Source organism: Podarcis raffonei, chromosome 7 (genome assembly GCF_027172205.1).
Source record: "Podarcis raffonei isolate rPodRaf1 chromosome 7, rPodRaf1.pri, whole genome shotgun sequence".
NCBI lineage: Eukaryota > Metazoa > Chordata > Lepidosauria > Squamata > Lacertidae > Podarcis > Podarcis raffonei.
In genome coordinates, this window is record NC_070608.1 from 18134775 (window position 1) to 19288207 (window position 1153433).

Here is a 1153433-nt window from a genome sequence, read left to right on the forward strand (position 1 = left end):
TTTTGCTTAAATGCCTCCAGTGAAGAATTACCCATCACCTCTCAACACAGTCTGTTCCACTGTTAAGGAGCGCTTACTGTTAGGCGGTGTCTCTTAATGGTTATCCAAAATCTGCTTCCCTACAACGTCCACCCATTGGTTTAAATCCATTTGAGGACCAGTCAGCTCCATATACTGAGAACCATCCGCAAAGGTTCTATCTGAAATAAAATGTTTGTTTTTACATTCCCCCTCTGAAGATCTCGAGCTGAGTCATGTTTCCGCCACTTGAAACTGCTGCTTTGCGCCAGCCATAATTGTAAATAGTTTATCAGAGAGTTATTAGTCTTTCTTTGGAGACAGCAGAGGACAATGCCATGCTCTGAAGGATCACGATCGAGCTGGCTGATGCAAAATGGGTTGAGGATGCATTTTCTATGAGCTCCATTGTTATCTAATTTTTATTTATGCTTTTACAGCAGGATACAGTGAGACGTAAAACAGCCCACTGCACCAGGCAGATGCAGCTGAAAAATATAACAGTGCAACATTATTGTGGCTTTATAATGAACCATAAACCTGATTTATTAAACATCCTCCATTAATGTTACACCAGGGATGGAGTGATTACAGAACCCTTTACATTGTAAGAATTTATAATTATGACTCCTCCTTAAGAAGAGAGCTGCATATTTACAAAATGCTCACTAGCTTTTCGACATGCTGGGCTGTGTAAAACTGATAATGAGTCGAAAATTAAGACTGTCAGCAGCATATCTCCCTAGCAGACGTAGAAGCCAGATGAATCCAAAAACAATTATGAATAAGGTCTTTTTGTGTTTTTGTTTTTGTTCTGTTCTGCTTTTGGTCCAGTTCATTAAAGATCTGGGAAGCATCCCTAGAGATGGCATGATAGAATGGAAGCATCTCTTACAAATTAAGCACTTAATAATACAGCAAATAATACAAATAGTAAATATTTAATGGACTGAGCCAAGCCATAGTGAGGAACACTTTCCTATCAAATGTTAAAACCTAAGAAGGCAGAAATGATAGCTATGGGAGGTGCAAATTCCTTCCTGACCATGCTTGATGACACTTTTATCAATGTGCCATGCAGTGCAACCTTATGCATGTTTACTGGAAAGCTGATTTCAAAGGGGCTTACACGCCCTTTGAATCCACTGGAATGCATACTTCATTTGGGTCAGGACTAGGTTTATAGCTTGCCCTCTTCAAATGACAGGACATATGTAGAGATGTATGCCTCAGAGTGACCCCTATGAAGATGATTGTATAGTTCAGCCTTTCTCAACCTGGTGTTTTCCAGATGTTGTGGGTGATAAGTAACCACCCATCATCCCTCAACATTGACAAAGCTGGCTAGGGCATCTGGACGGTTGTAGTTTGGGGGATTCTGCTGTAGTGCAGAGGCCAGGAATGGGAGCTTTAGTTTTTGATTCACATCCTGTCTACTGCATGACAAGCCAATCTGTTATCCTCAATTGAATGACCTACCTTACAGGACTGTTGCTGAAAATGCAAATATTATATAAAACTGTCATCAGGGGCTCCTCTGTGGGTTCCTCCATTGTCTGATATGAGGTGGGCCAGGACAAAGAACTGTATTCTGGTGCCCCTGCCTTTAGAATATCTATCCTGGAATGAATTCTATTATCATTTCAGGGCCAAGTGAAGATGATGACAATTGAAGGTTTATCAATATACAACTTAAAATCCACACACACACACACACACATGTAGTATTTGATTAAGATAATAAATCCATTTTTCTACTGAAATTGGTTTTTATCTGGCTTCCTTTATCTGCTGCCCTTTAATTTTTGGATTGCCTGATATCTATATCTATATCTATATCTAGATATGTATGTGTGTGTGTGTGTGTGTAATATATATATATATATATATATATATATATATATATATGGATGTTCCTTTGGGTTAATGTTTCTATAAACTGCTTTGGGAGGATCCAACATCTGAAAAGCATAAATGCCTAAAATTAATGAATAAATGAATATGCTATATGAAATATAAATGTTTTGCATTGTAATAATTATTCTCCAAAACACAAACACAGCTCATATGAGTAAGTTCCTCGGGGCAGTTTGTAGGGGTATTTGGGGAAAGCTCATCGATTAGATCAGTCACCATCTCTTAGCCTAACCTACCTCACAGGCTTAGGTGTGAGGATAAAATGGGGAGAGGAAAAACCACTTATGCCACCTGGAGCTCCCTGGAGGAATGGTGGGAGATATCACACACACACACACAATGGGTTTTCCAACTCCTTTTGCAATCAAGGCTAGGAACAGATTCCCTTAGACTTGTGGATTGCTTTAAACTTGGGAAGCTCTGGCCCTCCGACTTCATACTCTCCAGCTGTCTCAGTTCCCATTTTTTTCACACAAGAGCATGGCACCCCTTTTGGGTGCTGTGATATTGCCCTTGGAAAAAGCACTTTCTTCGGGGCCATGATCTCATGTGGGTCACATGAATTCCGCGGTCCTGAAAGATGCGCAACCCTTTTTTTCACCTGGACATGTTGGAGGGTATGAGACCTGGCCATTTTGCCCAAGTCACCCTCACCTGCCCTATGACATCATGGGTGAGGCACAAAAAAAGTTTTGCTCAACCAAAAGGAAAGTTGCAGTCGCAAACCACCAGCTGGTTGGTGGTGCTTGAAAAGCTCTCTGGAAGACGTGTGCAGCGAGGTGGGTGGGGAAAGGTGACCTGACATCATTGTGACATCAAGTGATTGACAGGTGAGTGGTTTACCAACCTATCAAACTTGATTTGAAAGGCATTGGGGAGGGTAAGAATTACGCCTGCCTGCTATAGTGTAGTGGTTAAGAGCAGTGGACTCGTAATCTGGTGAACCGGGTTCGATTCCCCGCTCCTCCACATGCAGCTGCTGGGCAAGTCACACTTCTCTGAAGTCTCTCAGCCTCACTCACCTCACAGAGTGTTTGTTGTGGGGGAGGAAGGGAAAGGAGAATGTTAGCCGCTTTGAGACTCCTTTGGGTAGTGATAAAGCGGGATATCAAATCCAAACTCTTCTTCTTCTTCTACAGTTGCCTACTCCTGCCTTAGACTCTGCTGTGGAGACCCAAAGTTTATTGCAAATGTACAAAATGCATTGAGGATATGAGTAATTGTAGGTACTTTTCTGAAACACAGCTTTTGCCTTCTGTTGAACATTCACTGCAGCCCACTGCTGCAGAAGACTAGCATGCATGTTTCAGGGTGCCCCCAGTTCACAGGGGAGAATGATGAGACCCAACAAGCCCCTTCAATGATCTTCATAAGCTGTGCACGATAGAACATGGGACCGAACCACCTTCAGTGCACAGCTGTTTGGTGGCAGATGCATAGGGAGTCCTTGACAGGAAAGGCGATGAGGAGAGTTTGAAAGATGCTGACTTAGGCAACAGAACCCTACAGATGATTAATATGTAGATAATGAAGGAGTGTAGGGGAACATGGCTTTTAAATTATATATGCTATAAACATCATAATCCCATAATTATAAAATATTATTAATTTACCACATTGAAAAAACTGCTGCACCGCTCATCAATATTTATATTGTATCTATTCTTCATGAATTCAATTAAAGGATTCCATTTATCTTTACATCTCTCTTGTGCTCTGTCTCTTGTTTACAGTCTCTTAGTTTTATTAACCCTGAAAGTTTGTACTTCTACCCTCCAAGTTTTTGCCAGCCACAAACGGAATAACAGATCACTGTGGGCAGTGACCTGTTATTCCATTTGTGTGCAATAAGCATATGGGCATGAAAATTATTACTTTCATAGCCCACATTTCTTCCCAGATGAGCCCAGGGAGTCCAATGCACCAGTGATGAAAAAATGTAATAAAAACTCATAGAATCATAGAATCATAGAATCATAGAGTTGGAAGAGACCACAAGAGCCATTGAGTCCAACCTCCTGCCAAGCAGGAAACACCATCAGAGCACTCCTGACATATGGTTGTCAAGCCTCTGCTTAAAGACCTCCAAAGAAGGAGATTCCACCACACTCCTTGGCAGCAAATTCCACTGTCGAACAGCTCTTACTGTCAGGAAGTTCTTCCTAATGTTTAGGTGGAATCTTCTTTCTTGTAGTTTGGATCCATTGCTCCGTGTCCGCTTCTCTGGAGCAGCAGAAAACAACCTTTCTCCCTCCTCTATGTGACATCCTTTTATATATTTGAACATGGCTATCATATCACCCCTTAACCTCCTCTTCTCCAGGCTAAACATGCCCAGCCCCCTTAGCCGTTCCTCATAAGGCATCGTTTCCAGCCTTTGACCATTTTGGTTGCCCTCCTCTGGACACGTTCCAGTTTGTCAGTGTCCTTCTTGAACTGTGGTGCCCAGAACTGGACACAGTACTCCAGGTGAGGTCTGACCAGAGCAGAATACAGTGGCACTATTACTTCCCTTGATCTAGATGCTATACTCCTATTGATGCAGCCCAGAATTGCATTGGCTTTTTTAGCTGCCGCGTCACACTGTTGGCTCATGTCAAGTTTGTGGTCAACCAAGATTCCTAGATCCTTTTCACATGTACTGCTCTCAAGCCAGGTGTCACCCATCTTGTATTTGTGCCTCTCATTTGTTTTGCCCAAGTGCAATACTTTACATTTCTCCCTGTTAAAATTCATCTTGTTTGTTTTGGCCCAGTTCTCTAATCTGTCAAGGTCGTTTTGAAGTGTGATCCTGTCCTCTGGGGTGTTAGCCACCCCTCCCAGTTTGGTGTCATCTGCAAATTTGATCAGGATGCCCTTGAGTCCATCATCCAAGTCGTTGATAAAGATGTTGAATAAGACCGGGCCCAAGACAGAACCCTGTGGCACCCCACTAGTCACTCTTCTAAACTAATGAAGATATCTTTTTAAAAAATTATTTACCACATATAAAAACAATTTCTTTTAAAATTCCAGTGCAGTACTCAAGTGTAGGTGGGCTCAGGCATAACCGAAGACCGAGATTCAGCTCAAAAAGAATTTATTGGAACATCAGGAACAAGGAGAACAAGAATGACAAACAGGAGCACTTGGTCCAGTATATATACCTTAAGCCGGCCCAGGCAAAACACACACACTACCTGTGATAGGTCGCCTTAATGCTGCAATTAGCGAATCACAACACTGGCCCTGTCTCAGCAGGGATTGGCTGCCTGCCAGCTACTAACAATGTCATTGGAGGGTTTTAGAAATCCTCTCTGTCTTTTGTTATGCAGATGAAGCTCCTAGGCCTGCATTGCATGCATACAGCCTGGCTACAGCCTACAGTGCCTGCATACATAACACACGCTATACTGTACTTTTAAAGCACACTTGTAGCACATTTTCTGCTCAAAGAATTCTGGGCACTGTAGTTTACCTCTCAAAATTCCCAGCAGCCCTGCACAAACTACAGTGCCCAAAATTTTTTTTCAGGGGGAAAATGTTTTTCAAATGCGCTTTGAATATATATTGCGTACATTGCCACATATTGCAGCCTGGGATTAAGGGTTCCATCCCAGTCCCTACTTGCAGACAAACTGTATAGGTGGAGACACATGCAAAGTCTAGATGAGTAGTTTGTGTGCAAATAGGGACTGTACCTGTTGGGAAACTCTGTACGTGCAGCTACTCACCACAGAGTCAATTAAGGTTTGGCAGACAGCCAAAAGGTCATGTGAAGGAGTAAGTCTGCCTGGTGATAACAGAGACATGGAGACAGCTCCATGATTGGTCAAGCTCTCTCACAGGGAGTGATAATTAATGGCCTACTAACTGGAATGTGTTAGTGTTCAGTAGTTCAGCGTTCAGTGTGTCAGTGTAGGAGTTGAGAGTTGTGTGAGAGAGAGTTAGTCAAAGATCTGTGTTCTGTTCTGTTCCTGTAAATAGTCCACTGTATATAATAAACACCTTACTACAAGTTCCTGGTTCCTGCTTCGTCTATCCTGTCTGCAGCCAAGTCACCAATTGCTTCCGTGGATTCTGCGACTACTCTGCTAGGTATGGCTAAGGTCCTGCAACTAGTCAGAAAGTTGCGAAACACCAATAGGTTTTGCCAATAGTACCCGCTGCTGAGTTGCAGGGCTGATGTGCCCTTTGTTCCCATGCTCACTGTCTGCGTGTTGAATTCTGCTCTCAAATCTAAGTCAGCAACAGTGTCCATGGACAGGGGAGAAGTGACATTGCCTCTAGGAAGGTATACAAAGTTCTCTGGAACTTGGAAAGTGTCACCTTTGGAAAACTTTTCTGGTTCCTCCTATAGATACGGCCTCTGTTTTAGCCAAGGGATGCTTCAGCAAGAACACAGAATTCAGGATCTGGCAAACTTCCAGATCTGATGCTACCAACCAAGATTCATTTTACATCTGTTTTTCAGAGATTACACTTTACCATTCTTCCCCTCCTCCTCCTCCTCCCAGTCCTTAAGCACAATCAATAATAAATGTGCACATTTTAGAGGCCTACGCTTTAGAGTAGCTGCATAAGTCAAACAAAGTCTCTTTAGGGCAGGAATATAAATCAGCTTCTGAGTGTTGGAGGGTCTGTCTCTAAGCACACACTTTTAATGCGACTGCTACTTTATTTCATGACACCTAAAAAAAAAAAGACCTTTACAAACTGAGATGCTCCAAATCTTTGGATTGCTTTGGTCATTTTGGAGCATTTGAATTAAAGGGATTTTTTATTCTGTGACTCTCCTTTGATTTCAGCAATGCATTTCTGAGAGAGAGAGAGAGAGAGAGAGAGAGAGAGAGAGAGAGAGAATATCACACAATAAAAAAGCAACTTTTTTCAACTATTACCTGAGAAGAAATGTGCAGTGAATTATAAACTATACTTTGTTATTGTTTTTCCTTAAAGTCTGATTCGGTTGGTACCTGTCTTGCATTCTCCATCCGTGTGCTGAAATTAAATGTAAATTGATGGACCCTTTCCCACAATCTCCTCAGTCTTGGAAGCAACTAACTATTTTCTGTCCATATGAATGAGACAAATATTTGACCATTCTGACTTTTGGTTCCCATTGAACCTACATGTGCTTTCATTTGTGCAACTTAGAATGAGGCATTTGATTGTCATGGACACAAACACACACACTTCAAAACTGGTTTCAGCTAGCCTGAACCCTGAGGAACTTCCAGCCAACAAACCTCACACATCTCGCCTTATGGCCCAAGAACACTCACTTGCCTTACAGTTGGCCTAAGTTATGGGTCAGGGACAGATGCAGCAAAGCAGGTGTTGCAGGCATCTGAGAGCCAGTGTGGTGTAGTGGTTAAGAGCGGTGGATTCGTAATCTGGTGAACTGGGTTCACATCTCCGCTCCTCCACATGCAGCTGCTGGGTGACCTTAGGCTAGTCACACTTCTTTGAAGTCTCTCAGCCCCACTCACCTCACAGAGTGTTTGTTGTGGGGGAGGAAGGGAAAGGAGAATGTTAGCCACTTTGAGACTCCTTAGGGTAGTGATAAAGGATTTTGCAAGTGCCAATGATCATTAATGGTTCCTAGTCATCCTGGGAGAAAAGTGACAAGTGGGGTGCTTCAGGGTTCTGTCCTAGGCCTGTTGTTGTTCAACATCTTTATAAATGACTTGGATGAAGGGTCTTAGTGAACCACAAGCTTAATATGAGCCTGGAGTGTGATGCAGCAGCAAAAAAAGCTAATGCTAATCTAGGCTGCATCAACAGAATTATAGTGTCCAGATCAAGTGAAGTAATAGTACCACTCTATTCTGCCTTAGTCAGACCACACTTGGAATACTGTGTCCAATTCTGGGCACCACAATTTAAGAAGGATGTTGACAAGCTGGAATGTGTGCAGAGAAGGGTAACCAAGATGATCAAAGGTCTGGAAACCAAGCTGTATGAGGAGTGCTTGAAGGAGCTGGGTATATTTAGTCTGGAAAAGAGGAGACTGAGAGGAGATATGGTAGCCATCTTCAAGTATCTTAAGGGCTGTCACATGAAGGAGGGAACATGCTTGTTTTCTCCTGCTCTGGAGGGTAGGACTCGAACCAATGGCTTCAAGTTGCAAGAAAGGAGATTACAACTAAACATTTGGGAAAACTTTCTGACGGTAAGAGCCGTTCAGCAGTGGTACAGACTCCAACAAGATGTGGTGGACTCGCCTTCCTTGGAGGTTTCTAAACAGAAGTTGGATGGCCATCTGTCATGGATGCTTTAGGTGAGATTCCTGCATTGCAGGGGGTTGGACTAGATGATCAGCGGGGACCCTTCCAACTCTACAATTCTATTATTCTATGACTGGCTAACACATGCAGTGCCCTTGCTTCAAAGTCCACTTGCCTGCTTCAAACCACAGCTGCAAATGGAGGGGGAAAATCTGGTTTGGGTTAAATATATATACACATAAACACACGCTGTTCTATGCATACTCTCTCTTTTTATCTCTCTCTCTCTCTCTCTCTCTCTCTCTCTCTCTCTCTCTCTCTCTCCCTCTCTCTCCACACACACAAATGCACCGAGAGAAAGGTGGCCTATACTATTATCTGAAAAGCATCTGTTTCCTTGCTGTTTCCCATTGACCTTCCACTAAGTAGTATTATATTGCTGATTTATTAAAATGAGAACATCTGACGCTGCCACAATAAAACCAGTGCGTATTACAATTTGCCTTAGTTTCCCCAATTTGTTTTCCTCAGGATGTATATAGGCTCTGCTGTAGACTTTCAACATACATAACAGTCTCATTTTCCTATTTTCATATTGCACAGAGATTCATTTTGTTTGAGACAAGAAAGCCATTAGATGGCACTCTGTGTAAAGTTGAGGAAATAACTTTGCAAGGCTAGCGCAAGAGCTCAGTTACTTGGGCAAAGCTGAGCAGGAGAAACGCTGGCAAACAAAATGTGTCAGCAAACTGGGCGGGGGGAGGGAAAAAACGTCTTCATGTTTTCTGCATTTTTTTTTTTGGCAGTCTGGCTCTTCAAAGCAGATTTTAGATACTGCATTTGGAACCAATCAATTGCTCCATTTGTAAGGAAACAAATCCAATTAGGGGAAAAGAAGAAAATCAAAAGATGCTAATGAAAATGGTTATTCTAAGCAGACTGTATATTTTTGTCCCTATATTTTCTCTTAATTTTTTCAGCTCTTGGAAAGAATTGAGGGGGGGGGATGCTTAGATTAAATACGGAATGTCAAAGCAAAACAAACTGAATTAAAAATAAAGGGACCAATGCAGTCTACTGTAGGAACAGTGCTCATGCACAGTGGGTTTTCATTGGGCAATGCCTTCTGCTTCCTTTCCAAAATATGTGCATGCTTGTGTCTTCATTATGACCCCAGGGTCTGACTCCAGTCTAAGCTCACATGTACACTTCCCAACCAAACAGTGGATAAATTGATAATGCATATATATAGCTGGCTTAGGACTCTATCTCACCACAATGACCTAGCCCAATCACATATTTGGGGCTGTGCATGCAAACCCCCAGTTAAGACATTCTAAATAGAGCCAATCCACTGTTTGGCTGGAAAGTCAGAATGTAGTCCCGTTTTCAGGCTTCGTATAGGCATTTGGTCTGTCATTGTGAGAACAAGATGCTAGAATGGATTGGCCATTGGACTCACAATGATTGATCATTACTGCTGTGCTAAAAAAAAGTATCATGCAACAACCCCCCCAACATACCCAACAGCCAATGATAAGACCTATTGCATCCAAAAAAATTGAAAATAAAATAATTTTTCAGGGAAATTACCATGGGTGTGTTACAGGGGTTTTGTCACACTTACCTTATGTTTGAGGTGGCCAAAGCTTGTGACTGGGGGGAAATTCAATTTAGTTTGCATTTAATTTACATTTTCATTTCAATTGATCAAATGCACACTTTCAGAAACAATAAGAGAAGCAAAACACAGCTATCCTTTGGAATTCACACTTACACAAATTTTCTGATGCAGTTTTCCAGTCAACTAATGTTGACAGAACTTCATGTATTTGGTAAACGTGTGCATAAATATGAATGTGTTATTGAAGATAACACACAAAATGCATTGTGTTAGAAGAAGTTGCTTTTAGAAATGTGCACGTTAGTGAAAACTGCCTACAAAAATGTGTTTTTAAAGAGAATTTCACATTAAAATGTTGAACAATTTCCATGAGAATTTTTTTAAAGAGAATTCTCAGATTGCTGTAGAAATGTGGAAAACCAAATTGGAAACAACGAGAAACGGGGAGAACTGAAATGGAGAGATTGTTCCATCTCTACTTGTGGGTGTCTGTTTTGGTTTTTTTCACATTTGGCAAATAATCTCAACGGTTGTCTGCACTCTGCAGCCTTCCCAGGTGCTCACACTTCAATTAAAGGTCAGGGAAATACATCATGAGCTAACTCCTCCATTGAGGAAACGCAGGCAACTGCGGAGGCTGCAGAGTCCTAGAGATAAGTTTACTCAAAAGAAAAACACAAACACCACTTTTGGCTACTTCACAACAAGGTAAAACACAAATCCTCAAACTCAAAAACCCACCTACATTCTAAAGAAATTCTTAAGTGACTTGAGAAGGAGGCTGAAAAATGAATGCCTCTTTTGCCAAGGAAGAAAACTTTTGAGGACAGATTTCAACACAGCACTATTTATCATTAGGTTCCACAGTTTTACCATGCAGGACTGTAGACCTTTCTCTTCTTTGCTCCAGCAATGGAAAATCAAAGTATGTAATCCTGATGGCAGGGGTGACGATGATTATGATTTCCAGAAAGGTAACATGGTGATACTAATATCTAGCTCAAATCATAGTTCATTGTTGAGTTTGTTTGTTTTTAGTAAGCTGATTAAGTGGAAGGGCAAATATTTCTCCTGTCATAGCTTTTTCAAATTCCACCTTCCAAAAAAAATTACTTTTGTACACTATATGTCCAGGAAGTGATAGTTTAAACAAGAGAAAAAGGAAGGGAAGGGGGGAGAGAGAGGGAGGGAGAGAACTTGAGACTAAACCACAAAGCATTTTAGGTTTTCTTCCCACCTTACAGATAAAAGCTTTGCTCTCAATACTTGAACCTTTAGTCTTGTAGCCCTCTCTTCTTCCCACACAGGACTGCTGCTGGTTTCAACGGTTGTACCTCCCACACAGAGATTAAGAGAAGAACTGAAGTGAAAATACATCCAGTCTCTGGAGGTAAATGATGGAGGAGTTAGCTCCCATCTCTGGATCCATGGAGCAGTATCCTTCTCCTTGTACATCACAGCTGGCTAACTTTTGTTGGTCCAAGTGGGATGGTAGGCTTCAGCTACATAAGAAGTTGTCTCATGCCTAGTCAGACTAGTTCAGTATTGTCAACATTTGCTAGCAGAAGCTGTCCAGGGGTTCATATAGGAGTTTTTTCTCAGCCCTACCTGAAGATTAAACATGGGACATTTTGCATGCAAGGCAGGTGCTCCACCGCTGAGTTACGACCCTTCCCTAAACTAGAGCTCCAACTGCATCGTTTCCTTGCGAAGAATGATCTGGCTACCGTTCATTCCTTAATAACCTCCAGACTAGAATACAGCAACATGCTGTATGCAGGCTAGCACTTGAAAGTGCCAAGAACCTTAAACTAGTCCCAAATACATTTGTTTGACAGGACTGTACCTTTATTATCTCCCTGGGCTTCCTGTTTATTTACAGGCTTAGTTCAAGATGTTAGTTCTTAGCTTAAAAACTCAAAGTAGATGAAGACTTGGGTGCCTCATGCACAATCTTCTCATACACATTTCTCCTCATTCATTCCAATCACCAGCTGCCACAGAAGTCTTATTCCATGTTCTCACATGGACAGAGATTTGGTATGTTGAGTACTAGGGGCAAAGCCTTTTTAGCAGTGCCACCAACATTATGGAATGCTCTCCCTAGGGAAGCAGCCCCTCCCCGATCCTATCTTTATATGGATCCCCCATCTACAGACTGGATCCATCTGGATCTATGAGCTGTGATTGGGGGTTAGTAACATTTTTGTGCTGTGGTGAATGTTTTGCTATTGCTGTTTATGCTTTTGAAGGGATGGTGGTTGTAGATGTTGTATTTTTCTACATTGTTGTTGTGTTATGAGTTGCTAGGCATGATTCTTTAAAGAAAGGCAGAATACATTTTAAGCAGCAAATAAAAATGAAATTTGAGGTCCACTTTTCTGGGAGTAAGACTTACTTAAATTAATTGGACATACATTTGAACACATGAAGAGCTTGCTGGATCAAGCCAATGGCCCATCTAGCTCACCATCTGAATTCTCACAAGGGCCAACCAGGTGCTTATGGGAAGCCCGTAAGCAGGGCACAAGCACAAAAGCACTCATAGATGCCAACATCATTTTGTGGTTTTATGTTGTAAACCACCCTGTGATCTTTGGATGAAGGCTGATATATAAATTTAACAAATATATACAGAAAATAATATGAAAGCAAATGGGAGTTGAATCATGCTGGCCTATAATGTGATATGAAGATCCAGAAAGAGGAAGAGTGATAAAGGGAAGAGAAACAAACCCCCAGTCATGTTAAGCAGCAGGATAATGATACACTAGCAACCTACATTGCCAATCAATATAGTGGATGCAGACAGAAGCTCCATATAATTCTGAAATGATCATGAAGAACTACCTACTACATGTCAGAACATTCTGTTCTGTAAGCTGGAGAATGTACAGAAAGGCATCCTATGCTTTCAACAGTGATGGGGAACGTACTTCTCTCCAGGTATTACTAGACTCCAGCTCTCATGAGTTCAAGTCATCATAGTCAATGGTTAGGGATTCTAACATCTAGAGGACCACAGGTTCACCACCTCGGCTTACAATTAAGGCAGTCATCCTGCCCTGGGCATGAACAAGCAAGTGCAAAGCTGCAAGATGAGATTTGACCTACTAGTGTGGTGTAGTGGTTAAGAGCGGTAGTCTCGTAATCTGGGGAACCGGGTTCACGTCTCCGCTCCTCCACATGCAGCTGCTGGGTGACCTTGGGCCAGTCACACTTCTTTGAAGTCTCTCAGCCCCACTCACCTCACATAGTGTTTGTTGTGGGGGAGGAAGGGAAAGGAGAATGTTAGCCGCTTTGAGACTCCTTAAAGGGAGTGAAAGACGGGATATCAAATCCAAACTCTTCTTCTTCTTCTCTTCTATCAATTAGGGAGGGAGGTAACTTCCTTTATCTTCCCCCACAAAAGCCCCCAAACTTTAGAGGACATCCAGTGCCTGCAAATTTCATCAGCTTCTGCCAAAAAGAAAAAAAAAGTTTTAGCCATTTTTAGATTACCATTCTATAGTATGGGGAATACAGAGCTTTGTTATTTCATTTTACAACATTGCTTGGAACATGGATCACAGATTGAAGCAGACAGCACACAGAGCTACTCAGAAACTGATCAGATTCCCCCCCCCCCAAAAAAAAACATAGATATTGATATAAGGTGAATCATTGAGCCAGTGAACACTCCCTAGGATGACATCAGTGCATATATATTAACAGAGATAGAAGAATCAACACTGTATATGACATCCTCCATCTGACCAGGCATGGAAGGGTGGATACAACATGCTGGCTTCATTTATCATATTTCAGCCTCCCTTGTGGCACAAGATTGTGCCCCAGCAGACAATTGGGGAAACTGCTGCCTTGATATCTGCCTCACAAAAAATGCTGTACACAGCAGTTCATGCAATGAGCTATATTTCTGAGGTACTTGGCTCCCTCCATGAAAAAGCAATGTTTACAAGTCCCCAAATGGATCAGTAACACCACACGAGTCTTTCAGCTGCACAGAAGACAACATGCTGTTTTCGGAAATCTGTTTGCACCGAAAGCAGCGAGCTGCATATCAAAAAAAACCACAGACCTGCACCTCTCCATTGCTTAACTAAAATGAAAATGACAGGTTGCAGCCGGGAATGTCTTCCTTCGCACCGCTGTGGGGAATGGAAGATTGGGAGGCAGCATGTGGCAAGTGAAATGAACACTCTGGGGGGAACCCATTCCTGCTGAATGGGAAAAGAAGACCTAACAGCAGGAGGCTGGCTCACCTCTCTTTGCTAAGAAAGAATGATATACCAGGACCCTTGACTTCTAGTGGAATAAGCTAGCAACAGGAAATCAATGGCATCTTCACACTTGCAACGGCATGCTGAGCTCAAACTAGGACACAGGCCTTAGATGCTCTTGCTGGACCAGTTTCAGAAGATGCTTTCTCTGCCTTGCTTAGTCTTTTCAAGAATCTGACACCACGGATGCATTCACACAGCAGCTTATTCCATTCCCCCAATGCTTCCCTGTTAATTTCGTGATTGTTTTTGAGCTTTTCACATGATGTGAAAGACACTACAAACAAACAAACAAACAAACAAACACTAATGAAATGTAGCAAAGTGACAGAATTTGGGGAAGTATACCAGCAGATAGGCATAGAGCCCAAACTTTTCATGTTAGAAATTCACTTGCAAACTTGCAAAAGAGCAAGGTAAAAATAGAACAGAATTTCCCTCCTCTGTGCATTTCCCCTGTGTATTTAAGATATATCTGTCCCCTGCTAGCTAGAAGATATTCTCCAAATATCACGATGTGCTTCTCCAACAACAACAAAATATGTACAACAATATGTACACTTTGAGAAAGTGTGAATAAAATGCATGTGTTAAGTGGAAATAACATAGAAAGTGCATTCTGTTAGGGAAGGTGGCTTGCAAGACTGTGTATGGTAGGAGAGATTTTTAGGAGCATCCCTGGTTTAGGCTCTGCATATGAGCTAAATTCAAGCTACATGAGACACTTTGTAAAGAATCTACTTGTTAGCTTTCTTCACAATTTCCCCACGAATCTCAGGGCAGGGTGCATGAAGCTGGGAACCTTCAGCTTTAGAGGTGGTTTGCTTTTGAACTACAAGTTACTAGTGAACAACAGTGGGAAAAGTCTATTGCCCTCATTTCTTGCTAGTGGGCTTCCTGATGGCATTTGGTTGGCCACTGTGGAGAACAGGATGCTGGGCTAGAAAGGCCTTTGGCCTGATCCAGCAGGGTTCTTCTTATGCCCTTATTAGAGTGGAGGTGTTCATTACAAAAAAAAAATAAATAAAAATCTCCTGGCCCTTTGGAGCTGCTTAACACTTTAATCTTATTCATAAATTGTAAGGTAACTGTGAGAAGTTGGGAGTTGGTGATATGATATATTAAAGCACAATTAAGAACAAGAAGCATGGAGAATGAATGTATTATGTTGTAGGAAGAATCAGGATGGATAGGATGAGTTGATCTTTAATTAATCTGAATGAATCTGTTTCCTTGTTTTTGCTTTTTTGCTTTTTTCATTTCTTCTTCTTCTTCTTCTTCTTCTTCTTCTTCTTCTTCTTCTTCTTCTCATTGATGTAAATAAATTAGATTCACCTTTTGCATTTTCATCACCATCACACCATGGTAACCATTCAACTCCTGTTGGACTTACTTCTGCATAGTGTCAGGCTGTATATTTCACATTGAACTCTTTCGTCGCAGCATATGATTTTACTGCATCTTAGACTGCCGTACACACACCTCCAAACTGCCTGAAGTGTCTGGAAATGTCATAATTCTATACACCTACGCTACATAACAATTCAAGCACTGTAACTTTTCCCCTGACTCCTCTGAAACAAAATATGCTACTATCATGAGTCACTGGCATTTTCAATTAAACACACGATATTGTGTCTCTATTCTACTATTTCAATGAAAAAGCTTTCAGAATCTTTTGACTGGAATTATATGTTCTAGTTGTTGGTTGTTGTTTTTTAACATTAACAAGATGGGCCTTAAGCCTCCTAGGTGGATCAAGTTGTGGGTTGAATTGGATAAGTGTATATATCTTCCTCTAATAATGAATTCAGTTTATTTATTTATAAGCACAGGCTATAGGGAGGTTGACAATAAAAACAAGTAAACAGAAATACATAATTGTCAATCTGTCTATCTATCATCTATCTATCTATCTATCATCTATCTATCTATCTATCTATCTATCATCTATCTATCATCTATCTATCTATCATCTATCTATCTCTCTATCTACCACGACCCATAAAGACAAATATACCAAGAATTACTGAATGACAGCAGCAATCAGGTCTCTCCTCCTCCAAATGCTCTTGAAAGACATGTGGCTTGACCAACTGCCTGAAGCTATAAGGAGAGGAAGCCAGGCACAACTCTGCAGAGGGAGTTCCACATTCAAGGTGCCACCACTAAAAAAGCCCTTTCATGCAACTCCAAAACAAGAACACAGAGGAAAAAGGATGCATCAGCATTCTCAGGGTAACCCCAAGGCTTGAAGAAACACAATCAATCAATCAATCAATCAATCATCAATCAATATCAAATCAAATCACACTGGGCTGTGTCCAGTTGAACAGTTCTGATATGACAAGCACTTCAGATCGCACAATTGAACGCCACTTCCCTCCCATCTCCCCTTCACACACCCACCCCTAAATATGTTTTAGAGGGTTGGAGGAAAATCCACAACAGATTTAGGGGGTGTGAAGGGGTAAGAAAGGGAGGAGAAGTTGCGTAACACAGCCAAAAGTGTTTCTGCTAGCGGAACTGTTTAGTTTGATACCACCCGCCAAGAGTAGTCTTCCCCACTTTCCAGAAAAGAAATCCACAGCCCAGTCCAATGAGAACGAAAGACAAGGAACAGAATATCAAATGTCAGCCGGAAAGAGGGAGAGATCCCAGAATACTAGGTGAGAAGTGAATTGACATGTCTGAGTCGTGAAAGGCTTATAGTGCTCTGGAAAAGGGGTACAACTCTGGAGCACTCTTCTGGGGGGTAGGGCTGTAAAAAAATTCAGCAACATTTGGCTGCCTATCCCACTTGGACATCTCAATTTTATCTGCACAAAGTTGATAGTCAGAGAGACCAGGAGCGTTCCATTTTGCCACCTGAGCTGAAACAGGAAGTTGCTGGCCTGCACATGCACTGTGGGCCACACTCCACAAACCCCACACACTGTTTGCTGCCCCTGCTGAAGCCTCACCAGAGTCACGCAGCTGCACTTTCCAGAGCCCCACAAGATCCTGTCAGAAGATTGAAGCTGACACAGCTCCTTCTTCTCCCTTCTATAGTGGTGGCAGGGGGGCTCCTTGGATTCTGCCATCTGAGGCAGCTGCCTCAGTCTGCTTCATGGACAGGCCAACCCTGATCAAGAACAGTCAATTAATTTCACATCTAAGAGCTAATCTATGTTGTTGTTGTTGGTTTTTTGAAAAATAGTCAAGTCACACCTCTCCACTTATTTGATCTCAACAGGAATCAGCGTGTGAGTATCTTTATTTAAATGCTGCCACATAGAGAAAGAGAAACTCTCTGTACATATAAAACTAGACAATGAAAAAAACAACTAGGCTAGAATTTTTCTTCCTTATACTGACGCAGGTAGGGATGTGGGTGGCGCTGTGGGTTAAACTACAGAGCCTAGGTCTTGCTGATCAGAAGGTCGGTGGTTCGAATCCCCGCAACGGGGTGAGCTCCCGTTGCTCGGTCCTGCTCCTGCCAACCTAGTAGTTTGAAAGCACGTCAAAGTGCAAGTAGATAAATAGGTACCGCTCCAGTGGGAAGGTAAACGGCGTTTCCGTGCGCTGCTCTGGTTCACCAGAAGTGGCTTAGTCATGCTGGCCACATGACCTGGAAGCTGTACGCCGGCTCCCTTGGCCAATAAAGTGAGATGAGCGCCACAACCCCAGAGTCGGCCATGACTGGATCTAATGGTCAGGGGTCCCTTTACCTTTATCTTTATACTGACGCAGGAGGTTTTGGACATGAAAAAGTAACCAGTCTTTCACATGGGATGGGAGAGAAATTCAGCATGGTTTGTGGTTAAACTAATTCACACTTTCTGAAACCACATGCAAACCCAGAGCTCCTGGTGACTTGGTTGCTACTGTAACAGGTGCCAGAGATGAAGGGGAGGTAAGAAGGAGACAGAGACACCTTCTAAGCTGAAACTGCTGGAGCAGCATCCGCAGCCATTAAAGCCGTCGTAAATGGGTATATGGAAGGGTCAGTGTAGATGTTAACCTTTATTTTAAATGCAAGTATTACATATCCTCTAGATTTGCATTCTGAGACTGCACCAATGAATTATAAAATGTTCCATCCTCTCCTGTAGCTGTTAAACTGAGCTTTCAGACTCGCACACCTCCAAACATATTATCTTTTCTATTACATCACACTGCCTTTGTGTTAGCCGGAAAGTGGAAAATATCTTCTCCAAGACTATGAAGGACAGTCGGACTAAGAGGAACTAACAGTCATACACCCAGAGCTTGCAAGCACAGTAAAATAGCTTATGCTGAGTATTTGCTCTGCTGCATGCTGTCAAATATTTGCCAAACCTTTGAAGCTATGAAATCCACTCCACCAGTGTCATACAAACTTTGCACCATTGAAAGTGGTACTTCTTGACCGGAACAATAATCTGGGCACTCACAGATGAGGTGCCATGTTAGACCCTGTGAATGTTTTCCATGTGTGTTGTATCACAGCACTTCATCCTATTTATCTTTCACAGGTATGCTATCCTTTCTTCAAGGAGTTCAAGATAATCACATTTTATCCCCAGAATAGCCCAGTGGAGTAGGTTGGACGGAAGAAAAATGACTTTCCCAAGGCCACCCAGTGAGGCTGATGGCCAAAGAAAGATTTGACTCCATGCTTCCCCAGTTCTTATCATTCTGGCCACAACATAATATGGGTTTTTCCTGGAGCCAAAAAATGGTGATTGAGTAGTTTATCTCCCAATTATGGGAAACTAGTCTATTTCCTGATTGTTTCGCTTGTGCTCATTCTATACTGTTCCTGCAATAATGTGTCAATTAAACAAACAAACATCAAAATTGCATTTAAAAAGTAAGTGTTTTGTCTGAATGTACACATTTCTCAAGATATTATAACTGAAAAGATATATTTAAAAAATATATTGGGGGGAGGGACTGTATTGTGAAATACAGGGAAGTGCAAAATTTGAAGAAGAATAAAATCTGGTCCAAACAAAATTTTTCCCCTTCCCACACAAAAACATTGATCATTGTGGCAACGTCCATACCTGCCATTAAATAATCTCACGACGCTCCCAGATCAAATCAGTGTAGGATGAGAAAGCGCAAGCGTTCATTTTGAATGCAATAAATCCTGTAGGAACTGGCAGGCTATGCTTTATGACAGTGGAGGCACAATTTTCATTCATTTTATTAAGGAAAACAAATTTATGTCAGCATATTTAAGTGTTCCACTGAATCATCCATGGCATGAGCATTCCCTGGCAGCCCTTTCCTCTGGGACTATAATTCCTTACAATATTTTGTGAGAGGGATAATAAAAAGCTCTAAGAGGGGCACCTAGGGCATGAACTCAAGATTCATAAACAACCCCCGGAGAGATTTCTGAATGAGCTTCGTGACAAGCCTGCAGCAGAGGGCTATTTAGAAAATGCAACTTTCCCCAAACTTACCAACAAAATTTAAAAGTGCCGCAGATTCAGTACATATAAATTATGAGTATTATGATAATTTTCAGAAGAAGAAGAACAACTTGTAATTGGTTTTGAATAAATGGCTCATTTTATGGCTGCATAAAATGGTGTAGTTTTGTAGCTGAAAGATAGGATTCTGCAGAAAAAAGGGGATAGCTAAAAGGGTCAAACCATTTCTTTACTTTAGACTCATTCACACTCTATTTGCCCCGGGAAACCCAATCTTTTGTGTTCAATTGGAGGAAATATCAATTGTGTTTCCTCCAGATTGACATTTGCCCCGATTAAAAGACGCCTGCTTCTTGGGAGAAAAGCAATGACAAACCAAGACAGTATCTGAAAAAGCAGAGACATCACCTTGCCAACAAAGGTCCGTATAGTTAAAGCTATGGTTTTCCCAGTAGTGATGTATGGAAGTGAGAGCTGGACCATAAAGAAGGCTGATCACCGAAGAATTGATGCTTTAGAATTATGGTGCTGGAGGAGACTCTTGAGAGTCCCATGGACTGCAAGAAGATCAAACCTATCCATTCTTAAGGAAATCAGCCCTGAGTGCTCACTGGAAGGACAGATTGTGAAGCTGAGGCTCCAATACTTTGGCTACCTCATGAGAAGAGAAGACTCCCTGGAAAAGATTGAGGGCACAAGGAGAAGGTGACGACAGAGGACGAGATGGTTGGATAGTGTTTTCAAAGCTACCAGCATGAGTTTGACCAAACTGCAGGAAGCAGTGGAAGACAGGAGTGCCTGGCGTGCTCTGGTCCATGGAGTCACAAAGAGTCGGACACGACTAAACGACTAAACAACAACAACAAAGCTAAAGAGCAGATTTACCCTAGAACCCTAGTCCCCAGTGACCTTTGTTCCAAGCAAACATGCTGGAAGAGATTGGGACGCACTTAAGAAAGTCTCATTTTTACCTATTCATCCATCCACCCATCCATCCATTCATTTCATTAAAATTATATTCAAATTTATATACCAAAATTATTAATAAAAGCAATTAAAACATTCAAAAAATTAAAGCCAGCAATAAACTAAGGGCACACCAGCATTCTAGATATCCAGGTAGGGCTTTCTAAACAAAAGTGTTTTTGGCAAATGTCAAAAAGTGTACAGGGAAGTGATATCAATAGGTAGGGGGTTCCAAAGTTTAGGTGCTGCAACAGTAAAATATTGCTTTCTTAAAGACATGGAATGAGCATTATGTGGCACCTGTTCTGCAGATCAAAGCAGTCAAGAGGGAATATATGGGGTAAGGCTATCTTGTGGTCCCAAGTTGTTAAGGGCTTTATATACCGTGAACTGGACCTAGTAGCAAATCGGTAACCAGTGCAGATCCATGAGCGCAGGTGTTATATGCTGACAAGGTCTCACTCCTTATTCTTACAGTTAACAAAACCATAGAGAGAGAGACAAAATATGCAAGTCATGTCTGGATCTGAAGCTGACAATTTACAATTTGAACTAAACTTAGAAAGGCCATGCAGAGTTGGCAGAATCTGGAAGGAGCTCCAGGAGGAAGCCCTGTGTATGTGAGAGAAAGGTCACGAGAATGATGGGGAGATATGCGAGTTGTAATAGAAAAGTCGATTAAAGAGCATGGCTTTGTTCCACATTTTAAGGACACTTCCTTTTTCACTGAGACGCTTTCAAAGACATTTTTATGCAGGTATCACAAGGAAATAACACTGGGGTACAATGGGGTCATCAGCCAGTTTCTGCAAGCATAGGGGATGGAAGTATCTGCCAGAAGATAAAAAGGGGGGTTATAAATAGGAGAGAGAGAGAAAAGCAGAAGGTAAGCAAATAAGAACAGCTGATATAATGTGTGCTTCTAGTTGTGATAGTTGAATACAAGGCTTTGAAGAAGAACTCCCTGGGCAACAGGCTGGAGGGTGGTCTACCTGTTCCATTAGTGGAGCCTTCCAATCGCAAAAGATCCAAGACTTGTTTTTACCAGAAGATCGGAAAACTAGCTGCCGCCACCCTTTTCACCACATATGTTTCCCTTTTGTGGTCTGGTTTTATCTTTCTGCTTACGTAGCTCTGCAGAACCCTGGTAAGCCATTGAGCTGGTCTATGTCAGTCCTTACAACCTTGATTCTTGTTTTCAGAATGAACATATCTGTCCCGTAAACAAATTCTCCCTTGCCAACTATGAACATTTCAGAAGAAAACTGAAGCTGGCTGCTACCCTATATTCACAAACATAGGATGTGTTTATGTGAAATATTTTATACCTTTTCAGTTTACCCATAAAAAAATACAAGTATAATGTAATATTCGCTGAAGTAGTGGATATTACATTCTAACACTACATGAACACCCTATTTCATGAATACTGCATTTCAGTACAAAGCTATACAAAGTATAACCTATATAAATCAATCAAAATTAGAAGTATCAATGACAAGTTAAAAAAAAGGCAGGTTGTAAAATGCATACCAGCAGCACTAATTCAGTTCAAATAGATGGAAATATTGAGGCAGGAACTGCCCCACATAAAAGGTGGGGTGAAGCAGCCACCATCAGAGATCTGGTGGGATATCACAGCTGCACCAGGGCGAAGGGGAGCCTCTCTGGCACCCGGGGCAGCGCGGCGAGGGGTGGGGCGAACTGCCCAGCAGCGCCCAGGCGGTGCCCATATGGACAGCGCTCGAGAGGCAGCCCATAAGGACAGCACGCGGCGGCCCATATGGATGCCATGGGCATGCCCTCAGCCACTCTACAGCTGGGGGGGGAGGCAGTGGGCCATCTTGTCACCCCTCCAGGGTGGCACCTGGGGCGGTACCCCGCCCTTCGTACGCCCCTGGGGTGGCACCTATTTCACCTTGAGCGGTCAAACAGGACATGGCAATCCTTTACTGAGGCCTTTAAGAGCCAGTGTGGTGTAGTGGTTTAGAGCGGTGGACTCGTAATCTGGGGAACCGGGTTTGCGTCTCTGCTCCTCCACATGCAGCTGCTGGGTGACCTTGGGCTAGTCACATTTCTTTGAAGTCTCTCAGCCTCACTCACCTCACAGAGTGTTTGTTGTGGGGGAGGAAGGGAAAGGAGAATGTTATCCTCTTTGAGACTCCTTCGGGTAGTGACAAAGCAGGATATCAAATCCAAATTCTTCTTCTTCCTCTTCTTTAAGGGCCCTTTAAAAATAGCAAGGGAACCAGATGCACCCCCCATAAAAGGATATGGCTGCATCGAACAGCCTTGTCTCTTGTGCCTGTGGTGGACCTTAGCGGCAGGGCCTCCATGCCCAGGCAGGTTCATACAGGTCCAGGTGGTCCTTCAACTAAACTTGGTCCCAAGACACTTAGGACTTGAGAGGTAATCACCATTTTCCATGTTTCCCAGCTTCTTAGGATGTGCCATGTTCACAAGAGAGCCCCTTGCTGCTAGAGTGCGGATCTTCCAAGCTGATCTCCCACTTCATTAAGGCTGCAATCCTACCACTGTCCACTCAGAAATAAGCCCTCTTGAATTCCGTGGGGCTTACTCCCAGGTAAGTGGGGTTACGACTTCAGCCTAAATTGGGAAAATGGGGTGGTAGCAAGGAATCACACTGAGCAGTGGGTGCTCAAACCAATTTGGAGATCAAATTACTTTACTGAATGTCTGGATGATATTTGGCAAAATAACCTAGGCCACTCCAGTTATCTCCAGAGTGAATTTGGGATATTGAGGGGGTGTGTGTCATCTAATTCCTATTTACACCAGACATCTACCTCTCAGCCACCTTTTACTCTCTTTCATAAACTTCTTGTCAGATTGCTGGGTCTTATTGATTTCAAATATACCCAGTAAAATCTGCTTCTGCTTTCTCTCCTGCTATGCATTTAGGGGAAAGAGTTAAATCTCTAGCACACATATTTTGTTTATTTCCTTGACTCACAGCATTCACTTTTGTTTTATTTTAAAACCAGGTCTCCTAATCTTGGCCTTGCCCCTCCCATCTGTATCTATGAAGTCTCTGCCAAGAATTCTCACCATATGGCAGGAGAGAGAATGTTGGATAATTGTAGGATGCTTAAGTCGATAAAAAAGGACTTCAGAGGTTTGACCCCCAAGCTGCCATGCTGATTACCGCTTTCATCTCTTCTGGGAGGTGATTTCATAGCCGTTGGCCATTTTCCAGAGCAGAGGGGTGGGGGCGGGGAGTTGTATCTCTTCTCCTAAACTCTCACTCTGGAGATTGACAGTTTCATTCTTCCCAAGGAAATTAGTTGTCATGCAAGGTCGTGATCTCAAAGGCAAGGGTGGCCTTTCAGGTGTATTGGGCCAATCCCAGGGAGATATTTGAGAACAAGAGTCAACTTTTTGAACCTGACATGGTACTCAAGTGGCGGAACAAGGGCAAGCGATGTGATGCTGGGAAGGAGGACGTATTCTGATCAGCCTTCCTTGCTGAGTAGGCAGCCTGCTAGGCTTTGCATTTTTAAGGTTGGCAAGTTCATTATCAGTACCATCAATGGTCAGCAAAGCTGTTTGCATAAATCACAACCATCCCAGGAAGCGAGGTTTTGCATGAGCTCACGTTTGCAGTATAAAAGAACAGAGAAACACAAATCACATTCTGAAAGTAACGGAATTTCCCTTTCCTCGCCAGCTTGTTTCCTCACCCCCACCTATTAATGGTGGGAATCAAAAACAGCCTGTCAGAAAAAGGGATAACCCCCCCCCCCGAAAAAAAGAAAGCTTGCAAAGGTAATAATTTCATCTGGGTTCACTGGCGGAGGAAGAGGAGTGCGGGGGGAGTGCACCGCCCCTGGCAGCGCGATCCCAGTGGGGTGCCATTGCGGCTGCCCCCCCCCGCCCGCACTGGGTGTCCCATCGCCACAGGCGGCATGCCACACCCCAGGACATGCACCATGCCCCCAGGATAAGTGCCAGCCCCTCCCTTGCCTGCTCTCTGCTCCCCGGTGCCAGAGCATGAAGCTCCACCACTGTCTGGGTTTATTCTTCTTTTCTTAATGTAGACAAAAAGGATGCAGAAACAAGAAGTAAAAGCTGCCCATTGCTTTTTAGCATGATTATGTTCATGCATGTAAAATGTAAAGGGTTTGAAACTTGGGCCATTCGCCAGTATAGCTGCCACTGTCTAGCAGTGCACATAAAGTGGTTTGTGATTCAATTACTGTGACCAAATGAGAACCTGTAAAAGTTTGCCAAAATCACAGTCCCAAGATTGGAGAAGATCAGTCTACATCTCAATCCCAAAGAAGGGCAGTGCCAAAGAATGCTCCAACTACCATATAATTGCACTCATTTCACATGCTAGCAAGGTTATGCTTAAAATTCTACAAAGCAGGCTTAAGTAGTATGTGGACCGAGAACTCCCAGAAGTGCAAGCTGGATTTAGAAGAGGCAGAGGAACCAGAGACCAAATTACAAACATGTGCTGGATTATGGAGAAAGCTAGAGAGTTCCAGAAAGACATCTACTTCTGCTTCATTAACTATGCAAAAGCCTTTGACTGTGTCGATCGCAGCAAACTATGGCAAGTTCTTAAAGAAATGGGAGTGCCTGATCACCTCATCTGTCTCCTGAGAAATCTCTATGTGGGACAAGAAGCTACAGTTAGAACTGGATATGGAACAACTGATTGGTTCAAAATTGGGAAAGGAGTACGACAAGGCTGTATATTGTCTCCCTGCTTATTTAACTTATATGCAGAATTCATCATGCGAAAGGATGAGCTGGATGAATCCCAAACCGGAATTAAGATTGCCAGAAGAAATATCAACAACCTCAGATATACAGATGATACAACCTTGATGGCAGAAAGTGAGGAGTAATTAAAGAACCTTTTAATGAGGGTGAAAGAAGAGAGCGCAAAATATGGTCTGAAGCTCAACATCAAAAAAGCTAAGATCATGGCCACTGGTCCCATCGCCATATACTTAAAGCTATGATTTTCCCAGTATGGAAGTGAGAGCTGGACCATAAAGAAGGCTGATCGCCAAAGAATTGATGCTTTAGAATTATGGTGCTGGAGGAGACTCTTGAGAGTCCCATGGACTGCAAGAAGAACAAACCTATCCATTCTTAAGGAAATCAGCCCCGAGTGCTCACTGGAAGGATAGATCCTGAAGCTGAGGCTCCAATACTTTGGCCACCTCATGAGAAGAGAAGACTCCCTGGAAAAGACCCTGATGTTGGGAAAGATGGAGGGCACAAGGAGAAGGGGATGACAGAGGATGAGGTGGTTGGACAGTGTTCTTGAAGCTACCAGCATGAATTTGACCAAACTGCAGGAGGCAGTGGAAGACAGGAGTGCCTGGCGTGCTCTGGTCCATGGGGTCATGAAGAGTTGGACACGACTACATGACTAAACAACAACAATAAATCTGTTCAATCTATAAGCCACATTCAGGTGTGTTCTTTCTAGTTCTGTGCCAAAATCTGCCTTCCAGGGTTCCCCCCCAGAAGTTTTCTTTCCGCATGAAAGAAGCTTCCATTTATCTGCCTCATTCTCAGGGCCAAATGAAAATTTCTTCAGAATTTTTCAGGGTGTGAGGTTTTGAGTTTAACTCCTTCTTGTGATGTGGCCAAGGTGGTGTTCTTTCTTTTGTTCTTTCACTTTGCAACTTTCCCAACAGTAAAGGAAATCTACATAGGAAAGCTGTATTCCATGCACATAGGTATGTATCTATATTGTACTTAGAGATAGGCTGAACTGCTAATTCTGTCCTGATTTTGTCTTACTGTCACACAATCATCATTCCCTTTTTTTCTGTTTCATGTGGATTTTTGAAAGCTTGCATCAAAAGTCCACTTTTCTACATGTACACGTTTATTATGTCTTTTAGACATACTTCCTGCATAAAATACATGCTTTTATAATGCCACATGTTTACTCTCCAATCATTTTAAGGCAGTCATCTGTGAAATATACATGCTCCATGTATCTTTTATGTAAAAGATAATATTGGGGGGGGGGGTTGCACACCAAAACCGGCATTGCAACACCTGGAAAAGTACATAATCTGGGAGGTTCATTTTGATCCACAAGCATCAGAATGGTTTAATCTGCTGTAAGAAGTGGACCAAATTGCACTCCACTCTTTGTTTGCTGTTATTACCCAGGCACACCCAAACGCCTTCATACATCTTTAGGAACATCAGGAATATTGGTTATTGTGTATGACTCTAATATGTTACTAAAATTGCAGACCTTTTCCTTGTTCAAATGCTTAAAAATGGGATATACGTGTACATTTGAATGCATATACGACATGCTCTTCTCTAGATGTCACATTTTTTCCAAAAGGGTCTCCACTGGTTCTTCTCTCTCTCTCTCTCTCTCTCTCTCTCTCTCTCTCTCTCTCTCTGTGTGTGTGTGTGTGTGCTACAGAGAGAGAGAGAGAGAGAGAGAGAGAGAGAGAGAGAGAGAGAGAGTTCTTGCCTCCTGGGTATATTAATTCAGTCTCCCTGCTGGAAGGGTCATTAACAATACTCTGATGTGCTGTCAGAGGAAGACTGATATGAACAGTCTGGATGCCCTTACAAGGCTGCAGAGGTCTTTTATCCTAAATATGTCACAGATCAATGAGATATATCTTGGCGCTAATATTCCAAACATCTTCATTTCTCTTCTGGAAAGCTAACTTATCTCTGATAACCTTGACATACAGAAATTTGCCATAGACAACGCCACTATATTTTCTTAATCTATAGACTTGTAAGGAGCTAATTTTCATGATCAGATCCAACCAAATAAAATTAAAATTGGGAAAGGTTTAAACCTCAAATGGTTTTGCGTGTTCAGACCCAGAGACCTCCCCCTTAAATAAAGACACATTTGACTCAAATTTTAGTTTTGTTTTTTGGCAGAATTTAGGCCACAACTTTATTGATTACAGAAAAGTGAGTGGTTGCATAGGCTCTGGTTCGACTAGCTCCCTACACCCTTGCAGGTAGCTCTATCATAGGTCAGCCAAGGGTGAACACCTGAGGCAGGTGAAAAGCCTGGGAACAGACTCTGTTCATTCCCCAGATGCTCCCCTGGACTCAGGCATGGGCACAAGCCCCTTACAGGGGTTGACCAAACCAAGTTGAGTCCCTGGATTCCTTTACCGGAATACCCTTCACATAAGGATGGCAAGACCATTCTCCCATCCCTATCACATGAACCAGTGATGGAAATGTGGGTTATTTCATTTCTACCAAACACTTCTATCAAGCAGGCCTGGTGCATTTGCTGGTCCTCCAGCTTGTTTTTGGACATCTGTACCAATGGCCTGCTCTGACAGCACCATTATTTTCAAGGATGCAACATTATAGCAGGAGATTTAACTGCTGAAAGAGAACAGCTGCATGGTGATTCCAAAGCAAAGTTGTCGTCATCAAGGGACATGGTAAAATGATAAGGACCTTTTCCAGAAGAAATGGAGATGAATGCTGAATGAAAACTAGCTCCTACAAAATTCTTGTGTGGATGGCGCACTTGACCAATGATGATTAAGTCACTCTTGCTCTCTTAAACCTTTCTTGCCAAGGCTCCAGACAATTTTCTAAGCAATATAAATGTAGCTTAATTGTAAACCAGAGCAATAGTTCACAAAGCAACAAAAATATAAGGAAGACTTCAGTGAAGCCCTGCCATCCTGGTTCTTGCTCATCACAGCCTTCTTGCCAGATGCCACTCAATAGTACTGCAGCAAGTTCTGATGAACCTCTCCATGATGTTGTCGGACTCCAACTCCTATTTTGGATGGTGCACCAGGTAAAAATGTCAATTTCAGTCAGATTCTGTATTATTACCAGGGCTTTTCTTTCAGGGGGAACTCCCAGGCACCTCTCAGGTGGGTTCCAGCACCTCTCTGGTGGGCATCATTGACATTAAGAGAATGTTCATGATGAGTTCCAGCACCCTCTTTTTCTAGAAAAATAGCACTGATTATTACCAAATGCAAGTGTTTTGCTAGATAGAAACTTCAGCAGCCACAGTTCCTCTGGCCAGTGACTGAAACCAGAGTGTTCTTTTCTTCACCTGTATAGCAACTGGACATTGTTTGAAGCGTACAAACACCAGGCTTCCAGCAGCTGTTGGTCCTCTATTTGATGGCTGATCTTCTACTGGTTGCATCATTTTATTGACTATATATCTATCTATATCATCTGCATCTATAATCTATCTATCTATCATCTATCTATCTATCTATCTATCTATCTATCTATCTATCTATCTATCATCTATCAACATCATCTATCTATCATCATCTCATCTATCATCTAATTTGCTTTGTGCTGCTTTCAAGGTAGCTAATAGCAAATAAGATCCTACAGCTGTGGTGGAACTCTAAGAGATGCACCTCCCAATCATTGTTGGGAAGAGTTTTCCAAACTTTTCATGTTGGTGACACACTTTTTAGACATGCATCATTTCGCGACACAGTAATTCAGTTTTACTAGCAAACTGGAGGTTAAACTAACCCCTTTCCAATGCCGGGAGGAGCATGGGGAGCCTTCACGCGATACACCGTCACACTGCAGGTGACACACTAATGTGCCGCAACACACAGTTTGGAAAGCTCTGATGTAGGGCATTAAAAAGTCTGCAGCATGTATGACAATAAAGTCAGTCTCTAAGTGATAATTGGATTAATAATCTATTGGCATTATTCAACAGTGTTTTGAGCACTCAAGACAAATTGGCTAAACTCTAAAATCCTTAGGAAGTTTTCTTTTTCCTCAGGCTGTATTGGCTCATTGTCATATTCAAGTATCGATTTCAAACTCAGTGTTGAATGGAATAATAATAATAATAATGAGGCTTTAAATTATGATCACCATTAGCTTCATTAGTCCTGATGAGATATCTATTGGCAAAACTGTAGCAGTTTCTTCCATTCTGTTTCCATTAGACTTGTGTCACTTTATTAATCATAACACGCTGCCATCCTATTGTGGTTCTTTGTGCTTTGCATTTTTTGGTCTTGTTTTCCACCACAGCAATGGATGATGTAAGAAATGGTGTCCCACGAGAAGGAATGAGCACATCTGTCAATTTCAGTTTCTTCTAGCAGTTTCTCGTTTTTCCAATCTTAAATTCAGTTCTCCATATTTCCACCTCAATGGGAGGATTTTTTAGTCCTCATGAAAATACACCAGCAAATATTTCCTAATATACAGATTCTGGTATGCGGTTTTGCCTAATACACACATATTTGCAAAGCTATTTTTTGCCAACATAATATATTTATGTATGTTATTTTCACTAACATATACATCTTTATGCACAATTTATCCTAGTATATGCATTTTTGTATACATTACATGTCTGAAGAACTGCACTGCAAAACTCAGAGAAGTGTGAATTTTGAAGGATGGCTCTCTTTAAGCTCACATATTGTTTCAAGAAATGTGAATTATGTAGGTTCTGATTTGAATACAAACTGAATCATATTTCTACCTCCAAGGAACTAGGAGACAAAAGGACACATTTTTTTTCCACGCAGATGGCCTGCCTATGAGGCAGGCTGAGGCAACTGCCTCAGGCAGTGGAATCACAAGAGGTTGCATCAAATGCCTCACCTGCCCCACTGCCTCTGTGAGATATCACCCGAACCCACAGCCATTGTTGCTGCTTAGTGGGAACCACCACATAACCCAGGTAAGGGAGGCTTCAGGTAAGGGGTGGTGTGGTGAGGCAGGTTGGCATCTTCCCATTTCACCTTTGGTGGCAAAACAGGATGTATCACCCCTGCACACAGAACCTAGTTTAAGTATGGCATTTGCTACCATGTGAGGTAGTGACAGTCACCAACTTGGATGACTTTAAAAGGGGATTAGACAAATTCATTGAGGGTAAGGTAATTAGTGTCAGTTAGTCTGGATGACTCTGCCCAGCCTTCTTTATTTTCATTTTCCTAGTTAATTGTAGAATTGTAGAGTTGGGAGGGACCTCGGGGGTCATCTAGTCCAACCCTTCTGGCATGCAGGATTCTCAACCATGACAGATGACCGTCTAACCTCTCTGCTTAAAAGCCTGTCATGAAGGAGAGTTCACCTCCTCTCATGGGAATCTGTTCCACAGCTGAACAGTTCTTACCATCAGAAAGTTCTTCCTGGTGTTTAGTTGGAATCTCCTTTCTTGAAACTTGAAGTCATTGGTTTGGGTCCTACCCTCCAGAGTAGGAGGAAGCAGGCTTGTTCCATTTTCCACATGACAGCCCTTGAGATATTTGAAGATGGCTATCATATCTCCTCTCAGTTTCCTCTTATTCATCCAGCTAAACACACCCAGCTCCCTCAACCATTCCTGATAAAGCTTGGTTTCCAGACCTTTGATCATCTTGGTTGCCTTCCTCTGCACACTTTTCAGAACTGGACACAGCACTCCAAGTGTGGTTTGATTAAGGCAGAATAGAGCAATACTTCCCTTAATCTGGACATTATACTACTGTTGTCACAACTACCACTATTTTTTTTTTAAGGACCAGTGCATAGAGGGCATGAGTTTAGTGTTTTTGTTGTTTAAATAGGCATTGTTTGTGTGCTTCTTTTCAATTCCAGCTATAAGCTTTGTGCTCAGATTCATGGGCAGTTTCAAATATATCTGAGCTCTGAAGCTTGAGAAGCTTCATTCAAACAAAACAGAACAGAAGTGCAATATGAGATACCTTATTACCTCTGACCTAAATAGGTGTATCCCAAAGACACATCTGAGACAGGATTTGGAAGGATATATACCATGGATATTTTGTATTCCATAAAAGTCCCATAGGCAGATTTAAGGCGGAGGGAGGCTAGCATTAATGCACATGGGATATCGTTTCAGCCCCAGGGCAGTATTATAGAAACAGGAGAATGAAAAGGTAGAATAACCTGCAGAACTGAATCAATAATTTGAGTAAACAGATTTTTTTATATTAAAAAACCCAATTACCTAATTGCATAGGATTTTAATATAAATGTGTTTTCCCTCCGGTAATGGCTTAAAGCTTTAGGTTTTTAAGCCCTTCCTCGTGTTTGCTATTTTAAGATAATAAAGCACTTTATTAATATGTCAAACTTACACATTTGCTTGGAGAGCAACCACTTTTAAGTTCTTCCTGTTTCCTTAACGACTGAGAAGGGTGGGGGAGCAGAGAGAAAGAGAGATAAAGAAAGATTTCTTTCTACACAGTTGATATACTAATGGGAGGAGGGCAACAAATTCAGGGGCGGAGGAACACCATTTTAAGTGTGCATAAGCCTTTGTGCTATGTGGCTTAGAAACAGTGTAGAGTACATTAGGGACCACAGGAGGCAAACGGAAAGACCCTTAGTTGAAATCTTTGCATTAGCATCACAAATACTGACACGTTGCAAATTAGGTTTGGTACCACTGCCTCTGGGGCTCCTGAAGACTATTGTTACTGCAAAGTGCAATTAATATCTTGACACAATGGTAATGCAATCTTTGCCTTGTCTTGTTTCACTGCCCCTTTTCCAGGGAAAGGGAAAAATGGATCCATTTTAATATGTGAGGAACACTAAAACCCTCAACTGCAGGACAGAATTTGGGAGCAAAAGGGTTGCTTCCTTCGCTGCCCACCAGGAGCTTTAGATAAACTCCACACATGAGGGTGGTGTTCTGTTTGGTTTCTTTTTTTTATGTTCTGGGATTGTTCTACAGTGGATTATAAACCCAACATTAAATATAATGTACAGTATAGCTTTCATCTTATAGCATCCTTATAACAATAGATCCAGATTAACATGTGTAAGAGTCGGTGATATATTCCATGTGAGCCTGTGTAGTAAGGAGTTCGAACCAGCAGAGAACATAAGAAGAGCCTTCTGGACCAGGTTCCAGAATTCTTCTACTCCAGCATCCTGTCCTCACAGTGGCCAATCAAATGTTTTGGGGAAGCATGCAAGCAGAATTTGAGCGCAACAGCTCTCTCCTTGCATTGCAGCTAATAATCAGAGGCATATCGCTTCCAAGTGTAGAAACTTGCTGGATGACCTTAGACTCACCATTTTTCTCTCTCAGTCTCACCCAGTTGAGATGATTGTGACAATAAAATGGAAAAGCTCCATGCATACTGCCGTGCGATTCTTGATTGAAAGGATGGAACATAAATATGATAAATCAGGGATGGGGAACTCACGGTCTTCCCAATGATGCTGCACTATAATCCCCATAATCCTTAACTATTAGTTATGTTGGTTGTGCTTGGTGGAATTTGAAGTCCAGCAATATCTGGAGGGCCTCAGATTCTCTTGTGAAAGATAAAGCTTAAATATGTTTTTTTTTTTTTTTTTTTTACAAAACCCACTCCATGTTCTTTCAGAAGTAAACCTTATTATGTTCAGTGAAGATTATTGCCAGGCAAGTATGGGCAGAATTCACAACCATACTGGGAATTTCTGTACATGTCTTTTCAGTTGTAAACCCTGTTGAGTACAATGGGATTTTCTCCCAACTAAGCCGGGATTAGCAGCTTGTCAAAATGCCTTCGTAGAAATCTCAGTATACCATTTTGAACAGCTAGAGAAGCTCCAGGAACGTGCCAGTGAATGGCATCTGTCCAACAAACTCTGTTCAAGACATTACCTATGCATGAAAGTTGCACGAAAGATGAAATACTTTCATATTTATGCAGTTCAGGACCAAGCTCAAGAGCACAAAATGCCATATCAGGAATGACCCTTCATTGCCTCGCTCTCAGAAAACCAGAGCAGATCTCAGAATTTCTATGGGGAATGATATCATTAATGTTCAGACAGCTTCTAATTATTGGGAAGGAACTCGCCAGATGTACCATTGAGGGAGAGCAGCAGGGCTGCTAACACTCTTCAATTTCAGGGAAAATATTCAATCCCAGAGTGCTAAAGCTACAAGGAATCAACAGACCATCTAGTAGTAGCAGTAGCATGATTTCATTTTATTTTTGGTGGTGCTGCTTCTATGCCTTTAACAGCAATGAATGCAACCCACAAAGTGAGGACTGTTTTGCATATATATAAAAATATGTCTCCCCCTTTCAGTGATTGTTTTGTAACCTATAACCCTTTGCAAAGGGTCAAAAAGCCATTTCCAAAATGGATGTTCAGCAACATGGAATATGTTGAGTCTGGGAGGGGGGAAATGGTGGGGGAGGGAATGGAAAACAAGAGGGAATGGAGTGGAATGGAGTATTCTGGGAGATGGCATGGCTGGCTGGGCCCCTGTAAAGGAGCACTCCATATGGAAAGTCCCACTGATATGTTGGTGTGACTTGCTCAATTTGGCCTTTGTAAGTCCCAAAAAGGAGGCATTCTGAGGGTGTGGCTGGGGCAGGACCGGAGACAGGAGGCTTTGGTTGAATCCTAAGCCCATTCAGCTCAGTCACGTGACCTGGCAATTTGGCGTACCACATTATTTTAAAGCAGGGGTCGGCAAACTTTTCCAGCAGGGGGCCGGTCCACTGTCCCTCAGACCTTGTGGGGGTCCGGACAATATTTTGGGGGGGAAATAATGAATGAATTCCCACAAATAATCCAGGGATGCATTTTAAATACAGTGGTACCTCAGATTACAAACGCTTCGGGTTACAAACGCTTCAGGTTACAGACTCCGCTAACCCGGAAATAATACCTCGGGTCAAGAACTTTACCTCAGGATGAGAACAGAAATCATGTGGCGGCAGCGGGAGGCCCCATTAGCTAAAGTGGTACCTCAGGTTAAGAACAGTTTCAGGTTAAGAATGGACCTTTGGAACAAATTAAGTTCTTAACCAGAGGTACCGCTGTAAAAAGACACAGCATTCTATGCAAGAGCAGCAGGCAGGCCCCACAAATAACCCAGAGATGCATTTTAAATAAAAGAACACATTCTACTCAGGTAAGCTACCCCTCGACTCTCCCTTCCCTTCTCCACAGCACTGGACGAGCACCGGTGGCTGCTTACCTGTGTCTTGTGAGCGGCAGGGGCTGGCTGCAGTGGGACAATGAGTGGCACATGAAAGGGTTCCAGAGAGGGGCTGGCAGCAACAAAGCCCGAATTGAGCCTGCTTACAATGGCGACCGCTCAAGTGCTAACGCTGCTGCTGCTGGCACCAACAAAGCCCAGCCCCCTTTCTCTCGGCTCTAGGCAGGGCAAGGAGAAGCCAGGAGGAGGGAGGGAGGAGGCGCCACCGAATGTGCACACTGGCAATGATCCAGTGGCGTAGCGTGGGTTGTCAGCACCCGGGGCAAGGCAAGTAATTTGCGCCCCCTAACCCGTGGATTTGCGCCCCCTAACCCTAACCCACAGATGTTGCTCCTGGTGTGGCCGGCACCTCCTGCACCCCCCACGCTACGCCACTGCAATGATCAGATCCACGCCGATCCACGCGGGGATTCCCAGACTGTCCACGGGCCAGATCCAGAAGGCAACTGGGATGGATCTGGCCCCGGGCCTTAGTTTGCCTACCCATGTTTTAAAGGCTTGTTTTCCTCTGCTAGGCGCAGTCAGAAGCAAAAGCAACCCTGCTGCTGAATGGGGTTTGGACCTGCTTTAACGTTCTGCTGGTTTATTTATACTGGATTGCTTTACACTAGCTTCTGGTGCAGAGGAAAGAGTTGCATCCAACCAAGTTTTACTTGGAGTAAACCCACTGAAATTAATAGACCTTGTGTTAGGACTACTCTGGTTAGGACTAGCATGATATGCAAACCTACATTTAAAACACAACAAGCATAAATGAGATTTTGAGCTTTGTTTCACATTTTGAATGTTAAGAAACAATAAAGCCGACATCAATAGTGAGTGAAATGTAGGGCTCATAAGTAGCAGGTAGGTAGATAGATTGGTATATAAATTCTCCACTGTCTTTGGCATAATCTGTAAAGCTCTGATGATAATTTTACACTACTGAATAAAAACAGAAAATCTGCCAGAAAGGGCAACCCAAATGCATTAGGAAATCAGAGATCCTCTGAGCTGCTAAAGAAACTGGGTTTTCATTCCTTAAAAGTGAAGGAGCTTAATAGGAGACCTATAATATTGGGATGAGGTGACATATAATATTGGGAAGAGAACAGATAATGGCACAGGGCAGTTAGCGCTGGTACAATCTCTGGCAACAGACCAAAAGAACAAGAAACATATGTTATAAAAAGGGCAAAATCCTGTCTTGAACTAAATGTGGGCAGTTTTTCTTTCTTCGTATAAAAATAGTTTATATATAGAATTATGACGAAAGGCGGCTGTGCCAGAAGCGCAGGAGCTGCCATTTATATGCAAGCCTAATAGCTGCCGCTTCTCATTTTAGCCCAATTATGCTGCAAGATCACAATGAAAACATACGAGGGCAGTCAGCGCTTTGGTGGCGAAGGCAGAGAAAGGTTGACACCTTTGTGCATCCAGCCTTGACCTATTAGAGAAAGCTGGAGGGGTCCATTAACAGTTCTAAAACCTGGGTGAAGGACTATGGGAAAGGATGGGAAGAATAAAGGGAGTCATGCTTCAAATGACGGTCTCATCTGAATGAAGGAATGGGTTTCCTATTCTAAAATCTGACTGTGCAGTCAGTCTGAAATGGGCCCCAAAATCCCATTTTTCCTTCTCCAAGGGTGCATTAGCTAAAAACCATTAACTTGAGCTCTTGAGCAAATATATAACAAGAACACAGCTGTATAAACAAAGCTCTCTCCTTTATCATCCGTGACGCCTAATGAATGGCCTTGCCAGTTCCAAAGTGGAGCAGGGATGACACATCTGGGTCTTATTTTACATCCTGACCACAATGACGCACAGACCTTGTCAGCCCCCCGGGAACGGCGCCAGGAGTACTCTTAGAGTTGGTGACCTTCTTATCCCAAGATAAGGAATACAGGAACAGGAACACCCTTTTATGGTCAAGAATACAGGAACAGGAACACCCTTTTATGGTTAAGAGTACAGGAGCAGGAACATCTGTGATGTCAACTTACGTGTATAAGCTTATGTGGCTATATTCCTGGGGAAGGGGGGAGAGGGTGCCTGGAGGATATATATACTGCATGGAATCTCTCCATGCAAGCTAATGCACCCTTGGAGAAGGAAAAATGGGATTTTGGGGCCCGTTTCACTCTGACTGCACAGTCAGATTTTAGAATGGGAAACCCATTCCTTCATTAAGAAGGGAGAAGTGCATAAAAAAAGTGTGTATCTGGAGAAATTCATAAGACAATGCTGCTGCATTTTCATGATGACTTGTGTTTTTTTGGGGGGGTCCAAACTGATGTGGAACTGTGGAGAACTGAGCTTAATATTGGAAAGGAAAGGAAGTGAGGAAAATTAACATTGACAGGTTCATATAAACAAAGCAAACTCCATTATGAACTCTCCTTGCAGTTGTGGGAATGGGAACTGTCATGATGAGCTCCTGAACATCAAAATTTACCGTCATGCCACTGCCAGTGACCGAAACCTCTTTCACAGGTGGTTGTTGTTGATGATGGTGATGATTTCACAGGTTGTTTGTTCTTGTTGTTCAGCCATCAATGTGCAGGTCACTCTTGGAGAGTGACGGTGGCCGAGCTATGGGGCTGGCGTGGTTATCTCTGTTCTTCCCTCCTCAGGCACGGATGAAATCAAGCAATAAATGTCCAGTTAGAGCTGTGAGCTACTAGAAAACTGTACTTTCTGATGCAATCCCTTGGGTCTTCCTCACAAAGTAAAGATGGCAGACCCTGTTCCTGGGGCCTCACTTCAGAACCAACTGGAACCAGGCCAGGCAGGCTAGCATTGTTTGAGTATTTGTTTGCTAGTGGTTAGTGGGGAAGGGCCAAGGAGATATGGCTATAATAATTACTTTGGAAGATAGGAAACTGCTTTATACTGGGTCAAACCAATGTACCAACCAGCTGAGTTATGTGCACTGACTGGCAGGAGCTGTCCAGGATTTCAGACAGGAGGCCGTTCCCAAGCCTACTTTGAGATGCTACAGCTTGAAGCTGGGGCAGGTGGCATGCAAAGGAGAGTTACACTGAGTTACAACTCTTCCTACACTCACAAGCATCCATCTATTATTCTGCTTCCATTCACTCAATGCTTGTGGGAATTCACAAGCTGAGAATGCAAGTGTTGGCCTTCATTTTCTTATATGTATTTGGGATTTAGAGATATACTGCCTCCAGACTGGGAGTTTAGTCAGCATGCCTAGTTGTCATTGCCTGACCTGTCCTCCAAGGATTTGTCTTATCATCTTTTCCAAGAAGACCAAAGTGTATCTTCTTCTGCTGCAGGAATGTTTGAGGGTGGAATCAACAGTCCAGAAAACACCTTTATTGAAAGAGTTGCTGATGAATTTAGGAGGAGGATTCAACTTGTAATATGGACCCTCTTGTTATTTTCATACATTACAGTGTAAAACAGTGCAATCCCTGCCTCCCTAGCTAGCATGCATGCATAGTCACACAGTGAAATGTACAAAGCTTCATATTAGTGAAATATCGTCCAGTTCGCACTTACAACTTCAAAATCCTCCTGCAATCAGAAAGGGAGCTAGGAAGCCAGCAGGCCACGTGAAACATGCCATATTGGGTGAGTTTTATGGAAGGAGTCAGCTCAGTTAAATTTATTGGTCAACGTTCAAAACATATTCACTGCAGAAGGATTCGTACAGTGTGGCAGCTGCTTTGATGAATGCCCACAGCAGTGTCAGAGAGTGCCACAGCTGAAATGATGGATCGTTGTCTAAAACATTTTGGTTCCTTGAGTTTCCAGCACATCAGCAATATGACTTCAGGGAGGCATCACTCCAGACTATTATGTACGGATATAAGCACACACGTACACAATATCTGGGAGGAATTGTATCTGGACTTAGAAAGAGTGTCATGGCTTGGATAGCGCTGATATTTTTGTCCCCTTTGTGGTTTGACATTTCATGTGGGAAGGAAAGTGAGAATAAACGGCCCTTGGAATAAGGAAAACTTCAGAGAAGCATCTGAGGTGCAGGGGTTTCACAAAGCTGCTTCCCATCTCTCATGAAAGTGGCAGAAACACGATTGCTTCTTTTGCTGAACAGGATGAAGAGTGTCTTGAAATAACAGCGTGGGGATTGGCATAGCACTATTCAGAACAGTTGTTTCCAATTTGTATTCCAGAGAGCTCTCAGAGTTTTTTTCAGAGGGCCTAAGGTCTGAAGGCACACAAGACCATCACCCTGCTGAATCTAAGTGGCTGAAAATTAGCCCTGTGGATAGCCCCATTCCTGAGATTTGTTTCATTGGCATGAGGCTATGAATGGCTACTTTGAACAGTGACAGAATCTAAATAAGAAATTTACGTTGAGGACAGGTATCAAAAGGGATACACTTTGGTCTTGGTTAAGTAGCTGTCTTTAGCACCACAGCAGCAATATTGCTGGGCAGAGGTACAATTAAAAGGAGAAGGAGAAAGAAGAGAAGGAGAAGAGGAGGAGGAGGAAGAGGAGCTTGGACTTGATATCTCACCTTTCACTCCCCTTAAGGAGTCTCAAGGTGGCTAACAATCTCCTTTCCCTTCCTCCCCCACAACAAACACTCTGTGAGGTGAGTGAGGCTGAGAGACTTCAAAGAAGTGTGACTGGCCCAAGGTCACCCAGCAGCTGGATGTGGAGGAGCAGGGAAGCAAACCCGGTTCACCAGATTGCAAGTCCGCCTCTCTTAACCACTACACCATGCTAGCTTCTGGCCAGCTATGCTACAGAAGGGTCACTGACCTGATCTAGTGATTGCACAGCACAGGACCCCTTCCAACTTCCCCCTGGCTGTTTATGCCAAAATAAGTTGAACATGACTGAAAGTATGAGAGACACTAGGCTACCTAATGGCTATAGTAGCTTCAGCCAATCTGCTATATTGGTCATCCTCTTTGTGATTTATAGCATACAATTCTAACTTTATGCAAGTATCTCCCGCAGAATGCCACAAGATGTGCCAGTGCCACCGGGTCCCAGAGAGTGTCTCTTTTGGGGGCCTGGCTTGTTAATGGAAAGCTAAAGTATTTCATTTCAGTGGTATGTGACACACGCAGACACATCAAGAAAAGGTTGGAAAGGCAGGGGGGGGGACAAAAAGACACAGAGATCCTGCAAAATACTGTCAATATTTTGTGGAAGGCATTCAAGTGAATATCAGAATTTTAAGTTCACACAATTAAACTGAACCAAATTCTTTGTAATTCTCACATTTTTAAAAAAATCATCTTTTTAAAAAAGAAATTTACTTTTTGAAGTTAGGAAAGTGATGGGGAGAATACATTCATAAGAGTGTGCATGAATGACTAATGGGGAGATGTATAAACACTGTGCAGGAAAATCAGATGGATGCAGGATTAATGCTCCTGTAACCACCATGCAAATAAATCAGAATGAATTCTCAATAAAGACCGGATTTACTTTAACCGTCACATAAGTCCAAGCAAATGAGGATAAATTCTCCTCTCTGGAGGAGCCCATAGAGTGTGACAAGGAGCAAAGGTGGGAGCAGTCACAGTATTCATTCTGTCCTGCCCCAAATGCCGAGCGCAATTTTCCTCATATTTCTGTTTTTGGAAGAAATGGGAATTTATGATTCTATGGCTTCTTCTCAGCAGGTCACAGTTGAGTTTATTGCATTAGTATTTGGGAGCAACTCTTTCACCTACAAGGCAACAGAAATTATGCAAACAATTATGCAGTGCAAATTATCATTATTAATTTTACTTATTCCAACATGCCTGTGCTCAAGCCAAATCTGTTCAAGATGGCCAGGAGCAGCCAGCCAGCTGACTTAATTTGATCTCTTTCCGCTTGGCTGTGAGATGTCCTGAGACCACCTTGTGCAGAAGCCATCGGGTTCATATTCAATTTCAGCCATCACTGAAAATAAATAAACTCGCTCGGAAACAAATAGTCATTGCTATTCATGCCTCTTACTTAACATTCAGATCTGAAACTTAATAAATGACATTAAAAAAAAGCCATACTCTGTTTCATGTTTCAGAATTTCAATTAATTCTGACAGTGGATAATATAGGGAAATACTCTGAAGGTTTTCTCAATTTCTTTCCCTTTAAACTTAATGAGATTTCTTAGCCATTAAATACAAACTCTTTATCTACACAGAATAACCTATATAGTCAGTTGGTAAACCACAATCATATTCCTCTTTCTTTTGTTTGGGAGAATGTAGAGAATGGCACTACTTTGCAAAGATATGTGACAGGCTCGCTTTGGAAGTGTCCCAGTGCAAAACAGACAGCACTATCAACCCCAATGTGAAAGAGTCCAAAACTGATATGGTGATGGAACCCTATGGGCATTTTCAGGGTAGAAGAAACTCTTAATTCACATATTGCTCTCTTTGCGGCTTCAATTGGTGGTTGTCTTTTCTTTTGTTTTCTTTTCACCTCAGACTCAAGAACAATATTCATCATCAATGCTCCTCCATTCCAATTTCTTTATTATTTACTTATTTCTGTGCCACCTAATGTCAAAATAGGCTTCTGATCAGTTAACAAGTTCGAAATATTTCTCATGGTGGGATGTCATCTTCTTCTACTGGTCCTTTCCATTTCAGTAAATGTTTCCGTCTGAAACATTCATATAAAACACACACACACACAAACATTGTGATGGGGTTTTAATACCAGTGCAGATTTTAGTAAAAATAAAACTTGGATCCGTCAAGTGATTCCACACCAGAACAAAATCTTTTGAAAGTAAAGTAAATAATTTCAACTGGAGAAAGCTACTTTATGACATTTAAATACCATTTTCTCATTAGGACTTTGAGGGCTTGCCAGCTTGAGATTATAAAGGTCCAGGAGAAGAACTTTCTGTCCTCCTTGTTTAATTTTTAAATGTCAGATTGCCAAACCTTGCCAAGGGCCTGAGGACAGATAGAGCCTGGCATTCCCTCCTAGATTAGGGATTCCTCATTTATTATATGATTTTATCACACCTGCAATGGAATGTCTTATTGAATTATAGTTGATTTAGAAAGCTTACAGTAACAAGGTCTATCAGGTAGAAGTGTTTCTGAAACAAGGGAATATGTAGGTATGATGTCTGTTCTGTGGAACAGGAGTGACCTAAAACAGCCCATTAAGTACTTTGCAGCCAGCATGTCCTATAAAATGTGGCAGCACTTTCAAATCAAGGAATTTCTTTAAACACTGAATAATTCCCTTCCCTTCAGATCCACAGTCTGGCTATTTAACTCACCTGCAGAGGTTTAGTCCCTGGTCTGTCAGCTTAAATGACAGCTGCCACAAGACTGAAAATAAAACAGAAAGCTGAAGAGATGAGACTAAAAATAATGCCACCTACTATCACAATCTAGTTTTGGAACTTTTAAAATAGTTTAAATTTTTAAACACACATGCACACCAAAGACACAAATTATTCTTCTGTGTGTATATTACAGGGGGTCAAACATTACAAAGAAATATTTTACTATGAGCAGCTCATAGTGTAGCAAATGTTATAGAATACAGGAATATATGAAGTCGCCTTACACAGAGTCAGACCATTGGTCCACCTGGAAAGCTCAGTTGATTAGAAGATGGTACTGATAATGCCAAGGTTGCAAGTTTGATCCCCGTATGGGACAGCTGCATCGTCCTGCATTGCAGTGGGTTGGACTAGATGATCCTCAGGGTCCTTTCAACTCTACAGTTCTAGGATTCCAAGATATTATCTACACTGCCTGACACCAGCTCTCCAGGGTTTCATGTGGTGGTGGTGGTGGGTTTCCCCCCAAACTTCCCTGGAGATCCAGGAGATTGAATCTGGGCTCTACTACTGAGGTATGGCCCTTCTCCCCATCATAAGTTCTATGACAATGTTCCCCATATTTATAAAGAGGTGGCAACAGAATTGGGGGCGGTGTGGGGTGGCATTCACCTGACCTCTGGTCGATTGCATCATTGCTGCTTACCAGAAGATAGCAGGGAGGGGTGAGGCAGTGGTCAGGTCAGCACAACCAATGAGCAGGACGGACATGACAGTAAAGGCAATGAGAAACCTTCTCAGGTGTCAAATCTGACACGGATCATTCCCTTTGCTCTACACAACTGTCTCGTTGCTTGATGGCTGGGTGCACAGGAATGGAATCTCCAAATGAAACTACCCTTCCTTTCTTCTAACCTACTTGTTTCTGAATTGTTGACAAGATTGAATACTGACGGATGAGCTGTTCGTGTGATGTCTCAGTTGAAAAGTTCAAGGAGTTATAACATTTTCTTAAGGATGCCCACAGTGACTGTGTTTGAGTAGTCCAAATATAATTCAAGTGCCAGTTCTGGACAGGACTCTCCATACCTAAACCAGTTGTGACAGGAGCTTATTCAGCCTCTCATTCAGTGAAGGAGTTACTTCACCTAGGCAATCTGCTTTATTCTGTAGCTAATGTTCATATGAAGGCAATATTCTTAAATATTATTTAGTTTTCTTTAGAACCATAGACTTGGAAAAGACCTTGGGGGTCATGTATTCCAACTCAGCCATGATTTCTAACTGAAAACCCTTTAAACACCCTCCCCCTTAATATTCCTCACATTTATTTATTTTTAGACAAGTACAGATGAAGCCTGATCTATAATCCATTTAGCACTTATTTAAGACTTTACACAATAAACTAAAGCACTGTTTGATCATAAGTCTGACAAGCATGGTTAGCACGTCATACTTATTTCACTGCCATCTCAGATTGATCTGTTCTCATATTCTGCCTCTTTAGTTTTCAACCTCATTTACCACCCATACGATATAGGAAATTTCCCTGGTCTTCATTTAAACATGTTGGAACCATGGCTTGGTCCATGATACATCCACCTTGCTCATAAATGACACAAGAACATGCAAAGCTGCCTGAAACTGAGTCAGACTGTTAGTCTATCCAGTATGAGCTCTCCTGTCATCAGTCAGAGGTATTTTCCCACCATCTTCTGATCCTTCCCCATCTTTCATCCTTTAATGCTAGAGATAATAGACTCTTGGGCTGGCATATTGTTTAGGCGGTTTTTTGGGGGGAGGGTGGTGGTTGTTGTTTGGGGGGAGGGTAGTATCTTTATTTCAGATACTATTATGAATTATGCTGAAATTGATTCAATTTGATTGCATTCTTTTTTTTAAAAAAAAAGATATTTATTGAGTTTTTCCACCTTTATACATTAAAAAATAAAAAATAAAAAATAAAAAAGTTAAAAACACATAAAGTTTACAATCCTTATTTTCAATAACATATTTCCCTGACTTCCCCACACCTCCCCTTCTTATATTCCAATTCAAATTGTTAATTCAACAAGTTCTTGTCCCCAGTTTTTGACCTTTTTATATTTAATTCATTAAAAAAAAAATTTAACTTATAAACATCAGTATTTAAACATCAGTGCTCATTCTTAAAACTTTTTTCTAAAGTCGACCCAAATTCCCTTCCACGAATTCCCCAATTTTCATACTAATAACAAAACAAAATAAAAAAAACAGATTATAATTTCTGCACCCTTTGGATTCCCAACCCCCCCCCCTTTCCCGGTTTCAATCCCCAACAAATGTCCATCAGTCTTAGTCTACTATCAGCCTGGAGACCTCACGTCCGAGGCTCTTAATTCTCTCTCAATTCCTCTCTGCCGGTTTTTTTTGGTAGTCCTTAATATTAAACACTAGATCTCGGAGAAGCTCTGTCCATATTTCTTCCAGCCAGACCTCCATACTTAAAAGTGGAGCCAATTTGATTGCATTCTTTTTGATGTTATATTTAATCTTTATGACTACTTTTGTCATGTTTGTAATTATGTATTTTTATTCTGTAAGCCATTCTTGAGCCTGGTTTTAACTATGGAAAGGTGGCCTACAAATAAAAGTATGTATGTATGCATACAAAACATATGTTCTACCACTGAGCTATGGTGCTCTGTAAAAACATTTGCTTCTCAACACAAGACATTGGGTTATTATGACATCCATGCATGCTCTGCTGATTTCAGAAACCAGCTTCAGATATGGCACTGGTGAATTCAGGATGGCACAGGGAAATCACCTGTGACACCAACCTGTTGGCAGTGTATATGACAAAGAATGATTAATCAGCACTGAACTGGCAGGAACCTAGGAGAATGTACCTGCCCCATATGTTTGCAACAGAATGCAGCTCATGTCTAGTCAAGGGAACATTTGCCAAGATATGCAAGAGTAATGGTTGCTAATGTAAACTGGGGATAGATTAAAACACCCATTTTAGTAAGTACATCCTCCTGTGACCCAGACTTTAAAACGGTTTTGATTTCCTGGATGAAGGCAGTTAGATCCTGTCCTTCCTCTCTCCTCCTATCTGTCAAAAAGTACATAATATAATCAGTCACTTGGATTAATCCGTAATAAACCTATTCCTGGGTCTAATAAAATGAGAGATCACCTTCATTTTTGTTGACTGCATGTTTATGTATATGCTTATCTTAGAATATGAGAAGAAATAGCCTCCAGTTCTAGTAGGATTTTATCTTGTCCACCTTCTCTGAATTGTTGATTACAGAGCTACACCCTTTTAAGAAGGCAGCAACTAGAAGAATAAGTGTATGTTTGGACATGTTAATGACAGGAATGTTTGGAAAAACAGTAGACCAGTTGAAGTGGGTGCTTAATGAGGATGTGAAACTTCACAAATATTTTGTTTATGTTGAATACTTATAATAATATTTGCAAGCGTTGAAAGTCTGTCTGCTTCTATCAGAAAGATAATGAACAGAATTACAGAGAAAGGCAGTGACTTAATTCATCCCTTGATTGTCCAAGTTTATTCAATTTTACCCCTTAATGTGCTCAACAGCTTTCTGATATTTTTCTGCATTCTGAGACTTCTGCCACATTTTAATTGAAACCGATAATCACTTTCCCACATGGTCGTCTTATATTCACCTGGAATCCTACATTATTTAATTCTATGATTGATTCTGCATACCTCATTGTTAGAAAGAAGGTGTTTGAGTTTCTGAAAAACAAACCCTGCATTGAAGTGTCCTAATTTGTGCTGTGAAGCATCAGCTGAAAATACTAAGGTGAATGCCAAGATGATATTTTTGTTTGGATATATACATTATAGGGACATATAGGGATTATACTGAATCAGACCATTCATCCACTACAAATACTGGCAGTGGCTCTGCAAGATTTCAGACAGGAACCTCTCTCTGGCATACCTGGAGATGTCCGGGATTGAACCTGGGACACTCTGTTTGCAAGGCAAACACTTTGCCGCTAAGCAGCAGCTCTTCCCCATCAGTATCAAGTCCATTAGGTCTGTTACTTTCAAGCCATGTTCTTAGGACACCAGGGGTTCCTAAGAAGATTATGAGCATATCAGTAATGACAATCAAATTGCCACAAAAGCCAACTCATCCACTTTTACCGATCTCCCTTGCAATGCACAGCCATAGGAGCAAGGTGGCTGCATCTCTGGAGCCAAAGTGCTGCCATGTTTAAGGGGACCCTAGACAAGGTGCATTATGGGGACCCCCCCAGTACATGGGTCTGACCTGTGTAAATTACATTAAAAGTGACTTCAATGATGACTTTGCTCTGTTTTTAATTATTTTCATATTTTATTGTATACATTGTTTTGCACAATCCTGATATTTTATGAGAGGGCTGTATATAAATACTTCTATAAAAATAAAAAGGCAGCCTGATGCTCTGAACAAGATAAGCCACTCTGCGAAGTGGCGAAATAGGCTCTAAACAAAATATGTTTTTCTCTACACATCTCTAGTATAAAGCCTGAAAAATACTGGATGAGCATTATGGGATACAATGAATCATATCAAGGTTCCTTTTTTTGTTCTATTATATTGCAATGACTTTTCCAATATAATCATAACTGACAACTCCTCCAGGATTGTAAAAACAAAACAAAACAAAAAAACTTTAAGTTGGTGGTAAGAATAAGAGGGCTTTGGAAGAAAGTAAACATTGCATACTTCTCCCCACTCCAGCCTTTTATTGCCCTGAACTGAAACCAGAGACATTTGTCACAAACACTTCCACAATTTGCAAAAATGTTGCCCTGCTTTGGAAATTTGAGGAGATGGCAAAGTCTGCATGAGGACAGGAATCATTAACCCTCAGATCCCACAAAGCCAGTTGAGAGCCCAGTACTTTCTGCCCTTTCTCTGAAATACAGCCACAATGTCAACATGCCGCCAATCATGTCTGGTTACCGGAAGATGGCACAAAGTTAATTCAGAGTAAGTGCAATGCTTTTGGCTCTCACTCTGTTTTGTGACCTGAGTATATTTATGATGTGATCCTTAGTGGACAATATTAAATTAACTAAGACTGTGCAACCATAAAGAAGGCTGATCGCCGAAGAATTGATGCTTTTCAATTATGGTGCTGGAGGAGACTCTTGAGAGTCCCATGGACTGCCAGAAGATCAAACGTATCCATTCTGAAGGAAATCAGCCCTGAGTGCTCACTGGAAGGACTGATCGTGAAGCTGAGGCTCCAGTACTTTGGCCACCTCATGAGAAGAGAAGACTCCCTGGAAAAGACCCTGATGTTGGGAAAGATGGAGGGCACAAGGAGAAGGGGACAACAGAGGACGAGATGGCTGGACAGTGTTCTCAAAGCTACAAACATGAGTCTGACCAAACTGTGGGAGGCAGTGGAAGACAGGAGTGCCTGGCGTGCTTTGGTCCATGGGGTCACGAAGAGTCGGACACGACTAAACGACTAAACAACAACAACAAAGACTGTGCAAATCCCTTCCCTCATGCACCATAGCCAAATCTTTAAAGAAAATTATTTGAACGCACTAACTTGGGCATTCCTATGGCAAGATGAACTGGAATGGGCAGTTTAGGCTGCAGTAGACCTCTGGCTGAGCTGGATGGTTGCTCAGCATTAAGATCTGGACCCTGGTTGAACCAAATATATGTCATTGTAACTTGCTTATTCTGGCTCAGCTAGTGTTTATCTGGTTGAGCTGAGACTACTGCAAGTCCCCAGAAATTGGTGTTCTGGGGTGTGGCAGGGCAGGATCAGAGAGGCGGGATCTCTAGCCCATTCAGCTCAGTCACCTGACCTGGTAAGCAGTGCAGAACACTATTTTAAAGGTTTGTTTCCCCTCTGCCAGGCTGAGGCAGAGTAGCAGCAGTAACTCCTCTGCCAAAAGGGGTTTAGATCTAGTTTAACTTTATGCCTTAACTTGTGCCAGCTTCCTTTATGTCAGCTTCTTTTTCATTGCCTAGCAATCTATTTTATGGACTAAGGCTGCAATCGGAACCCCACCTACCTGGTAGTAAGCCCCATTTTTAAAAAATAAAAATAAAAATTTATTGTTAAAATAGTTCATCATTAATACACATATATAACAGATATACAAGCATACAAACATACATTTCATACAATCCTTAAAAGTGTTCAAACATACTTACACTTAATCCCACAAATAATTCCTTTCCCCATCACCATCCACCACCCCTCACCCCACCTTTGTGTTTGACTTCCAATCTACTCAATTGCAATTTCTTTCCACTTCTATTACTTTCTTTCACACACCTTTAGCCTAATTTCATACTTCTTTTTCTATTACACATTGTTATCCATCTTATTCAGTATTTCAGTGTTTGAAACGGAACTTGTTTATTCTAATAGGAGTTCTGATTTTTCGATATGGTTTTGCACATATCTTTTAAACACCTTCCAGTCCCTATCTATCTTCTCTTTTGAGATCCTTCCAATTTCTCCCATTGTTTTGGATATATTGTAGTACTCCAATAATTTGGCAAGCCACTCTATTTTTGTCGGTACAATACCACTTTTCCAGTTTTGCGGTAGTAAGCCCCATTGAATTTAGCAGGACTTAGTTCTGAGCAGAATCGTGCTGAAAATTGAAGTCTAGCCTATTTCCTAATTCTTGTTAACACCAGCCATGTCCTATCAGTTTCAAATATAATAGACATTCCCTTTCCTGAGGCTAAATTTTAGACTTGCGTATCGGCCTTGAGTTAAATTCTTATTGCTTACCATGGCATAATGAATTTTCCAAATGAGAATGAATGTGCTCTTAAGCAGCTACATTTATGCGCTGAAGAAAGGCACAATGAAGTTTTGTCAGCTTAATCCTAACTTTTTATCTTCGTTCTCAGGGGGCTCAGCCCCTACTTGGCTGCCAGCAGTAATAATTCTAATGGAGCTTGCTGGTCACTTTCTTAACTGTATGGGCTTTTGATAGGTGGAGGTTCAGTATCCCTCATATGCCTTTCCCCCCTAAAAGTCATGCAAAGTTCATGTGACCTAGCAATGCAAGAGGACATTCTGCTAAGTATGCAATCTAAGCCCTGTCAGGACCATTTTCATTGCAACTAATTAAAGGTGTCAGCAAAGACATGACTGAACGATGCCCTTGGTAAATAATGCATGGGAGTTGTGCAAAGCTATTTGACCAAGCATCTTAACACCTCCATTTCAGGTTACTAGGATGGTAGTGATTTTGTACAAACTACCTTTTAATGGGAAATAACCAATGAAATATTTAAGAGCCGTAGAATGCAGCATCCTAGTACAGTGCTTCTTATACCATAGAAAGGTGTGCTAACTCTGAGTTCTAGACCTACATAAAAGGTAAAAGGTAAACGACCCCTGGATGGTTAAGTCCAGTCAAAGGCAACTATAGGGTATGGCACTCATCTCGTTTCAGGTCTGTTTGTCCACAGACAGCTTTCCGGGTCATGTGGCCAGCATGACTAAACTGCTACTGGTGCATGGAGGATCGTGACAAGTGCCAGAGCACATGGAAATGCCATTTACTTTCCTGCCTCAGCGGTACCTATTTATCTACTTGCACTGGCATAATTCCAAACTGCTAGGTTGGCAGAAGCTGGGACAGAGCAATGGGAGCTTACCCCATTCCATGGATTTGAACCGCCGATCTTCCTATCAGCGAGCCCAAGAGGCTCAGTGGTTTAGACCACAGCACCACCTGCTCCCTTTTTCTAGACCTACATACCTGGAAGTGAGCCCCATTTAATTCAGTAGCAGTAACTTCTGAGTAGTCATGCTTATAATTGAAGGCTTGGTCAATAAAACAGTTTGTTAACTTACTATAATGGCACACACACACATCACTTTTAAGGGCTGTTTTATTCTTTAATTGCAGCTTCATGGTTTTTTGCTTTAAAAAAAAATACTTTCTGAAATGTAGAAATGGAAGGCAGCAATTTCACCAGGGAATTACCGTATTTTTCGCTCTATAACACGCACCCGACCATAACACGCACGTAGTTTTTAGAGGAGGAAAATCCGTAGGCATGCCACCCGTAGGCATTCCCTCCATAACACGCACAGACATTTCTCCTTACTTTTTAGGAGGAAAAAAGTGAGTGTTATGGTGCAAAAAATACGGTAAGTTTTCCTCCAAAGAAACAATAGGGGCATCTGCAATGAAGGGGGGAAATGTCACAACAGGGGTGGAGTCTTCATAAAGCAGCATTCCTGCATTAACACTGTATTGAAAAACAATACAATTCAACAACAACAACAACAACAACAACAACAACAACAACAACAACAATTTATTATTTGTACCCCACCTATCTGGCTGGGTTTCCCCAGCCACTCTAGGCGGCTTCCACAAAGACCAAAAATACACTAAGATGTCACACATTAAAAACTTCCCTGAGCAGGGCTGCCTTAAGATGTCTTCTGAATGTCTTTGACATCTGATGGGAGGGCATTCCACAGGGCGGGCGCCACTACCGAGAAGGCCCTCCACCTGGTTCCCTGTAGCTTTGCTTCTCACAATGAGGGAACCGCCAGAAGGCCCTCGGCACTGGACCTCAGCATCCGGGCAGAACGATGGGGGTGGAGATGCTCCTTCAGGTATACTGGGCCGAGGCTGTTTAGGGCTTTAAAGGTCAACACCAACACTTTGAATTGTGCTCGGAAACATACTGGGAGCCAATGTAGGTCTTTCAAGACCGGTGTTATGTGGTCTCGGCGGCCGCCCCCAGTCACCAGTCTAGCTAAAAAAGCAACAGAGCATTATATAAAAAAGTTGACAAAAAAGCATCTATTGGCTTATTAACATCAGCCTTTACCTCAAACAGAACTGTCTGCAGCACTTCTGAACAATGCTCAGACTTGCCTTTTTGACAGATCTCCAATATGAGCATGTTTAGAGGGAACATATTGCTATGAGTTTGGGGGTGCGTAGGAGTAGTCTGCATGCAGAGACCCTTCTAACCCCTGGATCCAGCAAGTGTTCAAATATAAGCCAGGCTAGCTTCTTGATGAGGTGATTACATGGGAGATGAGCCATTAAGGAAAATAAAGAAAGTGGATCTGTGTGAGATGGCAAATGGGTGGTATGGTGGTGGGTGAGGCCCCCATGCCTCAGCTGGCTGGTAGTTAGAAAAAGACAAAGGTGAGAGTTGAGAGAAGAGGGTGAAGTGAAGTGAAGTGAGCTAGGAACTAGATGTAAAGCAGCAAAATGGGAGAAGGCAGAGAAATAGAGCAATGTTTGACTTCTGTTGGAATCCAAGGTCGATGAACTCCAAGGTCAAGGAGAAACAAGACCCTTTGGGGAGTGGTAATGCTGTGTACCCCTCCATTTTATATATGTGAAAATAAATCATACAGCCCAAAGACAGCACAGTCTCCTCTGTGCCTCATTTCCAAAGGAAACACATTCCTTGGGTAAGCGCCTGGAACGCCTGGAATCTTACACTGATCAGAGGTTGGGGTGGTATGTATACAGTATTATTAATAATGGATGTTAACACACATTTGCTGAACAGATGAAGCATATATGGATTGTTAAAATGAAATATTCAATCAGATATCTGTGTCTACCTCTTTATATATCTCCAAGTGGCTGGCAAATGTCAAATCCTGTTGGATGTCCCACATTTCAAGATCTGCTCTTTCCTTTCTCTCCAGTAGTTATGAAACTTAATTTGATGCTGCTAGTTACCTCTTCTGTCGACTATTTTAACATATACCTGCATGGCATTTTGTCTTGCTGTGTCCAAATATGTCAATGGAGTTTCTCTTTGTTTCTCATTTTTCCATTCTTAAGTTTAATTTTCCATATTTCCTCATGGGTTTGGCATTATTATTATTATTTCATTAAAACTCCCTCATGAAAATTTATCCACACTTAACGAAAATTTCTCTTAATATTTTTGCAAAACAATTTTCCCTAGCACCATGCATTTGTGTATATTATTTTCACTAACATTTGCAACCCTAGTATATGCATGTTTGTGTACATTTCCTGGCTGAGGAGCTGCATTGCAAAACTCAGAGAAGTGGAAATTTCAAAGAATGGCTGTGTTTTAATTTGCATACAGTTTCAGAAAGTGTGAATTAGGCAATTTCACCTTTAACGGCAAACTAAATCAAATTCCTCATCCATTCCTATACCCCTGTACTTAAGTGACTCAAAATATTTCCTCTAAACACATCTTTCTTGCCCATTGTTAAAACAGGCTTTCTTTCTGAGTGATTTCTTTATGTTCCCATCTCGCATTCTTACCCACCTTCTCTTCCATTTGTTTTGACCTCCATGCTTTTATCCATGCAACTCTATAACTTGATATATTTTCTTCTCTTTGTCCTCTTTCAAATCTCTCAAGGCTCACTACTTTAGCATACGCTTTCCTGAATCAACCTGATTTCACCTTGCCTGCTTCTCTACTGCAATCTATTCCAACACTATTTCTGTGTTGCATCTGCTCTGCCCCGTGCCATTTATTTATCATCACACAATAAAACAAGTTTACTGTTCACATTTTGAATGCGAACTATCAGCTTGCATTTTGAATTGGAACACTTTAACCGCAGTATTCAACATGAAATGCTGTAGACCTGTTGCATATCTTGATTGCGTAGATATCTATAGGGGTGTCCATTGGTTTCAGAAATGAATGTAAAACAGAATTCGCTTTACTCACATTAGCTTTAGTGTGAATGTAATGTGGAAACTGAAAGGTGTTATGATGTCCTCTGAATCTCCTCTGAATCCTAGTATGTTCCTCCTTTCTCAGGTTCATCCAGTCCCTTACATATACCAAAGACAAAAGGATCATCACATCTTCAGAGCACCAACATGGCCTTTTTCAATATTTGTAAGTTATGGTTCACCCCTAGATTTCTGGTCCATGCCTCTTAAAGGAGTTCCTACTGTTTGTCTCCACTACTTTCATATCTTGTCCTTTCACCTCCCTCCCCCCTAATTTTCCCAATCTCAACCCCGTTCTCCTTAACAAAATCTCCCTTGTATCCACCTCTTCCTTAATCTGCTTCTTGCCCAATTGTCCCCCTCTCCCATTGTCAGGATGCTGTCAGTGGCTCCAGGCTGGTTGCCCAGGAAAGTATAAATACAAAGAAAAGTTTATTACAGTCCTTTTTTTTTATTTCAAACTTTACAGAGAGAGGCTATAGAACCCAGCCTCTTGGATAATGGTGTTATCCCGAGTGAATCTCCACCTCCCCCATCTCTCCCACTTCCTCATTTGTCATCATCACCACTATGGGTGCCACTAAGTGCCCTCTGTCTTCAAGCTCTTTGCTCCTCTACTTTTCAGGCTTCCCAGGTTCTGGGAGATGGTGGGTCTGGAATGACAACGTGTCAGCCAGGTGTTGCTCTGGCTCTCCCATGATTTCCCAACTTCCCCCCTCATCTGCCTCTGAGCTGTGACCTCCCTCAAACCCCTGTTGTAAATCTATACTGTCTTCCTCTTCCTCCTCCCTGGAAGGGTTAGGAGGGGAGGTGGCCTCTACCATTCCTCCTCTGCCCAGTCTCTGACATCCATCTTACCTCTGTTTCCTTCTCCTTCTATAATTCTCTTGCTTCCTTCTCCAGCATCAATCCTGTTGTCTCTTTCTTTATGTGGTCTCCTAGCTCCTAAGCCCACCATGTGACACTCAAAGTCAATTTTATTCCCAACCTCTGATGCCCACTCAATGTAAGTCCTCTGTGTATGCATGTGTGCCCCCCAAATTCTGCCACCTCTTGCACTCTCCTTCCAGTGTGCTCTTGCTGCCTGCCAGACAGTCTACCCCCTGCACTTCAAATATCACAGAGGTTTATTATGAAGTTGGATCAAAGTCTCTGAATGCGCTTGAAACAAAACCAAAGCCATGAAATATAAGAAAAAGCATTCTTGTTTCACAGTATAGCACCACTATAACGAACAGGGATGTTTGAGGAATTTGATTTTTGTGAATTTTCGAAAATAGAGATTGACTTCATCTGCAGTGCCCAAACTATGGAGCAGATTAGTAGATAGACTTTCACACTTCTCCAAATATTGGGATGTGGTACTTGGATTATATAATGTATGTGAATTTAAAATTCATATTTCGAAAGAAATTATCCTTAAAATACACTTATTATTGTTTTGAGCAAAAGTGTATTTGTGTTTGTGTGTGCGCGCATGCACAACCAAAATTTTACATGATGGTTTCATCTATGTTTGAGTGCAGTTGGTCACAATTTTGAATCAAGATGGTGGAGTGAAACCTTCAAAACTGCCATGATTTTAACCATTAATTTAAAAACCGCACCGATTTCTTGGTTACCTAGAATTCCTGAACAATCTAAGGTATGAGGCTTCTAGTCTATTAAGTGACTTTCATGAATCCTTGTAAATTGGTTTCTGTGCTCACCCAACTAGATTTTGATATATTGCAATGCCTCTTTTGGACAAGGGTACAGGTTCCAAACATTTTTATGTCCACATTTATAGAGAACTGGATTAGCCTAGTGGCTAAGGAGGTGGACCAAAAAATAAGAAAGCGCCCATTCAATTCCTGCCTACATTCTGAAAGCCTTAGGCAAGTCAGTCACCAACTCAGAGTTAAACTATCTGACAGATGCCCTTGTGTTACTAAAGCCACTTTTAATTCCAGCTATGAAAATATCTGAAATTAGCATGTCAACAAAATTATTTTCTATTCATAATTCAAACCACAGAGTGTATCTGTTTTATCACTCACAATACATATTTGAATGCAAAGTCTGCTTTATTTCTCCAGCAGTACTTTGAGTAGAATTAATTGCACATTTTCTTTCTTGTGCAATATCCTCTTCTCTTTCATGCTGGCACAATATTTGCTATTCTTATTAACATAAAATAGAGAAATTGAGACCTCCATCTGAACTGCTCCATCTGAATTAACCTGATTCTAATGGGTCACCGGGAGTGTATTACACAAGGGCCTCAGTGCCTATTCTAGATTCTGAAAACAATTTATTTCAGCATGTTTTGGCAGCTACTTGTCCAACGAAATATTTGAGGAAACCTACCCATTTCATAATTTGGATGGCAAGAGTATGCTCTAGTATGCAAATGCTTTAAATAAATTGTTTCAATACCTGCAATTCGAATGGCTTTTTTCTTTCTTTCAGGCAATGGGTTAAAACAGAGGGTTAATTTCATTTGATTCTCCCTTTTGTGACAATGCTATTTCTTCAAGAAGATTGATCTCAGTCATAAGTAAACTCTTAATTCTGATTAGGAGGTGACAAAATAGCTTATTTAAGGACATGGGAAACTGATACAGGGAAAAACACATCATACCTGAAATGTGGAAATGAAATTGGTTTATGAAGGCTGCAATCCTGAACTCATTTAGCTGGGAGTAAAGCCAACTGAATGCAACGAGGCTTTCAATGGGGAGTGCGTAGGATTGCACTGTGAATATTTTAATGTCAATGAGTCTGAAATTATTTGGAGAATAACTTTCAGCCTCAAATGTGTTAGTTTAGAGAGATGAAAGTTTTAATATGATTGGCACCCTTCACCTTTCTCACAATTTGCTGTTTGTATGATCTTCGGAGAAGTAGAAAACATGCTTCCCACTATTGCTAGGTTCCTTCACCCTGACTTGGCTTTATAACATTGCTGTCAGGCTTCCGGGAATTGGCTTCCACCCCCGTGGCAGTAGATAAGCAGAAAAAAGGAAAATGAGTCTTCTTACCGGTTAGACTCTTTAATAATCACAGCGAGAGAACAAATAATACATCTCCTAGAAATGACGGTGCTCCCAATCACACCCCCTTCCATCCTTATTAATTTATGTCACTCCTACATCTTGTAATCTGAGTTTATACCCTCTGTGTTTTTTGTTCTGTCACTTTCTGAGCTCTTCTCGACCTTGGGCTGAGCGGAATAATGCTGTCCAGAGACTGTGAATCTGTTAACCCTCTCTCCCCCAGTGTTTCTTCTCCTAGCTGTTCTCCATCCAGTATTTCCCAGCTTCTGCCTTCTGAACTATGTCCCTCTGCAAACCACTGTTCCAAATCTATACTATCCTCCTGCTCCTGGGAAGACTCAGAATCCTGATCAGGAGCAGAGGGAGAGAGGAACATGGTTCCTGACAATTACCATTGTGACCTGTTCTCTGATCTTCGGATGAATGGTGGTATACAAATTATTATTATTATGATTATTATGATTATTATTATTATTATTAATAATAATTGTATTTTGCCAAGTCGGAATGGAAAACAGAATTCCTCCTCTTACTCTAGCACAGCCTTTCTCAACCTGTGGGTCCCCAGATGTTGTTGGACTACAACTCCCATCACCCCTAGCTAGCAAGGCCAGAGCTCAGGGATGATGGGATTTTTAGTCCAACAACATCTGGGGACCCACAGGTTGAGAAAGGCTTCTGGAATGGAAGCATTGGATACAAAAAGCATTGGATTCTGCAGAAATAAGGAGCATATATGACAATGATGGAAAACATCCTAAAAGCTGCTAAATGCTCCTCCCCCCCCCCAAGTTTGCAGCTTGTGAACAAACTGGTGAAGTTGGAGAACTAATTTATGTTCACTACTACTTTTTAAAATAAAAATAAAAATGCAGACAACATCACAGGCTATTGTGATCTAACACCTTGCAGACTTACGGTGATGAAAAGTGTGCCGTGAGAAAACAATTTGTTTCATTTATGGCAGAGCTGTAAAAAGAGAGAAAGAGAGACACACACACAGAGAGAGAGAGAGAGAGAGAGAGAGAGGAGACTTCTTGTGTCTAGTTTTGAACAGAATTAATGAGCTGGTGGATTAGCCTATCCCAGAGGACCCAACAAGTACTTTTATTTAATAACTTTTAAAATGTTCCCATGTGTTTATAGGTGTAAAAGATCTTGCTATGTGTTTGTTAACTGTAGCAAAGGGCTGCCCTTGCTAGCAGGCGGTCTCCCTTCTGAGACACAATGGTTAGGTAATCTTGAGGATGTAATGGAGAAACAGAGAGGCATCAAAGGATTGCTGGTTTAGGTAAGCATAAACCAGAGGATTTTATTGGATTTTAGATCCACTTTAAAACTCATGTATAGTACCCATATTCATTTGTCACTACCCCAAACCATTGTTGTTTGATTGTGGTTATTATTAGACTTATTATAGCTCTTTCACTATCCCCGTACTTTATTATTGTTTTTTATTGGATTCATTTGTTTGGTGAATAATGACTTGGGACTTAACAATCTGCTTTCTGCTGGTTATGGCTTTTGCTTCTGGCTAAAAAAAAAAAAAAGCCGTTATATGTAAGTATGTAAACCCCCCTGCTATATTAAAAAGATTTTTACTCAGTAGTCAATACACACATTGAAAATAAAAGTAAAAGCTCAATTCATTGGAATTCATAAGCGGGATATCACGTAACCTTTCTCACTGCTGTCAAAACCATTCACTCCGCTCACATCACTCAGACCTTGGGACTGTCAGTGTTTTCACTGCCACTATTGCAGAGGGCCGCATGATTGGATGATTCCATTTCTTTGTTTCTTTTTTAAATACATTTTAATTAATTTTTTAACTTATCATTTCCAACAGTCATTTAACATACATTTTTGTCTTATACAATATTTTAGACTTCCGTCAACTACCTCTGAAGATTTTCCATTCTTTATCACTTAATCTGCATTTCTTAATTTCTCTATTTCTTTTAATTATCCTTAACCGATATCCTCTTCATAGTCTTCCTTGCAATATTTCACATAATCCTCCTTACAAAACGTCTTGCAGTCCTACTAGCGTAATCTGTTTATTACAACTGCTTTTCAGATAATTCAAATATTTACTCCAGTCCTCTAAGAACTGGTCCCGCAGGTTTCGAATCCTTCCTGTCAATTTGTCTAATTCTGTTTGGTCCATTAATTTCATTTGCCACTCTTCTTTCATCAGTAATTCTTCTTGTTTTCATTTTTTGCCAATAATATCCTTGCTGCCATTGTTGCATATAAAAACAAATTACAATCTTGTCTATTAATATCATCCCCTACAATGCCAAGTAAAAATACTTCTGGTTTTTTAATAAATGTATATTTCAACATCTTTTTCATCTCATTATATATCATCTCCCAGAAGTTTTTTACTTTCTTACATTCCCATGAATGATTCCATTTCTTGTCACCGTGTGTGTGTAAGCGGAAGTCAGGCTGACAAACTTCCGCTCTTTGTGCTCTCTCCACATAGAGAGGATGTGTGAGAAGCCGCTAACACAGCATGCCATGTTTCTTTTGTTTTCTTTGCTGTAAATTATAAAATGATGCCACCATTCCTACACAATTTTGCTTTTGCTGATTCTGCTGATACGTCTTATAGCATGCACATGTTTTGCAGATGTGTGCCAATGCTTTATATGGGACTCCGCCATGAGATCGTCCTGTTAGGGACCACATCAAGTCCTTACACTGATTTCCCATTCTGGTCTGAATCCCATGCATTATTTTTTTAAAAATCCTTACTGTTATAGCATGGATGTGGAACCTATTGTTAGGGACTGGCAGGACTCCAAGAGTGGGTAGAAGAGGTAGCAGGGCCAGACACAGATCCACAGGAAAGGGGTAGCGATTTATGGTGTTTAATGCATCCCTTTAGGCAAGAGCTGGAGGGTGGGGAGGAGTGTGAGCAGAGACAGAGTAAAGAGGGGGGCATCTAAAGAAACCTGTGTTTCTTTAAGGAAACTGTTTCTTTAAGGAGATGACAGATGAGCTGAGGTTTAAGAAGGGCATGTACAACAAATGGAAGAAAGGGGGAATCACAAAGGAAGAGTTTATACAAGGAGCTAACAGTTGCAAGGAGGTCAGACAAGCCAAAGCTCAGAATGTGTCCGGGCTTGCAAGACAGGTTAAAAATATTTTTTAAAAATATTTATTTGGCTATGTTTGAAGGAAGTGTAAGAACAAGGAAATAATAAGCCTTCTGGATGGAGAAGACAGAGAAATGCTCTTGGGTGATAGAGAGACAGTGGAACCGCTCAGCACTTACTTTGCATCTGTCTTCTCCCAAAAGGAAAGCAGTGGTCAGCCTGGTCATAAAAGAATAAATGATGCAAGGAGGGAGCTGCAGCCCAATATAGGAAAACAGGTGGTATGGGAACACTTTAATTGAGCCACTTTAAATGAATTCAAATCTACAGGGCCTGATGAGCTGCACCAAAGGGTACTAAAGGAGCTTGCAGATGTGATCTCAGAGCCTCCGTCTATAATCTTTGAGAATTCTTGGACAACAGATGAGGTCCCTGTAGACTGGAGGAGACCAGAAGTTCCCCCCCATCTTTTAAAAGATGAAAAAAGATTCGTGTAACTACTGACTGGTCAGCTTGATGTCAATACCAGGAACTGTCCTAGGACTGATAATTTAACAGTCAGTTTGTGAGCACTTAAAAAAGGATGCTGTGATTACTCGAAAACAAGTCATACCAGATGGATCTCAATCTCTCTATCTTTCTCTCTTCCCCCCTCTGAGTTACAAGCTTGGTGGATAAGGGGAATGCTATGGATGTCATGTATTTCAATTCAGTAAGGTTTTTTGTTGAAGGATCTTAGCCAGAACCTGTTGTATATAGCAGAGCATACAGGAACAAGACACTGCTACTAGTAACTTGGTTACTTATAGGTTTATTATTTACCGCAGACTCACAAGTTACTATATACAGGATACAGACACAGATCTTAACTCTCTATGAACAAACTCCAATGAACTCTCAGACCACACACCAACCAACCAATCAATCAACCAGGAAGGTCATGAGTCATCATGCCTATGTGGAGACCTCGACCAATAGCAAAGTTGTATCCAAGGTCTCATATCTCTAGGCATAATAACTCCTACTGCTCAGTCTTCTTGGCCTTTGGCCAATTCCTTAATTGCTTCTGTGGGAACCTGCACCAGATATCATGTAGTCAAAAATCCCAACATTTTTGACTAAGTTCTCCATGATATTCTTGCGGACAAGCTGGTAAACTGTGGGCTGGATGAGGTAACTGTTAGGATGGATTTGTAGCTGATTGACTGACGAAGTGTGCTCACTGATGGTTCCTCATCAACCTGGGAAAAAATAACAAGTTGGGTGCCACAGAGTTTTGTCCAGTGGAAGGAGCTGGGTAGGACCCAAACCAATGGCTTCAAGTTACAAGAAAGGAGATTCCGAGGAAGCTTCTGGAAGAACTTTCTGATAGTATGAGCTGTTTGACAATGGAATGGACTCCCTCATTTGAGGGACTCTCTTTCACTTCAGGTTTTAAGCAGAGATTAGATGGCCATCTGCCATGGATGCTTTAGCTGAGATTCCTGCATTGCAGAGGGTTTGACTAGATGACCCTTGTGGTCCCTTCCAACCCTACGATTCTATGATGTGGGGCAGGTGTCAGAGCTGTAGGAAAGACATGCTTTTTATACAACAAAGTGCCTTTCAAAAAAATAAAAAGCTGAACAAAAAAAGCAATAGATATCAAAGGAGATAGCAAAATTGATAAGCCACATTGCACTAGCGGAAGTCCTTCTGCGGGCTTCCACTGGTGGGACTAATCAGTTGATTCATACCCAATTTTTGTGTTCAGTGCTTGTCCTACTCCAAGTAGATCCATTGAAGTTAATGAACATGCTTAACTAAAGTTCATTAATTTCATTGGGTCTCCTCAGAGCAGAACTTATTTTGAAGCAACCCAATGTCACAACAACAGCAGGGAATTGTCCAGATTCTGCTATCCAACCACAAAATTTGGCTCTGACCCCCCCTCCCCATCACTTGTTCTGTGATGGACACTTACATTTCCCCCTCAGAGCTTAATGTAAACAAGTTCTTTTAGTGGAGGTTCAGTCTCACTTCCCCTGCAACACAATTTGCAGAGCTGCGGAATAAAAGGGGGGGGGGGAGAGTCTGACAGTTTGCAACCTTCAGTGACAAGGATATTGTGGGGAGGGGAGGGAAGAGATGAAATGAATCAACTACAGATAGATCAAAACCATGTGAAATAAGCAAGGCGCTCTGCTGCATCCAAGATTAGAGCATGAAGCTCCAATTCTGTTCTTTCTGGTATGTTGGTTGATACAGGTTTGCTTTGTGCTTTTTTTGCAGTTAACATATCCTTGGGTTGTTGCTTTCTCTGAATGGGATGTTATGTCAAGCTATCAATGGATTTCCCACAAAGACAAACAAGAGCAAGAAATGGTTACCAAGGACAGAGCTGAGCAAACATTCAATTGCTTTATTTGTATTAGCTCTCACTCTCACAGATTTTTTTCTTTAACAAGAATGAATGAAATACAAAAGCACAGCTCTGCCAGATTCTCAAACACAAACATAGAAGGAGAGGAACATGGCAAATCAATATAGGAAGCACACATTAAAACCACACATTCATTTCTGCTGAGAGAAAACATGAATTCGGCAGCTAATGTGGTACCAGAATTATCTTCTATAAAGGAGCAGCATACACATGTTTACTCAGAAGTAAATCCAATGTGCTGAGCAGCATATTTATTCCCTAGTAATATGAGTTTAGGATTACAGCTGTAACATGATATGGGGTAGCACAATTACTTACATAATGCTCAGAATTGTGAAAAGCTAGAGATCAGAATCTCATTCAGAAAACAAACATGAAGCAAGGTCAATATGGCACAACGCTGCCTTGAATTTTGCATCCACAACTAAGAATATCCTTGCAATATTCACTTAATTCCTGTTTTAATGTAATCAGTATTTCAGTCTGGGTTTGTGAGACCCCATTTTGCAGATGAAAAAACTGAGGTTCATTCATGTCAACAGACTGATCCACAGCTGCCACCAATGTCAGTACAGTGAGCACAAACAGTAAAGGTGCATAACAGGACTTATGAGTATGTATCCTGCTCCCATGGAGTCCCTACTGTATGTGTGAGCAGTTTGTCATGCAAAGGGTTCCCTTTTCATATTTCTGCATTCACCATGCAAAGCTTAGAGTGGTAGATTGTGTGAAAGACACACTATCAGGTGGCAGGGCTGAAACTGGCTGCTAAACCTCAGCACCTATGTAGTAATTGTTGTATGAATACTTAATATACTTCTGCTCCTTTTCACAGTACTTAATACCAGGCTTGAAAGACCAAATCCTGCCACAGGAAAGTCTCATCTTACCCAGAACTTTAAATTTCCCATTTAGTTGTCCTGTTACTTTTTCTGAAGAGGGCACATCACAGGGACCCTAAAGGTCTCCTGTCTGGGAAACTCCAGCTAGAGAATTGTCATTCTCTTCCTCATCTTTGCCCACATGCACCCGGTATTAATTCCCATTAGAGATGTGCTGAAAGTTCAGGCCTAGGTGTGCAGTGAACATTTCCCCAGACTAGCTTGAGAATGATTGGGTGACACAGTCACATATTCCAGAGAAGGTTTGTAGTTCAGAACAGGAGTCAATTCATGACATCTCCAGGTAGGTCTGGAAGAGGCTCCTTCCTTGAAAACCTAGAGTGTTGCTGCCAGTGCTTAGTTAGACAGACCAATGGGTCTGGCTCTGTATAAGGAAGCTTCCAATGTCCCTATGTCAAGGAAGCAAATGCATGGCTCTTTTTCTGTGGAATCATTGTCCTGTTGCCATGATATCTGTTCTGTGTATAAGGGCCAAACTCCATCAGAAGAGCCTGCTGGATCAGGCCAATGGCCCATCTAGTCTAGTATCCTGTTCTCAAAGTGATGAACCAGATGCCCCTGGGAAGCCCACAAGTAAGACCTCAGTAGAAGAGGTCCATTCTTGTTTGCCAGACATACTGCCTCCAAAAGTGGAGGAAGAACATAATCATCAAGGTTATCAGCTATGGATAGCCTTCTTCTCCATGAATTTGTCTAATCCTCTTTTAAATCTATCCAAGACAGTGACCACCACTGCTCCTTGTGGGAGCGAATTCCATGGGCTGTTATTGTATACACATTACGCTATGTGTATGGGTTGTTGTTTTTTCTTATTCAGGAGCTAGTACATGGGTCCCCATCTAGATAAGATTACAGCATATGGGGAGGAAAAGAACCATAGTGGGGGGGGGGGGAGGTCCCCATAGGCACTCAACAACTATGCCATTGGTCCTTTATCCGTGTCCTCCACTCATTTCAACATTGCCTTTACTAAAGAAGACTCATGATACCGCTTTAACATGGGGAATGGTTATATTTATTAACGATAGTATTAAGGGAAACTAGAGGATCTGCAGAGAGACCGATTAACTAAACTAGATCCAATTAAACCAACAAAAACATAGTCTGAGCAGGAAAGTTCCCTAATTAAGGAGGAATCATCTCTCTCCCAACTCCTGAAAGAGGGAGGTAGAGAGGGCACCACAATGGAAAAGACGTAAAGTTTGATGAGATGCAGGCTTATGTATCCTAGCTTCCCCTCTGCCCCATCCAGATTGTCCACTTACCCTTTCATGCCACTCCAAGATTTCCCCCCAGGGAGAAACCAAATGAGTCATCCCTTGGGGTAAACAGGGTTGACAATTTTGCTGCCACCTAAGAGTGCCACGTTTCCGTGTGCTGCGCTGGTGCTGGCTCGCCAGAGCAGCTTTTTCACACTGGCCACGTGACCAGGAAGTGTCTCTGGACAGCGCTGGCTCCCGGCCTCTTAAGTGAGATGAGTGCACAACCCTAGAGTTGGACACGACTGGCCTGTACGGGCAGGGGTACCTTTACCTTTACCTTTAAGAGTGAGAATGGCATGCTCCAGGCATTGAAGGAGCCGCTCGAGAATAAGCAGCTTTCACACAGCTGGCAGAACACCTAAAGGTGTATATTTCCACTCTCAGCTACAGTTACAATTATTGGTTCAGGTTTCCGCCATTGCCAAACCATTTGCAGGCGCCATTGTGATGGAAACAAAAGAAAAAGAGTGATGCAGTGGCTCCATTTTGTTAAATAACACTATGTAAAAATAGAAACATTAAATAAAGATAGGTTTCTTTTTTGAAAGGAAGGGTCCCCTCCTGCTCCCCCTTACTATCCAGGCACAGAAAGAAGAAAAACGGGAACAATGCCTCCATTGAAAGTATTTGATTAAAAACATTGCTTGGGAAAAAACTAAAACTAGGCTAGGAAATGAGAGCACTGCTATGAATAGTCCCCAATAAAAAAAAAGAGGCATGCCTAATCTTCTTTACATTATTTTCATTTCACCACTGAATTATTGAACAGCAATTTTCTACTCCTTTGAACTTTGAAATGGCATTTTCGGCAATACTTAGACTTTTGTATCAGGATCAATCAAATCAGACTGCCATGGAATTTGAGAAGCTTGTTGGGATAAGTTGGTGATTTTATGGGCTTCCAGGCCCCCATCACCTGACAATACTGTTATGTCAGTGGGCTGTTATGAGTTTGGGGGTACCAGAGCCCTCTAAATTCTTGGATTCAGCAACTGGATCCCCAAGGATTGGGGTGTTAAGCTTGGTACAAGTCGACTCTAATACCTGGATCCAACAAGTGTTAAAAGCTAAATAAGCCAGCCTAGCTTCCTGGAAGGTGGGCCATTAATAGAACAAAGGAAAGGAGAGCAAAATAAAAGATGCCTCTTCATCAAATAGCAAATGGCTGGGGCCCCTTCCTCAGCTCTTAGAAGGATAAAGCTGGGGTTGGAGTGCAGTTTGCTGTGACTTATTTGAAAGGAAAAAGCTGCAGACTGAAAGGGAGAGAGAGAGAGCGAGAGAGAGCGCAATGGCTAACTTCTGCTTGAATCCAAGGCTGTGGCTATGGGAGAAATGGGGCCCTTTGGGGGTGTTGATGCTATGAACCCCTCCATTGAAGGTTCAGGTTGTATAAATGTGTAAAGCAGTGTCTTTAGCTGGTTTTAGACCATAACTCCCATGATCCCTCACTGGCAAGACTAGTGAGCAGGGATGGTGGGAATTGTAGTCCGAAAACAGCTGGAGACCCAAGTTTGGGAAACACTGATGTAACGAAACCTCGTATCTTTATGATGTACGTATATCATAAAGATGCAATAGCCCCCGCTGTGCCTCATTTCCGAAAGGAAACACGAACCGTTTTGATCCATCTGTGATTTTTCTCCAAATTCAGTTGTTGGTGCTGTGGATGCCTAGCTTCACTAAACAAACAAACAAACAAACCAGCAAACAATTGTATTACCAATTCTAAGCGAGTAGTGGGAGCAGGAGGAATAAATCTAGCTCTCTCCTTCTTCTTCCCAAATGGCACTGCTGATTAGTGAAATTTCCAGCAACTCTAACTCCGTACATGGGAGTCAATATCTTGACATATGAGCCTTCATGTAGGAAATCTACACACGGTCTATGAAACGGTGACAGGTGACAAAAGGGAAGGGGACTCTTTGTTTACCTACATGCATGACTTTCTGCAGCCAGTTACATGAGGAACCGCTCATGTTTGGTGCACCGCTGGCAATTATGCTACCTGATAGAATCACATCTTCCTGTATGTAGCCATGCAAGGACTACTGAAGCTTGCCCTTGATGGCAGAAACAAGCCTATGAGTTCAGGACTTCCGGGTTAGCGCCATCGGCTAATGGCAGATTCCCTCCGAGCTCCGGAGGGAATCGGCTCCGCAGGATTGGGTCTTGACCGCTGCGGCGACGCGGGGACCCTCAAAAATCACAGGTGGTGAAGCCTGTGAACCTGGTGACTCGGCGGGCACCATTTGCGCCCCCCGACCTGTGAAGGAGCCTTTTTAAAGGCTTCAGAAGGGGGGACGGGGTGAGCGGCGCGGTGCTGAGAGTCGACTGCTTCTCCTGCGGAGTGAAGCCGCATTGCCATGGTCGGAGAGCGCTGACTTCTTCTTGTGAGCAATTGGACTTTAAAGCAACAACCCGTGAGTAGTACGGAAATTGGAAAGAAAATTTTTTCTTTTGAATTAGGCACGATCGGGGAAGGTGCAAACAGGAAGTCCGTCTCCCCGTCTTGTAAATAATCTAAAGCAAGGACCTGCTAACTAAGGTCGAGAGAACCCTTTCTTTTTTACTTGGTAAAAGACATTAATTTCATGATTTGGCAATATAAGAAATCTTACTGGAGGATAAAGAGCTAATTTTGGGAGTTGAAGTGCCACCCCCTCCCGGACCCGGGAGTGCTCCGCGAGAGAGCCTGCTGATGAGGTATTGAAGAGTTTGACAGCTGTCAAATTAGCTGTCAAGACGGGAAAAGAGAACTTTGTTTTTGTTGCTTCTGCTGGCTATATTTGTTACAATTTGGTTACAATTTGTTGAAAACAAGGAAGAACTGTTACAAACTAACTTGATTTTTGGATTTGAACTGGAAAGAATACTAAGTTACCAAAATCCCTCTAGAGGGGGATTTGGGACATTACAAGAATGGCTGGAGGAGGGAAAATTCAGGCTGGGTTGGACAGAGTTTTTGTTCTCTTGGGAAAGCTACAAGGCCAAATTGATGTTTTGGCTACAAATGTTGCAACTCTGAACTTAACAGTAAATAACATCACTGAATTTGATAAGGATTTGACACAGGAAGCCCATGCAGCTGGACAAAAAGAGAAACTTGAGAGTTTTGAGAGTGTGGAGGAGATATATGTTGTTCCTGAGGAAAAGGAAGGAGGAGCTGTAATTTTGCAGATGACAAAGGAGAGCCAGAGGCCTGGCATGAGGCTACAAAGGAAAATAAGAAATTGATGTCGAAAATCTGGTCTGAATTGGAGATTGAAGAATGGAGAGATCTCCTTATGTGGAGATCTGAAGACCCAAGGATTACAAATTTGCTTAAGGTGGAAGTTGGAGCTTTGGGGACATTTGGACTTGAAAGGAGTAAGAAACATGATTCGGGCTCCACTTTTAAGTATGGAGGTCTGGCTGGAAGAAACATGGATCCCGTTGGGCCAGAGCTTCTCTGAGATCTGGTGTTTAATATTAAGGACTATCAAAAAAACCGGCAGAGAGGAATTGAGAGAGAATTAAGAGCCTCGGACGTGAGATCTCCAGGCTGATAGTAGACTAAGACTGATGGACATTTGTTGGGGATTGAAACCCGGAAAGGGGGGGTGGAGTTTGGGAATCCAAAGGGTGCATAATTACAATCTGTTTTGTTTTTACTTTACTTTGTTATTTGTATGAAAATTGGGGAATTCGTGGAAGGGAATTTGGGTCGACATTAGAAAAATGTTTTAAGAATGAGTATTGATGCATAAGTATTGATGTTTAAGTTTGGATAAGGCAAAATTGGTTTTTTAAAATGAACTAAATAGAAAAAGGTTAAAATTAGGGATAAGAACTTGCTGAACTAACATTTTGAATTGGAATATAAGAAGGGGAGGTGTGGGGAAGTCAGGGAAATATGTTATAGAAAAATAAGGATTGTGAACGTTATGTGTTTTTAAACCTTTTTGTTTTTTCTTTTTTGATTCTTTTTTAATGTATTAAAGTTGAAAATTTCAATAAATATCTTTTAAAAAGAAAAGAAAAGAAACAAGCCTATGAGTTCAATATCACCCTTACGTAGCTCCCCAAATGACTAGTGCAACAGAGAAGTGGAGCATACTCCTTTGTCTTTATTGGTTTCTTATCCTTGTTAATAATCCGTATCATTTAATAGCCTTACAAGAAGAGGTGCTTCGTGCATCAGGGTTCTAAAAACAAATTCACCCATCCATTCATGCTTTGGGCAGTTTAACGAATGAATAGCGATCCGAGGCCATCATGCGAGATGCAAGGTGCACTCTTGCTTACAGCCTGTTCAGTTTGTGTAGCAAATGTAGTGTCCTCTGGAGCAGAAGCAATTTAGTCTGGAAACTTGACTATGCCAACTCAAAAGGAACCAATCATTCTGAAAAAGAAATAAGCCTTATTGATTTTAAATGGACCAAGCGCCTCTGCAGGTGGTGTGTGTCAGATTGAATCCTAATCTCCCACCGTTCATTATCTGCTTAGATAGTTGATCATTTTTAAATTCTCAGAACAGGTGCACAAATGCAAGCCATGGATTATTTCTTTGTACCTAATGTTAGCCGACCAGCTTTGAAAAATTGATCCCCTGCATGACGGGAATTAAAGAGAGAGTGAGAGCAATTTAAACTTCAATGAGGCTACTGACGTGTGATAATTTGATACACAAAATGGTTTGGGCAATATCAAGCCAATACCTTGGAGAGCTTTGAGTTGCGCACTCTTCCGAAGTCAGAATGAAAATGAACAGTGAAAGGAGGAAAGCTAGAATGCGCTGGATCCGACCACTGGTCCATCCAGTCAAGTGCTATCCACTGTGATGGGCAGTAGCACTCCAAGGACTCTGGCCAGCTCTGCTAGTTAAGATTGCTTAATGTGAAGATTCCAAGGGCTGAACTGAGCAACTTCTGGGTGCATAGTATCTGCTTTAAAGGACATGGGTGGTGCTGTGGGTTAAACCACAGAGCCTAGGACTTGCCAATCAAAAGGTCGTCGGTTCGAATCCCCGCGACGGGGTGAGCTCCTGTTGCCCGGTCCCTGCTCTGGCCAACCTAGCAGTTCGAAAGCACGTCAAAGTGCAAGTAGATAAATAGTTACCGCTCCAGCGGAAAGGTAAACAGCGTTTCCGTGCGCTGCTCTGGTTCACCAGAAGCGGCTTAGTCATGCTGTCCACATGATCCGGAAGCTGTATGCAGGCTCCCTCGGCCAATGAAGCTAGATGACCTCCGCAACCCCAGAGTCTGTCACGACTGGACCTAATGGTCAGGGGTCCTTTACCTTTACCTTTACCCCCTAACCGTTAGGGTCCAGTTGCAGACGACTCTAGGATTGCACGCTCATCTCGCTCTATAGGCCGAGGGAGCCGGCGTTTGTCTGCAGACAGCTTCCGGATCATGTGGCCAGCATGACTAAGCCACTTCTGGCAAACCAGAGCAGCGCACGGAAATGCCATTTACCTTCTCGCCGGAGCGGTACCTATTTATCTACATGCACTTTGATGTGCTTTTGAACTGCCAGGTGGGCAGGAGCTGGGACCAAATAATGGGATCTCACCCCGTTGTGGGGATTCGAACTGCTGACCTTCTGATCAGCAAGCCCTAGGCTCTGTGGTTTAGACCACAGCGCCATCCGCATCCCTATTTACCATTTAGCTATTTACCATTGTGCTAACAAGCCTTTGGGAAGGAAGAGGGAGGACTCTAGGACTCTGTCAGAGCCCTCACACCTTCTTGAAGCAAGCACTTACTAGGCTTTGGGAAGGAGGAGGGAAGGCACCCCTCGGCTCAGCACCCTGTGCGGGAGAACTTATTGCACTGTCCCAAATATTCCTCTGGCTTTTCACATCACAGTCATAAGGGAACAGATGGCACAGTCACAGTACATGTAAAGCACTATTGTGCCACTTAAAACAGTTGTGGTTTCCCCAGAAGACTCATTGGAGCTGTAGTCTGTTAAGGGTGCTGACAGCGGTTAGGAGAACCCTATTGCCCTCATGGAATTACAATTACCAGAGTTTCCCGCCGAAAGGGATTGTTTGTTAAATCACTCTGAACATCGGAGTGGGGGAACCTGTGGCCCTCCAAAAGGACTGCAACTTCTATCATCCCTGATAGAAGTTGGAGTCTATTATCTGGCGGGTCACAGGTTCCTCCTCCCTGGAATACATGAACTCTTAAGGATAGCTGTGAGATCACATAGATCATGTCCATCTCTTAAACATTTATTTCCCCCCTTAAAGCAAGACCACTTGCAAACTTTATTTCAAGTAGGTAAAAACTGTCCGGAAGTGGTGGTGTGGTGATGGTGCTCTTGGTTGTTTGCCATCAAACTGAGTCCCATCAGAACAACAGTATGTATGTGGCATCACTGAGAGGACTTCTTGGGGGAAAGTAGTGGCCACTAACTGCCCAAGGGAACAGATAGAAACAAAAGAGGCAAGCTGGAGGTTTGGAGGCACCTTTCAAGCTTCTGAACCCTCTTGGCTCCTCATTGTCAAGCCTTATTTGATAGAATCATCACAGGCTGGAATAAATTACCATATTCCCCCCCCCATGTATAAGACCACCCTTATTTTTTGAGCCCAAAATTAAGAAATAAATATTCTAAACACCAAACAGAACAACTTTCATATTTTATTAAATATTCAAAACACCAGTATATTTAGTACTGTATATTTAAACATCAAACAGTGAGGCAAGCTGTGTAATGGCAGCTGCTCCTGTCAGCTCATTGTAACTCCACTGTAGCTGCTGCGCTAGCTCTCCCACCTGTGTGTTGCACTTTTGTCTCAGTATGTACCGTATTTACTCCATGAGTGCCAGCACATGCGAATGCTGAGGAGCTGCGACTGCCAGAGCTGCCTGAGTGAGTGAGCTTGGGGAATGGGGGGTCTGGGTAGCCAGGGGGTGGCTGAGGGAACTGGGTGGAAGGGACAATGTCTGCTGGGGGGGTGTGAGTACCAGACCAGGGTCTGTCATGAGGCCAATAGTGAGGGGAGGCTGGGGGGGGAGAATATGGATGGCGGCATGTGTTTATTTATATTTTTAATTGCAACATTCCGTGTATAAGACAACCCCCAATTTCAAAATTAAAAAAATTGGGGGGAAATATAGTCTTATACACAGAAAAATACGGTATTTTGATGGATAGATGGGGTCTGTGGGCCACCAACTGACCACCCCTGCTTTAGATTAAATGTCAGGAAGCTCATCTTTGAGGTTGTCTTTTAAACTACCCTCTGTTACCACAGTTGCTTACTATTCACGTAGCAACTCACACTGTGTTGTCACTTGACATTTTTATGTATTGCCTTTATCTCCCCTCTTATCTTATAAAGCAAGAACATTAGATTGTCCATTGGATGGGAATGAAAGATAAGGAAGAAAAACGGAGACAGGAAAATATGGAAATATACTTTAAAGCTCAATTTTTCAAGTGGATTGTGATCATTTCTTCAAAGCTACTGTTAAACAAGTTGCAGCTGTTGTTTGACAGTGTTTAAGTGTTCATCTGTCCATCCCCTCCTTCATGATATCCTTGGAAAGCAATTAATGTTCCTGCCAAATTGTTCCCCTGCATAATTATTCAACAAGAAGCAGAATTTGTATCTTAATTCCTTGAAGGATATAGATTTAAACCACACACAACCTATGTCATGTGTCATGGAACAACACAATTTTGGAGACGTCATCATCACCATCACCACTATATTTTAGTAAATGGGTATACTGCCCTTCATCCAAAGATCCCAGGGCAGTTCGCAACAGAAAAAAAAAATATTATTTTTTTTTGAAAACTGACATCTATACTCATTGCCACCTGTAGTTAAGAGATAGACACAACTGTCAATTTTGCTTTTTGTCAGTTCCTCATTTTCCCAATCTTAAGTGCAGTACTCCACATTTCCACATCAGTTTGCATTTATCATTTCACATATGCCACATAATATATACATTTTGGGTGCAATTTTGCCTAAAATGTAATATTAAGCTATTTCCCCCAATAGAACCTATCTACAGTATCTATCATCATCATCGTATTTGCATGCCACCTTTCAATAGTTGAAACCATGCTCAAGGTGTCTTCAACTTCATGGAGCTCTAGTCAATCTGAATCAAGGTGGCAGACCTCTTCTGACAACAGCAGGTCCTTCTTGTGGGGTGGGGCCAAGAGTCTGCCACAGATAGGGCCATTAGTTCTGCTTGGCCAAAAGGGAACCACTACAATAATCTCTCCTGAAATGGATCTGGATCACCTGAGAAGTCTCTGGATTAGGGCCATTGTAAGAAAGGCATATAGAAACCTTCCCTGGCCAGATGGAGGTCAGGGCATCCATGCCCATCACTCCCTGGGTCCTGAACTGGGAGAAGAAGAGTTCCCTCTTTCAGTTTTCTGGACTTGCAAACAGGTCCGATCTTGGAGGGCTGAAGTGATCCACTATTCACTGGAATACTTGTGGGTGAAGGCTCCACTCTGCCTGGAGTTTAAGGGGGTGGTAGTGAGAGCTTGATGCCTCCTCTAAGCTGGCTGCCTTGGGGGGGGGGGCAGGTCTCAGCTTCCCTAGAGGCCCTTCTGTCAGAGCCCCTTTCTCCCCTGATCAGCACCCTGCTCCTCTTGGCTGGCGTCTGTGCCTTCTGCCACACTGAGGGGATGAGGAGCTGCTGGGTGATGAAGAGGAGGCCACAGAGGGGGGAAGGAGATGGGTTAACCCTCCTTCTCCTCCTGTGTGCCCAATCACCATAATGGTTCCCAGCCCTGCTTGGACCATGGACCAGGCCTCTGAGACCCCTGATAAGTCCACAGAGATACCCAATCATCCCAAACAGGTCTCCTCCTGGGCAAGGGCTGTAGGCTCCAAAAAGGCCAAAGAAAATGGATGCTGGGAAGAGGGAAAGGAGAAATCTATAGAGCCAGAAGAAGCTGAACTGGAGAGGGATGCCTGCCCATCAGATGTACCCTTCTGAAAGTCTTTACTTCCTGCCAGTGGAGAGGCGGTGACAACTCACACAGGATTTCTTTCCTCCACTAAAGGAGAATGAATTCATGCAGTGCATCCTTGCAGTACTCTTGCCACTCTATCAAACATGTGAGAATCAAATTCTGATGTCTCCTTAAGGGCCATTTGTTTGTACCATTTTCAATGTCAGTGCTGCAAGACATAAAGCAGTTGGCAGCAAGAGAGTGAAAATCTTTTAAAACTGATAATTCCAGAGTCCTTTCACTTATAGAAAGTGATTTAATTTGTAAAACATCTCAGTATCTAATGTAGAAAATTGATTCCCTCTTTCTAGTTTCACTGCTTCCCTATTATTTTTAATTTAGCCTGAGCTGTGCATCTTTGAATTCTTAGCAATAAAGTACAAATTGACTAATAATTCAGAATGCCATTTGCTCCCCTGGAGAAATGGAAGTCCCAACTTCCACAAGTATCACCAAATAAGAAAGGGGGAAAAGTTTATATTACTTAGGTAATTGCATCAGTATTATTTTGATTCTGACAATCACATTGAAATTCTCTACTGTATCCAAATAGCTTTGTACGTCAACCAATACATCATTTTGCCAGGCAAATTTCATGTTCAAGATTAAACAATGTAACACCTGCAAGAAGGATGAATGAGATTCAGAACTGTGATGATCATCTTTTCCATTATGTTTGGAAGACTTTTTTTTTTTTTTGTAAGCTGCTAGGGTAAAATTGTTATCATTCCAGTTGAGTTAATCGTACCATGGGAAACAATTTCAAATCTTAAAAACCATTTCAAATATTATAGCTGGAACTGGCTACTCAGTTACAAAATGTGCAGGCAGTTTTAGCAGGCCACAAATGGATAAAACCATTTTAATCACAACTATACCAATATATATAGGAGATATATATTTCAATGATAGAACAGAGAACAGAAATTAAATCTAATGAAAATACAACCAAGAAGTAACTACAGCCCAGCACTAAAAATAACTACAAAATCCAAGTCTAAAATCTAAGTCCAAACAAATCTCTAAATCTAGAACTAGCTGTTGGATGTTAAATAACTGTGAATTTGATACCAAGCCCAGAGACTAAGGATCAGAGTACATATGACATCAGTCATGTGCTTGAACAAATATGTATGTTTAAGATAGAACTTTAAGATGTGCCCAAAAGCCACAGTCCAAAACATGTCCCTGATCTGGAAGAGCTGAGAATGAAATGCATTTTTAGCTGCAGTTAAATCAAGTTTTGCTTTTCTGTGTGGAGGGAATTTGAAATGTAGATTGTTTGTTTGTTAAATTGTATTATTTATTGGGTACATGGTGGTTGGGATGAGTGAGTTGTTGATCGTGTTTTTAATAAATTACAGTCATACTTTGGATCTCAAATGCCTTGGCTCCTGAACAAATCAGTTCCCGAATAATCGTAACCCAGAAGTGAGTGTTCCAGTTTTTAAACGGTTTTCGGAAGTTTGAATTTGATATCCCGCTTTATCACTACCCGAAGGAGTCTCAAAGCGGCTAACAATCTCCTTTCCCTTCCTCCCCCACAACAAACACTCTGTGAGGTGAGTGGGGCTGAGAGACTTCAAAGAAGTGTGACTGGCCCAAGGTCACCCAGCAGCTGCATGTGGAGGAGCGGGGAATCGAACCCGGTTCCCCAGATTACAAGTCTACTGCTCTTGACCACTACACCACACTGGCTCACAAGTTGAACGTCTGGCGTGGCTTCTGCAGTTTCTGATTGGCTGCAGGACACTCCTGCAACCAATCAGAAGCTGCACCTTGATTTTTGTATGGTTCTGGGAGTCGAATGGACTCCCGGAATGCAGTCTGTTCGAGAATCAAGGTACGATTGTATTTCCGTTTGTAAAATTTTGTTTCCTGTTGTTAAGAAGGTATTTTGTTTAGCTGCTTGCTATGTTTTATAGCATGGAATTTCATTTATATTTTTGTAGCAGATAATTATGTATGATGTTTATTTTGATGCCATTTAATTGTTACTTGTGTTTGAATTGAACATGGATTTCTTTTTGTATTTTTGGAATTCATCTTTTATTTAATATGCATTGATCTATGTTGTAAACAGCTTAGGTGCTTCCCTGAAACGCCTACTTATCTTTTATCTCTAAGATTATTCTTGCTTAAATCCTCACACCTGCTATTGTTGTTAGTACAACTGATACTTTATTTGGGATTGTATTCACTGATCTTTTCCCTCAGAGCAGACCCATTGAAATTAATGACCATGACAAACTTAGGTCCATTAATTTCAGTGGGCCTGTTCTGAGTAAATCATAGCTGAATATAACCCTTGGTTTCATAATTTTGTGCTTTATTTTAGTTCCATGTGTTTGGTTTCTGGATTGTATATTTAGTTTTGCCTTTGTGCAAGTCACACATTTGAGCTGTGCAATTTTACAGATTTTCTGAATTTTTAATTCTTTCGAAACAGATTGCAATAAAAGTTTGTTGAAAACTAAAAACAAAAATAAACAAACTCATTAGAGTTCAACATTCAATATAAGCAGCACATATAAATTATCCAAATAAATTCATGAGCAATGCATGATTCCCCTGCCTTTTTATACTTCTCTTGGAAAGGTCTTCAGCCCTTTTGCACTCCACTTTCATGCAGTGCTTGCTAGATGGGAAGAAGCACACATTTCATCTAGACAGAGGAAGAAATAGAAAAAAACCTCTTTATTTCTCTGCATTGTCTCATGCTTTTTTCTTGAGACTCACCAGTTATGTCAGAACTTACAAATGTGTAGCCCTTCCCAAAAAACAATTAGTATGAAAAGGAATGCAGTGCTCTAGTGACTGAGGAGTCAGAATGACTTTTCATATATTGTATCAGAATGTGTATAAGAATGCAAAAGGTCTTTTGTCCTCATACAGAGGCCTACACACCCACAGTCATGTACACGATTCTCAACAGCTCTCAGTTCTCACTAACATGGATTGAAGATGTGGGAATAAAACAATTCAAAATTTTGGTAAGTGAAGAGAGGAAGAGAAGAAAGAAAAAGAAGGGGTTACAGATCTTAAGATGAAAGGAGGGGTAGAAAGAGATTGTAAAAGATATATATTGTGTTTGGGAATGCATCCATCTCTTTTGACTAAACAATAGCTCTCTGTGTTAAGTTGTGGGTGAACATATCAGACGACACAGCGATTCTCCAAACAGCTCTTGTTTATTCACAGGTCAGAACAGAACTGAAGGGCTCAGCCAGCCTGCTTATATAGAGCTCCAGTACAACATAACTGTAACAACTTTCTGTAACTATCCAATCACTGAACGTCACTTTCGATCCCTTATTTGCATATGTGGACCTGAACTATCTACAGTATCCCCCTGCTGGCCCAGGGTGAGAACTTCAGTACATAAAACTCTGGTTGGCAGTTATGCTGCTGGAATTCTAATTTGAGTTCCCATCTGCACTATACAGTGGTACCTCGGGTTACATACGCTTCAGGTTACAGACTCCGCTAACCCAGAAATAGTACCTCGGGTTAAGAACTTTGCTTCAGGATGAGAACAGAAATCGTGCTCCGGCAGCGTGGCAGCAGCAGGAGGCCCCATAAGCTAAAGTGGTGCTTCAGGTTAAGAACAGTTTCAGTTTAAGAACGGACCTCCGGAACGAATTAAGTACTTAACCTGAGGTACCACTGTACATTTAAAGCAGTATGATGCCACTTTAAAAAGTCACAATTTCCTCCAAAGAATCATGGGAAGTGTAGTTTGTTAAGGGTGCTGCGAGTTGTTAGGAAACCCCTATTCCTTTCAGATAGCTGCAGTTTACAGACTGGTTTAACAATCAGTTCCCATTCCCAGGGAACTCTAGAAAATGTAGCTCTGTCCATTTATTCTTACTCCCTGAATCCTGTTACGCAACCAGTTCCTGATCCACAAGAGGTCCTTGCCCCTTATTCCATGAGTTGTTTGCTTACCCTGTGATGAGGTTCTATATTGAAAGCTCTTTGAAAGTCCAAGTACAAAATGTCAACTGGATCACCTCTATCTATACTTGTTGACACTATCAAAGAACTCTAATAGGTTAGCGAGACAGGACTTAGCCTTGCAGAAGTCATGCTGGTTCTGCTTCAGAAAGCTTTGTTTTTCTGTATGCCTGGTTATTCTGACAAAACTTTCTACTAGTTTTCCCAGACATTAAGGTAAGTGGTGTGTAATTTCCAGGATCCACCTGGATCCTTAAAATAAAAATAAAAATGGTGTTGCATTGGCAACTTTCCAGTCCTTAGGTACAGAGCCAGGTCTGAGGAACAAGTTACATATTTTTGTTCGAAAATCAACATTTCAACATCTGAGTTATTTGAGAACTCTTGGGTGGATGCCACATAGACTTGGCAATTTGCCAGTTTTTATTTTGTCTGTTGGGGCTAGAACTTTGTCTTTCCACACTGCCATTTGCCTCGGTTCCTCCAACTCCCTTCCTGCAAAAGTTACTTCAGGCACAGGGATCTGGTCCACTGTGAAGACGGGGCAAATAATTTATTCAGCTTCTCTGCAATTTCATTATCCTCTTTTAACACCTTTGACTGCTTTGTCACCCAAGGGTCCAACCACCTCCCTTGATCGTCTCCTGCTACTAATGTATTTAAGGATTTTGTTGTTGTTGCTCTTTCTGGTTCTTGTTTTTTTAAGCATACGTTCTCTTCAAATACTTTTAAAGCATCCCTTACTATCGGCTTGCACTTCCTTTTGCCAAAGTTGGTTCCTCTTTCTTCTCCTTATTTGGACAAGACTTCCATTTTTTGAGGGAAGCCTTCTTGCTTCCAATAGCTTATTTGATTCTGCTCATTTGTTGTTGTTTAGTCGTTTAGTCGTGTCTGACTCTTCATGACCCCATGGACCAGAGCACGCCAGGCACTTCTGTCTTCCACTGCCTCCCGCAGTTTGGTCAAACTCATGCTGGTAGCTTCGAGAACACTATCCAACCATCTCATCCTCTGTTGTCCCCTTCTCCTTGTGCCCTCCATCTTTCCCAACATCAGAGTCTTTTCCAGGGAGTCTTCTCTTCTCATGAGGTGGCCAAAGTATTGGAGCCTCAGCTTCACTATCTGTCCTTCCAGTGAGCACTCAGGGCTGATTTCCTTAAGAATGGATAGGTTTGTTCTTCTTGCAGTCCATGGGACTCTCAGGAGTCTCCTCCAGCACCATAATTCAAAAGCATCAATTCTTTGATGATCAGCCTGCTCATTTACCTCACTATAATCTTCTTGGTCCTGATGGCACTTTCCTGAGCTCAGTCAGTACAGCATGAGACTCTTAACCGCAGGGTCGTGAGTTTGAGCCCAATGTTGGGCAAAAGTTTTCTGCATTGCAGGAGGGTGGATTAGATTATCCTCGTGGTCCCATCCAACTCTACAATTCTGTGATTCTATGATCTGCAGTATACATTCCAGTTAAGCCAATATTAAGTTTTCAAACAATTCCTAAGCCTTTTGGAACGCTTTGACCCTTTAACTTTTTAGGTTGCCATATGTCCTCTTTTCCCAGGACATGTCCTCTTTTTCATGGGTAGAGTCATCATAGCGATCCATAGTTTAAAGCAGAAATCAGCAAACGTGTCCTCTTTTTTGCTTTTCAAAACATGGCAGCCCTATTTCTGGGAAGTTTCTTCTTTTGCAGTCAGATCTGACCATGCTGGATTTTTTTTTATAGCAATTGGCTTTAAATGTACAGAGCAGGGATAGCCAACACAATGTCCTCAGATGTTGGAATGCTATTCCCATGAGCCCTAGCTCCAACATCTGACTTGAAGTCATTTTGTTTGCTTCCTTTCATATGGGGCCTTGAAATTTTGGATTCCACTGCTGTAGTGCACTATGCCACTATTAATTTTAATTAATGTCCAGTTAGCCATGCAATTGATTCTTGATATCTCCATATAAGTTGTGTTGCCGACTGTATTGCATCACCACAGCTTTTCTAAATGTGCTTGAAACTCAATTACTGTTTACCTTGAACTCTTTGTGCTCCATCCAGAGAGTACCATATGAAAATACAAATTTAAAAGTCCTTGGGAAATTGCAGTGGATAAATCTGAATAACTAAGCTATAAGAAGAACTCATGAACTGCCTTCAGACATTTTTGAAGCAGATCGAGGTTAAGTTTATTGTCTGAATTAATTACTGTGACTCATACCCGACAAAGCATGGCAATCACTAAACATTACAGCAGAACTTGCAGTACAGTTTCCTCATCTGTTACATTCACTGAATAAATGTAAAACAATGAAGGACCATTGTTTCATTCCTTGTATCCAAATTAGTTCCACCTTTTTATAAACCAATCGTCTCCCCTCTGTACGGATTTGCAACCTTCCTGAGAATTTCGCTTTGCCTCATCAAAATTTTCCCTTTCTGCAAAAATCCTAGGATATTTTTCCCAAGCAGGATCCTCTAGATCTGCCTTCTCCAATCTGTTACCCTCCAGATGTCTTGGGGTACAACTCCCAACATCCTTCACCATTGACCAGATTGGTTGGGGATGATGGGAATTGTAGCTCAAAACTGTTAGTTTCTGTTTCCTCACTGAGCAGCTGCTTGCAGACACAGGACTGTTTACATTCCACAGAGTCCAGATACTATTGGATTCTCACGGGAAAGGGAGACGGGATGTGACGTTACTGGTTTCCTGTTTCCTTTGTTCTTTCATTTCTTTGTCCAGGTTGCTCTCTGCTCTCATAGAGAGAAGGATGTATTTTTCCTTGCTCTCTGCATAGCTTAGTAATAAAGCATGGTGAGTAGCCCATACTATCTCATCCTTCCGTTGTGGACTTTGTTGTTTTAATGCTCTGCTGGGCTCAAAGGAAGACCGGAGCTGAAATTTCTAATAAAAACAAGGTGGTGTACGTGATTCTCTTGCTCCTCATTCAATCCCCACAACAACCATGTGACACAGATTAGACTGAGAGGCAGTGACTAGCCCAGTGAGCTTCATGGATGAGTGGGGATTTGAACTGGTATCTCAGATCCTAGTCTAACACTCTAACCACCACACCATATGACACCCTACAAAGTTGAATTAGGCTCATGAAAGTTCATGTCACCATACATCTGTTAATCTTTAAGAAATGCCTCTCTTTTATCGTGGTTTGATTATAAGAGACTAACAGAGCTATCCCTCTGTAGTAAAGCTCTATAGTTCAGTTGGAGATTACATGTTTTGTATGCAAATGGTCCCAGGTTTGGTTTCTGGCATAGGAACACAGGAAGCCATTTTATACTGAGTAAGACTGTTAGTCCATCTCTCTTCTTCTTTGGCAATGGTTTGGAGGTCATTCTCTGAGTGTGCAAACACTACGTTGTCATCAGCATACTGAAGCTCTATGAAGGAAGTTATGGTAACCTTACTCTTTGCTTTCAGCCTACTCGGATTAAAGAGCTTTCCATCTGTTCGATATATGATTTCTACTCAGGTGGGGAGTTTCTCTTCAACAATGTGTAGGATCATGGCAATGAAAATAATAAATAGAGTTGGGGCAATAACACTGTTTAACACCTGATCCCAGTGTGAATGGTTCACGTTGAGAGCCATTGCTATCTGTGATTGTTGCTGTCATATTATCATGGAGGAGCCGAAAGATGTTGGTAAATTTATCTGGGCAGCCAGTTTTCGGGAGGACAGTCCACAGGGCATTGTGATTTACAGTGCTGAAGGCCTTGGTCAGGTCAATAAACACCATATACAGAGGTTGGTTTTGCTCTCCGCATTTTTCTTCAAGCTGTCGAGCGGTGAAAATCATGTCCACTGTTCCCCTAGATTCAGGAAGGGTAGATTCAGATATTGTTAGGAGATGATTTGCTAAGATCCTGGCAAGAATTTTGCCAGCTGCAGCTAATAAAGAGATGCCTCGATAGTTTCCGCAATCCGTTCTATCACTTTTTAAAAAGAGAGTGATCATTTTGGCATCCCTAAAGTCTGCTGGAATCTCCTCTCAGATTTTTCTAGATGAGCTTGTGAAATTGTGTAAGTTCAATTCCACCCACTTTGAAGACTTCGGCAGGTATCCCATCAGGTCTGCTGGCTTTGTTGTTTTCATTTGGTTAATAGCTGTACATAACTCTCCTAGATTTGGAGATACTGCAAGCTCATCTCTAATTCGATTTTGAATCCTGGACAGTTGTTGTCAGTCAACACAGACAACACTGAACTTTATGGACCAACGATCACACTCGATATGAGACGGCTTCCTACATATTAAATTTATTTAAAGATTTAATACAAATCTGTATTAAATATTTAAAGGTTCACAGAACTGTGACTGAGGAATATATGATAGTTTTGCTTCATTCCAAGTGCTTTTCCTATTGAAACTCCAAACCACGAAATTCTGTAACTTCTCAAAGGCCTTGGGGGTTGAAAAATCAAAACATCTAATTAAAGATGCAAGATTATTTGCTTGACTGACTTTACATGCTTTTCTCCAGTGTAATACTTTGAGCATTTGGGCACAACAGGATTTATTTGATCACTAAAGCCATATGAGAAGCAACATGCGTGACATGCTAATTTAATAAGAATAATATAAACCACCACTCTGTTCTGTGGTGTTCTATATGTTTTGCAAAGAAAATCCCTGATTTATTTATTTTTATCCTCTGGCTTTCTGAGATAATATTTGTGGGAAAATGGTATCGGTACCGTGGTACTTTGGGTTGCAGACGCTTCAGGTTACAGACGCTTCAGGTTACAGACTCCGCTAATCCAGAAATAGTACCTCAGGTTAAGAATGTTGCTTCAGGATGAGAACAGAAATCATGCTCTGGTGGCGCGGCAGCAGCAGGAGGCTCCATTAGCTAACGTGGGACCTCAGGTTAAGAAAGTTTCAGGTTAAGAATGGACCTCCAGAACGAATTAAGTTCTTAACCCAAGGTACCACTGTATATAGTTCCTGGTTATCAGAGAATTTAAGATGCTAACTGCATCATAGGTAAGGCTGGAAGCAAAGGCAAAAGGTAGGGTTGTTTGAGACTTGCACTTTTATTTTCAAACACTATTTCATTTAATAATAATAATAATAATAATAATAATAATAATAATAATAATAATAATTTATTTGGACCCCATCCATCTGGCTGGGTTGCCCCAGCCACTCTGGGCAGCTTCCAGCATATGTAAAAACACAGTAAAACATCAAACCTTAAAAAGCTTCCCTACACAGGGCTGCCTTCTGATGTTTCCTAAATGTTATATAATTACTCATCACCTTAGCATCTGATGGCATCACAGGGTGGGCACCACTACCAAGAAGGCCCTCTGCCTGGTTCCTTGAAACTTCATTTCTTGCAGTGAGGAAACCACCTGAAGGCCCTCGGAGCTGGACCTCAGTGTCCAGGCTGAACGATGAGGTTGGAGATGCTCCTTCAGGTATACTGGGCTGAGCCCATTTAGGACTTTAAAGGTCAGCACCAACACTTTGAATTGTGTTCTGAAATGTACTGGGAGCCAATATAGGTCTTTAAGGACCAGTGTTATATGGTCTCAGCGGCTGCTCCCAGTCACCAGTCTAGCAGCCACATCACCAGTCTAGCTGCCACCAGGGAATTTATTACTACAAAATGCAGTGCTGGCTAACAAATTAGATGGCTTTGAAAGGGAATTAGGCAAATTAATGGATGATGTTATTGATGGATATTAGTCAAAATGTCTATACTTCTGGGACCAGCATACCTATCGATAGCTTTTTAAACCTTAATTAAGAACAGTGCAAGGCCCCAAATCAATTCAGGGTCCAGATCCAGTTCAGGTCATCCCCAAATTGTACTGGGTCAGACTAGCGCCACTCCAAAGCACTGGATCAGACTCTGAATTGGATTGGGGTTTATATTCCCTATTCTGAGTGCAAGCAAATCGCTAGGCAGTAGAATGCACATCAAGTTTTTTTATGGATCAAATGCAGGTTATCTTTCAGAACTGTGTGAACTGTACACCAGCTTCAGCATCCTTTTCATCCAGATGTGGTAGAGCTTCCAAAAATATTCTCAAACTTGCAGCTTGTTCAGCATGCTTATGCGCGTTAGCAAAGATTGGGGTTTCCTATTGACAGCAGAAAATCAGATGTTCACATAATCCAAGTCAAGGGAGGCCAGATATTTAGCCCAGGATGCAGCCTCTTCTGGGGCCCACACCCAGCAGTTTGCAAAATGGAACAAAGCTTGAAGTCAACAGAAAAATAAATCACCTTGGGTGGAGTATAAGGATCTGTGAGAGCATACAGGAGACTGGGAATGGTCAAAACAATGACAGTCTCAACTTCCCACTAAGACATCATTTCAGCATTCCATTTACATGTAAAACCAACCTGAAGTGGGAGTGCACTAAGCTTCATGCCTCCATTACTCTCCCTAACTGCCTCAGTGTATTGGAGGTCAGATTTCTGAAGCAGAGGGTCTGCTCACGGAAATTCCCTGCACAATTTAGAACCCTGTAAGCAGCCACGAAATTAAAAGATGCCTGCTTCATGGGAGAAAAGCAATGACAAACCTAGACAGCATCTTAAAAAGTAGAGACATCACCTTGCCAACAAAGGTCCGTATAGTTAAAGTTATGGTTTTCCCAGTAGTAATGTATGGAAGTGAGAGCTGGACCATAAAGAAGGCTGATCACCGAAGAATTGATGCTTTTGAATTATGGTGCTAGAGGAGACTCTTGAGAGTCCCATGGACTGCAAGAAGATCAAACCTATCCATTCTGAAGGAAATCAGCCCTGAGTGCTCACTGGAAGGACAGATCCTGAAGCTGAGACTCCAATACTTTGGACACCTCATGAGAAGAGAAGACTCCCTGGAAAAGACTCTGATGTTGGGAAAGATTGAGGGCACAAGGAGAAGGGGACGACAGAGGACGAGATGGTTGTATAGTGTTCTCGAAGCTACTAACATGAGTTTGACCAAGCTGTGGGAGGCAGTGGAAGACAGGAGTGCCTGGCGTGCTCTGGTCCATGGGGTCATGAAGAGTCGGACACGACTAAACGACTAAACAACAACAAAAAGCAGCCTTCATGAGTAGAAGAGGCTTCCCGTTTCATAATTTTACCCTCTTGTTCATGGCGGACAATATGGATGGTGATGGGGTTCAGATTGGCCTGGTTTTCTCCACTCTCCCTACTTGCATGCTGCTTTTACACATGAACTAAATGCCTGAAGAGGGCTCTCCTGTAATGGAAGTGTTTCAGATTGCTGCATTTATGGAATGATCAGTCAGAGCTGACTGGAAAACACCTTTATAGTCTGGAACCATGTCTAGCATTAGCAGACATCTGAGTGGGTGAGGTGTTGGTGTAATATCCCAACAAACTGCAGATCTGGATCCAAGCCTGCATCCTACTCAATCCTCATTCCAAAAGGTAACATATGGCAAACCTTTAAACGCCTAGGAGTGATGCAATGATGTGGTCAAAATAGACCAGATTTGAACTTCTCCAGGTTCTCAGCTCTTTGTGCTGCTATAAGTCCCCCCGGCTTTATGGGCAGCTGCTGTCATTTTTTCTTGTGCCACCTGTGGCCCTGGGATTGATCTGAGACAATAGTAGCTTCTGCAGACATTCACCATGGTTTCTGCTGCCCTGCTTCCACCTATTCTCATTCCACCTCTAACAAACATGCCACATCAATCTTTTCCTCTACTGTTCCTCTGCAAATGAGAAACAAGGACTCTGCGTCCCTTCCATTGCTCCTGCTGGCAATTAACCTCTTTTCTACCAACTCAGCTCTTAGAGGCCACACCCACCATGCTCTCTCTCTCTCTCTCTCTTTCTCTCTCATTGCTTTCTCTTTGGTGACCAAATTACGTTTTGGTATATCACAGTGTATATGTACCATAGCTATCTAGATCAGTGAGCCAGTCTGGCCTTGAAAGTGGGTTGTCTTGAATGTTTGAGAATTGATATTTGCAAAGCCAAGCATTTCTCCTTGAATGCTTGTGAGCAGAACTGAGCGAAGCACAACCCTTCTTCCAGCTTTCCTCAAGCTTTGTCTGCTCCTTGCACTGCAAGCTACATCTTCTTCAGATCTAAGGAAGTTGTCCTGCATCAGGAGAAGGCAGAAGCAGGAATGGATGGTGTTTCTCTAATGTTCTCTAATGCTTTGTAATGTCATATTGGATCTCATACAAAGTTTTGAGCCTTTTCAGGGTGAATCCCTACCCAGATACTATTATAGCCTACCAGAGTAAGGAGATTTCTTTGGTGGGTGTGTCTGATATCTCTCTGTAGTTCCTCCTTATAGGCAGAGCCGCATGGTGGTTCACAGACGGAATCCTTACCTGCCATCCATAGTATGTGAGAGTGCCTCAAGTCTGAGTTCCGACAGAGAGTGGTTAAAGCCCTAATCTCAGTTACACAGAAACAAGTTACAACTGAATCTCTGAACTCCTTCCCAATGGTTCACAGTATCCTTGCAGCAAACAAAACTGGACCCCCCCCAAAAAAAAAGTGCAAGTAGAATTTATGGAGATTTTGCTGACACCAAAGACACCAAAAAGAATTTGTGCAGAAATGGCATTGACTGAACACATCAGAGGTTGATCCCAAAAAAGTATTTTGTAATTATACACTGGCGTCTATTTCTGTTTTGCAAAGTTTGGCTTCTTTCCTAGAAAATGAGTCCTAGGTGACAAATGCAGCTGCTGCAACACCTGGACAGTTACGATGTGTATGATAGATTTCATTCATCTATGTATGAGCCAAAATGAGCAAAGGTTCATTTGAAAGTATTTTAGCACAATGCAGGGCAATCTTAACTAGATTTCTGACAAAATGAATGACAGGATTAGTCTGATGAAATCGAGATGAAGGGAAATATAAAAATGATGGGCAATATTTATTAGTTTTTTGACAGGCTGGTACATAATTCATGTTTGTGCAGATTTCCAAGGCAGTACAGGAAGAGTCTTGTATGAATGTGCATTAGGAGTTGTTAATACGCTTTTGAGTTATGCACTGTTAAGTCATTAAGAAAACATATTAAATCAACAGAGACTTTATGATATCGTCAACCATCTCTTGCGAGAGGATAATTGTTAAAGGCTATGAAAGGCATTAACCATGTAAGATAATATGTAAGAGAGGTTAATTTTTTATTTTACTTTTAAAATGGCATTTCAAATAAATAAATCAACATGGTTTTCTAAACATAACGACATTGAGTTGCATACAATGTTAGAATTTAGAATTTAGTTGGGGGACAATGCATTGTGTACCGAAGCAGTCTTTGCACTTGCTGGTTGTTAGCAAGATGGACATGCCAAGGAAGTCATTTACATTATAGGATTAACAAAAGGTAGTTTCTACTTTGACCCTTGTGATAAACATGAGCCATTATTATTCAAGATCTTTGCTTTCCTCTAAGAAAGCATACATACATGGTGTTGCCTTAGTTTATCCTTCAAACAGCCCTGTGAAGTAGGCTGGGTTAAGAGTTAACACAATGATCCTTTATCAAGATCTGATATAAGGTTAGGATGCAACAGATCCTTGGCTCATTTGTGCTCAGCCGGCACTAAGTCCCCAACCACAGCATTTGATGGCTTCATGAATTTTAATTGATTTGAGTATTGTTTTTATCTCCTCCTTCTGCGTATAATGTACATATATAATGTTATATAATATTATATTGTTGCATGCCTCCTCAGTCTCCAAGCAGTGCAAGATTCCCGTGGTTCCAAGTGCTTACCCAGGGTTTGTGTTGGGTTTGGAATGAGGTGTAGTGGAGACTGTGGTGTCATTATAATATATGGTTTATTTACCCAAATATACAACTTGAGACTACGATGGAGCATTTCACAGCATTAACACCCCAAGACAGCCTTGCTTCCCCCTGAGCCCCAGCCTTTGATTCAAACAGAAATCAACCATCACTTTAACTCTGGCTTCCCAGCCTGTTGCTTCCAGCTTCTAATTCAACTTTCAGCTCTCCCCAGTGTCTTTCTAACTACCAGCCGGTTAAGGGAGAGGAGCCCACAGCTTCCCATCTAGCACAGAGCCACTCTCTTTGTTTCCTTAATGTCTCAATTTCTCACCAGGAAGCTAACCTGGAATTAGAAGGATCTTGGCATACAGCCTACAGCCCACCCGGCACTCATAACAATATTTATTGTTTCCATATATCTCTGTAACCCATTCTTGGGTGAAAAATTATGAGCGGTGCGATATTCATTTCCTAAATCAATATGGATTTTACAACTACCTTTTGGGACCACCAGGGATGTGCTCTGCCACACATTCTGAGAGATGCTGCTCTATAAATCAGGGGCAACCACTGAGAAAGCCCTGCCTTTGGCTGGGATAGGACCTGCTTATGTCTCAAGTGATTCAGCTGAAGGGTTAAGTACGAAATCTCATCCGTTGCAGACTATGTGACAACAGATATCGGCAGAACAAATGAATAGTAGAAGGTCACACCATGTTCTACTTTCTGTCAGCTTATCTTGTTTTCCAAAGAGGAACACAACACCTCCTTAAGCCCTCCTTGTCAGGTTTATGTCAAACAGCTTGGGAACAAGAGTGATGCATGACTCTGTAGTGCTTAAATATGATTCATTCTTCCCCACACCAGTGCCAAAGTGAGGATTTACTTGTAATTGGGTATTGAAGTGTTATGTGATTGATTGATTCCCAGTTGTGATTGATTCCAAGTTCATAGATGGAGAATGACATGAATGGCAACAATTGTACAACTGATGCATCAGTTATCTATATACATGGAAATGTTAATGGGGAATGGCATTTGAACTTGGAGTGAACTGAATCCCACCCTCTTTCTTTATTTTATTTTATTTACATTAAGAAGGCACAAAGGCTGCTGGATCATATGATCTAATAAACTAGAAATGTCTAGGCTTGTTATCACACTTACAGTAAGCTGTGCAAAATGGAGATAAAAACTATAGCACGATGGACCAGAATACAGCCTGGAGCCTGATGTTGACTTGGAGGCTTCTTCCTCAGCAGATATCAGCATCCCAAGGTCAAGGTCAAGCTAAATGTGATGTGTGTATGAGAGACCCATTATCAAGATGCCCTGACTTTTGTTTGTTTGGGTTCCCTTGAAGATTGGAGAGTGGTCTTAGGGAAGGCTGCAATGAAACTTTCCTATATCATCATTCTTTCCAGCCTTTCTCAACCTGTGGATCCCCAGATGTTGTTGAACTACAACTCCCATCACCCCTAGCTAGCAAGGCCAGAGATCAGGGATGATGGGAGTTGTAGTCCAACAACATCTGGGGACCCACAGGTTGAGAACTGCTGTATAATTTTGATTATTGCAATGCATATTGCATGGGGCTGCTGTTGAAGAGGACTCAGAAACTTCAACTAGTTCAAAACGCAACAGCCAGATTATTACATGGGTTTGCCTTTAGAATCCATAAATCTAAAACAGCTGCATTCTTTACCAGTTCATTTCTGTGCTCAATTCAAGGCACTCACATTAGGGTTCAAAGTCCTAAACAACTTAGGCCCCAAATATCTGAAAGGCCACCGTCTTCTCTACAGACCTGCATGGGTCTGTAGATAATCATGGTAGAAGTTAGGGAGGTGACCTGGGAGAGGGCATTGTGGAATTCTCTCCCCATAGAGGTGCATCTAGCTTCTTTACTGTACAGCTTTTGGCAAATGCTGAAGATGCACCTCCTTACCCTAACCTTTGACATCTGAGATGTGTGTTTTCAGGACCCAATGTGTTTTTGTGAATGTAGCTGTTTTTTAAAATTCTGAATTGTAAATTGTTGTAACCCACCCTAGGACTTGCTGGTGAAGAGCAGGTAATAAATTTAACAGCAGCAACAGCAGTGCCACCCTCAAGTTTTATTATAGCCTTACGCAAGCTGATATCCTTATCTCCAGGATGGCAATTTCCATTACTCCCAGACAGCCAACTGGTCTGAGAATCTGGTCCGGTTTTAATCCAGAATATCTGGAGTGTACCAAGTTGGAGAATGCTTTGTTATTAGCTGTGCAGGGTGGGAAAGAAGGACATACAAGCAAACTGTGGAGACAATACCCATTTCTGGGGTGCTTTTGTGTGTGGTGGTGGGGAATGGGATATTCACACTGGTAAAACAGTGTTGGATAAATGTGTTAGACACCCCATCCTCTTATACTACTTCACTGATCTTCAAGCAATCTGGGGGATGCTAACTAGACTTGTAAAGTGATTGATCCCCAGTTGCAATTGATTCCCATTTTGTAATTGGAGAAGTACACAAACGGCAGCAACCGTATGATCATATTTCACCATGTCATACTTTTTGGTTCTCATTTCCTTTCCAGTAATGACTTTGTCCTTCATCTAACTCTCACTGGGTCTCCAAATGGTAACATGTAGTGTAGTGTCTCTAACTTGCAGGTAAATCTGTGGCCTTCAAGACGCCTCTGGATTCAATCTCCCTGACCATCGGCAGTGCTAGATGGGGCTGATGGGAACTGCAGGTCAACAACATATGAAAGTTCACAGGTTCTCCAAAAGAAAATAAACAGCTACTACCACAGTGTAGTCAAGGGATGCGGGTGGCACTGTGGGTTAAACCACAGAGCCTAGGACTTGCTGATCAGAAGGTTGGCGGTTCGAATCCTCGCAATGGTGGGAGCTCCTGTTGCTCAATCCCTGCTCCTGCCAACCTAGCAGTTTGAAAGCACATCAAGTGCAAGTAGATAAATAGGTACTCCTCCGGTGGGAAGGTAAAGGGTGCTTCCGTGCGCTGCTCTGGTTCACCATAAGCGGCTTAGTCATGCTGGCCACATGACCTGGAAGCTGTACGCCGGCTCCCTCGGCCAATAAAGCGAGATGAGCGCCGCTATCCCAGAGTCGGCCACGATTGGATCTAATGGTCAGGGGTCCCTTTACCTTTACCTTTACCACAATGTAGTGGTAGACTTCCACTAAACTGTACACACTGTACACACTACACAGCTCAGGTGGTAGTTAAAACATCATGGTCTGAATCCTAACTTGTTACCTAACCTGTTGTAATAGAAGGCCTCTTTCTTTCTCTTTAAGAGAATATATTTGCACTCATCACGTCCAAAGCATCTCAGAGTGGATCCCACTACCATCTTATCAGAAACTTCAGGAGAAGTTGGGCTCATTCACCCCTTTTGTCCCACCTTTCCAGACTGTTGGTAAATGTCATTTTTCTTTTACACTCAGGCCTAGACAGCTGAAAAGCGAAAGTGCCTGTATATATATATTTAAAACCCAGCAGGTGCCCTACATCTTGTGCTAACATCACAAGACTGGTGCGAATGGGATGCCCTTTCCATTACAGTTTTTAAAATCAACAAGTAAAACGAAAGAAAGAAGACGCATTACTGATATTGGGGTCAAAGGGACCCTAGTTAAATCATAGCTGTTTTTATCATGAGTTGTGTTTGGCAATGACTCATATTTAATGTAAAATGTTAAATTAATATATGTTTATAATAACAGGAGTTCAACTGTGGGGATGGTACCTAGAGCCTGTACAGTACTGTGTAGGAGGATCAAGTCAGTTGTGACTAATTTATGCCACCAATTTTAATAGAACCGCAACCTTTTCTGGATTGGAGACAATGTGTGCAGAGGCCCTTCGATAATGCAAGTCCCCATGGCAGTGTAAGTCCCTACAGCATGCTTTCACATTTTATTATGAAGCACTTACTGGGCAGGCACTGGTGGCTGATTTTTATAGCAATCATTTTCACATGAGTGGTGCAATCCACTTCTGTTCACCACTCACACAGATCCTCTTCGTGTACAAGAAGCTAAATGATTGTCATTTTTTACAGTCTATGAAATCCAATGGACTTCTCTGCCAGAAACGCATGAACATATTGAGATCTTAGTAGGAGCCTGTCACTTCTCATTCCCAAATTATCTATGCTAAAGTGACTTTAATCACATCTACATAAAAAGCATAACACAAGCTATATCTGTCAAGCCAAATTCCTTCTTCCTGACCAAGACCACGACAGCATTTTTAACTGGCATAGTAATGAGGTGATCCTGGGGTGTGGGAGTGGGGGTCATCAATAAACATGAGAAGCTCATAATAAATGAGAGCCAGACTGAAGAGGGGGAGCAGTGAAGAATCTGCCATGGGGCTGGAGCTTGTCTCTACCCAAGCTTCATCTATTATCTGTGAAATTTCATAGGTTTATGATTATCAAATGTACTAATAGTGATCTTACACTCCAAGTGGCGATCTTTATGTAACGAAACTGGTAGAATCCTAGCACAGGAGGAAAGGGTCACCAGGCTTGCTGGGAAACCTTGGAAGACTGCCTGCCCCTATATGCAAAGTTACTTACAGTAAGGTCACTACACAACTTAGGCACAAACTCTCTGAAAGATCCTCATGTGGACCTGCCTGGGTTTTGAGATCTTTGGGGGAAGTCCTTCTCTTGGTCCCACCACCCTCATAGGCACACTTAGTGGGGACACAGGAGAGGGCCTTCTTGGTGGCTGCTCTAAGACTTTGGAGCTCCCTCTCTAGAGAAGTAAGACTCTTTCCTTGCCATCCTACTGCTGGTGTTGGAAGATAGAACTCTGTAGCTTGCCCGTTGCCCCCTAAGTTTGCATGCAGTCTTCAGATCAGGTGAAGGTTGCTGTCCCATCAGCAGTGCTGAAGTATGATTCAACTTTAATTCTGCTCAGTTTCTTTTTGAGGAAGTGAGGACACTATCTGCTCTGTCACCTTAAGCAGCAAAATATATTGGGCTGTTGCTGCGTATGCATAAGCGAACACTCACACACATTTCATAAACTTGTTTTGCTTGTCTCAAAATATGCAAGCAAGAAGCTCCAAATGCCCCACAACTAAGGTAAAATTCATTGTCAATCCTATGGAAGATAGACGCTTCAAGGGCTGGCCATCATCTTCACATCTCCATCCTAAACACCATCAAAACCACATTGTCTACTGTAATATAACTTTGCTATTTTTTGTGTTGTTGTTGTTGTTGTTGCTGCTGCTGCTGTTGTTTCATCTTGACAAAAGAAAGGATTGATGTTATTCCATTTATTCTATTCATTGTGGCCCCTGGTTCAAAACCATCCAAAAGGTCAAACAGTGTTATTTATAGCGGCTCTGACCTCTTTATTGTGGGAGTGTAAACTGAGTTTGTAAGCCTGACATCATTTAAAGGGCTAAGTGATGATCCACCAATGAAAAATAATATTTTATTCCCCTCAAACAAACAGAATGACCTTTAAAATCGGAGGCAATCTGTCTTTATAACCTCTGCATGCCAGTGGGGAGATCTTAGCTTCCGATTCTGACTGCCTGTTCGATGTTCTCATTAAAGTCACTTCGAGGTTCTCTGGGACATTCTTCTATGTTTTTTATCTAAGGGCCAAACGAGACATGCATCTGCATATAATGTGCACATTTTTTTAAAAAAATTAAAAATACCATCTACAGTGGAAGCTGGTAATTATTAGGATTGCATCACACTGAGAGGTGGATTTTAACCCTTTCCTCCCGTACTATGGTCCTGAGAAATATCACTCCTTTAAATGACTGTTTGTACTGGGTGAAAAGTCCCCATTGCAGCCAATGTTGGTTTCCCTCACAATACAAACAACTTTGAAGAAGATGAAGAAAAGGGTAGTCACCCACCACTGTCACTTCTGTGATCCTGATAATTCACACACACCTCTCTAGAGGCTAGATTACTATGCTAAGTGTATATTTCCCTCCACATTGCAGCAGGAGAGACAGGAAAAGGTTAATTCCCACTTCATGGTTTCTGTGATGCTGTTCATTGTCAGCCCTTAGATGCCTTTGCTATATATATATATATATATATATATATATATATATATATATATATATCGCAAAACATAAAAGCAATGTCTAGTTTGGCCCCAAACATGACTTTCAAATGGTACTGCAGAAAATAAACTATCTACTCAACCATTGTATATTTTCTTTCATTTTGTCTTCAAGATATATTTATTTATATTCATTTTGTTTAATAGATTTTAATTTTATAGCCTGCTTTTTGTAACATCTCCAAAAAAGTGGCTTACAATTATATACAAAGTCACATATATATATTACAAAGTTACATATATATTGCAAATATATAAATAATCATCATTCGATAATTCATCTATCAGAAGAAAATCCACTTTCCGCCCCTCAGAATTTTCTGCCTGAGGCAGTTGCCTCATGGAAGGGCTGGTCCACACAATATCATTATCAGTATCAAGGATAAGGGCATTTAGTACGTGGACAGAGGTCAGAGGGTAAGACCCAAAGAGATGGATTCAGGTAACAAGAAAGGGGATTTCAACAAAAAACCAGGAAGAAAAATTTGACAGTAAAAGCTGTTCAACAGTAGAACAGACTCCCTTGGAAGGTGGGGAAATCTCATTCACCTGTAGTTTTTACGCCAAGGTTGGATGGCCATATGCCATGGATGCTTTAGTTGAGATTCCTGCATTGGAGTTGGTTGGACTAGATGACCCTCAGGGTGCCTTCCAACTCTGCAATTCTGTGGTTCTATGACTTTGAGAAAAGGGCTGTGATCTGCAAAGCTAATAGCAGGACCAGCTTCAGTCCCTCCAGTGGGGCTCCCTCTTGCGTTGAGGTTCTCCACAAGCTTATTTGGCCGTGGCACGCCAACGGTGGCTGATAACTGTCACTTCAATTCCCAACAATACCCCAGAGAACACAGTGTACAGGGTACCTCGGGTTACAGACGCTTCAGGTTACAGACTCCACTAACCCAGAAATAGTACCTTGGGTTAAGCACTTTGCTTCAGGATGAGAACAGAAATCATGTGGCAGTGGTGTGGTGGCAGAGGGAGGCCCCATTAGCTAAAGTGGTACCTCAGGTTAAGAACAGTTTCAGGTTAAGAACGGACCTCCAGAACGAATTAAGTTCTTAACCCGAGGTACCACTGTAGCTCTCTGGGATATAGTAGGACATCAAAATGGAGTCCCAGTTGCCTGGCCTGGAGGGTTTGGGGCAAGGATCAATGTTGGTGGGTCCTCCTGGAATTGTGGGCCTCCTGCAGCTGCCTCAGGATGCCGGCTGCTGGTGCCAGGTCTCGTAGACAGTGAATTTATACCTTTATTTCAACTGTGTTGTTATGTGAGTAATGGTTGGTCCCAATAAAGGGAATTTTATAACCCTCCACATGACGTTTATACACACTGTGGGTGGTTACTTTAGCAAAGAAAGATAACACCAAGTTTCCCCAATTCCAAGACTGCAGTTTGCAATGGAAGATCAATTCATTTTTTTTTTAAAGTGAAACTGAGGTTCAGAACAAAGGAATGATCAGTTCTCTCTTGGACAACTTACTGCAGTAATGGCTCCCTGCTGACACAGTTGGCTGCTGGCAAGTTGGGCAAGCCACTGCTGTTTGTTGAAAAAAGAAACTGTCTGGCTGCTCAGCAAAAGCAGCTTTCCCGCCTCTCTCCAGCGACTGTTGTCTGACCCAAACCAACTTGAAATGTAATTGAAGCTAGACAATAAATATTGTGGGGAGGGGGTGGAAGAGATTTGTTTATTTATTTCATCTATTGTTATACAGTGTAATCACCAGAGTTTCTAAGCAGTGGGCATAGATAATGTTAAAAGGCATACAATGGATAAAACTAATTAAAATTAATCATAAAACAGAAAACTTCCTTAAGTTTGAAACAAAAGGTTTCCATCAAGCACTGCCTGACTGCCTGATCCCAGCCGGCCACAGAATCAGGACCACAATAATATGGCGGATACAAGTGAAGCAAGTAAGCCATGGGGACCACTAACAGAAAATCCCCTGTAGATTTCAGTGATCATATTGGGATATGAGGAACTAAGTGGTCCTTAAGCAATCCTGGATCCAACTTACTAAAGGCTTTGTAAATTAATACTGTAGAAGAATTTTGAACTTTTGAGCTACATATGGGTAGCTAGTGCAAGATTTTAAATACAATATTTATGTTCTGGCTAGTCAGTGGGGTCAGGTTAACTCTTGTCCAAGAACAGCTGTAGTGGATGTACCAGCCATAGCTGGTTAGAAGGCACTACCTGAGCCTCAGGGAACCAGGCAGAGGGCCTTCTCGGTAGTGGCACCCGCCCTGTGGAACACCCTCCCATCAGATGTCAAGGAAATAAACAACCACAGTGGTACCTCTGGTTACGAACTTACCATAATTTGTTCCGAAGGTCCATTCTTAAACTGAAACCGTTCTTAACCTGAGGTAACATTCCATGTCTCCCAAATGGTCCCTGAGCTAACCAGAGCTGGAATAGTACATTCTCTCCCAGTGGGTGGGAGATCAGGCTTAGGCAACATAGTCAAATGGGACAGAGTATAGATAATAAAATATTAATTGTTATTATGCTAAAAGGGTGAAAAATAAAGCCCCCTGGATACAATGACTTGACAGGGCACTGGGTGCAGTCATTGCTCTGCCATGAATTGCGCCACCCATTAGCATAGGATTGCTCTGTTGGTCCGTGATGAAACCTCTGGTATGCTTTGCCACTTAAAGCATCTAGAACAGGGGTCACCAATGTGGTGCCCTCCAGATATTGTAGGACTACAACTCCTATCACCCAGCACCATTGGCCCTGCTGGCTGCAGCTGATTGAGAGAGGGAGTTGCCATAGTGGAGGAACTGTTTTGTGGATAAGTCTGCTGTTGTTTTTCTTAATTCACTATTGAAGGCTGGCTGCAGGACTCCTTTCAAAATGGCCCTTCCCAATAGAGAAAATATGATCCATTTTATAATCTAGCTCAGTCTGCTAGTGATTAGATGTATTGACTGCTTTATTGTTTCAAGACCAGCACTTTCCTTTCATACTCCACCTGTACTTCTTTCATGAGTCAATAAATGTAGTACACAATTACTTGTTAGTGAGTGAGTTATTGCCTGTTCTCTGGAAGTTTCAGATTGCACCCTTATCCCACAGAAGCAAAGGTGCAGTACAAAAATGGTGGTCACTTAATAGGGGGGGGGATGTCATCTGCGAGATAAGAGGAATGATACTGCAGAAGAGGATTTACAGTGGTACCTCAGGTTAAGTACTTAATTCGTTCCAGAGGTCCATTCTTAACCTGAAACTGTTCTTAACCTGAAGCACCACTTTAGCTAATGGGGCCTCCTGCTGCCTCCGTGCCACCGGAGTACGATTTCTGTTCTCATCCTGAAGCAAAGTTCTTAACCCGAGGTACTATTTCTGGGTTAGCGGAGTCTGTAACCTGAAGCATATGTAACCTGAAGCATATGTAACCTGAGGTACTACTTTATGTCAGTGGGAGGCTACTTGATCAAGCTGACAATTGGGCATGGATGTGAGAAACCTAGGTTAAGATCCCAGCTCAAACTTCAATGTGGTGAGTGATGGTGTTACCGTTCAATCTCAGTTTTGCTCTTTGGTTTTCAATAAATAATATATGGAGTTTTATTATTTACAAGAGAGCCAGCGTGGTGTAGTGGTTAAGAGAGGTGGACTCGTAATCTGGTGAACTGAGTTTGCTTCCCCGCTCCTCCACATGCAGCTGCTGGGTGACCTTGGGCCAGTCACACTTCTCTGAAGTCTCTCAGCCTCACTCACCTCACAAAGTCTTTGCTGTGGGGGAGGAAGGGAAAAGGAGATTGTTAGCCGCTTTGAGACTCCTTAAAGGGAGTGAAAGGCAGGATATCAAGTCCAAACTCCTCCTCCTCCTCCTTAATTTTTCTTTTCTTCTTCTTCTTCTTCTTCTTCTTCTTCTTCTTCTTCTTCTTCTTCTTCTTCTTCTTCTACAAGGCACTTTTTGTCATGTAAAACTCTAGTAGGTTATTGATAATGATATCAGGTTCAAAAAGAGAATGCAAACTTAAAAGCATCAGGTTGTTTAAGTAACCCTCAAGAGAGGACACACTAAATAAATTTGAGAGCTGAAATAAAGATTAAAAAGGTAAGTTTTGAAAGCAATTATTTGTTTTATTTTTAAAATTTATAAATTGCCCTTCATTCAAAAGTGGATGGATAGACAGATTGTTTATAGACAGGTCTCATGACATGATATCCAAAGAAATGGTAAATTATGGCCTCCAAATTACTAAGGGGATTTGGATAAATGAATGTGTATAAAAACTAAAATTTCTAAAGCTCCTTCGAGGAAACCATAATTTAACACAATATAAATTTGTATGTATAGTCTTCATTGCTACATTTTCACCAGCTAGCCCAGTCCCTAAACTAAGGGTAGGAAGCTCAGGTCCAGAGGAAGGGGGGTGCGGTAGGTGTCACCACTGGGGGGGTGAGAAAATGCTGGGTGGCGTGGCACTCAACGCGGGGCCTGCAGCGCGCCTGAGCCATGCGTCTCTCAAACGCTCTGCGTTGCTCAAATGGTCCACCCACTTCCTCCCCCCCAGCTGTAGGGCAGCTGAGTGGGAGGGGGCAGGCAGACTCCGGAGGCCCTGCAGTGTGCCCCACCCCTATGGGCAGCTCACACCATCCCTGGGCACGCCGCTCCAGGCACCCAAGTGGCTTACTCCACCGCTGGGTCCAGACAACAAATGCCACTCAAAAATCTAACCAGGCCACACCCCCTCCCAAGGCTACTTCCCTCACCAACCTGGCTTTGCACCAGCTTCAAATGTTTTGGCCTAGTTTGCATACTTGCATACTGATAACACCAAGGTTGCAGGTTCAATCCTCATATTGGACAGTTGCATATTCCTGCATTGCAGGGGGTTGGACTTTGTGTCCAGATTTTTACCTTTTGAAATATGGCAGCCATTGGATGCAGCTCATGTCTTTCTCATGCATGCTAAGTGGAAAGTCCATGATCTCCAATTGCCTCTTCCCTGTATGAACAGTGAAGTACAATAATCCTGCACAATTTGTGTCCTTCCAACATTGCACAGCCCCCATATATCATGGTCTATCAGGGACCTCATCTAGGTTCTGTTTGGTCTCTTGCCTGTCCTGTAAAAAAATGGGGTGATATGCTTTTAAGCTCTTGGCAAGGCATCACACATAAGTGATAGGTTTCATAAGGATTACTAAATAACAAATTATGCAGGCCCACACTGTGAGATCATAACACATTTCATATTCCCTGCAATCCTCATATAAAGACTTACAACAGATGTGTGTTTGCCCAGCAATAGAGATTAAAGTATCTATATGCTTAAACACCAACTTAAAAATATTGAAGGAGCCTTTCTAGTCTGCAGCAAAACTATGACCAAAAAATCATTGCAAGTGTACCAAGGTGGGATGTTGTAAAGCCAGATTTGCATAGCAAAAGGGCTTTGTTTTCAGAATTCACTTCGATCTTTAGTTCCTTCCCTAAAGCCATTAGAGAAAGAAAGAAAGAAAGAAAGAAAGAAAGAAAGAAAGAAAGAGAAGTGCTTCCTATACTGCCGCCACCACAAGGAGGGGAATCAAATTCTCTGGAGAGACTTTGACCTATGGAAGCCCTTGAGTTGGAAAGCTAGAAAGGTATAAGTTAGTTCTAAGAAATTGAGACTCCCTATAAATAATCTGAAGCAGTACCAAAATCCCTTTTGTGAGCAAGAGAGAATGGGGGCAAGCAGGATGAACAAGGTAAGAACATTGAGAATGCGACTCATATAATCCACGCCCACGGGTTCACTGATCGGGCTGATGGTGCTCTGATAGCAGGAGGGAGAAAGCAGAGCATTGACTTAATAGCACAGAGATGTAATCCACATTTGCTGTACTTCTTAGCTACGATACAGTTTTCCTATGCATGTATGGGATCTGTCCCTTTATTTATGTGGAGCTTTTTTTGGATATCCTTGAACTTTTTGAAAAATGGGCAAATGCAAACTAGGTGACTGCTGCCCTTGCTCACATTGCTTGGCAGCGTCTTCAAGCCCCACATCTTCACAACTCCTCCGTGTCCCTCCATCCCTGCTTCATTCAAACTCCAGCTCTTGTTTAAAACCACCATTTACAAACCTGCCTTCTCTTTTGCTCCCCCCTTCCAGTCTGAGTTCATGCAAATCCAGGACTGTGATATGGCACTATAAATCCTCCAATAAGGGCTGCACGACAACAGCCTTATGTGTGTGTGTGTATGTGTGTGTGTGTGTGTTTATCCCCTCACCCTCTGATTTGAATTTTTGTTTGTTTCCCCTTTTCCCACTGGTTGCTCAATGGTTATAGCTTTGGAAAAGCTACTTAGAGGTCAAATTGACTTGGGCACTACTCCAAATACCTAGAGGTGAAGAGATGGAGTTTGTTCAGTTCACTTCTGCTTTGTACAGCCTTGATCTATCAGACAAAGTTTGTGGAACGTGTTACACACCCAGTTGTGCAAAAAGAGCTTATATATGCAGCACCTACCTTTCAATTGGGACACGGGTGGCACTGTGGGTTAAACCACAGAGCCTAGGACTTGCTGATCAAAAGGTCGGCGGTTTGAATCCCTCGACGGGGTGAGCTTCCATTGCTTGGTCCCTGCTCCTGCCAACCTAGCAGTTCAAAAGCACGTCAAAGTTCAAGTAGATAAATAGGTACCATTCCGTTGGGAAGGTAAACGGTTTTTCCGTGCGCTGCTCTGGTTCACCAGAAGCGGCTTAGTCATGTTGGCCACATGACCCGGAAGCTGTACGCTGGCTCCCTCGGCCAATAAAGCAAGATGAGCGCCGCAGCCCCAGAGTCGGCCACGACTGGACCTAATGGTCAGGGGTCCCTTTACCTTTACTTACCTTTCAACTACCACCCATCCAAAATTTAAACTGGAAAGAAGCAGTCAAAAGGATAACCTTTGATACTTGTCCATATCAGCAGAACTACAATATCCCACACAGAACTTTCTGGATTGCCACAGCGTCCTTAATATCACATAAGAAATATTTTACATATGTACATTGCAGTGCTAGTAAAGGAGGAACTTCATAATAATTCCAGACTTTCTGTTATTACTGTATTTGCCCAGATATAAGCCACACTCGAATATAAGCCGCACCTGTAAAATTGGCCGTACTCCTGGCGCTGTTTGCCCCACGCTCCTGGCTGTGTACAGTAAGCTCACGACTCTAAGCCACACTTTAACTTTTCACGGTCAGAATTTGTGGGGGGGGGGGGAGTGCGGCTTATATTTGGGCCAATACGGTACTTATGATTGAATCATGAACCCATGTATGCACTGATCAGGATGCAGTAAAGCTTTTTAATAAGGACATAAGTACATAATAAGAGCCCTGCTGGATCAGGCCAAAGGCCCATTTTGTCCTGCATCGTCTTCTCACAGCAGCCAACCAGATGCTTGTGTAAAGCACACAAAACAGGAGCTGAGCACAACAGCACTCTCCCCTCCTGTCGTTTCCAGAAACTGGCGTTCAGAGACATGCTGCCTCCAACAGTGAAGGTCTCTTTGATTTACTGCTGTGCCAAAAACATATCCAGAAGGTGGTGGTTCCACATCAACTTATGAGAAAAGAAACTGCCTTCAAAAATTGTGAACAGGCTGAAACAACTCATGCAAGATTGATATGGGCTGGAAATAGACTGATGCCTCCATCCCTACTTACAGGTATGTTGATTTCCTGCTTACTACACAGTCACCTCAATCTTAGTATTTTCTGCACAGCTACATCACTGCTTTCCACTCTTATGCATCGCCCCTGGCCTTTTAATAGGGAGTTATGAAGCCAGCTGCTCCTCTAATGCAGGAATCATACAGCCAGTTCACTGTATGCGGCACTGTTTCAAATAGCTTGGAGGGATTACCATCATAAGTTAGGATTGTATTGATCAGGGAGGTATAGAGCAAGGAGCTCTTTGATTTCCATTTCAAGCCTCTGTGCAAAGACTTCCTTATTAGCAGAGAGGGCTCCAGACTGCTTCTCTTTATCAGGTTTAGAGATATAGAAGGTTAGAAAAAGGAAAGCTCGACAGGTGAAACAAGAAATGACCCTCTGGAGTGCCGTTTCTTCTGGCTGGGATCAGAAGCATTAGACCAGGATTATACTGGCACAGTGTTGTAATGAGAAAGTAGTATGGTTTAAATACAAATGCTAAGAAACCAGAGACTTGGCCAAAGACTGTCTGTTCACAGCTGCCTGCACATTTCACTTCTATATTGAATGATGAAATATTAAATAAGTCTGGGTGTAAGAGTTCACTCAGACTACTATATTGTCTCCCTAGGTCATTTGAACTCAAACACCCATCAGCCCCAGACAGCATGGCCTGTGGTCAGAGGTGAAGGGAGTCGTAGTTCAATCACATCCCATGGGCCTCAGGTGCCCAACACATGACCTTGGACTGTATGTATGCCAAACAAGGTAATCACATTTGCTGCAGGTAGCATTGTGTACATGTGATCACAGGTTAAACAAATCTACCTAGCCACACGTGTGACTTCAAGCAAAGCTAAATTCTGATTTTATGTTTGTAAATTGCTTAGTTGGTTTTATATACCATATTTTTCACTCCATAGGGCGCACCGAACCATAGAGCGCACCTAGTTTTTAGGGGGGGGATAAAGAAAAAAAAATCCCCCCCAGCCCCAAAGAGCAAAGAAGCCAAGACAGTGAGTGGGATCCAGCCAGGAGAGGCTGCATGCGGCTTTGGCAGAAGCCAAGACAGCGAACGAGATGGATTCCGCTCGCTGTCTTGGCTTTGCTTTTAGCCGCGGTGTTGGGGCGGGGGAAGCCCAAGCTTCCCCTGACCCCAGCCCCCAGAAGAGGTCCGGGAGCGGTGGCAAGGTTGCGTGCAGCCTTTCCGCTGCTCCCGGAGCTTGCGGGGCTGGGGGCGCGCTCCAAAGGCTTGCAGATAGCTGCCTGAAGCCCAGGGAATGCAGCAGGAGTTGGTGCTGCGCTCCCCGGGCTTCAGGCTTCAGGCTGCTATCTGCAAGCCTTTGGAGCGCGGCGGGAACTCCTGCTGCGCTCCGAAAGCTTGCGGATAGCTGCCTGAAGCCTGGAGAGTGAGAGGGGTCGGTGTGCAGTGACCCCTCTCGTTCTCCAGGCTTCAGCGAAAGTAATGTGTAGCCTCCGGAGTGCGAAGGGAGCACTCCCTCTGCGCTTCAGAGGCTTCCCGTTGCTATCACTGAAGCCAAGGAGCCTGCATTTGCTCCACAGGATGCACACACATTTCCCCTTCATTTTTGGAGGGGGGGGAGTGCATCCTATAGAATGAAAAACATGGTACTCCGAAAAGCAACAACTCTCAGTGGTAATCAGCTCTGTTGTAAATAGTTTGACTTACACTGTATGCATGTCAATCCCATTTCTAGATCAAGGACAGGGATGAGGTAAGACAGTGGTTGGCTGCTACATAAACACATACATAGTTGTAATTGAGGCAATACATCTGAATGATAATGATGACGACAAGTCATCTTTGTTCTACAAGTGCAACAGGCAAGCATATCCATACATATCCAACACAGTCAGTCAAAGATGTTCCCTGAGACTCATTTATGTGAACCAAGGAATGTATAGTGGTTGCTGAAAGTGACATATGTCTTAATTGCACTTGTTCACTTCAACACCACTGTGACATTACTGCATGGACTCATGGTGCATACGAAATGTGATTGGCCTGAAGCCTAATATGGATTGGCTTTTATTGCCATAGCAGTCGAAACACAACCCATCACTTCATTCGGGAAGACATGCTGAGCTGCTGATTTGCTCCACTTGCCAAAAGAAACCCCATTACTCCAAGAGGCCAACCATTCTGGGCTTTACCTATGTTTCTTGATCGTAGGCCAGACAGCTTGGAGAAAAGATGCACAATGTGAATGACGATCCCATCAAAAGGCAAGTATCCGCCATTCTGGAAAAGTAACTTCTGAAGCAGAGGTTTACTTTGGAAATTTGGGAATACATCAATGAGTGGTGGGAGTATGAGGGTCCTTCCCAGACAACAGTTACACAGCTGGAAGGGTAACAATTGAGTAGGCTGATTACTGACCTTCCAAAATATTCCAGGCTTCCTTGTATTCCTCCATCTCCTCAGAGTATTGCGAAATAATGATGTCAATCAACATTTGATGATCTCCTTCTACCTGTCCACAATAGAAAGTGTCCTTTCATACTGCATCATGGTGTGGTACGCTGGTTTGACATCAACTGATAGGAAGTGCCTACAGAGGGTGGTGAATACAGCACAAGATATTATGGGCTGTCCCGTGAATCCGCTGGATGACATTGCGGAAGAACGTTGCCTCAGGAGAGTGAGGAAAATTCTCAGGGATGATTCACACCCTGGCCAGCACTTTCTTAATCTCCTGCCCTCAGGCAGAAGATATAGAAGCATGATTAGTCGCACCAACAGGGTAAAGAATAGCTTCTATCCGTGGGCTGTTAGGCTGCTGAATGAAAATATAATAACAGGGCAACTGACTTTCGGGTGTGGTGGGTGTGTGTCAGTAAACAAGGGGAATTAAGACTAAGAGAGCTGAGTGGGGGGGGGTGCTCGTGTAATCTCACTGTGTACAAGTTGTACAAGTGACAATAAAGTATTTCAATTTCAGTTATTAACTTGGCTATGTGGGAAGAAGCAATAGCAAAACAACAATGCTGATAAAGTTCTTGGTGTAGTGTTGAAATGAAAACTCTCCCACATGAAATGGAAACCCCTTCCAGTAGCACCCACCACCGCCATTTCTTGGAATCATAGGACTGTACAGTTGAAAGGGACCCTGAGGATCGTCTAGTCCATCCCCTGCAATGCAGGAATATGCAGCTGCCTCATACAAGGATCGAACCTGCGACCTCTGCATTGTCAGCACCACACTCTTGTCAGCACCATGCTCTAACCAAGAAGCCAAAGTCCTCTCACCTTTGCAAAGTGAGGAGTGCTCACAAAGCAGCCAGGCCTTCCCAAGTATGCAGCTTGAAAAGATGCTCTTGAGCAGACAAAATGACAGATCCCATCCTCTTAGTAGGTAATGATTGTCTCCTGGAGCACCTTGTCAAGCTCAGGAGTCAAGCAGACAGGTATATCTAGTGAGCACTTCCCAATTATTTTTAAGCCACCCACTTTTGCAAAAGAAGGCCGCCTAGGGTTTTTTTTCCCCTTTGGGAAAAACCCACAAAAATCCTCCAGTGGTTTGCATGTATTACTGCTGAGAGGTTTGGGATATTTAATAGGAATCCCTGCAACCCCCAATATGCTTTTAAGCAGAGCTGAGGGGTGTTCATTTATCACTACAGGAAAGCAGCTCCCATGCTACTGAAGTAGCATAAGTTCCCTTTCCTTTATAATCACCTTAGAAATTATAAATATGCGGGTGGCGCTGTGGTCTAAACCACAGAGCCTAGGACTTGCCAATCAGAAGGTCAGCAGTTTGAATCCCTGCAACTGGGTGAGGTCCCATTGCTTGGTCCCTGCTCCTGCCAACCCAGCAGTTCAAAAGCACGTCAAAGTGCAAGTAGATAAATAGGTACCACTCCGGCGGGAAGGTAAACGGTGTTTCTGTGTGCTGCTCTGGTTCGCCAGAAGCGGCTTAGTCATGCTGGCCACATGACCCGGAAGCTGTACGCCAGTTGCCTTGGCCAGTAAAGCGGGATGAGCGCCGCAACCCCAGAGTCGTCTGCAACTGGACCTAACAGTCAGGGGTCCCTTTACCTTTTACTAGCTGGGAAAGGGAGAATTCCACATACTATCCTACAGAAGGATAGGCAACAGGATCTTGAGAAATGCGACATTCATCAACACTCGCAGCATGGCCTTTGGCTAGGAATAGGGTTGGGCAAATCTGTCAATTTGGGTCTCTCTCTTTGTTATTTTTCATTTTCCCACTCTTAAGTTCATTTCTCCACATTTCCACTTCACTGTGTTTTAGAAGTGGTTGCTCACAAAAATTCATTGGCATTTTAGTGAGAATTTCTCCTAATATCACATTTTTGAAGGAACTTTGCCTAATACACTATTTTTTGCGAAGCGATTTCCCCTAATATACTGCAAAATTGTAAGTTATTTTCACTAGTATATACCTTTTTCATTTCCACTTTACTGTTGTGTATGCATTTTATTTGCATGCATTAGTTGGCTGGATAACTCCACTGCAAAATTTGAAGGGTGCAAATCTTGAAGGATCGCTGTGTTTCAGTTTGTTTACTGCTGTGTAAAGGGTGCATTCAGTAGGCTGACTTTTAAATTGAATTGCAAATTGAATTGAATTACTCCCCTATCCCTTGTCAGAGAAGATGGGACTCCCTAGTCCACAGCATCTGGAGGGCACCTTACTGAAAGGGCAAATGGACAGAAATAGGGTTCTTCTTGTTTTGCAGCATCCCATGTTTGACAGTGGTTTGTCTCCTGGTTGCATTCTAAAATCATTACCGCAGTAAGAAAAAGAACTTGAGGCACAACTAGCTGCAAAAGAACTGAAATGAAGGCATCTGATACCTATATTAAAGTTTACATTTCCTGACTTAGGGGGGTCATCTCTGCCAGATTTCATGTTCAATGATGAAGAAAAACTTCATTATTATCACTATTCCGGAGGTGGTAATTCAGATAAGTCTTCAGCTCATAAGCTTCTGAAAAAGCTACATTTTTCAGAGCTTGTGAATTAGAGCTCTAACAGCACTGAAATGGGAAGCAATGCAAAAGCCCTCTCTTGAATTTCTATCAGTTAATCAAGATTCAATGGAAAATTCAAAAAAACCCCAACCCCTAATTTGCATGCTTTCCAGGATTCCAGCCTATGTCATTTATGTTTCTGGCTTTGAAGTGTTTATGAAAAAACATAAATGTTTTTAATTTAGATTTTTTTATTGCTGGGGTATTTTCTGATACTTTCCTGAATTAATTATGGTATACAGTTCATCAGGCTAGGAGGCAACATCCTCTTCTATCTTGTTAATGGAAGGTAAACCTAATAAACCATGCCATTCTCCAGTATTTAAATAATATGTGGTTTATTTGACTTAGTTTTAATTTCTGGGGGATAACTGAGTAGTAACAAAAGACTGACATTTCACAGGAATGATCCTTTTTCTTGCAAAAAAATTGCCAATCTTCTTACTGTCCAGAAGCTTTCTAATTATCATTGATTAAGCACCCTTTTATATGAAAAGCTCAATACATTACAGAGTCCCTTGATTAAGTTTTTTTGTACTATGGATCATGGAAGAGTTTAACAGAGACATAAAAAATAATTAGCTCCCAAATCAAAGTTGTTAGATATAGGGAATCAACAATGGATGAACATGTGCTATGCATTCAAAAGGAATCAATAGCTACATGGAACCTTTGGGTGAAGTCATTTGGGCGTCTGGAAGATGGTGACATCAATATGCAGGTGACATTTCCCATTTTCATTAGAATCAGGTGTGGTGGTGATCTCCTTAAAACGATACAGAGAGGCAAAAGATGTGTGTTTGCATATTCCAGTTCCAATCAGAACCATGGCACGGGCAAAGTTTAACCATCCTTCCCCCAAATTTCCTGATCCTCATGCCTCTTATTGTTTTTTATTTTTTTAAAAAAAAACACTCACAAAGGCCAAAGAACATGTGACAACCAATATGTCCCTTTATGTACAAACAGAAATGCACCTTGTGCAGCTAATCAGCTGCCAGGCTAGGTTCAATTTGTTGGCATTGGTGTACAAAACCTTGTACGTCTTGGAACCAGGATACCTAAAAGAGTGTCTCATCTGTTACATACTCAACTAATCGCTGCATTCTGCAGGAGAGGGCATTCCACATGATGTAGCAACTGGACCTTTAGTGCAGCTACACTATCCCTCTAGAGCTTCCTTACATTATATATCACAGAAGGTATTTCGTTATTGTCCTTTCCAACAAACCTTCAAAATGGAGTTTATCCCAGTTTCTATCTCTATTGAATTTGAACTGATTTTCTGTATGGGCTGTTCTTGTTTTAAACTGTTTCTATATTTCTAATTGTTTTTGAGAAACGATTTTAATTTATATATATATATATGTCACTACTTTATACATGTGAGTGTACTGCACAGCATTCTTCTTCAGCTTTTGGCTGATGGTCAGAAGGGTGTTCTAGCGTGCAGCAAAACCAAAGCCATTGTACTACCAACACTACTGTACGCTTGCAAAACATGGACTACTTATAAATGTCATGTCCAACTCCTCGAAAGATTCCAACAGTCTCCAAAAAAATGTTACACATCACTTGGGAAGACAGGTGAACTAATGTCAGTGTACTGGAAGAAGCAAAGATCACCAGTGTCAAAGCAATGATTCTTCAACATCAACTTCATTGCACTGGTCATGTTATTTGGATGCCTGATTATAGTCTTCTAAAGCAACTACTCTATTCCAAACTTTAAAATGGAAAGCGTAATGCTGGTGGCCAACAAAAGAGGTTTAATGGCTCTTTCAAGGCAAATCTTTAAAAATGTAGTATAAACACAGACAACTGGGAAACACTGGCCTGCGAGAGCTCCAGTTGGAGAACAGCCTTTACCAAAGGTGTCATGGGCTTTGAAGACACTTGAACTCAGGACGCAAGGGAGAAATGAGCTAAGAGGAAGGCACATTTGGCAAACCCTCACCACGATCATCTCCTGCCCAGAAACCTATATCCCCAATGTGGAAGGACGTGTGGATCCAGAATTGGCCTCCACAGTCACAGACTCACTGTTAGGAGCATTTTCATGGAAGACAATCTTACTTGGCTACGAGTGATTGCCAAAGAAGAATAACATGCAGCACCAGGATGCTACATTCAATAATATTTGATCCATGATAATCTAGGTTGCAGACTATGAATGTATTACTAGCTGTTGTCATTCTGGACCATCAGAGTTTCTATTTCCTGTGGCTATGCAGAGAGAGGCTATGAGCAATCCCTCCATTTTATCGTTTTTTTTATTTAAAAAATCCAGAGCACTCTTCTGTGCATATGTAAATTTCCATTCGAAGAACAGCACAAACACCCTGTTTTGTTTTGTTTTTTTAAAAAAAGGTTTCAGTATTGCAACTCTGATAGACACATGTAAAATGTGAAGCTTCCAAATCACCCAGTCATAAATGCAGAGCTGGGCTAATGGCTATATTAACAGTAAATTGGGCATTTAATCTGTCAGATAAATAGTAGGCTGGAACACTCACCAGGCATCCCAGCTATTTTCTAGAAAGAAAGGGAAATGATGAAAAGTAACAGCAACACAGAAAAAGCCCATAAGCTGTCCAAGATCACAAGCAAACGGACATCATAACATTGTTGTTGGCTGGTGCTTTCAAACGATTGTTCTGAACTCCAGAGGACCAAAAAAGCTCCCTCTTTGGTTCTTTGTCAAAGTCTTGTTGTCTCTGTATTCCTTTGAATGATACCAGCAGTGCCCAGTTACACTAATTGAAAGAAAACATTTCTGTGGGGACTCACCTCTTGACTGTAAAATTCACAAGACAAATTTATTTACTGGCAAGTTAGAATGCCTCACAGCGAATGTTCTGACACAAAGCGATGAATCTACCCCAGTCCCTGTCTGCTGTGTGTAGGCTGCAAATGCTTAATCCCTCGTGAAGGCCTTGTAAATTTGTGACTGCAAAGTCTGCAGGAACGGGTCAAGGGAACATGATTATTGAACCAGTGTTTCAAATCGGGACTGAATGGGGCGTGCTAAATAAGGAACCACTCATTTGATTGTTACTTGGTGTTCCTTTATTTGCTGGAAATATGTTGAACTGTCCTCGGGAGAATTGGCCCAGCACATTAGAGTTACTGTTTATCACTAGCATCAGCTTGGTTAGCAGAATGTTTTCAGCGGGCATTTATAAAAGGCCTTTGAAGAAGCAGAAGCAAAACCGAGTTGAAAATTGAGGGTAAGACCCTGAAACACTGTGCTGCCAACTTTCTTTTATCAGGAAGGTCAGCACAACCAGCCGCCACCACAGAGAAAATCCCAAGACAGTTATTTCTCAAGTGTCATCTAGTAATACAATTCTGTGCAGTCATTGTTTAAAAGAAAAATTGAAAGAAAGAAACAGTGAACCGGGCAGGGGGGACACAGGAGTCTAAGAATCCTGAAATATAAGCATCTCACATTTCTATGCAGACATCACGAACTACTGGTCTGGACATATAAAACATGAAGAACTGCAGCAGGTCATCTCCCTATTTGTGGTCAGGAGTTGTGTTCTCTTTAAGAGTCTAACATGGGGCTCATCCATGCTCCCAATTGCCCTTTGCTTTCTAGACATGGGTCGGAGAGGTTTTTCATTTACCCCCCAGGAAAACCTGCTGTTTACCACTGATTCGTAACAACCATTAATTGAGTTTAATTCAGATTGACATTTTTCCCCAAGTCAATACAGTGGTACCTCGGGTTAAGTACTTAATTCGTTCTGGAGGTCCGTTCTTAACCTGAAACTGTTCTTAACCTGAAGCATCACTTTAGCTAATGGGGCCTCCCGCTGCCGCTGTGCCGCCGGAGCCCGATTTCTGTTCTTATCCTGAAGCAAAGTTCTTAACCTGAAGCACTATTTCTGGGTTAGCGGAGTCTGTAACCTGAAGCGTATGTAACCTGAAGTGTATGTAACCCGAGGTACCACTGTAGTAAACAGTGGGTTTTGCCATGGAAAACAGAGGGGCAAATGAAAAACCTCTCAGACAAACATGGGACAAATAGAACAACTTCCACTTGTGCAATGAAACTTCTCCTAGCACCCCACCCTGTGCCCACAGTTGGTGCATTGCCAAAACAAACTTGAGGCACGGTTTTGAATCACATCCTCAAGGCACAGTTAAAACATCTGCTTAGCAATGAGAATTCTCCCCAAGCAACAGGTGTATTTATCAGGGCATGTCTGGAGGAGAGTGGGTCAGTCGGTCTGCCACAATATGTGAAAGTCTGTGAGCCTGTCTCTAGCCAGATGGCTGAAGGGAGCAGAGATCTGTATATGGTTCTGTTTCTTATTTAATATGTAGACCAGTAAGGTTATGTAACTTGTAATGTAAATAATAAAGACTTTAAGAGAAGAGCTGGATGGGTGAGGTGGTTATTCCTTTCATGGGAATTCACCAAGAGGGGACTGGACTGCTGCTGCTGCTGTGAAGACCCAGGAAGACATTCTACGTAACTCTGCTGAGATGAATAAAGGAACCCCCAAGAATTGGAGCCTAAGCACTAACATCCACACCCCAAATATGCTTTGGAAGGTTGGATGAACTCCACAGCAGATTGGGAAGGGAAGGGGAGGGTGCAGATAAATAGTAGGCTGGAACAGCTCCCAGGCAACCACCCCACTTCACCACTCCACTGAGCACTATTACAGTGCAGTGTACTGGTTAGAGTGTCAGACTGGGATTGAGGAGTACAGGATTCATATACCAACTTGGGCATGAAGCTCACTGGGTGACCTTGTGTCAGGCACCTTGGACTCAGCTACACAGCTGCAAATAAAACGTATTAAATGTGTTGTAAAGTGCAATATACAAATGTGACTCTAGATGGTGAGAGTGAGCTATGCTAAATTCAATGTATTTTCCCAAAGGTTTTCACAGCGCTTTTTATATGTGTGTAGATTCCACCTCTATCTCTGCCTATCTAAACCAACAGGGTTATTATGAGGTTGTTATGCAAAAGGGGAGAACTATGTGCTATTTCAATTTCTCAAGGCTTATCCCCAAATAAGTAAATGAGATTTCTGTGGTCAGTTGATCAATCTCTTGCTAAACCCAACTCCAGACCTGTTTCATATTCTATAGTTATTCCCCCCCCCCCAGATCATACCAGGCCACCATGCAAAATTTGCCCATCTACCAAACAAAACGATTCTCTCCTCCCCTTTACAAGATGATTACATTTGCCTGTCAGAAAATATTATTCATCTTTGGCAATAAGTGGATGGGTAGACTTCTCCAAGCTGAGCAAATTAATCTAATTAAGTTAATCATGGTTTGAAGAGTTTCACAAAACAATCGTTGTCGCAGTGAGCTGAATCCAGCAGCATCCTTTTATCATGTTATTGTGGTTAAGCTTAATTAACCATAGGGCTTAATTAGCAGACCCAAATCCTCACAGTCCTGGTCAACAGCTCTGAAGACCAGCCAGAGCTTACATCTGCCAAGGGGGGAAAGTGTCACCTTAAGAATGTGTGTCCGATGTATGTTTCCCACAAAGGCATCTTAAAGAGTTTATCCAAGTCCAATTACATAAAATGAGTTGGCGAATGGTTCAACTTTATTTCAACAGAAGCAAGGATGCACAGTTAAACAAAGCAGCCCCATATCCCATCCTTGGCCCACACTTTAGTTACATAGTATGGTACTTTACATTGGTCTTTGGCTTCCCCTTATCATAGAATCATAGAATTGTGGAGTTGGAAGGGACCCAAAGAGTCATCTGGTTGTAGTAGAAATGGGGGGAAATGGGGAGCAGGTCTACTCCACAAGCTATACTGAGACACTGACTGTCTTTGGCTCGACTTGCTGTGCATCCATCACCTGAACAGTTTAAGGACATTAGTAGAGCCATGTCGGATCAGGCCAATAGCCCATCTGGTCCATCATTCAGAAAGGGGGCATTCCTAGCCCTACCTGGAGATGCTGGGAATTGAAGCTGGGGTCTTCTGCCATTGAGCCTTGGCACTTCCTGACACACAAGGTTCAAGAAAAACAGCAACAGCATTGGAACCAAAGGCAATAAAAACTGGCACAAGTCATCGAAGAAAGCTGGTAGAACACTTGTTTTTACTTAACAGAGAAAGCACCCTCACCTGCCTAATCTCAACAGGAAGCAATTTTAATAAGGTGAGCACCACAACTGAAAAGGCCACCCTCCAGGTCCCCACCAGACATCCTTAGGTGTTCATGCTTGCACCATGGAGCCCCTTGAATATAGTTCTATCTCTCTGCAAAATGAATAAATAAATAATTTCTGAGTTGTTTGGCAACCCGAATGAACTGTGTCTAGGTCGCAAATGGAGACTGCATTCATATGACAGTTTATTCTGTTTTCCTGATGTTTCCCTAACTATTAATTTCTGCATTACAGTGAAACCTCGGGTTGTGAATGTGATCCGTGTGGGAGGCACGTTCGCAACCCGTAGCGTTCGCAACTTGCAGTGCTGCATCTGCGCATGTGCGGGTCGCGATTCGGCGCTTTTGTGTGTGCGCAAAGCATGATTTAGTGCTTTTGTGCATGCACGAGCACCGAAACCTGGAAATAACCCGTTCTGGTACTTCCGGGTTCAGTGCGGTGCACAACCCAAAAACGCATAACCTGAAGCATCTGTAGAGGTACCACTGTATATTTGAGCTTTCACATAACATAAAAGCCACTTATAGGAATATGGTGAAATATAGTGCAGCTTTAGTGTTCATTTCCATGTTGTTGTTGTTGTTGTTTTTGTGTGTGTTTCCGTGGAAGCAAGTATCGCAGAAATGAATGCTTAACTTGGCTATATTCTGCAATATTTCTGAAAGCCATTTCTACGCCGTGTGAAAATCAAAACAGAATGCAGAAATTAACAGATAGGGAAACATTTAAAAAAATGGAATTGTGGTAACTTCTGTGCGAATGCGGAGTGTTCCATCCCTTTGGTCACAGCATGCGGCATTTGCACTCGCAAAGACAGCAGAGTGAGCCGAGCAGGTGAATCTCAAGATCCCATCTCGAATGCTTAGCAGGGCCCTTCCCCATCTGGAACATTAGCAAAGGGCAAGGCACTTCCTTCTGAGTATCTGTAGAGTCTGTCCTATTAGCTTCAACTTGCTGGTCTTGGCTTGCCCATGGTATTTAAAGAGCCGGCTGCCCTCCTCTGCGGGCAGTCTCAGTGGCCAGTCTGCTAGGTCTGCATTAAAATCAACTCCTGCAGAGCTCTGCTCAGCAGGAGCTGGCACACAGTGTGCTCTTTAAGTGCCTTTGCTACATACTTTCCAGTTCCCCAAGTTCATTGTTAGAGTCGCATATTGTGAAATTTAAAGGTAGAACAAAGGGGGGGAAATATGATGATGAAGAGGTTTAGAATGCATTCTTTTTTATATGAAGCTACAAATAATTAGTCCTCAAACATCAATCTTTTTACTCCATTGGTTCATTGGTTTATGCATATACGAAACTGTCAGCTGTCATATTTTATACATGCACATGATGGCTTTGAATAAGAAAAAAAAATGAACTTGAGCATTAGTCACTCACAGAGCAGATTTCAGTCTAACATTGTTGGCGGATTTGCCTGATGGAATACTGAACTTCCTGATTGTGAGGTGACACTTATCAAAGAAGGAGTTTGCATATATTTCTTTTTTGTTGGCTTGCAATTGCCTTTCTTCACACATTCATATTTTAACCCTTGACTTTCAAATTCACAAAAACTCAAAACCTGAATGCTGCTGCTTATTCAGTGTTGGTTCTTGGGAATCTAGAACTTGGTTAAATAACACGGAACCGTTGTATAAATTGAAAACATGTATGGCTGTGAATTGGAACAACTGATTGGTTCAAATTGGGAAAGGAGTACAACAAGGCTGTATATTGTCTCCCTGCTTATTTAACTTATATGCAGAATTCATCATGTGAAAGGCTGGGTTAGATGAATCCCAAGACAGAATTAAGATTGCCGGAAGAAATATCAACAACCTCAGATATGCAGATGACACAACCTTGATAGCAGAAAATGAGGAGGAATTAAATAACCTTTTAATGAGGGTGAAAGAGGAGAGCGCAAAATATGGTCTGAAGCTCAACATAAAAAAAACACACGGAGATCATGCTCACTGGGCCCATCACCTCCTGGCAAATAGAAGGGGAAGAAATGGAGGCAGTGAGAGATTTAATTTCTTGGGCTCCATGATCACTGCAGATGGTGACAGCAATCATGAAATTAAAAGACTCCTGCTTCTTGGGAGAAAAGCATTGACAAACCTAGACAGCATCTTGAAAAGCAGAGACATCACCTTGCCAACAAAGGTCCATATAGTAAAAGCTATGTTTTTCCCAGTAGTGATGTATGGAAGTGAGAGCTGGACCATAAAGAAGGCTGATCGCTGAAGAATTGATGCTTTTGGATTATGGTGCTGGAGGAGACTCTTGAGAGTCCCATGGACAGCAAGAAGATCAAACCTATCCATTCTTAATGAAATCGGCCCTGAGTGCTCACTGGAAGGACAGATCCTAAGGCTGAGGCTCCAATACTTTGGCCACCTCATGAGAAGAGAAGACTCCCTGGAAAAGGCCCTGATGTTGGGAAAGATGGAGGGCACAAGGAGAAGGGGACGACAGAGGACAAGATGGTTGGACAGTGTTCTCCAAGATACCACAATAAGTTTGACCAACTTATTGGTCTGCGGGAGGCAGTGGAATACAGGAGTGCCTGGCGTGCTCCGATCCATGGGGTCACGAAGAGTCGGACACAACTAAACGACTAAACAACAACATGGCTATGAATATATGCATTTGCAACTATGACATATATGTTTGAATGTGTGGAATAGTCATCCATTTCCCAACTGTCCTAGTATTAGGAGTATGGGGAGGGGATGTCAACTATTAGCGTGAATATTTCTGTCAAAGGTTAACTCAATAATTATGAAATAGAATGGATATGCTTTTTTAAAAAAAGCAAGAGTCATTAGTTCTCTAGCATAGTAGTTGTCAAACTGTTATTCCACAGACCACTTGAAAATTGCTGGGGGGCTTGGCAGATCACTTAGCGATTTTTTTTGCAACAACACACTGACTGAGCACTGCCAGCTCAACTTATAAGGTATGTTCCCATGTATCAACATTATACATTCTCACAGTATATATGATATTCATTACCCAACTTTTGCATTTTTTGCAAACAAAATAACAGTGCACAAAAGTATCTGCATATGCAGCATTAAGTCTTTAATGTGGGTTTTAAATTGAAGAGACTAAGACTAATCTAAACCGAAGATCTGCCATGATGAGTGAATTTGACTCTAGGCGTAGTAGAACCAGTCTAGATAAAATAGGTAGATGGGTTTTCCATAGAAAACCTCCATGTTTTGCTTATGGGTGGGGGAGAAAAATCAATTTCCTTTGCCTTTTTATGAGATACGACCTAATGCACACTTTTCAAACCACTATGCCAACTGAAATTCAATTATTCTTCAACATTTGCCCTTTTCTGAAAGTTGTGATGTAGTTCTTTGACCAAAACATATCTTCAAAAGTGCATATATTAGGAGAAAGTGCACAAGACAATGTACATGTTGGTGAAAATAGCACCAACAATTTACTTGCAAGAATGTGTATATTAGTCAAAAACTACATACAAAAACATGTCTATTAGGAAAATGAAATTGATAGGTCTATTCATCTCTAGTTAGATTTTGAGTCTGGAATTGAAAACAGCTTTCCACTGCAGTTGAGGGACCCAAATATGTGTTTGTACATCACAATTCACCATGGGATTTGAAGACTACATGGCTGGTTTTGTGCAGATGCTTGGGGAAAAAGTGCTTTGGCACCAAATTGTTAGAATATCATGGCCAAGTTATGTGTTGGCATTGGAGACGGCAAACCACATATGGAAGAATACAATCACATTGTTTGTTACAATGTCCAACAGTCCAGAGATGAGGCCAGGAGATCATGTAAATTAAAAGTCTGTACCTAATAAATCTACACAGGAAAGGATGGATTCAGAGGGTTCCCCCCTACTTTTTTAGTATGGAAAAAAATCAGCACAAAATCATGAACAGATGTTAATTCCATTTAAGATATAATTGCCGAAGCTTTGGATTAGAGTTCCTGAGCATTCATTCTCTCCTGGGGAAATGGATTTTTTAATCATACGTAAACTTTCCGTGATGGTCTGTAATTAAAGAAGAGCAGCATAGACTGCAGGTAAATCCTAAAGCTATGCAACTTCATCAGTTTGAACCTAATAACCCCAGATTCATGCATAAAGACCTTTAGCAGTGAAATTATGTGTAGCATATAAATGAAAAATTTCCAAGCATCCTTATAAACAGCCACGTGGCTTGATGCAAATAGGGAGACTGTGGTTATGTTTGAAGTGAGCTGAAAATTTTGCCCAGGTTTTTTTTTTTAAGTATTCATTGGGTGGGGTGAAATAAAGAATACTGGCAGGGGTGAGTGTGTGGAAATTTCCCTGTCTTCTCTGTGAGGATCCCAGAAGTCTTCACTTTTTCTTGACTTCTTAAAAGCCGAAACGACCCGTGTCTCTCAAAGCAATGCAAAGGTGTGTTTTTTTCCTTCACAGCTTTCTGCTGGCTGCATAACTTGAAATCCTTCAAGAGTGAGGGCATGTCACACCACACTACATTGCTCCTGAGGCATTCTGGGAAGTGCTGTTGACGGGAAGCAGCACAAGGCTCTCCGCACAGCCTCTTGCTGACCCTACTTCCTAGCAAGCCTTGGGAGCAATGCAACATGACTTGCGTTATGTTTCATCACTCACAATGCATCCCAGGAAATGCAGCTGGTGGGCCATTAGGGAGAGAGCCATGCTGTGAGACAAGAAATAGAAATAAGTACTAGAGACATGTTTCATGATCATTGGTTTAGCTTTATTTAATACAATGGGGTCCACCCTAGACACACAGAATATTATGGAGGCGACTCCCAGGGGTAAATTGCATACCATAGGTGAAATTCAACATTGAGTTCTTCCAATCATTCCGTCAGCGTTCAGCATTTCAGCTTGCTCAGTGGAACAATGAACCTCTCATCTCTGCCCCCAGAGCCAATTTGGAGGGGGGGCACATGATGGCAGGAGAAGGGGGACAGTACCATTGTGGCAGCTGCCTCCTGCTAGCACACCTACTTAGTTCAATCCAGCCCCATAGTCCTGATTTTATGAACATATATCTAACTTATTTATATCTTAAACAGCACTTTAGTCTTATTCTTTTGCATGATTGGACCAATAAAAGATGTAATGGATATTAGTATGAATTGCATGGCTGCTCTGTGTTGCATTCTTGTTATTCAATTTTATTATAAAAATTGAAATAAAAACATTTATTCTAAAATAAAATAAAAATGTCTGGTCACATTGTGAGGTATGAAGCAACCCCTCAAGATTTTACCTCCCAGGATATTTCTGCCCTCTTTCAGAAAGCAAAAGAAAATTCCCTTTTTAGGATACTAGGATGAAAATTTTAGCCCAGTTATAGATTATGTACAGACTTGCTCAGCTAGCTTAACAAACAAGGGTTTACAAATCATATTATGGCACTATGGTCTTGATTTATTATGCAGAAGCTTTTCTGATCTAATGTGTGTGTATTTCAGAGTATTATTTGTATGCATAACTGGCACACCCAAACTATTGGCAAACTTCTCCTTACACTGTTTTCCTTTAATTGCCCTGCAAGCTTATCCATGAAAAACAGAGGACTGTAATCAGCATTTCCTTTTCCTTTTTCTTTTTGATGCCTGCATTTTCAACTTTTTCTCAAAAATAAAATTCCGTGTTAGAACTTAAATCAGACACTATGCCTTTTAAAAATAAGAAGTATAAAGAAATATCATCACTTCTTCACTATCCAGTGTCTCTGCAAAGCTTTCCTTTCCAGCTACTCGCCTTCTCTTAGTCTGTAAAAAGTTGAAAACTATTGAACAGAATTACTCACATGAGTAGGATTCTGGTTCACCTGCCTTCATTTAAAAAATCAGGTACAGTGGTGCCTCAGGTTACAAACGCTTCGGGTTGCAAACACTTCGGGTTACAGACCCCGCTAACCTGGAAATAGTACCTCGGGTTAAGAACTTTACCTCAGGATGAGAACAGAAATTGCATGGTGGCAGCGGGAGGCCCCCTTAGCTAAAGTGGTACCTCAGGTTAAGAGTGGACCTCCGGAACAAATTAAGTTCATAACCTGAGGTACCACTGTATTCTCATTTACCAAATCAGGTACTCTCTCTAAGGAGAATTCCTAAACCTTCATATTATACCATGTGAATTCTTCTCCTTGCTGGTTCCTCATAAAGTGGGGCTAATAGCCACAGTACAGTGGTACCTTGGGTTAAGAACTTAATTCGTTCTGGAGGTCCGTTCTCAACCTGAAACTGTTTTTAACCTGAGGTACCACTTTAGCTAATGGGGCCTCCTGCTGCAGCTGCGCCACCGCCACACGATTTCTGTTCTCATCCTGAAGCAAAGTTCTTAACCCGAGGTACTATTTCTGGGTTAGCGGAGTCTGTAACCTGAAGTGTCTGTAACCTGAAGTGTCTGTAACCCGAGGTACCACTGTACATTGCTGAGAACGAACACCAACCCCTTCCCCGTCAATTCATGAGTCCCCTCCCCCACAGTCCAATACAGAAGCCTGTGCTCAGAAACAAGCTGCAAAAGAATGGGTTGAGGGGGTTCTTGCAAGCTGGGTGGATTTTGAAAGGGACCATTCGCTCCTCTTCTTGAGAGAAAAGTAAGCAAAAGTGGATAAAAGCACATAAATGCACTCAGAACAGGTAATGCCCCGTAATGACTAAGCCGAACATCTACAAAATCACTTTGAGATTTATTATTTCCCACTTACATAAGACTCAGCAGGTGGGACAGGAGGGAACATAGGAACAAGGCAAAGAGAAAGGATTACATCAGCCCAATCTATAAGCTGGTTGAGTACCCTATGGTAAAGACTTTATCAAGGGGGAGGAATATAGCGAGGAGTGAACATGTATGAACACCTACTGAAGTAAGTCGTGGAAATGTAATCATGCAAGTGCAGGTTTAACCTAAATCAGCTTTTGTTGTTGTTGTTGTTTAGTTGTTTAGTCATGTCCGACTCTTTGTGATCCCAAGGAGCAGAGCACGCCAGGTAGCTTCGAGAACACTGTCCAACCATCTCGTCCTCTATCGTCCCCTTCTCCTTGTGCCCTCCATCTTTCCCAACATCAAGGTCTTTTCTAGGGAGTCTTCTCTTCTCATGAGGTGGCCAAAGTATTGGATTCTCAGCTTCAGGATCTGTCCTTCCAGTGAGCACTCAGGGCTGATTTCCTTCAGAATGGATAGGTTGGATCTTCTTGCAGTCCATGGGACTCTCAAGAGTCTCCTCCAGCACCATAATTCAAAAGCAGCTTACATGCAGCAAATAACTGTGTCATGGACCGGTTTCATCAGTGGGATTAGTCCACATGCTTCCACCACTTTGCTCCAGCTCAAACCCTCACTTCAACCAACTTCAGATTATCCTTGGGACATCATGTCAGAGGACGACAGGTTCATGCTCAGGGTTCTCTGCTTAGTCTCAATCCCTTTCTCCATTGTGAAAACCCACATTGCTTGAGAGCGAGGGTGAAGAAAGTGGCTCTGTAAATGAAGCCAATATTGTGGGTCTGCTTCTACCCAGTTAGGATGCTGTTGGGAAGGGAGAAATTGAAAAATAAATATTAAAAACCTCACTTTACCTCATGATTGCTTTAGCCATATGGGCTTTTGATCCACATATTGCTTCAGGAAGTGTGAAATAGGTACGCATGGATTTCTTCCTCATCCCAACTTGTTCTCTGTTCATAACTAGATTTAACTGTTGGAAACTCCTTGAATTAAGGAAGCAGATGATGCATTAATGTTAGGAGAAATTTCCTAATGGGAAATGCTTTTTGACGGTGACACAGACTGCCTTGGGACACGGTGGGCTTTTCTTCACTGGAGGTGTTTAAGCACATGCTGAGCTGCAGAGAGTTGGACTAGAAGACCTCTAAAACACTTTCAACTCTAAAAATCTATGCTTCTATAATTATGCTAACATGGGTTAAAATGAGGCAAATTTCACCTTTAGATTCAACTCTCCTCTTTTTGCCTGTATTATTCTTTCAGGAGGAGAAGAATCTTGCAGCATTTTTTGATGTACGGAAATATCTGATTCATTTTGACAAGTGTGTGAAGTGGGACTCCTACCATCCTGTTCCACACAACTTACTGAGTCCAGATCTTGTTGTTTTCAGCACTGGTTGCCATTAATTTCGAGAGTTACCTTGTTCATATTTCTTTAGAGCAAAATCTATCAGAAGAGATGGGGGGGTGAAAACCCCTAGATATGGTGGGTGGGATGTGTACAAATGCATTCTTTCAAGTAACAGCTGTCAAATAGGGGAACAATGAGATGTTGAAAGTGAAGATGTTTGATATGACAGGCCTAACCTTATGTGAAGCATCTGTTTCAAATGTCAAGTGCAGAAAACAAAGAAATAATTTTTCTTGAAATCAGTAGGTGTATTAGCAGCAAAGGAAGATTGCAACCCACCCACTGATGTGTGGCCACTGTTGACACTATTCCCCATTGTTGCTACAGTTACTTGGTTAGATCCAGAACTCGGATTCTGCTGAAGCTGCAGAAAGGGGGCATAGTTTTTGCAATTTTTCCCTTTCACCTGCAAACCACTGTGTCACCATCTGAGAAGCTATCTCAGATGGCTGGGGGACCCTAGGGATGGAGAGGCAGGTAGTGCTGGTGACTGGAGGAGAAAGGGGAATTAAGTGAAGGAGGAATCTATGAAAATCATCAACCTCTGCTGGATCCTGATTCGCTCCATAGATGGAAGCAGCACTTCCATTCATGAAGGCACAAGTCTGGCTACAATCTATTGACATCACAACCTCCAGATTACAAGTTTCCCACAGGCATCTAGTTGGCCACTGTGAGAACCAGATGCTGGACTCGATGGGCCGTTAGCCAGACCTGGTTGGGCTATCTTTATGTTCTTAAGGACAACAGGTGAGGTCTGCTAAATCAGACCAGTTCAGTATCTTCTTTCCCACAGTGACCAACCAAATGCCCCAGAGAACCTAACACATAGGGTATGATGGCAACAGCTCTCCCCTGGCTGGTCCCACCAACAGATGAACTATCTGTGAATGTGGAGGTTCTGTTTGTCTACACAGCTAACAGCCATGGATAAATATGTCCTCTTTGAATATGAATAATCCCATTTTAAAATCATGATCCCTAGCACATCTTGAGCCTATCCAGCATCTGAGATCATCAACAGAATCATTTTTTGGGTGTCCTTCCCTTTGGAACTGAGGCATTTGGGCACTGAGGGAAAAGGCCTTTCCTGTGGTCACACCCTGACTGTTGAGTTACTTTGACAAGGGAGATTATTTGTATGCTGCCCCATAACATTCCCAGGGAGTTCCCAGGGTGGGAGCTTACAATATAAAGTAAGAAAACAATATAAATGCAAAATAGGACATAAACCCTGAAAATCAAAGGCTACAAAAACACATTGAAAACAAAGCCTACTGCCCCCCCCCCGATCCACAAAGTTAAAGCACAGATTTAAAAACTGAGAGGCCCAGATTACATATGTTATTTAAAAAGGAAAGAAAAAAGAAAAAAGCTTTTCGCTATCCACTTTCTCCATACCAAGCATAATCTTGTAAAAATGATCATGTACTGACTTTTAGTTTTTCTCTCTCTAAACTAATAAGTCCACATATTATATTTTTTCCTCATAGTGGAGTTGTTTCATTAGCTGCTATTTCCTGCACTTTGTCCAGCTCTGTCATATCCTCTTTGTGATGTTTCAGCTAGAATCAGACACAGTATTCTACGTGTGGTTGACTTATTCATATGTGCAGAGCTTTAATTTTTAATCCTTTCCTAGGGACTCCTAACATGGAATTCACTTTTTCACAGCTCCTACATGCTGAGTAAATGATTTCACTGAGACAGTGTGCCTGCCTGTATATTCTATGGCACCCCTGAAAAGTTTCCATAAATATCCCCCCACAAAAGGCAATGCATGCGAGATTTGTTTGCTTTTCCTGCTCAGTTTCTGTTTCCATTGACTTATTCTCTCACATATTGCACATGGCTCTTCACACATTCCCACATTTTATTCTGAACAGAGGAGGGGTGCATAGAGTTCTGTAGGTGTGGCAAAGACCATTCTTGGTTCCTTTCCCCCATTGATCGGGGGGACATACCAAAGCCATTCTTGGAGCCGTCTCTTCTTCTGCACTTTTAAATGTGGCAGCCATTTTGTGTTCTGATACAAACAAACGGCAGCCATATTGTGACTGGTGCCTAACATTTTCTCCATATGTGTCCACTGGCCCCAAATGGTGGGTGATCGCTGATGTGGGTGTTTGTTCAGGATATTTCAGTTTGAACAGATGGTGACAAAAGATGGCTAGGATAATTTAAGAGAGCTGAAGGCTTTGGGGCAGCTCATGGTGCTGTACTTTCAAGAGCGAAAGTCACATGAAGAACTTTAAGAAGAAATACAGGACAGGCAAAGCCATAGAGACCTTGAAGATAGAACTACTAAATTGTGCCAGAAGCAGAAGAAAAGGAATCCTCTGCAGAGATCTGAGGACATAGCCACAGTCTTCAGGACGCATGTCAAGGTACCCCAAATACAAAACCACTGCTCCAATGAAAGTGTTTCAACACTGTATTTGTCCTTCTTTCCTTCCTTTTTAGGTCCTGCCTTCCCCTCTTTTTTAGAATGCACATCAAAGCAGAGGTGAAGCAACCTGCTCTGGTACCCAGAGTGGCCCTCATCACAGGGGGCATGGCACACATCCCAGGGGGCATTGTGTACCACACGCAGGGGGCATGGCGCACATCCTGGGGGCATGGCGTGTGTCCCGGGGTGTGCTGCATGTCCCAGGGGGTGCACGGCGAGTGGCACATGCCCCGGGGATGCCGCCGATCAGGGGTTGGCATTTTGTCACCTCCCTTTGGAATGGTACCCGGAGCGGGCCACCCCTCGTCCCTCCTCGGAACGCCCCTGCATCAAAGAACAGCTTCTCTTGTGTATGTTTTATTACATCATGGCAATGTCCTGTTGACTGGAACTGCTTGAGCAAGGCAGGGTGCTGTAGGGTTGAGATATGCCTCTTGGTGAAAAATAAGGCAAATCTCAAACATGTCTTTAGGCTACCGAGATATGAACATGGGAACTCATTATAGCATCCAGTAGTTTTCCTTTCTTTACCTCTCAGCCTGGCTGTGTTCAAAGCTATTACTGCAATTCATACTCAAAGACACAGTCCTGAATTGCCTACATGCTGCATAATAGCTAAGTCAGTGGGAGGCCCTTAATTTTCATTACTGGATGTGGTGGGATTGCCAGGAGAATCTTCATCATATCTCCTGGTAACAGCATGGTGTAGTCACACTGTTGATCAAGTTGGTCAGCATTTCATGGTATCTCAGAAGCTCAGCCAATATCCCAAGAGACTTGTAAGCGCACAGTCCTTATTTAGCCTACTTTACACATCTGTGAAAATGCTGCATACTCTTGCATATACATAGCATATGAGTGTAGCAGGAGCATCCTGCTTGCTTGGCCCAAATAATGCCAACTCTTGATCAGAGGAAGAGTGTTTTTCTTTTAACTATGTTAAAAGACCCACAACTTTAAGAAGTGCTAGAACTTGATTTTGTCCTCCCCCTTTGCATCCTTTTTCTTCATGGGCCACGTATTTTGTGGTTGTAAACTGAGGTTAGGGACCACCATACTACTGGTTTTTGTAAGCCTCTCTGGGAACGTTTGCTAAAGGGTGAGTAACTGTCTTAAATAAGTAAATAAAACACTACATTGCCTGAATTTGGAGAGGACCTAGTTAAATTGCTCTCTAAATAAAATATATAAGAACAGACTATTTAGTGTATCAACATATTTTCATGTTCACGCACTTAACAATTAAAAAATAAGAATTTTATTTTTAGTAGGATTCAAATTGAGGCCATGACCTCATTTCAGACAAATCCATCTGAAAACTCATAAAGGTTTTTTTAGTGGAGATTGTGTGTGTGTGTGTGTTTGTGTGTGTGTGTAAACACATACAATACATTTTTCATGTTAGATTTTGGTTGCTGTATCTTAGTGAGTTAAGAAATTGGCAGTATGTGCATGCATATATATATATATGGTGTGTGAATAATTGCTATGTTGATATTTCCAGATTTGTTTCATTAGTGACAAATCTTATAAAAGGCCAGAGAAATGTGGAAGCAGCATTTTTTTGAATAAACTAATCAAATTTCAAATTAGATGAGCCAGTGAATTTTGTAGCATTTTTGAGCATGTAAGCTCATCTACAATGAAGCTTCCCAAACCAACTAAACATCCTACTAGAACAGGGGTGGCCAGCTCCCAAGAGACTGCGATCTACTTTCAAAATTAAAATCTGGCAGTGATCTACCCCTGGTTTTTTAGGGCTTCAGTTCAAAGTTCTTGAGCTTTTTTTGGGAGGAGTTGTTTATGGGGGGTTAAGGTGCAGGCTTCTTGGGGGAGGGGAGTTCCATTGGGGGGGGGAAGGTAAGGGAACTAGGGGTTAAGTCACTCATAAAAACATTGCTATGGATGAAAACAGCCACACAGAGGGAGCTCCATCTTCCCTTCCTGAGTTCAAACAACAATGGAGGGTGGGATGAGGGGGTGGGGCAGGAGTCAGATTTACCAATGTAGAGGAAAGGGAGCCAGAGATTAACCATGATCTACCAAAACATTGTGGGGATCTACCAGTAGATCACGATCAAACTGTTGGAGATCCCTGTACTAGAAAATCCCCAAGTCTTCATAAAAGTTGTCCATACCGTGTTCAGCAGAGAGGCTGCTACTCTAGCTAAGCTTGAATCAGGCTTGAGGAATCCCGCCCTCCCCCAATGGCACCACAAAGCAGGGAGGAAACAAGGAAGTTCTTAGTTACGATTTATTCAGTCGTAACAGTGAAATACGAAGAAATCCAGTCATTCCTCAATGATAGTATTGCTCGCACTGAGCTCCTCCCCGCTTCCCTTCTAACAACACCACCTGATTCTACAGCATCCACCTGTGGTCAACTGTCGCTGTGCTCTTTATTCTTGCACCCTTAACAAACGTCACATTTTGGGCGAAGGGGGGTCAGTTATGCTGTCTGGTGACATGTCAGCTAGCTGCTCTGCCTCCCCTCCTCCTTCCCCCAACACCTCATAACTGCTGTTTGCTTGTCTGAGCTGCTATCTTCCTCAAAGCCCTGCTGAAATTCGAGACTGCATTCCTCTTCTATTGAAGTTACAGGAGAATGGGGGGAGGGTGATTTCTACCACTCCTCCTCCTCTTCAGTCCAGTTCGACAGCTTGGAAGAGGGAAAACCAGCCTTTAAAACAGTGTTCTGTACTGAATTGCCAAATCATGTGGCTGCACTGAACAGGCTCAGGATCCAGCCTAAGTCCCTCATCTCTGGTATCACCACATCCTAGAACACCCCTCTTTGGTGACATCTCTGGTTCTGATGCACCACTGGAATGCCCCTTTCTGGGGTTCTGCATTGACCTCAGCTCAGCTGGCTGAGATGGTATAAGCAAGTTACGCTGTTGGGGACTTAGCATTAGCTGACCTGGAAAACCATTTCATCTCAAGCTGCTCACACAGGCAGATATTGCCATAGCATTGCACCTTGGTCTCTTTATTCTATGTTTTATCTCCTATGGGAAAAATGAGGGACATGATTCTGAGCAGGGGTGGGGGGTGGGGAATGGTTAGAAATACAAGGGTAAAACAGCCACCACTCATCCACCCTCTGCTCACTCTGAAACCACCCACAGCTGGTTTACCTGATAAAAAGAAAGTCAGGGGGGGGTCATGGAACTACACATACAATATGGTCCCCCTATATTTCGATGGGCATTTGAAGCTCATTGGAGAAGCAGGCTGCAGAGAGCTTTCAGCACCTTGGACAGTTCTAAAGGGACCTCCTATGGCAGCTCCAAGAGAAGTTGTCTCTTAGAGAGCTAAAGCAGCTTAGTCATGCTGGCCACATGACCCGGAAGCAGTACGCCGGCTCCCTTGGCCAGTAAAGTGAGATGAGTGCCGCAAGCCCAGAGTCGTCCATGACTGGACCTAACAGTCAGTCCCTTTACCTTTTACCCTTTACCTTTATGGTAGCTCCAAGAGAAGTTGTGTCTTCAGAGTGCTAAAGCCAAATGATGCCTTATCTTGACTGACCAAGATTGGAGTACGGTAGGTTCTACCATCTCAGAGGAGCTGGTTTCCTGTTAAAAGGCATGCATAATGTTTTTCATACTTTGACTTCAGTGAGGTTGTGAAGAGACAGATAGTGCAGAAGGCACATCATCTAAGTCTGAAAATGGTAAGAAAATGTCAGAAAATGTTAAAATGATATATAATGAAATTCAACCAAGGGGATTTGAGGAAGTCACTTAATAATGTTACGAAGATTTAAACAGGATGTATGTATGTTTGTTTGTCTGTGTGTTTGTTTGTTTTGAATTTTTGAAAAGTAATTTTTAAAAATTGAAAAAGAAAGAAAGAAAGAAAAAGAAAATGGTGACAGGACTCTGTTCTCTGGCTGGGAAGGCCCTGAATAAAGTGCTGTTTTTTTCTCCACAAAGGAAGTAGACTGAACCTCATCTGAAAAAGGGATGAGGAAGGAAAAGTGGGTGGCGGGGTAGGGCAGTGACAGTAGTTACCAGAAAGCATGGGTAGGGCTAGACATTTAAATCAAACAAAATATGATATAAAAACTCAAATTCCTTTGACAAGAGCCTCTTACTGTGAAAAGTTCTTAAAACTGTTCAAAATTCAACTTCTTACCTTCAGGCTGATTCAGCCACTCAGAATAGGAAAGCAATGATCAAAAATTGCAATTTTTGTTTTGTTTTTGTTTTGTTTTTATAAAACAAGAGTTTTCAAGACTGCTTCCATGGAATGAACGATCCAACTCTGTAATCATGAACTGTGTGAAGGGTGGCCTCCTGCCAGGCTGATAATGCACTCTGTTAATAAATGTCTGTTAATAAATGTTGGGCAAGATCCACACAACACCTCTTCACACACAAATATACTGGGAACTGCAACACCTCTGAAGAAACAATTCCATAGCACTCGCTGAGGCTTTCTTTTCTGGCATGCTCTGGTAAGAACAACTTGCAGACTGGGACTATGGATAGGAGAGGGAGGGAGGGATTTTGTAGATCGGATACATACAGTCTTCAACCTAATCATGTACCTTCCTTTAAGATCAATTGTAAGGAGTGTGGTGTACTGTAGAGGTCAGTGTGTCAAACTAGGGCCTGGGAGACTAAGGTTCGACTCCACACTGAGCCACAGAGCTCACTGGGTCAGTCCCCTAATCTACCTCACATGTTTGTTGTGAGGATATGGAGGGGGGTATTCCTTGGAGGAAAGGTAGGAGAAATATGAAAATAAATAAATAAATAAATAAATAAATAAATAAATAAATAATAAAGTTATTGATCAATAGAGATTGGGCCTTTTTAATAGTGGCGCTTACCCTATGGAATTACCTTCTGAAAGATATGTACCAGGCTACATCGGTTCAAGTATTCTGGAAAGTATTAAAAATTCATCTGTTTTCCCCTGGATTCCGTTTGAAGATTTAATTGTACATCCTGCAGCTGGACTTCTTAATTTCATTTTTTTTTAAATGTACTTTGCTCAGTCTCATTTAACTTTATTTACAGTTTAATGATCTTTCGTTTGTTGTCCTGTATTACCCTTCTTCTTTTACATGAGCGGCACACTGTCTTTATATCTTTTTGATGACGGAAGTATGAAGAAAGCATTTTAAATAAATCCTAGGATGTAAGCAGTGCCAAACATATTGCAGTAATACACACCCATACATGCATATTTGTAGGTTAGCTGGAAAAGGAATTGGTGGGGAGGTATATGATGAGCTCTTCCTGTGATGGATTGTGCCCAGAGACATTATTTTTCCCAAATTCAATTTTGCCCTGAGGGCAGGCTTTATATCATTTCATGTGTTCTGCGTTTCAATATTCCCCTTTATTATGCAACAGAATGGCACTCTTTCAGTATAGGTAGGCTGCTGTTTCCTCACACCCTTGTTATTATGAAAGCTCATTGAATAAGGGATTCAAAATGGAATTCTAGCCAACAATCCCAATTCCTCCCTTTTATGCTGATTAAAGATGCCAGCTGGACGCCACTTCCTCCTGCATAAACTGAACATATGTTCATAGTCTTTTTCTGAGTGGGAGAAGGGTTACTGCAGAAAATTTACCAACACATCTCTTGCTTTTCAGCTAGAAAACAGACACAACTGCATTGCAAGGCACTTAAAGCTTCTCCCATGACTCAAATTGCTGTCATTATCATTATTATTATTTTTTAAAGGAGAGGCTGAGTTTTGCTGAGACTGTGGAGGAGGACAAAAGGTTTACACCCTGCATCTATGAATGCTGCAAGCCCAATCTGCATTGATGGCAAATGACACTTACCTTCAGTTCTATAATGCAGGGATAGCCATCGTAGTGCCCTCTAGAAATTGCAGGAGCATAACTCTCACTATTCCTCACCATGTTTATGAAACATGCTGTTGTATATTATTTATCTGTGTCTCATTCATTCATCTATTCATTTATTCATAATGCATTTTAATTGCCTTTTATATGGTCGCAAACTGCTTTAATATTCACTGAGAATAATAATAATAGTAACAATAACAATAACAATAACTAACAATAACAATAATATACCACCTTTGGTCATGTCCTGTCAAGGAGAAAGATGGTAAGGCCATTAGCCCATTGAGTTTAGAGCTGCCTACTTTGACTGGAAACAGCTCAGCAAGAGTTCAGGCAGAAATTTCCTTAGCTCTATTACCAAAGTCCTATTGGAGATACCAAGCTTTAACTGGAGTTATCAGGTGTGCCAGCAGGCAAGGCTCACTCTCTTCCAAAGAGAGGCCCTTCCTCTCCTAAGGCATGTAGCTGTATACCAGGAAGACAAAATGTTACATACCTAGAATTAATCATCATCTGAATGCTTGCAATTTTACAGCTGCCACAAAGCATCGGGCATACAAAGAGAACTCACAATGATAAAGTTGATTCTGAAGGATGGTGAAATTGTTAATTCTATTTTTTTGTAGTGGGCAGGGAGAATCCTGATTGTCCTGATCGACATGTTCCCATGGACCTAGTGACTGATGCTCGATGTCACATTTATGTGACTATTTCTTTGTGACACCGTGGTAAACTTGGAACCCATTTCGGATGAGCTTATTCATGCTATCTGAATTCCATCAGTTTCTAAATTACATTCTAACAGGTCATTTTTAAGCTCAAGGGATTAAAACCAGCTGGCACTCTCTGGGGTCAGCCAGTCTTCTTGCTTGTATAAAACTAATAGGAAGAATTTTGAGCTGCTGGTGAGTGGTTCTTATAACGTATCTCCAAGCTGAACCAACATGGTAAAGGAAAGCAAAATAAGCAAGCCTTATATACATATATATTCAATTCTCAATATTATTATTTTTTAAAAATCCACAGTGTTTACATCTGACACAATCAATATCTCTTTGCTACTTATTTCTGCACCGCCTGGTGTATCATGACTGTTCAATAGGTCTAGACAGTCAAATGAAATGGGCAATTCTTTTCAGAACAGCTAATTTTCACTGTGTCTAGGATAGTTGTTGTCTGTTCAGTGACAGCATCATTGACTGACACCTCACCTGGACATCTTGCACAAATATTGCCTCTCTTAGAAATAGAAACTTGAGAGGGGCATGTCTTATTGATTTTTATTTTTATTTTAGTTGCCACACACATCTACTTTTGTTATCTTCTCAGGGCAGACTGTGTCTCCTTCAAATCCCTCTTGTGCTCCTTCTTTCTTCAATGTAATGTTTGACAAAGAAGGCCAAATGAGTTTTAAGATCCTCTTTTAGAGCAAAATCAAACTTCTCCAAAGTCAGTGAATATGCCGCCAGTGCTTAAAGGACTAGTTGGATTTGCTTGTCTCGGTGTTCCCGCCCTCCGCCGCCCCCCAAAATCAATTTCTTAATTAACATAACCACTTTCTCTCCTGATGTTCCTTCAGGCCGAGCAAGTCTAAACCGGCCAGGTAGAAAACCAGCCTTTAAGATAGCACCCTTTTTACCATCTTAAGTTACTGGACTTTTAACCAGTATCAGGTGGGCATCTTCTGATTATAGGGCAGCAGTAGGTTTGCCTCTCTTTTTTTCTAAATTATTTAGAGCTCATATGCCTAGTTTGGAAACAATCTCATATATGTGTTGATAGATTCAGATATAGATATATATATATTCACACATTTTATTTCTAGTTTTAATGATTTGTATTACTAATCATGTTGAGTATCTTCTTTTGCCAGAATATTGTTCTGAAGTCTTGTGTTCAATAACGTATTTGTCACTCTTTTGCATTTAATCTTATGCTCTAAAGGGCATTGATCCATTTGTAAGTTATAGCTCTGCCTTCTATATAACGTTCACATTACCCAGGCATCATTCGACAATAAAAGAACAGATGAAACTCATCCATCACAAATTTACATTTATCAGAAGTTTAAAAATAAAAGCGGCAGATGTTGCAATATATAAAAGGAGGAAGAACTAGGTAAAAATAAATGCACACATATGGAAACAGTCCCCCCCCCAAAAAAACGAAGCAAACGAATATTTCATTACCCCTTCACTTTGTGAATATATTCACAAACTTTGAAAAAGAGGAACTGTCAATTCCGTAGCATCAACACAGAAAAGTGGGGAATGTCTTTCCTTGATTCATTAATAAGTCATTGGCCACAAATTAGTAGGGCTGTGTGCTGGATTTGGCCAAGGTCCATAGCCTATGCCAAACTTGGTTTATTTGGAGCGATTGCTGTAGATTGGGTTGGATGACCCAGAGTGATCAGGGCCTGTCAAGGGGCGGGGCATCAGGCAGAAGGGAGAGGCAAGCATTGGGCGGGAAAAACTCCCAAAAAGGCTAAGACCTACTTGGCAGGAGAGGGTTGGAGAGTGATCAGGGTAGGCGAGTATCCCCAGCAGGGGTGGCAGCCTCAATCAGAGTATATTGGGGTAAAGCAAGCAGTGGCAGTAGAGGTATCAGTAATAATAATAATAATAATAATAATAATAATAATAATAATAATAACATCAAACATTAAAAACTTCCCTAAACAGGGTTGCCTTCAGATGCCTTCTAAAGGTCAGATAGTTGTTTATTTCTTTGACATCTGATGGGAGGGTGTTCCACAGGGTGGGCACCACTACTGAGAAGGCCCTGCTATAGAACAGAATAATACAGTGTTGGAGGAAGAACTGTGAGGGGAGAGACTTCAGGCAAGGCCTCTTTCCACCTGCCTTGCCCCACCCTCTGGCCCTGGGACTCCTCATAAGGAAGCTGTGCCTGGAGGAAGAACTGTGAGGGGAGAGACTCCATCAGGCAAGGCCTCCTTCCAACTGCCTTGCCCCACCCTCTTGTCTCTGCTTCTCAATTTGTGTTATTTTATTTTATGTACTGTGGCTTGCCATTGTTTTATTAATTATAGTTTAGGAATTATTTATTGTAACTGTTGAGTGGATTTCTGTTTAACTTTTATATGTTATTATTATTTAATACTATTCTAATGATTGTTGAATGTTACCTTTTTGATGTAGGTTGCCTATTTTTTTTTAAAATCCTTTATTAGGCATATCACATCTCACATTAACAAACAAACATCATATACAGACTGTATAAAATACGGGCTCAGCGATCACAATTTATCCCAGTCCTATTCTTAACTCCAAAAAATAAATCAATGTACATAAATAATATAATACAACACAGCAACATCACCTACCATTAAAAACCACTAAGTCTCTTTATCATGGCCCATTCTTTCTTCATGGACAGCACTTAAAAATTCAGCCGCTATTAAAGTAATTTGATCATCGCTGTCCGCCAGCAGGTCCTGAACAGTTGGTTGTATAAAAAACTGTCTATTAAATTTTAGGGCCTCAAATAATTGTCTTCTGGCATAGCTGCCAAAATCACAGGAAAAGAATATATGCTCTAGAGTATCGGGTTCCTGTTTTCTGCATTTACAGAGACGCTGTGATTCTGGGATAGCTAAGTATCTTCCTCTCACTACCGCCGAGGGAAACATGTTAAATCTGGCCAACATAAACAGCCTACACGATTCATGCTTCTTCAGATTTGTCATGTATCCCTTTTGGAAATCTCTACACAAAGGGAGATTTAGGTGGATAGGAGAGCAGGTGCTGTGCTTTGCAACCTCAAGCATGGCGAGAACACATTTTTCTGTGAGGGTCTTCCTGATAATTTCCTATATATCTTTGGGATCAGAGATTTCAAAATCAGTTAGAGTGAGCCCTATCGAATCCAGTTTTCTCCTACAAGAATAGGTTGCCTATTTTAAAGTTATGTTTTATTATCACATTTTTGTATTGCATTAGATTGTTATAAGATGTACATTTTTCGTTTCTTCAGCTTGTAAACCGCCTTGAGTATTGTAAGAAAGATGATGATGATGGTTCCCTGCAACCACCAGAAGGCGCTCAGAGCTGGACCTCCGTGTCTGGGCAGAACACTGGGGGTGGAGATGCTCCTTCAGGTATACTGGGCTGAGGCCGTTTAGGCCTTTAAAGGTCAGCACCAACACTTTGAATTGTGCTCGGAAATGTACTGGGAGCCAATGTAGATATTTCAGGACCGGTGTTATATGGTCTCGATGGCCACTTCCAGTCATCAGTCTAACTGCTGCATTTTGGATTAATTGTAGTTTCCGGGTCACCTTCAAAGGTAGTCCCATGTAGAGGACATTGCAATTGTCCAAGCAGGAGATAACCAGAGCATGCCCCACTCTGGCAAGACAGTCCATGGGCAGGTAGGGTCTCAGCCTGCATACCAGATGAAGCTGGTAGACAGCTGCCCTGGACACAGAATTGTTTGTGTGAATCACTGTGGAGAAGGAGTGTTGGAGATGCTGTTAGAATCCCTTCCATGCCTCTGGTGTAGAGAAATGCTGGGTGAGAGACATTTAAAGCACTACATTTAAAGCACTTATGTTTTATGGCTCCAGGTACTGTAGGGGCTGTAGGTACTGTACAGACGCGGGTGGCGCTGTGGGTTAAACCACAGAGCCTAGGGCTTGCTGATCAGAAGGTCAGCGGTTTGAATCCCTGTGACGGGGTGAGCACCCGTTGCTCGGTCCCTGCTCCTGTCAACCCAGCAGTTTGAAAGCATGTCAAAGTGCAAGTAGATCAATAGGTACCACTCTGGTGGGAAGGTAAACGGCGTTTCCGTGCGCTGCTCTGGTTCACCAGAAGCGGTTTAGTCATGCTGGCCACATGACCCGGAAGCTGTACGCTGGCTCCCTCGGCCAGTAAAGAGAGATGAGCGCCACAACCCCAGAGTCGGCCACGACTGGACCTAATGGTCAGGGGTCCCTTTACCTTTACTGTAGTTTGTTAAGTGTGCAATATTTTAAAGAATGTTGTCCCTCCCAAATTCTTGAGATATCTTCTCCCTGCACCCTGCCACCCAGCAACCCAACATCATGGGAAATTAATGGCCCTGCAAAAGTATGAGATCTTCTGCATAGGGATGGAGAAAGAATTGGGTTTGGTTCACATTTTCATGCCTTCCTACCTAATTCAGACTTCCCTGAAAAAATATGCTAAATTGAAACACAGCTAACCTTCATTATTTGCACTTCCATGAACTTAGCAAAGTGGTTTCCCAACCAAAAATTGCATGCAAAAATGTGTATAGTCAGTGCTGCTGCTGATGATTAAAGTGCTGATGACTTTTCAAAAGGACTTCTTTTAAAAAATAAAAATAAAAAAATCACAAACTGATCAGGAAATGTGGCAAGTTGAACCCAAAATGGGAAAATGAGAGAACATGAAATCAACAGATTTTTTCCATCTCTCATTCTGTCTGTAATTAATCTTGGTTTCTTTAGGTTTGGGCATAACAAGGAGCTGCAGTTACCGTATTTTTCTGTGTACAAGACAAGGGTTTTTATTATTAAAAAATGGGGGTCATCTTAAACACAGATAGTGCAGAGGTGGGACGGGCGATTGGTGACTGCCATGAGCAGGAGATTGTCAGCGGCATTTGGGCGGGTGATTGGTGGCTGCGGCAAGGTCTGCTGGTGATTGGCTGCTGTGGCAATTGGGCGGGTGATTGGCAGCTGCTGGCGGCGAGCGGGGGGGGGATTGGTGGCTTCTTCAATGCCTGAGATTGGCAGCTGTGGTCAGGCGGGTGAGTGATTGTCAGCATTTCTCACCAAGAAAAGCTCAACAACTCTGGGCAATCTCCCCCCATTTCCTCAATTTGGAATCTGCAAAAATAGGGGTCATCTTATACACGGGGACGTGTTATACACGGAAAAATACAGTAGTTGGAAAAGGAAGCAAAAGCATCCAAATTCCTCCTCACAGTTGTGTCACAGGAAGAGAGGGGAGCACATGAACCCCAGGCTCATGCGCATTATGTTCAAATATAGTACAACATTACATACAAAGCATCCCACGCTGGTGAGTTAACTTCAGGCACTTATTAATATGAATATATATATAACCAATGTTGAACCCAACCCCACTATGATTCAACCCAAACCATTAAATTGCTTCTCATGAAATTTGCTTTTTTCCCCCCTTTGAGATTTTCCAAAGTACAGAAAAAAGGGGGGGAATTGTGGTTGCACCAAAATAAAATAAAATAAAAGCCTGCATGCATTGTCTTTAATAGAGTCCCTGTAAAGATTCATAAATGCATGAATGTCAGGCTGAAATATCACACTGATTATATATAATAGGAAATCACATTGTGGCAGCTTACAGATTTTTTTAAAAAGGTATCTAACACCATTGCACCTTGCTAATAACTCATTCTGACTCTTGAGTGTTACTTTAGCTATTGAATCCTGGTTCTCTGCCTGAATATTAAAGACTTGTTAAACAGACATTTACAGACAAAAGAAATTCACCATGTGTTTCTGCATTACCAAGCATGATATTAATATTCTACTGGTGAGCTACTGAATGAAAAGCAAGGCCTGTTAGGAGCTCAAAATGCTAAAACTATGTCTTCATTGACTGTAACTGCATACTAAAAGCCTTGCTCCATCATACAGGAGAGAGGAAAGTTCACAATCCATTACAATATGGCAACTGTTTGAATTTAAGGCAGTCGCGTCGAGTTCCTAAAATTAATTAAAATCTTGTGCGGCTGGAGAAAGCAGCCGCGACAACAACAACAAGAAGAGTGCAACCACAGCTCCACCTACGTAGCCCCGTGGTGCTCTCTCTCTCATGAAATTAAAGTTTGCATTAGCTTTCAGATTTGATTAATCAGTGTTCAAAGGGTTTTATTTATGCAATGGCTGAAGAGATCAGGTTGAATTAAATTCAGAGGAGCTTTTCCAACTTTCCATTCTTCCCTGTGGCAACCTGGCCTTTATCCCTGTTATCAGCTGAGCCATAATGGTCAACTTTAGTTTTGTAATCAGACTACTTCACCTATTTTGCAGACAGTATAAATAAAAGGAGAAAGTACAATTGCCCGGGGAATGATTAGATAGTGGATGGTGATAGTTGCCTTATTATTCATTCTTACTTAGCAAATACCTATAGAAATACCTTTAGAAACCAATTAGTATTGGTGTCTCAACTTTCACTCACCTTTCTGCTTTAATCTTCCCCTGTATTTTCACGTCATATCAGCTGCATAATAAAGGTGAAACAGGGCAAGAGACAAGAGTTTTGTGATCCAATTTCAATGTCTTTAAATTTCTTTAAAAACTAGTCATGGAGTAGCCAAATTGCATCCATACCAGGGCTTTTCTTTAGCCAAAACTTGCCAGAACTCAGTGCTGGCACCTCTCAGGTGGGCACCATTGCCATGAGATTCAGGCACCTCCTTTTCTATAAAGATAGCACTGATCTACACCATAGCAGCAGTGAGGTGGGTTGGGTAAGCCTTTCTCCATTTTCTTGATATAAATCTTTGCCTCCCACCCCACCCTGCCCACTAGGGAAAACGTGTGTATATTTATAATGAGGCAAATAGCTACTTGGGATGCCCCATTTAGATGAGAAAAATGAGTAGGGATCTCATCCTCCCAGCACTATGCCCAAACGTAATCTGAGACTCACTTGGCTGGTTTTACAATACTTTGTTTAACTTAGCCCTAGCAGTCTTAAATTCTTAAATTTAGCATTCCTTTCCTATTTTCTCTGCGATCACAGTCTTGTAAACAATATGCTCACAGTGTTGCTGTTGTTAGCTATGGAAAGAGAATCCTCCTAGTTTTCAATATTGTGGACTTCGTGTACAAATGATGATTTTAAAAGGAATCCCCACATGTTGTTGGAGTGCAACAGAAAGTATTGATTCACTCATTCTGCCTCTTTCCACTCTGACAATTCTATAATATCCATTGAATCCCATAGGTGGGATGTCAACTCAGATCTAAGTCTAAAACACTGCCAAGTACATTGAATACTGACTCTTACAAATATACATTCATTTTTAGACCTGAGCCAAAACTGTTCATCATTTTCAGCAAACCCTTGCCAAAAATAAAACATAATCTCAAACAAAAACAAAACCTCACATTTTTGTGAGGTGTTACTGCTATCCGAATTCCCTGAGAAAATGTGAACATATTAGTTTAAACTATTCTCACTATTATTGGTTGGTAGTCAACTGACACTGGTCCTGATTTTCTTTAGTGACATCATCACACCCTACATTTCATTACATGATTCCTAATTGGATATGGATTGAAACTAATTAAATATTGGCACTAACTATTCACACCACACCCTCAACACCTTTTAAAAAAATATTAATACAATTCTGTTCCATTGTAATATCTAGTTTTCCCCAAACCTGAAACTGTAAAATATTTAGTACATCCTGACTCAGCCTTGCTTGAAAATCCCTCCTGGACTTTGGTTGCTTCTCCAGTTCTGCAAGTCTTTTACTGAGTGTGTATTACAGAACAAGATTTTAAATTGTCACATTTAGCTTTAATTTACAGTGGAAAACTTTAGTAGGCAGTCATTGGACACTGAAAATAGTAGCTAAAAATGGACAAATGAAGTATATGACAGATTTTTTTCTGTCTCTGAAAAGACATAAAGTATAGAAAACATTATTTTAACTAAGATTCATATTTTTTCTTGAGAAAAAGTAATAAAACATGCTGATTTTAGCAATGACTCACTGACGTACCTCATTGTTGAGTACTGATGTCTATATTACTTTTTCATGCACAATGATTTGCAAACTTCTGCCTCAGTGAACCCTTTCTTCACTTACAACTCTGTCAACAAGCCCGTATATGTTGTTGGGTTAAAAGGAAAGCACGAATCAAGTGACTCTCTTCCTTGTCTACATAGGAGTAAGAGAAAACAAACAAACAAACAAACTGATCTTTGCTATTCAGAATGCCCTAGACTTATTTCCAGAAATGTAAAGCCATCTCTGATATCATCATTATAGGTGTGTGTGTGTGTTTTTATAATAAGGTAGACATTCAGCCTGATATAAATAGTATATAATGGTTAGTATAAAGAGCTTCTACAGTTATAGGACCATACTTCTCAAGGGAACGCTATTGCTGGAACAAAAGGCGAGAAGCTTGCCTTCTTGGCAAATTCAGCTATCCCTTAGCAGATGTTGGTTTTCAGCTTGTCCTCTTGTAGAGTTTTCGTGATTAAAGTGCAGGTTAGTTTTTTGGCTACTGTTGATGAGAAAACACAGACATGTTTATGCCTTGCTGTCTTCAGATGTGTAGGAATACGGCCAACAAAGCTGGGATGGGTCAGGAATGCATTGGTTCAGAGTTGCAGGGGCTTGAAGATCCATTCCTATTTCTGCAGCAGGGTCCTGTAATCTCACTAGTGAATTTCTACAGCAGTGCAGATACCTGAACTTGGGTTTCCCCACTCCTTAATATGCCATCTAACCATTATGTCACACTGACTCTCTCCTTTAGATCAGAAACAAATGGTCCATGGGATATCAATGGCAGATGTGTACATAATTTCTAAATGCTCCTTGAAGCAAAGCTCTTCTTTCCCTCTGCCTGGAAATGGGTAGGTGTAAGTAGGTAACGCTTGTGTGCTCCATAGTTCGGTAATGTAAAACATTCACAGATAGTTAAATCCATTTGAGACAACTGTCCACGATACATCTTCTCACACTGGCATTCTATGCCATTCCCTGTCAGATTCTTTTAATCCTGTCTCTCTAGTTTGAGAAATCGTATGATTGGGTGCAGGGGGAGCGAAGGAAAAATAATAATCCTTATGCTGGCTCATGCTACATTTATTAAAGAGGATGAGAATTCTTTTAACACAGCCAAAGCATAAGGTGTTAAGTCATTGTCTTTGATCAATATTTTAAAACCCCACCACTGATAGAAAGGATGGAAAGCAATTATAGAGCATTACAGCTGAGGTGTTATTCAAGGTCCATCATGTTTTTAATTCCTTTTCTCCATTTTTCCAGCTCTAAAGAAGGTGCTGTGTGATATGCTGGCACAAGCAATCACATTTTATACCATGAAACTGGAAGGCTCTTTTCTTTCAATTAAAAATTATTGATAAAGGCATCTTGGCCTCTCATTATACTACCCTGATTGGGTTTATAGTTCCCCTGAAGCTGCCTACTATTTTCTTTTCTTTTTTGCTTCAGGTCGTCTCTGTTGAAGACAATGTACAAATCTTTGGAACTTTAACTCCTGCCAAGCTATTTATTCACCAAACTCTCTGGAAATGTCCTCGCTTCTACTGGAAGGGTTTGTCACTAACTGGAATGACCTTCTGTCCTTACTGGAGTCTGAAATCAAAACATACCTTTCAGGCATGGCAAAACTACTGGTTCCCAGCTAGCAAAAGTTTCAGTTTAAAAGACTGGATTCAGTTCAGGTTTTATATTTATGGTGTTTTTTTAAAGAAGAAGTTCAGATGCCTTCCTAAGTTTGCTCAAACTTTTCAGTTTAATGGATGCTAGGCTGAAAAATGGGAAGAAAGATACCCAGAGGGCTTCAAGACAACCAGGTGCCAAGAAACAAATTGTAAATATTGGTTCATAACTAAGCGGTAGAGCACCTGCTTTTTATGTTGAAAGTCAATGGTTCAGTGCTTGGCAACTCCAAGTAGGGCTGTGAATGACCCTTGTGGCCAGTTGGTGTATGCAATATGGAACTAGATGGAAAAATTATCTGACTCAGTATAAGGTAGCCTCCTATGTTACTAAGTATTATGAAAAAGAGAGAGAAGACCTGCAATGCTTTTAATCATATGCTGACATATTAATGCCTGAAGACTTTGCATTCATTTGCATTTGTAAGTGAATCAAATTCCTCCACATACACCCAAACTAACATGCAGAACCTAGTGCAAGAATCAGTCAGGGAAACACAATTTTCTGAATTTTGTGATGTGGCTCTCACTTAAAACAAAAAAATGCACAAGAATGTATAAAATAGTTGAGGAAAGGAACATCTTAAAAATGCACTCAGAATATTTGCAAGGTCAACAATACACACGAGATATTCAAAAATGTGTTTTTATTCATACATGTGATAAATTTTAGTGCGTTCTTTGCTACCTTGGAAAACAGTATCTTAAAAAAAGGACAAAAATCTGCAGATAGAGGAAATGGCGTGAATTTGAACACTGAATGGAAAAAGTGAAAATAATTTTAACAGAGCTAATCTGCTCTGTCCATCCATAATTTACTAACTAAAAAGACAGCTACGTGCTATTTTCTCCAACACATGCTCTTTTGATAACACACTTACAAAAATTTTCTCATTTGTCTCTTGCTCTCTTCAGCCACCCACCCATTCTGGGTGTTAGCTGTATACCAGTCAGGTATACACCAGTCAGGGCCAGCCTAAGACATTTTGGTACTTGAGGTAGACCCCAAAATGGTGCCCTGCTCCCTGCCAGCAGTGGCATAGGAAAGGGGTGCAGTGGGTGCGGTCTGCCCCGGGTGTCATCACTGAGGGGTGTGTGTGACAAAATGGCAAAAATATGTGTTTTTAAAATAAGAAATTCCCATCAGGAAAGAAAGTTTTATGTGCTTATGCTCACAATGTAAAGAAACCAAAAAATCACACTTGCAACTGTAAGTATCCTATTTTCCCTTCTTTTAATAATTTCAATGTGGGGGAGGAGTGACAAAAAAATTTCCACACCGGGTACCACCTGACCTTGCTATGCCACTGCCTTCCAGGGAAGAAGGGTTAAGGGAAGATCAACATCAGGGACAAGGGGGAGGCGTAGATTGACATTTGGATCTGCTGCCCTGGTGGATCCTGCTGCCTGAGGGTATTGCCTCACCTTTCCTCATGGGTGGGCTGTCCCTGAATAAAGATCTACATCAAGCTTTGCTGCCGTTGTGGACTCTGCCACCTGAAGCGGTAAACTCACCAGTTCAAGGACTGAGTCAATCTGCAGTGATGCAATGGTGGAGTAGCACACTGTGTGACCTATGCACAACCCTGGACAAGTTGATGGCGCTATTCATAGGATCAGGCCATTAGTGGACATTATAGCTTGGCTGGTGATTCTATTGGTCATCCAAAAAACTGAAATCAGCCCAGGCTGACCAATTAAAAAGTTGACTGCTACAGCAGAATTCAACATCACTCTGTCCCTGATCATTAGCATTCTTCAATGAGAGCCAGTGCAGGTAGGGGATAAAACCGTACCTTCTAGCCCAACTTTGACAGCATGCATCTGGCTGGCTTAGCCCTCTGATCCCTGTGCGTTCAGCAAAGGTTTGAAGGGAGCTGGAAATGCATGACTTTACTCATATGGTCCCCTCTGTGTAATCAAGATGCTTTTGATTACATAGGGGACCTCGCACAATAGCAGCAGGATGCCCCCTTGGTTGTTTGCTGAACAGAGAGGGAGAAGCTGGCTGTTATGGAGATGGGAGCTGCAGGAGGTGTGGGTTCTGCGATGTTTTTGGGGGGGAGTGGGGTCACCAAGTGCAGGATCCCTTACCCACCCATCCCACATTCACCCATCATGCAGAGGGGGGAAATGAGTGAACAGGGCTTAGCTCAGCCATGAAATACGGCTGCCGTTATAGTAAATCTATATAATACGTTAGCCAAATGTTGGGCTATACTTTTGTCTAACACCTGCGTCCTTTTGCATATGCAAATGCAGCATTCACTGATTCACACAAATTGTCAAACATGGACACAAAACACATGCATGTGGCAGACGGTTGAAGAAAGGTTTCCTTAAAAAAGGGAAAAAAGGAAATGAAACATACTTTGAGTCAACCTTTAATTGTTTATGGGTGACGTGGCAGCATTTCACCATCTGCATTAAGGGTTCCATAAAGAAAAAGGAAATGAATTACTCAAGTGGGGAGGGAAACTCCTGCAAATTAGGTTTGATGTCTCATGCAGTTTGCCTTTGTTTACAAGTTTACAAGCACACACACACAAACTTAAAAACACACATATGGGAGAGGAAAAGATGTACTTCTGTTTTCAAGATGTTATATCCTGAGGGAATCGGAACTTCAGCATAAGATTTAGCCTACTGATTCTGTAAATATTGTAGGAAGTTCTGAGACAACAGCTGAAAATATCTGTGGGCAGAATCCGGAATGAGTAACTATGCATGTCTCTATTTTGGGCCCTTATCCAAAGCATAAGCTTCCATGCATGTTGCGGGAGATTTATAAACCTCAGTTCCACCCCAGAAAACTAAACTATCTCCCACATTATGTAACAGGTCTTTGTGAGCTGTGGCTACATACATAAGTAGACTCTCATTTGATTCCTTGCTCATTCCAGTGCTCATATTATGGAGGGAAAACAAGGGGCTTATGAAAACCAAAAGCCAAACCTCATTTCTCCCCCCCCCCCACCCGACATTGCCATTTTTGGCCAGACCTCATGATTATTCATCAGTATTTTAGTGTGAATTTCTCCTAATATGCACGCTTTTGTATGTAACTTCACCAGCTATATATTTTTGCATCATATTTTCCCTCATATACAGTGGTACCTCAGGTTAAGTACTTAATTCATTCCGGAGGTCTGTTCTTAACCTGAAATTGTTCTTAACCTGAAGCACCACTTTAGCTAATGGGGCCTCCTGCTGCTGCTGCGCCGCCAGAGCACAATTTCTGTTCTCATCCTGAAGCAAAGTTCTTAACCTGAAGCAATATTTCTGGGTTAGCAGAGTATGTAACCTGAAGCATATGTAACCGGAAGCATATGCACCCTGAGGTACCACTGTAATGCCTTTTTGTATGTTATTTTCAACAATAAATACATTTTAATGCACACTTTACATCAGTACATGCACTTTTGCAGAGCCGTCTTAAGCATATCTGGCGCCATGGTGCAAAGGTCCCTCCGGCACCGGTGCCCCCGTTTCCCAGAGTTTTTTAGGGAGGACGGCACTGCCAGTGGGGCTGGAGGAGGCAGGCAGCGGCTGGAGGGCGGCTCCTCTGGTGGGGAAGAGGCGGATGCTGGACGTGGCACCTCCCGGCTCAGCTGGACGCTTCGTGCCGCAGTGGCCACGGCAGATGGAGGCTCCGGGCATGGCAGAGGCGAGCGAGGAGGGCAAGCTGGTGCCAGGAGGTACCCCGTCCAACCTCCACCTCTTCCCTGGCACCCTCCAGAACTTGGCACCCTGGCGCCCTGTGTCAATAGCCTCTATGGGTAAGAGGCCCTGCACTTTTGTACCCATTACTTGGCTGGAGCACTGCACTGTGGGCTGAATAGTGAATGTGCATGAACACTGATTCTTGTGCATGCTTGCCTGACATTGTGGAGAACTGCACGAAAGGACAATTTAGGCAGAGACTATGGCATACTTCCTGCCTGAAGTGCCTAGTCTGAAACATGCTAGTGAACAACTAACATTTATACAACTGAAACAGTATATTTCACATACTGCCTACCCACTCTCCATTTACATATATATGTCATTATTAGGCAATTATGTTCCTGACTTCCCACATTTAAGAGCAAGATATAATGGAATACATTAATCGAAGCCAAACTCAGAAGAATGCATTTATTTCCATTGTCAAAGTGCATGAGCAGCCTGTGCAGGTAAAGTAAATGAAATTGAGAGATGACATTAAATATGTCCAAATCAGTTTTCAAAATGTGGGTCTGATGAGGAAACACATGTGATAAGGCTACACAGGAAAGTATTGATTAATAAAAGATTGGGTCAAGAGTTTATTTCATCGGATAAGGTTAAAAAGAGAGGAGTGGTTATTTATGCAAAAGAGAGCCTATCACCGAAATTCGTTTTTAAAGATGATCAAGGAAGATTTGTGGCAATCGAAATTCAATCACAAGGAGAAAAATTTTTAATAGTAGGAGTCTACGCACCAAATGAGGGGAAATCTGAATTTTTTAAGAAATTGCACGAGACATTGTTGGACTATATGGATTACAACATACAACATTGTTGGACTATATGGATTACAATGGAGTGGTATCTACAAATATGGACAAGTCGCAGAGACAAGTTGTAACTAAAGATGGCAGACTACCAAAAACCTTTTTTGAACTGACTGACAATATGGACTTGATTGACATTTGGAGAATTAAGAACCCCTTAGGAAGAGAGGGAACCTTCTTTTCTGAAGCCAAAATGACATGGACAACAATTGACCAAATATGGATAACTAGAGGACTGGCACCTAAGACTCGAAAAGTGGAAATTTGCCCAAAAACTTGCTCCGACCATAATGCTGTGAAAATGGAGATGAAACTAACACCAACCGGTTCCTTCAGATGGAGGATGAACGACACCTTGTTTAGAGATCAAGAGGTCATTAAGAAGGCCCAAAAAACCTTGAGAGACTATTTTGAGATAAATTTGAACACCATTACTGAAAAAAGAATAATCTGGGATGCAAGCAAAGCAGTTATGAGGGGGTTTCTGATTCAACAGAATGCAATAAAGAAGAGAGCCCAAAATGAGAAAAAAGATAAAATTCTGGAAAAAATAAAAGAGGGTGAGAAGAAACTGAGAGTGAAACCAAAGTCACAAGAGATTCTGAGAGATATAAAGTTATATCAAGTGCAATATATGAAGATGATGAATCAGGAAATTGAATGGAAAATTAAACAAATGAGACAAAGGACATTTGAATCAGCTAATAAATGTGGAAAATTGCTAGCTTGGCAAATGAAAAAAAGACAAAAGCTCAATACTATTACTAATTTGGAAGTGGAAGGAAAGAACATTCAGAATCCAGTGGAAATTAGAAAATGCTTCTAGAGGTATTTTAAACAGTTATATACACAAGGGCCACAGAAAGAGTTCGACATAGACCAATTTTTAAAAACAAATGGATTACAAAAAATCTCTCAAGAAAACAAGATAATGCTGAACCATAAAATTACAGAACAGGAGGTAGAAGGTGCCATTCAGAATATGCAGTTGGGCAAATCTCCAGGGCCGGATGGACTAACCTCAAAATATTATAGATCTTTGAAAGATTGGATAATTCAACCACTAAAGGAGGTCTGCAATGAAATTTTGGAGGGGGAAAAAGCTCCAGAGTCTTGGAAGGAAGCCTATATTACACTTATACCGAAAACTGAGTCTGAAAAGACACAACTTAAGAACTACCGCCCCATATCCCAGCTCAATGTGGATTATAAAATATTTGCTGATATTTTGGCTAATAGATTAAAAAAAGTATTAGTGGAAGAGATACATAAGGACCAAGCTGGCTTTCTCCCAGGTAGACACTTGTCTGACAACACAAGGAATATAATTAACATCTTGGAGAAGTTGCAAGTGAACATTAATACTAAAGCAGTTTTAATTTTTGTAGATGCAGAGAAAGCATGGAGCCCGGACATCCCCGTGGTTTTCCACGGATCTGAGGGCAATGAAACAATCGTTGAGACGGCTAGAGCGCCGGTGGCGGATAACTCATTCCAAATCTGACCGGACACAGGTTAGAGCTCAACGTCGAGCCTACCAAGTCTGCTTAAAGACCTCCAAAGAAGGAGACTCCACCACACTCCTTGGCAGAAAATTCCACTGTCAAACAGCTCTTACTGTCAGGAAGTTCTTCCTAATGTTTAGGTGGAATCTTCTTTCTTGTAGTTTGGATCCGTGTCCGCTTCTCTGGAGCAGCAGAAAACAATCTTTCTCCCTCCTCTATGTGACATCCTTTTATATATTTGAACATGGCTATCATATCACCCCTTAACCTCCTCTTCTCCAGGCTAAACATGCCCAGCTCCCTTAGCCGTTCCTCATAAGGCATCATTTCCAGGCCTTTGACCATTTTGGTTGCCCTCCTCTGGACACGTTCCAGTTTGTCAGTGTCCTTCTTGAACTGTGGTGCCCAGAACTGGACACAGTACTCCAGGTGAGGTCTGACCAGAGCAGAATACAGTGGCACTATTACTTCCCTTGATCTAGATGCTATACTCCTATTGATGCAGCCCAGAATTGCATTGGCTTTTTTAGCTGCCGTGTCACACTGTTGGCTCATGTCAAGTTTGTGGTCAACCAAGACTCCTAGATCCTTTTCACATGTACTGCTCTCAAGCCAGGTTTGTATATCTTCCTTTTTTAATTCATCGCCTGTTATCCCTAGCAAAAATACTTCTGGTTTCTTTGGGAAAGTGTATTTAAATAGTTTTTTCCCAACAGCGGGAGCATTGAATTGGTTCTGCACCTGTGCCCACACTGCACCAATTCCCTGCTGCCTTGCCCCTCACCGCTTGGTAACTCAAAGCATTGGGGAACCAGATGAGCAATGCTGTCCCACCATCCATGACCATGCACAATGCAGCTCCCATTCAGAATGGACTGTCCCCATACCCATTTATTCAGTACAAAGTTCCTGTGATATGTGGGGAGGGAGGAAGGAAGGGAGGGAGAATATAGCTCAAAGTATGGATGGACAAATCTTTCAGTTTCAGTTACTCTCAGATTCTCATTTTTCCAGTCTCAAATTCTGTTCACCACATTTCAGCATCCGTTGATTATTTTGGGTTGTGTTTTTTTTTCAAAGCCCTTGAGAGAATTCTTCTAGCATTTTAGTGTGTAACTGGTAATATACATATTTCGGCATGCAATTTTGCCCACTTTTCCAATCCATCTTGTCTTGCAGGCATAATTCTTTGCCAGAAATTTCTTGCAATTGTTATAAGTTACTTTTGCTACTATATGCATTTTAAATGCACACTCTCCCCTAATGTAAGGATACTTTTTTAATGCATTATTTGGTTGGAGTACTACACTGCAAAATTCAGAGAAGTGTAATTTTCAAGAGATAGCTATGTTCCAGTGTGTGTTTTGCTTTGGAAAGCATGAATTGGGTAATTTCCCAATTTCCCAATTAAAAGGTGAACTGAACCAAATTTCTTCCCCATCCCTAGGCCATAGTCCCCGAGTAAGCTTCATAGTTGAATGTAGAACTGAAGCCAAGTCTCTTCAATTCTACACCAACACTGCAACATCTCACTGGCTGGTGTAATATTATAAACCAATGACCGTCAAAGTTATGATAAGGAGAAATGAGCAGTTGCTAAGACAGCAGCAAACTATTTTCGGAGCCAAAACTACGAAATTGGCATTAGAATGTGATGGCTGCATTCTCCACCTTATTCCCTTGTAACTGGAAAGTGGTGGTTAGAATTCAGCCGATTACTCTAGAATTCTGGACTATTAATTTTTAACAAGAAGACATCTTTCAAATAGATCTAATTCTAATAGATTCTATTTTTTTATTGTGTTTCCATTTTATAACAATTATGACACATCATTATTATCCACCTTATACTTTTGCTCTTGTGAGCTTGTCGACTTCCCTCCCTCCCGCCTCTTAGTTTTCAACATTAATATTATATATCATAGCATTTGTATATTTTCCAATTTACATTTCACTAAATCAAAAATCCTGAATTTTAAATAAATATAAAACAATTGTCTTTACAAGTCTTCTTACAACCCTGCTAATGTTGTTAGTTGTTTACAATGATCCCTCAAATATTGTATAAATTTACTCCAGTCTTTTTGGAACGCTTGACCACATTCGTTTCAGATTTTCCCAGTCAGCTTCGGCAGTTCCTCAAAGTCTATCATCTTCATCTGCCACTCTTCTTTCGTTGGTATTTCTTTTTGCTTCCATTTTTGGGTTAAAAGAATTCTTGCTGTAGTTGTTCCATACATAAACAGTTTTTGGTTGCCTTTTGGTATTTCCTCTTCTACTATACCTCATAAAAATGCTTCTGGTTTTTTAATAAACGTATTCTTATACCTCCTGCATGGATCACTGCCTTGTCGTAGCAAAGGGGCTTGAATAACTCAGAGAAGCTATAAACGATGTCGTGCAGGGCTACCCAAGACGGACAGATCATAGTGGAGAGTTTTGACTAAACGTGATCCACCTGGAGCAAGAACCGGCAAGCCACTCCAGTAATCCTGCCAAGAAAAGCGATGACAAACCTAGACAGCATCTTAAAAAGCAGAGACATCACCTTTCCAACAAAGATCCATATAGTTAAAGATATGGTTTTCCCAGTAGTGATGTATGGACCATAAAGTGAGAACTGGACCATAAAGAAAGCTGATCACCGAAGAATTGATGCTTTTGAATTATGGTGCTGGAGGAGACTCTTGAGAGTCCCATGGACTGCAAGAAGATCAAACCTATGCATTCTGAAGGAAATCAGCCCTGAGTGCTCACTGGAAGGACAGATCGTGAAGCTGAGGCTCCAATACTTTGGTCACCTCATGAGAAGAGAAGACTCCCTGGAAAATACCCTGATGTTGGGAAAGATTGAGGGAACAAGGAGAAGGGAACGACAGAGGACGAGATGGTTGGACAGTGTTCTCAAAGCTACCAGCATGAGTTTGACCAAACTGTGGGAGGCAGTGGAAGACAGGAGTGCCTGGCGTGCTCTGATCCATGGGGTCACGAAGAGTCGGACATGACTAAACGACTAAACAACAACAACATTCTTATATATTTTCTTTAACTTGTTCTATAGCATTTCCCAGTAGGCTTTTACCTTATTAAATGGATCCAATTCTAAAGGTACAGCAGCGTTTGCCTTGCCCACTGGCTCCCACAGGAACCAAGACACAGACAATGTGCCTCCATGTTTCCTAATTGCTGTGACAATTTCCTCTTTATGTGCCTGTGTTGTCCATGTCCATTTGCTTGCAATGTGGTCTAAGCTCCACAGCAAGAGAAGCATCCTGCCAGAACCTCTCTTGCTGTTTGCATGGAACAGAGTTAGTTATAGAATCAAAGAACTGTAGAGTTGGAAGGAACCACAAGAACCATCTTGTCCAATCCCTCAATGCAGGAATCTTTCACCCAATGTGGGGCTCAAACCCACGACCCTGAGATTAAAGGTCTCATGCTATATGTCTACTCACTGAGTTCAGGAGTTACAGAAACTGCATTTTACTTGGAACTCATCTCAGAAGAAAACATGGAAGAAAGGGGAATCCTTGGAATAAGAGGATATGCTACCAGACACTTGGGAAACCTCTCGAGCCCGATTTGACCTCCAGGCATTCAGTTACCTACCACTACACTTGGGTGATATTTGTAATATTTATATTATGGAATGTACTTTAACTTATGTTCCGTTTTAGAGCTGTCCCACAATTAAAGATAGCATAATATATCATATGAGTTTTAGTTGATTATTTAAATGCACAAACATTTGAATATGAGTAAAAAGTGTTCTGAAGCAAACAAAAAACAAAAAACAAACCATTTTTATGATGAACACCTGTATCAGGGAGGCATCAGTTTGTGATTAGTGCTATACTGAACATTTGAACCACATTTTTTACCATTCTCCATCAATTAATTAGGAAAGACATTATGACATTAATTAGGAAAGAAAATAATCAGAGGGGACAGAAAAAATAGCAGGAATTCACATTGATGGGGGTGTTTGTGGCACTTACCTTCCTTCTGAGATGATCAAGAGATACAAGTGTCATTTTTTCATTCTAGATATTATTTCTCTAGTGGTTTGTGCTTTGCAGCATCCCTGGGTGTGTGTGTTTCCTGGGGAGGGGGAACTATGATGTCCTCAGCTAGGTGCAATCATTTTGAGCAATCTTAGTATCAAAATTCAGTGTTGTGATTTTGCAAAAATAAAAATAAATGTGCCCATTTCATTTACAAAATGCTCATAAGCACCTCGTGCTCTCTCTCAAACTTACTGGAAACTGTTCCACATCTTCCACTGCCTAGTTAATTAAAACCCCATCATTTCTAAAAGGTCTTCATTCATTTCAGAATGTATAAAAGTGACCTATAATTCTTATATGAGTTATTGCAACAATTACTATCTCACCAAACTTGGCTTTGTTGATTAATCAGCTAATCAACAATCTTGTTAATTAGTTTACACAAACAAGAAAATTAATTCACATTTAATTATCCTTAAAGAAACAACTGCAATGTTATTGTTTAACAAAACGAAATCCTTAAAGTGATAATGCTTCATTACATTTCATGGAATTTATTCACCAAAGTGGATTACAACAGATTATATTGAACAGAACATCTGTGTGTCAGATTTTATGTTAGGGAACCTGTGACTCCCCAGATATTATTGAATTCCAGTTCTCAAAAGCCACAAAGAGCATGGGCAGTGGTCAAATATTATCAGAATTGGGTTTACTTAAGCAACCCTAAGTAAAGGATGCTAGAGGAATTTAAATTAAGCTACCTGTGTTCCAAACTCCGTTCTGGCACAGGACTACAGTGGTACCTTGGTTTATGAACTTAATCCGTTCCTAAAGTCCATTCTTAAACCAAATCCATTCTTAAACCAAGGCTCACTTTCCCTAGTGAGGCCTCCTGCCGCCAGTGCCCTTCCACCGTTTGGCTTCCGTTCGTAGACCAAGGTAAAGTTCGCAAACCAGAACACTACTTCCAGTTTTGCGGAGTTCATAAACTGAATAGTTCATAAACAGGACTGTTCATAAACCGAGGTACCACTGTACTACCTTTTGAGCTGGCTCAGGCCCGAGAAAAGGAAAACAAACATTCAAAATAGACTTTAACTTACACCACTCCTTTTGCCAGTGCAACTTTTGCCAGGTTGCCAGGTCACAGGACTGAGCTGAAAGAAGTTTTGAATAGGTGCAAGTCTCTCCTTGTTCTGCCTTGCCCTATCATGCTCCTTTGGGGGGTGACTTATGCTGGTGTAGGTTCTGCCAGGTTAAGTTGGTGGAGCAGTGGTGGAGCCCACATAGGCTCGGCTCAGCCAGGTTGAGGAAGTTTTGCTGGCTGAGCTCGAACAGCCTGAGATCTTGTCCAAACTAACTAGTCCTGGGTTTGGATTGAGCTGTTAATCACCTAATAAGGCAGCCTCTGGCTTGGCTAGTAAATAAAAATCATTTGAGACAGAATAAGATGTCAAACATATAAACAACTATTTGACTTTTAGAAGGCATCTCAAGGCAGCCTTGTTCAGGGAAGTTTTTAACGGTTGATGTTTTACTGTGTTTTTAATATTTTGTTGGGAGCCACTCAAAGAGGCTGGGGCAACTCAGTCAGAAGGCGACAGATAAATAATAATAATAAAAATAAAAAAATAGAAATTACTATCAGATATGCCAAATATAAGTTTATTGGCTTTGGGCACCCCTTTGCTTTTTGGGGGGGTGGGGAGATGACCTTTGCTGCTCTGCTGCACCCAGAAAAATCTGTTGGGCTGGTGTGTTGTTTACCTTCATGGAGAGTTCCAGTTTTCTTAAAAATATTTGCTATCCTCTGTAGTCTTTCACCGAAAGCAATATAAAAGGTGGATGCACAGAGGATATGTGAAATATCTGTAGGAACAGCAGTTTAAGGAGTAAAGTATACATCAACAGGAGTTGTCAAATCTCCCGGGGTTTATTTGCACACTTCTGGGGCCCAGTGTAATGCAGGCAGAATATTTACATAATTGGAACACCAAGGACTCATTAATCCTCAGTTATGATTTCTGGATTCATAAGAGCTTTGATGTGGGGTTTGGGGTTTATGGCATATGTTGTATGTGTATGTGTGTGTTTGCCTTTAAGCAGTATCACTGTTGACATACCTGGGTACAATCCCTTTATAATAAAGTGAAAAATGAAGACAGGATAACTTTCTCAAGAAAATCCCATGTTTTTCATATCAAAGACAACTCTTGGCAGATTAGGAAATAAGAACAAGCTTAGAAAGGTTCCCTAGAGTTAACTCTCGACAATTAACTGTTCCTGCAGCTTATTGCTGTTTCTGCCACGTTTGTTTGCAAGACGTCAAGTCAACTTGTGTGTGTAGCAGAAGCATTGAGAATCAACAGCAAAGTGCATTTAGCCTGAAAAACACTGGTGATAACATTTATTTTAAGTCTTAAATCAAGATGTATGAATCAGTCTATTTCCAGTCTACGCCACCTTCATACATAAATCTAGTCCGAAATATTTCTGCATTGGTCTGTGAGCTTCATGTTAATTTATATATATTTTTTGTATTTACATTTACATTTAAATGTGTGTGTGCTTAATTAACTTCTCTCAGAAAATATACATTCTAAATGCATTTCCTCTCAAAGTGCACATTTTGATTCATTTTTGAAAGTCAAGAACAGCATTGGAATATTCAGGAAGTGTGAAAGACAGTGTATAACTAAGTTCTGCTCAATTCATTCCGAAATTTGAAAAGATTGAATTCATCAGGAATCCCCTTTCCTCTAACTGGATTCAATGCCACTAGGAAGGTGTAGCTCACTGGTAGAGCATCTGCTTTCCATGCAGAAGGTCCCAGGTTCAAACCCTATTAATAATATATTCCCTGGCATCTCCAGGTACAGCTGGCAGAGACTCCAGGAGAGCTGCTGCCAGCCAGTGTAGGTAATATTGAACTTGATGGACCTATGTTCTTGCTCAGTATATGGCAGGTTCCTATTTTCCTACCTCTAAAATATCCATGTACTAGTCATTATACAAATAGTAGCATTCTGTCTGGGAAGTGTGCATCATTTAACATTGAGATTCCAGTTTAATGTTTTGCCTCTGTTACACATGTCATTTAGCAACCCCTCCTCTTTCAAAAGCAAATGCATTTGTCCGTTTAATTGTTTAAAATGTTAGCTAGTTAGACTGTAGACCTAGACTTACTAAGGAATCATGTCATGTGCCATCTCCGGCCCTCCCTTTCTTGAGGCAGCTGGCCCCACGTTTCTATCCCCATGCAATGAAATAGATCACAGACTACAAAGTAAGTTTAAAATATACTTTACTTACAGTCGTGCATTGTCCTTAGCAGCATCAATAACATGTAGGAAAATGTTCTTAGTTGAAGAATACAGCAAGGACAGCCTCAGACACATGCCTGAGGCAGGGAGCTATGTAAAGGCATGGCTGCCTCCTTGCTTGCAGACTGAAGATGAGAGAGAGACAAAACAGGAAACAAGTCTTACTTTTTCCCTCTCAGGAAAAAGGGGATGTGACATCACTGAGTCTACTTGAGAAATTTAGAGCTCTGTGGTCCTTAACCCCTCCACTATTCTTTAGTGAATTAACACTTAACCAAATAGCCTGGTACAGAACCAAGACTTGAACTACGTCCTTGATTTTTTTCACCAGCTTAGTTTAGAATCAGATATTAGCAACAAGAAAATGACATCATCCAAGAGGACTCTATACTAAATGCAAATTACAGCAATATAGAGAATGTTATTCTCCTTTTTAAAACAAAAAAACAAAAAACCCCTATGTTATCAGTGATCCATTTTTAAACTAGGGGTGAGCAACCTTTATCAGTCCATTCTGTGCAACCTTCTGAGGGCAACATGCTGGTGGTAGGCAGCATCAGTGGACAGAGCACAAAAAGAAAATTTTTCATTTGTACAATAGACTAGCTTTGACACACTTATCCACACTCCTCACTAGCCTCCATCCAGGCAAGCAAGAGACATTATCAGAGTTCAATGACACATTCCAACCTGGCCAAAATAGTTGGGGTGAAAATTAGGGGCAGTGTGAAGTGTGGCTTGAGGAGAAGTTCCAGGGCCAGACAGGCCTGGGGCCAAGGTCTTCCACCCCTATCCAGAACAAACATAGATGCCCACATCCATCAATAGTTGTGAGTCAGACCTTACTCGTCTGCTCTGTCTCTTCTGCCTGAAATCATTGTGTGGAACAGTAGGGGAAATACTTTTCTGGTGAAGAATCATAGAATCATAGAATCATAGAGTTGGAAGAGACCACAAGGGCCATCGAGTCCAACCCCCTGCCAAGCAGGAAACACCATCAGAGCACTCCTGACATATGGTTGTCAAGCCTCTGCTTAAAGACCTCCAAAGAAGGAGACTCCACCACACTCCTTGGCAGCAAATTCCACTGTCGAACAGCTCTTACTGTCAGAAAGTTCTTCCTAATGTTTAGGTGGAATCTTCTTTCCTGCAGTTTGGATCCATTGCTCCGTGTCCGCTTCTCTGGAGCAGCAGAAAACAACCTTTCTCCCTCCTCTATGTGACATCCTTTTATATATTTGAACATGGCTATCATATCACCCCTTAACCTCCTTTTCTCCAGGCTAAACATGCCCATCTCCCTTAGCCGTTCCTCATAAGGCATCGTTTCCAGGCCTTTGACCATTTTGGTTGCCCTCCTCTGGACACGTTCTAGTTTGTCAGTGTCCTTCTTGAACTGAGGTGCCCAGAACTGGACACTTAGCTTTCTCATGAAAAAAAGAGCCACAGGATAATTTCCCCCTGATATACTCATGCTTCCATTTCAAAATTCAGGCTTCTTGTTTCCAATGATCATAAAAGAATCTCAGAGTTCATCTCGGTACAGGGTACTGAGTATACCCTTACTTTATGGGCACTGTGCATGAAATTTAAATTTTCTGGAGGCGGGCAAGAGAAAGAGATTCAGCTGTTTGGGCTGAAAAATGCTGTTCTGGTGGCAGTGGGGGATGTAATAATAGACTTGGAGGAGAGAGTGGGAGGAGGTTACTGGGAGATCACAGAAAAGAGAAAATTGAGTGGAAGAAAGCAACTGAAGTAGAGACAGGAAGGTTCCGTACCTGTATGAAAGTTATTGGATTTTTATTTTTTAAAAAAATGCCGAGTCAGATGGAATTAAGGACATAAATACTTTGGGAAGAGAAGTTTTTCAAACTTGGGTTCCTCACAGTTTAATTTTAAATAATGCTCCAACACCAGTGTGATATTTTTTTTCTCTTTCTTTGTGATGACCTAGCCGTCCATCAATTCAACATCCTCAGCTGATTGACCATCTGCCTCAACTGATGAATAGGTTGCAGCCTGGCACCAAAACTTCACTTTTTGATCAGGGATGGGAAATTTCCAGCTTGCAGAATAGATGCAGCTCATGGGACCTCCTTCTCAGGGGCAGAATCCCCTCCTCATCCCACTCTTCCAATAAGGCTTGGAAAAAAGGCACCTAGTGTAGCCTCCAAGGTCCATCAAGGGGTCCTCCAAGCCCAATTGCTGTGCGGGAGGGTGAGAAAGAAAGAAAGACTCAACTGTCCTTACCCCAGTCATGCCTTCACTGACCCAAAACACTTCCTTGCATCATAATTAAGCTTTTGAGTGACCTGCTGTTGGAGACAATAGCATTCCATTGGGTGCAGTTTGGAGGAAAGCAAGAGTCATCAGGAGAAAACAAGGACAGCTTATTTATTTATTTTAAAATGCATACAGTAATATAACATGATCTATAATGTGGATAAACATAAGCGGTGTGTCATATATGAGTGAATATAACACGGGGGGGGTGTACATTAACTCTGGTTTCCTATTCCAATGCATTGTGAATAACACCCATTTTTCCACAAATGTATCTGATCTTGTTTCTTCTCCTATAATACATTAGTGGTGGGTTAATAATGCTAGAGTTCATACCTGTTTAAATCAACATTTTAAAGACAGTAGTGGCATAGATTCCCAATAACATGCAGTAAACATTTTTTTGGGGGGTGGGGGGGTTACAGTTAGTTAAGAAGTAATTGGTTTGTGGTCTTCATGTCCAGTAATCATCATCATAACCATAATCACAAGCACAACAACTCAGAAGTAAGAATTTGGGATCATCTTGGTGCTGGGCTGACAAATCATACCCTAGTTTCACAGAACCATTTATCCCTGCCAGCTCCAGGCTACCCCGGGGTCCCATCCATCTTCCATTCCACCTATTGTATGTGACAGTACCGGAGATAACAGTGGTGACCTACCACTCCATATGGCTCCACCATTGAGCGGCTGGGGTTAGGTTCGGCCCCTCAAGCCTTCATTTTCTGCCCTTTAATTTGTGTGGGGTGAATTCAGTTATACCTGCATTTTTTGTGGTGTAAGATATATGTTGCGGGTGGTATCAGAGGATGGAGGAGATTTAGGATACAGCAGAAGTCTGCTTCTCTGCACCTCCCCACACCACTGTAACTTCTGCTAGTTTAACATACTCTGCTTCAGCCAATGCTAAGTCTATATGACAGCATAAGGCCATATTCACACCATACATTTAAGTCATGGGTTCCCCCAAAGAATTCTTTGAGCTGTCAATTTTTTAGAGTGCTTAGAGTTGTTAAGAAACCTCTCCTCCTCTCACAGAGCTACAATTCGCAGAGGGGTATAGTAATACAGTGGTACCTTGGATTAAGAACTTAATTCGTTCTGGAGGTCCGTTCTTAACCCGAAACTGTTCTTAACCTGAGGTAGCACTTTAGCTAATGGGATCTCCTGCTGCTGCTGCGGCACTGCCACGCGATTTCTGTTCTCATCCTGAAGCAAAGTTCTTAACCCAAGGCAATATTTCTGAGTTAGCGGAGTCTGTAACCTGAAGCATCTATAACCTGAAGTACCACTGTATACCGTCTTTGCAGGGAACACTGGCAACTGTAGCTCTCTGAGGGAAATAGGGGTGTCTTAACAACTCTCTGAACCCTTAACAAACCACAGTTCCCAGTATTCTTTGGTGTAAGCTGTTTGTGTCATAATGCCTTAAATGTTTGGTGTGAATGCGAACCGAGTTGTCTATACTAGTTTAAGGCTGGCTCAGGAAAGCTAACCCTCATCCTAATCTCTCCCAGATAACATATCTGGGTGTAAGAATCACACTGTAACTCTTTGCCTTTCCTGTCTCAAAAACAAAGGTAGCAAGATACAGTGTCACTCACTGACTAGATTGGCAGCCAGAACACTGTGTAAGGCAAGTGAAAGCTCACTGTGACACGTTAGTCGACTGCTAAATTCCTGTCTTGTACAGTTTTCCTGTACTGCACTAGAGCTATAGCAAAGAGAGCAATTTTGCTAATGGGTTGCACTGAATGAACAAAGGCCCTGAATGTTAAATCTTATTTTATTTAACGGGAAAAAAGGAGGCTCGTTAAATGAAGATAGATTTTTTTTTCCTTTTTGTCATATGAGTTTATTGTCAAGGAATAAGCACTCAAAGCTTTCTAAGCCTCATTCCACAACCTGTTACAGATTGCTAAAAAGCCTCATCTATCTGCAAAGGATTGTTTTTGCCTATGGCTATGGACATGTGAGTAGAAGTGTTTGGGGAATCGTGTACAAAGAGAGGGGGGAGAGGAAAAGAGCTGAAAGCAGTTCCTCCTAATGATGACGGAAGGTAAAGAATCAAAGAAATGGCAAGAGATGTTAACCAGCAACTAGCTGAACATATGATACAAGTGGATAATGTTTTGTTGAACTGCAGGAGGCAGCTTTGGATTTATAGAGCTGAGCAATAACAATGATTAGAGAAGATTTCTGCCGTGAAAAAGGAGATTTTAATGAAATCAATGCTGCACCACGGTGCTCTTGCTGTTGTGACTGAAGATGCTGATGACAACCCAGTAATGGTCACTGAATGTTCTAAATTAGTATAATTTTAGGCTGTACAATTCCTAGACCAACTCAGTGCCCCGTGAAATTGGCATAATTTCTTGATTGATTTATTCATTTAAGAGATTTCTCTCTCACACACTTTTAACTGTAGTGGCTTATATGCTACAACAAATGCAACTTTATAAAATAATCAAATTGTCCTAAGAGACATCTGTTTGTAGGTATATGCATGTATATATAATAGCAATGCATTGTAACTGCAGAGGCAATAAGGCAGCCTTATCCTTTTAACTGGTGATGATGGGAAAACTGAGTCTTTCTACATGACAAGCATGTGCTTGTGGTCCTTCCTCTTACTTCACAAGGAGTAACACATCATCCTGATTATAGGAATCAAAAGTTGGGGGAGCAAAAAAAAAAAAAAACAGCACTAGAAAGAGATTTAAGCAATATGATTATGATGAGTAAATTAATTCTGTCAGCAAATATTAATATAACATTAATATTCAGACTGGCTAAATTAGTGCAATTTGCTGAAAGCTATTACAAATTATGTCTGCAACATTACCTTAATTCTGAAAACCCTTCTGAGATGTTGGCATTAATGACTCATGCCTCTTGTCCTATTCTGAAGCATCCCAAGCACACCTGTGTATCGTATGTAACCAGAGGCAATAAGGCAGCAGATTTATTGCAGGCTTCCCTAAGCAAAGATTTTGTCCCTGGAGTGGGAGGCTTCAAAAGGTGCTGCTAAGATGCCCTTACGTGGACATCCCACAAACCTAAACTACCTGAACAGTGGCTCATTTGGTGGGGTGGAACTACCCAGGGGCAGATATCCTATGAAACTAAAGAAGATTAAGCTTCAGGGGTCCTAATTCCAGAGGGGCCACTGAATCAACTTTAGTCCACATTGCTTAAAAACGTTGGGTCTAGTAGACCCAGTTTTAGTGGCATGACTCAACTTGATTAATTTTTTGTTGGATGTAGTTGAAAAATCCCAGAGTTTGACAGTCAGTAGCGCAGATGTTGTAAAGGTGAGGTGATCTGTCACGGATTAACCCCGCTGAAGAAGATAACAGTGGTTACCCAGACCTTGTTGCTGGGCCCCCATGACAGTTCAAACTTTGGGCCCCCAAAAATGTAGGTCTGCCATTGGAGCTGTGCTTTGGGTGGGACAGAGCCACTAAGCTAGCTTCCCAGCAGGCAGGTCAATGATACTTGCCAGGAGAAAGGAGAGACACGACAAGGCAGTGAGGAGGTTGCTGTGGTGCAAATGCACCAGCAGGAGAGCCAGATTGGCTCTGTTGGTATGTTTGCACCACAGTGGCCTTCCTGTGGCCTAACCTTTTACCTCCCAGCAAGCAACTTCTATCCACTAAGGTACTACTACTACAACTAATAGGGTCTTGTTTGTCCCAAAGCCTTGGATTCAAGGAGAAATCAGGCATGGCTCTCCCTCACAGGCTTGAGTCTGCTTCTTCTAGCTTCTAGCTCACCTAACTCAACTTGCAGCTTTGGCCTTTTGTCTTTCTAACTACTAGCGAGTTGAAGAAGGGAGGCAGCAGTGCTTCTGTATATAACTCTCTGGAAACCACAAATGGGGGGAGTGCTCTTGCACTCTGATCCCACTTGGAGTTTTCCCACAGGTATCAAAATGGCCGCTGTGGGAACAGGATGCCAGACCAGATAGGCCATTGGTCTGAGAGAGCAGTCTCGTTTTATGTTAATGGGAGGGAGGGACAAGGAATGAGTGAGTCTGGAGGGGGCAGAGGAAAAACAAGCTCCTTTTCACGCCACAAAACACCCAGGTGTACTCATTCCTGAGTGAGCCTTCAATCCATAAAATTTACAGCCTCTAATTGTTGCAAAAGGCCTGGTACTTAAATTAACCCCAAAGAAAGGAACGAGGGAAATGACATTTTGATTCCTCAACATGCATGTATAATTAATAATCCTCGGAACATGAATGTTTTGTCAGAAACATGATTCCTCCGATAAGATGCCCAGATACCTTATCAGCCCAGCTGAAAAATCTCTAAAGCACAGTGCAAATAAAAGGCATGGCTTTCAAACGGGGCATTATTAGATCCGGCTAATACAAGAGGCATCAATAACTATCTTTCATGCTTCTAAGAGGCTGGAGAAGCCTTTGGGCAAGAGGAGCGAGTTATTTTCTAAGAGAGATAAAATGGGTAGATAGCCAGTGTCATGCTGATAAATGATATCTTAATGTGCTGTTCTTGTAGGTATAGACTTTGTACATACTGGGAGCCCAATAACAAAATCCTTAAAGTGAAGGCTCTTTATAATCACTGGAGTGTTTCCCCCCCCCATTCTTTTTTATGACCTCTCAGGACAAAAGACCTGGCAAACCATTTCAAACATATTTGTATGGGTTACAGCCCTCGGTATCAGTTATACTTCCAGTACTTAACTGTAACCTGTGGGAACTGCGACAAAAAGCTGCAGTGTGTCTCCACTTCTGCTAAAAAGTAATCCTGTCCACAGTCCAGACACCCTGGTTTTGTAGTCCTGTTCAGACCTCATTGGGGAAGGGATGACATTTCTGAACCATCCTGGGGGCTGAACCTGCTCTGCTGCCTGTAGAAGTGCGAGTTATTTAAATTTATATTCTATTCTTCCAGAAATATCACTACATGGCTGGATGCTGCTCCAAACCTGAGCATCCATAGGAGCAAACTCCTAGTGGCTGTGGGGGCTCTGGCCCCCACAATAAAATATTTGAGGGGCTGGGCCACTACAAAGTAGATGGACATTCCCATTCAAATGGTGGTTGTGCAGTACACCATGTGATCGATTATGTGGGGCGGAGCTTACCTGGACCCCCACAATATTTTATTCAAGTTGGCACCCATGTGAGCATCCTACAGCTAAATTGTGTGGGTAAAGGAGGGGAGAATGCAGGATGTGTCTTTTCGCTTTTTCTTCCTCCAGAAACATTCCCATATTGACAGGGAAGATCAACTTCATGTTGAATATTTCCCAAATCTAACCCTCCCTCCCCTTTTAATACACTGTTAAAGGCTTCAGAGGGCAATTTCCCTATTCCAAATATCCTGGGAGCTCTCAGATCATTGTCTGTGAGCTTCTCAGGTTTTATTTAAGCTTATTGAAGTTTTATTTTTCTCTTAAGTTATACAGGCTTACGTACTTCTACTGTGTTTATATAAGAAGTACCCCAGATATTTAGAAACCACTATGCTCTTTTTCAGTGACCTCATTTTGACTCCCAAACTGATAGGCAAATGACCATGTGTATCCTCACCCTTAAAAAGTAGAGACATCACCTTGCCAACAAAGGTCCGTGTAGTAAAAGCCATGGTTTTCCCAGTAGTGATGTATGGAAGTGAGTGCTGGACCATAAAGAAGGCTGATCACCGAAGAATTGATGCTTTTGAATTCTGGTGCTGGAGGAGACTCTTGAGAGTCCCATGGACTGCAAGAAGATCAAACCTATCCATTCTGAAGGAAATCAGCCCTGAGTGCTCACAGGAAGGACAGATCCTGAAGCTGAGGCTCCAATACTTTGGCCACCTCATGAGAAGAGAAGACTCCCTGGAAAAGACCCTGATGTTGGGAAAGATGGAGGGCACAAGGAGAAGGGGACGACAGAGGACGAGATGGTTGGACAGTGTTCTCGAAGCTACGAACATGAGTTTGACCAAACTGCGGGAGGCAGTGGAAGACAGAAGTGCCTGGCGTGCTCTGGTCCATGGAGTCACGAAGAGTTGGACACGACTAAACGACTAAACAACAACAACATCCTCACCCTCTTGGCAGGAGTGCTCCTATTCAGGGTTCCAGCCAGTCAACAACTTCTTCTTCCCTGATACGTCCCTGAGACAGTTGCTGGAAATCACAAGTGGAGAGAGTACTTTTGCACTCAGGTCCAGCTTGTGGGTTTCCTACGGGCATCTGCTTGGCATCTGCTAGGCCACTATGAGAACAGGATGTTGGATGGAATACATGAGCCTTTGGACTAATCCAGCAGGTCTCTTATTTTAGTATTGCTATACACCAGGAATTTCCCAGACATTGCTGGGATTCTGCCTTCGTTAACAGTGTCTGGGCAGAAATTGCTGAAATGTGCTGGAAAATTTGGATGTATGGCAACCCATGTCAGAAGTGTAGATTTTGGTGAATTTTCTTAAAAATAGCTCAAAAACTGTAAAAGCTAAAACAAACAAACAAAAACAATTTCAATTAAAAAACTCAACAATTTTTGTGTCAGAGTTTTCCCTTTTTGAAATATGGCAACCCTAGACTCCACCTCTGTTATCACATTTTCCCCTTTCATTGCAGATGCCCCTATTGAAATATGGCGGCCCTATCTTATTTTATTACTCCAAGTTGCCAAAGTTCAAGTACAATTTCTGTCCCGCTTCCTGGGTTTAAAAAACGGACCGACATGTTAGGGAGGATGCTTCCTGTAGCAATAGTAACTGACCAAAAGCTTGCTCAGTTCCTCATCATTGCGGATGGCAAGTTGCAAATAGTGAAAGATGATTCTGGTGTTCTTGCTATCTCGGGCAGTGTTGCCAACAAATGCCAGGACTGCGGCAGTCTAGGTTTCCTAGAACACAAAAGAGCTGGGGCTGGTTGTTACAAGTAAGTTTTAAGTTTTGAACATATATAACATCACAGACCTTGACCAAAAGTCTATAGGATCTGAAGTATAAGGATTTTTTTAAAAAAAATTAGCTAACTAAAATGATCGGCAAGAAATCCCAAAAGTATACAGTATGAGCATTTCATGGAAACATTTTTCAATAGAAACAGTGTCCTCAATCATGCTTTAACAGACACATTGTACACATCTTTTTTTACTCTCTTTCAAATGTTTGCGCTTTAGATGATTAATAGTGCCAATTTCATTTCTTTGTTTAAACCATTCCCCAAACCTCTGGAGACTGTAAAGATTAAGATGTTAATATCTGACAGTTAAAAAGCAATATGCAATATTAGTGATTATCTCCAGCTGAACGTCGCTCACAAAAGATGTAAACAATTATAACAAGTTACAGCAAACAAGGACATACTGTGCAAAGCTATTCTGTCAAGTACATCAGATTTGAAATCTGTTCATTATGTACTAGTGGAAACTACAAGGGCTATAATTTGCTGTCAGAATGACACTTCTTATATTAAATTTAAAAGGGAAAAAAATATGAAAGACACAACCTGGTAATCTTTAACAAGTTTGGATACTTGATAAATGACATGTAGAAAATGCAAATGTTCTGTTTTCAGATCTGCATGTATGGATCTCTCCTGAGTCACTGAGCCAGGATAAACAGGTCTTGTGTCCCAGATATAAAGGAACAAACAATCAGCCACAAACAACTGATTGGCCAATGTAGGATACCACTTTAGCTGAAGCTGGGTAGATCAGCGTGTCTTGTCGCCTCTACCTGCAACTTACATTGTAGATCTTTGAATGTTCTGTGGTCAAGTCTGCTATAAACATAGGTCAATATCCAGACAGATATAAATATGATCAGGCGAGAACTCATGGAAGCAAATATTAGCTGAAACAGTTAGGATTGTACTGTTATGAGTTGGTGGGTGCAAGACACCCTAAATCCCAGATCAAGCTAGTCTTAGAATTTTCCAAGGCTTAGAGTGTTAAAGCTGTGCTAGACCCATGTGTGTATTTGAGCTGTATACTAGACACTTCTTTGTTGCCTTTGTCAAAGAAGAAGTGTCTAGTATACAGCTCAAATACACACATGGGTCTAGCACAGCTTTAACACTCTAAGCCTTGGTAAATTCTAAGACTGATGTTGGGAAAGATGGAGGGCACAAGGAGAAGGGGACAACAGAGGATGAGATGGTTGGACAGTGTTCTCGAAGCTACAAACATGAGTCTGACCAAACTGCGGGAGGCAGTGGAAGACAGGAGTGCCTGGTGTGCTCTGGTCCATGGGGTCATGAAGAGTCGGACACGACTAAACGACTAAACAACAACATCAACAACACTAGACACTTCTAACCCTCTGGAATCAACATGTGTCTACAGCTAATTAAGCCAGGAGTAGCCTTCTGCATGAGCTGATCGCCTTGGGGTAATGAGCGATTAGGATGACAAACGATCAAGGACAAATCTCATTTGCAAATCAGTGAGCTCCCTCAACTGAGTTAGTTTAAAAGACAATGCCAGAGTTTTAGGATTGCAGTTAGGAGTTAAGCAATGGAGTTAGTAAGCAGTGGACTGGAGACACAGTCTAAGAGCAGCGTTTGAGAAGACTGGTTGGGGTCTCCTTGAGTCCAAGGCTGCTGTGGCTATGCAAGAAGCCAGAACCTCTTGGAGTGTTAATGCTGTAGACTCTGGTTGTATATAGGAGGAAGTGGGGCACATTGATGCACAGGGCACATTGATACACCAACAATATTTCAATATCAAGAAATGTTATTTGTGCCGCGACATCACTGAAATGTGTCTATACATGTGTGAGTTCAACAGTTGCGACTGCGCCACCCGCCCGTTAGCCGTTGGCGTTTGACGAGAGTAGGTGTGTTTTTAGCGTGGCCAACTAAAAAAATTACATAATAATAATAATAATAATAATTTATTATTTATACCCCGCCCATCTGGCTGGGCCTCCCCAGCCACTCTGGGCGGCTTCCATAAAAACCAAAAATACAGTAAAATATCACACGTTAAAAACTTCCCTGAACAGGGCTGCCTTAAGATGTCTTCTGAATGTCAGGTAGTTGTTTATCTCTTTGACATCTGCTGGAAGGGCGTTCCACAGGGCAGGCGCCACTACCGAGAAGGCCCTCTGCCTGGTTCCCTGTAGCTTTGCTTCTCGCAATGAGGGAACCGCCAGAAGGCCCTCGGCACTGGACCTCAGTGTCCGGGCAGAATGATGGGGGTGGAGACGCTCCTTCAGGTATACTGGACCGAGGCCGTTTAGGGCTTTAAAGGTCAGCACCAACACTTTGAATTGTGCTCGGAAACGTACTGGGAGCCAATGTAGGTCTTTCAAGACCGGTGTTATATGGTCTCGGCGGCCGCCCCCAGTCACCAGTCTAGCTGCTGCATTCTGGATTAGTTGTAGTTTCCGAGTCACCTTCAAAGGTAGCCCCACGTAGAGCGCATTGCAGTAGTCCAAGCGGGAGATAACCAGAGCATGCACCACTCTGGCGAGACAGTCCGCAGGCAGATAGGGTCTCAGCCTACGTACCAGATGGAGCTGGTAAACAGCTGCCCTGGACACAGATTTGACCTGTGCCTCCATGGACAGCTGTGAGTCCAAAATGACTCCCAGGCTGCGCACCTGGTCCTTCAGGGGCACAGTTACCCCATTCAGGACCAGGGAATCCTCCACACCTGCCCGCCTCCTGTCCCCCAAAAACAGTACTTCTGTCTTGTCAGGATTCAACCTCAATCTGTTAGCCGCCATCCATCCTCCAACCGCCTCCAGACACTCACACAGGACCTTCACCGCCCTCACTGGTTCTGATTTAAAAGAGAGGTAGAGCTGGGTATCATCCGCATACTGATGAACACCCAGCCCAAACCTCCTGATGATCTCTCCCAGCGGCTGCATGTAAATGTTGAAAAGCATGGGGGAGAGGACAGAACCCTGAGGCACCCCACAAGTGAGAGCCCAGGGGTCTGAACACTCATCCCCCACCACCACTTTCTGAACACGGCCCAGGAGGAAGGAGCGGAACCACTGTATGACAGTGCCCCCAGCTCCCAGCCCCTCAAGACGGTCCAGAAGGATGTTATGGTCGATGGTATCAAACGCCGCTGAGAGATCCAGCAGAACTAGGAAACAGCTCTCACCTTTGTCCCTAGCCCGCCGGAGATCATCAACCAGTGCGACCAAGGCAGTTTCAGTCCCATGATGAGGCCTGAATCCCGACTGGAAGGGATCCAAATGGTCTGCTTCTTCCAGGCGTGCCTGGAGTTGTTCGGCAACCGCTCGCTCAATCACCTTGCCCAAGAATGGAAGATTTGAGACTGGGCGATAGTTGGCCATCGTGGCCGCATCTAAAGATGGTTTTTTAAGAAGCGGTTTAATAACCGCCTCTTTCAGCGGGTCTGGGAAGGCTCCCTCACGGAGGGAAGCATTCACCACCCCACGAAGCCCATCGCTCAGTCCTTCCCGGCTAGCTTTTATAAGCCAGGATGGGCAAGGATCCAGGAGACAGGTGGTTGGTTTCACTCGTCCAAGCAGCCTGTCCACATCCTCGGAGGTAACAGATTGGAATTGATCCCACTCAACTTGACTAGACAGAACTCTAGCACTCTCCCGCCCCGGCCCTGCTCCCACGGTGGAGTCTACTTCTTCCCGAATCTGAGCGATTTTATCTGCAAAAAACTTTGCAAAATCATTGCAGGAGAACATGTGGCCCGTACTGGGCCCCGATGTTGCAGGTGGTTCTGCTAAATTGTGAACCACCTGAAAAAGTCTCCTGCTGCTGTTTTCTGCAGATGCAATAGAGGCGGCGAAGAAATTCTTCTTCGCCGTCGCTATCGCCACTTGGTAGGCTCGACGTTGAGCTCTAACCTGTGTCCGGTCAGATTCGGAATGAGTTATCCGCCACCGGCGCTCTAGCCGTCTCAACGATTGTTTCATTGCCCTCAGATCCGTGGAAAACCACGGGGCTATCCGGGCTCCATGCAATCGGAGAGGGCGCTTCGGAGCCAAACAGTCAATAGCCCTGGTTAACTCCACATTCCAGCGGGCCACCAGGGAATCAGCTGAAAGGCCATCAACATGGGATAAAGCATCCCCTACCACTCTCTGGAAACCATTTGGATCCATTAAGTGGCGGGGGCGGACCATCCGAATTGGTCCCACCTCCCTGCAGAGGGGATGGGTCGCAGAGAAGTCCAGTTGCACCAGGAAGTGATCTGACCATGGCACTTCTTTCGTTTCGCTTTTACTTAGTGTCAGATCACCAACATCCATAGAGGTAAACACCAGGTCCAAGGCATGTCCGCAGCTATGGGTTGGGCCAGACTTATTCAGGGACAGCCCCATGGAGGCCATGCTTTCCACGAAGTCCCAAGCGGCCCCTTGTAAGGTCGTGTCGGCATGGATGTTAAAATCCCCTAGGACGACCAAGCTAGGTGTCTCCAGGAGAACATCCGCCACGACCTGAAGCAGCTCGGGCAGGGAATCCTTGGTGCAGCGGGGAGGTCGGTACACCAAAAGGAATCCTGTACTGCCCCTATTGCCCAACTTCCAGAACATGCACTCGGAAAACTGGGTCTTCCCAATAGGACGCCTGGTGCAAACTAATGACTTCCTAAAAATCACTGCAACCCCCCCTCCCCGCCCACATGACCTGGGTTGCTGTGCGTAAGAGAAACCTGGTGGACAAGCAGCGGCAAGGACAGGCCCATCTGCTTCATCCAACCAAGTCTCTGTTACACATGCCAGGTCAAGTCCTCCATCCATGATCAAGTCATGGATGGCAGTGGTCTTATGAATCATTGACCTGGCATTGCACAGCAGCACCTTCAGGTCATGTGGGTATCCCTTGCTGATTCTAGTATCCATCCGGTCAGGACCAGACCCGGAGGCAGGAATAGTCCTCAGACAACGACTAAACCTGCCCCCTCTGTAATGACGTGGTCTAGTCTTAGCGTAACTCCTCCTCCTACCCATGATCACTGAGATCGGTTGTCCCAGTGCATCCCCCCCTGTGGAACATGCCCCAGCCATTTTGTGGGCTGGGGCCCACTCCCCGGCAGCCCTGACCCCTCCCCCTAAGAACAAAATAACACCTTAAACAAACAAACAAAACCAATAAAACAATACAAACAAACAAAAAATAATAATGTAAAAATTACAAAAACATCAAAATAAAAATAAAAAAATTCCCCAGGCCCAACCAAACATCAATCCCACCCCCACCTGCCACATACAAAAAATCCAAAAGAAAAATTTTAAAAGCATTTTAAAAACACTCTAAAAACACTCTGTGCCCCCCTGGCAGTAACAACTGTCCTGGTGAGGCCTGTCAGGCCCTGCCCTGGGCCAGGTGGTAAGTGGCAGGAGCAGGGCCCTCAGGGACTCACTCAGGGGAGTCTTCCTGGGCAGCAGGCAGCAAGCCGCACGCAGTCCTTATGAGGCCCCAGGCCCCGCCCCAGGCCAGATGGTAAGTGGCAGGAAGGAGCAGGGCCCTCAGGCACTCACTCGGGGGAGTCCTCCTGGGCAGCAGGCAGCAAGCCGCACGCAGTCCTTATGAGGCCCCAGGCCCCGCCCCAGGCCAGATGGTAAGTGGCAGGAAGGAGCAGGGCCCTCAGGCACTCACTCGGGGGAGTCCTCCTGGGCAGCAGGCAGCAAGCAGCACGCAGTCCTTATGAGGCCCCAGGCCCCGCCCCAGGCCAGATGGTAAGTGGCAGGAAGGAGCAGGGCCCTCAGGCACTCACACAGGGGAGTCCTCCTGGGCAGCAGGCAGCAAGCAGCACGCAGTCCTTATGAGGCCCCAGGCCCCGCCCCAGGCCAGATGGTAAGTGGCAGGAAGGAGCAGGGCCCTCAGGCACTCACACAGGGGAGTCCTCCTGGGCAGCAGGCAGCAAGCAGCACGCAGTCCTTATGAGGCCCCAGGCCCCGCCCCAGGCCAGATGGTAAGTGGCAGGAAGGAGCAGGGCCCTCAGGCACTCACACAGGGGAGTCCTCCTGGGCAGCAGGCAGCAAGCAGCACGCAGTCCTTATGAGGCCCCAGGCCCCGCCCCAGGCCAGATGGTAAGTGGCAAGAGCAGGGCCCTCAGGCACTCACACAGGGGAGTCCTCCTGGGCAGCAGGCAGCAAGCAGCACGCAGTCCTTATGAGGCCCCAGGCCCCGCCCCAGGCCAGATGGTAAGTGGCAGGAAGGAGCAGGGCCCTCAGGCACTCACACAGGGGAGTCCTCCTGGGCAGCAGGCAGCAAGCAGCACGCAGTCCTTATGAGGCCCCAGGCCCCGCCCCAGGCCAGATGGTAAGTGGCAGGAAGGAGCAGGGCCCTCAGGCACTCACACAGGGGAGTCCTCCTGGGCAGCAGGCAGCAAGCAGCACGCAGTCCTTATGAGGCCCCAGGCCCCGCCCCAGGCCAGATGGTAAGTGGCAGGAAGGAGCAGGGCCCTCAGGCACTCACACAGGGGAGTCCTCCTGGGCAGCAGGCAGCAAGCAGCACGCAGTCCTTATGAGGCCCCAGGCCCCGCCCCAGGCCAGATGGTAAGTGGCAAGAGCAGGGCCCTCAGGCACTCACACAGGGGAGTCCTCCTGGGCAGCAGGCAGCAAGCAGCACGCAGTCCTTATGAGGCCCCAGGCCCCGCCCCAGGCCAGATGGTAAGTGGCAAGAGCAGGGCCCTCAGGCACTCACACAGGGGAGTCCTCTGTTTTACATCATTTAGTTAAGATTTTAAAATACCAAAGGTAAGTTATTCCACTCAGTAATCAGGATTACATGTGATTTTTAAATAAGTTCAGTGGTTTTATTAATAATTGTTAGGTTTTTTGAAAATGTCCATTGGGGCACTTTGATACACTAAGACACGGGGCACATTGATACATATAAAAGTGCCACGCTAGTGTACAATAGTGCCCCAATATGCAAGTTTGCATGAAATCTCTAAACTCATTAAATTTGAAAAGAAAAAAAAACTGTTTACTAGGTGACCAAAGTCATTTCTAAATATAATATGACTGATTATCAAGTGTCATATCTCAGGGGAAAAGCAGGATCTTGTATGTTTGTCTTCCCCATTGTAGAAGATAAGGCAAGTGTTGATTTCAAGGATGGTGTTTTCCCTTTGCCAAAACCAAATTTCCCAAAGGCCACATCTCGAACATCATCTCTTTATACTTTTCTATTGAGTTAAGTGGATATAATGTGCAATAGAAACTAAACGTTAAGTAATTATCTTATTTTTTATAAGCATTTTGTTTAAATTACTGTTTTTCCAAAGTTTTTTAAAAAAATGGGTAGGTGTTTGAGGAAATATTAATATAAGTTTTGATGTTTTGTTAAGAAAACCTGCCATAAAGTCTATGATATGTGTGAAACACTGTTAGTTTTGATACGTAATTTAGATTTTAAGTAACAAATTGTAAGGCTGATTATGATCTCTCACAATAAAAATGTTTTTTTCATTAAATTTTTGCAAATAATTACCATTCCCATACAATTTACGCTATGTATCAAAGTGCCCCATAGGTGGGGCAGAATGATACAAACCCCATTTTTTTTACTGAAGTCATTATATTCTCACTATCTTCTAACTTTAATGGTTCTTTTGATTGCTGATATAATATTGATATAGTTATGCCATGCATCAAGCAAATTTTTTTATTATTTGACTCATTTTTGTTACATAAAATATGAGATTGATTTTTTTCTGTATCAATCTGCCCCACTTTCCCCCCTATGGGTAAATAAATCATATACCGTACAGGTGCCACAGTCTCTGCTGTGCCTCAGTTTCCCAAAGGAAACATGAAGCCTCGGTAGCATGCCAGGAACTCCCTGAAATCTCTCGCTGCTTGGAGATTGGTGTGTAACAATACCTTCATCTATATCTCATCTGCCCTCCCCACCCTTGCTATTGACAAGGAGGGCTATGAGAAATTTGCTCCTATTAGAGCTGTATGCTTGGTGGTTTTTCTGAAGCTCTGTGGCATGTACAGTGGTACCTCGGGTTACAGACATTTCAGGTTATAGACGCTTCAGGTTACAGACTCCACTGTTGGTTTCTATTTCACTCACTTAGCAGCAACTGCGTGTCACAAGACATTGTTTACATTCCACAGTCAGAGTTACTGTTGGGTTCCCATGGGAATGGGAGACTGGATGTGACATACACTGGTTTCCTGTTTTTCACTGTTCTCTGTTTCTTTGTGTCGAGAGGAGTTGCTTCTCTGCTCTCACAGAGGCAGGATGTATGTTTGTATGCTCTCAGCAAAGAGTGTAAATAAACTTTAGCATGTAGCACAATTACCTGCTTATCCTTTCGTTGCTGGACTACACTCTGCTTGGGCTCAAGATAAGACGAGCCTGTATCAGCTCCAGATGGGCAGGAGCTGATCAAAATCTCACCTCCACTAACCCAGAAATAGTACCTTGGGTTAAGAACTTTGCCCCAGGATGAGAACAGAAATCGCACGGCGTTGGGAGGCCCCATTAGCTAAAGGGGTACCTCAGGTTAAGAACACATTCAGGTTAAGAACGGACCTCCAGAACAAATTAAGTTCTTAACCCGAGGTACCACTGTACAGCTAGGTGGAAAGGTCTTTGCACAATAGGCACCTACATGTTGAACACACAAGTCCAATCTGCATCTCTCATGGTGGGTATAAGCTGTGTGAGCATGGTGGACGTAGGCAAGAAAAGAGGAAATTTCTAGTGCCGTTGGCAGATTGAGGACAGAGATGATGAGCGGTTGGTAGGCACAGTGCATCAGCGAGGACCTACTTTCTGCTGGAAGAGCTACAGCTCTAGCCTTTCTTGGACCACATTCATACCATACATTGAAAGAACTATGATGCTACTGTTTAGTGATGGGTCCCCCTCCCCACAGAATTATGTGAGCTGTAGTTTGTTAAGGGTGCTGAGTGTTCTTAGAAAGACCCCCCCCTTTCCCCTCACAGAGCTACAATTCCCAGACTTCCCTGTGAATTGTAGCTCTCTGTTTTAGGAATGTTGATGTTGATATTATGCAATCCATGGCCATGATATTCTTTTCAAATGTTAGCGGTACGGAACGCTCTTGCAAATAAAAAATAAACACATCAAGCTGGAAGCATACGCAATAAAGAATTCATGAGATTATTATTGTTTCTGTTTGTGAATTTATAATTTTGCCTTAGAGCAGGTCATCACACATGAATTTTCTTCTTAATTTACTTTCTGCTAATATAAAAATAGCTGGAATAATTTCCGTTAAGCATAGCAAAATGTATAAAATCATGTAAACAGCTGATAAGCTCTTCAAATCACAATTAGTCTGTTTAGATTTGCACTCAACTGCTTCATTTCCCAGGATGCAGCCCTTTCCCTCCTATCTCTGTTTTTTTTTTATGGTAAATTTGTTAAAAGTTTGTGAGAAAATCATCTGTGCATTCTTACTCTAACTCAACAACATAAGAAGCTGCCTTAAGTCTGAATGTGGCAAGTAAGGAGGCATGGCTAGAGCAAAGGCCAAAATTTCTTTTTCTCATGCTTGGCTGCAATTCCTCGTGCCTTGTGTGCGTGGGTTTCTGTCTACACTCTTCTATTCAGCTACTGTGCTGAAATACTTGACTGCTATAGTTCTGGAGTATGTTGCGTGGCCAGGCGGTGACAGCCCCAGGCCCCAGGGATCATAAGGAAGGAATAAAGACTCTGACAACGTTATATGGAATTAAAATTAGGCCACAACTTTATTAAACTTCCAAATGTAGGAAGAGCTTGGCCTAGGCCTTGGGCGTGTATCCCATCCAGCCCCCCAACCAGGGGGAACTGGGGCTCATCAGGGTAAATGGGATATGGAGGTGCTCTGCGAGACGTAAGTGTAGCGGGCAGCCCAGGCCATATCCCCACATGCAGGGTAGTTCGCTGACGACCTTTCAGTGTGTGGCCAGTGACAGCCATTTATATATAACCCCTTTAGGAGTGGGACCCTGGAATGACTGTGGCTGGGGGGTGAGTCACCACTTCACACACACCCCATATAGGGAAGAAAAGACTAAAGGATTCCACCCAAGGCCATAACCGCCAAAGTTGTGATGACTTGCTTCGGGGAAGGCAAAACCTGCCAATGCAGGAAAATTTCTTCCCACTCCCAACCAGTCAAAGACTGTAGCAGCTAAACAGGAAGAGGAAAGTTAACCTGCAAACAAGAAACATTAAACAAAGGGAGGGTAGGGAGGGTGAATCACCAGAGCCGACTGCCTGGCTATTGTCAGCTCCACCCCCTATTTATAAATGGGGCTGGCCCCACCTCCTAGCAAGAAACTTGATTACTGAGGCTGGGCGTGAAGCTAACACTGAGAGGCAAGCCAGCCCCTGTTTGCCAGTAAGCTCCCTGGGAACTGAAGCTCCACACGTGATCCCGCAAAGGGCACCCACAATGTAAAGTGTGAGTGCTCATTGACACCTCTGCCTGAAACAGCAAGAACACCAGAATCACCTTTCACCACTTATAACTTGAGGGATTGAACAACCTTCTGGTCAGAGTTACTGTTGCTACAGGAAGCATCTTCCCTAATATCCAGGCCTGTTTTTTAAGTGAACTAACCTCATTTGTACCACCCAGACGAATACACAGATCAGAATGTAATAATTCTTGAGATTTTACACTCCCCACAAAGTTTGCAATAAAGTTCTGAGGTCAAAGAATTTAAATATGTACTTTAAAGTGATATGTACTTTGTTATAAAATACATATTTCAATACAAAATATCATATGATTAATGCAGGAATAGGACAAAATAGAGACATATGAAATTGCCCTGGGTTGGAAATAGACTAATCTGTCCACCCCTAGCCCGGAAGCAGAGCTTCTGTAGGCAATCTCGGACATAGAGTGGTACCTCTGGTTATGAACTTAATTCATTCTGGAGGTCCGTTCTTAACCTGAAACCATTCTTAACCTGAGGTACCACTTTAGCTAATGGGGCCTCCCGCTGCTGCTGCTGCTGCACCACCACCACATGATTTCTGTTCTCATCCTGAGGTAAAGTTCTTAACCCAAGGTACTACTTCCGGGTTAGCGGAGTCTGTAACCCAAAGTGTTTGTAACCTGAGGTGTTTGTAAACCAAGGTACCACTGTATAACCAAGGCTCAGCAAGATTTGTTTGTTCTATTTCAAAGGAAGTATAACAGCCGCAACCTATGAATCCTGGGAAGTACCTTTGCCCTGGAAATGCCAGTGGATGCACAATTTCCTTTGATATCCTGCTATCAGGTGGTGGTGCATGCATGTTTAAAGCAGGGTAGCAGGGGGGGTTCCTTTAAAACAAAGGGAAATGAGCCCATAAAAGGCCCCAATTTCCTGGTATAGCTCTGCCCCCCCTGCTTTTTAGTTCAGGCAGGACACTCAAACATCCTTGAAAAAAAATATGAAGACTGCTCAGTAGAATGTGCCAAGGCCCATGTATTGCAACTCAAACTGATGGATGCAATTTAACAAAACAAATCCCCAAAGTTACATCTGTGCAGGCATCTTGCACATTAAAGCGGTTTCGCATATTAAGTTTTTGTTTGCTTGTTTGTTTGCCTCGAGCAATGCAGATTGACCAAAAATATCAAACATCAAAATGGAGGGCCTATAATGAGAATGCAGAGATAACTGCAACCATAAAAGCATTGGCAGTGCTGCTGAAATAAATTAATTAAAGATAATAGGCCTGTAGTTTTGCAAGATATGAGATTGCCCAAGATGAGATCGCCTTTATCATTCCCCACCCCCAGCATTGCTCTAAAGGAAAGAAAGCATTGTCTGCATTCCTTGTGTTTTGCGCCCATTAACATTTAAATAGCTGAACTAAATACCACTGAGCTTGGCAGGGCTAGGAAGACTGGATGGACTGACAAGTATTCAGGAAGCGCTTGGAGCATTTCAGAGATATTGGATAAGCAGCTGGGAGAAAATCACCTTTGACTGCCTCTTGAAGAAATGGAGCTGCATTGCAACACACACGGGTCTTATTTTTCTTTTGATATTCTTGTTGGCAGTTAGTATTCCTGAGTGGTGGCATCTCATGGCTGAAAAAAGTCCTAGCAAAAAGTGGATTGGCGATATTGGACCCATCTGGACCCTCCTCATGGTTCCTTGGCCAACAGAAGTGGGGTTGGGATGACCATCAAAGGGGGATGGGGTACCCAATGCACATGTTCAGTTAGCGCAAGGATTTCCATTCGTGCAACTGGACTGCCCTTCCTTCTCCTTGCTCCATTCATGTCCAATGTCGTCCCCAAATACAGTGTTACCCCAAATACCTTGGGTTACATACGCTTCAGGTTACATACGCTTCAGGTTACAGACTCCACTAACCCAGAAATAGTGCTTCAGGTTAAGAACTTTGCTTCAGGATGAGAACAGAAATCGTGCTCCGGCGGTGCAGCGGCAGCGGGAGGCCCCATTAGCTAAAGTGGTGCTTCAGGTTAAGAACAGTTTCAGGTTAAGAACGGACCTCTGGAACGAATTAAGTACTTAACCTGAGGTACCACTGTACAGTATGTTCCAGAGGATCGGGGAAACACCCAAATCAATCTAGTGGGAGAGGAGAGAGAATGCAGTCAACAGTTCTTATGCTGATGGAATGAATGCATTGAATACCGCTCAGGGATTTTTTAGCTGCAACTTTAAATCGTGGAGTAGCGCTCTAAGGAAAATTAATCTCATCCAGACATTGCCCAAATTTAAATGTGTGTCTTAAGACAATTTTATTCCAGTGGGCATTTTTAAGTTAGAATTTGTGTTGATATGTCTTCGTTTTAATATTGCCGATGATATGAGTTTATTATTATCATGCTGCCTGTTTCCCTTCTTATCAGTAGAATTGTTTTCAATTTGTTGCAAGACTCATTTTCCTTTCAACATGGAGGTATTGTAGGTTATCTTGTCCACCCCTCCGCTTGATGCAAGATAGCCAGAGTTAGAGCATTCCAATGGATAACTGCCCAGCCTATACTTTTTTCCTCTCTCTCCACCAGCCTATGCTTGAAGTCCACTAGTGAGGGAGAGCCTTAATAAACTGCTCTTTATTAAGAAGTTTCTCCAAAGTTTCAACTAAAACGGTAAGGTCCTCCATGGGACATTCCAGGAGAGGCGGTCCCGTAGGTACGAGGGTCCTAGGCCATATAGGGCTTTAAAGGTTAGTTCCTGGGAGTTGCTGGTGGGCAGAGTGCTGTTGTGCTCAGGTTTGTGGGCTTTCCATGGGCATTCAATGGAACACTGTGAGAACAGGAAGCTACACTAGATGTGCCATTGGCCTGGTCCACGAAGGCTCTCCTTATGTTCTTAGCCTCTGAGTTCCCAAAAAGATCCAAGTTGTTCAATGCACTTTAGCTTTCCATGTGACAGTGCAGCTAATCACTCTTCATCCAATCAGCCATTCTCATGCACTCTGCAGTAATTCATCATTCCATCTTTCAAATCATCTACATTCAATGGACAAAAGGGACATTGGAAATGGTGGTTTCTTTCACATGCGTATTTGCAGAATTATTGTAATTTGCCCAATTGCTTTTCATAGCTATTTGGTTACTTATCTCTGGGCAGAGAGCTGTTTTAAAACTTTGCGAGTTCATACATAGCACTCCTTCTGTTTTGTAGAACCCGAAGAGCTAATTTTTTATTAGAAAATTCTAACACATAAAATGCCTTTTCTATAGGAAGTAAACAACTCTGTACACAACAATTTTAAAACTGATTTTAGAAAGCATTTACAAAAAAAACCAACAACAACCCACAGAGATAAAAAGCTTAAGACTACAAGCATGAATGTTATTTCCATCACCTTTTTGCAAAACAGATTTTGCATAAAAGCCAATTTTCTCCTAATATGCAGCCTGGAGTCAGGTTTCCTACAGTTACCAGCCAGATGCTTCTTGGGAGCCAAGGAAAAGGCATGAAAAGAAACAGCCCTGTTCTTCTGACCCAGTAACTGACATTTGTGATACGCTGCTTCTGAGCCTGTAAATTTTATGTAGCTATAGCCACCCGCTCCATTTTCACTAATGTATTTCTTTTTGTGCAGACTCTTCTCTCACATAAGCAAGTTGCATGAACACTGGTCGGATGGAAAACTGCTTTGCAAAGTTCAAATAAGTGAAATCTCAAAGAATGGGAAATTTCAAAGTTTTGGGAAGTCAGTATCTGATGGATTTACATTTAAATGCTGACTGAACCAACCCCACCTCCCTACTTCCTAATCTCATCAGCCCCTAAGCACATAGCCAATGGTCAGGGCTGATAGAAATTGTGGACAAGAAACACTCATAGAGCCACATTCACCATCCATGATATACTGAGTAAAACATCTAGGTCAATATTGTCTACAGTACACACCATACTAAGCAGCAGCAGCCACCTTTCAGAAAGGGGTCAAGAAGAAGAAGAAGAAGAAGAAGAAGAAGAAGAAGAAGAAGAAGAAGAGGAGGAGGAGGAGGAGGAGGAGGAGGAGGAGGAGGAGGAGGAGGAAGAAGAAGAAGAGGAGTTTGGATTTGATATCCCGCTTTATCACTACCCTAGGAGTCTCAAAGCAGCCATCAATCTCCTTTCCCTTCCTCCCCCACAACAAACACTCTGTGAGGTGAGTGAGGCTGAGAGACTTCAGAGAAGTGTGACAAGCCCAAGGTCACCCAGCAGCTGCATGTGGAGGAGCGGGGGAGCAAACCCGGTTCACCAGATTACAAGTCCACCGCTCTTAACCACTACACCACGCTGGCTCCTACCTTCTTGCCGACGCCAAAGACTGAACCTGACATCTGTGTGCATAGTATGTGCTATGCTCTCTGCTGAGGGGTGTGTAGCTCTTAAAAATGTAACTGTGGGTCATACGTAGAAGGTAAAGAGGAAAGTAAGAACAAGTCTACAGGATTTTGTTGTTATTTTAAAATAAAGATGCCTCTCTGCAGGGTGGGTTTGTTTGTTTGTTTGTTTCGTTCTCGTTTTTATCATGTATTTTATATCTTGTATTTTTATGTTGTGAACCACCCTGTGATCTACAGATGAAGGGCTATATGCAAATCTAATAAATAAATAAATTTGTGAAACCCTCCTTTTTTGTGAGATGCAGATGATTTAACATTTGCATACTTTTAGATTACATATTCTTATGTTTAAATGGAAACACAACACAGGATTGTTCTCTCACTGCAGGAAGGCCACCTCTACACGAAGACTTAGGCTGGATCTAGACACATTAAAAAAAAAGCACGTTTCAGGAAAATGTGTTGTAAAGCTCATAATGGAAATCATGTTGCCAAAGGATCAGACTCTACAGCGCCATCTGGTGTCATAGTGTTATAACAGATTTAAAACACTTTTTTCCCTCTAATGTAGCTGAGTCCCCGGTGAACTCTTCTGTTTAGTTAAAGACCACTTGTATTCTTCATAAAATTAACAGAATTTCTTTCTGGTGCTATTGACCGCTTTCGTTCACCTTTAGCTCTCCTAATAAAACCAATTCATCGTTTACATCTACATTCACTCTTGGATTAAATTACTTTGAAGATTCTCTCTCACACACCCTAATCTTGTCCCCTGTGAAGTTTTGGATCTCAACGGATCCTTTGTAAACGTTGTTCCATTAAAATTAAAAATATAGAAGACATGGTTGCATATTAGTCATATCATTATCTCTACATACTAATCAAACTTCAAGAGGCTTATCTCAAATTCTGCTTTGTTCCTAGATTTCAGAGGATATTGTGCCATAAACTTGAATCAACACAGAAGGGAGAAAGAGCCAGCCTGAGATGCTGCCGCTGCTCTTTCTAGGAAAAGCAACAGCTACTTCTTTGAAGCATTCTTTAAAAACCCGTGATTAATGGCTTATACATAAAAGAAATTAATTAACTGGCAATTGCTCTTCTTATGTACAAAGAGGAGAGTTAACCATTGTAATGAAGTAAGTTGGTGAATTTGTTTATGTGATGCCTAGGACCAGCCTTGTGAACCAATGATTACTTTGCTGTGAATATTCCACTGGTACTGCTTTTTGACTAGGAAACAGGATATCAGCGATCCAGCTGCAGAAATTTGCACACGGTCAACAGACAACAGAATTTCCAGTCCCTGGCCACTAACTGTAGTTTCAAACATATCCACACACAAATCATAGATAGTAGTTAACAGATTCCTAGGTGTAATGCTTCTGTAAAATGCCTTGAAGACCTGTTTCCAGGACACACTAGTCGTAGTAAAGTACAGTGCAGTACAGAAATTTACTTATGTGAATGCGGCTTTGGGCAGGTGGTGAGGAAATAAGTAATAATAATAACGTCCACTGCTTAACTGTTACTGTTGTTTTTATTTTATTCTTGAGATTGTATGTTTCACGCTGCTTTTAATATTGGCTTTTAAAGCATTATAACTCACCCTAGCACTTCAGGGTGAAGGGCATGTAATAAATGAAGTCAGTAACAACAACAGCTGTCTTACATCCAATATTTAATACTTATTTGGAGTTTTCTGTACACCACTCCAATATTCTTTAATGTGTATATACATGTACAGAAGATGGGACAGATCCCTGAAGGCAAAATGTAATAAATGTCGGTGCTAAACACATCCAGTTGGCTAGTGATAATTTAACTGTGAGCTCTGCTAACACTTACGGAATAAGGATTAATCGGGGAGTTAAATGCCATCTCTCTCTCTCTCTCTCTCTCTCTCTCTCTCTCTCTCTGTCTCTGCCTCTCTATCCTCTATCTGTCTATCATCTATCTATCTATCTATCTATCTATCTATATCTATCTATCTATATCTATCTATCTATCTATCTATCTATCTATCTATCTATCTATCTATCATCTATCTATCTATCTAATCTATCTATCTATCCATCTATCCATCTATCATCTCTCTCTATCATCTATCTATCTATCTATCTATCTATCTATCTATCTATCATCTATCATCATCATCTATCTATATCATGACATGTCCCTGCCAAACCAGTCCTTATGGAAATAGCACCCATTAATATGACAATATTTCATGCATTTAATATTTGTTGGGAAAACTTAACAAATTCGAAACTGCACATGTACATAATTTATGCAATACTTTTACTCAGTACAATCACAACTTGGAGACAATATGGTCATATTGACCTCTCCATTATTCTGCTGTAGGACCTTTACCATAACGTGTTCTGGGACTTGAATCAATTTAAACGAAATGCTAACTTGAGCAAATAGATTAAAACTGCAGCATACCATATGTCACCATATATGCATGGGATAGGCACTTTTCCCACCTGAGAGATGCATTTTGTTGTGGCAGCCTTGTGGAGGCTGCATGCCAGAGGTGGATGTGGCCAGAGGAAAAAATGGGTGGAGCAATATGCGTGTGGCTCTTACCTTTGTACAGCTCAATCCAGCCACACAGAAGTCAGAGGTTTAGATAGATAAATGATAGATAGATAGAGTGCTTTTTTCTGGGGGGATGCAGAGGGACCCATACCGCTAAATATTTTGTTAATATTTTGTGAATTGTTGTACTTTTGCCTATTTACTGTATTTATTTTTCCCGATTTGAACTGTAAAATGGTAATTTTCTTGAGTCAAAATGAGAGTACCCCTAAACATTTTTTTAGAAAATCACTGGATAGATAGATGATAGATAGATACAGATAATTAGATGATAGATAGATAGATATAGATGATAGATAGATAGATAGATGATAGATAGATAGATAGATAGATAGATAGATAGATAGATAGATGATATAGATAGATAGATGAATACCTGCTTTGTCAAATTCTTTTGTATTTTTCCTATATATTGTATTTGTTTGTTTCTGGTATTTTAAGGTGTTTCATCTTAACCCTAAACCACCTTGATAACACACACAGTAGGGGTGTATCACCAGAATATTACACATAAGATGGGGTTCTGTCACCAGAACGGCTGCATCGAGGATGGAATTGTGGAGAATTTAAGACTGAGAAAATAGGAAACTGAAATTGTCAAATTTGCTGACCCCTAGCTGGCTGGTCTGTTGTTTTGCATGTTCCCTGAAGCCTAAGCATGGCAGAGAAGAGGCACTTAGCATTATTCTCATTTAATGCATTACTTAGAAATAAGAAACAAGTGTTGTGGAGGTGCATGAACATTCAGCTAAGAGAAGTGTTAGGAGTTGAGTTTTTGTAGTTTCCCCTTTTGCCAATGCAGCACAACTTGCTGGTTCTAAATTCTGGAGTTCCTTTGTGTGGGTTTTTTTTTTTTTTTTGCAAAGGATAAATATATGTGGTGATTTCTGAACGCTCTGCCTGCTAGGCCACTTTTTGGCGGCACACAAATAAAAAGCAGCACAGCGTCCAAGCGTATTATGAAGTCTACAAGCAAAACAAACCCTGCACCTGGAAGCCCTCTCTCTTAAACCTTTTAGTGAACAAAAAATCATGGCATCCAAAGCAATATGGTGATGAACCTTCTAAAGCTCACGTAAGCTTGGAATCACAATCTCCATCTTGCAGTTTCAAAGTAATTGAATTTGAATGTCAGGTTCAGACAAACTGGCTCTCATTTACTGATGGAACAAAAAGCACGGTCATTTCATTGCCTGTACACAGGAGTGAAGCATATATAATGAAACACCACTCCAGATTATTCCTTTGGCATTGGTTCTCTCTCTCTCTCTCTCTCTCTCTCTCTCTCTGGTTTATCTTGTTGTTTAGAAGAACAGTTTTCACAAGCAGTTCCAGTCTAAATTTTCTCAAAGTTTATCAGGAGTAGGAGCCAGATATTCAGCCTTCTCCAACCTGGTGCCCTCCAGATGGGATACAACTTCCATCAGCCCCAGCCAGCTCTGACTATTGAGCATGCTGGCTGGGGCTGATGGAAGTTGTATCCCATCTGGAGGGGGAAACAGTTTATTTAAACTCAAACACACATCAGGCATGAGAAAAAGTCTACTGGAAATCTATGTTCTCAGCTGCTTGGTATCTAGAGATTTGTGTGAGACCTGGACTGGAACTGCTCCAGGCCATGGTGAACTGGAAAACAGATAAAATATGTACTGGACTCCTTAACATTGCAAGCACCATATTGGTTACCCCTGGACTATTCAAAAATAGATACACTGCATCACAAATATACAGTCATACCTCGGTGTCAGGGAACTGCCATCTGAGGCGCAGGAGGTGAAAGGGCTCACGGAGGGTGAGAGAGACCATTCAGCTGAGGAGGGAACCAGCAGGGGGAGAAGTGGATTTCCAAGGGAAAGTGAGTCGGAGGGAGGGCTCAGAGACACTTCAAGCGAGAACAGTGGGGAGGTTTCAGGACCTCCTATAGGGACACCTCGCCGGAAACTGTCACGCCGAGAGTCCAGAAGACGCGTTTCCGTTAAGGAGCTTTTATGCTGGAAGAAGTTCCGTAAACGCCCACTGTCCGATTCAACGAGCGACTGATGGAGCCATGCTTAAGGAGCTCCGTCACAGACAGAGGTTTGTGGACTTAGCCAAACTCTGAGGGACTAGGATTTTACGCACAAGCAGCTCACCATCCCATCACACTCGGGTTACAGATGCTTCAAGTTGTGTTTTTTCAGGTGGCGGACCGCCAAAACCCAGAAGTACTGGAACGGGTTACTTCCTGGTTTTGGTGGTCATGCATGCGCAGAAGCACTGAATTGCAACCCGCGGGTGCGCAGATGCACCGCTGCGGGTTGCGGACACTGCGGGTTGCGAACGTGCATTCCGCACGGATCACGTTCGCAACCCAAGCATCCACTGTAAAAACAAAGCAGAAGTTCAAACTGGTGCGGGATGATTTTTTATATATATATAAAGAATGAATAATAATTATTTTCAACAGAACAAAATACAAACCCAGCCAACATAAATTGTACAGTGAAGGGTAAGTAAAGTATGTACTTTTTACAATACTCAGAAATATAATGTATATCATTTCACTTTTCTTAGGAAACTGTGGCTTCCTTTTTCTAGGGGCATAAAAAAGAAAAAAATCTCAGAAACTTTCTCAGAAAAATGCCTGAGAAGTTTTGGCTCAGCTCTAACATGTGCTGCATGCAGATATTATGGGTGTTCACAGCTCAGTATAAGTGACAAGAGTGACACAGGACTTCAAGGCCAATGGCGTAGGTAACAAAAGAAGTATTTCCTGGCCATGTGTACAGGAGAGAGCCACCTTAAGGGTCTTGGTTGTCAGTCATACTGTCAATTATTACAATGTCCAAATGTGCACAAGCAACATCATCAGTATATTGGAGCCCAGGGGAATCTCAAAATGCATATATTTAGTTAACTAAAGAATACATATTTTTAAACAATGCAACATGTTATTTGCCTGTTAGGGAGATAAATTGCATCTTTTCCCAATGTAATTTTTATAAACGTTTTCCACCTATGGAAATTTCTTCTGGGAAGATGCACCTTAAGAATGAACCTCTGTAAGTAAAAACTTAATTTAATAGACGGCTTATATCAGTAGTTGCATACAGATAATTAGGGATATGAACAGGCATTGTAATTGGTAATATGAATATTTATACTGCTGCAGTACAATATTATGGTCAGGATAATGCATTGGATTTCTATAGGGAGACAAACGTTCTTGAATGTTTTCCAACCTTTTTTAAAACCAATTGTTTAAGACATCTGCTAGTTATGCAGAGTTAATAGAGCTCAGGAGATTGCTACTGGAGAGTTCTGACATTTTATCCTAAAGCAGTCTGTAGTTGTGCAATTGGGTGACTTACAAGAAATTGGCAGTGCAGGTGTTTGTGGTGCTTATTCCATGGGACTAGGAAAAGATGGTTGCTGCTTTTTGGCAGCACTTAGTACAGCATATCTTGGTTGCTGATATTTAGGGGGGAAAGCTCCTTATGTGAATAAACTTTAAAACAACATTTTGGATGGTTTCCCAGCACAGATATATCAAATTGATCATCATCATTTCTTTTCCTGTCTCTGTAGCTAATCTTCACCAAACCATTACCTTCCACATGTTGCTGAACTAGAATTCTCATCAGCTCCAAACACCAAGGTGAGTGACCAGGAATGATGGGATTGAAGATCAGGAGATCTGCAGGACACCTAGATGGAAGAAGATAGTTCTAGCCTTTCTAAGCAGATAGAATTTAATAGAAGTATCATGCCATGTGAGTTTCCTGTTATTATATTAAAATTCTTTTAGCTTCTTTCTGCATTCACAGATGTTTCCCAGCCCAATGAAAGCATTAGTACCCTGGATATTAATTTAGCTTATTTCTATCCTTTTGAAAATATTTATATACAGTGGTACCTTGGGTTACAGATACTTCGGGTTACAGACGCTTCGGGTTACAAACTCCACTAACCAGGAAGTGGTTGCTCCAGGTTAAGAACTTTGCCCCAGGATAAGAATGGAAATCACGCGCCAGTGGTGCAGCGGCAGCAGGAGGCCCCATTAGCTAAAGTGGTGTTTCAGGTTAAGAACCATTTCAGGTTAAGAAAGGACCTCTGGAACGAATTAAGTTCTTAACCCCAGGTATCACTGTTCACCAGTGGCGTAGCGTGGGTTGTCAGCACCTGGGGCAAGGCAAGTAATTTGCGCCCCCTAACCCGTGGATTTGCGCCCCCTAACCCATGGATTTGCGTCCCCTAACCCTAACCCCCAGATGTTGCGCCCGGTGCGGCCGGCCCCCCTGCACCCCCCACGCTACGCCACTGCTGTTCACCACTTTCTCAGAAATCCAAAGCAGTTTGCAACAGCAAAAATGCAATGCAACAATAACAAAGGGACAACCACAGAAAACAATATTAAAATCAATATTGGCAACCAAACCTTCCCTTGCCTCTCACACAAGCTACAAAATGATTGATCACTGTGGTTGCACTTCCAACACTAGCAACAGCTTTGCCTGTCTTCAGCCTTTGCAGGGGGTGTTTATTAGTTGTTATTATTCATTCATTCATTCATTCCCCACTCATCTGGTTGGGCTTCCCCAGCCACTCTGGGCTGCAACAGAATATTAAAACCACAATAAAACATCAACCATCAACCTAAACAGGGTTGCCTTCAAATGTCTTCTAAAAGTCAGACAGTTGTTTATTTCCTTGACATCTGATGGGAGGGCGTTCCACAGGGTGAGCACCACTACCGAAAAGGCCCTCTGCCTGGCTCCCTGTAACCTCACTTCTCGCAGTGAAGGAACCGCCAGAAGGCCCTTGGAGCTGGACCTTAGTGTCCGGGCTAAACGATGGGGGTGGAGACGGTCCTTCAGGTATACTGGCCAAGGCAGTTTAGGGCTTTAAATGTCAGCACCAAAACTTTGAATTGTGCTCGGAAAAATACTGGGAGCCAATGCAGGTCTTTCAGTCACCAGTCATCTGATCCACAATTGTGTAGCAACTCACAGTTATCTGTAGCTATAGTAGGAATGATACTAAAATAGATAAGTTTACTGTGGAGGTAAAAGGGGAAGTGGTCATAAGCTTCTTGGAGGCTGGAAGGCATTTCCAATCAAAATTAAAAAAAACAAATGAGAAGCATATGGCGTCCCAAGCTCACATTGGAACTCATTTCAACATGGAGGTCAATAAAGCACCACAATCAAGGTATCATTTGGAATAGCAGATGGTCTAAAACATTATTTCTTATCTCTCTACTTTGACAAGTCACACGTGACCCTCTGTCACAGCTCATCAACCCTTTCTGTGATCAGCCACTGGCCATGGTCCTTCAGGCACACTATCTGGGAGGTCTACTGGGCCCATTGCCCACAGGCTGCCTTTCTTCGGCACATTGCAAACTCTATTAAAGGCACAGATGCAGGCAAGCATAAATATGCTAATGCAACCACTGACTTAGCAATTATTATTACAGACCATCCTGCTACATTTATTTCATTATCCCAACTGACATTTTATTCACTCAGTCACAATTATAACATTTGGGAAATTGTAACTGCGCTAACATTACTTAGAAGAACGGAGGTTGGGGGAGGGAGAGAGAATAGAACATTGTACACTTCCACCCATTAGCAATCAAGAGTTTAATTCACAAAATGTTAAATGCAAAATCTTCTAATTCCTAAATGGTATAATACGCTCAACCTTTGAAACACAGTGCATTTTGAAAAGAATGAAACATGTAAGAATTATGACCCAGGCCTGGAATTCCAAATGTGACATGCTGGAAGAAGGAGAGGTCAGGCGGGAAGAAGGAAAAGCCGTGGAAACGTCTAGGTGGGACATCCCAGGCCAGCTGCATCTTTCTGGGAGGGGTGTGGGTGAATGCCTTTGGGTGTGGGGTACTCCTTCACACGTGGTATTCCACTTTCTGGGCACAGCCTTATTAGGAACAACTTTGCTGAATCAGACCAGCCATCTGGTCTCCTACTGTTCTATATTTTTCTCAGCAGATGCAAATATTGACTTTTGGTTTTTACCAGCCATGGGAATTTGACCTAAATTGTTATTTGATTATCTTTGACTGTCATTCCGAATCCCCAGCTTCATGACTAATTCATATCAGCAGACTCAACGGTCATGACGGGTTTCTGAATGGTTGAGGCTTGAGCGCAACATCTTACTGGGCAGCTGTCAATCTAGACTGTATTTTCTTATACACTGCAAAAGCTAGAGTAGGCTTGTAGGATTGTTTAAATTATGTTTATGTAATCATTTGTGCGTATAATAAAGGACACCATGCATTTTGCATCGTATTTTGCTTCAAGTGAAAATTGGCAGAAAATCTTAACACAGACTTCCAACACCTTTCCGTTCCAGTAAGGTACCTTCTCTATGGAATACTGGGGAATGCAGATGTCCAGCAGTTCCATGGAAAGGTTTTTTTTCCTGTACAAAGGGAGGGAAGAGAGAAAGGAAATGAACACTCTAAACAGCCAAGCTGTAGTTCAGCTGGAAAATTTAATCAGTGTCCTTTTGAGGAGTACAAGATATATCTGGCAAAGAAGCTGTCAGTTAGAAAAAGGACTCTCCCTTTCAGAAATGATGGTATATATTGTATTTGGATTCCACTGCTGCCAAAAGAATTTGAAGAGTCACAGAAAGATCATAGGTTTGAGGGTGAGAAACAGATACTACATCACACAAAGACTCTAATGGCTTTCTTTTAAAACAACAATAACCCAGAAACGGTTCCTATCTAAGATGTTTTGACTGAGCAGACAGATCTCTCCTCTCACTTCAGCTGGTTCAGCCAGCCTGCTGTCACCTGCAACCAACAGTGTGAGCTTTCCCACCCAACCACCAAAAAGTTCAAGAAACACCAGAAAGCTAGCAGTGAGGAGACTTGCTTAATCTCTGCTGGGAGGTTATTGCACAGCATAGTCCTGTCAAAACTAAATGCTCAACTTCTAGCTGTAACCAGCTGGAGTTCTGAAACATGGGTGGTGGCGCTCCTCCAATTTATGAATCTGTCTGTGTTTTAACTCTGAATTATTTCTCCTGGTTCTCCTGAATTATTTCTTCCATTTTCTGAATTGAGCCTCTTGGTCTTGCCAATCAGAAGGTTGGCGGTTCGAATCTGAACAACGGGGTGAGCTCCCGTTGCTCTGTCCCTGCTCCTGCCTACCTAGCAGTTTGAAAGCATGCCAGTGCAAGTAGATAAATAGGTACCGCTGTGGTGGGAAGGTAAACAGCATTTCTGTGCACTCTGGTTTCCATCACAGTGTTCCGTTGTGCCAGAAGCGGTTTAGTCATGCTGGCCACATGACCCGGAAAGCTGTCAGTGGACAAACGCCAGCTCCCTTGGCCTGAAAGTGAGATGAGGGCTGCAACCCCGTAGTCGCCTTTGACTGGACTTAACTGTTCAGGGGTCCTTTACCTTTTACCTTTACCTGGGCAGTTATCTTTCCACAAGGGCCAACATGGATGCCGAAATCCAGCATCACCTGAGCTCTGCAACTTTGCAAGCTTCTAAAGGGCTCAGTGAGCATCAATGAGTAGAGAAGGCTCCCTGCTTCAGACCTCACCTTCCAGTTTGTGGAAAGTGATGGGCACAGTGGTGTGTGGCATGTGTGTGTGTCAGATCCCATCCCTGTTTGTTATGCTCACGGGAGTCCTTTTGCACACATAGCATGCCTGAATAGAGCTAGAGTCCTTATTTCAGGGAGTTGCAAATGCCCACAAACGTGGCAGGAAGTAAAAGGAAATGATACCTCTGCAATGGAGGCTAAATCTGCTCCCTGCTCCTGTTCATAAAATCAAAGAATCTTAGAATTGTAGTCATCTAGTCCAACCCCCTGCTATGCAGGAACCTCAGCTAAAGCATCCATGACAGATGGCCATCCAACCTCTGCTTAAAAACCTTCAAGGAAGGAGAGTCCACCACCTTCCACTGTCAAACAGCTCCTACTGTCAGAAAGTCCTTCCTGATGTTTAGTTGGAATCTCCTTTCTTGTAAATCCATTGGTTTGACTCCTACCATCCAGAGCAGAAGGAAACAAGCTTACTCCATCTTCCACGTGAACAACACTGACTCCAGCCATTGAGAATCGGGTCTCTTTCTATCTACCAGCCCTGCTTCTTCATAGGCATGGCCCTGTTTGCTTCTCCTGGGTTGTTTGCCCATCGCAATCAAGTTGGTAACAGGTTGGGTGCTTGTTTTTAAAACTTATTTTCTCAGAAAGGATCAATCTGGATTATTATTTTTTCAATGGCGGTGGGGTGGGGTAGGGGATACAGGCTAGCATTTTGATGACCGTGACATTTTGTGGATGCTGCATTTTAAAAATTGCAGGCCCCAGGAGCACTGATCCCAGAATATATGCCTGTCTGGAAGTGGCCCCTCCCATTCAAGAGTGTGACAGAATGCTGAGAACAGATTGATGGGCGTATAGATCTCCATTCATTCGTGAGTATATTACTCTTTTTTTAAAAAAGCCCTTTGCCCTCTGAGAGCAATATAGCAACAAGCATACTTTGCAGTAATGCAGCATACTGCTCTACTATGAACAGTATACTGTGTTATTGCAAAAGGCAGCTGTTGTTATATTGGTCTCAGAGGTTGAGCAGCTTGTTTCTTTTTTAAAGAAGGAATATATCTTTTAATCTATCACTTGCTGTGGAGAACTGCAGACTCTCATCTGGTGCAGAAATCTTTTGTAAGGTTGATAACAAAGTCACCCTATGCTGACATCAAATTGCTTATTGTTTGTCTATCTGGTGAATTGGCAGTCATAGTTATTAATACACATAGCCCTCTTTATTGACTACAAAAGGAATGTTTTAAAAATTTGGGAATTTGCAAATAATCATAGCATCTATAAACATTATTTACAGTTATAAAATTAAGAGCAGGATGTATCAGTGCAAAGATATCCTTTATTACAATAATTAGTGAATCATCTAATAACTAAACAGGTAATCTACTTGAATGACTTCTCATTTTGGCAAACTTGGAGTTTAAGTGATCAAAAGACATTTGCCAAGCAAGAGTTTAAATAATCCAAAGAGATTTGCCAAGCAAGCTTGGTTTCTGCTGAGAGTATAAGGTGGCCATGTGGCAGAATTTCCACTGTGGTGGAACTTAAATGATGGCTTACCGTTGGAGTGGAGAACCTCTATTCTGCAGACTGGATCCAGCCTGTAGCCAAATTTAATGAAGATTTTGGTGTCCAGTACACTCTCATGTCCCATCCCAAATGGACTTTCTTCTGCAGAAACTGGATGACCATAAGTGATGGGCCCTGCCTGAAGGCACCCAATAATTCAATATTTTGTACATATATAGTAGAGAAGATCATCTGTCACATTGCTAACAGTATACATTACACACCATCGGGGTATTTAATTATTTAAATTCTTTGAATCATGAAGTATTTGTGCTTCTGTACATTCACAGTGGTTTGGAGAGTCTGCTATTTATTACTTTGCAGTTTAATCTATTTCTACATTTGCAAATTGTCATTTTGTAAATTCAGCTTATGCAAATTTAGTTGCGGCCGTGAACACAAAATACCTGATTAGAGTTTAGCTAAAGGTGTCAAAGCCAATTTAAAGCAGCTTGGAAAATATTAAAAGGGATTGCGACCTCAGTCCTAAGCACACTGCAAAGAAATATATCTCACTCATTTATCTAAGAGGTGACATCAATTCATCCTCTTCCTTGCAGCATTTTGTTGGAACCGGTAAAGAACAGGTCACATTTTCATGAATTCATTCCTCATCTCCTTCATTTCCAGTGTTCAGGCTGTGGATGCCATTGCTCATGTTGTAAAAATGGTACCCATCCATGCAATCCCCCACCCCAGGTAAGCAGTAGTAAGCTATGATGGGCAAAGATCATGATGGTATATTAAACTACATAGCACAGAGTTAAACTATGGACCTCATTCCCACAAGAGGGAGTTTCAAAAGTAGATTAGACAAATTCCTGGAGGACAAGGCTATCCACAGCTACTAATCCTGATAGCTACAGTATGTTCCACTTCTACTGGTGAAGGCAGAAGGCCTCTGAATAGCAGTTGCTGGGAATTGCAGAAGTGGAAAGTGCTGTTGCACTCACGATTCCCATGGGCATTTATTCCTATGGAATTCTAATCTGACCATTGGTTAAAAATGAAATAGCATGGTCTCTAGTCCAGATTAGTCAATCTAGAACACATTTGTCTCTGGCTCCACCACTATTCAGCTTTGGCTTCAGTTTTACAGTCATGGATCCACCAGCAAGCATGCCCTGTACTCACCAGAGAAACGTATGTAGTTGGTAGGAATAAATGGGCAGAATCATATGGGTGAAGGTGGACTTTTGGATAAGCTGGTTTCAAACCATATACAGCAGACATAGGCAAACTCGGCCCTCCAGATGTTTTGGGACTACAACTCCCATCCTCCATGACCACTGGTCCTTTAGCTAGGGATGACGGGAATTGTAGTCCCCAAACATCTGGAGGGCCAAGTCTGCTTACGCCTGATATAGAGCTTTGGGGGTTAGCATCAGCAGCTAGAACTGAGCTTGGAGTTGGTGCAGAATTGTTGGAATGCAATTGGACCTCCTGCCTCCACTCACATTCACGCAGCTGTATTTTGCACCATCTGAAGATTCCAAAACCATCTTCAAAAGCAGTGTAACCCAGACCAGTCTACACAGAGTCCCAGTTGGTATGCCAGCATAACCTGGTAAAAAGCACTCTTGGCCACTGCTTATCACCCATTGCTATGGGATCTAGGAGCATAAGCAAAACTGCAAACCTAATTCTTTCAGAGAAGCACAAGCTCATCCAGGGTCAGGTTTATGTCAACATGGTGGCAAAAACCTGCTCCTTCCCCCAAGCTTATTTCTCTGGGTATTTTAGAAATAGTAGAAGAACTTATGACATTCACAACTGCTGAGCTATGGACAGATTCAAGGATTTATTTAGTTATGATGCAGTCTTTCTAAATTTGAAAATCTTATTTGCATTTGTGTTACCATAAATCATGGAGCTAATGGGTTTCTGCAATTGTGACAATAAAGTTTTCTACATAATAAATAAATCTTTAATTGAGGAAAGGATTAAAATGCATTTTTAAAGCAAGGTAGAGCTTTTATTGTATTATTTGCTGATTAAAATGCATGTCTAATGCATCTGAGTGTTCACATTCAGATCCCTCTCATAATTTCATTTTGTAGCATTTGAAGAAAATGCCAGCATAATAAATAAATATCAACGGTGCGTCATTCACATGTAATTGATTACAATTAAGGAGATAGACAAAATTAACTATCCGGTCTTTTAAGTGGGGAAAACAACAGGAAACTCTCAAGGATCCTGCAGGTTCATGCTATAAGCTTGTGACTATTAACTTTAATGGGGGGGGGGATCTTGTTCTTGTGGGTACAGACATAAGCCTGAGTGTGTTCTGCCAAGATTTCTGTTGTGATCACAAGTCCAGACACTTTTCTTGTGTTCCTTATCCTTCTTTTGATCATTTAAGCCCTGGAATTATACATTTCTCCAATCAATATAGCTTCTTTCCTTCCTTTGTCATTTTCTTATTTTGTTTTGCCGTATTTTTCATTCAGGTTATATAAGCTTATTTCCGTGGAATCACTACAGCAAGTAACTTGCAAGTGATGTATGAAATAGGGTGGCGAGTGGGGGAGCCAGTCCAGAGCGGAGACACAAAATGTGCTGCATTTAGGCAATTTCTCAAGTGGGCCACGCTGCTTGTTGCTTCAAAATTATGTGCAAATGCAGCTAGACAAAACCTATATTGCACATAACAAGATAAAGGCTCCAGTCCTTGAGCGTTTTTGCTCTGGTATGAGCAGTTTGAGGACTGATTCCAAACTGGAAGAAGGGGAATAATGGCAAAATGCAGAGTATGCAAGAACTAATCTATATTCCACTGATTCAATGGTGTCAAATTTAGTGGGCTCTGGAACATGTATCTATGCATGGAAATACAAGAAAATTAATGCATGTGTTTTAACCACCTATGATGAATAGATGAGGGTCATGAAATATAAGTGAGCACTACATATATATATTTGCTCATCCTGCTCAGTGAACTAAGGTAGGTGGAGACAATAGAAAGGGTCTTCTCTGTGGTGGTGCCCTGCTTATGAAATGCCTTAGAATCATAGAATTGTAGAATGGGAAGGGACCCCAAGGGTCATCTAGCCCAGTCAACTGCAATGCAGGAATCTCAACTAAAGCATCCATGACAGATGGCCACCCAACCTCTTCTTAAAAACTTCCAATGAAGAAGTGTTTACCAGCTTCCAAGGTGTCACAGTCCAGTCTACGGGCAATAAAAGTCCAGGCTGAGGACATCGGGACTGGGAGCAAGATGGCAGGGTGGGAGCAGGAATAAGAGTCCAGAAGCCAGGGGTCCGAGGGTCAGGAAGCAAGGAGCCAAATGCAGCAAGGCAGGAAACGTGTTGCTGTGGCAAAGAGCCAAAGGCAAATGCTGACCTTATATCCCTTCCCGGCTCTTGCCACCAGTTGCAGTGAGTTACCAAGTGGCCTCACCTGTGTGGCTGCACCTTGCCTCTCCAGAACAAACTTAGGAAGGCCCCAGTCCTGCGAAGCCCTACTGGTCACAGGGCCTGGCTCCTGCACACACTCCTGACATGAGGGCATCTGCTCCACTAATCAACAGCTCTTACAATCAGAATGTTCTTCCTGAAGTTTAGTCAGAATCTCCTTTCTTGTAACTTGAAGATATTGGTTTGACTCCTACTCACCGGAGCAGGAGACAACAAGCTCATTTCCTCTTCCATGTGACAGCCCTTGAGATATTTGGCTATCATATCTCCTCTCAGTCTCCTCTTTCCCAGGCTTGACTTCATCCCCAAAGGTACACTCTTCCATTGTCTCCTGAGACAGATGGATGCCATCAACTACGTGAGTCTATGATGGAGGGGCTCACAGTATTAACACTCCAGAAAGTCTTGTTTCTGCCATAGTCACAGCTTTGGATTCCAGCAGAAATCCATCGTGGCTCTGATTCTCTGGCTTCTGCCTTCTTCCTGTATCCATCTCTCTCACACACACTACTCTGGCAAATGTCTTTCTCACTACTAGTCAGGTGAGGAAGGGGCCACACCCATTAGTCTTCTGGCACAGAGCAACCTCCTCTGTTATACTAAAGACCATACTTAATGTGCTACTCATTTGGCAAATATAACCCTTGTCTGGCTAATTCAACAATGGAATTGAATTCTCCATTGCTGGATCCAGGGGCTTAGAGGGGACTGAGGCATCAAACATCCTAAACCCGCTGCCCAAACTGACAACAGTATATATATTTATACCTTTGCTTTCTGTTTCAATGAAGGCAAAAATCAATATAATTAAATCCACAGTAGAGTGCTCATAAAACTCAAAAACATCGGTGAAAAAGAGGAAAGAATGCAGTCAACAGCAACCATAGGAATCTCAGGCCTCTCCATATGCCTCCTGTCTAATTTCCTCTGGAGTCTGTTTATACTGAATATTTTCAAACCATTTTATACTGCTTTTCTGTGTGAGATTCTACTGGGTGTAAATATATATATCCAGGTTGGTATTGCTATTGGATTTGAAACTGATTTTATATATGTAACTGTCCTTATTTTTAATTGTTTTTATGTGATTGTTTTTAATTGTTTTTATAAGTGCAATAGTTTTAGCTGCTTTTCATACATGCAATTGCTTTATATCTGTTATGATTTTAAATTGCTTTGAGATGCCTTACAGACCATTTAAAAGAAAATAAAACCAGCAAATGACAACTATAAAATAAGAAGAAATGCATGAGCTACTAAACATGTAGAGAAACAAGAAACGTCCATTGAAGAAGGCAACAGTATAAACTTCCTACTGGAAACCACTGTCTGTGGCTACCATGAAGAAGGATTTGCTTCTTACGAAGTTTAATCTAACCTCCATGTACAATGGAACTTTAGCTACACCTTCATCTGCATACAGGGGTGGGGAACCCATGGCTCCCCAAATGTTGCTAAACTACAATTCCCAACATGCCTCATCTCTGGCCATGCTGGCAAGGGCTGATGGGTGTTGGACAGCAACATCTCAAGGACCGCAGGTGCCCCATCCCTGATTAAATCCAAAGGGCTACTGAGAGAATATGAAACTAGACCTCTCCCAGCAATCTCAGAAAGAGTCAGAAATTATTATTTGGGGAAGTTTATTTCAAGGGCCTAGACAGCTCTGAAAGCAGAAAAGAAAAGAAAAGAAAAGAAGGGGGGGACCCCAACTACTAAGATGGTTATACTGTTACATTTTCAAATATTTGCTTTGCTGACAAAATAAATCAGACAATTTAAAGGTTCCCCAGCTTATTCTATATAGCACAGCAGGACACCCTGAGCCAAAAGCAAATGATAAAGGCTCAGCTGACAATGAGCAGGATGATGTTGGTACAGGATACAGGACACAGTGGTAGCAGCTAAAGCCACACATACCATATTTTTCGCTCTATAAGACGCACCAGACCATAAGACGCACGTAGTTTTTGGAGGAGGAAAACAAGAAAAAAATATTCTGAATCCCAGAAGCCAGAACAGCAAGAGGGATCGAACGTGCGAAGCCTCTTCAGGGCAGGGGGAGCGTTCTTCCTGCTGCCCTGAAGAGGCTTTGCATTGCTATCCCAGAAGCCAGAACAGCCAGAAGGATCGCTGCACAGCGAAAGCAGCGATCCCTCTTGCTGTTCTGGCTTATGGGACAGCTGCACAGCCTGCATTCGCTCCATAAGATTTACACACATTTCCCCTTACTTTTTAGGAGGGAAAAAGTGTGTCTTATAGAGCAAAAAATATGGTATTTATGTTTTCCTGCTCTAGCCAAGCTAGGGAAGCTCTAAGAAATACGTGCTTTCAGTGAGACATACAGATTAAGCATTGCTGAAATAGCAATAGGGAGTTGCTTTTACCAGGTCACACTCTGCATCCATATAACCCAGTATCACCTCCTCTCCAGGGTCTCAGGTAGAGAGGTATTTCCTTAATTTTTTTAACTGGAGATGCCAGGAGTTAAACATAGGACTTCTTGCATGCAATGGTTCCTTCTTTAATTTGGATAGTTCTTAGGGATAATAGTAGTATTCAAAGCCCAGATGCATCTTTCTATTCTATTTTACTGGTGTTAGCTGCCCTGAGCCCGGCTCTGGCCAGGGAGGGCGGGGTATAAATAAAATTTATTACAGTGATACCTCGGATTAAGTACTTAATTCATTCCGGAGGTCCGTTCTTAACCTGAAACTGTTCTAAACCTGAAGCACCACTTTAGCTAATGGGGCCTCCTGCTGCCGCCGCGCTGCTGCTGCACGATTTCTGTTCCCATCCTGAAGCAAAGTTCTTAACCCAAGGTACTATTTCTGCGTTAGTGGAGTCTGTAACCTGAAGCGTCTGTAACCTGAAGTGTATGTAACCCGAGGTACCACTGTATTATTATTATTATTATTGTTATTATTATTATTATTATTATTATTATTATTATTATTCCCAAGTGGGTCTGATGAACACCAGAGTCATACTCTGCCATGGAATTGCTAGAAAGTTAAATGAGTGTAACTTGAGCTTCCAGCCAAGCACCTTTGATGAACTATGGCTTGTGCTTTCCCCCTTTCTTCAACAGTGATGTCTAGGAGACAAAAAGAGCCACAGGTGATCGATGAATTGATTCAGACTTCTCTTCTGAAACATCTTCCAGTGCCAGATTGGCAAATGGCTTTAGCTCACTGGTTTGCATGCAGAAGGTCCCAGGTTTAATCCTCAGCATCTCCAGGGAGGGCTGGGAGAAAACCATCTCTGAAATCCTGGAGAGCTGCTGGCAGTCAGTGTAGACAATATTGAGCTGGGCACTTTCCTATGTCCCTAAGTTTCGTGTTCCAGGTTCAGTTCTGGCAATGTATCCTCTTCCTCCTCTGTTGAAGGCTTGATTTTAATCATCACCATAACCATCATCATCATCCTTGATCTCCATGTTGCTTGCATATGTTAGCCTGCCATTTATAACTGGTGCATTTTTTATCACTGTCTGAAATGTATTCACTTTGGTTATATGACACACCTCCAACTCTTCCTCTGAAGCATGTTGCAAATCCCCATGATGTCCAAAACTATTTTTTGTTTTAAAAATACTTTAAAAACCTTCAGAATTTCCATTATCATTTTTCCCATTGACTTCAACATTTGCCCAAATCAAATGTTTATGGCCTGCATGTACTTCCCTAAACCATTAAAAAAAATATTATTTCAGCTTGGTCTACATGGCTTAATTTGAATTCAACCCATAAACTTAAATTCATTGATTTAAGCATTCAGAGATGAATACAGATATAGTCAATATACTCTTCAGTTCTATAATCTTTTGATTTTTCAATATTTGATAAGCTGCAGCCGCATAGCAAAAAGAAAAAGAAAAAGGGGGGGAAAGAACCCTGCTTGTTTACTGAATGTGATACTGTCGGATTTCTCGCACATCAGATGTTGGATGTTTCAAAATTGGCAATGTTACCTACTTTAAAAATGTATGCCAGATCACTGAATGAGTGCCAAAGCATATCAGGAACAGCAAAGCCTCTGCTGTGCTGTAGCAGATCACTAAGCAATTGTGCCATAATTTAAGGGGAATGTTACAACTCTTAGGGTCAGAAACTGGTGGTGATGCATCATCATGCTACCATTCTTCAGAGCAGAAGAGTAATATCTGAAGCAAAAATAAATAAATAATCAGACTGATGAAATATAGGTTGGCTTGAATATTTTTGAATGCTCAGGTCTGCCGCAATACTATTGACATCAATGATCAGAACAATCCCCTAGCTCAACAAGGGTCCTAGCTCAGTAGCAGAGTACCTGGTTTGCACACAGAATGCCCTAAATGCAATCCATGGCATCTAAAAGGTAGGACAAGAAGAACTATTGTCTGAAACCATGGAGAGTCACTACAAGTCAATACTGACCGATATTGACGAATGATCTAAATCAGTGCCAAAAAAGAAAAAGCACGGTTATGTTCCACAGGTGTGCTTGCATTGAACTCTCACTCTCACTCTCACTCACTCTGTGGTGTGTGTGTGTGTGTGTGTAAGGAGAAAGGGTTAAGACACGTGGTCCAGGCACCCTCTAACATGGTTTGTATGTGGGGTGTGTATGTGAAGACTCAAGTCATACTCCAAGCTGTAACAGAGTTCACATCAGAGAAATGATTGACTATACTTCCATGATTCCCCCCCTCCAAATTTACTTCCATGAGCATTTATTTTATTTATTTCTGGCATTCATATCCTGCCCTTCATCGTGTTCGTTCCAGCACAAATTAAAACAATGGATTTTTTTAATTAAAAAAACAAACAAAAACAGGAAGATGCACAATAAATCAAAAGCAAATAACATATTTAACACCATTAAATGTAGTTATAGACAACAGAGCACAAACGGTGCCAGCTTTCACCATGAGCTCTCTTTCTGCTCTTGTGCAATTAATAATAATAATAATAATAATAATAATAATAATAATAATAATAATGTTGGCCGAGATGTGTTTCTGGCCTGATCCAGCAGGCTCTTCTTACGTTCTTCCATTCTTATGTTCTCTTGCATCAAATCTCTCCTGAATCAAAATCTCTCTCTTCCATGGAACCATTGGTCCTTTTCAGCCTATGAGTCACATTCCCTTAGGGACATTCTTCCAGGAGCCACATATCAGTGGTGGCAGGACCAGAAGCAAAAGTTGGTGGACTAGCAGATGTGTCTCTTTAGCAGGTCTGGATTAAGATCTTCAGATGCCCTAAGCACAAAAAATATTATGGTGCCCTCAAATGTAATTCAAAAGAAAAACAATTCTAAACCATAAATCAAAAAGTCAAAAGCAAAGAAACAAAGATTCATTGCAATACCCAACAGGGCCTGATTTCCTCATATTTCAATCTACATTAGTAGGGTAGTTCAGGTGGGGATAAGTAATAAAATGAGAACTGAAAAAGTGGGGGAAGAGTATGCAGTGGAGTATAATGAAGTCTAACAAAATTACGATTGCCCCGTGATGCAATGTTTACAAAACAAATGTCAAATTCTTTTTAAAAAGCAAGAACACATCCCGTCCCCCTCTCTGGTGCCCTGAGCATGTCCTTAGTCTGCTTTTGGGTAACCCAGCACTGTACTTTACCTTTGTATGGGACCATTCCAGCCAGGAAGAAATTAGAGGTTCCTTTTACACGCAGTCTTCCCATATAGGTGTCCACCCTCCGTTCAGACAAGAAAATGGAACTGTCACAGTTCAAGGAAGAGAAGAAGAAGAAGAAGAGTTTGGATTTGATATCCCGCTTTATCACTACCCGAAGGAGTCTCCTTCCCCCTTCCTCCCCCACAACAAACACTCTGTGAGGTGAGTGGGGCTGAGAGACTAGCCCAAGGTCACCCAGCAGCTGCATGTGGAGGAGCGGGGAAGCGAACCTGGTTCACCAGATTACGAGTCCACCGCTCTTAACCACTACACCACACTGGCTCTCAATCACTGGCTCTCAACTGGATACAATCAAGCCAGTCAAAAGCTCTCAAGGAGAGTGCAACGCAGGGCTAATGGCAGGTGTGGCCTGGACAGAGTCCCGAGGGACAGGTGTAGAGACCTCAGAGGTTGAATTTGCCTTCCCTTCATCACCCCAACTTGAGTCCTTGATTTCTCATCACTAACAGAAATGCAACCTATCTATATTGTACGTGCAACAAACTCTTCACACTTGTCATTTCATCCCTTTGCTTCACTCTCATCCCACTTTGCTTTGATGTCTCTCAAACTTGAGACTATACACTTTTTCTTATTGTAAGGAGAAACCATCACTTTTAAATAAAAGATAAGATCTTTGATGGATAGGTAGTACAAAGAGACTGGAATTTTAGGGTACACATTAGTTCTCCCCCTCCCAAAAAAGAGGTCTCTTTCTACTTTGTTGAGACGCAGTTTTGATGTGACAGGGCAGGGGATCTTCTCCCTTCCATTTTCTGGTTCTGCAAGCATTGTAAGAATTTAAAGAGTCAATCCTGTGTGCAGATGCTTGAAATTATCAGCTCAAGTTAGTTTACCTTCACCACCTGTTTATTTTCTAAATAGTTGTTAGCTTTTCCTCTTATTTCATAGAACTATTCTCCCTCCTGCTTCCTCCCAGTTTTGGTTTATTTTCCAGGATATGATAAGTTAAATAAGGCTATAATCCTGCACCAATTTACCAGGGAGTAACACACATTGACTTCAATGAGACTTACATTTGAGTAGACATGGGTTGGACTGTACCGTAAGGCAGTTACTTCCAGGAGGTTGGTGAGAACAACATTCCCCTTCCCCTCCTTCCACTTCCAGCCCTGTATCACCTCCAACATTCCTCATCCCACATTGTAGAATCATATGGTGTACCAGGTCATGATGATCTTTGATGATCTCAGTAGCCACAATCGGTGCCTCAGCATGGTGACTCTGGGTAAGCAGTAAATTTCATACAGTAGCTTTTTCTTTGTCTCACTAAAACTTTTCATGTCTAGATAACTTGAGGTTATGGTTCTTCTTATCACATGTCGTATTCCTATAGAAGTTTTGGAAACAAGTCAGGATACGTTTAGCGATGCTTACTCATCAGTAAATGCTACTATTCTTTTCTAATTACAAAAGACATTTTTGGATTCCAGCAGGGTTTTCTATTATAATAAGGTTGCCATATTTTGAAAAGCAAAAAAGAGGATGCTGTGATGGCCATTCAAAACAAATAAATGCAATTTGTCTCAAATTTTACTCCTGAAAAAGAGGACGGGTTCTGGAAAAAGAAGACACATGGCAACACTATGAGGAAGGACCATGGCTCAGTTGTACAGCACCTGCTTCGCTTGAAAGATGTCCCAGATTCAAATTCTGATGTCTTCAGGTAGGACCTGAAAAAACTCCTGCTTGAAACCTATTAGGAGAAGCTTCCAGGTACAGTGGTACCTCGGTTTAAGAACAGTCCTGTTTACGAACGATTCGATTTACGAACTCTGCAAAACCAGAAGTAGTATCCCAGTTTTTGAACTTTACCTTGGTCAAAGAACGGATTCCAAACAGTGGAAGGGCGCTGGTGGCGGGAGGCCTCATTAGGGAAAGCACACCTCAGTTTAAGAACAGTTTCAGTTTAAGAATGGACTTCTGGAACGGATTAAGTTTGTAAACCGAGGTACCACTGTAGTTTCAAAAATTCTAAATGGACCTTCTGGTCCTGAAGCAAAAATGATGCTTGCTTTAGTATCCTGCAAGGTACATACCCTGATCCTTCAGCACAGAAAAAAATACCGGACTTATACTTTCTTCAGAAAAAAGTACTTGCCCTATACTTCTGTCTTGTTTTTCTGTATTCCCACTTTGTCTCCACTTCTGTTGGCACTCATCACACAAATTTACTGTTAGAAAGAGTGATATTTCAATTCTGATTTTCTGTGCTATGTTGAACCTTTCACAAGACCGGTGGAAACATTCTGACAAGAATGTGTACACAGTCGTACCTCGGAAGTTGAACGCATTGTGATAGAAGGTTTTGGTTCCCAAATGCCGCAAACCCAGAAGTGATTGTTCCGGTTTGCAAACATTCTTTGGAACCTGACGCAGGTTGTGCAGGTTCTGATTGGCTGCAGGAGCTTCCTGCAGCCAATCGGAAGCTGCGCCTTGGTTTCCGAACTTTTTGGAAGTTGAACGGACTTCTGGAATGGATTCCATTCGATTTCCGAGGTATGACTGTTCTGTGCTCTGCACCTTCAGGATCTGGGGGGGGGGGGGAATTGCCTGTACATACGATTATACATGCAGAGAAGTATTTCCATATGTTTGGAAACCCTAGAAAAGCAGTCTTTCTGGAAGCACAGACAGAGCCCACTTTGGATACAGCACTGCATGCAACAGTCTCTTCACAATTTACAAAAAACCATGTAGGTCATGAGACAGAACTTGCTGCTGTGTTGCTTTACCCTTCTGCCCACCTAATGTACATTCATTGCCCACGTTATAACATAAAAATGGGGTTGTGCAAATTATTGAAACTCTTTTTTTTATGTTAATGCAAATCTAGCCTCTGGTGACAGCATGTTTTATCTCTGTGATATGGAAATGCACTGCTTATGTCCTGATCATCTTGATGGAAAAGAATCACATACCTATTCAGACGGCTTCCCAAGTGTCTCCTAGCAACCAAGTCCCTGGTTTCTCCTTGTTGTAAATGTGCTTGGCCAGTACAGTCTTTTGCAGTACAACCCCAAACGTAGACACTGCAAGGAAGCAATCAAACAAAAGAGATGAACACTGGCCGAATCATGTGAGCATTGTGACATTAGACTAATTAAAATGGGAATTTGAAGTGCAAATGAATTTTTCTGCAGAACTTTCAGTTTGCAGCTCCAATGCAAGACAGAAGGCTGGATGAAGCAGTAGGTCTCAGTTGCCATGGAGTCAATGGGACATTGCCAATGGGGTTGAATGAAATATATGTACATTTGTTATCAGGAGATGTAGCAGATTAACTTCAGATTGGAGTTGCCAGTTTTTGAATGGGGATCCTTTGCAGCCATTTGACCTGCAGCAATTAGCAGGTGATAATGCGCCATGAGACAATTTCACTGCTGATTCCTGCATATCAAGCAGCTTTGAAAGGTGCAACAACAGAGCAGGCTAGGCCATTTTGGCAACCATACCTTCCATTTGCAGACAAAGGGCAGTTTTAGTGACAACCCTGCCAGCTTTGTTGCTTTCCCAGACAGTCCCAATGCCAGAACTTTCCCCTCAAAGGCAGCAGAACTGACAAATATGGGCAAAAGTTTCGTGTTGCTTCTGCAGCTCAGAATTAAACACATAATGGGGATCAAAGCAATTCTAAGAGGGGTCAGACAGAAGCAAAATGGAAGATCTCCAGCCATATCGATGACCCCCTTGGTCCCGGTCAGCCACTACAGGATACTCTTTAATAGTTTGGATACCATTAAAAGCCACTGATTTGCCACCAAGTCAAACTCATTTCCTAATGGTCTTAAGTACTCTACCAATCTACAATTGAGTCTCTTCCAGTTATACTGTGCCTTCTGTACTTCTATTATTTGTACTTCCCGTACTACTATTATTTTTATTGTAACAATTTGCTTGATTTACACCTATAAGTCCAACTCATCAATAAGGCAGCAGAAGTTTGTTTGGTTTATTAACCAAGCAAAGTGATCTGCTTTTAGCTGGAGCCTGTTCATAAGAAAACGAAGAATGGCTACGGAAAAGAATGGCTACGAAAAACTACTCAAGATTGTTAAGTTATATTAATGGGAAGAGGTCAACAGTGTAAGATGTCAGACTAGCAAAGGACACCATAGGATACTTCATAAGGAAGGCACTTGGCATCTTCACTGAAAACAAGTTTTCATCAGCAATCATAAGGGAAATTTGAAGCAAGACACCCAAAATGGAAACAGTATATTCCTAATAAACATAAGAATTAGCTTCTTTCCCCAAGCTGAGCAGAGAAAATAACATGAGACCTGTTTTAAAGAGGGGAAATGCAGTGGCGTATGGAGAAAAAAACTAAAGGATTGGAAGGCCTGTAAAAGTGACATAAAGAATGAGAATAAAAATCCATGTTTGAAGGCCATCGCAACAAGTTGGCAATTGCTGATTCAGTGGAAGAGGCATTTAATGCAAAACCCTTGAACCTAGGCAGGGAAGCTTTTACAGTTCCATTGTATTACTTTATGTTATCATTTTATTATTAAAAAGATAAAACCATGCCACGTTGTGGAACAAAGACTTTTACTGTTTGATAATACAGAAAATTATGTGCGGTCATACTTCCTATTTCCCTGTACCAGTTTCCTGATTTCCTGCATGTCTGGTTATATTGAATGCTAACTAGAAAAGCTAAAGTAGGTAGGGTCTAGTCCAGGGGTCGGCAACCTAAGGCCCATTGGCCACAAGCAGCCCATGGGGGTTCATTTGACAGGCCCATGGACCTCTGCCGCCCACTCAGGGACCCCCGCCACCCGCTCAGTTGGCTCCCATGTGCCGCACTAAACCGGCAAGGAGCAGAGTGGAGACCGCCTTCCGTGATGCTGGCCGGCTTTCCATTGGCTGCAGGAAGCTCCTGCAGCCAATGGGAAGCTGTGCACGTTTCCTCCACACAGAAGGAGCTCCGGAAAGAGCATTTGCGCATGCATGTGCATGCACTTTGGCCCACCGCAGCGTCTGCGGGACCGTGAACTGGCCCAAGCCACAAAAACTTTGCTGACCCCTGGTCTAGTCAGCAAAATCAGTTGAGATCAAAGCTTAACCTGAGGCCTCTTTGCCCAAAGAGAAAGCATCTTTGCTATGCAGAAAATGTAGTGGGTACCTGCCCCATCATCATATTGGTCCCAAGGATAGCCTTCATTTTTCAATTGGAAGCGCATACTTGATGATGATGATGATGATGATGATGATCTATTAAATTTGTATACTGCTCTTCATCCAAAGATCACACGTGCCAAGACCCCAACTCAGCTCCAGCCCTGTTTGTTTCCCACATTCCTCCATTACTCACCTCCATGTTGACCAGAGTCAGAGCGAGAAAAGTCTTTGTTGCTTTGGCAATGCCTTTTAGCTTGTGTGAGAGGACAGGACCAAAAAACAGGACATTCTGAGATCAATCCAGAATGCTCCAGTCAAAACAAGATGGTTGCAGGCTATGAGTATGACTTGAAGAAAGGGATGCGAGACTCTTTCTGTCTCTGCTGTGGACCAGTTATGTAAATAGAAATCTCCCATTTCAAGAAAGCAGCATAAAATCAGCCTATAGGGGGCCAATATTTTTAGGGAAACTGGTGGGGGAATGATTTTGGCCTAGCCTAAGGTTTTGGGCATAGTGCCACAAAGAGCAAGGAGGATGGAGAAACCAAGATGAGAGTTCCTCACTGATTGTACAAGTTGGACATTTCAGAACTAGAGGGATTTGGCAGGCAGGCTGAGAAATTCATTCTTGTGAAAAATTAAAGTGCAAAGTGTCTTCTTGGAACAAGTAAACTCAAATTACAAAACAGCACTGAGGGGAATGTGGATGAATCGAAAGGCATGCTGTGGGCTGGAGTTAAGTGAATTGAAGAGAAGGAAAGAGTTCTTAAATTACAGAGCAGCCATCCTCTCACCTATAAAACAAAAGAAGAATGCATCATCAACAACAAAAATATAGTATAGAGTGTCGATGATTTAAACGTTCTGCACTTGGTGGAATTTGCCAACTCATCATGAAAATCAATATGAGATACGAACCAAGGATCACTCAGGTTCATTTACCACTGAAGGGCCATTGGAAAGAGGATGTGAAAGAACAGGCTGCGAAGTGAGACAGCTGCTAAATGGCATACAACTTGCCCAACCATTGTCTCGGGGAAACATAACAAGTTCAGCAGGCAAGAAGAAGGGAGGCATTTAAAAAAAAAGATAGCCACCAACAGTTTGTGGGTAAGAAAGTAAGGTTTGTGATTATAAACAGATTCTGGGGCATTGTGGAAGTCAAGAAAGGCACAACCCAAGGCCTCATCTACATTATACAGTATCTTACTGTAGTAGATACTGAAGCAGTATCTTACCACTTTAAGCAATTGTGGTTTCCCACAAGAAATTCAGGGAACTGTAGTTTGTTCCATGTGCTCAGATTTGTTAGGAGACCCCTGTTCCCCTTACTGAGCTACAGTTCACAGCATGGTTTAACAGCAGCGGCAGCAGCAACAACAACAACAGCAAGAACAACAACTTATTATTTATGCTCCACCCATCTGGCTGGGTTTCCCCAGCCACTCTGGGCAGCTTCCAACAAAAGATTAAAAATACATTAAAACATCAGTCATTAAAAACTTCCCTAAACAGGGCTGCCTTCAGATGTCTTCTAAACGTCAGATAGTTGTTTATTTCCTTGACATCTGATGGGAGGGCGTTCCACAGAGTGGTCACCACTACCGAGAAGGCCTTCTGCCTGGTTCCCTGTAACTTCGCTTCTCACAGTGAGGGAACCACCAGAAGGCCCTTGGTGCTGACCTCAGTGTCTGGGCTGCACGATAGGGGTGGAGACGTTCCTTCAGGTATCCTGGGCCGAGGCCATTTAAGGCTTTAAAGGTCAGCACCAAAACTTTGAATTGTGCTCGGAAACATACAATCAACTCCTCTTCCCACGGAACTCTGGGAATTGAAGCTCTGTGATGGAAATAGGGGGTCTCTCAGCTCCCCAGAATTCTTGGGGGAATTCTTCTAAATTATCACTTTAAACAATGACTGTTTAAAGTAGTATGATACTGCTTTAAGTGTGCAGTACAGGTGGGGCTTCAGAAAGGACGTGAACATGAAGTGAAGTTGCAATCTGGAATTTGTTTGCCCCAGAGGAGCTTTCCTGGTTTGAATGTGGCATCTATGGGGAAAGGTCATAGCTCAACTCTCATCAGTCCAAGGCAGCAAGTAACATCTGGACTTCACCAGATTGGCTTCCCCTAGGGAAGACTATGGTGCTCTAGATGGACCAATGCCCTGCATAAACCTGCTGAGTCACACGGCAATGTCTATACATAGAAAGCAACAACACAGAGATCTTAGTCAGCACAATGGGATTTGCAAAAAAAGAAGTACTTGTATTCTTCTACACCATTTAGCCACAAAACTGCCAGTGGTTTAGTTCTCTTAGAATAGCAGACTTCATTTAAAAAACCTATCAGACACCTGCCTACGCTGGCATAGAAACCAGTGTGTGACACATAGGGCAGAATCAAGAAAAGGAGTTAATTTGGATAATGTTCTTCTGTTTGCTTTGGATGCTCATTAAGCATAAATGGGTCACCCATTATTCTGTCCTAATCAAACCTGTGTACACCTTAACAGTAATTATGTGTAATTTCAAAGGCTACACTTAAGCCTCCACACTTACAATTTGTCTTCATTGAAGTACTGAAACATACAGTGTTTTCTCCCCTCAAAGTGAAATAATTCCCCCCCCCCGACTAATTAGGGCTGCATATGGTGCTTCCTTTCCATGCACTTTGGTGTGTGGTGTCATCTCCCCCCCCAACTTATAAATTAGCACTGTCATTTGTACCAGCTTGTGCCTCAAGTTGCTTCAGGGAAGCCACATTTTATGGACATGTGAGCTGCACATATCCCTGCCTGTTCCAAAAATTTCAGTGGGTCTACTCAGAGTAAGACTTCACTGAATACAATACAGCATCTCTTTTGTGAAACTTTTACAGGCTGCATTTCAACTGCAGCCAAGAATATACATAGTAAGGTGTATAGTAATCCCCACCGGGAGAAATTTAGCTAGTCAAAATAATTTTGGTTTCATTCATAATCTTTTAGTTGTTTCACTAGAGGAGGAATTTTCAAGTTTGCTCTACATTTTGCTGTAACTGAAATCTTGAGGTGGCTCTGCATCAGAGGAAGTTTCTACATTTTCCTTTTTAGGAATCCTGTTTGTTTTCCTTTGCAAAAGTCTCTCTCTCTCTCTCTCTCTCTCACACACACACACACACACACACACACACACACACACAATGTTGGATTGCTCACTACTGCTTGTTAGGAACTTAAGTATAGGCTTCATAAACACAATTAGGTAAAGGTAAAGGGATCCCTGACCATTAGGTCCAGTCGTGACCGACTCTGGGGTTGCGGCGCTCATCTCGCTTTATTGGCTGAGGGAGCTGGCGTACAGCTTCCAGGTCATGTGGCCAGCATGACTAAGCCACTTCTGGTGAACCAGAGCAGCGCACGGAAACGCTGTTTAACTTCCCGCCAGAGCGGTACCTATTTATCTACTTGCACTTCATGCTTTCAAACTGCTAGGTTGGCAGAAGCAGGGACCAAGCAATGGGAGCTCACCCCGTTGTGGGGATTCGAACCACCGACCTTCCAGTCGGCAAGTCCTAGGCTCTGTGGTTTAACCCACAGCGCCACCTGCGTCCCAAACACAATTAAGTCACACTAAAATGACAATGCTGTCACACTGAACATTAAAAACACAATACATATAAAACATGGGTCTGCAAACTAAGGTCCGCAGGCTGGATCAGGCCCAATTGCCTTCTGGATCCGGCCTGCAGACGGTCCGGGAATCGCCACATTAATTGCCAGCATACACATTCCTTCCCTCTCCCTCTCTCTCCCTCACATCAGCATCAGAGCCTCCTCCCTCCCTTCTCCTGGCTTCTCCCTGCCCTGCCTAGAGGAGGAAAGGGGTTGGGCTTTGTTAGTGCCAGCAGCAGCAGTGCTTTAGCGGCTGCCATTTTAAGCAGCCCCTCTCCGGAGCGCTCATCGTCCCTCCGCCACTGCCACCGCCAGCCCCTATCGCTCGCAAGACACAGGTAAGCAGCTACCGGGACTCATCCAGTGCTGTGGAGAAGGGAGGGGAGAGTCGTGGCGGTATGGTTTATAGTCCGACACCCCACAAGGTCTGAAGGACAGTGGTTCGGCCCCCTGCTGAAAAAGTTTGGTAACCCCCAATATAAAGTATATTTTAATTCAAATATAATGATTATCAGAGGTCATAAAATCTTTATCTGCTGTTTTAAAAGATGGATGCACAGGGCAAAATATCTTAGTATAAGAAGGAGTGGTGCTCCCATCCGCTAGAGGAACTTGAGCTTACAAAGAGGCTACAATCCTACAACCACATTCCGTTAAGCTAAATTGAACTCCTCAATAGACATGCACGATGCAAGTCCTCAATCTCAGACTAAGCCCTATAGAGTAGCATTAGGTGCATTCCAGTAGCTAGCCCTGCCCTCACTGGACTGCATTTAAAGGGGACTGGCACCCTTCTACTGTAAAGCAGTGGTAGGTGGTACACTCTGGTTCAGAGGCATAGCATGGGGAGGTCTGGGGGGGGGCATTGCCCCAGGCGCATTTTCTGGAGGGGGTGTGACCAGGCGCCTGCACAACAGCCTCCCATCGGAGCCTGGCTCCAGTGTGCAAAGGAGCTTCCTCATGCCCAACCGCAGCTCCACCAACTCCGCTCCTGGGTCACGTCTGACCCAGGGGCAGAGTGGAGTGTTGGCGGCAAAGAGCTGCCACACCTCTTCTCGACTGGGCTGCACTTCATGCAGCTCTGCCACAGCAGAGAGAGGCTGCTGGCCGTAGTAGCTCCATCTCTGGGTCAACCCTGGCCCAGGGGGAACAGAGGCTATGGGTGCCTAAGGTGCCCGGCTGCCTCACCTCCATCCCTGGGTCAAGCTGGGTCAACACTGCTGCCCACTCTCTTGTGCTGTTTTGCGAGGTAAGCCGCAGGGGGCTCTGTCCATGCCTTGCCCGCCCTCCTTGGGGGCACACATCATGCACTCGCCCTCAGTAGCTGCTGCTCTGGTCTCTTTGCAACGGTGTCCTTGGAGGATGTCATTTCATGACGTGGTATGTTTTGACTCCACAGAGTGGGAAGTAATGGAGACAGGATGTTTGTGTTACTGTTTTCCGTGAAGTGGGACTATTGTCCTTTGTTCTTTTTTCTCTTTGCTGTCTGATGCTAGAGAGAGGGGGAGCCATGTTGCAGTGCTCTGTGTGTGTTTATATGTAAATAAAGTAGATTAGCCAAAATGCTGAGTTGCTGAGGTCTGTCACGCAAGGTGCGCAAACTCTGCAGATCTCTGAGTGTGCCAGAGTCGGTTTGCATCAGTCGCTGTGATATTCGGCTGAAGAAAGCTTATGAAGCTCCTGAACGATCGACCAGGAGGGATGGAACATGCCAGTTGGGCATGTGTCTCTGCCAGGGTCTTACTCGAGTGTAGGACGGGCTCCTAACAATTTCTACATCTTTGGCCCAGAGATGCACTGACGCCACAGGTCATTTGGTGGGCACTCTTGCAACTGACCCTGCATAGCATTCTGTTTTTTATTCAGAATTCTCAGCCTCATCCCCTGAAGAAAGAGAATCTGACTCCAGGGCCACGGCACAGTTGGACAAACAGGTCCAACTGGCCAAGACAGATTTATTTTAGGACACCTTTTCTTTTAAGCAGCTGGCTGATTTTTGCTAATTTCTTTGTCACCACTCATCTCTGTTCTGCAAGTTCTTATAGAATTGTTAGTGAGCTGACTTGTTTCAATGTCATTAAAACTGCTTAATTTGTTTGGATTATGCCATAAAACAAAATTATTGTTTTTGTTTCAGACACAATTTATCCTGGTGTTTGGGAATGTCAATACTATGAAAACAAAAACGTAACGTTGCACCTTAAATACTAACAAATTTATTGCGTCAAAAGCTTTTGTTGACTCAAGCCTATTTCTGCATTGTAAAATAAATCATTCCATCCATTAGTCTGGATTGCAAATATAAATTTGAATTTGTTGATGGGGGAAGGGTGACAACTGACAATTCAGACTAGTCTCTTGAATAATCTCGGAAATTCTGTGCATTTATTTTACCAAAAGAAGAAACTGGAGATTTGTCACAAGTTAATGGTAGGGTACAAAAATCAATGCTTTGGTGTGTTCATATTTCTCCCCTTTTATGAAATATAGGAGGAATCATCCCACTTCATCATATAAATTATAGGGATGGATACAGATCTACCAGAGCTCACACCTACACAAGGAAGTGTGAGCTTCACCAGCCTTCTAAGATTACAACACATCATGAAAAAAGCACCAAAGAAATAAGCACCTTGAGAAGAGATCAGACGATATGTCTTCTCAGTGAACCTGACTCAGTCACAAGTCTTCATTATGGACTGATTCACAAATCTGCCGGGTGTGATGACCTTCTTCAGTATTGCCCCTCCACGCTACACCCATAATACAATTTTCCCCCATTGCGAATTTGAGGACCAAAAGTAATCTCTTTTTAAAGAACATTTAAAGAACATCACCTAGCAATTGTATCCAATCTATGCAGTGATGCAGTTAGGTAAGTTTCGCCTTCGAACTTGCAGAGGGATCTCACAGGGGGCCACTTTTTGAAGATGTTAATTAAATTCCTGCCTTTGTAGCACCACAATGACTATATGAACAGAATGCTCTGGTCAGATGTCCATGTGTATAACGGCCTGATTGACATGGTCTTCAATACACATTCCATCATATACATCAGGCATGGGCAAACTCGGCCCTCCAGATGTTTTCGGACCTCAGTTCCCATCATCCCTGACCACTGGTCCTGTTAGCTAGGGATGATGGGAGTTGTAGTCCCAAAATATCTGGAGGGCCGTATTTGCCCATGCCTGATGTACATGGAGGAAAGGGGCTCTGGCTATTGAATCATGGACGAGATCATGCATGGAAACCTCTGTTTCCATAATCATCTGGTTTCAAGAGGTAGAGGGACTCTTCCAGGTCACAGGAGCCATTGCTTGCCTCCTGTCACTTCTTTCAATCATTCTAGCTAAAGGATCTCTGTACATTTCTCTCTGTGTTATGGTTTTTAAGCGCTGGAAGTCAGTGCTATTCCTTTGTGGGGTTTTGGATTCCCAAAGGTCAATTCTTTCATGGTACTTTTCTTCTGATCTACTTGCCCCCAAGTAAAGTACCAACCTTGGTTGTTCTTGTTGTTATTGTTTATTACACATGGAGATAATGGAACTGTTTCATTTTGTAACTTAAGGAGACTTTCTATGAGCAACACTATATCCTGAAATGGAGAGAACATGTAAGCATGTAGAGTGTTTATTTTCTTAATTTTTTTTATTGATTTTATAATAAAGCTTGGAAACACTCTGCTGCATCAAAACTAGAGTCTGTATGGAATTAGAAAAATTGAAGTTGATTGTATAGCAGCATGTGAAAATTAAATCCAAGGTAAACACATACCATTCAAGTATCCCAATTTTCTTGGAATTACAGAAGTCATCCCAGCTTCTGATTTGATCCAGGAATGTCCCATTTTCCCTGCACTTCAGTGAGTTCCAGATGAAAAGAAAGCCCTGCTAACATCCATATTTTGCAGTTCCCAAAGCAAAACATGAACCAAAATTGAGGCTTAAAGATGACAAGCTACCTCTAAATGCCAGAAATGTTCTGCTGCACTCAACGTCAAAATGTAGCCACTTTTGGACAACTCCATCAAAGGTAGAAAGATGTCCTCTGCTCAGATTGACGCCAACACTCTGGTGACATTCCTAAAATCATGACATAGGTGGCATCAGACCCCAATGCAACAATTGGCGTGCTATTATCTAGCATCTATCTATCATCTATCTATCTATCTATCATCTATCTATCTATCTATCTATCTATCTATCTATCATCTATCATCTATCTATCTATCTATCTATCTATCTATCTATCTATCTATCTATCTATCTATCTATCATCTATCTATCTATCTATCTATCATCTATCTATCTATCTATCATCTATCTATCTATCTATCTATCTATCTATCTATCTATCTATCATCTATAGATGATAGGGATGTAGAAGAGGCTTAAAGAAACTCTGACTTTTCCATTGTGCCCTGTGGCAGTGCCTACACACAAACGTTCTGTACCTGCAGGACAGTGCATTGTTTTCCCCCATGTAATGATGCTTTCCCAAACAATAAACAAACAAACAAAAAATCAATTACTTGTAAGGGTTTAATGGATCCCAATGGAGTCTTTCTTCCATGGTGCCCAAAGCTCTTATTACACCTGGGATGTCAGCAAATGCTGCAACTTCTCAGGTAGCAACCCCTTTCACACACGAGCTAAAGTAAATTACAGAATCTTCCATCTGTGTGGATCACTTACCCTGCTGAGTCAGCACCATGCTAATGAAATTCAAATTAATTGATCGTTTTAGTAACTGCCTTAAAGTATTCATGTTGTAGGAAGAAATACAAAAGAAGCCAAGAAATGCACAGTTAAGGTATATAAACAAACATACCATATGTCTTCCTTGCAATGATGATGATAATAATAATACTAATAATACTAATACTACTACTACTAATAATAATAATATCATTGTAATAATAATAATCTTAAAAGGGTGCCCAATTGCATTGGAATAGAAAGGGTATATGGAAGTTTCTTCAGCCTTATTATCATCTTATTTGATCAGGGAAGTTACAGATACCATCACAGTGTGAGGTTAACAAAGGCATGCTTGTTTCAGCATGCTTGTTTGTGTTTAATTTGGTTTTTTTAAGTAGCCAACAAGACGGTAAGCAAAGTAGCTCTTCAAATCATATTTTGCACCTTTTAGTCCCATGGAAACAAAGGGGACTACTCTGACTAAAGAGAGCAGAGTGCAGTCATTGTAACCTACAAAGCCAGGAACAATTATAGTTGCTTTGACTTTTAAGACTAGCATTCAGACATCATGACATAGCTGTAAAGTGAAGGCCGTCGTTGCCAACAAATGCCAACTACAGCAAAGAATAAATATATATATAAATATAAAAAATATGCTGAAGCAAAAAGTTATTTATTATTTCTAATTATTTATTTGCAACATTTATATGTTGCCCAGCAACAAAATACCCTGCATTCAAAGCATCTGAAGTGCATTTGTAGCTTTCCCAGAATTCCTTAGTTTTTTCCTTCATGCAAGAACCTGTACATTTACAAAGTGTTGTTTTAGCTGACATTTGGTGACAATTGTAGACTTCAGAAGATAGCTGTAATTTTGCTAAACTATGCATTTTCTTTCAATAAGAAAAAAAATGGCACAAATATAAGACAAGGGACATTTGGCTTGTCTGCAGTACATGTGAAAGGGATCTAGGGGTCTTAGTAGACCACAAACTTAAAATGAGTCAACAGTGTGATGCAGTAGCACAAAACCCCTAATGCTATTCTAGGCTGCATCAACAAAAGTAAAGTATGCTGACCGAAGGAAGTAATGTTGTTGTTCTTTAGTCATTTAGTCGTGTCCGACTCTTCGTGACCCCATGGACCAGAGCACTCCAGGCACTCCTGTCTTCCACTGCCTCCCGCAGTTTGGTCAAACTCATGCTGGTAGCTTCGAGAACACTGCCTAACCGTCTCGTCCCCTTCTCCTTGTGCCCGCCATCTTTCCCAACATCAGGGTCTTTTCCAGGGAGTCTTCTCTTCTCATGAGGTAGCCAAAGTATTGGAGTCTCAGCTTCAGGATCTGTCCTTCCAGTGAGCACTCAGGGCTGATTTCCTTCAGAATGGATAGGTTTGATCTTCTTGCAGTCCATGGGACTCTCAAGAGTCTCCTCCAGCACCATAATTCTAAAGCATCAATTCTTCAGCGATCAGCCTTCTTTATGGTCCAGCTCTCACTTCCATACATCACTACTGGGAAAACCATAGCTTTAACTATACGGACCTTTGTTGGCAAGGTGATGTCTCTGCTTTTTAAGATGCTGTCTAGGTTTGTCATTGCTTTTCTCCCAAGAAGCAGGCGTCTTTTAATTTCGTGACTGCTGTCACCATCTGCAGTGATCATGGAGCGCAAGAAAGTAAGTCATAGTATCGGTCTATTCTGCCTTGGTCAGACCATACGTGGAGTACTGTGTCCAGTTCTGGGCACCACCTGCTCTACCTATCTGTATAAGAATAGAAAATGAGCCCGCTAGAAATCTGACGGCAATTTCCAAAGTTGTCAAACAAATGCTTCTTGGAAGCCCACAAATTGCATGAAAGCAATCTCCCTCTCCCATTGTTTCTTCTTAGCAAACGGCAATCAGTGTCCATGGCATGCTGCATTGGAAAATGTGGTAGTACTGGATTATGATGATGATGATGATTTCTAAACCACCCTTCGACCAAAGCACTTAAGACAGCATAAAAAAATACAGTAAAATGCAAAATCAATTCAACAATAAAATCCGGAGATCACAGATGTGCCAGTTGTAGAAGTCAAAATGGCACCAGCTGTAGAAGTCACAGTGGACAAAGACTGGCCAGTCATCTTTTCAGTCTTCAAAGGCCAGCTAAAACAGATACGCCTTTACCTGATGTCAAAAAGATATCAGTGAGTGAAACAAATGTACGTTTGACATGGAAGATTCCATATAGCCTATCTGGCTAAATAGCCACTGGCAGCCCCATCTCCATCTAAGTACTGCTATGGCCGTCACCATGTTTTGGGGCACTGGGAGAGAAGAAATACTTCAAGGCACAGGTCTTTGCCGGAGATCTACAAAGTTGTTGCCTGTAGTGTATAGAATCCTAATGAAGGAAATGGCATTTGAGGAACTGAATGAGTGGTGTTCAGTTCAGTAGATTTTTGAAACCTACAGGGTTAGACAGTTGTGCTGTAAATAATTTGAGCTGACTTTTTAAAATACTGTATCCTCATATTTCTGCTGGGTTTTATTTATTTATTTACGGCATGATCCGTCCAATTTCCATTCCATGCTGGTGAAACCTACCATTCCTTATACCAATATGGGCAACCAAGAAAAAAGGATGGTCCAGTAACTCTGCAGCAATCAGTAAGGCTACTGCCGAGGGTGAAGGCAGTTCAAGAGTTTCCTGTCAAGAGTATAGAGTGGTGCAGGGCTCAGTGGAGGCTGATGTTGATTATTCCCATCAATCGTGCAGCAGCATTTGTGACTGTTGTGCAACAGCAGCTGGACTCAGCTGGTTCTCAACCCCAGATATGATTGTGACACAGCAGACAAGAACTGTAGATGGGGACCTTGCTACACCTTTACTGGCTATAACTGGCTATCAATCAAAATGAGTGCAAATAAAAATATTGATGATTGATTGATGACTGATTATATTTCTATGCCGCTTTTCATTCAAATGAATCCCCAAACGGCTTACAAACAATATATAATAGTAACATGACAGAATATCGTAGAACATCACAAATACAGCATAAATCATATGGAATAATTAACAAATCATCTGTGAAACAATTACAGTCTATAAAGCACTGTTAAACAAAGCAACAACCCAAAAAGTAAGCTAAACATCACATATAAAGCAAAAGTCATATTATATGACTAACAAATCAATACAGCATTTTTAATCTATGAAATAAAATGAACATTAACAAAACAGCAGCCCAAAAATAAACTAAGTACTGTTAAATTCATATATACATCAGTCTGGGGGACGGGGGTAGGATAGCACAGGTGAAACCTACCAAACTCTGATGGCTAACAGAGTCTATCTCTGTTCATAGTTCTTTCTCTGGAAACAGCTCCCTTATGAAGGCTCCCAGGGCTACAGGGTGGGGCAAGACAGGTGGGAAAAGCCATTACCTGCAGGCTGACACAGTCTCTTGGCCCTCTCCTCTCTTGTGATAACGAACATGCTTTATTCTAAATTTACCTCGCATTTTTGGCACAGAATCTTCATGCAATAATCCTGAATTGTAAGTGCTGCTTTACAGACATCTATGAACATTTATATTTCACTCAACACTCAGTAATTTTGGGCGAAGAATCAAGCCATAATTTAATTCCGGTGTAATTTCTAAATTACTACATGTTAACACTACTTATTGATATTAGAGCAAAGAGTCCTCAACAATCTTTTGTACTGATTCGTCAAAGCTCACCATGGGACGTTCCACTTAGACAATAAATGGATGTCTGTTATAATCTGCATGTTTTGCTTTTTATTAAAAAAAACAACAACCCTGAACCCTTCATACATTGTTACCAAGCTGGAGGAAAACAATCCTTGATTTCTTAACAGTTCATTTCCTCTATTTGCATCCATAAATTTACTGTATGAGGCATCACAAATTGTTCTCGCAAGCCTTAGCCTTGAATTCATACTCAGTAAAACAAAGTATACGTCCTTTTCTTTCTAAGCAGTAATAATATTGTCAATGGAGAGCTCTTCATACACCACTAAAATATTGTGCTTTTTTTCCCATCCTCAATTAAATTGTCAGCGGAAGATCCTTCACTCCAGCAGCTGCCTAACACTTGGGTTTAATGGATGGACAAGGAGACAAAAAAAAAAAATAAAACCCTCAAGGGCTCTTCCTCACATTATGTCTTCAGGAAACACCAAACACGGCATGGGAAATCCACAGCAGAATTTCCCAATTTCATTTATTTATTTACTTTGACAAAGATGCCGAGAACTCCAGATTGGATCAAAGGAGCAGCGCTGGTAGAGTGGTGCTTAATTCTTTCTCACACAAACTTCTTTCCTGACCAAGCTGCTATGAGCCCTGCAGGGTATTTTTCCTCTGCAAGGAACAACAGCAGCCTCAATTTATAGACAGAAAAAGGGGGCTGGCTTAAACATTTCCTCTCCAATCTAATTTGGCGCCCTCTGCGCCTGTTTGAAAGTTTTAAAAGGAGATCCAATCACATGCAATTTCCCCCTAAAGTGTTGACATGTTCACCTAAAAACGTGAACATGATCCAGACATGGGCATGGGGGAAAATCCATGGGGATGAGCAGCTTATGATGTGGGGGATTTCTAGTTTTGCCAGTTGGATCCCTGTTCAGCTGGTGTGAACAGCCAAAGAAACCCCAACTTGCTCATCCTGTCTGACCCAAAGCTGGCTGAGCTGAGGCCCATGTAAGTCCCTCAAAAGGGGTATTCTAGGGATGTGATAGGGGTGGTTTGATGAGTCTCAGAAAAAGCTCTACAGCACAACTGGATGCCTTCATGTGCCCCAGCTGCAACATAACATGTCTCTCCCGTATCAGTTTCTACAGCCACAGCTTGACCTCACCCCCAAAGGCGCATTCCTTCATTGTCTCCTGAGACAGACGGATGCCAACCATGGTAGGGGTAATACCCGCGAGGCAGCCATAGCTGTCAACTTTCCCCTATTCTTGCGAGGAATCCTATTCGGAATAAGGGAATTTCCCTTAAAAAAAGGGAAACGTTGACAGCTATGGAGGGAGCCCTTAGACTGTGTTCTAAGTCTTTTCAGCTCAGTTGTGCAACCTGGCAACCCAACACAGAACACTATTTTAAAGGATTGTTCTCCCCTTTGTCAAAATTAGGTACAACAGCAGCAGTATCGGCACTGCCAAATGGAGTTTGGACCTGGTGTAACTTCGCCAATTTAATGTACACTGGCTTGCTTTACACCGGCTTCTTGTACATAGGATTTCCATTTACTTTGGACCCAGTGCACTCCCATTGCTGATGCATGAAGCTGTGTATGTATGATGTTCACCACAATCCATATCTATCCTAGTTTCTTGAGGAAATACTGCTGCTTGGTGCATGTCCCCTCAAACCAGCTTGCATCCATTTTGAAGATGGAAGCCATATTCACTCTGCAGTTAAGTTGAGGTATGTGCATTTCAGACAGCTACGGCGCATATGACTGCACATGGGCAGAATATGGTTTCATGAACAGAAGGCATGTGGCAGCCAAACAGGCAGTGCACATGTCTGGCGTGTACAGTGATGTGCAAGTGCTTCTTGTAAAGTGGGGGGGGGGGAATGACCTTGCTGTGTTTCAAGCCACTCATGTGCACATTCCCTAAATTAGCTGAATTTGATTCCAATGGAAATCAACAGGACTGTGGGTGCGTCGTAGCTAATCTGACTTCAGTGGGACCTAAATTCAATTAGTCTGGATGAATTCTTACTTTACAGATAAATCTGGCAGGTACCATCTGTTCTGTTTTGAGCAATCACCTCAGAAGTGTGGTTTTGAGGCAAGGCCTCAAAGTAATCCGGACAATTCCACAAAGGGCTCTGGCTGGAAACTCCATAAGAGCATTAGTATTTAGGCTAATATTCTTAGGCTCAAAACCAACCCCATCTCCTACCAGACTGGCTATTGGGCCCTCCTAAACAGGAAGGCTATAAAAGGCTTCCTGTTTAGCCTGGGATTTTGCCTGGGTAATGGTGGTCTTTCTAGCTCTGGTGCAGAGAGAAGCCATTGCAGTTTTGTGGTGGATAAAAAGGAATCATTTAGTCTTCCCTAATGTTTTGTGGGGAACTCGTCCGAAAATTGCAGACATGAGGTGGTGGCAGGGATGTGATATAGAGGTCAAAAGAGGCTCTCTCCATCTCATTCCATGAGGTGAAGAAGGTCTGAACAGGCCTATCTTTAGTTATCCATATAGACTGTTTCATAATTCATGTGGATGAAGAAAATGTTCTGTTGGTGGTTTTTTTGTTTTTGTTTTGGTAAGTAGCACCTCATGCACAGATAATACTTTTATGAATTATTCATACATGAATTCATTATCCATATGGAACCTTTGGATGTTTCTGCAATGCAGAACTAAGGCATGGCTAATCTGCCTGCTGATTAAACTAGTTCCTTGTGGATTTACCTGTTCTTCTGCTTCATGCCAGTCGGGCTTTTCCTGAGGGGTGATGATCAAACCATGTTGATATATTAATCTGATCCACTGATTTGTGATTTTTTTTTGTACTCGTTTTATAATAAATTTATTGTTGACTTGACACTTTTAATCGGCATAATATATATCTATTTAAAAATGTTGGTGATATGCACATTTTTTTGCAATAAATATATTTGTGAAGACTTCTGAACACCTCTCTTAATTTCTGGCATTTATATTACCCAACTGCAAAGTATGTATTTTTCTTCTGAATCAGCCTGGCCTAGAAGTCACTGGTGAGAGAGCCATCACCTAGAATCTTGGACAACATCAGTGATATCCAACATGGTACCTCCCAGATGTGATTGGACTCAGTCCTTCATCAGCCTTTGCTGGTCAGGACTGAAAAGAGTAGGAGTACAACAACATCTAGCAGGTCCTTATCTGAGAGATGTTGTTTGCAGATGACTCTGCCTTGACAGCACTCTCCAAGGAAGTTCTACAGAGACTCATTAACCGTTTTGCCCAAGCCTGCAGGGAGCTTGGCCTTACCATCAGCCTGATGAAGAACAACATCCTGGGTCAGGATGTCACCAGCACTCCATAATCAGCATTGGTGACCACATACTTGAAGTGGTAGATGATATTCTAGGGTTGCCATATGTCCTCTTTTTTCAGGACACTGCCTCTTTTTTCAAAATGAGAGTCACCATAGCAATCCATAGTTAAAAGTAGAAGTCGGCAGATGTGTCTTCTTTTTTGTTCTTCAAAATATGGCTGCCCTATTAGTATCTATCTATCTCCACCATAACCAGCAAGTTTTCTATCAGCGTTTAACTGGAGAAGCATATTGACAAGGCAGCAATGACAGTGGTTTGCCTCTCCAAAAGGGTATGGGAGAATGTGATGCCAAAGACCAATACCAATGAAGGTCTACCAGGCTTGCGTGTTGAGCATGCTCCTTTAGCAAAGTGAGTTAGGCAGCCACCAGGAGCAATGCTTCACTGTCTTCCACATGAGGATTTTGGTTATCAAATGGGACAGAGCTTCAAACAAATATGTGCTCTCCCAAGTCCACATTCCAAGCATGTTCACATTCCTGTCTCAGTGAAGTCTACACTGGCTTGGTCATGTCCACAGAATGGAAAATGGCAGGATCCCCAGGGATGTGTTTTATGGGGATCTGGCTTCAGCTACAAGACCCATTGGCAGAGCAAAGTTACAAAGATATCTGCAAATGTGACATGAAGGTTGGCAACATCAACCAGGCCATATGGGAATCCTTTGCAGACAACCAAGCCTAGAAATAGACAGGTCATGTATCCGCAGCAGTGGCCAAAGGAGGAATAACCGCTGGGACAAGCACAGAGAGAAGAAATGTCATGGTGCATCTGCTGTAGTGCAACCAGCCGCCTCCATCTGCCCCAGCTGCAACAAAACATGTCTCTCCAGTCTTGGCATTTACAGTCACAGCAGGTGCTTTAATTCTTTAATGCTTTGGCTTCACCTCCAAAGGCATACTCCTCCACTGTCTCCTGGGACAGATGGATGGCAACAAGAGGCCACCAAGTTGGCAACTCCAAGTCTATGTAATATTCATCCTATTTATATGTTCTGTGGCCAAGAAGTGACCTGGTAAGAAGATGTTCAAAGCCATAGAATGGCTGTTGCACATTTACTACTGTTTGTTAATCACCAGATAGCTGCCTCCATAGGCTGAAGGATCCAAAAGTGCACAGCCAAGAAGCAATGGGATGTATTCAACATAGCACTAATGATTTTTATTTTCTATGCAATTTCCTCTCCCTCTCTTCCCCCTGAGCTCAATATATTCTGGGAGTTCCTCAACCCTTTGTAGTAGATTTGGGGATGACATGGGGTTTGCAGGGGATGAAAGAGGGGAAAGTCCCATTGCACCAATAGTAATCCTTGTACAACTATTTTGTGGAATACCACCCAATATATTTAGTGCGTCTGATCAGTGTGTAGCCAGACCCAAAGAATTAGCAGTGCTTAGAGTCATGGGTGCAGTGCAGGGACATGGGTGGAGCTGTGGGTTAAACCACAGAGCCTAGGACTTGCCGATCAGAAGGTCGGCGGTTCGAATCCCCGCGACGGGGTGAGCTCCCATTGCTCGGTTAAACCACAGAGCCTAGGACTTGCCGATCAGAAGGTCAGCGGTTCGAATCCCCGCGACGGGGTGAGCTCCCGTTGATCGGTCCCAGCTCCTGCCAACCTATCAGTTTGAAAGCACATCAAAGTGCAAGTAGATAAATAGGTACTGCTCCGGAGGGAAAGTAAACAGTGTTTCCGTGCGCTGATCTGGTTTGCCAGAAGTGGCTTTGTCATGCTGGCCACATGACCCAAAAGTTGTATGCTGACTCCCTCGGCCAATAAAGCAAGATGAGTGCCACAAACCCCAGAGTCGGCCATGACTGGAACTACTGGTCAGGAGTCCCTTTACCTTTACCTTTTTAGGGTCACATCCACGCCATAAATTTAAAGCACACGGCTTCATCCAAAAACTTCAAAGAATTGCAGTTTCCCCCTCACAAAGATACAATTCCCAGCACCCTTAACAAATGACAGTTCCCAGGAAACCCATGAGCTTTAAATATATGGTGCGGATGTGACCTAGATGTGCAAACACATTCCAATGCTCATGTGAGCCCTACTGAACCTGGATGCAGCTTTTGATGCAAATGAAGATGTGAACTAGTGCAATAAGTTGTTAATATGTGACTTGCTGACCAAGCTGAAGCTTGTCATGGAACCATAGCTGCTGTGCTGTTGGAGGGGGTGGAATCTATGGTGGGAAAGTGAGCTTACAAGCAAGTTCCAAAGTTCAAACATATTGAGAAGCACAACTTTAGAGGCCTTTTTTAAACACCACATTTCGTTTTGAACGCTTCAGAATTTAGTGAGATGAAAGCAACCAACTTCCAAGGTTTATTTGTTATGCTTGATGGCAGAGCAGCTTGACAACACTTTGCAAACTCTTTTCTACAATGATATTTATGTTTATTTTTATAGAACTGTCCTGGCACTCCTTGCCAAGGTAGTTCTGAAAAATGCAAATGCTACTTTGCCTAGTAATTAACTTCATATAATACAGCACAGTCCATGAATCTATCGAGTGCCCAGAATAGAAGAGAGAAAATTATACATTATCAATTTGCAATAGAGCAACTATAGCAGCATAAAGAACACATATTGGTTTTAAAAATGGGGGGAAGCATGTTTACAGCCAGTGTGTTAATTTGCTCTCTCTTTTTTATTATTATGAATCCGGTGCTTATTGCGTGAAATGGAAGGCAAGCCTTTATTGCATCAGTCTTATCTAAAATGCACAAAAAGTAGCCAATCCAAGGTCCTCAGTTAATCCCAACCCACTAGAAATAAACAGTGTTTTGAAAAAGTAGCTGCCTCGATTCAGTTTCAACAGATATATCCTGCCGTTGTACTTGATTAGGGAGTGAAAGATGAGATTACTTCTATCAACACCTTTAAAAACCACTTCTTCATTCTTGACACAATTGGCATTATTACATATTGTATCGCTGCTGCATTCCACAACTCTTCCAGCTGAGTTGTTAAAAAGTGCTACAACGTGCGCTGAGGGGTCTCTGCACATCACTGGGTGCTTCATGACTTTTGCCTACTTCCTCCTGGTGTTCTTTTCTCTGCCCCCAGCCCCCATATTCTTCTTTCAATTTTTCTTCTGTCAACCTACTGTAATCTAGCCTAGACACTTTTGCCCTTTTATCAATTCATCTACATTATCTTCCCCTCTGTTTCTTGCTTCCTCATGGTAAAGAGGCCTAACATTTCCCTTCTTTCATTCTTTTCCAGGAAAGATTGTGGAAAATTACCAGAACCCCTCCACTACACAACCATTCCTTATCATAACGATGTTTATTTAGGAAACTAACACCTAAGAATGTCAATCTTTTCAGAGTCCCGTATTTCTTCAGTGAGAGAGAATTATGTGATATACCACCTGTGATATGAATTTTATGCTTTATAAACCCTCTAGCGTCCTTAGAAGGGCAGTGTCGATTTCTATGGGGGGGGGTTGTACTTACTATACTGCAAATAGACTGATCTGGAATCAAATAAAATACACCTTTGCACATCCTTCATGGCGGATCCAAATCTTTTTGGACACAATCCACAGTGCTGGTCTCATAAGGCCTTAAGCAACTTGGGCTTCAATCTTGCACATAGTTAAGCTGTGTAAATACCACTGAAGTGCACTGGATTTAAGCAGCTTAACTGTGAACAGAGTTTTGGATCCTTATTTTAAAGAGCATTTGTTGTCCCGTTGCATTTCCTGAGAGCTCTTTTTTTGAGTTTACCACTCATGTATCAAATTGAGGTGTCATAGTCATGTAGAGAGGCAGCAATAATCACAATAACTTCTCCAGTGAGCTGGAACTTTTCCACAGCCCTAGCCTCAGTATGTTTGGGAAGTGAAGAGATAGATGAGGAATTAGGGAAAGCATTACAGCTTCCAATGTGAAATTCAACTGAGAGGAATCTCCAAATCATAGGTGGGGAGAATGTGGGCTTTCTATTTAATCCAGTAGAACACAATCTAAGACATTTGAAAGTAACAAAGATAGTGTTAGAGAGCGAGTCTTCGAGGGGAAGGTGCCAGAACTAAACAAAAAGTGACAGGACATTGTGCTTTACACTGTAAAGAATTACTTTTTTTCTGTTTTGAAAACATGATTTTGGGCATTGAAAGGTAGTTTTTTTGTTTGTTTTTACATAATCATTTGAGATTTGTTTGTTTTTCTCACTCCTTTCTTGATTTAGAAATGTCAGATGCATTTGACATTCCTGTAATGACAGTCCTGGAAGCCAAGTCTCTGTGTATAAACAGAACTCTTACTGGACAGGCATCTGTTGTTTGTGATACACACAGCTTTGACATGGTGACTTGCAAATGTTAAACTGCCACCTAACTAGATCTTCCTGCAGTTCTTTAACTCCACACCAACCATGCACAGGAGCTGCCTCACCTTTTATTTTCATTTATTCATTTTTATATATAAATTATGACGCTTTTTGGCTGCAGCCCATCCAATGCAGCTCATGATATCATAAAATCACATAAGTACAATGCTCCAGAATCATCAAATCAATAATGATCAGATGATCAAAATTAACAAAGACAGCAGCATTAACCATCTTCGTTTTGCTTAAAGTCAGAAAAATATTGATTAAAAACAACTAAGTATGGCTGTGTTTTTGTAATATAGCTCTGGAAGAAAAGAGAGACTTATAAAAATGGATTTTTAAGTCCCATGAAAAAATTTACCACACAGAAGCCATGCACACCACTAATCAGAGAGATCAGTGGCTAGGAGCCACCACAGAAAAGGCCATGTCTCTCTTGCTAGCCAAGCAGATTTTTTTGCACAGGTGAGGACACCAGCGGGGTTTCTGAAACAGATCTCAGTTCTGTGGTGAACTTAAAGGTACAGAGATAATCTTCACATTGCAACCTGGCAACCCTAGACCAAAATGGGGCTTACAATTCTATGCATGACTGTTCAATGAACTCTCTTTGAGGTTTAGTCCCAGGTTACTATTTACAGGATTTCAGCCACACCCCATGTTAATGTGAATAGGGATGCAGCCTATGGCTGTGGTTCAGTAGCCAAGAATCTGCTTTGCATTGAAAAAGGTTCCAGATTCATTCTTCAACATCTCCAGGCAGGGCTTGGGATATCCCCTGCCTGAAACCCTAGATAACTTCTGCCTGCCAGTGTAGAAAATACTGGGTTTGATGAGCAAAGGGCCTGACTCAGTATAGGGCAGCTGCCTGTTTATGAAACACACATACTAGTGCATAGGCCTAACTGAGCACATACTTGAGAATAAATGCTTAAGAATAAATGTGCATAAATAAATAGAATAAATAGAATAAATAGAATAAATAGAATAAACTGCTAGAGCATGAGCTGTCCCGGTGGGATGTGAAAACACAACTCACCATGTGGGCTTAGTCTCAATCCTACCATCTGTGATATGGCGATAACCATATGGGCCTACCTCACAGGGTTGTCGAGATCATTCGTACTCAAAAAGTGTTAGACCTAAAGTAGGTCAAATGTTGAGTGTTAATATTTGGACATCAGCAAGTCCTTTTTCCAAAGAGCTACCTATTAAAGGTTACCACCCACACACTTCTGCTGCGCTTTCCTGCTTGTGTGGTGGCACCTCAGTAAAACCTTGTCTTACTGTTTATAGCAGAGTTTTCCCCCCGGAGGCAGAGGACAAAAACAGTAGGCATAGTCAAATTCCTCAGTCAAAAGCTTCTTCATTGCTTGACTGGTTGCACAAGCATTTTGGTTCCCAATATATACAAACTATTCACATTCTTTCTATATCTCTCCAGCATGGTATAAACTGTGCGTGTGTGTTTTCTTTGTGTGAAAATTTCAGCCTGTAACTTCCTCCTTTTATTTGCACCTCCAGCTGACACCAGTCATGCCTAGAGTGCCACTCTTACGCACTAAAGAAAATTCTGGAATCCTCTTTAAAGCTTCCAGGAACTTTAATCGGTTTCTTAAAGAATGTTTTCCTAACACTACCATGTATCCAAATTCCTAATAAATGGGAACCAGTTAGCTCACCTGAATCTGGTACATCGAATGACATCTACCTAATAAAACTTGCATTTATTTCCAATAATGAAAAGTCTCGGCCTTTTTCTTTTCCTGCTGATTTGGATATTGTGTATATGATGGTGAATGTTATGAAAAGGTGTGACTGTGTATGATGCTCCAGCATTAAGTTTAATCTTGGGAACTTGCCTTGGGAGTGGGGAACAGGTGGTCAACAGCAGGCACACTGCGCAGTGAAGATTGTACCAATTTGTTTCCACTACTTCATGATGAAGTCAACCCATTTACAAGTATAAAGAAATCGGGGGAAATGAGAAACTAATAGACTTACCTTATGGATCTACTGCTACTGGAAGTTAAATATATCTCCCCATTCTAGGCCAAATTCTGTCTGTGTGCCAGTTTATTTTCAATTTCTCTTGAAAAGATGGGCTTTTGTTGGCTTACATGCAATTTATAAATACAATTCATATTCCTTTCTTTCAGCTACATGGCTGCATCTAGTTATTGGGGTGGAGATTGCTGAAAGACAGAACGAAACACAATCAAAGAAGAGGAGAAGGAGAAACAATTGTATTAAAGTGGAAGACAATGATTTCAAAAGTGCATAGCCCACTTTTATTCAGTGTCTCCACAGGGGTCACTGTATCATCTATGGCTGAGCAAAAATGCCCTCCCCATGCTGTTTGTGGGCAGCATTTTGAAATATATTCATTGGGAATTCTCCAGATTATTCTCCAGATTATTTTCTCAGGGAGTTTCTGAAAATTTGGCTCACCTGGTGTTGAATGGAACCTTGTTGATAGTTCAGACTGGATGGGTGAAGGCAGCAGTGGGCAAGGAGAAGAGGACAAGAAGAAATATGAGCAAAGCCAATTGATTCTTTCAACATTTTATTAAAATAATATTAAAACTGGATCCACAACTGCACCCAAAATTCACAGATTGTGAAACTGGGGAGGCCATTATTGCCAAATATTCTCCAGGGCAGGATGTGAAATTCTCCAGGAGAGGCTTGTCAATTTTTTATTTTTTATTTTAAAAATCCCTCTTCCCATGGAACTCTAAGAATTACAGATCTGGGTGGGGATAGGAGTGTCCTAACAACTCACAACTTACAAACTACAGTTCCCAGAATTCTCATGGGGTAGTCATGTAAGTTTAAAGCGGTTATCATAGTGCTTTAAATGTATGAAGTGAATGTGACCAATAAGGCCATAGGGATGGGAGGGATTTTATTTCATTTGCATCTTTAATACAAGCCTACTTGATTTGAAACAATACACGAAAAAAGCTCTCCTTCCAAATTTGCATCTCTGTGAGTTTGGCGATGCAGTTCTTCCCCCTACCCACCCACAAAAGTGTATAAATTACAATACACTTACAATACACAATACAATTACAATACACAATAGGTATAAATTACAGGAAAGTGTACATAAAACACATACATGAATGAAAATAACAAAAAAAGCACTATAATTGGGGAGATTGCTTGCAAAAATGTTTATATCAGGGGAAATGCATCCTAAAATGCTGGTGATTTTTGTAGAGTCTTCTTTTTTTCCCTTTTAAAGCAAATCACAAACTGGTGGAGAAATGTGTAGAACTAAACTTAAGAGTGGGGAAACAAGAAATCGAGAGAAAATAACAACTGGCAGATTCATTAATCCCTCTGAGGCAGGAACAATGGTTAAGTCCAAAAGACAAGTTTTCCCTAGGGAGGTTAAGATTCCCCCCTTTGATTTTCTCAAATTCCAGCTGAAGAAGGTAGAAAGAAGCGTGGGACAACAAAAGGACATAATTTGAGCACCACAGCAATTTGAGCACTTGTTCACAATCCATATATTTATAAATGCAACCATTTACAAAACAGCAGTAAGCCCCCAGTGACAATCTCCCAAAAGGTGTGAGAGCAGCCGAATTGGCAGCCCTGAGTGTTTAAGGTGTTCTGCCTAGTGTCAACCTGCATATTTGTAAAAAGACATATTGCAAAACACCAGTAAATCTTCAGTAACCCTCTCTTGCCTACCTGAAACTTCTTATCAATTGCAGTCAGCAGGAGGGTGGTGCTTACATGACCTCCCTTCAGTGGAGCTGTCCTCAGCACCACTTTGCCCTTCTCGCTCCTGTTGTCAGCATTGCCAAAAATGAGAGGTCAGATAAGCACTGCCGTCCTGCCCTATCAACCGTTATTGCTCCTCATCAGTTCAAGAAACCAGACAAGCAAAACAATATTTTGTCTCTATCACATATACGAACAAATAGTCCCAGCCAGACCTATTTAACATCCTCGTTGGAATACATAGAAGTCCTTGCAGTAGCTTGAATAATTGTGTTAAAACACTTACACTCGTGTGATGACAGAGTCCTAGATGTTTAAACACTAGCTCCTCTATAAATTAGGTGTTTTGTTTTCCCCACCTCAATCCCATTGTAATCATATGATGACTTGTTTTTAAGTAGCTTTCATTTACCCATTTAAATTACAAAACAGCATCTGCTCTGGCTATGTGACTCAGATTTCATTCATCAAAATGCTCAGGGATGATTATATTTGACTGGCAGCCCACTCAATCTATCACTCTTATGTCAGATGGTGGCTAGCAACTTTATACACCCCTAGATGCAAGGCACCCTTGCCTTCAAATATAATAACATTCTCCTTTGGAAACGCCCTTGTATTAAATTCATGCCTCGAAGCATGACTTTTCTCTATGTCATGGTAGCAGTTTGCTTTCATCCCATACAAAAACTTGCTAAACTTTCCAGTTGCATACCTTAAAGACTGTCTTCTTCTCCATGTCCCATCATTACTATTGTAGGACACTGTAAATCAGTGTAACTGCAGTGGCATATAGGGTAGCTACTTTCCTACACTGGAGATAATGCATAAAACCAGCTGAGAATCCTAGGGTTATATCAGCACAATTGAAGTGGATTGTCAGATGTATTTGAACTGGGACTCTGCAGTTCTGGGCTGCAAGCATCCTTGTAGCTGCTTTCGTTTCCCATATTTTTGTGATTAATTCCATTTGAATATAAACTGATTCATCATTTAGGGGAGAAAATAAGTTTTCATGCCACTTTATTGTTTCTCTGACATCGTTTTTGCCAGAGGCCATTTGGATGTCACAACAGAGACTATTTTCTCTTGAGTGGGATCATCTTCTTTAAAAAGGCAGAGAAACAGATCTGGATATCTCACCATTCAACAATGGGACTCAAGATTGTAGCCTGTTTTCATTTCATTCTTATAATGGTTACAAAAATCTATAGTGACAGAAACCAGGCTCAAACCAGAAGTACATCTGACTGTTGTTAAAAAGAGGGCTTTTTACATTTTGTGCATGTGTGTGTATATATACATAGAGGGAAATGTGACAGAAGGAAAACATCAAGAAAAAAGGAAAATATTGATAGAAAGAAGAGGGTCTTATTGACCAAATATAGTATATACTGTATTACAGGGCAGTAGGGTATATACATAGATCTTCCTCAACTTGATTTATCTATCACAACAGCTCTGCAAGGCTGGTTATGTGAAGTGATACATAGAAGTTTCCCCAAGGACATATGATGATTTGAACCCATCACCCTGGTTGTCATTTGGTATTCTAACTGGTTATCTGTGATGTTTGTATAGCTTAAAGTTAGCCTCTACAAATCACTTTCTCTTTCCTCCTTGAAGCTGAGATGGGGGTCTTTCAGTGCAGACTTTGGGGCTGAGAGCATCCTCACTGCAGTTTCTCTAGGAGTTGGTGTTTGTCATGGAAGGCTTAGAGGACAAACTAGCGGGGAAGCTAGTTAAGAACTTTGCCTGTCTCTCAAAGGAAAAGAACAGCAACAGGAAACTCCTGTCTCCTTTTTTAACTGGCAACCATGCACAAAATGCAGTTGTTGAAAGATGTGCCTTTAATAATAATAATGATACCTTTATTGTCATAGTACAACCTGTGTACAATGAAATTAAACGAACCTCCCTTCCCCGCCCCAACACTCAATCTCTTATCAAACAATACACCACCTCGCAAGTCAATTTTGCTATGTTATTTTTTTGTTCAACAGCCTAACAGCCCATGGATAGAAGCAATTTTTTAGCCTGTTGGTACAGCTGATTATACTTCTATATCTCTTGCCCAAGGGTAGAAGATTAAAAAGGTGGTGGCCGGGGTGTGAGTCATCCCTGAGAATTTTTCTTGCTCTCCTAAGGCAACGATCCCTTGCGATGTCATCTAGCAGACTCAAGGGACAGTCCATGATATCATGTACTGTATTCACCACCCTCTGTAGAGACTTTCTGTCCGTGGCTGTCAGGCCAGCATACCACACTGTGATACAATATGAAAGGACACTTTCTATTGTGGACCAGTAAAAGGAGTTCATCAGTTGTTGTTTAACATTATTCTTTCACAAGACCCTGAGGAAACTGAGTCTCTATTGGGCCTTTCTGACCAACTGAGTTATGTTGATTTTCCAAGTGAGGTCCTCACTAAGGTAAACTCCCAGGAATTTAAAGGAGGAGACTCTCTCCAAAAAGCACCCCCTGATATACAATGGGGCAGGTTCCCCTCTCTTCCTCCAGAAGTCCAACACCATCTCCTTTGTCTTACTAATATTTAGGTGCAAGTTATTCTCTAAGCACCATGTAGATATTTTTGAACCTCCACTCGTACGCTGTTTCATCTCCGCCTGCAATTAGGCCCATTTAGTGGTGTGGCAACCCCAATCCCCCACATTTTACATGTTTACGCCCTACACATGAGTAACATGTCAACAGGGCTCAAATCACAAAGCACATAACTGATGGGAGTTCCATTCATTCCTTGGGACTCCCATTTCTAAGCCAAATAAACATGAATATTTAAACAATTCAAGATGCTGTCTAAAAAAAAGATTATATGTGTGTGGCAACTCAATTTCTACCACATCCTTTTGCAACCCTTGTTTTCTCAAATGCTTACATGATACGCGTGAAGCAAAATAAATAAAAATTATAAAAACACGTACTTAGAAAATGATTCATTATGTCTCTAATTTGCCCATCATTCAAAGCACTCTCTGAGAAACAATGTACTGCTGAGTTCCAAGAAAAGAAAGCTATTAAGGCATACTGTTGGATAACAGCGAGAGTTCCTACGCCTCCTTCACCCTCCATTAATGAATTATGAAAGACCCAGACCAAAATTGGGAGAAGCATTGAGGAGAATGAAAGCAGATGGCAGCACCAGCTTGCTTCCATCTCTGACCCCAGCAATCTGCAAAAGGACTGGGTATCAGAGTATCTCAGACCTCAGGAGGCAATTGGCAAGCAGGAACTTCAGCTGATCAAAGAAGCATCTCATGTGGCATGGGGTTTTTTTCTTCCTGTGCCACTCTATTAAAAAGTTTGTTTATTCACATCATACAGAGGTACCTTGGCCCTGGAGGAGTGTGATGTGTGGTGGCTAGGGTCCTGTGACCTTCTCTACCTGTTCTTTCAACATGTTGAGGGGATTGTGTGAACTCCCCTGGAGCCAGTGAATCTTTTTCATCCTGAGGCGACATTCCCTTCTGGGCAATTTTTCAGGGGCCACATGCCACTGGAAAGCAGGGCCAAAGGCAGAAGTGGACAGACCAAGAAATGTGAATTTATATCTAGGCTAGCTTTGACACCCACCCACCCACACTCCTCTTTGTCATATATCCAGACAAGCAAGAATCGTTACCAGAGTTCAAGGTCACATTCTAGTTGGGCAAAACTATCCAAGAAGGATGAAAGCAGGATGAGAAAGGGAGTATGTGCTTAAGACCCCTAAGCTCGAGATTTGCATCCCTTCCCTTGAGAGATTGCCAATCTGAATATATATTGCTAAGAAAACTTAAACAAAGGTAGTAGAAGGAAATGCACAATAGCTAGTCCTAGCCTGATGGGTTGGCTTCAAGGTTTCACAACATACCTGTAATTTAACAGCTAAACTTCTATAACAGGTAAACTAGAACATGTACCTGCAAATAAAAAATGATTCTTTTTATTTTTGAAAGCCTATAAAAGCAGAGACATCACTTTGCCAAAGGTCTGTATAGTTAAAGCTATGGTATTCCCAGTAGTGATGTATGCAAGTGAGAGCTGGGCCATAAAGAAGGCTGATCACCGAAGAATTGATGCTTTAGAATTATGGTGCTGGAGGAGACTCTTGAAAGTCCCATGGACTGCAAGAAGATCAAACCTATCCATTCTGAAGGAAATCACCCTGAGTGCTCACTGGAAGGACAGATCCTGAAGCTGAGGCTCCAATACTTTGGCCACCTCATGAGAAGAGAAGACTCCCTGGAAAAGACACTGATGGAAAGATGGAAGGCACAAGGAGAAGGGGACGACAGAGGAGCAGGTGGTTGGACAGTGTTCTCGAGGCTATCAGCATGAGTTTGACCAAATTGCGGGAGGTGGTGGAGGACAGGGGTGCCTGGTGTGCTCTGGTCCATGGGGTCATGAAGAGTCAGACACGACTAAATGACTAAACAACAAACAACAAATTTTGGGATATCAATGCACAATGGGATTTTGAGACACTGACAAAAAGCCAATCTCCCTACCCTGCCTTTCTGGCCCTCTGAGAGAAGCTCCTAATGTCATTAACTGGAAACAGAAGTTGTTCATTGCCCAACAGCAAACTTGCATTTGTCAAGTGTGCATCATTGACAGGTGTGCTTCCAGGAAACTGCTGTTTGCCATATCCACAGTTGACATTTGAGGTACACACCTTATCTGCTGAAAGTGTGTGAAAGGTCTTTACAAAGATACTAAATGATTTTTAGTCAACTATTTATTTCCTTACTTCATTTTCTCAAGGCACAAGAGAAGCGCCTAAGACTGAGCAGATGAAAGGGCCCTTGTTGTAGTTTGCTGTTGTACCATTGCAGCAAAACACCATTGAAATGCAGGTGCTCAGCACAGTGAAATAGCTGTGTACAAGGCCTGAAACAACCAAGCAACCAAACACACTCAAGGTTTCTTTTGTTCCCTTGCGTATGGATGTTTAAAATGCTGCCTTTTCTAGCTCTTTGCTTTCCCCAATACAAACACATGAAGCTGCTTACACTGTGTCAGGCCACTGACCTAAATTGCACACTGCTATTTGCTGCAGCTGGTGAGAGCTAAACATCTTCTGAGGCAGGGATGTCCATCCATTGAAGATCTGTTTGGCTGGTCATGCCAGGAGCCTAAGTTAGAACTTTCAGCAGGAAATGTCCTCCGAAACCCATCTGACTAAATTGCCCCAGCCACTCTGGCGGCTTCCAGCAGATGCAAGATTGTGATGAAACATTAAACATTAAAACTTCCCTATACAGGACTGCCTTCAGATGTCTTCTAAAAGTTGTATAGTTACTTATCTCCTTGACATCTGATGGCAAGGTGTTCAATAGGGTGGGCGCCACTACTGAGAAGGCCCTCTGCCTGGTTCCTGTAACTTCGCTTCTTGCAGTGAGGGAACTGCCAGAAGGCCCTCATTGCTAGACCTCAGTGTCTATGCTGAATGTTGGGGGTGGAGACGCTCCTTCAGCTATACAGGGCCAAGGCCATTTAGGGCTTTAAAGATCAGTACCAACACTTTGAATTGTGCTCAGAAATGTACTGGGTGCCAATGTAGGTCTTTCAGGACCAGTGTTAGTATATGGTCCCGGCGGCCGCTCCTAGTCACTCGTCTACCTGCCACATTCTAGAATACAACTCCCATCATGCCCAGCTGGAACGGACAATAGTAAACAAAGTTTTATTGGAGGGCACCAGGTTGGGGAATACTGTTCTAAGCTCTGCCCTGCCTGGTCAACTCCCAAATAAGTTTTATTTGCATATGCTCAAGTTTAACCCTTATCCTTGTTTGCCACTAGGTTTCAGACGCTGAGAAAATGCATCTACTGTGATCTAAACCCAGGACAGACAATGAAACTCTATTTGGATTAACCATGCTTCAGACTACCAAGTGCATCTTTAATAGTTTTTTGAATATCTGCAAGTAACTTTCCACAGATGGTGTGGCATAGCGTTCATCATAATATTCCAATAGGAAGGTGACAAAGACATGGGTAATTATGATAATGGAAAGTATTAATAGTGAATCAATCAGAAAGGTCAGGTGTTGGTTGCCAAGAATAAATGGATTCAGCAGTTCTCTGGTGGACAAGCAGAAGTAGATTGTGATCCAACAGTCAAACACACACACACACACACACACACACACACTCTTCCAAACAACAAAATCTTCTAAACAACCATCTTCCAATTTGCTAGCAAGCACCACAGAGCAAATTTACACCTCAATCATAAACATATTTACTCAGAAGAGGCCACGCTAATCACTTGATATGAAATAACTTGCATGTAAGCAGGCTTATTTATTTTATTTAGTTACTGTACTTTTACTCCACTTGTCATACTATTGTCTCCCCACATCAGTTAAAAGAGAATGGGAGAGAAAAGTCCTAACATCAGGCTCACAAGACAAAACCTGAACAGGAAAACATCATGCTGCAACATTTTGTTGAGTGTTCCAGTGGCATTCTCTAAAAACCTTCTGTTCCCATTAAGGAGTTTCTGTGTTAGTTCCACAGATGCTGACATGGAGTTTAGAAAACCATTAGACATTTGTGGATGCAGATCAAACCTGGCAAAACATTGTGAAAATCTCAGATTCAGATCAGATTTGGAAGTGTCTCTTTAGTTCTGTTAAAATATGCAAGTCAATGATAAGATAACTTTCTCTCTCCTAGGGAGAAGCTGACCCGCCCCCCCCAATCCCTAGGGCAACAGTGTGTGTGTGTGTGTGTGTGTGTGTGTGTGTGTGTGTGAGAGAGAGAGAGAGAGAGAGAGAGAGAGAGAGAGAGATTTTCCCCACCCCAGTCTTTCCTGAATATCTATGCACTTTTGTCCACCACTCCTCCCCACATCAAAGAGTCTGCTGGACATTATTAACATTTCTTGGTGCAATTAGGCCTTTGACATGGCTTGATGCAATATGAGGAATGTGTATGAATTTTCTTGCTGGAGGAGAAGGGACTTCCAGGATCTTTGCTCTAAAGCTTTCATGATAGAAAGGCAAACTCTCTTTTTTCACAAATCATTTTTATTTGATTTTACAAATATAAATTAATAAGCATACCAAATACACATCCATGTAGAGAGATTACTCTGAATCTAGGGACTTCCTCTCATCCCCTCCAGGGGTCCTGTTGTCAACATTTTAAACTGCGTATTATTTTGTAATCTATATTTTATGTCTATCCATATTGTCCATAGTATTTGTTACATTACAAGTGAGATTAAAATCCTGCTAATGTTTTCATTTGCTTACGGTGGTCTCCTAAATAAATTATAAACTTTTCCCATTCTTTCTTGAATTTCTTGTCTTCTTGGTCAATAAGTTTTCCAGTCAGTTTTGCCATTTCATAATAGTCTAACAGCTTAGTTTGCCATTCCTCTCTGGTAGGGACTCTTTCTTCTTTCCATCTCTTAGCTAGTAGCATCCGTGCTGCTATTGTCACATTAATAAAGAGTCTTTTCTGTTCCTTTGGAGAAAGCCTCTCCTCCTTGCAGAGGGGAGGAGTTGTGAGCATGAGCCATTTCCCGCATTGGCAGGGGGTGTTTTGGCCCCTGCCCAGCCATCCTGGCTGCCGCGCCATGCCCCAGGTAGCCAACCAACCAGGTGGAGGCTTGGGGGCGGGGTTCCGCTGCTCAAACACAGCCGCGACAGCACTTCCCATCCATTCCGCTGCTGCCTTTCGTCGGATCACCCACCTACCCTCCCAATAGTTCATTGCTTGGTTCTTGACATTGCTATGGACCTGTGGTTGGTCGCCTTAGTTGGCCAAGGGGCCTGTTAGGAATTTTTATCCAACTGGCAAATTGGCACCGGCCACTTGGTCTTTTGCCTACCTCGTAGCAAATCCTCACAACTTTGGCGGTTAGGCATTGGAATGTGTTTGTGTATTGGAGGGCAGGGTGTGGCCATCGCCTACCCCTCCACTTTATGGGTATTCCAGTAAAGGAATCCGGCAGTCGTGAATCCTGTCCGACGCCCTTGCTAGTGGCTAGGGCCATGGCATGACCCCCGGTGACATCAGGGGGAGCTTTCAGTTGTATTTGCATCAACAGGCTCCTCCCACTGGTGGTTAACCCTTGATAGACTCACCCCTCCCTGAGGGTGTGGAGTCACTTGCTGTGGTTTATCCAATGCCTAAGCCAATACATGCTGTAATCAATAAAGTGGTGGCCTTTTTTAGCCCATTTTTTAGTCCATGTGTCTTTCTTATCCTCAAGTGGGTGGCGGGTCCTTGAATCACAAAGGCAAGCTCTTTGACAACTGAAGCAACTTTCCAAGACAATCTGAGGACCAGCTAGAATGGGGGAGGTGGCAAACAAATGGAAAGGAAGCTGGAATAAGCACAGAGAACAACACCCAAGTTTTTGCGGACTAACACAATGCTATATCTCAAAATATTGTCTAGCTTCTGAGGCCATTCCATCTTTGAATATAATGTTTAGGACCTGAGAACTTTTGTCACAATTGCTTCTAAAATGTCATAAAAATAAACTTCCGGGGTGGCGCCATCGGTAATGGCGGACTCCCTCTGAATTGGAGGGACCAGCTCTGCATGAAACGGGTCTTTTCCCGTCAAAGAAAGAAGGTATTGAAAGTGGGGAATCTGAGAATGATGGTTTTATTTTTTATTTTTATTTTTCTGTCTTGTTTTTTCTTTGTGTGTGTGTAATTTTTTTTATCTTTTTTTTAAAAAAAACTTTTTTCCAATAAATATCATTTAAAAAAAACAAAATAAATAAAATGTCATACAAATAAGACTTTGAAGAAAAGTCTTAGCAACATCTGGCTCCAGAATAGCTGCAGTATAATCCTCGCAGATAACATAGTATCTCCTGGGTTCAGCGGAGGTTGGTGAATCGAAATTGCATCATGTACACACTATGACATATTCTGTACAATGAACACACACATTTGGCCCTCAGTCAGAGCTTCCTACTGGTTTTGAGAGATAGCACTATCACTTGCCTGTATTCTGACATTGAGCTTGGTTCCTGCACATAGATGCAGATGCTTAAATGATCAGAATCATAACATCATCTTGGACCTTTTTGCCTTGAAACACCATTCCCAGTCCTTCTTGATCTCTACCAGAAAAGAGATGAGAATGCATGCCTCATGAGTCACCTCATGAGCAGATGAGCTGGCCCAACCCACTCCTGGCCTGATGGGGAGACGTGTTAAGTCTAGGGCTTAAAACAGCACAGTCATCAAGACAGCTCATCATCACACCTCTTCATTTTCTATTGCTATCCATAGTAATCAAGACCCTGACAAGTTGGGTTTTTAAGTAGCTGTCCATTTGCCATCTCAACCTTTATTTAAAACTCTGGAGAGTATTTAATCATGGTGATTGACTTAATGGCCCTTGCCAAGTCATTTGTATCCTTGACCTGTACCCAGGGGATCAATAGGCGTTTTGGTCATGCCAAAAGCAAAATGACAACAAATGCATCTGCCAAGTGTTGTAGAAAGATGCTTCGTGCCAGAATTTGCACCCAAAATCTCATAAGCAAAGATTGCTGGAGAAAAGCAAGAATATGCGAAATGTTCAAATGTCACGTGATGCATATACTCAAGGCTACACAGACAGACAAATAGAATGAAAGAAAAAAATATTTAGTTTATTTTATTAATGTCTTGCAATCAAATGACAAACTTTTGACAACTTTGTGTGCACCCTTCTTTCATAAGGCCACACAATAAAAAGAATAGAAATACAAGTTTTGACCAACTAAATAAATACAGCAGCTTTCTGACACCAAATAAACTACATAAATCAGTCAGCTCCAAAATGCTACTGCTACAAAAGTTGTCTATGTATAATGTATATACTGTGTGTGTGTGTAAAATCTTCTATAAGCCCTGATAACATATAATAAAAGGCCAGAATCATCTCATCAACCCAGATGCAGAGGATGAATCAAGAGTTTAGAAGGACATGGACCAAACAAAAACGATGTTGTATAGTCCTGCACCCAGAGAAGGTCACTTTGATGCTGCTAATGCAGTAGTTTGACTTCACCCCTGGAGGTGCACTCCATTGTTTCTCAAGCAGCTGGTTGCCAACAACAATGGCACTTCTATTCCACCTTTCATTCAAGGAGCTCTAGGTGGTGTACATGGTTCTCTCCCTCTTTATTTAAGACCCACAACAACCATGTGAGGTAGGTGAGGCTGAGAGGCAGTGACTGGCCCCACCTCACCCAGTGAGCTTCATGGCTGTATGGGAATTTGAATCCCGGTCTCCCAGGCCCTAACTAGTGCACCGCACTGGTTCTCTCAATAGATGCTGTTAACTAGTTGTAAAACTGCACACAGTACTGTTTCTTTGCAAGGGAGGAAGATGAAGATAAAACCAAAACTTGGCCAGGCCCCCATGACCTCCCCCTCTTGGGCTTTCCGATCAGAAGGTTGGTGGTTCAAATCCCTGTGACTGGGTGAACTCTTGTTGCTCAGTCCCAGCTCCTGCCAACCTAGCAGTTTGAAAGCACGCCAGTGCAAGTAGATAAATAGGCACGTGTGGCAGGAAGGCAAATGGCATTTCCATGCTCTCTGGTTTCTGTCACAGTGTTCCATTGCCACGGAAGCAATTTAGTCATGCTGCCCACATGACCCAGAAAGCGGTCTGTGAACCAGCACTGGCTCCCTCGTCCTGAAAGCAAGATGAGTGCCCCAACTCCATAGTCACCTTTGACTGGACTTAACCGTCCAGGGGTCTTTTACCTTTACCTTACATTACCTTCGGCCTCCCCCATGGAAATATTTGAGAGGGCTGGGGCCCCCAAAGTTGACGGGCATTGCCATTCAAATGGTGTGTGTGTCATGTCATGTGATTGGTTATGTGGGCGGGGCTTCTCCGTTTTATTCAAGTTGGCACCCCAGATCTTCCAGCAGCCCCAACAGGTCCAGTGGGCACCAGCTGTCAGCCTGTCACTGAACGTTTCCCTCTCACACGCTATACAAAATCTCTCACACCAAAGTAGACCTACATTCTGTGCCCAAGCACAACAGTGACTACCGAATAAGCACAACAGTCAGCAAACCCTGAAGACAGCATTGTGCTCTCTTTCAGGTACACACAGTCTCCTTTTATCTTGCTCACGATTCATTTCATTGCTCGTCGCGCAAGTCAAGGAGGACGCATGAGCTATGAACGTGTATTTTTATTTTTATTTTCCACCACGGGACACATCGGCTTCCCGTAATCACTTTTCACTCATTGTGCTCTCTGAGAGACAGCTTGCATGAAAAAGAGACCTTGATGATTGTTAAATAACCGCAGCAAAAAATAAACAATAAAATAAAATGTTGCTTTCTCTGTAGCGTGAACACACGTCCCCCCCCCCCGCCACCCGCAACCGCCCAGAGCGGCATCCCCGGCCATACAAATGCTAGAAAGAAGCCGGTGGTTCTTCGTCAGCCGGTAGATGGCAGAAGTGCTCTTTCTCTGCCTATCCTTAACCCTTGCGAGCCGAACTAGACTGATGCTTTGCATTTTGCGAGTCCCCCCCCCCCGGTCAACCGCGCGCCCGCCCCGCCATCCTTTCCACAATCTCTCTCTTCTCTCTCCTTTCCCTCTATTTACATATTTTGTTGGCCACTTGCAAAATTAAGACTACCGCTCCTCGGATCTTGGGACCTAGTCTTCTGGAAGGTGGAGAAAGGGGTCGTGGAAATAAAGGGGCAAATGCGGGTGTCTGGGGAGATAAGGGAGCCGAAAGCAAAAGCAGCCTTGTGGGGAATAGGGCAGTCAAGAGGCACGAGGCTTTATTTGTGTGTTTGCGCGCTGCGTAATTCACGCTGAGCCGCTTCGTCCCGTGCGCCCGTTTGCGCGACGCGAGGCTTCTTTGCGCTCAGTTTTTTAAAACCCCATGCCCGACGTCTCCCGGAGGAACCTGCAAACTCCAAGAGCGACCAACATATGGGCTTGTGAATGGGGGTGGGGCGAAAGGAAAGGTGTCTACAGGAGCTCGCTCTTCCGCTCGTGTGCACGTGTGCGCGCGCGTGTGAATGCGCGCGTGCCGTTCGCGCAGTTACGCGTCGTGCGCTTCCACCAGGCTCGAACGCTTCGCGAGGCTGGCATCCTTCTGCAAAGCCCCGGCGCCTGCTTGCTCTTCGCTGTCGAAAAAGAGAGAAAGGGAAAGAGAGATGGAGAAGCAGCTGAATTAAGCTCCTGCTTGTTTGTTTCCTCGGGACTATTGTGGTTTGGTTTGGTTTATATATATATATATAGAAAAGCAACAACCAGATGATTCTTTCTGACGACCAGCTTTTTTCCCTAAGCCAAAACAACAAAAAACATCAACAAGCATTCTCCCTTTAAAAAAAAAAATCATCTGAAAGAGCGGGGAGAGAGAGAGGAGGAGAGGAAAGACGAAACGGAGCCTCAATAGCCACCGAGCGGCTGTGGAGAGTTTGGAGGGTAAAGCCCGCGCGTCTGGTCAATTTCGAGGCGCGCCTGGTCGATTTCGAAGAGCGCCGCAGCTCCTGAGATTTTTATAATATATATTGTATTGCTATTTTATTTTTTATCAGCAGAAGGGGGCGGCTAGTGTTGGCCAGGCGCTCCAGGCAGCCCCGGGCTGCCTAGCATAGCTGAGCTGGCGGCAGGCGAGGAGCGGATGCCCCCTTCCCTCGAGCTCGCCTGCGCCGAGAGCCTCGCTGCCCCCGTCGGAGAGATGGTTGAGTCCTCCTCGTCAAGGTTGCTGTGGTATCCCAGAAACACTGTTCACTCGGAGCTGTGACCGCGCACCATCAACACACACACACACTCACACAGCTCCGCGCAAACTCCGCCACTGCGCCTTGGACCGAGGCAGGGGAGGAGGAGGAAGAAGAGGAAGGAGAGAAGGAGGGAGGGGGGCGCGACGAAGGCGAGCGGGCAGGCAGCTCCGGATCCGGGGAGGAAGCTCGCTCCGCTCCTCGCCGAAGAAGAACATGCAAAGGGTCTGCTGCTGCTGCTGCAAAGGGGCCACCTGGCCGAGCCAAGCCGCCGCCGCCGCAGATCTGGGGCGCAGGGGATGTAGGAGATGCAGCCGCCCGGACTTGTGCATCTGGGGCAAGATCATGGGGATTAAAAGTGGATTTACCTTGGGGAACCTCGTCTTTTTCTGGATGCTCTCCTGTGTGAAAGGTAAGGGGCGCGGGGCAAAAAAAAAAAGAGAGAGAGAGAATAGGGAGCCCCCTTTTTGCCCATCGCCACCATCGATCGCCCAGTGAAGGGAAGAGAGGGGGTATTGAAATATATAAATAATCGTCGGTGGGGGGTTTGAGGAGAGAGAACTGTGTTTTTGCCAAGAAGGAGGGGTGTGTGTGTGTGTGTTGTGTGTGTGTGGTTATAGCTTTGTCCTTTCTCAAGGTTTCCCCATGATTACACTGATGCTTAGTCTTATGAATGTGGCTTTCTTGCTGGGGGTTGATGTTGCTGCTTTGCAAAATAAATGATCTCTGGAGAAAGCGAGGTGAGGGAGGAGGGGAGGGAGGAGGGGGGTTGGGTTTTTTTTAATATATATATATATATATATATATATACCAGGCTCCCTCATCTGCGATAGGAAATGCAATTTGCTTGCCAAGGCTGGCGTTCAATGCAGTGACTGAAACTGGTGCCCAATAAATATTCTTGCAGTATGCTCAATCAGAGACGTGAGTTGGGTCCTACAGCCTCTTAAACGAGTGGATATTCCGACAGAATTACCGCTGGAGGATTCCTCTCCCCCTCTTTTTTTCCCTTTGCCTTGAGACTATTTTTTAGGAAAGGGGGGGGGGAGCAACAAATATACAGAGTGAAGGAGATTACTTGATGTTCTTGCTTTTCCCCCTTCTTCTTCTTTTTTAAAAATGTGGTTTCCTTCTAGACAAACAAACAGATTTTGGCTGAGAAGCACACAGACAAATGTGTACCCATTTGCCTTGAATGATATTCTTTTCCTTAATGCCGATAAAGACCCATTTCATAAGGAAAGTTGAGAGATAGATAGAAAAGGAAGACAGAAGGACTTTAGGCAACCATGACTATAGCTTGGCGTTTTGAAGGACTCAGCTTCATTATTATTATTTAAAAAAACAAAACAAAACCATAAAGCATCTTTGTGGGCAAGATCTGTCATGGAGTGCAAAGATTTAGCCTTTCCCCCTCCTCGTTTTGATTTAATGAATGGAGGTGGCTTGCAGAAGGTTCTTGGGGTAAGCTTTTGGGAGATGTAGCAGAAGGGCTAGGCGTGAGAAGGGAGAATGGCATCCCATAAATTAGACTAGGATGGATGAATCGGTACTTTGGAGAGAGGCATGCTTTCAAATTGGGGGATCCTGATACAAGCATTGCATGGCTAGAGGCAGATAGTGTATCTCTTCTTTGGAAATCCTTCTTGCAAGGAATGCATGCATCTCCCCCACTCAGAGAGAGAGAGAGAGAGAGAGAGAGAGAGAGAGAGAGAGAGAGAGAGAGAGAGATGAGGCTCCTTGGGAGTTTGAGGAATCTTCAGTTTGGAGTCTTCCATTCCCACTGGACAGTTTGGCTTGTTCTTTTCGGTTGAAAAGGAGCTTGCTTCCCCCCCTCTTCTCCTCTCCTCTCCCCACCCCCGAAATTGAGCTGGGTCTTTTTTATGAAACACTTGATTGTCTTGATTCGCAGCTGGTTCAGTCCCCATTTGCATGGAGGGAGGGGTGAAGGGGAGGAAGGACCAGGATCATTCAGGGTTGCCTAGGGCTGCTGATGCTGGGGGTTAAGGGATTTACCTCATCCCCCTCCCTCCCCGCTCCAGCCCAGGCTGGGGAGGGAACATGCCTGGAATTTTAATGCACCTTCTAATTACAGAAAGCTTGTCCGGGTTTGTGGCCATTGACGCAATCTGCTCCTCCACCATCCTTTGCCCAATTTCTTCTTCTTCGGAGAAATGGTTCAGTAGGGAGATCGAAGGACCATTTATTTAGAAGGGGTGGGTGGGTTGATGTGTGTATGTGTGAATGTAGGTGTGTTGCGCTGATTAGGGGGGGGGGAACCTCTAATTAATAAACATTCTCCTATCTCTTTTGCCCTCCCATTTCCCTGTGCGTGACTTGCTTGCTTGAATAATACACAACAGAGATACACAACCCGTGTCTTATCTCTGGGGGCTGGGAGGAAACACACACACTTCAGAGGATGGATATTCTGCTTAAATGGATGACACAGAGGAAGACCTGCCTTGTAACTATGGGTCGCATGGAGGCAGCATCCTACAGAAATTAATAGCACAGGTGGTTTTTCTGGTCTGTACTGCTAAGATATATACACACACCAATGCCAGGGAGCGATGGTTGGTGAGCAATTTTCAGGCACTTGTTGAACCAAAGTGACACCTTTGGGAGAAGGTGGGGAGGGGAAATACCACTGGATGCTGCACCTGTTCAGTGGCAAACACAGGGCAGGTTTGCATATGCACAGTCATCACTTGATGACTGCCGCCTCAAGGGATGACTGGCAATGTGTGAATAAGACATCACAAATCCCGTACCACAGACAGTTAGGAACGAACACGTCACATGGTGTCAAACATCACGCTTTTCAATGGACTCATTTCACTTCCTACATGGGAAGTTCTCCATCACTGAGTAATGAGAAATTGTGTGAGGTGCATGAGTGCGTATTTATGAGTCCATGTGCAGCCTAGGTGGAGTGCTTTGTGGGATTACACCACCTCAAAGGAGATGGGGTGAGAAGGTTTTTGAAAATAGACTTGAAAACGAAGTACAGAACAAAAGTTTGAAGGAATTGCTACTTTTAATTGACAGGTGGTGATGGTGGGAATGTTTTGGTGTAAAGAAACAGAGGGCAAAGAAACAAGGGGAGCAATTGGTTAGCACATCCAGTGAAAAGAACAAGCAGCAATAGGTTTAGGCTACAGGGAGGCACATATATCTGCTACTACTCGCACTACTAGCAGTAGTAGCAGCAGGAGCAGTGTGAACAGTGATGCAGCTAGGTGATTTTAGACCCAAACAGGCAGCATGCTGGAGCGAGGCTTCAGATGTCCTTGTGTATTACATCAGTTTGTGAAGCACACAAAATTTATTTTATTTTTCCACCCTACCATTGCATGCTTCCGTATACCTGAGCAACAAAGAAACTTGAAGCGGTTAGCCAAACCTGATATATATATATATATATATATATATATATATATATATATCTACAAGAATGAAATGTAGCCCTGGATGCTAAACAGAAATGCATTTACCTTGTTATAAGCACATTTTTGTGTGTGACAGAAAAGAATCAAGTATATTTTAAAGTCAGAATGATACAGTGAGTCTCTGTAGCCACATATGTGCACAGCCAGCCATCTACTGACTTTAAAATGTGTTTTGAAATAAGAAGGAAGGGATGTGGTGGTGACCAGAATGAATCTTGTTGGGCCCTGGAATGTCCATGCCAGCCCAGGCACTGATGCTGGGCCTGTTTGCCTTTTCCCCCATCACCCACTGCTTTCTGTGTGGAGCTACCTCAGCTGTAGAGCTTTGGGCTTCAGCCCTGAGGTCCAGCTTTAGTTTCATTTCAGTGGGGTTGACTACTAGTAAGGAAGCATAAGATTGCAGTATGATTTCAATTCATTATACCATTAATATTTGAAGCAGAGTTCAATTCTTCACAAAAGAATAATGGTCAAGAGGCAGTCAGATAATGGTGCAAGGCTTTAATGAATGAAAGGTAGAGCAAAGCTGTGTGGCTGTAGAAAGGCTTTGTTAAATTAAGTAAATGGGTCTAACTCTGGTGTAGCTGTGACATGTGACTCTTTGATTCCACCCCACCATGTGTTTTCTGAGTCCCATCCAGACACTGGCTTAAAATTCACTGTGCATACTGTTGTTGGCTTCAGCAGGAAGCAGATGGTACCCTAAAGGTTGCCCCCACAAGCACCTTTTACTGTTTTGCTGGACCATGCATGGATATGACTATTAAACATGGTTCTTTAGGCATGCCATCCCAACCCCTTGCAGCTGTGATTGAGTTCTTTGTCTAGCCTTTGACGTACAGTCCCTGCAGTCAGAAAAAGATGACCTTTCATCAGTTTGATTTATGTACTTATTATGTAAAGAGGGTCTTCACCTACCTTTGTGTTCCCTGATAATATAGGACAATGGAAAGGGAGACTGGACATTTAAAACTGAAGGAGGTGAAGCAAAGAGGACTCCAAAGGCCTGTGCTTCATCATGTGGTTTCCCCCCATAACCTTCTGCTTCCCTTCTACCTTGTTGGTCACATCTGTGGTCCCAATGAGCCCTCAATGGTCCCATTGGAACCATAGTTCCATTTTAGAACACATGATTTACATGCAGAAAAATCTAGTTCAATCTTTAGCATCTCCAGCTAACAGAATATCAGATACTAGGGGAAGGTCCACTTGAGAAGTTCATGAGCTACTGGTCTCCAGAAAGTGCAGAGTTAGATGGACCAGTATTCTGGCTGAGTATAGGGTTGCATCTTGGATTCAGTCTGCAAAAGTGATCTCATATTACAGATGGGAAATTTGCGGCCTTCCAAAATCTGTTAGACTTGTTTCCATCAGCTCCAGCTAGCATAACTTTAAAAGAGGATTAGACAAATTGATAGAGGATAAGGCTATAATGCCTACCAACCATAATGGCTATGCTCTGCCTCTATGGTTGAAGGCAGTGTCTTTCTGAATTCCAGTTGCTTAAAACTACAGGAGAGGGGAGTGCTCTTGTGCTTGGGTCCTCCTAGTGGGATTCCTGCAGTCATCTGGTTGGCTACTGTGATAGCAGGAGGCTGGACTAGATGGACCATTGGCCTGATCTAGCAGGCTCATCTTATGTCCTTATGTTAGAATGGCCAGTGGTCACATATGACAGACGTTCCAGTCGAGTAATGTTTGGGTGTCCACCACCTTGCCCATATGTATATTCATCAAACTAAAACATCTTCTTTCTGACTGAACTGAAAGAAATGTCTTTTAACATGGTCACTGCATCCTACAAGCTGAGCTGAAGAAAGTGGCAGATCTCTGCACTGCAGGCTAAATCTGGTTTAATAGTTCTGTATCCTTTTTCAGGGACTCTTAGCAGCTGCAGTTCTGTGCGACCAAAGCTAAGGATCTCTAAGCAGCTGAGATAGCTCCGTCAGTGGAACATGCAGCTCTTAATCTCAGGGTCATGGATTTGAGCCTCATGTTGGGCAAAAGATTCCATCTTTGCAGGGGGTTGGACTAGATGACCCTCATGTTCCCTTCCAACTCTACAATTCTATGATTCTAAAAGAAATTTCCAAGATTCCTTTGGAAATACCCTGACAGTTAAAGTGATGCAAAACCAATTCGCTTTGTAGTAAAGATCTGTCCCAGTTCAGTTTTGAGAATAGTAGTGTGTGGGATTTGCTATTTATGAATCTTTATTTCAGCTGGACTCTCATGTCTCCACAATTATCACTCCAAGCCTTTAGTTTTCCCAATTGGTAATAATGGTGATGTTTGGCGGCTGAAGATCCCAAATCCTTGTTAATTGTATTTCCTTCAAATGATGTGGCATTTGGGGGTGCCATCAAATCCATCAACTTCATGATAATGGCTTGGAGTGCCATTGAATGGTTTTTAGACCATGATTTTAACAAGTAGGAATCAATAACATTTAACAGTGGTGATGAAGTCTGTGTTTGCGGTTGGGCTTTATTGGTTGGCCTAAGCTCTAAAGCATTAACACACTCCACAGGAGGACACTAGAAGAATTTTTCTGTGTGTCTATGGAAAGGCAGACATAACTACACAATGATATAGACAGTTCTGTATGCATATTTTATATCTCTCTTCGTTGCCTTCAACACTGCATCGCTTCAGCCCTGCTTCAATGGCATGACAGTGAGAAGGGCTGTTACCCAAAAATGTCAATCAGTGTGGGTGCAAGAGGATTAAAAAGAATATTAGATATGTCAGAAATGGTAAGAAAAGGGGGGAGAACATTGCAAGTGAATCACAGTATAGAGAAGGGGCAAACGAGCTTGCAAAATAGATATTCTTGTCCTTCAACAAATACAATAAAATCTTTCAGGAGAAGGCTTATGCAGGCAGTGATTTAGCTAGGCAACCTTTCCTGTCTGTCTATACTCCAAGAGGGGCATGGATGCTCCCCAAATAATGTCTGGGAGCTCAGTATTACTGAATTCCTATTCATGATGTGGGAGACTCTGTCTTTGCTATCAGTGTATGGTTATTTTCACCTGCCTTACAGAAGTTCCAGCACTGAGAGCCTTCATATGGGAACTGCTTCCAGGATTCTGTAAGAGTGATTCATTTGCATAGTAGAACTTTTGGGTATTCACATTTAAAGTGGATTGAAGCACTTTGTTACTGTACAGTGGTACCTCGGGTTACATACTCTTCAGGTTATATATGCTTCAGGTTACAGACTCTGCTAACCCAGAAATATTACCTTGGGTTAAGAACTTTGCTTCAGGATGAGAACAGAAATCGTGCAGCAGCGGTGCAGCGGCAGCAGGAGGCCCCATTAGCTAAAGTGGTGCTTCAGGTTAAGAACAGTTTTAGGTTAAGAACAGACCTCCAGAACGAATTAAGTTCTTAACCCGAGGTACCACTGTAGTGCAATAAATCTACTTTTTATTAAAAAGAAAGAAAAGAAAAGAAAAGCACAGTCTTCTTGCATTTGGAAAATGACCGGGAAATGCATTGTAAAGTGTGGAATGAATGAATGACTAATGGGAAAACCCCACAAGCAAATCAGGACAAACACTCATTGTCGTATAACTGCCCAATAAATAAATCAGAATGAATGCTCAATAAAGACTGGATATAATCCAATCTCCATGCAAGCTTTGTGCAAGCAACTCAGTATGAAAGCTTAATAAACAGGTCATTGGTGTTTGCTATCAGAGGTTGGCTGTTTCTACCTGCCTTGCCTGACTCCACAACCCTGAGAGCTTCCATAAGGGAGCTTTGGTGGAGGGGATTGTCTGACATTTTGGGTTGTGGTATAAAATATAAGGGGGTTGCTAGGTCCTAATGATATCAGCTTTGGATATGAAGTAATTGGATATTGTTACTTGACATTTATACTCATGAAATGCCGACGCATGTTACATTTGCTGTTGTTTATTTGTGTGTGTGTTGTTGCAATTATCCTATACTTTTTGCCATGCATAAGTATTTTCAATAAAAAAATGTAAACCACATTGTGCAAATAGAGTAGATGCATTGACTATGACTATGTGCCTATGCACATGTTATGAAAAACCACTAGAGCATATGATTGGTTAGGAATAATTCCACTGAACTATGAAGAAGTATCTTATAATTTAATCCTATTCAGTATGCGAAAGAGAATGGGTAAATCAGGACTGTGAGGGTTAGGCAGAGGATGACAATTTCCTCAGTTGCTTTTCAACCAGGAGGGAGATGTCGTCACAAGGTGTCATCACAATATAGCATAATCCTAACAGGTCTGAATGAAATATTTCACATGGAATTGCCAGTGATTTCAGTTACATTTATGAGTCATTGCTTGTGTGTAGGATAGAGGCAATTTTCCTATATGGTCACTGTAACTCAGTTGGTGCTTAAAATCTCTTTTTGGGATTTTTTGTGATTGTTGGGATATTTTTAATAAAAAAATAAATCAGAAGTCTTTTGAGTCCTATCCATGTCCCTTTTAAAAGTTGTCCTCTTTTTAGAAATAATTGAGTCGTCAAATTATTTTAGTCTCTCGGGTTCCTTTTGATTGGAGCCACTGAGACTCCTTTAGAGTCATTCTCCCTACTAGGAGTTTATTTTCCTGAATGCCAGGGACATTCAGTTTTTCTCCTTTGAGAACAAGGAGCATCTAATAAAACTTCTAGTAATCAGATGAGACAAGACTGAACTTTCCTTGCCAAAAGAATCCCCATTGTACATTATTGCAGCATCATGTTCCTTGACCATTTTCTGATTCATCAGTTAATGGTATTTGTGCATTACATCTGGTGCTGATTTTAAACATTTCCCTTTAAATGGCACACAGAGAGATACACAGTAAAATAGTGATTTATTTGTTCATTTTCTGAATACATCCTATCCTTCAATGGCTAGTTGCTATTTTGAGATAAGCTGGGAATGACTGCTTCAGTCTGTTGCCTAAAATGACTGATACTTCCATACTGTTTCCTAGCAAGGCTGGAGACTTGTTACAGTTGTAATGGAACTGAATTCAACCCATGGTGATGTGAACAGGGAAATAATATAGGAGGCCACACAACTCAGAAATCAAATTGCCACGTATGTGGTGAACATGTCACAGTGGCAAGATATGGCATTGATATGTATTTTTCAATAATTTATAGGGACCAAAATTACTTCTAACTGCTCAGTCCATAAAACAAATACTTCAAATTAAATGAACACAGATATCACCACCCTATAGATCTTAATGAGCGAATTGTTTAAGCACCATGGACAGCAGATCTTTTGTTACTGCTTGAGCCTGGACATAAGCTAGTGTTTGCCTTGAAAAAATTATCTAGTCTTTTGAAATGAAAACCAACTCAAGTAATGCTTGACATCCATTTCACCAAAGTAGCCTTCCCTCAAAAAGTATGCTAGGACTTCTGCATTGCTGAGTATAACATTTGTGATTCCGGTTTCAGGGAAGCACATAAGTAAGCACTGCTGCTCTGCAACCATCAGGCAGTCCCAAGAGGCACATACAAGCCCCATTTAAAAAGGATGGAGGTAACAGAACAGCGGTAGGTGCAGTCAAGAGCCATTAAACTTGAGTGGAGTTTTGCTGTTGACTTTGGTGATCTATGAATTGTACATAGCTTGGTAAAGAAAGCATATAGCTGGCAATTAGAAACTATTATGCATTCCTATATCATGCACCTAAGCATGTGGAGAGAAGCTTATTAAATTTAATGCAATGGAAATAAAATAATGAAAACTTCATTTAATGTCTATAGGGCCACAGAGAGCCTGCACTTTAAAAATTCTTGGCAGGACATGAGCAGTATTACTGCCAGGTTTCCACCTGTTTTCTTTTTTCTTTTTTTTTAAAAATGTTTTTGATTTTAAAAATGGTTCTGCAATAAAATGTCCTGTAGTAAGTAATGAAGCCGCTGTACTGTGAAGCTCCTTTAAGGCTTGTATTGAAACTGTTTCCAAGTTTAATTACATTAATGGAATTCATTTCTTTTTCATATGAGCTCAAAGAGCCTGGAAAGGGGAATCTTGTAACAATATCAAGGAAAAAGCCTTAAAAAATGAATGGAGAGGAAAGGAAAGGCAGAAGCCTGTTTGGGCCTATTCTTGTCAAAGCCCAGGGTGAACAAAATATTCACATTGTGCAATACAACCACCCCATAATAGTCTTTGAGTCCATGTGAAGCATTTACCTCGGATAGGGAAAGTTTTAGATGCAAATCTCCATTCAGCCTTGAGAGTTGTTGTTGTTGTTGTTTAGTCATTTAGTTGTGTCCGACTCTTCGTGACCCCATGGACCAGAGCACGCCAGGCACTCCTGTCTTCCACTGCCTCCCGCAGTTTGGTCAAACTCATGCTGGTAGCTTCGAGAACACTATCCAACCATCTCGTCCTCTGTCGTCCCCTTCTCCTTGTGCCCTCCATCTTTCCCAACATCAGGGTCTTTTCCAGGGAGTTTTCTCTTCTCATGAGGTGGCCAAAGTACTGGGGCCTCAGCTTCAGGATCTGTCCTTCCAGTGAGCACTCAGGGCTGATTTCCTTCAGAATGGATAGGTTTGATCTTCTTGCAGTCCATGGGACTCTCAAGAGTCTCCTCCAGCACCTTGAGAGTGCCTTGAGAGCGCCTTGAGAGTTAAAAATGTTCAAATGCTCAGTTTCAGTACTTGGGAACATCACTGGGCCTTGGGGGTCCCTTGACTCATATGAGCTGTGTATGTGCCCTTCAAAACCAACATTATTTCCCTGTGGCTAGAGAAATAGCAGGAGATCAGTAGGAGAAGGCAAGCTAGCAAGGAATCTTTCCCATTATTAATGATCTCCTAGAGCAAAGGTAACTGCCTTCTACATAGTCAATTCCTTAGTGCATCCCATTCAGTATTGTCTACAGAGTACTGGCAGTGGCTCTTTGTAGTTTCAGACACGAGACTTCCCCAGCCCTTACCTGGAGATGCCAGGGTTGAACCTGGAACTTTCTGGATGTATCTGCTCTGCCACTGAGATACAATCTCTGATACTGCATCAACACACTGCAGGGGGCCAGAAGAGACTACCCCCAAATGCCCCGAATACCATATTTTTCCGTGTATAAGACATTTTTATTATTATTAAAAAATGTAAAAAAAATGGGGTCATCTTATACACAGTGCAGGGGAGGACAGGCAATTGGTGGCAGCTGTGAGCAGGAGATTGTCAGCAGTGATTGGGCGGGTGATTGGTGGCTGTGGCAAGGCCTGCTGGTGATTGGCTGCTGCTGCGGCAATTGGGTGGGCGATTGGTGACTGTGGCAAGGTCTGCTGGCAATTGGCTGCTGCAGCAATTGGACAGGCAATTGGCAGTGGCTAGTGGCTGACGATTGGTGGCTTCGGCGAGGTGTGTGATTGGTGGCAGCGGTCAGGCAGGTGAGCGATTGGCAGCACCCCCCCCAAAAAAAAGCTTATCAACTTTGGGCAACCTCCCCCCATTTCCTTAATTTGGGGTCCCCCAAAATAGGGGCCGTCTTATACACGGGGGCGTGTTATATACAGAAAAATACGGTATATTGCATGGATTTTAATTTCCCCACATGTGCTCTGTTTACAGGTGCTATGCATTATAGTGATGTTGTGGTTAGAGTGTTAAACTAAGGCTGTGGAGACCCATGGGAATCAAAGCCCCATGCTGCTTTAAAACCCACATGGAGGCTTTAAGCCAGTCTGTTCAACCCTACCTCACAGAGTTGTTGTGAGAATAAAATATTGCTGAAGAGAATCAGCATTATTGATCGCCTTAGAGAAAGTGGGGGTCCTACTTTGAGGACAGGGTGTTGAACTAGATGGGCCTTTGTTCTGATCCATCAGATCAGTGAGCAAGATATTGGCTCACCTGCCCAATGCACCTGTTTCTTTTTAGAGAGCACAGTGGAAAAGGAATGGCGACTGGTGTAAGTTGAACTTTTCCCATTGACTGTAGTGGAGCTGAGCTCTCATGACTTATTAACATGACTTATTAACATGGTTGGCAACTAGACAACTTCGCCAGGGCAAAGGGTCTGAGTGACAGCAAAGATGAAACATTTTCCTCTATGGCCTGCACAATGGACACTGATGTTTGTGTGTTTGTGTGTGTGTTTTGTAGCATTTATGTCTCCCTTTGACTCCACAAGCTAAATCCGAAAGAAGTGCAGTCATTCATAATATAACAGGGGTTGTTTCCAATAAGTTGCCCTGTTTGTGCAACGACTTCTGCTTGTGCAATGGAATTCTCTTCCCACTGCACCATCATCTGTTCTGGGAGTATCCGCAACCCTCTGGAGAAACTTTGGGAAAGGGTGCAGTGGATACATGGGGAGAGGCGAGGAAGGGGAAGTTCCATTTTACAAGCAGAAGTTCCATTGGAACATGTTTTGCTACAGGGACTTATTAGAAAGTGTTATGGACTTCCCATCACCTGTATGATGAAGATCCATTGCCATTCAGCTTTCATCTCCCAACACAACCCTTCAGTTAGGGCAGCAGGGTTATTTATGGTGCTCAATCCTTGCCTGGTCTCAATATGAACATGGGAGTTGCATGGCAATGTCAGGTTCTTTTGCTCTACAATTGCTGAAAGGCATTCTGCAATGGTTAAGCCAACTCAGAGCTGGCCCTACCAGTAGACAGAGGGAGGAAGGCAGCAGATGTTTGTGGGTCGTAAGGAGCACTGAGATCAATCTGCCACAAAGCTAGTCTTCTGCCCTCAGGAAGTTGTTGCATCAACCAGTGTTGAAGTAATTCCCTACTGTCATCTGTTCACCAATAGCCCTATTTCCACTATATGGTTCCAAGCATCATCATACCACTTTTAACAGTCACCACATCCCCCAAAGAATCATGGGAACTGTTGCTGATTAAGGTTGCTAACAGTTGTTAGGAGGTGCCTATTCCCCTCCCGGACTTACAATTCCCAGAGTTCTCTGGAGAAAGGGATTGATTGTTAACCCACTTTGAGAACTGTAGCTCTTTGAGTAGAACAGAGGTCTCCGAACAACTCTCAGTACCCTTAACCAACTACAATTCCCAGGATTCTACAATTCCCAGTGACTCTTTGAAGTGGTATGAAGATGCTTTAAATGTATAGTGGAGATGGGGCCAAAATGTCTTAGGCCATCCCTGCTATTCATAAATTCTTTTCCTCCCCATTTCAACAACAAAGTATGAGCTCTCTGTAATTGCTACACATTATTTTGTTAACACAAATTCAGACTAATTGCATCGTGATGCATTTATGACAGTAATGGTGGTGGGAGGAGAAATATAAAAAGGAATGAGATCAGTTTTTATTATTAAGCACTTACAGATAGTTGTACCTTGATGGAGAATTTGGCAGAATCCCATGGCAATGGCGGGGAACGGCGGTGGCGGGGGGAGGGGGAGATCCTAGAAGTTTAAGGTTTCTGGCTCATCTCTAAATCAGAAGCAGCTGAACAGATTTAAATATTTTGTGTAAACAAATTTGCATCCAGGCTGGTAATCTGTGTGCCAGCTTTCCGTCTGACATTTTCTGAAATGATGGAAATACTAAGCCCCCAATGCTAAATGTAATTCATAATAGAAATGCTGACAGACCGTAATTACCTGTATTGTGATTCTGCTGAATGATTCTCTGTCTATCTCATCTTTTATGCTGAAGTGCAACATATAAATCCTAAGTATGGGCAAAATTTATGGTGGGAACATTATATATCGATGTATCATAGCAGTGCAATGGCCTAAAGGTCTTGTTCAAAGTGGACAGTTAGCAACAATGAAATGCATAGTCCTGAAACATATCTGCATATTTCATAGTATTAGCTATGGGACAGCTTGCTTTCTGGAAACATCACCTCTCCTGATGAAAGAAGATAACTAAGTTGTTTTCTTTCCAATCGGTGGAATTTAATAGAGTGGAGTCAGTGGAATTGCTTGGAAAGTAGGATATTTTTTAAAAAGAGGGAAATCATTTTTACTTAGTAGTCACAATTCAAGCTATATTGGTCTCCACTAGTACCAAACCTCTTTGGACGTGTCTTGCAATAGCCATGTAATGATTCCCCTTGATTCCCTGTTACAAGTGGGGCTTTTTTTCAGCTGGAACTCAGTTCTGATACCTCTTAGGTGCCATTATAAGAGAACAAAGGGAGAGTTCATGGTGAGTTCCGGCACCTATTTTTCTATACTATCGTTGTATACTACTTCGACAGTTAAAGGCAGTATGGTTCTGTATACTAGTTGCTGGGAATCAAGAGTGGGATATTACTATTATATTCATGGATAGTCTTCATTATTTCTTTTGGTCAACATTATCATCTCACTTTAGTTTGATGAAAAAGGGAAAAATAAAGGTGGCTACCATCAGTTTAGTAATGGCACTTCACTCTGCTTCTCCAGATGACCTCACATTGTGTTTTCAGAAGAAGTAGTTAAGGACTGTATCCATTCCCAGGTTCTAGGCCATAATAGCCCTTCATTTTGCTACACCACTGAAGTGTTTTCTGCTTTCAACCATATCCTGTACACAGATGTTGGGAAGATTTAATTTTTTTGAAAGGTGGTATAGAAAATTATGGAATAAATAAAATGAACAGTTGCTGGGCAGCCTGATGCTACCCATGTTCATACAAGTTGGCAAGTGTGACAAACGGTTATCCCTTTTTTAAAAAGTAGATGGATGACCACAATACACACACACACACACACACACACTTTATTTAGCAAACATTGTTTTCTGATCATGAAATCATGAGTGGAGAAGTATCATTTCCTTTCAAAATTCAGCCATACAGCCAACCCATTTCCCCAGCCACAGAATACCCTGCCTCAAGTGGGGTATCTCACTGCTGCAGTTGTCAAGCTTCAGATGAGATGTAGCTGACCATGTCCGGATACGAGAGATTCACTGGCACTCCTCATATGGCTATTGTTATCTGGCTCATTCTCCTGGCTAAAGTCCAGCTTGGGAAATTGCATTTCTTCCTATCTAAATTCCATAAGCTGCATATGCTGAAGAACATTCATTACTTCCAGTAGTAATCTTCAGAGGGGTGTTGCTTGCCTTCTTAAGTAGCTTTTGTGCTGTTTTCAGGTTCTAGCAGATGGCAGCATTTGAGTTGGGTTGGGAAAGATTCTTTTCACCCCCTGATTGAGGTTATCTGGTAACTGGAAGAGATGAGAGAATGTGGCTTGATTCACTTGCTTGAATTAGGACAAACTATTTGCCCTGCAGTCAGGGGACAAATAATATGGGGCATTCTGATATTGGGTTTTTCCCATATCACAACTCAGAACCTGCACTAAGAACCAGAGCTTAAAATGTTGAGTGCCAAGGCTGTGTAACTAGCATCTAGACCAGGAAAAGAGTAGAATAGAGATACACAAGGTAAATTTAAACCTCTCATACCAACTGCACTGGTTGCCAGTTCATTTCTGGGACCAATTCAAGGTGCTCATAAAGTTCCAAAGAATTAGGCCTCAAATATCTGAAAGGCCACCTCCTCCTTACATATGTATATTCATGGTAGTTCCAATGCCCTCAGAAGTTCAGGGAGTGGTGGCCCAGGAGAGGACATTATCTCCCAAAGTTGTGGAATCCTTTCCCCATCTTCATTGTATAGAGTCTTTATTCTGGTTTTTGACACCTGAGATATATGCTTTTAGGGCTGATTCTATTCTTGGGTAGGTAAGAAAACTAAGGTGCTATTTTTTCATTGTACATCACTTTCCTGGCCCTGCCAGGTGTGCCCACTTCCCACACTATAAAACGAGCCTCATAGCTGTGCTTATTTGGAAATGCTACCATCTTGACAGCTACAGAGAGCTGTTAGGCTCTCAAAAAAGAGATGGCTGTCATGGAAAATGAAGGAGTGACATGGCTCTATTTTTTTTTTAAAAAAAGTGCTCAACAGAAGGGACCCCTTGTTAGCAAAATCACTTAAGTAACACAGAGTCCAGAGGAAAAATGAACTCTGGTGACACTTTACTGAGGAAACGGAACAGGCCATGTGCATTGCAGGAAGATGTTGAACTAACCAGAGGTAAACTCTCTCAAAACTACACAGCCAATCATGACATGGGTTACCTCAGCAAAGTTCGTGCCATTCTGCTTGGTTGCTAAGCAATGCCTCCACCTTGGTGCCCTTGGTTCAATGACTTACTGTTAACAGAATTATCCCTCAAGTTATAAGATGAAAGATTCCTGGTGTTGCACTTCCAACCGCCCCTCGCCCATCTTGAAAATGTAACTGAGGTAAGGAAAGCACCTACTCTTCAGGGGTATTTTGAAAGGGAAAAAACCCCCATAATTCCTGAATTGCCACAAAGAGATAGACCAAACAGCCTTTTATTGCAGTCCAGCACTTTAAAAACCACATCAAATATGGGTAGATGAAATGGAGTGTTTCTTTTGACTGCATTTGCAGTTATACAAATCAAAAAGAGTGTATAATCATAATGTTCCCTCACATGGGCCTCACCTCTGTGAGGAGGCTTTCCAATTTATCGAAGGCAACTGGAAGCAAGGCCTCTGATGAATGCAGAACATGTTAGATCCACAGGGAATGTTTGCTGCAACAGTACAGAGTACAAAGCTTTCACGCAGAGTCAAAGACCCTCTGAACGAAAGCCTCTGCTCAGAAGCCTTCCTCCTTTCCTCCACCCCCCTGCCCAGAAATATGATAACGATCTCGCTGTAAGTCAAATGTTGAACCTCAAATGATAGAGCACCCCTTTTGTGAATGTTCAAGCATCTCCCTCTGCGTCTCCCTACGGTCACTGTCGCGTGGCCAATTAAGAGGACGCATTGCAAAATGTAGGGATATTAGAGACATCTCATTTGCTGGCACACCATTTACAGATTGTCATCGTTAGGCTTCATATATTTAGTGATCATGTTTATTACGGCCTTATTAAAAGCTGAACATGTCATCCCTATCCCCTTATCGCTGTTTTCTTATGTTACTCGGTAGAAATGTTTCATGTAACATGGCATTTTCCCTCTCTGCTATAGTCAAGTTTCTGTACTCTAGTTGGAGAATGATCCATGCACAGGAGCTGTAATGCACCATTTTGCCCCATGTTCTGCCCCAAAGCTTATTTATTTATCGATCACAATTGTTTAGATCCTGCCTTTCAGGATACAAATCCTAACAAGGTGGAATATGCAAGTAACAATATTTTAAGCAGCAAGACAATGTAATCAAAATATTCCCCATAGGCAGCTGGTGGTAGAACAAGCTAACTGGATCAGCTTGATTCAACATTCAGAGCAGGAGCAGTCTGTGCTACCCAGAGGAGGCTGGTCTATGAGAGCAAATGGGGCCAGCACTTACCCGCTTGCTTTATCAGTAACATCCAGTCTTGGGGATGGCACTGGCAGAGGCAGATTTAGGGCAGTGAGAGCAGTGTGGTTGTGCCAGGCGTGCAGTCAAGGAAGGTGCCTTCTCAAAGCCTGGCAAGTGCTTGCCCGACTTGGGGTAGAAGGTGTTAGAGCTCTGACAGGGTCTTTGAGATCTCTTGCCTCCTTCTCAAAGCTAGGCAAGGGTTTAACACACTTTGGGAAGGTGGTAGGAGGGCTCTAGGACCCTGCAAAAGCCTCATGTGATGGCTGGGGGGGGCATCAAATGACCTTGCACAGAGTGGCATATTGGCAAGATCCTCTCCGGCACTGGCTGTCAGATTCCTCCTTCTTCGTCTCAGTGTTGCCCTTGTACAGCTCCCTGCCTTGTGCCCTATCAGTCTCAACAAGCACCAACCACCACACTGCCCTAAATCCGGCACTGCCAGGCAACCCCATAAAGTTGAGTAGGTAGGCCTTACAGCATCACCACTCCTTGGGTCCTCATAGCTCCAGGCAGATGGTGCAGGTTTGCCACAAAGGTGGCTGCTGTCCCACCCCAGGGTCTCTTAGCCCAGAGACCAAGCATCACACCATGAAGTAAAAAATCTCAAGAACTCCCTACTTGATCTTGCATTTCTCTGGTGCGTGCTGGGTGCCAATGACCTGCTTATGGTTTTCTCTACTTCATCTCACCAAGGTCACAGAATGACAGTGGCAGAACGTCCATCTGAGCTCTGGCCATGGGCACCAAAGAGTGGAAACGTTCTATTTGGTTCCAGGATAGAGCATCAGCGAGGCTGTTGTCTGAACACCACTTCCCTAGTTATACATGCACAGATGCATACACTCAGGGCCGGATTTAGGTTTGATGAGGCCCTAAGCTACTGAAGGTCCTTTATATGTCCAGCTGTCCTTTGTCAACAACAAGTTGTCACTGTTTATTGTGTTGAATATATGCTATATGGTAATTTATGGACCTAATAGGTATCTAAAACCATTTCATTTGTTTTTTATCTTATATTTTGGAAATGTACTTGCGTTTTTTTTCTTTTATTTTTTTTGGGACCCCCCCAAGAGAGTGGGGCCCTAAGCTATAGCTTGTTTAGCTTATATGTAAATCCAACACTGCATACTATACATTTACATATACCCTTGCCTTACATTTACATTAGCCAGGGTGGCTATCTAAAGAACTTTTAACTGAGTTAAGATTAAAAAAGGATGTGTACAAAAAATGGAAAAGGGGGGAAACCACCAAAGAGGAATTCAAACAAATAGCCAGCACGTGTAGACACAAAGTCAGAAAAGCTAAAGCACAGAATGAACTCAGGCTTGCTAGAGAGGTTAAAAGCAACAAAAAAGGCTTTTATGGGTATGTTCGTAGCAAAAGGAAGAACAAAGAAACAGTGGGGTCACTCAGAGGAGAAGATGGTGAAATGCAAACAGGGGACACAGAAAGGGCTGAACTCCTCAATGCCTTCTTTGCCTCAGTCTTCTCCGATAAAGAAAACAATGCCCGACCTGAAGAATTTGGAGCAAATGATTCAGCAGAGGAAACACAGCCCAGAATAACTAAGGAGATAGTACAAGAATACTTGGCTAGTCTAGATGTATTCAAGTCTCCAGGGCCAGATGAACTGCATCCAAGAGTATTAAAAGAACTGGCAGATGTGATTTCAGAACCACTGGCAGTCATCTTTGAGAATTCCTGGAGAACAGGCGAAGTCCCGGCAGACTGGAGGAGGGCAAATGTTGTCCCTATTTTCAAAAAGGGGAAAAGAGAGGACCCAAATAATTACCGCCCAGTCAGTCTGACATCAATACCAGGGAAGATTCTGGAGCAGATCATTAAGCAAACAGTCTGTGAGCACCTGGAAAGGAATGCTGTGATCACCAATAGTCAGCATGGATTTCTGAAAAATAAGTCATGTCAGACTAACCTGATCTCGTTTTTTGACAGAATTACAAGCCTGGTAGATGAAGGGAACGCAGTGGATGTAGCCTACCTTGATTTCAGCAAGGCATTTGACAAGGTGCCCCATGATATTCTTGTAAAGAAGCTGGTAAAATGCGGTCTTGACTATGCTACCACTCAGTGGATTTGTAACTGGCTGACTGACCGAACCCAAAGGGTGCTCATCAATGGTTCCTCTTCATCCTGGAGAAGAGTGACTAGTGGGGTGCCACAGGGTTCTGTCTTGGGCCCGGTCTTATTCAACATCTTTATCAACGACTTGGATGATGGACTCAAGGGCATCCTGATCAAATTTGCAGATGACACCAAACTGGGAGGGGTGGCTAACACCCCAGAGGACAGGAACACACTTCAAAACGACCTTGACAGATTAGAGAACTGGGCCAAAACAAACAAGATGAATTTTAACAGGGAGAAATGTAAAGTATTGCACTTGGGCAAAAAAAATGAGAGGCACAAATACAAGATGGGTGACACCTGGCTTGAGAGCACTACATGTGAAAAGGATCTAGGAGTCTTGGTTGACCACAAACTTGACATGAGCCAACAGTGTGACGCGGCAGCTAAAAAAGCCAATGCAATTCTGGGCTGCATCAATAGGAGTATAGCATCTAGATCAAGGGAAGTAATAGTGCCACTGTATTCTGCTCTGGTCAGACCTCACCTGGAGTACTGTGTCCAGTTCTGGGCACCACAGTTCAAGAAGGACATTGACAAACTGGAACGTGTCCAGAGGAGGGCAACCAAAATGGTCAAAGGCCTGGAAACGATGCCTTATGAGGAACGGCTAAGGGAGCTGGGCATGTTTAGCCTGGAGAAGAGGAGGTTAAGGGGTGATATGATAGCCATGTTCAAATATATAAAAGGATGTCACATAGAGGAGGGAGAAAGGTTGTTTTCTGCTGCTCCAGAGAAGCGGACACGGAGCAATGGATCCAAACTACAAGAAAGAAGATTCCACCTAAACATTAGGAAGAACTTCCTGACAGTAAGAGCTGTTCGACAGTGGAATTTGCTGCCAAGGAGTGTGGTGGAGTCTCCTTCTTTGGAGGTCTTTAAGCAGAGGCTTGACAACCATATGTCAGGAGTGCTCTGATGGTGTTTCCTGCTTGGCAGGGGGTTGGACTCGATGGCCCTTGTGGTCTCTTCCAACTCTATGATTCTATGATTCTATGATTCTATGACATCATATACATATAGCCTGCAAAGAAGGCAAATGGATTCTCCCAGCCATGTGAATGTTCAGATTTTAATCCTTTGCAGGAATTACATGCAGTGGACTTTATTCCAGCAAGGTGATGATAGCCATGGCAAAAGTGGTCCATGAGAACATCTTAATGCCACCCAGTACAGTCAGAATCAATCAAAAGCAATTTACACATGAACAGTTGGGTATGTGACTCAACCTTTAGATTTGTTCAGAGGAGACTCCTTACATTGTAATTGCCAGTCACTAAGCAGTGAGTCCAGCCACTCTGAAGACCAGGAAGAAGATGCATGTGAGGAAGTAAGTCACTTCATTGCATCTTAAGTATTGTGCATGACATTTATGGGGCTCTTTGATGGAACTCCAATTTACTCAAGGAACTGGTGCAGCTCACTCAAGCATATTTAGGAGTTGTGTTTTGAAGACCTGTTTTGTCCTAGCTGGGTGTCAGAGTTGTAAGGAAATAGTATCCCTTACACAATTGTCTGCTGTGCCTTATTTCCTTTTTCTAGGCTGTGCAAAGTGCTGCTGTCTAGACCCAGATGACTTCTGTTTAACAGAGCACAAAAACCAAATCATGCATGTCTTGATGTTTATAAATCTGGGGCTATATCCTGTTCTGATTCATTTCAGTGCAAGCATTGACTCTTAATTCAAATGGGTGCAGGTACAGACTTCAAATCTTACACTTGTACTCACCTGGCCAAGCCCATGATTGATTAGTAGGTAGGTGATCAAAGTGCATCTCAAGACCGTGATGCAGGAACTATCATGCAAGCTTAAAATTAGGACAACTCTGGGGTTGCGGCGCTCATCTTGCTTCATTGGCTGAGGGAGCCGGCGTATAGCTTCCAGGTCATGTGGCCAGCATGACTAAGCCACTTCTGGTGAACCAGAGCAGCGCACGGAAATGCCGTTTACCTTCCGCCTGAGCGGTACCTATTTATCTACTTGCACTTTGTGCTTTCAAACTGCTAGGTTGGCAGGAGCTGGGACCAAGCAATGGAAGCTCACGCCGTCGCGGGGATTCGAACCGCCGACCTTCTGATTGGCAAGCTCTACGCTCTGTGGTTTAACCCACAGTGCAACCCTTCAGCAAAATGTTGCAGTGTAGTTTTTATTCATGGCTCCAGCCAGCCATGCCTTTTCTGTGATATTCCATTCCATTCCCCCTCCCACAGTTTTCAATTATACCCCAACAATAAACTTTCCATGTTTATTGAACTGATTTGGGTTTTAACCTATTAGGAGTTTGGGGCTTTAAAAAAGGGGTGGGGTGGGGTGGAGAACCAGTTCTTCAAACCTTTGACTTCCACCAGGCCTGCCAATACCCACTTCTTGTGCATGAATAATTAGCTATTTTGACTAAATGTGGATCCATACTCACCTCTGAACATCAGGAACAGAGGGGAAACTATACCATTTGCATCAGGTGGAATAAATAAAAACCCATACACTGAGTTTCAAACCCATAAAGGTGGCTTGTTCCTTCAGTTATTGTCAGGAAATAATTTAAATCCAAGCTGTTAATTGCCATGGGCCAGTAGTCAGCTTTGCCTGCTGAAGGGGGAGAAGGCAAAGTGGCTCCACCTGCACCTGATGAACCTTCAAGGTCACAGAGCAGAAGACACTGATGAGAACCAGCTGGCACTGATGAAAACCAGCTAGCCCCTGGCTTCTTGAACAGAGCTCTCAGCAGCAGTCAGATGCTGGAAACAACACCTTTGGTTCCTGGGCCTACTTTGCTGCTTCCTGTTCTGCATCTGGATTCCATGATTTCTGGACTAGACCCTTGGCTCTGTGATCAACTGGATTCCCAGACCTCTGGATTGTCTGACTTCGTATGTAGATTCTTCTCTCAGGCAAGTGTTCCCCGAAGACTCCTAGCCCCTGCCTGCTCAACAATGGGACTTGGGCAGGGCTAATCCTTTCACTGTAGTGTTATTAAGAGACCTGGTCCACCCATTATATTTTGTTGGATAAAGTCATCACAACATGATTTTTCCCTGTGAATTCTGGATGACGGTTAGTTGTCCCACCAAAGCAAACCAAATATTAGCTGCTCTCAGAGCAGTGCCCCGGCAGTACTGGGGGAAGGGGTTAGTCTTGTATACTCCCATGCAGTGACCTCAGTGTAAATCCTTTTCCCTGCTGTATCTGCGAGGGCCAGCCCAATGTCTTACATTGTCTGAAGCAAAGAAAAAGGTGGAGATTCTCCCTCATTCTGTGTGTAGAAATTGCCTAGACTAGCAGTTGAATCTTATGTCAACACTGGCAATGGGAGCACCTCATTCAGTATACCTGAGGCCAGGTAGCTACTTTGCTGGGTGTATAGCAGGCCTATAGCACATATACCTTTGATCTCCAGCAAAGAGAAATACTTCATCAGGGGAAGCTTCAAGAGGAATAACTAGGGGGCTGCTTCTCCCCCCAGCATTTGCTGATTGAGGTAATTTCCTCACTCTGCCTAATGGTAAGGCTTGTTGTTTGTGTACAAAACCAAGTGAGTCAGAAATTATCCTGGTGTCTACTATAACTGTGGGATTTAGTATGTGAAGGGATGATCTGGAAGACAACCACACAACTGCCTTTGAGTAGACTCAGGATGCTAGCAGGTAGCAGTCAATCAGAAAAATGTATATGATAATAAGTGACTGACAGAGGCTTAACGTTCTTTGGGGAGACATTTCAGCTTCTGCCTTTGTCAGTTGTGCTTCAGACCAGGCACTGTAAAGTGAGGTGACAGTTGTAAGAAAGCTGAAGATAGAAGGTAGCATGTGTTCTTTAAAGAATTTGGAGAAAAGTGTTCCAGGTGTAAGTCTCAATATCCAAGAGTTATTTTTTTATTTTATTCTAGTGCCCCAAGAACTGATTTTATTCCCCATTGGATGTGCAGTACTAAATTGAATCATCGTGTCACAAACTGCTCAAATTATTTTTTGTGGTGATCACGTTGTGATTTCTAAAACAAGTATGAAGGTCTGTCTTCCACTCAACATGCTGTATACACTGCTGTATTAGCAGGTGATATTTTGTTTAATGTAATAGGTGTTGCCATTCATTTTTCCTTGAGAGGTGACTTGCTATCCAAGACAAAAATAAAGAAATCCAATTTTTTTTTGCATACAATTCCTCCTGAGACTCCTGTTAATAAAGTTAACTGTGACTCATTGGGCAGCACATCTTATAATAAGAACCTCCGCTATCCAAAAAGAATTGGGATTAAGATGTCCAATTTGGGGTAGCCATTTTGCATTTTCTCTTCAGCGTTTGAATTTATGTTTTATTATTGTGTTTTTGTACTTGCATGTAGAATTATTAGTCCTATCATTCTAAGAATGGCGTAGTGGGTCTTCTCCACAGGGAGAATTCTAGTGTGTTGCATTACCTGCAGTTTATTTTTTTTTTAAATGCAATCTCCAGAAGGCGAAAGTGGGACACTGATTTATCCTGGACAAGCTGAAGAAAAGAGGGACTGCACATAGTATGCAGGGACAGTCAGAGTGTATACTTAGTTTCATTTTTTCAGGGAATGCTTCTTTTTCAGTATCCAAGTGTAGTCTTGCCATGACAAACATAAAACAGCATTGCCACTGCCCAGAGGGCCTTGCAATCTAGTTCAAACACAGGCAATCTAGTTAGGACACAATCAGTGCCATCGACAGAGCACTGCATTATTGATGAGAACAAAAGATGAAGAGAGAGAAAGAGAGAGGGAAGGAAGGGGGAAAGCACTGGCAGCCATTTCCACTTGCGGAAACTAATGTTCTGTGCTTTTCCTTCTCTCTAGATAGGCATAGGTGGCTTAAGACTTTTGCAAATGTGGGGCTTTGGGGCTGGCAGGCTCCTGTGCTCCAGGCCTTTCACAATCTGATTGTTCTGTTTGCTTCTGCATCTGTACTGGAATGGTGTGTTTTTTAGATGGTTTTATTGTTTTTATCGCTTGAGGTTTTACACCCTGGACTCCTTTTTAAGGTAGATCGAGATATAAATGTAGTAAATAAGTACATAAATGACAAATGCATGTCTGCCCCACAAATTCAGGTTTTGGGAGGGTGCAGACAGCATATCAGTGTGAGGCCAGATCCATAGGTTCAGGGACATTCTTTTGGATGTATTCAAGTTGAGAGAGAGAGAGAGAGAGAGAGAGAGAGAGAGAGAGAGAGAGAGAGAGACTCATAATAAAAATTATCCTAATAAGAAAAATTAGAGCTCCTACTAAGGAATAATAGCAGAATGGATCTGAAATCCCAGGGGAAGACTGCTCTCCCTATTCCCCCTCCCCCATGAACAGAAGCCTTGTCTGCCTACCCTAAGTCTCCTATCTAGCAGTATTACATCAAACATACCCTCCAATGCAGGCGGAACATGAAATTTTGCAGGCAGGGTGAGAATGTGCAATCTTCTGCTCTGCAGGCTGGTGAGCATTCTTCGGCAGAAGCAGGAGGTTTTTCCACACAGTTGTGTTGCTGCCTTTGATATCAGGGAAAGACTGTAGCTCAGTGGTGGAGAATCTGTGCCTTGCATGCAAAAGATCTCACATTCAATCCCTGGCATGTCTGGGAGTGCTGCATGGAGTGTCCAGAGTTTTATCCCAGTCTGTATCTATATCATATATCAGGTTTCCTCAACCTTAGCCCTCCAGATGTTTTGAGACTACAATTCCCATTATCCCTGACCACTGGTCCTGCTAGCTAGGGATCATGGGAGTTGTAGGCCAAAAACATCTGGAGGGCCGAGGTTGAGGAAGCCTGTCATATATCATATCATATCTATCTATTAAGACAATTGTTTTTACTGCTGATGTTTTTAGTGTGAAATCACTTTGAGATACTTTATGGGAAGTGAATCATAAATGGAATCAAATGATTAACCTCTTGGTGAGGTTTTATGGCTTACTGAAAGTCTGAGGATCATCCCTTCCTTATTTGTATCTAATTGCTGCTGAAATATATATCATTTTCTGGAAAGGGAAGGGTGACGAATAACTTGTCAGGGATGGGGCTTCCCTCTGCTTGAAGCTTGATAACCAAAAATGTTCCTCTGAATCCTCTAATTCTTAAAAAAGAAACAGAAAAACAGTGGACCCAATCCAATGAAGGGTGGTATCTTACTTTGCCATGGACAGTCATCTATTTGAAGGTATGCTTTTCATGTCTAGTTTAAGAAGGGAGAACAGGGGCCTTGAAGTGTCCCATCAGCACTTAGCACCTAGAGACCACATTGTAGAGGCACACAAAGCATCGGGTTATAGTCTTCCCCATTACAGTGAATGTGTTATATTTCTTTTTAACTTATTGTAATTATTTATTGTAAACCTTAGAGGTTTTACTACAATCCAGCTGAGGATACATTTTATTAAATAAAAATATATATAAATGTGTATCAACATATAAATTATCACATTCAAATTTCATGCAAACATGTATCCTCTTGTTGATTATATACTTTGAGTTTGAAATAGAAATATTACTACCGAATGGCAGTTACATAGAGGACTTTGGGGAAGTGGTTGCTAAAACTTAATGTGACAAAGGCAGAACTAGTTCAAGCATACTGTCAGATTAGACAACTACCTGTGGCAGCTGTAATTTAAGGGTCACTTACGTTGAATGGAAAATTCATTCATGACAAGCTCACACATCTGGCTGGGGGAATTCACAGAAGACAAAAGAGGATTTATAGCAAAAGCATCTGGATCAGGTCAATCATCGGTGCTGCAACACCTCTGTACATCTGTTGCTTGCTCAGTAAGCCAGATGCAGACTAAGCAGGAACAGGTATAATGATGAAAACTGAATATTCTACCTGGTTTTGGCTTCTCAGACCCACACACATCCCAGAGCCTTTTCTCATTCCGCCCCCCCCCCATGCCTGTGTGGCAGATATAGCCAAATAAATAAACCTAGGGATAGATTGCAGAAGCTTCCTCCTATATCGTATGAGACTGGAAGTGTTTTCAGAATGGAGTCGAATCTATTACAGTGAGTTCTGCACAAGTTTCTCAGTGCAGCCCCTGTAGTACATGAGTCAAGGCATCAAGGATGGAGAGGAGGATGGTTGCTAGACTGGGGTTGCTAGGCTGGGGTCTAGTGCAGCCTGGGGACACCCTTGTGCCAAATGAGATGACTACTTTGCATGCCTGGAGGCTTCTAATATGTGTAATATCTGCTGCACCAACTGTGTAGTAGCTGTGTGCTTTGTGATGTAATTTGACCTTGGTGGGACCAAGCACACAAACTTATGAATGTTTGCTAAGTCATAACAATGCCCAACTGAATTCATTGTGACTTACTATTAAGTAAGTGTGTGTGTGTGTGTGTATAATATGGTAGGATAGCCCATCATTCCTTACTGTTGGTCATGCTGACTGCGGGTTGTAGCAACAGTGCCTGGAAGGCGCCACATTTGCCACTGTTACTTGCCCAAACTCACCATAAATGCCTCTCTTGTTATGGCAATGGCATCCACCTGAGCGCTGCCAGAACTGAGTTCTGGCTGAAAAAAGGGCCTGATTATTTGAAGCACCCTTAGACAGACTGACCTTTTCCTGTTTTGTTTTCCTGTAAATAAAAGTTGGGAATTTTATTTTGATACTAAAACATGATCCTAGAAAAAGTTTCAGTGGGGTAGAAGGTCATTTCAGATGGAACTGAATTCTTCTGCTTCCCACTATGAAAAGTTCTGATTTTCTTTCTGTGTAGAATACTTTTGAACACAAGAAAATACTATCTAGCTGCTTTAACATAAGGGGGTGTGGACATGTTTTCATGATATGAAAGGGTAACATTCTGCTCTCAACAAAGCCAATCTGTTGTCTATGAGAAGCCCATAAGCAGGCTATGAATGTAATAGTAATCTCCCACTCTTGATCGTTACCAATTGGTATTCAGAACCTCTGCCTCTAACTGTGGAAGTAGTATATAACCATAATCACTAATGGCCACTGGCAGTTTCGTCCTCCATTAATTTGCTTTTTGAAGAGCTCCAAGCTGATGATCTTTCGGCCAACATTTGATCACCCCCACTATTCATATTAAGATTCTGTGCAAACATAAATAAATACAGTGGTACCTTGGTTTAAGAACAGCTTAGTTTATGAACAACTTGGAATAAGAATGCTGCAAACCCGGAAGTAGGTTTTTTGGTTTGTGAACTTTGCCTTGGAATAAGAACATGTTCTGCTCCTTGTTGAGTGTGTTCCGTTTGTAAATTGAGTCCTCTGCTGCTAATCAGAGGCTTCCTGTTGAGTCTGTTGGCTGTTGAGTCCTGAGCGCCCACACAACACAGAGGTGATATTTGGAGCTTTTGTTTTTGCTATTTTTTGTGTTTTTGTTTGTGTGGCTTTTTCATTTTTTTTACTGTAACTTGTTCTTCGTTTTATGGGACTGACTTCTGACTGTGGCTTGTAACTTCATTTTTGTGATTTGTTTTTGTGACTGTGTGGAACCCAGTTCAGCTACTGGTTGATTGTGTGACTGCAGAAATATATAAAAGCCCACCATCCAAACAATGACTATCATCAGTGCACGTAAGAAAATAATAATTTTAATTTAATACTGTCTTATTTATTTTATAGTACAATACATTGATTATTGCCTTCATTTTATGGATCAATGATCTCTTTAGATAGTAAAATTCATGTTAAATTGCTGTTTTAGGGGTTGTTTTTCATTGTCTGGAATGGATTAATCCATTTTTCCATTACTTTCTATGTGAAAGCATGCCTTGGTTTAAAAATGCTTTGGTTTAAGAACGGATTTCCGGAACAGATTAAGTTCGTAAACTGAGGTACTACTGTACAGATGTTTGTGTATATATTTAAAGGTCTTGTGTGATGCTGTTTATTTTCGTTTTCTTTTTTAAAAGGAATCCTTAAAGCATTTATTTTTATTTTTGGCCACCAGGGGGAAAAAATACTAATCATAGATTTTAATTCAAAGTTTCTCCTGTGGCTGACTAATGTTTACATAACATTGTAATGCTATCTATGGTTATTACTCAGCAAGCTGACTGTGGCGTGTTTTTGAACAAAACACCAAAGCAAGCTTTCTGGCAGGTCCTCTATTTTCTCCAGTTTGTAAAACCCTTTGTTTCATAAGTAATTCATTGGCTGTGCATGAAACCTCTATGTGTTTAGAAATAATAATAAAACCAGCAACTACTCTGTTTTTCCCTAACTGTGTTCTTGCCAGTGAAAACCCTTTGTGTGATGAGGGATTAAAGGTTCTGTTTTGGGAAACGTTGTGTACAGAAAAACTTTGTGTTCCCACAGGAGCCTTCTTGATCATCCATACTAGTGCAAAGAAAACTTCCCTTATTGCATCATGCTGCTGGAAATTAAAACAGCTGGAGTTGCATTTTCTCAAAAAAAGACATGTTTGCAACCCTTGCATCAAAATTGGCGTGTTTTGTTTCCCCATGGCACTAACATCAATACATTTCCTTACTGCTAATTCTTTTGAACATGGAAACATAATAAAACTCAATAGATTAAAATGCACAATTCACTAGTACTCAGCTTGATGCATTGTTATCTTCCCCACATTTGTTTTTTCTACTTGAAACACTGCACATGAAGCCCCTAAATGAATGAATGAATGATCTATATGTGATTTTCTGAGGTGAAGCAATTGAGAAGGATGAACTTGAGGTTGTGCCTCAAACAGTACTTTTGTTATTCCCGCAGTCATGCCATTGTGAACTTTGTGCCTTCCAGATCCTTAAAAGTACAATTCCCATCAGCTCCATCCAGTCCAAAACCTCTGGAGAGCACCTGGCTGGGAAAAGTTGTATTAGAGGATATCATAGCTAGAAACATAATGATAAAGTTCATCTCCCATTGAGGTTTTTTTTCTAGGCACTTCAAGAACAATTGTGATTGCAAAGGAGCACAGGCAGCTTGGGTTGGATCCACACTAAGTTAAATGGACACGGGTCCCACTGAAATCAACTGGACAAATTAGTCATAGATTCCCTTCTTATGTTCTTAACCATCTTGTTTCTCACAAGCAAAAGCAACCCTGGTGTGCTATGTACTAGGGTTGTGCAACAGATTCGACTCAATCCTAAAATGAATTGCACCAATTTTGAAGGCAGGGAATTTGGGCTTCAGCTGAATTAGGTGGAGACAGTCCTGGATCACATTGGGTCAGGCTAGGTTTCCTGGAGCTACTGGAGGCAAGGTGTCTGGTCTGAAGGAGCTTTGGTTCTCTGCTTACCAAGGAACTCATAGTTGCACCTGGTGCTTGGAATTGTGGTGGTAGGAAAAGATTATATCAGCCAGGGGCAGACAGCAGTCTGGCTTGGCCATTATCCAGTCATGCTGCAGGCCAGACCCAAGCTCCAAGAGCCAATTGGCTAGGCCAGATTGCTCAGGGAGTCAGTGTTTTAGAGGGACAGGAGGGAGAACCACTCCCCTCTGGTCCATTCCTGGGCTATAAATTAGGGACCTGGCATGGATCTCAGCATTATCATCACCAATTACCTTCCCACATTCCCTTATGTCATCAATGTCCCTCTCAAGGCCCATAAAAAGGTAAAGGGACCCCTGACCATTAGGTCCAGTCGTGGCCGACTCTGGGGTTGCGGCGCTCATCTCATAGAATCATAGAATCATAGAGTTGGAAGAGACCACAAGGGCCATCGAGTCCAACCCCCTGCCAAGCAGGAAACACCATCAGAGCACTCCTGACATATGGTTGTCAAGCCTCTGCTTAAAGACCTCCAAAGGAGGAGACTCCACCACACTCCTTGGCAGCAAATTCCACTGTCGAACAGCTCTTACTGTCAGGAAGTTCTTCCTAATGTTTAGGTGGAATCTTCTTTCCTGCAGTTTGGATCCATTGCTCCGTGTCCGCTTCTCTGGAGCAGCAGAAAACAACCTTTCTCCCTCCTCTATGTGACATCCTTTTATATATTTGAACATGGCTATCATATCACCCCTTAACCTCCTCTTCTCCAGGCTAAACATGCCCAGCTCCCTTAGCCGTTCCTCATAAGGCATCGTTTCCAGGCCTTTGACCATTTTGGTTGCCCTCCTCTGGACACGTTCCAGTTTGTCAGTGTCCTTCTTGAACTGTGGTGCCCAGAACTGGACACAGTACTCCAGGTGAGGTCTGACCAGAGCAGAATACAGTGGCACTAATACTTCCCTTGATCTAGATGCTATACTCCTATTGATGCAGCCCAGAATTGCATTGGCTTTTTTAGCTGCCGTGTCACACTGTTGGCTCATGTCAAGTTTGTGGTCAACCAAGACTCCTAGATCCTTTTCACATGTACTGCTCTCAAGCCAGGTGTCACCCATCTTGTATTTGTGCCTCTCATTTTTTTTTGCCCAAGTGCAATACTTTACATTTCTCCCTGTTAAAATTCATCTTGTTTGTTTTGGCCCAGTTCTCTAATCTGTCAAGGTCGTTTTGAAGTGTGATCCTGTCCTCTGGGGTGTTAGCCACCCCTCCCAGTTTGGTGTCATCTGCAAATTTGTTTTTATGAAAGTTGGCTTTCTTAAAGTCGAGAAATTGAGTCCTAGTATGCTTGGCTGCTCCTTTCCGCTGAATAGTAAACTTCAGAATAGCATGATCACTCGCGCCTAATGATCCTTCCACTTCTACCCCACTAACCAGGTCATCAACATTGGTTAGGACCAGATCTAAAATGGCTGTTCCTCTTGTTGCTTCTCCCACTTTCTGGACAATGAAGTTGTCTGCAAGGCCAGTGAGGAATCTGTTTGACCTTATGCTCTTGGCTGAGTTTGACATCCAACAAATATCCGGGTAATTGAAGTCCCCCATTACTACTATCTCCCTTCCTTTTGCATGCTTGGCCATCTGTTCCAGGAAGGCATCATCTATGTCCTCCGTTTGGCTTGGGGATCTATAGTAAACTCCCACAATGAGGTCACTGTTATTCTTCTCTCCCTTAATTTTGACCCAAATGCTCTCACTTTGGCTTTGAGGTTCTCGCTTTATTGGCCGGGGGAGCTGGCGTACAGCTTCCGGGTCATGTGGCCAGCATGACTAAGCCGCTCCTGGCGAACCAGAGCAGCGCATGGAAACGCCGTTTACCTTCCCACCGGAGCGGTACCTATTTATCTACTTGCACTTTGATGTGCTTTTGAACTGCTAGGTTGGCAGGAGCAGGGACCGAGCAATGGGAACTCACCCCGTCGCGGGGATTCGAACCACCGACCTTCTGATTGGCAAGCTCTAGGCTCTGTGGTTTAACCCACAACACCACCCGTGTCCCTCTCAAGACCCATAGCTCAGTGGTGAACCCAATGGTGGACCTTGGTGTCTCAAATTTGCAGAACCAAATTCCAATGCCCAACCCACCTATTGCTTTCCATTGAATTTAATAGCGGTGATGCCTGCTGCAGTGCCCCAGAGGCTCCACGCCTAGAGCCGCCTTTGGTAGACCATCTGCTTTGCATGTAGGATGTCTCAGGTTCAATCCCTGGCATCTCCAGGTAGGGCTGATCCCTGACTAGGAATGGGCCCTTTCTGAAACATTGGAGACACAGTTTTAGTTCATGTAGCCAACGCTGATTTGATGGTTCAGTGGTCTGACTAATTATAAGTCAGCTTGCCATTTTCCTATGACAGAACATAGCCATGGATTTGATGGGGCTGGGAAGGAATTGTACCCACATTTGACAATTGGGCTTCATCAATTTGTTTGTGGGGTGGAGGGTGTCCCAGCCTTCCCCATAGCAACTTTTTGTGGTTTGTTTAATTAGGTCTTTCTGGCAGGCACTGGAGATATTGGGCAGGATTTATTCCTGGGGCTAAGCTGTTCATTTGGCAAGTGCCTGTGTTTGAATAGCAGATATGTTGAATGGCCATCCTGCCTGAAATGTAACAGTGTTTCCATTGAGATGAAATTTCACAAATAGCAGGGGTGAGGAGGGAGAGAAAAACCAACGGACTACCTGTAATGATGATTCAGTTACAACTGTCTTATGTTTTCATATAGTTCCATGCCTTACACTGATGCTTTGTCTTTAATTAGCCCTTTATCCACGCTAATAAAATTGCTAGTTATTCTAGCAATTAAATGGATGCAGCGTGTGAAATTTGAATCCTTTCCACATCTTGCAGGAGTGAAATGTATCTTTTACCCAAAAAACCCCCCCAACTCCTCAATTTAATTATCAGAATTTACTGAAATGCAAAACATGGGGTTAAAAATGTGTTTATTAGCTATCATAAGGACACAGACACCAATTGTTTACTCCTTTTGCTCTTTTACTACTTACATATAAAGAGACAAATATGGTCATAAGCTTTGCCTATAAACTTCTGTGTTAGAACTGCCTACTCTCTCTCTCTCTCTCTCTGTGTGTGTGTGTGTGTGTGTGTGTGTTCATGATGCAACGCAGGCAGAACTTAATCAGGCATACCTTTCTCAATACACAAAATTGCAGAAGAGAGGACTATACTATGTGGGCACATCATAGCTGTCAACTTTTCCATTTTCTTGCGAGGAATCCTATTCAGAATAAGGGAATTTCCCTTAAAAAAAGGGAAACGTTGACAGGTATGGGGCATATAAACCCTCCACCAGGGGCGTACAAAGTGGGGGCAGAGGGAGTGGGCCGCCCCGGGTGTCACTCTGGGGGGGGGGGTGACAAGATGGCCCCTACCTCCCCGCAGCTGTAGAGTGTCCGAGGGCGTGCACAGTCAGTATGGGCGCCGCTCGCGTGGCGTCCGTATGAGCTGCTGCTCTCGCACACTGTCCATACGGGCTGCCTCTCACATGGCGACCGTATGGGCTGCTGTGCATGCACACTCTGTAAGGGATGCTGCACATGCGCAGTCTGTACAAGATGCCACTTGTGTTGTCGTGCAAGCGGCAGCCCGTATGGACGCCATATGTGAGCGCACTCCATATGGGATGCTGCACATGTGTAGTCTGCACGGACATCGCGTGTGCGCCACTGGGCAGTTCGTCCCGCCCCTTGGCGTCCCGCCCCGGGTGCCGGAAAGGGTTCCTCCGCCACTGCCCTCGTTCTTTGAACATGTATGGATGTAATCCAAACCCCCTGTAATAAAGGAAACAACTAGACAGCATGAAGGGGTAGTTCCGAAAAGGGTGAAGGCAACTGCGCTAAATATTATGTGCTTTAAGGGATACATGTTTAAATTAACTAAGCCAGCTAGGAATTTGTGTGAAGTCGGATCCAGCGAGGTGTTACTGTTGAGCACTGTGACTCAATATTTAGCATATGTTTAAAAACACTTTGCATCAATAAAAAGTGCTGCCCTGCGGAAAGTGTTTATTTGGGTGTTGCATAAAGTCTGACGTGTTTTCCCCTCACTTCCCCCTCAACATACCATGTGTAGTATGGCTATACCCACCTCAATTAGTCTTACGTTGCTTTGCTTGCTTCCTCGTGTCTCTGCAATGTAATCTCGTTTGCACGTTCAAAATTACTGGGCCATTTACTGGAGAGGCAAAATGCAGGTGAATCATTTTCTCCAAATGTAAAGAATAGCCCAAGGGATGTTGGAAGAATTATATTTGGAAGGGCGGAGGAATAGATAAGAGATTTCCTGATTTGCCTCCTCCGTGAACGCATTTACAAAAATTATTCTGTTGCTTTCAGTGATCGTTTAGGCCTTTTCAAATATTGTATTATCACATACCCTCCAAGTATCCCTATTTTCCAGGGACAGTCCAAGAATTAAAAAAGCCACCCTGGCTTCTGGTTTGATCCTGGAATGTCCCTATTTTTCCCTCCAGCCCTGCCACTGCAAAGTAGTGGTGGCTGCAAGAGAGCATCCTGTTGCCTCTTCATGGCATCTCGGGGGAGGGGGGGAGAGGCTGCCGCTACTGAAGCCCACCCCTGTGTCATGCAGCCAGAAGGCTGGGCTGAGCAGGGTGTGTATTAAGTTGTGTACTGGACATGAATAATACCCTGGAATCCGCGACAACAGCTAATTAAGCCAGGCTAAGTTTGCTGTGTGAGGTGCTAGCCTGGGGGATGAGCCATTAAGAAGAACAAAGGATCAAGAGACAAATAGATGGACCTCTCCCTCCCTTAACAGATAAAGCCAGAGTTTCAAAATATTAGAGTTGTTGTGATGTGAACTATAAAGGAGTTATGTGACCAGGAGACGCAATGGAGCAGACAGCATGTTGTTAGATGTCTGTTTGGATCCTAGGCTGTGCCTACAGGAGAAGCAAAACCCTAATTCTGTGAAACCTCCCCCCACCCCATCGTAGGGTCAGGTTGTATATATGTGTAAATAAACCATGTATCATAAAGACACCACAGTCTCTGCTGTGCCTCATTTTCCAAAAGGAAACACGAACCCTGGTTAAGTAAGCCTGGAACCCCCTGGAATCTTTCACTGCTTGGGAGATTGGGGTGTTGCACAACAACATGATTAATATGTGTAGAGTTTAAAAAATAAAATAAATTGTCCATCTGCACTCTGTTGTACCATTTACAAACAGGTTTACTATGTGGTCATCAGTTTGTGGAGCTATTAGGCCTCCTAGCTTGCAGGTAAGCATGCTTAGAACTTCAATGCCTATACATACATACACACATACATACATACATACATACATACATACATACTTATTCTATCCCTAGTGTTCATTTCTGTAGTTCATATTCTTTTGCTAAGTGAGCTTTAAAGGGCAATTTTACACTCTGAGGAGGAAGACAAAATGCACAACTTACATTTGCAAGCCTAATTTTCAATGAACGAAACTTGATTGCAAGGACAATTGAAGGCATGGCATTTTTGTTTTGGGAAAGTGAAGCTCCAGCAAGGTTAAAAACTGCAGAAATGAGCTCTCATCTCAAATGTCACCTTTGTACAATAGTTTTCTCCTCTTTAATCTGATACTGAATATTCTTCCTCTAATGATTGTGTTTAATCATTTGTAGCTCCGCACAAATAACTCAGGATCTCTGCCAGTTATTTTCAGATTCTTTAATAAACCATTTAATTCCCAGAAAGAAACAGCGTCACTTTTCAAGGGGCTGACTTGTATTCCAGGGAGTGTTTTAATTATCATGGGCCATTCATCTGTATTCAGAACCGGCTTGTTCTGTAAAAGTCAGTGCTTCTTCAAGCACGATAGCTCTGGCTCTTTCATCCCTCTTGTGTCCCCTTCCTGTCTGAACGGCAATTTATTTATTAAAAGTGCCCTTGGCATCCATACCAATGGAATCTCAGCACCTCCCAGACTTTCCAATCAGACAGAGTAGATATGAAAGCCTCTCTGGGATGAGGAAGCAAAGGCACAGCAATCATAAGTTGTTCATTGCTCTTGTGTAACAAAATGGACTGGCTTGGCACACTATATCGTGGGTCCACAAGCACCCCCAACAAGGAACAAAACAACAGCAACAAAAAACCCCATCAGGTCACTGGGGTGAGCAAGTACCAGGCTGATACATTCCTCTGAAAGGTGGCAGGCTATGCCTGTCTTTTGAAAAACTGGAATGCTAAAAGCATCCTTCACCTGGGATATTTTGAGATGCAATTCTAAACGCCACTGCACCAAGGCAACAGTTTGTAAGTTGTAACAGTTCCCACGCAATGATTATTGCCTGGCAGCGTGGAAGTGTAGACGGATGCCCTGGTGACAGTAGTCCAGACTTGAAGGAACGCAGCCAGTCCTGGTGCTTTGCAGTAAGAGGTTGTACATGATTGGGCCTCTGGGATTGTCTGACTCCCACCAAGAGACCTGTCTATAGGTCATAAATTTGGATCAGTGGCACCTGAAGCCAGGGATCACTTTGCTCTGGCTTCTAAGAAGAGCGTGGAGTTTTGCCCTGCATTGCATTTTGGAGCCCTGTGAGTGATATCAAGGAGTGCTTGCATTTAAAGCTCTGAATAACTCCAAGCTAGGTTACCTGAAAATACCATCTTCTTTCTCCTCCACTTCCCAGATCAAATATATGGAACCTGGTTGTGGTCTGATGATTAACAGCTTGTGTTAACAGAGTGACAGGCCTTTTCACTGTTAATACAAGTATTTGGGAATGCTAACATACAAGAGGTCCCACTGGCATTGGCATTCCACCAGCTCTTGAAGATGCACCTGTTAGGACAAGCATTCCCCTGACCCCCGGACCTGGACATCTGATCTAATAATTTCAATTGCTGCCTTAGTTGTTCTGCTGTTTTAATGCGTTTTTCCTTTATTCTGCATTTTAATCGTCAATGTTTATATATTTTGGTGCAATTTTTGTTCTTATTTTACTTTAGTTATGTGTGGCTATAATTGGTTTTACGCTTGCAAAACTCTGAAAAGCCATTTTGACAAGTAATTTGCCCCCAAACCCTGGGGGCAGTAGTCAAATGACCAGAGCTGAACACCAACCCTGCAAGGTAGCATGCTGCCACCAGGATGTTGAACACAAGTGGAAGAAGTGTGGGTTGCAATGTCCTTTTTTAGCTGATTGCACAAAATCATCACCACCACCACCACTATTACTTAGATTTATTAGTTACTTTGCTCACAAAAATCACTCAAAGTGACTTAATAACACACCCTTAGAAAGAAAGAAGTTTGCTACACAAAGCAAAAAGGTGAAAATAATGGGTTGTATTTAAAGTAGCACTAAGCAGGACCTTTTTTGAGCATAATATCTTCCACTTGCAGTATGGGACTCCCCTGCCCAACCCTCCAAAGTTGATTTGGTGACTTCAGAGTTCTGGGACCAAGGGATGGATGACTATCTACCAGGGATTCTGTAGCTGTGATTCCTGCATTGGGTGTGGATGTGTGGATAGATGGCATTTTGGGTCCCTTTCAAGTCTACAGTTCTATGATTATAACACTGAAAAATAAAAGACATGGAAGCAGAGACTAAGGGCTTAACTACATGTGAACATATGCAGGGATGTGGGTGGTGCTGTGGTCTAAACCACTAAATACTCTTGGGCTTGCTGATCAGAAGGTAGGCAGTTCAAATCTGTGTGACGGGCTGAGCTGCTGTTGCTCTGTCCCAGCTTCTGCCAACCTAGCAGTTTGAAAGGGCAAGGAGACAAATAGGTACCACTGCGGTAAACAGGTAAACAGCATTTCCATGTGCTCTGGCACGCATCAGTCTTCCTTGCACCAATCATGCTGGCCACATGACCCAGAAAGCTGTCTGTGAACAAACTCTGGCTACTTGGGCTGAAGCAAGATGAGTGCCACCCCCCATGTGTTGTCGTTTAGTCGTGTCCGACTCTTCAGGACCCCATGGACCAGAGCACGCCAGGCACTCTTGTCTTCCACCGCCTCCCACAGTTTGGTCAGCACTCCGGGTGGGTGCAACTACAAAAAAGACCTTCTGCCTGGTTCCCTGTATTTTCACATCTCACAGTGAGGGAACCACCAGAAGGCGTTCGGAGGCTGGACCTCGGTGTCTGTGCTGAATGATATGGGTAGAGATGCCCATTCAGGTATACAGGGCCAACACTGCAATCTCTCAGCCCTGCTCTCTTGTTTATTGTGCAAGTCTTGAATGCCTCAAGAGGGCTTTTGTTGTTTAGTCATGTCCGACTCTTCATGACCCCATGGACCAGAGCACGCCAGGCACTCCTGTCTTTCATGGCCTCCCACAGCTTGGTCAAACTCATGTTCGTAGCTTCGAGAACACTGTCCAACCATCTTGTCCTCTGTCGTCCCCTTCTCCTTGTGCCCTCAATCTTTCCCAACATCAGGGTCTTTTCCAGGGAGTCTTCTCTTCTCATGAGGTGGCCAGAGTATTGGAGCCTCAGCTTCGTGATCTGTCCTTCCAGTGAGCACTCAGGGCTCACTCAGGGACTCAGCACTCAGGGCTGATTTCCTTAAGAATGGACTCTCAAGAGTCTCATCCAGCACCATAATTCAAAAGCATCAATTCTTCGGCGATCAGCCTTCTTTATGGTCCAGCTCTCACTTCCACACCGCATACTCACTTTTAACTGGACTTAACTGTCTAGGAGTCATTTACCTTTACCTATTTCCCTTAATATTTATGCATCGCTGCCTGTCACTTCAGTTTCTTGCTTGTTCAGTTTTAAGCCTGCTGCCCCCCTGCCCAACAACATGCCATAGGAAGGAAAGGTTCCACCCTTCTTTCCCTAGCTGCAACACCATAAAAATTGCCTTGACTCTCATGCTGCAACCAGCGGGTAGCCATCCAAAAAGAGGAAATGCAGAACCAAATCAAGAGGGCAAAAGAAGACATCAATTTGCATATGTATAGAATCAAATTTAGAAATAATTACTATAATTTAAAAAGGAATACAATTGTGGGTAAGGCTGTGGCCATGTGTCCCGTGTGCCTGCTCAGTTTGCTGTCCGGCTCTTAATGATGATGGACAACTTCAAGGTCTTCTCTCCGTTCTTATGGTTCTTTTATCTTCAAACTGGCCATGGCCTGGCTAGCCTTTCATAGAGAGTACTGTATGCCTTCAAATAGAAGACTCTCCCCTGTGAGGTATGACATGTGGGCACCCTATGCAATTAGCAATAGTAAAAAAGCTCCCATTTTTCTATAGCTAATTGCAAGCCAGTGGGGGGCTATTCTTACAGAGATCACAGCTGGTGAGGGAAGGGCAAAACCTCTCCTCCCAATGTGATGTGGTCCTGACAAGAATCAAAGGAATAATAATAAATAAACACTGTATTTTAAAAAGCCACCCTGCGTTGGCACTGATGCCCTGAGCATCATGGGTACCAAGACTCCGAGCATATAATCAAAGCCAGCTGCTTTCTTCAGCTGATTTTTATGAACCACATAAAAACGGTTTGTGTTTGGAATAGGTAGGTAAGTTGCAAGGCCTCCCCAAGCATTCATCGCTCACCTTTACTTCCTTGGTTTGCTTTATGTGATACTAGTTTAATATTTGTGAGGAGGAAATGTCATAGAACTGTAGTGTTGGAAGTCCAGAGGGAAAAGAAACCCTGTTAAGACTTTGATGAGGAAATGGAACAAAAATAGCATATAATTTGAGGAGGAAGGAACAGAGGTTTTGTCTTCCTTCTTTAGGCCCTGGTAGGGCTTTTTTCCTAGAAAAAATAGGTGCCAGTATTCACCTTGAAGTTGCTCCTGTAAATGCCACACTTTTTAACAACGAAAAAGGTGTTCCCTAAAAAAAAAAAAAAAGCACTGTGTAGCAGGGAAATATTGAACCAAACAAGTACAGAGATAAAACTCCCTCAGAACTGCACAACCAATCAGAGCATATGTTATCTCACTAGAGATCATGCCACTCTGGCTAGTTGCTAAGCAATGCCTCCTCCTCCATCACCAGACCTGGTTTCCTGACTTACTGTTGACAGAATTAACCCTTAAGTTACAAGCTGAATGATCCCTGCTGTTGCACTTCCAACATTGCTTCCCTGTGCTCTTCAGTCTGAGAAAATGGCTGCTACTGGGTGTCAGTTGAAGGAGAGCCAAAGACAATTGGGCAAGTCAAAAATTGTAAGTCTCATTCACTATGGTAGCAGAAGCAATGCCTTCTACAAAGTGCTGTCCTAAGTTGCCATTTTGGTTGGCTAAATTGTAAGGTGGGGAGCAACCCTCCCATGAGATGGAAAAGATTGCACTATTATAGAACTTTGCTTCTGTGATTAATGATACAACATTAGACATTCATCTTGACATTTTGACTTTTCTTTGATCATTTTGTGATGAGCAGCTTTCTTGCTCTTCTGCTTTGCCTATCCCTCTCCTTTTTACTGCTTTATAATTTCAAATGAACCAGAATGTGCATTGGAACTGTTCCACCCCAACCATTTATTTGGGTCCTCTGCAAAATAGGTGGACGGATTTACAGAATGCTTCTGATGAATTCAAAAGAATCATGTAATGTGGGATTGGCCTAAATGCAAGTGATTAAGGCATCCCTGCCAAAGTGAAAAGATGGTAGAGCAGCTTGAAATTCGCAAAAGCTAAAGAATAAATAAGTTGAGTCTTGTATGGAAGGGGAAAGGGAGAGGTTTGACATAGTGCATTGTCTCTAGGGAGCAAAAAGAACTTCAATTTTGGCATTACCCAAAGCAGAGCTTTGAGCAATACTTCAGCTGACAAACCAGCACCTATAATTTAGTTCATTATGTTTTCCTGGGGTTATATGTTTTGCACTTGGAAGGAAGACAAATAAGGTGTGAAATTGAATAGCATTTTATTTTTTTAAGGATAAGAAAGAGAGTAAAAAATGGAACTAACACTGCTAAATTTGAAATAACATTCAGGCGAATGAAACATCTGTTAGAACTTTGAGGGACCTATTTCAAAGAGAGATTTCATGAGAGACTCTTGAACAATGAAGAACTTGTGATCTATTAGATGCTGTTGGGTTATCACTCTGATCATTCCTGACAATTGCGATGCTGGCTGGAGCTGATGAGAATTGGAGTCCAAAAAATATATATTCTGCTATGGCAGATTCTGTGCTCCTGCCTTGGAAGAATATGGGGACTTTGAAGGCTGGTGGCATTAATGAGAGGGAAAAAAGCAAGGCTCTCTTATTGAAGTTATTAATATTGCACATATGGAAGCAGTTGGATGAATGAAAACTTATCTCTTCTTTGAAATAAAAATCACCCAGTCCAAAAATATGGTTCAAAAGCTTCACTTACAGAACCTGACCCTAAAACAACTTGAAACAAATAATGTTACATTCAGTTAGATGCATAATTTCTTATACTGATTGCAGCATTGATTAAATATCTTAGATTACAACATATATTGCATCTTGAGCTAAAAATCAAAGCTCAGTCTCTTCTCCTTTCCAGTCTCCATTAGCGTGAGGTTGTTTTCAGGAGAAAAGAGATTAGCATGTCCATTCTCTTCAGTAGCTTGAGAACAAAATCTTGCACGCCCAAGGTGGATGCCCACAGATTAGCACATGCATAGACTTGAAATACAATCCTTTTCATGTGATTCTGAGCTGCTCACATTGTGAGTGAGCTACAAAGATACAGCCCCACGTAATGATTAACATTAGGCTCTTCCTCAGCTTCAATGGAAATTTCACAGTATACATGCAGACACAATACAGAGTTATTTTCCATTTCACTGTTGTTGTTGGCATCCATCTGTCTCAGGAAGAGTCTTCCTTTGGCGGTGAAGTCAAAGTGTTGGAAGGTTGCAGCTCCTGCTGTGGCTGTAGAGACTGATACAGGAGATATTTGTGTGGTTTTTTTAAATGATATTAATTGGAAAAAGGTTTTTTTAAAAAAATTAAAAAAAAATTCACACACACAAAGAAAAAACAAGACAGAAAAATAAAAAATAAAATAAAACCATCATTCTCAGATTCCCCACTTTCAATACCTTCTTTCTTTGACCTCTTCCTCCTCCCTTGTATCCTGATTAATAATAATCGCAGCAAATCCTTTCCTTAATTCATAATATTCTGTCATTACATTACCTTAATCTATTTTCATCTTATCATATAGAAACCTTAAAGTTTAAAGCTTAAATCTTATTTTTACCAACTTCTCCTAACCATAACATTCTTACCTAATTCTTTAGCCATTTTTACAAGAGCCAAGTAATTTCATTTCAACAGTTTCCTAACATTCATTAATTTTATAGAACAATCTTAATTATATATATATATAAAAGAGAAAAACAATCCAATCTTCATCCAGCGTCCCTTCCTCCTGGTCCCGGGCTTTGTCAGTCCTTTTTAACCTATTAATCTAGCACATTAACCTGGTAACCTTATATCCGAGGCCCTCAAGTCTCTTCCATGTCCCTTCCGCAGCTCTTCTTCATATTTTCCTTTCATTCTCGGGAACTCCAGCTTGGTAATGTTTTGGACCCTTTTCAACAAATCAGCCCCTTTTCCATAGACCAGACTGGACTCCATATGGTATTTAAAAACATGTTCCAGATTCCCTCCAAAATTGAGAGCCCCCACAGCTCCAGACATCAGACGGCCCATTGCCAGACTCGAAAAGTCCAAATCTCCCTGTAAAGGGGGGGGGTCTATCCAGCCCCCCATTTCCAAACCTAACCAAACTTTATCTTTCTGAGTCTGGTTTTTTCCAAGTTCATTTGTCAACTCCAAAAATTTATGTTCCTGCTGGGCTGCTGCTCCCTCCGTCTCTGGCGCCCAAGATTCAGCAACATCCTCTTCTTTCAGTTGTTCTGTCATGGCACACTCCTGTTTTAGTTCCTGGGTGGGCTCCATATAATTTCCCACTACCTGTTCAAGGGTTCTGGCCGCATTAGTCATTAAATCCGTCTTCTGGCTTAACTGATCCAATAGGGCATTTATTTTACAGAAAGCACCCAACAGTGCTTCTGAAGACATTATCCTGCAAGGTCACAAATCCTTTCCCACAGTTGTAATCTGAGACAGCTGCAAGCTCCCAGGAATTAGTTACAATTTCACAGTCCCCCTCTAGGGGGAAAGCTTCTAGTTGTTCTTTCTTTTAATAACAATAGCAACAAAGTTTCTTTTTTGTGATATTTGGTCCATATTTGTTCTTTTAAAATGCGAAAGGAAACAATGGAATCACTATGTTTCTCTTGTCTTAACTATCTGTCAGAGACATTTGTTTCTGGTCAATGAGCTTCAAACGTCAATTCTGACACCCCGCTCCAGGATCAGGACGGTGGAAAATTACTTTGCTTTAAACTCACTTCTGCAGGTTTAAACAGCCCAAAAAAGATCCCCCTTCTTCTCTTGCTACCGAAGGGGGGTTCAGCGATTTTAAATGATGAAAGCCAATCCTTTAAAAGTGATTTTCAAAGCTCTAGTTTACGTTGTCTTTGCTTTGTTCTGGCTACAAGGAAACGGAAGGCTGACTTCCTGTTTAGACCTTCCCGTTTCAGTACCAAATTAGGGTAAATTTTAAGTCCAAATTCCTTTCTATTTCGCCAGTTCTTAATTCAAGTCCAATTATTCAGTGTTTCAGTACTCACGGGTGGTTATTTTAGATGCCAAATTGTCCCAGGAAAATGGCAGCGCTCTCCGGTAACGGCTATACGGCTTCGCTCCGCAGAAAAAGCAATTGACTCACAGCACCGCGCCACTTCCCCCTCGTCGCTTCGGAGCCCGTTAGTGGGTTCCTTTGCGGGTTGGGGGGGTGCTAAGGGTGCCCGCCGAGTCCCACGGTCACAGGCTTCATCCGCCTGTGATTTCCAGAAGGGTCCCCTCTTCGCCGTAGCGGAAAAGACCCGTTTCATGCGGAGCTGGTCCCTCCAATTCAGAGGGAGTCCGCCATTACCGATGGCGCCACCCCGGAAGTCCATCCAGGAGATATTTGTTTTGATGCAGCTGGTTGTTCCTCCTCTGGTCACTGTTCAAAGTGTAGATGGAGACAGAGGCACAAATGCCAGCCCCAATGTCAGCATCCTTGTGTGAGTAATTTCTGCCAGGCTGGTCCCTAAATGCCTATGATGTGTGAAGGAGGGTTTATACTCAAACTTGAGTTGAAACCTTCACACAATTGAAGATTCTGATTAACAGTATCTGCAGTCAGGCAGAGGATTGATTGATTGATTGATTGATTGATTGATTTGCATTCAAGGGCACACAAGTAGAAGCCTCATACAAGCCTTTGCCACAATTCAGTAAAGATTGGCAACTCAGGCCAGGGGGAGAGCAGTGTTTGGAGAATCTTTGGTAGTCAGGATATGGTTTTGCCCTTTTTGTTCATATTCATTCTCCATGGTTAATATATTTCTGCTGTTCTGTCTTTGGCTTCTGTATCGTTTGATTGATTGCTTTTTAGTGTGTATTTTGTGTTTATATTTTTCGGAGACTATGTTTCAATCGTATTTAATTCAGCTACAAACTGTCCACAGAACCCAGGTTATTGGGTAACAAGCAAACACTCTGTCAATAAAAGTTTGGTTCTGTATATAAGTATATAAAAATATACAAATGAAACAACACATGGGCAAGAAACACCTACAACATATATTGCAATATGGCACAGCTAAGCAGGCACCACTCATTAGCTCACTCTTATTACTCTGTGTTTTTCAAGTTGATTTATGGAATAATTCATTTTACTGGTAAGCACCTCATTATTATGTACTGTAAAATAATATATTTAGTATTTTACCCCACTGGTGACCCTTTTTTTTGTTAGTCTTGTCATGCTTTATGATTTATGTATGTACAGCTTTGTAACACACACACACACACACACACATATCTATATATAATCATAGAGTTGAAATGGACCATGAGGTTCCCTGCAATGCAAGAGTCTTTTTGACCCTGAAATTGAGTCTCATGCTCTACCAACTGAACTGTCCAAAGGTTGCCATACACACACACACACACACGTTTGATTCTTTAAATTGATTGTGCAATCAACCTGTGTCAGTCTTCAGCTCCTTCCTCATTCCCCGTGAATTTACCCTGTTCTTGAAATCTCCAGTCTATGGTTGTCGTCATAAAAGGTCTTACTTGGGAGAAATATTGAGCACATGCCAATGTCAGGTAAAATCCCTTTGGATTGACTTTGCTATGTAAAGTCTATTTTGCTGTCATCCATCAGTTTTGACCTCTGCCTTTCTGTCTTCCCCTCTCTTGTTTGTTTGTTTTTTGCTCTACTGTCAGGATTTAGATTTCAGCCGCTGGCTGAAAGGGAACCCGACCCCCTCTTTTTCTTCCTTATATTATTTGCCGAACACTATGAAGATAGATTGCCCTGCAACACTAAATCACGTTGTAAAAAACAAACCAAATGGGAGAATATCTATTTAGACATTATTACTACGATTTATAAGGTAAATAAATATAGACACCTAAACTTTTGAATTATGGTACTCGAGGAGACTCTTGAGAGTCCCATGGACTGCAAGAAGATCAAACCTATCCATTCAGATAGATCCTGAAGCTGAGGCTCCAAGACTTTGGCCACCTCATGAGAAGAGAAGACTCCCTGGAAAAGACCCTGATGTTGGGAAAGATTGAGGGCACAAGGAGAAGGGGACGATAGAGGACAAGATGGTGGACAGTGTTGTCGAAGCTACCAGCATGAGTTTGACCAAACTGCGGGAGGCAGTGGAAGACAGAAGTGCCTGGCATGCTCTGGTCCATGGGGTCATGAAGAGTCAGACACGACTAAACTACTAAACAACAACATTTAACTGAAATAGATGCACTAGATCAAGGGGCCAATAGCAGCAGGTGTAAATTGCTCCCTTTATCCTCTGTTCCACACATTAATGTTCACAGGATTCTGAAGGAATACTGATGGCTCAGTTCCCCTGTGAGCTGTCAAATACTAACCCCCCTCCTTCAGTTTGCCCCCCTTGCAATTGTCATTAAATGCTACTCCATGAAATAACAAAAGAGGATAATACTCAGTGACTATCTGGGTCATCACAATTAACTTGTCTGGAAATAGATAAAAGGAAACCTAAAAGTATTTTGCTGCCTTCCTCTTTAGAGATTTCTCCCTCCAGGGCTTCAGGAAGATGAGGATCTTTAATCTTTTAATACAGACCCAGAGCTGAAAGAGTGACCCTAACTTTTTTCTTTAAAAGGAGGAAAAACCCCCACCAAGTTTTAATTCCATAAATTTGCAATGTGGAGCATCAGGAAATTTGATATCCATGGCAACTGAGTCAAAGAAGACCTCTTTTTCCTTGGGTGCATAAACAATTCTCACTGGGAAATATTCAGTTATCATTTGCATAAGTTTTCTTTTGTGTCCTGTTGTGAAACCATGGCATAATTGCCACAGCTAGTGAGAAAGTGGAAATACAAAAATAATTTTTCTACATGAACCCATTCCATCCCTCCACGTACAGGCCTCTTCTCTTCCCCTTAGCTAGCATAGCAAGTGAGGGAGAAACAGGACTTTCCTAAACATTGCTTCCTCCTGCAAACTGAAACACAACTGGCTTTTGAAATTTGTACTTCTCTGAATTTTGCAGTGCAGTTCTCTAGCCAAGTAATATGCATGATAATGCATGCACTAGGTTAGAGTGTGCATGGGCTAAAGTGTCCCAACTGGCCATTGGCACAGAGCATTCTTTACGGCACATGGAAACAGGGAGCAAGCTCATTGTAGCTGCTGCTTCTCTGAGCAATGGATGTGGCCATAATGTTTCTCTGGGGGGTTGGGTCAGGCAGCCTCTCAGTAAGGGGTGAAGCTAGGCTTTATTTCACCCAGGTCAAAGACCCAGTTTGGCAACCCCCTTCCGACACACGCATTTGCATACATACACAGAGAGAGAGAGAGAGAGAGAGAGGAGCTGGGAGCCTCAACTGCATCCCGCTAGAGTCTTCACCTGTGGCAAAAAAACTCGGCTAGCCCCCTGTAGCTACTGCTCTGCTCTCAGTTGCCTTATGTATTTGTTATAAAGCTATATTTTGAAACTCTGAATAACTTTTTTCTTTTTTTACTGAAAAGTGGGGCCATTAGCTTTTCATTAAACCTTTTCCCCAATCCCTGCTGCCTCTTTTTTGTGGTCCTGGTGGTGACAGCAGTCATGTTCTTGGTTGCTAGTAAGAACTATCCTCCCAAGGGATGATAGGACAGAAAACACAATTATTTGACTGCCTGGCAATGCCACTTGGTATCATCATAGAGTAATCAGGGTGAAAGAGATGCTTCCTTTCCTCACTCTGGAGCTTTCAGGGTGGGGAAAAGGGCAGCTGCCAACAGCTTGTTTATGCTTCCCCAAAGTTTCCATAATACCCCCTTAAGTCCACATCCTATGAACAAGTTACTGAGATTAAGTAGGGGGCATTTTTACTTGGTCTCAGTTTATTTAGAGCAGGGGTCAACACTCTTTCTGGGGGGTCAGTGGGCTCACTTGGAATTTGTGAGAATTCCCCATGGCCATCCGTCAAGAAATAGTTGCTATAGAGCAGGCATCCCCAAACTCGGCCCTCCAGATGTTTTGGGACTACAACTCCCATCATTCCTAGCTAACAGGACCAGTGGTCAGGGATGATGGGAACTGTAGTCCCAAAACATCTGGAGGGCCGAGTTTGGGGATGCCTGCTATAGCGACATGGCACAACAAAATGGCCACAGTGGGAGTACGACCTAACACAAAATGGCTGTTGCATATCAAAGAGCATAAAAAGAGGTCCGCAAAATGGTGTGGGCATCCCTTCTCTTAATCAGCCACCCCACAATGGGGAAAAGACATCTGCATTAGCCACTGTTGCACTCACTCACAGAGAGAAGCTCCTTTATTCGGAACAGAAAGGAGCCATCTTGGACTGCTGTCCAATCCTGGCATGTAGTGAAATGTAGGCCTCTTTAAGGAGATATGTTCAGTGAAGGAGAGACTGAGCCAGCGCAAACAGGAAATGAGCTACAAGGGTGAACACTCCCTTATTCATATCTGTGTGTGTGTGTGTGTGTGTGACACACACACACTAGGATATATACCGAGTCCTTTTATGGGTACCTTAGGAAATACTGTGGACATCCTGACACCCCATGGGCCCCACACTGGCAAATTCTGATTTGGAGGCTCAATCACTTCCCTGAGCTCCTTGGCAGAAGGGCTGGCTCCTAATGCCACAAACAAACAAATGGAAAGACTGAACGTCATGCATTGTAGGTGCCAGTGATATCTAATACTGCCGTCAGTGCTTCCATTTATAGGGATAGTTTATTTAGCTCTGTATCGATGCACACCAAATTTAGCTGAAGTGAAATTTAACCTTGTGAACAAGATGCCAGATTGAGATCTCTTCATGCTTTCACTGATAAGGTAGAAAGCAGATGCTCCCAAACTGCCACATAAGGAGCTGTGAACGAAATACGTTGAAGGACAGCCTTTCCAAACTGCATTGCTTTCCAAATCCGCATGGGTCAAAAAACACAGTACAAAAGATTAGAACAAACGCATTAGTAATCTCATTAGAGATAATCCCATTTGTGGAGTCCTGCCAGCATTGTCCTTTCTGCCCATCCTGGAAGACTTAAGTTCCCATTCCACGTTTTATAATTTAGCTTTGTACTGGTAACTGATGCCTTTTCTTTTTACTGACGTATTCCCTCCACCCCACCCAAGACTCCTGTAACCTATTTTCTTTTCTCTTCCTTCTTCTTGCACGGTCCTGTAGATTGTACAAAATGGTATTGGCTCACAGATGCACCAAATAATGAGGTTCTGTGGGTGGAATTCAACGTCACACTCGCTCTGCAGCATGCCTGGTCAAATGATCACCACTCTCCTTCCCCTGTGCCCTATTCTGGGGGTTCTCTGCCCCCCAAGCCAATTTGGGGAGCATGTAGGCATGCATGGGGAAGAGAGGGGATTTCTCAGTGGAAGTTTTTGCATGGGGTTTCCTCCAGCAGGGCTGAGTAGGTGAATCCTGCCCTATATATTCCCCCCCCCTCTTTGAATAACACCAGCCGTTGTTTAGCTTCAGCATGGATTCTGCTTAGGCACTCTTTAAACAAGTCAAGGAGCTATTTATGTTCCTAATTAGGAAAGGGTGGTGAACCAGTGTATTTCAGCAATGCAAATTTGCAGCATTCATAGTGAGGTATAGGCAAATTGATCCGGAGATCTCATTATCAAACTCATCTCAGCAACCATTTGAGCTAGCAGCAAGATTTTATTAGAGTTTCCCTACTGTATGCAGATTTTTCCTTTTGCTAAGAAAGAAGGCAGTAATGTTTTTCATCAGCCATCAGAGCTTAGTAATTCACTTCTGTCCGCATGATGCATTTGTGCATATATGAACCCAAGCAGAAGCCACTTGTACATTTGCATGCAAAGAATGGGCAGTTTGCTGCCACATTTAGTTCCTCCACTTCATTCATTCCCTCCTCTCCAACACACATTACTAATTTATGCTGCACACTTATTAGTTTATTCATCTTGATATACTTTTATGTATGATTGTCTCAAAATTCTCTTTTGTTTGGGGTTTTATAAGCATGCAGAAACATCTGTAACAGTCCAAAAAGAGAGAGCATCAAGATACAAAAATATGACCACATTAAGATGTGTTTGTTTTTGCAGTGTTTTATCTAGGTGCATTAACAATGTGTGTCTTTATGCACGCTTAGGTTAGAAATGGCAGCAATGTGTACATACAGCTAGAGATGAGATTGGGGACCCTACCTTTTGTAGGGTTTCAAATCATGCACAGAGAGCATAGCTACATACAACAAAATGTGCAAATGCTCTATTCATCTTTGATGAATGTACAAAGATAGGATTTTACCCACTATTTCCATTCTAAACCTAACTTCCCTTTATATTAATTTCTTTAAAAGGTTCAGTGATTTATCCTTTCAGGGGGCCAGAGAAGATAAGCTCATCCTATAATATTCTCCTCTTCTCAGCCAGCTTCTCGTTGAATGCACTTGAGAATACATCCTTTTGATTTAAAATGGAATTGTACTCTAGAGTAAATATGTTTAGAACTGCTCACTCTTTGGCCAAGGATCATTATTACTTGTATATTTATCTAGCATTGTCTGGGGCCTTTGAACATTACCATAATGCAAATGATGTTAATTCATCATTTGGCATGACCCAAATAACCTTCTCCAACTATTCTTGTAAGGCGTATTGATTTAGTATTTCATTACAGTAGTTGCAACAGCAGATACATTGGTTTGACCGTCTCCTGGAATGCAATCATTCTAGTCTCATCTTTAGAAAGACTGCAGAGATTGCGGCTATTAATTATTGCACTGAGTTTGCATTGGGAGTGGTTTAGGAATATATAATCTAATTGAAGGAAAAGTGAAAAAGTAAATCACACGCTTAACAATTAGCCATTCTAATTGGAAACCATAGCAGTCTGCCAAGAAGAAAATCAGGTGAGCAACATTCAATATTGCACTATTCATTATATATAATTAAGTGATGGAAAGTGATTCATGAGTTTCATGCTTCTATGGGTCTAGTAAGTTTTTATACTCGAAGAAGCACATTCCCCACCCATCTCCATTTTTCTTTTCAAAACTATCCAAGATTCATCATGCAATTTCCTTATGTATAAAGCATGTCTTCTATAGCTGAAAGTAATTTGTTCCCCAAACCCACTTTCCTCTGCAAATGTGGATGCTGAATAGTCTCTGAACATTTTATATCTATATTTAACATCCAATGCTATTTGAAAACTGACATGTAATTGAATATTTATTTATTAGCTATCTATAGTACTTATTAATGGCCCCTCCCCTTTAAATAAACAAATATTTCCAAATTAGCATTTGGAAGTTATTAAACAACAACAAAAATGTCAAAGTCTCAACACATTAAAACAGGGTCTTTGACAGTATTAGATGTTGCTGTGCAGTGGTATTTTGAACTGATAGTTAACAGTTTATGGGAGTTCATATATGAACCCACTTATAATCAAAGCAATTAAAAAATGGCAACACTTTTTGGAGTGCCATCATTTTTACAGAAATAGGTCTCAAAAGCTCGGACTTGGGCTCTGCCCCTGTGGATCCAGCTGCAAGAGATGGTTGCCCCATCTTGCCTTGTGAGTGGGCCACCCTGTCCTATTGTAATCAACGGTAAGAATTTATAGAATCACAGCCATAGAATTTTGAGATTAAAATGTCATGTTCAAAATGTACATACAGTGGTACCTTGGGTTACAGGCGCTTCAGGTTACAGACGCCTCAGGTTACAGACTCCACTAACCCAGAAATAGTACCTTGGGTTAAGAACTTTGCTTCAGGATGAGAACAGAAATCACGTAGCAGCGGTGCGGTGGCAGTCGGAGGTCTCATTAGCTAAAGTGGTACCTCAGGTTAAGAACAGTTTCAGGTTAAGAACGGACCTCCAGAACGAATTAAGTTCTTAACCCGAGGTACCACTGTATTGTGATTATTTTGGTTTATTACCTGCACTCACCCCAAGGCCCCAGAATAGGTCACAACAATTTAAAACACATCATCAAAAGCAGCACAAAACAAATTACAATCACTAGAACTTGTGATTCATTCATTTATTATTTTCAATTTAAAAGTCCACACACAATATCTGGATGGCATTTCTTTGTAAATTTTCATTTCTGTTCCAGTATGTTAATAGAGGGTTGGTTATACAACTTTGCTCTTCTGCCACTCACACTAACAACTTTACTGGGAAATAAGTATTATTATTTTTTCATGGTCCCCATTCCTGGAAGATGACAAGAAGTTCAGGGCAGCTTTGGAATGGACTGTATCACAGCAGAAAAGCTCACAGCAATCTTTCAGGCAGATGCTATGGGACAGCAGCACAGAGATGATATTGACAAGTTTCAGCAAAGCTCCATTTACAGTGCTGTCAGTTGGCCACTCTGTCAGATGCTACACATGACTGCAGTACCATACACAGGTGAATTATAGGCAGACCAGGGCTATGGCAGGTCTAGACAGAGGTCAGAGGTCAGTGCCAGAGCGTATATTACACACACCAAAGGAATCCTGCTGGAAATGTCCTCCCTGATACTTACCTGGCAGGGGAGACACCTTGATCATGGAAATGTCCTCCCTGTCAGGAGTGATCTTTAGACATAATTTATTGAATGATTTACCATGTAGGTCCCAGCTGTTGTGTAGTGAGTTTCTACCCATTCACTGAAAGATGTGAGGACCAAGAAGAACCCAAAGATTGCAACATTGGGTCTTTTGAGTTTTGAGAAAAGGTGGGGTAAGAGGTCACATGATAGACATTATGCATGGCAAGGAGAAAGTAGATAGAGAACAGCTTTGCATTTTTTCTCATAACATTATACAGTGGTACCTCGGGTTACAGACGCTTCAGGTTACAGACACTTCAGGTTACAGACTCCGCTAACCCAGAAATAGTACCTTGGGTTAAGAACTTTGCTTCAGGATGAGAACAGATATTGTGCAGCAGCAGTGGGAGGCCCCATTAACTGAAGTGGTAACTCAGCTTAAGAACAGGTTCAGGTTAAGAACGGACCTCCAGAACGAATTAAGTTCTTAACCCAAGGTACCACTGTAACTTGTAGTGATCCAGTTGTGCTGAATGTTGGAAGATTTAGGACAGATAAATGAAAACAGATAAACTATGGAACTTTCTCCCATAGGATGAAGTGATGTTCCACCAATCCAGATGGCATTAAAAGAGAAGTAGCCCTCTCCTCCATGGATTTGTCTATTGATGGCTACTAGCCACAGTAGATAAGCTCTGCCTCCACAGTTGGGAAGATATTCATTGCTGAAAACATTTGAGAAATGTCTTTCAAGAGTAACACGCCATACTATCAAGGGGCCAATGGTCCCTGTTGCTTGCATTGGATGAGCCCTTTTAGGGCATGCCTAGTTTTCTGTTACATGTCTATATGGACAGACACTTTTGTTTTCAGGTTAACCTCTTTTGCCTTTGCTATTTCTGACTTTCAGCAAGAGCATGTCACACTTGCTTGAAACTTCCCTTAACCTTAGGTGTGGAGAAGTAGCAGCTATCCTAGCTCACTCACCTTGTCACATACAAGGGACCTTACATTCCATTATGTATTTGACATATAAGCCCCATTAAGGGACTTATTATGGCAGTGTGTGAAATTTTTTTTTTTTCAAGAAATCACATGATTCTGATTGGGCATACCCCAAAAGATTGTCTTCAGTGCATGATTGAAATTAGAATGTTTGCAGTACTGACATAATTGAAACTCTTCTCCCTTGATAGCAATGCGAAGAGTTGACACAGCCAACAATCATTACTTCCAGGGCAAGTAATTACATTCAGTGCCACTTTCTGTTTAGAGTAAATGGTTCTTAATGTAGTGACAGGACTTTCCAGACACGAGCAGACTATTCCCAGGAGGAGCTCAAGCAACCCTACACAGTCCCAGTTGTACACCCAAAGGACAATTCACAAAGCCATACTCACATTTGAATTGCTGCTATTAATATTTCTTATTAAATTTGTATACCGCCCTTCATCCATAGATCTCAGGACAGTTTACAATATACAAATCACAAAATACATAATAAAAATAAGAACAAAAACAAACCAAGACTCCTCTCTCCCACAACACATTTAAAAGGGTATCAGATGTTAATCCGCCAAAGGCCTGGTTGAAGAGGAATGTGGCAGAAGGAATCAATGTTGTACACAAAGCATATCAAAGAATACCTACAATTAACCTGAATGCTTTGGCCACTTGACCATGACTCACAGATGGAGATGGTGCTCTTGACTTGTATTAGAAATCAGTTTTATTTAAGCATTTGTTTAAGCGTAAGTGTTAAGAGGAAATGGGAACAAGCATATTTGCTCCACCTGCTTTGTCATGTTTCCAATTGTCCTCCGTGAGTTGGAGAGCAACCATCTGTAGCAGAGAACCTGTTATATTCATTTAGGGTTCCTGTGCATTTTAAACCATGCTTCTATCTCTATGCCTGTGTTCAGACATGAAGTTTATTGCATTAATTTTACTCATTACAAGCTTCTGTACCAATTTCTTACTCGCCTTTTACACTGCAGTGCCTTGTTGTGTTATGAAACTGTGGCTTTTGGATCAGTATACTGCAATGTCACACTAAATTTTAAATGGTGGGAAAGACCCATATACTGATACCACTCCAAATTTCTCCAGTGCAAAACTCCAGTGATTTTGCAATGGTTGCAAATGGTTTTTTTTTTCTGGAAACAAATAGCACAAAAATGAGTGCCAAATTTCTGCTATATTACACTAGATTTGCAGAGGTGGCTTTTATGTTGTGTGGAGGATCTCAGAAAATGTGATCACAGAAAGATCTCAGAAAATGATCAGGTGAGGGAATGAAGATGTAGTAAAATGCCATTTGAATGCAACTTATGTGATTAATATCACGTGATAGAACAAATACCTTAATTGAACTACTGTGATGGGGAAGTAGTAGTCCTGTCAGTTTATTGGACCATATGAGTAATAATAATAATAATAATAATAATAATAATAATAATAATATCCCACCCTTCCTTCTGAAGGAGCCTGGGGTAGTGTTTTATAGATTAAAACCTGTACCTTAATTTGTCTGAAAAAGCTCAAGAAATAGAGAGGTTGTTTGATCTGCTTGACAGATGACAATCTTTTATTAGTCCTCTGTTGGAAGAGCTATCTGGTCCAAGTCCAGTGTAAAGATAAAAAAGGGCAGGGAGTTTGAATTTGCCCACTCACAGTTTGCAGGTAAGCCATAGACCGAGCATATTTTAAAATGAATCTACTATTGCAACGCGGGTGGCGCTGTGGGTTAAACCACAGAGCCTAGGACTTGCTGATCAGAAGGTTGGTGGTTTGAAACCCTGCTACGGGGTGAGCTCCCGTTGCTCGGTCCCTGCTCCTGCCAACCTAGCAGTTTGTAAGCACGTCAAAGTGCAAGTAGATAAATAGGTACCACTCCAGCGGGAAGGTAAACGACATTTCCGTGCGCTGCTCTGGTTCACCAGAAGCGGCTTAGTCATGCTGGCCACATAACCCGGAAGCTGTACACTGGCTCCCTCGGCCAATAAAGCGAGATGAGCGCCGCAACCCCAGAGTCGAACACGACTGGACCTAATGGTGAGGGGTCCCTTTACCTTTACCGTATTATTGCAACAGCAACAAAATGTTCTGACTAGCAGTACAGAAGGTAGACCAAACTCGATTTTTTGGGGAAATTATCTGAATTAGGAGAATTGTGTGTGCACATAAGTTGACTATTAGATGGACAGAATGAAAAAAATGCGGTCCTAAATTAAGATCTGATCTTCTATCGCCCCATGTCATCTCAACCCTTCCAAAGAGTTCTGGCAGCTTATAATGATCTATAGCAAGTGATGCAGCCTTTTAGAATTCTGTAATATAGTCCTGAGATGGCATCATTTAGTACAGTGGATTGTATTGCTGGTTCAGTGGCTGCAGCAATTGCATCTTGTTTTCATACATGGCACAACTTGACATATTTTAGACCAAAGGCCAGTGCCTATCCGTTGGAGATGGTGGTAAAGAATAATGTTGCTTGGAGGTTCCTGTATGAGTAGAAAAGAAAGTGACATTATTGAACTCAGGCACTCCTCTAGATTGGTTTCAATAGGCTTCACCGCCACAATCTGGTCCTTAAATTAAATGCAGTATGACATTCAGTTCTCTTGCTGAATTTACAAACGGTTGACTCCAGGGGCTGAGGAGGTCGGAAGACTACGAGCATAGAGAATCTACTAGGTAAAAATTGCATGGTGCAGACCATGATGAGATAAAGAGAGATTTTACTAGGCCAGCCCTACCATTAGACACAGTGAGTCAGCTCCTTCAGGCAACAGATACTGGGTGGCAGTCAGCTGCCAGTCTGGTTAGCTTCTGTATGTGGATTGGAGGGGGCGCCATATTGCCTTTCATTTCAGGCAACAAAATGTCTCAGGGCAGCCATGAGAGAAGCACAAACGTCTACATATGTTAAATGATAATATATGATACAAGTTTTGATACAAGCATTTTACAAGTTACACTATGAGACAGTAACATGGAGATTTTTGAAAACATTCCCCACCTTTGGCGTGTTATACAACAGAGACTTTGTCTAATGGTTTTCCAAATCTTCGGAAAGATAGTTGCTTTGTCAAGAGCTTCTTGTGCTACAAGTTCTGGTCACTGGTGTCCAGGGATGTCATATAACTTCTCCTAAAGTCTCACGGCTAAAAAAGGCCACATTTTTTGAAGCAACATAGAAAAGTGATTTACATAAAAAATATGTGCAAAAGCCCATGGAAAAATATCAATAAGCTCATTGAAATTCTTGAACATTGCTTCTAAATTTCTTGACAATTTGCTGCATGATACTGTGGTAATCAATGGATGTTTTAGCTGAAGACTTCTGTGCATCTTATCAAAACTCTTTTATCATTGCACGAAATTCCTCAGAGGTTGGGCTATTTTCTTTTTTGAATGCAGCAGCTTCCAAATTTGCCTCCAATTTTGTTTTAGGCCAGCTTTGTGTGTCAGCGTGAATAGAATCCTTTAGAATAGATAGGTTTATGCCGCTGAAAGTTGCCAAACACAGCAAAACTGAAGCAGTGCTGTTTCTTACAGTTTGACAGATTTTGGACTCAGCTATACAGCTGCAAATAAAATGTATTGAGTGTGTATTTAGTGCAATATAAAATGTGACACTAGGTGGCAATGGTGAGCCTTATGGAAAATTCAATGTATTTTTTAAAAAACACTTTTAAAAAAGGCATTTTCAGAAGTTTTTTAATGTGTGTGTAGATTTCACCCTTGTTTATCCATCTGCTTTTGGTTGCAGAGCTCTTGGTACTGGTTAGAAAACATTAAGAGAAACAGATGTTCTGTTGGTGGCCGTTGAAAGGAAGGGTCTCGGTTGCTATGGTACTTTGCCATTTTCTTGAGTAGAATAAAATTGTAAACAGGACAGAATCAATACAGCTGGCTCCATCATGTAATCACAGTTTATGGCCCAAAACATCATAGCCAGCTAAGAAGACAAACCCCAGGTGATCACTCCTGCTGAAGAAAATGTACAGACAAAAACCCTACACCTGCCATTGTTTTCTTTTAGTAAAGAAATCACACTACAACCTCAGGTACGTGAAGAATTAATTGTGGAGAAACTCAAGTAAAGCTTTTGTTAATTTCAGAGAACAAGAAAGAGTCAGTATGGTGTGGTGGGCTTTGAGCTGGAAGAGCTTGTTTCAAAGCCACAGAGCTTCCTGGGTAGCCTTGGGCCAGCATCTATCTCTCAGTACAACCTATTTTGGTTATTAATATCGCACTTTTGGAAGCAATAGGATGAATAAAAACTGACTCCTGTTGAAATGAAAATTATCCAGTCCAAAAATATGGTTCTAAAGCTTTACTAACAGAACTTGCTTCCAAACAAATATAAAACAAATTAAGTTACATTCAGATAGTTGCATACTATCATGTGCTGGTTACAGTACAATATCTTAGAAATGTGAATTTCTTCTATCCAGGGCTAAAGACAAAGCTCTGCCTTTCCAAACACAGACACCATTAGCCTGAGGCTGTGTTGTCCTGGAGAGAGATCAAGCAGACGTCCCTTCTTCTCTGGTATTTCAGAAAACAAAGACTACTAACACACCCAAAATGAAGACCTGTGATGGAATAGGTCATGAGATCTAAGTTAAAACACCTCATAAGAGCTTCCAGAGATGCATTTTCAGCTAATCATTAAATTGCTAGGCTAAATAAAAGCTCAGTGGAACTTTCCATATGATAATTTCAGAAGTATACATACAAACGCATACAGAGCTATTTTCCATTTCAATGTACAATTAAACAATTATACTTAACACAACCTACCTCACAGGATGCTTGCAAATGAAAGTGTATAGAACAACCATGCTTTTCACTCTGGGATCCACAGAAAATGGACAGGATAAATATGTTACACAACCACCACCCCCGACACATTCTTGCTTGTATTGTCAGACATTGTAAAGTCCACCTCAATCTCCTCTTGATCTGTTCCACACAATAGCTATGGTTTTCCCAGTAGTGATGTATGGAAGTGAGAGCTGGACCATAAAGAAGGCTGATCGCCGAAGAATTGATGCTTTTGAATTATGGTGCTGGAGGAGACTCTTGAGAGTCCCATGGACTGCAAGAAGATCAAACCTATCCATTCTTAAGGAAATCAGCCCTGAGTGCTCACTGGAAGGACAGATCCTGAAGCTGAGGCTCCAATACTTTGGCTAACTCATGAGAAGAGAAGACTCCCTGGAAAGGAGCCTGCTGTTGGGAAAGATTGAGGGCACAAGGAGAAGAGGACAAGATGGTTGGACAGTGTTCTTGAAGCTACGAACATGAGTTTGACCAAGCTGCGGGAGACCGTGAAAGACAGGAGTGCCTGGCGTGCTCTGATCCATGCAGTCACGAAGAGTCGGACATGACTAAACGAATAAACAACAAAAGCCCTCTTGAGGCATTCAAGACTTGCACAATAAACAAGAGAGCAGGGCTGAGAGATTGCAATGTCGGCCCTGTGTACCTGAAGGGGCATCTCTACCCACATCATTCAGCCCAGACACCAAGGTCTAGCCTCCGAACGCCTTCTGGCGGTTCCCTCACTGTGAGATGTGAAAATACAGGGAACCAGGCAGAAGGCTGTTTTTGTAGTTGCACCCGCCCTGTGGAATGCCCTCCCAGCAGATGTCAAAGAGTTAAACAACTATATAATTTTTCATAGACTTCTGAAGGCGGTCTTGTATCAGGAACCTTTTACTGTTTAATGTTGTATTTTTGTTGGAAGCCACCCAGAGTGGCTGAGGGAACCCGGTCAGATGGGTGTGGTATAATAAAAATATTACTATTATTATTATCATTGTATAGGGAGTCTAGAAGAGTACAGTAGGCTCCCCATTGAAGAATTCCCTTCCTAATACAGTGATACCTCGGGTTACATATGCTTCAGCTTATAGACTCTGCTAACCCAGAAATAGTACCTCAGGTTAAGAACTTTGCTTCAGGATGAGAACAGAAATCGTGCGGTGGCGGTGGCAGCAGGAGGCCCCATTAGCTAAAGTGGTGCTTCAGGTTAAGAACAGTTTCAGGTTAAGAACAGACCTCCAGAACGAATTAAGTACTTGACCCGAGGTACCACTGTACACAAAAAGCAACAAAATGGGCAATGGAGTGGTGGATTCATTAGAATTTTCACACTCCCCCCACCCTTGCATTATAGTAATTGTGAGAGGAGCAATAACTGAAGAGGGCTAGTAATGATAAATTATTTGTTTTGGCTGAGATACAATATTCCAACAAATCATACCCAGTACAACAAAAAGTTACAAGCTTGAATGCTTCTCATTCCTGTTCTTTTCTCTGTCGTATGGTTGGGAGTTCAACGAAGACATTTGAAGCAGAAAACTGTGGTTTCACTGCAAACTTACTCTAAAATCTTGACCCAAGTCTCAGAATGTACATGCCCAGTTTTAAAACGGAGCCTTTTAGTTCTATATTTAGTGTGCAAAAAGTGATCTTCAAATTTTGGTGATGAGGGTTGACAGAAAACTGGTTTTGGAAACCCCTATAATGTTTCTGCCTTATAACATATGACTTATAGATTGGCATAGCACTTATATATTTTTGAGACCTTTATTGTAGAAAGAAAGAATAGATGCTTCCTCTTTTTTCTTTTTTTCTTTTTAAATATATTTTCAGGAAGAATTCTCAGATTTTCTAGAATAGGAATTTCAGCTGTCAATATTTTCTAGATATTGACTTTCTGTAAAATTCCATTGTAGCTCTGTTAATCTTTTCTCTCTTTTTTTGATCTGAGGAGTCAGACGTTTCTTCCAGATTTGAGCACAAAAGGGAGTTAGTAGTGTGTGATGCCAATGATAAACATTCAGAGAGTAGCAACTGCCTACTCTCTTCCCCACCCCTCACTTTCTACAATACTATTAATGGGAACAGAAGCATTTGTCATAATTTTTTTCTCTGCCCCTTGGAATGTTCACAGGTGCTATTATCAGTTGTCAGCAAAATCAATTCAGAAAAAGCTTTTCTCGGAATGTTTTCAACATAGTCCAAACAGAGAATGTGTAAGTGGTTCTTGAAACAATTTGTACTGCCTTCCACAGAAGGAAAGGCTGCCAGATGGATTCCAAGCTATGTGGGCGGCCACTAGAATTGCTTAAAAGTTACAAACTGGAAAGCAAAAATCAACCATTCCCCATCCATATCCTTCAAAGGCATGGATGAAAGGCTGTGTGTAGATATATAGATTGATAGATGTAGATATATGAATATAGATATAATGTATATCTTGCTCTAGAAGGCTTAGTTTGGTCAGAATAGACTGAGTTATTGCTTTGGTCAGTTTCAGAGTTATTGCTAAATACATTACCTCTGGCAAATGAGCCACCATAGCCACTAGGGGGCCGTGGAAATTCATGTCCTGGGCATTTTAGACTTGTCTAGCCATGTACTATCTGAAACCAAAGGGGCTCATTGGTTGCCAGATAAGATTTCTACCCCCCCCCCCCCAGCTCTCCTACCCACCACTATAGTGAGCACTTCTCCAATTTACTGCCCTACAGAGGTTTTCCTGACCAGAGCTGATGGGAGTTGTGGTCCAAAACATCTGGAGGATGCCAGATTTGGGAAGGTTTAAGGCAGGCTTCCTCAACCTCAGCCCTCCAGATGTTTTGAGACTACAATTCCCATCATCCCTGACCACTGGTCCTGCTAGCTAGGGATCATGGGAGTTGTAGGCCAAAAACATCTGGAGGGCTGAGGTTGAGGAAGCCTGGTTTAAGGGCACAGCTGGTGGTCAGTCCTGATGACATTAGCAAACTTACAGCCATACAAAGGCATCCATTCACTCACCAACAATGCACTTGGGCATTGCTGGCGGCAGAATCACTACAGCTTCCTTCTGGAGACAAAAATAGGGTTCCTCCCTTCACCCCTCTATCAACACATCGTGACCATTCATGTTTTTGCCTTGCCGACAACGTCGTTGTCTTCTACTGTTTAACTTACTTTCCCAGTTTATTTTTACTTTCTTTCCTAGTCAAGACTCGGAGACTCCCAGTCAAGAACCCTGACCTGAATTAATCTTTTGCTCTTTTGACTCGGATCTTTTGACTGGATTTGTTTTCTGCATAATAATAACATTCCCAGCTCTTGAATTGCTGTGCTCTCAGTTTTTGATATAAATTGTTCTCTCATTTACCTATATACTATTGCAGGGATGCCCAACCGAGTGATCAGGATTGACAGCTGTCCCTCACCCCTCCATGGGTAGATCATGGCCAGTATTTTTATACTGGGAGTAGATTGCAGTCTCTTGGGAGTTGGACGTGCCTGTACTATTGCATGTTTGTCATGAAAGTTTATGACTTATGGCACAATATAGATTTGCTTCAATAGTCAAAGATGGCTACCCTCTGTAATCGAAATTAAGCAGAGCTAATAATTGTACTATTATTATTATTTGTTATTATAAAATTGCATAAATAACAATTTACTTTTCTTTCTTTTTTAATAATCTTTATTAATTTAAATTACACACATATACAAAGACTTTACAATCTGATACTACAAAAAGAAAAGTAAAGCAAAAACAAATAAGAAAAAAGAAAAGAAGAAATTACACAGAAAAAAGAAAGGAAAAGCAGATTTAAGTGCATAAAAAACTTAATCTTCCTGATTAATACTTAAATAAACACTTAAATAAAAACAATTTATTTTTCAAATGAAAGAACATTTTACAATAAATTTGAAAGTCTTATTCCTTGAAGTGACATAGCCGATCCACAGGAATATATTGCTGGACAACATAGAACAAAGGCATTTATATCTTTTTAAAGGCATGTATCATAAGAACATAAAAAGTGTCCTTCTAGAACACATCAAAGGCACATCTAGCTCAGCATCATGTTCTCACATTGACGAACCAGATATCTGTGCAGGACCAGAGTGGAACAGCACTTTCCTTACTTGTGGTTCCCTGTGGGAAGCAACCCAGAACCTAGGATTTAAATATAAATGTGTTTTGAGCACCAATATTGAGTGGCTTTGGGTTGGCTTAAAATTGAAGAAAAATATGTCTGTCTATTTGTAAAATCAGTTCAAAACAACTCAGATGAAGCTGGAACAATGACAGCAGGAAAATAAATGAAGATGTTTTTGAACAAAGATGGAAGGCAAGAATCTCGGCGATATTTTTAAGCACCACACCTGCATATTTAACATAGAAAAATACCTAATTGCATGTCTGCCTTAACTTTGAGGTATTTGCATATATAAGTACAGTAATTATGCCTTATTTGAAAGTACCATTCTTTTAAGCTTTGGCTTACGGGCTACTTGAGAAGAGCTTTATGAGAAGTAGCTGGAGCAGAAGGCTGTTTTCAACAGAGCTCCTGACTCAAGGCATCAATATCAGCCTGAGCCTATGCATGTTTACTTTGAAGTAAGTCCAGCTGGTGCTTTCGCCCATGTGTGCATACCCAGCTTTGCACTCCAGTGGAAATACTGTATAATAGAAACCATGCTCAATTGGATATAAATCCCATGAGATTCATGGGATTTGCTCTCTACTCAAGCCTTCTAGCAACAGAATGACAGCTCCCCACATTAAATGGGGGGCACCCATTGCGTGATCGCGCGCAGCCCCCTGGACCCTATGCGGCACCATTAGCACGGGCTTGGCTTCGCCTTCCCCAGGTGGGATACCTGGAGGTCTCCGCCTACCTCAGCCAGTTGCCCAATCCCGCCTGGGGAGGCGTTGCCAAGGTGATCAGGCCAGGTAGGGGGAGGGACCACCTGGCCCACACAATAGGGGGAGGATCTTACCTGGGAATCGTCAGTTGGCTCCAGAGCTTCTCCCACCCTAGCCACCCTCAGTTAAGACTTATTTTGCAGGTTATCCTTTTCTCCACAGGTACGCGGGCGCTGCTACGTGAAGGTCACTGTTGAAGGGCCAGAAAGGAATTCTCCTGCATTGGCAGGTTTGCCTTTCCTGTAGCAAAACATCACAACTTTGGCGGTATCAGGCCTTGGGCCGAATCCTTTAGTCTGTCTTCCCTAAATGGGGTGGGTGTGTAGCGGTGACCCACGCCCCCTTCTCTTTGTGACAGCGATACCAGGGTTCCCCGTTAAAGGGGATGTTTTGAGGTGAGGCTTTGGCCGTACGCCTAGGGGTTGTCCATTGCTCTTCCCTGCAATGGCGGCGTAACGGGGGTGGGCTCTCTCTGCTTGAACACATGTTCTCCAGAGCCAGCCCATTCACCCCACACATTCTGGATAACCCTGATGTTCCCAGATCCCCTGCAGAGGACTAGGAGGGATAAATGCCCAATGCCTGAGCCAAGGTCTACCCACATCTGAAAAATAATAAAGTTGTGGCCAATTTTAATCCCATAGCACATTGTCTTGAGTCGTTATTCCACACGGGGGCCGCCCAGGGTTTGGGGGATTCTGCCCGTTCACGCAAAAGAGAATTTTGGTAGCTGCAACATTCCTCACAGCTGCATAACAAGATGAACCTGCTGAAATTACCTCTTCTACCCAACTATTAAAAGAATTCACGACCTCTCTCATTTCCTTCTGTCTAATCCTATTAGACATTTCTCCCATTTGTTTATGTCTTGGAATAATAATAATATTTTTTAAAAATAATTTTATTATTTTTACTCCGCCCATCTGGCTGGGTAGACACAGCCACTCTGCATGGCTTCCAACAAATACAAAAGCTTAATAAAACATAAAGTATCAAAAACTTCCAGATACAGGGCTGCCTTCAGGTGTCTTCTAAAAGTTGTATAGTTACTTATCTCCTTGACATCTGATGGGAGGATGTTCCACAGGGTGGGTGTGACTACCGAGAAGGCCCCCTGCCTGGTCCCCTGTAACCGTAGTGAGTGAGGTAACTGCCAGAAGGCCCTTGGAGCTAGATTATGGAAACTGTAGTTCCATGAAAGGGTCTGGATGGAGACTATTCACAAGATTCTCTGAAGACAATAAAAATGGTTCATTTGTAGTGCAAGCAGGGTCTGAAACACAATTGTGTGAAATCATAGCCTCCAACTGGCCTCTGTTCTCAGAGACAATCCCTGTTTTCTGCTTCTGATAAATCACTGTCTTTGTGGGGTGCCTTGGTTTAAATTTTGTTTTGCTAGTTGCCATGTTTGCTATTGTTTGGCATTCATTCCTCTCCCCTAGGCCTGTACAAGCTAAATCCCTGAGTTGAGGTAGGGGGTTGATGGAAATGCATCTTGATTCTAATGGCCATACATGTAAATGTACATGAAAAGCAGAATACAGTGTTGTGCACAAGCTAGTAAGGCTTGGATTGTTGATGGGCTGTAGGGCAGTCTGTTTTCGTAGTGTAGTGGATATTGAGCCAAAAAAGCAAACCATTTCATAGCTATTACGAACAGGCTATTGCCGAATGTATGAACGGATGCAACAATGTACAGTGGTACCTCGGGTTAAGAACTTAATTCATTCTGGAGGTCTGTTCTTAACCTGAAACTGTTCTTAACCTGAGGTACCACTTTAGCTAATGGGGCCCCCTGCTGCCACCGCCGCCGCACGATTTCTGTTCTCATCCTGAAGCAAAGTTCTTAACCCGAGGTACTATTTCTGGGTTAGCGGAGTCTGTAACCTGAAGTGTCTGTAACCTGATGTGTCTGTAAACCAAGGTACCACTGTACAGGCTTGAGTGGAGCTTTCAGTAATGGGCAATGAGGAGTAAGGAGAGCCAGCATGATGTACTGGTTAAGAGCAGTGGACTTGTAATCTGGTGAACCTGGTTTGCTTCCCCGCTCCTCCACATGCAGCTGCTGGGTGACCTTGGGCTAGTCACACTTCTCTGAAGTCTCTCAGCCTCACTCACCTCACAGAGTGTTTGTTGTGGGGGAGGAAGGGAAAGGAGATTGTTAGCCGCTTTGAGAATCCTTAAGGGGAGTGCAAGGTGGGATATCAAGTCCAAACTCCTCCTCCTCCTCTTCTTCCTCCTCCTCCTCTTCTTCTTCTTCTTCCTCCTCCTCCTCCTCCTCCTCCTCCTCAGGGCACTCAATCAGTGTTCCTTGGCATGCATATATGGGTATTATAAAATATCCTTATTTATAACTGTGAAATGCTGGAGGATCTGTAAATCAAGATGTTCAGAGCCATATTAATAGTTTCATATTAATCTGTCCAGCTAAACAATTTTAAGATGTAATCTTAAATACAAACCAGTTGGACATATTTCAACTTGACTTAGATCAACTTATTTCATGCAAAGTAAACCTTAAGTTTGTCAGCATCTGTGGCAAAGGTTTTGATAAACCTTTGTATATGTGATGAATTTAGAAACAGACAGGTCTTCTTCTTCTTCTTCTTCTTCTTCTTCTTCTTCTTCTTCTTCTTCTTCTTCTTGCAATAGTGCTTGGGCCTGAAAAAATTCTACTGGCACAGATTTTCTTTGTCAGTGCACCAATTTTCCATTGTTACAATGAGCTCTTAAAGTCCTTGTTTATGTACTGCAAATCATAGGGGGATAAGTGGTGATAGCAGGCATTGATGAGCACTTAATTGTGACAAGTTCTTTAAAAATCTGTGTTTTTTTGGTATGTGTTGTTGGACGCCTTGCTGAATGTTCAGCTAAGCATGGGGAAGGGAGCACAGACTTTTATTACAACTTCATTAAGCGCTTGGAAGATTGCACTTTGGAGAACGCTATCTATAAGCATGTGCAATTGCGCAAGTAATTGCATCTACACTCTTGGAATAAGCTGTCTAGAAAACTAGCTTTCTCAGAATACATGCATTGAAATCATCATCAAGGAACTGCTTGGTAGCAAAGGGCGATGTGCAGTTCTATATTTCGTGAGCATATAGATCTTAAATGGATCTGAGGTGATAACAGCTTAGTTTTTCATGAATATTTACAGCAGTGTCAAAAAAAATCATTTTTTTTGGGTAGCCCTGTTCACCTATTTCATGGCTCTTGCTTATTCTTACTTCCAGTTTGCTTCACTTGTTCTCCATGGATAATCAGATAGCCAAATCTAATTGGTTAGGCCAAAGGTATCCAACATGGTGCCATCCAGATGTTATTGAACTCTAACTCCCATCAGTCAGTAGTCAGGAGTGATGGGAGTTGTCATTACCAATATCTGGAAGACACTACATCAGATAATTCATAATAGGATCCCTGATTGGCCAGACCATCCATGTGACTAATTTCAGCATTGCTGTCCAAGTTAGCCACAAATGCCTTCAGTGATGTCACAATCTAGCCAAGACATTTTGCTGTCTGAGAAGTTGGTGTCCCCTCCATTTCTTGCACAAAGGCTGACTGGGCAGGCTGCTGAATCTTACTTCAGTACTGACAATAGCGTCTTCCAGGTAACTGAGGGCTGCAGGCAAGTTTATGGGGAGCATGATATGGCTGGGGAACACATAGCTTTTATTTCCAGCAGTGGAGAATGACCAGGCTGCTCATGAGGAACAGCTAGGGGGCTACTATTACTACCGTCTGTATCTGCCACCTGAGGTGATTGCTTCACTCTGTCTAATGGTAGGGCAGATCTGTAGGGAATACTGGCTAGCTAGACAAATGGAACAATCAGTTGCTTCCTATGTGGATTCCATTATTTTTCCAACATCACCAACTGAATAAATGGGTCTCGGCCATGAGTGTCTATTTTATATTTTTATTTTTATTTTATTTTTTGTAACTGCTGTTGTGTGTTTTTTTTAAAAAAACTTTCAGTTGTTTTTAATTGTACATTGCCTTGAGACAATTGTGCAGGAGGTGATTCACAAATCCATTTAAACAAATCTCTCTCTTCCAGGAAAAAAACAACAACCCAGCCCTCCACTGTTGAAACTAAATTTTAAAAATTAATATCCGGAAGAACAGTTATTCAAATACTGTATCTTGCCACACAACCTAAATGGCTTTGGCAAGATATATGGGACAGAAGAGAATAAATTTAACCTGAATGTCAGGTTAATTTGCTAACCTATTATAAAATACATAGCAAAATGGGCACTCAGAGTGATGCAGTATCTGTAAAGCAGTCAGGAACTGTTTCTTTACTACTTATAAAACATTGTAAGGTGTTATACTTCATTTTGGAAGGAAGAAGGGGTTGGAGAAACAATGTTATATATCCAGATTTGGTTTCTCAGTCTTCGTTCTTTTGAAAATGTCATTTAAATTAAATAAGGGAAAACATGGGAGTTCTGAGAGTTGAATAAACATGCTGTTCTTTCAAGCCTGCTGGGGACATAACCTCTTTTGTTTCGGGACATAACCTCTTTTGTTGACTCTGTAAAGACAGGAATATTGAGAATCTGGCAGAACAGTTCTGAACAGATCTAATGGCAGAGCAGGCCCCTATTGTGAGTCTAGGTGCCCTGACACAATCAAGTACCTAGGCAGCACATACGTCATTTTTATGGCAGATCCATTCCTTGACCCATACCAATTCTCTCAATTCTCTGGGCTAATCATGGACCAAATCCACCCTAGGACTTACATTTTAAACATCCATCCAAAACTTTTGCATCTTTACTCAGAAGTAATGAGTTCAATTGAACTTTTCTGTGCATAAGAGTAGAGCATGAGTAGGCAAACTAAGGCCTGGGGGCCAGATCTGGCCCAATCACCTTCTAAATCCGGCCCACGGACGGTCCGGGAATCAGCATGTTTTTACATGAGTAGAATGTGTGCTTTTATTTAAAATGCATCTCTGGGTTATTTGTGGGGCATAGGAATTTGTTCATTTTTATTTTTATTTTCCAAAATATAGTCCGGCCCCCCACAAGGTCTGAGGAACAGTGGATTGGCACCCTGCTGACCCCTGAGAGCCTTGCAGCTAAAGAAACAATCCTGTCAAATCCTTTCAAAAGTCAATGTAGAGGTTAAGGTGTCAGGAGACCAGAGTTTTAAGGCATGAATTTACTATTCAGACATCATCCAGGTCAGTCTAACCTTCCTCACAGAGTTGTGGGGATGAACACCTTCAGATCTCCTTAAGGTCCTCAGTGGAATGACAGCATGTGGATCTTGCTGTTTTCACTGATGTTGATTTCAGTGAAGAAGTTAGGCCTGAGCTCCAGTCCCAATGGAACGGAAAAGTGCTTGCTTTTAACTGGATCATGTCCTGAATGTGCTTAGGCCTGAGTCTTTCATTACTTTGCCAATAAAACAGGAGGCCAGTTTCCTTTGCTGACACCTCCAAATCCTCCTGGGATAAAAGGGGGAAAATAACAATTCCACACTTGCAGCACAAGCTGCTTCAGGCATTTAAAACTTTCTTTCATTTGCCAAACTGATTTTTGAGCAGAATGGAAGAATCCTGCTGGGCCTTAAGGCTTCACTAAAGCTGGAACAGGTGACTGTGCATTTTTCCCCAATCAAAGAAACACTTAAAAATGCCTCTCTCCCTTGAGCACTAGAGGACATGACATTTGTTTGAAGCTGAATTTTGTATCTTTGTGCCTTGTCTGGGCAATGAAGTCTCTCTCACTCATTATAAAAACTATAACTCACTACAGGTAAACCTAGCTCCATGTAACTGACATAAATACATATTCTTTATGTGTTGGCATTTGCCTCAGTCTCTCCTCCTCCCAATTCTCTGTTGTTACAGTCAAATCTAGGACTGTAAACCCCTTGGGGCACAGACCTGTCGTGCACTTTTAATTTCTTCATTTCCTCCTCTAAATTTATTTTGAGTTTGCAGAACAACATGTTGTTGTTGTTTAGTCATGTCCGACTCTTCGTGACCCCATGGACCAGAGCACGCCAGGCACTCCTGTCTTCCACTGCCTCCCGCAGTTTGGTCAAACTCATGCTGGTAGCTTCGAGAACACTGTCTAACCATCTCATCCTCTGTCATCCCCTTCTCCTTGTGCCCTCCATCTTTCCCAACATCAGGGTCTTTTCCAGGGAGTCTTCTCTTCTCATGAGGTGGCCAAAGTACTGGAGCCTCAGCTTCAGGATCTTTCCTTCCAGTGAGCACTCAGGGCTGATTTCCTTGAGAATGGATAGGTTTGATCTTCTTGCAGTCCATGGGACTCTCAAGAGTCTCCTCCAGCACTGTAATTCAAAAGCATCAATTCTTCGGTGATGTGGAAAAGAGTTCCTTTGGAATTAAGTGTAGTGTAGTGGTTAGAGCACGGTGTAGTTATTAGGGTGAGGGCAGAACAGGTCAAACTCCATGGACAAAGACAACAGGCAGAACAACATATATATCAGTCAATCATGTATTCCAGTACACAGGGGAGGCTGATCTGTTAGGGAAAATAGGGCACTGCCCACCAACATCCATCTGACCACCAACATTCCTCACCTGTTCTATCCTCACCCTAATAACTACACCGTGCTCTAACCACTACACTACACTTAATTCCAAAGGAACTCTTTTCCACAGGCAAAAAGTTCTTATGATTCAGGACGTTCTCCTAAGCCCAAACCTGCTTTCTTGCAACTCATTAGTTCTAGTTCCATCTCAGTCGAAGCAGCACTTAAGGGACAGTGTATAAGTGTTTGGACTACAGCTGAGCCTCTTGGGCTTACCGATCAGAAGGCTGGTGGTTTAAATCCCCACAACAGAGTGAGCTCCCATTGCTCTGTCCTAGCTCTTGCATACCTAGCAGTTCGAAAGCACGCCAGTGCAAGTAGATAAGTAGGTACCGCTGTGGCGGGAAGGTAAACAGCATTTCCATGCGCTCTTGTTTCCGTCATGGTGTCCTGTTGCGTCAGAAGCAGTTTAGTCATGCTGGCCACATGATCCAGAAAGCTGTCTGTGGATAAATGCTGGCTCCCTCAGCCTGAAAGCGAGATGAGTGCCGCAGCCCTTTGACTGGACTTAATTGTTGAAGGGTCCCTTAGAGTTAGTTGATCGTAGGTTGAGTTCCCATGTCAAAAGCAGTATTTATCTGTACTGAATACAAACCAATGCTCATTTATTTAAAAAATTAAGAGGTACTTAATTGTCAGTACCTCTAAATGGTTTGCATACATAAAACACACATTAAAACTGTCAATAAATTCTCATAGTGCAAAGCAGAGTGGAAGAGTACTTTAATATTGTAAGTTCTCACGGAAGCCCTCAAGGTTTTGCAAGTATTCAAAGGCAACACTCACAAAACAGATCAATCATTTTGAGTCAGGCAGTGACATGTTTACCCATCCAGATTTGACCATCTATGAACTCCCTTTTTTATGCTAGCTGTTGTTATTATGGTGGTTGGGCTTCAAATATATTGTTGAAACTTTCCAAACAATGGCAATATTAGATAATCATTTATGTTTATATCCTTGATTATGTTTTAACCTTATTGCATTTTTAATGGCTGCTAACTCTTGTCAGAAGCACCAACATCACCACACCCCAGAGTGCTATTAGAGATAGTTATATCTGTGGAGGCATTTGCATGTATTTATTTATTTATTTAAAAAAACTAAACTCACAGCCTACTTTCTCATTGTAGCACTAAAGTATCTCAGCGCTGTATTATCTTCAGCACTTCCATTTGCTATGGCACATGGTTTAAACTACAGAATTTGTTCCCACAAGATGTAGTGATGGCTTTAAAATACAATTAGACAAATTCATTGCAGATAAAGCCATTAGTGGCTACAAATGATGTGGCTGCTAACCATGACGGCTTGTCTTCTACCTCTATCATTGGAGGCAGTAGATGCTTTCTAGAAACTCCAGGACAGGAAAACTCGGCCCTCCAGATGTTTTGAGACTACAGCTCCCACCATCCCTAGTTAACAGAACCAGTGGTCAGGGATGATGGGAGTTGTAGTCCCAAAACATCTGGAGGGCCGAGTTCACCTATGCCTGCTCTAGGAGGAGAGAAAGCTGTTGCACTCAGATCCTGCTTGCAAACTTCCCATGGGCATCTGGTTGGCTGCTGCGAGAACAGGACAGAGAAACGTTGACCTGGTCTAGCATGCTCTTCTTATGTTCTTAGGAGCTTTTGCCGCCTAAGGCAAAGGACAAGTTGGTGTCTCCCTCCAATCCCATGCACAAAAACTGAGCAGGTTGGAAGTTAAAACTTACTTTGAGACTGTCAATGCCTCCGAGGGCAGGGCATGTGGCAGACACATCTCTTTCCACTCCTGGCCCTCAGCATTTGCTGCTGGGGCAGCTGTCTCACTCTACCTCATAGTAGGTCTGGCCCTGGTCCCTGCCACAGGGAAATCATGAGGGAAGTCATTAAAGTTTCATATCCTCCAACATTTCTCCAGTGAAAATAGGGACGTCCTAAGGCAGAGCTTTCCATGTTGGCGACACACTTTTTAAACATGCATCATTTTGCGATACATTAATTCAGTTTTACAGGACGTGGGTGTTGCTGTGGGTTAAACCACAGAGCCTAGAACTTTCCGATCAGAAGGTCGGTGGTTTGAATCCCCGCGATGGGGTGAGCTTCCGTTGCTCAGCCCCTGCTCCTGCTCCTCCAGCAGTTCAAAAGCACGTCAAAGTGCAAGTAGATAAGTAGGTACCGCTCCATCGGGAAGGTAAACGGCGTTTCCGTGCGCTGCTTTGGTTTGCCAGAAGTGGCTTAGTCATGCTGGCCACATGACCCAGAAGCTATATGACGGCTCCCTCGGCCAATAAAGAGAGATGAGCGCCGCAACCCCAGAGTCGGTCACAACTGGACCTAATGGTCAGGGTCCCTTTACCTTTAATTCGGTTTTACTAGCAAACTGGAGGTTAAACTAGCCCCTATCCAGCCCCTGGAGGAGTGTGGGGAACATTTATGCAGCACGCCTACACACTGCAGCCAACACAGTAACGTGTTGCAACGCACAGTTTGGAAAGCTCTGTCCTAAGGAAAAGCGGGACACTTCAGGATCAAGTCAGAAACCGGGATGTAGTGGAGAAAGGTGTGCAAATGCAGCCTGGGGTGGGCACACAAGATGTGCCCCCAAGGGAGGTGGGGTACTGAGCGTGGAGGGAGCCCTCTGTGGCTCACCTCGCAAAGCGCACCTAGGAGCAGAACTGCGACCAGGTGCAAAGAAGCTGCCTGTCAGCAATGACAGTTGCTTAAAGATTGTGCACAAACATTAGGTTACTTTTCTTTGACAACCTGGTGCCCTCCATGTGTGCTGGCTGGGGCTGATGGGAGCTGTAGCCCAAAACATCTGGAAGGTTGGCAAAGCTGCATTAGGTCTTCAAAACCACAGGTGCAAATGAGGCGGAGGGACCATGTGAGTAGACAGCTGCAAAAATAGTTCCAGACACTCAGAGTTGCCTTAAGGCAAAGAGTCTCCAAGGCACCCTTAAGGAAATGAAGAAAACCCCTTCTCTACATTCAGTGAGAGCTGTAATCTTGGATGAAGACCCTCAGGTCAGGCCCTTACTCTACCCCCAGATATCCCCAGGTAATGCTGTGAATTTAGAAAGCTGTTGGCTATTTATTTAATTTTTTGGCTGAATATAATTGTGTGTGTCTGTGCGATGTTTCCCCTCCTCTTCCCAGTGAAAATGTCTGTCAAGAAGGAAGAGGCCTACTGCAGGTGTAAATAGAAAATTTATGAAGTGGGCCCAATGCATGGTACTTAAGGGATGGCTTTAGTATCATCTCAATTGTTGGAACACTGTTAAGTGCCTGTATCTATTTAGGACGAACAAAGGCAAGCGGCAAAATTTGTTATGGCGCTCTGTTCCACAGCCCATTCTGGCCTGCAGAGGAGCAAATGGACAGCTGTCAGGAGTCTGCTGCAAATTGCTGAGGCTTGATTAAATGGCATCTTACCACCAGTCCTGTCTTGCTGTGCTGACTATTCAATCTCAATTCCTATTATCCTTTGCCACCTTGTTGTTTCATTGTTTTCTTTTCTCCTGCTTTCTTAAAAAATAAAAAATAAAATCTTATCTAGGCTGACAATTCCTCTGACTTTCCTTTTACCGGTCTCTATCAATTAATAAGAGAAAACAACAACACGTCATTTGAAAATTATCAAGGGAGGGAGAGAAACCAGGTTGCTTCTTATGTGTGGGGTGCAAGTAGGGATGTCAGAGAATTCTGACTAAATTGGAAATGAGAGCAAAAATCACTTATTCGGCCCATGTCCGAAACAGAAATCGATCCACTGAATACGATTGTTGTTCCCTGCCGTTGCTGCTTTCAGTACGCAAATGATACATAATCAATTGCATCCCTCCTCTAGTCTGCATTGTATTTCTTTTGCATTGATAGGAATAGGGTGGAAGAATATAATAGTGTAATTTACATAATTATGCAAATTAATTAAGTTATGTGCTTTATCCACAGCCAGCAGTAGGATGTATAAGACAGTTTTGGGTGTAAGACAAACTGCAGTGGAACGGAAACAGTAATGAATACAGAGCAGAATGCAAAACCATAGAACCATAGAATCAAAACAATGCCTTCTTACACCTCTAGGTGCAGGGCTGTTGTGGTAGTGGTTTTTGTTCTCTTCATTCTGAAGTGGCTGAGGGGTGTATGTGATTGTCCTTCATATGCACCTTCTCAGGTACACACGAATCAACTAAAGCTCAGGGGAGACATATTGAGGCAACTCCACCATAGAGTTTTTCCAGTTCCAGAAGTGTGGGCAGTCAAGGAGGCTCTGGAGTGCTGGAGAAATGTATCCTGGGGTGGAAGGAAAAAAACATGCCCCTTTCTCTTCCACCTTGCAATGATAAGGTGAGCTCAGAACCCCACATTCCCTAAAATACGTAACAAATTCTCAAGTGCCCTGAGCATGAGGCAGAAAAATGGAGGCCTCTTTCACAAAGGAAGGAAAGCCCCCCGAGAAACTGAAGGACAGTTTTTTGGCACAACACTGTTCTTCAAACTCCTCTTGTGCCATGACTACTTTCTCAAACACACTTAGCGGAGTCCAACTAATTGCCACATGACCTCCGCAGCACTTCAGATGCCAGGAATAATTATGCATGATTATTCTGTAATGATGGGATGATAATTACTGCAGACTAAATGCTGACCTTTCATCTGCCAAGGCTAGTGTGTACAACCAGATACATACCAACAGATTATTTCCCCATATAAACAGCAGGCTTCTTGGGGCACGGAGAGTGCTGCCCTTTACCTCAAACACTTTAGAGTTGCAATTTTTACACAACAGCAACAACTGCATTTTTAAAAATGTAGCAGTAGAGAAACAAAATTTGAAGGATGCAACAGTCTTGTATGAAGAAATGTGTCCCCTTCTCTATCCTTATTCTCTTATTTGAATGACCTCAAGTTTTAGTTTAATGGAAGAAGGAGAGCAAGCTTCTAATCTTAGGAGGTGCATAGTAAACAGAACTTTGCCCTTTCAACACCCCCTGCCATATTAGTTGTCTGGAATAACTCCCTCCCTCTGCTTCAGCCTACACTAAAAAAGGTAAAGGACCCCTGGGCGGTTAAGTCCAGTCAAAGGTGACTATGGGGTTGCGGCACTCATCTTGCTTTCAGGCCGAGGGAGCCGGCGTTTGTCCACAGACAGCTTTCCAGGTCATGTGGCCAGCATGACCAAACCACTTCTGTTGCAACAGGACACCGGGACAGAAGCCAGAGCGCACAGAAATGCTGTTTACTTTCCCACCACAATGGTACCTATTTATCTACTTGCACTGGTGTGCTTTCGAACTGCTAGGTTGCCAGGAGCTGGGACAGAGCAACAGAAGTTCACTCTGTAATGGGGATTCGAACTGCCAACCTTTGAATTGGCAAATTAGACCACAGCGCCACGCGTTTCTATATTACACTTATATGAACTTGGCCTGCTGATTTCCCACAGGCATCTAGTTGGCCACTGTGAGAACATGATGCTGAACTGGACGTGCCTTTGGTCTGATCCAGCAGGCTCTTCTTGTTTACAGTGAATTTCATTATTCAGCTTTTTATCCTTGCTGGCTTAGAGTGAACTGGTGCAAGTTTATATTGTTCCATATGAATTTACATAGTTACTTTAGTAATAAGCAATTATTAGAGACTTTAGCTGAAATCTTGAAACAGTTCAGGAGACAATAAACACTCTGGTTTACAAAATGCATCAACAACAGACCTTCAGCAAAACAGAGATATACCTCTTATGTCTAATTAATGTGACCTTTCTTTCCTCTCATCTGACATTTAAGATTCTTTTCTTTAAGTAGGGTTAGGAGAGAAAATATTGTGATTTGGCTGAAGTTTCATTCAGAATAAATATACTGGGACTATAAGACGTGTCTCAAGGAACTTGTGCTTTTAGCTAAATGATAGAAATCTAGGTCTCTCTTTTTGTATTATTTTTTTTAAAAAAATGTATATATATATCCATGGCTAAATATATTTTATTTATTATATTTATTCTCTAAGGCAGTGGAATTCAAGGGATTCCTTCATGGAGGGTGGCTTGAAGAAGTGGTTGTGGTGGCTTCCGGGTTCTCCACAAAATCTCGCAATATCCCCTCAAGATTACACAGAGGCATGCCTCATACAAACTTCTGAAGACCCCAATAAGTGAGACAAAGTGCTTCACTTACCAGGGGTGTCAGGAAAGCCACATGAGGCCTCTGGAGACCTTGACACAATCTTGTGGGGCTCTTGCAAGATCTTGCTGGAACCCAGAAGCCTCAGCTGTGCCCCTCTGGTAAGTAAGGTTTCAGCAAGGGCAGAAAGTGGAGGCAGGTGAAAAGTGAAGACTGAGAGGAAGTGTGATAGCCATTGTGGCGATCACACAGGGTCCCCGAATGTTTCACCGTCTATTGATCCCTGTGCCACCACTTTATTTCTCGCTGCCACCACCCAGGCCCTACCTGGTACAATACTGAGTCCAGTCAGGGTTAAATTGGAACATAAACTTCTGTTTATTTATTGCACTTTAACAAGTGTGTGATTTCATAAACAGTATCGTTCAATTACAATCATGGGGTGCCTATCCAGACCTAAAACTTCCGCTACCTGCTCTCACTCACTAAACCACCTGTCAGATATTTACTTGTCTTCCTAGCTCCTAACTGTTCCTGACTCAGCTTATTTCTCTACACTAATTCAACCTCCCCACAGACTCTATCCCAATTCACTCCCACTCCACCCACCCACCCAACGAACTCCTCCCTTCGCCCCTCCCAGAGCTGGTTTTATAGTCCCTCTGACTCCACCCCCCTCGGTTCTGATTAGGTAACCTGTTTAACTATTTCACCTCCAGCACTCTCATATGTTAACGTCACAGCCATCTCCAAATATCTCAAGGGCTGTCACATGGAAGATGGAGCAAGTTTGTTTTCTCCTGCTCCGGAGGGTAGGGCTCCAACCAATGGGTCCAAGTTACAAGAAAGAAGACTCCGACTAAATATCAGGAAGAAGGCTTTTAAGCAGAGGTTGGATGATCATCTGCCATGGATGGTTCAGTTGAGATTCCTGCATTGCAGGGGGTTTGACTGCATGACCTTTGGGATCCCTTCCACCTCTGCAATTCTATGATTCTGAGTGACTTTACCATAGCATTGTCCTAGATAGGAACCTGTACATCTATGTTTGTATTGTTTTTAAAGCTTATAGAAATTGTTTTGATTGTTTTTTTGAATTGATATTTTATTTTATTTTTACTGTGTACAGTGCTTTGATGACCTCAGGCCATGATACAATTTATAAATTTGTTTTATACAGATATTGGCCGCTTTGGCCCATTGCCAGTATGCAGCAGCCAACCACTTTACCCCACGGAAAAGGCAACCACTACACAACTTTGGCTCAGATAGGGAGGACCCAGTGCTTCTGAGTTTGCACCATTTTATCATATTTCTAAAAGCAGCTACATTGCTCTTGATTTTCAGCTTGAAGGCAGGTCTAGGCAAGCAGTACTGGCATGGAAGCACTGCTTTTGAATTGCTATTGTGTACTGTACTGACCTTATGTGGTCTAGGATGAGTTTGTATACAGCAACAATAGCTTACTAAAGCCTTGCAACAATTCAGCACATTGCTAAATATATTCAATTTGTTATGTCACCCATATTGTTGTGTAGGGTACTAAGGATAAAAGCTGACACTTTGTTGTGACTTCAGTTCAAGAAAAATAGCCCATTAAGTTTTTGCCTTTTAAAAAATCTACTGGCATTAGTCGTACAGTTGTATAATGAGTGGATTTTGAGGTTTGGCTGCTAGGGCAGATATTAAGCGAGAACTGTGCTTTTGCTGTGTACCTGAAATCCACCAGATGGAGCTTTCCAATTGCTAAGAGATAGTTATGCACACTGTCTGCTTTAAAATTTATGGGAGTATTCTACTTAATTGTGTAACATTTCACTGTGCAAGCAAATCTGTATAAAGAGTTCAGGGCATGATTTTGAAAAGCTTGGTAGTGATCACTGCGTATTTTGTTGCACAAAAGACTGGCAAAAAAACCTGTGCATCATAAATAATATTGTGGCTAAACTTATTCCTGCAAATTCAGTTCATGCTAATCTTAACAGTGAACATAATGACATTATCGATTAGCATAATGAAATAATGCAGCTGTCACACATACTTTTTAATCATGTATTAATAAAAATAATAGTAGCATATTTTATATTAATAAAAATATTAATAAAATAAAATATTAATAAAACTAGCATGCAGTATTTTATATTTATATTTCAACCAGTTTTTGTATAGTTGGACAGAATTACATTGCACTGATTCCAGTAGGATTACATTGCCTGCCTATTTACTTCCTAGCCCAAACTGAGGCGCTGGGTGGGGAAAGGCTGCAGCGTAGGGGCAGATATCTGCTCTGTGTGATGCAGAAGGCCCTAGGTTTGATCCCTGGCCTTCCAGGAAGGGCTGGGAGTAAAACCTCTGTGTCCTGATTCACCATTGGGCTCAGCTTGGATTGGTAGGCTAAGGTAACTGAGGGGGATGAAGAAGTTGAGGTGGCTGCGATGCTGGAGCTGAGGCTGGAGGAAGGAAGTTCTTGTCCTTTCTCTAGATCCAGCAGTTTTGGATGGAGAGGCAAGAATCCCAAATCTCCCTTCCTCCCTTGGGCGCCGTCTTTAGCATATGTGCCGCCGAGGTGCAAAGATCCGCCCAGCGCCTCCAAATTTAGTTTAGCCCCCCAAATTAACTTTCATTATGCTTATGTCAGAAATCACACTTTTTAAAATGATTTCTCTAAATAAATTTGAACTGTTAGTGATGAAATTAAAACACAATTTGCAATGTTTCACTCAGGGTCAGCGGCACCTTTGACACGACTGATCTCGCGTGGCTTGCATGCAGCTGGCAGGCAGGTGGTGCGAGATCAGTCATGTCAAAGGTGCGGCTGACCCCACTCAGTACAATACAATACATAATATTTTGTAAGAGTTAATTTCACGTGCACGGCGCCGTTGAGAATGACAAGCACCATCATTGACTTGTCTTACAAGCACCGCCATTGTGAATGACAAGTGCCGCTGCTGGCGTGGTGCGTCTTTGGTAAATGAGCGCACAAAGTCGAAAGTCCTTTAGCGAAACAGTAGGTATACATTTCGGTAATACCTAGATATATATGTATTTTGTTTTTCTAGCTTGATCAAAATTATTTATTATTTCATAGATAGATAGATAGATAGATAGATAGATAGATAGATGATAGATTGCATATCATTCCCAACAATCATATAACATATTTTCTTATCTTATACAATGTTTTGGACTTCCATCAACCGCATCTGAAGATTTTTCAATCTTTATCACTTAATCTACATTTCTTAATTTCCCTCTTACTTTTAATTGTCCTTAACCAATAACTCTCTTCATAATCTTCTCTGCAATATTTCACGTAATCCTCCCTACAAAACTTCTTGCAGTCCTACTAGCGTAACAAAATTATTTATTATTTCATAGCAGGTAAATAAGAGTTTAGGCAGCTTCAGCGGTGGGCACCTGCCCCCCCCCCGAATTTGGCGCCTGGTTGCCCCGCACCCCTTGCACCCCCGGAGAAAGACGGCCCTGGGGGAGAGCGTAGCTTCACTGGGAGCTGGGGGCATCAGCCAGCTGTTGGGGGGTAGATGAATGGGTGTCAGAAGAAAGTGCACAGCCTTGTTGCCTAGAACCTAAAGGTATAAAATGAAGGTGCCAGGCAAACTCCCTCGGGAGAGCATTCCACAAATAGGGAACCACTGTAGAAAAGGCCCATTCTTGTGACGCCACCCTCAGGACCTCTTGGGGAGAAAACCTCAGATTATGATTGCAAGATCCAAGTCAATTCATATGGAGAGGCAGTCCCTGAGCTATTGCGGTCCTGACCCTTATCAATAGCAGGCATAGGCACCAACACTGGCACCGTGATCTGTGGCAGGCATCTGCGACCTGTTCACTATTTTAGTTGCCTACAATGTCCTAGTATAGCGTTATTCTACGGTGTTGTGGGAAATTTAAAATGGTGCGTGACCCAGATACTGCTCCCAGATAAACAGATAGATCAGAGAGGCCAAGTGTCAGCAGTGTATAACTCATCCACAGTTAGGAGAACATGGGCCAAACATTAGCACTCATAGGCCCTGTTAAGGCCCTTTTTCTCCTCCTCCGTCTCTTGTTTTTATGTCTGCAAGCACAGTTGGATGGGCATTGCCTGAAAAAGCAGCTTATTTCCCCCCTCCCAAGTAAATAAATGAGAGCCTATTTCCTCTCCTTATTGATTACATTACCATAGATACTGAAATGTATGCAAAATAATTGCAACACATGCTTTTAAAATGCATTTATTTTGCAACTTATTATTTAATGCATGCAAAAGCAAACATTTACATCTAGCTGAGAATCAGCCCACTGAAATACCTTTGCATCTTTCCTATGAAATCTGAAGGGTTGCCCCCGACTGAGTCTTGAATAAAATTATTCTGAAGATGCGAAGGTGGTGTGATACACAATTGCAATGCTACATGCAAAACATTTCATGCCAAAATCAATAGCAAACCAGCAGAGAGAGAAACAACACAGGGTTTGCTTGCAAAAAGAAAGAAAAGAATTGCACGAATTTAAAAAGAGCAAGTGCTTTGTTCCAGCCTCATGTCGGAGAAGTTCTTCATATATCCAGATGCACAATGGGGTATGCTGTTCACAAGTGTCTTACACTGTGCAGAGGAACCGCAGGAGCTGGCAGAGGATTCTGTTTAGTGGCATAATTCTTTTAAGTACTCCCATGAGAATGTTGTGATGGAATCCAGCAGGTCTTCAGATTCCTAAGTGGATCCACATCTGATGAACACATTGGTCTGGGCAGAGTGGATAAAGTGAGACCAACTTAGGAAGCTCAGTTACCATATTTTTCGCTCTATAGGATGCATCGCTCTATAGGACGCACCCGACCATATGACGCACCTTGTTTTAGAGGGAGAGAACGAGGGAAAAAAATTCTCCCCCCCTCTCTGCTCAGCGCCCCTTCAGTGAAGCGGCAGGTGAAACGGAGCCCCTTCCATTTCTCCTCCTGCTTCGCTGAAGGGGTGCTGCGCAGCTATCCCTCTCTGATGAAGCCAGGAGAATCTTGCTCTCCTGGCTTCCGCAAAAGGAACCCGAAGCCTCCGGAGCGCAGCGGGTATCCCTGAAGCCTGGAGAGTGAGAGGGGTCGGTGCGCACTAACCCCTCTCGCTCTCCAGGCTTCAGCGAAAGCAATGCGAAGCCTCTGGAGTGTTGCTATAGCTGAAGCCAAGGATCCTACATTCGCTCCATAAGATGCACACTCATTTCCCCTTAATTTTTTTGGGGGGGAAGTGCGTCCTATAGAGCGAAAAATACGGTAATCAAATTCCTCTTCTATGCCTAATTGCCAAAGGAGACAAGGTGTATCCACTCACCCACTGCGTAAACAACAGCAGTCACAGCCTGAAAATTGGAAATATAGGGAATGGTACCAGATCTATTCTTCTCCCATCTTCTGCTTTATAGGATAGGCATAGCAGGTGATGTCACTGTGTGTGTGTTTGGATGAACAAGCATGCTTGCTTAGGGCTCAAACCTGAGCACTCTGAATGTGCATGTAATAATACAAATGACCCTATTTCAAATAGAGGTGTCTTTAGAGACATGTGAACGTCTGGAAAAGGTTTGGAGGGGTTAGTGTGAAGAAAAAAGATAAGGAAACCTAGCCCAGAGGCTGAATTCACCCTTGCTGAAAAGCATGTTGGAGCAGTGGTAAAAAATTGTTGAGGAAAGCAAAACATTTACCAGAATCAAGTGGAATAAATCATAAATTATATAATAAAGTGCACTTGAATACTTTCTTATTTGGTGTAAATGCCTGGAGGCAGTGCAGAAGGCAAGAGAGATACTCCAGTAGTGCTGATGAAAGCAGCTCCTTCCTCTGAACTGGAGGGGAAAAACTAGAGGCAAAAGAAGTTTTAGTAAGTTACTAACATGGAATATGTGCCTCATTCCCAAGCAAGTTGCAGTTCAGTTACATGCAGAGCATAAGAATTTTCTCATCAGATGTCCACCTCTCTGTGTTCAGAGTAGACTGACACTCTATTGGTCCCCTGTTGAAGTGGGATACTAGACCTCTCCTCCAGTATGTCACCTGTTTGTTTTAACCTGGATAATAACACAATTGGAGATCCATGTCTGGTGTTTGGAACAGCTTTTGATTTGAATGCTTAAAATCTGGAAATTGGTGGAAATGGGAACAGATTGGTTACTTAGGCAAATGATTTATCCTCTCTAACAAGGCTTTCCCTGATGTCATTTGACAGATCTCCAGCTTATATTGCTCAGCTCTGTTCAAGAGCCTGGGGTAGCAATATGCCAGAGAGAGAGAGAGAGAGAGAGAGAGAGAGAGAAATATACACAGAAAACAAGGGAACAGATTGGCTAGGGTATCATGATCCCTGGCTACCTCCACCCATGAAGGTAGTTCACCAGGTATCATGCTGCTTCATGTGGAAGCTCAAGAACGTGATCATAGTCTGAAAACAAACCAGGCCAGCATGAGACCTTGATGAGTCATGTGACAGCAGTGGAAGGCAGACGGATGGGAAACACTGGCAAAACTAATCTTATTTATTTAGCTGTTTATTCAAGGAATTTATAACCCACCCATCACCACATGGTCTCAGAGTGTGGGATGAGTTTTGGATATGCCAAGATATGTGACGGAAGCCCTGATATTTACATGGCCGTGTGCAGACCTACACACAGAGTTGACAGATTTGTTTTTCTGGAGGGGGAAAACAAACTCCTTATTTGTGCTGGGGGAAGAGCAGCGAAAGCCCTGTGTGTTAAGGTCTAAAAATTGTGGCAGAGTTTTGATTGGTCTGGGTGGCAAATAGTAGGAGGTAGTTATGGACGACTACTGGAAAAGGCCTTCTGTATGTGGTTTCTTCCATTTTCACTTTTTCGCATGATAACGTCAGCCCTCGTTTGATTGCTCTAAACGCATAAAGCTGTCCTCATGGGAACAGCTTATCACAGATCATTTGCTCATCTCTGCTGCTGTTAACCTTACAATGTTAGGTAAACCAGGAGGGGATTAGACACGTTTGCTATCACATAAACAGATTTTGTAAACTGGCTTGCTGATATGTATTTGTACAGTGTTTGTACTGTTGCAAACCACCACTGGGAGATTACGGGCAACAGATCTAAAATACACTTTTGAAAGGCTAGCCAAACCGTCCTCACTAAGGTCACAATCCCCTGGGAAATACTCTTGCTTAGTTTCCATTTAAATGACACACACAAAAACAACATGTATCTATTGAAAGCATTTCTCGATTTGATATAGATTATTGAACATATTATTAGAGAATATTTAAGGTAGTATAATCTTGCAATTCGGCTGACTGAGCGGCAGTTCGAATCCAAACCTGTTTGGCTTCTCTTGAAATTCCTCAGGTGTTTCAGCTGAGGAAAGTTTTCCCAATTCACGCTGAGTTTACATGCTGCAATTACCTAAGGCTGGGCAGAATCCCCCATTAACTTGGTTACTACTTTTGTCAAAACTAATACAGTGGTACCTCGGGTTACAAACACCTCGGGTTACAAACACTTCGGGTTACAGACTCCGCTAACCTGGAAGTCGTACCTCGGGTTAAGAGCTTTACCTCAGGATGAGAACAGAAATCGTGTGGCGGCAGCGGGAGGCCCCATTAGCGAAAGTGATACCTCAGGTTAAGAACAGTTTCAGGTTAATTTCGTAACCAGAGGTACCACTATATTGCTTCTAGGGAAGGGAAGACCTCCCAGGGTCAGATACTGGGGGCAGGGGCGGGGGAGGAAAGCTCCCAGGTGATTTCTGGGAAGGTCCACCACTTTCTGTGTCAGACAAGGTTAAGAGCTCCCTTTGAGAGAGGACTCTGCCTTTGCTTTTCTCTTTCTTTCTCTGTTTTTGTTTAGGTTAGCTTTCTTTATATTATTGAATTATGAAAAAGCTTTAATAAAATCTCATTTTAAAAAGGACTGATATTGCTTCTCTAGAATTCCTCTAAAACCTTTCTGCAGAAGAAATGCAGACACCTTTTTATTCAGATGAACCTTTGGTGGCAACAATGCTTGTTGACTTGGAAATCTGTTCTGCTGAGTTTGGTGACATCTACTCTCATAGAAAGAGTGTGGTTTGCAGTCTAAATTGGATACCATCTCTTCTAACATATTCACTTATTAATTTCTATAACGTTAATTGCATGCATAAGTTAAGCACATATTTTCTCCGTTCTACACCCATATTCATATGCGGCAACCTTACTCCGCTAATCTATAGTATTTCAATTTAACTTTGGTTGTGCACCAAAATTGTTTTTAATCCAGTTCTATTGTATCTTTATTTCCCCCTGGCATTGATTAGCTATTAAAAACAAATAAATACATTCACTCATTTTCACAAACTAACCATGGCCAAGCAATACAACTGCTTCAAGAAGAGTAATTCCACTGCCATGTTTTAAATTAAACATTTAAATGAGGTTCAGTGTCACATTTAAAATTGTCTGAGAAGTCAATACTGAGTAATAATGTAGATGCAAGATGATCCTGGTGTTTTTAACAGCACTAGCTGCTCTTCCTAGGCTCAGAACTGGCTTTATACTGCCATCCAGTGGTGGATATATTCAGTATTCAAAGGAAGAAGCATTCTTGGTCAAGCCAAGTTTCAGAAGAAGCAGATAGAGGCACCTTGTTTCATTTGCTCACATCTGGACAGGGTGAGCTAAGAGACTTGCCACAGATGCAACATTTACTGGAAAAGTCGTGAAAGGGCAACATTTTGTTTCATCTAATAGTTAAAGAAACACCATGATAAAACCTCAAGACGTGACATTAAGTTCATAGCAAAGGATGGCCCTGTAAAACAGTGCAAACAATACAGCAAAGGGAATAGAATGACCAGTTGGGCTCTGGGAGTTATGTTTCCCCTTCGCATACTTACATAATCTTTTTTTGGGGGGGCGGGGATCATTGTAGCAGCCAGGAACAGGCATACATTTATTACAGCCAGGAACATTTATTTATTTAAAAATAAATAAATTGTAATGATGCACTTTAATTAGTCCAAGGATTTCCAGAGCAGCTTACAGTGTAAACACAGAATTGTGTTTGCAGAATATAAGCTTCATTTGCGAACATACATACTGTACATATATTCATCATAACCAATTAATGGCTGGTTTTTTTGCTTGCATCAGATTCATTGTTGCCATCTGGCTAGCTCCTATTTACTTTTAGACAGCACTGGAAATTTACAGACACAATAAATCTCTTTGCATGCAGCTGGGCTTCTTCTCTATCATTACCTCTAACTCAGTATGTTATGCTATGCAAAGAGCAGAACCATAAGGGTGTGGGTTGGGGTTGAAATTAGAATAGCATCTTGGTGGCAAATAGAAAGGCTACCGATTCTCATGCCCATTTCTGATGACGTCAAGGTGATGTATTCTGTGATTTCGACACTTGGAACTGAACTTGTAAAGGTGACCGATGCCAAATGTGGATTAACATTAGATTTGGGGTGAAATGTGTGGTTTTCCAATGCAACACTGAATGTCAGGTAGGCTTTATGCAATCTGTGTTGCACCTCTTGGAACTTTGGGCAAACAGTTTCTGCATAAACAGGAGATTCATTTATTTCACAGGGCATCATGGACCTTGTAGTCTTAGGCTGCAGGCAAAGTCCTAGCAAGCCCATGGTGCTGAGTGAAGGGAGTGCAAATTATGCATGCAAAAACCTTCCAGAGGCTGTTAATGAATTGCCAATATTCAAAATACAGGAAGGGTGTCCATGCAAATATAACCAACCAGAATTCAGCTTTTCTATCAGCCTTCAGGGTAGAATTTCTCCTGATGGTTTCACACATTCATTGAAAATTATTGGTGTCTGGATCAAACCTCAACATTAACCTTCTCAAGACTTCCTAAACCATTATATCCCCCTTATATTCAAAGCTTTCTGAACTAGTAGCTACAGTAAGTGTTGGAAACATCAGGTCCCAGGGTCCAAATGCAACCTTCTTTCTATCTGATTGTCAGGATTCTGTCTAGCCAAGGCCTCCTTCCAAAACTTCTGCCTAGGCCATGGCCCTCACCACCCCTGTTTTGCACACTCCTTAAGAACTTCTGGGTGGCTGGAATGTGTCATTGAACTGTGATAATGCCCTTTGCTTGTCTGGATGGAGGATAAATGTTTGAGGGGAATTGGGATGAAGCTTATTCTACAGATATGAATTAATATTTTGGCTATGACTGTTGGAAGTTGCAGCGTGAAACATCTGCAGGGCAGCAAGTTGGGAAAGGCTGCTGAACTGTATTTCAGAATCTGAGGAGTTTCCTGTCACTTTGAAGAGAGAGGGTTACCCTCTGCTCTTTTCCATTTTGATGCATTTCAGCATGTTTAAATCAAGTAAATATTACGGGGAGGTTGCAGGAATTACATGACAGGCAGCTCATGTCTTCAGGATTGTTAGGCACCCAAGATTCATTAGGGGCCTGTCGGCAGATTTAGCTCCCAACTTCTAAAGGCAAACTGTCTCTAGCCACCCGACAAAATTCAATAACTCTCAGAAATGCAGTGCCTGGAGTATCTTTAGGCTACAATGAAATGGAAATGATTAAGAATAAATAAAAGGTCAGTGCAGAGCAATGCAATTCCTGTGTATAATTTTGTGACGAGTAAGCTGGGGCTGGTATTTTTAAAAAAGGAAACCACTTCTGTACTGTCCTCAGAGCTTCTTAAAGCCATGGCATAATGTCATGTGAAAGCAGGGGTGCCAACGTGAATGAAATATTGGGGGGGGGAGGTAGGTAAGCCCCACCCCACAGAAATTGATGACAAGACGTGGTACACAACACACCATTTGAATGGCAGTGCCCATTAAGTGGGAGAGGGGCAGGCCACCTCAAATATTTTATTGGGGGGAAGGGACCTTGGCCCTTAGAAGTTGGCTCCTATGCGTGAAAGGAATGTTAAGCTGGTTGGTAGCATGACTCAAGAAAAAGGAATGGCTAACTGATGTGTGTGTATGTGTTTGTTGTACTTTAAAAAATGCTGGCCACTATTCTCCAAGTTTTATATTGTGTTGCCAGCAACCCTTGTTTCCTTGTAGAGAGAGAATTCATCCACCACCAGTAGTCAGAGTGAGGCAGCTGCATTATGGAGCAGATTTGGATATCATGAAAGGGCAGCAAATAGCTAGCTATTTCCCCTCTTATTCTATTTTTGCAACCGGGTGGGGAGAGGTGATTGTGAGATTTTTAGTCTCAGGTGCCGAATAACTTGATCTGCCTTGGGTACAACGCACCTGGGCTAGCGTGGGTCAAAATGTCCTGGGCTAGCAATATTTAGCAACATAATTCATTAGCCAAACTTCTTCACCTACATTGTCATGGCGCATTCCATCCATGTGCATTTGGTCTTTTAACCCCCTCTTTTATTTTATCTGCCAAACTCCCATCTAAGCACAGTATGTCATTTTAAAAAGTGGGAAATGTCATTGTGATGTTTTGCTTTGAATGAAAAAAATAGGTGGTGGAGAAGCAGAATGACTATAGCTGTGAAGCACAAAGCCCCCAATTTGAATCTTACGCTTTCCCATGAACTCATAAGATAACACTGATGGGAGAAACTGCCTCACCATCTCAGCTACCATAATAAATAGGATGATTGGGCCTAGGAACTGGGAGAACAGGGATCTCTGCTCAGTGATGAAGTTCACTGGCTGACCTTGGACCAGTCACAGTCTCTCAGCCTTACCTAACTCACAAGCAGGACAAAATGGGAAGTATTCTCTTTTTTGACAAATGATTCACTAGTAACTGTCTATTTTAGGGTGAATCTTAGTCTGATGTATGAAGAACTAGTTATAACTGCTTTTCTGTTAGGTTAGGATTCTCTAAAAATGCTGTGTTACTATCCAGACTTGAGGGAGAGTGATGTAAATCAAAACAGCAATATAATGATGGCAGAACCTATGGCGTTCCAGATATTGGGCTCCAGCTCCCATCAGCCCCAGCCAGCATGATTAATAGTGAAGGATGATGGGATCTGTAGGCCAGCAACATCTGGGGAGCCAAAGGTTCCCCATCCCAGATATACTCCTTGTTCATAGGCAGGGCCGGATTTACCGTATTTTTCGCTCTATAGGACACACCCGACCATAAGACACACCTAGTTTTAGAGGGGGAGAACAAAGGGGGGGGAATTATCTCCCTCTCTGCGCAGTGTTCCCTCAGTGAAGCGGCAGGAGAAACGGAGCCCCTTCCATTTCTCCTCCCGCTTCGCTGAAGGGGCGCTGTGCACAGAGGAAAAGCTGCAGCACCTCTCCAGCGAAGCGAAGCCAGGAGAGCAAGAGGGATCGGTGCGCACCCATCCCTCTTGCTCTCCTGGCTTCGCATTGCTTTCGTTGAAGCCATGGAGCCTGCATTCACTCCATAAGATGCACACACATTTCCCCTTACTTTTTAGGAGGGGAAAAGTGTGTCTTATAGAGCAAAAAATACGATAGCTTTGATGAGACCCTAGGCTACTGAAGATAATGGGTCCCTTTATATAGTAGGCAGGACCCCTTACTTACATCATAGGAGCCTACACAACACAAAACATTGTTGCTGTATGTAGGTTTTATTTTATTTGTTTTTTTATCTTATATTTTGGAAATGTACATCCAGTGGTTTTTTCCCCCTTTAAATTTTTGTGGGGCCCCCAAGAGAGTGGGGCCCTAAGCTATAGCTTGTTTAGCTTATACGTAAATCTGACACTGTTCGTATGCTATTAGCAATGTACGATTTAGCTTGACTTAACTTGCAGATGGTTAGATAAGAATATTTGCTCAAAATTTCCAATTTGACATGCTTTTTAGATTAGTTTGGATGCAATTTGCATTGGGTTCTTTGTGACCATTGATTCTGCAGATGTGTGAAGTAGCACTGGTGTTTGCTCTAGCTGTAGACAGCTGTAGCGTGGGTGGAGGAGAAATGCACACAGCTGGTGGTGTTTTGGAAGTTTTTTAACAGCAGCTGTTCACATGGCTGAACAAGCTAGTTGGTTTAAAACAGGAAAGTGGTGTTGCAGTTGCACAAGGTGATTTTCCTTGGTTGTAACTTCAAAAATACATCAGGATGCTTCATATTACTGTGATGGCTGTCTAATGTTGTATCAACAAGCTATGGAAATATAAATCACACTACAGTCATACTTCCTGTTACGTTTGCTTCATGTTACGTTCTTTCAGGTTACGTCCCGCGGTGACCTGGAAGTATCGGAAAGGGTTACTTCTGGGTTTTGCCACTCGCGCATGCACAGATGCACAAAATGTCATCACGCACATGCACAGAAGCTCCAAATCACAACTCGCGCGTGCGCAGACCCGCCACTGTGGGTTGCGCTCTTTTCATGTTGCGAACGGGCCTCCAGAATGGATCCCATTTGCAACCAGAGGTGCCACTGTAATTTCAACCTCAGTGGGTTACTGTAGCAGGATTCTAGCCCAAACCAGACCTATGTGAAACACGAGGGGTTTATTTAGCACACTTAAAGGAAACCCAAGGTTTGCAGAAGTACCCGAAATATGTTTTTCGGGGTGGGGAAAACACAGTTTTTCCATCTCCTTCCCTCACACAAAAATAGAAGTCCAATGAGGACTTAGCAAGCTCAGTGACCACAAGAAACAGAAAACTGGAAGAGGAGAATGGAAGGCGCATCCTGAAATATGGTATGACTGTGATACTAAACGGGATCATCACACACTGCAACTGTTTGTTGCAGTCCTCTATTTCCTTATTTGTCTTCCTGTGTTAACACAAGTTATCGACAGACTTATACCAATGTTCAGAGAACAAACAGAAGAGGAAGGAAATTGGGCCTACGCCATTGCTGATTGGATGTTCATTTCTGTTTCTCCATATGTCGTCCAAGGATTTGCTAATTTGTCATGTGTCAGAAACATTAATCTTGCTCGCTGATTCTTTAGTACCTTAACTAACGCTGCTTTCTATGCTAAGTTGCTCAGTGGTGCTTAAGAGGGATATGATCATATTTACCTGTAGTTTCACTTTAATTTTTCTGACATCCTGGGACTGGTAGGAATGCCAGTCATAGTTAACTGTCCCCCTTTCTAGCAATCCTTAGGCATTTTTGCAGGTAGCCAGATGGAACATTCCAGAGTATTTCAATGTCTCCCTCTTCATCAACTGTAGCAGTTACTGAAAATCTGAGAAGAGGTTGGTAACTTTAATAGACAGTAAATCAAGCAGTGACTGTAAATGACAGTCACCGTACAGGACAAACCATCAGCAGCCTACTACTGTGCTTGCTTTGACACAGGGGTGCTTCAGAAAATCAATCTTCATGAACTGAATTCCGATGCAAACTGGGGCTGGATCGAGACACATCAAAGAAGTGATTCAGTTAAACATGTTGTAAACTTCATACAGGGAAATCCCGTTGGTGAAAGACGAGACTCCACAGCGCCTTCTGGTGTCACAGTGTTATAACGCATAGAAAGCGCTTTATCTTTACGAATGTAGCTGATTCCAGACTGATCTTCACCTCCCATGCGAATGTGTGGGTCCACCAGCATTGCACATCCTGGATATTCCAGCATCGCTCTTGACACAATAAATTTATCAAAATGCACTTTAAATGTGTCTTTTGAGATACGTATATTTTTAGGGGAATTTTTTTTTTATTTAAGTATCCACTTCATTGCAGATTGTCATGTAGATTTTTCAAAAAAAAAGATGTGGGAAGGGGACTAACATCCTCTTTGTTGACCTTTCTGTGGCAGGTGAAGACTTTCTTATTCCAACAGACTTTTGGAATTAGGGTACGGAGGTCCCAATATATAAAGTTCCCTTTGAGCCTTCCCATGGCTGGAATCAACACAGGTCTCTGGTTCCTTGTTTCCCCATCTTGCTGAACTCCCTGGTATATTCACTTTGGACTTTTTTCTTGACTTTGATCATGTTTTGAACCTAGACTGATACTCTGTGCTTGACCTTGGCTTGTTGAGACCTTAGCCCCAGGGGGCACTCTGTGGAGCATGACAGATGGTTTGAAGGCAGGAGGGAGAGCTAACAACCAAACTTGTTTTGCTTTTGTTTTTAAATTGTGAAAATCTCGGTGGTGTGGTACAAATGATATTGACGTACAAGGCGTTGCATAGCTTCAGAACTCAGTGACTTCAGTAGCTTTCGGAAGCGATCAACACCTGTGACCTTTTCTACTGATACCTGCTGAGATTATATATGCACTCTAAAGAAAACAGTTGCAGTTTATAAGCTAATGTTTTTTCTTAAATATTTCAACAGTTCTGGCTCTGCTGCCACATATTCCACAGAGACTGGAGCTTTTATACTGAACCTTGACTTGAATCAACAACACAATCTTCAGTTTGTGAGGTCAAAAACTTATTGCCTCACCCCAATTCAGATAAAAGAAAGGAGACTAAAAAAAATAATAATATACTGAACCTTGTATTATACTTAGTACCTTGATTTCTGTTTTCAGAAAATAATGTTTCTCATATGATAGAAAATTGGCATTAGACAGTATTTTTCACTTCCTGTGAGTGGTTTTTGTAATGAAGGTTTCTGACAATGAAATCTAAAAGTGAAAGCTCATACCAATAACAAACTTACTTGGTCTCTAAGGTGCTACTGGAAGGATTTTTTTTAAAAAAATTTTTTGTTTCAATAAAATTAATATACTGTACTAAAGGAGCTTTTTCCCTGTGATGCAATGCTCCACAGATAAAGAATGCACTGGAAGTACAAATCCGGCTGACATGTTGGGCCTGTCCTCATTGCAACTGCCTCAACTTTCTGGCAGATAAGACTTTGGGATTGGCTCCCTAAACTAGGAAGAAAGGGTGGGTGAGAGCCCTCCCCCTCCATTTACACAATCCAAAGAGTGAGGTACTCTGGTAAAGGGGTCCAGAAGGGGGGCTCTGTGCAAAGATGCAGATGGGAATAGACAGGCCACAGACCCCCACCCTCCTAATGGTGTCCTAAACGGCTGCCCTGATTTGATGCACATCATAGGGTGGTCCATAATCTGAGATCAACCCTAATGTAACAGTCAACCAGCAGACCAGGTTGGTTGATTCAAGATACAAATTCAAGGCCTAGAGCCAGGACCTCCTGATATCTGTAATCAGTAAAGTTGTGGCTAATTTTAACCCAAGTATCTTGTCCTGTCATTACTATTTTGTGCATTGTCAACCTCAGTCCCCATGGTCTCACTGCTCCTGGGTCCACAATGCACACTTATGTGCCCTCATTGTTTGTATTTTGTGTTTGTATACTCTCTTAGTGCACTTATACTTGCTGTGGTTGTCAAGAAATTAATGAGATATCAAATCTCATTAGATTGTAGAAGTCATGATAGAAAATTCTGGAAGAGGTAATGTGTGTCCGAAGAGCTTGCAATGAACCTTGCCTCTCCAAAGTTTAAAAGAAGTCCTTTTATGATGCAAGGATCTGTCTAGATCAGGGGTAGTCAACATTTTTATACCTACTGCCCACTAATGCATCTTTCTTGATGGTAAAATTTCTGCCCACCAGTGCTCAATGGAAGGAGGATTCAGCTTGTGCTGTAGAACCCCCTACCGCCCACCTAGAATGCTGAAAGGGACCAGGTTGACAACCCATGGTCTAGATAAATAGAGCATAAGGATAGGAAATGCTGCCTTGTCCTGAATCAGCCAAATGCATCCTCTCTTCTAGTGATGTCTCTCTGACTGGCAGAAATTCTCCAGGGTCTCAGGAAGAAGTCTTTCACAGTTCTGTTCACTGAGATCATTGTAAGAAAACCTGTCAGAGAGGTGAATCCAAACATACAAAGTGCTGTTTCTTTGTGACCTTAGTTCCACCTTTCAAGAATCTCTTTACTTTTGGTCATAAAGGAACTGCAAGATATTACATATAAAGTACAGAAGATGTAAATTTGCAGGAATATACTGTTTTTGCCCATTTACGGCCAAATCACCTAAACAGCAACCACAAAACTGAGATAAACCTAGAGTGAAGACTCTCATATGTTTGTGGCATTTGGCTGTGAGAACAGTGGTTTCAGTTGACTGAATTGAGGCATTCCTCAATTGGTTTAGTTACTGAGTTCTCATGGAATGTTTATGAACATTCTAACTTGAAAGTTTGGAACAGTGCACAAGGCCTAAGGACAGAGGGCACTGCAATTTGGGCAGTGTGGAGTATTTCAGCAGGCACATGCAGCCTTATCAATATGTTGGTCAATGGTCTCTTGGTACATATATAGCTCCATGATAGTGCTCAAATTAAAAATTGAATTAAAAGATGCCTGTTTCTTGGGAGAAAAGTGATTACAAACCTAGACAGCATCTTAAAAAGCAGAGACATCACCTTGCCGACAAAGGTCCGTATAGTTAAAGCTACGGTTTTCCCAGTAGTGATGTATGGAAGTGACAGCTGGACCATAAAGAAGGCTGATTGCTGAAGAATTGATGCTTCAGAATTACGGTGCTGGAGGAGACTCTTGAGAGTCCCATGGACTGCAAGAATATCAAACCTATCCATTCTGAAGGAAATCAGCCCTGAGTGCTCACTGGAAGGACAGATCCTGAAACTGAGGCTCCAATATTTTGGCCACCTCAAGAGAAGAGAAGACTCCCTGGAAAAGACCCTGATGTTGGGAAAGATTGAGGGCACAAGGAGAAGGGGACGACAGAGGACGAGATGGTTGGATAGTGTTCTTGACACTACCAACCTGAGTTTGACCAAAATGTGGGAGGCAGTGGAAGACAGGAGTGCCTGGCGTGCTCTGGTCCATGGGGTCATGAAGAGTCGGACATGACTAAATGACTAAACAACAACAACAACAAAAGTGCTCAAAAGAATGTGAGTGTAGGGTGAATGTGCATGCCGATGGTGGCCCCACCCTAATGTCTTTTCAGAAGTAAGCCCAACTGAGTTTTATGGGGCTTGCTCCCACATAAGCGTGCAAAGAATTGCAGCCCAAATTAATGTCACCAGCTACTTATTAGCTGCTCCAGAAGCTATTCTAAGTCATTCATCCGTAATATTAATAAAGCCTCCCCTTTATTATACCACACTTCATATTATAGGACAAATTACCTTTGCAATCTTAAGTAATGTGTTGTTTCTTTAACACCCAATTACAGCATCACACTTTTGTTTTAAAGCACGCAATGATGTTTTTCTTCTTCTTCCATAAATCATTCACACTTTACTGCAGTAATTCAACAAAGTCAACACATCCTAAACACCAGTGATGAAAGTGTTGTTTTCTTGAAACTTCTTGGGCTCACTGAGCACTGGCTTCAGTTTAGAACACTACATTAATAACTTAAGTCAGGTCCCTTAAATTACCACTAGGTAATTAAGTGAGAGACAGAATAGCATAATTAAAATTTTTTGTTTTCATTTGAATTTTCTATTATTTCCCTACAGGGTAATTTATTCATCCTTGGTGTGGATTTCATTTTCAGTTTACAGCACCAATAACAACACCATATATTCTTAATTATGCAGATAATAAATTTTGAAAAAGGAAATAGAGTCTCCTACTATTAGCAATCAAACAGCACAGTCCAAAACCCCCTTAAAAAGAAATGCTTATGTGTGAGTCTGTTTAGCACAAAGCTGTAGCCCACTTCAGAGGAGCAGTATCATGGATGGTCTGCTGTTATTTATGGTGCAGCCTCAAAATATTTTAGAATGGGGCATTGTGAATTATCACTTGTGCTCATTTCCCAGTGGAATTAGATATTACCCACTAGTCCTATGCATGACTAGTTCTTCTTCATTTCCTCCATCATAACATAATAGTAATGAAACGCATGATGCTAAGTCATCATGCCAAGAATATACCAACCTTACACCTGATGAGCATGGGCTGTGAGCACAGGCTGCAAAATACAGAGAATTGTGACATTAGATATGTTAGATATGTTTAATTACTACACATTACGGGGAAGAAGAGGGTAATTGGAAGGGCCAGCTTGGTGCCATAGGTAAAATGCTGGACTAGAACTGAGAAGAGCTAGGTTCAAATCTCTACTCAGTTATAAAACTCACTGGGTAATCTTGGAATAATTTCTTACTCCAACCCATTTCATACACTTGTTGTGAAGATGAAAGAAGGAATCAGGAGTGCCATCCTGCGCCCCCTGGGAAGAATGGTGAGAGAAATAATTATGACTTTTCTACCTTGCTCTACCCAGTTGCAACTCAGCATCTGAAGAAGCAGCTTGTCACTGACAAAAGCTAGTGCCTTTTTGTAACAAAAAGCTCATTAAAAGTTAGTCTCAGTGTGCCATCACACATATTCTTCTTTATCTAATAAGTAAATTAGATATGGTTTGGCTGCCTCTAATGCAGCCCTATTCATGTATTCATCTGCACAAGGGTGGAAGTGTGAACAATCTTTATATATCTCATGACACATGATTGTAGGCTGCCGTATCTGATAGATGAATGGGATGAGCAATGGAGAACAAGCAAGAGTTTCTCTCTTACTCTAGGCAAAGTGTGATGCTCTAGCACAGAACACTATGCTCAGTTTTACATGCCACACTTCAAGAACATGGATGTTAAGTCACAGCAACACTGTTAACAAGGGGTATCTGAAATAACGCTTAAAAAGGGGGAGAAAAACAAGAATTGGCTTTAAATAACTGAAAGTGTTATATAAAAAGTAGGCAAACAAGAGAGGATAGGATTTATGTTGCAACAGCATATGTACTGTAAATGTTAAGGCACAAAATAGTTAAGAGTAGACAATGAAACAATTTTACTGGAAGCGTAGGAAAAGTCAGTTGTAAATCTGCTGCTAATGAATCAAATGTAGGTGTCATAAGGGTACTACTGAGAATGTATTTCAGGGAAACATGTCTCTTTGTTTGCCCAAACAGGCGCATTATATAACCCATGAGAGCAGCAAAATAAGCAGAACGTACAATGGTCATGAGACAAAATCAGGCCAAATCTTTATTGAAAGCAGCGGGCAGGGTAAGGGTTGGCATGACATGGCTTGGGACACAGGTGGCGCTGTGGGTTAAACCACGGAGCCTAGGACTTGCTGATCAGAAGGTCGGCGGTTTGAATCTCCGCTATGGGGTGAGCTCCCATTGCTCGGTCCCAGCTCCTGCCAACCTAGCAGTTCGAAAGCACGTCAAACTGCAAGTAGATAAATAGGTACTGCTCCAGAGGGAAGGTATACGGCGTTTCTGTGTGCTGCTCTGGTTCGCCAGAAGCGGTTTAGTCATGCTGGCCACATGACCTGGAAGCTGTACGCCGGCTCCCTCGGCCAATAAAGCGAGATGAACGCCGCAACCCCAGAGTCGGTCACGACTGGCCCTAATGGTCAGGGGTCCCTTTACCTTTACAATGGTCATGAGACAAAATGACGCCAAATCTTTATTGAAAGCAGCGGGCAGGGTAAGGGTTGGCATGACATTGGGTCCAGGATCAGTTCATCATTCCACAAGCCCCATGTTGATGGGATGGGTCTGCTGGGTTTGGAGCGCCCCAAACCCGTTCAGTGGGAGTCAGCCAGTGTTGGACCTTGCTGTTGTGCTGTAGCACCCTGCTTGTGGTTAACGCTTAGCTGGAATGAAATATTCAACGCAGCAATAGAGAAATTAAAATAATAATTTATTTGTCAGACAAATAAATAAGAGGCACAGTGGTATATGGTTACCAAGCTCTGGCCTGGCCTCCTGCCATTATGGCCAGCACTTATATTCCCTCAGCTCAGCCCCCTTGCTCCTCCTTTGGCTGCCTCTGTCCAATCAGCCTGGTTAAAATTCCTATTGGCTGTTTGCTAGAACCAATCATAAAAGATACACCCATTTCCTATTACCTTTTATGGGAGACAAAGAGCTATATTTCCTTCTATTTATAATTGGCAAATAAGTAGTCATATATCTTACATTTACCTCGACCAGGCACCTTAATTACCAGATAACCTTTTGCCCTAGACTAGGCGCCTTAACTAACATTTCATCTTTTGCCCTATTGCCCTATTCACTCCAAAACAGATGGTGGCTAATTTTATCTGAACAGATCTTTTTGTTCATCTTCCCACACATTATCAATGAAAGATCTCCTTCTTTGGAGGTCACTAAGCAAAGGCTCAACAACCATATGTCAGGAGTGCTCTGATGGTGTTTTTTCTTGCTTGGCAGGGGTCTGGACTCAATGGCCCTCGTGGTCTCTTCCAACTCTTCTATGATTCTATGATTCTATGATTTCTTACTTTCTAAATCCTTTGCATAATTACATTTAAGCCAATATATTTCATAACATAGTTTTTTTAGAAGAAAGGGAACTTAGCAAAAGCTAAGCTAAATTCTAAATTCTAAAGATTCAAAGCAGTTTCGCCAAGTGCAGTTGCTGTTTGTATTAGCTCTTGCCCTTTTAACCTTAGGAAGATGTGGCTCAAGTTTAATGGGAGGCACAATAATTATTACTATTTGTGTTTTTGCAACCTTGATTGTATTCTATAATTTGTATGGTCAGTGTGACCTTTTGCTCCTAGCCTGTAATTTCCTTTTACAACCCTGAGACACTGCTATAGATCAGGGGGGCCCTTGATCAAGAAGATAAACAGCTGCCAGAGTATGGTTTCTGCCTGGCATGAGAGATACAAACATTTACAAATATATATTTCTTTAAGGTCATTTTTAGAATACAGGAATCTGATCAAAATATAAGCCTTGATTAAAATGCAGGCTATGATCAGATGCCTCAGTGCAAGCCAAGCAAGCAAGGACTCACTGGGTGACCAGAGTGCAGGCTCTGGTCAATCTTTCCTTCAGGCCCTTTCCTTCAGGCCCCATACAATGTTTATCCTGCCCAATGCCGTTTCCACCCTCATGCAAACAACTTTCGTTTGCCTAACAAAGGAAGACCATAATTTCACTGAGGGAAAGGCAGAAAACCCAAACATATACCAATCTGTGTTGTTGTTGTTGTTTTTTTGGGGGGGATATTTCCCAGTCAGAGGGGCCTAGATAGTTCTGCTTACCAAGCCCAATTGTAATGCTAAAGAAGATCAGCTACCATTCCATATTCAGTGTCTGTGGTCTGGGGGTGTGGTAGTTTTAGTATATGCTGCCAGGGCTAAAATAACCAATGTGCTCAATAAACTGCAAAGTCTTTGATCCCTTAAGGATCCCTTAAGGATCAAAGATATGTGGAACTCAGAAAGTGATTCAGTACAATGCGTCCTTGTCCTTTAACTCAACTCTAAAGGTGCTTACTGCCTTTGGGATACATAACTGAATGACAAGGTGCCATGGTATGAGCTGCCTTGTCAATCCTAGGAGTCTGACATTTCCAAAGATGTTAAATTAAGTGAAATTATTTTCTTGAGAGATGTTACAAGGGCTATATCTGCTTACTATTTCTTGCACGTTTAACTTGTTTGATATATTTCACCAACTAGGTTGTACTCCTTTAATTCTGATATTTCTGGAATCGTGCTTCCATGTGGAACATTTAGCAGGGCCCATGGCAAGTAGCCATGTTTCGATGTATAAGGTCTCAAATTCCATTCTTAGCGTCTCCAGTTGAAGAACTCCAGTTATCATCAAGCTAGGAAATATTTCTGCTGATCAGAACATACAGTAATTAGTGGGCAAAATGCCTGATTCAGTGTAAAGCAGCTTCTTACAGCTACTTGTGATGGTTACCTGTAATTATTGCATCGTTTGTTGTATTCCATATTGTCTTTTTAAAAAATAATAATTCTATTTTCAAGATTAGTTTTGGGAAGATTAATTTTGAGACACAGATTCTTAATGGTATGAGTTTCGTTGGGATGACCTGGGAAAGGGATAATGTGTAGAACATGGAGTTGTGAATCGGGGTCCTGCCCCAAGATGAAATAAGACATGTGGACACCAGCAATTAAGGTTAATGGGCTAAAAATGGCCACAACTTTATTGGTTACAGAATGTGAGTGGTATTGGCTTAGGCACTGGATCTGAACCGACTATACTTGATTCCTGCCCGCCCTGCAGGGAGTCACCCAAGGGTTAACAACCTGTAGGGGGAGCTTGTTGATGCAAACCAACTGGAAGCTTTCCCTTAGAGTCACCAGACGGTCATGCCATGGCCCTAAACACCACCTAGGCATCGGACAGGAACCACAACCACCGGATTCCTTTATACCCTTCAAGGGGAGGGGTAGGTGATGGCCACAACCCTTCCTCCAACACACAACACATTTTCCAATGCCTAACCGCCAAATTTACAAAGTTGTGACGATTTGCCACGAAGTAGGCGAAAAAAACAAGTGGCTGGTGCATGACTCGGGACTAGGACCTCCTGTGATGCAGGGGGCATAACTGTGCCCCCTGCGAAAGGCGGGAAAGTGCATCCTGCTTGCAACCCCTTCCCTTAGGGAAGAGGAGAGGATTTCTCAAAAGCAGTTTTGAACTTGCAGGAAATGTCATTGTTGCCTTATATGGATTTTAATATAAGTAACTATTGCATGAATGATGGTGTCCATATTGACTTGGAAGTAAGGGCGGAAGAGATTTCTCTTATGTTAGCACTTTTAAGTGAAATTACCTAATTTGCATCTCCTGGAATAATAACACACATTAGAGTGTAATCCACAACACCCACTTGAAGCCTTCTTCCAGTTTTTATAAGGAACCATTGGACAATGACCACGAGTCATTGGTTGAGCAGCTGCTTTGCAGGCAGAAGGTCCAAAATTCAATCCCTGGCATCTCTCGGTAGTTCTGGGAGAGAATGCTGTCTGAAACCCTGGAGAGCTGCTGCCAGTCAATTTTCACAATCCTGAGTTAGATGGACCAATGACCAACTCAGTGCAAGACAACTACCTATGGTTCTTAGGCATACTAGAGTATGGTTTTCCATGTAGCTGTGCATCTATGGATGGTAGTGTACTCTAACCTGCTAGATGATTAATTGATCAAGAGATAACATCTGGCAAGCTAGATGCTCCCAATTAATCAGGCAGCACATTTTCAAAAAACACTGTTATTAACAGAAGTACTTAAAAATGTAGGCAGTGGACAGCATATTAAAAAAGGCCTTCTTTCCCATCTCACATGAGGGATTGCCTTTTCTAAGATGGCATTAATGGCATCATATTTGAGGAACCTCTTCAAACAAAGAGTGGGTGCTTTTTTCTCCTTCTGAACAATTATTTTACCCATATGCAAGTTTAATCTATTCATGAATTGAGTAAAACTCATACAATTAATCAGCTAACAGCACAGTTTCATTTATTCATTTATTTAAAGTATTTCTATGCTCCCCTTCATTCTGTTTGGATATCAAGGCAGTGCACAGCAGAGTATATAATCTAATTTATAAGCAACAACAACAATGTGTTGTGTAATCCTATAGAAGTCTATTCTGAAGAAAATCCTAGTGAGTTCAGTGGGACAGACTCCCAGTTAGTGTGCATCAGATTGCAGCATAATTAAAGTTGCCAGATGCAGAAGAGGACTGGGTTTCTGAATCTTTAATAGTTTTGTAGAAGAAGTCGATTGAGCAGGTGTGGTACCTGCTGAAATGCCCTCTTCTACAAAACTATTGTAGGTGTGTACATGCTGTCATCTTCTGCATCTGGTGACCCTAAACCCAATAGGACTGGAGCCTGAAGTTGGATTTGTTTTTTAGACTCATAATAGCCTTCATTGATTTGGACTGGTGCTTATTTCTCCTTCCTGCCCTTCCAGCCCCGGATATGAGATTGAGATGGCTGCTTTTCATTGCCAAGACTTTTTTTCCTGACTGCTTGCTTATTTGTTTCAAGGATTTATATATTGCTTTTCACTTAGCGTGACAAAGTGATGAACAGCGTAATTTACCAATTTCCTAAAGCTGCAGCAAAACAGACAAAATACAAAAGCACATAATAGAAATTATAGAAAATAAGTGACCCAGTGCAGAAATGCTTGAGCAAATGAGAATGCTTTTCATTTCTGGCAGAAACACAGCACTGATGGCCCCCCGTTAGATCTCCGACCTGCTTAGACCTGCAGGTAACTGTACTTCTTTTTAGGAGTGTTGATAGTTTGGTAACTGGTTGCAATGAAAAGAACTGCAAGGTACAGAGGAGTTAATCATACTGAGATTCTACCTCTTCCTTTTTTACACAGTTATGATGACTGCTGCATGACATCTGAAGTGGTATCTTTACAGTGTTTCCCTGAACTGTTGAGTACCAAGATACTTAAGGTCTTTCTAATCTTGCTGAAACTTCCATGAAACCACCCACACTATTTGTTTGATCTTAGCTAACTTATACTTTACTATTTACTGGAACTTACTTTTGCTTTTGCTCCTAGTTTAATCTCAGTGCCTTTTTCAAAATCATGTAACTCCATGTCACTATGGAGGGGATTAAATACACCCCCCCTTTTTCTAAAGGACAACCTCTGTCTTTTAAAATACATCCATTTACTACCAAAATTTACTGCTCTACATAATCCTATCACCTAGCAGCTGAACATTACTACTTTCGGATTCCGAAGAACCAGATTTGATGCATTTGGTGGTTGCTTTAGTAACTGAACTTCTCTGTAAATCTCATTAAAGATTTACATGCCAAAGTATTATGCAAAAGTTACATAATAACAAGTGAATGAATTGCCAAGATTGTCACTTACTTCTTTAAGAATAAAATGTAATCCAGCATTGCACTTCCTTCTCAGGTCCTACATAACAACAGGTACATATGAAAGTGTTTATTAACAGTTACTGCTTACATCAACATATAAATTATATGCAAGTTGCTTAGGTTTCAGCTAAACTTCTTGTAGCATCTTCAGAGCAAATCAAAATAATGCTTTATGGTGCTATTTCTTCAGAAAAAGAGGTGCCAGAACTCACCATGAAAGCCTTCCTTGTTCTCTTACAATGGCCATGGCACCCACCTGAGAGGTGCCAGAACTGAGTTCTGCCTGAAAAAGAGCCCTGATGCTTTATTTATCTGTGGACATCTTCCCACCTTAACGTTAGGATGTGTCATCACAAAACTCTACAGCTAGTCAGCTTTTATAGGGCTGAGTAGGATTTTTTAGGTAGCCTCTGACTGATTCTCCTTTTCACCTACTTCACACTGTGTAGGGCGTTGATTTTTGTCTGTTCAGAATTCTGTGTGGACAGGGAAGGGAAAACTTAATGTCACTGCCATCCTGAGTCATTATTGGGTATGGGGACGCTCTTGAGCCTCACAGCCTGAAGCTTATAGGTACCTAGGGTTGCCCTTAGGGCCTGGAATGTGCACCTTGGTTCACATACGCAAGGCTCACTCAGCAAGGAGGGAGAATCGTTTCCCAGTCCTTGGCTGTATAAAGCCAATAAGGCAGTGGCCACATTGATTATTTAATTTCTATACCACTTAATACAGTAGGTATTGTGGTATATTGTGTTTTTATCATTCGGTTGGGAGCCCAGAGTGGCTGGGGAAACACAGCCAGATGGGAGGGGTATAAAGGATAAATTATTATTATTATTATTCAGTAAAAAAAATCTCTAAGCGGTGTATAAAAAACTGAAGCGACAACAGAGAAACTGACACAAACTATTACACAAAATAAGAATAGTTTCCTCATGCACATGGATTTGCATCTCCCTGCCTGCACTTACTGATTTGGCTTATTTGCAGATCCTCCACTCTGTTATATTTCCTCCACTATGGTGTGTTGAGTCTTCTTTCTGCTTAGTGCTGTGTGAAAATGTGTTCCAGCAGCAATGATGTAAAGGGACCAGCATATCATGTGATTTTTTACATGCTACCTTATTCCAGGTTAGACTATTCATCCATCTAGTCTAGGATTAGAGGCATCACCTGCTATCCGATCCTTTTAAATGGAAATTGCTAGGAATTGAAGCTGGAACTCTGCATGCTGTGTCTCTACCTCTCAACTTTTCCAGCCATGATTAACAAATTGCAGCCATGCAATCAGCTTCTCTATGATGTAGCTTTATTTATTAGTGGGTTCATGGAATATCAATATTTGTGCTTAGCGGGGAAAATCCTCTTAACTGCTCAAGGGCAGAGTCATGTTTGCAGATCATTATAAAGCAGCCAAAAGTGCAAATGCGAACTTAAAATGCTGGTATCTTTAAGGAACGTATTCATACTTTATTTATGGCTTGATGTGCTTTGACAAAAATGTGTGCATGATTCTGTTTCCAAGCTTGCATAAGTTTACATAAACCCTTTCTGGATGAACAGTATATGGTGATGAAAGCCCCGTAATTCCATTCATTATCACAGAGCACATCCAAATGATACCTTCTGGTGTGTTGGGTTTTGAAGTTTTATTGAGGCTTCCAGGGAACAAAATATATTTCTGCCAAGACTATGTGTCACAAGCAAAATTTTGGATAGGCGGAAGAGGTGGCAATGACCCTTATATTTCAGCCCACATATTTTTGGTATGTTTCAGGTTGCAATGAGATTTTTATAATAGCAAAAGAAGAAAGCACTGTTATTTCTGAAACAGGAAACATATTTAAGAACAAGCTTTTGATCCTTGCTGTAAATTCCCCTGTCCCACTAGTGAAATCACTATCTGGGTAGACGTTAGCCAAATTGCAGCTGATTTGGGGTGCCATGAAAAGGGCAGGAATAGTGTTGCTATTTTTTACTGTCTGGGGAGAGGTGCTTGTGGAATTTTCTGCTTCATGTGGGAACCTAATTTTGCTGGTACTAAACTCCACGCCTTGGAGGGGTGGGGTGCAATCTGCTACTCTATTCCAGGCAGTAAGATATGTTGGCCCAGCCCTGTACTCTTCTCTCTGCCCCTCCCCAGCCACATACAAACTGCCACCGACAGAGACACTGAAACCTGAAATGGCACTCCCAGTATGTGCTCAGGATGATTTCTCTCTCATTGACAATGCATAGGAATCTGAGACGTATAAAGCAAGGAAAGCCTAGAAATCGGTGCTAAAACACCCCGCATTATTTTAAAAATAGAAAACGCTAAATCTGCTTTTAGAATGGATTATGCAAATCAAATGCATTTGCATATCATTGTTCAGCTTGCTTGCTCTGTTCTGGTTGCTTCGGCAGTGTTTTTTGAAAATATATTTTTGTTCTACGTATTTTATTTTTATTTTTGCTTTCTCATGAACTGGATTAAAACCAAAAGTTGGAACTTCCTTCGATTAGAAAAAAAAAAGTGGTTTAGTCTAGAATTCTTCCCTAATGTGGTACGATCTCCCAATTGTTCAATAAACTAGTCTGTTTGGGATCACCTCACCCCATATATGCCCACATGACTAATTTTATCGATGGAATTGGCACTCTTAGAAGTGTCACATAATGTCCATTCTGCTATTACTAAGAACTTAATCTTTTAGTGGTATCACTTATTCTCTGGAACTCTGCTTATTGATATTAGGTACTATTTTTGACAGCTGTTGAAAGCAAGCCTTTCCAGACATGTAATTTTATTGTGTTTATTTGTTTTTAAAACTGTTGATTTTATCTATATTTTGACAATTTTAGGGTGTCTAGTTTCTGGAGTCTGTTTTTAGCCTATTTGAATGACTACTATGTATTATCATGTAAAGCACATTCATATTTTTCTGTTAAGGGTTATATGAATTATACTAAATAAATAAATGAAACTTAATACATAAAATCAGGGTCAGACACAAAACTGCAGTGAGGGGCAATTCTCTCTCCCTTACACATTTGCTGGACATTCGGTCTCTGTTTTCTCAAGGGAAGACATACATTTCTAATAAATTATTTGAGAATTTCTGCTCCAACCCTATGTTAAATATAAAGTGAAATGCCCCTCCACATTTCATTCATAAATAGGGTAGAAAATATCATACACTCCTTTGCATCCCAGGTTTATTATTGTTTAATATTACTTTAATATTGTTTAAAGAAGCAATGGCCATGATAAATTTTCTTTTTCAGACTGTTGGAGAATTCTACTTCTGTTCTCCCTCAGAATATTCTGAACCCATCTCCCTCTTTTACCACTTTCAAATAAAGCGGAGAATTTGGGGAGGCCATTTTCTCTCAGCCCTACTTTGATTTGTCTCTAGTCCTGACAGGAACATGGATTTCCCTTGTAAGGCAAAGAGCAGTACAACATATAAAATGAACCTCCAGCTTTGCTGATAAAAAGACTATCATGTTTTCTTGATTTTGGTGTTCTATGTTCCAAGTAATTTCTGAGAATTTTCCCCCCAGAAGAAACAATACTGTATATTTGTCTTCAGGGTTCTTTGGCTGGTGTGCGGGGGGTTGTAAGATTTACCTGAGAACAGAGATATTTCTACAATTATTTGTCTTGTGTCCTCAATTTTGAAGACAGTAATGTTCAAAATGGGTAGTGTTGTTGGGGGGGTGTTCAGAAGCTTTAGCTAGCTTTAAACTGAGTGGTTTTGTAGACCCACATCTTGTATTCCCCAGTGGAAAATATGAAACAAACACTTGTGAGAAAGGTCACTGAGAGTGGAGTCCTTCAGCTTCCTGACAAAAACATGGAGTCCACTTGTCTCTGAAAAACAGAGAATTCCATCCAAGATCCCGAGGCACAGCCCATGTAAATAATTCAACATAACTCTTCATAAGTAATTCAAATTTCATTCTGAAGAAGTGATATCTGAACTAAATGTATCCCAAAGGCTTTTACAAAGTTAACTAATGCAGTCAGAGTTAAATAATAAATAACAACAGATAATTTTTCAGATGGGATTTAAAAATAGATCATGAGTTGCCGAAGGCACCAAAGAGGGGAAATAAGAAATATTTTGGGTATGGCAATTTGGTAATAGACAACAGTGTACATGCCAAACTGAGAAGGTTATGAAATGGTTGTTCTGAACTAGTTTGCAGGAACCAAGCCTATTGGCCTTAGACCATTGGTACATTGTAGGAACAGGGAACCTGTTGCGCTTCAGAAGTTCATTGACTACATCTCCCATTATTTCCTTGATCAGTAACAGGCACTATTACAAGTGCCTTATAATATCCATTCTGCATTTGTAAGAACTTTGTCATTTAATAAGGCCTCCCCTATACTGTACTTTGGAACTCCTTGCCTATCAAGCAGACACCTTCTCTGAATTGTTTTCCGTGCCTGCTAAAAACATGGTTTTGTAAAGCCTACTCAAATGCTTAGAAAATTTAAACTTCTTAGTATTTTAACCTCGTGTATATTTTAATATATTTTAAATTTCCCCCCAATTTTATGGTTTTATCTTTTTGAAATCCACTTTAAGAGTTGGTTGTTGTTGCTTTTTACAATCAAGCAGTGTATACATTTTATGTAATAAAATAAAATAAATAAATTCCTGTCCTTTGGTCATGCTGGCTATGGCTGATGGGTGCTGGAATCCAACAAAACTGGGAAGTTAACAGCTTTGAGGGTTAAAATCAAATGAACAATGAAACATAAACAGGTACAAATTTGAAATAAAATAAATTATGAAATAAATAAACAAAATGAAATGAAACCTACAGCTGTGTTCCCAGCAGACCTTGGGGTATAATTTTATTAATTTGATCACCCAGCATTCACCATCAGGCTACAACAATTTAAATATTCAATATTTAAAACAATTAAAACAAATCATACCCTCAGGAATAGAGTGGATCCCAAAAACACATATTTCGAGTGTCAAGACCAAGATAAAGAGGTGCATTTTCAGCATACTGATGATTTGGATTTTTCAGCATCAAAGGTTCCCTCTGATTCATAGGTGGAATTACCTGTTAGTAAAATTTTCTATGATACATATTTTTGCGCTTTCTGTCTCACAGTTGAATGTGTGAACTGCTGTTGAAAATATTGTGCTCAAGAGAATGTGAGGTGATTTGAAGCTCTGTCTTAATCCACGCAATATGCTAACAAGTTTGCTATTCCACCATATTTTAATATTTTTAAGGGAGATGATGGATGTATCACAGAGAGAAGGCTCGTACGTTCTACTGGCAGTGGGACAAGGAAGTAGGAACTGAGTTGTGAACTCTCCATGAAAGAGTGCAATCGTTTCCTTGTGTTAAGGGCTAATGATTACTTATTTTGACTGCAGCACTGTGTGAGGAAAAGGGCAATCTCTTTGGCAATCAGGTCTCAAACTCTTGGGGTTTTATGGCTTAATAGAAGCATTTTGAGAAACCTATTAGCATCCAGTGTCACTAGCGTAATGTGTTCCACTTTCTAACTGGAAAACTCTACTTAGCAACTAGGCCAGAGCATTCTGCCCTAACCTGTGTTTTTGGAATGGACTTAAGATATAATACCTCCAGCAGAGCTCCACATACAAATAAAGGTTAAAGGAAATAGTTTTCATAATGTTAGTAAAAGAAAGGGAGCAGCACATTCATCTTGCTAGATGTGAATGGAGAAGACCAAGGGATAGCTCATTTGATAAGAGCTTGAGACTCTTAATTTCCAAGTCATGGGTTTGAGCACCACACTGGGCAAAATTAGGGTTTGAACTAGATGACTCTTGTTTGTCCCTTCCAAATCTACAGTTCTATGACTTGGAATATGAATTTCACAAGCAAATGGCAAGCTAATAATATGACATCTTGATCCTAAATTCATCAACTTGGACATAATGTAAATTCCATAATCGAGGAGCTATCACAGAAAAGTCTACTTGATTTCAAGACCCATAGGGGACTGACATGCCAAAGATGTGTTTTACTATAGTTAGATAAATATCTGGCAGAGTTGGAGCAGAATATTTAACTGATCTATTAAGGTGGGGAAGAATTTGTTTCATTCAATAAGGTATGTGTGGTGATAATGAATTTACTCTTTTTTTCTTATTCATTTTTTTGCAGGATTTATTTATACATGTGGTGGAACATTAAAAGGACTTAATGGTACTATAGAAAGCCCCGGCTTCCCATATGGATATCCAAATGGCGCAAATTGTACGTGGGTAATAATTGCAGAAGAAAGAAACAGAATACAGATAGTATTTCAGTCTTTTGCTCTAGAAGAAGAATACGATTATTTATCATTATATGATGGGCATCCACATCCTACAAACTTCAGGACAAGGTAAATATTGTTGACATCCTATCAAAATATGGCTTGCTACAAATGAATACATTTTCTCGAAATGTCTTTCCTGGCAATATTGGAACTGAAGTTGTTACATTTTTTCAGCTATCTTGCTCATCCTCTTTTCAATAGCAGATGCTAAAGTCAAATTACGGAAAGAGGTTCACCAAAAGAAAACATTGTCCATTCATTTTCAGATGACAGTTGACAATTCCTTTGACACAAATGCATTAGCTTTTGTACAAACCATGAGTTTACGTAATGAGAAAGCTTGTAACTCATCGTATTGTGTTTTTCTGAAAGCAGTTGTTATTTGGGTTACATTGTAGATCTTGTTGAAGCACGTGGTAACTCAGTGGCACATGAGCATAAGGTCTGCAGAAGGTTCCAGTATCAATTCGTGAGCACCACTAGTTTTCATTTTAATTATCTCATACAGAAAGGCTGGTAAACACTTCTGCCTGAAGCACTGACAGTATTCCCAATAGACAATATTGCATATGCACTAATTGTCCTTTTCCCCAGGGACATTCTTTATTCTCCAATTGCCCATATCTTTACATTTGAGTGATGAATCTTAGATTGTGTACATATATGCAAAGAGTTTGAAGGGGTCTCAAAGCAATATATTCTGCCTGAGGCCAATGCAGAAAATTAACTGCATCCCTGATAGGTGGGGAATCCAGCCCCTCCTTAGAAGGTTTGTTCCTCTGCTGATCAGCTCATTCCGTCAGAAAGCAAGAGATAACTAATCTTCAAGATTTTGTCTCTTTTTCACATGACCCTGCCATGTTCTTCTCTCTCTTGACCTGAAGATGGTTTGTTAGCCTATCATATAGTGACTGCCATATATAATCTGCCGAAATGTCTGACTGGCCAACAGAATCAGAACTGAAATCCATGTGAAGTGTATGTAGGCATGGGGGAGAAATCCATATAGTTTCATTTTAATGAAAACTTCTCAAATTTGCACTTCCCAAACAACTGAAACACAACTCTTCTTTGAAAGTCACACTACTCTATACATTGAGACAAAGTTCCCCAACCAAAGAGTGCATACACAAAAAAAGTGCACATTAGTGAAAATACAAAATCCATGCTATTTGGGGGTGGGGGGAGATTGCTTGTAGAAATTATTATACTAGATAAATAAAATGTACACAAAGATACATACATTGGGAGAAATTTGCACATAAATGCACACTAATTTTACTGCAGACTTTTAAAATATTGCAAAGGGGTGAACTGAAGTTAAGGTTGTGAAATTGAGAAATGGAGAAAAACTGAAATTGACACATGCATCCATCACTGGGTGTATGGGAGGGAAAACTAGGGTGGCCATGCTACACCTGCCCACTGAAGCTTGGGACAAGTGACTAACATGCCCTGTGTGTAACTTGACACTTTTTAAAAAGAAAAATGAAGAGACTCAATGGTCTGGTGTATGGTTTTGGATTCATTTGTTGGCTACCTCATCAAGCTTAGCTGCACAAACCCCTACTTCCCCATTCAGTGTTGGAGGAGATGTGGGACATGTGGGGAACTGTTTCATTTATGATGTGAGGTCCCATCAGCCAAAGACTTTGGGGTCTGCAACTTTCTCTATACTTAGGTAACTTATTAGATAAATGATTATGCCTGATCCTACTCTTTGCATTCCTTTCTGTTTTTTGTTGGTAGACATCAGTACCTAGGTTCTGTTAACAGTTAATAACTAACTGCCAAACTTTAGTGGCATGGTATTGGAGGGGAATGGACAATCTTCCTGTTAAAACTTGGTATGAAAAGAGTTTGGCAATTGGCGCTCGATTAGACTCTTATCCGAGAATTGAAGGAAGCCAGAGGAGTGGCTCTGACAGATAAATTTGTTCAAACTCAGTACCCATTAATTTATTATGCCACTATCTTTCTGGAAGGACACTTTCCTGCCAACGTAAAATCTACTGTCATGTTGTATTGCAATAATGTATGACTATGGAGACGTTGTTTATCTTTTTATTGTTAATAGATTATTATTTTTTGCAATACCTTTAATAAAAAGCATTTTTAATTTTTTTATTAAAAAAATAATGTGCCACCTCCAGTGGCTGAAAGCTGAAGCATCTTGAATACTTACAGAAATATCTCTTGGAAAGAATGCTTTGAAAAACAAGGGTCAGAGAAGTAGCTGTTGTCTCCCTATTCTTTGGAGGGCTTGTTGATCTTTGTGCTGTTTGCTTTAAAAATAGAGACCTCCTGTGTTTTTCAGGGTCCTTGGGGGCTCTGTCCAAAAACACATATTCATTACTAGAGAGTCCAGGAAACTTAGTTTGCTCTGCACTGCTCCATCTCTGTCTCAGTTGACCAGCTGAGCAAAAGCAGTTCCGAAATGATTAGGCGCAAATTAAGGGCTCAGCATTTTTGACGCAACTTTGAACTACAGAGCATAGGATCATTGATTTTCTTCAAACAGCCTCATGCAGTGCTGCAGCTTTGGCCACCACTTAGATAGAAGCAGGAGGCACGGAAGAAAGCTAAGATTTACTGTGGGGATTCAGAGTTAGCAAGGAGGAATACAAGAAATAATGAGACTCCAAACGTCACCCATAGTCTCTTTATACAGGTGCAATGTGGCAGGTGGGTCTCAAAGATCAGATAATGCCAGTTAAGTAGAATTATCAAAGTTAATTGACCAGCACTCTATATGCATGGCAGGAAGAAAACGGGAAAAGACAAATGGACAATGATGAGGATGGCTCAGCAATTTTAATCCTGCTGACCAATTTAACCTGTTTTTATAATGCCAGATTTAGTTTATTGAATTGCACCTATATTTTTATTCCCTTATTCCTTTATCAAACCGCCTTGGCAATATGATGGTAGGGTGATGTAAAAAACAACAAACCTTTAACTGATTAATTGCTCAGTTAAAGCCACAAGAGCTGAACCTCCCTAAATCCACACTCGGTTCCCATAATGAAGCTGAAATGAGTACAGCACTTGCATATGTTAAAAATGTGTTGAAATTTCCAGCAGCATCACTCAAATATTTAATCTTTAATGTTATTGTGTTTTTAATATTCGATTGGGAGCCGCCCAGAGTGGCTGGGGAAACCCAGCCAGATGGGCAGGGTATAAATAAATCTATTATTATTATTATTATTATTATTATTATTATTATTATTATTATTTGAAGTTGGTTGTGTGTTATAGAGTATTAAACTGCTTGGACTCTCCATACTTTATGACCCATTTACACAATTTTATTCAGAGGTAGAATACCTAAAAACACTTCAATCTACAGTCAAAAAATATTGATTTCTATTTAGTTTCTTTGTGAGTTCATGAAGTGCTGGCTCCTGGGGATTTTTTTGTGGGGGGGGGAGGAGAGGGGAGCTCAAGAAAACTTTTGACACTTCCTGTGAGCTCCACACTGATCTCTAGTAGTTCTATCACACTGAGTAAAACAATGTCCTGGAAATGTGTTCGGCACCTAAAAGTCAGGCACTGAGATTTAAATTCATCCTCTTTGTTCTGTATGCTTGATAATATTTATGTGAGCTGTACTGTTATTTTTCAGTCTGTAGGAAAACTACAGTTGTTAATTTAACAAATGTAATTAGATTGAGGTGAGTTTTATACAGCCAGGTCTCTTTCTTCTGCTTGATGCTCCTCACCCCTGCAGGGTGGGGAGACCATTTTCAGCCAGTGGTCCACATTTTCTCATGGGAAAATGCTCAGGTCCTATATGCCACTGGTGGCTGGGGTCAGATGCGAAAGTGGACAGAGCAATGGATGTGACTCTTCCAGCTATGCAAAAGTCAGAAACGTTACCAGAGACCCTCAAGCCATGAAAAGGTACTAAGAAGGGCAGGTGGAGGGTATTGGGGGGACAAACGGAGAAGCCTGGAGAGCTGTGTTTTGCCCCCTTTGTTTGACCCGAGGTCTCCCAGCCCTGGTACAGAACATTGAATATGAAGAGGAGAATGTCACAGCATGCTTCAGTGCAAAACGCAAGCAACAAATGGTGTGTTGCTAAGCATAGACATTAGCAAACTGATGTTAATGAATTCCAAGCTTTGCTGTAATTTAAAGCTGGTAGTTATGTCTCTTGAACCTTGACTATTATTTCCAGGCTCTCCCCCCTCACAACAGGTTTGGAAATTTATATGGTTTATTAGCAGGGTCTCCACCGCCCCCTCCAGTCCAGGCAGAGTTCTTAATGCAGGCCTGCAGCACAGTTTGTTCCAGGTTTATAAGTGGGTTTTGAAGACCCATTTATTTTCGACTTGCTTTTTCATAAATTATGTAGTTGTTGCTGTGGAAATGGTGCTCGGATTTCTTTTAGCCTGTTTTTAACGGTGTGTTACTGGCTTGCTGTAGTTGATATTGCTGTGCTTAGCAATGCTATTGTTATTTAGTTTTATTTGATCAAATTGTCTGTGGATGGTGTTTTATTCACAGGTGGGGGTGGGATGAGTGCATTCTTAATGAGTAGGTATATTGCATTTTTATGTTTTATGGAACACACTGTGCTTCAAAATAGGGGTGATAAACCTGTTGTTGTTTAGTCGTGTCCGACTCTTCGTGACCCTATGGACCAGAGCACGCCAGGCACTTCTGTCTTCCACTGCCTCCCGCAGTTTGGCCAAACTCATGCTGGTAGCTTCGAGAACATTATCCAACCATCTCGTCCTCTATCGTCCCCTTTTCCTTGTGCCCTCCATCTTTCCCAACATCAGGGTCTTTTCCAGGGAGTTTTCTATTCTCATGAGGTGGCCAAAGTATCGGAGCCTCAGCTTCAGGATCTGTCCTTCGAGTGAGTACTCAGGGCTGATTTCCTTAAGAATGGAGAGGTTTGATCTTCTTGGAGTCCATGGGACTCTCAAGAGTCTCCTCCAGCACCATAATTCAAAAGCATCAATTCTTCGGTGATCAGCCTTCTTTATGGTCCAGCTTTCACTTCCATACATCACTACTGGGAAAACCATAGCTTTAACTATATGGACCTTTGTTGGCAAGGTGATGTCTCTACTTTTTATGTGATAAACCTATGACCCTCCAAATTTTGTTGGACTTCCCATCAAGCTCAAGTAACATGACAGTGGTTAGGGATGATGGAAGTTATAGACCAACAGGATTTGGAGGGCCATAGCTTCCCCATCTTCACCTGAAAGGTGACAGACAAATACCTAAATGGTATATATATAAAAAGGATCTGATTCATGCTTTATTTATTGCTTTTTAGAAGGTGGGATCAGTTAGTTTTCACTGACCTGTAGAGCAAAATTCCAGATAGCAAAAACTTGGTTGTTTTGAAAATCAAGATATAGAGCAAAGTGCCAAATCATGAAGTCTACTTTGACATTGGACAGCATCTACTGTCCTAAAGCTTTAATGCTTTATCAGATTGTGTGAGACAGATTTATGGCTTTAATAGTCTACAATTTCCTATTCATTATTTTTAGGTCAGGCAGGGAACTCAAATATTCATGAGGAGAGAAAATATGTTTTAAGGAGAAATTGTGTTTGTCCTCAAATGACAAAGAAACCACAATAGTTGGGAAAGTTAATTATCCACACATGTTAAATATTTTCTAAAGAAACAATGGTCCATTTTAAAACAAGTTCAGCTGACAGGGATAACTTTTATCAGCTGCCTTGTAAACAGCATAAATTATGGCTCTTATTTCTATTAATGTTATGTGCATTTCCTTTTATCTTCTTTTGCATGGAAAGTTGCAATTTATTTCTTCTTTTTACCATTGCTCTACATTTTGTCTGTGCCTTGATTTCCACATCATTAATTTTCATAGTGATATCATTCTTGTTCTGACGTTCTATTCTTCTCATTGTATCTGTATTACTTGCTTTCTGTCAAGGGCAATCTATATGTTAGGGATGTTACAAGCATTTGAGGAAAAGTGCTTGCACAGGTGAATTCCCCTCCCAAACCTTACAATAAGGAATAGAGTGAGCACAGCATGGTTTGCAGCCTGCTGCAAGCTGGCCTTTGCTTGTCATAAGAACAGGGCACTGTATTGAAGTCTTTTTCTTCAGCAAGCAACCAGAATTAATCACCCACCCATGTGGTTGTTCTCCCATCAAGCCAATTCTTAGTTGTTCCAAAGCAGTCTTCAGAGGTCTGTAATTTGGTTTTAAACTATTTTTGATATTGTATTTTTTTAATTACTGCGACCATCCCTGGTGAACAGCAGATAATAAATCAAATAAATAATAACAATTTAAGAAGAAATCTGTTGGATCAGGTCCAGGATCCTGTTCACAGTGACCAGCGAGATGCTTAAGAAAGGCCAGCAAGTAGCACATGAGCCCATCAACATTTTCCACACATGTCCTCCCCAGTAGCTAGCATTCAGAGGTGTATCACATACAATAGTAGAGGCAGGGCACAGCCACCATGATTAGTAGTCATTGGTACACTTTATCAAAGGCAAATCATATATTGAACAGATGGAAAGCTCTTTAATCTAAGCAGGCTGAAAGCAGAGAGTAAGGTTACCGTAACTTCCGTCATAGAGCTTCAGTACGCTGATGACAACGTAGTGTGTGCACACTCAGAGGATGACCTCCAAACCATCCTAAATATCTTCTCAGCAGCTTATGAAAAACTTGGCCTATTGCTCAACATCCAAAAAACCAAAGTGCTGCACCAACAAGCACAAAACAATGCATCTGCAGTGCAACAAATGTTGGTCACTTCAGCTACCTGGGCAGTTATCTTTCCACAAGGGCAGACATTGATGCTGAAATCCAGCACTGCCTGAGCTCTGCGAGGACGGCTTCCTCCCGATTGAAGTGCAGAGTGTTTGAGGACCAGGACATTTGCAAGGAAACCAAAATGCGTGTTTACAAAGCTATTGTACTACCAACCTTGCTGTATGCTTGTGAAACATGGACCACGTATAAACACCATCTCTAACTCCTTTGGAGACAGTGTCTCCAAAAATTTTTACATATTACTTGGGAAGACAGGCGAACTAATGCCAGTGTACTGGAAGAAGCAAAGATCACCAGTGTCAAAGCAATGATTCTTCAACATCAGCTTTGTTGGACTGGTCATGTTGTGTGGATGTCTGATTATTATCTTCCAAAGCAACTACTCTATTCCAAACTTAAAAATGGTAAGTGTAATGCTGGTGATCAACAAAAGAGGTTCAAAGGATTTCTCAAGGCAAATCTTTAAAAATGTAGCATAAACACTGACAACTGGGAAACACTGGCCTGCGAGCGCTCCAATTGGAGAACAGCCTTTACTAAAGATGTCATGAGTTTTGAAGATGCTTGAACTCAGGTCAAAAGGGAGAAACATGCTAAGAGGAAGCCACGCTTGGCAAACCCTCACCATGACCAACTCTCACCCAGAAACCTATGTCCTCACTGTAGAAGGATGTGTGGGTCCAGAATTGGCCTCCACAGTCACTTTTAAAACCATGTTTATGGAAGACAATCTTACTTGGCTATGAATGATCACCAAAGAATAAGAAGTAGTAATTGATAGCTTTATCCCTCGTGAATTTATCTAAACCCTTTTAAAGCTATCCAACAACCATTACTGCATACTGTTGTAACAAGTTCCATAGTTTAACTATGTGATGAAGCACTTTCTTTTGTCTGTCTGTAATTTTCTAACATACAGGTTCATTTGATGGCTCCAAGTTCTAACATGATGAGAGAGGGAGAAAAAGTTCTTCCTACCCACTCCATGACCATTTAAAATCTTATATACCTTACATACCTCAATTCTGTTTACCCCTAAATTAAAAAGCTACAGATGCTATGACCTTTCATCACAGGGAAGCTGCTTCCAGCCCCTTGATCTTATTGGCTTATTTATTTAACACGAATTTATATACCACTCGAATATGTCTCTTAATCATCAAAACCTCTAAGTAGTTTACATAAACGTTTCTGAGCACAATTCAGTGTTGGTGCTGACCTTTAAAGCCCTAAACGGCCTCGGTCCAATATACCTGAAGGAGCGTCTCCACCTCCATCGTTCTGCCCGGACACTGAGGTCCAGCACCGAGGGCCTTCTGGTGGTTCCCTCACTGTGAGAAGTGAGGTTACAGGGAACCAGGCAGAGGGCCTTCTCAGTAGTGGCACCCGCCCTGTGGAAGGCCCTCCCACCAGATGTCAAAGAGACAAAGAACTACCAGACCTTTAGAAGACATCTGAAGGCAGCCCTGTTTAGGGAAGCTTTTAATGTTTAATAGGTTATTGTATTTTAGTGTTTTGTTGGAAGCTGCCCAGAATGGCTGGGGAAACCCAGCCAGATGGGCGGGGTATAAATAAATTATTATTATTATTATTATTATTATTATTATTATTAAATATACATTAAAATTACCAATAAAATCATTTGCCATTTCTATGCAAGTACTGCTTGCTTGTCAAATGTGGGCTGGGAGGGAATCTCCTGTGAACTGACCCTTTGAATAATGAGGGGTGATGCACAGCCTCACAGTGCAAATCATGGACTGTACCTTTTGTGTCGTTATGGGTATTATTATCTTCCATAATGAAAATTAAATTCTCTTTCTCCTGATGTGTTCTTTCATTTGTGTCACTTCCGGAAGACCTTGCAGAAGGAACAGTCCTGAACTCACATTGCAAAATAGTAGGGGTTGAGCTAAACTTCGTAGTTAAGGTTAAATGTAAGTATATATTTCTCCCCCGCCCCTAATTCAAGGTGACTTGTTCTAGCTTTAAAGGCTATAATGGCCTCCCCTGGAAGTTTCTTACCTGTAAGTGTGCTGATTACATTCCAAACAGGCCATGTTATTAGCTGAAGAAAATTTATGTCTGTGCTAAAAGGGCAGCTTCTTGGAGCCTATAATCTAACAGACCTTTTCATGATGGATTTTTCCTTAGCCGTATTTAGCAAAAATGTCACATCATAAATATGAGACAATAATATATAATGAAAAGGCAGCTCATGGCACTCCAGCATTGGAAGCATGTACAATGTTATGAACTTAGGGCTGCAAATAGCTTGTAAGCATGTAATCACAACAGCATTCTAATGCTTCATTAGTGTCTGATGGTTATTAGAGTTCCAAAAGCTGTCTCTTTGTTCACTTTTACTTGTACAATCTATTACCTTTGTGTCTTCAATGCCACGTTAAAAACATAACGGTGGCTGCATTTTGTGACATATATTAAAAGAGAAATGCACAACATAAGTGTCAGTCCAATCCTATGCATGCTTGCTCAGAAGCAAACTGCATTGAGTTTAAAGGACTTTACACCTTTAAATTCCTTTAAACTCCATATAAAGGGTAGTACCTCTGGTAAGGGACACATTGTGCTCCTTCTGGGGTAGTTTGTTCACCTTTGGTCCCCACCCTGCACTCAGCTCTTGCCGGTCACTCGTAGAGGCTGCCAGCATGCAACAGTGGCCACTCCCAGGGAAACGGCTTTGACTGGCCAGCTAAACCAGGTGGCGGTAGCTGATGGGTCTCAAACCCTCAGTGAATTAGGGACTTCCTCTGCATGTGAAGACAGGCTCTGGCAGATTTAGTGGACGAGACCAATAGTGGGTCCAACAGTCTGGAAGACAGTTACTGCATGGGCAGAAGGGCAGATGGTGCTTGTTAACATGGGAAGGTAGTCCATCTAGGACAAGGAAATCTCTGATTCTAAACCTCCACTGCCTTGTGGGGTATCTTCAGGAGAAGAAAAGGCTAAGGAGTAAAACCTACACAAATCAGGAGTGGAGTCCCTAACACGGTTGGATGGCGCTTTGTATAGTAACAGTAACAGTAACAGTAACAGTAACAACAGTAACAGTAACAGTAATTTATTATTTGTACCCCGCCCATCTGGCTGGGCTTCCCCAGCCACTCTGGGCGGCTTCCAACAAAGATTAAAAATACATTAAAATGTCACACATTAAAAACTTCACTGAACAGGGCTGCCTTCAGATGTCTTCTAAATGTCAGGTAGTTTATCTTTTTGACATCTGATGGGAGGGCATTCCACAGGACGGGTGCCACTGCCGAGAAGGCCCTCTGCCTGGTTCCCTGTAGCTTAGCTTCTTGCAGTGAGGGGAACTGCCAGAAGGCCCTCGGCGCTGGACCTCAGTGTCCGGGCAGAACGATGGGGGTGGAGACGTTCCTTCAGGTATACTGGGCCGAGGCTCTTTAGGGCTTTAAAGGTCGACACCAACACTTTGAATTGTGCTTGGAAATGTACTGGGATCCAATGTAGGTCTTTCAGGACCAGTGTTATATGGTCTCAGCTGCCGCCCCCAGTCACCAGTCTAGCTGCCGCATTCTGGATTAGTTGTAGTTTCCGGGTCACCTTCAGAGGTAGCCCCACGTAGAGCGCATTGCAGTAGTCCAAGCGGGAGATAACTAGAGCATGCACCACTCTGGTGAGACAGTCCACGGGCAGGTATGCTTTATTCTGGCAACTCCAACAGCCAAGCTGGCACCAAATGTATTGCACTGCTTTCCTTTGGACCACATCAGTGAGGCTTAGGGGGTGGGTTTGGTCATCTGGGTGGCCCAGGACCTCCATGCCCACTACTCTGCTTGTGTTCCAGAGAGGCGGGAGTTATGAGATACTTCTCTCTCTAGCCGCAGCAGGCACTGTGTTCCTCCAGCAGTTTGACTTCACCCCCCAGAGGCACACTCCACTGTCTCTTGAGATGGACAGATGCACTGTGTGAAGAAGTGCTTTCTTTTACCTATCCTGAAACTTCCAACTTTAAGCTTCGTGTCCACAAGTTCCAGTATCATGAGACAAAAAGTTGTCTTGATCCACTTTCTCTGTGCCATGCATTATGTTATTATTTGCCTTATCTCTAAACTAAAAAAATACCAAATGCTGAAACCTTTCCTCATAGGTGAGTTGCTCAATCCCCTTGATCATTTTGGTGAAATCTTTAGCAATATTGACTGTGCTTCTAAATGTCTTTATTTGGGGTTGGCATCCTTGGACAATGCTGACACCTACCTCAACCCTGTTCATTTATTTATTTATTGTGCAGCACTGAGCAAGGCCAAGTGGCTACCAACCATTTCCTAGCATCAGCCCTGTATGGCAGGCTTTGTTCTAATACAAGAGACAGAACTGAAGTATCTGCCCATGGGCCACCTTCAGATACAGTTTCAGGGGGTTGGGAGACCCAGAACGTCCACTCTCTTTCTGTGCCCCTGCATCCCTAGGTGGACTCAGATGGCCTGTTAACATATGATTAAACAACCAGGCGCTCTGCATTTATCAATGAATCACATCACTGTCTTTAAGTCAACCAGAATGGTGTCTGAAACCACAATTTTTGATTAAATGAAAGCAGGGAATTTCTCTGGTTTTCTTAGATGGTTGCAATTTGCTACTACTAACCGCCCTGCCTTTATCTGGTTGTGTGGAATTTGGGAATGAGTGGTGTCAGGGAACTGCCATCAGCTCAGAGGCGATAAAAAGAAGGGCAGTTGTGTTACAGGGAGCCTCCAAAAATCCTGCGAAGCAGTTCCTCTTCCGGAGAGGAGGAAAGCCCCACCTCCAGTGGAGAAGAGGTTCAAGGACCAGAGGATGCTAGTGAGAGCCTTAACGCCGCTCCTGAGCAAGCCGGAAAGGGGGAAGCACGCCCTTGCCATTGCCCATCATGCACAGTAGTCTGAGGTGCAGGGAGGGGTGAAAAAGGTTGGAGTTAATGAAACTTTTATGTTGGGGGAGGTACAAAAAAAGGCCACTCCCGGATTCTGTTAGCGATTGAGCCAGACATGAGCCTTGGGGCTCTTCACTGTAAATAGTTTGCACCAAAATAAAGCTTGTTAAACACAGGTTGGAGTCATGCCTGCTTACTCTCGAGCAACCGCAACAGCACCTGACAAGTGGCTTTGTTCCATACATTTGGCATTTGTGAGGTATTTTGATATGCATGTTGAGAAGACCAAAATATCGTTTAAAATTAGGAAATGATCTAATGCTTCCACATTGATCCGGAACAATGGTTTGCACATCCATCTGCACTTCATCTAACAGTGAAGCAATCATATGTTGTGCTGCCTGCATTTCCTTTGCCTTTAGCACCACTGTTGGAGTCTCTCCCTTGTCCCCCATTGTGTTCATTTATACATACCTGCCAACTTCCCAGACTGCTTTATACACCTGATGAAATAGCTCTAGCTCAGTGATTTCCAGACTTACAAGTGTGCACAAGAAGCAAATCAATTAAAGTATCATATTAGTCTGAAACTCACACACAGAGGATAGTTGCTCACTGCATTATCTGAACGCCCAGGTACTGCTAGTATCTATAAGGTTTTTTTCTGGATAGGCCAAAAGGATTCATGCTTTAATAAGAGGCATGAGCTGTCTAGGAACAGTGTCTGGAAACTTCACTTGATTCAAAATGCTTCTGGTTGGATTGAGCATTTTACTTGGTATTGGCCCACCTACCTTGGTTGTCAGTTTCCAGGTTCAATTCAGACTTGGTTACAAAGGCTTATTTTATTATTATCCCTTTTCTATTTCCAAGTTTCTTATCAGAGCAGCAGAAGTAGTTGCCATTCTATTCCTGCAGTCCTGATGGTGCTATGATTTATGTGAGTTTTTAAATTCAATTACAGGCAACTCCCCCATTTGTGCAGGGGTTGCATTCCAAGGTACCAAACATGTTGGTGGGGCATGTATAAAAACTGCCCCCCCACCTTCTAGGGCTGAAAATGGTGTGTGCATCAGCATTCCTTCGGGCCTCGAACGCACACAAAATGGGAGTTGTCTGTACTGCACATTTTCAGAGAGAGAAAAATTAAATCAGAGTCCGCAAAGTTTTGTGTTTTTTTTTGTTAGCTGGCTTGATAGGTTGTTTTCTCTCTCTAACACATCAGGAATGTAGAAGGAGTTTTGAAGCAAAGAGTTGTGGTGGTAGACAGAAGAGAAGAGTTAATTTTGCGCTTCACAACTGAAGTAATACACATGGCTATCTAAAGGGGAAAAGGGGATAACAATTATGTAGCAGCACAACTCATTCAAAGTACTGATTCTTCCCTTTTAAGCTCTAAATAGCTTGGACCACATCACAGCAAACCCCACAGAAAACTATACAGTCAACAATAGAGCACGAGATTCTTAACCTCAGGGTCATGGGTCTGAGCCCCACATTGGACAAAAGAGTCCTGAATTGCAGGTGATTGGACTAGATGGCCCTTGTAGTCCCTTTCCACCTCTACAATTCTATGATGCTATGAACATAGGAAACAAATTCATGCCACATGATTTCTGAAGATTCTCTTAAGAAGCCAGGTTTTTCCGATATGAGGGTCACTGTGGCCCAGGGAGGACATTCAATAAGGCTGTTTTAGTTTAAAAGACCCTGTCTCTTTTAGGCCCTTGAGGAAATTGAGAAGAAGAAGGATATTCATCAGACCACATGCCACACATATTAAAGTAGGCTGCACAGAGGTGTCTTGGTCCCAGGCCATTTAGAGCTTTAGAGGGTTGCTTGTTGGTAATTCTTGATTTAAATTGACTCTCTGTTTGATTCTGTTTGATTTAAGGCTTGGCTTTAAAACGTCACTGGATATTCTAGAGACAGGACATGAGTGGGGAGCATTTTGCTGTTCCAGGGTCACATTACCACCTATGCAAACCATCCGGGGGGAAATGACAGCGGCGGGTGAGATCAAAGGCAAAAATTAGCAGAGCAACAAATGCAATTTTTACCTTTGTACATTAGTCTAGTTTCTACATACCCTCACACCCTTCATGCAGGCAAGCAAGAGGCATTATCACTGTTCCATGAGAAATTTTAGTGGGGAGCAGGGAAGCACATGGAATGCGGGTGGCGCTGTGGGTTAAGCAACAGAGCCTAGGGCTTGCCAATCAGAAGGTCAGCAGTTCGAATCCCCGCGATGGGGTGAGCTCCCGTTGCTCGGTCCCTGCTCCTGCCAACCTAGCAGTTTGTAAGCACGTCAAAGTGCAAGTAGATCAATAGGTACCAATCCAGCGGGAAGGTAAACAGTGTTTCTGTGCACTGCTTGGGTTCGCCAGAAGTGGCTTAGTCATGCTGGCCACATGACCCGGAAGCTGTACACCGGCTCCCTCGGCCAATAAAGAGAGATGAGCGCCGCAACCCCAGAGTCGGCCACAACTGGACCAATGGTCAGGGGTCCCTTTACCTTTACCCTTTAGGGAAGCACATGGTTAGATGTGGGACAGGAAGGCGTGTGGTACTGGGAGAGGGGCATAGCCAGAGGAGAGTTCCAAGAGTCTTTCCACCTTCCCCCCTGAGTATCCCACCCTTCTTCAAAGACCATTCATTATCTCCCAGAATACTCTGTCTCACATGGTTGCTGTTTTTGCTACTGCTGCTTAAAAATGGGATATCCCTGTGTCTGCCACCTTGAGCTCCTTGAAGGAAGAGTGGGATAGAAATGTAACAAACGAACAGAAGGAAATCTAATTGTAGAAGTTCTGCCTCAGCTGGAGAACTCATCAGCTGTTTTCAACATGAGAAAATAAAATGAGCGGAACACGGTCCATATATTTCTCAGCAGGGCCACTACTGCTCTATGCAATTGCAAGGCAGCACGGCTCTCCTTTTAGAAGAAAGAAAATTCTTCACATCCTTCTTTCCAAATGTCACTAAAAGCTGTGGGTTCTTTGAGTCTAATTTTTTTTTAACCCACCCTTTGTATCTGGGGATCTCTCCAATTGCCCAGTCCTATCGCACTCTTTCCCCCAATTTCTTTAGAGTTGGATCAGCAGGAATGATGCCATTGGCGGCTTGCCTCTGGATGCACTTCATAAATTTACAGAGTGCTTGGCAGAGATTCATATTGCTCTAATGGCCTCTGGCAATTGCACATGATGGCAGCAAGATCGTGCCACCTTTCCCTTCCATACAGTCCCTATAGGCGCGGCGTTGACATGGTTAGACTCACATTGTTCTGAATTACACTGCATGAAGGGCTTAATGATGAAAGAGCCTTGAAAGCAGGGTCCTGGGCCTGATCCTTTTTCTATACATAATAATAATAATTTTATTATTTATACCCTGCCCACCTGGCCGGGTTTCGCCAGCCACTCTGTGCGGCTCCCAACAGAATAGTAAAAACACGATAAAACATCAAAAACTCCCCTAAACAGTTTTTCCAGATCATGTGGCCAGCATGACTAAGCCGTTTCTGGCACAACGGAACACCAAAACCAGAGCAGCACACAGAAACACCGTTTACCTTATCTACTTGCACTTTGGGACGTGTTTTTGAACGGCCAGGTTGGCAGGAGCTGGGATTCAAACTGCCAACCTTCTGATCAGCAAGCCCAAGAGGCTCAGTGGTTTAGACCACAACACCAACCGCGTCCCTATTATATACTATTATATAGGGATAGGCAAATCCTGGTCTGTGTCACTTTCATGTTTTTTATTTAGCTATAACTCTGTTTGTGTTCCATTTCTGCATTGATGTGAGATTTTTCATCCTCTAAAATTTTTATTTAAATGCATGTTTTTTCTCTCAAAATACACATTTAAATCTGTATTTAATTGAATGGGCATTTTTTTCTCTCAAAAGGCAGCTGCCAGGAGATGTGGCCTCTCTCCATCCTCTACTCATTTGTGTATGCGTAGAGGGAACTTGTGCAATAAGGACTTCTAATTATGCAAAATGAGTTTAAATAGGGTTGCTGCAATAATGCAAATCATAATGGTCTTGCATGTATATATGCTACAAGCATAAGTGGCTTGCCCAGTGAGGCAGAGCTGCAATTCAAACCTCCTGGCAGTGGGGATGCTTTCTGGAAGAATATAAGAACAGCCTGCTGGATCAGGCCAATGGCCCGTCTAGTCCTGCATCTGGTTCTCAGGCTTGCCAATCAGATACCTATGGGAGAGTGAAGAGGCAGTGGGGAGGGGAACATGATCTAGACACACTGGCAGAGGCAATCTGGTCCTCTCAGAACTAGACCTCCCTGACAGACAGCTGGCATCTCCCTGCCTGGTCGTGGCTCCAGTAGTTCATTTTGTACTATTTACAGGCACTCTTCTAGGTATCACTGTTCCCTTTTTATCTGGAAATGATTCCACTTATCTCAATCCAATTCAAACTGCAATTTGTAATTTATCCCTATCAATTCTTTTCAGCTTGTTTGATTTCACAATTTCTGCAAGGAAGATCCAACATGAATAGTTGCCAAGCTATATCAAAGAGAAGCGTCCAACTGGATTTCTACATGAAATCTTTCTGGTGGTACAAGATTCTTCAGTAGTTAGTTACAGTGATACCTCGGGTTACAGACGCTTCAGGTTACAGACACTTCAGGTTACAGACTCCGCTAACCAAGAAATAGTACCTCAGGTTAAGAACTTTGCTTCAGGATGAGAACAGAAATCGTGCAGTGGCAGCAGGAGACCTCATTAGCTAAAGTGGTACCTCAGGTTAAGAACAGTTTCAGGTTAAGAACGGACCTCCAGAATGAATTAAGTTCTTAACCCAAGGTACCACGTTAGTTAGTTAGTTAGTTAGTTAGTTAGTTAGTTAGTTAGTTAGTTAGTATACCACCCTTCATCTGCAGATCTTAGGGAAGTTCCCAACATACAAATACAATGTAAAAGCAGAAAATGCAAGATAAAAGCAAGAACAAAAAAAACCCCAAACAAACAAACCAAAACACCCTCCCCACAGCGCCTCCCACAAACACTTTAAAAAGTGGTATAAGATATTAATAAGCCAAAGGCCTGATTGAAGAGGAGCATTTTTGTCTGGCAAAAATGTCTGGGGACCGGCCTCAGCTCAGCCATTTTTGGCTCAGCTAAGATGAGCAAGTTACGCTGGTGTATCTTCAGCTGAGCCAGAGCTGGAGACTTAATGCCAGCTGAGGTGGGAATCAGCCAATTGAGCCAGAGGTCCACTGCATCCTCAGCTGCTTATCCTGGTGGATCATGCCATGACGTTACCAGATAAGTTTATTACTTGATGTAATTCAATGACTTCACTTACTGATTCTTGACTTACTCCATTGTTACGCTTGCATTCATTATACGCCTTGCTCTCCTTAACATACAGTACAATTTACCCCATGTTCTGGTATCATTCAGCTATAGAGTTCCAACTGCCAGATGCAAATGGTGCCAAGTGGAAATAAGGAAATGCATAGTGTAATAATGTCAGAATATGAGGCAAGTTGTGCCATAGTTCGGTGACACAACACTTGCTTTCCGCCAAGAGGTTGTGTTACAGATGAGAGAGAGAAACTTGGTACTTTATGAGAATTCATGGCCATTGCAATTTTAATGTTACAGTGGTACCTCGGGTTACATACGCTTCAGGCTACAGACTCCACTAACCCAGAAATAGTACCTCGGGTTAAGAACTTTGCTTCAGGATGAGAACAGAAATCGTGTTCTGGCGGCACGGCGGCAGTAGGAGGCCCCATTAGCTAAAGTGGTGCTTCAGGTTAAGAACAGACCTCCAGAACGAATTAAGTACTTAACCTGAGGTACCACTGTACTTCCACCTTATGTATTGACCGGGCACTGCACAAAATTCCCTCTTTCTCCTATTTTTGTTGTGCATATTCCCCATGACTTTCTGTGAACATACACTAGAATGTATGCACATTCCCCTTTCAACTTTTATTAACCCATATATAGCACACTTGTTTTTTGCTAAAAGGAAGAAAAGGAGAAAATCAAAAGCACTGTAAATCAATTAAATTCATAGCTGACAGATGTAGCATTATATAATGAAAATTTGAGTATCATAATGAGGCAGAGGCTGTTTTTTCTTAACCTATGTTTGATCAGGAATATAAATGATTGTACCAGGGGCTGACAAGTAATTACTTGTTTAGTTCAAAGCTACTACTCAATTATAGAATGCTCTGCTTTGACCTATGATCATTATTTTTAAATAATGCATTAATTGATTCAATGACTTCATATCTTGACAGGAGAAAGATGGTAATTTAACACACACAAAATACAAAAAACAAAACTGGTTCATAAATCATATCCTGATTGTTAATCCTAAAGAGCACACTCAGACAAAGAGAGAAACACCTAAATCTCATTCAAATAAATGTAATTAAAATACACTTGTATGCCTTTCAAATGCAGTTTATTTCAATGATATTGTATTAGTCTGGCACAGTTGGCTGAGTATCCATGCAGATCTATTCCAGCAATGTTAAAATTACCTACATCTAAGATGACAGGAGCCAAAGGTAAATTCCAGGAAACAGGCTTCTATGATATTAGATGTGGGTTAGTTGAGATCCGTCTAAAATCCAAGACAGAGTATTCAGGAGAATTCCAATAGAAAACTTGTTCATGTAAAAAGAAGAAGAAAAGGAAAAGCAGGTGTGCGTTTAAAAATGAAATAGTGAAGTCCGAACTTCATTCAAGAATAATTAAAGAATAAAGAAGCAGAGAAGAAAAGTTACCTATTAAAAATCAAATCTATTAAAAGCTGTCCATAGGTCAAAGACAGAAAATGCTATCTCTGTAAAAATCACAAGGAACAGCTCTGATAAGGGAGAAGTAAAATTTCCCCAAAGTTTAATTGGAGCTGGACAAAAAGTACCCGGTAAGTGAAAAGCTCATAATCCCCTGTAAAACTATTGCAAGCAAAAATAATGAAATCTACAAGCAAGATTTTTATGTGTGTGGGGGTTTGTCTTCTACTGAAGAGGTAACTTATGGCAGCATGTATGTAGGCTGTGTTTTCAGTAACACTTTCCCCCACCCAAAATAATAGCTATTATGGCAAACAGCATATAAAAACCTCAAACAGAAGATTGTCTCCACTTTAATTTGTGAGATATTGGAAGGTACCAAGTAGGGATGAGGAGAAATTCACTTTTGTTTTAATGAGAAACTACTTAATATGTACTTCAATGAAGAAGAAGAAGAAGAAGAAGAAGAAGAAGAAGAAGAAGAAGAAGAAGAAGAAGAAGAAGAAGAAGAATTATTTATAATAATCATTTTATCACTTATACCCTGCCCTCCTGGCTGGGTTTCCCAAGCCATAATCATTCCAAAATATAGATGCCCTTTGAAATTCACACTTACGTAGATTTTGTGATGCAGTTCTGGAGAACTAAACAATGTTTCTTACAAATGAATGTATTAAGGGATAGTGTTGTGTTAGTGAAGATAACACAGCATTGTATTAGGGAAATTTTTTTTTGCAAACAAGCACATTAGTCAAAATTACATACAAAATGGGTTTATTGGGAGAAAGTCGCACTAAAATGCTGACAAAAATGTAATTGGATAACAACAACAACAACAACAACAACAACAATGGCTTGCAGAAATGTGGAGAACTGAATTTAAGGTGGAGAAAATGAGAACCTAAGAGAACTGAATTTCTCTGGCTGCAGCTGCAAAAAGAGGAAGAAGAGGAGGCAAAGCACCCAGCTGATTAATTCTCAGTTACTGAGACAAGTGACATTGACAGAACTGTCCATTTCTGGTATGGAGTTACTGGTATTCCAGAGTGACAGGGTGGAAATGTTTGTTTTTCAGCAGATGAGCTGAAATGGAGGCATAAGCAAGAACGGACTGACTGAAAATAGAAGCTGGGCTTTTCACTGTCAATGAGCATGAACCTCACACAAACGTATAATTTTTCCTTGGCAGAGGATGTCAAGATACAGTCCTTGACCTTTTTAAAATGCTTACTTTATTAAGCAATCATATCTCCTGCCTGATACCTCAGTCATAAGAAAAAGCAAATGCCATTGTCTTGTATGTGCCAGGGATTGAAGCTATTGTGGAACAAAGATTTGACAGAGATCAGAAGGCCAAAATCAACTTAAATCTAGAATAGAATAGCAGGGAATATTAGCTAATAACAAGGGTTGCAGTGAACCCCTGCTGTTCCTGTCATAAAGAGAAGCAGTTCCCTCTGTGCTAAAGACATTTAAACTTTGGGAAATAGAAATTGTATTTATTCAATAGAAAATGATTAAATAAAAGCTCTGGTTTAATCTAATCTGTATTTAAACTTCGGAAACCTATAACGTCACTATACATTTGCAAAAAAAAGTTATATCTGGTCTGCAATTCTATACACACATTGGACTAAGAAAATAATCAGAGCCTGCTGGATTATGCCAACAGCATCCTTTTCTTACAGTGGCCAACCTATGGGAAGCCTTGAAGCAGGACCTGTGCTCAACAACACTCTCCCTACTTGTGATTCCCAACAACTAGCATTCAGAGATATAGTGCCTCTCACAGTGGAGATAGAACATACACATTGGTAGTATTATTCTCCATGAAATTGTTTAAGTCCTCTTCTGAAGCCACCCAAGTTGAACATCACTACTACTTGTGGCAGCGGATTCCATAGTTCAGCTATGCACGCTATGAAGAAGTACTGTATTTTCCAGCATATAAGACGATCCCATGTATAAGATGACCCCTAATTTTTGAGCCCAAAATTAAGAAATTAATTGCGTGTGTAAGACGACCTCCAATTCTAAACTTTACAAATTGGGGGGGAGGGGGGAAATATAGTCATATAGACGGAAAAATACAGTATTTTCTTCCGTCTGTCCTGAATCTTCCAACATTCAGCTTCATTTGTTGACCACACATTCTAGTGCTATGACAGAGGTTGAAAGCTTTTCTCTACTTTCTCTAGGCTTTGCATAATTTTATATACTTCTATGATGTCTCCTGTTAACTCACATTTTATCTAAACTAAAAAGCCCCAAATGTTTTAACCTTTCTTCTTAGTTAAGTTGCTCCATCCCATCAATAATTTTGGTTGACCTTTTCTGAACCTTTTCCAGCTCTACATCTAGACATGCGTTCATTTATTTAAAGCCTTTTAAACCTGATATTCAGCTGAAAACACTTAGTGTCCCTGCATTCAGGTTTATAATTTAAAGGACATGGTAGAAAAGGAAAGGGGGAGAGGGAGGGAGGAGAAGCTGGACAGGCAGAAGCAAACTCAGCCAGTTCTTACGAAGTTCTAATAATGACTAACTGATAGGGAATCAGTTCACAAACCTGATGGAATAGCTACTGGTAAATAACAGATAAGGGAAATGAACCATAACTAATGTTTAAGCAGAACCAATGGACTAGCCCTGATTCCCTTTTTTCTCTCTGTTGCAGCTTGATGGATTGGCCGCCGCTGTTTTCACAGTTAGGGCCAGAGTCAGCCCATCTAAGATTGCGCTATCAGGGACAAGTGATATACTGACTGTACATGCTATCAAAAAGTTTGGCTACATCAGATTGGAGTGAGGCCTAACTTGAAATTGGATTCTACTACTATTACTACTGCTACAGAGCCCTTCTTGTCAGGGCTGCAGTTTTCAAACTACAAACTTCATGATTCCTGGCAAGAATATCCTCTTGGAAGTTCTCCTGCATGGGAGTAAGATAAGGCAGGGAAGAAAGACTATACACTTCACTCATTTGGGCTTTTCAAGTTTCACTTGAATGACTGAAAAATTATTTGAGAGTTGTGTGTCCCCCCCCCCCAATTGTTTGGTTGGTAGAGGGGAGTGCTTATTGCAGATGTTAATATGGCACATCTTGAAGCGACTGGGTGCATAAAAACTAACTCCTTTTGAAAATAAAACATTGTCAAGGCCCATTAGATATTATTCAAAACTTTACTTGTAGAACTTTCTTTTAAGCAAAACAAAAAACATCAAAGATACACCCAAATAAGTTCATACATAAGTTCTTGTGCTGTCCAGCATTGGCTCAGCATCTTAGAAATAAAAGATAATTTCAAGCAAAGGTCTCACTCCTTACATCTTCCATTTTGCCTGGAGTTGTTTTCCTGGAGAGCCATTTACACATCCATGCTTCCACAGAGCTTGAGAACATTTCAAAATGGAAATTTGCAACCAAATACATTTGTCACCTGATCTAAGGTTAAACACTCACATGTTAGCTAGCAGAAAACAACAGTTGTTAATTATCAACCCATCAAGGAGTTCACTTCGTATACTTCAGTGGAATTTCCCCATGTTAAAGCCTTTTGTAATACACCTTTAGGCATTCCCCATTTTAGCGTCAAATAAACAATTATACTTAACAGAGCTCATGCCTCACTGGTTACTCATTCTAAACAAAAACAACACGAAAAAACCTACCTTGAACCACCAAAGCAAAGTCCAGTTTTCTTAAGTGCTTGAAACTCAACAGTACTGCCACAGCTGAAAAACCTATGCAAAACTCTTTAACTGCAAACATTTTCTTTCCAAGTATTTATCTATTTTGCTTTCAGCAATTCAGACTTAGCATATGTCTCTTTTAAGAACACCAGAGAAGCAAATTAAAGTTATTTGTGTGGTAGATGAAAGCTTGAAATACAGTAAGTTGAGAAATTGCCTGTGTTGTGACCACTCTTCTTATCTTGTTTCTATTAATAGAAGAGCTTTTGTAAGTGGGAGGGTATTGTTGTTTTCAATACGATCCCAAGACCATCCTGCCCACATAATAGCAACTATACACATATGGGGAAAATTTAAAGGCATGCTCAATATCACAATTAGGCTGGAAATTAGCACCAGAGACTGTCTCTGGAGCAACAGGCTGATGTCGCCTACTTCAGCCATGCACCTAGTTGAATATACTTCCACCAAATTTTACAGAAACCACTGGAAAGAAACTCTATTTGCATTTGCAAAACCCCACCAATTTCATCTGTGCAGTCTATTCCAGCTTCATTTTCTTGCTCACAGTCAAATGTGATGGCGCCTCAGTTACTGAAATCAAGATGCTGACCTTATTGAATTCCTCGTCCATAGACAAAGGCCATTGTGTACCCCAATGAAGATAATTTTGGTGGTCAGTCTAAACCCCAGTAGATTCAATAACGCATACATTTTCCCCAGTTTGTGCCCTGCTCTATTGTGTCCTTTCCCATATTGTGTCCCCCAAACAGTCTAAAGGCCAAACAATGCATGTCTCTTTATTTTCATTTACAGTGGTACCTTGGGTTAAGTACTTAATTTGTTCCAGACGTTCGTTTTTAACCTGAAACGGTTCTAAACCTGAAGTACCACTTTAGCTAATGGGGCCTCCTGCTGCTGCCGCACTGCCGGAGCACAATTTCTGTTCTCATCCTGAAGCACAGTTCTTAACCTGAAACACTATTTCTGGGTTAGTGGAGTCTGTAACCTGAAGCGTATGTAACCTGAAGCCTATGTAACCCGAGGTACCACTGTATTCATTACAGGTGCATAAAGGCCTGATTGTTAGCATGATTGCAGTGCGTGGGCAAGGGAGATTTATACATTTGCTTATAAAATATGGCTCTTTTTGTGGGGTATTATTGAGTTACTGCTTTTATTTTTATTTTGTATACTGTGATCTTTTTATGTGAACCACCCTGAGACCTCCGGGTATAGGGCGGTATATAAATTCAAATAATAATAATAATAATAATAATAATAATAATAATAATAATATCTTAATCTCTCACATATTTAAAAATGTGTTCATGGTGAAAGGTTTTGTTTTCTATAGAGCATCTAAGAGTTTACTGTGCATATGGTGTTATGTGAAATGCTAAGTTTGAAATACTAAGCATCTGTTGGTAGCTGTCAGGTGTCAGTTACTTAGTTGCAAAACCTGGATTCAGAAGCTGGGTTCCTTTTATACTGTGTTAAAGGATTGTAAAAATTTCACTTCTGATAGGCTGGCTGGGTAGAAATCTGCGAACTGCCCTGAGATCTTATGATGAACAGCATCATCATCATCAATTCTTGATCACTCATTGCAAAGGAAAAGTGGTCTGATGAGGTGAGAGAATTATATGCCACAAATCTAACTGGTTGAAGGGTATTCTGGCTGGAACACAATACACCAGTTGAGCCACTGCTGTTAAGGGTCTGAGAATACTAACTTTTGAGAGAAGGTTGAAGCTGAGACAGGTGGCGAACTGGCAACAGGCTATTGGAGAGGCTAGGAGAAGCCTGGATATATTGCCCATTCAGAAGAAAATTGATATTGAGACTATTGAAGAGTGCTAGACAGCAAGGAAGAGTTCAGCAAAGTGCTTCTCTGGAGCTGCGCAGAAAGAACCTGCAAAAACAGCAAAGAACCTTATAAAAACAACAACTTGTAGATGCATTTGCTGTCTATGGGCAGTCCGGTCTCTGTTCGTACAGCTTGCACACAGCTTGTATGTACTTGTGTTCTGTGCAGAAGGTTGGATCATTGCATGGGTGTTGAGAGTACGGGCAGTGGGTTTAATAATGCTTTCCCCTTCCCCACCTTCACATGTTCAATATACCTGAATTTTGAATGTCTACAGAGGGCTATATTTTGCAATGCAAAACCCATCTCTACCCCACTGTGCTCAGTTTCAAAGAACCAAAATAATAAATTGTGATTTGACATTCAACATGTGATGCTTTACTAGTAGTTCAAGTTCCTTTTCTTACAGCAGATGAATAGTGTTATATGTTTAGCAAGCTGCTTTAAAATGATCTGGCTTCACCCTATGTAATCAAGCCTTTATTTTACAAATACAGTACTTTACTTCAGAGTCCACAATTACCAGCTGCATTAAGGGCTGTCAGCTTATGTACATCATTCCACTCTAATGTCAACAATTTCTCTGGGAGCACTTTTGCTGTGACAAATCAGGACTGTTTCCCGTCATTTTGGCTTAGGAGTTTTGAAGCTATTGCTCTAATTTGATCTTGCAATTGAAAGTGCATCTTTCCTTAAGGGCTAATGAGTTTAGAGTCCAGTTTGGAAGCAGAATGCTCATTTGACATGCAATTAAATGTTTATCCTCATAACTTCAGTGCAGCTTTGAAAATAAATATTGATGAAAATGTGAGGCCTACAGGCCAAGGTGACCTGCCAATTAAGCAGAAAGGGGGGGGGGAGAGATAAGGGAATGGAGGGAACATAGCATATTTTACATAAAATTATACCAGTCCAAGAAAAACAATTCCCTCCCTTCCCCACTAGTCCTAGCAACTTCTTTGGTCTGCTCTAATTTCGTTAAAGTGACCACATAATGTTGCATGCAATTGATTTTCAGTGAATCATCTCTTAGAGCTTAAAAATAATCTATACTGGGGGGTCCTATTGAACTCAAGGTGTCTCAGTGGATATTGACTTAAAGTTCCTACGTTATGGAAGGATGCATTTAGCACCTAAGTCTACTGACGTAGATACAGTTTCTATGGTTGAAAAGCATATTGTAATCATAGCCTATGGATGAAATTCTGCAACGTCTAAGTTTAATCACTTTGCTGAAATTTCTGGCAGTAAGTGGATGGAATATTGTAAGTAGAGTTGCCACAGAAATTAGGCTGTCGGTGGTGTTCAAACTGACTTGGGGGATTTCTTGTCAGGTGATGCTTTTTGAGAGAAAGCCAGAAGTGTTTTGATGACAAAATTTCTCAGAGCCGCAGCATTTCCTAAAGTTTCACCAAATTCTGCTGATTTTTTTGTAAAAACAAAAAACAAGACCTTAAACATGCAATTCACAACAATCTTCCTTAGAGGAAATGGGTCAGTGCTTTAATTAAGAGCTGAAAGTTCCTCATGATGAAAAATATGTTTTCTGGACAAAAGTTGATCGCATAAATGTAGAAGAGCAATTTCAGCCAGCTCATTATTTGATTTCAATGATTGTGGATACATAAAAATACCTGACTCATGCCTAGTCATTTATAATTGGCTATGCCCAGGAAAACCAATTGCTGCTAAGGTTTTTCTGGAGATTGTGCAACAGTATTTTTAGAAGTGCTGCTTACTAAATGTTACTTTGTGAATGATGAGAACATTTGAAAGTGATTATAAACATATAGGAAGCATTCATTCATCAGTAAAGCCCAGCTGTACTCCAGGAGGAGCAAAACAAATGTGAGTCTGCAATCAAGGAATATTTGAGAGCCAGCAAGGTATATTGGCTGGTGCCAGACTTTGACCAAGGATACTTAGCCTCAAATCTTTGCTCGGTTGCAAATCTTACTGCTTTGCCTGGGGGTGGGGAACATCTGGCCTGCAGGCTATTTTCCCCAAACCACATCCAACCACTCAACAGCTGTTTTGTTATGTATTTTGTGTTCTCATGTTGTATTTTTTTATGTTGTGAACCACCCTGTGATCGTTGGATGAAGCATGGTTTACAAAGAAGAAGAAGAAGAAGAAGAAGAAGAAGAAGAAGAAGAAGAAGAAGAATTAGTTGAAGTCTCCTGGCCAGAACAGCCTCTTAAACAAGGAGCAACCATTTTGCAGCCCTGAAACAAAACACAAATGATCTGGAATGATTTCATTCTGTAATTTTTTAGAATCTCATGATGTGATAATATCCATTTTTTTAAAAAAGAAGAGACAAATTTATGAAGGCTATGTTTATCATTGGCTGTTAGCCATGCTTTGTAAATGAAACGTCTGAGCATCAGATGGTGAAAAACAACAGTGGATGGCCTTCATGCCCTGTTTGTGATCTTGCAGCGGCATCTCAGTAGTCACTGTTGGAAGCATAAGGCTGGACTGGATGGAACTCTTGTGTGATCTAATGAGGCAAGCCCCTGAGTTCTTATGATCACATTATTGTTTACCATCTTTATGAAAGGGCAGAGGAACAGAAGAATCCAACTGCAAAGGAGGAAGGCTTATGGCAGGCTCCCAAAGCATCTGCTAACCATTATGTAAGATAGTTCTCCCATGATATGCTGCATGTGTCACATGGTTCCTTTGTTGCCATGGCAATTACTTCTGGCATCTTTTGCTACCAGTGCCACCAGACTTTCACGAGTAGCTCTGTGCAAGTGAGACAGAAAGATTACGGGCACCCTGTCACACTGTTGTTTATTTAAAATGGAACAGAAATATATCATGAAAAAGTAGGCCAACATATATTTTTTGTTATGGATGAGGATTTCTTTTCTCTCTCTTTTTTAAAAGCAGTTTGCAAGGGGCTTGCAATATGGTATCAGAGGACCATATGGAGTGCCAGTTATGTTATCTCTTGGTGCTTGGCTTTTTAAATCTCAACAGGGGCAAAACTGGAAGTCTTCCAGGACAGAGATGAGATTTTTGTCAAAGGAGAAATCATGGAATATGATGGAAGACACACACAATCACTGAAGGCTTATGCTTGCTGAAAGTTCTCTTTTTTCACCATGCCAATTCAGTTTTTCATACTGACTCTTAGTGAATGTTCCAATTGCCCATCAGGTGGTGATAGGCAGAGAGAATGTCTGTGGAGCTGTCAAAACGGCAGTGGGTAGAGACTCTGTGGGCACATATTTTCCTCTAAGTATGGCAGTTGACAACTCCCAGTATTATAGCCTTCAAATCTGAATGAAATTGAATTTCTTGGTTGAGATTGGTTTTGCTCTTATGCAGAACAAGGTGGTGGATTGAGAATTCTAGAGTGTACCACTTCAAACAACAGACAGGGAGGTCATGTTTCCAAATGCCCCCACCCCCCATGTAATATCTCCCGGCACAGAACAAACTAGCAAATCAAGGAGATGGAAACACTAAGTCCCTTTCTGCAGGTGTGCCTGTTTTTAACACAAAAGGATGTATTTGAAAACCCCCACTACACATACCTGTACCCTGAAAGTACAATCCAGAATTGTGTCACTTGACTCATTTACTTAATATGTAGATGAACCAATGATTACGAGACTTCATTCTTATGGAGAAAAGTCTATTTTAAACTATGCAGCAATAATGCGGGAGAATTTTCTCCACACCAGTGCATTAAAAAAAAAATGGAAAATTTAAAAGCATGGAAGAATCACTGCATATGAGCATTGATCATAACACTGATGAATTTGAGCCTCGCTTTTCACTTAGCAACATCCCTAAGTGCTTATATGTTGACGATAAAGTATATTTTGGCGGGCTTCAACTCTCCCATGCTAATGCACAGTTGGAGGGCTCTCAGTTGCGGATTCATTGGCTGCTATGTATCTACCTGCCTTACACTTGCCATTATATATGGTACAATGACCAGAGGTTCCCAATCCCTGCTCCAGTCTGATGTGCTGTCCAGAAATCTACCATCAGCTTTCCCCAATGTGGTGCCATCCAGAAGTTTAGGACTACATTTGGAATCAACACCGGCCATTGTCCATGCTGCAAAAGTATTAACATTGGAAGAGGAGTAGCATCATGGCTGTTGTAAATTTGGCCAAAAAAGCCAGAAAAGAAGCATTAGCAACTTGAGCTTCTTCCCATGCTACTTCTGCACTGTGTGGTGTAGCACTTGCAAGAGTCGTCTATTTGCTACAGGCAGACAAGCATATCTTAGGAAACTATAGGTAACTGAAGAGGTCTTAGTTTGTTTGACGTCACCACAAATGGTTTGCATACACCCCCATAAGGCTCATTCATAGTTTGACTTACTAAACCAAGAGATGATAATCCAGATTAGTCCACATGTGTGATTTGTGAACTATAGATTGTGTTTTGGGAACTCACATCTCATTTTGGCTGTCTGAAGAGGTTGGTAATGAAGACAACCGCAAATCATCCACAATCCCCACCACGCTTTTATATAATATATGAACTGTCTCCTAGACAAATTGTAGAATGGCTTTGAATAATAAAAAAATTCCAATGATATTCTGGGCCTGAAGGAGAAATGTTCAAGATAGGGTGTTGCTTTTTCACATTTCTAGCTTTAGGATACAATGAATCTTGTCATGTTAATGTTGTTTTGCTGCTTATTACAGGGACCTTTGTTTTTTTCTGGCATTACATTACATGCAGGATGCAACAGCAGCCAGTTCAGAGAATAACCCTCTCTCCATATGAGCCATTTCTTCAGTCAAGGCTAAAATTAAAATAGCACAGGGGTATTGGTTAAAGCACGAAGCAGATGGAAATGCCTGACTTTTATTGTATTTAACTCGTTAAATAAATCATTTGGAACAATTTTATGGTACAAGTCACTTGCTCATATAACTGTGAGAGTGCAAAATAGCTTTCTTTGTGCTCTCTCTTCCCTTTCTTCCCCTTCAGATTTTATTAGGCAGGGCAGCAAGGTATTGGAGAGGGGTAGAGGATTATACATAAATCTTCTAGGTATATTCAAGATTAAAGTGCCACAATTGTGTATTGTTGTAGTTCCTTTTTAATACTTTCAAGTAACTTCTGTGATTTAACAATGAAAGTCAAAACAGATATATATATATATGGAAAGAATGGAATATTTCTAGCTTAGCATGCATAGTTTATATTTGGGGCAGTAATGGGGAAACTGTGGCAATGCAGATGTTGCTCCCAATATGTTGTTTAGAAAGGAGATTCCAACTAAACATCAGGGAAAACTTTCTGACAGTAAGTGGTGTTTGACAGTGCAACAATCTCCCTGGAGCGGTGGTGGGTTCTCCTTCCTTGGAGGTTTTTAAGCAGAGGTTGGATGGTCATATGTCATGGATGCTTTAGCTGAGATTCCTGCAGTGCAGGGGGTTGGACTAGTTGATCCTCTTCCGACTCTACAATTCTATGATTCTATTATCAGCTCCTGCCATCACGGTCGGGGGTGATGAGGGTTGTAGCCCATCAATTCTAACATATGCTCATCTCCGTATTTAAATTACGTCATTTGGGCATTATAGCACATGCCTCCTGGTGGGAGAGGTAGCATAGTGAAGGCAAGGCTTTACCCCTTTCATTGTTAATTCTGATGTACCCCAGTATGTAAAACTGGGCCAGGGCCTTTTCAGTACTGGCCCCGACTTGGTGGAACGCTCTGTCACAAGAGACTAGGGCCCTGCGAGACTTGACATCTTTCCACAAGGCCTGCAAGACAGAGCTGTTCCGCCTGGCCTTTGGTTTGGACTCAGTCTGACCCTTATGTTTCCCTCCCCTTATGAACTATGGGCTACTATTAAAATGAGGCTGCATTTTAAATTGTATTTTAACCCGTATTTTAAATTGTTCCCCCCCCCCATATTATGTTTTTATTGTGATTTTACTGGTGTTAGCCACCCTGAGCCTGGCTCTGGCCGGGGAGGGCGGGGTATAAATAAAGAATTATTATTATTATTGTTATTGTTGTTGTTGTTGTTGTTGTTGTTGTTATTATTATTATTATTATTATTATTATTATTATTATTTCCAACTGTATGAGCCTCTCTTTATTCAGGAACCCAAAAAAAGTAGACTTGCTGATCCAGAGGCAGCTTAGCAGACAATTTATTTAGCCATGCATTCATTATTAAAATATTCATGCCCCATTGTTCTACATTTAAAACATCCAAGATAGCTAACAGGCTAAATGATAACAATCATTAAAACACAAATTGTCATCATCATTATCATGCAGAAAAAAACAAACACAGCAGAACAGACTCTGCAAGCCCAACAGAGATAACTGCAGAATCACCATTAAACATAACTGAGAAAAAGATGAACAGGTTAGAGTTTGGGAATGTTTATCTCTCCCCCCCCCCCCACAAACATCTATTCTCTCCTAGCTGCTTCTGCAGTTTGGGCTGGGAATGAGGCACCCAGACTGTTTCAAAACTCCCAGTGCTTTACAAACAGACATATGGTTGCTTCACATATCCCGTGGCTTTCAAACTTTTAAAATAAAAGAGTATTTTTCATATTTAGGTATCACCTAGGTACCACTTACCCTCCATGCATAAGCCATCCATGTGGACAGCTAACAAGAGAAGAGGTATTTGTACAACCAGTATGAATTTCTAGGCTTTCCTTAAAATATTTACAAAGAACTACATTTTCTTCCTGCTTAATTGTATTTATCTTGGTTAGTAAGTCTCACCTGACTTTCCCAAACGTAACATTCATAGGCTTACATGGCTTCCCAGCAGAACATCCTTCTTTAAAATCTAAGCTGTATAATGTAATATTTTATACACAGCTCAAGATAAGAAAGTATGAAATAATCTGGTTTATTTATTTATTTGTGGCAAAATTAATAAATGTTTTTTCCCCCTAGGTTAACGGGATTTCACCTCCCTCCACCTATTACCAGTACAAAATCTGTATTTTCGCTACGATTGACCAGTGACTTTGCAGTGAGTGCCCATGGATTTAAAGTATATTATGAAGGTAAGATAATACAATCAATACACATGCTAGAACTGCATCAGATACCCTTCAGTAAAAAAGGGGGGGAAAGTGATGTAGCAACTAGCAATTTTAGCGCAGTGCTTTGTCTCTCGGATTCAACAGAAGACAAGCAAGGGCAATTGTTTGGGCAAATGAGGGCAAATGACAGTAAGGGCAAATTTAAGACAACATTTTCTGTCTCAGTCATATGGATAACTGCACCCCATGCAGCTAACAAGCTCATAATCAGGGAAGAGAGTTTGAAAGCCTACACACACACTTTGATGAAACAGGGGATAGTATTTAACTAAGTTATACTCAGGGACGCGAGTGGCACTGTGGTCTAAACTACAAAGCCTAGGGCTTGCCAATCATAAGGTCAGCAGTTCGAATCCCTGCGACGGGGTGAGCTCCCATTGCTCGGTCCCAGCTCCTGCCAACCTAGCAGTTCGAAAGCACGTCAAAGTGCAAGTAGATAAATAGGTACCACTCCAGCGGGAAGATAAACAGCATTTCCGTGCGCTGCTCTAGTTCCCCAGAAGTGGCTTAGTCATGCTGGCCACATGACCCGGAAGCTGTACGCCAGATACCCTGGCCAGTTAAGCGAGATGAGAGCCGCAACCCCAGAGTCATCCGCAACTGGACCTAACGGTCAGGGGTCAATTTACCTTTGCCTTTAAATTATACTCAGACCATTGACATTAATTGGCCTAATTTAGTTTGCTGAAGAACCATTGACTCTTGGGGTATATGCTCTTCCTGAAGCAAAGGTCACGATCTGGCCATTGCTGGGATGGGAAACTGTCCGACATACTGCTTGAATTCCATCCTGGAAGAGAGTCAGGATAATATATGTAATAAACAAACAAACAAAGGAGCTCTTTGGAAAGCCAAGTGCCTCTCATGCTTAAATCATTTTATTCTTTTAAGCTAACAGGTGATTACTGCACATATCCATCTATGAGACATGGCAGCTTGTCCACCCTATCCCTAGAAAGAGAATTTAGTCAGACATAATCCACTGTTCTTTACAGGCCTCTTTCAAATTAGATTAGTTCTGGAATAGAGTGAAATTAATTTCACTTTGATCCATCTTTTCCGCTCCTAGTAGTCTAGTGATATGCAATGCAGCTTAGTCAGCACATGTGTGTTCAAGAGAGATATTACTGCTCAGGAGGAGAGCAAAATAGCAGCTTATAACACACAGCAGGAATCTCTGTGATTGCCATTCTATTTGGATAGCATGATACTCCTTTGTTCTTAGTGAGTCTCTTTCATTGTAATTAAACAGGTAGCAAGTACTGAATAGATTTCCATTTAACTTGTAAACAACTGTTCAACATTGTCAAGAAGCAGAGGAAATGAGTTAAAGAGCAGTCCTGCTGTAGGTTTTTGGGTCTTGTTCCTTCAAGCAAGAGATAAGGCATAAAGCACAGCTTTAATGTGACATTGTTTTCAGAAACCGCATTTACTTATATACCTCATCAGAGGACACTGTGGTATTCCAGTGACACCATCTGTTTGTTTGCTGTAATTGTTCTGCAGCAGGGATGTGAGAGACTCCCCCTTAGAATTTCGCCCATCGTTTAAAACTCCCTTGAAATCCCACCATCAATGTCACTTTGAATTCCTCTTCAGGTGAAATGTCATTGGCAGTTCTAATTAGGAGCAATTTGCAGGGGTAGTTCTAATTGAAGGGTCACTTCATCACCTTGCTAGCGTTCAGTGCCACAGTGAAGGTTGCTAGCTTAGATGGCTATAAGACTCAAAATTTATGGAATATAGGTCTACCAATAGCTACACAGTAGGGAGGAACCTACTGTGCAAAGGCAAAATACCTCAGGACACTGGGGAGGAAACAACAGGGCAACAACTACATGCCCTCTTAGATGCATTTGGCTGGACACCCTGAACAGAGGGTTGTGCTAAACCTCAGGGTGGGGAACTTCTGGCCAAGGAGGCAATTGTATCTCTCCAAATATGACCTTCAGGGATTTCCATACATAACATGCCATCCCCAGCCACATACCCTCTTCCTACCCCCCTCACCACCACTGTTTATCTTCCTGGCTGGAATATATCCTTCAATTCTGCCTTGCCTGGATGAAGCTGGGGAGGGGGGGGGGGCGGAGAGAGAGAGAGAGAGAGAGAGAGAGAGAGAGAGAGAGAGAGAGAGAGATTGCTGGCTGTACAAGGGTATGGATAGATGGCCTCTGGAAGATTACCCAGAAGGTAATGTGGCCCTCAGGCATTAAAGGGGCCCCTATGCCTGTACTAGATCGACCCTTGGTCTTATCTATGAAGCCAATTTTCATATAAAATATGAATTCTCATATTCTCTATATCACTTTTTATAGATATAACACAAAATTGCCATAGAAGGAATAAAAAATGATGGGAAGAAACCTCATTGATTTGTTATTTATAGTGCTTTTTAGATATAGTGGATATGTAGTAAATGGCTTTTTGTTATTTTATTGATCTTAGAAGGCCCTGAAATGGAGCCGGCAGGATTTGTGATGCTTTCTCTGCCTGTCAGAATTCTAGGTCATTGACGGAAGTTCATAGCTGCTTATGAGGCTGCAGAGAATGCAACGATCATTTCAAATGTCTCTGTATCAAACAGTGTGTGCACAAATGAATTGATGAGGTTCAACAAGACTAGCAAATTTTCTCAAGGGGGGCGGGGGTTCACATATCCCATTCCTTGGGGTTTTAACCAGAGCTTCTTGTCATAATAGTGCTACAACAATTTGAAGTAAGAGGTCGTCAGAGTGGGGTAGAGAACAAGCTTTGCATGCAGATGTGGCCAGGTTCAGTTGCTGGTCATCTAGTGAAGAAGAACCAATCCTTTGCTAAGTAGACCAGTGGCTGTTCTTAATCTAATGCAGCTTCATATATCCATATGCTTTTGGTGGGGAGAATGAAGGCAGAGGGTGTCTAAGATCTGTTGGAAATTTCTTAAGAAAATACCAGAAAAAGTTTCCCATAATGCTCTCCGAAATCTGCAATGCCATTGATTCTGTAATGTTATGAAGGATCTGAAACTGCTGTAATGAACTACTGAAGCATGTTGATCAAACATTATTCATATAATTAAAATGTACCAGGATACATTTCCCAGCTAGATTTTTGTAAGTTGGTACTAAATATCTGAACAAATAGAGTCACTGAACTATGTTTTGACTGCCTATTAAAGTTCAGAATTCTAACAAGAATAGAAAAGGCAAGTCTTAGAAGAGTAGCTAGTTGTGCTTGACTATGTATGCATGAGCAATGTAGCAATGTGAATTAATTTTTTTGAGTAAAGTCCTTGTGGGACAAAATGAGCACTCATATATTGTGGTTACCTAATGCAGGTAGTTCCTAGTAAATATTCAAGAACGAATCTGCTTCACAAATTACAATGGATGTGTACAGATGAAAGAGTGGGATCATTTCCAATTCATGCCCAGATGAGAGAGTGGGATCACACCATACACATGTTCAGAATTTATTTATGAATATCATTTATAGTGTTTTAAGTCCACTCTTCAATGGCCAACTGGCATTCACAGAGGGAGATATAAGAGAACATTAAAATGGCAATAAAGCAATAGTATAAGACAACTCTTCAATTAATAAGAGAATGGAACACGTAGCTTGTCCATGGTGGTTAGACACAATAATTTTACCATTTCTTTGCACCTGATGACCTTATGCCCAGGCAAAAATTAGAAAATAATAACAATTAAAGGGTTGCTCAATAATTAAAGGGTTGCTCAGATGGACCAACGGATTGAGACAGCTTCCTATCTTCTTATGGCATTTAGTTTTCTGAATTAGAGGATGGAATGGAGGATAGGAAACAGTAATTTAGATCCTTTGTCTCCTCAGAAAAGGTGTGCTCCACTGTGGAGTAGTTTGTACTGATTGGCTTTGGGACTTTACCTAAGCTTGCTGCCATTTTTTATCATTCCTTTTGCAATCTGCATATTGTAAATGTATGCTTGCATGTATCATGTATCATGTATCATCTATCTATCATCTATCTATCTATCTATCTATCTATCTATCTATCTATCTATCATCTATCCAGTGCCGAATTTGCGTATAAGCTAAACAAGCTATAGCTTGGGGCCCCACTCTGTTGGGGGCCCCAAAAAATTTAAAGGAAAAAAGAAACTAGATGTACATTTCCAAAATATAAGATAAAAAACAAATAAAATAAAACCTACAAAGAGCAACAGTGTTTTGTAGGCTCCTATGATGTAAGTAATGGACCCCGCCTACAAGCCTGCTCCCTAAAATATTACTGGTTTGCTCATTTCTATATATAGGGTGTCTACATTCTGCATGTGCAAATGGCTTTAGATACCTATTAGGTCCATAAATTACCATATAGCATATATTCAACACAAAAAGCAGAGACAATTTGTTGTTGACAAAGGACAGCTGGAAATATAAAGGGACCCATTACCTTCAGTAGCTTAGGGCCTCATCAAACCTAAATCCGACCCTGTACCTATCATCTATCTATCTATCTATCTATCTATCTATCTATCTATCTATCTACACACAGAGAGAGAAAGAAATTGAAAATGAAGTCCACCCTGTCACTCAAAAGAAACTAAATCTGCAATGCCAAAGCCAATTTTCTGCACCCAATGGGAAACTTTTTGTTGCTGTTGTTGTGCCTCAGAAAATCAATACCAGGTTTGGTACCAGGTCTGTGCTTTAGCAGATTGCTAACAGACCAGTCATGTAATCAAAATAATTCCTCAGTGCTTCTTCAGGGAAATAATTCTTTAGCTTTGGCAACATAAGGAGAATGGGAACAGCAAATGAGATGAAACTAGATGAAAAAGGATCAACTTCAGAGGGCTAAGATTACTAATGGGGGCTGAAAGCATCAATGGTGCTGTTATGAAGCAGCTGTAGGCAAAGTTCCCATTCATGGTTCCCTACCTGATTGGCATGTCTTGAAGGAAACACCATTCATCTGTAATTTTGGCATCTGGCCACAAAAATCCCACATACCTCATATGACACACTGCAGCCAAAAAATTAATTCAGCTAAGCTGCTTATCTGAGATCCTCACTGTGCATGTAGCGGCTGAAGTTGTCCAACTACTATTGATCTTATTTCCCAATGTTTTCTCTCCCCTGCCCCCATTATGAAAGTAGCTTTACTTTTTAGAAATAAAACATGGAAACAAAAATTCTCATTTAAAATAGTTTTCAAAGGGAGCAAACAGGGCAATATATGGCCTTAATCTATCAGTTAAGGAATGCAATTTTCTTGGAAAACCCAGCATCTACATTTGTTCATGCTGCAATTTATTTGTGTCCTAGTTAACTTCCATTCTGCTACCTTGTCTTACTTTTATATTGCTAAACCTTGTTATGTAATGGTCTCATGACTAGAACCGAAGAAATAAGCCTGATCTGATCTGATCTGATCAGTGAAGGAATGGTGGGTCAGAATATTTGAAAACACACAGAGTAATAAAGATGGGGAGCTCTCCACAGCTTTCCTTGGACTGATCCATAATTTTAGACTTGGGAGAATTTCCTGAGCCAATCCGAGAGCTTGGGGGGTGGGGAATTGCCTCTTCTTTCATTCTGTCTCCCAAGATCAGCTGACAGAAATGGCTTATCAGGTATCCAGCATCATGATGTGGTGGGACCCTGTCCCTTCTCTTTTCCTTGTGTGACTTCACTACTATTTCAACTTCTGCCCCTGATTTAAGAGAAGCGGAAGTGAAGAATTTCAAGGTTGGCAAAGCTCATATCCCATTTTAAGATAGGTGTTTCAAGATTGCAAAGCTGGTTTCTCTTCAGATCGTATAAATCTTTCGCCCCCCCCCCCAAGATTGCAAAGCTCACATCTCATTCTAAGATAGGTGTTCTGGCATATCTGCTGACTATATAATCCAGAGCAGCCTTCATCTTGTACTCTGTTATGGCCCAGGTTTGCACATAACACTAAACCATGGCTTAGTGCTGAGTAATGTTTCAAAAGGATGTCCAGGAGCAAAGTTGCTGTGATTTTTACTGTCCCCACATTCTTGTGTGTTCATGCTTAGCTAAGGATTGGCTTAGCCTTATGTGCAAATTGGGCCATGTTCTGGGACAAATGGAGACAGAGAACAAACGCTGTGGGCAAAATGCCCTATGTTTTGCTGTACATGTAAATTCTGTTTAGTCTTGGCACTGAGCCAATCTTTGGTCTTTGGTGTATTTTCTTTTTCTCCCTGCAGTTGCTCAGTATAGAGTGTTCTTTTCTGATACTTCTCATGGTGTTGCCAATTTCATTAGTGCTTACTCAAGAGACCATGGTACGAATGTGCTGAACATTAAACATAATTGTTTAATGTTTTATACTCACTGTGCCTTTTGAATAATGTGTCTATGGCAAATCCAGACTGTGTTGCTATCCCACATGCAGCCATGACTAATATTGTAATATCAAAAACATAAGACTTAGCAGCAGATGTTGCTTTTCAAGATTTCTAACATCACCATGCATAAGTCTTTAATTGTGATTTGTGCCCAATTGTGGGTATAAAGAGACAAGCCAACATATTTCAATCTATAAGTGATCTATAACTGCATTAAGCAGAAATGAAGAACTTGTGCCCCTCCAGCATCTGGTTGGACTACAATTCCCATAATCCCTGACCATTACGATGGGTGGGGCTGATGGAAGTTGTAGTCCAGCAACATCTGAAGGACCACAGTTTCCCCATCCTTGGGAAAAGGGAACTACAACTAACAGGTGAATGCTCTCCCTTTCCCAGGATGAGTACATGGGCATCCACAAGGGGGAGAGACAAAGCATAATCTCCAGATTTCCTCACCCCTTGTTTTGTTAGCAGCAGTTATCAGTGACTGGTGTCTTCAGCCACAGCAGGCGCTGAGATTTTCCACCAGTATGGCACACTTCCACAGAGGCACATTCTCGAAACAGATGGATGCCAACAGCAACTATACTACCACTATTCAATCATGTTGTGAAATATTGGAGGTGAATTTTCCCTGGTGGCAGACGACAGAACCACGAGACTGGTGTAAAATACTCAAACAAGAGTTTTATTACAGCTATACAAACTACAAACACAAAGCATGTGGGTATTTTCTTTCTGCAGGCAGTTGCAAACTGCAACTTCTTCTCTCTTTATAGACATCACCAGCTGTGCCTAATTAGCCTGGAAAACCACACCCATAACTCTTAGAATACGTCCTTAAAGTGATCTGCACCCTTTTCTTGTTTCTTGATGAATGATACCTAACATGAGGGCTTGAACTGGGAAAGGAAACTGAGACTTGCACAGAAGCTCTTGTGCACTTACCCCTGTGCACTGGTTCCTGACTTTTGACCACTGAGCTGGAGTTGTGTGTGTAGGTCCCCAGACCACCCCTCAAATAATTTCACACATCACACAGAATTTTAGTTTTGGTTTTTGGGCACTATTTTGGCCACAACTTTATTAAAATACAAAATCAGTGAGTGGTTGTTTAGACATTGGTTATGACTATCTGTCCCCCCGCCAGGGACAGAACTGACATTCCAAGGTCCGATCGGAAGCCAGTAGAAGGGAAAGTCAAAGTTGGGAATCAGTTGAGCGTCAGACCACAGCACTCACCCAACCAGCTCCCCAAGGTTTGCCGGCCCTGGTCCCATTTTAGGGATTGGACGAAATCATGGCAAGCCCCAGGATTCCTTTAACGGAATTCCCTTCATCGCAATTGGAGGGGCAGGCACAGCCTATCCTGACCCCTCCACCACCAGCAATTTATAACCAATGCCTAACCGCAACCTTACAAGTTGTGGTGAATTGCTAGGTAGTAGGCAAAAACCAAATGGCACCAGCCAATCAGCCAAATGGCAAAATTCCTACTAGGCCCCTGCACCAAGGCAGATGACCCCATGACAGGCAAAGCAAGGTCAACCGGAAAACAGGGCGGGCGGGTGGGTGATCCGATGCACTCTGCAAAAGAGAAAGGGAAACCAAAGATCCCCGTATTTAAAGCCTAATGGTCCCACCCCCAACTTGCAACATGCGACTTGCCCCAGCAACCCGGTCATCCAATCAAATGCCCCAGGCAGTGGCCATAAACCTGCCCGGCAACACAGGGCTGACCTGGTGGCCCACACCGCAACACGCACTCTCATTCAATTGGAGAATGCGCTTTCTAAGCATAGTTAGTGTGATGGCCTGGGAATCCGATTCAGAGGCTGAACCGGAGGAATCCCAGCCTGCACAGGAGTCCCCGCCTCCAGGGCCGGCTGAACTGGGGCAGGGTCTTGATTCTGAAGCGCCTACACCTGTGCCGGATCCTCAGGAGCAGGCACCAGGTGAATCCACTCTGGCTCCGGAGGTGGTTGAGGACTCAGTGCCTACAGGTGAGTCTCCCCCTGGGTCCAGTAACCCTTCAGCCTCTCCTGAACTGCAGAGGCTCAGGGCAGAGAGGCGGAGGGAACTGGTTTCTCCCAGGAGGAGTGCTCGCCTTAAGGCCAGAAGAGGCGGGTCTCCTGGGGGCCGGGACCGCCCCTGGCCTCAGAGAAGATAAAGGCCAGTCAGCCCGGTCCCAGGTTGCAGGAGCAACGTTGTTCAAGAGCTGTTTCGGCCAGCACCCAGTCCGGTTCCCCCAGAGTTCCTGTCCTTGCCCGGCTCCTCGCTGTGGACCCTGCTTCGCCCGTGGAGGACTGTCTGCTGACCCTCGACTCAGGTCCTGGACCTCACCCCCACGGTAACCTCCCTCCTGGACCAGCACAGTTAGCTGAATTCGCACATAATTTTGAAATCAGCAAACTTAATAAGACACTTCCAATCAAGGGGTGGGGGGCTTCAAAGCATGTTCAGCAGAATGAGCTTAGAATGTTCTTTCATGCCTTTGTGCTCAATGGGACACTGGGGTGGATCTTAAGGGGGCTACTCTACTTCCAGACACCTATCTCTGACACTTCTGAGGGAAATTGCATGTGGAAGTTATTGGAGGCTATTTACCTTCTCCACATTGGGAACCTCAGAAAAGGACAAAATAAAGTGTATTGCCTTCCAAATTAAATTGTGTTTTAGCTAATTAGACAAGTTTGGGTACCCATCCATAACCTTTAGTATCAGATATTACTTCTTTTACATGATTGATGGCGAATCTGTTAGCTATCTTCTCATTAGCCAGCGACACTAAGTTCAGAGTGCTATATCCTGCATTGCCAAAACCAAATGTGCAAATAACGCATGACCCTGAGAGGGCAAGGCCATTAGACAGAATTCTGAAGCAAATCAAAGAGTTTATTTCATGGCTTGAGGCATAATATTTTCCCAAGCCATTAGCTCATAAGTGACAACATGATAGATCTAGTCAGTTTGTAACATTACACAGGGAATCAGAGGTGAGGAAAATGGGGAAAATAAGTTTATATATCATGTCAGAGTTCTTTTCTCTCTTAAAGTTTTCATTTTCTGTTTTGGAACACTTGGCCTAATAGATATTATATCCTGCTGGTACTGGGAATGCAAACTACATGGTTAATTGATTCATTAAAGCAGCAACCCTACTGTGTGGTCATTTTTAACCATGCCAGACAACACAACCCTCTCCTTGGTTTTGAGGAGTTCCTTCTGGTGTAGATAAAATTGGATTGAGCCACATTAATGAAGTAGCAAAAGGATCACTGGCAAACAACCAATGCAGAATAAACTGAATATGACTGACAAAGTGAAGCAGGGGTGGCAAGTCTCTAGCCCTCCAATATGGCCAACATCCATGGGAGGTTGTAGACCAACAACATCTAAAATATCATCTGCGGCATGAATGATTCCAAAGAACAGTCATCAGTGTCATCTGCCCAAGATCACACGTCTCTTGTATCCTGCCTACAAACTGTTAGCACTAATCTTTCTTTGATTCCAACAGACCAGAATTCTCAGTAAGCTGTTGGATGGGTTTGAAGGAGGGTTAGACAAATTCATGGAGGAAAAAGCTACCAGTGGCAACTTGCTTTGTTGGCTCTGTTCAATATCCACTAATGGAGGTAACATGCCTCTGTATCTCAGTTGCTGAGAGTCACTATTCTGGGGAGACTGCTGTCACACTCTGGTCTTGCTTGTGAACCTCCTATAGGCATCTGATTTGTCACTGTAGGCACAGAATATTGTACAGAAATAGGCCTTTGACCTGGTCCAGCAGGGTTCTTCTTACGTTCTTATCTTCCCAGCCAGACCAGTTTTCCTTTGTTCCTCTTTAGCACATGGTGAGTGAGAAAACCATATCTTAGACCATGGCAAATAGTGGGTGGCAGCCAGCATTGTTGTTCTGCTTGCACACTTGTACTTGCCCATCCTCTTCCCTCCCTAGCAGTGCCCTACCCACGCACCCTCAAAATCTGCTCCAGAATGTTAGGGAACCTTTTGGAGCCAATTGAGGGCAGGGGGTAAAGAGGGGGAGGAGAAGGAGGAGTCCCATTGTGAAAGCTGAACGTCGTGCACACAGCCTTGGATAAAACTCTGGTCACTGAACACAAACAGTCTAAAATAAATGATCTTCTAAAAAGTTACTGTTCACACTATCACAAGAATATTTAAAGGTGCGAATGTATGGACTGGGGATTGTCAACTTTTGAATCGGCCCCTGTAGCTTGAGTAAAACCCAAATTCCTACACTGTTCACATGAGAATTACAGTGCTTTCTTTTCCTCGATTGCCTTTGTCTAACATATCACTAGAGAGTGGTTCACACATCACACTGACCACAGGCAAAAACTCTTTATACATATGCAAGTGTTTGTGTGAAAATCTTCTTTCCTTTTGCTTCCCTCCCCCACCCTGACTTTTTGCAAATCCCAGATTGTGATGAGGCAAAACAGATCCTCCAGTGGGGGCTGCACAATGACAGCCTTGCGTTTTTATGTATATAGGAAGATAATATTTGTTGACAATATAATGAGACATAAGGACACAGGATATATTTTCCACCTTTTATGATTTAGCGAAAGTTATACTTAAGCAATTACAGTACAGATGCTACAGAAATAGATGTGTGAAAACAGCCCCACTTTTAAAGGAGAAAACATTTACTACATTTTTCTGGAAGCAGGATAATACCTACAATGTTATCAAAAAATTCACATCTCTCTTTCAGGTAGATGCTTATAAAATCAGTCAATGTATCTTTTTATGGTTGTTTACCAAAAAAGTACATCCTGTAGCCTTTTCATAGTCAAGGCTTTCTGATATTTTTCCTGTGTTTTGGGGGATGAATTCAGACTAGAACACTTGTAAAGACTTCGTCTTCTCTGGGACAAAAGCACACATTTCTGATGATGACTGCACTTTTAAGCTGTTCCTACTAATATGGCGATGTTCCTTCATGGGAATTATTTCATCCAAAGACAAAGTTTGCAAGAGAAATGGTAATGACGCAATCCTAAATCCACTCCCTGCCATATCAATGGCTGGATGATGTTAAAGGTAGGTAAAGGGACCCCTGACCATTAGGTCCAGTCGTGGCCGACTCTGGGGTTGCGGCGCTCATCTCGCTTTATTGGCCGAGGGAGCCGGCGTACAGCTTCCAGGTCATGTGGCCAGCATAACTAAACCGCTTCTGGCGAACCAGAGCAGTGCACGGAAACGCTGTTTACCTTCCCGCTGGAGCGGTACCTATTTATCTACTTGCACTATGACATGCTTTTGAACTGCTAGGTTGGCAGGTGCAGGGACCAAGCAACGGGAGCTCACCCCGTCGCGGGGATTCGAACCGCCAACCTTCTGATCGGCAAGTCCTAGGCTCTGTGGTTTAACCTACAGTGCCACCCACATCCCATGGATGATGTTACAATGGTGCATATATATCTGTTTGCTAGTCTCTGCCGATGGAGAGCAGCATTGCTGGTGGGGATGGTCCCAAGCTATGCCCAGCTAGTGGGAAGCTGCCAACAGGTTTTCCTACCAACAACAGACTTTAAAATGAGGCATTTCATCAACTGGGACCTGATCCTTAGGCCCCTCAGCTTATGCCAACCTGAAACTGCTTTGACAAAAACTAAAATCTGCCTCCCCTTCCACTCTGGCAGGAATAAACTGACAGGGTTTGGAATGCAATGGGAGAGCCATGGCTTTGCACCTCCCCAGTCTCAGGTTCGGATTAGGATTGATCTGAAAACCACTTCAACATGACTTCCCTGTTAAAGACATGTACATGTTTGATGGAGCCAGTTGTACTATCCCTGAATGATGCATACCAGGTAAACATCTCTTCAAATATGCATTTGTATCCATCACACGTGGTGATTTAGTATATGTGCACCAAAAGACCTAGAGGTTAAACCAAGCAGACTAAACAAATAAAAATACCCCCAAACTCAAGAATATGAAACTAGTTTTTCACAGCTGGATCCTACAGCCTATCCTAGTGATCTGCTACCGTGTGTGCTAAGCTCAGAAACAGAAAGAAACTGGAATATATAATGCCAGATCCTGCAATTCACAGGCAATATAAAGTGTCTTTATTTGCCAGGCCTTGTGTGAATGGGAGGGCCCCAGTCCATTGCATTTGCATGTTCTCCAGAGTCCATATTTCTGCTCTGGTCCCACCCTCCTCTCTCATGTGCCCACCAGTAGGTTGCCCATGATGGAATGTTGTCTTTGGACTGTCAAGAATTTCCCACTGTCAAGAATTTCCCACAGAAATCATGCTTTGCATTTGTTTGGACACAAATTACAGTGAACATAGGAGTCGGCAACCCTAAGCCACGGATTCTGTTGCTGTCCCCAGATATAATATAACATGCTTCATGCATAAGAAGCCATCTCATCATGTTCCCAAAATGATAACCAGTAGGTATTACAAAATCCCCTTTTTTGTAATACATATCAGTAGTTTGGGTACCATTCCAAAAATCCCAAATCAACCGTAGGTGAGGCCATAGTCTGCCCTGATTTCAAATGCAAAGTTCCTATTTACATCAGTAGAAATATTTGTGATTTGAGGAGAGGGGTAAATATTAACCATATCAGTCCAAACACATGCTCCTTATCTAAATTCTGCTAGAATTAAACTTAGGAGTAGGGTATTGAATTGAATATAGCTAGTAGTATTGCCTCAGCTTAGGAAAAGAGTGAAATTGCTCAGCAATACATTGCTTCACCTGGCAGGTAACTGAAATATTTTGGTGATGTTTAAATTGCTTCCTGAAACCAATATATCAATTTATGTAACGTCAGGGATGACATAAATTACATTTTATACTAGAGTTTAAGATCTGTGCCACAACAAGTATAGATGTAATTTATTGTTTTCCTTTATGATTCAGAGTGTCTCTTAAATGTTTTCTCTCAGGCATGCTTCCATTAAACACAATCCATATAAACAAACTAAACTGATATAATAATATGATCATCATCTGAGGCCTCATACTGTGGGAAACTAAAATGATGATGGCTTGTGACCACCAGTGAGAGGAATGCCAGCATAAATTCTAGGTAAAGTCACTAAGGGAGGCAATGCACTAATGTAGGAAGAAATTACCGGAGCAATATGTTAAGGGCTCTTACAAATCTGGAGGCATCCCTGATCCTGGATGGGAAATTTGGTTCTCCACCCACATTTTATTAATGTGTTAGTATTAGCCTTTCTCTGTTGTAGAGGTTTCCTCCCCCCCCCCCTTTTTAGTACAATGTAAATGAGAGTTATACTTTCTTTGAGTACAGTTTTCTGCAGGAAACTGTAACATGTAGGTTATCATTGTACTCAAGGATGTCATTTAAATGATGTTCAACAAAGAAGGCGGAGAATTATATCAAAATGATTGGAAATAATGAAATAAAAAGGAAAAAGTGGGTGGTACTGAGATTTGCTACCTCAGTGCTTTTAAGAAAAATCACTGTGTTGGTAAAATTAAGTCCCACTATTGCAGCAGCATGAAAGCGTATTGATATAAATCTCAGTGTCTGCCAATATGTGTGGAAAGATCTTCTGCCAGACATTGTTCTCTTCTTGTTAGGCTAGTCAAATGTTGAATTCACATTAATTGGTTTTAATGCAGTAAATGAAATGATCATGTTCTAGCCCACATTCACGACAGGTGTTTAAACACATGCAAACAATATCTATCAACATAGAGATAGGTTTTCATTTCACCATGGTCACAAATGGATTGTCTCAATCCATTAAAAAAAAGAAGTTACTGAACAAGTTATTTGCCATGACTAGTCTTTACAATTTCTTAGCACTAATTCTATGTCAATTCAGTTAAGTGTGCCCTGCATTTGTTAAACGCTAATGAGGACTGGATTTCATATCTTTAGGCTATGAAAACCCAGAATGCAAAGATTTTGTTAAGTCTGATGTTTGCATTCATTACAGGGATCTTTACTTAGAACAAACAAATAGAATTTACAAAAAACAGTTCGTGTGTATATATATAAATGTGCTTGGAAATCCTCAAACGTTATATTCCAACTGTGAGATTTTATTTTTTTTGCACATTGAAGATATTTGCCGTTCAGTATTTGCATCCAAAGCAGTATAATAGATGACTATATCCAGTGAGAAACATTTCAGTAAACAATGGCATCTGTTAGCATCTAGGATCTGTTAGCATCTAGCACATAAAAGATTATTGGTTATAATCAGGATGATGGGAGAAGGCAGAGAGAACCCTGTTATGTATTTATGTCTTCTAAAAGTGCATTGGATAATTGGATGTGTGTTGGACGACTGGATAATTGGATTTGTGTTAGATATGTGTTTAGGGTCATTAAAGCTTTTGAGACTCACTCCCATGCTGACTCTGCCCCCCAGATGATGTTCAAGCACTCAGCCAAAACAAAAACCAGATGCCAGTTCAATGCATCACAGCAAATATGTCCACAGAATATTGTGGCAGTGCATTAGTTTAAGATCCTAAGAAAATTTAAGACAGGCTGAGAGCATCCAGAGACTTGTGCAGTGACAGAGGACAAACTGATAACATGCAAATAGGGAAATAATGTTCGCATGGGTACAGGAGACAGCTATACTAGCTCCATGAATATTCCAGGATCGATTAGGAAAATTATAGCCCAATGGCAAGTGCAAGGGTGAGTTAGTTGACACACTTTTTGGTTCAGTAAAGACACATACCTGAAGTGAAACAACAAGATAGTCACATCTTTCCTGGCACCTGTAAGCTTCCTTAGAGATGGTCACCATTGATATCAGCATGAGCTGGATACCATGTTTGTATGTGATAATGGTTAAAGTCAGTTTGGTTTGGTAGGTGGAAGTACTGGCATGTAATGAGTACATGCACATTCCATGGTAACTCAGCAGGCTAGGCTCCTGATTCAAATCCTGAAGGCCATTTCCCAATTCAGTGTACTTCCTTGGAACTGTCTCATTCAGGAGTGGTGTGTGGGGTCTGCACACACCAACAAGGGGACCCAGTGCTCTCCCCGGGATTCCCCTAGCCTTATAGCTATTCTTGCTAGCATGAAATAGCAAGAGTCTCCTCTTGCTTTGCCCTATATTCCTCTGAGTGATGGTAAGGACTGAGCTTGCAGGGATAGGTCACAAACATGAGTGGCAGTGGTGAGGATGAGCCCAGTCAGGGTGGTTGCTCAATACTGAAAGAACCTATCTTGCTGTAGCTGGGATTGGACTTACTGAACCAGACTGAAAGCATATATAACCACAACAATCCTGCTCAGTCCGTTTAGATAAGACTAATAATTCAAATGATTTTGTCAAAATTTGATTCCTGTATCTAATGCAGCCCATTTTAAAGGCAATCTCAATATTCTTCCCACCGGATGCTGAGGTTTTTTTTTATCTTTTATTTATCTTTTGAAATGTTTCCATAGTTGCATTTTTCTCCTTTTGAGATTGAATAAATTTATCACTTGTTCAGTCAATTCAGTTCTTTGTATTTAATACTTCAGTTGAAGAATAGCTGGCCTTGAAAGGATTTATTACACTATCATCACTGTTCACATTTGTTATGTAGCTATAAACATGGTTATTGATATTTTAGAAGAATACTTTCTTCACTCTTTCCATTAACACTACAGAAGATTTCATTTCTTTGACATTTCTTTGCCATCTAATGTCATTATTCTAAAATGCCTCTAGTTCGTCTTCCTCGGAAGGAAATATTTGTTGGAAATTGAAAGCAAATGTTCGTACTCTGTTAGATCACTTCATAAATCAATGTTTTGACAATGAACAAGAGAGATCCATAGTGACTACAATTACTAATATTTCCGCTCCCCCCTCTCTCTCTATATATACACACACAAACACACTTATACAGCCCAGTCCTATCTAAATTTATTCACAAGACCAATCATATTCTTTAGGGTTTGATGTAAAGTAAGCATGAATAGGACTGAGCCCTTGCTGTAATTCTCCTTATGTTGCGATTACAGATAGCAATGAAAGTAGAAATCTAAACATGAGTTTGAAATTTGGCTATTCCCCCAAGTCTTAATTCAGCTCACAATATACAAGGGGAATTAAAATGGGGTGAGCAGCTAATTCTATCCCATTTTGTTCTTGCTAGCATTCAATCATAGGTTCATTCCATTCTGCCATGTTGCAATTCTGTCCTGTTGTTTGAATTAGGTCTGCACTTCTTATGTAAAAGATACACTTCTCAATTATTTTCAATGCATTCTCCAGTAAAATATGCATTTTATAGGGATCTTTTATGTTAAATAACTGTTAGCAGTACTAGTAGAATATATACAGTATATCTATTTCCTATGGACATGCAGAGATTGTGCTACACAGGAATTATGGGAGCAAACCTATGCTAGTGTAAAGCAACAGGATCTGAACCCCATTTGGCATTGGAGCAGCTGTCTAAACTTGGCAGAGGGAAAACAAGGCTTTTAAATAGTGTTCTGCACAAGGTTGCCGTTTCACATGACAGAGCTGAATGGGTTTAGGATCCAGCCTAAGCCCCCACTTCTCTGGAAATGTCCTGCCGCACCCATGGAATGCCCCCATTTTGCATTTGGGCCAGCTTCAGCCAGCTGAACCTCAGATGAACTGAGATGAGAAAATTACACTGGCATATCTTCAGTTGAGCCAGGGTTGGGGACTGAAGCCTGGGTGATCCCGGCTGAGCTGGAAATCACCCGGCTGAGCTGGAGATCTATTGCATCACGAGTTGCTCATCCCAGATCTCGCCATGGGATTGCCCTCTATGTCACCTAAAGGCACTTGTGTATTTTATTTATTTATTTTTTTAAATGAGCTTTAAGGTTGTAACTGAATAGTTAGACAATTATACTTATTCTTTTACCTTTCAAGAGTAAATTTAATGTATAGATCCAGTGCGGAAAACCTCTTTTTGCCCGCTGCAACAAATTAAATATCACAGGTAGGTAATTGCCTCCATAAACGTTTGCTTAGTCCCTATCTGTCAACCTGCTTGCTTATTATCTATCTACATTCCTTGACTACCCTTGGCCTATCTCAGCAGTTGATGTATGAGCAGTTGGGGGGAGGGATAAGAGCAAATTACTTAAATTTCACCACACAGAAGAGAGATGTAGAGGGCTGTATTATTAAAACTGCAGAATTGTTAGTCATTAAAATCCACAGCAGACATAGTTTTAACAAGTAATATTAAATGACTACAATGGGTGAATATTTTTAACAGGAACATCCTATCATAATACATTCTTGTATAATTGTTCTTCACTTTTGGGATTCTATTAGTTTCTGTCGCTGAAAGCAGGGTCCATTTTGCATTTTGTCTATTTGCATTTGTTTTGTTTTAATACTCACCGTCATTTTTGGGTGATTCCTCCCATGCCTCCCTCTTTATGATTTCAGTAAACATTTTAAATCCTTCAAAAACAACTAAAGTCTTTGCATCCTTAAGTCATCCTTTTCATTTCATTTCATTTCGTTTTGTTTTGTTTTCAGAATTTATGCGACACTTGGAATATTTTCAACAGAAAAGCAATGCAAAATTTTATAAACAAATCCCAAATGTGGCACAGCCTCATTCGCGAGGCAGATCTACCTCTGTAAAGATATAACATAGAAATCAGCCATTAAGCATTCCAGTTCTTTAGGAAGAGTCTGAACACTTGGCGTGGGCGAAGATTAGACTTATTTAATCCAAAGCTGGCATCTCAGCACAGAGCATAAGGCATTATTTTAGTTCTATAAATAAAGATGCCACACATGTTGCAATCACAGAAGGAAAGTACAACAGTTATTTTTGTCTCCTTGCCTCCAAAATAAAGTGTCAGCGGTGAAATCCTGCTGGTGTATTTTGATGGGCTGAACCTACTTTAAAAGAATACTCCTTCCTCTCTGACACAAAAACACACAGAGACACAAATCCAATATCCCAGGGCACTCACCTCAGTTAATCAAACTGACAATTTCAAGGGAAGGGGATATATCCCTGTTTACCGGGCACTCTTCCCTATGGGTTGTGTGTGTGTGAATGGATACATGTTAAAAGGAATGGAGAAATCTTTCAGTTTTGGTTTCTCTCATCTTCTCATTTTCTTAACCATAAATTCAGTTTGTCCCAGTGAAAAAAAGAAGTCAGCATGAAAATTTGCACATATTTCTATCCACATTTCCTCTAAGATCCACTTTTTTGTATACATGGGGGCAGGAAAACTGCACCCCAAAATTCAGAGAAGTGCACATTTCTGAGGATAGTTGTATTTTCTCCTCCCTGTTGTTTTCAGAAATGTGGATTAGGTAGCTTTTCATAAAAATGCAAAGGAGATGAATTATCCTACCTGTTCTTCTTTTATAATCACCATCCCCTGCCCCTTTGGGCCTTTAAACAAACGTACTTATAAATCTTTCTCAACTGCCCTTCATCGAAATGAATTTCAGGGCAGTGTACAATGGGCACAATTAAAACTATTTGTACCGGACACAAATACAACAGAACAATAAAGCAACAGCATTTATAATGAGTTAGCAAACCAAGAGGTAGCACTATAATGGAGAATAATCGTAACCATTTACAATGCCTGGGCAATTTTTGCTTTTGCTTTTCATGTTTCAACATGGCACAGAAAAGATTCTAATGTCACCAATCAACCATGCTTTTTGGGGGGGAGCAGGATATTCCAGAATCAAGACACCATCCTAGATAAGCACGAGGACTGGGTCATTATGCACATGTCTCCATTTTCATCTGAGAAATTTTAAAACCACAAAAGAGGGAAAGCCTTGGATCCCTGGCAAAATATGAAATGTAGTTTCTTAACTGAACAGTAGAGAGCCCCCGTGAAGCAACTACGACCATTTAAATGCAGTAATGGTGCTGAATATAGAAGCAGTAATTAATGACAAGAGGGAGAGGGAACAAAACACTGTCTTGCACAGTTTTAGTAAGTGCTATAGATTTTCTCTCTGCTTCAGACCACTTTCTTCGCACTTTCACATTCCGAGGCCCGTACCCAGAACACATTGTTTCCGTTTGTTATCGTAAGTTTTTATTGAAAGCTTTTGGACCGAAAGCTCAGTAGGAACTAAACATTACAGTTAAATTTCAGGGGAGATAGGAAGCTGCCTTATAGCACACCTCACTCAATGGGTCCACCTCACTCAATATTGTCTACACTGGCTGGCAGTGGCTCTGCTTGGTTTCAAACAAAAGTCTCTCCTAGACCTGCATGGAGATTTTGGAGATTGAACCTGGGTCCCTCAGATGCTCTGCTACTGAGCTATGGTCCTGTTCATATCTCTCTCTCTCTCTCTCTCTCTCTCTCTCTCTCTCTCTCATTGTAGAGTTGGAAGAGACCCTAAGGACTCAAGTCCCAACCCTCTGCAATGCAGGAATATGTAGATGTCCCATATGGGGATTGAACCTGCACCCTTGGTCTTATCAGCCCCACACTGTAACCAGCTGAGCTATCCATCAACATAAGTAGCAAACAATATCACTTAAAAGACACAACTGAGATACTAGATATTTCATAGTATCTTTTGTGGATGATTTAGAGATAAAGATAAGAATTTAAGAATGACACTGCTAGATCAGACCAAAGGTTCATCTATTTAATTTATTTATTATTTTATTAGATTTATATACTGCCCTTCATCATGAGATCTCAGGGTGGTTCACAGAAAAATGAAAGCAGCAGCCCTCCACGCCCACCGAGGCATCCCAGGAAGCTGCATTCAACCATCATGACCAGCAGTCATTGATAGTTCCCATTCTCCATGAATTAATCTAACCTGCTATCTGAATTAGTGGCGCATGCGATATCTTGTGACAGTAAAATCCATACCTTAATTAAACACTGTGAAGAAGTATGCCCATTTGGCTGCCCTTGATCACCTGCCAATCTCATTAGATCCGTACTCTTCAACCTCATAGAATCAGAGAGTTGGAATGGACCCTGAAAATCATCTAATCTAACCCCCTGCATTGCAGGAATATGCAGCTGTCCCATAGGAGTACCAAACCTGCAACCTTGGCATTACCAGCACCACACTCTAGCCAACTGAGCTCACTGGCTAGCTGGGGTTGATGGGAGTTGTACTCCAACAACATCTGGGGATGTAAGTTTGAAGACCACTACAGTAGATGACTAGGAGCTCTAGTATTATGAAAAGGGGAGGAATATCCCAACTATTAGTATATTTATAAACTTCCATAAATTTCCCACCCCACCCTACATAGATGCCTTTCCTCATAGGGGAAAATGCTTCATCACCTCTGAGCTTTCTAGCTCTACAACTCTGCAAAAACTCAGAGTCTGATTAAGGAAAATTTAAAAGAGATGCGGCCTGATTTTCAATTCCACTTTACAAGCAAGAACAGACAGATTAAATTAGAGCATCAACATCAATTCCTATAAAGGGACCAAAGTTCATTACCCACTGTTGAGTATGGTATCTACTGCCATCCTTCTTCAAGAAACGTATCTTATTGGTAAGAAGACAGGTCTGCCCCAAGATCCTAAAGTGTTGTTGTTGTTTAGTTGTTTAGTCGTGTCCGACTCTTTGTGACCCCATGGACCAGAGCACGCCAGGCACTCCTGTCTTCCACTGCCTCTTGCAGTTTGGTCAAACTCATGCTAGTAGCTTCGAAAACACTGTCCAACCATCTCGTCCTCTGTCGTTCCCTTCTCCTTGTGCCCTCCATCTTTCCCAACATCAGGGTCTTTTCCAGGGAGTCTTCTCTTCACATGAGGTGGCCAAAGTATTGGAGCCTCAGCTTCACGATTTGTCCTTCCAGTGAGCACTCAGGGCTGATTTCCTTCAGAATGGATAGGTTTGATCTTCTTGCAGTCCATGGGACTCTCAAGAGTCTCCTCCAGCACCATAATTCAAAAGCATCTATTCTTCAGAGATCAGCCTTCTTTAAGATCCTAAAGTAGCTCAATTTAAATTACATTTTTTTTTTAGCCATCCTAGAAGAGGAGGCACTATCCCAAGCAACATCATCCAGAATGTCTTGCTTTGAGGAAGGCTGTCACTCCTGATAGCAAGGCAGAATGGGAGTGAAGATGTGCCGCTGCCACATTAGCAGTAGTAAAACATTTCAAAGTTAAGGAAGGTGATTGCTGGCTGTGCCTCACCTCAAATGGTACCATTTCCTGCACCAACTCTGGAACAGTTCCACGCTGTTTTGCTCATGCTCAAGCAGTCCCATGTTCATAATGAAAGCCAGAATTGTGAACCCCCAGCACCCAGTTAATTGGTATTCCTTGTATCATTGATTCTAGCCAGAGAAAATCTTTACTCTGTTCATAGTTTCCATCTAAAAGTATAATTGTGAGAGGTAGTTAATTTGAATGGCTTTAATTAATATTTACAAATAGGGGAATTTTTGCTAATTAAATGTTCTAAGGACGTTTGCCCATCTCCGTTAAGGGGAACTCTCTGGAGCATATTTTTACACTAGATTTTAGCTCAAAACTCCCATTGACATTAACAAGAGTCTCCATGCAGAACGAGAACGGAATAAGAAATGCAGAAGCATGCCAGAAATTTTATATCAGCAATTTGCCCTCGGAGTTTTATTACTGAATGCTTGGAGATAGTGCAGCTTGTACATTCTTGACTTCCATATGAAATGTTTAGGGGAGATATTTTGTTTCAGCCCAAAATAAACAATGAATATGTTAATTCCCCAAATCTATTCAGGTTGTATATATGACATGTAGAGATGGAGAATTTTAATACTACAATGGGGAAAATCTTTTTGTTTTTGTTTCCACAAAGGGAAGGATAGCAACCTTTCCCCAATATGTTCACTTTCCCCATTAGTCGAGCAGATGTGGGCCCATTTGATTGCTTTGATCCACAGAATTATCTTTTTTACAATTGCCACATAATGTTTGTTCTGCACCACCATTTTGGAGCATGACATTGGAAGCAGGAAGCTTGCTGTAGATGTGGAGGCTCCCCACACAATTAACTAACATGTTGAAGACCAGAGTTCAGCTCGCCACTCAACCATGAAGCTCACTGGGTGTCCTTCACTCACCAACTCCCAGCCTAACCCACCTCACAGGGTTGTTGTGAGGGCAAAATGGAAAGGAGAAAGAACCATGTCTGCCACCTTGAGCTCCTTGGAGGAAAAGTGGGGTATAAATACATGCATAATTAAGAAATGAAGTTGCACAGAGCAGACTCCCGCTTCAGAAGCTGGTTTCCTTATTAGTTATTTAACAAAATTTATGTACTGTTTGATTAGGGGTGGGGTTGCTGGTTTGTTTGTTTTTCTTGTTTTTTATTATGCATTTTGTGTTTTAAAGCTGTGAACAGCCCCGAGCTCTATGGATAAAGGGTAAAATGCAAATTAATGAAGAAGAAAACCTCTAGGCTGATTACAAAAAAAATCACATTTCTAATATAATGATTATGATAATAATTAACATAATAAGTTATGCCCCAGTATGGTAACAACGGGGTCAGGAGGAGACCCATGACTTTGGAGGTAGAACTCAATGCTCAACCCCAGAGCCCCTTTCACCACAGTTTTCCATGTGCAGAGTTGGTCATTATGGTCCAAACTATAGTTTCTCATGCCACATCATTAACCTCAAAAGATTGACATTGTTGGCTCTAAGGAGACCACTACAAAACATTTGTTACATGTACCTGGTGAGAAACTACAATTCGTTTGATACATAAGTCAGTAAGTGCTCTGGTTTCAGGTTAAGTAATTTTGAATCTGTTGGGTTCATGTAGTTCTTTTTCCTGTAGTAGTTGCTAGGTTTAATTTGTTTCAGATAAGTTATGTACCAAATTATTTTATAAGTTGAAACATTTAGAGAGCTTTTTTGGCAGATGCTAGAAGTATGGATTAATTAGTCAATGGTTCAAATCTTATCTAATGTACCAAGGGACTCTAGATTTTTATCTACTGTTTTGTTGCAAAAAAGAAGTTATAGAATGCATTTACTCATTAGACTTAGAATTTTTTCATTATAGCAAAACTATATTTCCATGTCCGTTGAAGGAAGGTTATTTATGGATCCACTAAGGAGTGGCATTGGGTTCACTTCATAAATTGCCTCTTAGGGAATGTTTTCATTTGACCAAAGGTTTTGTAAAATTACAGCTGTAAATCAGAGGCTCTTACTAAAGTTGAAAGGGAGAATCATGGGTGTTTTGTATTCAGTGGTCCTTGTTTTTCTGAGCTTGACTCTGAACTAAGGATTATGAGCCTCCGTGTTCTGCTTCAATACATGATATCCAATCACAGAGCATTTCAGGATTTCGACCACTGCCAATGGCCCTTAAACTCTGAGCAGCTTGGAAGTTTAGACAGCCAATCATGTTGAGAGTGGGAGTGGCCCATGCCTTCATAAATGTATATAAGCAGTCGCTTTGCCCTTGTTACCCAGTTCTGTTAGTTCAATAAAGGCTCTTGCTGTTATCACTGCATCTTGCTTCATGGGAACCCACCTACACTTCAATGAGAGTCTATGCTCTTCAAAACACTTGAGGCTCAACTGGACTCTGTAGGTTGCATCTATTTCTACCCTTCTATCTACAGAAGAGTATTTGATCAAATGAAGGCCTCTGCCAATAAAAGGAGTGGAAGGGACTTACAGCATTCCCCCCTTCATACTGCAACTTCTTATGCCATCTTTGATTCTGTTCTGGAGAGTCCTCCCACCCTTTAGAGCACTTTTATTTGGGGGGGGGGGATTTGGAGGACCACAATATGAAATTCACATGCCCTGGAGAAATATGTTGGCACATGTGTCTTGAACAGCAGCTTTCCTTTCTTGTCAGGGAAAATTACTTCTGAAGCAGAAGAGAATGTCATAAGCAGAAAGTGTGATAGTGAGTGGTATGGGGGTCAGCTGCTTATTTTATTTTATTTATTTTAAAAAGAACCTTCACCAACATAAGTGAAAGACTTTAAAGACATGTCCAAAATAGCTTTTTGGAATCCATCTCCAAATTGCATTTAACATAAAAAATAATAAATGTTTCATCACTGCTCTGTCTGTTGTGCTGGGGTCTTTCAGGAGGAAAGGCAGGATATAAATCAAATTTTAAAAAGATAAAAATAAAACTCTTACGAGAAATACAGATAGGCAGCTGACTTTCCTAAGCATTTCCTGGAATGTTCACTATCAACACTTATTAAAACTTAATTTATGGGCTGGAAGGGATAAAAATTATGCTTTCAGAACTAGTCATACTTTAACTGTGTATGGTGTCTAATGAAGTAAGGGGATGGATTGATGAGGTTTGGGGAGATAAATTACTACATCTGCTAGATGCAATTAGAATTTACAGTACGTTCAAAGTCTCTGTACAAACACATTTAATTAATGGATTGAGTCTAATTATTTGTGCTTGGGGCTCAGTATTGTATCTCAGGTGAAAAGTAATTGGTGAAAAAAAGACTACAAGCTAGTTTCCTTTTCTCCATTCTAATTAGTTGTGGGAATTAATATTTTTAAGAACAAATAGAGAGTTTCACAATTCAGAGAAAGCTTTTGTGTTTGTGGCACGTGATTTTGAGTATGTCTGCACTATATAGTTGCCGCTGCTCATTGCACATCATGGAATTAGGCTTGCTATGTCTATGTTGTGATGCATAGCAGCTCTTCAATGGTGTGGTACCACCCACAATGACAAGATTTGGCATTATATTACTTTCGGCTTTTCAAAAGTTATGCAATATTATTGTTGTTGTCATTTAGTCGTGTCCGACTCTTCATGGACAACTCCTGTCTTCCACTGCCTCCCGCAGCTTGGTCAAACTCATGCTCGCAGCTTAGAGAACACTGTCCAACCATCTCATCCTCTGTGGTCCCCTTCTCCTTGTGCCCTCCATCTTTCCCAACATCAGGGTCTTTTCCAGGGAGTCTTCTCTTCTCATGAGGTGGCCAAAGTATTGGAGCCTCAGCTTCAGCATCTGTCCTTCCATTGAGCACTCAGGGCTGATTTCCTTCAGAATGGATAGGTTTGATCTTCTTGCAGTTCATGGGACTCTCAAGAGTCTCCTCCAGCACCATAGTTCAAAAGCATCAATTCTTCAGCGATCGGCCTTCTTTATAGTCCAGCTTTCACTTCCATACATCACTACTGGGAAAACCATAGCTTTTACTATATGGACCTTTGTTGGCAAGGTGATGTCTCTGCTTTTTAAGATGCTGTCATCACTTCTCTTCCAAGAAGCAGACGTCTTTTAATTTCATGACCGCTGTCACCATCTGCAGTGATCATGGAGCCCAAGAAAGTAAAATCTCTCACTGCCTCCATTTCTTCTCCTTCTATTTGCCAGGAGGTGATGGGACCAGTGGTTATGATCTTAGTTTTTTTCAATAGTGAGCTTCAGGCCATATTTTGCGCTCTCCTCTTTCACTCTCATTAAGAGGTTCTTTATTACATCACACCAACTTCTCTTGCTTCTGCTGGTCCTGCTTGGACAGAAATCAAGCAAATCTGACCCTGTGCTTGGAATTCTTTTCCTTTGCTCTTCCAGAATTAGGGGTAAAAACTTCAGTTGGTTTACTTGGTACATTAATCAACTGCATTTGAGTATTACTATAATGGGGGAATGAAATGGAAGTTGGCCTGTCTTTCCAACAATATTCTAGTTTTGATGTCTTGCTTTCCAATCTCCAGTGCATAATATGGCAATTAGCAGCGCACTGCAGACCTTTGTGCTCCTCTCTTTCCCATTGTGTTTTCCCTCTCCCCCCCACACACCATTAGTGAAAAATAGTGATGAGCGAAAATTATTCCACATATACTCTAGGCAGGGTACTGCAGTAGGCCCACTTGCAGATGTGTGTTTACCACCCAAATCAGGAGTTAGGGTTGGCATCTTGCTGATTGCTCTGTTTAGCCAATGCTTTTGATACATACCACAGTATACTTCCTGACATGCTGCTTATTGGGGATGAAATCCCTGTGGCTGCTGGGGCATGGTGCTCTCTCTGTCTCAGTTGCAATTCCAGCAGCCCTCAAAAGAACTCATTTCACAACAGCCTTTGTGGTGTACCTCCTAATGTACTGCTTATCATGGGGAGAAGGAAGAATGGCTCCTTTTGAAGACCTCTGCACACCTGCACACCTGCGCATCTGAACCTGCCACTGTCTGGCATGGAAGGGAAGTAAAAGGATGCAGCTTATCTTAGGGGTAAGAGTAGCAGGGGTGAGGGCAGGAATTTTTCTAAGCTCCTAGTTCTCAGGAATGATCCAAGGTCTTCCAGGTTTAAAAATGAAAATTGGTGTCAAAACAGGGAGAACTTGGGGGAAGTTACCAATCTCTCATTTTATTTTATTTAAATATGAGGCCAGTAAACCTCTGAAATGACAAAATGATGCCAAATCCATAGATTTTTCTCTAAGGAATCCACATAACATATTCCTGCAATTAAAACAATTTTCACATTCCATGCACTTGGAAGTCTGCATTGGTGAGCCTCACTAGCAAGCAAAATATATAAAATATCTGCTACTTAAGGATAAAAGAAATTTTTAGAAAACCAGTGAATGACCCACTTTTAGCTGATATGCCCGCTAATGAAACATTGTATGCCCAATAGACCAGAAGAAGGAAATGGCTTCAACCATAGAAGTTGTTTCCCCTTATTTATATATCTGTAGTACTTACAGGAAAGGATGTTTTCCCTGCTTTTATAGGTTAAATAAAATTGTTACTGGCATCTCTTACCGAAAGGTGGAGTCCAGAGTATATGGGGGAAAATGAATACTGAGCTACCTACTAGCAGGAGTGAATGATTATGCAATCTGATATTCTCTGAATTAACGAGTAAATTCTTTTAAATATATTGGCAATTATGTTGACAGAGCCGTAATAAAACAGGGAGGAACCGGAGAATGAATGAAAATTAAATATTGTGAGCCAAGAATTCAGATAATGGAATCTAGTCTATTACATTGACTTCTGTGGAGCTAGGCCAAATGATTCCACCAACTTCATCACTTTTTTTCCCATTAGAGCCAGCAATCCATTGGCAATAAGCAATCAGATGTGGCAGAACCTCTAACGTGCTCACATATTATTTTGGAGAGCACAGTCGGAAGAGAAAGAAAGGAGAATGCTGTCAGCTGATGGTGGCTGAGATCAATGCAGCTACTTTAGATGTGCTTTGAGGGTTTTCACTTGCCCTGAGTGAGTCCCCCCCTTTTTTCTTTTACTTTAAGCAGAAGAACTTTGCTCCATGGCCTGCTTGTGTTTTAGAAATGCACCTCCAAAGTCATAGAATCATAGAATCATAGAGTTGGAAGAGACCACAAGGGCCATCGAGTCCAACCCCCTGCCAAGCAGGAAACACCATCAGAGCACTCCTGACATATGGTTGTCAAGCCTCTGCTTAAAGACCTCCAAAGGAGGAGACTCCACCACACTCCTTGGCAGCAAATTCCACTGTCGAACAGTTCTTACTGTCAGGAAGTTCTTCCTAATATTTAGGTGGAATCTTCTTTCTTGTAGTTTGGATCCATTGCTCCGTGTCCGCTTCTCTGGAGCAGCAGAAAACAACCTTTCTACCTCCTCTATGTGACATCCTTTTATATATTTGAACATGGCTATCATATCACCCCTTAACCTCCTCTTCTCCAGGCTAAACATGCCCATCTCCCTTAGCCGTTCCTCATAAGGCATCATTTCCAGGCCTTTGACCATTTTGGTTGCCCTCCTCTGGACACGTTCCAGTTTGTCAGTGTCTTTCTTGAACTGTGGTGCCCAGAACTGGACACAGTACTCCAGGTGAGGTCTGACCAGAGCAGAATACAGTGGCACTATTACTTCTCCTTCTAGCAGGCAGAACTAGTTATAAATGACAGGATTCACCTAATGAGTCATGTACACTCATACTCCTTTATACTCCTAGTGCAAGCCCTTGGACAGTGGGGCTTCCCGCTCTCCTTCCTCCATGCCCCATGGTGCCCCCAAAAGATGACTTGGTGTGTGGGAGAACCCCAAGAACAGTCGGGAGGAGCAGAGGGAAAACCATTTCATCTAGCAAACTGCAGGAGCGTTCGTCATAGCACAATGAATTTTCACCTTTATACTCCTAGTCAATATCATTACTAAACCGATTTAAATTCTCTATGTCCAAGATGTAATCCTCATTGAACCAGGGTGCATTCCCAGCCCAGTGGGTACAGGATTGCACCTTTACAGCACAATTCTATATGTATCTATTCAGAATAAAGCACCATTGAACTCAGCGACGCAGCGGGTGGGCATAGGAATGGGACCTTTCTTATTTACAATTGTGTTTTGAAAGTTACAAGGGTGTTTTTTTAATACTGCACTTTATCATGATTGCTTCCAAGGTGGTTTTCAACAACAGAAGAATGAAAACAAAATTTTAAATACAATATACTAAAGCAGACCATAAATAAAAGCAGCAGGTGGAAAAATCAGGTGCATGGCTGAGTGAATAGCAAGGTTATAGCCTGACATCTAAATGATAACAGCTTTGATTCCTTGGGGAGATAATTCCATAACTCTATCCATTGGTGACATCAGCCTTGCTGAAGCATTTGGAGAAGGACATTTTCGGATGACCTTAGCTTTTGGGCAGGTTGATATGGAAATAGGTTTTCCTTCAGTGTAATACCTCAGATTATAATTTATACACTTTGTGAGTTCCCAGCCAAGTACAAAAAAACAAAAGGATTAAAAGGTGTTAAAATCTTGCTGTTTAAATGTATGGCCATCATTGGACAAAAAGCAGCCACTGGTGTTATGTGGTTTATCGTTAAACTTGTGTGGTTGCTTTTTCTTCTTGGTGTAATTGGCTTGTTGGTCACTGCAGACTAAAAAACAAAGTGTTGGTGTCTCAGTTTTCATTACTTGCTAATTACTTGTATCTCTGACCCTTATTTTTCTGGCTGCAGGGGAAAAAAGGGGAAATAGTTCAAAAGGTTAATTATTCTCAGTACACTTCTTTTATCTGTCTTCAGTACTCAAGGTCCTGATTTATCTCCTGTGGGGCTTCTGTAGAGCTGCAATATTACTCCCTAAAATGCATCATAATTTCTTTAGCTAGTAGAAATTGACTCTACTTGATTGTTGCCCTGAACTCTTTTATGAAAGCTATAAAGGAATTGTTTAGATTACTTGTTTTGGTTTATTGAGTTGGCTTCACCCATTTTTTTTTTTTTACCACTGTCTATACTGTGACATTATGCATCATATCAGAGACCTTTCCCCCTAAGAACGGATTGTCACATAGTCCAGGCAGCGACCATTTTAGGCACGTCCAACATGTCTGCGACCGCGCATACATGCATTGCGCCAAACCTGGAAGTGACCCGAAAACATCACAAAAAGTGACAGAATGGGGCAGGGGCAAAACGGGGTGTTTGCAGGCTTTTTCAATGGTGTTTCAAATATATGTTATTTCACTTATGTTCTCTTGTAGTAATGATGATCCATTTCTTCTTTTACAGAATTACAGAGCAGTTCTTGTGGAAATCCTGGAGTCCCACCTAAAGGCGTCTTGTATGGTACAAGGTTTGATGTTGGTGACAAAATCCGCTACAGCTGTGTGACAGGATACATCTTGGATGGACACCCCCAGCTCACCTGTATAGCTAACTCAGTCAACACAGCATCCTGGGATTTTCCAGTTCCTATCTGCAGAGGTAAGATTAAAGAGCAATTTCTATTCAAAGGGAAGCATTTCAAAGTACCACTGACTTCAGTGGAAGGAGACATGATTAACTCCACTGAAACCACCGATAACAAGAAAGTGATTGACTTTGGTTGGATTGTATCCCTTATTTTTTTCATACAATGTACTTACTTTTGGTTACCATCTCACGAGCAGAAATAGCTGCTTCTAGAACACAACTGGGGAAAATTCACTGCGAATGAAAAATTGTGTTTGTTAGTATTTCTGATCAGATTCCAGTATTTTCGTACACTCCTCTGAACTATAATGCCAGCATTTATTTATTCTAACTAAAAAAAAGGAAACCTTCACTGCCATGTTTGATTTGACAAAATCAATCAATCATCATATTAAAATAGGTCCCTCACAGGCCAATGCATTTAAAGAATATTACTTAAGAGATGCATAAAACATAACAATGTGTCAGTTTTCGCCAACTGTTAGGCCAATAAAAATCATTTGTGGTGGTTAAAACCCATCAAAATAAATAGCTATTATAAAACAAAGCCATAAAGCCTCTTACACTCTGAATAAAAACGCACATAAAAATATTTAAAAGCTTCATTTGCAACCAAGCTCACTTTCACTATCTGTTCCTGGGTTTTTACCAGCTATGTATGCAAAAGATAACAATAAAAAGTGACTGCTGAAGTGATTTGCATATGTGTTTCAATCGTATGATCCCCTACCCCTTTTAAGCTAATATATTTGAAATTAGGGCTGCACACCTGACTTAAGACTTAAATAAGCTCAAGCCCAGCCACATGGGTTTTAGATCTGAATCCAATACTCATCAGATTCCAGCTTTTAATGACTGTTTAATGAGTGAAGCTCTATACTGATAGGCCTAAGTTAGTAAGGGAGTTAACCATGTATGTGCTACAGCAGGGGTGGGTAATCTCTGTCCTGGGAGCTGATCCACCCCTACTCCCAAGTGTATATTATAAAAACTCTGCTCAGTTCAGCATCCTGATGGGGATGCAAATTCTCACTCACCAGTCCCCAGTCATTTCATTGATTGATCAAGGAGAAGAAGCAAGAATCCTCTTCCTCAGCTGATTTACACAGACTGGCATGCAGACCCTGGAGGGCTCACCAAGGGTGAATGCAGCCTTCATACTGAAAAAGTTAGCCACTCCTGTGTTAGGAAGAATTGTGCTTCATTTGCTGGATGGGAACAAGAAATTCAGTTCCAGGATGCAAATAGCTGCAAGACTGGGAGGTGGTATGGTAAAGATCTAGCAGAAACAGCGGAGAGATATTGATAAGTAAGAGCCTAGAAACAAAGCAAAATGGGGTGAAAGTCATTTGAGAAATACTCATTATTAGTACAAGATATTTATGGATAAAAAGGTAAAGGACCCGTGACAGTTAAGTTACGTTGCGAATGACTCTGGGGTTGCGGCGCTCATCTCGCTTCTCTGGCCGAGGGAGCTAACGTTTGTCCGCAGTTTTTCCAGGTCATGTGGCCAGCATGACTAAGCCACTGTTGGTGAAACCAGAGGAGCGCACGGAAACACTGTTTACCTTCCCGCTGGAGTGGTACCTATTGATCTACTTGCACTTTGATGTGCTTTTTAACTGCTAGGTTGGCAGGAGCTGGGACCGAGCAACGGGAGCTCATCCTGTTGTGGGGATTTTAATCGCCGCCCTTCCGATCGGGAAGCCCTAGGCTCAGTGGTTTAGACCACAGTGCTACCCGTGTCTCACAATTCTCAAACCTGGGAGCCAGTGTAGATCCTTTAGGACTGGTGTTATATAGTCCCGGTGACCGCTCCCAGTCACAAAATAGAACTAATACTATTTGTTCTAGACATACAGTGCTCTGACTAAAACTGTTTCCACTGGAACAGCTGCAAAAGGCTTATCTGTGGCTGAGCTCGTTTATTTTACATACTTGTGAAAATGCGGTTGCCCTTGGAAATTTGAGAAAACTTACTCACAGAACCATTTTATCCTTTTATGACACTTAACATCTATCTGCATATATACCCACCTATCAAAAATGAGATGCTCACATGACAAAAACAAGGAACGCACCCTTGCAATAGGCTCACTAGACAAGCTACATCTGCATATACCCTTAAACAGAATCAATTTTATCAGGCCTCTTGCCACTTAATAGCACACTGCTTTATTTATACAATGTGTGGCTTTGCTGGAGGTTATTGAGGGTGATTACTCTGTAATGAGCTCCTTATTACTTTCCTCCAGTTTCTGGTGAAGATCCTCCTTGATTAAATTATCATCCATAGGGAGTTTCATTTGTCAATGTCCTAAAACTCCCTATGAATGAACTTTTAATTAAGGAAGGAGCATCTTTGCTTTTTCATAATCTACAAACCTGTGTGTCTACTTGAGCCAAGTGTTGGTAGTTCTGAGTTCAAGGAAAAGTTGATTAAATAATTGCAGGTGATTGGCAATCTCTCCTTCTGGTAAACAGTGTCCACCCCTTGCTTATGGTTTGTGAAGGAGGATGAAGAAGATATCATTCTCGGCTCCATACATTACATAAATTTACTATGTTGTCAGAGTGAACTCAATGCTCCAAGCACTTTGCATGACTTATTCTGTAAAATAAACTGTAAGATAGTACGTCTAATTGTCCAGTAGCACCTTAAAGACCATATAAGTTTGTTCTGTGTATAAGCTTTTGTGTGCATGCACACTTCTTCAGATACACAGGAAAGCTTATACGCAGAACAAACTTAGTTGGTCTCTAAGATGCTACTGGACAATTTTTTTTATTTATTTTGACTGCGTCAGACCAACACGGCTATCTACCTGAATGTAAGATATTATGTTGTATTAATATGTGAGCTGTTGCTAAATACATGTTTAGAGTGGGTAGGTGGGGGAACATGTGAACTTCCAGAGGTTGTTGGCCACCAGCTCCCATCAGACCAAGCCAACATGGTCAATGATCAAGTATGATGAGAGTGGCACTTCAGCAACATCTAGCAGACCACATGTTTTCTACCCCTGATTAATAGGTTTAGAGATTACCTACTGAAAATGGTGTACTGCTTCTTTAAAAAAAAGTACTTTGATCTGGTGGGTATCCATATGCATGTTGGCTGTGAAATGCAACATGCTCATTATCCTTTGGCTTTGCCTTATTTATTAAAAACATTCATAGGCTGTCATTAAGGGTTGAAACCTTCCAATAAAATATATAAGGTAAGTTATAAAAGAAGCAGCATTCAACCAACAAAATCTAACCCTGAAATAACCTCAACAGAACCAGCCACAGTACTAAAAGAATAGACTATCCCATCCTGTAAACTTCCTGACTCCAATAAATAACCACTGCTCACTCTCAGTAAGCAGCCATTGGGAAGCCGGGTGCACAGTGTAACCGGCAATGTTACAATGGACTCTTGAGGCTGAATCTGCACAGGGGATCAAAATATCAGATTTCCACTGCCCATAGACTACTGCTGCTGATCAATTTATGTGGAGAGGGGGTGAAGAGATCTCCTGGGCTAAACCCACCCAGCACTGTCACCACCCACTGCTGCCATCAGAGTGACTTTGGGGCAGTCGTGATCTATGAGCCTAACCTACTACACAGAGAGTTCTTGCAAGATAAAATCAGGATAGCCTGATCCTTCCCTGAGATCCTGCCCTTGGAGAAAGGGTGGGATACAAATGTGAATGATGAATAAGGAGTTGGAATTTATTCTGTCCTGTTGCTGCTTGCTTTCAGTTCAATATCCAAACAACCAATAGTAGCAAACAAATTCATTAACTCTCAATATTCTTGTCATGCAAGAACGGTAATAACTTTAAAAACTTCCACTTCTTACCAGATCAACTTGAACTGCCAGTGTTCATTAAAATAATGTAATTTTATTGGGTTTATTAGAAATGCAAAAAAAGGAGAGAGGTTTAATTGAAGGTAGAACGATTTAGATTTATTGTGTTGTGAAGTGGTCAATTACATTGTGCATTGCCCATGACCAGTTTTTAAATACATTTTTCTCTCCTGACATATTAATTTTGATTGGGGCATTTTTAACAGTGAAACATGACAGCAGCTTCATCATATCACCTTTTACTTTTGAGATAGTGTAGAAATTGCAGGCTGCAACGTGCTGCAGAGTGGTGGAAATGATTCACGGAAGGCTAATAAATAAGGTCATAGTTATATATAATATTGTCACTCTGCAAAGGTTATATTAATTAGATGGTTTGATAATCAGGGATAATATTCTGACTTTTATTTTTTAAAAGGTTGCTCTATTTATAGACAAAAGCAGCAGCTAGCTCATCAAATAATATTATATTTCCTTCATTTTGAAGATGCATTTTAATTTTGATTCATTGTCAAAAAGCAGTTTGGCCCTGCTTCTTTCACTAAAAGACAGTGGGCATGATCCAGCTATTTGTCTCAGTGTTTAGGTCTTTCATTGGGATTTTTAAGGTGCTTAGCTTCAACTAAATTGTGTTCATAAGACTGAAAGAAGAGCCCTGTTAGATCAGTCCAAAGGCCTATCAAGTATAGCTGTCAACTTACAGATTTGAAAATAAGGGACCAGCAGCCTCGAAAATAAGGGATCAGCAGCTAAAATAAGGGATTTTCCAAGCACAGGTATGTTCAACTTCTGAGCCCCTTCAAGCCAAAGGCAGAAAGCCCAGCCAGCAGCCAAACAAAGCCTCAAGTGGTGGTTCCCACAGCGCAGCAACCTGGCAAAGGGGATGCAGCAAGGAAAACCACAGTCACCTCTCCGCTGGGAAGCGCTGAGCAAAGGCGAGTCCGATTTGATTGGCACAAGGCATGCAAGCTCCACCCCCCAGTCATTCTTAGACTCCTTATTGGGTGAGCAACGCAGCCAAGCAACACAGTTGGAGCCTCCCTCCTCCCTGGCCGGCAGGGAGGGAGGGAGAGGAGCTGCTTCCTTTGAAACCCAGGAAATTTAAGGGACATCATCAATAAGGGACAGCAGTGGGACACAGTGCTGGGATAAGGGACTTTCCCGCCAAATAAGGGACGGTTGACAGCTATGCTATCAAGCCCAGTGTTACGTTCTTGCAGTTGCCAACCAGATTCCTCAGATAAGCCCACACGTAGGACAGAAAGTCAGAAGCACCCTTGCAGTCAGCTGGTATTCAGAAGCATACTGTTTCTGATTCTGGACATAATACACAGCCATCATGACAAGTAGACAGTGATAGCCTTCTCCTCCATGAATTTGATTGATCCTCTTCTGAAGCCAGATGGGCGGGGTATGAATAATAAATTATTATTATTATTAAACCCACTACTGTATCTTGTGGTAGCAAATTCCATAGTTTAATTATGCACCATGTGAATAATAATAAAAATGTCTGCCTTGAACCTTCCAAGATTTGGCTTCATTGGACGGCCCCAGGTGCTAGTATTGTAAAAGTTGGAATAAATGTCTCTTTATAACATATAAAAAGGCATGCTATTTAGGGGAAATTGCTTGCAAAAAAAGTAAATAGTATGCAGTATTGCATACAAATTGTTTATATTATGGAAAATGCACACTTTTTTAAAAAAAGGAGTGGACTTTTTATTTTTAAAAATCACGAACTGGTGAATAAATGTGGCAAACAGAAAAACTGAGAAAACAGAAAAACTGGGAAGAATGGTTAAAACAACATTGAAACCGTTTTAAGACCCGAAACACTTTGGCAAGGACTTATTGGGTGTTTCCCAAATGGTGCACATATAATCCATTGAACAGCTTGAGAATCTGGTTGATATGCAAATAGTTTAAAGTCCTTTCCCTTATTGGTTGCTAGTACTCTCAAAAAATGCTACCCACTTTGTTTCTCTGCTTCTATCAGTGCAAGGTGAGAAATGATTTCTGTTTTATGTCTTGCATTTCATAGCAGTATGTTATTTAGTATCTAGGGATTGCTTTTTATTTTGTGGCACTACACACACTTTATTCACTTGCTCTTTATGTGGCAGACATTTTATAGCTGTAATAAAATGAAATTTAAATTCGTTCTACGATGGTAGCATATTGACAAACAAAAAATGCACTCTCTTGTTCTTTTTCTTCTTCCAGAAACTTTTCAAATATGGGAAAAGCAGAGCAAAAAAAGCTTTAATGTCAAAATGTTGCCTGGTTTGGGCCAGCTAGTTTATCATAAAGAATGCAGAGAAATGCCACTGTATCCCAACACTGAGCTGTAATTTGGAGCAATGTGATGCTTCCCTTCCATTAACCAATTGAAACTGAAGTCAAGTTGAACCTTTAACTCATCCTCTTCCAAAGATCTTTCTACTTCAAAGCTTTGGCCAAAACTCTCTTTCCATGAATTGGTCTCTGGATTCTAGAGTTCCAAATCATCTGGAACTATGCTTGCAAAATGAAAGCAGAGCATTAGGAATTCTCTGTTGTTTACCACGTCTTTCGGTTCCTACAGTTCTTTTATTGTCCATTTATAGTCTTCTATAGTCCATTTCTCATGTATATTGGTACAGTACAGCACAAAAATGAATATTGATGCCATTATAAGTAAGGATGGACCAAATGGTCTCTCTCATGGAAAGAGCAGGAGGGTTGCATTTGGCCCCTGGGTCTGAGATTGTCCACGTCTGGTTAATAATCACCAGTTCTTGTTTATTGTTTTAGTCTTTTGTAGTCTTGTACACCTCCTTCTGGCAACTCCTGCAGCCAAGCTGGTGCCAAACATATTGTTCTGCTTTCCTCTGCACTACATCAGTGAGGCGGAGAGAAAGGTCTTGTCATCTGGGCAGCCCAGGACCTCCATACACACTGCCTAGGCTTACACACCTTGAAAGGTCACTTAGCTGCTGCTAACGCATCAGTTTAACTTCACCCCCAGAGGTGCACTCCATTGTCTCTCAAGACAGTATAATTCTGTAGTTAGAAATTGTAATTTTTTATTATTAATAAAGAAAAGAATGGGTTTAACATGTACAAAACCCTTCAGGAAAGTTGTGCTACTCTTAAATAAACTGTTTCTGTTTCTTATTAAATTCGTCATGTTTTACATGAGTGGAAATCTCATTTTTTTTAAAAAAAAATGTTTAGATTTGACTTCCTTGATAAGAAATATTTTAAATTGCACACCACATCAAAAGTCTTTGGACCGAAGAGCGACTTCATACCTTCCAACATGTCCCCACAGAAAACAAGGATTTGCGTTTTCTGGGATGTGCTCCTGTGCGAGTCACATGACCCATGCAAGATCATGGCCCAAAGCCCACATGTCTTTTGGGGCCATGGCACCCAAAATACATGTTTTGGGGGACTGTGCTCTCGAGAGCACAGTCCCCAAAACAGGATGGCCCCATTTAATCAGGGCAGTTAAGGAGCATGCAGTTTATACATTTGTTCTATTTGGGAATCAATTTACTGTATGTAGAATTGACTTCTGAATGTGCGATAATTGTCTGCAACTTGCAAAACTATGTGTTGTTTTTAAAATGTTCCTTTTATACAGATGCTTCTAATTTTCTGACCCGATGTTACATTTTGTTCTTTGGTGAGGAAGTCAGTGAGCTTTACAGTTTCTTCTCTCCCTCCTCCCCCATTAGCGATAGAACCTTTCCCATTAATCCTATAAGCCCTGATAACCATGGGTGTTCCTTCCTCTATATCTTAATTTTGACTTTTTCTCAGCTGTTGTTTAAAGAATTCCAGTGGATTACAGGCTCCTTTAAGCTTAAGAAGGCCAAGGGGGCACAAATTATTTTGGCAAGGTTGAATTTTAGCATAGTTCCGTCATTTTAACTATTTATTGACTTTAAAGGCATTGGAATTTGCAGAAGCTGCTCAGTTAGGGTTTCTTATGTGTTTGCCTGTTGTATTTTGGAAGTAGCAATCTTCCAGACTAGTTATTTTCTTGTCTTTGCTGCAAAGAATAATCTACTTTAAAATATTTTTAGTTTATGATTAACTCTGCCCTAGTTGTCATTTTAACCCACTTTAGTATTTAAAGCCCCAGAACTAAGCATATACTTTACTGGAGCATCTAGTTAGCTTATTTATTTGGAGTATGTAGCTTGTCAGTTAGAAAGGCTTGCAGGCTACTGTATTGTAAAGGCTCGAGGTTGATAATGGCATTCTTGTTATGCTACCAAATCAGCTTCAAATATAGACATCTCCCAATGGACCTGGACCCACAAGGTGCCCACTCTGAGGAAACTATGGAGGGTGGCAAGCCTTTTCAGCTGTGACACTCCACATGGAGAATTCTTTCCCTAACGAGATCCGTTTGGTGCCCTCATGAACATATTATTGGCAGCAGGTTAAAATCTGTGTGGCAGGTTGTGGGCACAGCAGGAATAATACACATTTAAACAATGGTCTTAGGTGAAAACACACCACAATGTTGATTATAGAGCAGTTAAGCAGGGTTGGCATGGCAGTAGGGCAAGGAAGAGATCATCATTCCACTCAGTGCTTGCTGTTGAAATGGAATTCTGCCTGAAGGTTGGAAAACACCCAAGGTGCTTGGGGAATTGATCTGTGACAGACCAATGAGTGGTGCAGATCAAACATCCACGATCGTCCTGTGCAACCATGAGAGGTGTTTAGGCAAGGCCAGGCCCCATCCGGTTAGGGTTGTGCCTTGACCTTATCCTCCCTCAGATCCCTTAAGCCTCCCTGTTATGTACTGAGTTGAATAGGATCCAAAATGCAGCAGTCTGATTGGTCCTAGAACAATAGGATTCAGAATGCAACAGTCTGATTGGTCCTAGAACAATGCAGCAGTACGATTGGTCCGCAGGAGCCACCCAATCCAGCTCCAGGTGGAAGTGAATACACAACCTGATTGTCCTACAGGAGAATCCCGGAATTAGCCAATCACATGGGGCCCATTGTGTAAAGAATGTATATAAAGCAGATATTTTGGGGGAACTTTCATTTCTCCTCACCACTATGAGCTGAATAAAGAGCATGAAATCCACTCTCGACTCCGAGTACTCCTACTGCTCAATGCCATTTCCACACAGTATTGTGACAAAATATTAAGCTCGCTTAACAGAGTGATACACTCATTGAAGGAAAAGGGTGGGTGGGAAACCTCCCAACTCAGAGCCAATTGAGGTTGGGAGTTAAAATTATTTTCCAGCCTGGTTAACTGGTGGTCCAGCTAATAAACTGAATGCATCTTAACACTGCTTTAGAGGCACAGTTTTGGGCAGCTCTCTAGGGTGAGTTTGAAATTTGCTTTTCCATGCATCCTTGTAGTCCCAAGCTGGTTGGTTACTGGGCTTCAGAAACCTGATGAGAAATAGATCACAGGTAGAAGGACTATTGTGTCAAATTTCAATAGGAAAAGCTCTAAAAGCAAAATGCTGCCTACTGAGAAGGAACAGGCACAGCGCTGCTTCTGTGCTTCCTAGAGGCATCTGGTTCACCAAAAAGGGAATGTGCATTTATCTGATCTGTTGGGGACTCTTCTTATATCCTTCTGGGTACTTCTGCACTTCAGTGTGATTGGAACTTGCCTTAAAAATCAAATATAGCTTGTCATACCCACATCATGCATTTAAAGCACTCTTACGGCACTTCAACAATCAGAGAATTCTGGGAACAGCAGCTTGTTAAGGGTGCTGTGAATTGTAACTCTATGAGGTGGGTCTCCTATCAACCCTCAGCATCCCCAAAAGCCTAAAGCCCCCAGGATTCTTTGTGGGATACCATGGTTGTGAAAGCAGCATATGTATGGTGCAGACACAACCATTTCCTTGTTTTCCCTTTCCCACATGGTTAAGCATACTGTTTCCCAGAAGCCCTTTCCCTGCCTCACCAGGTCACTGTTTCTTTTACAGCCAAAAGTGGTGAACAGAGACAAAAATCCAGTGTTCTTGTGTGACATCAAGCTATCAGAGAGATTTCTTTCTCTAATTATGTCCATAGCAATAAAAAAACAGTATTCTGTGATTTTGTTGGTTGGCTGTACATCAAGGGGAGTGCCCTGGCCATTGAGACAATCCTGTTTTAACAAGCAAAGCATTTCCCTTAATTCGACAAAAGAAAGCCAACATGCAGGATAGCTGCCATCTCCAATTTTGTCTCTAGAGAAAGAACTAATATTCCAGTTGGCCCACACTCTTCTGGAGTTGCTGAGCAAGATAAGCTGATCCTCAAGCAATGCTTGCCCTTTAGACTGGCATTTGTCAAGTTAGTGCCATTTCATTTTCCAGCTGTATCAACTCCCCATCTGCTCATACACCTCTTGTCCACAGAATAAACATCACTGTCAAGGTAAATACAACCTGCCAACCCTCCTCTTTGAAAGGTATCTGATCTATTCCTTTTCCATTCACTTTTGAGCCACATTGACCCCTGCGTGAGCTGGCTTTCCGTCTTGCACAGCTACACCTCAAGCCAGACTGCCAATCCTAATCAATACCTGCATGTAGGTAGATAAATCTCACCTTCTAACAGCTATTATTGAATTGTTTTGGTTGTAGCAGCTAAGGCCCACTCTCTACTCAGAGTAGACACACCCATAAATTAATTCCAGTGGGTCTGCTCTGAGCAAGAGTTATTTGGATGCAGCCGGTTATTTATTTATACATAATGTTATAGAATTTTCTGACTGCTTACACTTACTGCTTATTATATTGTATTGTATGAATTATTCCATTTATACCCCACCATTCCTCCAAGGAGCTCAAGGTAGTGTGCATAGTATTTCCCTCCATTTTATCATCAAAACAAGCCTGTGAGGTAGGTTGATCTGAGAGACTGTGGCTGGCCCAAGGTCATGCAGTGAGTTTCATGACTGGGTGGAGTCTACAACCTTGGTCTCCTACGTTCAAGGCTAACACTCCCCAGCAGGCAAGAGTTCAAATCCAAAGTTAGCAGCTATTAAGTCCAAAGTGCCAGAGACAGAAGAAATATATTTCTAATTTATTTATTGGGGGACTGGGGGACTTAGAGATTATATCATAGCAGCGTACAACAACAAAAATACAATAAATAAAACAGATGAAAACAAAATTTCCAAAAGAAATGTGATACTGCCTATAAGTTCACTCAACTTTCTCTGAAGATCTGTAGAAATAGGATAATTTTAGCACCCGACAAAACATGTACAATATCAGTGCCTGTCTAGCTTCAATGGGCAATGTGTTCCACAAGACAGGGTTTTAGATTAGGTAATCTAAAAACTAGGAGGCAAGGCAAAATGGTTCCAGAAGGTAGCAGTCCAGAAGCAAAATACCATACAGGATTCTCTAGAGTAGCTTTCACCAGCCAGGTGCCCTGCCAGATGTTTTGGACTAAAATTCACATCAGCTCCAGCCATCAACAGCTGGAGGACACCAGGTTGCCAAAGGTTGCTCTAGAGTTGTAAGTCTGACATAGCAGTTATGTAAGTGTGTCATAATGGCTCTCCAGAGATTGTAGTCATCCCAGGTGTGCTAATAAGATACAGTACATTTCCCCAGGCAATTATCTGGGTGCTTCTGCAGAACAGCAGAGGTTATTTCCCTCTGCCTGGCTGCTGCCCTGCCATAGTGCAGAATAAGGACCCTAGTGCCTGCTGCTTGATTCCTTGGGATGAGGCTCTTCCAACCTTACAGGAATTCTTCCTGAGCAATCTGAAGTGTTTTGAGGTATTGAGTCTGAAAATCAGTTGTAGAATGATAATTTATTTCAACAGATGTGATCAGAGGGAGGGAGAAAACACAGCTCCAGGTAGCAATCTGTATCAATTCACAGTGTCCCAGAATTGGATTGGCTTCTCCAAGTGTAATTTGTATCCACATCAAAGAGCTTGGACATTAAGTTACTTCTTGAGGTAGTGTACATTTTGTCCTTGTAATGTTCCTTCATGAGTTGAGCCAATCGACCATCTGCTGTAGAATTGTTTCTTAAAATAAAGCCCCTGCTGGGTAGACACCAAACCTTTTATCCTCAGAAAGAATGTGAAGCTCATGAAACACCTCCTCCTTGAATATTTTTGTTTACATTTTCTTAATGAGGGAACAAGCCCAGAACAGGGACTCATTCAGAGATGTGATGTGCAAACTCTTCTGAATTCAATTAACCGTTCAAAGCAACAATTGATTGGAAGAGCCCAACCATTAGGCAGAATGAGGCAGCTGCCTCAAGCAACAGCGACGGGGGTTACACAGCAGAGGCAAGTTGCTGGAGGGTCACAGGTGTTTGCCATACAGCCAACCCTGCACTTCCTCAGCTACCCTGCTGCCTTCAAGGTTGGTGGAGGATACCACACCTGGCATAAGTGTTGGCATACAATTCAACTGCAAGTCTGGTTAGCTGCTGAACATGGAAACATCAGCTGTGTTCTGAAGTGTTAAGCCCAGTGTGTGTAGTGGGAGCACCATTTGGTCTCCATTGCAGGCAGCAAAGTCTTGGTCTGGTACAGAAAGAAGGCAAAGGAAATAGCAGACAGTGCTAATATGGGTGTACCCCAGTTGTTTAAAAAGAAATTACAATACTTGCTATAACTGTTTGGCAGAACATTGGTCTGACAATTACATCTTGCTTACCTTTACGACTATGGTATTTTTGCCCTAGGTGAAATCTCCTTACATGTATGAGCAGATAAAGAGGACAATTTTAGCACACATTGTAATACATGTGAGGAGTGGTAATATCCTGACTACCCACCAGCAAAATGCAGATGACCAAGGGGTCCCTAAAACAGTTTGATTATGTATCTTTTCATATTACAAATATTTTTGTTCCACGCTCCAGTCATTTTTCTAGGCTGGTTACAACTACTAAGTGTTCCAAACAGGGTTATGAAATACTCAGAACATCCCAGCTATAAAGCACTATCAGTGACAATTTAAAGAATAATTTTGTCCTGATAACACTGGATTTAATAAGTTCTTTAGGTGTAAACGAAGGCCCAGAGAAAACGTAGACTTACATTGTATGGTCCTTTTTAAAAAAGCATACAAATTATCCATTCAATTCCAATGAACCTGCAATATGATAGTTCGTTTTATGATTGTATTTGCAATGGCGTTTACATGCCACCTGCAGTGAAGATGCCCTTTTAGAACATGGGGAAAAGGCACACCCATTAATCTAAATGCATTGAAAATGTTAGTACTAAAGGAGAGATGAGACTAGATTATTGTATAAAGTTGATTTCTTGGAAAGGAAGAGATTCCTGTGGAGACATAAATATATGCTACACAACAACACATTGAATAATGGAATGCTGGTGATAAACTGCTTGTGTCCACATTGAAATAGTTGTCTCTGCTACCTACAAAGATTTTACATTGCAGAGTTAACATTTCAGCTCACAGAATGAAAAACTAACACAACAGATGAAGACAAATGAACTGATTAAAGTCACAGCTGCCTCCAGTAGGTAAGAAAACAGGCAAATATTATCCTGCCGTTTCAGAAGATACTACTTTAGAGCTTCTCTGATTGTGACATTTATTTTAAAATCACTTTTTTAAAGACACAAAATGAGCTATACTATGCATGTTGATTCAGTATTCCCAATGTTTCAAATTGGTTACTATATCAAATTTCCAATTTTTGACATTTAAACCAAGAATATAACAGGTACAGAAATTCCAGGTTTGGCACATTCAGCATTCCCACCCACCCCAGAAGATGTTTTAACCTTACTGACAAAATATTAACAAAAAACAGGATCATGCATGCAACCCACTGACATCAGGTAAGGGAAAAAAGGCTATGGAGGCAACATATACCAATTTAGGCTATTGAAATACCTATCCCATTACCATCTGTTGTGACTTGCAGCAGCCAGCTATTTCATCACCTGATACCTGATCTCTTAGCCCAGATGTGAAGAATCTGTAGACTAGGAATGGAGGAGAAATCCAATTCAGTTTCCATTTGAAAGCAAACTTAGTGAATTTGCACTTAGCAAAACAGCACACAAACCTGAATGTCACCATCCTTCAAAAGTTGTACTTATCTGACTCTTGTAAGAAATAATAATAATCTGAATTTTGCAATGCAATTCTCCAGCCAGGTACAAGAATGCATATACTTGGGCAACATGCAAATAGTAATCCACATATTAGAGAAAATAATCTACAAAAAATGCATTATATTAGTGGGAAATGCTTTGCAAAAATGTGTATATTAGGAAAAGATGCATACAAAAATGTGTGTACTAAGATACATTTGCACTAAAATGCTAATGAATTTCCAGGATGACTTAAAAAAAAGAAAAGAAAACTGATGTGTACATTTGGAAAACCAGGTTTAAGATTTGGAAAAATTAGGAATTGAGAGAAACTGAAATTGACAGATTCATCCATCGCTACTGTGGACCTCCAGGTATTCTTGGACTCCAGCTCAGATCAGCCAATTGGTCAGGGATAACTGAACTTGTAGTCCAGCAACATCAGGATGTCTGTAGGTTCTCCACTCTTGCCTTAGCTGGAGATGCTATAAAGTGAACCTTGGAATTTTTGCATGCAAAGCTTTTTCTCTACTACTGAGTTTATGGTTCCCCACTGATGTTTTCAATGAAGCAATGCAGAAAATATACATGAATATCATTTCTGAAGACAAAAATTGTATTTCTGGAGTTGCAAATAAGTCAACAGAATATAACAATATCTTTCTCTGATTCATCTGTAAGAGGAGTTTGATCCACAACTGAGTGGGGAACTTCAATGAGTTGTGCTCATACAAGGTCTGGTTATTCCAAATGATTTGCACTGCCTGCCAATTGCAGGATCTGTTTGAATTCCCTTCAATGCTGAAAAGGGTTCTGAGATCTGAGATTGTGCACAGTCCTCAGCAGATCACTAGACTAAGTCCCAACCTCAACTGGGCAATGAGTTTCCTTATTAAAATCCTTAAGTCTCTAATGCAACAATTTCCTGGGAAGCCACTTGCCATTCCAGATGCAAGACGCTTAATTTGACTGTCAGTTAATCTTTCTAGCTTGCTAGCTCGTGAATTTCTTCATTCTTAATCGTTCTGTGTCATTACGCCAAGAACACTTCTCCATGCTCTATTCTTCTATGAGATTTAAAGACTCAGCATTATGTTCCTAAAGCTTTTATTCCCTAGTTGTGGTAACAATAGTCCAGGTGGCAGCCAGCCTCCTTGTTCTGTTTCTCCATTGTGCAATCAGTACTGCATCCCACAGAAATTGCCATTTCATGCAACGTGACCTCGGTTGACAACCAAAATAATATGATTTCTTTTGGATGTCTTTTTTCATGCCTTCTGCTTATTTTCATGTGCTGGAAATTTACAGAACCACAGATCACCCCTGTGCATATGATAGATGATTCTAAGTCACTATTGATATTGCAAGTTCTCAGGCACTGAAACAACTCTTCTGCTGAAATTCTATCAATCTGTAACACTGAAAGCCAAAGTTTGATGTTGACTACAAGTATGGATGATCTGATAACAAAAATTATAGCAAACTTCTTGAACTTGGGTTACTTATCCTAGACTGCTTTCAGTTAAAGCCAGTAGCCATTGGTTACCATGTGCCTTTCCTATAAGGCAGCGCTGCAGCCTGGGCAGCTATACTGCAGGCCAGGATACAAGCACTGCTACACTGTGAAATGTGTTGATAGGTTTTACTACAGCTAATCATTTAGTGTGTGGGGGGAGCTACTTTCCCATTTAATACCATTACACATTTTCCATGTCATCATGGACCTGGAATAGATTCTTCAAGGGACCCTGATAGGCTTCTGTAGCTCCATTTTAGCTATGCTGCAAAAATGGCTTTATTTACCTGGGCACTGTCTTTAACTACAGTTTCTTTGGGGAAATGTTCTGCATCATTTCTCTATTGCTGCTGGTTATATTCCTATATATTGGGATCCGGGTGGCACTAGTGGGTTAAACCACAGAGCCTAGGGCTTGCCGATCAGAAGGTTGGCGGTTCGAATTCCCGCAACGGGGTGAGCTCCCGTTGCTCGGTTCCTGCTCCTGCCAACCTCGCAGTTTGAAAGCACACAGTGCAAGTAGATAAATAGATACTGCTCTGGCGGGAAGGTAAACGGTGTTTCCGTGTGCTGCTCTGGTTTGCCAGAAGCGGCTTAGTCATGCTGGCCACATGACCCGGAAGCTGTACGCCGGCTCCCTCGGCCACTAAAGTGAGATGAGCACCGCGACCCCAGAGTCATTCACGACTGGACCTAACGGTCAGGAGTTCCTATATTCCTATATATCTTGATGGGTATCATCTCATACATGTTTTCCCTCATTCTCTTAGCCAAGGTGGGGAATCTGCTGAGGGCCACATTCTGTCAGGCTTTATATGTTAGGGGCCTCATGCAGTGAGGCTGATGGTCAGGGGGACCCCCTTTCTCTTTGCCACCAACTTTTATTTCCTCTGTCCTGCTCTCTGCTATCCCTTCTCTCCCCCCTCTCTCTTTCACTCCCTTTCTCACTTCAAATTACTTCAAGACTCTTCGTTGCTTGAGCTTCAACAAACTTAAAAGGGTATCCCTTTAAAAGTCTTAGATCAGTTCAAAGCGCCATGTGTTGAATTGTGCTAATGTGTTTTTAAATATTGTTCCAAGTTGCCTTGAGTACAACTGAAAGGTAACTTTAAACAATAGCCAGTGAGTTGATATTATATGGGTGCTGGACAAACAAGTGGGAAGGGAAAAGAACGTTTATCAGTGAGAGCCAGACAACAGTGTCCAAGGCACTGAGTGACCAGGTCAGCAGCATATAGGTGATGCCTAATTGGTTGGTCATACATTTTAGATTTCTGGATTTATGTATCCAAGTTATGCAATCAACCTTTGTTGCACAAAACAGTTACATAAATGCAATTCTTAGTGTACCTGAACATTTGCCCTTCTTCCTTCCTTCTCTCTTCATCACCTTCCCCTACTCCCATCCCACCCTCTCTCTCACGGATGGCATAAGGCCCATATCTTAAAATGAGTTCAGGTATTACTTGCACTATTTAACAAAATGCATTTTTCAGAATTATTATTTTTTTGTAAACAGATGATTGCCCTGTTTGTGTGTGGCATTTTGAAAACGGAAAAGACGATCAATCATGATAGGTGTAATTAAAGCCTTTTCACAGCAACCAGAGGATCCATTTTTAATCCATTTTTTCAAGGTACTAAAATAGACATGTAAACCTGCTGCATTGCAGTTTTGAGGCTTTGCATTTATCAATATGAAATGACTTCACCTGGGGGGAGAAAAGGAACACAAGGAAACAAACTCCAAAAGCAAGACTGAAAATGCTGGCCTTTCTTCTGCAAGTGTAAAGTTCACCTTTGTTTAGTCTGGGTTTGGATCTGTGGATTTTGACATAATGAGATGTATGAAGAGCTGAGGGTGCGTTCATTCAGGGGTGTTGGGAAGAGAAGATCCACATAAGCAGCTGGCATGTTGTGAGAAATAGGATCAATAAAGCCTTTCTGTGAAGCTACCAGATTGATGAAATAGAGGATCTGGCTGAGAAATGCCAAACAGCTCCATTCAGGGCCCAGGGCACAGATTTCCTATTGCCTTCTTAACCACTGGACAAAGCAGGGAATGGCAACCTGGGAATCATCATAATCTAACCCCACCATGGCGCTGTTGGCTATAAGGCTCCCAGATTACTTCACTGCTGCAGTCTCTGTCACTAAAGGGAGACTACCAGGTTGTCATATTGCATGTGCTAACTGTTCAAGTCAACAGTTAAGTACCTGGCACTGGGAGAACACATTGGAGGATGGAAAGTAACTATCTGCTGGGGTCTGATGCTTGCCGATTAGGTGACAGGAAATGTGAACAAGGGTATTATTTGGAAGGTGGTCTTAGGTTCTTCACCTAATCACTGAAGAAAATATGACAGTCCTTTATGTAATGTGCAGAGGACCACACTTTGCCTTGGTTAGCTTGAAATAACTGCTACTTTTATCTAGAAGAACCACCACTTCCCACTTTGAGAGCTATTGTGGTGTAGTGATTAAGAGCGGTGGACTCATAATCTGGGGAACCGGGTTCGCTTCCCCGCTCCTCCACATGCAGCTGCTGGGTGACCTTGGGCTAGTCACACTTCTCTGAAATCTCTCAGCCTCACTCACCTCACAGAGTGTTTGTTGTGGGGGAGGAAGGGAAAGGAGAATGTTAGCTGCTTTGAGACTCCTTTGGGTAGTGATAAAGCGGGATATCAAATCCAAACTCCTCTTCTTCTCTTCTTTTTGCTTAGAATCATTAATATGGATCAGTAACTTCTCACTTAGTCATATGCAGAAAGGGTGGGTAAATCTACCTTCTTATCATTCATAAACAACCCTGATAGTAAGTACTAAATGGGTGCTGTTGTGCTGCTTATAGCTAATCTATGTTCACTGGGCTGTACACCACTGGGCTGTTAAGGTCAGCACAAAGGCAAAATGAAAACAAGATATTTTTACCAGCAGTTTCTGGACATAGTATGAATTTATTCCATTCCCTAGACTAGTTGGTGGGACACCCATTCCCCCATCCTTGTGTTTCTGATTAGTGTCCTAGCCATCCAATCTTCAGTTGCCCTCATTCTTTCATTCAGGTAATGGGGTCTCTTCCCATTCCAAAACCTGATGTATTGCACTCATTTCCATACTGTCAGTATGGTAAAGAATGCCACCATTTTGTATGCAGAGAGCTTTGTACAGAGTTATTGTTAGTAGCCGGCATGAAGGGAATGTGAAGGGTAAGTTAACTCACAAAGAGTAGGAATTTGTGATTTTTTTTGGGGGGGGGAGAGAACTATTTTCATTTTTGAGAAATGTTTTGCCCGACCCAAATTGCTTTATGTGCCCTTTACAACTGGTGCAATAAATTACAGTTTATCATTACTCACCAAATCCAATTTGTAGTGATAAATCATTACAACGGTTAAGCAGAGGGCATACATGACTTAATCAATCTATATTTTAAAGAAAGCAAATGTGATTTTTATATACAATAATTCAAAGGTGGTGCTCTTGTGTTCACCTTTTAAATTAACCAGGCCAAAGTTTAGTGTGCTGATTGCAAATTAGAAATCATAAATTAAACTGTTCACCATCAGACTAAAGTAAACTAAGGGGTAATTTGCACTGTTCTGTCTTAAAGAGGGAACACATATATTTGCATTCTTCTGCCTGTTGGGAAACCTGAAGAAGTAAGTAGACTTCCATCAATGGACAGGACAGGCAAGAGGGTAGAGGGGCTTGCAGGAGGGACTCAATTACACAAATTAAGGGAAGTGTGCAGAAGAGAGCAACTATGACGATCAAGGGTCTGGAAACCAAGCCTTATGAGGAACAGTTGAGGGAGTTGAGTATGTTTAGTACGGGAAAGAGGAGACTGAGAGGAGATATGATAGCCATCTTCAAATATCTAAAGGGCTGTCACATGGATGATGGAGCAAGCTTGTTTTCTTCTCCTCCAGAGAGTAGGACCTGAACCAATTGTTTCTAGTTATAATAAAGGTGATTCTGACTAAACATTAGGAGATGGTAAGGTGGTAAGAGTTGTTCAACAGTGGAGCAGACTCCCTCAGAAGGCAGTGAACCTTCTTTGGAGGTTTTCAAACAGAGGTTGGATTGCCATCTGTCATGGATGCTTTAGTTGAGATTCCTGCGTTGCCGGGGGATGGAGTAGATGTTCCTCAGGGTCCCTTCCAACTCTACAATTCTATGATTCTATAAAGTGGAACTTTGGCAGATACATTTTTGGCAGAAGAAGAAAAATAAAGAGCTGACCAAGCAATCACTGTAATTTGGCTGAAAGTCTATCCTGAATAGGTCAAGTCATATTTGTAGCTTCTGGGAGAAAGCGATAATCGGAAATCACATTCTAGAAGCGGAATTTTAAATTCTCTGACTAATTACACTCACACAGAAGTGAAAGGAGACTGGAATCTTGAAAGTATTTTGTCATAAGAGACACTTTATCTTAAGATAAAAGCAAGGGCTTCTTTAACAGTAATGCCTAACCATTATGGGATTAAGAAGACAAGCAGTGTGCTGCTGAAATTTTGCTGTACTCTTTCTTTTTGCATTCGTGTCATGTGCAAAGTCTCTTATGAGATGAACTAATACAGCATGAACCACATCAAATACTAGATTTTACAATGTTCTTGGCTCATGTATTTTTTTCCAATTTTAAAACTGGCATTAATAGTTTAGTTTACTGTGTTTGCTGTTCTTAGAGCCATTATTTGAACTAGATGAAGAGACCTGGATTTAAATTAGTGTAGTCATAATCTATCAAGTTACTATTAAAAAACCACAAGCTAGGATTCCTGATATCCTGGTCCTAATAAATTTGGTATTAGACTATGTACTGCTGTTGGTATTTGAGGCTATGGATTTCCTCACAGTGGCCAGCCAGAAGTTTGTGGGAAACCAGCAAGCAGGATTTGAGCACAGGAATACTCTCTAGCAGGGGTGTAGGAAAGGGGGTGGCTCCCCGGGTGCCATCATGGAGGGGGATGACAAATTATCAAGGAACAATTACTGCCCTACTAGGGTGGTTCATAAAAAACTTTTTTCTTAAAATGCCTGCTCCAAAGGTCTTATCTTACCATACTAGGGATTATATAGCTACATATGAAATTCCATGCATATCAGTTAATATCTTGACCCTCCTCCACGAAAATAGCTGTTTACTTGGCCATTTTCCTATGTCGTGAAGGCTGAAATTTCAACAAAGCACGTGCTTTTGCTAGACTCTTTTCGGGCACCTGCTAAAAGCATTCTTCTTTAGGCAAGCATACCTAGATGCTTAGGAAGTTGAAGTAATTTTAATCTTAATATTTTAGCTTTTGTATGTTTTAAAGAAGGATTGTTAATTTTTCTTGATTTTATTGCTGTGTTGTTGTTGTTTGTTTGTTTGTTTTTTGGTAAACCACTTTGCAGGTTTTTAAAAATAAATTTTATTAAATAAATAAACAATAAATATAAATAAAATAACACAAACCAAAACACAATCCATCCTGTAGATTTACGTATCTGTCCATAGTCGCCTACTTGTTATCAGAGGCTCAGAATCCACATTCCTTTGTAAGAAAATATGAAAGACAAAAAAGAATGGGGAGGGGTGATGAAATATACTCAGAGTCGCAAAGTGATTTCATGCTCTTTATTCAGCTCATAGTGGTGAGGAGGAATGAATGAATGTCCCCTTAAAGTATCTGCTTTATATACATTATTTACACAATGGGCTGCACATGATTGGCTAATTCCGGAATTCTACTGTAAGCCAATCAGGTTGTGGATTCACTTCTATCTGGGGCATGATTGGGTGGTTCCTGCCAACCAATCATAGTGCTGCATTGTTCTAGGACCAATCAGACTGCTGCATTCTGAATCCTATTGTTCTAGGACCAATCAGACTGCTGCCTTTTGGATCCCATTCAACTCAGTACATAACAGGTGACAAGAAATTTTCTGCACCGGGTACCACCTGACCTTCCTACGCCTCTGCTCTCCAGTCCTGTGGTTTCCAGCAACTGGTATTCAGAAGCATTACTGCCTCCAGCTGTGGTGGCAGAGCATAGCCATCATGGCTAGTAGCCATCAATAGCCTTCACCTCCATGAATTTGTCTAAATCCTCATTCAGAAATTTCCTTATGCAACTCCTCCTCTCTCGATCAAAGCACACGTGGCTTGGGATTTGGAGTTCCGATGTGCAGAAAACATGACATTTAGAGAGGCTTGCGCTCCCAGCATTTCACACTGTGGATATAAATCACTGGGGCCCAACAACAGCAATGCAATTATTTTCATATTTTAAATCTTTTCCTACATTTACTTTTCAGAACTGGGACCCCAAGGGTCATACAATAAAAAGCTGAGTGTAGTCTGGAGTCTCATCCTTGAATGTATTATAATGCAGAACATGTTTCTCAGAAAGAAGCACTTTATAGAGCCATCCTTTGAAATATGTGCCGTGTTGAAAAAACGTCTCCTTTATTAAAATGGCTCCGTAGTAAAAAGCATGAGTACAGGAGTGCAAGGGACATGACATTCAAGATAATAACCGTAAACTATTCATCAGAACACTAGTAGATCAGAGTATAATATTTTTCAGGTGAGGATGGGGCTGGCAAATGAAGGCTGACCTAATTTCTATTGTAATAAAAATTACAAGAGCAGGCCATTGCAACTTGGGTTCCCAATAAGCCAAATGCCTGACAAAAGCCAAACCACCTGAGAGCATAAAAGGGTGAGGGAATGTTTTGTCAGTCTTAGGAATGGAGAAAATCAAGAGCTGAACTTGATACCCTTGGTCAGTTGCTGAGTGGCTGTTTTCAGAATGAAATTGATGGCAATTTGGGTAGGTTGCAGCAAGTTACTGCTCCATTCACAAAAAAAATACCAACAAAACTCTGATATCCTTTGCGCTGGCAAGTTGATACTCTGCCCCAACACTCCTATACTGCCAAATTCTGCAAAATGATTGATATCTATCTTACCCATGCATTTAGTTTAACATGAAACACCTGCTATGAATTACTGTCTTCTAACTTGTGCCTCCTTTTTGTTCTTTTCAACAGCGGAGGATGCATGTGGAGGGACAATGAGAGGATCCAGTGGCATCGTTTCTAGCCCAAATTTCCCTAATGAATACCACAATAATGCAGAGTGCACGTGGACCATTGTGGCCGAGCCTGGGGACACCATTTCACTCATTTTTACAGATTTTCAGATGGAAGAGAAATACGATTACCTGGAAATAGAAGGTTCTGAGCCGCCAACAATATGGTGAGTGATTCATTGTTGTATATTAACTTCTGCAAAATTGTTGTATATTAACAACTACAAAATTGTAGTTGTTGTTCTCTTTGACATCTGGTGGGAGGCCATTACACAGGGCGGGTGCCACTACCTAGAAGGCCCTCTGCCTGGTTCCCTGTAACTTGGCTTCTCGCAGTGAGGGAACCGCCAGAAGGCCCTCGGTGCTGGACCTCAGTGTCTGGGTAGAACGATGGGGGTGGAGACGCTCCTTCAACATTGTGTTACGAGTTTGTGGGTGCCAGACTTCTATAATCTCTGGATCCAGCTATTGTTAAAAGCTAATCAAGTCAGGCAAGCTTCCTGAACCCGAGTCCAGGAGTTGCCTTGGTGATGTGCCATTAAGAGAATTGAGGATTAAGGGGGCTCTGTGCAAGACGGCAAATGGGTGGGTCTCAAGAAGGACAAAAGCCAGAGTTTTAGAATTGAATTTGGCTGTGGTGTTATCTAGAAGTAAAATATCAAGCTAGAAAGTCAGAGAGGCAGAGCACAGTGTTTGATTTCCATGGCAGCTACAGCAGGTGATGCATTCCTTGGAGATCATATTGGCTTCCCCTGTGCATCCTACCATTTAAGGTGGTAACATCATGTTGCCTTATGGGTGGGCCAGCCATGTCTAGTCTGGTATCCTTTTGTTTTCCTTCAGCAGCTTGTCCTATTTGTGTGCATATGGAGCATTTTGCTCAAATCACCCAAACGAAGTTAAAGCAGAGGGGCAAAATAATTAAGGGTGTGTGAAATTATTTGTTGCAGGGAAGATTCTTACCTTGCCCTCTTTCTTCTTCTTTCTTGCATTAACAAAGCAAAAAAACAACAACAACATTTGCTTTGGTGTTGCAGTTGCAACACAAGAACTCTGGCTGTCGTTATTCCTACTTGATAGGGACACTTTAGGATAGAGACATCCCATTTTTCACATTGCAACTTACCGTATTTTTCCGTCTATAAGACACCCCCATGTATAAGGCGACCCCTATTTTTTCGAGTCCAAAATTAAGAAATGAAATTTTAAACTTTCTGTGTATAAGACGACCTCCAATTTTAGCCTTTAAAAATTTGGGGGGAAATATAGTCTTATACATGGGGAAATATGGTATTTTTACTGTTCTCAATATTGTATTTTTACATTGTTGCAACCTACTCTGGAACCTTACGGTGAAGGGAGAGTAAGAAATCACATAACAAATAAAGCTGCCAGCAGCCAACTCTGCTGCTGCTGTATTACAGAAGTTGCCAGTAAAGGCACACACATACTGCAATTGTAAGCCCCTTCATTTCCCAAGTGGTTTTGTGGGTTGAATCGTGACTCCTGAAACAGGTATCTGACAAATTTCAGCCCACCTCTCATCATGCAGAACTGCAACATGTTCTTGACCAAAGCTAATGTTTTCTGGGGTGCTTTTAACCAAGGAAAAAGACTTGTGTTGATTTGATCACGTACCTCCTCTATCACATCTTATTTGACCCTAAAAATGGTCAGTTACTCAAATACAACTCAGTGCACATTTTCTGTATGTGTGTGTTCAGCAATCCTGGGTTGTGGTGTTTGGGGTGAACTGTTTTTATTACCATCAATCTAATGTATTACAGGATGCAAAACACCTCCATATGCTTGGCAAAATAACAAAACAAAAACAAAGCAACACCCCAACAGATTTCTAAAACTTGATTATCAGACAACTGCTAATGAGATTGACTTTCTCAGTACTCTCTTATGCTGATCCAATGGAGCAAACAAGAATCACTTAAAATAAAAGATGCTAAGACTAGCTTTTTGGACACCAAAGGGAAGTGGTAGGGCAGAATCTGGTATCTTCCTCAACCACCCAAATAGCCAATCACATTTTAAAGAAGGGATGGGGAACCTCAGGCCTTCAGGCTAAAGGTGACCCCCCCCCCCGGCCTATGTAGTTAGGGGAACCATGGTATTTTCCTCAGGATATGTGTCTCCCAACCCACACAAATCTTACTGTCCCTGCTCGATACTCTAAGTGTTTTTGCCTGGCTAGAATGTGTCACTGATTTATGATGGTGCCTCTTGTTAGCAAGGACAGAGGATGGTGGAGGTGTGTGCATATACTTTTTATGGCTAGAATGTAATTACTGTAAAAAGAGTCACATCTGTTGCTTCTGGTCTTGCCCACCAAAGCATGATGTAGCCCCCCAAAAGGATGTCCAGGAAGAAATGGGGCCCTTGAGGTGAAAGAAGTTTTCACATCCTTGGTGTGCAGCTTACTTTGTGTGTTCATGGTCTGAGGGTTTCTCAGAATGAGAATTGTTTTGTAATGCCGAAATTCATGTGAGCAGTTTCTTAAAATGCTGCTATCGGAGCCCTTACTGTTTGCATCAGAGGCACATTTTACAGACAGGAGATAAAATTAGACACCTACAAGTTCAGAAATATATTTGCCTATATTTAGAAACATGTATGTATTGCTGATCAGTTTAGATTACCGAAACGGTGTGCAAATGATAATACTGTACGATGAATAATAAAAACAGAAAGCAATACAATAAAATGCAGTCGTACTGCACATTGTCTAATCTCCACAGTGAGAAAGCAAGTGCACTAAACAATGTCAGCAATCCGGGGAATGCTTGGGTGAACAGGAAAGTCTTTAGCATATGCCAAAAACACAAAGCAGAGGGCAATGTACCGTATTTCTAAAAGGAGGCCACTCAACATGGCAGATGCTTCTACACTGAAAATGTACAATTTGTACTCAGCTATTGTATAGTTCAAGGTTGGATTCTTTTTCTTTTCCTTGCAGTGCTAAGTACTTAGGGCAGATCTTAATTATGTCATTAACTCTAAAAGCACAATTAGATTGTCTCAGTTCTGTGTCGAACGTCTTCTCCAACTTGCCCCATGTGAGATGGTTGACAAAGGGCTATGCCAGTCTTCTGTGTTGTTGTTTTAAGGGATTTGTTTTTAAGATGAAATAATTCTATCTTACACTCTGTGGCACATATATTACCCAGCTGTGGTAAACATTGGTTTCGCTTCTCAAACAGGGAATATCAATTATGATTGATTACTCACCTGTGCTGTGTTTCTCAATCTTGTGCTGGATTGCCTCCAGGAGTTGCAGAGGGGTTTCAATGTACCACTAGTTTTTCAGGGTGCTACATACAGAGTGGGATTTTACTAAATAATACATTTGAAAAATAACTCAGAGGGAAACATAGGTTGAGGAGTGAGTCCATTGTCTCAGTGGCTGAGTACATTTTTTAAAACATGTCGTAAGTAGCCAATCCAGCACATTTAGTTATTCCTAATGACAATAGTAATATAAAAATAGTTCCATATCTCTGCTACAAAAACCTCCAGGAATAATGAAAATTCATGTTAGTTTTAGTAGGAAAAAATGTCCTTGGCTACACTATGAGTTATGTTCACTAGTTAGAGTTGCTATTGTCATTGGTGCTAAGACAGTTACTTACAGCACAGCCACTTTAAAATATAACTTTTTCTGATTTTTTTCTTTTCTTTTCCCCATACATAAAAAGGCCACTTTGTAGAATTTTCTTCAAAAATGATCCAACATTCTTTTGTGGCAGTCACCCCCTGCCCAATGCCCTGAAATGACATTGGGGACTCAGCTAGATTGGTAAAGAAAAAGCATTTTATATGTGTTGTATATGCGATACAACACTGTGACACCAGATGGCGCTGTAGAGTCCCATCTTTCCCTACCAGATTTCCTTGTATGAGTTTACAATGCATTTAACTGAAACAATTCATTGGTGTGTCTAGATCCAGCCTGGGCATTATTCAACTATGTTAAGAGTAGACGTACAGAAAATAACGGACCTAACTTAGTTATGTTCATTAATTTCAGTGGGTCAGCTCTGAGTAAAACATGGTTGAATCCTTGCCATGATGGCTATGTTTTATCTCCACTGAGAGAGGCAGTGTACCTCTGAATAACTGTTGTTGGAAATCAAAAGTGCAGAGAGTGATATTGCATTCATACCCTGCTTGCAGGCTTTTCACAGGTTGGCTGCTGTGACTAGATGGGCCATTCATCTGATCCAAGAGACTCTTCTTTTGTTCATATGCAGTGTGGAAGATGCAAAATGGTGGCACGGGGTTTCTGCTGTTAACTTCCAATAGCTGCAAAACATAATTTGTGTGTGTGTAAGAAGTCTTGGTACAGCCTCTGCTAATATTTAGCCCCACTCCCAAGAAACTGTTGTAGGGGGGGGGTTGCCTTCAGGTGAAATCTGGTGCAATAGTCCCTCCTTCTCTTCCCAGAAACACGATGCAGAATGTTGAGACGCTATCTGCACACAGCTCTGCATCAAAACACATTTCTTGAACTTTTCAAATTACGACACAAAATCTATGCAAGAAAGGGGCAGACCTGTAGTTCAGTGGTATAGCCCATACGATGTTAGAATTCCTGCATCATGATTGCAGTCATGGGATTTTTGTCTTTCACATGACGGTGTATGTTTTGACTCCACAGAGTGGGAAGTGACGGAGACAGGATGTTTGTGTTACTGTGTTCCATGAAGTGGGACTATTGTCCTTTGTTCTTTTTTCTCTTTGCTGTCTGATGCTACAGAGAGAGGGAGCCATGTTGCAGTGCTCCGTGTGTGTTTATATGTAAATAAAGTAGATTAGCCAAAATGCTGAGTTGCTGAGGTCAAACTCTGCGGATCCCTAAGTGTGCCGGTGTTGGATGGCATTGGTCGCTGTGATGTTCGGGCAGAAGAAAGCTTTTGAAGCTCCTGGACGATAGACCAGAAGGGAGAGAACATGCCAGTCGGGCATGTGTCTCTGCCAGGGTCCTACTTGAGTGTAGGCTGAACTCCTGACATACATATGGTCCCAGGTTAAACCTATTGCATCTCTAGTTTCAAAAGAATCTGAACTTGAAAGGCTGGGAAAGGCTGTTGACTGAGTCCTTGGAGAGCCATTGTCAGTGAGTGGGCTGGGCCAGAAAAACTAACAGTTCCACTTTTTTTGTTCTTACCTATCACACCTCTCAATGACTTTCAGGTGAATTTTTCCTACTGGAAAGTATTATATTTTGAGGTGATATCAACACTCTATCTGTAGTGCTTGATCTATAACTGTGCCACTCATTGCAAGACATCACTTGAATTTTCAGTCATTTAGCAGTGAACCTCCCCTTGTGAATTGGCTTGACATTTTTTCTCTAATAAGTAACCTGAAGACCCAACATTGTAAGAGCGAGTAAATTCACTGGAATCGTTCCAATGTAGATATAGATCATAGATGTTACAGCCATTGTACAGCTCAAGGTATTTTAAACTGTTTCAGTTTTAATGAGTGTGTACATCAATAATAATTTCTGCTACCACTTAAGTGAGTTAATTAGCAGCAATGAAAAGATTCAGATTTATCAGTGGTTGTTCATGCTGCTAAATTGCTTAGACCTATCAGTAGTTTAATTCTTTTAATACTAGAATCCATTCCTGCCATTAATGGGATAACACAAATAACATAAAAACAATATTAATCAGTCAGATTACTAAATCTTCATTTGCCTTTCCTACAACAATTCTGTATAGTTAATCTGACACTTGGAAAAAAAAAGACCTAGTCTTTGTTTTGCTCATTTCCCCACCCCCCTCAGATGGAAGAAGATTTATGTTTAAATAACAGAATAAACATACAAAGATGGAAATGCTTCTATTACCAAAGTGCAAACTATAATATAAAAGTAAAGAATTAAAATGCTAATTTAATAATTGCTAATTTCAAAGAGCAGATTGAAGAAGCATTCTTCCCCAAGCTTGTCACTCATATTGTGGAATTAGACTGATGTGCTTGGTTATGCCAAAGCACCTCTCCATATGCCAGGGAAAAATAGATTGACAAAACTTAATTAGCAGAGATTTGTTAATTAGATTCACCATGTTAATACTTTTTATCCCTTTATAATAGTATGGAGGTTCATCTCCTAATAGCTATGGTGATTATATATGCACAGGATACTCTATATCAAAGGTTAAAGCCAAAATTCTCATATGTTATTTCACTTTAAGAGACTGGTCTAATTAAAAAACAAGTAATAAGGTTATAGAGTTTTGTCCAGACAATAATAGCTTTGAGCTTCTGTCTTAAACTTCATTTACATATTGCATATTCTGACTTAAAATAGTGGTGTTAGTTAAATATATATATATATATATATATATATAGTCAACTAAGGAAGAAATTTCTTGAACAATAGAGATCAAAGATAATACTAAATCCAGCATAATGCCAGCCATGCGTAAATATTTGCACTTTGTTCATTGTCAGTGTTCGTGACTATTCTCCTGGCAAACCTTTTTCTTCTTCTTTTTTTTTGGAATTACGTTCAGAATATTATCATGGGGAGCTGGTCACGTGAGGAGTTCTTGTAAATGAACAATATGATTTTTGCACAGTATAATTGAACCCACTTCATGGGTTTTGTGAAGTGTTTTCAACATCATCATGAGAAACCACTCTTACAATTGTATCACCATGCTTGTCTTTTGAGCCAATATAAAATAAATAAATAAGTTCACCACCATAACTAACTGCATGTGAAAATGCCTTAAAGTAGGATTAGCCCACCATTATTTTACTGACCTGACCAGCTGAAACATTTTTGTCAGTTAGCCGGCCTGAAAAGCCATTAAACTCAAGATTCTGCTAGGCCCTGCCTAGAACCCTTAAGGTCCTGTCTCGGTTCCTCACACACCCTTACGCAGCCCCCATGCACAAGATTTCCCTTGAACAAGCTGATAATGTCACTTTGGTTTTTTCCGTGGCCCTGTTTTGTCTGCAATCCTGCTGGCACTCTCCAACTTGTGCTCACTATTAGAAAGTGTGGTCAATTAATAGAGCATGAAGATGCTATGCTGTTCTTATATGTCATTTGTGTTTGGCTTATAAGCTGGGGTAGATGGAAGGACCTTAGTTCATTGGTAGAGCTTCTGCTTTGCATGCACAACGCCCCAAGTTCAATTCCTTGTTTCTACAGATAGCAAACACAAAGGGGGGGGGACTTTAACTTTTTACTCTTTGGCCTAAAAATAATAATAAAAAAAATTCTTCCTCTGAAATTGCTGTTAGCATTAGGAAGAAGTCTCCCATTGGCACCAGTGCCATATCTTGTAGAAATTTACTATAAATTTCAGTTTTCAGTTGAAACTAACTTAGCCATTGGGGGAGAAGAAGAGGAGTTTGGATTTGATATCTCGCTTTATCACTACCCGAAGGAGTCTCAAAGCAGCTAACAATCTCCTTTCCCTTCCTCCCCCACAACAAACACTCTGTGAGGTGAGTGAGGCTGAGACTTCAGAGAAGTGTGACTAGCCCAAGGTCACCCAGCAGCTGCATGTGGAGGAGCAAAGACGCAAACCTGGTTCACCAAATTATGAGTCCACCCCTCTTAACCACTACACTACACTGGCAGCAGTTGCAAGACCATGCCCACAGAGCCCTAGCCATTTGGGGATGAGGTGTGCAATGGAGAAATGCTATCAAGACAAATGGCATGGGGATTGAATGATTGCAACTTTATTGATTACAATAATCAATATTTATCAACAATCTTATAATAATTAGCAATAGTAATAGTAATTAACATATTTATTAATGTTAATAATAGTCAACATGCAGCCAGTATATATGCCCCTATTGTGCCCCTTATTAGGTAGATTGAACTTGAATTTTGCAGGCTTTTCCCAACGTCCCACATCAGATGGAGCAGCCTCTTCATTCGTCGGCCAGTTGACAGCATCCACCCCCTACGTTGCCCAGTGCCACACTGGGCCAAAACACCACCTCTCACTTGAAATCTGCATTTATTGGGCTATATGTGTGCCAGATTTCTACTGGAAGTGCACTTTGAAGGAATCACAGAGCGTTTCTCTCTCTGCCTAAATGCAAATATTGGCTAGTCACAATTCCAGCTGGCATATATTTTGTGGTTTTTTGTGTTGTCCTTGGCATATTCTACTAAGTTCCAAAGTGTGGCTTAGGGCAGCTGCAGCTTTGATTGCTTACTTGCTGGTGCACCCAACAGTAGTTGATCCAATCCCATTATAAACATATGAAATTAAGATACTAGTAATGTTTAGCGTCTTGCAAAACTAGACAGACAGCTCCCGACCAATCTAACTTAATTACATTGTCTGGGGAGCCGTTCCCAGAATAGATGCAGCTGTTGCATTTTTTTCCCCTACAGAGAGATAATTATAATTAAGGGCAACTTTCTTAATAAGATGATAGAATCATAGTTCTGATGCAGGCATGAGAATAAAAACAAACGTCAACCCCTACAGAAGCATGACAAGGAATGATCACAGCAGCTACAGTACAAAGTTTAAATATAATGGGTGGGGGAAAGGAATTCAGCTTTTCATATACATATCCAAGGTCAGGAAGCTTAAAGGACTTAGGGCTCCTTCAGATGCCCTGTTTATTGAGCATTTGTCCTGATTTACTTGCTTAAAGGTTATGCCATGGTTAGATTATATATGGTCTTCATTCAGCACCAGGCTTTCTTACTTATTTTGCAGGGAGGTTATATGACAATAAAAATTCATTCAGATTTGTTTGGTGGGGTATTTGTGCGTCTTACTGTTAATAATTATTCATTCTACACTTTCCAATGCATTTCCAATCCACTTTCCTAATTACAAAAAAAAAAAAAAATTCTTTGAAGGGAATTTGTTGTGCTGGGGTGACAGAGCACTTTAATTCACTCTAATTGCAAAAACCTAAATTTCCTGATATCCATGATTAGTAGGCAAAAGCATTATTATTTAAAATGGACTATCATTCAACAGAATCATTTCAAGCACAAAGAGTTCATAAATACTACATAGAAACAAACACATATGGTCAGCAATCTGGTTACAGAGGTTTTTGTTTGTTATTGAGGGAAAAGGAATCCCTGATTCCTGTTCATTTCTTTGAAACTTTGTCTAGAAATGTGGCAGCATAAATTAACAAGAGAGGCTGGTTATAGTCCTGCTTGCCTCCTTCCAATGATCCTATCCTAGGGATAACTGAATCGTCCAAGCACTTAGACTGCAAACCTACAGCAGAATTATCCCAGGCTCAGCTGAGTCTGTTCTTTGCAAATTTGCTCTGGGCTTCTCTCATTCACATCAGGATGCATATTCAGACTAGTGCCATCATTCAGAAACATGGGGTGGGCTGCTCTGAGGCAAGTATTTTTTACTCTCACATGGTAAACCTTTTGGTGTGCAAGAGTGAAGCTTATCACAGAAAACTTAATCTGGAAATTTAAAAATGCAGCTATTAGGAGAAGTTGGAGAAACAGTTTTATGGAATCCAGACTTCAAATCAGTAATATTTCATTGTCTCAACACCACTGCCATTTCACAGATAAGGAATTGGGATTTAGAGTAAGTTGACTAGCCAGCTACATTGACTGGGCATATATCTGACCTGCCATCTCCTAAGTCCAGGTGGATACAACATATAGCACTGTAATGGATGATACTTCTAATCACTGCTTGCTGTTGGAGCTATTTCATATTTTGAATAGATAGATAGATAATATTAGCTGCAGGTATTTTTCTGCTGTTAATAATGTCTCAATTGTGGGGGTTTTTAAGCATTTGGTTTAATTTTCAATAGCACATCTACTAACAAGGAGTAGGGATTTTATTTCCTTTTTTTGAGAATTAAACTGTACATGATAGGCTTAGAGACACTCTGTTCCAATGCATGGAGAGGTTAAAATCCAGCAACATGGATCACTACATTGCAATCTGATTTATTGGGTAACCATCAACATCTCATGGTAATATCCCTGAACTGTTTCCTTGTTTTCAAGGGCAGCCCTTTCATTTTCAAAGGAAACCAAATGAATAAACTACAAAGAGATGCATGTCTAAGAATAAAATTTCCATTGGTAAAAAAAAATGTTTGCACATGTCTAGTGTGTGCTGAACAGACTTAGAATAATATTTAATCATCTGATGTTAAAAATTATAGACAACTATCTTCAGAATGCAGGTCAGCTTGTGCTTTCTAGTTAGGTTGTTGCATTAGGGACAAGGACAATAATGTACTAGAATAGGGTGAGAGGATGAGGGTGAAACCTGTCTAGGGACTTGGAACATTGCATTGGGGAATGTTGGGAGAAGAGACTCCCCTAGGCTCTGCTGCTCACTCTCTTCCATCTTGCTGACACTGCTGTTACATAGGAAGCCGCTTAGTGTTGAGTCAGGTCATTGGTCTGTTTAGTTCAGTATTGAACGCTGTCTGACAGCAGTTCTCCAGGGCTTCAGGGTTCCAGTATTCCTCAGCCCTACCAGGATAGGTCAGGGATTGAGCTGAAACACTTCTTTGGCTTGGATTAAATTTATCTAGTTGGTATGATGATGGTTACAGAGTATGTAAGAGCTTTACATTACCCTACTGCTACTTGAGGAATGCTTAATGGGCAATGTTTTGCCTGCATGCAAATGGGTAGCATTTTCCCCCTGTTTATCAAATGCTGCAATGTTTTATGCTAAGATTTTTTATGTGATTTCATTTCACTGCTATTTGTATTACGCCTGTAATATCTAATTAAATTCTTGTCTACATATTCTTTTGCCGTTAGCTTAGTCATTTCATTCTCTGCAGATACTTTGTGGGCAGAGATCCTACATTTCCTCTTCTGGATCCATGCCTAGGACAAATGCAACATCTGTCCTATAAAGGGAGCAGTTCCGAGGCCAACACAAAATGGATTCTCTAATGAAAAAAGCATATAAGAAATAAACCCACACATTCGCTAAATCTTTATTATGCAACTCCATAATTATTTGCACTGCAAAAAGGAATTCATGAGGAATTGTAGGAATTGACACATACATTTTAGGTTATATTTCACACAAACATGGATGGAAGTACACAAGCACAAATTTTCATTCCCACATTGTTGTTGCTGTTGTTTAGTCGTTTTGTCATGTCCAACTCTTCGTGACCCCATGGACCAGAGCACGCCAGGCACTCCTGTCTTCCACCGCCTCACGCAGTTTGGTCAAACTCATGCTGGTAGCTTTGAGAACACTGTCCAACCATTTCGTTCTCTGTTGTCCCCTTCTCCTTGGGCCCTCCATCTTTCCCAGCATCTTTTCTAGAGAGTCTTCTCTTCTCACGAGGTGACCAAAGTCTTGGAGCCTCAGCTTCACGATCTGTCCTTCCAGTGAGCACTCAGGGCTGATTTCCTTCAGAATGGATAGGTTTGATCTTCTTGCAGTTCATGGGACTCTCAAGAGTCTCCTCCAGCACCATAATTCAAAAGCATCAATTCTTTGGCGATCAGCCTTCTTTATGGTCCAGCTCTCACTACTGGGAAAACCATAGCTTTCACTATATGGACCTTTGTTGGCAAGGTGATGTCTCTGCTATTTAAGATGCTGTCTAGGTTTGTCATCGCTTTTCTCCCAAGAAAAAGGCATCTTTTAATTTCATGATGTGGGGAGTGGTCAGTCTGTTTACTTGCATGGATACATGCATGTCCCTGAGCTTTGGAACTTTGAATTCCTGGAGGACCAGCTCCCTGCCTTGCAAGCCTTTTCCACCTGGCCTGGTAGGGCAGAACCCTGGGTGGCTCCAGCTACAGAAGCTGAGGTGGCCAGAGATCACCCTCCTGTGAGACCTGGTGCCAGGCACATTGAGGTGACCGAACAGATTCCTGGGGTGGGATATTGCTTAAGAGTTTTTGTTGGAAGTTTCTTTTGCTGTTTTTATTGCCCTATTTAAAATGTTTGAAATTGTTTTAAACTGCTTTTGTGTGCTTTTAAATCTGTGGGTTTCGTTGTTTATTAAATTAACGGCTGTAGGGTGTGTCCGGCAAGAGGGGAACTTGGGATGGACACAATTGGAGCTGTTCAGGGTAGGAGGAGGTACAGTGTGGGAAGCCTGTGTAGCATGCTCATGACCCAGGCATTTAGTGACTGTGCTTTGTGCCAGCCCCACCTCCAACCTGGGGAATTGTGGTTGTCCTATCAGCCAGCCCTTGTGTCTGCGACTGCTGTTGCTGAATGCCAAGTTGATTCTGAGTAAGACCTCCCTCATACACGATCTGATTATGGATGAGGAGGCCAATCTGCTATCACTGAGACCTGGGTGTGTGTGAGCAGGGTGGAGTTGATCTCCCCTAGCTGCGACCATCTGTGTACTTGGATGTGGCAGAGCAGACAATAGCTTGCTGTGACTTGTTTGCAAAGCATTTTGAGGATAAAATTGCTTTCATCCACCAGGAACTTGACTCTGCTGTTACAGCAGATGAATCTCAAAGGGCATCCAGAGCACTGCCTATCCCTGTTGTGTTTCATAGGTTTTAGTCAATAAGGCTCAATGATGTGGGGAAGATGATCGGTCAGAGTGACCACTTGAGTTCTGGACCCTGCCTCTCTTGGCTAAAAAACAACAACAACTAGCAGGAAGGGGATGACAGCCTGGGCCAGAGAGGTGATTAATTCTTCCCTGTGAGCGGAGGTGGTCCCTTCCTGCTTGAAGGAGGCAGTCGTAAAACCACTCCTCAAGAAACCCTGCCTGAATTCGAAAATCTAAGCAACTACTGGCCCAGTGTCCAATCTCCCCTTCTTGAGCAAGGTTGTATGGGTGGTTGCTGGCCAGATCCAGGCACTCTTAGAGGAAACTGATTTTCTAGATCCATTTCAGTTGGGGTTTAGGCAGCATACAGATTAAATAAATAAAATTAAAATTAAAAAAGTTTTGACACAGGTAAAGGTAAAAAGGTAAAGGACCCCTGGATGGTTAAGTCCAGTCAAAGGCGACTATGGGGTTGCGGCACTCATCTCGCTTCAGGCCGAGAGAGCCAGTGTTTGTCTGCAGATAGCTTTCTGAGTCATGTGGCCAGCAGGACTAAACCACTTCTGGTGCGATGGGACACTGTGACAAGTGCCAGAGTGCACGGAAACGCTGTTTACCTTCCCGCCACAGCAGTACATATTTATATACTTGTGCTGGTATGCTTTTGAATTGCTGAGTTGGCAGAAGCTGGGACAGAGCAACAAGAGCTCCCCCCATCATGTGGATTCGAACTGCTACCCTTCCAACTGGCAATCCCAAGTGGCTTAGTGATTTTGACAGAGAATCTCTGGGCAAACAGGTGATGTCACTGTGGAGAGCTGGATGTTTTGACCCTTCAAGTCACAGGCATACCTTTTGGAGAAGCCCCAGTGACATATAGTTTAATCTACTTAAGTATATTGAGCATTTGGGGTGAAACATCTACACTGTGTTGTTTCATTTTTGAAGGTGTACCATTTGCAAAGTACAGGTGGTGGAGGCATCTTCTGGAGAGATGGAGAGTAGTTGTAACTTCTAAGTGCAATATCTGGGATTGTAGAAATTCCAGGTGCCTTTTAGAGCACACAGTTCTTACTACAGTGAGTCACTGCTTCAGATTTCACATTGGATGGGATATAGAAACAAAAGTCCCTTAAGCTTCTGAAATCCCCACTTTTTTTTTTTTTAGAAAGTACAAACTGGAATGAGGCTGCTAGGTTAATTTCTACTACAAACAAGTTAGCAAGTACAAAGAAAAAAGGTGTAGCAATGAGTATGAATGCTGAATTCAACTTCCAAGCTAACAGCTCAGTAAATAAATAAATAAAAATAAATAAAAATAAAATAGCATCAAACAGTGGGTTTTAAAAAGTATCTCTTGCTTGAGTTATTTCTATAGCTCTGACTTCAATTTCTTCATAAACTGGGTCATAAAAAGCTGGAGGCAGCTTTCTCCTGACTGTCTGGTTGCTTATGCTCACCAAAATGTTAACTTTAGAAAACAGCAATGGTATCCTGGAAATGGTAGTGCTATTTTCTTTTTTCTATACCCTTCCTACCTAGAAAGAGCCATCCTTTGTTCCACATTTTAGATTAAATTAATCATCAAATTATGAAGCTCACTAATAAGCCAAAATTGCAATTAGACACAAATTTTTACAGATGTTAACTTATTCCTTCCCCAGTTTAAATACTTTAGTAGAGCAAGCCTGTAAGACCTTTGATCCTGGAAGTCAATTGTAACTTGCCAGCTGTCAGGTGTTTAGCAGTTGCAGAAAGAGGAAGAGAAGCAAACATCAATAGGATCCAACTATTCGCTAACAAAGGTCACTTCCAGAATGCCTGTGTGTATTGAGGAGTTGTTGTGGTGGTGGTTTCCCACCCATCTGACTGCATTGCCCTTGCCACTCTGGGTGGCTTCTAACAAGTATTAAAGCACAAAAACCTCAAACATTAAAAACCTCCCTGTACAGGGCTGCCTTCAAATGTATTCTAAAAGTCAGATAGATGATGGGAGGGCATTCCACAGGGTGAGTGCCACTATCAAGAAGGCCCTCTTCTGGGTTCCCTGTAACCTTATTTCTCTCAATGAGAGAACTGCCAGAAGGCCCTCAGAGCCGGATCTCAGTGTCCAGGCTGAACGATGAGGGTGGGGATGCTTCTTCTGGTATATTCCTCATGTCAGGGGTGTGTATACCTGTGAAGAGATCCAAGATTTAGAACCTCAAATCCAAAGTGAGAGCATTTGGGTCAAAATTAAGGGAGAGAAGAATAACAGTGACCTCATTGAGGTAGTTTACTATAGATCCCCAAGCCAAACGGAGGACATAGATGATGCCTTCCTGGAACAGATGGCCAAGCATGCAAAAGGAAGGGAGATAGTAGTAATGGGGGACTTCAATTACCCGGATATTTGTTGGATGTCAAACTCAGCCAAGAGCATAAGGTCCAACAGATTCCTCACTGGCCTTGCAGACAACTTCATTGTCCAGAAAGTGGGAGAAGCAACAAGAGGAACAGCCATTTTAGATCTGGTCCTAACCAATGTTGATGACCAGGTTAGTGGGGAAGAAGTGGAATGATCATTAGGCGCGAGTGATCATGCTCTTCTGAAGTTTACTATACAGTGGAAAGGAGCAGCTAAGCATACTAGGACTCAATTTCTTGACTTTAAGAAAGCCGACTTCATAAAACTTAGGGAAGTGCTGGGTGAGATCCCATGGACAGTAATACTAAAAGGAAAGGGAGTTCATGATTGCTGGGAGTTTGTTAAGAGGGAGATAGTAAAAGCACAACTTCAGGCAATACCAATGAGACGGAAACATGGAAGGTGCCTAAAGAAGTCAGGGTGGCTATCTAAAGAACTTTTAACTGAGTTAAGATTAAAAAAGGATGTGTACAAAAAATGGAAAAGGGTGGAAACCACCAAAGAGGAATTCAAACAAATAGCCAGCACGTGTAGACACAAAGTCAGAAAAGCTAAAGCACAGAATGAACTCAGGCTTGCTAGAGAGGTTAAAAGCAACAAAAAAGGCTTTTATGGGTATGTTTGTAGCAAAAGGAAGAACAAAGAAACAGTGGGGTCACTCAGAGGAGAAGATGGTGAAATGCAAACAGGGGACACAGAAAGGGCTGAACTCCTCAATGCCTTCTTTGCCTCAGTCTTCTCCGATAAAGAAAACAATGCCCAAACTGAAGAATTTGGAGCAAATGATTCAGCAGAGGAAACACAGCCCAGAATAACTAAGGAGATAGTACAAGAATACTTGGCTAGTTTAGATGTATTCAAGTCTCCAGGGCCAGATGAACTGCATCCAAGAGTATTAAAAGAACTGGCAGATGTGATCTCAGAACCACTGGCAGTCATCTTTGAGAATTCCTGGAGAACAGGCGAAGTCCCGGCAGACTGGAGGAGGGCAAATGTTGTCCCTATTTTCAAAAAGGGGAAAAGAGAAGACCCAAATCAGTCTGACATCAATACCAGGGAAGATTCTGGAGCAGATCATTAAGCAAACAGTCTGTGAGCACCTAGAAAGGAATGCTGTGATCACCAATCACATGGATTTCTGAAAAATAAGTCATGTCAGACTAACCTGATCTCGTTTTTTGACAGAATTACAAGCCTGGTAGATGAACGGAATGCAGTGGATGTAGCCTACCTTGATTTCAGCAAGGCATTTGACAAGGTGCCCCATGATATTCTTGTAAAGAAGCTGGTAAAATGCGGTCTTGACTATGCTACCACTCAGTGGATTTGTAACTGGCTGACTGACCAAACCCAAAGGGTGCTCATCAATGGTTCCTCTTCATCCTGGAGAAGAGTGACTAGTGGGGTGCCACAGGGTTCTGTCTTGGGCCCGGTTTTATTCAACATCTTTATCAATGACTTGGATGATGGACTCAAGGGCATCCTGATCAAATTTGCAGATGACACCAAACTGGGAGGGGTGGCTAACACCCCAGAGGACAGGATCACACTTCAAAACGACCTTGACAGATTAGAGAACTGGGCCAAAACAAACAAGATGAATTTTAACAGGGAGAAATGTAAAGTATTGCACTTGGGCAAAAAAAAATGAGAGGCACAAATACAAGATGGGTGACACCTGGCTTGAGAGCAATACATGTGAAAAGGATCTAGGAGTCTTGGTTGACCACAAACTTGACATGAGCCAACAGTGTGACGGGGCAGCTAAAAAAGCCAATGCAATTCTGGGCTGCATCAATAGGAGTATAGCATCTAGATCAAGGGAAGTAATAGTGCCACCGTATTCTGCTCTGGTCAGACCTCACCTGGAGTACTGTGTCCAGTTCTGGGCACCACAGTTCAAGAAGGACACTGACAAACTGGAACGTGTCCAGAGGAGGGCAACCAAAATGGTCAAAGGCCTGGAAACGATGCCTTATGAGGAACGGCTAAGAGAGCTGGGCATGTTTAGCCTGGAGAAGAGGAGGTTAAGGGGTGATATGATAGCCATGTTCAAATATATAAAAGGATGTCACATAGAGGAGGTAGAAAGGTTGTTTTCTGCTGCTCCAGAGAAGCGGACACGGAGCAATGGATCCAAACTACAAGAAAGAAGATTCCACTTAAACATTAGGAAGAACTTCCTGACAGTAAGAGCTGTTCAACAGTGGAATTTGCTGCCAAGGAGTGTGGTGGAGTCTCCTTCTTTGGAGGTCTTTAAGCAGAGGCTTGACAACCATATGTCAGGAGTGCTCTGATGGTGTTTCCTGCTTGGCAGGGGGTTGGACTCGATGGCCCTTGTGGTCTCTTCCAACTCTATGATTCTATGATTAGTTTGCACAAAGCTTACAGGATGATGATATGGATTATGCTAAGTGTGTGAGGTCTGGATGATCTTAAATTGGCAGTGTCATCTTGCAAGGTATTGTATATGGCCTTGAACTTAATACAAAACAGGCTGCCTAATACCTTTGACAACTTTGGAGGACTGGTCACCAAGTCAACTAGCACACAAACCAGAGCCCTGCTGTTGTCCTTGCTACGCTCCAGTCCTTCCCTCATCTTATTTTGACAAAACCCTCACCAGGGAAAGGTTTTATTTGAGATACTTTTAATCCTGCTTTTCAGTCAAAGAGGTCCTTAAAGAAGCTAGCACCAAAATAATAAGAAAGACCCAGAGGCAGGGGCTCCTCAACGAGCCGCTTGCCCCTCAACAGAGAAGTTTAAATGAGCCATCTGCAGGCAACTGAGGAAGGAACAAGTTACATCAGCCCTGGCCAATGTAGCTTGTTCCTCCCTCAGTTGTATCATAGAGCCTGGTGGCAGTTTCACCTGGTGGTATATTGTCGCTAAAACTGCCACTGCTCCCGAGTCCCTCTGCCACCAGTGTCCGGCTGCAGTTTGTTTCTCCCTAAGTGGTTTCACTTGTGATATATCAACAGGTGAAGCCACCATTGTGGTCTGGCCCTCATACCAGTCCTGGGCAATGTATTAATACATCACCCTGGCCTAGAGGTGATTGAGAGGTGGGGGAAAGCAAGCATTCTGAGCTCTCGATCAGTGGTTCTATCGCAGACAGAAAAGAGGTCTTCACCGCAAAGCCTATGCCATGAAGACATGGTTCTTCTGCATGCCCTCCTTGCCAGAAAAAGGTGTGTTTATTCCCTTGGAGTCCGCCATTTGAAGTGAGACTTCCATGGTTACCTATTACAGTTCATGAGTTAGCTGTGAGTTCTTCCACGAGTTGGTGCATATATAAACCTTCCTATGTTACAATATTTGTCCTGAGAATTAGGGACTATCCTCATAAGCACTTGAATACACAGCAGCTGTAGGAATAAGCCAATCTGTGTCAACTGCCAACAGCTGTTGTGTTACTGCCCGCAGCTTTTGGTACAGGCAGAGTGTCATGCGATGGCATGCTGATTTGGCATGCATTGGGAGAAGCTGGGATTAGTTGGCTCTTTCCTGCAGTGAACATATGCTGGTCGGGTTGTTGTTGATGTTGTTATACTTCTTCTCATTTATATGGTGCATTGAACATGTTCAAAGCACATCATGTACATTATCTCAGAGGACAGGACCTGTGCATACCTGTGGCTGGCAAGCAACCTGTTTGTTTCTCCTTGTTATGTAAATTATTGAGCATAATGTGGGATTTGAATATAGAAAGGAAAATGGAAGCTGCTGGCAACAAAGGATGCGCTAAGCACAAAGCCTATTTTGCTCTAGTTTTTTTCCCTGCCCCCTCTCCCATCATTTAGATTTCTCCTGGAAATCTAATGCATCATGAATTTGGTTAATTGAAAGGAATGTGCTAGGTTTCGACTGAAAAACACACTCTTATTGTAGCATAACTTTAAACATGAAAGCCTAGTGCTTGTTCTGATTCATTTTACTGTCAATATGTCAAACGAATAACTGAAAAGGATGTAATTTGGTCAAGAAAAGCTAATGTTTTATGGATGGCTTTGGGGGCATGGAATGATTGATGGGGAATAAGCAGTGCACTTTCAGTTCTTTTGTTTCCATTGTCTGGATACACACATGAACATCTACTGCATGAATGTATGGAGAAAGATATTTAGATTTAAGCTCTATGCCCTCCGTAAGATGGAGTCTGTTTAGAACCTACATAATTACAATATTGCAATAATATTTGACAAACCTATATGTAACTGCCCACAGAAACTTCAGTAATTGAACTTGGAACTTTATGGACTAAGGCTCAGATTTAGCCTGCATATTCCTTTCTAGAAAATGTGAACTCACATCTCAGCGCCACCTTCGGGCACAGAAGGGGATAGGGGTGTGTAACATTGGCCTTTGCAATTACCTGGCAGCATAAATCTTATGAATTGGCTAGGCATGGCACCAATGAGAGTTTAGGCTAGTTGTAGTTTTGAGTGACTTGAGATTTTAATTACTACTGTAAGCAGTGGCCTGCCTATGAGGAGAGGTGAGGTGACCAAGTCAGGCTCCACCTGGGGCACCGGATCCAAATGTTGATCTTTCTTTCTCCCCATATCCCCACCTTGTTCCTGATGTATATCTACCCTGACCCCCTTCTTCCCTGGTGCAGAGAGAGGACATTTTGGGGTCCACTTCAGGTGCTGAAATGTATTGGTCTGGCTCTGATTACTGTGGTGTTTCAAGTGGTGTTAATTATCATTAAGAATCAAGTAGGAGCAGCTGGACTAGTTCCTCATGGTTCCTTCCAACTCTACAATTCTATGAAAACAACTAACTTGATTTAAACAAGCATTCTTTCAACTCCCTTCTGCTCTATCTCTCTCTCTCTCCATTTTGTGTTGAGTCACTTTCTGGTAGATGTTCCCTTAACCTGGCTTCCATCTGTGTCACTTAAGTTTCTCTCCCTGACTGCTGTTCTAACCTTCATACCTGGTTTCACATATATTGATACATGTTGCAGGGCAGAAAAGGGCTAGCCCACATGTCACAGACCGGATCCTGATATCTCCCTTTGAGGGATAGAGGGAAAATTTGGTTCAAAACGTACCCAATTCACAGTTCCCGGAACAATATGCAAACAAAAATGTAAATATGTATACATACTTTCTGTTCCCTGGAAATGGTTTGTTAGGCGATTTCCATTGAGTCCCATAGGAAAATTTCAATGCGTTCTACAGAATTTTGACCCACCCACCAAGCAAAAAGAAACCCTAGGGAAACCTTGCTAAAGTACAGATCACTACAGTTCCTCAGCCAACCAGCAAAAGACAAACAAGGAAGTAAAAAATGCTCTCTGTTTGGATAACTGAATCTGTGGTGTGTATAGTAACTTTTGGGTACTATGTGAATTTTCACACAGGGAGCATTCAGAAAGCAAGACCTGTATGTAGATAGTTCATAGGTCTAGAGGAAGAATCTGTTGAAGAAACTTCCTATAGATGTGAGTAGAAGGAGGAAGCCATTGTCAGCCTAAAGGCTTAGGAGTCAGCATGGCTTGCTTTGCTCTGCTGTTCCTGTTTAAGTTTATCTGAAGTGCCTGGAGTTTCTTTCTAAGAATGGCAGCCCTGCTGGGCAACAAGAAAACAACTATCCTTTGAAATTTGTATTTCTTCATATTTTGTGATGCAACAAAAATTGTATGGAAATATATGCCATATCAAGGGTGAATGTATTGGCGAATATAACACAAAAATCCATTACGGACAGTTGCTTACCAAATGTATATAGAAATGTATATATTAGGAGAAATGTTCAGTAAAATGCTGACAATTTTTAATGAGGACTTTAAAAAAAAAAGCAAAATGATGTGGAAATGTGCAGAAACTGCGGAGGGGATAACAGAGATAGCCAAACCATTTTAGAATAAATAAATAAAATATACACAGAACTTTCATTGATGTGTTTAGCACCATATCTACTTTGGCCCTGAGAAGCCCTTTCTGTTTCTTAAAAAGAAAAGAAAATGTTGTTATAGATTCTCACAGTATTTACCATCTCTGAAACACAGAGTTACACCAGTTGTACTTCTTGAAAGCTACAATTTATTTCATTTGAAGCAAGGCATAAATAATTTCTGAAGCCCATGGAAATGGGATGAGTTGCATCTTTACATGTACAATCATATTTATTCAAAAAGGCATTGAATAGATGGTGATACATTATTTGATGACAAGCTATGTCCCTGTGCTCTAACAGTACATTGCCCTGCAGAAACTAAAAATAAAGAACACCTGTCCTTCTAATTCAACGCTTTTGCATATGATTTACCTGGAAAACCATCCTGCTGAGTCAACTAAAACAAAAACAAAATGTTTAATACATTATTTATTGGACTTACAATCTTTCAGTTGTTAAAGACTCTAGCTGCGTAACAACCTTTATAAAACAAAAAATATAGATTACAGAACAATACAAGGCCAAAGCCAAAGATCTATTCATGCTCCAGGGTACTTGAATTTGTGTTTGTTAAAGAGCTATACTGCAGAGGAAAGCAAACTTGCACACAATAGTAGTGATTTATCCCAGTTTTAATGCGACCTTCTTCAGTCATTACCTTTTTCCAGTGGTAATTTGGAAAGCATTCTCGTATCTGAATATTCAGATAGTCATTTTAAATAACATTGTGGATTAAGCCCCAAACAAAATGAAGGGAGAACAAACGACATTTTCAGGCATAATAAAAATCCCCCATTTCCCCTTCCTTCCTTCCTTCCTTCCTTCCTTCCTTCCTTCCTTCCTTCTTCTTTGGAGAATGATACTCTTTTGATTTGGTCTGCTGTATTTAAATAGGAATAGAGAGAATAGATTACATGCCATAGGAAATTCTGTATCCTTATAAGAATTTTTCTAATTAGACACAGGGGTGAATAATTTTGATGTGACATCAGTGGAACTGAAATTGTATATAGAATGTGTCTGTACCAGGCTTTGCACTGCAATCGCCAGATATATTTCCTATCAAAATATGCTTTTCTATATAACACAAATATGAGAGTCATAAAATACAAATATACAAAGACACATTTTACAGGGCAATCTAAATTCCCCTTATGCTGTGTTTGTGCTGAGCAGTGGGCTCTCCCTTCACTTAGCTCTGTCGGCAGAGTTGCTCTCCTGCTGTCTGCCATCGGTGAAGTGGAATTTCACTTTGTGGGCAACAACTTCCCACTTCAACCCTCTGAGTGTTTAGCTGGGCAGGAACCACCTGCTGGTGATTTATTCACTGTATCCTGATCTGGTCCCACAGCTGCCATTCAATGGAATCAGGCCAAAACTCCCCCCCCCAACTTCTGCAGCCATTAGTAGGTGTGGCGATAGGTATGATACTCCAGAGGTGGGGAGTTTAGATTTCACTTACCATTGATCTCTAGTTTGTGTTCTTTGGTGCTGTTTCTGATACTTGCAGAAACCCTGATTAGCATCTGAAAATCCTGCTAGAGAAAGCTACAGTTTTCAGTTTAGTTTCCTTGTCTTTCTCAGCAAACATCTTTGTCCATCTTGCATTTTTGTAGTACGTAAATATTACATACTCCCTGGGTGAGCAGGTGAGAGAACATAGGATGCTGCAGACCAGAGACTGAAGTTGGAATCTTATGAATGCAAAACTACCACTATGGTCTGTATGAACATGTTCCCTCTTTTGCCCTTCCCCTGAAAAATATATATAAGAGGAAGTTCATTTCTGAGGGGTATGTTTGTATGAAATGATGTATGTGACCACTAGAGTCAGAACTTTCTAGTGATGGAACTCTGCTTTCAAATAGCCTCCCTAGAAAAGTTCATCTGGTGCCTTCTTTTTGTTCTTTTTGTTGTTAGGTATTTTGGTAATTTGGTTTTAGGACTCTCTCTTCTGGGGATTTTTAATGCTCCAATTGTGCTAATGATATGTTAAATATTGTATTCTATCATTTTATCTTTGGGAGTCACCCAGAAAACTGCTATAAATACTGTAAATATAATGCAGCAGACTAGCAGGTTGTGTTCTTGTACAATCACAGCTCTACACACTTGGCAACTGGCCAGTTTACATCACACAAATTAAACATGCAAGGTGGAGAGCTTAAAAGCTCCTTATGTGCCAGATTTTCCTGGCGTGGAGCTTTTAAGCTCTCTGCCTTGCTCACTGGACCCTGGGAAGGTCTCGCTTGGGCTCTAGAGGCCTTCACAAGGTCTTGCAGGGCCATCTAACTTCTTGTGGGGCCTCCCAGAACCCAAAAAGCTAGGCAGAGAGTTTAAAAACCTTCCACCTTGTGGGAGAAGCAGCAAGGCCTGTTTGATGTGTGCAGGTGGTTCTGGGGTTGTCCTGTTTATTTGTGATTTGTGAGTTATGCACAAACCCTCGGAATGTAACCGCCGTAGAAGCTGTGAGTCTACAGTAACCAACATGTAGAGTTGCATCCAATTAAATTATATTTAAGTAGACCCAAATGAAATGAATGCCCCTGTGTTAAATAAATTGTGTCCTCATTACAGAGGGCACGTGTTGCGGTGAGATCTCACCCATTTGTCTGGGTGGGAGCGTTTGGATAGCCACAACAACCCAATTGGGTCCCTCGGTTGCTGGGGCAATTCTGGCCAATGGGGTTGAGAGAATTTGCGTCAGGGGACCTATTTATACTGCTGCACGTTGCGTTGAGCTTCCTCTTAGCGCCTTGTGCACTGGATCACCCTCCCACCCTCCCTATATTTAGGGTTTTGCCATGACCTTTCCATGCCGCCGTGGGTCGTCTGTTTTTGGGACAGGGGCCCGGTAGGAATTTTCCCATTTGGCTCATTGGCTGGTGCCACTTGGGTTTCACCTGCCACGTAGCACATTGTCACAACTGTGTAAGGTTTGGTGGTTAGGCATTGGTTCAAGGTGTGGTGAGGGGAGGTTGTCACACCTGCCCTTTCAGTGCATGAAAGGGAATTCAGTTAAAGGAATCCAGGTGCTGGCCCTGCTTTTGTCCAATCCCCTTCCAGGGTTTAGGGCCACGCCAGAGCACCTGGGAGCATTTTGGAGTGAGGCTGTGTCTGTGGTAGGACCAATGCTCCCCCAGTATGTTTACCGTTATTGACTTCTGCCGGTTGTCAGTGCTGCTCTGCCAGAGGTGTAGGTGCAGCTGGTCGAACCAATGCCTAAGCAAACCACTCACATTCTGTAATCAATAAACTTGTGGCCAAAATTATGCCAATAACCTTAAACTAATATTGGTGTCAACCTTTGGGAGGTCTTGGGGGTCTTCATACACAACAATCCTATACACAAGAAGCTGTTGTAAACCAAGCTGGTGTAAAGTTACACCAGATCCACTCCACATTCCACAGCAAGGCTACTTCCAGCTGAGCCGCCCGCAACCTGTCAGAGGGAAAACAAGCCTTGAAAATAGAGGTTGACTTATGCTAAACTTTCTGCCAGATCATGTGACTGAGCTGAACATAGTTAGGACCCAGCTTAAGTACTCCCTGCCCAGTCCCAGCCTCCTCACAGTGCTTTTGGGGGACCTTACACCGACCTCTGCTAAGCCCCTTTGGCTCAGCCAGGTTAAGTAAATTATGCCAGCATATCTTTGGCTAACTGAGCCCTGCTGAGCCATGAACCTCCCTGCTCAGCTTGAGATCCACTGCATCCTGAGTTCCTCACCCCAGCAGAACTTGACATAGGATTGGCCCCTTAGGCATGTGCATTCATTTCAATGAGTCTACTTTGAGTGTGACTAAATTTGGATGCAACTCATTGCAAGGGAGAGAGGTTAGTGCAATCGATGAACTGGAATGCAGATAGTTTGGTACTAAAACAGGCATAGGCAAACTCGGCCCTCCAGATATTTTGGGACTACAATTCCCATGATCCCTAGCTAACAAGACGAGTGGTCAGGGATGATGGGAATTGTAGTCCCAAAACATCTGGAGGGCCGAGTTTGCCTATGCCTGTACTAAAATATCGCAACAGCAGAATAACTACAAGAACACATAATGGCAGTGGAGGAGGCACACAAAGAATGGCCTCAGATGGTGATTGCAGGATCTGGGTCAGTTCTTATGGGGAGAGACGGTCCTTGAGGTATTGCAGTCCTAAGCTATTTAAGGCATTTTAAAGGTCAAAGCTAGCACTCTGAATTTGGCCCAGAAACTAATTGGCAGCCAGTGCAGTTGTGCTCGGATTGGTGTAATATGCTCAAAGCATCCTGCTCCAGTGAGCAACATGGACTGGATTTGACACATCAAAGAAGCACTTAAGAAAAAATGCATTGTAACCTTTATAATGAGAAATCCTATTGGCAAAAATGGAACTCCACAGCACCATCTGGTGTCACAGTGTTATATCACATATAAAATGCTTTTGCTTTACCAATCTAGCTGAGTCCATGGTCACCAAATTCTGTACCAGTTGAAGTTTCTGAACTGTCTTCAGAGGCAGCCCTACCTATAACACGTTGAGCATACATATCTCATCTGTTTCTTCCAGACCCGTATAGAGTGGGGAGCAGCCAAGTACACTTGCCCCAGACCTCAAAGAGCTAAGCCAGCCAGAAAGCCCCTCCAGGAACCAGCTGTTTTTTCAGGAAACAATGTGTGGTCTTGAACCACACAATTGATATCCCACATATACTGCATTTTGCCGTGTATAAGACAAGGTTTTTCCCTAGAAAAGAATGTCAAAAATTAGGGGGCATCTTATACATGGATACAGCTCCCTCCATTTTCTTAGATCTGAGTCCCCAAAAATAGGGCGTCTTATACATGGGGGCGTCTTATTGACGGAAAAATACGGCCGTTAATGGTTTGATCATTGATGTATTAGATGATATGTTTATAGGCCTTATGCAAAGATAATGTGTACCCATGGGTTGCTAGTTTTCCTGGATGTGTTATAGGCATGTTCTGTGAGCAGGTAGATGCTGTTTTGCTACATTTACAGCTTAGCAAGGTCATTCAAACTAGCTCAGAGTGAGTGCAGTCTGCATGAATTAAATTTTGGCACTGCCCTGACTCCAAGAGCATAAGCATAATGTGCATGCAGTATTTACAAAATACAGAGAGATCCTCAATTACCTATAGATAAGTTTGTTTCTTATAATTGAAACTTTACCTTTTTCTTTTACACCATGCGCATTGCTTGTGTAACCTTGATAGGAATGTATGTGGTGTTTTTTTTAATGGCTCCTTTCTATTATTTTATATTGTTTCTCCTCCTTGTTAAAAGCACCCAAAACCACAAATCTTTGTCACACAGCACTGGAAAAGCTGCATTATTTATTTGTCTTTCCTTTTTTATTCCAACCCTGCCACATATCTGAGACTCAGATTAGAGGGGGAAACTTTTTAATGACTACAAAGTTTTAAAATATACATTTCTCTCTTATAATTCTAACCTAAGAGAACCACATCATGTTGTTAAAACAGAGAAACTTTGAAAACTTAATAAATACGAGAAGATGTTTGGGCTCTTCCTGTGGCAAACTTGCCAAGAAAGTGAGTTGATCCAACACCTTCCACACAAAATTCTTTTCCATTTCAATATTAACATTACAGTAAGATGGACACTGAGGTTCAGCGCCGAGGGCATTCTGGCGGTTCCCTCACTGCGAGAAGTGAGGTTGCAGGGAGCCAGGCAGAGGGCCTTCTCGATAGTGGCGCCCATCCTGTGGAAGGCCCTCCCACCAGATGTCAAGGAAATAAACAACTATCTTACTTTTAGAAGACACCTGAAGGCAGCCCTGTTTAGGGAAGTTTTTAATGTTTGAAGTTTTATTCTGTTTAATATTTTTTTGGGGAGCCACCCAGAGTGGTTGGGGAAAGCCAGCCAGATGGGTGGGGTATAAATAACAAATTATATTATAGTATATTACACATTACATTACATTATATTTAAGATAGCAGCTTGTTCTAATACATTACTGTACCCAAATCTTTTGTGTTCTTCTCTCTTGTTTGAATGGTATAGGTTTCAAATTGTGCTTTGTGGAATGTTAGGGTACATTGGGGGGACGCGGGTGGCGCTGTGGGTTAAACCACAGAGCCTAGGACTTGCCGATCAGAAGGTTGGCGGTTCGAATCCCCACAAGGGGGGTGAGCTCCCGTTGCTCGGTTCCTGCTCCTGGCCACCTAGCAGTTCGAAAGCACGTCAAAGTGCAAGTAGATAAATAGGTACCACTCTGGCGGGAAGGTAAACGGCATTTCTGTGTGCTGCTCTGGTTCTCAAGAAGTGGCTAAGTCATGCTGGCCACATGATCCAGAAGCTGTACACCAGCTCCCTCGGCCAGTAAAGCGAGATGAGCGCCACAACCAGAGTCATCCGCAACTGGACCTAATGGTCAGGGGTCCCTTTACCTTTAGGGTACATTGGAAGCTTTTCAACTGGTCCTCTGCATCATGAGGAGATCAAACAAGCTTGCCCACCGCTACTGATCTTCCCTACAATGCACAGTTATGGGATCCAGGTGCTCTCTGATCTCACAGTGAATCATGCTCTGCATGAACTGCATCTTTATGCCATGCCTCATAACCTTCTACAACTCAGTGCAGAATTTCTTGAAAGTAGCACAAATGAAAACCAATGTTTCCATACAACCTATTTCAGGCCTTTAAAAAACAACAACAACTTGGTTGGCTTTATTTTGTCAGCCTTGTCTAAATTTGCATGGTTATGAATGAGAGATCTTGTCATGTACCTGTCACATAGGAAGAACAACACGCAGCCTGGGATAACATGTCTTGGTTTATTAGGCTGAGAGATTCACCATCCTCGCACCATCCTTTCCATGCCACAATTCAAGAAATCCTGGGTTCAATCACAGTTCCTTCTCATGTCCATAGCAGTTACGAATCCTGTGACTTCAGATTCTGGTTCACTCAGATCTGTGGGACCGGAATTTCCTGCACTGGATAGAATGAGAAATTATTATCAATTCAGCCAGGAAGTCTTCTCTTGCAATACTGGAGAAGGGAGGATGGAAAGGGTGGCATAGGGATGTGTGAGCACAATGCTTATTCGTATCTTGGCTTAATAAGCATCGATATGCTATGTCTGAACAGGGCCATTGTGAAGCATCCTGAGATCTGGGTGCACTGTGACCTGACCTCGGTCATATGCCCAGGCACTAACCACAAAAACAAAGTAGTGTGATCAAGGGAAGAACTATATGATTTGAAAGAGAACTCCAAAAATGGGTCCTGTGCCACAGCTGTTTTTTCCACTGCAATTCTAGACTACAGATGTGCTAAAATATATTTTCTTTAGAATTAAGGCATATAAGGTCATCAAATAACCTACTGGGGGAGAGACATATCATTTCTTCTCTCCTTCCGATGGTTGTATAATTGAATAAAAAGCTCTCTGAACTTCACTGCAACAAATGAAACTTTTGAGTGGATTGGATAATTTAGTTAACTAAAAGCAGATATATGTTCACTCCAAGATTACAGCAGAGACAGATACGAGCGAAACACAAACAAAGCACCCAGCCTATTTTTGATCCCCAGAGTGCATTTAAATAGATTAATTTGCAGATCAGATGCTTTGGATTTAATCTAAGCTATTCAATGCTGATTTAATTTAAATAAAACTTTCTCTAGAGAGATTAACTCATCCTAAGATTGATCTCTATTAGACATATGCTTATGACATGAAAGTGAAGCCTGAGCTTCAGCAAGTAGAGGAGAGAATGTGCTCAGAATAATAACTGAGCAGAGACGGCACATAGGCCTTTTTTATATGTGTGCCCAAGACGGACTGACTCCAGCATTTGTGTGTGGTGTTCTGCAGTTATTAGAAGAGGAAGTTTATTCTTTAATGCTGTTTTCCTATTTAAAACAGTGGCAGGTTTTTTTGTTTGTTTCTGGTATATTGCTTCTGAACTACACTGGCAGGCTGATAAATCAGATCACCAACCATACATAATTTATTTCAGTAGGTAACTGGCTGCGCAGCACAGAATACAAATATGTTTTGAATGCTGTTCTGCACACTGCATACTTGACCAGGTTTTAAACTTACCCAGTGTCTGAAGCATTTTCTTCACTCTATATCTGTCTGTCCAGTCGGCTGTGCTGTAGGTTCCCGTAATAAAAATGTACAGACTGCACATGCAGGCATAGGCTATATGAAATGGCAGGGGATGGAAGTTTGGCAGTAGACGTGAATGCACTGCCTTGAAATTGTTGCTGGCAATAATGATGTTAGGGCTATAATCATCAACACTCTTACTTGGGAGTAAGCCCCACTGAACTCAATAGGACTGACTTCTGAGTAGTAGTAGTAATAATAATAATAATAAATTTCTACCGGTGAATATTGACCATCGTATTGCTTGGGCTCCCTTGGAATGAGGATCGCTGGAGACTTGTGCCATTTTATGTGATAAAAGGCTATAAATGTAGGTGGACGAATGGGTTCACGGTGCTAAGACTCCAACAGATTCTGCTCCTACCTTAAATTTCTTGCCATGGGGATAGATGTGGACTTTGGCAATATGGCAGCCTGAGCAAAGACAAAATTTGATGCGCCCCAACCCCCAATATTGAGTAGGTACCATTATAAATACAGGCTGCATCACCACCAGCAGCATCAATTATTATTATAATAATAATTGTGTGCCCTGTCATCTTGGCAACCTGTGCAGGGGAACCGCTTGCACCACCCTAAATCTGAAGGGTGATAGAGCCACAACTTTGGATTCTGCGCTTAGAAGAAGCAAACTTCTCAGTCTCTTTTTCTGCTCCAGTTGTATGACTGTCCCCAAATTGCAGGCTAATTTGACCCCTTATCCTGGCCAAGCAGAGGACAATAGAATGAGTCATACCGTCACTTTCCTCGTCTTGTCATAAATATAACAGTTGAGTTGATAACAAGCAGTTAATATTGCTCTGAGAGAATAACTCTTTCCACACCCTGCTAGCAGTTTTTGAAATCTTAAGCAGTATAAAAAGGTAAAGGGACCCCTGACCGTTAGGTCCAGTCGTGGACGACTCTGGGGTTGCAGCACTCATCTCGCTTTACTGGCCGAGGGAGCCGGCCTACAGCTTCTGGGTCATGTGGCCAGCATGACTAAACCATGACTAAGTTGCTTCTGGCAAACCAGAGCAGTGCACGGAAATGCCATTTACCTTCCCGCCAGAGCAGTATCTATTTATCTACTTATACTTTGTCATGCTTTTGAACTGCTAGGTGGGCAGGAGCAGGGACCGAGCAACGGGAGCTCACCCCGTCGCAGGGATTCGAACCACTGACCTTCTGATCAGCAAGCCCTAGGCTCAGTGGTTTAGACCACAGCGCCACAAACAAACAAACATCCTGGATATTTTACTATTAGATATATTACTATTAGTTGAGAGAATCCCCAAGGCATGATCATTCAGACTCACCACTCACAGCCCATAACAATATTTAAATAGCTGTTTACAGTTGCCAGTGTATGTTTGTGCTTTCACAACATTTGTCTGGGATTATCAGTGTTTTTATGTGCATGATAGGATTTGGGGCCTTTGCTATACCATACAGAGGACTCCAAAAACTTCTTTTAAAAAATAAAGGCAGTTAACCATCAGATAAAGAATTTAATGAATCTTTATTTGCATCAGCCATTGGCCATAGCAATAAAACAAGAGTACGATATACAAAGAATAGACATAAAGTCAATTATATAAAATACATTTTAGGGTTTTGATCAGATACAGAATGTTGTTGCTATTTTAAATAAAGAAATATTGGTAGGTAAGGTAGTCACAGAGGACTAAAAAATGTCCTTCTGAATGCATTTGTTTAATATCATGCAGACAATTCACATCTTGTTTTGCAGACCATAACACTATGATGAGAACTGGATTCTCTCCCTGACATTACACAAAATACATCCTTACTCTGCAATATGAATGACTTACATACTTACTTATTTACGACATTTATAGACATCTTAATTATTCACATCTCTAAGCAGTGTACATAAAAACAAGCCACAGCAAATGAACAATAAAACAAACAAAAAAGATCGTAAAATGGAATTCAACCTTACAATGCCTGCTGGAAATAAGTCATATGAAATATAGCTTGCAACTTTACTTACTTCTTGGCTGGGAAGCCACAAATGGTTTGGTCATTTACTAGCGGAGCACTGTAGGCAACATTATCATGTATCACCTCTCTGTAGTAGAGAGTCAGAGGTGTCCTCAGGCTTCAAGTAAGAACTGGCATTGCTACTTACTAATTGAACTTATCTGATTCTTTTAACACAAAACACAATGGAGGCCTAGAGCACAGTCTAACTACAGTTAACCATATCATCAATAACATAAGCAACAAGGAATTCTTCTTCCTAGGCTGCTTCTGAAAGGCAGATTACCCCTCCCTTCAGTTATAAACTCTTCATTCTCCAATACTGCAATACTGTTGGATACATTTCAGTTGGTAAGAGCATGAGACTCAAAGTTGTGGGTTCGAGCCCACTGTAGGGCTAATTCCCAAATATTTGAGCCTCCATTCTGCAGAACCGCAAATGACAACAATATTAAAGCCATGCAGCATAGCATGTGTGCTGAAATCATAGAATCATAAAGTTGGATGGGACCCTGAGGGTCATCTGCATTTATTTCTGAGCTACACTGATATAAAGCAATATGAAGGTTTTGTCTTTGGTGCTACATCAGCTGTTGGTGCTATATCACAGACAGGGCCAGATTTAGGTTTGATGAGGCCCTAAGCTACTGAAGGTAATGGGGCCCTTTATATGTCCGGCTGTCCTTTGTCAACAACAAATTATTGCTGTTTTTTGTGTTGAATATATGCTATATGATAATATATGGGGAGCAGGCTAGCAGGTGGGGCCCATTACTTACATCATAGGAGCCTACACAACACACAAAACTGTTGCTGTATGTAGGTTTTATTTTATTTGTTTTTTATCCTATATTTTGGAAATGTACATCCACTTTTTTCCCTTTAATTTTTTTTGGGGGGCCCCAAGAGAGTGGGGCCCTAAGCTATAGCTTGTTTAGCTTATACGTAAATCTGGCACTGATCACAGATAATCATCCCTCGATAATGCAATAACCTAGTGACAAATAATAATAATAATAATAAATTTTATTTATATCCCGCCCTCCCCAGCCGAAGCCGGGCTCAGGGCGGCTAACAACAATAAAACAATACAAAAGTACAACACAAACAACACTCTAAAATCATTCATTATAAAATTAATTAAATTCAAGCCACTGGCCACCATTGGGCCAGAGCTCTGCGAAGATTGCCGAGGGAGGGAGTCAGGCTGTGCCCTGGCCAAAGGCCTGGCGGAACAGCTCTGTCTTGCAGGCCCTGCGGAAAGATGTCAAGTCCCGCAGGGCCCTAGTCTCTTGTGACAGAGTGTTCCACCAGGTCCACCAGGTCGGAGCCACAGCCGAAAAAGCCCTGGCTTTTCGGAGCCACAGCCGAAAAAGCCATGGAAGCAGACCAGAGAGACCAGCTCAATGAACTGCACTGTATGCGTTGTGCTTCCTGGATTTTGCAGATCAGTGCACTCATCTTCCTTAGATATGTCTCTCTCTGAATAGTTTACCAGTTTATCTAGTCAAAATGCACAACTCACTCCCTCTGGCTTGTATACACCCACTGTGGGTGGCTGGCTGGCTCTTAGCCACTCCAAGCCAGAGTGGAGAGGCATGGTTTTTGTGTATCCCTTGGCCTGCATGCCATGCAGCAGCCAATCTGGTCAGTTCCTAGGTACGCCCTGCAGTCACTCCCATCCATTGATTCTCCTCACCAAATCTCTTTACCCCAGCATTGGCATTGTAAGGCAAACATGTTCACTCATAACGTGGAATTTGCCTTGGTGTTGTATATGATTTAGAAATAACCTTTAGTATTATTTTTTTTAAGAATCCAGAATGTAAACCATTGCCATGCTTCAAAGAGCACTTGTCATGCAGCTAAGAACGGACTGCCTCTGCATTATGATAATAGCGAACAGCTTTATAATTTGTGTGGAAGAGAAATTGACATGGGAAGAAAGGGTAGCTATATGATTAGAATAAGCAAAGATTTCACACCAGTAGCCATTGCAAATCCTGTCAGTTTGCAGAACTACTTTCAGTAAAAATAATCCCACAGAAATCATAGTCAGATTTAAAACACACACACACTCACAATGATTTTAATTATAAAATTGCAGATATCAGCATGTGCTTAATTAGAACAATCTTCACCTTAGCCCAAAGCTGTCATGTCTAAAAAGTGATAATGAATAACTGCCTTGACTGGCAGACTTAACTAGATATTAGCAGTGTAAAAAAATGAAGCTGCTCCTTTTTCTCCATTTGTATTAGCAGGAAGCCATCATTTAAGTGCTAAAGATGTTTTCTGTAAAATGCATTTGTAATTTAATCTTTACACTGCATCTTTTGATGGAGAATAGGTACCTCAAACTTCAGCATGAGAATTTGTGGCTTAAATCTTTTCTGTATCTGTCCTTTTGAGCTGAAGACTGTCACTGAATTTCAAGCAAACCTCATCTGCTGGGAAGTAAGCCTCACTGAGTTCAATGCGATGTTGGATTTGGTGAGGCAACTTATTAAGGACTTGCATTTCCATGAATTGTTGGAAGAGATTGGTGTTCAAAGAACACCTGCCTTCTACTTGGATGTTAGGAGCTCCCTCTCACCATATATAACAAAAAGTGTTATATATAGAACAAATAGCTTTTCTTCTACAGTTAGGGTAGGATGGTTCAGAGAGATACTCTTGGAGGAGCACTGGTGTCTGTATTGACAGACAGGTAGAGGAATACTGCTGCAGTGTAGCCTGTGCAGTTGCACAAGACAGAAATTCTTAGCAATGTGCTTGTTGGGCAAAGTGGCTTGGGGCAGAGAAAACATACTGGTCTTTCTGTTGACAAACCAGATCCTTAGCTGCATTCCTAGCTGCAGTTCTGTCTAATAAAAAGGAGTGGGCTGAAATGCAATACAGTCAGGGGAAGGGGAGTCAGAGAACAGAGGGTCCCTAACCTTCGGTTACAGTATCAAGTAAAATAATAAATTGTAGCATTTCACTTCTTTGGCAACGTGTTACTTGTTATTAGTACCGAAGCAATATGGGAGGTGAGATGTTCTGTTTTGTTTTGACCATGTTCTCTGTGTTTTGCTTTTGTACAAATGAAGGCCTTTTGCTAAATAAACATTTGGTTCAATGGGGCTTATTCCCAAGTAAATGTATATAGAATTGTAGCCTAATGCATCTTTCTGGACATATAGGTCTTACGTTTCAATTAAGTATTTGTTTCCTTGGCCTTATGCATTTAATAATTGAATAGTGGAAAATACAATTTTTATTTTATTCAAGAGTCTCTTTGCAGTATCATTACAATAGGAATAAACAATATTTAGCAATTAGGATGAGAGGTCATGTTCAAATTCATTACCATTTTGCTCTTCCACCATCACTTTCTGCCTCTGACATAGGTTTAGATGATTCTCCATGTTCCCCTTAAAATAATATGTTTTCTTGTCTGCTTCTTGGAACTAATAAATTGGCCACCAAGAGGTGCTGTTTCCACAACTAAAAGGCAGGATGGTAGGTGCTTATGAGCCTTAACCTTGTTCTGGGTGTAGCTTCTCTTTAAAGGCAAAAGTTAGTCCTTCATAAATCAGAACCACCCACATATGTCAGGTTTCACAGCTGAATGAACAGAATTTAATGGCAACTGTTCCAGGCTACTGATGAAACAATACAATCACAATATTGGGACGTTGCTCTTTATTCATTTTAAGTAAGGTGACATCTACCACTTTGCAGCGTCTCTGCTTTCTGCAGAACTGAAGCTAGACTGGTGGAAAAGAAAATGGAGGAAATGAGGAATTTCTAAGCATCTAAGCTTAAAAAATAAAAATAAAATAAAATGCTATCCAAATTAATTTGACTCATGGGTAATTTAGGAAAAGTGAAAATTTATTTCAGAGATGTGCAATAATTTTTTTCCACTTGGTATCCATAGACAACAGTGACTCCTTTCCTCTGTATGTTCTTCATGATCCTTGTCTATAGCATTTGCATAACAATATTTTGGATATGTTTTTAATATGCTATGCAAAGTTTGTCCTGATATGTCGTGCATTTTCATTATGGGCAATGTGACTGCCAATTTGGATCAAGCATTAGACAACCCCAAGTTTCAAGTAGGCTCAAATTCAGCTTTATAACAATAGAAAGGCCTTAACAGTTTGGGGCCAAGATGTCTGAAGGGACAGCTTTTTCCCTACCAATCTGCCCATGAGTAAGATCAGTGGGGGAGGCCCATTCTTGTGACTGCATTGCCAAAAGTGCATATTGTGACACCTTGTCTCTTCAATGTCCTACACTCAGAGATGTGTGTAGCCCTGAACTTACTCAAATGCTGGCACCAATTAAAAGCACATAATTTTATCCAGACATTTGTAGGAGGTTAAGGTGCTGTTGTGTGTCTGTGTTATTATTCTTGCATATGATTTATTCATTTATTTATCTGACTTAGTCACTCACTGTAAGAGTTTCTAAGCAGCCCTATGAATTGTTTTAAATGTCTATTGTAGTTGGTGTTAAAATGTATATGTATTAGTTGTAGCTTTCCCTGTGATCTACATTATGAAAAGTGGATTTATAAATAGCACTAAATGATTTAGATGTCCCTTTTATGAAGAGGCACATAGTGAGACGATTGATCCCTTGCTGGTGAGGCCCGCTGACCTCCCGGAAAAGCAAAAATTTGACCTTTTCCTGTTAGGCAAAGATTATACGACGACCCGGATGGTCGCCAGATTCTATATACAGATCTGTAGGCACAGACCATCCCCCAACCCAAACTAGTTTGTTAAGAAAATCCCCAAACACGGTTCCATGGGTGACTCTGCGGCAGCTTATCTTAAAGTTTTACATGTCTATATGCTTATCACATTTATAAATTTTAAATTTATTGTTGTACATTGTTTTACATGTTTGTTTTCCTTCTGGGATTGTACCCCCAAGTGTGTTTTATAAGCTGGTCTCCGACTGTAATAAATTATCTATTTTTTATCTAACACTAAATGAATGCAGTTAACAAATATGCATGTTTTAAATGTTCACAAGTAGGGAGTAGAAAACCTTTAGAAAGGTGTGATGGTCTTGGTGAATGACTGAGGTTTCTGACCCATCAAATGTTTTTGTCTTATTTTTATTTTCTCTCTTAGGTTATCTGGAATGAATATCCCACCTCCAATTATCAGCAACAAAAACTGGCTAAGACTCCATTTTGTAACAGACAGCAACCACCGATATCGTGGATTTAGTGCTCCCTATCAAGGTATATTTAATGAAAATCATGTTTTTTTCTTTTCAGATTAAGAAAGCGGTTTTACAGGTATAACTGTACTTTTCACTAAAAAGAAATAAAAGGATAACATTCTGATCCACTACAGTTGGACAGTTCAAGCATGAATAAACATCCATTCTCCTGCTACAAAAGCCACAAAATAGTTGTCAAATTACAGTGTAGATTAAAACATATTCTTGTTACACAGATTTCGAACATTTATGAAGAATTTGGATTTTAAAAAGAGTAACTTGCTGAAGTGTTTCTGAATATTGCTGAAGTGCCTCACTGATTATCAGAAACTTGAGAGCAAGTGTATGTTTGCAAAAACAGCACATGATGGTGGCATTACTAAAGAGAATATTTGTCAAGTAGGGTTCATTTCATTGCATGCAGTAATTTCTTCTTATGTTACTAGTTAGGCTTCTTATCTACTTTTGTAAATGAATAGACAGCTGTTGAGAGAGAAATAATATAAAACCTGAGAATCTGAGGCATATTAATTTGAGGCTGCATTGCTAGAATAGGTTTGCTTAATAAATAAATAAATAAAAAGCCAGGGAAAGTATTAATATATACTCTAGCAATATCATGTTTTTTTCCCAAAACCCCTCATTTTTGTAAATACATTTTTGTCTTTAATGGATAATATCCAGGGAACTGTTAACGCTTCCTGACACAAAACGAATTTTGTTTATCTTTGCACACCATGTTCCCATAATATCTAGTTCAAGGACTTTTTTTGAGGCATGTTTTCATATCAGTAGGACTTGATGATAGAAACAGCACCTGCTCTTCATGGATATCACATATGTGGACAACTGTGTTGCAGAATAATCATTAGCATGTTGCATACTAGACTGTCTATGGATATTTACTCCCGCCCATTCTTCAAAAGCAATTTAAAAAGGGATCTATTCTGTTTGTATAAAATACAGTAAATACAGTAATTTAAGAATGATACAAATCCAGAGAAGTAATTATAAGCCTTTTTAGGCAAGCAAGTACGTCCCTTGATAGGATTTTCAAGTTGTGATGAAGACATGAATGAGTTTGTTTTTTAGTTTACTATATTTATATAGTCGTGCACATTGATTTCCTCTTAGCTGTGGAATGAACTTGGGAATCAAGCCCACTGTAAATCATAGCACTTGACTGACTAGAAAGGGTCTCATATTCATTAGTGATGAATAAAGCTAAAATAGAGTGGAAAACATGTATCAATCAAAATATGTATAAGCTTCAGATTTTTACCGGGAGAACAAAGGAAGAGTCTTGTCACACTTGAAAGTTGAATAAATTTATTATAGCATAAACTTTCATGCCATGATAATCATATGCTTGAAGTGTTATGCAGGGATGTATTCCATCTTTCAGTTTTCTGTTTTCTGAACCCCTGATATGGTGCATGACTGTATTTGATCCTGTAATAGTGTTGTCACCAGGTTGGCATTTGGGTCTTCCAGAGGGTTCATTGCCTTTGTCCATATATCTTGCCTTTTGTTCATTTACCTGCTTATGCCATCATCCACCTACAGTGCCCTTTTGTATTCTGCACAGTACAAACAGGCTAATTTCTATGCAAAAAATAAACAAATATTTGACATCAGAAATGGCAGGATTGAAACATGTGTGGAAGAATATTGCAAATTCCCAGGACATTCTGTATCTGACTAAGATAGTCATACTGAAACAGAGAAACTTCAAAGGGAGAATGTAGTTTGAAACTACTGAATTACAATTCATTAAATGGTTCAATGCTATTACATATGTGTTGAATCAACAAGGTGGATTTTTATCCATTACATTAAATTGCATTAAATGCATTAATGCATTTACCAATGCCAGGATTTCTGTGTTACATACATAAACATTTTTTGTGAATGGCCACTATTTATTAATTTATAAGAATATTTATATCCTAGTATTCATAAAAAATATCATTAATAATGTTTGAAGTGTAATTATTACCACCAGTATTTTTCTGCATTTCCTTTCCCTTTGACCTCACTATTTAGCATTCCCCAATATGTAGATTAATATCCTCTTTATCTATGTCTGCAACTCAGGATAACAGTTCATTTATTTGATGAAGTGGATTGCATTCCACAAAAGCTATGCTATAATAAATTTGTTAGTCACAAGACTAAATCTGAAAGGTGCCACAAGACTCAAAAAAGACACAAAGCATGGCTACTGCTTTGGAAAATGTTACCTGTGCAAACTCTATGCTTCTTTTGAATGTTTTCCTTAATTTGTCAACCCATATGTAGCAAATTTCACAAAATATTTACAAATTCAAGTTCATTTAAGAGCATATATTAGACTGCTATAGATAAGTTCACGTATTATGGTGAAAAAAAGTTACTGATGCGTTTTCTGAAACCTGTTAGGTGATAAGAGTTTAGGGGGAGGAATGAGTGCTGTAGATGTTGTGGTTCGAGGACCCGACCCCCGCCCACAACACCTCCCCTCTGGAAGGAGGAGAGGCCTTCTCGTTCCTTTTTCCAGAGCAGAGCTGTTCTTACGAAAGTATTTTATCTGTTCAAAATGTGGCTTCCATGATAGCCCTAATAAGATGTGAGTGGACTACAGAATCAGACCGATAGCCCATTACATTATTTTACATGAACGCTATGGACAGTGTGAGCAGTGGTGCCCATAAGGCTCATAATATATCAAACTACAATTGAGGGATTCTTTCAGTGATGAGTCTCTTGAGAAATTCAATTCCTCGACCTCAAAGGAAATACAATACATTATGGACATAATCGGCTGCAGACTTATTTGAGTTTATGCCCACTGATTTCAATGAGCTTAAGTACTTTCAACTCTCACTGGACTGTAGCCTACAAACAGAGCTACAAGAAATAATTATTTCAATTGTTAGATTAATTGGTAGATTAACATTACTTGATTGATTAGTAGGCTAATTTTTATCTTTAGGGTTTAAAGGTAAAATGTACTTGTTTATTTGATGTAGGGACTTCCTTCGTTTTATCGTTACACTGAACTAAAAGGGATCTGCCTATTCAATAACAGGAAGTACATAGTTTTGGTTCATAATAAGCTGAGCTATTTCATAATTCATACAAGACCGCTAAAATGCATGTATTGGGGTTTTGGTAATATACAAATATATTTACAATTAATTGTTTTAAAAGGTAGGTTATTGATAAAATTAATTGCGTGGACAGGCGGAGTCCCCAGATCCCCCGCGGTCCCCCCGTCATGCGGAATAACGACTCGAGACAACGTGCTATGGGATTAAATTGGCCACAACTTTATTGAATTTCAAATGTGGGTAGACCTTGGCTCAGGCATTGGGCGTTCTCCCTCCCCAGTCCCCAGCCGGGGATCTAGGGAGCATCAGGGTTTTTCAGTGTGTGTGTGGGGGATGGGCCGGCTCTGGAGAACATATGTTCAAGCAGAGACAGCCGCCCCCGTTACGCCGCCGCCGCAGGGGAGAGCAATGACAACCTTTCGGCGCACGGCCAAAGCCTCCCTTCAGAAACCCCTTTAACGGGGAACCCTGGTATCGCCGCCGCAAAGAGGAAGATGGACTAAAGGATTCCGCCCAAGGCCTGATACTGCCAAAGTTGTGACGTTTTGCTACGGGAAAGGCGAAACCTGCCAATGCAGGGAAATTCCTTTCCGGCCCTTTAACAGCGACCTTACGTAGCAGCGCCCGCATACCTGTGAAGAAAAGTTAACCTGCGAAACCTGTGAAGAAAAGTTAACCTGCAAAATAAGGCATTAACTGAGGGTGGGTAGGGTGGGAGAAGCTCTGGAGCCAAGTGAGGATTCCCAGGTAAGATCCTCCCTCTATTGTGTGGGCAGGTAATCCCTCCCCTACCTGGACTGGTCTCCTTGGCAACGCTTCCCCCAGGTGGGATTGGGCAAATGACTGAGGTAGGCGGAGACCTCCAGGTACCCCACCTGAGGGAAGGCAAGGCCAAGCCTAAGCTATTGGAGCCGCTCGAGATCCAGGGGCTGCACGCGTCCACGCAAAGGGCGCCCCCCGTTTTTAAGCGGGGAGCGGTCATTGCGTGGACAGGCGGAGTCCCCAGATCCCCCGCGGTCCCCCCGTCATGCGGAATAACGACTCGAGACAACGTGCTATGGGATTAAATTGGCCACAACTTTATTGAATTTCAAATGTGGGTAGACCTTGGCTCAGGCATTGGGCGTTCTCCCTCCCCAGTCCCCAGCCGGGGATCTAGGGAGCATCAGGGTTTTTCAGTGTGTGTGTGGGGGATGGGCCGGCTCTGGAGAACATATGTTCAAGCAGAGACAGCCGCCCCCGTTACGCCGCCGCCGCAGGGGAGAGCAATGACAACCTTTCGGCGCACGGCCAAAGCCTCCCTTCAGAAACCCCTTTAACGGGGAACCCTGGTATCGCCGCCGCAAAGAGGAAGATGGACTAAAGGATTCCGCCCAAGGCCTGATACCGCCACCCGAGACCGCAAAGATTGCGGTCTCGCCGCCAAGACTACCTACATCTGAAAAGCGCCTTTGCCATCCTCCAACCAGTCAGTCAGGCCATGCCTGATGTCGCTCAGCCAACGCTCGTTACCAAGGTCCGATAGGTGCACGCCATCGGGCCGAAATAGCTCCTGCATGTAAACTTTAATGTTGGGGTGTTTCACGACGCGACCTCCCATGCGAGTGGTTGCAGAGCGCAGTGCCCTATTGATTTTTTCCACAGTGTAGTTAAGTCTGGTGGGTTTGATGTTGCCACGCCAATGCAAGCGTGGCAGAAGTTCGGACCAGAAAATCGTAATACTGGGGTGAGTGGCGTGTATGTTTTCCAGGTCTGCGATAGCTGTTTTGATCAGAACTATGCTTTTACGCACGACCAAGTCGTTTTCGCCAAGGTGGAGCACAACCGCGTTTGGCGGGTGGCGGAACGCAAGTTCGTGACGCAACCGAGGGAGCAGGGCATCCCACCGCATTCCACGTTGTCCGAACCAGGAAATGGAGATCTTTGGCTGAAGACCCAGATGCTCTCTGCCTGGACCAGTAGTGGCATGGATGGCCGCCCAATGCACAATGCTGTGGCCGAAGATCCACACATGTTTGGGGGTTGAGCCTGAAAGAAAGGATTATATGGAATCTGTCAATGCCTGTTGGTAGTCTCTAATGTAGCCTTTGAAGGCAGCTGAACGCCACCGCCCCATTGTCTTTATGTGTTCTGCCGGGAGGCCGCTTGCAGCTGCCGTGGTTGCTGCACCGATGCGAAAGGAATGCCCGGAAAATTGTGCCGGGTCGCCTCCACAAGCGTGGATGGCCTTGCGCATTATTGAGACAAATTGGCAACGGGTCATGGGGCGGCCTGATGCATGAATGAGGAGAGGGCCTGGTCCTGGAGGACGTACCTTCAGGAATTTGCGTGTGTCCGCAACAGGGCATGGTCCAGTGTGCGGGGAGGAGGCTAGACTTAGCGTGGAACCCCTACCTAGTTGATCGGTTTTGGAGGCTCGGATTTTGACTTGTATCATGTGCCTGTCAAGGTTGATATCAGCCACAGACAAGCCCCTGCGATGAGGTGACAATGTGCCCCCTATGCACTCTCCGATACGGAGCGCACCAAAGAAGGCCAGGGAGAAGGCTGCCCTGAAGAGCCTGACCTCATAGTTGGACCAGCAAATACTGGGGAGCGCATCCCATATCAGCTGGAGGATCTCTATGGTTACTGGCCTCCTCTTATCTGGAATGGGCGGGTGGGAGCGACGCCACCCCGCAAGAAGCTTCCTTACGTGGAAAGTGTTACAGGGGTCTGGGAGCCAAAAACAGTTGCTGAAGTAGGAGATAGCGGCCTTGTGCAGGCTGATGGTTTTAAGGGCCATGCCCCTACGCTTTAGGTGAACCAAATATTTTAGAACATCAGACTCCTTAGCTGTACGTCTGCGTCGTGAGCCAAACTTATCTCTGAACCCCTCGAATTGGGACCATGCTCTGGTGTAGGACCGCAGCGTTGATGGTGCAAGGGCACTCAGAACTCCTGCTGTCACTTCTCCCGTCCAATTTCCCAGAGGTCCTCCGGAAAGGCTTCTGGGAGTTGATCGGCCTCGGGTGCTAGGTCGCGAAAGCGCTCCATCTGAAAGCGAGACAGGGCATCTGCAATGTCGTTATTGAGGCCCGGGATGAACCGCGCAGAAAAGGAGATGTTACCTTTCAGACATTCTAGCACGAAGAGACGGAGCACGCGAATTACCCTGTTGGATTTTGCGGATTGCTTCGCAATGATTCTTACCACCGCCTGGTTGTCCGACCAGAAGCACACCCTGGTGTCCTTGAGGAGGTGCCCCCAAACACGGAGGGCCACTAGGATTGGGAAGAACTCAAGAAAAGTTAAATCACGTGTAATGCCCTCCTCGTGCCAAGATGTCGGCCAAGGCTGCGCGCACCAGTGACCCCTGAAGTAGACGCCGAAGCCAAAGCGACCAGAGGCGTCAGAGTGCACCTGTAGCTGTTCCTTAGGCAGCAGCCAATCTTGCCAGAAGGATACCCCATTGTAACTTTCCAGGAAGGTTAGCCATATTTTGAGGTCTTCCCTTATGGTGTGGGTGACCCTGATGTGGTGATGGGGGGCAACACCGCCAGCCGTGAGACGGGCTAAGCGTGCGCAAAAGGCGCGACCGGGCGAGATAACCCTGCATGCAAAGTTGAGGTGTCCTAAGAGTGTCTGGACCTGACGCAACGTGGTCTTTTTCTGGGCCATCATGTTAGTTATCAATTCCCTCAACGTGGCGAGTTTGGCCAGGGGCAGGCGTGAGGTTTGGCTGACAGAATCCATTTCAATACCCAGATATGAGATGACAGTGGTTGGACCTTCGGTCTTGTCCGCCGCCAATGGGATGCCCAATTCAGCTGCCAGCTGAATGAAGCATGCCAGCGCCCTAGCACACGCGTCAGAGCCTGCTGGCTGCACGAAAAAGTAGTCATCTAGGTAATGGGAAATGCGGTGGGACCCTGACCTGCGTTTCATGGCCCATTCCACGAATGTGCTGAAGGTTTCAAATGCAGCGCATGCGATGGAACAGCCCATGGGCATAGCTTTGTCAAAGTACCAGTGGTCCTGGAATTTGAAACCTAGCAACCAGAAGTCCCTGGGGTGGACTGGTAACAGACGGAAGGCTGATTCGATGTCACATTTTGCCATGAGCGCGCCCGGGCCACACTCCCTAACCAGCCTGATTGCCTGATCAAGAGATGCATATTTGACTGAGCATTGTTCTTGGGGAATGGCATCATTTACTGACCCACCCTTTGGGTAAGAAAGGTTATGTATTAATCGAAACTCGCCTGGGGCCTTCTTAGGTACAATACCTAGTGGAGACACTATGAGGTTAGGAAATGGAGGTTCTGTGAAGGGACCTGCCACTCGCCCCAGCAAGCGTTCTTTGGTGATCTTCTTCTCGGCAAAGTGTGGCATATCTCGGACAGACTTTTGGTTGGGGGGATTGGTGCATGAGGGGGTGCCTACCACTGGGATGCGGAAACCTTCCTTAAAGCCCTCCTCAATGTATTTTGCTGCCTCTTTGTTGGGGTACTGGTGTAACAAAGGCAGCATTGCTGATAGAGATATGGGTGAGGGGGCTAGGGAAAGGAGAGCGCTATTTGCGGGCATTGTTTTTGCTTTGCTGGGCGCCAGAGGAGCCTGTAGAGGCTCCGGCCTCTCTTTTGTCTTGAGATGTGCTTGCGCCTGATCCGCGGGAGCCTCGAAAAAGCTTCTTCCCCCGAAAACATTTTATGGTGGGGTGAGATCCACTACAGCGCTCGCATTCATGAGCAAATCGACATTTTTCTCTGAAGCAGGAGCCGTTGTTATACTCCCAGCAAGATCTCTTGGGGGCCTTGGATTGATATTTGGACTGTTTCACATTGTCGGGCCCTTTCTTGAAGAACGGGGAAACCAACTCAGACCACACGTCGTCATCTTTGATATCCCATCTAACTGTGTCGTCCTCTGCCGCCCGCTCCCTGAATGCCTGGTCATAGGCGAGTGCCGCCTCCCCCCCCGCCATGGCTTCAGCCTTTAGGATGATGAGTAGGTAGTTGGTGAGGTGCCAACCCCTGTCAGGGTAACTGGCGACTATAATACCCATGTAATTGGTATATGCAGTGAGCCAATTACGAAAGGTACGCTCAACACTCACTTTTTTATCTTTTTTTCTCTGCTCGGCGGATTTAGATTTTAGGGCTGTCGAAGCGGCAGGGGATAGCAGATCAAACAAATCCACGAACTCCCCATTAAGGATGCGTTCCCGCAACTTCTCACGGATGCGAATGCCTGGGGGCTGGTCGGTTCTTTTGTGGTTGGATTTCCTAATTCTACCTCTGGAGTCAATGCCCTCCTCCCCGCACGGCGCGATAGCACCATGTTCACGCCTGTGCCTCCGGTTGCGGCGCCGCCAGACCCAGTGCGGCAGCCCTGGGGCGTCGGGGCCTGTAACCCAATAGCCTTTGATGCTCCCCCCCTGTTCACTATCAGTGGAGCTGGACCTACCTGAGGAACTAGATGATCCAGACGAGTCCCTCTTGGACTTGTGGCCCCTCCTCCTGGATTTGTGGTGTTTCCTCCCGCGATGACGCGATCTGCGCGACTCAGGGCTCTTGTCACTCTTGTACCTGTCCGAGGAGCTGGAATGGGGGGACCTACCTCTGCGCCTGGTGGATGCGGATGATGAACGTGACCCGCCTTCCTGAGCACCGCGGTCAGAGGAGCTGCTACTGCGCCCTCGCCTGCGGCCGTGAGGTGACCCGTAGCTCCCTCTGCGCGAATCCCGCCGCTCCAGGCGGCGCCTCAGCCGGGCGATGGTCCTGTCCCTACTGTCTCCACGCACCGAGTGCGAGAGACTGCTACTAAGAGAGGAGCGGGTGGAGGAGGAGCTCTCTGCACGTCTCGGCTTGGCAGCCAACCCCCTGCCGGCACGGCTTGCCAAGGCTAGTGGGCTTATGGACCCAGAAGACCCTCTAGGTGCCGCTGCCCTCTTGGGCGCGGCTTTCTTGGGCTTGGGCTGCTCCTCCCTGGTTGCACGCGCCTTCCGCTGTCCGGTTGCCTGTCTCTGGGCAGGCTTGGTGGGCGCACCCCTTACGGTGCCCCTTCTGGTGCGGGGAGGAGAAGCAGCCTGACGCTTTGGTGGCATGGTGTGGGGCTAATAGAGTGGGGTATGCTAAGGAATCCGTAAGAAGGGGGGGCAATGGTTGGTAGGAAATGCCCACTATTAATTTGCAAACACAGACTAGTGATAAAGGTAAGGGTACAATTGATGGGAGGGGAGGGGATAAGGCAAGAACTGAGTCGCAGCAGGGATCGCTACTGAAGGCTGCAAAATAAGACGAGCAATAGTTTAGAAAATCACTGCACAGGTTTCAGTTGGGGTCCATGGGTCTCCCCTTGTTGATAATGAGCGCGATGCCTGCTGTCCGCTGCACCTGCTGGCAAGCCATGATGGTGAGATGTAAAACCAATACGTACCGAATGAGGCCATAGGTGTGATGACCACCGCCATGCAGCCAGATCCAGGATGGCTGCTACCATGCGGCCACCGGCACAATGGCTGCCGCCATGCGGTCACCATTGAAATGGCTGCAGACGTGGAGCCACCATTAAGCAGGCCCTGCCATGGTTTATGGGGGTGTGGGGCAAGCAGAGGCCCATGCTGCCATGCAGAGGCCATCCCGGGGGGGGTGGTGGGTATGCCCGCCGGGTGCAGAAGACCCCCCCCCCGCCGCCCAGGGGAGGTTCCAGGGTCGCCAGAGACATGGCGTAGGCCATGTGAGGCGGCAGGACCTCCCTGCGCCCTCACAAAGGGCCGGCCAAAGGTGGGGGAAGGCCACATGGTGTGGCCTGCGGCCCCCCCACGGAACGTGGGGGCGGCAGGAAGGCCCCCGCCGCCCAGGGGAGGCTCCGAGGCCGCCAAAGGCCCAACTAGGCCGCACAACCTGGCGGAGCCTCCCTGAGGCCCAGCCAGGCCTCCCGGAGCCAGGGGAGGGCACGGGCCATGGCCCGCGCCCCCCCGGCGATCGTGGGTGTGGCGGGAAGGCCCCCGCCACCCGGGGGGAGGCTCCAGGGCCACCGGAGGCCCGATGAGAGGCTCCAGGGCTGCCAGAGGCCTGCCTAGGCCGCGAGACGCGGCAAGGCCTCCTCGAGGCCCAGCCAGGCCTCCCTGAGGCCCCGCTGGGCCTCCGGAGCCGGGGGAGGCCGCGCAGCGCAGCCCGCGGCCCCCCCGGCGATCGCGGGGGTGGCGGGAAGGCCCCCGCCACCCTGGGGAGGCTCCAGGGCCGCGGGAGGCCCGCTAGGCCGCCGGATGCGGCAGAGCCCCCCCCCGAGGCCCAGCCAGGCCTCCGGAGCCGGGGTAGGCCGCGCGGTCCGCGGCCCCCCCCAGCGATCGTGGGGGCGGCGGGAAGGCCCCCGCCGCCCAGGAGAGCCTCCCGGGCCGCCAGAGGCCTGATTAGGCCGCAAAACGTGGCAAGGCCTCCTCGAGGCCCAGCCAGGCCCCATTGAGGCCCAGGTAGGCCTCCGGAGCCGGGGAGGCCGCGCGGTGCGGCCCGCGGCTCCTCTGGCGATCGCGGGGGCAGCGGGAAGGCCCCCGCCGCCCAGGGGAGGCTCCAGGGCCGCGGGAGGCCCAACTAGGCCGCGGAATGCGGAGGAGCCCCCCTTGAGGCCCAGTAAGGCCTCACAAAAACGCGGCGGGCCTCCCTGCGGCCTAAACGAGGCCGCTTGGTGGCCTCCAAGGCCCTGGGGGGTGACTGGGTACCCCCCCGCCACCACCCGCCGTACCCCGGGGCCGCCAGGCCTGGCGGGGAAAGGGAAGTGCCGCGTGTGGCGTTGCCTCCCCCCCCCGCGGCCCACACGCCCCCGCAGGCACGGGGGGCAGCTAGAGGGGCCCCCATGCCACCACCCAACACCCCGGGGCATCAGGGCCCGCCTCGGGAAAAGGATCCCCTTTTAAAAGGGGTATCCTGAAATCCATTACCCCCCCCCCCGTTATCTTCTGGGAACCCTGTCGCGGGGGGGGGAGGCCAAAGGCCCCAGGCTTACCTTTTGGAGCAAGGAAGTCCAGCGACGTCCTTCCTGGAGAAGCTCTGGAGCCAAGTGAGGATTCCCAGGTAAGATCCTCCCTCTATTGTGTGGGCAGGTAATCCCTCCCCTACCTGGACTGGTCTCCTTGGCAACGCTTCCCCCAGGTGGGATTGGGCAAATGACTGAGGTAGGCGGAGACCTCCAGGTACCCCACCTGAGGGAAGGCAAGGCCAAGCCTAAGCTATTGGAGCCGCTCGAGATCCAGGGGCTGCACGCGTCCACGCAAAGGGCGCCCCCCGTTTTTAAGCGGGGAGCGGTCATTATTAGCAGCTGATTCACTCTCAGAACATTATATAAATAGGAATGGTAGGGATATCTCAGTCCAAGCCTTTGGCCATGCCTGTCATGACTCATTCTTATCCCACAAACCTATGACCTCCCCTTTGGACTCCTCTCCAAGTCTGGGAAAGAGCTGGCTGAAGTTCTTCCTGAATTCTAGGGCATACATGCAGATTGCATTCACCTGCCATGCCATATCTTTCCCCCATCTTTGTCCTTGATCCTTTAGCCTCATTCACTTTCTTAAACCATCTCCCCAGGGGACAAGAGTATGCTTCCAGAAAACAGGCATGCCAGCATTTGAAGTGTGTGATTGTCTTTGGCCAGTTTTGCTTGGCAGCATTTAGGGCAAATATTTCTGCATAGTATATACAGGCGCTTGTGAAATGCCACTTCTGTAAGGAAAATAACATCACCTTGCTTGTTGCAACTTTCTGGTAAAAGAGGATGCATGCAAACCATAGATTCAAAGCATACACACCCCTCCAAGAATCCTGGAAACTGATTTGTTAAGGGTACTGGGAATTGTAGTTCTTTGAAGGGTAAACTAAAATTCCCAAGATTCTTGGAAGGGGGAAAGTGCCCTGAATGTATGGTGTGTATGCATCCAGAGTATTCTTTTCTAAGCAAAACATTCACACTATGCTGTTAGAAGCTATCAGAGGCAAAAAGTCTTCCTTTAGGAAATGGAAGTGTTGTCCAAATTAGAGTAAAAGGAACACGTACTCTGAAACAGAAGCAAGCAGACAACAAAGGTTGATAAAAAGAGCACGTTGCTAAATGCATGGTGACCGATAAATAAATAAAATAATAGCAGGAGACTGGCTAGGGAGGCAGATGAATCTTTGTATGATGACAGATTAACATCTCTTCTGGGAAAACTGGTGGGAAGTGTTGTAAAATATAGAATTGCCAGCCTATGGAAGAACAAGTCTTCCTGAAGCAGAAGCGGTATGACTTCCCTGTCTCACTGACCTGTTAAGAGTTCTTTGAGAGTGTCACCAAGCACATAGATAAAGGTGATCCAGCTGACACTGTGTACTTGGCTCTGAAAAAAAACTTTTGACAAAGTACCTCACCAAAGATTCCTAAGTAAACCTAGCAGTCATGGGAAAAGAGGAGCAGTACCCTCGTGCATGAGTAATTGTTCCTCACAATGGAGGGATGTAGACAGTGGAGCCCCCAAGAATTAGCATTGGGACCTGTACTTTTTCACTTGTACATAAATTAACAAGGGGCAATGGGTGAGCAGTGTGGTAGCCAAGTTTGCTGATGATACCAGATTGTTTAGGGTGGTTAAAAAAAGGGACCGTGAAGAGCTCCAAAAGCATCTCTCCAAACTGAGTGAATGGGCAGTAAAATGGGAAATACAATTTGATGTAAACAAGTGTAAAGTAGTGCATGGACCAGAAACAAGTGTGTGACAGCTGTAATTTTGTGCTATGGATCACTTCACTAAGAAAAGAATTGAAAATAAAAGTGCCAATATAGTAATGCCATTGTAGAAATCTATGGTTGCAACCACCCTTGGAATGCTTTGTACAATTATTGCTGCCTCACCTCAAAAAGGAAACCGTAGATCTGGAAAACATTAAGAAAAAGGCAACCCAAATGATTTGGGGATGAAGGAACGCCCCTATGAGAAAAGGTTACAACATCTGGTGCTTCTTAGTTTAGAGGAAAGGTAAATAAGAGTAGACATGAAAGAGGAGCATACAATTATGCATTGTTGTGGAGAAAGAAGAGGAGGAGGAGGAGTTTGGATTTGAAATCCCACTTTAGCACTACCCTAAGGAGTCTTAAAGCGGCCTTCCTCCCCCACAACAAACACTCTGTGAGGTGAGTGAGGCTGAGAGACTAGCCCAAGGTCTGAGAGAAGTGTGACTAGCCTAAGGTCACCCAGCAGCTGCATGTGGAGGAGCGAGGAATCAAACCCAGTTCACCAGATTACAAGTCCACTGCTTTTAACCACTACACCACACTGGCTCTCAGAAAGTGGATAGAGAAGTTTTTTTCTCCCATAACACTAGAACTCAGGAACTTCCAGTAAAGCTGGATCTCGAAAGATTCAGCACAGGCAAAACAATGGCCTAATGGCATACTTAAGCTATAGAATTCTCTCTCACAAGATGTAGTGGTGGCCTCCAATTTGGACAGGTTTAAAGGGGGATTAGACAAATTCTTGGACAAAGCAGTCAGAAGCTACTGGCCACAACACCTATGTTCTGCCTCTACTGTCAGAGACACTTAACCTCCGAATACTAGTTGCTGGGAATAAAAAAAATGGGGAGAGTGTCGTGGTGCTTAGGTCCTTGTTGGCTTCTCGTAGACACCTGATTGCCCATTGCAAGAACAGAATGCTGAACTAGATGGGCTTAATCCAGCAGGCTCTTCTTATGTTCTTAAACTTTAGAATCTGAATACTTTGAAAAGAGAAATCATTCAAAAGGGTGGGAGGCTTACATCATAGGATTTTTTTTAAAAAAAATGTTTTGAAATGTAATATCAGCAACATATAAACTTAATATCAACAGTACTAAACGCATAGTGAAAGATTTTCTGAGGAGATGTATATAAGACGTCAAAAGCGTAACCCGGTTTTATAATGGGTTACTTCACTTTGTAAACCCTACCGGGAGGCATTATAAAATTGTAGTGCTTGTTCAGAAACTTCCATGAAACAGAGTGGAATGGCTATTTGTCAAGTTGAAACTGGTAAATTCAGCGAGTTAATAAAAACAAATTAAAAGTGCAAATAAAATATTTTGAGCTAACTGTGGAAAGGTTTGAATGGACAATCAAATTAATGACAAAACTACCGGGTGATGATGACCGAAAGTTATTTTGAATAATACTGGATCAGTAATGTAATTTAGCTTTTCAATGGTACATATTTAGCTACAGAAAACCCTTGTCTATATAAATGACAGCTTTCTATTTTCTGGAAGAAATCAGTACAAGATTGGAACACGCTCAACCCTACCAAACTGAAAATCTGCAGACTAGCTAATGTTAGTGTAATTAAGGTACAGCATTTGAAAGGGCATGACATTTCAAACAATTTTTGTTGTATGTAAACACATGCATCTCAAAACACACTCAAATAATACTTATGCATGATTAAGAACATAAGAACAGAGCTGCTGGATCAGACTGAAGGCCTATCTGGCCTAGATTCTGGATCGCAGTGGTTAACCAAATGTCTATGGGAAGTTCATAAGCAGAACAGGAGGACATTAGCTCTCTACTGCTCATGATCTCCAGCAACTCATTATTATAAGTATTTATGGAAAATAAAATGCATCAGTAGAAATGTTTGCCAACCGCTACTTATTTGCAGCTTGATTAGTCGGGCTTGGGTGGGCTCAGGTGAGGGGCAGGTACAAAGGCTTTGGAGTCTGAATGGGCTAGGTGGGAAAACAAACACTCTGTTTGGCACTAACACAATAGGGTTTTCCCCCCAATATAATGTTGTTGTAAAGTCTGAACTCACCTGTTTCACTTCACTTTTTCTGTTGTGGATTTCTCTATGCCCCCTTCCTCTTTTTTAAATTGCACATTTACTACAGTGGTACCTCGGGTTACAAACACCTCGGGTTACAAACACTTCAGGTTACAGATTCTGCTAACCCAGAAGTAGTACCTTGGGTTAAGAACTTTACCTCAGGATGAGAACAGAAATCATGCGGCAGCGGGAGGCCCCATTAGCTAAAGTGGTACCTCAGGTTAAGAACGGTTCCAGGTTAAGAACGAACCTCCAAAATGAATTAAGTTTGTAACCAGAGGTACCAAACTCACTGGCCAGCAGGCTACACACTGCAAGCGCCTTACGCATTAGTGCAGCAAATGATGCCTCTTTAACAGGACCCATCCTCGTGAACCAGGAAGGGACCATCTCCAGGTGGGTGAAGTGATAAATATCTCTTGGCATCTTTTTCTGGACAAGGACCGGGCTTACCAGTGGCAGGCAGCCGCATCAAGGCACTTCTGCCCAACTGGTCCATTTTGGAATTTCAAATAGTGAGCACCAGCTCAGCATCAGAAAGCTGAACGTCCTGCAAAAGCAAGCCCCTGGGAGCCCTTCCCTGTGCTGGCTCCAGCACTATTTTGCCCACACGCAGTGCACCAAAAAGTGCTATTGAAAAAGCTGCTGCAAAGTGCCTAACCTCATAAGTAGACCAGCAGACAAGTCTTAACTTGCTGCGCACCAAGAATAAAAATGTCAAATGTGACTGGCCTCCTACCTAGCGACTTTGGAGGCTGCAACCTGGCCCAACCAACAAGAGCCTTGTGCACTACAAACTTTGCACAAGGAACTCTAGAATAAATGAAATGGCAGAAAATGAAATGGCAGAAGACTGAATTCTGATGGACTTCACAGCACGACACATATACCGCAGGTGAGCCAAATATTGCAACACCTGATTTGTGGATGGCGGCACTGTACTGTTGATTGTCCAGTGCTGTGCTCTGAAAGTAAAGAGTCCATCCAGGCCTTCTTATAAGACCTCAATGTGGAAGGAGAAACAGAAGCTACTACTCCCTGGAAGGACTAGCTGCTGCCAAGGTTCCAAAGCTGAACCAGGAAATATTCCGGAAGCTGCTGGGCATCAAGAGCCAGGGATCTGAAGTGCTCCATCTGAAAACGGGATAGGGCATCAGCAATAGCATTATTAGTGCCAGGAGAAAACGGGCAGAAAACACAATATTAAACCTGAGGCACCGCAGCACAAATGTGTGCAATAGGGCAGAGACTCTGCTGGAATGTGACAACTGCCTTGCCAGAATGCTCACCATGGCCTGATTATCAGGCTAGAAACAGACCCGCCGGTCCTTGAGCTCCATGGTCCAGATGTGCACTGCTACTACAATGGGGGAAAACTCAATAAATGTTAAATCACGGGTAACGGCTATACGCTGCTAGTGCTCAGGCCACTGCTGAGCACACCAACGGCCATGGAAATAAAGCCCAAAACCCAAGGATCCAGCAGCATCTGAATGGACCTGGAAATCAAATTGCAGATTCAAAGTATCCTGCCATAAGGATACGCCATTCAACTCCCTCAGGAATTCAAGCAACATCTCGAGGTCTGCTCTGACCTCACTGGGCAGTCACACCCAATGATGGGGTGACCGCAGGCCTGCAGAGAGTCTTGCTAAGCGTGCACAAAAAAGGGCGACCAGGGGCAACCACCCTGCATGCAAAATTCAAATGGCCCAACAGGGACTGAATCTGCCTCAAGGTAACCTTTTCCTGTGGCAACAATTCCATAATGATGTCACACAGGGCCACCAATTTTCCTTCAGGCAAAGAGGAACTTTGTGCCACAGTATCCAACTGGATTCCAAGGTAAGACAACCTCGTGACTGGGCCTTCAGTTTTATCAGCCACCAAGGGAACACCCAACTCCCTAGTTAGGTCATTAAATGCAACAGTAATAGCAAGCATTCGTCAGAATTGGATGCAGAACTTAGTAAAAAGTCATTGAGGTAATGGGTCATGCCGCTTCAACTTGTCTTGGCACGCAAGGCCCAGTCCAAAAATGTACTGAAGGCTTCAAAAGCTGCACAAGATATAGAGCAGCCCATCGGCATGGCTTTATCCACATAATAAGCTCCATCCAACTGGAAGCCAAGCAACTTAAAATCATGGATGAACAGGAAGTAAGCGGAAAGCAGATTCCACATCACACTTTGCCAAAAGTGCACCCTTCCCAAAGCTTCTTGACCACTTGGTCAAAGGTGGCATTCTTGACAGAACACAACCCAGGAGGGATGGCATCATTTACTGATGAACCCTATGAGTAAGATAAATTGTGAATTAGGCGAAATTCCCCAGGGGCCTTTTTAGGCACCACACCCAAAGGGGAAAGGTGCAAATCTGGGTAAGGAGGGCACTCAAATAGTCCAGCCATCCTTCCCAGTGATAATTCCTTCCTGATCATTTTCCCGGCTATATCAGGCATCTCTCTCACTGATTTTTTATTTTCAACTTTCGTGGCCTTGGGCGGGAACACCACTGGAATACGAAAGCCCTCTGAAAATCCCAGCCACAAATATGAAGCAGCTACCAAATTGGGGTAGATGCACAGCCACTCCCTCAAGGCAGATAACTTAATGGGAGTGTGAGCTAGGGTCAATAAGCCATCACTTAACATCCTGGGCTGCTTGAGGAGAGGCTCCTTTCTGCTCCTGCATAGGCCGATAAACCACAGGGGGTGGCACAGAATGCAGTGACTGAGAGGGACCTCTAATGACCCTCTTAGAAGGGAGTGCAGGACTGGGATTCCTTTTAATAGGCATCACGATCCTTTCTTCTTGCATAGGGGTACTAATTACAATCACACAAAAGGACCTAGGCCTTGAAATGGCGCTCCTGTCTCAACAAGATGGCGCTCCTGCCAAGGCAAAATGACACTCCCACCAGAAACTAATCAGGAACTAACCTGTCCCTGTGACCTAAAATGGCGGCCGGAATGAAATGGGGTTTTCCCCCCACCCTTAACAAATACCCGACAAAGCTAAAACAAAAGGGGCACAATCAAGGCAAGGAGAGGGAACTCTCACTGCAATGAATCCAATAAAGGACTTAACAAGCGCTAATAGAGCAACAATTGCAATTGCCCAAAGTTGCGTATTAAGCACAAGGCTGCTGCTGGAGCTGGAACACCAGCCGCTGCAATGTGAGGGAGCAATAAATGGGCAGCGGCAAGCTCCACAATGGGAGCGCCTGGGGGCTGGAGTCCCAGAGGGGCAAAGCCACACTGGAAGGAAGGGAAAGGGAAGGGAAGGAGAAGAGGACAACTCAAAAAGGAACAAAGGCAATGAAAAGGGGGAATAAAAAACGGAAAGAAATCGCCAAGACGATCCGTCGAAGGTAAGTCTCTCGGCTGCACAGAGGACACACTGTTAGCTTGTTCCGAATGCACGAGCCAAAAGAGGAAGCTCTGGGTCACGTGCATGGGTATATATAGGTCACTCGATCCATTTAGACTGTGCCCCATTGGTCAGATTGAACCCAACAATGAGGGACCTACCAATCGGGTGTTGTGGCTATCCAATCTCACCCACCCACAACACAGGAGGTCAGTCTGCAGGTCTCACCTTAACACATGCCCTCTTTTAGGGAGGACACGATTTATCTAAATACACAACACATATTCAATTAGTAAAGAAGGATTAATGGAAATTTGCTTTTTTCACTCTTTTTACTGCTTGACTTTTTAAATCAACTATTCAGTCACATTAATCTTTTCCTTATATCTGTTCTGTTTGATTTTTAATCAAAACAGAAGGAAAGGAAAACTGAACCAAGCTGTATTTCAATTCCAGGAAGTCAACTTGAAATAGTTGTGCAAATTTATCTCGTTGAACATTACTAAGAAATGGGACTTGCACATTAGATGTGGCACGAAATTGTTCTGCAGAATTATACCATAATCTATTTCTTTTATTGTGTTCACAATAACAGCCAGTATCTGAGAAATTGTTATGAAAATCAATCATATCCCCATACTACATTCTAATGTGTATAGCGATGTTCAAAGGGTGTATAGTTAAGTGCCAAACTGAATTTACAGTCAATTTCACTGTTATCCCCAAACATTAAAAGGAAAATGAAATGTAATGGAGGTTGTTAAAAATAATTGCCCTGGAAACTGCAGAGTAAAAACATTATTTGACTTTTTTCATGTTGTCTGATAGGAGTGCTTTGCTGTTATATCTTAATTTGAATATTTCTTAATTTGTTTTGTATTTTTTTATTTCCATCCTGTTTTTCTTCCTAGGGACTCAAACACACACACACACACACACACACACACACACACACACACACAATCTGTGCAATACATCAACATAAAAGACTGTGATATCACTGTTTGGGCATGTGTTTTAATCTGGTTTTTAGTTTATTATTTTATGTTTTAAAAAGTTAACTTTTTTTCCACTGATAATTATATTCTATTACTCTTTTTGTAAATTGCTTTGAGGTTTTATTATAATCAAATGGTATATAAATTTTGTGAAATAAATGGCCAAGCTCACCACTGCTTGCCCTTAGTGATGAGTGAATCACTTTCCCAGGCTTCAGTTAACCAAAGTGTTTCTAATCTAAAATGTCAGAAAATAGCTCAGTTATTTTCATTACCAATCCCAATTCTAGGCCCTTTCAAAGCCTGCTGCACTTTTAACCAATTGCAGCTTTCATGAATCCCCGCCTCTAATTTGCTGTGAACCCCCATGTTTCCCCCAAAGTATCCATGAGCCCTCATCCCTTCTCCAGCTCCTCAACTATGCTTGCCTTGCTCAATACTGCTGGGATTTACTTTCAGGTATAGTGCCATTGAACACTGTGATGCACTCCTGAATAGACACAGAAATAACTGCATCTTTCCCCTGTTGAATAATTATTACAAACAGCTTGCTCCTAGCTGCTTTAAATTAAGGCCTTTTCCTTTTGCCTACTAACACCCCTTTTGCCCTTCTTCCACATTTTGGGTTTTGTTTGCTAATTAACTTCCAGTCTCATAACGGGTTTTGATGAACTTCAAAGACTTGATGACCTCTTTGTGCGTTTTAGTTTATCTTCCTTTTTCTTTTTTGAGTGTGTGTGATTTCTAACAGATCGATGCCTCTTCCGTCCTGAGACTTCTCTCTCAATCTGGATAGTATTCAACAAAACTCCACAAAAGATCTTAAACATGTATTTTATTGAAGTTCACAAGGCACATGGACTCACATTCCAGGAGGCTGTCCTTTTGGCTCTGAAGAAATGTGGTTAGAAAGCTCTTTATAATAAAGTTCTCTATGGAGTCTTTGTAAGAACAAGCAAGTTTCCCTCTCTTCCTGAGCTTGCAAACTGAACTAGGTTGCAAAGGAGAGAGGGAGGTTTTCCCCACTCTGGGCAGAGCCAATAGAAACTAAAATATTACTGTGCCTCCATTTCCCAGCCTGTGTTGAGATCTGGAAATGGAAAATGTGCTACCTTTTCTTAAAGGGGCAACAATAATATTCCTTCTACCTAATACTTATACACTGATTTTCTATCACTAATTAAATGAACCCTGTAAGGGCAGAACAATGTCTCTTCCTGCGGGTTTTTTGGACTAGGAAATAACATATGTCAGCAATAAGCCACCAGGAGCAGGATATCTTGGCTATCAGCTCTCTGTTTGTTACTTTCTATAAACAATCCAGCTTCCAAAAGAAAAATAAACAAAAATAATTTATATCTGATAGGGAGTTCCAGCTGTTTCCTTATATTTCAACTATGGGCATGTTATTACTTGCTGCTGAACTTTCTGGCAAATGTGTGTTTTAGTTAGCAAATGACTTGAGGTGGAGGGAGACAGTTAGCTGAGAAGGCATGGGAAGAAACTACAGTAAAAGTTTATAATTTATTCTTTGGAGATGCTGTTTTATGTTCTTGGAAGATTCTGGGTTTTCAGCTTCTTTACAATGCCAGATTATTTACCATCCTCTTTAGAAACTGCTCAGTTTAGTTAAATCTTCTCATAATTTTACATACCTACGGAGTGCACTAATTTTGCATGCATGCATGTGCACAGCCACACATACACAATCTACCAGTGGCACTCTAGGAATAAACATTCGCCTGTTACCCTTAAAAAGTTATGCATTTATCTTTCCACTTACTACAATACTCTGAAGATAAATGTACACACAGTTGCCTCTGTTAAGAAAGGGATTTCTTGGATACATTTACAGAAGCAGTCTCTATTTTAAAATCAAAACTTCACTGTATGAACCACATGCATAAAACTTCAGTGGTTCCCAAGTGCTATCTGTAAATATGGGCACTCCAATCTAATGGCAGGGTTATGTGTTTGAATGCACATAATGTTTGTTCTGCCCATACACATTTGTTAAGGATGCAAGTGTGCATGGGCAAGTAGGGGAAGAAGTGCAGATCTGGGGGAAATCATCATTGTTATTTTATTGACAACTTTATTGGTTTTTCAATTATATTTTAAAACCATCCTTTTTATACACACCAATATTCACAATAAACAATTCGACGCACTGAACATTCCAACGTTTAACATGTATGCATAAACTAAAGAGAAAATAAACTCCGCAGGAGAATCTCTAACAAATCAATAAATATTATTAAAAACAAGAATAAATAAAAAGCAGCCAATAGTGATAGCAGTATTATTACCCCAATCCATAAAGTCATGTGTCTACTTTTGTGTATCCACGAGGACTTTCAGCATGTGTTTCTCAAACAGTAGTTCTCTATGAATTAAAGATGCATGGGGAAGTTTTATCATATTGTACAGGAGATGCTGCTGGTGAAAGGGGGCAGGGAGGCTAGAATTTCACTGGGCATGCCAAGTCCTTCGGGACATCTGGATGTTGGCATCCATTTGTCCTGGGAGACAATGGAAGGGTGTGCCTTCAGAGGTAAAGTTAACCCGTTGGACAGTTACTGTGCCTGCTGTGGCTGTAGAGACCATGGGAGATATGTTTTGTTGCAACTGGGGCAGATTAAGATGTCCGGTTGTGCTGCTGCAAATGCACCATGATGTTTCTTCTCTCTTCACTCTTCCCAGCAGTCATTCACATATGGCTGGGTTAATGTAGCCCAGCCTTCATGCCACGTTTTCAGACATCTTTGTAACACAGATTTAGTCTGCCAACAGGCCTGGTGCCGGAAGCCAGGTCCTTGTAGAGCATGTCCTTAGATCATCATCATTTTTAATTTGTATACCGCCTTTCTTTCCTACAATACTCAAGGCAGTTTACAAGCTGAAGAAACAAAAAAATGTACATCTTATAACAATCTAATGCAATACAAAAATGTGGTAATAAAACATAACTTTAAAATAGGCAACCTCCATCAAAAAAGTAACATTCAACAATCATTATAATAGTATAAACTAATAATATCAACATATAAAAGTTAAACAGACATCCACTCAACAGTTACAATAATATCTAAACTATAATCAATAAAACAACGGCAAGCCACAGTACATAAAACAATACAATACACACTGAGAAGCAGAGGGTAGAGCAAGGCAGGTGGAAAGAGGCCTTGCCTGATGGAGTCTCTCCCCACAGTTCTTCTTCCAGGAACAGCTCCCTTATGAGGACTCCTAGGGCCGGAGAGTGGGGCGAGGCATATCCTGCCATCTTCCTTTCTGTGGATATGACTAAGCCTGCATAGATGTCACTGAGACAGGAGTGCGAACACACTGGGAATGTGGGCTTTGGGGAGTACATATTTGTTTGAGACCCTGTCCTGCTTGTCAGGAGGTCCTACACACGAGTAGGAGTCTGGCAGAGACACATGCCTGACTGGCATATTCTCTCCCTCCTGGTCATTCAGGAGATTCAAATTTTTTCTCCAGCCCAAACATCACAGCAACTGATACCTTAGAGGCATCAGCACATTTCAGGATCAGCAGAGTATAGGCAGTCAGTGTACAGACTCGGTAGCACAGCATTTGGCTAAACTACGTTTATTTACATATACACACTCGGAGCATCATAACTCAGCTCCTTCCTCTTCAGCACCAGAAAGCAAAGAGAAAGAACAAAGGACAAACTTCCTACATCACAGAAACACAGTAATACAAACATCCTGTCTCCATGACTTCCCACAATGTGGAATGAAAATATACACCGTCATGTGATAAAAACAATCCCATGACTGCAACACAGGAAAAGAATCCTAACAGTGCTATGTAATGCCCAAAATATTCTTGACACAGTGCATATGGAAAGCATTGAGACGTTGCTCCTAATGGGTATAAGTTGCCCATAACTCACTTCCATAAAACAGCATGCTCTATATACAAGCCTAGTAGACCATATTGGTGTCGGTCATTAGCATCAAATTCTCCCATAACCTTATGGAGAGGCGAGCCATTGCTGTAGCTGCCTTGCCAATACATTTGTCCAGCTCAGCATCAATGGAAAGGTTGCAGGATTAAAATATACCTCTTTTAATATAGGGTGATGATAGATAGCAAACACAACAAAAACTATACAATAGGCACTTGAGAATTTTATTGGACAGATCTGAGGATTCCAAATGGTCAACATTTTTCACTGTCAAGTCCCCCTTGTGGTAGGTTAGCCAAGTTAACTGAATCAGAGATGCCTCAGGGTGAGCAGGCAGCATGTCAAGCATTAGTTATTGCTTTCGTAGTAAATGCAGAGCAGGGAGGACCAATGGATCATTGCTACATAGCTCAGCTACACATTGCTACACAGGGATTCACACAGCTGCAAATAAAATGTTTTAAATGTATTGTAAAGTGAAATATACAACTGTGACACTGGTTGGTGACAGTGGGCTATGCAAAATTCAATGTGTTTTTCAAAACGTTTTTTAAAAAAGCATTTTCACATCGTTTTTTTATATGTGTGTTGATTCCACCCAGGAATTCTATTAAAAACAAATGTAAGTTATTTTTCCTTATGTAAGCGTGTTGAATATAATCATGAATTTACAGGATATAGACACAAGAATGTTAAACATGTGGGAGGACAGGGAGAGAGACATGAGAGACCAGTTGTTGAACAGGTGATAGTGGAAACTGCACTCATGAATGAGAGTACAAAGAGGGCAAGGAATGGGAAATGAAGATGATTCCCTACCCACACCCACGCCTATATAGCAGGAGCCAAGAGAAGACCTAATTTTGATCATGCAGTGAGGAGTCAGGTAGTTCTGAACCAAAATGGAGGTTAGGGTAGATTTTTTTGGGGGGGGAGGGTTAGGGTTTGCTGATAGGCAAACAAACTGGCAGATTGGCAGTAGTCAGAGAGCACTGGCCTGGTTGTCTGAGCAATAGGAAGACACTTCCCTTTCAGACTTCTTTGAAGAAATAACACCTTAGAGGATCAATCAAGTAAAATGGAAAAAATGGGGGGGGGGTAGAATTGTTCAGCTCATACTGTGGAACAACAGTTTTAGCACAGGAATACATGAATCTCATGAAAACTTTCAACGCCATTAGAGTGAAGAGGGAAGGAATAATCAGCACTGACACAAGGAGGAAGAAGATACCTCAAGAAGGAGAACAAACATTTGGACATGCCATTGGAAGTCTCAAAATTAGTGGGGATGACAATTAACTAAAATATACCAGTTTCTAGGGTGGCAAGAAGGCATTGGATTCCATTTTGAGCCATGTTGGTTGCATGCAGTGCTGTTTCCATTCCATTAAACTTTGGCTTCTGACAACAATTATGTTATTCATCTTGTTGTCTGCCATGCGGGAATTTTTAATTAATTGTGCTATTAATTGGCATCATTATTGTGTTATCCCACACCGCTCATGTCAATGTGAAGGCCATTCATTTCAATGCAAATGAAACACAATGAAATGGGGTGAGGAAAACACATCTTCAGTTACATATCATGGACTGATTACATATTGTGGACTGATAGCAGCAGTAAATGCCAATCGTATTTGCTGGTTTGATTTCCATTCTGGGCACTGGATGCATAAGCAAATGACAATTTCTGCTCCATTTTGTGTCTGAGTTATCTGATATCCCTACTGGTTTCTGCATTTTTCTAAATAACAATAATTGGATGCATTCAACTATAAAAATTCTTTGTAATTTATGCTTGCTTAACTTCTATGCACAGCTTACATGAAATACATTCCCCATCCAACAAAATATAAATACGAATGTAACTGGACAGAATTTTACAGAATTGAATGTCCAAAATTCGTTGCATAGTAAGATGCATCCGCAAATGTTGGTAATCCTGCTTCACATGATAAAGTGGATAATCAAAGACACTAGGGGAAAATATGATGTTTCAGGGACTTGGCAATCAATAGTTGATTTTCTAATAATTATTTAGGGAGCCATACTATCAGTTCAGAGGAAGGGGCAAGGTTTTGAAAATAGGATGGGCTTGGTATCTCAGCATTCCTATGGAGGCCTATGGTACAAAGGGGAGAATCTGTATTATAGAATACACTTGAAAATGGGAAGAAAGCTGCTTTGTAGTATATGCTTGATTCCTCTCACCTGCCCTAAACCATCAATACTTTTTTGTGTTGGAAGTTAGTTCTCAGTTCTGCGTAACAATATTCAATATGCCACGCTCTGCGTGTTTGGGGATAGGATTTTGCAAATAAGGGCTTTCCCCCTATGCTATGATAGCATTGATTGTACTTTAGCAATGTAAAAAGGAATAGCAGAGTCATTTGCTATTCCAGCAAATGTTCCAGTGTTAGGTCCCCCCACCCCCAGGAAATAATTCTTCTGGTCAATTTTTGTTTTTTGTCTGTTGCCTTCCTGTTGATGGTACAAGAACATTCATTTCATTTCACATTTCATGCAAAATAGATCCTCACCTGTGCATGTAAATGCACTATCGGCTTAGAATTTCACTTGAAGATTGTGATGTTTCTGAAGAGAAGAAACACAGGTTTGGCTTCTGTGGAAAAACAACTTTGCTTCCAGGCCTTCCTTCCGCAATTTCAGTTTTCTTTACCTGTAAAAACAAAAAACAAAACCTGCCAACCCTAGTCAGGAAATTAGGGGTGGGCCATAGCTCCATAGCAGAACACAAATTTTGCATGCAAACCCCAGCATCTCCAGGTCAGTTGTGGAAATAAATATTGGAGAACCACCGTCAGTCAGTTTAGAGAACATTGAGCTAATTGTCTGGCTCAGCATAGTCTTCATATGTTCACATATAATCTATGTTTATATTCAGTATCATGTGATATCTTGACTATAATTTGCATTTCACTTAGTAAATTTTGGGACAGCACTGATTCCACAATTGCCATGATTTGCCACTGTTTTATAACAATGAAGTTTGATTCAGTAGTGCAACATGACTTTTCCTATAGGGGCTTATTGCTTGAAAACCATTTCATAGAAATAAGCATCCCTTTGGGAAACATGCTGATCATACTATGAAAAGACCTATCACGTTATGAAATACATCTAGTGCAATTCTTTTAAATCATACATATTCATAATTAATTTGCCCTGCTCTTTGGGGTAAAAGATTAGTAAGTTCTGTGTGCATTCCATGTATTTTTTGCAAACACTGCCAATAGAATAGCTTAATTTATAATAAGGGGATTTGCCATGAAGGTGGTGCTGTTCAGTGCTTGTACTGGGTTCTGTTTGACAAGGTCAGGGCAAAATGCTGTTGTGAAGTTTAAAAGTGCTGCAGTTGGGAGCAGTTGTAAAGCCAAGGTCCCCACAGTTCATTATCAGCATTCCAAGTCTATCTATAGTGACCTTAGTCATTATCCATGTTGTGTAATTAATTATACTGCACTTTGACATTGTTCAGAACAAGGCAGAAGAATATTCAGGCTTCTGGCCAATTGTTCCTTGTTGAATAAAACAGATGTTGGAGCCTTCTTGAGTTCCTTAACACACAGTGGATGTTCTATTATGGAGGGTTTCAACCCATTTTTGTAACCCAAAATGATCTTCTTTTTCAGTCACCCTGTGTTTCTTTTCTGTCCCACCATTTCAATCATATACAGTCATTAATTTATGATCAGTTTGCCATTAATTCAATCTAACATGCACCAAACTTCATGATTAGCTCTGACCTACACAAAATAAGATCAACCAAATTGAGTGCAGACCATCAGCTATGAAGGGCACATGATTTACATCCAGAAGGTTCTTGGTCCAATCCCCAGCATCTCCAGTTAGAAGAATCAGACATTGAATAATAAAAATACTCTCTCTGTCAAGACTCTGGAAAACTGCAGCTAATACAGAGCTAGAGGGGGGAGGGGGAAATGTCTGATCTGGTAGAAAACAGCTTCTGATGTTCCTAATATGGGCTGCAAGGTGCTGGAAAATCTGCCTGTTTTTGAAGTTCCCAGAAGACAGGATATGAAGGAAGATTATTCAGTCCATCCTTTCTTAACCTGGTACCCTTTAGATGTTTTAAACTACAACTGCCAAAGGTCTTCCTGTTATCACCTGCCAAGTGCTAGAAACGCTGTTCCTGTTCTTGGTGAATTATTTGTTTAATGCCCACCATTCACTCTGTAAGGCCTCAGGGTGAGTTGCAGTATTAAACCACAGTACTAAAAAACAATTTAATACAACTTGCCCAAGAAGATAGTACAATAAGTTTATCTAATCCAGCCTTCCCCAACCTGGTACCTTTCAATAAGCAATAAGCAATAATAAACATTAATCACACCTTGGATTAACCTCATTGGCTACGATACTGCCACCTGTCAGCCTCAATCAGTATGGTTGTGCTGGCTGAGGATTATGAAAATTGTACAGTAGTCCAAAAACCTTGGAGGATGCCAGGTTGTGAAATGCTCATCTAGTTACTGGTATGACACCATTCATGGTTGATGGACTATTCTCAGCTTTGTAGGTTAGAAGCTGAAGAGACTTACGTTTGTGTTTTGGCAAACATGTTAATCAAGCATGGTTGCTGCAAAGTTGAGACTTTCAAATGAAAAGTTTTACATACCGCTCACCAGTTTCACCTTTCACCAGCAGGTATTAGAACATTTCTTTGGTGGCACCAAAGCAGATACTTGAGTCCAACATTTGCCTGTAAAGATAACACGACTAAAGGACTAAACAACAACATAGCAAATTATATAACTTGGAAATGAAATGGACTGTTCTGAAGTTCCCAAACAGTGCATTCTGCAGTTTCCCTTCTTTGTTTTTAAGTTTATAGAACATTATTTTAGTTGCACTCTTTGTAAAGCACTTTGTATTTATTCTATTTGCAGTGTTTTCTTAGACTTTAGGAGAAAGCTACGCATTCAGCAGCCTATCAGGATAGCAGATTAGGACCAAGCATTGTAGTGGACAGACTTTTTCTGAGGCAGGAGCTCTAGTTAGCTGTGTGTAGGTGCTGACTTGTATTACAAACAAGCCTGTTGCGATTATGAAGAACAGTTAAATTGTAGTACATGCCTGAGAATATTTATAGAAAATTATTTCTATGTATCAATATGGATGACCAGATTTTCTGGAGACAATTAAAAGAAATGGTAGACAACACTAGAACAAAAAACATTCATAAAACAGAAAGAGTCTTAGCATTAAACTCTGAGACTTGCAGTTTGTTTGTTTTACTTATTCAACAGCATATATATATATATATATATATATATATATATATATATATATATAGTTTAATCATCCATAACTTCTGAGTGGTTTACCCAAAATATGAAATGTTCCAATAAAAATATTGAGAACATTAAATATTAAAAGCAAGTTCACCTAAAACAAAGTAACAAAATGTAAGTCAGTCCAGCATCTGTTAAAATCTCACACACACACACACACACACACACACACACACAGAAACAAATTAAATCGCACATTAAAATTGCATGTCTGGGAAGGCTTGCCTATTTTTTAAAAAGTATTTAGAAGCTGCCAAAAACAAAACAGGGACGGTTCCAGCTTAATATCAACAAGTAGGGAGTTCTAGAGAATCAGTGCTGCCACAAAGAATTGATTCCATGCGAGTGTGGGGCAAACATTTTGTGGCATGTGCAAAACAGTCAAGTCGGCATATGTGGGTTAAAGTGATTCTTTAAGTAGAATAGCCCCAAGCTATTAAGAGTTTTATATACCAATAGTAACACTTTGAATTTGACCTGGTACAAATCAGCAGCTAATGTAGATCTCTGAGCAGAGGATTAATATAATCTCCTGCACTAACTGCAGTTCCCTAACCACTAGCATGAGAAGTCCTGCATAGTTGGAGAGGCAGGGAGAGATGACACCTGACATGCTCACTGAATAAGTCTTAGAGTTACTGCTAGAATTCCCTGTGTAAAGACAAGATAAGTCAACAGCCATCTGATGGCTGCAGGAGGGATGGGCAATGAGCACAGTGAAAAGGGGATGGTAAAAACTCTGGATGGATGTGAGGCAGTACTTCAGATATGTTTTGGAATATGGGAGTAAATGAGCTGGACCTCTAATCTCCATACTGCCTAGGTAGCCAACATGGCAACCTTTCAAATGTTGGTGGACTACAACTCCCATCATCTCTAATCACTGGCCATGCAGGCTGAGGCTAATGGAGTTGGGAGTCCCAACAACATTTTGAGGACACCACATCGCCTACCTCTGCTATAGTTTCTGGATAGGGAGGAGTGTCCAAAAGACTTGTGCAAAATTGTGTATAAATTATGCAATTTATAAATATATATCAGGTTGCTGGAAGCATAAGAAGCGTAAAACAACAACTTAAATAAGTGGAAGGATGTTAACCAAGCCTCCAGTTTTTCAAAGTAGACAAGACATTTTAGTGGGAGGTGGGGAAATATCTGACATTATGAGTTGGCATCAAGTCCACAGAAATTATGCCTTCCTTGGCACTGGATTTACATCTGGATATATAAAAAGTATGGGATAGACTCAAATGGGAGAACATAGATGTGGAGAGGACTGTATTTCCACATCTCACATTTCTTCCCTATACTTGGCTCACTCAGCAATTTTTGGAACTCCTGTTTGTTGTGACTGGTGATGGCAATACAGCCAACAGAGGCAAAATGTGACAGACTGAAGTCACTGCAGAACATCTAATTTTGTTTTAAACACATACAGAATATCATGTTCTCCAAAAGGTTTCTAGAGCTAATTTTCTAAACATTGTTGAACCAAATGTTGCTTTCCATTCAAGCTTTTTGGTGATTTTTTTTTTTTACAAATGCATACAATGAATGACTCTTAAGAATCCAATTCAGCAAAATCAACACCTTGAACTGTGAAACTAGAATAGAGCACTGATGTGACAGATTCCTCCAAACTGACCCCAGTAAGGAGGAAAAGCTCCAGCATGCTACACTAGCTCAATGCCTCCTCAAAAGTTTGATCCCCCCAAAAAACAAGTTATTATATGCTCTGAAAAATAATTTGAGGTTGAGGTGAAGATTATGTATAGCATGCAGACTATACACTTTGTATACCAGATCTACTCACATAAGAGGACTCTTTTGTATTTAGACTACAGCTCAGTCCTCATTTTTATTTTCTGCTGAGCAGCTTAAAGAGTTTTGTCAGAAGATGGGGATGCATGGTACATAATCCTCATGATGACTCCTGTAGCATTTCCAGAGTTGTTTACCCCTCGGTCATAGCATGGCTGCAAGCTCTTGACATTGCCTGCTTGCTTTAGTCCAGCCCTCTCATTTGCCCCACTGCCCTTAGGCATTTCCTAGGCAAGCACCCTTTGTATATATGCTGAGAAGAGTGGAAGGAATTAACATGAGTTGGTTGAGCCCTGTGTGGATCCTTTTATGCCTTGGCTCACAGTGAAGGATTATACCCATAGTTTCATATACATCGTTTTAAGTACAAAAAAGCTTCAGGTATGTAATTCTAAAAGGGGGGCACATAAGTTTGCATTCAGTTAATTATTTTTAAAGTAGCAAATACCAGTTCAGTTAAAATATGAATACTGTTGTTCATTATTTTTTAGACCTCGCTGGCTTTTATGTGTTATGTTGGTTTATCCATGTGTACTCATATATATATATATATATATATATATATATATATATAAATACTGTTTTCAGATGAATTTGACAGTGAGTGATAAAAGGCCAACCTGTTGCCGACCTACTGGTACCACTAATAAATGCTGCATTGTGTTCTTTTCTGGTCACCTTTTCCATTAAACTGTGCTTTGTGAGTTCTATGGTTGTAGGTACACTCTGCTTACCGATGTGCAAATATGTTCTCTTGAGTACAGCAGATTTTATTTTAAATAAACAGCAATTGAGTTGCCTCTTGCCAGTGTCTTTAATGTGGCAAACAGAGAGACGTTTTATCTGATTAAACTGAGGGAAAAAAAGAAAGAAAAGAAAAGAATACACAATTCCAAAGAAAAAAGTTAGCATCCAGTGCTACTGTGTGTCCCACAGGTTCTTCTTCTTCCACTTTGACCCAAACTGCCTGCACTGGTGAGTTAGAGGAGGATATTGCGGCAACTGCTGGTGATATTACGGTTGCTAGCACATCTGATGATGTTACTGTATCCAGTGTTACTACTGTCACCAGCCCTAGAGTTTCCGAAGAGCAGCGAGTCCAAGCTGTGAATCTCAGAAAATCAGATCTGGAAAACACCACTTCCAAGGAGTCGCTCTCCCTTCAACCAGCAATTACCCAAAGTACAAGAAGACGACCAAGAAATGCTGAGCAGATAGAAAGACCTAAAGAGCTTGCAGTTGTTACACATAGAGGTATTGGATGTTATTTTTCTTGTGCCCATTTAGTCTACAGCCATAGATGTGTTGCCTACACTAATTCTCCCCCACTCCTGTCCCCCGATTCCCTAAATGAAAGGGTAGGAAAGGGTAGGTTATGAAAGAAAAATTGGAACTGATGAGATCAGCATTCGGGGTCTAGGAAGTAGAGTACTAAATGCTACTGGGACTCTGGATCTGTGTCTAGAAATCCAGGTGTCCCTCTAAAAAGTAGGAGAGATGCTCATATTGGAGGAAGACAGCTTCCACATCAAGGCCACAGAAAATTAGCTTATTGTACAGATAAGCGACTGCCATGAAGTGGATGCCATATGACCGCCATATTGGTGGAACTGACTCTGCTCAAGCAAATAGCGTCGATTTCAAATTATATAATACTTTTGTAAATTTGGCAGAGTAAGAGAGATACTGAAATGTACATGGCAATAACATAGTGTGGTTCAGTTTGTCATATAAACTTATGGCAGTTTTAACTTGCCCTGTTATGCTCCTTAATGAAGGAAGCAAAGAACAGACCATTAATTAATACAGCCTCAGAACTGAACAGCTTCAGAAAATGCTTCCTTAATCTTAAAATTATTTCAAGAATCACAATATTAAAAATACTATGGAAGTGCAGTGCCATTTAAGTTAAATATGCATTATTTAAAATGTAAAATATTTAATTTTTAACTAAAGGAAATAGTACAGCCTGATCTAAAAATAGGTTTTATGGGAATGATCCCATAATTTGAAATCTTTTGTACGCATTTTTACCTTGTTTTTCAAAATAAATTATTAGGACAGCCTATAAAAGAAAGTAAAAATGCAGCAACTGAGGAACATCCTAAAAGAACAGTTTACAAGCAGCATGGAAGTCATTAGCAGAGATATAAACAGGTCAAATGAAAAGTCCTGAGAAATTTAAAACAAAAACCATTTGGCAGGCGCTGAAATTGAATCCAATACGCTTTCCTGGGAAATGCATACCATAGTCATGGCATTACTACTGAGAAGTCCCTTTCCCCAGTAGAATAATCCATATTTGAATCGGTTGGATTCAGAGTTAAACATGGGGAATGGGGCTGATGGAAGTTGACTTTGCCACTCTCTTTTCCCAGCAACAGCCCCTCCTAGCCAACCAAAAATGCTCACTGGGTTCAGGGGACCCTGCTAGATGGGGTGGGCTGTGGACCAGAGGGCATATAGGGAAAGGGGATAGCCCCAAATCATGCAGAGCCACTTTCCACCAGTAGAATTCCAAAGTTGCCTTTGCCTGATTCTTGGGGGGAACTGCATTCTTCCAGTTGCACAAACCACAAATGGGCCCCAGCCCTCTTGAAGAACAGTTTGGAGTCTGGAAGTCTGCCATTGGACTTAGTAGCAGGCAAATCAGCTTCCCTCAACCCCATTACTCATGCTTAACTCTGGATCCAACTCTATGAAAGTAGAATGTGTGTGTGTGTGTGTGTGTGTGTGTGTGTGTGTATACACACACATGTACACACACACACACATATATAATAATAATGCCAAATATGGTAAATGGTGTACTATTTAAGGAGTAGATAGAGAACAGTTCTAGAGGATAGAGTTCTTCAATAGCAAATCATACCAAGGAAAAATGCTTGTGCAATGTACCTTTTTCTGACCATTAACTACTGCCATTTCTGTACCTTTAATTTTAAGAAGTTTATGGCTTCCTGTCACCTCTGTCTAGACATCTGGCTTTGGTGATACCATATATTTGCAACTTTTCCTTTATCTTCTGTGGATTCTCTACATTCCTGCTCTCTTTTCTTTTCAAGATTCTTGTTTTAGCTGCTGCATCTTAATGTGCTGATTTTACTGATTTAAAGTATTTAGCATTGTGTTGTTTTATAAAAGAAAAGTGTGCAGATTTATAATCTGAAAATGTTAGCATACATGTATTTAGGGACCTGGCTGCTGGACTTTGAGTGGGAGACATTGATTGTGTCATGCCCACAACTCTATTCTCCTATAGTACAATATGCAGACACATCTTTGCGTCTGTTTTTTTTGGCTGCTGAGTTAATAATTCTGTTACACTGGTTCTGCTAAATTCCACCTTTAATGTTCTGTTTTTCCTCCTCTCCCTTAACTTCTCTGTTAGCTTAATTCCTTAACAGATTTTTGCCACAGGGGTTTCCATCCCAGTGGATGCATGTCAATGATAGCTGGAACGTTCTCCCTGTGTAAGCATATGGTGGGTCCTGACTGTTGATCCCCGCACAGAGGACTTTCACAGTTGTCTTTCCTGGCAATGTAGGCACCTTCCAAACAATATCAAAGATTTTGTTTCATTATACCACATTCAAGTATAAATATAACATGCACACACACACACATTTTCCAGTCTAATGTTGGATGCTCTTTTTTTAAAAAATATACATGCAACCAAATGAAAAACAGAACAAAACATTCAATGACAATTCACAAACTTCTGAAGGGCTATTATGTATCATCATTATTATTACTATTATTTATTCAGTTTATATACTGCCCTTTATAATTCTATTTTTCTAGAAAAGGAGGTGCCGGAACTCACCATGAATGCCTCCCTTGTTCTCTTATAATGGGTAACAGTGAGTTCTGGCTGGGGGGGGGGGAAGCCTTGGCCCTTTATCAAAATATCCCAGGGCAGTGTACAACATTAATATAGCTCTGCAGGATTGTATTTTCCCCATTCTCTTCAGTATTGGGAAGTATTTTTGAGGTGCCCTCCAAATGTTGTTGGACTCTGACTCTCATCAGCCTCAGCCAGCATTTTCAGTGGTCAGGAATGATGGGAGTTATAATCCAATGACATGCGAAGGACACCAAATTGGCTCTCCCTGCTCTAGGCCATAATCTGTGGACTTACAAATGCAGCATGGTTGGACCCTGGAGAAAGTAGGGAAATTATTTATATGATTATTAAGATGCTAAAGATGGGGAGGAGATGAAGAGTGAATTCTGCTGTGCAAGAAGTCCATTCTGCTTACGCATGGACACCCCTAGATACAACCCACATTATTTATTTAATGCTTTTATTATATAAAATTATAATGTAGCCTCAGAACACATTTGTGCTGTATGTTGGTTTTGTTGATACAGGCTGTGAGGCAAATTCATATATAAATACTGTGTGCATTTAGATTAAGATTGTTTCATTTGCATCCTTTCCATTCTGAAAGATGGTGTAGATTGAAATTATTCCATTTTTAGCCTCACACCAATCCTGTGAAGCAGGTTAGCTCAATTGGTGAAACAGGAATTCAAGCTTGAGTTTCCTTGGTCCAAGTCCATCACTTTATCATATTGGCTCCTGGTGCATAAGCAAGCGATCAGAAACTAGTGACTGTTGGTTAGAACTACGTAGAGCATTGCCACAGCATTTTACACATGTGCCATTAAGAAGTAGAGGAATTTCTAGAGATAACATGCATGTGTTAAGCAGTGACGGAGCGTTCCCCGTTAGTGCTTGGGTGGGTGGATGGATGCAGTGCACTGCCGGAATGACCCCCAGCCCCTGGAGCAAAGCAAGGTCACACTCCTCCAACTGGCCAACCATGCAGTGGGGACCACAGTCAGCTGATGTGGGCGGCGGCGCTATGCTTTGAGGGGCACACTATTGAAGTTTCGCAACTATAACCTGTTGCAGGATCTTAGCCAGACCCAGTTGAATATAGCAGATTATATGCAGACTTCCAGAAGCAATCAGTTGCAGGAAGGATAAAGCAGGAACAAGACGCTGCTACCAGTAACTTGGTTACTTATAGGTGTTTATTATTTACAGCAGTCTCTATAAGTTACTATATACAGGATACAGACATGGATCTTAACTCTCTCACTGAACAAACGCCAAACGACTCTCAGAACATCACACTGACCAACCAGTTATCCAGCAAGGAAGGTCATGAGTCATCATGCCTAAGTGAGGACCTCGACCAATAGCAGAGTTGTATCCAAGTCTCCATATCTCTAGGCAGAATAACTCCCTCTGCTCAGTCTTCTTGGCCTTCGGCCAACTTCTTAATTGCTTTGTGGGAAGCTGCATCAAATAGCACATAGTCAGAAATCCCAGCACACACTCACAGCACCTTGTGAGCCGAGCCTCACTTTGTGAGACTTGCAAAAATGGTGCAGGGCTCACAGGGCACCGCGAGTTGTTGCATCCGTTTTACGGTGCCTTCCAGCTGGAGGGTGGTGTGAGAAGGACACAACAGGACAGGACTCAAAGCAGTGCTGGGCTTGCTGGGTGCCGAGAGCTGGTGTGTCCTCCAGCTACAGAGCACCACGAGAAGGATGCAACAGCTCACAGGGCTGGGTGTTGTGAGGGATATTACCCTCCCCCCCAAAAAACTGTGCCCAGGGCGACGGTCTCCCTACTCTGGTATGCCCCACGGAGGACCTTAAGGTCCACAAACAACAACACTTTGGAGGTCCCAAGCCGCAAGGTGGTTAGATTGGTCTCAACTAGGACCAGGGCCTTTTCAGTACTGGCCCCGACTTGGTGGAAAGCTCTGTCACAAGAGACTAGGGCCCTGCGGGATTTGACATCTTTCCGCAGGGCCTGCAAGATGGAGCTGTTCTGCCTGGCCTTTGGTTTGGACTCAGTCTGACCCTTATGTTTCCCTCCCCTTATGGTTTTGATCTATGGGCTACTTTTAAAATGAGGCTGCATTTTAAATTTTAAATTGCATTTTAACCTGTATTTTAATTTTTTAAAATGTTTTTACTGTAATTTTAATGGTGTTAGCAGCCCTGAGCCCGGCTCTGGCCAGAGAGGGTGGGGTATAAATAAAATTTATTATTATTATTATTACTATTATTATTATTACCCCCCTCCCGCCCTCTATGCCTCTGGTGTTTTGTAAGTCTTAAATATGAAAATGCAGCTGTATTCAACTGTAGTTCTTTTTCTCTCCCTCTAGAAATAGATAAAATTATAGAAACAAACACAGAGAAAACATTCATGCTCTGAGCAAGAAATCAACCACACGCTGATAGGATTAGGAAGAGAATTCTTGTGTGCAGAATTTTTGATAATTACATGTGTATAACCTTGCGCGGAGACAAAATAGGATTAAATGGACTGCTGAACTGGTGCGGCGTGACAAATGTGATGCCCTTCCATTTCTTAAAGAAAGATGACAAGCAAAGCAAGAGTTCTCTTTCTTCCCTCTTTTTTGGTCTGTTTTATTGCTAGTCATTGATCAGTTTCTTTCTGTATGAAATCAAGAAAGCAATGAGCCCTACTTACTGTACAAGGCAGAGAATGAAATGCTCCTTAGATGCTACTTACCCTAGCCAGCAGAGAAAGAAGCATCAGCTATTTTGTGTTTTTTAAAAGGTTTGATGCTGTACCAGGATTTATAGGCGGGCATTATAAAGTTTTTCCAAATATATCACTTTTTTAAAAAAATAAAATAAAATTAGCATATTTGATACAGGAAATCTACTTGCTGAAATATGTACGTAACTGGTTGTTCATTTTTGGTGCCTTTTATTTTCTTGGCTGCTACTGTTCTTGAACCATTTTCCTTCTTCTCAGTCCTAACTTTCCTTAGCCTCATTTACCCACACAACTATTTCGACATTCAGATTTCTACAAAAGTAATTACGTGAGGGGGCATGGGGATCAGCATGTTTTCTCCATCTGTTTACTGGGTTTTTTGTTTTTGTATTACTTATAGACTGCCCTTCACCACTTGGTCCTGGTGGAGGGGAGGTCTACAATCCAAAAAAACCCTCAAAAATAGCAATCTTAATCTGAATTTAAAACAAATATCCTGAGTAAAGAGGTGCATTTTTATTAATCAGTTTTTAGTGAACATTTTCTGCATAAGATTCAATAAAAATTACACTAATCTAAAAGATAAAAAAGAAAATATAAGGAAAGGAAGGGAATAAAGAAGAAAAGAAAGGGGAAACGTATATTACAAAGTTCTATATCAAATTTAAATATGCTTGATTCATAAAAAGAGCTGAGTATTAGCCAAATCAGTATAGGGAGAAAAATAATAATTTGTAGCATGATTCTAGCTGTATTAAACGGATTTGGATTAGTTTTCATCTGAGCCACGTTACTGAATATTTTGTGCATTATATTTAGAATGTTTATTTATTTATATGCTATTTTTAAAAAGTAATGGTAGAGATACAATTGGATCAATACATGGTCAAGCATTGTAATAGACTGCCCCCTGAAAATAAATTACAGATTGTAACTATATGATAATTTCAGGGATGTTATCATGTAGGGTACATGGCTTGATATTTTTTGTTACTTACTTACTTACTTACTACACACACAGAGGCGGGGTGAGACTCTATTTTAATAAGTTTTACATATGGAATTTTGTGGCTCTGACCTAATCCAGCTTTGCCTGCCTCAAAATGCCTCTTGCATCAAGTGGCCACTTACATTCAAGCCATTGTTGGGGTGTTTTCGTGTTGTTGTTGTTTTGAAAGAAAAGCCTAACTGTATGCAAAATTAAACACTAAAATACATATATTATACGTATAACACACATTAGAGTCAAGCCTCATCAGGTGCTATATATCTGCAGTATTAACAGATAACTATTTTTAAACAGTTTTTCTATGTATATCATTATGTGCTAGTTACTTTACATATCCTGTTTATTTGCATAATATTATGCATATAGTAATGTGTATAGTAATTGATAAAATATGTGAGAATTGTCCATCATTTTAGTGAAACTGGTATAAATCTGGTATAAATCCTAGTTTTCTTGTTTATATAACAATTTATAACCATTTTTAAATATCTTAAGTGTAAATAAAAAGAAGTAGTTAAATTAATTAACCAAAATTAAAATAAGTCAAATGCAAGTATTGTTGAGATTAAGGAGTCAGATGGGAACTAGAAAAAAATATCTGTTCAGGTAAACTTGACATGGAGATTTTCAGAAAATCCGTTCTCTCATTATGTTAAGTCTGCCTTGGATTTTTAAAAAAAATCAGCACAAAATCCTCCATTTAGAAATCTATTTAAATGAATATTTTAAACATTTCCCCCCTCAAAACGTAAAGTATAAATATTTTAAAACAAAATAAATGAATAACCCAGTATGAAGCTTGTTGTAATATTCACAGACGGAACTGGCAACAGAGGTTCAATGGCCTATTTGCATACGAGAAAGGGGTTGCTTCAAGGTAGACAGTTAATACAAAGGTGTTTGCTCATTTCTTTGATGCTCATCTCTGCTTTGACTGGCCAAACTATTTATTTGCCAAACGAGAGCCATCAGTTATTGGAGTGTTGCTTCCAGAGTGATATTCAAGGATACCTTGTTGTTGTTAATGAAAATGTTATAATCATTTTCCAAGCATGTTATAATCATCTTTTTTACAAGCATCAGAGATAAGATCCAGTAATTCCCACAATGATGGCAGTTCTGGACCTTAGTACAATATAAGAAGAAAACAATCTAATATCCAAGGAATAGGGTGCTTCCTAGGAATTCGATCCCTTCAAAGCAGATTTGGGTACAATATGGGGAGCTGGGGGGGGGGAGAGAAGGTGGAATTCCATTGCACAAGAACAAGTCTGCTTGTGCAACATTGGATATGATCCTTGATATTAGAATTGTAGAATCATATTTCGGAAGGGACCCAACGGTTATCTAGTCCAACCCCCTGCAATGCAGGAGTCTCAGCTAAAGCATCCATGACAGATGGGCATCTCCAACCTCTACTTAAAAACCTCCAATGAAGGAGAGTCCACAACCTTGTTAAACTTTTGGTATAACAGATCATGCACAGTGCGGAAACAGTATTGTCTGAAAGATCTAACTTTGTATTGTCTAAGTAAGCATAGCTCTACTTAAATTATCCATTCCTATAGTCGGACATACTTTCAGTTTCCTTTGTTGTTGTTGTTTTAAAAATCCATTTCAGTTTTTGTTTCTTTGAGTATGGGGGTTACATTTGGTTGGGTGGAAAGGAATCAGTAATGATATACAGTAATGATATACAGTGGTACCTCGGGTTACATATGCTTCAGGTTACAGACTCCGCTAACCCAGAAATAGTGCCTCAGGTTAAGAACTTTGCTTCAGGATGAGAACAGAAATCGTGCTACGGTGGTGAGGCAGCAGCAGGAGGCCCCATTAGCTAAAGTGGTGTTTCAGGTTAAGAACAGTTTCAGGTTAACAACGGACCACCAGAATGAATTAAGTACTTAACCCGAGGTACCACTGTAATAATGTTAGATTTCTTGTTTGTTATCAGTTTTTAAAAAGATTAATAAACCATTAATGAACATGAGAAAAATATTTTTTTCATAGTGCAGCAGAACATGATCAGGGCAAAAATAAGCTTGCAGCCAAATTCTGTAGTTTTCATTTCTCTCCCTCTGTACCTCTTGCACTATATTTTCTAAAGTAGTGTTATGTGTTTCTGTTTGTGTTATATATGCTTTCATAGAATCATAGACTCATAGAACTGTAGAGTTGGAAGGGAACCTGCCACATAAGGAATCTTGCCCACAGCCATCTCTGGGTGGACAACCTTCTGGTTAACAGCCAGACACACTGACCCATTGTGTTACAGTGCATGCTTGGCCACAATAGGAGTATAGCATCTAGATCAAGGGAAGTAATAGTGCCACTGTATTCTGCTCTGGTCAGACCTCACCTGGAGTACTGTGTCCAGTTCTGGGCACCACAGTTCAAGAAGGACATTGACAAACTGGAACGTGTCCAGAGGAGGGCAACCAAAATGGTCAAAGGCCTGGAAACGATGCCTTATGAGGAACGGCTAAGGGAGCTGGGCATGTTTAGCCTGGAGAAGAGGAGGTTAAGGGGTGATATGATAGCCATGTTCAAATATATAAAAGGATGTCACATAGAGGAGGGAGAAAGGTTGTTTTCTGCTGCTCCAGAGAAGCGGACACGGAGCAATGGATCCAAACTACAAGAAAGAAGATTCCACCTAAACATTAGGAAGAACTTCCTGACAGTAAGAGCTGTTCGACAGTGGAATTTGCTGCCAAGGAGTGTGGTGGAGTCTCCTTCTTTGGAGGTCTTTAAGCAGAGGCTTGACAACCATATGTCAGGAGTGCTCTGATGGTGTTTCCTGCTTGGCAGGGGGTTGGACTCGATGGCCCTTGTGGTCTCTTCCAACTCTATGATTCTATGATTCTAAATAAAATCCCATTGATTTCAGTGGCGGAGTTAAAACCTGCCTAAATCAATAAGTTCTTTATTGCAGTCCAAAGACTCGCAAGACAAAATTCAGTGCATGTGAAATCCATTAAAAGCACACAGACTGCTAGGACATATCATAAGACTATGCTTGTTTCTGACTTGTGTCTAATACAGATTTATCTCTTATCCTGACCACCTCAGACAGACTTGGCAACACCCAGTCACACAGGGAATCTTATTGTGTAGTAGGAGCCTGGCATAGAATTGGGCAGATTTACCTGGAAGATTTGTCAATAGTGAATTAATCTAATGTTGTCGGCCCTGCTTATATAGTCTACAGGACAGGAGAATGTGTTTCGTGCATTATACTTCCTGGTTAGGACAAGGACATAATCTTGTGAAATAAAGGACCCCAGCAAATCTACCTTGGAGCATTTCGGAGGGGAAACACATTATGTCTAGCCTTAGTAAAAAGTCTGCAATAACTGGCAACTGTCAAATTGCTTAAATATTCAGCTGTGTAAAATAACCTGACATACTGTATACTCATGGCACTTGGTGAACAGGTATGAGCAGGCCTGCAGATCACAGAAGGCAATATCCCACAGTCTTTGTTTTACTGATTTAAGAGCAGTGTCATAACCCATATGTGGGAGAAGGGCTCAGGAAAAACCAATTGAAGCAGCTTTTGGGGCATTAAGCTTGGACAACAGCTGAAGATGAGTGTAGGCATAACCCTGTGCTCAGCTTAAAAAACACTGACCTTAAGTCCTTGTCAGTAGAGGGCATTTCCCAGTTTCTAACAGTATGACTGAATATGGAACATCTGGGGATTTGGAGAAGGGCCCTCAAAAATTTAGCCTAGCTCAGATGTTAGTCCTCCCCTCCAGATAGTGGAGGCGTACAGGAATTGGGCAACTGTCTTGGCATTAAATACTTTAATGGCAGGTGGAACTCACTGCCCCCCTTTAGTGAAGATGTAACACAGAATGGCAGACAGACTTGTGCTTCCTAAAAAGGCAGCAGATCTATGAGTGGTCCATGATATTGTACAATAGAATGCCAGCCCTAGGTGTTTTGAAAAATACTAATCTGTTCTAGAACATGACCATCTAGTGTCCATTTACATTGGGAGATAGATCATATAGTGTGCACATTGTAAGCCAGACCAAAAATATATTTATTCAAGCAGCCAATAGAGCTCAAGCAAAACATTATGTTAAACATATTGCCATGTAATGAAGCAATTTTGGTTGGAAAAAGTGCAGAACGTATAACTGTATGATGCGCAGCAGATCATATCTTCTTTTCACTCTTATATTGCACACACATACAGTGGTACCTTGGTTCTCAAATGCATTGGTACTCAAACAACTTGGAACCCAAACACTGCAAACCCGGAAGTAAGTGTTCCGGTTTGTGAACTTTTTTTGGAAGCTGAATGTGCTCCGGTTTGAGTGTTTCACTTCCGATTTGAGTGCCACACTGAGGTCTGTCTGTTTTTGCTATTTATCTTGCGTTTTTGCGGCTCTTTATTTGTGACTGTGTGGAACCCAGTTCAGCTACTGATTGACTGATTGTGTGACTGCAATACATTGTTTGTTGCTTTCATTTTATGGATCAATGGTCTCGTTAGATAGTAAATTTCATGTTAAATTGCTGCTTTAGGGGTTGTTTTTAAAAGTATGGAATGGATTAATCCATTTTGCGTGACTTTCTATGGGAAAGAGACCTTGGTTTTGGAACGCTTTGGTTTTGGAATGGACTTCTGGAATGGATTAAGTTTGAGAACCAAGGTTCCACAGTACTAGTGGGAATGATTCCAGTACTGTCTGTGGTAGAGCACATGCTTTGCATGCCAATGTCCCCAGTTTCAATCCCAGGCATCTCCAGTTAGGCCTGGAAATGAGCTACTGTCTGAAACCCTGAAGAGCAGCTGCCAGTCATTGTGGATTCTATGGGGTTAGATAAGCTAATGGTTTGAGTCAATGTAGCACAGCTTCCTTTGTAATTTAGTCTACATAAATTGTGTGTGTGTGTGTGTGTGTGGTGGATTGGCTGGACAAAGAGGAATGGTGGATGGAACAAGCTGGAGAACTCAGAGCCTGGGGATTGGCGGTGGAATGACGATCAGAGGCAAAAGAGGGAGAAGCCTGGGAGGAGGAAGCGTCGGAAGCTGAAGAGGTAACAGGGCCTAGTGAGCAGGGAGAGTTTGCAGCAGAGAGGAATACAGAATCAGAAGCAGCAGTGGAAGCAGGAGATGAGGGAGTCCAAGAGGCAGAAAGAAGTAAGGCTGGTGAAGAAGCCAGGGAGTCTCCCACTCCTGCCGTGACAAGTTCCCCAGAACCAGAAGAGGTATGAAGAGGGAGCAGCAAAGACAGGCAAATTAGATTGCTTAGGAAAGACCCGGGGAGAGGTGGAGAGCTAGGCAGCTGTGGTAAGGCAGACCTTCAGACTCCACAACTTCCTCACAGGGGCAAAATCTCCTGGGTAGAGTTGCTGTGCTCATTAGACCTAGAAATTCTGAGTAGACTTTGTTTCATCTAATAAAGAGTTAACATCACTTACTCTGTGTGATTTATTGCTGACCCGCTCCAAACACCTGCTCCTGTCAGTGTGTGTGTGCGTGTTAAATCCAGCAAACCCCAAGCCTTTTTTTATGGACTACTATACAAAACCATTAATGTCACTTAATATTTTCAATCAAAGTCTTCATCCACTTCCATACTTCATTATTCTGCCCATGCTATCTCTACATAAAGCCACATAATTATCATCATTATACTCTGGAATTGCAGGGTGGGGAGTGAAATTTTATTATTTGGCTTTCTTTTATAACAGTTATGAACTGTCCATTTTCATAGGACAGGGAGCTTTTGAAGTGTTTTGCCTTTGAAAACTAATTAACATGATCACCTTAAACTGTGAAATTACTGAAATAGTTCTGTTTCTTAAAATGTGAGGTCTTTCTTCAATTAGTTATTATTATATATTAAACACAATTGAAACATAGAAAAAGGTTTCCCCCCCCCTTACCTCAAGAGACTTGAAAAATAATACTCATTGAACTATGCTTGGGGTTTTATGCATTCTCTGGGCTTCCTGCCACAATCTATTCTTTTTCTTTCTCCCATTTACTTCGAAACCAAACCTTACTCTATTTTAATCATACAGTGGTTTCATACAGCTATGTTCAATATGTAATTCTCTTTTTGTTTGCATTGTTGAATTCCAAATATTTACATATTATTGAAAGCAAATATGTGTAATCTAAATTTGGGGCATGATCCAACCAATGTCAAGCATTATTGAACTACATTGATTTCAAGTGTGCAGCGGAATCCTACATATCTAATTGGTTGGAAGTAACTTTCCCTTTGCTCATTGGGATTTGCTCCAAAGTAAATGTACATAGAATTTCATTTTGGGCACATACTTAACTCGCCAATCGAAATCAACTTGGCGGGTTCATGTCCATTTATATTAATAAGCAATCATCTCTACTATTTTGCTTCTGTCATTCTTATCTTTTTCTTCCCTTCCTGTGATTGTTTCATCTCTTTCTTTCATATTCTTTACATCACTGCTATTTCATAGCAGCTGCACAATGATATACTTTAAAAAAAGAAAGAAATAAAAATTGATAAAATAAATATATTATATGCAAAAAATATAGTAAAAGCAGGGGTGTTTTGAGGAGAGTTTAGAAACTAAAACTAGCTCTATTTCTAAACAGGTAAATAAAATGCAATTAGAAGCAGTGGAGAGTCACATTTTTAATGTTATTAGTTACTGATGTCATAATGATGCTTATCAGATGACAAATGGCACCTGGGAAGTCTGTTCTAATGAATGATATAACAGACTGTGAGTTAGCATTAAACATAGGCTGCCTTTATGACAGCGCCATGGTTATTTCTGTTGTGGTTTTGGGAATCCTGTGTATTCGTATGTGGAAGCATGCCCCATTAAACTTAGTAGGATTGGGCTGTTTGAAAAATAATTTGAAGCACGTTGTAGTTTTTCTCTCTCTCTCTCTCTCTCCCAGCATTTACAAAATAGTGGGACATGTCCTATACTTAGAGAAAACTCTTCTAGAAAGATAACCATAGGGTGATTTTATGCCAATATTTCCACACAGTGACCTAAAACTCAAGATCCCCATGTATGCAAGACTATCTGCCTGCTGCTATGTTGTGTCATCACTAAATGTCATGCCTGTTTGAAGCTTTCCTCACAAAATAGCAGCCAGTGGTTTCTTAGGCAGAGTAACTAGACCTAGTATAGTATAGGAGCCCTGCAATTTTAATAGAAAAGACGGTTACACCTAGTTAATATACAGTGCAAGCATATTAAGGAAGAAAGTGCAGTTAGGACTGCAGTCTTACACGCCAATAGGTGAACAGAAAGACCATCCCATCTGAGCTGATATCAGCTGAGGTTGACTTCACCACCTAATGAAACATCACTTGTTCTGACATATCTTAGATCACATCTTACTGTATCTTCACTCATCCTTCCTGGGGGCAAATTTGCAAGGATGTGCTAATCTGAAATCTGGTAACATACAGGGACCATTCAGATAGTTCATTCTGTTACAAGTTACAATGTAAAAAATCAGATACAGTCTCCTTGGTTTTTGGTCTACTGTGATAGGCTTTTCAGAGTTTAATATACTGAAACTGATTGCCATACAGATAGGTTGGAAATAGGTTATCTTTCCATCCTTACATGATCTAACTTTGTGACCATATTGCTGATGATGCAGTTTTCTTTTTCTGGCCACAAAGTTGCTTTACAGATCTTAAACTTAAATGTGCAGAAATAGACAGATTGGTGGAGGGCGGAGAGGAGAGAGAGAGAGGTAGATTAACTAACCTCATATTGATTCATTCAATATTGTCATTGCTTTACTCACACCACTGTCAGAAAATATTTTGGAGAATGATCATGGCTTTCTTGTATGTCCTCCTGAATGTATTTTGAGCTCATACAAAACTGCTCCAGGATGGGAGGTGTTCCAATTTTGCGTTTTAAAAGCATAGAAAATATCGCAGCAGATACTTAATAAGGGAAATAAATACTCATTAAATGAGACAGGGATTTGGAAACACTATTGTGAACCTCTATTAAATTCTTGGCTTTCCAGGTTCCATAATGGTATAATAAAGTTACACAAAATCAGTTGTGGAACATGGAAACTGGAATATTTAAACTTGCTTTAGAATTTTGCATAAGAGGCATCATACACTCACTACAGGAAAAATAATAATGTTATGCCTATTTGTTTGTTCCTGTATACTTTTATATAATATAAATACTGCCTTTTGTGTAAAAACAAAAAAAATGGACTCTGTTCTTTTTCTCTCTCTATGGGTACACAATATTGTTGAAGGCAATTATGCTTAATTTGCACCTCCATGATAAAAAGAACTGTCAATTGAAATGAACTCTTGTTAGACTGTATTATCTGATATGTGTTTTTGTTTGTTTTCTTAACTAGTGAAAAAGGCCATAGATTTTAAATCTAGAGGATTTAAATTGTTTCCAGGGAAAGACAACAGCAACAAGTTTTCTATCTGTGAGTGTACTCCTTTTTGTTACTTTTTCTAGTGCAAGAGTGAAGTTTGTGCTGTCTGTGTTGTTTGTGTGTGTTTTCAATATTGTTCACATATATCTAAGCACTTAACTGTATTAAATATGTATTCTATAGTCTGCATGGTGAACGTGAAAGTGTTATTGTACTCTGAAGTGACTTTATGCAAATATGGCATCGCTGCAGTTAATTTTCTTTGTGAATATTCCAAATTTAAATTTCGAAGTTCTACAAATGTCCCCCCTTTTTTCTAGCAGTAGGCTTTTACTTGAAGTTAAATTAATATGTGCACTCATCCATGCAATCCCTAAACATGTCTTCTCAGATAAACATGTATTATCCGTAATAACCTCAACTAAATTTGTAGCGACTGATTCCCTAATGACTGCTTAGGACAATGGCCTTTTAGAGTTGATTAAAAAGGGATAATGAATTTTTTTACTAATATAATATTAATGCAGATTAATGCACAAAAGCTATAATAAACTAGATATAATAACCATTTATGTTCCATGGGGGGGGGGGGTCTGGATCAGAGAATGAACTGCGTATGACAACTAGTCAGAAACAGCTGCTTATTTTCTAGCCTGAAGAAGAAAATGGTAAAATATTAAAAAATAAACTTTATACCTTCCTAAACTGATTTTCCCCCTACTCATAGTGCCAGAGTCCTTTATACTTTCAACAAAACACGATGAACTACACATTAAAAAGTTGACCCAAATTGTGACCCCCACCTCAACTTCATCATTCTATCTGTAGGCTGCAGAGTTGGAAGAAATTTCAGCAATGGGGATGTGCTGCAAACAGGGAAATATTTCTTTCCGACTAGCCTTCCTCACTCTGATTTGCCTTTGAGTTGATGCCATATAGCAAGAGATTAGACTAAGTGATGGTCACTGGAGGCAAATCAAAATGGTTGCAAGATGCCCTAAGTCCAGCATCTTGTGTGCCTGAAGAAGAAAAAATGACAATTGGTATTCAGTAACCAGCATTGAGCTAGCAGAGGAGGCCTCTTAAACCCCCATTTCAAGCTGAACTATTTTTTCTTGGATTTTTAAAAATTGATTTCTACCAATGTACCAAAATGTAGTGCAGGAATTTATTGCAATGTTTCACCAGGCCCACGGACAATCTGTCTTCAGGTTGCTTCCAGGCCTTTCCTAATCTGCGCCAATCAGCAGCGATGATAGTAGGGGATCCACAAGCAACCTGGTGAATATGATTCATTGCTGGTGGCAAATGGTGTGATCACAATCTGCCATTTTTAGTCACTGCATGTTTTACAGGGCTAGATCTGTTTAGCTTCAGTGACAAAATTGCATCCAAATACTTTCAGACCATTCTCTGAGCCACATGACTGATCAGTCCCTATTAAGGAGGTGCCATGCGAAGATTCAGGTTTGATTATGATGAAGTAACTTAGCCAGTCTGCTGGCCTTAAACAATGAGTTTCTGTAAGCACAGATACCTGCACATTAGGGCTAAACCATGGCTCTACTTCTACCCTTACCAAGAGTAAAAGTAGACATAACATTAGCAAGTAAACATTCTGTGTTAAATGTGCTCAAAATTCTGAAGATGAAAGGAAATGTTTATCAATTTAATTTTAGCACCTGAAGCCAGCAGAGATTACTTGGGAAAAGCATAATATCAACTGTATGCCATTTTAAGTCACTTTTCAGAGTAGAACCACTTTTGAAACATTTAAGTATGATCTATATGCATAAAATGTGTACACTGAGTTTCTTCTTCACTTCTCAGGCTTTTGACTAAGGTCAAGTGTTCTTCATCGATAAATTGGCATTTGTTGAATTTTGTGTGCACCTTGGGCAGATTTTGTTTGTGTTGGTCATATGCAAAACTGTATTGGAATCGGTTCCACGTACTTAGTATGGGGAGAACATTCAGGGGAATTTCTGCATCAGGTATTCTACATAGCCAAGCCCATTCAACTTTTTGTTATAAAGGAAAAATAAAGTAGGCCTATTTTTTTTTACTGTGAACACCTGGAATTATTTAGAATGAATCAGATCAATGCTCGACATAGTTCATTATTTTCTGCCCTGACTGCTTGGAACTTTTTGTAATGTAGCCTTTCCCAATTTTCCCAATATTAATTTCAGACCTTACACTCCAGTGGAGCCATGGGTTCTTTTCAAATCAATTTGTAGTACTGGTTATTTAATCTATAAAATACAGTTGTCTAAACGACATTGGGCAGGCTGGTTCTCTATTTGGGGGAACACAATAAACTGGGGGAAGAAAAGAAGAAAGATGTAAAAATTGCAGAATGGTAGTTTCACTCTTTGCTACTATGTCCTTCCTTTTGGTACATGGATGCAGGAAGGTACAAATAGATAATGACTTTCAAGGTTCTGCATAACCAAAAGAGTTGGCTGAAACAATTTTGAAACATGAAATAGGATAATATAAACAAATCGTTTCATTTTCACGAGGAAACAGCAAATGAACAGAGAATGGGCTTGATCAACTTGCGTAACGTTTATTTTGCTACTAAAACTAAAGTCATGTTAATGCAACATTTAACACTTTCACCTGATGCCATTGCTACTAACATCCATCCTTGATGTGCTGAACTGGATAAGGTCATTCATAACTACTGTTACTACTACTGTGATTAGGTACCTCCTTCTGCCTTTAATGCTAAGCATTTACTTGGTGCCAATAGATTGCTAGGTACTGGTTAGAATGTAACAGTGAGATGGCCCATTCTGCTTGCATTTTAAGCCAGAAATAACTATAGGCAGGCAGTTCTAATTTTACCAGCAAATTAGCAACATATATAAACCTTCATGCAGAAAATTTATTTTAGTAAAATGCTGTACCATTTAATACTTTGTAAACAGTGATTAGTTAGCTATTCAGCGCCATATATGATAAATGGGCATTAACCATGCTTTAAAAAGGGGGGGATTAGTTTGAAACATCTATGTACTTACAATTGCAAAGACCAAGGAAACGTTAATTTTAGCTCTAATTCAACATTTTGTCCAGTCAGCCATACCATTTTGTAAGGGTCATTCAGCATACTTGGATTCCAAACGGATGCAATTATTGTTGTCTGCAAACCTATGGGCAGCCCATTATTCAGAACTTGTGCTATACTGGTTGTAATAAACACTTGTGTGGTATATGTTTGTTAATTTGTAGAGCACCCTTATGTGGCAATAATATAAGCAAATAATATGGATGTTGGTCCGGTCAGAAGGAGAGAGATCCATGAGGAAAAGGGCATAGCATAGCGACATCCACATATAGGTGCTACTGAAAGCCTTGGAATTTGACAAGGTCATCAAGAATCTGTATTTCAAGGACTGTGTATCCTATCCACACTGAAGCATAATCCAGAATAGCTAGCCAAGAAGTGAAAAGAAAGAAAAATACAGCCCAGAGATATTATCTTTACTATATCTACATGCTGTTGTTGTTTCTTTAACTAAGGGCTCCCCCTATCTCCTGTCCCTAGCACTAAGCTAAAGCACAGAAAGAATCTCTACCCCAATTATCCGTGCTGGGTTTGCCTTGACATGTTCTTTACTAGCACACACCAGTGCTGTGCCAAATCTTGGCCTCACATTTGTAGCCAGTCTTTCAACCCATGGGAAAGAAGAGCTGTTTTCCTGCCTGTCTCAGGATCATATTTTTACCTTGTCATTTTGTTTTTACTTTCTGTCCAAGAAGAACAGAACAGCAATGGGACAGCAATTTCTTATCCCATTCAGATACCTTCAAGCCCCGTGCCACTTAGTGATTTTATTTATTTACTATGAATTGTACGTAACCAGATCATACACAGCATAGGCAATATCACTTTATATTTCTATGGCTGAACATGTGACCAAAAGTATATGTTCTCTGGCCAGATCAGAAAAAAATAATAAAATGAAATGTAAAAAAAAATCAATTTCAAAATAAATAAAAACAACATTAAAAATATGTCTGACAGAAAACATGGGAGTCATACACTTGAGAAGCTCAACTAACTAGACACTAGTTTTCTTTCAAAGGTCTGGGTGATTGGCTAATTTACCTTCTCAATAATTCTTCTTGAAGTTTAATACTGTTGGAAGGCCAGAGCCCTCAGGAATTGGAATACTGGTGAAAGCAGTTAGGTTGGTGAGTACCAGGGACAGAGCCTTCTGGGTGGTGGCCTCATATCTGGGATGACCTGTCCAATAAGTTCATATGGTCCCCTCTCTGTTTTCTTGTAGAAAATCCCTAAGTACATTTTTCCTGCCTGCATTTGAGTGGTTTTATGGTTTGCTTGTTTTAAAGAATTACTTCACCTGTTACTTCTTTAATGTTAGTTGTTTTTACTATTATTTTTAATATTCAAATTGGATACAATGATCTTAATTGTAGAATTCTGCTGCTTGTGGAAAAGATGGGGCAGCTATTTAGATCCAAATTTCAGGTGCACCATATAATCCTAGAATGGTAGAGCTGGAAGGAATCCCAAGGGTCATCTAGTCTAACCCCCTGCAATGCAGAACTCTCAGCTAAAGCATCCATGGCATATGGCCAGCCAATCTCTGCTTAAAAACCTTCAGGGAAGGAAAATCCACCACCTTCTGAGGGAATCCATTCCACTGTCTTAGAGCTCTTGCTGTGAGAAAGTTCTTCCTGACGTTTAGTCAGAATCTCCTTTCTTGTAACTTGAAATCATTGGTTTGGGTCCTAGCCTCTGGAGCAAGATAAAACTAGTTTGCTCCATCTTCCATGTGACAGCCCTTGAGATATCTGAAGATGACTACTATATCTCAGTCTCCTCTTTTCTAGGCTAAGCCTGGAACTCAACTCACTCAGCTCTTGCTCATACGGCTTGGTTTCCAGACCCCTGATCATCTCCTTAAATTGTGGTGGCCAGAACTGGACACATTACTCTAGGCTAGCAAACCTTAAGATTTGCCCCCTTTCCAGGAACTGGACCACCTCAGAATCCAGAGGATCTTGAACACCCCACTTTCACCCCTGTCTCATTTTAGGGCCTTCCATCAGCAGTAGAATGACCAAGCTGCACTTTCTGTGGCCAAGGCAGTGGAAGCTGTTCACCGGTGGTGGCCATTAGACAGGGATATCTGCTGGATCCTAACCACCTCCAACAGCATGGATTCTGAGTTAGGATTGTAGCCTTAATATAAGTTATGATTTGCTGTAACCTGCCTTTGGAGAGTACGTACTCCAAGAGGCAGCACAACATCCAGCAGCAACAACATTTTCCATGCCAGGCAACTTTGGAATGTTTGGAATGAGGAGGGCTGTTGCTCAGTGGTAGAGCATATGGCTTGCATGCAAAAGATCCCTTGACTGGGAGGGTGGAGGCACTGGCAATCAGTGTAGTCAATACTGAGCTGCTTGAGCCAATGGTTTGACTCAGTATAGGTCAGCTTCCTGTGTTTCTGTCTTCCCATTAGCAAATCTTCTGCAATATATCCATTAGCTCTTAGTGGTGTTAACCTGTAGCATAGATGAGTCAGTCAAGATTCTCCTTGAACTCTGAAGTTTGTAGAAGTACAACAAATCTTTAAGTGAGGGAAGACTAAGAGAATGAACATCCAATCTGTTCATTTATGTCACATTGATTTCAGTAAGAAATTAAACATGTGCTAAATTCACTCCGATTGAAATTAGTGTGATTTAAATGTGCTAGTTCATACCATGGTTATATAATAAATATATTATATAATGCTTATGCTAGTATAAATAGCAACATAAATTATTTATTATTGTTTTCTATCCTCGTCATGTATTTCATCCTACTGTTGATTTGGATATATCACCAAAATACGAATGGACAAGTTAAGAATGTTTCACACATACTCTTCAATCTCGAGATACATAGGAGTACTGAATATTTATCAACTACATTTGCCCCAACTATTTTTTTTTCTTTTTAAAAAAGAAATCAAATGTTGAGATACAGTAATTCAGTTTTTGTCACTTGAAAATAACCTCTATTACTGATGCAATCTGAAGGAATCTAACTTTAATTTCACCTCCACTTCAACTACAGATAGATGTCAGACATGGAGACATAAAAACTTAATGTGAGTCATGCCCAGCCAGATTAGAGGATGGATACATCAATAGTAAAAAAATAAAATAAGTGGCTGAGAAAACAAGAATGACCACATTACACTCTCTGTGAAGGATCAGTTACTGACAGAAAGTGTTTATTAATTTGTAAACCTGCAATGCTATGGATGTTTAGCTGGGAGTAAGTTCCATAGGACATTCTAGTGCTTACTTCTGAATAAATGTGTTCAGTGCACTGTAAATGACAACTAAATGGACACCCCCCCCCCTCAGCACATGTATGGCCCATGCCTCCTAAGGAAGAATGAAGTCAGATCATAGGCAACGAAACATGTACATAAGGGCTGAATGTATAGGGCTTCTGTAATATGTCTCTTCAAACTGATGGTGGGAGATCAGATGTATAAATGTTTATTAGGAAACCTCCCTGCAGATCCAAAACCTAACTCAACCATCTCCTTCACTGTTCACATTTGAGTTTTGCATGTTCAGGAAGGAGAAATATTTTGCACGATGGAGCTTTTGAGCAGTGTGGATAAGTACTGCAGTTCAAAGTGGTATTACCCAATACAGTAACAGCCAAACTACATGAGGCTGATGAAAGGGTGCTTTTATTGAAAGGTGAGGTCGGATGAGAAACAACCTCCTTCTCATCCAAGTTCCCACATTCCTCAGGTGACAAAGGCATTAGGGCTCAGGAGACAAACCCTGCTTGCTCCTTATGCAATGGAGGTACTTATTTTATCTTAGGCATGCAAGATAGGCTGTATACCAGCTTAGAAGATGAAGGGGAAATGAACCAAAGGAATTGCTGCATGGGATTGTAATTATCACAATGGCTGGTTAAGATCACAATAAAACATGTTTTATACTGGAGAGAGAACAAGGATTATGCTCAGACATTCCCAACTCCCCATCCCTTCTCCCATAGTTTCCCACAATGTATAATCTAGTGGTTCATGAAACAATTCTATACAGAAGTAGATTTCACTGAATTCAATGGAATTTGCTCCTATGTAAGTCGGTACACCAAATACTTGCATGCATTTCTTCTAGAAAACATTGGCTAGCAGTGTTGAGTGCTTAACTTGTAGTAATCAAATAAATGGGTTGTGCATTTTTACAATTCATTGATCCTGTTCCCTGCCGAAGCGTCCTTCCTGACACGTGGCACTAGCAGCAGGTAAGCTGCATGCCCAGAGCTGAAGAGCTGGGGAGGTTACAGGACTGCATTGCTACACCACCACTGTGAGCAACACAACTGCATAAATGAAGCTGTTGTGCACTGCAACTGATGAACATAAAACAGAATGCATCACTTCCTAATGTGTTATTAACAGTAAATGAATCTATGAGTAAGAAGTTGACTATCAGGCGTATTATTTTTTTCATCTGGTCCTGTTTGTGATCCTTAAACATCATTATCCTTGATGTGCATGGTATATCATAATGGTTTAGGAGTACTTTAAATCAGTTTTCTCACTGAGTCTTAAGTTCTGGAAACATTTACTTTCCAGACCACAGACGGAAATTATGTTTGTGATTCAATTTGGTATTTCAAAGGCCACATGACCTTAAACTTTCAATATATAATTACCTATGGTTTACTTACAATGGGGTTGTACTTACATTTGTTTGGTACTGTTTATAATGATGGCCTGTAATTTTATATATATATCTCCCAATCCTACCCATGTCTATTCACGTATAAGCACCATAGAGTTCAATGGGGCATACTTACAGGTAAGTGGTATAGGAATGTGTCCTTATTCATGTTCCACGGAACAGTCTATTATCTGTTTTATATTTTATGGTATTTTCTAGATGTTGAAAATATATATCTCCAGCTCACATTGTTTTGTTTTTCTTCTGCAGTAAATGAAGGCGGTATTAAACAGGCATCAAATTTGTGTCCAGATCCTGGAGAACCTGAGAACGGAAAACGGATAGGCTCAGATTTTAGGTAACATTTGCAGTTCAGGGGGTGGGGGGAAGACAACTACCCCTTTTTGGCCTAAATTAATGACATATAGACACACAACTATAAATCTATGTATCTGTCTATCACTGATACCCAACATGCATAGCCACAGACTCTTACAGAATTAATTAAACAGTTCTAATCTATATACTTTTTATTGGTATTGAATTTCATTTAGATGTTTAAGTAGCTGGGAACATACTTTAATACCTTTCCTATTTTAAATGTCACCCATCATTAAAAGATGGACTCCAGTATTAAAGGGTGGACGTTCCAGTATTCAAGGCTAGACAATTTAAATCTCCCATTAGAGTACAATTATTAGCTTGATCACATGGCAGGTACAGTTGTAAATTGTTTTAGGCTGCAATTCAGTAATGAAATAATACTAATACTACTAATACTAGTACTAATAATAGAAAGAATTGTTGGGGAGGGACTTCAGGGGACACTATAAATTACTGGGGGGTGCAGCCTTTGGAACATGAATTTACTACCCATGCTTTAAGTCACTGGCAAGGGAAACCAAAATGAGGGTATGTGATTTCCCATTTCATTTCAGTATTTACAGTAACCAATCATCATATGTAATGTTTTGATGTCTCCTAGTTCTATCTAAGACTTTAGGGGGTAGTTGCTGAAATCTAAGCCATGTTGAAGCTCTCAATTAGATTGGTCATATCAATTAAAGATTTTTTTGAAGCCATAGTTAAATTATATGCCATTATAATATTGGACACAGATACAAGGCATGCTGGATATAGGCTTTCCTAAGTGTGTTTTTGTGTGTCTGTGGACAATCCAGCTTGGCAGATGCCAACCTAATACAAAGTAATTCACATGGAAGCCATATGAATGTAGCATCTGCTCTAGCTTTTGGCACCAAGCAGTTTGATGACCCAGACTAAATTGCCTTTGTTCTGTTTAGCACAGTTTGGAAGTCTGAAGAGATAGGAGTAGATGGTGCACAGTTGCCCGAGCACCAGCTTCTGCTCCTTTGTAAAACAGCAACGTAACCTTTCTGTGACCCCATTAGAATAGCTCTGTTACCAAGGTCCAAAGTTAAATGGCCCAAATTCTGACCCATGATCAGGTTTAATACAATTTTGTGTACTTGGGAGTCTTCTTCTTTGGCGATCACTCGCAGCCAAATAAGATTGTCTTCCATAAACACGGTTTTAACAATGAGTCTGTAAGTGACTGTGGAGGCCAATTCTGGATCCACACGTCCTTCCACAGCGGGGACATTGGTTTCCGGGCGGGAATTGATCACAGTGTGGATTTGCCAAGCGTGCCTTCCTCTTGGCACGTTTCTCCCTTGCATCCTGAGTTTGAGTGTCTTCAAAGCCCATGACACCTTTGGAAAAGGCTGTTCTTCAACTGGAGCGCTCACAGGCCAGTGTTTCCCAGTTGTCAGTGTTTATACTACATTCTTTTTTAGATTTGCCTTTAAACCCTTTTTGTTGACCACCAGCGTTATGGTTTCCATTTTTAAGTTCGGAATAGAGTGGTTGCTTTGGAACACACTGTATGACTTATATCTGGCTCAACATGCCTTACAGTGCAATCATGCATGTTGATTACTGGTCAACCAGTATTAGGAAATAAGATCATCAGCTAGCACAAAGAATTAAATTGCTTTATAAAACAAGATTCTAAATGTCAGGTTCCCATAGCTGGGGAAAACAGCTTTATTATGGACTGCCATCATTTGTAGAGGTGACCCTAGGAAAGCGACCTGCAACATTTGAGAAGAGTGGGTGCAGGAACTAGGGAAATACGATTAATAAGAAAATAAAATAATTTCAAACAGTTTAAGTCTTATATTCTGACCAATTGATGCTAAAAGTTATAGAAACTACATGCAAAGCTGATTTCTACATGTGTGCATGTGTGGGTATGTAGCATAGAGGAAGAAGGACCTGAATGTTCATAATTTTCCAAGCAACCATCACTAGCCAAAGTAGCAAACAATGCAGAACAAACAGTAACAAGGTGTTGAATTACTTCAACATGCCTTCTCCAAGTACTGGAAAGCCCTGGTAAAAACTTTCCCTCTGATATGAAGCTAGGCCTGTCAGTCACAAAAGAACTCTTCTTCTCACTTCTCCTTATTTTGACATTTTCCTTACATGACAAACTTGGGAAGAAGCATTTCAATTTTTGCAGACATACTACCTAAAGTGTTTCATTTTTTGAATGTGCTCACCTGCGAAACAGCAAGTGACCAACTTTGCTTAGAATTCGAGAATTATCTGAACCCACAGCACACCCCTCACTGCAACAGTTTAGCAGCCGGATGGCAGTTCTCTGATTAATGTATTTTATTTCTTTCCTAAAATTTATGAAACAAATTGTAAGAAACCCCAACCTCATAGCAGTTTACAAAAAGTTAAAATGAAGAAAAAAATTACAGCTATACTTTAAAACATGAAAAAGTTAAAATACGAAAAAAGATTATGATTACTTCATCTATTCATGTTTCTAGCAACTTTTTGACCCTTTTAACTGAAAGCCAAATTCACTTTTATGATGTTCACTTCCAAATTTGTACTACTGTATTATTTCGAAGTTTAAGCTACAAAGGACCTCAAAATGAAGTGTGCATAAACACCGAGTTCTTGAAAATCTGGAAATCACCCAGAGGAAACATACTAATAAATAAATAAATAAATCTGTGAATATAGTAAACATAAGAAGATGTTTCTGAAGGACTTTTAAATAATTGAAAAATACAAACACATATATTGGTAACATAAACATAATAATTTATTTATAGGTTAAAACTACCCTACAGTGCTTTGGATTTTGAATATATACATATGTGTATGCTATTTCATATATATAGGAAGTTTTTGCAGAAACATAAGGATTTCATTACTCACTGGAGCTTCTTTCATTTTATTTGCATTTCTATTCCACAGTTAGTTGCCCCAAGTCTCTGCAGCTAGTTATCATATACATTTAAATATTATATATACATACTGGAGTGGAAAGGCTTCATGTGTTTAACTGCATTTCCATAATGATTTTAGACTTGCCTGTGAAACAGTAAGGCAAGCAGGTATATTTCAGTAGGTGTACTGCTGACCTTGAGTATCACTTCAAATCTCAGTGCAACCAGTCTTATGCATAGCTGCTGGGTAGATCAGTGATTTAAACAGCCTGCACTTCATCTACTGAAATCAAATCTACTTAAATCAAGATTTAATCACCCAGAAGAAGGGAGGGGGAAATTTAATTGATATCCCTATCCCCCGCACCTTCAACTTGAAGTGCAAAAAAAGGTCCCGTTCATTTCCATGGGACTTCCTTTTGCATTGGAAATTGCAGACACCAGGACCCTGATATGGATCAGAATCCAAGCAGTGAGGTATTGCAGGCATGGCCAACTCCCATGATCCCTAGCTAACAGGACGAGTGGTCAGGGATGGTGGGAACTGTAGTCCCAAAACAGCTGGAGGGCCAAGTTTGGCCATAACTGGTTAAGCATCCCCTGGACCCCACATGAGGGTAGAACTGTGCAAGGGACGTGGGTGGGGCTGTGGTCTAAACCACTGAGCCTCTTGGGGTTGCTGATCAGAAGGTTGGAGGTTCGAATCCACAGATGGGGTGAGATTCCGTTGCTCTGTCCCAGCTCCTGCCAATCTAGTATTTGAAAGCACGCCTGTGCAAGTAGATAAATAGGCACTGCTGCAGCAGGAAGGAAAACAGCGTTTTTGTGCACTCTGGTTTCCGTCACGGTGTCCCGTTGCACCAGAAACAGTTTAGTCATGCAGGCCAAATGACCTGGAAAGCTGTCTGTGGACAAACGCCGGCTCCCTTGGCCTGAAAGATGAGCGCCACAACCCCATTATCGCCTTTGACTGGACTTAACCGTCCAGGGGTCCTTTACATTTTAGAACTGTGCAGTAAAAATCAAGTGCGGTTGACCCTTGCATGAAACCAAAAACTTCATCCCAAGTACCCTTAATTGGAAATAATACCGACAGAATAAATTAGAATTTACTTGTGAGTAGCCATGCATGATATAGGACTTTAAGATGTGCCCAGATATTCATGAGATTCATAAAAAGTTATAGATGCTTCCTTAAAATAAAAAAAGCAAACTTGAAAGCTGTAGAGCCCTATGGGTGGGTGATTCTTATGCCCAATAAATTAGTCGATTTTCTGCTCTGGATAGGGTTGCACTTACTCTGAAGGAGCAGGTACACAGCTTTGGAGTGCAGCTGCAGGAAAGTCCAGGAGGCCTGCTGCTGGCTAATTAGGGATTTAAGAATGGGGATGTACATCCAAATGCAAATCCAATTTAGGCTTGCAGTTCCTAAAGCGAGGATATTTGACAAACACTGGAATTTTGAAAGTATCTGAGAAAATGGAATAGAAAATCAATAGAAATAAGGCAGAATTATGTGTATAACTTAGAAAACTATGGTGAATATTAATTGTGTGCCCCTCTTTTTATTGACATGCTCAATTTTAGCCTGGATGCGACAGTGCAGTTTTCTTGCGATGAAGATTATGTACTACAAGGGGCAAAAAGCATCACTTGTCAAAGAATAGCAGAGGTTTTTGCTGCATGGAGTGATCACAGACCAGTATGCAAAGGTAAAAAAATATGATTAATTTGTACTGCTAGCCAGTTTCCTTTAAATACAAAAATCCTAATAACAATCACCTGAAAATATTGTTGAAATGCAGACTAGTGATTTCTGTTGTTTCCTTCTAATTGCTGTACGTTTACTTGTTAACAGATTTGGTTCACTGCATTTCCTTCTAACTGTCACGCCACAATGTGATAACAGGTTTACTTTACAAGAAACATTACTTTAAAAGAATGTAAAGCCTTTATATGCTTCTTTAGGTCATCCCTCTTGCTGCTTCCCCTCTAGATTAAAGAAAGAGAGAAAGCACTGTCCCCAAATCCTAACATGCCAAAGGCAAGCCTTGAACTACTTTCCCTTTATAGCTAGAGCCATGCCACACATTATTATTTCTGAGGCTCTGTAGATCAGGACAGTAAAATGGTAAGTGCTGTGAAGCTCCAGCCAGGCCACAGTATTTGGCTTATATGTTCAGTTTGGTTTACTAAGTCTCAAGTTGTGGAAGTGCTGATTGAAAGCATTTTGTAGACCCAGGAACTCATTTGGAAGTGCTGATTGGTTTAGTGCCACAAAGAATGAAACTAATTGCCTTACCAGGAGTCAGTGTTTCTCCCTTTCTTCTTCCCAGTTCCCCTGAACTGAGGAGCTTCATTTGTCCACTGATCATTCATTGCTAAGGACATGCCAGTGTTGAAAGAGGTTGGACTAGACACTATTCTTTGTCAATTTAGTTGTATATCCTTCACTTTTTGCATTAAACTTTCTTACAATTAAAGAGGATAATAAATTCTTTGGTAACATGGAATTCTGTTGTTTATTCTTGCTATTTATTTCTAATAATGTGAACCTTTCTTCCCACACCATTCTCAGAGCCAGTTTTCGGCATGCTTTCGTAGCTTCATCCCTCGGGTTACAAACACTTCAGGTTACAAACTCTGCTAACCCGGAACTAGTACTTCGCGTTAAGAACTTTACCTCAGGATGAGAACAGAAATTGCATGCCAGCGGCGCGGTGGCAGTGGGGGGCTCCATTAGCTAAAGTGGTACCTCAGGTTAAAAATGATTTCAGGTTAAGAACGGACTTCCGGAACGAATTAAGTTCGTAACCAGAGGTACCACTGTACTTTAGCCAAGCGTTGGCAGTTCTTTGAAAGCCATAACCATTTCAATACGCTGTAAGGGTGGATCTACACGTGTGGTTTATAACATTAAGAATGTGTTATTAAAATGTGACACCAGAGGGCGTCACCCACAATAGGGAAACTGCATGTTAAATGTTATGAATGATAGATAGAAAGATAGATCATTCTAATAATGTTTAAAAGATCAATGTAGATCCAGCCTAGATGTAGATCCAGTCTGGCTCATTATTGTTCTAAGCAATGTTGGGAAGAGGTGTGTTGTTGTTTTTTAAATAAACATACAAGATGATAAAAGGTCTTGAAACCTATCCTTATTAGGAACAGTTGAGAGAATTGGGTCTGTTTAGCCTAGAAAAGAGAAGACTGGGAGGAGATATGATAGCCATCTTCAGATATCTAAAGGCCTGTCACATAGAAGATGGAGCAAACTTGTTTTCTCCTGCTTCAGAGGTTAGGAACCAAACCAGTGGCTTCAAAGCAGATTCCCACTAAACATCAGGAAGAACTTTTATGACCGTAGGAGCTGTTCTATAGTGGAACAGACTTTCACGAGAGGTGGTAAACCCTCCTTCACTGTAAGTTTTAAAGCAGAGGTTGAATGTCCATCTCTCATGCATGATCTAGTTGAGATTCCTGCATTTCAAGGGGTTGGACTGGATGACCTTTGGGGTCGCATCCAACTCTACAATTCTATCATTCTAAGATTCTCTTTCTCCATTTTAACTCCTGTCCTGTTAATGAGTCTTTATACAAAATTGGATCTCCTCAAACACATAGCTGAGCTGCAGTTTTAGTGAACTCAATTGTGCACAGCAGTTGCTCACATATAAGTGTTTCCAAGCAGTGGATATACTGTCTGAAGAATAGCACAGATGTTAAAGGGAAAAGCAGAGGCACTACTTAAGGACTCCTACATGCCAGCTATTAAATCAGTTGCCTGCTATGCAGTAGCAACCAGTGGGGGGGGGGGCACAGCTGTGGTGCCGTCCTCCTGACTCCAGCATCACTATAGCTTACCTGGACAGAACTATGACAGGGCCGGGCACTGGCAAGTTGGTTATCTATTCACTCTTTGCATATCCCTATGGAGATCAAACAGACAGAAAAAAATTATTTTGGGGGTGCAGTTTATTATTTCAGTTCCTATGCATGTTTATTTTGTGTGTTTTTTTAAGAAATATTTATTAAAGTTTTACAAAAGCATAAATTCAACAATACATAAAAGAAGAAAGTAAAAATAAAAAATACAACATACAAAAGACAAAGAAAAAATAAGAAAGAATTAAAAACAAATCCGTTTTTCATAACTTTAAACTCCTTTGCTTGTTTCTTTGACCTCCTCACACCTCCCCTTTTTGTATTCCCATTTACATAATTAAGTCAGCAAATCCTTACCCTCTTTCATTTATCTTAACTCTATATCATGACATTTTATAATTCTATATTTTCATCCATTATCAATTCATTTTTGCATATTCTTATTAACTTTGTTGCTAATACCACTTATTTTCAATCCAACATCATTTAACATTCGTTAATTTTACAGTGCTTCTGCAGATAGTCTTTGAATTTCTTCCAATCTTCTTCCACCAGCTCTTCTCCCAGGTCTTGGATTCTGCCAGTCATTTCCGCCATTTCCATATAGTCCATCACCTTCATCTGCCACTCTTCCAGGGTGGGTAAATCTTGTGTCTTCCAATACTTTGCAATAAGTATTCTTGCTGCTGTTGTTGCATACATGAAGAAAGTTCTATCCTTCTTTGGCACCAATTGGCCGACTATGCCCAGGAGAAAGGCCTCTGGTTTCTTCAGAAAGGTATATTTAAATACCTTTTTCATTTCATTATAGATCATCTCCCAGAAAGCCTTAATCTTTGGGCACGTCCACCAAAGGTGAAAGAATGTACCTTCATTTTCTTTACATTTCCAACATTTGTTATCGGGCAAATGATATATTTTTGCAAGCTTGACTGGTGTCATGTACCACCTATATATCATTTTCATAATATTCTCTCTTAAGGCATTACATGCCGTAAATTTCATACCGGTGGTCCACAACTGTCAGCGCTGCCCAAGGTCCCAGCTCACACAAGACCAACGCTGCTTCTTGCTCAAGTTTAAAAGTCTTTATTGAAGTTCAGTCTCATTTCCAGACGCGCAGCGCGCAACGCTACATCTATCCGTCAGACTGTAGAAGTCCCATCTGAATCTCCTCCCCCCTGACACCAGCTTAAGATTCTAGCCTTACTCCACCTCTTCCTCTGTTCCTTCTTTCTCTGGGTCCTTCTGCTAGTCGGAGTCTCAGCCCTCCGAGATTCTTCTGACGCTGATTCTCCCGACTCCTCCCCCCCTCTTTCGGGCTTTAGGACCTGGCTCCCAATCCGGGTTTTCTGCTGTCCCGCGCTCCTCCACATTTGAACTTGGCGCGCGCGCGCAGCCTCCCACTTTCCTTCTGACCGTTACACTTGTGTCACTGCTCCCCCTTTCGGGGAGGCTAGCTGGACCTGGCCTTCCCTCCGTCTCCCCACTCCCCGATGGAGGAGAAGCTGGTCCTGACTCACGTGACTCTTCCCCCCCACTGTGCTCTGGTGGGGGAACTGGCCCTACTCCTCCGCTACTCCTTTGGGACTCCCCTCTGGTTCCTTGTTTATGGATCGTCCCCTCTGGGATTCGCCTCGCCCTTACCATAGGCGCCCCCTCCTGGGAATCTTCTGATTCGCTGGAGAAGCTCATGGAATCTCTCGGTCCACTGTCATATTCCCCTACGCTCCCCTCTGATTCCTCTCCTCCGCTCTCTATTTGCTCTCTCCCCTGCTCTTCTGCTCCTGAGCCTCTGACATCCATCCCCCCCTCGAAGCCCCCCCTTCCCCCCTCCCCCTCTTCGGGTGTGGGTTCCAGGTGCTCCAGCGCTGGGGGTGTGAGTGCTGGCTTCCGTTCTCTCCCCCTGGTGTGCAACCGGCCAGCGGGATCAGGCCCCCCCACGATGGGTTCGTCGACGTCGACTTCCTCTGCTTCCATTTCTCTGCTGTCGTGCTCAAAACCAAGATCCTCCCCCCACACATCCATGTCCACTTCTCCACCCGGTCCCTCGGGTGAGTCTGTGTGCAAGGGCCCCCTCAGCAGTTCCCTGCTCCACCCCACTTCTGGTTGAGTGTCCCACCAATAGGAGCGGTCCGTGGCAAACCCCGAGAGCGACCCCTCCGGGGAGCTCATCCCCGGCGTCGGCTCCTCATCTGAGGAGAAACCTTGGAACGTGCTGGCTGACAGTGTGGGTGTGAAAAGCCAGTCGTCGAAATACTCCGCCGGCATGGGTCTGTGTGGGAAGATCGAATGGAACTCGTCTTTGAGATAATGCTCCTCCATGGCGTAGCACGGCACCCACTCGTTGGCGCTGGCCGGAGTACCCTCCCTGGCGAGGAGATATTCAACTCCCTCTTCCCCCCATCTGGAGTCCAAAATCTCTGTGACCTCGTTGAGTGGCGTCGCCCTCTGTGGTCCCTCCCCTGTTGGCGATGGGCTACGTGGAGCTGGTGCGGTCCCTGGCGCCTGAAACCTGTGGGGCGCCTTGTAAGGCGTGAGCACTGACCTGTGAAAGACTGGGTGCATTCTGGAGCCCTCCGGGAGTGTCAACCGGTAGGCCACTGGATTGATTTGTGCCGCGACCTGGTAAGGTCCCAGCTGCTTGTGTCCTAGCTTCCTCTTAGCTAGCGTTCTGGCTGGCACTGCCTGAGCTGCTAACCAGACCCAGTCCCCTACCTGTATGTCTTCCCCAACCCTCCTGTGCCTGTCTGCCTGCATCTTGTAGGCGTGTTTCGCGAGTTCCAAGTGCCTTCGGAGTTGCTCATGGACCTCCTGTAACTCTGCGGCTAAGTGCTCTGCCCCCCGTGGCTCCCCCTCTGCCTCGGTCTCCAACCCCGGGAAGGTTCTGGGGTGGCGCCCATTGTTGGCGAAGAACGGTGTCACCCCTGTAGACCCGTGCTTCGTGTTGTTGTAGGCAAACTCGGCTAGCGGTAGGTAGTCCACCCAGGTCGAGGGCTGTTGATTGGCGTAGCATCGCAGGTACTGCTGCATGATGGCGTTGACCCTCTCCGCTTGTCCGTTGGTCTGCGCGTGTCGTGCCGACGCTAAGTTGATCTTGACGTTCAGGATGCCCAGCAGCTTCTGCCAGAAGTTCGAGATGAATTGGCGGCCCCGGTCGGACAGGATGGACTGCGGCAGGCCGTGAGCTTTGAAAACGTGGTCTATGAACAGCTTGGCGGTCTGTTCCGCTGTGGCCACCTTCGCGCACGGAATGAAATGCGCCATCTTGGTGAAGAGGTCTACGACCACGAGTACCGCTGTTTTGCCTCGCGAACTGGGCAGATCTGTAACAAGGTCCAGGGCCACTTTCTCCCATGGTTCGAGCGGCGTCTGCAGCGGTTCCAGCAGACCCGCCGGCTTCCTGTGTACTGGCTTGGCCCTTTGGCAGGTGTCACACCTGGAAACGTAATCCGCAACTTCTCCCCGCACCTTGGGCCACCAAAAGTCCCTGGTGACTAATTCCGCCGTTTTGTCCTTGCCGAAGTGCCCCGCGCTGGGCGCGTCGTGCAGCTGCTGCAAGACTCTCGCGCGAAGGTCGTCACCCGGTACGTAGAGAGCCCCTTTGCGGAGGAGTAGTCCGTCGCGTATCTGGAACTCGCCGTCCCTCGCTGTGCCGTTTCGCACCTCCTCCATCTTGGATTGCGCAAACGAATCCGCCTGTAGCGCGCGACGGACTGCGTCCAGGTCCACTGCGGCTGAAGCGCACGCCCACACCTCTGGTGCGAAAATGTGTTTGGCCGCTGCCGGTGCCGCTTCCTCGAGATACTGCGGCTTCCTGGATAGCGCATCCGCCATGACGTTGTTGTCTCCCGGGATGTATTCTATCCGGAAATCGAAATCTGCAAAGAACTCCGCCCAGCGGATGTGTCTCTGGTTCAGGAACTTCGCCGTGCGCCAGTACTCCAGGTTCTTGTGGTCCGTGCGAACCTGCACTGTGTGTCTGGCTCCGACGAGGAAGTGCCGCCACGCCTTGAAGGCTGCATGAATAGCCAGCAACTCCCTGTCCCAGATGGTGTAGTTCTGCTCCGACGCGCTGAGCTTCTGGAGTAGAATGCGCACGGTCTCCAGTCCCCTTGCGGATCTTGCTGCAACAGGACCGCCCCCACCGCTCTGTCCGAGGCGTCCGTTTCAACCCTCATCGGTTTGCTGGGGTTTACGTGTAGCAGCTGTTCTTCGGACGCGAAGAGACGCTTGAGCCTCCGAAAGGACTGCTCCGCCTGGTCCGTCCAGGTGAACTTCTTCTTCTTGGAGCTGAGGGTGTCCGTGATGGCCGCCGTCTCCTTCGCGAACCCCTTGATGAACTTGCGATAAAAGTTGGCGAAACCGACGAACTTCTGGACCTCCTTCCGGTTGCGTGGACTCTTCCAGTCCAACACTGAGCGGACCTTGGCGCTGTCCATGGCAAGTCCCTTGTCGGACAGCTTGTAGCCCAGGAAATCCACCTCTGTCGTGTCGAACTGGCACTTCTCCAGTTTGGCGTAAAGTCTGTGCTCCCGTAGTCTCTGCAGGACCTCCTTGACGTCCTCCTCGTGCGCCTCCTGCGAGTCCGAAAAGATCAGGATATCATCTAAGAAGCAGACGCACTTCTTGTAGAGGAGTCCCGCTAGCACGTGGTGCATGAAAGCTTGGAAACAATGGGAGCCATTTTGGAGACCAAACGGCATGACTCTGTATTCATAGGTTCCTAAAGACGTAAACATGGCTGTCTTCCACTCGTCGCCCTCCCGCATGCGTATAAGGTTGTAGGCCCCTCGTAGATCCAACTTGGTGAAGATCCGTCCCTTCCTCACCGTCGCGAGCAGGTCGTCAATTTTGGGCATGGGGAATGCTGTGGGCTTTGTCCTGGAATTGATGATTCTATAATCCACTATGAGCCTCCGTTCGGGCGTGTCTCTCTTCTTCACGAAAAACACGGGACTGCCCCCCACTGCTTTGGATTCCCGGATGAATCCCCGCTTCAAATTGCGATCTATGAACTCCCTGAGTTCTTGCATTTCGTCTTCAGACATGGAGTACAGCCTCCCAGTCGGCAGCGTCGCCCCTGGCAGGAGGTCAATCTTGCAGTCGTAGGGTCTGTGGGGAGGCAGCTTGTCTGCTTCCTTCTCGCAGAAGACTTCCAAAAAGGCCTTGTACTTGTTGGGCACCGCTTGCACCATGCCTAGGTGTAGCTGCGGTTCATCCTCTTGCCCCTCCTCTTCCTGGCAGGTCTGGATGCAATGCGCTGCGCAGTAGGAAGAGCAGAAGGTCAATTGCCGCTGGTACCACGCTAATGCCGGGCTGTGCCTATCCAGCCAACTCATGCCCAACACTATGGGCGTGTCTGACAGGTGGGTGACGTTGAAACTGATGACTTCACGGTGGTTCCCAATTTGCATCACCAGAGGCGGTGTCTGCTGTACCACCTCTCCTCCCAGTATCTTCCTGCCATCTACCGTGACAACATTTAGGGGCGTCGTGGCTGGCAGGAGTGCTATGCGATGCTGCTTGACGAAGTCCAACCCTACAAAGTCTGCGTTGCTACCAGAGTCAATGGTAATAGGGACCTCCAGGGTGAGCCCATCGGGCAGCTGGAGCGATGCAGTGAGTTGCACCACTGGTTTGGGTGGGAGGGGGTCTGTGGGCTGCAAAATCTCTGGGGACTGCTTCACTGACTCGCCTGGTTGAGCCCCAGTGCCTCCATCTCCAACCAGGCGTCGCCGTTTCCCTGCTGCTCTGCTCCCTGCTGAATTGCTCCTTTAACAGTTGCTGAGGCTGCAGTGTGCTTCTGGAGCCTCTGGGGACACTCTTTGGCCATGTGCAGTGCACTGTCGCAGATGTAACACTTCCTGCTCCCTCTAGGAGCCTTCGCCTTGACTGCTCCTGGTGTTTGGGCTCTGCTTGCTGTCTGAGCCCTTGCACCTCCGATTTCCATTGGCTCCTCTCCCCTCATCAGAGGAGGCGTGGACTGAGCGCGCTCTGTCTCTCTGGGTAGGAAGGGAGTCGTTCTAACTGACGTGTGTGCTCTTCACCCCTCCTCCCTGCTCCACGGGCGTTCTTCCAGGCGCACCCCAATTGCGAGCGCCCTTTGGACTACTTCTGTTGTATTTTGGGGTCTCTCTCCCCTCGCCAGCTCATCTTTCACGGCTCCATTCAGCCCCTCCCAGAACAGATCCCTGACGGCAGCTGAGTCCTTCTGCCAGCCCAGCACATTTACTAACCCAAAAAAGCGGGAATGATACTGGCGCACCGTCGCTTTTCCTTGCCGCAATCCATGCATTTCCCTTCTAGCGACATCCACATCCACCGTTGATTTAAAGCAAGCGTCCATGGCTCCAATAAAGGCGCTTGAATCTTTGAGGGCGGGGTCATTTTCGCGTAACAAGGTTCGCAGCCACGACTTAGCTTCCCCATGCAGATGAGTGATTATGAAACCCACTTTCTCCTCCTCATCTCTAAAATCTTTCCGAAGCAAATTGAGCACGAAAACTACTTCTGCTCTGAAGTTAGGGTACTGCTGCAGGTTCCCGTCAAAATGGGTCACAAGGCTCGCCCCCCTTTTCCCGAGGGCAACTCCCTCCGGCTTGGCTCCCAGCTGCCCCTCCTTTCCCCATTTGTCCCACCTGGCTTGCAGATCCTGGCAGAGCGCAGCTGTGTCTTCTTCTTTTTTCTTAGACGCAGCCAATTCTGCGTAGAGCGTTGAGACCGCTTCCTGCAATTGCTTGACTTTTTCCTCTGTAGTCATCTTTGCCTATCTTCGTGAGCTTGCAGAGTTATTGAGATGGGACTTACTGTCAGCGCTGCCCAAGGTCCCAGCTCACACAAGACCAACGCTGCTTCTTGCTCAAGTTTAAAAGTCTTTATTGAAGTTCAGTCTCATTTCCAGACGCGCAGCGCGCAACGCTACATCTATCCGTCAGACCGTAGAAGTCCCATCTGAATCTCCTCCCCCCTGACACCAGCTTAAGATTCTAGCCTTACTCCACCTCTTCCTCTGTTCCTTCTTTCTCTGGGTCCTTCTGCTAGTCGGAGTCTCAGCCCTCCGAGATTCTTCTGACGCTGATTCTCCCGACTCCTCCCCCCCCTCTTTCGGGCTTTAGGACCTGGCTCCCAATCCGGGTTTTCTGCTGTCCCGCGCTCCTCCACATTTGAACTTGGCGCGCGCGCGCAGCCTCCCACTTTCCTTCTGACCGTTACACTTGTGTCACTGCTCCCCCTTTCGGGGAGGCTAGCTGGACCTGGCCTTCCCTCCGTCTCCCCACTCCCCGATGGAGGAGAAGCTGGTCCTGACTCACGTGACTCTTCCCCCCCACTGTGCTCTGGTGGGGGAACTGGCCCTACTCCTCCGCTACTCCTTTGGGACTCCCCTCTGGTTCCTTGTTTATGGATCGTCCCCTCTGGGATTCGCCTCGCCCTTACCATAGGCGCCCCCTCCTGGGAATCTTCTGATTCGCTGGAGAAGCTCATGGAATCTCTCGGTCCACTGTCATATTCCCCTACGCTCCCCTCTGATTCCTCTCCTCCGCTCTCTATTTGCTCTCTCCCCTGCTCTTCTGCTCCTGAGCCTCTGACAACAACTGTTCCCAGTCAGCAAACATAATTTTATGACCAATATCTTGTGCCCATTTAATCATAGCAGATTTAACCATTTCATCCTGCGTATTCCATTTTAACTGCAAGTTATACATTCTTGAAAGTATCTTAGTTTTGGGATCTAACAGTTCAGTTTCCAATTTTGATTTTTCCACCTGGAAGCTAATTTTTTTGTCCAAATTATAGGCGTCTCTTATTTGATAATAATGAAGCCAGTCTCGCACTTTATCTTTTAATTTCTCAAAACTCTGCAATTTCAATTTGTCTCCTTCTTGTTCCAATATTTCCCAATATTTCGGCCATTTGGCCTCCATATTGAGCTTTTTCTGAGCCTTCGCTTCCATTGGTGACAACCACCTTGGGGTTTTATTTTCCAATAAGTCTTTATATCTTATCCAGACATTAAACAATGCTTTCCTGACAATATGGTTTTTAAATGCTTTATGTGCTTTAACCTTGTCGTACCACAAGTATGCATGCCACCCAACTATGCATGTTTATTTTGAAGCAGTTTGTTCAGGTAAAGGAGAGCAAGCCTAGTCAAACCCTGCGGGGGCCACTTGAAAATTAACACTCATAGGGTTGGGCTGCGTGTGGCACACACATAAAATTTTGTATGTGGAAACTCCTACATGCATGGGCCAGAATCTCATGGTTAGTCATATGGGCTGCAGATTTATGAGGCAGATTTGGGGACTTCCTGTGGGACACCGGCAGCCTGCCTCAGAGCTGAGTTGGACCTCCCCTTGCTAGCAATCAGAATTGATCTAGTCTATCTAAGATACTGGCACAGGCTAAAAGCCTTCAAGGTTCATACTCTTACTAAGCTCTGTGGAAATATACTTGGAGTCGAGAGTGGATTTCATGCTCTTTATTCAGCTCATAGTGGTCAGGAGGAATGGAAGTTCCCCTAGAATGTCTGCTTTATATACATTATTTACACAATGGGCCCCAAGTGATTGGCTAATTCCGGGATTCACCTGTAGGCCATTCTGGTTGCGGATTCACTTCCAGCTGGAGCTGGATTGGGTGGCTCCTGTGGACCAATCAGACTGCTGCATTCTGGACCCTCTTGTTCTAGGACCAATCAGACTGCATTATTCTGAATCCTATTGTTCTAGGACCAATCAGACTTCTGCCTTTTGGATCCTATTCAACTCAGTACATAACAGTTAGAGCAACCAAGGACAAGGGACCTGGGCACAAAAGTGCCAAGGTAAGCTTAGGGCTTATAATCTTCAAACGGAGAACTACTTAGCCCTTAGCCCACGTGACCTTAGAAATTGGATTTCTGATTAGAACACCAACCAAGACAGAGCATCCATCATTGCCGCCCATTACTCTATTTGACACCCCCCCCCAAAAAAAAATTAAGACCAATCACTCAAGGCCCCATTACCTTGAGACCTCCCCACAACCACGCAGGGCCTTTGTAGAACTAAGATTCCAAGGTTAATGTTGTAAATTTCTTTTTTATGTTGTAAACTGCTACAGGCTACATTGTATGATTATATACGAAAGTTTCCTTTGATTCTCTGTCGTCCGTTATAAAGGCCTTTGGCTATATACAATAAAATTGACTCTCTCCCCCTATCTCTGCAGCCCATGTTGGGGTGGGTGGGTTGAGGGAAGAGACCTTTGCAGCAGCATCCGAATTAGACTTTTGTCTTATTGGAGAAACGCTTCTTTGAAGTCAGTTCAGGGAAATGTTAAATATGGTTTTCTCCAGCTTGGATTTTTCCTTCTTTCTTAATCCTCTAAGCGCCAAGCAGCTGTATTAATACTGTTACTTTCAGGAGTGTGAGATTAAAGGATTTGTTAAGGGGTATGTGTATGTGTGTGTTTTGGTTCACACTGCTGTGTGAGCAGCAGGCAAGCCAACTGATTATTTGTGGCCTGGTAGTTTTTGGAGTTATTTTCAATACTGAATCATTTGTTCTAAGATACAGTCTGAACATGAGGAAACATTAATATACAGTAAATGTTTTATACCAGCTACCAACACCCCATCTCTTCTTGTAATGAATTCAACCTTCTAGCATCTTTTATTTAATCTTTTCTTTCTTTCATTCCTTCTTCCTCTAATCTCTATGTTCCTTCTCATCAGAATCCTTTGGCCCCAGTTTTATATTTTATCATATTACAGTTTATTTTCTAATCCTTTCCCAATTTTATCTGACTTGCCCTTTTGAACAGAACCCTATTCCTATTGAACAGTGTCCTTTCTCTCTCTCTCAATTACAACATTCATTTCTCTTTCCTCTTGTATTCTCTTCTTGATTGTTGTTACTTTCTGACCATAGTGCAGAAGTGTGGTCACTCAGAAGTAAGCCTCATTGTGTTCACATTTGATCCTGGAATGTCCCACTTTTCCTTAGGATGTCCCTATTTTCATTGGAGAAATGTTGGAGGGTATGGAGATACACTGGTGGAGGAACTGGAGTGCGGAGGGAGCGAACCGCCCCTGGCACCACTATTCCGGTAGGGTGCCATTGTGGCGCCCCCCCGGACACGTGCCAGGCACCCCCATGCACTGGGCGCCATGCCCCCACAGGCGGCACACCACGCCCCCAGAACATGCATCAAGCCCCTGTGGACGGCGCACCATGACCTCTTAGGTGGCATACCATGCCCCCAGGATGTTTACCACACCCCCGCAGCTGGCGTACCATGCCCCCGGGAGGGACGTCATGCCCCCGGAAGGCACGTCATGCCCCCAGGGGGGCACCAGCCCCGCCCCGCCTGCTCTCCTCCCCCGGTAGCGGAGCATGCAGCTTTGCCACTGTGGAGATATCCGACCCCCGAGCTGTCTGAAGGCAATTCTGTATAGGAAATATTGCACCCAACATAGGGGGAAGTGGTCATTCTGAAGGAAAGTTTCTTTCCCCTAGGTATAACCAGAGCTGTTGTTGTTTTTTCCAGGCCCGATTTATGTGTGTGAAAATTGCCACACCCTGGACTGGCTCCAAGGCTCTTATTTGAAAACAGTTCCCTTCCCTTGATACAGGATACATCTCACTCACCATTCCAGGCAGCTGTGGAATACCTTACCTCAGAAGTCAGCTTGGCTGTTTAAACTGAGTGAGATCTTTGTGGAGAAAGAAAGTGCTTTCTCCCCCCGGGGAGAGTCAAATAAGCTGGGTGCTGTCTTGCAGTCCCTGAGTAAACACTTGGTTTTCTTGAGAACCTCAGAACCCCGACCCCAATCTGTGGGCTGTAGGTTTTTTAAGAGAGCAATGTGAGTAGTTGCTTAGGCATTGGTTGCGACTATCTGACCCTGCACGGGAACAGACTGACATTCGCACACCCGCAAAGTCAGAAAGGGAAAACATTTTGGGGAGAGAGATGGAGCTGGGTACCATGCCCTCATCTCTCCCCAAATGCTCCCCAGGGGCTCTTGCATGGCCCTAGCCCCTTGACAGGGTTCGGACAAAAGCATGGCGAGCCCCTGGGTTCCTTTAATGGAAAACCCTGCAGCAGCAGCATTTTGGAGGGGCAGGCACAGCCAATCCATACCCCTCCACCAACCAATTCCTAAACCAATGCCTAACCACAACCTTACAAGTTGTGACGATTTGTTACACAGTAGGCAAAACCAAATGGCACCAGCCAATCAGCCAAATGGACAAAATTCCTACTGGGCCCCTGCCCCAAAGGCAGACGACCCCATGACAGGCATAGCAAGGTCAAGCAAACAACCCTGAAAATAGGGAGGGAGGGAGGGTGATCCGATGCGTGCAGCAAAAGGAGGAAGCTTAATGCTGCGTGCAGGGTATTTAAAGGCTATGGCTGTCAATCACGAAATGGCAACATTTAAATCTCCCTTAGCAACAGGAAGCTCAATGATAATGGTGGCCAAACTCTTTCCCCGCCCAGCAACAGTGGGTGTCTTGTTAGCCCCCACCACAAAACATGCTCTTCATGAATGAGAACACACTTTAGCAGTTTAAGTGTGTGCAGGACTGTACTCATTTTTGAATAAAAAGGACTTGAAAGAAACATACATTTGGGGAAGTTACATCTTCAAGACAGTGTGACTACCATTTTTATAAGAATTGGGCTTTCTAACTTATATTTCTTTTTCCTCTCATTTCTATATCTTGTATTTTTTATTACAGCATCCATACATTGCTTTATTCATGCAGCTAGATCAGGCATGTCCAACCAGTTGATCGCGATCTACCAGTCAATCGCGGGGTGTCCCTGGTTGATCCTGGTTGAGCGTGTGATCCTGATTGATAGCCCCCACCCAAAACAGCTCAACAACCCCAAAACAAGTTCAACAACTTTGTCTCCCTCCAAAAAACTGAACCACCATGGCATATATATATATGTATATGTATATATATATATATATGTATATATATATATATATATATATATATATATATATATATATATGGAGTAGATTGCAGTGTCTTGGGAGTTGGACATGACTGAGCTAGATCTATACATAAATGATAACAAAGAAACAAGGGACATTATATTTTAATTTATTTTTTTGGTTGGAAGTAAATATGAAATAACTATTAGATTTTTATTTTATTTTTTAAATGAAGACCAACCAGTCACCTAAGAAATTCCAATCTGTTTATGTACATATTATTCACTGAAGCACACACTCCAGTTTTTCTATTAAAATATTGCATTTTATATCAGGATTCATCTTGCTTAAAAATAATTTACTTTGTTAACAGCATGCAGGTTTATTACAAACATGCTGTGTTCCTGACATGATCAAATTCATTTAAAGCTGACTTTATTGTTCAGTAAAAATAGTTCTAATAAAATCTTATTGCTATATAATGCATTGCTCATAAATTACTTTTAAATGATATTAAAGCATTCTTTGAGCAATGACAGCAGATAATATTCTAAAGAAGATTTTCATTAAAAATAGAGAGGATTCCATTTAAGTGTTTGCTTTCAATTTAGCAAAGAAAGCTGTAGGAACTCCTGATTTACTACTGCTTGCTGTGTGCCGCTGGAGGGTTGTAGTTTGTGATCTATAAGATAAGCCTCAGATTTTCTGTTACTGCCACACAGCTTGAGGAACTCCCCAGCATAAACCACTTTTTTATGATATTCATTTTTTCTTCCGTGCCCCTGCAAGAAACATGACATTCTGTGGAGGTAGTGAGTTACTGTTTGCAATTCTGTTAAATATTTGTCCCAGACCTTCCAAGTGTCCCTATTTTCCAGGGACGTCCCTGATTTAGAGAAACTGTGCCAGTTTCTGATTTGATCTTGGAATGTCCCACTTTTCTTTAGGACGTCCCTATTTTCATTGGAGAAATGTTGGAAGGTATGGAGTTATCCAATCCTGAAGGCAATTCTGTGTAGGGAAGTTTTGTTGTTGTTTAATTTTTTATTATGGGTTTTTTTTATGTCGGAAGCTGCCCAGATTGGCTGGGGCAACTCAGAAAGATGTGTGGGGTATACATAGTAAAAATATCATTATGGAATGGGATGTCCCTATTTTCATTGGAGAAATGTTACCCTCCTGGATTCCTATGTAACGATATGAGAGCATCCATCATAAACAGCTAGAAAATGTGTGTGTAGAATAAGAGCAGATAATAATACAATGGTGAGGTTGCATATCTGTAATGCATTTATTTTGATGAAATACTTAAGTACTCCAAAAGGGAACAAAGGAATGCATGTGGGCGTAAAATGAAGAGCAGACTCCCCCATGCCACTTCTGACTTTCCCATATATAATTTAAAGGTGTGAAGGCAGATTCTAACCATTTTCAGTCAAATGCAGTTAAAACTCCCCTAGTGATCCAGTATCCTGCATAATCAGGCTTCCTGGTCAAAGGAAGGATTCTTACCACATGCAACTTAACCAGGGATGGGAGAGAGATATGGCAAAAGTGAATTCCGATGCAGAGACATCCATTTGCACTGTGCAGATTGGATTATGTGTCTGCTTGAGAATCTGCACCTTGCCTGATCTCCTAATTACCTTGCCGATCTTATACGATATGGTCTGTGGGCTGCCCCTCTGGCTATTCTTGCTTGTTTCTTTAAAAGCAACAACAGTGTACCGCTGCCTGCAAATGGCTAGCTAGTACACAGGAATTGTGGGTGCAGAGATGCTTCTTCCAGTACAATTCCCCCTGAGAGGTGATGGCACTCCATCAAACTGTGTTGCTCCCAGGGGTGTTTGCTTCTGTATTTTCCATAGATATACTGGGAGAAGCCCTATGGGCTAGCTAACGACTTGTGAACAGCTGCAGTTACGTTTGTAAAACAAGCAAGAGGAGACAGAAAGGCAGCCATCAAGATCGGCTTGTTGTTCTTTTCAGTCAAGAAATTATACGCAGGTGTTGTTGTTGGGGTTTGTTTGTTTTTGAATATGCATGAATTCATTCTAAAATATCTACACAGAACTGGGACAGGGCAGACAGTACTCCAGTGCCATGGGACCAGTTGAAATGGGTTCTTCAGCCTACCTCTAGAAATCCACACCCATAATAAAACACCACTCTGGAGAGGGCCCTCTAGAGAGGGACGCGGGTGGCGCTGTGGGTTAAACCACAGAGCCTGGGACTTGCCGATCAGAAGGTTGGCGGTTCGAGCTCCCGTTGCTTGGTCCCTGCTCCTGCCAACCTAGCAGTTCGAAAGCACATCAAAGGGCAAGTAGATAAATAGGTACCGCTCCAGCGGGAAGGTAAATGGCGTTTCTGTGCGCTGCTCTGGTTCGCCAGAAGCAGCTTAGTCATGCTGGCCACATAACCCGGAAGCTGTACGCCGGCTCCCTCTGCCAATAAAGCGAGATGAGTGCCGCAACCCCAGAGTCGGTCACGACTGGACCTAATGGTCAGGGGTCCCTTTACCTTTACTGGAGAGGGCCCTAGTTATATTTGAAGCAGTTATGTGACTCAGCATGACAGCTGTAAGTTCAGGATCTGGAAGGCAATGAATTTGCCCGTACAACACAGTAATGCAGCACCCTGTGTCGTGGAATAAGTTCTTATTTCCTTTCCCAAGGAGCAGGAGAGAAGAGAACAAAGACTGTGAGCACAGGGACAGCAATGTGCGAAAGGGTGGATGGTACAGGTTTCTTATGAAAGTCTTACAGGGCTGAAATAGCAAGCAAGCCCTAATTTAAAACATACTGGAACAAAAAGGTGTGGGGTGCCATTCCTCTGGGACAAGGAGGCTGCTGGTAGCAGCAGCAGGAAAGGAACCGAACTCTGATTTTGGGTCTGGATACAGTCTGAACCATTATAACCAATGTGTGCTTTTCCATTGACTGAAATAGATTGTGGGTTAGAGTTTGCACTCTCTTCAATATAGTAATTCTCATTAGCACTTCAGATAATCAAAGGGCTAATAAGCAAAGTTGTTTAATAACTCATTGGATATTGCTGGCTGGATTTTGAAAAGAGACTACACTGAAGGGCAATCAGAGGGTCAAAGAGAACTAGGTCATATATGCAGTTTTCTTTATCAGTTCAAAAATATTGATTCTTCAGAGAACTGCACTGAACATAAAGGACACATTTAAGGACTTCTTGGCTTCTGTTCCTTCCAGTTCTTCAGTAATTTCATACAATGCAGTGAAACAGTTCAATCTCTGAATTTTTTTAAAAAAATGAAATTTAACTTAACACTGCTTTTCAGATATACAAACTACTTGTGCAGTCCTATGGATGTCTGCTCAGAAATAATCCCCAGCAGCTAATCAGAAGCTGCTGCTAGAAAATGTATGATGGTTTTCGAACATTTTGGAAGTCTAACGGACTTCCAGAATGGATTTCGTTCGACTTCCAAGGTACGACTGTATAAGCAAAACTTTCACCTATAATAGTTATGTCTAGGCTGAATTTCTATGTAAACTTCCTGAAGAACACATCCTCTTTAAAGAAACATACTTACAAGTAAACATGCATGAGAACAGCCTGTTAGCATAGCAAAATATTATGTATGAGCACTTTAAACTGATGTTTTTATTGGTGTACAGTAACATCAAAACTTAAATAATAAAATACGAAGTAGATTTAATCATAAATAATGAATTCCAGTTACAGCAATATATATGGCTCTATAACATCAGACAGACAGGGGAATGTTTCAGGAGAAACTCAGCCAACACAAAAGGATGAGACTCCCTTTGAACCCGAATTGGAATACAGAACTAGATATTAAAATTGCAAGGGCACAGAATAGCATTTCAAAGAGGCCAAAGCATTATAGGGTAAAGCACACGTTTGAAAGTCATTTACAAACAGACACCATGTACAGGTGTTTTTGTACCAATGGTAGAAGTGTCTGAGCCAGGATTAGTTGAAAGATTCAGGAGAAGCAAAAGTAAGTACAGACGACTCTCAATTTTCACCGGGATTACATTTTGGGGATAGCACCTAGAGCCCAAAATCTGGATAAATCAAAACACATTGGGCTCAATGGTGGGTTGGATTGGCCAAGTCTTTTTTTCCTGGACACCTGCCCCCTTTCTGCTCCCTTCTTAAGTTTTAAAAATTCTTTTTGCCAAGCGCATGAAGCTGTATGTGCACAAGTTAAATGTGCACAAATTGTGAGTTACCTTTACATAGGTAACTCACATAGTAAATCAATGGCCCTCGACTTGGATAGCTTTAAAAGGGCATTGGACGAATTCAAGGTGGATAAGGCTATTCATTGTTAGCAGCCACAATTGCTATGTTTTCCCTCCACTGTCGGAGGCAACATGCCTTTAAATAACAGGTGCTGGAAATCGCAAGTGGCGAGATTACTGCTGAGTTCATGCCCTACTTGTGGGTTTGCCTTGAGCATGTGGTTGGCAGTTGAGAGAACAGGATACTGGATGCAGAACTCTTCTTAGTTCTTATGGTTAATTCCTTACTGGTAGATGCAAAAATTATATCCTTTCTAGGATCTCTGGAAAGATCCTAAGGTACCAGATGTCTAAAACTGGCTGTTAAAATTTGGGATAATTCGGTTATGGGGAGGAGAGTTAGATTAAACATAGATTCTAAAATGCACAGAATTATCTTTCTGAAAGAACTTTATTTTGCTTCTGGGATCACATAAAAAACCCCCATAGTTTTCAGAATTACGTTACAGATGTTGGGAAATATTATTGTAACAAACCTTTGATTTTAAAATAGCTGTATTCTGTTGAATCTAATTACCGTATTTTTCGCTCTATAGCACGCACCCGACCATAACACGCACATAGTTTTTAGAGGAGGAAAACAAGAAAAAAAATATTCTAAATGAAACAGCGGGTGTATGATTTTTGTAGTTCATGCTGTGGCCACAGACATGTGATCTGACGGTGAGTTTGGGGTAGCCCAATGCAAAAATCCTGAGGATCCATGTGGATCCATGCTTTGTAACCACGTTTTTGCACCACTGCGGCCCCAGGCAACAGTGGGTGCGTGATTTTTTTGGTGGAAGCTGTAGCCATGGACATGCTATGTGATCTGATGGTGAATTTGGGGTGACCCAGTGCAAAAATCCTGAGGATCCATGTGGATCTGTGCTTTGTAACCATGTTTTAAGTGGGGAGGGAAGGAAAAGCACTCAAGGGACAAGGAACACGCGTGGGGTGGGTGGAGAAGGATGCTGTTAATAATGCAGAAGAGGGGTATAATAGGAGAAGGCTCCTCTCCTCTCCCACTTTGCTCCTTTAAAGCAAGCAGGCTCTCTGTCCCTCTTTCCTCCCCACTCAGCGGGTCTTCTCCCGCTTTGCTATTTCAAAGCAAGCCACGGAGGAGGGAAGGAAGGGGAACCATGGATCCTCTGCTCACGACTGCAGCAGATCCCCCCGCCATCCGTAGGCATTCGCTCCATAACACGCACAGACATTTCCCCTTACTTTCTAGGTGGAAAAAAGTGAGTGTTATGGTGCAAAAAATACGGTAATGAGAAAATATTATGAGAGTAGGTGGTATAGCCAATTGTAATCAACCATGGAAACGAAACAGTGAATAAGTCTTTGGAATGCAGGGTTAGAAATGCAGAAGAACATTTGCCCCAACACTTTTGGAGGAAAGGAGCTCTATGTAAAATGCATCTTAAAATAAATAATATAGGGTAAAGTAGTGTTAATGTTTCCCAAGCATAAAGTGGAAGGATAGAATGCTCAAAGTTTTTGCAACAAAGAGCCAGAGTTTGCCCATTATTTATCATTAGAGTTCATTTCAGTCCAGAGCAATGATGAAAAAAGAATATTGAAAGCACAGAGCCTGTGATGTACTTGAAAAAAAATATATTAATGCAAAACCAACAAAACTGCAGTGCCATTAGCAAGCTAAACATAATGATGCTACTGGCAGCGAAATTGAACTCTTCAAGCATAGGAAGAGAATTTTATTTAAGCTCATCCAACAAAAATGACTGTCCTCAAGAATTAAAACATGGATGAGGCTGGTGCCCTTGAAGCTTTCCGATTGTTACACTCTGAAAGTTCTAAGTCAGGGAGCCACGTTAGACTGCAGTCAAAAGAACTTTGGAAAGTGGTCGACATTGTAATAGTTTAAATAACATGCAATGTTGCAGGCTAATGGGGTAAAACCTGAGAAAACGTATTCCTCTTTGTAATGATACTGCTAAATGGATAATTGATGAAACTGCAGAGAGCTGGGAGGACAATGGGATATTGCTTTTTCACACCTCAAATCCTCCATGCTTTACATTTGCTGTGAAGCAACTGTTGCTAAAGAATGGTTGCTGCTGCTACGCGTTTGATTGAGATTAGCGCAGAAAAACAAAAAACAGTTGTGAAATGTCTGTGTACATTGATTTGGTAATGATTCCGGATTTGTTGCTTATCAGTGACCTCCACAGAGTTTCATCTATATAGTCCTGAATGGATCAGGAACGGATCCATATCCCATCACGTTCTCCAGTGGCCCCTTCTCTTGTTACTGTTGTGGAAAAGGAGCCATTTTAGGTAGCTCTTTAGCAACAGGCTACGCAGGGGAAGAACCCAAACTGCAGTCCCACTCCAGCCCTGTGTCTTCCTTAGTTCCCTGGGTCAATGCTGGTTTGGGAAGAAGCTACAACATGACCTTGTCCTATATGCCTTGGGGTTTTTGTATTCCCATTACAGCTTATGTGATTCTGTGCCCAATTACTTTGGTGTAAATCCCATCGAATTCAGTAGGACTTGTTTATTTATTTTTCCAGACACTTCTATATGGTCACATGCAATGTATTAAAACAAACCGATACATATTTCTAAAACCAATAAAAAATAACACAAAATAAACAGCATAATTTAAAAGAACAAAGATAAGGGGAACCATACACTTAATAGACTTAATGGTCTTTACTTCATAATCAACAAATTATACGTCTTCACTTCCCAAAGTCTTGTGGAAGAGGTACGTCTTTTTGTTCCTCCTAAAATGGTACAATGCCGAGGGGAGCAATGCCTCAGTGAGAAAAGCATTCCAAAGTTTTGGCACTGCCTCTGAAAAGGCCTGCTTCTGAGAATAGGATCACAACTTACACAGATTTTACTTACGTAATTATAGTTTTATGTGCTTGTCCAAAAAAAAAAAATTGTGAAAGGCAGGCCGAGAATGTGGGGAAAACTGTCCAAGTGCAGGAAAGCGGGAAAAGTCAATTATCACATGCAAGATTTCCTTCACCTTACGAGAGTGATCAAAGGCACCAGCATAGTTTGCAGGTGCCCTCGCAAGAGCAAATGAAGGAGCACAGAGATTGTGTGAGTGGCCTAAAAAAGTTCTCAAAGGAGCAGCCTAGGGAGAGCAATAGAAGTACACATGGAGATTCCAAAGCATGGCCCTAAAATGCAAGGCAGCTTGTTCAACTGGTGGACAACCTAAGAAGCAAAGATGGGTTCCAACACTGGAAGAAAAAGTGGCTGCGCTGGACTACTTGAGGGATGGCATGTCTTGTATGCAGTGTGACACACAAAGATGTACAGCAGTTGTCATGAAGATTCAAGAGAAAGAAATCTATGTGGCTGAGGCAGCAAGTGCTCCAGAAACTGTGAATGTGGTGAACCAGGTGTGTAGCCAGGCTTTGGTCAAGACTGAGAAGGCATTAAACTTATGGCTGGAAGATGTGAACTGCAAACATGTGTCTATTGAGGGTGTCACGTTGTGACAAAAGGCTCTCACACTCTATTCACAATCTAAACCTTACATCGAGGGTGGGCAGTCTGTGAAGCAATTCAAAGCCAGTCCTGGTTGGTTTAACAATTCTAGGAATTGCTTCAGCCTCAGAAATGTGCACATACTGTAACTGGGCAATCTACAGCTGCAGACTAAGAGGCGTCAAAAGCCACGTGGAGCAGTTAAAGAAGTTGTTAGATGACAAGGGATATCTTCCATGGCAAGTTTTTAATGCTGACAATATGGGGCTCTTCTGGAAGAAAATGCCTGACCTTATTTACAGCTCCAAAACTGAAAAACAAGCCTCTGGCTTCAAAGCAGCTAAACACCATGTGACTATGTTGTTCTGTGGCCAGGCTTGCTGTATACCTTTGAAAACACCCACACCTTAAAAGGCAAGAACAAGAATCTCATTCCTGTTTTCTGGCAGTCCAATGAAAAGGCTTGGGTGACTACAGCAACATTTCTAGATTAGTTCCACAAGTGCTTCGTTCCAGAGGTGAAGTGCTGCATTGAAGAGAAACATGAAGACTTCAACATCATAAAACCATAGCACACCAAACCATAGGCTTTGGGGAAGTGGCTTGCTTCCCTTTGGCCGTGGATAAAGGGAGGGAGCAAAAATAGTCTGTTATCATTTAAAGAGATTTTAATGATCACAGTGAAAGAACAAAGAGTCCATTCTCAGAGTAAAGGTCTCCCAATTAAGGTTCACACCCACTTCCCCCCAAGTCACCTGAGTCACTTCCTCGTCTTGCAACCTGATCTCGCAACCACTGTGCTTTCTGTGCAGTCTGTTAACTCTCTCTCTCTCCCGGTTCTTCTTCTCCTATCTGTTCACCACCCAGTTCTTCCCAACTTTTGTCTTCTGAACTATGTCCCTCCGCAAACCGCTGCTCCAAATCTATACTGTCCCACTGCTTCTGGGAAGATTAAGGATCCTGATCAGGAGCAGGGGGAGGGGGAAGGCTCCCACCATTCCTCATCTGTGCATCCCTCCTCAGCACGGTCCCTGACAAGGACTGCTTCTCATTGTGGACAATGCTCCTGGCCACTTTGAGGCTCTCCTCTTTGCACATAACAATGTTGAAGTTGAAGTCTTCTCCCCACCATATGACCTCCCTCATCCAACCTCTGGACCACGGTGTGATTCACTGCTGCAAGGTGATTTACAGGAAGCTCACTTTCTCATGGATACTGAATGCTATGGATGCTGATTCCAATCTTAATCTCATGGAATGCTGGAAGTCCTTCAACATTGCCAGTTGCATCACTTACCTCAAGTAGGCAATGGAGGTATTTGAGCCTGAAACAGTGATGCATGCTGGCAAAACTTTTGGAAGGAATGTGTGAGAGATTTTAAGGGTTTTCCAAGCACTGAAAACAAAGTGAACAATATAGACCAAAGCTGGAAGAACTAGTATTATTTTGTACAGAAGCAGAGGAGGATTTAGGGGGCGTTTCTGCCCTGGGCTCTGAGCCAAGCGGGTGATACAGGGAGTGCTGGAACATTGACAAACAACGGAAAGTGAGAGGTGGGGGACACCAAATTTAGGCATTGTACAGGGTGCTGCTGAAATTTTAAAGCCCAAAGTCTGCCGCTGGCAGAAGATAAAACTGACAAAGAGGTGATGGCGACAGCAAGTTGGAACCTGCATAAATTTGCTCAACTCTTCCAAGCGATAAAGCATGTCGGTGATTTGATTGCTGAGTTTGATCCCTCCATGGAATGAAGCCTCAAAATTGCACGAAGGATTACAGACACTGTGAGACTGTACCAAGAAATGTTTGATTAGCCTAAGAGACAACAGCAGCAGTTACCGTGCTTCTCACAAAAAAATATCACCAGCCAACACAATCAACCTCTGAAGCTGAACCACAGCCAAGCACTTCATTTGAAGCAGGCTGTCAGTCACCCACACTTGTCCCCCTGGAACAACATCCATCTCAGAAGAGGAAGACTAAGCAACGCAGTTGCCATTCACTGGTAAGTGTTGTGCTATGGTTTTATGGTTTTTAAAGGGTTGTTCTGACTGTACACGATTTTGCCTTCACGTGCTATGTAACCTCCATGTAAGATGTGATCCTACTGTAGACATGGTATTATTGGGCAGCAAGACACTTCTTAAATGTTACTTTCCAGCCCAAAGTGCTGACAACATTGTTTTTCCTTTCACTTTCTCCTTTCTCCTGCTAACCGCCAATCAACTGAGTTCCCCTGCTTTGAGTAGCATGATTGTATTATGTCCATTGATGTTGAGCTTTTTAACCTCTAGCTTGATCTCCAGCTCAGCTTGTTTGACTATCTGCTTAAACTCTTGACTCAGCTATCCTGATCAGCTTACCCAAAAGCCTTTTGCCTGAGTTCTCAAAGGCCCTTTTTATGTTGACAAATAATTTTTGTGCAGCAGAAAAGGGTCCATACATTGATTATACATTAATATATAATCTGTTAAGTTTAAAGCTCACCAAAGACTTGGATCTGAATATGAGAAGTGTATTTCCTCACTGAGATAATACTATTCATTTTTTAAGTGGGGTGTGGGGAGTGTAAGATAAAAGGAAATATTGCGTGCATCACAATAAATTATTGACCCTGCAGAAAGGAGATTGTTAAAAAGAAGGTAATCCTATGGTGCAAAATAGATCAGAAGGACTTCAAAAGTTAGCTAGAAATTTATGCATATATTGCTGACTGTAGCTTGTGGTTAGTGAGACGAGAGCTTAACTAAGAGTCTGGGGTTGGATGTTATGCTGCCAGAGCCAAAGCCTGGCTTAGCTCAGCATGGTGCAGGATCAAAAAGGTCTGGGGAGTAGCAAAGCGACTGCAAGCTCCACTCTGGAAGTTGCACATTTGTGTGGTCCTGATAAGCTATAGTTCAACTTACTGTGCTGTGCAAAGCAGGCAAATGAGTCTTTGACAACAATTCCACTCTTCTCTGTTTGTTTCTCGAATTGATGCAATAAAAACAGTGGACTTCTTTCATGAAATTACGCAGTTTGGGTATGCAGTCACTGATGTTCATTGCACAGGATAAGCTTATTGTAGAACGGTTCTTTGCTTCCCTAAAAGCAATCACTGTTAATCAGTCATTATTCTCATGTTTGTCTGAATCTCATTTCACCTCAGTAGCTAAGCAGAGAAGCAAGGATAGGGACTTGCTACACACTTTGCTATCTTGAGTTCCCTGTTCTCACCTCACATTTTTTAAATAGAACCACACATTTACTTTACATTTAATAATGCAGCAGCATTAGAATAATTTATGCAAAGGCTTATATGTAAATCTTGAGCTGTTTACCCTAACACAAATTTCATTACTATATTTTTGGAATCTAATCTCCGGATTTATAAGATGTATTTTTTTCTTTATTAGAAAACTGCAGTTTTTACATAGTTTAACAGATGGCAATGGCAAAAGTGACTGTGGGACATGCCTTCTGAATATATTAGTTTAAGTCATATAATATCTTAAAATCCTTTATAAATAGCAGCAGCTGTCAGACATAAATATGGGGGAAAGGCAGATCTTTAAAAAGAAACATTTGCTCTTTCATTTGTATATGAAGAAATGGAAATGTGGTTCAGAATCTGTTCAGAAGTATTTTTTGTCTAAATCACAATAATATTACTGTTCAAACAAACTGATTAGGCCAAAGGTGTTTATTGCATGCATCATTGAAGCAGAGAAGTAAAGAACATGCAAGATCTATTGTTCCCATTAGACTTCCTTCTCCTCTGGTAGATGACTTCCTACCTTTTAATAGCCAGAAGAAAGGGGGTGTGGAGCAGGAAAAGGCGGCACAGCTGTTAGTTTGTGAAGTATTCATTCTTTCCTTCATTTTCCATTCCAGTTTTGTATTAGTCCAGAACAGAGGTTGGCAACATGGTACCCTTCAGGTGTTAGACTTCAGTTCCCATCGGAACCAGCCGATGATAGGGATGATGGGATTTGTAGTTCAACAACATTTGAGAGGGCAGCATGCTGGCTAACCTGGTCTAGCAGCAACTTTAAAAATAGAAAGAGTTCCATCCTTGGCATGTATTGGGACTTGGGGACTTCTAAAGGGGTACCTGGGATCAGTCCATCACCTAAATGAAGCCAAGGGATGCGTTTTCAAATCTGGTATCTGAATCTCTTCCTCCTTCATTTTGGAATTCACTAAACCACTCTAAAGCATATGGAGGACTTCCTTGGAGACACTGGGAGTGACTATTAGAATCATAGAATCATAGAGTTGGAAGAGACCACAAGGGCCATCGAGTCCAACCCCCTGCCAAGCAGGAAACACCTTCAGAGCACTCCTGACATATGGTTGTCAAGCCTCTGCTTAAAGACCTCCAAAGAAGGAGACTCCACCACACTCCTTGGCAGCAAATTCCACTGTCGAACAGCTCTTACTGTCAGGAAGTTCTTCCTAATGTTTAGGTGGAATCTTCTTTCTTGTAGTTTGGAACCATTGCTCCGTGTCCGCTTCTCTGGAGCAGCAGAAAACAACCTTTCTCCCTCCTTAGCTGCAATTAGCTGCAATTAGAACATAATGTGATGTTATTTGGGAACTGTAATGTTCATTTCTTCTTTTACAGTCAAGACTTGTGGATCTAATCTTCAGGGTCCTGGTGGCAGCTTCACGTCCCCCAACTTTCCATTTCAGTATGACAGTAACGCTCAGTGTGTCTGGGTTATCACAGCAATCAATCCAAATAAGGTAAGTTCAATTTTGATAATAATGTAAAGACCTAAAAGTTGTGACCAGAAGGATTAGCCAACTTTATATTATTTATATATTACGTACAGGCATAGTATACACGTGTATGTTAAACGAATCTCTGCGGGGTTGCAGAGTTATTGTGATGGGTGAAAGGATGGAGTTTGTTGCTGTTGGAGATGGGGAATGGAGCAATAAATCATGTCTCTTTGCACTCCTCGTGGTCTCAAAGTAGCAAACAATGTTGTTGATCACTAGGATATTAGGGGTTTGTGGGGGCGAGACACCTTAAATTGGGTCCAACAAAAGTTAGACTTCATCAAGGTTTGGGGAGTTAAATGGAGCAAAACACTGAACCCCTGGGTTAAGCTTATGTTTGTCACCAAGCCAAGCCTGGTGATAGCTAGCCTGAGTATTAGGGGGACAAAAATGAGTGATAACCTAACAAAAGAGGAGCCATCAGGACATTCAGTTCCAGACAGCAAGTGGAGGGGAGGGCCCTCCCTCCAATTGTGTTTCCCCTCCAGCTGTGTGTTAGCGAGCAGAGACAAAAGCTTGTAGGATTTCCGTTTTGGATGATGTAAGCCCAGGAAACCATTTGCGTCAGCAGCGACAAGTGAGCAGGGGCAGAGGAGAATGCAGTTGGTTTTATGCAACAGAGAGGATTGGGCACAATCGGTCTCTTTGAATCTGATACTGTAGCAATGGAAGGAGCAGGGGCCCCTTAGGATGTGAATGCTCTGAACTCCCTCCATCTAGGCTCAGGTTGTATATATGTGTAAATAAGCCATATATCATAAAGTCACCACAATCTCCACTGTGCCTCATTGTTCAAAGGGAAACACAGACCTTGGGTAAAGTGCGCCTGCACTCCTGGAATCTCGCAGTGCTCATAGAGATCAGGGTGGCGTATAACAAATTTAAATTAAGGTCAGTCTTAAATATGCACCTCTGTTCCATTCATAGATCACCATGGTAGTAAATCTTCAAGGAGAAAGGGAGATATCATGGATTTTGCTTCAGGGGTAGTCTTCCATCACTCACTAACTAGTTCTGCTTGGCATGTTCCAGAGGTGACATATTTGGCCTTGGGCATAGAAATAGATTTGAAAGTACAAACAAGGTTGATACAAAGGCATTTTTAAATTCAACTTCATTCATCCTTCTTCTTTCCAAAAAGTCTGCCTCTCATGTTTAAATAATAGTTTATTTATGGCACAAGTGGATCATAAGAGGATACCCTGGTTTGGCTGTCCGAAATTATTATTATTTTAATTTTCTTGTAATTTTATGGAAGCACAATTTCACTTTTCTCCCTTTTGCATAGAATATGCCATAAAAGGTAAAGGTAAATGTACCCCTGACTGTTAGGTCCAGTCCCGAACGACTCTGGGGTTGCGCGCTCATCTCACTTTCAGGCCAAGGGAGCCAGTTTTTGTCCACAGACAGCTTTCAGGTCATGTGGCCAGCATGACTAAGCCGCTTCTGGCAAACCAGAGCAGCGCACAGAAACACTGTTTACCTTTCCGCCGGAGCGATACCTATTTATTTACTTGCACTTTGATGTGCTTTCGAACTGCTAGGTGGGCAGGAGCTGGGACCAAACAATGGGAGCTCACCCTGTCACGGGGATTCGATCTGCCGAAAAGAGCATTTACAATACAGAGAAGGTGGGGAGGTGATACTGTACAACACAGGGGAGAGGGGGGGGCAGATATCGTATTGAAATGTGCTACTGCGAAAAATCACAAGCAAAATACATTTACAGCAGAAACATGAATCTGTTTGCTTCTGTGTGTGGTTCTTACATAATAAGTTACTTTTACCATTTTTGTGACAGTCTCAGATCCTAATGAACAATTCTGCAATCAAACACACATACATACATTTGCTCAATACATGGTAGTCAATAAACATTGTTCGTTCTAAATCTGTTTTCATAAATGATATTTTAAACATGATTATATAACAGCTTCTGTTATTTCATCGTGCTGAGCTTTAGGCATATCAAGTAATGGTGGGGCCAGTTTTCTACCTGAAAACACTTGCATCCCTACACCCCATTACATCTGGCTTGCGATCCCAGTTCACCCCAATCCTTTCTTACCTTGCATGAACTCAGCGGCCTGTGCCCCATTGACCTGCTACTACTTATGTATTGCCAGTAGGTTTACTTGATTAGTCACCTGATTTATTTCATGGCTGTAGAGATGCCGGGCAAATCTTTGTCAATTTATCAGCACCTATTAGGTGCTAGCTTCCTATTCTAAGTGGGAAAAGTGTATTCACCAATGCAGGCTGCCTGGGAAACAGGACACCAATATTGCATTAAAGATACAATAAAGTTATCAGAAGCATTGGCTTGATTTTCCTCGAGGTGAAGCATTTTACTGTGCCCAGTTCCATGCTTGTTTTTTTCCTTAGTAAGTGTGTATAGGATTTCTGCCTTGAGCAGGCTAATTCTTCCATCATGGGATGAAGAAAATTCAATATCTGGTCAACCAACTCACACCTTATTGTCTTGCAAAAGTTCATTAAAATATATTATAGGCTTTTCATGAGTGACCAAATAAATTGGGGACAGGTAGTATACGCCAAATAAATAAATCTATAAGCCAAATATGCCTAATTCTGAAGAAAGTTACAGTGCCATTCTGTGATGTCTACTCAGAAGTAGGCTCCTTTGTATAGGATAGCAGCTCAAAATGATCAGTATTGTGTTGCTCAGTTTTCTGTATTCTGTATTTCCTGTTTCTCTGAAGTTGATAACAAGTTAATATTTTGCCTCTGGTTTCAAAAGAAAGAAGGGAGAACTTCTGGATTAGAGCCTGTGGCTCCAAACTAAGGATGCATTTAACAAAACCAGAATCTGGAATCAACTTTAATAATAATAATAATAATAATAATAATAATAATAATAATAATAATAGCAACAACAATAACAACAGTAGCAACAACAACAATTATAGTGTTTAGATCAATTTGTAAAATAATACTGTTTGCTAATATCCTTAAAAATTGAACACAGCTGTGTTTCAATTAATTTTGTTGTTTACACGGGCGATGATCTCCAGTATATTCTGGCATTGGAATCCTTTTTAGGACGCTCAGTTATTTGGCATAATTGCCAATCTATATGGACTTTTATTTTAATATATTTATGATAGCCTTTGGCTAAAGAGTAGTGCTTCAATCATTCAGCTATGGCAAGCGTTGCTTACAGCAATAGTCAGCTTGCCTGAAGAGATTGATTATTATTTTTCAAATAAAATAAATCTGTGTATTGGGATTATTTACAGGAGTGAGGTGGACTAGTTTTTAAAGAAACTACTAGGAAAACAAACACATCTGATTATTTTAGTTTCTGCTGTATAACTAACTATTCTATTGACTGTAGTGTTCATTCCATAAATACTGTTGGAATTGCTTCTGCAGACATCCGTATCTGTTTCATTGATAGTTCTGGAAACTGTGTGCTATGACCCCCAGAGCACAGTTGTATTAAATAAAAAAAATAGTTCAGCCATTTCCTTCTCAGCCTCTTCACACTTAAGGTTAAATAAGGTTTGACATATCTTCTTACTGTCTTCATATTTTGAAACAAGTCATCCAAAATGACCCTAAGAACACAACAACTTTTACTTTCGACAGTGTTGTGTCACAAAAGGACTTCTGGTTAATTTGGGGTCTCAGGGATCTTAGAAGGTGAGAGTCAAGAAAGACATTGATCATTTCAGGTAGGAAAACAGTTTTTGTCCCCATAATAGCAGTCTATGGTAAAGCATCCTAATGAAAACTCACACGCACACACGCGCGCGCACACACACACACAATCCAGTTAGCCAGACTAGACATGGCGAGGGTAGAAGCCAGAGGCCTGGTGGGAGAACTTCACTGCTTCAGTGGGGTCTGCTGTATTCTCCAACTCTCAAGTTTCCTCCGGGTTGGTTTTATAGGTTATTGTGAGTCCGAAAACATATGGAAAATGTGTCTGGCACTATATCACCAGAGACTGTGAACATGACTGACAGTGCATCAGCAGATTTTGGGCTAACCAGTTGCCCTTATCTCAGTCAGTTTTCCTGGCTTGTTTTGGTGGCCTTGGGCCACATCCTGATAAGTGTGGTTCATACTGCCTTGCTCTCATCATGGCTTTTGGTATTCTTCCACTCTGCTGAAGACTTCAAGCACTCCGCCATCTTTTATTTCCCATGGCTTCAGGCCTAATAACTAACATGGAAGCCACTCATGCAAAAATCCACACGCTTATCTCTCTATGTCTATCAAGTGTCAGACTAGGCCTAGGAAGACTCAGGTTCAAAATCCTACACACCCACCAAGCTTACTTGGTTCCTTTGGACCAATCACCAACTCTCATCCAGTTGTGATGGTAAAATGAGGCAGTGGGGATGGGATGGGATGGGCCTGGGGGTAACCCGGGAAACACGGTCCAGGACCGGTTCAGAATCTGAAGGTTTTGCTAGGAGTCAGTCCAACAGGGCCAAGGCAGGACACGAGGCAGGAAACCAGATAAGGGCAGGTACAGGACCTCAGGCAGGATCTGGCATACAGCAATGTTGCTCCCGCAACCTGGGACGAGGTCCGACAGCCTTTTATCTTTGTTAGGGTGATGGACGGTTCTGATCCCCCGGTGACTCACCTCCCTGTTTTGCTCGAAGGCGAGTACTCCTCCTCCGAGTACTCAGGTATCTCCTTCTCTCAGACTTTAGTCTCTGCAGCTCGGGAGACGTCGGTCGGTTACTAGACCCAGGGGCCGCCTCAGCCCCCCTTGACCCAACTGGTAGTGGAGCAGCTGTAGGTGATGGCGTAGCTGAAGGCAACGAGGTATTCCCCGCATCTGGAGCCAGGGCAGGCTCAAGCCCCTGACTCGGCCCAGCTGGTGTTTGTTGCAGGAGAACCTGTACAAACTGGAACTCGTCAGGATCAGGCCCCAGACTTGGTTCAGATGATGCCTGAGGCAAAGGATCCAGTGCAGACTGAGACTCCTCTGGTTCTGAGTCTGAGCCCGAGTCCCAGGCCATCACAGGGGAGAACCTTCAGCTTCTTGGAGGAAAGATGTATTATGAATATAATTAAAATAACTAATAAGTTAGCACTACAAACTATAAGAAAACCACTTTATTGGAACCCAGTAAAATGTCATTAAGGTGAAAATACATTTGAAAAACACATTTGGAGGCAGGTGAGAATATTTCACTCTTTGCAGTGTGTTTCCCTTGCCCACCCCCACCCCAAAAAAACCCTCTCCCACTTACACATATGTCATGTAAAGTTCTGCAAATTAGACGGGGGGCTTTAAGCTGGCTAGTTCCTCATATAGTGAAAACAAGGAGCTGGAAAATGAAACAGTGGCACCAGCCATATTAATCTGTGATTTATTGCCAATAGGACAGAACTGCCCAGTTGTGCTACTACTTTTTATGAGTTCTCGTTTAAAGGCAAGCAATAAAATGGATACTAACACACACTCTCAGAACTTTTTATATTAATTTTGGTACAGAATTCTACAGAGGCAGCAGGTTTTGGGGTTGTTTTTTTTAAGTCTCAAGAACTAGTTTAGATGTTTTATTTATCTGGGGCTTCTCAGAGCATCTCAGTTGGTGTATCAGGATGGCACAACATTTTTGATGACTTCATCAATGCTACAATGGAAGTAGGGTAATTCTTTGGTAACTCATCTTGGATTTCGACAAGTGTAATAAACATTTCAGATTGCAAAATGTTGATATACCTTTGCCTTTCACTCATGTGAGGCTTGTAGTTACCTTCAAAGGGACCTTGTGTTCTAATAAACATTTATCAATTCAGCGACACATATAATGCACAATCTTTTGAAAAGCTACATATTACCCAGGAGGCTGCTTGAGATGTTCTAACAAAGCACCACGAGTGAAAGTTTTGTTTTTTTCCTCCCAAGTTATACTTCTTCCTCTGTTACTGTTTCAGGCATTGGAAGGAGATGTGCTATCCCTTGTGGGGAAATGCATGTTCTGCCAAGGTACTGGGAGAAAACATATTGTTTTTCACTATCCAATATCCAAGTAGAGGGAGTTCTCAGGGGTTTCTGTTTATAACTATTTGGTTTCCTAGGAATGAAGGTCGCTGGAGACTTATGGTGTCTTTGTGATATATGGTTTTATTTACGCATATGTACAGACTGAGCATAATATGGAAAGCACATAGCAATAACTCTTCAACAGATAATGATCTAGGTTTCTAGGACCTCCCTAATGTCAAATACGCAGGATTCAACACAGTGTGAGGCAGGCCTCTCTGTCCCTTCTTAGCCCAGTTTTTAAGACCAAGATGTCATTTATCCTCCTCCATACAGATCCACACCTTGCTGACACCAGCTCTAGTTAAAGGAGAAGTAAGGCCTACTCCCATCTGCTCAAATTTCAGAATCTTCAGCTAGTGGTTTCTGTGGCACACTTTTGCCTGACCTTAACATAATGAAGTTGATACTTAATAGACTTGGGCAGAGCACACACACACACACACACAAATGCAAAATGAACCACTCATCATAGAAACCAGTGGTAGAATGTGGGTGCCCTTCAGTGTTTTGAATTGTTATTTTAATCAGTGATAAAGTATAGATTTCTTTTCATGGTCCTTTTCATTTTCTACAAAGACTGTAAATGAAATATATAAGGAATTACGGCCATTACACTGAAAGCCTGTTCATGAAATATCAATGTTCTAGACAAGTTACTATTACTGATAAAATTGCTTTTTTAAAAAACACACCAGTATTCTCTTTCCCAGATTGCTACAACTTGAATTACTGATTTCTAAGCTGTATTTTTTAAAATTCTCAAAATAAGAAGGCTGGAATAGTCATGATTGCATATGCAATAGAAGAAACTGTGAAATGGTTACCCAGAATGTTGTAGCAGGTGCCTTTCCTGTTTGAGCTTTCGAAAGCCTGTGTAGAACAGGGATTAGTATATTAGATGTGGCCAATAGTGGTAGGTGGGGTGAAGCCACAGAGCTTCCTTCTCAATACCCAGTGTCTCTACAGCTTACCTGAATAGCACAGGTGGGGGAATTCAATGACAAGTACACAAGTAGGAGCACCAGATGAGCTCCACTAATGTGTCTGTGCAGCCATCCGCTTGCCACCACTCTGGCCAAGTAAGCTATTGAAGCTTGCTCAGCCATGAAGCTTACTTGGTGTTCTTGAGCCAGTCCCAATAGCTCAGTCCCAAACAACCTCAGAGGGTTGCTTTGAAGACAAAGCAGGATAAGTCTCAGTATGGTGCCATGAGCTATTTGGAAGAAAGCTTCAAATATGATAGATAGATAAAAAAAGGTAAAGGGACCCCTGACCATTAGTTCCAGTCGCAGAATACTCTGGGGTTGCGGCACTCATCTTGCTTTACTGGCCGAGGGAGCCAGCGTACAGCTTCCGGGTCATGTGGCCAGCATGACTAAGCCGCTTCTGGCAAACCAGAGCAGCGCACGGAAATGCCGTTTACCTTCACGCCAGAGCGGTACCTATTTTTCTACTTGCACTTCATGCTTTCGAATTGCTAGGTTGGCAGGAGCAGGGACTGAGCAAGATAGATAGATAGATAGATAGATAGATAGATGATAGATAGATAGAATAAACAATAGTATCCTTAATAGCAGTAGCTACTGGTGTTGGCAGTTACGGCAGGGCTGTGTTGCTCACTTGACTTTCCAACTTTGTGCTGTTACTGTTTAAGTAGATATGGAGGCAGACTCCCTGTTCAGGCAGACTCCCTGTTGCCCTGCCCCTCTCTCTTTTGGCAACAGTGTGTGGCATTGGGATGCCAGGTCAGCATCAACAGCACTGCCAGTGGTGCCCTGACAGTCACTACTGCTCTGTGCTGTGGGAGAAACTGCAGTGTGCTCTTTCTGCCTCTCTGTTTGGTTAGCCTCTCAGCAGAGATGCACAACCCCCTTCACATCTTATGCCTCTTCCATGATGAACAGGACAATGTGCAGGCATATGCTAGCCTTGCTGTTTCTGTTGCATCTCTGTTGCCCACCCCATAGCCCTCCACACATTGGAAGGTAAAAGTCAGTAGTGTGTTCATTTAGGCTCCCTGCCCTGATCTTCAAGGGTTTAAAATTGTGCAACCAGCCTACAGGAGTAGAGAACTTACCCTTCCAGTGGGTGGATGTCAGGCCTGGGGAAACAGATCCCTCCCCCGGTGGCAGTAAATAAGCAGATCAAACGAAAGGAACGTTCTTACCAGATAAATTCTTTAATAATCACAGTGAGAGAGGAATCCACATTTCTCTAAAAAACGGCGTTGCTCCCAGTAAATGTTCACCCCCTCTGTCCCCATTAACCTACATCACTCCTATTTCAGGTAATCTGAGCTTTTTGCTGTTGCACTTTCTGTTTTATCACTCTCAAAGCCCATCTAGTCCTAGGTGAAGGAGGGGTCTGGAATGCTGTCTCTCTCCTGGTGTTCCCTCTTCTAGCTGTTCCTCACTCAGTGTTTCCCAGCTTTTCCCCTCTGGACTATGTCCCTCTGCAAACCACTGTTCTAAATCAATACTGTCCTCCTGCCCTTGGACAGGTTCAGGAGAAGGGGGCAGCAGCTCCCACCATTCCTCCGCAGTCTAGTCCCTGACAGTAGAGGGCTATGGGACTGCGATGGGAACTTGGCAAAGGGGGCGGGGCCATGGTCATTCCTTTCAGATGAGAAGAAAATACATGAAAAGGCCTTCTGTGTCAGGCAAAAAGCATAAAGGCAATGTTTCAAGCCTCCTGCTTTTACTAGTCACATCTGTGTAGTATTTTTGTCATTTTGATTTATCAGTCTTGCTCATCTTCTTCCAGCTGCATTTTTTAAAAATTGTCCTTTGTCTAAAAAGCAGTTCATATTCCAGAAAGTATGGGTTTGAGACACAGGCATTTACACATGTTTTGTGCTTCCTCACAAATGCTATCACACCCCTTCCTTGAATAGTCACTTACCCATATAAGAAGACTGCATTTTTAATCTGTTCTGTGTTGAATTGGATGGGATACCTCAAACCTTACATAAAATATAGTTGGCTGAGGTGAGGACATCAATGCATAAGCATGTCACATGTTGTCTGGCCCTAAGGTTAAAATTCTCTTTCCTTGATACATGGCTTCAGTGAACATTTTTTGCCTTTTGAAAGTAATAATAGGGTGCCGTGTTGCTACTTGCTTTTGAGGTGGCTGAAGGGTGTTTATAAATTCCCTTTTTATTATACAAATAATGTCCCAAGTGGTCTGCACTTTGCAACACTCTCAAATTCTCAGTTAAAACTCAAGGATATACATTGTAAAGTGATTCCTGCCATGGGGCTTTTTCAGATCAGGAAATGCAAGCAGCCAAGGAGGCTGCAGATTGCTGGAAAAATTATTCACAGGAAAGAGAAAAATGCACAAACCACCCTCAGCGACCTCACAGTGATGAAGAAAGGTCAAATCCCTGCACCCACCAGAATTCTAAAGTGCCCCAGGAATGGGGAATATCTCTTTCTATCATAGGGAAAGAAAGCTCCAGATGAATAGGGTAGATTTCAGTGCAACACTAGTAATTATTTAAGGCAAGAAATAAGGCAAAAACAAGATATGTATCTGCATACTGCAAACATCTAGTTTGGAACTAAGAGAAATGCAAATCTACTTATCCAGAAAGGAAATGAAAGGCTATGAGGGTGCTTCCAATTTTCTTATGAGCCATGTTTTTATGTTCCATTTTTTCCCTGTTTGCAGTGTGTTTCAAATGCCTGCTTCTAAGGCAATTTCTCAAGAAATATTCTGAGGTAGTAACAGCGTAAGGCATTATCGATCCCTTGGCAAATGCTTAAAGAATGGTTGGAGCGACTGTAGTGACTTTCATATCAGTTTCCTGTGTTGGGAAGCAAAGAAGTTAAATAAAAGCTAATTGTGGGGGAAGAATCATGTGGGTGGAAGTCAAATGCTAACTCTTATTGATTACAAAGCAGAAAGGCACCAGATAACAATGAGAGCAGCATCTTTTCCCTGTTGCTTTGCAGAACCTTTGCATTAGCCCACTTGTTTGGGAAGTGGAAAATTTATCTTTGGTTAGGAAGAATAATGACTCTTGCACCATTTCTGCAGGTGTTTATGGCTGTGTATATCTGCAGAATGCTTCAGCACACTTTTTGTCCCCAAACTAGCATACTGTATTTTATGCTATTGATTTGAAGAAAGCATTTTGGGTCACTTCAGATGCCCATTTTATTGAACGTTTATCCTGATTTTTTTGCAGTAAGTTTGTGAGGAGTTTAGATGATGTCAGCTATTTACAGAGCATTTAGCCTGATTTGTTTGCAGGGAGGTTTGTAATGTCAAATAAACCAAGTACTATTCCACACTTTCCAATGCATTTTCCTGTTAGTTTTGCCTTATCACAGAAAGTTTGTGGGCTTTTTTTGGACGGGGTGGGGGTGGGGAGCTCCAAATCAACTTTAAATTGCCAGTCTGTGATTGAAATGGTAACAGTGCAGAGGTCCCTTGGAATTTCTTCCTTACAGTCTACATTGCTATCCTTTCATTACTATTTTTTTTGTCCCTCTGCATTTAGATCTGCTAACTTTTTAAAACAGACTTTGAATGATTCCTAACATATGATGAATGAAAATAAATCATTCAGATGCATATGTAGATTAGGAACTGGTGACATAACACAAGGCATGCAGAGTCCCCAGCCACAGAAGGAAAGAGTGCAATTTGAAAGTGTGAGCATTGGTTTCTCTGCTTGGAATATATCTGGAAGGGGTGGCAGGTGGTTGCTTTTGGCTGTGTGCACAGACATGCCTCCACACTAAGTTTCTGAGATTCCAGTTCATATATTACAGTTGCTTTCCATAGTCTTCCTTGAACAACATATGTCTGCAATGCAATCAGAACTTTGGAAGATATTTATGTTCTCAACAGATTCACCTTTGCAGGTTTGCAGAAGTCTTGCAAAAAAAGGAAGCAGTACAAAACATTCCAGCTGATTTTCTAGTGGTATCCTGGTTGGTGTTAACCATGGTTTCCACAGTTACATATATCTGTAACAAGAAGTTGTGATTAGTGCTAAGGAGATAAGCAGAAGGGACATGCTGGTAAGATAAATGGAAGAAGTGGAAGGAGAATGAAAGTGCAATCATTTCCCACCATGTTTTATAATGAGCCATTGCTTGCAGTGACTCAAGGAGAGACAGACAAGAGAGAAACAATTCACCAATTTTTTTATTATTTTAAAATGGGGAAACGACCCTATACACACTTTATTCCTCAAATCCACAGTAATATTTCTAGCAGAAGCTGCGTTATTTTGTGAGTGCAGAAGAGATCTTCAGTGACTTTTTCAGTATGCATAATTTAGACTGTTGATAATATTTTATACCAAATTGAGAATACACCAAAGGAATTATTTATGCAGGGGAAAATATCTTGCTGTGTAAAGATAAATATTTTCTATAATTTATTAATAATTCCTATCATGACAAAAAAAGAGAGACAAGCCTCATGTATTAACACAAAGGCAATAAATCACTGTTAAGAAGCACAAAGTGGCCAAACTACTTGTTAAGCTCTTAGTGCTGAAAATATTTGCGGTGACACCCTGTAATTTCTAAGTCTTCTGCACATTAATTTTCTTCTTAACATTTTTGCTTGTATTTAAGCTCTGGCTCTCCATTATGCTTTACTTCTCCTCCCTGCATTTCTTCAAGTGTTAAAGCAACACATCAACTCTGACTGTGTGAAGTGCACAAGTCTCTCAGTCCTACAATGGCAGGATTCAATGCAAGTCAAACATGGCACTGAAATCTGTGATCTGGAGTACCCAGCTTCAGTGAACTGCCATAGACTGTCCTCATATGCTGTCTAGCTGTCTGTGACATATAGTTAAATAACTGTTACCATTCTGTTCATAACAGCAGAGTGCCTGTTTTTGATATGAGACTCAGGAAGGTGGTCAAAGATGTCATAAGTAAGAGTTTCAAAAGACAGCATAAAGTGTCATTTCGGCGGGGGGGGGGGACCAATCCCTTGCAGCGCCAAATATTTCATAGTACAGTTGTAGTGCCATGACAGAACATCTTTCTGGAATTGTCATTGGAAAGAACCCACATTGCTTTGCAGTAACAAAAATAGTCATTTTCACAGCAGTGGAGCTGAAATCTCAGCTCTGTTGGAGGAGTAGTGTTTCAGCATCTGGCCTTGGGCAAATCCTCCTGCTCTTTAATTTAGATAAATTATTTAGGGATCAATTAGATAGTAAATATTTCTAGAAAACAAGCTTATCAGTTCCATTCTTTATTTCAAAACAGTGGTTGCAGAGAACATCCAACAAATATTACAATATCTTTAATATTACAATATCTTTAATATTTTACAAACGTCATTTCTGTAAAGGCATTACTCACAAAAAGTTGTTGCATCAGTAAGTTGTATCCAGAGAAATGCTGAGGATGGGGTATGGGTGGTGAAAGTTGCTTTTTCTGCCTGTTCTTCCCAAGGCAGTTCTCTGAGCTGTCTGAAAAGACTTTTCCAAGTGGGATAGTCTGTGGCACAGGCGGAAGGGCTGATCTCTGAGAAATGGGGGGAGGAGTTTATAGGAGGCTCAGGGGACTGGTTTTTTTCTTGGGGGGTGGGGGGGGGAAGCATTGGCTTCTGCCCACTCCTTTCCTCATGCATTTCTCCAAACCAATGTGACTAGTCAGGGTAGTAGATTATGGCTATAAACATCTAAACACGGTTTACTTGTTAAATGTGTGTTTTAAACATGACAAACCTAGACAGCATCTTAAAAAGCAGAGACATCACCTTGCCAACAAAGGTCCGTATAGTAAAAGCTATGGTTTTCCCAGTAGTGATGTATGGAAGTGAGAGCTGGATCATAAAGAAGGCTGATCGCCGAAGAATTGATGCTTTTGAATTGTGCTGTTGGAGGAGACTCTTGAGAGTCCCATGGACTGCAAGAAGATCAAACCTCTCCATTCTGAAGGAAATCAGCCCTGAGTGCTCACAGGAAGGACAGATCCTGAAGCTGAGGCTCCAATACTTTGGCCACCTCATGAGAAGAGAAGACTCCCTGGAAAAGTCCCTGATGTTGGGAAAGATGGAGGGCACAAGGAGAAGGGGACGACAGAGGACGAAATGGTTGGATAGTATTCTCGAAGCTACCAGCATGAGTTTGACCAAACTGCTGCAGGCAATGGAAGACAGGAGTGCCTGGAGTGCTCTGGTCCATGGGGTCATGAAGAGTTGGACACAACTAAACGACTAAACAACAACAAAGTAACATGCATCTCATCTCTGCTGCAGTATGATATTCTGTTACAAAAGTGCTGGACCAGAGTGCTGCTGGATTGTTGTTTTAAAATTCTTTATAAGTTTTGGTGCTTTGAAAATGGGTTCATACAGTAAGGTTTGATGGTTTGTTTCTTTGTCTTGCCTTGGGTGATACATTGCATCAGTACAAACTCAGCCCTGATATTCTTTCTGATGGGTGGGAAATCAGACTATTTAAGAAGAAAACATGGTCACTGAATGAATGCACAGTTGCTAGAATTAATCTGGGGTCAAAGGAAGCCCCTTCATTGTGAAGGTGTCTGCCAAGGGATTTGAATGTGTTTCTGTCAAGTCAAGCTTCTCAATCTCACATTTTCAGTTGGATTAGATAATAAATATCATTGTGTTTAAACTGGTATAATTCTGTACAGTAACTGAAGAGAGCAGAAGTGATACTGACACCATAACTGTAGTAAGTCTGGGTGAAGATACTGACCCCTTGTTAACTAGAAGTAACATATCCATTGCTACTGTACAAATCTGCAAGATGGTTAATAATAACAGAGGGTAGGACTCATTCCAGCAAATAGTCTGCAGCAATTGTTAACATGCCAGCCAATTTTGTATTTATTGTAAACACTGAATAAATGCAGCTCAATCACACTAAAGTAATTTTTACTGAAGCTGATTGCATCTGCAGCAGCACATCCAAAGAAACGCACACAAAAAAGTAATTTTTACTGAAGCTGATTACATCTGCAGCAACACATTCGTAGGAATTAAATTATCACCACTTCCGTTTATGGAATTATCATCATGAAAGTGTTTCACTCTCTTATAAATCTGATAAGGTTGCTTTCTGATGACATAGGCCCACTCTGCTGATTGCTTCCATAAATGCCTACTGCTGCTTGGTGTAGCTGAAATTACAAATATCAGAACATGGGTTGCTTCTACACAAACCTGTTTTCTCTGGGAATCACACTATTTTGTTGTTGCTGTGAAGTATTGTGAGGAATCTAGACAGTGTCCCTTCAATGCCTTATGGTCCATTGTTTCCCCTCTTACTCCCTAGTTTTGGAGGTGATATTTTGGCCATGCACAGAAATGCTGCACCAATCACGAGTGGACTGACAAAGTACAATTTGCTTAACTTACCATTATCTGTCACTTTCACCATTACACTTACAGCTCACTTCTATTTGCAGCTCTTCAGAGAAAAGTCCCACTGCTGCCATGATTCAGAGCTCTAGCAGAACACAGCACTGACATTTAAAATATATTTTTTATATATATTACTGCACTTGTGCTGCATTGTGACAGGGAAAAAGTGGTGTGAATGCTGATGTGAGTTATAAGTGTAATGGGAACAGAATGACTAAAAAGTCAGTGTATCAAAATATCTTGTAAATATATTGTTAGTCGTTCTATGCTGCCCTACCTTACTGTTGTTGTTGTGGATATAGCAATATTCAGAAGAAGAATCTGAATATTGGTGGCAGGAATATTGGTAGCATGTTTGGTAAATAGCATTATATATAGCATATTTTTTGCTCTATAAGACTCACTTTTTCTCTCCTAAAAAGTAAGGGGAAATGTGTGTGCGTCTTATGGAGCAAATGCAGGTTGCGCAGCTATCCCAGAAGCCAGAACAGCAAGAGGGATTGCTGCTTTCACTGCGCAGCGATCCCTCTTGCTGTTCTGGCTTCTGGGATTCAGGATATTTTTTTCTTGTTTTCCTCCTCCAAAAACTAGGTGCGTCTTGTGGTCTGGTGCGTCTTATAGAGTGAAAAATACGGATATGCTACAACTGCTTGGGGGAAATCAGCCTTAGATAATACTCAGTTGTTAATTTTTCTTTAAGATTTTGTGCTCTCGTTTTGTATTTTTATGTTGTGAACCTCCATGTGATCTTTGGATGAAGGGCAGTATACAAATTTTAATAATAATAATAATAATAATAATAATAATAATAATAAGTGCCTATAGATTTTTCCTGAAACAGCAACAGTCGCCAGAAACCCAGTATCTTGGTTTGCTATGCGTAGTGATCTCAGTTTCTGTTAGGAATTCATGTTTCATGTTCTGGCCATTAATTACAAAAAAAATAAAAAAAATGCCTGTTTTCAAACATAATTTAGTAATCAGAATGTACTGGTAGTCATTAGGATGTATTGGATTGAGTGTGTACCAGATTTTAGTTTTGGTAGTAGCTTAGTTACAATCATGCATAAATTGCACATGCCCTATTTTGAAGGAAAGATGAATGCACAAATGCCATGTTTTATTTATTTTCCCAAATATTGGGAAAACTCCATGACCCCAGCAAGTGAAGGTCAAACGGTTGTGAGAAGGGATAATTAATTTGTAATTTCACCAGTGTTACATTAAAACTGTGTACACATCATTACAACATTATAAATTGCAAAGCTTTCTTCAAAAAAAATCATTTTTTTGTTATGAATAAATTTAGCCACAATCAGAAACGGTACTGTTGAGTATTAGGAAGTGCCTAATCTTCACAGTTTGAAATACTTGTAGTTATGATTGTATTTTAGATTCATAAAAGCCTAATAAAGCTTCACGGTCTGATGGCTCAGCTGCCTTGCAGTGGGAGGGAAACTTCAGACATAGATGTTCATCATTTGATGATTGCGACATAATGTTATGACTTGCAGGTGTGAAAGAGCCATTACAGATATATCATGTCAGGCATAGTGATTTTCTTTTTACATATATGCTATCAGCTGATGTACATACATGAATGTATAAAGTAACCCTGAGCCATACCTCTCTGATCAGAGCTGGATGCACATTTGATGGGGTCTCCAGCAAAGTGCCATCTCCTTCAACATCAGTGATGCCTTCATTGTGCTTGCCCGTGACGGACAGCAGTGGTATTGCTCATCAATGGTTCCTCTTCATCCTGGAGAAGAGTGACTAGTGGGGTGCCACAGGGTTCTGTCTTGGGCCCGGTCTTATTCAACATCTTTATCAACGACTTGGATGATGGACTCAAGGGCATCCTGATCAAATTTGCAGATGACACCAAACTGGGAGGGGTGGCTAACACCCCAGAGGACAGGATCACACTTCAAAACGACCTTGACAGATTAGAGAACTGGGCCAAAACGAACAAGATGAATTTAACAGGGAGAAATGTAAAGTATTGCACTTGGGCAAAAAAAATGAGAGGCACAAATACAAGGTGGGTGACACCTGACTTGAGAGCACTACATGTGAAAAGGATCTAGGAGTCTTGGTTGACCACAAACTAGACATGAGCCAACAGTGTGACGCGGCAGCTAAAAAAGCCAATGCAATTCTGGGCTGCATCAATAGGAGTATAGCATCTAGATCAAGGGAAGTAATAGTGCCACTGTATTCTGCTCTGGTCAGACCTCACCTGGAGTACTGTGTCCAGTTCTGGGCACCACAGTTCAAGAAGGACACTGACAAACTGGAACGTGTCCAGAGGAGGGCAACCAAAATGGTCAAAGGCCTGGAAACGATGCCTTATGAGGAACGGCTAAGGGAGCTGGGCATGTTTAGCCTGGAGAAAAGGAGGTTAAGGGGTGATATGATAGCCATGTTCAAATATATAAAAGGATGTCACATAGAGGAGGGAGAAAGGTTGTTTTCTGCTGCTCCAGAGAAGCGGACACGGAGCAATGGATCCAAACTACAAGAAAGAAGATTCCACCTAAACTTTAGGAAGAACTTCCTGACAGTAAGAGCTGTTTGACAGTGGAATTTGCTGCCAAGGAGTGTGGTGGAGTCTCCTTCTTTAGAGGTCTTTAAGCAGAGGCTTGACAACCATATGTCAGGAGTGCTCTGATGGTGTTTCCTGCTTGGCAGGGGGTTGGACCCGATGGCCCTTGTGGTCTCTTCCAACTCTATGATTCTATGATTCTACGATTTTATGATTCTATGGTATTGTAATCTGCAGTGAGGTGGATGTGATGTTCCTGCCACTTTAAATTTGCCACCGTACTCCAAATGAAACATCACATAAGGTGGGGGGTGGGGCGGGAATCAGTAGCTGGTGCCTTTGATACACCTGCAACACAAGGTAGAATCTGAGTTGACAATGAGTAGCCCATTGAGTATGATTTAGGTTAGATGTAAGCACCCATGAATCCTCAACAGCTATCAGAATATGTCTGGATATATCTGGTTCTTGCTTTGATAGTTAATTTTAGCTGCTCAGAAGCTGTCACCCATTTTACAATTTGATTTTAAGATTGTTTGTGGTAACTGTAAGTAAGGACCCCTGGACGGTTAAGTCCAGTCAAAGGTGACTATGGGGTTGAAGCGCTCATCTCGCTTTCAGGGTGAGGGAGCTGGCATTTGTCCACAGACAGCTTTCTGGGTCATGTGGCTAGCATGAATAAACAGCTTATGGTGCAATGGAACACTGTGACAAAATCTACAGCCCATGGAAATGCTGTTTACCTTCCTGACACAGCGGTACCCATTTATCTACTTGCACTGGTGTGCTTTCGAACTGCTAGGTTGGCAGAAGCTGGGACAGAGCAACAGGAGCTCACCCAGTTGCAGGGATTCGAACCACTTCTGATTGGCAAGCCCAAGAGGCTCAGTGGTTTAGACCACAGCGCCACCCACATCCCATATGTAACTCTGTGAAGCTACAAACCTAAACTCACATGCCTGGAAGTGAAAACCACAGAACAAGCGTAACATGGATACTGATACCTCAAGGCAGGCAGATAAATTGGTGCTGGTGTTTAAAGAGCTAACATGCTGTGGTGACTAGAATGCTGAGAAATATGTGTATGTTTAAAATGGGATTTTTGTGTATTACCTCTCAATCAACTATAATTGCACAAAGTGAATTTGACAGTATGTGACTGAATCACACATGGAAGTGCCCTGAGATGATAAGAAAACAAGTTAAGTTGCTTTCTGGTTATCTCCATTTGTGTGTATATATATATGTGCTTTTTTCCAACCAATTTCAACATAGGTTGGAAAAAAGTAATATGGGAAGTAAGCCCAAACTGGAAGTTATGTGAAAATAAACTTGGGCAAGGAAAGAGAAGTGAGATAGATCTTGTTACGCAGGAAATAAAGGGCAGGAGATTGAAATGGTAGGTTACAGGTAGGGAAATAAGAGCATACATGGAAGGCAAATTTCAGGGCAGGAAAAAAATCATTTATAATTCCATAGAGAGAGGGGAGGCACTTGTCTTGTTTTATTTCAGAGTATACATGTATAGGGAGGCGGGTGGCGCTGTGGGTTAAATCACAGAGCCTAGGACTTGCCAATCAGAAGGTCGGTGGTTCAAATCCCCGCCATGGGGTGAGCTCCCGTTGCTCGGTCCCTGCTCCTGCCAACCTAGCAGTTCGAAAGCGCATCAAAGTGCAAGTAGATAAATAGGTACCGCTCCGGCGGGAAGGTAAACAGCGTTTCCGTGCGCTGCTCTGGTTCGCCAGAAGCGGCTTAGTCATGCTGGCCACATAACCCGGAAACTGTACGCCGGCTCCCTCGGCCAATAAAGCGAGATGAGCGCCGCAACCCCATAGTCGGCCACAACTGGACCTAATGGTCAGGGGTCCCTTTACCTTTACTATACATGTATAGGATTGCACTACAACTTATCTTGATGTCCTTTCCACCATGTTGTGTCTGTATAGCATTAATGGAATAACTAATGCATGTTCTACAAATGCTTGGTGTCACAGCTGTATTTCTTGACTTCAGGTAAGCTATTTAAAGAAGGCTCTTGTCTACATAAAACGTTTTAGTTTTAAGGAAATCAGTCATTCCAATCACAAATTCTAAATTGCCACCTAATCCTCTAATAAATAGATTCAGTATACAACCAGCTTAGAACATTTTTTTAAAATAATACTTGTGGTGAGTAATTAGCTATAATAAAGCACAACCATTTTCATTGTGGGATTTGCTTTCTAATAAATTGTAATGGAAGTGTAACCTGTCAATCTAACGACAGGATTTCATTAAAATCTATTATGTCATAAATATATTCCGTGTCTCCTTACCTGGGAGTAATCAGTCATCCTGATCCCAAATCAGCTGAAGTATATTAATATCAGCAACCTAAGCAGGACACATTTTCCTTCTTTGCATTCTCGAATCCCTCTTCTCTCTCAAACCAAGGACTATACAAAAAGTGAATGACAATTTCTTCCTAAGGCTCAGCTCTCCATTGTATGCTCATCTAATGGATGCACATTAAATAATAAGGGCTTCTAAATAGTGTCACATCACATTCAACACACTGCTTTCCAATGGAGACCATTCACATGCCCCACTGTAAATCATTGGAAATAATGAGGGGTGTTGAGATGTATGTGCAGCTCCCATAAATGAACTTTAAATGTGAAATTTCAGATGAGTTAAAAGCTTTGTGCTGTATTCTGCATAGATAGAAATAGCCTTAAAATGTTTAACAACTATGTTGTAATTTGATGGCTCGGGCTTATAGAAGACACATGAAAAATGTTAAAATATGCAAAGTTTTTAGAGAGTCTCAAACCACCATATTCCATGAAAGCCTGAATAATAAAAGCAATACATCCAACAATAATTTCAGCTTTCATAAAACAAAAAGTAATTGATTCCTTTGGTTTTATAGAAATTATATATGCAAATTTGTTTATTAACTAAAGGGGAACACATTTTCTGTTTGTTGGATGATATATTTGCATTTTGTTTTTGTTGATTTCCCAATATGGATTCTATCTTGGTTTTCAATTAATCTGAGTAATTAATTAATTAATTTTTGTTTGTTTAAAGTGATGCTTATTTACATAAGTTCTATTGTTTAGAGAGTACATAAACGGCTACTGAGACTGATTTAATATCTCAACCTCACTTTTGTGAAAATATGTATAGAGTGCAAAGTAATTGGGATTGTGTATGATATGCAATAAACCTTAATATGAAAAGTTACTGGTTTTCTGAATACTGATTGAAAATTATTTATTTGGGTTCACTTGTAAAGCCCTGTGATGATTTTAAACTCTAGTTTGGTATGTTGCAATCCATGGCACTGGTTGCCTTATAGCTTTCAGTTATTTCAGACATCACATTTCAGCGTACAATTTGCATCGATGTTCTGTAGGGAGTGAAACAATGACCTTTCTGCCCTTAATGTCAGTTTGGGGCTTTGTCTAAGCTCAGATCTAATGTAGGTGCTTTTTATGCCCCTTAAAGACCAGATAATGAGGAAAAGATTTAGTGGTAGTAATATGTATTTCAGGAAACTGTGACATTACAGATTTTAGTGGACTCCAACTCCCAACAGCTCCAGCCAGCATGGCCAGTGGGTCAGGTATGGTGTGATCTGGACAAATAAAGAGCCACAGGCTCCCATCCCTGCTGTATGTATGTATGTATGTATATATATATATATATATATATATATATATATATATATATATATAAATTCTCTAGGATTTCCATTAATGTGCAATGTGGAAAGCCTTACAGCAAGGATCTGTGGGTTCCCTCCCCCCAATATAGGTAACATAACTGGACAAGGACAAAAGCTCTAGTCCATAAATATGAATACATATATACATACATACATACATACATACATACATACATACTGTACATACATACATAAATACATACAGAGATAGATTGTGTGCATTATCTCAAAATTGTTACAGGAATTATCAGGTTACAGTCAGTTGTCTCTTAGTTAACATTGATACCCTCCAACGGCTTGAACAGTTGGCAAACCATTTCATTTTCAGTCTAACAACTGGCTACTTTTAGATTTTCAGGCAAGGGGGTAATTAAAAATTACGTTTTGTAACTTCAAAAATCATTTTAGGAATGCTGCCAGAGTTCCTTGTGCCACAATTTAGTGTTGTGAATTATTTGGCCCGGGTAATGGAGCAGCATGATGCTAGATATATATATTATACCAATCTTATGGTCCTGAGGACTCTGCCCTTGGAAAGTGCTCTGATTGTGGTACCGCATGAGTTTTGTGGGTGGATGGAGGAGCCTTTGGATCCACTGGATCCAAATTCTTCATATTCCCTCAGCATGCCCTTAGAAAAGAGATCTCGAGTATGGCAATCCCTTTAGGACAAATGGGAGGGGAAATCTGGAAAAGAGAACCAGAAGTGTGTTAATTAAAACACACACACACCTGCACAAAAAAATTAAAATATTTATATACTACTTTTCTGGACAACCCCCCCCCCCAAAGCTGTTTGCAACAATAAAAAGCAAGTGTTAAAAATTGATTATTACTAAAGCAGAGAATAAAATGGACTTAAAACTACACATTAATTAGGAGTCCTTTGAGACTGACAAGCTTTTGGATTTCGTTCCTCTTCCTCATGGAATTCTCACTCACCTGCCCACTTTGTGTTTGTCTCTCAGCTTGCTTTCTAATTTAGAAGTGTGTTCCAGGTTCTCTCGCAGGAATACTGGTCTCTGAACAAAACCAGAAAACTATCCTAGTGTTTCTAAGTTGGCATCCTCATGCCTTTGAGGCTTCCTCATGCTATCCCTCTAGCATATGCAACTTAGAAGTGAAGCTCAGGCTCTTGTCATAGAAGTAAACCCTATTGAATTCAGTACTGTCAATTGTTTGATTTACTGTGAATAATGACAGGTTATAATTGCAGCTGTTATATCTGCATTTCATTTTTTAAAAAGTGAGAATAAACATCTCTCCCCCCCCCTTTGCATCTATCTGTATGAATTCTCGATATGTTTGTACGTGCATGAGCTTCTGCAAAGTATGCTTAAAAACAAAAAATGTTATAGTTTCCACTACTGATGCATAATAAAATTCTTGACTCTGACACTTTCGTTTAACTTCAGGTTATTAAGAAGGTAAAACTTCTGCATTTAAATTGGAAAACTGGCCTTAGGGGTTCTATTGTGTTGTAAGAAAGGGGTAAATTATTGCCCCATATACTTCCATTATTTTCTTTCTTGGACAAATGACTTGTTTATATAAATAAAATATGAGAGTCTGAAAAACATGTGGATTCCATGCTGATAAAGTAATATAAATGTAGATGCTTTAAGTACATGTTTTATTTTTCCTGCTAGGTTATCCAGATTAATTTTGAAGAATTTGATCTGGAGATTGGCTATGACACACTAACAATTGGTGATGGAGGAGAAGTGGGTGATCCCAGAACTGTCCTTCAAGTGTAAGTTGCCTTAATTTACAACCCAATGGTTTAATATTTTGCTCATCTTCTATATACAAGGGAGTCACTTGTTGCAATATATCAAATTAATTTCTATAAAGCCGGTGTTAGCTACTCTACTTACCTTCCTGCCATTTCACATGGATTTTAAGATACGTCGTTTGTAGTACAAACAAGAAGAAAAGCAGCAAAGATGGCACAGACTGGGGGCGTTACTCCAGTGATGGATTTTGTATTGAGTAAAGTCTGGACAACATGTTAGTTTTTCTGCACCTCCTGTGCCAGATCACATTATATTGAAAAAGAGAAAATTCCAAAACACTAGTTGCTTTGTTTTGCTTTCTTTAAATAAATAAAATCAGGTGGTTCCCCCCGCCCCCATGGGATTGTGATATGGTACAGTTGGAGACAATACTTTAAACAATAATATGACTTAAAGAAAAATGCATACTTTATCTCCCTTCTTTGCTGATTCTGCCCACCCACCTCCGGTCTCTGGCATGCTGTTTGCTGCTTCATATATCAAAAAAGTCAAGTGATTTTGGATGTGGGCTGGGAGCATGAAAGAGGTGAAGAAATTTCTGTATGGTGTGGAGAAAGTAGATAGAAGTTTTTCTCCCTCTCTCCAAATATGAGAACCAGGGGTCATCAAGTGAAACAGAATATTCAGAAGATCCAGGAAATGCAAAATGAAGTACCGTACTTTTCCATTTATAAGACTAGGGTTTTTTCTTTAAAAATTATGCTAAAAAGTGGGGGTTGTCTTATACATGGATAGTGCATAGGGTGGACGTTTGATTGGTTGCTGCCGTGGCTGTCAGCAGCTATTGGGCGTGTTATTGGTTGCTGCGTCAATGGCTGGTGTTGATTGGCTGATGCTGGTGGGCAACTGGCAGCTTCTTCTGGTGAGGGGACAGATGAGAAGCGGATTTTGCAAATAGTCCCCACAAAATGGGAGGCATCTTATACATGGGGGCATCTTATACATGGGAAAATACGGTACTTACTCACATAGCACAATCTTAAACAATGGCATTTGATGTCACAGGTTGTAGTGATGGCTACTGAGTTATACTGACGATGACCAACTTGGGTGGCTTTAAAAGTGAACTAAGCAAGTTTGTGGAAGATAAGGCTATCCATGACTGTTACTCATAATGGTCATTTACTACATCTATACAATAGACAATATGCCTTTTTTTACTACCAGTTGCTGGAGAACATGGTTGAGGAGACTGCTGTTCTGCTCATGTGCTGCTTGTGGGTTTCCATCAGATACCTGGTTGGTAACCGTGGGAACAGGATGCTGGACCAAATGCACATTTGGTCTGATCTAACAGGGCTCTTCTTACATTCTCATGAATTTCATTTAGCTGATCTGTGACATCAGTACTTAATATCTTGGGCTTTAGGCCAAGAAGATTTCAGGATAAAATTGTTAATGAATGACAGGTGGTATTGAAACATATCATCCACTTGTTTCGAACCACAATCCTAAATTCCACCAACTCCAATAAAACTTTCTCTTCTGTATTTAAGCATTTGGGGTTTGATACTGTTAATGAAGTGGGATATGGGAAGATAAGCTACGATGCAGAACATTTTTTCTTCTTCTTTAAGGATTCTGATTTGCTAAAAAGGAGCTATTGATCGCAGCATGCCAAGTGTTTGCTATGTTTAGTTCCTAGGGCTGGATTGAGGAGTTGTTAGAAATAAATGAGTGTTATTTATGCTGTGGCTTTTTGAAGAAATCTTCTTACGAGCTTGGTAATGTGCATGGCTTGTTTTTGACTGTTGTAGTTGAGTGTAGGTTAAATTATAACTTTCAAATAAAGAAATTCCCTAAACTATATTCTCTTTAAAGTGGGGGTGTGGTACACAAAAATTATCTACGAAGTCTGCTTCCTATAGTCATGCCTTGCAATTTTGAGAATTCTGTCTGTCTATTTATTTCTGGAATTTCTCGTGCAGCTGAAACTCATATTTATTCTGTCCTGTTCCGTTCCAAATGCAAATGAAAATTTGTCTGTGTGTGCCTCCTTAACCTTTCTACATACACCCATTGTATGCCAACTGGAAATTGTACTAATGCTTATGAACTAGATATTGTTGAAATCTTTTACAATTTCATAAGGGATAAAATGCATGTGGGGAACGTATTAGCTAATATTCTGGGAAAAGTCTAGACCAGGGTTAGAATATGGCCCTCCAGACCTCTGTATGTATCCCTTAGGACTTTCTCTAAAGGACTTTCCTTCCTCTTCTCAGGCCATTCTCCTCACTGGTACTGCTTTCGCCTGGCTGAAATGTGTTCTTGAACTATGATAACATCTCTTGCTTGCCTGAATGGAGAGTGGAGAGGGCTTTGTGTGTGTGCATGTCTGAAATGTAGCTTACTGTACAAATGTGAGAGTCAAAATGGTTGCTCCATGTCGTTTTGTCTCTGGCCCTTCCCACTTTCTGTCTCTGGCCTCGCCCACCACTGGCACACGGCTCCTGGAAGGATGCTCAAGAAGGAATGCCGTCCTTGACCTAGGAGCTTCCCCAGCCCCTATCTAGATCAATACAATCAATTATCAATACAGCAAAGGTTTCCATATTTGTATGACCTCTTCTTGAAGTAGTTGTGAGAGTTGGTCAGTCTTCTATTGCTCAGGCTTAGTCTGTCTGTTCTGTCTATTGTGCATTTATCCTCTTTTACAATAAGGCTTAAAAGGGGAAACTGTGACTATGCATAATTGGCTAAAGCTGTTCCTCTTCCCTTCTTTATTACTATCAAACTTTATTTCAGTCACAGACAAGCATAACTTTATTACGTAAGAGTTCCTCTAATTTTCTATCAAAATTCTTAAAAGAAGACAATGGAAGTCAAATATTATGCTGCTGGTATTTATATTACAAATATAGCAATATGTATATATAATTCTAGCATTATGCTTGTAGGAATGACTCTGTTTCCACGCTGGCTTTGTTTTCTGTATACGTATAAGGTTTCCCTTTTTCCTCTTCAATTCTCTTTATAAACACTGCAAGGGTTCAGATTCTGATGGGGGAAAGGAAATGCCTCATTAATTATATTGTCCATCACCCCACCCTTTCCCCAGACTGGGGTGGAATCTAGACACATATAAAAAATTGCTGAGAAAATGCTTTTTTAAAAAAACGTTTTGGAAAATATATTGAATTGGCCATAAGCTCACCATTGCCATCTGGTGTCAAATTTGTATAGTGCACTTAAAATGAACTTAAAAAGTTATATTTGCAGCTGTATAGCTGAGTCCTTTGTCTAAAAACACATAAAAAATAACATCGATAAAAAATAACATTGAGAAAATACAAAAAGTTAAAAACACATAAAGAAAAGAATTTAAAAGCAATTTAAATGTAATAGAACTAAAACACTATACAAACAATTTATTAAAATACAGATAATAAAAACAAATGGAACTGCTTTTATGATTCCATATCTGAAAATGCATCAAGTTAAGCATATATATATAATCATAGTGTAAACTTGATCATTTCAGAATCAGTTTTGTCCTATTTACTGATTTCCCCTCCAGCCCTCACCCCAGAATATGAATCATTCCTCACATGTTTGGTCTACTTTAAGATTCTAATGTTTTGTAGCGACCCATCCGAAGCAAGACAAACATTAAATAAGACTGATGAAATTACAATGTTTTGTTACAAATGCAAATGAACACTCCATTATTTTCTCTTATCATCACATTACTTCAAGTTGTCAGGAGCTTCAGAGTAAAGTTACTACTACATTATAATAAAGACGATGTAGTGGGCGAAGATGTGCTAATAATTTGCTGAAAATCTTTTCCAATTTACACAGCTGTCAGCCTGAGCGTGATTGTCTCAAGAGTTATTTCTTGTTCAAATTGGCATCTTCAATCTGCTTTGCAATATTTATTCATTTATATATATATCTGTCTAATATGTGTTTGGATTCAGGCAAGTGCCATTGACTAGACCAGTGGTTCTGTAAAAATTACAATTTGATACACCAGCTATCTGCCAAATGGCAATGAAAGCAAGCTAATATGTCACCATCCAGAAAACAGCCATGACCCCCCTCCTCCAGGGAGATTCTCACACTTGATGTCTCTTCAGACAGACAAGACACTTCCTCCCAGAGTGATAAGCAACCAGCTAAGTGATGATAATTTAAGAAAACCTCTGTCTCCATTGATTGTTACTGCTTTCGTGACCCATTTGCCTTTAGTAATTAACGAAACACATGGAACAACCAGCTTTAAAGAAAGAACAACTTTCTTATTGAATGCTTCCAAAGTTGCCTCGCTGCCAAGAATCATACAGCAAATGTTATGCCTCCCAAAGTGTCCTTTTCATAAATATTTCCTATGATAAGGAAGTCAGAAAAGCACTCGTCCAGGGGGATTATTGCCTGTCATGCGGCATCTTAAGCTGTTTTCAGTCTGGGAAAGAGACTGTGCTATAGCACCAAGCTTAAGGACCCTTCCTGTGCCAAGAAAGATTGTATATAATAATTATGTATAATTGGTTATTGCAATTAGGTGCTATCAGCATGGTAATTTTGGTCATGCGGATGTGTGCTAATAAGTATAGTTCAGTGGTGGAACATCTGCTTTGCATGAAGAACATCCCATCCCAGTTCAGTCCTTGTGCTTCGAGGACCATAGGTAACCCCCCAGAAATAAATTCACACAGACTCAAATTTTAGTTTAAAATTAATGGGCAAAATTTAGGCCACAACTTTATTGATTACACAATGTGAGCAGTATTGGCTTAGGCATTGACAAACTAAAACTGAACCCTGCCTGCCGCGCGGGAGGTCTGAAAGGGTAAACCAAACGAGGGAGCTACATCGATGAAAAACGCCTATAGCTCACCCCGGGGTTCCTGTGGTCCTGGCATGGCCTTAGCCCTTCAAGCGGACTTCGGATGAGATCCAGAACCCCCAGATTTCTTTAACGGAATACCCTTTTTTAAGGAGGGGCAGGTGATGACCACACCTCCCCCAACCAAAACTAAGTCAATGCCTAACCGCCAAACCTTACAAAGTTGTGACGATTGCTGGGAGGTAGGTGAAAACCAAATGGCCAGTGCCAATCTGCCAAGTGGACAAAATTCCTACCAGGCCCCTGCCACAAAGCAGGCGACCAACCGAAGTCCCAAGCAAGGCCAAAGCACAGAAACCAAAGAGGGCGGGTGGGCAGGTGTTTGGCAGCACAAAGCAAGTGGTTCTGATGCGTCGCGCTGCCATTTATAAACCCTCCTCCTCCCCCAACTTGCGAAACAACCTAATTGGGTGCTGGAACTGGGGTGATCAAGAGACCGCCCCAGCAACACTGGACTAATGTCATGGGGGCCCCAAGGTCCCAAGCGCAAACAGGACCCTCCTTAAAGAGGATCCTATTTGGAAGCAGGGCTGGCTCACCCATGAGGCAATCAATGCGACAGGATCCACAGGGGCAGGAAATCCAGCCCCCAATGAATACACTGATGGAATCTACACACATACTAAAAACGTTGTGAAAATGCTTGTTTTTTAATTTAAAAAAACCATTTTGAAAAATACATTGAATTTTGCATAGCTCACTTTCGCCATCTAGTGTCACAGTTGTATATTGTACTTTACAACACATTTAAAGGGTTTTATTTGCAGTTGTGTAGCTGTGTCCACTGTCCGCTGCAACAGCTGTGGCACACTCCTTAGAAGCCAGACCAGATGCCTCCTCAGCAGCCCCCCCCCCATGCTGCCTTACAGTGGCCACTGGCAAACAGGAGGCATGGCTGGTCTCCTCCAAGCCTTTTTCCTGATTTAGATCTTCACTCACTCCTTCCCTGGTACGGGAAGCACCATTTTGTGGTTTGCCTCACGTGCCAAAATTTCTTGGGACAGTCCTGCCTGGAAGTTGGACCGAGAGAGACCACTGGAAAGCCAATGTCAATACTGAGCTAGATGGATCAATATTCTGACTCCCTATGAAGCAGCTTCTCATGTTCCAAACATGTGCTCTGGTGCTAGAAGCACTGTATTAATCTCTCCGCAACATGCTGCACCTGTGAAATGTTTCCTGCACTGTCAGAATAGCGAATTCACAATAGATGCTCTAATTAAACGAAAAATCACCGATCTACTGTGACTATATAAGAGCAGGAAGCTTTTACTGTTTCCACCTGGGAATATGTATCAAGATTTTGAAAACAGAATATGTGAAATATATGAAAGAGAATCTGAGATGATCAGGGAAGTGTGTCGAGACAAATAATTATCTGCAGCTCTGGAAGTCTTCAGCTGTGTTAATTCTGTTGTGCTCATAGTACTGAGAGCATAGATGAAGTCCACAGTACAGTCACAAAGCCCCCTCTCTTCCATAGATCGGGGCACTACCTTATTTTGTATTCCATTACTATTGTTGTAAGTCACCTTCTGTGCTTTGAAGAAAGGTTTGGTATAATTCATTATAAAAACTACAACAACGATGATGATGATGATGGTGATAAGAAGAAAGCCAGAGGCACATCAGAACTCTTGCCTCTTACATTGTACAAAAGAAGTCTGAATTAAGATATTAACTACACTAGGAATGCATTGCCTTTCATTACAGTTCAATGGTTGGCTTGGCCCTCTGGTAGTAGTGCAGAACAAGCATTTGACTTGTGAGGATGCTTTAGGCAGCCACAGCCGCCTGATGTCACAGGAGCAGGCAAGGAATAGTCACAGCTACAAAGGAACAATGTGGAGCCTTCACATGGCAGCTTATTCTATTCCCTAGTTTTCCTAACTGCTGTTTTCATGGAGTAATTGTGGGAGGGACAGAAGTATGCATGCGTGGTAAGGGTGCGGCAGCAGCGATGTTGCCCAAATGGTGTTACTTGTTGTGTCACATCACACCCAATGGTATGAATGAAATTTAGCCTGACATGAGGGTATATTGGTCAAAAAGCCACATTTCCATAACAAAGCAGGTACTGCTGTGATTCCTCATCCCTGCCCTGTGGAATGTATTTAGAAACCTTCCATCTGCTTTTGCTGGAAGTTTTAATCACAGAGCCATTTCAGATCATAGATAAAATTCGCTGTTCAATAAACATTCCTCTATTAGGAATTCTGTTCCTGTATGAGTCAGATGATTCAGTGGCCTCATGTTTGCTGCTTGACTATGTGTTCATTATCTTGACAGAACAACCCTTTAACTATAGGACTTCTTAAAAAACAAAAAAAAAACAAAATCGTGGATTCAATCTGAGGTTTAAGCAAAACAACAAATTGCATATCATTTGTCTCCTGCTGTTCAGCTAGACTACGCTATTTCCATCTCTTGTGGTTGGAACAGCATCCTAGAAGACTTTTACTTATTTATTTCATACAATTTATACACAGCTTGATTGTAAAAAAACACACAACACAATACAACACAACAAAAAACCCTCAAAGGCATTTACAAAATCATTTCCTTCATATATCTCTGCAAACCTTGCCCTTTTGATGAAACCTTTGGTGCAATCCTGTTTGTCTATTGTAAGATCCTGATGCCTGATTATGTGAATTTCCCCCCTCCAATCTCTGCCCCATAACATAGCCCCCACTGTCCAGGAGTTCAGTGGAGTGTTTTCATGGATAGTGAGGGCTGCAGTGAGGAGGGAAAGAGAGTTTGGCTTGGTGAGCTGCCTTCAGAAGTGGAGTTGGATCAAAGGGCTTTGTGAGAACAAGCAAAGATGGTTAGTAGGAATGGGCAGGGACAGAGCCCAGAGGAGCACACTTGGCATGGTGGTGGCAGTTCCACATTCTGGGGCAGTTCCACCTTCTACCCTTGAGTATGTTGACCACCTTCAGGATGAGAGCCCTCATAAGGTTGTCACCATCCTTCAGTGTTCGGTCACATAAGAACCTGGTGGAACAGGCCAATGCCTCATCTAATCCAGCATCCCATTCTCACAGTGGCCAACCAGATGTCTGTGGAAGCCTGCAAGCAGGACACGAGTGCAGTTTCCAGCAACTTGTTTGAGAATCCTCTGATAGTGGGGCTAGAACGTAGCCATTGTGGCTAGCAGCATCGATAGCCTTGTCCTCCATGAAATTACCCAATCCTTTTTAAAGCCATCCAAGTTGGTGGCCATCAATGCTGCCTTGGGAAATGTACTTTCTTTTATCTGTGCTGAATCTTGCCACGTTCAGCTTCATTGGATGTCCACAAGTTCTAGCTCTATGAGAATCTCTTGGGTAATATTATAATAATGTGAGAAAAATCCAGACATTACAATTTTATCATTAAAACTAGCTTTTACCTTTCAAACGGAACAGCTTTCTTTTTAACCCTAAGTGTCAATTGCAAGAATTAGATAAAAAATTTTATCATGCTGTTACTTAGCTGTAAGATTTTCAATTGGTAGCATCTCTCCTGATGACTTTTTGAAATGCTGTGATGTTCTAGTCCCTTAGCGTGCTGTAATCAAGATCTCTTTCTTGCCTTTTTAATATCTCTTTATTTGAAGACAATTTCCAGCTAATGGGATTTTTATTTTGTTTATGATTAGGTTAACGGGAAGCTTCGTACCAGATTTAATTGTCAGCATGAACAATCAGATGTGGCTTCATCTTCAAACTGATGAAAGTGTGGGCTCAATTGGCTTCAAAGTTAACTACAAAGGTAACTATAAGCTATCAAAGATGTTCCTAAAAGGACCCGAGTGTAATCCTTGGCTTTCAGTCTACAAAAGGAAAACTAAAGAAAAGATTTCTACAGTCTGAGGTGAAACCAGAGTATACTAAAGAAAGAAAATTCGGGAAGGCCCATTTTGCTTTGTTTTTTGTGTGGAATTGTACTTTATTATGTGTACATAATTTTCAATGGCATCTTATTAAAAGTTGTTGGGAGTGGCTTTCTCTAATTTGACTATTCTGTCTGAAAGGCATAGAAATGGGTTGGAATCTGAAAAGCTGTCGTCTGAAAAGGTTTTATTCTGGTGATCTCAAATGGCTGAAGTAATAATAATAATGCTGCTCCTTCCTAATGGATAGTCATACTCTCCTTGGTTAGGGTTCCAACATCTGGATCAGGAGAAAACATTATTGCTACATATTCAGTGTGACAGCCCTTTTGATATTTGATATTTTGATATTTGAAGATGGCTATCATATCTCTTCTCAGTTTCATCCTTTCCAGACCAAACATATCAACCCCCACAGAAGACTTGGTTTCCAGCCCCTTGATCATCTTGGTCACCCTCCTCTGCACACATTACAGTTTACCAATATCCCTCTCAAATTGTGGTGCCCAGACCTGACCACAGTGTGGTCTGACCAAGGCAGAATAGAGTGGGACTATTACTTCTCTTGATCTGGACACTATACTTCTGTTGATGCAGCCTAGAATAGCACTAACTCTCTTTTTTTGCTGCTGAATCACACTGTTGACTTTTGTTAAGCTTGTGTTCTACTAATGCTTTTCATTTGTACTACATGTAAAACCAGGCATCTCTCATCTTATATTTATGTTGCTGGTTATTCCCATTTAAATTCATTTGGTTAGTTTTGGCCCAGTTCTCCAATCTGTTCAGAGTTCATATTGTTTTCTTGCCTGTAGTTGTTCAACCCTTTGACCTTCTTTCTCTGTCCCCCCTGCCCAAAATTAAACAAAAGGCAAGTTGACATCATAATTACAAGGATCTCCAGCTTTATCAAGATGTTCTTTATTGCCTTTTCTAGAAGACCCTGCCCTAACTATGCCAATTAATGTATTTTTGATCTGAAACTTCCAAGAAAGGTAGCTAACCACTTGAATTCTCAAAGGCAAAGATTGTTTGCAATAGCTGTCAATAGCTTTCAGCAGTTTAAGGAGAGGTAGCATTGATGCAGTCACTCAATCATTCAGCTTACAATTGATTGTGTTAAAAATATAATATAAAGCTAACCAGTGCTTTTTTCAGGGGGGACGCAGGGGGACGCATAGCCCTAAACATTTTGTGAATCTAAGTTTGGCCTCATTGAGGAGCTGTATTTCAAAATGAGTAGGAAAATGAGAGTACCCCTAAACATTTTTTTTTTAGAAAAAAACCCACTGAAGCTAACAAAAGCATAAATATAGAGAACTTAAGGTAAGTTGATGAATACACAAGCATTTTCACAACAACATCAGATTCATTTTGCCAAATAATATCTGACTTACTATGGTGTGACAGAATCATAAACCTTTTAGACCTATGCACTTATTTTTGTGTAACAATAAGAGATCATCTATTTTACAACTGTGGGCATGATTAGGATATTTTTGAATGGTCTCTGATGTTTCAGAAACGTTCGGCAACCACTCTGTACTGTTTCATACTTGGGCTAATTGGATATTTTATTTTATTTTTATCAAGACTGAGCAGGTAATGTGATAGCTTAGCAAGCTATCAGGTGTCTGAGGCACCTGAAGGGTGATGACCACTAACCCAACCTGGCCACCTTGAAGTGGATGTTAACCTTCTTCAGTAATGGCCCACTGGCTAAGGAATGGAGCTGTCGTGTTGCGACTGGGAAGGTGATGAAAGGTGCAGATCAGCATGTTGCAGATCCAGTGTTGAGGACTGGGAGGTTCTTCCCAATAGTTTACACAAGTCAGAAGTTGTCCACACTTGGCCTTTGTATATTAGGTTATGCTTATGGAAGTTACCAGTGCCTGGCTAATAAAATTGTATTTTCAAGGTTGTAGCCAGCTAATTTCCACTTGTTGTAGACCCACTGAAATTAATGGACCCATGTTTGTTAGGTCTATCAATTCCAGTGGGCTTGCTCATTGAATGAATAACATGGGATACAACCCTCATTCTTTTTCTTTCTTTCTTTTTTTGTTGGGCGGTTAAAAATGGTGTGAAAAGGAATGGTGTGTAAAGGACATGTGCAGAAATTCAGAGAGCATTTCTTTTGTGCTGTGAGATAAGTAAGTTCCATACCAGGCCATGACATATACTGTTTTCTCCTAAAGAATGATCCATGAGCAGTGTGGTAAACATTATTTGAAATAAGACTATTGCTTCTCCATGGCATTTCTGTGAAGGCACTGAGAGAACAGTGGAAAGGGACTTCAGGGATTTCCTCGTAAACGGCTATGTGAATTATTGATCCTGTACAGTCTACCTGGTTATATTTCTCTCTCAGTTGCTAGAAGGTTATGGGTATAGAAATTTATCCTTTCTCAAAGTGTAAAAGCCATATGGATGACCGGTGACAAAATTTAAGTCAGGAACACAACTCTCAGAGCAGCCAGTCTTGAAAACAAGTTGGTGAATCAGAGGGACAATATTAAATACACTCCACTCCATCATTCCTTAAGAGAAGAAAGCTCTTTGTAGTTGTAAAGAAGGGATTGCTAGAGATGGGCTTGAATGCTCCTTCACTCCCACTGCTCTTCTAAGACTAGAATTTGGCAGGCCCTGGCCTTGTGATTCTCAGCTCCTACTTTCTCTCTGCAAAGACATAGATACAATTCATGATCCAGAAACTCTTCATGATAAACTAATAGAATTTTATTTAGTCTATACAGCGTTTTGTTACACCTCTTTCAAGATTTAAAATCATTTGTATGTGCTATTTTACCCCTATGCATGGGACTGGTGTGAAATATATCAAACTGCTAGGAGTAAACAACAACAATGCAGAGCAGTGGACCAAAACCTATTCAAAGAATTCCAAGGGGGAAAGAGACTTGTTAGTGCTGCAAGAGCATTAGCTGCATTGATACACTGCAATTGATGTGATGAAAACAGACTGAACCTGGTTAAATTTCAACTTTGTTAATTTTTCCTAGTTAACTTCTGGGTAGATTTTTTTTTTTTTTTTGGTCAACAATCCTGTCCCTGGGTGGAACAGAGCTGCTATGCTAGGTTCCAAGCAAATGGGTTAGTGTTGCTTAATGGGAGGGGGAGGAGTTACGCATCGGGGACTTGGGTGCAGTGCATACACACCAGAGGAACAAATCCAACATTCCTGCCAATGGGTAAATCGGTCCTTCTGTAATATTGTTGAAGAGTATAGCAGTACTATTTATTTTCACTGAACATTCAGATCTAATGCAAAATAAATACACCAGGTGGTAAGATCAGTGATTCCCTCTGCACTAGGTTCACATACATCTCACAAACATTTTTCATTCCCAGTTTTGGTTTCAGATGTTGGAATAATCTGGATTCTAATGCTGTTCATTTCACAGCACAGAGGTAAAACAGAAACCCAGTGGTGGAAAATGTTTCGGAATTGCTGACTAAGAGATGCTGCAGATATTGAAAATATCCAATTGCCTGACGATGCAATCAAGTTTAATCTGGGGATATCTTCCTAGTAGGGACGAGAGACTCAGTTCAGCAGCAGTTGCAAAGAATGCCTTGTGATGTTTAACGATTCACAAATTTTATTATTTAATTAATGTTCTAGAAAGTTGAATTGGAATAACTTGTTCCTTTATTCATCCTATAGCTATTTAATGCAGTTAGAAAGCAATGTAGCAGGTACAATATTTTCAGTTTGAAAATAAATAACTTGCCATAAAACAAAGTGTGACATGCTCTGGGTCTTCTCACTGAACAGTTCTGAATCTTAAATATATCATCGTAAGAAACATGAATAAGCAAGTTAGCACCTGCAAACTATTTAACATTACTTAATTGCTAATCATAGTCATTGCAGAATTCTCACTTATTTTTTGATAGCCAGAAGATTTAATGGGTACTCATGGAGGTATGACAGCTTTCTTACATATCAAGGGAAAGGAGAAATAAACATGATGAAATGATATTAGATGGTAATGAAAATGATATTAAGGAGCTGAACTTAAATACAAGTAGGCTTAACAGGCTATTAAAACATCACAGAAACCTGCAAAATATGTGATTTCTGAAGCCACTTTATTTGAGGTACTTCAAAATGAATTTCGTTATTTCTTATAGAATTCAGGCTTGAGTATGGCAAGGGGTATAAAATTCAGAGTGTGTCGTTAGTATCGATAATTGGTCTAATGATCCGTAATAGCTCTGTTGCAAAATGATATGTCAAGTTCCTTACAACAAACAACATTATTAGCAATTATAGTGTTAAAATCATTTAAGAAATATTATGCTAAAACATTTGCACTGACCATGTTCAGCTGAATTTGGAGACGCGTGGCCAACTATCTATCCTCTTGATCCTTGCCCATCTTGGCTTCTTAGAGCTAGGCCAAGAGGACTGACTCAGGGGGTCCGGGGGTGATGAATACTTCATTAGAAGGCAGGGTACTATCTGCCTTGGATGCCATGGTGCATCCTCTCTTCCTCTCCATGGACCCAGAAGTGTTAAGCAACTATCCCCTTGTGTCAAATATCCTTTATTTGGCCAGGGTGCTTGAGACTGTGATAGCCCAGCTTCAGTTATGTTTGGAGGAAATGGATAATCTGGATCCATTTCAGTCCAGCTTCAGGCCAGGTCACCTTGATCACCCTGGGATATGGCAGGAGAATGATGGGAGTGTGGCCCTGCTATTGCTCCTTGACCTCTCAGCTACTTTCAATACCATTTACCATGGTATCCTCATAGAGCAACTGAGGATTGGAGTCACTGTAGGTCTACTCCTACATCCAGGGTTGTTCCAGAAAATAGAAGACACATCGGTGGCTGTGATGTTCGGGCAGAAGAAAACTTTAGAAGCTCCTGAACAATCATCCAGGAGGGAGAGAACATGCCAGTCAGGCATGTGTCTCTGCCATTGTCCTACTCATGAGTAGGATGAGCTCTTGATACCCTCACATTTCCGCCATTTCACCACCACCCATTTTGTCCCCTTTTCCAGCTACTTCTGGGTCACCGCAATGCATGCATGTGTGGTCACTCAACAAGTGGACATACATAAATCAGTCATGACCTGTAATGAATTGTTTATTCTAAAAATGCCAAGCACATTTTTTACATTTCAGATTAGATTATCAGTTGTCATCTGCTGAAGGCAGATAGTGTCATTGAGAATTCGTTGTAGCTGTGCTTCTGAGACAGTGCTTTCTGAGCAACTATAAGAGTTCCGTTTCAGGAAATACAAAGAGGTTTCATGAACGCAATAGTTTGACAAAGGACATCACAACAGTAGTACTGGAGTCATTAACCTGATTATACAATAATATAGATGGAAAATACATTCTGAAAGCTGTCAATTAAATATAGAACCCTGATGTATGAATATAATTTTTTTCTTAGCTGGGAACAATGAGGGGTTATTTCGTTGTGGAAAAGTACTCTGCATATATTTGATAGATTTGCAATGCTTTGTTATAGATTACACACATTAAATGTTACTTTTGATTTTATAAATATAAGGAATCACAAACAGATAAATCATTTCATAATAGAGAATATTTCTCTAGCAGTGGGTTTCAAGGTTTTTTTGTAGTTAGTCCATTATTTTTTTATCATCATTATCATAATTGCAAATGATGCTTTACAGAGTTTGAAAGGCAGTTGTAAAGAGTTTTGCATACAAATAACTACATTTAACTACAAATAGCTACTAATAAAACCCATATTTTCATGAGGAAGAAAATGGTGTCAAGAGAGTATAAAAAATATTGCTTCAGATCCCTTAAAATATTTTAAAAGGCACCCCCTCCTTTACAGCTGATCTGTTGCATATTCAGAGGAATCCCAAGTCTCTGTTCTTTTCTATAAGCAGGGAAATGCTTTGTAGATATGGAGAACTATTAAATGTTGACTTTGTAAAAAAGATAGAAAGCCCTTGCACATGGGCAGTTATGTGGGCAGGTTTTTGTTAATGCTGTAGTTTTTATTCAGTGTATCCTTGAGAGCCTTGGCTTGGCGAGAATGCGTTGTTGAAATCTGATCATGCTTCCTGGTGACCTGGGTTAAAGGCAGAAAGGGATGTGTGAGCATATCTAGAAAGTAGCCTACAGTAGAAAGGCAAAAGTTCTATTTATTATTCCATCCATTTGTGTGTATACCTCCTTCTCAGTAGCATGTAGCCTTTGTAAGTTTGCACAGAAGAGAATGTGACCCTCATTCTGAAAATAATCCCTGTTCATGCTGGGAAACATTTTAAGTGGTGCTGTTCATGTGAAGGGGTTGGATTGGGTGAACTTGAATGTGCCTAGTATTTGCACCCTTGTTCTAGGACCAGTTGTCAGGGACTGTACTGAGGAGGGCTGCACTGAGGAAGAATGGTGGGAGCCACCCCCTCCCCCAGATCCTGAATCTTCCCAGGAGCAGGAGGACAGTATAGATTTGGAATAGTGGTTTCCATAGTTCAGAAGGCAGAAGCTGGGAAATACTGGATGGCGAACAGCTAGGAGAAGAAACACTGGGAGAGAGAGGGTTAACAGATTCACAGTCCTTGGACAGCATTCCTCCACCGCCCTCCCCAAGGTTGAGAAGAGCTCAGAAAGTCTCAGAACTGAAATGCAGAGTGTACAAGCTCAGATTACAAAATTTAGGAGTGACGTAGATTAATAGGGAAGGAGGGGGTGTGAGCCTTAATTGGGAGCACTGCCATTCTAGATAGACACTTTCTTTTGTCCCTCACTGTGTTTATTAAAGAAACTAACTGGTAAGAATTTCCTTTTGTTTGATCTGCTTATTTACGGCCACAGGGGAGGAAGTTGATTCCCTGAAGCCTGACACCAAGTAAAAGTGAAACAAGTGAAATATGGAAAATTTGTCAAGGCTTAAGTATGAGCTACAACATATATTACATTTCAATGGATACACCTACATATTAAAAGCTGCCCAGAGTGGCTGGGGAAACCCAGCCAGATTGGCGGGGTAGAAATAAATTATTATTATTATTATTATTATTATTATTATTATTATTATTATTATTCAATCATATCAATTGTGTCTGGCCTGGTGACAAATGCATTGGTGTACTCTGGAAGAGTTTCACTCAATTTTAAAAAATCGAACTATATTACAACTGAAATCTTATTGATATAAATGAAACTCAATTGATATAAGTGTAACTCAAGCCTCCAAGTTGGAGCCATGTAAGATTTGTTTTTGAATAAGAGGAACCCTGTGAATATAAAAGGAGAGAGTAAAGAAAAGTTTTAAAGTGAACAAGAAGACAAATTGGGGTGGCAGATTATGTTTCTTTCGCATCACAAGTAACTTTCTCACATTCCCCTTAAAGGCAACCTGATGTCTTTGCAGTCCTCCCCCAGGCTTTCAAAACAAAGCCACAATAAGGAGAGCAATAAGTAATAAATAACATTTGGTATGCCAGTATGGTGCATTGTTGCCTACCAAAGTAATGTGTTCATAATCCAGCACAGAGAAGACTTTAACCCTTGGGCATCATTTCTTTTCTCAAACTGCAACATGTTTGTAAAATGAAATAGTCACAAAGCTGTGAGGCAGCTTTTGTATAACTTAGTGCAAAGCGAATCGCTTGATAAGGCATAGCATATGTGTACTACACTGTACAAGGTGCCAAGTCAATTAAGTCACTAATTGACTGTTTTCAAAAGAGGCAGATGGTGGAGGAAATTTTATTCATCTGGAACTTTCTTAGGAATCACACCTATAGGGCGTTATATCCACTCAAGAATTTAGGATATGTTTTAAGTGTCCTTTTCACTTTTGAGTCCATTTTTCTTCAATTCTGGTTCCTACGCACAGATGTGAGGTGAAATATAAAGTTAATATTTTCCCCTGTGAAGTTTTTCAGTTTATCAGTTCACCTTATCAATGCAGGAAGTAATGTTCAGAAACTCTGATCTATAGATCTTAAGCTGTTCTTTTCAGCAGCAGAAATACTGCATGCATACTTTTATGGAATACCTGAAGGAATGTAGGTTCATATGAACAGTTGTTTTTATCACTGGAATTTCTGGATATATGGATGCTCACTACAGACTATCAAACCAAAATCATCAGCATTATTAACTTTATCTGAGTTCTCTAGATTGTACAGAGCATAAAAATGAACATTGCTAAATTGAGAAATATGAAAAAGTATAAGCATTAATTTTACACAAGGGGTGACTGTGAAGGTGGGAGGACTTAAAAGAAGGGCCTCCTCAGAAGACTGAGAGCTCAGGCAAGTTCCTATGTGAGAATGTGGTCCTTCAGATAGCCTAAGCCATATGGGGTTTATAAGTCATAACCATAGCAAAAGTCTGCATCAGTATTTATACATATTTTTGTGTTCATTTATCTTAAGACACATTCATAAACACATTTTTGGAAATGTTTTCTATGTTATTTTTACTGCTATGTCCACTTACGTTTCTCTAATATGTGTATTTTTGGGGGTACACTTTTTTATTGGATGACACTGTCACAAAATTCAGAGAAGTGCACATTGTGAAGATTATCTGTGTTTCACATATCTGTTCAAGGAGTGCAAATTATGTGGATTCACATGCAAACTGAACAGATTTCTTCCCTATTTCTAGCAGTACTTGAGAAAAACTATGAACTAGCTCCCAGCTTTGAAACCAGCAATGCTGGAATTTATTCATTTACCTTTTGGTATAACTTCCACTCACTGTATGAGATCTATAAATTCCACATGGCAGTGTGGTATAATTTGCAGCATAAACCTATGTATTTTTTACTGATTCCAGCAAGACTTTCTGCCTAGTCAGAGTCCTTAGAATCTTTACTGCAAGTGTGAAGTGCATACAGCAAATAAATTCCAATAAGTGTCTTTGTGTAGATTACAACTCAGAGTAGGTGGTTTTCTTGACATTGTGATTACAGTTATTGTTGGGTATCAAACAGTAATTGCCATTTAAAAGAGGCTGGTGGAGAGAAATGTTGTTGGACATGCATTTGTTGAATGGGAGGGGAAAACCAATGTGTGTCCCATCCTACCCTTGTTCCTATGTTGTACACATGGACCTTCCCTTGCTCTGGTGTCTGGAATACAGGCCAACCATGATTGGTCATGTCAGCATGTCCATCAAGTGTCCAATTTGCAGCATTGGTAGGTAGAGAAGTGTCAGTCAAGCTGTCACTTGAAGCAGTGGCAAGGCTTTCAATCAAGCAAATAAACCTTGGCTACTTTGTATATGAAGGTACCCCGCCACACAAAAATATTAGAATTTGTTCACCTGCCTGAAATTCACCACCCGCTGCCCCTGCTTCATCTAAGGATGAACAGTCTTGCAAAAATGGAGACCATGGTCAGCCCAACTTTGATATCGTAATTTTGTTTGTATTAGAACATAAATCAAATAAACTAGATTCTTGGGCCTTGGTTAAATGATTCCTGATAAACAGCCCGACTTTTCCCCCTTGTCTGTGTTAAATACTTTTCCCTCGCCACTGAAAGACAGTAAACATTTCTTGTAACAAAAGCTGCCCCCTTTGCAAGATGTGTCTGGTAGCTGTCTAAATAACTCCCAAGTTTTTCCCCTTCAAGGGCTATTTTGTTTACTTTCTTGTTTGCTCTGCCAGCTAAAGTCCTTTTATTTTATTCCTTTTCTTCCATATGTTCCTCTGGGTTTCTGTAAAGCCAGTTTGTCTTGAGTCTTTTTAGAAACAGTCCTTTCTCTTTGTAAACTAAATAGGGTTGATGCTCAGGTGCCCTTAGCCATAGTGAGATCAAGTGGCTGTCTCCATGTTAGGGTTGTAAACAGTCTTCCTTAGCTGTGGAATCTCTTGAGGATGTTCCATCAAAATGATACAGTCACAAGTGGATTTCATTCCTTTTCTTGTGGAGAAATGGCTAGGTGATGATGCTATCTTTCACAGAAATAGACTCAATTGAGAATCATGAGGAAATATCTATCAAATAGTTACAGAATGCAACAGAAAACAGAAGGCAGCACACTGGTACAGCTTCATAGCTAGAAACATCATACAGACATCCTGCCTCACACTTTAATATGGTAAGGAAGAAAACGAGGATAAATTACTATACATAAGTATATAAGATCAGTTTTGTTGGCCTATTTTAATGCTTTACAGTAACTGTTGTTAAGGGAACTTTGGCAAAACTGCCATATAGGTTGTTAGAGATAGTGAGTCAACAAAATTGTGAAGTCAAGCCCATGCTGTATATGGTTCATTAGCTGATCCATGTAACTCCTGGAATCCATATCTTTCCTTCTCTGCTTAATTACAAATTTGGTTTCCAGTGTGTCCAATGACAGCGCATAAGAAGACAGATGATAAATGGGTTACAGAAGGCCATGTGTTAGTGTGGTGGATTGTAGGCACTGTTTCTTAGTTTGGGCAGATGGGGCTGCACCCACTCCCCAAAGAAAGTCTGGAACCGAAAAAACCTTCTCTCTCTCAATCTCTCTGCCTCCACCCTCCCAATCAATCATGACAAACAGATCACCCAGTTTCTCTGGAGTCCATCTTCACTCTCTGCTGGCAAACGAGCTGCAAGCTTGCACATGCATACAATCAATCAATCAATCAACCAACCAATCAGCAATCGCTTCATGATGTGTGTTGCCAGGTCCTACCCAGTCTTGGTGGGCGGGGATTGCTTTCTTCATAGAGAGAGGCTTTAGCAATTCACATTGAAAACAGCCAGTTAGGCCTGCCAAAACCAACAACCATTTATTCGTCCAACTTTCCTTGCGATTAGCAACAACTGACCAATCAACAGTCCTTAGGCCGCAGACTAGGACCAATAGTTACCTAATTTTGTATTGTGTAGGCTGATTGCCTATAACTAAAAATAAATAACCCACTGGGCTGCAAACGCAGATGAATCTACAATTCATATCTTTATTTCAGTTATTGTACATACTCCTTTATGTAAATATCACTCTCTTCATCCTGTGGAACATATGGAAATAAAGGATTTTGAAAACTGCATTTTATTATTGGTCTATCAAGAAATATTTACCCATGTAAGCAGTCTTCCATACCCATGGATATACATCATCCAACCTATGTTATGATGCTCAACCAACTCAATAAAGTGTCTGGATGTGTCTTCTTATGCAAATGATGCTGTATGTTTTGGCTATTAATTGATACAGGTGGCTGGTTGTCTTCAACAGCTGTTGAAACCCATACAGAGGTTTCTTTTAAAATATCATTTTATAATAACTGTAATTTACAGGTATTTATTTATAATTCTGGTGATGGTAAATATGCAGAAGTTCCCCATATTCTCCACACCCCTTTGATTTGCAGCAAGCTTTTTACTGCTGTTGTAACCAGTGCCAAATGATGTTCACAGTCTGACCTGTTTTCTTTAGACAGAAGGAACTAGATGGACAAGTTGCTTCTTGAGGGATTGAATCTAGTGATATTGTGTCAAAACGCATTTGTATAGCAAATGACCATCCTGTTTCCCTGAAGCTTAAGTGTGTCACCTACACACTATGCATGACCTCTGAGATTAATACAAGTAGTTGAAGGGCAAAAAATAATAATATCCAATTTCCCCATGCCACTAAATTTTGAAATATTTTGATATAACTTGCCCTGTTATTTGCCTTTTACTGAGAACATTTTTTAGTGTCACTGTATCCATCAATCCCAGTATTGTCTATTTCGGAATGGATGAGAACCAAGGATAAGCTATCTATACCATACAACTAAGTTTTGTCTCATGTTATTCCAGTTATGCAAATACTTCTTACCGATGTAGGAGAAAGTTGCTTCCAAGACAAACAACAGGTTTAGTAGAATGGCAGTGTTATAAATCATTACAGTATTATTTATTTATAACCGGCACAAGAATACTAGTAATACCGGTCTATTTGATGGTTTTTAAAATATTTTTGTTAAGGACTTCAGCAAGACATATCTGAGTAGACATGGTTAGGACTGTACTGTTAGCCATCGGCATACCAGATTATAGATCAGTATCTGCATTTTCATGACTTTTCAGATGAAGCCAAATGTCATAGAGAAGTAGCTCTCTAATATAGAGTGGTACCTTGGGTTACATACGCTTCAGGTTACAGACTCCGCTAACTCAGAAATAGTGCTTCAGGTTAAGAACTTTGCTTCAGGATGAGAACAGAAATTGTGCTCTGGCGGCGCGGCGGCAGCGGGAGGCCCCATTAGCTAAAGTGGTGCTTCAGGTTAAGAACAGTTTCAGGTTAAGTACGGACCTCCGGAACAAATTAAGTACTTAACCCAGGGTACCACTGTACAGTGGTACCTCTGGTTACGAACTTAATTCGTTATGGATGTCCGTTCTTAAGCTGAAACCATTCTTATCCTAAGGTGCGCTTTCGCTAATGGGGCCTCCCACTACATGCACACCTCCGGCACGCAATTTACGTTTCATCCTGGGGCAAAGTTTGCAACCAGGAGCAGCTACTTATGGGTTAGCAGAGTTCATAACCTGAAGCATTCGTACCACTGTATTAAAGATATATGTGTTCAGCAACTTCAAAGAAATCTTTAAGTGTAGTTCTTACTCCTGCTTTTATATAGTGTTGTAGAATAATAATAATAAAAAACTTTTCTATTTATCTCTTCTCATAAAAGTGTGTTTTTCAAATTACTTTAGCCATATAATTAAACTACTTAAACGCAGGAGGAGCCTTGACTCAGTGGTAGGGCATCAGCTCTGCTTGTTGAAGGTCCCAGGTTTGTTCCTCAGCATCTCCAGATAGGGATCAGAGAGTCTCCTGCCTGAAATACCTGGATACTTGCTGCCAGTCAGTGTAGACAGTACTGAACTAGATGGGCCAATCAGTGGTGGGGCATATGCCCATGCTGCCCAGGGCGGGCGTGCTCCTGAAGGGGGTGGGGCAAGCTCCCGAGGGTGTGGGGCACAGAGGGTGCCCTCCCAGGCGCGGGATAGCTGCTCGGGTGCATGGAGCGGCGCATGCACCCTGCAGCTGGAGGCAGAGCGAGCCATCCATGGGGGCGGAGCGAGCCACTGATAGCAGATATTCAGCATGCTGCCCTCCCGTGACTCCCAAGCCTCCCCAAGCTGTCAAAACGAAGAGGGAAGGGGGAAATGCCGCCGGCAAAGCGGCACAACTCCCCCCTTCCCCTGACGGCTCAGGGTAGGCTTGGGGGTTGCGGGTGGGCAGCGGGCCAAATGTGACCCCCCTCAGCGAAGACACCTGGGGCCGTCTGCGCCCTCCGCACCCCTCTTCGTCTGGCCCTGGGGCCATTGGTCCAGCTCAGTATAAGGCAACTTTCCATGTTCCTATCTTCCAAAGATAAATAATTTGAAAGAGAGTTACATTAGACACCAGTCATTCTCTGACCTACTGCGGGGCAATTTCCCAGTGTTTCAAAGAGAGCTGGTTCTATCGGAGGAAAAAAAGAAAAGTTGACAACTTTTTTTCTTTATGGCGTAATGTGAAGAGATTTCCTAATACTTAATGTTCTTTGATTTAAGAAGATCACGAGGAGTGAAAGAGAAAAATGTGAGATCTCAAACTGTTTTGATTCAAAGGTTTCTGCTTCAAACGATTATTGAAGTTTAGACGCTTAGGGGGCTCACAAACTACAAGTTAAAAATGCAAATGCATGCAAAAGGCTCCTGATGCTGTTTGGTTTATTTATTTATTAATTTATTTAAAGATAAAACAGCTTTGGGAGGAGAATATTAGGAGTAGAGAATTGCCAGGAGATTTTGTAGGGCAGATAAGGTGCTTAACCCATTGTCTGCTTGAAATGTGACTACCGGTATTTGAAATCTCCCTGGTCCCTGAATAGATTTAGTTTTTGTTGTTCTAAACATAAATTGGATCACAACCGTTTGGGTTATTATCAGGCCATATTAATGCATACTTACAGACAGAACTTTATTCTGCAGCAATACCTGGTAACCATTTTTTCATCTGATAAACTTTACATGATCATGTGGACTTGGTTTTAGTGTTTCAGTGACCTTTTTTTTTCCGGTGGAGGCAATTAAATTCTTTGTTCAGACATGAAGCTGACTGAATATCCTTCAACAAGTCTCACTCAAACAAAAGTCATTGGTTTGTTGCAAGGAAGTAAACATTGGGGTGTCATGCATTGGACATATATTCTATGCCAGGCTTTGACAACTTTGTGCTCCCCAGATATTTTGGAGTATAATTCCCATCTGGGTTGATGGAAGTTGTAGTCCAAAAACATTTGGACAGCACCAGGTTTACAAAGGCTGTTATATAGCAGTGGTGCATAATATTAACAGGGTAATAAATAAGTCACAGTACAATATATTTTAAACAATATTTTGGCCAAGGGTAATTTATATTTTCTTAGATCACTATTAATAGCCTAGTCATACTCACTCATCGAATGTGCTTGGGGGAAAAGACAGCCCATGACAGATACAGTCTATAGTGATGTGGTTTGTCTTGAGAAACCTGACACCGTATTTTGAAGTCAGTGTTAGCACTTTGTTTGAACCGAAAATCTGATATTTTTGAAATTGACCCTGTCCAAATCAAACCGATATCTATCTATATATTTAATATGCTTCAATTAATGTAACAGAAATCAACAGTACTTTCCATATGAACAATTGTTTGAAAATTGTGTATATAAAAATACACTGGGAATTGGGAGTGCCTAAATCTTACTTTTTGTATAAAAGACTGAAACTTATTTCTCCCATATTTGATTGTGTACCGTTTAGAAATGACAGAGATTTCATTAGCAATTCTTAGTTTATATATCAGTTTTCAGTTTATATCCTCACAGTCTTCCCACCAGCCTTTTAGTTTTGGAGGAATGACTATTGACTATTTAATTTGCTTCTTGGGCAGTAAATTGTTTATCTGCTATTTCCACAGAGATTGAAAAAGAAAGCTGTGGGGATCCTGGAACTCCATTATATGGCATTAGAGAAGGGGATGGATTTTCCAATCGCGATGTGTTAAGGTTTGAGTGCCAGTTTGGATTTGAACTTATTGGAGAAAAATCTATTGTTTGTCAAGAAAATAACCAGTGGTCAGCAAACATACCCATCTGCATTTGTGAGTATAAACATATTTATTCCAAATATTTTAGGACAGCACATACTATTTTTTTAAAAAACCCTGTTTTAATTATGATATACACTTTTCCAATGCTATTACCATTTATATTCTAAGGGCAAAGTTTTGTTCCAATAAAAGTAAATGTTGCCTGTCTTCATCCAGAATGTTGGGTGCTTTCATGCTGCCATCTTGTAATTTCACACAAAAGAAGCATACTTTATATTTGCATTTTATCTTTCTTATGTTCTATTTTATAGGAATTTTTAGAAGCCCGTTACATTTCACGAAGATTGTAGTGGCTGAATTGCAATCAAGGGCATTTAAATTATTTACAGATCCTTCCCCCACACCATGAATTATACATGAATATCTTTTTATACATACATAATCATAGAGAGATATATTTTGGCTGTCAAGTATTAATATTACGCAGAGCTAAATTCACCATTTATGTAATATATTGTATATTGTATAGTTTGTGTTTGTGTGTGTGTGTAAGAAAATACACATAAACACAAGATTATCACTCAACTATGATTATAAATTACATTAGGGTTAGTAAAATAACAGTATTAGGTAAGAAATATTGTCTGAGCCAACAAGGAAAGCTGAAAACTATTTTGGTCCTACTTCATTTCTTATACTTATTTGTAAGCTACAAATTATCATGGCAACATTGAGCTTTTGACTGTTAATGTGCTCAGTGTGGAATTGTTCATTTGAACAGTTCCCTAAAAGGGAAAATAAATAGTACCAAATGATTAAGGACTGCTGGACATGGCTAACTCATGAGACCTACTGTGATTTCAGTATAATATAACTGCTCCATTTCCCTCTTGTGTCTGCAGTTAGCAGATATCCTCACAAATTGAAAAATAGTAGAAAATAAAATAATCAATTTGCAGCTACAGTTGTCCTTCTGTGGAAAGGGGTTTGTGCCTGAAAATCTATTCCAATTGGGCAGAAATAGGGTGGCTTGTGTACCAGGGTGGCTCGGGAGAACAGCCATCCAAATGTGCATCCATCAGAATTATCAAAAGGAAAAATTGCCTTGTTGCGTCTCTTCCCAAGTAAAGTTTATCTCAGCATTTTAAAGAATTAATTGCTAAGCAAGACATGTGCAACAGTTGTGAATGGGTCTCATTCATTGCAAAGGCTTCTGTAGCATCGATCTGCTATGGGAAAACTGTCCTTTATAGCTTCAATTGCTTTGGAATAACCGTGTGGCTTGGTGAGCGCACAACCTTCTGGGCTTTTTGTTGTTTTCATGATGAAGGTCATTTCTTCTTCCAGTGAGAAAATGAGCAGATAACAGAAATTTAAGGATGACATTGGGATGTAGATTTGGAATCGCCTGTTTAAACTAGCTTCTGATATATCTTTTTCTAATTTCTTTCCTGGCTTTTGACAGTTCCTTGCCTTTCTAATTTCACGGCGCCAATGGGAACTGTCCTTTCTCCTGACTACCCAGAGGGATATGGAAATAATTTGAACTGCATATGGACAATCATCTCAGACCCGGGGAGCCGAATTCATCTTTCCTTTAATGACTTTGACTTGGAATCTCAGTTTGATTTCCTTGCAATTAAAGATGGTGACTCTCCTGATTCTCCAATACTGGGCACATTTACTGGGGCCGAAGTGCCATCCCATCTCACTAGTAATAGTCATATTTTGCGCCTGGAATTTCAAGCTGACCACTCCATGTCAGGTCGAGGATTCAATATCACATATAACAGTGAGTAGCATTTTAATTCACAATAAAAATTTGAATGCAAACCATTTCTATGGTACATGGTTTTTTTAAAAAAGAATTAAATGCTTTTTTCACAAATGTTACTAGTCAAATGCAAAAAACAGTTCCATAAGTATGGGGAAAGAAATACTTGGACCAATATTTTTTAACCTGTTCTTCTACTCTGTCAGTATTCTGACCCAGTAACTGATTGCACATTTTGCATTTTTGTGCTTTGAAAGGAGAGGTTTGCTCAAGGATCTTGCCTCACCTCACTTTTCAGCCAGATCTTTCTGTAGAGGAATAAGTTTATGAAGTTTATGGGAGAAGCATATAATGAATATTTCCTGATTATTTTCATTTGCTCTCCTGCTCTGTTTCTTTGTAATGTGATTATTGTATGAAACAGAGTTGCTGCAAGATTATTAAGTGCTTAGTGTTTGGGGTGTTATTTCCCCTCCAGGGTTATGATATTTCATCTGTCCCTGATGAAGCTGGTATTTTAAGGTTTCAGTGCCTTGTAAATATGGCAAACAGGGTAGCTGTCTGCTTATATTGGCCTTTCTGAAAGAATATATGACTGTTGAGCTGTGGGGTTGTTGTTTTTTTTAACTGAGCTTAAGCAATTAATTATAATATAGGTTTACTCCTTTGCAGAAGTGACACTGGTGGCAAGTACTGTCACTAATAAGTTGTCAAAGTGTAATTGAAGAGCATTAAAGTTAAATTAGCTGTGACGTATGTCATAGCAGCTTGTAATTTAAAACTGCTTGTTTGCCGCTAGTAATTCTCCTCCTTTTTGCTTCCCACGTTTTGCCAGGTTTATCTGATTCTAAATGTAGACCCAAATTAAGACACAGTTCTTCTCTTCCCAGGGCACTTTATAAATTAATTTTCAGTAGGCCATCTTTGTTCTCAAGTTTCATTGAAGTTTGCATCTATACATGTTTTGAATCTGTTTACTTTTGAAAAATACAGCAAAATCTTCTGGAATTTGAAATGTTTTTTTTAGAAGATTAACAGACTGGTCCTTTGCAGTTTTGTCTAGTTGTGAGTCCTCTTTTGTATAAGTAAGCATTATGTAAGGATTGCAGACTCAGTTGTATTTATATTCACAGCTTTCCTGAAAGGCAGAGAAAGTACAGAATACAAGGTGTATCAGTCTATATGTTAGTTAATGGAGTATATATGTACCGATGGTACTGTCACTGGATCACGATGAGGAACAGTGTGGCCTTGGTTTATCCTAAGCAGCAGTGCTCCTGATTGAAGACATATTATATGAGTATATAATGACCTTTATTTCTGTGCTGAATTTGCAGGGAGCCAACAGTGCACACATACACTGACCCAGAATAATTTATATTTCTTTAAATACACTGGCTTGATTTCAGCAGTGTCCTTCTGTTCACAGAAGAGCTTGAATCCAATGGAGCCTACACAAATGGAGTTGGGCAAGGCATCTTTTTTTTCTTGCCAGTTAGACCTTTCTCATCAGCGGTTTACACTACTTCTCATGCTCCCATGCTCCAGAGCAGATCTCTGTGTGTATATGCAGGGAGCTGTAGGATGATGTGAGACCAGAGAACTCACTTTGTCAAATGTGGTGTAGCAAGTGGCTACTACAGAGGGGACCTTTTCAGTGGTGGCATCCTTTTTAGTGCAATCCCCCCCCCACACCCCAGATAGGCTTGTCTGTGTCATGGAAAGTCTACTCCAGGGGTCAGCGACCTTTTTCAGCCGGTCCACCGTCCCTCAGAACATGTGGTGGGCCGGACTATATTTTGAAAAAAAATATGAACAAATTCCCGTGCCCCACAAATAACCCAGAGATGCATTTTAAATAAAAGCAGACATTCTACTCGTGCAAAAAAACACTGATTCACGGACCGCCGGCGGGCCGGATTGAGAAGGCGATTGGGCTACATCTGGCCCACGGGCCTTACGTTGCCTACCGCTGGTCTACTCAGTATTGATCCAGAGTAGATTCCAATGTATAGTTAGCAGAGTAACAACTTTCAGGATCCCCCAAAAATAGACCAGAGGCAATTGTATTTCATCCAGCAGAGCTTTACTGCTACTGAAGGCAAATGTGCATAATGGTCACAAATCGAACACATCCAGGATTGGCACTGTCCATAAGAAATCCAGTTGCATCAGACTTAACTTAAACTTACAATAACTTATAATAAGTCTAAACCTTAACACTAAGCATACTATGTACAGAACACCACACCAGACGGAAAAGAGATAGAAAGAGACAGTGTGAAGGCCAGGCTCCTTCTGTTCCTACTATTTTAGTCAGCATGACCTTGACTGAAAGAGATAACAGAACCAGTTTAAACAGCTGTGCTCGACTTCTCAGAAGGAATAACCCAAACATCATGAACCTTCTGCTTGTTTCTTTCACACAGAGAAGCTTCCAGAACCCTCCTGAATTAAGTAGAATAGGAAAGATCTCTACACATCAGATCAATACATTCTGTGGGCATTTTGGTACCAGGTCAATACTTTTTTATTTTTAATAATTTTCTAGGCTTTTCCACTTTAAAATACTTTACTGCTTTTTAAAAAGTCTATCCAGTAATGATGTCTCCTGTAATTATTTTTATATTTTTTATAATTTTATAATTATTTTATTTTGTTTTGTTTTTAACTGTAAACAGCCCAGAGAGTCTTGGTTATTAGGTGGTATATAACTCTTATAAATAAATAGTAATTATTCCATTCAGTGAACAAAACTCAGCTCTTTGTTTTCTGAATTCATTCAACCTTTGTTTTCTGAATTCATTGTTTCCCAAATTTAGTCTCCTATGTATCCACATAAAAAAACAAATCTAACCATACTTTTTACTCAGTAGTCAGTTGATACATTAATATGTATTTATTTGTACATTTTGCATAGTCTACATTGTTGCCATTTTTGTGTGATGATGGTTACTTTTCTCACATTGTTTCTCCTTGGACTAGACTCCAATGCAAGAATAACTTTACATTACTTTAGCTTATTAATTTCTTTGCCTTGGCACCAGAAGAATCAGAGTATGTGGATGGTGGCATACAATGCAATCCCTCCCGCGTGCCTCTTCTGTCTATGGCAAATTTCCTATTAAAATCCTTATCTTGCTAGTGGTCTGACTTTTCTAAGAGACACTTTGAATTGTCAAAGGCTGAAGACAATTGCAAAAGCTTTCTTAAGCTGTCCACCATTGTTTTCTTTCTTTACTTCTCAAGAGAGGTGAAGATGGTGCATTTTTTTGGGAAACAGGAATAGTCACTAGTTGAAAAAAGGATGAACTCTAGCAAAGACAGATTTTTCAACAGCTTGTTACTGCCTGCAAGCCTCTTGACTTTATCAGCGAGTGACTTTCTCTATTATGTGCTCCATCATATGAATCTGAGCACAGAGGAGCAGGGGAAAAAATGTTAATAGAAGACATTTACTGAACTCTCTTTCAATAATCAAAAGGATGTGTTTCGAACCACAATGTACTGTCACAAAATGCTAACCTACTAGTAAACAATTATAGGAATAATGAGTCATACTAAGTTAATGATATATACACTGCATATATGTTTCTATCTGAACTGCCTTCAGTATTACTGCCATATCCAAAGACTAACAGGGCAGAAGTTAAGGTGGCGACACAATTTTTGTGTTCCATTTCTTTTTAAAAAATCGTATTTTCCCTCTCACTGGAAAGAACGAGGAGGGAGACTTAGATATGCTCAGGATCATTCTAAATTTATTCTATATCATTTTTATTTGATGATATAGAAATGCAAAATACTTCCTTTCTATAGTTACCCTGCTTAGGGTTTGTCTAAACTTGGTATGTATTCCATATGTCCCAGTTACTCCATACTTTTGATATGACAGGTGCCCACTATTGGTATTTTCCAGAAGCAATTGGAAACATTTTTGTTAAGACAATTTCCATCTGGATGAAAAGGTTTTCATTTTGAATTGTTTTTAAACTGATCTTTAGTTGTTATTTTGTGCTGTTTTGAAAACCGTTTTGAGCTGTCCTTGCATTGTATTTGTAAATTCCTTTGAAACACCTATAAAAGGCATATATAATTATCATTCCAAAGAGAAACCGAAAAGGACTTTCCTTAATCTGGGAACTGGAAAAAAAAATGTTCAGTGGAACATGTAAAGTCTGAGCTGAATAGGGCTTCCTATAATGTATCTGGAAATCTGAAAGGCTTATATGTTACCCCTTTCCTCTTTGTTTCTATTTAAAGCCTTTGGACACAATGAGTGTCCGGATCCTGGTATACCAATCAATGCACGGCGCTTTGGTGACAACTTTCAGTTGGGAAGTTCAATTTCTGTCATTTGTGAAGAAGGCTTTATTAAAACTCAAGGAACTGAAACAATCACTTGTGTATTGCTGGACGGGAAAGTTATGTGGAGTGGACCTATCCCTAAGTGCGGAGGTAGGATGGATATCTTGATTAAGTCCATTTAGTTTTATCATATATTTATAATTAATTATGTATATGTTGAGTTGATGGTCTATATCAGGCATCTCCAGACTCGGCCCTCCAGATGTTTTGGGACTACAACTCCCATCATCCCTAGCTAACAGGACCAGTGGTCAGGGATGATGGGAGTTGTAGTTCCAAAACAGCTGGAAGGCTGAGTCTGGGGGTGCCTGGTCTATATGTTATGTGTGTTTGTCTCAATTATGTCTATCCTACTTGCTGCTCCCTTACTCCTATTTATTTAAAATATGGTTTACATCATTAGATGGCATCCTTCAGGTATATAGATATTTAATGGTTATGCTAAGAGTTTTTTGTCATGTAATACTTTGTTGTCAATTGTAGCAACATTTTTCAAGTCCACTCAGTGCTACTATCATAGTAAGTGTGGCTTACAGGCATTCATTGTACAAGAAGCTTAATGAATGGTGGACATTTTCATATGATAGCATTCTTTGTGGGCTGGAAATTTTTCCAAGTGAATTGACTTTCAGTTGTCTATCATAACAGGTAAATGTTATTATAGGGTTTTTAAAGAAATGTGTGGAAAAACGTTACATTTGCTTTATCAGAAAAAAATCTAAAATATTGGTGATATCATATTGATATTTTAACATCTATGTCATCTTGATATTTTACCACCTTGATATTTTACTTTTTTGGGTGGTAGCGCTAGTTAAACAAACATCCATAATATTGATTCCAATAGTTGGAGCATGCCAATAATTGTACCCCTTATTTTATTTTATATAGTTTTGAAGGCTAGTATTATCAATAGCTAATAATGCTTAGCCCCCTTATCAATATGCTCTTTTGAGGCATCATTTGGATTAAGAACACCTGTCATTAATCAGACTGTGTTCTTAGTAGTAGCTTTTATCCTCTCTCTCTTTAGGGTAATACATTCCTTCTCCTTTGGTGTCGCACAAGTGTCCATCCTACATAGAGCTTTTTCCAATTATTTTATGACATTTCTGGACATTACAGTTCTTGAGAATATTGAGAATTTCTGATGCACTCAGCGGAAATAATCCATTTAACTTCAGCTCTGTGTTACAGAGTTCTTTCTACAAGGATACATATTTACCTGTACTTGTTCATAAATGGACCAAATTTACCATGTATGTGGCACAAATTTCACCTATGCTTTAACTGCTATGTCTCTGATGGCACTTCAGGGGCATTAACACAAGCTAGGGCCATGAAACACATTTCATAGATAGTTTAGATACATTATCTCAGCAGTCTTTTTAATGACCTGTCAAAGCAGATCATTATCACAATCTCTGTATTGAAGAAAGGCATTGAGGCTGGGAGATAATGGTTTATCTGAGGGCCAAACTGCACACTACTTATGTATAATGATAGCTCATTGCTCCTTTTGGAATATGAAAGCCACTTCAGGAGGGGGAGACTGAAAACATGGATGGAGTAAGTGGGAGAAAGAATTAACCTTCCCATGAACTAATTCTTCCCTTTTCAAAACCACTACTTACAAATGGCTTCCTATCTCTGCAGCATTTAAAATGTGTTTGCTTTCACAAACATGCAGTTTGAATCCCATAATGGAAAAGCTACGACAGAGGGCTATTTTGGAGCAGATAAATGGGATGCAAACAAGAAAAGGCTGCTGGATCAAGCTCCATGACCCCTCTAATCCAGCATCCTGTTTTCATGGTAGCCAATGATGGTGATGATGATGATGATGATGATGAATTAAATGCATATCCAAAGATCACAGGGCAATTCACAACACAAAACTACAAAATGCCAACACAAAATACATAATAAAGCACAAACAAATGCCTGTGGGAAATCAGCAAGCAGGATTTGAGTACAAAAATATTCTCCCTTCCCGCGGCTTCCAGCCACTGACATTCAGAAGCATTGGTGCTTCTGACCACAATGGCAGAGCATATCCATCATGACTAGTAACCATTGATAGCTTCTCTATGAATTTGTCCAATCCTATTTTAAAGCCATCCAGGTTGGTGTCCATCACTGTGGAAGTGAGTTTTATAGCTTACCTATACACTGGATGAAGCAGGTTAGGAAAAGGTTAAGTCTCTCTTCCTCCCCCCCCCATTTCATTTCTTTCATTTGCCTCCTCCTGAAGTAGCTTTTAATCACTGTTATACATTATCTAAGACGTAGTGTGGTCCTCAGTCTATCTAGTGGGTTATCAGAAGTGGTGAAATTTGAACAGAGGACTTATTGGTCCACAGGTCAGTCTCTAAGGCTGTATGCTGCACAAATAGATCTGTTATTTCAGTGTTTTAGCCTGTGTCTTGTGAAAGCTCCATATATGGACCACCAATATTCCTACAGCCAGAGGGCTATTTTATACACTGACGTGCAAACACATTTGTTGTATCCTTTATTTCTGAATACTGTGTGAAAACTGCGGCAATTTCAGCCTGACTGCAAATACAAGTCTTTGTTTTCTTCTTTTCAGCTCCCTGTGGTGGGCATTTTTCTTCTCCCAGTGGAGTTATCCTTTCTCCAGGCTGGCCTGGGTATTATAAAGACTCCTTGAATTGTGAGTGGGTGATTGAAGCTGAACCAGGACACTCTATCAAAATTACATTTGAAAGGTCTTGACAAAAGCTTTTTCTCCTTATATTTCCACTTTTTACTGATAAACTGGAGATATTTGTTTCCACTGTCATATAAATAGAAAACTAACCTTCATTTGGCACGCACTATTTCCCCCTTGCTTTTGTTTAATTGAGAGTCTCTTGAATCTTTGAAGGGTATTGGAATGTAAGCCCATTTCATGCTGTTGCTTCAGTTGGTTGTAGAGTATTACTGGTGTTATCAGCAGGCTTCACCAGCTTTCGGTTTCAGTTTTCCCACCACTACCACATGTCCCAGAACCATAGTGGTAGAGCAGCCTTCCCCAGCATAGATATTTCAGGTTACAACTCCCATAGCCACTGACCAATTGCCCTGCTTACTGAGGCCTCAGTTGCAGCTGTGTTGTCATTCTAGCCACCTTTTGCATCCACAGCAATGTTTTGGACCCAGCATAGTAAGTTACAGGGCATTGTGGGGGTGTGTGTGGAAGGGACATTGGGAGGGAGGGTAGTGAGATGGTGGCTGCCACATACAAAAATTGCCAGGGAATATTTGGGGACCATTCTGTGTAGTAGCCTGTTCCGTTGAGCGTCTGTTAAGGCTGCGACCAGCGGGACTGTTGTGGCGTCCAGCCTGCTTCCCTGCGTCAACCTGCTTCTCCCGGCTACAGCAGAGTAACTTGTGCAGCGTGTGCCTGTGTGGAAGAATCTCAGCCATGCAGTAAAACACATGTACAGTAGCTTCTCTATTCTAAGAAGTGTTTATTGTACAGCAGCAAAACAAATCAGCCAGGAGAGAGCGACGGCATGATGCTTCTCCTGCTGCAGCAAAACAGAAAGTAAACGTTCACATAACAAAGACGTGAACACCCCCCCAGTGGCAGGACGTAACTTCCCAAGCTGTCAATCCCGTAAGCTCTGGGTATCCTCACTTAGCCATTTTTTTTGGGGGGGGTGATAAAACAATCAGAATTTTTCCTTTGAGAACTTTTAGCTGAGCACTGTTATGAATGAATTATGTCTGATGACCACCAATAGGGCCTTTACTGTGCCCGCTGAAGATACGGGCAGTTGTGATGCTGATGGTATTTCTTAGCAGCCAATGTAAACTCAGTAGCCAATGTAAACTCTCCCAAATGGGATATTGAGGTGGTGGAGCAGTGGCGGCAATGGATTTGCTGGATCCAAAGTTGGCCCAGTGCCAGGTGTGGAGCATAATCCATGCCCCTCTGCTCCCAGAAATGCACCCGCCCAAACTCACCCCACCTCTTCTGACCTGACCAGAAGAAAGTCAACAGGACTTCGGATGAATCTGTGGCCTTTCTGCTCTGATTGTTCCCTGAGCAGGGTTCCTTGCGCGTTTTAAAATGTGTTGGTTTTAATTATGTTAATTCTAAAATGCTGGTAATCTATGGGCCCCTCTGGCAAGAGGCATTCATTTTTGAGAATGAGATCACAGCTGTGGAGAAGCAGGGCAATGAAATGAATAAATAGAGCTGCATTAAGGAATCAAGATTGTGAAACTTGTAAATTATTGATCTGCCTAACTTTTAAGACATGATTGCATAATTACTTCATAAGAAGAAAACAATGGTTTTTAAAAATAATATATTTCAAGCTAGAAGAGGAACAATATGTCTCTGAATAATACACCAGCTTGCAGAGTTCTTCTTCTTCTTTATTAATTCTTTAGTAATGTACCTCATTGAAACCCCCCCTCGACAAAACAGCAGGGTTACACAATCCTGCGGACATCAAAGCACAGAAGAGGCCCGAGAATGTGCTTCCAAGTGAAGATGGTTCCATTTGCTAGTCTGGATTTCCACAGATCTGATTTAGAGAATGCAGTGTAAGGTTAAAAGCCAAGCACAGAACGTGACAGCAAATGTGGGGTAGAAGCAACTTCAAAAAAGAAAACTACTCTGATATTAAAGAGCAGGCATGTGTAGGAAGTGTGGCAGACAGGTGTAGTTGCCCTGGATCTCAGAAGGCAAAGCTGGCCAGAGGTCCCTGCTAGAGACCGGCTGCTTTTTTATTTTTTGTTTATAACTTTATTCTAACGAGACTCCCAAGTCAGGCCTCAGACAGGCTTTGCACAGGCCTGCTAAAGAGCATTAAATAGATGTCTGAAAAGCTAAAAATAGAAGGAACCCACAAGGCCTCCAAGGGGAAGGGATGTCATAATCTCAGTGTCATCAAGGAATCTTAGTGCCACAGTTAAGGGCAGGACCACATTGCTGATTTTCCTTAACTGGCAGGCAGGCTGGTATGTGAGCAGCTGGTTCGTGAGATAACCAAGCCCCAAGCCTTTTTAGGCGTTAGACGCTTAAACCAACACTTTAAATTGAGCCTGGAACCAATTTGGCAGCAACATCCCAAGAATCATTTTAGTGTAATTGAAAGACTGCTTGGTTGTGATGTCTAGCTGGCAGCTGTCATCGGCTAGCTCCTAAATCCACCTGCAACTACACTGGTCACCTTCAACTAAAAGGAGGAATCTGTAACTAGGACTATATCAGTTGCCAGTGCAATACAGTATGTTGCAAAGCAGTGTCAAAGGGGTCCCCATTTTGTTGTTGTTCTCATCTTCAGAACTCTACTAAATGGAAGCTGAGGCTGATTATATGGATGACTTGTCTTTAGATTGAGGTGTGTTTATCTGTATCTGTTATTAGGAACAAAGGAAGCAGCCTTATACCAAGTCAGGCAACTGAACCATCTGATTCCGTACTGTCTATTGACTGGCTGTGACTCTTCAGCCATAACTGGAGATTCCAAAGCTTGAATCTTCTGCATGCAAAGCAGGACCTTTTCCACTGAGTTATGGTTCTATACTGTGTTTTTGTCATTTTAAGATTTCTCATCTGTGTTCTTTTTCAGTTCTCTTAGAATTCTCTTTCTCATCCTGTCTGCCATACTTTCTCCTCCTAAAAAAAAAAAGAATATTTCCTCCTGTTAGATTTCATCCCTCAACTCCTCCAAAAGGGAAGAGTGACAGAAATAAGATAATTTTCTAAAAAAGAAACAATGACCAACTTTTATGAAGGAACCTTGACATTGGGATTGAGATTAAGTTAATAGACTTTTATCAGTGAGACTTGCCGTTTCTCATTTCTTTCAATGGAAACAAAGATCAACGAAGTCTTGAGCCAATCCATGCTTTATAAAATATGCAGCAACTTTTAATATTCTAATCTAGCTTTCTGTCCTTAGTACCCATTTTTCTCTTGCATAGTGCCTATACTTTGTGAGCCTCCAGGAATTAACTGAGGGAACGTCTATATTTATTTACTTAATTTTCTTTAAATGCTGTAAATTATAATAATATGCAAGTACAAAGTTCTAGCCCCTAACTTTGAGGAGAGCACAACATGTCCAACAGGGAACTCTCAGAATGAATAAATACGCACAAATTGTGGTTTGTCAGTATTGTATGTGAAGAGACCCTTATTGAATTAATGTTTGGATCTCCCAATATAATCTGACCTATACATCTGAACAACATTATTTCTGTACTACCTATGAATGGTCCCATCATCTAACTTCAGTTTTATGATTTGAATAGAGTCCCATAATGTGTCTAACATGTAGGGTTTTAAATGGTAGTTTTTTCGTTCCTGGTAGCTCTTAACTCATCACTTTGTTTTGCCTTCTACAAGAAAGAGACAGAGCTGACAGTACAGGTTAGCTACTCAGGCACAGGTCCTTCTTGATCAGCCTTCCCTAACCTGGTTCTCTCTAGATGTTTCAAAATACAACTCCATCAGCCCCAGCCAGCATTGTCAGTGCCCAGGGACGATAGGAGTCGTAGCCCAAGACATCTGGAGGGTGCTAGGTTGGGGAAACTTGTTCTCAATCATCTTCCACACCGATTATTTCCTTTAGAGACTCCAGTTCTCCAACACTGCCACTCCTGCCAGAAACTCAGTTAAGGCAGCTGTTTTGTTAATCTGTTTAGTATTAAGTGGCTCTAAACTATTGTAGGCCTATCACTGTCTCTGATGTTAAGTAATTGGCTGAATTATCCAGATTAGCTGAGCTCTGAAAGCTTGCTAAGTAAGGGCTGATTTGCATTTTCATTAGTTTGTAGAGCTTTCAGAACCTCCTTTCGGGTGGCATGAATCACACTTTTGGTTCTCTTTCAGATCTATCATTCAAAATGAGGGCTCATGGAGCAAAACCTCAATGAGATTTGTAAACTGTGCAGGTCCAGGTCATGCTTATTCCCTCTGGTGTGCCAGCAACAGCAATGACTAGATCTGCTGAATGTTGCAAGCCCTCTTAGAGTCTGATCGGAAACAATAGCAGTGAGGAAAAAAGAATTAGCACTTTTTATCTTAATGTGATGTTGAAGACTAATTGTTACAGCATAAATGCAAGCAGTTAATCATCTCGTTGCTAAGTACTGCACCACACTAATGAGCTTAGACCTTGCACATCGTATCGTTAATTTATTTCCCAGAAATAACACTTTATATTTCAAATATGCATATAGCTTGACTTCCTTCAGATATTTCCCTGTTGCTTGGATACTGAATATTGCCTACTCATGAGAAAAAAATAAAATGGGCCTTATATTTCTCTATAATTAGTGAATAGTTACCTCCCACACAAATTTTTCAAATTGCACTCAAACAATTACCAGGTGTTAACGATTTGGTTGTAACCACTTTATGAATGGGTTATTTATGTAGTCCTCCCAAGTAGTAAGTATAATCTTACCAGACGGACATATGTGGTAATGGCTGTAGTAAACCTCTTTTCTTTACCCATCCCTTGATTGATTATTCTGGGAGGAATTCACTGTAGTGCTGGGCCAATCATTCCATCAACTCAAGCATTTCAACTTGCCAGATGGAATGACCCTCCCTATCCTTTTGTTGTTCTGGAGCTTCTCCTGACTGCACCAGAGCCAATTTGGGTGTCTGTCAGCAGCACTATGGGAGAGAAGAATGCAGAAAGCCCAACTGTATTAGTGGAAGTCCTTGTGCAGGTATTAGTGGAAGTCCCTGTGGAGACTTCCATTAGTGAGACTCATTAGTTGAATCTGATCCTATCATTTTAGCTATGTTGTTCATTGATTTGTTTGTTTCCGGGAAAGGGTTCACTCTTTAATCCTGAACCATTTAGTAATTTACCACAGTTAGATTAGCAAAAACAGGTCATTCTCTCTCAGCGGTCTGTAAACCAGGTACAGACTTCAATCCTCTACACACACTTAGCAGGGACCGCTACAGTGATGCAACCACACTTGCTTTCATCTGGGTTTTTTTTGGTGCGCTTCAAAGGTGTTTAGGGTGGAAACAGTAGATAAGACATAATATTATGCATGATTTGGCGAAAGTGAATAGAATTAAGCTTTTCTCTCTCTCATAATACTAGAGCGTGCACCATCTGATGAACCTAATTGTGGGAGATTCAGGACAGAGAAAGGGAAGGTCTTCTTTGCATGGCACTTAGTGGGTTTGGCTTGCACAAGAAATTGCATAAACAGCTCTGAAAATGGATTGTGGTTTCCCCAGCCACTCTGGGCGGCTTCCAACAAAATATTAAAATACAATAGTCTATTAAACATTAAAAGCTTCCCTAAATAGGGCTGCCTACAGATGTCTCCTAAAAGTTTGGCAGTTGTTTTTCTCTTTGACAACTGGTGGGAGGGCATTCCACAGGGCAGGTGCCACTACCAAGAAGACCCTCTGCCTGGTTCCCTGTAACTTGGGCCCTTGGCACTGGACCTCGGTGTCCAGGCAGAACGATGGAGGTGGAGACGCTCCTTCAGGTATACTGGACCGAGGTCGTTTAGGGCTTTAAAGGTCAATACCAACACTTTGAATTGTGCCCGGAAACGTACTGAGAGCCAATGTAGATGATAAAGATTGCTCAAACATGATAAAAGATTGCTCAAACTTAAGAATGGTATACCATAATCAAAATATAATCATTCATCGGAAGACTAAGGAACAAATTGTCAGTCCAGCTAGGACATATGAGAGAGTATATATGCTTGGGAAGCACCCATTGTTCATATAGTTATTTCCTTTGATAAATGGTTTCTGCTTAAGAAGTTCAGAACAGCATGACACTGTGTGTTATACAGCAGGATTGAATCTGCAGCGGATGTGAACTGTTCCTCAAAGTACAGAACAAGAAACTTGTGCAAACCCTTTATCTCAGGATCGCTTCTTATATTGCATTTTTGTGCAACTGGATGGGTTTTTCTGCATCAATATGTGCTTATTTTGTATAATGGAAGTACATTCTGTTTTTGTAAAAATAAATAAATCTGACATATGTTAAGGAGGCTGCCCCCATCTAAAGCAACTGCATTGACTGGACCACTAATTTAATGTGAACGACATATATTTTTATATGCAGAGTTGTAATGCAGAGTGGTAATATGAGTGAAACATTAAAAGTATGTTATTCTTCTGCAGTAGTGTTGTATTCCTTCCAGAAAGAAGAAATATACAGTGGTATGCCTTTTACTGAACAAACACAAGTATTCCTATGTCTTTCCCATGCCAGGGAGCTGGGGAGGGAAGACTCCTGAGCTTGCTTTCAGATAGATAAAACCTTGCTGATTTGATGGCAATGATAGTGGCCTTTGGTGGAAAAATAATAATTAAAATGTTGCTTTGTTTGGGGGGAAGGTAGGAAATGGATGGAATCAGGTGATTTCTAAAGATGTAGCATCATCTTAAAATATTGCCGCGCAGTTTTTAATACCATGCATATATGTTTGACTCTATGGCTGTGTTGTAAACCACTAAATGCTGTGGCTGGTTTCAAATGGAAATGGATGTTTTTTATCCCCTCTGGTCACACAAGAGGAGAGCAAAGCTTGGGGAGGAAGACCATGCATATAATGCTAAGCTATAGTTTAGTGTTATTTCAAAACAATGTCTAGGTGGGTCCAGTGAGGATGTATAGTTTCGCTATGTTTCCAGTTATACAGTGAAACCATGGTTAAGCTCTGCACTAGAGGCTCTGTATGTGGTGACACTAGGAGAAACCTGCCTTCCACCTGGAAATCGACAGTTTGGATGATGTTGTTGATGATGATTTTATATATTATTGATTTTGTACTCTCAGAAACTGCGTTTTCCTAATGCAGATAATCATGTAATTATAATAAATTCAAACCGTGCTTTGCAAATCTATTTTAAAGAATGGTTTCACAAAATAACTTGTAGCCACTTCTTAATCATTAGAAGTAATGCTTAATCATGTTTAAGAAAAACAAGCCATTTTAACTACTGCCTGGTTAGTGTTCCTTGCATGTCTTTTTTAAAAAGTAAGATGAGCGAGTTGGACTCAAGGGATTCAAGATGGTGCATTTTTTTCCTACTCCACACCCTGTAGAGTTACAAAATAAGCCACCATTTTGAATTTGGAGATATTGCAGAAGCTTCCCATTGTTAACTTGGGCATCACTGGGGAAACCAGTGATGGCTGGGGAAACCCAGACTGGGGAAACCAGAGTGGCTGGGGAAACCCAGCCAGATGGGCGGGGTATAAATAATAAATTATTATTATTATTATTATTATTATCACTTGGTGAATAACAAGTTTGCACTTTTATCACAAAGTGCATTTTTCTTTTTGTTAGCCTATTGTGTTCCAAGTTTTGTTTCTAAACTGGAAAAAGCATTTTCCATTCTGAAAATAAAGCCATTAATAGCCCGCCATTCTGTTGTTCAAGACACAATTGCATTAGGACTTGCAAGCTGCTCTAGTTTCCTGTAAATTTATGATCAGTGTTCAATCTTTTGCTTTTGAAACCAAGTAAAACTCAGTCTTGCTTTTGAACACAATGAATGAGTGGTCAGAAGGGATTGTTTTATCAAGACTTTATAGTGTTAATTAATACATAATCTTTAGAATTGTGAGCTTTGGGCTACATTATTATGATCAGTGGTTTTGATAATGAATCAGATGTTTTCCAATATCTAAAACATAGGAAAATAAGAAGGACTTCCAAGAATAGAATGACTTTTTTAAAAGAAATTATTTCTAATGGAAGTGACATCTTTGAATATATGCCTTGCCGCTTTCCCCTTTCCTTCAGGAACTTAAATTAATATTTCTTTCAGGTTTATTTTGTAAGTGATCCAATACAAAAGTCATAAGGTTACTGTATATTGTGCTTTGACTGAAACAATGACTGTTCGAACATGGGTATTTACCAAGATGCTTCTCTATATCTTCATAACAAAAATAAATAAATCATTTTATGCCAATTCTGGTGGTATTAATGGAAGTAGAAGTGAGCAAGTAGTGCAAGGATTGCAGCATTAAAGATGTGCTAAGTTTTTATTGTCACTTAAATGAGGATGGATTGAAAAATGCAAGTATTTGGTGCACATTTTAAAAATTCAGGGCTAACTTTTGTATGCTGCTTGCTTCTGCTTTGGCAACTGTACAAGAAAGCTCTTCAGGGGACCAGGCTTAGCAGAGGAACCACAGGTTGCAAAACCTTATATGAGCTATGGGAGATCAGTGTAATAAAATATGATTTTGCATAGTTAATGTCCTTGCAATATCATGGGTAGAGACAATGATACAAATATTGAGGACGCACCTGTAAGAAATAGCAAATTAGCAATCTGTATATTCAGATACAATTTAAAGAGGGGCCATTTGCTCCACCACTGAGCATATGATATATCCGTTTAATCTGTAAATAAATAACTAATCATAAATAAACCTTTTCCCGGTTTAACATCTTGAACAACTTCGGAAATGTAGAAAGCCCTTTGCTCAGAGAGCAGTTGTAGAACTGACATGTTCCTTTCCTACACACACCCCTCTAAAAAAAAGTTCAGAAAAGCCCATTCACAGTAGATGTGAAAGTGACACGGAGCTGAACTAAAGCATCTGATGGGGTGTTTCATAAATTGGGGAGGAATATTGTTAGTTCCCCTCTCCCCAAGGCTTTGTGCATTATTCATTCTCTGCTGTGATAGTTGTAAAGAGCAGCGGTAAAACTGACAACTGAGCCCTGTCAGTATAGAAGTTAAACTGAGAAGTCCCTTTGTCAGGGCATTTAGAGATGCATATGTGCAAAACGGTTGGTATCTTTAATATCTGAGTCACCTCCAGAGTTACTGTGGATAACTGACACAGTGTGATAGAACATCATAAAACTCAATGGAAATAAAAGGACAAGGTTCACACATTCTTTGCACTTAGGGAGTATAATTTGAATAAGGATTTGATTACAAAATGCATGCTTCATCTAAATATTATATGTAGCCTATCAATTTTAACAGTGTTTCATTTGTATGATCTTTGGGTATATTTTACGTCTATCTTATGTGTGTTTCTCCAACATAGATTCCAGACAGAACTCAATTACGATGTTCTGGAAGTGCACGATGGACCAAATCTTCTCTCACCACTTCTAGGATCTTACAATGGTACACAGGTCCCCCAATTTCTGTTCAGTAGTACCAATTTCATTTACCTTCTGTTTACAACAGACAACAGTCGTTCTAACAATGGATTCAAAATCCACTATGAAAGTAAGTAGCTTTTGCTTTCCTTAGTATCTAAGGTTATTTTGTAGCATCAGACTTGTTTATTTTGTGTATGTGCATGCTTGCACGAACACACATTTCATACATTTTTCTTCTTTCTCTATGTGTATACCTGTTGTGTGTCAACAGCTGTATGGATTAACATAGCACCCATTTATCGGTGCTAATGAAAAAGAACACATCGATCAGTTTTGGTTTCTCTTAGTTTCTCATTTTTTTCCAGTCTTAAATTCATTTCTGCATCAGTTTGAATTTCTAAAAAAAACTATTGATGAAAATTCACCAGCATTTTATTGCAAATTAATTATTCTGGAATAGCTTTTGTAACACCTGCAAATGGCCCAAATTTGCTAAGACTTTTAAATGAATAGTGCTGTAAGGGAAAGTTAACATGGGTTGCTCAGAACTTGAGAAACCAGTGTGACATTGGATTTGGTTCACTGATGTCATATTCTAGTTACGTTATTGAGCAGCCCTACATAATTAGAAGTTTGGGCAATTCTTTAGGTAGGTGATGGGCTTCCCATCAAAACAGAGTGCCCAGGTTTTATGGAAAACAGTTGTCGATTTAATTTGAATTTATTCTCAACAGGTGTGAGATTAATTGAAAACATTTATAGGAAGCAGTTCCCAGAACTGAATTACTTCACTTGTGCAGTCTGTGGGTTTTGTGTGCTTCCATGAGTTGGTTTTTTATGTCAGCACAGTGCTCTTTTCCTTCCTTCCTTCCTTCCTTCCTTCCTTCCTTCCTTCCTTCCTTCCTCTCTCTCTCTCTCTCTCTCTCTCTCTCTCTCTCCCCCTCCCCCTCCTAGCCATCCCTTCATATCCAGATTTATGCTCTCACTCACACTGTTCACAACACACACACATTTCATTTACATAGTACCGTATTTTTTGCTCTATAAGACTCACTTTTTCCCTCATAAAAAGTAAGGGGAAATGTGTGTGCGTCTTATGGATTGAATGCAGGCTGCGCAGCTATCCCAGAAGACAGAACAGCAAGAGGGAGCGCTGCTTTCGCTGTGCAGTGATCCCTTTTGCTGTTCTGGCTTCTGGGATTTAGAATATTTTTTTTCTTGTTTCCCTCCTCCAAAAACTAGGTGCGTCTTATGGTCTGGTGCATCTTATAGAGCGAAAAATACGGGTATTTCCACAAACACCATTCACACTTGAAACAATTGACCAGTGTTGGAGATCTTTCCCTTTTTTCTTCACTGCTTCCCACTACCAATATCCTCCCAGTTTCATTATGCATGGATATATTAATCAACCGTGTTAGACTATATTTCTCAGTCCCTTTTTACATTGAATATTTGGAACATTTGTTCCCTTCCACTCCAGGTGTAACTGTAAACACCTATTCTTGCTTGGATCCTGGCATACCTGTTCATGGTCGTCGCTATGGGCACGACTTTTCTATTGGCTCAACGGTATCATTTGGTTGTGACCCAGGATATAGGCTCAGCCATGAAGAACCTTTGCTGTGTGAAAAGAACCACTGGTGGAGCCATCCACTCCCTACCTGTGATGGTAAGAATCAGTTCAAATTAGCACAAAATATAATCTATGGCGTGTCCATCAGAATGGCTTTCAGATTTATCAGTGCTAGCTTTGTGTTAAGGAAGGAGAGAGGCTGGTCCTACTTTTGCAAACCTGATTCTTCTGCTTGTTTATGAACTAAAGAGTCCAGGTCTACTTGTTAATAAACTATGACCTAGTTTTGACACTGCAGGAGCCAGAATCCAGTACAAAAAGAGTTCTCGAACTTATATCTGAATTTGGTCGGGTGGCGGGATTTAGGTTGAATAAACAAAAAACTAAGGTTCTGACCAAAAATTTAACAATTACAGAAACAGAGGGGTTTCAGAGAGGAACAGAACTGAATGTGGTTAAAAAAGTGAAATACCTTGGGATCTATTTGTCCTCCAAGAATTTGAATTTATTTAAGGATAATTATGAGAAATGTTGGTTGGAAGTTAAAAAGGATTTAGAAATTTGGTCAAGATTGAAACTTTCCTTGTTGGGAAGAATTGCAGCTATAAAAATGAATGTGTTGCCGAAAATGTTATTTTTGTTTCAAACCTTACAGATCGTGGACAGAGTGGATTGCTTTGGAAAATGGCAGAAGGATATATCTAGATTTATCTGGCAGGGCAAAAAGCCCCGAATAAAGTTTAAAATATTAACAGATTCGAAAGAAAGAGGGGGGTTTGCCCTGCCGGACTTGAGGTTGTATTATGAAGCTGCAGCCTTCTGCTGGCTGAAAGATTGGTTTTTGTTGGAAAACACCGATGTCCTAGATCTGGAAGGTTTTAATAATGCTTTTGGATGGCACGCATACCTATGGTACGACAAGGTTAAAGCACATAAATTGTTTAAAAGCCACATTGTCAGAAAAGCAATTTTTGCAGTCTGGATGAAATATAAAGACTTACTAGAGAGTAAAACTCCGAGGTGGCTATCACCAGTGGAGGCCAAGGCCCGAAAAAGACCCAATATGGAGGCCTATTGGCCGAAATATTGGGAATTGACTGAAAAAATTGGAGACAATTGGAAGTTGCAGAGCCAGGACAAACTAAAAAATAAGGTGCGAGATTGGCTACACTATGCTCAAATTCAAGAGGTCTTCAAAATGGACAAAAAAGTTGGTTTCCAGGTGGAAAAGTCGAAACTAGAGACAGAATTGTTAGAACCAAAGACAAAGCTGTTATCTAGAATGTATAACTTGCTGCTTATGTGGAATTTACAGGATGAGACAGTTAAATCTGCTATGATTAAATGGGCACAGGATGTTGGACACAACATTATGTTTGAAGACTGGGAAAGGTTATGGAACACCGGAATGAAATTCACGGCCAGTACGGCCTTGAAGGAAAACATTATGAAAATGATATACCGGTGGTACATGACCCCAGTCAAGTTAGCTAAGATACATCACCTGTCTGACAATAAATGTTGGAAGTGTAAGGAAGCAGAGGGGACTTTCTTTCACCTCTGGTGGACATGCCCAAAGGTTAAGGCTTTCTGGGAAATGATTTACAATGAGTTGAAAAAGGTATTTAGGTATACCTTTCCCAAGAAACCAGAGGCCTTCCTGTTGGGCATGGTAGACCAGAAAGTGTTAAAGAAGGACAGAACTTTGTTTATGTATGCTAGTACAGCAGCAAGAATACTCATCGCAAAGAACTGGAAGACACAAGATTTACCCACGCTGGAGGAATGGCAGATGCAGTTGATGGACTACATGGAGATAGCTGAACTGACCGGCAGAATCCGAGATTTGGATGTAGAAACAATTGAGGTGGACTGGAAAAAGTTTAAAGACTACTTGCAAAAGTATTACAAACTGTATGAATCTTAAGACGGTGCATGATTTGGAAATGATACGCTTTAGCAATTATGATTAAGTAAATAGTAAACTAAGTGATAAAAGAGAAAAGGAGATAATATGAAATTGAACATGTTACGTTTATTTTAAAGGTATAAAAATTGTGACATAATACATTGAATATAGATACATAACATGTAAAAGTTACAATAAGGTATGACATAAGGTAACAAATTGCTGACATTGTTAATATAAAGAACGCAGAATCGGAAGGGGTGGGGAAGTCCAAGTTGGGATTTTTGTTAAAAAAAAAAAAAAATGGTTTCTTGTAAACTCCTTATTTGTTTGTAATGTATAAAATTTGGAAAGAAACGTAATAAAAAATATTATAAAAAAAAAAAAATACTTGTTAATAAACTAAAGGTTGGTGAATATTGTAGGCCAACAACATCGGGAGGAAAATATGTTATCTTGCTCAATAATTTTGCTGAAAGGGTATAGAATATTAATCAGCCCAAGACCTTGTTGAAGTGGAACATTTTCTCCTGGTGCCTAAAAGTGTATAAGGAAGGCACCAGCCAAACTGCCCTGGAGAGAACATTCCACAAACAGGGGGCCACTGCATAAAGGCCCGTTCTTGGGGTACCAAACCCCTCATGGAAAAGAAGGGCCTCAGTGATAAATGCAGAGTCCGGGTCAGTTTATATGGGGAGAGGTAGAGAGCCAGTATGGTGCAGTGGTTAGCGTGTCAGACTAGGACCTGGGAGGTTTATATAGGGAGAGAGGTTTTGTTGTTTTTTGTTGTTTTGTTTTTTGAGTTATTGCAATCCTGAGCCATTTAAGGCTTTATAGGTCAAAACCAACACTTTGAATTGGGCCTGGAAGCTACTTGGCAGCCAGTGCAGTTGGGCCAGGATTGGTGTAATATTCTCAAACATCTTGCCCTAGTGAGCAACCTGGCCACTGAATTCTGCACCAGCTGAAGTTTCTGAACTGTCTTCAGAGGCAGCCCTACGTACAATGTGTTGCAGTAATCTAATCTAGATGATGAGTCCCTATCTACTCTAGTCAGGTACAGTTACAGAATCCTGATCCCCATGCTCTAAGACAGGCATAGGCAAACTCGGCCCTCCAGTTGTTTTGGGACTGCAACTCCCATCATCCCTAGATAACAGGACCAGTGGCCAGGGATGATGGGAGTTGTAGTCCCAAAACATCTGGAGGGCCGAGTTTGCCTATGCCTGTAAAAGTATGAAATGTTCCACTTTTTCTTTTGCTGAAATGCTTGGCAAAGGAAAACATAGCTCTTCGTGAAGAAGCAAATATCAGGACACCTTCTCTGTCCAGATAACAGCTCTCTTGTAATAATAAAATTAATGATCTTCATAGGCTAGCAGGTAGTAAAATCCACTCCAACACCCCTGCAAGGCTAATTAGTCTGCCCATAAAAAAAACTGGACCTGAACCCTGAGGTATCAGGTCTTCAATATTTGTTTCTTAATGATTCATACCTCATATGATACTCAGACTTTAGCATGGCTGTGCTGTGGCCATAATTTATTAGGTTGCAGCAATGATCTAAAAGCTGGCCTGCAAGAAGAAAGTGACTTTAACAATCTGAATGCTCCTGGCTTCACTGCAAGATCCTCTGCTTCAGTTGCTGCTTCCTTTTCCAGTTCCAATCTTCTCATTTTTCCAATCTTGTTTCCGCGTCATTCTTGTATTTCCCCCCCCCCGCCGCAATTTCTATTTCAATGTTTCAAACTTTGCAACATTAAAACCCCCCAAAAAAAGCTGAGTTCAGTTTAAAATGTGTCCCCCATGTTTCAGCCTCCTTAGACTGCATGGCTCTACCCCTGACTTAACTCTCTTTGCTTTTCAAAGGTTCTGTTTCTCATTCAGTGCTGTTTCAGTTTTATCCTAACATGGAAACCAGATTTGGAAATTCCTTACACAACACTGAAACAGCATTTGTTTCCCCTGTTACATGTAATCCCATAGAAGTAACATGTAGCTTCCCTGACACTCTTCCGTAAGTTAGAAGGCTGCCTTGGAGAGATTGCCATTGTGGGAGGGTTGAACTCAGCGACATAGTTGTCAAGCCAGCTGTTCAAAGCTTTGCTACTCTAGCTGCAGAAAACCATTCTCCATACCTCACTTGCAATCGTCCATGGCGATGCTACTGTAGTTAGGATATGTATTAGGATCTCTTTACTGAATAGAATACTCGACCGAAGAGTAGAAGCAATGTTTTCTTATGCACCACATGCTTATAGTCTAAAAATAAACACTATTAAGGAGCTCTCTGTGAACAGTTTTCTCTGCTGTGCAATAACATTACATATTGTGACAAATTTCTTCCTTGAGATGCTGAACTAGTGTGCAATTCATTAAGTAAATGAGATTATTTCCCCCCCTTCTAAATGGCAATTGTCCACTGAATAAATATCCTCTAAAGGCAAGATTGGGTATATTTATTCTAGCCCATTTATGGATTCATGGCTGAATTCATTTTAATTCCCTTATCCTATTGGTTCTTCCAGAGTAATGTTTTGGGGCTAGTTTGGAATTGACCACTGGAGAGAGGTCTGTCCCTTGTATGAACTCAAAGTTGGATCCATTCCACTCAATTGTTTCCTTTAGTTAGACGCTAGTTTTCATAAAGTGAGAATGTTTCTCGGCCTTTTGGCTAAGAACAAGTATAGTTTTTCCTATAAGGCATGGAGGATTGCCAAGTCAAGGACAGTCTTGGAAGGAAATGTCTGGGTTTTGTAAACTCAGTGACTTTTAGAAAATAATTTCTCCCCAAGTTGTGGTAGGAGAGGTGGTAGAAAGTGGGCAGGGGTCCAGGGATTTGGTTTTCACTCAACTTGAAGCAGCAATAACAGGTTGCCTACCTCCATTTTGGCAGCACTGGACTACCTGGTAACTGGATGAGGTTGAATTCATGTTCCAAACTGACTAATAAGCTTTTTTTTGCCTACTCCATACTACTGTGATTTGGATTTGGTTCAATTCACCAAGGTCTCTACCAGCTCAGTAGGTCACAATGGGAGGGTATAGTGTACATTTGAATGGGTGAGAGTAATGTCGATACACTGATGAGCATCACATGGCATCAAGTTACTCAATGGAAGTTTACTACAACCAACTTCTCATGGATTGCCGGCTTGAGGGCATTTGACCCAAGGAATACTTGTGATAAGCAAGAACACATTGTGTTGCTGATCATTCAGAATTTGATAATTTAACAAGGTGGGGAGCAGAACAATGATATTGGCCAGCTCTCATCAGAGGAGTAAGACTTCAGGCTAGCGAAGGTTGTAGTTAAATGGTTAATGATTATGCCATTTATGAATATAAGTCTGTAAAGTTCTTAAACCCATTTGCAAGTTGTATAGTTGTGCAATGGCACATGGTTCAGTGGACAGCAGCCGACAATTGTTTGTGTCCTGCTTCTGTTCATTTGTATGCTTTTCTTGCTGTATTTCCAAGACATATTTCACTTACCATCCTTTGTATATGATAAGATGGATTTTATATTTGGAATCAGTTAGAATGTATTTTTAGATATTGAGTTTTTGGAACAGGAGTTGTTGCAATCTGATCCTTAGATTTGCTACACAAGCACAAATTATTTGGTTTGGATGGGGAGGGGACACCATATACAAATGGCCCCACTAGTATTTTGCAACATATTTTGCAGCAGCAGTGTAGCACTAGTAGGAAAATACACATGATCTGAGTTATAAGTGCACTGAGCATCCAGATGGTATTCTGGCAATATGCTTGAAAAATGGGTATGGCATTTTGCATAACTTAGCAAGTTTATATATATATAAATCACTGTAAAACAAGGTGAAATTCTCAGTCTTTATATAAAAGTTCATAGTCATTAGATTATGACCATATGCTATTAGTGTTGCTGGTCTAAAACAAGATGCAGTAATACCTCTAAAGTTCAAGCAGTCTAAACAGTATTGCAAAAGCCTTTGCACTATGGAATATTGGTTGGTCTGAACTGTGATGGGATGGTGAGCTGCTTGTGCGTAAAATCCTAGTCCCTCAGAGTTTGGCTAAGTCCACAAACCTCTGTCTGTGACGGAGCTCCTTAAGCATGGCTCCATCAGTCGCTCGTAGAATCGGACAGTGGGCGTTTACGGAACTTCTTCCAGCATAAAAGCTCCTTAACGGAAACGCATCTTCTGGACTCTCGGCGTGACAGTTTCCGGCGAGGAGTAGGTGTCCCTATGGGAGGTCCTGAAACCTCCCCACTATTTTCGCTGGAAGTGTCTCTGAGCCCTCCCTCCGACTCACTTTCCCTTGGAACTCCACTTCTCCCCCTGCTGGTTCCCTCCTCAGCTGAATGGTCTCTCTCACCCTCTGTGAGCCCTTTCACCTCCTGCTCCTCAGATGGCAGTTCCCTGACATGAACATATGGAATTATTTTAATGTCTCTGCTATTTATGTCTCTGCTATTTAGGTATAATAGACCAATATAGTTACTGTGCTTTATTTGAAAATAATAAATGGAGCTAGGTTTTAGGAGCCAGCTAGGGATCTATATCAAATATTGGACAAGAGAAGCAAATTCCAATTAAGGCAAAAGGGAATTATATTTTCAGTAAATGCTGTCATAGAAGATATTCTTTCAAAAAGTCCATTCTCCAAGGCAGGAGCGTGGGCATTTGCATAGGCTTTGTGTTAGAAGTGATGTATTAGAAATTCTTTAATCCATGAGAATGGGATGAGAGATGTGATGTGAGATGAGGGATGTAGATGAGCGGGGAAAAGTTGACATGGAAAGAATAAGAGAGTATAGGAAATGAGTTACATAAAACTTATGCTTGTGTGGGGATGACTATTTATTTGTTTTTGTTTTTTAAAATACTTATCAGCTGCCTTTAAGGTTAAAACCCTCTCAAATAGTCTTACGAAATAAAATAAAAAACCTGTGCAGATCCATCCTGCCAACCTAGCAGTTCGAAAGCACCTTAAAGTACAAGTAGATAAATAGGTACTGCTCCGGCAGGAAGGTAAACGGTGTTTCTGTGTGCTGCTCTGGTTTGCCAGAAGCGGCTTAGTCATGCTGGCCATATGACCTGGAAGCTGTACGCCGGCTCCCTCGGCCAATAAAGCGAGATGAGTGCCGCAACCCCAAAGTCGGCCACGACTGGACCTAATGGTCAGAGGTCCCTTTACCTTTACTTATGCAGATCCAACCTCTATTCCTAGCCAGTGTTCATAATCCAGCCCACAAATATTAAAATATGATACGAACTGCAGCTAAAAGGTGTACCAGAGGAAAGCAACTCAGATGATTAAGGACCTTATGCAGAACAGTTGAGGGAGTTGGGTATGTTTATCTTGGAGAAGAGGAGACTGAGGGGAGATATGATAGCCATCTTCAAATATCTCAAGGGCTGTCACATGAAGGATGGAGCAAACTTGTTTCCTCCTGCTCCGGAGGGTAATACTCGAACCAGTGGCTTCAAGTTACAAGAAAGAGATTTCAACTTTCTAATGGAAGAACTTTCTAATGGTAAGAGTTGTTCGACAGTAGAACGGACTGCCTCAGAAAGTGTTAGACTCTCCTTCCTTTGAGGTCTTTGGACTAGGGTACTTTCCAGTTCTACAGTTCTCTGATTCCCTATCTAATATACCTTGGGATCTTGACTTCATGGCTTTGTGCTTGCTGCAGAGCCTGCACTGCTATTAGACTGAATTAAGATATATTGTTTACTTCCAAGTAAGTAAGTCATTGTCTGTGTGTTTCGATACACCTATAGTTTTTACTTTGTTTCAGAGACTTTAAAAACTGATCAGTGATATGGGACAAAAGAACCACATGTGCTCCTTCTCTCAAGCTATTTCCAGCTCTCTCTAATATATCTTCTTCAATTGCATACCCCTTTCCTAGATAGACTTATATTGGTGTTTAGTATTCAGTGTGATTCTGAAATATAAATAATTTCCATTCTTATTATGGAAACATCCCCCCTCCCCAACTAGGAATTTTCTCAAATCAACCAGTATAATTAGCAATTCATTTTCTTAATACTTATTACCAAAGCTTCTCAACAATTAATTAATCATGTTTCCTTTCAGAGCACTTTGTGTAAATATTGGCTACAATTAGAGATTTGTCACCCAAGGGAACTGTTGGCACTCCCACATATAGGCCATTGTTTAAACAGAGATAATAGAATTTCAACTTGCTATTTCACATGCTTCGTTTTAATATGACTGCCTGCTTTTATGTCCCTACTACATTTCTCTCTCCACCTGCTCCCTTTTCAGCTTTGTGCGGCGGAGATGTTAGAGGACCAAGTGGGACTATTTTATCTCCAGGCTATCCTGAATTGTATCCCAATTCACTGAATTGCACATGGACTGTGGACGTTACTCATGGAAAAGGTATAGAATTACGTTTTTCATAACTGCAACACATTTTACATAATTTTCCTTCTAGTTTTGAGTTTCTATTTTCTCATGAAGTTCTTCAGCTGGGTGGTGGCCACAAACAACATCAAATGCAAAAGTTGACTTAATACGGGCTGGAAACCACTTTCAGCCGGAGGGCCTCATAGCAGGTAGATCCAGAGCCAAAATGAAGAGGAGCAATAGATACAACTTGTACGTTTGCACTATAGGCTAAATGCAAGCTGCATAAAAGCCAGAGTGTTTCTACACAACTTCTACAGAGTGAGTCCTTTAAAAGAGGCCCTGTGGATACAAGTACACATGTTCCACGGGGCCTCTTTTAAAAGACCCGCCCTGTATATCCACCATCAAGGAAAACAAGTTGAGAATACATTCCAGCTACTCAAAAGCACACTGGGCAAAGAGCAGGACAGGTGAGGGGCATGACCTGCAGAAAGTCCCATGGGCTGGATAAAGAGACCTTATAAATTAGCCTCCTTAGATTCTATAGCTTCGTGTAATAATTTTATGTATCTGTAATTCCCAGTTTACCCTCAACATACTGTATTGCTGAGTCAAAAGAGCCTCCTCGCTTTTGCTGCCCCATTTTCACACTGTGAATGTGGGGAGGCTATTTTTGAAGTTTTTGATGATGGGCTGGCAAATAACTAGCATGCAGGTGGACTGCCACTTCAACCTTTGTTCTGGAATTGCTCTGACACAAAAAGGACATTTGAGATCAAGGATTTGGGGTTGTTAACTAGAATCACTTTTTGTTTATATACATGGGGAATCCAATCAGAGGTTACCAAAATGCACTGTTCATACTTGCCTTGTGGTCTTGTAGTGAGCTTCATCCATCACTGGATTCCTGAGATAAATAACGCTGATAATGTAGGGACCTTACACACTTTTCTGAACAGCTGGAAGTTGAAGATCACTTTCTGCATGGCAGCTGACAGAATGATTTAAAAAGTCCTTCCCCACAGAGATAAGCCATTCATTTCAGTGTCTCTGACCACTGCAGATCTATTCCAGTCAATGTAGTGATATACTAGTGGAGGTAAATCACTATAAATGTAAATTGCTAAGCATAGCAACCTGATATAATTTGCTGCCAGAGTGAGGAAAATACTTAGGTATGAAAAGGATAGAACCCAGAAGGCCCTAATGACAGAGGGGCAATTTTTAATATTATCTCACTGAATAGGCAAAGTAGAAATGTAATAGTCTACCTTTAGTTTAGTTTTTAGTTACATGTCCTTTCCCTTTGGTGCACCATGTCCACGGCAGCTCACGATAAGCATTAAATAAATATCACAGTATTTCGGAGACGATTATAAGACATGCTAACAAATTCAAACAAAACCACCAGTAAACCAATTAATAATACAATAATGTCATCAAACATAAATCAATACCACAATCAGTGCTTTTTTTCTACAAAAAAATGTTTAGGGGTACTCTCATTTTCCTACTCATATTGAAATACTGCCCCTCAATGAGGCCAAACTTAGATTCACAAAATGTTTAGGGGAATGCATATCCCTGCATCCCCCCCGAAAAAAGCACTGATAATAATTATTATTTCTTAAATTTCTATAAAACCCTTCATCCAAGATTCACAGGACAATTTACAATATAAAAACCTAAAGATATATAACATAGTAACAAACAAAGACAATATCCCCCACAGTATAATGGTGATACATTATAAAGAGATACAACTCAGTAACTATGTAATTCACACTTGACAATGTAATACAGTCAGAAGAATTTGGTCAGAATTGACAGAAGAGATGAGGAAAAGCTGGATGTTGGAAGATTAATGAGTAAAGGAAGTACTTTTTTCAGATGGCGCAAAACTAAATTGTGGAATTTCTTCGGCCACAGTGTGCAGAGTTGCTTTAATTGACTGGCTACCCCAGTCTTCCGATGCACTTGCACTGGCTCCTAGTGTTGGACTTGCTGCATTCAGGGTGCCATATGTGGTTAAGAGCCAGTGTGGTGTAGTGGTTAAGAGCGGTGGACTCAAGTCTCTCAGAGTGTTTGTTGTGGGGGAGGAAGGGAAAAGGAGATTGTTAGCCACTTTGAGACTCCTTAGGGTAGTGATAAAGTGGGATATCAAATCCAAATTCTTCTTCTTCTTCTTCTTCTTCTTCTTCTTCTTCTTCTTCTTCTTCCTCCTCCTCCTCCATTGTATCCTCAAAATAGCCTCAGGGTAGGATAAGACTGAGAAACACAGATTGGGTTAAATTAACATCTGTGTGATGATTTGAATATGGATCACTCTGGTTTTCATCCAAATGGTATATCCAACAGTGTCTCTTCTATTGTTCAATTCAGTGGAGGACTCCCATGGGTGGAAGAAGTAAATTAGTGTTTTCCTGATTCCTCCTTTCCTTTTCAGCCCACCCCAGCCAAAAAAGGGGGAAAAAAAGAGAGAGAGCTGGGAGAGCCTTTGGAATAGCAAAGGAGGCAACCCCAACACTTTATCCATTGCACTAGATTTCAGTTGTGAACACAGTCCATCTGCACACTGTTGAAATATGAACCTAAGCAACAGGACAAAATTAGATACAACCTCAACGCTTTATCCATTACACCACATTACAATTGTGAGCACATTCCATCAAGACCCTATTGAAATACTGTACTTGGGAATTTTTTAATCAAGAAAAAGGTGTCTCTAGAACAATTGAGACACCTTTTTCTTGATTAAAAAATTCCCAAGTATTTCAATAGTGTCTTGATGGAATGTGCTCATAATTGTAATGTGGTGTAATGGATAAAGCGTTGAGGTTGTAGCTAATTTTGTCCCTTTGCCTAGGTTCATATTTCAATATCATTCCTGACAATATTGTTTTTCTTTCTTTGCTTAATACAGATGATAACTGCACTGCAGTTTAATAATAAAACCTTTACAGGCATAGGCAAACTTGGCCCTCCAGATGTTTTGGGACTACAACTCCCATCACCTCTGACCACTTGTCCTGTTAGCTAGGGATGATGGGAGTTGTAGTCCCAAAACATCTGGAGGGCCGAGTTTGTCTATGCCCACTTTAGTACGTCTCAGAACAAACTTGTCCTCAACTTGCATGTTTCACCAAATTCAAATGACACTGTTACAAAAAGCAATTTTAGTTTGGGAAGTTACATTTGATTGCCTTTAAAAAGGCAAACAAAACTCATTCATCGCTTCTGTAAATGATGAGCAATGGCTTCAGTGTAAGCAATCTTCGTCCTTCTACCCAGTCACAAAATACAGATTAATACATAGAAATGAATTTATATATATATATATATATATATATATATATATATATATATATATATAAAATAAATGTTCCTTTTCCCCTACCTCACACAAAAAAAGCTGGGGGGGATGAGAACATGGGTAATGTAAGTTGTGTTTAATTTTCTGAGTCTGTTTGTAATGAAATGTATGAGTTTAATCAGTGATATAATTGCTTTCATGTTAACTATGTGATATGTGAGTCTAATTTTATTTTTCTAATAGGAGTGCAGTTCACCTTTCACACCTTTCATTTGGAAGATCATCACGACTACTTACTAATCACGGAGAATCGCAGCTTCACTCAGCCTCTGGCACGCCTGACTGGCTCAGAACTTCCGTCAGCAATCAACGCTGGTCTCTATGGAAATTTCAGGGCTCAGTTGCGCTTTATTTCTGACTTTTCAATATCATATGAAGGATTTAATATTACTTTCTCTGGTAAGGCAGCAAAATGAGCTATTTGTATAAAGTGGAGGAACATTTGCTGGGCTTGATCTCGAAGAGGCAGAGGTGGTGGTGTTGGGAGAAAGCAACAGTCCAAATATATTTGTTATGACGAGTAACTTTTCTTACACTTCTTAAAAATAGACCTTACAATTGTTTTCGTTGTCGCTTCTGTAATAACAATCTCAGTTCATCTGCTGTGGCATTTTCAGTAGTGGACGCCGAAGAAAATGATAATAAACTGTAAAGCACATTATTCATTGGGAAAATCACACTGTATCAGAGTGATTTGAAGTCTAATTTCAAGAAGTGGGATTCCAAATGAGCCCGTGAGGAAATTGGCCGTGCTTTTATGCTGCACAGTTATTTTGGTTCATTTTATGTGTCAGACTCAGAGACATTTATAGCTCTTATAGGAATGGTAAGCACGCATCTCTCAGACGCTATGAGTGTTTATGGGCATGGTTTTTTAAATTGTAGCTGAATTGCCTATTTACTTATATGATCATTTATTCTGAAAATGTATCTGAAGGCTAAATTGTACCTGAGGCTCAGGTACAAATGTCTGCTTGTTATAATGCACAGGGTGGGTGATGAGGAAGCCTTTAATTTTTTTTGAAGCAATAATTTGATTTTTTTGCCTCCGTAGAATATAATCTTGAACCTTGTGAGGATCCTGGGACTCCTCAGTTTGGAAGCAGAATAGGATTTAACTTTGGAGTTGGAGACACTCTAACATTCTCCTGTTCTTCTGGATACCGCTTGGAGGGGGCTTCAGAGATTATCTGCCTCGGTGGAGGCCGAAGAGTGTGGAGTGCACCTCTGCCCAGGTGTGTGGGTACGTGGTCAGCTGCTTTCATTTGCTTGTATGTGTAGTCATTGTCCATGGAGTTGCAACTATACCGCATGGATAAGCATGATACCACTCCAATTAGTTTTGAAACAATATAGCCTTCGCATCTCCCATGTCTTTTCACCTTAATTTGTCAGGTTTCCTGGTTCTATTCGCAGGGGAATGTTGAACCTACAGTCAGTGTTCAGAGTAGCGAGATATATGCTTTTGATCATTTTCCCACATTACAAATAATGCTTTTTGGGAGAGCTCCATCACAAAGACCTTTCACAACCCTTGAGATTCGCCTGGGGTAGAAGCTCCACAACAGTGTGTGGGGATTATTTCATCTGGCAAAGTTTAATGCTTCAGCAGATGCAACATTTGCCAATGTGCAATACTGAATCCTACCCTTCGTTTTTTAATTTTAGCAAACATGAATCCCAAATCTAAGTTATCCACATTTTTTCCATTTGTTCTGGCACTGAAAGTACGACATACCTATTCTTTCCTTTATTGGGATTATACCATTAAAACTCTCAAAAGAAGTGGGGGAATTGTCTTAATCTCTCAAAATAGCATCCCTTTGTTTGGAATAATGAATGAGGTTCTTAGGAAATGGATTGTTGTGTTGTATAAAGATTTTTTCTTTGAGTGGCTTAGAATTTAGAAGCAAATTAAAACATTATACATTGTAAAATCTTAATTTTGCCATACATTTTCCTAATTAAACCCCACAGATACATTTTATCCTTCCTAAATTTAAAATGTATTTAAAGCTGCTGAATAGAGAAGTGCACTTGATAAAAGAGATTGTGCTCTACTAACAAATTTCCTAGGCGTGAGAAATATCACCCTTGTACTGCAGTTTTATCTAGTATTAAGATGCCCATATGTTCCTGCAGCCTTCCTGCATCACTTAGCTTCTTCTGTGTGTGATATGGAACAGGGCCAGGATTCTCAATAGTTTTTTGAAATTTCAAGTTGATCTGTCAACCAAATAACATGTTCATTTGAGTTTTTCCCCAAGAGAAAATAGTGCATGTTCAAAATACTGCCATCTCTCCTTGCACTGCTGAATCTCTCTTACAGTAGAAATGTTTGGGGATTTTGAACAACAATTTATTATGCAGAAATTGCAAAAGAAAGAGATACTTTTGCAGACATACCCTGTCACTTCACCTACCCAACTTTCTGCCTCTGTGATTGGTGGACAGGTGTTCCTCTTCCTTTCCTTCTTACCTAATAACACCCATCACCCGTTATTTCGCTCACTAAGTCTTTTCGAAAAGAGTGGAAGGGCAGTTCTTCTGCAGTCAATAAATCCAAGGGCTATGCCAACTGAGAAGCCCAGGCAGATGTCAAGTATTCCTCAAATAGCTTCTGCTCTTTTGGAGCCATTGACCTTCAAGCTATGAGTGTCCAGCACTTTAAGGACTGCAGGATATGTAAGTGGGAAGGGTGCTTTGGATTTTCACCCTTCTTCTATTATGAGAACGAATCAAAGATATTTGAAATGTAGGGCTCAGTTTCAGTACTGGGACCTTTGTTTCAAGGAATCTATTGCCAGTTTTACACTCACATACAAGCACGTTGAGTCTTCGGATAATGTGGAAGCCACCAAAGAACCCAAGCATGGCACAAATGGAAATGCAGTTTGCCGTTGCAGTTGTCATTGCAATTTATGTATGTTGAGATTATTCAAATAAAATAAAATAAAATAAAGAACACTCTGTGATAATATTGCACCTTGTTGCAGCCGTGTATGAAGGTGTTGCAAATGGTGCTTCTATGTAGCTCTTACCAAATACGAAGATCTGGGATAGTGCTGTCAGTAGAGCATGAAACTTGATCTCGGGGTCATGGGTTTGAACCCCACATTGGGCAAAAAGATTCCAGCAATGCAGGAGGTTGGACTAGATGATCCTCATGCTCCCTTACAACTCTACAGTTCTGGCTAGTTCCTTTTGTGCACCAGCCCACAGAGTGTAAGGAAGAAGGGGGTACAATGTTTCACACTCCAGTTAATCAGAGAATGTGCTGTTTTAAGATCTAGTTCTACTGTCTGCATATATTTACATGATGAAAAAATGAGAGGAGGAACAAGGTTTAAATACTGGTGGTGTGTTTTCATGTGCAAGGGGCAGTTGCTTGTTCCAGGATTGTCAAAACATTATTTAATTAAAGTGACTTCCATGTAAATATGATTAGGATAGGGTTCCATGATTGGAGTAGATTAGGTGTTTTTGCCAGAACATAATGTACTATTGTCACCCTGGACTTACTGATGAATGTAGATGGAATGACTTTTTTCATTCCAACTTTTTATTGCCTCTCATCATAATAAGATTATTAAAGGTGATACAACTTGCCATTTTCCTTCCTTCCTTCCTTCCTTCCTTCCTTCCTTCCTTCCTCTATCTTTCTCTTTTCTTTAATTGTGGGTTAGACCATGCATATCACTTAGTTACACTACACTTGCAATGTAATTTCTTTGTTAATAAAGTATTCACAACTTTCATTCAATCTTAATGCAGTTTCTGTATGGAACTTGTTTCCCTCTGTTATTTTATTTGGTAGAATTATTTTTGCTCCCTTTGATTACATTGATCACTTTTGAATAACTCTTGGTTTTCCATCGTTATTTATTCCACCCACTACTGTGCTTCATTTTATTGTATCAACACTGGAGATGATTTATTCTTCCAAAGATTGTATAAGCATTTCCCAAGGCATTGTTTCAGGTTTATTGCCCTGTTTCAGAAATGTCTGGAAAAATGAATAGAGGTGATACAAGTGGAGCAACAAAATCAGAGATAAAAAACAGAAAGTTTAAATAATTAGTGTGACTAATAATGTACAAATATGACAATTAGTACATAAACATATAGAGACAAGGAAAATGTGCCTCGTAGATCAGAATCAAATATTTATTTTTGTCACAGAACTTTAGATAGCAGCAAATGTATATGATATGCTATTTGGTAGTATTTACACTTCCCACATAAGTGAAACGTTTGATGTTCTCTGTTGAGCTATACCTCGAATTCTGTTTTACTTACAGCTGAATGTGGAGCCTCTGCCACAAATAATGAAGGAATTTTGCTGTCCCCCAATTACCCACTCAACTATGAAAACAACCACGAATGTATTTACAGCATTCAAGTGCAAGCAGGAAAAGGAATCAACATATCTGCCAGAACATTCCATTTAGCACAAGCAGATGTTCTTAAGGTACGTTGTGATTTGGGCTGATGTATTTGTTATCTCAAAACATACATAATTCATCTGGTTATCCCACTGTATTAAAGGCAACCAAACATTTAACTAGAGTGGATACCTAACTTTACATCACCACCATTATCATTATATGGACCATTACATACTTTTCTATAACCTTATGTTTACAGGAATTAGTTTATTGGTTTATTGATTTATTAAATCGCCAGTATGGATCTTGAAAACAATTTTATATTTGTAGGCAAGTAATAGTAATCCGTATTTGTATTTTTGCATGTTTATTTGCAAATAAATTTATTTGCAATTTGATGAATGTAAATTTAAAATAAATAATTGTAGTGGTAAATAATAATAAATAAATAATAAATAATAATAATAGTAGTAGTAATACATTCTAGTGGGATTATAGTCAACTGATGTGTTAAATTAATACCTATGTAACATCTACATGTTTCATTACATCCATTGTAACAATATTTCAGAAACAATTTATCTTCTTCTTCCATTTAACAGATAGCCTTTATCAGCATTTCAATTTGCTGATAAATTCATGAATTAAGTCGATAAGCCACTTTAGTTTTTGTTGTTTGTTTGTTGTTAACTTTTAGTTGTTATTTTCTTCTTCTCATTGGTAAGCTATAATGCTATTAGGCCACATCATTTTCATGTGTCTTAGCACAGTGTCACATATGTGTTTCACTCAAGAATGTCTCCTTCCATATCCTACTGAATCTCATAATGCAGTCTCAATTGCACACAGTGAAAGGCTTTGTGGTAGGGCTCATTGCCCTTCCATTTTTATCAGAGTACAACTCTCTGCATAACTGAACAGAGGCTGGCTGGGGCTGACAGGAGTCAGAGTTCCATAACATTAGGAGGGTCACAGGTTCACTGTTATTTAAGTAATTACTGTAAGAGCCCTGTTGGGTCAAGCTGAAAGACCATCTGGTCCATCATTCTGGTCCAAATATGGCCAAATAGATACTTACAGAAAACCCATGAGCAGGGAACAAGAGCAACAGCTCCAGGGTTTTCCACCTGCTGAAAGGAAACCAGTCTTCTTGGTGAACAAGGAGATTTCTTGGTGAACAAGGTGATTTTCATAGGTAACCTGGGGAAATGACTCCACAGGCACCGTTAGATAAGTGAGTGGGAAGGAAATGGGATTGATGGAGGGTGATTGCAGCTGAGATGCATGCCAAGAATGAGAAGGGGGGCAGTTGCACTTATTTTGTAATTCAGCTGAGCACATAAAGACAAATTAGTTTCTGTTACATGCTAGGTAACCGTTGCAAGTTTGGTGCCATTATTTGTTTCAGCCAATTGATATTCCTTCTGTTTGTGTATGGCTTAGATCTCCACCTTGTGCATCACTTACTAACACTGAATCTCATTTTCCATTGTATTGCCCATTCAGCCAGTATGGAGAAATTCTTTTGAATCTCTTCATGGTCTAGTTGGTTTTTCACCAACCTGAATAATTTGGTGTCATCTGCAGGCTAGAAGACTAATGGTCTCATTTGGTGTTAGGCAGCTTCATGTGCTCATATGTTCGATGGAAAGGCTAATAATTCAGTCCTATGCATATCTGCTCAGAAGTAATTCCCATTGAGTTCAGTGGGTCTTACTTCCAGATAAATATGTATAGGAATGCAGCCTAAGATGTGTGGGGTTGTTGTTTTTTCTTATTCCAATATTTAAGAAATCATTTGATATAAAATAACATAAATATGAAGCATACCATATTAATTTTTAATGTTTTCAGTTCACACCATAAGGAGAAAAATACTTTTATGTTGATATAAGCTGATACCAAATATTTGTTTTGTATTTTTTTAAGTACAAGATAAACTTTTAATCCTTTGTCTTTTACTTTGTGTCAGAAATGAAATGTAGATTTTAGTCAAGTGGAAATATAAGTATTCCTTAAATATTCTAAGCATTAAATATAGCATCTCTAGATAATCCAGCTGAAGTTTTAATTCTCCATAAACTAAAAATGGAACATGCCAACTTCTGTTATGAAACCTGCATTTGAAACTGGCAGAATGTTATTAAATACAGATTGCGTCTTGAAATGTTTTCGTCATCAAAGTGCCGTTTCAAGCGTATCTGCAAGTGGAGAAAACCTGCTCAGGATAGGAAGTTAAATGAATGAGTGAATGTTTTTGGCTTCCAATTTATATATAGATTATGTACGTTGCCCTTCCACCTTTCAGCCACACTTAGTCTGTTTGTTCCATTGTGATCTTTTTTGTTTGCTTTCAATATCAATCTGTAAAACTCCTTATTTAGTCAAATTCTTCAATGGCTGCTTTCATATCACAACTGGAAAGAGCTTGTTTGTTTATTTATTTATTTATTTGTTTGTTTGTTTGTTTGTTTGTTTATTTATTTATTTATTTATTTATTTATTTAGCTTGATGTGGAAATGAGTATACCAAATTATCACTTACTGTGTATGGATGCTAACATTAAAATATTGGCAGTGGCAAAGCAAGTGCAGGAATTAAACAAACAAGCAAAGGCTGTGCTGAAATGGAAACCCTGTTCCTGGCTACTCCTGTGCAGGTTTTGGGTTTTTCTTTTTCTTTGAATTGACTTAGCTTAAAAAGAAGACAATGTTTAGAAAATATCTTGTGCCCAACATGTAATAAGGAAATGCAACAGCCTAGATCTGTTTCCTAATTGAAATATGGGACTTACTTTGCTGCTTCTCCGTTATGCCTATTTAAATTATGCAAGGCCAATTTGTTTTACAGATATATGATGGGAGGGATAATACAGCACACTTGCTAGGTGCATTCACTGGTGCTTCCCTGCGAGGACTGACACTGAGCAGTACTTCAAATCACCTTTGGCTTGAGTTTAATTCAGATTCTGAGGGAACAGATGAAGGTTTTCAGCTTGTTTATACCAGTAAGTATTTCAGAAAGTAGAACAAGGGATAGGGTACGGAAAAGCCATGACCACTCTGTTCCTCATCCTGAGAATGGGGCATGCAAGCTCATTTTGAATGGATAACAGACACTTCTACATTGTTGTTTTGGGGCGGGATTCAGTCACATACTGTCATATACAAATTGCACAATGATGGTTGATTTGGAGCGCATGTGCAGCAAACCCACTTTATCTGTATCTCAGGTTTTTTTTAGGGGTAGGGGGACAATAAGGAAAGTGATGGGATGATGCATGGGAAAATGCAACATTTTCAGGACACAACATTGCCTAATGCCCCCACAAACAGATCAGACTGAATGCAGAACAATTTGCACTTCAACTTTAAATGTTATTTTTGTTGGCATGTTCATGGCACAGAAATTAAATTATTTAGGTTTAAATATACACATACACCCCTCTAAAATGAATGATGAATCATGTTCCAGCAAACTTCCAAGTTTGGTGACACTACCGTTTTCTCCTCTTTCATAGGTTTTGAACTTTCTCATTGTGAAGATCCAGGTGTGCCACAATTTGGGTACAAGATAAGTGATCAAGGCCACTTTGCCGGCAGCACCATCATTTATGGATGCAATCCTGGCTACACACTCCATGGAAGCAGCCTTCTTAAGTGCATGACTGGAGAAAGAAGGGCATGGGACTACCCTTTGCCATCTTGTATCGGTACTAGATTTCTCTTTAGCTTTAACATTTGCCTTTATCCCGGTCCAGTGTCACCAAGCAAGCTTTGTGGTTGAGCAGAGATTTGATCCTGGATTACACAGCCTCACTCTAACTACTCTGTTACTATACCTGTGCAGCAGAAACAAAATACAGGTACTGAGCACAGGTCTTCCTGGTTGTGTTGATTTAGCATCAGCTTTGACCTCTTGCTTTAGCACGGAGAGGTTTGTCAAGCCACCTTTTTCAATTGGTGCTTCCCGTACTTAGGAAAAGAGTTGGCACAATACGAATGTGTTTGTGTACGTCGGTGCACACTAGAGAGTTGACAGGGCATTGATACCCTTTCGATTATAAAATCAGATGTCCTGCAGCTTACAAATTATAACTATCATGATGGCGTATAGGGCCAGCTTCTTAATCTGCTCTTAATGCACACACACATACATGCAACCTGTAAAAAAGATGGATACTGGGGTTTCATGAGGCAGGGATGGCCCACTCCTTTGCTGTGCCCAGGCCACTGTGGGATCACCTCCATCACCATCCTCTCCCTGCCCTGTTACACTTGGGTTGCACTCATGGCTCTGGCCCTGCCATGCCTGCGGGATGCAGCAGCGTGAGTGTGGGCACAGTGGCAGCAGAAGGGGCTTGGGGGTAGAGGCCCAGATCTGCGGAGGAGTGGCAGCAGGGGGGGAGAGTTGCCTCAAGTGCCAGAACATCCTGGGTCAGCACTGCTCTAAGGTGCCTGAGTCAGAGAACTTCCTTTGTTGTATAGGTTGCTGACATAGCTGTTATTTTAGTTTCATTTTTTATTTAAAATATTTTTATATCTCCTCTTCTTAAAATAACTCCAAGGTGATGTACAATAAAAATATTCAGTAGAAAACGGCAACTCAAAAATAGTTCAAAAAATACCCCAACAACAGCAGCAGCATCTCACAATTACCATAGTAGAAATCATTCAACTGGTATCAGAGGCCAGGACACACTTGGGTAAATATTGGCTGGAAGCTTACCACAGTAGGTGACTCTGTGCCTTACAGAGAGGCCAGATACTGTTGTGGAGAAGGTCTTGTCATGAGCTGATCTCTGCAGACCACAACATAACTTATAGCGTATCCTCTAAAAATCATAGTGGGCAGGCAGGTCTGTATGAGAAAAGGTGTTATTTCATGTGACCTGTTCCTAAATTGTTCAGGGCTTTATAAGTTAGTAACCAAATCACTGGATTACATATCTGGCGAGGACTGTCCTTCAGGGACAACTGCGGACATGAAACCAAGCCTTACAAGGAAGTACTCTGACCACAACAAAGGAGTTATGTCAACCTCTCCCTGTTTCCAAATTATCCTTCCTAAGCCCTGGGGCAAAGACCAAATTGAGGAATACTTTGCTCTGTCAATAATAAATAAAGAGAGCCCCATAATTGTCATGGAAGCCATGAAGTCCCAAGGTAGACCACTATGATGTAGATGCTAAATTCTCCAGAATGGTTGTCCTGGGGTTCTCCAACACCATACTCAGCCACTTTGGTTGGTGTAGCTTCTGGGCAGTAGCTATTTTTATTACCGGCATGAAGAGGGAGGTTTGTTTCTAGAAATGCATCCTGTGAGAGGGAAAGTTTACCTATTACCTCCTCACCACCGAATGGAATGGAAATTGCTCCTGTCACTAAGATCCTTCATCTCTTTGGTGACAGTTTCATTCCCAGTAGCAGTTTCCGCCTCCCTAAATTGTGCCACAGATTAAAGTTGCAAACTAAAAGATAGAATTCCTACTCTGTTTTTACTCTTCCTCTGGCAGGGGATCTAAGATAAACAGATGACACAATTAGCATGATTTACCTGGTGATCTGGGCGAAAGGAAGACAGGTCACAGTTTATGATAAGGATAATGCAAAATGGACAGAAATGACAAACTTTTTAAAGGTTTAGAAATGAGGGCGAGGGGAGATGCCCCTCTACCAACTTGTTCATGAGTGTGGCAAACCAACCCTTAAACCTCAAGAAATTTGACTGAAATTTTGTACCCCCTCAAAGAAAACAGCAGAAATCCCTTCTCCATTTTCACACAGTGGAAATGTTTCCACACTAATGGGAAAGCGTGTTCTCCTTAATGGAGAGCACGTGTTGCGGTGGGGGCCGCCAGGACACTCCAAAGTTGGGGGCGGGCTAATTGTTCGTTGGCCACTGATGCGGTTGGGGCTTCCCTTGTTGTTGGGAAGAAGTTAATGTTGCCATTTGTTGATTGACAGCCAGAAATTCTAAAACTCCTTGCACGAGGCTAGGGCTTCCTCTTTTCGACCGTGCATCGGATTGCCCGTCCCCCCCTCCCTAGAATTAGGGTTGTTCGCTTTGACCTTGCTATGCCTGTCATGGGGCCTGGTAGGAATTTTGTCCATCTGGCTGATTGGCTGGGGCCATTTGGTTTTTGCCTACTGCGTAGCAAGTCGTCACAACTTGTAAGGTTGCGGTTAGGCATTGGTTTATGGTTTCGTTGGTTGAGGGGAAGTGGTTGAGTGCCTGCCCCTCTAATGCTGCTGCTGCAAGGGATTCCGTTAAAGGAATTGGGGGCTAACTATTGCTTGTCCACTCTGTCAAGGGGGCTCGGGCCATAGCAATGAGCTCCTGGTTGCATTTGGGGTGAGGGCAGGTTCCCTGCTCCGCGTAACCCCCAAGTGTATTCCCCTATTCTGACTTTCGCATCGTGCGGAATGTCAGTCTGTCCCCCATGGTGGGGGCAGATAGTCACAAGCAATGCCTAAGCAACCACTCACAAATTTGTATTTCAATAAAGTTGTGGCCAAAATTATGCCAAAAATCTTAAACAAAAAATTCTGTGTGAGTTATTGGGGTGGCCCCGGGGGCCTCGACACGCAATGAATGTTTGGCTCATCACTTATACAGACATTTTGGCTGATAGACAACCTTTCTCTTCCTTCTAATGCCAAAGAGAAAGTATCTGATTCTATGCAGATAATGGTTGAATTATAATAATCATTTTTTTAAATAATAAAAATCATACCATTAGGAATTCGACCTCACATTTGATCTCATAACATTAGGACAAGAGTATTTTTGACTAGTATCCAGCTCTCTAACATAACATAATTGGTCATGAACTGTGAAATAAATGAATGTGAGATAAGAAATAATTTGTCATAAACGAAAGGTAGAACAGAAATATTAATAGAAACTTTATCAGAAATAATTTTCTAATTTGTTTTTACTAGCTGAGTGTGGAGGTCGTTTTAAAGGAGAATCCTCAGGAAGAATCTTATCTCCAGGCTATCCTTTTCCTTATGACAATAATCTGCGGTGTATGTGGATGATTGAAGTTGATCCAGGAAACATTGTCAGGTACTTCAATGTGATCTTATTTTGTGGAGAACCAAAGTTTCAAAATAAGAAACATGGCCTGTAAAAGTTTCATTGGCATTCCAAGGGCTTTTTTCTTTTCTTTTCTTTTTTAACTTTCAGTTTTGCTCAGTATTTAAGTAACAGCCTGAGTTCTGAGAGCAGCTATATGCACTTACAGAAGCAAACATATAAAGATGACCTAGATGTACATTGGACAAGTGGGCCTTTGTCCTGGGCAAAGAGAATTCAGTAGTATTCATTAATCAGTTTAACTTAGATTCCACACTATCCCATGTAAACAGAGCAGCCTGCATCAATTTTTCTATGTGTTAATAATTCTGTCTCCAAGGCACTTCCAAGCTAAAGCAGTTGAATGGTTTGGAAGCTAAAAGAGAACATTTTTTTAAAATACAACAACAACACACCTTTGTAATTGTAGATCTATTTTTAAACAAAGCAGAACAAAACACACTTCACATTATAATTAATGAGTCCAAAGAGCTATTCCAAAAAGAAAAAAATTGTTTGCAGGCAGTCACCTTCTAATAACCTGATGTTAAAGAGGTACAGAAGAGTTAACTGGGATGTCTTAGAGGTTTTATTGAGCTCTGTCCAGGTGAGAAGTAGATCTTCACACCCTGAAAGTAGAATGTCTCTCTGCTCCAGCAACAGTGTCAACTCTCCTTGGGAATTGTGGGAAAAGGTGCTGCTGTGGGATATTGCTGGGAGGGGATCAGAGCTCACTTTCATTTGACATGTGATGTGATGGTGTGTCTGGACCGCTGTCCTTCCATTGCGTAGTAATGTCTCATGCAGATCCCAACAATTTATCACATTGTCCAAGAATAACTGCCATGATAAAAATGAAGAACTGAAGTCAAGGTCTAAATGCACTTAATATATTTATTTAATGCATGTACGCAATAATATGAAACTATATCCAAATTTGGATATATGAAACTATATTCAAATACAATATCCAGCCGGTAGTCAATAGAATATGCAGTAATAGCTGAATAACCTTGTATGGTTTTACAACATTTTATGGTCTGTATGGTTTTACATAGATAGTGTATTATCTTGCATGCTCTCAAAATAGATGGCACCGAGAAAGACTCTTCAGAGTCAAAACACATTTGGCAAGGCATTACAAATGCAGCCTCTGTAATCATTGTGTTGCAAGGCTTTGGACAGTTAACATCTTTGTTCATTAATTTGTTTTGAATTCTTGCATATATGTGTTAAAAAATAAATTAAGTGCAATTAGACCTTGACATCAATGGTTTATTTGCAGTCAAAGGTTACACTGCCTAAGCTTTAACTTTTGGGAACATAAATTTTGGCTGCAGTCCTATAGCTGCTCACCTGGGAGCGAGCCCTATTCAGCTCATTGGGAAATTTTAAGTAGGCATGTAGAGAAGTGCACCATTTGTTGCAACTATTTTCTTGCAATTATAAATTCTGCGGATTGTTAAACCACTGATGTTGTTAACAGCCTCCAGTTTCTAGCATTTGATACTGAAGCATCACATGATATTCTACGTGTCTGGGATGGTCCACCTGAAAACGATATGCTCTTAAAAGAAATTAGTGGCTCTCTGATTCCAGAAGGCATCCACAGCACTCTCAACATAGTTACAATCCAGTTTGACACAGACTTCTATATCAGCAAATCTGGATTTGCCATTCAGTTTTCAAGTAAGTTCATATACGCATATTACTGTAGAGTGGTTCTCATTTGACTAGATTTTGTTTCTTCCCATTCTGAAGTCGATGGTAGAAGCTGATATAGAATAATCCACAGGTTAGTAGATGTTGTCTTTCATTTTTTTGGAATGTGACAGATATGAACAAATGAATAATCATTTATATTTTTTTGAAAATAGAAGATGAGATGGACAGCTAAAGAACAATGCTCTCCCATGTCAATGTTTGTTCTCTCTTTTTATTTATATCTCTATATATTTCTAGATTTTTGATTATTACTTAACAATGTTAAGTGATACCTGGACATGTCTCAATTCTATAAGGCCTTGAGTTCAATGCCTGTACAAATTTTTGTTTTGTCCTACATAAGCCTTTGTGATTAAAGTTCTGCTGCGTAGTCTCTTGGACATTAATATGTATTTAAATATTATTGTCATATAATATGTATTTAAATAAGTGACTGAAGCTTTATCTGGGATTTAAGGTTATTTCATAGCAACATTACCATATATTGAGATCTGCTTTGAAGGCCGTCTTGCAGGTACACCTACTACCTAAGGCAGTTTTCCCTCAAACTTGGGTACCCAGCTGCTGTTAGACTACAACTCACATCATCCCTAGCTAGCAGGACTAGTAGGGATGATGGGAGTTGTAGTCCAACAACAGCTCGGGACCCAAGTTTGAGAAACACAGACCGAAGGTGAGGCAGGTAACTACTTGAGAGAGGACTTTTTCAGTTGTGCTACTTGCTTGCGGAATTTGCTCTCCAGGAAAGCTTACTTGGTGTTCTTTCTGTTGTCTTTTAAGTACTAGTTGACAAATTTATTATTTCTCCATGCGTTTTAATACTGCTTTTAAAATCTTTGCTGGTTTTTTCCCCAAGGGAAAGGATTGCTCTGAAAATCCTTTGTGCGCACACAGAATGTCACAGGGAGTACACTACTTCCTGAAATACAATATGTCATAGAATCCGATTTGTGATTTTAAATAAATTAGAGATCTCTACGGCTACAGCAGTAAAAGCTCAACATAATTTTATAGTGGGTTTTCTTGGCTGCTTTAGCTGCCACAGATCTTGAGTACTGTTATCTTTAATCTGTAACTGGTAGCTGTGCAGATTCCTAATAGTTTTTACTGATGTGGAGATATCTGTATATTTGCAACGCTCTTGCTATGAATGTCAGTTTTTAAATTGCAAGCTGCCTTCTCTCTTAAATATGAAATGCAGTCATTTATTTTCAAATGTCTGCTTCACATGAAGAAAAGGGCTACTGAGAGCCCAAGAAGATCTTGATGTCTCTAGTGTGTTGGGGGGGGGGGACAACACCCAATAGGTTTGGGTTCCTCTAGGGCAAGGACTCACAACAATTGTGAGCACTCTCTGTTCAGTGTTTTAATTCTAAATGAGGAAAGGAACAAAACATGCCCTTTAAAAAAAGTCATATCCATGTTCTCAGATGCAAAACAAATGACCTTTTGCCAGACAGACAATATTGTATTGTTCCTTCCCCACACAATTTCCCTCATAAATGTATATGGCAGGAGTGAGACTAATGTAGACTGTTGTTCTCAAACTAGAATTTTCCCTTCTTTCTTCTTTTTTTTTACATGAACAATTGTTCCTCAGCGTAGTTGGTTGACTTGCTGCTCTGATTACTGTATAAAATGCAGTGCCCTGGTTCTAATACCCTTGTCACTCCTAGTGACCAGTTCCTTTCTCCAAAATGTTTGTTGTTTGTGAAATGTTTGTGGATTTGTTTAGTTATGTTGCTATAAAACAGAGGAAGGCAGTCACAGGATCATACAATTGTAGTGTTGGAAAGGGCCCTGGGGATCACCTAGTCCAACCCCTTGCAATGAAGGAATCTCAACTAAAGCATCCATGACAGGTGGCCATCCTTCTTCTGCTTTAAACATCCAATGAAGGAGAGTCCATCACCTTCAAAGGGAGTCCATTCCACTTTCTAACAGCTCTTACCATCAGAAAGTCCTTTCTGGTGTTTATTTGAAGTGTCCTTTCTTGTAACCATAAAGAAGGCTGATCGCCGAAGAATTGATGCTTTTGAATTATGGTGCTGGAGGAGACTCTTGAGACTCCCATTGACTGCAAGAAGATCAAACCTATGCATTCTGAAGGAAATCAGCCCTGAGTGCTCACTGGAAGGACAGATCGTGAAGCTGAGGCTCCAATACTTTGGCCACCTCATGAGAAGAGAAGACTCCCTGGAAAAGACCCTGATGTTGGGAAAGATGGAGGGCACAAGGAGAAGGGGACAACAGAGGACGAGATGGTTGGACAGTGTTCTCGAGGTTACCAGCATGAGTTTGACCAAACTTCAGGAAGCAGTGGAAGACAGGAGTGCCTGGCGTGCTCTGGTCCATGGGGTCACAAAGAGTTGGACACGACTAAATGACTAAACAACAACTTCTTGTAACTTGAAGCTATTATTCAAGTCTTACCCTCTGGAGCAGGAGAAACGAAGCTTGCTCCATCTTCCATGTGACAATTTTTTAGACATTTGAAGAGGGTTATTATATCTCCTCTTATTCAGGCTAAACATACTCCCTCAGCCATTCCTCAGAAGGCTCGCCCATTTTAATTGCCCTCTGCACATGTTCCAGCTTGCCAATATCCTTTTTAAATTGTGGCACCTGGAACTGGACAGACTACTCCATATTGATGGCCCAAGAATCACATGTGCATCCCATGTCCTAATTTCATGCCAAATTTGTCTTAATTTCAGGTGGGTGGCAAGGTGGGTAAAATGAGAGACAAGGGGGTGGCAGAAATATCAAAAGGGAGAAGGGTAATACAGAGATATATAAAGAAAGCCTATGGAAAGAGAATAAGGGGATGCCCCATCCACCTTTGACATCAGCCCCACTGCTGGAATGTGGACCTCAACAGACTACTTTGAAGGAGAAGTGGCCATTGATTGAAAAGAAGGTTCCCCATGCCTACTATAAAAAGTTCCATTTGTACTACTACAGTACCGGAGCATTCAGGCAGTGCCAATTTTTCAGACGAAACCAAGCAATGTCCTTTTGCTTTATAGTGAGTGTTTCACATCAAAATGAATGTAACCATTGGTCTATATAAGGTCAGCGCTGACAATGTCTTTGTTCCCTTGACAATTTTCTGAGTGGTGGCTTTAAAAGCCAAATCCTAATGCTGAGTGTATGAACTAGCTGTTCTCGGAGTCAGATAAATTTGCTAGTGGTCTTATTAAAGAAATATAAAAATATATACCACATCTCTGAGATTATTATTTTTTCCACTTTCAAGATAAAATTAGTCAGTCTGATATATTAGTTGGCCTTTTCATACCATCAAATTGAAATCATTCTAGATCCTCACACTTCTTTTTGATGACGCGAAACTATATTTTATTAAACCACAAAAAATGCTTTTTATCTGACCCAAATGCAGAATCACAATATCAAAGGGTGGAAATACTCGTACACTCAATTTCCGAGAGATTCTCTTTATCTTTCTCATTAATCCTTTCTCTTTCGTTAATCTTCTCTCTTTCATTAAATTCTTTTAAAGTTGACATCTGATCTAAATGGCATGCAAGATAGTCAGAATGTCACCGTAGTAATCATTGGTAAGATTCAATGGCTTTGAATTGTTGACAGTCAAAATTCTTTGAAGATTTGAATTACTGCATGTATCCTAGTTTCCCTTTGCTGGTATATATATATCTACACATGCGATCCTAGCTGTACAGCAGTTTTTCACCAGGAAAGGAGTTCCCAGATTCATGGTACCAATTGTTGAGCGGTTTCAGGCTTTCTAGGTAAACAAAGGGTTCCTTTCCCTGATAGGTTAGCCGAAACCCCAGGTCACATTGGGCAATTAAAGACACCTTGTGCAAATGTGTCAATACTTGAACTTCATTTAGCAAGTCAAGAGTCTCCATGGTCTTTATATTCCTTACAACTTTTCTGACTGAGCCTTTAAGAACTTAAGAAAAACCCCAGGTAATCAGACAGAATGTTCTTCTAATCAGTTTTGCAGAGAGGCCAAGCAAATCCCTCTAGAAAACCCATGAGCAGGGAAGTATCCAAGTTACTTTTGCAGCAGCTTGAGTTCAGTGACATGTTGCTTCTGAAGACTGAGGTTCTGCTCACTTGGCTTTATTAGATTCATTACTTTTGCTTTTAACAGATGCTTGCATACAGATCCCCCCCTCCCCAGTTTGACTTGTGCTGCTCCTTGCAAGTCTTGCTTGACCTCTGACAAGCACCAAATCCCTCTGAGGCACTCCCATTTTGGCTCAGGATTTGTCCAGATCTGACGTACATCATTAGCTAGTACAGTGGTACCTCGAGTTAAGTACTTAATTCGTTCCAGAGGTCTGTTCTTAACCTGAAACTGTTCTTAACCTGAAGCACCACTTTAGCTAATGGGGCCTCCTGCTGTCGCCGTGGCGCCGGAGCCCGATTTCTGTACTTATCCTGAAGTAAAGTTCTTAACCTGAAGCACTATTTCTGGGTTAGCAGAGTCTGTAACCTGAAGCGTACGTAACCCGAGCTACCACTGTAGTGCAAAGTGAACTAGGGATATGGATAGATATATACTGAACTGGGTTTCTATCATCGTACTTCATTGGGAAGCTAGTGGCTTTACATGAACTAGAGAGGCAGATGTGTGCATCTGTGTTTGTGAGTATGAGTGTGAGAAAGGGGAGAGTGACGGATAAATATTATGGCCTACCTATCTAAAATGAAGTTTCCTTGAGGATTTGATATAGTATGGCCCAATCTAGGCTATTCAGAATATAAGAGAAGGGAGGGTTAAATTGCAGTCTGGGTGGATATAAGGGAGAAGATTACTTCCCCCTCCCTTTTGCCCCTGAAATCACTTTTAAAAAGTATTTCCCACCCAATTGGAGCTGCTTCTTTTCAGAGCTCAGGAAGAAGTTAAACTAGTAAGAAGAAATGGAGGACTGCTTTAGATTCCTTCTCTCAACCATTCTAACTGCATGGGTGCTTAATAGGGATTCAGTGTTGACCCAGTCAGGTCTCCCATATTCCTGCCGCTGTACCATCCAGATTGGTACTGGGACCAGTACAAGTATAAGCTCTCAAGCGTGCTGAGGATTTTAACCGCAGTTGCTAGAAAATATTAAAATTGGGTGGGGAGGGGGATCATAAAATGAAAAATTCACTGAGAGCAAGAAATAGTGCTGAAGCAAACTGCAGAGCATTTACAAGTGGAATGATTGTAAATTAGTCTTGGGAAACATTTAATTTAATATTTCCATTTAATGACCTTGGCAATGGATAAAGGAATGAATTCATGAAAATTGCTAATGGTACAAAGTTGGGAGGCATTGGTGAAACAGAGAGGATAGAAAGATTCAGCCGTACTATATAACTTCACGGACTGCAGTAATTGAAAAGGAATGAAACTAGATAGTACAAAGTATAGGAAAAAATGCATTTGGAGACTAATATGAAGCTAACACCGCCGGTCTGCTTGAAACAGACATTTTGAAGATGGTAGAAGAGAGGAACCTGGGGATTTATTCATCACAGAATGATGATGAATCATGAATGTGAAATAGCTACAAGGAAAGCAAATGTGCTTCTAAGATGTATTAGGTGAGGCAACCCCAGAAAATGCAGGGAATTATTAATTCCACTGTGGAAAAGCATTCTGAATACCTTTTGCAGTTATTCTGACTGAAAGTAAACAAATCAAAACTAGAAGTGCAAACTAGATACAGACTATTTGAAAAAAGTGAAAAGGAAAGGACAAATTTGCTTAGCTTTTGAATTTAAAGGAATTGTGTGTTTTTAAACTTGCCACAATGCTTTACTTGAACTATTCTGCTGATGTGCACCATTTTAATCTTGATGTTTTGATTGTTAGTCTTGTTAGCACTTATGGGTAATCATGTAAAAAGGCAGGAATAGTGGTTTTAGCCGAGGTGAAACCAGATGATTCTGTAGGGTTTCTGCAGGAGTTCCCCGCAGGGCTCTCCACACTGCGGATAGCAGCCTGCTGCCCGGCGCGTGGGGCACCCTGAAGCAGAGCGCCCCTTGCGCCGGGCAGACATCGGCAAGCCCCACAAGCTTGGGGGACAGCAGAGAGGCGCAGCGTCGCCATCCCGCTGTTCCTCGACCTGGTTCGGTTTCCCCGACCAGCTTTTGGGGGGCAAATAAAGGGGGGAAAATTCCTTTATTTACCCCCCCAAAAATAGGTGCGTCCTATGGGACGGAGCGTCCTATGGGACAAAAAATACGGTAATATTTTGTTGGAGAACAGTAATTTTGAAAGGAGGGGAAATGTAGTTAAATATAGTAGAAAACCAGCTTTGAGCAACTGAACAGGGAAGACAAATGTTCTAAGTCTTGTGTACAGTAGTGTCAAAAATCTGTTAGTTTTTAACATTAGTCTCATGTCCTCCTGGATACACCATGTGCTCAGTTAGCACCAGTATGATCTCTATAATAGTTGGCTAGTTCACAAAGAAGGCTTTTGTCTTGGTAAAAGAATTTTTGGTAAAAGTGTTTATGGAAAGTGTTCTTGATTATAGGCCATTTTGCTCTTGTCTCATTTGTTCAATGACACAGAAGAAACCAAACTTATGTTACCTTTTCTTATTTAAAATAATGTAGACGCCACCTTTATTTTGCAAAGAAATAGCAAAATAGTTCATAAACAAATAAAACCAGAATGTCACAATAAAATCAGTTTAATAAAATAAATATACCAGTTATATTAATCAGGAACTCTGGGAATTAATGCCCAGGAAAACAAGAATATTTTCAGCTGTCAACTGAAAAATCCCAAATTTGGAGTCTGCTTGATCTCCATAGGAGATATTTCCACAAGGTAGGCACATTTTGCAGAGAGTAGGTTCAGACTATGGAATGTTTCCGCAGACAACTGCAAATTTACCAAATACTGGTATTCATGGTCAGGCAAATGCCTAGGTAAACACCCAGGGATTTGCCTGACCATGAATACCAGTAATTGGAAGAACTATGTTTAGGACGCTAGTCTCCTGAATACAATGAAAAGAATATTTTCCAAACTGCCTGTCAAGTGATCTTGCCCAAAGTCTAATTTAGTTAATTCTTTGTTTGAGTTCTTTTTTTGTGATCTCATATTCAGTTTGAGTTACTGTTTTGCCTTTTCTTTTGCCAGCTCTGGCTTTTTCCTGGGAAACAAACAAGTAAACAAGTGGCTGATGGCTAAATCCCTTTTTTGGTCAGTATTGACAGGTCTTAAGTGAAAAGTGCAAGCATGCTGAGTCAATGAAAAGAAAATGCATAATGCAATTTAATCTGTCAAGTTTTTTTTCCAAGGGAAGCAGAAATCTTTGTATTTGAATGCTTACAGAATATTTTAATCATAAGCTTTGGCTCAGAGTAAAATGTCAAAGTTACTGCTGAATACTACTAAGTCTTTGCTGCTGGGATGCATGGCTCTTAATCCCATTGGGTTATTTCCAACAAACTCATTCCACTAGCACAAAAACTTTCACATTGGTAATGGAACTTCCTCTGCTGTCTTGTCCCTGCACACACTCTATGCCCTCCCTAAATGTGCTCTAGAAGGTTTGGGAAACCCTCAGAAAATATTAGCAGAGTGGGAAAGGCATGGGGAGAGGAGAAAAAAGTTATTTTGCACAAGCAGAAGTCATTGCACTAACTGACAACTTGTTGGATAAAACACATTAATTCAAAATAGGCATTGTTGAAATGATGAATTATCTACGAGTTTGTTCCAAGCTATATGAAAGGGGTGGGGAGGTAAACCACTTCACCCACCATGTGGCAATTTTTGGTACACCTGGTTAAGTAAAATGTCATCAATTTAATTATTTCACTTCCTTCTTGGATTTTTATATTTTTTTAAAACAAATAAAAACACACACGTTAGTGTAACTAGTTCAGCAGATCTCTTTTACTGGCATATTTCATTCTATGCATTGAAATGCTACATTAAGTCTGATGAAATGTGACTAAGTCAGTAATCAAAACAGATGGCAAATAAAAAAAAAAAATGCATATAATAATCATTTTAGTGGACAATATATTTCCCTGAAGAAAAGAGGCCTAAACATCTCATTGGCTTGCATGAGCCATTAAATAGTCTTTTCTTAAAACATCTGCACAGTGCAACTTGTTATGAATCAAAAAGTGATATTTTTGCCTTCCTCCTAGGTTCTGTAGCCACAGCATGCCGTGATCCTGGAGTCCCCATGAATGGAACCCGAAATGGGGATGGGAGAGAACCTGGAGACACCGTCATTTTTCAGTGTGACCCTGGCTATGAGTTGCAAGGAGATGAAAGAATAACCTGCATTCAGGTAGAAAATCGGTACTTCTGGCAGCCCAACCCACCAGTCTGTATAGGTATGCAGAAACCAAGGGAAGACGCAACTGCTTTTCTGACTTTGGAAACATGTTATAGTTACACAGCCACAAAGCCAAAAGTCAATAGCTTATTGTTAATGTTGAATTAAACACAGATACCAGGGCAGCTCAGTAGTCCTTAATAGGACGGTGTTTTACCTTTTAAAGAAGGTAGATTTCTTGCACGAGGAAAGGAAAGAGGACAGCACCACAAACAGACCAAAGAGGAGAAGCTCAATAGGTGCTGAAGAAAATTGTAGGTTTGTCATAAAAGCACTCCCAATTATAGTCATTACACCTAATGTGTTTTCAGTGTAGCTAGTCTTGATCAGAAGAAGAAATTCTTCTTTGTCTCTTGAGTTAAGGAGTCTCTTTGTCTTTTGGGAGACACAGAATGAAGAGTGGCTACACTGGAAGTGTGTTAGGAGCAATTACTCCAGTTGGAGTAATCTGCAATGTTTCTACAATGGAAGGATGCTGTATAATTTTTCACGAAGGAATAAAAAAAGTACATTTTTTCCCACCTTTTGACACTTTTTTTGAGGGGGCGGAGGGGAAGAGAGACTATCCCCATTTTTGTGACAGAATGGCAGAATGTTTTCACAGTCTTAACAGGCAGTTCACAAAGTCTGGGCTATTTCCAGATCCCACAAATAAGGCAGGTCAGGAGTTTCAGGCCCACATATAGTTTCAAGCAGGCAACTTACTCCATGAAGGTTGAGAGCAAACTAAACCTATTTCAACTTCTGCCCCTAGTCTACCTCTCCCAGGCTCTAGAGACCCTGCCTGGCATATTTCCTGTGTTGTTAGGCTTGTGAAATATACTCAGAGTCGCAAGGTGATTTCATGCTCTTTATTCAGCTCATAGTGGTGAGGAGGAATGAATGAGAGTCCCCTCAAAGTATCTGCTTTATATACATTATTTACACAATGGGCTACACATGATTGGCTAATTCCGGAATTCTACTGTAAGCCAATCAGGTTGTGGATTCACTTCTATCTGGAGCATGATTGGGTAGTTCCTGCCAACCAATCATACTGCTGCATTGTTCTAGGACCAATCAGACTGCTGCATTCTGAATCCTATTGTTCTAGGACCAATCAGACTGCTGCCTTTTGGATCCTATTGTTCTAGGACCAATCAGACTGCTGCAGTTTGGATCCTATTCAACTCAGTACATAACACCCCTCCCCTCTAAGTTCCAGTCCTGCCCGGGAGGTCGCATTCATAGTCCTCGAGGTACGCTGGCGGCCTACGTGTGCGTTGCGGCCTGGGGTGTTCCCTGGTCCGGGGTTCAGGTTCTGGCTCGTGTTCCAAGGATGCTGGCTGTGATGGGGCTATTTGGTCTGGCGCAACCGGCTCGCTCAGTCGTGGTTCTGGTTCCGGTGTCCTTTCGGCCTCGCAGGTCCTCTCTGTATTTACTGATTCTGCCTCTCCTGCTGGCCCCTCGTGCTCTATGGGCCTCACTGCCCCTCTGTTCCCTTGGGACTCCTCTGACCTTTCCTCCTCCTGGTTTTCTCCCGGGAATCGTCGCCGTATCTGGTCGCAGTGGCGGCGCCAGCATTGCCCCCCATCTGTTAGCACCTCATACGACACGGGGCCAGTGACCCTGGTGACTGTGGCGGGTACCCATGCTGGGCCTGCCCCAAAATTCTTTGCGTACACTGGGTCCTGGGCCTCGAAGGTCCGGGGGTTCCTGCCTTCCCCCACCACTACCTCATCCTGAGCTCTATCGGGGTGAAGGCGGTCCAATCTGATTGCAAGGCGCCGACCCATTAGTAGTTCAGCGGGGCTCCGGCCAGTCGTTGAGCTGGGGGTGCTGTGCTGTGCTAGAAGGAATGTGGCAAGGCGGTACTCCCAATCCCCTTGCGTCATGCGGCGAAGGGTGTCCTTGGTGGTCCGCACCATGCGTTCTGCTTGGCCATTGGTGGCAGGATGGAATGGCGCCGAACGGATGTGGCGGATGGCGTTCTGCGCTGTGAAGGTTTGGAATTCTCCTGACGTAAATGCAGTCCCGTTGTCTGAGACGAGAGTGTCAGGGAGCCCGTGGGTTGCAAACAGCCTGCGTAGTACCCGGATGGCTGCGGACGTAGAAGTGGACGGTACCAGTGCGACTTCCAGCCATTTGGTGTAGGAGTCCACCACTATGAAGAATGTTTTCCCCTGAAAGGGGCCAGCGAAGTCCACATGCAGGCGTGACCATGGTGCTCGGGCGGACTCCCAGGACTGGACTGGGGCCCTTGGGGGATCTGGGCGGGATTCTTGGCAGGCCTGGCAGTGTTTGACCCAGGCCTCTATCTCTCCGTCGATCCCCGGCCACCACACATAACTCCTGGCAAGGGCCTTCATTCTTACTACCCCTGGGTGTGTCTCGTGTAGGGCTGTGAGGACCCTTTTGCGGAGGGGCTGGGGAACAACGACCCTGCTTCCCCATAACAGGCACCCCTTGTGGGCCGACAGTTCATGTTTGCGGGTTGTGTAGCCGGCGAATTCTGGCCCGGGGCTGCTGCTGGGCCATCCCCTCCACACCCAGTCCAGGACCCGGGAGATGACCCTATCTTTCTTGGAATGGTGTGCAACTTCTTGTGCCTGAATGGGGCGGTCGGGAAGCAGCTCCAGGCTCATAACCTCTTGTGCAGGTGCTGGGTCGGGGCCTGTTTCCGGTAGTGGTAGCCTGCTGAGGGCATCCGCATGGCCCATCGCCTTTCCCGGACGGTGAATCAGTGCATACTGGTAGCTGGCAAGGAAAATTGACCACCTGAGGACGCGAGGAGACAGCACTTGGGGGGTCTGCTTTTCAGGGGCAAATAAGCCAAGCAACGGCTTGTGGTCAGTCACCACAGTGAAGGGCCGCCCGTACAAGAAATCATGGAATTTTTTTACTCCCTTCACAATTGCCAGACCCTCCTTGTCGATTTGCGAGTAGTTCCGCTCGGTTGCGTTGAGTGTCTGGGAAAAGTATGCCACCGGTACCTCTCTTCCATCCGGGAGTTGGTGTCCCAGGACAGCGCCAATTCCATAGGGCGAGGCATCGCATGCTAGCACCACCGGCAGCCTCTCGTCGAAGTGTGCCAAGACCGAGTTTGAGACAAGCAAGTCCTTGACTGCCTGGAATGCAGCCTCCTGGCACTGGCCCCACACCCAAGGGGCCCGCTTGTCCAGGAGTCTGTGTAGGGGCTCTGCTACCGCCGCCTTGTGGGGAAGGAAGGAATGGTAAAAGTTCAATAGTCCCAAGAAGGCCTGAAGTTCAGTCTTGTTCTTGGGCGCTGGGGCATCACAAATGGCCCGTACCTTGTCCCCAGTCGGGTGGACCCCTTCTGCGTCCACCATAAATCCCAGAAAGTCCACCTGAGGCACTCCTAGTAGACATTTTTCCCGCTTCACCTTGAGACCCGCCGTCTGGAAACGGTGCAGAACGGTGCGGAGGCGGTCCTCAAACTCCTTTGGTGTGGGCCCGGCAATCAACACATCATCGAAGAAGGGGGTGACGCCAGGAATCCCTTTAAGTAGAGAGTCCATTAGATTCTGGAATATGCCTGGTGCCACGCTGACACCGAATTGCAGCCGCTTTACCCTGAATGCTCCTCTGTGCGTCACAATCGTCTGTGCCTCTGCTGTGGCCTCATCTACTGGCAGCTGTTGATATGCTTGGGCCAAGTCCAGCTTGCCAAAAATTTTCGACCCAGCCAGGGTGGCAAGAACATGGCTGACCACTGGCACTGGGTATGCATGGGCCGTGAGGGCCTTGTTTATGGTACATTTGTAGTCTGCGCAGATGCGGACTGAACCATTAGGCTTGACGGGCGTGACGATTGGGGTTTCCCAGGGGGCATTAGGCACCGGCTCCAGCACTCCTTGCTCCACGAGCCGGTCCAATTCCTCGTCTATACGGGGTTTCAGGGCGAACGGGACCCGGCGGGCCTTGAGCCTGACTGGTCGTACTGCGGGGTCAAGCTGTAGAGCAATGGGGGGGCCCGTATACTGTCCCAATTTCCCATCGAAAACCCCCGGAAATTCCTTGCATATGGCGTCCACGTCCTCTTGTAAGCTAGTGTGGTTCACCCCGGTGACGGCTAGCCCCAGTGGTCCAAACCATGCCAATCCCAGTAAGCTAATGTAGGGGCCCTTGACCACAAGCAAGTCCAGTTGCCGCGTCCGCCCTCGGTATTGCACCCTGAAGGTCCCCACCCCCATTGTGGGGACCTTACGTTTTTGGAAGTCCCGGAGGGTGAATGGGGCCGGCCTGAGTTTGGGACCCCCAGTAGGACACAGTTTCCTTAAGGTCCTTGCCGAGATTATGGATAGAGTTGAACCCGTGTCAAGCTCCATGCGGCATGGGGCCCCCTCTATCTGTACGTCAACATAAATTTTCTCTACGTTGGGGTGGGGCAACTGGTATACCTGGAAGTCCGTGAGCTCTGTCGAGTTGCCTTGGTGCGTTGGGCCCCGGGACCTGGGGCTCTTGGATTGGTCATCTGATGCCTGGCGTCGGGTGGGCCGAGCCCGACACACCCGGGCGATGTGTCCCAATTTTCTGCACTGCCTGCACTCTGCGTTGCGGAAACGGCAGGTCCTCCTCTCGTGACTTTCTCCACAGCTTGCGCAGCTCCCTCCTTCTCGTCGAGGCAGCTGTGGTATGTGGGCTGCTTGAGTGCGCTGCTGTACTCGGTGCACCTCCTCCCTGTCGGATCCTGAGTCGTCGGTGAGGTCTTCGTGGTGGACCCTCGGTTGGGACAGCTGGCTCGGCCGTGCCTCTTGCGTCGACCTCTCGGCAGCTTCCGTTGCCAGGGCCTCCTCCAGAGCGACCTGGAACGTTAGGTCCTTCTTAGCGTAGAGGCATCGTTGCAGCTTCTCATCCTTCAGGCCACCGACGAGGCGGTCACGAAGCATGTTCTCCAGCTCTGAGAAGTTGCAGAACCGGGCAGCTTGGTGGAGAGAGGTCACAAACCCAGTTATGGTTTCCCCAGGGGCTTGCCGCTTTGCGTAGAAGGCATTTCGACGAGCCACCACTGAGGGCTGCGGCGAAAAGTGCCCCTTCAGCTGTTCCATTATTGTTTTGTATGGAACAGTAGCGACGTCTTCAGGCGCAAGGAGAGCCCGGGCGATTTCAAACGTCTCCTCTCCGCAGACGCTGAAGAATATCGCCCTCTTCTTGGCGTCTTCTTCGTCGGTGACCCCTTTGGCTTCTAGGAGGAAGGTGAAACGGGAGGCGTACGCTTCCCAGTCTCCAGATGCTGGGTTGAACGGCGAGAAGCTGTTGTCGGTTGCCATTCTGAGTTCCTTGTGTCCCGGAGCTGAAGCCTGGATACACGGTGCGAGGCAGCGGTGCGGCAGGTGGCGGTGCTGCGGTGCTGTGTGTGGCAGTCAGCTCAGCGGGATCCCACCTTCGTCGCCAGTGAAATATACTCAGAGTCGCAAGGTGATTTCATGCTCTTTATTCAGCTCATAGTGGTGAGGAGGAATGAATGAGAGTCCCCTCAAAGTATCTGCTTTATATACATTATTTACACAATGGGCTACACATGATTGGCTAATTCCGGAATTCTACTGTAAGCCAATCAGGTTGTGGATTCACTTCTATCTGGAGCATGATTGGGTAGTTCCTGCCAACCAATCATACTGCTGCATTGTTCTAGGACCAATCAGACTGCTGCATTCTGAATCCTATTGTTCTAGGACCAATCAGACTGCTGCCTTTTGGATCCTATCGTTCTAGGACCAATCAGACTGCTGCAGTTTGGATCCTATTCAACTCAGTACATAACAGCTTGCAACAGCCTGAAGGTGGCATATGGTTCCTCAATCTCAACAGAAGGTTCCTGTGAGGATCTAGGTCAGGGGTAGGCAACTTAAGGCCAGGGGCCAGATCTGGCCCAATCGCCTTCTCAATCCGGCCCGCGGACGGTCCGGAAATCAGTGTGTTTTCACATGAGTAGAATGTGTGCTTTTATTTAAAGTGCATCTCTGGGTTATTTGTGGGGCATAGGAATTCGTTATTTTCCCCCCTTCAAAATATAGTCCAGCCCGCCACATGGTCTGAGGGACAGTGGACTGACCCATGGCTGAAAAAGATTGCTGACCCCTGATCTAGGTTCTCACCAGCTCAGCAGACTTAGAGGCCTGGAATGGACTGACTCCTTAGCTAGAGAGACTGCAGCTTCAAATCTTGGTTGCTGCTTCACTCTGGGGTCATGACAAAAACAGCTTTGGGAAGCTTCTAGTTGGGAAGGGACATCCTGAGAGCTCTGGTGCATGTGCTTTCATGCCCATGTCTCTTTGGATCTTAAAAACAATGGAAGCTTGTAATTTTTTTTTAACAGAGAAAAATGTATTTTAAAGATGTTCATTTTTTTTACCCACTAAAATATTTCTGCAAAGTCTCTTTCTTGTAGAGCTTTGTTGTTGTTGTTGTTGTTGTTGTGGTTGTTGTTGTTGTTGTTTTCATACTGGTGGAATTATACAGAGAATCATTTGCAAAAGGAGCTGGTTTGTTAGTTGCTTAAACACAGATCTTTATAAAAAATGTTTTTTAGTGAAAATTGATCATTTTGCCTTATTAGAATTTCTGTGAGAGGAATTCGTTGTGACATTTTTGTAAATATTTAATATGGGAGATCAGATTGTTCTGGGATGGGCAAACAAACATCTAACAGCTTTGTTTTCTGTGAAGATCTGGAAAATATGATTACCCCCAGATGTGTTTAAAAACAACACCAACACACAACAAAGACTTTAATGGAACTCTGCTTTTTTTCTTTGGCTTTTATTACGTAAAAAAAGACATTAAACAAAAATAATTAAATCAAAGACACCCAGAAATTCACATCATGTTCTGCCAGTTAAAATCAAAATGCATGAGTGCTTTACTCCATTCTATGTATTTCCACCAGGCTATCTCATTTTAATCCGTTTGAACAATGGATTTTCAGCATCTGTTTAGATTCATGTTTTTATGAAACAGTGTGTTGGCGCAGTATTTTAGCCACTTCATCCCAAACATTTATTTGGTAATATTGAAGCTTTAGGATTGGTCAAATCCTTTAAAAAAAAGCAAACAGCCTTTGAATATATAAAAGTATTTTTTTGAATTTTGTGGGTGGTAATTATTCAGTACATGTTCAACCTACAATAGTACAACTTAAAATATGCACCTGTGAAAATCAAAGGCTGCTGAAGCATAGACATGCCACTTTATTATATTATACTTTCAAATTGATCAGTGCAATGTAGGTGCAAATAGGCTTGCCATATTCCCCAAACTAAAGAGTTGTTGAGCTTTTTTGGGGGGGGCGGGGGTGTCCACCACCACCGATCGCACTGATCCCACTCTCACACAGGCACAAGATTCCTCATTCTCAGTTACACAAATAAGACACCACACACACAGCCACCCAAACTGGGGGTTGGGGGGCAATTGCCTCTGGTGGCAGCAATTTGTATAATTTAGCTATGTGCTGTGTGAAGAAGTACTTCCTGATTCTCCCAACATTCAGTTTCCTTGGATGGCCATGAGTTCTATGAGAGATGGAGTAAAAGAAATTCTCTATCCACTTTCTACATACCATGAGTCATTTTATACACTTCGCTCATGGCTCCTCTTAATTCCATCTTCTGTAAACTTAAAAGCCCCAAATACTGTAAACTTGTTTCTTAGGGGAGCACCTCCATCCCATTGTCATTTTGGTTGCCCTTTTCTGGAACTTTCCCCAACTCTACAATATCCATTTTCAGGTGACGTGATCAGAACTGTATACAATGTTCCAAATATAGTTGCACCATCTATTTGAGCATCGAGGTCCCCAAGACACCCCCCAAATAAAAACACAATGACACTTAATTTTTGTTTAAGGTTTTTGGCATAATTTTGGCCACAACTTTATTCAAATTACAGCAATGTGAGTGGTTGCTTAGTCATTGGTAGCACTAACTGACCCCGCACGGGGACAGCTCTGACATTCGCACCCCCCGCGAAGTCAGCAAGGGTAAGTCACCTGGGGAGAGAGACGGGACTGGGAACCATGCCTCACCTCTCCCCAGAATGCTCCCAGGGGCTTGTGTGGCCCTAGCCCCTTGCCAGGGGGTTTCAGACAAAAGCATGGGGAGCCCCTGGGTTCCTTTAACGGAAAACCCTTGCAGCAGCAGCAGCAGCATTTTGGAGGGGCAGGCACAGCCAAATCCATACCCCTCCACCAACCAATTCCCAAACCAATGCCTTACCGCAACCTTACAAGTTGTGACGATTTGCTACGCAGTAGGCAAAAACCAAGTGGCACCAGCCAATCAGCCAAATGGACAAAATTCCTACCAGGCCCCTGCCCCAAAGCAGACGACCCCATGACAGGCATAGCAAGGTCAAGCAAACAGCCTAACATTAGGGAAGGGAGGGCGGGTGATCCGAAGCACGCAGCGAAAAGAGAAAGTTCGTCGCTGTGTGCAATGTATTTAACAAATAGGGCTGTCAATCACTAAATGGCAACATATAACTTTCCCCAGTAGCAGCCCGCCCCTGCTTAAAAGATGGCCAAACCTTTTGCCTAGCAACAATGGGGGCTGACCTTTTGCCTCGTCAGCCCCCACCGCAACACATGCTCTCCATGAGGGAGAACACACTTTGTATACTGGAACTATGGTATCATTAGTTTTATTTTTTAATTCATTTCATAATGATCCCTAGCATTGAATTTGCCTTCTCCAAGGTTGCCACACACTAGCTCCACCTCTTTATAAAGCTCTCTACTATGACCCCGATGTCTCAATCCTGGTTAGTCACCTTGAGTTCAGACCCCATGATCTTATATGTGAAATTAGGATTATTATTATTGTTTTCTTTCTGCAGGTATCAATTCACACTTGTTTCCATTGAATTGCATTTGCTATTTTGCTGCCTGTTAACTCAGCCTGGACAGGTTTTTTGGAGCTCTTCACAATCCCTTTTTTTTCTGATGACCCTGAACAATTTAGTACAGCATTGTCAGCAAACTTGGCCACCTCATTGCTCACCCCTAACTCTAGATTGTTTATGAACAGCTTTAAAAGCACAGTTCCCAATACTGATACTCTTTCTACGTCCCTCCATTGGGAGAACTATTCATTTATTCCTACTTCCTGCTGCTTAACCAATTGCTGATCCACAGTATAACATCTCTTCTTGTTCTGTGACTGCTAAACTTACTTAAGAGTCTTCGGTGAGGCATGTGACATTAATTATGTTAACTGGTGCCCATTGAGATATAAACAGCAGCTTCAGCACTTTTTCTTGGAACCATATTAGGGACAGAAAGAGTTAAACTTACTTTGTGGAACTGTTCAGGTTTACAACTAATGTCACACAACTAATGTCATATATGCATTTTCTCTAAGGCTATTTTATAAACCTATATTTAATATACTTTTGCAGAATTGTAATAAGAGGTGGACATTTGATTTGGGGGACAAAGGCCACAACATTATTGAAATAACTATAATTAGCAGTAAGCATTAGGACCATCAATGAGCAGGCCTAGTTAACATCTACATGGGAACTCACAAATCTGGCATCCTAGCATATAAAGGCTAGTGATGAAACCTGAACCAGTAGCTTTTATACAGGTCACCAAATATTAGCTGACCTTACCCCTTTATTGTAATTCACCAATCGGTCCATATATTCATTATCTCTCATATATATATATATATATATATATATATATATATATATATGAATGACATATTTTTTGCTATTAGATTTTGCTTGTTTGTTTTCATTTCTTGTTTGTCTTTTGGTTACCCCATTTTCACTTTAAATGATTATTACAGTGGTACCTCGGGTACTTAATTCATTCCGGAGGTCCGTTCTTAACCTGAAACTGTTCTTAACCTGAAGCACCACTTTAGCTAATGGGGCCTCCCGCTGCTGCCGCGCCACCGGAGCACGATTTCTGTTCTCATCCTGAAGCAAAGTTCTTAACCTGAGGTAGTATTTCTGTGTTAGCAGAGTCTGTAACCTGAAGCGTCTGTAACCTGAAGTGTATGTAACCCGAGGTACCACCGTATAACAAATATCCTTAACATTTTAAAATAGGTATTGGTTTCAGTGTTTCAATGTGTAGCTAATAACATGTTTTATTAGTAACTGATTATTTTTTAATATACTTCATTTTTTAAAAAAAAGAGAAAGAGAAAGATATACCTGTAAAAGAAGAAGCTTATTTGACTGGCATTGACCTAGCATTCTTGGGCTGGTACTAGTCTCACTGTAGTCCCCTCCCCCCTTTACCCAGAGTTTGATGGTGGTACACTGCCTAAATCCTGGCTGATAAACTTCAGGTTACTTGTTCAAGATCTGATATAGCCTTGAGTTTTGGCATTGTGTAGGGGAGATGCTGTTTAGCAAAAGAAACTAGGTGTTCAAAACGTGTCTGTGCGCGTGCACACACACACACACACACACACACACACAGAGGTCACTAGATTAGGACTTTTTGTTCTTAGTTAAATATCCATACTTCATGTTCTATACAAAGTGTCTATAAAAATGAACAAGTACTATGCTAATTCCAATATAACATATTTGTTTTTGATGAGTTTGCATCAATCTTACAATTGTCTTATACACAGCTATAATTATATTGATTTACTTGCAGCTTGCTTGTCATGCATATGCCATTTCTTGTGTGAAAGATTTGTTGTGTTTGTTTTATACAATAATACTGTGATCACAAATCACCAGTAATAGATCTTTCGTGTGCCTACACATATAAACACCCAGTTCTGTTCATTTTGGTTGAGTGGGCTTCCAAGGAACACTGTGGGATAGGGTTTACCTCTTCTTTTGACATTTGTTTTTGCATAAACTGAAAGAAATTGTTAGGCCTTTTTCTGCTTTTCACCATTGGTACAACAGTAATTTCAAGTTGCATACTCTTCCTATCTAGTACTAGTACTTAACACTCACAACCCATTTCCCAGAGATACCTTTGAGAGAAACTATAAATGAAATTTACGGTCATTGATATAATATTAGATTCAACTTGTTCCAGAAGAAGTAACTGGGACAAAACCTGCTACCCGACCCATGTCTGTGGGTCTATTGTCTCCCCATGAAAAGGAAATCATGTAAACATGGGAAGTAATGCAAACATGGACCATTTGATGACATTCACATTCAGTTAAGAAGTTGGCTCATTATGGGCTTTCCAGTGGTGACCCTGAGGGTCTGGAATTCCTGCCCATGGAAGTAGATTCTTCTGTAAGGTTGCATGCATGTGTTCAAGCACTGATTACACTGTAAGAAATAGTTCTTAGTTATAAATAGGATTTCATGATATCTCTGTGTGCATTTTAACTTCAATTTTTAAAAGTTATTATTCTTATTAGGTGACATGAGCAAAAGAAATGGTAAAAATAAATATTTCCACAAATAAAATTGTATCTGATAGGATCCTCTTCAGAACCTTTATCGTTATTATAAAACTGTAAATCATGCTAGTTTCTTGCTGAGTCAAAAAAAATAATACTGATTGGCTTGACATGAGTTGCGGCAGAATTTGTATAAAATAGGACAGGACACCCTAGCTGTGCTCACCGATGTTCTGCTTTGTTGTTTGGTTTTATTTTTAAGATCATGGCATGCACATTTTCTATTAGGTGCTCTCATGTCAGCTTGTTCTGATAACAGCCATCATTAAAATCCTTTTTACAGGAGATACCACGCGTCTTATGCATAGTCATACTTCCAACAAAGAAAAGTTCAACTAACATTAACATAGCTCAGACATGTGCATGTGTTTTTAACAGCCTTTCCCAGCCATTTCTGTGACCAGAATACTTTCTTGTCCAGACCTACTTGAAAATCACATTAAATAAAATCTGTTCCTGGAGAATATATTAGAATAATGATGGGTTCACTGGTGCAACTTGGAGGTAATATTACCCCTACAATTTGATTATTGCCTGTGGTTCATACTCGGTTAAAATGTGATGGAATCGTGTTGGGATTCACTTGATATCATTTTTCTTTGATTCATTCACAGCACCTTGTGGAGGCAATCTGACAGGCTCATCGGGTTTTATTCTTTCACCAAATTTCCCTCATCCTTATCCTCATAGCAGAGACTGTGACTGGACTATCACTGTTAATAATGACTATGTCATATCCTTAGCATTTATCAGGTAAGTGACTGGTTGACTCAAACCTGAAACAATGAACTAATCCCTGGTCCCTGGGAATATTAACTGCTAAACGTGGCAAGCGTATTGTTTTTCAAAGCCCAGTACATCTGGCTTACAGAATAATGAGCTTGAAGAGGGGTGTTAGAGTAGAGCAATCAGGAACTTACTCAACTACATTCAGAGTTGCTCGTGATATTAAAACATCTGGATGCTTGCTTGCAGCTCATATGAGAGAAGAATCACTAGGTTGAATAGCAGGGCAATGTTGTGTACTTGCTTTCTTCACTTGTTTAATTTCTGCCAATTTCTGTGATCCCCTCAGTGGGGATATCTTAAATATCCTAAATAACTATAAGGAAGCAGAAAGCAAAGACATAAAAAGGCCATGTGTTTTCAAAAACAGCCTGATTACTCTAAAAAGAGTATATTTTTATTTTTATTTTTTTTAACTTACAAAAGTTACATCTATGAGTTTATTTATTAGGTTGGTTGCCCTTTAGCCTATAATCATCATCATCAGCAGCTCCCAGAGCAACATATGGATAAATAAATGAAGCAATACAATAAAATTCATTTTTTTAAAAAAACCATAAAAGCCAGAGGAACAAAAAATGCTAATCAATAAAAGCCAGGTGAACCCATAAAACCAATGGTTATGAGATGTTTGTACTACTGAGCAATTTAAAAAGTCTTTATCTGGGCAACTGTTCATTTACTAGCCACCAAAGGCTTAGGCTAATGTGATCAAATTTGCCTCGTGCCTAAAAGATAATAAGGTAACTCCAAGCAACTATCTTTAGAGAAGCGATCCATAATCCAGCAAAAAAAGGCCCTCCCACATGTACCCACTGGCTCAGCATCTGAAGATGGGACACTAAGAGAAGAGCAGCCAAGGAAGCTTTCAGTTGATTGACAGGCTCAAGTGGTAGAAAGAGGTTATGCGGTTACATTGCAAGATGTACAATGCAGGTTATATTGCCAAGATGAAAACGAGCTACTTGGTCATTTCTGGGTAGAATCTGTGTTGTCTTCAATTCTAAGAAATTAGAAACACTTCACTGCGATAATCAACTATTGTACATAGCTGTTTCATGTTTGACTGTATCATTTACATTGTATATGCATGGAATGGGGTTATATTGAGATATATTGATATTGTTTGTTATAAGTGTTTTCATAAACTGAAATAGAAAGTTAAAGAAAAAAGATAAGAAGAAATTAGAGTACTTGCATGCTAGCTGGCAAATATTGTAGAACAACATGAAGCAGCAGCAATCATCTCCTTTGACTGGACACTAACAATATAAGCGATAGTTTGTGAAAACAAATCCAATTATAAATCAATACTAAACACTTCTGTGATATTATGTTTTTCAAGATTTCTTTTAAGTAATTTATTGGATAGTACTGAAAATTTCTTATGACTGTTAGTACTTAGCATTGTACTTGTTTTAAAATTCATTTGTGTTTGTGAGGCTCGTGTAATAAATTTATGTTGGCCCATGACCCAAGAAATATGCACCAAATGTAGTAACGAGAATAATTCGTTGGAGCACTTTTATCACTGAAAATGCTAATGTGGAAACTGGGGATAAGCAGGTGACACAATCAAGCTCATCTCAGAGTGTTATTGTGCTAGTGTTTGTCTTCTCATAGACATTTTGATAGCCGCTGGAAACACAATACTGGACTAAATGGGCCTTTGTTCTGATTCAGTAGGCCTGTTCTTCTGATCTTATGTCCATTAAAGTTTTCTAATGGATAACATTGTCAATATGTAGACACAAAACTAAAACACTCGTGATCCAGGCTAATAGTTTTCCAGCTTTAATAGGAGATGTATGCATTACAGCTTTTATAGGAGATTAAAGGAAAATGTCATACCCATATTAACGACCCATTTTATAAGCCATATATTTACATAATAATAAGGCTCAGGTGAGAGATGCTCTCCTGGTTATTAAATAATGTTTGTTCAAATTCTCTACCACAATTCAGTACCTAAAATGATGTCACAGATTAAACAAAGCAAATCTATTGTCAGTGCCGCATTTCTGACCTATAAAGGATAATAACATGGACAAGAGTATTTGTGAAAGTAAATGCAAACAAAAAGTTCAGAGCGAATCAGATATCGGGAGATAGGCAAACACAATGTTTAAAAGATGCACGGAATTATAGTAATCCGTAAGAAAATGTTTTACATGTGTATGTACTACCTAAAATATTAGGCATTCTATCATACAAGAGAGGGACGTGGGTGGCGCTGTGGGTTAAACCACAGAGCCTAGGACTTGCCGATCAGAAGGTCGGCGGTTCGAATCCCCACGACGGGGTGAGCTCCTGTTGTTTGGCCCCTGCTCCTGCCAACCAAGCAGTTCGAAAGCATGTCAAAGTGCAAGTAGATAAATAGGTACTGCTGTGGCGGGAAGGTAAACGGCGTTTCTGTGCACAGCTCCGGTTCGCCAGAAGTGGCTTAGTCATGCTGGTCACATGACCCGGAAGCTGTACGCCAGCTCCTTCGGCCAATAAAGCAAGAGGAGCGCCACAACCCCAGAGTCGGTCATGACTGGACCTAATGGTCAGGGGTCCCTTTACCTTTTTATCATACAAGAAGGTACGATTCAACTTGGAAGAGCGCCTCCACCAAAAGAAGTAAATTTGACCCCCAAAGTATTGCAACACTTCCTTATATGCGCTGGTTTTACCAGTTAGCAGGACATATTAGGATAATATTACTGGAAAAGGCATGTTCCATCTATCATATTTCTCTATCTGTCTTTTTCAGCTTCAGTATAGAACCAAACTATGACTTTCTTTATATCTATGATGGGCCAGACAGCAATAGTCCACTAATTGGAAGTTTTCAAGATAGCAAATTACCTGAGAGGATCGAAAGTAGTTCCAACTCCATGCACTTGGCTTTTCGGAGTGATGGATCAGTTAGTTTTACGGGTTTCCACTTGGAGTATAAAGGTAAGTGAATGTAACTGTATTGCAAATTTTGGACACTCTAGTACTCAAGATTGTGCTGCTTTTTTATATTCACACACACACACACACACACACAAGATTTGTATCAATTTGTTCATTTAGTCATTGGCATATCCTATTGATGTCATAATTTGTACTTTAGCAAAAAAGATTACATCTAGTTCTGTTTCACTGGACTACTGATATAGTCAGACAATATCGTCAATGCACTGTTTTATGAAGTGTGTGAAACTATCAAAGATTATCAAGCAAAATCACTATCTAAGTGTTATATAGTTTAGAGAAACTCACATGGGTGCAATTGTATGGGGAAAAGACACATTAAGACAGATTTGTATTTGTAGGTAGAGAAATTCTTGTAACTAAAACTGCCTACTTCATCTTACTACAGCCAAACTGCGTGAGTCCTGCTTCGATCCTGGGAATATAATGAATGGCACAAGGCTTGGAATGGATTATAAACTGGGGTCAACAGTCACATATTATTGTGATGCTGGTTATGTTCTTCAAGGATACTCTACACTCACTTGTATTATGGGAGATGATGGGAGACCTGGATGGAACAGAGCCTTACCAAGCTGTCATGGTGAGTATGGGGGCGTAGAGTTAGGGGGATCAATCTAATTCCTGATTTGGAAGAAGAAGTATTTAATGTTTATATTAATTTCCATAACTTATGGTTCCCCTGACTTACTGGTGAATCTCAATCTGTGGGGCTGCATAACACTGGGGAGCAACGGTGGGCGATACCCTGTGGCAGTGGATGTTTGGTACGCATCACACAGCTCCAGGGGTAGGGGTTGGCGCTTCAGAGTACTTCATTTTTGGGGTCTTATCCCAAGATTTAAAAGGAGGCCTGTGCCTGCTCTCACCTTTCTTTGTCAGTTCTTACCCACCCAACCACTCCTGTACTTCGTGTTGGTCGAAGTGGATTTCCTGCTTGCAGAAATTCCACTAGCAGCTTTGCTATGGACAGTTGTATGTTGCTGCTTTCAGGACGAGAATTTTATTTACCGTATTTTTTGCTCTATAAGACTCACTTTTCCCCTCCTAAAAAGTAAGGGGAAATGTGTGTGCGTCTTATGGAGCAAATGCAGGCTGCGCAGCTATCCCAGAAGCCAGAACAGCAAGAGGGATTGCTGCTTTCACTGCACAGCAATCCCCCTTGCTGTTCTGGCTTCTGAGATTCAGAATATTGTTTTTCTTGTTTTCCTCTTCCAAAAACTAGGTGTGTCTTGTGGTCTGGTGCGTCTTATAGAGCAAAAATTACGGTATTTATTTTATATACTCATGTTGGACTGGCTATAGTTTATTTTATTTTTAAAATTTGTATACCACCCTTCATCCTTTATTCTCTGGATGGTTCACAAGATAAGAACACAAAAGGCATAATAAAAACAAGAACAAGAACAAAACAATAACCCTCACTCTCCCCCAAAAACACATTCAAAAGGGTATAGGATATTAATCAGCCAAAGGCCTGGTTGAAGAGGAATATTTTCATCTGGTGGCTCAAGGTGACAGCTGAACCTCCATGGGAAAACATTCCAGAAATGGGGAGCCTCTGCTGAAAAGGCCTGTTCTTGTGTTGCCATCCTCCAGACCTCTTGTGGAGGAGGCACACAGTGTTTGATTGCATATGACTATATATTTCCTACAATCACGTTTGAGCCATCTCCCAGTTTGTTTTCTCACTCTAAATTCTGGGTTTATGAGGGCACAGAGCAGGCTCCATGACGTGGGAGAAGGCACTCAAGGGCGATTGTGTCAACAGCTTGAGCTGTTCAGATGTTCAACAGGAGCTCCAGTCATATCAGCCAGAAAATCCCCCAGGGACGTCTGGAAACTTCATAGGTCATCCCACCTCTGCAGAGGAGAAAAGATGCTGAAACCCTACATCTCAACAGAAAATGACCTGGCCATGATAAGGGACCGATGTCAATACCCCCCACTTTCAGGTCACCCTTTTCCTGTCTAGTTGAGAAAACAAGGTCCAGAGTGTGGCCTGCCACCTGCTTTGGGCCAGTGGCTTGTTGGGACAGCCCCATGGTCATCATGGCAGCCATGAAGTCCTGAGCCGCCCCAGACCTATTCGCCTCAGCAGGGATGTTGAAGTACCCCAAAACCAAGAGTTTGGGAGTCCTTAACACGGCCTCAAGACCAGCTCTGTCTTTTTGGTCAGGGAGACTGCTGGGCAACGAGGTGGACAGTAAACAGAATCCGTAATCTGTTCTGATTGCACAGTGTCAGGAAACACAGACAATAGATTCCTCCCCCCAAAACATAATCTGGAGAGAAAGCCTGGAAAGGGAGAGGGAAAGAATACTTTTATAGTCTACATTGGTTTGAGTACTACACTCTGGAACAGTGGAAAACAAGTCTGCTCAATTTCGCATGAGACAGCTGTTCAGTTATTTGAAGATGGTTATCGTATCACCTCTCAGTCTTCTTTTCTCCAAGCTAAACATTCTCACTCCTTGAACCATTCTTTATAAGTCTTGGTTTCCAGAACCTTTATCACCTGATCAACCTCCTCCGCATACGTTCTAGCTTGTCAATAGCCTTCTTAAACTGTGGTGCCCAGAACTGGACATAGTCTTTCTTTCTTTTCTTTGGCCATTGCTGTTCCAAGTGCAATCTGATGAAGGCAGAATAGATGTCAGGTAATGGGCAGGAGGGTTTGGCCTGGAGGAAAAGTGTGTTATGGGCCAGATTAGCAACAACCACACTTGTTGTTCAGCAGTATCTGGAGAACAGGTTCCCCATCCCTATACATTGTAACTTTGTGTGATTTGATGTCTATACAATAACCCCAAAGAGTCTTTACTTCATTTTCATATCCTAACATAAGTTTTTAACAAGATTCAATAAAATTTTACTTTCTTCTTTTTTAATTAAGCTAATGGAAGAAGGAAAGAAAGCTATATACATTTCTCCAATGCCTCTCTGTATTAAGTGTGACTTGCCTTTGGCTAATATCCTTATTTCAAATGTCCTTGAAGCCTCTCTAATAATTGCACGATGTGAACCAAGTCCACAATCTCACTCTCATATGAATGAATGCAAAGATTAACCAGGATAATACACTAAGCCATTTGGCATTTGATGATAGCTGTTAAAAGCAGAATATAATTAAGGTGTGCAGATTAAACTTTTCATATGACAACGGATAGTAAGTAATGATTTTTGTCAACTTCAACAAGTGCATTTCCTTCTAACAATACTACCTAAGAGTTACCTTTCACGTAACAAATATCTGTTGTTTTCAAGATAGCACTTTATTGCTCAGTATTGTGGAAAACCCCATTTCATGCTGAGAAGGATCCAAATCATAATTACCATCCTATCTGAGACCAAGAGCAAAAGCTTTTTACATTTCCTCCTTAAAAACAAAACAGGAAACTACTATGTGTTACTTGCCTGGGCGGGGGGGATCACCCATGTTAGGCTAATGCTCACAGAAGGGTAATTCGTAATTCATTATACTTACAAATGCATACAGGACATGAGCACAATATATTCCACGATAAATTCATAAAGAGTATATCTTTTCAGTTTGCTTCCCAGAGCCTAAAGTGTCAATGTTGGGGCAAGGAATACCCTCAGGCTAAGCACTCGCTCCTTCAAGGAAAAAGCAACGCCTGCTAGTGGAACAGGCTGTCCACTCATTGTGCTCCGAGCCCCAAAACCCATCCCTCGTGGAAATAAAGACACAGTGGAGACAGAATTTAGTTTAAATGTTTACGGGCAAATTTTGTTCACAACATTATTGAATACACAAATGTGACTGTTATTGACTTAGGCATTGGTATCAAAACTATAACTGGCTCCTGCCCCACTGTGCAGGAAGCCTGTAAGGGTAAGCAACCAGCAGGGGGTTCTCCGTCAGTGTATATTGACTGGTGCTCACCCCTGGGGTTCCTGGGGATCCTGGCATGGCCCTAGCCCCTTTCCGAGCTTCGGACGAGATCCAGACCCCCGGATTGCTTTAACGGAATACCCTATTCATTGGAGGGGCAGGTGATGGCCGCACCTCCCCTCCCCACATTCCCCTAAACCAATGCCTAACCGCCAAACCTTACAAAGTTGTGACAATTGCTAAGAGGTAGGCAAAAACCAAGTGGCCACAGCCAATCTGCCACATTGGGAAAAATTTCTACTCGGTCCCCGTTACAAAACAGGCAACCAACCGAAGTCCAAAGCAAGGCCAAACACGACCTAATTAATGGGTGGGTGGGCAGGTGTTTGGCAGCGCGAAGCAAAAGGAGGTCCCTCTGTCACGCTGCCAAATAGATATGCCCAACCTTTCCCAAGATGCCGATTGGCTAAAGGCCAATGGCATAACTGTGGCACCACCAGCTTGGAGCAGGCTAAGCCCCGCCCACAAGCCGGTTGGGGAGGAGTTTCAGGGGCCGAGCACAACATGGACCATCTGTTAGGAGGATCCAACTTGCCAGAAGATGTGAACCATTTACAAACGCTGCCTTTGTCTTTTCAGGATTCAGTCTCAGCTTGTTGACTCTCATCCAACGCATTACTGACTCCAGACACTGGCCTACACATCCATACCCGATTCAGATGGAATGGAGAGATAGAGTTGGGTGTCTTCCGTATATTGGTGACACCATAGATTGAGGGGGGGAAGGGACATTTTCTTCTTTGTAAAAACCCATCTTTATAGGTTTGTTGGTTGTGGAATAATGGAATATCACACACAGAGTAGTGCTCAGTAGGGGGGTGTAAAGGTAAAGGACTCCTGGACAGTTAAGTCCAGTCAAAGGCAACTATGGGGTGCAGCACTCATCTCGCTTTTCAAGCTGAAAGAGCAAGCATTTGTCCACAGACAGCTTTCGGAGTCATGTGGCCAGCATGACCTCAAGCGAAACTGCTTCTGGTGCAATGGGACACAGTGACAAGTGCCAGAGTGCACGGAAACGCTGTTTACCTTCCCCTCCACAGCAGTACCTATTTATCTACTTGCACTAGTGTGCTTTTGAACTGCTAGGTTGGCAGAAGCTAGGACAGAGCAATGGGAGCTCACTAACGTCATGTGGATTAGAACTGCCGACCTTCCGATCAAGCAAGCCCAAGAGGCTCAGTGGTTTAGACCACAGCACCACCCGTGTACCAATACGGTAGAGGTGTAGAAACAAAATGAGCCAGTGAGTCAAGAAACTATTTCCACACTTTCATAGTCTTGTGTAAAATGGAAATCTTACCTCTTCCCTTAGATATGTGACAGGTTGAATTGACAAGTGTGCCCATACTAAATCATTAGCAGGCTTTTCAGCCCAAGCTACATTGGCCATTTTGGGTTTGAAGTCAGCTTGTTTTGAAAGTATCCCTAGTTAGTGTTAAATCACAATTCCTGGTTTGGTTGAAATGACAAGCATCGACTAAAAGTGGAAATTGGAGAAGGCTAGGCTTATTCATGTAGTACAAAACCACATTTTAGCGGTATGCCTACGTGTGTCTGGTTCTCAACCCCTTCTCATCTCTTGAAATGTGCCTTTAATCTTTGCTTCTTTAACAGAAATGACCGTATATATTGCATTTTGAGACTGACTGAATAGTGCTATTAGGTGACCAGTGAAGTTATTCTGCTGCAATTATTTGATTTGCATCTTTAGAGCATAACAGAATGTAATATTATACATGTTGTGACTCATTAACATTGGCAGAACTTTCCTGTGATACTTAGATATAGCATAAGCTTGTGTGAAATAAGCATTATGCTAAGATACCTCTGAGCTCAATTTTACTTGAAATGGATACTTACAGATGAGATTGAGTCTCCAGATAATGTAATTAAATCTTTAATAATGCTCAACATTATTGCAAATTCCATATGTAATTTGACACTTAGTTTCACTGCTGATAGGTTTTGCTGAAGAAATGGAACAGAATTTGCATATAAGATTTACCTCATTTGAGAATTAATGCTTTTGTGAAAAGATATTTCTTTCCACACTTTCTTCCTCATTTTACATGCCAAAGAAATGCACTTTGAATGTACTAAATGCTAAACCAGAACTTTTCATTCAACGTTTGTTTAGTTTTAAGGGGGAGGGGTACACAAGAGCTTAGGGCTGTATCTAAGATTAGTCATACTCAGAGGAGAACCATTGAAATGAATGGACCTTAATTATTTCCTCTAATTTTAATTGTCTGCTGCTCTGAGTATGACTAGCATTAGATACAATATTTAGTCTTGTACACACCAGAATTTGAACTGTGAATCCATTGACTTCTGTTGTGATTTTTAAGCGACCGTGCATTGCACTGCTACATGTATAATATGCTTGAGCGTTCTAATGTTGTATAGCAATAAAATATCCAAAAATGGTTCTACTAAATCAGATTTGGAAATGACAGCACAGGCCACTCATATGAACACAAAAAGAGCCTGGTATATCAGCCCCAAGGCCTAACTCATCTAGTATTCAGTTCTCAGGGATCAATCAGGTACCTACAGGAAACTCAAAAAGCAGGGCATTATATCAGTTGTCCACACGATCCATGCAGCAACTGGTCTTTAGAGGGAAAGCCATCCAAATCCATTGCCCTAAACTGGGGCACAACCTAAAGAGATGCTGTGGGTGTTGTGTGGCTGCTCATTTCTCAGTTGCTCAGCAGCCCAGTTTTTAACACAAATACGTGAGAGACAAAAATGTTTTCAAAATTAAAATATTAAAAAGTTTTGCTGGTATAGTCCTATCCTCTTTCAGCATAAGTGGCAGCTGAAATCATGGTAATTGTGCCCACACCCCACACCCCTGTTGGCTGGGTGTTTTATTTTAATTTGTGGTTTTTGTTTTAGTGCATGACTCGCAAGCATTAGGGATTATTTCAACCAGATATGCTAATTGTTGTATAGATTAGTTTCTCAGAACGGCTAGTCTTTGTCAAATTTTCGTGCTCTGGCAAAAACATAATTATTATCACAGTTTTGAATGGATTTTGCATTACAGATAGTGGAATAAAATTTAATACACATAACTTCGCTGGCATCTTGTACAATTAATTAGAGGGCATTTGATAAGCTAAGCCCCGCAACTGTCTTGTGTAGAGCCAGTTGCACTTCTGAAAGTGTCTTGGGGGACACAGAAGGCAATTAAGAATACATCTTTCCATAATAGCTAGTTAATGGTTTCTGATTTTATAGCAGTATATAAATATTTAGTATACAGAGAAAGAGAGAGAGTGAGCACAGTATCAGTATTTTTTGATATGCTTAAGTTTGCACAGTAAAAAGATTGACCCAAAAGGCCAGTCACTTTTTTCCTGTTAAAGAGGAGGGGAAAATCCAGGTGGTTGACATAAGATTCATAAGAGAAGGACATAAAGATTCTTCTTCCTCTCTCAAAGCACTAGAACTCGTGGAAGATTCAGGACAGAAAAAATAAATACTTCTTTACTGCTTACTTGAACTATGGCTATGATGGCCACAAACTTTGGATGACTTTAAACAAGGATTAAGCAAATTCATGGTGGGTGACTCCAGTGGCAGAGCAAGCCGATCAGGTGCCTGGGGCGGTGGCTATGCACTGCACCCAGGGGCAGGGCCAGTCACCCATGGGGCTGGGTGAGCCAGGGCAGGACGCTCCGTGGGGCCTCAGAGGAGTCTGCCTGCTTCCTCCCACTCAGCCACCCTACAGATGAGGGGCGGAGGCAGTGGGAGGACTGTTTGGGGCAGCACGGAGGCTGTAGGTGCCCAAGCCACTGTGTCACTCCCAGGAGAGACGAGTGGCTCAGGTGAGTGCCGCCTGGCATTTTGTCACCCCCCTCAGTGGTGTCACCCGGGGCGGATCACACCCACCACACACCCCTTCTTCTGCCCCTGGATAACTCTACCTGTCAGGGGACTGCCATCGGAACAGGGGAGGGAAGCAGGGGGATACAGAGAGCCTCCAATGCTTCTGAGGAGCAGCTCCTTGTCCAGCAGTGGGGAAAGCCACGCCTCCGGTGGAGAAGAGAGGGAAGGGGGCAGCCAAGCAAAGGGAAGGCTCAAGGTGCTGCTGAGAGCCCAAGTGCCTCACCTAGCCTGGCTGGCCAGGAGGCACACATGCTGTTTCTGTCGCCCAGCTTGTGCAGAGGGGTGAAAAGTAAGGAGGGGAGGCAGAGATTTGGGGTGTCTAAGTTCCTATGCTGGGGGAGAAACCGGAAGGGGCCACTCCCGGAATCTGCAAGTGACTAAGATGGACATGAACTTTGTGGCTATGCACTGTAAATAGTTTGCACCAATAAAACCTGTAAGGGTCGGACAGGTCGGAGACAGGTCGGAGTCCTGCCTAGTTACTCACGAGCAACCACCACCAGCACCTGACACTACCCATAGTTGAAAGCAGTCTGCTCCTGATTGTAACTTGGTGGAAACCACAGGAGGAAGGAATGGTCTTGTACTCACGCCCTGCTTGTACGTTTCCCATGGGCAGTTGGTTGGTCACTATGAGAACAAGATGCTGGACCAGATCTTTTTATTCTAGGGAACAAATTATTCCATTGGGACATGTTTTACCACCAATTCTCACTGATTTTTATGGGACATTATAGTCACTAGGAGAATTAATTAGTGAAAATTGCTGCTAAAACATGCCCCTTGGGAGGATTTATTTTGTCAGGTCTGGAATAAATATTAGGCCAAACATCTGGAGTCATCCCTTCCCCCCATTTTTCTTTCCCGTTAACTTGTTTTAGCCACAAAGCAGCACCAGTGGAATTGCAACAATTATAAAGTTTCATTCATTTGGAAAGTAAATGAGGGGGGGAAAGTGCAATAAAATTGTGCTAAGCATTTGTATTTAATAAATTTATATCCTGCTCTTCCTCCCAAAGGAGTCCAGGATGACAAACGTACAAAATATAAAACAACAACATTTTAAAACAATCTCAATACATATGCAGACTAAAGTACATTTACATTGCCAGACCCTCCAAGTATCCCTATTTTCCAGGAACATCCCTGATTTAGAAAAGCTGCCCAGGTTTCTGATTTGATCCCAGAGTGTCCCACTTGTCCTTACAATGTCCTTATTTTCATTGGAGAAATGTTGGAGGGTATGCAGGTTTTTAATTGTGTGTGTGTGTGTGTGTGTGTGCGCGCGTGCGTGTGCACGTGCATGTGCTGGAAGTTGCCCAGAGTGGCTAGGGCAACTAAGTAAGATATGTGGGGTATAAATAGTAAAATTATCATTATGGAATGGAACATCCCTATTTCCATCAGAGAAATGTTGGGGGGTATGCATTGCCTATTTTATTTTTTCAGTACCATATTGTTAAAATACATTGCATCGTTACTTCCTAGCACCTTGTGGAAGTCGTTCTACAGGCTCCGAAGGCACAGTTTTATCCCCAAACTACCCTAAAAACTACAGCATAGGACATAACTGCATTTACTCCATTGCTGTCCCAAAGGAATTTGGTGAGTAATATGTCTTTAATTTGTGTTTTACTTGTTAGTTTACAATTATTGCTTTCCTAGCTTTACACGGACGTTGTAATTATTATATCCGGCAATCTCAGTTTAGCATCAATAACTGCATATTGGAAAAAATATGGGGATGCTTTCATAAATGCTGTGATCTGTTTATCCAATTATTTTAATTACAAATGTTTTGATGGGTGTGTGTCTCACTCAGAAATGTTATATTGGTTGCTTAAACTTTATTATTGCAAGCAGGTGGCAACAGCTTTAGGTGCGTCCATATGACATGTGATTGCTGGTGTGCAGGTCCTTTTGGACCCAGAAGAGGGAATAATGGAGCCGTAACAGGGACATAAGGGGGCTTAAAGAGGGGTGCCAGTTGGGAACCGCTGATAAGATTTTGAATATCATCATATATTTCCTAATGGTGAAGAAGTGTAGCAGTGCTTGTATGTCATGCACATTGGAATGTATGGAAGACATCAGCTAGGTGAACAGTTCATTGAGTGTGTGAAATACATTTTCCATATATTGAAGGAAATCATCTGCTGAGGAACAGGAAGATCCATCTAATTTTATGATAAGGATGTTTATGGCTTACAGCCAGGCATGCAGTAGGTTTGTAAATAGGTTGAAATGGCTGTGTTTTAGACTGCTGTCTGCTTCATTGGCCACAGAATTGATGTAAAATGTATGGCTGTGTTTTGCCACGGACTGAGAGATCATTTATATTTCTTGCAATAATTTATATTTCTGGATATTGCTAACGTACCAAAGACCACTTTTGGAATTGATGATTTCCTCCACAGATGTTTACATTTATTTCAATAATTTATAACTCCCCACCATGCTAATTTATTAAAGGCCAGGAATGAATGTTTTCTTGAACAGATGTTTTTAGTCTATTTATCATGGATGGCACATAATAGTTTTCCTGGCATTTTTTAAATTCTGTGTCACAGACTACTGAGATTGCCCACATGTATATAAGAAAAAACAACTGCAATGCTGTACGAAATGTCATGAAATGAGCCCCACTGAACATAGTGGGCTTGTATCTAAGTAGATGTGCAAATGAGTATACTGTATGATATTTAATCTACAATCCTATAGCCACTTTCCTGGGAGTAAGGTTCATTCGAATCAACGTAATTTGATTACTCAGAAGTCACATTATTAACCTTTGCAAGACTAAGCTTAAGATTACAGGCCATTCTTGTGAAATCAGGACCACTAGGCAAATTCAGCAGTAGGATTTGACACAATATTCAGAAGATAGCAACTGAAAGGTGCTAAGACTGTATGAGAGGGGAGGGAGGGGAGATGTTTTACTATCAAAACCAGTGTTGACACTATGGTTAGGCAGCCTTACAAGGTTTGACTAAAACGATTTGCTGGCTGTTATCTGGAAAGTGCAACAAGATCCAAGTTAGTTAAAGATGGTCTTAAATTGTTCAAGGTTTCTGATCCACTTCACTCATTGCTGAGTTGCTATGAATTGGACTCTTGCTACTGCTAGCCAGTAGAAAATATTCCCATTTACAGTGGTACCTCACAAGACGAATGCCTCGCAAGACGAAAAACTCGTAAGACGAAAGAGTTTTCCGTTTTTTGAGTCGCTTCGCAAGACGATTTTCCCATGGGCTTGCTTCGCAAGACGAAAACGTCTTGCGAGTTCTTGCGACTTTGTTTCCTTTTTCTTAAAGCCGCTAAGTACCGTTAATAGCCGTGCTTCGCAAGACGAAAAAACCGCAAGACGAAGAGACTCGCAGAATGAATTAATTTCGTCTTGCGAGGCACCACTGTATATATTATCCTTTGGCCTGAAGCTATTAGATTATCTATGCACATTTGAAGAGGTAAGGCAAAAATATGATCCAATTTATTTGTTTGAAGCATTTTGCCCCAGTCTCCCAGGCTCACATGAGATTAATATAAATGGAGAAGCCCACCTACTAGTCAACAATCTAAAAGACACCACAAAATGGGGAAATGGGTGAAGAGGGAAGAAGAAAATTAGCCTGTGTTATATACAGAACAATCAATTAAAATCTTTGGGTGTTGTTGTTTTTTTAAAGGAGCAACTGAATATGATCACAGGCCCATAACATGGAATGATTTTAACAAAGTGTCTGTGTGTGTTCTTTTTCTACCTGTTATATGTATCTGGCATTATAAAATTTTGTTCCAATCAAAACTGACTTACTGCAGAGTGTTGGAGGAGGTGATCCTTGAAATCTCTTCCAACTCCATAATTCTGTAAAATTTTGAAATGGTACAGCTCTTTTCACTTTCATGTTTGTGGCTTATTTCACAATCTTAAGTTAGCTTCTACCTAGAAGGACTCAAATAGGACTCCGTCATGCAGTAAATTAGTATTATTTTTCTATTTTCCAAGCCAGTGTGGCCTTTACTGTAAGTGTGCATTTCTAAAGCTGTGTGGGGTCACAAGCTATTTAACATGGCCTCCAAAAATGAAAAGTCAGCACTTCAAGTTGTGAAGTGTGCTTGTTGTTGAAAAACAAACAAATTTGGGTATCTCAAAGATACAACCCTAATCAATAGCAACCTGTGTGTTTATTAAAGCATCTATATACAAAGTGCCACTCAGAGTGGCTAACATCATTTATAAATTACAGTTTTGTAAAAGCGCAACTCAAAAACCAGCAACAGTGATATACAAATTAAATGCAAAACAAAACATAAACAGATAATCATAATTTAACTATTAGGCTAATGAACATTTCATGGAGTAGGAATAAAAGCAATTTTACATTCAGGTATTCAACTTTTCATGGCTGACTCTGTGAAAAAATCACAGCACTGTAGCCCTTTTTCAATGTTTCATTATTCTGTCATGCAGAATCACAGCTTCAATATTTCATGCTATGACGGGTTTAAGCTAGAAGATAAATGATTCACAAAAGCACACAGCATGCTATAGGCAGAATCTTCTGTAAACATGGAAGACTCATCATCTTTGACACTTTCCCACTGATCCTGCAGAAGGGCGCAATGATCACTAATTGTTTAACACTGTGGTCCTCCACTGATTAAAATTACTATGCTGTTGCTTAATTTTAATCTCTCTCTCGCTCTCTTTTTTGCTGATTCACTAGTTGTAATTGATGTTTAGCAATACAACATGCAAGGGGAAACCCATGGAAATTAGCAGAAGATTTGATGGCTCTGTATACAGCTCACTCCTTTGTAAGGTGGGGTGTAGCTTAATAATGATCCTGTGTCTTCCACTTACCAGCTGATTTTGGCCTCAATCCTATCTACTTGCACACTCACTCCTGAACTGACAGAGATGGGCACCTGGCATTATTTAGAAATTTGTTTCTGACAGGTGTTTGGGTTTACCCTCTTAACACACCGTTTACTTATATCTTTTATGCCACTGGAGCATGGCTGGGAGCCAATGTGACAGGTTTAGCTTTCCCCCCTATCTATCTGCCCTACTCACCTTGGAATTCTGAAATGCTGCTTTAAGTATGAATCCCCAGAGCAATAAAGTGAGGTCAGAGCTGCCTTCTAGCTGCCCTTGCGGGATATTTAAATTTTTGTGAACCCATTCAGTAGGTGGGTAGGATTTGGGGAATTTAATGTGTCTGCATATGCATGTGCTGTGATACATCTGTATGTTGTGCAATTTCATTTAAGCCATAGGTAGGCAAACTAAGGCCCAGGGGTCAGATCCGGCCCAATCGCCTTCTAAATCTGGCCCACGGACAGTCCAGGAATCAGCGTGTTTTTACATGAGTAGAATGTGTGCTTTTATTTAAAATGCATCTCTGGATTATTTGTGGGGCCTGCCTAGTGTTTTTACATGAGTAGAATGTGTGCTTTTATTTAAAATGCATCTCTGGGTTATTTGTGGGACATAGGAATTTGTTCATATTTTTTTCCCCAAAATATAGTCCGGCCCTCCACAAAGTCTGAGGGACAGTGGACCGGCCCCCTGCTGAAAAAGTTTGCTGACTCCTGATTTAAGCCATGAAACTTTTTCTATATTGCACACACACACAAACACACACACACATACAACCAACAACAACAACATGGCAATTTATTGTTCAGTATATATCAGGAAAAACCCTTAACAATCCATGTGTTCTCTTTCCCTTCAATACCATGTCTGCTCCCATTTCCCATCCCTACTCCATTCTGTTACTGTCATCATTCGCGCATAAAGTCTGCTCATAGATGCTCACATATAGACACCTTCAAGCACAATTTATACCTCCTATCCATCCACACATAATGCTTATTCATTCACAAACCGCATGACCCATTCACACATACACACACTCGAGACTCAATAGTCATCATTATTGTGGTTACCTTCCTATTGCGGTTACTATCAAAATGTTACCGTTGCAGAACTTTCACAACATTTAGATTACAATACTAACCCACAAAGCCAGATTGACAAGCTGCTTTGGAAGATGACTAGCATTCGAAGGATTCTTGATCCTCGGTATCCCCGTTCTGCTTTGTTACACGGACAGCATGCTTAAATGGGTGCTATTGGTTGAATGTGATATCATATGCGGTGTTTTAGATAGATATAGTGATTTGTTTTAGGATGCTGAGTTGCATGGTACAGTGGGAGGGTGAGCATGGACCATTAAAAGTCTTAAGTTTCTGTCTCCATGCCATTTTGGTATTCTTTTTTTTTAATTTAATTTTTAAAATTATTTTTGTATTCTTGCATGATTTTTAGACATTAAACCATTTGGTTTTGTTGACAATGTTCACTTCTGATTGATTTCAACATGACAATCTGTTACTCCACCTACATGTGTCATATTGTCTTCAGTACCTATTCCTAGAGCCACACATGATGTGATCATGACATATTTTAGATTTCCCATAGGAACCACTGCTTTCATAATAATAATAATAATAATAATAATGAAATCTGCAGCCACTCTCATTTTTTCACATTTGAACTATTTTCTCATGCATTTTTAAGCAATTTTGAAAGTAACATAAAAAGAATTGTATAAAAGGAGTAAAACTGACAGGCCACTAACAATTTGTTGGTGAATGGTCCATAAAAGATTGACTATTGCAAAGTCCCCCCCTCAAAAAAAAAGCAAGCACAAAATCTGTTCTGCCAGCTGAGCAAAAGCAACCAAACAATGTTGTCAACACACATTATCTCTTTTAGAGTGTTCACTGAGTGTGGAATCTACAGACAGTTTAAAAGCCATGTCATTCCACAGTTACTTCGGCAATGTCACTTTTGCTTTAAAATGCATTTTGCATTTCAAAAATCACGAAGATTTATTTTGTAGTGGCAGGAAGGTGTTATCTCAGAGGCTTAAATTGTGAGAGACAAGTTCTCTCAACTGAACTGGATGCTAACAGAATGATATTGGGGGGGGGGGGTGAACTTTACCAGTAGGCCAACCTAAGGTTGCATTATATATTGGAGAAGGGAAGGGCTGTGTATCCAGGTGCCTCTTCAGTTCAGTAAGATCACAGGGGAAAGGAGGATATGCTAAAATAAAGCAACGTCAGGGATGTGAGGAGCATCAGGGGGACATTTGAGACCTGGACAGCCGGCAGCCTATCTCAGATAGCCAAGTCTCAAGTATGAGGACAGGAACTTATTTTAAAAGTGGTGAAAATGGAATGGAATGGAGATCATGCCTGATGTTTGAAGCTGTGAAGTTGGAAGATCTGATACTTGGGATGTAGAAGAAAGAAATGTTTTGTTTTGTTTTTCACATGAGCCTGCCTATTCATTGAAGTGATTTGGGAAAAGCATTCTCTGCATAGCCACACCTTCTGAGGTGTCTTGCCTTTGAAATGTTCTCCCCCAGGGAGACTTACCTGGAAACTACTTTACTGCCTTTCTGCACCTGCCTATTTCCTTAGGTCTTTTAATATATATATATTTAACCTATTCTCTTGTTATGTGCTTGGACCTTTTGCTACTTTAGGGGACGATTCAACAGTCCCATTGAGTTTACTGGGGATAACCTAAGTTATCTAAGCGTGTCTGTGTATAAAGGATTGCAGCCTTACAAAGCAAGCCTATTGTTGGGCCAGGGGTCTGAAGCTGTGAACCTTCCAAAGCTCATTTGAATATAGGCGGCAGCCATTTTAGGCATGTCCAATTGACACATGATTGTTGATGCACAGGGAATTTGGGACCCGGAAGACAGCAGAACGGGGATGGAACTGGGCAGAACGGGGACAGGGGGGCACATACGCACTCTGCCGACACATGTAGGGGTTGCCTGTATCTAGGAGAGCCTACCCTATTTACTTAAAAAAACCAAAAACCAAAAAAACCCACACAGTTTTCTCCCATTGTTTTCAATGGGATGCCATGCTGAAATATATCTGCACCATGATGTAAGTTCCAGTCCTTATTTATGGGGCCTTGGTATGGCAGTGATCACGGCAGTTCTGCTGCAGCTTTAAGTGGTAGAAAAACTTTTGTGTTTTTTAAGAAAAGAAAACCTTATGCTGCTTTGTGTCCTGAAGATAATTTCATGACCCCTGAAAATAGACAATATGTGCCTTTTTCTGAAATGATTACCAATATTCACTCACCCTCTTTCACACACAAATGCTGAAAAAGTCTGGGTCATATAATTTGGCCCCGCAGCACTAATATTTCTCCCCTAGCTCATGCAAGGTTTTGTGCATCTGGTCATCAGTAGTGATTCTGAGATAAAAAGCAACATCAGGATAATTGCTGAGTCTAAGAGAAAAAACTGTCATTGCTGAGACTAAGAGAGCAACAGTATCTAGATCACAGTATCCCCAGCCAGCAAGTATCTGACAGATCACAAAACAAATTGGTGTTTTTTCCACCCACATATTCAGTTAGATTCTTCAAACTCACGGAGGCTCCTTCTCAGCATATCAGTTAGTGAAGATGCATAGCAGAATTAATTGCAGACAATTGAACGAATATCTCATGATCAGAGAAGAGAATGAGAATTTTGTATTTTGTGTTTCCCTCCCAGCTTTCTGAGTTGCACTTCCATCAAGGGCTGTGACTATTTCGGAAGCATCCAGGTGATTAAAAACCCCATGCACCATTTAAAGGAATATTTTAGTCAGGGTTGTTCATTTGTTTTTGTTTGGCACCTTCTAAACAGGGTTTATTTATTACAAAATTCATATCAACACTTTAAAGCTGCAACCTTAGGGTTCTGAGATGAGTCATGGGATTGTGTGGATCTACTTCTCCATAAATCAAGTGGGAGGTCCACCCTTGGAGAAAGAGTCCCAGTCACAGAGGTCCAATCCACCACTGGTGCTCTGAGATGGAGAGGGTAAAAAGGAGGTGTGTTGGGGAGTGGATCTAGGCTTTGGTTCATATGGTTTGGCTACCACCATCCCTTCCTTTCATTGTAGAAAAGACTCTGTTCTGCACAACATATTATAGTAGATTTATTTATGTTCTGAACACCAGAAGCAAGTTGCCTTACATATATCAGTTTACATACCTAGGGTAAAGATGTGATAGCTGTTCCCCATTTTTTGAACACAAAAATCAGTAACCTTTGCTTTTTAATAAGCAGATATACCTGTTCTCCACAGACTGCAGATTTGCTGGACTTGTGGGCCATGTAAAGGGAAGCAATCCACAGGAGGGAATAAGTTATGTTGATAAACAACAATTCTTTGCCACATTATACTTTTATCCAGGAGCCTATCTGAGAAAACCAAGGACATTTTTGCTATAAAGTGTGTTGACTGGCGCACTGGAAACTCCTGTATATGAATACCCTTAGAGTTTTTTAGAATTCAGTTTTGCTTCATTCTCTTATTGCTATTCTATAAAACCCAACATAAATCCAGTTGGAGAATGTTATAAGCAAAGGATGAAGCAAACTTTCATACACACACAAAATGTATCTTGCAACCCACCTGGGACTGTACCACTTCAAAATTCAGGTGGTGGAATCTACACACACTCTTAAGCCTTTAACACTTTCAATTCTGCCCACTCTCAAGTGAGAGCACTATACACATTGTTGATTTCAGCCCTACCTTGAATACAAGATTTGGGTTGTCTTTTAAAGTAGCCATTTCAAATTCTTTGCTGATCACTGACATCCATAGTTGTCCTTTTTTAAAAAAATGTCTTTTTACCACCTTACATTCATTTTTTACACTTTTCCCACTCTCTCCTCACTGTTCAGATATATTTATTTGAGCTCCACTAAAGTTTTTAATATTAATAGGAAATAAATAAAAACTCAGAAAGGGTGCTGGGAGTACAGTTCTTATACTTTACCAAAGACCTCACCATCTAATTAAAATAAGATATGGTCTGCCACAGCATAGCACAATGCATACAACTCATTTGTAGGTCTTAAAAGTAGCAGCAGAAGTTACTAGTTTGAACAATAAAGAAGTGCTATCTCTTTTTTTATTATCTTATGAAGCTCATTAACTGCAGAATGCTTTTTTTCTGGCAGTGTGCCTGAAAATCTTTCCAGAATGGTGGTCCATGGCTGTTTACATTTCTATTTGTTTCACTGAATTCTATCAAGCTGCTGTTGAGAACTAGAATAAAAATGCTGTGTTATACGAGAGGTAAGAATGTGCAGATAATGAAACAGGAGGCAGTATATGGCTAGCACACACAAATGTGTTAATCCAAGAGAGAGGCTTACTACATCAGGCTGCAGGTGGGGGACTTGTGTGATTGAATACAACTCCATACATAAAGATTTTCTCTACATAGAAGACTTGCTAGGTTGCAACACTTCCCTTTGAAATCATTTCCCCCCCTGTGAGAACCTTCTACTGCCATCCAACATCTTTTCGCAGGGCCTGCAAGACAGAGCTGTTCCACCTGGCCTTTGGTTTGGACTCAGTCTGACCCTTATGTTTCCCTCCCCTTATGGTTTTGATCTATGGGCTATTATTAAAAATGAGGCTGCTTTTTAAATTGTATTTTAGCCTGTATTTTAAATTGTCCCACCCCCATTATGTTTTATTGTAATTTTACTGGCGTTAGCTGCCCTGAGCCCAGCTCTGGCCGGGGAGGGTGGGGTATAAATAAAAAAAATGTTATTATTATTGATAGATTCAGATTCACTAGTTCACTGAGAATTAGGCCACAGAAGTCCAAAAGGGGTGATAACTATGGCTTGTTGGCCAATTGCAAACTAATGTGACAAACCAAATATGACAGATGTTTATGGATTTGAACAATGGGGTTGTGAATGTGTGTGTGTGTGTGTGTGTGTGTGTGTGTGTGTGTGTTGCAGGGTGCCAGATCATTAAGTTGACTTCCAGCAGTTTGCCTGTTAACTGGAGTAATTTGAAGAATGGAATGCTGTGATTTGTTATCAACTTTGTAGCCAGAGTCAGAGGGTTGAATCCATCTGTCACTGTGAGTTTAATGACTTCTAATCATGAGACAGAACTTCCTTTCCCTGTTCATCCCAAGCACATCCCCACACTCTTCCCAAATCTTCTCCAGAGGGTTGGAGCAGATTGGAGGACATTGCCAGAGGGGCGGGAAGTTGTGTCATGTGAGCATAAGTCATTCTGCTCACACAATTACTTTGTTGGATTTGGATACAACTCAGAAGCTGCAATGTTCCATACCTAGGGTTTAATGGGGGTTATCTTTGCCCTAGACAATATTGTTTATACAGTCATACCTCGGGTTAAATATGCTTCGAGTTGAGCGCGTCCGAGTTGCGCTCCTCGGCAACCCGGAAGTAACAGAGCGTGTTACTTCTGGGTTTCGCCACTTGCGCATACGCAGACGCTCAAAATGATGTCACACACATGCGCAGAAGTGGCGAGAAGCAATGCGCGCATGCGCAGAAGTGGCGAAAAGCAATGCGCGCATGCGCAGACGCGCCATCACTAGTTACGTTTACCTCTAGATGCGAACGGGGCTTCGGAACGGATCCCGTTCGTATCTAGAGGTACCACTGTAATCTAAACAGATTTGTTATACCTAAAGCAACACCTTTTGCCCTGGCTGCAAGAAAGATAAGAGCTAGACAATATCACAACAAGTTAAGATTGGTTTGAGTTGATAGATGACACTTATGAACTCCAACGCCCTTTCTTTAAACCTATAATGACTTGTATTATGTAGTAGTTGTTGTATGCTGAATCTTATGGTTTGCAGTTTGGCAAATTCTAATGAAATTACCATGGCCTTTGGTTAATATAATAAACTATTTGATCATGGTTAGCTATTGCGAGAACAGGATACTGAACTAGATGGGCTACTGGCTTGATCCAGGAGGACTATTCTAATTTCCCTATGCCACCTCTGTACTAAAATTATAAGAAAAATAATTCACCATTTGCTGTGGGGCTATCCTTTTTATCCAGCTGATGCTATTGTTTCATGTTTCCAATATAGGCTGCTTTGTACAATCTTGATGCATAAATTTCATTGCAAAAACATCATGAATATCTTCTCTTACACCAGCCCAACTATGTAGGACTGCAAGTGAAAATATCTGCATCCACAAACATTTATGGGGTGGCCTAATGCCATTTCTCATGTGTCTGTCTCAGCAATAAAACAAAAGAAACTTTTGAATACCATTTTCCCTAGATATTAGTTATTAGTTGATTGTGTTATATGTTTCTGTTAGATCTGTATTAGACACTTCAGTGCTATATTCTCTCCTGCCCCCACTTAAAGTTCAGTGTCAACATTGCCTCTTTTCGATACTGAGTGCTTAATACAAAATCCTTTTTGCATCACCTTCAAATCTCAGGTTTATAGGAGAAAGAGTTGGCAATTGTTATGCCAGCAGATCATAGCTCACAGCTGGGAGGTAGTTCATTCACCAGTTCTGTGCTTTGCACGCTTGCCAAGTGAGCAGATGCTTAGGAAGAAGTTAGCATGAGGTGACTTTTGGAAGAGATTATTCAGTTTTTATAAATAAAATTTAGAGTAAAGGCTTGGAATATAGATCCAAATCTATCAAAAGTGTGTGTGTGTGTGTGTGTGCGTGCATATTTTGCCTTGTTAATAGTCCACAACTTTTACTTTGAAATCCATTGCTTTATTGTAACCTACTCTGTTTGCAATAATGAAAGATTTTTATCAAGGGTCAACACCTAATGAATGCAGAGATCTATGACCCATAGAGATGTACATACAAGTAATTTGTGATTCAGCCTTGTTTATTGTTGTTGTTTAGTCGTTTAGTCGTGTCCGACTCTTCGTGACCCCATGAACCAGAGCACGCCAGGCACTTCTATCTTCCACTGCGTCCCGCAGTTTGGTCAAACTCATGCTGGTAGCTTCGAGAACACCGTCCAACCATCTCGTCCTCTGTCGTCCCCTTCTCCTTGTGCCCTCCATCTTTCCCAACATCAGGGTCTTTTCCAGGGAGTCTTCTCTTCTCATGAGGTGGCCAAAGTATTGGAGCCTCAGCTTCACGATCTGTCCTTCTAGTGAGCACTCAGGGCTGATTTCCTTAAGAATGGAGAAGTTTGATCTTCTTGCAGTCCATGGGACTCTCAAGAGTCTTCTCCAACACCATAATTCAAAAGCATCAATTCTTCGGAGATCAGCCTTCTTTATGGCCCAGCTCTCACTTCCATACATCACTACTGGGTGATATATAAACCATATAAGCACTACTTGTTTATTACAGGTGCACAAAGAGGCTCACCCCATTGTGCTGATGTATTCTTTGTTAAATTTGTATTCCATCTTTCCACCCAATATAAATTTCTGAGACTGCTTCCAGAAATGAAGTGGAAAGAGTATAATTCCTTCCAGGCCAGGCAGCTGACTTTCCCAAAATGGGAGCCAGCCACAGTTTGTATCAGTGGCCCCCTACATCTCATCATTCCACAGCAAGATGAGGGCCTTAGCATGACCACCAGGTCTATCCACTGGAAAATCTCTCAGGGTATTCAGGAATCCATTAGTATCATGGGGTGGAGTATCCTAACTGGTCCCCCATCCTTGCTGGTGCAACAACTAAACAATAAAAGTTCAGCCCAAGCTACAGTAGGAAGTTTTCTTACTATGATAACGATCAAAGAAATCATGGCAACAAATTCAAAGAAACTCTTGCTTGCTTGCCAGCCTCACTCACAGGGGAAAATCCCCACATATAACCCTAAAAAGTTTATTCCCAACCCACTAAAATATTATACAGCAAATAAAACAATATCATTTGGGTGCCCTCTAATATACAATGGTATATTTAACACCACTTTAAGATGTTTCTAGTTTTCTCCATAGTTTTCTACATTTTACAATACCAAAACTTGTCAGAGCTGAACTACAGAGGAAAACCTGTCACAGATCTGTTTTTCCTCCCCTAGTTTTGAAAACCTGGTAACAGCAAAATCAAAGGTTGTAGAACATGTCAGTGGCAGTCTAGTATTTTGAACGCATCTTTGCAGCCCAAATTAACCTGCCAGGAAGGGTTTGTTAATCTGCTGTCTGTGTATGTGCATGAAATGGCACAGAAAAGCTCCCTGATGTCGGACCAGATGTTCTCTCATTAGAACAAAATAATGACCATATGTTTCTATTATTACAATGGTCAGAGCACATGTGGACAGACTTGGCTTCTTCTACTCCTGGTGATTAGACATTTTGGCCCTCTGGGGTGGAAAAAAAAGAGAGAGCAAGGGGATTCTTGTGGTAATGCATTCCTATTTCATAGAGGCACAGAAGCAATTTAGGTTGCCTACAAAGATTCTTGCACCTTGCTTGTACGTGAGCCTTTCAGGTTTATCCTTTTCTCTTCTTTTTTAAACTTTAAAACATGTCTAGCTCTTTTATATAGCTGATGATTAGATGGCAGGTTCTTCAAGGACCTGTGGAATTTCTTTGTATAATCACTCTTGCCCCCTTGGAACAGAAATATAAAATACATGGTGGGCTTATGAGTACATATCTTTTCAATATGATAATATCACCATCTGTTACCATGCTGTTAGTGTGGCTATGATGTTTCCTTTATAGATAGACGGTTTGGTAGTTATTTCAGGATTTATAAATGTTATATGAGATACGATTCTCCCTTTCCAAAGATACCGTGAACACCACAACCCTCTATGGCAGAGGAGGGACAGCAATGGAGATTTCTATGGCTCTAATAAAGGCCCCATGTATGTATGGAACTAATTTTTCAACTGCAAAGAGGGAGTTCTTCAAAATACTATAGCCCCTGCCCTGGGACATCTTTCTGAGTCTACAGGATTGTGCTCCAAATTTTGAATATACAGTGTGTATACACACACACACACACACACACATACACACACATACACCACGTTTCAAGGATCAAAGGTTGCATATTTACACTGTAGCTGTTTGCATTTGATTCTGATATGAACTCTGAGAAGTGAATTAAACTTGAAAGATAACAATCCAAAGTTACCTAGTGGTTTTCATGCCTGAAGGGAATTTCAACCTATGACTCCTGGTGCCAAATTCAAAATGTTCTTCACTGAAATACCCTGCTTCTCAAGCTCTTTTATTTTAATACAGGGGTCAGCAAACTTTTTCAGCTGTGGGCCGGTCCACCGTCCCTCAGACCATGTGGGGGGCCGGACTATATTTTGAAAAAAATAATGAACAAATTCCTGTGCCCTACAAATAACCCAGAGATGCATTTTAAATAACAGCGCACATTCTGTTCATGTAAAAACACCAGGCAGGCCCCACAAATAACCCAGAGATGCATTTTAAATAAAAGGACACATTTTATTCATGTAAAAACACGCTGATTCCCGGACCATCCGCAGGCCGGATTGAGAAGGCGATTGGGCTGCATTCGGCCCATGGGCCTTAGGTTGCCTGCCCCTGTTTTAGTATATTTTAGATACCCTATAGCAGTCTGGTCTTGTAACATTTACCTATTTTAACTGCTGTATCACAATCAACCATGAAATTTTGACAATAGAAGTTACAGACAAACATTACCCTTAGGCTCAGTTATATTATTATGAGTTCCTTATTTCCAAAAATAGTGAGTAATTCCAGGTTTCCTTTGGAATGAAGTTCCTTTGGAAAGAGAGATTTCTGTGGTTTTATGGCATTTTGTAATATTGGGTTTATTTACAAACATACAAAGGTGGTGGCAGAAAATATAGCACTCCTAAAACAGCAGATTAACAGCACAGCATGAGATCAACAGAGCAGAGCAGAGCTGAGCTGAAATTTCTCAGAATGCATTTTTCTCTGAGAAATGTTACATTCCCCCCCCCCCTCACTGCCATGGAAATACACCACTTTTACGTTACCCACCATTTTGTTGGGTTAGTGGTGGCCACCATTGCCAGTGAAAGATACAAAATGGTGGGCTGATTGCCAATACAATTGCTACTTGCAGCACCAGCAAAAATAACTGCCGCCACCATAGGGAAAAATAGAAAAGGTGTTACTGCTAATTGTGAACCCTGCATCTGATGAACAGATGGAAAAATTCTGCTCCTCTACATGGATAAATTTGATTAAATAGTCCTCCCTACTTCACTGTTCTCCAGTATGTTAGAGATAAGGCCCACTATATTCTATCTGTCTGGCAGCAGCTCTCAAAAATCCTTTGCCTGAGGATCTGAGACTGCATCAAATCACACACTCCACCACTGAGCTTGACTCCATACACTGTAATACAAAATACCCTCTTTCCATTAATGCTTGTTCTGCTTCTTGCAGGAAAAATAAAGAACTTTTGATCACAGAGCAGGCTCATTTTGCCTTGAGCATTAGTGGAGAAGTTTGCATTTACAAATCCCTGGCTGATATTTTCAGACATGAGCAGCTAGTCTGCATTATAATATTCTTTTAAAAGAAAGAAAGAAATGATATAAAGAAATGTATTGTGTACACACAGCTATATACTGCAAGACTAAGCATATTTATGTAGAGTAAGCCCCACTACACTCAATGGGATGTACTGCCATGTACGTTCACCTTGTTTTGTTTTGGAGGCCCAGATTTAAATTCAACACAAAAAGTGCATACAGTGCTTTGGAAAAGCACACGCTTATGAAATGAAGTTTATGAGGCTTTATCGACAGAGACTTGTTTGTGGATTAGAGTATGCCTTCAGAAGATTAATCTCTGATAGAAAGGTGGGCAACAGAACCACTCGGCTCTATCCAGAATGGAATGCAAATATTTAGTCACTGATTATCTGGTCCTTTTTTGTAAATAGCTGCAACTTCCTTAATAGGGCAGCCAGTAGCAGTCCTTTGTCCCTTCCCCCCAACTAAAGATACTGTAATCTAAGTGTGAAAAGAACAATATAGTGGTTAGGGATACTGAAGGCTTCCAGATGATCTGTTTATTGAGCATTTATCCTGTTTTGTTTGCAAGGAGATTAGACTGCAAATAAATAAATAAATAAATAAATAAATAAATAAATAAATAAATAAATAAAAGCATGCATTCATTTTTTATTTGCTTTCAGGGAGGCTAGGCGAGCAGTGCACCAAAGTGAGTGTTATCCTACATTTTCCACTGCATTTTTCTGGCACTATCTGTAGCATCCAATTGGTTTGGGAAGGGTACTCACTGTTTGAAGCGGCTCTGACCTAATCCCAGAAAACAGCGGGGGTCAGGATAACTTTAATATTTTTATTGATTTATGAATATCAAAACAGCAACTCAACACATCAGCTAGGACTTGCTACCCAGACAAGACTAAGACTCCAACTAGTTCCCAATTCAACTATGAAGGGAGCAACACAGCGACTGGAGGGAGAGGATTGTTCTGTTATAGACCAGGCAAGTCTCATAAAGAGATAAGGTACTGTTATTCTTTACCTATTGCAAAACACTCCACCTTTAAAGGAAGTGGGTTTCTAGTGCAAGAACTCCGAATCAGCTTTAATTGTGAATTTGAATCCCACCAGAAAATTGTATCAGTCTGGAATTCCCAGAGACATAGAACTGACTTTGGGATCTGTTAGCTGACATTATTTTGTGGGTGCTGACTGTTCCTCTCTCCTATCAGATATGGAAGCAGTAGACTTTGGCTTTGCATGTTTAGGCTATGTTTTCTTCTGGACTCAACTGTATTTTTGTAATTAAAGTGGAATATTTTAAAGCACAAAAATCCTCCTGTGACATCCTTCCTAAGGAAACTAAGTTCAGGCAAGTGCTGCATGCCTGAAGCTTCTTACCTATTACAGAAGCCGAAGGAGCATTTCCAAATGCTGAATGGCAGCCACCACTGACTAAAATCCACTTTTCTTTCTTGCCCATTGAGGACTTGATGGGGAACAATCAATAAATATTTACTTGAGTGGAATTCATAGGCTGAGAAGAGGTTTTTGGGATTCCAGCCAAGAGGGAAGAAAAATATATTTCAGAAAATATTTACCTCCCCATCTATGTTGTTTTCAGACAGGTATGCAATGATGACAGCTTAAGAGCTTTGCATTATCTTGTGTTTTTCCAAGGTAAAGGGTGTGTACGAGAGCCTTAAATTGCTTCTAAATCACCAATTGTTGAAGACATCAAAGTCCACTCAGCCAAGTCAATTTCTGTCATACTGAGCATGCAGATGCCAGCACGCGGCAAAAGGCAAATATAGTATAGTTAGGTGCTTGTCTCTAAATAGTGTTCTTGAGTTTTTTCAACCTGCTAGGGAAAGAAGGATGCCCAGTGAATAAACCTGAGCTCATTTCAATGTGTGTTTTAGCTTTGGAGAATAATATCATGGCAGTCATAATTTTCCCCGACCCTCTTGTTGTTGTTCTCAGTGAAGATATAAATAGACATTAAACGTCTTTGGGGTGATCTCAGATAAGTCCCCCTCCACACACACACATTCTATGGTTTCCACAGTTTCCTGCAAATACATAATACTGTATGTGCCTAAAAGAGTAGCACGCTTTAAAAAAAAAAAAAGACTGTGAGGGAAAAGCGGGAATAAATTAGAGTGTAATATAATTATATATATACTCCTAATGCTTCTTTCTAGATAACATCTGAACTAGCATCAGTCTGAGTGGCATCTGTTGACTTCATATAGCATTGTAAAAAGATCTTTAGATATTGTGTGCCAGTTTTAACATATGCTATTACAAAAGTTGTTTTCATTGCAGCACAGTAAATGACAACTGAGATCTTCTGGTGGATGACTTTTTGTGGTCCCCTGTGTCCCTATACCAGAAACTGCGCATGTAGTGAGGCAAGCCCTGCCCTGTGGAACTCCTTGCCAATAGAAGTCCCGTGGGAGTCTTCCCTGCTTTCTTTTATATGCCTTTTAAAAACTGGGCTGTTCAGATAGGCCTTTGGAATTCATCCTTTTTATATTTATTTTTAAAAAAACACCAACACTTTTGAATGACATTTCATTGTTTTTACTGACATTATTATTATTGTATTATGTATTTATGTGGTACAACACTTTGCTATATTTCCTACAGAAGTGTGGGTTTATAAATATTTAAATAACGAAATAAATAAGCTCTGAGATAAATTCCACACACACTGGCATTTATGAATTTGAATTGTTCATGGGCATTTTAAATATTTGATTTGTGCTGGTTGTAGGCTGAGCTAAAGATTGAATTCTAAGTTGTTTGCTTTAGTTTATAAGGCTCGCCTTAGGGGGAAAAACAACAGATCTCTCCTAGAGTAATGGTGTTTCTGTGGGTGTTCATGAACAAACATATCCATCAGGTCAATTCAATACAAGCCTGTGAAGATTGAGGCCTTGAAGTGAATTTGGTATGCAAAGTGTAACCAATCAAAAGGCTATGCTGTGACGTGATATATTCCTCATGGCTTCATGTATATTGGGAAGGAGCAACCGGGGGTGATACTAAAGTGTGGAGATAGAAGTCCTTATTTGTGGTGGAGACAAATAATTGATGCTGCAATTATATAAGATCCAACTTAGTCCTTTCTGATAATTAAAAATCATCTTAAGTTACTTCGTTAAGAAGTCTTAACAGGTATTTTTCACTGTCTCTCCTAAAATGAATAAAACTGGGGAGGCAGGAGGAGCTATAGTGTAGAGATGGTTTCATATATTGTCCCTCCCCCAATTATTTCATGAGTTGGTGTTTGATAGGTTAGAATATGTGATACAATAATCGCCTACATACTTGGGAGAGGGCAAGGCAGTGGTCAAAGTAAGGAGCAGGACTCGTCTGAGTATACATGGGAACAGGCAGACCTTGTTATTGTTATTGTATTTTAATATTTTGCTGGAAGCCGCACAGAGTGGCTGGGGAAACCCAGCCAGATGGATGGGGTATTTATTATTATTATTATTATTATTATTATTATTATTATTATTATTATCATCATCATCATCATCATCATCATCGTCTACCTGTCACAAGAAAAAAGGAGGGGGAGGATTTCTCCTTCCTATGAGGCTGGACTAGGGATTATCTGGGGTACCTATGTGCTCTAAATGTATATTGTGGATGTGGCTATATTATCCAGTGGGGTGTGGTCAGTGGACTAGGTTAGTCCCCTAAATGTTCACAGTGAATTATGGTACTAAGTCTGGTTCCTCCTTCCCAAAGCCCGGGAAGCTTCCGCCTGACTTAGGGAGAGAGGCGCGATGCTCACATGTGTGATTTCAGGACATCACAATGTTCCTTGCACAATGTCACACACACCCCATCACCCTTGCAGGCTGGTGCCTCTGGCCCTAACTGTTCCCCTGCAAAAAAATTCACTGTGCACCATTGATATTATCACATCATCCTATACTCTATCAAAATCCCCCTTCGTGATAATATAGTAGCATATTTCCTAGAAAACATTGTCCCCACAACCGAAGGCATCATCAGGTGATAGGCTTCTTCTGATTTCTTCATTTGCATTCTACTGTGGACCGGGAAGATTTTCACCATTCATTTCTTCTTTCTATCTGATGTATTTTGAAATCTAGAGCAGCCGAACCACATTCTCATGATGCCAGTGAGACCATTTGTGAGAGCCTCATGACAGCTCAAAAAGGTTATCAAATTATAAGGGTAACTCTCTTTAGAAACTGAAGGGAGATTCTCATCAATTTGATTTCCCCCCCACATTCAGCTTTGTAACAGCAACTGATGAAAATATCTGCTGAGTGGCTGAGAGCAATCAAGCAAAATAGAATATTTATAAGAATGAAATAGAGAAATAATGGAAAGGAAATTGTCTTGGAAACCACGACAATTCCAACAGAGAATCAAACAATGCAATGTAAATATAATGCCGCTCTCGTTATTCAAGATATTGTTGAAGGGGAAGGAGAAAAAAGGAGAAGCATGTGTATGACTACAATTATGTTGGTTCATAGGAGACCAATGAAGAAGGGCCTTTGTAGTAAAAAAAAGAGAACAACTAGAGACCTACCAAAGCTATCTTTCACTATAATTAATCTTATAAGCTTTAAGATACCCTTTAAGAACAAAGGGAATATGTTGTGCTCTAAAGATTCTCGTCTTCAGCCTAGACAAAAAAATGTTGTCTTCAATACAGTCCAGTATATAGAGCTGTAGAACCTACATGGAAATTAATATGCTACACTTGAATATTAATATTAACATGTGGGATAGACTTTGCATGGATAATGCAAGAGAATTCTCTTCTTATATGTAGCGTTTAATTAAGTGTTCAGGAATGAAATGGCGTGCTATGACAAAGCTATAAAATCATCCTCAGGCTGTTCTCTCTTTCTCTCTCTGTGTGTGTTTCTTTCACAAAATCCTGACATGTCTTCAGAGTACAGAAAAGAGTCCTGAGACCAATAACATTCTTGGTATTACTCTTTCTGTAACTATTTCCCCACCACCACCACACACACACACTTCATTTGTAAAATCTGAACTTTTGACTTTTTTAATTAAATCAACATCCCTGAATTTCTGGTGTCTACTAGATTTTCCAGTCCTGGGAGATGGCTTCCCTGCTCAGTGTAGGAACATTCCCAAGAAGTCTATCCAAATGGTGAACTGCTCACACCAGCTTCCAGTTTAGAACTATGTTTTCAGAGTCCTAAGATCATGAACTGACACTTCTCTCCCACCTCCAAAAGCTCCATGAAGTTCAAAAGACTTTTGAAATGCAGGCTGTTTGTTGTAGCTTGGAAGCATTAACACTTGTTGCAGGATAGGACCTAACTTCAGTGAACGTTTATCAAACTTTCATTATAACAGGTGTAGAAAAATCAGAGCAACCATTTATTTACCGTATTTTTCCCTCTATAACACGCAGATTTTTTCTCCTAAAAAGGAAGGGGAAATGTCTGTGCGTGTTATTGAGCGAATGTGTGGTCCCTGGAGCCGAAAAATCAGGCAAAAATCAAATCGCGCTTCACGGAGAAGAGAAACCTGAAAAGAGGAAGCGGCTGCTTTCCTGCATTCTGCCTCAGGGTCTTACTGCCCACCCGCCTCTGTTTCGTTGCTGTGTTTGCTGAAACGGAACAAAGAGCAGGGAAAGCCCCTCCCCTCCAGGTAAGCAGAGGGGAAAGCAGAGTGTCGTTCCTTCTAATTCCTCTCTGTGCTCCGGTGCTGCTGGGGGAGAGGGAGAGAGAGAGGGGAAGGGAGAGAGAGGGGGGGAGGGAGAGAGAGGGGGGGAGGGAGATAGAGAGAGAGAGATGGCTGGCTTGGGTGGGGGGAAACTTTTGCCTTTCTTTCCTCCCTCCCGTTAAATCCCTCTCCTGCATTCTTAGCCAGCTGCTTCTCTGCACACCCCTCTCATGTCCCTTCTTTGTTTTTCCTTCGCTCCCCACTTAAAATGTGGTTACAAAGCATAGATCCACATGGATCCTCAGGATCTTTGCATTGGGTCACCCCAAATTCACCATCAGATCACATGTCTGTGGCCACAGCATGAAGCACAAAAATGATACATCCACTGTTTCATTCAGAATGTTTTTTCCCTTGTTTTCCTCCTCTAAAAACGATGTGCGTGTTATGGTCAGGTGCGTGTTATAGAGCGAAAAATACGGTACTTTGTGAGTAAAGCTGGTCTTTGATGCTTGCTTCCCCTGAGGCAATGATATTCTGGGCATGTAAATAACTAATAACAGATGTTCAGGGCGGGAAGATGTACAGAATGGAGAGAAAAAGAAACCCAATATCAATAGTCCTATTCAGCTTTCATATTGGGGCTTCAATGAACATGTGAGAATTGAAGAGTATGCACAAGCATTCTATCTAGGTTTTTGCCGCTCCGTACAGAATCCAAGGGTGACTAGCTGGGAAGCTACAGTTTTGTCCTTGAACTTGCAAGTTCAAGGGCAATGGGGCAAGAAGTTTCCTTTTGCTAATGGAAACATTGGTGTCCCTGCATTCTCCCTAAATCTGTTCTGGGGTTTCTCCCAACCAGTCAGAGCTAGCAAAGTGGTTCACATAATTTTTCTTTTCTTCTCCCGCCGCCTCCTATTTGACCCCTTGCATTCTCATCATGAGACTCTAAGATAAAAGAGGGCTTGGAAATTGATTCAGGGTCCAAATGCTCAGTCTTGATGAAAACATTAATCATGCTGAAGTTAATTAAACTTCCAATAGACTAATCAGCTATAAATTAATGCTTTTGTATCCAGCTTGCTAAGGGCATGAGGTGGTAGATGTTTCTATGAAAGACTTCTTCTTTTTCTTTACTTTCTTGTATTTCTTGTTTACATTTGGCTCTTGTTGGGCAAAACAGCAAAGGTCAGGCACTCCAAAGGAATCTTTGTCTCCAAAGGAATCTGGTTGTCATGGTTAGAGTTGTGGTTGTAGCGGTACTTTGATGACATCCTCCTTCTCTCTGCATGCACTTCTGTGGTCCTTTCCAATAGACTCATTCCCCACAGATTGGCTGGCCATAGAATCTGCAGACTTCTATCAATATAAGAAGCTGCCCAACAGAACCAACATGACAGCTGGACCAGAAGAAACAATGGTTCATTACACTTAGGATACTGTATGAAAATGGTAACTGCTACCAGAGTATCACTTAGCTGTATGCATGGTATTAAAAATGAACAACAACTTTCTTTCAATTTAATTTCCTACTTTTCTTTTTATCTTTCCTTTAGTGGTTTTTGGCCAGTTTGTATTCTTCCAGACATCACTCCATGACGTGGTTGAGGTATACGATGGCCCAACTCAACAGTCGTCTTTATTATCTTCTCTTTCAGGATCTCATTCAGGTATATCATCATAGAACAACCATGCATTCCTTGTTTGTTGAGTAAAGATTTGTGCCAGATATTCTGGTGGATAGATGGTTGATACTGATTTTTTTTCTCTCCTTAATGTGGGTGGGTTAAAATTCCAAAATATTTTCTTATACAAATAAATTACAATGAGATCAGTTGAAAGGAGTTGTTTCTGTATGATTCAAGCCACATGTAATCATTCCTCAGAATCTTGGATATACATGCTTAAGCCACTGATATCTTTGCTAAAAAGATGAATAGAGGAATGGCCTGTGTTAGTGAAATATCCCCTTTCCGAAACACCACTTGTAAATGTAATAACTTACGAAATGTAACTAGTCAACTGTGATATGTCTATGTCTAGGTCAATCAATATGAACCTGACATAATATCAAGTTAGACCCAAAAGGACCCTAACACTGAGATTAGGATTTAAAATAACATGTTTGCCAGATGTAATGCAAGTGGTATTTTAGGATTATTGGCAAAAAAAACCCACCAACGTGTTTCTGAGATACAATGCTTGTTGTCTTGAATAGGAGAATCCCTTCCCTTGAGCTCAGGGAACCAGATTACCATCCGTTTTACTTCAGTTGGACCCATAACAGCTAAAGGATTTCACTTTGTTTATCAAGGTATGAAACATGAGTGCTTCAAATATGCTTCACTTAAACCTTTGTGCTAGTCTTTCACATTTCCTTTCATTTCTAAGACCTTTAAAACACACACACATTTTTAAACCCCCAACTCCAGTCAGTTTGAAACTATATCCAACACAACAGAGATTAAGAAGTATAAAATATTGATAGAGAAAATACTATCTGGTTTATATATCCAGTGCTTTTTTTCTGGGGGTGCGCAGTGGTACGCATACCCCTAAACATTTTGTGAATCTTTGTACTTTTGTCTATTTACTGTATTTATTTTTCCCGATTTGAACTATAAAATGGTGATTTTCTTGGGTCAAAATGAGAGTACCCATAAACATTTTTTTAAGGAAAAAAGCACTGGATATATCATATTTCCTTATGTATTTTGAATCCCTGTGGTTATAGCATGTTTAAGAAGACATAACCATTCATGAAACTTAAATCTGTAGAAAACCTGTAGAAAAGCTATGAAGGGTTTGCAAACTTGAAGTGAGACTGGGAAATTCCCCTTTTCCATTTTGCTTATAATCTGATCTATTCATATTCAACCTTGCCTGCCACTCAAATACATATTTCAGTATCATTGTGAATTTAGACAGTGTATTACCCTGAGCTAAATCAATAATTTTGCTATTAATTATTAAGTCATTTCACTTCATTTACTTTATTTACCATGTTATGGTTCAGGCACTTAAAATGACTGCACGTCAACATTTGCTCCTGTAATTCAGTCTTTTATAAAATTTGAATACTGATCTGACAAACAGATCATATATTCATAAAACCATAGCCAATACATTTAAATATCTATCCATCACAACAATATGAACTTCATATATTAGTTCGATAATGCATCACAGGTGTTTTTTTTTATCCGACTAATGTACAGTACAGTCCCAGCGTGATTTTTCAAAGGGCTCATAGGGACAGCTCTTTTATCTAATCAGAACTGTTGTTTTACTTAACGTTTATAAGTATAGGCCTTGTTATATAAGATAAAATAGATATATACACTCAATCAGGAACTGCATCAAAGTGGTTTTTTAAAAAAACCCTAATTTTAAATGTATTTTAAATGTTTGCGCAGGCTAAAAAAATATTTTTGCACTATGAATCAGTACATGCCATTTCTTGTGGATTTCTAGCTGTTCCAAGAACAAGTGCAACCCAGTGCAGTTCGGTGCCGGAGCCACGATTTGGGAAAAGAATTGGAAATGAATTCGCAGTTGGTTCATTGGTTCTTTTTGAGTGTAATCCAGGTTACATACTCTATGGATCAATAGCAATTAGATGTGACACAGTGCCCAATGCGTTGGCACAGTGGAATGATTCCCTTCCTACATGTGTTGGTGAGTAGTTAAAAGTTGTATTTTTGTAAAGGTCTAGTTACTGTCTAATGAAGGATTGTATCAAGTACTGACACATTTGTTCCTGTACTGTTGCCAGCACCCATGCCTTACTGGCCTTCTGTTATATGCAGAATTATTCAAAGTTATCACCAAAGAGAACCAGGAATCCCACCCTTTCTTTTCTGTAGATGTTAAGATTTTTCTCCCTTACATTAGAAAATACCGTTTACACAGAATCACTAAACTCACAGGACTCTGAAAATGTCACCTCATTTTTACACATTTCCAGGGAAACGTTGCAATTCGTCTAAATAGTGCGTTCAACGCACACACTTGTTTACCCTTTTGCTCTATTATTCCTATCTATGGCACTTACATTTTCTAAGATTATGCTGGGTTACATCTAATGGGAACATCAAGGGAAGTTGGCTTCTCTGCACACAGCAGGACTTCCATTTGATCCTGCAGCTCCCAGTGTACTCAAAACTCTGCTTCAGAGACTCCATACCTAAGATATTGACTGCCCAACCCTGCTACTGTGTTCATTCCATCATCACTTCTAAGACTAGGAGACTGAATTAGTTCTACATTCCTGTACCATTACTCATAGTTTCTCGGTATCTTGTATTCTGTCTTAAGCTGCTTTGACCTGTTTACACTCTTCTTTTTTTTATGAGTATGCAACATTTGAAAGTTTGCTTTGTTTCTTCATGATGACAATTCTTCTTAGCTGATAATCAATAGGGAGGAGGGAGGGTCTTACATAAGGGTTTTTATGATCTCAAAGGCTGGTTTTAGTATTTTTAAAACTTAAACCCATCCTATAAGACCTTAGTATCCGTACCTACTCATGTGTTGATATCATTGGCTGAGGTACTCTTCAGGTGCCTTAATCAAATTAAGCACAATGGGTGGCTACAAAAGAAAGAGACTTTCCAGCAGTAGCATCTCTGTTGTGGAAGTCCATCCCCAAGGAGGCCCATCGGGTCATTTAAATACTTACATGTCTTTTCAGCATCAAACACCATTTCATTTTCCCAGATGTTCTAGGCCACTCTTTACCAACTTTGTCGCTCCAAATATTTTGGACCACAACTCCCATCAGCCTCAGCCAACCTGCTTGATGGGTCTGATGGGAGTTGTAGTCCAAAACATCTGCATCAGCTTTATTATGCAGTGCCCTGATATTATTTTTAGCCCTATGGTGTTTGTTTTGTTTTGTCTTTGCATTTCTTTCCCTTGCTTTACTTCTTTCGGGCTGTGCTGTTTAATATCTTGGTCTCTGTTTTAAAGATGTTTGTCTTGTTTGTGTTTTTGCAGAATTTTTAAAAATGACAATGCGATTTTCATCTTGGAGCCAATTTTACTTGCATGCTGCCCACAGAACGATTGTTATAGGATGGCTTATAAATTGAATAAATAAAATAAATTACAAAAGTTAATTTGACCCAAGGAAGGTAGTTGCTCTTCATTAGTGCACATCACTCTTCTAATCTAGGTCATAAATATGCATGAGCTTAAAACTGCTCTGAAGAAAATCAGGTTAATAATTGAAATGCTAGCCATGACCATTTTAAATTGCCGTAGCTCTGTAGCAACTGCCTCAATGTTTCCTTACAGATATCAGCTATCAGTCATTCTGTCTGCTCCTGCTTTTACCAGTAATTATTTAAACTGTTTAAGTGACACTGACCTTTAGTTTATTCATGTAGTCCCTGACAGATTCTATCAGTTATATGCACTACAAAATGTAGCTCCTACATTCATTACTCAGATAAGTTTCCTTCTTCTACATATTCTTCAAGTCCTCATTTTTGTATCTAATGAAATGAGCTCAAGGACTTGATAATGTTGTTCCACCGGAGTGATGCATGGGCTGCTAATGGTACTGATAAAACTTCTCATCAATCATTTCTCCAAGCCATTATAATACCAGCAGAATATCTGTATTTAGATGACAGTCTAATGTGCTTATATTAGAATGTCTAGTTTCTTGACCGCAAGTATCATTCATGTTTAGCATCAAATATCACTGTGGTGCCCTTATGAGTTCTTTCTGTTTATGTCTGTTATTACTGTCATTATTTATTTTGTGTGTTACACAAATGTGGGCTTTACTGTTTTGACAAAAGTAACATTGGACTCCAGCAAAGTCTGCTTTTTTAAAAAAAATGGAGCTGCTTTGCGACAGAAAAAAATAGGCTATATTTTATTTAAGCCCTGAGGGCTCATTACATCTCTAAGAAGCCCTTTTTGACCTAGATCCAGGCCCCCCTGCCTTTTAATCTCAGACTGAATTCTGAGACCGAAACCTGCATCATAAATGGGTTCAAAGCTGAACAAGAAAGCCCAAAATTTCCCAGGCCTAATCTGTTAAAATAAAATGCCCTAGCTAATCTGAGTGCTATTCTGTATTCCATGCTGTAGATCATATTAAGGCTGTGAACCTATACAAGCAAAACTGGGTCTAAGTCACATTGAACTCAGCAGGCCTTACTTCTGAGTAGACATGCTTAGGGCTGTGCTGTAAGTCCATGTATTAAACTATATTAAGTGAGGGCAGATCCACACTGTGCTTTTAAAGCATATCCAATGAACTTCCCTCCCCAAATAAATACACAGTTTATTAAAGGATGCTAGGACTTGGAGCTCTCAGATGGGGAAACAATGGTTCCAGGTTTCGTAAGGGAAATTAATATGCTTTCATAGAATTCTAAGGATCATCTAGTCCAACCTCCCCCCCAAATGCAGGAATTACATCTAAAGAATCCCTGAAAGATGGCCATACAACATCATCATCATCATCATCATCATCATCATCATTATTATGGCAATATTATTATTATTATATAAGCAAACTCGGCCCTCCAGATGTCTTTTTAGCCTACAACTCCCATGATCCCAAGCTAGCAGGACCAGTAGTCAGGCATGATGGGAATTGTAGTCCCAAAACATCTGGAGGGCCGGGTTTGCCTATGCCTGATGATGATGATGATGATGATGATGATGATGATGATTATTGACTTGGAGGAGTACACTAATGATGCACTAGGATTTCTGGGTCATGGGTTTTATTTACAAATAAAATAATATCAGCAACAACATTATTTGTTAATCCATTCTTATTTCTCACAATTACCAGCTTTTTAGAGGATCAATAAAAGTTGTACTTCTTTTTTCCTTAGGAGTCTGCTTAGACGACCTCAGAACATAAATTTATAATGACGATGTGGCATATTGGTTATGTAAATAAATAAAATATGGACTGATTGATTCATTTCATCTCAGATAATGATTAGCTTCTCTCAGCTAGGTGTTGCAAATGGGGAGGCAGCTTGGGGAAGAGACAAGCCCTTCTTCAAGTCTGCTCCCCTTGGTGTTTCTGCTCCTTCATCCTTTAGACTGAACTTTTATAGGGCTGTAGACTACACTCTCCCAAGGCAGAGAGTTGTCTCAGGGATTCAGTACACCTTCTAAGTAGCAGGGTGACTGTAACGAACAGCTGATCTTTCAAACATACTTACCTCTCCTTAACAAGCAGTATCAGATCCTTGGGGATGTCCCCTATTCCAAGAGTGTCCACTGCAACCCTAACCCTATGAGTAAGCCCTGTTGCATTGAGTCAGACTAATTTCTGAGTAGATGTGGTTAAGTTTGCATTGTTAACTTTGGAGAGAGCCTTGCCTTGCAATAGACAGTACATTTTACCATTCCTTAATCTTACTCTAATTGAGTCCACATATAGGACCTGAATGACTACAGAATGTATTATTTAGCAGAAGTGGATGATAACTGTTGAGTGTAAATGCCAGATTCAGCCATTTTGTGTATATATCAGATGTGTTAGAACAGTTTAAGAGTCTTACAATATCATCCAAGCCAGGATGGGTGGGTGTAATGCTGTGTTTTCTTTTCCTGAGGCCATCTTGAACTATAGGATCATACTGTAAAACGGTTCAGATCAATCATGTTTGTAATTCTGTAAGGTTTTGTTACAACCTACTATCCTTGCTGTGATGAATGAAATACAGGGGAACCTCTTCCCACATTTTATGCCTTTGTTTCCAGTGCCCTGTGGAGGAATTTTAACTAAGCGCAAAGGGACCATTTTGTCTCCTGGCTATCCTGAGCCTTATGACAACAATCTGAATTGTATTTGGAAGATCACAGTGCCTGAAGGAGCTGGAATTCAAGTAAGAACGCATAGAATTTTCTTCTGATATCAGTATAGGCTCTCATCTCTGGAAGAACTGAGGGCATGAAGAGTTCAAACCAAACCAGGCAATTAACAACTGTCACAATAGATATAAACCTTTTTCCTGGAGCAATTTACTGTGAGAGACATTCCTGTTGAGAAATATTACTTTTAGTATATCAAGATTAAAATTTTAACAATTTTAACAGTTTTTATAGCTATAATATATGAAAGGTAATTTAAGGTGCTGGAACTAATGACATTTTAGCTGCACGATCCAAACCCTGCCAGGCTCCAACTGGCAGCATGGAGGTGAGGTCAGAGGAGCACTCTTGAACTCTTCCATTCGTTTACTAGCTACAAGTGGTAAAATTACCTCTTCTGCAAATACTGTCAAAGCTGCAGGAGTTCTGACCTCTTTTTCACCTGGTGACCCTACACCCTTGTGCAAATTAATTGAAACAAAGCATGTTTTCTATCTTACTCGTAATCCTGTACTGAAAACAAACATGAAAAGTCAGTTGATCATTATGCTGTCAGAAGCCTGCAGCCAATAGAAGGAATGATGCGCTCGCCACAATATATTGAAGTTCTCTGAAAGATAATTATTCCAGAGCTGGAAAAGAGGTATCCTGACGGTACTGGGATATTGCAGCAGGACCTAGCCCCCTGTCACACATTGAAAGTGGTGAAGAAATTCATGACAGAGTAGCAAATACAGGTTCTTGATTGGCCAGGGAATTCCCTGGACACAAATCCCATTGAGAATTTGTAGGCTACATGCAAAAGTTGCCTCCGTGCTGTAGACTGAAGAAGCTCATTCAGGCACTGATTCAAGTGTGGTACAGGGATCCAAAAATCAACAGTGACTATTTGAAACTAGTAGACTCCATGCCAAACCATGTTCAAATTCTGCTTAAATAGTGGAGGTCATATCCATTACTAATGTACGTATATGTTAGTTTTGTACATGTATATGTGAGTTTTGTACAATAAACTACATTGTTTGTTTCAATGAATTTGCACAAGGGTGTAAGAAGTTCCCAGTTTTGATCTCTTCTTTCTCTGAAAAGAAATAAAAAAGTGTCAGGTATCAAGACTGTGAAGTACCCTGGCCAGAGAGCTGCTGCCATTATAGTACCAGATCAGATGAGCCAATAGTATGATTCATTATAAGGCAGTTTCATATTTAGAACTGGGGGTGACCATCCTCAGCTCCTTTATGCAGTATATTTCACACAGCAGAATCTCTATGTAATTAAGTTATATGAAGACCTGACAAACCCTCCCACCCAGTCTATTTTCAGAAAGCTAACATTTTTTCCCCAGTTTGTTAACAGTGAGAAATACCCAATTAACTGGAAACACTATTTTATTCCCCTTATCCCAGAACTCAGGATATAGGAATAAGCATAGTTTAGAGAACTTCGTTGGCCTTTATGGTGTCTGTTAGTTGTAGGAATGGAGGAAGAATCTTTTCAAAATGGATTTCTACACATAATTTGGTAGTGTAGGCCCAGTTTGCCCATGCTGAACCACCTCAAGAGTTGAATGACCACATATGTCCTGGTTGCTTGTGCATTGTTGCATTTTGTTTTGTTTTTAAAAGCCCGGCTAATTGTATGCAAAAATTATAAAGAAAAAGCTTATAGAGTCCAGGGGTGTGTGTAACCATTATTTGAAGTTGTTTCTATTATTTTATGTTTATTACCTACTGAGACTTGGCCCAAATTCATTACTCCGGGTAGAAGCAGACATTCAGCAAGGAAGAGAGGATTCCAAATCATGTTTGCCATTGATGTGCAAATTGGTAATAGGAGAGCATTTGGAGACCAAAAGGAGGATGGTTTAACCTTCCTCATTGCCTTCCCCCCCCCCACTCTTCTTTTCCTGATGGTTCCAGACATGTCATCTAGTCTAGTGGTGAAAGTGTCCATGGACAATGGTTGATTTGGAAAAATATCTGAACAAGGGATGACTGAAGTAACCCTTCTTCCCACTACTTCACCCATACACGTGTCCCAACTTTATTTATTGGCAGTGAACATGTGGTTGGAAGTCTCATTGTTACCATACATCTAGCTCTCCTTTCATGCAGGGCAAAACTTTTTGGGTGTCCACCATTATTAGGTAAGCATTGCTAACTTCTGTCAGCAAGCACAAATACCAGTACTTTGTAGAACAGGTGGATATTACAATGTCAGAAGAAATGGAGATAACTGAGGACAGTATTAGATGTTATACGAGGTACTCACCTTGCATGCCTAGTTGAACCCAGTTTTCATTGCAAGCCTTCACTACTTGCAAAAAGTATAGCTGCTGAAAATATACTTTTTATGATAGTTGTGAATCTGGGGAAATTGTAGAATTTGCAATTCTCTCATAATTTTGCCATTAACTTTTTCTTCTTCATAGGTACAGGTTATAAGTTTTGCAACTGAGCATAACTGGGACTCTTTGGATTTTTATGATGGTGCTGATAATAATGCTCCGAGGCTTGGAAGCTATTCAGGTGAATGGAAAGAATGACTACATTTCTGGTACTCCCTTTTATGATAAACAATCAACCTGTGCCACTTCTGAAGATGCCAGCTATAAAGATATGGAATTGGGTTCACGTAATACATAATACATCTTCTGGAACGAGTTAGAGAGTCAAAGCTGCATGCCAGATTTCTGGGGTTTCATTACCCATTGCTACCATATATTGATGTCTGCATTAAAACATATTGTATTGCCATTTGCTGCTACACATCACATATATTGTGAGTGCAGGGTGGTGTGAATTATATTTCCAATATTTGTCGTCTAGAGCAGATCCTGTTACCAATACTAGACTTCAAAAAAAAAAATTGGCTCTTAATGGATTTTGTACTATGCAACCTGGATGGAAGTTGAATACAAATAACACAATATCCAGGATCCACTGAAATGTCTAAATCTAAGATTCTTCTGCATACAAAACCATTCATGTGCCTGTGAACCACAGTCACCAATGCATCCTCTTCTTCCTTTCCCCATTACTAGCTATATCATTATTCTCATTCCTTTCCTCTTCCAAACTAGCCCAAGAACCCTAGGAACCTATTTCTTTGGCTTGTTCAGTTGATCAAGCTGCTGTTTCATCATCTATTTTCCCTTCAGGGCTTCCTTAGTCCTCTTGTGTAGATGGAAGGCATAACATCATATCTCTTGCTTGATCTGAATTGCCGCCTCTTTGAATGTGATGCCTGGTTGAACAGCTTGGATTACTGAAGTGTTTCAGTCATGGTTCGGCCACTCCTTTGATATACTATAAGTAATAAATAGTGTACTGTTCAAACTCTCAACAGTATTTACTGTCATCTGGAACATGTAGCCTTTCTGAATTTTCAATACTCTAGCCTTTTTCTGCTTTACTAATACCCAGCCTTATTTGTTTTTCTCCTGCTAACTTAGTCCCATCATCAGTGGTCAGCTAGTGTGGGCACTGGTGGAGAGTCCCAGGGGCTAAAAAGGCCCCTCTAAGAATTTAATTTTAGAAACTTTTAAATTTGGTACCAGACTTTTAACCTAGAGGTTCCTACATAACTTCCCTGTCGCTTTTTACCTGGTCTGTGCAGCTTTTGGTCAGCTGCTAGGCTTATGATGCAAACAGAACAAATGAGGTTATCGTCCATCACCAAGAGTTTTATTTGAAGGATACATGCACAAAATTTCACATAAGCATATAAAGAAGAGAAAACACTTCTTACATTCTCAGGGTAGTAGTGATTAAAGGTGGCAATGATGATCGGTCGGCCCAGGATCCCATACTCTCCAGCTCATAATTCAGAGGCAGGGGAACAGTCAAAGAGAGTTCACAGCTGTGTCCTGACATGTCTCTATTCCATCTTATACAGTTGCTTGTCTCTTCACTCCTTTCTCTTTCTTTCATGATGGCCTCTGACCATGTGTACAGTGGTGCCTCGCAAGACGAAATTAATTCGTTCCGCAAGTTTTTTCTTCTTGCGAGTTTTTCGTCTTGCGAAGCACGGTTTCCCATAGGAATGCATTGAAAATCAATCAATGCATTCCTAGGGAAACCGCCTTCAGACCAGGTCCGGGGACAGTCTGTCCCCCGACCTCTTCTGAAGGCTGGTGGGGGGCAAGGACTTCTCTGCTGTCCCGGGGCGATCTGAAAATGCTGGCGGGTGGCAGCGAACGCTTCGCTGCCACCCTCAAGCATTTTAAAAGCTCCCGGGACAGTGGAGACTTCTCCGCTGTCCCGGGGCGATCTGAAAATGCTGGCGGGGGGGCAGCGAACGCTGCGCTGCCGCCCGCCAGCATTTTAAAAGCCCCCGGACAGCGGAGACTTCTCCGCTGTCCCGGGGCGATCTGAAAATGCTGGCGGGCGGCAACGCAGCGTTCGCTGCCCCCCGCCAGCATTTTCAGATCGCCCCGGGACAGCGGAGAAGTCTCCGCTGTCCCGGGAGCTTTTAAAATGCTGGAGGGCGGCAGCGAAGCATTCGCTGCCGCCGGCCAGCATTTTCAGATCGCCCCGGTACAGCGGAGAAGTCTCTGCTGTCCCGGGAGCTTTTAAAATGCTGGCGGGCGGCAGCGCAGCGTTCGCTGCCCCCGCCAGCATTTTCAGATCGCCCCGGGACAGCGGATAAGTCTCCGCTGTCCCGGGAAGGCAGGCGGCGGGAGCAAAGACTTTTGCCCCCCGCCGGCCTTCAGAAGAGGTCCAGGACCTCTTCTGAAGGCCGGCGGTGGGCCAAAGTCTTTGCTCCCCCCCACCTGCCTTCAAAAGCCATCGGGATAGCGGAGAAACACGCTGCGCTTCTCAGCTATCCGGGGAAGGCAGGCGGGGGGGGGGGGAGCAAAGACTTTTGCCCCCCGCCGGCCTTCAGAAGAGGTCCAGGACCTCTTCTGAAGGCCGGCGGAGATTTCCCTATGGGCTTTCTTCTTGCGAAGCAAGCCCATAGGGAAATTCGTTTTGCGAAGCACCTCCAAAACGGAAAACTCTTTCGTCTTGCGAGTTTTTCGTTTTGCGAGGCGTTCGTCTTGCGGGGCACCACTGTACACCCAAATGTCCTCCACATGTGCTGTCTGTGACTCATGTCCCTAGATGTTAACTTCCTATTTTTCATATATGTGTGTTTCCCTAGAATGTGGGTATGTGCAGAGTATCTCTTACCTTTGTTCTGTTTGTTCCCTTTTTTCCATTCTTGCTCAAGCCTAACCACAACCTATATTTCCTGCTCTAGTACAGGCAGATATTAAAGTAAGTGTGAAGTAGAAATAGGACTTGAAGCTGAGTTCCAGTGCCATGCAAGAGAAATAATTTATGGCTCTAAATTTCTCCTCCCCCCACTCACTTTCTTACCTGACTGTGCCAACACTCATGGCCCTCTGTGCTTGAAATCTCATTTGGTCATTTTAGCTATGGTGGGCGACAGTGCCACTTTTGGATGGGAGCCAAGTTCAGCTTCAAACAGTTGTGGTTATCCAGTATCTTAATGTACCTAAAATGCAAAGCCCTGGCCTGTAGGGCTATAGATTTGATAGGGGTGGAGAGGGTGGTGAGTGGTGGTGCTGTTGTTGTTTTTGCTGCTGCTGCTGCTGCTGTAACAGGAGCAGTGGAAGACAAAGGAAAAACGCTGGGCAGTCGCATTGTTGGGCGTGGCATATTTATCAGTGGTCCACTGGCAGCCTTTTGCAAAGGAGCTGCTGAAATCGGATGCTTGCCCTGAACCATTGCCAAACACTCTTGCCACTATATATTTTTTTGTAATTATAGCAAAATTCCAGAAGATACAATAGAGTTAAACCAATCATGTTGAGATAACTCAGTTGGCGGAGCGTGAGACTCTTAATATCAGGGTTGTGGGTTTGAACCACACATTGGGCAAAAGATTGCACAATTCTGTGATTCTGTGATTTTACTGTTACCTTATAGGGGTAAGATGGAGTCATTCTACAAACTGGAGAATGTTTGATTTTTGTGTGTGCATGCAAGATTTCATACATTTAAAGACAAAATCCAAGGAGCATAATTACTCACTGTACTAACATGATTTTTTCTATTTTCATTTCCCCCAGGAACTACAATACCTCCACTTCTCAACAGTACATCCAACAACTTGTATCTAAACTTTCAGTCAGATATTAGTGTGTCAGCTGCTGGATTCCATTTGGAGTATACAGGTAATGTGCATATGATATATGTTATGCTTGTGTAAGCCAGGATAGTTTTGGAGACACAAAGGATTGCCTTCAAACCATTCAGGTCTTGATCTAGTTGACAGAGTTAGCATAACAGGATTGGGTGTCAATTTGCCTTTTAAAAATTATTATTGTCATTATTTCTGGCTCACCCTGTGCTCCTCTTGTTGCCACAAATAATGTTATTCAGCCTTTAAAGTGAAATGACCTCTTGCAAATAGAATTCTGTCAACAATTTAAAGATTATTCCCCTATAAAATATTGTAGATCTGTGGTTACTTTGGAATTATCCTACAACAGAATGCAATTACGGAACTGGATTAGTGATCAAAATGGGAGAACCAAAAGGGCATCCCCTCACCCACCACAGTTTCCATATCTTTCTTTTCCAAATGTCAGTCTTCATTTTGTCTCTACTGAACATGCTGAACAGAGGTGGCTCTAGAGGGTGCACCTGGTGTAGCTTCTGGGGCACCAGAGAAGTTCCACCACCAATGGAAGGCAAAAAGGTGGGAGGTGCCAGATTTTGGCATCACCCAGGATGCCACTGAAATTTGAACACCAAGGTTCACCACTGTGCTGGAACGTCATTGGGATGTTTTTTGTCGAATTGCTGTTTTAGGTTTTAACAGAATATTTCTACTACTATAGAAACCTCGGAGTTGCCTCAAGCATCCTGACACTTCCCTAGTGTTTCTCAGAAGTACCATTTTGACCTCAGCCCTGTTAGGACTTACCACCTTTTTCAGCTTTTAGAAGGATGGTTGTGGGAAAATATAGATGGAAGAAAGTGTTAGATGACATGTTTCAGGTTCTTTGGAAGTCAATGTAAAAGTTTTTGTATCTTTTTAAAAATAAGTAATTAAATTCAGGAAGACCAGAGCCACAAACTGAAGTGTTGTTATCAGTATATCTGACTGATTTTTGTTTACTGCCTCAACCATTTTGCAATGTGACCAGAAAGTGTTGAATTTTGGATGTTCGATAGCAGTAGTTATGATAGAGATGTGTATTTGTATTTGTTTCATCTGCTGTCATGTAATCCTCTTCTTCCACCTTGCATTTTACTGCCTTGCTGTCGTGTTTCCAAAGATATCGGAGTAATTGGTTGTTTTAAAGCTAGGAGGAGAGGAAAAGAGTGTTGAGATTTCAGGGAGTTGTCACCATTATGTATTGATCTCAGTAACTGTTCCAGTCATTGCACCTGGAATATATCTTGTAGGTGCCTAGAGTACTCATTTGCATACCTGTGATTGACAGCTGAACAATTGATAGTAAATAGAATGGAAACAATTTCACTCCTCTGCACATTTCGCAGACTGATTCCATCTTTGTCACAACTGTGGACAAAGCCAAGACTGTTGTTTTAGAACACAATATGGTGGAAGACCACAGCTCAGTGCTAGAGCAGTTGCATTGCATATTCAATCCATAGCATCTCCAGTTAAACAAAGATCAGATGGCAGGTGATGTGAAGGAACTCTGCCTAACACCTTGGTCAGTGTAGAGCTAGATAGATCTGGTATAAGGCTACCTCCTTAGGAAAGACACAGACAGTCAGCAGATACATGAGATCTGATTAGGAAGTAAAGGGGTAGAAGAGAGATGGGAAACCTGCCCTTCAAGTTGCTGTTGGAGTCCAGACTCCCATCAGCCCTAGCCAGCATGGTAAATGCTAAAGGCTGATAGAAGTTTCAGTCTCTCAACATTCCAAGGGCCATGTATTCTCCTTTCCAGGGGATGGGGATGGATAATATCGAGAAACATTTAGCTAGTGATCCTGTGAGCATATGTCGGGTGATTTCAGAGGTAATCCAAGGCAGAAGCCTCAAGCTCCATCTTTATGGGACCCTCCAGTACTTAAACCAAAATACCAGAAGCTGAACTGCAGTTACATGCTCAAATTAAAGACGATAGATCCTGGCCAAGACAATTTATAGAATGAATTTCTATAAAACCCGGTCTTCCCTAGCAAGGTGATTATTGTCATGGTAAATGACAATAAAAAGCCTTTAGACACTGAAGAATGATAAACCACTTGTTGTTGTTTTTTTGGAAGTATGTAAACATATATACATATACGTAATCATGCGCTAAGCCTGATCATGACAACCACAATCTCCCACGTTATGGTATTGCAAGAGTCTTCTTATAATACATGGAGTCAATTTTATACAAGCGAATTCAAGGAAGATTTTAAGGAACTCTCTCACAATATGGTATGTCATAAATGTTGCTGTCCAAGATGACCTGATCTGTGGATTTTTCTCTGAAACATGTGGGGTGGGGGGAGGTTGACACATTTATTTCTTCATCAGCTGCAGCTTTTTGCCTATTTAATTAATTGGTTACAGGTGGAGAATTGGAATAGCAGGATAGTATTCTGAGATTTATTGGGTGCTCAATTATATTAATATCCCTGTATCTACTATGTGTTCTTCTGATTATCTATTCAGACAAAAATGTATATGAATTCTGTGTGCGCGCTACAAACTAGATAATATCTGTCACTTTAACAATCAGTAACTGACAAAAAAATCCATATATATAGAGATACTGCCTCAAAAAATGGAAGAGTAAGCAATTGCTTAAAGAAATATGTAGCCTAACTATGCTTTCCTCCAGTTTCATTTGGGATTACTCATTTTAAAAGGCTATATTAATAATTAAAAGGGTATTTGTGAACAATTAACTTCAGAAAAGGAGAGCAGGTGAAAAAAGCAGCCATAACTCAGCACTATGTAATCTTTGTCTATAGACTTTGAGAATTCTTGGAAAAATTGTGAGGTTCCTGCAGACTGGAGATGGGAAAATGGTTCCTCATCTTCAAAAAAAAGGGGAGGGGGAGAGAAACCCAGGCAACTACAGACTGGTGAGCTTGATGTTGATACCAGGAAAAGTCTGAGAATTGAAAATTAAACAGTCAGTCTATGAGCACTTAGAAAATGATGCTGTGAAAAATAAGACCCCAGTGTGGGTTCCCCAAAAACAACCAATGCCAGATGAATCTCATTTCTTTTTACATATATATAAAGTTACATGCTCAGTGAATCAGGGGAATGCTGTGGACATAGTGTATCTTGATTTCAGTAAGGCTTTTGACAAAGTCCCCCAAGATATTCTTGTGGAGAAACTGGTAAAATGCACATATACTTTGGTATACGTGGCATGGAACATGTTGCTTGAGTACACAGATTTTATTTATATATTTCAGAAATAGCAGCTGTGGGGCCCAATTGAGATCAGTACCCTGGAATGGAGCAATAGAAGTTTGAGGGCCTTTAGACTTCACACACACACGGCCTGCAAGTTCACTTCCAATCCACACCTGCAATTTGCTTGGCGCTATGGGTTAAACCACAGAGCCTAGGACTTGCTGATCAGAAGGTCGGTGGTTCGAATCCCCGCCATGGGGTGAGCTCCCATTGCTCGGTCCCTGCTCCTGCCAACCTAGCAGTTCGAAAACACTTCAAAGTGCAAGTAGATAAATAGGTACCGCTCCGGCGGGAAGGTAAATGGTGTTTCCATGCACTGCTCTGGGTTGCCAGAAGCAGCTTAGTCATGCTGGTCACATGACCCGGAAGCTGTACGCTGGCTCCCTCGGCCAATAATGCGAGATGAGCATCACAACCCCAGAGTCGGCTGCGACACGACCTAATGGTCAGGGGTCCCTTTACCTTTAATAAAAACTCCCATTGGAGCAAATTGGACTGCTGTTGCTTATCCTTAAACCAGGGAGAAGAAACTTCTTGTTCTCTCCCTCTCTCTCAGGCCTCATATTCCCAGACCTAATCTATGGGGTACATATGAGGTAGCCAGAGCCAGAGGCAAAGTGTTCTATGTAAACTAACCATGAATACCCTGGACCACAGCTTGCCCACCTGGGTTTTAAAACCTTCATGACCTGGGAGCAATGTACCTTAGAGATTGTATGAGTCCTTGCCACACTTGTAGTTGATCAGGCCCTGCTTTGCACTGGAAAGAGCAAAGCTTTTACGTAATTCCTCCAAGGCTTTGGAATCAGCCCCCTAATAACAGTTAAAGACTGTTTATCCTCTTGTGATCTTCTAGGGATGTTGTGAGATCTGTGTATTTTTGAAGGCTTTCAACTGTTGAAGCAATTTGTAGGCTGCTCATACTTTCTTCAGTGGCTTCCTTAGGATTTTTTGTTTGTACTCCATGTTTAATTATTGTTTTAAAAGGTAGAATTGTGTTTAATTACATTTGGATGCAGACTGATTTGAGTATGGGAAAACTGTTATGTAGAGCTTTAAATTGATATACAGATATATATTTTTTGAAATGCATTAAAATATTGCCGTGTAATATTTGGAGGCCAAAGTTATTTGAAAGGGAAACAGAGAATACTTGCTAAAATCTGACGCATAGCTATCAACGTTTCCCTTTTTTTAAGGGAAATTCCCTTATTCCGAATAGGATTCCTCACAAGAAAAGGGAAAAGTTGACAGCTATGATCTGAGGTGCTTGAATTTTTCCTTTATCCTGGGTGCAGAGTCATAGCCATCCTTCCTCCTCAGTTGAGACACTTTTCAAAGTTGGGCTTCAAAGGAATGGCTGGAGAAGTGTATCCATAACCAATGAAAATAGGTTTGTATAACCCTGTTTCTGTGCCATGGTGGGAAATCATTTTTTAAATGGAAGCTGACATGTCACAGTTTTGTACATGCTGCATTTCATAGTGTTGTTAGGTGGGGTAGTGTACACACGGAACATCACCATGACCCTAGCTAGAATAAGAGACTTTTGTTCGATATTCAGAGATGAGTAGAGTTACTGGATGTCCTTATCAGGGGTGGCTTTAGGGTAGCATGACCAGCTTGGGGTGGCACAACCATGCTGTAGAATGGAGCTAGAGAGATTGGGGGGGCACCAAATTTTAGTGTTGCACAAGTTGCCACTGAAATTTGAGAGCCCAAACTTTGCCACTCACTTTATGAGAGATCCATACTTCACCAGATGAGGATGAGGGTGGGTGAGTGTCCCGAATTCTTCGCGGCACTTTAGCAGAAATGCTCAGAGTTCCAGGTTCTTCAGTGCAGTATTATTTATTGTGAGCTATACAGTGGTACCTCGGGTTAAGAACTTAATTCGTTCTGGAGGTCCGTTCTTAACCTGAAACTGTTCTTAACCTGAAGCACCACTTTAGCTAATGGGGCCTCCCACTGCTGCCATGCGATTTCTGTTCTCATCCTGAAGCAAAGTTCTTAACCTGAAGCACTATTTCTGGGTTAGCGGAGTCTGTAACCTGAAGCATATGTAACCTGAAGCGTATTTAACCTGAGATACCACTGTATATATACAAATATCTACAGAAGCAGTTCATACAGTCAGACAGAGCACCTGGCTGCACCTTAAGGCAAATAGGAAGACCCTTTCTTTCTGACCACACTCTTCTACACCACCACCTTACTGCTGGACAGGTTTCCCTTTTAAACCGATGGCAGCCAATCAACTGTCAGCACATTACAGCTGAGTCATTCTGACCCAGCACCTCCATAGAAAGTACATTCTCCATTCTATTTCCTGATTCATCAATTCCATATCTTGTACTTGATATAGCTTTATTTCTTTCAAGATCTCCTGCGACTTTGGCTTTACTCTCAGTTTTTTCTCTCCTTCTTTTATTTTTTCCAAAATTTTATCCTTTTTCTCATTTCGGCTTCTCTTTTTTATTGCATTCTGTTGAATCAGGAACCCTCTCATCACAGCTTTACTTGCATCCCAGATTACTCTTTTTTCAACATTAGTAGTCATATTTATTTCAAAATAGTCTCTCAAAGTTTTTTGGGCCTTTTTATATACTTCTTCATCTCTAAATAAAGTGTCATTCATCCTCCATCTAAAGGAACCGGGTGTTATTTGCTTCATCTCCATCTTTACAGCGTTATGGTCTGAGCAAGTTTTACAGCAGATTTCCACTTTCTTTATCTTTGGTGCCATTCCTCTAGTAATCCAGATTTGGTCAATTCTAGTCCATGTTGTCTTAGCTTCAGAGAAGAAAGTTCCCTCTCTCCCCAGGGGGTTCTTAGTTCTCCAGATGTCAATCAAGTCCATATTGTCAGTCAATTCAAAGAAAGTTTTTGGTAGTCTACCATCTTTGGTGACTACCTGTTTTTGTGCCTTATCCATATTTGTAGATACAACTCCATTCATGTCCCCCATCAAGATTATATTATAGTCCATATAGTCCAGAAGAACCTCATGCAACTTCTAAAAAAATTCAGATTTCCCCTTGTTCGGTGCATACACCCCTACAATCAAAAATTTCTCTCCTTGAAATTGAATTTCAATAGCCAAATATCTTCCTTGTTCATCTTTAAAAATTAGTTTCGGTGAGAATTTCTCCTTTGCATATAACACCACTCCTCTCTTTTTGACCTTATCAGACGAAATAAATTCTTCTCCCAGTCTCTTATTGATAAGTATTTTCCTGTGTAACCTCATTACATGTGTTTCCTGTAGACAAATCAAGTCCAATTGTTCTTTTCTTAATATATGAAAAACACCTTTTCTCTTTCGAGGGGAGTTAAGTCCATTACAATTCCAACTTAGAAGTTGCAGAGCCATGATGAGTTACTTATTCTTCCCTCCAACTGCCCCGAGTTGTTGTTCTTCTTCTGTCGGTGGTATGTCTTTCCCTGGTCCAAAAAGTCCGAATGATAAATTTGCTATGTCTGCAATTCCTTTTCCTGATGCAGTTGGTTCCTCTCCAGCTTCCACTTCCTTCTGTAAGTCCTCCTCGTGATCATTCAAAAATTTGTCTTTATCATTCACTGTCCTTATTCTTATTTTTCTTCCTTTATATTTGAAAGATAGGCCTTGGGGAAATTCCCATCTAAAAAGTATTCTGTTTCTTCTCAGTAAACCCACAAGATCTCTGTAGTAGGCCCTTACATCCAAAATATGTTTGGGTATATCCTTGAAGATCTCCACAAATGAATCTTCCATTTCCAAAGTTCTTTGATAGTGCAAATTTAAAATTTTGTCTCTTTCTTCTTTTGTTCTTAAGGTAATCAAACAATCTCTTGCTTTGTTCTTTCTTTGTCTTCTACCAAGCCTAAATGCACTCACTATCGTAAACTCTTCCTTCCCCAGGTCCTGTTGCCAAAAATCTACAAATTCCTTTGTGAGGAAGTCTACCAAATTGTCTTTCTCACTTTCCGGTACTGCTCTGAGTCTTAAATTCCTCTCTTTCCCTTGTAATTCAATCATAGACAGTGTCAAATCATGATCCTCAAGTTTCTTATATACCGGTGGTATCTTCTCTTGGACAGCGGTTGCAATTTCCTTAGCTTCCTCAGCTAGCTTCCGAGTCGAGGCCGATTCCTTCAATAATTTTTCAATAGACTGTGTATTAGAATTCACCTTCTTTCCCAGTTCATTTATACTTGTAGTGTTCAAATCAATTTTTGCTGAGGCCTCAGCTACTTGTTTGTTTGTCTCTGCAACCTGTTTAGCTAAGTTTTCCAGAGATGCATTAATTTTACCAAGTGCCTGAGCCAATAAGTCTTCTGATGACATAGCTTTTGGCTTAACTTGCGAAGCAGCAGCTCCTACTATGCCTGCTGCTCCGGATGTTGAAGCCCTTCTCTGATGTGTAGTGTCAGTCTTGTATTGTCTACCAGACCTGGTAGTCTTTTCCTGTGTCAGCTGTATCTTCCCTTTCTCATTTGCCATAGCACTCCCATACAAAATCCAAGGTCAGTCTCATGCCTGGTAACTTTGTTTTGAAAAGGAATTTTCCAGGCTAAGTTGCTTAGTGGCTTAATAATTGTTACAACATAATCTCCTCTAGGGGGACACACTTCCAACTTCACTTGCAACTTTTAAAACAAATATAGTCCTTATAAGTCCCCATTATCCCTTAAAAAGCCACAGTTTCAATGTCCTTAAAAGTTACTTTTTGGTCCAGATCAGTTCAAAAAACAATGTATCTTTTCACAGAGTATCAGTGTTCTTTACCCTTAATGTGCTGACAGTTCTTCCCACTAATCAGCTTCCCCTGTCAAAGGCAGTCCGTTCCCAGATTTTAGAGGCAGCAGATATAACTTTACTTCCCTCTTTCCTTGCAGGTAAATGATGCTCAAATTTCTCCCCTCCACTCCTGCAAACAGGAGGGGGATCGCTTTTTTGGTGTTGGATTTGGAATCTTTAAAAAACGTCTTTCAAAGTTACAGCTTTACAATCTCTTTGCTTTGATCTATTTACAAGCTGGAAAGGCAGACTTCCTGTTTATGCCTTTCCCGTTTCGGTGCCAAATTTACTCAATTTTTCTTCAATTATTTTGCTTACTCCTACTTATGGGTAGTTGCTTTGAATTCCAATTGTCCAGAAAGAAATCAGCGCTCTCCGACCATGGCTTGCGGCTTCACTCTGCGAAGAGGATAGACGACTCTCAGCTCTGCGCTGCTCACCCCCGTTCCATTCGGAAGCCTTTAAAAAGGCTCCTTCGCAGCAGGGGGGGCGCAAATGGAGCCCGCCGCCGAGTCTCTGGTTCACAGGCTTCACCACCTGTGATTTCTTCGGGTCCCCGCTTCGCCGCAGCGGCCAGACCCAGTCCTCGCAGAGCCGGTTCCCTCCGGAGCTCAGAGGGAACCCGCCATTAGTCGCTGGCGCTGACCGGAAGTCATACTCTGGCTTCTCCTCAGATCGTATAAATCTTTCGCCTTTTACCTCCATAGAAAGTACAGTGGTGCCTCACAAGACGAAATTAATCCGTTCCGCGAGTCTCTTCGTCTTGCGGTTTTTTCGTCTTGCGAAGCACGGCTATTAGCGGCTTAGCGGCTATTAGCGGCTTAGCGGCTATTAACGGCTTAGTGGCTTAGCGGCTATTAACGGTTTAGCGGCTTAGCGGCTTTAAGAAAAAGGAAACAAACTCGCAAGACGTTTCGTCTTGCGAAGCAAGCCCATAGGGAAATTAGTCTTGCGGAACGACTTAAAAAACGGAAAACTCTTTTGTCTTGCGCGTTTTTCGTCTTGCGAGGCATTCGTCTTGCGAGGTACCACTGTATTGTATCAGCCTGTTGCATCAACTAGCAAACTCAAGCCTGCAGACTTATTATCTTACACAGCATTCTGTGAATCCCAACAGTGAGATGGTGGTGCTTATTTCCAATAGTTTTGGAAAGAGAGAGGATTCAAAATTGCCATGTAGAGCCAAGCCCTTGTAGGTCTCCCTTGTGACTGCGGTCAGGGGTGGGTATGCATGTTACATTTATTTTCTGCCTACTCCCGTGCTGGTCCCGGGGGGTTACCATGCGGCGTGGTCCGAGTCCAGTCCAAGGTTGAGGGTGTGGTATGAAGGCTGTCCATCAAGGCTGAAGCAGGGTCCAAGGCAAGGAGTCGGGTGAGGTCAGGAACTCTGGCAGAAGAACAAGACAGGGTGCCGGCAGGAACAGGTTACCAACAATGTTGTTCCCGCAACCTGGGACTGGGCTGACTGGCTTTTATCTGCCCCGAGGCATAGGGCAGTCCCGGTCCACAGGTGACTTGCCTCTCCTGGCCTGGAGGCGAGCACTCCTCCTGCGAGAACTTAGTTACCTCCGCCTCTCTGCCCTGAGCCTCTGCAGCTCAGGAGAGGCTGGAGGGTTACCGGACCCAGAGGCAATCTCCTCTTCACCTGACGGGACTGAGAGTGGAGCACCTGCAGGCAATGGGTCCTCGATCACCTCCCGATCCAGAGCAGACTCAGCTGGTGTCTGCTCCTGAGGATCCGGCACAGGTGAGGACCCTTCAGGCTCATGCTCCAGCCCCGGCTCAGCTGGTTCTGGAGGCGGGGACTCCTGTGCAGGCTGGGATTCCTCAGGTTCAGCCTCTGAATCCAACTCCCAGGCCATCACACTCCAAGGATTTGCAGTTATACATTTATTTAATTATATCTTCACACTTGTGCTGCGAGATCGGTTCGGCTAAGATTTAGTGAAATGTGCTAGGCCGTTTGCCAAATAATGATTTAAACATGCACATCCCATGTGCCTGCACATAGTGATTAACCTTATAGAGGCTGCAGATGGGTTATGGATTGTAACTTTGTTGAACCATGGAATAAATTCCTATGTGATTTCAACAAGCAGCAAGTTTAAATGGTTAAGTAATTAGTGCTGCACAATAAATAGCATGGTTTCATCAGAATTTATCATATTGTTATTCTGCACAAGGCCACAAATGGTCGTCCGATTAAGCTGAATATACATCTAAACAAGGTTTTTATTAAGTGAACACAGTAGATTGTTACTTTCAGTTGTTTAGGTTCCATTAACAGCTGTGCTAAGTCTCCAAAACAGCATTAAGATAAATAGTTTCAAAGAACCCCCAAGCAATTTCCCTAGTCCAGAGCCGCAGAAGTTCAAATAGTTACAAGTAATTTTCACTATGTGAGCTGTAATTTGAAAAGGCTTTTTATTTTATTTTTAATTGGCATATCTGACTTGGCTGAATGTTACTTTACAAGCAAGCTTTTCAGACATGGGCAATCACTTTTGTAAGTGATGCCTATTCAGTTTTAAGCCAATTTTAATGCTGGCCTAACAACCAGAAGCAAGTCCTTCACATTGAATATTTAAACATCATGCTTAATTTTTAAACACTTGAGATCTTTATGATTATTAAACTGGTGGCTGAAGCACTTTTGGAATCTTGTCTCCTGAAAGGAACTCATACTCTCCTTTCTGCTCACAGGGATTGCTGTGGATATGCTGCAGAATGCCTTTTCAATTCTTTCAAATCACCACCCCCAAATTGGTTTGCTTGCCATTTATACCTAGACAATTATTAGAAATCAGAGGTTCCTAAAGAAAAATACCAAATGCTCCTCAATGAGAAGATGAATCATGGTGGATATGCTTTCCTAAAAGACACATACCACACACAATCAATCCCCTGCAATTTGCAACTGTAAAGAAGTATTTAATCTTCTGGAGTATGTTCTCATTTCATCTGGCTTTTTTGCCTAATAATAATAATAATAATAATAATAATAATAATAATAAATTTATTATTTTTTACCCTGTCCATCTGGCTGGGTTTCCCCAGCCACTCTGGGCGGCTTCCAGCAAAAGATTAAAAGTACATTAAAACATTAATCATTAAAAACTACACTAAACAGGGCTGCCTTCAGAGGTCTTCTAAACATCAGGTAGTTATTTATTTCATTGACATCTGATGGGAAGGCATTCCACAAGGTGGGTGCCGCTACCAAGAAGGCCCTCTGCCTGAGTTAGAGTATTATTTATTTATTTATTTATTTATTTAATTTCTATACCGCCCTGAATCCGAATCCAAGCCCCCAACAGTCTACTGTATACTCCTTTTTTATTATTAGGTTTGCTCCACTATGCTTTGTCCCCTTGCTTGCCACTAAACCTTTCAATCACTCCTGTTTCTCTCCTCTTCCTGGTCTCCTTTCCTTCACCAGTTGCTGGAAACACAAATGGGGAAAGTGCTTTTGCACTTCTCTCATGTTTGCAGGGTTCCCATAGGTGTCTGGTGAGAACAAGACACTGGACTAAATGGGCCTTATGTCTTATGTCTTTAGTCTATATTCGCATCTGGCCGGCACTTTCTTGATCTCCTGCCCTCAGGCAGAAGATATAGAAGCATGATTAGTTGCACCAACAGGGCAAAGAACAGCTTTTATCCATGGGCTGTTAGGCTGCTGAAAGAAAAGATAACAACAGGGCAACTGAAGAACAGGCAACTGAAGTGTATCTGAAGAAGTGTGCATGCACACGAAAGCTCATACCAAGAACTAACTTAGTTGGTCTTTAAGGTGCTACTGGAAGGAAAAAATTTTTTTGTTTTGAGCAGGGCAACTGACTTTCGGGTTTGGTGGGTGTACGTCAGTAAACGAGGGGAATTAAGACTAAGAGAGCTGAGTGGGGGGTGCTTGTGCAATCTCACTGTATACAAGTTGTACAAGTGACAATAAGGTATTTCAATTTCAATTTACTTCAGTCTGACTCTTTCCTGTTGCTGCGAGGCTACGCTGTTTAGCTTTCCAGAAGATGAGCTGCTCCACTCTCACTCCTCCCAGTCACAACTGTGAATCGCTCTGAGGCTCTAGCTGAGTAGCTCCAAGAATTGGCCACATAATCCTACTATAGCTTCTGGTGTCTATGTTTGAGATGCTGTTCACCTGGATGCAGAGGAAGGATATGGAAGCACTGTACCAGACCATGACTGCTGGAGACTTACATGCATATGCAGTCTGGTTCATGAAATATAGTTGGCAATTGGCTCCTTTACCATCCTTTTGTACCTGGTGCTATTTTGATCCGGCAATGCTATCCTAAAACACTTCCCAGAACCCTCTGAAATATTCAGGAGCCCCCTGCCGTGCAGGATGATGTGGGAAGCATTCTTTGAGGTTCTGAAAAGCACCACTTAATAGCTGCAATTCTTCTGTCATAAATCTCAGTGTGTACTTGCTTGACAAATTGAGCAACTGTGTGCTGTATATGTCTGGGGATCTGTTTCTATAATGGAGGAAATTTATTTTGTCATTGTTAAGTTTTTTAACTTTTCACAGCTATAGGTTTGGACTCTTGCCCTGAACCTCAGACCCCCAACAGTGGAATTAAAGTTGGAGACAGATACATGGTTGGCGATGTGGTTTCTTTCCAGTGTGATCAAGGATATTCTCTCCAGGTAGATTTTATTTAGCGTGCATATGTATAATTTGATTTGTTTGTAAGTAAGCATTCACATAATGGGTCTGCAATATAAAATGTATAGTAATGAGCTTCAACTTTGTGATTTGAACCATATAATTGCCATTTCCAGTGGAGCTTGATAAAGATGAGGTAGTTGTGGTTTATTATTCAGATGTTCAAGCCCATGAACCTGATTAGTCAGTTCCAATGTCCAGGATCTGACATGCTTTCTCCCTAATACTTCCTTTTGTAGGAAGAGAGCTGGGAAACAACATTGTAATGATCAGTCATAGCAGTACAGAACTGCATTGGTAGACTGCTAAATTTGAAAATGTTTATCTTGTCATTACAGGGGCATTCACATATAACCTGCATGCCTGGACCAGTAAGAAGATGGAATTACCCCATTCCAATTTGCTTAGGTATGTCTTTTGTGTAACACTTTAATTCCAAAGGTGAAAGAACAGCAGACAATGAAACATTTTAGATAAAGCACAAGTGGAACCTGCAACATTATTTTAATTGTATCATTTGTATTACATTGTTTTTAGACACCCTGGGCTCCTTTGGAAGAGAGGAAGGGATAGAAATGAAATCAAGCAAGCAATCCCACCTCCCCTCATTTTTCATTTCTCTCCCCTCCCAACAGATGCCTACCATTCTATGGCCACTGAACATCCTCTATTCTCCCACTGGATTTTGTTTTTATTTGCTGGGGGTGGGGATGGGTTTCACCTCTTTAGATCTCTCTCTCTCTCTCTCTCTCTCTCTCTCTCTCTCACACACACACACACACACACACACACACCCCGACACCTGTTAATCTTGGGGTACCTGGCAGCATGCAAATACCTCAGTGCTTGTCGTTAGGCTCGGGGTGCCCCTTTGGCAACCCCCTGAGTTCTGTTAGAGGCCATGTTCATTGTCACCTAAAATAATGTTCAAATTTTGATTTTTTTTTTAAAGAAACTTGCGTATTTAGCAAACCGAGAAGGCAAGCTTAACTTTTTAATGTTATTTTAATCTTGTTTTGCATTATGTCTTTATATTTCTCTCTCCTTTTGTAGCACAGTGTGGTGGTTCTATGTCAGACTTCAGCGGAGTCATCCTTAGCCCGGGATTTCCTGGGAACTATCCTAGCAGTCTGGACTGTACATGGACTATAAAACTTCCCATTGGTTTTGGTATGTATTAATCCAGTGTGACTTTTTGTTATTATTGCTGTACACTTGTTCTTGTAAGTGCTTTTTAAAAATAAATATATACCTTACTTTTGGATGGTATCGCTCCTTTATTAACATATAAGCTTTTGGGGTTTGTTATTTTAAGAACAGAGGAAGCTGTGTTTATATTGACTCAGATCACAAGTCCAACTTACTCACTGGGTGGTAGTCACCTAAGTTTTACTTAGAGTAGACCCATTGAAATCAATGGTCCTAACTGAGGGGCAATCCTATGCAAGATCAGCCAGGATGAGTAGGTTAGGATGCAGTGAATCTCCAGTTCAGCTGAAGATACATAATGTACTTTTAATGCTAGTGGAATGCATTCATTTAATCATTTTCAATGAGATATAAGTTCACAGCTTTCTGAGGTCTGTATCCAATGAATGGAAGCTGTTTGGTTCTTACTGTAATTTGCAGTAAATTTGTCTTATGAGGTATCAAAATTATTAACTGATGTAAAAATAAGCATTATTTTGTAAATTTATTTTCTTGCCACATGGAATAGTCCCTCAAAAGGTCCCAAAATAATTATCTTTATTTCATATATTCATTCAACTGATTCTACCCCAGAGACTCAGAGCAAATGGGATGAATTATATACACGTTTATAGCTAAAATAAAACCTTTCCTTGGAAATTGGAAAGTATTGTATGGAGGCAAAATTGCACAGCAAGAAGCAAAGGGAATGTTACTTTCCAATTTAACTGAAATCTGCATATCAATTTTAAAAAGAAAGGGGGAAAGGGTAATGATAAAACTTGATCTAGAAGTTGTTTTCAGTACCCGGATGAGTCAGAATGAATGTTTTAAATTCTATTTATATAACTTATGTGATGATTAATGTGTTTAGAGATTGAGGGAGCAATGCTATACAAAAGAAGCTGGCATAAAGTTAAGCTGTTAAAATAGTTTTTGAGTTACAGCACCCTTTTTGCTATCTGAACTTTTGCTGGGTTGCCAGGTACTGAGACAGGATCCAACCTAAGTCGCTCCCCTGCCACACCCTCAGAATTCCCATTTTTTTCTGGGCTTACACCAGCTTAAGATCCATCAGGCTCAGCCCAGCCGACTGGGTCCCTGGGATGAGGGAAGGTATGCTATAGGATTGCTCCCTGGGTGACTTAAGTAAAATGTGGTCACCTAATTAAAACATCAGAATCAGATTGCATGTCATTCCAGTAATATGACATCCTCATGATTGCTGTTTTGTTTTTTTACAGAATTGATAGGTGATAGCTAAGTCATGCTCAGAGAAAGCCCATTAAAATCAATGGACTTTCATTTAAATACATTTATTTCAGTAGGTCTACTCTGTGCATGACTATTGTTGGATATCACCACATATATTTCTATGCATTATTACTACCCCAAATGTTTATATATTTCATCATACTTGTTTATCAAAAATTGCTTTTCAGGTGTTCATCTGCAATTTGCCAATTTTTCAACGGAGACAATCCATGATTATTTGGAAGTAAGAAGTGGATCAACAGATATTAGTACTGTCATTGGGAGACTCAGTGGCCCTCAAATACCAGCTTCTCTCTTCAGTACAACCCATGAAACTAGCTTATATTTTCACAGTGACTATTCTCAGAACAAACAAGGGTTTCATATTGTATATCAAGGTGAGTGATTTCAAATGCTTATTTTAGAAACTTGTAAAATATGTGTTTTTATCCAGAGGATGAGAAAAAGCCAAACAGAAGGCAAAGGGGTCAGTGTGAAGGGCACAAGGCAATGACCAAGGTTTGTGGGAAGAAGGAGAGACCAGTGAAGAAGACCAAACTCCACCTGTAGGTTATTGCTTTAGCATGACTGGAAGTATTTGTAATGTCCACCAGCTTCCTAAGGAAATAGGAGCAACATAAGCCTTTGTGGATTGATAAGAGACACATCCTGGGTGCAAGGGCAGTTGGTGAAAATATGCCATACACTCAGGATAGTGGAGCCAAGCCTGTGGAACTGAGAGTAGACAGGCATCTCGATTTACTTCAGGTGTATGACTAAGGGTCCGTCCACAATTCTGCTTGTCCTGCCACTTTCCCCTGGGAAAACCCTCTCTTTACCTCTGAATCAGAACAAACGTCAATCAGGTTTTCCAGGGATTGATGTTTGTTCCGATTCAGCGGTAAAGAGCATATTTTCCTAGGAAAGGTGGCCACAGGGCAAATGGAAAACCGCAGGACAAGCATAGTGTGGACAAGATAGTAAGACATTACAGTTCCAGCAGGCATTGTATGGCAATGCTTGGTTTTAGGATAATTTTATTGTTTTGTTTCATTTTCTCTGGTTTGTTTTTATGTAGACCACATATAGGGTTGCCACATGTCCTCTTTTTCCAGGACACACCCTCTTTTTCATGATGAGAATCTCCATAGGTAAAAGCTGAAGTCGGCAAATGTGTCCTCGTTTTTGCTCTTCAAAATATGGCAACCCTAAAAATGTGAATGGATAAGCTTTATATAAATAATAAATTAAATAAATCTGAAAGCATAATACTGTGTATTCAAGCCTGCCATCTGTACTCTTTAGATATGTTTGCACACGGTAGCAGATTAGACATATTGGGTTGTGTCCAGTGATGCGAAAGCAGAGACCTACTCATAGAATGACAACTCCATTTCCTCTCGAATCCTCTTCTGCCCATCTGCTCCAGAGAACCTCCCAACCTTCTGGAGCTGATTTTGAGGACTGGAGGGAACAGGAGAGAAAGGGAAAGTTCAATTGTACACAAAGGCAATTGTTGTGCTGGCAGAACCACAGCATTGCTTTTAGTTCCCTTTGAGCAGAACAGGGTCTCCCAACACTTTCCTGGGAAGTGGGGTATATAATCCTTTCATTTTTGTGGCTTTTTATTTTAGTAAATAAAACAACAAGAACCAGTGTTAGTATGCATATTTCAAGTGTGTGTGCAAAAATGTTAGGGAAACTGGGTTCATTGTTGTGACTCATCAGAGTATACCCAGCATCATAGCATACTGGAAGATTTTATAAGGTCTTTTATTTTAAACATTTTAAAAAAAGAAAAATATCTGTACAAAGACCTTCTGTTCTGGTGCATAGAAAATATCCTTACTATTTCATTTCAGCATATCAGTTGCAAAGCTGTCCTGACCCACGACCCTTTCGCAATGGTTTTGTCATCGGAACTGACTTCACTGTTGGGCAGACTGTTTCATTTGAGTGTTTTCCTGGGTACACTCTAATTGGCAATTCAGCACTTACATGCCTTCATGGAATAAGTCGTAATTGGAACCATCCTCTGCCAAGGTGTGAAGGTATGTTTTCAGTAGAAAAGTACTAGTTCATGCAAACTTTCTCTTTATTAACTGTATTCCAATTAAGTCTGTCGCAGAATTTGAGCTGAATCAGAAATGGTCTTCTTGAGTGGGATGGTTAAGAGATTGGTAGTTGGCTGCAATATCACATGGTAGTTAAGGCTGCTGGAGAATAGAGAAACTATGGAATTTGTGCACATAATCACTTTTATTGGTGATCTGTTTTGTTTTGTTTGTTTTCACAGCTCTTTGTGGAGGAAATATTACAGCAATGAATGGCACAATATACTCTCCCAGCTATCCTGATGAATACCCAAACTTCCAGGACTGTTTTTGGCTTGTAAGAGTACCACCAGGGAATGGAATTTATATAAATTTTACAGTCCTTCAAACGGAGCCAATATATGATTTCATAACTGTCTGGTAAGCAGAAGTTAACATTATTCATTCATTTTATAATCTGGCATGCTTAGGAACACAAATGTTTAAAAGATTCATCTCCTTGATTTGCCTTGCTTTGGTGAGAGAAGGTTGTGGTGCAAAATAAAAGAAATGTTTCATTTTGTTCAGCAAAGTAGCTGTACTTTAAGATGTACTTAAATATGCTCCACAGAATTACATTTTGGGGATGACATGTTTGCTTTGTATTATATGGCAAATTACTCTGTGATTAAGTCTAAAATGCTATAAACACTTACATGGGAGTAAACGCTATTGAGCACAATTACACTTCCCTTTCCATACATATACATAAGATGGTGATGTATATGTAATACTGTATAACCTGGAGAAACGGAAACTTACCAATAACTGTCATGGCATTCAACATAGAGAACTGTCACTAGTAAATACCTCCTGGTTCATACAGTTATTTTCCTTACTACAATATCAAAGGATCGCTTGTAGGTATTCATGAGCTACCACATATTTAAATTGTTTAATAGAGCTGTTTCATACAGCCAGCAGCTAGTAAACTGGACTGAAATAGTCAAGTGTGTATGTGAATCAGGCCTCTCTAGTTCAAAAGTTAAATATATGAATCCTGCTCCAGAGGAAACTGGCCACAAGTTTCATTGAAATTAATGAGTTTTGCTATTGTGACTAACTTCTCCCATTGGTTTCAATGAGCTTTGAGTGTAATAAACTTCTTTCTGGATCAAGACTATTACCGGTATGTGCAATAAAACTGCAAGCAGATCTGTTATGGAGCCAACATACATTTTTAGCCAAATTATGTTTATGGGTTCAGAAAGTGAAAGAGCAAAGAGTAGCAAGTGTATGAAATCATATTTCATAAGTCCTGATCAGTTCTTCCACTGACTTTTTCCTCAGAAGGACACAATTTAGTTTTTGAGAATTAAATGATTGGCTATCTTGTTGTTTTTTAACTAATGGTAATATCTGTCTTTAATGCGCTGACCTTTGTTGTGCATTGTTCTGAGTTCAGTTTTAAGGAAAGGCAAAATAAATTTAAATTGCAGTTAAATAAATATATACATCAAGGAGGGTAACTGGGAAAGAGGAGAGAAGTAAAGGAATCCGCCATATGAAAATTATATGTCAAAGGTTGTTCAGTAACTGAAGAAAGACTGTACGACAATAAAGGGGAGAAATAGAGAAAATTCATTTGTATGTGTCTGTTTTAACTGCTTCATCCACCTCAGGCTCCATTTATCCTTATTTAACCTTGCCATAGATATGGCACTGCCTGCCTAATAGCCATGGCCATGAGCTTGTTCCTGGCAGTACCAAGTTAAGCTGAAAAGCCATGAAGGCCAAACGAAAACATCTCCTTAATCTTGGCTGCAGTTCCTGAAGCCAGATCAGTCTGTATAAACTGGTCACCTTTCTCTTTCTATTGCAACCTGATCATCCCCATTTGCTGTTTATCTACATTTAGTGAATCTAAGACAAACAGCATCATCTAATAAACACCATAATTAGGGATGCTTGCAGATTCATTTTTTGGTGGATTCTTATATGAGCTGACCTGATCCTTTGACCTCCTGGACTGATGTGTGGATTGGAATGGAAATGTTTGGATTTCACACTGCTATGAATTTTGCAATACCATTCATACCAAAGTGCATTTTCTGTTAGCTATATTATAAATGAAATCCATTCAGAAGTGTGGGCTTTCAGATATAATAACAATGGCTCGGTGTCAGAAGGTGGAAAGTGATGCACATTGAGGCAAAAATTTAAAAAATAAAATCCAACATTCACTATACATTAGCGTGTTTTACATTTATGCTATTTATCCTAATAAAATTTCAAGCAGTGTTGATAGCATCCTGTGAAATAACTAGCCACTTGGTGCAAATCAAGAAATAGGTTGAAAAGCAACTAACAGTTGAGGAGCACCTTTATAAGTCTGATTTTAAAACAAAAATTCAGAATAAAGAAAAAGAGCAGGATGAGATGCAGACATTTTGCCATGTGTTGCGTTGGTTAAAAATCTGCAAGAATGTTAAGGGCCACATAATTTTAAATGGCCTGTTGTTTTTATGTTCTTTCAAATGTCAGTGTTTCATTGTCTGAATATGACCACATATCACATGAATGTGACCAAATGCTAACAGCTGCAGCCACAATGAATTTCGCCTGCACATTAGGGGGAGATATAGATTGCTCCATAAACATTGTTTTCAGAACATTAAATACCTGTAAAATACACTTGACAGAAATCTTATGGACACTAAAAGTGTGGTGTGCACATATTCCATGGCTGTTTCACACCATAGTAAAGGATGGGAACAGTCCAAAATACTATAAGCACCACTCTTGGAACAGCAGGGTCTCCTTCCTATCTTCAAGTTTAGAGACCTGAAGGTGAGGATGACACAGACTGATATTATCACAATTCCTCCAAGTGTGTCAAGGTTCATAAAACAAAATAGGGATGGTGGAATTGGGGGCTTGAAAGGGTGTGAATGTATGTGCACTTCTGTTCATTTTTCAGAATGCACACAAACATATTCAGCAGAAGTTCCACTGAAATTGGGACCAGGTGCTCTCTGAACTTTGCTCATTATAGCTTACATAATTGCCTATTTTCCCACTCTTCCTCATTTGCACTTCTTTTCGGCACGTTTTGAATTCTTTACTAGAGTGTGTGGCAAAGGCATAAATTTAATTTATAGTGTTGTTTTTTTGCCTATGTTTCTTTTAGGGATGGTCCTGACCAAAGTTCTCCTCAGATTGGACAGTTTAGTGGCAACACTGCATTGGAGTCAGTCTATAGCACTTCGAATCAGATACTGATAAAGTTCCACAGTGACTTCACAACGAGTGGCTTCTTTGTGCTTAGTTACCACGGTTGGTGTTGCATATCTTTATACTGATTGTCTACCAATTGGTGTTTTGTTCAGCTGTTCACTTTCAGATTAACTGCACATTGTAGAGTAGTAATATTGCTAGTTGTAGGGAAATTGAAATACTGGTAGCCTGCATTGCATAGGAATATGGATGGCCATAGGATTTGTAAAGAGAAGAGCAAGGCATGGCTAATGGGATTACATCGGTGCTGAAACTACTCCAACATATTATCTGTGAACTACTGACCACCCTAGACAGTGATGTTTTCATTTCACTGACTCACAGTCCTTCATTGGAAGGCCTGTCCTTGCATACTGAAAGCCCATTCATCCTATTAAACTAAAAAAGCAACAACAGATCACATAACAGTGGCACAAACACAGGGACCAAGCCGCAATGAATTACTCAAGAGAAAGGGGCAAGAGATTCCCCTAGTCCTCATTTGTTGGATTATTATTATTATATTTCACTTTACAGATGAGTCTGGGCAATTTACAAACATACAATAAAAACAGCTTAAAATGGCTTTAAAAAACCATTTTAAAAACAAAAACCAACTAGAGATCCACAGTACAAAATGAACACCTAAGGCAGAGACCTTTTCATCAAGTCTTCAATTTTTTGAGACAGTGCAGATAGGGGGTGCCTAATCTCAACAGGGATGCTGCTGGAAAAACAAGACACTCTCTCAGATTCGGTGGGATGAAAGAAATGTCCGAAGGGCAGAAAAGAAGCAAGCCCACCATAAGGTTTCTTGAATATCCTCAAAGAGTGCTTGAGTACATGCCAAAAGTAATGCTACCACAAGTTAGGAACTGTTTCTAGGGGCTGATGTTTGCACTGAGTGTTACAACAAGGGGTAGTGCTATATCAAATTTTCTTCTGATCAGTTGGACATTAGAGGAAGTTGTATGGTTATGCCATAGTCATTTATAAGATTGTTGTTCAAAGTGAGCAAAGGAGTTGGTACAGTATTCTTCTTCTTTTTTGCCCACAAACTTGTAGTAATGCCTTCAGCAGGTTCCCCAACATATGTGATAATTGGACAATCCCTACTGGGAATGAATGTAAGGCATCTTCTTAACATTCCAAGTCCTGTTGAATCAGGGTAGTTTGCTTTTAGATGTTGATACTTTCAAGAGAAGGCTATAAAAGTTGTTCTCCTATGAAACAGAGCAACAAATTAATCATTGTGTCTTATGCATTTCATAGCATATCAGCTTCGAGTGTGCCAGCCTCCACCTGCTATACCGAATGCTGAAATTCTGACTGAGGATGATGAATTTGAAATAGGTAAAGTCAATCTAAGCATAAATAACATATATTTCCTCCCATAAAGAAAACTGCTGAATGTGCACAGACAAGCACTGTGGTGTTTAAGCTCCGTATCAGTATGGGCAAACGTAAAAATTTCATCTGGCTTTGCATGCTAGAACAGCCTACAATTTAACTGAACTAAAGACCCTTGGGAATTTGTAAAATATCTAGATAATCAGAGGTTCAGACAACTGGAAGGTGCAACTACATAGGCTTATGATTTCTAGCAGCAGTTTGGTGGAAGGTGACGATTAAAATATAAGGAGATCATGATCAGTGAAAGCCCATTTTCTGGATTCTGTTGCTGTTGTATTATCTAAATATGAAAACAAGAATTATCTCCATGGCATTGGATCTAGCTGTTCCCATAGGTAGGTACAGAAATAGTTAACGCTTGCTTCCCCTCTGCTAGCAGCCTTCTGTGTCTTCACAGAACTGCCCAAGATGGCTGGGTGCCCTTCAGAACAGTGGAAGGTAGCCCCAGGTACTACAGAGAGGGAATGACAGAAATCCCACTTACATCTGTGGAGAACCCAGGTGACAGAGGGACACTCACTCCAGAAAATGGCAGAAGCAATTCTTGTTTGCCAGGGTTGCCATATTTCATAGGAGAGTTGTTGAACTTTTTTTTTGCAAAATTTAAAGAAGCATGAAGTTTTTGGCCAAAGTTGTTGGAAATCTCAAAAAAAGAGAAGGAAGTTTTGAGCTATTTTTAAGGAAATTTACCAACATCTACATTTCTGACATGGGTTGCCATACGTCCAGATTTTCCCAGACTATTAGCAATTCTCCAACAGCCAAATCCCGGTGGTTTTGTGGCCAATCCACATGTATTCAATATGCATAGCTGTCAACTTGCAGATTTGAAAATAAGGGACCAGCAGCCTTGAAAATAAGGGACCAGCAGCCAAAATAAGGGACCTGCAGCCTCACCTGTTCCAGGCACTCCAGTCTTCCTGTCCTCCTGCAGTCTGGTCAAACTCATGCTGGTAGCTTCGAGAACACTGTCCAACCAACTTTGTAACCAGAGGTTCAACTGAATAGAATCTGAATCACATGCACCAAAAGGCCTATGAAGCCTCAACTTAAGATGGCTCCCCGGCCTGGCTTTGCACTGCAAAGTTTGCAGCAGCACGTGCAACAAAATGGCGTCCAGCATTCAACCCCCCCCCAGCTTGCATTAACAAGCCACACACAAGGCATGCAGGCTCCACCCCCCAGTCGTTCTTAGACTTCTTATTGGGTGAGCAACACAGCCAAGCAACACAGTTGGAGCCTCCCTCCTCCCTGGCCGGCAGGGAGGGAGAGGAGCTGCTTCTTTTGAAATTTAAGGGACATCCATCAATAAGGGATAGCAGCGGGACATGGCGCTGGAATAAGGGGCTGTCCCTTCAAATAAGGGACACTTGACAGCTATGTCGATATGTATCCCTATTTCCAAGATAGTGACACTTCTTAGCACAATCTGGGAAATGGTACGGTCCCACTGAGACTTTTCAGTTGACTATGGTGTAAAGCCTTCTGTACTCTGTGGCACTAATCATCTGGCCAGCAGGGTTTGGCTGCAATCCTAGACAGCAAGATGTGCAGATCTGTGAGAAAGGTGCATGCAGCCAGATGCAATTGGAGAGGCTTTACTGCAGCCAATTACCTGGCTGAATGGACAAGACCCTTTTATCTTTAAGACCTGTTTGCTTGTTCAGCTGGATGATCACCTGCTGTAAAAACCATTTTTTTAAAAAACCCATCCAACTGCAAGTGCTGAGCCTACATATATGACTATTCAGCATTGTGTCTTTTCTGGGGATGGTGAAGGTAAATTAAAGTGTCACACGGAGATATTGACTGGTCATTTTAAAATTGATTGGCACTTGTCACTGAAATCTGTTCTATTTATTGGCTTGTACTTATGATGTCTCATGTTTTGAACCTTTTTAGTTTTGTTTTGTAAACCACCTTGTGAAGTCAATGTCAGCTTAGAAATCTGTTTAATAAATAAACAAGTATGAATAATACAATGTTATGAAACCCATTGGGTGTTAAAAATAATAGTTAAGTTTTTTCAAAAGTTGTTTTTGAATCTTTTCCTTTGCAGTTTTAATTTCAAAAAGCCATGTACTAACCACAATGTATATTATGTCTGAGGAGGGACAGCGGGAATAAGGGTACTTGATGGCTTCCTCTTAATTACTGTCATGACTACTAAAAAAAAAATGCAAAGCTTTTAAAACTCCACCATTCTGCTGCATTGCTTCACAGCGTAATAGGCATCCAAATGTGTGAGTCATACTAATAGTAGAGCTGGCAAGAAATGATAAATGTGTCTGCTCATTTGCCACAACATTTCCTGTGTCTAATCAAAGCTATTTGCGCCAGTGGTCATTTGCAAACTATATATGTTGGGAAAGGTACTTCATTACTCAGTGTGACTATCAGTGCCAAAAGTCCCCATTAATTGTTGTTTAACCACAGCTTTCTCCTTTTTTTTATCAAATAGGGGACATAATAAGGTACCAGTGTCTACCAGGCTTTACATTAGTTGGTAATGAGATTCTGACATGTAGACTGGGAGAGAGGCTACAGATGGATGGAGCACCACCTACTTGCCAAGGTTTTCTGCTTCGATATCTTTTGTTTAGATGTGTTTGCATATTGTGATATGTTTTCAGAGGTTTCAGAGATTTCCTTCTAACAGACACATTGAACTTTAGAGTGCTTAAAGGGCACTGGTTGCAACTCTTTCGGCAATCCTGTATTTCTGTTGCCATGTTGCAAATGAGTGAAGGGGGAGCTAAGACTGAGAGGAAGTTGGCTTCCCAAAGACAAAGTGACTTCATGGCAGAGGTGAAACTGAAATCAGGAATTTTCTGATTTCTACTTCAGTTTCTTAGCTACGTCGATCCTCATTTATCCAGGTTCTCTGCAACTCACCTACCCCGATCCTCTGTGCATTCATCATCATCATCATAGACTTTTATTGCACTAGCCATAGGTCATGGCATCATTCAGAAAAATAACAAAATGAAAAACAGCAATAACCATAAAAATCATCAGGCACCACACATACAGTATAAACCATGGTCACAACTACTAAGATTGTTGCATAAAATAGAATAGCAGAGGATTCTCTAGTAAAATGTGCCAAATTAAATATCTACCTATTCTAGAAGTTTCAGTCCTTGAGGGTTAACTTTCTTGTCCATGGAAGTGCAAGTAAAGGGGAAACTGTCATCCAGATCTATCCCTTGTGGCGTTAGTCTTCTTTCTGAGCCATCCCCGATGCAGGCATTAAAGTCCCCGCATAATAGGATTTGAGCAGCTGGGCTTTTCACATTTATCTGCTCTATAAGACTTGTTAGGTCGGTCCAAATCTTAACCACCATGTCTAGGGTGCGTACTGGTGGGAGGTAAGTGTTAATACAGAAAAATGGGCCTCCTGCCACTGCACTAAACTGTAGTGGCAAGAAAGATTCATAACCTCTGTGCATTCGGAGCAGAATATACTGGCAACATATGTTGTTCCAGTCATATTATACATGTGTACAATTGGTAACATGCACCCTTTAGAGATTCTTCTGATTCAGCAGCCTATAAATGTTTTGAAATAAATAAATAAAATATCAGATAAGGGACATAAATTGACTACCTACTGCCACAGGACCCCTTTCACCCTGAACAGAATCCATCTAACCCTCCAGTAAACACCATTCAGAAGGAAAAGTCTGTTCAGAAAGGCCTTCTGTATTGGCTTCCTATGGGCAATTCTGTTGGCTACCTTGGTAAATAACCCATCAAGCAGTTGCAGCTGCTCAAACTCTTATAATGCCAATGAAACTCCCATGGCATTTTAAATTAGTGGAAGTCATGTTGTAGCATAAACACTCTGCTCCTGGGTCAATGGTTATTTGCCTGCACACACAAACACATACACACAAATTTCAGTTAATTGGCGTCTGTAGAAAGCAGAAACAAATGATTAAAGTGATAGCCTGGAACAGAAGCAATGTATTTTTTCTCTAATACAGAATCAGAGGATTCACATTGCAGAAAGCCAGCGGAGGAACAACAAGAATGAAAAGAAACCAAATGAGTTAATTAAGCTTAAACGGTCCCAAATGTCTCTCAAGGACCATAGACTCTACTCCAGTGCTGGTGTAAAGTGTTTGCTTTCAAGTTCCCCATTGGTGGTGATAGGAAGGGGGGGTTACCCTCCCACCATCCTAGGGACCAGAGATCCGAAAAGTACCCACTAGGAATGAGGGGGGAAATTGATTGCTGCTTAAATTGCACTTCCTGCTGGCAGTTTGTTAACACACAGGAACCATTGTTAGGCTCCAAACTGAGGCATTATGAGGCAAGGCTTGGACAGAGCCCCCTGGATCCAATACCCCTTTGTCAGAGAGGCAACTGTACAACATTTAATTCATAAATGTTTTTACCAGAAAAGGAACACTTGGGTCACTTAACAAAGGGGAGAGGAGAACAAATGCAAAAACTGTAATGCATTATTCTTAAAATTTAAAAACCTGTACTGATTTTTATCTGTTCTATGTTAATAGAAATGAAATTATTGATGCACATGTTTAAAATGTAGAAAAAATAAGACTTCTATCATGCAGTTTTCCAGCTATCTAAACAATTCCTCTCTTTTGCAGTTCTTTGTCCTGCAAATGAATTGCGTCTGGATTCAACCGGAGTGATACTGAGCCCTGGCTACCCAGATAGCTATCCAAACCTCCAGATGTGTGCATGGACCATTACAGTGGAAAAGGGTTATAATATCAGCCTTTACTTTGAATTCTTCCAGACAGAAAAGGAATTTGATATACTTGAGGTGTTTGATGGTAACTATAGGACATACAACCTCGAATGATTTAGTATACATTGTTTTTAGCCAGTAACTTTTAAGTTGTGTATTTTATCATGCATGCGGTTTCAGTGTTATTGTTGCTTTTCATTTTAGATTGCACCCTGTTATTAAAAATTCCCTATATATGCCATTTATGATATGGCTACAATGTATTGCATTAATTTACTTACTACTTGTTTAGGAATCTCTTTTAGTATATCTCTAATTTTAGTTTTCTTTCTTTTCTTCTCTCTGCCTTGCTACCTCTTCCAACATCATCAAGGATCAAATAGTCACAGTCCGTTACTAATCTCCCTAAGTGGAGATTATTCCTCATCTCTAAACATAACTAGCAGTGGCCATGAAGTGTTTCTTCGGTGGTCTGCAGACCATGGCACAAACAAAAAAGGTTTCAGGATACGATATATAGGTAAGTCAATCAAATCTTTCTCTTTTCTATCTTTTCTACCTTTCAAATACACCAGCAAGCTCAACTTTCAGCTGTCATAGTCAGCGTTGGAAAGATCCAGCCAGCATCATGCTGTAATGGAATTTTCCCTTCCTTCTCTATCCTGTCCCACATCACATTCCCCCCAATCTGCTCCACAAGGTTTCCCCACCCCCTGGAGCACATTGTGCTGGCACATGGATAGAAGAGGAAGGAGAAATCCCATTTGCATGTGCAAAAGTATTTTGCTCAAAAAGGACATCCCAGCTGGACATTGATCTGTGTGTACAAATGGGGCAAATGGACCATGGAGGATATTCTAGATATTCTGGACCATCTGCAAGATCTGTTCTGTTGGTAGCAAGTCTAATCAACATGGACATTCTATAACACTAGGCTTAGCTGATGAGAAACCCACAAATTTGCTTTCAGCTTCACTTTAGAAAAGGTTTAGGTGACATCTTCATGACTGAACTAGACCAATTGTTTCAGGTATGTGTAGTGGGAACAATTTTTAGAAGAGATGCAAGAGGCATGCTTCTGTACACATTTGGTGAAGTTGTGACTGAGCCAAAAAAAAAAAGAATGACAATTTAGTATCACATTATCCAAATGTTTGTGTCATCTTTTCTTTTGTTTCCTTTTTTGTGGGGCAGTATGTTTGCAGACCAAACAAGGACAGAGTCTTAGTTTGATGATTGGGTTGAGGGTTTTGACATTACTGCCCCAATGTATTTTTTTAAAAAATCCTAGTATTCTGCATATCTAAGAGATATATAATTGTAGGAGGGTTTACCTAATCCAGGCTTCCTCAATCTCGGTCCTCCGGATGTTTTTGGCCTACAACTCCCATGATCCCTAGCTAGCAGGACCAGTGGTCAGGGATGATGGGACTTGAAGTCTCAAAACATCTGAAGGGCTGAGGTTGAGGATGCCTGACCTAATCCTATGGTCAAAAAAGCTTCTCTCCAGCTTCTTTAGTGCCCTTTAGCCAATTAATTGCCTTTTGATAATTAACTATGTGAGCTGGAAAGTGAGGAAACTCCCTGGACAGGACAACTTCTGGAACCCAAGACAAAACAATAATAAAAGTGTGTGTGTGTGTGTGTGTGTGTGTGTGTGTGTGTCTCACCTAAGTCATGCTAGAGAAAAGAAAGAAAGAGCACAAAATACTGATATTCATTGCTAGAGAGCTAATCTTAGAGGTGTTCATTGAGTTAATTTGCAGACAAAAGTTACAGACTGGACTATCCTCAATGATCTTTTTAAAGAATACAAACCTAATTTGCTTCTGAAAAAAGATATCAAAGAAGCAGACAACAGTATTTCAAACAGAAGTGTGGGGAGGGTGCATGGGGGTGGGTGGGGGTGTACACTATGCAAGACCCATCTTGAACCAGAAGTTCTCTTGAACAGAAAAAAATAAAGTAATAGTCATTTCCATCTGTTCAATGTGTCAAAGTTCTCCCTGTCCTCTACCTCATGCCTGGTGTATCCATATTCTTTTCATGCTGCAGATGCCATCTTTCATGATCTTCCTACCCATATTAATTACCCTAGATACATGTTAAAACAAGTATCAATTACATTATGCAGAAACTTCAGATAAAAATTTGAACTTGGATGTTGACACAATCTAAGTAGATTACATTTGTAATTAACACATGCAAATGTGATCAGATGGGAAGAAATAAGATTAATAAACAAGGTTTGTACATAGGAAAAAGAATCATAATGTATGTCCTAACTGGTGAAGTCGTCTATACCCTATTTAAAAATATGCAATACAGATATTTTGCAAGGGATTTTGCGTTTGGATATGTTGATTGTCAATTCTCCTTATCTATGCAACCCAGAGATCCATCTTCCTTACCTAGATGTTTGTTTAGTTTTTTCTCACGCCAAAAGCCAAGTGTAAACAGGTGAAACAACCATCAGTTATCATTGGCCTAAGGCCAGACCTTCACTACTTTTCCCACTGGGGCATATAGGTGACAACCAGGCTGACCCATTTTCAAAGTACTATGAAGCCCTTTTTGTCCATGCTTGCTGTTGCCCCCTCCCCAAAGTGGAGGTGGCAACAGCAAGCAGGGACAATGTGGTCAGTGTCAGAATACAGCCTTATTATGTCCCCTTTTCTTTGGGTCTTCACCACTGCTGCTAAAGGGGTCAAGGCTACAAAGTTTGCAATCCCCACAGGAAAATGCCTACTGTTAAATAAGGTGATATGTGGGGGGGGGGGGAATCCATGCACTGATTGCTTCTTTCTTTTGTTTCCAAAGCCCTTTACTGCAGCACCCCAGAGTCACCTCCTCATGGTTTCATTGTTAGTCAGACAGGTGGGCAGCTGAACAGTGTGGTTCGCTGGGCTTGCGACCGCGGATTCCGCCTCGTCGGAAAAAGCAATGCTTTGTGCCGGAAATCTCCCAATGGATATCATGCATGGGATGCACCTGTCCCGGCATGTCAAGGTAATCAGCTTTTCCTTATAGAATTGGATTTGCACGCTTTGATTCCATTCCAAATATCCATGGATGCTCTAGTGCACCAGTAGTGCTGCTAACTCCAGTTAATGCAAAAAAACTCCATTTTTATTTGACTTATTTAAGCTAGGGAATCTTTGAGCCATTATTCACGACAAGCTCCAGGGCATCATGCAATTAACCAAGTGGCATGAAGCAAAACATTTGACAGTAAAGCAATATAATATGCATAGCCGGCAGTCTGCATTGAATTGCACACGTTAGGGTAAAGTGTGCACGTTTTCAGCACCAGGGGTGCTAATTCAGTCATTGGGACACATGCAGTTGTCACTTAAATGATATGTGTGGAATAGCCCCCACATAAGTGCCCTTAAATTCAGGGAATCAAGAGCTAGAAAGTGGAGTGGAATATCTGTGAAGTTTCCCAAGTAGGATTCCCCCAGGTTTGTGGGTTCTCAGGCAGGCCGTAGCACTTGTAATGGTGCCAAAATGTATAGAACCGACACCATGCTTAAGCTGTAATATATATACTCAATTTAGCCCAAAGATATTTTACTGTGGTTTGCCTTTTTTATTAATAGTTTTTTTTTCCTCCTAGGCAAATTCTGTGTCACAATAGCCTCTACAAGTCAGAATTTCCTTCATTGCATTATCTTTATCCAAACCAGAACAATCCCTTTCTTTTCCTTTCAGCGTTATCAAATCATTTTTATCTGGTCTACATTCAATTGATGGGCCTATGAAAAATTTAGAACCGTAAAATAGAGGCAGAAGAATGTCCCAAACGCACCGACCTCAGCCTTCAGTTTGCATTGTTCCATGTAGTCTACTGCATCAGTTCATATTTATGGAAAAAATATCTAGAGGGAAACAATATCTGGCAAATATTAGTTTGCTAGGATAGCCAGGGAAGGAAATAGGAGGTGATGTGGTTATTGGAGGAAAGAAAAGGTACAGTGGCTTTATTAGAACAAGCAAAAGTAAACTGTGTGCAAAAGGTCGAAGCGCAGAAGAGCCTTTGATATACTATATCTGCCTCCATTAGAGCCACTGCTGCTACTTTGATTTAGTTGTTGTTGTTTCTGCTACTGCTGTTACATTTACATCCCATATTTCCCCCCAAAACCTGATGGTTCTTCCCCTTCCCATTTTATCCTCACAAGATCCCTGTGAGGTAGGTTAGGCTGAAATACAGTGTTTGACGAGTTTTAGTCTAACCTAGGGGTGTCCAAAACTTTTTCAAAGAAGGCCAGATTTTATGAAGTGAACATGCAGCATGCGGGCCGACCAAAGTTGTTGACCTTTTTTTAGAACCATGGGGAGGAATTGCCCCTAAGACAGACTTTGGACGTGCCTGCTCTAACCAGTTCTCCACACTGTATCTCAATGATGGTGAGGATAATAGTGAAGGTGATGACTATCACTATGATCTGGGCTGCTCCTACTGTTTTGCAGTGTGAGGCGGCTGCTTTAGGTAGCAGATCCTCCGGGACGGGGACAGCAGTGGCAGCTGCTCAGACTGTTCCTCTGGAGGTCTCCTAGCCAATCATCTATTTTGGATGATAGAGATGTGTGTCATGTGCCCTGCCCTCCATCCCCCTAAGGTCACCTGCTGCTTTCAGGTGCACAAGAAGCCTTTGCCCCATCAACAGTGTTCAGTTAAGACAGTTAAGATACACCTGTTAGTCTGTAATGGCAGTTCAGGGCCATTGCAGCAACAGTCAAGATATGTGCATGAGTTAATTTGGTTTGATCCTATTTACTTTGAAGTAAGTCTACTGTATTCATTGGGACTTATTCTTGATGGTTAACCTGTGAAAGGTTGAGTAAGAACATAAAAAATAGTAGAAAAGCCCTGTTGGGTCAGGTCAAAGGCTCATCTAGTCCAGCATCCTGTTCTCAGAGTGGCCAACCAGTTGCCAATAGGAAGCCAGCAAACAAGACCTGAATACAGCAGTTCTATACATTGTACAGTTGAATACTGAAACAGTGGAGACCATCTGGAATGAATGAGCGATTGCAAAGAGCAAGTGAGAATGCTGTCGCTTGCTGTGTTCCAGCCTAAGAAGGGATTTAAAATAAATCTTCCTTGATAATATTTTATATGTTTTCCTAATCCTTCCTTCCTTCCTCTCTCTATATATACATAGATACATAAACATATATGTTTCTGAACTTCAAAGATATGATAAGCAGATTAAGACAAGGCAGTATGATGATATTGTGTCTAACTGTGTGTTTGTTTCAAACCTGCAGCTATCTCTTGTGGCATTCCCAAAGCCCCAGTGAATGGTGGGATATTAACTACAGATTATTTGGTAGGCACACGGGTTACTTATTTTTGCAATGATGGGTACAGGCTATCATCCAAGGAACTTACTACAGCAGCATGTCAGCCAGATGGCACGTGGAGCAACCATAATAAAACACCTCGTTGCGTAGGTAAGGGCAATCTAGATGTACTTTTCCAGCTGAATTTCTTTTGCTATTTTTGTTGTCATCAGCTTTCATTTTCAAGTGAACAGTTGCTAGCCCAAAGCTGCCCAATAATTCCACAACCAGTGCATCTGCCATTGGGATTAGAATGCAAACTAGAAGAAGCAAAGAAACTACTTGGTTAATGAAAATAGCAGAGCAACAGAAAGGTTTGGTAAACATTATGGGGTTATTTAGATCATAGTTGCAGGCATAGGTTCATGAAAGAGCATCAAAAGCTGTGAAATTCTCCAAGTGTTGGACATCTCCCTAAAGGCATGTATGGAGTAACACAAGGGAGGAAGGATATGTTGTGTTGAGTTAAAAGAATTGACTCATGGACCTCAATTCTTTAAATAGCTGTAAGTGAATCACTGGTTATTTGCAAATATATCTTGATCTGCAGAGCTTTGTTGTTATTTTAAATCTTGTATAGCACTTAGGATAAACACACTATAAAAGTAAGATAGTATTGTGATTGTAAAGTTTTGTTACTAAGCTGAGAGTTTGAGTTTCCCCTCTCCCCCATGCAACCAAATGATAATATCAAGGGAAATGACTTTTGTAAACCATAACATGATCCATTTCTGGAGCAGGGGTAGTTTTGCTAGAGGGGGAATGAAAGCAGGAATTCTCATTGTGTCAGCGATAGTTGAAGATGACTGAGGGGGTTGGGGGAGAATGCCCGTAATCTGGAAGTGCTTTAAAACTGTGATACACTATCCATTAAATAATTTGTTTGAGCAGTAAAATAATACTCACCCTCCAGATCTAAGGAGGAAAAAAAATGAAATACAAGGTATTCATATTCATAAAATGAATATAGCTTGACTCCCCAAATTAGCCTGTAGATTATTGTGCAGCTGTTTAAATTGGCTGGGGCAACCTGGCCAGATGGATGGGGCATGATGATGATGATGATGATGATGTAAATGTATATAACTTCATATTCACAAATTTACTCATTGGACTTCAAGACAAATTTTCCTCCCTCCTCTCTCTAGTTGTTACATGCCCAAGCATCAATTCTTTCACCTTGGAACATGGAAGGTGGCGTATAGTGAATGGTTCTCACTATGAGTACAAAACAAAAGTTGTTTTCAGCTGTGATCCAGGATATCATGGATTGGGACCAGAATCCATTGAATGTCTTCCCAATGGAACTTGGAGTTGGAGGAATGAGAGACCGTACTGCCAAAGTGAGTACCGGCCAAAATTGTCTGGCCCAAACCTATTAAATTCTCAATATTTCTGCAGACAAGTCCATCATGATGGCCTACTCAGAAGATAGGTCTGCATCTGAAACAACTCATATTCATGCTGACTTATACTAATCACATTCAGGGGCAGCTTCATACATTTCAGAAAGCAAGGAATGAAATTAAAGTGAGGGGTTTTTTTGGTAACTATTTATAAAACAGCCGTAAAAGTCATTAATTTATTCTATGACATTAGTATTATTTAACAATTTTTTGATAGTATGTTTTGTAATATAATGTTTTGGGTTTGTTATTTTGCAGTCATTTATCACTCTGCATTCACCCTAAGATATAGCATTTTAATCACCTTCACTGAAAAACGAGCACTGAATGTTTACATGTGGATTTTGTGTGTGCAACACATTTCTCCTTCTTTTAACTTTTAAAGTTATTTCCTGCGGCGAGCTTCCTATACCTCCAAATGGGAATAAGATTGGAACTCAGATCACCTATGGCTCAACAGCTATCTTCACTTGTGACTTAGGATTCATGTTGGTGGGCTCAGCTGTAAGGGAATGTCTCTCTTCCGGACTATGGAGTGGAACGGAAACAAGATGCTTAGGTAAGGAATTAGTTTCCCTTTGTGCCAATTGTAAATTTACAGCCCTACTGTGTGGTCATGTGACCATATGTGCTGACTTGAGCATCCATTTCCTGTCAACAAATTTATTTCTGTTGCATTCAAGAGAAACTTTCCTTACTGAAATATCCTTTCCAATTGAGTTTAAGGCAGTGATAGCATTCTGAAGTTGCCATTATAGTTCCATTATCATTTATCATCACAATGGCAGAGTGCAAGGCAATGCAATGAAATGGCACATGGTAATATAACTTTACTTTTAGGATTTCAACCTGCAGGGGTAATGTTCATTCTTCCTTTGCTCAGCCTTCCGCCCCAACCTGTATGTTTTCATTTTTATTTATACTAGTAATTTAGTAATGGTTCTGTGGCTCCACTTTTTTCCCATGGTTAGCCTTCCAAAAACAAAATGCCAGAGCCACTTGAGCTAAAAGTATTTGGCAGAGATTAGCTTTCTACATGTGTGTAGATCTGAAGTGTTGACACAGGAACACTGCTACATCTCCAACTAGGGTCTATCCATATCACTTTTGCATGTGTTTGTTGATAAATATGTTTCATCCCATTACAACAGTAACCTGAAATGTTTAAAGTGGGAACCTCCATCAAAATGTGTATTTAATGTTAGGATATTTCCGTTCCACCTTAAAAGGGAGCAGGATGTTTGTGTCACAGCCTGCGTATTTCCTGTCTCACAGGATGTTTATGTTGTGTCGTTGCTTTCGTTTCTTTTTGTTGCCTGAGCAGACCGAAGCAGACGGTCATGGTTTCTTTGTTCTGACCAACGCTAAATAAACTGTAAATATGCTCTCCTGCTGTGCATCTTTTGCTGTGTGAATTCTGCTGATAGAGTGTGCACCAGCCTAAGAATGTGGCAATCTATTCTGAGGCTTCGTGTCGCTAAGAGCTGATACTGCGTGTCTACGAGAGATCGATGGATCGTCCGGCAGCCGGCTTGGGGCTAAGATGGACTTTGTCTCCCTGGCAGTATCCCAACATTTAAATACACACACACACACACACACACAAATAATAATATGTATTTTGAATGTATTTTCATACATTCCATACATCTCTAAAGATATTTTGTCTCAAAATATATGTTTTAAAAACCAATCTGGCAGTTCCTAACTCCCCAAAATGTAACACAAAATTCAGAGCAGTGCAAAAGCTGGACGTTAACTGCCTTCTGCTTTGCACATTAACCCAGGAGGAATCAGGTCAGCTCATACTGGAACTGGGGAAGGGCATGAGTTTTTTTCAAGCATCCCTACTGCCAGACTCCAGGTGTTAACAAGTACCTGGAGTCTACGCAAGTACAAACAGTATATGGGGCCTGTGTACACAGAAAAAATCAACTTGTGAAAAATAGCAGGAGTGGGTCAGTAGAGAATGGAGATTGTGTCCAGTCCACCCACATTCTGAACATTGTTAAAGGGCTATTGTTTTAACAGATGTTCCATGGAGGACAGCTTAAGTACTCCTCTTTGTCTTGCCAAGGGAATTCTTTGTCATAGGGAAATAAGCGAGGCTCTGACTGCTTGACAACTAGTTATATTTATTTCCCCTTAGACCTTAAAAGAAATGGTAAAGGAAACCAATTAGAAACTAAGAACTGCAAGAAACCACTACATGAGCAGAATCCAATTCTCCTGAACTTTTACCATAAACAATTACCGGCTTGCTCACTATAAGGTCACAGTTGTTTGATGCCTGTGCAGAACTGAATGTTTCCGCTTCCTGGGGAATCATTAGCCTGAAAGGATAAAAATAAAGGAATACAAACTTGTAAAAAAGCTTGGATTGTTGCTTTCTCATAGTTCTCAAATCAAATTATTTGACATTTAAAAGATACAGAAGCTTGCCAAGGGAGGTGGCATTTCCAATTTATCGTTTAATGTACCATTTTTGTACTTTCCCCCATGGAAAACCTAGAGATTAGAAATAAAACATGGAAATATTAACAGTTAGTAGGCGTTAAGTAAATTAAAGAAATCGTGGCTAATATGCAGCCCTCCTGGCTTATAAAATCTAGCAGAGAGGAGTTGATTGGTTGGGTCCAGAGTGTGGTTAACACTTCATTGCATAAAGAGGTGGTCCCTGCTGGCTTGAAAGAGTGAAAGAGTGATGAGTCCTAAAGAACCATCCATGGACCCTTTGGACTGGAATCAATTGGGGAAGATGGTGGAGAGAGTTGAGGTGCGGCAACTGCAAGCATTATTGAATGACATGGATTATTTAGACCCATTCCAATCTGAATCCAGGCCTGCCCATAGGACTGAGTCAGCTTGAGTCACCCTGGTGAATGACCTTTACAGACAGTGAGACAATGACCTTTCCACTCCTTCTCAGTCTCTCTGCAGCTTTCAATACCATTGGCCATGGCATTTTCCTGGACCAGCTTTGTGCAGTGGGAATTGGGGGTATTGTGCTACAATGGTCCTTGTCCTACCTACAGGACCGAGTGCATCAAGTAGCATTGAGAGAGTGCTTCTCAAGCCACGGTTGTGCAGTAGGGTGCCACAGGGCACTATTTTGTTTCCAGTGCTATTTAATATCTATTCAAAGCCACTGAGAGCGGTCATTGGGTGTTTGGGAGCAAGGTGCCTTCAGCATGATGATGATGCTTAACTCTGTTTCTCCATAAAATATCAGTCAGGAGAACTGTTTATTGCAGATCCATTTCAGCATGGACCCATGACAATAGATTGAAGACATGTTCGTATAACAATAAAAATATGCAAAACAGCATATAGTCATTTACCTTAAATGATAACATATTTAGTGTAGCATAGTGAGCGTCTCCACCCCCCATTGTTCTGCCCGGACACTGAGGTCCAGTGCTGAGGGCCTTCTGGCAGTTCCCTCCCTGCGAGAAGCCAAGTTACAGGGAACCAGGCAAAAGGCCTTCTTGGTAGTTGCACCCGCCCTGTGAAACGCCCTCCCACCAGATGTCAACAAGAAAAACAACCACCAGATTTTTAGAAGACATCTGAAGGCAGCCCTGTTTAGGGAAGCTGTCAGCGCTGCCCAAGGTCCCAGCTCACACAAGACCAACGCTGCTTCTTGCTCAAGTTCAAAAGTCTTTATTGAAGTTCAGTCTCATTTCCAGACGTGCAGCGCGCAACGCTACATCTATCCGTCAGATCATAGAAGTCCCATCTGAATCTCCGCCCCCCTGACACCAGCTTAAGATTCTAGCTTTACTCCACCTCTTCCTCTGTTCCTTCTTTCTCTGGGTCCTTCTGCTAGTCGGAGTCTCTGCCCTCCGAGATTCTTCTGACGCTGATTCTCCCGACTCCTCCTCCCCCCTCTTTCGGGCTTTAGGACCTGGCTCCCAATCCGGGTTTTCTGCTGTCCCGCGCTCCTCCACATTTGAACTTGGCGCGCGCGCGCAGCCTCCCACTTTCCTTCTGACCGTTACACTTGTGTCACTGCTCCCCCTTTCGGGGAGGCTAGCTGGACCTGCCCTTCCCTCCGTCTCCCCACTCCCCGATGGAGGAGACGCTGGTCCTGACTCCCATGCCTCTTCTCCCCCACTGTGCTCTGGTGGGGGAACTGGCCCTACTTCTCCGCTACTCCTTTGGGACTCCCCTCTGGTTCCCTGTTTATGGATCGTCCCCTCTGGGATTCGCCTCGCCCTTACCATAGGCGCCCCCTCCTGGGAATCTTCTGATTCGCTGGAGAAGCTCATGGAATCTCTCGGTCCACTGTCATATTCCCCTACGCTCCCCTCTGATTCCTCTCCTCCGCTCTCTATTTGCTCTCTCCCCTGCTCTTCTGCTCCTGAGCCTCTGACATCCATCCCCCCCTCGAAGCCCCCCCTTCCCCCCTCCCCCTCTTCGGGTGTGGGTTCCAGGTGCTCCAGCGCTGGGGGTGTGAGTGCTGGCTTCCGTTCTCTCTCCCTGGTGTGCAACCGTCCAGCGGGATCAGGCCCCCCCACGATGGGTTCGTCGACGTCGACTTCCTCTGCTTCCATTTCTCTGCTGTCGTGCTCAAAACCAAGATCCTCCCCCCACACGTCCATGTCCTCCTCTCCCCCCGGTCCCTCGGGTGAGGCTGTGTGCAAGGGCCCCCTCAGCAGTTCCCTGCTCCACCCCACTTCTGGTTGAGTGTCCCACCAATAGGAGCGGTCCGTGGCAAACCCCGAGAGCGACCCCTCCGGGGAGCTCATCCCCGGCGTCGGCTCCTCATCTGAGGAGAAACCTTGGAACGTGCTGGCTGACAGTGTGGGTGTGAAAAGCCAGTCGTCAAAATACTCCGCCGGCATGGGTCTGTGTGGGAAGATCGAATGGAACTCGTCTTTGAGATAGTGCTCCTCCACGGCGTAGCACGGCACCCACTCGTTGGCGCTGGCCGGAGTACCCTCCCTGGCGAGGAGATATTCAACTCCCTCTTCCCCCCATCTGGAGTCCAAAATCTCTGTGACCTCGTTGAGTGGCGTCGCCCTCTGTGGTCCCTCCCCTGCTGGCGATGGGCTACGTGGAGCTGGTGCGGTCCCTGGCGCCTGAAACCTGTGGGGCGCCTTGTAAGGCGTGAGCACTGACCTGTGAAAGACTGGGTGCATTCTGGAGCCCTCCGGGAGTGTCAACCGGTAGGCCACTGGATTGATTTGTGCCGCGACCTGGTAAGGTCCCAGCTGCTTGTGTCCTAGCTTCCTCTTAGCTAGCGTTCTGGCCGGCACTGCCTGAGCTGCTAACCAGACCCAGTCCCCTACCTGTATGTCTTCCCCAACCCTCCTGTGCCTGTCTGCCTGCATCTTGTAGGCGTGTTTCGCGAGTTCCAAGTGCCTTCGGAGTTGCTCATGGACCTCCTGTAACTCTGCGGCTAAGTGCTCTGCCCCCCGTGGCTCCCCCTCTGCCTCGGTCTCCAACCCCGGGAAGGTTCTGGGGTGGCGCCCATTGTTGGCGAAGAACGGTGTCACCCCTGTAGACCCGTGCTTCGTGTTGTTGTAGGCAAACTCGGCTAGCGGTAGGTAGTCCACCCAGGTCGAGGGCTGTTGATTGGCGTAGCATCGCAGGTACTGCTGCATGATGGCGTTGACCCTCTCCGCTTGTCCATTGGTCTGCGGGTGTCGTGCCGACGCTAAGTTGATCTTGACGTTCAGGATGCCCAGCAGCTTCTGCCAAAAGTTCGAGATGAATTGGCGGCCCCGGTCGGACAGGATGGACCGCGGCAGGCCGTGAGCTTTGAACACGTGGTCTATGAACAGCTTGGCGGTCTGTTCCGCTGTGGCCACCTTCGCGCACGGAATGAAATGCGCCATTTTGGTGAAGAGGTCTACGACCACGAGTACTGCTGTTTTGCCGCGCGAACTGGGCAGATCTGTAGCAAAGTCCAGGGCCACTTTCTCCCATGGTTCGAGCGGCGTCTGCAGCGGTTCCAGCAGACCCGCCGGCTTCCTGTGTACTGGCTTGGCCCTTTGGCAGGTGTCACACCTGGAAACGTAATCCGCAACTTCTCCCCGCACCTTGGGCCACCAAAAGTCCCTGGTGACTAATTCCGCCGTCTTGTCCTTGCCGAAGTGCCCAGCGCTGGGCGCGTCGTGCAGCTGCTGCAAGACTCTCGCGCGAAGGTCTTCTCCCGGTACGTAGAGAGCCCCTTTGCGGAGGAGTAGTCCGTCGCGTATCTGGAACTCGTCGTCCCTCGCTGTGCCGTTTCGCACCTCCTCCATCTTGGTTTGCGCAAACGAATCCGCCTGTAGCGCACGACGGACTGCGTCCAGGTCCACTGCGGCTGAAGCGCACGCCCACACCTCTGGTGCGAAAATGTGTTTGGCCGCTGCCGGTGCCGCTTCCTCGAGATACTGCGGCTTCCTGGATAGCGCATCCGCCATGACGTTGTTGTCTCCCGGGATGTATTCTATCCGGAAATCGAAATCTGCAAAGAACTCCGCCCAGCGGATGTGTCTCTGGTTCAGGAATTTCGCCGTGCGCCAGTACTCCAGGTTCTTGTGGTCCGTGCGAACCTGCACCGTGTGTCTGGCTCCGACGAGGAAGTGCCGCCACGCCTTGAAAGCTGCATGAATGGCCAGCAACTCCCTGTCCCAGATGGTGTAGTTCTGCTCCGACGTGCTGAGCTTCCTGGAGTAGAATGCGCACGGTCTCCAGTCCCCTTGCGGATCTTGCTGCAACAGGACCGCCCCCACCGCTCTGTCCGAGGCGTCCGTTTCAACCCTCATCGGTTTGCTGGGGTTTACGTGTAGCAGCTGTTCTTCGGACGCGAAGAGACGCTTGAGCCTCCGAAAGGACTGCTCCGCCTGGTCCGTCCAGGTGAACTTCTTCTTCTTGGAGCTGAGGGTGTCCGTGATGGCCGCTGTCTCCTTCGCGAACCCCTTGATGAACTTGCGATAAAAGTTGGCGAAACCGACGAACTTCTGGACCTCCTTCCGGTTGCGCGGGCTCTTCCAGTCCAACACTGAGCGGACCTTGGCGCTGTCCATGGCAAGTCCCTTGTCGGACAGCTTGTAGCCCAGGAAATCCACCTCTGTCGTGTCGAACTGGCACTTCTCCAGTTTGGCGTAAAGTCTGTGCTCCCGTAGTCTCTGCAGGACCTCCTTGACGTCCTCCTCGTGCGCCTCCTGCGAGTCCGAAAAGATCAGGATATCATCTAAAAAGCAGACGCACTTCTTGTAGAGGAGTCCCGCTAGCACGTGGTGCATGAAAGCTTGGAAACAATGGGAGCCATTTTGGAGACCAAACGGCATGACTCTGTATTCATAGGTTCCTAAAGGCGTAAACATGGCTGTCTTCCACTCGTCGCCCTCCCGCATGCGTATAAGGTTGTAGGCCCCTCGTAAATCCAACTTGGTGAAGATCCGTCCCTTCCTCACCGTCGCGAGCAGGTCGTCAATTTTGGGCATGGGGAATGCTGTGGGCTTTGTCCTGGAATTGATGATTCTATAATCCACTATGAGCCTCCGTTCGGGCGTGTCTCTCTTCTTCACGAAAAACACGGGACTGCCCCCCACTGCTTTGGATTCCCGGATGAATCCCCGCTTCAAATTGTGATCTATGAACTCCCTGAGTTCTTGCATTTCGTCTTCAGACATGGAGTACAGTTTCCCAGTTGGCAGCGTCGCCCCTGGCAGGAGGTCAATCTTGCAGTCGTAGGGTCTGTGGGGAGGCAGCTTGTCTGCTTCCTTCTCGCAGAAGACTTCCAAAAGGTCCTTGTACTTGTTGGGCACCGCTTGCACCACGCCTAGGTGTAGCTGCGGTGCATCCTCTTGCCCCTCTCCTTCCTGGCAGGTCTGGATGCAGTGCGCTGCGCAGTAGGAAGAGCAGAAGGTCAATTGCCGCTGGTACCACGCTAATGCCGGGCTGTGCCTATCCAGCCAACTCATGCCCAACACTATGGGCGTGTCCGACAGGTGGGTGACGTTGAAACTGATGACTTCGCGGTGGTTTCCAATTTGCATCACCAGCGGCGGTGTTTGCTGTACCACCTCTCCTCCCAGTATCTTCCTGCCATCTACCGTGACAACATTTAGGGGCATCGTGGCTGGCAGGAGTGCTATGCGATGCTGCTTGACGAAGTCCAACCCTACAAAGTCTGCGTTGCTACCAGAGTCAATGGTAATAGGGACCTCCAGGGTGAGCCCATCGGGCAGCTGGAGCGATGCAGTGAGTTGCACCACTGGTTTGGGTGGGAGGGGGTCTGTGGGCTGCAAAAACTCTGGGGACTGTTTCACTGACTCGCCTGGTTGAGCCCCAGAGCCTCCATCTCCAACCAGGCGTCGCCTTTTCCCTGCTGCTCAACTGCCTGCTGAATTCCTCCTTTAACAGTTGCTGAGGCTGCAGTGTGCTTCTGGAGCCTCTGGGGACACTCTTTCGCCATGTGCTGTGCACTGTCGCAGATGTAACACTTCCTGCTCCCTCTAGGAGCCTTCGCCTTGACTGCTCCTGGTGTCTGGGCTCTGCTTGCTGTCTGAGCCCTTGCACCTCCGATTTCCATTGGCTCCTCTCCACTTATGAGAGGAGGCGTGGACTGAGCGCGCTCTGTCTCTCTGGGTAGGAAGGGAGTCGTTCTAACTGACGTGTTTGCTCTTCGCCCCTCCTCCCTGCTCCACGGGCGTTCTTCCAGGCGCACCCCAATTGCAAGCGCCCTTTGGACTACTTCTGTTGTATTTTGGGGTCTCTCCCCCCTCGCCAGTTCATCTTTAACGGCTCCATTCAGCCCCTCCCAGAACAGATCCCTGACGGCAGCTGAGTCCTTCTGCCAGCCCAGCACATTTACTAACCCAAAAAAGCGGGAATGATACTGGCGCACCGTCGCTCTCCCTTGTCGCAATCCATGCATTTCCCTTCTAGCGACATCCACATCCACCGTTGATTTAAAGCAAGCGTCCATGGCTCCAATAAAAGCGCTTGAATCTTTGAGGGCGGGGTCATTTTCGCGTAGCAAAGTTCGCAGCCACGACTTAGCTTCCCCATGCAGATGAGTGATTATGAAACCCACTTTCTCCTCCTCATCTCTAAAATCTTTCCGAAGCAAATTGAGCGCGAAGACTACTTCTGCTCTGAAGTTAGGGTACTGCTGCAGGTTCCCGTCAAAATGGGTCACAAGGCTTGCCCCCCTTTTCCCGAGGCTAACTCCCTCCGGCTTGGCTCCCAGCTGCCCCTCCTTTCCCCATTTGTCCCACCTGGCTTGCAGATCCTGGCAGAGCGCAGCTGTGTCTTCTTCTTTTTTCCTAGACGCAGCTAATTCTGCGTAGAGCGTTGACACCGCTTCCTGCAATTGCTTGACTTTTTCCTCAGTCGTCATCTTTGCCTATCTCCGTGAGCTCGCAGAGTTTATTGGACCGAGATGGGACTTACTGTCAGCGCTGCCCAAGGTCCCAGCTCACACAAGACCAACGCTGCTTCTTGCTCAAGTTCAAAAGTCTTTATTGAAGTTCAGTCTCATTTCCAGACGTGCAGCGCGCAACGCTACATCTATCCGTCAGATCATAGAAGTCCCATCTGAATCTCCGCCCCCCTGACACCAGCTTAAGATTCTAGCTTTACTCCACCTCTTCCTCTGTTCCTTCTTTCTCTGGGTCCTTCTGCTAGTCGGAGTCTCTGCCCTCCGAGATTCTTCTGACGCTGATTCTCCCGACTCCTCCTCCCCCCTCTTTCGGGCTTTAGGACCTGGCTCCCAATCCGGGTTTTCTGCTGTCCCGCGCTCCTCCACATTTGAACTTGGCGCGCGCGCGCAGCCTCCCACTTTCCTTCTGACCGTTACACTTGTGTCACTGCTCCCCCTTTCGGGGAGGCTAGCTGGACCTGCCCTTCCCTCCGTCTCCCCACTCCCCGATGGAGGAGACGCTGGTCCTGACTCCCATGCCTCTTCTCCCCCACTGTGCTCTGGTGGGGGAACTGGCCCTACTTCTCCGCTACTCCTTTGGGACTCCCCTCTGGTTCCCTGTTTATGGATCGTCCCCTCTGGGATTCGCCTCGCCCTTACCATAGGCGCCCCCTCCTGGGAATCTTCTGATTCGCTGGAGAAGCTCATGGAATCTCTCGGTCCACTGTCATATTCCCCTACGCTCCCCTCTGATTCCTCTCCTCCGCTCTCTATTTGCTCTCTCCCCTGCTCTTCTGCTCCTGAGCCTCTGACAGAAGCTTTTAATGTTTAATAGATTATTGTATTTTAATATTCTGTTGGAAGCCACCCAGAATGGCTGGGGAAACCCAGCCAGATGGGCGGGGTATAAATAATACATTATTATTATTATTATTATTATTATTATTATTATTATTATTGGCTTTGGTGGCCCAGAGCATGTCATCTGATTTGGGATGCTGCAACAGACTAGCCTAGGTGGTTCTCGTGAATTACTTTATTGAGACAGAAAATTTACCATGCAGTACATTCTGCAGCCAAAGATGAAAGCTTTCACCAACACAGTTAGCATCCAACCCCCATGTCAGTTATTCCCCTTTTGGGGGAATTATGCTGCCCTTGGCTCATCCAGCTGAGCCTGGAATGAGCAAGTTAGACTGACATCTTTGGAAGAACTTAATTGGGGACTTGAGTTGGGATCCAGCAAGCTGTGCTGGATTTCCACCATATCCTAACTCACTCATCTTGAGGGATCTTTGTTTAGGACTGTCCCTTAAGTGCTGTTAAGCAACCTGACATGTTTATTACCCCAAAAATCAGTTAATAGAAAGGAATCTTGATTATGGATTAAACAGAAGGAATATAGTGGCATATTGGTCCCATTCCAGAATGTTGTGTGTTATCAGAAGTGGCATGTTTGTAACAAAATAGCCAAAAGAAAAAGAAAAAGTTAATTCATATATTTTGTTTTGATAATACTGAATGAAGCAATTTGTTCTTTTCTCTGAAATATTGGGAAGGGTGACTTAGTCAGAAACATAATGTAAGAGCTGGGGGGGGGATCATTGTGAAGTAAAGGAGCATGGAAAAAGTTACTGTCCTACAAAGAAATGATCAAGAGTGATTATATTTTAAATTGAACCGTAGTTGAATAACTTTTCTTCTTCTTCCCAAATGGCCAGATAGATTGGTTTCGAACTTTGGAAAAGAGAATGCTTTTGCTCCCTCTCCTTCATCTGGCCCAGAGCACTGAAATTGTTTAAAATGGAAGCACCATAAGACCATTAACAACAAAAAGAGCCGTAAAATGTATAGTGTGCAGCAAGGTTTTTACAGTGGCAGGTGTTCTGGCATTCTTGACAGTGTCAAATAGGCACTCTTGAAATTCTTTTCATCACAGACATTTTAGAAGCAAAAAAGGGAAAGGGAGGGGGGAATCTACTCCAACTCATTGAAACTGAAGGGGAATTAAATAAGCCATGCTGGAATGGCTATGCAGTAAACAGTCACCAATTATTTGTAATAATAGCACTATTGCCATTGTTTGAAGCCCTTGTGCACCTCCTTTTTCATGGCATAACGAGACAGCCATTCTCCAAGATGTGCAGACAAAAAAAGAGTGGTTTCCTTGGTGATGGAAATGACTATAAATGAGAGCTCTCACAATATCCCTTCCCTTTCAGCAATGCATCCCTTCACACTTCCACAGTTCATATATTACTGTCTTCAGATGGAGAATATTTACCTCCATCACCATTCATTTTTATGTGTGATATGCAACTAAGTTTTATTCAGTGGGCCTATTGAAATGAATGGACCTAACTTAATCATCGTCATTCATTTAAGTGGGTCTACTCTGGGTAAAATTTAGTTGACTTACCACTGCACATCTGTTTAATTATGAGGAGAATGGCATTTTTCAACTATATACAGTCTATAAGTGTGTGTGTGTGTGTGTGTTTTGATGCTTCAGGGCGGATTGAGTCTGTATAATTGGGAACTCTCTGAAATAGCATTAACGAGCTTTGGTTTTGTACAGCAGGTAACACATAAGTAGATATGTTCCCAAATTTGCACAGAAATAAATTTCTATGGAACCCACTTTTTTCATATAAGAATGTACAGAATGTATTCACTTCACAAAATGACAGGTAATTATTATACAAGGTATGCATTTAAATAAAACCAGACATCATTTGGCATTGTGTGGTTGATTTATCAATTAACACCTGCACTATGCTCTGAGGGGGCGGAGCGGGAATTTAATCCTCCCCCAGGTGGTCTTGAACTTCTATTTAGAACTTTGTAAACATTATTTCAGCAAAATAAATATATCCATTATATCTGGACAAATAAGATGGTATCCAACTAAACAGACCCACTATCATAAAGTATTTTGCCTGTAGGAAGGATTTCCCCCTCCATCTTCTCAACCCATGCCCTCCTAAATCTGTTCTGGCTTTCCCAGCCCTTTGGAACAGCTTTGGGGAGGGTACACAGGGAGAGGAGAGGAAGGGGACGTTCCATTGGACAAGTGGAAATCCTTGCACTAGCAGACCTATTTAGTTGGATAACATTTACAATTTAATTATTATTAATTTAATGTATTTACAGCTCACCTTTCTCTCAAATTGGGATTTAAGGTGGCTTACAACATTATGAAATGCAGAGCAGTAAAACTGACTAATTGAAAACAATAGTTAAAATACACACTTAAAACCAGAACAAAAATGCAGTTTGCCTTGACAGCAGCCCACTGGTCAGCATTATCTGCATCTTAGTTTTCAAATGCCAATCTAAATAAGAAGTTCTTAGCCTGCCAGCAGAAGGATATGGGAGGGGATTCCCCAATTATTTTACAGTTTTATTACACTGCTTAGATTTTTATTATTATTAAGCAGTTTTATATCCCATGATTCCCTGGTGTCTTATTGGGCAACCTGCATGGGAATTACACCATTTAGCCCTAACAATGAAGCCCTAACATTATGAAGCATTTCAGGCTGAGACACAGCGACTGGCCTAAGGTTACCCAGGCTTATTCGTGGCTGAGCAGGGATTTGAAGCTATTTATTTAAATCAAGCACTCTAGCCATTGCACTATGTTGGCTGTGGCTATTTTTATTCAAGACCATGCTTCAAATCTCCCTTCAGTCATTAAAGACGCTGGGCCATTCACTACTTCTTGGGCTAACCTACCAAAACGGTTGTGGTAAGTTTTATGTGCAAAAGTGTTATATGTTGTGTCCGGTATTGCATGAAGGAAATGCAAAGGTGAAATATAAATATTAGAACTAAAATACAAACAATAATGGTGGACGAGAAATAAAAGTGTTGTTCCTGTTTGTAAACCACCATAATTGTATCTTTTTGTAGCTGGACACTGTGGTATTCCAGACCTTATAGTCAATGGCCAAGTAATTGGGGAGAATTATGGCTACAGAGACACTGTTGTATATCAGTGCAGTCCTGGCTTTCGTCTCATCGGCTCTTCTGTGCGAATATGCCAGCAGGATCACAACTGGTCTGGTCAGCTTCCATCCTGTGTGCGTAAGTAAGCATGGCAGAGGTTTATAGTGTGCTTGCATAATTAACATCCCCCCCCCATCTGATGGGGCTAAAATGAGCAGCTTTCATACTGCCTGTGAGACTATTGAAGCATGAAGTTGTTTCTAATAAAGAATAAATGAATTATATCATTGGAAGGGAAATGGTACATAGCATCTGGTCCAGAGATATCTCATCATTTTGGGGCTAAGGTCTATCATTGCTCATGGTCAACCCTCCAGAGATTTCATGCCAGTAGTGGCTGTGGCTAAAAGTAGGCAAGGCCATCCCACAATCTTGCAGGCCGCACACCCTCCCAGGATACACACTTTCTAACACACACACATACAAAGGGACATTCACACACATCCAGCTGATCCATGCAGATGATCTGAGGATGGTTGTTATCTCAACAATTGTCCAGTTTTCAGTCTGATAATCAGGGAACTAGCAGTTTGCATCCCTATCAAACTTCTCCATCCACTCCAGTGATGTATTTCTCTTTTTCTTTTTTGCTGCTGCTGCCAAAATGGACAATCTTGTGCAGTGTGTGTGTGTGTGTGTGTGTGTGTGAGGGAGAGAGAGAGAGAGAGAGAGAGAGAATTTTTACTGGGGTGCAGATCAGGCCCTGGCATGGCAATTAGCCATCCCTGGTCTAGCCCAACCCTATGCTCAATTCAGGATGCAAGTACATAATCTTTGGGAAATGGTTGACCAATTTAAACAGGCAAAGGAAAGCCCACCACCTCCAGAGGCAGTCTGCTTCACAGCTCTTAACAATGAAAATGTTCCTCCTGATTTTTATCTGAAATATATTCCCTGTAATTTCCATCCACGGCTGAACTCCTTCTTCATCTGTAAACTAAATTGTAGTGGGGATGAAAACAGCCATTTCCCCATCTCAGTTATTTTAGAAAACTGCATTCTTTTGAAAACATTTCCTTCAATAAATAACTAATCCTGTTATTCCCCCCCCACGAGACTTAGAATAGGCTGAACTATTTCTTTTATATTGGTCAAAAGTTAAGGAACATAATCTACACTTCTGCAGGTAGTGATAGTTATAGTTATTATTACAGTGCCATCAATGTACATGGTGCTTTACAGGATTTCATAAGCAAAGGCAGAGAGGACTCTGGCCCAAAACAGCTTGCAATCTATAGTTGGCAATGGGAAGACAGCAGAAGATGTGGAGGGAGAATAACTGAAGGAAAGAGTGAATGGGAACAAATTCTGTGAAACATTTTTATTTTCCAAATCCTCAGCATGGAATGATACTGAAGTGTGTGAAAAACAGTAAATGCCATGTTCTGTCCAGGTTAGGATGTCATGTTAAAGTATGGTTTAGCACTTCTGCCTTCACTGCCAGGCAGAAATTATTTCATCGATATTCTAGAATGAGACACAAATATATTGATGTGTTTACATCCAGGATAGAACTCACAATAAATAGCCCTAGGTCATGTGCAGCAGCACCAGAGATGGCTTCCTTCAACAACAACAGAAGGACTGCTTGACTGAGAAAGTAGAGTTTTCTGCCATGCAGGTTTTTCAGGAAATGGTTGGAATAAAGGTTAAAATAACGGGGTATGTCACAGGAGAGATAGTAACCACCACTCATTGCCTTATAATACATATCTGGAAGCTCTGCAGTATATTGCAGTGTGTCAATGAAAACAGAAATAAAAATTCTGATCCCTGTAGCAGTTTCTGGTGTTATTTTTTTTACCTATATTTAAGTACCAGGTGCAATTTCATTATAGTTTTTCTTTTCTTTTCATAATAACATTGTGTTCAGATGTATAGCCAGATCCATTAAGCACTACATTGTGAAGTGATAACAGATACTTAAGGTACAGTCCTATACCTTCTTTCCTGGGGTAAAAATCCCATGGATCTCAGCAATGCTGAGTGAGTAGGCACTTACATGATTGCACCGAAAGCCAGCAAAAGCTTTTTGTAGATCAGAACTCTTTGGAACCTCCTGCCTCAACTGGTATGTGATTGGTTTCTTTTGGGATACCTTCTCTTACAGAAGGTGGTCATTTGCACTTTCACGAAGATTTCAAAAGTAAGGAGGCAAGAAAATATTCAAAATAATTGTATCTGCTTGATGGTGTAGCAGTAAAACTGCTAGCACATTTGCAAAGCTAAGCAGGGTCCAGTACGGTTTCAAATTGGATGTGGTTTGGACTAGACGCCCGTTGAGGTTCTGTCCAACTCTACTATTCTGTAATTGTTTTAAAGTCTTCATTATACGTTACAGTGAAAAGTGATAACGATATGCTTTCTCTTTCACTCACTTCTGATGTTAGCTGTTAGCTGTGGTCATCCTGGTAGTCCAATTTATGGAAGAACGAGTGGGAATGGTTTCAACTTCAATGATGTTGTGACATTCTCCTGTAACACTGGTTATGTTATGCAAGGACCAACAAAAGCCCAATGTCAGGCAAACAGACAATGGAGTCATCCACCACCCATATGCAAAGGTAAGGCTGAAAAAAAATGTTGTAAAAATGGGAAGGGATGTTTGCTTGTTTTGCACACAAGGATGATGTCCAAGTCTGTGTCTGTATTATGCACCATTTGAGGGGGAGGGCTGTGATTTGAGATGGGCAGAAAGCCTTTTAGGGTTTAAAATACTTTTCTCAGCTTCAAATATAACATAATTCCCAAAAGATCCTATTTTTGTCCATCAGACAGGCCCTGTAGGTGAGTTTTAAGGGGGCACAGAATGTAAAGCCATTTAAATGGTATTTTCATTCATTTTACTTTATCTCAAAAAGGGTGATTGTGTTTCACCTTTTCTGCTGGGAGCTATAGCTGAAATGCCAAGCCCTTCAGAAAGTTTATCTTACAGGTGCTTCATTTGTTTGACCTCATCAAACTCATAGGGTTTTGGTTTACCTAGCAATGATTACTTACTTTGGAGCAGTGGACAATAGCATATAATATTATAAACATTTTTGCCCTAAATGGTCAGAGGCACAAGGTGTGTGCTGATTTGACTGCACATGCTTTTGGAATGCTTAGATAGCCTTGAAATTTTTTGCCATATTTTTAAAGTAGGTTTGGACAACCTAGTTGATAATGAGCATCAAATCCATATCCTTTGGAGTTGTTTTTCCCCCAAGGGAAAAAACAAAAGCCGTGTTCTCACTTTGAAGACTATGACATTTACATCGATTAATGTTAAAATTAATCAAGACTTGCTGTTGCCTGGTAGAAACTGGTAAACTTTTCAACTAACTGCAAGCTTGCAAGTTGTTTCATATCAAGTTAAACTAATGTATCCCCTCTAGTAAGTTCCTGTCACAGGCACAGGAAAATACATAGCAGCATTCATAATGAGAAAAATTACTCATAGAACTACACACACACACCCAAAAGAAAATCATGCTCAAGGCTGTGGTATAACCCACCATTTTGCTCCATTTCTCCTTTATAGCATTCTAGTTGTTTCTGACACACATCTTTATTTTCCTTGATTTTCATTTCCTCATTTCTCCCCCTTTTCAGTTTATAAATAATATCATATCCCCACCCCACAAGCTGAAGAACTGATAGATAGTTCACTGGAGGCAGCCCACTGATTAAGTGCTGTGTTTTAGCGCCAAACAACATCCTGCAAAACGTACACATTTTACCATAATTTCCTGAGGTGGAGAAGAAAATCCTGCCACAACTTGAGTTTGTGATGACCTTCAGGACCACCTTGGATATGAAGTGTATATTTGGGTCTACCACCTGTGCTGATTGGTTATTTATTAGGAGTTGAGGTTGTGCAACAACATGAATGTTGCAATTATGTTATTGGGAGTGTGTGGATGGAAGCATACCCCCTAGAGCAGTGGTTTTCAACCAGTGTGTCATGGCACCCTGGGGTGCCTTGAATGATGGTCAGGGGTGCCGCGGGCAACACTGACCTCTGTCCCTCCTTCCTTCCTTCTCTCCTCTGATGCCCTCTCGCGTCTCTGCCTCCCAAGGCTTGCACAGCTGTTTGTTACAGCAGCCCTGGCTTCAAGCTCCGCAGGTGAATGGTGCCTCTGGAGGTGGTCAGTGGGGCTGGTTGACAGGAGCTGAGGCAGAAATGGAGTAAGCAAGCAAGCAAGCAAGCAAGCGGGTGAGGGAGCCCAGCCAGCCCGTCTGCCAGCCCTTGCTGTTGGGAATGGACAGACAAGTCCCAGGCCTCTGTGGGGCAGTGTGAGGAGGCACCTCCCTTTGGGGTGGGGGGTGGCAGCTCAGAGACTAGGGGTGGCAGCAGTGGCTGCCCAGAGGACTCCCAAGGAGAGGGGAGAGGAGAGGATGCTGAGGGAACAGTCCACAAGGGAGGGTGTTTGAAAAAGCGTGAGAGGCTGCTAGCTCTACAGGCAGTGACATAACTGGGTGCCGCAGAAAGCATGTAGTTCGTCAAGGGAGCCATAGACTCAAAAAGGTTGAAAACCTCAGTCCTAGAAGTGAGAACGGGTTCTGATATAGAACCGGGCTCCCAAGTAGCTGTGGGACATAAGCCTTATAGGGATCTAGAATTGAAGAGAGTATCTTTCATGTTTATAATACTAATAATAATTTATTTATACCCTGCCCATCTGGCTGAGTTTCCCTAGCCACTCTTAGCGGCTCCCAATCGAGTGCTAAAAACAATACAGCATTAAATATTAAAAACTTCCCTAAGCAGAGCTGCCTTCAGATGTCTTTTAAAGATAAGATAGCTGCTTATTTCCTTGACATCTGATGGGAGGGCGTTCCACAGGGTGGGCGCCACTACCGAGAAGGCCCTCTGGCTGGTTTATGCTTGGCAGCGATTCTTTGTTTGTGGTTATTATTTTTTTAACCATGGATTGAGAGTTGGCAAACTATACAAAAAATAGCTACCATAAAGTGAGGGCAGCATTCTGCCTGTGCCTATGCCTATTTTTATTACTGGTTTAAAGAATAAAGGTAAAGGTAAAGGTACCCCTGCCCGTACGGGCCAGTCTTGACAGACTCTGGGGTTGTGCGCCCATCTCACTCAAGAGGCCGGGGGCCAGCGCTGTCCGGAGACACTTCCGGGTCACGTGGCCAGCATGACAAGCTGCATCTGGCGAGCCAGCGCAGCACACGGAACGGCGTTTACCTTCCTGCTGGTAAGCAGTCCCTATTTATCTACTTGCACCCAGGGGTGCTTTCGAACTGCTAGGTTGGCAGGCACTGGGACCGAGCAGCGGGAGCGCACCCCGCCGCGGGGATTCGAACCGCCGACCTTTCGATCAGGAAGCCCTAGGCGCTGAGGCTTTTACCCACAGCGCCACCCGCGTCCCTTGGTTTAAAGAATAGCTTTGTGCAAATTGCTGCTTACACTGTTATTCGTTTTATTCTCTGCATATTATTTTTCACCAGAAGACCTGTGGGAAACTTGCACATTTTAAAAATGTAAAAATTCACACATAATTAGTTTTTTTGGGGGGGGGGCATTTTGTTTGTTTGTTTATAATCAAGCAGTATATCCATTTTATGAAGTAAATAAATGAAATGTTTTCTGTTTTCTGTTTAGTGGTCAACTGTTCTGATCCGGGAATCCCTGCAAATTCCATACGAGAAAGCAAAATTGAACATGGGAATTTCACCTATGGCACAGTTGTCTTTTATGATTGTAACCCTGGATATTTTTTATTTGGATCTTCAGTTTTAGTCTGCCAGCCAAATGGTCACTGGGATAAACCTTTGCCAGAATGCATTAGTAAGTATCTTAGAATAAATATCATTATTCATAGTAAATTATTATTAGCAGACTGCAGCCTTAGTTACCTTTCTGAAGTTTGTTTGCTTATTATTGTTTTGTTTGCAAATTCATTGTACATACACATTATTTCTGAGCATATCCACAGCCAATTTCCTTTTACAGTGAACATGAAAGGTCATCGGTTTTGAATAAAAGGTGTCTAATTATTGTCTGTGTTCTTGAATTTGTTGCTTGTTTATTTCACATTACTGCATAGTTTTCTTATCCATTCCTTAAATGATTATATTTTCCATTCTCTGTTTATACAGTCCAATACAATCTTTGCTGCTCAAATCTATTTTATTTATTTTATTTGACAAGATTTACCACTTAGTCTACGAAAACCTCCAAGTGGTTTATATAAAACAATATAAAATAGTCATTAAAATATGAATAGAATTAAGCATTAAAACATATTGACATAAAATTTATCAATATAAAAATAGAAATGGGTTTTAAAACAATTATACATAACAATATTACATTTTAAAATTACATTATTTGGTAGGCTTTACTGGAGGGAGGAGAAGAGTTTTTAGCCAAAAATAACACAGTGAAGGACCCTACATAATGATGGGTAGGATCAATTCCTTGCAAAAGCAAAATGAATATTATGTGGCACTTGTAAAAGCATTTCCTATTAGCAATTATGATGCAACATTCCACAGTAATTGCAGCATCTTAAAAAGCAGAGACATCACCTTGCGAACAAAGGTCCGTATAGTTAAAGCTATGGTATTCCCAGCAGTGATGTATGGAAGTGAGAGCTGGACCATAAAGAAGGCCGAAGAATTGATGCTTTTGAATTATTGAGAGTCCCATGGACTCTTGAGAGTCCTATGGACTGCAAGAAGATCAAACCTATCCATTCTTAAGGAAATCAGCCCTGAGTACTCGCTGGAAGGAAGATCCTGAAGCTGAGGCTCCAATACTTTAGCCACCTCATGAGAAGAGAAGACTCCCTGGGAAAGACACAGATGTTGGGAAAGATTGAGGGCACAAGGAGAAGGGGACAACAGAGGACAAGATGGTTGGACAGTATTCTCGAAGCTACTAGCATGAGTTTGACCAAACTGCGGGAGGCAGTGGTAGACAGGAGTACCTGGCGTGCTCTGGTCCATGGGGTCGTGAAGAGTCGGACACGACTAAACGACTAAGCAACAACAACATCAAGTACAAGCCCCATATAGGCAGTTTTGTGGTAATCCAAGCTTGAAGTTACCATTGTCTGAACCACTGTGGTCAAACCATCCCTCCCCTCAAGGAACTAATAACATGATTATACATTATTATTCTCAGTGGCTTTTGATGTCATTGGTCATGGTATTCTCCTGATCCAGCTCTGTGAGATGAGTATTGGTCCCACTCCTACTTACAGAGTCATATGCAGAGAGGAGCACTGGGGAACTGTTTTGGCTTCATAGCCATTATACTGTGCTGTACCACAGGGTATAGTATTGTCTCCAATGCTGTTTACCGTCTAAATTTAGCCATTTAAATTCAGAGCAGTTGTTCAGAACTTTGGGGTGAAGTCAGGGCCGTCTTAAGCATATCCGGCACCATGGTGCAAAGATATTGAATCTAATGAAGCAGTCTATGATATATCAAGCCGGAATGAGATGTGAAAGTCCTCTTTTGTTAATAGGTTTTATTGTAACTCAAAAGGTTTTATATTAAAAGCCATTTTAATTTTGGGGGATATCTCATTCCTTGGGACCAATAGCCCAATGGTTCCTGCTGCGTTTATAACTGCTACCTATTGAGTCCTCCTCAAGTAATTAGCAAAAACAAACAAACAAAAACCACATGGAAATAAAAGGGTATTGTTATCATCAATTTATTTCAAATATTATAATTTCAATTTATTAGTTACTAGACCTTCTTTCACTTTTTTCTTTAAATGCTATAAATGCTAGGGAGCCCTTGAACATTTTTTTCAGATTTAGTGAGAATAGAGATCTAGAAGTTAGTGGGGACATCGAAACAGCTCAGTGACTTTTGCTTTTACTATATACTTAATTACAAGCTGTAGCATTCAAATTCTTATAATATAACATATTCATATATAATGTATTCAGAAGAATGTATTTGCCCCAGGGCAAAGTTTTACGTTTTCCTTAAGTGTGTTAGTGGTCTACGTTTAATGGCCCCTATCTTTCAGTAGTTCCCCCCCCCCCTTTTTTTTACTTTCTGGCAGCAAAATTTCTCTTGTATATTACTGATAATCTGTGAAAAGCTTGTAGCCTGACACACAAAGCCAAATTCAATTAAATATTGCTTTAAAATTGTGTCTCCTAGCTTATCTTGACAACCTTTTTTTGCTCCTTTTCAGTACTATGGGTGGGTGGGCGGATGGAGGAAGCAATTTCTTTTCCAAGGCATCCATTATCAGTGTGGATAATGTTCTACACAATGGAGTAAGGGATCTGTACTCTTATTTCTTTTGTTCTCGTTGAATAGGTGCCTGTTGGCCTAAACAGTTAAGCATTGTCATTAGTTTTGTAGGGCTCACTCATTACTTACAATATGTATATATAAGCACTTTGCCAAAGGCCCTTGAATGCTAAAGAAAAAGCAGTGTTGCCCAGTTTTACAATGTATTTCTTCCACACACAGCTAGGTTACTTCCATTCCTGCTCACTTTTGCAAAATATATAATATTCCGTCTCCAGCAGAATTGGATTCAGGTGCATTTAAGAGCCAAGAAAAGAAATAATCAATCAGCATGACATGCAGGAAACTGCTTTCTTGCCTTTATATTATGTTCCTTTAAATCTGTTTTAAATTTTCTGCATGGTTGCATCCAGAGGTTGATAGCAGATTGCATGTGAAATTGCAAACAAAACCACACATTGGTGGAATCTAGGATGGAAAATTCTGATTTCCTTTGGGTTTCCTTTTCTAAATTAGAAAAGTGAACTCTGTTTTGAAGGAAACATGTTGAAAAATCCCAGAGCCAATTCTGACCTTATTGTCCATTTTTGTTTTATTCATATGTACAGCTAAAAATGTAATATGCAAATGAGACTGGCATGTCTTTGCAAGGATGTATCAAATATTAGCCAGGACTGGATGTGTCTCCCTGTTGAATCTATACTTGGTGGCAAACCCAGGTTTTCTAGAATAACCCAACTGAAGTGACTTTGGTACATTTCTGAAAAGATAGTTCTGAACAGAGGCGCTTGTTTGGTGGCTGATCATAATTATTCCATTGTTTGTTGTTGTTTAGTCGTTTAGTCATGTCCGACTCTTTGTGACCCCATGGACCAGAGCATGCCAGACACTCCTGTCTTCCACTGCCTCCCGCAGTTTGGTCAAACTCATGTTGGTAGCTTCAGGAACACTGTCCAACCATCTCGTCCTCTGTCGTCCCCTTCTCCTAGTGGCCTCAATCTTCCCCAACATCAGGGTCTTTTCCAGGGAGTCTTTTCTTCTCGTGAGGTGGCCAAAGTATTGGAGCCTTAGCTTCAGGATCTGCACTTCCAGTTAGCACTCAGGGCTGATTTCCTTCAGAATGGAGAGGTTTGATCTTCTTGCAGTCCATGGGACTCTCCAGAGTCTCCTCCAGCACCATAATTCAAAAGCATCAATTTTTCGGCAGTCAGCCTTCTTTATGGTCCAGCTCTCACTTCCATACATCACTACTGGGAAAACCATAGCTTTAACTATACAGACCTTTGATGGCAAGGTGATGTCTTTGCTTTTTAAGATGCTGTCTAGGTTTGTCATCGCCTTCTTCCCAAGAAGCATGCGTCTTTTAATTTTGTGACTGCTGTCACAATCTGCGGTGATCATGGAACCCAAGAAAGTAAAATCTCTCCCTGCCTCCATTTCTTCCCCTTCTATTTGCCAGGAGGTAATGGCACCAGTGGCCATAATCTTAGTGGGGTTTTTTATGTTGAGCTTCAAACCATATTTTGTGCTGTCCTCTTTGACCCTCATTAAAAGGTTCTTTAATTCCTCCTCACTTTCTGCCATCAAGGTTGTGTCATCTGCATATCTGAGCATATCTTCTGGCAATCTTAATTCCATCTTGGGATTCATGCAGTCCAGCCTTTCACATGATGAAGACTGCATATAAGTTCCATAGAGACTGACAAATGTTCCGCAAACTTTCTGCTCTTTTTTCAAGGAGAATTATTTCTGAGTGCTCCTCTCTGGTCCTGCCACTGTCATACCTCCATAATGCCCATTTTGGGGGACTAACAGCATGTTTGGCAAAGCTGACTGAGGCCTGGCTGAACTGGGATGTGCAAATTATTACATTGTTGTATCCTCAGCTGAACACATTAGGGACTTGATGCCAGCCGAGCCTGGGTAGGCCAGGAATCAGGTAGCTGAGCCAGAGAACCTGAGCTGCTCATCTTCATTGATCTTGCTGTATGATGGCCCCAAACTTGCAAGATATAGTAATAGTGGTGAAGGCAAATTGAACTGCATAGGTTGGTGATTATAACATAATTTTTATCTCCAATATTTATGCATCATAGTGATTGACTGTGGGCATCCTGGTATTCCTCCAAATGCGATCCTATCTGGAGAGAAATACACATTTGGATCTACTGTTCGGTACTCTTGTACAGGAAGACGGTCACTAATAGGCCTGTCATCTCGGACATGTCAATTGAATGGACATTGGAGTGGATCTATGCCTCATTGCTCAGGTACCACTTTTGAAGTATGTGAATGTGCTTTTGCAACCAATTCTATGCTTGTATTAGTTTTGGCTGGAACTTGTTTGCCTTTCAGGAAATTGAAAATCAGAGCCAAATGTCAGTCACAAGATATAGCTGCAGCCAAAGCTAAGTTCCACCATATGAATATAATGAATACTGAGAGGAGAACTGGAAAGTTTCTAATTATCTTTAACATGAAGAATAAATGGTCAGTGAAATAAGACAGTTGACCAGTTGGTGATGAATAATTATATTCTATTACTGAGAAGGGTGTTGAATTCCATATCAAGTGTTTCTGCATCAATGTCTTGATTTGCTTTTGACTAATATGGTGACAAGTTTAAACCACTTACATAAGGGGATGGTTGCCACTAATACTTAATAGAGCAATGTCGACAATGACATTGGCCATGTTGGCTGAAATGGCTTGGGAGTGATAGTCCAAATTATCTGGGGGGCACTGGGTTGGCAAAGACTGCTATAGTGAACTGTGATGGTCTGCAGAGAGGGGCAGTGTGTCTCAATGTGTGGAGCATGGCACATATATAGTGTAGTCAGGAGGGTCCCTGCAATGGCAAAGAACCCAGCCCCCCCCCCACTGTCAGGAGGAGGAATCTGATGGAGGAATCTGATCCAGGATAGGAAAGACTTGGTGCAGAAAACATCAAAGGCACTCAAGCAACCATCCCACCAGAGACTGAAATGGAAAGGAAGCTCCAAAGGCAGTAATGCTTTCATCCTGTCTTCCTGAGAATCTAACCTTGTAAAGTAGCCTCTAGAACTCAGCATATTTTCACAGACTTATATGTGCTCATTTGGACATGCCATTTCCCTACTAATCATGTCACAAAAGCAAGATACAATAATTTCTGTTAACATATTTAAAAAATAATAATTTACTTCCAAATGCTGCCTTGATCCTGTAATTTTGATCCACTAATTTTCCAAACTCAAGGAATATTAAATTTAATTGATGTTCTGCATGATCAAAATTTCTGAAATTCAAACTCATAATTAAATTTTGATGGGAGTGTTTTGCACATTAAATTCAAATTTCTGTTTTATGATCAAAATAATAGGATATCTGCCCCTGAAAAGCAAGAGTCCTATGTTGTCCTTTTAAAATATTCCCTTTATGTGCTTTGATCTACAGCATAGCTGTGAAAAGACATAAATCTGTTCATTAAAAATTACTAGCAAGAAGACGTTTTGCAATGTAAAATGACTGATTATCACTTCAGAGATTCCATGGCAGGCAATAACCCTTCTGACCACTACGCGGAGGTCTCCTTTGGATCTGTAACTGAGCCAGTTTTCCTTCTGCTATAGCTTCACTGTGGACAGCATTACTATATAGGTAGAAAATCCTGCCTTCTCCTATTCACATTCTGAGCAGTTGCTCAGTTGTTTGGGAAGATCAGTAATAGTAGTAATTGTAAAGAGGTGGTATACAATGTAGAGCTCACCCTGACCCAGTGCAGACAGGAAACTGTTGACATGGTGAAAAGATCAGCATTGAACCATTTGTTCCTTTGATGACCAGCAACCTGCCTCTCTTGATGGTCGTTTGGGGGACTACCTTGGCTGTGGAGCCTGGACTTCAGCTCTGAAGTGCACCCTTTGCCATACCATTGAAAATGTTGGCAAGTGTGTGAATATTTGCTGACAATATTTTTTTGTTTGTTTGTATGTATGAGTGTTTGCAAGATTTTCATGCTCAGAATCTCACTGGAGCTTAGAAAGCCATTTCCCCACTTTTTCTGTATTATATTTTTAATGGATCACCTGACTGAAGCATCCTGATAACTTTCGCTTCACTCTTTCTTTTAAGACTATTGCATAGCATACTTTACTTGAGTGATGCACGTTAATGTATTGCAAATTGATGAACAGTGACTGTCCTGCAAATTATTGGCCATGAATCACTTGAAATTTCTATCAAACTCGATTATGTGCTGTCAAGAATCCCTGAATAAAATCACAACACATTAAATGGGTACGGGTTCTGCATACTGTTTCAGTATACAGATGACTCTCAAGCGATGTACATTTAACGTGCATGATTTCAACTTTATACACTTGGCGGCCAGCCATTGAAATAGCACAAATTAAATGCACAGAAAGTGGAAAGCTTAAAAGCTCTTTCCCGGTGCAAAAAAAAGAGAAAACTTTTAAGCTGTCTGGCTCGCTTAGGGTTGGGGTAAGGCCCATTCAGCACACTGGCTTTGGAAGGTAATATTGCTCGTGTGGGAACAGTTCTGGTAATAGTTTTGACTATACATGATTATGGCTTTACACACCATTCCTGGAATGTAGCTCCCATGTAAGATGTAAGTGAACTGTATTTTGATATTTGCATTGATTATAAATTGTCTTCTATTGTTATGCCACTTGGATACTTATGTACTTAGATTTCCCCCCCATCCGTTTCAGTTACCATATCAGCTATGAAAACAGAAGCAGCAGTGTAATACATCACCTTTTTTGTGTATTCCCTCTGAAATAATCTTTGTACCGCAAATTCTAGGTGACAATGCGGGATCCTGTGGGGATCCTGGGATCCCAGGTCACGGTTCTAGAGAACAAAGCAACTTTAGAATTAAAAGTGTTGTGCAATTCTCTTGTGAGCTCGGATACACCCTTCATGGATCGGTGGAAAGAACATGTCTGGCAAATGGAAGTTGGACAGGAAAGCAGCCGGAATGTAAAGGTAAATCTCATTGATGATGGGAATATAATACAACCCAGTATTAGTAAAAAGATGTGCTCAGCACAACAGTGCTTGAAAGTCAAAGAGCTTAAGTGATCATTTTGTTTTAAATAAGCCCAGATACTTTGAATTAATTTGTGGAATGCTCATCTGATGTCTTCATTACATAACTTTAGGTGCCAGATAAAAAACATTCCACTTCTTCCAAGCCTTTCATTAATTAAATAACTCATGACCTTATAAACCATTGAGGGGGGTAGTAATGATTTTTGTAACTATGTTATGTATTTTTTTATGTTTTTCTATTGTAAACCTCCCTGTGGTCCTTGAATGAAGGGTGGTATAGAAATTTGTACTATCAATAGTCACTCATTATCACTCAGGGTATTATCCCTGCCTCACTGTACCCTTGCCCTATTTGGGCCATCTTAAGCACTTTCACCCTGATCCCTTTGGGCTGATATATCTTGAGCCAGATTCACGTGAGCTGCTGCCGGCTTTCCCCTTGTAATCAGTTTGGTTCAGGGTGCTTAGGGAAGATTATGTTTTAGCTGACAAGCCCTGAATTTGTCTGAAGTTACCCACTTCAATGCAAGAATAATCAGAATCTGATGTATATACTCCTACCAAGTGCTGAAGGACAGGACTTGCAGATCAGAGCAGCATCATATGAACATTGCACCGCATGAACATAACAAGAACCTGCTGGGTCGAGCCAATGCCTCATGCAGTCCCAGCATCTTATTATCACAGTGGTCAGCCAGATGCTTATGGGAGGCCTGCAAGCTTGACCTGAGTGCAGCGGCACTTTATCCACTTTTGATTCCCAACTGGTGTACAAAAGCACACTGCCTCTGGCAGAGGCGGTAGAACAAAGCTGTGGTTTCTAGTGGTCCTTGATAGCCTTATTCTCCATGAATTTGTCTAGACCTCTTTTAAAGCCACCCAAATTGATAGTCATCATTACATCTTGAGGGAACAAATTCCATAGTTTACTTTCATTTGCCTTCCAACATTTTGCTCATTGGATATATCCCTGAGTTCTAATGTTATGTAGGGTTGCCGTATTTCAAAAAGTGAAAACCCCAGCAACAAAAATATTCAAAAAATGAGTTTTTCAGCTATTTTATATGAAATTTGCCAAAATCTACACTACCGACATGAGCTGCCACAATCTGGATTTTCCCGGACATTTCAGCGAATTTCTCTCGGACGCTGTTTACAAGGGCTGAATACCGGCTGTGTCTGGGAAATTCTGGGTCTATGACAACCCTAATATTATGAGAAAGGGAAGGGGGAAAAACTTTACTCATACCATGCATTTTTTTATGCCATCTGAAATAATAACACAAGAAGATAACACTGTTCTGTCATTCTAGGTTGCTGCATAGGCACATAAAGCAATGGAAATCTTAAGGACAAGAGTAATAAAGGGTTGTCTATACATGAATGTGATTGCAAAATTGAGTTGAAAAACAGAGTCAGTGTTAACGGTTTTAGTTTGCAACAGTAACATCATCACATCAATGAACTGTCTATACAATATTAATTTACATCTGGGCTGTAGGTTAACATTAGCAGAAACAAAAGACAATAACCTTAGATCACTTCAAATGATTTGAAAATACTGAAATGCCATGAAGAAAACAAAGTAGAAGAGACCTGCTTTTTCATGACATAAATTTTATGTTGTGCATTGAACTTTCAAGACGGCTGTGATGTCATAAAATATAATAATTCTATCAACAAAAGCAAAGAGAAAAGAAAGAGATCTTCCTTTTCCCAATAACATTGATCAAAACTGAATAATGTGAGTGGGTTAATTACATTTAAATAGAATTATTTGCAGGAGAGGAGCACTGGGAAGTAGGTATCCTTTAGTATAATGCACCCTAATTTTTCATAGCCTTTTGTTGTGCCCAGAGGCTACAGTGCTGAGTAATTACCATTGAGAGTAGTATTTTTCTCAGGAGCTGCAAAATATCAGAGAACACATTCTATGGCAAAATTGGATACAATGATAAAACTAATAAAAATTCAAATATTTGGTTTACTCAACATGCTACACAAATATATAATTATAGTTCCCTTATAGTTCCCTTATATGGTTCCCTTAGAAATATAAGAATCTGCCTTATACCATTTCATATCACTGACCCCTGTAGTTCAGTGTGGTCTACATTTATTAACAGGAGCTCTCCAGGGCTTCAGGAATTAAGTTTCCTACTTGACGACGATAGCCCGGGGCGAACATGAGACCTTTGGCCTGCAAAGCAGGTGCTCCAACACTCACTTCTCACCAACATTTCATCTGAAGCTTAAGTGTCAGCATTTTGTGAAGGGGTAGCTCTTCCTCGGGTGAAACACTTGTGGAATTGCTAAGGAGGTCACAGAGTCCTCGTTGGATCTGTGAAATCTCACAGCAGAAGAGATTTTGGGATGTTGCCAGCAGGTTCCAAATAAAACTAATCATCAATGCAGATGTAGCAGTTTCTCCTCAAGTGAAACCTACGAAGGTTTGAGAGTGCAACAAAGGATATCTAGGCAAGACTAGGATGATTAATTGCCAGGGGATGTACACTGAATTATGTTCAGTTTATTCTAATTGCTCATTGATTGATTTGATTATTTGGAACAATGTGTAGATCAGACATCCTCAAACTCGCCCCTCCAGCTGTTTTGGGACTACAGTTCCCATCATCCTTGACCACTGGTCCTGTTAGCTAGGGATGATGGGAGCTGTAGTCCCAAAACAGCTGGAGGGCTGAGTTTGGGGATGTCTGGTGTAGATCTTCAGTGTTTGTTGTTGCTGCCATCTTGCACCTTATTCCTGCATTTCCCACATTTGAATTTCTAGCTGTCCAATGTGGTAATCCTGGGACAACAGCTAATGGGAAGGTGTTTCGAATAGATGGTACAACATTCTCTAGTTCTGTAATTTATTCCTGCATGGAAGGCTATATATTGTCTGGACCTTCCGTAAGACAGTGCACTGCGAATGGAACGTGGTCTGGCTCCTTGCCAAATTGCACAAGTAAGTACCCTTTTTATTATTTAAGATGTTGCGAGTTTATAATGAACTAAGTCACAACAGGGTGATGGTAGACTGGGCAAGAGATGGGCTTTTCAAATTGTGCTGTTTCCTCTGCTGCCACTGGTTCCATCCACGTTGCTCTCCACTCCTGAGTCCTACTCCAACTGGGTTCTACTTGTCTTGTGTGGTTCTCTGTTTCTGGCTCCTATTCACTGCTCCTCCCTGTCCAATATTCGACTGCCCAACTGTGCTACTGGCAGCTGCTGCAGCCAGCTTAAATACCCCGGTGGTGGACCATAGTGAAGCCTTGGTTCCTCAGGTCTCCCATGGAAGCACCGCCCCACACCCTGTTCACCACAGGCCAGTTTGAATTTAAAATTTGGGGGTATCCCATTGCCCCCAGTGGCTGGCCAAGGCTGAAGCAAATGGCCAACTGTGAGGGACAAAAGTCCCCCTCCCCCTGGCATCTCTCAAGGGGCTCTCCTGGACCATAACTACTGCATCCCTGGAAGGTAAAGTGTTCCTTCTCTACAAGGGTTGGGTTTTTCAAGAGTGCAGACCTTTGAAGCAGCCCCCATGCAAAACTTTGTTGCCATACGTAGGGATGGGGGGCCAGTTTGATTCAGGTGCATTTAAAGGTCTGCTTTCTCAAAGAATATGTGAGCCAAACATAGGCATCCTTCGAAATTCACACTTCTCTGAACTTTGCAATGCAGCTCTCCAGCCAAGTAACATGTGCAAAAATGTATATACAGTGGTACCTCGGGTTACATACGCTTCAGGTTACATACACTTCAGGTTACAGACTCCGCTAACCCAGAAATAGTGCTTCAGGTTAAGAACGTTGCTTCAGGATGAGAACAGAAATCGTGCTCCGGCGGCGCGGCAGCAGTGGGAGGCCCCATTAGCTAAAGTGGTGCTTCAGGTTAAGAACAGTTTCAGGTTATGTACAGACCTCCGGAACGAATTCAGTACTTAACCCGAGGTACCACTGTACTAAAGTATGCATATGAATACATAAACTGGAGAAAATAACTTACAAATTTCTGTGCAAAAAAGTATGTGTGTATACAAAATCACATGCAAATATGTGTGTACTAGGAGAAATATGCAAAAGCACGCTGACAAATTTTAGTTGCCATCTTATTCAGTTTGCCTGATAAGTGTTGTAAAGGGCTGCCTTCAAGATTTATTTTAACAATTTATGTAACCCAGTATTTCTCCCCGTACGTCATTTGTTTTCCTTATGTAAATTTTGCAACTTTAATGAAAATCACAGAACACCTCTTGGCAAAATCATATTCTTTAATATATTTAGTTCATTGCTGTTTTGACCATCATGGTCATATCAACCACAGAAAAACAGTATTAATAATATATAAATTAATAAAATATTGAAGAACAACATCAACCAAAATATGTCTTAACATTGAAATATACCAAAATACTACTACTGGTAGTAGTAATAATATGCATTATACATGTTATTTAATAAGAAATCTGGAAATTCAATGTTTGGAAGACTATTTGCTTTTTCTGCATTTTTGACATATTGTTCTCAAGCTCTAGGTGCAATGAAAATATTTGAAATCTATTCTCAGATGTCTCTAGCAGAATCCTGAAGTTGAACTTCAGCCAATAGAAGCCTCTAGGGACAGCACAGCAAAGAAAACTTTATGCAGCAAGAGTTGGAAAATGAAGTGAGCTAGAAATAGGATATGCCCTGACTAGTCCTTTACTGCAGCTTAAAAAAAAAATTTAACAGTTACTAGTCACTCTCCAGCCACCAAATTCATGTCAACCCAAAACTTTCTTTCCAGATAGGCTGCCTTAAAATTTAACTGGATTATAATTCTTATTTATTGTAGCTTTTTGAAGGGCAAGCAAAAACCTAGCTTGGATCTGAAACATTGAACAATGAATTACAAGGTGTGTTGTTATCAGGGATGTAGGAAGGGGGCAGTGGGGGCGGGCTGCCCCGGGTGTCATCCTAGAGGGGGGTGACAAAATCCCTCCTGGGCGGATCATCGCTGTGTGGATCGCCCCTTGCGTGGATCGCCATGGCGATCCCATGGGGGAGGTTGCCCCGCCATGCCCCTCCATGTCCCAGAGCAGCTAGCTACGCCCCTGGTTATGATGTGTCCTGTGTAACAGAGCTTCTATAGTGTTGTATGCTCCCCACTTCTGAGCCGTAATACTTTTCAGGAGTAGTGCTCACAGGGTTTACTTCCATTTACATATGATAACACTGGAGATGGTGGGTAGTATCCAACCAATACATCTCAGTGCAAGACTTTACAATTGAACGAGAGAACCCTTCCTGCCTTCCTGCCCCAGATCTGTTCTGGAGGGTTGGGGGAACCCCTCGGACAGATTTATAGACCTTACATAAGAGACCATAAGATGCACCTAGTTTTTAGAGGAGGAAAGGGGGAAATCCCCATTTTTGGAGGGATCAGCTCACAGTTGTGCAGCTTCTTTTGCAAAGGGGAAAAGCCCATTTTTTTTTAAAGATCAGCTCAAAGTTGTTGAGCTTATTTTGAAACGGGGAAAAATCCTGTTTTTATGGGGTTCAACTCACAGTTCTGCAGCTTCTTTAGGAAAGGAAAGGGAGCCGTTTCTACAGTTTCCAGACAGATAATCTAATCAGCTGGTCACATATCGCTGGGGAAACAAACAGCCTCCGTCTGCAGAATATTAAACAATGGAGGCCTGGGCAAGGGGGCGGGGCCAGAAAAGGAGCCAGTGATCGACCCCACATTCACTCCATAAGATGCACAGACATTTCCCCTTACTTTTTAGGAGAGAAAAAGTGTGTCTTATGGAGCGAAAAATACAGTACTTTTTTATTATTATTCCAGCAGCATTTCAATTGAATCTCATTTTATAGTTTTAACTTATTTTTTGAATCTCTCTTTTTTGGTATAGTATTTCTTGTGCACCACATAGAGATGATTGCAGTTGAGTGGTATTTAAATAGTTGAAATAAATAAATAAATGGGGGGAGGGGACACACAAGCAGGAAGGATAGAGAGTTCTGTTGCAAAGCAGAGATCCTTGCATTGATGGGCTCCATTAGTTGAATACCACCTGGTATCTTTATAATATTTATTTCATAGTGAGGGTGGGCAGCTGACTGAACCTGTCCTAAAGATATTTGATAGTAAATTGCTTACTTAAATACTCCATGGTGTTGAAATCTGGAGTTCTGATTTGAACTCCATTAAAATTTTGGAAACTCTGCAGAATAATTTTTTCAGAAGCTGTACTCTCTACCATCAGCAGCTCTTCTTTGTACAGAATCCAGGTGGCCAACAATTAAGGCAAGCACAGACTGTGCTCAGTTAAAGTATATTTTTTAAATTGCTACTATTCCTATTGAGCGTTTTCTTGCTCTGTGGTCTATGGAATTGGGTGATAAACAACTCTGGAAAGCAGCTTGTCAATATGTTTTAGACTATTACTATTTTCCAGAACTGAGCTCTGCTTTGACCTTGAATAAGGGATTAGCTCTTCTGGATAGAATCCAAAAGGGACCTGCAACTAATTAGAAACACCCAATTTCCCCTTTGGTATCCACTCTTGAGAACAGAGCATTTTAGAGCTAGTTTTCTGGCCAAACTCTTACCAGCTTCCTTAAGAAATGCTTTCAATGAACTGCTTTTGCAAGTGATGCCCACTGCAGTCTTGGATGGCTGATACGACAAGGTCACGTACGCAGGCAGACTTTGCATTTGTGGTCAATCTCAGGTGGAAGACATCACTCATTATCTGTTAGCCTGTCCCTTATAATAGAGTCCCAAGAGATTGCTTTCTGAAACCTTTCCTCACACCAGCAAGCAGGTATTCCTCTACAGAAATGGTCTGGTTTCTTTTCAGGGGCAATAATAACTTCATAACATATACAGTGGCTCTTCATATACTGGCTTGAGGTGGGGGAAAATCAGGAATAAAGAGTTAGATAAAATCACTATAAATTGTTTTGGTGATTGAGAGGTTCAACTAAGCTAGATCTGAATTTGTTGGTGTCTCTAGCAACCTCATGGATGTTGGCTCATATTATGGATGTATGATCTGTATTGTTTCATTGGTACTGTTGCTGCAGGTTTGTCATGGCCTTTGGCTAGAACAATAAATTTATACTGAATTGTTGTTGAATATTTGTAGGTAAATGAGACCTACAACAAAATATTGCAGTGTTGCGTGCTATATGGTGGTCCCTACTGCATAGTCAGTTCAGCAGCACAGCTCTTGCTAGCTGAGGCAGCCTAAGCCTAGCAGAGGGAAAATAAGCCTTTAATATAGAGCTTATTTGCACTGTTCTTTTTGCCAACATGTGTGAGTGAGCTGAATGGGGTTAGAATCTGGCACAAGTCTCCCTGCTCAGTCCCTCCACCACTACTCCCCTAGAATGCTGATTTTTTGGGGATACTTACATCACCGTAAGCTGCACCACTCTTTGCTCAACTGGCTGTGTCCTATCTCTGGCAGGATGAGGAGGTTTTACTGGCATATTGCCATCTTATCTGGAATGTGGGTCTTGTGTCAGTATAGCCCAGATGCATCAGGAACCAGCCAGCTGAACCAAGGATCCATCAGATCCTAACTCCCAGCAGATTTTGGGTTTCGATTGTTCCCTTAATAAATGATTGATTTTACCATTCCACCGCCCTCCAAAAAGAAATATTTCCATCTGCATTCCTTGCCCCTATATTATCTGTTCTTTAACTCATTTTCTCACAGTAATCAGTTGTGGGGATCCAGGTATACCAGCCAATGGGCTGAGATACGGTGATGATAACGTTGTTGGACAAAACGTTACCTATATGTGCCAGCCTGGGTACACCATGGAATCCAACAGTTCCCAGATACGTACTTGCACCACTAATGGCACATGGAGTGGAATGCTCCCAGCATGTAAAGGTATCATTTTTTTATTTGCAGAATGTTTCTTGTGCAATTCTCTCTAATTGTTCATTTTGGTACAGCATACTTGTTCAGTAAACCAGCTGTATACTGCGATCTGCACAATCTCCTCCTTTCTGTGGTCCCAGGCATCAACCAAAAGTACAAAACAAAATATCCATTGCTGGTGAGTAGGCATGAGATGGATTTTGAGATGGTTGGAATCAGGACTGGAGTTATAATTTCCAATAGGGTTGAAGTGTTTCTGAAGAAGCCACTGGACGTACCACTTTCTAGCAGGTTCTGGACCCATTTCTATGTCCTGGGCACATCTAGTTCCTATACAACAAGGACATGCAATCAGGATTTTAGTTCCTTATTGGTAAAGCACTTGATTACATCAGCTACTCAAAATGCCTCTCCAAAAGATTAACGGACCCTCCTGAGCAAAGTTTGATGATACATTGAAGGTGGGCAGAATCACCCAAATGAAGGTGAAATTCCACCCAATTTGCATCAGTTCTCCTTCTCCCTCCACACCAATATTGTTCAGGAGGACATCCTTACCCTCCAAAGAGGCTTATCGATGATCTAGGATGCTGCATGGGGCCCTGGAACACTTTCCTTCTGTGAACTCCCTTAACTTACCTTAGGATCTAAGCCTCTACTGACATGGTAGCTAAAAACAATTAATAATTTTGAAAGGTCATTTCCTTTTAAAGAAAGAAAGCAAAGAAGAGATTTATGAAATGCATCACTGAGTTATGCAGTGAATTCAAATGTGTGGAGTTTTGTATGTGTGTGTGACAGATCCTTAATTTCGTTTCTTTAACACCTTTCCAAATTACCTTTTGTTGTCAAGATTCATCACTCAGCATCACATATATTAAGCTATGAGAAGGAATAAGCAAGGTGTTTCATGAAATAACTCGCAAGGAAATGTGGTTATTCCAGTAGTGATACTACCCCAAAAAATTATACTGTGCTCCAAAAATGTTAAATTGGCACATATGGTTCTCCTACTAACTAAAGACACTGGGGACATTTGCAGGTGCTGTTCCTAATGACTCTAAATGTTTTTACAGCTGTTACCTGTCCAACTCCACCCCAGATTTCTAATGGAAGGCAAGAAGGGACAAATTTTGACTGGGGATTTAGTATTAGCTATGTCTGTTCTCCTGGCTATGAACTATCTTTTCCGGCTGTTTTGACCTGTGTTGGGAATGGAACATGGAGCGGAGAAGTACCTCAGTGCTTACGTAAGTAGCTCTTTAATTATTACATTTTATTCTGAGAGTTATGACAATTTAAAAAATACTTCTCTCTTTTTTAAACCAACACATTTTGATAATGTGCCAGAAGGTAGATGCATAGATAAGGGATGTGGACCTTCCGGCCCTCCAGATGTTGAACTGCAACCTCCTTGACCTCTGACCTTTGACTGTGCTGACTGAAACTGATAGGAATTGGAGTTCAGCAACATCTGGAGGAACAGAGGTCCCTCATCCCAGATCCACAATGTGTTCTTCCGCCATATGAATCTGTCCTACTCCTGAACCCAGCAGGTATAGCTCTTTTGTTCATGCCCTTGCCTTCTGAGAAATGGTTGATACTAAAGGTTGCTACAGCCCCCATCTCTCGTGGAAGCATTACATATGTGGACTTCACTGCCCTGAGAGCTTAAATAAGCTCCTTTCTCATTCATGTTTCACTGGTGGCTTAAAGCTTACCTCTTCCCCAAACTTCCTCCTTAAAGCTTACCTCTTCAGCACCACCCCTGGCAGTGCGATGCTGGTAGGGTGCCATCACTGCTGCCCCCCGTCCGCACTACATGCGGCATGCCCCGCCCTGGGATGTGCGCCAGCCTCGCCCCCACCTGCTCTCTGCCCCCCGGTGCCGGAGCATGAAGCTCCGCCATTGTCCCCACCCCTCTACCCCCCATTTCTGTTTCTGAGCTCATTCAAAGCCCAGTATCCTCCAAGATGAGTGAATTTGAATAGATGACTCATGTGCTGAGCTGGAGCTATGCTGACTCAACCACTGGAATGTGAACCAACAGAATTCACAGTGGCATAAATTCCAGAAGGGGTGTTTGGGGAACAGAGCAGGACAAAGTCCACCTAAATGTCCACCTATTTCAACCCTCTTTCAGCTGAGTCATGTGATCTGGCAACACAGTGGGACTTGTACTAGCCCAAAGTGTGGGGTATGTCAGATAAAGGTAAAAGGTAAAGGACCCTTGGATGGTTAAGTCCAGTTGAATTTGACTCTGGGGTGTGGCACTCATCTCTGCTTTCAGATTGAGGGAGCTGGCATTTGTGCATGGACACCTTTCCAGGTCATGTGGCCAGCATGACTAAACTGCTCTGGTGCACGGAACCCCGAGACGAGTGCCAGAGTGCATCAAAATCCCATTTACCTTCCCGCTGGGGCGGTACCTATTTATCCACTCGCACTGGTATGCTTTCAAACTGCTAGGCTGACAGGAGCTGGGACAGAGCAATGGGAGCTCACCCTGTCAGATGGATTTGAACCCTTGACCTTATGATCTGCAAGCTCAAGAGGCTTGGTGGTTTGGAACACAGCACCACCTGCGTCCCAATCAATGTCAAACTCCATTTGAAATACCTGCTTTCCCTCTACCAGACTCAGGCCAGCTCAGAGTTGGGGCAACTCTGCTGGCTTGCTAAACTTAGGAATGTTTTTTAAGTTGTTTGTTTGGGATCTTTGGCTTCCTTTCTTTTTTACTTTTTTCCATTGTACTGCTTTTACCTCGGTCATGTCTTTATTTATACAGCGGTACCTTGGGTTACAGACGCTTCAGGTTACAGACGCTTCAGGTTACAGACTCTGCTAACCCAGAAATAGTAACTCGGGTTAAGAACTTTGCTTCAAGATGAGAACAGAAATCACATGGTGGCGGCGCAGCAGCAGCGCAAGGCCCCTTTAGCTAAAGTGGTACCTCAGGTTAAGAACAGTTTCAGGTTAAGAACAGACCTCCAGAAGGAATTAAGCTCTTAACCCAAGGTACCATTGTATATATTTTTATTGGACTCCACTTGGTGACTAAGTGGTACCATTTATGTTGTATAATTTCTGGGACAATGCTCTATGTTGGGTAATTGAATAAGGTCTGAGTGGTGTCTCCATCAGTGACTGTAAGCTTGCTGGAGTGACCTATGGAATAATATGTGGTCCACTACTGGGACCTTTGCCAAGGGCTATAACCTGAAGCTGGCCCTGGCTGACTCAGAATGCTGTTTTTTGTTCGTTAGCTTGAGACAAAAACATCTTTACCTCTTAGAGTCCTTGTTTCTGTAAACCGTGAGTATTCCAGTTTCCAAGGAGAACATAGACACAGAAGAGGAATCAATGGCAGTGTTTTGTCTCATATTTTGCACTGGTAAAGCAATCTTGTCAAATATGACAAAAGTGCCACCAGAAGCAAGTTTGAACCAGCATTCTACTCAGGCAACACTCTGGCTGACATCAATAAGGACTGGGCCTGCCAGGAGTACAGAAGAGACTTCAGGCTTTGTCTCTGACAATTGGACTTTTTGTTCCAATATTATATTAAATTACCTGTTTTATACAGAAATTTTTATTATCATAAAATTGCTGACATTGATGGATTTTGCACTGTTGCAGATTTCATTACAATAACAAATGTATGCTGGCTCTTTACACTGTGCTTCATGCATAGATTTTTCTTCTTTTTTAAAAAACAACAACACACCACTAACCCTTTTTTTTAAAAAAACCACAAAATAACTGCAGTGGATTTGATTACCTGAGAAATGTAGCTCTCTATGTATTGTGCCAGCGAAAGAACATTGCAAATGCTCTCTATGTATTGTGCCAGGGAAAGTACTAATAGGACCATATGGGCAACCTGATGTGATTCAGCCAAGACTTTGAGGCTATTTGGTACATATTTGGAGCGCTGCATTGACGGATCCTATGCATCTTCCCTGAAAAGCGGAGTCCCACTGAATTCATTACACCCAATGACTCATGCAAGTTAAGTTGGAATCCCAAGCTATTTAACCCAGAAGTAGTCTCCTGGCAACAGTGAGATCATGAACCCCACAGTGCTGTCAAGACTGGGCTTGTGTTGGCAAGGCATTGATGCAAGAGGAGGAAGAGATGGAGGGGAGGCTGATTGGTGGGAACCAGAGCTGGAGAAATCAGAGTGGGGACTCTTCCTGCCTCAGCTTCAGCCAGTTCCGAAGGTGGAGGAGAGATTCTGGCTCCAAACCCCACCCCCCACAATCTCCTAACAGAGCAGAGAGTCTCAGTGGAGCCTGGGGTGGGCTAGGGGTAGCCAAGGTGTGGAAAGGAAACTCTAGAGCAGTGGTTCTCAACCTGTGGGTCCCCAGATGTTGTTGGACTACAACTCCCATCATTCCTATCCAGCATGACCAGGGGTCAGGGATGATGGGACTTGTAGTCCAACAACATCTGGGGACCCACAGGTTGAGAACCACTGCTCTAGAGGCAGCAGCAAGTGATCAGGAGCCTGAACAAGAGGGTGAAGTATTATCACCTAGAACCAGGTGCTGCCCCCACAGACTCAAACACCTCCGAGGTGTTACAACCCCAACATTCTTCCAAAGCAAGCAAGTGAGGGTGTTGTACCTCATCTTTCAAAGTTTGGCAGGCAGAGCATAAAAACTATTGAGCAGTGGCGGGTCTTGGGGTCTTGAACGGTGCCCTGTGTGATGTCAAGATTCAGCAACAGACACCCACACCCCGCATCTCTCTCTCAATTATAAATAATAGTTGTGGCACCCCCAAGGCTCTGTGCCTGGTGTGACCAAACCAGTCATGTTCCATTAAATCTGCCTTTGTGTTGAGACATCTTTATCGCTTCTGTCCAGTTCTGAATGTCTTGCCTGAATACTGATATCCTGAATTATGATTCCCAAACTCTGTCTCTGCTGCCAAGACAATACAGGCAGTGACCATTTTGTTTGTGTCCAATTGATGTGCAACTGCCAACCTGCGGGACCTTTGGGACCTGGAGGAGAAGAGAACAGGGGTGGAACAGGGCAGGCTTATGCCAGGAATGGAACCCCCACACAAAAGGGTCACCCCCGTAGTGTTACTGGCTTGAATAAATATCTGTTTCTTATTTACACATAAGAGCCTCTGTCTCTGTGTGTTGGGCAGGAAGAGGGGCAAATGGGACTGCTCTGCTTCTTAGACTGCAATCTTAGGCTAGAATCCCTAATCAATTTTTGCACATATTCCCACAATAACCAGTATGCAAGTTGCCTTCTTAGAAGATTCAGGGGAAACCTCTACATGAGGCCAATGCATTTATGTGAAAGTGGTCCTAATATTGCATGGAAGCCTTCTCATAGGAGCTCTGTGAATTTACTCCTAACCTCTGCTTTCACTAGTTACTGATTCACAAGGGGACTGGTCCTCTTATCACATTACTCTTAAACTTACTTAGGAATCTTTGGGGAAGGATATCTTGCATTACACAAAGTCTCTAAGGATGCAGTTCATTATATTGTTGTATCAAGTGGTTAGCTTGTAACTTTACTCTTCAATAAAGATTTTGCAGGCATCTATTCAGAACTTACTTCTATATGCAGTGCTTTTTTTCTGGGGGTACGCAGGGGTACGCATACCCCTAAGCAATTTATGAATCTAAGTTTGGCCTCGTTGAGGGACAGTATTTCAATATGAGTAAGAAAATTCTTTTTTAAGAAAAAAAATCACTGGCTATATGTCTTGCTTTTTATTTGCCTAATTATATAGCAATATCAGAGATGCTTGCTTTGAGCAGGCACAATTGCTCAAGAATCAATCAAAGTGGGAAACCATAGCTTGTCTAACTTGTGACTACTTGTCACACAATTCAGCACTTCCTAATTACCCAGCTCACTGTCTTATTATAGGATTAAAGGATTATGTTCTGTATTGAGTCAGACCATTGGTCTGTCTAGTTCAGAACTGAACTACCCTGACGGGTAGCAAGGCTTCAGAGTTTCAGATGGGTGACTTCTCTGTCCTACCTCAAGATGGGGGGGGGGGGATTGAATTTGGGAGCTTTTGCATGTAAAGCATGTGGTCTACCAAGCAGCTATAATTATTGTTCTAGTTCCCAGTTTTATTCCAATGGAACAATTTATATTTATCTATAAATCTACTGTTACATATCCTCAGCCTTTCAGCTATGGTAAAGCTGTACATTCAAGCACACAAATAAAAGTCCTCAACTTTTCTTCCAAGTCTGTCTGCATAGTATTATGGGTGAGAAGTCAAAAGTGAAGGTGCATTTGTGTTCTCAATAGCCAAGCTGGGTGTCCAGCATTATGGAGAGAGGTGATGTCTTAACCTTTCAAATCCACAGATACTAGCGGCATCCTATGGTGATTCATGTGAATCTGATGGTATATTTTTCAGCCCTCCCCATCATGCAGATTGCTGCTGTGACTTAATGGCTGCATCCATGGGCATGCCATGTTAGACATTATGTCATTCATGTGGCTTCATCCCTGGGGCTACTCTGCATGGAATAATCTGAAACAAACCAGTGTATTTTCAGTAGTCTCCTATTTTCGCATCCTTGGCTTCCTTTGAGTTGAAGAATTATTTCCTGTCGCTCAACTATATCCCTGCATCAGAGAGGATATCTACCATGGTTTGGTGGCATTCCGTACTGCCTCCCCAGTTAATTGTGGCATAAGATAGAAGTGTTATTAATTATCACTTTCACACATGGTCAGGTTGCTTTGGTAATTAGTGAAGTGCAAACTTCTGTTGGGGAAAAGAGAAAAAACCCCAGAACTTGGTCTGCTACAAATGGTAATGTTTCTTTTGCATACCTCCGTATTCTAGGGAAAAATAAGAGTGATGTGAATTGCTATGGTGTCTAGTTTCCATGGTTACCTATTCAGACAGGGAGTTACTAAGCATCCAACAATAGCATATAGCTGGGGAAAGGCTGAAGAAGGAGAGAGAGGAAAGATGAATGATGTTCCTCCACAAATTTTTCCAGCAAAAAATAACCCAACTCCCAGAATGCTATGAATTAGATTATTTATTTGTGTGAGGAATGTTTCAAAATTTGTTTTTGAAGGTTTGGGTTCTTATTAATACAAAGGAGTAGTAATAAATAAAAAGCACAACAACTTTGAACCCTCTGCATAATAACTACACATACTTAGTAGCGCTTGACATCCAGATATGAAGCGCACATGAGTCTAACTCTTTGCTTTCCGTGTGTACATGCACATGAATAGATGGGAGAGGATTTACCCCAGCAAATTATTTGTCAAAATCACAAATACCTAAATACAGATGGTCATTTACCCTCGCTAGATTCAACTTGCTGCCATCTGCCTTATTGCAGGGCAGATTCGAGGGTAAACCATATGTGGAACGAGTCTGCCCCTGCGGCTTGATGGAGGTAGAAACTGTCTCTCGTGCCTTGTTACACTGCCGTTTCTGCAGGGATATAAGCTCTATATTTATTACCCCTGCTATGCAAAAATCTCCAAATGTATCCGAACTTCAATGTCTAAAATCCCTGGTAGAGGACAAGGATCCTGAGATCACATTAAGGGAAACCGAATTCTGTGTGATTGCCATAAAACTTAGGGAACAAGCTGTGCTATCATAATGATTAAGGCCTTAAATCAGAATTTTAGGTTATATGTTAGTGACTAAGTTTTAATTTATATATTTTTAAACTGTTGCTATATCTGCATTGTCCCTGTTATACCTAATTGCAAATTCAAATGTATCCCTATCATGTTTTATGACTTGCTTGATATTGTATGTGGGCTGGAACTGGTCTGTGACCGAAATAATAAAATTCATGCACATGAATAGTGGGCTAAAATATGTTATTGTTAGGTGGATTTGCTGTTTTTCTAGAAAAATAGGTGCAGGAACTCACCATGAACACCTCCCTTGTTCTTTTATAAGGGCAATGGTGTGCAACTGAGAGGTGCCAGAACTGAGATCCAGTGAGTTGTAGCTGAAAAAAAACCCCTGGATTTGTAGATAGTTAACTGTGCTAACCAATGGTCCCTCATTAGCCCGAGGAAAAAGTAACAAGCGGAGTGCTGCAAAGTTATGACCTGGGTTCAACATTTATGACTTGGATAAATGCATTTAGGGGATGTTCATCAAGGATGCATATGACAGGGAGCTGGAACGGGTAGCTAATACTTAAGAAATTAGAATGAGTATTGAAGATGACCTTAACATTTTGCAGAACTGGGTCTTAACAGATGTTGGGGATTCTATAGCTGTCAGGGATTCTATAGCTGTCATTCCTTCATTGCAGGGGATTGGGTTCAATGACCCTTAGGGCCATTTTCAACTCTGCAGTTCTATGATTCTGCTCTCTAAAATTCCACATCACTTAATGGAGCAGCAAAGGAGACAGAGTAGGAAACCTTGTGTTGCCATTCTACATCTCCAAACAAATTAATCCAATGGGTTTGGAAGCAATAACTATCAACATATTTTCCATGTATTTCTCTTTTTTTCTCCACAGCAAAGTTTTGTGGTGACCCAGGAGTACCTGGTCAAGGCAAACGGGAAGGCAAGAGTTTCATTTATCAGTCAGAAGTCTCTTTCAGCTGTAATCTCCCATTTGTGCTGGTTGGTTCTAGTACTCGGATATGTCAAGCAGATGGTACATGGAGTGGATCATCTCCTCGTTGCATAGGTACAGTGGGATCTGCCCAAATTTGTTGCATGCTCTTCTCCTTTCTTTACACTTTTCACTCATGGGCCCATTTTCAACGGGCACAATCCACAACATCTACTTGTGTAGCAAAGGGTATTGATTCCTGCAGACTGGCTCCCAAGGGTAGAGTACCGAATATTTGCGTGAATATGCCTCTGTATACTACCATTTCAGTTGCATTAGTCAGTTTTGAGAATAGCATTTGAGCACCTTAGTTTAAATGCAGACAGTTTTGAAAATAGTTTGCATGAATTTCGTTGCAAACCATTATGAATTTAACAAGTCCTTTACTTTTACAATTTTCTCCTTGACTTAGAACCCACCCGTACAGCCTGTGATAACCCTGGAGTACCCCGTCATGGATCACAAAACAATACATTTGGCTATCAGGTAGGAGTGCTCATTGAATTTACATTTCACTCAACAACTGTGGTCTGTTGAGAACCACTCCTGCTTTACCAAACGTTTGTCAGCAATGTCTGAAAAGTTGTTAGTTGTGCCTTGCTGATTCTTGTCCCTTTCTTAAAATGCTACAATATTTTATTTACTTTTGTTTTGTCGCCACATAAGCATTATGAGTCTGGGAAAATGAGCAAGGATGGCTCTACTGTGGTCTGAAACTGATCAGTTATGTGAAAGTCTGGAAATCTTTGAGCCCAGAGCTTTATCATTTTAGTGAGTTTTATATATCATTCAATTTTTATTTTATTTTCTCTCTAAATTTTATTATTAACAACCCAGAAGTGCAGTAGTGGGATTATGGATCCTCCAACCCTGTGGAAACTCACAATTTATATGAGGTCCCCCCCCTTGATTTATTATGTTGGTATGTTATTACTTCTGATGAGCTATGTGTTTCAATATATCATGCTCAAATCTATGTGACTGAATAGCAATTTCAGTTTATAGGATCTTTTACTGTCACCCATACTTTTTCAAATTTTAAGTTTAAACAAATATTTTCATAACACGTTTGTGACCCGTTTTTAGAGTAGAATACTTTGCCCCCGTTTAATAGAAATACAACAGTAGCCAATCTCATGCTGATTCAAAACATACTGTGGAAGATTTCTTTTTAGATGTGTAAATGGAAAAAAAAATCCCATTAAACATGAAAGACCTCCATATTTGTTCACAGAAATAAAATCTCATAAAGAGATTGCTCTGGAGCTAAACTGATATAATGCAAACATGTCACCATGTTTTCAGTAAGTATAGAAAAAACCAAGGCCATGGTTCTGGCAGAATTTGCATTGATTTGTACTATATTGTAATGCATAAAATTCTGCATTAGAAAGTGCTCATAAAGGCTTGGATGCAATGGCAGTAATGCCTTGGGAACTTCCAAAGCACAGCGAGCATCTGTGTTTGCAAATATTCGGCACAAATTTTAAAGATAGTTCAGTGTTTAAGGCTGCAATCCCAAGCACAGTTACTAGGGACTATGCCCCACTGAACACACTCATGACTTACTTTCCAAATAAACATGCATGAAATTGTACTGTAAGCGCATCTGCCACTTAAAAAAGCCTTCTGGCAGAATTTGTAGGAAGCAACTTGAAAGAGTGAAGAAGACAGTAGTGCTGAGCCTGGAGGAAATGAAAGGGATGAATAGTAGGGATAGATATTCAGTAAATACAGTAGGAAAGATATAGTAGCCAAGGGAGAAGAGAAAGGAGCTTTGCAAGGCAGTAAAGGAGATTCAGAGCTTTGGGAATTGAGCAAAGATGACCCATATATTTTCAAGCTTTTCTCCACAGCCACAAAGGATCAGGAGCTTCTATTTTTAAAGAAGCAGGTCTGGGTGAGATACTATGTTCTGCCTCCATGGTCAAAGGCACACTGCTTCTGAATGCCAGTTGCTAGGGAGCCAGTGTGGTGTAGTGGTTAAGAGCGGCAGACTCGTAATCTGGTGAACCGGGTTCATGTCTCCGCTCCTCCACATGCATCTGCTGGGTGACCTTGGGCCAGTCACACTTCTTTGAAGTCTCTCGGCCCCACTCACCTCACAGAGTGTTTGTTGTGGGGGAGGAAGGGAAAGAAGAATGTTAGCCGCTTTGAGACTCCTTAAAGGGAGTGAAAGGCGGGATATCAAATCCAAACTCTTCTTCTTCTATAGACCACAAAAGGGGAGAGTGTTCTTGTGCTCAGGTCTTACTCATGGGCTTCCCATAGGCATCTGGTTTGCCACTGTGCAAACATACTGTTACAAAAGTTGGGTGCTCTCTATGCCAAGCAGTAGCAAGAGTCCATGGGCTTGCAGGCACTCCCCCAGGGTCAGTGTTCCTTTGCAGAATCGAGAGACAGTAGAAAATGTTGTAGCTTAAAGAAATATGGTTTATTCAACTATTTACACCTACAGCCTGCATGGAGGGAATCCAGATCTTATGGCATGGTCATTTCAAGAGGAGCTTGTCCCCCATAGCAGTGCTGCCAGCCTTCAGCCATGCTGCCAGCCTTCAGCCATCCTGCCCAAGATGGATCCCAGTCTGTCTTTCCCCTTCTTCTTCCCAACAACCCTTGCTCAAGATTCACTTTGCCTGTCACCTCACACCCTTCCAACCTTGGCAACCTTCCAACCCCCTAGTCTCTGTTCACACCTCAGGGCGGGGGGGGGGCAGTTCTCTTGCACTGCCAATAGCTCTCAATGGCCCTGTATGGTTTCTTAATGGCCCTAGCTTGGCCAGGTCATTTTGCAAAGGTTGTCCCACGAATAATTCTGCAGCTGGTATTCCTCACTTCACACCCCAAATAATCAAAATCCCACATTTATTAATTTCTAGGGTTTAGCCCCCGCCCCCAATCTATAATGATAGAACAAATCTATAACAATTGCCCAGACCCAACAGGGTTCTTATTATGTTTTTATCCCTGCTCAGTTGTAATCAATAGCACCGGAAACCATTGACCCCCTATGTTTTAATTTAACTATATTCCCCCACCCATCCTCATACACAAGTTTAACTGTTCCAAAGCCTTCCAGACTTCTGCAAAAGAAATGACACTGACCTCATATCTGAAATAAACAAGCATCTCCCTGCTTTCAAAGATTAATATTAGAAGATTTCCAGAATAAAGTCCCTAGGGTGAAACTCTACAAAACTTCCAGTCATATGCTGTATATATATGTATTTCATTTCTAATACTCTATGGTTCTGATTTCTCCACAATTTCACAGGCACACTTGCTGGGCTTGGCTTCGTTTTGGAGAAGAGCTCACTGGGGGCATGGTATTTTTTGTAATATTTGGTTTAACTTGCAAATATATAAATAGACAAAGCTTTCACCAATCTGGTACCCTTCAGATGTTGCTAGAGCTGGCTGTTGGCCCTGATGCTTGGGACTGATGGGAGTTTAAGGCCAACAACATGTAGAGGATACCAGTTTTTGAAAGGTTGAAACAGAGCATAAGTAGAGGAAGCAGTGATACACAGAGCTCACAGCTGCCTCGTTTCTCTCTCTCTCTGTCTCCCCCCACTGCACTCCTCCCCAGACTGTTGTTTTCCCCATACAGGCATTTAGTTTAAATCCTCCTCCTCTCCTTAGCTAAGAGAGAGGGAGCACCACCTTGCAGATTTCAGTGGTCTCTTCCATTGAAAACCCTCAAGAAACCTTTCCATCTGTTTCTCTACCATTAGCTCATGGAAGAAATCTACCAGCCATTTTATGGCATTAGCAAGCAACTTGGCTGACATAGGTATGGCAGCAATATCTAGCCAGCATTCGTAACAATACCTAGTTTCTTTCCTTGCTCCTTTTTTCTTTTCTTTTATAAAACACAGCCACAGGATCGTAAGTATGTAAAGGCACCACTAGACGACACTTTTCCCGAAGCAATTTTTCACCCAAATGGGAAAAGGTGTGTGTGTGTTTGTATGTATGTACTTTCCCACTGCAAAGGGATTTTATACAGAACAAAATCCAGTGCAAAGGGTGTACGAGCCCCAAGATGTCCTACACTAGTCTTCAGCTAGAAATTGCAGCCTACATTTTTTTAAAAGGAAAACAAAACTCTGGGATGAGGGGGGTGAGGATGACTCCACATGTCTGAGCAGTTTTTGCATCTGATATTTGTTTCTGTAGCTGTCCATTGTCACCAATGTGGATACTAATAAAATTGCTGATATGCATTCAGATGTATGCCCCTTTAGCCCTACTTTGAATCTCATCTGAGGCATGTAAATGAACCTGTAACATAACATGAACAATAATTCTGTGCATTTAGCATCTGTGCCAACCTGCCCAGCACTTCGTTGTACTGTTGATATTTTCTGAACCGCTGAACAGATTGTACAAATGCAAAATATATTTTGGGTGTCAGATTTTACCAACTTCATCTGCGAGCTTCCAAAACAAATTGCTTCCATGAAATGAACTGTGGGCTTGAAATATTTGTGTATAGGTACTGCTGGTAACATAGGAAATTGTTTATAGCGCTCTGACGACAAGCCATTACAGGACAACACGGCACTGAGCTGAAATAACTTGGATTTATTTGGATAAATCTGTCACGTATGCAATACTTTTAAGCTCAATTCTTTTCCCCCCAACTTATTTTTTGTGTGTGTCTGTACGTGTGTGTAAATTCAGCAACTTCCTTTTTATTAAACCTGAAAGGATCCAAGGCACAATCTGAATTTAGAAAGAAAAATAGATCCATTACACTAGTGGTAGCCTTCTATTAGCTTTTGGGTCAGTTTTATGAATATCAGTATGAAACTCAGCATGGAGATAAGGAGCAACTTAGAAAGTCATTCTTTCCTGTGAATTTAAGGCTTATGAAATGTAGGAAAGTGATAGCACAGGAAGATGAGTTTGTTTAGCAACAGAAAAGTGCAATGTTAGATACAGAACAGAAATGAAAGGGTTCCCCCATTTCTTTTACTTGTTTTGTTTTGTTCTGTGGCTTCTACTTTTCCTGTATTCTTCTCCTTCCTATTTCCTGTCTGACAATAGCCCTCTTCAGTTCAGACATTCAGTCTGAACTTACAAAGGGCAGTCAGGGAAGCATAAGGCATCCCTTGTGGGGTGGAATAACAAAATGAGGTGGAATAACTTAATATACGTAATAAATATTGTAAATTACATAAGTTATGCTATTTTGCCACAGCCAATGAAATGAAAACCACAGTTTTTAGTGGAAGATGAACTGCAGCAGACTGTAAACAGTGCTGCAAAGCCTTCTTATGTATATATTTACAAGTATATATAAAATGAATTCCAGAGGTGAAGCATGCAGTTTGCTGCAGCTTTCAGTTTGTTTAGTGTATTTGCATCTTCCCCTTCCAAGTGTAACCAATGACTACGTTTGCTTTGATAAAACACCTGGAATATTGAGAGATTTATACATAACGTCAGTCCAAGATTGTGTGTTTTGTGGTATTATATCAGTTATAACTTCAGTAATGTGGGGAAAGGGGGAAGTCACAAATGAGATAAAGTTTGTGTGTGTGTTTTAATAGGTGGGTTTTCTGTTAGGATTTTTATCTCACCAGCTGCGAGGAGCAGCACAATGGTTGTTGAGAGCACAATGGTGTCTGAAAGCATGAGACAGGAAGTCTCTGCTCGGTCTCAGTACTGTAAGAAGGTACTTTCGCTTCTGAGTGAAGTGTGCTCTTCTGTACTGCTGCTCAGAGACAGCAGACATGCTGGATGGAAGCTCTGTGTATAGACAATGTAAATAAAGTAGTTTAGAGCTACGGATTGTCTCTTTCTTCTTCAATGGGATGCCGGAAGACGAGTGTGCTCCTCTCAGGAGGGAGGGGTCGCTTATTACCGGTCTCTCTGGATTGAGGAAGATTTACAGCCAGAGGGTGACCACCGGAGAGACGCCTCGGTGTCTTGGGAAGGTGGCGGCCTTCCCGGGCGTTTTTCCAACACCCTGTTTTAATTGGAGATACCAGGAATTGAAGCTGAAAGCTTCAGCATGGAGAACATGTACTCTACTGCTGAGCTGTATACAGCTCCTGTAAACATGGTTACCTTAACATTAAAGTTTTCCCAGTCAAATTGAAGACATAATGATTGGAACCTTAAACCTTTTGCATACAAAGCATTTGTTTCACCAATGAGAAAAAAAAAACCCAAAACAAATTCTGATGTCTAGTTTTAATAAAACAGAAACTTGTCTCAGATTTAGCCAACAGTGAACTGTGTTAGAACAATTTTGTGCAAGACGTATTGATTAAATGTGAGAAAATCAGATCAGGAAACTGACATTGAGAATACCAAAATGAACTTCACTGCCTGTGATTGCCATCCTTCAAAAGGTAAATGCAACCTCTGTGAATATTTTAAATGGCAGTTACATGTACATAGGTTTGCTTTAGGATCAGTTTTAGGGCAAAACTAGATGTGATGCTTAACTTGCCTTTAGCAATCAGATTTGATAGATTTTTAAAAACATAAAACTAAAAAATTAAGTGCAAGCAAGGGATGAAATTTTAATCTACCCCTCACCTGCCTCAGTCCTGATGAAAATCCTTCACTCTGTAGCTGCTCATAGCCCCAGAAGGAAAACACCCATTGTCACAAAGGGGAATGTTCCACCTGGAGCTATTGAAAGCTGTGAGTGGGTGGGCGTCATTTTTTTCCAGTCCCACGAAGAGCAAGGAAAATATTCAATTCCCTTCTATTAATTTAACCCACCAACAGCCCCCAAAAAACCATTGTATGATTGTAAAGACAGTTAGCACCCCATCTGGTATAGCTCTTAGAGTCTTATTGGGTGACTGGGTGGCATGCAATTGGGCAATTAACTTCTGCTGGATGACTCTCTGGCAGAATGGGGGCAGGTGGGGTCTTCAGGAATGAAGAATTCTGATGTCATGACAGTGGGTTTTGCTCAGTGTTCTAGTAGTCCTGTCACAAGGGCTCACTTGCTTCCTCTCTTTTTTTTTAAAAAAAGATATTTATTAAGGTTTTGTAAAAAGACAAAAGTTCCAAACAACAAAAATACACACCAAAAAATATATATGCAAAAATACATAAGTCAAGTTACAGAAGCAGAATGAATCAGAAACTGCATTAAAAATAAAGCAAGCAATAAAGTCTAACAAATCTTATAAGGTAGAAGGCTTACATGAATGTAATTTCTTATTTAAGTTCAACGCTTACGCAAAGAGCGGCATCTGTGTATGTAGTTCAGCAGAACTCCCCGGAAGCCTGAAAAAAACCAAGCCGTGATGGGGATTATGCTTTTATGTTGCGTGTCAGGAACACGTTGAAAGATGGTTGTGGGGCAACAATCCAGTCAAAAGAGACACGGGAGGTGTGTGATGTCAGCACATAGGCTGAATCCCAAGGAGATGGGGGATTAGCACTTGATATTTATATTTATTAGCACTTGATATTTATAGGAACTGGGGCAAGAGAGGTGTACATAGGGGGACTCCTTTTGGGTTCCTGTGAAATGGGTTTATCAAAAAGGGGAAAACAATATTGTGTGTAGTCAAGCAGTCACAGAGACTATGGGCATTCTTCAGCTTGCCCTCATGCAAGGAAAGCTTTTAGCAGACCTAAAAGAGAAAGAGGGTTGGAACTGCTTTTTTATTTTTACAAGTCATTTTACTGCCCTGAGAGAAAACAGAACATGAAACCTATGCTAGGCTACTCTTGAAATACTGGTATTTGAAATGACCGTAAACTTATTTGCAATTAGCTGAGCAAATTGAAGTCTGATTGGCTACGTGGTGTGTTTATTCTGAAAAGAAACAATGCAATATGAATACTGGAAAATTAACAACAGCTTCGCATTCATTGTGCTGCCCTTTTGTGTGCTTATGAGCTCCTGTGCCCCAAACATACCCTTACTCCCTTTTCTGCGTTATGCCTAGCCACTTGTGTGTGGTTATTCTAGAACCAGCTTAGAGAAAAGGTATAATTTGAGACATTTCAGAAGATTGTTAATTCATGCTGTCACTGAAATACTCACGTTGCAGCCTGATTGTCTGAAGCTTTCATAACGGTTATTCATCGCTTTTAATTTTCTAGTATCTGTTGCGTTCAAGGGCAATAATGCTTCCATATGATAAACCTATCCGCAGTTGAATGAGCTTTAATTAACAGGTCATTTGAAGCCACTGTTGTCCCTGGCAGCAGAAGGCACTAAGAATTGTTTGTTGGGTGTGGCCAGGAAATAAAATGTTTTTCATACTGCTACTTAAGTGCTTGCAACAAATAGCAATAATGGTTCCAATAATTATTGAATGAACTTGGCTTTTCAGATGCTAATAGCCAAAAATTGTTGACTGTATAGACTTTGTCTGTCATCTTATTGCAATATCCCCATTGTTCATAGATCCCTTCGTGCAGCGGGTAGCAAAAAAACCCCACAGTTACATCTGAAAAGAAATAGGTATTATTAAAATCAGAGCTGGGGAAGGTGTAGAGATATTTTGTGTCATATTCACCATTTAATTTAGTCTTGACCAAATCAATATAATGTTTTCATAGGTGGGGAATGTCGTACAGTTTCACTGCAGAAAAGGCTACCTTATTCAAGGCTCTACAACACGCACCTGTCTTCCTGATCTTACCTGGAGTGGTATTCAGCCAGAATGCATACGTAAGTCCATAAGACATATCTTCTTGTGGCATTCAGTGTGTTTTAGTGGATTGTTTTAAGTTGTTATGTTGGATGCCATCCTGGTAATTTCTAGTTTAAATGTGGTACATGGAATAAATGGATTGATTGATTTGATATATTGCCCTGCCTCCAAAAGAAGTCCGAGGTGGCAAAAAAAAACCAAAAAAACCCCCAAGTAATAAACATATTTAAAAAGAATACAAGGGCAGACTTCTGGTCCTTGATCTCAGTGGGTGTTTTGCTAGTGACTTTTGCTGGCTCATTATCTGCATCAAGGTTTGTTTTCCACAATCCTAATGATATAGCTCTGATGTAACAATGTAAATATCATGAATCAGGCTATTTCAAAATAAGGTGAAGCACTTCCAGACCTGTGTGCCTTTGCTCATTATATCGGGGCACGAGGCAGGAAGGTTCAAGCCCCCTTTTCCTTTTGTGTCAGCCACCTTCGCTTCTGTTTTTAGAAAGCTACAGGAGTGGGCACGATTTGGTTAGAGGGTCTTAGGATGGAGTTTGTGGCTTTTGTTAAGGGTCCTCTTGCCTCTTCATGTATAATTCAAGCACTGATCATATCTGCCTTTCAATGCCATGGTTTATTTCTGTTAGTTTATATTATCATATTTATTCTTTTACCATCCCAAAAGGAGCCAAGGGCAGCTTAAAACATTTAAAAAAGACCCTGCAGAAAATATATATCTTAATACTTAGAAAATCCATAGTCTTTATTTTATTTTTTTAAGCATCAGTTAATATCCGCAGTGTAAACAGCTTAGCATAGTTCTTACCCCGCCCCCCAAAGCCTTGAGGAATGAGTGTGTTTTGACATTTTGTCGAAAAATAGCCAGTGTGGGGGGACATCTCATTTTGTCTGGGAGGGAGATCCATACATGGGGAACTATGATTTATATTTTGTCTTGTGTTTTGTCACATATGTGATGAGTTATGACTTCCTTTTTAGCTCACAACTGCAAACAGCCAGAATCGCCAGCTCACACGAATGTTGCAGGGATGGATCTTCCCTCACTTGGTTATACCCTGATATACAACTGCCAACCAGGGTTCTTTCTCGCTGGAGGTTCGGAACACAGAGTCTGCAGATCTGATGGCACTTGGACAGGGAAAGTGCCTGTATGCGAAGGTAATTTCTTGCATCTCCTGTTTAGTTATTCAGGGCAGAACTCGATAGGATGGGAGACAGAAGACTGCCCTCACTCTCTGTCTCTCTTTATAGTCCTTGTAATTTGATATTCCATGCCACGTATCTTCTCATCCCAGCCAACCTGTGGTGTGAGAAAGGGGTCAGAGGATGCACACAGTGATTATGTCACATTGCACATGTGTCAGCGCTGCCCAAGGTCCCAGCTCACACAAGACCAACGCTGCTTCTTGCTCAAGTTCAAAAGTCTTTATTGAAGTTCAGTCTCATTTCCAGACGTGCAGCGCGCAACGCTACATCTATCCGTCAGATCATAGAAGTCCCATCTGAATCTCCGCCCCCCTGACACCAGCTTAAGATTCTAGCTTTACTCCACCTCTTCCTCTGTTCCTTCTTTCTCTGGGTCCTTCTGCTAGTCGGAGTCTCTGCCCTCCGAGATTCTTCTGACGCTGATTCTCCCGACTCCTCCTCCCCCCTCTTTCGGGCTTTAGGACCTGGCTCCCAATCCGGGTTTTCTGCTGTCCCGCGCTCCTCCACATTTGAACTTGGCGCGCGCGCGCAGCCTCCCACTTTCCTTCTGACCGTTACACTTGTGTCACTGCTCCCCCTTTCGGGGAGGCTAGCTGGACCTGCCCTTCCCTCCGTCTCCCCACTCCCCGATGGAGGAGACGCTGGTCCTGACTCCCATGCCTCTTCTCCCCCACTGTGCTCTGGTGGGGGAACTGGCCCTACTTCTCCGCTACTCCTTTGGGACTCCCCTCTGGTTCCCTGTTTATGGATCGTCCCCTCTGGGATTCGCCTCGCCCTTACCATAGGCGCCCCCTCCTGGGAATCTTCTGATTCGCTGGAGAAGCTCATGGAATCTCTCGGTCCACTGTCATATTCCCCTACGCTCCCCTCTGATTCCTCTCCTCCGCTCTCTATTTGCTCTCTCCCCTGCTCTTCTGCTCCTGAGCCTCTGACATCCATCCCCCCCTCGAAGCCCCCCCTTCCCCCCTCCCCCTCTTCGGGTGTGGGTTCCAGGTGCTCCAGCGCTGGGGGTGTGAGTGCTGGCTTCCGTTCTCTCTCCCTGGTGTGCAACCGTCCAGCGGGATCAGGCCCCCCCACGATGGGTTCGTCGACGTCGACTTCCTCTGCTTCCATTTCTCTGCTGTCGTGCTCAAAACCAAGATCCTCCCCCCACACGTCCATGTCCTCCTCTCCCCCCGGTCCCTCGGGTGAGGCTGTGTGCAAGGGCCCCCTCAGCAGTTCCCTGCTCCACCCCACTTCTGGTTGAGTGTCCCACCAATAGGAGCGGTCCGTGGCAAACCCCGAGAGCGACCCCTCCGGGGAGCTCATCCCCGGCGTCGGCTCCTCATCTGAGGAGAAACCTTGGAACGTGCTGGCTGACAGTGTGGGTGTGAAAAGCCAGTCGTCAAAATACTCCGCCGGCATGGGTCTGTGTGGGAAGATCGAATGGAACTCGTCTTTGAGATAGTGCTCCTCCACGGCGTAGCACGGCACCCACTCGTTGGCGCTGGCCGGAGTACCCTCCCTGGCGAGGAGATATTCAACTCCCTCTTCCCCCCATCTGGAGTCCAAAATCTCTGTGACCTCGTTGAGTGGCGTCGCCCTCTGTGGTCCCTCCCCTGCTGGCGATGGGCTACGTGGAGCTGGTGCGGTCCCTGGCGCCTGAAACCTGTGGGGCGCCTTGTAAGGCGTGAGCACTGACCTGTGAAAGACTGGGTGCATTCTGGAGCCCTCCGGGAGTGTCAACCGGTAGGCCACTGGATTGATTTGTGCCGCGACCTGGTAAGGTCCCAGCTGCTCTTAGCTAGCGTTCTGGCCGGCACTGCCTGAGCTGCTAACCAGACCCAGTCCCCTACCTGTATGTCTTCCCCAACCCTCCTGTGCCTGTCTGCCTGCATCTTGTAGGCGTGTTTCGCGAGTTCCAAGTGCCTTCGGAGTTGCTCATGGACCTCCTGTAACTCTGCGGCTAAGTGCTCTGCCCCCCGTGGCTCCCCCTCTGCCTCGGTCTCCAACCCCGGGAAGGTTCTGGGGTGGCGCCCATTGTTGGCGAAGAACGGTGTCACCCCTGTAGACCCGTGCTTCGTGTTGTTGTAGGCAAACTCGGCTAGCGGTAGGTAGTCCACCCAGGTCGAGGGCTGTTGATTGGCGTAGCATCGCAGGTACTGCTGCATGATGGCGTTGACCCTCTCCGCTTGTCCGTTGGTCTGCGGGTGTCGTGCCGACGCTAAGTTGATCTTGACGTTCAGGATGCCCAGCAGCTTCTGCCAAAAGTTCGAGATGAATTGGCGGCCCCGGTCGGACAGGATGGACCGCGGCAGGCCGTGAGCTTTGAACACGTGGTCTATGAACAGCTTGGCGGTCTGTTCCGCTGTGGCCACCTTCGCGCACGGAATGAAATGCGCCATTTTGGTGAAGAGGTCTACGACCACGAGTACTGCTGTTTTGCCGCGCGAACTGGGCAGATCTGTAACAAAGTCCAGGGCCACTTTCTCCCATGGTTCGAGCGGCGTCTGCAGCGGTTCCAGCAGACCCGCCGGCTTCCTGTGTACTGGCTTGGCCCTTTGGCAGGTGTCACACCTGGAAACGTAATCCGCAACTTCTCCCCGCACCTTGGGCCACCAAAAGTCCCTGGTGACTAATTCCGCCGTCTTGTCCTTGCCGAAGTGCCCAGCGCTGGGCGCGTCGTGCAGCTGCTGCAAGACTCTCGCGCGAAGGTCTTCTCCCGGTACGTAGAGAGCCCCTTTGCGGAGGAGTAGTCCGTCGCGTATCTGGAACTCGTCGTCCCTCGCTGTGCCGTTTCGCACCTCCTCCATCTTGGTTTGCGCAAACGAATCCGCCTGTAGCGCACGACGGACTGCGTCCAGGTCCACTGCGGCTGAAGCGCACGCCCACACCTCTGGTGCGAAAATGTGTTTGGCCGCTGCCGGTGCCGCTTCCTCGAGATACTGCGGCTTCCTGGATAGCGCATCCGCCATGACGTTGTTGTCTCCCGGGATGTATTCTATCCGGAAATCGAAATCTGCAAAGAACTCCGCCCAGCGGATGTGTCTCTGGTTCAGGAATTTCGCCGTGCGCCAGTACTCCAGGTTCTTGTGGTCCGTGCGAACCTGCACCGTGTGTCTGGCCCCGACGAGGAAGTGCCGCCACGCCTTGAAAGCTGCATGAATGGCCAGCAACTCCCTGTCCCAGATGGTGTAGTTCTGCTCCGACGTGCTGAGCTTCCTGGAGTAGAATGCGCACGGTCTCCAGTCCCCTTGCGGATCTTGCTGCAACAGGACCGCCCCCACCGCTCTGTCCGAGGCGTCCGTTTCAACCCTCATCGGTTTGCTGGGGTTTACGTGTAGCAGCTGTTCTTCGGACGCGAAGAGACGCTTGAGCCTCCGAAAGGACTGCTCCGCCTGGTCCGTCCAGGTGAACTTCTTCTTCTTGGAGCTGAGGGTGTCCGTGATGGCCGCTGTCTCCTTCGCGAACCCCTTGATGAACTTGCGATAAAAGTTGGCGAAACCGACGAACTTCTGGACCTCCTTCCGGTTGCGCGGGCTCTTCCAGTCCAACACTGAGCGGACCTTGGCGCTGTCCATGGCAAGTCCCTTGTCGGACAGCTTGTAGCCCAGGAAATCCACCTCTGTCGTGTCGAACTGGCACTTCTCCAGTTTGGCGTAAAGTCTGTGCTCCCGTAGTCTCTGCAGGACCTCCTTGACGTCCTCCTCGTGCGCCTCCTGCGAGTCCGAAAAGATCAGGATATCATCTAAAAAGCAGACGCACTTCTTGTAGAGGAGTCCCGCTAGCACGTGGTGCATGAAAGCTTGGAAACAATGGGAGCCATTTTGGAGACCAAACGGCATGACTCTGTATTCATAGGTTCCTAAAGGCGTAAACATGGCTGTCTTCCACTCGTCGCCCTCCCGCATGCGTATAAGGTTGTAGGCCCCTCGTAAATCCAACTTGGTGAAGATCCGTCCCTTCCTCACCGTCGCGAGCAGGTCGTCAATTTTGGGCATGGGGAATGCTGTGGGCTTTGTCCTGGAATTGATGATTCTATAATCCACTATGAGCCTCCGTTCGGGCGTGTCTCTCTTCTTCACGAAAAACACGGGACTGCCCCCCACTGCTTTGGATTCCCGGATGAATCCCCGCTTCAAATTGCGATCTATGAACTCCCTGAGTTCTTGCATTTCGTCTTCAGACATGGAGTACAGTTTCCCAGTTGGCAGCGTCGCCCCTGGCAGGAGGTCAATCTTGCAGTCGTAGGGTCTGTGGGGAGGCAGCTTGTCTGCTTCCTTCTCGCAGAAGACTTCCAAAAAGTCCTTGTACTTGTTGGGCACCGCTTGCACCATGCCTAGGTGTAGCTGCGGTGCATCCTCTTGCCCCTCTCCTTCCTGGCAGGTCTGGATGCAGTGCGCTGCGCAGTAGGAAGAGCAGAAGGTCAATTGCCGCTGGTACCACGCTAATGCCGGGCTGTGCCTATCCAGCCAACTCATGCCCAACACTATGGGCGTGTCCGACAGGTGGGTGACGTTGAAACTGATGACTTCGCGGTGGTTTCCAATTTGCATCACCAGAGGCGGTGTTTGCTGTACCACCTCTCCTCCCAGTATCTTCCTGCCATCTACCGTGACAACATTTAGGGGCATCGTGGCTGGCAGGAGTGCTATGCGATGCTGCTTGACGAAGTCCAACCCTACAAAGTCTGCGTTGCTACCAGAGTCAATGGTAATAGGGACCTCCAGGGTGAGCCCATCGGGCAGCTGGAGCGATGCAGTGAGTTGCACCACTGGTTTGGGTGGGAGGGGGTCTGTGGGCTGCAAAATCTCTGGGGACTGTTTCACTGACTCGCCTGGTTGAGCCCCAGAGCCTCCATCTCCAACCAGGCGTCGCCTTTTCCCTGCTGCTCAACTCCCTGCTGAATTCCTCCTTTAACAGTTGCTGAGGCTGCAGTGTGCTTCTGGAGCCTCTGGGGACACTCTTTCGCCATGTGCTGTGCACTGTCGCAGATGTAACACTTCCTGCTCCCTCTAGGAGCCTTCGCCTTGACTGCTCCTGGTGTCTGGGCTCTGCTTGCTGTCTGAGCCCTTGCACCTCCGATTTCCATTGGCTCCTCTCCACTTATGAGAGGAGGCGTGGACTGAGCGCGCTCTGTCTCTCTGGGTAGGAAGGGAGTCGTTCTAACTGACGTGTTTGCTCTTCGCCCCTCCTCCCTGCTCCACGGGCGTTCTTCCAGGCGCACCCCAATTGCAAGCGCCCTTTGGACTACTTCTGTTGTATTTTGGGGTCTCTCCCCCCTCGCCAGTTCATCTTTAACGGCTCCATTCAGCCCCTCCCAGAACAGATCCCTGACGGCAGCTGAGTCCTTCTGCCAGCCCAGCACATTTACTAACCCAAAAAAGCGGGAATGATACTGGCGCACCGTCGCTCTCCCTTGTCGCAATCCATGCATTTCCCTTCTAGCGACATCCACATCCACCGTTGATTTAAAGCAAGCGTCCATGGCTCCAATAAAAGCGCTTGAATCTTTGAGGGCGGGGTCATTTTCGCGTAGCAAAGTTCGCAGCCACGACTTAGCTTCCCCATGCAGATGAGTGATTATGAAACCCACTTTCTCCTCCTCATCTCTAAAATCTTTCCGAAGCAAATTGAGCGCGAAGACTACTTCTGCTCTGAAGTTAGGGTACTGCTGCAGGTTCCCGTCAAAATGGGTCACAAGGCTTGCCCCCCTTTTCCCGAGGCTAACTCCCTCCGGCTTGGCTCCCAGCTGCCCCTCCTTTCCCCATTTGTCCCACCTGGCTTGCAGATCCTGGCAGAGCGCAGCTGTGTCTTCTTCTTTTTTCCTAGACGCAGCTAATTCTGCGTAGAGCGTTGACACCGCTTCCTGCAATTGCTTGACTTTTTCCTCAGTCGTCATCTTTGCCTATCTCCGTGAGCTCGCAGAGTTTTATTGGAGATGGGACTTACTGTCAGCGCTGCCCAAGGTCCCAGCTCACACAAGACCAACGCTGCTTCTTGCTCAAGTTCAAAAGTCTTTATTGAAGTTCAGTCTCATTTCCAGACGTGCAGCGCGCAACGCTACATCTATCCGTCAGATCATAGAAGTCCCATCTGAATCTCCGCCCCCCTGACACCAGCTTAAGATTCTAGCTTTACTCCACCTCTTCCTCTGTTCCTTCTTTCTCTGGGTCCTTCTGCTAGTCGGAGTCTCTGCCCTCCGAGATTCTTCTGACGCTGATTCTCCCGACTCCTCCTCCCCCCTCTTTCGGGCTTTAGGACCTGGCTCCCAATCCGGGTTTTCTGCTGTCCCGCGCTCCTCCACATTTGAACTTGGCGCGCGCGCGCAGCCTCCCACTTTCCTTCTGACCGTTACACTTGTGTCACTGCTCCCCCTTTCGGGGAGGCTAGCTGGACCTGCCCTTCCCTCCGTCTCCCCACTCCCCGATGGAGGAGACGCTGGTCCTGACTCCCATGCCTCTTCTCCCCCACTGTGCTCTGGTGGGGGAACTGGCCCTACTTCTCCGCTACTCCTTTGGGACTCCCCTCTGGTTCCCTGTTTATGGATCGTCCCCTCTGGGATTCGCCTCGCCCTTACCATAGGCGCCCCCTCCTGGGAATCTTCTGATTCGCTGGAGAAGCTCATGGAATCTCTCGGTCCACTGTCATATTCCCCTACGCTCCCCTCTGATTCCTCTCCTCCGCTCTCTATTTGCTCTCTCCCCTGCTCTTCTGCTCCTGAGCCTCTGACAACATGTAACCAGTTTAGATAATCATTTTAACTGGGGTAGCCAGTTTAATGGCCTCCAGTGTTATTTGACTACAGCTCTCATCAGCCAGCTATCTTAGTTCAGCAACGTCTAGAAGATACCACACTGGCTACCCCTGGTCAGCGGTGGCAGGGCGGGGCAAGGGCGGGGTGCACTGCGGGGCCCCCAAAGTCTGCCTGTTTCCTCCCACTCAGCCACCCTACAGTTGGGGGGGGGGAGGCAGCGGGTGGACCATTTGGGCAGCGTGGAACCTGCGTGCGCCCAAGTCACTGTATCTCTTCCAGGAGAGATGTGTGGCTTGGGCCCACTGCATGCCCCCCGGTGAGTACTGCCCAGCATTTTGTCACCCCCCTCAGTGGTGACACCCGGGGCAACCCGCACCCACCACACACCCCTTCCTCCGCCCCTGGTTACCTGGCCACCATGGTTTAGGCATGTGTCTATGTGATTACATTTGCCTGTTAAGAGTTTATGATTGTATGGTGCAGTGTGTAATGTTAGGTTCAGAAAAAGCAATTGACCCTAGTGATAATTGTGGATGAGATGAAGTTTAAACCTTTGGTTCCAGGTTTAGAATCATAGAATCATAGAGTTGGAAGAGACCACAAGGGCCATCGAGTCCAACCCCCTGCCAAGCAGGAAACACCATCAGAGCACTCCTGACATATGGTTGTCAAGCCTCTGCTTAAAGACCTCCAAAGAAGGAGACTCCACCACACTCCTTGGCAGCAAATTCCACTGTCGAACAGCTCTTACTGTCAGGAAGTTCTTCCTAATGTTTAGGTGGAATCTTCTTTCTTGTAGTTTGGATCCATTGCTCCGTGTCCGCTTCTCTGGAGCAGCAGAAAACAACCTTTCTCCCTCCTCTATGTGACATCCTTTTATATATTTGAACATGGCTATCATATCACCCCTTAACCTCCTCTTCTCCAGGCTAAACATGCCCAGCTCCCTTAGCCGTTCCTCATAAGGCATCGTTTCCAGGCCTTTGACCATTTTGGTTGCCCTCCTCTGGACACGTTCCAGTTTGTCAATGTCCTTCTTGAACTGTGGTGCCCAGAACTGGACACAGTACTCCAGGTGAGGTCTGACCAGAGCAGAATACAGTGGCACTATTACTTCCCTTGATCTAGATGCTATACTCCTATTGATGCAGCCCAGAATTGCATTGGCTTTTTTAGCTGCCGCGTCACACTGTTGGCTCATGTCAAGTTTGTGGTCAACCAAGACTCCTAGATCCTTTTCACATGTAGTGCTCTCAAGCCAGGTGTCACCCATCTTGTATTTGTGCCTCTCATTTTTTTTGCCCAAGTGCAATACTTTACATTTCTCCCTGTTAAAATTCATCTTGTTTGTTTTGGCCCAGTTCTCTAATCTGTCAAGGTCGTTTTGAAGTGTGTTCCTGTCCTCTGGGGTGTTAGCCACCCCTCCCAGTTTGGTGTCATCTGCAAATTTGATCAGGATGCCCTTGAGTCCATCATCCAAGTCGTTGATAAAGATGTTGAATAAGACCGGGCCCAAGACAGAACCCTGTGGCACCCCACTAGTCACTCTTCTCCAGGATGAAGAGGAACCATTGATGAGCACCCTTTGGGTTCGGTCAGTCAGCCAGTTACAAATCCACTGAGTGGTAGCATAGTCAAGACCGCATTTTACCAGCTTCTTTACAAGAATATCATGGGGCACCTTGTCAAATGCCTTGCTGAAATCAAGGTAGGCTACATCCACTGCGTTCCCTTCATCTACCAGGCTTGTAATTCTGTCAAAAAACGAGATCAGGTTAGTCTGACATGACTTATTTTTCAGAAATCCATGCTGACTATTGGTGATCACAGCATTCCTTTCCAGGTGCTCACAGACTGTTTGCTTAATGATCTGCTCCAGAATCTTCCCTGGTATTGATGTCAGACTGACTGGGCGGTAATTATTTGGGTCCTCTCTTTTCCCCTTTTTGAAAATAGGGACAACATTTGCCCTCCTCCAGTCTGCCGGGACTTCGCCTGTTCTCCAGGAATTCTCAAAGATGACTGCCAGTGGTTCTGAAATCACATCTGCCAGTTCTTTTAATACTCTTGGATGCAGTTCATCTGGCCCTGGAGACTTGAATACATCTAGACTAGCCAAGTATTCTTGTACTATCTCCTTAGTTATTCTGGGCTGTGTTTCCTCTGCTGAATCATTTGCTCCAAATTCTTCAGGTCGGGCATTGTTTTCTTTATCGGAGAAGACTGAGGCAAAGAAGGCATTGAGGAGTTCAGCCCCTTCTGTGTCCCCTGTTTGCATTTCACCATCTTCTCCTCTGAGTGACCCCACTGTTTCTTTGTTCTTCCTTTTGCTACGAACATACCCATAAAAGCCTTTTTTGTTGCTTTTAACCTCTCTAGCAAGCCTGAGTTCATTCTGTGCTTTAGCTTTTCTGACTTTGTGTCTACACGTGCTGGCTATTTGTTTGAATTCCTCTTTGGTGGTTTCCCCCCTTTTCCATTTTTTGTACACATCCTTTTTTAATCTTAACTCAGTTAAAAGTTCTTTAGATAGCCACCCTGGCTTCTTTAGGCACCTTCCATGTTTCCGTCTCATTGGTATTGCCTGAAGTTGTGCTTTTACTATCTCCCTCTTAACAAACTCCCAGCCATCATGAACTCCCTTTCCTTTTAGTATTACTGTCCATGGGATCTCACCCAGCACTTCCCTAAGTTTTATGAAGTCGGCTTTCTTAAAGTCGAGAAATTGAGTCCTAGTATGCTTGGCTGCTCCTTTCCGCTGTATAGTAAACTTCAGAAGAGCATGATCACTCACGCCTAATGATCCTTCCACTTCTACCCCACTAACCAGGTCATCAACATTGGTTAGGACCAGATCTATTTTTTTTTTTTTTATAATATTTTTTATTACGTTTCTTTCCAAATTTTATACATTACAAACAAATAAGGAGTTTACAAGAAACCATTTTTTTTTTTTTTAACAAAAATCCCAACTTGGACTTCCCCACCCCTTCCGATTCTGCGTTCTTTATATTAACAATGTCAGCAATTTGTTACCTTATGTCATACCTTATTGTAACTTTTACATGTTATGTATCTATATTCAATGTATTATGTCACAATTTTTATACCTTTAAAATAAACGTAACATGTTCAATTTCATATTATCTCCTTTTCTCTTTTATCACTTAGTTTACTATTTACTTAATCATAATTGCTAAAGCGTATCATTTCCAAATCATGCACCGTCTTAAGATTCATACAGTTTGTAATACTTTTGCAAGTAGTCTTTAAACTTTTTCCAGTCCACCTCAATTGTTTCTACATCCAAATCTCGGATTCTGCCGGTCAGTTCAGCTATCTCCATGTAGTCCATCAGCTGCATCTGCCATTCCTCCAGCGTGGGTAAATCTTGTGTCTTCCAGTTCTTTGCGATGAGTATTCTTGCTGCTGTACTGGCATACATAAACAAAGTTCTGTCCTTCTTTAACACTTTCTGGTCTACCATGCCCAACAGGAAGGCCTCTGGTTTCTTGGGAAAGGTATACCTAAATACCTTTTTCAACTCATTGTAAATCATTTCCCAGAAAGCCTTAACCTTTGGGCATGTCCACCAGAGGTGAAAGAAAGTCCCCTCTGCTTCCTTACACTTCCAACATTTATTGTCAGACAGGTGATGTATCTTAGCTAACTTGACTGGGGTCATGTACCACCGGTATATCATTTTCATAATGTTTTCCTTCAAGGCCGTACTGGCCGTGAATTTCATTCCGGTGTTCCATAACCTTTCCCAGTCTTCAAACATAATGTTGTGTCCAACATCCTGTGCCCATTTAATCATAGCAGATTTAACTGTCTCATCCTGTAAATTCCACATAAGCAGCAAGTTATACATTCTAGATAACAGCTTTGTCTTTGGTTCTAACAATTCTGTCTCTAGTTTCGACTTCTCCACCTGGAAACCAACTTTTTTGTCCATTTTGAAAACCTCTTGAATTTGAGCATAATGTAGCCAATCTCGCACCTTATTTTTTAGTTTATCCTGGCTCTGCAACTTCCAATTGTCTCCAATTTTTTCAGTCAATTCCCAATATTTCGGCCAATAGGCCTCCATATTGGGTCTTTTTCGGGCCTTGGCCTCCACAGGTGATAGCCACCTCGGAGTTTTACTCTCTAGTAAGTCTTTATATTTCATCCAGACTGCAAAAATTGCTTTTCTGACAATGTGGCTTTTAAACAATTTATGTGCTTTAACCTTGTCGTACCATAGGTATGCGTGCCATCCAAAAGCATTATTAAAACCTTCCAGATCTAGGACATCGGTGTTTTCCAACAAAAACCAATCTTTCAGCCAGCAGAAGGCTGCAGCTTCATAATACAACCTCAAGTCCGGCAGGGCAAACCCCCCTCTTTCTTTCGAATCTGTTAATATTTTAAACTTTATTCGGGGCTTTTTGCCCTGCCAGATAAATCTAGATATATCCTTCTGCCATTTTCCAAAGCAATCCACTCTGTCCACGATCTGTAAGGTTTGAAACAAAAATAACATTTTCGGCAACACATTCATTTTTATAGCTGCAATTCTTCCCAACAAGGAAAGTTTCAATCTTGACCAAATTTCTAAATCCTTTTTAACTTCCAACCAACATTTCTCATAATTATCCTTAAATAAATTCAAATTCTTCGAGGACAAATAGATCCCAAGGTATTTCACTTTTTTAACCACATTCAGTTCTGTTTCTCTCTGAAACCCCTCTGTTTCTGTAATTGTTAAATTTTTGGTCAGAACCTTAGTTTTTTGTTTATTCAACCTAAATCCCGCCACCCGACCAAATTCAGATATAAGTTCGAGAACTCTTTTTGTACTGGATTCTGGCTCCTGCAGTGTCAAAACTAGATCATCTGCAAAAGCTTTCAGTTTATATTGTTTCACTCCGACCTCTATCCCTTGTACCAACCGGTCCTCTCTGATCATATTCAATAGCACCTCCAGGACTGAAATAAATAACAGAGGGGATAGAGGGCACCCTTGTCGTGTCCCTTTTTCAATTTTAAATTCCTCCGTCACCACATTGTTCACTATTAATTTAGCTTTTTGTTCTGAATAGATTGCATATAATCCATTCTCAAACCCCCGTCCCACTCCCATCCCCTCCAAGTTCTTCTTCATAAACATCCAAGATATATTGTCAAATGCTTTCTCCGCATCAATAAAGATTAACACCGCCCTTGTGTTCCTGTTAGTCTGCAAAAGTTCTAAAATGTCAATGATGTTTCTAGTGTTCTCATATAAATGTCTACCAGGGAGAAAGCCAGCTTGGTCTTTATGAATTACTTCATTTAAGACTTTTTTAAGTCTATTTGCCAAAATGTCTGCAAATATTTTGTAATCCACATTTAGGAGTGAAATGGGACGGTAGTTTTTAAGCTGAGTCTTTTCAGATTCTGACTTAGGTATCAATGTGATGAAGGCTTCTTTCCACGTTTCTGGTGCCCTCTTCCCATCCATAATCTGGTTACATACCTCCAACAAAGGTTGTATCAAATAGTCCTTCAGAACCTTGTAATATTTGGAGGTAAGTCCATCCGGGCCTGGAGATTTGCCTAGTTGCATATTCTGAATGGCACCTTCAATTTCCTGTGTGGTTATTATAGAGTTCAAGATTGATCTTTTATCTTGAGTTATTTTTGATAGTCCATTTATCTTTAAAAATTGATCTATCTCTGATTCTTTCTGGGGCCCCTGTGCATACAGTTCTTTGAAGTATCTGTGGAAGCACCTCCTAATTTCATACAGTTCTTTGAAGTATCTGTGGAAGCAGAAGAAATTGGTTAGGACCAGATCTAAAATGGCTGTTCCTCTTGTAGCTTCTCCCACTTTCTGGACAATGAAGTTGTCTGCAAGGCCAGTGAGGAATCTGTTTGACCTTATGCTCTTGGCTGAGTTTGACATCCAACAAATATCCGGGTAATTGAAGTCCCCCATTACTACTATCTCCCTTCCTTTTGCATGCTTGGCCATCTGTTCCAGGAAGGCATCATCTATGTCCTCCGTTTGGCTTGGGGATCTATAGTAAACTCCCACAATGAGGTCACTGTTATTCTTCTCTCCCTTAATTTTGACCCAAATGCTCTCACTTTGGCTTTGAGGTTCTAAATCTTGGATCTCTTCACAGGTATACACATCCCTGACATATAACGCCACTCCTCCTCCTTTCTTGTCTGGTCTGTTTCTCTGAAATAGATTGTATCCCTCCATTATTACATTCCAATCGTGGGACTTATCCCACCAGGTTTCAGTGATGCCTATTATGTCATATTTAGTTTGCTGTACCAAGAGCTCAAGCTCATCTTGTTTATTTCCCATACTTTGCGCATTAGTGTACAGACATTGAAGTCCATTAATCATTCCCCCGTGTCTCTTATTTAAGGATTTTTTCCTCCCACCACTAGGTCTGCGTGCTGTTTGCTCCATTCGGTCTATGACATTTGGATGATCATCTTCATCAATTGATAGACTCCTACCTTCAGGAGCACTGTCTCCCTCCCCCACATTAGTCAGTTTAAAGCCCTCCTGATGAGGTTTCTGAGATTTTTTGCAAAAACATTCCTACCAACCGTTGTGAGGTGCAGCCCATCGCTTGCCAGAAGTCCATCTTCAAGAAACTGCATTCCGTGATCTAAGAATCCAAACCGTTCCTGTTTACACCATTTGCGAAGCCAGTTGTTCACTTCCACTATTTTTCCCTCTCTCCCTGGGCCACGTCGTTCAACTGGGAGGACAGATGAGATGACAATTTGTGCATTTAATTGCTTCAATTTCCTGCCCAGAGCCTCGTAATCTCTTTTGATCTTCTGGAGGCTATTGCTTGCAGTGTCATTGGTTCCCACATGAACCAAGAGGAAGGGGTATTTGTCAGTGGGTTTTATGATTCCTTGCAGTCGTTCAGTTACATCTTGGATCTTAGCCCCGGGGAGACAGCACACTTCCCGAGACATCTTGTCAGGCCCACAGATCACTGCTTCTGTTCCCCTCAGTAGGGAATCCCCTATCACCACTACACGCCTCCTCTTAGGTCTGGTCGGGGTTCTTCCGTGAGCTGTCCGTTCCAAGGTCGCCTGCACATTCCCTGAAGACTGCCTTTGCTGCTCGTCTTCATATACCTGATCGACTGTAATGAGGGAGAGATCCTCAAATGGAGTCTGCTCTTCGTCTTCCATGCTAGGGGAAAGGACCTCAAAGCGATTGCGTATTTCTAAACAATCAGAGCGAACCCTGGGCCTCCTACTTCTTTGAGTCACGTTTCTCCATATATCTGGCTCCTGTGTTGGTGAACTAGCCTCCTTCTCAGGGGAGTCCCCTGTCTCCTCCTTGGTGGAAACGGTGTGCTCTGTTGCTTCCAAGAAGAGCTCCAGCTCTCTAATTCTTTGGAGCGTAGCTACACGTTCCTCCAGTTGCTGGACTTTGTCTTTTAAGAGGGCAATCAACATGCAATTGCTGCAGGTAAAGCTGCCTGCAACCTTTGGCAAGATGGCAAACATTGCGCAGGAACCACAGGCGACTGCAGCTGTTCCCTCACCCTCCATCTTGAGAAGGTGTCGTTGGGGGTGACTACAGCGGTCCTCCATCATAAAAAGCGTGAAGACAGGACAAATAAATCCCCCCAAATAAACCTATATCTCCCCCAACAAACGTTTGAGACTAGCTCCCCTAAATCTAAAAGATGGATCAAACAGTGCGCGCCTTTTTGTTCCTTCTTCAGCCGCTGCCCTACAAGCATTCTATACAAAACACTGGCTTATTGTAAATTCTCTCCCAACCCCCCCCCCCACACAGAGGGTTCAAGATTTTGTCCAGCATTATTTTCTAGGTGTACAAAAGTTCATCTAAAAGTGTGGTATCCTTTAAGAACAGAGAGATGAAGAGTAGGTAGATAAGCTGTTGGCATCTTTCTTTAAATACTCTTTTCCCTTTACATCTCTGCTGCTTCTCCACCCAGTTTCATTATTTTCTTGGGGGGGGGGAGGATAAAGTTTCATGTTTGTAAAATAAGTTAACTGGAGTGCAAATAGTATGAAAGACCAGGCTGGTGTCATTTCGTTCAGTAGTGCAAGTCATTCCACAGGACAGCCTGCTTCAAAAAGGGTGTTCTGGCACAAACTTGTGGAGCCTTTTTGATCTTATTGATACATGCAGAAAACCTGAAGGAGCCTGTTTCAAATGGGAAGGTCATTAGGAAAAAAAGCAGGATGTTCCCTTGTCCTCTGTTGTTGCTGATGAAAATAGTCTTCACAAAAATGACTGCACTGGTGACTTTAAAGGAATAAAGAATTGTGTGGCTTTCATCTGTCTCGTAGCGATTCAAGTTACAGAAGAAATCACAGTAATAAGGACACATGTGGCACCTGCAAAGTTGGTCTGCCTTTATCACCCAAACTTCTCTTTCCTTTCATAGATCCTTTGTAAATTTTGTGCAACCCTGACCTATAAGGAATGCGTGACTTTGGTTTGAGAAGATAAAACTGGTGTCATTTTCCAAACCCTTTTAAGAATATAGATTAGTGCTTAGGACCTTTTAAAATGCTTGGCAGCCCCACAAGAGTTTCTGCAAGGTGCATGGGGATGACAATGGGTTTGTGACAAGGTTCCATTGACTTAGGCAACTCCCCCACCCCAGACACACAGACAGATAGAATATACTTTGATTTTCATTTGTTGGCTTATCTGATTCTTATTTAGGTAAGTAGCTGTGTTGGTTTGACACAGTCGAAATATATAAAAAAATAAAAACATTGTCCAGCAGCACCTTAGGGACCAACTAAATTTGTTCTTGGTATAAGCTTTTGTGTGCATGTATCTGAAGAAGTGTGCATGCACACAAAAGCTTAAACCAAGAACAAACTTAGTTGGTCTCTAAGGTGCTACTGGACATTATATATATATATATATATATATATATATATATATATATATATATATATGTTTCGACTGATTCTTATTTGTTGGTTCTCTGATTCTTGAAATTTTACTTAATTTTGATCTGTTCACTGAACTCGTCTTAGAATGCATGAGGCGGTTATCAGTTATGTACATGGAGGCCCTACACACTGGCCCAACAAGTGGATCATGTGGTGTCCAGAGTAGCCCTCCATATTCTTTCAACACACACACACACACACACACACACAGAGAGAGAGAGAGAGAGAGAGAGAGAGAGAGAGAACTTTCAAATAAATTAGTGTTGAAAGTATTTCGTTTTTTTAAAAAAAACAATATCCACAATTCCACCAATCTCAAATGCCTGGTAGCTAGACTTTACAGCTTCTTACATATCAATTAAGGTTCAGAGGAGGAAAATATTCCCCTGTTGGGTTCTTCATATCAGGAAGCGTGAAGAGCTAGGAGGCTGCAGGGAGCTGGAGAAATGATTAATGGAAAGGAACGCACACTCACTGCCCATAACCAGCACACTATGATAAGGTCAGCTGAACTCCACACCATCCAAAATCTTGAAGTAATTCTAAAGTAATTTGCAAATGAAGCAGAAGAGCAAATGCCTCTTCCACAGGGGGGAAAAAAAATCTTTGAGAAATCTGGGGCATTGGCTTCAGCAGATCACTAACTAAAATAGGGGTTCTTTTGTGGGAGACTATATATATGGATGCATTGTAGGAACTGGTGCCTCTGAGTGCATACATGCAGCTGCTGCAATTTAATTAAGTGCATCTACCCTTATTTTAAAGTCATGTGAATCACAGAAACGCCCCCCCCCCATTTCATCATGCAATTGATTCTTCCACAAATCCCCAATGGCAGCCCCATGAATTTCTGCAGGCGAATGTGTAGGTACTGCCAGACAATGTTCATCAAGCTGTAACATCCAGTAACTTACTGGGATTTAATCCCACACAAGGCCAGAGCTGCAGCCAAAGCTTCAACCAGCTGTAAACCACTATCAGTGCATGGCACTCCTGCAAAAGGAGCTGCGTAAAACACAAAGCTGAGACCAGGTAGGAGGCCTCCAAAAGAGTTTTCAGCAACTTCATAACAATGCAATTCATATTTAGGGAAAGACATGATGATCAGTTAAAATACTGTGTTGCTTTTGTAAAGCACATACAGCCTACACTATATTTGGACTGAAATCTATGGATGTAATCTTGATTCATAGAACCCCTGGGAATTGTGATAGAACTATGAGTGTACTAAAACAAGACAGTCTGCATCTGTGTTGCAAGATGATGTCAGTTGAACTGAGCTCCCACCAGATTTGTCTTTCGGATTTATGTTGGTTTCCAATATAGATACATGAGAAATGTCTCGCCTCTTTGCTTATTTGCAATTTAATGACATTGGTATTTCATCTTTGATATATTTGTGTCTATTTCTACATTTAATGTATCACAACCAGCATAGATGCAATAATAACTTATTTTGTATTACTTATATCAACAGCTGGTTCAAAAATATTGGTGAAAGACCCTAGGCCAGCTTTGGGGACACCAAGTCCTAAATTAAATGGTGAGTAACTTACTTTCTTTCTTTATTTATAAAAATCCTTACTGACTAGGCAGTTCAGAAACAGAACAGAAAAGATTTGCACAACATATTAGCATTGCAGCCTACGAGAATGTTAGCTTGCTATTGATATTTCATTGCCGAATAAGCACGAGACAAAAACATGAGATATTTTGTCAAAAAGGAATGATGCAGTGTCGGAATAATTCTGTTTTTGCTCTTCACATAAATGGCAGCCTCCCAGTTTAATAGGATGTGTTCAGCTACCATTCATCTATCTTTTCCAAGATGTGGTGCTGCCTGGGTTGCAAAGTCATTTCTCAGCTGCCTCAAAACAACAGTGCTCATCAGAACTGATATACATAAGATCTGTTGATAGCAGAACTCGTACTATTTTCAAACTATTCCATTGATAAATCAACAGCTGAATTTGTCCATAGTATGTATCAATATCGCACTGCCGCAGTCTGTACATTAAGGAGAGAGAAGACGGTATTTTGGAAGAATCAGGCTTACTGTCTCCTCCCACCTCCCCCACCCCCTGCTTCAATCCATTCAAATGTTACTGCATTAAACCTAAATTCAGATAAAAAGTCTCCTTGTTTCTTCCTTTTGGGAGAACAGCCTCATTATCCACTGTTGTCAAATGTGATCCTGCAATACATGTTTGCAAACTTTAGTAGTGTTGAAGGCAATTAAGTTATGGAATAAAATCCACTCCTCTATTCCAGGGTTTTTCCATATGTGCATTTTTGCAATTTTTGCAAATTTCTAGGACATGATGTATGCTTTCTCGATATAGTAAAAAAAAAACATAAGGAAAATGTATCTAGCATATGGATTATAAAGACAATTTTTGAAGCTTTATTGAACTACTGCTACAAAGCTTTCAGTAAAAGGGAACATTAGAAGAAGAAATCAGTGCATGGCAGTTCCTGCAAACCCCTTTCTAGCCCAGCTGTGTCCTTACCTGCCCAACACCTGATGTCATGTATGATGCCAGATGAAGAGAAGGTCGCCATGGGTTTGACCAAATGGTATTGCAGGCCAAATGTGAAGATGCAACCGGCCTATTTAGGCCCATGTACCAGAAGGGCCCAGGAGCCATGGGCCCAGGAGCAGTGAGTCCACCGGTGGCAGGGGCCTAGATAGGAGAGAGGCAGTAAAACACAGGACAAACATACTGACTTTTGATTAGAGGCCTCTGAGAACTGGGTTTACTTGAAACGAGAATCCTGAATCCAACGGCAAAACCTACCCAGAGGTAAAAGGTAAAGGGGTAAAGGGACCCCTGACCATTAGGTCCAGTTGTGACCAACTCTGGGGTTGCGGCGCTCATCTCGCTTTATTGGCCGAGGGAGCCGGCGTACAGCTTCCAAGTCATGTGGCCAGCATGACTACGCTGCTTCTGGCGAACCAGAGCAACGCACGGAAACGCCGTTTACCTTCCTGCCGGAGCGGTACCTATTGATCTACTTGCACTTTGACGTGCCTTTGAACTGCTAGGTTGGCAGGAGCAGGGACCGAGCAACGGGAGCTCACCCCGTCATGGGGAATCGAACCACCGACCTTCTGATCAGCAAGTCCTAGGCTCTGTTGTTTAACCCACAGCACCACCCGTGTCCCACCCAAAGGTAGTGGGAGGCTAATTGGCTTGGGTATAATTGGTGGAGACCTTATAGGGCCCCTAACCTATAGGGGTTGAGGAACACAATGAGTTATTTGTAGGGATGGAGCTATTGGCATCCTTACATGGGGAGCTCTGGGAGCCTTGAAATGGGGTGGGACTTGTTGCATGAGGTGCGAGGATGAGACCCGAGGCAGTGCTCACACTCGTGTGACTCTGCACTGTCCTCTGGCATGATCCCTGGTTGCATTCCCAGCACACCCTATGACAAGGATTGCATTTGGGTGTCAGCTTAGCCAATTTAGTTGGTTTGGCCTTTTTCTCAATGTTTGGGCCAACTAGCTCCAACCCCATGTCTGTGTTTTTCAAGTCCCACCTAGACCAAGGGATGGTAGAAGCACTCTTTCGAACCTGACATCATATTCCATGTTAGGCATGTCACCTGTCATGGCTTGCATTTCCAGAATGACATGGAGGTAATTAAAAAGGTGCTAGTCCCTTTCTGGGGTAAGCCACACAGCTGACTGAGCATTTAGGAGTGGTATATTACAGGGCTATAAGTAGCCTAGCAGTGGGCTGAGCCAAGCCCCAAGGGAAAGTTGAGCTGTCTTTCCCCATTGCTGTTACAGAGATCAGAGTCTGAGGGTTGCTTCTCACATTGCCTGATCCAGAAAGGTGAATCCATGTAATACATGCCTTTCATGCAGATCACATAATGAAGGACAAATAAGCCTTAACAAGGGGAAATTGGTGCCCAAAGAGCAGCAGATCAGGGCAAGGGACAGTGCCTGCAACACCCCCCCCCAGGTACTATCAGAGGTAGTGAGGTTAGAGCATCAATTTTACATCAAAATATGTAACCATTCATTGTTACCCTAGACTTAATTACATTATAAGATGTGTCTACACAATGAATAGTGCATCTGTATCTCATTCTGTCTCTCACACACACACATGCATGCACACAAAATCTTCATTTGTGTATATGACCTAGCCAACAGCAAGCACCTTTAAATCCCATGTAAGCATGAACTCAAGTCACCTATAGAAATCAGAGGTAACCAAAAGTAGTTAACATTGTCTTTACAAAATTGAGAAGGGTTAATTATACATTTTGAGTGCGCAGTTGGCAGGGTCACTACTGCTCAGCTTGATGAATTATGTACATATAACGTATAATGCAATAACCTGTCATTTAGCTAGCGTTTTTGGTCCTAGCATTGAGAATCAGAAGCATTAGGCAGCAATTGAAGAAATCAAGGAAGACAGAAGCTCAAAACTGTGATGGGACAGGTGGGAGCTAGACATTGCTAACAGTTGTATGGCATCACGCACAAACCTTTGCATTTATTTATCTTGTCTGTGTATATGGAGTGCAGTGCTTATTGCCACCAGTTGTGATACAGTGTTCTTTCATCAGCGTTGCTACCATAAATAAATCATAAGTGTGAGGATGGCAAATAGAGCAAATGGGATGGGATGGTGTAGGGAGGACAAAATGTGCTGTTAACCTGTAACACCTCCTGGATATATCTTAGAAAGACGAATCGCTGAGAATGATCATCGGCTGAAAAACTGATGGATAGGAAATTGATTCACAGAATCATAGGATTGTAGTGTTGGAAGGGACCCTCAAGGGTTATCTAGTCTGTGATGGCTCCTCCCCCTTTGTGGAATTCTCTCCCCAGAGAAGCTCATCTGGTGCTTTCATTATGTGTCTTTAGGCACCAGGTGAAAATACAGTCGTACCTTTGTTTTCGAACAGCTTAGTTCTCAAACGTTTTGGCTCCCGAATGCCGCAAACCCGGAAGTGAGTGTTCTGGTTTGTCAACTATTTTTGGAAGCCAAACGTCCGTCGGAGTTTCCTGCAGCCAATCAGAAGCTGCACTTTAGTTTCCGAACGTTTTGGAAGTTGAACGGTCTTCCAGAACGGATTCCATTCGACTTCCGAGGTACAACTGTACTCCTCTTTTGGGACTACCCCCCCCCCGTGATAGTTGATTATTATTATTATTATTATTATTATTATTATTATTATTATTATTACTATTACTATTATTATTATTATTATGCTGCTATGTAAATTGTGTTTCTAATTTTGTACACTGCCCTGAGATCTTTGGATAAAGGGTGGTACGTAAACTGAAATCATCATCATTACCATCATCATCCAGCCTGCTGCAACGCAGGAATTCAGGATTCCTGATAGCTTTTAAGAGCCACCAGATGTTGAAGAAAGTGACAATTTTCCAGCTGAGGGGGGCATTTGTGTGTGTATGTGTATGTGCTTGTGAAAATGACTGTACTTGAGTGAGCTGGAAGGAAAGCTCAGAGTTCACTGAAGAGGAGGCAGCTAAGTTTGCAGGACATTTTCTGGCAACATCTAGTGTACTATGGTGGTTTGGTTGTGTTGTACAAATGCTTCTTTATTTCCACTTATGATTTACTTAGGCACATATATTTTTAATCTACCTTACCTTTCTGCCATTCCAAAGAGCCCTGGTCCCTTCCCACAGAATGCCGTTCCTCAGAGGGAGACATTCTGGATTTCATTACAGATTTTTAAAGCCCAAATCAACTAAATTTGAACATACATACTTAAAAATGAAGTGAAGTACCTCATTGCAGTGGAACATAAAATATGTAACATTGTTTTACTGGATCTCTTTAGATTTTTATTTTTCTTATTCTGCATAGTTATTGGTGTGACCCCAACGATTTTTTAATGCTTCAACAGTCCTGAGATTCCCCATCTTCAAATCCAAGTGTGAGATTATATTCTCCTGATGAAATTTAAAATCCTACCTTAGTGAAATGAGTGAATCCATTGATTCTGCTTTGCATTAGAGCTTAGCTCAACATTCTGCACCTCCATCTATAATAATCAACATTCATTTATTCCAAAAGGATTCCTTGGTAAGCTTTAAGACTGTGAGAAATGACTAGAATGCACTTTAAAAAGGCTTACTTAAGGAACATTTGTATGTGGTATACCCCAAAGAGTAAGTTAAAAACCATTATGAAGTTTTAACTCTGTTCTAAGTGGTCCTAAATAATTCACGTACTTTAAATACAGCAAAGTTGCAAACCTATGGACACCTAGAATGCTTGGAATAAGTTGCATTGAAGTAGGTTGAAGCAAGGGAGCCTAGGCCAGAAAGCATACATATTGTTATGAGTTGGGGTGGTGGTGGTAGGCTGTATGCATTCTTGAGCCCCTTCTAATTCCTGGATGTAGCATGGATTCAATTCCTGGAATGGCCAGGCTAGCTTCATGGTGAGGTAATGGTCCTCTGAGTATGGGCCATTAAAGTAACAAAGGGAGTGGCTCTGTGCCAGACAGAAAATGGATGCTGCCGCCTCCCTCCTTGAACTCGCTGGTAGTTAGAAAGACAAAGGCAGAGTTGGGAGCTCAGGGATGTGAAGCTGGAAGCTGGAAGCTGGGAGGCTGAAGGCTAGGGAGCTGGGAGACAGAGCTATGCTTGATTTCTATTCAAGCAGCCTTGGGGGCTGCTGAAAACCTGTATGTCCTAAGCTTGTGCCAGGTAGCACATATACCATCCGCTCCCAGTTGGCATGAGAAGACTCTGTCTGTTTTTGTTTTGTATAATGTATTTGTCATAGTGTTTAAATTGTAAACCACATTGTATGCCTTGGCAGGAAGGTGAAGTATAAATCCAATGAATAAGTGAGTAAGTATAGGATCGCAGCATAACTTGTGTAAAAGTTGAATTCAGCAAGACTTGCTTCAAGGAAAGCAGGAACAGGTTGGGCTGCACCTGATTTAAAAAAACCTAGCTTTTCAGTTTTAAAATACAGGATCATAAGCTCAGTTGGTTAGAGCACTTTGCTGTTAAGACAAAGGTTGCAGGTTCGATCCCCGTATGGGACACCTGAATATTTCTGCATTGTAGGGAGTTGGACTACATCATGGGTAAGCAAACTAAGGCCCAGGGGCTGGATCCGGCCCAATCATCTTCTAAATCCAGCCTGTGGACAGTCCAGGAATATGCGTGTTTTTACATGAGTAGAATGTGTCCTTTTATTTAAAATGCATCTCTGGGTTATTTGTGGAGCATAGGAATTTGTTCATCTTTTTCCTCCAAAATATAGTCCGGCCCCCCACAAGGTCTGAGGGACAGTGGACCGGCCCCCTGCTGAAAAAGTATGCTGACCCCTGGACTACATGATCCTCAGTGTCCCTTCCAATACTATGATTCTAAGTAATGAGCTAGCACTGAGATCTGAATGCTATTTGAGATTATGAAATAAGCTCCATGAGCTAGTCCACATTTTAATGCAGACCTACCTTATTTAGACTTCCTAAGCTATGCATGAACTGAAACACAGCTAACCCTTCAAAACTGGCCCTTCTCCAAATTTTGCAATGCTGTTCTCCAACCCACAAAAGGGTGCACAAAAATGTGTACATTACAGGAACATATGTGTAACAATGCATTTATTAGTGAAAATAACATTGTATATGGGGAAATTGCTTGTAAAACTTAGGAGAAATTTGTGGGACAAACTGGACATGGAGTAAGGGGTCGGTTTTCTTCATTTGCACAAATAACCCCATGGTCTTGGGATAAGCCAACAGGTGCAAAGTCAGCCAAGACTGTTGCTATGGCAACATCCCAGTGCCATTTATATAAGTGATTAAGGCATGTCAGCTCATTAGTCAGTCATTGAGTCTTGAGAAGTGAGTTGGAGTCTGTGTTACATCTTCAATTGCTGGGGCAACAGAAATACTTCGTACTTTATATATCTGTATGTGCATAGCTTACAGCTGTGAGTATATATATCAACACCCAAAACTGTATTACTGAAGCCTTTATCTTCTGCAACAGTAAACTATTCGGACCTTAAGCTGCCTCTGTGTGGTGACTGGAACTAGGGGCAACTTCCCCTGCATGGGTTTCTTACCACAGATTCCCAACAAAATCTGCACTGAAATCGTGACAAGTTTTTCATGCGGACTTTAAGAAATGAATCACTGGTTAGACTGGTTAGACTGGAAAAATGAGAAACTGAAATTGACATGTTTAGCAACCCTACCACGAATTTAATACTCACTCAGTCTTCCAAAAACATATATGTTATTTAAAGGTATAGCATCATAGGTATAATCATTCTTCTTGTTTTTTGTAATACATGCGAAGGGAAATCAGTTAGGCAGTCAATGTGGTGACTGATCAGTGATCAATGTGGTATTTAGTATGTCCTTTCAGGTGAGACATAAATGCTCAGAATATCTCTCTGTGGATGTTGGACATATGGAATCCCATGGAATCGTATTTTGGCTTCTAAAACTTCTCCTTTAATTTCTTCCCACATGTTAATTATTCTTTGATTCGTAAATAATTAATTGAGAAACAATGCTCTCTTTTCTTCTTTATGGTTTCTGTGAAGTCCCATATATGACCTGAACATGCACATGTCACAACTTTTGCACCCTACTTTTGCACATGGGTGTCTCTGCAGCTACATTTGGTAATGGGATTTCACATTGTTTAAGAAATGGAATATGTCTGGGAACTACCTAGAGCAAATTTTGGGTGGGGGCACTTCTGGGGAGAGGAATGATTTCTGATGAATAGATTCTGTTAGTAGAATGGCACCAGCCGGATTTCATCCTCTCTATATAATTTGTCTACATGCAGGCATAAAAAGTTGGTTAAAATCTTGTCTTTTGACTGCATCATTTCAATATGCACGTAACATTATTATTTTTCCATTAGGACAGGTGCAGTTAAGGCTAGCTCACAGATGCTTTCTCAAAAACCATTGCTGTGCATTATGTATATATGGGCCATGTTCTGTGACGATCATAAATATAATTTCCAGTAGCAAAAAATAATTGAAGAAGAGAGAACGAGCATCTATTCTCATTTTAACCTGAGCTATTGCAATCCAAATATGGCTATGTTCATTAACATTTTGGATGTTTTCCCCGCTACAGTTCCTGATGATGTGTTTGCCCAGAATTATATATGGAAAGGCTCCTACAATTACAAAGGCAAAAAGCAACCCATGACCTTGACAGTTACAAATTTCAATGCAACGTCAGGAAGAGTGAATGCGACACTCACGAACAGCAACATGGAGCTGTTACTTTCAGGTAAGGTCATGGAAATAACCAACGGCCTCATATTTCTCAATCCAGTCCCCGCTTACGAATTTAGTGAAGCTTACTTCTGAGTAGGCACATACAGGAGTGTGCTATCGAGTATGGCTGAACTGTAACCAGTATTTTTCAAAACAAAATAATAAATTAAAAATATGTCCTTTATGGAGAGATATAGAGGAAGAGAGACAATTACCGGTATATTAGTCAATGAGTTGCTTCAGATTATATTTTGGTTTTTTGCAACGATAATAGAACACACAGCGGTTCCAGACACATGAAGTTAGGATGGCCTGATTTGGCTCTACCTTGATCACAAAGATCCTCTTGTGGGGCACATCCCTGTCCGTTGGATGTTAGTAGGGACTGAGCCATTATTGGGGCTAACTCTGCCCTGTGGAACTCCATGCCAGTAGCATTTCGGCAGGAACTGCCTGGCCTTCATTCAGATGTATTCTGAAAACTGCATTGCTTGCTTTTTAAAAAAACTAGCTAGTATTGACATTAATTATTTAAAGTATATTTTTATTGATGCTTTCTTAATTTTATTATGATTTTTGTATGTTGTATATACCACCTAGATATATTTTATGAAGCACAGTCTATAAACATTTCAGTCAGTCGATAAATATATGTGGGTAGCTACTCACATATAGGTTTTTTTACTATGCAGACATCTCTGCCAATCCAGTGCTATGCAGGATGCAAGGTTTGTGCTAGCGGTGCTGTCCTGCTCCCTTGCTCTTATATGTGGAGAATGACAGAATAGGGCTGATATTAATGTAAATTTGCAGGGAGCAACAGTGGCTGGCTCCTTATAAGAGTCCATTTACTCCTAGCCATCCTTGCTAGAGTCTGCAGTAGCGCTCCATCATAATTTGCCAGGCAAAGTAATCCAAGGAATTTATCAGAGAAGATAATTCATTCATCATGCTAAAACCTGTCAGTTTAACTTCAGCTTTTAATATTTTTCTGAGCCCAGTAATTCTTTGGCAGCGAAAGGAGACATCTGGCAATAGCTGGGTGTGTGCTGCCTCTTGGCTGATCAGGCTTAGACACGGATAATAATTTAAACCATCGGAACACAATGTAGACTTAAGGCCTGACTAACTTTTCACATTGATTTCAGTGGGACATAAAATGTACCTTAACTTAATCTGGATCCAGCCCAGAGTGTATTCTCTGTCACTCCTTGCCCAAATGTTTGCTAGCCTTTGGATAATAGAGCAGAGGGAAAGAGCAACAAGGAGAGGGGGAATCAGGGCAGGTTTGTCCTGGTTTCTGCCCAGACCACAATTATAGATGTTCTTTCTTGAGATCTTTACTGAGGCAGAAAACAGATGGTGAGTGTACAAATGGTCATAGCATTGGGGAGAAGTTGTCTGCTCCCAGAGATGGGAGTGCTGCTGGTGACCAGGCTGTGCATGTCCCCCAGTACCAGCAATGAGCTGGCACCCTCTCCAAATTCCATTGCTGTGTTGCATGCCATGGCACCAGAGCCACAAAGTTCCCAGGAGAACAATAAATCACACTGATATGGAGTATTTTGGTTTATGGGTTCAAATAGGCCACAACTTTATTGGTTACAGATGGGAGCGGTTTGGCTTAGGCATTGGGGTGAAGCCAGTCTTGACTCTTGCCTGCCTGCAGGGAGTCCACGGAAGGGTAAACTACAAATAGGGGGTACCCTATAACTTACATCAGATAGTGGCAACACCCCAAAGGGGCTGTGACATGGCCCTAGCCCATGCCCAGGCTTCAGACAGTATTCACACCCCGGATCCCTTTAACAGGATACCCTTATTGAGGAGGGGCAGGAGAAGACAACAACCTCCCCTCCAACCAAATGAAGGCCTAACCTCACAGAAGTTGTGATGATTACTACTAGGTAGGCAAAAACCCAATGGCCGGTGCCAATTTGCCAAAGGGAAAAAATTCCTACCTGGTCCCAACAACAAGGCGACCAACAACTGCCATAGCAAGGTCATATCAGAGCAAAGCATGAGAAGAGGGTGGGTGGGTAGGGGTCTCCGACAAAGAGGCAAGGAAGAGGGAGCTGGCCGGCTACACTGAGATTAAATGGCCCGTGGCCACACCCACCCTGGCAGCAGATTGGCTGGGGCTGTCCCCAGCACAGATGACGCGGCCAGCCGTGATGCTGGGGAAACAGCTGGAAAACTATTGAGGGTTGGCTGACTGGTGAACAGACTTCCTTTCCCTGGCAAGAAAAAGAGGCAACATCTCCTGAGTGGGGAAAGTGAACACCTACAGCCTCAGTTTCCTAATATCAACCCCCTCCCTCATCATCATCCTGTTCCTCGCTGTCATCTTCCTCCTTTGTCTGCATTTCGGTGTGCTGCTCCTCTCCTGAGCCCAGCAATCCCTCAGGACTCATGGCAGGGATGAATAGATAGATGGCCAACATTCCACACTGCTAATCTGAATGTGTAATTACTCTAACAGATATTTTTTCTAGTCCATTGTTAACTATCTGAGCAAAATGTAAATCGTTGACCTTCACACCTTGCCTGTGTGATTGTAAGGACTTCCTGTGGGAGATTTGAAGATATTTTTCTTAGCTCAAATTACTTACAAGTGGCAAAGATCAACTACTTTTATATTTTACAGGGGTGTATAAAAGCCAAGAAGCCCGTTTAATGCTCCATATCTATCTCATTAAAGCACCATCCCATACTTCTGTGAACAAACTGAAGGAGGAAAAATGGGCTATGGATGGCTTTGTGAGTATAGTTCCAGCAAAATTCAATACTTTCTTAATAGGAAATGATGGCTTGTGCATGAGACCAGAAAAAAGACATTTTAGAAATGAAAGTTTAATTACCAATGCTGAAAAATGGGATCATACAGACGGATGCTGACAGGGCAAGAACAAACGTTGGTGCTAGAATGTAGTGGCATTCTGAAAGGTCTGGGGAAATGCCACTGACTGGTTTCAAAGGTAGAATTATTCTTAAATAGTACTTACAGTTTGAGCAGGCACTTGTTCGTTTCTTTGAAAAACACGTCTGCATCAACACTATTGTAAGAGCATGAGATGCTTTCCTATTCATTTGCTTTGCATTTTTACACTGAAAGTAAGCTGCTTTATCCATAGCAGCCCGATGGAGTAAGTGGTTTGTAGGAATATAGACTGATCATATTGCCTGGAACTTAACTCCAGGAAGGGCATACGGCACAACCCAGAATTAGGCATTGTGTTACATGGGACCCATGGGCCAGAATCAGCAATAGCATCATAGTCTGTTGTGGCAGAAGATGTCAGAAGTGTTGTATGGAGTGCAGTGATGCTTCATGGGACCCTTGAGGAAGCCGCCTTATATTAAGACAGATAATTGGTCCATTTACTTCAGTATTGGCATCACTAACTGGCAGTGACTTTCCAGCTGTCGGGAGCACAAATTGTTCCTTCTACAATGGGTGAAATATATTCTATCTATAAGGACAAAACCTAGATTTGTTACAATGGCAACACTCTGGTTCAGTATGGACAGCAAGCAAAAACCTGCATCTTCTAGTTTTTTCAACATGGCGGCATTTCTAGGTATACATTAGCACAGGAAAATTCATAGGTTGTTTTTTTTTTTAGCAGCAGTGTAGCTAAGCTAACCAAAGGTATGATATCATGGTTTTCCTGCCCCTATTCTATTAGGGGTGAGGACCCAAAACAATGGATTCGTGTTACACAAAAAAAGGGAGATTCCGACTAAATGTTGGGAAGAACTTTCTGACTATAAAAGCTGTTCAACAGTGGAACAGACTCCCTCAGACTGGAACTTCTGACATCTTTTTATATTACAAAAGGGTAGGGGAGCAATTTGGACTGCAGTAGTGGCACTGGGACAGAGAAGCTCTATACATTTGCACCTGCACTGATCCCCCAACTTTAATCTTTGGTAAATGGAACCAGTTCTTCCCTATCAATTATGGGGAACATGTGGCCCTCCAGATGTTGTTGGACTCCATCAGACACAGCCAGTATGGCCAATGGCCAAGGCTTGGGAGAGTTTAGCTATATCTGGTGGGCCACACATTCCCCATCCCTGCTTTTAGGAATGGCCTGGGTGGGTGAGACTAAAAACCAGATCACATGAAGACATCAGTGAGCAGCTGTCACTGAAAAGCAGGCAGTTACAATGCTAGCAGTGTACAGTGTACATTGAAAGCGATTGTTTAGCTGCTGTTGTGCACTGCTCTGTGCACAGTGGATTGCAATGGATGTTACTGGATTGCAATGGATGTAAAAGCCAATGACATGTGGCATGTTGAAGTCTAACCTATGTCTGCTGCTGTAACTGGTGCAAAAGTCATTGCCCTTGGCAGTTATGCACCACCAGGTCCTTTTCCATCACGGAGCACCTGTTGACACCTACTTAAATCCCTTTTAGTAATAACTGTGCACTAGGTGCTTTGAAAGATAACCATGTGTCTCTCTGTGTGTGTACTAAAATCAATTCTAGATAACACATTGACTAGTTTTTTGTGGGGGCTTTAGATAATTTATTTTTAACTTGTTGGCGGTAGTTCTTTGTGACAAATGTACATAGCAACCACACTGAAATAAATATTTTTCCCTAGTCTCTTTTACTGATAGTAATCTCAGATTTTAATAAAATAACAACACATTTTAAGGCAATTCAGGCACAAAGATTTATAACGGCCCACATATTCTCTTAGCTCAACTACCTCCTGCTTGGAAAATCTATTTCCAAGGAGCTGAATGGTTTAAGTGCCCAAACCTAATCTCCTTCTTAATGTTTAACCAATGTATGTATATCCACTTTACTTCTCTTCTTTTTTAAAAATCCCTTTAGGTTTCCGCCGAGCCTGATGGTGCTACCTATGTTTTTCAAGGATTTATCCAGGGTAAAGATTATGGGCAATTTGGACTTCAAAGACTAGGTAACCAGTATGCATTAATATTGTGACTCTTTAAAACCTGGGCAATCATTTGGGATTCATGTGTGAAGTGAGGAGCAAGACCCCAGGTTTCATGGATCAATTGGCTCTGTGTGCATAAGGCTTCATGTTCCCTGATTTCAGGATGAGAATGTGCATGTCTGCATTTACATGTTTGCTGATTCTATGCACACATAGCTTATTGACATGTGGAGTCTGGTGGTGGTGGTGGGGAATGATGGCAGGATCCTGGTCTCCCCTTTGCACATCGACTACACAGGGATTCCAAATGACTGAATATGGCTCTCGTTCTGTTGTTTCTCGATAAAAAATGATTGCATCTGCTGGAGTGCTGAAATATGACTTTAAGTTATACGAATGAAGCATTCTAAATATAGCTAATACTGGGTATGTCTACAGTCACTTTAGTACATGGCCACAGGAAGCTTGGACTATGCTGATTTTAACTGCTGCCAGCCTCTGGTGTGTACATGTGCAGATTTTAGTCCTGGGCACATCATCTTTACAAATCATTCTAATTTTGGTTAGCGATAGCATGCCAACAAAAGCCAAATCGTAGATAAGTGGTTCACCATAGGCTATGGGCAGCTAAAGTAAAGAAACTGTTCCCCACCCTTCCTTCATCCCACTTTGTCTCCATGCAAAGTTGATTGGGCGAGGGGGCCCTGAACAACTTGGGACCAGGATATCTAAGGGACTTCCCTACCTAACAACTGCTGTCCTCAGATGGGGCACTTCTGGCAATAGCATATGCCCCAGAGGTATGCCTAGCTTGTACAATAAACTAGACCTTTAGTGTTGCACCTCCAGCTCTCTGGAATCAATTTCCAGCCAAAATCGGAAAGACACCTTGAGTGATGATCTTCCTGCACCCACTGGAGACATTTTGTTTAGGAAGGCTTTCCTTAAGGCCATGGTGGCCAAACTCAGCCCTCCAGATGTTTTGAGACTACAACTCCCATCATCCCTAGCTAGCAGAACCAGTGGTCAGGAATAGTGGGAACTAGAGTCCCAAAACATCTAGAGGGCCGAGTTTGGCCACCACTGCCTTAAGGTGTAACCCAGTCATTTACGGAAGAGCATTATTGTATTTGATGAAATTGTTGTTGTTTTTAGAGTTTGCATTGATGGTTTTATTGCTTTAGTTTAGTTTGTTGAGCTGATTTCATTATGCTTAGGGGGTTGTGTTTCTGTGGTTTGTTCTGTTTTAACCATGTGAACATTAGTGGCTTCTTGCTGCAACAGAGTGTATAACTTTGGGGAGTAAATAAGTAAATTTCTCATATTTAAAAATGGTATTCTCATCAAAGGGTACCACAGCATCTAAGTCACATCTAGCTGTGTTGGATCAGCATGCAGTTTCTAAAAGTTGCTTAACCGAACATTTTTGCCTGAAATCCAAGTTTGCATTCGAAACCTGGCAATGATTACGGCTGTTTTTAAATTTTGGAGGTGCAAAGGGGAAGGTAATATTACAACTAGCCAATTTCCTACAAACAGCCTCTGAATTAGTATATTTTAAAGTATTGTGGCTTAACATGCAGACATCCTGATTTCTTTGTATCACTTTTGAGGAGGACTGGAGAAGTGGGGAGTTTGAAATTCATACATGTTGCCTTTTGCTCTACGTCTATTGCTTTGTTTGCCTATCTTTTCTTCCAAATTTCATGCCCCTAACAAAATATTAATACCTGAATCCACGACCATATAAAAAAAGACAAAAATGTTAGATAGCTAAGAGAAAATATTAAGCTGTTAATTATTGCAGCCCATCTTTAGAGTACTGCAGTGTTTTTTCCCTTAGACAGAAGCTGGTATATCATTAAATGTTTCCCCTTTTTGGGCAGTAGAATTCCGTTTAGACCAACCTGTGCAGTTTTACAAGAGGAATTAGTTGCTGTAATCCCTTTTAAGTAGCTTGGTCACTTTCTACTATGATAATTTTATCTGGAGGCGAAAATATGTTCTCATAGTTCCCAGGAACAATCAATTTCTCATTTTTATTGTCAATATAAAGGGGATGAATAACTTCTCAAATATAAGCTGAGGCAATTTATTTAGTCTTGTAAATATTAAAGAACTGGGTTGGACAGCTCTCTATCCTAAAGATATTTCTACACCAGCTTGTTTGTATCCAACCTTAAAAAGGAAGGAGGAAAAAGAGTGAGACATTCCTTACCCACTTCCTTTCCTTATTTCAGATTTGTTTTTATCTTCCTGGTTGCTTCCACTAGTGAGTTAACACATGAGCCAGTCACTGTAAGGAGCCTGTGTAATAAGGACAGGTATTTCTTTCACATTGTTGGAAAGAGGAACCCTATGTTTACAGCAGGAACTGGTGTTTATGCCTAGCAACATTTCATGTGCTGTGGTAATAATAATAATAATAATAATAATAATAATAATAATATAAAATTTTATTTGTATCCCGCCCTCCACTGCCAGAGCTGGGCTCAGTGCGGCTAAAATCATATTAATAACACAATATACATAAAAACAAGCAAGCAATAGATTAAAATGCATCCCAAAATTAATTTGAATAACTTATAATTAAAAATAAACTAAACAAATGGCAGTCGTCAGGTTAAATTGAAAGTGGTTAATTCTCACCAGGACCAGCTGTTTCCATTGATATTATAAGGACCTGTGAATGGGCTGGGAAACCTTCATGCTTGTTCTTATACAAAGAGAAAATGAGTCAGACTAAACCCTGGCCAAAGTCCTGGAGGAACAGCTCCATCTGGCAGGCCCTGCAAAAAGATGTCAAATCTCGCAGGGCCCTGGTCTCTTGTGAGAGTGTGTTCCACCAGGCCAGGGCCACAGCCAAAAAGGCCCTGGCTCTGGTCGAGGCAAGTCTGACCTCCCTGTGGCCTGGGATCTTCAGGATGTTGTTATTAGCAGACCGTAGCTGTAGAACTCACAGCCATCAACTTCTCTAGTTTTTACTGTTTTACTCCATGGTAGAGTGAATTTTTGGACTGAGAAGCATGACAGTGGGTAACAGAAATAATTGTGCCTCTGTGTTTCCTTCCAGGACTCAACATGTCTGAAGGTTCAAATTCGTCAAATCAACCACATGGTACAAACAGCAGTTCAGTGGCTATTGCTATTCTTGTGCCTTTCTTTGCCCTTATATTAGCAGGATTTGGGTTTTACCTTTATAAACAAAGGTGAGTATGAATGTAAACTCTCTCTTTGTGTGTGTGTTTGCTGTATGAAGTTTAGAGCTGGATGTTTAAGGCAGATTCCACTATGTAGGTCTCAGTGCTTAGCTGGAAGACGGGAAGGTGAATAAGAGGGGAAGGTGAGCAAGAGATGTGTTAATAGGACAATTCCACTCTACATGCTTTTAGTTTAATGGTCCTAAGCTGGGCGTTCATTATATCTTCTTTCCATTTCAAGACTTGCCCCCAGTCTACTGTTCTCTAACACATACCAATGGGGAAAGGAAAATGCTGCCCCCTTTAGCTGTTTAACAGCTCTTATCATCAGTAAATGCTCCCTGAAGTTTAGTCAGACTCTCCTTTCTTGTAACTTGAAGCCATTGGTCGAAGTCCTACCTTCCAGAGCAGGAGAAAACAAGCTTGCTCCATCTTCCATGTGACAGCCCTTTAGATATTTGAAGAAGATGACTCTCATATCTCCTCTCAGTTTCCTCTTATTCAGGCTAAACATACCCAACTCCCTCAACTGTTCCTCATATGGCACACATTCCAGCTTGTCAGTGTCATTAAATTCTGGTGCCTGGAATTGGACACAGTACTGGCCTGATCAAGGTGGAATAGAGCAGTTCTATTACGTTCCTTGATTGTGACACAATACAGCCTAGAATAGCTTTAGATTTTTTTTGCTGATGTATCACTGTTGACTCATTTTAAGCTTGTGGTCTACTAAGATACACTACATCCAAAGCATTCCCCACCAAGCTTGTAACACTCTTAAAAAAAGAAATGAGATTCATCTGGCATGCCTTGTTCATGAGAAACCCATGCTGGGTCTTAGTAATCACAGCATCCTTTTCTAAATGCTCAAAGACCAGCTGTTCAGTTATCTGTTCTAGGGCCTTTAATGATATTGACAACACAAATCTTTGTGATGAGACCCAGTTTCAAAACCTTAGTATTCCTACCCAACCAGAAAAAGAGGCCTTGAGGAAATCAAAGGCAGTAGTAGCAATATTTGCCCTGGATGGCTTTGGCCCATCTTCACTATTATCATTAAATTGAATTATTTAGTGCCTGCAGGCCCCATTATTCTATTCAAGATAAATTAAGAGCTCTCTTGAAAAACATTCAGTCTAGTGCATGCATATACTAACCTCATTTAAGAACTGTCAGGGATGCTTGATAGGCAAGGTTATTGTCTTACATTATACCTTTACTTGCTCTGTTTAAATTGTTGTTGTAAATTATTCTCTCGAAGAGAGGAACAAGGTTATTCAAATTTCTCGGCAACTCAGGACAGAGCAATAAAAAGGGGATGCTGTGTACTTCACATATTGCCTATATTTTGCTTTTGACATTTACAGTATTGTGACTCATATTTCTTGTATAATTTATCTTACATCCCACATAGTTTACCAGCTTGTAAGTGCTTAGAAAAGTCCTATGCCCGTTATATTTTATTATGGAGAGTTGCTCCACAGTTGTCATTGACAATTTACTCATTATCAAGTTATGCTGACAATTGTAGACTTCTTTCAGACACCCAGTCTGTTGCCCTCTGTTGAATTTACACCTGGCCTCGAAAAAAAGGCAAGTTATAAATTCTTTCATTACACAAATAATTTTGTTTTCTTTATTGTCTGCCTTCCTCAACAGAACTGCACCTAAAACACAGTATACAGGATGCTCTGTACATGAAAATAACAATGGGCAAGCTGCGTTTGAAAACCCCATGTATGACACGAATGCAAAGTCCGTCGAGGGGAAGGCTGTACGATTTGATCCCAACTTGAACACAGTCTGCACAATGGTATAACATTACGACGGCTTGACTTCAGAGATGTGAAAATTGAAACACAACACCACAGTGCACACATCGTTCACTGGTGTAAAACAAAAACAAAAATGAAATTAAAGCACACTTTTCAGGATTTCCGGGGTCACCTTCTCCTGAGGACGAGACAGAGAGACAAGAGAGGATTTCTTTTTTCCCTTTTCTTTTTTCTTTCATAAACTGGAAAAAAAAAACTATATTGACTTCATGGTTACCGTGGAGTGTTTTACAGAAAATGTGCTGCACTCTAGGAGTGCTTACTCACAGTTTATTTGCTTTTTTTAAAAAAGGAGATTATTCTAAAAAAAAAAAAAATTAAAAAATAAATAAAACATATTTGCATATATTGGAGGAGCATCCACTATCAGTACTTCTGTGCTTTATAAACTATGCTAGAGGGACTGGGTTTAAAAGAACAAAACAAATGATATATGGTAGAAATTAAGAGTTATATTTACAGGAAGGAGCAAGAGTCATGAGCTACATCATTCCCTCAACAGTTAGAATTGGGTCCCATTCTCTCAATTGTACCTCCCTTTAAAGAACATCACACGGCTCACACCCTGTACCTTTGAATTTCTAAGATTATGTCACGGCCATTAATCGGCTTGAGCTTGCTAGTGCAACCTATTATTTCTGTGCCACGGTGGGATAATTAAGTGTCACGTTCTCAGGTTCTTTTGTTTCATGAATTTAAATTCCTTGCTCCATTTCTGCCTTCATTGTTCTTCATGCTAACATCTCCTGCTACAGCGGGCTACAAGGAGCTGCTGCATTTTTCTTCCTCTTCACAGGTTGACATTTCCTTTCCCAACAGCCACCAATCCGACAGCAGTATAAAAAGAGTTGGGACACACTGTACTACTTAACAATCTAGGATCCGTAATGCTGCAGTACTCTTCGTTTCAGAGGACAATTTGTGAAAATATCCAATTAACACGCTTTTTGCCCTAGCAATCCCAGTTTCTCCTTTTTTGAAATTTTCACACAAGACGAACAACAGATTACAAGACTGCACACCTAAATGATAAAGGATATTAAGCATTAAAATTCAGATCCTTTGAAATTGTGAGTTTCAGCAGTGTTACAGGTCCTGCTTCCACTCTGTGTTAAATGCTAAACACAGGCCAGTAAATCTGCAGCGACTACAAGATGCACTTTGATCCATTAATGTCTTTATCGCTTTGATGCACCAAAGGAGCAATCTTGTTCTCTGGGTCTTCCCAATATAGGAGGGCACAATGATGTGCATGGAATTGTCCTCTCATTGAAAATAAAGGGATATCCTACAAGAGCAGAACCCACATGTCTGCAATGGGACCTTCATATGGAATAGTTCCATTCTGTTGATTGGGATTATTTTGTGGTACATTATTTGTTTCATTGTAGTATGCTGTGCCAATAAATAATGTATTTGGGCGGGTGTATACGAAAAGCTTTGCCAAAGCCGTGCCAGGCATTTCTGTGTCTTCAAATGGTTATGCCAGCACAAATGTTTTAAATACAGATTATGTAAAACAATTCACATAGCAAAAATACTGGGATTGAAATTGGCTCTGTAGATTTCCGTTTGTGTGATTCCAATTTCCTTGTGACCATTAATTTGCAGCACACTGGTAGAAGTTTCCTACTGAATACAACAGGTTTTGGTTTTAAGTCCCAACAAATCCTGCCTCATTCTAATTTGGGAAGTTTGTATTTGTTTTGGAATATAAATCAGTATTCATGTTTGCGAGACAAATCCTATTCAGTTACGATTTGTTCTGTTGCAACAGTGCAATGTAAATAAGGGTACAGGAAGCAAAATAATCAGTTCCTTCAAATCCTACTTTCTTCTAAGTTGGGTTTAAGTCATCACAGGCCTATTTCACTCTTATAGAAGGAATGTGATTTTTGTTTTGATTATAGTTTTGTAACTGAATTATGAAATGACAGTCTGAGTAATTCCCATGTCATAGTTCATTGTCTTCCTTTTATAGCATGAAACCATTTGGGAGTCATCAATGCTGTACATTAGCTGGTGTTAATTATTTGGTACTATTGTCTCTTCCCAGACATGAATAACTCTGTGAAAAATCAAAGTGTTTTTTTTAAAATCAACATTATAGAGAGTGCCTACCAAAAACAAACCAACCATCTCCCCTCCCCTCCTGCCCCAAATCCATCATTGTACCCCGGATTGCTGCTTGAATTTCTATGGTGTTTGATGAATTTCTTATAAACCATTTTACAGCCTTTTTGTTTTCAGAATTCATACAGTTTTGTCCAGAAACTGTCTTCTACTAAAAGAATGCCATTTTTATATTTTATACCATCACTTTGTTATTTATTCTTGTTTATTCAAATGATTGCAATAATGATGATTCACTCATTAATGTTAAGGTTAATACATTTGAGATCTTGTTTAAAATCTTGTTTCTTCTGCAACTGGCTACTCCTCTTATATTAATGCATACACTTTTGTAAAGAAGTCTATTTTTATGAAAAAAAGGGGATTTGTAAAAGTATGATGTAAATTTTCAGTGCAATGTAAACAAAATAAAAATGGATAATTGCTTTTGTAACACTGAGTATCCTTTACAATAGAAGATTTGGAATCATTGCAGGCTTGGAGAATAATGGAATTCCACATGCAAATTTTACAATTTTGCATTCCCCCCCCCAAAGGCTCAAGCTGTGCAGTTCATAAGCATGGAAGGAAAGCAAAGATAACAGACGTAAGTTCAAAGTAGTTAGAATGATGCAGTTATCCACCTTTGATTTAAACTAACCACTTTGTCCTAGTTAGGAGGACACAGCAAACCACTCTTAGTTGAAAGTGGAAGCTTGTGCATACAATCTTGCAGCTTTGCTGGAGTAACAGAGGCGGGGGGGGGGGCCCCAAGAACTCATTCAGCTAGCACTATGCCTAATTCAAGAAAGTGAATAGGTTATTTTCAAAGCAGAAAAGCAGAACCAAATTGAAAGCCTTACTCACAAAACCCCACGGTCAATCTTGCCTCTGGCTAATCCAACATGTCCATCCTGCTTTGTATTGTTGACAACCCTCCAGTGTTCAGTCAGAGTCTCTCAACCTTACCTGGAAGTGCCAGGAATTAAAGAAGTGTTTCCCCACTGTGCCATGGCCCTGGCCTTGCCAAGGGGTTCTTTTTTAATTCAGCTTGGCAATAAAATAAAAGTCAAACATGCACCTTAACAGGCTTCATTTGCTAAAATGAGAATACACAGCTCACATAATAGAGAATTAGAAATCTTGTGGCCCATTTTTTTGAGTTGCTGGGAAATCCACTCCTGGGCAATGGAGACACTCCTTACAGTGACTCAAGATGATGTCCCCAAACTTTCCCTCTTTGTGACTGATGATTAGAAAGCCAGCACATGACTACAAAGGATTGGCTAAGAGCCAAGGGAGATAGCTCCCATGCTAACCTCATGGACCTAAGTTCCTTGTCAGCTGTCCAGTGTCATAACTTTCTGGCATAGACATTGACTGCTAGGAGCTGAGGCAGTTTTGGCCTCTTAAATGTATTTTTTAATGGGCTGGGGTGGCTCAGTTTTAAGAGCATGTTCAGCTCCGCCCCTGACTAATACATTTCTATGAACGGTTAGCAAAAGGATTCTAATGTTAGCTATTAAGCTATTCTGGGCCCCTATGCAGGCCCTACATAAGAGATAACCTACTGAATACCATCTGTCACCTCATGAAACAAAATCTTTCAGTGTGTTTCAGATACAGACCCGTCCCCCACTGTGTTGCAGTGGTATAATGTATTTATCTATATTTTTCATTGTAAGTTGCTTGGAGACTCTTTGGGTGACAAGCATCTAAAAAGTTTAATAAATAACTATGCAGCTTGGCTCAACTGTAACAGGGTAAGAGAGAGGGATTCTACTAAGTTTTATTCAAAGTAAACGCAGTAAAATCAGTGGACTTAACTCAGCCATGCTTAGTTGGATACCGCCCCTTGTGTTTTAATTGGACTCCCAAAAGCTACTTGTTTTGAATAGTTGTGATGCTTTAAAACAGGCAGCGATTGCTCAGATTATGATGCAAGTAGTAATATTTTAGCCAGTAAGTACTCAACACAGATTGGAGGGGGAGGAGTGTTGCTTTGCTTTTAACTATCAAAAAGAATAATTGTAGAAGTAGTTGATATCATTTCATCAAAAAATGGGTCCTAGAACTATACATTTCATTGTTTTAGACTGTACCACCGTTAGCATGTATCGATCCATAATTGAGGCAATACCTTTTGCAGAGAACTGCAACCCACAAATGTTTCTAGCAATGAACGTAGCTGTGGGAGTCAGAACACCCGGTGTTCAGCGCTAAAAGATTATTGAGCTAAAGGATGAATTTTAAGTACTATTAAGTTCATTGTGGATGAGCTATAGTTGTCCATAAAAAGAATGTATTTTTTTTATTGCACAGCCAAGAAGAAATCAGGCCTAGAAAATGCAGACATTGTAAAGGTCACCCAAGGGGAGGAGGGGAGAAAGAAGCCATCAAAACTGCTAAGCAGTATTTCTTTAAAATGGCAATTTTTCTCTCTCCTAGAATATTTGAGCGAGACAGCCCAATAAATTGCTATGAACATTCTAACCTTTTTTTTTTGCTGCCGAGATGGATTATTGACAATTGTTATACTGCTTTCCCAGGGTGCAGTCCAAAAAAACTAAATGTGGGTTTGTTAATGAAATGGACAGAACACCATTCTGTGGCTGACACGTCCAAGCATGGGTGTGTGTGTGGATATGGTTGGCATAGGGGGGAATGTTACCCGAATAGTGTGGGTTGCACTGTAGGTAAGAAATAACCACACCAGATTTACATAAACTACAGTTTAGGGACCCATGTTTTGCTTAATTCGTTTTTAGTAATGATATAGACTTGATATAGTATACGGCCTCTGAGTCTTGATCCTGAGAATGTGAGGAGATGCAGGAAAAAACAGCTCTACAAGTCATTCTCCTCTCCTCCCCTATGCCACACAGTTGTCTCATGAAAAGGGTTTGCAAGTGGGTGGCAGGGAGCACAACAAAATTGTAAGAAATGAAAGGAATTTGGAGAAAATAAGCAACGCATCCCCCACGGGGTCCTGCTCCTCTGTCTACATTTGCTTCTTTCTTCCCAGCTCAAAAAAGCATCTACTCTCCTTTTGCAGATTTCATAAGAATCAACATCCTGCACCTCCAGTAAATGCTGTACTAGTTGAATCAATTGCTTGGGGAGAAAGTTGTGCTGTAACATGTTACTTGCTTGAAAGGCCTTTTACTATAATCATTGATCCCCCCCCCAAAAAAAAATCCTTTGTGGTGTTGGGGTGTGTGTGTGGGTGTGTTTAAAAGCTGGGCTGAAATTCCCTAGAAAAACCATTTGCTGGTCAACATTCTTCAAATTGACTTTTTGAGGCTCTCCTTGAATTTCCTCCCTAGAATAATATTTGGCGAATTGGCCCTGCCCTAGCTCAAGCTCCCATGGGGAATGTTAAGTGTGGCTGTGGGTCCCATTTTTCTGGTAAATAGTATGTTAAAACCACTGAGGGAAGCAATAGATGTTGCTCCTAACCCATTCAGCCCTCTTTTTAGGCCACCACTTCCTTTATTCACTGGTAAATACCAAGAATCTTAATAGTTTCATACAGTAATAACTGGGCTGAAACTTCATTTGAGAAATGCTCTGAGGATTGCAACCACACGCCCCAATTATTAGAGCATTCCAGCTCTGCAACTGGAAATGTTTTAAAGGCCACTTAGTGCCATTTTCCTAACTTTCTTCAGTCTTTAATGGTTTAATTCATCACAGACCTGCTGTCCTCAATCCTGAGGACTAAGACTGTGAGAGTAGTGTGATTATTTGTGAGCCTTGATTTACAGCCTGGAGGATGATGATGACAGGAACTCAAATTACTGTTTGACATTGCTCATTTTAAACAACAACAGGCTTGTATTTTTGTGTGCATTTTAATCTGGAGGCCACTTTGGTCGTCCATGTGGCTCTGAAAAGCAGACTATTAATGTGCTCACCAAAAAAAATAATGCTAAAAGATTTGGCCCAGGTTTGCCAATGACTTAGGTGGCTCTGTAGTGACCCTTGCAACCAAAGCTTGCACCAAAGAATGGCAGGGTTGGGGGGATTTGTCAAGAGAAGTTCATTGTTAACCCCTGAAGCCCTTAGCTATACTACTTTCCTTCCAAGCTGTTGCTCCTCTTTTAAAATCTCTCTCTCTGACCAAGGAGAAGTAGAAACCTTATCCTCTCCCTCTGAACCATGGTTCTTTCCTCTCCATTTTGTCCTTACAACAACCCTGTGAGGTAGGTTAGACTGAGAAAAGGTGACTTAAGCAAGGTCACTCAGTGAGCTTCATAAATAACTGGGGGATTGAACCCAGGTCTCCCAAGCTTGTCCACGTTTAACCACTACACTGTTCCCTACTGGATTCCCTATTTATTGTACATTGCCATGAGGAACTTTAGGTTATGCAACATAAATGTACATGCTGTCAGCAGGGCTGTCTTAAGCATATGCGGCACTGGGGAGCAAAGATCCGCCCAGCGCGAGCCCCCCCCCACAGCCCAGTTTGCCCAGTCCCAGGCACGCAGGAGGGCGGAGCCGGCCGGTTGCCTCAGAGTCTCGCTGGCTTGGTCGCCCACCCCTGAACTCACAGCAAAGAGCCCCCTGCAGCAGAAGAGCCCACCGTGGCGCTCCGACTGACGGGCGGGCTCTTCCCCAGACTCAACTCTCGGGCCCCGGACTCTCAGCCTGGCACCCCTGAGAGCCCGGCACTCAGGTGCCCCACACCCCTAGCACCTGTGGGTAAGATGGCCCTGGCTGTCAGTAACTGAACAGACAAACAAACCTTCTTTGTGCTGTAATGCTGCTGAGCACACATACTGTATTTTATAGTAAACCCTTCTGATAATATGATTGGCGGGTGAGCCATACATTTCCATAGTGAATGATGAATGCCTGTCCTTCCCCAACCCTACGCAATGCAAGGCCAGAACTAAAAGCTAAGCAGCGACAAAATAGGAAAGAGACACTATCATGCAACAAATTTTGATAATGCTGGTGAAATCTTTGCATAGTTGGGGTTATATATCTCTGCTGGAAACTGATATTATAAGCCTCCATTTTATACTTCCATGAGGAGAACACAGGATTATGTGTTCTCTCATTTGTTTGCATTGATTTGCCTGGTCCTGGTTACACATTTTAAAGGGTGTTTCAAATAGCTCAGGAATGAACACTGTAATAATTTCTAGGGTTATTTGGAGGTTGCCCATTAACAGGGCACTTTCTGGGCAGAACATATTTCCCAAAAGCCTCTATAAACTGGGAAGTGATTCATGCCATTAACCAGCTGTTTTCAACCACAGGAGACACCTCAGTATCTTATAAGCAGATAGACTGGTGGATTTGCAGCGGCCTGGGCTGTATGTAGCTGAATGCACAGAGAGCAAATCTGGGAGAGGAGCTGCAAGGAGAACTGGGACAGTTCCACAGAAGCGTTGATTCGCAGCCAGAGTCAACTGCAGGCCAGGAAAGTAGGAAGCTAAAGGGCAAGCAAGTAAACACCAAAGGCAGCAGATCAGGAAGAACCATCAGACCAACAGATATCAGAGTAAAACTAAGGATCATTGTAAGACCAGAGCCTGACTCTTGCCCAGGTAAAATTCCAGGCCTGACCAAGGAGCATTTATAACCACAGGCCAGGTAAAGAAGCGTCTATCTGGTGGATGAGGATGCATGCATGCATTCTGCATAGTTTGCATGTGTCCATTGTGTATGTGACCAGTCTGAAGATGTGCATCAATGTATGGCCCAAGAAGTTCCTGGTTAAGTGGTCAAGATACAGTACAGTTAAATGAAAACACCAAAATGGGAAGCATCACAAAGCAGAAACCACCAGAAATCCAACAAATGCAGGATACAAATGGATTGGCCGTATTTATTGCTAAATAACCACTTGGTTCTAATTCGTTCATAAGCCACTTTGGGTTTAAACTCTGGCAAAGGGAAATAAATATATAACTTTACTAAATAAATAAATAAAACATTAATGTGTTTCAGGTGATTTATCTCCACATCAGCTAATGGTTGGAAGATGGAATGACTCACAACAGTTGCATCTTCTTATATGGTTCTCTCCAGAAGGAGCCCCTAACCTACAGACTCTTCAGTTAGCTGCTACTATAGAAGTCAGCAGGATGGTGCTTCTGGGCCTAGTTGGTACCAGCAAGTAGCATCCCTGGGCAGCTGTCAGGGCCCCAGCATCACAGTAGCAGCCACTGCTGTGCAGATAACTCCCTGGATCTCTCCTACTAGGTGGCTAGGTCTGTGTGCTCCTATGTTAATTTTCAACAATGATTGGAGTACATAGCTGACATTGGGGGAAATTAAAGCAGCTCCAGTCACAGCACTGCTCAATCCAGATAAACCCACTGAGGTTTACCAGTAGGTAGGAACAGGGGTCCCACCAAGACTGGCTCAAGACATTTGGTACCTGAGGCAAACCACAAAATAGTGCCTCACGAGGAAAGAAGGGGTGAGTGAAGATCTATTTTAGTAAAAAGGGATGACTGAAATCAACTTTACCCAACGGTTGAAGTGGGAATCAGAGGCCACTGCAGTGGTGAAGGGGCACACTCTGAATCACATCGGGTGGGCACAGAGCCTAGGACATCTCAGAAAGCAGCCCCTGCCATTTCCTCCCTGGGGTGGGAGGAAAGAATTTGTCCTAGCACGTGTGCTTTCATACGAAAATTTGCCTAGCGTTAACATTTTCCAATGTATTTTCATCAATGTACACATATTTGTACACTCTTTCTCCTAGTTTATCAACACATTTCTATGCATACCTTTTGGTGTTGGACAACAACATTGCAAAAGTTGGACCATGACTAATTCAGAAAGATAGCTATGTGTTTTGGGTTTGTGAATTGTTTTTGGAACTGCGAACTGGGCAGGTCTGTTTCTGAATGTGAACTGAAACATAATTCTCCCCTCTCCTTAGCACCAACTGGATTTCTGGCTGTTTCATCTGCCAAAACTATGCCAAACTAGATGCTCACATCATTACAAGATAAATAGAATAACTGGAATCAGCTGCAGAGAATAAGGAAGAGCTTACTGTTAACACTTGCAAAATCTTAAAGCAAGAGATTTGGTTGCCTTGCAAAGATTGACACAGAGATCTCAGTAGGACTGGATCAATGTGATGTGACATAATTAACTTTCATATATGTATGATGTAAAACACAATAAAATCTCAGCTTTCTCCAGGGAACCACTTTCCAGCGGCAGCAAGTAGTCTTTTATTATACAGGAGAAAATGCTTAGAAATGTGGTACTCTTTGATTTACATAATTGATACAACACTAGGGGAGAAATATTATATACTTCTTCCAATGTGAGCCTTAAATGCCTTATTTTATGAGCCCCTGCTGAATATTTTTACTTGTTCCACAAATGTTCAAAAGCCTTTGCAATAAAAGACTTTAATTATCTCATCCCTTGTAAACCTTCCTGGAGAAGAACATGCAGTTAAGTTTCAGTAATAAGTTTCTTTATAGCATTTTCAGAGCAAGCAAAGATTCCCTTGATGGTGCCTTTACATTCCGAAATTGTTTAGCTCTGACTCTGCATGTGGGTCAAATCATTTGACCAGCCAAGCTACCAACAGCTTGCGAGGCATTTATTCACCCCCTCACCCCAATAAATTACCAGAAATATGCTGAACTGTCTACTTCAAATGCATATGTTTCCAGAAATGAAAGCTGTTCTTCAGCGTGGTAGTGGTTGAAGAGTATCTCTCAAAGGCATCTACCTTCCCCTAAGATGCAGTTTCATAATGCAACTGTTTTGGCAACTGCTTAACTGAGTTTACACAGGATTCTAAATAGCTGGAGGTCCAATCTGCCTCTCCTATTCAAGTATCATTAAAATAAAATGTAGTTGTGTATGATCAGTGCTACCAAAATCCCAATGTTAGCACCTTTGGAGAGCTCAGTGGTGCTCCCCTTAAACACACTTCCAAGGACCTCCCATTGGAACCAACAAAGGTTATCTGGCCCATGGCATGACAGAATAATGTATTACCATAGGTACTCAGGGCATATATATCTAAACATGCCTATTCACTGCACCCCTAGCAGAACATGAAAGATGGCAGGAATTTAGCTTGAATGTAGTGCTGGGGTACCGCTTCCCACTGCAACACTGACTCTGTACTGAAAAACAGACTGCTGTCGGTCAGGTAGAGCTGGCCCAAAACCCGTACCCCATCCACAAATATTTGGAGGGGGAACAAAGACCACTTAATCAGAGAAATCTTTAAGCAATGAATAAAATAAATAAATAAAATAATAAACACAATAAATAAAACACAATAAAATAAACACAATAAATAAAATAGTCATCAATAAGATACAGACAAAAGCAGCAAAGCTTTTGAAAACAAACACACACAACTAAATTATATGTCTGGGTAAGCTTGATGAAAGAAAAAGGGGTTTCAGCAGGCATCTAAAACAATATAGCAAGGGCGCCTTGTTTAGATCACTAGTGAAAGAACCAGGTGTGGATAATGTTTATATTGCTTCAAGTATGTAAGAGACCTCATGTGGTAGGTGCTCAATGGAACAACAGAGTTCAGGTATTTGTTGGGGAAATACAAACATTTAACCACTGAAGGTAGCAATTAAACATTTAACCACCAAAGGCTTCCTGGGAACTCACAGTTTTCGAGGGGGGAAGGCTTAGAAAGGGGGAAAACAAAACTCCAAGGCTTGTGGTGGGAAGGAGGGAACCCAAAGGAGGAAAAGAAGGAATTGCGCTCTCTCTCTCTCTCTCGCTCGCTCTCTCTCTGAGTGGAGGATTTGCCAGATGAGTGATTGTGTGTGTGTGTGCGTGCATGTATACCCCTTAATCCCTCTTAAAAGAATAAAGACACAAGTGGGTTGTTCTAGAAGGGCAAGCTCCAAGTGTGTCCCACAAAGAAGCTACCTACGTGACTGCCTCTCCTGGTCCACAAATGATAGCATTTTGGAGGTCCCAGGTGGCAAGGTGGTTAGATTGGTCGCAACTAGTGCCAGGGCCTTTTCAGTACTGGCCCCGACTTGGTGGAACACTCTGTCACAAGAGACTAGGGCCCTGTGGGACTTGACATCTTTCTGCAGTGCCTGCAAGACAGAGCCTTTGGTTTGGACTCAGTCTGATCCTTATGTTTCCCTCCCCTTATGGTTTTGATGAGGCTGCATTTTAAATTGCATTTTAACCTGTATTTTAAATTGTTTGTTTTTTCCTATTATGTTTTTACTGTAGTTTTACTGTTGCTAGCCGCCCTGAGCCCAGCTCTGGCCGGGGAGGGTGGGGTATAAATAAAATAATAATAATACTAAATAATAATAATTATTATTATTATTATTATTATTATTATTATAACAAAAAGCTGTTTATGTTGCACTGGGATTTATAGCATGCCTGGAGGAGGATTGGATGAGATGAATCTCAGGGTCCCTTCCAACGCTACAATTCTATGATTCTATTTTTATTAAATACCACGTTTTGCACACCCAATGAATATGGGTGCAATGAGACTAACTGCCCGCCTGTTCAGCAGCACAAAAAGTCTTCCACAGCTGCTTGCACAGATAAAGACCAGCCACCATATACATATATGGGTGTGTGTTACATTTACATACCACCTATATTCCAAGAAGCTCAAGGTGCTGTCCATGGTGCTACTCCTCTCCATTTCATCACAACAAAAACTCTGTAAGGTAGGTTAGGCTGAGAGATGCTGAGTGGCTCAAGGCCACCCAGTGAGCTTCATGGCTGAGTAGGGATTCAATCCCTGGCCTCTAAGGTCCAAAGGTTTTGCCTGGTCCATAAAAGTTAATGCAGTAGACTCCTTGGAGTAAAATATTAATGCCCAGGCAGGCTGACGATGGAAAAGGTGAGAGAGGACCATCATTGACTTTGCTGATAAGCCAGCCCTATCATGATTCTCCATCTACTAATTGTCACCTGGCAGCCTCCGTTACACCAACCTGCAGCTGAGGACCCATCCATTGGCTCAACTGAGAGATTAGCGACTGTACGTCCACCCGCCCTGTGGAACGTCCTCCCACCAGATGTCAAAGAGAACAACAACTACCAGACTTTTAGAAGACATCTGAAGGCAGCCCTGTTTAGGGAAGCTTTTAATGTTTGATGGACTACTGTATTTTAATATTTTGTTGGAAGCCGCCCAGAGTGGCTGGGGAAACCCAGCCAGATAGGCGGGGTATATATAATACATTATTAATTATTATTATTATTATTATTATTATTGCTCCTCAATGCATATAACCCAAGATAAAACTGTGCTGAGCTGCATGTGTATGCAACCACTGCTCTCTACATTACAAGCAATTTGATGTCAGTGCAAGAGTCATCTGCCACAGCTTGGAGGCAAATGCACTTATACCTGGGACATGCACTAGCCAGTTTCATGGGTTTAAAAGGGGATTTTCCCTAGTGCAGCCAAAATCAAACGGCACTCCAAAAGACAACCGAGTTAGCTCTGCCTTGAAGCACATCTCTTTCCAACGCAAATGCCACCCTTCTGAAGCAATCCATTTAGCGCCAATTAAAGTCCCTCCTAACACCCCTAAGACAGAAACTACCATTTAAAAACTAAACAAGTTAAAAGGCTAAAATAACGAGAGTTAAGTAAGTAATTAATTAATTAAAGTCTATCATATGGGCATTATTTGCTTATTAAACTTAACACACCAAATAACTAGCCTGTTGTGGGGAATGTGAGAATAAAGTGTCTGCGATGAAGGCAGCTTTTATGTAGTTGGCGCCCTGATGATGGTGGCGATAAAGCTATTATTAGCATGAGCTCGGCTTCTTTTGCTATCTTTATCTATTTAATCCCAAAGTGTTATTGAACAGCAGTGGTCCGTGCAGCAGAGCTAACTGTCTGTTTGACGGTGTGCAGAGGTGCCACAATCCAGCGAGCAGAAATGAGTGCAGATGGAGTGCCGTGCCAAACCATCGTCATCATTACCCACCCTTTGCCAGCAGGTTGCAACGATTTAAAATTCAGTATTAAAAATAGGGACAAGGTCTCACAAGAATAGGGTAGGTGTAGAAAAAGTGTCAAAGGCCTTGGGTGTCAAAGGTCGGAGGAAAGATCTTCAGCATTTACTAAAAACTATTTATTTTGTGGGGTGGGAATTCCACAACTTAGGGGCTGCCACAGAATGCCTTCTTCTGGGCCACCATCTTCTGAGGTTCAGAGCGTGGCAGAACTGTCAAAAGGGACCCCTACTACTGATCTCAACACCCAAGAATATCTGTAGGTAAGGAGGCAGTATCTCAGATGTGTTTCTCTAGATCAGGGGTGGTTAGCCCAGAATCCATTTTGCCAGAACTCTTGTTGCAAAAAAATGCAATAATAAAGGATAAGGGTGTTTTCTGATAGCTTTATGATAGCTACCTTCTAAACAACTGACTTGAGGAGATTTGCACACAAGCCTATGTAGACATTTAGATGAGCCCACCCACATGTTTAGAAAGTTGATGAGAACTTTAGCTTGTGTTTAGTCCACTGTTAACTTTTAAAATGTATTAAATACCGTAATTGCTGTTAATTTTTCTTGGTGATAATTTGATTGCTTTTTTTGAAAACCGCTTTGAGGTGTTTTGCTTTTGCTTTGTTTGGTTTTTTGTTGTTTTTGTTTTTGTTGTTGCTTTTACAATGAAACGGTGAGCTCTGGGTCTAAAATAAAACTCCCAGGTCTGCTGCAGCTTGTTACTAAGGTATGCCATTAAGTTCTCCTTTTGAACCAACAGACTAATAGCCTTCAGCCTGCTATTTGCTTGTTTCAATTCAGCTGCCTGGTTTTTGCCTACCTGCCTGAATGGGGCAAGGTCATCTAACAAGGACAGAAGTTTGGCACATTCCACGTTGTATCCAACTAAGCCATACTCAGAATAGACCAATTTGGCTTAATGTAAATGGGCTTAACTTTGTCATGTCCTTTGATTTCAATGGGTTGACTCTGAGTAAGTTGGCTGCCTGTTTAGAGTTGCCATTAGATGTTGCAGCATGAGCCTCACGTTGCTAAAACAGGTTGGAGGGAGTGTGGAGGAGAATGTAGACCTATGCATCCTTCAAAATGATGGGCTGTTATGAAAAATTAAGCATTCCATATGTAATGCATCTTCTTCCTTGAGGTATTCCCAATCACTGAAGCTATATATTGGCTTATTTCAGTAGTTAAAATCCCTGAAGTTGGAGAGACAGATGGCTAACTGGTGGGCAGATGGGTAAAAATGATGAATAGCTATAGACAGGGTTACTAATAGTACATTTGTCCACTGTATTGGTGCAATCTGCTTCTGCCTGGAATACACCCGGAACTGTTGAGCAAGCTAACAACGAAGAGCATATTTTTTTAATCACTCATATTTTATCTAAAAGAACACTTGTCAACATCACTCACTTTGGCTCATGCCATGAGCCACTTTTTACATTGATAAAGTGTGGTGGATGATTTGGCATGCATTAACTATATGGCTTGTGCAACATCTGTTATTTAACACTGCAGCTTGTTTTATGCCTTCCTGGATTTTTGCTTGGTTTTTGTCACTAATGTCTCCAGTCACCTCAACACCCTTGAATGTCTCCAGTAAGGCTGGAACAATCATATGTTCTTATAGTAAGACCCTCATGTCTTATACTTCAACTATTCAAAACAACCATACCTTTGACTTTGCTTGTTGACGGAACCAGAGATGGTGGCCTGAGACTGCGAGGCCTTTATCAGATCATTTCCTGTTGAGCACAAGACTTAACAGTGGCCATTCCCCTCTACACAGAATAGCCACATTTCAGAAAATTATGGGATCTGTTGCATTCCAGGTCCCTTGGGAAGTTTCTGGTTGGCATGGCTGGAGCAGAATACAGAGATGACTCAGGCCAGTGATGCAATGGCTCCCAAGCATTCCTCCACTAAGCAGAGAACTTTGGGTTCATGAGGGGCTGCAAAGGGGTGGTAGGTTCAGATGCCCTGCTTCTATCCACTAGTAAAGGTAAAGGGACCCCTGACCATTAGGTCCAGTCGTGGCCGGCTCTGGGGTTGCGGCGCTCATCTCGCTTTATTGGACGAGGGAGCCGGCGTACAGCTTCTGGGTCATGTGGCCAGCATGACTAAGCCGCTTCTGGCGAATCAGAGCAGTGCACGGAAACGCCATTTACCTTCCCGCCAGAGTGGTACCTATTTATCTACTTGCACTTTGACGTGCTTTCAAACTGCTAGGTTGACAGGAGCAGGGACCGAGCAACGGGAGCTCACCCCGTCGTGGGGATTTGAACCGCCAACCTTCTGATCAGCAAGTCCTAGGCTCTGTGGTTTAACCCACAGCGCCACCCGTGTCCCAATTCTATCCTACCACTTAAATGCAACAGACTTGTAAAAGCGGTTGACAAGGCTACAACACAAAAAAGTAAAGATCGTTAAAACTATAAAATCAACAACAACAGCCATTATCTGCTTACTAGGAAGAATCCACATCTGAATGGCAGAACCCATGTTCTGCATGCAGAAGCCACCAAGTTATAGATCTGGTTCCTCCAGTTAAAAATATGAGGAAGCAGGACTCTGAACAATCTCTGCACAAGTGCTGAACTGCTGCCTGCTAGTCAGAATATCATACATTTCAACGTGATCAGTCCCCAAACCAGGACCTGTGTGCTTCCCGCTCGTGCTCCTGTGCGAATCACATGACCCACATGAGATCACGGAGCCCAAAAGATGCTCTCTTTCAAGGCTGTGCTCTCACAGCACCAAAAATACATGTTTTGGGGTGCTGCACGAAACTGTAGCTCCCCAAAAGTGCTTTTTAAAAGTGAGATCTCTGTGCAAAATCACACAAGATCACAGTTCCCCAAGCGGTCACGGTGCTCTCATGGGGGAAAATGGGATGTCCTGTTTTTTCCCAGGACACTTGCAAGTTATGGCTAAAAGGGTTAATAGTTCATCTTTGATGGATCAATAGTCCATCAAGCATCTTAGAAGGCAGATTCCTATGAGGCAGCCTCATGTGTTCAGACATTTTTGATGGATTCTGTCTGAGCCTGACTTTTGGGTCACTGGAAAAAACCCCCAAAAACATGCATGTATGACTGTAACTGCCATGGAATGGCCTTCTTATTGTGTTAGAGAATGGGGAGGGACTTTAGGCCTGAGTGCTAAATGCACTCTCTAGCCAGCCCTTGGGATTCTACTGAGGCCATGCCCCCTCCCCAAGCCACAGTACTCACTAGCTCTGATCTCTGCCCTCCTGGTGTCTGGCTCCCTGGAACATTGGCCACAAGAAAATATGTCCCCTGAGCTGAAAAAGGTCCACCAACCCTGCAAAAGAGGAAACAGCTTTTCTTCTGATGAATACAGATGCAGTTTCATTGTTGAAATCTAATAGAATGTCCAGCAGTAAAAATGCTGTTTGGAGAAATGTCATGATTCTACTCCTGTTCATCAGTCTTCGCAAAACCTACTGAAACCAATGTATACTAAGTTGCACATGACCTAAATTTAGCTGGGATAGGGCCCTTAAGTGAATTGAAATCCAACTAAAATACTTTGGGACGGCAGCCAAAATGGAGAGTAGAAAAGGGAAGCAAGCAACTGCTTGGTGATTTACCAATTTTGCAGAAATCAATATTATTAAGTTGATATTTAGGGATATTTATACTCCACTAAATTTAAAAGTATCTAATTCACTTTAAAAGGTCCACCATCTTATGATTATTTATAGACCCAGGGTTTGTTAACAATTCATGCCTAAGCAGTAAACGAATTCATCATGAAAATAAGGCTTTATTATTGCTCTATGAATATGCATGGAATTAATCCTCATCATTCACAAATTCTGAATAAAAGATGGAGACAAATAAAGTGTGTGGGAAGTGTTCTTTTCATAAAGGGTCCATCAATAGCTCAGTGCCTACACACTAATTCTAGAATGATAATAGAAAGCCCCTGCCTTGTTAATATTGGCACTGTCTCCTTATCCACCATTTCCCTGCTCTAAAATACTCCCCCGGTAGCCTTACTACAACATTTGTCCTTTCAAGCATGCAGTTGAAACTAGAGCTGCACTGAAAATTTCCCCTGACCAACATTAACGAGAAAAGAAAAAAGAAACTGGAAAACTCTCAAAGGGGAAGAACATTTTGGTAAAATCCTCAAATGTGTGGATGCAACAATTTTGTTGTGCTTACCAGACTTGGCTTGCTATTTTCAACTTTTGGCTGAAATTAACCTTCTATCCAACTGGCTTTAAAAAAATGCTTAGCTGTTCATGAACACCTATGCTAATTTCCTGATCAATCAATCACATGATAAATAGCTATATCTGTGGTCCTTTTGAAGGTAGTCCCACAAGTAACTGCATCGCCACCATCTTGCAATCAGGTGTTACACGGTTCTTTAAAATATCTGTCAACATTAATTGGGTCCACTTTCCCATAGCAATCTCCAGATGTCATAATTTGGTTAAAAGCTTATCTGTCAGGGTAAGCTTCCAATGTACTGGAAACAATTCTAAAACAAAAGTTATTTTTAAAAGGGTTATCTGAAAGAACAAGGACACCGGTTATTACATTGGGAGAAGCTTCTGTCATTGTGGAAGACTTCTGTTGAAATGTACTGGGAATTTGATAGCCCTTATTTTTCAGGAGTGTCCTAGTGTTCCATCTTCCAGTGTTCCCCACAACTGGTATTCGGCTTCTTAACAGGTTGCTTTGACGCCCCCCATCACAGATATGTACCCTGGCCTTGGTGAGTGGCCATTCAAATCTGATCCATACAAGCAAAACAAGACAGAGCCCCACATACTCGAGCCAGTGCTGTAATAAAAGTGTTGGTTAAACTGAATGTGAATGATTTGGACAGCAAACTAGGTAGCAAATTTGTCACAGTGGACAGAACATGAATCAGCCTCCAGGCACCTGGAGATAGATCTGATTTACTACATTGTTCACAACCCAGAATAATTCTGCTGGATGCAACATTTTGCCGACAGTATGGTGAGCAAAAAGAAAGATTTGCCCACTTGCCGTGACTACTATGGCATTTTTTTTCTTAAGTCATACATAAAAATTGATCAACTTCTCAAAAAGAGCATTTGAATTACAGCTACCTCCCCCCCCCCTTTCAGCAGTGACAGATTCCTAGGAAACTAGATATTTGAGGTGATGTAGGTTTAGGCAGGGGAGAAATTCAGTTTGCTTCACACTTTAATGGGAACCTAACTGATTTGCATTTCCCAAATCAGTTAGCAAACAAAAATGCATCTGTCCTTTGAAATTCACACTCCTGTTGTCATGTAGTTCTCCAGACACAACGCAAATACAAAAATGTGTATATTAGGAGAGAAAGTCTGCATATAAATGCATATGTTTGTAAAAAAAAACCACACCATACAAAATGGCATTATCTTATGAGACATTGCTTGCAAATATGTGCATACAAAAATATTTATACAGTGGTACCTCGGGTTAAGTACTTAATTCGTTCTGGAGGTCTGTTCTTAACCTGAAACTGTTCTTAACCTGAAGCACCACTTTAGCTAATGGGGCCTCCCGCTGCCGCCGCACCGCCAGAGCACGATTTCTGTTCTTATCCTGAAGCAAAGTTCTTAACCTAAAGCACTATTTCTGGGTTAGCAGAGTCCGTAACCTGAAGCATATGTAACCTGAGGTACCACTGTATTGGGATACGGGTTCACCAAAATACATTTTTTTGGAAGATTTTTAATCATCGTCATCATCACTAACTGATGCGGAGAGGTTGCAAACCGAACTTAAGTTTGCAAAACAAACTTAACCAAACTGGCATAGCTGAAAAATTTGTCCATTCCTAATCACAGGAGTACCCTTGGGGAAAGCAAGGGGACAGAAAGGAGAAGGTCGTGGCTACAGACAGAGGATGCTCAAGCACCTGTGAATGTTTGGTATGTGTTTGCTTGGATTGCTCAGGACTGATATCCTTTGCACACAGTCACTTGGATAATCTTTTTTAGGGTGAACACAGGGCACCACTAACAGCAATGTGACCTATGCTATAAAACTGATAAGGGAGGATGCCTGGACTCAGCAATATTGCTGACACATGCAGCAGACAAAGCAGTGCTCGTGCCAAGATAGAGAAGCCAGCAAGGGGCCAACAAGACTGTGGCCTGCTAGCTCAAAAGTGTGGCTTACTGAGCAGGGGCGAGTTTTGTACAACCCAGACTGAATATGCCACATGTGTGAAAGGGAACTAAAAGTGGGTGCATACAGATGGTTCCAGATGTCAAAAGCAACAGAGTAAGGTATATGGCTTTTTCTGCAGAAGAGGAGCTGTAGATCAGTGGGAGAACAGCCATTTGCATATAGTTACGGCTGTCTGAAACTCTGACAATCCACTGCCAGCCAGTGTAGACAATACTGAACTAGATAGACCAATGCTCTGGTTCCATATAAGGCTGCTCCCTATGTTCCTAAATATATATATATGTAAGCATTATTGAATGCATATTATTAGCTCCATTTTACAGCCAAGGAATACTGAAACACAGCAATAGGTGCACTGCCTAAAACCAGCCAGCAAATTCAAAGCCCAAATTCTTAAGTAGAAATAATGATTAAGCTATTCAAAGTGCATTCCCTTCACCAGTGAGAAACTGCAGCCTTGATACTGTGGGATGTAATCCATTGCTACAGAATATTGCTACAGTCAAATGCAATATTCCTGATTTCTCTAGAATGGGCACAGGCAAAGGGCATCCAGTCCTTTCTGTTGCCATTTTGTTCTTTTAATGTAATGTTGCTGTCTGCTGGCTCTCAACCAGCAGCACATGAGTTCAGTCTCCCTATGAGATGAACTCACAGTTTATTATGTAACTACCAAGTAAAGCCTGCCTTTCAAGGATCATATCGTGAACTGAAATGTGAGTAAACTTTTTGTTACTTTACTCAGAAAGACACTTGTGTCTTTATTCTTTTAAGAGGAATTAAGGGGGACACCAGGAAATAAACTTAACTAAGAGAATCAAATGAATCTGCAAACTAGCTTCCAACTATATTGAAGGGAATCTGCTCTGCTACATCACTTACCAGCGTGAGTGAAGGAAGGATAATACTTATTCAATATATCCTTTCCTACTATCCTTAGCGAACGTTAAGGATACCTCTCACAGATACCTCTCACACACTAAAAATTAGGAAATGGGATACACAGATTGATCTTTCAATAGGTTGAAACCTTTTCTAGTTGTTAAACACCAATTCCACCTCTATTGCCCCTAAATTCTATGAAGAATATATAATTCCATTTCCTCCCATACACATCTCCTTTTCTTCATCCATCCAACATCTATTCACACATCCCACAATGTCCTTTTTCTCCCACAGTGTCCCTCCCCAGTCTCTCTTTCTACAGGAAAATCTCCGGGACAATCCCCTCCCCTGGTGTATCTTAAAAGTAAGGTAAGCCTAGCATGCTACCCACAGCCGTTTCATGGAAGATTTCTATCCCCTTTGATAATTTTGAATTTCTTTTCACATTAATGGATGGAGAATGTTCAGGGGGTGAAATACAGGAGAAATTTTCTGCACAGCATTAGTTCTGGATACACTGTTCTGCTGGATACTACTGAGAAAGGTTTGGAAGCATGGATTGAAAGCTCAGAAATGGGCTGTGCAGTCTGCAGTGGCTTCTACAAACCTCTCCAGGGATGTAGAAGGAGAAGTTGGTGACAAGAGAGAGAGAGAGAGAGAGAGAGAGAGAGAGAGAGAGAGAGAGTCTTTTGTGTTCCATGAGCCTTCATGATAGTCAGGTCCATGAATAAACAGCTCGTTTGAGCAGGAGAATGACATCTCTTTTCCACCAGTTTTGCTAATCCTGTATGAAATTTGGCAATCATTCAAAGCTCCTCATAGGAAGGTTTCCTCCTTCCCCCTTACCAAACCTTGTACACTTTTAAATAAACATGAGAGGAAGATAAGGCAATCAGTGGCCCATCTACCCGCAACTTCTGAAGTGAGTAAGTGTGTCATACAAATCAAGATGTAGTAAGAAGTGCTAACAGGCTGCCTAGCTTCCAGTTTGAGATCTGCACAGGACTGGATTATAAACTAGCAGCCACGTTAAATGCATATGGGCATATGCCATATTAAAATCTATAATGGATTTCGCCTCACCCCCCACACTGCACTACTTTGAAAATTGGTCTCTTTCTTGTTATTTTTATTTTTATTTTTTGTTTTAACAAAGCAATAATAATAAATAAAATAAAAATATAAATGTGCACCCCATCCCTGAGACCATTCTGTTGTAACTGCCCAACCTCCCAAAATTTCAACACCTCTTGCAATGGTTTGACCCCTTTCCGTTTTAACAGTACAACTTCTACAAGTACCCTCCGTATCTCTTCTAAATCATTTATTCTGCATATTTCCTGTCTTACCTTAATAGCACACGTTAATTTATCATTAATAGCTATATCCTATTTCTTGTTATGGTTTTATTGAGGGAAGCAATATTTCACTGTGTGTCAAAACACAGGGAAATGACATTATTCAGTAAAACGAACTGCTAGTTTGTCACAGAACCATTTCAAAGACGCACATCTGTTCTCAGCTGGAAGGAGCAAGCCCTATAGGCTATTACTCCACTAAGTGCCTTTCCAAGCAGCCAACATGACCTAAACGTTAGAGCCTGCCCTTCATGTTTCCAAATATAAAAATAATAAGACTGTCCTTCCTTAGAAATGATGGCGAGTCTCCTTGGGCAGCGCAAATTCCACCTTTCAATAATATCGTGGAACTTCGCAGGCAATTTGTCCCTGTATTTTAATACCCATCTCAGCAGCCCACTGGCAAGATTGCTTATTTGTACATATGCACCATCAGAATAAATAAACCAGCTTACTGGATAAATATCATGGCAAGGAAACAGATGTATCTTTGGCAATTGGGATATCAAGTCTAGCCAGAAGAGTATCTAATACAAGTGCTGTTATTAGCAATGGCCTATTTCAGCCACCCTCCCACCCACAGAGCAAGCCAAAAGAGGCCCTGTCGAAATGATTAAAGTAAAATAAAGAAACATCTCAACTTATTTTGAAATAATTAGCTTTACATTTGGGGAAAGCCTAAAAAGCCTAAGAGTTAAATGCAAATTAGTTGTTTTACTATGATCTATGGTTCTCCCAGGACCATTGCCATGAATGTTTGAAAACCGGAAGTAGGGTTCCCTCTCTCCTTTCTTCTTCTTTTAAAGAAAGGTTTCCTTTCATCCTCAGCACACATGCTAATACCCAAATGTACTGATAAACTTCAAGAGGCAGATTTTGCAAAACGAATAAAAAAAGACCTTCAGCTGGCCTATTAAAAGGCATAATTTTGTCTGTTGGAATAAGTTAAGGGAAATGCGGTAGAGAGGAAAGAAAGAGTGGGTTTTTGTGTGGTGTTAAAGAATTGTGGGTGTTAAGTTGTGGGTGAACATATCAGACGACACAGCGATTCTTCAAACAGCTCTTGTTATTCACAGGCCAGAACAGAACTGAACTGAAGGGTTCAGCCAGCCTGCTTATATAGGGCTCCACTAGAACACAACAGTAACCACTTTCTGTAACTATCCAATCACTGAACGTCACTTTCAATCCCTTATTTGCATATGTGGGCCTCAGTGAAAACTATCTACAGTATCCCCCTGCTGGCCCAGGGTGAGAACTTCAGTACATAACAGTGGGGTTATCCCCTAATAACAGGAATGTAAAACCTGTGATCCTCCAGATATTGTTGAACTCCAAATCTCACCCCCTCCCATGCCAACATGATCCCAGAAATGGTGGGAGTTTTACTCTAACAATGAGGTCCAAAGGTTCCACATTCTTGAATAGTGCAAAAATCCCCTCAGTGCATGTGCCTGAGCAGTCTGCTCCTGAATTTTAAGTGTGTGGAAAGCCTGGAGGTTGCAAATACTCAGTGGTGAGGGAAAGCTACTGTGAATATCCTCAAGCAAGTTCTGTGAAGTAATTGTTTTGGTGTACTGTAAGGAAGAGGTTTTCCCAGTAGTGATGTATGGAAGTGAGAGCTGGACCATAAAGAAGGCTGATCGCCGAAGAATTGATGCTTTTGAATTATGGTGCTGGAGGAGACTCTGGAGAGTCCCATGGACTGCAAGAAGATCAAACCTATCCATTCTGAAGGAAATCAGCCCTGAGTGCTCACTGGAAGGACAGATCCTGAAGCTGAGGCTCCAATACTTTGGCCACCTCATGAGAAGAGAAGACTCCCTGGAAAAGACCCTGATGTTGGGAAAGATTGAGGGCACAAGGAGAAGGGGACGAGATGGTTGGATAGTGTTCTCAAAGCTACCAGCATGAGTTTGATTAAACTGCGGGAGACAGTGGAAGACAGAAGTGCCTAGCGTGCTCTGGTCCATGGGGTCACGAAGAGTCGGACACGACTAAACGACTAAACAACAACAACAACAAGGAAGAGGTGATGAACCTGTACATGCAGCCTTCAGACTAATTTCATGTAAGTGGTATGAACAGGGGGGAAAACAATACCAGAGTGGTTTAACAATTAATTCCCAGGGAATTCTGGAAATTGTGGCTGTGTGAAGGGGTCTCCTAACAACTAACTCCCAGGCACACTTAACAAACAACAGTTCCCAGAACAGCCATGACTGTTAACGTGGTGTAGTGGTTAAGAGCGGTAGTCACGTAATCTGGGTAACCGGGTTCGCGTCTCCGCTCCTCCACATGCAGCTGCTGGGTGACCTTGGGCCAGTCACACTTCTTTGAAGTCTCTCAGCCCCACTTACCTCACAGAGTGTTTGTTGTGGGGGAGGAAGGGAAAGGAGATTGTTAGCCGCTTTGAGACTCCTGAAGGGGAGTGAAAGGCGGGATATCAAATCCAAACTCTTCTTCTTCTTCTTCTTCTTTATATTAATTGTTTGAATGTGGCCTCAGTTTCTCATTCCCCCCTCCCCAAATCTTAAGTTCAGTTATTCAGTTCTCCACATTTACACATCAGGTTTTTTTAAAGTACTCATGATAGTTCATCATCACCTTAGTGCAACTTTATCCTAACAAACACATATTTTGTTTGCAATTACTCCTTATATAATGCAATTTGCACATTAGTTTCACAAACATATGCATTTTATATGCACATTTTACCCTGGCGTGTGCATACTTGTACACATTACTTGGCTGGAGAACTGCACTGCAAGATTTGGAGGAGTATATGAATTTCTAAAGATGACCATCTTTCGGTCCATGTAGTGTTTTGAAAAGTGCAAATTATAGGTAGGTTCATCTTTAAATGTCAACTGGATCAAATTTCTTCTCCATCCCTACCCTTGGCAGTTATGGCACCTGACAGGTTACTCCTAAGAGAATGTGGTCCAGAAGAAAACAATTTTGCCTGCCACTGTTATAAGGTATGTTTTAAAACTCTTGATTTGTAGGGTTTCACTCTGTAGTTCGCTGCCCTTTTGAGCTCTTCAGTGAGAAGGTGGGATACGCTCTCTCACAAACAAATTCATTTCATCCAGATTTTGGAGCAGGCTGGTGATTTTCTTTACGAAGGCTCAGATTCAGTTTTGAAATATCCAGTGAGAGAAAATGTTCATACCCATTAGCAGTTTGGAATAAGGAGCACTTTCCTCTCCAAATCTACTGCGGGGGGAATCCTTTAAAATTTCCCAGAAGGCAGGAAAGTTGAGGGGCTATAATAATGAAAATGTAACAATAATATGTGAGCGCAGATAGAGGGCTTCATCTATACACTGGAAATGCAATAATGTTTTTAATTTGTGCTGTTAGTTAACAGCTCTAATTTGCAGGGTGATTAACTCCTGGGACTGGGAAGTCATTGAGCAGAAGCACATCAATTATGTGGAATCCAACATGAGCCAACCTAATGTAATTGAACTAAAAGCCTCCAAACGGGATGAATTGGCCAAGCTTATTGCAATATACTTCTTGTATGGTCTTGTTCCTCTCCGACTTCTGGAAACAAAGGGCACGCTTTTTATTGGAAGTCCCCAGTTGTCTCAGCATAAGTGCAAGCTTAAGTAGGCTTGCAACAATATTTTGACCAAGGAATAATTAGACTGCAGTACTTACGCTCACTTTTTTGGGGGTGGGGGTGGTTAATTCAATGGAACTTACTTCTGAGGAAGCAAGCACAGAACTGCCCTGTTAACATTCCTTTGAAAGCACCAAGAAGAAGAAGAAGAAGAGTTTGGATTTGATATCCCGATTTATCACTACCCAAAGGAGTCTCAAAGCGGCTAACATTCTCCTTTCCCTTCCTCCCCCACAACAAACACTCTGTGAGGTGAGTGGGGATGAGAGACTTCAGAGAAGTGTGACTAGCCCAAGGTCACCCAGCAGCTGCATGTGGAAGAGCAGAGACGCAAACCCGGTTCACCAGATTACGAATCTACTGCTCTTAACCACTACACCACACTGGCTCTTAAGACCTTGTTCAACGTTCCTGGAACACGTCACCTATTTCGAGAGATGGGCAAGCTTCCAAATGCTCTCCTCAAATTAATTTGGAATTTACCAAAGCTCTTGGGGCACAGGGAGAATCACTCAAGTCATTGTTCTGAGCCAACCTGAGGTCTCATGTCAGGTGCCTGCTCCACACTCCCAATGGAACGAACGAAAATCAGGAGGAAAACACTTCAGGGTGATACTGGGACTGGGGTGTGTGTGTGTCAAAATCCTTCATTCCTGATTTCACCTTACAAGTTTCTGCTTCATGCCCCTATATGGATTATTGGATCTGTGGGGTGGAGGAAATGTCGCAGAGATCAATGGAGGGCTAAAAGCCTGTTCCCCAAAGGTGGATTCCTCTCCCCCATAAACATCTGTGAACTTCTATGTACCAGTTGCTGAAAACTGCAGGAAGGGAGAGTGCTCTTGTGCTTGGGTCCTTCTTGTGGGTTTCCGACAGGAATCTGGTTCACCACTATGAGAACAGGATGTTGGACTGAATAGACCATTGGGCTAACCCTGCAGGATCTGCTTATGGTCTCATAGTTGTGAAACAATAGGGTAAAATGGCCTGGGAGGGCAGGTATGGAGAGTGCCTGACCTCCATTAAGGTCTATCATCCATCTCTCTTATGCTCATCTTGCCCACCCAAATGCAAATTAATGGCACTCCTTTGCTCCATCAGCTTGTATGGGAAGTAGGCAAAAACCCATAGGAGAAATGGTGTGGAGTGGTGATGATCTTAAGGGAAAAGGAGGATGGGAATGAGAGAGATTATATTTACTTTTCTGCATTAAACATCTGCATTAAATTAGGCTAAAGTGTATGGCTATACACCCTTAGCTAGGGGGAAGCCCCATTGAACACATTGCATCTTGGGTCCGAGTACATGCACCGTTAGGAACAACAAAGATGCATGAACTTGCACATCTTAAAAATGTTTTGGGAAATGTAATAGCCTACTTTATATATTACTCTAAAAGACGATGCGCAAAAATATGTGCAACTGCTGCCTTTTATTTCTTCACCATTTATAAATATGCATTGCACTTAAGTAATTTGATTTAATTTCAAAGTAGAAAGACAGAGAAAAGAAGTTCCTAACCAGAGCATGTTACTTACAGGAATTCAGTTCTTGATTTAAAGACTCAAAACGGTGGGTAGTTTACTTCATCTCTTGTGAATCAGTGTCTGTGGTTAATTAGCATGTCCATTAAAACATGAACCCTGCTTGAACTTTGCTGGCTTCGATTTCAAACCTATGCAATACATTATGTCTCTCCCCCCGCCTGGCACACATTTGAGAACTCTCTTATAGTAAATACTTTACTAATTGTTGGACATGTTGAATGGTATATATAATATGTTCTGGCCAAACAGGAAGCAACTAATAGGTTGTTCTGGTGTTGACAGTGTTTAGCATTCAATACTAGGAATCCATGAAACTGCTTCCAGCAATATAGTCAATACAGATAATACCTTCTCATAAATAACAACAACAACAACAACAACAACAACAACAACAACAACAACAAATTATTTCTACCCCACCCATCTGGCTGGGTTTCCACAGCCACTCTGGGTGGCTTCCAACAAAATATTAAAATACAATAGCCTGTCAAACATTAAAAGCTTCTCTAAACAGGGCTGCCTTCAGATGTCTTCTAGACATCTCCTGTCTAGATGGTCCTCAGGGTTCTCCCTGGGTCACATCCGTCCCTGGATAGAGGATAGAGTGAGGTGTGTATAAACCAGCCAACTGTGCAAAGGTAAAATTTGCATTCATTGCTCCACCTACTTTTGCCTCTGTCCATGCCCACTTATGAGCATGTGACCCTAGAAAGGTTGCCCCATAGGGAATGTGGGCTTTGGGTGGAACATGCCCCACTGCTGATGTAGGGAGCGGAATAGGGAACGCCAAAAGCAACTGCATGAATAAGGTGATTCCTGAAGGATGGAGCTAAACGTGCTCTTGAGTGAACGCATGACATAGTAATACACAAATACAATTCACGTCAACTGATTAGGTATTTTTGTACCGGTCTCTCTCATCTCCACACCCTCTTTTTTTTTTGCCCACGAGATGTACATATATAACACGAAGCAATGCAACAAAGCACCTTCCTCCTGAAGTTCCATACCCTCCAAAATTTATCTGATGAAAATAGGGACTTCCTATTCCATCATAATAATATTTTTATTATTTATACCCCACCCATCTGATTGGGTTGTCCCACCCACTCTGGGTGGCTTCCAACATATAAAAAAATATAATAAAACATTAAACATTTTTTTTAAAAAAATCCTGTACAGGGCTGCCTTCAGATGTCTTCTAAAGGTTGCACAGTTACTTATCTCCTTTGACTTGGGGGTCCCATAACTCCATACCCCTCAAAATTTCTCCAGTGAAAATAGGGACATACTAAGGGAAAGTGGGACATTCCAGGATCAAATCAGAATCTGGGATGGTTTCCGTAAACCCAGGACAATCCCAAGAAAGTAGGGACACTTGGAGGGTCTGAAGTTCAGACTCTTTAGTTGTCACCACAGAAACTCTCTGCTGGATCACTATCAACACAAGTTGCTCTTCCTGAAGCCAAGTCTTGCTGCTGGCCACAGAGCAGGGTGGGAATAAATGCATTTGTTCATTTGCTTCAGCTCCACAGCAGATTTTTCAAAATGGTAGCCCATCCCCATAACTCAGGAAAATGAAATTTGCAGGCCCTTTATAACATAAAACAACATATACAGGCATGGAACTTAACAGATTTGGTGGAAGTTTGTAAGTTGGGTTCTCCTAACAGAGGGTCCATGTTGTGCTTGGCCATGAAACTCTTCCCTAACCGGCTTGTGGACGGGGCTTGCCCCACTCCAAGCCAGTGGTGCCACTGGCCTTTAGCTAATCAGCAGCGTGGCAAGGTTGGGGGTTGGGGGTATTTATTTGGCAGCGCAACGTAGGGACCTCCTCTTGCTTCACGCTGCCGAACACCCGCCCACCCAACCATTAATTAGGTCGTGTTTGGCCTTGCTTTGGACTTTGGTTGGTTGTTTTTGGAATGGGGGCCAGGTAGGATTTTTTTCCAATGTGGCAGATTGGCTGTGACCACCTGGTTTTTGCCTACCTCTAAGCAATTGTCACAACTTTGTAAGGTTTGGCGGTTAGGCATTGGTTTAGGGGAATGTGGGGAGGGAAGGTGCGGCCATCACCTGCCCCTCCAATGAATAGGGTATTCCGTTAAAGGAATCTAGGGGTCTGGATCTCGTCCGAAGCCTGGAGAGGGGCTAGGGCCATGCCAGGACCCCCGGGAACCCCAGGGGTGAGCACCAGTCAATATACACTGACGGAAATCCCCCTGCTGGTTGTTTACCCTTCCAGATTCCTGCAGGGTGGGGCAGGAGCCAGATATAGTTTGATACCAATGCCTAAGCCAATACCAGTCACATTTGTGTATTTTAATAAAGTTGTGGCCAAAATTTGCCCATTAACATTTAAACTAAATTCTGTCTCCACTGTGTCTTTATTTCCATGGGGGATGGGTTTAGGGGCTCGAAGCACAACACATTTTAAGTTTCTAAAGAAAAGCTCACTACTAACCATTTCTTGAGGTTTTGGGGCCTTATGGAGAAGAGATAGCCAGGCATAATCCAAATTGCACTGAGGTAATGCAGGTTAACAGCCCGTAATGGTGGCTGCTCCCTGCTTCAACTCTGAGCATGTGCAGAATTATCCAAAGTAATGTACACCAATGGGTTACACTCCATTAAAACCAATCTCATTAACTTCAATAGGAGCAGAAATTCACCCACTGACATTATTAATCTCTGTTTGGCTTAATATGTGAAGCTGTACCATATGCTGAACAAAGTAGATATATTATTGGTATGACTTTCCTAGCGCAGTCTGGGATCTTTGTACTGCTAATACTCATCCACTTTGCTGTTTTCTCTTTCCCTCCCCTCCCCACCCCACCCTTTCATTTCCTTTGTAGGTTTCCATGGAAATTCTTTTAAAGTGTTCTTTCTTTAATACTGGATATTGTCCAGCAATTTAATTTGAAAGCATATCAGCATTATTCCAGTTGATTAAAATTAACATAAATTCATAGTTTTATATGAAAAGGTATTCATAATCTCATTTGTGGTAATAGTGCGTTGCCTCTACTGTACACAAAAAAGGTGGCAAATCTCTTACGCCTGTTATCGATATAAAGAGTGTAGAACTCAAGAAAGGTTTCAAAAAGACATTACAGCTCATAAATTACACTTGAAGTAATATGGCATTGTGTATCTAGAAGCTCTCTTCTTAATAAATCACTGAATACCAGCACTGAAATTCTTATGGAGAAGGCCAGAATTATTATTTTTTGCAGGGGGGAATTGAGGAATAACTCGCATTCAAATGACCTAATTTCATTTAATTTACTAGAAGGAGTTATTTCGTTGCGGGATATAATCTAAAGTATCCTATAAAGAATGCCTAAAGTAATGGAGGGAAATTATATCATGTTATTCTTAATGTAATTTCAAATAGAACTTCTCATTTTCTTATTGCTTAAAGAATATCTCAAGGTGACCTTCATTCCTTCGTGGGCCCAGTCTCACAAGACCTAATGTTCCTGTTAAACTTCTGCTAAAGTAAGAAATGAGGAACCAGGTCTTCAATGAATTATCTTTAAAAAGAGAAAAAAAGTAAGAAGCAGAATGTTCTGTCCTGACTGTGTATGTGGGCTATGAATGTGAAATAATGATGGATGGACAAGAAGCCTTACCTATAAGTTGAACATGATTTAAATTGAAATGACTTCAGGAGCTGGTCCCTCTCAGTAAAGACAGGGTGTGGGGTGACGGGGCAGATTTGTTGGTTTCATTACAATGGGGTTCCAAACCAAAGAACGTTATTTTTCCATAGAGCAATGAAATACAGCCATTTAAGTAGGAGGTCACTACAAACAATATCCTACATGTGAGGATATGCCGTTTTTCCATCTACATGGTAACTTGTGTGTGGAGGGGTGCTTTTAATTGGGAAGACAGTATGGCAGAAAGGGTGAATTCATAATCATCTGGGGTTCCAAAAATAAAAATAAAAATGGAATATTCTCAAAGTGCAGTCCTACGTGTATTTAACCCAGTAATACCCATTGAACTTAATGAGACTTGTTTCTGAGCAGATTCATATTGGATTACACTGGGAGTCTGTTATTTGCAAGATAGCTAGCATAGCAATGCCAATCTTTGGCACAGATTTATTTTCTGCCTTCTTTGTAATATAAACAAATTAGTCATGCTGGAAACAAGGAAATCATCAGGTGGTGTTTTTTTTTAAAAAGTGGTGCAACTAAGAGTCATTTATTTGTTTATAAAAGTATTTTATAAACAAATAAATGACCCATAGCCATAAAATATCAAGTTAAAGCATAAACCACCACTTTTACACAAACAAAAAATAATTGTTAAGGTGACTGAGTCAAAGAAAAAGATAGCTGCAAAGGCCTGTCAGTATATTTAAAAAAAAAAAAAAAGTCTTCCAAAGTTGCCTCAAAGTCAAAAGCAAGGACTCCGACCAAATCTCTGCTGGAAGAGTGTTCCACAGCGTGGGATGAACAACACTAAATACCTGAGTTTTAGTTGAGGCCTGCTGGGCCTCTGTAACATGGGAAAGACCTAGCAGTGCTCCCCTGGATGATCTCAATACTTATAGAAACATATTAAAGAGGCTTAAACTGGAACCTGCCTTTCAACCCTAACTTTGGGGCACCTGTTAAGACTACCATAATACTAAAGGCCAATCTATCCTTTATCTTTAAATGCATGTTTTTAATATAACATGCAGGGCTGCTGCTGCTGTTGTTTTTTAAAAAGCAAATAACATCAGGTGTAGAAGATTACAGCAGTCATAAGGAGGACATTTGGATCCTTACCTTCTTTGTTGCAGTCTTGGGAAAATCCACTTTTCTGAAGGGCAGGTTTACAATGGCATGAAAGCTCTCACTGGTACCTTTGCTGTTCTCTGCTCCTCTCAGGGAAACATCAGCTTCAGTAAAAGGATTTCAGTTGGCTGCAGCAGGAGAGAATAGGGCTAATTTTGCTCTCCACACCTGCTCTGATCCCAGTAATTGTCAACTCCTCTCCAGCTGATTCAGTTTGCATTTAGATAAACCTACACATTAGATGCTGAGATCCAGCGCCGAGGGCCTTCTTGCGGTTCCCTCATTGCGAGAAGTGAGGCTACAGGGAACCAGACAGAGGGCCTTTTCGGTAGTGGCGCCCGCCCTGTGGAATGCCCTCCCATCAGATGTCAAAGAGATAAATAATTACTTGACATTCAGAAGACATCTTAAGGCAGCCCTGTTCAGGGAAGTTTTTAATATGTAACGCTGTACTGTTTTTAACACTGATTGGGAGCCACCCAGAGTGGCTGGGGAAACTCAGCCAGATGGGCGGGGTATAAATAATAAATTATTATTATTATTATTATTATTATTATTATTATTATTATATGCAAAGACACATTGAATGTGATTTCTGATTTGGCCTTAAGTTTTTCCAACAACCAACCGTCCTTCAGTGTAGATGAATGGGCACCAGTTTTCAAAGAACAGAAGTTGCTTGAAAAGAACAGCTAAAGTTTTGTTTTGAGTGCAGTCTACCTTCTTGACATGGTATATTCCACTTCAGATCATAGCTGTCAACTTAGATTTGAAAATAAGGGACCAGCAGCCTTGAAAATAAGGGACCAGCAGCCAAAATAAGGGACCTGCAGCCTCACCTGTTCCAGGCACTCCAGTCTTCCTGTCCTCCTGCAGTCTGGTCAAACTCATGCTGGTAGCTTCGAGAACACTGTCCAACCAACTTTGTAACCAGAGGTTCAACTGAATAGAATCTGAATCACATGCACCACCATGTTCCCCCGCTCCAGACAGACCTTTTCGCCGGCAAGGGTGAGTGGGCCTTCGATGACGTATCCATCCTATTCCGATCCAAGCACTGAGCACAGGTATGTTCAACTTCTGAGCCCCTCTGAGCCAAAGGCAGAAAGCCCAGCCAGCAGCCAAACGAAGCCTCAAGGAAAACCACAGTCGCCTCTCTGCTGGGAAGCGCTGAGCAAAGGCGAGTCCCCATGGAACGCAGCCATTTGATCAGCACAAGGCATGCAAGCTCCACCCCCAGTCGTTCTTAAACTTCTTATTGGGTGAGCAACACAGCCAAGCAACACAGTTGGAGCGTCCCTCCTCCCTGGCCTGCAGGGAGGGAGGGAGAGGAGCTGCTTACTTTGAAATTTAAGGGACATCATTTAAGGGACATTTAAGGGACATCCATCAATAAGGGACAGCAGAGGGACATGGCACTGGAATAAGGGACTGTCCCTTCAAATAAGGGACACTTGACAGCTATGCTTCAGATATAGCCCTGATGTCTAAGGAACCACCACATGTGCCCTCTTAAAAATAAAACGAGACCTTCCACAAGCCCTAATGCCAAATCTGTCCCCAAACCTATTTGAGCGTTATTAGAAAAGGGAATCGTATTAGGGTTGCCATACGTCCGGAATTTCCTGGACATGTACGGAACACTGGAGCTGCAAGCCGTGTCCGGGCGGAAATCGGATAAATGTCTGGGAAAATCCAGACACATGACAGCCCATGTCAGCAGTGTTGTTTTTGCTGATTTCCCTTAGAAATAGCTCAAAAACATTCCCCAAACCCCCACTTTTCTTTCCAGATTTTTACTTTTTGAAATATGGCAACCCTAGTATACTATCAATCAAGGCTTCATTCAGCGGCACACATGCGTGGTTTCATCGCTTGACAATGCTGCCCTTCTATTGTGTTTACAGGACAAACAGGATGCTTGGTCAATAACTTGGAATGAGAGTAAACGGAGGGAAAAAAGACAGACATACCAACAAGGGGGTGGCGGTGGGTGAATGCTGCTATTTGAAGTTATGAATGAGTTTGGAATTCCTTAAAATAAAATAAAAATACAGAAACAGAGGTGCTGACAAGTAATCACACAAATCTAAGATGTACACAAAAATAAAATTGAAAGTACTCTTCCTTTGTTATTGGTTCATCTGAGGGCAAAGATGTGAGCTAGACATGATTAAATAGAGTGTGTAAAATTCTGTAAATGGTGCTCAATTAGTCAGAAAATTGTCCAATTTTTCCATTGTTCTTATACAGGATGATAACTTAGACTGCAATTCTAACCCTACTTAGCTGGTAATAAGCCCCACTGAACTCAGTAGGACATATTTCTGAGTAAACATGGCGAGGATTGTGCTATTAGCCATTGATGCACATATATTCCCACTCTTTACTATACACCCCTTTGTGTTACATAGTTTAGGTAGCTTAGTCCATAGTAGCAGCTACGATTTATATGACTAACACCTATTCTTTATGTATAAGGTCTTTTGTAAATGTTAATTAGAAAAGTAATGTATTGAGTCTCACAATTCAACCTCATCTATTTACAATTAGGGTTATTTTGGTCTTTCCCTAGTATTTCTTTGTATACATTTAGAACATTTGAGCTAATTAGGAGCTGACCAAAAACATTTCTCACATTCAGACAGGACTTTTAATTAGTCTGGCCCCAGTACCCCCACCCCAAACACGGCTACCTATTTCCCTTTCCCATTGAAGTCTACCTCGTGGTAGTTATGGCCATGGGGGAACTAGGACCTAGATACTGCACCAGTATTGAGAATCCCAGTGAATGTATTTTCACAGGGCTTCTGGATCGTGCTAGAATCTTACTGAGGACCTAAAAGACCTGGGAACTACACATCTAAGAAATTTTGGGGTTTCTTTAAAAGGGTCCAATCAAGACTGTAGCTGCAAGCCTTCTTGTTGATACTCCTAGGTGCACGTTCAGCAACAAAATTAGGGTGACTGCATGGGAAGCTCATGAAAGGAGTGGGGAGGGCTGTAACAATGTCATCATCCAAGGAGCATGATAACTTCTGGAGCTCAGAATGGGCTTGAATGTAAAACTCTAGAGTAGGGTTTCCTAAATTTGGGACTTCAGCTATTTTTGAACTACAATTCCCATCATCCCTGACCACTGGTGCTGCTAACTAGGTATGATGGGAGTTGTAGTACAAAAGCATCTGGAGACCCAAGATGGGAAACCCTGCTCTAGAGCAAGGGTTGGGAAACTGTGGCCCTTCAGATGTTGTTCTTCTACAACTCCCATCATCCCTCACCATTGGCCATGCTAACTGGGCTTGATGGGAGTGTTAAGATTCCTGCTCCACAACTGCAGTCATGGGATTGTTGTCTATCACATGACGGTGTATGTTTTGACTCCACAGAGTGGGAAGTGACGGAGACAGGATGTTTTGTATTCCTGTGTTGTGAAGTGGGACTGTTGCCCTTTTTCTCATCAGACAGCAAAGAGGAAGAACAGAGGAAGGAGCTAAGTCAGAATGCTCTGAGTGTTTTATATGTAAATACACATAGATTAGCCAAAATGCTAAGTTGCTGTGGTCTGTCACGCAAGCTGCGAAGACTCTGTGGATCCCTAAGTGTGCTGATGTCTGTTGGTATCAGTCGCTGTGATGTTCTGTCTGAAGAAAGCTTTTGAAGCTCCCGAACAATCAATCAGGAGGGAGAGAACATGTCAGTCGGGCATGTGTCTCTACCATGGTCCTACTCGTGTGTAGGACGATCCTGACAGGGAGCTGGAGTCTAACAGCACCTGGAGGGCTGCAAGTTCTTTACTCCTGATCTGGATTTCACTAATATCCCCCTTTTGACAAAAGGGATCTCACAGTCTTAAAATAACATTCCTGGTGATTTGAAAAAAAGAAGATACATTTAAATTAATGTCAACACTGCTTGTGTCACCTTTTGGTAAACTGGGAGACTACAATGCAAATGTGCAAATTGCTTCCAATTAATCTTTTTTTAAAAAAAATATCTAAACATTATTTTCCTTATCTGCACATTAATACATGCTGAAAGGAGATGATAGGGAGGCAAAGCTAATAATAAACTGCTGTTTATTTAAAACATTTCAAGTTGCCACAGTTTAAAATAAGCTATTTGATATTATACTTTGCATTTTGTGAAAAAGTCTTAACGTTCAAATTAGCCAGAGCAACATGGAAAGGCAGGGTGGGAAAAAGAGAGACGTACTTGCAAGTACAAGGAATTCATTCCACTAAGCTCCATTATAATGTAATGAGTCATGTTGGCTTTATAGTGAAAATGATTTCCCCCCCTTTTTTCCTTTTTTTTTTTGCATTTCTAATGCAGGATGGATTAATACTAGTGGTAGTCAGAAAGCTTTTCCAGATGCATGAGTTATACGGCAGATGTCTGGTGTCTTGTAGATTTACATACCATAGAGTGGATTGTTCCAGTTCTGTCTCAGTTTGCTTTTAATAAAAGGGAGGGGGGATTTAAGACGAGAGAGAGAGAGAAATCCATGCCTGTGCTTCCTTCTTGGAAAGATTTACAAGGCCTGTTCAGTTGTTTGGGGACTTATTCAGTATTTATGATAATCTTTGTGGTCTTGGTTTTGCAGTGAAATATGCTTGCTTTTTAATCCTTTTCTCTCTCAGGAAGTAATTTCATTCAATATCACACATATTCCCTCTTTCCTGTTTTGTCTCATCACACTCTGGTCTCCTCAATTACCTAGATATTGATGGTGCAGCCACTTACAGAGAACCACTCATGCTCGTAATCTTAAGTGCATATGGATGTCTATGCAGGATTAGCATCATAATCAGTATCTTCTATCCATTTGAATGTTGCATTCATTCCTTTGGGGGAAAGCCAATGAATGTGAGGACATTTCCATTGCCCTTTTTTTTTTAATTAGAAGATAAATTAATAGGAACAAATACAAAGCCAGAACATTGGTCTATCTAGATCAGTATTGGTCTTTGCTTGCTGGACTGATGTACTTAGGGATGGGTGAATCCCCCAATTTCACTTTTTCTTAGTTTCTCTTTTTTCACTTTTAAGTTCAGCTCTCCACATCAGTTTGTAATTAAAAAAGAAGTCCTCATGAAAATTCAGTAGCATTTTCAGTGCAAATTTATCATAATATATCTATGTTTGTATGCAATTTTGATTGATATGCAGTGGAACCTTGGTTCTTGAACTTAACCCATTCCGTAAGTCATTTGAAAACCAAAGTGCAGCTTCTGTTTGGCTACAGGAGCTTCCTGCACTCAAGCAGAAGCCATGTCGGACGTTCAGCTCCCAAAAAACGTTTGAAAACCAGAACACTTACTTCCGGGTTTTTGGCATTCAGGAGCCGATTTGTTCATCAACTAAGCCGTTCAGGAACCAAGGTTTGACTGTAAATGGTTTTTTTCCATATAATGCATTTTGTAGGCTATTTTCAGTAACATACACAGTTTGCCCTAGTATATGTCTTTTGTACACGTTGCTTGTCTGAATAATTGTATCACAAAATTCAGAGAAGTGCACATTTCCAAAGGATGGCTGTTCACATATTGTTTCAGAAGGTGCAAATAAGGTAGGTTGGCCTATAAATGTGAAACTGAATCAAATACCCCCTACATTTCTGGATGGCTATTATCCAACCCCATCACACATAGCACAATGTGCAGCCCTGCTCTCTTCCTCTCTTCCTTTTAGTGTTATTTATGGATTTTTGGATGTAAGTCACTTTGGGTTGTCTTGAGCAAGATAAAGCAACTAACTAAATAACTAACTAACTAACTAACTAACATGTCAGGAGGAACAACAAGAACAAAAAGGGCCCCTAATAGGCATCAACAACCCCCCATGCCCCACCCACCTCCCCATGACCACCTGGTGTACGCAGTTTCAGAAAACAAAACAAGTCTGCTGTGCTTAGGATTACAAAGACGGAAGAGGGAAATTATTGTCTTTTTCACTTCCCCACAGGCAACAACCATTCAATGAGCTCTTACAGGTTTTAGGAAGTATTAATGAATAGAGACATAAAAATTGGGAATTTGCTTTAATTTCTGTTGGAACTTTTTTGTGTCAAAAGGACCAGGACAAAGCGAAAATGCTTGTGCAGCAAACTGAATCCTGTTCCTGGAGTATTCCCAAAAACCTTCTCCCAGATATATAGTATGGCTTGAAAATAGTCTGAATTTCAAGGAATTGAATTTGTTTTGAACTCTCAGTTTTATAATGTCTAGTGAACTTTTTTTAAAAAATGAACTTTTAAAGTGATTTTGTGGGTTTGTTGTGGATTTAATAATCATAATCTTAAAGATGAAGAAAAATAAAGAAAAATGTAAAAGGCAGCCCGCTCAGATTCTTGTAGAACTTCATTCAGGGGTGAGAATTCTGGGGAGGAAATTACCTGCATGTTAAGGTGCAGATCAGATGCTGGAAGGGAGACTGCTATTGTGCTCAAATCCTGCTTGCAGGCTCCCCCAAGCATCACTTCATGAGTTGTTCTGTGCACAAATTATAGTCCTGGCTTTTCATTGATTAAAGCCCTTTCCTTTCTGCAACACCACAAGCATTGCAACATAACAGACTTAACAGATATTTTGCCTGATTGGAAACCAAGATGGACCTTTTCGACTGAATAAATTAACTAGGATGTTTTTGGTGGGTAAAGTTTGATGCATGTAACTAAGCAATCCAATAAATCTGGGTCCACTTTCTGGATTTGTTAGGGTTAATTGGTGCCAGGCATCTCTGACTAATGAGACCAGATCAGCTGCATTTGCTTTCAGTGACAAAGCCCAGAGAGTTACAGATGGTGTTGCAGAACAGAAGTCTGCCCCAGATTTGTGGCTGTCGGTTGGTGCCAATTAGAACACACAGCAAGGGAGTATGTTGCGTCTTCTTCTTCCTCCTGTGCCTGGGGCAACAAGTGGTGCTTCCAGAGGTTTAAAAGGACAGAGCAGTCCCTGCCAATAGTTATGTTCTGTTGGGTATTGTAACAGCAAAAGTCACTGTTTCACAATACATAATACGAGCTGCAAAGGTTACATTAGCAATAAGTTAGATGATGCAAATTTCTATGCCCATGGGCACATTTGCAAACTAAAGAAACTTATCATGGGCACCACTCTATTGGCTACTGTTTGTTAAATTTATTGGTCTCTTTTTTGCCATGGCAACTAAAAGTGACTTACAGTATTTTAAGCAAACGAACACATGTGTACAATAAAACCAGCACTAAAAAGAATTCTATAAACATTTATATTTTTAAAAAAACATCCCATTCCCATGAAAAGGCTATAGATAATTAAGAGCTGAAGGCCTAATGGAAAGGGAATGTTTTTGCCTGCTGCCTAAAGATACATAATAATGCCACCAGGGCAGCCAGAGCATTCTGCAAATGGGGAGCCACCACAGAAAAGGCCCGTTCTTATGCTGCCACTCTTCAGATCTTCTGTGGAGAGGGCACATGAAGAATGGTTTCAGATGGCGATTGCAGGATCTGGGTTGGTTCATATAGGGAGAGGCAGCCCCTGAGGTCTTGGAGTCCTAAGCAGCATAAGGCTTTATAGGTTAAAACCAGCATTTTGAATTGGGCCCAGAAACTAATTGCAGCTGGGCCAAGATTGGTGTGGTGGACTCATACTATCTTGTGCAACCTGGCTGCTGAATTCTGCACCAGCTGGAGTTTCTGAACTGTATTCAATGACTGTTCACATATAATACATTGCAGTAATCTCACCTATGGGTTTCCAGAGCATAGACAATAGAAGTTAGGCTATTACTGTTCAGATAGGGGCCTAGCTGGACCACCAGCCAAAGCTGATGCAATGCACTCTGCACCAATGAGGCCTCTTGAGCCTCAAGAGAGAGCAATGGATCCAGAAATAATAGACTGCTTCTTTCTAGCCTGATTTCAGTCAGAGGAGAGAGAAACTTATGGGTAGCAGGAAGTGCACTTTTGGGCACCTCTGGGCATATGTGTCCTTGTGGGCACCATGTTGGCAAGCTGTGGGTGAAAACTACAATTATGGATACAGTCACCACCATCAAAATTTAGATCCAAGTCATATTTGGATTTTTTGTTTGTTTATTTAGTTTTGGCAAGCCATTCTCTCAGAAAATACCGTTATGGGTTTGGGGGTGCTAGGCCTCTCTAAATTCCTAGATCCAGTAAGTCTTGGAATTTAATCAAGGAAACATGAACCCTGTGTAAGCATCTGGAACTCCTGGAATCAAAGTTTGTTGCGGTGTGTGTGTGTGTGTGTGTGTGTGTGTGCAACAATACATATAAGTAGAAACCTGTCAATGTCTACTTACAAATAAATGTCATTGAATTCTATGGGACTTCTACTATGTGAGTGTACATAGACTTGGAGCTATAAAAATAAAGAGTGTGAAGTCAAATAAAACTGTAGTAATTAGGAATGAACATCTCTACTTATCTAGCTATCTAAAATTTCTAAACCACCCTACATCAAGGAGATCCCAGGGCAGTTTGCATATTTGGCAATCTACTTATTTGCTTCATCTGCTTTTTTAGAAACAAATGTCAAAAGTGTTGTCTAAGCCACACTTGGATCGATATCTGCAAATCTCTGCATTAAATGAAAATTTAATTATCAGATGTACATGCATTAGTGAAGCATTTACAAGAAATTGAAAAGCAAGTATCTTGACTATAATTGTATGCAAACATAATGTCCGTGCTGCATGTGTACCCAAAAACAAATAAAATGTATTGAAGAGAAACAGGGGCAGGAGGAAAATAAATTAGCATTACTCTACAATAATGGCTCTCATATCGATTCACATTTTGTTTGCCCAGTGCAATTGACAATCTCAGTGATGTCTATTATGGTAAGGAAAGTGTCTTCAGATAATTGTAAGGACTCGGATGATGGTAAAATACTGCTAGATATTTGTCATCTATCGAAATACCTAACCTGTGTAGGAGGACTTCTGAGTTTTAAAGTATGCACAAGTCATTTTGCCTTTTGAAAGCCCTTGAGTGTAAGTGATTTCATTGCCATCATGTGATGGGGTGCAATCCAGATTGACACCCTGTTGTGGAGTTTGGGATGGAGAAATAAATTAGAATCAGTTCACATTAAAGGCAAAGCTACATAGATCACACTTTCTGGGGAAGATTGAGAGAAGAGAAAACTGAGATGATATGATAGCCATCTTCAAACATGGAAGATGGAGCAAGGTTGTTTTCTGCTGTTCCCGACTGTAGGACTTGAACCAATGGATTCAAATTACAAGAAAATAGATTCTGACAAAATATTAGGAAGAACTTTCCTATGGTAGGAGCTGTTTGACAGTGGAACAGACCTGCCTTGGAATGTGGGGGATGCTCCTTCACGGGAAGTTTTTAAGCAGAGGTTGGATGGTCATATGTCAGGGATTCTTGCATTGCAGAGGGTTGAACTAGATTACTCTTGTGGTCCCTTCCAGCACTACAATTCTGTGATTCTATGGGTATCACCAGGTCCCATGCCCTTAGTGGCATGTCTCAGCATTAGCCCATCACTGGCTTAGAAGGTGCTGAAGGGGTTCACCTAGCCAGGGATGGAGCTACCTGCCCCGACACCTGGAGCAGTGCGGGGGCGGTGCTATCCAGCCAACAGGGCGGGTCTAGCCGCCTGCAGCCCATGCAGCAAGCATGAGGGGGCACTGCTAGCCACCCGCACGGGGAACATCCCTAGCCATCTGCTGCCCATGCAGCAAGCGTCCGGGGGCGCCACCCATGCAGCGAGCAGGGGTGGGTGGCACAGGGATGTCACCCACCCTCACGCCTGACACCCGGTGCGCATCGCCTTCCTTCGCCAGTGCACCTAACTAAACTTAATTGTTCCTCTTCCTGCACATTACCACCAAAGTAACCAAATACACCTATTTAAGTGCAGTGGGACAACTAGCTGCATAATGCACCTGCTACACAGTGTGTAGTCAAAAAACCCTATCCACAAGTGGCATGTGACAATAAGTGGGTAGGCAAAAAATTCCTACTAGGTCCTGCGTGACCAAACTGTTCACATTATAAGCCATGTTGTTGTTTTTTAATAGTTTCAGCTTTTAATAGCTAGGTATGTTTTGGAGGAAGAAGCTAAAAAGCTGAGATATCAGCTTGATCAGACTGAATGCACCACTGTGGCTTCTCTTTAGTGCAGTGCCTCCAGCAAAGCAACAACCATCTATTGACTTGGAGGGATGGGGAGTCAGAATTTGATTCAGGGGAGGTCATTCTGATTGAACGCCAGCAGCCAAGAGGCTTTTGCACAACAGCTCTGGAGAACGCTATTATACCCTGGAAAATCTGGGCAGCAACAACTTGACATTTCAGCAGCTTTCCCCTGAAAAGGCCACAAACATTAGTGACATGAGAGCACAAGAAGTTGCCTTCTGCAAATCAGGCCATTGGCCCATCTAGCTCAATATTGTCTACACTGACTGTCAGAAGTTCCCCAGGGTTTCAGACAGAAGACATTCCCAAGCCTGCATGGTGCTGATAATGCCAAGGCTGCAGGTTCAATCCCTGCATGGGATCCACCAGGGCAGTAAAGATGTCAATCTCTCCCCCCCCCCGCTGGTTCCTGATGTATCTCTTCTCTCACCTCTTCTTTGCTGATGGGGAAGGGGTACTATTTTCGGGTCTGCTTCAGGTGCCAAAAAGTCTTGGGCTAGTCCTGAGCTGCAGCATAAGAACATTACATATGAAGAGTCTATCTAGCCCAGCCTGCTGTTCTCACAGTGGCCAACCAGATACCTTGCCTGTAGGAAACCCACAAGCAGGACCTGAGCACAAGAGCGCTCTCCCCTTCTGTGGTTTCCAGCATCAGAGGCATTATTGCTATTGTGCCAAAAGCATAACCCCACTGCTTCTTTCTGCACTCTCACCCTATGCAAATAATGCAAGAAGGGGCTTCCATTATAGGTCTCTGCTCCCTTCATGACTGTGCTTCCTGTTAAAAGCAATGTTTATACACTGCCCAGCAGCAATAGCGGAGTGTGGATTGTGTCCAGTTGAGTTGCTCTTTTGGCCATGGTCCCAATTTAAAATTTACTAGCTTTATACCTGATTTTTTTAAAAAGAAAGAAAGAAAGAAAGAAAGAAAGAAAGAAAGAAAGAAAGAAAAAATAAATGTGGGGAAAGCTCAACCAGCTAGAGTCTATGCTTTCCTCCAAATCCTGAATTGTAGAGGGTTGGACCCTTGGGCCCCTTCCAACTCTAAGATTCTGTGATTCTATAATTCCTACAATGAATGGTTCTTTAGGCTTTTAAAGTGAAACAACAGTTGTTTGATTAGGACATTGATTGCCACAAATAAAACTCTTTGGAACAAAGCGCTCAAAAACGGTTTAAGCAGGAGCATCAGATAAGCCACAAGTATAATGGTGTGTGTGTGTGTGTGTGTGTGTGAAGGCGAGCCAGGGGCACTTTGGGAAAAGCCAAATGAGCTGCCCAAGCCACTTGCCAAGCCACCAGATGCTGCTGGAGGGGGAAAATCTCCTTCCCAGATTGGCATCTGGGTTAGCATTAGTCGACTGACGAGCAGAATGTCTGGCACCTCCATCTCAAAACTGTTTGCACAGGAGCAAGTCCAACTGAATGGCATGTGGCTCCCTCCCAAGCCAGTGCAATCAGAGCTGTGAAATGAGGACGCTTCTGTGGTGGAGTAAGACAGTGGAGCACTTCCATCGAGTCGCAATTGCCCCTATTAAAGGCCATCTTGAAAAAATCTGTTTTCGAGTGCCTGTAACAAATGCACATTTGAGTAAATGCTTCTAATGCCATGCGTATTCATTATCCTTGAGATGAATGGCAGTCGGGGATGAAATCATACCCTATTTTATCCCTTAAAAGGAACAGCAGGGTTCTCCCTTTTATTGCTGGGAGTAACCTTCTATATATTTCTGAGGATAGATGAGGATATTAGTAACTTTCCTCCAACCGAGCCCAGATAGAGTTCTGCATGGGGGCGTGGAAAACACACATTTATTTGGTTTGCAGCTCTCCATTTTGTGTTCCTGAGCCTACAAATTTTCACAGTATTTCTCCCAGTTTAGTAGCACAGCCTTCGGTAACTTCCGGAATGGATTAGTGCAATGTACTTTGCGTAGGGTAACACTTAAGGCTTGTCCAAAGATGATGTTGAATGCTGTAGAGAGGTTGTTGAAGGGGGTGTCATTTCAACAACATGCAACTCCACAGCTTGGACAACTGTACTGACTGCAAACATACAAAGCTAAGTTTAAGGTCCTGATAACAGCATGTTTATCTGATTCAAGATTGTCTTTGGGACCACCTTAACTCCCATACCCCTTGTCCAGTCATCTTAGGAGAAACGCTGGATTCAGACATGCCGTTTACTGTGTTAGTTTTAGTGGTTAGAATGACAGCATTTCTGTCCTGATTTATAGCATTCCTTTTGCATTATAGAACAGAGGCTTTTTGACTGATACACCACCACGAAGTGCTAAATTTTGCATGGTGGTAAAGAACAACATGTCAGGGTAGCATTGCGTTTTCCCCCCATGTGAAATTACAACTCCCATGATTTTTTGGAGTGGTTGCAAATGGATTTATTCAGCAGTTGAAATGGCCACTAATCTTCCATTTGATTTCCAGCAGTGGCTTTGATGCTGTGTGAAAGATCACATAAAAGATGGAGATGATCAGGTAAGGAAGCATCAGGAAAATGAAATGAAGTGCTGTCTGAATGAAGGCTTAGAGGTGCTGCGTGTGTCCAAGGCTTGTCTAGCATCCACAAAGAACAGGGCTTTCAGTGTGGTGGCACCTGCCCCCTGGAATGCATTTCAGTGCCGTCCTCCAGTGTTGGCATTTATGCACCTGCTTAAAACACATTTGCTTACCGATCATTTCCTGAGTGGTGATCCAGTCAAGTAGGAGCTGTTTGACAGTGAAATAGACTACCTTGGAAGGTGCTGGACTCTCCATCATTGTAGGTTTTTAAATAGAGGCTGGATGGCCATCTATCAGATATTCTTGACCTGTGATTCACCCTCAGGGTCATTTCTAAGTCTAAAATTCTATTATTCTAAGTTGAGTATTTATCTGTTTTATTGATGTGATTTACTTTTCAGTGATGTATTTTTAATATATTGTTCAGCACCTTGCTACTGTACATACATGTTAAAAATAATGTTTGGAAGTATAGAAATATTTTTTTATTTAAAAAATCCAAGCAATGCCCACAACCACAAGGGGTAAAAGTAAGAATTAAATAAAATGATGTGTCTTTTGGGGGGGGGCTATGGAGGGATTTCTGTTTTGTTTCCTATCTCCCAGAAATGAATCCCTGGATCTTATTTTTCAGATATTGCCTGAAGGAAATGTTTGGAACAAAATCTGTTGCTTGCTCTCTAACCAGGATAGATTTCTTACATACAAAAGTTTCTTTGCCTGAAGTGGCTGCCCAGAGATGTTAAGGTACATTTACCTTAAGGACGTAGTGAACAAATGTGATGTTGACTCTCAGCTATGAATAGTAGGTGTGAGGGATTTTAATTTTTCCAGTGACTTTATTGAACAAATATGGAAGAGGAAGAATGATGGAATTGCAAGGCTGTTCCATCTGCTCTGCTGAAAGATAAGGTCCATCAGGCTCCTCCCTCAACGATCAGCAGCCATTCTATCAGGCTGCAGGGAAGGGAGAGAGAATGGCCTCTAAGTTCTTTGTGGGGAGGAGACATTGTACAACTAATAGGTCCACAGTGAGCTCCAGTGGAAAATGAATCTGGTATGGTACTTTATCTTGCACACTACAACTAAAAATATTTTTTAAATGTCTGGTACATGCACAGTTAGTCTTCTTCTTTGGCGATCACTCATAGTTGAGTAAGATTGTCTTCCATGAACATGGTTTTAACAGTGAGTCTGTAAGTGACTGTGGGCACTAATTCTGGATCCACATGTCCTTCCAAATCAGGGACATTAGGTTTCCAGGTGGAAGTTGATCATGGTGAGGGTTTGCCAAACGTGCCTTCCTATTTTCTCCCTTTCGACCTGAGTTTGAGGGCCTTCAAAGCCCATGACACCTTTGGAAGGCTGTTCTCCAATAGGAGCACTCGCAGGCCAGTGTTTCCTGGTTGTCGGTGTTTATACTACATTTTTAAAGATTTTCCTTGCACTACATTTTTTAAAAGATTTGCCTCATACTAGCATACCCACACAGTTCTGCCATGCAACAAAATGTGTCAAATCTTCATTTGTGCATGAAACACATATCTTTCTTTCCAGCTTTTTTGGAGTTCTGGAATTCTAGAACAGCTCCAAATGTGTTAGCAATTTGTTAGCTTCCCATTTCTGAACTTTGTAGAGACCACCACAGATGTGTAGTTTACCACAGCTCCAAATTCCTGCAATTCATTTTCATCACCCCCTTCAAACCATGCTGTTGATGGACAATGAAGCACACACACACAGAGAAAATAGATCTCGGTGGGGCCACCAATATTCTTTTTGTGGTATGCTTCATCAATGGTCACAGGCACTTGTGTGCACCAGAAACCTAGACTAAAGGGAAAGATTGTGGAATGAACAGAACTAAGTGAAATCAGCAGCAAATGTTCCCAGTACTGCTTTTAGAATTAACTGTGGAAATTCTGTTTTAAAGTGGAAATACAGTGGTACCTCGGGTTTCATACGCTTCAGGTTACAGACTCCGCTAACCCAGAAATAGTGCTTCAGGTTAAGAACTTTGCTTCAGGATGAGAACAGAAATCGTGCTTCAGCGGCACGGCAACAGCGGGAGGCCCCATTAGCTAAAGTGGTGCTTCAGGTTAAGAACAGTTTCAGGTTAAGTACGGACCTCTGGAACGAATTAAGTACTTAACCTGAGGTACCACTGTACGTCATAGTGGAACATGGGGAAGAGTAGAACCTATGGCGCAAAAAGGAACAAAATTGAGGGAATCCCACCATTCCTTCTTTGCTGCAGAAACAGCAACACAACACAACACATACGAGAAATTGCTTATAGACTATGAGAAAGACTATGCGGCACAGTTACAAGATTTTCAGCTATCTTAGATGTTTACAAGGCATGCTTTCTTTTGCAGGGACCAAGGGATTTCAAGGATAAGCCAGCTCAATCTTAGCGTCTCTATCCTTCATGGTTTAATAAACTTAAGGTTATTTCATCCAACCCACTTTTTGCTTGTGTGATGACAGCAGCGCGGCACTTAGAGATTTGGCAAATGCACGTAAAGACTTGGAAGGGAATCCATCAACTTACAACACTGAACATCTAATAACGTCTTGGGGCCTAGGAAATTTCCCAAATGACAAGGTTTCTATGAAGAAAAATATCACTTGCTAGTAGGATCTGTCTCCTTAGAACACAATGCCGCTCTGTTTCATTACAAACTGTAAAGCACCAATCGGATACCTCAAAAACACTGTAATTGATTCTGGAATAATTGGCGCAAAGAATTCAAGGGCAATATATCAAGTGAATACTGGTAACAACCAAATACAATTTTTGAGCCAATATGTTGAAAATTATGATTGGGTCTCTGCACTCATGAGATTCGGAAGGGAAGAGGGTACTTGTTTAAAAATTGTCACTCTCCCCCCCCACAAAAATAATATCAAAGGGTTTTGGGGGGAAGCATAATGAGTGTTTACATTGCAATCAAAAGACATATAAATGACATTCATTAAAATTAATAATGATAAATGTCTCTCTTTGCATGAAACGGAAATGTGTAATTGGAGAGAATTAAAGTACTCTGAATTAATTAGTTCACCAGACTAGGAGATGGTGGGGATGCCAAACAGATGCAAGTAAACAAATGGTTGAATGAATAGTACACTATCAATTTGTATGGAGCTTGTTCTGCAATAGACACAAGAGTCTCTTTCAGCTCCGCAGGGGAATAATTTAAAAAGTTAAGCTGACAAATTATTTTCCTTCTGTTTCTAGAAGACTGTCATTGCAAAGGCACCCCACCAGTCCTTTGTGTGAGTGGGTTGGCCAGAAGTTTCTGGATGACAGAGAAGGAAGTCAGAAGCAGGACAGGGGAGATTGCAGCTCTTGGCTACATGTCCTTTTTAGGTCCAGTGAAGTTAAATTTAGAATAATTTGATTCCTGGGGGTGACCTTCTGTTCTTCTCACTTCCTTTTCCTTCTCTGTTAACAGTTATATTTACTATAGTGTTTCAACTGCAAAATTCAGAGTGGATGGACTAGAGGAGTGTAGCAACCTAGTGACCCACCAAGCTTAGCATGGACTCTTCAGCCACACACTGTGGATTGTCAGGTGTTTAAAAGGCCACTTTTGCAGTCCTAGTGGCAAAGAAACGCTAGTTCCTTTCTCCATGCATCTTCCATGAAAGCCATACTCCCACTCCACAGTCAGAGGCAGTATGCCTTTGAATACCAGTTGCCAAGATTCACACATGGAGAGTGTGAGGTTGCACTCAGATCCTCCTTGTGAGTTCCCCATAGGCATATGTCTGGTCACTGTGAGAAGTGGATGATGAACTAGATGGTCTATTCGGCTGATCCAGCAGGGCTCTTCCCACTTGCAACACAGGCAGGCACATGTCAAATTATGAGGCTACATGGGAAGAGAGGGAAGAGCATGGAAGCAGCTTCCCAGCCCGGCTGAGGACCAGAAAGAGGTGGAGCCTCCATCACTTACATAAGCTCCCATTCTGAGCTGCTTCATTGCTGATGCAGTAGCTATGCTCCAGCCTTCATGAGTGGGTAAGCAATTAGAAAATATCACATAGATTTACAGCTGGCTTCTACAAGCCATAATTTTATTTATTTTATTTCACTGAAGAGGAAAATATCAATGGAGGCCCTACAATTCGTTTTGGAAATTGGCAAGGATTTGTGGCATTTGTCCTGTGAAGATTTCTTTCTTCATTCATGCTCAAGGCCATTTTTCTATAAAAGCAGACGTGCTGTTTTCACAATGCAGATCTGCATAATTGTATGTCATTCATAGGACTGCACTTCTGCTGGCTTCGCATTACAGCCATGTAGTGCGGCGCCATGCACATTGATTTATGCATGTAGGCCAATGTCATGCAAGTGGGAATCTTGATTGGCCCAGCATCCTCCTCACATGGGGGAATTCTATGTTGCATATCATAGTCTCTTTTTAAAAGCACAGACGTATCTATATGGCTGTGTACACACCATGCATCTCAAGCACATCCCCTCCAAAGAATTCAGGGACCTGTAGTTCACCCTAGGGTTACAATTCCTAGCACCCATTGCAATCTACAGTTCCCAGCATTCTTTGAAGGGTTCTGTGTGCTTTAAATGTATAGTGTGTACCTAGTCTAAGCAGTATAATGCAGGACAAAATGGCATGTGTCATCTGACTTAATTGTGTAACAGTTTGCAAGACTCCCCTACTCCTTGTGGACCATAAAACAATTTTCTCAGACTTGCTGCCTGTTCAGAACAGTTATCCATAACACCATAGAAGTGGCTTTGCTACTCAATATTGGAAAATCAGTGATATTTGTGGCAACCCCAAAAACCACACCCATTACAGAAATTGAGGTAGTCCTCAGTGCAGTGTTCTCTACGGTGGATTGCAGTACTATCTGAAGAGCGAGTTGCACATCAGACACATCAGAGTGACAATTTATTCGGTCATTAACGTAGGCATGGCTATTCTACCCATATAAAATATGAGTTTATGTCTCACTTTTACCAGATGCAAGAAGATTAGATGACTAATAAAATGCAGTCAGAGGAATTAAAACCCTCCACAACATTGTCACATAGATTTACAGCTGGCTTCTACAAGCCATAATTTTATTTATTTATTTCACTGAAGAGGACAAATGATACCGGACAAATATATTATTTACAAGGGAGACATTTTGAAAGAAAGGTCTGAAGGAAAACGTGCTTGCCTTCTCAGAGAGCTTGTGTGTGCTTCTATGTACATACAGTGGGGGAAGCCAAGGCAAATTTTATATTCCTGAATAATTTGATTTATGTTTAAATAAATTGATACATAAGCCTTCTTTATCTCCAGAACCTGAGGGAACAAAACACCATTTATAGCTCTATCCCAACAGCTATTCCTGCTGCTGTTATTCCCCTTGCTGGGATGGAGGTCACAACAGTGGAACCTTGGTTCTTGAACACCTTGGTACATGAACATTTTGCTCCCAAATGCCGAAAATCCAGAAGTGTCCTGGTTTTCAAATGTGTTTTGGAAGCTGAATGTCCGATGCAGCTGTCAGCTGCTGTTTCTGGTGCACCTGTGCCAATCGGAAGCCACACCTTGGTTTCCGAACATTTTGGAAGTCGAACAGACTTCTAGAACGGATTACAGTCAAGAACCAAGGTACCACTGTACTTCCATAGCTTGGGTTGTTCTAGCAGCTGTGAGACTTGTGACTGGTAAGTGCAGACCCACCTTGGTAGCCCAGTCACCTCCCTTTTATACTCCATCTATAGCTCTCAGCCTTTTTCTAAGGACAGGACGGATGGAGGTAGCCAAGACTAGAAATGAAGGGCAATGGAGATTCTGTTAATTTTGCATTTAAAGGTGAGTTGACCACATTTGCAGTCCCTAAAACATTACATGAATGAAAATGCTGCCACCTTTCAAAATTCACATTTATCTGAATTTTGCAATGCAGTTTTCTGGTCAAGTAATGTATAACAACAACAACAAATGCAAGTGTTCATCAAATTGCATACATTAATGAATGCAACATACCAAAATGCATTATATTGGGGGAAATTGCTCAAGAAATGTGTTTGTTAGGTAAGATGCCATTTAATGTGATTGGAGAAATTCACATTAAAATGCTGCTGAATTTTCATGAAAACTTATTTCCCCTCCTAAATAAATAAATAAATACAAACTGATACGGAAATGTGAAGAACTGAGCTTCAGAAAAATGAGAAACAGAGAGATACTGAAACTGAAACAATTCATCATCCCCAATCCATAATTGATTGAGGCAGAAACCACCACTCACTCCTACTGCTTCTGGATGGACCATGGTAGATCCAAGTCAGGGCTGATGGAGAAGGCCCTGCATGGCCCGTTCATTTGTGGTCATCTGCAGTAGATAATAATAAAAACATTGTAGTCACCAATCTGGCCAATGCTATTTTTCCTCTTCCAATTTGTTGCAGAACCAGGTTTTCACACTTTTCTCTACCTCTTATGCTATCTATGTCTTGCCTTTCCTGCTTTTGCTTAGCACCTTTCCAAGCCTTTTTCAAGGTGCCTTGACTTATTGGCAAAGTACCAATTTGTCAAACTCTATATGACAGTCCTCTAATCCTCTATTTCACAGAGATATTCTTTAAAGCACCTGGTGCCTCTTGACAATAGCTTCCAGCTGATATACAGCCCTGAAAAGTGAATTGGCCCTGGAGATGTGGAGTGGAAAGTTTGTTTTGAGAGAACAGAGGGGTGCCTTCACTATACAGCTATCAACATCACCCCCCGATCTTTTCCCCTGTGCAAGAAAGTTTAAGATGAAGCCAGCACACCTACTTGCAATTTTCAGCGTTTTAGTATGGTTTTCTTCTAACAAAACATTGAAAATGTGTGTTATATAATGTCCTGTTGGAGCTTTGATTATCTCAGCGCTGTATGTTGGCAGGCAGCTGTGGTAGGCCCCTCTGTAAAGAACTTGCTCTTCCTATTTTAAGTTTCCTGTCTTCTTTCCATTTGAAGGTTCCTGAGCACGTGTATTTTGGCCACATAGGTTGGACGATATTGCAACTCAGAGATGAATCACACCAAATGTGATGTTGCATTATGGTGAGGTGCTTGTACAAGCCATTGGTTTATGTTCATTTTCCCATATATATATATATATATATATATATATATATATATATATATATATATCAACTAATATAGAACTTGTGTCAGTGCATGCAACCCTAAAAGAATAGTGAAGACCCAGCAGTAGCAGACTGGGATAGGGTTGTCTGAATTTCACATATTTATAGGTTCTCCTAAGTAGGGAAATTTCAGGTTAAAATGTTGCCTTGGTCCTACTGGGGACCACACATGGAGTTAGGATTCCACTTGCTTTAAGCTGGGTTATTCTTTTGTATAATATCTTTTGAATGAGTTGCAATGTCAGAGGACATTCCTTGGTGAGAGGAAAGAGTCCAACAACTGGAGGCTATCACTTTCATTACACCTGGTGTAAGCAAGCATCTTTTCTTCTTAAATGCAAGACTGGGTCTACCATTTTCTTCCCAATGTTAAAAAGCTAAAGGTAAAGGTACCCCTGCCCGTACGGGCCAGTCTTGCCAGACTCTAGGGTTGTGCGCTCATCTCACTCTAGAGGCCGGGAGCCAGCGCTGTCCGCAGACACTTCCGGGTCACGTGGCCAGTGTGACAAGCTGCATCTGGCGAGCCAGTGCAGCACACGGAACACCGTTTACCTTCCCGCTGGTAAGCAGTCCCTATTTATCTACTTGCACCTGGGGGTGCTTTCAAACTGCTAGGTTGGCAGGCGCTGGGACCGAACGACGGGAGCGCACCCCGCCGCGGGGATTCGAACCGCCGACCATGCGATCGGCAAGTCCTAGGCGCTGAAGTTTTACCCACAGCGCCACCTGCGTCCCCCCAGAGTTACTGGAGTGCAGCTCTGGTCATTCCTGACTATTGGCTGTGCTGGCTGGGACTGAAGGGGCAAGACACAAGAAACATTCACAGAATTTACCATAAAGATTATAAGTCCATATTCTTATGAGGATTTATTACTATTATTCTGAAAGGGGTGGAATAGTTTCTAGCTATCTTAGAAGAACTATAGTTGTAGTTACCTTAAAGGAAAATTGCATAGCACCAGCAAAATGAATTTCACAGAGGTTTTGTACAACGGGAGAATATTAAAACTGCACCGAGGAAACTGCACTTTGGACTTGGGTGTTCAGTGCTTAAAATATGATAAAATATGAAGCATGAAAAATGTAACAGTAAGCTTTGTTGCAACCCGAATGTAACCCATCTGGTTAGAGGAAGCAATTTCAAAACATAGCAAATGGTGTAGTGGTTCAGAGACACTTACCTGACCTCCAGGCAGGTGAATTGCTGCTGTGTACCAGGATGAGGGGGACGCGGGTGGCGCTGTGGGTTAAACCACAGAGCCTAGGACTTGCCGATCAGAAGGTCGTGGTTCGAATCCCTGCGACGGGGTGAGCTCCAATTGCTCGGTCCCTGCTCCTGCCAACCTAGCAGTTCGAAAGCACCTCAAAGTGCAAGTAGATAAATAGGCACCACTCTGGCGGGACGGTAAACGGCGTTTCCATGTGCTGCTCTGGTTCATCAGAAGCGGCTTAGTCATGCTGGCCACATGACCCGGAAGCTGTACGCCGGCTCCCTCAGCCAATAAAGCGAGATGAGCGCCGCAACCCCAGAGTCGGTCACGACTGGACCTAATGGTCAGGGGTCCCTTTACCTTTACCTTTTACCAGGATGAGGAGGGGGGCCTCTTGTCAGGAATGATGGAAGTTGTAGTCCAGCAACATGTGCAGTGCTACAGGTTCCCCACCCATAGCCTAGGACTTGGGCAAAAAATATATATAAAAGGAAGAAATTGCAAGGGGATACAAAACAAAAAGTAACATTTCTTTGAGCTCAGAACGGAATGCGCACTCATTTCTCACATATTGTGGGTGACAAAATTCCAAATTTAAAGCAGGTCTTCCGAGGCATATATTTTTCAGCAAGCAACTTAAACATAAGAGGAAACCTGAACTATCATTAATCCATGGCAAACATTTCTCTTAGGTGTGAGCATCAATCCTGCACTTCAAGTCCTGTTCCTACAATAAATGCAGATTGTCCCATTTGTCAGTCGTCCTACTGCTTAAAATTTTGTGGTCTGACGGAAATAGATTTACGGTTCCTGTCTTGCTTTTTCCTAGTAAAGAATTGCATTTTGTCATAACTTTTTCCTTTTTTTTAAAGTGCTTGCTAGAGAGATAAAATATTGTCTTGCTAGCAGGCTTGCAGGCTTTTGCAAGAAACTAGTTTCCAGGAATGAAATCCATAACCAATAAATGTTATGAAGGGATGATGAATTTAATTCATCAGAAATAATAGGGATATTGAGTGGGTTAAAAAAAAGCACACAGCTAGCTTTAAGATCAGAGATAAGACTATTTCATATTTGCTCAAGCTCCAGAATGTCAGGAAACTGGAACCTAAGGTTCATCCCTTAACAGACATGCTCCATGAGAAGCAATAATGTGCAATGTCACAAATTGTGCTTACTCACAACTTATTCTCTAGGCACCTGCACCATTCCTTGCCCTTTCAAGACCACATCCAGATGGGAAGGATGGAGACAGTAGAAACGGCCCACTTTCTCATTTGGGGTTGGACTAGATGTCCCTCTGGATCCCATTCCAACTCTACAATTCTGTGATTCTCCTGTATCTTGTTTGGTTTTTTACTGCTTTATGGAACAATAAAAATGCAGCAATGCCTTATGCAGCAATAAGAACACAAATCCTTACTGTATTGTAAGAGGAACCTGTGAGTCGCCCCACACCTGATTTTTGCTTACAACAGTGGCTGGCTTGCTTAGTACTGATACTGTAAGCATGCAGTACTTCCAGTCTGCGGAATTATTCTGAAAAAAACAGCAGAATATGAGCAAGTAATCAGGAGTGACTGACATGGTGGAGGCAGTACTGCAAAGCCAAACTCCTCACAAGGGCACTTACCTGGACAGTGTAGGGACAAGGCAGTGTGGCAGCAGGGTCAGGGATTGGCCGGATCACAGGTGCACTGATGTGAGGTCTGGATTGGCTTGGTCAGCGTGCTGGCCCAGTATACCTGAAGGAGCATCTCCACCCCCAGCATTCAGCCCAGACACTAAGGTCCAGCGCCGAGGGCCTTCTGGCAGTTCCCTCCCTGCGAGAAGTGACGTTATAGGGAACCTAGCAGAGGGCCTTTTCATTAGTGACGCCCACCTTGTGGAACGCCCTCCCATCAGATGTCAAGGAAATAAACAACTATCTGACTTTTAGAAGACATCTGAAGACAGCCCTGTTTAGGGAAGTTTTTAATGTTTGAAGTTTTGTTCTTTTTTTAGTGTTCTATTGGGAGCCCCCAGAGTGGCTGGGGAAACCCAACCAGATGGGCGGGGTATAACTAAAACAACAACAACAACATTATCCAGCTGGAATGCTGGCGTCCCAAAGGTGGAACCACCCCACTGTGCTGACTGTTCCTGCAAATCTTTAGATGCGTAAATGCAGTATGTACACGTGAATAGACATAGTCCACTGTGTTTAGAAAGGTTTACTTCTGAGGAAGCCTGCACAGAATTGGAGTATACCTTCCTCTCCATTAATGATCTCTGTCAGGCAGGCAGCCCTCAAAATCACCTAGTTCTTGCCTTATTTGACTATTTCCTTCTGTCCATTCTCTGAGAAAATCATTACGTTATGTATGAAAACTAGGTTTCTTTCAGTTTGGTGAGGAAATGCACATGGAAAACAACAAACGAAAACAGCATTTAGTCAAATGCGAACGTGTTAGTTACAGAATCCTATTATTAAAGTCTGATTAAATCCTTTTGTCTTGTTCTTATTTTACTCTCTCTCTCTTCAAAATTAAAACTGGATAGATTAGATTCCAAAGATGATTCATGTCTATGGCTCAGTGAAAAATATTGCTTGTCTCAAAATCTAGCACTGTCAACTGGCAATAGTCACCTCCAGAAGTTCCTCATGCTGGCATGGTCCAAGTTGGATGCTGAAGTGTCCTTGTGCTTCTGGGAAGACATAAAGACTTGAATATTGCTGTTGGTGCTTTGCCTGCTCATATAAACTTGAGCATTGCTTATTTGATAATACAGTGCAATGGCACAAGCGAGCTAGTGAGCCTTGGAGCTACTCCATTAATCAGTTTAATGATGGGGCTGGTTGACTTCTGAGCCACATGGTCAGCTATTTTGGATGAGTAGTAAACAGATAATTATCAAGGCCTGGCTTTTGGGGACAATGCAAAAACAACAACAAACAAAAACAAACAAAAACTCACCTATTTGCAGCAGCTAGACAGGTGACTGGGAGCGGCCGCCGAGACCATATAACAACGGTCTTGAAAGACCTACACTGCCTCCCAGTATGTTTCCGAGCACAATTCAAAGTGTTGGTGTTGACCTTTAAAGCCCTAAACGACCTTGGTCCAGTATACCTAAAGGAGCGTCTCCACCTCCATCATTCTGCCCGGACACTGAGGTCCAGCGCCGAGGGCCTTCTGGTGGTTCCCTCAATGCGAGAAGCCAAATTACAGGGAACCAGGCAGAGGGTCTTCTCGGTAGTGGCACCCGCCCTGTGGAACACCCTCCCATCAGATGTCAAAGAGAAAAATAACTACCAAACTTTTAGAAGACATCTGAAGGCAGCCCTGTTTAGGGAAGCTTTTAATGTTTAATAGGCTATTGTAATTTAGTGTTTTGTTGGAAGCCGCCCAGAGTGGCTGGGGAAACCCAGCCAGATGGGGGGGTATAAATAAATTACTATTGTTGTTGTTGTTGTTATATCCCTCCCGTCTGAAATTTCGTCAAGTACAGAGTGGTGGCACTACTGCTTCCTCACAGGGCAATGGGAGTTGTAGTCTAGGAAGCACCAGATTAGCAAAGCCTGGGATAAGGCACAGAGAACCTGTATGGATGTCACAATCTGGGTATCATAACCATAGTTACAAGATTTCAGGAGGACTATAGGCTCATGCACTCCACCTCACTGGAGCTTCCCCACTTACTGTGCCCTGTTTTGCATTGCATCCACATTAACTGTAAGCCATGAGGTTCCCTCTTAACTATGGTAGCAGCCTCAGATCCAGGTTTCAAATCATGGTTGAGAGGGATTCTGAGTATTACTTATGTCCTTTTGGGAGTTATTTTTCTACAGGGCTGAACAGAAAGAGCAGATCCCATTTTTGCCTGAACCAAAGGTTGGTTTCAGGAAGCCCCAATGATCTTTATGGCTTGACCAAAGTCTGGAGGAGTGGAAAAGTTACTGGCCAAACATCCATGAATACATGGATCATTGTTGCTATCATAAAATATATTTGAGATGAACACAGTGATGAGTCTCATATCTTCCTTTAAAGATGGGTGTCTTTGCTGGTTGACAGCTCTTTGATAGTAGCACCAGAAGAACCTCTAGATGAGAGAATCCTGGCCACTCTCTGCTCTAATTAAAAACATGAAAAAGGGGAGAATTTATCTCTGTGACTGATTCATGCCTGTGCTGAAACAACACAGACTTTTTATTTAATTGGAAATGAAATGTCCTATTGCTTTGATTCATTGATATATTTGGGAACCTTTTGATTCTACACATTTTCTGTTGAGAGTTCAGAGTTTACCGATGTTTCTGTTTGATTAAACTGGGAACTAGCTGTTCATAGAAAAGCATCCCAATTATAAACTACAAAAGATGGGCGAATGGGATGTCTTAAATTTGACCTGGGACCTTTAAGGCTGAGGTGAGCGATGTCTTCTTCTGCTAGTAGATTATCCTAGTGTGTTCCTTTCTGTTAAACTCAGTGATACAGATCCATCTCTTAGAATGCCCATGGCTGGTTGTGAAAAAAGCAGATCACCTTTAATTAATATACAGCTACTAAGTTGGTACTGGTCCAGGTGAAACATTTTATGTGTTTTATAAAGTAGATATTCCTGTTTCATGGTTTTATTGTTGTGAGCTTGGCACCTGTATGTTTATTACATTACAGCAGAGTGGGAGTTCCTTTTCAGCCTAAGGGCCACATTCTCTTCTGTTCAGTCTTCTGGGGGCCACATGGCAGTAGTGGGCAGGACCAGAAGCAACAGTGGGTGGAGCAATGAATCCAAATGTTATATTTGTATAGCAGGCTAGTTTGGCTGTACATTCACATACCTCTTTCTTACTTCCCACCAGTCAATGAAGGGTGACTTCATTGAGTTCAAGGATACATTTTCACCAGGGAAAAAACACTAAAGAAGGATGTGAATTGGGACTGGCAATAGATAGATATCCTACCCTCTCTCAACAGCCCCAGACCAGTACAGTGGTACCTCTGGATGCAAACGGGATCCGTTCCGGAGCCCTGTTCGCATCCTGAAGTAAATGTAAGACGTGACTGTGCATCTGCGCATGCCGCGTTTAACCGCTTCCGCACATGCGTGTGACGCCATTTTGAGCATCTGCACATGTGCGAGCAAAGAAACCCGGAAGTAACACACTCCGTTACTTCCGGGTCGCCGCGGAGCGCAACTTGAAAATATTTAAGCTGAAGTGTATTCATTCCGAGGGATAACTGTGTGAAAATATGCTGGTCTGGGGGCTTTGAGAGATGGAGAGTCGGTCTGCCCTGTTTATTTACTCATTATCCCCCAAAGTCAGTCATTCTCAATATTAGGAATATAAATATATATCCTGCACCTCATCTACTCTCTCAAACATAAGTAGTGTATTTTTCGCTCTAAAAGACACACCGGACCATAAGACGCACCAAAGTTTTAGAGGAGGAGAACAAGAAAAAAAATATTCTCTCCCTCTCTGCACAGCGCCTCTCCAGCAAAACAGCACTGAAGGGGCGCTGCACAGCTTTCCCTCTCTGTGCAGTGCCTCTTCAGCACTGTGCGTTGCTTTCTTTGAAGCCAGGAAAGTGAGAGGGATCAGTGCACATCGATCCCTCTTGCTCTCCTGGCTTCAGCAATAGCTGCGCAGCCTGCATCCGCTCCATAAGACACACTTTTTAGGAGGGGAAAAGTGTGTCTTATAGAGCGAAAAATACAGTAATTCCCTCTCCCTATTGTTTTAGTATATGGCATCTATGGCTCTATAATTTGGTAGTCTTACTGCTTTTGCTGTGAAGTTTGTTGGATTGGAGAGAGAGTGTGTTAGAAATATTGCTTTCTTATATTTCATTTCTCAGCCAATGCAAACAGATTTTTATATCTCACTTTTAGTGCTTGTAATAGTCCCATCATAATGTTTCACGTACTGAAATAATTTCTATGCAATTTATTTTGTATCAAGTTCTCACTTTTCAAAATGGATGTTTCCATTTGTTTCACCATTGTTGAGGTTTTCTATGACTTTCTTTTTGGTGTGGTTAAGGCTGTTTGATCACTATCGATGTGCCCACTGAAGCAAATCAATATTAACAGCGGATAACCTGTTTTTCACCTGGCAGGACAAATTGAAGCTAGAGGTCGGGTGAAGAGTTCAGTCCCACAGCTCTCATTCTTCTGTTATGTGATCTGCTTTTAAAACTGCTGTTTCTTTGTTCTAAGCTGCTGCTGGTCATATCGTTGATCTGCATCATATATGCATCTTCCCAAATGCACAGGCACTTTAGTAAGCACAAGTAGAGGTAATCATTAATTTGTATAAGCAGCTCCCTAAACTGGCTTGCAGCAAATTCCAGATTTCACCAAATGGTAAAAACTGGACTGTAACTAAAACCTTAAGTTTCTTAAGTTAGGGTATTGAAGCATAGTTAGGACTAACTGCCCAAGGAGACCATGAAATCTCCTTCACGGTAAACATGAAGGTTAACGCCCAATATGCACATTTTATGAATTATCCCATTTTAGGAAATTTGCCTGGGCTAGATTATCTTTTATTTCTCCCTATTATGATTGATGTGTATGAGAAAATACCCACATGGTTGGGCATTTTTATGTAACCTCAGTCTAAAACTATTGACTGGGGGGGGGCAGATGCCTAAAATCCATCCCCTAAACCCTTAAAATCTATTCCCTAAACCAACAATTTGCTGCAGCTATCCACGTGAGAATCTGCATATAGGAATGGGGTGAAGGATTCCATGAGTTCTCAGCATGCAGGAAAGAGAAGATTAAGGTAAAGGTAAAGGGACCCCTGACAGTTAAGTCCAGTCACAAATGACTCTGGAGTTGCGGCACTCCACAGTAAGAAGACGACACTTGAATGGTGCTTAAGACTTATCCCAGTCCACGAATCTGTCAGAGAGTTAGTCAGTCTGTTCCATTTCCCAAGGCATCCACCACATTGGTAGATAAGTGCTTTGGGTTACTTTTCTGCCTGCTTTAGGAATCCTTTGACGTTGATATCTTACAGCTTCCCTCTTTCTCTATTTTTGTCTTTCAGGTTCATCAGGGACAACATTGTTTGAATGGCTTCGGCAGCTATCTTAGCCAGCAATTCAGAGAGGTTTATTCTTGGTGTCAATGTTCTGAGTCAGTTGAATGATTGACTTTTATACCTGAAAGGCATTTACGTTTAATTTCCTCAAGGCCAGTCATTTATCCTGCCAAGATTTTCTATCACCAACGCCAGATAAATCACTGAACAGCTTTTAGAATGTCTCGTTCCTTAACACACTGTTATTTGAAGCATTAAAAGGACACAAGTTGGCAGCTTCCAAGAAATTCCCCGTGATTTACTTACAGAATCCAAGTATGGGCTCTGTGTTAAGGTCAGAAAATGAAATGCTTGAAATGAAAGCAACATAGAGTGTCTCAAACATAACCCTCCCTGTCACAGATCTCATCTACCCCATACATCTAAATTACATGGCTTCTCCCAGAGAGAGAAAGAGAGAGAGAGAGAGAGAGAGAGAGAGAGAGAGAGAGAGAGAGAGAGAGAGAATCCTGGGAACTGTAATTTGTTAAGGGTACTGGGAATTGTAGAACTGTGATGGTCAAGCTGCAGCTCCCAGTATTCTTTGGGGTACGTTAATATACTTTAAATGTATGGTGTGGATCTGACCAATCTCTTGTTAAGACATGTTGGGGGGGAAATACACTTGGGTTAGTGGTTTCAGAGGGAGAGGCCACTTAAGGAAAGGATCATAGAGGGCCCAGGGAAAACAAGAGCAAAAACTGAAAAAGACAAAGTAAGAAATATCTTTAAATTCTCATGTGAAAAAAGTTGTCAGACACAAAGACATTATGGAATTTTTTTAAAATAAGCAAAAATTTTGAGGTGGACTCAGGGCTGTCTGCAGCTCCCAGACAGATTTTATCTTATTTATTTAAGAAATGTATACTCCATTTTTCACTATGTGGTCACATCCATCCCATACATTTAAAGCACATCACCTTTTCAAAGCTGGAGGTTCCAGGGGTGTAACCTACAACTTCCTGTATGTAAAGTATATGCGCTACCACTGAGCAATGAATCCTCCCCATCATATCATGCCACGCTTTCAGTAACTCTGTAAGATCTGTTACAAAGTAAAGTCAATTTTATCCATCATTGTTCTACCTGGAAGACAAACCCTTCCACACACAAGAAAATTAGATCCGTCTTTTGAACTGTTTTTTTTTTTTACCCAAGAGTACCCACTCCCCCCCCAAAAAACCCTACCAAATGCTAGTTTCTTTTTTCTTTTTTAATTTATGTATTGAAACATTTTAAAACCCCATTTTCATAAAAGTATATCGAGGCGGTATACAACATACAAAATATAATGAAATCAGTAAAAGCATCCATCAAAATATAATTGAAAACACCAAGTTCATTGATACAGGACTAAAATGAGCCTTAGGAAGAGGTCACAATGAAGGTTCAGTGATTTTGCAAGTGACCTGCAAGAGATTTCATTCTTTGCAGTGCTAGCACTGAATTTTCTACAACATAATGATTCCATAGAACCATTAGCAATTTATTCATCCATTCAGTAGGTAACCCATGCCAAATGCTATTGGCAGGGGTAGCAAACATTGTGCCCTTCATAAGTTCTTAGACTCCCAACTCCTATCAACACCAGTCAGCGTGGCCAGTGGTCAAGGAGGATGAGGAGAGTTGTAATCCAGCAACATCTGGATGGCACCAAATTGGCTACCAAGTAGGCTATGCCTGACAGGCAAGCAGGTGTAGTGGTTCCTTCATCCTGCCAATCCATGCTTTCTTCTTCCCAACTATGCCTTCTGGAGCTAAAAGCATTATGATGAGTCAATCTCTTACTACTTCCTTTCATTTTGCAGTGACCTCATGTTATCCTACAAACTGTTTTAGCCTCATTGAATAGCTTACCCAGATTGCTCCGCCATTTCTTCTTCTGGGTCACCTTGCAAAGGTTTGACTTAAGCTTACTTTCTCTGGAGGGATTTGCACAAGCAAGCTGTGCAGCTGCGTTCTCAGGAGGCAAACCCCCAGCCATAGAGATTTGTCACTCAACGATATATGCTCAACAGGCACAAGTCATAATAATTGTCCAGATTTTGTCAGAGCATGTGTAATAAGAATGAACAGAAATAGAGACATCTTAAGGGATAATAGATTCCTCCCCTCTCCCCTTCAGACAGCAAAGCCTATGACACAGAGCTCCTATAAAGAATATGAATTAAACCCAAACAAACAGATCGAGTTCCCAAAGCATTTTCTTTTTCAGACCTTTGACCAAATAATTGACCTTGTTCACACATTCGTGTGTTTGATTTGGCTCACACACACAATTATTGCACACTTGATAGCTGACAGCTGTCTGAGTAAACAGATTCTGTTGAAAAGCTGTGCATCTGAGGTGGTGTGAGAACAAAGCACGGCAGTTTCTATCTCTGATGTTATGCCTGTATCCAGGGATGACTTGTATATGAATAATCTTATTCTGTTGGTGTTCAGTTTCTCCGAGATCCCCTGTGATTTATTGCCTTTATGGCTTGTCCTCTGATTCATTCCCTGGAAGAAAAAAAATGATGGTGTGAGATCAATATGATTCATCCATTATTTTTATGTAGGCGTCTCATCCAGTTGCTTTGTTTTATTTGCATGGAACTAATGATCAGCAAATGCCTCTTGGAAAAACTGGCAAAGTCCAAAAGCAGGGTGCGGGTAGCACAAACTGGATCCCAGCCAAGTATCCTAAGTTTGAAATTTGCTGATAATTATGTCTTTTATGTGAAAAAAAATGCCTGATTCATTCTTGGCTCTCTATACTATCTGTCCTTCCAGTTCTACTTCCTTGTAATTTTTAATGCATTTATGTGTGTGTGTGTTTTTTAAAAAATGTGAATAAACATAACTTCCATTCTACTCCCAAAAATATTAAATTATTAAAATATATGGAGTCATTTGAGATAACTTCTAGATATGCCAATGCCAACAATCTAAGGTAAGACCTGAGCTCCTTAATTCATTCAGTGCCTTGGAGTCAAGGAGGGGGGGAAATGCATTATTGAAATGTATTAATATGCCAGTGCTCACTTCTTCTGAAGATTCTAGGCTGTATCCAGCTAAGTTGCACTTCAAGCAGGCCTGTTGAAATGAGCACACCTAAGTTATCCTGTCCATAAATTTCAATGGATCTGCTCTGAGTTGGACTAACATTGGATACAATCCTAAGGGCTGGATCCAACTCACCCGCTCCAGTAATGGACAAGAGTGCAAGGACTCCTGGTAGTGCAGTCCAGGGTTGCAGTCAATGCACCAAACATTGTTTGGGGCTAGTGATGTACTAACTGATTCCTAGTAAGACTTTCTTCATAAACACTAGAATCCTAAATTTGGAGAGCACCTCACCCACCCCCGTCCGCCAAGGCAGATTATTTTGCCCTAAAGCTGGAGTAGGGGACCTTAGGACCTTGAGTCAAATCTAGACCTCAAAATCTCTTTATGTGGCCACCTATACTTTCCCCAAGCACATCCTCTTTCCCCTGACCACATCCCCCTTTGAGTGTTTTTGCCTGCCTGGAATATGTCCTTGAACTCTGATGATGGCTCTTGCTTGCTGTGATGGGCGAGGGATAGGGATGTCTGTAAAAACTAGCCTACATAAAAGGCAAAAGTTATATTAATTGCTCTGTCTACTTTTGCCTATGGACCTGCCTACAATGGGAAGAATGCCCAGTTTCCAGAGCAGCGTATCTCAACACTGGGTTCCCAGATGAGTTTGAATTACAACTCCCATCATCCCTGACTACTGGCCATGCTGACTAGGAATGATGGGAGCTGTAGCCCAACAACATCTAGGGACCCAAGGTTGAGAAAGGTTGCTCCAAAAGCTTGCATAGAAGGGAATATGGCCTCTTGGGTTGAAAAGGTTTGAGCTCTTCTGAATGAATACACTGAAACCAGTCAACTGCTCTACAACCCTTTGCAAAATATACAATTTATTCAGCAAGAAGGACAACCCCCCGTACCTTTTAGCATTAATATATATTAATCTGATACTATGAGGTTATCCTCTCCTGCCAGGGAAATATGACAGGAACAAATGTTTCAACCATTGTGTCTTCAGGTGCATGAATTTGTCTCCCATTGGCCTCATAAAAATATGTCTCTTGTGCATGAATCTAAAAAAGCTTTAGTGCCAAATAGTTAGGCCTCTCTGTGTGTGGAAAGTTTATTTTTCTTCCATTCTCAAAGGGTAGGTCACTCACTCTGATTAATTCAGTAGCTGTGTTCTCACTGTATCTTTTTCACAACATGGCTCCCACAGGAAAGATATACAGGGCAGTCACCTGAAAAGCATGGAAAATAAATTCAATGTGCAGGGATGTGTATCTAGGAGTCTGCGAAAGGCTTAGGAAATCATTGATGCAGAGGTTGATATTAGAAATCCTCTCATTCTGTAAGCCACCTGGTGAAATTTTCCGACTTCTACCTAACAATGCTGAAAAGGGCGAAAGCATATTATTCATCTCCTAAAATTTAACCTGCTGAAGGAGAGAACAAAGTCATTTTTCAAGCATGATGTTGAAAGGAAGTGGTGTCATGCACAACTGTTGTTTTCAACAAGATTTTGATGTGTGCATGTGGACAGAGGGTTAGCCTAGTTTCTCTGGTTGAGGGAGAGTCATGGGTCTGGGAACTATACAGGGGGAGGTGGTGTGGTATTGACCATTTGAGGTCGCCTGATGTGCCTGGAGCAGGGTGATTCTAGACAACGGTTATCATTATCTCTCAAACTATCTGCAGTTCCCTTCTCTGACCAACAACTCCAGTAGTTCAGGAAGCAGGCAACTAGTGCCTGATCTTGGGACCTTGTCCAGGCATGGATAACTGTCATTTTGTGTGCTAGATGGGAATGATCCAAAATAAGTGAAGGGTGCTTTGCTCCCATTTCCGAAATGTAAGGTACTCTTTTGTGAGAAGATAATTGTTGAGGTGGATGAGGGGATTACCTAAAAGCACCGGCTGGCGGTGGCTAGAGCTGCCATTTTCTCTTCCCCCAATGCATCATGTTTGGATGGGCATCCATGATACTGCCAAATATTCTTAGGTTCTTCAGGGTTTAGGAACCACACAGAAGGTATGGGGGACTCTAGAACCTTTCCGTACAATACGGGGAGACAAGACAATCATACTGAAAGGGCAGAACCCACCCCCCTAAAATAGTGTTTAGGGTCTCTGGGCCCCAAAACTGAAACTGTAGCAGCCATACAGAAGGTCAGAGGGACTCAAACCCCTTCCACAAAGTCAGGGCCTGTATCCAGGACTTGGCCTGATCCAGCAGGCTGTTTTAATGTTCTGTATTGAACACAATTGGGTGTAAATTCTCAACTCCCATCCTGAGAGGAATTGGTGCCATGTGCATTCCTAACCCCGATTGCTAGTGATTCAGTATTCATTGTTAGGGACTAGGCCATGAAACAGTATAGCAATATGGCTCATGCTAGTATATTATTTATCCTAGTGCTTCTCTGACTTACTAGCTCTAAAACTGAAGCTTTATTTTATATTGAAAAGCAGGTTGCTTCTTTGGGGCCTGTGCTCACCACTTTCAGATGGAGAAAAATGTGTTCACTGATCATGCTGTAAGAACTGAACAAATTCAACCTTTATCCATGAAGATCTCATTTCCCTATCACTTTGTTTTGTCACATCCCCGTCTGAACCAAATCAGTTTACTCCTGGCTGGAACCTTCTGTCGTTTCTGCTTGATTACGTAGTATCTCTCTTGCTTTATGGGAAAATCCTTGCAAATGGATAAGGTAATTATGTGAACCTTTGAACCACTGTTTAAATATTTTGACAATTTCACTGTATGCATTCCGATCCCCAAATGTTCCATTAAACACCAGTTAATATAATTACACACATTTCTCTCCTGTTTCTCGGCAGCGAAACAATAGAAAATTACTACTCAGAGACATGGAGGAAGAGTAAAATCAATCCAGTATAGTCTGACAATAAAATGAGATCTTACTGTTTGTGTTGAAATATTGAATGGTTTCTTATGTCCTGAAGAGCGAGTGAGGGAGCGCTGGGAACGTTTTGAACCCTATGAGCGACAACAAGCAATTCATTTGCAACACTCTTTTTTAAAAATACCCTGTAGGATTTGATGGACCCAAGAACACTGTCCATTTTTGTTACTGTTGGGAAACTTCAGGGGCAGCTAAAATAGATATTGATGTCTAAATCTAAAGTCCAAGTCATGCTATAAAAGAAATATAAATAAACATAAAATGGTTATTGTGCTAGTTCTCATAAATAACAGCAATTTAAGCTTTGGCAAATGGTTGATTTTCATTATGAAACAACAGCTGATCAAGGAATGGGATGGGAATAGAAAGGGCAATGCAGTTGGTCCCCTTTAGCACAGCAGTGAGCCTGGATAGCTGAGTTGGTTGGTTAGATGCACTCAAAACATTTGTTTTTTGAATGAGAGTGTTCCTTTAAACAATTAATGGATGTAGCACAAATTAGGTCCTGCTGACAGAAGAATTGATGAGAGGATTTAGTAAGTTTGTGTTACCTTGCATTCCACTCCTCATGAATTCTTGTTTAACTAGAAAAATGTCTGACCGTTCTACTCACCTCAAAACTGGAAGCTTGCCTCCAATATTTTTTGAGGTCAAGGTTAAATTCTTTCATGGGGAAATGAATCAAAGCAGCTGCCATTTTGTTTTAGCGAGGAAGGTGGATTTTTGCATAAAAATAAAAAGATAATTCTGAAGGAAACACATACTTTCTTCATTTTTAGCAATGCATCGCCAAGTCATAGCTGATATCATCCTGGGTATGAGAAGATAATGTCAGAAGAATGGAGTAGATTTAGCTGATCGCTGCATTAAAAATCTTTTCTTTAATCAATCTGCTGTTTCATTAATTGGGACCACATATTGAATGCATAAAAAGCTAGCTGACAAATTAACTAACAGATTAATTTATCTGATTAACTGATTAAACGCGGAAGATCTATTAATGGGTAGAACATAAGAACACAAGAAAAGGGCTTCTACATCAGATCAAATGCCTATTAAGTTCAAGGTCCTGTTTCCCACAGTGGCCAATCCATTGCTTATAAGAAGCCCATGAGTACTCCCCAATGCGTTTTCCAGCAACTGGTGTTATGCCACTCAGAGCCTTGTTGTTGTTTAGTCATTTAGTCGTGTCTGACTCTTCGTGACCCCATGGACCAGAGCATGCCAGGCACTCCTGTCTTCCACTGCCTCCCACAGTTTGGTCAAACTCATGCTGATAGCTTCGAGAACACTGTCCAACCATCTCGTCCTCTGTCATCCCCTTCTCCTTGTGCCCTCAATCTTTCCCAACATCAGGGTCTTTTCCAGGGAGTCTTCTCTTCTATGAGGTGGCCAAAGTATTGGAGCCTCAGCTTCACAATCTGTCCTTCCAGTGAGCATCCAGGGCTGATTTCCTTAAGAATGGATACATTTGATTTTCTTGCAGTCCATGGGACTCTCAAGAGTCTCCTCCAGCACCATAATTCAAAAGCATCAATTCTTCAGCAATCAGCCTTCTTTATGGTCCAGCTCTCACTTCCATACATCACTACTGGAAAAACCATAGCTTTAACTATATGGACCTTTGTAAGCAAGGTGATGTCTCTGCTTTTTAAGATGCTGTCTAGGTTTGTCATTGCTTTTCTCCCAAGAAGCTTACGTCTTTTAATTTCGTGACTGCTGTCACCATTTGCAGTGATCATGGAGCCCAAGAAAGTAAAATCTCTCACTGCCTCCATTTCTTCCCCTTCTATTTCCCAGGAGGTGATGGGACCAGTGACCATGATCTTCGTTCAGCTTCAGACCATATTTTGCACTCTCCTCTTTCACCCTCATTGAAAGGTTCTTTAATTCCTCCTCACTTTCTGCCATCAAGGTTATGTCATCTGCATATCTGAGGTTGTTGATATTTCTTCCGGCAATCTTAAGTCCAGCTTGGGATTCATCCAGCCCAGCCTTTAATAAGCAGAGGGACAATATACAGCCTTGTCGTACTCCTTTCCCAATTTTGAACCAATCAGTTGTTCCATATCCAGTTCTAACTGTAGCTTCTTGTCCCACATAGAGATTTCTCAGGAGCCAGATGAGGTGATCAGGCACTCCCATTTCTTTAAGAACTTGCCATAGTTTGCTGTGGTTGACACAGTCAAAGGCTTTTGCATAGTCAATGAAGCAGAAGTAGATGTCTTTCTGGAACTCTCTAGCTTTCTCCATAATCCAGCGCATGTTTGCACTTTGGTCTCTGGTTCCTCTGCCCCTTCAAAATCCAGCTTGCACTTCTGGGAGTTCTCGGTCCACATACTGCTTAAGCCTGCCTTGTAGAATTTTAAGCATAACCTTGCTAGCGTGTGAAATGAGTGCAATTGTGTGGTAGTTGGAGCATTCTTTGGCGCTGCCCATCTTTGGAATTGGGATGTAGACTGTTCTTCTCCAATCCTCTCATAGCTCCATCAATTTGTCCAATCCCCATTTAAAGCATCACTACATATTGAGCTGGTGAATTGTGGTAGAATCATGTCCCAACTGCCCTGGTGTATATTTTGCATCAAATCTTTGCAATATTGGATCTTTGCAGTATTGGATTCTTGCAATTTTCTTGGCAAAATGGCCCCTGCAGCAGCAGCAGCGAGGGGGAGCTGTACAGGAAAGATGGGCAGAATCGAATTACTTTTGTGATTCAGTTTCTTAACTGGCACCCACTGACAGATGGGCAACGGGATGCTGGTGGAACTCAGTATTTATTGACTAGTAAATCTGCCACAGCTTGGAACTTTGTTCTCAAGACATCTGTGCTGATGGAAACCTCATTGATTTTAAACAGCCACTTGTACCTGTGGCTGGAAAAGCAAAACAAAACTGTAGTGAGGTAGGACTTTGATTCTCCTTTGCATTTTCTGAATTTAGCTTTATTCAGTGCTTCTCCCCACTGGCTGACTTTGGTGCTGTGCTCTCTCTCTCTCTGTGTGTGTGTAGGAGACTTAAACTATGCCTGTTGGCCTTTTGTTTCTTTCTGCTACTTCATTCACCTGATGGAATGACCCCTCCAAGACCTAAGAAGAATTCATTACATCTTTCTTTTTTACCCTTCTTTTTTTGGAACATCATTTTTTTTAAGGCTCTTCATTCCATGGTACCACCTGCTAATCTCTTCCCTCCCTTCATATTGAGAGCAAAGAGTTGACTTGTCTCCCATCCTTATCAAATTGCTGCTTTGTTCTATTCCCGTATCTCCAGGTTATTACATTTTATTCGCATAGTCTGCCTTTCTGCTCTGATTTTCATCTCATTTCATCTTAAAGCAGCCCTGTAGTCATGTCAGGCCTCTCGTGTTCACAGTACATCTTTTATCTCACTGGCATAAGAGTCCTATTTGCGTTGCAGTCCTGTACATCACCTGCTCTGCCACTAAGCCCTATTGAGTTCAATGTGGCTTACAACTCAGGAAAGTAGCTAGAGCATTGTAGCAAATGATAGCCTCCTCATCTACCCCACATACCACAGTGTCAAAAGAAGAAGACAATATCTGCAGTTGTAATCTTGTGGACCTGGGAGTAAACCTCATTGATCATAGTACGACGTACTTCTGAGTAAATACACAAAGAATTGGGCTTTAAACCTTTGATGATTTGCTCTCCAGGCAAGTTCATCTTAAATGACCTTGACTTCAATGTGGTATTTCCTCATGAAGCTATAAAAATTGGATTGGATCCAGACTTAGTTGTGCCTAGGAATCTGGTTGCCAATTAGTTTCTGAGCCTAATTCAAAGTGCTGGTTGTGACCTCATCACCAGATTTTATTGGTCCACTAAATACAGGTTATAGCCAAAAGCAATACCTCAGGACCACAATACCTCAAGGACTGCCTCTCGCCATATGAACCAACTCAGACCCTGAGGTCATCATCTGAGGCCTTTTCTTTGTGTGCCTTCTCTGCAAGAGGCCCAGAGGGGAGAATTTTCTCCCCAGGGAGGCTTGTCTGGTGCCTTCATTACATATCTTTAGATGCCTGGCAAAAACACTCCTATTCTCCTAGGACTTTGGTTAATTAAGCAATCTATGGTGTATTAAACTGTATGGTTTTTAGCTTTGTTTCTTATCATAGGACAGTGGTACCTCGGGTTACAAACGCTTCAGGTTACAGACGCTGCTAACACAGAAGTAGTACCTCAGGTTAAGAATTTTACCTCAGGGTGAGAACAGAAATCATGTGGTAGCAGCAGCGGGAGGCCTAATTAGCTAAAGTGGTACCTCAGGTTAAGAACAGTTTCAGGTTAAGAATGGACCTCTGGAATGAATTAAGTTCTTAACCAGAGGTACCACTGTATGTATTTTTGTGATTTTATATTGTAAACCATCCAGAGAGCTGCAAACTTTGATGGTTAGCCATGTTTCTGATTGCATATTCAAAAGTGGGGGGAAAAAGTTTTTTTCCTCATCAAAAACTGAATTGAACCAAATCTATCCCCCATTCCTAATCATGCTTAGAGTAGACCTATTGAAAATCAGTTGAACTTAAGTGGTCCTTAGATGTTGGGACTCTAGCTTCCATCAGTCCTGACTATTGACCATTCTGACTGGGGCTGATGCAAGCTGGAGTCAGACAACAGCTGGGGAGACACATTTTTCCCACCCTTGTGTTAGATGGTTAGACTAGGGAGTCCTAGGTTAAACTGCCCTTTCAGACACAGAGGACATTGGGTAACACTGGGTAGTCACCATTTCACAGCCTAACTTATCCTATCATATGGAGTTTGTGGGAGGAGGAAAAGAGGAGAGATATGGTGAGGGTAGGAGCTATTGTTCAGTCGCATATACCTTGGATGCAGAAGGTCCCTGTGGTAATTGTTATCTCCAGATAAAAGTATTCCAGGTAGCAAAAATGAGAATGACCTCTGCCTGAAGCAGAGAACAGTGGCTAGGTGAAGTAAAACACACCAGCAAAATGGCCCAACAGTGTAATGAAGGATAACCATATCCTATCTTCTCAAAGCCTTTCTGCCTAACTTCCTTAGTGCCTTAGCGCCTTCCTAACTGCCTTAGTTTTCTCCATATTATGTTCATCAGATGGGAAAAGGCCTCAGATTAATGATGTTCAGAAGATGTTCCTGAACTAAAGGGTGGAACAGGGTGATTTGGCTGAGAATGTCTTTTTTAAATTAAGTACGCTTGGTCTTTCCATCAGCCATTTTAAATTATTTGGGAAACATTGACTGGAGTCCAACATTTCATGCTGAATCACCAGTCCTTTCATTGATGGTTGGGAGCTATGCCATGTAATTCTTATTAAATATTTGATCTTTAGCCCACTCATATTAAATAGGGGGAAATGATTCCAGTTGTAGGTCATCATTTGTCCAATGTGCTTGAAGGAGTGGTTGGGCAAGCAATTGCTGAGCTGCACACTAAAGCAGTTTGCAATTGTGTGCAAGGATATAAGAACGCAGAAAAGATCCCTGCTGGATCAGGCCAATGGTCCGTCTAGTTCAGCATCCTGTTATCACAGTGGTCAACCAGATGCCTATGGGAATCCCTCAGTGCAACATCACTGTGGTTTCCAGCAGCTGGAATTCAGAAGCATTCTGCCTCTGACCATAAAGGAAGAGCATTGCCATCATGGCTGGTAGCCATGGAAAGTCTTCTCCTCCATGAATTTATCTAATTCTCCTTTAAAGTCTACTACATCAAGCCCCACCTCCCACCAGCAAAAATACCTCTCAGAATTTGATACTGATCTTGCTGCTAGGCAAAGAGCATGGGGACTAGAATGGCTTTTCGATTTTGCAGTTTTGTGGAAAGAGTGGCCATTTGTAACACTGCTGTAGTTCTGGCCCATAGATAGAGCAGGTTCAATCTCTGGTATCTCCAGATAGGATTGGGAAACAACCCAATCTGAAATCTTGGTGTACTGCTGCTCGTCAGTGTGGACAATCCTGAGCAAGATGGAGCAACTGCCTGACCCCACAATAAGTTGGAGTTTTTGTTATTAAATACACCATGTATTCGCCTTCATTGGCTAATTTTTAAAGGGTTGTATAAGTCTGAAAACTTTCAGATAAATATATCCTGTTATTTTCTAAGTTTCTCAAGGATAACTACTGCGTGTGGGTAGATCAACGTGTATCTTGAGCTTTGGAAAATGCACAGAAAAGCTCAAGACACACGTTGATCTACTCACACGTAGGTGAATACATCAAAACAGGGCCCTGTCCTGGTTCCTAATCCATAATTGACTGCTGACTTCGGCTCAGTGATTGAAACTAAGACCTCCACGACGAATCTGGACTAACATGAACTTATCTCTTCTCATAAACTCTTATCTCTAATTCTGTAATGGATTATTGTGTTATACATATTTTTATGAGTTTGAGATTGTAATCTCTGTTAGAGTTTGTAATCCTTGTCAGAATACATACTTTTGAATGGATTAGTTTTTGTTACTATTGACTATTGGTTTGCTAGTAGAGACCACTCCCACTATTGAAACTTACATTGGCCTGAGTTCTTGGTGTGCTTTTTTCTTGACTCCACTATAAGGCAGCTATCTATGTTCCTGTGGCTTTTTCTTGAGACTACTTCCCAAGCATTCCAGGTTCTGCCCCACTTGGGTGGGAGGTGGTGGCAAATGCACACGGTGTCACATGGGCCTAGTCTCAGCTATGGGAGGGCCCAATGGGACCCACCTGGCTGTGGAATATTGAGGAGGCTCGGCCCCCATGGCCCCGCATAGATAGTGTGCCTGCTACCTCCTAAATTCTCTTTCCTGGGACTTTCCATTCACCCCATCTTCTTTATTACACTGTGTACAATTGATCCTGGATGGATGAGTGTCTGCTTTTAACATGGAAATGTCAAGAAGACTATGTGGCTGGTTTAGCACAGACCAATATAAATGCGGAACAAATATGACCACAACATGACCAGCACCATTTGTAGTGAGTGCATTGCTTGGAATGAGGAGAGCAGCTGCCAACAGTATCTCTTTATTTATATGAACTCTCCAAATTAGTTTCAATAGCCTTGTTTGTGAACAAGTGGGTATATTATGAATGGCTGTCATCATGCAGAGATTCAAAGTGGCTGGAGGACTCTGAGCAAAGGATAATTATATACAGCAATGTTTCCATTCAGGAAGAGAAAGCAAGTGTCAGGGAAAAGTATTACAGGGGTCAGTGGTAGGTGCCAACTTCCATAATAGCTTAATTTACGATATAGAAGAAGAGGGCAAAAAGTGTATTACAATTTTCAAACTTTGCCAGTGGAGAGATTTTATTATTATTATTAAAGGCAGCAGTGAGGGTACAAACCAGAATGAAAATTAACAAGTCAAGATGAAGGAATTAAAGCTGGAACATCTGATCAAAGGGAAGCTATGAGAAATTCAGAAACTCGTAGAGATGGTTGACACTTTGGTAAGATTGTGGTTCTCATGTACTTTCTCCCAACCTTTCAAAGCCCATCAAACATTATGTGCCAGTCCTCCAAAACTTCAGTTTGGATTGTGTCATTGTGTGTTATAATTTTAGACATAATTCATATAATTTAAGATATTCAGTGCTTTCAAGTAAGCTGCAGTTCCCATTATGTGAAATGAATTTGATTGCACTGTAAAACCATGGACTAAGTAATTATGTGTGGTGCAAGCTCACTCCATTCATAGCTACAATATCTGAGAACTTTTTCTATTGCTACCTGTTGTTGCCACTGTTGCTGATTTTCAGGTTGTTGAGTTTCGTGCCTATTACTTCCTGCCAAAATCGCCTCAGGCGTGTCCAGTGTTGTTTGGTGTTCATGAATGCACCCAGGGTTGTGGATACCTAATAGATGGGGGTTTATTTATTCATTCAATTGCTTGTTTATATTCATGTCAAAATGTGCTTTTCAACCAACATATATTGTGAACAGTTGTCAGGTGACATTCTCTCTCAAAAGTTGGAGGAAAAGTTGGAGGATAGGTTATTCCTGACCTGATCTTAATGAATAGGAAAGAGTTGCTCAATGAGATGAAAATTCATTGATATTTGGTGGAAAGTGACCATGTGAAGCTGAAATGAATGATCTTTTAAAAATATTTATTTATTTATTTCATAAAAATTATACATTGCTTGTTTGTGTAATGGTCTCAGGCAGGCAAGCAAACCAAAATAAGAATTATTGAGTCCCTGGCAGTTTTATGGTGCACTTATTTACAAATAACATCCAGAGTGCAGCTCCGAACCTGCCGCTCTTAGCTATGAGTTGGTCACTCTGAACCTCCATCCCTTTCGCAGAACAAAGGGCACCAAAGTCCAGTCCTTCCTCTCTCTTGTACTTCCATTGCATTTTAACCCTTTCAGCTCTTCTGGTTTGGGGAGAAGGTGGGTGAACCCCGCCCCCACCGCTATCAAACAAAGATCCCTTCCAGCTGCAAAGCAAGCCCCTCAATGTCATCCATCTCCTCCCCTCCCTCTGCCTGCAAGCTTTCCAAGTCTGCTGCTCTATCTGTGTCTGGGAACTCTTGATGAAGGGGGGGGGGCGAACTAACCCACTCCTGCTCTGTCTGTGGCTGCAATCCCTCGTCTACAGAGTCAGACTCTGGCTCCCTCTGTACTGACATTCCTTCATCTCCAGAGTCAGACTCTTCTCAGGCATTCGATTCAACCACGTCCCTGTCAGATTGTAAAAAAAAAAGGTGCTGACACACTAAACGATCAAGTTACTACAAATGCTGAACCTATACTGACACAAGTGGTAGGGAATCTTTGGTCCTGCTAGGCCTACCCGTTTGGCTCCCCAGCAGCTCTAAAAAAGCCCTTTCCCCAGATGTCAATGGGCAAGTATCGTTTTTTGAATGTGTGTGCTTGATGTTTTATCGTGTTTTTACTATTCTGCTAGGAGCTGCCCAGCAAAATAATGTTTTAATTTTGTTTACATACTCCCATACTGTAGTATATTTTACTCATTTTAAAACCATCCAAGCTCTTTTTTCTACGTAGGGATTCCAGTGAATCAGTTCTACTAATATCTCCAGCATCCCCATAAAATTAATTCACAAAATTAATTCAGAAGTCCTGTGCTCTGGAGCTATTTTACATCCTTGTCATGAAACAGAGTATAAATGCTCACCCAAGGTAGCAACATGTGATGCCTGGCCCATGTAAAGGTAGGCTGATGTCATTGCTGAGGTCACTGTGGAGTACATGTCCAATTATTAGATGCGGGAAGAGGAAGCAATGGGGTAGATCAAAGGGTAAGAGAGTGCCATCTGAAGTGGGTGCAGAATTCCGTAAACACTTATTAAAATGTATTGCCTGAGTGGGCAAATGTGATTTATTAATGCAATGAAATAACATCATAGAATTATTTAAGCCAACTTGATTATGCAGAAGGTGAATGTGAAAATCAAAGCAATGTGGCACCTATTACACTGTTGCCCAGGAGCATTCAGCTGCGTATTTGGGGGGTATTGCTAGAAATTGCTCAAACTGGAAAGAGGCTCCAATATATTTTCTTCAAGGCCATATGACATCATTGGCCCACGTACTGAGAAAGAACACATGGGACTTATTGAGAATATAATAACATGAGAAGAGCCCTGCTGGATGAGGCCAAAGGTCTACCCAGTCCAGCACCCTATTCTCAGAGTGGTCAATCAGATGAGAATCGGACTCCTACACTGTTCTCCCTGTCTATGATTCCTAGCAACTGGTATGCAGAGGCAGAACATCGCTATGATGGCTAGAATCCATTGCTAACCTTGGGAGCTCTCAAGGCTAACAAGACTTTATAATACTTTATGGTAGGGCTGGGGAAACTGTGGCCCCTCTAGATGTTGTTGGATTCCAGTTCTCATCAGCCCCAGCCAGTATGGCCAATGGTCAGGGATGATGTGAGGGTCACAGGTTCCCCATACCACCACCACCACCACCACCTCCTCCTCCTTTTCCTCCCTCTCCTTCTCCTCCTCCTCCTCCAACAGCATTAATCTGAGGAAAGCACATAGAGCTGAAAGAGGAAGTGGGAAAAAGTCACTTCCTGTTTATCTCTTTGTATTTTTAAAGAGAGAAAAAGCTAAGCATCCCCACCAGCTCATGACCAAGGGGGAAGTCGGTGGGTGGGGGCTTGTGGGCACCAAAGGACCTCAAGGACACAATTGTGCCCACAGGGCCCAGAATGGAAAACGTGTTCGAGTCAGATTCTTAGTTTCTTGCTGTACTTTCTATTACAGTAATTATTCCTCTATTTTTCAGTGTACCAAATGCTTGCTTCTTCTTTTCTTGGCTTGATGAAATGACTAACCTTCCCTGAAAGCATCAGGCAGGACGGTCAGCCTTTATTCTTTTCTCCCTGTAAATAATTTTCATACTAGCTTGCTTGATTTCCCCCCTTTTTCATTTTATGCATATCCTGTGTGTGAGTGTGTACCCTATATTAGAAAATTATCACCTGAATAACAGCTGTTCACTTCATCTGTAATAAAAGGTTAGTAGCTAAAAATAACCTCCGAGCACTCAGCTCACCTCAGCACAGAAATGAAGCAATGGAGGTAATTTTGTTTTTCGCTTCCTTTCCAAATAATTGAAATCTAAGGACAAACTGTTCTGATGGAGCTGCCACCTTCTTTCTTGTTTTCCTGGTGTGACGAGCTCTTAGTGTGCCTCTAAGAGCCAGGCACAGCTGCGGACAACATCACGCTTGCACATCTATAGCTCTTATCATCACAGGACACACCCTGCCCAATTATTCTCGCCATGTCGTTCCCCCAGCCCAACACTGAGTGAGGAATGTGTCTAACCTCAGAAGTCCTCAAAAACTTCCTGGTCCTGCTCTCTTTTCTCATGCTGAGAGATAAATGGCCTATTAACCCTTGTTGTTGTTGTTGTTGTTTAGTCGTTTATTCGTGTCCGACTCTTCGTAACCCCATGGATCAGAGAACGTCAGGCACTCCTGTCTTCCACTGCCTCCCGCAGTTTGGTCAAACTCATGCTGGTAGCTTCGAGAACACTGTCCAGCCATCTCGTCCTCTGTCGTCCCCTTCTCCTTGTGCCCTCAATCTTTCCCAACATCAGGATCTTTTCCAGGGAGTCTTCTCTTCTATGAGGTGGCCAAAGTATTGGAGCCTCAGCTTCACAATCTGTCCTTCCAGTGAGCACTCAGGGCTGATTTCCTTCAGAATGGAGAGGTTTGATCTTCTTGCAGTCCATGGGACTCTCAAGAGTCTCCTCCAGCACCATAATTCAAAAGCATCAATTCTTCAGCGATCAGCCTTCTTTATGGTCCAGCTCTCACTTCCATACATCACTACTGGGAAAACCATAGCTTTAACTATACGGACCTATGACGGCAAGGTGATGTCTTTGCTTTTTAAGATGCTGTCTAGGTTTGTCATTGCTTTTCTCCCAAGAAGCAGGCGTCTTTTAATTTCGCGGCTGCTGTCACCATCTGCAGTGATCATGGAGCCCAAGAAAGTAAAATCTCTCACTGCCTCCATTTCTTCCCCTTCTATTTGCCAGGAGGTGATGGGCCCAGTGGCCATGATCTTCGTTTTTTTTGATGTTGAGCTTCAAACCATATTTTGTGCTCTCCTCTTTCACCCTCATTAACAGATTCTTTAATTCCTCCTCACTTTCTGCTATCAAGGTTGTGTCATCTGCATATCCGAGGTTGTTGATATTTCTTCCGGCAATCTGTTAACCCTTAGCTGGGCTAAATTCTCTTCATCTCTCTCAATCACTCTAAATAAATAAATGCCCTAAATAAATACAATAAAAAGAAAGGGGTGTATGTCAGTGCAGAAACTGTCTTACCATACCAAAGTTCAAATATACATTAATTGCTTGGCCTACTTTTGCCTTTGGTCCTGCCCGCTGCCATGTGGCCTTCAGAAGATCATCCAGCAGGGAATCTGGACCTCAGACTGAGAAATGTTCCCAGCCCCTGATGCATATGAACATTATGGCCCTTGTCCTGTTTCCTCCTAGTTTGGGGGAGATTCTAGTGAAGGCATTCAAAAATGCTTCTTACTGTGCACAGGTGTATAATAGGTTCATTTCCATCTCAGCATGCTCAGTGATCACCTCTATCCAGATAACAAACATTGCTGAACATGCTTGTGTTCCAACTATTCTATAACAGTGTCATTAAACATGGAGACTTGGTCGGTTCACTAAGAACTCAGCTACACAGCTGCAAATAAATGTGTTGTAAAGTGCAATATGCAAATGTGAGACTAGATGGCGACAGTGAGCTATGCAAAATCCAATGTATTTTTCAAACTTTTTTTTTAAAAAAAGCATTTTCACAGTGTTTTATATTTGTGTGTAGATTCCACCTAACTTATGTTTTGGAAGTCCAGTACAGGGCTGACTACTTCAGAGTATATGAGTACATCATACAGCAGGCACAGAAAAAGCCTTTGAAGGGAATGTACAACAGACTGCCTGCTCAGACAGCAATGCTTGTTGGGTAAATACAAAATAGGGACACTGCAAGCATATACATGACTGCTCCAATTTTCATCTCTGAAACATTGGAGGGTATGATAAGTTCAGGCTGTAAATCTTCTTAAATCAAGTTAATTAGCCATAACTGGCTGTAGTTTGTGTTTCCTTACCTTCCAATCTGATTTATTGGACTTATTTGTTTTGATACCATCCCGCTCTGCCTGGTCTTTAATTCTCTTCTGCTCAGTTTATGATGGGTTATTTCCGAGATTTCTTATTTGACTTTCCTATGATCATCTTGTAGTTGTTCATTTCCAGGGTATAATTCTATACAGGCAGCTATATTTTATAGTTTAGTACCGCTAGGTAGTTAAGGTGGAATATTTATGATGATATTGATTTCTTGTGAGTGTTCTTGTTATGAATATGATGCATCAGGACATTTTGGAAATCTTTCCAGAATCTTCAGAGATAGTTTATCTCTCTGTTTACTTAGACTTCAGCACCATCCTAACCAATGGGGTGTTGTTTCGGTTTTCTTTTGAGCACCTAATAACAACATTTTCTGCAAGTAAATCAGCATGAAGGAAATTACTGCTGCCTTCCATGTTTTGACAAATACATTTCTCACTTTCACCATGATATGCACACATAAACTGACACATTGTTCCATTAAGGTGTTCTGGGGAAATATATCAAAGGGCGGGGGAGGATGTGGAAGGGTAATAATATTTAAAAAGTGACATAGTGGATCAGCCTGGTGGTCTATAAATTCCTTTAATGGCTCAGTATCCCTTCAGAACCAGGGAGGTTGATTATCAGATCTCTCACATGAAAGGAGAAAACATTTAATGTAAAACTTACAGAGGATTATCTGCCCACGACATTAAATATGTGCACTTAAGCATTATACTCATGGCTAGGAAATATGTCTGAAGCTTTACAAAGATGCCCACAGTTTGGAATCCGCAGCTCATTTACCTTGCATGGATGGGGATTGCATTAGTCCTATCAATCTGAACAGGCCTACTTTGGAGTGACTTGTGGATTGAAGCCACAGTTCATAAATACAGGACAACGTAATGTCTGCAGCATTTTTTCAGCAGCCATGGAGAGAAGGAAATATCAAGAGCATACAAGCTATTCATTGTACATAAGGTTCTAATCTGTCTTTCCCAGGCATACTTAGAAACTGAGCATGCAAGCTCCAAGCTCTTATCCTGTCAGTTTCAGTGCAATTGCTCTCTCCCATCCCCTATTCTCCAGCCATTGGTTTCTGTTTGTGTCTATTTATGGTGAAATGTATGGCCTGTTCAGCTGGTTAAGGAACCCCTGATTCTTCAGTCCCAGCAAGGTAGAAAAAGTGGGTGGGGATGTTGTGACTTGCTTGGTTTGCCACCATACATAGCAGGAGGGCAGATAGGCAGTGCTTGGCTTGAGGGATCACATGTTGAGCTGGGGAGGCCCCATAGCAGAGAACACGTTTTGCTTCCAGAAGGTCCCATGCTCAATCCCTTGGATGTTCACTTAAAAGGATCAGCTAGCCGGTTATGGAAAAGGCCTCTACCAAAGATTGGTGATGGATGTGCCACTGTATTTCCATCCTGTGCCATTTTCATTCATTTACTCTAGAGTTCATCTCTTAGGAACAGTGGTGCTGTTTGTTAAAGATGGAAGGATCTGCCAGTTTTGAATCTCCCAGTTCCTTATTTTTCCAATCTTAAATTTAGCTCTACAAATATATGCAGCAACTTGCATGAAAAAAAATGCTTATGGACACTGCAGGAACTCTCACCTTTTTGGGATGAACAACCCTAAGTTCCAACAGCAACGCTAAAGAGGTGTCTGAATGCACCATAGAGGTACCAGAACTCAGTTCCGGTGTGTTCCGGCTGAAAAAAGCCCTGTTTATGAAATTCTTCAGCATTTTTGTGTGAATGTTTCCTAATAAACACAGTTTTCTTGTATGCAGTTTTGACTAGAGTACACATTTTTGAATGCAATTTCTTCTAATACGATCCTTTTTTGAATGTTGGCTACACTCTTAGATTGATTGCTAGGCACATTCCTCTATGAGATATGCAGTTTTGTAAGCGCTGCTCGGTTGGAGAACTGCATCGCAAAATTTGGGTTAAGTGCAAATTTTGAAGAATGGCTATGTTTAGGTTCTCGCATTGATTTTGAAAGTGTGAATTTTATAAATTCAGCTTTAAATGATAACTGAATTGAAGTTCTCCTTCAACCCTAGTTTTTGGGAAGGAGAGTTAGGGGGAAACTAAAAATAAATAAATCTACCTAGCTTTTTTTTTTAAAGTACTTACAAGTTGGTCTGAGTGTTCCTTTTAACATTTCATACCTGCTTAGAGCAACTCTGTGGTGACATAGTAATATATATATATTTAAACGCTGCCTTACCTACTGGTAGAATACATGACTCCGTCTGCAATCCTGGAAAATCTGTACACCATCCCCTCCCCTTTAAAGGGAACACAGAAAAAGGAAACAAGAATCAGTCAATAATACTTTCTTGAGGATTAACCTAAATGTCTCAAAATAGTAAACTAGTGATTCATTAGGCAATCTCATTATAGCATTTTATTGCACTTGAGCAGAAACCTCCTCCTGACTCCTCCTGCTCACCCCCTTGTAGGTATAGCTGAAACTTTATTAAAAAGAAAACAAACCTGCATTTCACCACTTCTATTCAGCAAACAGAAATCTCCTCTCCTCTCTAGTGCTCTCAGCAGGTTACCATTGGGAGAATCAGAGAAGGACTTGTGTTTTTATTTGTTTATTTTTTTTAAAAAAATGGGGTTGTTTTGGGGATGAAATGGAAAGGAGAGAGAACCACACATGTCACCTTGGGCTGCTTGAAGGAAAGGTGTGATAGAAATGCAATAAATAAATAAAAAGGCATGATTATTATTATTTTTTAAAAAAAGGAAAAAAGGGAATGGAAAAATAAATAGAGAAGCTACGTTATGTTGCATCTCAGTCATCAAATGGAATGGCACAAGGTTTGATTTGGTAGGTGGCACACTGGCTAAAATAGTAACGGCTATTATTTATGCTTTATGAACATACAGTGGTACTTTGGGTTAAGAACTTAATTCGTTCTGGAGGTCCGTTCTTAACCTGAAACTGTTCTTAACCTGAGGTACCACTTTAGCTAATGGGGCCTTGTGATTTCTGTTCTCATCCTGAAGCAAAGTTCTTAACCCGAGATATTATTTCTGGGTTAGTGGAGTCTGTAACCTGAAGCGTCTGTAACCCGAGGTGTTGTTGTTTAGTCATTTAGTCATGTCCGACTCTTCGTGACCCCATGGACCAGAGCACGCCAGGAACTTCTGTCTTCCACTGCCTCCCGCAGTTTGGTCAAACTCATGCTGGTAGCTTCGAGAACACTATCCAACCATCTCGTACTCTGTCGTCCCTTTCTCCTTGTGCCCTCCATCTTTCCCAACATCAGGGTCTTTTCCAGGGAGTCTTCTCTTCTCATGAGGTGAGCAAAGTATTGGAGCTTCAGCTTCAGGATCTGTCCTTCCAGTGAGCACTCAAGGCTGATTTCCTTAAGAATGGATAGGTTTGATCTTCTTGCAATCCATGGGACTCTCAAGAGTCTCCTCCAGCACCATAATTCAAAAGCATCAATTCTTCGGTGATCAGCCTTCTTTATGGTCCAGCTCTCACTTCCATACATCACTACTGGGAAAACCATAGCTTTTACTATACAGACCTTTGTTGGCAAGGTGATGTCTCTACTTTTTAAGATGCTGTCTAGGTTTGTCATTGCTTTTCTCCCAGTAACCCGGGGTACCACTGGATATTAAAGCCACTGTGGGATTTCTCTTACTATTGATAATGCAGAGAGAGGGGGAAGAAAAGAAAAGAGCAGGAGCAGGAGCAGGAGCAGCTTGACTTTAAAATCTTGAGCTAAGTCTGAAGATCAGCAGCTGGGAGGAAAGAAAGGGCATCTGTGCATACTTGAGCTGAATGCAGCTTTGTTTTGCAGAAACTAACAAGCTGTGCTCTACTCTTGTCCAGAATACAATATGTTTAAAATTGGGCTGGGAGAATCATTTAGCTGGCTTGAACTCAACTTGACCGGAGGCAAATGGGGACCCTGAAGCTGCCTGGAGATGGTTGTTGTTGTTGTTTAAAATAATGCTTATTGGGTTTTCCAGAGTAGGTAAATACATAAGCAGAGGAAGTCATCTGTGCAACAAAGTACGTTGATACAAGTGTGGGTGGCCATCTATCACTGTTATGATTTAACCAAGAATGTCCCTGGTGACTAATGATGCTCAACACATAGCATTGCTCTCACTGGGCCTCTCTTAATGTGGACTATTGCCATGCTGCTTTTGCTGCTCATTACAGCTCTGCCACTCCTTTGAAGTGGCTGCAATTCTTTTCGAAAACAGTTTAAGAAAGTCCAATTCCACCGTCTGCTATCTCGTATCAATCTCTTATGGAAAGCCCCCCTGCTGATATTTTTTAAGAGAGAATTTTCTCCCACTCCCTGAAGATTTTTTAAAAAGAGGGTTGCCATATACAACAAACCCAGGGACTAACAACCCTTTCTAAAAGTACTTTCCAGATGGGATTGGGCTTAGCTAATCAGGAGGGTAATTCTGAAATTCATCAGCATCACTAATTGCAACATGTGCATGTATATTTTCATTAAAACCCCTGTGATCTTGGAACCAGAGGGAACCATATTCTGCCTATAGATAGGTTTAGGCAAGGAAGTTTCACTTGTTATCTCTTGCCCTTATTTCCATATTTTCAGCACAAATCTCTCTGTGGTTTTTTTTAATCTGAAGTTTGCCAAAGACAGAGTGTCTGGTGAGCGCTCCTTTTGATCTACATGCGTTTTGACACCCACAACTGTTCGTAATGGGTTTCCTATGCACTCACTGGTAAACCTTCTGCCTTAATGGCAGATCACACCTACTATGTGAAATAAGCCTCTCTCGCCTCCTCTGGTCCACATAAGTCAACAAACAAAAAATTACCCAGCCAAAAGACAGAATAAGAACAGGCAGCATCCCATCAAACTGAGATTCTTTTTAGATATTTGAGATAGGCTGTGGACTATTATGCAAGCAGGCCTTCAAAACTCACAGACTCTGGCAAATATTCCCTGAGCTGAATGGAAATCACGTCTTGTGGGCAGGCATAATGCCACTCAAAAAGATGGACACAGATTTCAACAGCCAAGAGACCAGCCACAACTGTGGCGTAGATTTGCTGATGGCAGGAAGCTATGCCAATAATATCCAACTGGCTAACCATCCCATGTCTGCTAAGGACAATATGCTGTTACTAATGAAGCTCTTCTACATTTCCCATGGCTAAGTATGTGATGTAAGGTGAGCTTAGCCCTGCTTATGCAGCCACCGTATGCGTAGTTAACTGGAAGTAAGTCCCTTTGAGGTCAGTGAACCTGCTAAATGCTGCGTTAAGCTGTTGGCCCATCTACACCAAATAGTCTATGCTGCGAGTAACAGAAGTCTGTTCCTGGCTTTACTCACCATTGTCATGCAGCCCCTGGAAGGTGGCACAAGTAGCCCTTGGGCTGAGAAAGGCTCCCTATGCCTGCACTATTGGCACATGGCTGCTAACACATTACTTCTGATGAAATTTAGCTCTTGGGTAGGTGGAAGGTCCACCACCCCTGACCTTTGGGAATCAACACTGGTAGGAACGTTCAGTGCAATCTATGGTATGACTAACCCAATCCAAGTTATTGGCATAGCATCAGTTCACACATTGTTTGTTCATGGTGTAAATATTGCTTTTACCTCCACCCACTTCACAACTCAACAACCGTCAATTGTGGCTTGGGAAGTTTTAATGGTATCATGATCAATGCCAATCGAATTCTGAATGGAATACATATTGAAGCAAGTACATGATCGCTGTGGCAACTACTGAGGTGTTACCATGGTTTCCTGCTTGATTCTCCCCAGCCAGAGTCCAGTATCTTGCCAGCCCAGTCATGACTGGTAGTAGTAGGCCTGGACTGTTTCCTTGGGAAGAGGTTGTGACAGGACCTGGCAGGGAAAGAGTTAGAATTCTTCTGGGCACTTTTTTGCCAGCTCATTTTGGGAAGGGACACTTGCACCCCACAATATCAAATCCTTTGCTTGCCAGTTTTGTTCTTCTGGTGTGCTGATTTGCAAGCTGCTTGCCTGAGGGGAACGGGCTTCTGAAAGACCACCCAAAGGATCGCATTCTGCAGGGGTTTGCAGTCTTCCTGATAGATGCCCTATCCATAAACAACCCAGATAACTGAGGTGGCCCAAACTAACTCAGGAAGATCCAAGACTGTCCTCACCTGACTTGTCCAAATCCTGGATTCCCTAAATTGGCCCAACTCAGTTTGGGACTTGGCTGAACCTGGTGCACAACCCTAGTGCTTAATACAACTGGGCTACTTGATGCTTTATCACTGAAGCTGGGGCTCTCTCAGGCTTTTTAGACCTGGATCTCGAAAAAGTACTTTCCCTTAAATGCAGACAAAATATTTCATCATAAGATCCCTGGTTTCGAAGAGTCAACATATTTTGCACTCAAGTAGCAAACGCCTCCCAAGCAATTTTTTTTATGCAAATGGGATGTTATGGAAGAAGCATCTCCAGCACTTGACAAAGCATAAGCAAGTAGTTAATGACAAAGCTCTCATGCTTTGAAAGACAGTACAAAAGAAAATGGCAGTGGGTGACAGGAGTAACAAAATATTTGAACACAGAGCAGTAGTGTGAAACTTTAGCCCATTAGCTACAGCACTCATAAATCACCACCTGCCTGGCTTTGACTGGATGCAGAGTTTGGGAATGCAAAAAGGAGACGTGACTTTTAAAAGAGGTATGTCAGGGAACAAAAGAGGTGGCTTGAAAGATTATAATGGATGATCTTGTCAGGCTTGCAGAGCAGCAATGGGGGGGGGGCACAAAAGCATTTGTGCAAGTCTTGGGTGACAAGGAAGGGATGTCATTAGAACTGTGGTGGGTGTTGACTTGCAATAAGATAATGGGATGGTGGAAAGTGGAAGGATTAGATAATTAAGATGCTGGCAACATCTGTGTCTGGGAGATTATTTTAGGAACAGCATTTATGAATAAAGTCAAGAAGGCTTTCAAATAGAACAGATGATAATGAAGGCTGGATAGTTTGCATGGCAAATTTCAAAATTTTGTGAAGACATCTGTGCACTTTCTGGAGCAAGGTATTCAAAGCTTGATCAGTGCCTGATTCTAAACACATTTGGTCTATGCACACTTACTATGACACAAGCCCCATTTAATTTAGAAGGGACTGAACTTCTCAGTACTGTATGTGCATAAGATTGTGGTGCAGGAAAAAAGGATGAAGTCATATAATGCAGCCCTACTGCTGAAGCAAGGTAGATTTGTCCCTGTAACATTCATCCCAATCCATGAATGGAAGGGCTCCTTCCATCTTTGAAAGGAGCTGAGGTCCAGGGGAATTTCCCCCCAGAGCAGGGGTGGCCAACACAATAGCCTCCATATGTTTTGGACTACAACTCCTATTCAAGCAGGATGCATGTATGAAAAGTTGGGACAAGATTGTGCCTCCCAGACCTTCTCCTGGTATCCATTAGGCAGAGAGTCTACATATGTACATCCAATATAGGATCTGAGATGGGATGGTCAGCTCTGACAAGAAAAGAAACTGAAGCAATTGGCACAGCCTGCATTTGGCCTTGAGTGGAAACAGATTAAAGATACAGATACTAAATAACTACCAGTGGTAAGACATAATCTATAAATACTTGATTTGAAGAACATTATATATCTAAATTCGGGAACCACCCTTCAATCTCAAACAAGGACCCTAGATTTTTTTTAATACTTAGCAGTACCAAACTTCATATATTGTTGTTTTTCAACTGCTTACCACCTTGGTTTAAATCAGAAACTTTACAGTGTCAAGATAAGTTGGGGGGAGCATTTTCTCCAAGATAGCAGGATTAAGTTCCTTGAGGAAATTAGTGCTTTTAATGGATTTTAAGCAGAATTCACTTCTCCCTTAAACTGGGAGATAATATTTAAAATATTGATTTCAGTTGTTATACATTGGGACTAGATAGTACAGATTTATAGACCCCTGCTAGTTGTAGCCCAAAGCAGAAAATGTATATACTATCGGGGGTGGGGATTGGAGGCCATAGGAGTGGACTAATTACAATTAGATGTAAGAAAGACAAAAAGAAACTGAGCTGAATAGGTTGACTGTATCCTACAATAGTGTGCAGGTTTCTGGAGCTTGTCTTTGATAAATGCTCAACACTTCCAGTCTCTTAAACATGGCCAGGTGTTCTGAACATCCAGGGGAGGCTTGTAAGCATCTGTAGAAGACATGCCTTCCATCATATCCCACCAAGTAAAGCATCCTTCTGGTGGATCTCCCCAGAGATGCAGTTTCAAACAGCTAGATAGACATGTAGCTGTCATGACTGCAGTGCAATGTATACACCTGCACATTAATACATAAACATAGTTTTCAGGCGCAACATATTCAAAATTCCCTCGATATATATTTACACGTATGGAGGACTCTCCAATCTGTTTTCCACACATCTAGGTCAGGGGTATCCAATATGGTGCTCTCCGAATTCTGTTGGACTCATCTAGTCAGGACACGTCCACCACTGCAAATTGTTGTGGAAGGTGGTAATTGTAGTCCCACAACATCTAAGAGGTCACCACATTAGGAACTGTGGTCTAGATTGATTATAGGTGCTTTTTCATGAGTTTTCACTACAATAAACATATCTGCAGGAGAGAAATACAATTCTTTTTCTACCTGTTATTTGTAAACATGCAAATTGCAACCTTTCAACTGTTGTCTAGAGTGTGACAGTACTCCCAAGATGCCTTTATAAGATATACCAAACTTAATAAAAGGGAAGAAAAGTGGGGGTGAAGCAGAGCTTGTTTTTCTGCTTGTGACCTTCACCAACTTATGATTGTCTAATTCTAGAGTACTTGAAAGCATTTCATTCCTAAGCAGGTTTCACTGCCATAGTGATAAATAAATGCTGGGATCTTATTTCAAAAGTCTATAGTTTGGCAGGTAAAGAACAGCTGCTTCTAGCATTTAAATCTTCAGCTGAAAACATAAATCTGAATTTCCTGGACTGTATGACACCAGATAAATCAGCCAGCAAAACTCTTTTTTCTCTGTATCATACACAGATCTGCTTCCTTCACTTTTAACTAGAGCTGATATTCTACAGTGATCTAAAGTGTGTCTAGATTGTAGCTGATTTTGTCTATTAGTAGTTTTGGAGACTAACAACTGGACTTCTTCACTTTTATTGCCCCCCTTGAGTTCCACTGATAAGCCCAATAAAAATGATTTATTGAGAAACCTTTCTTTTCTCCTACATGGCTAAATTTACTTCCTGAAAATACACTGGGTTACTGAAAGATAGTGGAATGGCAAAAAATTCTATAACGTAAGTAAAGGGAACATCCTGCCCTTTTAAGGGCAAATCAAGAGCTTCTTAATGCCTCTTAATTTGGGGGCCTTATTCTGACTGTCAAAAATAATCCCTAGAACCAAATATTTGTCTTGGCAGCATCCAGGGCTTATATCTGTAGGTCCCCTTACTCCAGGGGCCAACTAGCAAGATACCTAAGAGTGCAGAAGATATGATGCAATTTCTGTGTTGTGTACATAGTCTGCTTAATTGTTTGAAGTACAACAGGAGAGATCATTCCTTTTTTTTTCATATAAAAATTTATTGAAATTTTCAAAAAATAAAGAAAAAACAAAAAACACATAAAATTTACACTCCTTACTATCAATAACCAATTTCCTTGACTTCTCCACACCTCCCCTTCTTGTATTCCAGTTCCAATTTTAGCTCAGCAAGTTCTTGTCCCCAAACTTTACCTTATTTTCTTTAATTCATTTTAGTTAACCAATTTTAACTTTATAAACCTCAATCTTTATACATCAGTACTTATTCTTAAAAATATTTTTCTAAGGTCGACCCCAATTCCCTTCCACGAATTCCCCATTTTTATATTAGTGGCAAAACAAAATTAAATGAAACAGAGTATAATTGTACACCCTTTGGATTCCCAAAGCCCCACCCCCCTTTCCCGGTTTCGAACCCCAACAAATGTCCATCAGTCTATCTGCTGTCAGCCTGGCGACCTCACGTCCGAGGCTCTTAATTCTCTCTCAATTCCTCTCTTCTGGTTTTTTTGATAGTCCTTTATATTGAACACCAAATCTCGAAGAAGCTCTGTCCCAATAAGGTCCATGTTTCTTCCAGCCAGGCCTCCATATTTAAAAGTGGAGCCAAAATCTTGTTTCTTGCTTCTCTTAAGTCCAAATGTCCCAAAAGCTCCAGTTTCCACTTTAGCCAGGTTTGTATTCCATAGGTCTTCAGATCTCCACATAAGGAGATCTCTCCATTCTCCATTCTTCAATTCAAACCAGATTTTCATCATCCTGATCTTATTTTCCTTTGTATCCATCTTAACCAGCCTCTGGCTCTCCTTAATCATCTGTGGCATTATAGCTCCTCCTTCCTTTTCCTTCAAATCGTCATGTATCTCTTTCATCACATTCTCAAATTTCTCAGATTTCTTTTCTTGTTCAGCTGCAGAGATTTTTAGTTCAACTGCAAAACCTTTTTGTTCAGCTGCAAAGACTTGAGTCAAGTCCCTTCCAGGCTCAGTAGCTTTATTTACTGTTCCATTCAATATTGTAACATTTGTAGCCAAAACATCACTTTGTTCTTGTAACTTTCCCAAGAGAAAAAAAGTCCTCTCCAGTTTAGCCAGTGTTTTTCCACTTACAGCAATTTTTGTAATGTCCTGAACCCCCTCTAGAGGGATTCTGGTTTCTTAGTATCTTCCAGTTCCAACCCAAAAGTCAAGTTAGCCTTTTCTTCTTTATTTTTAACAATTTGTTACCAAATTGTAACAAATATAACCAGCAAAGACAACAGAAACAAAGTTCTTTTTTCCCAACTTTGACAGCTAGTTTGACAGCTGTCAAAGTCTTCTATGTCTCTTCAGCAGGCTCTCTCACCGATCGCTCCCGGGTCCTGGGGGAGGGGTGACAATTCCGCTCTCAATATTAGCTCTTATCCTCCAGCACAATCACTTATATTGCCAAAACGTGGAGTTAATTGCTTTTATCCACAAAAGAGAAAGGTGTTCTCTCAACCTTAGTTATAAAATCCTTGCTTTAAGATGTTTACAAGGTGGGTAGGCGGACTTCCTCTTTGCACCTTACCCGGTCGTGCCTAATTCCCCCCCAAAATTTTTCCTTTTTAAGTCCAATTTCCGTATTACTCACGGGTTGTTACTTTTAGTCCAAATGTTCTTAGAAAGAAGTCAGCGCTCTCCGTCCATGGCATGCGGCTTCACTCAGTAGGGGAAGCAGTCGACTTACAGCACCGCACCGCTCTCCGTCCCCCGTTCCGGAGCCTTTAAAAAGGCTCCTTCACGGGTCGGGGGCGCAAATGGTGCCCGCCGAGTCACCAGGTCCACAGGCTTCAGCGCCTGTGGTTTCTGAGGGTCCCTGCATCGCCGCCGCGGCAGGGCCCAACCCCTACTAAGCCGATTCCCTCCGGAGCTCGGAGGGAATCCGCCATTAGGCGATGGCGCTAACCCGGAAGTCAACAGGAGAGATCATTCCATGTGCAACCTAAGGGTTAATCCTATTAGTGTTAAAGTCAACTAGCTGGAGTTGTGGTGCTGGAGGTGTTGCTTAGCAATCATACAGAGTGGTGTGATCTTTGCTGAGGTACTATGTGCCTTGATTGGCTGTGTAGTTCTGAGGGAAGTTTTCATCTGTATGCTTGGTTATATGTTTCCCTACTATATACAAGGCCTGAAGTAAGAAAGACAAAACCTCTCTGTTCATTTCTCTTCAAATTACACTTTTTTCAGTTTCCTCAGTAAAGTAAATTGTTACTAGTTTCCCTCTGGACTATTTAAATGATTTTGTTAACAAGTATATTGTTTAACTTTGCATTGTAATAAAAACAACTTCATACAAATACTCAGGAAGTTGTGTTCTATGATATACAAAAAATAGTTCCAATACTTCTCTCTCTCTCTCTCTCTCTCTCTCTCTCTCTCTCTCACACACACACACACACACACACACAGAGAGAGAGAGAGAGAGTTTTTAAAGATTCTAATACACACTGTTGTTGTTTTTGAGTGAAAATACAGTTCTCAATGTCCTGACTGACCATGATTCCCATTCCCATGCTGGAAATCCTATATCTGAAGAAGGAAGTCTCTTCAAGGTGAAAGTGATCATGCATCACCTGGGGAGTATGCCCAGTGCACACAGCATCACCATAGGAAGAGAGGTCTTGCCCTACATGTTCCTGCTTATGCTGACAGGCATTCAACTCGAATGCCTAAAGAAGGCTTCTGTTCTCCTACATAGTTGTAACGTAAGAAGCATCTGTGCTGGGTCAAGCCAACAAGCCATATCATCTAGCCCACTGTCTCCAGTGGTCACATGCTGAGGGAAATTGGAGAAAACTATTTCCTTTTGCCTGCTCCCAGCGTCTCATACTCAGAAGTCTATGGCCTCAAAATGGTTGCATTTGGCTGTCATGGCTGATAATCACCACCTTTATTCTCCACAATTTGCTCCCCATCCTGGTGTCCTGCAGATGTTGTTGGACTCCAACTTCCATCAGCCCCAGGGAGCCTGGCAAATAGTCAGCATTGATGAGAGTTGTCCAAAATGCCTGAAAGGCACCAGGTTGGGGAAGATTGCACCATTATTATGGCTATTTGTTTCCTGAAAGCTTGTGGCATCACATCGCATATTGTCATGATGAATTCTATCATTTATCAATGCTCTATGCGAAGTGGAGCTTTTCTTGTCTCAGCCCTGAGTCTACTGTCAATATCATTGCCTGACTTGGTTACTTTTATGAGAAAAAACTGGCCTCTCTGTTCACTCGATCCACAACTTTCACCATTTCAGAAGCCTCTGTCATGTTCCCACTTAGCTGACTTTTCCCCTGAACTATAAAGCTCCAGCCTCCTTAACCTTTCCACTTATCCTTCCCTTCATCATTTCAGCTGGACTTCTTTTTTCATTCATTCTGGTATCCTTTTTGACACAGGGCAACTAAACCACAGGCAGTTCTAAATATGGCCATTCCAAATACTTATATATAGGAGAGCTTGCCACCAAATCTCACAGTGTATTTTTGGTCTTTGTGGAAGCCGCCCAGAGTGGCTGGGGAAACCCAGCCAGATGGGCAGGGTACAGATAATAAATTATTATAAATTATTATTAACATAAAACATTCCCTCATAAAATAAAGCTCTTCTAGGTTAAAGGTACAGGAATAGTCTGGAAAAGTGAATGTCCCCCATTCTATCTGTCTTAACCCCATTTAAACCCCTGTTTTGCAAGCTTGAGTGGTCCCCAAACTTCCAACCATGTGTGCACAAATATGCTGTGAAACAGAAGTTAAAGTTACATTTTAAATATGTGAAATGTATTAAATGCATGATCCAAACTGCAGATCTAAACTGCAGGGGAGCTTGCATTTATACCCCTGCTTTATTTCACAGGTTTATGTAGTGGAAAGATAAGGAACGGGTGTGACATTAACATATGAGAGTGCTGGAGGTGAAATAGTTAAACAAGTTACCCAATCAGAACCCAGGGGGGTGGAGGCAGAGGCACTATAAAACAAGCTGTGGGAGGGGCAAAGGGAGGTGTTCATTGGGAGGTTGGTTGGAGTGAGAGTGAATTGGGATAGAGTCTGTGGTTGAGTTAGTGTAGCGAAATAAGCTGAGTCAGGAACAGTTAGGAGCTAGGAAGACAAGTAAATATCTGAGAGGTGGTTTAGTGAGTGAGAGCAGGTAGCAAAAGTTATAGGTCTGGATAGGCACCCCATTATTGTAATTGACTGATACCGTTTATGAAACCACACACTTGTTAAACTGCAATAAATAAACAGAAGTTTATGTTCCAATTTAACCCTGACTAGGCTCAGTATTGTACCAGGTAGGGCCTGGGTGGTGGCAGCGAGAAATAAAGTGGTGGCACAGGGATCAATAGATGGTGAAACGTCCGGGGACCCTGTGTGTTCACCACAATGGGTTTAATTTATTTGTTCTTTTTTAAAAAAATATTTTACCAATTTCTGTACCTCTTAACTCCAATTGTCTCTAAGCAGTGTACAATAAATGCAATGCAAAAAGGTAAAAAATGGTTAAAACTGTAAAATCAGACCTGTTTAAATGCCTGCTCAGAAAATCTCAATTTTTAGTTTATCTGCACAGTTCCCCACCCCAACTCCCGCCATTCTTGCTTCTCTCCATAATCTCAACAAGAAGCAAGTCCTCTCCCTATAAACTCAAGGTTTCCTAAAATAAGAACAACACACAAATAGAACAGTGTGTGTGTAATGTACTAATAAAATTATGTTGCAGAAGTATAGTACAGCATAGGGCTTGACACTTTTATACATATATTTATTTTTACGTCTACAACTTTGTACATAACTTTTCATATATTTAGTCAGGCTTCTTGTTAACCTACAATGTACAAGTGGTTTTGACCTAAGCTGGTGGTTGACACAAGATGTGTTCAAATGAGATCAAAGCTTACTCTCATCAGAACCATCTAATTCTGTATTTAAATCTATTGAAAATGGATTTCTCCGCCATTCCTAGTGGATGTGAGGTGGGCAGGGGAGAAACCCATGCCATTGGGACACCGTAAAACAATAAGGTTAGCTCAACCCTGCACCCACCAAAATTAAAAGGAAACTCTAAAGTGACCTGCAAATAAGGTTGAAAAAATATTTTGTGATAGAAGAAAACTTCTGAGAAATTGGAGGGAACATTTCGACACAGTGCCTAATTTTCATACATAGGGAAGTGTTGGTTTTGTAGCTTCAGACCTTCTTTGATATGTAATTCAACAATCTACCTTCACCCTGCAATATGTCAGAACTGTCGAAAGTAACATAATTATTTTCCTGAATAAATGCAAGGCTTTAACTAATCAAAAATGACATGCATATGCTACAGTACAGGATGAGGGAAGACAGCAGAGTGTAATAAAATAGTGAGATAAAAGTCATTAAAAGAAAAAAGAAGTCCGTGTAAAGTTTAAGCTTTCCTGACTATTACATTCAAAAGCATAACCCATATTGTGAAAAATGCAAAGTGTCTCACATAAATAATAAACAGAAAAGCAAAAACAACAACAAAAAACCTACCCCCCAAAAGAACCAAATTCTTTTTGGAAAGGAAACAAGTACATAAAATGCATTGCTTTAAAAATAAATTTCATTTGTGTCTTATGGATACCAATTCTACATTATTAAACTTATACACTGCCAAGACGACAAAGTTGTTTGTTCTGCTGTTCATTTTCATATTTCATTTTAAGGGTCATTCAGCCCTGAGAATCTGATGAGGCTGAGTGGGATATTGTCTTCATTTCTAATTTATGGCTCAATATAAATATAGCACTGTCATGATTCCTGTCAGCTGAGAAGACGTAAGAAAAACTGAGCATCTTCCTAGCATTATCTTCAATGGCATCTCCTCCCTCCCATTTGCAAGCAATACAGCAGAAATACATTTAATTCAGTAGGATCTGAATGCTGGGTAAACATGCTTGGCTTGCAGTCTACTTCTCACCCCTACCCCAAGTGATGCTAAAGACCCCTTGAGGGGCACAGACTGTCTCTGCATAGACATCTATAGGAGCCCCACAATGCTTAACAGACATTTACTTCTGTCAACAGGAAGGGCTGTGGCTCAGTGGTAGAGCACCTATGTATCTCTAGAGAGGACTGGGCGTTGCCTCTGTCTGATACCTTGGAGAGCTGCTGTCAATCAGCGTTGATAGACAATACTGTAATGAACTAGCTGGACCAACATTTTGATGTGCTATGAGGCTCTTTCTCTGCTCCAATCTCTCCCCCCCCCCAAATTCCCCCCAGCATTTGCATAAACAGTGCAATAGGATATATTAATTAGGATATATCAATTAGAATATATCTATTCACCTCCCATACCCAAGCCTCCTCTTGCACTCTTTCATGTCATGTCATTTATTTAGTTTGCAAGACCTTTCTCATCTCTCTCCAAAATGACATGCGGAAATCAGTCGAACCCATGTGCCCAATGGGGACTGAGTGGCAGGAACGTTTTATCAAGTGTTTGCCTTTTGTTGATGTTGTTCTCTGAGCAACATAGTTTGGCCTACAACAGTGTGCATCATAATCTGATCTCTTGTCTATCATGCCACGAGTGGTGTCTCAAGGAACCCTGGAAGTTCCCTCGGATGTTTCTGAGTGGTACTTCAATGAGAGCAGCAGTAGTGTTAGGCAAACTTTAAAGATTATTAATAATAATTTATTATTTATACCCCACCCATCTGGCTGGGTTTCCCCAGCCACTCTGGGCAACTTCCAACAAAATATTAAAATACAATAGTCTGTCAAACATTAAAAGCTTCCGTAAACAGGGTTGCCTCCAGATGTTTTCTAAAGTCTGGTAGTTGTTTTTCTCTTTGACATCTGGTGGGAGGGCGTTCCATAGGGTGGGTGCCACTACTGAGAAGGCCCTCTGCCTGGTTCCCTGTAACTTTGCTTTTCGCAGCGAGAGAACTGCCAGCGAGGGAACTAATGCACCAGTTGCCACCAATATTTTCTGGAGGGGAATATAGAGCATGTACACACAAGGCAGAGGAGCAGTTCAACAGGTATGCCCAGTGACCCACAGAACCTGAATGTGACCAAGAACTGCTCTGTGGGAAATAACATGCTTCCTGGAAATGAAAAGGTTGGAAACTGAAGTGTAGGTGGGTTCCCACAAGGCAAGACACAGTGGTAACAGCAAGAACCTTTATTGAACTAACAGAACTAGACAACAGGGGCATAGCAACTGCTTATACACATTTATGAAGGCCTGGGCCACACCCACTCCCAACGTGATTGGCTGTCTAAACTTCCAAGCTGCGAATCATAACTCAGAGTTTAAAGGCCAATGGCACAGACCCAAATCCTGAATTGTTCTGTGATTGGATATCATGTATCGAATCAGAAGCCTTAGTCCAGACTCAAGCTCAGGCAAACACAGACCACTGAATAGGTACATAACAGAAGCCACTGTCCCAATTACTGCAATGAAGCGTCAGGCTCCCCCCTCCTCCTCTCTCTGTGTGTCATTCCAGAGACTAGTAAATTTCATCATTTAGAAAAAACCACAAGACCTCTCCTTGGAATATTCAATAAAATATTGGGGAAACAGGAGAGCTGATCAAGCAAGAAAACTGAGGCCTAATGATTTAAGTAAGAAGGAAGCCAAGAGTCAATGTCTCAGATGGACAGTGGCAGTGGGCAGCGAGCGGAAAAGCATGAACAAGACAAAAATAGGAGGTCCAATCCTTAGTTTGAAGACAATACCATGGGGAAGAGGAACTTGTTGCCCTCCAGATGTTGTTAGACTCAAAGTCATATCATCCCTGGCTATTGGTTTTGCTAGCGAAGGCTGAGGAGAGTTGGTATCAACAACTTTTAGAGGTCCACAGTTTCTCCAGCCCTGAAATATCATATTTATAAAAATGAGTGGAGATCTTTTACATAAATAAGGGACAAGAAAGGCTGCTAGCAGGAAGAGTGTGGGCAGTCAAGGAAACTTTGGTGGCTGTGAGCCAGGACACAAAGAGACTAGCAAGGACAAAAAGGCAGTGAATGGGATTGGGATGGAACATCATATTCCACATGCTGTTTTGAAATAACTTCCATGTCATTGACTGCAGGTCTCTGTTGTTAGTCAGATGTGTCCTTTGTTTAAAAGAGCAGCGTAATTTACACTTTGAATGGAGACAGTTCAACCACCATGAGTTAGCTGGAACAAGAAATTTAAATCATTATATGCATACTTAAGCATAAGAGACTAGAGAGGGGTTTTCCCACCTTTATTTATATAGCTGTGTTTATACAGAGATGGAATCATGTTAGCTCTATCTAGTGGATGTTTGCAAAACTGCACACTGGCCTCAAGCTATTTTCTTCCTTTTATCCAGAAGTATCTGGAAGTGTGATCAATGCACTCATAATTTTAGTCAGCAATATGCTCTGAAAACAAGAAAGAGAATTTTTGCTCATGAGGACAGGAGTGATTGAGAATGACAATATCTTGATTTATTATCCACGGACAGTGTTCAATATGTATAGGGCTGCAAGGTGGTCAATGGGAGCCTCTCTCAAAAAGAAAGAAGGAAGGAAGGAAGGAGCATGCAATTGCAGAATTGGCTGCTATCCATTAAATTTCATGAGAATCTGAGTAATTGGATCTTTCCTCATATTCAGTCCTTTAGTCAGTTCCAATATGCTCTGTTCAAGGCAAGGGTGATGCCTGCTGAGCTATCAGGTAAATATTCTTGGTGTATTGGTGGGATTGTGGCCTGTCAAAGGTAAGTGCTGCATTGCATCTTGACCACATGGGGAGATGGACATACTGCTAGGGGTGTTCTGAGTGTGCTGGTGGTGGATGGTTCCTCTTCTACATGGACTCCTGTTCATGAACTCCAAGTTGAGAACCACCATAGATCACCTTCCCAAACCTGATGTTTTGGACTACAGTGCCCATCATCATCATCATCATCATCATCATAATTTGTTTATACTCTCCGTCTGATTGAGTTGCCCCAGCCACTCTGGGATGCTTCCGACACACATAAAAATAATAACAAAACAACAAACATTAATAGTAACAATCAGGTCTTATATAAAAAGTCAAAATAACTTTTAAATAAACAACTTATATCAAATAAGGCAATATTCAATAATCCATTAGAATCCAGTAGTAAACAGTAAAATTAAACATCAGCATATAATAATTAAACAGTTTACACTTATCAATTATAATAAAGAATTACTAATCTATAATCATTAAAATAACAAATCACAATGCATAAAATACCACAAAGCATGCAAAACCATGTAAAATGATCAAATTGAGAAACAAGGACATGTTGTTGTTGTTTAGTTGTTTAGTCGTGTCCGACTCTTCGTGACCCCATGGAACAGAGCACGCCAGGCACCCCTGTCTTTCACTGCCTCCCGCAGCTTGGTCAGACTCATGTTTGTCGCTTCAAGAAGACTGTCCAACCATCTCATCCTCTGTCATCCCCTTCTCCTTGTGCCCTCCATCTTTCCCAACATCAGGGTCTTTTCCAGGGAGTCTTCTCTTCTCATGAGGTGGCCAAAGTATTGGAGCCTCAGCTTTATGATCTGTCCTTCCAGTGAGCACCCAGGGCTAATTTCCTTAAGAATGGATGCGTTTGATCTTCTTGCAGTCCATGGGACTCTCATGAGTCTCCTCCAGCACCATAATTCAAAAGCATCAATTCTTCGGCGATCAGCCTTCTTGATGGTCCAGCTCTCACTTCCATACATTACTACTGGGAAAACCATGGCTTTAACTATACGGACCTTTGTTGGCAAGGTGACGTCTCTGCTTTTTAATATGCTGTCTAGGTTTGCCATCGCCTTTCTCCCAAGGAGCAGGCGTCTTTTAATTTCGTGGCTGCTGTCACCATCTGCAGTGATCATGGAACCCAAGAAAGTAAAATTTCTCACTGCCTCCAATTCTTCCCCTTCTATTTGCCAGGAGGTGATGGGCCCAGTGGCCATGATCTTCGTTTTTTTGATGTTGAGCTTCAGACCATATTTTGCGCTCTCCTCTTTCACCCTCATTAAAAGGTTCTTTAATTCCTCCTCACTTTCCGCCATCAAGGTTGTGTCATCTGCATATCTGAGGTTGATGATATTTCTTCCGGTGATCTTAATTCCAGCTTGGGATTCATCCAGCCCAGTCCAAGGACATACAACGTATTAAAATTGTTTGTTTGATGGTTTGTTTTAAAAAAATATCCCTGAACTCCTCTCTTTCCATCTGCTTCTGCTGTTCTCAAAGTCATGGTCTGGGAAAGGCTCCTGGGGCTGAAGGACAGGGCAAGGCAGGTGGAAAAGCCATTGCCTGATGACCAGCAGAAGGTCTCTCTCCCCTCAGTTCTCTCTCCCCTTACAGGACTTTCCCATAAACAAGTATGCCTATGGAATTTTCCTCTGACATGGTTGTTTAAAATCCATTATACTTTCACTGTTATGGGAAAATGGACCAATGCAAAATGGATCCACACAAATCTATGAGGCAATTCACACTGCAAAATTACGTCTTATTTCCTCCTGTGGTTTGTTTGGCATTATGTGTTCCTGGACTGCTTGCTTGCATTGCCTACAATATTTCCATTATCCTTCATCATATCCTTGTTTTCAGGGTGAATAGTAACATGCTTTGTTTTCCAAGGACAAAAGACATTTCTCTCCTTTTTTTTTGGGGGGGGGGTCAATTTTCTCAATTCCTTTTTCCAATCAAAACAAAATATAATCTTGTCAATGTTCTGATTTCTTCTTCCAACCCCAAGTTATTTGTAGAGTTATGCAATTCTATTTTCTTATTTGCAATATCAAACTATTGTAGGAATAAATGCTCACATGGGATCTTTCTTCTCTTAGGACATTGGTTTCCAAACGTTCCCCTCCACAAACCACTTGAAAATTGCTTGGGGTCTTTGCAAACTGCTTAATGATTTTTCTGCCTGTCAGAAGAATTATAAAGGCATATTTACACTATACATAGGGCATGCCCTCTTTACAAGGTACCCCAGAAATAATAGACACTGTACCAACTCCAGGGGGGCCTGGGGGCCTGGACACCCACAAAATGTTTGCAGTGAGTGCCTGGCCTCCACTTGGAGAATTCCAAGCCAAATCATGGTTCCTGCTGCTCATTCAAGGAAAATTCATGGTTTGTTTCTAAGCTTTGAGTGGCTGCTGTTGAAAACATGATGATTGACCAGATGGGCCCTTGCTCTGATCCAGAAAGGTATTTCTTAAGTTGCTATATATTGTTATGTGTTAGCTTGAATATATTATCACTGGTTAACAACATAACAATATAATCTAACCATGCTTTGTGATTGGCGGGATGGTAAAGGTTATGCAACATAGGTTCCAACTTTTTAAAGTTCAGCATCCAGATGAATGGTGTCAACACAATAATGAGGCACAAATTCAAGTTTCTATACTGCAAAGAAAACAGCAAAAATGTTTGAAAAGAGAAAAAAAATGAGTCGAGCATAAATTTCATCATGTGAGTAGACTGCCTATGATCACACTCTAGAGCCTCATATCTAGATACACAGCACACTGTAAAGGGCAAAAAGGCATATATATTTGTCAAGGAGTTAATTTTGCCTCCAGCAATAAATATGTGCAAAGAGAATTGTTTGGGGACTTAGTTGCAAAACACCTAAGAACAATTCCTCTCCTAACTTTATGATACAAAGCAGAATCAATGGGATGTCAGCAGGCATAAAATGGCAAATAATTGTGTGGATGAAATATAGGAAGTGTTTGCTGCATTATGAGTTGGGGCAATTTGTGAAGGTACCAGACAGCAAAACTGGGTGGTTTATGTAAGTCGCACTGGCTCTGCTGATTGCATTTATTACTTAATGGTTGCTATACAGAATGGAAACCCCCAGGCAGTTATTCTATCTTGTTTAAGAAGAAAGCAAGAGTTCTTGATACACTTCAGGAAGCACCCCTTCAAACTCAGAAGTTTAGGGAGCTTGAGAATCTAAGATCTGCACAGGTTTGTCATATTCAATGGTAATACTTAAAAAAAGAAAGAAAGCATTTGCATACCACCAGCCCAAATGTGGGGGGGAAAGCATGTAGGGCACATAGATACAGGGCAGCTGATACGAACACATGAGTTCCTTTTTATGGAATCAGACCCAAGGTGAGGTACTTGTGACCTTCCAAATGCTTCTGGATTGTAACTGTCATCATCCCTGACTATCAGCCATGCTGCTGGGGCTGATAGGATTTGGAGTTCAAGCTGATCTGGAGGGCCACAGGTTCCCCATCGCCTGACCTATCCACATTGTGTCTACTCTGATTGGCAACAGATCTTCCAGGTCTTCAGGGACACTTTTCTCAAATCTGCCATGTGAGATCCTTTAAACCGGAAATGTCAGGCAATCATTAGTAGGGTATGGGGTCACAAATGGATATGAGGAAGCTCCAGATGTGAATTATCCCACCTTATTACAAGTTGGGACCCCCAGGCCCGTCCAAATTCATGACTAGTTTATTTCATTGTTGCTGTTGCTTAGTCGTTTAGTCGTGTCCAACTCTTCATGACCCCATGGACCAGAGCACGCCAGGCACTCATGTCTTTCACTGCCTCCCGCAGTTTGGTCAAACTCCTGCTAGTAGCTTCGAGAACACTGTCCAACCATCTCGTCCTCTGTCGTCCCCTTCTCCTTGTGCCCTCCATCTTTCCCAACATCAGGGTCTTTTCCAGGGAGTCTTCTCTTCTCATGAGGTGGCCAAAGTATTGGAGCCTCAGCTTCAGGACCTGTCCTTCCAGTGGGCACTCAAGGTTGATTTCCTTCAGAATGGATAGGTTTGATCTTCTTGCAGTCCATGGGACTCTCAAGAGTCTCCTCCAGCACCATAATTCAAAAGCATCAATTCTTTGGCGATCAGCCTTCTTTATGGTCCAGCTCTCATTTCCATACATCACTACTGGGAAAACCATGGCTTTAACTATACAGGCCTTTGTTGGCAAGGTGATATCTCTGCTTTTTAAGATGCTGTGTAGGTTATCATCACTTTTCTCCCAAGAAGCAGGCTCTTTTAGATCGCCAAATATTCCAGTCCAGTAGCCTTCTAGCTGTAACCAAGCATGCATCTACCATCTGCCATTATATTTCTAGCTGTGGTGCTAGCTATTAGAGTTTTCAATTTACCAACTTTGTGGGATTCAGTATATACACATATATTAGCAGTAGGCTCATGTAGGCATAGGAAAACATATATAATGGGCATGGAGGCTTCACTAGGGCTGCCTTATGTATCAAATCTCTGCTTTAAACCCCTGGTTCAGAATTGTTTTCCAAGTGCAAAGCAATGGAGTGTCATTGCTGTCAACAATGACTTTCAGGTGCAAGTCATTCCCACAGCTCTTTGGATGAATCTTAAGATCTGTAAGCTAGTCACTGTACAAGGCAGAAAGATAATTCATGTATCCACTGCTGATGCCATCGTATAGATGTGCCAGTTGGGAAAGGAAGGGCATTTTCGTGGACTATAAAATAACTTCCCCCTTGCCTAGCTGCCTGCTGGATATCTTTATGGGAAAAGAAACAGACTAACTTAAAAAGAAAACTGCAACATTGCTACCATAAACAATGGGGTCAGCTACTCCCCTCCTCACCGCAACAAAAGATGCATTTCTGAAATAGAGCCTGAAAGAAGTGTTCATGGTCAAATAAGCATGTTTTTCTATCAAGGCTGAATTCAAGTATACTCAGAGTAAGCACAAAAATGATCTAAATTTGTAACCATTACAGGAAATGCCCGTGTTGATCTGGGCATTTATCTAGCTGTCTGATAATAGTCTTGCCTCTTGAGAGAGACATCAGCGACAGGTTGACAGACCTCATCCAGGTTGATACAGTAGCTGGTTCGTATCAGAATCTTTCAGATGACATGAAAGAGCTCAGAAACTGTTGTGTTTAAGACTCAGGCAGTTGCTATACCCTTCTGTGCTCGAGAAGATGCACCAGTCATTCATTTTTAAGGACAGGAAGCACTAAGCAGGCAATAGAAAAGAAAGATCAGGGTTTTACGTTGTTTGAATACGGCTGAATGAAGTGCCTCAAATAACATTGTGATAGTGCTTGCGGACGCTGATGCTGTCTAAACACACACAGACTGAGTACCCAAGGCGTTTATATAAGCTCACATGCTCATGCAGAGTTCAAAAGTTCTCCAGATTCCTCGGCTATAATAGCCCTTTGCAGGCAAAACCCACAGCATGATGTCTGCCAAACCCTCAAGTTTACCACAACTTTGGCTGGCAGATACCACTCCAGAAGATGTCATTGCTTTTGCTATGAAAAGGTACCCTCCTGCATTCCTGGCTCCACTATACCAGTTGTGACAATGGCAGGTGTGGATATTTCCACCAGATATCCTTTCTGCCAGAGAGCCAGTGTGGTGTAGTGGTTAAGAGCGATAGACTCATAATCTGGGGAACGGGGTTCGCGTCTCTGCTCCTCTACATGCAGCTGCTGGGTGACCTTGGGCCAGTCATGCTTCTCTGAAGTCTCTCAGCCTCACTCACCTCACAGAGTGTTTGTTGTGGGGGAGGAAGGGAAAGGAGAATGTTAGCCGCTTTGAGACTCCTTGGGGTAGTGATAAAGCGGGATATCAAATCCAAACTACTACTCCTCCTCCTCCTCTTCTTCTTCTTCTTCTTCTTCTTCTTCTTCTTCTTCTTCTTCTTCTTCTGCCACATATCTTCAGCCTGCACTTGAGCCCAGCTTCAGGCTCTGAACATTGAAGCAAACAGGAAACCTTTCCTATTAACTCTGTCCACAAACCCGTCAGAGTACGCTGCACTAGTAATTAACAACGTCCCTCAAACACACAAATGAAGATTTGATATATCTCCCCACATCTTCCAATATGCTTCAGAGGAGCTGCCGCACCATGCTTTAATTATTAGTTTTAAAAAAGGACTTGATTCTATAAGTCAGCTGACAAAATTGGAAGCAATATTGCCCTCCATCAGGGTGATAATTACCTTGGAATAAGAAGTTTCCAAGTCATTGCCTTTATGATTTAGTCCTTGAAATTCTGAATTGCTTGTTTCATCATTTTCGATTTTTTTTAAGGGAAAAAAACCCATCACCCTCACAGTTCCCATCCCTTGCTCAGTACTCCTTGGAACATATCGTAATTCATCAAACCCTTGGTGTAATGATTCAGTGCTAAATTGAATTACTTCTCGAAGGTGCTGAAGGCCAAGAATGAAATGAAATCCCAGGGCAATGGCTGCAGAAGAGGTGGAATAGGGGCCAGCTTGTACTTTTAAACTCTCATCCAATATGTTGAGGTAAAAAACTTCCATTGATTTTATTGGGACTTGGATGGGTTCCCTAGGCTACTATTTATGGGCACAATCTAGCCAACGTTAAGCCTTCTGGAAATTATCTCTCAATGTGAGAGAGTGAAATGAGACTTCTTATATATGCTGTTTGCATTTTGGCCCATCTAGGCCTACATGGCCAAAGAGGAAGCATGGACATTTACACCTCATTTATTTATTTTTTAAATAAAGTATATTGATATCTTACATTTTTCCCACAAAACCCAATGTCAGAGGTAGGAAACCTCAGGCCAAGGAGCCAAATGTGATCCCCTGGGACTCTCTATCTGGCCCTTGGGATTCTCCCCTCCTCAGTAACACCCTAATTAGTCCTTGTTCACATACTCCTTCAGTGCTTTCGTCCAGCTGGAACCTGCCCCTATTAGCTTCCTGTACAAAGGTAAAATTTGCAGCCATTTCTCTACTGCTGATATGTGGCACCTGAGAAGATCCCTATAAGGGAAATTGGCCCTCGGTCTTGAAAAAGGTTCCTCACCCCTGCTCAAGAGTTCCAAGGCAGTTTGCCATCCAGGCACTGGCCAAACCCAGATCTGCCGAATCCAAAAAAGCTGCTTCATCATGTGCCTTCAGATCACGGACTCCTTTTCACCTGCTTCTACAGAACATAAGAAGAGCCTGCTGGAGCAGACCAGTGGACCATCTAGTCCAGTGTTCTGTTCTCACAGTGACCTACGGGAAGCCCGAAAGCAGGAACAACCCTCTTCCCACTTCCGATTCCCAGCAATAGGCATTCAGAGGTATATTGCATCCAACCAGACCTGGGAAGTGGAACTAAGTGGCCTCTTCTCAGCTTCAACCCAAAATGTCTCTCAGAAAAATAACAGCGTCAAATGTGCCTCATACAAAATGGAATACACTGGCAGGAACAAATGTGAATGCTATGCTGTTTGTGCTCTGCGGGGTAGAGAAGGATCAAGGAATTGTGTTTTGGGATATAAAAGACAAAAGTTGTATGAGTAAATATAGACAAATCTTGCTTTGACATCTTTCCGCAGGTTCTGCAAGATGGAGCTGTTCTGCCAGGCCTTTGGCCAGGGGGCAGTCTGACCTATTTTCCTTTGTATAAGAACAAGCATGAAGGAGGCCTCCCAGCCTGTTCACAGGTCCTTATATGATCAGTGAAAACAGTTGGTCCTGGCAAGTATTAACCACTCTCAATCTTAAACTGATAACTACCATTTGTCCAGATTTTAATTTGTCTGAATTAATTTTAAGATGTATTTTAATTAAGTGATGCCTGTTTTTATGTCTACTGTGTTATTTTATGATATTAGTCTCTCTGAGCCTGGCTTTAGCTGGGGAGGGTGGGGTACAAATAAAATTTATGATGATGATGTATTTATTCCTAAGTATGTTTCTGATTGCTGTATTTTAAGTGTGTGTTCTTTGTTACTTCATGGTTTTTGCATTTTTATTCCCACCCCCCGACAGTGTTTTTGACCAAATTAACAATGCAATTCATCATACTTTTAAAGCATCTCAAACTGTAGATGTGAAAGAAATGTCCCTTCTCCTCCTTACTGTTTCCCTTTTTTATTTCCCCAATTTATTTTCCTATTTCCCAAATGGATGGAGTTTAATTAGATCAATGTTTGCTCTCTCCATATCAGAAAAACCTTCAATTTTCTTTCTACTTCCAAGCCACAATGATCAATTTCTTTTCTTAATATTATCGCCTGGCATTTGGTATGTAGTCCTTTAAAAATTCCCAACCTACTCCTTTGGTTTAATTTTATATTTTGTAGACCCAATAAAGAAAACCTTAATGTTGCAATTAAATAGGTGACAGGTTGATTCACAAACAAACTACTTTTTCCCATCGTATTCTAACACTTAAGTGGTTAGCCCGACACATTCCCTTGAAATTAAACTATTAATTTCCTTTTATTGTGCAAAGACTTTCACAACATTTTCATCATAATTTCTACTGGGAAGCTTAAAAATCCAGTCCCAAAAGTATTTGCTTTGCATCGTTCATTTCCCCCCCCCAAATGGAAATTTCTCCATATGAGATGAATTATAGACCTTAGCCTTCATGACCATTTATCACACAGCCCTTGGAACACTGCAGCCAAATCAGCAAGGCTCTTTCTTATGCCATTCAGATAATGTTAGGGACATGATCTGGGAGGGTGTGGCTTGAGAAGAGTGCTCTGAGTTAGATAGAGACGACTGGAGGGCCACAGTTGGCTCCCAGGCTAGATATTCCCCATCCATGCCAGCATTACACCAGTATACTATTGTGGGGAGGAGATACGTCAGGGCTAATATCAGAGGATGGTATCATTGAACAGCTGCCCCAAAGGGCCCCAAGTGCTGACTCCAGACCCTCACAATTCTCCTTCACCTACAGACTAGCCCCAGAGTGGTGTGGGGAAAGCAAATGGGCAGTAGTGACAGCTCACTCAGGGAAGAGGCTTCCGTGACAGCGCCCGATATCTGCAACACATGCTACAGGCACCTGGAGGCTTCTCACATTGCTCAAACAAGTGAAAGAAGTTGCTATTTTGCAATGGTTTCCATGCTGCAAGGATAAACTGGGATGGAGTCCCTAGTGAACACATATATTACTGCTCCTCCAAAACCTACCCTCCAATTTCTCAGAAGGGCCCCTTGCCTTTCGAAACAGGTTCCTCACACATTATCCATGTATAGGGATGTACTGTAAGGCAGCATTGATTTATATTGTGACCTGACATGCAGCACTATTTCCATTCTGTGGTTTGGCTTTCAACAAAAACTACATTATTCAACTCTGGGTTTGTTGTGACACAATTTTACATTTATTATTATGTTATTCCACACCATTCATTTCAATGCAAAGGAAACAGAATGCAAATCTGGAGGGGGAGGGGAATGCCATCAATTAAGTTTACCAACAGCAAATACTAATCATATTTGCTGGATTGATTTAGGTCATGGACATGGGATGAACACTGACAATTTCTGCTCCCATTTTGGTTGGAATTCTCTGACATCCCTAGCCATGGAAGGGGATGCATGTGATTAATGGCTAGTAGGAACGCTGTGCTGTCTTGCTCCTGATGTTGCAGCCACTCTGTCAGCTCCACCTCCAACCTTTGTGCATTCAGTAAAGGTCTGAAAGGAGACCCCTGCACTACGCTCCCTGTTAAGGATTCCTCCATGAGTAGAGCTGGCTTCCCCTTCAAACCTTTACTCAGTCTGTGGAATTGGGGTAGACAGAAACCAGAAACCAGGTGCAATATCAGGGGTGGACCCAATGGTGCACCCTCTCTACCCTTTAGTAGCAATCTTTATCAGTACTGGACCTGAAATTGCTTTTATATATGAAATATGAAGTTTTGGTAACTGATTTTATTGTTGCTGATTTTATTGTTAAATCTCTTTTGAGGATTATCTTAGGAAGTGATTCACAAGTGGAAGAAAATAATAAATAAATGTACAACTTCCTCACACAGCTAATGCATGAAATTGTGGTGATGATAATACCCAGCAGAGTCCATGCTTTATAATCTGCTATGATGCTGTTGCTAGGCAAATTAATCACTCCCACAGCAACCTCCAATCTAATCCTGATCCATGGCATAATGCTCTTCTAAACTTTAGCAAAGTAATAGACTACGTGTTTGATAAAGTTGGGTAGGCTAGCCATACAGTTCCACAACATTGCCATCTGGAGATAAACAAGAGATGCAAAATACTAGGAGAGGGCATTGTTTACTGCTCTGTGCAACACTAATGAGGAATCATTAAAAACTTTACCGACTTGGACAATGTGCACACATTATATATCAGTTTTGGGGAGGTTTACCTTATGAACTTCCCAGTTGCTGCACTCAGCAGTATGTCTGAAACTTTCTTTTAAAGTAATACATGTGCCAAGCATAAAGAGAAGAATTTGTTCTCTGTGAGTATATAAAGAGATTAATCTCTCCTCTTTGATTTTTAGATAAAATTGTAGAAGGTTGCATTTGTTTTGGCACCAGTCTCTTCCTCCTCCCACACTTCGGTGTGTGTGTGTGTGTGTGTGTGTGTGTGTGTGTTTATTTGCTTGGCACAAATCTCATGGAGTTAATCATTTGGATACAGCATAGCAAGAAAGGGAGAAGTAATGAATAAGAAAAATGCAGACTCAAGAAATTCAAGTTTTGTTTGAATATAAAAGCATGAACTCTATGAAATGCATTCTTCCCCCTCCTTTTTTTGTCAGAAAACTGCAAAGCACAATACTTCACTGTCTCTCATGGCAAAAAAGAGAGAAAGATCCTGACTCAACAGATGGATGCTCACAAGGATTCCCAACTCATCAAGCATGCCTCTCAAATGATAAAGATTTCATTAATCTTTCATTTCACAGTGCCAGGACAATAATAATTGGATTACATGGTTTCTATTCAGAGAAAATGCTACGTTATTACACTTTTTGTAGTTTCTCCCACACCAGGGGTAGCCTGCACCATGCTCTCCAGATGTTGGTGGACTCCAACTCCTATCAGCCCAAGCCAGCATGCCAGTAATTAGGGATATTGGGAGTTTTAGTTCAACAGTATCTGGAAGGCACCATGTTGGCTATCCTTGCACTATACAGAACCGAGGCTGATTCAGATTTTACTTTAAACCTCTTTTTTCCAGTAATATAAGCCTGCATATGACCATGAACTTACTAGTGGTGGGTGAATTTGCTTTGCTCAATCCAAAATTGGGTTCAACCTGTTGTTGTTTTTTATTAAAAAAATCTGGAAATAGCTAGGTTCCTTCCCACCCCAATATCTTTCCACAATTTGGACCCCATTTCATTGCCAGTGACAACATAAACAGTGCAACAGGATTCAAATACCTCTCCCACCCCGAAGCTGATAAGATGTATCAGTGACCACCAGCCCTCAGATGTCATCTAGCAATCATCCTTGGCCAGCAAGCTATGCAAAGGTCTAGAGAGAAGATCATTTTGTGTGTCCGAAAACCATGCTTGCAACAGTACCACTAGGATCCTGAAAGTTGTAGGTCTAAGATGTGAGAGTTCCTAGTCATCTAACATTGCTCGAACACATATTGATTTATAACCAGTGTAAGATTCAGGACAGACTAAAGAAAGTACTTGTTCATTCAGCCCATAGTTAAACTATGGCACTTTTTCTCACAGGTGCCACTGAGAACCAACAATTTGGATGGCTTTTAAGGGGGATTAGAAAAATTGATGGAGGAGAAAGCTATCTCTAGCTACTAGCTACTGTGGTCAAAGATACCATGCTTCTGAATACCAGTTGCTGGAAACCACAGAAGTTTAGAGTGCTCGTGTGCTTAGGTTCTTCTTGTGGGTTTTCCACAAGTGGCTGGTTGGCCAATGTGAGAACAGGATGCTGGCTAAATGGGCCATTGGCCTGATCTAGCAGAAGAGGATCAACCACCCATCAAGTCATGACTAATTATGTTCCTTGGCTTAGCGACTCCTCAGCTGATTCTAAACTTGGGCATCAATTCTTGAGACATACTAATTCTGTTTTGTTTTCCCCCAAAAAGGGGAGGAGTAGAATTCTATAATGTCCTATTTTGATTTTTCCTCTTGTTTCCTCCCAACATGTCTTATTTTCCTTTATGGGAATTCAAGGCTACATTCTCAATTATACTCATGTCTTTGTTGAGCTCGATTTGTGAGCTGCACAGGAAGCTGGAGTGTAGTCAAGCTGAACGGATGAGACAATATCGACGGCATATTTCAAATAATCCTAGAAAAGCAGGAGACATGATATCAGCATAGCTGGCTTGTCAGCAGGTGACCAAGGAACAGAAGGAAGAGTCAAATATTTTTAGTACTGTCAGAGGAAGCCAAAGACAGGGCTTAGGTTAAATAAAAAGATCTCTCAAGGCAGTAAATGTAAATCACGGGCTACAACAAGACTTCAGAAGGAAGGGGACATCTGATCGATGAAGACTGGTCAGCATTACGGACAGAGTAAGATACACACACAGAGATGTCATAAATCTTAAATGATTAGTTGACAGTAGGGAAGGGAGAGAGATTTGATCCAGTTTGCACTTGAAGGCCAACCTACCTAATTTGCACTTTCTGGAACAGTAGGTGGGGGGAAACAGCCCATGTTTAGCCCAGCACAGGCCCCAGTTTGGTCCACAATGCTAATTTCCCCAACCTACGTACACCAGCCATATGTGATGTCAAGTGTCAGGTGGTTATCTCAGTTTCTCATATTTTCCATACTTAAGTACAGTTCGCAAAATTTCCAAATCAGTTTGTGATTTCTTAAAGTTATGACAAAAATGAATTGACATTCATGTTTAGGGAAGTTTTTAATATTTAATGCTGTATTGTTTTTAACACTTGATTGGAAACCGCCCAGAGTGGCTGGGGAAACTCAGCTGGATAGGCGGGGTATAAATAATAAATTATTATTATTATTATTATTATTATTATTATTATTATTATTATTCTGTACATTTTTTCCTTATGTACACATTTTTCTATGTCATTTGTCTAATATCAACATTTTTGCATGCTATTTTCATTTATAGACATTTTTATGCATGTATTTTCCTAATATACACATTTTTGTACACATTACTCAGTTGGGGAATTGCAACATTTTATTTTTTTTAGAGAAGTGCTCATCCTGCAACACTTATGTGTTACAGTTCACAAATTGTTTTGAAACGTGAGTATTAGGTGGGATTGCATTAAATTTAAATCTGATCTGAACTTTTTCTCTCCCCTCATTCCTACAGGAGACAAGTTCTGACTGCAAGAGGCTAGCAAGAGCTTCCAATAAAACTGTTCCAAGAATATAATTTAAATCGTCAAACAGATCTGACAAAATGACATGTTAACATTTCCTGAGAAACTTGTACTCTGTGTTTCTTCTTCCCAGAAGCAGATTTGCCTTCTGGAAAGAAGCAAGGGGTAGGGGCACAGAGGAGTGTGTGTGTAGAGATCATCGTAGAAGTCAAAAATAGTCAGAAGCTAAAACAGGCATAGGCTCAAGTCTTTGAATGCCTCTGTGCTGGACTGATGTCAAAATAGATTGTCAGATGCAGCTCAAGGGAAGCTCAGAGGGAAAACGTGATATTGCCATTGCTGCTACAGATGAACATCAGAGAAGGTAAGTCAGAAACTCAGCTCCAGTGAAACGAAAGGGAATGTTTTTGGCAAGCAAAGAAATGATAGTGAAAGGAAGCTTATGGAATTCTTCCAGAAATCAAGTTACACAAGGACTGCACACCTTGTAACCTACCAGGCTGAAGCTAGCTCACTTAACATGTGTTGTGGCAGGCCAGCTGTTTGATGAATCCCCTTCATTTTGCAATCGGAGGCACATGAAAAGTCTCTCCCTACAAGTTTATGAAGTCCCTGGTGGGCTCCCATACATAACAAGCAGGCTTCAACTGACTTTAAAAGTTGGGCAGTTCTACTTGATGGGCTCAGTGCACACCGACACTAACTTCGTGGGTGGCTGTTATTGTTTCTATAGCACCAGTTATGCACACAGAGTTTCACAGAGTAACAAAAGCAAAACTAAACAATTCCTTGCACCAAGATCAAGTAGGTTAAGTGGATTTTCCCCTCCCCCTTCTCTCTAAGCTAGAACTTAGGACATCCAGTGAAGTTAAGGATGGACAAAAGGAAGTAAACCTTCATCCAGTGCAAAATTAACAGCTGTGTCCATGCTTCACACAGAAAAGGATCCAGGTTTAATAGATATCTAGCCAACAAGTGTTGCTGTCCATTCTTTCTGATGTTTTGTAGCTGCTTTGATGGTTTTCATGGGAGCCAACTCCTAGGGGCCAAGGTCCCTCCCCCCATAAAATATTTGTGGGGGTCTGGCCCCACAAAGTTGATGGGCATTGCCATTCAAATGGTGTATGCACAACATCATGTTGCCCCCCCCCGCTCATTATTTTATTCAAGTTGGCACCTCTGATGGTGTTATTGTTGCTTATTAGGGATCATATTATGCTGTTTACAGCATATGTAAATTACGTTGAGCTGCCAATAAAAGTGCCATAAAAGTAGTTTAAGTAAGTAAGTAAGTAAGGTAGGTGTACAAAATTGCAGGTCTAAGGTATACAAATGATTTCAACACAGGTCAGCTGCACAAATCAGCTGAAACAATGGATCACTACCACAGAAAATATGCCCTTATGTATGAAAACGCATCCCAAAGCTTTGCTTAGTCTCAAATATGACTTGGAATAAGGCCATAGTCAACACAATCATGTTTGGATTGTGAATTGATAATAGTATATGTCTCCAAAGGACGAGAAGCCTTATCATGTTTAACTAACCTTCCCAAAGGCAAGATCTTTCACACATCAGTCTCCCAACTTTTGCCAGAGCACAGTGAAGCACATGCAGGAGGACAAGAATGTAAGAAGATTGTTTCTGGATCAGAGCAAAGGTCTATCTAGTTCAGCATTCTGTTCTCACAGAGCTCAGCCAGATACCTCTGGGAAACCCAGAGTGTACAATAGCCATCTTACATTCGTAACTCCTAGTAACTATTGATCAGAGAATATTGCATTTGATTCCAGGGGCAGCATTAAGAATGTGACTAGCAACCAAAATCACCTTATCCTCCATGAATGTGTCTAAATGTGTGGGAGTAGACAGCAGCAAATGTGAACGACAACAAATGTGGTATACTGTGGCAGGGCATCCAGAAAGTAATTTTGTCTTGGCATCTTTCTGTCAATGCCCAGAGACACCAAGATGAGGCAAAATGGTTATGAGATCCCTAAATAGAACATTCCGCACCTCTCAGCAAAAACACACAGGGAAGGGCCACAGCTCAGTGATAGAACATCTGCCTTGCATGCTTAAAGTCCCAAGTTCAATTCCTGGCATATTGGGGTAGGGCTGGGAGAGACTTTCTATCTGAAATCCCAGAGAGCTTCTGTCAATCAGTGTCAACACTGAGCTAGATCAACCAGTGGTCTGATGAGGAAACTTCCTATGTTACTTCCTATGTTCTTAAACACAAAAATTTGTTTGCCAACTCCTTTCATTTAGGGTGGAAACAAACACCACACACATATTGAGGATAGTTCCTGAGATCTGTTTCAAAACAGGCTCTCACCATCACCATCTAAAGTCAGGTTTCTATTGACAGCCTCTCACATGTTCAAGAACAGCAAAGCACTGTCTAACCTGGGACAGTTTATTTTGTGATTCCTCTTGGATAGCCATCTTGGATGTACTGTAGATGAGGACCCCAAAGTGGTTTCCCATTAAAGATCTTCTCCCCCAGGATTAATACTATGATGTGTCATTTGCCCCTTAGATTAGGATGCCTAGTGTGTGTAGGCCTCCCATCATAGCAGTCAATGTTTTTCTTTTTTTAAGGGTAATTCCCTTATTCCGAATAGGATTCCTCACAAGAAAAGGGAAAAGTTGACAGCTATGCCTCCCATACAGGCCTATAATATTCTGAGCTTGTGGGCATATAAAGATTCAAACTGGTTTAACCATTATTCTCTCTTTCCAGGAAATTCTGAAAGTAGTAGTGCTGTGAATAAAAAATAGGGATTGCTCTGAGATAATGCAAAGCAACTAAACAAACCCTGATTCCCTGGATTCTTGGGTAGAAAACAATTCAAAGTGATATAAAACCAAATAAGGGTTTGTAGTATCAATACAAACTACATTTGCCAAAAACTCTGATTCTGATCCTGATTCTCCTGGTAAACAGCTGGCGACTATAGGGTGTGGTTCAGAAAGATTATTACTATTACAATTTTTATCTGGAGACAGCTATGATTAAGCTCTATACAAATTGTTGAAATAAATGAAATTAAATAATAATAATTAATTGCATTTCTGCCAGTGGTGGCTGGTGCCCATTGGGGCTGGCATGGTGGAGAGTATGCCAATAATAGGTGGAGTCAGAACCAATGACAGGTGAAGCCAACTAAGTCTTGTTTCTGCCAACTTCTTCCTCTGCAAACTTCTACAAAGGCAATACTGGGACTGAGAAGGAAAGCTGACAGCCAGTTCTTTCTCCCTGCCCCCCAGGCTGAATGTACTGTAAGTAAGAAAGCAAGCAGATGGGAGCTAGCTGATGGCAGACTGAAGTTGATGGGGCAGTGCCCCATTTGTCCTAATGGACTATCTTCCGCTGATTTCTTTCCCACCCTTCCCTGCAAAACAGCCCAAAACAATGCACTTAAAAATGAGATAAAAACATGCTCAAAAGCTTTAAGAGCATCTAAAAGCATACTAATTTTGCAAGCATCTCCATCGAAGGAAAGATCAAGAATATTTCACACAACGTTGGAAGTGCTTTCGAGAACTAAAAACAAAATGAATCAGCACAGCACACATGTACGCCGTTTTGTGAAAATGAGCAATCAAATGTCAGCCAGTTGGAATTTAATGAGACGAATTTCTGCCCACAAAGATGCAGCCATCTGATTAGCCTGCAGCAGCTGATGACCAACAGCCCGAACAAATTGTTAACAGGTTATCTGTTCTTTTTTTCACCCTTCTAATCATCAACTGATGCATGCATGCTTTTTTCACTTCTGTTTGGTGAATGTACCCCTCAGAGGACCAACAGCTTGAATGTTATGAAATCCAGGTGTCTGCTCATCTTTCCCCCTTCTTGCTCATCAAATCTAGACATGTTTGGGACGGAATTTGATATTGTGTGCTTCAAGCACCATCACCTACAGCAGACTGAAAGAGAGCCCGTGGCCAACCGGCATGCATGGTTAATTGAACTGTAATGCATTCAATAAAATGCATTACATGCTTGATGCTCTCTGCTACTTATGGCAATGTACAAGAGGAAAATTCTGATACATACCAAAGTGGAGGAGGAGGAGAACAAAGGAAACATAGCTCAGTGTCAAACGGGTTATAAAGGAGATAACGGAGATAAATAATGATGCCACATAAGATTATCCATAGTGTGTGCCCCATGTTTGACATCCATCCTTTCTTTACACCCTCTGCATGGTTTTCTATTTGCCAGGACATCCCAGGCTCTTCTTGGCTCCAACTTTCCTTTCTTTTTCTTTTTCTTTTTGCTTTCCTATAGTGCATAGATGATGTCACACCACCACTGCCACAATCTCCCTGGCCACTCTGCTCCCTGGCACACTCACTGCTCCTGTTCTCTACATTCCTTCTTTTTTACCACCTCCTTTCCTTGCAGGTTTACAAGGTGGCAGTTCAAACATGTGTGGAAGGCAGCCAGGAACACTGCAAAGCAGATCGCCAGAAGATGTTCAAGTCACCAACCATCTTCATTTCCTCACATATGGGCCCAGAGCCACTTTGGGGAAACTGAGTTGGCGGGTGGATGGAACTTCTGTTACCAATGCCATGGGCAGTGCACCATGGTTTCCCCATAAATCTGTTTTTTAAAAAAAATATTGGAAGGGACAGGAAGTTGGAGGTAGAGAGGGCAGAGAGCCTCTTGGACAGGCATAGGCACACTTGGCCCTCCAGATGTTTTGGGACTACAACTCCCATCATCCACAGGTCATGTTAGCTAGCTCTTGGATATAACAGAAGGATGATGCAGCACTGCAGTGGAAGATACTGGTCAATGTTATAAAATTGCTTAATAATGATGTCAGAAGGAAGCCACAGATAAGGGATTGGGTGGAATCCTAGTCCATTAAAGGGTTTGAGATGAAATGATGCATCACCCCAACCTATAGCAGGTACAATCACAGTGTATCCTGTTAGAGGGGTCTATGTGGGAGCCTCTGTTCAGAAGCCAAGTGTGGGGCAGACAGGCCATTGGGCTTCCAGTGGCAGCCAGGCAGTGGCGGAGCTTCATGCTCTGGCACCGGGGAGCGAAGAGCAGGTGGGGGCAGGGCTGGCACGCGTCCCGGGGGCATGGCGCGCCACCTGCAGGAGCGTAATGCATGTCCTGGGGGTGTGTTGCGTCGCCTGCAGGGGTGTGGCACCCAGCGCAGGTGGGGGGGGCAGCCACGATAGCATCCCACCAGGATCGCACTGCCAGGGGTGGTGCGTTCCCCCCGCACTCCTCTTCCTCCGCTAGTGCAGCCAGGATTGGGCCATGTCACTTGACCTGTACCTTCAAGTGGTCCACACCCCAGGCCTGATCCTGCTTAAGTTTCTCCCTCCAGCAGGAGGCTGAAATAGATATACACCCAATTCATGAGCCAAAGCCTACCTACAATCAAGTTGTGGCCAATTTTTAATCAATTTTTAATCCCAGATCATTGTTTTGTTGAGTTTGTTCCATCACACTATTCCTATTGACTTTGCCCGCTGGGATGGAGGGGGCACAGTGATTGGGTCCACAATACAAAATTGCTTAATAATATTGCATTAACAAAGATGGTCAACTCATAATTTTGTTTTCTATGCTTGACTTTCTATAACACATTACTGTTTTCTGCTTTGTTTTGTATTATTTTATTTATTTTATATATTGGAACAAAGTTTATTTCTGAATATTGGTCACTGACTGTAACAAAGAGATTGATAATAAAGAAGGTCTCTGTGATTTTTAAAATGTACGCTTCTGGGACAATAGCCAAACTTATGCAAAATTTCCTGTACTATGTTTCTCTCAAGCTTAAGTTGAGTCTTTTCTTTGATGTATTTATGTCCAAATGATATGTACTGAACTAAACAAAACAAAACACATAACTTCAATATCTGACGTTCTAATCTGGAATCAAAACAGATGTGACACTTTCTCTTTTCAGTCAATGCATGAATGAAGTCAATATAAAATGTAGTATATCACTTTGCACGTCGTTTATCAGATGTTGTCCAATAACAGTTGCTACATGATACTGCCAAAATATTGACTGCTGCTGCACGCAATACTGGATTTTCCAGAGAAGCAAACAAATCAATAAACCATTAATTGCTCTGCATCGACTGCTAAAAATCAGTGATTAATCCCCTTTATCTACTGTCTTTGGCACCAGCTCTAATTAATATTAGCTGCAAGGAAAATGTGTGAGAGAACAGTTTTGATTTTGAGTTTTTAAACAGCTGAAACAATATAAATTTAATGAGGTGACCTGTGGTTTTCAACCATCTGTTAATTTTGCTAACATGCATTTATTCTGGAACTCCAGATTGCTAGGATCAAGTTCTGTTCTGATTTATACTCCATGCAAATGTCAAATGATGGTGTAAAAGGCCCTGAATCAAGAAACCTCCCAGTTTCTTGCTCCATTCTTTTCCATAAAGGGATTGTTGTATTGTTTCCCACCATCACATCTATACAATTATGGACAACATCTCGATCTTATAGGTTTCTTTTGTAAACTTTATTAATAGGTCAAATGCAAATTATGGCCCTCCAGCAACTCACAGCTCCCAATGTACAGGCAGTTTTATTCCCCCCTGAAATAAGTTGAGATTTTTCTCTATTATGGCTGGTGATGTTTTTCTGTAATGTCAATGCTCTATTCTTGGTCACTGCTCCTGTGTTACCTCTTAACTTGCAATATATATTTATATATATACACAGAGAATTAATGATGTATTCAGGATACAACTCAACACCAAATTAATTGTGAAGAAAGTCTGTAGGTCAATAGTAGAGCACATGCTTTGGATACAGAATAACTCAGGTTAAAACCCTTTAGCAACTTGTTCCTGAAGCCAATAATATGTAATTATGTAATATGCCTAACTAGAGTTGCATCCAGTATTGTAGAATATTTGCAACTTGGTGGAAGGAGAAAATATATCTCAGTCAAGTCCAGCTCACCCAAGAGGCAAAGTGAGGTGATGACTTCAGGTGGCAGGGTGCACCAGACAGATCCCAGTGTCAATCTTTCTTCCTCCACTTGCTTCTGCTATAGATCTTCCCTCCCCCCTTCTTCTCTGGCAGGGAGATGGACCATCTTGGGGTTCACCTCAGATGTCTTTGGGGGGGCAGCCCTGATCTCAGTGCCTGGAAAACCCAAGTCAACATTGGTTGCATTGTTAATAGCAGCTAAGCAGGCAGGTCTCAACCTTGTTGTTGTTTAGTCGTTTAGTCGTGTCTGACTCTTCGTGACCCCATTGACCAGAGCACGCCAGGCACTTCTGTCTTCCACTGCCTCCCGCAGTTTGGTCAAACTCATGCTGGTAGCTTCACGAACACTATCCAACCATCTCGTCCTCTGTCGTCCCCTTCTCCCTGTGCCCTCCATCTTTCCCAACATCAGGGTCTTTTCCAGGGAGTCTTCTCTTCTCATGAGGTGGCCAAAGTATTGGAGCCTCAGCTTTACAATATGTCCTTCCAGTGAGCACTCAGGGCTGATTTCCTTAAGAATGGATAGTTTTGATCTTCTTGCAGTCCATGGGACTCTCAAGAGTCTCCTCCAGCACCATAATTCAAAAGCATCAATTCTTTGGCGATCAGCCTTCTTTATGGTCCAGCTCTCACTTCCATACATCACTACTGGGAAAACCATAGCTTTTACTATACGGACCTTTGTTGGCAAGGTGATGTCTCTACTTATGCTGTCTAGGTCTCAACCTAGTGAGTGGGAAAGGGCCATGACTCAGTGGCAGAACACCTTCTTTGCATATAGATAGTTGCAGGTTCAATCCCAGCTTCTGCAGGTAGGGCTGAAAAAGGACATTCTGATACTGTAGAGAACTGTTGTCAGTCAGTGTAGACAATACTGAGCTTGATGAACCAATGGTTTGACCTGATATAAATCAGGGATGGGGAATGTCAAGCCTATAGGCCAATCAAGGCCTGCCAAAAAGTTTAATTCGGCCCACGAAGCCCTTTTCTCCAAACTACATCCACCTGCCCATCAGCTCACATCACTAGTAATTACACTTGTTTGCCCAATATGCACATTTATGTAAAACAATTCAATACATTTATGGTGCATTATTTTCACTAATATAGGCATTTGCTGTGCATTATTTTCACTAATATATACATTTTTATGTGCACTTTACCCTAGTACATGCATTTGGTAAATATTACGTGGCTGGAAACTGCATTGCAAAATTGGGAGAAGTGCAAATTTCAAACGATGGCTGTTTTTCAGTTCATATCTTGTTTCAGAAAATGCAATTTTTCTGCCTTTAAATGTGAATTGCCTTTCAATGTGAATTGAATTGAATTAAATTTCTCCCTGATCCTGAGTTACATATCTCTTCTACATCACGTGCAAGAGGCTGGTGACATCCCTGGGTTGGATCTAATGGTAGACATCCTCAGAGCAGACCCAATGAAATTAGGGGACATGATACAGAGAGAAATTCTAAGCAAGCCCGTGTGAATTAAACCAGTGTAAAGTTATACCTAATCCCATTACTGTTCAGCAGTGGAGGAAGTATTCAAAATCATGTGAGTGAGCTGAACAGGTTTAGGATCCAGCCGAAGTCCCCCTTCTATGGTTCTGCCCCCAGAACACCCCTTTTGGGGGACTCACACCTTTCTCAGCTCAGACAACTTTCACTCAGCTGACTGAGTTCCAGATGAGCCAGGAAGTGTAAGTTACACCAAGGTATCCTTTGGGTAAAACTTGGTTGGAGGCAACCTCTCATATGCCACACTCACTGTACCTACAGAGTACTGTAGGGATCATGATTTGCTTAATTCTGTTTAATGTAGGCAACTTTCTTTCCTCTTCAATAGCAGTGCATATTTTTTCCCCTCCATATAAAAATTAATTTACGGAGTTTACTTACATTTGCAATTTATTATAATTAGCAGAATGTTATTTTCTTCTCTCCCTAATTTTGCCAGCCTCCCTGATTTTCATGAAATCACACAGACTCATTAATCATAAAGTAATTCACCCTTCAGTAACATACTTTCCTTTTGTGCAAATCACCCCTCACTCCTTCTCAGGCAGATTAGCTAAAACGTGGGACATACATGAAACAAGTAGTTTCTTCCTTAAACTTTAGTTGGAAATTAGGAGCATCCTTAGCTCTATCCATCATGTTAATAGTTTTTGTCATAAAATGATGAAGTGAATTTGTGCCCCCACGAAAATGGCTCTGGTTACATAGAATTCCTCCATCTGGACCATTCAATCTCCGTTCACAGCTGGAGTTTCTTGTTATGCCAATAGACTTCAGGGATCCAGTTTTTCACTTGATACTGTTATCAACACTTCCTGCCCTTCTGGTTAGCAGCATTTCTGCAAGACAACAGTAAAATAGAACCTAGCAAAGAAAGGATTCAAATGCTATTGTTTCAAATTAACCAAGACACAGTATTTTGGCAAGGGAGGAGGATAAGGAGAAAGCCAGACCTCCATGATTCCACCCATGTGATTGGGATACTATACTTCTGTTGATGCAACCTAGAAGAGCATTGACTTTTTGCTGCTGCATCACACTGTTGACTTGTGGGAGCAGGTGGCGGTGTGGTCTAAACCACTGAGCCTCTTGGGCTTGCTGATCAGAAGATTGGCGGTTGGAATCTGTGTGACGGGTTGAGCTGCTCTGTCTCAGCTCCTGCCAACCTAGCAGTTTGAAAGGACGCCAATGCAAGTAGATAAATAGATACTGCTGTGGTGGGAAGGTAAACAGTGTTTCCGTGTGCTCTGACACTCATCACGGTGTCCCATTGCACCAGAAGCAGCTTAGTCATGCTGGCCAGATGACCCAGAAATCTGTCTGTGAACAAAGGCCAGTTCCCTTGGCCTGAAGCGAGATGAGCACCATAAGCCATAGTCAAGTTTGACTGGACTTAACCATCCAGGGGTACCCTTTTTTACCTTTACGACTGACTCATGTTAAGCATGTGGTCTACTAAGTCCCTAGATCCTTTTTACATGTACTATGGCAAGGGAAGTGTCCCCCAACATCATCATCATTATCATCATCATCATCATTTATTATTTATACCCCGCCCATCTGGCTGGGTTTCCCCAGCCACTCTGGATTGCTTCCAACAAAATATTAAAAATACAATAAAACATCAAACATTAAAAACTTCTCTAAACAGGGCTGCCTTCAGATGTCTTCTAAAAGTCAGATAGTTGTTTATTTCCTTGACATCTGGTGGGAGAGTGTTCCACAAGGTAGGGGAAGGTCCTCTGCCTGGTTGCCTGTAACCTCACGCCTCACAGTGAGGGAACCGCAGAAGGCCCTCGGCACTGGACCTCAGTGCCCGGGCTGAATGATGGGTGTGGAGACGCTCCTTCAGGTATACTGGGCTGAGGCCATTTAGGGTTTTAAAGGTCAGCACCAACACTTTGAATTGTGCTCAGAAGTGTACTGGTTGTTCCTACCTAAGTGTAGAAACTTGCATATGTCCCTATAGAAACTCATTTTGTTAGTTTGGACCTGGTTCTCTAGTCTGTTAAGGTCATCTTGAAACCTCATTCTGTCTTCTGTGGCATTATTATGTGATAGAAGTCACATTATTATCCAGCTGCTCCATTCAGCAACCTGGCAACCAACTTCCCAGCCCTGTTCTCTTAGGCCTGTCACATGCATCAGTATGACAAAAGGCAGAACTAATTAAAATAATTAAAATAGCTTGGGTGATAGTTCTGCATTCAACATTAGAAAACACCACTATTTGCAGGAGCACGTTGCTGTGTTCGGATAATTAGCTGGTACCTTCCTCTTTAGTGTGTAAAATAAGATCTCTCCCAGACAGAAGATAGAGCTCCAAACAGTGAACAATTTGAGGTATGCTTTGCTTTGCTTTTTTACTTTATGGGCTTCCTCTGTATAATTTCAAAGAAATGAAAGCTTATTTTCTCAATGGAATGTATTTGTATTAATAAATTTGTATACTGCTTTGCAAAAAATAAAATGATCTCCCAGAAAATATATATACAACTACAAATGCAGTTGTCCCTGCATTGGTAACCTCATGGTTGGATAACTGCAGTGTCCTCTTGAGGTTGGTTCTGAGGCTGCAGCTGATGAATGCAGAAGCTAGGTTGTTTGTGGGGGTGTAGCACCAGCATATAACACCCTGTTTGCAAGATTAGAATTGGCTGTCCATATGCTACTGGTCCTGACATATAAGGCCCTATATAGCTCAGGACCAGATTACATGAGAGACCAGGGTCAGAGACCAGAGGACAAGATTATCTTAGGCACCCAGTAGATCGCTGCTGTCTGTGGGAGACTCTCTCCTGCAAGTTGCAAATATCTCAGAAACCCACTCCTCAGTAACTCACAGCAAGGCTTTTTAGTGTAGCTGCCCATGTTCTGTGGAATAACAATTCTGTTGAGATACAATAGGCACTTTCCCCTGCACTTTCTGGAAACAATTGAAGGCATTTTTATCCTAACAGGCTCTCACAGCTGGAAAAAATGGTTCTTTACCATGAGCATCTACTTTTTTGGTTTTAGTCAAGTTTCAAATCCACGTGTTGTTTCTGTGTTATTAATTATCTTTGTTTGAGGGTAAAGGGACCCCTGACCATTAGGTCCAGTCGTGGCCGACTCTGGGGTTGCAGCGCTCATCTCGCTTTATTGGCTGAGGGAGCCGGCGTTCAGCTTCCGGGTCATGTGGCCAGCATGACTAAGCCGCTTCTGGTGAACCAGAGCAGCGCACAGAAACGCCATTTACCTTCCCGCCAGAGCGGTACCTATTTCTCTACTTGCATTTTGACATGCTTTTGAACTGCTAGGTTGGCAGGAGCAGGGACGGAGCAACGGGAGCTCACCCCGTTGCGGGGATTCGAACCACCGACCTTCTGATCAGCAAGTCCTAAGCTCTGTGGTTTAACCCACAGCGCCACCCGCGTCCCTATCTTTGTTTAGATGAATGTGAGGACTTTAACCACATATATGTTGTGCCTGAGTAGCATAAGTGATATTTGTGCTCAGCAAGGTATGGATTCAGCTCTGATCTGGATTTCCTTTGTGTATTTTTCCTATCCTTATCTAATTCTCTGTTTAATGCAAGTGGTATTGGAATGGGTGGGGTGGCATATACTGTATATACATAGCATGATGGAGTCTTAAACAGAGATGTGCTCTCCAAAGCCCACATTCCCAGCATGTTTGCACTCCTGTCTCAGTGACATCTACACTGGTTCGATCATCTCCAATGGAAGATGGCAGGATCCCCAGGGATATGCTCTTTGGGAGCTGGCTTCAGACACTAATCCCACTGGCAGACCAACTCTGCATTAAACAAATGTCTGCAAATGAAGGCTAGCAACCTTAACTCTGCTGTGTGGGAATCCCTTGCAGACAACCACAGTGCCTGGAGACAGGTCATATATCCACATAGGAGGAATGACCACTAGGAGGATCACAGAGAGAAGAAGCACCATGCTGCATCTATAGCAGCATAACTGGGCACTTTCATCTGCCCCAGCTGCAACAAAACATTTTCTTCTACAGTCACAGCAGGCGCTATAAGTCTCCAGTGGTCTGACTTCATAACAGTGATTTTAGGGCCGCATACCATTTATAGGATGCTGATGGCAAAAACAAGGAATGCATAGATTTCAGGAGTGGGATTTTGCAATGAATATTGACTTTGAAATATCCATCCTTTGAATCCATTATCGACTTTAAGTGCTGTCCAGTTCATTTTGCTGCCCCTTATATTTTTTATGACAGTGATGAGGACAGAGCGAATCATTTTCCATCATGCAGTACAAGAAGGTGTCAACGGCATCCTCTTGAAATGTAGGTGCCTTAATGATTTTGCAATAGCCTTGTATATCTGAAGATAAATAGGACAGAAGAGAAAACGCAGGGCAATTCCACAGTTTTAAAGAAAATCATATTGCAAGCTACAATCACTTTTATTCCCCCCCCCCTTTTGCCATTTTCTGGAAAGAGACATGCCAAATTTGTTCTCAAAGCTCCTTTGGGTTCCTTAGCATGAGTTGAAATGAGTTTCTACCCCCCCTTTTTTTTTGGTGGGGAGAATGGATGCAAGAAATGAAACCCTCTTTCATAGAGCACCACACTTCTAATTATACCAGTGTTGAGACTTTCTTGCATAGCCACTAATTAAAAATATCCTGTGCCAACTATTCTTGGCACACCTCAAGTTGACAGGCATATATTTCTCTCCATTTATGCTGTCATGGACTTAGAAGCTTGATGAGGCAGGCTATCATACAACTAAGCTTCATGCAGGCCGGTGCTAAAATTGTAACCTTTAACTACTAAAATACTGGTTGTGTTTTCTTTCATCTGGCAGGTCTGGGCAGCATCGTCGCAAACACTTATGAAGCTTACAAATGGTGATAGATATAAACCAGGGGTAGGGTACCATTTATTTCCCCAGATCTTCAAACCTTGAAATATGAGCCTTTGTTGTGCTATTATGTAGTGTCTTATACAGTGGTACCTCAGGTTAAGTACTTAATTCGTTCCGGAGGTCCATACTTAACCTGAAACTGTTCTTAACCTGAAGCACCACTTTAGCTAATGGGGCCTCCTGCTGCTGCCGTGCCGCCGGAGCCCGATTTCTGTTCTCATCCTGAAGCAAAGTTCTTAACCTGAAGCACTATTTCTGGGTTAGCGGAGTCTGTTACCTGAAGCGTGTGTAACCTGAAGAGTATGTAACCTGAGGTACCACTGTACTGACAACTGGGTCTTGTTGCCTTTGATATTTTGTTTGTTTCAAAACATGGAGGTATGTATTTTTTGATGAATGAATGCAAATAGCAACATCATGTTATGACTCAATTTGGACTGAACTCAGCAATGGAAAATCCTACACTGGATTCCTTATGCCCAACTTGTTTCCCATCCCCTATAGTTATAATGAGTGGGCTGCCATCTGATTTTATTCTGCTCCAAATTTGATTTTAAGTTGTATTTTAATCAATTGTTTGATTTATGTTTTTAATGTCTTTGATGTTAGCCGCCCTGATGCCCGGTCCTGGTTGGAGAGGGTGGGGTATAAATAAAATTCATTATTATTATTATTACAACTTCAAACTAACTTGACTGTGGCAGGAGGTCAGATAAATCATTGGAAAACCTTGTGTATCGTGCTATGACTGGATTTAATAGAGACATTTCCCTTGACGTTTCCAACCTCAATTTTACTTACAGAACCCTAATTAGAGGTATGTAATTGAAAACTGAAAATAGAGAGCGAAAAATAAAATATGCATCAGAAACTGGAAAGATTCTTCTGTTGACAAAGCCTGCTAAATAACAGGCATGTCAAAGGGTGAAAAAAGGTAATTTATCTCAGTTGCTTCAAATTATTGTTTATTATCCAAGCTATATTTGTCATGTTAACAGAGAGAATAAAGCCAATGAAGGAGCCTGTTACGTTTCCCGCCTTCCCTGTGGAATGCTGTATCTAATTTCTGAATTTTATTCGATAATATAATGAAAACTAGGTGCTGGGACTTCAACCTCAGCTCATAATTAGTAATTTTATTATATTAAAATGTCAGTTAAAACAACAGCAGCAGCCAGACATTATGTGTTATAGAAAGGGATACAGACATCATTAGTTTATAAGAAGGCATGAATATGCCATGTGCATATTTAAACAGCAGAAATGCAAAATGCTTTGAGATCATGATTACTTTGTTTTGTATGGTATGAGGCCATTTCCCTTGATTTTTAATAGAACTTTTCTGTTAAAAGATCAAAATCCATTGTCAACACACAGTACAAACAGCTAGTTGTGCAACCCTCACGTTATTTTATCCATGTTTTATGAATCTCACAAACAGCTCCCATGCTAGATACTGAAGAAACAATGAAAGGTAGACCTTAACATGTAAATAATCGGCAATCTCTAACCACTGTAGGTTAGGTTACATCTGTTGTTTTGATCTTTTACATGGTTTTGTGTGTATTTTATGCATTGTGACTTGCTGTTATTTTTATTCATGATAGTTTAGTAATTATCTATTACAACTGATAAGAGTGAATTTCTGTTTAGTTCTTATTTGCTGATAGATAATTTTTTGTGTACTATTATATTCAAATTGATTATTGAATAATAGTTTATTTAATGTGGGTGATTTTAAAGTTATGTTTTTTATTTTGACTTTTCTGTATAGGATCAGATTGTTATAAGGTGTGTGAGATCTTTGTTGTATATTTGGTTCTTTCTTCAGCTTGTAAACTGCCTTATGTATAGTAAAATCTGGAGATGTTGGACCACAATGCCTATCCTCCCTGACAATTTGCCATGCTGGCTGGGACTGATGAGGATTGGAGACCAACAATATCTGCAGGGCACCACATTGGCTACTCATAATAAGTTACCCCTGAAATCTTACAGAATATTAGAAGTGCTTTCTGATATGACACAGTGGTACCTTGGGTTAAGAACTTAATTTGTTCTGGAGGTCCGTTCTTAACCTGAAACTGTTTTTAACCTGAGGTACCACTTTAGTTAATGGGGCCTCCCGTTGCCACCACCGCACAATCTCTGTTCTCATCCTGAAGCAAAGTTCTTAACCCGAGGTACTATTTCTGGGTTAGCGGAGTCTGTAACCTGAAGTGTCTGTAACATAGCTGTCAACTTTCAGATTTGAAAATAAGGGATCAGCAGCCTCACCTGTCCCGGGGACAGTCTACGGGATATCTAACAATCTGGGATAGCAGCGGGAAACGGCACTGGAATAAGGGAATTTCATGCAAAAAAAGGGAAGGTTGACAGCTATGGTCTGTAACCTGAAGTGTCTGTAACCCAAGGTACCCCTGTAACTGCTAAACTAGGGGACCTACATGGTCTTAAGGGCATCTTTGGACCATGTCCAAAGCTCTTTAGAGGATGTCGAAAGCTCATTAAAATGATACTGCAAACTACTTTTTTATGGGGAAGTGGTTCCTTCATGGAACCAGAATGAAAAAAACAGAGACATGGAGTTGATAATGCTTGGGAAAATTGATGGATTTCCCTCACCCTACCTTACTACTGAAAGAGAAAGCAGCAGATGGTAACTTCTCAGACACTATGTTCATTCCTTCAGGGGGGAATGAAATGTTGCAACATTTTAACCGTTGCACTGGAGCAGATAATTAGGCAATCAGAATTATTAGAAGCTGACAAAAGGACAGGAATTCAATGAACTTTCTCCTTTTGCTTTGTTATGATGGCAGCTGTGATGATTTAAGTAGTGAACATCATGCCCAATCAGTCCAGCAGCCTTAACGAGTTTGGAAATTTCTGTATAGAATGCCTTTCAATGAGTGCAATGTTCACTTTATGATCTGAAGGAAGGCTCAGGGTTGCATTCAAAAAACTGTTACTCAGACCCATTGAAATCAATGGAACTAAGTTAGCCATAGCCCTTAATTACTTAGAGTAACAGTTGACTTCAACCCTAACACACACACACACACACACACACACACACACACACACTAACATGAGAACTCAGTTGAAATATGTGGTTCAGAAAGCTGGGCTGAAGAACAAAGAAAAATTGAGGCCAATAAGCTCAAGAACACTGATTAAGAAATTGGTTATTAGATTTCCCATCACATTTCAAACATCTGTGTTCTTCCTGGGGAGAAATTGTTCAACAGTGAAGCAGTCATAAAGTAACTGCTCTCTTCAGAATACTCAATGCAACAATTCCCTCCAGGGAAGGAGAAAATAGATTTCAGAAACATCTCAAGAGTTCTGAGAGCCATTTGGTTAATGCAACTTCTCGCACCTATTGGCTTTGTTCTTCTGCTGTGTGATCAGGGTGACCATAGGTTCTACTTCACTGAGGATAATCCATTATTATTATTATTATTATTATTATTATTATTATTATTAATCACCTTCTGCACAATCATATCAAGGTGATGTACAAAAAAGCAGCTAATACATTTAAAATTAAAATAAAACAATACAAAATAGGCACTTTGGGCCAATTTATTCAGGTGGGGAAACCTGCTGGAACAAAAAATGTATTTGGTTGTTTCCAGAAAGTGCAGACACTGTGTTGCTTGCCTGTTGTATCTCAGCAGGAATGCTACCTCACTGAGAAGGGCAGCCACACTCAGAGTCCTGCTCTGAGCTATTGCAAAGCGGGCTTCTGATTTTTGGAACTTGCAGGATAAACTCTTTTGCAGACTGGAGTGATCTGCTGGGTGTGTATTAGGGGTAAGGCTGTCTCTCATGTAAAGGCTTTCTGGGAAATGATATATAATGAATTGAAAAAGGTATTTAAATATACCTTCTTGAAGAAACCAGAGGCCTTTCTCTTGGGCATGGTCGGCCAAGTGCTGCCAAAGAAGGACAGAACGTTTTTTATGTATGCCACAACAGCAGCAAGAATACTCATCGCAAAGTATTGGAAGACGCAAGATTTACCCACTCTGGAAGAATGGCAGATGAAACTCATTGACTGTATGGGATTGGCAGAAATGACTGGCAGAATCCGTGACCAGGGAGAAGAGTCGGCAGAAGAAGATTGGAAAAAATTTAAGGACTACTTACAGAAATATTGTAAAATTAAGGAATGTTGAATGATGCTGGATTGAAATTGAGTGGTTTCTAGCTGTAATGATATAAAGGAATATGGAAAAAAAAGGATTGGATAGAAAACAAGGTGTTATTATAAGCTGTAATGCTTTAAGTTAAGGATTTGCTGAACAAACAATTTGAAATGGAATACAAGAAGGGGAGGTATGAGGAGGTCAGAGAAATTTGTTATTGAAAAGTATGTATTATGAACTATATGTTTTTTTCAAATTTTTTTGTTTGTTTTCTGTTTGCATAAAAAATTGAAAACTTTAATAAATATATATATTTTTTTTAAAAAAGGCTGTCTCTCATGTAACCTGGTCCTGGGCTGCACGGGGCCTTACATGTTAGTACTACCACCTTGAACTTGGCTCAGTAACAGATTAAGAGCCAGTGCAAATTTCTGGCTCGTAACGAAGGGCCAGGGCCAACCACCCATAAGGCAAGGTGAGGCAACCACCTCAGGCGGCAGGAAGCATGGAGCAGCAGATCTCAATGTCGATCTTCATTTTCCCACTTTTTCTTCACTCCTTCTTCCCTGGCAGGGAGCGGGGATGCCATTTGGGGTCCACCTCAGGTGCCAAAATGTACTAGGCTGGCTCTGCATGAAGCCAAACCTTTCTTGTGGCAGGCCCCACCCTGTGGAACTCCTTGGGAGTAAGTGTTTAAAAGGAGTCATCCCTGCTTGCTTTTAGATGTCTTCTAAAAGCTGTATCGTTCCGGCAGGCCTTTCAAACCTGACAAGCCTTTCTAATCAGCTTTTACTGCTGTGTTTGACATTCTAAAATTGTTTCACTGCTTTGCTTTTTAGGTCATATACTGCCTTGTGATATATTTTGATGAAAGGGAAATATGTATCTATAAGCAAACGCATGTTACAGTGCTCACACAGTAGGTGGTTTATCTGCTGTGGATATCGAATATCCCTTTGGCAAACTGTTAAATAATTATTTTTTTAAAAGATATTTATTGAGTTTTTCCACCTTTATACATTAAAAAATCAAAAAGAAAAAACAAAAAAAGTTAAAAAGGCAAACTGTTTCACTCTCCTTTCACAGGAAGTGGACTGTGTGTTTACCACATCATTCAAATATGTCCCTGTCTGCATGTTTGATAGTTGGTGTTTTCATTCATATATATATATATATATATATATATATATATATATATATATATATATATATATACTGTTTTACAATTTAAAGTACTCGTTTTTACATCCTCAAGATATCAATGACTTCCATTCTTCTCTTTCCATGGTTCATTTTACATATCATAAATCCCTGCATATTTTACAGAAACTATACCATTCAGCATTCCATTATTGCTTCTATCATAACTTATTTACACCGTGGAATTTATCTTAATGCTGCCAGAGTTTTCAGCTGTACACAGTTATTTCCCATAGATTCAATAAACCTTTTCCAATCTTCTCTAAATGTATGTTCTTCTTGTTCTCTTTCTTATTCTATATGTAAATGCTGCACATATTCTGTCGACTTAAGTTGCCACTCTTTAGTTGGGTCCTTGCTCCTTTTCCATTTTGGGGCTAACAAAACATGGGCTGCAGTAGTGGCATACAAAAATAAACTTTTTTTTTTTTGACACCTGGGAATTTCAGTCTGAATTATTCCCAACAGAAAGGGCTCTGGGTTTTTTTGGGGGGGAAAGTACTTTTAAAGATTGTTTTCAATTCATTATGGATGATACTTAGTGTTTTTCTAGTTCCTGCATTGTCTGTTCAGGTAATCCATTTTTAGAAGTGTGTTTCTTGCAAGATCAGGACAGTCATAAGGATGTTCATATTATTTAACCCAGCAAACCCATCAGTCATCAGGATTAGTGGATCTTCTAGTAATTTCAAAGTGTTCCCGTGTAGATGCAGCAACAACCCTCCCCTTCCTGGGTAACACCAGCCAATTCCAGTCACCTCTGATCCTTAAATAGCTGTAATAAAACAGGTGGAACATGGGTGGGCTGTGTAATGGAGTACAAATGAGGCAAGTTTCAGATGTACAAATCTAGTGAGAAGTCAGCCCTGGGCAACTCAGGAAAAAAAGTTACAGAAATTGAGAGTACTAAATATATAAACTAGGAGTTTGGATTTGAGGAGGGAAATGATTATAATCTGGTTGAGAATGTTACTTTTATACTGCATTGGAGATTAGAAAGGCACGTGTGATGTTAAAAAGATGTTAAAAGCAAACAGAACCATCAAACTTTGTTCTAACATATTCAAAGTCAATTGACTTTCTTATTTTTCTTTTTTTTAAAAAAGAATGCCAATGAAATAAAAAGCTGCTGGCCTATTATACTATGAGTGACATGCAAAATCTGTGACACAATACAATAGGAGTAAAATTATTTCTACCCACATGTAGGAGACATAATGGATGTGGAAGCAGTGCAATCACGGCAAGGAAAATCTCAAGCTGATTGAAACTAAGTAAGTAATTTTAAAGATAGCAAACTGAGTGGTAGAATTGTACATTTTATCATGAGCCGGACAGCTTTATGCTTCATAGAATTTAAGATATATTTAACATGTCTTGAAGAATTGTCTGTTCACTGAGCACATGCTTAAAAATAAAGATGTGTAAAACTGCTCCTCATCATTTTTGATGATGTACTACAACAGCTGATATTGTCATGTGTCAGCAGAGGGGAAGGCAAGCGTAACATTAAAGAAACCACGAAACATGAAAACCAATACACAATATGCTATAATATCAAGGTTCTTCATTTGCTATTCAATATATACACTCTACAATTATCCAGCTGTAGAGTTGGAAAGTACCTCAAAGGTCATTTAGTCCATGGAATCACAGCTGAAGAATCATTGACAGATGGCCATCCAATTTCTCTTTAAAAATCTTCAATGAAGGAGAGCACCACCACCTCTTGCCTTAAAGTTTTTCAATGTGAGCCACAGTGAGCAAAGCAAAAATCAGGGCTTTTTCCAGCCAGAATTTGCCTGAGCTCAATTCTGGTACCTCTCAGGTGGGCACCATTGCCATTCTAAGAGAATGAGGGAGGTGTTCATGGTGAGTTCCGGCGCCTCTTTTTCTAGAAAAACTGCACTGGCCCAACAATCTTAAGGACTAGAGTTATTGCGTGGCAAGGCCCCCAAACCAGCCCCTTGTTAGAATAAAATTCACACTGACACAGACTAATCGCCAAACCTTACAAAGTTGTGACAATTCCTAAGAGGTAGGCGAAAACCAAGTGGCCCGTGCCAATTTGCCAAATGGAAAAATTCCTACCTGGCCCCTGACCCAAGACAGGCAACCAACCAACGTCCAAAGCAAGGCCAGAGAACACATAAAATTCAGGGTGGGTGGGCGGGTGTTCGGCAGCGCAAAGCAGGTGCACGGCCCACGTCGTGCTGCCGCTTTTAAACCCCCCATGATCCCCCCGCTCAAGATAATTGGCCAATAGGCCTGGGGTGATCGTGATGCCACCCTGACATGAAAGCACTACTCATGCCAGGGTGGGGTGGGGGAGGAACCGGGCTGGGGTTCTAAAAATGATCCCACTTGTGGAAACCAAACAAGCTCTGTGCAAAGCACCCATTTTGCAAAAGGGGCCAATGTCAAGTTCTGCCACAGCTCTAAAAGTATTCTGATTAACAGACACCGAATGAGTGGAGGCACTAGCGTTTCTGTGTTTCCCCCCACTTTTATACAATATATTTTTTAAATACAGTATTGTATTTAGAAATATTTTAAAATTGCTTTGGCACCTAATAATTAAAATGCCATTTCTTTAATAGCACTAATAAGAAAATGATGTTGCCTTGGATAAAATGTAAATCAATCAGCTTCAATGGCAGCATATTGTGGTTTTGATTACTGGTTTGAAATAATGCGTGAAAGAGCAATCCTGCAATGCATGGCTGGAACAGGCACTGTAGTATTATCTGCTAGCCTCATGTCAAAATCTCCTCTGGGGATTGCTGGAGTCACAATAGGAGACTCTATTAAGCTTCTAGAAAGGTTAAGCCAAATTGTGGGGGTGGGGATTACTATTATTATAATTCCCTAAATAACAAATATCTCCATCATAAACTTCCAAAGAGGTTTTTGAGTATTATATTGAGATGACAAATGAGAAGTGGGATCATCTTTAAGGATGGTCCTGGCTGCGGGCAGGCCCCCAGGCCGGTTCCTCCCCCGTGGGCAGAGTAATGCCATCATGCCGGGGTGGCACCACGATCACCCTGGCTTCTTGGCCAATCACTTTTGTCTGGGGTGATATAAAAGTGGCAGTGTGATGCATGTCACGCACCTGCTTCACACTGCCGAACACCCGCCCACCTTTAGATGACCTCTGGCGTTGCTTTGGACATTGGTTGGTCACCTGTCTTGTTTCAGGCGCCAGGTAGGAATTTTTCCATTTGGCAAATTGGCACGGGCCACTTGGTTTTCGCCTACCTCTTAGCAATCATCACAACTTTGTAAGGTTAGGCATTGGCTCATTGATTTGTGGGGGAGGGGAGGTCAGCCATCACCTGACCCTCCATTGACCAAGGGTATTCCGTTAAAGGAAGCCAGGGCCTGGTTCCTGTCCGAAGTCCGCTTGAGGGGCTAGCACCATGCCAGGCCTCTGGGAACACCGAGGAAAGCTACAGGTGGGTTCCCCTGATGTGGCTTCCTCTTGGGGTGGTTTACACTTATTGACTACCTGCAAAGTGGACAGGAGTCCAATATAGTCTATACCAATGCCTAAGCCAATGCAGCTCACGTTTCTGTAATTCAATAAAGTTGTGGCCTAAAATTCACCAATAACCTTAAACTAAATATTATGTGTCCATGTGAATTTATTTTAACAAGGGGCTGGTCTTGGGGTCATGCCATGCAAATGTATCTGTTTATGCAGCATACTTGTTCATACCATGTGACACACGTTGGTTGCCAGTTGGTTTCTTGTAACGTTGCAAAAACTCTGTATGTTTACTCCTGTGAACAGAGAAATCTGGGGCTTAGGTCCACCACTCTGCTAGTGACAACCATCCAGCTCTAAGGTAGTAGTGATGCTTGAACTAATCATAGACTAAGATACCATACTATATCTCTATCATCTCAATAACAAGTGTCCCTTACCAGCTGAACTTCCTTGGCAGTTTGGAGCTTGAGTGGGCGTGGAAAGCCCTTAACACAATGTGTGACTTACTTCTGAGTAGACATTGTTGGGATTGTGCTGTAAGTCCCCTTCTACCTTTTAAAAGTCAGAACAGAGGTAGATGGGCAGGGTACAAATGAGGATGAGGATGATGATGACGATGTTCAACCAAAAGGGTTACTTGAGTTAATTTATATCCTGCCTTTCTAAAGTACATTCAAGGTAGTTTACAAGAAGGAAAATAAGACAAATGGTAAATGGTAAAAACAACAACATAAAAACAAGGATGCAGGATAGAAACTAACACTTCACAGAACCAATCATTTAAAGAAAAGTATAAACACTTGCAGAAATAAGGATTCTGGAAGGATTCCGCTGGTGCCTATTGAATGAAGGAGTTCTAAAAGTAGATTGCCCTCTGGGATCAGACCAATTTCCATCAGTTCCAAGACCTCTGATGGCACGATGGCCTTTCAAGGCGAAATCAAAAATATCAACAAATGTAATATAAAAGTGGATGCTATACCTCCACCCTGACTATATTCTCCAAGATAAAATGCTTTCTTTTAAATGTAATTGCTGGCTTTCTTTGATCTGAATTCTTCTCCCAGCATCTTCAGGGTGAAATGTAAATTGTGTTGAGTAACGCAGCTGACACAGGTACTTCTCTGGTCTGTGGCTTGTGGGAAGGGTGAGTTTGCAGTAAGGAATGGGCCACTTCAGAGCTTGGCCAGGGCAGGGCATCAAGCTGAAAAAGGACAGCAGATGTAATATTCAGATGTAATAATCATCTGGAAAGTCCATGTGTGAAGGGAAACCAAAGAGATGAGCACAGCCAGGGAGCTTTTCTAAGTTTCCCCATATGTACAACTTCTTAAGTTGGTTTTCTGCTCTAATAATTCATGCCAGGTGAAATTGAGGTATTTTCCCTCCTTCCAAGTGGTAATCTTATGTTGAAAGTTGTGTTTTAATCAACAGCTTGCCTTCCCTACTTTTTCTTTAAGATTTTTGGACCTTATGTTCAAATTTCTATTCTAAGTATCACTTGTGTGTTTTGAAAGATGTAAATATTTGCAAGTGCTTTGATGTGTTTTTATAAGCTTCACTAAATATTTTGCTTTTTAAAGTAACAATATCTCTGAACTGCATGTGAAGGGACTGCGTGGGATATACTTATTTATGATGGAACTTGATCTCAGTATGTGCATGAGGACATGTGTATTCCACACACAAAATAAGAAATAAAATTCAGTTGTAGGGGAGGGTATGTAACAAAACATCACTGTGCATATCAATGGGAGCGAAATTTCAGGACTTAACAGAATAGAGTGTCAAATCTACCACTGGAACTGCATCCTTGCCACTCATTCTTTTTCATGGGTTGGTGAAGGTATTGGGCCCTCATTCAGCCTGGAAGTGAGACTCAATTGGGATTTAGTAACTGGCATCATTCTGTGGACGGAGGGACAGCTCCACCCAACCCACCAGTTGAAAAGGGGATTTGCAGTGCTTTTTTTCTTTAAAAAATCTTTAGGGGTACTCTCGTTTTGATTCAAGAAAACCACAATTTTATAGTTCAAATCGGGGAAAATAAATACAGTAAATGGACAAAAGTACAAAGATTCACAAAATGTTTAGGTGTATGCGTCCCCCCAGAAAAAAACCACTGGGGAATTTGGATAATGGTATTAGTCTTGCTCATGAGTCTACCCTGTTTCAGTTTTTCCATCAGAGCATCTTCACTGGTGGAACAGCTCTGCTGAAGAAGTGTTCCACCTAGGGATGTATGAGAACCATTTTTTTGGTCTGCTTTCCACTGGATCAATCCAATCCAATACTCCTTCAATGGTCCCAGTGAGATTACACAGTTACAGTGGTACGACAGGTTAAGTACTTAATTCATTCCGGAAGTCTGTTCTTAACCTGAAACTGTTCTTAACCTGAAGCACCACTTTAGCTAATGGGGCCTCCTGCTGCCACGACGCCACCGGAGCATGATTTCTGTTCTCAACCTGAAGCAAAGTTCTTAACCCAAGGTACTGTTTCTGGGTTAGCGGAGTCTGTAACCTGAAGCGTATGTAACCTGAAGCGTATGTAACCTGAAACGTATGTAACTCGAGGTACCACTATACCTGTATTTTGCAGTGGAGTTTCAGTGTGCAAAATGTAAACACACAAATATAAACATCAAAAGATGGGTACTAAATGACAGTAGGCTTTTTGGTTAATGCATGGTTCACCGGTATATTTGTCTTGGTGGTGACATATCCTGTATTCCGCCAGTCCTATAGTTCCTCAGTCAGGTGACTTCCAGTATAAGATTGCATCTTTTACTTATGTGTCGTATCATTTTTTTGCAATGTCAAACTGCTTCATTTTTATTCAGTTTTATATTGGCCTATGAAATAGGTGCCATCAATTCCATAACATTATTACCAGTTGGAATTGCATACCAGCAATTGTATGCACAGTCTTGTTCAATTTGTTCTTTGAACCCTGGTTGTCTTTAACAGAACCCCCCATTAAAAAAAAAATTGATTCCCTTTATTCTCTAATTATATTTAATTACTCTTGCTGAGTCTATTATCGCCCCAAATATCTGTTTGAAAACCTCTCTCATTTTGTAAGCGCTTCCTATAATTTTTCATGATAGTGTCATGTATTTGCATGCCTACAATAAACTATTCTGGATACAATATTTTAGCAGTCTTTTTTATGAACATTAATGGAATCATTAGAAACTGTAATGGAAAGAACAATGTTTGCTAAATTCTATATTGATAACTAGCTGCAATCTTTTCATATACGTAGGTCAAATCCATGCCCCAGTTAATGCTTTCACAATCCGATGGCATCCATTGAGATGAGCCGCTTAGGATACAGTAGATCTCTGGCTCAGCCAGCATTAAGTCCCCAGTGATATGCAACATAATATGCTCAAACACTGTTAAAGGCCTTTCTTGTCTGCATTTCCTGCATTTGCTTTTTAGGAAGCCCGTAAGATATACTACTACTACTAGCAGTAGTTTATACATTTATACCCCACTTATCTGGCTGGGTTTCCCTAGCCACTCTGGGCAGCTCCCAACAGAATTATTTTTTATTATTATTATTATTATTATTATTATTATTATTATTATTATTATTATTAAATAAATGATAAAACATCAAACATTAAAAACAGGGCTGCCTTCAGATGTCTTCTAAAAGTCAGATAGTTGTTTATTTCCTTGACATTTGATGGGAGGGCGTTCCACATGGCGGGCACCACTACCAAGAAGGCCCTCTGCCTGTAGAACAGATATGTTGGTAGTTATTCTTTGCCTTTTCTTCTTTCATATTTTTCTTACGGTAATAACCTGACTCTGCATCTGTCAATGTTCTGTGGCCATAGCACCTTCATGTGCATTTACTACTAACTTGTTTACTCTGATCTTTCTACTCTCTCCCCCTTCTGATATGTTTTGTTAATTATTTGATCTATCTAACTTTGCTTTGTGGCACCTCTGTACTCTGAAACATGGTCTCTTCTCTGAATATTGGATGGTGTTGGTGGCAAGCCAGAGGTTTTTGATTGAAAACTGAACTGCGAGGTCAATCTGTTGTCATTGCAAATGAAACAACCTGAAAGGTGTTGCATAATAAATGGGAATAAAATATGTTATTTGTGGCTTTGGTAAGCCCTGCATGTTAAAACATTTTTTTCCCAAAGAAGTGACACATAATTTTGAATTAAATGGGATTGTGTCATCTAACTTGCTAATGCATTTTTGAAAACAAAGATCTATCCAAATCATCAATAAAAAGTCCTATGTCTTCAAAAATACCATCTGTTACGAACAGCCTGCAGAAGATAAAAGACCAGTTTAGACATTCTACTTATGTGTTAAGTCACCATACAAGGGTAAAACATGTCTGCACTAAATAACATTATTCTCATATTAGACATGCAATGTAGCCTACCCAGTGGTGACATATCCCATTTGTACAGCAGAAATAGGTGCAGGAAGGGTAGGGGCAAAGGCTCCCTTGCAAGCTGAAACCCTGCATGATTGGGATTCCATGTTTCATGGAAGCTTTGGGCACATCTGAAAGCCTCAACCCTGCAGATTTTTTTGCTCTGTGCGCATGGATGCCAGGAGAAGTGACTACTACATGCCACTACATGTAGAGCACAGGGATACTCAGCACAGCCCCTCTCCCTCTCATATGTTGATTTCACATGTAGGTAAGAAAGGTAAAAGGTAAAGGACCCCTAGATGGTTAAGTCCAGTCAGAGATGACCATGGGGTTGCGGTGCTCAACTCGCATTCAGGCCAAGGGAGTCGGTGTTTGTCCACAGACAGTTCTCCGGGTCATGTGGCCAGCATGACTAAACCCCTAGTGGCGCACACAGGACCATGATGAGTGCCAGAGTGCACAGAAATGCCATTTACTTTCCTGCCGCAGCGGTACCTATTTATCTATTTGCACTGGCATGCTTTCGAACTGCTAGGTTGGCAGGAGCTGGGTGGTGCTGTGGTTTAAACCACTGAGCCTCTTGGGCTTGCTGATCGGAAGGTCGGCGGTTCGAATACCCACAACAGGGTGAGCTCCCATTGCATTTCACATGTAAGCTGAACAGCTGAATAGGGACAACATGCACCCAGGTTGTAATATATGTGTGCACCTTGTGAGACGCTTAGTGCCTGGCTGTTCAACTTATGATCCCTCAAACTGTACACAGACCACTAACTCATACCCTCCTATCAAAATTGAGATGCTCATTATTTGGCCCTGAGCTCTCGCTGGAGCCAGGTGACTCACACAAGAACCAGAGACCAAAACAACAACAACCCGAAATGTCTTTCAGCCCAGGCTGATTCGCGCCAGAATGCCAGCCCAAAGAAATAGAACATTCCGTGCTCCAATAATAATAATAATAATAATAATAATAATAATAATAATAATACCGTATTTTTCGCACCATAGGGCGCACCGGACCATAGGGCGCACCCAGTTTTTTGGGGGGGAAATAAAGGGGAAAAATTATTTCCCCCCCAGGCGCGGGGCTGGGGCGGGGGAAGCTTCCCCCGACCCCAGCCCCCAAACAGGCAGCTCTCTGCAAGCCGTGGGAGCGCTCCCACTGCTTGCGGAGAGGTCCGCGAAGCCTGGGCGCGCTGATCTCAGCGCGCGCAGGCTTCGGCATGCAGGCAAGTCTCCGCAAGCAGCGGGACCGCTCCCGCTGCTTGCGGAGAGATCCGCGAAGCCTGGGCGCGCTGAGCTCAGCGCGCGCAGGCTTCCGCATGCTGGCAACTCTCCGCAAGCAGCGGGACCGCTCCCGCTGTTTGCGGAGAGGTCCCCGAAGCCTGGGCGCGCTGATCTCAGCGCGCGCAGGCTTCGGCATGCTAGCAACTCTCCGCAAGCAGCGGGACCGCTCCCGCTGTTTGCGGAGAGGTCCGCGAAGCCTGGGCGCGCTGATCTCAGCGCGTGCAGGCTTCGGCATGCTAGCAACTCTCCGCAAGCAGCGGGACCGCTCCCGCTGTTTGCGGAGAGGTCCGCGAAGCCTGGGCGCGCTGATCTCAGCGCGCGCAGGCTTCGGCATGCTGGCAACTCTCCGCAAGCAGCGGGAGCGGTCCCGCTGCTTGTGGAGAGTTGCTAGCATGCCGAAGCGCGCGCTGGGCTCCCGCTGCTTGCAGAGAGGTGTGCGAAGCCTGGAGAGCGTGGGGGGTCTGTGCGCACCGACCCCTCTCACTCTCCAGGCTTCAGCGAAAGCCTGCATTCGCACCATAGGACGCACACACATTTCCCCTTCATTTTTGGAGGGGGAAAAGTGCGTCCTATGGTGCGAAAAATACGGTAATTTATTATTTATACCCCGCCCATCTGGCTGGGTTTCCCCAGCCACTCTGGGTGGCTTCCAACAGAATATTAAAATACAATAATCTATTAAACATTAAAAGCTTCCCTAAACAGGGCTGCCTTCAGATGTCTTCTAAAAGTCTGGTAGTTGTTTTTCTCTTTGACATCTGGTGGGAGGGCATTCCACAGGGCAGGGACCACTACTGAGAAGGCCCTCTGCCTGGTTCCCTGTAACCTCACTTCTCTCAGTGAGGGAACCACCAGAAGGCTCTTGGCACTGGACTTCAGTGTCGGGCAGAACGATGGGGGTGGAGATGCTCCTTCAGGTATACTGGACCGAGGCCGTTTAGGGCTTTAAAGGTCAGCACCTGGATGGCTTCTGTAATTCTAGGACATCCCACTTAAATCAGGACGGTTGAGTGGTATGATAATACCATAAGGTTGTTAGTGGGTTCAAGGAAGTATGAAACCTTCCTGGGACTGCAGACAAAGGGCAATTGCTAAACTCTTGGAAGGTCAAAAGGGAGGGGCAGGGAATCTCTGCCCTAGGGGTCCAAAGGTCACCCTCCAGCCCTCAATTCCAGTCTTCCGAAATGATGTCCAGGCCACTACACTCCTCACTGGCCCTGGTGATGCCAATCACATCAAGACATATCCCTACATTCAGAAGATCTGGGACAAATAAAATGAAGTACTGTAGCAAATAGTTAAACTATGGCACTTACTCCCACAGATGGCAGTGATGGCAACCAACTTGGATTAAAAGTGGATTAGAGAAATTCATGGAGGAGAAGGCTATCAATGGGGACTCCTGTTGGAGGCAGTAGTGTTTCTGAAAACCAGCTGCTGGAAACCATGGGAGGGGAGAATGTTCATATGCTTGAATCCTGCTTGCAGTTTTCCCACAGGTAAACTGGTTGACTACTTTGAGAATAGGATGCTGGAGTAGATGAACTTTGGCCTGATCCGGCCAGTTCTTCTTATGTTCTTAAGGGTCAGATGAAAGGGACAACCGCAAACGGCAGTCAAAACCAGGATGCATTGTCCAAATTACAAACTGTTGTAAATATTTCTCAGTTTTATTGTTTTATTTTTTTGTAAACCTCCTTGAGGTTTTCAACCTTTTTTTAACCATCAAGTGGTGTGTACATTTTCATATCAAGCAATCATTTCACAGATGATAGCCATCTAGTATGTAAGTTAAAGCCATGGTTTTCCCAGTAGTGATGTATGGAAGTGAGAGCTGGACCATAAAGAAGGCTGATCGCCGAAGAATTGATGCTTTTGGATTATGGTGCTGGAGGAGACTCTTGAGAGTCCCATGGACTGCAAGAAGATCAAACCTATCCATTCTGAAGGAAATCAGCCCTGAGTGCTCACTGGAAGGACAGATCCTGAAGCTGAGGCTCCAATACTTTGGCCACCTCATGAGAAGAGAAGACTCCCTGGAAAAGACCCTGATGTTGGGAAAGATTGAGGGCACAAAAAGAAGGGGACGACAGAGGACGAGATGGTTGGACAGTGTTCTTGAAGCTACAAACATGAGTCTGACCAAACTGCGGGAGGCAGTGGAAGACAGGAGTGCCTGGCGTGCTCTGGTCCATGGGGTCACGAAAAGTCGGACACGACTAAACGACTAAACAACAACAACATGTAAGTTGGGGAGAGACCTCAGGTTCTGGGGCCAAAATATGACCTACCAGGCATCTCCATCTAGGCTTTTGCATTCTGCCCAGGTCACAAACCCTCACTAGCTCTGACCACTTCAGCTGCTTTTGCAGGGATGAGATGTTCTCCTGCATCTCTGCTTTAGAAAAAATGACTGTGCACCCATCGAGTAGCTCCCTCAGGGCATGCCTGTCTGGCTTGGTCCTAATCACAGCTCACCTGCACCCATCGCTCCTTGATAATGGAAATGATACATTTGCCTTATTGTGTTATTTTCTTTTTAGTGGATGCTATCAAAGACTTATTGCTGCCTAGTTTGATTCTTGCACAGCATTATCCAAGGAAACCAAGTGCTTTCTTTTTACCATAATGTGTTAATTATTTTGAGAATTCCTGCTTGCCAGCAAGCCATCACATTTTACGATGTGTTTTATTGGAAACAATATTCAGTTAATTTTATTCTAGGCAGAAATGAAAGTGGACACAAATCAATATAAATCCAGCTGTTTGGCAAACATTTTATTTTAACTGTGAATGTTCACGATGTGATAAAAGTGTTCTAATAAATTATGAAACTAACAGGCTGCGTTAAGGGGAGGCAACATAAAGCTTAGCCACACATGCTTTTTGCACATTCTTCACTTTCTCCTTCATAATAATGACCACATTAATTGATTCCTTGAAACAATATCCCAACGGCTTTGTTTTGGACAGTGGCAGATCACACCAGTCAGGAAACGAGACAAGAACTTTATTACCTCTCCCCAACAAGAACAGAATAGCAACAGGAAATTCTCTACACTGCCTAGATATAATTAAGACTAGTGCCACCTAGTGACTCAACTGTATAATGGCACTTTAAGTTAAACAAATACCATATTTTTTGCTCTATAAGACTCACTTTTTCCCTCCTAAAAAGTAAGGGGAAATGTGTGTGCATCTTATGGAGCGAATGCAGGCTGCGTAGCTATCCCAGAAGCCAGAACAGCAAGAGGGATTGCTGCTTTCACTGCACAGTGATCCCTCTTGCTGTTCTGGCTTCTGAGATTCAGAATATTTTTTATCTTGTTTTCCTCCTCCAAAAACTAGGTGCATCTTGTGGTCTGGTGCATATTATAGAGTGAAAAATACGGTACATCTGTTGAAACATTACTGTTGAAACATTAGATAACTCAGATATTCCATATCTAAACCTCAGAGGCTTCTGATCAACTCAACTTCACATGTGACAATGAGATGACTTATGAGACGGCCACTGCAGAATCTCAGTAGATAAATTTGGGTTGCTAGCAACCCAGCCAGATGGATGAGGTATAAATAATAAAATTGTTGTTGTGGTTCTTAGTTGAGCATTTGGTGATGTGATGGATTGGCTCCTGGCAGGTGATTGCATCTCTTCAGGAATATGAAGATGTTGTCAATTTCTGTTTAATATTACACATGAAGTCTTAACAGAATATGACCGGGGTGGTTCATTCCCCCACCCACCCTGTTCAGTACCTAGAAATCTGCTGCCTGTTTCCTGCATCAAGTCTGATATAAATCTCTTTACCTCTCTCTATTCTAAGCATGGTAGTCCTTACTGGTTACAGAAAACATCACAATTTCTTGCAGTACAATAATTTGACAAGGCAACATTTCCCAGCTGAGGTCACATTGGAACGAGACTGAAGTCTGAATGGGTGCTCTGATTTCTCTTCCCATTAGTGATTCTGCTGGCTTATTTCCCCATAGCATAGCATAGCTAAAAGGAGTGGACTTCTGCTATTCCTTCCTTTTTGCAGCAAGACAAAAAGCCAGAAAATCTTTGTTTGCATTCAGGAAACATGTTTCACATTGATTTCAATATTGTGTTTATAGAGTTTGACCAAACTGCGGGAGGCAGTGGAAGACAGGAGTGTCTGGCGTGCTCTGGTCCATGGGGTCACGAAGAGTCGAACACGACTAAACGACTAAACAACAAAGGCTGCCTTTTATAATAAAGGGCAGGAATTATTATTATTATTAATAGAAGCTGAAGGTTTCAGGTACTGGAATCTGTTCCATCTTTTATCTTTAGTCAGAAATCTGTAGCTTCTAACACTATCTCACTACTGAAAACCTGGGGTTCTTCTATGGAGAACCTCTATGGCTTCATTAGTGAGTAAATAAAATGACACAAGGGCCTCCATACTTTTCTTTGTTCCTCCTAGTTTACAATTGTGTGTTTGTGAGGTACGCTTGAAGTAGCGAGGACAAAACCTTGATTTTTGGAACACCAGCTTTTTATCTTTACAATTCCTGAATCATAAATTTCCTCAAGAAAGCATTTCTCATTATCGGTTTGAAGTTTGTTTCCTGCTTGTAGGAAGTGACAACCAGGTCTTCCTGACAGACACAATTGTTGTTGGGTGTTGGGTTTTTTTTGGAAATAATTTTTATTTGATTTTACAAGTGATATTATTTTATTCTACAATTGTGACAGAAACAATGATAAGGGGGTCAGGTTCTTAGCTATTCTTTCCTGGTCACATATGAGATTGGAACTTGTACCAGGGTCACATATCAGAGTATATTTTATACAAAATGTATGCACGCTCTACAAATGCCCTAATCTTGTAAATAAACCTTATAAACCATACAGACTCACACCCCTTGTTATACAGCTTGTACCTGTGCTCAGTGTAATAATTTTATTGCATCACTTGCCTGAGTTCTTCTGGTCCTCTGTCTCCTTTAGCCTCACATCTTCACCAGATGGAATAAAATGTACACATTTTCTTTATAGCTAACAGCTAATGTCGAGCATTTGTCTCTCTTAAATTATACAAACCAGGTGCTGTGCGTGCAATCAGATTAGGACTTCCAGAATAACACCCTCCTTAGAAACTCTCAGCAAGCAAAATTGTTACCTTATCAGCTTCCTATTAACACTGACTGAGGCAGGTCACCTCAGAGTTATCTTCACTTTGCTTCCACTTTTTTTGGCATGGTGGTTTAAACTCCTCACTTCTGGCTTTTGACAGTTGCACTGATTAATTGCTACACTCTAATTAAACATGATTTGTTTGAGTGTTGTGTTTGAACCAGTATAAAACATTGTGAATACATTCATTACTGTACAACTCCAGTGTATTAGACTTTAGCTCAATTAGACTCATTCCTGAAGAACTGCAATGCATTAGACTTTAGTTCCCTCACATCTCCCAGCAAATAAAGGGATGGATCAAGTAGGAATGGATGAATCTGTCAATTTCAGTTTCTCTGTTTCTCATTTTTCTCATCTTAAATTCAGTTCTTCACATTTCTACAGCATTTTGCAAGGTTGGGTTTTTTTTGTAACATTCTCGTGAGAATTAATGAGCATTTCAGTGCAAAGTTATCCTTATAAACACACTTTTGCATTCAGTTTTGATGAATACTTGTATTTTTGTGAGCAATTTTACATAATATAATCCATTTTTGTATGTTGTATTCACTAACTTGAGAAGCACATTGCTAAGATCGTTAAGACCAACAACAAAAGCATTAGTATCAGTATCATGATTCCTTACTCTAGTTTATGCACTTTTATACACATGACCTGGCTGGAGATAAGCATTTCAAAATTTGGAGAAGTGTGAATTTCAAGGGATAGCTTCTATATGCTAGGTTATTTCATCCTTAACAATACTTTCCACTAGTTTTCCTGGGACACACATTAAACTAACTGGTCTTTAATTTCCACCTTTGATCCCTTTTAAAAAATGGGTTTAACATTGTCTACTTTCTAGTCCTCAGGCATGGAGGCTAATCTGAAGGGACAAGTTACACACCTTTGTTAGAAGTTCAGCAATTTCACATCTCAGTTCTTTCACATCTCTCAGGTGGATGCCATCCAGACCTGGTGAATTTCCAGTTTTTTAATTTTGTTGTGATACAAAGAATCACACATGCAAGCAATTCATTATCCTCCTTTAGCACACTTTTGACTCTCTTGTCACCCAAGGGTCCAACTGCCTCCCTAGATGGTCTCCTGCTACTGATGGTCTTCTTGTTGGTCTTAATGTTCTTAGCAATGTGCTTCTCAAATTCTTTTTAGCATTCCTTACAGCAGGCATAGGCAAACTCGGACTTCCAGATGTTTTGAGACTACAATTCCCATCATCCCTGACCACTGGTCCTGTTAGCTAGGGATGATGGGAGTTGTAGTCCCAAAACATCTGGAGGGCCATTTGCCTATGGCTGCCTTACTGTCTGCTCACACTTTTGTTTTGTTTTATATTTTTGCCAAAGTTTGTGCTCCTTTTCGTTCTCTTAATTTGGACAAGACTTCCATTTTTTGAAGACTTGCATTTATCAGCTTCTTTGACTTCTTTGTTAACCACTTTGGCATTCTCTTGTGTTTTTTATTGATTTTTGATATACAATACAATTGAGTGTCTAATAATGTCTTTTTAAACAACTCCCAAGAATTTTGAAGTGATTTGACTCTCTTGGCTTTGCCTTTCATCTTCATTTAAACACACACACACACACACACACACAAACACATCAGTCTCCTCATTTTGGAGAAGTTTTCTCTTTTTAAATCAAATGTGACTGCGTTGGATTTTCTTGGCAAATGGGTATTTACATGTATATTTAATTTAATAGCACTATGGCCACAGATCCCAATTGGCTTGACAATAGATGGGCTCATTCTACTAATAATTCCCACTCTGGTCCACAATTAAGGTTCAAAGCTCATTTCAGGGGTTTCAGACATCTGAATATTGTGGATCTATTGTCCTTATTCCATTAACGTACTACTTAATTAGACATTTTTGTACCTTGCGTTCACTGTGCTCCTACCAGGAGATGGAACTTTCTCCACTTGTTGCTATTATAGCTTAAGAGCTATAAAAACATTATACCATAAAGACAACAATAGACTGTGACAATTACCTACAGAGAAACTGCTTTTATTTCAAAGCAATTCATGCAGATATGCATGTGCTTCGATGTCACTGAGAGAAAGATTTCAAACATGCACTTATTCCTGTAAATTGATTCCTGGGGCACAACTAAATGAGCGTGCAGTTAGCCAGTTATTTTTCTGACCACTCAGATTTCATTTTGGAAGTCTTGTATTGCTTTTATATAACTTCATAGAAAAACGCTCTCCACCCAAGCTTGGTAATTAGGTTTAGAAAAAACAACAACAAACCACAATAGCACCCATGCCAAGTTTCACATTTGGAGAGGATTGATTTTAAACGATGATCCTGGGAAAAGAGAATCGTTGTGGCCATCTTCAGGTGTTCAGTCCAAACACACAAGAGCACAAAGTGTGTTTCCCATGTTCTCATGCATTCCAGGTGTGCCAATTCCAACCCTAATCTTCTAACACTGAAGGGGAAGGTGGCTTCTAAGTGAGTCTAGCTGTGTGTTCAGACCCACTTTAGACTCCCATGCGAAACATGCAAAGTTGTGAGTGCAGTAGGAAGGACTGGAATTCACAAAGTGACTACTGAGGATGCAACTGCCCATGACAGGAACCTGGTGTGGAGACTGGAGATAAAGCCAGAATCAGAGCTGTAGTAAGGGCTGAACTAGCAGTGACAAACCTAGACAGCATCTTAAAAAGCAGAGACATCACCTTGCTGACAAAGGTCCGTATAGTTAAAGCTATGGTTTTCCCAGCAGTGATGTATGGAAGTGAGAGCTGGACCATAAAGAAGGCTGATCGCCAAAGAATTGATGCTTTTGAATTATGGTGCTGGAGGAGACTCTTGAGAGTCCCATGGACTGCAAGAAGATCAAACCTCTCCATTCTGAAGGAAATCAGCCCTGAGTGCTCACTGGAAGGACAGATTGTGAAGCTGAGGCTCCAATACTTTGGCCACCTCATGAGAAGAGAAGACTCCCTGGAAAAGACCCTGATGTTGGGAAAGATGGAGGCCACAAGGAGAAGGGGACAACAGAGGATGAGATGTTTAGATACTGTTCTCGAAGCTACAAACATGAGTTTGAGCAAACTGCGGGAGGTAGTAGAAGACAGGAGTGCCTGGCGTGCTCTGGTCCATGGGGTCACGAAGAGTCGGACACGACTAAACGACTAAACAACAACAACAAGGGCTGAACTAGGGAGATCTTGAGCAAAGGATCTGCAAATTAATATTCTCAAAAGGGAGCTGTTAACCTAGCAAAGGCCTGCAGGAAACTGAGAAACTTATATAGTCACTGACCATTGCCTGCAGCTGGCTTTGTCTTTCTCCTGAGTAGAACCGTGGCAAAAGATCCACCTGAGAGCCAAAGGGTACTTCTCTGGTAACTAGGATTCCCACTGGTCTGCTGCTGTTTTCATTCCTGAGGCCTGGGAGGTGATGGTGAGAGTCAAGGGGGTGTGGGATGGAGTCAAGTGAATTTTGGGGGGGACAAAGCATCAGAGGGGCACAAAGCATCACAGAGACGGGCCTCTTTGAGCCATCTTTGGAATTTTGCAGGTTTCTCTGGATTTTTAGATGCATTAGGGCTCTCTGTGGAGCCACAAACATCTCCAGGGTATGAACTGGATGGGATTCCCCACTTACAATTGCAGAAACACAATTCACATTAATCATTGGAAGCAAACAGCCCAATAAAACAAAAAAGGTAGAAGACAGCAGATGGAAATCCCTGTGTCAGGCTTTCTGTTTTTCCTATGTGGGAATATCCTCCTCTTTCTTGTTAGCTTCTCAAAAAAGGACATCTGTCCCACCAACAATGAAGCCAAAATCAAATGAACAGTCGATAGACACAGCAGTGGGGAACTTGTGGCTCTTCAAACATCACTGGACCATAACTCCCAGCACCCCTGGCCGTTGGCCATGTTGACAGTGATTGACTTAAGTCACAGCCCATCAAAATCTAAAGCCCATCAAATCCCAGAGGAGGGCAACCAAAGTGGTCAAAGGCCTGGAAACGATGCCTTATGAAGAACGGCTAAGGGAGCTGGGCATGTTTAGTCTGGAGAAGAGGAGGTTAAGGGGTGATATGATAGCCATGTTCAAATATATAAAAGGGTGTCATATAGAGGAGGGAGAAAGGTTGTTTTCTGCTGCTCCAGAGAAGCGGACACGGAGCAATGGATCTAAACTACAAGAAAGAAGATTCCACCTAAACATTAGGAAGAACTTCCTGACAGTAAGAGCTGTTCGACAGTGGAATTTGCTGCCAAGGAGTGTGGTGGAGTCTCCTTCTTTGGAGGTCTTTAAGCAGAGGCTTGACAACCATATGTCAGGAGTGCTCTGATGGTGTTTCCTGCTTGGCAGGGGGTTGAACTCGATGGCCCTTGTGGTCTATTCCAACTCTATGATTCTATGATTCTAAAGGTATGCAGATTGCTATAGAGGGCCACAGACTGTCTGTGCAACTCAAATGTCCTTATTTTCCTTCCTTCTAAACTCAAAGGGCCATATATTAGGTTCATAAAAGCTGAATTTCTGTAAATACCTGAATGCTGAGAAAGTTAATTCAGCTCTCCTGCCCCCATCCCAGTCAGTGAGGTTCTGCCTTGTTTTTCTTTTTCTAAAATGACTATCTCTATTTCTGCCTATCGCTATCGTCTCTATATCCCCGGATGAAGTATTAAACTATAGAATAACACAGAGAGAACACCCATCATTTCTTTATTTATATTTAGATTATATGCTGCTTTTTTGCCATCAAGGACGTTCAGACTTGCTCTCAATCAATGATTTAAAACATAATAACAGCTTCAGAAGATATAATAAAACATATTTAAAACCCATTAGATTCAAGATCATAAAAACCTAAAATAGCAGCTAATACAATTACATCAATCAATAAGCTTAGCATTCCCAGGGGGTGATGTTTGACTCTCTGATTTTACTCCGCAGGGAGTTGTATAAGTAAATGGAGCTCCCAAAGCTAACCTAAACCTAAATATTTCAGAGGTTTATTTATTTATTTATTTAGATATTTTAGTGCCTCTTTTCGGGATCAAGTACCCTTCCAAAGCATCTCGCAATAAGGGACTTATAGGCAAAAACCCTCCAACACCGCAAATAAATTCCACACCTAAATCCAGAATGCATATTAAACTTGGAATAAGCCCCATTGAGCTCAATGGAACACAACTGAGAGTAGCTATGTTTAGGGTTACACTGTCACCCTGGGCTCCTTTGGGTGGAAGGGTGGAAAATAAATTTAATTTAATTCAATGATGATGATGATAATGATGGTGATGAAAATATAAATAAATGTCAGAAAACCCAAGAAAGTAAAAACATACCTCTTCAAATGAAAGAGGCATACCTTAACCAAAATCATACTGAGAAAAAAATAAGGTCTGCCTAAAATACACCAATGAGTGGGGCGATTATGACACATAACTTTTGGGGAAGGGAGTTCCATAGGCAAAGTGCTACCAGTAGCTTGTTCCCAAACCATTAAGGGCTTAAATTAAGGTCACAAGGAGCGCTTTGAATTTGGTTTGGAAGCAAACAGGCAGCCAATGCAACTGATGCAATATTGGAATAATATATTCCAAGTACAGTAGCTGAAGCTTCCAAACTGTCTTCTGAGGCAGCCCCACATAAAGCACAGTAGACTCATCCAGATGTAACCAGGGCATGAAGAATTGAGGCAAGGTCTCACATCCCCAGTTAGGGCTGCAGCTGTCACATCAGCCTGGACTGAGGAAAGGCACTCCTTGTCACCACTGCTCCCTGTGTTTATATAGATCAGGGGTCAGCAACCTAAGGCCCATGGGCCACAAGTGGCCCACAGGGGTCGTTTAATTGGCCCACAAGTCACCCCCAAACTGAGCTGCCATGGAAGTGAGTCTCTGCGCCAAGCTTGTGGGCCAGTTACATTGAAAATTGCATCTGCGCAGACGCAGACGCCAGAAATTGCAGGGGCACGCACAATCCAGCCCACGGAGGGATCTCTGCTGGAGTGAACCGGTCCAGGTGAGGTAAACCTTGTCAACCCCTGCCTGATATAGATGGTCTGAAGCATAAGAGGAGGCCCAAGCAAGCAACTTCTCTGGAGTGATCCTAGAAGCCAATCCACAGCAGCTGACTCTCCTTCTTTCACTCTGATTGACTCCAATCAGAAAACAGTGAGAAGACTACTTTGGGGCTAAAGAGCTCCCTGTTCATGCTGATTGGCTGGCTGTAGCACACCTGAGAAAGAGACCCCGCTACAGAAATAGTAATAGATCTATGGCCCTGGATCACTACACGTCTGCATACAACCCATAAAGATGTTCCTCTCGTCATCAAGCTGTTTTTTGTTTTTTGTTTTGTCTGTTCTCTTGCCCTGCCCCCCCCCCCAGCGCAAAGGCTACTAGTTCAGTTGAGCTTTGGTCATACCACAATATTGGAATCACTTGGTTTGCTGGACCACAGGTGTTTGATCTACGTGATCTCCCCATGTCTCATAATTCCTTTGTCAATGGTCACCCCTTCACATTGACTGTAAGCCTTTGAAGCAATATTTGTGCCTGTCTTCTTTAGAGTACAGTGTTACCTCTGGATGCGAACGGGATCCATTCCGGAGCCCTGATCGATCCTGAAGCAAATGCAACCCACATCTGCACGTGCGTGGGTCGTGATTCACCACTCCTGCGCATGCGTGTGACGTCATTTTGAGCCTCTGCGCATGCGCGAGCAGTGAAACCCAGAAATAACGTGTTGTGTTACTTCCGGGTCGCTGCGGAGCGCAACCCGAAAATGCTCAACCCAAAGCTACTTCGACCTGAGATATGACTGTACTGCATCACACTACTGTCACTAAATAAATGTTAAGTGATACCAGTACGCCCTCAGACCGTACAAGTTTTACTGAATTTGTCTTGTGAATACGTACCCCCATGCCCATTTGAATCCATCTACTTGTTAAAATTCAGCCGGAAAAGGCTACTAACATGGTTTATGGGTCAAACTGCATTGACAAGCTGGTGGTGTGTGATCTGTGCAGCATTCATTAATTACTTCCACCTTTCATGTTTTATGATGAGCAGTGCCACCAGAAGTCATTATCTTCCTAGAAATATTAGCTTGCAGATGTACTTGGCTTATGTTATCACTTCACCTTATGGCAAGACAGCACAATAGTTAACTTGTTCTTGTTTGATAGCTCATGTGCTTTGTCAAGAATATAAAATTACCTCACACGTGCACAGAAAACAAGCAAACCCCCCCCCCATCAATAAAGACAACAACTACGATGTTTATAAAATTAACGATATGCTGTCTTTTTGGACTTAGCCTACACAAGGCAGCTCACAGTGCCATAAAAATAAATACTGTACAATGATCTAAAATAATCAAAATTAATGAACACAGCAGCATTAATGATTATTAGGAGAGTTGGTAAAAAGGTTACTATTAATATGTGTCATATATGGCTGATTGGCAGTCCATGTGACCAATATGGAGCAATTTGATGCTTGGTAGGCTTAGGAAATTGTAATTAAGTAAACAGATCATCCATACTTTTGCTTGGAAAGAAATATTTGCCCAAATTGTAAAAAGTCACATTATTTCACTATTTTTACACCTCTCTTTGGGTTTTTGCACATTACATGGATGTAATGGTATAATGCTGGATGACACCTCCTTTAGTATTTGACATCAATTGATATAACAGGATTCTCTTTTGGGCCCCAAACCACAGTTTAAATAACAGAGAGACCCATAGAATCACAAGCATTGGCCAGCCATAGTTATTTAGCCCAGTTCTTCAGACTGAAGCTGAAATGGCCCGGAAAGTATATAACAAATAGCAAAGTAAGGCTGTAGAAGCTTAATGGATATCTGCATGGTTCTAAGCAGTGCTGGGTGGGAGATGTCGGCAAATGTGCCCAAGATATTTTCTTGGACTGGAGGCTGGTCCATTAGGTTGACTTGAGCACTGCCTCACCAACCTCTGTCTGCCCTCAGCCAGCCCCCACCTGCCTACCTGCCTACTTACAACCATTCTAGGGAATTGCACTATCCGCTTCTTCCTTCTCCTTAGTCTCAGTCTTTCCCTTTGTAAAACTCAGCAGGGAGAAGGATGGGGACAAAGCTTGAATTAGTTGGCTCAGTCTAACATTGGCTCTGGCTTCAGCTACTCTTGGACATCATGTCTTCTGCCCCTACTAGTCCCAATGGGTGCTAGACACCACTATTTTCTAGGGTGTGTTTATAAGGTACACATCTTCTCACAATTAATTTTAGGCAATGCTAAAAATGCATACTATTTTAGTCATGATTCAGAGTTTGGACGGTACCAGTAGGACCACCCTGCTTAAAGAGCAGGCCTCTGTGACATATAACAATCTGTTTTTGAAATTCTTCTCGGTTTTAAATTGGTTATCCACATGGCATGGGACAAGTGTTTGTAAGCAGGATATCCAACCATGCTCCCTGGTTATCTAGAACTAGACAAGCAGTTATTTCACTCCTGCCAATAGTATTTTATTGGAGCTAAAGGCTGTCAGTGTTGTTGCCAATGCTGTAAACTGTATTCTACACTTGGGTCAATCCAAGCATTTTAAATTATTCTACCTAATAAATGTTTTGCCTGCTATATTTAGCCAGGAGAAGTAATTTTTTTATTAAATATCACTCGTATAGCAACACTGCAAATGTTAATCAATAAGATAATTGTTTTAAAAGCATAGCACTCCAGAGAGTAAAAAAAAACTTTTGAATTTAGTCAACAACCCTAGAAGGCACCAGTCTATTCCATGTACTGGAAATGATCCATTTGGCACTCTTTTTCAAAGGTGCTCACCATGCTTCCACATTTATGCTATTTTATGTTAGGATTTGTTTATTTGGGGGAAATGACAAGTGGAATTTTTGGAAATTATTTACAAATGTGTGTGTGTGTGTCTATCTATCTCCTATCTGGCTTACTGGTAGTTATGGGTAATCTGTCTTTGGTTCAGATTTGAAAGTGGTTCATAAACATTCACAGGCAATATGCAAAGAAACTTTCCCCAAAGATCTCTCCCAGCTCATCATCTAGGTGCAGCATTTTCGGATTGCTTTCATATTGTCCAAAAGCAGCTCCATATTCTGCAAGTCTTCAAATGTGGTCCAAACATTCCATCTATTATTTGGTCCAAGACTTGGAAGCTAAGTACTACTGAGTGCAGGGCTGACCCCAACATTAGACAGAGGCGGGTCACCTTAAGTGGCAAATGATGGAGGCAGGGTTATGGTGGTGGTTCCTGAATTCCTCTTCCTTACTTCTCCTCCTTCTAAGACAGTGCTCTGGAAGAAGTGATTGTTTGCTTGTTGCTAACCTGGCCTGCCTGTCTTGTGGGCTTACCTTCTTCCAACATGTCACAGACAACATAGAGGCTCCTGAGAGCAAGTAATCCTAAGCATCACACATGCATTATTTTATTTGCATGGCACATGATGCCAATGCTGCAATGTAACATTTAGTTGACCAGGCAACAAGCAGGTACTAGGCTGAGAGGTGAGTGAGAGGCAGTGAAGATTTATAGAACAGAGCTGTGTGTGTCTCATGACTTTCCCCTGTGCTATTCTAAGGTAGCCTGCTGCTACCTTAGATGGAGGGAACTGTCCTTTCACTAGTCCTGAAGATTCAACTGCCTGGGTCCTTAATCACAAGATGATCTTGATTGAGTAGAAAAGGCTCTCTGCTGCAGTTTACACTAGATCATGGGGAAGGAAGATAGAGCTGCATGGTGACAAGGGCAAGGTGAAATGTGAAACCTGACAAGCCTTTTTTTCTATTTGTGGTGTCCTTTTAAGACTGTAATGCTTGAAGTGGGCTTTTGTTAGAGAGGTATATTAACAGCACCTGTGGTAGAGTGTGAATAACTATAAGAGAGTAGAGGGAGGGAGGTAATGAACACAAAAAGATGATATTACACCAATATAAAATAATTATGTGAATGTATAATATTATTATTATTATTATTATTATTATTATTATTATTATTATTATTATTTTATTTATATACCGTCCTATACCCGGAGGTCTCAGGGCGGTTCACAGAAAATCAGGGTGGTTCACAGAAAAGTATACAAGTATACAGTGGTACCTCGCTTGTTGAACGTAATCTGTTCTGGAAAACAGTCCAACTTCTGACACGTGTAACAACCAAGGCGCATTGGGTGGTCAGCAAATTCCATTGAGAAAATGAATAAATGCCCCTCAGAAGCTGTGTAACTTCCGAGGTGTGTTTGAAAACAGAAGCTTTCTCTTCCTGGTTTTCGGCCTTCGAAAACCAAAACATTCAGCTTCCAAAGCATTTGACAACCGAGGTTCAAAGGTATAGAAGTCTCCATTGGTCTAAACAAAAGTCCAAATACTCTGGTTCAGCTGGCTTGTGAATAAAGCTTCCTCTTTTCTGTCTATAACCGAGTTCTGCTTCCTTTTCTCAAGAGCTGAGTAACCCTTCCAGAAAGTTGCATTCACCCTTTGGAATGCATCAGTAAAACTATATGTGCCGATCCGACGTCAATTTCCACTTGATGTAAAGTTTTCAATTATTTAATTTGGAAACCTGTAAGCTGTTCCCCTCCAAAGCTGAATATAGTTTATTCCCTAACAGGAGCAAGATTTTAGTGTTTATAGTCTTTGGTGAGCCAAGAACTTCAGACTCTGAAAATTCTGGATGGCCTGGAGCTGTTATCTCAGCAAGACAAGTAATTATTTCCTTAGCTCCAGTATACTGAGCATGATAGCATCCATTTACAATGGCTCATTGTCTTTAATTTTGTTTTTGCAATTCAGTAAAGTTGAAATGTCTTGCTGGAAAGGACTAAAGGAATACAATGCTATATTATATGATACTTCCATAATGCAAATATGAGGCAGCTTGCCTTTGCTTCACTTGACTGTTCACAGATCTTATAAGCATTCACAAATATTTATATTCAGGCATGCACAACTTGAGACACACTGATTCAAATGCAACCTACCAGCCATGTATAGTACAGTCATACCTCGGGTTACAGACGCTTCAGGTTGCACGTTTTCGGGTTACGGACGCGCCGAAACCTGGAAGTACCGGAACGGGTTACTTTCGGCGCTTGTGCATGTGCAGAGGTGCCAAATTGCAACCCGCGTGTGCGCTGCCTCCCACACGGATCACATTCGCAACCCGAGCGTCCACTGTATACCAGTGTGCAGTATAGTGGTATATTGGTTACAGTGGGAATGGACAACTAGTGTCCCTAGAATGGAATGCTGCCCTTGGCTTAATCTCATGCTGCTCTCTCATCTGAACTTCAATAGCCTATTGGGTGATCAGTTCCTTACTGCAACAAAAACAATCTGTCCCTCCCTGAAAGCCCACTGTGTTGGGGAGGAAGAGAGAGTGAAGAGAGATAGATAAATAGATGGATGGATGGATGGATGGATGGATGGATGGATGGATAGATAGATAGATAGATATGAGGTGGACCCACTCCCTTCTGGCTTCAGCCCCACACACCACACCATGTGGCCTTCAATCAGTTACCCCAAGCAAATGTAGTTGTTGTTTTATTTAAGATATCTGTATTCCACCTAATCTTTAACATCTCTAAGTTATGTACACAAAAGCAAAGCATACAGAAAACAAAACAACAAAATATTATCAGAAAACACTACCTTAAATATGACTGCTGGAATAGGGCCCACCACAATGAATGCATAGCTTCAAATTAACAAGCTATGCACAGTGGTGGGAAACCAGCCACATATATACAATTATTCCTGCTGCTTACTACAAAATTTGTGGTTTGCGTGTGTAGGTCCCCATGCCACCCCTCAAATAACTTCACACATAACACGTAATTTTAGTTTTGGTTTTTGGGCACTATTTTGGCCACAACTTTATTAAAATACAAAATCAGTGAGTGGTTGTTTAGACATTGGTTATGACTATCTGTCCCCCTGCCTGGGACAGAACTGACATCCCGAGGTCCGATCGGTAGCCAGTAGAAAGGAAAGTCAAACTTGGGGGTCATTTGAGCTAAGCGTCGGACCCACGCCGCTCACCCCAGCAGCTCCCCGAAAGCTTGCCGGCCCAGATCCTATGACAAGGATTCCCATGACAGGGATTGGGCGGCCCTGGTCCCATGACAGGGATTGGACGAAATCATGGCAAGCCCCAGGATTCCTTTAACGGAATTCCCTTCAGCACAATGGGAGGGGCAGGCACAGCCTATCCTGACCCCTCCACCACCAGCATATTATAACCAATGCCTAACCGCAACCTTACAAGTTGTGACGATTTGCTGAGTAGTAGGCAAAAACCAAATGGCACAGCCAATCACCAAATGGCAAAATTCCTATTAGGCCCCTGCGCCAAGGCAGACGACCCCATGACAGGCAAAGCAAGGTCAACTGGAAAAGAGGGCGGGTGGGCGGGTGATCCGATGCACTCTGCAAAGAGAAAGAGAAACCAGAGTGCACCAATATTTAAAGACTATGGTCCCACCCACCCAATTTGCAACATACAATTTGCCCCAGCAACCCGGTTATCCAATCACAATGCCAGGCAACAACTATTAACCTGCCTGGCAACAAGAGGCCTGGCCCGGTGGCCCACACCACAACACGTGCTCTCATTTATTGGAGAACACGCTATATTAAACATTAATTGAACACTTATTCCCTAAAATGTGTTCTGTCGGTCAGCTCCTTTCATTTCTCCATTATTATTAATTCAGTATCTGATTTGCTTGCTTGCTTTACCTTGCTCTAAAAGTATTTTAGAAAATTTAGCATTTATGCTGTAATTTCATCTAATGAACTGCATGGCGTTCAGGAGTGAAAAGCATAGCCTTGTTTAGGATTTCCATTTATTAACTCTATACTCGAATAAACGAAATCTACTTAATTTATTCTAATTGCTTGCTTTGATTAAGGGACCTATATTTTTCTTGCAAACTCCCCAGTGACATCTTGTGTTCAGTTTAAGATACTTACGGTATCTACTGGATTTTTCCTCCCCCAGTCTGCAAGGAATATGAAGGAATGTCTCAAAATGAAGCACAGTCTGGACAATATGTAAAACATGCATGACAGAGATGAAGAAAGGTGAAAATGTATCATTTATTTCTGAAATTTAAGAAATTTCTCCAACTTTAACCAGATATTTGGGTGATTGACATCCAATACCCTTATAAAATGTGTTGGTTTCAAGAATGTATAACTTGCTGTTGAAATGGAATACGCAGGATGAAACGGTTAAATCTGCTATGATTAAATGGGCACAAGATGTTGGACATAACATTATGTTTGCTGACTGGGAACAGTTGTGGACCACAGGTATGAAATTTACGGCATGTAATGCCTTAAGAGAGAATATTATGAAAATGATATACAGGTGGTACATGAAACCAGTCAAGCTTGCAAAAATATATCATCTGCCCGATAATAAATGTTGGAAATGTAAAGAAAATGAAGGTACATTCTTTCACCTTTGGTGGACGTGCCCAAAGATTAAGGCTTTCTGGGAGATGATCTATAATGAAATGAAAAAGGTATTTAAATATACCTTCCTGAAGAAACCAGAGGCCTTTCTCCTGGGCATAGTCGGCCAATTGGTGCCAAAGAAGGATAGAACTTTCTTTATGTATGCAACAACAGCAGCAAGAATACTTATTGCAAAGTATTGGAAGACACAAGATTTACCCACCCTGGAAGAGTGGCAGATGAAGGTGATGGACTATATGGAATTGGTGGAAATGACTGGCAGAATCCGAGACCAGGGAGAAGAGTTGGTGGAAGAAGATTGGAAGAAATTTAAAGACTATTTGCAGATATATTGTAAAATTAATGAATGTTAAAATGATGCTGGATTGAAATTAAGTGGCATTAGCAACAAGGTTAATAAGAATATGCAAAAATGGATTGATAATGGATGGAAACATATAGTTATAATATGTTAAGATATAGAGTTAAGATAAATGAAAGAGGGTAAGGATTTGCTGAATTGATTATGTAAATGGGAATACAAAAAGGGGAGGTGTGAGGAGGTCAAGGAAACAAGCAAATGAGCTTAAAGATATCAAAAAATGGATTTGTTTTTTAAAAAATTTCTATCTATTTGTTTTTTGTATTTTGTATTTTCTTTTTTTCTATGTATTTTTGTATTTTCTGTATTTTTTTATTTTTCTTCTTCTTTTTTTTATAGCTTTCTTTTTTCCTGTAAATCTCTGTTTTTTGTAAAACCCTAATAAATATTTTATAATATATATATATATATATATATATATGTGTGTGTGTGTGTGTGTGTTGGGAGGTTATTGGGTCATTTTGGTTTTTATTTTGATTATGTATTTTGTGTTTTTATATTGTGATTTTATCTTGTGAGCCACCGTGAGACCTGTGGGTATAGGGTGGTATACAAATGTAATATAATGCTACTACTACTACTACTACTACTAAAAATAAATATTTGCAGAAAGCCCGTGCTTGCTAATTCATATGTCTAGATGCAGATTTCAAAATAATTTATGCCATTCAGGTACATAAAAGAATATTCCATGGCGGGAAAGAGTGTGACCAGCACAATCTACCCTGCACTTGCAAATTTAATCTGCTTCTGCCAAAAGAGGAACAATGCTTTAGCCATCTAAAGATTCCCCACCAAAGTGAATGCAGAATGCAGAGTTTCATTTCCTACAGAACAGCTTGGAACCTAAATTACATTTCAAAATGCTCAGAGCATTTTGTGGACCAGGAACAGATAGGATTTTTTTTTTTAAGCACAGGTACTCACCTGTGGCACCGTATATCTGCTTCGAACAGAACACATCTAGTAAAGCATCTTAAGTGAGTGGGAAGGAGAAATGGAAGAGGAGGATCGAAAGCTCCGCAGGTCTCCATGGCGAGACAGACCTTTGCATGAGCAGGGCATAAGAACAATGCTTTTATTCTTCACCTCTCTTACATGAATTCTATTTTCAGGAGGAATGAATAGGCAGAATTAAAGCCGTGCCATTTTCAAGTTAACCAAAGGAAAGTTTATTCAGTTAACGCATAATAGGTTATATCAAATTTCACATTATTTCACACCCACTTTTTCTTTCAGAAATTTCTTTAAATATATTGGACTGCTTTTAAGGGCTGGAGAACTGAGCATGTTATGGAAGGATTAGAGACCGGGGAGGGTTGTGTTGCTTTGGGATATATGTTAATTATTTAAGTATTGTTTCTGGACCACCTAATAACTAAGTCCCAGTTGTCCAATAAGAACACAGATGAAGCAGGGAGCAATTATGGAATATACAGAATTCACTTGTTGAAATGTCAAGGGATGAAAAGAATAGACAAGACGTAGTTGGTCAAGTGCTAATTTGTTATTTGTGCAGCTTTGCAATTCATCCCCTGCCCCCCTGAAGTTTTCATGTTCAGGTCTTGTTTGTTAAAGGGACCGGGAGTTTTGAGGAGCACAATTCAAAGTTTTGGTGCTGATCTTTAAAGCACTAAATGGCTTCGGCCCTGTATACCTGAAGGAGCGTCTCCACCCCCATCGTTCAGCCCAGACACTGAGATCCAGCGCCGAGGGCCTTCTAGTGTTTCCTTCATTGCAAGAAGTGAGGTTACAGGGAACCAGGCAGAGGGCCTTCTCGGTAGTGGCACCTGCCCTGTGGAACACCCTCCCTTCAGATGTGAAGGAAATAAGCAGTTATCCTATCTTTAAAAGACATTTGAAGGCAGCCCTGTTCAGGGAAGTTTTTAATACAACGCTGTATTGTTATTAACACTTGATTGGGAGCCGCCCAGAGTGGCTGGGGAAACTCATTATTGGGAAAATTATTCTTATTCTTATTCTTATTCTTATTCTTCTTATTATTATTATCCCTATTTCCCTCACAGAGCTACAATGTCAATAGCTCCATGGGAAGAGGATTGACCATTAATGGTAGTACTCTGAGAGGAATAGTGGTTTCCTCACAACTCTGAGCACCCTTAGCAAACTACAGTTACCAGGTGTAATGCTGCTTTAAATATATAGTGTGGATGAGGCCCCAGAAGTATCTGGTTGGCTACTGTGGGAGTATTTGGTCTGATGCCTCTGGACTCTTCCTATGTTCTTATTGCCCTACTAAATCTGCTCCCTTTCCAAACCATTAGCAGATGCTGAGTGTTCAGATCAAAGCTGCTAAGCAGTTCTTCAGGTCTAATTCACTGAAGCTGAAAACTCTTAAGCAGCATAGGTGTTTTATGAAAACATCTGAGCCCCAATTTGGCCTACAGAACAACTGGACCAGAGTGATGGTATGGAAGCCAGATAATTTGCCTCAGTCATTCGCATCTGTGGTTCATTTTCTAAAACCTTCTGGTTTCACAGCTCTGAGACATAAGCCCCAAACCAAAAAAGGCTGCCTTAATCTTTCTTCTTCTCACCATCACTGTTATTCTTAAGTCAATTATAGCACGTCTAGCTTTTAGACATTCCAATAATACACAATTAACATTATTACAAAGTAATCGTAATTTGAGGCTTTCCTGACTCAGTAATAATTATATATTCTTCTAATATACACTTTTGGCCTTGGAGATTATTAGCTTTGAATATGGTTATTACCTCGTAAACAAGAAGCACCATCAAATTATCATAATAAACTCTGTCACTTTGTCAAGTCAAATGTTAAAGGCACTCACTTTACTGCCGAAATTGTGTTTTGCTTTCCATTTTGTGGCCTGCCCCGTGGTTCTGTTCTTCCCTCCCTGTGACAAACACAAATCTGTGCACCAACAACCAATTTGTTGGAGCATTGCTAATTTACATATCTCATTTTTAAGCTGTGCTAATTATCATTGAAAATGTCCAGCTTGTTTATTGCTTAGTTTTCTTATTTTCCTGAAGGAAGAACATACCAAATTGGCATTCAGTATGCATTTTCCACCGCTGGAGAAATATCACTATGTGTGATTTCAGGAAGGCTGAAATTTCCAAAATATTCTGTAATGAAATTATATACTTAAGCAAATGTACACCTTCTCACTGCTTTTCCTGTTGGAGGGGGAAAAAAGCAACACATTTGGTCACCTTGTAAGCCAACTGGCATTTGTTATCAGCTGTGTCCTGGGCTGTCCGTCATGGCTGTCACTGAGAATGTGGCTGGTTCCTAGACTGTGGAGTCACAGGAATAGTGCAACACAGGGAAATATAGTTTACACAGGGCACTCACGTCACTGTTCACAGTTCATAGAACAAGTATGTGTTCCACACTTAAGGAGGGTGCAAAGCAGGAATGGTGAGGGGTGTGATGTGGCTAGGAAGGCTAAGGCTGGACACATTAAAGAAGCGATTCAGTTAAATGCGTTGTAAACTTCATACAGTGAAGTTCCGTTGGCAAAAAAACGAGACTCCACAGCTCCATCTGGTGTTATAGTGTTATAATGCATATCAAGCGCTTTATCTTTGCAAATGTAGCTGAGTCCTAAATCTATTATCACCCCAAAATTACAGGTTGTTGCTAGAGTCCTTAATACATCAACGTAAACATCCAGAGTTTCATCAGCACTTTGCTTTGGTATATGGTATTCACCCAGTACCTTGAATAACTCCTTCAGAGTACTGCAAGTGCATAGGCCAAGAGACTTGCGTACTTCAATATGGTAATATAGCAACTTTATGCTATGCTTGTCCTCCTCTCCCTTCAAAGCAAAACCCAGATAGAGTTCAAACTTTCTCAGATTCACGAAAAGCTTAACCACATGAAATATGAAGCGCTAATGCCAACAGTTCCATTGTTATTCAATGAGCATGAAATTTAACACACACAAAAACTTGCTTTGAAAAGGTTATTTTATATTTCTAAAGCATTTTTTTTTTCATTTTTTAAAAGGAAAGGTTGCGGAATATGGATTTTTCCTTTGCATATCATTTGATTTCAGTGGCGGGAGTTGACTTTTTCTTCAGCTTAATTTGTTTTACTATAAAGAATATATAGATGCACAACCACACACATCACACCAAACAAATTCTATGCTAACTGATAGCAGAGCTAGACTTCAAACTTAAATAAAAGCAGAGAGTCTAAGATTTGCTCCCTCCAGAGGAACGGCTGTACTTTGAAAGGTCATTTACTAATTTACTAAGGTTACAATCCTATGTAAGTATGGGAGTAAGCCCTAATGAACTTAGTGCGACTTACTTCTGAGCAGGCGTGTATAGGATTGTGCTGTAAATAGACTTTCTACTCTTCATCAGAGGCAAAGTGGGGGGGGGGCTTTTTTGGGGGGGGAGTCCATATCTTTGCTCTCATGTGCTGCCATTATTTGTAATGGAGAAACAATTGATGCAGAGTTTCTGTAAACAAGCTATTTCAGCTTCTACTTGAAAAGCATAAATCAAAATACGCACAAAGTGAAATGAAATGGGTGAATTATAACTAAATGCTCCCTCCAAGCAATACCTCTTCTCTTTCGTATGCTTAACATATGAGAGATGATTCCTTTTGCCTACTTGCCTGCATATAATGGTGGCATGGATGTTAGCAATTATGGAAGTGGTCTCTTAGGTTTTACATATTTCACACAGTACAGTACAGTGTACCTCGCAAGGCAAATGCCTCGCAAGACGAAAAACTCGCAAGACGAAAGAGTTTTCCGTTTTTTGAGTCGTTACGCAAGACGAATTTCCCTATGGGCTTGCTTCGCAAGACGAAAACATCTTGCGAGTTTGTTTCCTTTTTCTTAAAGACGCTAAGCCGCTAAGCCGTTAATAGCCGCTAAGCCGCTAAGCCGTTAATAGTCGCTAAGCCGCTAAGCCATTAATAGCCGTGCTTCGCAAGACGAAAAATCTGCAAGACGAAGAAACTCGCTAAGCGAGTTCTTGCAAGTTTGTTTCCTTTTTCTTAAAGCCGCTAAGCCGTTAATAGCCGCTAAGCCGCTAAGCCGTTAATAGCCGCTAAGCCGCTAAGCCGTTAATAGCCGCTAAGCCACTAAGCCGCTAAGCCGTTAATAGCCGCTAAGCCACTAAGCCGTTAATAGCCATGCTTCGCAAGATGAAAAATCCGCAAGACGAAGAAACTCGCAGAACGAATTAATTTCGTCTTGTGAGGCACCACTGTATATAGAATTCTGATAAGGGAAGGGTCATGGCAAGGAAAGTGCAGTAGCTGAGTGGCAGAGTGTATGCTTAGCATGAAAACCAATGCTGTATATTGATTCAACTGTTGGACTATGACCCAGAAGAGCAGGCTTCGAATCCCCCACTCAGCCACGAAGCTCACTGCGTGACCTTAGGCCAGTCGCCATCTCTCAGCCTAACCTACCTGGCAGGGTTATTGTGAAGTTAAAATGGAGGGTGGAGAACCATGCATGCCACTTATTTAGGCTTTTATAGCCAGCACCTTGAATTGCTCCTGGAAGCGCATCATTATAATCAAGTCACTATTAGTATAATATTCTTTCTTTCCTCATCAGGCTGCATAATTCTTTTTAAGCACAAGTCCCAAGAGGACAAAAGAGTGATGAAAGTGGAAGAAAGGTTTAAAGAATTAAGGGGAACTGTGTCAATTCTAAAAATGCTTACTGGGATGGTTAGCCACATTCCTGCAAACTGGCATGCATGTGATTTTTAAGAAAAGTTGCTGACACATCATGTTCTTGTTTATATGGCTTTGGGGCTGAGGTACATTGATATCTCCAAGGCTGCTTCCTGTATCTGTGATGGGCAATAGCATATATCTCTTCAAGTTTTGAACCACGTTTCCACCAGTTTTTGACTCTTTTTTTTTGCTATAAATTGTCTCCTAGCATCTCTCTAGAAGCAACATAAAGGTGAGGGGAGCCTTTTTATTCTAGGCGGTTATTGAATAGATTAAAGTGTCTCTCGAATGATAAAAATTAAAGCTTGAAACTGACAACCTGAACAATGCATTATGGATTAAGTATCTGTAACAACAAGGCTTATACATACAGCACAGCCTTTGTCAGCTGTAATAATGGTAAGGTGTTAGTGGATCTTTTAGTTGAAAATTACATTTTTTTCCCCTGTTGAAATAAAAACGTCTTCTTTTTTCGGATTGCACAGCACTTTTCCTCAGGGGTCAGCTTTGCCACCGACCTTTCTGGCTCCATTCCAACTACAAACAATATCCTATCCTGCTCTAAGCCTGCCAAAGTACCCCTTAGAAAACACATCACTTCTTTATTTGGCTTCTGATAACAGACATTATTCACCTAATACATTTAACGATTTGACAGGTTGCCTCTATTCCTGCTAAGAAAAACTATTTTCTTAACCTGAGGGAGGGATGTACATACGTATTTCCTCAGCCTTCCAATTCTACAAAGCAGTTTGAAGCTTCACAGCCTGAGTGGGATTCCAGAAGAATTTGCCACCCATGTCGCAGCGTGTTTTAATTGCTTTGTATTGACGGAGGCCCTTACTTGTAAGTAAGCAAGAGATCTTTATAATGGTACTGGCTAAGCAACAGACGCAGGGCTCAAAAGTCATGATTCAGGAGTACATGAGCAGGGCAAGGAGGTCGGAACTGGATGGAAAGGATGATGGTGTCCCTGGCTAAATCAGAGATCTGTTACATCCCAGACTGCTTATCCCTGAGGATGTTGCCATAGGATTGCCACCTATATGAGGGGAAAAATATGGGCTGATGTGCTAAACCTGTTGTGAGGATGGTGCACTAAAGGTTCCTGTATGCAGAACACCCATCCCAGAATAAAGACCTCAAGTCTATTTCACTCTGCCTGCTTTTTTGGCCATACCGAAGTGTCTTCATGAAAGATGCTGTTCTGCCACCCTTTCGTCTTATCAGTGTTAGCTCAAAGACCTGAACTCATTGTTCTGCTTAAAAAAATGTGTTGACTCTCAGCTCTTGCCTGGTTGTTGAATGCTCCTGCCTCCTCCTGCCCACATTTTGTTATAAAAACCCAAGCTTCTCATCTCTTCAATAGAGGCTTTCTGGTTTATTTCTTCCTTTGCAACATGGAAGCAGTTCGTTCTGCAAAGGTCTTGCTTTGGACCAAATCCACCCCATCCTGTTCAGACCTTGGATTTTGCAAGACCATCCAAATCTCTCTATAAATGCATGCTTTCTGTTTTTGAACAATGCAGATCCCTGAACCCCTGTTAACTGGTGTGCCGAGATATGTTCTGCACAATACTTAACTTGGATAGCATCCTATGACTTGTCTTCATTCCAACAACGAATGCAAAGCTCCCCAATCACAGATATACTTTAATTCTTACTCTGTGAAATAAGCCACTAAGCGAACACTTGGCAAAGCACCCCATTCTCGCTTAAATATATATATATATTTTAAATCACAGTAGTGTCTGTGTAGCTCAAAAAATATAAGGAGGATTAAAATACTTCATGGCTAGGATCCAACGAACTGTGAAACTAAGCCAAATCAAAAGAGGGGCTTTTGATTTACTCAAAGAGCAGCCTCCTTTGCTGCACTGCAAATAGTTCAAGGTAAACTAAGGAGAATTTCAAAAGCAGGTATATATATTGAGGCTAGTTTGTTCAAGAAAAGACATTAACCATCCCATTAGATTGCTGTGTGAGCCTTTAGTAGCTCCTTGGATCCTGGCCAGTATTTCCAAAACACACAACCAATCTTAATAACATTTTTTGGAATGGATGGGCAGAGTTCCTTGGATTTTTCAATTTTCTAAACAGTGTTAGTTTAATACCAAAGCCACCATCCCCTTGCAAAGTATCCCCCAACTTTTTCTTTTAATAAAAAAAGAATAGGCTCAGAAACTGCAGAGAGGATATTCCTGGCCTATTGCTGGCATGAACTGCAAGCTCTATAGATTACAAGTTGTGTGTGTGTCTGTGTGTGTTAGAACTGGTGTCACTATGTATTCTAATGCCATTATACAATGGATAGTTTTACATGGAAAATGTCGTATATTTAAAGGAGGATTTGTTCTTAATGTCAAAAATAATGAATTATATCCCATTGCATACCAAAGCTGGGAATATTAGATTAGCAAAATTCAAAGGGTAACTTGACAAATTCAGGCATCAAAATGCAAAGGAACACCAAGAAGACCCTCTTTTGACCCTCAGCAAACACACCTATGAGAGTGGGAAGACTGAGAGAAAGGCCTTTCTTGAAAATGTCAAACCCTAGGCAGGCAAGATTTCAGAGTCATATAGGGAGATACAGTGAGCTCCTGTTGCTCTGTCCCAGCTCCTGCCAACATAGCAGGTCGAAAGCATGCCAGTGCAAGTAGATAAATAGGTACCACTGCGGTGGGAAGGTAAATGGCATTTCCATGCACTCTGGTTTTTGTCCCAGTGTCCCAGTGCCAGAAGTGGTTTAGTCATGCTGGCCACATGACCTGGAAAGCTGCCTGTGGTCAAACAACAGCTCCCTTGGCCTGAAAGTGAAATGAGCGCTGCAACCCCATAGTTGCTTTTGACTGGACTTAACCGCCCACGGGTCCTTTACCTTTATTAATATTTTTACCTTACGGTCCTTCAGATAACCTAGACCCAAGCTATTTTGGGCTTTATAAATCATAACCAGCACTTTGTGTCCACAGTTGTAACAAGTACTCCCCTCACTTGCCCCAGCTAGAGAAGCTCACCTGGGATTGTATCCAACAGAGTTGTCTCATAAGTGCAAGGACTTCCACTTGTGCAACAGGACTTCCTCTCCCTCCCTGTCTTCTCCTCTTCCTGCCTGTACCCTGAAACCCCAGTCTGCTCCAGAGTATGGGAGGCCTTATTGTACAAGTGGAAGTCCTTGTGCTAATGGGACAACATTGTTAGATAAAACCCCCAGGGCCCACACTGATATCTTTCAGGCGCCAGGCAGAAAACTTTTCATATAATGTAGGCTATGATCCTACATGCCAGGGGTGAGGAATAGTAGGCCTAAGGACCAAATGTTACCCTTCAGGACTCTGTACCTAGTTCTGATGACTCCCCAGGCCATACACCCTCTCTCATTGGTTCCGCTCCTAACATATATTTTTTTAAAATAAATTTTATTAACCGGCCAATCACATCAAATCAAATCACATCACATAAATTCCAAATTACAGAGCCGAATTTTTTAAATTTTGTTGGGGGGTCCCATACTTCCAGATCCGAGGAGGAATTCTGATCTAATCATTCCTTCTGCATTAATGTCCAAATCAGTCCAAATAAATAGATGTTCAAACAGTCCAAACATATATTCATATCTTGCTGTTTCCACATCACTCTTAATCAAATATTTTCTTTTTGTCCTTTATGGTCTCTTCTGATGGTCTCCTTAAGCCGATAAACACCGATAATACTCCTGCGTAGATTTCCCGTCGTAAATCCTCCATTCCAGTTAGTTCCCATAAATTGTCACCTTCGGAGATAAGATCAATTTTCCCCTCATAAATTTATAGCTCTGTCGTACCTAAAGCCTCTTTGAAGGGTCTCTCCCATGATGTAAACACACTCTCAGGCTTTTTCCTCTGACAGAGCCTCCCAAGATGGCGTCGACGGCATTTTTGATTGCATCAGCCCAAAGCTCTTAAACATTCCACAGTTTTCTAAAAACATGCTTTGGTTCGAAAGTTTATCTCCACACAGCCTTAGATTCACAGCTTAAGTCCTTAAAACCTCATTTCTGGCTTTTGACTCTTGAAGGGAGGGGATTCTACTTAGTAAAAAATAAAAACGTTTTCCCCCTCCCCCATTAGTCATTTGCCATACCGTATCTTGACGTATCTTCTCATAATTTAAAACTTGCTTTCCCAGAGACCTCTTCTGTTGCAGTCTTCACTCACTCCTCCTCATTTCATGAAGTATGTGCATTTCCTTCATGCCAAATTGTTTCCTTTGAAGTTTTGCAGCTAGTGGCGCAAATCAGAGACAGCGTCCAGGAGTGCTGAGATCCCACAGGAGGGTTTCGTGCCTAATGCCCCCATCCCCCTCAAAAATTCGGGGGTGGTATCGGGCACAGCAGGCATACAGGCCCCACTCATCATCCTGAGTGGGTTTTGGGAGGCTAATTACCCCCAAAATAGCCTCCAAATTACCTCCTGTGGGCCGGAAAGATGTTATTGTCAGCCATCTTCCTATGCGCCCCCTAGTGGGCCCCTCTGGTTTTTCTTCAGATCGTATAAATCTTTCGCCTTTTTCCTAACATATTTTTTTGCCTGGCTGAATTGTGTCCATGAATTGTAACCATGATTTCCTAGATGGAGAAATTGTATTATAGAAATATCTGCCTTTTGTGTGGCTGGACTGTACCCTACTTTACAAAGATACGAGTCACATCTGTTTCCTCCACCAACCACTGGCATGTGACCATTGGGCTGATAAAGGTCCCCACTTGCCCTGATCCAAGTCCCATTGAACTAAATGGGACTGTCCTCTGAATAGATGTGCACAGGGTTGTATTGTTAATGTCACTGAAGTTATTAATATCAACCATATTTATTAACTGGTTATTAGTTTCTGCTATTATGTTGGATGGGTGGTGCGAATAAGCCCTTTAAGACTGATCTCACTATGGTCTGATGGCATGCTTATAGTTGGATTTCTCTGGGAATTTGCTGGGTTTTCGTGCTTATATGATTGTATTTTACAATTGTGTTTTAAATTGTGTTGTCCAGAGAACATATAATATGGAGCAAGTTGCATATAGAACAAAGAAAGAAGCAAACAAACTTTAAATATTACTGCTGCCATGTGGGAGCCCATAGAAATTGCTTCAACTCATGATCCGTTGGCCAGGATGACATAATCCCATCGAATTGCACAGATTTCCGCTCATGCAGTGCAACTTGCCTTCTTCTCCCTTGCAGACTATCCTGCATTCACTCTCAATAGCTCCCTGCTCAGTGCAGATGGGTTGAGGTTCTGCCGGTGGGATCCTGGCCAGCGGGATCCCTGCCAGTGACAGCCTTCAGAAAGCCAAGTAATGATGTGTTCTGGGGCTCATCCACCAGTTCCTGATTAGGCTTGATCACTGTGCCAGCACCAAGGGAAAGGGACATGTTGTAACTGAGGGTCTCTTTACATAACCTCTGGGTATGTGGTAGCCACTGGAGAGTTTTGTACTTGGTGGTTCCCTGCATACAACAGCCAGTTTTATTTATTCATATAAGTTAAGGGAAGCGTAAATTGAATGGTTAATAAGCATAACAAATGACCACTGTGCACATTGACCAGCCTCATGGAGAATGTGCATACATATATAATGCAGCCATGAAGAGAGCGCTTTAACCAGCAAGGCCTGCAATCGAGGATGATAGGAACTGCAAACCACAAGATCTGGAGGGCATTCCCTTGGCTTCCTCTGGTATAGTGCAGCAGCTGGTCTAGCAAAGTTATTTAGTAAACAGATTCCTTGTAACTTAACAAAACACCTGAAGAAGCATGGAGAATGGCCTTAACTTTATTTGAATGAGTGGTGCTACTGCAACAGCAATTACTTCTCTTTCCCAATTAGGCAAATTAATTAACAATGCTAAAGCAATGATTCCATAATGAAGCTAATTAACACAATGCCTTGTGTTCCCTTCTCGAACAGAAATTCATCTCCAGGTACTCTTATTAAGGCAACACAGGCTGGGTTTCCATTCCAAATGTTAACCATTTGGATGAGATGAACGCTTCTCAAAACATGTGTACCAGGCAATTAATTGTCAACATAAGGGCTCTTTCCTGCCACGGACCATACCTTCTGCAGAAGAAAACTACTTCAGATGGCCAGGCCTTCATGCCATTGAACCACATTGTCCTTGTTGAGCCAACTTCAGTGAACCAAAGCGAAATGAAGTACCGGGATATTGGCTCAAGAGGCTTATAGCTGGCAGTCATTGTGTGTCATCCTCTTTGGGAAGTTTGGGTTCTGTCAGAGTGATTGTATTAATACTGCTAAGCCATCAGTCACGGTCACTTCCAACTCAAACATCTTGAAAAGAGACGTGATACAAAACATAAAATACTGCCTGCACCTTTGTTAGCCACTGGTAGCCGCTGGTATAGTTTTCCTCTGACGTGCAAACTTTCTTCAGATCATCTCCATGTTATACACTAAACATGTGAACAGCAGACCCTCCAAGTTTCCCTATTTTCCAGAGGCAGTCCTGGATTTACAGAAGCCGTTCCAGTTTCTGACTTGATCCTGGAATGCCCCACTTAGGATGTCCCTATTTTCATCAGAGAACTGTTGGAAGGTATGGAGTTATGTGAGCCTCCCCCCCCAAGCCAAGGAGATAAGCAACCTTTTGTAGACATCTGAAGGCAGCCTTGTATACGTAAATTTTCTTAATGTTTACTGTTTTATTATGCTTTTATATATTCTAGAAGCCAGAGTGGCTGGGGCAACCCAGTCTGATGGGTGGGGTAATAATAATAATAATAATAATAATAATAATAATAATAATAATAATAATAAAAAAGTTGGAAGGCATGGAAGACTGTATCCCTGACAGCACATGTACAGCTGGTTCTGCCACATTGATGCATACATGTTCAGGGTGTACATGCATACAGATCAGGCCATTTCGATCCCTGTGTGATTGGGAGATGTTATTGTATGACATGCATCAGCCTCCCTTTGCAGGTGTTGTGCTAAATCAGCAGTAGCCGATGTGGTGCTCTCCTGTTCTTTTGGATTACTATTTCCACCATCCCTGAGCATGATATCTGTAGCAAATGGGAGTGACCTTGCATGAGTCACTGCCGCTTGGCCTAATCAACTTCATAGGGTTGTTCTGGGATTAAATGAGAAGGAGAACCACATATGCTATCTTGAGCTCCTTGGAGACAAAGGTAAAGGTAAAGGGACCCCTGACCATTAGGTCCAGTCGTGACCGACTCTGGGGTTGTGACGCTCATCTCACTTTATTGGCCGAGGGAGCCAGTGTACAGCTTCCGGGTCATGTGGCCAGCATGACTAAGCCACTTCTGGTGAACCAGAGCAGCACACAGAAATGCCGTTTACCTTCCCGCTGGAGTGGTACCTATTTATCTACTGGCACTTTGACGTGCTTTCAAACTGCTAGGTTGGCAGGAGCAGGGATTGAGCAACGGCAGCTCACCCCGTCATGGGGCTTTGAACTGCCGGCCTTCTGATCGGCAAGTCCTAGGCTCTGTGGTTTAATCCACATTGCCACCCGCGTCCCTTGGAGACAAAGGCAGGACACAAATGCAATAAATAAAATAATTAAAACCAGGTCCCCACCCATGGAGAATTTCCCCATCTTTTAATAAATTTTAAATACATTCTGCTCCTCATTTACTGATGGGGAATGTTTAAAGAGATGAGGAGGGAATTTTTCACATAGTCCTTGTTGATGGGCCTCATTCAAGTAGGATTGGGAAGGCCTTCAAATGAACAGATAAACAAGGTTGGCAAAATAGACTAATGATCTACCGTAATTCAGCATTTTAGCTCTTGTTGTAAGCTGCCTTGAGCATTTAAATGGAAAGACAGGGCACAAACACTTTCTAACGTATAAATAAACCAGGCAGTTATATGTTCACAAAGCTTTTGAAATGTAGGCTGGGATTGTTGTATAATTGCATTTTTTAAGGGATCAACCTTCACAACTCATGCCCATTATCATAATGCTTAACGATAGCTTTACAAGTACTTATAATGTTGCCATCAGCAAGGAGTGAGTTCCCTTAGGCTCACTTCATAATTAATTCAGTTTTTCCCCCTAAGTTTACTTAGGTAGTTCTTGGAGAATTCCACAATATCTTAGGGGAAGACAAAACCCAAACATTGGGGAAATTGTCCCCTAGTCATTCTTCTGAAGCAAACATGACCCTATCAAGGTGGTGGAACAGATGAAGGGGAGAGGATCACTGTAGACACCCTGAAGACATTAGCCTAAAACAGTGGTGGCTCATGAGGTGAGAGTAAGCACAGTGATGTCCTCCCTGGGGAAGCTGCAGACCTAGAGCATCCTTCCCATTGCTCTGCCCCACCCCTTTCCTAGACAGGTACCTCTCCACTGGAAGGATGTCACCTGAGCTAGTCCCATCAGTCTTAAAATATAAGCTGTAGATTGATTACACAGATTCATCCTAATGCATCGCCAAGCATAAGCATGCTACCATGCATCAATAATATAGGTGGAAGACTTCAACTTCCTACAATTGCTTCAGGAACAATCTTCAAATAGCGCCAATATAAATTATGAATCCTGCAATTATTCAACGCTGTAAGAAAAGGTGCCCTGTTTAAAAAAATCTCACAGGGTCTGTGTTCGTTATGATTAACTAGAAATGCCACGAACATTAATTTATTATTTAATGGGCCATATTTAAACTGCCAGCAGAAGATCTGAGTTAAACACCTTATCAATCTGTCACTTCCCTTAACCCTCAAACTTCAGCGCAGTGCTGAAAAAGCATGCACATCGAGACTACTTTATCTAGGCATAATGTGGGATGTGTTAGTGCTTCTGCATTCCCCCCCCCCATAGGCTTGCATTGGTGTGGGGAAGCTTTTTCAGCTGAAGGGGTGAATTACCTTGGGATGAACTTTCCAGAGATCTTATACCAGTGCTGAGAGGGGCAAGATGCAAAGTGTGAGGAACAGTAGGCTGCATTCCAACATGCAAAAGTCAGGTGTTCCTACACACATACGCTCACACACATCTTCAGCAAAGCATCATCACTGTTCAAGAACACATTACATCTAGGTGAAGGCACCCAAGGAGGGCATTGCCTGGGGAGAGTCTCAAGGACTGGAAAGAAAACTTGCATACCCTCCAACATTTCTCTGATGAAAATAGGGACATCCTAAGGAAACGCGAGGCATCCAGAATCAAATCAGAAACCGGGATGGCTTCTGTAAAATGGGACTGTCCCTGGAAAATAGGGACACTTGGAGGGTCTGAACTTGGCCCATGGACCACAGGCTCCCCCTTCTGGTTTACACAAATGGTGATGTGTAGTTGTACATGTGATTGTGTAAAGTGATTTCTACAATGTGCTTGCGGAATTGTGGGTTTGTGTTTGTGTGAAACAAAAGTGCATTGTTTATGGGTTGTGTGAAGGGCTTGTAGAGTTGTGCATATGAGCAGGTTTGTGAGAAGTTCCCATTAGAGGGCATAGCTGGTTATGGCCAGACATACATAGATGTGACTATATTGCACACATTCATGCAAGAGTTTTCACATTGGGGCTTATTATCACACAATTGCTGGCAGTGCATGGTTGATTGAGGGAGGAGATGCAACATTTCAAGTAAACACGAGTGAAAGGATCAAGGATATTAGTTTGGCAATAATTCATTTAAGCTACTAGTACCCACCCCTCTCAAACTGCAGCAGTTGCTTAGCTCTCATCTTATCTTGCATAGCTCTCGTGGGTGTGGCAGGGTATAAGCCCCCGTTTCTCCCCTTGTCAACAATGAAACCATGGTTATCACTCATTCATGATTCTTCATTGCTCACTTCAGTGCCCAAATAACAAAGCGTGTTCTCCTTCATGGAGAGCACGTGTTGCGGTGGGGTCTGCTGAGCCACCCCTCTGTTACCAGGCAGGGTCTCTAAAGATGGCCTGGGGCAGTGATTGGTTCACTGGGTTGCTGGGGTAAAAGTTATGTTGCAATTTTGGTGGGAGGGGTAAAATGTTTAGCTACTCTGCACGCAGCCTGGAGCTTTCTCTTTGCTGCGTGCAACGGATCACCCGTCAACCCGCCCTTGAGTAAGGGGTTGTTGCATTGACCTTGCTATGCCTGTCATGGGGTCGTCTGACATTGGGGCAGGGGCCTGGTAGGAATTTTGTCCATCTGGCTGATTGGCTGGGCCATTTGGTTTTTGCCTACTGCGTAGCAAATCGTCACAACTTGTAAGGTTGCGGTTAGGCATTGGTTATAAATTGGTGGAGGAGGGGTTAGGATAGGCTGGGCCTGCCCCTCCATGGTTGCTGCGGAAAGGGAATTCCGTTAAAGGAATCCTGGGGCTTGCCATCTTTTTGTCCAATCCCTGGAATGGAACTAGAGCTGGCAAGGCTTTGGGGAGCATGCGGATGAGAATTGAGGGTCTGTGACTCAGCTCCATTTCTCCCCGACTTGCTTTCCCCCGCACTGTCTTTCGGTGGTGCCCGGAAGTCAGTTCTGTCCCCAGGCGGGGGGACAGATAGTCTTAACCAATGCCTAAACAACCACTCACGGTTTTGTATTTAAATAAAGTTGTGGCCAAAATTATGCCAAAAACCTTAAACAAAAATTAAGTGTGCGTTGTGAGTTATTTGGGGGGTGGCTTGGGGACCTCGACACGCAACTTCAGATTGCAAGGAGAAACTTCTATTCAGATGTCTAACTGCAAGAAGAGCAATGTTATAAGTGAATGATTATGAATTCTCCCAACAAGCCATAAAACAGTTTTGGCAAAGGTAAGTCATAGCCAAGGGCAACCTGAGTGACTTTTACAGAATCACCAGAGGCCATTTGTCTGCTGCAAAGTATGCCACCTTAGCAGAAACAAATATCATTCTCGTTGTAATCAGAACTCTTACTAATTGCATTTCATGCTAGATTGCTTGGAAATACAGATTTTGTCACTCCTGAGCTAGGGGCAAAGAGGTCTACAATCACTGGTCGTTTGTATCCCGTCACTTCTGAGAATGCAATTTCTCTCCTGATCAAATTATATAGTTCGGCAAAATTTGAACATCCATAATCTCCATGCTGCAGACAGATATTTACCAGAAGCTCTGTCAAACATTGCCTGGCAAAGTTTTACATCAAGAGCAGGAAAGCCCACATCTATACTCCTTTGTGGCTTGTTAAAGCTACTATTTTTCTTGCTCATCATTCTACACTGCCTGTGTTTTAAAATTCCCATTATAACAGCATTTAATGCAGCCATTGAGAAGTAGAATGGACATTTACTGTTAATTGTTCCTTGCCTCACTAATGGCTGGATACTATAGTCCTCTTCAGGGGTTCACATTTAGGGTTCGCTAACCATCATAACCTGTTGCTCGGTCCCTGCTCCTGCCAACCTAGCAGTTCAAAGGCATGTCAAAGTGCAAGTAGATAAATAGGTACTGCTCCAGCGGGAAGGTAAATGGCGTTTCCGTGCGCTGCTCTGGTTCGCCAGAAGCAGCTTAGTCATGCTGGCCACATGACCCGGAAGCTGTATGCCGACTCCCTCAGCCAGTAAAGCAAGATGAGCACCGCAACCTCAGAGTCGTCCTCAACTGGACCTAATGGTCAGGGGTCCCTTTACCTAACAATCATAACCATTTCAACAGAACAAACTTTGACATATTATATGTGCTGCATTGTGGGACTAAGAACTCATTTCTGTTCCTAGGATGGGATTTAGGGTCCTGACAGTGGGAATGAAGAACTAGTGACTGAAACTGGATTCCCATAATCGGGTCCCTCCTCACTATTAGCATAGCTTTGGTCCTAGTGTCAACTATTTCACACAGCACAGCTTTGACTTCTAATTGCCTTTTTGTCATTCTAACAAAGTCAGATGCAAAGCAAAAATGGGAAACAGAGGAGTGCAAATCGTTTCAGCTCCTGTGTCCCTGTGACACATTCTAGTGCATTTGCTGAGCATTTGGTTTTTAATCGGCCTCACATGATATGTTAGTACCCTGGCCTGTTGTTGTGTTCTTCTTTTAGTAGAGTGGGGTAGGATTCATCCTTTTGGGGATGAATCCTTTCAGTAAATAGTGTGTTGTGCTGTTCATCTTTTTGTGGACTGGGCTATAATTTGTCCTTTTAAAATAATATCACACGATGTGCACTGTTAGGAAATAATGTTGTTTTATTATTTTGATGTTGTTTCAAATGTTTGTATTTGATTTGGTATGTTGGCTGCCAATACCACAGATGACCCCCTACTTAACATTTCATAGCATAATGGTTTATCATTACTCAGAGCCTGCTTGCATCCCAACCCACTTTGGAGTAGTGTACAACTTCTTCTTCTTCTTCTTCTTCTGCTTCTGCTTCTCTGTGAATAAAACATTAGACAGTTTATGTAAGCAAGAAAGTCTGACCATAGGACCATGTTGAGTCCATGCTTTGTTTTACGTTTTCACATCTGCCACGATCTGGTCTAAACAAAGCTAACAGTACAGTGAAGACTAAATGCAATTTAGTCAAACTGCAAAAACAACTTAAACTCTTGCTCCTATACTGAAGCCTTCTCTCTAATAAAGAGTTCAAGAAACCCAAGTCTACAACCTCTCTCAGATTTTCCCTCAAAGATTCATATTTATTTCATGCATAGGCCATAATGTCTTACATTGCTAACTCACTTGAGAAATTTTATTTTTAGAGACAAGTATGACAATCTTTTGCAAGTTTAGCTTAAAATAATTGACCTTAAAGAAAGCAAGAATCAAAATAAAGAATGAAGGTTAAAAAAACCCTTAGATTCGTTGAACATGCCTCCCTTGGCAACCACGAGGAAAGAAAAACGTTTTAAAGGAAAAAGAAAGAAAGGCTCTCAGCTGTACTTAGATGGTTGTTCAGTAACCAAGTTGTTACTGAAGTACAGGTACCTCGGGTTACATACGCTTCAGGTTACATACACTTCAGGTTACAGACTCTGCTAACCCAGAAAAAGTGCTTCAGGTTAAGGACTTTGCTTCAGGATGAGAACAGAAATCATGCTCTGGCGGCGCGGCGCCAGCAGGAGGCTCCATTAGTTAAAGTGGTGCTTCAGGTTAAGAACAGTTTCAGGTTAAGAACAGACCTCCAGAATGAATTAAGTACTTAACCCAAGGTACCACTGTACATAGAGGGACGCGGGTGGCGCTGTGGGTAAAACCTCAGCGCCTAGGACTTGCCGATTGCATGGTTGGTGGTTCGAATCCCCATGGCGGGGTGCGCTCCCGTCGTTCGGTCCCAGCGCCTGCCAACCTAGCAGTTCGAAAGCACCCCCTGGTGCAAGTAGATAAATAGGGACCGCTTACCAGTGGGAAGGTAAACAGCGTTTCCGTGTGCTGCGCTGGCTCACCAGATGCAGCTTGTCACGCTGGCCACGTGACCCGGAAGTGTCTGCGGACAGCGCTGGCTCCCGGCCTATAGAGTGAGATGAGCGCACAACCGTAGAGTCTGTCAAGACTGGCCCGTACGGGCAGGGGTACCTTTACCTTTACCACTGTACATAGAAAGGTAGGCCCAGCTTATGTGACATTTAGAGGGCTAAAGAGTACAAGTTCTCTGTGTCACATATTTTCCTGCCTCAAAGAAATAATGCATTTACTAGGACCAATAAGTGTTCACAAAGCAGCTTGCTATCTTTTAGGTAGCACCAAATTCTTCCACAGGATTGATTTTTAAAACAGCAAACAGTTGGTGAAATTTCTTAGACTATAAAAAGAGTCCTGCTGGACAATAGGGTAGTCAAGGCCTTCTTGCAATGTATTCATAGGAAATGGCCATAGCTCAGCAGTAGAGCATCTGCCCTGAATGCAGAAGTTCCCAAGTTCAATCTTCGACATGGCCAGGTAGGGCTGGAAAGGACCTCTGGAAAGCTGCTGTCGTTAATTGTAGTCAATACTGAGCTAGCTGGTCTGAATTTTGGACAGCCAAGGGGCTGCACTGTGCTCTTCCTTGGGGGAAAGAGGAGATCAGAACCAAGAATAGCTCTAAGAAATATTTTCCTTTGGAATGACTGGAATTTGCTCAGAAGCCCATAAGTGGCAGTAGGATATTTTGTGTGTGACCTAGGCATTTCCTCTTTTATTGGTATTCACAGAATTAGGGAATTTGATCGGATCACTTTAAGCAGACCGTGATCTAAAGAAACCAAAGGCTTTTATTCCAACATCCAAACTTAGGCTGACAGCAAGTCTATTTTTTTCTGTGGTTATAAAGCTTGAGACACCACAGTCCCTTAATTTTTCCTTCTCTACCTAGCCTATAATTTCACACATGAACACGGCACTTCTATTTGGATGTAAGAGTGAAAAGTGATTTTCTCTGCAATCTTCACAGAGAGAAACAGGGCTCCCCAGTGGTTTCCATTTGAGCATAAGTGATGAACAATTTTGAAATAACAGTACATAGAAGACAAGTCCTGTTAGAAATGTGTTTCATAGACTTCTCTATAAACTCTTTTATAGTGTGTGGAGGGGACGATGACACATGGTTGTCAATAAAACAAGACAAAGTCCGTCAAAATAAGCTGTAAGATGCTTGGAGGATTGTGAAGCACCTGTTTAAAAATCTTGTTCTGTGTTTTATGTACACATTCTGCCTTTAAGCCTCTTTTTTTTTTGTTATTGGTTACCTGTGTTTAAAAAAATCTGGAGAAAAACAACCAGTGTCTGAGAAGAAGAAGAAGAGTTTGGATTTGATATCCCACTTTATCACTACCCGAAGGAGTCTCAAAGCAGCTAACATTCTCCTTTCCCTTCCTCCCCCACAACAAACACTCTGTGAGGTGAGTGGGGCTGAGAGACTTCAGAGAAGTGTGACTGGCCCAAGGTCACCCAGCAGCTGCATGTGGAGGAGCAGAGACGTGAACCCGGTTCCCCAGATTACGAGTCTATCGCTCTTAACCACTACACCACACTGGCTCAGAAGGAAGATCAAAAGAGGAAAATGTCTTATGACCAGGGATGTCAGAGAATTCAACAGCCTGGCTGATTTCATCTGGGAGAGAGAGAGTTCCACAGACATGGAGGCTCACAGATTATCCATCTATCCCTGTTCGAAACCCATGGCCAGATGTTCTACCCAAAAAGGCACATGTCTGCTGTCCAACTTCTCTTTAGGAAAATTACAAATGAGCTCTCTCTTTCTTTAGAGTATGCGAAAAGCAAAGCAAATAACAGAAAATGTCTTGAAAGATACATTTATCTTTTGGGTATAATTCAACGTTTCTTTATTTTCCTTTGGAAAGGATTCTCTCCTGATTCCACTCTATAGCACTTGTTCTTCCATCACTGTCAGCTTGCCATGGAAATACATCAGCTCAGAACAGTGACTGGGAGATTAATTTATAAACACAAGGCTGGATTTTTCTTGTACCAATTAATTCTTATTTTTCCTTTAGGCATCTCCTGAGAAATTACAGTAAAATTTAAAGCTTAATGAAGTCAAGGAAAGAGATTCTGTTGACCACATTCTTATTTTTCCTGTCTTAAATTCAGTTTGGGATTTTTTGATAAAGGGCAGTATATGAATTGAATAAATAAATAAATCAAGTTTTCCACATTGTTTTTCCTTTTTTTAAAAGAATCCCCATGAAAATTTGTCAGCCTTTTGCTATGCACATTTTGGGGCACAATTTTCCACAAAATTTGGAAAAGTGCCCATTTTGAACGATGGCAACATCTTGCTCCACACATTATTTCAGGCACTGTGAATTAGATAGCTTCGCATTAAAATGTGACCTGAAGCAAATTTCTCCACCATTCCAATTTAGCAGTATGCCCCTTAAACTCAATGTGGCTTTCTTCTGAGTAGGCATGCAGGGAACTGTCCTGCAAGTGCAGTTGCAATTTTAACCTTCTCGGAATATTGACTGGTGCTTTACCACGGCAGAGTATTAAATTGGGTAGCAGCAGTGTAATAAACATGGCTGCATATGGGGCCAGATGCTCAGATTGCCCTACATTATCCAGTTCTGTTCATTCTGCTGCAGAATGCATTGATGTGCTGGAAGTGATGCTTTCGCACACTGAGTGCTGCTGTGTCATGTAAAACCTGGCAATAAAATTGTTGTCTTAAAAAAAGCATACTGTGGTTTGTTCTTCCTTCCAGCTGCTGGGCTATACTCATATATTGTTATCTCAGTTTTATTTGCCACTATGTTCCCAAAATATCCCCAAACCCAGAGCTAATCTTTTTAAAAAATGAGACCCAAGGGCAGCTAGGAGAAGCTGAAGTGTCCTTTTTATTAATCTAGAGCATTTCATGTTTCCATAAATAACAGCGACTTCAGATTTCTCCGGCATGTGATTCCGGGAATCTCCCTGCCAAATGGAATGAATAAAGTGGCCACACTGTGTGTGCGCTGAGATACATATGCAGATATTAAAGGAATACTGAAACATGAAATGGAAAGGAAACAAATCACCTCTCAGACAAGCATCATGGTTCCCACATTTTTGCCTGTGTGAAACTAATAGATGAGCTACAGATAAACAACATGCTTAAGAGAAAAAAGCAATCCATTTTTTTTTTAAAAAATGTACATTATGGGAGCAATCCTATGCAAAAGGAGCTGGAGCAAAGCAAGCTGGTGTAAATTCAGCTGGCATACATTTACAGCAGATACAAATTCTTACCAGCAGTGGGGCTGCTACTGCTGCTGTGCCTAAGTCAGGCAGAGGGAAACAAGCCTTTAAAATGGGGCTCTGTTCCAGGTTGCTAGTCATGTAAGTGAGCTGAATTGGCTTAGGGTCCAGCCTAGGTCCCCACTCTCTGACCCCACCCAGACACTGTTTTATTGGGTTTACATCAGCCTTGGCTCAGCCAGCAAAACAGTGGCTGAGCTAGGATGAGCAAGTTATGCTGGCGTAACTGAACCAGAGCTGGTGATTTAGCACTAACTGATCCCAGCTCAGGCAGGGAGCACCTGGCTGAGCCAGATATTCACTGCATCCCAAGATGCTCATCCCAGCAGATCTCCTCATAGGATCACCCCCTTTCAATACTCAAGTCTCTCTATTCTCAATCTCTCTTTTCTCAATGCAGTATTGGTGCAAGGATGAAGTTGCTTTCTCTAACCCCAATAACTGATTTGATACGTGGCTAACTTATAGCAGCTGGGATTGAACTGCATTAGGAGAGGGCAGAGACTGCTGGAAGACAGAAGATCGATCTCCACTTCCATCTTCCGTTCTTGTGCATTTGGGTGTTGCAGTATCCAACACACTAGCTTAAGGGTAGAAATAACCTTATTCAGCCTAAGGGATGCATTCAGTTCTGGAGAAAGAGGATATAGCCTGCGGAGCTCTCTAAGGGACAGATAGCCAGGAGGGTCCTTTCAGAATAGGATCATAAATAATATCTCTGTATTACGAAGAGGAGAAGAGACAGAGTTTATTTTGCAAATGTTTACATTTGGAGTTGGATTGCATCATTAACAATGTGTGCCAAGGCGGAGTAGGGCCACACTCAACTTCCAAGTTGCTCTATGGCCTCAGTCCCCCCCCCCCGGACATTAAACACATGAGCTTTAACAGAAAAGATTTGGGCATTAATAATCCATCAGATCAGAGCCACACAGAGTGGACCTAAAGCAGATCAAGTTCCAAACTCTACAGACACTGGGTGACTTTTTTGATCACTGCACACCCATATATATATAATATATATATTATTTGGTACAATAATCCGGGGGGGGGATCTTTAATGTTGAAGGGTCATTGATGAGAAGGATTTAGGAACTGAGGAAGGTAGTCAGGAACATTTCTTCCTCTGAAAAGTATCAATGAGCAGAAGGACAAAGGAATACAAAATATCTAGTGCTTTCCTTCCTCCTCTGTTCATCCTGCCCACATACTGAATATTGCATTACCTATAAACAATAAACAACAACAAAATTCATTTAGGGTAAACTGAATTATAAAAAAGTGGAGAGAGTTGAGGAATATGAGATATGGATGCTTTAAAAGAGGTTGTTGTTGTTTAGTCATTTAGTCGTCTCCGACTCTTCGTGACCCCATGGACCAGAGCACACCAGGCACTCCTGTCTTCCACTGCCTCCCGCAGTTTGGTCAGACTCATGTTTGTAGCTTCGAGAACACTGTCCAACCATCTCCTCCTCTGTCATCCCCTTTTCCTTGTGCCCTCAATCTTTCCCAACATCAGGGTCTTTTCCAGGGAGTCTTCTCTTCTCATGAGGTGGCCAAAGTATTGGAGCCTCAGCTTCAGGATCTGTCCTTCCAGTGAGCACTCAGGGCTGATTTCCTTCAGAATGGATAGGTTTGATCTTCTTGCAGTCCATGGGACTCTCAAGAGTCTCCTCCAGCACCATAATTCAAAAGCATCAATTCTTCGGCAATCAGCCTTCTTTATGGTCCAGCTCTCACTTCCATACATCACTACTGGGAAAACCATGGCTTTAACTATACGGACCTTTGTTGGCAAGGTAAAGGTTATCAATGACTACAAGAGATAATGGCCATGCTTCTTCTACATTCAGAGGCAGTATGTTTCTGAGTGCAAATTGCTTGAAACTGCAGAAGGGGAAAGTGCTCGTGAACTGGGGCCCTGCTTGCTGGACTACATGGGCCATTGGCCTGATCCATCAGACTCATCTTCTGTTCATCTTCTCATTCTTATTCTAATAATATAGAATACAAAGAACTCTCTCCATCTGCCACAATGTGGATCATTTCAGCCAGCATCTTGGGAGCACTTGCTTCCATCCTTGTGGCTAGATACCTAGGCAGGGTATAAATAGCAAATAGGCATTTTATATTTTATCTTGTATCAGAAAACAAAGAATCTCTGACAGGCGAGCAAGGGAAGAGATAGATATGTTGGTCACTTATTACTGCCTCTTGGCAACATATATTAGAGCAGCAGGACCACTTAAGTTATTTAAACCTATGTGACACGAGTGTACATTCCCTAGGCAGTCTGCTTGCAAGCAATCTATGACAGACAATAGCGCTATGAGATAAAGCGGAGATGACAGAATCCATAAAACAAACAGTGCAATTGCCGGAAGACTTGGACAGTCAGACAAAAGGCTGTAATAGAGAACAGTTAAATGTAAAGGATTTCACCTTACATGTTTTTCAAATGAGTCAGACACTTCTAGAAAGTGTTCGGGGGTGTTGTCTTTTGGTGCATAGTTCTAGAGAAGAGGGCGTCCTCTTTTTTTTACAAAAGGAGGGAGAAATGGATCTCGTTCTCGTCACTGGGCAAACGGGATGTTTCTGTAACAGTACAAAAGAGCAAGAACTACTGGCCTTTTGGGGTCCGAGGACTCACTGGGATTGTTATTTTTTAACCATGTATTTATTTATTATTTCATATTTAGGCTCCCGGCCTATAGAGTGAGATGAGCGCACAACCCTAGAGTCTGGCAAGACTGGCCCGTATGGGCAGGGGTACCTTTACCTTACCTATTTATAACCCACCCAAATGGACCCCAAATACAAGAATAAAAGTACATGACAATCATTTAAAATGACACTGTAGCACAGTGCAGATCACACTGTAGTAGAGGCTGCTTGAGGTGGTAGCGGTGCTAGACCAGTGCTTGGAACTGGAGATGAGCTGGAGATGGGCCAATAAATTGAAGCTGAATCCTTAAAAGACAGAGGTGTTATGTGTTCCAAGCTCTTGAGTCTAGGAGGTGGGGAGATGGGCTTTCCTGGACAAGTTTGCACTTTTGTAGAAGGAATGGGGCTGCTCTGTAGCTTGGGGTTGCTCCTGGATCTAAAGCTGAGTAGCTCAGATGGCTACAGTGGTCTCTTCTGGTTCTTCTGAGAGCCAGTGTGGTATAGTGGTTAAGAGCAGTAGATTCATAATCTGGGGAACCGGGTTCGCATCTCCGCTCCTCCACATGCAGCTGCTGGGTGACCTTGGGCTAATTACACTTCTTTGAAGTCTCTCAGCCCCACTCACCTCACAGAGTGTTTGTTGTGGGGGAGGAAGGTAAAGGAGAATGTTAGTCACTTTGAGACTCCTTTGGGTAGTGATAAAGCGGGACATCAAATCCAAACTCTTCTTCTTCTTCTGCAGCTATTTCATCAGCTATGGTTCTTGGCCACTGTATTCCACTCACTGGTACCTTCTAGATTAGACTATTGCAATGCACTCTACATGGAATTTGGAAACTTCAACTGGTTTAGAAATGTAACAGCCAGATTATTAGCCAGGATTCCATTGGAGTTCAATTAACCCTTGCTTTAAAACAACAGCACTGATTTCCATGATTTTGTGGGGGATGATTTCTGTGAGAAATGGCATATCAAGATCCAACCCCATGTGATTGCTCTTTGTAGTAAAATTAAGTCGCTAGTGGGTTGTTGTTTTTTAAGTGTGTTTAACGTAACATTGCTTCCTCAGCACAGCTGTATCCATGGAATTCTTCATGTGGAGAGTTTTAAAGCATTTGAGCAAGCCTTGTGAGATGAAAAGAAGTGGTTGCTGTGGTTCAGAACCCATGCCCTTGGCACTGACAAAGGAAAACTTTTTCATGGCTCATATATCTGAACCAAATATGATGACAAAAGACATATTGGGGCAGTGCCAATGAACATCTAGGAGACATGCCTTAGTATTCTATGGCAGATCATGTGTTGCATGCTTAGTGAAGCTCCAGGAAACTTTTCTGCCAAACACAGAAAATATAGCACATTTACCCAAAATAAGAAATGCACATACCTATTTATTGGAAAGAGTTGCCCATACATAGGAAAATAGAATTACAGCGGTACCTTGGTTTAAGAACAGCTTAGTTAATGAACAACTTGGATTAAGAACGCTGCAAACCCAGAAGTAGTTGTTTTGGTTTGTGAACTTTGCCTTGGAATGAGAACATGTTCCGCTTCCTGTTGAGTGTGTTCTAGTTGTAAATTGAGTCCCTCGCTGCTATGGGAAAGCACGCCTTGGTTTAAGAACGCTTTGGTTTAAGAACGGATTTCTGGAACGGATTAAGTTTGTAAACCAAGGTACCACTGTATAGAATTGTAGAGTTGCAAGGGACCCCAAGAGTCATCTAGTCCAACCCCTTTCAGAGCAGGAATCCTGCCCATAGCCATCCCTGGATTGGCTCAAACCAGCAGCCTTCTGGTTAACAGGTTAGATGCAATAACCTGTTGTTGACAATACTGAGCTCCATGAGCAAGTGCTCTAACTTTGTATAAGGCAACTTCTTATGTTCCTCCCGTTTCCTTTGTATGTGTGAGAAAATCAGCATAAGTGTGATCATAATATACAAATATATTGTAATATACAAAAATGGTTTATAATCCAAAAGGAATGTTAGTGACAAATTCAAGGATAGTAGTCACCATCATCATCATCCTGTCGAGCCTTAAAGACAGGAACAGACCAGAGCCAACATTGTAATATACTATGGATGCTGAAGAATTAGGTGAGTTAGAATTCTGAAGTAGGGATGTTTGTGTGCAAGTGGGATTTTATTCATTTAAATGTGCATTAACCTAATTCACAACCCAAACATGTCTGTTGTTCGAAAATCACCCGTCTTTGAATTTTGTAATGCTGTTTTCCCAGCAAATAAGGTGTTGCAAATGCATACATGAGAGTAAGAATGCATATATTAGTTACAATTGCATGCAAAAATGCATTATATTAGGGAACACTGCTTTGCAAAAATGTGAATATTAGGCAAATGGCATGCAAAAATACGTATATTGGGAGAAATTCGCAATATATGCCAACAATTTTTTATGAGGACAGTTTTTTAAAAAAGCAAACAACTATGGAAATGTGGGTAACTGAACTTAAGTTTGGAAAAATGAGAAAATGATAGCAACCAAAACTGACAGAATCACCTATCCCTATTCCAAACTGGATCAATCTAATCTGTGATTGATAGATTGGTGTGTAGATCAGACATGAATCTTCAGTGGAAACCATACCCCTATTAGCTTCTATGATGAAGTGGAAATTTATTATTTTTTTAGAAAGATAGTAGGTACCTGGAGTTGCTAAAATGTGTGGCTTTTTACACTCACATTGAAAATTGGATAGCAGTTTCCCCAGGAGTGTCCAGACATGATAAAATCCTGTCAGTTTCAGGGCGATTGTATGGGGAAAGCTTTGCTTTTTTTCTGTGGATGCTGAATTTCCTCTTCCTACACTCCCAAAGCCTTCTTCACCTGTCACTTTTCTTGTTAAATTTAGATTTCAGGCTAGGACTTCTTTATTGTTTGCTTGAGTTTTACTGAGCAGTAATTTTTATTTCATTTGCTAAGCACTATTTTTTGCTGGGTGCCTATTCGGTGTTATATTTGACACTTGATGTTACTATTTTTTATTGCATGAATCTGCTTCTATTTTTCCACTGCTGAAATGTTATTTGATTTTATTACTTGTTTGCCTTTTAAATGTGTTCTTGGTTGTTGTTTTTAAATTTAATAGTCAGTTATTGTATGCGAGCCTCTTCAGATTTTATCTATAAAATGATTCTGTCCAATAAGTGAAAATAAATAAATGCAATATTTGCAACTATCAAAGCTCCAGTGTCGATGGAGTTTCATTGTTGTTGTTGTTTTGTAATATAATTTTTTATGATGGCGTTTCATTGTTGACTTCATTGGGAAAACTCCAGAATCAGAAGGGGAGAAGTTCAATCCACATAACAGCTGTTGCCCTTATTATTATTTTTCAAGGTACATGTTGGTTAAGCATAACAACTGTCACCTGGAGTAGAATTGGATCACTTTGCTTATACCAGCTAGTTTCTGAGAACTGTTTCATGATTGCCAATGACACAAATATATGCAGATGCTTCCTCAATATGCACATTGGCAGAGGGTGTTTCTGACAAGATGGTGCCTGGACAGCTACAGCACCCTAATCTATCAGTAGGAGTTGAAAAACAAATAGGGCTTGGATAGGACCCCAAAGTATGCCCATTAGTGATGTGCCAAACATTTCTCCCACTTTTAAAAGTGTTCTCCGTTAATTAAAAATAATGAATGAATTGCATTCTAAAGTGATCAAAGCAGAGAGAAAACTCTAGTGAAATTCTCATGCATTGAGTGTAGATTTTCTGTTGATCTCAGCTTATTTTTGAGGTGGCTGATGAGTTTCACGAGTGCATTTTCATTCTGAGGTGGTCTCTTTTGAAGATATTAATATTGCATAGCTTGAAGCAGTAGGGTGCCTAAAAACTGACTCCTCTGGGAATGAAAATTGTCCAGACCCATAAATAGGATTGAAAAGCAGGATCTTCCTCAAAACATCACATAAGACAATCAAGGATACATCCAAATAATTACATAAGACATCTGCTTGTCAAAGCATAGTTCATCTTCTTAGTAAAATTAGATTACTCCAAAGAGACCTAAAATCTAAGCTCTCGCTCCATTAGCCTGGAACTGTTTTCTCTCCTGCAGAGACTCAGTTGCACATCTTTCTTCCACTATTGCTGGGAACAAAAGACCAACAAAAGGCAACTCCATTCAAAATGACAATTTGCAACTAAATACCTTACTCACATGACCTAAACTTAAACACCACGTGAAAGAGCAGAGAATACAAACAGTTAATTACAGCCCATTTAGAAGCTTAGAGAGCAATTCCTAGCTTTAGAATATACCCTGGTGGAATTTTCCAATGTTAAACCCTTAAACACGTACAGGCATTTTCAATTACAGTCTCAATTAAACAATTATGCGTAGCAGTCTCTGCCACATTCTTGGGTGCCCATTCTTCCTGGGGGGGGGGGAATGACATCCTCTACTGGTTTTTCCTATAAATTTGGGAAGCAAGAAAGTCTGCCCATCATGCACCTTCTAACTGTTTGTTGTTATTTGTTTAAGTTTGGTTTTTCTTTTAAAGAAATCTGTGCTCAAAGGTTGTTTTTTTTTGCAGAATTTGTTTGTTTTGTAAAAACAAAAACCAGGAAGTGTGCCATTCTCAGAGCCCTCTTTGGCCAACTTATTTCTTCAATTAATGCCCAAGGGAAGACTTACGAACAAATTCCTTCTGTGGGACTTTATTCAGATCAGGAAGCTTGGGCATTTGAGGGGCCTGTAGAGTGCAGGAGAGAGGTTTAATGGAAAGGTGAAGCATTCACCACCCTGACTCACTTCACAACAATAATTTCATCCCTGCATGCCCTGAAGTTACAAAGAAATAACAAATAAATTCCAAAGCACCATAGGAATGAGGCAGAAGAGAGGAAGCCTTTTAAAATGGGGAAATATTATTAATTTTTTTGAGAAATTGGAAGGCAAATTTCAGCACATATGCAGCACAGTTTCCAAAGTTATTTGATACTCCTAGGATTTAATTCCTTTTCAAGATGTCTCATTTCACTCACTTGACACATTCAGCACAGTCTCAGAGCTCCAAACCATTTTCCCCCCACTTGCTTTTGCATTGTGAATAATTTCTATAGCACTTCTTAGAATCCACCAAAAGTACCTAAGAGTACTTGACTAGAAGCATGTAGCTCTTACAACAGTGATTCAATGGCGGTGAATTTCCCCTTTTCTTCCTGAGGGGTTGCCATATTTCTTTAGGAAAAAAGATTAATGCCTTTAACTTTAGGTATTGATTCCATAGGCAGGTTCCCCTGCATTAGATAGCAGGGATGGGGAAGAAACTCAATTCACTTCACATTTAAAAGGCAAACCTACCTAACCCACACCTTCCGAAATAATACAAAAACTCTAACAGCCCTCTTTCAAGATTCACACTTGTTCAACTTTTGCAATGCAGTTTCCCAGCCACGTGGTGTGTACAAAAATGTGTACACTGGAATAAAATGTGCCTAGGAATGTATATATTGATGAAAATAACGTGAAATACATTAGGGGAAATGGCTCTGCAGAAATGTCTGTGAGCCAAAATTATATATAAGCCTGAGCAAATTAGGAGAAATAGGCATCTAAATACCGATGCATGTCTTTCAAGAGTTAGAAAAAAAAATCTGCAAACTGATTTGGGAATGTAGAGAACTGAACTTAAAATTGAAAAAAAGAAAGAAAAAAGGACAGACGGAGAGAAACTGAAACTGACAAATTCACCTATCCCAAATAGAGAATGCCAATCCAAAGATGGCATTGTTACAATTATATTATGGAGGTTACATGACAAATTGCAACCTGTGTGTAAGGCTGTGACGGGAATTATTTAAAAAGTGAACTGATTAATTAATCATATACTGACATAATCTAAGGTCATGCAATAGATCACATCTAACCCTCTGATGGGGGAGTCAGAGGCTGGATTCTTCCTATCTGATGGCAGTGTTTCCTCTCTACTGCCCTGGCTCAAGTGACTTTGGAGCTATGATACCATATCAGTTGCATCCAAAAGGAGGAAATCTGGGGTCATTGCAGGATGCCCTCGCCTGACATGTTCTCAAATGGGAAGGGAAATGTTGATACCCCTCTCACAGGGAAGGGAAATGAAAAGTTATTTTATCCCTTGATATGATGAAGATGGACAATTAGAATTTTGAAACTGGAACCAACAAGCAAGAAAACAGAACATAAATAAAAGGCATTACATCTAGAAACCAGAAAATGGGGAGTCCCTGGAATTTAATTTAATTTAATTTAATTTAATTTAATTTGGAACATATAATTGGTGATAATGTATATGATTTAATTTGTTAATAATTGGAGGATTTTTACTGGAAAATGAATAAAAAATATTTACAAAAAATAAATTAAAGTTATTTTATCCCTAACCTTGCTTGATTTCTCCTAGCCTGTTATGAACATGTCAAATCTGTTCCTTATTTGTTCTGTAGTCCCCCCCCCCGGGGGGGGGGGAGAATATGCTACCCAGTTCTGACAACCTTTGTGTATTAGAAACCTCTGAAATAGGCCTCTACAGAGGGGCTGAAATGAACAGAGGGACTGTTGGGTGTGTTTTGTGAAGTGTGACAATGGTTGGATTGAGAAAGACACATTCTCTCTCTCTCTTACCTTGGAACACTCAATTGTTGGACAGATGTTTCTCAGAGGTAATGTTATGGAGTTCATTGGGATGGATACTGTGCTTGTTTTATGAAGTAATAAAGGGGCAATTATATCTCTTTTTTGGCTCAGAGTTGATAATGAAATTGATGGATTTGTTTCAGCCTTCCACAGTTAATTAATCCTGGTGCTTTCAATATTATGATATTGACACCAAAGGAAAGCAAAGCAAATAAAAGTGAATAAATCATCAGATCAATTTAGTGATTCAGACCATTCAGATTGAATTAGGTACAGAATGATGATTCTAATAATTAGATTTTTAAAATTTTATTTGTAAAAAGAAAATAACTTTCCCAGGTCCCTCTCCTTCTAGGTTGGCTTGCCATTATTTTCTTTGTGCAAAGATGAAGTTTTGTGATAGAAATCAGCCACACACACCCCAGCAGTTTCTCCTCAGCATTCTGCATCATGAAATTGAGGTGTTTCTTCCCTTCTCAGCAGAGTCATCAAGCATTTTCCTCACTTCATTACCCACCAAATAGTTTGTTAACGGTCGCTAAACTTTCTTCTCCTGTCATGCAGTGGGCGGTCATTATGCCATTACCAGCATGAGGTAGATTCATGGTTATACAGATTCTTATGCTTTTGAACTGTTTTAGTATTTGTACACCTGAACATTCAGCCTGGCAACCATTTCGTCATTGTCAACTCCCATGGTTTTCTCAGTGCAGACTGGAGTCAAAGGGCACTTTCCAGACTATTGCTATCTTTGGATGGGATCCAGTCACATACCATTGAATTATCATTTAAAGTTGATTTGGTCCTTTTCTGCAACTAATCCACTTCCCCTCCAAGAGCCAAACTTTTTGCTACAAGGAAAGCGATGGGGAGATGCACTGGAAAGTGTGAGATAACAGTTGTGTGAAGCTGCCCTGGGTTCCTTTGGGAGAGAGGGAGGGTGGAATATAAAAAATTATTTAATTGATACATAACAATACAGTGGTACCTCGGGTTACAGATGCTTCAGGTTACAGATGCTTCAGGTTACAGACTCCGCTAACCCGGAAATAGTACCTCGGGTTAAGAACTTTGCTTCAGGATGAGAACAGAAATCGGCGGCAGCGGTGCAGTAGCAGCGGGAGGCCCCATTAGCTAAAGTGGTACCTCAGGTTAAGAACAGTTTCAGGTTAAGAACGGACCTCCGGAACGAATTAAGTTCTTAACCCAAGGTACCACTGTACATTTAATAAATAAATATAACCTCCCTGCAAACAGAAAAAAAATAAATGCTGAATAAAATAGCCAATGTCATTCCAACCTCCTCACAAACAAATCAAGATGAATGCTTGATACATAGGTTACATGGAAGTGATCCAAGTCAAGAGTACCCTTATTGTAACGGAAGAGAAAATGGAGGTGAGGGCGGCTGTAATGGGAATTGGGGGTTGATCGTGCGTAAGTTGCCGCCACTCTCGGCGAGGTTGCCTGGATAAACCTTCCCCTGGCTGGACAGTCCTGATTCCATGTCTGTCTCAGTCACTGGCAGAATCCGTCAGTGGGCGTTTCCTGAACTTCTTCCAACATAAAAGTTCCTTGACGGATAGTCTCCGCCTAGCCTCCCTGCGCGGAAGTCTTCTGCGCAGGGTGGGTGTGGGCAGTGGAGGACCCGTACTCTCCCCGCTGGTCTCTGGCGAAGAGTCCTGGAGCCATCTCTCTGAAGCCCGCCTCTGCCCGCCTTTCTCCCTGGTGTAACGCTGATTTCCTTCCCCGGTCGCTGAGTCCCCTCCTTTCCTGCTGGGACCTTCTCTGGCATCGCTTGGGAGCCCTTCCTCCACTCCTGGCTGTGATGGCAGTTCCCTGACAGCAGCCTTCCATGCAGTATTATGCTGACACAAGAAACTCAAATCAGCAAGTTGCTGGACCAGAAGCAGCATCTGTTGATGTCTAGATTTTAAGTTTTTTTTAATTTTTTAATTAAAAATAAAATAAAACACCAGTAGTAAAAGCAAATCAAAAAGATTCTTAAGATTTCTTTCTCATACTACAACAATGGCCTCCTGCGTACGCTGTATCCAATTGTGTGGTTTTTAAAATAAATAAATAAATAAAAATAAGAAAAAACTTGCTGGTACTCACCATGAAGCTGTTAAAGTGCCACATGTTTTGGCTTGGCGGGAGTGCCGGTACTGCATATCGTTGAGTACCCCCAGGAAAAAAAACTGACTGCATCCAATGGGGGCTCTGAGTAGTAGAAAGGGCTCCCTCACACCCAATGGGCACCCATTTTTTGCATCCTTTGGACTGAATTCCGCAAAGGCTGCCAATATCTTCCAAAGCAGTATAAAATATGGTCAGGCAGGGGCTGCAGCAGGCAGGAGAGAGGATTGCTGAAATCTGAAATATCGGGAGAAATTCATACTAAAATGCTGATACTCTTGAGGGCTTGAAAGATAGTGGTGCCTGAGCTTGTACCACCCTCCCATCAGATGTCAATGAGATAAACAGCTATATGACATTCAGAAGACTTCCTAAGGCAGCCCTGTATAGGGAAGCTTTTAATGTTTGATGTTTTACTGTGTTCTTATATTTTATTGGAAGCTGCCCACAGTGTCTGGGGAAACCCAATCAGAGGGGGTTATTATAATTATCATTCTGTTGTGGAAATGTGACAAACTGAAGATGAGATTTGAAAAAAAACAAGAAGCAGAGAGACACTGCAATTGACAAATTTGCCCATCCTGCTATATGACACATCATCAAAGAATCCACAATAGTGGAAAGACCCAAGTGCCTGTTGTTGGGACCTCTGCTGTAGCTTAGGAACTTCCCTCGTCACCCCAGGACCTAAAACTGCAGAGGCAATGATGGACCAGACCAGGCTGAAGCTCAGGTCTGGCAATACAGTGCTCATGATAGGTAAGTTTGTTTAAATAAGCTCTCTGTTTCCTAATATTTTTGTTCTGAATGAATGAATGGACTTTCCATTCCTGAGCAATGATAGACGTGCCATTTTCCAGTGACTGGTTTTAAGCCTTTGACTTAAGCACTGAATGGCATCAATAACATCAGATTTAGGTGCCTGTCAGAAACTGCACCATATAAGACAAGGGCTGCAGACGGGAGAGGATGACCAGGGAGGATTGTGTTGACTTGCAATGAGCCCTCAAGATGGAAAGCTTATTCAAAAGCAATTCCACAGCATGGCTCAGGCATCTAATAAGAAAGCAGAGAAATTGTGCTAACTGGTCATTTGAGGTTTAGGTGCCTGTCTGGGAAATAAGAGAGAGAGAGAATTTAACAGATGGCGCCATCTGTTAAAAAGTAAAATACCATTGGTTCGATATGGAGTTTGAAATCAAGATGCCCTTTCATAGTTCATTGGGCGTCCTCTGAAAAAGCTGATTTGTATCTTTTAATTTGGAAAATGCTGGCACTCAAAATAATGGGGCAGAGGGTTCTTAATAACTGTCTTAAAATTGTCAGTGTGATCATTAGGAAGAAAACAATTAGGATTGAGTGGAGCTGGGTAAAGGATGTGGTGGAGGGGGGAATCTACAGGAAGAGCATATGAGGACCTCATTAACCAAGAGCTCAAAGTATTTTGTCACCCTGAGCAAGGAAAATATCCCGCCTTCCCATGCTGCCGGCAGCATAACATTGAATCATGAAATTTATCAAGAATAATGAGGATTTTTTTTGTCCTTGGGAAGCAACAATATAACTAAATGAAAATGAAAATAACAAACTGCATAGAAACTAGAGGCTCAGCAATGCTCAATGGGCTTGGCCTCAGCAATGAACTTTGAGAGTTCATCACAGAAGTATGTGGGGTGGGGTAGGACTGCATTGTGTCGTGGTACCATAATGGTCTTCATTGGCACCACTGGGTAGAGACCTCAGCTTCCTTCCTTCCTTCCTTCCTTCCTTCCTTCCTTCCTTCCTTCCTTCCTTCCTTCCCTCCCTTTGTAAGTCTATAGCCCTCCTAGAAAGGAAGTCAGTAAGCAAAATGTGCAGCTACATCACTGTGGAATGAGCCAAACTGGCTGCTCCTGTCTGTGAGTATTTTTTAGCCAGTGAGTGAAGTCAGAGCTGTGATTCAGCGATGAGTTGTTTGGACTCTTGGCAGAAGAAATCTCTGGGGTCCCTGAGCAGGATTTAGTCCTCACTCTTCAGCTGACAAACCTGCATTGGCTGCGAGTGACTGCTCGTGCAGCCAAGGCAAGTCCGGACCCTGCCCTCCTGTCCATCAGCTGATACTGAGAGTGGTGTCAGCTGAATAACAGGCAGGTGTGGTTTGTGGGAAATGGACTCACAGACCAATTTGGATCCCCTGGTGAACCAAGATTGGTTCCTCACCCCTATGCTATGGTGTGTCTCAGGGCAGTATTCTATCACAAATGCTATTTAGTATCTACATGAAGCTACTGCTTCAAGGTGCCTTCTGTATGTTGATAAGACTCAACATTATTTCTCTATAACATCTGAATCAGGAGAGGCTGTGTGGGTCCGGAACTGGTGCCTGGATGCAGGAGTGAGATGGATGAGGTAAATTATGATCTTGAATCTTGGCATGGTCGATGAGTAGAAATCGGTCACCTGCCTGTTCTGGACAGGATTGCACTTCCCCTGAAGGAGCAGGTATGCGGTTTAGGGGATCCAAACTGAGATCCAGCTTTGTCACCTGAGGCACAGAAAACCTCAGTGGCTAGAATTGTAGTAAGAAATATCTTGATATAAAATTGGGGGGGGAATGAGGATAGGGGAATGAACAGAATATGTAGCAGAAAAGGGTTAATAAAATGAACCATTGATTGGTGGGGGGGAGGGAAGTCAATGATAAAGGCATGTTTTGTATTTGGTCTTAAAGTTCTTTGTTTAGATATGTAAAAATAAATAAAATGAAAATGATTTATTTATTTTTAAAAACAGAATTGCCTTCTACCAGCTGTGACTGGTGCAACTGATCTCCTCCCCCTCACATGTTGATAATCACATGTGTGACAGGATCCCATTCAATCAGTGGAGGCAGTTCTCTTAGGATGAATGGGGCACTGCTCCACCAGCCTCAATCTGCCATCAGCCAGGCTCCATCTATCTGTCTTCTTATTTACTAACAGTCAAAGAGCTGCCAGGCAGCTTCATTTTCCTCCATATCAGTGTTGCCCTTGTAGGACTTAGCAGGGAAGACAGTAGTGACGAAACAAGAATGAGTTGGTTCTACTTGTCACTAGCTGTGGCTCCACTTTTGTCCTTCCACCTGAGTAGCCCCAATAGGCATCAGCCAATGCTGCTTTGAATTTGCAAAATGTGCAGCTTTGTTACTCAGATCACAAAGAACACCAAGATCATGGCACCTAAATATAGCTAGCTGATAATAATTTTTTTTTTTATTATCGACTGTATAAGATCACAGACAGCATGAGACAATAAATTCCCTGAGGAGTCTTTGTGCTCAACCATCTGTATTCCAAGGAACATCTTTCCCCCAAGAGCACATCCTAATTAGTAACCACGGAAGAAAACAGACACTTAAAATGTTCTTTACTTCAACCACTTGAGACTATCCTCTTCACATCCGAAGAAACCATATTTAACACCATGTACCACATAGCTACCTTGTGACACCTACTGGGAGAAAGAAGAGCATCATATTCCAAAATAAATAGCTCTATAATCCTTATAAAACTCTGGCTAAGGTAGGCTAGAATAACTATCCCTTTATTAAGAGATAGGAATGGGAAATCAGAGAGTGAGAAACAGTGGCTTGTCTCAGGACACCTAAAGAGGTCATGGCTAGGGTTTTTAGCCAAAACTGAGCTGGCTCCAGATTTGGAGAAGGTTCAGCATGCAAATCTCAGCTGCTCTCTCTCCCGCCACAGTGGGAGGACTTTATTAATCCTTCCTGCCCACAGAAGCATGGGAAGCTGAGTCAGATCATTGGTCCATCTATCTCCATGTTATATGTCCCTACCTGGAGAGGCTGTGGGTTGACCTGGGATCTCCTTTAGGCAAAACTGAGGTCTACCACCCAAATTCAACCCTTCAAACACACACCCTATATTTCCGCTGAGCACTGAGGTAGGAGAGCAAACTACCGGAGAAAGGTGTCAATTATACTGGTGGAGGGCAGTGACACTTGATTTATGGGCAGCAGGTGAGTACTCTTGTAATAATCTACAATGTCCTGGAGCAACACAGTGGTGCATAGAGACATTGTGGATAATTATAGTGGTGGTTATCTGGCATGCACTGAAGCACTATTAGAGGAGTCCAGCATAGTAGGGTTAGCAGTGGTGGGCCCTTGGAAGCAGTACAAAAATGTTACTTGATTATGCCGGGCCTGAACTCACCTCCGTTGTCATTTGTTCTCTGTCTTGGAAAGGAGTGTCAAATTGGCAAAATAATTTGCTTTGCATAACATATGAACCAGCTTTCTTGAGCTGTTTGCAACTGTATGCTCTTTTGGCCCACTCCTGGGACACAGTATGGCTGTGTTATACTGGGAGGATGGTAGCCGTATCCTGTTTTCCTTTGTGAATGTGCTTATACTAGATCTCTTTCAGAACCTTCTCATAAATGAATGGCTCACACTGCTAAACTCCTCTACTCAATGATGTACGCAGATGAATCTGATCTGCATCTTTGCAATTGCAAATCTTAGCCATGTCAGCATTTTCTTTAATCCTTGTCTGTGATAGTCATCATCATCTCTTGCATAGTTCTGCTGCTGTTAAAGGCATTTTGGGGCAAATGGGGAGTTAAAAGCAAGTCTTCATGGGAATGGCCCATGACTGTAGACCTCTAGGGTTTATTATGACTCTGTTTCCCCACAATAACTCCTAGAGGAGAATGGCAGAACTCTAAGAAAACTCAAAGAGAAATAACAAGTTATATCAAATCAGCTGGATTTATTGTCAGATAAGTTTATGGGGTTAAATAGAAGAGTGGGAAAGAACTTGATCTGATCACCCTTCCTTTCCTGTAAATCATGTGGAAATGCATCATACTAAATTTGTCATGGACATATAATTTTTTTCCAGAAGTTTGCCAAATCTCTTAATGTATTTTGGCACTGTTGCTCTAGAAAACTGACCTGTAGCAAATTTGCCAATTTGAGAATTCAGGATTTATGAGCCTGGAGATGATATCTGACCTGTGATAAAATCTGGGTACCATGGTATGAATTCTTTGTTTAATAGTACTCCAAGGAGTAGTGAATATAGAATTATTGTTTTATTGCCCTGAGTGTTGCTTCTGTGACTGCTGATGTTTGTGATGCAGAACCGTTGAGCTTTTTGAAGAGTAGGGATTTGCTTTGAAAATATTTAACAATAAACTACATTTTTGAGCTTACACCAAGGCAAAAATGTAAAAGGGACACGATTGACATAGCTTGCAAAGGAATCGTTGAAATTCCTGGACTTTTCATGCTGCAGCAGATGCTACTGCTCACTAAAACACAAATGTTCAGGTTTTTCTTTTTAATAAGCATAGTATGTGGGGTTATCAATACTTTGCTTTTGACCCACTCTTTCCAGGCACAGGGCCACATGTCCTTTTTTTCCTACCCTGGAGCTTTATCCACAAAAACCCTCTCTTTAAAGCTGATGAGCAACAATTGGCAATTTGGGTTTTCCGCAGCTTGCCATTTGTTCTGATTCAGCTTTAAAGAATGATTTTTCATTCTTTAAAAAAAGTAGGGGTCACATGGATGTGGAACTTTAAAGCATGGACCATGCCTGGAAAGCATGAAGGAAAAGTTTGTATAAGCCCCTATGCCTATAAAACTCCTGAATATATGGTAGATCCAATGCATATTTCATTCAGTCAGACTCATAAGTCAACTTCTTCATCAACTGAGGGTCATGATGAGATGACTTGATAAAGAGGAGGGGAAGCTCCCCAAAATGGAACATTTTCTGGAAGGACTTTGGCGTTCATCTGATTGAAGCCCCTGCTGTAGTTTTACCATCCCAGGCTAATGGTTGTCCAAGTCTGTGGTTTAAAAATATCCAGTGAATGTTAACCCATCACCTCCTAAGGCAGTCTGTCCCACAGGGAAGGGTCTATGGTAGAGCACATGCTTTGCAGACAATCTTCTCTTCACCAGGTTAAACATACCCAGCTCTTTCAACAGTTCTTCAGACAAATGACAATGTACATTTGAAGACTCTGGGTCAGTTGTAATAGTCCAGGCCAGGAAACAACAGGAGGGCAACTGACCAAAGGAACACTCTTAAAACATATGTGAAGGGCAACTGACCAAAGGAACACTCTTAAAATTGTTCAGTGCACAGTGTGACTTTCAACAACCTTTTGAAAGAGCTTGGTCATGTAAAACAACCCGGGTGGATGTGACCTGAATGAGAAATCCAGGTAATTGATCACTTAAATGCCAAGGAACTGCATCTACTGGAATGTGGTTTTCCACTCACTAGGGAAACAATCGCCAGGAATCCTGCACAACGTTAATGAGAAAGTCCACCAAGCAAACATTGGCACTCACGCTGTGTTCTCTCCAGAGGATAACATCGTTGAACACTCAACACATCTGACAACCTGTGACAGGTACAGATCAGCTTCCATATGGCTCAAGCAAAAAACCATAAGGAAAAATGTCTCTGTTCTTCACATCATCCCGCCAAGGCAAATGTCAAAGAAAATCCTCTTCTCAGCAGGAAGATAACGGATGACCTTGTTGGAAATAGTGCATTGTCACGGTTTATTTATTCCTTGCCAAACAGGAATATTGGCAGACAGATATGGTAGGCATCAACATGAGCAAGACAAACCAGAATCCACACATGTCACACTAATATTTTTCTTCCACCATTGTTCCATCAGTAGTTCAGTGGTACAGCATCTGTTTTGCATGCCAAAGGTCCCAGGTTCAATGCCTGGCATCTCCAGGTAGAATTGGGAGACTTTCCTGCATGACATCCTGCCGGTTAGTGTTAGACCATACTGAACTAGATGGACCAACGATCTGACTATAAGGTAGCCTCCTGTGTGTATTCATCACTACGATGTGTGGCATAAATCCCATATGCAAACTCTTTTTGATGTTCTGTTATGTGCTTCTTTGGAGCTTTGCTTTTCATTGAAGTGGATTATACAAACCGAGACTCTAGCAGTGTTCAGCTGTGAAGGGTCCTGCTTCAGAACAGGAGGCAATCGCGAACGGCTTTGTAATTCTCGTTCCATTTTGCCATTTTATTTTCAAAGAGGGGTACTGATTGTCTTTGCCATTCTGATCAATGGCAAGAACATTGAAGTTAAAAGAGGCTGTTAAAAGAAAGCGGGCTTTTAAGAGACTCCTTTGCTCAAGTGTTTTCCCCCTTCCAGTGTGTTATGTTTCTTCTATGCATACGTACTACTTGAAATAAGCCTCACTGCGTTGAAGGAGACCTGCTGCCAAGAAAGTGTGCATGTTCTTGCTGCCTTTGTTATTTATCTTGGGTGGAAGCTGATTGGTGCCCTTGGATTCATGGAAGGGCTTTAGATCCAGCAGACCCCTCCTCTAATAGCAGAGATGGGGATTCTTCTCCTCCTCCTCCCATTGCAGGCCCTGATGGCACCTTCCAGTCAGTTGGGATGGGTCCCTGAAAATTTGGGCTGATTTTTGAGGAGCACTGGAGGCTTCGAGGTGATGGGAAATTGACACACACAGAAATGTCCCTGCTTCTTTCCCCTTAGTGGAGTCATCTCTCAGATCCAATGTCTTTTTGTGAGGGCAAATACATCAATTGGATTTCTATTTACAGTTGTCTCTATGAGTAGCTTTGCATTGCAGAAGGTCGTGGGTTCAATCCCTGGCATCTCCAGGGAGGCCTAAAAATATTTTTGCCTGAAACCCTGGAATGCTGCTACCAGTCAGTGTAGACAATACTGTGCTAGATGGACCAATGGTACGACTTTGTATAAGGCAGCTTTCTCTGATCCTATTTTAGCTTGGGGCTCATCTATGCTTCCTTTTGTATCATGCTTTCCAGACAAAGGTCTGGGATTTCTAGGTCCATGTCTGAGTGTTTTGTTTCTTTTGTTCCACTGCTTTCCCCAGAAAAACACACAATCAGATTAACAAACAGCAATCAGGTTAATTTATATCCTGCTTCATATTATTTCAACATAAATCTCTAATTAGTAGACAAAATCTAACAAAAGAAAACCATCCATACAATGTGAATTGCACTTTCAGAACCAAAGAAAACTTCTACTACCAATAATCAATTCTACATTTTAAATAATGTAATTAAATAAGCAATATACATGTACAAGTAGAGCAACAAAAACAAATCATATAGAAAACATCAGCATATATTAAAATCCACCTCTGTTTCTTGTGCAGAGCAAAACTTCCTTTACCCACAATTTGCCTCATCTGTGCTCTCCTCAGTATATATCATTTGTAGTGCATCACTTCTGCCCAAATAGAGCACCACTGGTTAGTAGCTGATTTAATATCTGTTACTGGTAACAGGAGAGCAAACTCCTGGGAAGAATGACTGGCTTTCCTAATTACCCTCAGCAATACCACCCAATAGTCCTAATTAACAATCACTCCACGAAGCAATTTAATTGTGCAACAAAATCTGTGACATCTTAAATTTAGGAGCATTGTAGCAACTTAACTATCCTTGTTCTCTTGTCTATTTCCTACTATTGTTCTATTATTATCTATTTAAAAACCCTGCGACATTTGCAAAATCCGAAGCAGAACCTCTGCTACCAATTAACCCCTCAATTCACTGCCCCCTGCACACACAATGTTTAGCTTACTTTCGAACTGCACTTTTGATTGCTACAAAGGGAGTAGTGGGGAAGTTTTTTATTATTATTAAAAATTATCATTTGTAAATACTGTCTATTAGATGACTGGTAAAGGGTTTGATAAAGAGAAGGGGGTGAGGTTGATTTGAGATATAGGCATACCCGTACCATATATTTAAACCACTGTTATACCACTTTATCAGTCATGGCTTCTCCCAAAGAATCCTTGGAACTGTAATGACCGCTCCCCGCATAAAACGGGGGGTGCCCTTTGCGTGGACGTGTGCAGCCCCTGGATCTGGAGTGGCTCCATCAACACAGGCTTGGCTTCACCTTCCCCCAGGTGGGATACCTGGAGGTCTCCGTCTACCTCAGTCAGTTGTCCAATCCTGCCTGGGGTAAGCATTGCCAAGGAGACCAGGCCAGGTAGGGGAGGGACTACCTGCCCACACAATAGAGGGAGGATCTTACCTGGGAATCCTCACTTGGCTCCAGAGCTTCTCCCACCCTACCCACCCTCAGTTAAGTCTTATTTTGCAGGTTAACTTTTCTTCACAGGTATGCAGGCGCTGCTACGTCAAGGTCGCTGTTAAAGGGCTGGAAAGGAATTCCCCTGCATTGGCAGGTTTTACCTATCCCATAGCAAAACGTCACAACTTTGGCGGTATCAGGCCTTGGGCGGAATCCTTTAGTCTATCTTCCTCTTTGCAGTGGCGATACCAGGGTTCCCCGTTAAAGGGGTTTTCTGAGGGGAAGGTTTGGCCGTATGCTGAGAGGTCATCATTGCTCTCCCCTGCAGCGGCGGCGTAACGGGGGCAGCTATCTCTGCTTGAACATACGTTCTCCAGAGCTGGCCCATCCCCCCCCACACACTGGATAACCCTGATGTTCCCTAGGTCCCCGGCTGGGGACTGGGGAGGGATAATACCCAATGCCTGAGCCAAGGTCTACCCACATCTGAAATATAATAAAGTTGTGGCCAATTTAATCCCATAGCACGTTGTCTTGAGTTGATATTCCACATGATGGGGGGGGGGCGCCCGGGATCTGGGGGACTCGCCTGTCCACGCAATTAAGGATGCTAAGAGTAGTTAGGAGCCCCTATCCCCAGAGTGTTTAACAATCAATCCCTCTTCCCTGGGAACTCTGAGAATTATAGCTCTGTGAGGGAAATAGGAGTCTCCTAACAAACTAAAAATCCCATGATCCCAAATTCTTTGAGGGAAGCCATGATTCCTGCTGATACAGGAACACAAACAGTGTTCATGAGAGGATCCAGCAGGCCCGGGCCAGTGGCCCATCTAGTCTAACATTCTGCAGGAAACAGTCAGGCAGGACCTGAGGACAACAGTCTCACCCCCTGCATTCCCCCCACCCTTCTCTCTCTGTAATTTTTCTGTTTTACAATTTAAAATACTCATTTTACATCCTTGAGCTATCAATGACTTCCCTTCTTCTCTTTCCATGGTTCATTTTACATATCACAAATCCCTGCAAATTTTGCAAAAACTGCACCATTCATTATTCCATTATTGCACCCATCAAAACTTGTTTACACTTTTGAATTTATTTTAATGCTGCCAGCGTTTTCAGCTGTACACAGTTATTTCCCATATATTCAATAAACGTTTTCCAATCTTCTTTAAACATATGTTTTCTTCTTGTTCTCTTATTCTATACATTAAGTCTGCAAGCTGTGCATATTCCATCAGCTTAAGTTGCCATTCTTCTTTAGTTGGGACCTCACTCGTTTTCCATTTTGGAGCTAAGGAAACATGGGCCGCAGTAGTAGCAAACATAAATAGCATTTTTTGATACCTGGGAATCCACCCTCTGCATTTCCCAGCAAAATTCAGAAGCATATTGTGTACAATAGCGGAGGTCAAACAAATCTATTAAGGTTAGTAGCTATGGACAGCCTTATCACCCAGGATGAGTTTGATGCAAATCACCTTCTATGTTATAGGTGGGGAATCTCATACCGCCCCACGTTTTCAGATCAAAACCTGGGACGTGCATCTTCCAGGATGCTCTCACAGGCAAGTCACTTGACCCGTGCCGCAATCTCACTCTGAAAAAGTGTTGTGGGCGGGTGAGATTGCAGCATGAGAGCATGTGAGATTGTAGCCCCTAAAATGGTCACTGTGATCACGCACCAAAAAATGAGATGAACTTAACCATAGGTCCCAACACACGATTGGAACCAAATAGCAGAAAAGCACTAATGTATATCAAGTACTTCAAACACTTAAAATTTTGTATCAAAAAATAAATGCTAATGCTAATGACGTAGCAGAAGTTCTGATTAGAAATTAAATTAGATCCAGGCTGGCGTCCAATATGGAGACAGACATGTTTAAGTCTATTGATTTCATTGCAGCTAAGCATGCTTGCTTCTGTATTGGATTTTGGCCATAGACTCAGGTCCCAGCATCATTTCCCTATAAATATTGATTCCCTAGAAAACTTGGAAAGCTGCTGGGAAACGGCAACAAAGTTTTAGCTGCTATGAATTGCTCATTGCTTAGTTTGTCCCTATGTTCAGGACAATGCAAACAGATGCTCAGGACAGCAGTTTTTCATTTCTTCCTTATTCAACAATAGCCCAACACTGAATCTTCCAATTAAAATGGTTTCATACCTATCACAAGAGGATACCTCACTTGTGCTTACTGCTGCCTTGGCACTTTTTGAATCATAATAATGTGGCGTATGCTACAATGACACATTCTCTCTTCTAGAAAGATGACATGGGAAGACTTAGAAAAAGTGACCCACACACTTTCTTTTAAATGATGAGTTATATAAAAAAATTTGGGGAAGGGAAACATTTCCGACTTACAGTCTTATCATATAATATTGCTCACTTAGATGTGACTCTTATAGATTTCAGTAGGATTTCTCACCAGGTAGGTAGTCAAATAGCAGCGTGGGTAAGACATGAGCTTCTATACTGTCATGACTAAGGGATATCCAAGGAATTCCAATGGATGGAAGATGTTTAGATATGTCCACCTAGTGATGCGGGATGAATTCATTTCGGTTCACATTTGAAAGTGGTCCTCTCTAATCAGCACAAACTGAAGAAGAAGAAGAGTTTGGATTTGATATCCCGCCTTTCACTCCCCTTCAGGAGTCTCAAAGCAGCTAACAATCTCCTTTCCCTTCCTCCCCCACAACAAACACTCTGTGAGGTGAGTGGGGCTGAGAGACTTCAAAGAAGTGTGACTGGCCCAAGGTCACCCAGCAGCTGCATGTGGAGGAGCGGAGACGCGAACCCGGTTCCCCAGATTACGTGACTACCGCTCTTAACCACTACACCACACCAAACATCCTTCAAAATCTGCACCTCTTCAAATTTTGCAGTGCAAGTAAGGCGTACAAGCAATGTGTATAAAAATTCACATACTAATGTGTGCCTATTATGCATATATTAGCAAAAATAACACCCAGGAATGCATTGTGTTAAGGAAGATTGCTTTGCGTAAGTGCAGGCAAAATTGCATGCAAAATGTGTATACAGTTATACTTCATGTTACATTTGCTTCATGCTACATTTTTTCAGGTTGCATCCCGCGGCGATCCAGAAGTACTGGAAAGGGTTACTTCTGGGTTTCGCCACTCGCACATGCACAATAGTGCTAAATCACGCTTCGCGCATGCGCACAAGCGCCAAATCGTTCTGCGCACCTGCGCAGATATGGCACTTCAGGTTGTGGGCTTTTCACGTTGCAAATAGGCCTCCGGAATGGATCCGGTTCACAACCAGAGGTACCACTGTATTAGGAGAAATTTGCACAAAAATGCTCATGAATTTTCATAAGGACTTTTCGTCTTTTAACTCCAAACTGTTTGGAAATGTGGGGGAGTGAATTGAAGAAGAAGAAGAAGAAGAAGAAGAAGAAGAAGAAGAAGAAGAAGAAGAAGAAGAAGAATGCCCTGCCCATCTGATTGTGTAGCTTCTAACATAATATAAGAAAACATAATGAGAAACCAAACATTAAAAGCTTCCTGACATAGGGCTACCTTCAGATGTCAACAAAAGGTCGTATAATTTATCTCTTTGACATCTACTGGGAGGACATTCCATAGGGTGGGTGCAACTACCAAGAAGGCCCTCTGCCTGGTTCACTGTAGCCTCACTTTTCACAATAAGGGAGCTGCTAGAAGGCCCTTGGAACTGGATCTCTGTGTCCAGGCTGAACGATGAGGGTGGAGATGCTCCTTCAGGTCATAATTTTGGGGAAATGACAAACTGAGAGAAAGCAAAATGGACAGAGTGGTCCATCCTTTGCGCCACTTAAACTGTTACACTATGCACCCCACCCTTGAAGAACTTAAGATCATAAGAATAGCATTGCTGGATCTATATCACTCAAACAGCAGCATTCTAGCTTATTTTTTCAGCTGACCCATCCACAGTCCACTAGGCTGGGCCAATGAATCTCATATGTAGCACCAGTATTATAGGATATCTGCAAGGAAGCTGGCTGTTATGCTCACACAGATGCCTAGCTGAATGGAGAGCATTTGAGTACACTTGCCATTGAAGAAGTTTCTCAGTGGTTGAAGGGGGTGGGGTGTACATATTCCAGAGTGGCCACTGAGTTTCATTTAGGGGTGTGCAAAAACATTCTGAAACTATTTTTGGCTTCGATCCACAGTCATTGTTACGGCAGCCATTCCAAATCAATTTCAATGTTAAATCTGTCATGAAGGAAAATGGTGGTAATTCTTTTCTTGCTGATTGCTAGTCCTTACACAGTTTAATAAGGCACTCTTGATCCTTTTATTGCTCTGTTGGAATGGTAAGGCAGGTAACAGCAGAGAACATGAAAAGATGTGAAGAAGCTGAGAAGTCTGACAATGCACGACTCTGTCTGAGTGCCACAGCTCAATCTTGCTTCTCCTTAGATCTTTTCATTGTGCTTCACTTCCCTGGCAAATGTATTGCTTTTCTTCAAGCTTAAAGCAATCTCTGCAGCTACGCGGCTGCTCCAGGTTCTCTTTTCATGCTCTTTAGTGATTTTCGGACTCCACAACTCTCGTTACTAATAAAGACCACAAGGTTTTACGGAGCCATCTGCAAAACTATTTTAAAATCCACTTCCAGCCAGAATCTGCGTGAGCAGATGTGCTTTAAATTGTTCGGTAATAATGTTGGCATTTGCCTGCAAAATGTAGTGGTGACTACTGACCTCAAATTAGCAAACACTAAACCAAAACTGAAAATAAGAAAGGAGGAAAGGGAAGAGAAACGCTGCAACTCTGTTTTTGAATTTTGCATGACAAACAGCTGCTAGAGTAAAATCAAGAGCCATATTCCGACAAACAGTTAAGTAAAGGATGCATATTGTGCGGTGCCTTCTATTTAATATGGGTGTGTACTTACTATGGGTGTGCATCACATCTGGGAGGGGGCTAAATAATGAGACAAATTGGGATGCTTCCCTGGGTCAAAGCATGATGGTCAGTAACCCCTGAGTTGCATCAGGGCCCCAGAAAGCCTAGGTACACTCTGCACTTGTATATGTTGGTGGCATCACAGGAAAAATCTTCTGCTCAGACCCTCATCCTGGATAAACAACCAGCTGGAGCTTGCAGGAAACACTAATTTTCTTCAGCATTGTACCATATGACTTTTTTCAAGTCTCCTTTGTTTTATGTTCCTGGGCAGATTAGATTTATCATAATTGGCTTTAAGATCTTTATAACTTTAGTGATCTGCAGTTCAAGGAGGCCAGATTCCAGGAGACACACACACACACACACACCTCTTCAAAACTTTGTCAGATTTCTTTTTTTAAAAAAAACCTTTCTCACTAAAAGCTAAATAAAAAACTAAGAAAGTATGGTGTGTCGGAAGGAGCTAAGGAAGGGGTAGGTGGTTTGGAACTATGCAATCAGCTCTTGCACTTCAGGCATTCCCTATCTTACATTGCTTTTTCATTCACTTAGAAAAATAATAGTCACTAGAAATTCTATGGAAATGTGTAATATCAGATGCAGAGAAGATTTCCATCTCATCCATTGTACTAATGGATAGTTTAAACATGTATATGAATCACCTTACTTCCATAGACAACTAGAGCTCATTTCCTACAGTATCTGCATGGCTATGTGTGCAAAAGCATTGTTTGGGGAAGGGCTACAGCTCAGTGGTAGAACATGTGTCTTGCATGCAGAAGGTCCCAAATTCAATCCTCAGCATCTCCATGTAGGGCTGGGAGAGACTTCTGCCTGATACGTTGGAGAGTCAGTCAATGTAGAAAATACTGAGCTAGATGAACCAATGGACAGACTCAATATAAGGCAGCTTCCTAAAGTATGTACTTGAGCATTGGGATTGTGTGAGTTGGCTTCACCCATTCTACAGCACAGCATGTGTGTTAGCCAGATACATTCCAGCTGAGCAATGAGGAGGAAGGTTTAGGGGGCATATCAGATTCCAATAAATTGATCAAGCTAAACCTGCAAAGGAAAAAATATTCCTTTGGGCCAACTGATAGCTTTGGGACATCAGGTGATTGACAGGTGGGCAGCCATGATACCAAAATGGCCCGTGGAAGCTTGGGGAGCTCAGGATCAGGCGTGCCAACTGGATCTGCTCCCCACCCCTGTCCTAGCAGGAATCATAAGATCATTCACCTGAATTGGAAACGTTTCATTAGAAAGGCTTCATAGTGAAACTTGAATGACTTTTCTATATGTATTATTTGTCCAACGTCATGGGAGGGCTGTTTCTAGACCAAGACAAAACTGCCAAGTTCCCTAGTTACTTATGCTATTGTCAGGAGCCGCATTGTTGTAATATTTATAGTACTGAAATGCTATATTTGCTATCATGTTGCTTTACCATGTCCTTGTGAAGTTGTTTTAGCAATGATTGGTTTCAAGATGTATTCCTCTTTGCTGTAAGCCACTTTGAGAATGATTTTTTTTTTTTGTGGAGAAACAGCATAGAATAAAATTATGAATGAAAGAATTGAAGAATCTTCATTTGCAATGCTGTGCTCTGTCTTCCATTTGTGCTTTGCTGAATTTTCACAAGATGGAGGAAACCTCATAGATTTCTTAAGCCCTTCTTCAGATTGCTTGTACCTCGAAGATCAAAATGCTTAAAGCACTGAGGATGTCACCTTCATTATGCCACCTCCATTACTTCATATTCATTTATTCTTCTGCAGGGATTCCTCCTTAATAAGCAGAGGATTACAAGAATGTAATCTGTGATCATATTAATTTGATTATGCCACTTAGAATCCCAGCAGATTCTCCCAAAAATAATATTGGGAATGCTGCTATAAAAATTGTGTGGATTAGAAAGTTCTAAATGGAGCCATTGTTCATTAGTTATGGCCTTATTTCTACTGGCTCTGAAAATGGATAGAAAATGAATTCAGCCAAATTAACTAACGGTGATGCTATTAAGGGAAACAATAGGGAATGCAAAATTATTCGCTTAAATATGCTTTCATCTATATCCACTCAATGTTGGTGAGTGAAACCTAAGTAAGAATATAGAATAGTCATACTTTGACTAGCACTAATAGTAGTCATACTTTGTCTAGGAAGCATGCCATATAAATCCCTAAATATATTGTCTTGAAATATAATAGAGACCCTGTCTGCCTGCCCACTGTCTTTCCTAAGTGGCACATGCTCTGGTTATCTTCGGCTTAGACTACAGCAATGTGCTCTCTGTGGGGTTACCTTTAAGGGTGACTTGGAAACTACAATTAATCCTGAATGTGGCTGCTGGATTGGTGATTGGGAGCACCTGCTGGGCCATATAACACCAGTCCTAAGAGATCTATATCAGCCCCCAGTACATTTAAGAACACAATTCAAAGTGTTGCTGTTGACCTTTATTTTTATTTTATTTTTTAGTGTCAGTTTCATTCTCTACCCCCCCATTTTATTTATACTTTTCAAGTTTATACATTTCAATAGTTTTATACATTTCACTAATTTTCCAATCATTTTAACATTTCAAAACTTGACTTTCTTCCTCCTCTTCCTACGGTTCCTTAATTTATTTTTTAAAGCCTCTACGTATCCAAATTAACTTAATTTCCTCATTTATTCATCTACTTTAAATATACACTCTTATAAAACTGCACTTTATTACAATAATCCTGTCAATGATCTTATCTGTATACAATTTATCTGTAAATATTCAAAAAACCATTTCTATTCTTTTATAAAAAGTTTGTTATCTTATTCTTCTGGTAAGTTTTGCAATTTCCGCATATTCCATAAGTTTTTGTATCCACTATTCTTTTGCTGGGACTTCTGCTTTTTTCCATTTTTGAGCAAGTAACATTCTTGCCGCTACAGTAGCATATATGAATAAGTTTCTATATATTTTAGGTAGTTCTGTTCCTATAATTCCCAAAAGAAAAGCTTCTGGTTTATTATTATTAGTAGTATACAAAAGTTATTTTAAACATCCTTTTCATTTCATTATATATCATTTCCCAATTGACCTTTAAAGTCCCAAATGGCTTCAGCCTTGTAAACCTGAAGGAACATCTCCACCCCCATCGTTCAGCTACTCTCCTTCACTGAGGGAGAGAGGGCTGTGTATGCCATCATGAACCACTAGAGGAAAAGTGGGATGTAGATGTAATACAGTGGTACCTTGGTTCTCAAACTTAATCCGGTCCGGAAGTCCTTCCCAAAACCAAAGCGTTCTAAAACCAAGGCACACTTTCCCATAGAAAGTAATGCAAAATGGATTAATCCGTTCCAGACTTTTAAAAACAACCCCTTAAATATCAGTTTAACATGAATTTTACTATCTAACAAGACCATTGATCCATAAAATGAAAGCAATAAACAATGTAAATCCATAAAATGAAAGCAATAAACAATGTAAATCCATAAAATGAAAGCAATAAACAATGTCACACAATCAATCAATCAATCAATCAATCAATCAGTAGCTGAACTGGATTCCACACAGTCACAAAAACAAAACAAAAAGAGCCGCAAAAACAAAAACGCAAAATAAATAGCAAAAACAGACAGACCTCAGTGTAACACTCAAAACGGGAGTGTGGCACTCAAAACGGAAGCGCAACACTCAAAACGGAGCATGTTTGGCTTCCAAAAAAGTTCGCAAACCGGAACACTTACTTGCAGGTTTGCAGTGCTTGGGTTCCAAGTTGTTTGAGTACCAAAGAGTTTGAGAACCAACGTACCACTGTAAATAAAAACAGGGGGTTGGATTCACTCAAGGAGCCCCATCGGTGAAAGCCTTGTGCAAAGACTTCTACTTGCACAATGGGGCTTTCCTCCATCTTCTCCCCCCCCCCCATGCACCATGGCCTAAAAGTTTCTTATGTTCTTATAGAACCCGGAGGGATGGTGGAGCCCAAGGGGTCCTTATAGGCAGTGTTCCTTCAGTTAAATGAGCAGAATTGCTGCCATGGAAGGATCACCGGCATTCCCTCTTGTTCGCTCAGTGTCCCACCGCAATGTCTTAATAGAAAACAATCATCTGAGGGTGTTTTGCCCCCCTTCCCCTAGTACAGGCTATAAATATTTTATTTTGTCTGCTGCATTACAGCCTCTTTATGTTTTGTAAGCATGATAGATGTCATGTATAGTAAATTTGTTCAGGACATCATCAAAGTAAAAGAAAAGTCAATTACAAGCAATGTGCTGTTCAGCTAATGAAAACTTATCTCTCTTGATTCCCACAAGATGGCTGGAATGCAAGCAATTAATTCAGAAAGAGAATTAAATTTTGGGGGGGTGAGAATGCAATAGGCAAGACATTCACGTACACATATATGTCTAAATGCTAATGAAAATGTGTACTTCTCTTTTGTATACTGTGAACTCAATTAATTTATTGAATCTAAATGTAATCGAAGTCTCAAAGCAGTATTATTTCAGTTGCTCATGAAATATGCAATCTTATAAGGAGCAGACATACTCCCCCCGCCCCCCCCTTTGTTGGCTTGCCTCAAAAGAGGAGAGCGGAATAGAAATTGTAAGAGATTTTTAGCCATCAAGCTTCAATTAAAGGATTTATAGGAATGACAGATTTTCCCATTTACAGCTGACATCACTCATTGTTTCTTGGTCACTATGAAATGTGACAGCAGCAGATTTGAAACAGAAATTTACGGCCCCCAATGCACATATCTTTTTTTAAAAAAAAATTATTTAATTCAAATTGTTTCCAATTTTATGTGCAAAACCACCACTGACTTTAATTCAAGCTTCCAGTACTAGAACAAATGCTGGACATTTGTTAGCCTTGTTAATTTAGGTGAGGAAAGAATGACACCATTACAGAATGTAACTTGTTGGATTAGAACACAGTCCATCTACGCTGGCATTCTGCTCCCAATACTGACTTGCCAGATGCCTCTGGGCACTCAGTAGCAGGACATGAAAGCTATGGCCTGTCCCTTTTGCTTTCCCCCACCATCTGATATGATATTGCCTCTATATATGGAGCTTCCATTTAGTTAGCATGGCTAACGGCTGTTGCATCATGGCTAATCTACACTCCACAAATTTGTACTTTCCTTCTTTTGAAAGCATCAGGTAAGTGCTTATCACTACACCCTCTGGCCCTGAATTCCTTAGGCTAGTGACATGTAGATTCAGGGGATCTCAGCAGTGCCAAATTAAACCCTGTGGAGGCCTCTAGGCAGTCGATTATCTTGGGGCCCCGCTCACAAATTATCTGGAGTTGGCAGGAATAATAATAATAATAATAATAATAATAATTTATTTGTACCCTGCCCATCTGGCTGGGTTTCCCCAGCCACTCTGGGTGGCTTCCACAGAGACCAAAAATACACTAAAATGTCACACATTAAAAACTTCCTTGAACAGGGCTGTCTTAAGATGTCTTCTGAATGTCACATAGTTGTTTATCGCTTTGACATCTGATGGGAGAGCGTTCCACAGGGAGGGTGCCACTACCCAGAAGGCCCTCTGCCTGGTTCCCTGAAGCTTTGCTTCTCGCAATGAGGGAACCACCAGAAGGCCCTCGGCACTGGACCTCAGCGTCCGGGCAGGACGATGGGGGTGGAGACGCTCCTTCAGGTATACGACAAGCTTCATGAGGTCTCTTGTGCGCATAACATTGAACTAAGAAAGCTTGATTGCAATTTTCTTTCAAGATCAAATCAATATTATTCTGTCCATTTGGTAATCTGGCACTGGATCTCAGTGGTATGTGAGCAGAGGACTGAGTTCCAGCAGTTTGCAGCACCTTATTTTATATATATTTATATATGTTTCAAGCAAAGCAGGGATACTCAAAAGCATGGCTTGAAATTTCATCCTCTAAGACTTGCGGTGATGACAATAATTATGATCACAATAATTATACAGGTAGGAGTCTGCTGTGATCTGATGACATTAGCGTTGCATGAAAGCATGCTCAGCATGCAGATTATTTACCTGCAACGAGTTACTGTGCTGTAATTTTCATGAAAGAAAGGGAGAGAAGAAGAAAACAAAACCTAAACCCCCCCATCTCAAAAGTTCTCGCTTCATGTGTGATTAGTAATATTCACATGATTTTCTTAGACACTGATTAGGCATTTGTCAGCCAATCCTACAGCCATTTATCCTGTGCAGTATTGGTTTGTTTGATCAAGGTTGCAAAATTAGGAGAAATTCCTATGGCAAGATCCACTGAGATGAGCAATTTATGATTCTTCTAATCTTCGGCACCAAATGTGGCTCAGCCAAAGATATGCTTGTGAAATTTGCTCATCTGAGCCAAAGTTGGCTGAATTGATGGTATTCTGGGGGTGTGGGCAGACACCGGACCAGTGTGAGAATTTTTTGGCTGGATCCTAAGCCTGTTCAGCCTAGACACATGACCTGGCAATTGGGCATAAAACACTATTTGGTTCCAATGGGTTTCCGGGTGGCTCTAGGGGATTTTCCAGCTGATATGACTACCACTCCAGTCAAAGCCCTGGCTGACCTCTGGAACATCCAAATGGCTTGGACCATTGATTCTCCCACTTTGTGGAGCCTGTTTGGCTCTCTTGCATACACCAGAGCTTAGAGCAAGAGAACAAGCTGGGATGGTTGAAATGTGAGTGGAAGAAAACTCCAATAGAATTCAATAAAACGCTGGTGAGGGCTCCTCATCAAGTCTACCTAGTGGCCACGAAGGCCTCTATTGCATCTGCATTGTGCCATCTGAAAGAACTTTTGTGTGTTCAGACCCAGAAACCTCCCCCCTAAATAAATTCACACTTGACTCAAATTTTGGTTTTGGTTTTTGGCACAATTTAGGCCACAACTTTATTGATTACAGAAAGTGAATGGTTGCATAGGCTCTGGTTCGACTACCTCCCTGCCATACAGGTAGTGCTGACCCAGGTCAGCCAAAGGTGAACACCTGGGTAAGCGGAAAGCCGGGAAAAGGCTATCTCCACCACCCAAATGTCCCCCTGGACTCAGGAACGGGCACAACCCCCTCACAGGGGTTGACCAAACCATCGAGTCCCTGGATTCCTTTAATGAAATACCCTTCATATAGGGATGGCAAGAGCATTCTCCCATCCCTATCACCTGAACCAGAGCCTACCCACAACCTTACAAGTTGTGACGATTTGCTATGCGGCAGGTGAAACCCAAATGGCAGCAGCCAATAAGTGAGGAAAATTCCTGCCGTGCCCCTGTCCCAACGACAGATGATACAACGGCATAACAAGGTCAAACGCAAAGCCCTAAAAGTAGGGAGAGGTGGGCAGGTGTTTCAAATGCACAAGCTGAAAAAGGAAGCTCTGGGTCACATGCAAGGGTTTAAATAGGTCCTTCGAACCGTTTGGACTGCGTTCCATTGGCCAGATTGCACCCAGCTATGAAGGACCTACCAATCGGGTGTTGTGGCTGACCAATCGTACCCACCCACAACACAGAGTGTCAGTTTCCAGGTCTCACCGCAATACGTGCCCTCTTTAAGGGAGGACCTGTTTTCCAATTAGTAAGTAATGTTTTACAGTCTGGCCCAAAGGAAGTGGCAGAATTGATGGCAGCTTTCTGTGACTCATTTGCAAATAATTTTGAGGATTAAATTGCTTCTTGTACATAGGATTGCTCCTTTACTTGGGAGACACTAATATTTAACTAACTGGGGCTTACTTCTGAGCAAACATATGTAGAGCTGTACTGTTATATACTTTGGAGTGGGGATCAAATTCTATGAAATGTGAAGGACTTTATTCCCTGCCCACACCCTTTGCAGCCTTCTGCTTCAACTACAATCTTATTTTATTTTTTTAAAAAAGCTTTAGAGAGGGAAAATCCCTTTCTTTCCATTTTCTTTAATTAAAGCCAATCAATCGCATGTGAATCAAAATTACCAGCTCACATAAACAGTAAAACTTTGCAGCTGGGAGATAATTTCTGCTAGCAGCAGGCAAAAAGGAAAAGGCGGGAGCATAGGTTTTGCTTTCAGATAATTTTGCAATGTGCTTTCTTTTACAGGTATTCCTCTGCAGGAAGAAAAGGAGGTGGGGGGGGGGAACACTGGAATCAGCCTTATGGCTGTGTCTGCACCCTCCATTAGCACCACTGCAGTCTAGCAGAAAATGGAAGAAAAAGACCCGAAGGTACCTTGAACTTCTCAAGTCAATGATATTATGGCTCAGGAACCAGCAGCACAGGCATTGCTTCTGCTCCTGTACCGACTGTGGCATAATAATTGAGTAAGTCTTTGTTGTGCCTCCTGCAGCCTGCTTGCTCATAAATGTATTAGCCATGATACACACACCTTGATTTTTGCATAGGCATGCCACCAGGTTTAAAGTAACATAAGGATTTGCAATGATGCACCTGTTTCATAGAATTGCAGAGCTAGAAGCAGAGGTGGGTTTAGGGGAGCGTGACTGGTTTGGTTGCACTAGCCTCAGGGATGCCGCCAGGGACACCACAAATTCAGCTGAAGGGGGCTGAATTTTGGCACTGCACAGGGTTCTACTGAAGTTTAAGACCCCAAGAACCACCACTGTTGGAAAGGATTGTGAGTGTCATCTATTCCACCCCAAGTTTCTCATTATAATGGCTGCATTCTTTTAAACAGGATTATTTTATCCTGTGTTTGAATTATGCAACCTCCTATTTTAGTGTTTGCACAAGTGGTATTTTACACTTTATAAATTTCTGATAAGTCTGTTTTTTTGCATTGAACGCTAAATAAAACATAAGAGCATAGGAAGAACTTGCTGGATGAGGCCAATGGCCCATGGGGTCTAGCATCCTGTTGTCACAGTGGCCAACCAGGTTTTTGTGGAAAGCCTGCAAGCTGGACATGAGCACAAGAACACTCTTCCTTCCTTAACGTCCCATGGTACCCTGCCTGATGTGCTCCCTGCATCAGGTTCCTCAGACTTAGGAAAAGGCACTTGTGGGGATCCTAGCTCTGCGTCTATAGGCCCTGGTGCTATGGGTGGGTGTTCTATGGGCTCCTGTCTCATACCCTCCAAGGTCCTGATTTTGCAGGGACAGTCCCGGGATTACAAAAGCTGATTTGATCCCAGAATGTCCCTATTTCCTCTGGCGGTGTTGCCACCACCAAGCTCAGGGAGGGGGATGAGCCGGCACTTGTCCTGAGTGGCAGCTGCAGTTTCAAGGGAGAATCCTGTTGCCTCTCCATGGCTGCTACTGTTAGAATTCCTGCTCCGGGATTGGAGTCATGGGATTGTTGTCTTTCACATGACGGTATATGTTTTGACTCCACAAAGTGGGAAGGGACGGAGACAGGATGTTTGTGTTACTGTGTTCCGTGAAGTGGGACTATTGTCCTTTGTTCTTTCCCTTTGCTGTCTGATGCTAGAGAGAGAGGGAGGCATGTTGCAGTGTTCCGTGTGTGTTTCTATGTAAATAAAGTAGATTAGCCAAAATGCTGAGTTGCTGAGGTCTGTTATGTGAATGGCGCAGACTCTGTGGATCCCTAAGTGTGCCAGTGTCTGTTGGCATCAGTCACTGTGATGTTTGGGCTGAAGAAAGCCTTTGAAGCTCCCGAACGATTGACCATGAGGGAGAGAACATGCCAGTCGGGCATGTGTCTCTGCCAGGGGCCTACTCGAGTGTAGGCTGAGCTCCTGACAGCTACTGCCGGCCTCCTCCTTTGCCCAGCATTTAGCAGCTGCTGGAGAGCAGGTGAGGCAGAGGAGAGGCTGCACAAGGAGTCTTGATTTTTTTTATTGGCTTTGTGTTGGTATGTGTTTTTCTTTTTGTTTCTCTACCAAAGAATAAATTAAACAAAACAGGGATTAAGGGGTTTTCTCAGGACAGTAGAGGATGTGTGTGTTCTGTCCCGTCCCATTGGTGTCATGGTGGTGGCACTCTCCCTTATTCTGATAGGAAATGCTCTGCGGGCGGGTGGGCGACAGGTACAAAAGTGGGGAGTCAAGGAGGGTCAGTTAGGGGGAGTGAGAAATGTCCGGATTTTCATCTGAGGAATGTTGGAGGGTATGCTAGCCCCAGACTCGGTGGTCTCTCAGTATCCAGCAGCAAGCTCAAGGCCTGTGCTTGATGTGGCCCCTTAGCCAGAAGCTCTGCACTCTCTGACTCTGTATCATGATCGCTGCTGGGGTTGTGACATTGTATTGGTTCTTTGATGACACGATGGTATTATTTTGAAATTGTATGTGTGTGTTGTAGACTGCTTTGAACCATGGGGGAAAACAGTATAGAAATAATTTAATAACACACAAATATTCAAAGGAATTAAATTGTTGGTTTTGGATGTGTTCTAAATGCCTTTGCCAGAATTTTCTTATCTCTAAAACAAGATTGAAAAACTATCATGGGCAAATGGGATATATGTAAACTTAATTAACCAGAAAATGCTTAATGGAAAGCAGTCCAAGCCCAGCTAGTTCCACACACTCTCACACATACATGCATATACAGTACGTACATTTGGGTAAGAGGCAAACATTTGATTCAATACTTTTCACATAAAATGGATGCAATTGCCTTGTCGTACAAAGCATTCCAGTACCTGGGATTCCTGTCAGATGGAGACAGCAAACCATTAAATACTAATTTGTTTATAAAAGTAGAAATTGCTTTCCTGAATCTGATTCAAGGAGGGTTTCTGAATTTCATCAAATTATACCTTTTCAAGAACAATGCTGCTAGGCAATAATAAACTAATTGTTGCAGACAGAAAGGGAACCACAGGAGTAAAGCTTGCAGCTTGTCAAAGTTATAGTTAGGCTTTTGATTTCAGACATTCGTTTGGTCAAATACATTTGAAATGTCTTGATCTGGTCAATGGTGTTGTTATGTCCAATATATACAGAGAACAGCAGCATTATTTGTTAGTTATTCTTTTTTTCCATAGCACAAAAAAGAACGGAGAGCTTCTCACAACATTGACTTTAACCAATGGGCACATCTGGAATTTTGGGTGCCAATCACAAAATGGTTCCCATGGGTCTGTGGCGTAACAGAGCAGAAAGGAGACAGTTCCTCCCTATGGACTTCCCATGGGTCAGGCTATTGTTTGTGTTTACATGGGTCTTTGTGAATGTAACCCCCATTTTGGCCCTGCCATGTCTTGACCGGCCCTGTATCTCACATATGACACCATCCTGGTGCCTGCCTAGTCTGCTCTCCTAGCCAGCCAGAGTGTGTATATTTTGCCTGCATCATTCTGAGAGTTTCATTGTCTTAGGCTGCATTCCATAGCTGTCAAGCGTCCCTTATTTGGAGGGACAGTCCCTTATTCCAGTGCCATGTCCCGCTGCTGTCCCTTATTGATGGATGTCCCTTAAATGTCCCTTAAATGATGTCCCTTAAATTTCAAAGGAAGCAGCTCCTCTCCCTCCCTCCCTGCCCGCCAGGGAGGAGGGAGGCTCCAACTGTGTTGCTTGGCTGTTTTGCTCACCCAATAAGAAGTCTAAGAACGACTGGAGGGTGGAACTTGCATGCCTTGTGCTGATCAAATCAGCTGTGTTGCCTGGGGATTCGCCTTTGCTCAGCGCTTCCCAGCAGAGAAGTAACAGTGGTTTTCCTTGAGGCTTCGTTTGGCTGCTGGCTGGGCTTTCTGCCTTTGGCTCAGAGGGGCTCAGAAGTTGAACATACCTGTGCTGAGTGCTCGGATCGGATTCGGATGGATACCTCATTGACGGCCCACTCACCCTTGCCGGCGAAAAGGTCTGTCTGGAGCGGGGGCACATGGTGGGTTGAAAGGAAAGGAGATCTCGTGGGAGGGGGGCTTTTGAATTTGTTTTGGAGGCTCCTTCGATTGACTTATGGGGGAAAAGAAAGGAGCTGATTGACTAAAATGGTGGGTGACTGGCGATCTCGTGGCGATGGGGGGAGGCTGTGTTTGTGTGGCTAGTTAATGCAAGCTGAGGGGTTTTTTGAATGCTGGATGCCATTTTGTTGCACGTGCTGCTGCAAACTTTGCAGTGCAAAGCCAGGCCGGGGAGCCATCTTAAGCTGAGGCTGCATAGGCCTTGTGGTGCATGTGATTCAGATTCTATTCCGTTGAACCTCTGGTTACAAAGTTGGTTGGACAGTGTTCTCGAAGCTACCAGCATGAGTTTGACCAGACTACAGGAGGACAGGAAGACTCGAGTGCCTGGAACAGGTGAGGCTGCAGGTCCCTTATTTTGGCTGCTGATCCCTTATTTTCAAGGCTGCTGGTCCCTTATTTTCAAATCTGTAAGTTGACAGCTATGCTGCATTCACATAGCAGTTTATTACATTTCCTCAGTGTTTCCCTAACTATTAATTTCCACATTTTATATCTGAGCTTTCAGCAAGTTCCGTAGAACTAATGGAATACATCACATGTCTCATTTCCATAGATAATTAGCATTTCCATTTTACAGATGGGGAACTGAGGTTGAAAGCGAATGACTTGTTCAAGGACGTCAAGTGAGTCATCCATTTTTCATGACTACACATTGTTCACTCTTTGGACAGAAGATTATGTTCCTGTACTTCAATATTTTAACATGTCATCAGCTTCATCTTAATACTTTTGAATTTCCCTAAAGGTCTGTCAAGATGCATTCATCTTGCATGGAGACATCCTTCAGATATGCCTTAAGTTCAAAAGCCAAATTGTCATAAAATAAAGCATTGTCCAAACTTGGATAAGCATGCATGGATGGCTTGTTTGGCCAAAGATGGTTTCTGAATTTCCTACTTGCAACCAAATGCAAAGTAAAAGACTACAGAAGGACACTTGTGGCTAGAAATGACTAAAGGAAAGAAGCTTATTCATAGAAATGTTTGTTAATTCCATATGAAGATGCTAGACAGAACTGTGCTTTTGGCCTGTTGTGAAGACTCTGCCATTACCATCCCACTGTAGGGCAAGTGGCCAAATGTCAGAGAAAGCTCCAAACTAGCTTATACCAAGCTGCTTCTGAAGGCCAACTGCCCCATGGTTCAGGTAGCAATGTTGGTCTGTCATAGTTGAAACAAAATTTTTAAAAAATCATCCCAGTAGCACCTTAGAGACCAACTAAGTTAGTTATTGGTATGAGCTTTCATGTGCACGCACACTTCTTCAGATGCCCCCTGGTTGTCCTGGCAAGAGTGATAGCATTTTGGCTAGAAATGGTTGATCTGGACACAAGGTGACAAGGAATTGCCCTGTTGCTGGGGTGGCTGTCTTGCCAAATTCGGGATATTGATTGGGATCCTTGCCAGACAGGTGGAAATATTAAGTAAAGGAGCTTTCTGCCATCCAGAAGGATCAAAAATAAGAGGGCTGCAGGTGAAGAACACCCCTTTCCTCTCTGTATGAGGCTTCAGGAGGTGGGGTAGATGACAATCAGAGGGAGAAAGAAGCCTGAGCCACCTATTCTCATGGACTTTTGGACGGTGCCAATAGTTTGATTCTTCAACTGTTTAAGCCTAGCCAGACATGTAAAGGTGATGTGCATTTTAATCAATATTCTTAGTGTAAAATGTATACATTTAGTTGTTGGTTTTATTCAATTTGCTTTTTTAGTGACAATTATAATTTTTAATATTTTTGCAAACCACATAAAGCTTTTTAACTGGTATTTGTCAAATACAATGAAATAAAATGTTGTAGGTGGCAATTTAATCACTGCTTGCTTGTTCTTAAAAGAAACTCCCATAGGTTTGAAACTCCATGTTAAAGAAACTCAGGCTTACAAAAAAGGATGACATGGAGGATTATTATTTTTTATGGTACATGTGACTAGGGAAAGGTGGGGGAGACACCATCCCTCTGTATAAACACAGACACACACGCAATTAGGACATAAATCAAAGTGTCTTGCCAAGAAGAAGCTAGAAATCATGCATCATAATGACGTCCGCTTCTTTCATGTTCCTCTTTTAGAGCGTGCAAAGGGGGGGGGGGAGAGACATACATGCAAATAATATTTGTACTCATTTGCGGGAAAATTCTGTTTTGTCTGCTAATTAAATTCTGCCACTGAACCAGATATGATTGATTGTTACTTACATCTGTTTCTGGCAAATCCGTCTTCAAATAGCTGCTCCAGTGTGGTAAGCATCCTGACACTTTTTAAGTCACTGTCGACAACAGAAACAGACAACCGCTGAAAATTTAATCTTAACAAGACTTCCAGTGAACTCATGGGGATACTAGTTTTAATTAGAAAGAGAACGCCAGGCTTAGAGAAGATTGTTTAGCAAAGTTCACCAAGTTACATCTGATTAAAAGACATAAGGTGGACAGCTTTATTTTCCCTCTAGGAAACTCTTAAGTTTTGGAGTCACTGAATCCCTTCCTAATATACATTCCTTTATCAAAGCAGCAGGCATGTCACATCTTGTAGTGAAGCTTGTGGTTTTCTCCTCATCGCTTACACTATTTGGAATGAGGAAATGCACTTTTCTAATAATGGTTGTAGTCAGATTGCACAGAGCAGCTAAAGTCCAAGTAGCAAGGTGGAGAAGCTACTAGGAGAATTCTATTCTCAATCTTCTGTTCCCAGAAAGTCCATAGAAAATCCCACGCAGCTCTTGAAATTCCCCAGGATTTAATTACTGTACTCCATCTCATTAAAAGTCCCAAATGTTACTGAGTTTGCAATGCTTGCTCCAAGAGGCACAGAAAATTAGCTCTCCACCCCATCCCCAGATTTGCCACTGCTACAGTACCTGCAACCATTTTTCACTGAAGCCCATGCTCAGATATTCTAGAGGACTAACTCTTCACTCTCCAACCATTCTCCTTAAGTTTGCTGGGTCAGGAGCATCCCAGATCCTGAGATTTCAGTACCCAAACTTGAGACCTAGGGATAGCTCATGGTGATGTCACAGAGAAAGCATTGGAGATTGTGATTAATTGGGAGAGGAGAACAGAGAATGACAGTAGCCCTGTGTCTATACTATAATTTGCAGCAAGCTCTTGATGTTCTGAAGCTTGGAAGCTGCATGCACAGTCTTCTTATATTTTTACCATTATTATTAAAGGCACTCTCATCCACCTGGAGGGGCCAGGCAAACATGGAGACTTCAGCTCAGACCTGGAGGTCTGGCAACCCTAATTCCCCTGGTTGACATGCATCTGTCTCAGGAGACAATGGAGTGTGCCTCTAGGAATGAAGCCAAACCACTAGAGAATCACAACACCTGATTTATTTATTTTTTCATTTTATTTGTCTGGAATCCCGAAAGCACATCATCTTAGGGCAAAACCACATATTACATAATTTAAAAGGTAAAGGTACCCTTGCCCGTATGGGCCAGTCGTGTCCGACTCTAGGGTTGTGCGCCCATCTCACTTAAGAGGCTGGGGGCCAGCGCTGTCTGGAGACACTTCTGGGTCACGTGGCCAGTGTGACGAAGCTGCTCTGGCAAGCCAGCACCAGCGCAGCACATGGAAACGCCATTTACCTTCCCGCTATAAAGCGGTACCTATTTATCTACTTGCACTTAGGGGTGCTTTCGAACTGCTAGGTGGGCAGGAGCTGGGACCGAACGACGGGAGCTCACCCCACCGTGGGGATTCGAACCGCCGACCATACAATCGGCAAGTCCTAGGCACTGAGGTTTTACCCACAGCGCCACCCGCGTCCCTTATTTACACCAGGGGTATTGACCTGTGATCAACCTCTGAGAGGCCAAAGTGTGTGTGACCCATTTTTTATTTCCTTTTTTAAAAGAATAAATTTGGAGGTTTTTTTAGGGAGTCACAAACATTTTAGCATAAAAGTATCACAGTTATGCAGAAGTAGGTGTGTGTGTGTGTGTGTGTGTGTGCAATGATTAAAAATGGGTAAAAAATAGAGAGCTAAGTGATCATGAAAAACTTTTGAGTGTAAAAGCATCACAGTGGGAGAGCAGCACCTTTTTTTTAATTGGCTGGCAGTGGCTGCAGGATTAATATTCTAAGCAGTGCCAGGAAGGAAAGTTAAGCTGCCATTTTAATTCCCCACAATGACCCAGAACAATGGGTAGCATTGTGAGAAATTAAACTGTTGGCTGGACTTGGGCCATCCAACACTGCTTAGGCCACCAAACTGGAACTTTGGTTTTAAAAGAAAGGTGTGGGGCAGACATCAGGATTGTGCCTTGCTCGGGAACCATAGCAGTTGCCCAGGCTGCTGAGTGCTGATGCCAACCCACCATATTATCTTTGTTCATTTAGGTTATCCATTTTATATTGTTTGCGTGATCTACAGTGCAAAGACCTTAGGGGTTAAGGCCTCCTGTTTCATTTCCTCTCAATAACTCAAGGGCATTTAATTTTGAAGAAGGTGATGTCCCCTTTTATATGGCTTCATAACTCTTGGCTACATATTGACATTTTTTAAATGACTTTTTTAAAAATAATAATAATTGTGGATTCAAATTAGCTCTCTGCATCATTATAACAGAACAGTCTCCTAAAGTTTTTTCTTTCCCCCTAAGTTTTAAATTTTATTCCAAAAGGTACAGTCACTCAATAAAGTATCTTTCTTCTCTCTTCCATCTGAACAAATTTCCCACAGATATAAAGGTAGCAAGTGTGTCCTTGAAGACTGTCCTCTGGTGTTTGGGGATATTCTCCCCTACTTTTTCCCATAAGGGAAAGGATACTGAAGAAAAGGAAAGGTCAGAACTTATGTCCTAAAAATACAACATGGTTGAACCACACAAGAACCTTTCATGTATTTTACATGAGAGCCCAATTTCATCCAAGGTAATATTAGAAGAATATGAAGTACTCACTGAAAAATTGAACACACTCAACATGGGTTCTTTTTTTTTAAGTTCATGGGTTGGCTTCAAAATACAATGTTACCTCTGAAGTATTTTTGGTCTGTGGGAATTTCAAAGCTCAATATGAATTGATTTTCCTTTTCAGATGCGAGCTTGTCTAGCTCCCCATACAAGGCCGGAGAGTCCTACATTACTTGGTTCCCTAGGCAACAAGTGTCATTCTCCGTCTTGGGACTGCTATCTGCTATTTTCACCAGGCCAAAGTTAGTGAACTAAACCAGTCACCTATTTCTGCCATTCCTTCCTTAGAAAGGATGTCTTTCTTTAGTTCAGTGATGTGCATGAATGGAAGAAGCAGGATAAGCCAAGTGTGTCTGCAAACAAGCAGAGAAAATGGCGTGTGTTTTAAGCTGTGGTAGTGCAGCAATACCTAATGCATTCTTATGGAACCCTTGTCTTTGGCCACCAAGCTCCAATTAACATTTTTCAATGCTAGGAAGATCTTTTAATGCTGTTCAGTAAGGTTCCAAGTCTTTTGCACCATCTGGGTTTTCTCCATGAACAACACAACAAATAGCAATTAGGGAAATATTTAATGTTCTTCTCTGAGAAACTGACAATCCCTGGACAGCTACTCTTCTTGGTTTTACTTCCCTTTAAGATTTAATAGCTACACACTTATCATATTGCACACAAAAGTTCCAGGATCAGTCCCTGGGATCTCCCAGGTAGGGCTAGGAAATGATTGTCTGAAATTATGGACAGCTGCTTCCAATCAGTGAAGACTAGCCAGATGGACCATAGGGTCATTGATATCCATTGGCCAGTAATCTACATGTTGGATGACTGCAACGTGCTCTATGTGGGACTGCCCTTTGGGTTGACCCAGAAACTACAAGGCATCTTGGGAGGTGTCCAGAGCACTGCTTAATCCTGTTTCGTTGGATGATTTTCAGTTATGCAGCTTGAGAATGTGGACAAAGTGCCTGGATCAATTTGGGCAGTTACCTGAGCTCTGGACCCTTGCCCCTCTTGGCTGATAAAATACAAAACAGCTATCTGGGTCTGGGAGGTGGTCAATTCCTCTTTATGAGATGGGTGGTTCCTGCCTGTTTGAAGGAGACAGTGATAAGGCTGCTTCTTAAGAAACCATCCCTAGAATTTGAGAGCTTAAGTCATTACCAGCCAGTTGCCAACCTCCCTTTTGAGGGCAAGGTTCTTCAGCAGGTGGTGACTGACCAGATTCAGGCACTTTTGGGGGAGACTAGTTTTCTAGATCTATTTCAATCAGAGTCGGCCTGGCTTTGACACAGAAGCTGCCCTGGTCACCTTAGATGACGATCTCTGCAGAAGAGAGGTTCTCTAGCCACGAGAGAAGCATTTTGTATACCACCTAGAACCTCCTCGAGATAACAATGGTCTTCCATTATATTCCACCAAGAGGTGACTGCTTACCGAAGCAGTACCTAAAAGTATGAGCTGCAAAGACCAACAACCTAGTTCTGTATAAGGCAGCTTCCTATGAAATATAATACTATTCGGCTGAGAAGTGCAGTGAGGTCTCTCGTCACCTCTCTGCATATATGAAACAAACACTGTTGCATGAAAACTATCTTCTCTTTGTAAGAGGCTTCTTAGTTGCCTGGCACATCTTTGTCCTCCAGAGAAATCATTTTGTATTGCATGGTGATAACAAGAAGACAGGAGTTGAAAGTCAAGGGACAACATTTTTCTGCTGAAGCCCTAGGAACCTATCATTGAAAAGCTGATAACGAGATGGAACAGAAAAGTGTACAAAGATAATACCAAAGACACATTCATTTAAAAAACTGCTCCACAGATGGCCCACTTGCCTGTGGGACACATAAGAACACTTTAGACTTGGACATTGTAGCATTACCTCTGACTCAAAGTCCTTTTACATCACAAGTGTTTCAGAATGCACATTTTACTGAAGGTCAAACTAAGTTAGAATGCTCACTAATGGCATTTTCAGAGCTGACTTGGGTGCTCTGGGAAATACAGGAAATGCATTCCTCATTTTGGGGAACTAATTTAATTTCCAGGGATATTTTATTGGATGGATCAGGTATTAACCCTCTGCATCTGAGGTAAGACAAAGGTTTTGGTTCTAGGCTATTGGGCTGGATTTGTTCCTGGGTTTTCTCATGCTAACCTGGGAATTTCTTATTGCAACTGAGAAACCCCCACAACCATTTAAATTAACCTAGGGGGTGATTATGGGCTTCCCACTGGTGGCACCAGAGTTGTGGAATGCTCTCCTGGCAGAATTATAGCAGGCCCCATCAATATAGCCATTCTGCTAGCTCAAAGATACACCTGTTTAGATGAGGATTATCTTGGTCTCCTGACTTAAACCTCCTGTTTTCATTGTTGCTTTAATGGGCTTGTCCAAATGCACATTTTAGTATATATTTTAATATTTAGTATATATTTTAATATTTAATTTTTTGACGTTGGGTTTTCTGGGTATTTTAAATATGTGTGCAACAAAGCACGTCTCTCCCATATTAGTCTCCAGAGCCATAGCAGGCTCTATAGCTCTCAAAAGGTTTGACTTCACCCCGGAAGTCTTCTATTGTCTCCCAAGACAGACAGATGCCAGCCAAATTTATATGTTTGCAATTGGTTTTATACTCGTAAGTCTATTTGAAGCCACTTGCCAATTCTGGATTATATATAAATTAAACCATTATCAGTGGTTTATCCTTCATAATAATAATGCATTGTCCCATTTCATTTGCTTCACCTCAGCACAAGGGGACTATAAGTTCCAGCAAAAATTATGGTGGCTTCTCAACTTCAACTTCAGATAACTTTGCTGCCATAAAGGATATGTCGGTGCTGCTGCTCAGTGATGCTGGAAAACATTCCACCTGTATGATGTTTCTGCCTTTGGCCTTTGGATCCTCAAAGCAGCTCACAAAAATAATGTAAGAGAATAAAAAGCGATGGTACAGATAATAAAATATATAAAAAGCGAAACGTATTCCAAACCTTCAGTCGGAATAATACCATTACAATGAAAGGCATCAATGGCATGCTGAAACAACTATTTCCTCAGCCACAAAAGGGTTGGTGGACAGGAATAACTTCCAACAGGTTCTTGGAAACAGAAAAGGAGTGAGCATGCCTGACTACACTGAGGAGATGCATTCCAAAGAATGGGGGCCACCAACGAAAGACTGATAATCTGCTCACTGATAGCAGTGGTACTTAAATAATTAGCTCCCTTGAGCTACATCATTTTTTGCAACACCAGTACTGAAAAACATTCCAAATTCTGACGGTTTCCATAGTTTTCTCACTGTAAAAGCTGTGGACAGAAGGGCAGTCATAATTATGTTATTCTCCCTTGGGTTTTCTATGGGAAAAAAGACCTCATTATGATGGGCATACTTATCCATCATATCACATCTAAGAATCTGAAGGCTTCTTTTAAATAAATAAACAAACAAACAAACACCAGCTAATTAAATCTGATGATGAGTTTCTCTGAAGAAAGCACACACACACACACACACACACACACACACACACACTGATATCCCTCATCAAAATGCTGCCTTATGCTGGAGTGTTGAGTGGGAAGTGGAAATTTCCCCTAATTAATCTTATTTCAGGAGACTCATTTTCCACCACCTTTTTTTTTTTTAAAAAAAATAATCTGTTCAAAGCACTACGAGACTCTCCTTGTAACATTAGTCGCTCATCGCATACCAAAAAGGATTTTTGGAGCATCTCTTCAGTACTTCCAGGGATAATTCCTCAGAGGAATATGTGCTCATTTTCTTTCTTGAATATATTTGCAAAAACTTCTTTAAAATCCTCTGCACTGATTTATTTGAATCTCTAGCCCACCGCATTGCAAGAGCTCACTATACAGACATGCAGACAGACATACTTTAAAAAGGCTATCTTATAAACAATTAGAGATATATGCCATTTCTTGACTAAAGGTTTGGCAACTGCATCACCATCACCATCATTTTATTAGTTACTGTATTTTTCACTCTATAAGACGCACCAGACCATAAGACGCACCTAGTTTTTGGAGGAGGAAAACAAGAAGAAAAATATTCTGAATCCCAGAAGCCAGAACAGCAAGAGGGATATAGCTGCGCAGCGATCCCTCTCGCTGTTCTGGCTTCTGGCATAGCCACCCAGCCTCTTCAGGGCAGTGGGATGAAGGCTCCCCCTGTCTAGAAGAGGCTGCATGCGGCTAGGCCAGAAGCTAGAACAGCGAGAGGGAGTGCTGCACAGCAATCCCTCTCGCTTTTCTGGCTTCTGGGATAGCTGCGCAGCCTGCATTTGCTCCATAAGACGCACACACATTTCCCCTTACTTTTTAGGAGGGAAAAAGTGTGTCTTATAGAGCGAAAAATACGGTATATGCCACCTATCTCACTAGGTTGCCCCAGCCACTCTGGGTGGCTACCAACAAGGTATTAAAACACAAAAAATCTCAAACATTAAAAACTTTTCTTTACAAGGCTGCCTTCAGGTGTCTTCTAAATATCAGATAGATGTCTATTTCCTTGGCATGTGATGGGAGAGTGTTCCACAGGGCTGGTGCCACTACTGAAAGGGCCCTCTTCCTGTAATCCCACTTCTCGCAATGAAGGAAGCACCAGAAAGCCCTTGGAGCTGGACCTCAGTGTCCAGAACATGGCTCATCTGTACCTGCAAGTTGTTATTCACAAGTTCTTGGCATAAACACATAACATTAGCTGCATAATTTTAGTCAAATGTGGCCATAAATACTGGATCAGGCCAGTGACCCATTTAGTTCAGCATCCTGTTCTCACAGTGACCAACTCGATGCCTATTATTATTATATATTGAATTTATATACCGCCTTATACCCGGGGGTCTCAGGGCGGCTCACAGAATAAAATCAAGATATAAAACCACAAAATGCCTAATAAATATAAAAACAAGCAACCCAATAGCCCTTGCCCCCCCCCAAAAAAACACATTTTAAAAGGGCATAGGATATAAATCGGACCAACCAAAGGCCTGGTTAAAGAGGAAAGTTTTTGCCTAGCGCCTAAAGGTGTATAATGAAGGCGCCAGGTGAACTTCCCTGGGGAGAGCATTCCACAGACGGGGAGCCACTGCAGAGAAGGCCCATTCTTGTGTTGCTACTCTCCGGAACTCTCAAGGAGGGGGCATAGGGAGGAGGGCCTCAGAAGATGATTTCAGGGTCTGGGTAGGTTCATATGGAGGTTCATAAGTAGGACCCGGGTGCAACAGCATTCTCACTTCCTGTGGTTTCCAGCAACTGGTATTTAGAAGCATGCGGTCTCTGACCATGGAGATAGAACTGAACCATCAGGATCAGGAGCCACTGATGGCCTTTATGTCCAGGAATCTGCCTAAATCTCTTTTGAGGCCATCATTCATGGAGGGAATTCCATAGTTCAAATATGTGCAGCATGAAGAAATACTTGTGGATCGAGGGCCCGACCCCCGCTATGTGAAATAAACACACAAGGACACGTGATATAAGGTTAATGGGCAAGAAAAGGCCACAACTTTATTGATTACAGCAGTGAAAAGGTATTGGCTTAGGCATTGGATGACTATAGGAGGTGGGTTTATTCAACAGTAGGTGGAGCCTGTTGATGCTAATCCAACTATAGGCTCACCCCTAATGTCACCGAGGGTCGTGCCATGGCCTCCCGCCAAGCAGGCATCGGACGGAATACATGACCGCCAGATTCCTTTAACGGAATAACCCACGGTAGATAGCATAGGCGATGGCCACACCTAGCCCTTGACACACATGAATCCAATGCCTAACCTACCCACCAATACCACAAAAGTTGTGACGATTGCTACGAGGTAGGCGAAAAAACCAAAAAGCCTAATGCCAAATGGAAAAATTCCTACCAGGCCCCCCAGACAACCGGTGTGACCAACCTAAGGTCCATAGCAAGGCCAAAAAACCTAGACCCTGAGCTAAATGGGAGTGGAGGGTGGGTGACTCACTGCGGGACGACGACGACTGAGGAGGCGGAGCTGGAGCCGCAGCATTAAGCTGCTAAACATGCCCCCCGGAGACACCTGGTTGGCTGCCTCTGGTGGGCGTGGGCGCCAGCCAGGTGAGGAGGGGCGGGGGCTAAGGCCCCCAGCCAGGGGCGGAGCTCGGGCTCCCGCCCACAACCACTCCCCTCTCTTCCAGGGAGGAGAGTCTTTTGCTTACAACATTCAGTTTCATTGGCTGTCTCAGATCTGCAGTGTTATAAGTAGGGGATAAAATATATATATATATATATATATATATATATATATATATATATATATATATATATATTTCTGGCCACTTTCTCCATACAATACATAATTTTATTCAAATGTCACCTGTTGCTCGCTGTTAAACCCAAATGCTGTAACCCTGAGTGGCAGGGCCAGCCTAGCCATTAGGAGGTCATTGCCTCAGGCGGCAGAAGACCTTGAGGCATCTCCCCTGGGGGTGCCTTGCCTGCCCCTCTGCCTCCTCTGATTTTGAACAAGAGCACTTCCAGTTGGGGAGAGATCTTACCCCAAGTCAAGATCTTCCATATGGCGAAATCTCATCCAAAACTGGAGGTGGTGCAGATGTGGCTGGGTATGCGGAGGGAGGCAGCAGAGTGGGCAGTCCTACAAAAGTCCTACAAATTTTACCACAACTAACTGGTGAAGAGTCATTGCTTGGTATAGGAGTAAAACAAATAATTTCGCAGGCTTTTATTTAGAGGTGTTTCAGAGAAATTAATTGGCTGACTTACTGTGGAAGGGGTGTTTAGTTTGCAACATAAATTACGGGATAAAAGCAATAGATTTGATTTTGGGGGATTTGACTCTCTCATCTGTCTTATACACAGTGTTTTGGGCAACTTTTGTCTCCTTTGTAATTCTCTCTTTCTCTCTCAGATACACCCCCCAAGGGTGCTGACTCCCCCCCACACACATTGCGTGGGTGCATCACATGACACGTTATGTGATGCACCCACACACACACCCACACACCTAGCACACGTGTGCTCTCGTGCCAGGCCAGGATGCATGGTTGTCCCGCTGCCTCAATGTTGGTGCTCGCATGCCAGGTGGGGAATGGGGAACATGGAGCTGGGTTCCCTGTTTGGCCCCCTCCTCCCTGTGCAACATTGGCAGGGAGGAGGAGGCAGATTCGGGCCACATGATATTGGGGCGCCCAGCCCCTTCTTTGAAATATTGGGAAGATGAAGATCCCTCAGCCCCACCACCTGACACACACACACAATGGAATTGAGGGGGGGGGCTGAGGAGGACCCAGAAAATCCCATTGACAACCTGAGTAAAATCACAGTAGTTACTATTAAATCTAAGTGTATGAGCAGTTTGGAAGTAGAATACTGAATGAACTTTTTTGCAATATGATGACAAAACGTACCTGGGTGGAGACTTTTAATACTTCCTTTTATCCAAATTGCTAAATCAAAATGACTGGATTCTTGCTGGGCATGTTTCCGTTGTGACATCAATCTATACAATGCAGAGTTGCTTGAACTGAATTATAAATGATTTTAATTTAAATTGTGATAATCCGCTGCAAAGTGATTTATTGTCGTTAGTGGCATACATTCTTCTGTGAGGTACAACAATTTTCCAGTTCATTGCCGCCATTTGGAAGGGACATAAAACCTGGGCTCGCTTATAAAAACCTTCCTATTAATGATTTATTGTCGTACTTGCTGTGACTGGACAGCCTTGCCTCTGAATTTGGGAAAACAATTTAACCCAAGCACATAGGAACATAAGGAGAACCCGGCAGTATCAGCCCAAAGGCTGATCTAGTCCAGCATCCTGTTCTTATAGTGGCTGACTAATTGCCTCTTCTGGCAAGCTTGCAAGTAGAACTTGAGGGCCAGGCAAATATTGCTGTGCCTGGCACAGAGTGGCTGGGGAAACCCAGCCAGATGCGTGGAGTATAAATACATCATCATCATCATCATCATTATTATTATTATTATTATTATTATTATTATTATTATTATTAGTTCTGTGGTTTCCATAACTCCTAAACTAATTTCTCACTGTGACCTTCTTGATTATTCTGGAGCTGCTATAAGTACTCTGCAGGTAATGCTACCCAGTAGTAAGCAGGGACACCATCTCCTAGGGGCCGAGCCCTTTTTGGGTCCCAAATATTTTGGGAGGAGAGGACTTGGGCCTCCCAAAGTTGCAAAAGCAGGTGGAAGACACCAAGCATGGAGCTGAGCATGGTGTGGCTTCAGGGACCAGCTCTTCTTCCTTCTTCCATGGAGAGGAAGGAGTGGTGAAGCAGCCCCCGGGCAGTGGCAGTGGTGGCAGGAGGAGGAGCTGCGGGCCATTAAAGTCACACTGTTGCCGTGTCTGGCTTCGCCCTCTGGTTCCTCTGACATCCTGACATCACACATGAGACTTCATCCTGTAAGACTTGCCAGCTTATCTGTCACATCATCCGTCTTCACACCTGGAAAACAGCACACCTCCGGGGACATCCTATTACATCCATACGCTGCTGCCTCTGTCTCCATCCATAGGACATCACCTACCACTACAACACATATCTTCCTTCTCTGGGGAGTTGCAGGAACCATTCTGTACACTGTACCTTCCTTGGTGTGTTCTGTGATCTGCAACTGCTGAACTTGCTCCTCTGGCCCAGAATTGGTGGCTGAGGGAAGGGCATGTAATCAATTTTGCAGCTCCAGTGACACAGCATGACAGTCCTGGTTCTGTGTGCCACATTCCTCCAGAAGTTTGTCTCCTGCAATGGGTGAACTTCTTCCTTCCCTAGGGAAACTCCACCTGTGTCGCTGTTCCAGGACAGTCCAGTCTGCTCTATTGAGAAATTCTGTATCTTGTCCAGTAGCTCAGAGTTTTGATAGGTGGGTCTCAAGTTCCCGTATCTTCTCTTCCAACAAGGAAACCAGCTTCCCTTTGCTGCATGCTGCACATTCTCAAGCAGGAAGGTAAACATGGCACAGGTGTTTCAGGTAACTGCAACAGCTTCATCACCCCCCCCCCATGTCTCTTGGTCCTACATACACTGTGAGACAGCACTCCAGTTTGCAAAATGCCCTTGCAAACACCCCCTTTTACAAGTCCTGGTCACAAGCTCCCAGAGGATGCAATCAGGTAAACAGAACGTCAATATCAGTCTACCATTTCCATCGTCCCCAGGCAGAATTATGCTAAATTATCAGCCTTTACGTAAGCCCTCTGCTGTGAGTTCCAGATGCTGTTGGCAGGGGGAATTTCTAATTCTATCCAGAAGAGTATGGCAAAAGAATTCTCTTGTGCAATGGAATAATTCTAATAATTCACATTTGCAAGTATTGCTGCCTATGGAATTTAGACAGGTTATAAGTTGGGACATGCAAACCCTAAGGAAACTCATTAATAAATTAAAAAAGCAGCCCTGATTTGAGCATTCGTTCCAATAAGTGATGCATTTTATGCTAATGAATATTGCATTAAAACAAAGAGTAAAATATATATTAAATGTGAAGCTTGTGTCACATAAGATCACATGCCTCTTTTATTCACAGCAGTGTGACAAGAGGTAGCCGAGTATCTCATAGCCTAGAGAAATCGCAAGATAGGCCTCCTTCATTATACATTTTCTCACTGGAGAACAGCCTACAAAATGTACTTTTTAGAAATAAAAAATAAAGAGTGGAAGAAGCGATAGCATTTTGGGCCATGGAAACTTAATAATGAGAAGGACCATTTCACTCATGACACTGCCTTCTGCGCTGGATCCTTCATCATTATACACTTTCTCACAATAGTAAATATACATAGGCATACCATCCTGGGAATATGGCCTGCTGAACACAGCAAAGCTGTAAACATGCATACAAAACTATCTTGCATGCAAAAGGTCCCAGGTTCTGTCCCAATTAGGGCTGGTAAGGTCCTCTGTCTGAAAGCCTAGTGAGCCTCTGCCAGTCAGTGTGGATCATTATGAGCTAAGGAGACCACCCATCTGACTTTGCAGAGGATTGGCTTTCTTTTTGTTTTGTTTTTTCCCAAATCATTTTTTACTCAAATTTTCAACATGAATTACAATAAAAACCACACAATTCTAGAAGAGAAAAATAGGGGGGAAGCAAGAATAAAGAAAGGAAGAAAATAAAGGAGAGAACAGGGAAAGGAGATTGCAAAGGCCTGTATCAGAATTAATTCTTAGTCCTTATTCCACAGAGTGCAATAAGCTCCCCCTCCCGGGAGCTTTCCTGGCCTCCCAACTTGGGGGAGCCTCTCTATCATGTCCCTCACCCAGGGCCTTTCATCTTCAATCCAAACCATAGGTGAGACATTGCCTTCTCATTATCAGGCCATGAGGTGAATTTTGGTGTCAGCAATAGCAGCCTAATTAGATTTGTTTAGGAAATCAGCCCTGAGTGCTCACTGGAAGGACAGATCCTGAAGCTGAGGCTCTAATACTTTGGCCACCTCATGAGAAGAGAAGACTCCCTGGAAAAGACCCTGATGTTGGGAAAGATGGAGGGCACAAGGAGAAGGGGACGACACAGGACGAGATGGTTGGACAGTGTTCTCGAAGCTACCAGCATGAGTTTGACCAAGCTGTGGGAGGCAGTGGAAGACAGGAGTGCCTGGCGTGCTCTGGTCCATGGGGTCACAAAGAGTCGGACATGACTAAACGACTAAACAACAACAACAATTAGATTTGTTGGAGCAGCAGTGTACAGGGGCTGCATGTTCATGAGTTGCATGGCCATATCACATGTGCACTTAACACACATGCAGAGTAGCTGAGGAAGGGATTATCAACCCTCCCTGCTCATTAAATGATTGATCTGATGGTGGGGTTGCATACACATTAGGTTACCGGAGTTTAATTCTCTCTGCACACCACAACGTTGTGTCTCTGTTTTTAAAAAAATAAAAATCCTTTTGAGCTCTTAGGAGGCTGTGATGGATGACCCTACTTCGAAAAGCATAGTCAAGATTGGAAGGTTCAGAAATTCAAGCAAGACCAGTTTCCATAAAACCATGCACAAACTTTATTAAAACAAGACTCTACTAGAGAGGGAAACATCGAATAATTACACAGTTTAAAACTGCTCAGAGGCTAAAAATAACAAAAGCTGGCTTATCTAGCTAGTTAACATAAATCTTAGCAGGCTGAGCAAGGAAGCAAGTTATCTTCAAAGGTCCGACTAGACGTTGGCATGACTTCCAAGAGTCCCCTCCAATCCAGGTTTTAAGGGAACGCTGACCAAGGGTGACCCCTTCCACCCAGCAAAATCAGTGCCGGCTCTAATGACCTTTCGACATTGGCCTTGAAGCATTAACGGGAGACAGCTGTGTATAAGCTCATTATTTTAGGAATTCTAGCAAATTCCCTTACAGCCCGCAAGGGACGATATTACCACAGAGGCCAGGATTCTCTTTCAGAATATAAGAGGAGTCTGCTAGATCAGGCCAATGGCCCATCTAGTCCAGCAAACTGTTCTCACAGAGACGGACCGGATACTTGTGGGGAAACCGTCAAGTAGGACTGGAAAACTAGAGCACTCTCCCCTTCCATGGTATTCAGTAACTGATATTCATTAGCATTATCGCTTCCTTTGTTGGGGGTGGAAGGAAGACAGCAGCAGGCCTCCAAACAGGGGGTTATCCATCCGTAATGTATTAATTGCCTTAAATTTGTGTCTCACCTTTCTCCTCTCTTGGAACTAAAGGTAGAATCTAGCAATTGTGGATACAGTGTTACCTCGGGTTACATACGCTTCAGGTTACATACGCTTCAGGTTACAGACTCCGCTAACCCAGAAATAGTACCTCGGGTTAAGAACTTTGCTTCAGGGTGAGAACAAAAATCATGCTCCGGCGGCGCGGCAGCAGCAGCAGGAGGCCCCATTAGCTAAAGTGGTGCTTCAGGTTAAGAACAGTTTCAGGTTAAAAACGGACCTCCGGAACGAATTAAGTACTTAACCAGAGGTATAACTGTACTTGCATATCTAAGAATGGGCATACCTGATAGAGGTGATATCTTGAGAAAATGTAATAACTTATATTTACATAATTTGTTGGGCCTGTGTGCTTATTGATTAATTCAGTTGACTGGATTTCTATCAATCAATAGATTGATCCTTCCGAAGGAGAGTTTGTCCCTTCTGTGATCAACTAGATAGTGGCTGCTCACCACTGATTATCATGTAGTCTGAGATTACCCAAAAGCAAACACCAGATAAAGTGACCTGAAATGCCATCAGGTACTTACACACATATGATACAAGACACTTCATTATAAGAGGTCTAAGTCCTTAGAATTTTGTACACAGCGAAGCTGCCTGCCGATTATCTGAGAAACTTGGAGCTGATTAAATTAATCTAAAAAGCTTTTTATGCTATAAATCAAATAGGCTTCACGGTGTTATGAGCGAATTAACCTTATTTAAGAAGTTGGATATGATCTCATAGAGAAAGCTACCTAGAGGGCTATGGCGCTCCTGTCTCCTTCAGATACAGTTTGTGATTAATGAATATGCAAAAAGAAAGAAAATTAGGGGCTTTATGCTTTCTAATGTGTAAGCCATGAAACAAGGTAGCAAAATTGCTGCTGGTTACTCCAAATTCAATCAGGCACTCATTCATGTTTTAGCTACCCAAATATCCATCTTTTTCCAGGTTAAAGCTGCAACGCCAAAGTTGCTCTTAGTTTTATTGAGACTGATCATACCAGAGGGGAGACAATATTGTACCATATTGTATGGCTTCTGGCGAGTGCTGAAGACATACCTCTTCACTTAGGGTTTTGGTACTGGAGATGTATATTTTTTGGGACTTCTTTTTCTGATTGTAAGTTGTTTTAAACTGTTTTTAATACAGTGTTTTAATGTTGCAACCCACCCTGGGACCTTAGTGTGAAGGGTGGGTGGTTAATAATAATGATAAAAATGATAGAGTCACCTGAGCCACCTGTCACGAAGATGGAAAATGGGGGTGGACCAGGGGGTGGTAAGGATCCTCCCACTTTTGACACCAACCTCATCCGCATGTGATTCCCAACAGAATAAGCCCTGAGGGAATGCAGCCCAGAATAGAAGAAAAGGTTAGATATCCCTAATGGCCAGGACTCGAGTTGGTCAACCTTTCCTTTAGATTGACTGAAAGCCCTTTAGCTTTCCTACAAAACCACAAGTGTGTGTGTGTGTTGTTTTGTTTTCTAAAACGTTCTCCTAACCATTAAAATAAAAGGGGGCCATTTTTAATAGGGGCATATTCCAGTTATCTCAAATTGCAAATGGCACATGAATTGTCAGCGGTATCTTTTGATTAGGAGTTCGAAATTGGCTCACTTTTGTTGTTGTTGCTCATAATCATAATTGATTTGCTCCATGTGCATAGGTGCTCCTTATGCTCAGGGCTCAATATTGTGTAAAGTTGAGATTGCAATGTATGCCCTTTTTTTCTTAATTTTTGGGAAATAGCACTGTGGGCACTGGAGTAGGTCCATTGGCACATGCTGTATTGGGATAGGGCCAGCAAATGCAGTCCCCTCCATATGTTTAGTCAGTGCATGGCACGAAAAAATCTGTAAAAGACCATCAATTCTATAAGCTGCATCAACAACTGAGAATCTGTCACCCAGCTTCCATCATCTTTAGCCACTCCCCATGTAGGCTGTGACCGATGTGAGTTGAATCCAACATTTGGAGGTCAACTGGTTCCCCATTTCTGTTCTACACATTTGACTGCTAACAGCATTTTATGGGTCTGGTAACCTCATTAGTATTTTGGGCAGGAGTCATCAACCTTCCTTGATCCAGTGCGCACATTGGAACTACAGAAGGAACTGTGGGAAAGGGCTACTATGGCATGTTTGACATACCACAAAATGATGCTGTTGGCATGGCATGGCACAAATCACTGTCACGTGTACAACAGCACTAAAAGAGACAGGACTGTGTTTCCCCATCAATTGCGTGGCAAGACCCTCAAGCCAACCCCCCATTAGCATAAAGAAATTAACACAGACCCAGAATTTTTGTTTAAGGTTGTTGGGCATGTTTTTTGGGCACAACTTTATTGATTACAGGAAATGAGAGCGGTATTGGCTTAGGCATTGGCAAAAGACTGTATCTGACTCCTGCCCCCTTTGCAGGAAGTCTGTAAGGATAAACCACCCAAAGGGAAACTGCTTCGGGGGAACCCACCTGCATCTCCCCTGGTGTTCCCAGAGGCCTGGCATGGCCGTAGCCCCTCAAAGAGACTTTGGACAAAATCCAGGCCCCGGATTCCTTTAACGGAATACCCTTGAACAATGGAGGGGCAGGCGATGGCCCACCTCGCCTCCCCCGCTCAACAATAAGCCAATGCCTAACCGCCAAACCTTACAAAGTTGTGACGTTTGCTAAGAGGTAGGCAAAAACCAAGTTTTGGTTGTGTTGTTGTTGTTATTTAGTCGCTTAGTCGTGTTCGACTCTTCGTGAACCCATGGACCAGAGCACGCCAGGCACTCTTGTCTTCCACTGCCTCCCGCAGTTTGGTCAAACAACGACAAAAAAACCAAGTGGCCCGTGCCAATTCACCAAATGGAAATATTCCTACCCGGTCCCCGACCCAAGACGGGCAACCAACTGAAGTCCAAAGCAAGGCCAAAGGACACTTAAATTAAAGGGAGGGTGGATGGGTGTTCGGCAGCGCAAAGCAGGTGCTTGGCACATGTCGTGCTGCCACTTTTATACATTTCCCCACAATCACCCATTCAAACTGATTGGGTAATAGCCCTGGGTGATCATGGTGCCACCCACGCCAGGGTGGGGGGAACTGGGTTGAGGGCCTACCCTCAACCAGGACCATCTATTAAGATGTCCCCACTTGTCAGCAAGGCACCTACACCAGCTGCAACCACAGTCACCCACAAAAGCTCATTGTGCCTCTGCTCTGTTCAGAACAAAAAGGAGTAAGAGTGTCTAATCCTGGCACACAGTGAAATATAAGTACAGTGGTACCTCGGGTTAAGTACTTAATTCGCTCTGGAGTCTGTTCTTAACCTGAAACTGTTCTTAACCTGAAGCACCACTTTAGCTAATGGGGCCTCCCGCTGCCACGACGCCACCGGAGCATGATTTCTGTTCTCAACCTGAAGCAAAGTTCTTAACCTGAGGTAATATTTCTGGGTTAGCAGAGTCTGTAACCTGAAGCGTATGTAACCCGAGGTACCACTGTATGTTCAAAGAGGGAAGGGTGTTCCGTGTAGCAGAGGTTGAGCCAGTATGGACAGGAACTGAGAAGGAAGAGCAAGAAGTCTTTCGTGCATTGTGGATTTCTGAGGGGATTTATATTGAGTCTTTTCATGGGTATCGTAATAGATATTGGTAGACTAACTGGTGTCTCTGGGCACCACAGGGTGGCTCCTGTTTGGGGGTCTCACAATAGATTCACATAGACACATGCCTGTTTGTGGTCTTGCCTGCATTCAAAATAATTCTAGTTAGAGTTTTTCTAGGGAGTGAAGAAAGACCTAATATATGGTACTGATGCCATTCAGCATCTGCACCCATTTTTTTTAATGTTAAAGGTAAGCTAATGCTCCTTGCCCTGTCATTTACACCAAAGCAACCCCCCCCTTAATATTCATCATGTAAATTGCATGACTTGAATCTTATTAATATATTATGCTATTAATGGCCTTTATAGACATGTTGGTGTCAGCAGCAATCATGGGTGAATCAAGTTAAATTGCATCTACATAAAGTAAATGTGGGGAGATGCTGCAGTTTAAATCAACTCAAAGTCAACACATTGTGAAGGCTGGGTGCAGCGCAAGACAGTTTGTGGTTGCTACCATGGCTGTTCTCAGAGGATGGAAGCCTACACACTCACACACTCTCTCTCTCACACACACACACATGAGAGAGAGAGAGAGAGAGAGAGAGAGAGAGAGAGAGAGAGATGCACAAGTAATCAGGTATGTCACTTTATTGATGCATTCTTGATTATCCCTTAATGATGCAAAATCATTAAGGAGAAGTATTTCTCCCTAATGAATGTTTCTTCAGGTGCCAGGTTTGTTTGGCTTAGACACCTGCCTCCTTTCCTTGGTTTAATAGAGTTAATAGTTACATACCAGAACCATTGGAAAGAGCATAATTTCTCTTAGAAAAGTGCAGCAGCACCAAAAACATAATTCATAATCCCTACTAGAGATGTTGGGAGAGTTCGCAGTTAAGGACTTCAATTTAAGAGGGAGAGTGAGGGTGGAGGAATTGCATTGTTGTTAATTCCCAAGAGTAGAGATAGGACTTTACTGCATTTAGTTAAGAGAACTACCCACGATGGTGATAATAGGCACATTAAAAGCTTATCTACAGTTTCACTTCTATAAAGTTGATACTAATAGCACATTAGGAATGTATAGCAACTGGATATTTCATATAAGTGTATAACAATATAAGAAAAAAATCAAAAGGAAACTCCACAGCCAGTCTTGGTTTGAGATGGCATCTGATCTTGTTGCTAAAGCCATGGAGTTTTTTGTGGGGATGTTCAGGGAGGCAGGAGAGGATATATTGTTTAATAATATCCTTCCCAAATTGTGTTAGCAAGTCCCTTTACTTAGCAGAGTGCATTCCCCTTTTTAATTCACAGTGGTTTGCTTGTTGCAAGCTCGTTTGAGCTTCTAAATATAGGATTCCTGATAAGAACCCTTCTTGTCCCTCTTAAAAAGAAGAAACATGGCAATCTTATTAAAGTCAATATAAAAGTAGTTTACTCATAATCATTCAGTTCACAGTTAAATCCCTGAAGGCAGACTTAGGTTACAAAAGTATGGATACATGTGAAACTATCCCATAAGGGAGTTAGTCCCAAGTGACTGTGACTGAGCAGTCACTTCTGCTCGCACACAGAGAAAAAACAAAATGGAGAAGAGAGGAGCAAAAGAAGAATGTGTGCTCCCCTACCCAGATCAGGCCACACCTACACCTAGTCACACGCAGAGAGGAAGTCTGTCCCAGCTCAGGAAGAAACAGGAAGTTTTCTCTTGGTTGTTACAAAGCATCCCCTAGCATGTCCATTCTAGGAATGTTGTACTTGATTGCTATGTGTTTCACATCCCACAGTTTTTCCTCTGGTCTGCTCACTAAACCACCCCCTACAATTTGCCCATGAGATTGCAACTGCAGGAGAGCCCCAGTGCAGTCAGCAGAGGAGGAAAGGTGGGTGGGACTCATATGCAAAATCCGGAACATCCTACACACTTAGAACTTGGCAACACTTGCAGAGGGCTCATAACTTTATCAAAAATATGGAAATGCTGGATGAGGTTATTAGGGAATTCAGGCAGGGGTATCAACAGTATGCTGATGACTTCAACTTTTCTTCTTCTTCTTCAATCAATCTTCTTTCCCCCCTTTTCTCTTTGAGATTTCACACCTCCACCATTCCACAGCCACTTTGGAGAGTTTGTCATTAAATGAACCGAAGTGATTAGTGGCTAATGGACACAGCAGATGGCTTTACAATTAAGCTCTTGACATTTTAAGTAAATACAATTTTAAGTACAGAGGTACCACATTTGCCAAACAAATTTAGTTTCAGTAAATCATTGGTTGGCTAGTACTCTGATTAGTTTTCAATGGCAAGAAAATGTGTTATTCCTGCACTAAACATAAGGTCTCTCTGATTTTGCTTTTGCAAAGTGGGTCAACTCAAACAAGTTGGAAAATTATTGCACATTTTTTTCTGGAGTAACGGATGAATACTGATCAAACAGTTGCTGCATCTTTTTGGTAGGGCTGATCTACTGCTGTTATTGAAATAAAAGAAAGAGGGAATTTACTTGGGACCCAAACTCACCTAGAGAGCCAGCGTGGTGTAGTGGTTAAGAGCGATAGACTCGTAATCTGGGGAACTGGGTTCGTGTCTCCGCTCCTCCACATGTAGCTGCTGGGTGACCTTGGGCCAGTCACACTTCTTTGAAGTCTCTCAGCCCCACTCACCTCACAGAGTGTTTGTTGTGGGGGAGGAAGGGAAAGGAGAATGTTAGCTGCTTTGAGACTCCTTCGGGTAGTGATAAAACGGGATATCTAATCCAAACTCCTCCACCTGACTCATAGAAAGGTCCAAGCTGCACTATATATTTAAAGTGGTATCATACCACTTTAATCAGTAATGGCTTTCCCCACAGTATCCTTCAAACTGTAGTTTGTGTGCTGAGAGTGGGTGCTGAGAGTTTTTCCCTTCACAGAGCTATGCTTTCCATAGCAGTTTGACAACCAATATCCTTCTCCAGGAAACTTTGGAAACTGTAGATCTGAGTGTGAAATGAGAGTCTCCTAACAACTCTCAGCATGGCTTCTTTGTGGGAAGCCATTACGGTTTAAAGTGGGATGATACTGTGTTAAATGTATAGTGCAGATGGAAACATAGACACAAAGAGTGAGAGAATAGACCAAAATACAACCCCTTCCTTTGAGGCTTCTACATTGTTTGAAGAGAAGCCTTGCACAATTTAAGTTTTCCCCACAATAGATTCTGTTGATCCTGGAACAATTTATCCTGGTCTGATTTTATGCAGTTTCAAAATTGGTAGCATCCGTGAATAACTTGTAAACAACATCCCTAAAATTATAACGACGTGGTGTTATTGCTCTGGTTTGAAGCAGGCAGGGGGGGAAAACTGAAGAGTAAGCCTTTGGCAAATACAGAGCTAGGATGATTGATGAAAATACATATACCATGGTAGAAAAATTGTACATGCTCCTCTCCACCAGATCCTCCATGCAAAATTATTATCTGAATCTCTTTTTCTAGTTACATGCAAAAAAGAAATAAAGGATATGCTCATATGGTTTCTATGCAACTCCTTATATTGTACCTACTTTATCTTGTGATCACATTCCTATGGTGAAGTTCCCTGAAGTGAAATGTCATTTTTAAGATCATAAAAGGAGGCCTGCTAGATTAGGACATTGGTCTATCTAGTGTAGAATCCTGCTCTTGCAGTGGCCAACCAGATGCCTATAGCAGTGGCGTAGTGTGGGGGGTGCAGGGGGGCCGGCCGCACTGGGCGCAACATCTGGGGGTTAGGGGGCGCAAATCCGCGGGTTAGGGGGCGCAAATTACTTGCCTTGCCCCGGGTGCTGACAACCCACGCTACGCCACTGGCCTATAAGAAGCTTGAAAGCAGAACCTGAGTACAGCAGCACTCTTACATTTCCCAGCAGCTGGCAGCCATGCTACCTTTCACACTGTGATGGCATTGCTCAGTGCATTACTACTACTACTACTACTACTACTACTACTACTACTACTACTATTATCGGGGGGGGGGACATTATTACCACTAGTAAAAGAAATCCAGACCAGCCAACTTTCCAATTCATTTATTTGTGAGACCTAAGACAGCAAGGGCATCTATACAGGTATGTATGCTAGACACTCAGAGGACAAAGTAACAGTTTGATAGGAAAATGTCTCACACCACATGAGGTTATTCGTACATCTAACCCAGGATACTTTCTTCCGATTGGCAACAGCTTTCCAGGGTGTCAGACAGAAGTCTCTTACTTTTTCAGCAGGGGGCCGGTCCACTGTCCCTCAGACCTTGTGGGGGGCCAGACTATATTTTGAAAAATAAAAATAAAAATTATGAATTCCTATGCCCCACAAATAACCCAGATTTTAAATAAAAGCACAGATTCTACTTGTGTAAAAACACCAGGCAGGCCCCACAAATAACCCAGAAATGCAGTTTAAGATAAAAGGACACATTTTACTCATGTAAAAACACACTCATTCTCGGACCATCCGTGGGTCGGATTTAGAAGACAATTGGGCCGGATCCGACCCCCAAGCCTTAATTTGCCTACCTATGTCTTACATCATCTTCTATCCACCTTTTTTGAAAGTGGAGATGATGTTGGTTGAACCTCTAAACATCTGGCTGCACAGCATGTACTTGGTTTCTAAGCTATGAACACTTCCCTATGATGAAAACTCTGGACGTGGTGTCAGTGGTAGTTTTTATTATTCTGCATGTGGGAGTGTATTTCTGTGCCCATCTCCTCAGCATGGAGTTTTTATAGGTACAAAATGGGAAGATAGGAAGTGGCTTCATTCCAAAAAAAGCTGCTATAACATCTAGCTCAATATTTTCCCACACTGACCAGCAGTGGTTCTCTGGGGTTTCAGACAGCCCAACTGGGAGATGTGGGGGACTAAACACTGCACCTTATGCATCTAACACATGGGTATGCAAACTAAGGCCCGGGGGCCGAATCCGGCCCAATCGCCTTCTAAATCTGGACGGTCCAGGAATCAGCGTGTTTTTACATGAGTAGAATGTGTGCTTTTATTTAAAATGCATCTCTGGGTTATTTGTGGGGCATAGGAATTCGTTCTTTTTTCTTTCTTTCTTCAAAATATAGTCTGGCCCCCAACAAGGTCTGAGGGACACTGGACCGGCCCCCTGCTGAAGAAGTTTGCTGACCCCTGATCTAATACTTTACCGTACTTTTCCGTCTATAAGATGTCCCCATGTATTAGACGCCCCTATTTGGGGAGGCTCAAATTTTAGAAAATGAGCAATTGGGGGGGGGGATGACAAACCAAATATCACTCACCCAACTGGAGCATGCTAACAATCATAAGCAACGCAAGCCAAATTGCTGAAGCAGCAGCCAATCCAAAGCAGCCCTTGACGCAGACACCATTCAGCCACCCAATTGCTAGACTCTGCTCACAGAGGCAACCAATTGCCTCTGCACTACCAAGCTATAAGACCGCCCCCCCATTTTTTACTTTGTTTTGGAGTAAAAAACCCTCGTCTAATACATGGAAAAGTACTGTACTCTACTACTGAGCTATGGCCTTTCTTGCAGGAGCTCATAAGCATACAGAGAATTATTTGTGCGGAGCTGTTCCTAAATGAATGGATATACTGGCTAGCTGGTTGAGGAGCTCCAGGTGCAAATTTTAAATGCTTTATTGATTTCAAATGCTGCATGAAACCACACTTTTACTGTTGTCCATGGATAGGGAATTAACCCCCCCCCCCACTTACAATTGTGTGAAAATTAGAAGGTGTTCAGTAGGCATGGATTCGTTTCATGGAGGGCTGGGTTCGGTGGGCAGTTTTTCTTCATTAGCAATGCTAAACAGTATAGAAACAAACTGACTGATAGGTCAGATTACATTTTTTTAAAAAAAGGTGGAGGTGACAGCAATTGAATCCAGACCTTCTGTCTTGCCTCTCTAAGCTATTATCACTCTCTTAAGGTAATGGCTATGTCTGAAATGGTGGCCTATAAACGAACAAATGCAGGGCCAACAGTCATTTAAAAGAGCTGTGTCACATTGTGATACAGAAACTCATGTACGTTGTATTTTAATGTAGGCCCACACCTACCATAAGTTGTGAGGCAGCCATATTTTATGATGGACATTTCACTGAGCAATATTATCTCTCTCTTTTGGAGTAAGGAAGCTCTAAAAATGTTCTCCCACCTCTGGCAATGATAGTTATTGCATTTCTTGTTCTGAAATTCAAAATACCCTATTCTTTTCATTAAAAAATATGCTTATACTATCTGCCAGTCATTCATGTCTACCTCGCCTGCATCACTGTTATGATTCATTGAAGCACTAGAATCCAAAGAACGATGATCTTGAGATGAAACATTGCACTAATATATTACGAGCCCAACAATAAGTTGATGATGTATTGCTGTAATACATCTGAATGATGCCAGCTGCAGAATCTAGTAGACTGATATGCAAAGATAACTTTATAATGAAGAGAGGAAACGCAGGCAAAGCGAGAGAGAGAAAGGCACACACAGAGAGATAGAGGTCATTCTAAATTCCTTAAATAGCAAATCTATCTACAACATCAGTCAAGGGCGGGGAAAAGCAACTTACTAGATCAAAAACAGCATTTCCTTGTATCAACTGTTAGCAATGGGGCTGTAAAGGGTGGTAGAGTATGACTGATGAATGCAGAACTTCCCAAATATCTCTAGTTAGAGGAACCATAGGTAGCAGCAGGAAAGACCTCAGCTGGATGGGTAATTGATCCTAAAAAAAATATTGTGACAAAACTTTTCAAAACATTGTGAATGAATGCAAAACTGGATCAAACCCATTAAAGCTGAAGTGATTTGCCTCCTTAATTTGGAGTGACTCAAGGAGGAATGACCCCTGGGAGGAGCACAGAGAGAAGAAATGGTACATGTGCAGCAGCACAACTGGGCAGCTTCATCTGCCCCAGCTGCAACAAAACATGTCTCTCCTGTATCGGTTTCTGCAGCCACAGCAAGTGCTGTAATTTTCTAACAGTTTGACTTCACCCCCAAAGCTGCACTCCTCTCAAGACAGACAGATTCCAACCATACAGAGAGAGACAGACAGAACAACAGAGCCTAGCATGGCACAATACTAATTTATTAGGATCAGATAACAATAAAATAATACGTTTTGTCCTCTCTCTCTCTAACATCACCTTTCTATTACCATCTGTGAGCTATGAGTTCTTGTATTTTTTACTGTCCTCTTCCAGCAGGTGTGGCTTTGCATACTGTCTTGATGAGCTCCTGAACTTCGAAATTTGGTACTACACTACTGGTCAAGATTATTCTTTATATGGCCTCTTCTACAATCACCAGAAATCTGACCTTAGTTTGCTAACACTGCAAGATGGCTTGTTTCTCTTGAAAAATATCCAACCATCTATAGGTAGTTGTAGAAGAATTAGGCTGTCATCATTCTGAGAAAACATCTTAGAATAATGCCATTGAATAGATTAATTTGGGAGTCCCATTGGTGGAGCCAAAGCCTGGTTACAGAAAGTCAATATGTTTTTTTTGTGTGTGAAATCTAGCTGAAATTCTTCAGGAAAGGATGCAGGTTATTGAAACTCTATTTAAGCCATTTCTGTTTCCTTGAGAGCAAATTAATTGAAACCAGAACTAAAATTAACCTAGAGTGGCATATTGCACTACTGCAACTTCCAAAACAAAACGAACAGTTTTATAAACACCCCAGGCCGAATGTGCCAATATTAAGAAGTATTTATGCTGAAACCAGAAGGTGCTAGCTAATGCCTTGGCAGAAATCCATAGGACTGATTAAAGAGACTGCTGAGTATCTAGCGTTTTCTATAGTTTCAGTTGAACAAGATATTCATGACTGGATGTATTGTTCTGCTGCTTCATTGTTCAATAACTAAATAGTACCTATCAGGTGTTAGGCACTCAGATTGTCTAAGTTATCAATTCATTATAGTTAAGATTTCATAATTGTTGTGTTTTCTTTTTCTTTTTTCTTCTTTTTTTCCCTTTTCTTTTCCATGGACATTTTTTCTTTCCTTTTTGTATTGGTTAATGTATGTACAGTGGTACCTCGGGTTACATATGCTTCAGGTTACATACGCTTCAGTTACAGACTCCGCTAACCCAGAAATAGTGCTTCAGGTTAAGAACTTTGCTTCAGGATAAGAACAGAAATCGGGCTCCAGCGGCGTGGCAGCAGCGGGAGGCCCCATTAGCTAAAGTGGTGCTTCAGGTTAAGAATAGTTTCAAGTTAAGTACGGACCTCCAGAATGAATTAAGTACTTAACCTGAGGTACCACTGTATTTGCTAACTATGTATTTCAATATGTTTTTGCTAATAATAATAAAAAAACTTTCTTGATCTGCTTTCTCCACCCCTTGCATCTGAGGCATCTGGCAGCAGCCACTACTAAATCAATCACTTTTTATAGCTCTTTCTGGAACCAAGTGTTGGGCAGGGTCCACCCACTACCAATTCTTACAATTTATTATTATTTACCGTATTTTCCCCTCTATTACACGCAGATTTTTTCTCCTAAAAAGTAAGGGGAAATGTCTGTGCGTGTTATTGAGCGAATGTGTGGTCCCTGGAGCTAACAAGCGCGAGTGAAGGCAAAAATCAGGCAAATATCAAATCGTCCGGAGAAGGGAGGAAAGGAGGAAGCTGCTGCTTTCCTGCATTCTGCCTCAGGGTCTTACTGCCCACCCGCTTCTGTTTCCTTACTGTGTTTGCTCAAACGGAACAAAGAGCAGAGAAAACCCCTCCCCTCCAGGCAAGCAGAGTGGAAAGCAGAGCGTCCTTCCTTCTAATTCCTCTCCGTGCATCTGGGACTCGAAGGCAACATGCAGGTGGGGGGGGGGAGAGAGAGAGAGCTGGCTGGCTTGTGTGTGAGGGGGACTTTTGCCTTCCTTTCCTCCCTCCGGTAAAACCCCTCTCCTGCATTCTTAGCCAGCTGCTTCTCTGCACACCCCTCTCCTTGTCGCTTCTATGTTTTTCCTTCCCTCCCTACTTAAAACGTGGTTCCAATCATGGATCCTCAGGATCTTTGCATCGAGTCACCCCAAATTCACCATCAGATCACATAGCAATGATCTGATGCAAAAACAGGGCTGCAATGGTGCAAAAACATGGTTACAAAGCATGGATCCACACGGATCCTCAGGATCTTTGCATTGGGTCACCCCAAATTCACCATCAGATCACATAGCATGTCCATGGCTACAGCCTGCACCAAAAAAATCACGCACCCACTGTTGCCTGGGGCTGCAATGGTACAAAAACGTGGTTACAAAGCATGGATCCACATGGATCCTCAGAATCTTTGCATTGGGTCACCCCAAATTCACCATCAGATCACATAGCATGTCCATGGCTACAGCCTGCACCAAAAAAATCACGCACCCACTGTTGCCTGGGGCTGCAATGGTGCAAAAACATGGTTACAAAGCATGGATCCACATGGATCCTCAGGATCTTTGCATTGGGCTACCCCAAACTCACCATCAAATCAAATCACATGTCTGTGGCCGCAGCATGAAGCACAAAAATGATACATCCACTGTTTCATTCAGATTTTTTTTTCTTGTTTTCCTCCTCTAAAAACTATGTGCGTGTTATGGTCAGGTGCGTGTTATCGAGCGAAAAATACGGTACTATTTATTATCATTAACTGTTATAAACTCAGCTGCAAGAATGATTACCAGTATCATTTATATATATTTATATTTATATATATATTGAAACTCGTGTTATTGTAATATTGAGCCTCATACCAGTAGGATTCCTAATTGTTTCCTGTGTCTGAGGCAGTACGTTCTATTTTTAATTCTGCCACCATCACAGTTTAGCCTGCAACTCTTAGAGCTTTCTCTTTTATATTCATCACATGCAGTCTCAAAGTTGACAGACTTACTGTATGCCAGTACTTCATCATCTCTCTCTTCCCAGAAATGAGATTATTACCATATTACTATCAGTGCAGCATGTATGTGCAATCACTATGACTTAGTCAACGCATCCTAAAGATCACAAACATCTCCTAAAAAACAGCCAGAGAACAATGCCTCTTCCTGATCAGAGAGTATTAGTACCCCCGCTACTGTATGAATAAAGTAAAGGTAAAGGGACCCTTGACCATTAGGTCCAGTCATGACCGACTCTGGGGTTGCGGCGCTCATCTCGCTTTATTGGCCGAGGGAGCTGGTATACAGCTTCCGGATCATGTGGCCAGCATGACTAAGGTGCTCCTGGCGAACCAGAGCAACACACGGAAACACCATTTACCTTCCCACCGGAGTGGTACCTATTTATCAAACTGCTAGGTTGGCAGGAGCAGGGACCGAGCAACGGGAGCTCACCCCGTCACGGGGATTTGAACTGCCAACCTTCTGATTGGCAAGTCCTAGGCTCTGTGGTTTAACCCACAGCGCCACCTGCGCCCCTTACTGTATGAATATAAATGACTAAAAAAAAAAAAAGGCATTTGATCCACCCCCTCCCAAATTAAGAATAAACTGCACATTTGGCAAATCGTTTGTCATTTTCTAAAAGCCTGGAAAACTCCTACTAAGTAACATATTTCGCAGTAACACAATCTGGCCGCAGTTATCTGTAATCTGCTAAACTCCTGATTGGACTACTTCAATGAGTTATATATGGAGCTGCCTTTGAAGGTGGCTCAGAAGCTACAGTTACAACTTAAAATGACTGATCAGATTCTAACTGGGACAGGTCACTCAGATAATATCTACTGAATATTAAAAGAGCATCAATGGTTTTCTGTCCACTTCTGAACTCTGTCCAAAGTCCTGGTCCAGTAAACTGAGCCTCAAAGCTAATAGGGAGCCAATGCAAATAATATTGGACCTGAAATGATACACTCTTATCTCTGAGCTCCGAATGGCAATCTGGACACTACATTCTGAACCAAATGATGTTTCTGAATTGTCTTTAAAAGCAGCTCCACTTAGAAAGCACTGCAGTAATCCAGCCTGGAAGTTGCTTGTGGAACGATAGCCAAGGCCGTGTCTGTTTTTCTCCATATAATGCTGCAGCTGTTGTATCAGCCATTGCTGTGGAAGGATTGAGGTTATGTTCCCGAAGTTACATTTTCAGGCTACTTTCTCAAGAACTACTCTGAAGCCCTAATAGAAAAGAATGAGATTGCTTTCATAAGTCATCTCCGTGTTAGAAGTCATCAATAAACACAGGCAAGCTAGCGCAGAACAGCCTCTGTTTACTCAACAAGGGAAGAGACAGAAAACAACAACAACCCCGACATATCTCTGTCTTCTGTAAGAAGCCAAGTTACATTATTGTCCAAATTCTCTGGCGGTCTTGTTCAAGTCCGTTTCATCTGGACTTCCTTTTTGAAGTTTGTTTTGGCAGAAATAGATGCTGATCTTGGATGCCACTAAGAAATCCTGACTCTCTATAGAATACTATGGCCCAGCATGGTTCGAAAGGTTACACTGCTCAGTGCCAGGGAACATCCTTTGCACATAAATGACCTCACATTCAGTCTACAGGTAAATGGTAGCAGGACCTGCTTAAGGCTGCATTCACATGGCAGTTTATTCCAATTCTCTGATGTTTCACAAACTGTTGTTATACCTGAGCTTTCAGTAATGTAAATGCAACTTCTGGAAAACTAATAGGCTATAGCACATGTTTGGTGTTCATTTCTACATTAATTGATTTTGTTATTTATTGATTTAGTTTTAGAAAAATCTTAACCTGAAAAATCATGGGCGTAAAGTGATGAAATTTGGGGTGGTATACAGGCTTATAGCTCTTCCTTGCTGTTTTCATGGTATAATCACAGGGGAATAGAACCATGCATGTGCAGAATGGGTGGGGAAACAGTGATGTTGTCCAGTTATTGTTGCATTACACCATGTCCACTGGAAATATATGCTTGTATATTGGTCCAAAAGCCACAATTCCATAACACAACAGGTACTACAGTATGAAAGGAACACTAGAAAACAGGACAGAATCACTAGTATTGTACGCAGGAAAACGAATGCAATGTTCCCCTCATCTGAATAAGTCTCCAGAAAAAGTGCTATTGCTAGCTGGTTTGGACTGTTGTTGAACCAGGATCTCCTCTTTTCTTTCTCCATGTTTGCCACAATGAACGATATCACCAGCCAGCACTCTTCAGTTCTCCCTGAGGATCCTGTTCTTTCCAGTTCCACTGGTGAGACCCGACAGCAAAATATTGGCTTAAAACAGCACAGACTTCTTGTTTTGCACATCACAAAGCTCTGGGAAACAGAATTGAGAGAATATGTTTTCCTTGTTTCTTTTCCTTTCCTTTCTTTCTTCCTCTGTTTTGTCTGTAATGTTTTTCAGGCTCCATAGCCAGTGCCAGCTCTAATCTAATCAGCAAAAAGAAAGATGTGAAATTCTATTCAGCCATTTTAAAGAATAAGATTTTCCTTTTACTAGAGGGAACAGAAGGAGAAAAGATCAATGTTCTTCTTCTTAGATTTTAGAACAAATGTCTACATTGTTGTCCAATTTTCATTTCCAAGGCTGCAATCTAACACAGTTAAGTTCACATAAGTGCACTGAGTTCAATAAACATACCATTTTTATTTTTATTTTATTTTTTTGCTGGATTGCAGCCAATACATTCTTTTTGTCTGGAGCTAAACCCCAATTCAATTAAAAACAGTACCACTTGCCAGAACAGTTATTCACCAAGTTATGTTTACATACTAATTAAAAAACAGTGGTTTTTTTTATTAGTTCCATTCCATTTCATTCTTCAGACAAACATTAATTGCAGCATCTCAGATTGGTAATGTGATAATCAGAAGGACGGCTGAGATTGTCTTATGCACTCCTGTGGTCCCTTGCCAAAATCAAGAAGTTGTTTGTTAAATATTGTAAATACATCTTTTGCTAGACAGTATCAGGGCACAGCCTAAGGCATCAAAATGTTGAGTGACTCATTTTTCTATTCATACATACTTAGGATGAGAGGGGTGGACATTTCCCAGTTGCCTTGATAAATATTTACCATCATGTGATGCACGTTGTTTATGTATTTGCTTATGTAACCAGTGTAAAAGTAGGCTTTGTGTTACCTAAAAGGACACTTAAAACTAAGTTTGAAATTTTGAGGGTGGGAGAACCTCACTACCTTGATTGTAACCCTTGGTTCAAAAAATGTGACTTACTCCATGGCCGCAGGTAACGTCAAGTGATGATTTGAATTTATCTGCCATTACATAAATTAAGCACCATGGACAGAACTTTTATATCATCCGCAGATAGTTCATATTTATTGTGAAGAGCTGGTTCAAATATTGCTAGATCTGGCTGTTAAGCACAGCAGTTCACATGAGGCTGAACAAATGAACCAGTGCAAAGTACTGAAAAGGAGCTTCTGTGATCTGGGTATGAAGGAAACAGAAACTGTCTTTCTACAGAAGAAGCTGCTTTGATAGTCCATAAGACCCCCACATGTGAGAAGTTATTTATGTTTAATAATCAAATTCTTAAAAAATCTGAGCTGGCAATTATCAAGCTATAATCACCAAAGACTAAATCAGTCATGTGATTTAGCACAAAAGATAGGGCCTTAAACACCAAGAGTTTATCGAAGCACAGGCTCTTGTAAACTGGAGATTACTGCCTCAGATAAAGCAAATCATTGTAAAGGTGTTGGCTGTATCTCTACCTACACTTACACACAGTTCCTGGGTATAAATCAATTTTTAAGGCACCAAAAAACTCTATCTTCTTTTTGGCAATGGAGTAAAGCAACTACTGTTCTGGTTACCTAGCAATTCCAAGAGATAGGGATATTGTATTTCTCCAGCCAAAATACTGCAAGGTGCACATGGTGGCTTCCCCCAAAACTACCCATTTCTGAAAATAAGGTAGGACTGTTGCTCAGTGATAGAATCTTACTTTGCATGAACTGGTATAAATCATCTTTCTATGTTCAAGGTTCAAACTTCCATGAAGATGCCTCAGTCAAGCCATTGGTCCAGCTTATTCTGTATCACCTAAGGTGATTGACAGGGGCTCTCCAGATTTTTAGGCCACAGCGTTTACCAATTGTACTCGGAAATTCTAACAACTGAACTTGTGTCTTGCTGCATGCAATGCAGATGAGCTACAATATTTCCTCTTGAGCTCTGTGTATGGCAGTTAAATGATTTGAAGAAGGAAATATTGAGCTAGTCTGAACATGTTGATCTTGGCTGCTAAGCTACAGCCCAGGGGCACAACTGCCAGATCACCTTGTTGGTGATCTTTCTGGCATCCCATGAAGACATTTTACTTCACTGGGACATTTAAAATAACTACAGTATCTGGCCTATTGCTTTTATCTTTGGGAGAGTGTGGTGAGTTCAAGTTTATTGCATTTATATATTCTCCCTTTTTAATTACTATTATCATTATTATATATTTATCCATACCCTGCTTTCCCCCTATGGGACTCAAGGCAGCTTACAGATAAAAACAAGAATCAATAGAACCACAATAATTAAAAACAATTAAACATGGATATAATTAAAACGATAAACATATACAAAATCTGTTTAAAACACACAAATAATTATAATAAAATAGTATGGAACCAGTCGTTTTATAAAAAGCAGTCAATTCCCAAAAGTATGATGGAACGAGAAGGACTTCACCTGTCAAAAGAAGGACATCAAGAAGTCTAGCTACCCCAAAGAGTGAATTCCAGAGTCTGGGAGCAGCCACCAAGAAGGCTCTTCCCCATGTCTCTGCCGAGTATGCCTGTGAGGTTGGTGAGGACTGAGAAAAAGGGCCTTCCCATAAGATCTCAAACCCAGGCAGATTCATATGAGGAAACACAGTTTTTTAGATAGCTTGTACTTCAGCTATTCACATTCAACTGCCTAACGGCATCCGTGTCACCCAGGAGACTGCAACTGCAGACATAAGAAAAGAAGTGTTTCTTCATTGTCTGGAGATGTCACTTCCAGGTTCGGATGGAGAATCTATTTTCAAAGGAACCCAGAGACAGAAGAGTACAGCTATACTGAGGCAGCTCCAGGTACTGAAAGTTTATGTCCTTAATAGTTTTGTGCTTGGGGCAGCTGCCTCTGTGCCCCCCCCATGCTACTCCACTGCTCTTCACACCAGTCTGCCTCTTTTCCATTGCTATTAGCAGTGCTTCCTGTGGCTAGTGCTTGGTGGAGAAAATGCAGTGACAAAATGGAAGGGGAGAAATACCCAGAGGTCACTTGGGAGAGGCATTGTGATAGGCTGCTATGTCCCATGGATCTCGGCTCCTTTCATGAAGGCAGGAAGGAGAGTTGGGTTTAGGTCATGTCCCAGAGTGGAGTTCCAGCGTGGAACATGTCACTTCTAATGGAATTTGTTCTGAACAGTGCCCATCACGCAAATCACCCAACAAGACACATTGCATCAAGTTTTATTAAGATCAACCTGTCATTTGGACTTGCACATGATGACAAGTTACTTAGGAAAGTTATTAAAGAGGAAAGGAGCTGGGAAATGACTTGATTTCTTTTTGCCCTATATTAGAAAGATGTGAGAAAAAATAGGTAAGATAAGCTTCCCCTTTTTTTTATTGATTGACAACAGATATCCAAGGGAATAAATATTATATCATCTCCAATAAAACAAGCAAACAATGGTTATTTCCTAGGGATGCCAAACTGCACAGTGGCAATGCGAGCATCCACAGTAAAAGTGGCAGAAGAGGTTTTAAGATAAAAATTATTTTCCCAGTGGCTTCTAATTGTCTCTCCATGTAGGGAGATGTAAATTGGCTTAGAAAGCTAATGGTGGTAGAGAAGTGGGGAAAGAGGATGGGAAAAAGTCCCTTCATAATATATTAGTAAGCTTTCATTGTAATGGGAAATTCTCTTAATGATATTAGCTCCAAATCACAGGATAGAATATTAGCATTTCCCCCCTACCTAATATAATAGACCACTGTAATTGTGTTAGTGCCTTTCACATCATATTAAGGGAGGGAAATACTAACACAGTGTGAAAGAAAATAGAAAGTTTGTAGGAGAATGTGTTACAGAAGTTTTACTTGGAAGGTTTCATTTTTGCCTTTTTGGTTTGCTCTCTTTATGGAGTCTGCAAGGGGTCTCAGGTATATATTGAGAACAACTGTGCAATATTAAACCAAAATCTAAACAAGGATTTGAGAAGCTACATGAGATGTCTAGATACTGGAGAAAGGTTTGTCTGAACTAGTGGTGGGCCAAAAACACCTCTCTCTTTTTTGTAAAGCCATTCATCCTCCCTGCCCCATGAAATTGGAATTGCTAGCTTTTGCATGGGAGGGGGGATAATGTGTAAGAAATTTTCAGGGAGAAAGTTTGAACTTATTTATTTGTTTATATTACAAAATTTCTAAACTATTATATAACTATAATATATAACTGTTAGCATCCCATCCAAGATGCAGCTATTAGGATGCTGTCAGTGACTCCTGGCTGGTTGCCCAGGAAAGCTAAAGACAATGAGAAGTTTCTTACAGTCCTTTTTTATTTCAAACTTTACAGAGGCTACACAGTGGTACCTCGAGTTAAGTACTTAAATCGTTCCGGAGGTCCGTTCTTAACCGGAAACTGTTCTTAACCTGAGGTACCACTTTAGCTAATGGGGCCTCCTGCTGCTGCCACTGCACCACCACTGCATGATTTCTGTTCTTATCCTGAAGCAAAGTTCTTAACCCGAGGTACTATTTCTAGGTTAGCAGAGTCTGCAACCTGAAGCGTATGTGATCTGAAGTGTATGTAACCCGAGGTACCACTCTAGAACCCAACCTCTTGGATAATGGTGTTGTCCTGAGTGAATCTCCACCTCCCCCATCTCTCCCACTTCCTCATTCATCATCATCATCACCACCTCCTGTCTTCAAACTCTTTGCTCTCCTACTTTTAAGGCTCGCCTGGTTCTGGGAGATGGTGGGTCTGGAATGCTTTCTAATGACAGCGTGTCAGCCGGGTGTTGTTCTGGCTCTCCCATTATTTCCCAACTACCCTCCTCATCTGCCTCTGAGCTGTGACCTCCTGCAACCCCCTGTTGTACATCTATACTGTCTTCTTCCTCTTCCCTGGAAGGGTCATGATGGTGGAGGCAGTCTCCACCATTCCTCCTCTGCCCCGTCCCTGACATCAGCCCAAGCCATAGAAATTGAAAGCTTTTGATCTTACCACCACATCCACATGCAGGCTCTTGTGAGGTGTACAACAACACAATGTCAGCTGCAACATCATTGGTTTAGTTTCGGTTGATACAACCTGATGACATGGGTCAGGTTCCTGCAATGATGTGGCCAGAAACATGTTCCCTCAACGTATTAAAGCTTGCTGAGGGGATATGACTGGGTGGATCCATGGTGTGGCCAATGCCTTCCTGTAGAGATGGAGTAGTCCTGGCCATTTTGAGAAGCAGTGATCCAAGCCAATCCTGAAACTTTTGGTTTGTGACATCCTGTTGGAGGAAAGATGGTTATGGTGTGACAGCTGCAAGTACTCTTGGATGAAACAAGCTATTATAATTTGGGTTTAGGCCTGGTTATGGGACTGGCTCAGCCAGGGTCAGCCTGATGGGTGACCTTTATGGAGAACGATTGGGTTGAGTACAACCTGTTATTCTTGCTTGATCTATTTGAAGTTTTTGATACCAGTGATAACACTATGTTCCTGAGATGGGCATAGGGGCCTTGTTTTACAATGTTTTTGGTCCTGTCTCTGATCACATAGAACAACATTGGGTGGGTGTCTCTTGGCCCTGTGGTAGCTGTGTTGTGGGTTGCTACAGGGTATTATCCTGTCCTATCTGGTCCTGCCACACACACACAACTTCTCCAATAGATCCTTACCACATGTTTTGTTGTCTAGTTTTAGTTGGCAGGCCTGCTTCCACAACCCCTCTTTGATGTGTTTGTAAAATAAGCCATTCATTACTCCCCCCACCCCCATGAACTTTCAACAGAAATAATGTTTCATCTAAATTTGTGGGACTTCATATCTATCACACCAGAGACCATGATAGATTTCAGTAGGTTTGGCTTATACAGAAAGCACCAGTTCCACCACATGAGACAGGCTGAATTCAGAAGGAAGGTTTGGGGCATTTAAAAAAATGGCAGAGGAAAACTCTCTATGTGTCAGCTTTGAAAGGAACGAGGCAGAAGGGTGCACCTGCAATGGTGGCCATTTGATAGTACTACAGAGAAAATGGACAGCCCCCTCTCAAACACAGGATTGCTTGCCTTTATTTATTGCAAGCCTCTCACAGAAGTTTATGTTATGGGACATCATAGAAATGTTATAAATAAATAAATGTTGGTTATCATCATTTGACTTACATATGCCGTAAAGAATCTTCTGATCTTCTTTCCTGGTTTTATTCTTTTTTCTACCTGCCCTTAAACTTGGAATGACAATGAATACATTGCTGCCCATCTTTGCTTTGCTTTAATTAATCTTGGGCAGGCTGAAACACACACACAAAGTCTGAGATCCCCTTTGATTAAATTAGTGTTGACATTTCCTACATTTTTTTGCCAGCTTCTCTTAATCATGTGCATTTATAATGATTCTACACTTGGTCCTTTCGGATGATCTAACAATGAAAACTAAACTTACATTAATTTGAGGTGGTTGCCTACTAAATGTGAGCTCTGGGGTTTCATGAAAATGAGCTTTTGGCTGTTCACATACCAAAAAAGGATAACTTGATTTGAGCTTGCGGGAAGGGGTCAGTTGCTCAGGGCTGGAGCACACAACTTTCCATCAGGGGTCGTAAACATTTATGGGCCAGGGCGCATAGCTGAATTTTTTGAGAACATGCTATGGGTGCCAGTCACAAAATGGCTGCTCTGAGAGTGTGGCATAATACAAAATGGTTCCTTTGTGGAAAGGCTGTGCCAGTGCAAACAGGAGCTGAGCAGGAAGGACAAACAGTCTCTCATGCACTGTGGATTTTTGAGGGGATATTTACTATGACTTCTTACAGGTGCCATAAAAGGTGCTGACAGGCACTTTGGTTCCTGTGCACTTCACACTGGTGACTACTACTTTACATGTATATGCTCCCAGGTTTCGACCTTGGCATTTCCAGTTAGAATGGTAAGAAACGTTTCTCTGTCTATGATTTTGGAGTGATGCTGCCTGCCAGAGCAGACAGTAAAAAGCTGAGTGGACCAATGATCTGACTCAAAATGGAACAAGTGCCTATGTCCTACTATAGAACAAGACAATTTTCATAGAATCATAGAATCATAGAGTTGGAAGAGACCAGGGCCATTGAGTCCAACCCCCTGCCAAGCAGGAAACACCATCAGAGCACTCCTGACATATGTTTGTCAAGCCTCTGCTTAAAGACCTCCAAAGAAGGAGACTCCACCACACTCCTTGGCAGCAAATTCCACTGTCGAACAGCTCTTACTGTCAGGAAGTTCTTCCTAATGTTTAGGTGGAATCTTCTTTCTTGTAGTTTGGAACCATTGCTCCGTGTCCGCTTCTCTGGAGCAGCAGAAAACAACCTTTCTCCCTCCTCTATGTGACATCCTTTTATATATTTGAACATGGCTATCATATCACCCCTTAACCTCCTCTTCTCCAGGCTAAACATGCCCAGCTCCCTTAGCCGTCCCTCATAAGGCATTGTTTCCAGGCCTTTGACCATTTTGGTTGCCCTCCTCTGGACACGTTCCAGTTTGTCAGTGTCCTTCTTGAAGGTTTGGATCTGATGTAACTTTAATTCACACCATCTTGCTTTACGCCAACTTCTTCTGCATAGGATTGCTCCCGAAATATCAGGTGACAAAGGCCGGTGTATAGAGGTGTGTGTACAGCATATGATGATGGCGGCAGACACATCTATCTGCAGATGCAATTCCACAGTTTAGGGAACTTTTTCCAAGCCACCACCACCACAAACCTCCAACAATGAAGGAACTACCAAGAAGATCCCCCTCTGCCAATCTTAACACCCATGCAGCTTTAGAACAGTAACTGTCAAAAAAGATTATCCATGCAACTTTCCCCAGAGACCATCCTATGAACAGGTTCCAATCCTGCAAGTGAGAACAATCTTCTCCACGCTGGCTGGACACGTTAGCTTGTTTGGCTGAACAGGGTTTTCAAGTACTCTGAAAGATGGGTTTTAAGACTTAAAACCTTCTCATCCTGTGGCACAAATCACTGAAATGTGTGACAAGTGGCCAAATGTAAAGGCTCCAGAGTTTTTTGTGTCATGCTCCATGAAACATCTCATGGTTGTTTTTGAGCATCCAGATTGTTTTGAAAACTCTCTAGAATTTATGGTGGAAACCCAGGACTGGAGGTGATCATCCTGACACTCAGAATAATATAACACAGATAGTGTTTTAAAATGTTTGAAATGCTTTGCATACCTTCTTCCAGAAATCCTCGTAACACTCCTGTGCAGTAGACTAGTGTTATTATGCCCATCTTGCAGAAGGAGGATTGAGAGATAACGTCATGCCTCCGGCCACTTACTAAATCGATAGCTGAGTTTATATCATTCCATCTAACAATGAAGTTGGTTGATCAAATGCCTATCAGTTCAAAAATGAAGTAGAAAATGAAATGGAGCCACCCCAAAACAAGGGGGTGACTTCTAGATACTTGGGAACTTTCTAGGAGTGCATAAATAAGTGTGTGTGTGTGTGTAATGTTTTGTGAGTTTGCAGAATGGTGATAGCAATTAAGAGCTCTTTCAAAAGATAGTACTTTATTCCATTTCTATGATACGATAATCATATCGGGGAAATGGAATAAAGGGATGTTTTATTCCATGAATCTTTATGATTCATGGCTACAATACCCAGAACTTTCAAAGCTGTAGCTCTGTGGGGGGGGTAGGTAAAACTAACACAATAAACCGCACATCTGAATGCAGCCCTAATCAAACAGAAATGCATTGTTCTTTCATAGATTAAGGGGAAAACCCCACTATCTAATGATTATTCCCTCCCCTTTCTTTCTTTTCTGAATCTTGTTTCTTTGAACCCAGCTGCAATGCCATCTTGGCAGTGATAGCTTGGCTTCACTTGTCTGTGCTCCAGATTAGACTACTTCAGTGGAATGTACCATTAGCCACTAGTCATGGAGGCAGGTATGCTTCTAAATACTAGTTGCTGGAGGACATAGGAGCACAGAGGGCTATTGGCTCGGATTCTGTATGAGAGCTTCCCACAGGTTGGCCAGTGTGAGAAAATGTTGGTAGACTAGGTGGCCATTGGCCTGATTGAGCAGACTCTTATTATGTTCTTATGCTCTTATGTACTTGGGACTGCCACTGTTTTCATTCTGATTGTGTTTCTAATATGCTTATAGCTTTTTATTACTATATTACTGTATTTTATTTTCCTTTGGGGGCATTTTGTTGTATCAAGCAATTCATAAATTCAATAAAGTAACTAGCCGACTAACTAAATTTTATTCTTTTATCATTTCTTCATCTATTACAGAGGAAGATTTCTGGGGGTGGTAGGTAATATTCTGTGGTATTGGACATGCTCAGTTTATATATTTAAATTTTGGGTGAAGCAGGTGGGCTGCAGTGTTACTGCTCAGTGAATCATCTCCTTTTGCAATAACCGAGGTGCATGGATAATTTTTCAGGAAGATAAATAAGGCATAATATCTCAGCAGAACACATTCCACTGAACCAACAGTTCTTTAGTGAAGTGTGGGAGCTGCAGCGAAAAAATATTGTGTTGAAAAAGGAGGGGGTGGAATTGAAAGAGCCAAACAGCAAGTTCTTTGTTTTTCAATCTAAGTTGTAAATGGTGGCAACAGTGAATGGAAGAACATTTCAGCATACTTTACATTTAGAAGAATGAGTGCAGTATTGTCTGCCTGGGTATTTAATGAGTCAGTAAAACTGAGTTCTCCTTCCAAGTCTTAAAAATGCATACAATGTTCATTGCCTCTCAGAAGGATAAACACAGAAGGGGGGTGCCTCGATTTTTGTTCCAAGCCTCTTCCTCAAAATCTGAATCATACTTTTTTCTTCTTCTGTTGGCTTTGGCTACAGATTACTCAAATTTTATAGATTGAACAAGTAAAAGGCTAAATGAATAAAACTGTAGCTCTGGGCAGAAGTTTCCAGAGATCCTTGCAGTGGAAAATTGCTGCTGGCATAGGAGCCAATTCCTAGGGGCCAAGGTACCTTCAGCCCCCTCCCCTAAAATATTTGTGGGGACTGTCCCCCACCCAAGTTGATGGGCATTGTCATTGTGTGTGTGCTGCGTCTTGTGATCCATTATGTGGGTGGGGCTTACCTGCCCCCCAATATTCTATTCAAGATGGCACCCCTGGCTTCTGATAAGTGTTTAAAGCAGGGAATCAGAACCCCCCCCCCCATATCTCAAGAGTGATGTTCCCTTAGAAGTAACCTGATAGGGGCTGAACCCAGCAGTGGGTGAAACCAGTGCCAAAAATGGGTGGATCTGACTTTCCTATCTCTATGGCACATCCCGAACCTCCGTCTTCCTCCCCACTGCTTTGAGGAGGCAGGGTGAAAAGATGAATTGTTCACACCAGAGTTTGAACTGAGAGAACTTTCCCCTCTCATTCTTCCATCCCTCCATCTGTTTCAGCTTCCCCCTCACCACTATATGGGGTCTATCTTTGTGCTAGGGAAGTGGAAATAACTATGGAAGGAGACATCTTGGAATTCACTGGGAAGGGCATATTTTAAAGTTTTCACAGTCTGTATTTACATGTCCTTCTTTGCTGCTGTTTGGCCATGTTGAATCTCTATTGGGGCTCACTCACCAAAGCGTACTTGTCTCCAAATTTGGGTCTTAGCTTCCAGGATTCCAACAGATGGAACCTCTGATGGTACACAAGTTGTGTGGAGCACCTCTTAAAATTACACAACACCAATTCTGTACTCAGCTCTCTTTCATTTCAAGTATGTCTGTGGGTGTATGCATTGTTTCAGTTTGGAAATGCAAATTACAGCCAGAAAGTCAATTATTAATTTATGGTAGAAAAGAGTGCTATATATTTCAAAGAAAGTATCCATTGTAGGGGTGGAGATGAGGTCTCTCATCCTGGAAAGAATAAAGAGGTATATCTGAAAACACAGATGTCACAGACATTAATCTTTTCATTAACTCACTTAGCATGTATTTATAATCTATCTGACATTTTAAGTAAGGCTTGCAGTGCATCTGAAATAAATTTGTTCTGGTGGCAAAATTATTTACTCTTGTTATGTTCTAATGAATCATATTAGCTTGATATGACTTGAGTTGGTAGTTAATTGAGATCAGGGATTCATCTCTAGTAATGCTTTTACAAATGAGCTCTCTGTTTGTATTCAGGACTGATTCACAGCTCCTAGCAACATCAGGTCTTTGCTAATAGATCCTTATCAACAGAAGTCACTAGACTATATCACTGGATGTGATTTTTCTTTTTCTTTTTTAAAAGAAACATCTTTTTAACTATGATAATTAACAAGTAGAAACACAATTCCTCTTTTCTCGGTCACCTGGCACACATTACATATTCACCTTAGCTAATATATTGCTTTTAAAAATAATGATGATAATGACGATGTCTTTTGATTTCTGTTTCTTCCTGGCACAGCTTACCAGTCACTGTATGCTTAATTCATGACAGAGTCACTTGCTTTGGAACTGATTGAAGATATTGTGCATGAATCAATAATTCCAGTTGGCAGTTTACATGAACATGCTCAATGTAGTTACCTGCTGAGGAACAATTTATTATTATTTGTTGCTGTTGCATTTATATCCCACCTTTCATCCAAGGAGATCAAGGGGGCATACATGGTTTTCCCCCTCTCCATTTTATCATCACAGTCTTGTAAGAAAGGTTTATCTGAGAAGCAGTGACTATTGGATGAAACATTTGGAGTGTAATGTCTTACTCATCTGTACGCTGTGTGTAGATGTACAGTAATTTTCTGTTGCTTATATCTTGCCTTTCTTCTGCCACTGAACACAAAGCAGCATATATGTGGTTCTCAGGCTGTCACTCATCCAGATCTGCTTAGCTTCAGCAAAGCAGTGGCCTCATGGACCTTCAGACCACATGCATATGGATTTTGGGTTGCATCCAAGTAAGTTTTACTCAGAGAAGACCCACTGAAATAAATGGCTCTTAAGGACACTTAACTGGGAATATGTACAGGCAGAACAACTGAAGTTTCTTACAGTCTTGAAGGGAACTCTGTATAGAGTGGTAGCAAATATTAACCTGTTTTGTAAAAACCTGGGGATTCACCCCAGAACGAAAGCAAGAGTGGTTGATGGCACACATTATAAGTATAGGGAGAGCAGCACTCCACAAAACAGCTCTTTCTGATAGGAGAACTACAGGACTGGACACCCTTATGCATGGGAACTCTTTTGTTGCTGTCTGTTACACCAAGTGCTGAAAGGAACTCAATTTTTGCTAACATTTTCATTGGCATTTTAAGCCTCATCTTCCTTCCAGCAATCATGGAGGAACTGATATAAAGGGAGATTGAAGTGTTTTTCTTCTGAGTAGTATCTCTCTTACTCTGAATAAGCTTTGTTTGCCCTCACTGACATCAGTGCATAGCCAACCCCGATTGCTTACATCATTTTATGATGTCATCATCTTCACTATGTCATCTGTGATGGTGTTATACATGATTGCATGGGATCACCCAGTAGTCCAGGGAGATTTCCTTCACTCTAAAGCCCTTCACATATGTTCAAGGTGAGAACAATGCATGTGCAAGTGGCAGGCTCTGCCCCTGACATAGTCACCTGTACCTAAAGCTGTGAATGCAGGAACTTTCTACACGCGGTTGTGATAATTGTATTCATCTGAATGCCTGAACAGGGTTGCGTGGGAGACATCAGCATATAGCCAAACTGTGGTGCCATCAAATTCAGTACATCAGATTTTGCAAACCTGGTCCCCGTCAGTCCCAGGATAGCCATAGTCTAAACGATCCAGAGGCATGCATTATATGATCCCTAATAGGTTGTGATCACTCTGGGAGATGCAAGAAACCAAAGTGGGTGGGGGAAGGCACCAAAGCAGAAACAAGATCACCAACAGTTTTTAAAAATGTGAACATTTGCACATTTAAGTTCACACACACACCCGCCCCCAGGAAAGCAATGGAACAGATGAATGTTTCAGTAGTCCTCTTTGGCCCTTAGTAAACGGCTGAAGTAGCTGGCGAGACAGGAATGCCTAAGGCAGGAGTGACAAGGCAAGTTGGAAGCTATCTTCTGGTTCTTTATTGTTATAAGCTGGTGCCTTGAATCGTAGCAGCTGAACACTCCACTTGAGCATGCAAAATTACAAATGTTATCATTGATCATTTCAAAATTATCCAGCTGCTATTTTAATCCAGCCACTTCTGATGAAATGAATTTCACAGTTCAATTACATTCTGTACAAACCTATCAGCCATTAGCTGTGGTCGACACACCGCTGAATTGCTCTGGTAGCTTGCTTGATTATAAGCCATGAATGATGCTAAGGTGAGACATGTTTATAGGGCATTGTGGTGAAGGGTGATTTTTTTAATTATTTTGTAGCTGTGGATATTTTATAGCACAAAATCAGTTCCATCCTATACTCGACACCTTTTGAAATAAAATCAGAAATGCCTGCAGATCCTGGGTTAAAGCTTGGATCTAGTTGATGACCTTTTTATTTCCACGTCTGTGCTCACTGTATATTAACCTTTGGAAAAATAATTTAAGGTGGGTTTTAAAGGCTGTTCTAGAAGGATTTTGATGTTGATTGTGTTGATTTTCTCGTTCAAACTTTTGATAATTGTATACACACACACACACAATTATTTTTGTATATGTGTCAAACTGCTCAGAGGACCTGGTTGATGGGCAGTTAATAAATGTCCAACTAAAACAAAATAAATACAGATACAATATGATTCTGCCTATGAGTTAGCATGAGTTAGCATGCCTCCCTTTTTCACTATATTCTTCCAGCCCAGAATCTGAAAATGCAGTCCTCTTTCACAAATGTAAATAAATAGTATATTTCTCTTAAATCACTAATATTCTGTCTTGGATTTCCAGTGCTGCACTGTAGCTCCCATGATACTTGAGCATTCAGCTCCTCTGAGATCCTTGAGTTGGAAGAAGATATGGCAGTTTTAGCTCAACAACATCTGAAGACCAAAGCTTAAGAACACTGTCCTAAATACTGCTTGCAACCCACATTGTTGTAAAGAATAAAGGGTATTTTCACTTAAGAATAAAGTAGGCTTGGACAACTCATAACAGCAACCCTAAACAACTAGGGAAATAACTTGTTGGCATTTATTTAGATCAACTTTTTTGATGCCCATCTACATCATACACTAAGTCAAGTCTACTGTTGTAAACCTTCAGAGCTACTTTGACTCTTTGACAGGAGATTTGTCACCACCAAATCGTTTTTATGTCTGAAAATAAAGCTTTTACTGCAGACTCTTAAAGAAAGGAAACTGGTAGTTTACTCCATCTGCCATTTATTTGCTACAAGAATTAGGTTTGTTTCCCATTCTTCATCATGACACACGGAATAAGGCCCTCCTGAAAATGAAACTCTTTGCTCTTCTCACTAAATAGCATCACGTAGCGCCATGTTCTGTCACATCAGCTTAGGCTGTGTCCCCTCATTTTCCAGTAGGACCCTGGAGGCTATTACTCTATAATGTACCAAGTCCACTAGCACTTTGCCATAAAGAAGAAGAAAAAAAGAAACCCCTAAAACCCACTTAGGTTTGGCTGGGGATCTATCATCATTTCAGTCTGTAAAGTACCTCATCAGAATTTACTGCAGGAGGTAAAAGCTGAAGTAAAGTTAAAATGTTCCTGTTTGTGGAGCAGCAAGTAGCTTGATGTAATGCACAAAAGACACTTAAGGCCATTTTTGTCATCGTTATGACTATAGAACATCCTTCAAATGATTAAATCAGCCTTTTGCCCTTCTCTTTTCTTATTTTTGGTCTTCTGAAGTTTTGGCTTGGTGCTGTGCAAAAAAGCACACATATACTCTAGAACAGTGGTTCTCAACCTTTGGGTCCCCAGATGTTGTTGGACTACAACTACAATCATCCCTGAGCTCTGGCCTTGCAAGCTAGGGGTGATGGGAGTTGTAGTTCAACAACATCTGGGGACCCACAGGTTGAGAAAGGCTGCTCTAGAACAACAGTAGGGAACCTGCAGTGGCCCCTGGCATAATTTCATGAGGCCCTCTGTAGGTTGCAGGCCAACTCTTGGTCTCCAGATCAGCCCTCTGGGAATTGCTTCCTCTTCTATGTTATGTTTGTGTGTGTGTGTGCGTGCGTGAGAGAGAGAGAAAGAGAGAGAGAGAGAGAGGACAGCCCCACTGAGAGCAAGTCTCAATTAGCTTTAAAATAAAGAGGTGTGCATACAAAACCCAACTTCCATTCCCATTTGGTTTTAAGATTGTTACTCATTGATTATTAGTGTGGCTGCTCCCGTTCAGTGGAGTAGCATTCCTACTGAGACGTAACAAGCTACCACTGTCTGCACTTTCCAGAAACAGTTGAAGACGTTTATATTCTGACAGGCATTTTAATGGGTCTTTATGACACGTCTTGTTTTAAATGCATTTGCTGTTTTTGTGTTTTTAACAGCTTTTAACTATCTTACATGTAAATCAGCTTGAGATGGTGGTTTAGAAGGTGAGCCACAAATTAATTGTTATAATGATAATAATACTGTCCATAGTTCAGAAGCTCTGGCCATATGCATGAAGTGAATTTTGTTTTGTTCAGCGAATTATGTGTATTTTCTGTGAATAACCATGGGTCTGGGCAAACTTCAATCCCTGATGCCTCCAGTTTAAAAAATGTGTTTGTGTGTTTGTGGGGGAGAAAGGGCTTTGTTGTATTACTGAGTTTCTTGCTGTGAAGGGTCTAGAGTTGGGTTCCCTTCCAACTCTACAATCCTATGATTCTATGAGATAAAGCAAGTTTCCAGTCCTTACAGCTGGAGTTGTAAGTGTTAAAAGCTGAGGGCCAAACAGGTTGAACTGACTCATGCTAACCATTCCATTAAATGGTTAGATCATAAGGGCAACTGGAAGGATGTTTAGTACATTCTGGTGGCTGAGGCATTGCAGATGATTGGACTAGATGGAAGCTTTCCAACTCTCACCATGTGATTTGTGTAGGCTACCAAGATATAATGGGCACGACTTCCCTGTTTTACAACTCTGTTTTTCATTTATTTTTAAACTGCTGCATAATACTCATGATTATACTTTGTTTCAAGAAGCTGCTTCTGCTTCTGCTTCTTTTGAGGCCTTACTAGAATGATGAAAGGCTTGCCTGCCCATAATTTAGTGAAAACTTGTAACCTTAGCTCCATTTTGCTCCACCTTCTTTCCCCTGGGTTCTGCTTTCTCCCTCTTGTTGTCTCTCATAAACAGAAAAGGGCAAAAGTGCTACAGTGCCTTATAATTCAGGCATTTCTGTCTCAGAAGGGAAAATGTTCATAACAAACTTGTGGTCTTGTGATGAACTCATATATTAATTCACAGGATGTTCCCTATTGAATGAGGAAAGGGTATGCTTGCTTCTCTAGGACTTGGCAGACAGGCAGTATATAGTGATGAAACCAATGTTTTAATTTTGGCAGTGAAGACTGGCACATTAGAGTGAATGGGGCACTGCCTGACCAACCTGAGACTGCCCTCAGCTGGCCCCTTCCTGCTTGCCATCTTACTTAAATTGAGAACCAGTCGAGGGTGTGGTACTGGCCATCAGATTCCTCCCTCTGTGTCTCAGCGATGCCCTACAGGGAAAAGGATGGGGAGAAAAGTAGAATAAGTCAATGGTTCTGGGTTCTCTTTGTCTGCCTTCTGCCCTACCAATCCGAATAGATGCAAGCCTTCACTGGATTTGGGGAGTTCAGAGTATGAACTTCCCTGGTTTAGGCATTCCGTATAATTTGAAACTGAGTTCGACACTTTCCATACTATATGCTTATTTCATAATTAGTTTCATCCTGACCACCATTGCAGTAATGGAAAAGGAAGGCAACAAGAGTTGACTATTCAGGAGACTGGGATCACGGAGGCCTACAAGACTCTTCAGGTTTCCAAGTGAAAAGGGTTTCCTGAGAAAGTTGGTGTGGAGGAAGGCATCAAGAACTCATGCTATCCCCAGGTCACATAATTGGGTGTGTAATGAGAACTATAGCTTGAGTTTTAAACCAGCTAGTAAGCCTAGTAGCTTGAGGGTCGCGGGTGGCACTGTGGTCTAAACCACAGAGCCTAGGACTTGCTGATCAGAAGGGTGGCGGTTCAAATCCCTGCAACGGGGTGAGCTCCCATTGCTTGGTCCCTGCTCCTGCCAACCTAGCATTTCAAAGCACGTCAAAGTGCAAGTAGATAAATAGGTACTGCTCCAGCGGGAAGGTAAACAGCATTTCCGTGCACTGCTCTGGTTCGCCAGAAGCGGTTTAGTCATGCTGGCCACATGAAGCCGAACACCGGCTCCCTCGGCCAATAAAGCGAGATGAGCATCGCAACCCCAGAGTCATTCACGACTGGACCTAATGGTCAGGGGTCCCTTTACCTTTAACCCTTAGCTTGAGTTTTAAACCAGGTAGTTCAGACTTGGGCAAGACTGAGCTCAATTTAGCTAATTTTAGACAATCCAATTCCAAATACAGCCTGGGAAATCTTGACCAAATATGAAGTGGGTCTCTTACGCTAATCAAACCCAACAATTTCATTATACAGTGTCAATTCCTTCTCACCCTCCCCATTTATATGACTTTCTTTTATAAAGAAAATCTGTGTGTTTGCTGTAGCTTTGTATCATATAGCATAGCACGCGTGATTATAGCTAAAGTACACTTCAATGCCCAACAAGCTTAGTTAGTCACAAATCTGCCTTCCATCTTATTGCACTGAATTGCCAGTGCATATTTGCAGCTAGAGCAGATGCAATATGAGGCAGCCAGAGTGGACCCATTGGGATATATAATCTCTAATTCCCCAGTTTATTGAATGAACTGATACATCACTATGAAAAAAGCTTAAGAGATTTGGCCACAAGTACCACCACAGGATTGACGGGACGTGGGTGGCGCTGTGAGTAAAAGCCTCAGCGCCTAGGGTTTGCCGATCGAAAGGTCGGCGGTTCGAATCCCTGCGGCGGGGTGCGCTCCCGCTGCTCGGTCCCAGCGCCTGCCAACCTAGCAGTTCGAAAGCACCCCCAGGTGCAAGTAGATAAATAGGGACCGCTTACCAGCGGGAAGGTAAACGGCGTTCCGTGTGCTGCGCTGGCTTAACAGATGCAGCTTTGTCACGCTGGCCACGTGACCCGGAAGTGTCTTCGGACAGCGCTGGCCCCCGGCCTCTTGAGTGAGATGGGCACACAACCCCAGAGTCTGTCAAGACTGGCCCGTACGGGCAGGGGTACCTTTACCTTTACCTTACCACCACAGACATTACTTGGTGCTGGTGAATGAATTGGATGCTTTGTATACCCTCCTTCCCTTCTCTGGACTTATGGATGTGGTGTAGTTCATTCTCAAGAGCAGTTTCTGCGGTGCCTCATTTTTCCAAAAGACACTCTAAATGTGTTTAGTTGCCAAGACGCCTGGAATCTCGCATCACTTGGCAAAGATTGGGGCAACATATAATAACACTGAGCTGGATGCACCACTGTTCTGACTCTTTGCAAAGCAGCTTCCAGTGTCTCAGGGCTTCGAAACCTGACTGCCACCGTCATGCCTGGGCGTCCTTTGAAGCTGCCTGCTTTCCATTCTGGCTGCTTCTGTCACGGCTGTATATTCAAAATGGGCACTGAAGTGGAAATGGAGAGGGCAGGACACATCTGGTTAATAAGAAACCCACTGATGTCACAGACCTTATCAATGCTCGAGGCAAGGAAATACTAGCGCAATCCCTCGTTTGCACACTAACGCATTCACAGCGACGTCTAATTTTGGAACACAGCTGAATCTGACCTGACTTTAAATAACCCCCAAGTTACAGCTCCTGAAATTAATGGTATAATATTGAATACAACATCGGGGCAGAGATTCTTAAGCACCCCTAAGTCAGGATATTCACAAGCTAAAACACACACACCAAAACCCCGCTGTCAACAGTATTAACAACATGACCCCAAACTATTGATGTACTCGCATGGATGCTTTTCTCCCTCCGTGAAATGATTTTTAAACTGGGTTTTCTTTGCAAGTGTACCATTCACAGACTTTTTAAATATATAAAGCTGTCAAACTACAAAACAATGCCAGTCATTTTAACCAAGTCTCTGGAAAACTAACAGCACAGCCATGGCAACACAGCCAAAGTCAGTGTAGTAAGTGAGCTAGTTGCTACTTTCCACTGAAGCAGGTCCCATCTTTGTACTGAAGGCTTCAGTTCCTGCTTCCTGGCTTCCCAGAGGCATCTGGTTGGCCACTGGGATGGATCTGATGGGCTTATGTTCTTATATATAAAACCATTTTTCTCAGCTGCCTGACACTGGCCATTGCTTACTTAGGCAATTGTCTCTCTCCTCCCACTTCAGAGCATATACGGTAAATAACCTAGGATTTGTCTGGTTTTTCTTTATTATGCTTATATTTTTCTGAATATCCAAGTATGGGGACCATGGTTTCAGAATGCTGGGCTTTGCATTTATTTTTCCTGGCTGTAAAACATTTTTTTTTAATCTATCTCATTCCAAGAGCAGACTTCTGCCTCTCCAAAAACAATACATTCTTAGCAGAATCCATAGATGCTGTTCACTGAGATTAACTAGGCATGTTAATCCTGTTTGACTTCTAGACAAATCCCACAGCAGGTCGTGAGGATCATCTATGGAACCATATCTGAGACAATTAACAGATTATGAAACATGATATGGTTTGAGGATAACAAGCAGCATACAAACAAAAAACTTCAGTTCATTTGTTCAAGAAGGGGGGAAAAAGATTCCTGGCATTATTTCCCAGGGAAAAATATACCAATGGCAGCCAGATTTCATTAATTTGTATTATTTGAATTTCAAAGGGAGTGGGGATTAAAAATAAATTGGACTGAACTAACATAGCACTTTAAATTCAAATACCAAGAGTTCACCCCAGGGGCCCAGTGATCTACCTAATACTTAATTACACTAGATATGAAACTGACAGAGGCTTCCAAGGTGATAAAGACCATCCATTATGATTTATATTATTTATGCTGCAGTAGCATGTACAGTTCCCAGTTTTAGATCAGGCCCCCACTGCGCTGAGCAATCTACAAATGACGGCAGCAGTGGTTGTCAAACTTTGTACTCCATTATTACTTAAGACTAACTGATTGGACATGCTTAGTTGTAACTTTGTTGAGCAAACTGTACAAACTCTTCCATCCTAGATTCTGGGTTCCTTTGCTTTTCCTTGTAGTTCTCACTTCTTTCTCCCAAAGTGACAGGTCACTATCCACAGCATATCTCTCTATAGCACACAGTTACCCAGGTCATATGTCATGATCTCAGTCCAATAATTCATGGTTTGTCAGACTGGGAATAAGCTTCCTATCTGTATGATCACTCCAGTATGAGGAGCTGCAAGATGGAGAGGCTGCAAGATGGAGAGGCTGAAGGAGTTCAAACAAAGACAGAAAAGATATGATGGCCATCTTCAAATATCTAAAGGGCTGTCACATGGAGGATGGAGCAAGCTTGTTTTCTCCTGCTCTGAACCAATGGCTTCAAGCTACAAGAAAGGAGATTCTGTCTAAACATCAGAAAAAACTTTCTGACAGATCATGTCCTCCCTAAAAGAGGCCACGTGTTGAGGTGAGACCTGGAGACTGACCTCTTGGTTGTGGGTGGGTCTATTGGATAGCCACAACACCCAATTGGTAGGTCCCTCGTTGCTGGGTTTAATCTGGCCAATGGGGTGCAATCTAAATGGGTTGAGGGACCTATATATGCTTTTGCACGTGACCCAGAGCTTCCTCTTTCGGCTCATGCATCAGAACACCTGCCCACCTCTCCCTAATTTTAGGGCATTTTGCGATTGACCTTGCTATGCCGTTGTGTGTTGTCTGTTGTTGGGACAGAGGCATGGCAGGAATTTCCCCCACTTGGCTGATTAGCTGTAGCCATTTGGGTTTCGCCTGCCACGTAGCAATTCGTCACAACTTGTAAGGTTGCGGATAGGCACTGGTTCATGTGATAGGGATGGGAGAATGGTCTCGCCATCCCTATGTGAAGGGTATTCCGTTACAGGAATCCAGGGACTCAACTTGGTTTGGTCACCCCCCATGCCTGAGTCCAGAGGAGCATCTGGGGAGTGAACAGAGACTGTTCCCAGGCTTTCACCTGCCTCAGGTGTTCACTCTTGGCTGACCTATGATAGAGCTCTGGGTCAGCGCTACCTGCAAGGGTATAGGGAGCTTGTCGACCTTCCTTGGAGGTCTTTAAGCATCTGTCTTGTATGATTTAGTTTAGATTCCTGCATTGTGCAGGGTTGGAGTAGATGACCCTTGGGATCCCCCACAACCAACTCTGCATTTTACTCAATTACATCATTTAACTCAATTGCATTGAGACACACATGCAAAAGGCAATTCATAAACAAATAATATACTGCCCAGAATCAAAAGTTCTCTAGGCAAATTATAAGTAAAATATCAATGGAAAGGATTGTATCCCATGTTATAGTTCTGTTCAGAACTCTCTCACTGAAGTTAATGGACATGATCAACTTGGGTCCATTGGGCATTATTCAGTGAAACTGTTGTATGTCTGCAAGGATTAACACTAGCATACAAGACTTTCTCCATTTCCTCCCCCATATACCCCCCTATCCCCAAATCTGCTGTTAGGCTGGGGAAAAACCCAGAACAGATATGTGGGATGCATGGGAGGAGAAGAGGGAGAGGACATTATGTAACACAAGGAAAAATCCTTGCACTGATGGAAACTTGGCCTAAACGAATAACACCTATTCATTCCAATGGGTCTGAGTAGAACTTAGTTGAATGCATCTCAAAATCCTGAAATAAAAAATACCAGGGCAAAATAAAATGTAAAATAAAACCGGCAACAGAATAAAAGCACCAGTGTAAAATAACATCAGTACAACAGTTCTAAATAGTACTAAAAGTATTTAAGATAGAAAAGCCTGAGGAAAAAAACAAAACAAGCTGTCACCAGGCACTGAAAGAATCATAATGTAAGCACCAAGTGAGTTTGTCTGGGGAGGACATTCTGCAACTGAGCTGCAAAAACTAAAAAGGACTACTGTCAGTAACAACCTGCTAGACCTCATTTAGCAGGACTACCTGGGAAATGGACTTGGAAGGTGATCTTAGAGTCCAAGTAGGTGTGGGAGTGGGGAGGACGTGGGTGTCAGGAGTGCGTGCAGGAGGCAGGCCCTGTGACCAGTAGGGCTTTGCAGGCCTGGAGCCTTCCTAAGCTTATTCTGGAGAGGCAAGGTGAGGCCGCACAGGTGAAGCCACTTGGTAACTTACTGCACCTGGTGGCAAGAGCCGGGAAGGGATATAAGGTCAGCATTTCCCTTTGGCTCTTCGCCACAGCAACACGTTTCCTGCCTTGCTGTGTTTGGCTTCTTGATCCTCAGACCTCTGCTTCTTGACTCCTGGCTTCTTGACCCTCAGACCCTTGACTTTGTGACTCCCTGCTTCCTGACCCTCAGACCCCTGGCTTCTGGACTCTCGTTCCTGCTCCCACCCCACCATCTTGCCCCCAGTCCCGACGTCCTCAGCTGGGACTTCGATCGTCCGTAGACTGGACCATGACAGTGGGATGGTACCAGACTGAGGGGTTATTAGTGCTGCCTGGTCATTGTTCTCGCACTGTAAGCTACATAACTTTCCATGCTTCAGCAGGTACATCCCCTCTATCCACAGAACAAAGAGTGGGAAATCCACGTTAAAACACCGGTTGTGGAGGTACCTGTGATCTCACATGTAATCTGGTCCTGAGCCATTTGAAGCTTTAAAGGTTAACACCAGGACTTGGGCCTGGAAATTTCCAGGCAGCTAGAGCAGACGGTAAAATATAATACAGAATCACAGAGTTGGAAGCCACCTCCAAGGGTCATCTAGTTAAACCCCCTGCAATGCAGGAATCTCAACTAAATCATCCATGACAGAAAGCCATATCTACTCTGCTGGAAACGGTTTAATTATTATTATTTTATTTTTTAAAAGTATCATCATTGGTATAAAACAGAATTAGCTCTCCACACAGGTAGTTTTATCGAATTCTTTGGGCTTCTCCACACCTCTGTTTGCCTCACCACTTTCTCCTGGGGAAACCTGATCTTTAGCGTGGAATAGGAGCAAATGGCAGTTTGGTTTTCCCTAGTTTGCTGTATGTTCCAAACCTGCAAAAGAGCAGGTTTTCCAGGGGGGAAACAGCAGGACAATGGCAAAATCACTCAGACTCATGTCTAGAAAGAACATATTTCGGTCGACTTGCTTAATATCCAGGACAAAGCACCTGCACGTCAATTCTGCCTTTGAAACTCTGGTAATGTCCGAGGAAATCTGGACATATGGCTGCGCTACCCTATGTTTTCTAGGCACAGGATAAGTGGAAGTGTGAACAAGCCCTTAATTATCATTAAATTATTATAATTTAGTATACAAGAACATTTGCCACAGCTTTTCATGAAAACTGAACACCAGAATCCTTAGCAAATCTCCTTAGTGTTTGAATTGCTAAATCATCTAATATATGTGATATTTTTAGCTTCACTGTTTCCTAACTGGCATTTTGAGCACTTATAGAGTGAATGCATAGGAGAGCAATGGTACAGATATTATTGAGAGTCCACTTTCAGGCTATCCCTCATCTGAGACAGCAAAGTCATTGAAAAAGAAAAATACTGGACCGGATTAGCAATGAGGGAGACATATACATAATAAACCCTTTAATGGCCGTGGGATTCCTTTGCACATTTTGCTCTATTTTCAGTCACTATAAAATGCTGCCACCTAATGGACATTGAATCAACCCTTCTTTGAAGATCTGCCCAAATAGAAGATCAATTACTCTTCAAACGGGTTGGAGAAGTGAGGTGATATTGCTAGGATTTGATGGTGATTTAGAGGACCACTCTTATGCCCAGCCAATCTGCATTGAATGCTTACAGATCTGCAATTATGGCATATGCACACACACAAGGGAGAGAGAGAGAGAGAGAGAGAGAACACTGAAGATGTAGAGGGGGGGAAACCCAACCCTTTCACTCTTAATTTTCATTCTTTTCAACAGAAAAATAAGTTTAAATAACACTTTTGTCATCTTTTTAGGACATTTTTCCAGGTAGGTTAAAATTCAATTTATTTGGGATTGAAACACGTAGGACTGTATTGGATCTAAGTGTGCTAAGCCTGCAATCTACATGGGCATTATTGTTCCAGGGACAAGAATGTCAGCATGTAGAGGGCCTGGAGACCAGCTGGCTAGCCTCGGCTGGGCTGCCTCCTTCCAGTGGCCCAGTGCAAAGACCATCACATCTGCTCCAACATAAATCAGTGACCCAGGCTTATTCAGCCAGGGCACAGTGTCAGCAGATCAAACTGCACACACAGAATAGGCGTGAGGCTTGTGGAAGCATACTACAACTACAGATGCCCTTAAGGTGGAATAGAAATGTCAACAAAGAAATGGGGTCAATGGCGGGAATGATTGCCAAAGTCCTTCTCACCTGGGTGCCCTCCCCCTTTACGACCCCTGCATCATCTTCATGATGATGATGATGATGCCAAGTGCATAAAGCCGTATGCAGAAAAGTTAAATGTGCATAAGTTGTGGGCTTACCGTAGTTCAACCTGAGGAAACAACAACAGAGTTTTTAAGTTTTGTAAAACACCATAAAACAGTAGCCAATCTACATCATCATCAAAACTGCCCAGTGAAAAGGAAAGACTTAAAGCTGCCTTTTATTTGGGGCATCAGTGGCAGAAGTACAGGCAGCAGTGGGCACAACTCATCCCAATACACACACACACACACACACACACACACACACACACACACACGAGACAAAGGGCTCTCTTTGTCCCAGCTGCCTGCTTATAAGCTTCTGTGATGTCACAGCAGGCCGATGTTAGTCAGAGGGTGTGTAACGCTTCCTGCTCGCCAAACTACCTTGTAGCATCACAGCAAATCTGCTAATTATTATTATCATTTATTCCATTTCTATACCACTTTCCAAAAAAAGGGAAAAAACCCACATCATTAAAGTCAAATATAAAAGGCACATTTAAAACAGAATAATTAACAAGAGACTAAAATAGAACATATTTGTTGCTATTGCTGCCAATTCTGCTAATGGTGGTTCATAGTGGGTGGCGGCTGTGGAAGCTCAAGCTCAGTGACCTGGGTCTGCACTAAGAAGCAGACAAGATGGTCTCTGGCTTTTCCAGCAGCCTCAGCTTCTGTAGCTGAAGTCATTCAAGCCAGGTAGAAAAAGGCCTGCAAGACAAGGAGAAGGTCTTCCAGGACTCACAGCCAAGCTGGTCCTGCCAATGGCATCAAAGCATGATGGTGGAAGCAGAGAAATCAGAGGCTGAGGAGATTAAAGTTCAGAGGATGAACAGGGAGGTAAAGGATCCTTGTGGAGTCTACTTGCTAAGATGCTCTAATGTGTTTTAGCTATTTGTACTTGTGAGCAGCTCCTGCCAACCTAGCAGTTCAAAAGCACGTCAAAGTGCAAGTAAATAAATAGGTACCACTCTGGCGGGAAGGTAAACGGCGTTTCCATGTTCTGCTCTGGTTCGCCAGAAGTGGCTTAGTCATGCTGACCACATGGCCTGGAAGCTGTACGCCAGCTCCCTCAGGCAATAAAGCGAGATGAGCGCCGCAACCCCAGAGTCGGTCACGACTGGGCTAATGGTCAGGGGTCTCTTTACCTTTACCTTTACTTGTGAGCAATATGGAGTCATCTGTAACTGGTTCACAGGAAATGGATCTCAGTGACAATCGGTGGACTGCAAACCCACTAGAAGATGTTATCTATGGACTCCAAGATTTTCTACTTTCTTACCTTATGTTAAAATATGGCTATCATTTTCTATAAATAATTACCAACTAAGTAATGAAAAGGTCAATGAAGCAAGGGGTTATTATTAAGATCTACAGTCTAAAATTAATATTATACAGTAAATGGAAGACTTATTGACTTCACTAGCATTTGGATTAGGGCCAAGATCCTTCTTCAACCTCTTAGACAGTACTAGCAGATTTAAGTTAGGATGGGTCAGTAATTACTCTTCTTCCATCCCAAGGGGCGCTGATTTTATTGTCTCCTTTAATGTAAACCAACATTATACTACAGGTATTCTGCAAGTATTATTAGCAGCAGCCTGAACAAAGTGCCAGAACAAAACAAGGGAATAAACAGAATGAATATTAGTCCAGTGTTAACCCATATCCATTTACTTTAGCAAATTACTCAAACATTCCACTCTTTTATTTATTTAATGCCATTTGTAGTCTGCTTTTCCACTAATAAAATAAAGTAATAAAAATAATATTTACGGTGCAATCCTATGTACATTTATGTTGAAATAAATGTGAATGGAACTCAATGAGAATTACTTCAGAACATAGGAAGCTGCCTTAGACTGTCAGGGTCCTGGTCCATCTAGCTCAAGATAGTTTACTCTGGCTGGCAGCAATTCTCCAGGGTTTCCAGCAGGGGTTTCTCCCAGCCTTACGTGGAGATGCCAGGAATTGGACCTGGGACCCTCTAAATGCAACGCAGGGGCTCCATCATTGAGCTACAGCCCTTTCCCAACCTATGGGTTCCATGCATTGTTAAGTTCTAAGCCCATGGTGGTTTACTTATTGGGATAGAATGTTTGTCATTTTCATTTCTCTCATTTTTCTGTTTCTCAAACTGTAGCAATGTGCGTGTGTGTGTTTTAAAAAACCTATTGAAAATCCATTAGCACTTTCCCCAATACGTTTCTGAACACAATTCAAAGTGTTGGTGCTGACCTTTAAAGCCCTAATCGGCCTTGGTCCAGTATACCTGAAGGAGCATCTCCACTCCCATCGTTCAACCCGGACACTGAGGTCCTCCTCCGAGGGCCTTCTGGTGATTTCCTCCCTGAGAGAAGTGAGGTTACAGGGAACCAGGCAGAGGGCCTTCTCAGTAGTGGCACCCGCCCTGTGGAACGCCCTCCCACCAGATGTCAAGGAAATAAACAACTATCTGACTTTTAGAAGACATCTGAAGGCAGCCCTGTTTAGGGAAGTTTTTAATGTTTGAAGTTTTATTGTGCTTTTAATATTCTGTTGGAAGCTTCCCGGCCAGATGGGTGCGATATAAGTAATAAGTTTTTTGTTGTTGTTGTTATTGTTGTTAATTATTATTTAGTGTGAATTTCTTCTTCATGTTGCAGTTTTGCCTAACATACACATTCCTGCAAGCATCCCCCCTCCCAGTATAACACATTTTGCATGCTATTTTCACTTATTTATTGCTATTTTGCGCACACTTTCCCCAAATACATTCATTTTTGTGAACATTGTTTGGTAGAGCAACTAAAAATTCAGGTAAGTACAAATTTCAAAGGATATCACTCAAAATGCAACTTCTCCCACTGTGGTGCAGTTCTTCCACACACAAAATTTGTTTTTTATAAAAATGAGGATGTACATAGGCTACTCTGATTAAATTGGCTGGACAGAAAGAGGTGTCATTATCAGTGGGTTCTGGTGTCTATTGGGATTGATGGGTTGGGAGATAGAGAGACTAATGCCACAGCCAATGACAGAGAGAGCCATCCCCAAATTGATTGTAATAAAGATGGCAGGCAGATGAGAGCTAGTCAAGGGCTGATCAAGGTTAATGGGTCTTTGCTTTGTTTGCCCAAATATGCCAGCCTCACAGTGGCTATTATATCACTGGTATAATGTGACTGTTTCTGAACCTGGGTTCTCAAATCTGTTACAGATGGAGCTTGGCTCAGTGTACGAGGGCTTCAGCAGATGGAAATACAGCTTTAAATGTATTATTTATTGCCCAACCAAGGGAAGAATAAATTAAACATAACAGGTCGTGCTTTCTCATAGCATTCCTGAATTTTTGGTTCTTATTAAACAGCTAATCCTTTTTTAAAAGCTTATATAAAAGACTTTTAAAATTCCTAACCAGCTATATACAAGCTTGTATAAAAGACCTTAAAATTTCTTAACTGGCTACATTTTGAATTTGATTGAAATAGCTGGCCCTCCATTCACCTAATGCACCATTTAACTTCTATTACAAAGTGGATTTCAGGAAGCATTCAAAAGTTGTCCAGTTAACGGGGGGTGCGGGGGAGCTACAAACATTTTAATTTGCAAGCTTGTAGATAAGTTGTTATTCCATGGAACATGCAGTAAAATCCCATAGATGCTTACTGAGAATGGCAGCCTTAGTGAGTTCAATCAGATTTACACCCAGGTACGTCCAGAATCCCTGCAGATGTAGGTTACCTGGTCCTCAAAATTTCAGCAGCCCCTGTCAGCATAATCACTGGTCAAGCCTGATAGGTCCAACAACAGATTCCCACCCCTGGAAGAATTGCTGCCCAAACAAAGCTAGGGACACATTTATCAGCAATGTCTCATATCTCTTTTCTGACATCTGATCTATTCATTGGAGAACGTTGCCAAGGATCTCAAAAACGTCCACGGTCACAATGAACAATTGATATATTTGCATTTGAAGTGAAAACGAAGACCCATTAGCTTGCTATTTCTTAAAGTACCGTAAATATAAATTGGTCTGTGTAGCTTTGTCATTTTCTTTTGCAATCACGTACATTTGACAGCAGGGTTCTCATTTGAAACAAGCTGTGGCTGCTCCTTTCCAAAAGCCATACCTGGAAAATTAGGATTGTCCTCAGTGTTAGTTACACTCAGAGTAGACTCACTGAAATGAATGGATATAACTAAGCTGGGTTTATTAATTTCAATAGTTGTACTTTGAGTAAAATGTAATTGGTTGAAACCCATAGTTATCTAGAAAATTACCAGTGAGAGTCTCTCTCTCTCTCTCTCTCTCTCTCTCTCTCTCTCTCTCTCTCTCTCTCACACACACACACACACACAAATGAACAAGTTCGTCATCTCCTCTAGCACTCAAAATGATTTATTGGCATGGGGAGTAGTAGGACTGTCAAAAATAACTGGAAGGAAGAAGAAGCAGCAGAATATTTGGTTAACTGGTGGATTATAATTTGAAAAGGAACATAAATACACCATTTCTGTATGTAAAAACAAAACAGAGTGTCCTTCTGCACTCTCTGTACTATTGCTGAACCTTCTGATAGATGAAAGAGGTCAAGCGATGGCACCTCATTTGAGAACTTTTGTCTCAATCCTACGCAAAAGGTGACAAACTGCCAAGTAGGCAAACCAGCAGCTCAAAGGAACAGGATCTGAGTTCCAGCCAGCCAGCCAGCTGTAGCTCAAACTGGCAGTCATATTTCCATATACACTTCCATCGTTTGGTGAGCCATGAGCTAGATTTATGCCATGCCATCGTAATTTAGACTGCAAGCTTCAAATCCCCAAACCACCATTGGCGTTAAGGGTTTCAGTGGGAAAACTGGATAAATAACTGGAGAAGAATTGATTGAGAGGCATGTGGTTTCGGAATTTCCATGCTAATAAATTAATGAACTTTATGGGTGAATGGACTTCAGTGAGGCTCCCTCTACTCTCACTAATCTCCCATTTAAGATGCATATAAATCTGCTGAAGGGACATACAGTTCTCCTAGTGATAAATGGGAATGTCTGGAGTGAAAGCCGTGTCCTTGGGGGTATAATAAGGACAGGTGTTAGCTTTAGTCTTATTTAATATCTTCATTAATGATCTAGGGGAAAGAGGTAAACAGAACATTAATTAATTTAATTAACAGATTATGCTAAATCAGAAGGTGCTACAAGCACTAGCAAGGATGGAGAGAGCTGAGAAATACCACTAGGAATTAACTAATTGAGAAATAATTCATGCTTGGGATGGAGGGAGTTATAGAGATGTCAAATATATATGTGTGTGTATGGATTAAGAATAGTCTTTCATATAGTATTTCCACCATTCCATTCATTGATATGATGGGGGGGTTTTATTGCATTGTCTGAGGTGATGTTTAACCTACAAACACGATTAGATGTGACCTGTAGTGATGAGTTGGGAAATAAAAGTAAGTGAACTAGTAACAGCCACCCAGTGTTGGGGCAAGTCAGATGGGCAGCAACTTTTTAATAATAATACTAATAATAATAATTTATATTGCCCCACCCCATTGGCTCTTCCTGGCAGGTAGAAGGTCCTCAATCCAAAGAAAGCTGGGATCAATGACTTGGATTTAGTATAGCCATTCTGTTTGTGGAAACAGTCCTTTCAATCACAGGAAGGATGCTTTGTTTTGTCGAAAGGGTGTGAATGCAGCGGAAAGTCCACGGCACCAGAGTTGTGAGTGTGTTGGTGGTTATTTTCACAGATGCCCCCTTCCTCCTGCAATAGTGTAGTTCAGTAATTTTATACCCCACACTTAATGCTCTTATCTCCACTCCCTTTTATAGAGAGTAACATGTTTGCTTTCTTGAAAATCAAGCTGTACTATATTTGAGGGTCTTCCTGCTCATATTGCTGAGAGGGAAGTACAGTGGTACCTTGGGTTAAGAACTTAATTCATTCTGGAGGTCTGTTCTTAACCTGAAACTGTTCTTAACCTGAAGCACCACTTTAGCTAATGGGGCCTCCCGCTGCCACCACGCTGCTGCTGCACAATTTCTGTTCTCATCATGAAGCAAAGTTCTTAACCCGAGGTTAGCGGGTTAGTGGAGTCTGTAACCTGAAGTGTCTGAAACCTGAAGCATCTGTAACCCGAAGTACCACCGTATACTTTTGCCCCAAATATTTGTATGCTACCTTCAAGGAAGTTGCAAAGAAGCTGTAAAGGCAAGAATGCTTCCTTCTGCAATGAAGAGATACCAATTTAGGAAGCCTTAGATCATGGATCAATCAATCAATCTCCTTTATTTGCATAGAAAAGGTCCATTGTATATATGGATCAGAACACAACAGTTAATGAAACACAGTAGGAGATACTTTAGGATAAAACTGTCCAGACATTGTGAGGTAAGAAAATGGCTCTTTGGACCTATGGTGATGCAATTTCATGGCTATACTAAATCCTGCCACATTCTCCACAACAATTATTCAGCAGATAAGACTCTCTGGAAGTATCAGTATGATAAATCCCCTCCTTCAATAAGGGGGACAAATACTTATATATGTCTGCATAAAATCATAGAATTATAGAATAATCAAATCATAGCATTGTAGATTAGCAAGGGACCAGAAGAGTCACCTAGGGCGGCCATAATTCTGGACGCCAGCGAAATTGTTCCATTTTTACACCTGAAAACCTGACATGTGGCAGGAAACTTTTGCCCCACATGGGGCTTGAATCCATGATCCTGAGATTAAGAGTTTCATGCTCTACTAACTAAGCCATCTCGAAATAAATAAAATAAAATAAAATAATAAAATAAAATAAAGCATGGGGTTAGAAGTCAGTGATGAAGAACCTGAATGGACCAAATTCTCAAAGCTAATGAAGGATATGGCCTGAGACCCTCTTGAGACATGCCAATGTTTGGTCCATAGGTTGCAATTCCAGGGGTCCTCCCTCAACATGACAGTGAAGAGGCAGGAGCAATTATAGGAACTGCTCCCAGGCTCAGAGCCAGGAAAAGGTTCACAATTCAGAGGCGACCTTAGTGAAGGATTGGAGTCATGTGCCCACATTAGCGGTTGGAGTTTAGCCCATTGCAGATGCTTTGTAAACAGTTAATAATATTGCGGCCCCTGTTCAGGTTCTGTCTCTTGTCTCATTCTTAGTCAAAGCAAATTGAATAGATTTGAATGCCAATTTATAATAGATCAGTTAAAGAAGATATAAAGATTTTCATGATTGCTAATTTTCATTGACAAACCTAGACAAACCTAGACAACGACAAACCTAGACAGCATCTTAAAAAGTAGAGACATCACCTTGCCAACAAAGGCCCGTATAGTTAAAGCTATGGTTTTCCCAGTAGTGATGTATGGAAGTGAGAGCTGGACCATAAAGAAGGCTGATCGCCAAAGAATTGATGCTTTTGAATTATGGTGCTGGAGGAGACTCTTGAGAGTCCCATGGACTGCAAGAAGATCAAACCTATCCATTCTGAAGGAAATCAGCCCTGAGTGCTCACTGGAAGGACAGATCGTGAAGCTGAGGCTCCAATACTTTGGCCACCTCATGAGAAGAGAAGACTCCCTGGAAAAGACCCTGATGTTGGGAAAGATGGAGGGCACAAGGAGAAGGGGACGACAGAGGATGAGATGGCTGGACAGTGTTCTTGAAACTACCAGCATGAGTTTGACCAAACTGCGGGAGGCCGTGGAAGACAGGAGTGCCATGTGTGCTCTGGTCCATGGGTCACGAAGAGTCGGACACAACTAAACGACTAAACAACAACAACAATTTTCATTGGATTTTCAGGACACAGGTTTCTTTTCCACATCCACTCCAAATGCTGATGATTGCCAAATTTGGGCAAGCTTTAAAATCCTTTGGGCAGATGTTCTTCTTAGAGATCCAAAACATGTGAGTGAAAAGAAGCCTCATTTGTCTTTGTACATTCTCATTTCCTTGACTTATCTTCTGCTCATTTATATTAATGAATTAATTCTGCCTTTTAGGCTTGTGTCATCATCATCATCACCCCCAGTTTTACAGAGCAATTAAGGAGCTTTCCAGAGGATGAAAATCAACAGAATTGCTTTGCAGCGAAGCCAGGAACAGAACTCAAAACTCCACTAAATCTTTAGACAACAAACTTTCCCCCCTTCTGTCACAATCTTCAATACTTCCATTAATGCACCACTCATCCATGGGGCATAATCTAGTTTGTTTTTTAAAAAGTGCCCACTTGGCTACATCCTCATTCTATAGCACAAACATTTGGGGCCTGGAGACACATTTGAAAGTCTAAGGAACTGTTGTGGCTACCACAACTATCCATTTCTCAGAAGAAAAAACTGGTGATGCTTAAGATGCAGTCACCCCCTCAAACAGCAGACAAAATACTATTGCTTTCCCCAGAACCCCACAGATTAAAAAAGACAGCAACCTACACATCTTCCCCCAAACATGCAAAACGTTCTCCCATCAGTGGCTATTTTCTACATCCAGTGTCAGAGGTATGCTTCTGAATACCACTGGGCAGAATTTGTGGCATTTATGTTCAGATTGCAGGCTTCCCTCAGGAATCTGGTTGGCCACTGTGAGAACAAGATTCTGGGCTCAATGGGTCATTGGCCTGGTGTCCTTATGTTCTTAACACCTCCAAACAGCTCTTTAAAATAAATGGGAGAGGTAGGGGATTTTAGCAGGTATCAGAGGAGAGTATCTGATGGTGCTGTGACATTCCTGGGTACCATTTGGGGAACCCCAGCTGGAACATATCCTAACAGCAAATTCAGACCTATTAAAATACATGCATTTTGCACAATACAATGAGAAAAAGAGAGAGAGAAAACGAGCAATTATTAGCTACTGTTTAAAAAGCCGGTTTCCCTTAGTGTGCTTGACTTTGTAGAGACAAATGAGTCAGCAAAGGGAGGGAAGGATTAATGATGCTGTTGACGATTATATGGTAATTTATGTCCAATTGTGGCAGGCAGGCATCACCTTTCCACTGGTAAATGTACAAAAACAAATGATTATTTTGTCTTAACACACAATGGAAATCAATTGCTCCACATTAAAGGAAGGCAGTGCCAGAGAGGAACAAGAGGAACAGGGCTTGACTCATCCATCAATAATGCACTAAAACAGCTGCGATAATCAAAGGGACACTGATACTCCACCGCTGTTCCCCTTTGATTGCTCCCGAGTCCTCTAAGGCATGTTGAGGTGTATCTCACCTGCTGAGCTGCTGGACTTTCTGAGTACTTTTCACTATCCCATTTACTCCAGGGGAGAATAAATGAAAGAAAAGGAGCGCAGCAGGAATGGGGGAGAGGACGGCCACCAGCAAAAGGATTCCAGCCATGGAAATTACATTCAACCGACTCCTGCGGAGGGTTCAGGGATGTATCAGTTCCAGCAGACTGACTAACCTGTCAGAAATAATAAACTGCCCACAAAAGTAACTGGTGCACAGAGATGATATTTCCCCCTGATAGACGGCACTTATTAAAGCAAGAACCAATCTGATATTGAATGAAGAAAAGAAAGGCCATTCTAAACTCATACGCCTGTATGTTTAACTATTGGTAAAGGGCATGCTGAATCAATTTAAGATTTCTTTAATTAAAAAAAAATGCTGTCACAATCTCTTTCTCTCTCTTCTCATACCACTATGATGGTGGTAAATTTCAGAGTAAGGTTCCTTTTGGGTGAGAGAATGAGTGCAGTCAAATTACTCTCGAGGGTTCATGTCTTATCCAAACATTTTGTGCTGTATATTTTATTCATGTCCAAACATTTTCTCCTTTTTACCACTCTCTCCCTCTCTCTTATTATTTTGAAAGCTTTGTTGACTTTCTTCGTTATTTTTAAACCTTTATTTAACTTTATGATATAAGCCTCGTTCTGTGCCCAGTAAGCATGGGACGCCTTTGCCCTGTGGCGCTATGGCCCATCGATTGCAGCAAAATACTGGGGGACTGCCTCTCCTGGTATGTCCCACGGAGGACCTTATGGTCTTCAAACAAAAACATATTGGAGGTCCCAGGCCACAGAGAGGTTAGGCTGGCCTCAACCAGAGCCAGGGCTTTTTCAGCTGTGGCTCCAATCTGGTGGAACGCTCTGTCACAAGAGACTAGGGCCCTGCGGGACTTGACATCTTTCTGCAGGGCCTGCAAGACAGAGCTGTTCCACCAGGCCTTTGGCCAGGGCACAGCCTGATCCCCTCCTTTGGCAGTCCTCACAGAACTCTAGCCCAATGGTTGCCATTAATCTGATTTGAATTGATTTTATAATGAAATGATTTTAGTATGTTGTATCATTTTACTGTTGTTAGCCGCTCTGAGCCCGGCTTCGGCAGGGGAGGGTGGGATATAAATAAAATATTATTATTATTATTATTATTATTATTATTATTATTATTATTATCACCATCATCATCTTCTCTGTGTAATGGGAAAAAGCTGTCTCAAGAGCCCATGCTTCCGAAATGAAGGGGGAGCCTATATAAAGCTGCTTTCCCTGGATCTCACAACCACCCTTCACTGAGCAATTTTGGGTCATTGGTTGACAGGGTTAGAAAGAATTTTTTCCCTCTTGACCTGATTGGCACTTGGTTGGGTTTCCCCCGCTGCCTTTCCCTCAGTGAAATTATGGCTTTCCTTTATTAAGCAGAAGAACACTATTTGTATGAGGGTAGAAACAGCATTGGGAAGGATTGACATAGTTTAGGGGGCCTCCATAAGGGGCCTGAAAGGAGGATTGACCATGGCAAACACAAGCCTGGTCCTCCAGTGAAACCTTGCTTGCTTGGCTTGCACCACGACAAGGTTCAGCACTGGCCGACTATCTATAAATATGTATTTATAAAGGCACATTGTTTACATTTTGTTTTTCACTACATTTCCATCAAAACTTTCATCTTGCCAATTCTCCTTTCGTATTTCTTGCTGAGCATTCTGATATATTGAGAGGGAATGGATCTGTCGTGTATTAATGACTTCATCTTCTGAGTAAACCATTTATGAATTACCGTATTTTTTGCACCATAGGACGCACTTTTTCCCTCCTAAAAAGCAAGGGAAAATGTGTGTGTGTCCTATGGAACGAAAGCAGGCTTTCGCTGAAGCCTGGAGAGCGAGAGGGGTCGGTGCGCACCGACCCCTCTAGCTCTCCAGGCTTCAGGAAGCTATCCGCTAGCCGTGGGAGACCCAGCTCTCCCACGGCTAGCGGAGTGCTGCATTAATCCCGAAGCTTGGGGCGTGCGGAGCTCAGCGCGCCCCAAGCTTCTGGGTGCCAGCAAGGTCTCCGCTAGCCGTGTCTAGGCTGCGGATAGTAGCCTGCTTCCCGGCGGGTGGGGCGCCCTGAAGCAGAGCGTCCCTTGCGCCGGGCATACATCTGCAGCGTGGGGAGCCCTGCAGGAGTTCCCCGCAAGGCTCCCCACGCTGCGGATAGCAGCCTGCTGCCCGGCAGGTGGGGCACCCTGAATCAGGGCGCCCCTCGCGCCGGGCAGACACCCGCAGCGTGGGGAGACCTGCAGGAGTTCCCCGCAGGGCTCCCCACGCTGCGGATAGCAGCCTGCTGCCTGGCGGGTGGGGCCCCCTGAAGCAGAGCACCCCGCGCGCCAGGCAGACATCAGCCAGCCCCACAAGCTCGGGGGACAGCAGGGAGGCGCAGCGCCACCATCCCGCTGTTCCTCGACCTGGTTCGGTTTCCCTGACCTGCTTTTGGGGGGGGGGGAAATAAAGGGAAAAATTTTTTCCTTTATTTCCCCCCCCAAAAAAACCAGGTGCGTCCTATGGGACGGAGCGTCCTATGGTGCGAAAAATACGGTACATCGCTCCAGAGAACCCACATGCTCTAGAGTAGCCTTCACTAACCTCTTGCCATCCAGATGTTTTATACCACAAAACCCATCAGGCCCAGTCAGCATGGTAAATCTCAGAAATGGTGTGTGGCATAAAACAGAAAAGCTGACAATAACAATCACCAAAGGTGACAGAAAACATTGGCTATAGCATCCAGTATTAAGAGGCAGTTGTCAAATACCTCAGAAACCAAGGAGGACTTTTTCAGGAGTGAATGCATTACTACCTCCTTCAATGAAGCAAACACTGTTCCATCATGCAAAGATGAATTAGCTGATTCCTAGACCCACCTAGTTAATCTTTCCACAGCTAGTTTGAATAAGCCATGATGGGCAAGGATTAAGCTATTATTTCAGGCCAAACAGGGGCAAACATCTTGTTCACATCCACAGGCCTTGATAACTGGAAATGAACTCACAAAACTGGATAATGATAGGACCTCTTGACTGATCTTCTGCCCTTAAGTTTTTCAGTCACTATATATATATAAAAGAAATGAAGCGTTATTATGTTGAAACCATATCTACCACACTGTAAAATGTATTTCTTCTATTTTCATCCTTACCCTAAGTAAGATATTCTGAAGTGCGGTAGAAGTGATTACAGCAGATGTTCACTTCATTCCAAGGCATTTGTGTTCAGGGCAGCAAATGAATGTGTGTTCAAACAACCACACTAGAATGTAAGCCTGTCTGCCATACTTAGAAGGCTACATTTTGCTAAACATTCTAATTTATAAGGAGACACAGATAGTATGCCTCACATACAGATATGCATTTACTTAAAAGCAAAGGCAGATGCCAGTTGTTCCCTTCAGGTATTAAACATCTGTGGAAAAGAATCTGGAATGAAAGGGAAGAATACATATGATCTGATAATGAGCAGCTAGGAGAGAAGCATTTCAAACAGGGAGAGGAAATAACGAGAAATCTAGCAGCCTAGTTCTTGAAACAAACAACACAGAACACCAAAATCCACTACCAGAATTCAATTAACAGGCAAAGAATGGATGTTAGCCGTAACCTTTTTTCGTCCCCTCTCATTGACTTTATTGAGGGGATGACTAAAGTCTGCTTATTTAAGAACACAAGAAAATTATTGCTGGATCAGGCCAAAGGCCCTTCTAATCCAACATCCTATTCTCACAGTGGCCCAAACAGATGCCTATAGGAAGCCTGAAAACATTTAAGAAATTGCTGGGGCTGTTTCCTCAGTTATTATTCACATGGGTATATTTTCTATCACCAGTGTTTTCTGCTGAAGACTTTGACAGATGGAACAAAGGATTGTGGATCACCTCTTATGTAAATTATTATTATTATTATTATTATTATTATTATTATTATTATTATTACCCTGCACATCCACTCTGGGCGGCTTCCAACAGAGGACGAAAAACAGAATAAAATTTCAAACATTAAAAACTTCCCTAAACAGGACTGCCTTCAGATGTTTCCCAAAAGTCAGATAGTTGTTTATTTCCTTGACATCTGATGGGAGGGCGTTCCACAGGGCAGGCTCCACTACCAGGAAGGCCCTCTGCCTGGTTCCCTGTAACCTCACTTTCTCTCAAGTAGGGAACCGCCAGAAAACCCTCAGTGCTGGACCTCAGTGGTTGGAGATCATGTGCTTATTTTAGGCGGGAAATTGTAAAAGCTCAGAAATGCAACCAGTTGTTGATGTTCCTAGGGATTCGATACTAGCACACCTTCATATTGAGGGTTGCTAGCTATGATGGTTACTAGACAGATTTGCCTGTCTTTTAAGAAAAAGTAAGGTGGCTGCCTCAAGTCCCAGCTGTTGCTCTCTGTTGTGACATGGCATGTCCTTGGGCCCCTAAACTGGCCAGCTACCACAGATATGGTGGAGAATGCTGCCCCATTCGATTCAGCTGCCAATCCACTTAGCTTCCATATATAGAATGGATGTGGTGGGGACAGGATTTACCATCTTGTCCTTTGTCTCACTCAGGAAATAAATTGTTTGGGGCTTGCACTGCCAACAACATCCGGAGGGATCCCTCTCCTAATGAATCCAGTTACCTAGATAGGTAGTGGACTCTCCTTTGCTGGAGGTCTTCAAAACAGAGGCTGAGAACTCCTGGAGATGCTGAACCTTTGGATTTCCAGCACTGAGCAGGGTGTTAAGACTAGATGGTGACCAGCTGTGTGATACTATCCATTTTTCTATGGGCAAGGTAGGGATTGCTTTTTTGATTAGGATTTAGCCTATAATTCCACCGATGCACAATTATCAACTCACAGCTTATCTTCCAGTGAAAGGGAGTGATCTGTGTCGGTTTATCTACTGCAAAATCAGGTTGCAGCTGACATTATCCAGTTGCAAGCATAGGCTCATTCTTAGCACTAAGGGATACACCGTAATTGGCAGGCTGAGATAACCAGGTGCTAAGCTGCATGTGTTGACAGGAAGGTGTCATCTGTGATAATGGGCTGAGATGACAGTGGTACCTTGAGAGACATGTCTGTTTTAAAATTTATTATAAGCTTTTTCATACTGTCCTTCGATTATATGCCCGGGATGGTTTCCAAAAGGAAGGAAACAATTAAAACAACAACAAAATTCAATAAATAATCTAAAAGTCACAGAATTATAAAGCAGCCTTGAAACAGGATTAAAGTTGGCCAAGCAGAAGTAAACAAGGAATGATAATGTGGTTGTTACAGTTGCATGGGCTTCCACTTAGTTATAGAATGAGTTTAATGGTGGTGGTGGGGCGGTGAATCCACCTGAGAATAGCATTATGTTCTGGGGAATGCCTTCCAAGGATGATGTATCAGCAAAAGTGAGCAGAGCAATAAATGCAAATTTTGTTTTTGTATAGTAGTCTGGTTTCTACACACACCCATATCTTCCATCAAGGTCTATGGTTCTTTGGAAAATTGAGACATGGCAGAAACTGCCGTAGCTTTTAGAAATATGCTTTATTCATCTATTTACATCTTCAGTCTGCATGGAGGGAGTCCAGATCTTGCAGCATGGTTATAATAATAATAATAATAATAATTTATTATTTTTACCCCCCCATCTGGCTGAGTTTCCCCAGCCACTCTGGGCGGCTCCCAATCAAGTGTTAAAAACAGTACAGTGTTACATATTAAAAACTTCCCTGAACAAGGCTGCCTTAAGATGTCTTCTGAATGTCAGGTAGTTGTTTATCTCTTTGACATCTGATGGGAGGGCGTTCCACAGGGCGGGCGCCACTACAGAGAAGGCCCTCTGCCTGGTTCCCTGTAGCCTCACTTCTCGCAATGAGGGAACCGCCAGAAGGCCCTCGGCGCTGGACCTCAGTGTCCTGGCTGAACGATGGGGGTGGAGACGCTCCTTCAGGTATACAGGACCGAGGCCATTTAGGGCTTTAAAGGTCAGTACCAACACTTTGAATCGTGCTCAGAAATGTACTTCAAGAGGGGTTTGTTCCCCCCATAGCCGTGCAACCAGATGCATAGATGATACCTATGAAAATCTAGCCAAAGCATCAGACTCAGAATGGACATGTTTTTTGTTGCTTAATTGTTTAACACTTCACTAACCTCTCACAAATTAAAATTAAATCTAGAGGAAATGTCCCTAATCATTTTCTTTCAATGAACACTGACACCATTCTTTTATGCAGTAGTACAATTGCGGGGGGGGGGGATTTATTTTATGTCTAACCATTTTTTCAAGCTTAACAAGATTTTACTAATAGGCCTTTCATGCAAAAATTACTTCACTCAGGATATAACCTTTGATTGCAGATGTAAAACAATTGATTCCTAGGTATCGTATTTCATGTTGAAAGAGAAAATGGCTTTCATCAGTCTAAATGCACCCCCCTACAACTCCCCATAGTGGTGAACTAATAATTGTGATTGTATTTTATGTTTTCATGCTCGGGTTGTTTTATTCCGGCATCCCTCAAAGAAGTGGGTTCCTTATTTGCAGGGCGTCTAATTTTTATCAATCCAAGAAAGGGTTTTGCTGCCACTGATTAACTCTGTGCCAAGTTCTGACAGAGTATATGATCCTTGTAGTAAAGGAACATATCTTGATTTTGAAAGGATCCATTTGACTGCTAAATTAATCCATCTTTTTTAATATGACAAAGGTCATTTCTTTCTACATAAATCACTCTGAAAGCACACGATCAGATGTGTGGCAGTTGGTATTGTGCCTCTCCATGCCTTTAATGAGCAAATTAATTCCCCTCTCTCTTTATGAGCAAACCCCCCATACTTGAAAGAGAACGCTTTCCAGGGTGGCTTTTCTAAATGTTGTACTAATTGCCCCCTGCAACCCTTTGATGCTTAAAACACACACACCTTAAAGCTAGCCACAAATGAACAAGGAGGATCCCATGCTACAATTCCCTGAATAAACTGCAATTTAGAATTTCAAGATAGGGAAACTGGAATTTGCCAATACTGAGTCAAGCTACTGACCAGTCTAACTCAGCGTTGCCTGCACCAGTGGTCCCCAAACTCCATCCCCACACTGGCCACTTTGGATATGTCAGGTGATCTTCTCCCAAGGCTTTTATATACCGTATTTTTTGCTCCATAAGACACACTTTTTTCCTCCTAAAAAGTAAGGGGAAATGTCTGTGTGTCTTATGGAGCGAATGTGTGGTCGGTCACTGGTTCCCTTTCTGGCCCTGGCCCCTATAAAAACAGAATTTTTCCCCTTTGCAAAGTAAGTTCAACAGCTGTGAGCTGATCCTCAAAAAGGGGGGGGGGGGCTTTTCCCCTTTGCAAAAGAAGCTGCACAACTGTGAGCTGATCCCTCCCAAAAACAGGGCTTTGCCCCTTTCCTCTTCTAAAAACTAGGTGCGTCTTATGGTCAGGTGCGTCTTATGGAGCGAAAAATACGTAGGTCCGCACTGATGGTCCTTGCTTCTTATTGACCTCTGCTGGTTGTTGGGTACTCAAAGAGACAGAAATTTATGGCACACTTTACTTGCCAGTGTCAAACCAGGCAAATATGGTCTGTATCCGGTCATGGAAGGGTGATGGTGTTTCTTTGCAGATGACTGATAAATGTTATTTTATTTATTTGTTTGTTTGTTTGTGTATTGCATTTGAATTCCATCTTTCCTGTAAGCAGCTCAAGGTAGCATACATATTTCTCTTTCCCCTCCAGGAATACAGAGCAGGTAATTAGTAGGTAGGCTAAAAGGGTTAGGAGAAGTAGGTTTTGGGATAGTGATGCAATAATAATTATTCATCCAAGGTGGGCGATGGATGAAAATGCTATGATTTTCCATAGCTGGGTTTGGTTTAAGCCAGATCAACCTCCAGCTAGGGTTAAGGTGATGGTTAGTAAGAATAGAATTGTTGTTGGAAGTTGGAAGTTAGTTGGCGGTTAGGTAGAATAAAGATATTGGTGATGATTTTGGTCAAATTGTAATGATTAAGGCTGTTGTTATGGTGGTCCCTTGTATAACTTCTGGAAGTCAGAAGTGTATTGGGGCTAGTCCCATTTTTATAGCTAGGGTGATTCTTAGCGTAATAGGGGTTGGGTGTGTGGTAAACTGAGTAATGCCTCAGATTCCTGTGTGTCAGGCATTAAGGGTGGCTGAGAATAGGATAATGGTAGAGGCTGTTGCTTGAATAATCAAGTATTTAGTCATGACTTCAGTAGCTCGTGGGTGATGTTGTTTGGCTAAAATTGGGGTGATGGCAAGGTGTTTAGTTCTAGTCCAATTCAGGCTAGAAGCCAGTGGTAGCTGGCATTGGTAATGATTGCTCCAAGGCCCAGGTTAGAGATTATAACAGATATAATTAGAGGGTTCATTAGTAAAGGAGGGGTTCAGCCAACATTTTTTGGGTATGGGCCCAAGAGCTTTATTAGCTAACTTTACTAGTAGATAGTATAGTGGGAGTAGAGAGGATTTTGAAGTCTCAGGTGTGGGTTTGAACCCCGTTTTTCTAGAGGAGGTGAGGGTTTAATAAGCCCCTGTTGTTTACTCTATGAAAGTAATCCCTAGTCACTTGCGCACACCTCCTAGGGTTGTACTAGTCTAGTGGTGGAAGACCAGATAGTATGCCAGATAAGGCATATTTTGAATTTGATGCTCAGCCGGACCATAAAATTGTATATACTTGAGAGGGCTCCTATTCCTACAGTCCCAAGATAACTCAGAGAGTTTCATGGTCAAGTAGGGACTAGAACCTGGTCTCCCAGATCCTAGGGAGACATTTTAACCACTACAGCCACATTGGTTCTCTTTTGGAGCTATAAGACCATACTTTTGCTTTGCTTGGACACTTGCTTATTTTCTTGCCCAGTCAATGTGTGTCACTGTTGATAAACATAGGACTGAATCCAGTTCCACTCATGGGACTGTGAAAGGATGTGGGGGGAGGCAAATTCTGAAAGCTCGTCCTACCTATGCTTTCCTGTTATGTCCCATAAATGTTTTATGGAGGGTCGTGGTGGCAAGCGGAGGTGATGGGGTGGCACAGGAGGAAGGGTGACTCAGCAAAAGCCACCTCCCTCTCTTTCCTCCAGCAGCAGCCTTCACTAGATTCCAGGTCTATCCATGAATTAAAAGAAAAGGGGTAAGCCTAGATACAGCCCTTAGTGCAAAACAGCATAAACACTCTCTCTTCATACATTAACCAAACCTCCTAGCAGTCCATGGAGTGTTTGCCATTCAGAAAAGTGGGGAATGCAAAACAGCATGCAAAACTACACCCACCCAAGACGTTAGAATAAGCCAAATAAAATAGAAATGTGGGGGGGAGGGGGGCAACCCAACCATTTTGGAAAGAAATCTGAACTTACTGTTAAATTCACTTGTTCTTGTTTTTATGAGGTAGTTTGTGTTTTTATCTTTTATATTTTAATGTTGTGAACTGCCCTGAGATCTATGGATGAAGGGAGATATACAAATTTAATAAACATAAATAAATAAAATATATTTCCATGATTTTTCTTTGAGAAAAGCAGTGAAGTAACTGTAATATTCAAAACCTCCAGCAGTAGGAATTCTTTCTTTTCTACTGAAAAAGCATTGCACTGATTAATGCCATTAGCATGCATTACTTAGCATCTGAGCATTCTTATTCTTATTATTAACCTTATGGCTGGCAATGCTGAAATTGCACCATTACTGTCAAAGTCAAAAGGGACAAAAATCAATAAAATATTGCTTAAATTGCAGCGCCTCATAAAAATAATCTTTTAGCATACTTCTTGGAACGTCTTCTCGTAAAGGTTGTTTTCAATCCTAATAGACTCTAGCAACAAATGAACGCTGTTATCAATACAGTCAGTGTGGTGCTTCTTCCTACAAAATAAACATTTACCTAACTTACTTTTGTTGTCATTAAAACGATTGGACTGCAGTTTTTCAAATGTATGTCAGAAGACTGGAAGCCTCCCAGATATAGAACTATTTGATGCTCTGATTTTAAAAACACCAAACATTATTACCACTGGGATGCCAAGTGTCTCTATTCTCCAGGGACTTCCCTGATTTAGAGAAGCCATCCCAGTTTCTGATTTGATCCCGGAATGTCCTAATTTTCCTTTTGTTGTTGTTGTTGTTTAGTCGTTTAGTCGTGTCCGACTCTTTGTGACCCCATGGACCAGAGCACGCCAGGCACTTCTGTCTTCCACTGCCTCCTGCAGTTTGGTCAAAGTCATGCTGGTAGCTTTGAGAACACTGTCCAACCATCTCGTCCTCTGTCGTCCCCTTCTCCTTGTGCCCTCCATCTTTCCCAACATCAGAGTCTTTTCCAGGGAGTCTTCTCTTCTCATGAGGTGGCCAAAGTATTGGAGTCTCAGCTTCAGGATCTGGCCTTCCAGTGAGCACTCAGGGCTGATTTCCTTAAGAATGGATAGGTCTGATCTTCTTGCAGTCCATGGGACTCTCAAGAGTCTCCTCCAGCACCATAATTCAAAAGCATCAATTCTTTGGCGATCAGCCTTCTTTATGGTCCAGCTTTCACTTCCATACATCACTACTGGGTGTCCCTATTTTCATTGGAGAAATGTTGGAGGGATAGAGTTATCCAACCTCTGAGCCATTTGAAGGAAATCCTGTACAGGGGAAGTTTTAAAAAAAATGATTAATGTTTAATTATGTTTTTATATATGTTGGAAGCTGTCCAGGGTGCTTAGGCAACTCAATAAGACATGTGGGGCATAAATAGTAAAATTATCATTATGGAATGAAACGTCTCTATTTTCATCAGGTTGAAGGGTATGATATTTTGAACTTTGGCTCCTAAAGCAGCCTTGTCAAGCTGGTACCCAAAGTTATTTTGACTCATATTTGTCGTGTTGGCTGGAGCTGAGGGGAATTGGAGTCCAAAATGTCTGGAGGGCACCTGATTGGCCAGGCTATCTTAAAGAATAAAACCACACAAGCCACATTAAAATGCATGCAGTGCTTGACTGATGGTTCCCTCAGTCTGCCAAGCAATCAAAGGCCACAACTCTGGATTTATTTATTTTTTTAAATGATATTTATTCAAATTTTCATCCATACGAACAAGAAAAACAAAAAAAATACAGCAAAAAATAAAACAAAAGGAAAAAACCAAAAAAGAAAAATACAAATCTCAGATTACAACTTTTCATTTGCTTATTTCTTGAACCTCCTCACACACCCCTTTTTGTATTCTAATTTAAATTGTTATTCCAGCAAATTCTTCCCATGTTTCTCAATTTTAATTTAAATAGTTAATCTTAACAATCTATCTTATTTGTTGTTTCAACATAAACTTTCCCTCTTTTAATATTATCTATTATTCAATTTACCTTAATCTCTTTAACCTTATCTTATCTTAAAAATCTTAAAATTTCAAAGTTTACATCATATTCATACATATTCCTTAAATCATTTCTGCTAAAGCCAATTTAATTCCTTTAATTTAAAGGCAGAAGGTCACTGTTGCATTGTTACTGGGAGGGAGGGCTGAGGAAGTAACCGCAGTACAATCACACTGGCCGAGCCAATGCAGGCTCCTCTCAGTGTGTTCACATTGTACCTATCAGCTCATGGCCACTGCCCCTCCAATAAGCAATATCATTATTTATTATTATCATTGATTTATTAATTGCTTTCAACACTGTTATGTACTGAGCTTGGGTCCTAGAACAATAGGCAAGTAGGATTCTAGAAGGCAGCAACCTGATTGGCCTGCAGGAGCCGCCCAATCAGGCCACAATAGGAAGTGAATCAGTCTATCACTAGAACAACAGGCAGGTAGGATACTTGAATGCTGCATCCAACTGGCCTGCAGGAGCAGCCCAATCAGGCTCCAGGAGGGCAGCAGAATCAACCAATCACGTGGGACTCATTGTGTAACTATAAGGCCAGAGGGTTTTTTTTGGGGGGAGGGGGGATTCAATCACTGTTCCTATGAGCTGAAATAAAGAGCATGAAATCACTACTCGACTCTGAGTATATTTCAGACACAATCCTTTCAAGGCAATAAAAACAGTGAAAAGGGTTAAAGAACACAAAGGAACAGCAGACATATTTAAAACAATTGGCACTGATCATGCAAGGTTGCAGGTTCAATCCCTGTAATGCAGATTCCTGCATTGCAGGGGGCTGGTTTATATGATCCTCAAGGTCCCTTCCAACTATACAATTCCATGATTCTGAAACAATACGGAAAAGACACTTGTGACAAAGACCTATTCACCCAGCAGGGAATGTCTGTTGGAAGCAAACGGTCTTCAGTTGTTTCCAGAAAGTGGGCACCTATCATATCAACAACCTACAGACAGGAAGTTAACATAATGGCTCTGTCACACCCAGGGAGCGACTTCTGAGTAAAAATGATGGGACTCTGAGACTTCAGGATTCACTGGTGAATGGATGGATAACCTTCCCATTGTGTCTGTTGATGAGAAGACCATTTTTTTACCTCCCATTTGAACTCCATCAAATATTAACTTTATGTAACATTGCTGTGGACTGAAAGGCTAACAGAAGGCAAGGAAAAACATTCCAGCGCAGGCCTGCCCATGACAGTTTAGCTAACAGAATAAACAGCAAAAAAATAAAATCCAGAAGCTCCCCCACACCCCTGCTGATCTAAAATAAAAGTTAGTTTCTAGAAAATCAATAAAGATCGCTGATCTTAAGTGAGGGCTCTTTCCATGCCACATTTCACCTGTCAACAACTAGCAATTTTAGCTGCAGGTTTTGTTGTTGTTTTGTAAACTGCAAAGCTTTAATAATGAGTCAGTTCACTCCCCCCTCCCATTTCTTAAGCACTCAAATAATTTTGGTGGTGCATTGTTCCAAGAAACCAGATGTCTGGTTCAAGTATTTTGCGTGTCAAGGTCCCCAGGGCCACCCCAATAACTCACACATCACACAGAATTTTTGTGTAAGGTTTTTGGCATAATTTTGGCCACAACTTTATTAAAATACAAAAATGTGAGTGGTTGCTTAGGCATTGGTTGCGACTATCTGCCCCCACCATGGGGGACAGACTGACATTCCGCACAATGCGAAAGTCAGAAAAGGGGAATACACTTGGGGGTAGCGATGGAGCAGGGAACCTGCCCTCAGCCCTCCCCAAATGCAACCAGGAGCTCATTGCTATGGCCCGAGCCCCCTTGACAGTGTGGACAAGCAATAGTTAGCCCCTGATACCTTTAATGGAATCCCTTGCAGCAGCAGCAGCATTAGAGGGGCAGGCACAGCTAATCCATGCCCCTCAACCAACCAAACCATAAACCAATGCCTAAACGCAACCTTACAAGTTGTTACGATTTGCTACGCAGTAGGCAAAAACCAAATGGCCCCAGCCAATCAGCCAGATGGACAAAATTCCTACCAGGCCCCATGACAGGCATAGCAAGGTCAAAACGAACAACCCTAATTCTAGGGAGGGGGGGACGGGCAATCCGATGCACGGGCGAAAAGAGGAAGCCCTAGCCTCGTACAAGGAGTTTTAGCATTTCTGGCTGTTAAGCAACAAATGGCAACATTAACTTCTTCCCAACAACAAGGGAAGCCCCAATCACATCAGTGGCCAACGATCAATTAGCCTACCCCCAACTTTAGAGTGTCCTGGCGGCCCCCACCGCAACACGTGCTCTCCATGAAGGAGAACACGCTATATCAAATGCAAGTCCCAGCAGCACACAATGGTCCAGTTTGAATATAGTGATAAACCATAGTTCAGTACACCATGAATGAGCCTCAGGAGGAGATTGGGGGCAACTACTTCCTGGTTTAAACTTAACACAGTGCTTTTTTTCTTTAAAAATAATAATATATGATTAGGGGTACTCTCATCTTGACTCAAGAAAATCACAATTTTATAGTTCAAATCGGGGGAAATAAATACAGTAAATGGACAAAAGTACAAAGATTCACAAAATGTTTAGGGGTATGCGTACCCCCAGAAAAAAAGCACTGAATATAATGTGTCATTATATCTGAACCAGAAAATGACCAAATCAAACTAGGAGTCATTGGAACAAACCAAATTCAGAAATGATTGTTTTGCTTGGCTTGCTTTGTGGTCAAAACATAGTTTTTACGACAACCTTTCTGAACCTTGGTGCTGACAGGAGCTACAGCTTTTATGTTTTTTAGTGGTTTCAAATAGATTATAACTTTTTTAGCTGCTTTTGTATTTACCTGGCTCCTGCTTCATTCAGTTCATCTCTCTGGATCACTTTTATGAAAGAAAAGCAGACTATAATCCTTCCAAGAAATAAGTGACTCTGTGATCATATGCAAGTGTAAAGTAAAGGTAAAGGGACCCCTGACCATTAGGTCCAGTCGTGGCCGACTCTGGGGTTGTGGCGCTCATCTCACTTTACTGGCCGAGGGAGCCGGCGTACAGCTTCCGGGCCATGTGGCCAGCATGACTAAGCCGCTTCTGGCAAACCAGAGCAGCACACGGAAACGCAGTTTACCTTCCCGCCGGAGCGGTAACTATTTATCTACTTGCACCTTGACATGCTTTTGAACTGCTAGGTTGGCAGGAGCAGGGACCCAGCAACGGGAGCTCACCCCGTCGCGGGGATTCGAACCGCCAACCTTCTGATTGGCATGTCCTAGGCTCTGTGGTTTAACCTACAGCGCCACCTGCGTCCTATGCAAGTCTACTCGGAAGTAAATCAAAATGAGTTATCTGCGGACTATTCCCCTGGAGGAATACAGGGCTGCAGCCTCAAGATTTTGTGGCAGTTGTATGACTTCCCAGAAGGCTTGGCATCCTAGCCACTTTCATTTTCTTTTTCTTTTCTTAAGTAAGCACTGTTGTTTCTCCCTGATCAACAAAGTTATCGCTAGTCATGTGACACTACACTTCTGGATGCAGCAAGATGTCCAGGGTCAGTTCAATGCCTTAAAAAGCCTCTTAAAGTAGCAATGTATGAGACTCCTGAGAAATCCATGTAAATTGCACATAAAATCGTGAGAAGCTTTGATTGGGACATTAAGTCATGAGATGTGAGTTTGCACTGGGCATGCGGCCAGCCCTACCCAAAAGCCAGTACTGCAGTTCCCTGTCATTTTCATATTTAACAATAACAGGCTTTTTACACTGACAGGTTTGAACCTTCTCATTTAAGCTTCAATCTCTGGTGGCATTTGACCATTCAGCTACCTTTTAAAACCAGCTATAAAGCCATAATCACACATCATGGGACTCTTCAAAATACGCAGGTAGCAGTTGTGGGAGAAGCAAAGACCTGGCGCTTACCAGCTTAGTTCTTGCTTTCTTTAGTTGTTCTTTTTCTGCTTTTATAAAATATTTGGCTTCATATAGATGGTAGAGAGGAAAAGCTTCCCCCAGCTCCCCAACTCATTTACTGACCACCCCCTTTTTGTAGGGATGCTAGAAGAGGATGTATTAAAACATTTGAAAAGAAGGGGAATTGGAACAGATGGGCATATCCTTAGGTAACCGCCAACAGTGGTTCTTTTTGATGTAAAAATGAATGTAAAGGTGCTTTCTTATATATAAAGAGAGAGACTCAATATTAATATGTGGGCGGGGGAATTCCATACTGATCTGGATTGCTGCTGCAAAAAAAGAGCAGCTGTTTGTTGAATTATGATACCATGTTAGGCTCTGCAACCAGCTGAAAATAACCAATGAAAGTTTCCATGTTTCAAATACACAAAGTCTGTGATATGGACAACGTACAGCTATGGATGAATATATCATTCTCAATTACATGATCAGGAATGTGTCCAAGCTTTGCCTGAGCTTTTAAATTGGGTTTGGGATCATTCTGATGTACAGTGGTACCTCAGGTTAAGTACTTAATTCGTTCCAGAGGTCCGTTCTTAACCTGAAACTGTTCTTAACCTGAAGCACCGCTTTAGCTAATGGGGCCTCCTGCTGCCACCACGCCATCGTAGTACGATTTCTGTTCTCATCCTGAAGCAAAGTTCTTAACCCAAGGTACTATTTCTGGGTTAGCGGAGTCTGTAACCTGAAGCGTATGTAACCCGAGGTACCACTGTAGTTCATTTTTCAAAGCCCCTTCTGAGACTGCCCAGAAACATTTACTGACCTCCATTATCAACCTGCTTAGCTCTTTCAAAACTGAGAATGGAATTGCATGTGGTGTGTTTCATTTCTGGTCCTTCCTTGTTTGCTGTTAGTCATCTTTCTGACCTTGGATGGTTTTCTGTGTTTGTTTTTAGACTCATCAATAATCATCAATAATCAGTTTAAACAATTAAAACACCTGTTGCTGGCTCTTGTAAGAGAGAAAGAGACATAGTATTACATTTATTAAGAAACTCAACTTGCACCCTGCAGTCCAGACATTACCATGGAGTGTATTGCTTATATATAAAAAAAGAAACTATTTTTTTTTCTCGTTTACAAAAAATAAATACATTTGCTTTAACCATGAATTTGCTACTGCAAAATGAATATTGTTGGAGGAAAATGCTCTATTGAAACATTTGTCAGCAGCAGCTAAAGGCTTTGTTGCAGCAATTAGCCAAGAGGAAGGATTGCAGCAGCACTTTCCTTTAAGAGCTCACTAAAGGAGTTGATAAAAGGATTTGATACCTGTGTTTCAAAGATATAGTTACAGGTGTGTGTGTGTGTGTGTGTGTGTGTGTGGCAGCTTATGCAGAATTCTTCCCTCAAAATTCTTCCGTCAAAATTCTTCAGCATTTGCATTTTTAAAATAAAATTCCAAATATATTTTTGATGAATATGTGCAATTGAATGGAAAGGTGCAACTGAATGTGTGAAAAAGGCCCATAAAGCAGCCACAGATATAAATAAGAATTATTAAAGCTCATTACCTAAAGTTGTATATGCACAATAGGTGCTGCAACATGGACCCTTTAAGATGCCAAAGGCCAAGGGAGATTATTGTTTTTGTTATTGTTTTATTATGTATTAGGTTCTTTGTGTTCTTATTTTGTATTTTTATGTTGCGAACTGCCCTGTGATCTTTGGGTGAAGGGCAGTATACAATTTTAATAATTAAATAAATAAATCTGTGGCCATCAGGGTCGGGTGAATCTGTCAGTTTCTGTTTCTTTCCATTTCTCCTATTTCTAGTCTTAAATTCAGTTCTCCACATTTCCACATGTGTGCAATTATTTTTTTAAGTCCTCATGAAAATTTATCAATGTTTTCATGCAAATTTCTAATGACGTGTACATCTTTGCATGATGTTTTGGTTACTATACACAACTTTGCAAAGCAATTTGCAGTAATACAAAGCATTATTGTATGTGATTGTGCTATCACAAGGGAAAGCCAGGGGATGGTGGCAGCAGCAGAGCCCACCAGCCCCTGAGATGCACTGCGCCCAGCTCTGCGTTCGCTCTCTTAAAAACGGGGGGGGGGGGCTGCTCCCTTTTAAAAAAAGCATTGGCTGGCCCAAAGGGCCTCGGCCCCTGGGAGTTTGCGGCTATGGTTTCCCCATTTCCTGAGTCACAAGCCCTCTTCAACATTCCACACACATGTGATTAGGTCCCATGCACCTATGGGACCGCCTCTCCTAGTATGCCCTGTGGAGGACCACAAATGACAACATTTTGGAGGTCCCGGGTCACTAGGTGGTTAGATTGGTCTCAACTAGGGCTAGGACCTTTTCAGTACTGGCCCCGACTTGGTGGAACGCTCTGTCACAAGAGACTAGGGCCCTGCGGGACATGACATCTTTCCGCAGGGCCTGCAAGACAGAGCTGTTCTGCCTGGCCTTTGGTTTGGACTCTGTCTGACCCTTATAGTTCCCTCCCCTTATGGTCTTGATTTATCGGCTACTTTAAAATGAGGCTGCATTTTAAATTGGTTTTTAACCTGTATTTTAAATTGGGTTTTTCTCTATCTCTCTTTCCCCCCCTATTATGTTTTTACTGTGATTTTATTGGTGTTAGCCGCCCTGAGCCTGGCTCTGGCCAGGGAGGGCGGGCTATAAATAAAATTTTATGATGATGATGATGTGAAGATAAGAGGGACAAGCCCCTCAACCCTGTCCCCTCTATTGCTTTCTTGTCAATCAGCTCTGGAACCTCCCATGCGTTGTGTGGGACGGGGTGTTGAACTACTGCAATAGGAAACCTTCTCTGCTCCCTCCAGCTTCCCTTAATATTTTGGACCCTGCAGCCCACCATCTGCAAGAGTTGTCTGTCCAATCTGGAGTTAGGCTAAAGGCCTTGTCCCAACTTTCCCCCCAGTTGTGCAGTTCTAGTTCTGCATGGGTTTGAGGGACATAGTCTTGTGCTACATTGCAGCACTGAGAAACCACCTTTGCATTAACAGGAGCTTCTTGGCAGCACAAAGGGGGTTTGTTCCTTGCTGGCTTTGCCCCCCAGCTTCCATGCGTTGATTTGAACTTGTGCATAGCGGACGACATTCTCTGCATGCGCTGCACGTTCAGAGCCTCTGCATAGCGGAGTGTACATGATCAAGCCGCTCTGCACAGGCTTTGATGAACACATGAAGGTCAGGGCTGAGGCCAGCAGTTGTGATTCTGATTCCCCTTCCAAGTATTCATTTCTGTACCATATGACTGTCTGCTTAGGTCTGGAGCCACAAGCAGGATTAAAGGTTTGTCCACAGTGAGTGATGATAACAGCATTATGCTAGTCACACTGTTTTCATTGGAGCTGTCATTACATCAGGCCAGAGCATTAATGCAGCTTAGCTGTATCCTGCTTAGGAAACAGCGAAAACATTCTCCTTCCATAAGCATAAGGAGGAGATGATGGTAGGGAGGTGGGTGTTTACTATACTTTTAGAGATCATTTTGGGGTCATCTCTTAACCTGAGATTTTATCTCCTAATCAAGCATCTATTTTGTACTTTAATTAAATCATTTCTCTCTTTCTTTCTCTCTTTCTCTCTCTCTCTGGTATCATGGTATCTTTGAACTACTTTCTAAATTCATAAAGACGCCAGCTTTTCCATTCATCTAGTCTATTTGGAAGAAGTCAATTTTAATTTGCAGAGAACAGATCTCTGATAATGAGATTCTCCTCTACATGTCTTCTGCTTTCCCTATAGTACTGTAGAGCCTGACAAGGATATTTTTTGTAATTATGATTTAATTAAGCATGCCCAGAAGAACTGGTGTATATAGAGCTGCCACTGTAGCAACTGTCTTTCCTTAAAAAGGCGGGGAGGGGAGCTTTCAGTTTTAGGGTGACATTATATAGACCTGCTCTTACTCAACCCACCGAAAGAATAAAAAAATGCAACCCACATGTTCTGCCAAGATGGAAGCAAGGTTCCTTCAAACCCTCAAATCAGTCTGTTGTGCTCAGAGGCTGATCTGCCATAGACATAGAATCAAAGAGCTGGAAGGATCATCTAAGTCCAACCCTTGAAGTGCAGGAATTTCAACAAGTTGTCCCCCATCCAATAAGAAGCAATGCCTGACCCAGCTTAGCTTAACAAATGTGCTAACAGTTTTATTGCTTCACCAACCTTCCACAGACTTCACTGAAACCCACTATTATTATTTGAATAGGCAAGGATCGTCAGCACAAAGCATAGCACTATGTCAGTGTTCACCCCTCAGACAATCACAGTTGAATGAAAATCCACTGCCACCTTATTTATTCAGGCCTTATTTATTCAAATTAATAAGCCTAGTATGGGTTATGATATAACACCCAGCAATAATAAAAAACATGCAATGCATCATATTAAAAAATAAAAATAAAAGCCATAATTAAAACTACACAATCCTGGTAACAGTGCAGAAGGACAGTGAATTATTTCCACTGGTGACTAGTCTCTGTTATATCCATCCAATAAAAAGTCCCAAGCAGAGAGGTATGTCTTCAACTGCTAACAGCACTGGCATGAGTCATGCCTCAGAGGGGTGTGCATTCCACAGTTGGGGTGCCACCACAGAAAAGACCCCATCCCACATTCCTGCAAAGTGTACTTCACCCAATGGTAAGTCAGTGAAAAGGCCAGACTCTTCTGCAGATCTTGATGCTCGAATGGAAGCTCTGAAGAAGGAGGCCCTCTCAAGGCATGTTGGCTCCCCATTGCAGCCAACCAGCTAAAGCTATAAAGACATGGAGGCAGAAACACCTCAGTAGGGAGGGTGTTCCATGTGAGAGGAGCTTCCACTGAGAAGTCCCTTTCCTAGGCTGCCCTCTGGAGTCTCCTGGGCTCTTCACCCACCTGGCATGATTCAACGTGGCCCCCTTCCCCCACCCCCTTGATAATCTGTGATTCCCACTTCAGCCATTGGGTGAGATTGATTTGATTCATCCCATTGTTCCCAGTGTAGATCTTTATTCTCCCTTTGTTCCTGATGTGGATTCTTCACTCACCCCTTCATCCCTGGTGCAGGAGGGGCACCATTTTGTTGTTTGCCTCAGATGCCAAAAAGTCTTGGGCTGGCCCTGGTACCTAGCAACTGCTTAACAGCAGCAGTAGCTTGTTTCAGTCAGCTCTGACCCTCTGTAGTAGTTTATGATTCCATTTTTAAAGATTTAAGGTCAGAGCTGATGCTCCGCTATAATTGACACCCCACATAAAAGATGAAAGCCAGCCCAGTAAAGTGTTGTTATGCGGTATGAGTTGTTCATGGGAAGATGTGTTCAATCTGGCAGGTGCCTTGTATCTGTCATTTGGGATTACCATCATAATAAATACATTCTTTCTGAGGGAAGTACTATATGGCACTACTTAGAGATAAAGCTTCAGCCATCTGAGATGCAGAAAGTGATGTATGTCTCTGGCACTTTACCCAAGAATTTTACTTTGTTTTCCGCTCCTCCCTGGGGAGTGTTTTTAATCTGATGTACATAGGAAGCTGCCATTTACTGAGCCAGGCCTTTAGACTGGACCCCTGACCATTAGGTCCAGTTGTGGCTGACTCTGGAGTTGTAGTGCTCATCTTGCTATATTGGCCAAGGGAGCCGGCGTACAGCTTCCGGGTCATGTGGCCAGCATGACTAAGCCGCTTCTGGCGAACCAGAGCAGCGCATGGAAATGCCGTTTACCTTCCCGCCGGAGTGGTACCTATTTATCTACTTGCACTTTGACATGCTTTCGAACTGCTAGGTTGGCAGGAGCAGGGACTGAGCAATGGGAGCTAACCCCATCACGGGGATTTGAACCGCTGACCTTATGATCGGCAAGTCCTAGGATCTGTGGTTTAACCCACAGCGCCACCCGCGTCCCAGTCCATCTTGCTTAGGATTGTCTAAACCAGGGTGTGGAAAATCTGGGGCTAAATGCATCCTTCTTTGTATGATCCTCTCCCTGGGTCATGTAGTTACATCCTCTACTAGTGTTGCTTCACACCCTTTGGTTACAAACAGCTCTCTGGGGTTTGATATACGGGGTCTTCTCTCACAATGAACCTGAAACCTTTTGTATGCAAAACATATGTTGTACACAGGGCCTTGTCAACCATGATGTGGACTGAAGCAGCTGCCTCAGGTGGCAGAATCCTGCAGGGCGGTGCCCTCACAGGCAACCCATCCACCCCAGTTGCCACCGAAGCGAGGAGATGTGACTTCCAGCAAGATCTCGCGAGATCTCACCAGAAGCTGTCACTGCCACATAACCGTGGTAAGCCAGGCCTTGGTGGTACGGTGCGGTATGGGGACTTGACAGCTTCCTGTTTCGCCTCAGGCAGCAAAACAGGATGGGCTGCCGCTGGTTCTACCACTAACCTATGCCCCTCCAACCAACCACATGGTATCTGATTGTGAAAAGGCAAGTAAAGTTAATATGGATCAGAACCTTGTTGCTTGCTCATGTCAGCTAAGATGATGAGGGAATATGAGAATATATTTCAAGAATGGGGAACATGTTGTTCTCCAAATGCAGTTGGACTACAGCTTCCACTATTGGCTCTGCTAGATGATGGAGGTCCAATGAAAGTCCAATGAAAGAGAGGTAAAAAATGCTTGAATTACTTAAATAAATTCAGCTTTTACCAAGTCTATGAATTAAATATTATAGCATATATTTAATGTTGCAATATAAAACTATATAAAAGAATAATGGCATATGTCCGTGGGTTCCTATGCTCAACAATTTCCTGATTACAATAAGTAGAATAAGTAGGCATTAAATTCTTTATTTATGCATTATTATTATTTTAAATCAGGCATAGGCAAACTCGGCCCTCCAGATATTTTGGGACTACAACTCCCATCATCCCTGACCACTGGTCCTGTTAGCTAGGGATGATGGGAGTTGTAGTCCCAAAACATCTGGAGGGCTGAGTTTGCCTATGCCTGTTTTAACTGAAAACAAACCTCAGATTACAAAATGTGGCATTAAAGGCTGGAGTTTCTCCTGTGGCACTGAGCAAGGCTGACACCGTAACAATGTTGGGATGAGAGCCTCAGTTCAGTTCAGTGCAGTTGTGAATAATGCTTGCTGTGGGTCAGCATATGTTGTGATCCGCCGAGCTGAAGAAGCCCTATTTTTTAATAATGACTTGGGAAGGTAAAGACAAACTGCAATACTTGGCATGTCACAATACATGGTTGGTGGGTACCATATCACAGCTTGTTCAAGCCCAATCTGCAGGACATGGACCCATATCTCATTGATCTCCCAAAAGCACTCACAAATCACTGCAAGTTTGCAAAGGTCTAAATAAGATTTGGATAAACACCTTCTAACTGAGCAAGAACAAAAGCTAGCAAAAAAAGACCAATTTCAGTATCACTAATGTGCCTCCAATGTGCCACGCCGTGAGGCTAGAGAATCCCCAATATACCCCCAACATGTTAAATTAATCCTGATCAAAACATGGCATTTAAATCTCTTGGAAGTTGTGTAGATAGTGTGAATCAAATACAAATGCAAAAAATAGGGGAATGAAAATGATAAAACTGTAAAATTGGCTGCTGTATCACATACCTTCCCCCATCATAATCTCTTTTTCAGAAATGCTATTACTTTTATGCATGATACGAGGATTTAATGGGGACGCACTGGAGATGTTTGGCCTGAAGCATTTAATTTGTAGGAATGCTTAGGTGCATCCATATAAAACTCTGTGCCAGATCTTCCCCAGCTGGTAGAAAATAAGACGTATTTACATTCCCTTCAATGGAACCATGATTTAATCCAGTTAGATGTGGCTCTCTTGTTTTACTTTGCTTCTGAATCAGTGGGCATGGTCATCGTCTATGTTGTTATCTGAGGTAATGAGTTGGTACCAAATTGCTGTATGGAACTGCAAATGCCAACTGTATAAAAGGGCACTTTTATTTTTACCGGCCAATCGCAAAGCAGAAGAAAATGCTCAGATAGGACAAGTCTTTAATAACAGGGCCATTGTGTCTGTTCATTCATTCATTCAAACAAAAATGTCTTACACACAGAGTCACACACCGAGGCAGAAGTGGGAAAAGCAAATGCAGTCTAAAAATAAATGTAATACAGGTAACAAAACATCAGAGATGCAACAGCTTTGGACAGATATTTTTTAACATTTCTATTTTTGACCCATAAATTTATTTACTGTAATTGGCCAGATTGTTCTGAAGGTCAAATTTGCAGAAAGTTTTTTTGCTTCGCTTTGCTTGTAAAAGCTTGTTTGAATAACTACATATCCCATGATGTTTGTGTAGGACATTAAAGGCATAGAACTAGGGAATTTTGCTATCTAGAGCAGAACAGTAGTGTCCTCCAAATGGCTGGGGCTGACGGGAGTTGTAGTCCAGAAAATCTGGAGGCCACCAGGTTTGTGAAGGCTGCTTCATTGGAGCTGCTACATGGCAGCTTGTCAAAACATGGAACCGTTGGTCTGCTGTCTGCTATAAATGCACTACAAGCCCAAATGTAACCATCTAGAAAGAGGGTATTGTGGTTTATGAACTCATCAGATATCCGGTGACAGAGGGCAATATAGTTGGTGGACCACAGCTCCAATCATCTCTGACCATTGGCCATGCTGGCTGGGGCTGATGGGATTTGAAGTCCAACGACATATGGAGGGCCACAGGTTTCCCATACCTGATATAACTACTTTGGTAGGTCAGTGTACTATAGGATGATACAATAGAGTATTATTGTAAATAAATAGGGCTTAAATTTAGATTATATTCTGTAGATGTGTAATAACTCAAACCAAGCTGAATCATTCAAATTGAATCCTTTTCTTGGTTCAGCCATTATATATTCTCTCACCTGTTAGCAAAGACTCATTGAAAGCATAAAGTCTGTCTCCTTACACTGGTTTTGCAAAAGTGAAGACAAAACTCTGTTGATTTCCCTTATTTTGCAAGCAGAGAAAGTGATTTACTCTGATTCTGTTTTGAAATTATTTTGCAACATAGGAGGACTTACTCAACATGCAGCATAGTACCTTAACATTAGTTCATCTCTCTCTGTTTTACAATTGTTTTACGCACGACCCGTTCCTGTTTCATTGCCAATTGTATTTTTACTGATGCCTCCAGTTTATGATTTTTATTATTGTTACGGTGCAGAAGATGCTGCTAATAAATTTCTTGCCTAAGTCCTTTCCTATTACTCTGTACATCACTTGTGATGTACAGTTCTGCAAAGTTATAACACAATCTTTGAAAACCAATATACAGAAGGCTGGAGCTTTGATTATAAGTGGCTGATATGGTTGCTTCCCCATCGCAAGTGCTCTTACGTAGGAGTAGAAATGGAAATACTCTCAGAGTAACTTTGCACATTATTTACCTGAATGCGTCAGTGTAGGAGAAAATTGTGCTTTTTATAGTGCTAAGTGATCTCTGCTCTTCTTATTTCAGCTTTGCAGAACGGCTACCCGCATCCAAATCACACAAGTGGCAAAGAAGGTTACCTTCAGGTAATATTCACTAGTAGATCTACTCAGACTCACTGAAATCAATAGACACGTAATTCAAGCCCATTAATTTCAATGAGTCCACCTTAAGTAGCGCTTGGTTGGTAACCACCTGTGTTGTGTGTATACTTTCCTGCTTCCCAGTGGATAGCAGCTGCTGGCATCTCCCCACAGAGAGGATCAAGGCCATTCTGGATGGAGAGGGGTTAACCCTTTCCAACCAATGAAACTGCACAAAACAAGATGATATTTGACACATGAAGGAAGGAGATATTGCATGGCAGAGAATAAAAGCTTCCTTCCTTCAGCAGAGATGGAGAGCAGCAGAAGTAGAAAAAGGAAGTGGTTGGGTGGGAGGGCAACTAGATGGACACCCCTGCTTCTGCTGAGGGAAAATCAGTCATTTTGCTCCTCACTTTCCCCCTCACTAAAATCATAGTCTGACTGTGCAGAAAGTAGGAACGCTGCAGCGTTGGGGGATCTTACAACCAGCTGAATCTCTCAGTCCTGCCAACAACATTCTTAAATCTGAACCTATCATGTTGTTGTTGTTTAGTCGTTTAGTCGTCTCCGACTCTTCGTGACCCCATGGACCAGAGCACGCCAGGCACTCCTGTCTTCCACTGCCTCCTGCCGTTTGGTCAAACTCATGTTCGTAGCTTCGAGAACACTATCCAACCATCTCGTCCTCTGTCGTCCCCTTCTCCTTGTGCCCTCCATCTTTCCCAACATCAGGGTCTTTTCCAGGGAGTCTTCTCTTCTCATGAGGTGGCCAAAGTATTGGAGCCTCAGCTTCACGATCAGTCCTTCCAGTGCTGATTTCCTTAAGAATGGATAGGTTTGATCTTCTTGCAGTCCATGGGACTCTCAAGAGTCTCCTCCAGCACCATAATTCAAAACCATCAATTCTTCAACGATCAGCCTTCTTTATGGTCCAGCTCTCACTTCCATACATCTCTACTGGGAAAACCATGGCTTTAACTATACAGACTTTTGTTGGCAAGGCGATGTCTCTGCTTTTTAAGATGCTGTCTTGGTTTGTCATTTCTTTTCTCCCAAGAAGCAGGCGTCTTTTAATTTCATGACTCCTGTCACCATCTGCAGTGATCATGGAGCCCAGGCAGGTAAAATCTGTCACTGCCTCCATTTCTTCCCCTTCTATTTGCCAGGAGGTGATGGGACCAGTGGCCATGATCTTGGTTTTTTTGATGTTGAGCTTCAGACCATATTTTGCGCTCTCCTCTTTCACCCTCATTAAAAGGTTATTTAATTCCTCCTCACTTTCTGCCATCAAGGTTGTGCCATCTGCATATCTGAGGTTGTTTATATTTCTTCTGGCAATCTTAATTCCAGTTTGGGATTCATCCAGCCCAGCCTTTCGCATGTTGAATTCTGCATATAAGTTAAATAAGCAGGGAGACAATATACAGCCTTGTCGTACTCCTTTCCCAATTTTGAACCAATCAGTTGTTCCATATCCAGTTCTAACTGTAGCTTCTTGTCCCACATAGAGATTTCTCAGGAGACAGAACCTATCCTAGAATTGGACAAATCTTTCCATTTTGTTATCTTTCCATTTATCATTTCCCCCCAATATTAAGATTAGTTCTGTACATTTCCACATCAGTTTACTTTTTTAAAAAGAGTAATCATAAAAATCCAGAGAATTTCTCCTAATATACATGTTTGTATGCATTTATGCCTAATATATACCCTTTTGTAAAGTATTTTCCCCAATATCATTTATATAAATATTATTTTCCCCTCATATATGCATTTCTATGCATAGTTTAGCACATTACATGCATGGTTGTACACATTACTTTGCTGGAGAACTGCATTGCAAAATTCTGAGATATGCGAATTTTGAAAAATGCCTCTGTTTCGGTTCACATATTTTTTTGGAAAGGGCAAACGAGATAAGTTTATTTCTAAGTGGACTAAAAGGCATTTCTTCCTCATGCATAATCAGGATAGAATTAACTGGATGTCAGAGTCCCAGAACAATCCCAGAATAGAATTGTACTATTTGGTTATCCCTGAAAATGATCACAATAATATCAAGAGAACTATTTGGAGGTTTTTTATCAACTTTCATTTCAGCACCATTAAGAGGCGAGGGGAAAAAACAGTGAAAATGAACTGAAGGTTCCACAAGCTGCAGCAAATGACACATCTTTTAATTTTAGAAATAATATTGGATATTTGCATGGTTAATTGGAATACATAAGAGGGGGAACACGGTGCAGGCGAAACAAAAGGAACAATAGAGGAGTGGAATAGGGCAGTCCACTCATCCATAAGTACAGTAACTACAACAAATTCATAAACACAATTTTGTCATAATACAGCACAGGTAGATCCTACTCCCACTTCTTCGCAGAGAGCGAGCAATATCGACAAGTAATCCAATTACAATGGGAGCTAATTTCTCTTTCTTCTAGCAATCACACAGCTTTACCTACTGTGACAGTAAGTGCTTTTGTTGTTATGGTCCTTTTGAGAGGCCTGCCTTCATTGTGAACCAATGTATCAGAACTCTGGGATGATGAAAAGTTCCATTTAAGTAATTTACACCAAAGCGTGCGGGGTTTTTTGTCCTCATTGCAACCCGATACGTTTTGTAAATGTTTGAAAGGCCTTCCTCAGCTCACATTACTTGCCACACAAAGCTGTTTTAACTTGATATATTGGAAAACTTATGAGTGGGAAAGGGGCTGCGGCTTGTGATAGGGTCTCATAAAATGGCTTCATTTGGTCTTGAGGCCGCAATCCAGAAAAAGATGAAGTTGAGGGTTTCTATAGAGCTGCAAAGCATGTTGCCATTCCTTTTGAGGACACTTCTATTCCCCTGAGTTCCCACTTACTCTCAGCTACCAAGGAAAGTAGGAGGGTGAATTATATTTCAATGCTATCCTGTCAGCCAGACCAAAGGAGAAAAGAGAGGGGAATAAGAATATGGAATGGGAGGAGGAATAAGCACACAAACATGGATAGCAACTGGTTGGTTTGACTAGGTAGCTTGACTTAGTTATGCAGTCAAGAACACTTCACAAAGGGGATAACATTCCTCAAGTTCCTAGACAGAGGCTTCACAGGATTTGTGACCCCTGCCCACTGTACAACTAGGCCAGGGGTCAGCAAACTTTTTCAGCAGGGGGCCTGTCCACTGTCCGTCAGACCTTGTGTGGGGCCGGACTATATTTTTTTTTTGGGGGGGGGGAAATGAACCAATTCCTATGTCCCACAAATAACCCAGAGATGCTTTTTAAATAAAAGGGCACATTCTACTCATGTATAAACATGCTGATTCCCGGGTCGTCCGCGGGCCGGATTTAGAAGGCAACTGGGCCGGATCCAGGCCCCAGGACTTAGTTTGCCTAACCATGAACTAGGCCTTTAGCTCAAGGTTAACCACCAAGAGTAGCATGTTCCAGTGGACCATTTGGTGGTGCTCAGTGTGCACACTGAAAGGTCGACTGGGTGGGTTAGCCTTTTGGGTGAAAGCCTAGGATGTTCTCGTCAACAGCAAGGATTTCACAATCAAATTGCTGTTAGAGGGATGGACCGTGGGGCAGCTTCCCCTTGCTTGATTTACATCAGCCAGTTTCTCCAGGGATTCTGGTTGGTCTGAATGGGGCAGTGAAGGAAGTTTGCACTCAATGCATCTTGAAGCACTGCTATTTCATGCTACAGCCTTCTCTGGAACATTTAAAAGAAGGAAGAGCTGAGTGTGGTGTCACCCATAAGGCACAAGAGCTATATGTCATCAGCTTTGTGAGGGGTCATATCCAGTTACAATGGTCCAATGCAGACCAGCAGCACAGAGATGCAACAGTCATGCTCATAGCCTGATTAGCTGAGGAGCTCTGCAACTGAGGGCATTGAAAACCTCACACACACCCCATAGATATAGGGTAGCCAGATAAGAGTTTTACTTTGACATCAGCCTGGGCTTCCTCTAACCAGGCTTAGGCCAGTTAAGAGCATAGTGTTACTGGGGCTGAGCCCCATATCCCCAAGGATGCAGTTTCCTCAGTCCATTTCCCAAGGCAGAATATCATCTGGGCAATCCAGCAGGTTGAAATAATTTTCTCTCTTTTTAAAAAACCTATTGACAAATTCCCCCTGCATCTCATTAAATACACAGACAGTTCTCTTTTCTAGTCGCCAACTGAATGTTTGTCTATCAACAGAGAAAATGGCATTTTCTATTCTCCCTCCCTTCTTCTGTGCTGGTAGGTTGAATCTCCTTTTTAACTATCCTATTCAGCAACGGAACATTATTTTTAAAGCACTCTGTGTGGTGTGCAGGTGGTGTGTGTGTGTGTGTTCATGCCAGGAAGTTTAATGCTTGATACAGGAAATCTATCAATTGACCAAAGAAAAGACTGAACTTGTGGGTGGATATAGCCAGGATAACACCATCTCGCCCCCATATATGTAGTTCACAGCAGCACATATGCTCGGCACCAATCCTGGCTGCATCCATCTGTCAAGGTGGAGCTCAGCCACTTCATGGCAACCAGTAGGATCTTTGGCTGTGATGCTGTTGCTGTGTGCCGAAATCCTTGGCTTGTGGAAAGTGCAGGCTAGAATTGCAGGTCCTCCAGGAGACATGCAGTGGCAAAGACTGAATTGATGATGATTATTTTTAAAGGAACAATTGAAATATTACATTTCAACTTCATATTATATAAGGCATGAAGAGGAAAAGGAAAGTACATACACGTATATGCTACTTTACAACTGTGCTATTGTATCCAATATTATAGCCTTCTCTACATAGTAGATATCTACCAAACTATCTATTCAAAGTTTTTTTTTTAAATTAATTTTTATTCAAATTTCCAATAACCATTCCATTTATAATTTAACATCCAATTTAACTTATACATCTTTTAGACTTCCATCAGCCTATCTGACAATTTTCATATTTATCACAACTTCTCACATTTCCTAAATTTATGTTGCACTTTAACAATCCTTATTTTATCTTCTCTTTTAAGCGACATTCCTATCTATTCTTTTCACAGAGCTTCCTGAAATCCAACAAGCGTTATTTCCTGATCACACACAGTTTTGATATACTCTGTAAATTTATTCCAGTCCTCGGTGAATCTCTGATCGCGTTGGTTTCAAATTTTTCCCGTTAATTTGTCCATTTCTGCATATTCCATCAGTTTCATTCTCCATTCTTCCCTCGTTGGCATTTCTTCCTGTTTCCATTTTTGGGCCAACAAAATTCTGGCTGCTGTAACTGCATATCTAAATAACTTCACATCTTTCTTTTCAACATCGTTCCCTAATATGCCTAGTAACAATGCTTCTGGATTCTTAACAAAGGTATATCTCAACATTTTTTTCATCTCATTATAAATCATTTCCCAAAAGCATTTCACTTTCTTACATTCCCACCACATGTGATAAAATGTCCCTTCTTTCTCTTGACATTTCCAACATTTATTACTAACTTTAAACATCTTTCCAAGTTTCACTGGAGTTATATACCATCTATATATCATTTTCATGACATTTTCTTTTATCGTAGTACATGCGGTGAATTTCATTCCCTCTTTCCATAATTTTATCCACTCCTCTAATTGTATGTTATAACCAAGATCTTTGGCCCATTGAGTCATTACCGTTTTTACTTCTTCATCTTTTGTATGCCATTCAAGTAATAATTTATACATTTTTGACAATATTTTTACATCACTATTCAAAATTTCTTGATGAAACCTTGATTTTCTTTCTAAAAAACCTTTTTCTCGCATCTCTTTTTTAAACATTGCATTCAACTGGAAGTAATGCAGCCAATCATTCACCTTTTCTTTAACCTCTTCATATGGTTTCAAATTCAGCTTATCTCCTTCTTTGATTATCAGCAATTCATACTAAACATAGTGGACTCTGATGCCTGGACTGTTAGCTGTTGTTGTTTAATGTAGCTGATGATGATGTTCCTGCTGTGTTGTTGACTTGCTCCTGATTCCCTCCTGCTGTTTTTTAGTTGTATGTAGGCACTGTTGTAAAACTATTTTGAAAACAGATAAATAAAACAATATAAACAGGGTATAGTAAAATGACAAAACTTATGCAAGCTAAAGTATATAGGAGGGCTCAAAAGCCCGATTAAAAAGTTTTAACTCCCTCTAAATATGTGCATGCTGGAGGAGACTCTTGAGAGTCCCATGGAGTGCAAGAAGATCAAACCTATCCATTCTTAAGGAAATCAGCCCTGAGTGCTCACTGGAAGGACAGACCATGAAGCTGAGGCTCCAATACTTTGGCCACCTCATGAGAAGAGAAGACTCCCTGGAAAAGACCCTGATGTTGGGAAAGATGGAGGGCACAAGGAGAAGGGGACGCCAGAGGACGAGATGGTTGGACAGTGTTCTCGAAGCTACCAGCATGAGTTTGACCAAACTGCGGGAGGCAGTGGAAGACAGGAGTGCCTGGCGTGCTCTGGTCCATGGGGTCACAAAGAGTCGGACACGACTAAATGACTAAACAACAAATCTGAGCAGTTGTTCTCAGGTCCTGCTTGTAGGATTCTCACATAGGCTGGCTAATGTGAAGACAATATGGCGTTCTAGATGGGCCACTGGCCTGAATCAGCTTGGCACTTCACACACATATATATTATTTTCAATTATATACATTTCAATAGTTTTACAATCAATCTAACATTTCAAAACTTGATTTCCTTCCTCCGCTTTCTGCGGTTCCTTAAATTATTTTTTTAAAATTTCCTGCATATTCTTAATTAACTTAACTTACTCATTTATTCATCTACTTTAAATATATACTCTTATAAAACTGCAGGTTATTACAACAATCCTGCCAATGTTCTTATCTGTTTACAGTTTGTTTGTAGATATTCAATAAACCATTTCCATTCTTTTATAAAAAGTTTGTTATCTTGATTTCTCATTTTTCCAATAAGTTTTGTCATTTCTGCATATTCCATAAGTAGGGCTCTTCATATATTCTTAAGGAGTCATAAAGAGTCAAATAATTAGCCACAACCACCTGACGAATGAGCCTCCTGTTCCAATAATCAATACCATGCAAACTGATTAAACTTCTGCCTTTCATTTCCACTTTTATATAACAGGTAAGCTTAGCTATTAGTGCATATTCACATATTTTTGCCTTCCATTATGCTATGAATGGGAATTGAATATATTTTCAGAATACTGTATGGCATTCTTAATGACAGACAAAAGGTGACTTTGGTTGTTTTCTGGGTGGCTTTTACACATGCACACCTTCTAATTCCAGGCTTCTGTTATGCTGTGTATAATATATATAAGGAAACGTGCCAGAACTCAGATTTCCATGATTTCCCACCATCTGCTTGGAAATAATCCTTCCATCTTGCCTAATGTGATATGTGAGAACTACTGAAATCAAGGCATTTTGCATATAGTCTTGAGATTCCTTCATCCTTTTCTTCTTTGACATCCTCCTAGTTGCCTTGGGATCAGTGGCGTAGCGTGGGTTGTCAGCACCCGGGGCAAGGCAAGTAATTTGCGCCCCCTAACCCGTGGTAGCCAGGTAGGGGCAGAGAGCTGTGAGTGCGAGCGCGCCCCCCCAGGTGTTGCGCCTGGTGCGGCCGGCCCCCCCTGCACCCCCCACGCTACGCCACTGCTTGGGATTATTCTTTTGAGGGGGTGGGGTGGGTGTCCTCCACAAATGTTCTAATATATTTTACTATGAAAGTCTATCTATTTAATTCCTGTTTTGTCTTTGGTTTAAGCTAGATGTCATTAAATACACTCTGCCCAGGTTCAAAGATACTTTATTTTAAACAATATTTGTTCCTGGGATGTCTAAAAAGTTTTAATTTCTGTTTTTTGTTTTTTTTAAAAGATATTTATTAAAATTTTCAATTTTTATACAAACAAAAAAACAAACAAAAAAATTTAAAAACACATATAGTTCACAATACTTAATTTTCAATGACATATTTCCCTGACCTCCTCATACCTCCCCTTCTTGTAGTCCAATTCAAATTATTTGTTCAGCAAATCCTTATCTCAAAGCATTACAGCTTATAAAAACACCTTATTTTCCATCCAACATCTTAGGTTATTATAACCTTAAATTTTTACTTATAAAAAACCATTTTTTCATATTCCTTTATACCATTACAGCTAGAAACCACTTAATTTCAATCCAACATCATTCAACATTCCTTAATTTTACAATATTTCTGTAAATAGTCCTTAAATTTTTTCCAATCTTCTTCTGCCGACTCTTCTCCCTGGTCACGGATTCTCCCATACAGTCAATCAACTTCATCTGCCATTCTTCCAGGGTGGGTAAATCTTGCGTCTTCCAATACTTTGCAATGAGTATTCTTGCTGCTGTTGTGGCATACATAAAATAAAAAGTTTTAATTTCTGAAACCAAAGTCGCTAAGGCTCAAGTTTCCCAACATGCCATGAGAACTGTAGATTGTTAAGGATGCTGAGAGTTTATGAGAGACAGAGCTGCAATTCTTACCACACTGGGACTGTTGATCTGTGAGGAGAATATGGGTCTACTAACAAGTCCTAACTGGCGACCTATTGGTGTATGGACAGTGACACCCACATATATAACCCCTTTAAGAGGGGGACCCTGGAATCGCCACCACAGGGGAGTGAGTCACCACTTCATGCCCGCCCACTCCATATAGGGAAGAAAAGACTAAAGGATTCCACCCAAGGCCATAACTGCCAAAGTTGTGACGAATTGCTACAGGGAAAAGAAAACCTGTCAATGCAGGAAAATTTCTTCCCGGTCCTTCAACATCAACCAGTCAAAGACTGTAGCACCGCCTGCTAAACAGGCACCTGCTAAACAGGAAGAAAAAGTTAACCTGTAAACAAGAAGCATTAAGCAAAGCGCGGGAGGGTGAATCTCCAGAGCTGACTGCCTGGCTATTATCAGCTCCACCCCCTATTTATAAATGGGGCTGGCCCCACCTCCCAGCAAGAAATTTGGTTACTGAGGCTGGGCGTGAACCTCCAAAAATTAACAGTGAGAGGCAACCACCCCCTGTTTGCCAGTAAGCTCCCTGGGAACTGAAGCACCACGTGGGATCCCACAAACGGCACCCATAATGTTCAAGTGCTCATTGTCATTTAATCTTTACCTGATGGTGTTTCTCAAAAGAAGCCACTTTTAATATCCCCTTTATCCCATTACTCTGTTTCTTGGAAGAAAAAAATGGTTGTGGCTGGAACTGTGGGCCACACAGCCTATATATTTATGTCCTTATTTTCAACTGTAAAAAAAGAAGTTAGGTCTAGTATGGCTTGCTTAAAGTTCTACATCCATAGAACTTTGCTTTGCAATCATCTCTCTCTGTCTTTCCTCAGAAAAGAGGTACTATGGATTAGCTGAAAAGCTTTGTGGTCACTATGACTGAGCAAGGTAGCGGACCATTTCAGCACAGAAAGCAGCTCAGAGCAGCTTAGAGATAGAGAGATAAAACTTTATTTTCATTAGCCAATGGCCATAGCAACAGTAAAACATTACAGTATACGCAGAAAAGAAAATTTGATATAAAAGCAGAATTTAAGGTCCTGAATCAGCAGTCAGTTAGTGGCCCTTATTCTGATTGCCCCTGCTATGGACCTAGCAACCTTTGCTGTTATCTGCTTATTTTAATCTGATAGAAGAAAGGACATTGTGGCCGTGGTTGAACACACTGGGATGGTTAGTACAAGTGGGATGAAGATCTCGTTCCTCAGGTCTTTGTAGGGAGTACAGGACAGCAGGACAGAGCAGCTTTTTTGTTTTTGTTTTAATTCACAATTTTGCTCAGTCATCTAAGGTCTAGAGCAGGGGTCAGCAAACTTTTTCAGCAGGGGGCTGGTCCACTGTCCCTCAGACCTTGTGGGGGGCCGGAATATATTCTGAAGGGGAAAAAAATGAATGAGTTCCTATGCCCCACAAATAACCCAGAGATACACTTTAAATAAAAGCACACATTCTACTCATGTAAAAACACCAGGCAGGCCCCACAAATAACCCAGAAATGCATTTTAAATAAAAGGACACATTCTACTCATGTAAAAACATGCTGATTCCCAGACTGTCTGCAGGCCGGATTGAGAAAGCGATTGGGCTGGATCCAGCCCCCGGGCCTTAGTTTGCCTACCCATGGTCTAGACTCTAGAGGGACATGTTGTGCCACTTTAAGCATGCAAATATTACGGCAATATTATATAGCTCCAAGTACAATCCCTGCCCCTCCCCTGCACAAATTTCAAGACCTTTCAGCCATGATAACACAAGTTGAAACAGGAAGCCTATCTCCCATTCCCCTGCATCTTCTCTATGGTTTGATAAGGAGATTTGCCTCTGACACCAGATTCAAGGATCTCATCCTGCTCACCTATAAAGCACTAAATAGCTTGAGGCCCAAATACCTGAAGGCAGAAGCAGACAGCATAGTGAAGTACCTACCAACTGCTGGTGCAGGTCTTATTGCACTCATTAGGTGGCTGACTGCTGTCTATTCTTGCTTATAACCAATTTTTATAATAGCTTCAAGCCTACTTGGAGAAAGCCACAGCAAGTCAATCTTCAGGGAGCTTTCCAAAAAGCGTGGCTGACCAAGAAGCAGCCTGCAGAATACTGAAGAGCTCTGGAGATTTTTTATTTTTTAAAAAATGTATTTAAAGAGAACAACAGAATTCCCCAGTGCACTTCAGAACTCTGCAGGCCACACTTCTCAGAAAGCTCCCTGGAGAATAACTGGCTGCAGCTTCCTCTAAGCTGGTTTCTAGGAAGCTGGGAGGCAGAAAAGCCGTTTCCAATCAATGGATAAATAAATAAATTAATGGCTAAAAGCAAGAGTAGGCGATACTCAATATCATGAGCCACCTCATAACGATTTTAAGGAAAGCAAAACCATGTGCGTGCACGCACACCGAAAAATCATTCCTTGCATGCCTTCCTCAGAAAATAGAGAGGGGAATTAGTTTGCCTTCAGCACAGTAGTAGTTTCTTTGGTTTTAGTTGCTTCCACTGTCTTGCTGAGGTGTTTTATTGTTGTGGGTTGTAATATTTTATTTATTTATTGTGTTATTATGCCTCCCTGGTATTTGTGCAGATGAAGGGCAGGTCATACATTTTTTAAAAATAAAACAAAATAGCTATTTCTTGCCTGTGAATGAACACAGGGTTAACTCTGGAGCTGATACATGTGTCATCCTTTAAGATAAGTAATTGCTAACAGTATTCCGTTCTGTTAGGTTTTCTGAAGTTATGTTCATCTTCAGTGAGTCATACCCCCCCCCCAATTCGGGTTCTTGATGGAGTAGTCATTGAAAAAAACATATAAACATATAAATCTATATACCCCTTCACTTTGTTTTTGCTGAGGGTTGAACTCCAGCACGTTCAGCTGAAATCCAATTATTTTAAAGTGGAAACCAGCAATCAGAAACACCTGGCTTAAGAACCCTTTTCTATTTCTTCAGATATTTATGTTTTCTTTCTTTCATGCATGACAATATCTGAGAGTATTAAGAGGTGGAGACACCCCCTCGATGAACTCATCTGTGTAAACAACAGCATCTGCTCCACGGAGAAAAGGCTCTATCTCATCTTCTTCAGGGCACAGAGATTCATATGCTTATTTCAGAATGCTGATGAGCTTCCATTTGAATTTAGTGGCCGTGGTGGGATGGCAACAAGGTTTTCTGTTGTGTATAGATTGTTTAAGAAACAACCCTTCCCTACGAAACCTTCCAGAGGAAATGTATTAACTTATCAGAGTTAGGGGTATCCTGGATAGAATGCCAATGGTGATTATCAATGAGGTGGTGGCAACATGCTTAAACCTCATTTTGCTATTCACCATTGGCCTGATCCAGATCAGGAGCCCCTGTAGCTATAAGAGACCCTGAAGACTGGTCTATTGGGGTGACTGGGGCACTGCCCTACCCATGCCAGTCTTCCTGCTTACTTGGAAGCAGACCAGGCGGGAGCACTGGCTATCAGTTTTCTCCTCCTTGCTCCTTATATAACTCAGCAGGGAGCAAGGGTTTATGGGGCCAAGGTGTTGGAAGGGAGCTGGATCCCCTCAATGTTGAGGGGGCGGAGGAGACCAAGCATGGAGCACAGTGAGGCATGGCTTCAGCGACTAGCTCCTCCTGAGCATGAGAGAAGAGGATTTGGCAACCATTGAAGCAGTGCCATGTTGGGCTCCACGCTCATCCTTGTCCTGACAATGTGACTCATGCACGTGACGTGCACATAACGTACACATGTGTATGACGCGCCCCGGGTGCATGATGTCACACACACACAACATGTGCCAGGCTCCTTCAATCTTGGGAGCAAATCGGTACCTCTGGCAAGGGAGCAGGATGAAGGACAAAACTAGACTAGTTGGCTCCAGCTGCCATTGTCTCTGGTTCCACCTGTTGTTGTTGTTTAGTCATTTAGTCGAGTCCAACTCTTCGTGACCCCATGGACCAGAGCACGCCAGGCACTCCTGTCTTCCACTGCCTCCCGCAGTTTGGTCAAACTCATGTTGGTAGCTTTGAGAACACTGTCCAACCATCTCATCCTCTGTCATCCCCTTCTCCTTGTGCCCTCAATCTTTCCCAACATCAGGGTCTTTTCCAGGGAGTCTTCTCTTCTCATGAGGTGGCCAAAATATTGGAGCCTCAGCTTCATGATCTGTCCTTCCAGTGAGTACTCAGGGCTGATTTCCTTCAGAATGGATAGGTTTGATCTTCTTGCAGTCCATGGAACTCTCCAGGGTCTCCTCCAGCACCATAATTCAAAAGCATCAATTCTTCGGCGATCAGCCTTCTTTATGGTCCAGCTCTCACTTCCATACATCACTACTGGGAAAACCATAGCTGTTAGTCTCCTGGTTTTCTGCCTTGTCAGTCCCAGTAGACACCAGCCACAAGTGAAAGGGAGCTTAGCTCTCAATAGCTGGCTGTAGTCAAACCACTATTTATTAGCCTTAACTTCTCCATCTTCAGTACTGGGATAATAATCCTGTTGGGATTAAGGAACCAGATCCCAGGTGTAGAAGGGATTTCTCAGTGCTAAGGAAAAGTTCAGAAGCACGCCAGAGGCTGAAGACTGGAAAATCATTGTTTTAAGTCTTTTCATCACTCACAGTAAATCACTGGTATCTTTCCTTCCTTTCCTGTCTTGTCCATCTCATGTTTACTGTAATTTTACTGGGCCACGTCTATTTTGCCCAAGGACTTTGTCATTTTTTTAGCTCTGTAAAGACCTACCACACTGTCAGCACTATATAATGTTAATAATAGTGATAAAAGGAGCAATAGTAATTGAATTTGCTTGGAAACATAACACTTTAACAGATGCTTGCAGGACTTCTTGGACCCTTGGAAATTATGGTACTGTGCTTATATACCATAAAGTTATAGGCATACCATCCAACAAGTGTAATCATGTTATGATGTTATATATCTGCCTGCAGCTCTGATTAGTGTCCCTACAGAGCTCATATAACATCATGGCTGGCGATTTTGTAGTGGTGCAACTACTGATATATGCCCATCCTAACTGGGTTTTTTGCAGGTGAATCAAGCAGTATCTCTATACTGACATACGATTTATGCCAAAAATACACATATTTGGGATGGGGAGGACTCACCTAGCAGAAAGTTAAAATTATTTCTGTTTGTGATGCAAGCATTACCTCTCTTTCTCATTTATGATCACTAGTCAATCTTCCAAAATATCAGATGGTTGACGTCCTAAGTGCTCTGAACATGCATCACATGATGCATGGATGAAGGTGGGTTGTTTATGACTTCCGGAAGCCCATGATACCTGAACAAATACAGTGGTACCTCAGGTTACATACGCTTCAGGTTACAGACTCTGCTAACCCACAAATATTACCTCGGGTTAAGTACTTTGCTTGAGGGACGCGGGTGGCGCTGTGGGTAAAAGCCTCAGCGCCTAGGGCTTGCCGATCGAAAGGTCGGCGGTTCGAATCCCCGCGGTGGGGTGCGCTCCCACTGCTCGGTCCCAGCGCCTGCCAACCTAGCAGTTCGAAAGCACCCCCGGGTGCAAGTAGATAAATAGGGACTGCTTACTGGCGGGAAGGTAAACGGCGTTTCCGTGTGCTGCGCTGGCTCGCCAGATGCAGCTTTGTCACGCTGGCCACGTGACCCGGAAGTGTCTCTGGACAGCGCTGGCCCCCGGCCTCTTAAGTGAGATGGGCGCACAACCCCAGAGTCTGTCAAGACTGGCCCGTACGGGTAGGGGTACCTTTACCTTTTACTTAAGTACTTTGCTTCAGGATGAGAACAGAAATCGTGCTCCGGCAGTGCGGCAGCAGCAGGAGGCCCCATTAGCTAAAGTGGTGCTTCAGGTTAAGAACAGTTTCAGGTTAAGTACGGACCTCTAGAACGAATTAAGTACTTAACCTGAGGTACCAATGTAGTGAGTCCACTCCCTTGTCCACTTCGATAGTTTGTGTGCCTATGTCCAATATGTCCTTTTGACTAGTGCTGTACCAGATCACATTTTCTTGCAAAATGGAGGCTTTTTGAATCAGTTTGAAAACACTCAAAATGGCAGGGGAATCTTCCCTTTGGGCAACAGGGCATTGGTGCCAGTGAAAAAGAGCCCCCTCAGGAATTGGGACTGAGTGAGAGCATTTTACCCAAACCTGAAACCAATACCTTTGTCACCAAATTTAATTGAGAGCCACCACTGCCCCCAGCTCTCACTATCAGTTTTCTAGCATACTTAATGTGGAGATAATAATAATGACCCAGCTTATAGGTCTATCGGCTATAAAAATGCTGAGACAGGGCACTTAACAAAACACACATTCAAATGGTGATTGTAACAAAACAGTCAGTTTGCAAGGAAACTGTCACACACACACACACACACACACACGTGCTGACTCCTAGGGGGTGAGGCAGTTTCAACCCTCTGAATATATATTTTGAAAGGGCCAGGACTCCTCAATTTTCAGAGAGCATTTGGCTCTTCAAGATGTTGTGCACACAATGTCAGGGTGCCACATGACATTGCATCGTCCCCCCGATTCCTGACACATCTGCATACACATGTATATGGGGTGCCTGAGAGCCATTGTGGTGTAGTGGTTAAGAGCGGTAGACCCGTAATCTGGTGAACCAGGTTCGTGTCTCCGCTCCTCCACATGCAGCTACTGATTGACCTTGGGCTAGTCACACTTCTCTGAAGTCTCTCAGCCCCACTCACTTCACAGAGTGTTTGTTGTGGGGGAGGAAGGGAAAGGAGATTGTGAGCCGCTTTGAGACTCCTCAAAGCAGGATATCAAATCCAAACTCTTCTTCTTCTTCTTCTTCAAACCTCTGCAAGCCCCACCTGCTTTCCAAAGCCCTCCTCTTTCCTATATGTTTCCTCCACCTCCCACTTCCCATATATCTTGCCAAATTTTCAACCCTGACCTTTACAGATCACCCAACCCCCGCCACCTACTTTCTTTACAGCTTGCACAAACCCTGAACCTCCTCTCCTCTCCTCATGCAATCCTCCCTTCCTCCTGCTCATACTGCACAACTCACGCCAACACCACTGCTTGGGCCTCAGCTGCTCTGAGGGTGAGTAGGAAGAAACTGGCAAGCAGCAATGGCAGAGCAGGTCATGTATAGGGAGCTGCCCAGCCTGTCCCTCAGAATCTCATCCAGGGTGCCTACCTGCCTCCACTTCCCTCCTCCTCATCCCCAGTGCCAGTGAGTTTGAAAACAGCATCAACAATGTGAGGTGACTAGTGGCTTCAGAGCAAGTCAGTCGCTGGGGAGGTGTCCCGGCCTGTCTTGGCTGTTCCTCTGCAGTTCACTTGGGCCAGTCACCTGCTTGCTCACCTGCCTGCTTGAGCCACCCATCTGCTTCCTTGTCTGGGCTGCTCAGTCACTTGCCTGCTCACCTGGGCTGCCTGCCTTCCTGCTTCCCTGAACAAAGCCACATGGAGTCCAGAAACAAGAAGGCATTCTTGTGTATATGCACTCCAGATTAACAGAGGGCAAGTTTGCTTTCAGTGTCTACAGTGCTGGAATAAGAAGAGTGTTCCCAAAGCAACTGTCAGAAAGGCAAAGCCATCTAGAATATTCTACAAAGCAATTCATCATGCATCTCTTTGCTTTGGATGTTCATCTCATAGGGTCTTTGGGACTTTCCTCATCCCACATATCCATCTCTATTAAAACTACATTTGAGAAGTTTCTTGGAGTGAAATATTTAATTTAATAAAGAACCATCTCTGAGGAAAAGATGAAGTGAAGAGGAGATCACTAACAAGCTGTACAAAATATAAAACACCCCAACGAGTCATTAAGATATCATTTGAAATTGAAACTTGATTCCTGCAGACCAGAAATATAGAACTTCAGAGCTACAGAGTCCCATATTCTATTTAGGCTGTTTCCTGTATATTTTATTTTATTTGCACACTGGAGTATGTGGTACAGTTGTGAGTGTATGTTTGTGAGGAAACTAATCAACTCTGATTTGAAGAAAAAATG

The 1153433-nt window shown here is 41.9% G+C and overlaps 1 protein-coding gene and 1 pseudogene across 4 annotated transcripts; one reads left to right on the forward strand and one right to left on the reverse strand.

Annotated features, from left to right (window-relative positions):
• The first annotated feature begins 236943 nt into the window (after positions 1 to 236943).
• CSMD3 (CUB and Sushi multiple domains 3) lies at positions 236944 to 831241 on the forward strand. Of its 4 annotated transcripts, XM_053395417.1 has the most exons (71): positions 236951 to 237699; positions 343827 to 344049; positions 374943 to 375055; positions 404930 to 405124; positions 427613 to 427820; positions 463757 to 463869; positions 495157 to 495474; positions 510160 to 510237; positions 518188 to 518275; positions 522777 to 522901; positions 549380 to 549501; positions 571866 to 571969; positions 580508 to 580620; positions 595658 to 595840; positions 597255 to 597581; positions 601827 to 602021; positions 604525 to 604663; positions 613982 to 614169; positions 615526 to 615714; positions 623813 to 623929; positions 627456 to 627671; positions 628327 to 628515; positions 631574 to 631743; positions 634512 to 634668; positions 635182 to 635373; positions 638606 to 638732; positions 640228 to 640430; positions 648624 to 648815; positions 660828 to 660966; positions 663755 to 663942; positions 664352 to 664546; positions 673265 to 673381; positions 695371 to 695484; positions 696033 to 696128; positions 697289 to 697492; positions 701561 to 701685; positions 704103 to 704199; positions 707751 to 707855; positions 720421 to 720539; positions 720897 to 720966; positions 721612 to 721728; positions 723189 to 723398; positions 724863 to 725051; positions 725297 to 725474; positions 728224 to 728369; positions 729582 to 729662; positions 732184 to 732297; positions 734342 to 734530; positions 734819 to 734965; positions 737266 to 737454; positions 739723 to 739908; positions 740946 to 741140; positions 741589 to 741762; positions 754480 to 754653; positions 756966 to 757139; positions 760184 to 760369; positions 764902 to 765075; positions 767615 to 767797; positions 770655 to 770831; positions 775575 to 775754; positions 776822 to 776995; positions 784261 to 784434; positions 784772 to 784845; positions 792910 to 793021; positions 794001 to 794180; positions 811400 to 811465; positions 819052 to 819210; positions 821845 to 821957; positions 824049 to 824136; positions 827189 to 827324; positions 828975 to 831241. In XM_053395417.1, exons 1-71 carry the CDS (start codon positions 237504 to 237506, stop codon positions 829132 to 829134), a joined length of 11148 nt encoding a protein of 3715 aa, XP_053251392.1. In that variant the 5' UTR covers positions 236951 to 237503; the 3' UTR covers positions 829135 to 831241. The 4 variants fall into 4 exon arrangements, with proteins under 4 accessions (XP_053251395.1, XP_053251392.1, XP_053251393.1 ...); XM_053395418.1 differs by lacking the exon at positions 495157 to 495474 and having other exon boundaries at positions 236952 to 237699; XM_053395419.1 differs by lacking the exons at positions 495157 to 495474; positions 510160 to 510237 and having other exon boundaries at positions 236952 to 237699.
• Positions 831242 to 1119651: 288410 nt separating this feature from the next.
• Positions 1119652 to 1120449, reverse strand: LOC128417305 (NADH-ubiquinone oxidoreductase chain 2-like; annotated as a pseudogene).
• Positions 1120450 to 1153433: the final 32984 nt, after the last annotated feature.

What these genes read in the sequence shown, in the direction of transcription:
- CSMD3 (XM_053395417.1), top strand. Translation starts at nt 237,504, where the DNA reads ATGCAAAGGGTCTGCTGCTGCTGCTGCAAAGGGGCCACCTGGCCGAGC. An exon ending in TTTCCACTTGGAGTATAAAG is followed by an intron (nt 663,943 to 664,351) that starts GTAAGTGAATGT and finishes ATCTTACTACAG; the next exon opens with CCAAACTGCGTGAGTCCTGC. An exon ending in TATTCAGCCAGAATGCATAC is followed by an intron (nt 793,022 to 794,000) that starts GTAAGTCCATAA and finishes CTTCCTTTTTAG; the next exon opens with CTCACAACTGCAAACAGCCA.